General features: G+C 45.1%; 26 protein-coding genes and 8 long non-coding RNA genes across 58 annotated transcripts in view; 12 read left to right on the forward strand and 22 right to left on the reverse strand.

Annotated features, from left to right (window-relative positions):
* The window catches only part of WRN (WRN RecQ like helicase), a 77,802-nt gene extending 66,252 nt beyond the window's left edge, over positions 1-11,550 (reverse strand). The window contains exons 1-4 of the mRNA XM_081177129.1: positions 11,426-11,550; positions 9,489-9,585; positions 8,782-8,897; positions 8,128-8,273 (exon numbers count right to left, since the gene is read on the reverse strand). Of these exons, the coding sequence (XP_081033255.1) occupies positions 8,128-8,273; positions 8,782-8,897; positions 9,489-9,551 (325 nt within the window). The 5' untranslated portion in view covers positions 9,552-9,585; positions 11,426-11,550. The remainder of the gene's footprint in view (positions 1-8,127; positions 8,274-8,781; positions 8,898-9,488; positions 9,586-11,425) is intronic.
* Positions 11,551-11,998: 448 nt separating this feature from the next.
* On the forward strand, positions 11,999-15,017 carry PURG (purine rich element binding protein G). Of its 2 annotated transcripts, none has more exons than XM_081177235.1 (2): positions 11,999-12,060; positions 13,379-15,017. In XM_081177235.1, the coding sequence occupies exon 2, from the start codon at positions 13,392-13,394 to the stop codon at positions 14,403-14,405; it is 1,014 nt and encodes a 337-aa protein (XP_081033361.1). In that variant the 5' UTR covers positions 11,999-12,060; positions 13,379-13,391; the 3' UTR covers positions 14,406-15,017. The 2 variants fall into 2 exon arrangements, with proteins under 2 accessions (XP_081033361.1, XP_081033362.1); XM_081177236.1 differs by having other exon boundaries at positions 12,017-12,060; positions 13,506-15,017.
* Positions 15,018-26,209: 11,192 nt separating this feature from the next.
* On the forward strand, positions 26,210-34,996 carry LOC308577011. Its single transcript, XR_014003330.1, has 2 exons — positions 26,210-31,801; positions 31,846-34,996. It is a non-coding gene; the product is annotated as an uncharacterized lncRNA (long non-coding RNA).
* An 8,593-nt stretch (positions 34,997-43,589) lies between these two features.
* Positions 43,590-44,987, reverse strand: LOC308577139. Its single transcript, XR_014003469.1, has 2 exons — positions 44,835-44,987; positions 43,590-43,965 (listed from the first exon to the last, which is right to left on the reverse strand). It is a non-coding gene; the product is annotated as an uncharacterized lncRNA (long non-coding RNA).
* A 126-nt stretch (positions 44,988-45,113) lies between these two features.
* Positions 45,114-78,616, forward strand: TEX15 (testis expressed 15, meiosis and synapsis associated). The gene is made up of 9 exons (XM_081177155.1): positions 45,114-45,290; positions 52,303-52,438; positions 55,774-55,939; positions 56,844-57,090; positions 57,948-58,094; positions 63,145-63,307; positions 64,823-70,428; positions 72,501-72,565; positions 77,102-78,616. Exons 1-9 carry the CDS (start codon positions 45,117-45,119, stop codon positions 78,207-78,209), a joined length of 7,812 nt encoding a protein of 2,603 aa, XP_081033281.1. The 5' UTR covers positions 45,114-45,116; the 3' UTR covers positions 78,210-78,616.
* Positions 78,617-81,179: 2,563 nt separating this feature from the next.
* Positions 81,180-91,870, forward strand: PPP2CB (protein phosphatase 2 catalytic subunit beta). The gene is made up of 7 exons (XM_081176885.1): positions 81,180-81,591; positions 83,968-84,177; positions 84,327-84,500; positions 85,791-85,880; positions 88,772-88,933; positions 89,978-90,096; positions 91,212-91,870. The coding sequence occupies exons 1-7, from the start codon at positions 81,490-81,492 to the stop codon at positions 91,282-91,284; spliced, it is 930 nt and encodes a 309-aa protein (XP_081033011.1). The 5' UTR covers positions 81,180-81,489; the 3' UTR covers positions 91,285-91,870.
* Positions 91,871-92,610: 740 nt separating this feature from the next.
* GSR (glutathione-disulfide reductase) lies at positions 92,611-109,894 on the reverse strand. Its single transcript, XM_081176641.1, has 13 exons — positions 109,652-109,894; positions 107,219-107,245; positions 104,620-104,708; positions 104,033-104,102; positions 103,050-103,197; positions 101,187-101,241; positions 99,195-99,294; positions 98,552-98,638; positions 96,766-96,927; positions 96,071-96,182; positions 94,368-94,499; positions 93,198-93,331; positions 92,611-92,940 (listed from the first exon to the last, which is right to left on the reverse strand). The coding sequence occupies exons 1-13, from the start codon at positions 109,877-109,879 to the stop codon at positions 92,791-92,793; spliced, it is 1,494 nt and encodes a 497-aa protein (XP_081032767.1). The 5' UTR covers positions 109,880-109,894; the 3' UTR covers positions 92,611-92,790.
* A 2,211-nt stretch (positions 109,895-112,105) lies between these two features.
* Positions 112,106-119,928, reverse strand: LOC308576950 (cystatin-F-like). Its single transcript, XM_081177071.1, has 4 exons — positions 119,316-119,928; positions 115,774-115,946; positions 114,886-115,008; positions 112,106-112,270 (listed from the first exon to the last, which is right to left on the reverse strand). The coding sequence occupies exons 1-4, from the start codon at positions 119,497-119,499 to the stop codon at positions 112,193-112,195; spliced, it is 558 nt and encodes a 185-aa protein (XP_081033197.1). The 5' UTR covers positions 119,500-119,928; the 3' UTR covers positions 112,106-112,192.
* A 5,261-nt stretch (positions 119,929-125,189) lies between these two features.
* Positions 125,190-128,322, reverse strand: LOC308577100. Of its 2 annotated transcripts, none has more exons than XR_014003439.1 (3): positions 128,167-128,322; positions 125,532-125,600; positions 125,190-125,425 (listed from the first exon to the last, which is right to left on the reverse strand). It is a non-coding gene; the product is annotated as an uncharacterized lncRNA (long non-coding RNA). The 2 variants fall into 2 exon arrangements; XR_014003440.1 differs by having other exon boundaries at positions 125,190-125,448.
* A 3,834-nt stretch (positions 128,323-132,156) lies between these two features.
* On the forward strand, positions 132,157-171,798 carry TMOD1 (tropomodulin 1). 6 transcript variants are annotated; one of them, XM_081176827.1, is made up of 11 exons: positions 132,157-132,386; positions 147,111-147,284; positions 148,703-148,859; positions 156,582-156,701; positions 160,722-160,811; positions 162,476-162,603; positions 163,444-163,551; positions 163,935-164,078; positions 165,961-166,105; positions 167,499-167,557; positions 170,944-171,798. In XM_081176827.1, the coding sequence occupies exons 2-11, from the start codon at positions 147,165-147,167 to the stop codon at positions 170,944-170,946; spliced, it is 1,074 nt and encodes a 357-aa protein (XP_081032953.1). In that variant the 5' UTR covers positions 132,157-132,386; positions 147,111-147,164; the 3' UTR covers positions 170,947-171,798. The 6 variants fall into 6 exon arrangements, with proteins under 6 accessions (XP_081032953.1, XP_081032952.1, XP_081032948.1 ...); XM_081176826.1 differs by having other exon boundaries at positions 132,158-132,386; positions 167,499-167,563; XM_081176822.1 differs by lacking the exon at positions 167,499-167,557 and having other exon boundaries at positions 132,162-132,386.
* On the reverse strand, positions 171,660-191,864 carry TSTD2 (thiosulfate sulfurtransferase like domain containing 2). The gene is made up of 10 exons (XM_081176617.1): positions 191,737-191,864; positions 190,080-190,288; positions 188,681-189,012; positions 187,488-187,602; positions 184,405-184,530; positions 182,876-182,981; positions 181,114-181,232; positions 179,771-179,929; positions 176,885-177,023; positions 171,660-174,648 (listed from the first exon to the last, which is right to left on the reverse strand). The coding sequence occupies exons 2-10, from the start codon at positions 190,269-190,271 to the stop codon at positions 174,419-174,421; spliced, it is 1,518 nt and encodes a 505-aa protein (XP_081032743.1). The 5' UTR covers positions 190,272-190,288; positions 191,737-191,864; the 3' UTR covers positions 171,660-174,418.
* Positions 171,660-307,248, reverse strand: LOC308577089. The gene is made up of 2 exons (XR_014003428.1): positions 307,173-307,248; positions 171,660-172,185 (listed from the first exon to the last, which is right to left on the reverse strand). It is a non-coding gene; the product is annotated as an uncharacterized lncRNA (long non-coding RNA).
* Positions 196,835-225,404, forward strand: NCBP1 (nuclear cap binding protein subunit 1). 2 transcript variants are annotated; one of them, XM_081176364.1, is made up of 23 exons: positions 196,835-196,998; positions 203,496-203,584; positions 203,699-203,799; positions 204,957-205,113; positions 205,915-206,022; positions 207,340-207,461; positions 208,452-208,521; positions 209,408-209,623; positions 210,102-210,199; positions 211,351-211,414; positions 212,428-212,538; positions 213,248-213,312; positions 214,596-214,658; positions 215,060-215,134; positions 215,794-215,897; positions 217,006-217,128; positions 217,552-217,654; positions 218,591-218,684; positions 220,168-220,271; positions 221,096-221,210; positions 222,536-222,679; positions 223,736-223,849; positions 224,709-225,404. In XM_081176364.1, the coding sequence occupies exons 1-23, from the start codon at positions 196,965-196,967 to the stop codon at positions 224,820-224,822; spliced, it is 2,388 nt and encodes a 795-aa protein (XP_081032490.1). In that variant the 5' UTR covers positions 196,835-196,964; the 3' UTR covers positions 224,823-225,404. The 2 variants fall into 2 exon arrangements, with proteins under 2 accessions (XP_081032490.1, XP_081032491.1); XM_081176365.1 differs by lacking the exon at positions 196,835-196,998 and having other exon boundaries at positions 203,545-203,584; positions 203,699-203,828.
* Positions 228,262-239,966, reverse strand: XPA (XPA, DNA damage recognition and repair factor). 5 transcript variants are annotated; one of them, XM_081176937.1, is made up of 7 exons: positions 239,859-239,966; positions 237,609-237,769; positions 236,130-236,240; positions 234,968-235,073; positions 231,089-231,254; positions 229,387-229,504; positions 228,262-228,630 (listed from the first exon to the last, which is right to left on the reverse strand). In XM_081176937.1, exons 1-7 carry the CDS (start codon positions 239,903-239,905, stop codon positions 228,482-228,484), a joined length of 858 nt encoding a protein of 285 aa, XP_081033063.1. In that variant the 5' UTR covers positions 239,906-239,966; the 3' UTR covers positions 228,262-228,481. The 5 variants fall into 5 exon arrangements, with proteins under 5 accessions (XP_081033063.1, XP_081033064.1, XP_081033062.1 ...); XM_081176938.1 differs by having other exon boundaries at positions 239,798-239,874; XM_081176936.1 differs by lacking the exon at positions 239,859-239,966 and adding an exon at positions 238,662-238,732.
* On the forward strand, positions 303,377-307,164 carry FOXE1 (forkhead box E1). The gene has a single exon (XM_081176808.1). It carries the CDS (start codon positions 303,961-303,963, stop codon positions 305,062-305,064), a length of 1,104 nt encoding a protein of 367 aa, XP_081032934.1. The 5' UTR covers positions 303,377-303,960; the 3' UTR covers positions 305,065-307,164.
* Positions 307,249-316,606: 9,358 nt separating the features above from the next.
* HEMGN (hemogen) lies at positions 316,607-323,392 on the reverse strand. Its single transcript, XM_081177052.1, has 4 exons — positions 323,199-323,392; positions 320,827-320,920; positions 319,167-319,510; positions 316,607-316,815 (listed from the first exon to the last, which is right to left on the reverse strand). The coding sequence occupies exons 1-4, from the start codon at positions 323,278-323,280 to the stop codon at positions 316,721-316,723; spliced, it is 615 nt and encodes a 204-aa protein (XP_081033178.1). The 5' UTR covers positions 323,281-323,392; the 3' UTR covers positions 316,607-316,720.
* Positions 323,393-330,682: 7,290 nt separating this feature from the next.
* ANP32B (acidic nuclear phosphoprotein 32 family member B) lies at positions 330,683-351,048 on the forward strand. 2 transcript variants are annotated; one of them, XM_081176971.1, is made up of 7 exons: positions 330,683-331,040; positions 338,492-338,641; positions 344,012-344,134; positions 345,969-346,164; positions 349,117-349,232; positions 349,718-349,781; positions 350,429-351,048. In XM_081176971.1, exons 1-7 carry the CDS (start codon positions 330,987-330,989, stop codon positions 350,500-350,502), a joined length of 777 nt encoding a protein of 258 aa, XP_081033097.1. In that variant the 5' UTR covers positions 330,683-330,986; the 3' UTR covers positions 350,503-351,048. The 2 variants fall into 2 exon arrangements, with proteins under 2 accessions (XP_081033097.1, XP_081033096.1); XM_081176970.1 differs by having other exon boundaries at positions 330,689-331,040; positions 349,114-349,232.
* LOC308577045 lies at positions 331,925-332,749 on the reverse strand. Its single transcript, XR_014003381.1, has 2 exons — positions 332,540-332,749; positions 331,925-332,301 (listed from the first exon to the last, which is right to left on the reverse strand). It is a non-coding gene; the product is annotated as an uncharacterized lncRNA (long non-coding RNA).
* A 2,542-nt stretch (positions 351,049-353,590) lies between the features above and the next one.
* Positions 353,591-420,906, reverse strand: CORO2A (coronin 2A). 2 transcript variants are annotated; one of them, XM_081176610.1, is made up of 12 exons: positions 420,268-420,906; positions 376,024-376,224; positions 370,726-370,842; positions 369,283-369,432; positions 368,110-368,289; positions 365,649-365,765; positions 364,925-365,029; positions 364,416-364,512; positions 361,479-361,591; positions 361,275-361,365; positions 359,076-359,335; positions 353,591-356,959 (listed from the first exon to the last, which is right to left on the reverse strand). In XM_081176610.1, the coding sequence occupies exons 1-12, from the start codon at positions 420,280-420,282 to the stop codon at positions 356,828-356,830; spliced, it is 1,578 nt and encodes a 525-aa protein (XP_081032736.1). In that variant the 5' UTR covers positions 420,283-420,906; the 3' UTR covers positions 353,591-356,827. The 2 variants fall into 2 exon arrangements, with proteins under 2 accessions (XP_081032736.1, XP_081032737.1); XM_081176611.1 differs by lacking the exon at positions 420,268-420,906 and adding an exon at positions 388,228-388,482.
* Positions 420,907-435,733: 14,827 nt separating this feature from the next.
* TBC1D2 (TBC1 domain family member 2) lies at positions 435,734-471,788 on the reverse strand. 3 transcript variants are annotated; one of them, XM_081176268.1, is made up of 14 exons: positions 471,549-471,788; positions 466,409-466,847; positions 464,022-464,160; positions 461,053-461,194; positions 458,815-458,951; positions 456,936-457,108; positions 447,291-447,677; positions 445,710-445,820; positions 444,732-444,916; positions 443,583-444,059; positions 441,631-441,751; positions 440,593-440,778; positions 439,957-440,078; positions 435,734-437,694 (listed from the first exon to the last, which is right to left on the reverse strand). In XM_081176268.1, the coding sequence occupies exons 2-14, from the start codon at positions 466,817-466,819 to the stop codon at positions 437,493-437,495; spliced, it is 2,793 nt and encodes a 930-aa protein (XP_081032394.1). In that variant the 5' UTR covers positions 466,820-466,847; positions 471,549-471,788; the 3' UTR covers positions 435,734-437,492. The 3 variants fall into 3 exon arrangements, with proteins under 3 accessions (XP_081032394.1, XP_081032393.1, XP_081032392.1); XM_081176267.1 differs by lacking the exon at positions 471,549-471,788 and having other exon boundaries at positions 461,053-461,191; positions 466,409-467,080; XM_081176266.1 differs by lacking the exon at positions 471,549-471,788 and having other exon boundaries at positions 466,409-467,075.
* Positions 471,789-472,978: 1,190 nt separating this feature from the next.
* On the forward strand, positions 472,979-531,142 carry ELP1 (elongator acetyltransferase complex subunit 1). The gene is made up of 37 exons (XM_081176167.1): positions 472,979-473,071; positions 474,370-474,595; positions 476,051-476,203; positions 477,260-477,341; positions 478,765-478,845; positions 479,836-479,921; positions 480,969-481,068; positions 482,309-482,399; positions 483,657-483,780; positions 484,396-484,489; positions 487,287-487,520; positions 488,451-488,621; positions 488,795-488,888; positions 491,261-491,431; positions 493,339-493,445; positions 495,585-495,688; positions 496,422-496,475; positions 496,741-496,846; positions 497,798-497,913; positions 498,829-498,902; positions 498,993-499,071; positions 499,824-499,903; positions 501,395-501,532; positions 502,937-503,022; positions 503,370-503,518; positions 505,896-506,019; positions 513,018-513,115; positions 514,547-514,748; positions 517,579-517,640; positions 519,247-519,309; positions 519,434-519,494; positions 523,255-523,368; positions 525,020-525,131; positions 526,895-527,022; positions 528,362-528,516; positions 529,520-529,598; positions 530,380-531,142. The coding sequence occupies exons 2-37, from the start codon at positions 474,446-474,448 to the stop codon at positions 530,445-530,447; spliced, it is 3,990 nt and encodes a 1,329-aa protein (XP_081032293.1). The 5' UTR covers positions 472,979-473,071; positions 474,370-474,445; the 3' UTR covers positions 530,448-531,142.
* Positions 531,143-532,666: 1,524 nt separating this feature from the next.
* Positions 532,667-534,481, reverse strand: ACTL7A (actin like 7A). Its single transcript, XM_081176735.1, has one exon. It carries the CDS (start codon positions 534,368-534,370, stop codon positions 533,144-533,146), a length of 1,227 nt encoding a protein of 408 aa, XP_081032861.1. The 5' UTR covers positions 534,371-534,481; the 3' UTR covers positions 532,667-533,143.
* A 1,615-nt stretch (positions 534,482-536,096) lies between these two features.
* Positions 536,097-551,239, reverse strand: APTX (aprataxin). 5 transcript variants are annotated; one of them, XM_081176835.1, is made up of 8 exons: positions 551,130-551,239; positions 548,211-548,344; positions 546,095-546,141; positions 543,325-543,645; positions 542,345-542,404; positions 542,013-542,239; positions 539,988-540,091; positions 536,097-536,395 (listed from the first exon to the last, which is right to left on the reverse strand). In XM_081176835.1, the coding sequence occupies exons 1-8, from the start codon at positions 551,141-551,143 to the stop codon at positions 536,241-536,243; spliced, it is 1,062 nt and encodes a 353-aa protein (XP_081032961.1). In that variant the 5' UTR covers positions 551,144-551,239; the 3' UTR covers positions 536,097-536,240. The 5 variants fall into 5 exon arrangements, with proteins under 5 accessions (XP_081032961.1, XP_081032957.1, XP_081032958.1 ...); XM_081176831.1 differs by lacking the exon at positions 551,130-551,239 and adding an exon at positions 550,704-551,060; XM_081176832.1 differs by lacking the exon at positions 551,130-551,239 and adding an exon at positions 550,303-550,646.
* A 1,729-nt stretch (positions 551,240-552,968) lies between these two features.
* On the forward strand, positions 552,969-563,348 carry DNAJA1 (DnaJ heat shock protein family (Hsp40) member A1). Its single transcript, XM_081176757.1, has 9 exons — positions 552,969-553,167; positions 554,497-554,642; positions 555,338-555,515; positions 556,303-556,407; positions 556,537-556,764; positions 558,605-558,719; positions 560,187-560,302; positions 561,381-561,481; positions 561,720-563,348. Exons 2-9 carry the CDS (start codon positions 554,511-554,513, stop codon positions 561,936-561,938), a joined length of 1,194 nt encoding a protein of 397 aa, XP_081032883.1. The 5' UTR covers positions 552,969-553,167; positions 554,497-554,510; the 3' UTR covers positions 561,939-563,348.
* A 1,636-nt stretch (positions 563,349-564,984) lies between these two features.
* SMU1 (SMU1 DNA replication regulator and spliceosomal factor) lies at positions 564,985-581,105 on the reverse strand. Its single transcript, XM_081176614.1, has 12 exons — positions 580,956-581,105; positions 579,403-579,613; positions 578,482-578,634; positions 576,371-576,481; positions 575,596-575,724; positions 573,519-573,638; positions 572,164-572,280; positions 570,739-570,866; positions 570,533-570,659; positions 569,594-569,761; positions 569,041-569,193; positions 564,985-566,018 (listed from the first exon to the last, which is right to left on the reverse strand). The coding sequence occupies exons 1-12, from the start codon at positions 580,979-580,981 to the stop codon at positions 565,920-565,922; spliced, it is 1,542 nt and encodes a 513-aa protein (XP_081032740.1). The 5' UTR covers positions 580,982-581,105; the 3' UTR covers positions 564,985-565,919.
* Positions 581,106-609,325: 28,220 nt separating this feature from the next.
* B4GALT1 (beta-1,4-galactosyltransferase 1) lies at positions 609,326-664,476 on the reverse strand. Its single transcript, XM_081176849.1, has 6 exons — positions 664,121-664,476; positions 638,524-638,759; positions 621,276-621,463; positions 620,038-620,160; positions 616,043-616,147; positions 609,326-615,041 (listed from the first exon to the last, which is right to left on the reverse strand). Exons 1-6 carry the CDS (start codon positions 664,356-664,358, stop codon positions 614,906-614,908), a joined length of 1,026 nt encoding a protein of 341 aa, XP_081032975.1. The 5' UTR covers positions 664,359-664,476; the 3' UTR covers positions 609,326-614,905.
* Positions 659,227-660,642, reverse strand: LOC308577119. The gene is made up of 2 exons (XR_014003457.1): positions 659,991-660,642; positions 659,227-659,584 (listed from the first exon to the last, which is right to left on the reverse strand). It is a non-coding gene; the product is annotated as an uncharacterized lncRNA (long non-coding RNA).
* Positions 664,477-686,950: 22,474 nt separating the features above from the next.
* On the reverse strand, positions 686,951-722,882 carry TDRD7 (tudor domain containing 7). 4 transcript variants are annotated; one of them, XM_081176217.1, is made up of 17 exons: positions 722,757-722,882; positions 718,787-718,999; positions 717,109-717,250; positions 715,823-716,030; positions 710,321-710,406; positions 708,094-708,311; positions 704,737-705,308; positions 702,470-702,656; positions 700,869-700,980; positions 699,434-699,636; positions 699,210-699,344; positions 698,228-698,308; positions 695,709-695,843; positions 695,474-695,584; positions 691,720-692,195; positions 689,437-689,597; positions 686,951-688,526 (listed from the first exon to the last, which is right to left on the reverse strand). In XM_081176217.1, the coding sequence occupies exons 2-17, from the start codon at positions 718,991-718,993 to the stop codon at positions 688,306-688,308; spliced, it is 3,255 nt and encodes a 1,084-aa protein (XP_081032343.1). In that variant the 5' UTR covers positions 718,994-718,999; positions 722,757-722,882; the 3' UTR covers positions 686,951-688,305. The 4 variants fall into 4 exon arrangements, with proteins under 4 accessions (XP_081032343.1, XP_081032342.1, XP_081032344.1 ...); XM_081176216.1 differs by having other exon boundaries at positions 698,228-698,311; XM_081176218.1 differs by lacking the exons at positions 715,823-716,030; positions 717,109-717,250; positions 718,787-718,999; positions 722,757-722,882 and adding an exon at positions 712,987-713,253 and having other exon boundaries at positions 698,228-698,311.
* A 13,168-nt stretch (positions 722,883-736,050) lies between these two features.
* On the reverse strand, positions 736,051-752,940 carry LOC308576996 (perilipin-3-like). The gene is made up of 7 exons (XM_081177132.1): positions 752,863-752,940; positions 751,444-751,639; positions 749,427-749,509; positions 742,836-743,076; positions 740,184-740,401; positions 739,204-739,344; positions 736,051-736,933 (listed from the first exon to the last, which is right to left on the reverse strand). Exons 1-7 carry the CDS (start codon positions 752,923-752,925, stop codon positions 736,577-736,579), a joined length of 1,299 nt encoding a protein of 432 aa, XP_081033258.1. The 5' UTR covers positions 752,926-752,940; the 3' UTR covers positions 736,051-736,576.
* Positions 752,941-767,851: 14,911 nt separating this feature from the next.
* LOC308576560 (uncharacterized protein) lies at positions 767,852-851,834 on the forward strand. The gene is made up of 36 exons (XM_081175966.1): positions 767,852-768,262; positions 788,252-788,360; positions 789,869-789,966; positions 790,854-790,981; positions 791,752-791,872; positions 794,024-794,069; positions 798,000-798,128; positions 801,125-801,195; positions 804,257-804,368; positions 807,111-807,267; positions 808,420-808,495; positions 810,575-810,668; positions 813,669-813,717; positions 813,824-813,941; positions 815,474-815,593; positions 817,780-817,943; positions 818,092-818,244; positions 821,212-821,405; positions 827,239-827,300; positions 831,419-831,491; positions 831,578-831,678; positions 832,850-832,983; positions 834,531-834,651; positions 836,471-836,516; positions 837,497-837,625; positions 838,674-838,747; positions 839,451-839,562; positions 840,696-840,846; positions 843,324-843,399; positions 843,611-843,692; positions 844,963-845,011; positions 845,099-845,216; positions 847,518-847,637; positions 849,402-849,565; positions 849,806-849,958; positions 850,923-851,834. The coding sequence occupies exons 1-36, from the start codon at positions 768,249-768,251 to the stop codon at positions 851,015-851,017; spliced, it is 3,813 nt and encodes a 1,270-aa protein (XP_081032092.1). The 5' UTR covers positions 767,852-768,248; the 3' UTR covers positions 851,018-851,834.
* A 1,244-nt stretch (positions 851,835-853,078) lies between these two features.
* LOC308576764 (perilipin-3-like) lies at positions 853,079-868,131 on the forward strand. 2 transcript variants are annotated; one of them, XM_081176673.1, is made up of 8 exons: positions 853,079-853,829; positions 856,815-856,898; positions 858,634-858,820; positions 860,081-860,157; positions 861,595-861,880; positions 863,431-863,633; positions 865,088-865,213; positions 867,028-868,131. In XM_081176673.1, the coding sequence occupies exons 2-8, from the start codon at positions 856,833-856,835 to the stop codon at positions 867,466-867,468; spliced, it is 1,386 nt and encodes a 461-aa protein (XP_081032799.1). In that variant the 5' UTR covers positions 853,079-853,829; positions 856,815-856,832; the 3' UTR covers positions 867,469-868,131. The 2 variants fall into 2 exon arrangements, with proteins under 2 accessions (XP_081032799.1, XP_081032800.1); XM_081176674.1 differs by lacking the exon at positions 853,079-853,829 and having other exon boundaries at positions 856,743-856,898.
* A 17,617-nt stretch (positions 868,132-885,748) lies between these two features.
* Positions 885,749-1,051,949, reverse strand: SHB (SH2 domain containing adaptor protein B). Its single transcript, XM_081176684.1, has 6 exons — positions 1,050,842-1,051,949; positions 990,641-990,758; positions 951,814-952,029; positions 936,194-936,368; positions 933,971-934,090; positions 885,749-887,946 (listed from the first exon to the last, which is right to left on the reverse strand). Exons 1-6 carry the CDS (start codon positions 1,051,541-1,051,543, stop codon positions 887,763-887,765), a joined length of 1,515 nt encoding a protein of 504 aa, XP_081032810.1. The 5' UTR covers positions 1,051,544-1,051,949; the 3' UTR covers positions 885,749-887,762.
* A 48,095-nt stretch (positions 1,051,950-1,100,044) lies between these two features.
* LOC308577015 lies at positions 1,100,045-1,102,545 on the reverse strand. The gene is made up of 2 exons (XR_014003334.1): positions 1,102,330-1,102,545; positions 1,100,045-1,100,333 (listed from the first exon to the last, which is right to left on the reverse strand). It is a non-coding gene; the product is annotated as an uncharacterized lncRNA (long non-coding RNA).
* Positions 1,102,546-1,121,230: 18,685 nt separating this feature from the next.
* Positions 1,121,231-1,127,902, reverse strand: LOC308577013. Its single transcript, XR_014003332.1, has 3 exons — positions 1,127,747-1,127,902; positions 1,124,715-1,125,061; positions 1,121,231-1,121,421 (listed from the first exon to the last, which is right to left on the reverse strand). It is a non-coding gene; the product is annotated as an uncharacterized lncRNA (long non-coding RNA).
* Between the last annotated feature and the right edge of the window lie 13,093 nt (positions 1,127,903-1,140,995).

The following is a 1,140,995-nucleotide window of genomic DNA, read 5'->3' on the forward strand; positions in this document are numbered from 1 at the left end:
CTTATTTAAATATTTGCAAACTGCACTTACCAGAATATATAACAATGTGGTGTGCAACATACGAACATAAAAATAGGATAACAACCAAAAGAACATCAGTGATGTATCAGTAAAAACCAATTGGTTCTCTCTCTCTCTCACACACACACACACACACACACACACACATATATTTAAGAGGGATTTTAACAGGGAGAGGGAGGTGGCACAACATGTTTTATAGCAGGCACGTCTAACTCCCAAGAGAATGCGATCTACTCCCCCTTTTGGAGGGAGACCCAAAGTTGTTGAGTTGCTGACCTTTGGGGGGGGCGAAGGCAGAGTTGTTTACCTTTTTTTAGGGGGGGAAGCAAAGCATGTTTAGCTTTATATTGGGGGGGGAGACATCGCTCACCTAAAACAACAATGCAGCAGTAACAACTGCTTTTGTTTTCTAACTCGTTGGCAAAACACCCATTTGACACAACAGAGGAAAAGAGCGACGGCGGCCAGGGACTTTCACTCCATTGCTTATCACTACCACCGATTGACCACGATCATCCGGGGATCGACCAGTCAATCACAGTCGACAGGTTGGACATCCCAGTTTTAAAGCATGAATTGGAAAAGCCCTCTCTGCTAGCTAGGGGTGATGGGACTTGTAGTCCAACAGCAGCTGGGGATCCAAGTTTGAAACAGTAATTCATTGTTTAGTGCAATGTGGACAATCCAAGCGTACTTCCAGGTTAGCAAATGAGGAGGTGCTTAGAAGCTTTCACTTCTGCTTCTAGTTAACCAAAGCTAGTCAACTAGAGCAGCTACGGTAGTTGGAAACAGTCACTCGCTCGGAGCTATCTCTGCTGCTGCAAACTCTCATCAGCGTCGCCTCATTATCTGTGGATCCACGTGGCAGAGGAACCAAATAAAAGCACTGAAATTAACCAGTAAAGCTATAAATGGCCTGAATTTGCGGTATCTGAAGGAAACGTGTGTAGAATGCATCCATGTACAGGGTCATAGTGTACGCCCTAGTCTTCCAATTGTATAGAAAAATGCAATGCCTTTTAAAAGACTCCCCCGTCCCCCATGCTTTTTGTAAAATACAGTCATTGGAAAGTCATGCTAGCAATCTTTCCAATCTAAAAGGGACACCTTTTGAGGTGTGCAAGGTATTACTATGTATACCAAACAGTTTGCGGTTTCATTCAAGTATATGACCACACCCACTCTATTTTCCCACAGCTCTGATAATACACACAGTATGAACTCCCAGTATGTTTCCGTGCACAATTCAAAGTGTTGGGGCTGACCTTTAAAGCCCTAAACAGCCTTGGTCCAGTATATCTGAAGGAGCGTTTCCACCCCCATCGTTCTACCCGGACACTGAGGTCCAGCACTGAGGGCCTTCTGGCGGTTCCCTCATTGCGAGAAGCCCAGGGAACCAGGCAGAGGGTGGCACCCGCCCTGTGGAACGCCCTCCCACCAGATGTCAAAGAGAACAACAACTACCAGACTTTTAGAAGACAACTGAAGGCAGCCCTCTTTAGGGAAGCTTTTAGTGTTTGATGTATTGCAGTATTTTAAGATTTTTTTGGAAGCCGCCCAGAGTGGCTGGGGAAGCCCAGCCAGATGGGCGGGGTATAAATAATAAATTATTATTATTATTAACTGTGTCTATCACGTTGCCCAATGCATTTTAGGAAAAGAGGAAAGACAACAGAAGTTGAAAGTGGGGATGGGTAGAACCTCATTATGGTTTACAATGAAGCTAACCTTTTTCTGCACTAATTTGCATCTGCTTAGAAGTACTCATGTTCACCAGTTTTTCGTAAATGAGAAGGCTAGCCTGCAACATAAGAGCAAAGAGAACTTTTTAATGCAAAAGGTAATGCTTAACATTTTTTCTCAGTCCATATAATTTAAAACTACCTATCTCTCTCTCAAAATTTTTTTGTTTTTATTAGCATCTTAACAGTGAACATTCTTTTAACACTGTGCTCAACTATTTTTTTTAAAAAAAGTCTGTTCCAACTCATAACAAGAATTTTCAAGGATGCATACCATTTAAAATAACAATAATGAACAATTTTAAAAATTATAAAACCATAAAACAACGGGGAAACAGCTTAATACAGTTTGAATAAAAAGTGGGACTAGGTGGGAATTCTCAGCGGACAGCAAAAAGGTAACTAGTCATTAAAAGCCCATGGAAATAAGGTCTTGGCCTGGCAGTTAGAGTTCATTAGTCTAAGCATTAGGCAAGGAGCCCTGGGGAGATCAATTCAAAGTCAAGGCACCCCCATGGAGAAAACCCCTTCCACAGATGCCACCTGCCTGATCTCTGACAACAGGGATAGTGAGAGAATGATGCCCTTAACTGGCAGGCAGCTTCATGCAAAATTAACGATGCGTGGTTAATGCGGAATTCTATGAAGTTAATTATGACCAGAAGCTTCCAGATTGGATCAGAAGCCATTTCTGTTTCTTTTTGGCAGCCCAGTCCTATGTAGCTGGGATGTCCTCCAAGAAATGTCCTCCTGCTTGGCAGGGGGTTGGACTCGATGGCCCTTGTGGTCTCTTCCAACTCTATGATTCTATGAAATACTCTCTCTCTCTACCTTCTGAGTGGCTTAACACTTCTTTTAATCAGAGAATTGAGGGAGCCTGTAACATTGGCCAAAACCACTGATTCTCACCCGTATCAGTTGCTTCTACTTTTTAAAAGCAAAATGTTACGGTGCCAACAAATATCAAGGAACAACACTCAGCCCCATATCCCCCATGTGACTTTGCAATTCTGGGATATGGTTTATAGAAGACAGAGGATGCTGCTCTCTACATAAGATCACTTCAGCACTACCAAGGGAAAGTGTCTTTGGTAGGATCAAACAGGAAACTATGCCTGGCAGTAGAGTTCTGGGTTAATTCACGGGACGCTGAGAAAGTAAGAGGGTAGGGGCTGTGTACTCAGACACAAGGCTCATCCACATCTTGGCATATTAAGCCGATCATCATAACCAGGCCATAGTAAGCTTGCAAATTGCATACTGCCAGACGTCACCTAGAAAAATATAAGCTTCTTAGTACATACATAAGCATCGGTGGCGGCATACAGCTTTTGCTCCTCTGTAAGGGGAAACTGCTTCCAGTTACCACAACGGACCGATTTGTCTTTCAAAAGCTGTTTGTGGAACAGATGCTTCAGAAGGTTGTTCAGGCTCCAGATCTCTTTACATTTGAGCTAAACAAAATAAGTTGCAAACATTAAGCGCGAGCTGTTTTTGAGGCTACATCAGATAATAAGCGCACAGTGATATATTTCAGATAGAGATGGAATAAAACTAAATCGCAGGTTTAAAATGTGTTCGGAGAACACGCTAAATTTTAAAACAGAGGTTAAGGGGAGCAATAGGCCGTGAAAGAATTTCATGATACGAAACCTTAAATCAGCTACCTTTAACATGAGCCATGCTGCAATTAAGTGTGTGTATGGGAAATCCATCCAGAAGACAAAATGTTTATCAAAGAGTTAGTGATTCTAACATGGTTATCCTTCCTGCCTCTGTTCCTTCCCCCTTCCCTCGCAGCTGTTAAGTTTTTGATAGTGTGAGAACAGTTTTTGATGTCCTCCCTCGCAGCTGTTAAGCTTTTGATGGTGTGAGAACAGTTTTTGATGTCCTAATCAGTGGTGAGGAGGTGAAGCCCCACATACGCCTTAATCAGTCTGGGAGGATAGCGCTGGGAACCTTCTGTGATGTTGGAAATTGTTATGGGAAAGTGGGGCATTGAAAGGAGATGGCTATCTATAACATCGGATGGCTTGGGCAGAGTTTTTCAGAAGTTTGTGCACGGACTGATTGGCTGCAGGGCCGTGCAAACTGAGGCTACCTGGGGGAGTCACTTCGCCACATCTTGAGGGCTTCCAAGTTGCAGGTAGAAGTGCATGCTTGGTATGTATATATTGCTCGTTTTTTAGGAATAAAACCTTCTTCTCACTCGTGTTTTGTATTGCTTCTGAATCTCTTTTAAAAGAACCACCTTGCATTTGGCAAGACAGTGTGGCACAATGAATAGATGTATTCTGGAGGCGGTTGGAGGATGGATGGTGGCTAATGGATTAAGGTTGAATCCTGACAAGACAGAAGTACTGTTTTTGGGGGACAGGGGGCAGGCAGTTGTGGAGGACTCCCTGGTCCTGAATGGGGTAACTGTGCCTCTGAAGGACCAGGTGCGCAGCCTGGGAGTCATTTTGGACTCACAGCTGTCCATGGAGGCACAGGTCAATTCTGTATCCAGGGCAGCTGTCTACTAACTCCACCTGGTACGCAGGCTGAGACCCTACCTGCCCACATCTCATCAGAGTGGTGCATGCTCTGGTTATCTCCCGCTTGGACTACTGCAATGCGCTCTACGTGGGGCTACCTTTGAAGGTGACCCGGAAACTACAACTAATCCAGAATGCGGCAGCTAGACTGGTGACTGGGGGCGGCTGCTGGGACCACATAACACCAGTCTTGAAAGACCTATATTGGCTCCCAGTATGCTTCCGAGCACAATTCAAAGTGTTGGTGTTAACCTTGAAAGCCCTAAATGGCCTCGGCCCAGTATACATGAAGGAGCATCTCCACCCACATTGTTCTGCCCGGACACAGAGATCCAGCGCTGAGGGCCTTCTGGCGGTTCCCTCATTGCGACAAGCAAAGCTACAGGGAACCAGGCAGAGGGCCTTCTCGGTAGTGGCGCCCGCCCTGTGGAACGCCCTCAGATGTCAAAGAGATAAACAACTACCTGACATTCAGAAGACATCTTAAGGAAGCCCTGTTCAGGGAAGTTTTTAATGTGTGACATTTTAGTGTATTTTTGGTCTTTGTGGAAGCCGCCCAGAGTGGCTGGGGAAACCCAGCCAGATGGGCGAGGTTCAAATAATAAATTCTTATTATTATTATTATATCAGCTGAGTAAGAGTAAAGTTCTGTATCATTAGCTGAAAATATTCATCACATAAGGCTCAGTGTGCCATAACTCACTAACAGAGCCTCTGCCTTGCATGAAGACGGCCCAATCCCTGGCATCCCCAGGTAGGGCCGGGATAGATCCCTGCTGGAAGCCCTGGAGAACTACTGCCGATCAGTGTAGACAATACTAAGCTAAATGGGCCATTGGTCTGACTCAGTATAAGGCAGCTTCCTATGTTCCTGTGTTTTGTGTCTTTGGATCAGGGAGTTCCAGAAACCCAACACATTACATGAGAATTCAGTGAACCCTGGCCAAACAGTACTCAAGTGACAAGCAAGAAGGCTCATCCCAGATTTGTGGAAAGTGAAATTTCTAGCTACTGAGACGGTCCATTCTCAGTCTCTCTAAATTCCTATAGATTCATAGCCTGGGAAATGAATTCTTTGCACTAGGCTGATCTGAGGCCAGCAACCATAGTAGTTCCTCAATCTTATTTATATTTTAAAAATCACAAAGTTTCATATAATGCAGAATGAAAATACAGTCCAATAAGCAAAAGCGAAGGAGAAGAAAGTATTTGGCACAATATGAACATTGATCCTAAAAGGATCTCATTATGGGATATCCATTTTCATTTGACCATGTTTTACATTTAAAATTTAAGACATCACTAGCTGCAGGAGATTCATCCAGCAATGTTAGTCTAAATACACAGCATAGGGTTTCTCACCTACAAAGCTGATCCTCTACAACTTCTCTGCTGAGTACCCACTCTAATAACAAAGAGTGAGTTATTATTACCTTTTCATTAGCAAGGTCACCCAAGTCCACAAGGCTCTCCAACTTGATTTCAAAATCACGCATCAGCTTCCATTTATCCCCTTCGATACCAACCCCAACTTTTTTAATAGTGTTACTTTCAAGCAATTTCTTTAGTGCCAAAGGAAAGTCTGAAAAGATCAAGCATGCACATTTTTAAAATAACCACTTAAGGAATGTATATCCTATCTATTTAATGTAACCTTAGGCTTTTCACAATGCCTTTTTTTAAAAAAGAAAGAGAGAAGTAAATTATATGTTATTCTGGTCTCTATCACAGATGCACCACCTCAGCTATACATTAAATTACCGACCCACCAAAAAAAAAAGATATTTTCAGCTAGAAGTGCTGAACAGACAACAGAATATTTCATTACATATTTTTTTTACCCCACCCTTCCTTCCAAGAGAATTCTGATCATATTCACCAGCTGATCTAGAGATACAGCTCACAAATTCAAAAGAACTTAGGTTCAGCCCAGAAAGATAGGAGACATGAATATTAGCTACAGAGTTGAAGTACTGTGTATGCATTAATACATAATGGATAGCACTGAATCTGAAGCACTGAGCTTTGGTTCACAGGCTCAGTGGGAGCAAAAGAAACGAGCGTGAAGAAACCAGTGTCACCTCCCCAAACAACCTGACTTAAGTGAGGAGAAGAAACACCAGCAGCTGAGGAATTGGTGTCCCCAAAAATCCCTTGCTAGGAACAGAAAGCTGCAGCCAAAACAATTTCTTTCCGGTTCAGGAACAGCCACACAGGCTTTGGTCCCATGAGCACCCTGCATTTAAAGCACTACGATACCACTTTATACATTCATGGCGTCACCTAAAGAAACATGGGAAATATAGTTTGTCAAGAGTGCAGGGAGGAGTTAAAAAGGTAAAGGGACCCTTGACTGTTAGGTCCAGTCGTGGATGACTCTGGGGTTCCGGCGCTCATCTCGCTTTAGCGGCCGAGGGATCTGGCGTACAGCTTCCGGGTCATGTGGCCAGCATGACCAAGCCGCCTCTGGCGAACCAAAGCAGCACACAGAAACGCCATTTACCTTCCCGCCGGAGCGGTACCTATTTATCTACTTGCACTTTGGCATGCTTTCGAACTGCTAGGTTGGCAGGAGCAGGGATCGAGCAACGGGAGCTCACCCCGTCGCGGGGATTCGAACTGCCGACCTTCTAATCGGCAAGTCCTAGCCTCTGTGGTTTAACCCACAGCGCCACCCGCGTCCCTCAAAGAGGAGTTAGAATACCCATATTGCCCTCAGAGAGCTACAATTCCCAGAGGTCCCTGGGAAGAAGGATTAATTTTTAAAGCACTCTCAACAAGTAGCTGCTATAATATTCTTTTTCTGCCCCCACTTTGGACCTGGAAGGCCCTGGAAACGAAGAAAAGCAGTAGCAGGAAATTTGAGCATGTCTTTCCCTACACAGCAGAAAAATACTGAATGCCCGTTCCCAGATATTGCTTCTTTTGGATCTGGGAAAGAAAAGTAGTGGAACTGTACAGGCAGAGATATGTTGTGACATGATAAATTCCAACTGTACTTCCTTCTGCACTAAGAATCCTACTCTCTCCTCCCCCAACAGAATGAAGCAATTTAAATTGTTGTGCTAAACTGACACCTCTGAACTTTCCAGTTTACACATCAATAAAAACAATATTTTGCCTGAAAAGAAATCTGATCAGATTTGCTACAACAGAAAAGATTATCACACTAGGTATCATGGAGATCAGGATCCCTTCAGGTAGATATCACACTTGACATAGTGAGAACTTCCCTCCCTCCACAACTGCAAAATACTCACCATGAATCTGTACTATACATATGCAGTAGAACTGCATAGTACAGTTCTATAGAGTTATATATTTGACCGGTATTACACTGTGGGAAGGATTACAGAACCTCCCTGAACACCGAAATCCACCAAGATGGTTCTCACATTGCATAAGTTAAGCAAGTCCAGCTTTTCTTGGTTACAGAGTTTGGACTGCCAGGGTACAAAACGTCCTACTATTGTGAGAACAGGCCTTTTGCTGCTTTACAAAATACCGTATTTTTTGCTCTATAAGACACACTTTTTCCCTCCTAAAAAGTAAGGGGAAATGTGTGTGTGTCTTATGGAGCAAATGCAGGCTGCGCAGCTATCCCAGAAGCCAGAACAGCAAGAGGAATCGTTGTACAGCGATTCAAATTTTTTTTTTCTTGTTTTCCTCCTCCAGAAACTAGGTGCGTCTTATGGTCTGGTGCATCTTATAGAGCAAAAAATACGGTAAATTGTGTTCAACAAAGCAAACAAACTGAGCTACAGCTTAGATGAAAGGACAACTTAACAAGTACAATTTGTTGAGATTAACTACACAGTACTGACTTGACATAGAAGAGATGTGAAACAAATAGCACTTTTGTTCGGATCCACAGAGTTGGACTAAAGCGACTTTGCCCTCCTTCCCCTTAGTGTAGCATGGCGGCCATTCAATGTCAAATCCTAATGCAGCTCCATAGGATAAGGTTGTACTAGAAGATAAAAGGTATTAACAGGATTAGTACAGTGCAATCCTGTGCAGGATTATTCAGAAGCAAGCCTTTCTAAACCTAGAGAGCATAGATTTGCACAAGTAATATTTGTTAGTGTCTTTTCTTCCTTCAAGAAATACTGCATGACTATTTTATCAGTTCTGTGCCAGACCTAGTACTTGCAAGGATCCTTAGTTCTAACTTGACATGAAAGACTGTATAAATCTTTGCAAGGGGGGGTGTCCTTCATTTTTTTAATTGATTGATTCATTGTGTGTGTGTGTGTGTGAGAGAGAGAGAGAGAGAGAGAGAGAGAGAGAGAGAGAGAGAAATATTGAGGACATCATACCTCTTTCAATTAATGGCCCTTATTCCTAGATTTTGGAGGTGGCTCTCACATTTGGATCAGATTTGTCTATAACAGCCTAATGAACATAATTTTTTTTTCAGCTTACAAAAATGAGATGCCATAGGGTTAGCAGTTTAAATTAAACTTTCAGTCTCTTACGCAATATCCTCTGAGAGTAAGGAACAATCGTTTGCATTATAGCTGTAAACAACGGAACCATGGAATTCTAAGAAGGGAAGGTTGTCTTCCAGGGCACTCCGGTGGACTGGATTATTCTGGTTCATAAAAATGCAAAAGAGAGCTTGTTGTAAAGGATGTTTAAGAAATGGTTTTTCAGATCAATCATACTGGCACAGGTCACAGTGCGCTTGCCTTCTTGTCCAGGTTACAAAAGCATCACAACAATTTCTGTTGATAGGTAATTAGAGAAGTTAATGCATCCAATGCATACCAAGAAAACGCTTTGCCCCACGCATATATAAAACATATACATCTTCCAACACAGAGATTATTTGCTATGTCACCACATGCCATGTCATCAACTCAATCTCCACTACTCAACCTGCAAACCTTAAGGAGAGTCACTGATGACTGTTCCTTTGGAATACTTTTCAGGTCATGCAATCACAACACCCAGTCCTCATGAGCAATGGTATCAAGCTAACATCAACACTATTTGGGACATAATAAATCTAAGAAATGCAGCAGTTTTACATTTTTTCGTGAAATGGAAAAATTCTATGTGATTTGCTAATTAGAAACTGCACACAGAAGTACAATCAGTGCTGCATTTCAGAGTCTGCCACTTTTTACTTTTTTTTCCTTCTTGTTCTCTTGTGTGAATCAAGCATATTCCCATTCCTTACCTTTTTGTCCCCTTTGGCCTGTTCAGTCATCCACTGAGGTAGTTTATTTGATGAAGAATCCATATTCTTATCAAATTTGTTTGGATTTGTATGTTAACTGGAATAGAAGAAAAAACAAGTATGCAACTTGGCTCAGTCTAATCTAAAATGCTTTGTGTGGCATAAGTCATTCCATTCCAATCAGTTATTTTGGGGGAAATCAGAATATAAGTTTTCCACATAAGTAAATATAACCAGTAGTGATGTATGGAAGTGAGAGCTAGACCATAAAGAAGACTGGTCGCCGAAGAATTGATGCTTTTGAATTATGGTGTTGGAGAAGACTCTTGAGGGTCCAATGGACTGCAAGAAGATCAAACCTATCCATTCTTAAGGAAATCAGCCCTGAGTGCTCACTGGAAGGACAGATCCTGAAGCTGAGACTCCAATACTTTGGCCATCTCACGAAAAGAGAAGACTCCCTGGAAAAGACCCTGATGTTGGGAAAGATGGAGGGCACAAGGAGAAGGGGACGACAGAGGGTGAGATGGTTGAATAGTGTTCTCAAAGCTACCAGCATGATTTTGACTAAACTGCAGGAGGCAGTGAAAGGCAGAAGTGCCTGGCGTGCTCTGGTCCATGGGGTCACGAAGAGTCGGACATGACTAAATGACTAAACAACAACAACAAATAATATAAAGAAAATATATTGCTTAACCATAAAATATTCAAAGGAGGAACTGTTAAATTGCAATCATAATCCCATTTATGTGGGAATAAGCCCCATTAAATTTAATAACACTTACTCCTAAGTAGACACGGTTAGGTTATAATAATATTATAATAATTTATTATTTATACCCTGCTATCTGGCTGAGTTTCCCCAGCACTCTGGGCAGCTCCCAATCAAGTGTTAAAAACAATACAGCATTAAATATTAAAAACTTCCCTAAACAGGGCTGCCTTCAGATGTCTTTTAAGAGAAGATAGCTGCTTATTTCCTTCACATCTGAAGGGAGGGCGTTCCACAGGTTTCCATAGGTAAAAAGGACTTATTCCACAGAAAGTGTGTTTAGGAATATTTGTAATGTTACAGCCTAATACAGTCAGAAGACAGCCCTGTTTAGGGAAGCTTTTAATGTTTGCTGAATTACTGTATTTTAGTATTTTGTTGAAAGCCGGCCAGAGTGGCTGGGGAAGCCCAGCCAAATGGGCGGGGTATAAATAATAAATTAATTACCGTATTTTTCGCCCTATAGGACGCACTTTTCCCCCTCCAAAAATGAAGGGGAAATGTGTGTGCGTCCTATGGGGCGAATGCAGGCTTTCGCTGAAGCCTGGAGAGCGAGAGCGGTAGGTGCGCACCGACCCCTCTCGCTCTCCAGGCTTCGCGGACCTCTCCGCAAGCAGCGGAAGCGCTCCCGCTGCTTGGGGAGAGTTGCCGGCATCCCGAAGCCTGCGCGCGCTGAAATCAGCGCGTCCAGGCTTCGTGGACCTCTCCGCAAGCAGCGGGAGCCAGCGCTGGGCTCCCACGGCTTGCAGAGAGCTGCCTGTTTGGGGGCTGGGGTCGGGGGAAGCTCGGGCCGCCCCAGCCCCGCGCCTGGGGGGGAAAATAATTTTCCCCCCTTTATTTCCCCCCCCCCAAAAAAAACTAGGTGCGCCTTATGGGATGGTGCATCCTATAGGGCGAAAAATACGGTATTATTATTATTATTAAATATTATACACGTTTCCCCAGAAATAAGCCCTCCTCCCGTTTTATAAAATATAACTTACTGCCAGGTAAGTACATAGGTGTGCAGCCTAACAACATTGCAAACTGACGTAACTATGCGAGTATGGAACCAGTGCAGAGGGCCCAGAAGTTACACAATCAATTTCTGCGTGTACATACAACCTTATTCAACCCAGTCATAGACATTGCCAGTCCGAATGAGGCTCGGCGTTGGAAAACTCACCTAATCTAAGCCTTCCTTGGGATCCTCACCCTCATCCTAGCAACCTTTCCCGCCAGACCCGCTAAATAGCCGTCACAAGCCGCCGACGCTACTGTCGCAACCGAATGACGTCGTTTACCGCGCCTCTCCAGCCCATCCCTTCGCCCTCCCTCCCTTTTCCGCAGCTGTCAACTCTAGAAGGTGAAATGAGGTGAGACGCATGCGCGTAGCGCTTTCCGCGCCCGCCGGCCTCTGGCGCCCGCGCGGCATTCTGGGGCTTGTAGTTTGCGGTTCTGTGAGGGGAGGCGGGAGAGGAGGCCGGTAGGCTTTGGCGACGGGAAACGAACCCCCGGGCGCCCCTCTCCCCGCTCGTCGCCCTGCTACTTCTGTCCACTAGCGCGGAGAGCGGGCTCCGTCCGGGCTTTCCGGCGGAGGAAACGGACCTGAGGCGGCGGCGGGAGGCGAGCCGGGCGGGCGGTAGGACCTGCCCGGCCGGGGATGCTCCTCTCCGGCTCCCTGCGGGCGGCAGCGCGGGGAAGGCGAGCGCTGCGGGGGCCAGCGGCGGCTGACTGGCTAGCTGGCGAGCGAGGAAGGAAGGAAGGAAGGAAGGAAGGAAGGAAGGAAGGAAGGAGGCGAGGAGCGGCTGACGAGATGGAGTAAGTATCCCCTCGCCCGGCTCTCTCCTCGCCCGCCTCGCCTGCGTGTCATGGCGGCGGGTGATCCTTCCCTCCCCACCCCACCCCCCAGCACGGAGAGCGCCGTGTCTGTCGGCCTGAGGAGATGAGGGGGTGTCCGTGGGAACAGTCACCTGCTGTGTCAGGTGGAGGGGTGGGGGTTGCTCCCGCAGGTAGAAAAAGCGGGGTTGGCTTTGACCCTGGGAGGCTGTTGCCGAGGGCGGCGGCGGGGGGGGGGGGAGACGGCCGAGCAGTTAGAGAGGCTTGTGGTGGCGGGAAGGCCCGTAATCGGGAAGGGTGGCAATTTATTTTTTGCCTTTATTCCAGGGGTTTCCCCTTCCCCTTATCCTGCATCCCCAACAAAGGGCATGCTACCTTCTGCCTTGAACGGCGGCGGCGGCAGCAGCAGCACATGCAGAAATTTCAGAAGAGGGGCGCTGGTATAGGGTTACCTTTTCTTTCTTTTTTGCTGGCCCTGATCCTGTATTCTAGAATCATAGAGCTGGAAGGGACGACGAGGATCATCTAGTCCCACCATCCTGCGATGCAGGAATATTTTGCCCAACGTGGGGCTCGAACCCACCACCCTGAAACTCTTGACCCTGAGATTCAGAGCCTCGTGCTGTGCCAGCTAAGCTATCCCAGTCCTGACATGCTGAAATTCAGCAAATGAAGGCTTTTCTATCATATATTATTATTATTATTATTATTATTATTATTACCTGTCCCATCTGGCTGGGTTTCCCCCAGCCACTCTGGATGGCTTACAAAACATGTAAAAAACATAGTAAAATGTCAAACATTAAAATCTTCCCAATACAGGGCTGCGATCAGATGTCTTCTAAATAATAGTCCCTTCGCCAGGAAAAGCTGGCGAAAGTTTCTACATGCCAGGAAGCTATTTAAGGCACAAGCAGGGCCAGTGAAAGTGGGCAGGGGGATGGCAGCCCTACATCACCGCTTTTCTCTTTTAAGATTTATGCTCTCTTTAACATTATTAATAACCTTCAGAAATTTTGCATGTGAAGCTTTTACCACAATGTATCCCTGTCAGGAAAGGCTCCAAATCCCTCCCTGCCCCTTGTAACATCCATAGCTATTATGGGTTGAACGGGCTCTGTTTCTCTCTCCCTAGCTCCCCACAGTACTGTGGGTTGGAATAAAAGGCAAGAGGAGTGTTACAGGAGCAAGTTTCTAGTGAAATTAATTATGTACAGAGAGGCTATTGCCGGGAAAGCAGAATAGGCATGCTGGATGTCTATGGTGTTATGCATCTTTGTCATATATTTGTTGTTTTCAGTTGATTGGTAAAGATGGAGAGAGGCAGAGGAGGAGGAGGAGGAAGGAGTGTGGGGGGCTCTGGCCTACACAGGAGCATTTACTCCCAGTCCCAGCAGCAGTATCATTATCCTGCCTCCTCTTCTCAGGCGGGCTGCATGGAGATCCAGGAGCTGGCCTCCAAAAGAGTGGACATCCAAAAAAAGAGGTTTTATTTGGATGTGAAACAGAGTTCCCGAGGCCGCTTTCTGAAGATAGCAGAAGTCTGGATAGGAAGAGGCAGGCAGGACAATATCAGGAAAAGCAAGCTGACTCTCTCCTTGTCAGTAGCTTCTGAGCTAAAGGATTGTCTGGGAGATTTCATAGAGCACTATGCCCATTTGGGCCTAAAAGGCAGCCAGAGTCATCGGAATGATCACGGTAATGGCAAAGAGCAAGATTCAAGAAGACGGCAACACCATCACCCACCATCACCTCCAGCATCAGTTGGCTCAGAAGAGCATCTTCACAGCGTCTTAAAAACTGAGTATATTGAAAGAGACAATAGGAAGTATTACCTAGACCTGAAGGAGAACCAACGTGGACGTTTCTTACGGATTAGACAAACCTTGATTAGAGGACCAGGCATGATAGGATATTTTGGTCACAGTTTGGGACAGGAACAAACTATTGTCCTTCCAGCACAGGGGATGATTGAGTTCAGGGATGCTTTGGTCCAGCTCATTGAAGAGTATGGTGAAGGAGACATAGAAGAAAGGAGGAGCGGAGGTGATGAGCCTCCTGAACTCCCAGAAGGGACCTCCTTCAGGGTAGACAACAAGAGGTTCTATTTTGATGTGGGGTCCAACAGGTACGGTATTTTTTTGAAGGTAAGTGAAGTGAGGCCTCCCTACCGTAACACCATCACTGTCCCATACAAAGCATGGACAAGATTTGGGGAAAACTTTATCAAGTATGAAGAGGAGATGAGGAGAATTTACAATGGCCATAAAGAGAAAAGAATGGATACAAGAGGGGACAGTGGTGAAGAACAAGAGGGTCTTGATTAGAATGTATTTCAACTGGCCAAGAAACAAAATAGAAAATTGGCTACAGATACTGATACGTAGTTGTTGGAAGAAGATGCCTTTCTTTTTGTAAGTTCTTCCCTGTTGTTAGATAACACCAATATATAAAATATTACAAGGGTTTGGTTGTCATATTAAATTATACCCAGTAATATCTCTGTGATTTCTATCAGAATAGTTGAGAATAGTTAACCACCCAATGATTCTGAAAATTCCAATAATTTCATGGTCTTCAAAGACTACTTGTGTATAATAGCGCTAAATCTCTTATTACGACCTTTAAAAGAATCTGTATCAGGTTTGTGTTGCAGTGTAACATGATACAAGTAAGGCAGATCAAATTAATGTCTTCTAATACTAACCATAGAGCATTTATGACCAAAACTGATCTTTAAATTTTAAATACTTGTATTGGGAAAGGTATCTTTGAATAACTATCTGCTGGTCACTTTATGGTAAAAATCTTGGAAGCGTGGGGGAGGGGGGATCAAACCTCTATAGTGTATTGGCCAGTAATTTCATGGTTACCTAATTTTATGATAACCTATTAATTTTAAGTGTCCCAACAATATAAATCCATGTTTGATTGTTTGAGAGTAATGTTTATCATGAATCATCCATTTGTATGGACTGCTTACATCATGTGAGGAGAGTTTTATTTAAATAATGTTGCAACATTTCAAAAGCTATTTTTGTATTTGTGGTGTTAAGGGGCTCCAGCAAGTTGCTGTGATGTGGGAATTTAGTAGGTGGTTACAGTTGGAATTAAAATTCAAAATAAGGAGGTTAAATATGTGATGTGGAAAAGTAGTAGAATAATGTTGTTTTTATCTTTATACTTTATGAAAATACTTTGAGAGATTTTGGTGCATCACTTAACTGGTACAAAACGGATCTCTGATTTCACACTGATGCAGTTGAAGCATTCAATAACAGCTATCAGCACTTCCCTTAAATCTTACATTTCAAATCTATATTATTATTGCAGGCCACAATCTGCACTTCTTTTGTTAAATCATTAACCCATGATCCTCCAGCTTAATGCTGTAGAGTTACATCTTGATCTGTAGAGTGATATCTAGAGACAAGAGTTCCAATCATGAGAAGATTTTTAAAAAATACCAAGATGATGAATGGAGAATTCTGTGTTGATTATTGATAAAGAAAAGAAAAAAGTGAACTTGCACCAAAATCACCAAAGGAACTTTAGAAATGTGTGTTACAGTTGTGACAGAGAAGGGGGGGAAAGATGTATGGACTTTAATTTCACTGTTTTAGGTGAGTTTCCCAATATATAAAAAGTGGACCTATTCAGTGTTTGGTCTAGTTTCAGAAATAACAATTAATGAGTAATGTCAAACCTAAAACTAAGATTTCCAATTTGGTTATTTTAATTAGTAGTGGCCTACTGGGCCATGATCTCATTGAAAGGTTATACATTCATCTTAGTATAAAAGTATACTAAGAGATGTTCTGGGGGTGGAAATTAGACATCTGAATGAAAGAGTTCTATGTACTGTTTGTGATGTTTTAAAATTATAGTGAGTTGTCTAAGCCTAAATTACCATATTGCTGATTTGGTGCTGCACGTCCCAATGCCTATAGTAATGGTAGTAGTGTTGGATTCCAAAATACAGGATCCATGAATGTAGAAACTCCTGATGCTCACATTCTCACAACTCTCGTCTCACTATGAGGAACTTCCCCTTCCCCCTCAGTATGCAACATGTTTAATTCTTAGATCAGTCAATACGTTTTTATTGGAATTTTATGGGAACTTTATCCTATCCTGTTAAATATGGTTCACTGAAATATAGAATCATAGAATTGGAAGAGACCACAAGGGCCATCGAGTCCAACCCCCTGCCATGCATTCTTCATATAAACTTTTAATTGATAAAAGTATACAAATTGTCTAACTGGTTGTCAAAAAAAGGCATTTTCCCTGTTTTTAAAAAGGAAATAGCTGTGAAGTGGTATCTTTACGCTTCAGTCAGAATTTATATTTGTTTATACACTGGCATGTGCAATTTTGCATCATTGTATCTAAATCCTGTTTTCTGGATTTTGCCATGGATTCTGTACTCAACCCCACTCCAAATTTCTGTATCCCCATTCCATCTGTTTCCCCATTTTCATCTGTTTACAGGGGCAGGTTGTTGTCTTCTTCAGATCAACTATGCCCTTAATTAAATGCAGTGCTTTTTTTCTTGGGGAACACAGGGGGACTCATAACCCTAAACATTTTGTGAATCTTTGTACTTTCGTCTATTTACTGTATTTATTTTCCCCAATTTAAACTATAAAATGGTGATTTTCTTGAGTCAAAATGAGAGTACCCCTAAACATTTTTAAGGAAAAAAGCACTGATGAAATGCACATGTGAGCATCTGAGACTGACTACACATGAGCTGTAAAGTGGCCATCTACTATATACAGTATACAGTGATTTTGGCTTATCCATTGGAAGCAACTGCTTCTTTCATATTGTCATATCCAAGGGTTATATAGTCAATTTACAAAGCTCGGAGCTTAAATGGTAATTTGGGAAATAGATTCTTTTTACACCTGGCAGTACATCCCCATCTTTGGAGAGTGGCAATAACATGTAGTGTTTGCAGAAGGGTCTGTTATAATGTAAAGAACTATTCTTTGCACCCCAAAAATGCCATGTCCCTTAAACTTGAGAAAAACACAAGCTTATTTGCACTAAAAAGCGTGGCCAAAAACAAATCTAGGAGGGCCGGGTGGATAAAATCAATTTGTACCTCTTGAATTATCTGTTCTCATGAGAGAATTTTACAGTAAAGCCCTGACCTCTCTTTTAAAACTATGGTCCAGACAGAAAGTCTGTCAGTTTTGTGATTTTGATAATAATGCACTTTATATTTTATAAATAATAGAAGCACATTTCTGCTACAGGTCTGGTACAGTGTGTTTCAATATTATACTCTAAATCAGTATAAAAATGGCTTTCTGCATATATGTCTGTCAGTGATCTATTTTATGGATTAGATCAAATTACACTGGCATGATTGAGTAGAACAGGCACCACTTTGAAATTAATTTCAAAATATTAGTGGCCTGTTTTTTTCAGAAATATTGAGTACATTTCTCACTGGATTTGAATAATCAACATTTCTGAAACTCAGATACTTCAATAGATTTTTAAGTAACTTATTACTGCAGCTGCTGCAGATGTGGGTTAAATAACTTTGTCCTATCTGTAGTTTTGCAGTGTTGTCACATAATTCCTCTTCCTTCCATCAAGAGTCCTTTTTGGGGACTAAATGTTATGTGGTTTACACCAGGTTGGTAGTAGGTGACGTGTGCTGGCTATATCTCATATAATGCAGCCTCTCTTTTGCTGAAGTACAAACCTAGAAAGTTGTTATCACAAAACAGTTGTACAAGTGAGTTCCGCAGGACAGTTAAAATGGCTGTACTTTGCACCAATTCTGTGAAAATCTATAGCACATTACACTAACTGAAAAGCAAGTAAGTTTGATGAAAAAAGATGCAGAAAAACCATTCTTATTCCTATACTTAAAAGAGTGGGATAAAAGATATCTAATGTGTCAAAACCAGACAGATTTAAAAACTAGAAATGAAGATGGAGATACTATTTCATAGTGACATCATATGTGTATCTCAATATTAAAACTTATTTTTTCTTAAGAATCTGCTGTTCTAAGGACCAGTTTCTCTCTGTCCATTTCTCTAACACATGAGTAGTGTTACTGTTGTAGTAGCTTAAAAGTATCGGGTAAATAGACTATGGTAATTCTCCAATCGTATTCCAAGGAAATTTTCTTAACGTTTTCAATTTAGTTAAATTTGCAATTAATATGTTATGGGCAGTGTTATTTTTCTAGAAAAAAATGGTGCCGGAACTCACCATGAACGCTTCCCTTGTTCTCTTATAATGGCAATGAAGCCCGCCTAAGAGGTGCCAGAACTGAGTTCTGGCTGAAAAAAAGCCCTGTTTAAGGGGACCATATCGTTAAAATATGAGAATCACATGCTTTGTGTTTGCACACAAATTATAGCACATTCCATCTTCCATTCATCAGCAGCACGCCCTTCCACGTCAAAACGAACAAAGTCTCTTCTTTAACATTGCTAAACCTAGGTTTAGATTTCTGTGAACAGGCTGATGATAGTAGCACCTTACCCATCCTTATCTAGATGCCAGCCCAAACTCACAAGAGGAAAAGTAACATATATGTTCCGAGAATAAACCAACAAGGCTAGGTTATTTTGGACATAATAAAACCTTTTCTCCCCGAGCAAACACAACAACATGAATCACTCTTGACTATATCTGTGGAATACTTGTTTACAGCACATTTCCCCACATAAGTGTATACCCCAGAGCAGTTTGTAAGCTCTTGCATAAAGGGGAAAAAGGACAGTGTGAATCGGTTCTAAGATTTAGGGTGGTACCCAGTGTTGCACAAGCAGAATTTCCCCTATCCTCCCTATTGCACCCCCTCAGGTCCCACTTCAGATCTGCTCCAAAGCCTCTCCCAACCCTTGGAAGCGGATTTGGTGAATATCTGGGGGTCTGCCAGGTATGAGAGAAAAGGAAATTCTGTTCAGCTAGCGGTCAGACACAATTGGAATATCACCCTTAATATATCTAATAAGATATTTGCAGTGATTATATCTTTACCATATGCATGTTGGCTGATATCCAATGTTAATCAAACTCAAAGTAAACCTATTGATTTCAGTTGGTCTGGTCTCAGAATGATGGTTGAGTATCACCCATTATTATATATTAAGCCTTTGACCCTGAAATCTCTATCTGAATTTTTGAATTTAAAAATAGGATCTAAAATTCAACTTTTGTACAAACAGAAATTTCAGGTAAATGTTTAGCTCACCAAACTGTTTAATTTATGAGTTACCCCATATTTTCAAAAGAAAACATTTTTAAAAAAAAACACAGGGAGGCAGGCCTCTCAGTAGAGTTGAAAGAAAAATAGCAGCAAAAATGCTTCTTAAAATATAAGATGAGGTTGTAAAGTGCAGAGTGAAGGTGTAATATTGGATGCTATAGTGTAGCCTTCCTCAACCTGATGCCCTCCAGGTGTTTTTGGGCTACAGCTTCTGTCATCCTTGACCACTGGCATAGCTGCTTAGAACTGATGGGAGCTGTAGAGCGAAGCTTTAGGGAGGAATACCATAGTGGTTCATGTAATAGTTGAACTGCAAGTCTCAAAATAGTGCTGATATTTAAGAACGATCCAAAATACTATATCCGCATGGGGCAACATCAGTGATATACACCCATTTGCACAATGGAAAGCTGCTCATGCAGTAGGACTTTTGGTTTTTCTTCTCCCCTCTCCATCCACAGCCTGCCCCCTAAATCTGTTCCAGAGGATCCTTCAACCATATGGAACAAGTTTTAGGGGCACACAGAGGGGCTAATGGAGGAAGAGGGGGGGGAACCCACTGCATGAGTGGATGCCTGTTCTCACCCATGATATTTTATTTGGATGCAGATTGGTAGGAGCTTACGTTATATGCTTGTTAGTGAACTTTTTTGCATTTTTAAATTGTTTAATAAAGTGGCTTAAAAACTCCATAGGGAAGAGAACCAGCAAGGTTCAGGAAGGAACGATGATCATTTATTGATAACCATGTTAATTGAAACTATAGCAATTTGTGTAGTAGCAATATATTTAGTTTATTATTTAGCTCTTGCTGTAGATTAGCTGCAGTTTGATTAAATTAAGCTCTTTATAATCGCAACATACTGGTTCAAATTCATTTGTATGTGCACGTAAAACGTTTTCATCATCATCTTTGTTGCAATGTCCAAAATGAAATTTGCTTTTTCCATTTCATTGTTTTCAGAATTACTTTTATTTCCTAAATACATTTTGTAATAGTAAAGAACTGGAGTAAATATTTTATTTGGTTGAAGTGGAATGAAAACGTGTGACATGCCATACCTAGGTATTTTCTGTTTTTTTAAGCTAGAAAAACGCCCTTCTGATATTATGCTAGCTGAAGAATCTGTAGGCTTCTCTCTCTAAGCAACTTTTTGCTGTTAACAAATAAGCTTGGCTCAGATGTCACGTTTCCAATCGCCCAAACCAAAAAAGAGTCATATTGTTGGTGCACAACTCCTTTCAACCCTGAGCAACAATGGTTTATAGCAGGGATAGTTAACATTTGTCCCTTTAGATGTTGGACTACAACTGTCATCACCCTCAGCTATTGTCCATGCTGCCTGGGGCTGATGGAAGTTGGAGTCCAACAACTTCTGGGGGGCCACAGGTTAGCCACCTCTGCTGTACACTCTATCCTCCCTTTTCATGATCAGTTTGAAGAGTAAAATTCTGGTTTTCAGCTGGAGGTTTTATCATTAATTGTGAGTTTGTGCATAGTATAGCTCTCTAGTTTGGATGCTCCAGCATGATGTAGCTTGCCCTAACCAGGTAATTGTTTCTCTTTGTACTCTTGACTTAACTAGTGAGATAAGAGAGTGCATGAGCAGAGGACTTATTCCCAGTCATCCAAAATATAGTTTAGAACAGATCTAGTACAGCTGAACTTTTCCTGAGAATTATATACAAATCAATTCAAGCTAGTTTAACAGTTTTGGAATTTCCACTGACATATAGTATGGTAACCGTCAAGTGGTTCAGTAAAGTTTGATGACATGGTAACAGACATTTTTTAGTGAATGTCCGCAAGTCATTATTTGAATCTGCATGTAAAGGAAGTGCAGGAGAATTTCTTAATACTGTATGTATATGAAAATTGCAATCCTGTCACTATTTTTTTAAATTATTTCATTACCGCCATTGAGGATTTTTATGTGAGTGGGTTTTTGCTGTGGTTTTGCAAAACAAGGTTAATTTTGAGAGCAATCCTACATGTAGGTTTTTACGCTAACTCTACTTCCAGAGCCACTCTGAATCTTAAGTTCGTAGATCTGATAGATTCATTTATTATATTTCTCAATACCTTCAATGATTTGCTTAAACACAAATAAATATAGCTCTTGAGATAGCATTCATATGTTTCAAATGTAACATGATTATAGCGATCAAAATCTCACTGCAGCCACAACTTTACTGATCTGACCATATTGAGATCAGGAGTGTGCTGTCGCATTGTGTACTCCCTCCTTGCATGAATCGTCCCGTCTTTTCATAGTTTACATTAACTATTTTGTCATTTCAATCTGCATTGCTGCTAGTCATGCTGTAGGATGAAGCCTACATTGTGCTAACTAAGGTTTGCAAAAGCACTTCAAACCCTGATTTCACAGAGCACCACTTTGGTTAACACATCATGGAGAGGGAGGAACTTGTATAGGAGAAGGCAGGACAACAAACAGGTCTTTAGTGCCATTTCTGCAGTACATGTTATCTGTGATTCTGGATTCCTTGATTTAGAAAGCAAGAGCAGAATATGGAGTTAATATACTGCTCTGCCAGATGTAAGTTTGGGGGGCGGATTACTGTTCTATTATTGTAACACTTGAAAATTTAATAAATGTACTTGAGATATTTAAAATGGTAAATTCATACTAACTTACAATTGCAAGATAACTGAAGCTTCACTGGGAAGCAAAAATACTAACCCTTAATTAGTTTTCTGCCCATCTTTGCCTCTGCTTCTAAAGTTTAAAAAACTGTAGAGCTGTGAAGTGAATGCAGGTTTCTGCTTCCTCAGTTTTTCCCATGTGCTCATTAGAGCAGACAGGGTTCTGGGTCAGAATAAATCTATCAATACTATAATGTAGTAATGTTTTTTGTGGCAGCAATGAAGCCTCTGGCACTAATTTGCTGAGCTGTGCTGATGTTGCAGAGGCTGAGCAGCGATCATATTGCAAACTGAGCAGCAGAGGAGGCCTTAGAAAGAGGGAGCTTTGAGTCAGGGTTGCTGAAGAAAGGGAGAGAATGATAAAGAGGAGGCTGGGCAAAGGAGAAGGCAGGCATATTGAGACAGGCTATTTTAAGGGGAAATGATAAGCAGCAGTGAATAGGAGAGATGTCGTCAGCAAGGTGCCACATTGAGAACCCTTTAGAGCGGATGTCTGCAGGACAAAAGAAAAGGGATTGGTGGAGTTCTGCACAGGGAGTAGGGAAAGAAGAGGGAAGGCTCTTATAAGCAGAGGGGAAGCAATGGCTTTATGAAAAGAGAAATGGAAGCAAGAATGGAGCACAGGAACATAAGGAAGTAGAGATTTTCTAAAGGAAAAGTCTGATGAGTGATTGACCACAGCTGTGGCCTTGGGTCTCTAATTTAGACCTAGATTGATGGAAATAATCTACATTAAAAGTTGCTTGAGCTCTGGTTGTTCACTCAGTATTATGTATTCAAAGCGTTAAGATACTTCTACAACACATAGCTGAAGTTTAATATACACATCAGTGCACACTGATTACTAGAAAAAAAATCTGAAAACAGAGCATTTTCACCTCCCTCAAAATTAGCACATGACAGGGGCTAACTTTTTAGCACAGAGCAATCAGCTGTGGAATAAGGAATGAAAAGGATTTCCAGTGGCAACTTGTTTGCAAAAATGAAGGTGGTGGTGTATTTACCATCCTTTCATGTAGAAATACATGAACTGTACAACTATCATTTGGCAGAATTTTTACTAAGCATGGTTGTCTCTATTTTACATAAGAATTTATTATAGAATGTGTGTGGGAAAGCTGTATACATGCATATGTATGTGTACTATTAAATAATGTCATTGCTGGACATAGCAAAATTCTTAAACATTATCTATTCTCAATGGTGACACATGAATTCTTGGATTTAGCCAAATAAGCATTTCAGTATTTTCAAATGCTCTAGTTCACAGTCTATGTTCTTCTCTGCCAACTAAAGCCCTGTGCTAACCCTGACTATGTTGTTGTGTGGGGGAAAGTGACCACCTTTAACATACATTCACACATCAACAAGCTTTCAAATATTTGAAATGAATTTAGGTGAGTAACAAACTACCTGAAAAATGCTAATAAAGATTAAATATAACGACTGCTGATCTATCAGTTATAAATAGATACCTACATGTGCTTGAGTTGTTCTTTATTACTACAAATAGGTATGAGGCACCAGAACATAGATCCCCTATACCAGTATAAAAAGCAGCCAGACAAAGCAGTGAAATATCAATGAATGTTATCTCTGGTTTTACACTTTCACACATCCAGTATATGCCCATTTTACTGGCTCCGATTCTTTAATCCTATATTTGCTGTTTTCTCCTTGCTTATGTCTTGATCTCTTTTTTCTGTTTCTTTCTGCAGTGCTGGAAAAGGTTGCTAATATCATTAATCTAGCACTGAGCCAAATGCAATAAAATATTTTGAATTCAATTGGGCTCTTAGGTTAAAATGCCATTAATATTCACATATGTGTCAGGGCTTCCCCAATGTTCATTTCCTTGGGCCATTTCAGAGAACCCCCATGTTTTAGGACTGCTGGCTGTGGTCTAGAAAGTATAGTTCACCTATTAGTAGGTAAGTGGTGTTTAGGCAATCCACCGTTTTCCCAATTTTTCAGAAATCGTCTGAGAAGGACCACCCCCAGTTTCATATTTACCAGGATTGGCAACAATCAGATGCAAAAATGAACCTGCATAGAATAAGGTAGTAATTCCCACATAAGGTAGTCAGGAAGTAGAGCTGATGATGTAGCTCCATCCTTTAATCCCAGGTGGTAGGTTTTATCTGCATAGGGCTATAATAACAACTAGCTTTTATAACAGAAGAAACCCGAAATATGCTTGGACTTAAATATAAAATTTGAAGTTTATTTTGTTTTTGTTTCAGTCAAGTGTGTGTGTGTGTGTGTGTGTGTGTGTGTGTGTGTTTAGTCAAAAATTTTCATGTTTTAAACTCTAGATTTTTAAACTCTAGATTTACATATCTTATGCTCACATGAATGATAAGCAAACGGTAATCTTCTAACAAAAAATAGTGTTGGCCTATCCCTATTGTCTTTTCATGGCAGCACTTTGTGTTTGAAGAGCACCTTGATACTTGGAGAAATTCTGTGATGAGATGTTAGGCAATTAGTAAAGAATAATGATGTATCATGCAATGGGGCAATCTCATTACACATTTTAAAATATTAAGCTTTTAAGCTGTAATAGAAAACATTATCTACCTAATAATTTGTGACTGAGCCCACCTATCCTACGAATATATTCTAACAAGCTTAATATATAGCCTCCAAATAAAGATTTCCCTTCAAGTGGTGACTAGCTAATCTCATTTCTAAATATTTAATCTTTCCCAATTTATTTATTTTTAATCCTACTTCAAGTTGTGTGTTTTCTTTTCCTACAAGATAATAGAACAAATAGGTCTCCTTATCAAGATCTTGCATGACATTGTCATTTTTATATAGTAAAGTATAAGTAGGTGGAGAGACTTTCTCTGCCCCCCCCCCATATACTAGCGGACATCAGAAGCAAACATTTTGCCATTTCTAATTTTATTTTGACCAAATACATAATCCTAATTGTAGAATTATACAGTTCCAGAGTGGTTGCTTCATTAGGCTACAATCACTCCTAGCCCTCCTTACCTGAAAGTAAGCTCCACTTAGGAGTAGACATATTTAGGACAGCACTACAGCACAACCAACAGACATGTGACACCTTGAAAGGCTAACCGATTTGTTGTAGCAAAACATAGCTTACATTTTTTAAAATAATAAGCTCCAAACAGTTTAGCCTTGGGGCTAAACCCCTGATTATCAGGGTTGTCCTTTTCTATATGTTCCCCAGGTTTATGGTATTGATTTTAAGGTGAGGCAAAATGAACTGTACAAGATTCCAAATGTGGCTTTACCATGGAGTTGTGTGAAAGTATTACAATACCAGCAATTTTATTTTCATTCCTTTTCCTAATCCCTGAAATTTAATTTGCTTTTTTCACAATCACACAGTCTCTTCCCCAATTAGGTACTGCCAGTTCAGACCTCAAGTATGTCTGTGGACAGAATATTTTGGACCCTAGTGAGTATTGCCTTAGAATTACTTTCATTGAACCCAATTTGCTTGACCTTCATCAGTATTGGAGAACCCAATTTGCTTGACATTCAGCCTCTTAAGCCCCAGAGATAGACAAAAATGGAACAGTCTCCCCTCTGGTTTTCCATTGAACTGGCTGGCTAAGGAGCAGGGTGCTATTTTCATATAAACTTTTGATTTTAAAGGAAAACAGGTTAGTTAGAGCAACAACTGCCATAGTTAGCACTTTGTACTTTTCTGAAGTACCAAAACTACAATCCTGTTGTATGGAGAATTATGGCCCTCTCCACAGTTAGAGAGATTTTAGAAGAGATGTAGTGCATGTTCAGGCTATATTACTACCAGTTCACATATGCACCTTCATTATTTAAATTATTTTTGACTGGCAGCTGAACATGTAAATTAACGCCATTGAAAAGCACTGCTAAAGTGATGGGAAGAGATACAAAACTTCCATCTAAGATGTTATATGTCAGATGACCCATTCACACATCATCTTATGAGCAAACCTCCCATTAACGGGATGACCACACACAGGCAAGATATGTATTTCTGCATTAATAATCACCAGAAGTGCAGATAGCTAAACTGTTAGTTTCTGCATTTTTAAAATGCAAAGCTGAGTATTGTTACGTTTCACCCAAAAGTTCAGGAGGTTCCTTTTTTAGGATGCAGTTTTCTCGTTTTTAAAGGCTTATATAGGTGTATTAAATTTCTCTTCCCGAGTTGGTTTATTGAATGTTCAGGGTTGGGCATTCAAAACCAATAAATTTAGCATCCCAGGCAATGCTAGAAAGGTTCTCAAGGATGCCCCGCTCACCTGGACTACAAGGGCAGGGCCGATCCATTCTGCATGTTTTCAGCACACCAAGAAAATAGTTTCTAGTGGGCTTCAATGTGCTGGATCCAGTAGCAGCTCTCCTTTTTCTTATCCTGTCTCTGTTGCACCATGGTGGAGTGGGATGCCGTTTTCAGCGTCCCAAAAGATGTGACAATAAGACCATGGAGCTTCAAGCTAACAGCATGATATATTTAGAATATTTCATTGCCAGCACTTGGCTCCCTGATGCCTTCAAATAGCTTCATGATTTTTTTCTGTGCATTTTAGAGTCTCATGCCTTTGTGGCATGGGAGACAGAAAGTGTATGAATGAAAATAACATCAAGTTCACTAACAATGCATTCCTAACCTAAGGCTGCAATCCTTACCCCAGTTACCAGGCAGTAAGACCCACTGAATTCAGTAGGACTTATGTTTGAGTACACATGGTTAGTAATCCATTAGTGTTCTTTCTTTTTCTTTTTTTGCTCTTGATGTGTAGAGAGAGATTATGTAAGTATAGCCGTGAGTCTGTTCTTTATAAAGCAAACTCGCATGTGGAAGCATGGATGAAGCCAAGCTTTGCCTCATGCTAATGTTTGGCAGGCTCTTCAGGGAGACTTCAGATAGACTTCTGGTTTCAGGTAGCAGACACTTCAGAAATACTTGTTCTGGAAGACGCGTAAGAAGTATTGGTACTTTTGCTTTTCAAATTGTCTTCTGCCGATTAAGTCTATGGACTTGTATTATAATGTAAAGCTATTATACAATGTAAGTTGTTTGTACATAGTTGCAATCTGGACAGTAGCACTGCATATTTCTTTAAACATAGCAAATTGTAATGTGGAGCACATTTGCCATGGCATGTGCAGCACCTGTGCTCTCCGCTCTTACTTTACTCTCTTAAGTAATGTGACAGTATAATTAGGTTTGGGATACTAACCTAAACCATGATCAAAGCTAGCACTTTAAGTACTTGTAGTCACTTTTCTTCTTACTATATGGAGCACCGCACTTTTATAAATACTAGTAGCACTGAGTTTCAAACTTTTTTTGCCCCCATATTTGTGTAGTCTTTACAGGGTGTATGTTTAACAAAGGGTAATGGCTGTATGAAAATAGATTTTCATGAATGTGGCCACTGCCTGGTGCCTAACTTTTATTTTATGTTTTAAAATATTATAAACTGCTGAAAAGGGGGATGAGATCCAGACTATATGTTGTAACTGTAAATGGAACCACCCCAAATTGCTGGCATCTAGACAAATCTGATTTAAAAAGCCAACCCAAAAAATGTGCATATGTACACCCACAGGAGCACAGGCTTTCAAAAACATCAAAACTTTTTAAATACCGTAAGTAATAACAGCACAAGAGCTTGTGTTTTAAACTTTGCATTATATTGACAGAGTATGAAGTAATTAATTTGGTTTTAAATGTAGAGTTCTGTAGACATAATGCTTGGTAATGGAAGTTTTTAGCATGGGGAATTACCTTGGATAGGCAAGAGTCACTCACAGCTATAGTTCACTGTGTGCATAAGCATTGCTTAAGCAGTTAGGAAAAAAATATGTACTGTTTCTGTAAATTAGTTTGACTTATACTGTATTGTATTTTCGACCGTAAAACAATTCCCCCCCCCCAGCAAGGTAGAACTACAGTGCATTAGAAGAAACTGTCACTAGTTATGCTATTGCATTTGTGGAATGCTCTTAGCTTACAGAAAGTTTACTAAGGTTGGGTGGAAGTTTCTACACAATCATTAAATTTCTGTTGGTTACAAATAAAAACATCAGGATCTTTCTTCTACTTATAGAAGAAACTGACCTTAAAAAAAATGCATTGTCTAATTTATATCCTTACCATCAACAAACGTGCTAGCTCTACATTATATGAAACCCTTAAATGTGCTGTTCCAGGTTTACTTCATGTTGCTAAATACCTTAAGAACTTGGAAATAAATTAACTTTGAAGGCCTGGGCAGCTTACAAAAAATTGAACCATTTTGTGCAAATATTTTTTTTCTTCTGAATACAACTATTTTCTAGATATCACTCAATAAATGCTAGGGAGATTCTTTCTAAAGAGCCCAAAGTATTCATACTCTTTAATGTTCTCATGTGCTCTCATTCAGGTGGCACAATGCAATTACTGAAGCTAGCCTCTGAGGATTAGAAACTATACACAAACAGTTGTTAAGTGCACTATTTATGGTGGCGTCCAGATGTTGAGACTGCATGTACAGTTCCCGTTACTCTCTCCTCATGAAGAACCAGAAATGCAGCCCTAATAAAATTAGTGTCAGCAGAACCCATTGTTTGTTCAAGGATGAGGAAGGTCCAAACACAAGGCCTATTTGATTAGGAACACACACAGCTTGATTGGGACCTTAGTCTTAAAGTGCCCTGCGATGTGTTACCAGTCTCGACTAATTAATTGAATATTGCACAGTCCACTTTCATATCAGTAATAATCCTGACTGAGTTTTAGGAACCCACGTGATTTTATTACAATATAGTGACTATTATCAGTCATGTTGATTCTGCCACATCAGTGATATCTGTCTAATCAACTCTTAAAATGTAATGATTCATTCCAAATTCAGAGCATTATATTATAAGAATGTCACTCTTTACACTGACCTAACCTAAATATATTTAACTAGAATAGTCAGTATATTTAGTCCCTTTGCTAGTTGTGATTAAAATTACGTGAAAGAGCTTCTATAGTCAAATGGAAAATTGTGTAAAATGTACTAAAAATCTAGCAATGTCCCCTTTTCTAAGCTAATATACAATAAAATATTACAATATGATCCACAGATAGCTGAAGCATTAGATATAAAGGGTAGGATTCAAAGAACCATGCATGGCATTGCTCCCCTACCCCCGGTCCTGCCAGCCTGCTACAGCTCCCTTACAAAGCTATTCCCAGAGTTGGGGAGCCTATGCAGAGCTGCACTCAATATTGTGCCTGGGGTTGCATCTGGAAAGGTGCATGTATGGACCTCTTTGGATCCCATCCATTGTAGTTTTAATCCAGACAAATTTGCCAGGCTAGTTTTGTGGATCGTGTCTACAGTAGGCTAAACGGTTTGCAAGGTATATATATTTACTTATACAGATTTAGGGGAAGAGAAACTATAAAATTGGTTGTCCCCTTCAACTAGACCTCTATTTTCCCAATGTTCTTTTCTTAGCCTGAAGATAAAATGTTCATGTAAAAATATTTCTAAGGAATAATGAGCTGCTTTTTAAAAAAAGATAAAAACATTGTAATGGCACACAGGCAGTGTTTAACCTTAGTCAGTGGTGGGTTTGTTTTTCTTTTCAACAGCATGTGTAGTCATTTTAATTATCATTTTAGTATTCCTCCATAAGTGTAACGGTAATTTTGCAGCTGCACCTATAATCAGAATATGGCATTACAACAGTCAAGTTACTCAAAATCATGTGCATAGCAGGTAGCGGTTTACTCTGTGTGTGTATTCTTCCCCAATGGTACTATTCTTCAGTAGGATATTCTTAACCAAAAGGTGTGTTAAAGTCATGGCATGAAAAATTGTAAATGTAAACGAGTACATGTAATGCTAATTTAAAAGAATTTTCTTAAATTTATGTGATGCTTAATATTTCCTTAGAAAAATTGTTTTAAAGGTAGATCACTGTTCTGAAGGATGTTGGTCCTAATGGAATAAAAATAATGGAAATAAAATGCATGTGTTACAATTGTAGACATGGTAAAGAATTAAATGTGAACTTACTGTACGATACCGACTCTGTTTTCAAACAATCTGTTTTGCTGTTCTATTGTTAACATATATTTAAAAAGCAAATGTACTGTAACTTAGCACTTTTTTTCCTATGTGCCCTGTTCTCACTATACTAGAGGTATAAAATGGCATAGGTGTGGAACATGTAATCATGCCTGCATGTATATTTCAGGGTTTTTGCTTTTCTTGATGTACAAGACTGGTCTCTGCAGACATCATCTTAAGTGCAAAACCCTCTCTATCTATTGACTTATACTGTTAACAGTTCCAGAAATGTTTTTAAAGCAACTTAAGTTCAGGGTCTCTTTACATGATCTCTTTTCTAAAAGATAAGCGTTGGCCATTAAAGAGTAGACCTTGGGGATAATTCATTTGAGCTCCTAAACACCTAGCTGAGGATGTAATCACATATGCCTTTAACAGGATGACATTTAAAGTTTTTGAATGTGGCATCCCCACACTTGCCATCAAGCAAGTACAGATTTAAAAGGGATGTACTGTATACTGCAAAACCCAGAGAGAGATCATGCCAACAAGAAATGGCCAGAAATGACCACTTTGCTTGTATGTCTATATGCATGGAGTGGGGAGCAAAAAAGAAAAGAAAAGTGGAATTGAGTATTAAGGGCATATGCAAATCTATCCTGAGACAGCACCACATTTAGTTGTCACAATAAATTTGCTTAATTTCATTACAAGCATTGCAGAACATCAGAAAATGAGGAAGACTGTACCCTTGTGAAGAGACCTCAAGCAGGACACAGTAACAGGCTAACAATTAAATTCCGTATTTTGCTATTGCTTCTTGTTTGGGTGAAAGAATAAAGACTCGGGGTCCTGTTCACTTGAGGTACTTACAAAAATGAAAAGGGAGGCATTCAAGTACATGAATACGAGCCATTGTTTATTGAAGGAGGGTATATTTTTTCCAGAGCAATGTGTTGAGTACGGACAGGTAAAGGGTCTTAGTGAGAGAAAGGATGCTTGAAAAGGAAGGAATACAAATTATTTTGGTTGTGCTGCAATCAAAACAAGCCTTAGGATAAACACACACATACATACACACTCTGAATGACACATTTCAGAGCAAGGTTGAATATTCTCTCACATTTAAAGAAAATCTGTGTGGCTCTAGAACGCTAGCATGACAGAGAAAAATGGTTCTAACACAGCCTTTTTCTGATATGCTGATTTTTCTGTACAGGAGTTTGTAATATGGAGAAGCTTTAAGTCTTGTGGTCCCTTGTCTTCTGAAGTAGCACAGTCCTGGCAGGACTATACTGCATGCATTTTCTGAACATGTGGGTGAACTCTCAGCTAGTCAGCACATGACGACACACAGCTTGAATGTGTGATCCACTTCCATTGAAGGATTATGTAGGATGAGAGAGCTCCGGTTACCTATTCAAATCCATTTATATATATGGTCATCATTTTAATCAGTGTGATAAACATCAATGCATGAACTTCTTCAAGTAATTAAAAAGCTCTGCTTTTTAACTAGGCTGGGATTGAGAAGGCACTGAATTTTTGCTGAGAGATGTCAGTAAACCAGGATCAGATGTGAAGCGGGAAAGTAAGGCTTATCTGTAGATCAGTATGTGCTGTAAAGCATCAAGCTCAAAACTAAGCAGCCAGGAGTCAGAAAACAAAGATCACAACCAAATGTACATGGATACTATGGGGCTCTCTTCAGAGGAAGAGGGATTCAAAAAGGCAAGGTAAGATTGAAATAGTAATCAAGTTGCTTTAAATCTTACAGAGGTGATGAGTGAAATAGTAATCAAGTTGCTTTAAAGCTTACAGAGCAGATAGGCTTCAAAATCCATGTTAAAGGGAAGACAGGAGATAAGGGTGTTTAGGTGGTGGCAGGGTTTTAGTAGTGAAAAATAGACATATCAAATGAGATATACTGGTAAGAGGCCATAATGGATGGCAGAGATATGTACAAAACCAATGGCAGGCACAGAGTTAAAAAAAATGTCCACAATCAGAAGACAGGTGTTGTTCCTGGGAGCAAAGGGGGAGATGCATGGAGTCAAAACTTTGTATGGAGGAAATGGAACTAGGAGGCTTAGTGATGATAGTCAATGAGGTAGAATCATTATGGCTTGTTACATTCCAAGGCCACTGCTATGTGCAGGGAGAAGATTTGTAAAAAGGGAGTATTCTAAAGATTTCCACCCTGTTAGCAGTTTTTAGCTCTGTCAGAGCACAGGGCTAAAAGCTTGGTAGCACCCAAATCTTAAACTATCCCGTGGTCTACTGTAAGTTTATTCATAGACTGATTACTGCTTCCAGGCATTTCTCTAATTATTCTACAGCATTTCTTCACATCGGACTGTTAAAGGTAAACACAAGATGAAGTGAAGCTTAGATTAAAAATGAGTACCTAGAGCTCTAAGTTTAAACTACTTAATAGTTTATCTCACTTTGAATTTTTTAAAAAGTTGAATCATTTGCCACCGATTCCAGCTACCCGTACAATGCTTCATTAGTTTGGTTTTTGAGGCCATGTAAATACCCGACCCTGAAATTCAGACTAAGTAAGCCTATCAGCAAACTCCCTGTGTTACACTCAAGATTTGCTTCTAAAATCTTCAGCATACTCTAGTATTAACGGGGTGTTCAGATGTGACTTGTCATGTACTGTACTCAAAGGTTCATTGATCAGTGACTGTATTGTACTGTATGAATAATCATAAATTGCCTTGTATTGTTTATAATAAGACTGTACTAAGTACCACACAGATTTCCATGTTCCAAGTTTGTCAGCAATGCATGTGGGCAGTTAGGTCCTGAAACTATGTGGTGCTAACTTTTCCATATCTAATGGTGCTTTTGTGGATGCTAACTGCTGACATGCTGAGGAGAAAAAAAAGCTTGAAGTTGAAAAGTGTCTCATCCGTTCGTAAAAGTAAAAAACAACCATGATTTAAACTTGAATTGTTTCACAGTACCATTGACAATCCGGTGTTTTATATGTGTGTACTTTTTATTGGGTTTTCAGACGATTCTTCAAAAAGCAGCTCTCCCATTTCTCCTATAAATGGATTTGTATTTGACCCAGGCAATAGCCTTTTCATGTTGACTGCTTATCCCTGCATCTCTGTTTGAATCCGGTGAATATTCAGCCTGCTTACGTATTTTCAGGGGGGTGGGCAGGGGAAGTCACATGAGATGTTCTTATTCACACAATCATTCCAGAAGAGTAAGACAGTTTCTTCTTAAAAAACACTTATACTGAGGCCGGATCATATATATTCTAGAACACTAACCTTTGGGTTAGATCACCCTGCTTATTATGAACCATAAAACTGTTTCATACATTATAGTCAAATATGACTGAATAAATGGAAAGGAAGCTGAAACCAATCATGGCTAGTGTACCTGTATTACATGTTTATTTGCTGCAATCACATGTAACATTTTTAGATGTACATATGAAGTGTACATCTTAAAATGTGCCTGCAAGTAGAAGCAGGATGATGATAAAAGTGAATCAAACCAAAGTTTTCAGAGGTTGAGAGTTTAATGAATAATAAAATCATGTCTCTAGAGGTCTAATGAAGGCAAAATGGAGCAAAGCTTAATTTTCACATCAAACGACGTGCTTTAATGCTGCTCTGTATCCATTTATGTGAAAAGCTGCACATACCTGTAGTGGTGTTCAAACATCTATGAAGGGGGGAGCATAATTCTGTTTCCCACAGGATCTTATTTCACACAAGAATGGGAATTGCCTGATGACATGAATTGGCCTGTTGGTGATTGTTATATAGGCTCCACAATTTATAGAATCCTGGCAAATCAAAATACTGTAGTTCTGTTCTTTTACAGTTCACCTACACTTTGAAGAGATGGGAATATTCCTTGTCTGCCAGCAGTGTACTGTACTTACTACTTTTTAAATAAAATGAATGGAATTGCTCAGATACTCAAATCTCAAATACTATAAGGGAGATTGCAACACGTTAAAAACCAAACAACTCTTACGGCTCTGGAATAAAACCTGCCCCCAATTCCAATTTTAACCCACTCTGGACTCCAAGTTTAAATGACCATCAATTGGACATACTATTGTACAACTAACTCTGTTTCCAGGTGTAATTAAGGGGGTGGGGTAGGCAGCACAAAGCATTGTGAATGTGGATTCAGCAAAGTGGCAGAGAAGTAATATCCCTAGATTGTGTGAGGGGGAAAGAGAGGAGGTAATGGCCAAACCCTGGTGCAAATATAATGGCATCAGGTTAACTTCAGAAATACTTAAAACGCCTCTAAAAGTACAGAAGTATATGCCATCCATAATGTAGACTACATTCTGCACTGTACCATTTCAGACAGGAGGTAAAAGGTAAGTTGCTTTTTTTTTTAATGCTACCTCGTGTAAAAAAAAACCTCCCTGGTAACTTGTCTCGCCAAGGGGAGAGGCATGCTGTATGCTACATGTAGGAAGTTACCTTTGTAAAAAAATTCATATTTTTTATTTACTCATACAGGGGAGCATTCAAAGATATATTTCTCCCCACCTGTTGTCTTCAACTGGTACCGTCCAGAAATAAAGCACCACATTCTGCATCGTATGTAAAAAAACCACACATTCCTTACTCTGTGTAAGATTATGCCCAGTTATACATGTCTCCTTATGAGGTGCCTGGATAGGTACCCAAAGGAAGAAAACCCATCACTTAAAAAACAAAAAAAAAACCCCAAAGTGTTTCATGCCTCCATTGCCACTGCTCTTCCTTGCAAACATCTTTGTCATACCGGATTTCCTAAATTTTTTGCTAGAATATTTTTTTTAAAATACTGAGCTGCTTTTTGGAGGAATATTCATATATATATATATATATATTTGTCAGTTTGACAAGTCTATTTGCCCCATTATCAACTGAATTTACATGTTGTTTGCCACTGTTTGTTCTGTCTTACAATAAATTGCTTACTTGTGTAGTCTTACACATTTATTCTGTTTTTAAGCTAATATTGAATATATCAGCTTCACTGAAATTTGTAGAAGTATACATATCCCTGATGTTGCTATATATTTAGCTCAAATGCTTGCACAAACGTGTATTTTAACTATGAGAAGAGAGGATCTCACAGCCTAAAAGCCTGCTTCTTTGTATCCATTTGATTATTCCAAAGAGCTGCCAGAATGTTTTATTTTAGCGATAATACCCCAGTAAACGGGAAGCACCACTCCTCAGAAGCTTAGTGGCTTATGAAGAAAAAAGTGCAGTTGGTCTTCTAAACTAAAGTAGTGATCTTTAACTGAATAGGAAAAAGAAGAAGAAGAAGAGTTTGGATTTGATATCCTGCTTTATCACTACCCTAAGGAGTCTCAAAGCGGCTAACATTCTCCTTTCCCTTCCTCTCCCACAACAAACACTCTGTGAGGTGAGTGAGGCTGAGAGACTTCAGAGAAGTTGACTGGCTCAAGGTCACCCAGCAGCTGCATGTGGAGGAGCGGAGACGCGAACCCGGTTCCCCAGATTACGAGTCTACCACTTTTAACCACTACACCACACTGGCTCTCAGGAAATCATAAGTTCAGTGGTACCTTGGTTTGCATACGTTTTGGATTACAAACACGTCAAATCCAGAAGTGCGTGTCCCAGTTTGCAACCTTTTTTTGGAATTACACCCCAATTTTGGGGGAGTACAACCCAATTTTTTTCGGAGGCCCCATTAGCAAAAGCACTCCTTGGGTTACAACCTGTTTTGGTTTACAAATGGACCTCCGGAACGGATTATGGTTGTAAACCAAGGTACCACTGTACAGTCACATTAGAACCTGCTATTCACGGTGCAAAACTATACTGGTAAATGTCATGTAAGTCAACAATGCTGAACTGCAGCAGAAGATGGAAGTAACTGACCCTAAGGGGTTATAGACTCATAATTGTTAATTGTTTGTCATACCAAATTGTTGTTAACAATTGTTAATTGTCGATGAGCAAAAAAATCTCCAAGACTGATCTTCTAGTATTAATGAAGGGCTTCATGCAACGTTCATAGGTTTGAGTTAACCCGTAGCTCATCTGTAGCCTTCGAGTTGTGATGTCAAATGCTCCAGCTCCTATGGAAGGAGGGGTAACAGGCCTAATTCAGACATTACTACTGCAGCATGGGAGCGGCTTTCGTGTGGGGTAATCCCAAGTTACACTGGTTGGATATGGAAAAAGATTCATATTGGTTGGGAAAGTTAGTGGTTCCTTCTCATATTAATGTCACAGCAGCCTCCTGGGAGAAGTAGGCAGAAATTGCATTCACCCATTATTACATAGATCTGTCCTTATTTCTCCTCAACTCCCCTTTCCCCAGACCATTTTTCTCATAGCTGAGCTTCATTTCCTGTTTTGAAGCCTGGCTGGGAAACGGACCAGCCAGGAGGAGGTTGCTGAGAAGAATGGCAGAAAGCCATGGAAACATTTGGCACTTAGTCTGCTCCTCCATCACTTGAAATCCATACACCCTCCTGCCATCTTACCTAAAACCTAAAGGAAATTCTCTTTGTTCTCCTGCCTAATATAAGCTGCATAGAAATTATATGTGGGATACTTTCAAACACACAGTCTCCCAACTGCAGTCCAGCTCGAACTTTACCAAACAATATTGTTGACCATGTAACAGAAGAGATGGGCAGACCAGAATCTGGGCTGATATAAAAAGCGCACCCACCCACAGACTGACACATCACAGCTTGACCCAGTGATGTAAGGGGGGAAATTGGCCCACCTCCATGCTTTGAATGTGTGCGCAACATTTCTCCACCCCCATCGTTCAGCCCGGACACTGAGATCCAGCGCCGAGGGCCTTCTGGTGATTCCCTAATTGTGAGAAGTGAGGTTACAGGGAACCAGACAGAGGGCCTTCTCGGTAGTGGTGCCCACCCTGTGGAACGCCCTCCCTTCAGATGTGAAGGAAATAAGCAGTTATCCTATCTTTAAAAGACATCTGAAGGCAGCCCTGTTTAGGGAAGTTTTTAATATCTAATGCTGTATTGTTTTTAACATTTGATTGGGAGCCGCCCAGAGTGGCTGGGGAGACTCAGCCAGATGGGTGGGGTATAAATAATAAATTATTATTATTATTATTATTATTATTATTATTATTATTATTATTATTATTGTACAGTCATGACGGACCACATGATCTGAGCCGACTTGCATACATTACTATGCACATGTTTGGTTAACACGTAGAGGCTAAGCATTCAGAGAAAGTGGTGCCTTCTATTGTATTCATAATCCCTAGCATTACAGCAGGGAGAGAAAAACAGTACAGGTATACAGAAAGCATCTACATTCGATAACTAACAGACTTAATCTGATTTCAGAAAATAACTAGTCTGTTTTCAACGTCAGGAAAGAAACGTTTATCCTGATTCTGGCTTCTACTGCTTATATCCCCCCCCCCCCCCAATTTTTGGCCTCATTCTATCATGCATCTACTGCAACTACATGATAAGCCAGGGAAAGGGAGCTGAAATGTTCTTAGAAACAAAAAAAAAACTTCCAAGTACAGAATCCAAATTCTGCTACAGAAAGAAACTGCAAATTAAATGGATAAGGTAAGACAAGGTCAGTATGCTTTCCAAACCCACCATTACATACCAAAAATAATATGAAGGCTTTCTTTCAAGATTGACTGACATCGAAAGGACATTAAAAGCTGTGGACCCATATATGGTCAAAACTATATACAAAAATACTACTTACAGGTGGGTTTTCCTTGGCTCGTTGAATCTATTCTGCATCTTCATTTGCAACTAACTACAGTCAGAGGAGAACCATGTCTGCTGGAGACTGTTTTGGGGGTTCCTCACTAGAGAGGACTCTATACACCATATGTCAAATGCACACATGAAAAATAATGCTGGAAACTGTAGTCGTCGTCGTCCCCCCCCCCCCCGGATCTTTAACAAAACTACAATTCCCAGGAAAGATTATGTGTTCTTACCAGTTGGTGAGCTTCAGAGCAAGACTTGTATCTCAAGTCTCTGGCTTCAAAATGCCAGAGAGGATGCTCGGGAACAATTGTGTCGGCTTCCCATTTCACCTTGCCATTCAATACTGAGACCAGAGCTTTGCTGGGGTCATCAGCTTTCTCCACTGCCAAGTCCCCTAAGGCATTTAAAAACACATCAAGTTCCATCAGTCTCTGATGGTGAACCACCCAAACGGGCCCCCCACCCTTACGGGGGGGGGAGTGTCCCTGTTGGTCCAAACTTGACCAGATACTGGTGTGACCTAACAAGGGAATGCATTGCACTCTCTCATATCACCTGGAGCAAATATTACATCAAGGGTGTGCCATGCCGGGGTGCTGGACCAATGACCATCTGAGAATGACCTATAGTTGTCATAGAGACAATGAAGTCTCAAGCTGGCCTGACAGCAGCCTCCCCATGGATATTTAAGTCACCCAGAATTCTCGTTTTAGGGTCTTCCAACAATACCATAGAGACCACCACAGCCAGCCAGATCAGAGATGCTGCCAGGCAACAGGACAGTTGGTAGACCAGCAGCAACCCCATTCTCTCTGACCAGGTGCAGACCCTCTAAGCCCATCCCAAGATCAAGAGACTTCCTAGCCAAGGAGATGGTGCTCTTATAGGCAATAGCAGCATCCCTACCTCAGCCTCCCAGTCTAGTCTGGTGCAGCACAGCTGGGTAAGAACATGCCCACCCTGCTCACTCACCCAAGTATTGGTAATGCAAGCCAAATCATCTTATCCACAATCAAGTTGTGGGTGAACATTGTTTTTTTACAGACTGATCTGGCATTCCGCAACAGCACCACCAGACCAGAGGGCTTAGTAGATATGCTACCAGTGACATCCAGTCAGGTGAGAGGACCTGAACAAGGAACAGAGGTCAAACACTTAGGTCTCTGCCCCAGATGGTAGTCAGCCCTGCCTTCCAGCTGTGCCTTCCCCTGCCTACCACCACAGGAATTGGGGCAGCATCTCAAACACTCCTTGCTACCTGCCCACCCAGGAACATTCATGCACCACCATTCACACCATAAGCAGATGGGTTTACCTTGAGACAGTCTTTAAACCTCTTTTGTTGACCACCAGCATTGTGCTTTCCATTTTTAAGTTCTCAATAAGTAATACAGTGGTACCTCAGGTTAAGCGCACACTGAACATTTTCCTCACCACTATCAAGAGTTGGAGCAAGAACGTAAATCATATCACTACCAAATATTGCCACCACCAAACAAAACCGAAGTGACAATAACAGCATTTACTTTATAACCTCAGCGATGTCGAGAAACAAGAGGGCTTCGCGGGGATGGGGGAAATGAACAGGGCCCAGATCCACTGGGGAGGGGGGGAAACCACTCTCACACGGACGGACGGCACAAAGTTAAATGTGCCCAATTCGGTTCCACAGAAGGGCATACAAATAACCACTAACATAGACGGTAACCTTTTATATAGATATATATAAAAGGGTGCCGTCTATGTTAGTGGTCACGAATTTCGCAGCATCTTTTTACAGTGGTACCTCGGGTTAAGTACTTAATTCGTTCCGGAGGTCCGTACTTAACCTGAAACTGTTCTTAACCTGAAGCACCACTTTAGCTAATGGGGCCTCCCGCTGCTGCCGCGCCGCCAGAGCACGATTTCTGTTCTCATCCTGAAGCAAAGTTCTTAACCTGAAGCACTATTTCTGGGTTAGCAGAGTCTGTAACCTGAAGCATATGTAACCTGAAGCGTAACCCGAGGTACCACTGTAGCTATAAGCAGTGCTTTTTCATAAAAGATCTGTTTAGGGGTACTCTCCTTTTGACTCAAGAAAACCACCATTTTATAGTTCAAATCAGGAAAAATAAATACAGTAAATGGACAAAAGTAGAAAGATTCACAAAATGTTTAGCACCGGCTATAAGCAGCACGGGACGCAGGTGGCGCTGTGGGTTAACCCCAGAGCCTAGGACTTGCCGATCAGAAGGTCGGTGGTTCGAATCCCCGCGACGGGATGAGCTCCCATTGCTTGGTCCCTGCTCCTGCCCACCTAGCAGTTCAAAAGCACATCAAAGTGCAAGTAGAAAAACAGGCACCGCTCCAGCGGGAAGGTAAACAGCGTTTCCATGCGCTGCTCTGGTTCGCCAGAAGCGGCTTAGTCATGCTGGCCACATGACCCGGAAGCTGTACGCTGGCTCCCTCGGCCAGTAAAGCGAGATGAGCGTGCAACCCTAGAGTCGGTCACGACGGGACCTAATGGTCAGGGGTCCCTTTACCCTTTACCTATGCCCATGGCCTAGCTCAGTGACCTGATAAGAAAGCAAATGTTCTGCCCTCTAGCAATCAGATCATTCATTTGATGAGCAGGGAGCAGTAATAGCTCCTTTTAAGCTGATCTGTACAGCTCAGCTGAGGAGGGTGAATGCAGGACCCAAACCAAAACCGGTTTGCCACCCTTGAGCTAAAGGAGCATCCAGGGCACGTGCATGATGATCAGGGAAATATTCCACAGAAGTGAAAATAAACAGAAACAGCAAGGTGTATGTTAAAGATATTAGCAGGGCCATCTTACACATAGGTGGGTGGCCCTGTGAGTTAAACCACAGAGCCTAGGACTTGCCAATCAGAAGGTCGGCGGTTCAAATCCCCGAGACAGGGTGAGCTCCCGTTGCTTGGTCCCTGCTCCTGCCAACCTAGCAGTTGGAAAGCACCTCAAAGTGCAAGTAGATAAATAGGTACCACTCCAGCGGGAAGCTAAACGGCGTTTCCGTGCGCTGCTCTGGTTCACCAGAAGCGGCTTAGTCATGCTGGCCACATGACCCAGAAGCTGTACGCTGGCTCCCTCGGCCAATAAAGCGAGATGAGCGCCGCAACCCCAGAGTCGGCCATGACTGGACCTAATGGTTAGGGGTCCCTTTACCTTTTCATAAGCAGCACAAGCACTCTTGCCTGCAACCAGATATTTCACAGGTCAAACTATTGTAGCACAAAATTACACAAACACCTGCTGGCTGAGATAGCAGGATAGGCAAGGACCAAGCTGCTGCAAAGTCAGCTCCTCGCTGTTTTACTGTGCTCTAGGAGGGAAAGGGCAGCAGGGCTTTTATATTAAGGCAGGTCCTGGAGCACACTCCCCACCCCAGCTGCTTTCAATTAGCCAGCACTTAAACAATAACTCTTCTTTCGAAGTTTAATCTTCTGATGTCAGGTGACTTGCAGGAGGTAAAAAGTGGCTGCTTAGTATGGGCCAGTTCCAGCAGAAGGAAAAGGTGGAATGGCAAGTAAAGTTATTTGAATATACCTGTGTACAGCTAGCTAAAAAGACAGAAACAATTAGGAATAGAACAAGCCAAACGTTTCTTAAGGAACGGGAGTGTTATAAAAACCATCTAGAAAAACATTGTTCTCAAATTAAACCTTTATTACGCTTTGATTAATTTTTGCAAAAGACAAAACAGCTATTATAACCAAGAAAGTTAATACCAAGAAAGTGGAAACATTTAGAGAAGGCAGTTAAGGAAAGGAAAAATTGACTCAAATTGAAGTAGTAGACGGAAGTCAAATAAAATTTTAGAATTTTTAAGGTTTGATAAACACAACAAATATGGATTACGGGTGGTGGCAAATATATTAAGTGGTTATGCTATTTTGTTTTCTCTTATGTATTTGCTTATTCTTAGGCTAGGCCTGAATTATGGATGGAAAATGTACATGGATGTATGCAAACAAAATGTAATATAAATTTAATTAATAGCAGAAACTATGGAAACACTTGGCAACTGGTGGCTTCCTTTCATAACTCTTTGGATGTTTTTTCCAACCTCAGAACAAAATTTTACAAATGCTGGTACCAAATCACTCCTTCAAAGTTAGCTCCCAACATTATGCCATATTTTGCTGTAGCCAAGACGTTTGCAGATACAGACTGCCTCAGTTCTCAAAAGCTCCTAATCAAAGTATGTGCCATAATTCCTATTTCCCTACAGCCCATCAAGTTGTGAAATAATTCTAAGTTTCCAGTTGATAACAGCAATAAAAATTCAGCTATCAAATGTAGGGCAATGGGACCAGATCCTTTCCGAAGCATAGGCAAAGCATGTGAAGCAAGGCCAATGGCAGCAAGTAAGGAAAGAAACACATCACCCCCCCCCCAAAAGTAGAATAACTATTTAAAAAAATTAGTATGCCTTTTATAATAATCAGCAGCGGGCCCAGGGGATATGGCCTTTCCATCAAAATTTTCTACCAATTTTACTGCTCGTATGTGTAAGGTAAAGGGACCCCTGACCATTAGGTCCAGTCGTGGCTGACTCTGGGGTTGCGCGCTCATCTCGCTCTATAGGCCAAGGGAGAGGGAGCCGGCGTTTGTCCGCAGGCAGCTTCTGGGTCATGTGGCCAGCATGACTAAGCTGCTTCTGGCGAACCAGAGCAGAACACGGAAACGCCGTTTACCTTTCTGCCGGAGCGGTCCCTATTTATCTACTTGCACTTTGACGTGCTTTCAAACTGCTAGGTTGGCAGGAGCAGGGACCGAGCAACGGGAGCTAACCCTGTTGTGGGAATTCGAACCGCCGACCTTCTGATCGGCAAATCCTAGACTCTGTGGTTTAACCCACAGCGCCACCTACGTCCCAATGCTCGTATGTGTGGACCCACATAAAATGAATTGCCATAATCCATTGGGGGGGGATGAGCAATTTGGACCAATGTTGTATAAGCAGCTCCCCATGCAGGGATCCCCATGTGGACATACTTCCAGCATTGCTTTCCCATCACATGTTATGCTCTCTCTTTTGTTCAGGCCCGTTACGTATCTGGCGTATCAGTTTGGGTGTGCAAGGGCACCCGTCAGGGCAAGTGTTGGTGAATGTTACAGATTAATAAATGGTAGAATTTGGATAATATTTTGAGTATTGAAGGGAAGATGCCAAGCCAGGGCCTCACCTGGGATAGAAGTTGTGAAGAACAACAAAAAGTCATTAACCTATGGTCGCCAGATTTGTTTCAATGAATCGGGGGACATTCTTTATTTTTTTTGAAGATGAGTAGCAACAGGGAGTCAGTAGTGGGGATGGTGAGGCAAAACCCTGGGCCCCAAGCACACATGCATATTGTAGAAAGGTGCAAAGCTCTTCTTTCGCACCCTGTGAAACATAAATGCGCAGAGTTTTTAAAAAACTGGACAGCCACCAAACGGCATTCACCACAGAGCCCACCACCAAATAGCATCCAGCACATGATGGCAGAAACATGATCCTTAATCCAAAGAGGATCCCAGACCCAAGTGAAAGATCAGTTTGTAAACAGAACAAGCCTGGATATAGGAGAGTAGATTTTCCCTTTAGCTAGTCAGGGCTGAGAGAGCCTATTCCCCCCCCCCCCTAGATGGCCTGGAAGCAAGAAGATCCCACAGCTGCTAAGTGGGTTTCTTTTCTGCAGAGTCACTGTGACCCTGACCAAACTTGCAGCACACTTTCTATAAAGGTGGCGAATTCGGCTAGTTAGCTGGAACTTTCTTTTCCTCAGCAAGACTGCATCTAGAATCCTAAGTAAAAAGCCATTAAAATGAAATAAATAAATCGGCATTTATTTACACCTCGGATATTTCTACCGTGCCACTGAAAACTCTCCATACCTCAAATAGCTTCATGTGCTGGTTTCTGCACATCACTATTGTACTCAGAAACCTGGGGCTTTTTTTCAATGAAGAACCTGGACTGAGGCTTAGAGTAAGCGAAGAGATTTGTTTAAAAGTTTATTACAGGTGTTCTTCATTCCAGGATTCTCTGTAAGTCTTGGGCTGGACTTGTCTGTGCCTCTCCCAGAGCATTCTGAAATTCTGGCCTGCATCAAGGAATGAGTCAGCATAGACCTTACACAGTCTAGGGCTGCCATATGTCCTGATTTTCCATGACATGTCCTGAAATTCGCCTCTGAAAATGGCATCCTGGAATATTTATCGGATAAATCTCCGTCAAAGAGGGTTAAATTGTGCCGGAAATGCAAAAACAAAGCTCCAAAATTCAAAATTTGTTGTAGCTTCTACTATAAAAAGCTCAACAACTTTTGAGGTGTGTCCTGGTTTGTAGTTTTTTTTAAATTATGGCAACCAGTTACATAGGAAAATCAGAAGCTGACTGCAGCAACTTCCCAGGGTTTCAGCTAGGCGTCTACACTAGCTTTACCTGATGTTAAGGAGTGAACTTGTAAGCTTTTGTCTGCTGTTACCACAAAACCTGTAGAGATGGGAAACCTGGTGTAGGAATAACCCGCTATTCACCCTGAGGTCCCAGGGCGGGTTGCAAGTTTGCAGATTTGTTGGAGTTCTTTTTTAAAAAGTGGAGGACCCATGAGGATCCGTGTAGATCCGCCTTTAACCCAGACCCCAAGTTTGCAACCATTTTAAAAATGGTTAGGCACAACTTGCAATTACAAAATGCAATCACGCACATTAAAAAAACAGCGTGGGTCCTGGAAAGACGCATCTCAAGACCAGGGCAAAGCGATGTGTCTAGTTATGTTATTTTTCTACCCTTCTTTTTGACCAGTCTCCAAATTGTCATGAAATTCAGCTTCCGTAAGAACTTTGCAATTGCACAGGCTTCAAGCCACAGATCTGTGAGGGAAAAAATGGGAGAAAGAACGAATGGGGTGGGGAGCTTTTAAAATACATATTGGAACTGAAAACAAGACAGAAAGTGTTGTCTAGGTCCTAGAATATCCGACGGCTTCTAACGTGCTGCCTTGAACTGTACTAATCTCGGGAATTTCCAATCTGCTTGAACAGTGTGTGTTTTTGTGGTGAAGTTTTCTCACTTGTTTATGCCATTATTCAGTGTGGTTGGGGTTTATTATGGCTGGACAAACCAACCGTCCTTGGGCTCGCTCTACGCCTTGGAGGCGAAAAATAAAGTAAAATATGTTTGCCATCGGCTTCGGGGGGCGGGGCGTCGGAGAGCGTTTTTTTCGGAGCGCGAGAAACTCCGTCCCTTGGCTCCTCCCCTCGTCCCTCGCACCGCGCGCTGCACGTGGCGGGGGCGGAGTTTATAAAGTCCGCTGCGGGAGCCGGCGCTCTCCATTCGCCCACCAGCCGCCGCGATGGTGGCGGTGGCGCGGCAGCAGCGGACCGAGGCCGGGCACGCTGTGGCGACAGCCGGCGTCGCCGGCGCCCTGAAAAGCTCGCATTCGAAGCGCAGGCCGGAGGGATGCTTGAAGCCGACGGGACGCGACGAAGGAGCGGGGAAAAGGGACGGCGGCTGTGGAGACGAGAAAGTGAGTGACCGGCCGACAGGTTGCTTCGCGGGGGTCGGCTAACGGCTTCGCGCGGTTTTCCCATATATCAGACTTCCGCGCCCCCCTGCGGGCTTCTCTCTCTCTCTCTGGCCCTCCTCGGGTCTCCTGCTGGCCCCTCAGCCCGAGCGAAACCTCGGGTTTTCCGTCGAAATCAACGGCGAAGTCGCTCACGATTAGCTAACTTGCGTTGTTTTCAGCGGGTCGACGCTTGCACTTCTGGATCCGTCTGGCCCGTGGTCCCGTTTCTAATAGCCCAAGCCCTCTTCACCTTTCTTGTTGCTCAGCAACGGGGTAATGCGCCTGCAAACTACTCCTGAACCTGGAGGTTCCATTTTACTGCCCGGGATAAAAGCCGTGGACGCGAGTCCCATGGCCACGAATTTCGCAGCGCCCTTTTATATACAGTGGTACCTCGGGTTACAGACGCTTCAGGTTACAGACTCCGCTAACCCAGAAATAGTGCTTCAGGTTAAGAACTTTGCTTCAGGATGAGAACAGAAATTGTGCTCTGGCGGCGCGGCGGCAGCAGGAGGCCCCATTAGCTAAAGTGGTGCTTCAGGTTAAGAACAGTTTCAGGTTAAGTACGGACCTCCGGAACGAATTAAGTACTTAACCCGAGGTACCACTGCAAAAGGGTGCTGCGAAATTCGTGACCACTAACATAGACGGCACCCTTTTATATATATCTATATAAAGGGTTACCGTCTATGTTAGTGGTTACTTGTATGCCCTTCTGCGGAACCGAATTGGGCACATTTAACTTTGCGCCGGCCGTCGGTGTGAGAGTAGTTTCCCCCGCTCCCCGGTGGATCTGGACCCTGTTCATTTCCCCAATCCCCGCGAAGCCCTCTTGTTTCTCGACATCGCTGGGGTTATAAAGTAAATGCTGTAAATGCACTTCGGTTTTGTTTGGTGGTGTTAAGATTTAGGTTCTTGCTCCAACTCTTGATAGTGGTGAGGAAAATGTTCAACGTGTTCAGCAGGTTTTGGATTTCGTGTCTCTTAACAGTGGTAGGGCTGGGAATGAAGGAAGAATAAAAGACGGTGCTCCTGAGTATTATTGTGGGAGTTCGTAGTTACAAGTTGTGGAACTTAAGCCTAGTCATCTGTCTCTAGAAAGCAAAAATGCAGTTCTGAAATTGAGAGTTGGAACCTGTGTGTGTGTGTGTGTGTGTGTGTGTGTTTGGTTGGTCTGTCTGTCTGTCTGTCTGTCTGTTTGAAGTGAGAGTAGTTAGTCCAGTTTGCATTTTGGGTCCTTTTAAATCGTATCAGTTAAAAAACACCCTTCTAGGTACCCATGTTATTAAATTTACAATAAATGCTTTGCCTTTGGTTCTGAGCACGCACACCATGCCCTCAGTTCACTCAAATTAAAACATACATGTTGCCCATACATATATGTTGAAATTAGTGGGAGGAATTACCCATTTACCTTGATAAATATATTTAAGGTGATTAAATGATTTTAAGGGCTAACTTAACTGGTGATGTGTTATTTACACAGTGCATCCCCTGTTTGTTTCTTGTTTTATTGCTGAACTGCTCCCACTACTCAAAATAAAAAAATTCCTTCCAGTAGCACCTTAAAGACCAACTAAGTTAGTTCTTGGTATGAGCTTTCGTGTGCATGCACACTTCTTCAGATATCTGAAGAAGTGTGCATGCACACGAAAGCTCATACCAAGAACTAACTTAGTTGGTCTTTAAGGTGCTACTGGAAGGAATTTTTTTATTTTGACTATGGCAGACCAACACGGCTACCTATCTACTACTGCTCCCACTACTGTTTGGAAGAGTATGTAGGGCCATCACAATTTACTGAAAATTAAGTTTAAGAGGTTGAAGATCGCAGCCTGATTTGCTGTAATGCTGTCCCCTCTGGTAACACTTTGAAAATGATTATTTAACTTGAGAGCATGCATATACTTGCTGAAGTTCATAAGGTAAAAGTGAGCACTAGGTGAGCCTGTTCCTGCCTATGATAGTTTATTCTTTCATATCCAGCTAGTTACTTTACCTGTGTAAAGCATTTTCAGAAATTTGTTGCTGATTGATATTGTTTTTACTTTTTTTAAAAAAAATCTGCTTTATTGGGTTTTCTAAAATTACAATGAAGTGCAAAGTTCCCACTCTTTGTCCTTGTTCATTAAGGTGAATCTAATAGCTAAAACAGAGTAAGTGCATGACTTAAATGAACCCAAATGGTATCTGAAGAAGTGTGCATGCACACGAAAGCTTATACCAAGAACTAACTTAGTTGGTCTTTAAGGTGCTACAGGAAGGATTTTTTTTTATTTTGACTATGGCAGACCAACACGGCTACCTATCTGTAACTTAAATGAACCCTGAACATGTTAAGAAGAAAATCCTTTTTAACAATCAGTGGGGTTTCTGAAGTTAGTTTGATTCAGTTTTAGATCTTTTTGGAAACTTTTACTTTAAACTAGCATTGTGTTGTCTGTCTGTTTGCATAATGGACAAATATATTCTCAAAAGGTTAAAAAACAACTATATTATGACAGTTTGGTTTGATTCATTGTTGATGTAGTGCTTCATTTGCTGTAGAGTTAAGTAACTTCCAATCCAGATTTTTTAAAGAAAATATTTCCATGAAAGGAAGTATTGAAAATCCTTTCCAAGAAACGAAAATCTTCTCAAATAATTGGTTGAACAGGTAACTAAGCAACATATCTCTGCTTGGTTTTGGTTTACATAGCTTGCATATTTTAATTGTGATATTTCAAAATGGTCCAGCCACTCCTGAAAGTAAGGGATGGGGGGGTAATTAGTAGCAAATGGAGGAATAATAATTACCATAATATACCCTTGGTTCAGATATTCTGTAGAAAATGTTATAAAGTTAACAGACAAAAATACACCAGTTTTGTTAGTAGCATTTTCAAGTGCTGATGTTTGGATGTTTTATCTTGCCGTCCAGAAAAGAATTAAAGTACATAAATGAGATTACATTTAAGAATTCTACACTTTTATAGAAAGTCTAACTTTTAAATTGTGTGATTTGTTAGGGTGATATCATAAGTGAATCTTGTTGTGTCTACATGCTATACCTTTAAATCACATTCAAAACACTTTTTCCCTCTCAGAGTTCTAGGTATTGTAGTTTGTTAATGGTTGCTTGGAATTGTACCTCTGTGAGGGGTTAACTACAGTGCTGAGAATTCTTCTGAGGGGGAAAATGCATTGTAAGTGTGTAGGCAGGTTAATATTAAACTTCTGAAAAGTTATTAGGGGCAAAACTTAGAATATGTCAGCTGTCCTTTATTGCAGCAAAGTGAACACCACATCAAACTAGATTAATAGATTTGCAAAACCCAGCACAAGCAATTGACTATGTTGTGTAGATAATAAGGCAGACTTACTCAATTCTGCATGGCTATCAGAAACATGATTCTCTTTACTAGGAGATAGGTCAAAAATTGAATTACCGGTAGTTTCTATTTTCAAGCTACATGGATATGGCTATATTTATACATGATCTATGAAACGTGTGTCCTGTTTTTAAATCTGATTTTGATTAGATTGTATATTCTAGGAAATATTTTTATATATTCTGCTGTATTAACTAGCCATTATAATGTTGTAGTATGTGGTGGAGGAGTGGTACTTATGAGTTCTCATCTTCAGCATTGTTGCGGCTTATTGAGAAGAGAGCTGAGGTTGGTATCGAGCACATGCACCAGCAGGAGCGCTGGATGAACTCCACTGGTGCATTTGCACCATATTACCACCTTGTTCCTCTCCTCCCAGTAAGCTGCAGACTGGAGGTCAGGACAGTGCTGCCACATCAGCAGCTGATACTGTGGTAACTCAGTGTGAGGAAATAATTGAACAGAGCAAAAGCATAACAGACATGTCAAAAATATAAAAAGTATGGACACTGTGATTGGCAGTTCTTAAAGAGAAATCAGAATTTTAATTGCTCTAGCAGGTCTGGTAAGCTCAGTACATAGGCAATGGTTTAGTATTGTGCCATACTATATGGTGTAACTGGGATGCGCGTGGCGCTGTGGGTAAAAGCCTCAGCGCCTAGGGCTTGCCGATTGAAAGGTCGGCGGTTCGAATCCCCGCGGCGGGGTGCGCTCCCGTTGCTAGGTCCCAGCGCCTGCCAACCTAGCAGTTCGAAAGCACCCCCGGGTGCAAGTAGATAAATAGGGACCGCTTACTAGCAGGAAGGTAAACGGCGTTTCCGTGTGCGGCTCTGGCTCGCCAGAGTAGCTTCGTCACGCTGGCCACGTGACCTGGAAGTGTCTCCGGACAGCGCTGGCCCCTGGCCTCTTGAGTGAGATGGGCGCACAACCCTAGAGTCTGTCAAGACTGGCCCGTCCGAGCAGGGGTACCTTTACCTTTACTATATGGTGTAACTTGTCTGTCTTTTTTATTCTGTATTGAAATGCATATTTTTCCTAGAAATATAAAAAATAAACTTAAGCTTGATTTCAGAAATTCGTTACTGTATAAAATATTTCTGTATGTTTAGTATTTAGGGAAGGAAACAACTCTTCTTTAAGTGACAACTGTTCTGGGATGCCTTGTGCCCAATGTTAATTGCACAGTTCATAGCCCTCTAAACATAAGGGTACATTTTAGGAGAAACTCCCAAACAAACCTTCTTTGTCACAGATCTCTAATTTTTTTAATGCTCTTCAAAAAGTAGAAAACTTTATTAGTAGTTTCTCAGTACTGTGTGCTAAATCTGACCTTTTAGTATCAAATATCAACATGCTTACAGGTGATCTTAATCTGCATACTCTCAACGATGGTTTTGAATCAGAGTTTAGGAAGATAGCATGTCAAGAAAACTGCAGTGTCCTGGAGGGTGAGAATCAGGGTTTGGCTGGGTGCATGCTGAGAAGCTGAAAATTTCCGGAATTCTCTCTTTGCCTGTATGCTATTAGCTATTGAATGTTCAGGGTTGGGGCTAGAAGCCCTGTAGCCCTATGCAGAACAGCAAGAGTTTGGGGGAGGCAGGAATCCCATTTATTTCTTTAGCACATCTGAAGATCTCTCCCCACCCCATCCTGCTGGCCTGAATAGACATCAGATTGGCCATTCTGGAAACAGAATGATAGACTCCTGGACTGGTACTGTGAAATGATCCAACAAGGTTCTTCATGTGTTCTTGATCTTAGTTTTTTTGGAATGCTCACTGATAGTATGCATCCCACAAATAATCTCTGGGCCACCACAAATCATACACCTACACCTCTAGAAAAACTTTATAAGATGGCATTGAATCTTGGCCAGTGCCACACTGAGCAGAAGGCACTGATAAGTGCATGTACCCAAGCCCTTTACAGTATCTTGCACCAAAAGTATTTGGTCATAGGTCAATCAGTGTCATCTCATAGAGGGTGTTTGGGGTTGCCCAAATATTTTTTGTAATGGTCATATACGGTAACTGTTTTGATTGGAGAAAATTAGTGTTGAAAGCTATAGTCATCCAATCATGGATATGCTTGTTTTGGAGGTTCAAGGACAGACTTTGACTGGTTGAGCTGTATTTTGATCTTCCAGAGAAAAAGAACTAAAAACTTGTAACCAACTTCAGTAATTCAGTGTGCCCACACACTTTTCTTTACCCTCACCCCCATAGACTGCATAACACTGTGATAAATACTGGTTGTGTAAATTTTCTGCAGTTGTATTGATATTCAGAATGTTACATATTACTGGAGATGCATAAGGCTTTTGGTGCTAATAGACCTCCATGAATAGTTTATGATCCTTGGAATACAATTTTGTGGAGAATGAAAATAATAATGTTGGAGACTTCTATGCCATTGTTTGGCTGGGAAACATGTACTGTATCTCCCTCTAGTGCCTAGTTCATAAATAACAGCCCACCATAATTCATTCCCTTAGCTCAAGAGTTACCGTACTGCTGTCTGTAAACTTAAACTAATAAACAAAAAAACACACTCAGAATTGCTTCTGAAATACTAATAACAGTATTTGGTTGATTATTTTACCTTACAGGGTGGTATTCAACGCCAGTCAAAGTATACCCATTGAAATCAATGGATAAGACTAACCTAAGTTCCTGCCATCCTAGCAGTTTGAAAGCATGCCAAGAAAAGTGCAAGTAGATAAATAGGTATCCCTTACCAATCCGGCAGGAAGGTAAACGGCGTTTCCGTGCACTTCTCTGGTTTTAGTGTTCCGTTGCGCCAGAAGCGACTTAATCATGTTGGCCATATGACCCGGCAAAACTGCCTGTAGACAAACACCGGCTCCCTCAGCCTGTAAAGCAAGATGAGCACCGCAACCCCAGAGTCATTTGCAACTGGACTTGACTGTCAGGGGTCCTTTACCTTTTAAGGTTCATTTAGTTCAGTGGGTCTACTCTGTAGAACTTAGGATACAAACCACAGTTGTGAAATGTGATACTTCAGATAAAAGTGCAAGAATAAAAGCAATTGCAATTTTTCATATGCTTACACGTATTTTAAAGTTCTACTTGCAACGCTCATTTAAATATGTTGCTGAATGTTCTTCAGTGCAAAACAAAAGTAACAACTGATAACCCAATTTAATTACAGTTACCGTAGGCAGTTACTGAGGCTAGTGGTATTGGGGGGGGAGCCTTAACTTGCCCGCACTGAAATGCATTCTTTTATTATTAAACTTTTGGGGTGGAAAAGAGGCATTCTTGCTTCAGAGTTAATAGGGAATTTGAACATCCAGGTGCAGTAGGAATTAAAAACAGAAATGGAATGGGCAGTGATGGAAGATATTTAGAGACAATAAAGTAATTGTGTAGAAAGCAAATGTTACTACTACTACGGTTATTGACATTTTTATTCACTTTTCAGTCCACAAGAGTTCCCAGAGTGGTGTACAACTTTCAGTGAGGACACTCCCTGCTCTCAGGCTCAAAATTTATGGGACAAAAGAAAAAGAGACTGGGAGGGAGTAAGAAAAAGCAAGTTACAGTTTTAATAACAGTTTCTGCAATTCATTATTGATTCAGGTTGAAGACAAAATAGAAAAGGAACCAAAGATGGAAATGATACAGAAAAACAGAACGTCAAATACAAAGGGTATATTTTTGCCAGATCAAAGTCGTTTGAAAAAATTTACCATTCCTAAAAGAGCTCCTGATAAAGGTACAGTAGACAAATAACAAAATACTCATTTTTTATCATGTGTTATATATAGATCTGTCATAATTTAATAAGCAAAGAAACAATGTGATATGTGATAGAAATTGTGTCATTTTGAAACAGTTCATGTCATTGTACTTCAGAAATGTATACTTTCCCAAGTCAGTTGTATCCTGACAGTTTCTGATGTTTATAATAGGATTTGACACTACCTGTGCCTTTTCGTCTCTCCTCTCTTCTGAAGAGTTTTCCCATATGATTGGCTGTGGTAGCATCCCTGTCAGGAGGAAGTAAAGTTATTGGTTCCACAGGACAGAGCTTTCTGCCATAGCACCAACGTTATGGATTGTTATCCCTAAAATGAGTTGCTTGACCTTGTCACTACAATTCTAGTCAACAAATCCAAACCTTTTTATTGTGCCAGGCCTTCAAATTTTAGGTTTAGCTTTTACCTGTGCTGGATTTATCCTTGTTTTCAACGTTTTCTTATTCTAGTTCATCCCATCTTCAGCCTTTTTATTCAATAATACTATTCTGTGAACTCCAACAGAGACGTACCTTCGTTATCCATTATAATCTTTCAATAAAGATTGATCAAATTATTTGTTTTTGTAAATTATTCTGTATCAGATTCAAAATTAAGTCACATTTCCAAAGAGAATCTTAATGGTTTGCCTGTGTTTAAGCATCCTTGCCAGTTGTGGGAAGTGGCAGATGCTAATACTATTATCATCATTATTAAATTTAAATCCTGCCCTTCCTCCCAAGGAGCCTAGGATGTCAGATTCTTCTGAGTACAGTAGAACCTCTACTTACCACCGGCTCTACTTGGGCCCAATCCAAGTTGTGACCGCAGCAAACCCGGAAGTAAATACTGGGTTTGCCGCGATTCATGCACGTGCGGAAGCGGCTTCTGCTGTTTGTGCACACACAGAAGCGGCTGCCGCCATCTGCACATGCGCAGAAGTGTGCTGCCGCCGAATGCAGCTGCACACAACAGCGCTTCTACCAGCGACCCAGATCAACTTACAGACGGACCTCCGGAACTGATTACGTCTGTAAGTAGAGGTTCCACTAGTTCTTCCTGCAAGGATTCCCACCTGCTTTAAATATTGTCCTCCACTATGATGTGCCACCACTTCCTGAGTAATTGTATGGAGAAAAAGGGCTGCTCCCGTTAGGGATGCACAAACATGCTTCAATCTGTTCCAATATTTATCTGCACTTTCATCTGATATTTTCTCTTCCACTGCAGTTGGTTTATTTTGCACAAGTCTATGTTCCGTTTTATCTACTAACGCAGAAACATATGTAGCTTTTATAGAGCACGTAGACATGCATGACTCAACCACCAACAGATATTTACAAATTTGTTACCTCTGTGTATTGCCTTTCAATTTTAATTAATTTCTACAGGGAATGCCCTGTTAGTCTTTTTCAGCAAAACAACAAAGGGCTTAAAAATCAAAGTTAATGAAGTGCCTAATTGACCATCATAATGCTATCCATGGTTGCAAACTTAGTCCCATTGTATTCAGAGGGGCTTACTTCCAGGTAAATGGGGTTAGGATTGCAGCTGCTCTTGCTACCTTGATTTTGCCAGACCAGCCACTAATAAACTTGCCATCCTATCTCCTTTCCGTCACCCAGGCATCAGCTACATTTCATTTAGTAGTTCAGTTAAAAGTCAAGAAAATCTGAAACATGAGGTAAAGGAAGATAATTTTAAATGTAATGTCACTTTTAAAGCAGAAAGTTAAGGTGGTCAGTAATGGGTAGTCAGAGCCAGATGATTCTACTTTGACAAAGGGACCTCTTTCCATAGGGAAAGAACAGCATGAAATGATGCATTCAAATGAGTTTGAAAATGTAGCAGATTAAGGCTAAATCCTAACCCCATTTACCTGGCAGGAAGCTTCACTGAAGTTCACTGAGATTTACTTCTGAGTAAGCATGGTCATGATTGTAGTCTTGGTTGTAGCAAAAAATAATTAAGAGCAAGAAAAGTAAAATGCTCTTGTATACCTCAATAAATATGCAAAAACTGTATGCTGCAAAACAATTGACTTACGTATTTATAACATGTGCATGTTAAAAAGTTGTCAAGAACAAAGGTGAAAGCTTTCACAGGAAGACTCATTGCCACAGTGGGGGGTATGCATGAAAAATGGTTTACAAAGGGATATGAACCATCTGAATTTTCTCAATCTCTACTTGTATTCTTTCAAATAAAGGCTGACTTGAAGCCTGCAGCCAAATTAACTTAAATCAGTATGTGAACTTCATCCCATATCCCTATTTTTGCACCTTTTTGCTTCCTTAGTTTTGCAAGGTCACAATGCTGCCATGACAGTAGAAGCCATAGCTAGCATAATTCCTCTAAGCAACCATATTCTTTGAACTGTTGACCAGCCTTCCTATAATTCCTGTCTGTCTCTCACCCTTCCATAACACCTGTTCTTATGCACTGTGAATTTTCTTCAAAGCTTGCTTTCTGATTACCATTCTTGCCTGAGTTTCCTTTCTCTTCCTTTTCTGTTTATTTTTACCACATAGAGGGGGACACAATTCCTAATAGGGATGACTCCCCCTACTGGAGAAAGGCAGGGTCTTCAACTTGCAATGTCGTCTCCAGAGGGATAGTTAGGTCTTCATGTTTTTGTGTGTGTGGAGAGAAATGCTTGAGTGGTTGTTTTGTGTAAATTGTCCCTTTGTCTAGTCCTTCCTTCATCATGTTTGCTAGATCATCTGAGTAAGTTTTTTCACTGTGTTTTCCTGGTTGGCTGCCCCCCTTCTTCATTTCTTTATTTTAAAGTTTTGCTCTCGCCCTCCACCCTTCCATCCCACCCTCTCCATCTTGTATCCCACAGATTGGTGGAAACACAGACGTATATTGAGGGGCCAGGAGAGGAAATAGGAACCCCGTGGTTTCTTTATATCCTAGGACCACTTCTCAGTCCTTTCGCTGCCTCTGTGCAAATTTTAATCCAAGCCAAACTGGCAGCTTCCCTTTCCTTACAGAAGCTGGATTGGAAACTCCTTAGTACCTGAGCAGCAGGATGCTTCATGCCACCACACCAGTTCAACCAAGCAGTGTCGCGTGTGTCCCTGTATAACATAGATGCTACTTTAACTAGCAATGAATTAATTTCCATGACCTAATTTAAGCAAGATTTTGTCTCCTGAGATTTTTTACTAAACCTTGTAACTTGACAGTAATCTCTTTGGGAGATTCTTTTGCCTGTGACCATCACTGTGTTGCCAAGAATGTTGCTTAGTAATCCCCATGACTGTAATTCTAATAGATTTCTTAAAACTTTTTATTTATTTGTGTTTAGGTTTACTAACGGAGTGTTCCAATAATCAGAGAGACAGTAATGAGATTAAACAACGGCTGATTCAAAGTTGCCTTGACAAAGAATGTAACCTCGAGTCTTTGTGGCAGTTCAATAAGATAAAAATGGTTCACAATAAAGATCTGGAAGAAGAATTCGTCGCAAAGAGGTGAATTGTGCTTATATGAAGAGAAATTAATCCATTTTATTTTATCATATTTGTCTTCCATCCTTACTCCCAATAAGTTTATATGTGGTGTTTTCTCACTGTATTCTAAAAACAATTACATGAAAAAGAGAGAGAGACTGACTTGCCCAAACCCACGTAGTGAGCCTCTTCATGGCTGGGGTTTGAACCCATGTCTTCTCCATTCCAGATCCAACACGCTTGTCCATTACATGTGCAAAAGCTATAGGAGCCCTATCAGAAAAATCACACACACACACACACACAACTAGCTATCCATAGTCATAATTGAACACAGATGCTGAAGTTTAGTTCTGGTTTCTCCTAGTCCCATGGGCTTAGGCAACTCCTTCTCCAGTCCTGAGCCATACACATTGGACTGCGTGATGTGACTCTCTAGGCCACCTGCCTTCCCTTTTGTTTCACCCCCCGCATCCTGAACCACATATGCTAAGCTCCATTCTGCAGGAAATACATGCCCATTCATCCTGAATCATCCACCTCCTTGAAACTCACATGGCTCAATGGGTTGTAATAACAAGATTAACAGTATTACATTTTTTCAGTTTTAGAGATAGGCAGCAGCTTTACTCATCAGACCAGACTCTCTCTCTTGGACATAAAACAATCCATGGCATGTAGAAGAGCCATCATACTAAAACAGCCAATTACAATGTACTAAAGAAAACCATCAACTATTAAGCAACCATCCATTTGCAATGTGGTCAGGGCCAGATTGTTACCTTTTCTTGCAAGTGGATATAAAGAAAATCAAATACACCAGTATTATGAAATTACTTATAATCTTAAGAAAGTGAAGAAGCATTTATCTGAAGTGTATATAATTATTTGGAAATGTGTATAATGTGTTATTTTTTATTGCTAGGACTAAGTTGCGTGAAGCAGGAAGGCAAGATAAAGAAACATCTAGCTTTTTACTTGTCTCTAACAAGGAAGTCTCAAACATTTGTCAGAATGGCCTGCACACTGGTCATTGCAAGAAAGAACAACTAAAGATTATGAAGGAACTTGGAAATCCTCAACTTGGCATATATTTATTCAGACACATTGATGTTGCTCTGAATTATGCATCCGAACACTCAATCCCAATAGAAAATATCATTATTTTCAGGGTAAGTTTTATACAGAAATGGTAAATGCTAGGCAAGTGTGTAGCATGAGGAGTCGTTGTTTTGTGTCCGAATCTTTTATCCCAGTGATTTTTTTCCCTGACTATAATGCGTTTTTGTATGCAGAAGCCAAATTTAGGTTGCTAGGTAGGATGCTGAAAGTCGGGACCGTTCTCTGAAATGCTACTGGCTCCATGCACAAGGCCAGCTAGACAGGTGCAGCTTTATAGTCTCAATGCGTGGGTCAGACGATGGTGTTGGGAGGAGCAGTTTGGATTTGTTAAGCGCTGAGTGTGTTCCAGTCACAACAAAGAGGTAATTACAGGCCATCTTCAAACTGAGTGAAAAAGTGGTCCTCATTCATAATCTAACACAGAAATACCTTCAGATAATAGTGGTTAGTATACCTCAGATTCATACACATTTTTACTAAACTCTTAAGAATTTATATTTTCATTTCCTATGCAGGATTTAAATATCTTGCATTTGGACAAGTGTTATGTCTACTCCAGCTATTAAGTTTTTATACTGAAGCCTCTATGGTTGAGTGATAAGATCACATACTGTTTTTTTAAAGAAACCCTCCATCTGAAATCAGAATATAGGAGTGCATTCTTGATATTTGTCTGTGGTGTATATTTTATTTTCATGTTTGTTAACTCACAGTTCATTATTTTACATTGACTTTTTTTAAAAAAAGTTATATGCTCTTAAGGGGAGTGGAACTTTTTTCTGTGTTTAAAAAGCACTTTGTTCCATATACTTACTTCATAGGAAAAGATGTCCAGCTAGGTAACTGAATGCAATTATATGAGCATTTTACTGAAAACAACTCTCTTTTCTTTTATTTAATCTGATAGGTTCTCTTAGGAAAAGTGAAAAAAATTCAGCCTCCTAAAGGCAAGAAGAAAGTTGCTTTGGATCCAACTCCAAAATTTGATTGCCACATGTCCAGAGTTCATCCTTCAGTTAAGGATTCATTGGAGGACCAGGCCATTGGTTCTTTGGTAGGGAATCCTTAACTTTTGCACATGCGACCTAATCAGATGTCATATTTCATTATGCTTGTTGTATTCTTGAACCTTTGTTCTTTTATTTTTAATTTTTATATTCTATTATTAATTTATTATTTTGAGTGCAGAATACAACTTAAAAACAGTACAACTATCAGAGGCTGTTGCAAAACTAGAAAACTGTTTTGTAAAAGTTGTAAAACATGCTGGAACGCCCACCTTAATAAAGTCTTTGCCCAACACCCAAAAGACATGTTGGCACCAAACTATCTTCTCTGAAAAGGGCACTCCATAACTGAGACCCCATGACAGGGAAAGTCCCCTCTCTGGAGGAGGTCTTCAGATGAAGAAGGAAGGAATGGTATTTATTGTTGCTATTGGGTTGTGATGGGATTTGAAATGTGAAAAAACCACAGACTCTGACCTGACCATTTTGCAGCCATCGAAGTTTTGAAAGCAGACCCACAAAGAGCACATCATAGTTTAAGGTGATAAAAAGCACTCCTGACCACAGTCTGCACTTGCTAGTATTAACTCTAGAAACACTACCAATCTGCAAACTTGGTGCTTTAGGGGGGAGTGCATTTCCACCCATAGCATGTCTCCCAAACCACAGCGCCCTCATCTTTGAAGATTTAAGTATAAGATAGCCCTTTTTGCAGCTGGCACACTGCTTTTTTTCAGTGGACCTGCAGATCTCTATCCCCAAATTTATGACAATCATGTAGGTTTGCCTCTGAAGACGGTTTGGAAACTTTAGCTAGTGCAGAATTTGAAAGCAGGTTGCTCACCTGAGCAAGGGGGTTTGAGCATATTACACCGATGCTGGTCCAACTGCGCTGGCTACCAATTAGTTTCTGGGCCCTATTCAGAGTGCTGGTTTTGACCTATAAAGCCTTAAATGGCCCAGGACGGCAATACTTCAAGGACCGCCTCTTCCCATATGAACCTACCCAGACCCTGAGATCATCTTTTGAGGTCCTTCTTCATGTGCCTCCACAATAGATCCAGAGGGTGGCAACATGAGAGCAGGCATTTTTTGCAGTGGCTCCCTGTCAGGAATTCTCTCCCCAGCGAGGTTTGCCTAGCACCTTCATTATACACCTTTAGGCGCCAGGCAAAAACAATCATTTGACCAGGCCTTTGGTTGATTGACATCATATGCCTTTTAAATGTGTTGGGGGAGTATTGTGGTTTCTTGTTTTTATGCATTTTGTGGTTTTATATTCTAGTTTTATCCTAGGGGCCAGTATTAGAAAATGCATTATGAAAGCTAGGAGCTAAATGGCACCTTAAACCTAGGTTACGGGTGCAACAACAGAATGTCTAGGCACACTTTTTTATAACAAGAATACAAAGCTGAAAATGAATGAACTGCAGCTAAAATATTATGTTCATTTTTCACATGATCTAGTCCTTCTGTTACTCACCCCCCTAATAGTCTAAAGAAGGTCTCTTCTCCAGAGAGTAGCTGGAAGTGGAGAGGCAGAAAAAAGGCCTCCTTTCCTTCCATGCTGCAGTTTCAGTCTGACATCTTGGGCGCAGTACAGTGGTGCCTCGCAAGACGAAATTAATCCGTTCTGCGAGTCTCTTCGTCTAGCGGTTTTTTCGTCTTGCGAAGCAACCCTATTAGCGGATTAGCGCTATTAGCGGTTTAGCGGCTATTAAAGGCTTAGCGGCTATTAAAGGCTTAGCGGATTAGCGGCTAAAAGGCTATTAGCGGCTTAGCGGATTAGAAAAAGGGGGGGAGCGGGAAAAAATCGGAACACTCGCAAGACATTTTCGTCTTGCAAAGCAAGCCCATAGGGAAAATCGTCTTGCGAAGCAGCTCAAAAAACGGAAAACCCTTTCGTCTAGCGGGTTTTCCGTCTTGCGAGGCATTCGTCTTGCGGGGCACCACTGTACTGCACCCAGAGCTCAGAAACTGCTTGCGCTAATGAAATTCTCTGTCGCAAAATGCGCCTAGAACAATGGGAGTTTCAAACACTCCTGGGAACCGCCCTGAGACCTGTTGGTATAGAACAGTATGTAAATTTAATAAATAAAATAAAATAATAGACTATTTTGGCCACTTGTACGGATACAAAGTTAACTAGCTGAAGTTGGGGGCAATGTCCATAGGGCATGGGCCAATATTCACCCACCATACAGACTGGTGTATCTGAAGAAGTGTGCATGCACACGAAAGCTTATACCAAGAACTAACTTAGTTGGTCTTTAAGGTGCTACAGGAAGGAATTTTTTTATTTTAAGTATTATCTAATTGCACAAGTTCCATAATGGCCACAGGAAGCAGATTATGAAATCCCACAGTAGGCAGATAGAAAACTAGATTTAGTCAGCTAAACAGCTGGGCAGCACTAGACTCTAAGCAACTGGGAAACTCTGCAACATAAACTCCCATCATAGCTGCTATCGCACAAGCCTGGCTGGCAATAGCAAACCAAATGCACTTTGGCCCATTTGCCCACCTTGCCATCAGACGCAGTCCACATATAAGAGCCAAAAATCTTGACTTAAGAAAAGCATGGGCAGAGTGAGTATCTCTCACAGAACATACATAATTTTTTTTGTATTGCGTCTTTTCACAGTTCAAGTCCATGCTCCAGGCAATGGGGGACTCCAACTCAAAACCCTGAGATTTAGTGTCTCGTACTCTACCAATTGAACTAACATCAGAAAATGCACAACTAAGTGGAACAACTTCCACATAAATCACAAGATCTAAAGTAAAGATAATATAATCAAGATAATAAAATATATGAGCAAAATTTGGCCCAGATGTCCTGAGTGCAGCAGACACACCAGATCTCTTGCAAACACCACATACCATCACCTCAGGAAAACTCAGTAAGTCCCTATACATATTAGTATGTAATACACTAAGGCCAATTAGACATAACTGCACAGTGGGGAAAAGACCCGTGTTGTATGAAATCAGGTACCCATGACATTAGACTTAGAAAATAATTCCTCCAGGCTTACAGGACATCAACACATCTTGGATGCATGGACCTAACATCCACAGATCATTGCTGTTGATGTAAATCATGGGTAGGCAAACTAAGGCCCGGATCCGGCCCAATCACCTTCTAAATCTGGCCCACAGATGGTCCACATGAGTAGAATGTGTCCTTTTATTTCAAATGCGTCTCTGCCCTGTAATCAAACCCTTTGGGGCAGAAGTACAGACTAGAATTAACTTGGTTCCGGACAAATCCCTGTTACATAGGAGGCGCCAACATAATAATTGGCTACATACCTGCCAGGAAGGCAGGTTTCATTGAGCCATGCTCACAGCAAAATGAATAACCCTCCCAACATTGAAAGCCCAAGTCACACCAGGCACAGAGAACTGGATACAAGACCTAAACAAGAGAAAATTCTCTTCTAAGAGATTTGGAGGACCATTTGAGAACTTTTCACCAAGTAGTACCTATAGCCAGAAGAAGTGGGAGACATTAGAAAGAGATGGAAACTTGTCCAGTTCAACAGTTCATAATCTGGGACTCAGAGCATTGACACCCATTTATCGCCGCCTTTATCTGAGCACATGAGCCTGAACAGTGAATAACTTGCCAAACAACCAAACACCAGAAATTAAAAAGTCGTAAAAAGAATAACGAAGGGGTGTGTGTGTGTGTTTGTAACTGAAATCCAATGTGCAAATACCAGAATGGAAGGGGATGAGTTTGGACCAGGCCATCATCTCTCACGGGATGTGGATGTCTGCATATGGCTAAAGAGTTTTGTGTGATGATTGTAACAGCTTGGGGGTTGATTTCATTCTAACCAGCTTGCTTTTACAATAGCTTTTCATGATTTTGGTAGCAATTGCTTTATAGCAGGGATGTCCAACCAATAGATTGCGGGTTCCTTGTCGTGTACAAAAAGTTACAAGGGGGGGAAAGCTTATAAATCCACCCACCCCACGCACGCTCCTCCCTCCAATGACAGTGGGTAGATCACTGCCAGGTTTTTTTATATACTGGGAGTAGATTGCAGTCTCTTGGAAGTTGGATATGCCTGCTTTATAGTTTTGAATTCATACAGACAGGGATAATGCTTCTGTAATTGATTTAGTCGGACTCCTTTGTGGTGCTAGGTGCACACAGCCCTCTTGCTTCTGGCAGGACTGACAACTGGGATGGGGGCAGTTCAGGAAACTGCTGCGGGAAGCAGGATGACTTACTATTTTGATTACTATAATGCATTGCATATGGGACTGCCTTTGAAGGTGGTTCAGAAGTTTCAGTTGCTGCAGAATATGTTCCTTTTAGTATTAGAGCATTACAAGCACATGACAGTACTGTTCTCATCTTTACTGGCTACTAGTCTGTTTCATTTACCCATTCAAAGTGGTGCTGGTTATGACCATTTAAGCCTGTCAAGGCTTGAGAACTTGGTATATGAAGAATCAGCTCTTCACCTATGTGCTAACTAAAGGCTCTGGTGCTGAGTGCATTGCAAGCCCTACCTTTATAACCCCAGAGCGGACCTGACTGGGCCAAACCTTCACTCCGGTCAACTTGGGAGCCTGGAAGCCCAGTTTTATTGCTGATAGGCTCCTGAGTTCTTGCGGGAATTTTGGCACAGGAAGACAGAGTTATGTCTTCTGTGTTAGAGGCCGGAAATGTTGGCTGTGCAGCTGAGCTGCAAAGACTGCTCTCAGTAAGATAGGGAACAGGTATATATAAATTAAAAAATTAAATTAAAAAAAAACTACCCTTTTCAGAGTTTAAGGCAGCTTATAATCAAATATTGAAATTGCAATAAAATAACTAGTAATTCAAGCTCTTCCATTAAATATTTGAATGTTTCCATAATAACTATAGTGTTCGATTTTAGATTTTTTTTCTTTAATTTTAGTTTTGTATTATGTTATAAATGGAAGGAGAGATATTTTTTTAAGTAGTGGATGTTTTACAAGTCAATTTTGCTGAAATATGACCAAAACCTAAAGTTATTTTAGCAGACTTTGTCTAGGATGCAATTTTACTAATCCTGCAAGTGATATTCTTGTGATATTTTTTCATACTTGCAGATATATTTTTATGAATACAGTGAACATTCAAAACCAGTGGACAAGCCTAGGCAGTGCCTTCCATATGCAGTAATAGAAGTAAAACGCATTAATCAGAAAAATGCAACTGTCTCTGCTTCAACACCTTTGCAGTGCAGACCTCAAAAATTGCCTAAGCATGTGGGTAAGCTGATTTTATAAATGTGTATTTCATATTCTTAAATTAATACACATGCCTGTTTCCGCCCCCTCCCATTTTGTATGACCCTAACCCTAACCATGCTTTGTTCAGCCACTCTAGATGCTTCTCTATGCTACAGTGGCACTGGGCTTTGCTCACCTGTGAAACATCTCTTGTTTGTTTGTTTGTTATTGCCCTAAGGTCCCTGGGCAGGTTACAGCATTAAAATACAATATTGAAAACAATTCAAAACAGCTTATAGCCATAAAAATAAGATGGGCCCTGAAAACATACATATTTCGAGTGTCAAAAGCAAGGGTCTTCCGAATTCTCCGAAACCAGATGCACCTCCGTGGGGAAGGGAGTTCCACAGCTTAAGGCCCACTACAGATAATGTCCTCTACCGGCCTACCCCGACCCCGAGTCTTTGACAAACCATGGGTTAATGTGAATGCAGCTGTTTCCTCAAGTCTTTGTCTATTTAGATTGCCTTTTTTTTCTTGTGTCCTTCAGCTATTCTGTTTCTCTACCAATTCCCCCTGCCTGCCTAGCCCTGTACTCTTGTCTCGCCTCTCTTTCTGGCAACAAGTTTTAGCTTGTTCTGTCCTTAGATCTAGAGTGGTCTTCAAAATAAAATTAAAAATCCCCTTTTATTGCTTTCACCTGTCTTCTCTTGCAATTCTTTCCTTTAGGCAGCAATCCTAAGTACACTTATTTGGGAGGAATTCCTATTGAAGCCATTGGAACTTACTTCTGAGTAAACATACATACATACACACACCTTATTTTTGCCTCCTGGTATTCCTCCCTATTTATGATCCTGCTGCCTATTCCAGCAGAGGGAAACTTCTGGCATAATTAGGCTTGTCAGGCCTCCCCAGTTGGCTTGCAACACAGCTTTGGACAGGCCACACCCACCCGTCGCTAAACTGATGTATGTTGCCACGCATGGCACTGGTAAAGCCATGGCAGCAAGTGCTCCCAGTTGTGCCTTTGCAACCACAGCTTGAATTTGATGTTCTCTAAATCTCTGGTGAAAGAAGCATGACTTGCATATGGTGCCAAATTAAAAAGGCAGAATGCAGGCCATGGCTACAGATGAATCATTGTGAGTGCACTCTTAAGTCATTCACTCCAGTTGTTCCTTTCCCATGCCTGATCTCAGATGCTCTCTAGCCTTTCTCCCCTTCTTCTCTTCCCGTCTACTCTCCTTGTCCGTGTAGCTGTTCCTTCCTTAAAGTTGGTCTACGCAAAGTTATTTTCCATCCAGACTGACCTTTATCCTCACAGAATGTTGTGAATTCAGTTTGTTCTTTTTAAAAAGAAGATTAATGGTTTGTTGAAGTGTTAGGCACATCAATTTGTCAAGTTTCAGTTGCTCAGTAGCCAACTGTTCTTTGATGTCATAGGAAGCATCACTCCCAGAACTGCCACATTTTAACCTGAAGATACTGCACATAGTTTGGTCAAAAATACCTTCACAACCCTATACTTTAATCTGTTTCCTTGTATTTACAGGAAGAGGAAGAAGACTACCACTGGAAAACTGTACACGAGTGACAAGGATAGGCAAAAGCCAACTCATCTATGAACATTTCAGAAAGCCCACGATAGGCTGTGCAGTAAACTCAGAAAATAATGCATCTCCTTCATTTTCTGGAGGCCAACAGAACTGGAACAGCTCTATAGTTGAAACCCAAATGAAGCCCAAATCTACTGGAAGGTGGGATTCCCCACATATAGAAACGAAGGAAATTAATCTTCATTGTTCCCCTGATCTGGATGTCAACAGAAATGTTAGAAGTGCCCATATTAAAAACTCTTCTTTGAAAACTCATCCTGAAGTTTCTCCTGCCTGTGATACCGGCTCAAGTACTGTAATTACTTCAAAACTGATTAAGGATCCAAGGTTAAAAAAAAGGGAACAAGTCCTAGAGAAGCAAAATGGAGAAGCAATCTTGGAGAAGCAATCTTCACAGTGTGAGAATGAGCTGGACTATAACTTGGAAATGAAAGTATCTGCTACTCTAAGCATGCCATATCCTGCAACTGAGAATTTTCTTCTTAACTCCAAGAATGCAGTTGGTCAGAAGCAATATATGGAGAAAACATATTGGGAAGAAAATTTGGAAGGGACTATATTGCCATCTGTGTTAAACAGAAATAAAGATTCCCCAGTGAATGGTGAGCAAGGGTTAAGTAGTGTCAACAAAAACATTTTGGGTTCTCAGAATACTAATACAGATCACTGTTTGAAAACCTATGTAGGGGATAGTTCTTTAAAATCAAAGGTCTGCAAAACTAATAATTCAGACAGAACCCTTATGGAAGATGTAAGAGGAGAAAAAGGAACAAGACATTCAAAATTGCCCTCATTACACCTAAATCCTTCTAAAACATTGATTAATGAATGGAAATTTCCAGACCTAAATCCAGAAAGTGCAGCATTTGGCAATTATAAGATGGGAGGAGAAATGGAGAGCCAATTACAAGAAGATGCTTACATTTCTGAAATGCATTGCTCAACCAATTTGGATACAAAATGTGCTCAAAACAATTTTACTTCGTCAGAGGAAGAACAGAATGATAGTGCTAACAGTTGTAGTCTCCAAGATTACACATTACAGTCTGAAGTTTGTAAAAAACTGCATATTTCTGAAAATGTTATGGGAGAAGTCTGGGATGAAGATCTCAGTGAGCAGTCTATAGAGAATCAAATGGATGCAGAGAATTTTGAACAAAATGGGTGCCATGCGGTGACAGAATTTGAAAAATTCAATAAGATTGAAGCACCTGTAATCATTAATAAACCAATATATACAGCATGTGAAGTAGCAAACAGCTCAGTAGGTGAAAAAGACTGCTGTACTATAGAGAAAGTAAAAGATAATTCTATTGGAGAGAGAATCGTGCATCCATCCCCAGCTTCCTGTGGAAGTGACACAGTAATGAGAGATTTTAATGGGAAAAGTGTGTGTCTTCCTGAGTCAGTTTCATTGGATAAAAATATTTTTAGAGATAGCAAAAAATGTCTTCTTTCCTCAGGAATATTTGTTGATGAACAAAGGAACTGTAAAACAAACACCGCAGCAAGTACCAGTGATTTTGATCAAATTTACACAAGCGAGTTGGAAGAAAAAGGTAAAAGAGATACCCCTACAATGCAGATGCCTTCCTCAACAGAAAGTTCAGCAGAGGAAACATCAGAAAAAGAAGATTATGTCAAGGAGGACTGGATAAGTGATATAAAATGCTGTATAGAGACTTCAAGTAAGCCTGAAATTTTGGATTCAGAAAGCTCAGATTCTGACTTTAACTTCAGTGGTCAAGGTAGAGGCTCAACAACAGAAGGAAAGCTGATAAACAATAGCAAAGAAAAATGTGAAGACCTAACTAAAGGTACAGACATGGTGACTTATCAAGAAAAACATTGCACTGCCTCTGTGATAAGTACCTCTGTTCCTGTACCTTTGGAGAATATAAAGGATATAGAATTAAAAAACCCTCAATCTCAGTCTGAGATTTCAGGTCTTTCAAATGCAAATTTTGAAGAGTTGAACAGTAATTCCTCTTGTGAAGATGATAGTCTAGAAGTATTTGAACAGGATTTAGAGGTAAATGACCAGAACCTGAACGTTGTTAGTGACTTTGAAAATACATTAGGAGAGTGTAAAAAATGTATCTCCACATCACAGAAGCCATGTAAAAATGGAAACTATTGGGAGAAAAAGGATGTGTATCATTATTTACAAGAGCGTATGGATTGGGATAGTCTCTTAGAAAAACCTAGTCAGAGTACAAAGGTTTCTGGAAAGCCCTCTGTGGAAGAGAATAAAAATGATTCGGAAGAAAAACCTGAATTGTTTGTATGTCCTGACCTGCAGATTACAATCACCAACATAATTCAGCCAAAACTGAATTCCCCTCATAGCTCTTTCAGAATGAAGACAGATATGGGGAAATGTTCAGGACATAAAAAGGATATGAAATGGTTGCAGGAGAAAAATACCAAACATCACAGAAGGAAAGAACAGAACAATTCAGAAGAGTATATATTTTCTTCATCGTCCAAGGGACAAGTTGAAACATTTGTGCAGTCTGAAGAGTATATTAAGAATGTTTTGAATACTCTTAACACTCAAGCATTGTTATGTAAAAACAAACATCTTTCTCAAAAAATAGATGGAGCAATGTTTCACTTGAGAAAAGCACATCGAAGGGTTCAGAAATCTTTAAAAATATTAGCAAAAGCTGGAAGGAAAAAATCGAGTGAATCATCAGAATCATGTGAAGTCCTACAGTGTGGATCCTCATCTAGCTGCGTTTCAGATATGCCTTGTAGCTGTGATAACATGAGAAATGCAAAACTAACTAAACTTCAAACAGCCTCCGAGAAATCTACTAGCTTAGATACCATGGAATTGAAAAGTACAAAGCCAAGCAGTGACAAACACATTATGAGCAATGAGCAGAAGATTCATTTAAATGTCATCTCTGGATATAATACCCAAGAAATTGTAAGTACCAGCATGGTAAGCACAGAGCACGACATCAGCTCTGAAGTTAATAGATGTACAAGCAAAGATAGTGCAAAACATTTGAATACAGCTGTGGAGGAAAAGGAGTCATGTGTCAATCAAGAAGACAAAAGAAAAGATGAAAGGACTTGTGACTCTGATATCAAGGCAAGTGCAATTAAACTTGCCACGCCAGTTCAAGCGGCATTAGAATCTTCTGCAAAAGTGAACATTTTAAAACCAGATAATATTTCCATAAGGCTGGAAAATGTTTTTTCTGATGAAAACGAAGCTCTGGAAATAGCCCCAGCACCGCAAATAAAGATAAGTTTGAGTGCCAAAGCTTCATCCAATGATTATGAACTGTCTCCTGTGTCCTTGGAAAACAACTGTTTTTCAAATGAACCTTTTAATAACTGCAGAGACCTCAGTCATGACATCAAACATCCAGAAGTAGGGTTTGAACAAAAATCCCTTGATTTTATCATTAAAATATCAGAGATCTTGAAAAAGGCAGATGAAACCACATCTTTGAATGTATTACTTGAACAACTTATATTTTGCAGAAGCGTTCTTCCCTCCTTTGTTAGAGCTTTTGAAAAAAAGCAGGAATGCTCTTCTGAACATGTCTTGGTTTCGAGGGAGATACTTGAGAGCACTGAAAGAAGGATGCAGACTATTAATAAATTGAAACCTTCTGCTATAGAATCCCTGATTGAACTACAGATTATAATGGAAACCATTGAATTCATTGAAAATAAGAAGAGACTTATAGAAGGTGTACCAACCTTCCGAAGCTTTCTTTGGTATGATGATTCACTGTGTAGTGAGTTGTTTGGTGGTGAGTCAGGTTACCAACAACAATCAAATTTCTATCCTGCTTTTCAGAGAAGACTAGAATACAATGCTCTTAATGAGTTACAATCCCATCACAAGCAATTAGTGAATGCCTTTAATAACACAAGATGGGAACATAATTCTTACTATTCCTTCTTGAAGTTGAGGCGAGAAATAGAGGAATGTGAACAAGCAATGAAAAGCAATTACAATTTCTCTGATTTTTTCCTTTCTGTCCCATATGTTTGTGGAGCTAACTTTGGAGATACTCTTGATGACTTAGAACATGCAAGAAAAAATACAGTAGATTTAATAAGCAAATCTAAAACTGCTGGCATTAATCTGAGGGCAGAAAAGGAAGAGCATCTTTGGGTCATCATGGATATTATTGCTACAAAAGTAGAATTCATAAAAACCTGTGAAGATGTGAATATAAAAGCATCACTGTTTGGACTTGAGCACATATTTTTTGATGCTGCTAAAAGTCTTGCTTGGACAGAAAAAGTTAAGTTTATAAATGGAGATTTTAAAGGTGAGGAAAGACAAGCAATCAAAATAAATGAAGCTGACCTATCTAAGCTCTATGAGACTTACCAGCTTATGATAGAGGAGTTTGGAAGAAGAAACTTCAACGGTGCTGTTGAAGAACAGACTTTCAAGAAATCTTCAGTGGACTCTAGCAATTGTGAAATGGCAAGCAAGCAACAAGAGGCAAATTATTGTATTACAAAGTCCCTCATTGTACGCCAGGATATTGGTTGTATTGGTGAAATATTAGATGAAGTGCAGTCTTCAGATACTGAGAGATTACAACAGCTCCTGTGCAGATGTACAGAGCATATGGAAATGTTGAAACAGTATTTTCAGATTTTACAGGAAGAGAGTGACAGTGTTTTGATCACAAAAGAAAATGTGCTGGGATTCTTGAAAAGTGGTGGCATAAATCCTACCATTTTGAAACCAGAAGCTGTTGAAGTGTATGCTGAAATGACAATGGTATATGAAACAGTTCTTTTTCTCCAAAACTCAATAGCAAGAAGAGTAGATAAACCAAGATTTCGAAGTTTATTATGGTTTGATACATCACTTACACCTGAACTTTTAAGATGTCAAGAAAAAATGGCTTCCTTCTCTTACCGGAAAGGCAACCTTATAGAAATTATAGACTCTTCCATCTCTGAACTTCAGAATGAGTGGAAAGCTATTCATGGCTTCTCAAAAAATTTGAATTGCTCGTATGCGCTTCATCTTTTCTCAAGGGAGCTTAAAGAACTTTCAGAAACTAAAAACATGCTACAAACATCGAAGTCCTTCAGTTCTATGTGCGTCAACTTGGTACCATATACTATAAGTTTAAACTATGGAAGCACTGTGTCTGAACTAGAATACAACTACAATCAGTTTTCTTCACTTCTTGACAAATTGATGGTGTGTGAAAGGAAGGATTTAGGAAAAATGGCTCACGTTATGAAAATAATGAAGACTATTGAGCATATGAAGTTTATCTGTTCTAAACAGGAAAAGTCACCTTTGCCGCTGGTTATATATCAAATGGTTAAAAACTGGAGAAAATCTTGCGAGTTGAAAAGACAAGGTCTGGATACCACTGAAGAACATAGCACCAAACAGAGTATGTGCAACAGTGGCCCACCAGCTTCCCAGGCCTCAGATTCCCAGTCTCAACACAAAAGACCTGCCAGTATCGCTTCAGAAGATTGTTCCAGTTCATCTGAGGAGACGAGTGATTCCTCGCGTACAAAAAAGATAAAGGTAAAACCACTTAGCTCAACACTTCTGTTTTTAAAGAATGATATAGTGACAATGATACATACATTTATTTGGTTCTAAATATATTTAATGTATTATTTTTGTTCACAAATGTGATAGAATTCTTCAAAAATGCTGCAAGCATTACACATGGCTACTAGTCACAATGTACAGTGGTACCTTGGGTTAAGTACTTAATTCGTTCCAGAGGTCCATTCTTAACCTGAAACTGTTCTTAATCTGAAGCACCACTTTAGCTAATGGGGCCTCCCGCTGCTGCTGCGCCACCGGAGCCCGATTTCTGTTCTCATCCTGAAGCAAAGTTCTTAACCCGAGGTACTATTTCTGGGTTAGCGGAGTCTGTAACCTGAAGCGTATGTAACCTGAAGCGTATGTAACCCTAGGTATCACTGTATATATATTGCCCAGCATTTGCAATATTTCTTATAAACACTGCCTCTGATACTGGAAATTGTATTGTGGCGACTAGTGACCGCTTATGTCTTAACTAAGCTTTTTATGGGAAGATGGGTAGTATTAGTGGCATTCCAGAAACATTAAGGGCACATTAAACTACCGAATATTTCAAATAGGGATGTTGCAAATATTCAAACAGAGCTTGCCAAAAATGTAGGATTGATGGGAGCAGGGCTGTCCTAGCCTTCCCCACTGCCCAACACCAAAACTCCTTGTTGGGGCATGGAAAGGATGTAGGAAGTGGCAAACAATCCTCAGGTCCTGCAAGATTATCTTTTCCCACAAAGGACTGGGACTACTGCAGTCTCGTTCCTCATGAGAAAAGATGTTATGCTAAGGTATCAAAAGTGCCCTCTACTGCCTGCCTGCTTTCCATGTTCCGCCCGACCCAAGGTATATTATTAGACCCCTGGAGTGATGCAAGTCATCCTTTGTTTCTTTCTGAGTGCATTCCAGGTCTTTGTGAGGATTTAAATAGAACAGTCTCAAAGAGGTCAAGCCTTTGGAAACATTTAGTCTGAATCTGTCTAAAAGTAATCCATAAACATAATCATCATAGGCCATGGCATCATTCAGAAAAATAACAAAAGGAAAAACAGCAATAACCATAAAAAGAAAAAGTAATCACATAGTGAATGAGTTCTGGTCTAGGCTCACCTGGATAGTAGAAATGTGCACGGACACGAAAGCTCATACCAGTAACAAACTTGGTCTCTAAGGTGCTACTGGAAGGAATTTTTTTATCTGGATAGTAGAGCATTGGATCAATGTTGTGTAAGGCCACCATAAGGAACATTATTACGGTTTTGTAAAACCAAATAAGAAAATAATCTGGTGTTACAAACTAGCCCACATACTATTGCAGTTATGGAGGTTTGAAGAGGTTTCCCCCCAATAATAATCCTCCTGCCTTTAAGTGTATGATTAATATACAATTAAACGCTTGTATCTGAAGATACTACTAAGAAGGGAAATGTTTTTCCTCCCCCTTTTATTAAAGATTTTCTTGGGTTATAAAAGTACATGCCTCTCTATTTTCAGATCATAAAGTTCTTTTTCGGATCAGTTATATTCGATGTGAGAAATTGATATTGTATATAGTATAAGGTGGGGGGAGGAGGGGGTTAGTAAACTTGACTTCTTTTACATAGTGTATGTGCAAGGCTAAGGGAAATATATGCACAACTGGAATTAGCAAGGAAATTTACATCAGTGGTACCATTACTTCTAGTTAAGAAGTTTTGTTTTGCAGAACTGAAATAGAGAATATAATCATTCCTTTGTTTCATAAAAATAATACACCGCTTGTAGAAAGAAGAAAACAACCCTCAAAGTGATTTGTAAAATCAATAACAGTGTTTCCCAGACTTGGGTCTCCAGCTGTTTTTGGACTACAAATCCCATCCTCCCTAGCTAGCAGGGCCAGTGGTAAGGAATAATGGGAACAGAGTCTCATGATCCAATCTAAAGTCTTGTCCAACAGCACAAAACGCTTTCCCATTGTTTTTACAATTTGATAGAACTTACAGAAAAGTGTTAAAAGAATTAACTTGCATAATATACTTACATCGGTTTGTTTTCCTATTTTAATTTATTAGATTGCTGATTCACTGATGACAACCACAGAAAAGATAAATGAAGATGAAAATAGCAGGAATTTAAGGTATACATAGTAAAACAGTAACAAAATACCAGTGCCTAGTGGACCTATTTGAAACGTGTTCCTTCTATAACTTTTCATACAAATTTTGTGGATCAGGCCTTTCTCAGTGTTAGAACTTTATATAGAGGATTTCTATTGCACTGTTCAACCAAAAAGGCTCCCAGGCCTTTCATGCTATCAGCTGGAACTATATCGCGTATGTTTGTAATCACCACTTGCAACAACAGCTTTCTAAGCCATCAATCAATATATGGAACTCTGGAAATTATCCTTTAGATTATATTGCTAGATTGTTTAATTCCATCTGTTTACCTTATTTCTATGAGTTATACTTTTTATGTTTAGATTATTTTATTTTTTATTCTGTTTGGTTTGTACTTGTATTTTGAAAACCCAATAAAAAATTACTTATTTATTGAATTTATAAACCGCCCTATATCCAAGGTCTCAGGGCAGTTTACAGAACAAAACCAGAATATAAAACCACAAAATATATAATCAACATAAAAGCAACAACCCAATAAGCGCCCCACCAAACCTCGCTTTTTTAAAGGGCATAGGATTTAAAAATGATTTTAAAAAACAAAATGCCACCGGAAAGGCAACCAGGGTGGCTTACATAGAAACAATTAAACTAAGACAGTTCTTTCCCCCAGGCTTAAAATCTAAAAGACTAACCACAAAAGGAAAATGGGATAGGTAGGAGGAGAGGGGGTGAAGGAAAGCAAACTCAAGATACTGCTCCTTAAAGTTAAATAGTACTTTTTAAAATAAAAAGCAGCTGGGACGGAAACAGTTCAGGGACAGGTCTTTCAGAGGTGAGGGAAAGTCCGTTTCTCATCTCTCCTACTGTGGCAGGGTACTGTAATGGCTGATTCTAGATGACTGTTGAAGGAAAGAAGACAGTATTTGGCATATAATGTGCACATATCTAAAAAGACTTCTACTTAATGTTATTTGATACACATTTAGAACAGAATGTAAGCAGAGAGGTGGACATGAAATGCAGATGAGTATAGACACTGGTATTTAAATTTTTAACAGTGGCAATTCACAAAAATTGTTGTGTTGCTGATAGGACATCCTGGCATTGGAAAGCCAGTTAATGCATGCCTTACAGACAGTACATGTACGTACTGTCTCCCCACATGAACCCTGTGCCATCGCAGATTTGTTTCAAAGGGTTGAGGGAAATGCCAGAACAGATTTAGGGGGTACACACTGAGAGAAAAGAAAGTTCCTTTTCACAGTAAAAAGTCTTGCATTGATGGAACAAATGGGTTGATTTTTCCCTGCATTTTTGATGTGCCATATTTTTTTTAACCAGCTGCCAAAGTAGCCTTTCACGTGAAATTCCTTGTGGACCTTGGTTAAAATAAACTCCGTTATCCACGTTTATACAGCCAAGTTGTTCATTTGAATATCATCATATAGATCTGGTCAAGAAACAGCCTCCTTTCTTTTTTAAAAGTCATTCTCTTCATAAAACGTAACCTGAGAAAACATTATCTCTGAGGATTCATATGTTTTTCTTGAAAGAAATTTCATTCTTGAACAATCAGATAGATAACTTGAATTTTAAGCAAAATATTCACATTTTTGTTTCTGTTCTCCTGTTACATGATTTGTGTGCTCTTGTATGGAAGAAACTTGTGTTGTCTGTGGGAAGGTCTGCTGAACAGTATTGGATCTAGTATTAGATCTTCACGAAATCTAAAGTTGATGAAACATACTTCTGAGAGGTCTTTAGCCTGTCTTGTTTTTGCTTTTTACTTCTATAAATTCCATCTATTAAATGCCTTTTAAAACGTTTCCCTTATTTGGAGGTAGACATTCCCTACACCCTTTGAGGGATTAAGATTTGGGGATTGGACATAACATTTGAATATTCTGCACACGTAGGCCAATAAGTTTCTCTCACATACACCTTGAGTAAATTGTTCAGGGTCATTAAAACAAAAAGAGATTGTGAAGAGCTCCAAAAGGAACCCTCCAAACTGAGTGAAAGGCCAGTAAAATTGCAAGTGCAATTGAATGTAAACAATTGTAAAGCAATAGATGTTGGGTGGGGGACACACTTTATTTCTCATTTACACTGGCAGTGACAAATCAGGAACAAGAATTTGAGGTTGACCCAGTATGTAGCAGCAGCGAAAAAGTTAATTTCTATGATAGGGATCATTAAGAAAGGAATAATATGCTGATAATGTGATATGATATATGATATATGATATGATATAATGTGATTATACAAATCTGGTGTGACCACTTTTGGAGTACTGTGTACTGTTCTATTCTGGTCACCTCACCTCAAAAAGCATATTGTAGAGTTGGGGAAGGTTCAGAAAAGTGCAACCCAAATCACCAAAGGGATGGAGCAACTCCCCTATGAAGAAAGGCTGCAGTATTTGGGGCTTTTTAGTTTGAGAAAAGGGGAGTAAGAGGTTATATGATGTAAGTTTTTAAAATTACGGCATGGAGAAATTGGATAGAGAAAAGTTTTTCTGTCTTGTACACAACACTAGAATTCATGGATATCTAATGAAGCTCTGTGTTTGAAAATTCAGGACAGATCAAAGACATTTATTCTCTGTGTAGTACGTTCACTCCCACAGGAGGCAGTGATGGCTACTAGATTGTTTGGCTTTGAAAGGGAATCAGACAAATTCATGGAGAAGAGGGCTATGAAAGGCTACTAGCCATGATAGCTTTGCCTCCACAGTTGGAGGCATCAATCTTTCTGAATGCCAGTTGCTGGAAACCACAGGAGGGGGGAGTGCTTTTATTCTCAAATCCTACTTGCTGGTTTCCCACAGACGTCTACAGTGGTACCCCGCAAGACGAACGCCTCGCGAGACGAAAAACTCGCAAAACGAAAGGTTTTTTCGTTTTCGAGTTGCCTCGCAAGACGAATTTCCCTATGGGCTTGCTTCGCAAAACGAAGCTTGCCCCGGGGACAGCGGGTCTTCTCTTTTGAAGCAAGGGGCTGGGGGGAGATAGCGATCTCCCTGCAGCCCCTTGCTGCAAAAGACGTCCGGGGGAAGCGGGAAGCGAAGCGCTTCTTCCCCGCTTCCCCCGGACGTCTTTTGCAGCAAGGGGCTGCAGGGAGATCGCTATCTCCCCCCAGCCCCTTGCTTCAAAAGAGGTCCGGGGGCAGCGGGAAGCGAAGCGCTTCTTCCCCGCTTCCCCCGGACGTCTTTTGCAGCAAGGGGCTGCAGGGAGATCGCTATCTCCCCCCAGCCCCTTGCTTCAAAAGAGGTCCGGGGGCAGCGGGAAGCGAAGCGCTTCTTCCCCGCTTCCCCCGGACGTCTTTTGCAGCAAGGGGCTGCAGGGAGATCGCTATCTCCCCCCAGCCCCTTGCTTCAAAAGAGGTCCGGGGGCAGCGGGAAGCGAAGCGCTTCTTCCCCGCTTCCCCCGGACGTCTTTTGCAGCAAGGGGCTGCAGGGAGATCGCTATCTCCCCCCAGCCCCTTGCTTCAAAAGAGGTCCGGGGGCAGCGGGAAGCGAAGCGCTTCTTCCCCGCTTCCCCCGGACGTCTTTTGCAGCAAGGGGCTGCGGGGAGATCGCTTCTCCCGGTGCTCCGAAGCCGGGCGGGGGGCAGGGGACACCTCCCCCCGCCGCGGGGACACCTTTTGAAGGCAGGCGGGGGGGGAGCAAAGACTTTCGCCCCCCGCCCGCCTTCAGAAGAGGTCCAGGACCTCTTCTGAAGGCTGGCGGGGGGCAAAAGTCTTTGTCCCCCCCTGCCTGCCTTCCCAGGGGCTTTTAAATCGCCCCGGACAGCGGAGGACTTCTCCGCTGTCCGGGGCGATTTTAAAATGCCGCCCGCCAGCATTTTAAGATCGCCCGGACAGCGGAGAAGTCCTCCGCTGTCCCGGGGTTTTTTAAAATGCTGGGGGTGGGAAGAAAAGCCCTTGTCCCCCCCCCCCAGCCTTCAGAAGAGGTCCGGGGACAGACTGTCCCCGGACCTGGTCTGAAGGCGGTTTCCCTAGGAACGCATTAATTGATTTTCAATGCATTCCTATGGGAAACCGTGCATCGCAAGACGAAAAAACCGCAAGACGAAGAGATTTGCGGAACGAATTAATTTCGTCTTGCGAGGCACCACTGTAATTGGCCACTGTGTGTTATAGGATGCTGGACTAGATTGACCATTGGTCTGAGCCTGCTGGCTTTTCTCATGTTTTTATCAAGCTAACACACGTTTTTATTTGATTATGATAACCCATGTCCAGATCATTTGATGAATCTAGTAACCCACAAGATTAGCTACCCACACCTTTTCTTTTCCATTATTCACACTTAAGACAGCTGGAGAATAGTGATGCTCTGTTTCCACCTTGAAATGTTAGTATTGAAACAAAATATATTACAAGATTATAAAAATAGGGACCAAGCAAATGTTTAGAAATAAATACATAAACAATTTATGTTTTTGTGCATCGAGTAAATTCAGATCAGGTCCTAATTCTAATAGAACATCGATATTCTTGTGTTTAAAAAAATCACTTAAAAAAAAAGTTTGATTTTTGTTTTGCAGAGTGAGTGGAAAATATAATTTCCCCAAAGAGAAAGAACTACAGTTAAGCATATCAACAGACAATATGTGGAATAAAAAACCTGGCAATTTGAGAGAGACAGCGCCAATCTCACCTTCACAGTTAAAAGTTGCTTATCCCTCTGAAAGCATTCAATCTTCACCAAATGCCTCAGAACCAAAGTTCATTTGTTCAAACACATTAGCTGGTCAGCAGAATCTAGCAGATCTAAAAGATTTCAACCAGAGCGGCTGGAATGCAAAAGACCCTGACCAAGAATATATTGCATCCCACAATGAGGGAGGTGAAAGTCTTTCTTTACCTTCAGTGACAGTTGAGTTATTACAACAATCTCCTGAAAACTCTCCTACTAGAGAAGATGCTAATTCTGTGTTGGGTACGCTAAATGAGCACCATAACTTAAAATCAGATGTCCTGAGAGATGCTTCACATTTAATGCGTGAATGTAGCACAGCTTTGAGTTCACCTCTAAAATCTGATCGAAACGAAGCGGAATGTGGACAGGAAAGAAATGTGACCCCCAACTGCACAACGCCATATAATTTAGATTCCACAGTGATGACAGAACTAAATAAAGCCATGGAATTGGAGCATTTGCAGATGGAACCATCGTACAGTGAAAATAACAAAACTAAATTTTCACCTTTAAATCAAAATGAACATATTGAGGAAACCTCTCAGTTGCAGAGTTCTCCTGTGCATATTTATGGTGCAGTTTATCCTTATTCCTCTTGGTACTTATACCAAAATCATTGCAATACTCACTCAGTAACTCAGACATACCAAGAATTAAATTCCTGTGAAATGAATCCCCTGACACATGGCATGTCCACAACTACAAGCATAGTGTATAACACAGAGTCTAGTATGTTTTGTTCACAGACTTTTAGTCATTTCAGTGTTGGAGACTCACAAAGGTTTAACTTAGCCCAAACCTATCCAATGTATGGTTATTTCAGTTCTGCCGTGGCCTTTCCATATAGCAATTGGCAACAGCCATCATGGTATACAGAAAATCAGCCTTGGACACAAGTTGCTTTTCCGTATCCTTCCAATAACGGCTCAGAAGGTTATGTAGGAACTACATAATAGGAACTACATACATACAGTAGGAACTAAAGCAATTTTTAAAATGAGCGTGTGTTTTTTTTTAAAGTGGTATTTAGTTGCCCATTAGTATGTGTCTAGTAAAAGTCTAGTAAGATCAACATGATACATTTGACATGAGTCAGATGCTTAAATACCTTTTTGTGAATCAACCACCATGTCCAGCAAGTAATATCGAGCCAGTGCAAAGCATGCATGGTTCTGGGGGACATTTCCATGTGAACCAGCCCTTGGAGGCATGTTGAACACCATAGCTGTCGTATTCTTTTAGCTTTCATTCCTTTAAAAGCAGTCCTGACCTAGACCTTGGACTAATGTATCCTAGGAGAGTGGTTTAAGAATTTTTTTTAAGCCCTGAAGGAAATAAACTTTATTTGAAAGTTAACAAACTGGTCCTGTACTGGTTCATCATTTATAATTTATGAGGAACGGCTAAGGGAGCTGGGCATGTTTAGCCTGGAGAAGAGGAGGTTAAGGGGTGATATGAAAGCCATGTTCAAATATATAAAAGGATGTCACATAGAGGAGGGAGAAAGGTTGTTTTCTGCTGCTCCAGAGAAGCGGACACGGAGCAATGGATCCAAACTACAAGAAAGAAGATTCCACCTAAACATTAGGAAGAACTTCCTGACAGTAAGAGCTGTTCAACAGTGGAATTTGCTGCCAAGGAGTGTGGTGGAGTCTCCTACTTTGGAGGTCTTTAAGCAGAGGCTTGACAACCATATGTCAGGAGTGCTCTGATGGCGTTTCCTGCTTGGCAGGGGGTTGGACTCGATGGCCCTTATGGTCTCTTCCAACTCTATGATTCTATGATAATTCAAGCAGATACTTGTGCTGTTACAGTAAGCATAGCATCCAGAAATGAAACACCCATAGATGCCCCACATGCTATTTATTGCCAATACTGTGAAGTCATAACTGCTGAATCTGCCCTTTGGATGTTATGCAAGTAATTATAGATGTTGCTGCACTTTACAGCAGAGCAAAGGGTTGTGATGTTACATATGGAACAAAGGCCAATACTTTCATTATAATGGTTAAAGGTATAAATCCTGTTTTTTATTTTCAGCTGCCTGACAGTAGTCCTCTTTCTATTCTTGGTTGAATCATTTGCATAGAAATTTTTTGTCCCTTCTTTTTTTACTTGATTAAAATACTTACTTATTTAAATTTGATATTAATAACTTAAAGGCTGTTGCCTTGCCTTTTCAACCAAAATTAAAACTTAAGAAAAAGCCAAATCTGAATATTCCAGAATCTTTATAACTTAATACTGGGCAGTTTATTTGGAACACAATTCTGCACAGTTTTACACAATCGAAATTGGGGTACAGGTGAAATTAGTAAAGCATAATAGTAATAATTAGACTCAAGTCACATTTTATTTCAGTGGGATATTTCATTTGTGATTCTGTTCCTGTGAAGCATCTCACAAGTGATTGCACAATGCACTCTTATACACACACTGAACTTTAACGATGACACAAACCTTGTGTGAAAACAGCAGGTAAAATGGGTGAGCAGAGGTATAATTTCTCTAGAGTAGTTTCTTACTGTAGTAGACATGTTTTTTGGTGAGCATGGACTTTGATGAACAGCTGTGTCATATGTAGCTATGTCATAACATTAACCCAGATAAGATTGGGACTGGTAGCTACACTGGACTTGCTGCAGTTCCTCTGCACTACTACCACTTTTTGAAATAGACATGGGTTCATCTCTGCATTCCTCAGGAAAAATGTTCAGCCATATCTGTGTGGAAAAGAGAGGATAACTGCACTCAGCACTGTAACAAAGCCAAACTAGGGCTATTAAAATCTCATCCTGAGACTTGTGCTAATTCCACAGAAAGTATTTTTTAAAGTCCAGAAGACTGCAGTCTGTATTCATGGTTTGGGGCATGACATTAGATAGTTGTTGGCACTGTGGGACCTGATGTTTAATTGTGCGAACTGCCCCGAGATCTTTTGATGAAGGGTGGTATATAAATTAAACAAAACAAGCAAACAAACAGTCTTCTGCAGTGATTGCACCTTTTCTGGGAGATGTGCTGACTTGCATTTGCATGGGCCTAATTTTGGTGCAGACCCCACAGCCAGCACAATTGCTCCTGATCTGTATGCTTCATTTGGTGCTGAAGGAGCTCCTAAAACAGTTAAAACAAGTGCTTAAAAAAAAAAAGCACACATTAAAATCATAGAACGTTATTTGAAACCGTGTCACCACTACTTAAAATTTCAGGACATTTAAAAGGCTGGAGTAAATAATAAATTCACTGAATGTTCCAGAGAGTTGGTTTCAGGGAAGTCTTGGGACACGGGAAGAAGGATTTCAAATATGAGGCACCACCATAAAAATAAAAAGTCCAAAAACAAGCTTAACAGTATTTAACAGTGCTTGTAGTGGGCTCCTTCCCCAAACTGCACCCTTCAGGCTGTGGCGGACCTACAATTTTGGGGCCCCAAAGCCTGAATGGTCATGGGGGGGGGGGCATCTTCAATGCGGTTCTTCCATGTCAGATCACCACAGTTAAAAAAAAAAAATACATTTCAGATTTTGCTTAAAATTGCTGTACTCCACCGTCACAACATCTGTACTCCTGACTCAAACTTCAGGATTATTGAAATACAACAACAAACCTCAATTTCAGTTGTGTGACTCAAATTGGGTCTACCAGACATCACACCCCCCCCCCCAAAAAAAGTGCAGTAAAGCCGCTTCTGGGGGCCCTCGGGGATTAGGGGCCGTGAAGCTTAAGCTTCATTCATTTCATAGTAGATCCGCCCCTGCCTTCAAGTTTCGATCCCTTTTCCCCTCTCGCCAGCGGAGCAGAGGCGAGCTAAGAGGGCACGTTCTGCCCTCCGGGCGATAGGTGGCGCTGCGGCCGGCCCGTTTCGCCGGAAGCGCCTCGACGTGAGGCGGAAGTGCGCAGCGCCGCCGCCGCCGCCATTACACGGTGCCGGAGGGAGAGAGAGGGGGTGAGGGACTTGAGGGTGAGGCTTGGGCCTGTGTCGCGCGCGCGCTCTCTAGGCGGGCCGTTGGGCTTGTGACCGTTGGTCCGGGCCTCCCCCTCCCCTCCCCCTCTCTGCCCCCCCTCCCTCAGTACCGTTGGCTTGTCTTTCTTTTTTCCCTTTCACCCCCTTCCTTCCTTTTTTCTTCGTCTTTCCCTCCCTTTGGGCCGGTCCAGCCTGGACCACGCCGCCCTGGCCACGCCGCCCGGCGCTGCTCCCTTCTCCCACAACTGAGCGGGCGGCTGGCCAGAATGGAGGACAAGAGCTTCACCAAGGAGCTGGACCAATGGATCGAGCAGCTGAACGAGTGCAAGCAGCTGAGCGAGAGCCAAGTGCGGAGCCTCTGCGAGAAGGTGCGTGACCGGGGCAGGGGGGGCGGCCCGGATCCTACCGAAATAAAACCCGTATGTTGATCTGAGGGGATCACTAGAGAGAGGAAGGGGGGGGGGAGCTGAAAATGACTCGGGCAAAAGGTTTGGACTTCTCCCTTTGCCAGTAAAACGGGTCCTGGGAAACCAAGGAGACCGTTTTGAGACCGTTTGTGGAGAGAGTTCTCTGGAAAGGGCTGCCAAGGGTGTGTAAAAGTAACCCTCCCCCCCCCCAAAACACACACACACACACAAACACATTTGCATATAGCAATTAGATTAAGAGCGAAGCTGACAGTCGACAAATGAAGCCGGTGGAGTATATCAATGTCATACTTCAAACCTAGGCTTTGCCTTTCTGTGGCTGTCTCAGCTCCCTGCGAATTTCTCTCCATCCTCATCATTCTTAGCACTGTTAAGATCTTGGTGCCTGGGGTCTGGTTTGAAATCTTGCTGTGTTCCTGGCAAAGGGCACTGTGGGATTGTAGGGAACGTTACAATTCACTCTCCTCCGTTGCAATTTACTCTTCCCCGCGCACTCGTGGGGAGATGGAAGTGTTGCGAAGGGTGGGGGCCACAGACAGATGACTGCAACTGTATTGTTGCTTTTTCCCAACAACAACAAAACAAAAACCCACCATGCTCTCAGCACCGGATCCACTTGTCATTTACACACGCAGAGTATGCGCCCACAGCAGTGGGTTCTGTTATAATCCAGGTATGAGCCACAGTACTGTATCACCCCAAGTACTCAGTGGATGATGCAGTGCTTATGTGGTCACTACATTTTGAATGTATGTATCAGACATTTTTTAGAGCGTTGTGCAAAATAGCACCACTTTGTTAAAGTGCTTTGTCACTTTGAAGAGGAAAAAATGGCTTTATGACACAGTTCTGTATATTCCTTTACCTCCATAGCTGTCAACGTTTCCCTTTTTTAAAGGGAAAGTCCCTTATTCCAAATAGGATTCCTCGCAAGAAAAGGGGAAAGTTGACAGCTATGCTTTACCTCCAATGATGGAGTTATCCTCACTGTTTTTGCACACCCTGATCCAGGAAATTTTGGAACATTCTAGTTTCTTTATCCGAACTAGGTTACTTGCTTTTCCTTCCCCATACAAGGCTGAATACAAAGAAGCCTGATTGAATTTGACTTCTTTCAGAAGTTTTGGACAGCTTCCCTTGCAGAAGGCTTCTTTCATGGCTCTAGCTAGCCTATGAGAATATAGAGTTAACAGTGTGATCCTATACTTACCTGCTCAATGGGAATTACTCCCAGGCAGGTGTGTATAGGATTGCAGCCTAAACAGTACAAATAATGTTTACATTTTTCTTTTTGTTAGGAAAACAGCTGTACGTGCTTTCCACATATTTCAGTAATGTAAATTCTTGCAGTGCTCTGTATAATTGGATACAGAACTACCCCCGCTTTTCAACTAAACATTCAACATCCATTGCACTTAGCATTATGGACATAGTTGCCCAGCCACCAGGAGTGTGACTTTGAAAGCTATGTAGTTACAGCCAAGAGGGAGCCACAGGAATCCTATAGTTTTTTGCTTATTTCTTGAGTTTTATCATAGTTTATTGGTATGTCTTTTGAAATCAGAATTTTTAAAAATGCAGGGCTGAATATGTTTATGTAATCAGAAATATGCATAAATTAGTGCAAAAACATTGAAGCAATGGCTTCCAGAAGACCACATTTCTAGCACTTTTCCCACTAAAAATTATACATAAATGAAGGATTTCTATGATTTATGGAATTGAAATGAGATTAATAGTATTTAATCCATTGTAGATCATATATTTTAACTTCTTAATAATGTTTGCTGCTGGTAGTAATGATAGGTCTGGAAGTGGTGTGCACCTAGGATAATAGTTTTAAGAATATTGATTTTGTTTATCAATACAATTTTTCTTGGAGTTGATAAACACATCCTGAAGTGTCAAGCAAGTGCTTTTTGAATGTTGTAGGGCCTTGCATTTGTTGAAACAGGGGTAGGGGTTTTGGGTTTGGTTGGTGATACTTGCAAACGGGAGATAATAGGTAGTTCCTGAACACCTGGAAAATTCCTAAACGTTATGCCAGTTGTGACTGGTGCCCATTGGGACTCGTAGGGCAGACTTCAGGGAGGCAAACAGTAGGGTGGAGCCATAGCCAGTTACAGGCAGAGCTGGTTGATTCTAATTTTGCCCCCATCCTCTTTCCTGTTGAGTTCAACAAGGAACTCAGTTCAACACTGAGATTAAGGACAGTCACTAGATCTTCTGTTGCAGCAGTTTTTATTTACATTTGCATAAAAGAACTGAATATAGCTTGTTTTCAAATCTGATTGGTTGTTTTTTTTCTCATATTAGGCTAAAGAGATACTTACAAAAGAATCAAATGTTCAGGAAGTACGTTGTCCTGTTACAGTTTGTGGAGATGTCCATGGTCAATTTCATGACCTTATGGAGCTCTTTAGAATTGGCGGGAAATCACCAGACACAAATTATCTCTTCATGGGAGATTATGTTGACAGAGGCTACTACTCAGTGGAAACTGTGACTCTTCTTGTGGCATTAAAGGTAAGGTTTGTAGGTTCTGATTCCTGTGGTTTTAGATTAAAATATGCTTAGTAAACATTTTGCAATGAGATAAGCCCCATGCCACCTGGAGTATAATGGTGATACCAGCTGATGGATCATTACAACACGTGTTTGTTCTTTATGGCTAGGTGCGCTACCCAGAACGCATTACTATTCTGAGAGGCAATCATGAAAGCAGGCAAATTACACAAGTATATGGCTTCTATGATGAATGTCTACGGAAATACGGAAATGCCAATGTTTGGAAGTATTTCACAGATCTGTTTGACTATCTTCCACTTACAGCTCTAGTTGATGGACAGGTATGATACTATTATTTTTGTGATACTCATAAAAAGCTTGGCTTCAGTAAACCTGGAAACCATTACCAAGAATGATGCAGATGTGTGGAGGGGAAAGGGAACTTATGACAGCCCAGCATTCCATCCCATATGTGGTTTTGCCTTCATATTTGGTGGTAATAGTACTGCCCTGTACTAATGACTTAAATTTCATGTCCTTAATTTGAATTGTTAGGTGTAAAATACATATTGTTTGTATTTTGCAGATAACACTGTGAGGTGTGAAACATACTTGTGTATGGAGGTCAGAAACTAGTTTAAGAAATGTTGATGCTTTTTGTTGATGTAGAACAAAAAAAAAGAATTAGCTATTAAGTAAGCTACAGAACTTTTCACGGTGCAAAAAATTGATCGCTTACTGGTGCTATTTGAATTGGAATTTAAAATGAGTTTGGCTTGCGTATAGAAGTGCTTATGTAACAAAAGTTTTATTGGTTGAAGTGACCCTTCACTCTAGAACAAAGGAGCAATTTTAAAAAGCCCTAGGATTTTGATACCCTTTATTTCCCTCCTCTAGATGATGCAGATAGAAGGGGATTGTTGAAATGCTATGATATCAACTATATTCACAGAGGAGGCGGAAATTGTTATTGTTACTCTTTGCGCTGTATTATGCGGGCTTAGATGTTAATGCATTTTGCCACATTTTTAGCATTGTGCTACTAAATTGATTGCTTTTGTGAAACTTGTTCGGGTTTACTGACAAACTATGGTAAATGGTGATCATGTGGCTGCTGATATATTATGATTATTATTAACCATAGTTAATTGAATCAAGGCAGCTTCATAAACTGGCTTTTTGTTGACTTGTTTCAACAAACCACTGTTAAGATTAATTATAGGTTGTCCAGATTTAATACAAGCTGCGTTTAGAGCAGAAGCAAAACTTCTAAACTCCTGGCAGCTGAAGAGGATGGGGGGGGGGGAAGGAACCTTGAGTTTGAGGCTCACTGCAGCTTATTATTGTAACCCTAAACAATGGTTTTAGTGTTGCGTCTAAAGTGGCCCAATGAAAAACCTGTTTCAGGTGATCACACAAGCTGGTGATTTTAATCTTCGGTAGAAATTTCTGTTCTCCCCTTGTGCAAAAACTGAGAAAGAAAGCAGCACACAAGGCTCATTGTCAAGTGCATGTTGCGACAGTAGCATAAGAATTGGTTCTTGGTATCAACAAATACCTCAAGCGAATGAAGAATACAACCTCTTGGCAGTGCACATAATACATTTATTCTGGTTCTTATTCTTCTTCAGATATTTTGTCTCCATGGAGGTCTTTCCCCATCTATAGACACACTGGATCATATTAGAGCTCTTGATCGTCTGCAGGAAGTTCCACATGAGGTAATATCAATGAAAATGCATTGTGACTCAGAGTATACATTGAATGGCAAATATATGCATTAAATATAGAATAGGGTATGGTATCATATCTTTGAACTGAATCAGGCAAATAGAATAGCTAGACAAAAGGGTTGCAACATGCAGTTGATCAGTTAATTGTTTAAAAATTTGTTGGTTGCCTTAATTAGTTTGCAGATCTTTAGCCTTTAAAATTATTGTTCATTCTAGTATTTATAAAAATTGGATGCAGTACTAGTTATGTACCTGAGTAAGTTCTGTCGACCTTTGTGGGCCTTACTTCTGAGTAGACATGTATAAAATTGTACAGTATGAGGCATTCCCTGTTGCACGTGTGTGTGGCAATACCTTTTAAAATTCTGCAAGCTCTGATCAATCTTAAAAACCAAGAGTTTTCTTCTACAGTACTATTTTTTATGTATGAATTTAGAAAATGAACAGCCCAGAACTTCTACTTTATAATTTACCATAATAGGGTCTGTAAGAACAAAACGTCTGCACAGCTTGGGTGTCATATCAAGCCCTGAATTGGTGGTATAGATACTTTGTTCCAATAATATTTTTTCAGCTCTCCCAAAATTCAAAGATCTCATGGTGGGTGACAATATTTAAAATGATAATAACACATCTAGTTACTTAAATGAAAGCAGGTAAAAATGGGGAATTACATTTCACAGTGTGAAATGTAGCAGTGGGCTAATATTCATAAATGCCCAGCCTAGTGTTGGAATGTCAAAAGCATTGGGGCCTGATTTATTTCCAGGAGGAATGCATTTCATAGTCAGGATGCCACCACAGAAAAGGCCATGGACCACATATCTGCAGTACTTCTTGACACAGATGTTTCTCAAATGGTTTATTATGTGCACTCATGGCAGTGATACATGACTCATTCATTTGCACTGGATTTTAGTCAACACAGAATGCACTTGGATAACAACAGTTCCGTAGCAACTGGAGTTGGTCTCCTATAACTTTACAAAGTGGCTAGTGCATTGCTACAGCTGAAATATGTTTTAAAAGAGCAAGACTAGCTTTTTGAGGAGGTTGAGAATGTGTAGATAATAATAATAGTAATAATAAAATTTTATTTATATCCCGCCCTCCCCAGCCAAAGCCGGGCTCAGAGCAGCTAACAACAGTAAAATAATACAACATTCTAAAATCAATTCATTATAAAATCAGTTTAAATCAAATTAATGGCAACCATTGGGCTAGAGTTCTGTGAGGATTACCAGAGGAGGGGGTCAGGCTGTGGCTTGGCCAAAAGCCTGGTGGAACAGCTCTGTCTTGCAGGCCCTGCGGAAAGATGTCAAATCCCGCAGGGCCCTAGTCTCTTGTGACAGAGCGTTCCACCAGATCGGAGCCACAGCCGAAAAAGCCCTGGCTCTGGTTGAGATCTTCTCTAGAAGTTTATAGTTGGCTCCCCCTTTCCTAAAAGCACTTTGCATCAGGATTTAGCATCCGCATTCCAACATACGTAGGAAGCACAAGGATCCAGTCCCCAGCATCTCAGGCACACCCGGCCTTCTCAAGTTAAACGGGGAAATCTCAATGAGAATTCTAAACGTGCTTGAATAAGTGAGGATAGAAGCTCATTCAGACCTTAGTGGGGGTGGGTGTAGACAGAATCATGCAGGGACCTTGGCAGACATGATGCCTGAATAGGGCTATTGTCTTGTATAAATTGAATTATTCTGGGCATTTCTAAATAATAATTTGGATGTCCATACATGAGTTGAAAACTGTGGTGTTAATTACTTTAGAAAGTTGAGATTAAGCCTGTAACCTGGCTTTGAAAGTTTACCGCACACACTTGGTTTATAATGCTTTACTATAATCAGTGCATAAAATTTCTGTAGCTCTGTTTTGTTTGAGCTGCAAGGTAGATCATGGCTCCTTTCTTCTGTTTGCACCACAATGACTAGGTAGTTTAAGAGAGACACAGACGTGCATCTACAGTGCTATACAGTTAGAAGGTACATTTTAAACCGATGCTGATGTCATGCAAAGTTTGCTAGATGAGTCAGTTCTGAGATTATGCAGAGCTTTCACATTGGAAGGGTGTAGACCCTTTAACGAAAACATTTCATTTGTGTGCTTGAAGCTGGAATTATGCCTAGGTACTTTACATGCAAGAGCTGATCTTGCAGGATCCTGGCATCCCTCAGCTGTTCTTTTGGATTCTCCTTTGTTTAGCTGTCATCTGGTTTCCGTTCTTCCTTTTGGGAATTGCATTAGTTTTTCTCAGTGCCTTTACTGCCTCTGGTCCTTTCAACCTAGTTTTCATTTCAACTGAAATTACACTTTTTCTTTACCAATTTTCTCTCTAAACAGCACTGTGGCTTTTCTGTTCAACTTGATCTTTTGCCAGATACATGCGCAATAGTTCACATACTGGTGATGTTCAATTATATTTTCCTGTTTTTTCCTAGTATGCTTTTTTCTATTTATTGACTTATTTTTTTATACTGCTTTTAGTTCTTCTGCTCCATCTGTGTTTGATTGTTGCTGGTATTAACTTTTCTTTTTGGCTTGGAACGTATTTTGTTTTGATGCTTTTACTTCATACACCTCTTTGTTTGCCAAACTCACCTGCTAAGTTTCTCATCACTTTTACAGGGAGGTTGGGTGATTTTTTTTCTATTGATACTGTTCACTTCTCTGATTTTCACACTTGTTTTCTCTAGATAGGTTTCATTTTCAAATTCCTGAAGACTGTAAGAAACAACTTTTCCTATTTCTCTGTAAAGTGTTTTTATTATATAGAATATGCAATATACTTAAGAGATCCAGGAGCTTAACACTTTTTAGATTACCTTTTGCAATATTTCCCTCCTTATGTAACATACTGTACCATTTTCTTTGAACAGGGCCCAATGTGTGATCTGTTATGGTCAGATCCAGATGATCGTGGTGGCTGGGGGATTTCTCCACGTGGTGCTGGCTATACATTTGGTCAAGATATCTCTGAAACATTTAACCATGCCAATGGGCTTACATTGGTGTCTCGTGCTCACCAACTTGTAATGGAGGTATAATTACTCTGTTGCACCTAGCCACCTAAGGCTTAAAAATGAAAGTCTGTCTTTTTTGGAAAGAAGGTTGTATAGTCTCAGCATCTTGAATTTTTATGCTATGTAGTAGGCACCAAAAATGTTCTGTATCTTAGAAGGTGTAAATTAGTATAATATTCATCAAGAATTATCAGAACAATATTCAGAGTAAATAAAAATGTTTACACGTGTCACAAATATATGGTTCAGTTAACTTTATTTGCCAGTGTGCCAGTTAATCCTGTAATATTAATGTCTCTGTGACTGATTTTAGTTTATACTAAATTAATTTTAAGGGGACATTTCAAGTGAGCATCCCACATTTTCCAATTTGCTAGTGGCTAGGGTTTGATAATTCGCCACGAGTTACAGAGAATGTTTAAAGATGTAAAAATTGGTGTTTGCATTTGAACATAATTAGTATTCATTGAGATAGTGCAAAGCATGTTTGCTCTGACTCTGAAATAGTTTGTTTTGTACCAGTGAAAATATATAAAGCAAGGTAGGATGCATTCCTAAGGTGCTGGGGAGGGCGAGTCAAAGATGGCCCTGCTGGGCTTGTGCCAGCACTGTGAAAGGGAGGACAAAGGAGCAGTCTTATGCTACTCCGTCCTTTTCTTTTTATTTAAACTATTTCCCTACCATTGGGACCAATGCAAGGGAGATAGAAAGGAATAGTTTTCAGCTCCTGGGCTGTAGTTTTGTCCCTGGTGTGGGACTTGTCAGGGTACTGGGAAGGCACTAGATCAAAGTATTTTGGCCTACCCCCAGCATGTCTCTTTATCACCTCTGATCAGGATAGAGCAGGAGTTGTGGAAGTTTCAGCTATGCGGAAGGGGAATTTAGCATCAGAGCTTGCTTTCTGCTGCCAGAGAAGGGAATTAGCTGCTTCCTGTGACCCCTGGATCTCCCTCCTCAGGGTCATGGGATTACAGGCCTTACACCTTTTAATCTAGTTACACCTTTTTAAGAAGAAATTGGTTGAGACTTTTCACTGAAAGCATTTTCTTCCCCCCACTGCAGGGTTACAACTGGTGTCATGATCGGAATGTGGTCACCATTTTCAGTGCACCCAATTACTGTTATCGTTGTGGGAACCAGGCTGCTATCATGGAACTAGATGACACTTTAAAATATTCCTTGTAAGAAACATGAGCTTGTTTTAACAATGGGGGTGGGGTTGCAAGGGGTAAAGTGCTCTGGCTTGTGTTAAGTGTTGATGAATTCTATAGAGTACACCACTTTTGCAGTATGAACTCTAAAGAATATCTCATGGGCCTAGTTTAGCTATCATGCTGGAAGCCTAGTTATGTTTTAGCACAAATGTGTGGACTCGTGGAGAGAAGATTGCAGCCACTTTGCTCCTTTCCATTTGTTTTGCTGCTGCACTGAGCGGGACAAAGCTTGGTTCATCATGTTGTCGAAATCTGGGCTCGGGGATTAGCTCAACTGGACAAGCTACAAGCCATAACCCATAGGACAAACTTTGGTTACAGCTTGTGGTCAGGCTGCAGAGATCTAAACCACAAGCCTATGTTTGGGTGACGTGAAGTTATGGCTTAGTTCAGTAGCAGGCCGGGGCGGGGGATGGACTGCTCACATTCCAAGGCTTAGTGTGATGTGCAAACTAGGCCTTAATGTTCAGAAAATGATAGCTAAAACATAAGTAATATTTTTGAAACTGTATGTTAAAGAATACTGCATTTTGTTTTTAACATCACTCAAGTTGAATTGCTACCTCCGTCTAATCAAGGAATAGGACACATTAATTTGGGAATTACACCACAAAATAGTCACCTTCAATGTAGGGACAGAATTTTAAACAAATCATGATTAAAACACTGCTAAATGAGTCCATTTTTATTTCATTGGAACTTTTCCCGCTCAAGCCCTAATAGAGAGTGAAAGTATGGGAAATGATGACTGAAATATTGATAACGCTTGTTGCAGTTAATAAAAATACAATTTCCCTTTTTTGATTCAGTGTTGCATAACATTCAGTGAAATATGGGTAATTGTCTACCGTAGTCAAGCAAGCACAAACATTGTCCTTGAAATCCTAAACCCTTGGCTGAAATATAATTTTCAGTTTTGGCAAACCTGAATGATCTTTATCGGCCTGGCATTCTGCAATAAAATAGCTTAAGAATGGAACTTGTGGAAATGAGAGTGGGGAGAGGACAGGTATGGGATTTAATTAATAAAAATGCAGCAGTTAATGCAACAAAGCACTTAATCAGCCTTTCCCTTTTAACAGCCTTCAATTTGATCCAGCGCCTCGCCGTGGAGAGCCTCATGTTACTCGGCGTACCCCAGACTACTTCCTATAAACATCTCTTCCTCAGCCTGACCTTGATCAGTAGTAGTACACCTGGCAATTTTTGAAAAGCAACAATTTGTGATAAGTTGAGGTCTGTCTCAGCGTAAAGCCTCTTCATGGACCAAACTGTGCCATAATGAGGATGACGAGCTTTTGAGCACAACTTCAGATGGACTTCAACGCACTAATCAATCCTTTATCAGCCAGTCCAACAGCCAGTTTGCCTGCTGTAACTATAGTAATTGTTTTCTTCTGGACTATTCAAAGAGGAAAGGTAACTAACAAACTCATCTCCCTGTCATGCTTACTTGTAAATTTTAGTTGTAGTGTTTAACTGGCATGTATTAACATTTTGAAGTTTAAGAAAAATGCACAAACTAACTTCCTTCTTACGCCTATCGCCCTCTATTTTATTGACATAAGTAACTTAACTGCAGAAGAAAGTTCCTCTTGGGAGTATGTTGTCATAAGCTTTCCCTCCATTTAAGCTAGATTACTGTTCTGTGTTGATCCTACCTTTTTTCTGTATATTTGTCAAAGTGCTTGCAACTTATTTGATGTATTTGAGCAAATAAACTTGCAGATCATTACTCCAATCAGATGGGTGCACTGAAATGAAATAATTTCTCTTTCTCATTCATTATAGGGGATTTATCATTGTTTGAATACTGCTTCTTGGCATTAAATATCTGGCAGCTAAACATGTAGGACCAGGGCCACAAACATAGCATGAGACTGTTTGCACTCACTCTTCCTTTCATAGTAGTATAAAGGTAATAGCTAATAGTTTACTAGTTTATATCATTACTTCATGCTAACTAGTATCTGCAACTAAATATTTAGAACTCACATTTTGATATGCTGCATAAGACAGTGGCTATATCCCTCATAATGAAGTAAAATGTTAACTTGTTCTGTTTACGTAAAATTAGAATCATAGAATCATAGAGTTGGAAGAGACCACAAGGGCCATCGAGTCCAACCCCCTACCAAGCAGGAAACAATTTATATTATATTATATTATATTATATTATATTATATTATATTATATTATATTATATTATTATATAATATATTATATTTATTATTATATATATTATTATATATTATTATATATTATTATATTAGCTCAAATTCACATTCCAGATTTAACTTAACAAAGTGTGGGTGAAGACACTGCCTATTTTTCCTTATAGCTGGTACCTTTTATAAACTTAGTTCTTTTGCAAGTTGTAATTTCCCCTAACATTTACTCTCCCTCCACAACTTCGTTTACTGCAAAATGATCACTTAAAAAGCTTCTGTAAGAATTGAATGACAATTCCATCCCACAATGTTAAGATGATTTAAGGCAACTTTATTCCAGTGCTGCATTTTCGAGGGCCTGTCGATAGATGGGCAAAGATTTCATTTACAGTTCAGTTGCAGTAAGAAAAGACAAGTTAATCTTGTATTGAATTAAGAGGGGAGAACATGATTCTGTGAAGATTACATCTAGGCACCTTATAAAAAAAAATCAACGAAGTGTAACAAGTTCTTCAGAAGATGTTGGGTGGATGGCCACTGTCTGGTCAAAATCTGCTTTTGTTGCTCCCATTTTGACAGCCACAGCAAAGCCTTGAAGCATTTCATCACATCCTAACCCTTGCATATGAAGGCCTACCACCTTAAAAACAAACAAACAAACATGTTAATTAAGGCTTTGGTTTTGCATTGGTGATTTAATACTATAATCAGACATCTCATTGACTCCCCAAACCAGCTTTCTTCATCAATAAAGATAGGCTTATATTTGCAGTGTTCTCCTTCTCCAATATTGCTCCATTTGCCAGTTCTGCACAAAGTAGAGCCATGTGTGGTGTCTAGATAAGTATAAACAGACTAGTTGCTCACAGAATCTTTATTCTTCCCCGTTTTGCTCACCTTCTCCTGTTTAGTTGCACACACCAGTTTCATTACACACTTCGTTTTCCTTTTTGTTACAGCATGATACATTGGGATAAAAGAAGTTGTATAGGTTTTCACATTCTCGCTTCCATATGTAGTTCTGGCTTCCGCTGAAACAGACAAACAGTAAGACAAAAATAAGCATATAGCCTACATAGTTAAGGAAGAGGAACTACGAAGCACAGCAATAATTGCCTTGCTTTAAAAGCCAAAAGGCAGACTAGATGTGTCTGAATTGCTATAATAAAGTTTTCGAAAGTATTTGACGTGTCTAAATACAGATGTTATAAAGCAAGAATTGGGAAACTGCAGCCCTCCAGCTGGTGTAGGCTGCGGGGGTGTGTGTGTGTCAGGACATCCACCAATACCTCCTATAGCACCTACAATAGTTATTCATAAATATCACAATGTGCAACACTTTTTCCTACTCAGTTGCCATTCACACTTGGCTGGCATCTCCTACATTGAAGCCACCTCTCAAGCGTGGCCACATTTCGGTGGAAGTCAAGATGGACACGCTTCCAGTTTTGAACAGATGAGATCTGCAAAGAGCGTCTCTCTGTCAGCAAATACGCAGTGGCTGGTGTAGGTTCCATCCCCTCCTCCATGTGCAGGACATGCCCACTGGCCCAAAAAAAGATTGGTGACCCCCTCCTGTAATCAAACAGCTCCCATAATCCCTAACCACTGGCCATGCAATATCTGAAGGCCCTCAGGTTCCCCATCCTGGTTTAGAGGGCCTGGGCTGCCAATTTTGCAACTCACAACTCTTAAACCTTCCACATTCAGAGTTTAACAGTCCCAATTTTACATACTAATATAGTTTTTTATGCTTTGAACAAATTAAGAAAATGTCTTCTGCACTGAAGTTCAGGAGGATCCTCCACTATAGTCAAGGGAAAATGGGAGAGGGGATGAAGCATTCAATTCTGCAGCCAGTCTCTAAATCCTAGTTAGCATCTGCAATGTGTTTACGTAGGCACAACCTTTTGTTCTTTATATAGCCTTGCCAAGCCACTGGCAGAAAATGTCCTAGAGCAAAGGATAAAATGGTATCGCATGTCACAAACGCTTAAGGTTACAGCGCCAATTCTTTTGTCGACTGAGCCATAGGAACTAGCAAGACAACAAGGCCTAAGATCCTACCTTCTGTTAGTCCCACCGTTCCAATAGGTGGGTGACTGAAGACCACGGTAGGAATGTTGGTGTAGTCAAGTTTAGAATCTTCTTTCCTCTCAAAAATCCTGTGTGCCAGTTTCCTTCCAGCAGCTATTGCAACTGTTAAGGATGAAATTTAGGCATGTCACCTGGCATAGTAGCAGGCAACTGTGTCCATTGCCACTCTCCAAGGGATGCATGCAGTACAGGCAGCCCCCCCCCCTACATGACATAGGGTAGTAACGATAAAATGTGATATCTGCCCCAGTGCAGGCTTACACATGAAGTGATCCAGTGGATGGAGCTGCATGGAAGAAAGACAGTAAAGGTAAAGGGACCCCTGACCATTAGGTCCAGTCGCAGACGACTCTGGTGTTGCGGCGCTCATCTCGCTTTATTGGCCAAGGGAGCAGGTGTACAGCTTCCAGGTCATGTGGCCAGCATGACAAACCAGAGCAGCGCACGGAAACTCCGTTTACCTTCCCTCTGGAGTGGTACCTATTTATCTACTTGCACTTTGACGTGCTTTTGAACTGCTAGGTTGGCAGGAGCAGGGACCGAGCAACGGGAGCTCACCGCGTTGCGGGGATTCAAACCACCAACCTTCTGATTGGCAAGTCCTAGGCTCTGTGGTTTAACCCACAGCGCCACCTGCGTCCCAGGAACTACAGACAGCCCCCCATTTACGCAGGGGTTACGTCACGAGGCACCACGAATATCGGTGAAATTGCATATAATTGAAACCCATTGAAAAAGCCTGCAGATACCCCTTTCCGTCCCCGCCCTATTAGTGATGTCTTTATGACGTTTCCAGGTGAGTTCTGGGTTCAGCGCAATGCACATATTCACAGTCGCACATATATTGAACACGCGTAAACGGAGCTGCCTGTATTTACATCTCTCCATTGCACTGCCCATTTATTCCTACTCTTTGCTTTCTGATTTTTACCCAGTTACTGATCTGTAAGAGGGCATCTCGCCTTATCCCACAATTGCTACATCTACTCAAGAGACTTTGTTGAAGAACTTTAACAAAAAGTCTCCTTGATTACCCCTATTCCCCATGCTTGTTATGCCTGAAGAACGTGTTGATATGCCTGAACGACCAGACCCAGTGATTTGTGAGTTTTTAATTTGCCAGGAATGGGGAACACTTGATCCTCCATACATTGCGGAACTACAAGGCCCATTGTCCATGCTGGCTAGGGCTGATGGGAGCTGGAGTGTAACAACATCTGGAGGGCCAAAGGTTCCCTGTCCCTGGCCTAGAACTTCATCTCATCTCCAGAATTTGCATCAATTATTCTCCATATGACAGGGAACTAAAAAGCTTATGTATTGTTTACTTGGTGTGGCAGATCTAAAGGCAAACCTGATAAGACTTCTAACTAGTCACACTGCCACACAATTCTTTAATTTTCTGCTAGTGTTTCAGAAATCAGTGATAAGGGAGATGCTAAGAGGTCACACCCAGATCTTATTGATGCAGTAGATTTACTATGATCAAAAGGCAGTAGTATTCTGTATAGCACCCAGAGAAGTTGATGAGCAGAAAAAGATCCCCAGGCAACCACTTGATTACTTCCCCGTCTTCCTCCCAGTTCTCTCCCACGCTATCTTTGGTGTGGCATGCACAGGTTCCCACATAACATTATAGAAGTCTTTTGAGCAAAATAGCATACTAATGTTACCTGGTGTAAGAAGAGCTTTCCCACATACATCTCCAACAGCGTAGATCCCCTTTCTGCTGGTATTTTGGAACTCATCAACAATAATATGACCCATAGAATCTACCTTAATATTCTAAAAAAGGAAAGGATAGTTTAAGTCAAACACGACATTCTGGGGAAAGAGTATCCAAGACAAACAGCAGTGATTCATCTCTTATTTCTAAGCTGTGTAACTTTTCAGAAAAATTATGTGAATAAGGGAAGGCAGGCCTTTTTCTTCCCACGTAGCCTCAGCACACAAAACACACGGAACCATTTCAGAGGAGTCAGGCATGAGCTGTATGCTTAGTGACAGGAGCTATGTGGGATATTTTTTCCATAACATTTAATTGACATTTACTATGTTCAGAGCTTTACATGTATTATCTCAATAATCCTATGAAAAAAATGTAGGTTCGCATAAAGTATTTGCTGGTGGGTGGAGGAATTGTTACCTAATATGGTGGTCTGCTTTTTTTATAAGTATTTCTATTCATTCTTTTTAAAAGGCTAATCAGAACAGCTTTCTAACTGAACAAAATGAATTTTTAACTGACTAAATACTGCAGCTCTACTCATAACCACAACACGATGCCAACTCTCATATAATCCAGATTCTATATGCAATGTATCAAAATCCCACATTGTCTCAAAGAAATAAAATAATTCCTGCTCACCTGCTGGTCAAGATTTAGCCCCTCTGTGTTTGGCTTTCGACCAATGGCCCATAACAGACAATCAACATCCTCAATAGTTTTAAAGGTGGGTTTCTGACTTGGAGGAGAGGATGTTACAGTTACCGACAGCAGTCCTGAAGGTGACTTTGTGACCGACTTGACCTGTTGAGAAACAGGAGACTTGAGGACAAAGAGCAAAACAGTACATACAATGGCCATAAATACTAGCTGCAAGGAAGGTGGACTTTAGGGCTCAACCCGATTTCCTGCTTCAAATTTGTTCTACAGTGGTACCTCCAGTTGCGGACGGGATCCATTACGGAGCTCCAGTCGGATCCCAAGCTTTTCACAACCAGAGGTGCCTGTTCTGCGCATGTGCGCACTGCAGTAGAGTGCTTCTGCGCGTGCACAGCAACACCCAGAAAAATACTTCCGGGTTTGCCGCACGCGTATCCCGAAGGATACGTAACCAGAGGTGCGCATAAGTAGAGGTACCACTGTATTTATTTCACAATTTGTTATAATATCTAAAAAAAAGCCTTTATTAGATTTGACATGTCAAGTTATAGGCATGGCTATGTGCCTGCCACAATTCTGTAGAGAAAAACACAATTATGTTGCACCAGTACAGATACCAGCTTCCTTGGGATCTCTCAATTTCATTTGAAGAAAAACAACAAGGGCTGCTGGAATCTTGAGAAGTCGCAGCAATGGCCAATTATGTTTTCCAGTGATCGGAGGATGGGGTTGGAGTGCCTTGCATTGCTCCTGTGCTTCAAACATGCAGAATAAATTATGCAAAAGAAGTACTATGGGGGAAAGTATGCAAAATAAAGTGTTTTTTAAAGTCTTATGTGAAAAACCTGCCCTAATTGTTCTTGGCCTTTTCCAGTTTTATATCAAATTTAAAATGTAAGGCCATTGGACAGGGCCTGTCTGTGTTTTCTGAACAATGTCTTGTTTGTTTTTAGGGGAGGGAGCCCAGGACCTCTGTGCCACAGAGAGTCACTTTGGTGCTGCTAATGCAGCAGAAACAATGTTAGAGGCAGCAGTTACGAGTTTCTGGTTTCTGCGGCCACAGCAGGCGCTGCGATTATCCAGCAATTTGATTTCACCCCAGGAGGCGCTCTTCATTGTCTCCCGAGACAGACAGATGCCACCTTCAAATAATATATTTAATGCAAGTTGCAGAATTCAACCATTCTTCATACAGAATGTGTGACTGACTGGTATCGGTACTCAGCCTTGATTTAAGGACAGCTGCTTAAGGTGCAATAAATAGGAGCTCTGTTTTTCTGCTTATGATCTGGCTACTAGCCCTATTAAAAGCAGCTATAAATACACCAATAAGAGAAGCCGCATGGGCAATAAGTTGAAGAAAAAGGAGGGTGGGGAGTATTTTGTTACATGTTTGCTACTTTCTCTCATTAAGAATAATACCACTCATAGAAGGAATTAAAGCACAGTTCCTCAAACTGGTGCTTAATAAAAGGTATTAATCCGTTAAAACAAACAACATAGCAAGATAAGATGGGAACATCCCTGCATACTTTGCCCCGATAGAAGATAGAATCATTCAGCCCCACGAAAACAATAAAAATGCAGATTTTTTATATTTTTAAATTAGATTTATACACCGCACTTCATCACAAGATCTCAGGGCACTATACATGATAAAATACAAAGGAAGAACACAAGTAAATAGTCAAAACAAAAATAACAAAACATTCCTCCCCCTAAATATAGGCACACAGATGATGAAAGTGAAACAGTACATAGATAATACCTGACAATGTTTCCAGACTTCTACACCACCTTGCTCCAGCTCCTGAGTACAGTTTGAGCTGATCATTGAATCAAAGTTTCTCAGCACCTGTCCAGGAAGAACATTAAATAAGACTGTAAGGGCACACAGCATATCCACATAACTCATTCAAGAGAGCTAGTGTAGCAGTTACAGCTGTTTCTGAACGCTTGTGATTTCCATATCACTGCATTTTTGTAAGAAATTCCTGTAAACCGCTTTGAGGTCCACGTGAAAAACAATGTATAAATGCATTTAATAAATAGTAGTGGCTAACAGCAGGCTGTAAACCTAGCAAGGGCAACTCACAAAACCACAATTCTCTAAGCCTCTCCACCCCAAACCCTCAGGATTTTTCTTTTGTAAATTTGGTTGTTTATATTTATCTGTATATGTTTAAAGCAAAATAAAAATTACTTAAAAAAAAAGAATGGAGTTCAGAAACTCTAGTTTAAGAAATGTTGATGCTGAACAAAATGTTGAACAAAAAAACAGTGCTTCCTTGCCCAGCCAATCAGTGCAAGGAATTAAAAGCGTGCACAACAGAACCCCAGCCTTGTTTTTTATTGCATTGGCCAATATACAGCAGAGCAGTCAGGACAAAGAAAAAGTGAGTGTGCCTTACCTCACCATAACGTATCAGTAAGGATGTCTTTGAACCCAGGGCTGAAAGAATGCCAGCTATCTCCACAGCTATGTATCCAGCACCGACGACAACACTGCGCCTGAAAGAATAATGGGTTTTGAGCCATATCACACACACCCTATGAAGTTCCTGTTGGAAATATATTCTACTGCACCCTGAACTATGCTTTGCCTGAGTGCCTCATACTGAGGCAGTAAGGATCTTCACTCAGCAGACAGTTAAAACTATGGAAGCTGCTGCTCAAAATGTAGTGATAGTCATCCTTAAGTAAAGGCAAAGGGACCCCTGACCATTAGGTCCAGTCGTGGCCGACTCTGGGGTTGTGGTGCTCATCTCGCTTTATTGGCTGAGGGAGCCGGCGTACAGCTTCCAGGTCACGTGGCCAGCATGACTAAGCCGCTTCTGGCGAACCAGAGCAGCACATGGAAACGCCGTTTACCTTCCCGCCGGAACGGTACCTATTTATCTGCTTGCACTTTGATGTGCTTTTGAACTGCTAGGTTGGCAGGAGCAGGGATCGAGCAACGGGAGCTCACCCCGTTGCGGGGATTCAAACCACCGACCTTCTGATCGGCAAGTCCTAGGCTCTGTGGTTTAACCAACAGCGCCACCCGCGTCCCTATGTCATCCACTTAGATGGTCCTAAAAGGGAATTGGACAAATGCATGGAGGGAGGACTATGCTATCAATAGCTACTAGTCATGAAATCTATATGCTATTTCCAGGATCAGAGACCTACCACTAGGTACCTGTCGCTGGGGAATAACAGCAAGAGAGGGCTATCGCTCTCATGTTTCATCTGTGGGTTTCCTATAGACATCTGAGCAACTACACGTGTTCAGATGCAAGTAAACCTCCTCCCATCTTCCAGAGTTCTGGCCAATGAGTGCAGAAGCACTAGCAAACATTTGGCTACGTGCTGTGTGCGTTTTATAAATGACCAAATAATTCTATGAAACTTTGGTTAATTTTAATTAACTTAATGACTCAAATTGAGCATTTTGCTGCACTGATTTGCAAACCACACCACCACAAGCCTGCTAAACTTTTCTCAAAACACAAACAATGCCAATACAGAGCAAACCGTGTGTGTGTGTGTGTGTGTGTGTGTGTGTGTGTGCGTGCGTGTGCGTGTGAACGAACAAGTCATTAGAAGGGATGAGGAGGAATGTTTTGCGCTGATATTCAACTGCTTCTAAACAAGAATTTTATAGGTTTCACGTATCTCCCCAAACCAATGTGTCAAACATCTATTTACAAGCCAGACATGAGACTTTGTGCTGATTCTTGCTATTCTGAGATGCAACCCAGAAAGTAGGATTGGGACAATCGAAAAGAACAGCTGTTGCATGAAGGAGCCTGAACTCTACAACCTCCAATTTTAGTACTACATAAAGCCAGCCAGTAAGGTAAACCTCCTTTAGGTGCAATTCAGCCACTGTTATACACTTGTAAACCCCATTGCTTTCAATGGAAGACTGGGTGCAAACTTCTACCTACTTCCCTAATGGAAGCAAGCCTCACTTAATTCAATAGGACTTACTTCTGAAGAGACAAAGCATATAATGCACTGTTGGGTACATACTTAAGCCATCTTGCATTAAAATTAATTGTGTTTACAAGTGCTTTAATTTGTCTGGATTTTGCCCGCAGATTTTTCTCAGGCAACAAAAGAAACAAAGCCTCTAATCTAGCTCTAGACTAATACCAGATAAGCATCAGGACAGACCAGATGCTAAATGGGGCATCTTTAGCAATTCTGCAACTTGCAACAGTAAATACAGCACTATGGGGGAACTCACTAGCCTTTTTCCTGCACTTAAGGTATTTATAGACATTTGAGGGATGTACATGAGCCCACCTCACCCCGCCTATCGCACAGTAACCCACATCCAGCATGCTCTATTTCTCAAATAATCTCCATTACGATGTGGAAACTGAGAACAGGTACACCCTAGATTGGCAACTTACTTGGGCAGCTCTTCAAGGTCAAAAAAACCATCACTAGTAATTCCCAAGCTGGCCCCTGCAAAGCAATGAGACACTACCCTGAATATCAAAGTCCACTTATGTATAAATAGATCTTAGCTATGCAAATATTCAACTTTTCTTACAGCTCATTCACTAATGCAGACCTGCTGCATACAATACAATTCAATACTGCAAGCAGGAAAAACAGGCTTCTCCTAAACTGGGGTGAAGATGGTAAACATCTAAAAAATGTGATGAATACACTCCCACAACTATGTCCGCAACAATCCTGAAATTGTAAGTTCCTTGGGGCAGGGGTTGCCGGACTTTTCAAAAATTACTCCATGTACATTTATGACCCTTAATAATTGACAGGGAGAGGGGGAGAGGAGGAACATTCCTGAAAAATGCACGTATTCCCCAAAGATCAGCAAAACACAACGAGCAGCACAGGCGATGAGGGCAACAGCGTTTGCCAAGGATTAATGTTACAAAGTACAGAAAGTTATTGCTTAATCTTTTGAAGCAAGAAGCTCAACTGTCATATCAGCTTTTTTAGATCTTTCCTAATCACAGGACAGAGAGAGCTATTTCCATTTGCTTTAGCTCACCCTCCATCTAAGGAGCCTTCGTAAGGGAGCTGCTCCCAAGTAAAGTCTTGATGAGATTCTTGCCTTTTAGAATAAAATGGGGGGAGGTAACAAGAAGGGCTGGGTGATATCTGGTTTTCAACATCACGATGTATCACCAGCTAAATATCGCAATATAATGATGTATCACGATGTCTGAAATAAGGATGGAACTATGTAGAGGTGAACAGCAGGGCAGGGTGATATCTGTTTTTCAACCTTGTGATATATCACCTGCAAAATATCATAACCTATCAATATACCCGTATTTTTCGCTCTATAGGGCGCACCCGACCATAGGACGCACCTTGTTTTAGAGGGGGAGAACAAGAAAAAAAATTCTCCCTCTCTCTGCACAGCGCCCCTTCAGCGAAGCGGGAGAAACGGAGCCCCTTCCATTTCTCCTCCTGCTTGGCTGAAGGGGCGCTGCGCAGCTCTCCCTCTCTGCTGAAGCCAAGGTAGTCTTGCTCTCCTGGCTTCAGCAAAAGGAACCCGAAGCCTTTGGAGCACAGGGCGAGTTCCCGCTGCGCTCCAAAGGCTTTAGGCGGCTATCCCTGAAGCCTGGAGAGCGAGAGGGGTCGGTGTGCACCGACCCCTCTCGCTCTCCAGGCTTCAGTGAAAGCAACATGAAGCCTCCGGAGCACGGAGGGAGCGCTCTCTCTGCACTTTGGAGGCTTCACGTTGCCATCGCTGAAGCCAAGGAGCCTGCATTCGCTCCACAGGACACACACACATTTCCCCTTAATTTTTGGAGGGGAAAAAGTGCGTCCTATAGAGTGAAAAATACGGTATCACAATCTGTGAAATAAGGATGGAGCTATGTAGAGGCATTGGCACATTGTGATTTTTGCATAGCGCATGCACACACACCATGAGTCACAATATATTGCCAGGTCAAAAATTATGAAACCAATATCACAATATGGACTTTGTTTTGGACAATATATTGATACATCACCCAGCCCTAGGAACAGGGCAATAATGATGATGATGTCATTAGCTTTGGGCTATTTTTGGATGTGAAGTTACTGGATATTTCTATTTCTGAACTATATGCTCATTTAAACATTGATGTACGTTAAATGAACTTTCAACCACTGAATTTTTAGCGTTACATTGTAGTGATATCATAATTTTATTATGTATCGTTATTATAGGGATACTGTGCTTTGACAGTTAAAATGCTTTGAGAAACCATTCTGCTTGCAAAAAATGTGGCATGTAAATTACTTACCCGGCACCTCACTTTCACTGGGGACTGAAGGCTGCCCACCAGTTGCAATCAGGATATGGGGTGCTGTGTATTTTTTACCATCCACTTCAATCGTGCCTTTGCCATCAGGTGTGAACGAAGCATCACCACGAATAGTTTCTACATTGGACTAATGAAATTAGGTTGAAAATGAGCTGTCAATCTATACGTCAATTCAAAGACCAGATAAAGAATTTCACAAGACATTTTAGCTATTCCCTATGTTGTCACAGTGCTACTGGTTGGTGTGCCGATTTCTCTCATCTGTTGATTCTCTCAGGAATTAATTGAACAAGTCTGGGTTATCCAAAGCTCTCCTATATATTTTGTCATAAATTCAGAGAAACCTCTATACCAGGCTTCCTCAACCTCGGCCCTCCAGCTGTTTTTGGCCTACAACTCCCATGATCCCTAGCTAGCAGGACGAGCGGTCAGGGATGATGGGAATTGTAGTCTCAAAACATCTGGAGGGCTGAGGTTGAGAAAGCCTGTTCTATACTGATAGAGCAGGTAGAATTAAGGGCATGTTTACAATACAGACTTAAATTCATTACTTCCTCTCTCCAAACTTCTCTAGGGGAATTAGGATCTCAAATAGATAATTCTTTGTACCCTCAGCATACAAACTATACTTCCCAGGGTTACTTAGAGACCCTATGACAGATAGAAAAAAAGACTGATATAAAATCAACATATATTAGCAATTTAGATAGGGCCAAGACATTCTCAGAGGCGGGGCTGCAAATCCTAAAGCATTTCCGGATTGGTGAGAGAGATTTTATAAAAGTGCTGTGCTCTGAAACTAAAAGGAATATATTTCCAAGAGCGAAGGATGGTTGTCTCAAAGGAGTAAGCTGATGAACCAGAAGAGCCCTCTAGATTCTATACTGTGAAACTCATCGTTAGCAGCTGGAGGAAAGGGGCTTAACGATCGGTTGAGGTGCAAAACAGGAACATTTACAAACCTTGTTCAAATTATTTTGATAGATATCATTCAGTCGTTTCACATAAGCATCACGCTTTTCCTTAATTACTCTGTAATAAAATAAGTTTTGTGTGACAAAATTATCTCTCTCTTGCACTAGCAAAACTATGGCTCAAAAAAACCCCTAACCTTGTCCCTCCTTTCAAATCCCCATTCATTATTTGCTTTAGGAATTTACATCCCATCAAAAAAATCAAGAGGCAGGTATATTGGGTAGGCAGAACTGTTTATAAAGCCAATAGCCAACTGTTTATAAAGCCAACATAATAAAACTAGAAGATGAGCCAGTTTTAAAATAGCTTCAAACTTTTCTCCATTGATAACCTTGTGCATCTCCCATGCATTTCAATGGGACAAGAATATAAATACCTCCTAGCAGACTGGAGGAAATCTGATGAATGGGGTACATTCAGCTACTATTAATGATGCTCCAAATATTTCGCACATCTTCCACTCAGTTCAGTGGGGCAAGCATATCAGAACCTCTTAGTAGATTGTACCCCACTCATCGCATTAGTCTGATGGTGCACATTTATTTCCACAGAAAGGAATTTTAACCTGACTTACCGCCAGTTAAACTTCACATCGGATACTTCAAAACCATAATCTGCATGATCATGGATGAATTCAGAGTGGACAGCAGTGTTCCACATCACCTGTTTGGGGAGGGGAGGGTGCAGTGAGAACATCCAGGGTTTAATTTAAAAATAAATGAAAAACCAAACACCACTATTTATTGTATAATTAAGGATAATGTGAATAAACATTTTGATATGTTGTGGGGGGGAAGTATAATGCATAAAGGATTTTACACTGGGACAGCAGTTTAGATATATCAGGCCCACACAACTTGCAACCCACCATGACAAATGTAACCCACTAGGCATGTACTGTAGTCTGCAAAATACTTCAAAAACTCAATTTTAAATTCACTCAGTCTTTCTCTAAAGCAGTTCCTCTCCTGGTAACTGCCAGCTTTTTTAAAATCAAGAATAGTCTGAAAGATTCCCACTCACCCCCAGAGGCAGTAGGACAGGAAACCTGTATCTTCAGTCAACAGCCCATAACCTGCCATTTACAATTCTACCTGCTTTGCCAAAAGGATGGCTTCTAGGCAAAGGGCATGATCCAATTTGCCAGCCTCCCTGTGGCTACTTGGAAGCATCCACTGTCTGCAGCGGATGGAGACACCAGCCTTCAATTTTCTATTAACGATTATGATCCCAAGATTTCTTTTTCATTTTATTTTCCGCAAATGAGAATCATTGCATCAGGCGTGCATCAAAACACGCCACTGCAATTTCTTAAGTTCATATTTGAGTCTGTTCATGGAGAAGGCAAGAGAAAAACCAGTGACTTTCTAACAATAAAGGACGCTTGCTTCATACATTGCAATGTTGACTTCTCAACCCTTCAGAACCGGATCAGCCAGAAGAGCCTTGGGAAATTAGGCACTTAGCAGGAGTAACAGCAATCCTAAATTACACAGCGGAGAAGCGAAGCGATGGCTCCCCCCGGTGTATATGAAACCACACCAGCTCACAATGGCCAAGCGTATAAAGACAGTTGTCTTTTTCTTTCTTTCTTTCTTTCTTTCTTTCTTTCTTTCTTTCTTTCTTTCTTTTTCTGCAACAGCTTATGCCTGACATAGATGGGGAGTCCCCAAGGAAGGGTCCCTGGAGCGATCTACAAGGCTTAAGTCTAGCAGACCTCAAGCCTCTGGGACCCCCACAATTGGTAGGACAACCAGTGAAGTGGAAAGACACATGATGTCTTTTAAATGCCATCTAACATCCCCCAGCCATCTGATAGCATTTAGTTTATTATCTGGAATCTTGTCTTTATGTTGTATGTTATATGTTGTATGTTTGCGATTGTAAAATTTTAATTTGAAAAACTAAATAAATAATAGTCATACCTCGGGTTACAGATGCTTCAGGTTGTGTTTTTGCAGGTTACAGACCACTGAAACCTGGAAGTACTGGAACGGGTTACTTCCGGGTTTCGGCAGTCACACATGCGCAGAAGTGCTAAATTGTGCTTAGCGCATGTGCAGAAGCGCCGAATCGCAACCTGCGCGTGTGCAGACGTGCCGCTGCGGGGTGCAAACATTGCGGGTTGTGAACGTGCATCCCGCACGGATCACGTTCACAACCTGAGTGTCCACTGTATATGTATATGTATCAGCAAAAGTTGAACTGTGCCCTGAAATCTCTGCTTTGAAGAGTACGCTTTACCCTCAATGCAATCAAGCTGAGACTCAGTATGGAAAATAAGAATGCTAAGTTTACTAGAGTCAAACCTCAGTTGTTGAACGTAATCTGTTCCGGAAGCCCATTTGGCTTCCGAAACGTTTGACAAACGAAGTGCAGCTTCCGACTGGTTGCAAGAGCTTCCTGCACTCAAGCGGAAGCCGTGTCGGACGTTCGGCTTCCGAAAAACATTTGAAAATCGGAGCATTTACTTCCAGGTTTTCAGCATTCGGGAGCCAAAACGGAGCCTTTCAGGAACCGAGGTTTGATTGTATAGGAAATACATGTTGGATAGGAAAAAACCTACTTCAAACAATCTAGGATGGAAATGCAGAAAGCCATGCTTGCTCTTTTATCTTTCTACAGGGCAAACAAAAGAAAAAATGTCTCCTCCTCCAAGGTGGGACAAAGAAAAAGTAGAAACACCCTGAGAGTATCAGTGTAGCAACTGAGGAAAGGTCAGCACAGATTCATTCAGAAAGTCAAGTCTAGGAGGCTTGGCGGTTCCTGTCCACCTACTTTCTGCCCATGGAAACCCAGCAGCCTTAATGCAACTGAGCTGCATCCCAGCACTTTCAACATCAGGGAGAGAGTTAATATAGCACTCTGATAACAGTTCCTTCTAGAAGAGAAGCAGAATGCCAGACCACACTGTGCCAAGTGCCTCTCCCGTACAAAATCACACATAAGCAAAAAGGCAGGTGTTTTTTGAGTGATCTGGCCATTTTCTTGTGTTCATCTGCATTTAGAAGACAACAGTCTCCTTGGGTAGCAATCTGACACATGAGGAGCCTAAGAATATATTTTAAAACCATTTCTAGCTGTTACTGCTGCCGAGTTTTCACTTCACACAATTTAAAAATAAAATAAAACAAAACAAATTGATAGTGACACATTCAGCGGTTTGTTTTTACCTTTTTAGGAACACATCCAACATTCACCTGAAAATGAAAAATAAACAGTGTCAAGCGCCAACGCTACTAAGCAAGTATTTAGCAAACATGCACAAACAGGTTACAAGATAATTTGTTATGGATAGCTTTTTATTATTTATTTATTACAGTAGTTCAGAGGCATACTGCCCTAATATACAGTCAACATGAGTGGTAGGCATTGCTATCTTTTATGCTCCATAAATTTGTCAAATCCCTTCTTAAAACCATTTAAGCTGGTGGGCATCCTTACATTTTGAGGTAGCAAATCCCATAGTTCAACAATGGACTGTGTGAAGGAAGTATTTTCCTTACCTGAATTTAATAAATATGGAGATTATAAGCGACCTACCTTACTTGTAAGGTACTTGATCTAGCCTCTTGTAAGGGTGACTGACAAAACTATTTTAGATTTGGAGTTTATTGTTGTCTTGTATAACATGTTACATACATGTCTTTGTATGAGTTAATTGCTTCCAAATCTTTGGTTACAATGTTGACTATACATTTCAGACACAAAGATTTGACTACAATAAATATGAGGTACTGCAATTTTAAATATAACAGTTGCCTCCTCCATTGTTGAAGTTCTGTAGAAAGCTCCTTGAAAGCAGATGTGCAATGATGGGTCCCTTATATTCAGTCGTGTGACCAAGAAACAGAACTCAGAATGGGGCAGAAAGAAACAAGACATGATTCTCAATTACTTGATTTTCAACAGAAGAGGATCTCAGAGGAAGAGAGCAAGTTTAGCACCACACTTTTTTGTGGTGTCACCCGACAGGGCCTGCTTCCATACTATTAAATGGTGACAGCCATTCATTCCAACTGGGAAAAAGAAATGGTGACACTTGGAAATATTACAAGAAGGTTAAAATGTACCCTGCATCACGGACAACAGGGTAACCTTGCCCTCACAAATCAAGAACCCAGAAAGGATGGCAACAAACACATGATTAAAAATTACATTTATATCATGGCTTTCCTAAAAGGAGATCAAACTGATCTGTAGAAAGGACTCTGTGAACTGAAAGTAGATACACTGTATGTACTTTTGTAACCCAAGAAAATATTCAATAAAAACAAAGTTTTAAAAAGATACATGACTCCCCCCTCCCTTTTATGCTCACAACAACCCTGTGAGGTAGATTAGGCTGAGAGGCAGAGATTGGTCCACAGTCCACCTGTGAGCTTCATAGCTGAGGGGGAGATTTAATCCTGGTCTTCCCGGGACTTTTTAACCACTACCCTAATAACTGACATGTCACACAGGCGTAGCCAGGATTTTTGTTAGGTAGGGCAGGACTGGGGGGGGGGGGGCAGAACCAACATGATTGATCAGTTAGTTAAGTATTTCTGTTGTTTTACTTGATGGGGGCAGCTGCTGCCCCCCCCCCAGCTAAGCCCATGGACATGTGGTCCTTTTGCAAGGATGATGCACAACTTTGTGAAGTGTACCACATTTTGGGGGCATGGAAATAACGCTTGGCATGCAGAAAACAGTGAAAGCACTCTTTCAGTAATTCAAAGTTTCAGGTTTTTTGTTTCCTCTCCAGTGAGCCATTTGAAACATAAAACTACTAGGGCTGGCACATGAGGGTGGCGTATGGAACATCCTAAAATTTAAGCTGCAATTTCTGCATAAAGATCTAGACCCTTCTCTCTCTATCAAATGCATGCACACATTTCCTCTGTTCCTCCTTCGAAGTTCAATGTGTGTGTGTCTGCATGCATGTGTGTGTGTGTGCACAAGGAAATAAAAAACAGAAAACAGATTAATGTTCTTATTACAACTTTCCTGTGCTCCTGGTCATCCTTAAGTGTGGGCAGCGGGGCAATTAACACCTGAGAGATGCCCTCCTGGCTTGCACACAGGGAGGTCCCAGGGTTCAATCCCCAGGCAGGGGCTGGGAGAGACCCTGGAGAGCTGTTGTCAGTCCGTGTTGGCAATACTGAGCTAGAAGGACCACTGTTCAGCTTCTTATAAACATAGGCTTGTAGAGCTGGAAGGGGCTCCAAGGGTCATCTAGCCCAACCCGCTTCAATGCAAGAATCTCAGCTGAATTATACACGACAGGCTGCCGCCCAACCTCCCTTTGCAGTGCGTTTCACAGAATAATAAAATTGGAAGGGGCTCCAAGGGTCATCTAGCCCAACCCGCTTCAATGCAAGCATCTCAGCTGGATTATGCACGACAGGCGGCCGCCCAACCTCCCTTTGCAGTGCGTTTCACGGAATCACAGAGTTGGAAGGGACCCCCCCGGCCCCAGGGTCATCTAGTCCAACCCGCTGCAAGGCAGGACTCCCAACTCCACCATAAGCCACCGAGGGCCGCCCAACCTTCCCGGGCGCCGTGTTTCCTCGAGGCCAAGTTTCCTAAGCGCCCGCCAACCCGCCTCCCGCCCCGGGACTCACGCAGGTGCCGCCGAGCCGCCCTCTCTCCACCACGGCCACCCGAGCGCCGAGCTCCGCCGCCCGCCGAGCGCTGGCCAGGCCGCCCGAGCCGCCTCCCAGCACCAGGTAGTCGAAGGCCGTCGAAGAGGAGGCGCGGAGCTGGGCCATGGCGGCGGCGGCTGCAGCGCGACTAGCAGGAAGGAGGAAGGCCGCCACGGCCAGGGGAGACCGCGGGCGCGGCCACCGCATCCCGCCTCCTGTCCTGCCCCCGCAGCGGGCGAGGCGAGGCAGGCGGCGCCGGCGGGGAAGGCGGGCCAGGCAGGCCAGGCCGCGGCGCTGGAAGGCGCCAAGACGCGGCGCGGCGCCTCTGTTAGGTCGCCTCAGCGAGGGAAGGAGCCCCTGAGGGAGAAAGCGGGCCCTGGCGGATTTACGTATAAGCTAAACAAGCTATAGCTGAGGGCCGCACTCTCTTGGGCCTCCCCCCCCCCCTCAAAAAAAAATTAAAAGGGAAAAACCTGGATGTACATTTCCAAAATATAAGATATAAAACAAATAAAATAAAACCTACATCCAGCAGCAGTGTTTTGTTTTTTGTAGGCTCCTGTGATGTAATTCATGGGCCCCACCTCCTCCCTAAAATATCACTGGTTTGCTCATTTCATAGAATCATAGAATCATAGAGTTGGAAGAGACCACAAGGGCCATCGAGTCCAACCCCCTGCCAAGCAGGAAACACCATCAGAGCACTCCTGACATATGGTTGTCAAGCCTCTGCTTAAAGACCTCCAAAGTAGGAGACTCCACCACACTCCTTGGCAGCAAATGCCACTGTCGAACAGCTCTTACTGTCAGGAAGTTCTTCCTAATGTTTAGGTGGAATCTTCTTTCTTGTAGTTTGGATCCATTGCTCCGTGTCCGCTTCTCTGGAGCAGCAGAAAACAACCTTTCTCCCTCCTCTATGTGACATCCTTTTATATATTTGAACATGGCTATCATATCACCCCTTAACCTCCTCTTCTCCAGGCTAAACATGCCCAGCTCCCTTAGCCGTTCCTCATAAGGCATCGTTTCCAGTCCTTGGACCATTTTGGTCGCCCTCCTCTGGACACGCTCCAGTTTGTCAGTGTCCTTCTTGAATTGTGGTGCCCAGAACTGGACACAGTACTCCAGGTACTTTCTACATATAGGGTGCCTACATTCTGCACGGCAACATGTGCAAATGGCTTGAGATACCTATTGGGTCCATAAATGACCACATAGCCTATATTCTGTGATAGGAATTTTGAGGTCTTAGATATATGGTAATGTTCATAAGCGTACCAACCAAGCACATGCATAGATCAGCACAGGAAGACCGACCTGGAACCATTTTGATTCCTAAACTGAGCAAATGTTTTCTCTGCAAGGTCAAAGTCGGAAACTGTCCATTGTCTCTTTCCTCACAAATCCTGTCTTAAGGGCACATTTAAGATATGAATAGGGTGTGAGCCTGTGACCTGGCCCAGGAACTAAGTATTTATCATTACAAAAGACTAGCCAGGCTCCCCAGAAAATCAAATCAAGTAACCTGCCAGACAGGAGATAAACAAGGATAGGAGAAAAACAATATTCAAATGTTCTGTTCTAGACCGCCTTTTCTGTGATGTAGGTGTGATGTATCTGAGGGGTGGTCTTAGGTGACACCCCTTCTGTGATGTATGTATGATGTTTCTGGGGGTGGTCTTGATCTACAGGGTGGCAATTTCAAAAATCTTTACAAGGCCTTGCGCACCATTTTTCTGGGTCCTCCTTCTGCGGGTAAGGGGAGCACCCTGTTGCAACAGATCAATAAAGATCAGGCTTACTAGCTGCTTTGCTTCTCAATATTCTCTAGTTGGCCTCTGTTATCTTCTCCCACCAATAGGGAACCTATGTAAGGACTCTGTATGGGCTCTCGGATACCCCATAAGGGAAAAGGGCAATTTTTGTTTACAACAATTCAACACAAAAAACAGCGACAATTTGTTGTTGACAAAGGACATATCAAGGGCCCCATTACCTTCAGTAGCTTAGGGTCTCATCAAACCTCAATCTGGCCCTGCCTGCAACATTTCTTTTTATATATATATATCTAAATCTTTTTTATTGAGTTATGAGGCAGAACCACATTTCAAAACACAAGTCTTCTCCCGTCACATGTATAATAGATTTTGCGTGTGATGTAACCTTCAGTCCTCTATTAGCCCTTGTAAAAGGAAGAGGCCATTGGCAGGATGGTTAACAGCACTTGCTTACCGTATATTTCCTTGGTGTGTTGCCTGTTTATTCCTTTGCTTGACCCCTGCCCTGTTTGGTGTATTTGCTTTTAGCTGCACTGAACCTACTTCCTTCAGTTGTGCCACACGTTTTGCAGTTTTTCCCCCACCCCAGCATTTGCCCGACTTCACCTCTAGGGTGCAGAATTAATCAGCGACAACCCAATAAAACCACATACAATTCTTTACAGACCAGCATCTTTAATGACGATTTTGTCACAGAACAACATTTACAAAAACAGAGTCCATTGCCTGTCTTAGGGGGAGGTTATTGACAGAGGGAGACTGGGACTTCGACTTGATGCAGCCAGGGGGTGATCCAAACTTCAAAATAGCATCTGAATGTCTGAGAAGGGGGGGAAGGAGAAAGAAGAATATTAAAATCAGCCCAGTGTCGAAATCTAGAAAGCTGACCTGTGTCATTATCCAATGGCTTGTTCAATATCCTGAGCAGGTATTTCAAAAAGGAGCTCACAGTTATTCCACCTTCCTCTTTGACAACCCCAAGGCAAGGAGATGTGGCCGCAGCTCCTGCAACATTCATGCGCAACTCCCTACTCTGGCCTCATGCCCAACGTGATAAAAGACAGAGGCCTCTTGCAATGCTCTGGCTTAGGAAACGACAGCCTTGTAGTGCTTTCGCTATCTGATAAGTGTCGAGAATCCAGCTCGACATCAGTAAGAAAATCAGTAAGAAATCAGTCTCACACCAAGATGACTTGAAGAAAAAGCTTTGGCTACAGCCGTAACGTTTATTGTGTGTAGTAAAAAATAAATCATCCTCTCTCCTCCAGCACTGCGCTTGCTCTGCCTGGTACTCAAAGGTACCAAATCAAAGGAATGTAACCTTGCTTTTGCCCACAGACAAAGAGAGTGTTATGCTACGTGAGCCAATCATTAGTCTAGCATGAGGTGTTCACGTGCTCATCATGCTCTTAGCAATATCTCGTGCTGTAAAACCACTCTGCAATAATAAGAACTCTGCTCATGCTCTTATGTACAAGCAATCATTTTCCCACAGATAAGCCTCATAGATTACGTGGGGAAAGATTCTGCATCAGCAAGGGAAGAGTCTCTCGCTGCTCTCATGATGTTGCCACTACTGCACGACTTCTCATGTTGCGCAGGGCTAGAGGTCCCAGGCCACAGGGGAGCACCGAAGGCCACACTCCTTTGACAAAGTGCCTTCTGTGGCTTCGTTCCCCCACATCAGTAGAGCCTCCCCTGATTAACCAGCAGCAGCAACCATTTCAAATTTTCCACAGTACAACTTTCTCCTACGCAGTCACCCCAGAGCATTGTGGGAAATCCATCATGGCCATTTGCAGCCGCTCACTGCTTGGTGGGTGGGGGTAGAGGCTCAGGGCAGGTGCCAGAAGGTGTCTAGTGCTGATATCAGGCCTGGGCACAACATAACTAATGCAGAAATAGGATGGAGCAGGGCTTTTTAAAGCCAGAACTTGCTGGAACTCAGTTCTGACACCTCTTAGGTGGGCACCATTGCCGTTATAAAAGAACCAGAGAGTTCTGGACCCTCTTTTTCTAGGAAAAATAGCACTGGGAAGGAGCCATAGTATAGGTTCCTCTCACATTGCCCAGTGCTTCTTACATTACCTAAGGTATTCTGTGAAAGGTACAGGCATATCTTGGTTCGCAAATGCCTTGCGAGTCGAACATTTTGGTCCCCAACGCCACAAACCTGGGAGTGAGAATTCTGGTTTGCAAACGTTCTTTGGAACCTGAACATCCGACGTGGCTTACGCGGCTTGGTTTCCGAATGTTTGGAAGTTGGACGGACTTCCGGAAAGGATTCCATTCGCATTCCAAGGTACCACTATATTTTTTAAAAAGCTCCCAGATTTGAAGGTGGAAGGTAATGTCAAGTCTCTCGGACATTAAGGTTCCCAACATGTAACAAAATTTGCACCTTCAGGACCTTGGAGAGGTAAGAATTGCAGCTGTCTCCCCAACATGAATTTTGCATGCTATACATTTATGCAGTGAAACACATCCAGCCGCCTTGGCTTGTGTGCTGCATGAACCAATCATGTTCTCTGGCCCTCTTTGCCATGTGTATGAGTTCTGCAACACACCAGTCAATGTGAAAAGTGTTTCCTGAAGAGAGAGAGAATTTGAAATCTACAGTGTGGTTTCTTTACACGTGGCTTCCCTTATTAACTTATTGAATTATAACTGGGATGGGGAATCTGTGTCCATCAACATCTGGAGAACAATAGGTTCTCCCCACTGCCCCATTTATCACTCCCAGGAGTAGGTATGTCAGTTTATTGCAGCAGCAAAAACAACAAATTATTGTGGCATCTTAAAAACCAGCAAATTTGGTTATGACATAAGCCGGCCTTCCCCAGCTTGCTGCCCTTCAAGGTTTTGGTTTTTTTCATTTTATATTGGTCACTATGCTTATTTTACCTACATTTAAGTTATAAATATAATGTTTGCACTTCTAGACTCATGGACATTGATAAAGATGGGCACAGCTAAGTCACCAGTGAAGAGATACCAATATGCATAGGAGTCCATTCCTAGGGGCCAAGGTCCCTTTGGCTCCCCTAATAAAATGTTTGAGGAGGCCAGGTCTCTCAAAGTTGATGGGCAGTGCCATTCAAATGATGTGTTGCACCACATAATGTGCTCAGTTAAGTGGGGCAGGGCCTACCTCCCCCCGCCCCATTTTATTCAAGTTGGCCTCCCTGCAATATGGATAGCACATCAGATCCTGGCTGAATCTAGACACATGGGGGTGGGGGATTTCAGGAAAAAGCGTTGTAAACCTCGTAATGTGAAATCACGTTGCCAAAAGGCAGAACTCCACAGCGCCATCTGGTGTCACAGTGTTCTAACGCATTTAAAACGCTTTTTCTTTACTAATGTAGCTAAGTCCCCCGTAACATTCCACATTAGTCCATTAGGAAACCAATGAGAAATCTGAACACATCTTACTTGTCTCAGTGTCTTTTTCCTCTGGAAATCACATCTGTCCAAGTCGGGCTCGGGATGTATCCTTTTGCTGCATACTGTCCGGCAGATATCAACATCGATTTTGTATTTCACCCCTCTCACAACCTAGAGAGAACAATTTTCACTAAAACAGACATAGTAAGGCAAATTGAAGAGATAGAGGGAACTTTTTATATACCGGGGGAGCAGGAAGGGAAGATAACAGTTTTTTCAAAGGCCTTATATTTCCACCCCACCCCACCCAAGTGGGAGGCATATTGTTAAGGCATGTTGGTGCCTGTTGCTTGTATATTCATCCTACTGTTATCTCTGATTATTGGTTTTGAAGGACAAAAACCTGTTAAACCTGTTTGACCAGAGACTACATTGGGAGAAGGTGATGAAACAGCGAGGTTACTAGCTGGGGTTCCATTTGGATCATATATAACCTCTTAAAACAGCTGCAGCCAGTTCTTTTCTGCACCTTATTCAAGATGTTCATGTTAGTGATTAAAGTCCTTAACAACTCAGGCCACAAACACCTGAAAGACTGTCTCCTTCCCTATCAACTTTCTCTGGTGTCAAGATCAACAGAAGGGGCCTGCCGAAGCTCAGGGTGGTGGCAGCCCAGAAGATGGCGTTCTTTGTGGTTGCAGGAGAAATGTAGACCTTCCAGAAGGGCTTATTTAGCCATCAGCAGAGCAGCAGCTGAACCAAGATGCAAGTCATAATAGCTCACTTCAACAGTGTGACTTTCAGACGCACTGCAGTGATATTTCCACCTGAGTGTGAGGTGACTTACGGGAATATTTCATCTCGCATTGGCACCAGAAAATGACAGGTTTCGTTTCGTTGATGAATTTGTTGCCATAACAGCCGGAGTTTCCTTACCTGCCTCATGGCTTTGTTTATGCGAAATTCTCTGAATAGAAAGATGTCATTTGAACTGTTGTTGTATCTGTAAACACCAAACCTAGCAGCTCTCTGAACTCCTGGGTCGTTGGTCTTGACAGTGATAGGAGATCCAGGTTTTATGGCTGAATTAGGCAAATGCCTCTTGCTACCTGTACAAGCAAAATTCACAAATAAATAATTATTTAGAAATTTTGTCCAGCTGACACATGGAAATAACCTTGTGACATATCAGCTAGGTTTGGAATTTCACACCTCCACCTCCCTATTTTGGAAATGTATTCATCATTTGAATGAAAGCGGGGGCAAATTTGACCACAACACAAATTACAATTGGAGTCAGCCCCTGCGAACCAGGCAAATAGTTTTGTGAGAGAAATGTGGCCCAGAGCTGTTTGTTTTGTTTTTAACTACACAGGGCTTTGTGGGTTTGCCCAAGGTGCTAGCTTGCCATTCATTTGAAATACAGTGGTACCTCGGGTTACAGACACTTCAGGTTACAGACTCCGCAAACCCAGAAATAGTACCACGGGTTAAGAACTTTGCTTCAGGATGAGAAGAGACATTGCGTGGCGGTGGCACGGCAGCAGCGGGAGGCCCCATTAGCTAAAGTGGTGCTTCAGGTTAAGAACAGTTTCAGGTTAAGCACGGACCTCCGGAACAAATTAAGTTCTTAACCCGAGGTACCTCTGTACAGGCAATGGCTGGTTTGATGTGCGACCGTGCGCACGTGCATTGCACCGACCCCAGAAGTGGACAGAAAAGGGGGCAGAGCGGGGGTAGAGGGCTCTCTGCTGATGCTCGCGGGGGTCAGCAACGCAACTCTCTTGCAAAATGGCCACCACCTGTAGTCCCAACACCACCAAAATCTACCTTTTGGTGCCTCCAACTTTACTGAAGAAGCTTGCTGTTTGGCGAACTCAGACTGAAAAACTGACAGCTTTCAAAGCTGATGTCGTATGAGGAGGGGAACCATCAGCTTCTTCCTTTCTCTCACAGTTAAAACCCACTCTGTGGTTTATCGTTACTCTGCAATCAGCAGTTGACTCACAGGACACGACAAGAGAGTGTCAAAACTGCAAACTTTCTCCAAAGCAAAGCTTGATATGGCAGTGCATTTAAACAATAGGTCAAGTTTCTGGCAGTGTAACTGGTGTGTAACACGGTGCAACCCACAAAGTCCTGGTTTTGCAACTGTGTGATGAAAAAAAAAACAATTGTCTGGATTAATGCATGGTAAAAATTATGCAGTTTCTCTCCCTTGAACAGTACGGGCCGGTTCATACGTTCATATTAACCATGTGATCACTACAAGTACAGATTTATCACGGCTAAAGAAATTAGGTGATACATGCATGTGTAAAGGTAAAGGGACCCCTGACCGTTAGGTCCAGTCGTGACCAACTCTGGGGTTGCGGCGCTCATCTCGCTTTATTGGCCGAGGGAGCCAGCGTACAGCTTCCGGGTCATGTGGCCAGCATGACTAAGCTGCTTCTGGTGAACCAGAGCAGCGAACGGAAATGCTGGAACGGTACCTATTTATCTGCTTGCACTTTGACGTGCTTTCAAACTGCTAGGTTGGCAGGAGCAGGGACCGAGCAACGGGAGCTCACCCTGTTGCAGGGATTCGAACCGCCGACCTTCTGATCGGCAAGCCCTAGGCTCTGTGAACTAGCTGCACACAAAAGCAGGGACGCACTGATTAGCCTCAAACATGACACCACACATGCTGAGCAGCCCCTCCCTTGGCATCTGTGTGCACAATGCAAACATCTGTAGGGAGGGGTTTTTCAAATGTACAGGTGTATGTGCAAAGCCCCTTCCTCCAGACATTTGCCATGTGTCCATGAATGCCAGGAGGGGGGTCACTTAGCATGCACAGTATATGGGGGGTACACACTCTTAGGTTGCGCTATTCACTCAGCAAGTGTGTCTGAATGTTGCACGCTGTGAATATGTGTCCAAATCACTCAAGTGGAGACGTTTATCCCAGTCTGCATGTGCATTGGACTTGATTTTTTTTTAATTCTTGATGCTTTTATTGTTGCGTTGATTTGAGATTTGCTTGTAGAAAGCATTTCATAAATGGAATGAAATAAATAATCTACCGCACTTCAGAATGTGTGTATAGCTCTGTTAGGGATAGACATAAATGCAATAGAGGAAGAGCAAAAGAGGAAGTGGTTCCAAATTCCACGCACATTCCCAGCAGAGAAGGCTACATGCACATTGTAAAGAGCGAGAGGGGAAGTGTTTTGAAATTTCACACACATTCACAACATACTGAAGCCAACTGGATAACTGGATGCCTATGGGGAACTGAGAATGGCACATGAATTATGTGTTCATTCACAGTGGTCACTGTGATAGCAGCAGTTAGTTAGTAGGTCCATCTTCTTCCATGGTCTTCTCTTTCTGTCCCCCTTTTCTTTTTCACTCTGAATGCCAAGCTGGGCAATTTCTCAAATATTCCCACCCTTTGGCTGGCACCCCACTGCTAGTATTAAAAATACAACTCCATGTACATCAGTGCCGCTCCTTCCAGAAATGTTGAAAACAGCTGCATATTCATTTTACAGTAAATAGCCTTGAGAAACACCTAAAACAACACCCCCCCACACCAGTGTTAATCAAATATCGGGAGGGGGAAAAACACCCTTAGCTTCTTCGCTACTCAGAATATAAACCACAATGGAAAAAGAAAGATTTCGGTTTATCTAACAGCAGGCATTTTGTGAGACTCTGCTTTTTCTGTGCATTCATGTCTGAATAAAGAGAGAACCTCATCATCATCATCAGTAATATCCTGCCCTTCATCCAAAGATCACAGACCAATTCACAACATAAAAATGAAAATAAGAGAACACAAAATGCACAATAAAAACAAAAACAAACCAACACCCCCCCTCCCACTTAACATTAAGTTTTCAGCTCAGATCTTGAACCTTTAAGCGCAGCCTGGCATCCAGCTATTTAGCAAAAGAAGTTTTCCATGCATGGAAGATGTCATGGGCTTGGGAAGAGAGTTCTACGTGCTGAACCTCTGTCTCAGAGGGTTTGCAAAGGAGCATCAGGTGGCATCTGTAATCCCGTTTTCAAATAAAACACTGGAAAATCTAAAGTTGATCTACCAGTAACTGCTACTAGGAAACCTTGCAACAGCCTCTCTTTCACAAGGGTGTTACAGTCCTTGATTCAATTGCACACACTCTCCACCCAGTGCAACCCTGTTTCTTAGACTTAATTAAAAAGTAGTGGTCTCAACTGATAATGGCTGCGTACACAACATACATTTAAAGTGCATGGCTTCCCCTAAGGAATCATGGGAACTGTAGCTTATCCACCACAGAGATGCAATTCCCAGCACCCTTAAGAAACTACAGTTCCCGTGATTATTGGGGGGGGGGAACCCATGTACAGCATTTTAAATGTGCTTTAAGTGCATTGTGTGTAAACACCCAATATTGTACACACACCTGCAAATGCCATGGGAGAATACTAAAGCTGTTTCCTGATCTTACCAGCTGAAGTCCTGGCCACATTGCAGAGAAGAAGGCAGCAAAGAAGAGCCATTTTCCTCCACCCAACGGACACCATTTCTACCTTCCTACCAGCAAAGAGACGAGGGCTGCTTGACTCGAACACTTGCTTTTTTGCACCTAGCAGAGGAAGTGGGGTTTCCACTGTCTGTTCAGGAACTCTCATTGGTCAAGAAGAGCATACTGTATAAAAAAGCCTCGATCGCTATCTCCTGTCCCACTCATTGGCCCTTGCAAAATCTATTAGCAAGTTTCTTTTTGAAGAACTCTGGGTGATGTTAGCACTTCGTGCAGAACAGGGTTTGTTTGTTTGTTTGTTTTTAAAAGGGAAGTCAGATCCAAAATGGGCAGGTAGAAGGAGTCAGAGGCAGTTCAGAAAGAACATTGGGGGGGAGTTCAGTCAATCAAGTCATGCAAAAAGTTGTGCTATGTTAGGTAATAGAAAAGGGTGTAGCCAAGACCCTGATCAAGTATACCCATTTCTCTTTCGCCCTGCCAACGACCCTCCCTGCAGACTCCACTGCTCCGGGTATTCACCAATGCTTCTAGAACGAAGGAGATAGTTCTAGAACATGGTTCTAGTCCTGTGGTGTTGCGATAAGGGTGGGAAGCCAGAAATATCCAAGATGGCATTCATAACACGGACCTTACTGGAGCCAACATGGATGTGAAATATTTGTGTCCCAAATGCACAAAATTATTAAAGCAGTTTGGAAACAGAGCAGTCTTCTGTCTAGGTTCCTCACTGATGAGAGGCAGTCACAAGAGATACGAAGGAATTATGAGTTCTCAATGTTAAGTTGTGGGTGAACATATCAGACGACACAGCGATTCTTCAAACAGCTCTTGTTTATTCACAGGCCAGAACAAAACTGACTGAAGGGTTCAGCCAACCTGCTTATATAGAGCTCCACTACAAAGCAACAGTAACAACTTTCTGTAACTATCCAATCACTGAATGTCACTTTCAATTCCTTATTTGCATATGCGGACCTGAGTGAAAACTATCTACAGTATCCCCCTGCTGGCCCAGGGTGAGAACTTCAGTACATAACTCTCAACTCTCCCAAGATCCCTCTTTCCTCAAAATCCCAGTCCTGAGGAGCTCCTCCCACTCTGCGTTGATTTCTAAAGGCCGTGGGATTTGACACTCACCAAGAAAGGATTATGCACACATGCAGAAAAGGCATAGGTGCGTTGAAACCACGTATGCTTTGAGCATGAATTATAATCACATGTTGTTGTTGTCGTTTAGTCGTTTAGTCGTGTCCGACTCTTCGTGACCCCATGGACCAGAGCACGCCAGGCACTTCTGTCTTCCACTGCCTCCCGCAGTTTAGTCAGACTCATGTTTGTAGATTCGAGAACACTATCCAACCATCTCGTCCTCTGTCGTCCCCTTCTCCTTGTGCCCTCAATCTTTCCCAACATCAGGGTCTTTTCCAGGGAGTCTTCTCTTCTCATGAGGTGGCCAAAGTATTGGAGCCTCGGCTTCAGGATCTGTCCTTCCAGTGAGCACTCAGGGCTAATTTCCTTAAGAATGGATGTGTTTGATCTTCTTGCAGTCCATGGGACTCTCAAGAGTCTCCTCCAGCACCATATAATCACATACCACTCGGCAATTGTAAATTTTCCTATAAGACCACTACGAGCGGTGGGCAAATCTGTCAATTTCTGTTTCTCTCACTCTCTCATTTTCCTATTCTTCAAGTTCTCCACATTTCCACATCAGTTTGCAAATTGTTTTTTTCTCTCTCCAAAAAAGTCATCTTGAAAAACTGATCAGTATTTTTGTGTGAATTTCTTTTACTGTGCACATTTTCCCCCAAATTCTCCAGCCAAGTAATGTGTATAAAAAAATGCAAATAATATGGTGAATTGTGCATGAAAATGCATATATTACTAGAGGCTCTCCTGCTGATCTTGAAAGAGTGGAGTGACTCGCGTGATCTATCTTATTATTACACGTATCTCTCTCCTCTACAAAGAATAGAGGCAATTTTTCTGAAGCCGTACTGGCTCTCCTACAGGACAAGTGAAGCAAAACATTCTATGCTCAGTTGAGGCAAGCACAGTTCACCAGGGGGCACTATTACCCTTTCGAAGAAACTTGATTCAGGACCATCCTTGGCTCAAAGTTCTTGCTCTGGGCTCTTCGGCACCGCTCCCCAAAAGCCACATTTTCCAAATCTGTTTTCTGCATTGTGGCCCTCTGTGGTTCATACCTATGGGAGTTGTTTGCTGTTCTTGCATTCCATTGTATTTCAGATCGATAGTCGTGTTGCTCATCTAAAAAAACTCGCCCATGGACCCTTCATAAAACCCACTCCCTCTTTCCAGAAGAAATAAGGAAAACACCTGGTCTCTGCTTTCTTCCCTCTTCCCTATATTTTGGGGGTGTTGTAAGTCTGCTGCTATTTGGACTGGACTTCATTTCCATGTCTAGCTAACAATACGATTCAGCGATCATCAATCCTGCTATCAGCTCTATAACCCATGCAGGTGATGCGCTCTTAGTCCATTGCTGCTCTAAAGGAGGAGGGAGAGGCACTTCTGGGGAAGCAGTGGATCTGTGTCATTTGCTTTCTAGTGATGAAGCTTTTGCCAGATTGTGACAACCGGTCTCAGAAGGGACAATAGCACATTGTGTGACTTTTCTGGTGCGTCTGTCATTCTCTTACAACATTCCTCCCCTCTCAGGTGAGTAAAGGAAAATCTGCCCTGTGGTCCTGACTGACTAACACACCCAACAACTCGGCCTACTCAGAAGCAGGTCAAAGGGACTTCCTCTCAGGTAAGTGTGTTCCTTCCTGCCTGCACCACTTGCTACCTTGCATATGTAGTAAGGTTAAAGCTTACTGGGAAATGATATATAATGAATTGAAAAGGATGTTTAAAATAACTTGGGGGGGGGACGGGACCCAGAAGCTTTTATTTTGGGAATTATAGGTACAGAACTACCTAAATGGTATAGAAATTTATTTACGTATGCGACTACCGCAGCAAGAATGCTACTTGCTCCAAAGTGGAAAGAAGCAGAAGTCCCAGCAAATGGAGAATGGATACAAAAACTTATGGAATATGCAGGAATGGCAAAACTTACCAGAAGAATAAGAAATCAAGATAACAAACTTTTTATAAAAGAATGGAAATGGTATATTGAATATTTACAGATAAATTGCAAACAGATAAAAACATTGGCAGGATTATTGTAATAACCTTCAGTTTCATAAGAGCATATATTTAAAGTGGGACATGGGTGGTGCTGTGGTCTAAACCACTGAGCTTCTTGGGCTTGCCGATCAGAAGGTTGGCGGTTCGAATCCCCACAACGAGGTGAGCTCCTGCTGCTCTGTCCCAGCTCCTGCCAACCTAGCAGTTCAAAAGCACGCCAGTGCCAGTAGTTAAATAGGTACTGCTGTGACGGGAAGGTAAATGCTGTTTCCATGCGCTCTGGATTCCGTCACGGTGTTCCATTGTGCCAGAAGTGGTTCAGTCCTGCTGGCCACATGACCCGGAAAGCTGTCTGTGGACAAACACCGGCTCCCTCAGCCTGAAAGCGAGATGTGCGCCGCAACCCCATAGTCACTTTTGACTAGATTTAACCGTCTAGGGGTCCTTTACCGTTACCTAGGTTTAAAGTAGATAATTAATTGAGCAATTTAAGTGACTTTGGATATGCAGAAGATATTTAAAAAACTAATTTAAGGAACTGCAGTAAGAGGGGGAAGGAAGTCAAACTCTGAAAAGTTAAAATGTCTGTAAAATTAATGAAATGTATAAATTTGAAAAGTATATATATATAAACTTGCTACCTTGCATCTAGCATGCAGGGGCCTGGTGGAGGATGGAAGTGACACAGAGGAGGAGTTAAAGGAGGGGGGAAATGGGATAACCCCAAAACCCTGAAATTACAAATGCACGTTACACAGCACAATGGCATGTAATTGATTTAGAAATGCTTTTTGCATTATTGCTGAAAAGCGGGTTTTAGCGCCGGGGGGGGGGGACAGTGGGGATAACCCCTAAGCTAAATAACAGCACAGGGAGTAAGCTAAGTGCATGAGTAGTTGTGGCTAATCCTCGGCTAACAGAAGATCATATCTTCTTACTTCTCTGAAATCCTTTGCAGCCCCACCTTTCTAACTGAATAGGTGGTTGCCACTTCCTAAGCAAACACTTTCTCACAGCCACATGCCTAAACCACATCCTAATGCCAATACTGACTGCCCTGTGTTAATTCTGAGCACGTTGACACTAAGCAGGCACCTGATTCTGCTACCTCTTGGTCTCTGGGTTCTCCCAGGTGGGGGCTGAATATTGCAAACTGATCATTGGCAGGTGACACATTTTTCGGTAACTTTTCGGGTTTCCCACCCAAAATGTAAATCTGGATTAAATGGCTGGGGGTGGGGGGAGGATAGTGGCTGGCATTTTGATTCCAGCAATGCTGTGAAAAGCCTGCATGCACAAGAAGCATAGATACATGTCAGGATTAAGCACCTTTACCACCCATGCTGTCTCCCCCACCAGCGATAGCAGAGCGAGGGAACCTGTGGCTCTCCAGATGTTGTTGGACTCCCACTAGCCCACTAGCCCCAGTCATCATAGCTCCACAGCATGTTTTCCCCATAAGGCCACCTTGTCTGTTACCTTTGCAGGGAGAATTGCTCCTCCAGTAGTGTCTGGAATGCAGATAGACCAGATCCATAGAGAGACTTCTCACACCAGTGACTGGGAACGCTAGGAGGGGAAGCAGCCACCTGATCCAGCCGACCTAGACACACGACCAGTGATACACCAAGTGAGCATCTTCCCAGCAACAGCACATTGCCAGGAAGGTGGTGCTTGAAATGGTCCTTTGGTGCAATGGTGGAGTTAAGAATCAGGCTCAGTCACTGAAGTCACCACCCTCCCATACTAATACTTTGACTTAAGAAAAAGGGAGCCAATTGTTATTTGGGCAGTGTGGAATAGAGAGGGATAGAGAGAGAGAGAGAGAGAGAGAGAGAGAGAGAGAGAGAGAGAGAGAGAGAGGGATAGCAAGACAGAGAGAGATAGAGAGGAATAGAGAGAGTTAGCAGTTGCATTGGAAGTAAGCATGGACACCGCAGGGATTTGAACCCCGTCCTGGGAACCAGGAGCGCCGACCACCAGTGTCTTTTGCTTTTTTTTTGAGCAATGCAACAAGGGGAAAAGCAAAACCTGAGAGAACATTCTGTGAATGTTCTCTCAGGAAAAAGAAAACCTTAAGACGTTAAGAAGAGCTCTTTGGAGAGACCTGTGGAGAGACCAGCAGAAAAGAAAATGAGGAGAGACCAATACAAAAGACATTGTTTTGAAAACAGACGACTGAGTGGTAGAATGTGAACTTACCTAAAGCAGCACTGTCGTAATGCTGGTGACTCTCACTTCAAGAACAGTGAACTCTGGGAAGCCTGAAGGAAAGAGGAGCTGGAACAAAAGAAGAAGTCTTCTCGTACCTGCAGGTGATCCTCATTGTGGTGACACAGAATAGGCCCTCTTCTGACAACTCTGTCACCGCAACCTGAAAGAATCTTAGCACAATGAGTTGCAGACAGAACACAAAATGAGATATATATATATATTTTAAAAAACAGCTTTCTTACCACCATGACTTCTGGGACTCTGCTGGAAGAGCTGGCTTCATTTGAGTGTTGCAGGATCTTTGGAGAGACCTGTGAAGAGACCAGCAGAAAAGAAAATGGGAAAAAGGAGAGATCAATACAAAAAAAAAAAAAATGTCTTGGAAAAACACACTGAGTGGTGTAATGTGAACTTACCTAAAGCAGCACTGTCCTAAGGCTGGGGAAGTCTGAAGGAAAGAGGAGCTGGAACAAAAGAAGACGTGTTCTCCTACCGGCAATGAACCTCATCGTGATGACACGGAATAGGGCCTCTTTTGACAACTCAGTCACCACAACCTGAAAGAGTCTTAGCACAATGAGTTGCAGACGGAACACAACAGAGATTTTCTCCCTGGCCAAGCAAGGTATACTCACCTAAATGTCCTTCAATCATGGAATACCATTTTGAGTGCCATTTTATTTGAAGCTGGATGAGCCGTTAATCTAGAGGGGCAGAACAGAGACATCTAGAATCACTAGTTTGTCCCCAGTCACCTTCCACCAATCTTACAGAAAATGAGATTATTATTTTTTTAAACAGCTTTCTTACCACCATGACTTCTGGGACTCTGCTGGAAGAGCTGGCTTCATTTGAGTGTTGCAGGATCTTTGGAGAGAACTGTGAAGAGACCAGAGGAAAAGAAAATGGGGAAAAGGAGAGACCAATACAAAAAAACATTGTCTTGAAAAAAGATAACTTTGCTGGAAAGAAAATTTATATTGTGTTCCATCCGCAGCTCTTTCTGCTAAGGTTATTTTTGGTCTCGATACAACCATCACACCACCTTAAGCTCATTGGAAAAAAGGTAGGATATAAATGTAAGTACTGGAGATGATGTGGGACGTGGGTGGCGCTGCGGTCTAAACCACAGAGCCTACGACTTGCTGATCAGAAGGTCGGCGGTTTGAATCCCCGCGATGGGGTGAGCTCCCATTGCTCGGTCACAGCTTCTGCCAACCTAGCAGTTCGAAAGCACGTCAAAGTGCAAGTAGATAAATAGGAACCGCACTGGCGGGAAGGTAAACGGCGTTTCCGTGCGCTGCTCTGGTTTGCCAGAAGCGGCTTAGTCATGCTGGCCACATGACCCGGAAGCTGTTCCGGAGGTCCGTTCTTAACCTGAAGCACCACTTTAGCGAATGGGGCCTCCTGCTGCCGCTGCGCCACAGGAGCACGATTTCTGTTCTCATCCTGAAGCAAAGTACTTAATCCGAGGTACTATTTCCGGGTTAGCAGAGTCTGTAACCTGAAGCGTATGAAACCTGAAGCGTATGTAACCCGAGGTACCACTGTATCGCTCCATAAGGCACACTTTTTTCCTCTCCACTGGTGGAGAGCCAGTGTGGTGTAGTGGTTAAGAGCACTGGACTCGTAATCTGGGGAACCGGGTTTGCTTCCCCGCTCCTCCACATGCAGCTGCTGGGTGACCTTGGGCCAGTCACACTTCTCTGAAGTCTCTCAGCCCCACTCACCTCACAGAGTGTTTGTTGTGGGGGAGGAAGGGAAAGGAGAATGTTAGCCGCTTTGAGACTCCTTAAAGGGAGTGAAAGGCGGGATATCAAATCCAAACTCTTCTTCTTCTTCTTCCTAAAAAGTATGGGGAAATGTGTGCATGCGTCTTATGGAGCAAATGGCGCTGCGCAGCTCTCCCTCTCTGCACAGCGCCTCTTCACTGCTGGAGAGGCGCTGCGCAGAGAGGGCCACCTTAACCTCACTGGGTTGTTGTGAGGTTGTTGTTTAATAGCCCTTGTTTAGCCCCCTGAGCAACTTGACAGACAGACAGGAGAACATTGTTCTTGTTTTCCCTCTTCAGTCAGTCTTGGATTCCATCACTGCCTAAACCATGTGCCTCTGTCTCTCCAAATGGCCAGATGATCCCATTTTTTTTCCTGGGGCTTTCTGTGAGAGAATGAAATCCAAGCACTAATGCCTGTTAAAATGCTTCTCCTGTTCACTTGCAAAATGAAGCTTTTGAAAGGAAGCTCTATCTATAGAAATAAAAGATTCAGAATACAGTGGTGCCCCGCAAGACGAATGCCTCGCAAGACGGAAAACTCGCTAGACGAAAGAGTTTTCCGTTTTGGAGGTGCTTCGCAAAACGAATCTCCTATGGGCTTGCTTCGCAAGACGAAAATGTCTTGCGAGTTCCTGGGGTTTTTCTTCCTCCCCCCCCCTTTTCTAAGCCGCTAAGCCGCTTATCAGCTGATCCGATCAGCAGATAAGCCGCTAAAAGCCGCTAAAAGCCGCTAATAGCACTAATCCGTCAATGGGCTTGCTTCGCAAGACGAAAAAACGGCTAGACGAAGAGAATCACAGAACGGATTCTTTTTGTCTTGCGAGGCACCACTGTATTTCCCCCCCTTGTTTTCCTCCTCTAAAAACTAGGTGCGTCTTATGGTTGGGTGCGTCTTATAGAGCGAAAAATACGGTATTGCTAAGAACATTGCAGAGGGCCTTTATTGTGTTACCAGCTACACTTCATCAGCCTGGATCCACCAACACTTCTTGCTTCTAAGCCTTTCCTCTGCTAAAGTCTTCCCAATCTTGGCTTTTCTAGTTTCAGTGATGAAAACTTCACACTTTCCCTAACATCAAATGGCTTCTCTAGATGCCTTTTAAAAGAAAAAACGCTCCATCTCCCCTACCTATTTTTCACTGTGCTTGAAGCAAACTTCATACCCATCTGTGTGCTTTCATGCGCTCCTTCTTACATCCAAAGACTAGTTAGTTTGAAAATTAAGCAAAACTTGATTTATCCCCTTCATGTTCCTTCATTTTCTCTTGGCTTCTCCAGTTGTCATGTGGTGGTGGTGTTGTTTTGGTGATTATCCTTAAAATCTTCATCTTGGTATTTTTCTGAGTTTTCAGTTTAGATTTTGCTTGGCTAAGCTTTCTTTTGGGGACTTTCTTGAAGTCCATCTTTTGTCCACAATTGACTGTCCCTCTTTGATTAGGATTAATTCTTCTTTGGTCTTCTAGTTTCTGTTTCCGTTTGATTTCAAAATTATTGCCTCTCCTAACACTTTTTAGATAGATAGATACCTAATTAATACATATTATCAGCTCATAGGTGAGAATTACTTGTACCTCTTTTTGAAGCTGTAAACAGTAATGTTTCAGTAGAGTAAAATCCCTTTGTTTACTTTAAAAAATCTAACCTAAAGTGGTTTCAGTTGTGTTTACAAACCTGTTTCCTCTTCCCCAGCCGGGTCTCTTTCCTAATCCCTCTGCCCCTTAACTCCTTAAGCTTTGACCAGTGAGAGGGCCAACACCAGTAGCATAGCCAGGGACAGGCTCACTCACTGGAATGCGCCTTGCTCCCTCCACCACCTGTTGGTCATAATGACACATAAAAAGTCCCTTGCAGCATTAATACAGTGGGTGTAAATGTCTTCATTTTCAGCATGAAATGATTGCAGGGCTTTGGTGAGGAATTAGTATTTTCTTTCCACATTCATACATTCTGGAAATAAATGTGTTTCACACTGTTCCTTTCATCATCTTATTATTAAGGCGACTCCCTCACCATTTCATCTTGACCCACACTTGAATAAACCTGCAAACAGATGTGTGTTTACTCAGAAATTAGTCCTAGTATATTCTATGGGCCTTACCCATTCATGTTTTTAGGATTGTTGCTGCAGATGTTGGATTGGGGAGGCATGCGCATCATTTCTTGGCATTTATTAACCCATCGCGCTCTCGAGTGACCACTGTGGTGAAAAAGGGCTGAGGGAAAAGCTATGGGAAGAGGGGCTGGCTTGGGACCATGGGCCTAGCCAAGGGGGCAGGGGGCAGGTGCCCCCCTAAATCAATAAAAATACCTAACTAACTGAGGTTCTGCCCTCCCTAACAAAAGTCTGCCCCCCCAAAAAAAATCCTGGCTACGCCCATGCCTGGGACTCAGTGGCCCCCATTGAATTCTATGGAACAAAATAAACAGGTTGCAATATGGGGCACAGCTGAAAAGGACAGCAGTTGCTTCTCACTCCAGACACTTGATTCTGCATACACACATTTTAGTCTAGAATCAATGGAGTCTGAGTGCTGGTGTGTGTTTTTAAATGTACAGGCAGCGACTATTTTACGTGCATCCGATTGAGGTGTGATCGTCACTCACTCATCTCTGTGGACCTGGAAGTGGTCCAAAAAGGGAGTGGAATGAGATGGGGACAGGGCAGGGTGGGGTGAACAGGGTCCGCCAACACGCGCGAAGTCCCTGAACGCAACCCCTATGCAAATGGGCAGTTGCCTGTAATCCACACGGTCTAGAGCTATTGCACATCTTTTGTCTGAAAAGTGCTTCTTGAGATTGTGTACACCCTTTGGGAGCAATTCAGTGTTGTGTTATTATTGAATGTTCTGTCAGCACAAGTTGTTCAACTTGCCAGATGGAACAGTCCCTCCTCTCTGAGACTCCATCCCAGCATGCTTTTAGAGGGGTTCTCCTGACCCTCCCAGAGCCATTTTGGGGGAACACACAGGCAGGGGGCAGCGGGGAAGAGAAGGGAGGACACTCCATTTCACAAGCAAATCTCCATATGCAGGGTTTCTGCTGAAAGGACTCATTAGGTGACTCCCACCCTATACCTTTACAGGACATTCAAAACACATTACTTCCCTCAATCGATTCTGGACACGGCAGTTTGTTAAGGGTTTCTGGGGTCAGTTTCAGGGTCCGTTCCATAACCTACGAGCTATGTAGCCTTTTGTCCTCAGGTAGGGAAATCAAAGCATCAGCTGATGCATGAAAGAGCATATGATTTCCTTCTTCATACAGGTGCCCATTCACCCCCACTGCCCAGCAGGAGCAAATTTCCCTTTGCAATGGTGTGTTGATGGTGGTTGGAGCACGCTGGGCTTGGAAGGGGCTTGGAAGGAGAAGGAGAGTGTGATCATAATCTTTTTGGAAATTCTAACATTTTAATTGCATGGAGCTAGCAAAGCGGGCAACCAATAATGGTAGCATTTAAAGAACAGTTGCAAATATTAGACACGGCTTGCTTTTTAATTTTTGTTCTTGAGAATCCATGTGGTAAAGTCGATGAGATCTGGGAGGAAACCATATTCAATCCCTGCTCAATCATGAAGCTCACTAGGTAACCTTAGGCCAATTGCTCTCAACTTAGTTTACATTATAGGCTGATTGTGAAGACAAGATGGGAGAGTATAGAAAATAATTCATTTTTTTTAAAGGTTTTTTTAAAAAGGTAAAGGATCCCTGGACGGTCAAGTCTAATCAAAGGCAACTATGAGGTAGCAGTGCTCATAGGCGCCGACTCCATGGGGCCTGAGGGGGCCCGAGCCCCCTCAAAAATTCGTTTGGGGGGCTCCGCCCCCCCAATAATCTCGGGCGCCCCTCCAGCAGAGCGCCACCGCCGCCCCTCCCCCAGCCCAAAATGCACAGGGTCGGGCTGCATGCCTCCTGCCCTCCCTCCGGAGCAAAAGCTCCACCCAATTTCCTTCGGAGCTGATTAATAGGCGCAGCACGCTCTCCCCTATTCGCTCACGAGGAGGAGGCGCCACTTTATCTGCATATTCATGAGCTTATTTATTATTCATGAGCTTTCGCGGGCTCCCCCAATATTTTTTATAAGTCGGCGCCCCTGGCAGTGCTCATCTCAGGCCAAGGGAGCTGGCGTTTGTCCACAGACAGCTTTCCAGGTCATGTGGCCAGCATGGCTAAACTGCTACTGGTGCAACGGGACACCGTGATGGAAACCAGAGTGCACGGAAACGCCCTTTAGCTTCCCACCACAGCGGTATCTATTTATCTACTTGCACTGGTGTGCTTTCGAACTACTAGGTTGGCAGGAGCTGGGACAGATCAACAGCAGCTCACTCCATCACAGGGATTCGAACTGCTGACCTTCCGATCAGCAAGCCCAAGAGGCTCAGTGGTTAACTTTAGACCACAACACCACCTGCTCTCCTATGTTAGGAATATAATGTAACTATCAAAACTCCTTTAACCCTCTGTTGAATAAATAAATAAATATAAACCTGGGATCAACTGCACCACAAAAAGTCTTATATATTTCTACCAGGTATTAAACATAACTCATTTGCAGATTAAAAATCATGCCTTTGCTGATAATTTTCCTTTTCCAGTAAAAATATATACACTCAGATCAATGGGATCAACAACACCCCAGATGTAAGGAAGAACAAATGGTTGATTAAAATTGCTGAAGTTTTGGTGGGTGGCAGATCGAGACTACGTGCTGACAGTCTGCAAACGACCGGAGTTGTTCTAACAGGCTGCACTTTTACGGAAGCCCTTTATTGTATTTTATTCAACTGTACAGTAGTTAAAAGCCACAGGAGCAGAAAGGAAAAAGGGGGAATGGCGCCCCTAGAGGTTACACGGATAACGACAAACTCCGCGGCTGTTTTTTTTTTTTTCCCTTCAAGGAGTTAAATAGCCACTTCTGTGTTTTTATTGTCTTCCCGGAACCACGTGCGTTTCTCCCGGTTTTTCTAAACGCCCCTTTGCACACTTACGATTTGCGGCATAGATAGGCTCGACCACGCGGTTGCCATTCTGTGAACACCTAAAAGTGGCGGGGAAGAGAGAGAGAGGTCTGTTGCACCCGGGGCGATTTGTTGCTTCGGTGGGTGGGTATACCCTCCCCAGCAGGGGTGCCAAGTTAAAGAGCACATTTGGGGGTGGGGCAGGTAATCCCCGCGTAATTAAGCACATGACGCAGCATACACACACTTTTTGAATGCTAATGTCCATCAACTTGGGGGGGGGTGGCTCCCTCAAATAATTTATTGGGGGGGGGGCGAAGGGACATCGGCCCCTAGGAGCTCCTCAGGCATGGGCGTAGGCAAGGGGGGCAAATCTAAATCGAGCAAATAAATCAAGGCACTTAACTAAAAGCAGAAATCGCAGAGTGGTTTGGACAGATTCTTCTGCGCCGTTGGAGTCAAAACAACATTTAAAACAACTTGTGGAGACATTTCATTCCGAATTTGCTAGACAGAGGATGATGACAGGTGGGTGTCCTGCCCCCCCCCAACATAAATCCTAGCTACGCCCATGCTCCCAGGTAACTGTATAAGAGGCGGATCTCGCCTCCCCGCCAGCGATCCACAGTGGAATCGCCCTCTCCAAGCTCTCCTTGCCTCTTCCCACCCCCGGTGGCTGGGAAGAAGAGTCATCCTTCTTTCCTCGGTGGATCCTGCCTGCCAGCCAGTCGGTGGGGGTGGGCGGCCTTCCCCTTCCGCCATCCTCTGGGCCGTATGACTGACAGAGGCGGCGGGAGGAGCCCCCCCCCCGGGCTCTCCTTTCCTGCGCAACTTTAAGAGCGCGCCTGTCCCCGACGCGCGTCTCGGCGGCAGTCGGCGCGCGTCTTCCTGGCGCACCGCTCGGCAGGGCCACGGCCTGGGAGGCGGCAGCAGGTACAGAGGCGGGCGGGGCGGGGTGTGGGGAGGCCTGGGGGGCCCCCTCCGGCTTGGGACACCCCCCGAACCCCACCTATGTCCGAGAGACCCGGCGGCAGCCCGCCAAGCCATATGTGGCCAAAACATCCCGCGGTCACCACCGGGGACCGGCCGGGCGCAGCAGCAGAGCGCCTATAAATAGCCGAGTCCTCCGAGTCCTCCTCCCTGCCGCGGTTGCGTGGAGGGAGGGAGGGAGGGAGGAGGCGACGCCCCCCAGCGCGTCGAATTCGGGAGCCCCTTGGCTCGTGCGAAAGCAGTGGGGCCCCTGACGCGTGTGTGGTAATGGCAAGACCAGGCTAGGTGTGGCTGGAGTGTAGCAGGGCGAGAGGCGCACCCGGAGGGAGCCTGCCTGGAAGTGGGACCCTGGAATGACAATACCCTCCAACATTTCTCCGGTAAAAATAGGAACGTCCTATTCAATTAATTATTATTATTATTTATGTCCACCCATCTGGCAGGGTTTCCCCAGCCACTCTGGACAGCTTACAGCACTTATAAAAACTTATTAAGGCAACCTAGTAAGATGGGCAGGCAAATAATAATAATAATAATAATAATAATAATAATAATAATAATAATAATAAATAATTGCCTGCCCATCTTACTAGGTTGCCCCAGCCAGTATAATTTCTTATCTCCTTGGTCCGGGGGTCCCATAACCCCATACTCTCTGACATTTCTCTGATGAAAATAGGGACATTCTGGGATCAAATCAGATTCTGTAAATCCGGGGCTGTCCCTGGAAAATAGGGACACTTGGAGGGTCTGGAATGGTCTCCTTTCAGACATTTTATCCAAACTCCTCCTGGACCTCTTCAGGAAGCAACCTGGCGCCAAAGAGCTAGGCAGGTGACTCTCTTCCCCCCTCCCCAATTCCTCTTCTGACAGGGAGATAAGTGGGTCGGATGGGCGGTGGACCTTGCCACCTTAAAAGCTTTGGGCATTGCAAGAGACGAGCAAGCAGGGCCAGGAGGAAAGTTGTTGGCAACCCTTTGGGTGCCTCTGCCCAACTCAGTGCAAAGTTTCTCTCTCTCTGTGTGTGTAGAAGGGACGCTTCTAAATAAATCTCAGCGTCCTGACAATAAGCTGGCCAATAATAGTCTGTTAACGTACAGTAACAACATGCTTGAGAACTTGGGCGAGGGGACTCTGTAACTGCTTGGCATCCCAAAATGGGCAACGGACCATGCTGAATTGTATGTTTCCAGCAACTTGTCTTGAAGCATGTTTCAGGCTTTTAAATCTTGTTTATGCACAGTAGGCTAGTTGTGCCCAGAAACCATGTGGCTTTGTGATGCATGTGAGGTGCACATCTTGGGGCCCATACAGCTACATTGGTACTGTTAAATATGTTGCTTTGACCACCTCTGGATGTGGCAGCGAATCCTTGGTTTTGGAAACTGTGCTGTTTGATGGACTTTCATCCTATTTTTCCTGACCCAGGAAGAGAAGAACCTCCTGCTCTTTATGCCAGAATCAGAGACAGTTTCTCTTTGCCTTTTTTAAATTTATGCAATCCCCAATAACCTAAGACAGTGAGTCATGAAGTGGGTGGGTTGCCATGCTGCAAGAGGGAATGTTATGCAGTGAAATGGTTGGCAGGCCAGCTTTGCCAGTTTTCTCATATGTGCTCCTGTTCGTTGACAGTAACAACCAGAGCTGCCAGCTGACCAGAAGAAAACAACCCAATTTGTTACATTTGCAATAGATAAAGGGACCCCTGACCATTAGGTCCAGTCGTGGCCGACTCTGGGGTTGCAGCGCTCATCTCGCTTTATTGGCCGAGGGAGCTGGCGTACAGCTTCCGAGTCATGTGGCCAGCATGACTAAGCCGCTTCTGGCAAACCAGAGCAGCACATGGAAATGCCGTTTACCTTCCCGCCGGAGCGGTACCTATTTATCTACTTGTACTTTGACATGCTTTCGAACTGCTAGGTTGGCAGGAGCAGGGACCGAGCAACGGGAGCTCACCCCATCGCGGGGATTCAAACCACCGACCTTCTGATCGGCAAGTCCTAAGCTCTGTGGTTTAACTCACAGCGGCATCTGCATCCCAAAAAACACTTTTGCAATAGTGTTCCTTTAAAAAGGAGAACAGCAAGGGCGTAAGCATTCTTGCCAGTTAACGTCTCCCAGCTGACCAAAATAAAACAGCCTCGCTTGATCCTATTCCTTTATATTATTCCAGTTTCTGGATGCCACAGGAGGGGAGAAAGCTCTGGTGCTCAGATCTTCCTTGTGGGTTTTCCATAGGTTGACCACACGATGCTGGACTAAATGGGTCATCGTTCTTTTTTAGCATTTGCTTCATTTGCAGAAATCAGCAAACCTTTGTTTTAGGGCATGAGCGTAAACATTCTCACCTGCTAATGGCTGCAAATCATGTTGCTGTTAAATGCATAGAAGCAGGACCTGGAAGAATGGTTGACAACCTTAACAGCAATCTAGTGCACAGGAATTATAACCAGGTGGAGTTTTTTCCTAATGTGTAGACAAGCAGCAGGAAAATACTGTATTTTTCGCTCTATAAGACGCACGAGACCATAAGACGCACCTAGTTTTTGGAGGAGGAAAACAAGAAAAAATATATTCTGAATCTCAGAAGCCAGAACAACAAGAGGGATCGCTGCGCAGCAAAAGCAGTGATCCCTCCATTCGCTCCATAAGACGCACACACATTTCTAAATGGGTAAAAGCTTAATGGTAAGGATTTGCTGAACTAACAAATTGAAGTGGAATACAAAGAAGGGAGGTATGAGGAGGTCTGGGGAAATAAGCGTAAGGAAGATATGTTATGGGAAATTATTTGTTTTTTAACTGTTTTTATGTTGTATTTTGTTTCTTTTTATTTTTTATTTTTTTAATTGTTATATTTTAAGAAACTTTAATAAATATCTTTTGGGGGGGGGGAAAGACGCACACACATTTCCCCTTACTTTTTAGGAGGGGAAAAGTGAGTCTTATAGAGCAAAAAATACGGTACAGTACTTCTTTGCTGATTGGGTGTGTGTCAAACTGCTCTTAATAGCACCAGGACTGATAAAAAGAGGGCAAGGAGCAAACTCTCTAGGAAGCACTTTGAGCCTTAAATAAAGGATCTCGGGGGGTGGGGGGTGGCCTTGATATGATGGAACCTTTCTTCACCTTCTCACTAGAAGGATGCTCAATGAGTGAGGAGGGGCATACTGTGCCATCTGAGCCTAGTGGTACAGGTGATCAGATGTCAAGCAGATGACAGAACCTCTCTTTTAATCTGCTGTAAATAAGAGATGTTCCAGGAGGTGCAACTGTATTGTGTAGGGACAGGGTGGATAAAAATCAATGATTAAAAAAAAATAAAAATAGGATTTTTAAAATTTAAATCAGATTTTTTTTATTTAAATCAGATTTTTAAAATAAAATGCTTTTGGAGGAAAAATCTTTCTAAAGATAGTTTTCTATTTAAGTTACATTACAAAGTTACATTACATTACAATAGCCAAAGGCTATTCATCAGGAAATAAGGATTTGTTTAAAGTTTTTCATGTGTGCTAAAACTCATGTGTGCTAAAAGTTTTTGTTTTTAAAAAATTGTTTAACCACATCAGTTAACAAACATGGGTACATATGCTATGTCATTGTTTTAGTTAAATAAATGGTTATTAAGGAAATGGTTATTTTTCTCCTTCCAACAAAGTACAGCAGAAAAGTTGTCCAAATATAAACAGTTAACTTATTAAACCTCACAATAATTTCATAATCATCAGTCTATGTGTTTCTAATACTAGAACCAAATCAGTAATTTTTGATATAACTGTAAAAACTACTCTGAAAACATATTATATTCCAAAAATCAAACCTTCAGCTGGTTGTAAATATTAAGATGATACCAGAAAGAATGAGACTTTCTGGGGGCGGGGTGGAATGATTTGAATCAAGTCTTGCTGACTAGTGATTTAAATTGATTTGATTTAAATCAAATCCGCCTTGTGTAGGGAGAACAAAATGTGCACCTGCCAGAGCTTCCTCTTCTACACAAATGTTTAAAGGGACGTGGTCCTTTCCACCTAAACTCCAGATTGTAGTAATAATGACAGTGGGGAGAAATCCCCATTGTGACTGCAGCTACATGCCACCATTATGACATTTGCAGGCGGTTTTATATATAAAACATGTGATGTTGTGGCTGAAAGGCTGGGGTGCAAACCAGAGAGGTCTCTGCATTCCTCTCTCCTCTTTCAAAAACTCGATTGGTGGCCTTAATCAAACCACTCCATCTTGCTTTGATATAGGAACAGTAATACTGGGCTATCTTGTTTAGACTTTGGAAGTTAAAGGAGATTCCAACTAAACACTAGGAAGAACTTTCTGACAGTAAGAGCTGCTCAACAGTGGAATGGACTCCCTCAGAAGGTGGTGGACTCTCCTGCCTTGGAGGTTTTTGAGTAGGGATCAGATGGCCATCTGTCATGTATGATCTAATTGAGATTCCTTTACAGTGATGCCTTGGTTCTCAAACTTACCGTATTTTTCGCACCATAAGACGCACCGGCCCATAAGACGCACCTAGATTTTTGGGGGGGAAATAAAGGGAAAAAATTTTATTTCCCCCCCCAGGTGCGCTGCGCTACACCAGGAGCTTGGGGCATGCGGAGCTCAGCGCGCCCCAAGCTTCTGCGTGCCGGCAAGGTCTCCGCTAGCGTGGGAGAGCTGGGCGCCTCTCCCAGGGCTAGCGGACCCCTGCGCTAATCCAGAAGCTTGGGGCAGGCTGAGGTCAGCGCGCCCCAAGCTTCTGCGTGCCGGCAAGCAGTCCGCTAGCCCTGGGAGAGCCGCGGGGCTCTCCCAGGGCTAGCGGATCGCTGCGCTATACCAGGAGCTTGGGGCGTGCTGAGCTCAGCGCGCCCCAAGCTTCTGCGTGCGCGCAAGCAGTCCGCTAGTCTTGGGAGAGCCGCGGGGCTCTCCCAGGGCTAGCGGATCGCTGCGCTATACCAGGAGCTTGGGGCGTGCTGAGCTCAGCGCGCCCCAAGCTTCTAGGTGCGCGCAAGCAGTCCGCTGCCGCCCCAAGCCTCCCGCACCCGGCAGGAGGTCCCACCGGGTGCGCGACGCTTGGGGCGGCAGCGGGCTGCTTGCCCGCACCTAGAAGCAGCGCGCCCCAAGCTTCTAGGTGCGCGCAAGCAGTCTGCTGCCGCCCCAAGCCTCGCGCACCCGGCAGGAGGTCCCACCGGGTGCGCGAGGCTTGGGGCGGCAGCGGACTGCTTGCCCGCACCTAGAAGCAGCGCGCCCCAAGCTTCTAGGTGTGCGCAAGCAGGGTCACCTCCCCAGCCGGAAGAGCGCGTGCGGGGAGTGTCTGCAAGCCTCGCGCACCCGGCAGGAGGTCCCACCGGGTGCGCGAGGCTTGGGGCGGCAGCCTGTCGCCCGAAGCACGGGGAGCCCTCGGGAGGGCTCCCCCTGCTTCGGGCGAGTGTCTGCAAGCCTCGCGCACCCGGCAGGAGGTCCCACCGGGTGCGCGAGGCTTGGGGCGGCAGCGGACTGCTTGCCCACACCTAGAAGCAGCGCGCCCCAAGCTTCTAGGTGTGCGCAAGCAGTCCGCTGCCGCCCCAAACCTCGCGCACCCGGTGGGACCTCCTGCCGGGTGCGCGAGGCTTGCAGACACTCGCCCGAAGCAGGGGGAGCCCTCCCGAGGGCTCCCCGTGCTTCGGGCGACAGGCTGCCGCCCCAAGCCTCGCGCACCCGGTGGGACCTCCTGCCGGGTGCGCGAGGCTTGCAGACACTCCCCGCACGCGCTCTTCCGGCTGGGGAGGTGACCCGCGGCTATAGAGGCTCCTGCCATAGCCGCACGTCACCTCTCCAGCCGGGAGAGGGTCGCGGGGGGCTGCTTTAGCCCCGTGCGCGTGCTCTCCCGGCTGGAGAGGTAACACGGGGCTGTAGAGGTTCCTGCCATAGCCGCGTGTCACCTCTCCAGTCAGGAGAGGGTCGCGGGGCTATGGCGTCTTCGCTCCATAGGACGCACACACATTTCCCCTTCATTTTTGAAGGGGGAAAAGTGCGTCCTATAGAGCGAAAAATACAGTAATAGATCTGCATTGGGTCCCAGTACATTTCCGAGCACAATTCCAAGTGTTGGTTCTGACCTTTAAAGCCCTAAATGGCCTCGGTCCTGTATACCTGAAGGAGCGTCTCCACCCCCATCGTTCAGCCCGGACACTGAGGTCCAGCTCCAAGGGCCTTCTGGCGGTTCCCTCACTGCGAGAAGTGAGGTTGCAGGGAACCAGGCAGAGGGCCTTCTCGGTAGTGGCACCCGCCCTGTGGAACGCCCTCCCATCGGATGTGAAGGAAATAAGCAGCTATCTTCCTTTTAAAAGACATCTGAAGGCTGCCCTGTTTAGGGAGGTTTTTAATATTTAATGCTGTATTGTTTTTAACACTTGATTGGAAGCCTCCTAGAGTGGCTGGGGAAACTCAGCCAGATGGGCGGGGTATAAATAATAAATTATTATAATTATTTTTATATTCTGGGCAAATCACCTCCAGCTCTCTCCAAAGCCATTATTTGTCTTCAGCCTTTCTTTGGCTTGTCGTACAGTTTTTCATACATTCTGGCAGTTTAAAAGCAGCCCTCTTGGATTTGTTGGGATGCTTTTCTTTTCTTCTCATTTAAGCTCGAAAGCTGCTGCCCTCATCAATGGAGTGTTACATTTCTACATATAAGGCGTCTTGGTCAACTAAGACCTTCCTGGGGCGCAAGCCTGGGCAGCGTGTCTGGAGATCATGGGCTGCCTAGATTACAAGACCTCCATCTCAGCCTCGCTGATGTGGTCCAAAAGAAAGCAGAGCAAAATGTTTGGCACCAGCTTGGCGGCAGGAGTTGCTGGAAGGAGGCCTTCAAGGCGCCATCCAACCATCGTAGGGGCTCCATTCCAAATTAGCCTTTTCTTCTCCCAAAGATATCCCGCAAGGCAGCAGAGGTTTAGTATTAAGGCTGGGCGATATCGGCCTTAACCAGCTGTAGTGTGTATGGGGTTGCTCGTGCGTAAGTTGCCGCTTCTCCTGGCTATGTTTCCTTGTTAAACCTTTCAGTCTGGACAGCCCTTCACTTCGTGGCTGCCTCAGTCGCTAGCAGAATCCGTCAGTGGGCGTCTCTTAAATCTTTTCCAACATAAAAGTTGTTTGACACCCAGTCTCCTCCTACTCTCTCTGCGCGGAAGTCTTCAGCGCAGGGTGGGCGTGGGTAGCGGAGGACCCGTGCTCTCCCCGCTGGTGTCCGGTGAAGAGTCCTGGAGCCCTCTCTCCGCTTCCCCCATCAGCCCCTCTATATCCCTGGTGTTGCGCTGATTTGCTTCCCCATCTGCGGAGCTGCCTCTCTCCCTGCTGGGCTCTTCTCCAGCATCATTTGAGAGCCTTCCCTCCGCCTCTAGCGCCGATGTCAGTTCCCTGACACCAACCTTTCAAAATTGTGATGTATCAGCAGCCAAACATCATGATGTAGTGATAGATCACGATGTTGAAAAGCAGAGGGAGGAACAAGCTGTCTTGGCCCAGGCCTGCCCCTGCAAGATTGGGCTGATGCAGCCAGGGTAGGTTTGATTTGAATCAAATCGATTCAAATCACGATTTAAGTCACTAGTCAGTAAGCCTTGATTTAAATCACTAGTCAGTAACACTTGATTTATTTCATTTATTTATTTACAGAAAGACTCGTTCTTGCTGGTATCATCTTAATATTTACAACCAGATGAAGGTTTCCTTTTTGGAATAATAAATTTTCAGAGTAGTTTTTACAGTTATATCAAAAATTACTGATTTGGTTCTAGTATTAGAAATACATATATGGATGATTATGAAATTATTGTGAGGTTTAATAAGTTAACTGTTTATATATGGACAACTTTTCTGATGTACTTTATTGGAAGGAGAAAAATAACCATTTCCTTAATAACAATTTATTTAACTAAAGCAATAACATTATAGCATATGTACCCATGTTTGTTAACTGATGTGGTTAAACGATTTTTTTTTTTAAAAAAACAAAACAGACTGAGTTTTAGCACACATGGGAGACCTAAAATAAATCCTTGTTTCCTGATGAATAGCCTTTGGACTATAATGTAACTGAAACAGAAACTATCTTTAGAAAGATTTTTCCTCCAAAAGCATTTCATTTTAAAAATCTGATTTAAATTTAAAAAAAAGTGATTTAATTCAAAAAAATTGATTTTTTAAAAAAAAACATTGATTTTTATCTACCCTGCCTCTTACAGAGTTACTTTTATCTGCATATAAAAAAATTAAGTCATGCCATGCTAAGGAAGATGTTTGGTTTTGATTGACAGTTAAAGAAATGAATTGGAGTTAACTTTTCTGCAGTGTTTCCAATAATTTTTTATACCAGAGGTCTAAACTTAGGTCAGTGGTAGCTTTTCCCTGTTGCAAAATATTCAGCCTGGTTGCAACCAGTGTAAATGTTATGAATTCTTTGGATTCTGCATTAATGACTTTGAAAACAGATAATAAAAAATTCTTGGCATTTTTGGCAGTATCGTGTCCCCCTTCCATCTGGTTTAGAAGCAGGATAGAAACGTTTTGAATAAATTAATGTTTAAGAATGTGAACAGTTCAGCAATACAACCTCAAGTGATAGATGAGTGTTGAGTTAGATTAGTGATGATGACATTGGGTGGTATATTATTATTATTATTATTATTATTATTATTATTATTATTATATTTTTTGAATTAATATACCACCCTATACCCAGGGGTCCTAGGGTGGTTCACAGAATATAATCAAGATATAAAACCACAAAATACCTAAAAAATAGAAACAACAACCCAATAGGCGCCCCCCCCCAAAAAAACATATTTTAAAAGGGCATAGGATGTACCGTATTTTTCGCTCTATAACACGCACCCGTCCATAACACGCATGTGGTTTTTAGAGGAGGAAAATCCATAGGCATGCCACCCGTAGGCATTCCCTCCATAACATGCACAGACATTTCCCCTTACTTTCTAGGAGGGAAAAAGTGAGTGTTATGGTGCAAAAAAATACGGTAAATCGGATCAACCAAAGGCCTGGTTAAAAGGAATATTTTTGCCTGGTGTCTAAAAGTGTATAATGAAGGCGCCAGGCAAACTTCCCTGGGGAGAGCATTCCACAGGCGGGGCCACTGCAGAGAAGGCCCCTTCTCGTGTTGCCACTCTCTGGACCTCTCAAGGACGAGGCGCATGAAGAAGGGCCTCAGAAGATGATATCAGGGTCTGGGTAGGTTCATATGGAAAGAGGCAGGCCTTGAGGGATTGCGGTCCTGAACCGTTTATTAAGCTCATTTTTACTCCAGGTAGACCTTTTGAAATTACTGGACCGACCTTAGTCATGTTAATTTATTTCAATGGGTCTACTCTGAGTAACACTTAATTCAGGGGTCAGCAACCTTTTTCAGCCGTGGGCCTGTCCACTGTCCCTCAGACCTTGTGGGGGGCCGGACTATATTTTGGAGGGGGGGGAATGAATTCCTATGCCCCACAAATAACCCAGAGGTGCATTTTAAATAAAAGCACACATTCTACTCAAGTAAAAACACGTGGATTCCCAGACCGTCCACGGGCCGGATTTAGAAGGCAATTGGGCTGGATCCGGCCCCTGGGCCTTAGCTTGCCTACGCATGACTTAATTGAATACCACCAATTGAGTTTAGATGGCTTCTTCACGTGCTGCCACTGCAAGAGGTCTAGAGCAGTGTTTCCCAACCGGTGTTCCGCGGCACACTACTGTGCCGTGAGACATCGGCTGGTGTGCCGTGGGAGGGAGGCGGGCGAGAGGCGGCGGCGGCGAGGATCCGGCGGGGGTGGGGGGAGCGGGGGCCGTCGCGCGCAACCGAACTCACTTGGCGCGCTGCCGGCTTGTCCTCCTTCAACCCGGGTCGGGCCAGGCCTGCTCACGTCCCCGGATCCCCTAGCAGCAGCCGCACGCTCTCCAAAAGCGCAACGCTGCGCGCAACCGCTCGGCCAGCTGGTGCTCTGCGACTCCGCCCTTTCCCCTCCCAGCGCCGGAGGGTTCGCGCGACCGCAGCTGTTCCCTTTCGCAGCGCGCGGGAAACAATTCCAGGCCGATTGCCTTGTGCCGAAAAGCACCGCCTCTCCTTCCAGCTCAGGCCCGGGCCGCCGGCTCCCCGAATGACGTCACGGGGGCGGGGCTTTAATGGTGGTGTGCCGTGAGATTTTTTTCCGGTAAACAGGTGTGCCGTTGCCCAAAAACGTTTGGGAAACACTGGTCTAGAGAGTAGCAACATGAGAGCATGCCTTTCCGGCACTGGCTTTCCACTTGTGCAATATTCTCCCTAGAGAGCAGGGCCTGATTTAGGTTTGATGAGGCCCTAAGCTGCTGAAGGTAATGGGGCCCTTTATATGGCCAGCTGTCCTTCGTCAACAACAAACTGTCGCTGTTTTTTGTGTTGAATATATGCTATATAGTAATTTATGGACCTAATAGGTATCTAAAGCCATTTGCACAGAACAAATAGGAGCCTACACAACACAAAACGCTGTTGCTGTATGTAGGTTTTATTTTATTTGTTTTTTATCTTATACAGTATTTTGGAAATGTACATACAGGTTTTTTTCCTTTAAACTTTTTTGGGGCCCCCAAGAGAGTGGGGCCCTAAGCTATAGCTTGTTTAGCTTATACATTGATCCTGCACTGCTAGAGAGGCTTGTCTGACACCTTCATTACAGATCTTTAAGCACCAGGCAAAAACATTTCTCTTCTCCCAGGCCTTTGGCTAATTGAAGCGCGGGTGGCGCTGAGGGTTAAACCACAGAGCCTAGGACTTGCCGATCAGAAGGTCGGCGGTTCAAATCCCTGCGACGGGGTGAGCTCCCATTGCTCTTTCCCTGCTCCTGCCAACCTAGCAGTTCAAAAGCACAAAAAGTGCAAGTAGATAAATAGGTACCGCTCCGGCGGGAAGGTAAACGGTGTTTCCGTGCGCTGCTCTGGTTCGCCAGAAGTGGCTTAGTCATGCTGGCCACGTGACCAGCTGTACGCCGGCTCCCTTGGCCAATAAAGCGAGATGAGCGCCGCAACCCGAGAGTTGGTCACGATTGGACCTAATGGTCAGGGGTCCCATTACCCTTTACCTTTTTATGGCCTTTAAAATGTGTGTGTGTGTGTGTATTTTTGTGTTTTTATATTGTAAACCGCCCTGTGATTCTCGGATGAAGGGCAGTATAGAAATTAAATAAGTAAGTAAGTAAGATAGAATAAAAGACAACCAACAAAAGTTGGTTTGGAAGATAGGATTGTCCAACAGCCATTTGGCATGGGAACCAAATGAAAACTGCACATTCTGGGGCAGTATATCTCTTGAGTACAAGATGCTAGGAGGCAGGCGGTTGCCTTTAATGTCTTGCTTGTAAGTTTCCCAGATGTATCTGCCTGCCCACTGTTGGAAACATAACACTAGGCTCGGTGGACCTTTGGCCTGATTCAAAGTAGGCAGCTCTTAAGTGTTCATTATTGACAATGAAAGACCAATCTGTGGTTTCTATGGTTCCAAGACAGAAAATACATCTTTACCTTATTGTGCTCTTATTGCTTTGCATAGACCAGGTTAAGAAGCAATAGAGTTTTGCCTCTCATCTTGCCTGTTGAACAACTCTCTTGGCTTATGTGGCAGGGCTTTTTTTGAAGAACTTCAAAACTTACCTAGACTGTGGAAACACAGAAGAAGGCTCAATAGTTAAGTGTGTACGCCTCTAGTCTAATCTGGCACTTTGAATAACGCCCAGGAGACTTCAGCGAGTAGAGCAATGTGCTTCTAGCATTCTACCCTGCAGGAATTGGGCTAAAATGGCCTGTCAGCTGAAGTGGACTCTGTAGAGATTGGATTGAGCCAAATCCAGCAACTCATCCTGAGACAGGATATTCTACTCCGAAAACACCCTTAATATCTCTGTCCATTTATTTTGAAAATGTCAAAGGTAAAAGATGTCACAATTCCCCGTGATGGCCTGCTTCATTGCTGAAATGCTATTGAGGTTCATTCATCTTCAGCAACGTTTCATCCAAGAACTTGTTTCTTGTAGCTTCCTACCTTGACTGCCGCCCAGAGAAGCGAAGACCTGCTGCCTCAACCCTTGCCTCTTTCAACCCCCGCCCCCATCACCTGCGCACTTCTTTACGTGGTCTTAAACTGCAGAGGCTCACCCTGGCAATAGATGTTGCAGGCATCAGGTGATGGACACAAATGCATGGACCAGTTCAGTGCATCTGACTATACACTGGCTGTGCCCTTTGGCTGACATCCCATATGCTGGCAGTACTCTGCGGTGATTGGCTGAGTCTGAAGCAGGGCTGGTTCCTTACATTTCAACCTGTTGGAAATCCTTTGTGCAATGAACTGGGCTCCCTTCATACTCGGCGAGTCTTTCGCTGGCCGGGGATATCTGGGTAATCAACCCCTAACCAATCTCTGTTTCATTCTTCTCTTCTCCCCATCCCCAAGCTAGCAAATAGAAGGGATAGGAAACAGGGGGTGTTTTCTTTGTTCATATTACATACCCCCATTTTATTTTTTATATATATAATTTTTATTTAATTTTCAGTTTTACAATGTAAAATGCTCATTTAAACATCCTTAAAATATCAATGACTTCTCTTTCCATGGTTCATTTTGCGTATCATAAATCCCTGCATATTATACAAAACCTAAAACATTCAGAATTCCATTATGACATCCATCAAAACTTATTTGCACTTTTGAATTTATCTTAATGCTGTCAACATTTTCAAGTGTACACAATTCCCCCCATGTATTCAATAAATGTTTCCCACTCTTCTCTAAACGTATGTTCTCTTATTCTGTATGTTAGGTCTGTAATCTGTGATTAAGTTGCCATTCTTCTTTAGTTGGGACCTCGCTCGTTTTCCACAAGTGTTCTGATTTTATAGGGACAATACTGGAATCACAGAAGCCATCCCAGGGTTTTACAGTGGTGCCTCGCAAGACGAAATTAATTCGTTCCGCAATTCTCTTCGTCTTGCGGTTTTTTCGTCTTGCGATGCACGGTTTCCCATAGGAATGCATTGAAAATCAATTAATGCGTTCCTAGGGAAACCGACTTCAGACCGACTTCTGAAGGCTGGGGGGGGGGGGACAAGGGCTTTTCTTCCCACCCCCAGCATTTTAAAAAACCCTGGGACAGCGGAGGACTTCTCCGCTGTGCGGGGCTATCTTAAAATGCTGGCGGGCGGCATTTTAAAATCGCTCCGGACAGCGGAGGACTTCTCCGCTGTCCGGGGCGATTTAAAAGCCCCTGGGAAGGCAGGCAGGTGTCCCCGCCCCCACTCCCCACTTCGGAACAGCGTTTTAAAATGCTGGGGGTCGGGAGCGAAGCGCTGCCGACCCCCAGCATTTTAAAATCTCCCCGTGTCCCGGGGAGGTTTTAAAATGCTGGGGGTCGGCAGCGCTTCGCTCCCGACCCCCAGCATTTTAAAATCTTCCCAGGACACGGGGAGATTTTAAAATGCTGGGGGTCTGCAGCGCTTCGCTCCCGACCCCCAGCATTTTAAAATCTTCCCAGGACACGGGGAGATTTTAAAATGCTGGGGGTCGGCAGCGAACGCTTCGCTCCCGCCCGCCAGCATTTTAAGATCGCCCGGGGCAGGCGGGGGGGAGGCAGGCGGGGGGGAGCAAAGACTTTTGCCCCCCGCCAGCCTTCAGAAGAGGTCCTCTTCTGAAGGCCGGCTGTGGGCGAAAGTCTTTGCTCCTGACCGCCAGCATTTCCCTATGGGCTTTCGTCTTGCGATGCAAGCCCATAGGGAAATTCGTCTTGCGAAGCGCCTCCAAAACAGAAAACCCTTTCGTCTTGCGGGTTTTCCGTCTTGCGAGGCATTCGTCTTGCGGGGTACCACTGTATTTGATCCCAGAATAATCTGGTTTCCCTTTTTCCTCCCCTCCATCTCCTGGAGAACAATTAAAAGTGGTGTGTGTGGATAGGTGCAAAAACAGAGTCCTGTTTATACTGAAAATAAAATACCTGCACAAAAAGAATTTTACAAGCTGGATGTGAGGGTTCCCCTGTTTCTCTGCACTTAAAAAAGTGTTGTAGTCTTGTGGCTTACCAACATCACCATGTTTTCCTAGAGTACCCATGCAATCCACATTGTAGGACATAATTTATGTGGGCATTCCAGGATGTGTGATGCAGCTGAAAAGCAACAGAGACTCTCAGACTCTCATTTAAGTGCACAGAAAGTCATCCACATCCCTAAATTTCAGGAAACTTTGCCCATCCATCCCAGAGTCATTGGGGGTATCTTTGCCTCCCCCACAAATTGCCAAACGACAACAAACTCTAATGAAAATTGCAGCGCAGGACTAATAACTGTAAGTTCATCAATCTATTGTTGATTCAATTCCTTAGTAGAGTTGAGCTCTGGCAACTGAACCAACTGCGAAACCAAAAACGGGCCGGATTCAGCTAAATAGTTCTGCTAGTGGGAGTCAGTGCAATGAGTCCTCCTGTTCCCACACTTCCCCCAAAATTGGCTCTGAGGAAGGGGGTCAGGAAAACCACTAGAACAGTTCGGGGCGGGGTGTGTGTGTGTGTGTGTGTGTGTAAAAGATTGTTCCATTGGCCACTCAAGGCTTGCATTGGAAAACACAATGTTTAAATTCCATCTTGTATTTTGTACTTTCTTTATTAGAAACATACAGATTGTATATTAGAGAGAAGCTCTTGAGAGCAAGAATTCTCCAGGATGTCGTACCGAAAAGAACTAGAGAAATACCGAGATCTGGATGAAGATCAGATCCTTGGAGCGCTGACAGAAGAAGAGATCAAGATGTTAGAGGATGAACTGGTGGACCTAGACCCTGATGTAAGTGATTTTAAAGGACAGGTCATGTGATACTTCTTGAATTGTGTGAAAACATCTACGTCGGACACGCTAAGCAATGAAATATAAATAAATAGGGGACCCTTCTGCTACTCTTTGCGGTGTTAGACCATCTTTGGGTCTGCTTGGGCTTTCCTTCGCCCTCTTTCCCTCCCGACTCTCCTTGGACGTGAGCCAGGTTTGATACACAGTCTATTTTGGAATCTTACACCTTCGCTGTCTGCTTAATTTGAAGCAGACTCTTGCCTGCAAATGTCGGCGCCGCGCTCTGTTTGGTGGTGTCAGGAATACTAGAATTGCCCCCTTGGTTCAGATCATAGAGTCATAGAATCTTGTTTAGATTTTTCCTTGGCAGGCGCTCCTGGTAAAAAGATGCTTCTTTAATTCCTTTTGATGATCTACTGTTGCTACTGGGAAACTGAGACATGGTTTAAATGTTATGTGAACGAGCCTTGGGCTCCCCTTTCCCGCTTCCCCTCCAGTACACCTGTGAGGAGAAGATTGGAAGTACAGTACAGTCGTACCTTGATTGTCAAACAGAATCCGTTCCAGAAGTCCATTCAACTTCCGAAACAAGTAAACCTGCCACCAGCTCCCCCTGTTCCAGTCAGCAGGTGCAAAGAGGTGTATTTGCCACGCAGACATTTATTCCAGTTCCTCTGTACTGAGAGGTCAGAACAGTGGCAACAGATTTACTCACAGATATTTATTTTTATGTTTTTGGGAGCCATGGTGTGGCTCCCTGGCTGAAACTGCCTGGCATTCATGGTGGGAGATGCAAAACCAGTAAAGATGGGGGGAAATGGAATGATATGTTCTGGAAAAGGGTCATAGCTGGCTGTTTGGAACCCTGGAGAGGATCACTCCACGCTGCGACATTTTGTTGCAGATTCCACTTACAGTGGTGCCCCGCAAGACGAATGCCTCGCAAGATGGAAAACTCGCTAGACGAAAGAGTTTTCCGTTTTGGAGGTGCTTCGCAAAACGAATTTCCTATGGGCTTGCTTCACAAGACGACAATGTCTTGCGAGTTCCTGCTGGGTTTTTTTTCCTTCCCCCCCCCTTTTTCTAAGCCGCTAAGCCGCTTATCAGCTGATCCAATCAGCAGATAAGCCGCTAAAAGCGCTAATAGCGCTCATCCGCTAATCCTTCAATGGGCTTGCTTCGCAAGACGAAAAAACCGCTAGACGAAGAGAATCACAGAACGGATTATTTTCGTCTTGCGAGGCACCACTGTACCTCTTTAAAAAGAACTTACCTGGTCATCTTCCCTACACACTGTGGATACAGTCAGATGGGCACAGTCAGTGTGCGGTGTTTCAGTGGTATCTTATATTTAAGAATATGGGCTGAAAAGTGATGGTGATGGTGTGTTTTCCCTCCCCTTCTCCGAAATCTAGAATGCATTATTGCCTGCAGGAATGAGACAGAGAGATCAAACGAAGAAAACACCCACTGGCCCCTTTAAAAGAGATGACCTACTCGCCCATCTGGAGAAGCAGGCAAATGAGATTAAAGACCGAGAAGATCTGGTTCCTTTTACAGGGGAGAAAAGAGGTATGAGACAGTCAAGTAACTATGCCCGGGTGTTTCTCAAGTTTGGGGTATGTGTTCTCTGGATTTTCAGTTAGCCCCACTGAATGAATCAAGGTGATGTTGAAGGTTAAATCTCCTTTTTCATATACCATTCATTTCAGTAATGGTTGCTCAGGCCAACTTCCCATTGACTTGGCCTGGTTCGCACATCACATTAAACCATTGTTCTTAAAGCAAACCATGGTTTAATGTGAGTGTGCAGCCTGCTGGGGCACACTGCTCAAAAGTTCTCGCAGCACTCCTCCCCTGCTCCTCCCATACTGTGGACAAAAGATAACAGAGTGCAGCATGCCTTGTTATCCAGATGTTGGCTTCTGGTTTCTTTCCACCCAATAAACCCCGAGTGCTAAGCCACGGACAAACCTTGGTTGCCACTAACGGCACAAGCCAGACTCTTGACTTGCTTACATGCTGCTCAACTCACATTAAATCGTAAGTGTGTTTTAGGCCACTGTGTCATGAGAGATGCATGTAGATTGACGTTCGTATTGGGTTTAGGAATGCAGAAAATTCATAACCCGTCTCCAAGATTATATCCACTAGTGGCCAAAACTGTGGAAACCTTTTGGGGGAAATGTATTTCCGAGGTTTGATGGCTCATAACACTCTTTCTTTTTGGAGTAATAGCATAAAATTATATATCAATGGGAAGATAATTTAATGGAGAGTGTAATGCAACAAAGTTTGTTCAGTTATCTGCATTCTATTAAAAGTTATAGCCAAATAACCAGAAAAAGGAAGCACAAGTTGCTTAGGTTGATATGCAGTAGCTTTCCTTCATTTGAATGTAGCCAGTGCTTTTTTCTGGGGGGACGCATACCCCTAAACTTTTTGTGAATCTAAGTTTGGCCTCATTGAGGGGCAGTATTTCAATATGAGTAGGAAAACGAGAGTACCTCTAAACATTTTTTTAGAAAAAAAGCACTGGATGTAGCCATTCTTCTGCTTGCACTCGGCGAGAGAGAGAGAGAAAGCCATGAGGCAGAGGGCTGATTTAGATGTTGTTCTCTCCATGTGGAGACTGTCAAAAGCCCTTCCCTACGGTGTTGGTCTGTGTGGGGCGAGTTGCATTTCAAAGGGCCTTGCCCTGTTTGGCACATCGCTGGCAACGCCACCGCTGGCATTTCCACTTCACAAACAATTGGCCAGTCACTTGCTGCACTTACTGCAGATCGCTGCTGCTAGGAAGGGATTATAAAATGTACATGGGCCCACAGTAGTCGGAGTCATGGGGGTGCAGGTGGCGCTGTGGTCTAAACCACAGAGCCTCTTGGGCTTGCCGATCACAAGGTTGGCGGTTCTAATCCCCGGAACAGGGTGAGCTCCCGTTGCTTTATCCCAGCTCCTGCCAACCTAGCAGTTCGAAAGCACGCCAGTGCAAGTAGATAAATAGGTACCGCTGTGGCGGGAAGGTAAACGTTTCCATGTGCTCTGGTTTCTGTCACGTTGCGCCAGAAGCGGTTTAGTCATGCTGGCCACATGACCTGGAAAGCTGTCTATGGACAAATGCCGGCTCCCTTGGCCTGAAAGCGAGATGAGAGCCACACCCCATAGTTGCCTTTGACTGGACTTAACCATCCAGGGGTCCTTTACCTTTTTATTTTTCTTTAGTCGGAGTCCCTACTCCTGTGAAAAGGCAGCATCCCATAAATATTGAGTAGCCAGGATAAGCTGAATTACACGTCCATGTTATGGCTGAGTCCAGGGAAGGCACAGCTGCCTTCACGCAAGGGCATCTCCTTGGCTATTGTGGTAAATGGGATGGTGGAGAGGATGGAACTTGTGTCTGATCCAGCAATGCTCTTATGTTTTAATTAGACATGCATGGTAGCAAAATTCCATATTTCTTTTTTCTTTTCTTTTTTCAGAGCAGACCTTGTAGTATTTTATTTGAATTTAATCCACTGAATCCTGGATTTAACTTGTAACTGAGCTTCTATAAAGCCTACTATGGCAAAATATCAGATTTCAACATAGCATTATCGTTATTTGTGTCCACATATTCTTTGATTTATAGCCCTACAAAATAAACTTACACCTATCAGTACAGATCAAGCAAATACACACAGAGAGACACACAAAATCACCATCCTAGGAATATCGGTATTCATGCTCCTAATTTATTAAATTTAAATGCTCACTTAAGAGTAAATAAAAGTCATATATTTTGCTTGGTCTGCTGCTTTTTTTCTTTCTTTTTTTAATCTTTATTTATACAACAACAAAAACACACACAAAAAACACAAATACAAAATTACACACAAATTACAAAAATAACCATAGACACATAATTTTCTTGGCAAACAATAAAACATCTATTGGTCCATATTTCAAGCTTCCCTGAACTCCGGACTAGGTGGGCTTTTGTTTTGATCCAGTAAGGCAACTCTTCCTTTACAGTGGTACCTCGGGTTAAGAACTTAATTCGTCCTGGAGGTCCGTTCTTAACCTGAAACTGTTCTTAACCTGAAGCACCACTTTAGCTAATGGGGCCTCCTGCTGCCGCCGTGCCGCCATGGCACGATTTCTGTTCTCATGCTGAAGCAAAGTTCTTAACCCGAGGTACTATTTCTGGGTTAGCGGAGTCTGTAACCTGAAGTGTATGCAACCTGAAGTGTCTGTAACCCGAGGTACCACTGTATGTGGTTGCCAAACGCACATAGTTGGTCCCATCAGCACTTTTATTTTGGAATATAAAGTGACACACATTGAACGTTACTGTAAACCCAGCATACAGTGGTGCTACGCAAGACGAAAAGAATCCGTTCCGCGAGTCTCTTCGTCTTGCGGTTTTTTCGTCTTGCGAAGCAAGCCCATTAGCGGCTTAGCGGCTTAGCGCTATTAGTGGCTTAGCGGGCTTAGCGGATCAGCTGATAAGCGGCTTAGCGGCTTAGGATCAGCTGATAAGCGGCTTAGTGGCTTGGGAAAAGGGGGGGGGAGGAAAAAAACCCGCAGGAACTCGCAAGACATTTTCGTCTTGCGAAGCAAGCCCATAGGAAATTCGTTTTGCGAAGCACCTCCAAAACGGAAAACCCTTTCGTCTAGCGGGTTTCCCGTCTTGCGAGGCATTCGTCTTGCGGGGCACCACTGTACTTTCCTCAATTTCAAACCCACTCCATAATCCCTCCTCCCCTCCTTCATTTCCCCTTGGAAGCCCAGTCATCCTGTCACCTGCCACTTGGGAGCACTAAACCCAGGTAAACGTTGGAAATCCGATAACCAATGAAACAACAGGAACACACATATCAAAAGAAAAAAGGGGGGGGGACACTCTGAACAACGCAAAACCACAAAATCAGTCTTTGGAAATTTTCTTAGCAATATATCTAAGATCAATAAAATGGAGACCGGGGAGTGGAGTGGAGTGATTGTACTGGTGGCATTTCCCCCCCAAGTTACATTTTAAGTCAAAATTCCTATTCCCTGATGTTAGTGAGCATGCGGATCTTTGCCTCTGTAGAAGTCCACCCTTTCTCTTCTTCAGTACAGTGGTACCTCAGGTTACATACGCTTCAGGTTACATACGCTTCAGGTTACAGACTCCGCTAACCCAGAAATAGTGCTTCAGGTTAAGAACTTTGCTTCAGGATAAGAACAGAAATCATGCTCTGGCGGCGCAGCGGCAGCGGGAGGCCCCATTAGCTAAAGTGGTGCTTCAGGTTAAGAACAGTTTCAGGTTAAGAACGGACCTCCGGAACGAATTAAGTACTTCACCCAAGGTACCACTGTATATGCTTTTTAAAATCTAAAGTGACTAGACAGGGCAGTACCATAAAGGATTTCAAAAATTATTTTTTCCTGATCTCGAGAGGCAACCAGGGAGCAGTTGGTTCTTTGTGAGGCCTAAATTTAGCCACGCTCAGCCTTCGAGCGGCTTTCGGGATAGCGTGGTCTTTGTTCTCTTCTCCATTCTGCATTGCGGGGCAGCAAGGACAAAAATAGCCCCAGTGTCACATTCCATGCCTGGAGCAATGAGTATGCTATCTCATTTACAGGCGTCTCCCAGATTGTTTTCTTTAAAAGTGCCTCTCTTTTCTTTCTTTCTTCAAACTGCTCGTGTTTGCACTTTTGGTGTGAATCTTTAAAAATCCAGCTTTTATAGAACGTTTATTGAACTTCTCTCCCCCCCCCCTTTTAGTGGAAAAATAACTAAACAGGTATTAAAAATAGATAAACTTTCTCCCTCTAACCAATACCACCTTGTGATCTATGTACCGTATTTTTCGCTCTATAACACACACCAGACCATAACACGCAGACACGCACATAGTTTTTAGAGGAGGAAAACAAGAAAAAAATATTCTAAATGAAATAGTGGATATATGATTTTTGTGGTTCATGCTGTGGCCACAGACATGTGATCTGACAGTGAGTTTGGAGTAGCCCAATGCAAAAATCCTGAGGATCCATGTGGATCCATGCTTTGTAACCACGGAGGAGGGAAGGAAGGGGAACCATGGATCCTCTGCTCATGACTGCAGCAGATCCCCCCCCCGCCACCTGCAGGCATTCGCTCCTTAACACGCACAGACATTTCCCCTTACTTCCTAGGAGGAAAAAAGTGAGTGTTATGGTGCAAAAAATACGGTATTTTTCCTTACAATATAGTGGTTGATTGTTCTATACTATTTTCAACCCTTTGTCCCTGCTCCTGTGTGTTTGTGTGTGTGTTTACTTTGAAGATTTTGCTGAAAGGACATCTGTAGGAGGTCCTTGGTTGTACCCAGAGCTGGTGAGGCTCATTTGACATAAGTAGGAAACCGAGCCTTCGGTATAATTGGCCCCCTCTTGTGGAATGCTCTTCCGATAGAGATTAAGCAGGCGCCTTCTGTACGAACATTCAAACATTTGCTGAAAACTATTCTGTGCTGCCAGGCTTATGCAGACAATTAAGAAAAACATTCTTTGTAAAATTCAGCTGCTGACCTTTAAATTTTTTCATAATTTGTTTGTCATTTTAAAAATTGTATTGTTCTTAGTTTTTTTTAAAAAAATTGCAGTGTACAATTATTTTGATAATTAAAATAGATACACAAGATTACATATCTCCTATCTATCTGTGCCATCGTTACTACTAAAAGCCCTACTAAACAGTACAGTGGTACCTTGGTTTTTGAACACCTCTGTTGACGAACAGTTCAGAACTTGAATGCCATAAACCCGAAAGTAAATGCTTCCGTTTTTCGAACATGCCTCGAAAGTTGAACGGCTTCCGCTGAGTTTATATGTTATCTTTCTCAATTTTCTCTATTAAATTTGCAGAACGCCCTTTGCGCCTTGGTTTTCGAACATTTTGGAACTCAAACGGTTTTCCGGAACGGATTACGTTCGAAAACTGAGGTACCACTGTATTGGCTAACCCACCTTCTTTAACATTAAATTGGAGTTGTTATCAAACATCTCTTTCTTTCTTTTTTCCAAATGACTTAACTGGGATTTAATTGTCCCCAGTTTCAGATACTTTTTACAAGTGTAGGAGGTTTAAAGTTTGGAAAGTGAGGCAAGAAAAGCCATGGGCTGTTAACATAATAAGCAAAAATAAGATCATTTTGGTGCGAGGTAAGGATATACATAGCAAGAGTACTAAAAATAAGTTGTTATTTAGGGGATTTGAATTTAATTCTATATTATATACCGGAAACATGGGAGATTACAAGGGGTCAAAAAAAATATGGATGTACCGTGCCATATTAGAAGCAAAAAAACTTGTTTTGATGAATTGGAAGAGCTCATTGAGCACATGGATTGACAATATGGACAGACTAGTTACATACGAACAAATTGCATATCGACGCAAATTAAGAATGGATAAATATGAAGAAATCTGGAAGGAATATTTAAGTGATAAGAAGGACAGTGGTGGGAAGTAGGGGGAGGAGAGGTGGGGAAATATTGTTAAAAAGGTGGAGTTATAAGTATATCAGTACTCAAATCTGAATTGTTAAATTGTATTATTAGTGTTATTGTGGTTTTTGTTGTATGTGTTTTTTGTGGTTGCTGTTTGTATTGAAAAAATGATTAAATATATTTTTTTAAAAAAACATAATAAGCAAAACGGGAACAGTATAAAACCAGGGTTCTGGAGTTTGAGTGAAGATCAGACGAAACACAAAGTGTCCCTCGCTTGTGGGGTGAGCAGGGAGGGAAAGGCTGAGTGATGTGCCCACCTTATTTGGCAGATGAAGGCGGGTGGATGGCAGTAACAGTACCTACCCTGCCGGCCTTCACACAACAAAAGCCCCCTTAACTAGCCTGCCTTGCGCCCCATAAGCTAGCCTGCTCTCTGGTGGAAGTCCCTGTTGCCAGTTTTGAAGTATGATTCAGCTGTCAGCCCAGTCAGGCTCTGTACACAAAATGGTGAGGGGCCAGGGAGCGCCGTCCTGTCCGTTGCCTCAGGCACCAAAATGTCTTGAGACATCCCTGGGGGATAAGCCTGGCTCCTTCTCAGCCTTGCAACTGAAACAAGAGATGTGCATACCAGCAAATCCAATGTTGGCACGGCTGTCAGACTTTGCCTCCTCGCGGCGTTGAGTACCTTTATTTTTTAAAGCGCCACATAAAGTTTGTGAGTTTGTTCACCTTACAGATTTTTCAGTGCAAAACTGCTCAGAAGGTAAGAGAAGTTCCTTAATGCCTGACATTTAGAAGACATCTTAAGGCAGCCCTGTTCAGGGAAGCTTTTAATCTGTGATATTTTACTGTATTTTTTGTTTCTATGGAAGCCGCCCAGAGTGGCTGGGGAAACCCAGCCAGATGGGCGGGGTACAAATAATAAATTATTATTATTATTAATGCCGTCGCTAGGAGGTGGGCAGCCAGTCATGCACAACCGACTTTTCCACTTCAGCCTTGAGGAAAGGTATTTTCGGAGAATTTGGCTGAATGCAAGGAGGGTGTTTCTAGAGTAGACCTGCTGCTCTGAAAATAGGTAAAAGGTAAAGGACCCCTGGTTCTCGAAGCTACAAACATGAGTCTGACCAAACTGCGGGAGGCAGTGGAAGACAGAAGTGCCTGGCGTGCTCTGGTCCATGGGGTCACGAAGAGTCGGACACGACTAAACAACAACAAAGGACCCCTGGATGGTTAAGTCTAGTCAAAGGCGACTATGGGGTTAGGGCGCTCATCTCGCTTTCAGGCTGAGGGAGCCAGCGTTTGTCCACAGACAGCTTTCTGGGTCATGTGGCCAGCATGACTAAACTGCTTCTGGTGCAACGGGACACCGTGACGGAAGTCAGAGTACACGGAAACACCATTTATCTTCCCACCACAGCGGTACCTATTTATCTACTTGCACTGGCGTGCTTTCAAAGTGCTTGGTTGGCAGGAGCTGGGACAGAGCAACAGGAGCTCATCCTGTCATAGGGATTCGAACCGCCGACCTTCTGATCAGCAAGCCCAAAAGGCTCAGTGGCTTAGACCACAGCACCCTCTGAAAATACTGCACTGCTTGTTACCCTTTGCTATCCACTGATTATATATCCTGTCGTTTTATGTACTTTTGCTTAATCAAAACATACTTGCATCCCTGTCAGTAGGATCAAATTTTAACCTTTGGGTTGGGACACAGTAGCTGTTGTTCTTGGTGCTACATATTCTGTTTACTAGGGTTTTGTGGCAAGGAAACTTAAATCCCTGTCGTTAAAGCAATTGCCACGAGGCTGATGGCCCTTTTTGTATTTACAGGAAAAATTTGGGTCCCCAAGCAGAAGGCTATAGATCCTGTTTTGGAAAGCGTAACTCTGGAGCCAGAACTGGAGGAAGCACTAGCAAACGCCTCAGATGCTGAGCTCTGTGATATCGCTGGTAAGACACGAGACTGCCTACATTTGGCTTTCTTTGTAATTATCCTTATCGGTTTGGAAGCCACCTCACTACGTTCAGTCTGTATGTGCTGTTTCATCCTCCAGTTTTGAGGTTTTTTGGGTGGACTGTTCCCCCCAAAAAATGTAAAGGGGGGGAAAAACTGGATGTACATTTCCAAAATGTAAGATAAAAAACAAAATAAAAACTACATACAGCAACAGTGTTTTGTGTTGTGTAGGCCCCTATGATGTAAGTAATGGGCCCCGCCTCCTAGCCTGCTCCCTAAAATATCACTGGTTTGCTCCTTTCTATATCAATTACTTTTATAAAATACATATTTTGTTTTGTGCAAATGGCTTTAGATACCTATTAGGTCCTTAAATTACTACATAGCATATATTCAACACAAAAATTTGTTGTTGACAAAGGACAGCTGGACATATAAAGGGCCCCATTATCTTCAGTAGCTTAGGGCCTCATCAAACCTAAATCCAGCCCTGGCTTTCCTTATATTCTTACTTTCCTGCATTGCAATGTCAGAGCGTTCTGCACTTTCATCGTTTCCCGGCCACCTTCCAGCAGCAGCAGCTGATGTGGTGCAGGGAACCATAGCGCTCTGTGATGTGACAATACCGGTGAGTGATGCTTCCTTTTGCCATTGAGGAGAGGGAAGGTTACCGTGCAGCTGCCATTTTCAGCGTTGCGTCCAGTTTTGTCAGGGTTTGGACTCAAGAGGAGGAGGATTGGTGGAGATCACAAACGCCCTTCTCCTGACACTTCAGGAGGAGGAGAGGAACACACCATTGATTTACACCAGGGGTTTGAGGAGTTTGAGGGAAGTTGCAGCTCAGAGACAGGCGAACAGAAGAGTTGGGAAGTATTAGAAGAAGGGTGGGGGGACTGTGGCAGGGCAGCTAGCTGACACTTTGTCACCGGAGAGTATTTCTGATTCCCTTTCCCCCAGAACTCGGCGTTCAGGAACAACGGAATCAGAGACATTTGACCCAGGTGGCCACCGTACGGGAAAAGGATGCTGCTAGGAAGGAGGGAGGTGGAGCTCTGTTTGGAGCAACACCATTGTTAAGGCTTGTTGCGTTCTTTTGTCTCTCGCTATTAGAATTGAATAAAACTCATTAAAAAGGACTCTACCTTGTTTTCTCTGCTCTTGATGCAGCCAGGGGAGGAATAGCTTTCCCGAAACCTTGACAAGTTTGGACCTTAGCTGAGGCTCTAATGTAGTCAACTCTCTAACCCCCTTTGCCCTCCAGATGTTGATGGACTACAACACCCAGTTTCTCATTGGCCTTCCTAGCTGGAGCTCATGGGAACTGGAGCCCAGCAGTATCTGAAAAGCACTTGCCTAGCGCAGACTGTCTTGGCTTATTTCCCAAGAGTTCGTATTAACACCCGACTCGCTCGTTTTGACTAAAATCCTCTTTCCCCCTCCATTCATCTCATATTCATGCTCATTTACTGAATCCAACCCCTTCCTTCCTCCTTAAACTGTGTCTTGTTTTTTCCAGCTTGCTGTCTGTTCCTTCCCATATTCCCATGACATCATCCATCTCACTAGAAGCCGCAGAGGGACTGTAAGAGAACCTTGCTGGTGGCCTCGTGGCCCTGCTTAGGAATGCTTTGGTCCTGCTGCTCTGCCCTGCCGTCCAAAATGGTTTTGCTGCTTGGTCATTTTGTATTTGCAAAAAGCTGCCGGTCCGCACTGTCAGTTAGGGCTACCACCATAATAAGCCAGGTTACCATTTGCTTAGGTGCTTTCTTAATCACAGATGCAGATTGACAAGCTAATCAACTGAAGCTTGCAAAGACTCGAGAGGTTCAGGGCGCCTTGTAAGAATCCAGGCGTGTGTCCCTGTGGCCTGTTCCCACCTCCTCAGGAGCAGGCGCAGTCGGTGGACCAGCTTAAACTTGGCAAAGACACTCCTGTTGTCCCATGACTGACACCCCGGCAAGCAGGAACGGTGCATTGTAAAAGCCCTATGTAATCATCTGCTAAAAGGCAGTCCCACATGTCTGCAAATGTGTACACGATCCATTTGGGGACAAATAACGCTGACTTCCTCCTGTCTTTGAGTAGCATATACATCACGGATAAGATTGTACGGTTGTGGGCTAAAGCCTGTGTTCCTTTCTTTTTAATTTCTGTACTTGAATAATGATGGCTGTGGGTAAGAAAATGAGTTTGCCTGAACTTTACTAACTGGATGTTTTACAATAAAAGTTTAACATGATATTCATTTCCAGCGCATGTTTATCTGGAAGTTAAGGCCAAGTGGGCTTATTTCCCTAAGAAGCCTATTTAGGATTGTATCCTTAGGCTTATCAGATTAGTTTATTTAAAATTATTTCAGCCATTTGAAACACTGCCCCTAATTGAGCATATTTTTAAAAACGAATGTTTTAAAAAAGAGAGATGGTTGCAGGCACTATTTTTGAAGAGGCCTTTCCCTTTTTCTCCTATACTGAAGCAAAGGCCTCTTCTAGGAGATGCAACTAACTGACATGTAATACTCACAGACTGAATCAGTTGAGATCAGATTGCAGACATGGCAACGATAAATTCTAAGCTGCTCTCAGGTTTAAAGCTACACAGGATGTTGCATGTTGCCAGATCATTTGCCGGAGGAGAGATCCAGCTGTTACTGAATGTATTTCTGCCTGCTGCTGAGTGCATGTCATAGAGTGAATTTCATGGACAAACTCTGAAATCAAGCCAAGTCCAAGTCTTCTCTGTTCTGACAGTAACAGGAAAACTTCACACATATTTTTTTTCAGGCCTTTGCAAGTTCTGTAGGTGGAACACATCCCAGACAAACTAGAGACAAAGGGTGGCTACCATTTCCCTAACAGTCATTTGTTGCAGTGTGCATGCAACCCACTTGGCAGACTAGTCATTTATGACATTTTGCCAAATGGTGAGGATAATTTTGCTCCTTCCTTTGCTGCTTCCACCAGATTTCCCTTTGATTTCTGAACCATTGCAGTAAAACTCTCCTTAACACTTGGCAGGATCGACTGTTCACCGAGTAGCAACTTGCTGATTTGTCTATAGCACTTAAGGTTTAGTGCAACTTGCACAAGCTGGAATGAGCCCAAGCAAAGCCACAGGCTCACAGCACCTTCTGCATGACTGGGGAAAAGACTAATGCAGAGTTTAGTTTCACTTTCCATGAATCCTGGTTTATCCCTACGTAAAACAAAACTGGATAAACAAACAGGATAAACATAACTGACCAGAGTTTTGTTTTAAATCACAATTTCTGGTTTGTATGTAGGGATAAAGCAGGATTCATGGAAAGCGATAAACCAGGACTCATGGAAAGAGGAGTAAAACTCTACAGAAACCAGTTGTGCAAGCAGAGTAGAGGGGGAAGCATACAAGCCTGAGGCTTTGCTTGTACAGTCGTACCTTGGAAGTCGAACGGAATCCGTTCTGGAAGTCCGTTTGACTTCCAAAATGTTTGAAAACAAAAGTGCAGCTTCTGATTGGCTGCAGGAACCTCCTGCAGCCAATCGGAAGCCCCATCAGACGTTCGGCTTCCAAACATAGTTCGCCATCCGGAACACACACTTCTGGGTTTGCGGCATTCAGGAGCCGAAACCGTTCGAGAACAAAGCTGTTTAAAAACCAAGGCACGACTGTACTCGTCCCAGTTCATGTATGTAGCACTAAACCACAGCTTAGCATTATAAGCGAACCAGTAAGTTGCTGCACGGTAAAAGATCATCTGTGGTCAACCAAAGTGACTGTTGAGAAACATGGAATCATATCCTCTCACAATTTTCATGTAAATTATGTTGAGACCCAACCCAGCGCATTGGATCTTCTTGCATTGTCCTCCGAGTCCACCCAAAATGTGAACAACATAATCGACTTGAATTCTGCTGTTTCGTGCTTTCCCCCCAGCCTTCTATGTATCTTGGCCAGATTCTCACTTTCCCAAGAAAGGAGTTTAGTTATTTTGCTTAACTTGTTTTGTTTTATTTCTCTCCTCTCTCATGTAGCTATTCTTGGCATGCATACCCTGATGAGTAACCAACAATATTACGAAGCACTTGGAAGCACTACTATAGTCAACAAGGAAGGTTTGGATAGTAAGTAAGATTTGCAGCCACATGATATATTCTGGACACCTGAGCCAATAGGTATAATGTTTCCGGTACTTGTTGAATGAATGCATATCCTTAAGGTGAATCATCACCGATGTATTTTCTTGGCTTTGTCCTTGGACGTTCTTCTCCGTGGTATTCTAGGAGGATTCGTTGTCTAGTGTTCCACTTCTAGGCTTTTTTTATGAGAGAGCAAATTCCTCTCTAAAGAATGGGTGGCCCAGGGATCATCAGGTCTGCTGGCTGGGAAGGACTTGTTATCACAAGAGGACCTTTAGGCCCTCCAGATGTTGCGGAACTACAACTCCCATCAGCCCCAGTGAGTATGTGAATGGTTGGGGATAATGGGAGTTGTAGCTCAGCAAAATCTGGTGGGCCAAAGTTTCCCCACACCTGCCCTTTCGGCAGGTCTACCGCTGAGTAAACATTCTCCTCTTTCCATTCAGGGAAGACCCATCTTCTGAGGAGGTTTTGGTTTTTCTTTCTTTGTTTGTTGCTTAGTTACATTTGTCTTTTAGGCGGTATAAAGGTGGCACCACCATTCAACAGTATTGGGGGGTATGGGACCCTGTTAGAATTCAAATTAGGGTGAAAATGCACAGGAAGAGGTACTGAGGTAAAGGTAAAGGGACCCCTGACCATTAGGTACAGTCGTGGCCGACTCTGGGGTTGTGGCGCTCATCTCGCTTTATTGGCTGAGGGAGCCGGCGTACAGCTTCTGGGTCATGTGGCCAGCATGACTAAGCCGCTTCTGGCAACCCAGATCAGCTCATGGAAACACCGTTTACCTTCCTGCCGGAACAGTACCTATTTATCTACTTGCACTGGTGTGCTTTCGAACTGCTAGGTTGGCAGGAGCAGGGACCGAGCAATGGGAGCTCACCCCATTGTGGGGGTTCAAACTGCCAACCTTCTGATCGGCAAATCCTAGGCTCTGTGGTTTAACCCACAGCGCCACCCACATCCCTAAGAGGTACTAAAGGAGGTACTAAATCTGGGTTGAGACTTGTGCTCCAGTGTAATGTAGGGCAGAGGTGGACCCAGCCAGCGGTCAGGAATGGCAGAAATTCTAGTACAGGCAGCAACATTGGGAGCGGCGCAGCATAGCCACCCCTGATTTAGGGGGAATGTTGAAAGCTTTTCAGAAATACCTGCTTGTGCATAACCAAAGACAGAATCGAAAAACATTTCTTCCCAACTGCACTTAGTATGCTTTCGTGGTCATTTAGTGAGGCTTGTTGTGAGCACATTACACTGTTTGGTTATGTGCTAAAACTATCCCATGCCATTTCTGTGTAGATCCAATCTTTAAGCAGAGGCTTGACAACCATATGTCAGGAGTGCTCTGATGGTGTTTCCTGCTTGGCAGGGGGTTGGACTCGATGGCCCTTGTGGTCTCTTCCAACTCTATGATTCTATGATTGAATATCAGAGAATCAGATTTCCTCTTTTATTCTCCAAATGAAATGAAAGCTGGTGAAACCAGTATGGTTACCAGGAATCAGAAGCTGCAGGGCTCAGATCTGGAGTCCTGAGACATGGGCACTAGCTTCTTTCTCACACTAGGGGAACTGGTTAGAGGAAGAGACATTGTAGGCCTTTTCTTTGTTTATTTGTTATCCTTGTCACACTACCCCCTTCCCATGCAGGCATAATCAAGCCCACACAATATAAACCAGTTCCTGATGAGCCCAATGCAACCGACGTAGAAGAAACCTTGCAAAGAGTGAAAAACAATGACCCGGACCTTGAAGAAGTTAATCTCAATAATATAAAGGTATGAATTCTTTCCATTCAGCAAATAGCGGAATGAATGTAAGCTATGCAAGAGCAATATGGTAAAGGTAAAAAGGTAAAGGACCCCTGGTCAGTTAAGTCCAGTCAAAGGCAACTATGGGGTTGCGGCGCTCATCTCGTTTTCAGGCCGAGGGACCGGTGTTTGTCCACAGACAGCTTTCCGGGTCATGTGGCCAGCATGTCTAAACCGCTTCTGGTGCAATGGGACACTGTGACGGAAACCAGAGTGTATGGAAACGCCGTTTACCTTCCCGCCGCAGCAGTACCTATTTATCTAATTGCACTGGCGTGCTCTTGAACTGCTAGGTTGGCAGGAACTGGGATAGAGCAATGGGAGCTCACTCCGTCGCAGGGATTTGAATAGGCTCAGTGGTTTAGACCACAGTGCCACCTGCAAGAGCATTACAGTGAAGCCTGTGTAGGAGAAATACCCACAGATCATGTCACTGGCGTACGCCTGGTCTACACAGACAGTAGAATGGACTCAGTTACAGATAGGTAGCCGTGTTGGTCTGCCATAGTCAAAATAAAAAAATTCCTTCCAGTAGCACCTTAAAGACCAACTAAGTTAGTTCTTGGTATGAGCTTTCGTGTGCATGCACACTTCTTCAGATACCAAGTGAAGAAGTGTGCATGCACACGAAAGCTCATACCAAGAACTAACTTAGTTGGTCTTTAAGGTGCTACTGGAAGGATTTTTTTATATTTTTTTTAGTAGAATGGACTGATCACGTTGTGTTTTCCTCAGTGTGTGTAGTTATGATCCCCCCCCCAACAAAATAGAACACACTGCCATTGACTGCTTGTTTGTCTTTTGAAGGACATTCCCATACCAACTTTAAAAGCCTATGCTGATGCTCTGAAGAACAACTCGTACGTGAAAAAGTTCAGCATAGTAGGAACCAGGAGCAATGACCCTGTCGCTTATGTAAGTATTAGGCAGATTATTTTGAGCTAATCTTCTCAGGGAAGTGTTTAATGGGACTGTCTCCTTTAAAGACAGCCTGCTGGATGAAGAAGTGTCAACACGCAAGTCCTGTGTCAAAGATCTCTTTCATTAACTGGAAATAAGGTTATGGCAGCAAGTGGAGTTAAGCACAAGGCCCGGGCCTTTTCGGGTCTGCAGTCATATATCGAAAAATCTCAGAAACTGTCCCAGGCACCACAGAATACCTGTTTCACTGGCCTGACAAGCTATTGCTTTGGTCTGATACAACAGCAGGAATCTTAAGTTCTTACAACAATAAAATAAGCTTTCTAGTTATTGATGATGATCTTATTACTTCTTTTGTTTATTATTCTTTATGGAAGGCATTGGCAGAAATGCTAAAAGTCAACGGTGTATTGAAGAGCTTAAATGTGGAATCAAATTTCATTTCTGGATCAGGAATTCTGGCACTCGCAGAAGCACTGCAGGACAACAGGACGCTAATTGAGCTCAAAATTGACAACCAGGTAACATAAAAATCCATGTCCGTTCTGTTATACAAGGAAGCACAAAATAAAAAATTCTGCTTTATGCTCAGAAGAGAAACAGAAATGTTGCATGGGGAGAATTAAATAAGTGACACATATTTTGTAGATTGTATGCACAGGTGAGGGATGAGGCAAATTCATCCAGTGAAGACAGGCCTAATGGCTGCATTTGCACTTAACGCTGAGCCATGGTTTGTTTTAACCATGGTTGGTTCAACAAACCACGAGCCATCTCACATCTCAGCAAAGAAACCATGTTTTATTTCTCCTAAGCTTGGTTTGCTTTTCAGATGCTCTTGCTTCATGCCTTTGAAGCGTCTGGGTTGTATGACTGAGCAAACCATGGTTAAGCAAGGTTTTTGGCTTCAAATATGACCCCAAACCATGATTAGAACAAACCATGGTTTGTAAGCAAACAATAAGCCATGGCTTCACATTCTGGTTTGTTGGCAGGAAACAAACCATGGTTAGTCTGGTAGGCTGAGTTCAAACATACCATTGTTAGGCTAAAGAATCACTTAGCAATAAATGCGAGTCACACCAATGTAAAACGAGAGCCCAGAATGACTCCCAGCTTTACAACTGAAATGACTTGCATGCATTTCATTCCAGTAACTGAAGCGCTGGCTCAGCTGTCTGTCTTGTGCCTTCTCTCATGCTTCACCAAAGCAGTTTACTTATTGAATTATTACTGTTATAAAGTGCAGCCTGAGAGCATAGATCCATTCAGCCAGTTAAATGTTTATTATTTGTAGCCAGTGGCCCTTGCAGTATAAATCACAGAAAACAAACAAGGCAGCCCATGAGTGAGTCAAAACATTTACCAATTTTCAGAACTGCAAATCATTAAAACTTAAAATTCTGTAATTCCACGAATCGTTTAGATTTTTAGATTTTTTGACCGTCAACCTTGTTTTGGGTAAAAGCAAGTAACCCGTGACTTTCTTGCAGCTTGTGGATATAAGGGGGAAAACATCACTGTATCAACCAGCAATCACCTAATTTTGAAATCATCTGGCTGATCTTCCAAAAAGAATTTGCTAGGTGACATGTATAAATGGCAATACAGAATATACCACACATTGTCTTCTGAACCACGAAGGTAGCAATTGGTTGGCCTATTAAGGAAATTATTCTTCAGGCATAGTTTGAAATCTGAGCTGTGCCTAATTTCACTATGCTTGGGGTTCTCCATATATTCAAAGTCCATTTTGGCTGCATCAGCAAAAAATTCTTCACTGACCATCAGAAATGGTCAGAAACATCCCATAATAACATTACAAGGGAAATTGGGCAAGTTGACACCATTGTGCCCAGCCTTCTCTGTTCTGCAGGTCTAAAAAAAACATAGTTTTGCTCAGTGTTGTTCTGGTTTCAGTGAGAGGTTTTCCCCCCAAGGATAGAATTATAGAACTGCAGGGCTGACCTGTCTGCTAAATGAATAAAAGCTTCTAACAAGGTGCCTACACATGAGTATACTCACACAGTGAAAGTGTGATGGACTGTGACCTTTAATAGAAGCAGACTGAGTCAGCCTGCCTCAGTTGGCAGAACCCAGGGGGTGGAAAAGCAGTGGCAGCGGCTTCCGGGTTCTGGCGAGACCTCACAAGAGCCCAGTGAGATTGCCAGAACCTGGAAGCCACACCTGCTGAACCCCTGTAAGTGAGGTGAGGGGCAGGGGGAGGCATGTGTCTTGCAAAAAACAGCCCCTTCCCATTTTGCCTCAGGCAGAGAAATGGGACTGGCCACCCCTGTGGAGCTGAAGTAAGATCTAAAGTCAAGATCGAGTGGGCGGGGAAGTTAAAGGTGAATGAATGGGTTCCTGCTCTAACTCTTTTCCCTTTTCCTTTTTAAAATAAAGAGCCAGCCCCTAGGCAACAAGGTAGAAATGGAGATTGCGAGTATGTTAGAAAAGAACGAGTCCCTCTTGAAGTTTGGGTATCATTTCACTCAGCAAGGCCCCAGGCTTCGCGCATCCAATGCCATGATGAACAACAATGACCTTGGTGAGTTGCTTTCTCCAAGTGATGGGGCTCCATTTGTCTTATTTTCTTGGGTCTGTAAAAGCAGTTGAGCCCAGAGGTGGCACAAATTCCAGCCTCTGCCCCAGCCAATGCAGCGTTGATATATTGTCTCTTTAGCAGACAGAAGAGGTTGCTTTCCTCGTATCTGTAGCGGTACTAAAACACGTAATCCCAACACAATAACAATCAACAAGTGCTGATCAAGAATTAATAATCAACCCCTCAGATGCCGTTGAATGCCTGGAGGTAAAGGAATATACCAAAGTCAACACCGGGGAGTCCATATCTAAAATGACCATCTCCCACATCGCCATCCTCCAGACTTTTCTGTGGGGGAGAGGGGAGCTCCAAATTCTGTTTGGTGCCCTCATTTCCCATAGTTCCTGGTGCTTCGGTGCCATTTTTCTAACATTCCCCTCCCTTTCCTTGCTCATGGTTGATCCCAGCCAATTGGGGAACACACATCCTGAATAAACTGACTCCCTTGAAGCACTGCTGAATTATTTTGAAAGAGGGAGGGGGATGTTGCCAAAAGTATTGAAAAACACACCCTAAACCAGTGTTTCCCAAACGTTTTTGGGCAACGGCACACCTGCTTACCGGAAAAAAATCTCGCGGCACACCACCATTAAAGCCCCGCCCCGTGACGTCAGCGCGCAGCGTCACGCCGGGAGGGACGCACAAAAGTGAACGTTTTTTCCCTCCCCCTTGCCGGAGTGGGAGGAGGCAGCAGAGCGAGGGCAGCTGAGGCGGCGGCGGCAGCTGAGGCGGCGGCGGCTGCGATAGCGGGCGGAGGAGGAGCCGTCGCCGGGAGTTGCTGCTGCTGCTGTTGCTGCTGCTGCCCGGACATGCTGGCCTCCTCCTCCTCCGCTGTCTCGCGCTCCTCCCTTTTGCGCGCACTGCCCCGCCGCTCGGCACGACCACCGCGGAGCCGCCCCGGCTCGACGCGGATCCTCGCCGCCGCCGCCTCTCGCCGCCGCCTCTCGCCCGCCTCCCTCCCACGGCACACCAGCCGGTGTCTCACGGCACACTAGTGTGCCGGGGAACACCGGTTGGGAAACACTGCCCTAAACATTGGGGTCAGCAGTGATTGTGGGTGATCAAACCTTTTTAAGCAGCTGCTGTGCAAAAGTTAGCTTGTCTATTGCAATATTTATTTTATATTGTGCTTCTGGTTGATGGTACCATTGGCTGAGTTGGTACAATTGCACAGATTAGTCCAACTTCACGTGGGACAAAGTTGTTACTAATCTAAGCTTTGTAGTCCAGTATTTGTGGGAAGAACAGTTGTCAGTTTGGCTGGGAACCGCTCAGAGTTTGCTTCCGTGGTGGCAGGAGCTGTGCAAAAGATATCTGACTCAGTTCTTATTTGCAGCTCGTATACATCGATGTGATGGCCTCTGGCATAACACCTCAGCCTCGGAACTGGAAGATGTATAAGTATAGATTCTTCCCTCACCCACTTTCCTCTTGGCAATCACTCTTTCTCGTTCGTGGGCTTCAACTCGCAGTGCCTTCCTGCGACTCCACTTGGATTTTACTGTCTCTTTTCAGCTTCTGTCATGGCTTTGCTATGGATATGTTTTATTCTTTAGAAATACCTTCATCTGCCCTGTTGCAGGGAGTGGGGTGTGGGGAGAGAGCCGCTCTTGCCTTCATTGTAACATGAATGTGACCTGTTCTTCTTCAACTTTTTCTTCTTCCCGGTCTTATTTATCAGAATGACTGAAAACTAACTCTTTTGGAAGCAAATACGTTTAAGAGGTAGAACATCAACAAAGGGTAGCCTGTGATTTCAAGGGGGGAAAACTTGTAGTGTGTGTGTTTTTAGAGGGATTCATTCATGAGGTGAGAGACGCTTATATCTTCCTCTTTTTATATAAAGAAGCAGTAAACGTTCAAAGGATTGAATAAAGGTAAAGGTAAAGGGACCCCGGATCATTAGGTCCAGTCGTGGCCTAAAGGTGGCCGGGGTTGCGGCACTCATCTCGCTTTATTGGCCGAGGGAGCCGGCATACAGCTTCTGGGTCATGTGGCCAGCATGACTAAGCCGCTTCTGGAGAACCGGAGCAGCGCATGGAAACGCCGTTTACCTTCCCGCCGGAGCAGTACCTATTTATCTACTTGCACTTTGACGTGCTTTTGAACTGCTAGGTTGGCAGGAGCAGGGAAAGAGTAATGGGAGCTCACCCCATCGCGGGGATTCAAACCTCCAACCTTCTGATCGGCAAGTCCTAGGCTCTGTGGTTTAACCCACAGCGCAACCGCATCCCTTACTGAATAAAGGTATGCCCATACAATTGATTAATGAATAAAGGTATGCCCATACAATTGCCGTTGGCACTCCCCACAGCAGGACAATGGGAAACATGCCCCCCAAAAGGACAAGAAACTCCACACACACCAATGTCACCACAGATGAGTGTGCTTATACTAAGAGCTACCCATCTCAGCAACTAAGAAGCAGCTGTATGGCTGATTCCCTTCTTTAGAGCACGTCTAGATTCAATTGAGCCAACATTTGCTGGGGACTGGATTGCTGGTGAACAGATTACGTTTTCAGAGGCCTTGAGAGTGATAGGAGGAGACATTACCGTCTACAGCTAGACTGATGACTGGGAGTGACCGCCGAGACCATATAACACCAGTCCTGAAAGACCTACATTGGCTCCCAGTATGTTTCTGGGCATGATTCAAAGTGTTGGTGCTGACCTTTAACGCCTTCAATGGCCTTAGCCCAGTATACCTGAAGGAGCATTTCCACCCCCATCATTGAGGTCCAGCTCCAAGGGTCTTCTGGCAGTTCCCTCAGTGCAAGAAGTGAGGTTACAGGGAACCAGGCAGAGGGCCTTCTCGGTAGTGGCGCCTGCCCTTCCATCAGATGTCAAGGAAATAAACTGTCTGACCCTGTTTAGGGAAGCTTTTAATGTCTGATGCTTTATCAGTTTATTAGTATAATAATTATTATCATCATCAATTCTGTTGGGAGCCACCCAGAGTGACTAGTGAAACCCAGCCAGATGGGCAGGGTAGTAATCATCATCATCATGCATTTTTCACCCTTCAAGCATCCCTTTTCTAACAGCTTTGGGAGGTGTGTTTTTTAAAGGAAATAAAAACAGGAAGGCCTGTTTGGCCAATAAGCAGAGCAAAACAGAGAAGAGGGGAGAGAATGTGTGCATGTACCAAATAGCTTCACCATGCAGTTTTCAAACCTCGGAAAATCAGTCATCCTTACGCAGCCTTAGATATACTGAAGATATACTCTTAGATATACTCTTCAAGCCCATGCACCTTAGAGCCAATTCTGGCAGTACCGTTCTGCCCTGTTGCAAGCACAGAGTTGATTAGAAAACTAAGTCCTGGAGGGATCAGGACTTGCAGCAGGTCCTGAAGACCTGACGTTCGAATTCATTCTTGTGCAGCACCATCTAGCTCTGGCCAAAGTGTGGATCTGCAGGGAGACTAGGCCAGCCAGTAAGGAAGCCTCTCGACACTGGTCGTTGGCCAGAGCAGATCACTTCACCCGCCAAAAAAGTTTCCAGGTCAGGCTTGTTCACCAGCCTAGGCAACAAGAGGGTTCTGTGGCTGTTCCTGAGAAAGGACTGCCTTCATTTTTGTCGTTTGTTCTGTATCATCTGACAGTCCCCAACTCGTCGTGTCACACAAAACTGCTAACAGGTATTTGCAGAGACCTGCTTTGACCCCTCTGCGATAGACGTGTGACTGGTTCTTCCTTCAGATGTCCCTCAACAATGGAAACGTGCAGATTTAGGCCTTAACGCAACAAAAGAAACTCCTGCTGTCCCATTACATTTTCAGACAACATATCTGTCTTCTGTGCCTTTTGCATTCCGTAATAGCACGTGGCTGAACTAGCAAGACTTCATCTCAAAGACTCCCAAGGCCTGTTCTGTGTTGGACCCGAGACCCCAGCCCCTGGTCCTTTCACAGAATAGAACAACTTTCCAGGGCTTCTCAGCTGGGAGGCAAAACAGTTGAGGCATATCCTCACCAAAGACTACGCTGCCATCTTCGCCACACTTAGCTGGGAACAACCGCCACCAAAGTTTATTATAGAGATTCCTTCTGAGTAAACATTTATGGCAGGCACATCCAACAGGTTGATCGTGATCTACCGTTCGATCACTGGATGTCTGTGGTAGATCACTGGCAGATCACTGGCTCCCCCCAAAGAAGTTCAACAGGGCTATCCTCCCTAAAAAACAGCTGAACAACTTTGACCTGAACCCGCCAAAATGGGGTTGTTTTTAACTCTGTGAGTAGATCGCAGTCTCTTGGGAGTTGGCCACTCCTGATTTATGGGATTGCACAGTGATGTGGCTTTGCGGTCATTCCTTGGAACTGTAATACAAGGGGCAGTGGTGGCGTATGGAATAGAATTCCTCAAATTAAGATTCCTAGGATTCTTGAGTGATGGAGAAAGGCAGTCTCGAGCCAATATAAATTTGTGGTGTAGAAAGGGCCTCGCATGGATGTCACTACGAAATGGCCGTCTTGGTTTAGATTGTTTCCAGAGGAGATTAGCTGGCTTATTACCACAAAACATTCTTGTGTGTGAAAAAAGTATTTGAGAATTTAGAACAGGCTTCCTCAACCTCGGCCCTCCAGCCTACAGCTCCCATGATCCCTAGCTAGCAGGACCAGTGGTCAGGGATGATGGGAATTGTAGTCTCAAAACATCTGGAGGGCCGAGGTTGAGGAAGCCTGATTTAGAGCATCTCTGGAAACGCCCTGCCCCCAAACCAGACAAGCACATAGCAGCTCTTTTACCTCAACTGTATTTCTTTTTTTTTCAGTGAGGAAGAGGCGGCTTGAGGACCTGAACGGGCCCATTTTTCCCAAGTGCCGGACCGGAGTGTAGCTCTTGGCTGTGCCGATGGCACTGGATTGCGAAGTCTCGTGCTCGTACTGGAGTGCAACGCTTTGGTGTGGAGCAAACAGTGCAGAGAATTTGTGGTGCCTGCTTTTTCTTTCTTCTTCATATGACATCCTTGCGCACTGAAGGTTTAAACGAAATAGTGATTGTAGGCAAAGACCCGTATTATCATTGTGTGGAGAATGACATCTTCTTGTTTGTTTGTTTGAGTAATCCCAGTTTGAGCCTGTTTACAGTAAGGTGCTAATTTTGGATTCTGACAAAATAACATCATAGCACAAAGATGGCTTCAGCTGATAGGCCCTAGCTTAATTTTGGTATGGAATTTTTGTGTGTGGTGTGATATGCATGAGTAGTTCACAACAACAAAAGGATGCAATGCTACTCTGCAAATGTAGCAGAAATGTTAAAAAAATACTTTTATTTTTATTTTGACAATCTCCAAGAATTAGAAAGAAGCTACTAGTTTGACAGCATTTCTATCAACCCAGTTTGCATTGCTATTTTTTTAAGGACTTGTGAATTGCAGTCGCCTAATATCCACAGCCCTGCATTGCAACCTAAGTTTATAAAGCATCTGTTAATAAGTCTCTACACCCCCACCCAACAGAAAGAATGTAAGGCCACTCTTCCCCCCCCCCCTTAAGCAATAGTCACAAGAAGACAGCTGCCGACTGGGGTGTCGGTTGTTTCTCTCTTGCTGAAGAATCCAAGACCTTAAAACAGTGAATTTGCACATGTTGTTCTCTTAAAAAACGTCTTCTAATGAGCACAAGGAAGTGTCTGGACTCTTTATTCCTCTGAATGGCTGCTTTGTTCATTTGTCACACTTCTGTTTCAAGAACTGCCCTCACTATTGTTGCCTTTGATCAAATGCATCTTCTGCCAAAGGAGAAGGTTGCTGCCTGCCTGGGTGCAAAATCTCCTTGGCGGTGTCACAATATGCCCCATCAAAGAATCCCCCCAAAATCAACAGGAAAGAGGGGCAGAGGTTGATGCTGCCCTTAAAAGCTCAGGGCACTATCAGGCCCTGAGGAGCAGAGATTGGCTCGGGGCCCTTTCAAACATGGCACAGCACCCTCTGTGGAACTTAATAAAATGAATGGCAGGTTCATTGCAGCACTGCCTGGTCCGTTGCAGCCAGCCTTGTAATGTTGCACTGCTTGTAAATTACCCCTTAATAAACCATTGCTCATAACAACCACCTCGGCTGAAAATAGATACTGAACCATTCCTGCTAGAAGAATCAAGAATCTGATTATTGCCTTGTTAGGCTCTTTAAACCCTGCATCACAAATCTCAATTATTTCCTCCTGCTTGCAGATCCAGGAGTCCAGAGGGGTCTGCCTCCTTTTGCAAGAAGGTGCTAATTGCAACTAGATCCACAGGCACTGTGCAGAAACGTATATTTGCAATATTCCCACCAGTTCTGTCTATACTTTGGGCAGTTGCCAGAGACGCATCTTGATTAAGCCTGCCCTTCCTGGAAGCCGCAGGACACCAAACTACGGGTCAGTTTTGCTGCATTTCCGAACAGCCTCCGCTTTTAAGCCAAGGTTGTGTGAATTTTGCTCCACCCGCAAATAAAAACTCCAAGAAAGGCCGATTTCTACAACCTGTGCATGTTATGCAAATATAATAACTTCTGTTCCCTTGCATAATTCTGCGTCTCCTAAGCTGTATCCACACAGGAGTTTATCTTATTTCCTTAGCTGTTAATTTCCACATTATGTTTGAGCTTTTACATGAAGTAAAAGCCACTTCTAGAATGTAGCGGAATACAGTTGCACCTTGGAAGTCGAACGGAATCCGTTCTGGAAGTCCGTTCAACTTCCAAAACGTTTGAAAACCAAAGCGTGGCTTCTTATTGGCTGCAGGAAGCTCACTTCCTGAACAGTCACTTCCGTATTTCGATCGTTCGGGAGCCAAAACGTTCGAGAACTAGGCTGTTGGACTTCCAAGTAATGACTGTATAGTGGAAGTTCCATGCTCATTTCCATGTAAATTGCTTACTGAGAAAAAAATCTGTTTGTAACCCATTAACCCAGAGCGAAGTGGTGGGATTTGGGGGAGTATGTCAAATTGCTTCACAGAGGTTTTGCCCCCCCCCCCTGTTTTGGAACCTGCTAACCACCTTTACTCATCTATATGTGCATTTTAAGGAACTTTTAAGTCCCCTTTCTGAGTCCTCTTGCAAACCTGTGGTCTCTGATGTCATTTACTATCTAAAACAGTGATGGCCAAACTTGGCCCTCCAGCTGTTTTGGGACTACAGTTCCCATTATCCCTGGCCACTGGTCCTGTGAGCTAGGGATGATGGGAGTTGGAGTTGCAAAACAGCTGGAGGGCCAAGTTTGGCCATCACTGATCATCAAGGATCTGGAAACCAGGCCTTCCAAGGAACTGTTGGAGGGAGTTGGGTATGTTTAGCCAGGATAAGAGGAGACTTGAGAGATGTACAATAGCCATATTCAAATAACTAAAGGGCTGTCACAGGGTGGATGCAGCAAGCTTTTTTTCTCCTGCACTGGAGGGCAGTACTTGAACCAATGACTTCAAGTTAAAAGAAAGGAGTTTCCAACTAAACAGGAAAAGGTTTCTGATAGTGAGAGCCGTTCGAAATGGGAGAGAGTCCCTCAGAAGGCGGTGGACTCTCATTTCTTGGAAGTTTCTAAGAAGAGGATGGGCGGCCATCTTGTCATGGATGCTTTAGTTGAGATTCTTGCATTGTAGGGGGTTGAACTAGATGGCCCTTAAGATCCCTTCAAACTCTACAATTCTGATTATTTTGATTCTTCAGGTGCCCATGCAGTGGTGGGGATTCCACAAAAACTGGGAACCAGTGCAGTTTCCTACCCAAAATTCACCTTTTGGGAGGGAAGACTGGGAAACTTGCAGGCTGATCACAGCCTATACCTACAAGCGCATCACTCACTGCATGTATAGGTGGCCCACATTTGCTGGAAGCCAGAGCACATTGTAGCCTCCCAATGCACATACACATGAGAGTCTACCTGTCGGTGGTGTGCTTTTCCTTTAATGGAAATCCTCTTTACACCTCACTGTGCCTTGTCGCTCTGTCGTCTTGCCCTGGTTCAGAGAAGCAGAGCAGTGATGCTTTCTGTCAGCGCTCTGCGTCCCGCCTGAAGGGAAGGGGCGATCATCTCACACAAGGAAACGGTTGTGTAGCACCACGGGAGTTCTGTTGTGTGTACATGCTTGCACCATTAATTTAGTTCGGAGAGTTGCGATAGCGTTGCCGTGAAGCCCTGATTAACTGCCTGAAACCGGAGGTCAGCAAAGCTGCCGAATGGAGCTGCTTGCCTCAAATCCCCTGAAAAGAGAGCTGGGATTTGGGCACCCCAAGCGGATGTCCAAGGAGGTGGGATCCTTGGTTAGATGCGCTCCACCGGCACCTGCCGCCGTGTGCCGGTGCACTCACACTCCTCCTTGAAGGAGAGTCCGGAAGGAGCTGAAGCTAGCGCCAGGCCTTTCTTCTGGCAGAGGGGGCAGCAGGCTGTGAACCCTTTCAGCTGGCACTGCGGGCATGCCAGGACAAGCTGGCGGCAGGGCTGGGTGGAGCAAAGTCGATACTGGTCCCAGAGCATCCCGCAGTAACGGCAGGCTGGAGGAAGAGAGGGAAGAGGGGGTTAAATCTCCGGCCAATAGCCGCTATTTGTGGTTGCCGCTGACCCCACCCTCCCCAAGTCCTCTGGCAGACCCTTCAGATCAGGCTTCCTCAACCTCGGCCTACAATGCTTTTGGCCTACAACTCCCATGATCCCTAGCTAGCAGGACCAGTGGTCAGGGATGATGGGAATTGTAGTCTCAAAAACATCTGGAGGGCCGAGGTTAAGGAAGCCTGCTCCAGATGAATTTTCTATTCTGCATTCATTGTAACTTCTGCTGAAGACACATTCAATCAATGCTTTTTCCCCTTAAAAATGTTTAGGGATACTCTCGCTTCCGCCTGAGACTCAGGAAACACCGTGACAGGAAATGAGGCTGCCATTGGGGAGAGCAACGGAACTGATGATTCATAAAAAAATAGTTTCTTCTCCCATTCAATTCACAAAATGTTTAGGGGTATGCGTAGCCCTGCGTCCCCCCAGGAAAAAGAGCACTGCGTTCAAGCCACAAAAGCTGCCCCAATGCAAGAAGGAAAGGCACTCCTTAATCCCCCCCCCCGCTCTATTCTGCAGCAGAAATTGACTCAAGGCTGCCATCCTAATCCCACTTAAACCATTAAATTTATGGTTAGGCTTGCCTAATTTCGCAGAGAAGCAAAATCTTGAGCAGCCATTGGCTGAGGTGCTCAGATCCAAGATGGAGTCCTAAGCGCATCTGGCCCAAGGAGGATGAATGGCAGGTGGTTTGAGTCTTTATTGACAAAGCACAAGCATACAGTAGGTCCTAAGGTGCACCAAACATGCACAATACACTTCTGGTGTTTAGCAAGCTGGTTCCCCTCTCTGGACCTGTGCTCCGAGCAATGGGTGGCCACGCCTACCCCCCAAAAATTAAGTCCTCTTGTCCGCCGGCACAGCACAAGTAACTTGCGACTTCTCCTCCATGGAAGGTGTTACTGCGCCTGCTTTTTCAAGCCCCCTCCTGGTCCTGGGGGGCAGCAGCAGAGGGGAGGATTCTGCCAGCCCCCTCACTTCAGGCACCATCACTCCCTCAGCTCCTGGTGTGTCCTGTCCTCCCTCCACCGTTTCTGACTGTTCAGACCCCCTCCCCATCCTCCAGCTCTGGCTCCTGCCTTGCAGGGGGCACAGAACCCCATAAATCACTGTCCCCTTCCCCTAGATCAGCCTCTGGCCCCGCTACCCCTTCCACCCCTCCTCAGAGCCCTGCCAGTCCCTGACAGATAGGCAAAAGGGAAGACGGGAGGTGAGGTGGGGATCCAGGGGAATGAGGCAGGGGATCTAAGAAAGGAGCAAGACAGGGATTATTATTATTATTATTATTATTATTATTATTATTATTATTATTATTATTATTATTATTTATTTCCCCAGCCACTCTGGGTGGCTTAAAGCATATATATAAACATAATAAAACATCAAACATTAAAAAACAATACAGTAGTACCTCGGGTTAAGAACTTAATTCGTTCTGGAGGTCCGTTCTTAACCTGAAACTGTTCTTAACCTGAGGTACCACTTTAGCTAATGGGGGCCTCCCGCTGCTGCGCGATTTCTGTTCTCATCCTGAAGCAAAGTTCTTAACCTGAGGTACTATTTCTAGTTTAGCAGAGTCTGTAACCTGAAGCGTCTGTAACCTGAAGTGACTGTAAGCCGAGGTACCACTGTATCTTATACAGACTATAAATAAACCAATAAATCAGTTAATAATAATAATAATAATAGTAATAATAATTTTCAGTTATACCCGAATGAAAATAACCCCAACCCCAACTACTGTGCCCAGTTATCTGCTTCCCTCTGCGGCATGTGCAGAAACGACCTTCGTGACCATTGTAACCTCTATTGGTCTCATCTGCTCAATCTGCCAGAGCCTGTCTTCACATATAGGACAAGTCCCTAACTCACCAAGAGTTTGAGACCGATTGACAACCTTCGCCAGGTTTAGGCGCCCAGTCAAAGCCATTTCCAGAGTGTGGACGCTGTTGCATTCTGATAGCTTCCAGGAGCCACAGATAAGAGCTGAGTGCTGGGTGGGAACCAAAGGAGGACAAACTACCCCAGAAGGAGCATGGCGTGTCCCCCACCAGAGCTACTGCCCCTCCCCTAAAACCCCATACACTCCCATCCCTGGACTAAAGTTTACAAATAAGCCTAGGAAAGGGAAAAGGGTCGAATGTCAGAAAAGCCCCTCGGGAAAGGCGGCTCACCTACCTGAAATCACATCGCCGTTGGAGGAGATGCTATAACGTTCATCAAAGACAAAGAGCTTCCCTCGGTAGAACCCATCTGGGAATTCTTCCAGGTACTTGTGGATGCCACCCTTGAGGTGGTACACTCCTTTGCACACGCCCTGTTTCAGAACAGCCCCAAACCACCAAGAGTTACTATTAATTTCTGACACAGAGGCAAAGACTTCTCTCCAGTCTGCAGTTGGCTTGGTTATTGTTACCTGCACTACCTGCTTATTTTCTGAAGTGGGAGGGAACATCCTTGTACTGAATGTCCTGGCCCTCCCTGTAGGTAAGGTAAAGGACCCCTGGACGGTTAAGTCTAGCCAAAGGTGACTATGGGGTTGCGGCCCTCATCTCGCTTTCAGTCCAAGGGAGCTGGTGTTTGTCCATAGACAGCATTCCGGGGCATGTAGCCAGCATGACTAAATCGCTGCTGGCAGAACGAAACACAATGACAGAAACCAGAACGCAGGGAAACACCGTTTACCTTTCCGCCGCAGTGGTACATATTTATCTACTTGCACTGGCGTACTTTCGAACTGCTAGGTTGGCAGGAGCTGGGACTGAGCAACGGGAGCTCACCCTGTCGTGGGGATTAGAACCGCCGACCTTCCGATCGGCAAGCCCAAGAAGTTCAGTGGTTTAGACCGCAGAGCCAGCCTCACCTTACCTTGTGCTCCACGTAAGCCCTCTTCACATGTTGCTCGGTGCTGAGTATATAATAAGCAAAGTGCCCCTGCTGCGTCTGCTCCCACCATTGCTGCTGTTGCATTCACAACTTGTGCATGGGGTAAAAGGTAAAGGTAAAGGGACCCCTGACCATTAGGTGCAGTTGTGACCGACTCTGGGGTTGCGGTGCTCATGTACTGGCTGAGGGAGCCAGCGTACAGCTTCCGGGTCATATGGCCAGCATGACTAAGCCGCTTCTGGCGAACCAGAGCAGTGCACGGAAACGCCGTTTACCTTCCCGCCGGAGCGGTACCTATTTATCTACTTGTACTTTGACGTGCTTTCAAACTGCTAGGTTGGCAGCAGCAGGGACCGAGCAACAGGAGCTCACCCCGTCACGGGGATTCGAACCGCCGACCTTCTGATTGGCAAGTCCTAGGCTCTGTGGTTTAACCCACAGCGCCACCCGCGTCCCTGTGCATGGGGAGTCTGCTCTATACATGCATAAGAAGATGCCCTGCACGACTCAGAATGCTGATCACATAGGGAGCAGGGCTGCAACATAGGAAACTGAGGGAAACATGACCCATGTTCCTGAGGGAGGAACCAGGACGTTGCCAGCCAAAACACAGAAGCTCTGCTCCTTGACTGAAAAAGCTTTTTACGGGCACCCCCTGCCCATTTAGAAATGCATTTCCACTAAACATGAAGACGAGAAACCAGCTTTGCATTTATTTAAAACAAAAGCCAAGCGAGATGGGATTCTGTGCCAGGTAACTGTGAAATGACAGGAGACAATTTGCTTCGGTTATCACGGCAGGGCCTCAAGTGTAATATCTGTTGCCTCTAAGCTCAGTGAACTGCCTTGAAAGGACAAGCGTTAATCTCCGAACCTTAAAGGACCTTGTCTCTAGGGGGAGGTTTGCTAAAACACAGACAGCACAGGAAATAACAGGATGGCTTCTCCTGTCTGCTAATGGCTTGAGCCACTCCTGGTGGCACTTGAAAGAGCTTTGTTTCTATAAGGAAAGAAATTAAATGTTTTGAAGAGATGTTGCAGCAGATTCTTTGCCTCCTCTAAGTTATACAGTGGTACCACAGGTTAAGAACTTAATTTGTTCTGGAGGTCTGTTCATAGCTGTCAACTTACAGATTTGAAAATAAGGGACCAGCAGCTTCGAAAATAAGGGATCAGCAGCCAAAATAAGGGATTTTCCAGGCACATGTATGTTCAACTTCTGAACCCTTCCAAGCCAAAGGCAGAAAGCCCAGTCAGCAGCCAAACGAAGCCTCATCAATAAGGGACAGCAGCGGGACATGGGGCTGGGATAAGGGACTGTCCTGCCAAATAAGGGACGCTTGACAGCTATGGGTCTGTTCTTATCCTGAAACTGTTTTTAACCTGAAGCACCACTTTAGCTAATGGGGCCTCCTGCTGCTGCTCTGCCGGAGCACAATTTCTGTTCTCATCCCGAAGCAAAGTTCTTAACCCGAGGTAATATTTCTAGGTTAGTGGAGTTTGTAACTTGAAGCGTATGGAACCTGAAACGTATGGAACCCGAGGTACCACTGTATTGGCTCATCAGCTAAGGGTGCTGCTACAGATGAGATAGCTCTAATCAGAGCATTTAGAGTAGATGAACTTTATGCCCTTTCCATTCCTTCTTAATAATTATTTCAAGTGCTGAATGCAAGTTTACCCGGTGCTGTCATCATTCTGCTGTCATCATTTTTTCTTCTTAAATTTGTGGACCTATATTTATTTACATTAGGTCCACAAATTTAAGAAGAGAAAATACTTAATTGGCTTAGGATTTTATTTATGTTAAGTGAGAATTAATATGTTTGATTTCATAAAGTGAAGATTTAAGGATGTTAATGTTTAAGTTAAATTTTATAAGAATTGTGACTTGGGAAACAGTTAAAAGGATATGCAATGAAATTCAACCAAGGGGAAGCGAGGAAGTACCTTAACAAAGTTAATAAGTGTAATTTTCAATAAGGCTATGATTTATGTTTGTCTGTCTTATGTGTTTGTTTGTTTATAAAATTGTGAAAATCAATAAAAAGTCAAATTAATAAATTTGTGGACCTATGTGTCAAACCAGCAAAGCTATGAACATTTGACTGCTCCAGACGTGCTCTGCAACACACAAATTCTCTCGACCGAGTGCTTTCCCCTGAGGCAGCTGCTCACCTTGGACCTGAGGTAGGCTGAGCCCCGCTCACAACGGATTCCTCCCGTGCAATACATCAGGATCCTCTTTCCCCTGAAAAGATCCAGGTTCTCATCCACATAGGTGGGGAAGTAGCTGAATTTCCTGATGTCCGGAGCCAAAGAGCCTTGGAAATGTCCCTGGGGGCCACAAGAAAGGCATGCCGCTTAACTTGAGTGTTTTGCAAAGTGGGGCCACTGAAACGCTTCTGGAGAGTGGGACGTCTCATGTGGGGTTTCTGCATCAGTGTCCTATTGCTATTGAGAATGAAGAGGCACTTCCAGACTGCCACTATTTCCGGGGTGGGGATTCAATCACGTACTGGCAAATTCAGGCTACGCAGTTGGGAAGGATTGCACAAGAAACCTGCTTCCCCCCAAGATCGGAATGTTTGCGGCAAGGAAAGTGACAGGGAAATGCAATGGGAAGTGTGGGATAGCGCTTGCATTGACGCCACACCATCGAACCACCCTACAAAGCAAGCATGAAGAATGCTCAATAAACAGGTCATCTGAAAGTGCCACAGGCAGGCTAAGGTAAAGGGACCCCTGACCATTAGGTCCAGTTGTGGCCGACTCTGGGGTTGCGGCGCTCATCTTGCTTTATTGGTCAAGGGAGCCGGCGTACAGCTTCCGGGTCATGTGGCCAGCATGACCAAGCCGCTTCTGGCAAACCAGAGCAGCGCACGGAAACGCCATTTACCTTCCCGCCAGAGTGGTACCTATTTATCCACTTGCACTTTGACGTGCTTTCGAACTGCTAGGTTGGCAGGAGCAGGGACCGAGCAACGGGAGCTCACCCCATCGTGGGGATTCGAACCGCTGACCTTTTGATCGGCAAGTCCTAGGCTCTGTGGTTTAACCCACAGCACCACCCGCGTCCCACAGGCAGGCTATAAATATTATAAATGAAATCATTTTTAAAACATGGCAGAAAGCAGATGGAATAGAAAGGAGGAGGTGTTGTCCTTTTGGCAACTACTGATGATGACCTTCCTCTTTCAACAAATCTTTAAGCTGAAATCCTTCCCCAGGCTGCATCTGTTTGGGAATTGTTTTTAATATGCTTTTCTACTGTTTTATCACATGTTATTTGCTGCCCTGGGTGCAGTGGCGTAGCGTGGGTTGTCAGCACCCGGGGCAAGGCAAGTAATTTGCGCCCCCTAACCCCCAGATGTTGCGCCCGGTGCGGCCGGCCCCCCCTGCACCCCCCACGCTACGCCACTGCCTGGGTGGGATATAAATTAAAGAAAGACGAAATCTGCTTCCTTCAGACTTTCGAATCCCCGAGGAAGAAAATAAAAGCCAACTCAAAAGCCACCTACTATTTTACTTTCATAGAAGTTCCTGCAGTCCAGCAAAATGGTGTCTGCCTGCCCTTTGTTACCCTGAGAGAGATATTTCTCCACTTCTAGATGAAACTCCTTCGGAGTCAGACGGATCCCTACAAGCAATTGAAAATAGCTTACAAAGGTTCTAAAGGTATAAAAAACAAACTTGAATTCAGACTCAAACAGCATTCCTCTCTGCCCTTTGTGTGTGGGTAACCCTGCGTCAAAACAGGAAACCCCTTCCGATGAGACAGCTTTCGGTATAACATTAAAGCAGTGGCGTAGCGTGGGTTGTCAGCACCCGGGGCAAGGCAAGTAATTTGCGCCCCCTAACCCGTGGATTTGCGCCCCCTAACCCTAACCCCCAGATGTTGTGCCCGGTGCAGCCCGCCCCCCCTGCACCCCCCACGCTACGCCACTGCATTAAAGTGTTTCAAATCCATACAGCAGCAACAATTTGGGTGCGTGAACTGGGACTGCCTGAAGTCTCCCTTTGCAATAGCAATTGGGTGAAGAGGTCCTGAAAACCAGGTTCTTCAAGGGCAGAGCAAGGGGAAGCAAACAGAGACTGTGGCATCAATTCAGCGGCCAGTTCCTTTTACAGTGTTCAGCCAATGCAGCTTGTCGATTAAGGCAAATGGGGCTCTGATCTACCAACCTGAGCCAGCCCCCTACCTCCCTTCTAGTTTTTACAACTGGTCTGGGGCAGAGCTCTGGGTGTCAGCTACTTCCACCTTAGTCTCAGGAGAACTCAGCAGGAAGGAGGAGAAAGGCAAAATTAGACTCAGTCGGCTCCGCCCATCCCTAGCTTTGGCTCCACCTTTCTTTTTTTCATTTTTTAATTTTTTTTAATTTTCAATGCAGAATCATAACAAAAATTGCAAACATTGAATCCAAAATAATGCTATACAAACAAAAATCCCCGGAACATATATAAAAAAAAAACAGAAAAGGAAAAGGGGAAAAAAACAAAACAAAGGAAACAAAACAAAACTAAACAAAAACGAAAAAGCACACATCTACAGAAAAAAACCATATCATTACGTACATAAACACAAATTGACTTCCTTCCTTTGTTCCGAGACCTCAAAAAATTTACTCTTACTGTATTGTTGTGTCTAATTAGATTACTTCCACCTTGGTACTTTTTATTTTTTTTACACCATTTTTCTTTTTCTTTAACCCTGTAAAGCATCATTCATTACATACCAATATACTAACTCCAGAACAATGTTTTTTCATATACTCTTTAGCACAACCCCATTGCTTTGGCTCCACCTTTCATTGATTTGGGCTCCCTGTCCTCTGCCCCACCAGCCCCCTGCCGTGTTTGGTGCCCCCTACCCATCAATTCCCAGTCCTTCTAAAGCCAAGAGATGTTGGCCTGGGCCCAGCATACCTGAAGGAGCTTCTCCACCCCCATCGTTCAGCCCAGACACTGAGGTCCAGCTCTGAGGGCCCTCTGGTGGTTCCCTCTTTGCAAGAAGTGAGGTTGCAGGGAACCAGTCAGAGAGCCTTCTTGGTAGTGGCGCCCACCCTGTGAAACGTCCTCCCATCAGATGTCAAAGAAATAAAACAACTACCTGACTTTCAGAAGACATCTGAAGGCAACCCAGATTAGGGAAGTTTTTAATGTTTGAATTTTTTATTGTGTTTTTAATATTCTGTTGGGAGCCGCCCAGAGCAGCTGGGGGAACTCAGCCAGATGGGCGGGGTATAAATAATAAACTATTATTATATCCATTATTCTCCACACCTGTTTCTTTGTAAGAGACTTTCTGCGGGTTGATTCCCATGGGCACAATTTCTTCAAAGACGCCAACCCGAAGGTCTGTGAAACAGTGGGCTCCTCCTGCGCTGGTCTGAGGAACAGGGAGAAAACCAACAAGAAACAGGTACCAATAGATCTACGCTGCAAGCAGGTCAAGTGGAGACGTTGTTGGACTCCAACTCTCATCAGCCCCAGCCAATGTGCTCCATGGTCAGGGATGATGGGAGTTGTAGTCTAGCAGCACCTGAAGTTCCCCATCCCTATGTTTCTCTATCAGCCCCTGGAGCTGAAGGCTATTGCCAGACTGTTGCTATAAGGCGGTTTATGTACTTGCTGAAGAGGGAAATGAGGTGATGAGGCTTGTCAACCTGGGACGGTAGAATCATCGTTCTGCCCGGACACTGAGGTCCAGCGCCCAGGGTCTTCTGGTGGTTCCCTCATTGCGAGAAGCAAAGCTACAGGGAACCAGGCAGAGGGCCTTCTCAGTAGTGGCACCCGCCCTGTGGAACGCCCTCCCATCAGATGTCAAAAAGATAAACAACTACAGTGGTACCTCTGGATACGAACGGGATCCATTCCGGAGCCCCGTTCGCATCCAGAAGCAAACATATCTAGCGACGGCACGTCCGCGCACGCGCGTGTTGTTTTTCGCAGCTTCTGCGCATGACGTCCTTTTGAGCGTCTGCGCATGTGCAAGCGGCGAAACCCGGAAGTAATGCACTCCCGTTACTTCCAGGTTGCCGCGGAGCGCAACTCGAATGTGCTCAACCCGAAGCACATTCAGCCCGAGGTATGACTGTACCTGACATTCAGAAGACATTCAGGGAAGTTTTTAATGTGTGATATTTTAATGTATTTTTAATCTTTGTTGGAAGCTGCCCAGAGTGGCTGGGGAAACCCAGCCAGATGGGTGAGGTGCAAATTATTGTTGTTGTTGTTGTTATATCCAGGAGAAGGAAAACTCTCCTAAACCTCTACTGGCCTTGCAGCATATTTTTGGGAAAAGAAAAGGCTCAGTAAATCTGGAGTGGAGCCTTGTACGTCTCCTTCCAGCGACTCCTGTAGCCAAGCTGGGGCCAAACATCTTGCCCTGCTTTCCTTCGGACCCCATCAGGCAGGCGGAGAGGAGGGTCTTGCCATCTGGGCAGCTTGAGGCCTCCATATACACTGCCCAGGCTTGCGCCCCAGAGAGGTCACTTTGGTGCCGCTAACACAGCAGTTTGACTTCACCCCCGGAGGCACACTCCATTGTCTCTCAAGACAGATAGATGCCAGCAACTACTATTTTGCAGATACGTTTCCGTCGTTCAGCAGCACATTTAGGTTTGCCCATTTAAAGTGGATTTGACAGTCTCACGCTGTAAATCCATTCTTTTGGAGCTCTGGCTCTGCCTATGACTGGATTCTCTGCCTTCCACCCTAGAAGTGGGGAGGAAAGGGCACTTCAAGAAATGCGCGCTATAGGACCAGGAATGGGCGCTTCCGCATCATGCCAACCAGATCAGGTCTCTCACCTTGAAATCCTCCCTTGTCAAAATGCCTTTAAAGAGGGGATGAGACAACATCGCCTCCATGTAAAGGCTAGTAGCCATCTTGCTCCCACCAACGGTTCCGTTGATTCCTTCAGAAGCTATTCGCACCTGGAAACCAACCAAGAAGGAAAGGACAGGAGGCGAGATGTGAAACTCAGGCCTACCCAGAAGTAAAGTGCAACTGATTGGCTTACATCCAAGAAAGAATGCATTGGATTTTGGCCTTCCAGACCAAACGACACATTGCACACAGCTGCATGTAATTAATCCAAGGAAAAAGCTATCACAGGTTGTATAACGCCTTTGGTGGACTTACTCTCCAAAGGATTGGATTTCAGGAAAATTAGTTCCTCATTGGAACTAATGTGATTTATTTATGATTGAATCTATAGCCCACAATCCCTCCAAGGATCTCAAGGTGGCATGCATGGTTCCTCACTCCCCATTTTATCCTCACAACAACACTGTGAGGTAGGTTAGGCTAAGAGACCAGTCAGCTTTGTGGCTGAGTGGGGATTTGAACCCTAGGTCCTACCCGGTCCTAGTCCCCTAAGAGGTTTAAAGACTCTCTCAAGGCAAATCTTTTAAAAATGTAGTATAAACACCGACAACTGGGAAACACTGGCCTGCTACGAGTGCTCCAGCTGGAGAACAGCTTTTACCAAAGGTGTCATGGGCTTTGAAGACGCTCGAACTCAGGACGCAAGGGAGAAACGTGCTAAGAGGAAGGCACGCTTGGCAAACCCTCGCCGTGATCAGCTCCCACCCGGAAACCTATGTCCCCACTGTGGAAGGACGTGTGGATCCAGAATTGGCCTCCACAGTCACTTACGAACTCCCTGCTAAGACCGTGTTTATGGAAGACAATCTTACTCGGCGATGAGTGATTGCCAAAGAAGAAGAAGGAAGTCTGACAAGCTATGCACATTCAAAGCACATTATTTCCCCTTGAAGAATTATGGGCATTACAGTTTCCCCCTCAAAGAGATACAATTCCCAGCAACCCTTAACAAACTACGGTGCCCAGAATTCATTGATGGGCAAGGGAAGGAACTTCCACTGTGCTTTAAAGGTACAGTGTGCTCAAAGCCTGACGCTATACTAGGGCTGGGCGATATCTGGTTTTCAGTGTTGAGACATATCACCAGCTAAATGCCGCGATGCACCAATACATCACGATGTCTGAAATAAGGATGGAACTCTGTAGAAGGGAAGAGGGACTCGGGTGGCGCTGTGGGTTAAACCACAAAGCCTAGGACTTGCCGATCAGAAGGTCGGCGGTTCAAATCCCTGCGACGGGGTGAGCTCCCGTTGCTCGGTCCCAGCTCCTGCCAACCTAGCAGTTCAAAAGCACAAAGTCAAAGTGCAAGTAGATAAATAGGTACTGCTCCGAAGGTAAACGGCATTTCCGTGTGCTGCTCTGGTTCGCCAGAAGCGGCTTACTCATGCTGGCCACATACCCGGAAGCTGTATGCCGGCTCCCTCGGCCAGTAAAGCGAGATGAGCGCCGCAACCCCAGAGTCGGTCACGACTGGACCTAATGGTCAGGGGTCCCTTTACCTTTTTATGTAGAAGGGAACAGCAGGACTGGGCGATATCTGGGTTTCAACTTTGTGATGTATCACCCGCGAAACATCACAATATACTGGTGTATCACAATGTCTGAAATCAGGATGGAGCTATGTAGAGGCATTAGCTGGCTTCGCAGTATGATTTTCGCATTGCAAATGCATCATGATTTGCACCCAGGCCTACACTAGGTAAACAGTAAAGGCAAAGGACCTCTGGATGGTTACACCCAGTCAAAGGCGACTATGGGGTTGTGGCCCTCATCTCACTTACAGGCCGAGGGAGCCGACGTTTGTCTACAGACAGCTTTCCGGGTCAGGTGGCCAGCATGACTAAACCGCTTCTGGTGCAATGGAACACTGTGACGGAAACCAGAGTGCACAGAAACGCCGTTTACCTTCCCGCCACAGTGGCACCTATTTATCTACTTGCACTGGCGTGCTTTCGAACTGCTAGTTTGGCAGGAGCTGGGACAGAGAAATGGGAGCTCAGTCACGGGGATTCGAACCGCTGACCTTCTGATCAGCAAGCCCAAGAGGCTCAGTGGTTTAGACCACAGCGCCACCCACGTCCCATGCTGTAACTGACTGCACCTTACTGATTGACTGCACCACAGCTCACACATGACAAAGCAGAAGGCACCAACATTTTCTTTTCACAGCTTTGGTTTTCTTAAGCACCATCCACTCCAGTTTTCGCCAACCTGTTGCCCACCAGTTGCTTTGGACTACAACTCCCATCAGCTCCGTTTAGCATAGCCGATGGAAATGGTAGTCCAGAGCCTCTGGAAAGCACCAGGATGGCAAAGGCTGATCTACTCCCATATGCAGCCCTTATAGAAGAGTTTGAAGAAGAAGAGTTTGGATTTGATATCCCGCTTTATCGCTACCCTAAGGAGTCTCAAAGTGGCTAACATTCTCCTTTCCCTTCCTCCCCCACAACAAACATTCTGTGAGGTGAGTGTGGCTGAGAGACTTCAAAGAAGTGTGACTGGCCCAAGGTCACCCAGCAGCTGCATGTGGAGGAGCGGGGAATCGAACCCGATTCACCAGATTATGAGTCTACCGCTCTTAACCACTACACCACACTGGCTCTCAAACCGCTTCTGGAACACTGTGACGGAAGCCAGAGTGCATGGAAACTCTGTTTACCTTCTTGCCACAGTGATACCTATTTATGTACTTGCACTGGCGTGATATGAATCGCTAGGTTGGCAGGAGCAGAGACCGAGCAACGGGAGCTCATCCTGTCGCGGGGATTCAAACCGCCGACCTTCTGATCGGTAAGCCCAAGAGGCTCAGTGGTTTAGACCACAGCGCCACCTGCGTCCCATATCAGCCCTGCACTATACCACAGTGGCTCTTGTAAGGTGTCTGAACAGATAGGAGATTCCTGATATGGGAAGCGCCCCTAGCCTGCCAGGTCTGCTGGTGGGGATAGCTCTGGACAGCCAATCTGCTGCAACTCTTCGCCGTGTAGTGCGCTGAATTACTTACCTTGCCCGTGAGATGCAGGTGTTGGCACAAAGCCCTCTGCCAGTCACAGAGTCCCTGGGGATCTGCTACCTCGCAGTAACAATAGTACAGCAAAACTTGGCCAGGCTCACCGTCACTGTCAACAAAGGGGGAGCAGGGAGAGGCTTACGTAAGAAAAACTATGTCTTCCGCAATGGCCATATAACACCTGAAAAGTTATTATCCAAGTATATAGACCGCTTTGCAGCACAAAGACATGGAAACTGTGCAGGGTCAGTAGTAAGGCTTGGGGGAGAAAACTGGCTTCGTTTGCACTTCCCAAAACAAAGGGCCAGACTCCTGCTAGTGGGATGGGGCTTTCTCCCATCTCCTCCCCACTGCGTGCCCCCCCCACGCCTCCCCCAAATCCATGTTAGAGGGTCAGGAGAACCCATGGAACAGTACGCAGGGGGAGGAAGGGAGATCAGTCTCCCTGGAAGCAGAAATGCTTGCACTGACATAACAACTGTGTCAGCTCAACGTTAAATTCCGTCCAATACATGACCCAACATGCAGCTGTCCTTTGACTTTTGTATTTCACTGAATTTTCCTGTGTATTTCGCCAACCAAAAACGAGGGAAACCGCTCACATATATTAGTGAAAACAGCATACAAAAATGGATTGCTTGCAGAAGTGTCCATAGAATCATAGAATTGTAGAGCTGGAAGGGACCCTGCGAGTCGTCTAGATGTCTTCAGACATCTGAAGGCAGCCCTGCTTAGGGAAGCTTTTAATGTTTGATGTATTTTAATATTTTGTTGGGAGCCACCCAGAGTGGCTGGGGAAGCTCAGTCAGATGGGCAGGGTATAAATAATAAATTATTATTATTATTATTAGTGCAACCCTTGCTATCCAGGAATCTCAGCTCGATCATACAGAGGGCATCTATTTTTAGGCAAAATTTCACAGTATATTAGTATAAATGCACACTAACAATGCTGACAAATTTTGGGGAGTGGCTGGGGCAACCCAGCCAGGTAGACGGGGTATAAATAATAATATGATTATTATCGGGGTGACCTTATTTTTAAAAAACTGCAAACTGATGTAGAAAGTTGGAGATCTGAATTTAAGATGTAGGGGAGAGGATAAACTGGAATTTGCTGAACTGTGCATTCCCAGGTGCTGTTTGTGCCTGTTAAAAAACAAAAACAAAACAAAACAACCTCTTACCTTGTCATTTCATTGATATCGATATGGCTTGTGTCTGGAAGCTTCTGGAACATCTCTTGGCTTCTGTACAGGGGCCTGCTATTCCTGGATGTTTCATCTGCTGACGAAACTGGGCTACTTGTGACACTGACACCGCGTGCCATCTGTTTCAGGATCATGGAGGTCTGCTGCCCCACAGCGCCCGAATGCTGCGCCGCTACATGCCTGTGAATGCCAGTCAGGTCTTTGAAAGTTTCTTGGCAGCATCTCCAGGAAATCGCCCTTTGGCAAGCAGACATCGGGCAGCAAGTGTCAGCTACCACTTCCTTGGCTTTGACGAAGAGAGCAAAGGCCTGCGAAAACGACAAAGGGAGAATTTTGGGCACAGACCACCTTTCCACTGGAGAAGGCAAAGACTGTGGTCATACTATGCACATTCGAACCACATCCCCCCCCCCCCCGCTCAAAGAGCACTGACTCTCTGAACACGCTGACACCCTACTTTTATCCTCCTCCTAGGTCTCTAACGCTCTACAGAACAGATTTGATACGGGGAAAGTTGGGGAGGTTTAAATAATAATAGTAATTTATTATTCATACTCCGCCCATCTGGCTGGGTTTCCCCAGCTACACTGGGCAGCTCTCAACAGAATATTAAAAACACAATAAAACATCAAACATTAAAAACTGCCCTAAAAAGGGCTGCCTTCAGATGTCTTCTAAAAGTCAGATAGTTGTTTTATTTCTTTGACATCTGATGGGAGGGCGTTTCACAGGGTGGGCGCCACCACCAAGAAGGCTCTCTGACTGGTTCCCTGCAACCTCACTTCTTGCAAAGAGGGAACCACCAGAAGGCCCTCAGAGCTGGACCTCAGCGCCCGGGCAGAACGATGGGGGTGGAGACGCTCCTTCAGGTATACTGGGCTGAAGCCATTTAGGGCTTTAAAGGTCAGCACCAACACTTGGAATTGTGATCGGAAACGTCCTGGGAGCCAATGTAGGTCTTTCAGAACCAGTGTTATATTGTTTCGGCGGCCAGTCGCCAGTCTAGCTGCCGCATTCTGGATTAATTGCAGTTTCTGAGGCACCTTCAAAGGTAGCCCCACATAGAGCACATTGCAGTAGTCCAAGCGAGAGATAACCAGAGCATGCCCCACTCTGGCAAGACAGTCCGCGGGCAGGTAGGGTCTCAGCCTGCGTACCAGATGGAGCTGGCAGACAGCTGCCCTGGACACAGAATTCACCTGCACCTCCATGGACAGCTGTGAGTCCAGAATGACTCCCAGGCTGCGCACCTGGTCCTTCAGGGGCACAGTTACCCTATTCAGGACCAATACCAAGAAGCTGCCATCTGCACAACAATTTTCATATCACTAGACGGTTGCGTACATTCTAACTGTGTGAACCAGACACCAAATACCTTTTTCTTTGCGGACGCATACTTCTTTCGGGCCCTGGCATCTAATTCGGCTTTCAGGTGGCCCTCGGGTGGGGAAGGACCGTGATCTTTCAGCTCCAGGTCTGCAAATGTTAAAATGCAAAATTCCGCGGTACTGTCTCCATCAGGTAGCGACAAAGAAGAGGTCATTGCTACGTCACAGCAGCTGGGCATAAGTTCTTCTCTGGGACCTAAGAGAGATCATTCCAAAAGAGGAATATATAGTTAAACCACAGAGCCTAGGACTTGCTGATCAGAAGGTCGGCAGTTCGAATCCCCGCGACAGGGTGAGCTCCCGTTGCTCGGTCCCTGCTCCTGCCAACCTAGCAGTTCGAAAGCATGTAAAAGTGCAAGTAGATAAATAGGTACCACTCTGGAGGGAAGGTAAACGGCGTTTCCGTGCGCTGCTCTGGTTTGCCAGAAGCGGCTTAGTCATGCTGGCCACATGACTCTGAAGCTGTACGCTGGCACCCTCAGCCAATAAAGCGAGATGGGTGCCGCAACCCCAGAGTCGGCCACAACTGGACCTAATGGTCAGGGGTCCCTTTACCTTTACTATATATATATATATATATATATATATATATATATATATATATATAAGCAGAGGTGGAGCACAATATATGAAAATGTGGAAAGCAAAGAGCAGAGGCAGGCATGATGTTTTAGGGCAGTGGGTCTATGTCTGAAAGCATCCTCATTGTGATCAGTCCAAATCATTCCTTCCCAGGCTAATGTCTGAAATAGCCTCCTTGTTCACCATGGAAGCAACATGTGGCACTTAAAAAAATAAAATAAAAAGGTAGAAAAAGTCCACCTGAAACGTGGGGGAAGGTGGCAAGACTGATAACTTCACCTTGCAGCTGAGGAATATGCCGCGATCTCTCAGAATATGCCATGATCTCTCTTTCTTATTAAGCTCTGTCTTCACCTGTGGACAGTGTGATTCTGAATGACGGTGGAGGTACAAAATAGCTATTGTGGCAAGCAGACTTTGATAGCTATACTGTATTTGCCATGGATTTCTCTGTTTTTTTAAAACTATCCAAATTGCTGGCCATCCCTGCCTCTTGTTGGGATCCAGTTCCACAGTTAGTGCTGTGTGAAGCAGCTTGCCCATCTCTCAAGGGGTGGGTGGGCGTCTGTGGCAGGACACTATCCCCCAGAATCCCACCCTCCCCACGCTTGCAATAAGCACGTAAGAGTACCAGACTGCTTTACAGGGTTGTTGTAAAGGTGCCGCACGATCGAAGTGCTTTAAAGCATCATTCCGTAAGCGAAAAAGACCCATGTTTACGGCAAGCAAGCTGGAGAGGTTGTTGGCTGCCAGAATTTGCCCCCAAAAAGTTCGGCTGCTTCCAAAAGTTGTGCTTCGCTCTTTCCACAGTCGTGTGAATGAGAGGAAGCAAAAGTGAGTAGTTCAAAGAAATCATCTGTGCTGTTTCTTGGCTAAATAGGCTTTGCCCCCTCTCCAGACTGCTGCAACTCATTGACCCGGTGTCCCACAGAATTCAATGGGAGCGATCATGAGCCAAGGCAGCACCACTCCTTTCCAGATTTTCTTTCTGCCTTGTTCTGTTTGCTGCATCCCAGCGCTCCTCTCCCTTCTCCCTGCTATTGCTCCATCGCCCCTTTTTACCTTGCAAAGCTCCCTGTGTCCCCAGGAGATCTCTGATCCAGCTGTTCTCTGAAGCGGCTCCTTCCCCTCCCGAGCAGGCAGCTGAATTTGCTGACTCTCTCTGCTAAGGGAAAGCATGTCTTTTCCCCTCCCACCCGGCTCCTCCCTGGGAAAGCTGCACTTGAGGGACTCCTTGCAATTCACAGCCTTTTGCAACAAAGGTCCGTATAGTTAAAGCTACGGTTTTCCCAGTAGTGACGTATGGAAGTGAGAGCTGGACCACAAAGAAGGCTGATCGCCGAAGAATTGATGCTTTTGAATTATGGTGCTGGAGAGTCCCATGGACTGCAAGAAGAGCAAACCTATCCATTCTGAAGGAAATCAGCCCTGAGTGCTCACTGGAAAGACAGATTTTTTGGAGCTAGCCGACCTAACTGGAAGAGTCCGCGACCAGGAGGAGGAGTATCAGGAAGATTAGATCAAATTTAATAATGACTTAGTTACCATAAATATGTTAAGTTAAACTAACTGAAAACAGCTTGCAGATACTTAATTGGCTTAGGATTTTGTTTAAGTTAAGTGATGAATTAATATGTTTAATTTCATAATGTGAAGATCTAAGGATGTTAATGTTTAAGTTAAATTACTTTAAGTACTGTTATTTGGAAAACCGTTAGAAAGACACGCAATGAAATCCAACCAAGGGGAAGCGAGGAAGTCACTTAACAATGTTAGTAAGTGTAATTTTTAATAAGGTTATGATTTATGTTTGTTTGTTTTATGTGTTTGTTTGTCTATAATGTTGTGAAAACCAATAAAAACTTTTTTGGGGGAAACAAACTGCGGGATGCAGTGGAAGACAGGAGTGCCTGGTGTGCTCTGGTCCATGGGGTCACGAAGAGTCGGACACGACTAAACGACTCAACAACAACTGTGGGGCTTGGTAAGCAAATTGCACCCTCTAAAACACACAATGTCTTTCAAGACCTATCTGCGAATAAGCCCTACAGAAATCAGTGGGGAGTCCTTCTGAGTAAGGAAATCAGCCCTGAGTGCTCACTGGAAGGACAGATCGTGAAGCTGATTCTGCAATACTTTGGCCACCTCATGAGAAGAGAAGACTCCCTGGAAAAGACCCTGATGTTGGGAAAGATGGAGGGCACAAGGAGAAGGGGACGACAGAGGACGAGATGGTTGGACAGTGTTCTCGAAGCTACCAGCATTAGTTTGACCAAACTGCGGGAGGCAGTGGAAGACAGGAGTGCCTGGTGTGCTCTGGTCCAGGGGGTCACGAAGAGTCGGACACGACTAAACGACTAAACAACAACAACAAGCCTGCAATGGCAAGAGGAGACAAAAGCTGGGTGGGGGTGGCGCTCTCTCTGCAAGGGGAAAAGGCTAGCAGCCTGTAAGGACATCCTAACAGGCAAATCTCTGGAACCCGAAACCAGTATTTCCAAAATTTCTGATAGCAGAAGCAGCCTTTCCTTTAAAACAACAACAAAACTGAATGAAAATTGGAGGCAGTGCCACCCTTCACTCTTCCACCGAAAGAGGTTTATGTGCCAGGGGAGCCCACTCTCTGTGCTTGTCAGTTAGTTAGAGCGTGGTGCTGATAATGCCAAGGTTGCAGGTTCGATCCCTCTATGGGATAGACAGTGCCAAATTTTTATTTATTTATTTAATTTTATTTACACCCCACCCTCCCTCCCCGGCCAAGACCGGGTGCAGGGCAGCTAACATCAGGTATAAAAACAATTGATTAAAATACAACTTCAAAACAAGATTAAAATACTACTTAAAATGCAGTCTCATTTCAGTGGAAGCCCAGATCAAAAACTGTTTTTTTTTGGGGGGGGGGGGACATCAAATCTTCACCAAGGCCAACTATCCAGACTGGTCCTACGTGGGCCAGAAAAGCCCAAACAAGCTTATATAGCTTAGGGCCGCACTCTCTTGGGGGCCCCAATTTAAATTTAAAGGGGGGAAAAAACCTGGATGTACATTTCCAAAATATAAGATTAAAAAAAAACCAAAATAAAACCTACATACAGCAAAAGTGTTTTGTTTTGTATTGTGTAGGCTCCTATGATGTAAGTAATGGGCCCCACCTGCTCCCTAAAATATCACTGGTCAGTGTCGTAGCGTGGGGGGTGCAGGGGGGGCCAGCCGCACCGGGCGCAACATCTGGGGGTTAGGGTTAGGGGGCACAAATCCACGGGTTAGGGGGCGCAAATTACTTGCCTTGCCCCGGGTGCTGACAACCCACGCTACGCCACTGTCACTGGTTTGCTCATTTCTATATCAATTACCTTGATAAAATACATATTTTGTTTTGTGCAAATGGCTTTAGATACTTATTAGGTCCATAAATGACCATATAGCATATATTCAGTGCAAAAAACAGCGAAAATTTATTGTTGACAAAGGACAGCTGGGCATATAAAGGACCCATTACCTTCAGTAGCTTAGGGCCTCATCAAACCTAAATCCGGCCATGAGCTGCATATTCCTGCATTGCAGAGGACTGGAGTAGATGATCCTTGGGTTCCTTCCAACTCTACAATTCTATGCTTCTGCATGAATTACTGTTCCTGGGGGTGTCTGCTTGGAAGGAGAGAAGCCCAGAGCAGAGGCTAAACTCATGTAGATGCAGCTGCCAGCCTCTTGGGAGTGGGTAATTCTGGCCAGTCTCCACTCAATCCCAGACAAACAGAGACACAACAGGATTGTCCATTAGATAGGAACACTCTGCACTCTGCAGGTCTCACTTGCTAAAATGATGCAGACATTTTGCACTGCGCAGAAACTCAGTAAAACTTTCAATTAAGAGCAGAGTAGCGTGAAGCCGGTCAGAGAAATGCAGTTTGCTCATTATCGGGCAAACTCCACCTCAAAAGAATATTTTCCCAGTTTCCTATGAGATGGATTTTGCCTGATAATAGATTTGGCCAGTTTTACTGAGTATTTCCATATTGATATCGTTAAGCAGAACCTGCAGCAAAAGGTTAGAGAAACAAACCACGTACTTCAAATAACAAATTATGATTCCAATGTGTAATAAATGGTTTATTTTGTAATTTTATGGATTAATAGAAAATGAAAGAAAGTGTATTTCAAATGATTTTTTTAAAACCAATCGTGGAGTTTTCATTGTTAATTTTAATTTTGAGTTTATCAATTGACATATATCTGCTTTAAATTTTGTATAGATGAATGCATGCTCTTATGTACAAGCAATCATTTTCCCACAGATGAAAGAACCCTGATGGATTTTTTCCCCAGGTGTCGTCTTCTGTGTATTTTAAGCTACGTTTCTCAACACCTGAATACTAAATTTTGTTGTGCTTGTCTCTTTAAGAATAAATATATATTTATTTTAAAATTGTTTTGATTTTAACATCTTTAATTAACAAATATATTTGAAATAGTTCACCAAACCCAAGAAAGGTGACAAGTGGAAATATAGCCTTTTTTTTTTTTAAATACAATCTCAACATTCTATAATTTGTTTTACACACACACACACACACACACACACACACAGTGTCCTTTTTTTAGACGATACTCAATGGTACGCAGTACTGGCACCTCTTCGTTGTTGTTAAAAGTGTGACACTTACTGTAACAACTTCATGGTGAATACCAGCACCTATTTTTCTAGAAAAATAGCATTGTGTGTGTGTGTGTGTAACATGGCGTCAAATCAAGAGAAAAAATACACAAAGAGCAGACACAATATTATAGCGCGATCTTAACCATGTCTACTTTTTAATAATCTGAATGTGCGTAAGAAAATTCTGAAACTCACACTTGAGTAATACCAGTATCAGACCCAAACAAAATGTCCACAGTATAGTGAGCAAGCTTCATTGGGCTGGGTATTACACAAAGTAAGGAAAAATTAAACAAGTGAAAAGCAGGCACTGCTACCTCATAAAGGATATTTTTTGGGAGATGTGTGTATGTGATTTGTAGTGGCACAAATATGGGGACATTCAAGTCTACTCTTATTTGCATAGTCATACCCCGGACCTGGATCCTTGACCACAGCACACTGGGATTTTTAAAATTTTTGAACAGTAATGTGTCATTTCCTATAAAGTTCAATGTGATGCTCCCAGGTGAGAGATAGCTTAGTTGGTAAAGCATGAGACTCTTCATCTCAGGGTTGTGGGTTTGAGGTCCATGTTGGGCGAAAGATTTCTGTATTGCAGCGGGTTGGACTAGATGACCCTTGGGGTCCCTTCCAACTCTATGATTCCATGATAAGAGTGCAGCCTTGGTCTGAGTTGAAGACCAAACCTGGAGACAGCTGCTGCTGAATTTAGAGCCTGTTTCCACCTTGCAGGTATGTTCTGATTTTGCAGCCTGCACTGAAATGTTTGCCTTCTTTAAAAATCAAATAGCAGCAAAACGCCACCCGCTGTATCACGGGGTGAAGGATTATTTATAAATAATAGTTTTAAAATGAAACATGATTCCAAGAAAAAGAATACTTAAAATTGCAATATGAATTAAAATATGAAACCTGATTGCACATGAAAATAATAATTAAAATTGCAATATGAATTAAGAAATGAAATTCCAAAGAAAGATAATAATTAAAATTGCGGTACGAATTTAAAAAACGAAACACGATTCCCAAGAAAAATAATAATTAAAATTGTAATATGAATTAAAAAATCAAACATGATTCCCAAGAAAAATTAAATTGCAATATGAATTAAAAAATTGAACGATTCGAAAGAAAAATAATTAAAATTGCAATATGAATTAAAAAATGAAACAGGACTCCAAATAAAAATAATGATTATAACTGCAATATGAATGAAAACATGGAACATGAGTCCAAAGAAGGCTGACATAAAAAAACAACAACCGGTTCTGCGCGCTTCGTTCGTTCCCGAGGAAGGCCGACACTTTGCAGACCTTCCCTTACTCCTGGCTGCCCCGGAAGAGCTCCTGCTCGCTTCCTGTCCCGCCCCCTTCACCTCAGAGCTGAGCTGGTTCGCCCACAGTCTGCGGCTACCGGAAGAAGCCTGCGAGCGGCTTCCGGAAGGGAGGGAGGCGAGGAGGACGGAGCTCTCCGCGCGCGGTTTCCGGGCGGGCGTTGTGAGGCGGCGGCGGCGGCGGCGGCGGCGGCGGCCGAGGCCTCCGGCGAGAGAGCGGCGGTTGCGAGTTCGCGGGACGCCCTCGGCAGAGCCTTCCCCGCGCCTGGACGCCGCTGGCGAGGCGGGAGCCGGGCCATGTCGCGCAGGCGGCACAGCGACGAGAACGATGGTGAGAAGGCGGGAGAGTCCGGGGGTGGCGGCTTCTTCCCTCCGCCTGGCCCCACAGGGGACCCGCCGGGAGAGAGAGGCCCCCCTCCTTGGGGCACGTGCTTCGGGGAACAACGGCAGCCTCGGCGCGCGCCTTCCCGCACGCCAACTTTTCAATTTTTTAAACAACACCGTGCGCATAAAATATATTTATTTTATTAAATTGAACTTGCACAGGAAGGCGCCACAGACCGAGTTCTGTCAGTACTCAATGCCAAGCCCAGTTGTGTCTGCTCTGGCTGGCAGCACTTGGCCAGCCTAGTTGTGTCTGCTCTGGCTGGCAGCACTTGGCCAGCCCAGTTGTGTCTGCTCTGGCTGGCAGCACTTGGCCAGCCTAGTTGTGTCTGCTCTGGCTGGCAGCACTTGGCCAGCCTAGTTGTGTCTGCTCTGGCTGGCAGCACTTGGCCAGCCCAGTTGTGTCTGCTCTGGCTGGCAGCACTTGGCCAGCACAGTTGTGTCTGCTCTGGCTAGCAGCACTTGGCCAGCACAATTGTGTCTGCTCTGGCTGGCAGCACTTGGCCAGCACAATTGTGTCTGCTCTGGCTGGCAGCACTTGGCCAGCCAACTTTGTCAGCCCAGTTATGTCTGCTCTGGCTGGCAGCACTTGGCCAGCCCAGTTGTGTCTGCTCTGGCTGGCAGCACTTGGCCAGCCCAGTTGTGTCTGCTCTGGCTAGCAGCACTTGGCCAGCACAATTGTGTCTGGTCTGGCTGGCAGCACTTGGCCAGCCAACTTTGTCAGCCCAGTTATGTCTGCTCTGGCTGGCAGCACTTGGCCAGGTGCTGGGGGAAAGGGCTTCTTTCGATGCCCACCTGAGAGAGAGAGAGGGCCTGTGAACTACGGGCGCCAATGGCACAGGACCTCCTGCAAGAAGGAGTGGGGGGTTTAAGGGGTGCGGAGATCTGGGTTTCCCCAAACTTGGGTGTCGCACTGTTTTTGGACCACAATTCCCAGCATCCCTGACCGCTGGTCCTGCTAGCTAGGGATGGCGGGAGTTGTAGTCTAAAAACAGCACGAGACACAAGTTTGGGAAACCCTGGTGTAGATTAATTTTATTTAGGGGAGACTGTGACCGAGCCCCCCCCCCAAAGGTATGAGTATGTGTTGTTAACCCTAAAGATACCTTGGTTGCAACATAGAATCATGTGCAGAGAAACGACTAGGGTCTCCAATCCAACCCCCTGAAATATTTTGCCCAGCCTGGGTCTCGAAACCCAGGACCCTGAGATTAAGAGTCTTGTGCTCTATCAAATGAACAATTCCAACCAAAGAATGTAAGACTAATGTATATATTTGACGAAAAGGGATTCGGAGGACAGGGAAGAAATGCGGTAGATGTGTGGTTTGTTTAATGGGTGGAAATGCTATTTAGGTTATTGCTGGGAGTGTTGTGGCTGCCCAGTACCAGCCCTGGGCCAAGACCCCTTTGTCCCAGGTCATGTGCATTTTCACCGTTTGCTGATTGTAGAATAAAGTGACCATTTTCAAATATGAATAAACTATCTTCACAGACGATTTCCATGCCATCTGTTGCTGACTCAAACAAAGTACTTTTTTATGCAGAGAGTGCACAATTTAGTTGCAGCCAAGTAAAGAGTAATCAAGTTGTATTATCAAGAAAAGAAAACTAACTGTAATTACCATTTGTGTTTCATTGGTGTCCTAGCACCATGTCACATATTGTGTAGTAGCAGCTCCCTCCTCTTCTGTGTCGTGGGAACATAGATATCATAGAAGGGGCCATTGTTAAGTAATAAGATAATCCATTAGCAGTTCAATAAGCTTTGGCTTGTCCTCATTCAGTGTGAGCAGGAAGGAGTGGTAAAAGGAATGGCGTGAAGTTTTGTATGAGTATAGGATTTGGTGGTGGGGCTTCCATAGAAGGAAGAAATGGAGTTTAGTGTTGAGCTTTGAAAGGAGTGTCTGATTTTCTTGTCTTACTCTTAATTTTGAGAGCTGAAAGCAGAAGGCATTTGGCAAAATAACTGAGGTGTTCAAAACACCTTTGCAATCTGTCAGACTTGTCAGGCATTCTTTAGTTCATGGATAGGCAAACTAAGGCCCGGGGGCCAGATCCAGCACACTTGCCTTCTATATCTGGCCCACAGATGGTCTGGGAATCAGCGTGTTTTTATATGAGTAGAATGTGTCCTTTTACAGTGGTGCCCCGCAAGACGAATGCCTCGCAAGACGGAAAACTCGCTGAACAAAAGAGTTTTCCGTTTTGGAGGTGCTTCGCAAAACGAATTTCCTATGGGCTTGCTTCGTAAGACGACAATGTCCTGCGAGTTCCTGCTGGTTTTTTCCCCTTTCCCCCTTTTTCTAAGCCGCTAAGCCGCTTATCAGCTGATCCGATCAGCAGATAAGCCGCTAATATCGCTAATCTGCTAATCCTTCAATGGGCTTGCTTCGCAAGACAAAAAAACCGCTAGACGAAGAGAATCACAGAACGGATTCTTTTCGTCTTGCGATACACCACTGTATTTAAAATGCATCTCTGGGTTATTTGTGGGGCCTGCCTGGTGTTTTTACATGAGTAGAATATGTTTTTTTATTTAAAATGCATCCCAGTGTTATTTGTGGGGCATAGGAATTCGTTCATTTTTAATTTTTTTCAAAATATAGTCCGGCCCCCGACAAGGTCTGAGGGACGGTGGACTGGCCCATGGCTGAAAAAGGTTGCTAACCCCTGGTCTAGAACAAATGATTTCAACCTGGTCTGTGGAGACAGCCTATCGTCATTTCCCGCACAAAAATATTAGGGCAAACTTTCACATTATTATTTTTCCCTATAAGTGCAAAGCTGCTTGCAGTGTTGGGCCCAGTTAGTTTGCACGGATGCAGTAGTTGTATGGAACAGGCCTCCCTCAGGGCCAGTTCAAGCTGAACTTCACCCTAGAAGGTGCTCCAGAGACCTTTCCTATGCTCAGGGGCTCCGTGATATATAGGTCAATACGGAAGGATTTATGGAGGGTAACTGGGTGGGAAACTGCTCTAGAGGCTTTCATCCAAATGTAGGGTTATTCTGGTGTTGCTCAGTGTTTCTTCCTTTAGATTCAGAATTTGTAAGCAAAATAAGAATATTATGTTTCTCTGTCTGTTGGATAGCTTTTCTTCCCTTAACTAATCTTCTTGTTAAAAGATGCTGATAAGCTTTGTTCATGGAACAGTTTCTTGCTGTTCTTTGGCATCACCCATTAAGATTGTTGCTATTTACAGATCAGCCATCACTTTAAGAGTCACTTAAACCTAGACTGCAATCCAAACCTTGCTTGCCTGGGAGTAAGCCCCATTGAATTAATTAGGACATGGTTAGGATTGTGTTGTAATTTAGACCGGTGCCACCTATTAAGTCATTTGAATACTACTATGCAAGTACATAGTACTTCTCGAAGCTACGAACATGAGTTTGACCAAACTGCGGGAGGCAGTGGAAGACAGGAGTGCTTGGTCCAGGGGGTCACGAAGAGTCGGACACGACTAAATGACTAAACAACAACAATGAGGTGGTAGTCTAAAACTATGTTGACAGCTAACATTTTCACTTCCGATTGGTGATGGAAAATGATTGGTTCATATACATGCATTTCAGTTTTGCATGCCTTGTTTAGCTCCTTGACCTTTGGAAATAAAAGGTTGATTGCTTACTCTCCTTTCCTTCAAGTCTTTAAAATGAGCCCTGCTATATTCTCAATAGGGGGTGGGTTTTTTTGGTCTTGCTTTCCTCCTGGCAGGGTCAGAGGCAGCATGGCCCACTCACATCAGCTTAGCTACAACTGCTATTTTGGCTGCTCCTCTCCCAGAACTTTTCCACGTAGGCATTAAACATTTTACATCTGCAAAGAGTTTTTGTCTGAATTGGCTTGTTCTGTTTGATCTCCCTCCTTTTGTATTGTGTCTGTTAAGTTGCAAGCCTGTGGGCAGAGTGTCGGATGCTTTTCATCTTAGGACAGCAACTAGAAAATTCCAGGTGCTCTATAAATAATGGCTTGGATCCTGCATTTCTTTCTGCCAGCAGGAACATCATGTGGGTGGATTTCCACTCATAGGACACTCAGAACAGTGGGGAGGGATGAAAGCGACTTTTCAGTGGCATTGTGGAGGAGGCATTAATCACCTCCTTGGCCCAGCCAGCTGTCCCCTCTTTGGTAGTTTTATCAGCCAAGGGTCCAGAGTTCAAGTAGTTGCCTTGACCGATCCAAGTACCTTGTCCATGCCCTCAAGCCGTACTGACTGAAACTCATCCAACACAACAGGACCAGACAGTGCTGTGGACCAGAGTTTGAAATTTGCCAGGCATGTTTTTGCTACTGGTGTGGGTCCAACTGCGACTACGTGGAGATTGTTGGGTGCCGGGTTGGTGGCTGACATCTCCATTGAGCCAGCGGACTCACATGCAGTTCTCTATCATCACATCAAGGAAAGTAAGTGCAGGGCTAGGTACAGATATATTTGACTGTGTTGCAGCCTGTCCACAGGCCACCCAAATGAATCTCACAGGCCACAGTTTAAAAACGTCTGCTTGGTCCATAGTTGATTCCATTTCCACTGTGTGTGTTTCTCCTTGCATACTGGGACAAGTGAATTGTAAGAGCAAGCTGCAGTCAAGCAGTGTAGCTGAGATCATAGAATTGTAGCACCGGAAAAGACCCCATCTGGTCCAACCCCCTGGCGATTAGACATTCTGTTGTGGCGATAGTAACTTAGGTTTAAGGTGCAGTTTGGTGCCAACTTCCATATCTGAGTTTCTAACACTGCTCTGGATACTCCTTGAGTGGATTCAGTATTCCAGTGGATGCAAGCAATTTTATTATTATTATTATTATTATTATTATTATTATTATTATTATTATTCTCAAAATGCTTAGCAAACAAGTCACAGTGAGATACCATCGGTTCTGCCACTTCCTTCAGGCCAGACTGCAAGAGGCCCTGCACGGCCTGCAAAAGCTTTGTAATGAAGGCAGCAAAGTATGCCGCCTTTGCTCCCTTCACTGCTCAAGGTTTGATTGCATTTGACCAGAGTTTTCCCCCGCTCACGTTCTAGCTGTCTCCCAGCTTGTTTCCTCCCTAAGCGCTGGAGTATACCAGGGGAGCCAAGCAGGCTCCACAAAACAGGAGAGAGCGCTCGGGCGAGTGTGTCAATGACTCAAGCCATCCAGATTTACCACAAGTCATGCAGGGCTTCAAGAGGAGCACCAGTCATACCAGCTGGCAAATCCCCCAGGGCCATCTGGAATCCAGTTGGACCCATCAGTCTCATAGGTCCATCCATTCTTACAGGTCTCCCACCTGTAAAGACACTGAGAGCCTAAATCTCAACAGGAAGTGATCTGGTCATGACAAAGGACTTGTGTCAATATCCCCCACTCTCGGATCACCCTTTCCCTTCTCATTTGAGAAAACAAAGTCCAGAGTGTGACCTACCAAATGTGTTGAGCCAAAGGCATACTGGGACAGCTTCATGATTGTCATGGCAGCCATGAAATCCTGAGCCACCCCAGAGGTAACTGTTTTGGCATGGATGACCCCCAACAGCAGCAGTCTGGGAGTCCTCAACACTGCCTCCGAGACCAACTCTGTCAGCTCAGGCAGGAGGACTGTTGGGCAGCAAGGCAACCAGTAAACCAGAATTGGCCAACATCAGGGACAGGCACTCTGGGCCCTCACTCAACTGGACAGAGAGTCTGAACAGAGAGTTGGAATATCTGGACTATCACAACTCCCCCTCCCTGACCCTCAAGTCTGCCCTGATGGTGTCCTGATACCCAGGTGGGCACAGCTGGGTAAGACCAACTCCACCCTGTTCACTTAGGTCTCAGTGATGCAAACGAAATCGGCCTCCTCATCCACAGTCAGATCATGGATGAGAGAGGCCTTCTTCAAAGCCAGTCTGGCATTCAGCAGCAACAGGCACAGACTTGACAGCTGGATGATAGGACAATCACAATTCCCCAGGTTGGAGGGAGTGTGGCTGCCTGTCTGTTTGCTCCTTACCAGGCCTAGCCCACCCCCATACCATACCTCCCCACTGCTCTCCCCAGTTCCACTCTTCCCAGCCACAATTTATGTCCTTTAATTTAAAAAACCACCACAAAACCCCCAAATTTAAAAACACATTAAAAACCAGTTAAAACAGGATTTGAAACAATTAGAGCAAGGCTATCCCCAGAGAAAATGATGTTATGGCCCTTGCCTTTCCCTAAGGTCGCTCCCCTTTGGGGGGTGCCACCTCTATTGGCCCAGGTCTTGATATAGCCCCCCCCCCGGTAGATTGAGCAGACTTCTCTCTGCTGACCAAAGGTGCAAAAAGACCGGCTTTCTCAAGAGATGGAGGAAGGCCAGATGAACAGCTCACCACCTCACTGATGGTCTCTGGCTGTTGCTACCTTTGAGAGTGAAGCATCAGCCTGGAAGATATTGTGGGCTGAGTTCTCCTCTGCTTTATCTCATTGATACAGGAGGGCAACCACACAAGAGGAGGAGAACGTCTGAGCCATCTGAAATTGAAGAGCGGCTGGAATCCTTAATATGCAGAGTAGGAGAAAAGGTATGAGGGGCTGCAGCTTTATACTGTTTTGCATGTGTGGTTTTAAAAGCTTTTAAATTGTGTATTGCAGTGCAAATACCTTTACACAGAGTTCTTCTTCTTCTAATCTCTCAGAGTACTTCTTCTTTGGAGAGTAACTTGGAAGGCCTGGCTGGGGTCTTGGAGGCAGATTTACCAAACTACAAAAGCAAGATACTAAGAATCCTTTGTACAGTGTATGTATGCAAAAGATTTATGGATCCAGGTGATAATGTATTACCTACACTAAATGCTTTTAAACATTCATAAGGTTACGTTGTATATTTGTGTATGTTTGTCATTAATTTTCTGTCCTAGATGTTTTCTGTCTTAGATGTTGAAACTGAGAGGAAATCTCAGGGAGGAAATGAACAAACTGAGTAAAACGAGTAGTCTGTTTACCTTAGGCAGAAAGTTTTTGAGCTGATAATCATTGCCTAGCCTTTCTGAGTAAATGTGCGTACGATTCATGGTCAGAAATGGGAAAAAGGGCCTCAGGTTTTTATTAAAAGTGCACCACTTGCCAAATATTTTGAGGTGGTTGTTAGCAATGGGTGGCAATGATGAGGTGAGCAGTAGTGTGTTGGTATGTCTTTTTTTCACTGTATTGCCTTGTGTGTATGTGTGTGTGTGCTTTCTGGAGTGCTATTGCTGATCATTTAGCCACATACACCGCAATGCAAATGCCACAGTTGGTCTGTTGACTGCAGCAATCAACTGAGGCATGTTTTGTAGTTCCAGATTGCTGGGAGATATTTCAAGGTGCTCCAGGAAAGTATAAGAACTTTGCCTCAGTTCTGCCTCCTGCTCTTTCTCCTGTTTCTTCTGTTCTTTTCAAGGAGAGACACTGCTACTCTACAGTGGAGCTGAACTAAAGGCCGGACTCAACTGCCCTGTTTTGCTAGCGGAAGACGGCACGAGGACTCCTGATATTGCAAAGGAGCTTCCTCCCCCAAATCTGCTCTGGAGGGTCAGGAGGACCCCCCCCCCAAAATAATATGCAGGGAGAGGAGTGGGGAGATCATTCCATTGGGCAAGCAGAAATACTTGCGCTGTGGTATGATCACCTTAGTGCTATGTTGAATTTCACCCTAAGAGGAAAAAACACAGCAGATCATGTTGCATGATTTATATGTATTTTATTCTAGTTTTCCAAGGAGAGTTTCAAAAATAAGGCAAATTCAAGCAGAGCCTTTTCTCACTTTGTTCTAGGATATAGATTCTTGAGTTCAAAAAATATCTGTATCCCACCCAACGGTTTGAATTTGCCATGTTGAAGAATGATAATACAATGTTTGCAATCTGAATTAATGCCTGGTGTTTGTGTCTCCTCCTTAATGGGAAAAAAAATCAGGGCACGTTTGTTACCCATAAAGCTGACGGTTTACACTACTCTAGTCGGCCTCCTGAACGCAAGGAACTACAATTTTGGCGGAGAGTTTGTAGAAGCCATGATACGTCAACTCAAAGAGTGTTTCAAAGTCAACATGTATAATGAAGCTGTGGTTTTAGTAAGTTTCTTTTGCATCTTACAGCCTTTATTTAGCTTCCTTTCCAGTGAATCTGAAGGGCTTACCTTTCATCTTGCAGGGTGCAGTTGTGGAAAACTCAATCTCGTTTTCTCCCCAATGCACCCATCCAAACCCACACTTGCCCACCTATTTGTAGCTTTACTACAGTGCTAGTGGCATGGCATGTTGTGTGATTTTAGTGCTTATTCAGAGAGCATCCTCGTGACACTGACGGCACACAAAGGATTAAGATCCAGCAGGTAGATTTTTTTCTTATTCACTGCGTCTTTTTAATACAGTCATACCTTGGTTGTTGAACGGAATCTGTTCCAAAAGTCTGTTCGACTTCCGAAAACGTTCAACAACCAAGGCGCGGCTTCTGATTGGCTGCAGGAGCTTCCTGCAGCCAATCGGAAGCCACGTCAGACATTCAGCTTCCAAAGAACGTTCACAAACCAGAACACTCACTTCTGGGTTGGCAGCGTTCAGGAGCCAAAACGTTCGACTCACAAGGCGTTCGGGACTCACAAGGCACAACTGTAATTTACAACTCACAGGTGAAGCTTTTTCGTTTTCTGTCTTGCTGCTGACTTTTTAAGGGATTCCAGCCGATGATAAGGTTGGGCCTCGGTCTCGTGTGCTTCCTCTCCTGCTCCCTCACCAAGGGCAGAAGGTAGTGCAGTCACAGTGGGACTCTGACTTTTGGAGAGCCTTCTTTTCTCTATCGGCTGAGGGAGGATCCCAAAGCAGATTCCATTCTCACCACAAGTAAACTCCCAGCTCCCCCTTCTCTTTCTCTAGGTCCGTTTTCTGTCTGATCTTGTGAATTGTCATGTAATAGCTGCCCCATCAATGGTGGCCATGTTTGAAAATTTCGTTGCTGTGACTCAGGAAGAGGATGTACCTCAGGTAAGCAAGGACATTCTTTTGTTCCATTGATGATTTTGCTTTTAAGATACCCGCCTTCGGAAGAAGAAAAAGCAGGCTTCCTCAACCTCGGCCCTCCTGATGTTTTTGGCCTACAACTCCCATGATCCCTAGCTAGCAGGACCAGTGGTCAGGGATGCTGGGAACTGTAGTCTCAAAAACACCTGGAGGGCCGAGGCTGAGGAAGCCTGAGAAAAAGAATGCTGCAACACAGTCAGAAACTTTCCATCAGGATTTTTGAAGGATCTATAATTCTAACCTGCTAGAGCCAACCCTAATTCAGGGTTGGGTTTTGAAGCTCCTTGAATAAAACAGACACTGAAATGTCAAATTGTCAGGGATAGGAATTTACCCTTTAGGAAGCCTGGACACAAACACGTGATCAGAGAACCCATCACTTATCACCAGAACATCCTGCTAGTGCCTCTACCAGAAACTCTGTTTATTCATATTAAAGTTTGCCTTAGGAGACCAAATAACACCAGGGTGCTGGATTTGGGTTGGGGGGCCACCAGTTGCTTACTTCTAGGCTAGATCATCTTCCGCACACCCGCTGACATCGCTACAACATTATGGTATGTGCTCTGTCACTGAGCTATATGGCCTTTCTGTTCTCTGGCTTGATCATCTTCTGCGTATTTTCTGCAGCTGTTTTCATATTGGTATAGTTTTAGAATCAGTGTTTAAAATATCTAGATCTGTTCTGCCAACTGCCGGCAAGATTGGGCATTTTCCAGGTCACGGGTGATCTAGGGAAAGTGAGGGTACATCCTAAATAAAATTGGAGGAAAGATGTGGTCAATTAAAGCAGAACTTAAATAAATGCTTATGCAACCAGTATGATGCATGAACATCTTTTGAGAATTTGCCCTCTTTGTTTAGTAGTCTAGTTACAGATATTTAGACAGCTGTTTATGGAAATTGGCCTGTTATGTTTTAGAGAGCCAGCGTGGTGTAGTGGTTAACAGCGGTGGACTCGTAATCTGGTGAATTGGGTTCACTTCCCAGCTTTTCCACATGCAGCTGCTGGGTGACCTTGGGCTAGTCACACTTCTCTGAAGTCTCTCAGCCTCACTCACCTCACAGAGTGTTTGTTGTGGGGGAGGAAGGGAAGGGAGATTGTTAGCCGCTTTGAGGCTCCTTAAGGGGAGTGAAAGGCGGGATATCAAGTCCAAACTCCTCCTCCTCCTCCTTCTTGATAATGATGATTTGTGCTTGAAGTATTATATCAGAATACAAGCCCCTTACCCTTGTTCCTTTTATGCGCCTGAACATTGTCATCACTTCTGTTTGCCACAGGTACGCTGTGACTGGTATGTGTATGCTTTTCTCTCATCCTTACCTTGGGTGGGGAAGGAGTTGTATGAGAAGAAGGATGCTGAGATGGACCGCATCTTGTCCCAGGTTGAAAACTACCTGAAGTAAGAGAACAGTAACCAATCTGCTTTGCCTTATTAGATAGCAGAGTAGAAAAAAGTATTTGTTTTGTCATAGTCTCTGTCCCTGCCCTCCTCTCCCCGTGCCCCCAAGAGGGGGGGGGGACACAGGACACATTACCGTGCAAAGTACTACAACTGTCATCACTGCTTATGTACAACCAGTCTGGCACAGAAGATTACCAGACTGCACCAAGATTCAGACTTAAAACAGTAACAAGCAACCCAGATGGTTACGAACTGGGTTCAGTACCATGCCACCACGTCCTCAAAGACAAATCCACAGACGTGTTGTAGGCCACCTGAACGAAGCTCACGGACCACAGTTTGGGAACCCAGGCCCTAGAACTTTATTAGATTTTGTTTTTTGAATTGTGCTGAAGTCATCATGGTTATCATGTACAGTGGTGCCTCGCAAGACGAAAAGAATCCGTTCCGTGAGTCTCTTCGTCTTGCGGTTTTTTCGTCTTGCGAAGCAAGCCCATTAGCGGCTTAGCAGATTAGCGCTATTAGCGGGCTTAGCGGATCAGCTGTTAAGCGGCTTAGCGGATCAGCTGTTAAGCGGCTTAGCGGCTTAGGATTAGCTGATAAGTGGCTTAGCGGCTTGGGAAAAGGGGGGGGGGGAAACCCGCAGGAACTCGCAAGACATTTTCGTATCGTAAAGCAAGCCCATAGGAAATTCGTTTTGCAAAGCACCTCAAAAACGGAAAACCCTTTCGTCTAGCGGGTTTTCCGTCTTGCGAGGCATTCGTCTTGCGGAGCACCACTGTAACTTTAAGAGTGTGTGCTCTTAGGTCTTGACTTTTGACTTTCTTTTCAAAAGCCCCAAAAAAGAAAAAGGGGGGGGGGGAACTGAGCTGGGAATTAGATAATTGAGAATGCATACCTAACCATACTCTGGCAACAAGCCCACCCCTCTGTCGATCATACTTGCTTATCTGAGTAACTTTTATATCTCCTCTCACTCTATTTCAGACGGCGTCAAAAGATCCACGTACCAATGCTACAAGTTTGGTCTGCTGATAAACCACATCCACAAGAAGAGGTAAAACGTGACCAGGAGTCTTGAGTACCTGTCACCACATATATCTGAATAATTTTATTTAAAATACATTGTCCTTTGTAGAGCTTGTGGTGTGGTTTACAAGTCCAAGATAAAATACGAATTGAGCGCATTTTAAAAATTAATACATTATAAACCCTGGAAAAATATAAAAGATGTTTTTATCTGGCAACGAGAAGAAATGTTGGCACCCAGTAGGCCTCAAATAAAGTCCTCGGTTTAAAAAAAAAAAAATTGTCATGTGGCACTGTGGGCTGCTGTTTTCAAATCCAAGTCATAACTTACCGTATTTTTGGCTCTATAAGACGCACAAGGCCACAAGACACACCTAGTTTTTGGAGGAGGAAAACAAGAAAAAAAATATTCTGAATCTCAGAAGCCAGAACAGCAAGAAGGATCGCTGCGCAGTGAAAGCAGCAATCCCTCTTGCTGTTCTGGCTTCTGGGATAGCTGTGCAGCCTGTATTCGCTCCATAAGACGCACACACAGTTCCCCTTACTTTTTAGGAGGGAAAAAGTGAGTCTTATAGAGCAAATAATACGGTACTTAAGTGGTTCTTTAGATCAAGGGGGTGGGGCTAAACCGTGGCACTCCAGATGTTGCCAGACTACAAGTCCCATCACCCCTGAGCATGGACTGTGTTGGCTGAGCCTGATGGGAGTTACAGTCAAACCAGTCCTGAAGCCCTACAGGCTAGCCACCTCTGCTTTCCTTCCTGAGGCACTAACAGCAGCAGAGGGCAAAAGGATGTTTGCGGGGATGGATGGAGAGTTGGCTTCCAAGTCGGGCAGTGGAGTGGATGGAAGAAGAAATGCCATTCTGTTGGCAACGGGCGTCTTCCTGCATGATGGGCATTTTTGTTTTTCAGTACTTGGATTGCCTGTGGGCTCAGGTTCAGAAGCTGAAGAAAGACCGCTGGCAAGAAAGGCACATCCCAAGGCCATATCTTGCTTTTGACAACGTCCTCTGCGAGGCACTGCAGCACAATCTGCCTCCCTTCACTCCGCCACCTCACACCGAAGACTCCGTTTACCCGATGCCAAGAGTTATCTTCAGAATGTTTGACTACACTGATGATCCCGAGGTGAGTTGCGTGTACGTACGGGTGGTGGTTAACGGATTGAGAGTTGTGTAGACCAACAGTAGAGGCTTGCAGTAGTCAAGTGATTTCTTCAGGGCATAACCTGTCCCACCCTGCTCATAACAAACAAATATATTTTTGAGACTTTTGTTTCAAAAGTTGCTTTTTGGAGGACATAGGGGGCTACTAAAAAAAAAGAATAAAGAATCTAAAGTTCCCTTGAGGTCATGGAACCGGTTTCACAGTTCTTCGAATCTTGACCTGTTTTTAACAGCAGCAAAATTTATTATGGGGGGAAATACTTTTAAGCTTTTTGAAATTACTTGCAAATGTTAAATCCCCTAGAAACAATAAATTGTATTGTATTGTAACTATTGTCAAAGCTATAGTGCCAGTAATGCAGCCAAACTTTGTCGTTTATTTTGTTTAAAATGGACTTTTATGTTATATCACTTCTGCCAATTCTTAATTCCTTCATCAGGGTCCTGTTATGCCTGGCAGTCATTCCGCTGAAAGATTTGTGATAGAGGAAAATCTTCACTGCATCATTAAATCACACTGGAAAGAAAGGAAGACATGGTAGGAGTTACTTTTCCTGCAGGGCGACTATTAGGAGATCAAAATACCTTTGTTTTCTACCTACCTGGCAGCACTGTTTTCTGAGTGTGGCTAAAGAGCATATTTGCTCGTGAGGTGAGGATGGCTGCAATTCACCGATTCATTTAAAAAGCAGCTTGCCTCTTCATCCAATTTCTATTGTGAAAACCTCAAAGAAACTCTTCAGCTGCATCTGCCTCAAATTTCTGCAAATTGCACTGGAAAAGTTATATTTCACAGTGTCTCCACACAACCTCTTGCCACCACCTAAGCCAGCCCTTTCACAAGTGCAGTATATTACAAACCTTTGATAAGAATAAGATCTATTATCTGACAAAGGGGGGAAAGGGTATCTTTCTGGTCTGGCAGACAGTGACCTACCAAAAACCCAAATGTCTTAAACTTTGAAATGAAACCCTATAAGGAATTCTTCGTAATGAAAAGTGATCAGGATAAAATAGCTCCTGAAATAAAATTTTCAGTTGCCAAGTGGGTGTCTGAAAAGAAACTGAGAAGAAAGGGCCTCCTGGGATACAGTCCCCTGAAAGGACAAAACACTTCTGGGGTTACTCCTTTTTGAGCCATCTCAGATTTAGGCTGGAAGGAGAACTGTCCCTCTAATTTTGACTGCTTTCAAATGCAAAGGTACAACTGAGGAACTGTAAAAATGAAGTGAGTCACTGATGTATCCAGGAGGGAAATGATTTTAGAGTTGGGTAGCTGCAAAGGAACACACTTAGCATCCTAGAGAATTGCTGCTTTCTACTTGGGCGCGAAATGCTGTTTATCAAATTGTGTCTTGACAATAAGTTCACAAAATAATGCTTTCAAAATCCAGACCTCTGTTCTTGCAGTTTCTGTAAATAATGGCACATGGATCTCTCATTCTAGTCAACCAAAGCTTATGGTGGGTTTTGAGGAGATATATACAGATACTTGGAGTCATCTTCAGTTTGCATAGTCCTTTTGCTATGCTTGTGAGTCTTACTGTCACTTTAGTGCCAGCTGCATGTGAATGGATACACATGCATTTAACTGACAGTCTGTTCTTTAGCAAGGCTTCAGTTTGCTTCCTAACTGACCTTTTTCTGTATTTGCATTCTTTGAATCACTGAGTTTACCTTTTCCTCTAGTGCTGCTCAGTTACTGAGCTACCCAGGGAATAACAAGATCCCTCTGAACTACCACATAGTTGAGGTATGCATATCTTTACCATATTTATCTTTTTCCTCTTTCAAAATGCCTTTACTTCCTATGCTGTAAACTCTGTTATAATTTACCCAGACTCATTTGCAAAAAAACCAAAACACCCAACTATGCAGAAAAGGAGGTTGAATCTGCGTCAAACCTCATATATAAATAAATATGTTAAATACTGATGACCTATATCTGGCTAAATTGTTGTTGTTTTATTTACACCCTGTCCATCTGGCTGGGTTTCCCCAGCCACACTGGGAAATTTATAGAATATATAAATGCTGAGGATAGTGGTTAGAGCAATTGACCTAAGGCTACTTTCAAGCCCCAACTCAGCCTTCCAGCTTATTGGGTGCCCTTGGGGTCAGTCCCTCTCGCTCAGCCTACCTTGCCTCACAGGCCAGTGGTGAGGATAAAATGGGGGCATTAGACCTTGGAGGAAAGGCAGGAAATAAATTTAATAAATATGCAAGTTTGTGCATATTTGTGCAAAGTGTTGGTGCTGACCTTTAAAGCCCTAAACGGCCTCGGCCCAGTATACCGGAAGGAGCGTCTCCACCCCCATCATTCAGCCCACACTCAGAGGTCCGGCACTGAGGGCCTTCTGGCAGGTCCTCACTGTGAGAAGTGAGGCTACAGGGAACCAGGCAGAGGGCCTTCTCAGTAGTGGCATCCTACCATCAGATGTTAAGGAAATAAACAACTATCTGTCTTTTAGAAGACATCTGAAGGCAGCCCTGTGTCGGGAAGTTTTTAATGTTTGATGTTTTCCTGTGTTTGATGTTTTAATTTGCTGGAAGCCACCCTGAGTGGCTGGGGCAAGCCAGTCAGATGGGCAGGATATCAATGAATTGTTATTGCTGCTGCTGCTGTTGTTCTTAGAGCATAAGACGGGTCATTTCACCACTATACCCCAGCAGTTGCCAGACTTAATACTAATAATGCCTTCCGATATCAGTTCAGATAAGAGAGGTATACAGTTCATTGTATCTGTGTCATGTTTTTCCCCCCAGGTAATCTTTGCCGAGCTGTTTCAGCTTCCTATTCCACCACACACTGAGGTCATGTACACAACACTTCTTATTGAACTTTGCAAACTTCAGCCCGGCTCCTTACCCCAAGTTGTATCCTTTCTTCTCAACAACTCTGATATCAGTTAGCACATTTTTTGTAGGAAAAAATGTTAATGCATTATGTATAACTGTTCACAGCTGTATTAGAAGTCGGTTGGTTGCCGATGCATGTTATTTTGATGAATCGCTGAAATGAAAGTTGTGACTAAAAGCGTTTTCATTGGTAACCAATCTTATTCATCAGGCAAAAAGAGGAAGGCTACTCAGAAGCGTAATGGTTGTAGCCTGCCCTGAGGCCTATGGGTGAAGGGCAGGTAATGAATTAAAATAACAATTATAATAATTCTACATGGCAAATAAAATATTGCCCTGCCTCTTAAAGTGTCTAAATCCAAGATACAGTGGAACCTCGGCTGTCAAACGTAATCTGTTCCAGAAGACCGTTCGACTTCCGAAACGTTTGACGACCGAGGCACAAAGGGCTGTCAGCAAATTCAGTTGAGAAAATTGAAAAACACGTAGTGGAAGTCATTCGACTTCCAAGGTGCGTTCGAAAATGGAAGCATTTACTTCCGGGTATTCGGCGTTCAGGTTCCCAAATATTTGTCAGCTGAGACGTTCGAGAACCGAAGTTCCACTGTACTTGATTTGAGTCTGATTCCGTAGCCTAGCACCCTAGGTTTGGGCACACACAGTTTCTCTCTTAACAAAGGGAGAGTTAAAGGTTTGTCCATATTATTCCTTAAATGGAATCTTGCAGCTTGCACAAGCCACAGAAATGCTGTACATGCGCTTGGATACAATGAACACTACTTGCATAGACAGGTAAGCAAGTGCACCTACCTTTAGATTTCCAAGAAGTTTGTGAAGCAGGCTTCATCGGATGTCATGGAGCGGTTGGATGCAGAGGAATGGTGGGAGGAATCAACCAAGGGAAGAAGGCTCAGAACCTGGGGTGGGGGGACAACGGTGAGTGGCCAGAGGGAGAAGACTGGGAGGAAGAGGTGTTGGACGCTGAAGAGGTAACAGGGCTTAGTGATCTGGGAGAGTCTGGCAGGGGGAAGTCCAGAATCAGGCAGTAACTGAAGGAGGAGGAGGAGAGTGGAAAGAGGGAGGCCCAGAGGCAGAGATGAGTCAGGCTGGTGAAGAGTTATAGGTGTCTGCCCTCTCCCTGACTCCCAGAACCAGAAGAGGCATGAAAAGGGCAGAGGAGCAATTGGCTGCATGCTGATGCTGTCTCCGATCGCTTCGGGAAAGCACTGGAGAGCAGGGGACTTAAGACGGCAGGGACTTTCAGTCTTGGCAATTGATTGTCATGGAGGAAGGAGGGAATGAGCCGCTCTGCTCACTAGGCCTGAAACTCAACAAAGTCTGTGGAGATCGTGTTTTTGTGCTAATAAAAAGTTAACTCCATTTTTGAGCTGTGTGATTACTGATAGGTGGGTTTCTGTGGCATCAGCTTATTTGAACTGAATAAATTTATAGCTGTTGTTTCCTGTTTTATGGTCACAAGTGATTATCAAAGAGTGGGGGTAGCCAAGTACATCTTAGCTTGGAAGACGAGCCAGGAACACCTGAAAATACGCTTCAAGTATTACATACAAAACTATTATCTGAAGCGTCCATATCTGAACTACAGTGATACCTCTAGTTGCAGACACGATCCATTCCGGGGCGCTATTTGCACCCCGAAAAGTCTGCAACTAGAATGGCGCTTCTGCGCAAGCGCGGAGTGTGATAGATCGCTTCTGCCCATGCGCACGTGGCGAAACCTGGAAATATACACTTCCGTGTTTGCCGCATTCGCAACCCGAAAAACTGCAATGTGAAGCAAATAATTAGCTTGTTTTACTAACTTCAAAGATAATTAGAACTTACAGAAGATCCAGTTATCTGACATCTTTGGGTATTATGCACCTTAATGTTAATTTTTTAAGAGTTCTGTATTTACGTGCGCTTCATAACCAGTATTTCCAAGAATCCATTTCAACAAAATGGGTAGTGACATTCTTTGTAATGGCTAGGATATAGTGTGAATGATGTCACTGTGAATGGCTGTGGTTTGGTCATCTGGGAGTTAGTGAAAGTTTCCTTCTTTTTTCATGAAGGTTCATTAATTGGTTTTCTCACCATTTGAATAATTTTCAATTCCGTTGGAGCTGGGAAGACTGGTAAGTTTATTTCTTGTCAGTTTCTCAATTGCTTTCACATATACTTTTGTAATTTTTCAGTGATTCTTATTATCTCCTTCTGAAATATCCAAAGGGTGCTAAATTCTGCAAATGTCAAATTACAAACATGATATATTTTCAATGATTTCTGTGCAAGACTAGATAGCCCACAGGTATCTGTGGTTTAAAATGTCATTATGTGAAATTATGTAAGCTTTGCTGCCTTAAACTGTAATCCCCAGTACTGTATGAATTTGCTTCCTAGTGGCTCTGACACTGCAGAGAGCCAAAGAAGCACAACATTGAAGGTTGAAGCTTCCTAAATCAGTGCATATTAGACAAATAAGCCTTTATATGCTTCTCTGGGTAATGGCAATTGCACAATTTTGTTCCAATGATAGGTCAGATTGTCTTTCTGAGGACCTTGACAAACCCAGACCTAAATTCGTAAGAGAAGTTTTGGAAAAATGTATGAGGTGAGTGAGGCATCAGAATTGCAGAAGGGGTAGTATTCTTAGCCTATTTTTCCAACTTAATGCAGTTGCTAAAGTGAGGAAGAAATAATATCAGCTCCCACTCCAAACCAATAGTATTTGCTTAGTCTTTGTATGTTTGTCCAGGAATAGGGCACTTACTCATTATGAGTTAAGACATCATCTGGATGGTATTTGTCTCGCTAACAGGAGGGGGAACAGTAGTTGGAAGTATTCTGCTGGGAGAAAATTCAGTAAATAAAAATAGTGCTTTTGAATGAATTTTTAAAATTCTCTCTCCGAGTTTAGATTCCTCAGTTTAATTCCTTGTTTTGTAATGTCTAATGATCAAACAGCAAAAACAAAATTGACTAAATGGAAAACAATTGAGCATACAAATAAATGATCCTAAATAGTTACTGAGAAGTAACTTCTATTCAGACCAGTGGAGCTGACTTCTGTGTAAGGGGCATAATTGTACTTTGGACTATTCCTTTCCTGTTTCAGTGTAAAGCATAGACTTTGATTTTGCCATATCTAGATTTATTATCTGCATTCACTGAGTCTGAGTAAGGGTTCATGCTTGGCTGGGTTTTGTCCATAGACCGGTATCATGATAGGAGTATCACTTCTTCATCTTATGCAAAATCTTTTTTTCCTAGGCTTTCCTACCACCAACGAATAGTGGATATTGTTCCTGCTACGTTTTCAGTCCTAACTCCTGCAAATCCAGCATGTATTTATAAATACGGAGATGAAAGCAACAGTATGTATATGGGTTATGCACTTGCTGCAGTGTTTTCTTTCTATTTTTAAATAGTTGGACTAGTTTTGTTGAATCTGTCTTTGGGGAGCTGGTGTAGTCTAGTGGGTGAGAGGCTGAGCTATGGATTGAGGTGGGGTCCTGGTTCAAATTTGGCCCCTGCCATAGACTCAACAGGCATTCTTGAGCAAGCAACTCTCTCAAAGCTACAACCTCCATCTGCAGTATGAGAATTGTAAGGATTACAAGAGAACTAGGAAATTCTTTAGCACTGTTTGTTTTGTTATACTAATAGCCTGAGCTTCCTCTAAAACAGCCTTTCTCAACCTGTGGGTCCCCAGATGTTGTTGAACTACAACTCCCATCACCCCTAGCTAGCAAAGCCAGATCTCAGGGATGATGGGAGTTGTAGTCCAACAACATCTGGGGACCCACAGGTTGAGAACCGCTGCTCTAAAAGGTCCAGAACAGCCTACAAGCAGCTCCTAATCTACAGTCCAGGTCCACATCTGCTTTGCTTCAACAATATGATAGCAGAAGGTGCCCTTAAAGATGTACAGTCGTACCTTGGTTCTTAAACGTAATCCATTCCGGAAGTCCGTTCGACTTCCAAAATGTTCAGAAACCAAGGTGCAGCTTCCAGTTGGCTGCAGGAGCTTCCTGCACGTAAGCAGAAGCCGCGTTGGATGTTCAACTTCTGAAAAATTTTCGAAAACACTTCCGGGTTTTGGGCATTTGGGAGCCAAAATATCCAAGTACCAAGGCGTTTGTGAACCCAAGGTGCTACTGTATTTGCCAGTTTCCTGCATGACAGTTCAGTTTTTATGTTTGGAGCTCCTCAAAAGAGTTCGAGGAGCCTGGCAAATTGCTGAGCAGAAAACCGGGCCAGCCTATTAGTGTTCAGGCACTCTGGAATGAACAGTGTGTTCATTCTCAACAAGTTTTAAAACTTAACATCTAGGCTGGTGGGAGAAAAAAGGATTGTGAAGTTTGACTTGGTTGTTCATTCTGGAAGTCTGCAAGATGATGGCGTTTCTGCTGTCTTGGCTTTTAGGAGAAAATAGGGCTTTTTTTTAAAAAAAAGTAACTTTGCTTCTTTGTTTATTTGTAGAGTCTCTTCCAGGATACAACGTTGCGCTCTGCTTAAACATCGCCATTAAAAACAAAGCAAGCAACGATGAGATTTTCACTATTTTGAAGGATGTGCCCAACCCTAATCAGGATGATGATGATGGTAAGAACTTCTGATAGCTGTAGTCAGGTGCTCCTAGTTCTTTCCGTATTTAAGCTTATTTCATTGTTCTGTAGAAGTGCTACTTTGCAACGTCATCTTCTCTGAATGCATAGAATTAAACTTAGTTTCCATCATTCAACAAGTGTACAAAATATTAAGGAAACTGGATGACATGAGGTAAAAAAGATGGGTCACTTGATATGGAATGACCCTCCCATGGAGAAAAATTGGGGAAGAAAATGGCTCCTCTTTGGTTTCATGTACACACGCTTAGGCTTAGTTAAACACACAGAGAGATCATACTTGCCTTTGGTTACATAGGCATAGACCTTTTTTTATTAAAAAAAGAAGGCAGAAAAATGTGGGTGCTGAATCAAAGGCTGTCCTGGAAGTACTGACTCAAATGTAACTTTTATTTTCCAGATGAAGGCTTCTCTTTTAATCCTTTAAAAATAGAGGTGTTTGTGCAGACGCTGCTGCATTTGGCCGCAAAGTCATTCAGTCACTCCTTCAGCGCTCTGGGAAGGTAAGTATAACCACAAAGTTGCCAGTGCTATCAATAGCACACTGCTACTGGCTCATATAACCAGTTTTAATTGTTTCTTACTTTATGAAGAGCCTGCCTGGAATTGATTCACAAGGCAGACACTGCCAGACGGTTTTGCGAAAACCTTCAATTAAAGTATTTATCATTATTGTTTACAGTGGTACCTCAGGTTACATACGCTTCAGGTGACATACGCTTCAGGTTACACACTCCGCTAACCCAGAAATAGTGCTTCAGGTTAAGAACTTTGCTTCAGGATGAGAACAGAAATCGTGGTGCGGCGGCAGCAGGAGGCCCCATTAGCTAAAGTGGTGCTTCAGGTTAAGAACAGTTTCAGGTTAAGAACGGACCTCCAGAACGAATTAAGTACTTAAACTGAGGTACCACTGTACTTGTATGGAGAGATGAGAGGCATATTTCTTTTTCTATCATACTATCAGTCAGCTGAACCTATGGGTGCCTTGGTTAGCAGGACTATCTGCCCTTGTGCGGTGCTCCTGGTAACAGACAAGCTATCACTGCTGCGCTATCTTATTTTACCTGTAACCAGCAGGTGGGCTGCGGAGGAGATGCTTGAGATGAGGTGGAGTGTTCCCCCAAATCACCTTGCTGGTTGACAACAGCAAGTGCATGTTGGATCCCTGTGGGAGACTGTCAGAGCTCAGAGTCCTTGCCTCCTCCCATTCTGAAAGAGACTCTGCTCTGTATGAATCAAAATGGAGGGGACAGAATCATCTAGCTTTCTTCTCACCCTCTCAGCCTTCCTTGCCACACAACAGCTGTAGGTCCAAAGTGAGCTGCAGCCCTTGTTCAGCAATCAGCTTTTGAATGTCAGGTCACAGCTGATGAAAGAGCAGGCAATATAACTTTACCCCTTAACGGCCTTTCATTGCTATCTTTCCCTGTTCTGATAAGATTCCGCGAAGTCTTCAAAGCGCTGGCGGAAAGCGATGAAGGGAAGTTGCATGTGCTCAGAGTTACGTATGAAGTGTGGAAGAATCATCCACAGGTGAGAGTGAATGGACTTACAGGTTTTCTCCTTTTTCCACTCATCCAAAAAGTACCTTTAAGTTCCATCGATTGATTTCGGTGTAAAGTCTGTGTGCTGCTGCACCGGGCCCTAAATCAGGCTTCCTCAACCTCGGCCCTCCAGCACTGGTGGAGGAAGAGGAGTGTGCAGCTGCCCCCGCCCCCTCAGGCAGTACGTCCCGCCCCCAGAACGCGCACCAGCCCCCCCGCCTGCTCCCCCCCCCCCGGAGCTGGAGCATGAAGCTCCGCCTCTGCCCTACAGATGTTTTTGGCCTACAACTCCCATGATCCCTAGCTAACAGGACCAGTGGTCAGGGATGATGGGAATTGTAGTCTCGGAACATCTGGAGGGCCGAGGTTGAGAAAGCCTGCCCTAAATCCGTGGGAGATTATTTCAGTGTTGCCTTTCGCTTTCCGCTGCCCGTTTTGCAGTTCACTTTCTCTTGCAGGCTCTGCATTGATTGTACATTAGAATATATCAATGATGCGTTTGGGATAAGATATATGGCTTGGGGAGCAGTGCACAAAGCGTCGGCCGGCCCCCATTCAGCGTGGTAGTGCCAGGAGGCAGGCCACACCCGCAAATAAGCCTTGAATTTTAAAGGTGCTGCTTATTTGCATATGCGGCTTATAGTCGGGTCAATACAGTCATACCTTGGGTTGAAGTAGCTTCGGGATGAGTATTTTCGGGTTGCACTGCAGCGACCCGGAAGTAACGGAGCGCGTTACTTCCGGGTTTCACTGCTCGCGCATGCGCAAATGCTCAAAATGACATCACGCACACACGTGGAAGTGGGTTGCGTTCGCTTCAGGATGTGAACAGGACTCCGGAACGGATACCATTCGCATCCAGAGGTACCACTGTACCTTTTTTGTAGGATTAAACAACATTCCACATGTATTTTCCCTGTAATCTTCACGATAGCTCATTATCACCGCATGCAGCAATGATTCCCAATCTTTGAATAATTAGACAAAGTGCCCTAGACACCTGTTTCTGTACAGCAATTAAGCTGGAATAAACCCTGCATGCAGATTTAACCATTAAAGGTACTATTTTGTTACTTGGAGTGTAGTTTCCTTTAGGTTTAAATTGCAGGCAGCAGGGATAACACAGCTAATATTGCCTCCCAATGCAGAGAATTCTCTCTTAAGTGACACACCTTGAACTCTCTTTTTTGACTCGCACCAAAGCACAGGGAAGTAAGCTCATCTCATGGTTTTGGTTTTGAAACTTTTTTTTATTCTGAATTAAATTTCTAAAATAAAAAGTGTACCATAGCTTTCAAAAATTTAGGAAGCAGCATTAGATTATGCTTCCTGAGTTGTCACTACTATAAGATAGTTGAGCAGGAGAGACAGGGGTGTGCCCTTATTTTGCCTAATCTGTTCTTTTCAGTAGCAGATAAGCACCTGCTTTTGATAAGCTGATCCAGAAACCCTTTGCTTCCCTTTTCACGCAGATGATTGCTGTGCTGGTGGATAAGATGATTCGCACACAGATTGTGGATTGTGCTGCAGTAGCAAACTGGATTTTCTCTCCAGAGCTGGCTCATGATTTCACTAGGTAACTAGATGTAAATCTCCCTCTTCCACCCCCCCCTTTTTTTAATTGTTTGGGTTGTGATTTGAATGATGCTGGCAGCAGATCACCTTTTAACTTTCTCAAAATACTCGCGTTGAGTTAACAGCCTTTCACTCAGCTTTTCAAAACTCACACGAAGAAATTACAGAATTTTTGGTAATTCGACCATTTCTGTTTATGGCAGGCAGCAAAATCCTGGTGCGTTGGGCCCAATTCACACACATTATGCTGCAACAAACCTGGATTTCCCAGAGTGTGTGAATGACAATAGGCCACAGCCAGTGCCAGTTCTTTCTCATGTACATCTACAATGCACTCCAGGTTGCAAACAGAATTGTTACATTCATGCTTGATACTTCAGGAGATGTGGTTTACAGTACAGTCAAACCTCATATCCCAAACGCCGAAAACCCGGAAGTAAATGCTCCAGTTTTCAACCATTTTTTGGAAGCTGGACGTCCAACACGGCTTCCGCTTGAGTGCAGGAAGCTCCTGAAACCAATCAGAAGCCACACCTCAGTTGTTGAACATTTCGGAAGCCGAACAGGCTTCCGGAACAGATTATGTTCGACAACCGAGGTTTTACTGCACGTCTAAGACATCATTTATGAAATGCCCCTTAAAATGAATTGTAGGGAAGATTCATTGATGGTACAGGATGCTTATTCCTAATCCACAGCCTCCTGTATCTTGCAATCAATAGCCAGCTTTACAAGAGAGCATATACGATGTGTGCATTAGCATTATGACTGAAATGAGCCAAAGTATATTGTATGAACTAGAGCATCTGTTTCTTTCTCTGCTAGGTTTTATATCTGGGAAATCTTACACTCAACAATCCGTAAGATGAACAAGCATGTGGTGATGATCCAAAAGGAGCTAGAGGAGGCCAAAGCGAGATTAGCCAAACAGCACAAACGTGTAGGTAACCATTTTCCAAGGCTTTGAAAAGAACGTTACTTGACGTAAAGATGTGTATAAACCAGCAGTACTGTAACTCTTTTCCACCAACAATAAAAACGAAAGAATTGCTATACTGTGTAAAAGTCCAACACTCTGTTTTCAGCAGCCGCCAGCCAGAGGCTTCTGTAAACGTCATCGTGTGTTTGTCTCCATCATCTGATACATTGCCTCTGAAAAATGGGGGAGAGCCTGGCAAATAGCCATTGGTAGACCTCTCTTCCATGGATGTGCCCATTCCTTTTTTTAAAAAGCCATCGAGCAAATAGCAATCACCACATCTTGAGGTAATATGTTGATTATGAGTGTTATGTCTGGCAGACCAAAGGACCAAATTAGGCCGTTACTTTCATTGTGTAGCAAGTAGCTACATCTGAGCTTTTTCTTTATTTAATCTCAGGCACAATTGACTGATTGTGGATCAGGAACACATACAAAAAGTTTACCCCATTCCTTCCTAGCAGCGATCCTGACTAAAATTGCTGCACCCTAGTCTAGCTATGAGGCTTACGTGAGAAGTTCCCATTGATGCCAGTGCAAGCTTTTGTTTTCGTTAAGACTCCTGCCTTGCACACGCTGTTCCCGATGACATTGGCCACCTCTGCAGCTGCAACATTGGGCAGTAGCCAAACCACTCGTTCCATCAGTGCAAGATTTATTTTTGCACAGTACACACATACACCTCTGACACACTCTGTGCATTCTCCCAGATCTGCTCCATGGGGCTGGGGGAAACCCCAGAACAGAGTTAGGGGGCTCAAGGGGAGAGGAAGTTCTGTTGCCCAGCCAAAAGTCCTTGCACTGATAGAAAGTGTGCAGTGAATACTGGCCTAAATTATGCTAGGAATCTACTAGGACATGCAGAGATCAGAAATGCTTGCAGTGACTTGAGTTTCTCATTGTATTGTTTACCACTGTGACAACCCCTGTCCTTTCCCTGAGAACCCCAGAGCAGCTTATATTGGGAATCCCAAGTGGTTTCCTGGGCTGGGTCAGCTTATCTTTACTGTAGATCAATATTTCATGGCTTCAGGCAACACATGCAGCAGTACCTTTTTGTTTTCTTATATCTTACACATTGCATTTATTCTTTTAGTAAATGCTATAGATGCATGCTAAAACCATGACTGTAGCTCACTTCAAGCCGGAAGAGAGAAGCTTTCAGCACTTTGGTGGGACAGGTCTCTATAAACTAAAAAAGGGAATGAACAGAATGTGCCCTAGCTAACCTTTTGGTCTCGGCGCACTTATGATCCCCCTGTTAAATGTTAACTATTCCTCCCCAGCGAGACAGTGATGACGATGACTATGATGACGATCGAAGTAGTGACAGGGAAGATGGACCCCTTGAAGAGCAGATCGAACGCCTGCAAGAAAAAGTTGAATCGGCTCAAAGTGAACAAAAAAACCTCTTCCTTGTAATATTCCAGGTAAATGCAGAAATATTCATTGGCTTTTAGAAAACGGGTTACCCTATTTTTCCGTGTATAACATGACCCTTATTTTGGGGGACCGAAATTTATGAAAATGCGGGAAGACGACCCCCATTTAAAAAAATTATTTTAGAGTAAAGAAAACCTAGTCTTATAGATGGAAAAGTACGGTAATAGAAGATGGGCTGTTAAGTGTTGGGGAAGCTATGAACCTCAGCTTTGCAAAACTTTATAATTTGTATTTTAACCCTTTAAGTTAACCAGTTTTACTGTGGGTGTTTTTGGTGTGAAATTGCTTGAGATATTTTAAGGGAAGCGATTCATAAATGGAACCAAAGAAATGATATGAAAAGTTTCAAGTAGAGGAAGCAATTCCAAGTATTTGGGAACTTGAGGAGGAATTCATTGCAGTGCTAAGTTTAAGTCCCTGAACTCTACTCCTAGTTGTACTAGTACAGGGGTCAGCAAGCATTTTCAGCAGGGGGCCAGTCCACTGTCCCTCAGACCTTGTGGGGGGCCGGACTATATTTTTTTTGGGGGGGGGGGAATAAAAATGAACAAATTTCTATGCCCCACAAATAACCCAGAGATGCATTTTAAATAAAAGGGCACATTCTACTCATGTAAAAACGCGCTGATTCCTGGACTGTCCGTGGACCGGATTTAGAAGGCGATTGGGCTGGATCCGGCCCTCGGGCCTTAGTTTGCCTACCCATGTACTAGCAGAATGGCTTGTGCTGGAGAAGCTCTGGAAGGCGACAGCATGGTCTCATAGCTGTGGTTAAGCAACAGATTGCTGTAGCCCTCATAATGTTGCACAACCAGCTTCAAGAAGTGGAACTATTGTGCTGGCGTGTTCTCACGCTCGTTGAACCCGGGAAAAGATCTCCGGAAATTAGCAATGAATTCTGTGCTAAGTGGCGCTGTTCTGTCATGAAATTTCCATTCTTTAATTCAGAAATACTATTTCTCACATGTCCTCATTCTCTCGTCTTGCCTGTGGACGTTGACTTCCCTGTATTTGAAAGATGTTGCTAATATTGCCCTTTCCAGCGCTTCATTATGATCCTCACGGAGCACTTAGTGCGCTGTGAAACGGGAGGCATTGATGTGATTACACCTTGGTACAAGAACTGCATAGAGAGGCTGCAGCAGATCTTCTTACAGGTAGGTCTCATTCCTTTCCAAAGTCACGAACGTGGTAACTAGAAATTGCATAGAAACGTGGTCACACAGAAATGATAATTCTGCATTTGCAGGTACTTGCTTGAGGTAAATGTTCAGGAGGAAGCTATACTCGGCTGATAGTCCTTATAAATGGGCTTTTTCAAAATCGTTTATACTAGAGGCCAATATAAACCAGAGGCAGGTTTCACTTACTCTTTCTATACAGAAGCACATCTTGCTTGTCTTAAACTGACTGATTGTTCTTGTCACTGTCGAGATTAAGACCAGGGGTCAGCAAACTTTTTTAACAGGGGGCTGGTCCACTGTCCCTCAGACCTTGGTGGGGGGCTGGACTATATTTTGAGGGGGGGGGGATGAACAAATTCCTATGTCCCACAAATAACTCAGAGATGCATTTTAAATAAAAGGACACATTCTACTCATGTAAAAACACCAGGCAGGCCCCACAAATAACCCAGAGATGCATTTTAAATAAAAAGACACATTCTACACACTGATTCCTGGACCGTTCGCGGGCCAGATTGAGGAGGTGATTGGGCCGGATCCGGCACCTGGGCCTTAGTTTGCCTACCCATGATTAAGACTGTCCAGCCCTTCAACCATTTTTTATACTATTCTTCTCCCTGTCTCTGGCTGCACTTCTCGGGTTCTTTTTTTTCCCTTTTTTTAAGTGGAATGACCAGAATTGCAGGCGACATTCTCGGTGTATTTTATCCATTCATAATAAGTTTCTGGTGTTCCTCAGCTGCCGAGTGAAAGCGGGGGGAATGTGCTTTCTCTCACTATGTCCTGCCAAGACCAGTAATGAGTAACTGAGACGGCTCTTTTCTGTCTGCAGCATCACCAGATCATCCATCAGTACATGGTGACATTGGAGAATCTTCTCTTCACAGCAGAATTGGATCATCATATATTGGCTGTATTTCAGCAGTTCTGTGCATTGCAGGCCTGAGAGACTTCGTTTTTGTACAGGACTTAATTGACTTCACCTTTTTAAAACAAAAATGGGAAAATTGATGAGGGAAGAGGAGGAAAGAAGCTTTTAATTGGAAAACAAGCTTGCCGTGCTGTCGTAGATAAGCTACTCGGCACTCAAACGGGGCAGTTCTTTTAGCATTAGAGGCCTAACTCTTGTTTTACGACTGCTAGGTGACTGGGATGGAATAATGTGTGGATTTTTAATTTTGAAATGGTTTGAATGCTGTCTTCATCGTGGCATTTGTTTTGTCCCCTTCTGTTGTTTGTACAAAAATAAAAATAGGGAATAAATAGGATTGGTTACCTTTGCTTGGCCCTTACATAAGAATGAATTCCCTCATTATAATAATGTGAAGCAAGCATCAAGACTTGTGAATCTGAAGAGCAGCTTCCCAGTGAGTAAGATTAAACTCTCTGAGGGACAGGAGCATAGGACATGTGAAATGCTAAACAGGTCAAGCCTCCAGAGTAGCCTAGAGTATATGTTTGTTATCAAAATTAATTTTCATGGTTGTATGAAACATGGTTGAAATACAATCAGAATATGTTTTTTAAATCTGCCTATTGTACTTATTTTGGGTCGCAACGAATAGGTGAAACGTCTATTTGGGTCGCAAACATCCTGTAAGAAATAACTACAATACATAACAATTTCTTAGTGCTTCACATATGTTCTGGATGGAGGGTGGGATGGAGGTTGAGACTCATAGAATCATAGAGTTGGAAGAGACCACAGGGGCCATCGAGTCCAACCCCCTGCCAAGCAGGAAACACCATCAGAGCACTCCTGACATATGGTTGTCAAGCCTCTGCTTAAAGACCTCCAAAATAGGAGACTCCACCACACTCCTTGGCAGCAAATTCCACTGTCGAACAGCTCTTACTGTCAGGAAGTTCTTCCTAATGTTTAGGTGGAATCTTCTTTCTTGTAGTTTGGATCCATTGCTCCGTGTCCGCTTCTCTGGAGCAGCAGAAAACAACCTTTCTCCCTCCTCTATATGACATCCTTTTATATATTTGAACATGGCTATCATATCACCCCTTAACCTCCTCTTCTCCAGGCTAAACATGCCCAGCTCCCTTAGCCGTTCCTCATAAGGCATCGTTTCCAGACCTTTGACCATTTTGGTTGCCCTCCTCTGGACACGTTCCAGTTTGTCAGTGTCCTTCTTGAACTGTGGTGCCCAGAACTGGACATAGTACTCCAGGTGAGGTCTGACCAGAGCAGAATACAGTGGCACTATTACTTCCCTTGATCTAGATGCTATACTCCTATTGATGCAGCCCAGAATTGCATTGGTTTTTTTAGCTGCCGCGTCACACTGTTGGCTCATGTCAAGTTTGTGGTCAACCAAGACTCCTAGATCCTTTTCACATGTACTGCTCTCAAGCCAGGTGTCACCCATCTTGTATTTGTGCCTCTCATTTTTTTTGCCCAAGTGCAATACTTTACATTTCTCCCTGTTAAAGTTCATCTTGTTTGTTTTGGCCCAGTTCTCTAATCTGTCAAGGTCGTTTTGAAGTGTGATCCTGTCCTCTGGGGTGTTAGCCACCCCTCCCAGTTTGGTGTCATCTGCAAATTTGATCAGGATGCCCTTGACTCCTATGACTTCGTAACAGTGGGAAGTGTGGCATTCGCCTACTTAGCAGAAGTTGGCAGCCCAAGCTCTGGAATGTGTTCTGCTCCAGCCACCATTACAGGGTAACTTTCTGAAAAAAGCAAATTGACTGTGAGCTGGACTGGGAAGAACCTTGTCTCCAGACCATCTCACTTTGTGAAGAAGAAAGCAGCCTGGTCTGTAAAATAATAATAATAAATTTTATAAAGCATCGATGCATGTTGTGCATCGTCCTAAATGCTCATTACTTGCTCAGGAATTTGGCCAGGATGAAGTGCTGAGTTAGAAATGCCTTTGCAAGACATCTTGGTCACACCCCTCTTGGCTCTGGGAGAAACAACCTATTCAGATCCACCACAGGGCTTAACTGTATTCCCACATGCCATGAACCTGTCTCTCTGCCCAAGGACTGTGTGAAGAAGACTTGGTTTTTCCGAAGACCTCACATTCTGCAATTCAGTGATACTGTTGTATTTCTCACCTATATCATCTTTGCCATGAACAACTATAAAGGATAGGCAAAACTTGAGAGTGATAGTAAAGACTGGACAGACTACTGTCTCATATTAGAAAGGAGTATTTTAGCAGTCCTAAATTACGGGTCTAAATTAGCTTTTTCCTAATCTTTGACTAACTCAGGAATGGAGTCGGACAAATTAAGACAAGAAACAAAGTATTAGGCTGCATTGAAAAACTGAGATTGCCAGATCCGGATGGTATCTTAAAGGATTCAGAATGAATTTGTGATCTTCTAACAAAATTATGTAACTTGTCTCAGAGGTTTGCCTCCTGAGGCATTCTCACAGGAGTGTACATCAGTATTTGCAGTCCCAAGTGTTGCTAGGTGTTCCTACCTTTCCTCGTTGCACAGAACCATTTCTCTCTGATTAATTTCCCCAAGCACTTAATTTGCATCTGGTTTCTCTACACACCTCGTTACTGAATGCCTTCACCATTTAAGTTGTTTCTTACTGAAAAGCTTGAGATTGTCTTGGCTTAAAAGCCCTTGCTGTGGTGGACATAAAATCACTGCTTTTTGTACGTATGTGAGATGCTACTGGATTCGCACTTGAGCTGCTGCTTCTCAGCTTTCATTTTAACTAATGAAAGTTACATGTACTTAAGTGTGCTAAGGACTGCTGGCTAAATAAGATCTCAAGTGGTTAAGGGAAGGGATCTGCTGGCTTTTCCTCTCCAGCAAAACTAGAAACCATACACATGCATAATTTAAGGGGGCCACTTCCTGTAATTCCAACTTTTGTAGAGCATTACCAAGCCCTGGCGCTGTGGGTTAAACCACAGAGCCTAGGACTTGCCGATCAGAAGGTTGGCGGTTCGAATCCCGGCAACAGGGTGAGCTCCCGTTGCTCGGTCCCTGCTCCTGCCAACCTAGCAGTTCGAAAGCATGTCAAAGTTCAAGTAGATAAATAGGTACCACTCTGGCGGGAAGGTAAACGGCGTTTCCGTGTGCTGCTCTGGTTCGCCAGAAGCGGCTTAGTCATGCTGGCCACATGACCCGGAAGCTGTACGCTGGCTCCCTCGGCCAATAAAGCGAGATGAACGCCGCAACCCCAGAGTCTGCCACGACTGGACCTAATGGTCAGGGGTCCCTTTACCTTTACCTTACCAAGCCCTAGTAAATTACTTCAGTAGCATCTTTAGTCCCAAATGAACAAAATGCTATTGGGATGTACACCCAGTGGAAGTCTTAACACTTTGTATCACGCTATTAGAATATCCAGCAGGAATTACTGAAGATAATGTGCAATGAAAGATAAAGGGATGAGAATACCATTGTTTTCACTTATTTTATTTTATTAGCAGTGATACACAATACAATTCAATACTTACATGATTCAGCAGGCTGCACAGTTCTCCCATTAAATCAGATTTTTAACATTGCATTTCAATTGTGGATGAGGAAGACTGCGCGTAAAAAAATTCGCTGAGAACTTAGTTCACTGGATTAAAAAAAATTACAAAAGGTACATTTTAATGTAACACTAAGAACATACTACATTTTTTCATATGTTAATTCATGACCACACGTCGTGCAGGTTTTCTTGTACAGGTCTTCATCTATCATTTCTTCAGCCCCGTAGTCATGCTGATGAACGCTTGTATCTTTTTTCCATATGCTACTCCTTACAGCTCGGCGCAGTTCTAATACAAAATGAAGAAGAAAATTATTCAAGGCAGACCAGAAGCCTCCAAGTTTTTCTTTTGTGTCCTGGAGATTGGCTCCTGCTTTCAACCACGATCCCCGATTTGTATATTGTAATCCAGAATTTGTAGGGGCAGAAAAACTGCAGAAGTCTTCCCAACATTTCAAGTTCCAAAACAATTATACCAAACTGAAATATTCCAGAGGACCAAACTACAGAGAAACTATCTCATAGATGGGACTAACTCCCTCCCCGCCCCCCTTGTAGGTAAAAAGATAAAGGACCCCTGGGTGGTTAAGCCCAGTTAAAGGCGACTGGGGTGTGGCGCTCATCTCGCTTTCAGGCCGAGGGAGCTGGTGTTTGTCCACAGACAGCTTTCCGGATCATGTGGCCAGCATGACTAAACAGTTTCTGGCTCAACGGGACACTGTGATGGAAACCAGAGCGCACGGAAACACCGTTTACCTTTCCACCACAGTGGTACCTATTTATCTACTTCCACTGGTGTGCTTTCAAACTGCTAGGTTGGCAGGAGCTGGGACAGGGCAATGGGAGCTCACTCCGTTGCAGGGATTCAAACTGCCGACCTTCTGATCAGCAAGCCCAAGAGGCTTAGTGGATTAGACCACAGCGCCACCCACGTTCTCCAAGTACCCAGTAAGCCGTTCAGTGTGCTAGAAGATGAAGACACCTGTTGTTTAACTGGTAGGTTTGTGGGGTGGGGTGGTCAAGAGAACGCTCAATTCACACTCACCTTTAACTTTCTTATCAAACTTCTTTTGTTTCATCTTCTCTCTGTTGTCTTGTCTGCTTTCCTTCGCTTCTTCTAATGCTTCTTCGCTACCCCAGATTTCAAGAGAGCGCTTGATCACCTGCAGAATAAGACATTTGAACAAACAAAAAAGCGGTCTCGGAGTTTGATCTCTGTTGCAGCGCACTGTGGTCTACGCCCAGAGGCTTGAACTGTGTAGGCCTCAAGCCTGCATGGATCTGTTCCAAGGGAATTCCTCTGTTTCCCTCCACACTATAAAAATGGGACACAAAACTATGCAGATACCCACCTCATTAGTTTTATTCATGTTGGTACAGAAGTAGTGTGACATTTAATAAACTAGACACATAACCTGTATCCAGCAAAGGCATTTATAACAATGCTGCCCTTCTGAATTAACATGTAGAAGGGATTCCTGCATGTGAAGGAGGGGATGCTGTGGAATGTACACAAGTGTTCAGAATAGGTAAAGGTAAAGGGAGCCCTGACCATTAGGTCCAATCGTGGCCGGCTCTGGGGTTGTGGCGCTCATCTCGCTTTATTGGCCGAGGGAGCCGGCGTACAGCTTCCGGGTCACGTGGCCAGCATGACTAAGCTGCTTCTGGCAAACCAGAGCAGCGTACGGAAACGCCGTTTACCTTCCCGCTGGAGCGGTACCTATTTATCTACTTGCACTTTGATGTGCTTTCGAACTGCTGGGTTGGCAGGAGCAGGGACCGAGCAACGGGAGCTCACCGCGTCGTGGGGATTCGAACCACCAACCTTCTGATTGGCAAGTCATAGGCTCTGTGGTTTAACCCACAGCGCCACCCGTGTCCCTAAGTGTTCAGAATAGGGCTTGGCGATAGCAGCTTTTCAGCATCGTGATGTATCACCAGCCAAACACTGTGATGTTGAAAAGCAAAGTGAGGAACGAGCTGCAATGGGCCCAGTCCCGTGAAGCGCTGGGGTGTAGGAAAATGGTTGTTAGTGCCCATGTGGCAAGATGGGCGTGTGGATGGAAATTTACTGCAGCCTGACCTTTTGGCAGGGCAGGCTGTGCTAGGCATGATGAGCGCGTGGACAGCTCATGCAATCTTAATGATTGGCCCACGTAGCATAGTCTGATCTACTACGTGGTCTGGTGTGATGGCCTAATGCCCATATATGGTGATTGTTTTTGTCTACCAGGGGAGAAAAAGTTACATTCTTTGATTTTACTTCTTGAGTACTGGACACAATAAACGTTGAGCTGCAGCAGTCAGACTTTTCAACTCATCTTGCTGTGAGGCTGATTTTTTACCAATGGCGAGCGGGTTCTCGTCACTGGGGTGAAACTGCCTCAGCTGCTTGGCAGGAGTATTGGCAATTTCATTCCAGTGAGCCAATGCATTTTGTTCCTCCACACGGGGCACCAGCGGCACAGGGACTCCCTCTGCCCCCAGTGCCCGGGCACTAAGGGAAAAACAAGCTGAATTAGCTCCAGCACTTCGCAACTTGTTTTTCCCTCAGTTCGAGGACGAGAGCGTGAGGGCCGCCTCACCCGGCGGTGTCTCGTGGGTGAAACCACCACTGCTCTTTCAACGCCAGGTACCCAATTACCTTTTCTGGAGGGTCACACCCTGCATTTTGTCTTCCCTACTGTAAATAAAAACTGGGTGTTTTTTTATAGAGAGATCACACATTGTTGAAGAAAGTTCGGTACCTGTAGCTTTAAGTAAAGTTTCATGTCACCCCATCGCGGATTATGAGGGTTTTTCTTCAGAATAAATCTTAGCACCGGTTCTCTCTTGTCTAAATCGCAGTCTTTCAGAAGATACTCTTCCTTGGCTTCACTCCTTGTTATGAGTTTGTGCTTTTCGTCAACATCTCTGAAACAAGGTCCCATCCAGTGAAACTAAGACCGTTATTATGTATGAGCTGCTATTTTCTGAGCTGTAAAGCAGTCCGTCAACAATCTGATTCAATTCAAGAAGGACACTGACAAACTGGAACATGTCAAGAGGAGGGCAACCAAAATGGTCAAAGGCCTGGAAACGATGCCTTATGAGGAATGGCTAAGGGAGCTGGGCATGTTTAGCCTGGAGAAGAGGAGGTTAAGGGGTGATATGATAGCCATGTTCAAATATATAAAAGGATGTCACATAGAGGAGGGAGAAAGGTTGTTTTCTGCTGCTCCAGAGAAGCGGACACGGAGCAATGGATCCAAACTACAAGAAAGAAGATTCCACCTAAACATTAGGAAGAACTTCCTGACAGTAAGAGCTGTTCGACAGTGGAATTTGCTGCCAAGGAGTGTGGTGGAGTCTCCTACTTTGGAGGTCTTTAAGCAGAGGCTTGACAACCATATGTCAGGAGTGCTCTGATGGTGTTTCCTGCTTGGCAGGGGGTTGGACTTGATGGCCCTTGTGGTCTCTTCCAACTCTATGATTCTATGATATGGGAAGGTGCGTTACACAGAGTTAGTCCCCTGGTCCATGAGATCTTTATTGCTTACATTGACTAGAAGCGGTTCCCTTGCTCTGCCAGGAGATGGTCGGGCAGGAACCCAAGACCTTCTGAGAGCAAAGAGTGGTCTCTCTCTCTGAGCCTTGGCCCTCTGCCTTTGGTCCTATGCATAAACACACACAAGTAAATCCTACTACAGTGGTACCCCAGGTTAAATACGCTTCAGGTTACAGACTCCGCTAACCCAGAAATAGTGCTTCAGGATGAGAACAGAAATAGGGCTCCGGCGGCACGGCGGCAGCAGGAGGCCCCATTAGCTAAAGTGGTGCTTCAGGTTAAGAACAGTTTCAGGTTAAGTACGGACCTCCGGAATGAATTAAGTACTTAACCCGAGGTACCACTGTATTTTAATGTGGCTCACTGTCATAAGTGTGCCTAGAATTGCAGCCCACAAAACGTACGCCAGCCATGAATTGCATCTCATGGTTAAAAGGCATTCCCTGTTCTACTTGCTCAGTAACTGCACCGAAGCAGCAATGATCCAGGCAAAGTTCAGCAATTTTGGACACAATCCTAATCCCACTTATTAGGGTATGGCCGTGGTATAAGTAATAAATTATTATTATTATTATTATTATTATTATTATTATTATTATTATTTACAGTGGTACCTTGGTTTAAGAACAGCTTAGTTTATGAACAACTTGGATTAAGAACGCCGCAAATCCAGAAGTAGGTGTTTTGGTTTGTGAACTGTGCCTTGGAATAAGAACATGTTCTGCTTCCTGTTGAGTGTGTTCAATTTGTAAATTGATTCCCCCGCTGCTATGGGAAAGCATGCCTTGGTTTAAGAGCGTTTTGGTTTAAGAACGGACTTCCGGAACAGATTACCTTCATAAACCAAGGTACCACTGTACAGTGGTGCCTCGCAAGACGAAAAGAATTCGTTCCGTGAGTCTTTTCGTCTTGCAATGTTTTTCGTCTTGCGAAGCACGGTCCGTTGCAACTGCGCCTATTCAAGCGGCTTTAAGAAAAAAGCGCAAGATGTTTTCATCTTGTGGAGCAAGCCCATAGGGAAATTCGTCTAGCGAAGCAACGCAAAAATGAAAAACCCTTTTGTCTAGCGAGTTTTTCGTCTTGCGAGGCATTCGTCTTGCGGGGCACCACTGTATTATTATTATTATGGTCTGCACTGGGCGTAGTGTGAATTCCATCCAAGTAAACATATATAATATTGGCCTACATTCAAATACCATTTCATTCCATGCAAGACTTGAGCTATCCTGTACACGCCTTTACAACAGGCAGCTCATGTTAGCGTGAAAATTCAGGTTCCTTTTTGCTCAGCTGAAACATACGACCTTTGACAAACTTCATCATACTTTGCTGAAATGAAGTTTATCAAAGAACATTTATACTGAGACCAGAATAATTTTTACAACACAAAACAACACACACAAAATATGAAATATTGAGGGCACTGAGCCACAGCCCAAGCTGTGGCTCCACTGGCACAAAGTATTTCCATGTGCGCAATGGAGTTTCCACTTTCTGTCCCCTCTAGCTGTTCTCTGCACTCTCCAAATCAGCTCCAGAGAGTTGGAGGATCCAACGGGGCTCCAGCTTTTAGGGGACTACACTTCCCATCATCCTTAACCACTGGCCCTGCTAGCTAGGGATGATGGGAGTTGTAGTCCCAAGACAGCTGGAGATTCAATCAATCAATCAATATCCTTTATTCGACCGATAGTCAGAAATAAAACACAATAATTATAAACTATAACATCATAGGGGTACATAAATAGGTAGGGCCACAGTACTAGACCTCTCACAGATAACCCACATCAAGGCATTCAGTTATACGTTTCCAACACTTGAGTGCCAGGAAAAGAAATTTAGCCACTGACAAAGTTGTTTTCCCAGAAGACTTATTTAGCAGATATGCTGTCTGCTTTCCTCTTTGTCGGGAACTGAGCTGGGGTAAGTATGGGGTTATAAGATACTGTCTTAAATCGTTGTAGCTGGGACAGCTCAGTAAAATGTGCTCTGTGGATTCTACCTCACCCAATGCACAGTGGCATAATCTCTGGTTGTATGGGACTCCTCCATATCTTCCCTTCAGAACCACCAAGTCAAGAACATTCAGCCTAGCCGCAGTAAATAGTCTGCGGTATTCCACGTAGTGGATATCCGCCAGGTAGCGAGCTGGGGCAGCCCAATACAACTGCTCCCCCAGAAACAACCCAGGTTTCACACGGGCTATGTCCTCCTGTCTGGCAATATCCCTTAATCTTTGAGCGATCACCGCCTTTGCGTGGCTATACGTCATGGACTCTATATAAAGGGAGGACAACCCGCACTTCTGCACTTCCTCCACTATCTCCCCTTCCCATGGAGATTTAAAGTTATCCCTCAGAATCAAGGGGGCCAAACCCACCGGTCTGAAACAGAGCTTGAGCCATAGCCATAACTTCGCTTTCAGGGCCACATACCTAAAGGCTTGACAGCCGGTTTCCAGTCTCATGATCGCGCCTGCCACAGAGGGGGATCCTGAGTATGGCCCTGAGGAATTGGGTTTGGATAGATTCCAATTTTTCAAGATCCCTACGTGAGCCCAAAGAGCTGGAGAGTCAAGTTTGGGGAAACCTGCTCTTGAGCAGTTTTGCGGGGAGAATGAGAGAAATGGTGAGTGCCGCTTTGCCAGTAATAATAATAATAATAATTCAATTACTTGCACCCTGCCCATCTGACTGGGTTCCCCAGCCACGCCGGGTAGCTTACAACAGAATACAAAACAACACACTGAAACATCAGACATTAGAAACTTTCCACTACAAGGCTGCCTTCAGATGTCTTCTAAAGGTTTTATAGTAACTTATCTCCTTGACATCTGGTGGGAGGGAGTTCCACAGGGCAGGTGCCACTACCAAGAAGGCCCTCTGCCTGGTTCCCTGTAGCTTCGCTTCTTGCATTGAGGGAACCACCAGAAGGCTCTCAGTACTGGATCTCAGTGTCCAGGCTGAATGATGGGGGTGGAGATGCTCCTTCAGGTATACTGGACCGAGGCTGTTTAGGGCTTTAACGGTCAGCATTGGATACAAGCCATTATTTCCCCCTTTCTTTGTTTGCTATATACCTGCAATTATCGCATGTTGCTAGATCAAAGTGGTTCATGAGGTAGGAATCCATGAATTCTTTACCACATTCTTCACAAATAATGTAATCAAATTCTAACACAGGCCCTGTTTAAAAAAAGAATAAACAACAACAGGGCGTAAGCTGTTAAAGTGCATTCAAGATAGCAAAAGTATTTTTTTAAAATTTTAAATTTATTTATTGATATTTATTCAGAGCTACACAAAAAATACCCATTGCAAAGTATCTTTTTATAATGCACTGATAGAAAACAGCTACTTAGTCTAAAAAAGAACAAAGGCAGAAAGGAGAAAAGACAAGAAAAAGGAAAACCTGAAGAAAGAAAGAAAGAAAGAAAGAAAGAAAGAAAGAAAGAAAGAAAGAAGAATAAAAGGACTTCTGACTCTATCCTGCAGCTAAATATAGTATTTATGCATGCAGCCTTCATATTCCTTTTAACATTCTTTACATTACCAGCCCTGCAAGACCAGACTGTTAGATAATTATGAACTCATGCACAATACAGTGGTATCTTGGGTTAAGAACTTAATTTGTTCTGGAGGTCCGTTCTTAAACTGAAACTGTTCTTAACCCGAGGTACCACTTTAGGTAATGGGGCCTCCCGCTACTGCCACACGATTTCTGTTCTCATCCTGAAGCAAAGTTCTTAACCTGAGGTACTATTTCTGGGTTAACAGAAGCTGTAACCTGAGGCATCTGTAACCTCAGGCGTCTGTAACCCAAGGTACCACTGTAATGTTCATCAGCTCTTCTAGAAGAACACATTGCAATGTGTGCTTGTACAGTCATACCCCAGGTTACAGATGCTTCAGGTTGCGTTTTCTCGGGTTACGGACCGCCAAAACCCGGTAGTACCGGAACAGATTACTTCTGGGTTTTGGCAGTTGCGCATGCACAGAAGAGCTAAATCACTCTTTGCGCATGTGCAGAAGCGCCAAATCGCAACCTGCCACTGCAGGTTGCGAACGCAGCAGGTTGCAAACATGCATCCCGCATGGATCATGTTCGCAACCCGAGCGTCCACTGTACCAGCCTTTCAGACAAATATTTTTATGTCTCTGCAAGCAAGGAATTTCGCTTTTGGCTCAGTTCCCATTTTCCCCTATCATGGCACCTTCCACTTTCCTCACTGCCATATTTACCAGGGAGATGCACAACTTTCTCTGCTGTGTTTTCCTCTTCCTCCTCCTCTTCAAGAAAGAATCCTCCCCCAGTATCGATTATCTTTGGAGGTGCTTTCACTTTGGAACTGCCTGCAGAGACAAACAACAAAAATAAACTTTGCAATCAGTACCTGACACTAATGTAATCAAGTCTATGGGTAGGTGAGGCAGCCATGTCTAACCTTGCTCAAATGTTAAGAAGCAGCCCACAAGCCCAAAAAAAGGAGTATCTATTGAAATCCAATACATTATTATTGCATTGCTTTAATATCCTATTATATCCTATATTTCATCCAAGGTGGCATCCTTGATTCTCCCTCTCTCCATATTATCCTGACAACAACCTTGTGTGGGAAGTCAGGCTGAGGGTTGGTCACTGACCCAAGGCCAAGCTTCAAGGCCATTTGGGGATTTGAATCCTGGTCTCCTAGATCAGGATTCCCCAAATTTGGGTCTCCAACTGGGTTTTTTGGACTACAGCCCATCATCCATAGCTAGCAGGACCGGTAGTCAGGGATGATGGGGACTGTAGTCCAAAGGCCTATCCTAGATCCTAGTCTGACACTAACCACTATACCACACTGGCTCTCTATACATTTAGAGATCCTCATTCACTTTTAAGAAGGCGAAGGATTAGACTGCTAAAACTAACGAGGAAGATGGGCCTGAGGCCGCTGAAAAGTTTCCTTTTGGGTTGTCGACATCAAGGATCACCCCAGGTATTTTCTATCCCTGGGTCATAACTCCAAAGCTGGTGGCAACCACCTAAGATTTCTGCTTTGTAGCGTTACCGATTGAAGGCTTTCCTTTTTGCCTGAATGTTTTTAAGGAGCACTGCATTAGCCTGCTTCAGGAGCTCACAGACTTCAGCATCACACAGCCACAAAGGAAACCCACAACTTCCCATTGTAATGTGCCTTTTACTTTCCAGTATACTTTTGCTAGCCATATGCACGATAGGGCGGTTCATAAAAAAACTTTTTTTTGAAAATGCCTGCTCCAAAGGCCTGAAATTTCAAGAAAATAGCTGTTTACTTGGCCGTTTTCCTATTTCGTGAAGGCTGAAATTTCAATTCAGTGGAGCAGGGTCAAGATATTAACTGATGTGCGTGAAATTTCAGATCTAGCTATATAATCCCTAGTGTAGTAAGATAAGACCTTTGGAGCAGGCTTTTTTTAAAAAAAGTTTTTTATGAACTGCCCTAAATTGCACAACTGGCTCAGACTGCAGAAGCTTCAGAGGCAAGCCCAAGGTCGAAAAGCCTGAGAATTTGCCCTTTGGCCACAACATCAACCCTGTACTGCTGGGGTTTGACTAGATGAGCTTTGGAGGTCCCTTCGCATTCCAAAATTCTAAGATTTCCCTCTTCCCTATCCACATGCCTCTCTTACCAGCTGGAGGATAACCTGCACAAGCTACCTGGACCATCGTGTATTACATTGCAGTGCCAAGCGAACCTTCGCCAGTAGGAGGGTAGGGCCTAGTTGCCAGCCTTGCTTGCCTCAGCATCAGTGCCCGCTGGCGATTCCGTTCTATCTTTGCCCTCATCGCGGCAGAGAGTGCGGGTTTCTCCCCTTCAGGAGTAGAAGATTCCATGGCCGGATTCAGAGACGGAAACCTAGAAAGGTTAATAATAATAATATAATAATAATATCTTTATTGTCATTGCCCCCTTCGGGGACAACGAAATTACTTGACTGCTCCATAAAAACACTAATTAAACAATACAGTATAATACAGCAAGGGAGATTAGATGACTTTCAAAGTCTGGGCTTCCCATTCAGGGCCGAGATCGCTCTGGAGAAGAAGCTGTTCTTAAGACAGCTCGTTCTTGTCTTCATCGTCCTGTATCTCCGTTCCGACAGCAAGAGCTCGAAGAGACAGTGACCAGGATGCGATGGATCTTTTACTATGTCCAGTGCCTTCCTATGGCACCTTGTGGCATAAATCTGCTCTAAATTGAAATAAGAATGATTTTTCTATCAAAAGTGGTCTGGAACTCACCATGAATGCCTCCCTTCTTCTCTTTTTAATTTTTTTAATTTTTCAATTTATACATTTCATTAGTTTTACAATCAATTGAACATTTCAAAATTTGACTTCCTCCTCTTTCTGCGGTTCCTTAAAATTATTTTTTAATATCTTCTTCATATTCATTTAGCTTGCTCGTTTAATAATCTAAAGTAAATATATACTCTTATAAAACTGAAGGTTATTATATTAATCCTGCTAATTTTTTGTGTTTACAATTTATCTGTAAATATTTCCATTCTTTTATAAAAAGTTCATTATCTTGATTTCTTATTTTTTCAGTAAGTTTCGCCATTTCTGCATAACCCATAAGCTTTTGTATCCATTCCCTTGTTCTCTTACAATGGCGCCCACTTGAGAGGTGCCGGAACAGAGTTGCAGCAACTTCCAGCTGGGGGGAAAAAAAGCACCGATGATAATAATGATAACAGAGGAGGTGGAAATCATAAAAGTAGCCAAAAGGATTGCTAGCTACCAACCAGGGGAATAGGCAGCAGTTGTTGGTCCTATCATTCCGGACCATCTGCAACTTCATGTGTCTGGTAAAGTCCTCAATACCTCGTGCGCAAAAAAAAAATCCTAGTCTCCAACAATACAGTTCTATGCATGCCTACTCAGAGGCATGACTTCTGAAACTGAATTCAGTGCAGGGTGGATAAAAATCAATGATTTTTTTTAAAAAAAAATCAGATTTTTAAAATAAAATGTTTTTGGAGGAAAATATCGTTCTAAAGATAGCTTTCTATTTAAGTTACACTACAGTCCAGGAAATAAGGATTTGTTTTAAGTTTTTCATGTGTGCTGAAAATCAGTCTAAGTATTTTTTTTTTTAAATGTTTAACCACATCAGTTAACAAACATGGATACATATGCTATAGCGTTATTGTATTAGTGAAATAAATTGTTTAAACTGTTATTAAGGAATTGATTATTTTCCTCCTTCCAATAAAGTACAGCAGAAAAGTTGTCCATATATAAACAGTTAACTTACTAAACCTCACAATAATTTCATAATTATCTATGTATTTCTAATAGTATAACCAAATCAGTCATTTTTGTTATAACTGTAAAAACTACTCTGAAAAGTTATTGTTCCAAAAATGAAAACTTCATTTGGTTGTAAATATTAAGATTATACCAGCAGGAATGCCTTTCTGTAAAAAAATCAAAATCAAATCAAGTCTTACTGAGTAGTGATTTAAATCATGATTTAAATCGATTTGATTTAAATCAAATCCACCCTGATTCAGTGGGACTTTCAGGTAGAAGAGGGTGTGGGATTGCACTGTGAAACGAGACCTTTCCTAGCAATTGTCCCAACAGCAGATCTGAAAGCAAATGCTTGTTTTGCGCTTACCAAACCGGTGGATCATCATTTTATTCGTATAATTCAGGCCATGCTCAAAGCAGCTTACGGCACGGGGAGGGGGGGTGGGTTACGCAATTACAAAAGCAAAGCAGTCACAAACAATAAGTACAACACATCGAAAAGTCCACAAAATGGAGCAATTGCCACGTAATAAGAGGTTAAAAAAATATTAATATCAAATAAAAGCATGAGATTTTTTTATTTTTTTTAAAAAAGATGCAAAATATGAATAACAGCAGAAACAACCACAAAACCCAACAAACAATACTCCAGCCCAGATCAAACTGCAGGGGGAAAGTGGACTTGCCTTTGCCAGCCGCTTTCAGCCCTTCTGCAAAGGTGAGAAGAAAACATCAACAGGACCGGAAAAAGGACCCTTACCTGCCCACACAAAGGCTTGGCTTCTTGAAGCCGTGTGCGCATGCTCCTGGAGGGAAGCCGTCCCTTTAGAAGCGCTCGGCTACTTCCGTGACTGTAGAAGTACGAAAGAACAGAGGCGGCCGTCCCTAGAGACGCCACTTCCTCGTTCCTACTCAGAGGCCTGTTTTGTGTGTGGTGTTGTTTTTTTTAAATGTAAAAGACGCCTGCTTCTTGGGAGAAAAGCACTGACAAACCTAGAAAGCATCTTAAAAAGCAGAGACATCACCTTGCCAACAAAGGTCCATATAGTTAAAGCTATGGTTTTCCCAGTAGTGATGTATGGAAGTGAGAGCTGGACCATAAAGAAGGCTGATCGCCGAAGAATTGATGCTTTTGAATTCTGGTGCTGGAGGAGACTCTTGAGAGTCCCATGGACTGCAAGAAGATCACACCTATCCATTCTTAAGGAACTCAGCCGAGTGCTCACTGGAAGGACAGATCCTGAAGCTGAGGCTCCAAGACTTTGGCCACCTCATGAGAAGAGAAGACTCCCTGGAAAAGACCCTGATGTTGGGAAAGTTGGAGGGCACAAGGAGAAGGGGACGACAGAGGACGAGATGGTTGGACAGGGTTCTTGAAGCTACCAGCATGAGTTTGACCAAACTGTGGGAGGCAGTGGAAGACAGGAGTGCCTGGCGTGCTCTGGTCCATGGGGTCACGAAGAGTCGGACACGACTAAACGACTAAACAACAACACTTTGAGGCACAAACGAGAGCCGTATCAATCAAGAGCATACCGTGGCTGTGCTTGAGAAGCAGAAGGCCTCCACCGTCAAGAAAAGATGGTGCAGCAGTAAAAACTACTAGCACTTTTTGTAAAGCATGGTTTCAGATTGGATGGAGGGGTCGGACTAGATCAAGCATAGGCAAACTCAGCCCTCCAGATGTTTTAAGACTACAATTCCCATCATCCACGACCACTGGTCCTGTTAGCTAGGGATGATGGGAGTTGTAGTCCCAAAACATCTGGAGGGCCAAGTTTGCCTATGTCTGAGCTAGATGATCCTCGCTCGGGATCCCTTACAAGTCAACAGTCCTATGATTCTATGAAACACAGTCCATAGTTTGGATGGCCACCTTATAGTGCCGGATTTACGTATAAGCTAAATAAGCTATAGCTTAGGGCTCCACTCTCTTGGGGGCCCCCAAAAAATTTAAAGGAAAAAAACCTGAATGTACATTTCCAAAATATAAGATAAAAAAACAAATAAAATTAAACCTACATACAGCAATGGTGTCTTGTGTTGTTTAGGTTCCCTTGATGTAAATAATGGGCCCCACCTGCTAGCCCGCTCCCTAAAATATCACTGGTTTGCTCATTTCTATACACAGTGGTACCTCGGGTTACAGACGCTTCAGGTTACAGAGTCCGCTAACCCAGAAATAGTACCTCAGATTAAGAACTTTGCTACAGGATGAGAACAGAAATCGTGCGGCGGCAGCAGGAGGCCCCATTAACTAAAGTGGTACCTCAGGTTAAGAACAGTTTCAGGTTAAGAATGGACCCCCAGAACGAATTAAGTTCTTAACCCGAGGTACCACTGTATAGGATGCCTACATTATGTATGTGCAAATGGTGTTACATACCTATTAGGTCCATAAATTACCATATAGCATATATTAAACACAAAAAACAGTGACAATTTGTTGTTGACAAAGGACAGCTGGACATATAAAGGGTCCCATTACCTTCAGTAGCTTAGGGCAAGGAAGGTAAAACAAATGTGTGGCACTCATGACAACAGACAGCAGAGTGCGCTAAAAGCATTGTGGAATTGTACATCAGTTTTCATACAAATGTAGAATTGATGGTATAATAGCCTTAAACTGCAACCCTGTGCCCAGTGTGGTGTAGTGGTTAAGAGCGGTAGACTCGTAATCTGGGGAACCGGGTTCGCGTCCCCGCTCCTCCACATGCAGCTGCTGGGTGACCTTGGGCCAGTCACACTTCTTTGAAGTCTCTCAGCCCCACTCACCTCACAGAGTGTTTGTTGTGGGGGAGGAAGGGAAAGGAGATTGTTAGCCGCTTTGAGACTCCTGAAGGGGAGTGAAAGGCGGGATATCAAATCCAAACTCTTCTTCTCTTCTTCTTCATTTAGTTGGGAGTAAGTTTCATTGAGTTCAGGAGCAAAATTGGTGCTGGAATGGACAGCAATTGTATTTAGGACTGAAGTTTTTTGTTTGTTCTTGTTTGACCTGACGTGAGGTGAGAGGAAACACATTGTTTGACTAAACTGGAAGTTGAGAGTACTGAATTTAAAAGATCCAAACATAGGGATTCAAATGCAATGGGTCATAAGATCAGTACAGTATTCTAATACATGAATGCTTGTAATCAGACAGTGTTACTCATGTACCTTAATGGTGATCATATACTAACCAGCAGTTCAATGTGAACTAAAATGATCCAGATTTTTAATGAAACCTCATTTATCCCCATTCAACATAATGGCATTTCTTTCTGGCTTCCAGAAAGGTACCGTATTTTTCGCTCTATAAGACGCACCAGACCATAAGATGCACCTAGTTTTTGGAGGAGGAAAACAGTGATCCCTCTTGCTGTTCTGGCTTCTGGGATAGCTGCGCAGCCTGCATTCTCTCCATAAGATGCACACACATTTCCCCTTACTTTTTAGGAGGGAAAAAGTGAGTCTTATAGAGCAAAAAAAAGGTAATTTGGAAATTAGTCTAATTGATGTCAATGGAACATGTTTTCAACTACAGTTTTTGGGTTCAGAGTGCAAATTGCCTTAAAAGTCCCAGCATCACCAACATGGATTAAGTTATTTTGGAATTAATTACATAATTACATAATGTGTCATGTTTTTATATACATTGGAAGCCACCCAGAGTGGCTGGGGCAACCCAGTCAGATCGGCGGGGTACTACTACTACTACTACTACTCGTACTACTACTATTAATAATAACTTGGCCTGCCATATAGGGTTTCAGTAATTATTAGTCAGATTTTATGTGCCATTTGCACAGAGAAAACATTTAAAAATTTCTGTGAAATTGGGGGGGGGGAGGTTAAAAAATTTAAATTAATAACAACAGCAGTTCAGAACCGGCAACTGGCAGAATTTTGAGTGGTTCTGCTCATCAGAGTTATACAGTATGGATTCTGCAGGATCTGTACTGATCGTTTATACAAGATATGACCAGAAAGTTTGGTGAATGGTCACAGAAATCGGACAGCGAGAAATATTCGAACATACAATCAACATCAGAAACCCACGAAATGCTCACATTTGTGTACAGAGATGAAGCTGTAACTCGAAAGACAGTGTATGAGTGCTTTAAGCGTTTCCATGAAGGGGGGCAAACCATTGAAGATGACCTCAATCTGGCAGACCGTTGACGAGCAGAACGGCGGCAAATGACGACAGAGTTCGTGAGTTATTGATGTGGGATCGGCGTTTGTCTATCTGAAAGATGGGGGAAGAATTGCATTTTCCACATGAAATCGTTACTAAGGTTATTGAGTTGTCCCACCCTCCATATTCTCCCAGTCTGGCCCCACCAGATTTCTTTCTTTTCCAAAACTGAAATCTGCACTGAAAGGACACAGATTTTCCAGCATTTCACATGTCACTGCTGTGATGAGGGAACTGAAAGCAGTACAAAAAGAGGACTTCTCCAGAAGTTTTCAACAGTTCTACGAACGTTGTCAATGGTGCATTGTATCAGAGGGGGCCTACTTTGAAGACCTGTAAGATATGTGTGTTCAAATATTTCTCGCTGTCCGATTTCTGTGACCATTCACTGAACATTCCGGTCACACCTTGTATGCCCTTGAGCCCAATTCATTGTTAACTTACAATGCCCTAAGTGACTTAGGAACCAAATACCTGAAATAGCATCTCTTCCTATAGCAGCCTGCCCACATATATAAAGATCTGCAGGGGAAGCCCTTCTTGATGTCCTGCCAGTGTGTGAAGACATGAGATAGGGCCTTCTCTGTGGTGGCACCTAATTTATCGAACTCCTTTCCTTTGGAGGTACAACTGGGATCACTGTTAATTTGGTGCCAGTTGAAGCCATACCTTTTCACCTGGGATTTTGGAAAAAGTCGATTTGACCTGGCCAGCTATAGATTGATAGAGATCTGTTTTCTGGTATTGCTAAGATGACTTACTTTTAGTTATTGCTTTCATGTTATTTTATGGAAAGTTATTGTTTTAAGGCTGGTGCCTCTGCAGCAAACTGCCCAGTGATCACAGTTGACGAAGGATGGCTTAGAAATTGAATTAATAAGATAAATAAACGGTGCCTATTCCAATATATTTTGGCTTTGCTTGCCACCTGGTGGGAAGGCTCATTTTGTAGTCTTTCTGCTGTCTTTCTGCTTCATTTATCATCTCCCACCTATTGTCTGTGAACTTGGCTGATAGATGGGCAATTAAGGAAGCACGTCAAGTGTTGAAAGCTCCTGCCTCAGAACTGAAAAGCCAAGGTATGCGAGTAAAACTGAAGTGTAAATATTCAAGGGCAAAAAACTGGCACTCTTCCCTGACAGGCAACCTTAATGCAAGTTTGTTATTTTTGTTATTATCACAGGAGACGACAGGAGGACATGGCAGGATGTGAGCATGCCTTGTGTCTTTTTTTTTTTAAAGAAAAAAACACCACTGTGTGGCTTGTCATTATTATTACTGTTATTCAACAGGGTTTTACATCCCAGCGTAATCACTTTCTAGTAGATCAGGGGAGGTGCTTCGACATCTCTGGACAAGAAAGTGGCAGGAGGTTGAGTCAGGTAAAAGCTGGGATTCACTTGTACCGTTCCCTCCCTCTCCATCACACACATGAACCCTTGCGTCAGTGCTTGCTGTTCTGCCACCAAAGAACTCAGCACGCTCTCGTTGTCAGCTGGTAATCCGGGAAGTAAGAAAGCTGTGATTTTCTAGTCGAATCGCTGCTGCCAAAGATTGCCTTTCAGTCTCCCTAGACCAAAACTCTTTGGGCACTGTGACAAAATGCCACACAGGTACTGAAATGCAGGCATTCTGCTAAAAGAAAAAACAAAAACAACTCCATTCTACGCTTTTTCTATACCCCAAGGTCTAGGAGCTGACATCCACGTGCATCCACAGGATCTTGGCCCTCTCCCTAACATGATGTGTGAGTAGACCAGGCACACATCCGCAGTGGGAGGTTTTGTGCTATTGTTTTTTAGCAAGAGAGATAATTCAGACCTTTGGTCCCCTCTTGCAGTTGGTCGTGGTACAGTCCAGCAGAGACACCCAGGCCGATGGAACACAGCAACTCTTCGCAAGATCAGGACCAAGGGCATAAGCCATTCCTCTCTGTTTTTAGTGGCATCAAACACCATCATGAATGATGCGGCTTCTAATCAATTCCAGGCTTTATTTCTCAGAGTATTCTGTATGAATGAAATCTTTAGATTTCCAAATGAGCTTATACTTTAAGCTCATTTCTTTCGGAAATCACATATGTATACCCCAATGGCAGTTCCATGTGGGAATGTTCAGGGTTGCAGGAGAGGATATATTGTTTATTCATATCCTTCACAACTTCCTTTACTTAGCAGAGTGCATTCCCCTTTACACAGCAGGAAACTAGTTGCAAATTCGTGTGAGTTTCTTAATACAACATGCAATTCAATCTGGGTTGTCCAGATTGAATTGGGTTCTAATATTTTCCTGGCCCACCCACTAGTCACATGCAAGCAAGGATGTTCCAGGCCAGGAGGAGGAACAGGAAGTTTGAATTGGCTGGACCAAACATTCCCTTGCATGTCCACTCTAGCAAAACAAGCAATGTTGTATTTGACTGCTCCCAGTGGATTACATCCCACATTCCAAAAGGAAACTTTTGGAAGGTAGCAGAAGCTTTTCTTTCTTTCTTTCTTTCTTTCTTTCTTTCTTTCTTTCTTTCTTTCTTTCTTTCTTTCTTTCTTTCTCCTTTCCTGAGGAACTGATCAAGTTAGAACACAAGTTTTCAGTTTGTGAGTTGGGATGTGATCTACAGTGAAGCATGTCAACTGCATCACCTCCCATTCCTTTTCTTTAGGGTGTTCTTAAAGAAAGAAAAGTTGGGGAGAGACAAGCAAATGCAGTGGCAAAAATCTTAAAAGTGGGTACTATGTACAAGTTTCGATAAAAGACAGGCCCCAAGTCTGAATAAGCTAAATGCTATTCATAGAATCATAGTTGGAAGGGTGGAAGGGACCCTGAATATCATCTAGTCCAAACCCCCTGCAATGCAGAATATGCAGTTGGATTGAACCTACAACCTTGGCATTATCAGCACCACATTCTAACCAACTCAGCTATCCATCAGCACAGAGCTATCCTGCTGCTCTTTGCAAGGGATGAGGAATTTCTGCTGCTCCAGATGTTGCTGTACTACAACTGGAGGATGATGGCTTTCCGCATCCTTGCTCTTAGCAGACAGGAATATACTTATTCCTTTAATTAATACAAACATAAAATTAGGGGATAGCAATGCAGTGGTATCAACAGAACAGCGGATCAACAGAACCACGTTGATAATGTATGGGCTAAGCCAATAAGACCAGGAGGGGAGGTCTTACAGAAGCTGAGAAAAGCGACAGGCCATATTATCTGCTAACATCTTTTGGGCCTCTCCAACATATCAACACTGTCATGTGCAAAACACTGACTAGCAGTTTGTGGATTTGCTGAAGTGTGGCTTTTGTTTGCAATTCTGAAGAGTACAGCTGTGGCCTAACTTCAGAAAATAAATTAGTAGCTGGCTAATCTTACCCCATTCAAGTACTCCTTGGAAAAATGCCCCTCCCCGAATCTTGATGTAGGGTTTTGGGGGTTGTTGGTTTTTTTTGTCAACAGCATGAATAAGCAGAAAACTGAACTTTGCCACCAGTACAGGAATCTATTGTTTTATGAATGACAGATTGAAAGGAACATGAAAAAAACAGCAGCCCAGAGGCTGTCAGTTGTGTGAAAGCATTCCTCCGTTTGACTCTGGGTGGTCCTCTCAGAGACTGCCATGATTTCAACGCACATCATCACAAAAGAGGGTGCAGCATGTGTGTACAAAAGGAGAAACATTTAATTACATGACTTTGAAAAGCTAGGTTATTGACTACATGATTGGCCTGCAAGTTGTATGCATTTGATTGCAGAACTTTTATTTTAAACAAAATCAATTTGGCACATGTGGGAAACAAAAGAGCATGATCGCAATAATTATATCAGTGAAGTGACTAATAACTTGACAGGCTGTGTTTACTTTACCCTGTTCGTCCTGGCAGTTGCTCATCCCTTGTTATACTTAACTCTTCCAATCCTATACTGCTCAGTAATTTGTCACTATTATCTTTTCCTTCCTTCCTCTACCCCTTTTTTGTCCTCCATTATTGAAATGTAGAATGCAAGCTTCTGGGGGCAGATAATTTCTCTCCCCCCTTTTCCTTAAAAGCTACTTATGATACAATATAAACAACAACAATTTTAAAGCATTTTCCCCAAATGACAGAAGCATCACTTCTTTTCTGGATTCACTTCAGTTTACTCTGACACCAAAAGAGATCCGCGCGCGTATTTTCCAAATATCGCAGCAAAATGCTACCCTCTATGCAACAGAAATACAGTGGTACCTCGGTTTTTGACCATAATCCATTCCGGAAGACCATTCAAGTTCTGAAACGTTCAAAAACCGAAAACTCAATAGCCAACAGCTAGGCTTGCACTCAACAGAAACTGCCTGGCATTGTTCGACTTCCGAGGCGTGTTTGAATACCAAAGCATTTAGTTCTGGGTTTATAGCGTTCGAAAACCAAAATGTTCATTAATGGAGACGTTCGAAAGCCAAGGTACCATTGTAGTCCAATTCCTATAGTCTCCCAGTGTCTTGCTCTTCCCCTTGCTTGATAGTCAAGGGGATTAGAGATGGGAGTGTGCTTTTCTTTTTTAAAACAACAACACTCATGCTTTTATTTTATATTTCTGTAACATAAAAAAAAATCAAATTAAAAACACAGAGTACAATTATGACTGTGGACCATTCAAAATGAAGTTGTTTAAATTACAGATTTTGCTACATTTTCTTGGTTTCTTTCTCTTTAGGAAGGACATTTTAGGTGTTACTTTGAATCAGTACTCTCCATAGATTGACATGAGATGCTGGAGACAGTTCTTGTTAACATACAGGTGCTTCAAAAACAGCAAAACTGTCGCATCTGGCCCTGTCTTTTATGACTCTGTTGTATTGCTGCAGAGTCTGCATCGCATATTACCAGTATCTCAAACCAGCCATGCCAAGAAAACTTGAGCATGCTGCTGCCACGAGAAGATGCAACACCAAGTCTTTGTGAACAATCTTGACTTCCTCAAGCCTTCCCATCGATAACAAAACATCATGGTTAGGGACTCCGCTTTTGTGAGTGTTGCCTCAGAGATTTTTTTAGTGTCCATCTGCTGTACCATGAGCTACACTTCTTCCCTCTCTCCTGTGGAATGACATCACTGCCCCAGTATTAGCAGAGGAAAAGGGGTGCGGGTGCCGTTGTGGTCTAAACCACTGAGCCTTTTGGGCTTGGCGATCAGAAGGTTGGCGGTTTGAACCCCTGCGATGGGGTGAGAGCCTGTTGCTTTGTCCCAGTTCCTGCCAACCTAGCAATTTGAAAGCACACCAGTGCAAGGAGATAAGTAGGTGCCACTGTGGCGGGAAGGTAAACAGCATTTCCGTGCGCTCTGGTTTCCGTCATGGTGTTCTGTCATGCCAGAAGCAGTTTAGTCCTGCTGGCCACACGACCCAGAAAGCTGTCTGTGGGCAGACACCAGCTCCCTCGGTCTGAAAGCGAGATGAGCGTTGCAACCCCAGAGTCACCTTTGACTGGACTTAACCGTCCAGGGGTCCTTTACCTTTTTTTTACCTATTAGCAGAGGGAAACAGATTGATGCTGCACTTGATGATCTGAAAAAGTTGGCATAACCTCCAACATTTCTCTGGTGAAAACAGGGACATCCTTTTTAACAACAACAACAACAACAACAACAACGTATTATTTATACCTCATTTATACCCCAGTCACTCTGGGCAGCTTCCAACATCTATACAAGCATAATAAAACATTAAACATTTTAAAAATCCCTTTACAGGGCTGCCTTCAGATGTCTTCTAAAGGTTGCATAGTTACTTATCTCCTTGGCTCGGGGGTTGCATAATTCCATAGCCCCAACATTTTTTCTGATAAAAATAGGGATGTCTTAAGGAAAACCAGGACATTCTGGGATCAAATCAGAAACTGGGATGGCTTCTGTAAATCTGGGGCTGTCCCTGGAAAATAAGGACACTTAGAGGGTCTGTGATAGTCTTTACTTGGACTTTGTTATTTTAATGCATGTGCAACTGCTCATTTTACGTGCCTATTTTACAGTTTTGTTTTTCATCTTTTAAATTTTGCCCATTGTTATAATTGTTATCTCTGTTTGCTATCTACCTTATAAAATCTAATAATAATAATAATAATAATAATAATAATAATAATAATAATAATAATAATAAAAACCTGCTGCACAAGGCTTCTCCATTCTGATGGGCAAGTTCACTGTGGGTGCATTCAAATCAAGGATTCCGTTTTTACATGATCAACACCCCAAAACAATCAGATCCTCCTCTACCCCTCGCTACAAATTTCAGAGGCGAAACAGCCTACGTTTGTGTATTATCCTCTGGGAAGCTAATAGCACCTTTGGATGGGGAAATTTGAGTCTGGGAATATGTACAGAGAAGAGAATTCGCCTTCTCCTCTCTGCAAAAGGAGCATCTTATGCAAAATGGTGCCCATTTATGTGGTATGTCAACCATACACCCCGGATTCACAAATTGTTATAAGATTTTGCTGAACTACCCATTCCGGGACTTCCGGGTTTTGGCGGTCCATAACCCAAAAAACCTCAACCTAAGCGTCTGGAACCCAAGGTATGACTGTACATTGTTTATTGCTTTCATTTTATGGATCAATGGTCTTGTTAGATAGTAAAATTCATGTTAAAATGCTGTTTTGGGGGTTGTTTTTAAAAGTCTGGAATGGATTAATCCATTTTGCATTACTTTCTGTGGGAAAGCGCGCCTTGGTTTTGGAACGCTTTGGTTTTGGAACGGACTTCCGGAACGGATAAAGTTGGAGAACCAAGGTGCCACTGTATAGATATAGATAGAGAATTCTTATCAAAAGGAAACTGAGTTCAATGGGGCTGGTATAGGATTGCCACGTTAGTCAACTGTTTTTCTAAATTAAGAAGTTCCAAGTGTTTTAGGCATCCTCCCGTGTGTGTGTGTGTGTGTGTGTGTGTGTGTGTGAGAGAGAGAGAGAGAGAGAGAGAGAGAGAGAGAGAGAGAGAGAGAGAGAGAAAGAAAGAGGTGCATTCCAGTGCCTTTATAGTTATAATTTACCTTTCTGGTGCCTTTTCCAGCTTTTTTAGGTGGGTAGCCACATCTGGACCCACTATTCCAAAGGTGACTGAATTAAAGCAAGACTGGCACATGTTCCATATCTGGCCTCCAAAGTCATTTTTAGAAGCCTCTATTCCTTACACACAATTGGTTGCTATGTCTGGGTATCTTTATTTTATTTTGATCCCCCCCCCTCACAATCCCCCCCCCACAAACAAACAAAACATCAAGCTAGAAGCAACCACAGCCACAAAGGCAGGAAGAATAAAATTGCATGCTAGAAAAATAATAACTATCCTAATCACAGAAAGCTTAAACAAGAATGAGTGGTACAAAATACATTCCATAGTGCAATGTCGGTACCAAACGCACCAGACAATCATGAATGTTGCCAAATAAAGTCCTATTTATTGGGAATGTGCCAACCACGAGATTGGTCATATAAGTCACAAACAGCCCCCAAGTGGAAGCAAAGTCAAAGGTGCATTTTTATTTTAATGTTGTTGTGGTTGTTGCAAAGCAGCAGGTGGCGCTGATCGGGCCCACGGCTTCTGCTGCTTGTGAGCTGAGAGGCTTTAAGGCTGGCGGACGATGGGAATGCAATCGCCCCCTCTCATCTCTTCATCATCTGATCAGTCTGTAAAGCAGCCTTTGTCAACCAGGGCTGGCAGGAGGCTGATGGGAGCTGTGGTCCAAAACATCTGGAGGGTACTGGGTTGGTGACTGCGGCAAAGCAGGGGACAAAAGGGTGGGGTGTGCAACTTGGCAACCGCAAAAGAAGACTACACATGCACCCAGCACCAGCCCCTGATGCCGCAGTGTCAGGAGTGAGCCAGCAGCATAGCTGTCAACCGTCCCTTATTTGGTGGGAAAGTCCCTTATCCCAGCGCTGTGTCCTGCTGCTGTACCTTATTGATGATGTCCCTTAAATTTCCCGGGTTTCAAAGGAAGCAGCTCCTCTCCCTCCCTCCCTGCCGGCTCCAACTGTGTTGCTTGGCTGTGTTGCTCACCCAATAAGGAGTCTAAGAACGACTGGGGGATGGAGCTTGCATGCCTTGTGCCGATCAAATCGGCCGCGTTGCCTGGGGACTCGCCTTTGCTCAGTGCTTCCCAGCGGAGAGGTGACGGTGGTTTCCCTTGCTGCATCCCCTTTGCCGGGGGAACCACCGCTTGAGGTTTTGTTTGGCTGCTGGCTGGGCTTTCTGCCTTTGGCTCGGAGGGCTCAGAAGTTGAACACACCCGTGCTTGGAAAATCCCTTATTTTGGCTGCTGATCCCTTATTTTTGAGGCTGCTGGTCCCTTATTTTCAAATCTGTAAGTTGACAGCAGTAAATCCCAGGGTGCAAGTTGGAATTAACTCTTTATTAGCGAAAACACAATCGGCACAGGAGTGTTAGGCCTGATGAGCCCAGCAGCTCATCTCTGGCAGGTCTTGCGCCCATGAAGCGGATGCTGAGACTGGAGATCTCCCTGTCACTTTATTCATTTCTGCGTAGTCCATTCATTTTGTCTGCCATTCTTCTTTCGTCTGCTTTTCTTCTTGCTTCCATTTCTGGGCCAACAATACTCTTGCTGCTGTTGTTGCGTATAAAGACAATTTAACATCCTGTCTATTAATATCCTCACTTATAATGCCAAGTAAAAATGACAGGAAGGATTCGAAACCTGCGGGACCAGAGATTTACAGAAGATTGGAAGAAATATACAAACTATTTGAAGAACAACTGTAATCAACAAATTATGCTAGTAGGACTACAAGAAGTTTTGTAAGGAGAAATATATGAAATATTGCAAAGAAGAGAAAGAAGAGAGACATTAGTTATGATATTTAAATGTAATAGTGAAAGTAAGAAATGTAAATTAAGTGAAAAGATTGGAAAATTTTAAGATGTGATTGATGGAAGTCAAAAATATTGTATAAAATATAAAAGTATGTTTAATAATTGTTGAAAATGTTATGTTAAAAAAAACTAATATATATATATATACACAGTGGTACCTCGGGTTACATACGCTTCAGGTTACATATGCTTCAGGTTACAGACTCCACTAACCCAGAAATATTACCTCGGGTTAAGAACTTTGCTTCAGGATGAGAACAGAAATTGTGCAGTGGTGGCACAGCGGCAGCAGGAGGCCCCATTAGCTAAAGTGGTGCTTCAGGTTAAGATTAATAATAATAATAATAATAATAATAATAATAATAATAATAATAATTTATTATTTATACCCCGCCCATCTGGCTGGGTTTCCCACAAAACTTCCAACAAAACACCAAAATACAATAACAAGAACAGTTTCAGGTTAAGAACAGACCTCCAGAATGAATTAAGTTCTTAACCCGAGGTACCACTGTATATAAAAGAAGTCTGGAGATCTTCACTTCCCCACAGCTGTCTAAATCCACTCCTCTCCAGGGTTTCTCCCCCCCCCCAACAATCGGAGACTGCGCCATGGTGTCGCTAATCTCTCCTCCGCCCTGTTCACGTCTCTTCTAGTTCTGGGAGACAATGGGGAGGGGGAGACACCTGTGACTCTTCATCAGCCGGACTCATCTCCATGGGTGCCAACTCGCCCTCAGGATTGTGGGTGCCGAAGCACCCATGGCCCCCTGGATTTGGCTCCTATGCTCGCCTCTTCTTCTTGGCCTCTCTCCTCCCGTCCTCCCGCGGCACCCCTGGCCATCATTCAAGGCACCCCAGGGTGCGACGGCGCACTGCTTGAAAGCCACTGCCTTTAGGGATGAGGGAGAATAATATCTTCTTAGCAACCAGGGGGTGCAAAGAGCTGGTATGCCATCGTGTCTACAGATCATATGCACACTTACCTGGAGATAAGCTCCCTCAGTGGAACTTACAGGTAATGGTAAAGGACCCCTGACCATTAGGTCCAGTCGTGGCCGACTCTGGGGTTGGGACGCTCATCTCACTTTATTGGCCAAGGGTGCCGGTGTACAGCTTCCGGGTCATGTAGCCAGCATGACTAAGCCGCTTCTGGCGAACCAGAGCAGCGAACGGAAATGCCGTTTACCTTCCCACCAGAGTGGTACCTATTTATCTACTTGCACTTTGACGTGCTTTTGAACTGCTAGGTTGGCAGGAGCAGGGACTGAGGAATGGTTGCTCACCCCGTCGCAGGGATTCAAACCGCCAAGCTTCTGATCAGCAAGTCCTAGGCTCTGTGGTTTAACCCGTGGAACTTAGGTCTGAGTAAACACTGACCCCTTCCTTTGATGCTTGTCTCTGCCATTAACTCACCAGGTGGCTTAAGTAAGTCAGTCATTCTCATCATAGGCGCCGACTCCATGGGGCCTGAGGGGGCTCAAGCCCCCTCAAAAATTTTTTGGGGGGGGCTCAGCCCCCCCAATAATCTCGGGCGCCCTTCCAGCAGAGTGCCGCCGCCGTCCCCCGCCTCCTCCCCACCTGCTCCCTCGCCAGCCAGCCAGCCAGCAGCGCGCCCTAGTCGGAGAGCCCCGGCCGTCCCCCGCGAGATTAGGGAATCCCCGGGGGCGGGGGCTCCTGCCTCGCTGCTTCGCAGCACCACTGCCACTGCCAAGGCACTGCCGGGGGGAATTTCCTTCCTCCTGGCGGTTTCAGCCCCTGCGAGAACAGGGGAATCCCGACCAGCCACACCTCCCAGCCAGCCCTCTCTTCTCCGGCTAGCCCCACGTTTCCCGCATATCAGCTGTTCCGGAGCTGATTAATAGGCGCAGCACGCTCTCCCCTATTCACTCACGAGGAGGAGGCGCCACCTTATTTGCATATTCATGAGCTTATTTATTATTCATGAGCTTTCCCGCCCCCCCCCATATTTTTTATAAGTCCGCGTCCCTGATTCTCATCCTTAACCTCCCCAGCCCCAACCACGATGTGGGGATAATAATATTGAGCTACCTTGAAGGATTGTTGTAAGGGTAGTACAGGGTATGCTTTGGACACTCAAACTTCGTGTAACTTGCTTCCAGTTATGATTTGATATACACTTTGTCATAAGTGTAATAAACGAAAATCTGCCTTTATTACCTTATGGGGGACACAAGACCCCTTATAGAGTCCTTTGCAGGTTCTCCATCGGTCGGAGAAAATAACAGAGGCCAACCAGAGAATATTGAGAAGCAAAGCAGCTAGTAAGCCTGATCTTTATTGAACTGTTGAAACAGGGTGCCCCCTTCACACGCAGGAGAAGGAGGAGGACCCTGAACGAAGGTGTGCCCGCCCTTATATAGACATTTTAAATTGCCCACCCTGGAGTCCAAGACCACCCCCAGAAACATCCAGCCTACATCACAGAAGGCGTGTAGCTCAACCCCCCCCCCCCGATACATCATACCTACATCACAGAAAGGGCGGTCTACAACAGAAATCTGAGTGCATTGTTTACCTCCTGTCTGGCAGGTCACCTGTTAATGCTTACTTGATTGGATACCCTGGGGAGCCTGGCCAGTCTTTTGTAATGATAAATACTTAGTTCCTGAGCCAGGTCACAGGCTCACCCTATTCATACACAGACATACCCTTAAGACAGGATTTGGGAACAAAAAGACAATGGGGAGGCTTTTCAATTTTCCTTGACTTTGCAGAGAAATCATTTGGTCAGTTTGGGAGTCAAAATGGTTTTCAGGGCTATTTTCCTGTGCTGCTTCAGACATGTGGTTTATATATTTATGTACGTGTTTGACTGGTACATTTATGAATATTTATTATACATATAAGACCTTCATTTTTTAATTTCATAAGCCACTCCGAAGGCATTAGTTGCCGCTGCCTTGAATGCCTTGAATGAAGCCTGTCTTCTTAGGTGCAAAAGCTTGAAGTGATGGGGTTGTTTAATAAAAAAAAACTATAGCTGCTAAATTCAAATGCAGGTTTAATTTAATCACACACCCAGAGAAGGAAAAGTGTGAAACTCACCAGATCCAAGGTTCCTGATAAGTGCATGTACTGACTGGTTAGAGAGAGATTAGACATAGGCTTGTCTCTGAGACTTTTTTTGGCTGGGGGGGGCAGGGGGGAGAGAAGGATCTAATTAGAGAGGGCTGTGGGGGAAATGGCTGCGCCTACATTTTTCTGTAGCCCTCTTGTTTCAGCTGTTGAAATGTAGGATACACATTTCTGTGTACTTAGTGAAGTCTGACTGACTCCAAATAAGTGCAGTGGTTCGGAACAGTGCCTTCTCTCGCAAGCATTTGATCAAACTGGTTTTATTTTATTTTTTAATCCTTGGAATGTAATTTCAGCTTGCAGAGCACACCAGGCAACTGCGCCACAAACATGGCATAAAATGAAGCACGTGGGTGCAGGTTTGCGAATTGCTGCACCATTAGCCACTCGTTAAAGGAACTTGAGAACACACCAGTGGCGTAGCATGGGTTGTCAGCACCCGGGGCAAGGCAAGTAATTTGCACCCCCTAACCCCTAACCTGCCACCGCTGCCAGCTTCTTCTTGCTGCTGCCTGGTCTGGTCTGGTGTGGTTCTCTCCCGTGCTCAGCGCTGCGCTGGGCAGCCGCTGCACTGTCCCTCCCCCAGATAGTCCCTGCTCTCTCTTTGCACCACACGCCTGGCACCCCCCCTCCACAGTGGGCGGCGACCCGGCGGCTTGGATCGGATTCGCACAGCCAGCACTGCAGTGAGAGAGAGTGAGTGAGCAGAGAGGGGCAGAGAGCTGCGAGTGGAGCGCCCCCCCCAGATGTTGCGCCCGGTGCAGCCGGCCCCCCCTGGACCCCCCACGCTACGCCACTGGAACACACGCTCCTGCTTTGTAAATTTAAATCACTTTGGCCAATCGGAAATTCTAGATAAAATACTAGGTAGTGGAGTCAGCAGATGTTCCATAGCAGATGGAAGAAATTTGTTTTCAAGCCCTATTTCCAGTCCCTATTTTTCAGGGATAGTCTTGGATTTACAGAAGACACCCCAGTTTCTGATTTGATACGGAATGTCCTGCTTTTCCTTAGATTGTCCCTATTTTCATCAGAGAAATGGAGTTAACTGACCCCCAAGCCATCTGGAGGCAGCCCTGTATAGGGAAGTTGCTTAATGCTTAATGTTTTCTAATGTATTTATATACGTTGGAAGTCGCCCAGAGTGGCTGGGTCAACCAAGTCATATGGGCGGGGTATAAATAATAAAGTTGTTGTTGTTGTTGAATAGGACATTTCTATTTTTAATGGGAACATGTTGGAGGGTATGGTAATATGCTGCTAGGCTCTTAGACAGCCACTGTATTTATAGTGCTATTCTTTGAAAGTGTGCTATTTCACCACGGTGGGCTTTGTTGAGTATTGATACTTATCTGTGTTCTTTATACCTGTATTTGTACTTAATACAATTTAAGGCTGTTAAAAGCCACAGTCCTTAATGTGCATTTGTAAGGACTATTCCATTCTATTCAGAATAGCTTATACAGCACTGAAAGTCAGAAATCACAACAAACTTGCGTCACTGCAAAAACCTCTCTTCGAGCGAGCGGGAGGGAGTGTTCCCCAGACAACAGTCACACGATCAGTACATGTTTTGGGTTACTCAGTTTTTCAGACCTTGATTCATGCACGAAACTGTTAATAGCTCACTCAAGATGTTTGAAGTTTTGTTGCTGGTTTAAAAGAGATGTTATATCCTGAGTTACGGCACCCGCTAACAAGGCTGTGCACAAAGATATAGAAAGAAACAGAGGCAAAAACCACTGCAGATTTTATTGAGCACTTCCAGTTTAAAGCTGAACTAATTTCCAATGCAAACTACATAGGGTTTTCCCTATAGAGAAAGGTCTAGAGCGATGTCAGTTTACACCCATGAGGAATCACAGCAAAATACACCTTTTAGATTTTACTGGAAGTTTGGGTTGTCATTCTCAAATTATTCTGTCGCCACAGTTTTGACTCTGAGTAACAGAGGCTGTATACACACCATACATTGATGCCGAAATCCAGCATCGCCTGAGCTCTGCGAGTGCAGCTCTCTCCAGATTGAAGTGCAAAGGGTTTGAGGACGGGGACATTTGCAGGGAAACCAAACTGCTTGTTTACAAAGCTATTGTACTGCCAACATTACTGTATGCTTGTGAAACATGGACCACTTATAAACGCCATCTCCAACTCCTCGAAAGAGTCCATAAACAATGTCTCCGGGGAAAAAATTACACGTCACTTGGGAAGACAGGCGAACTAATGCCAGTATACTGGAAGAAGCAAAGATCACCAGCGTTGAAGCAATGATTCTTCAACATCAACTTCGTTGGACTGGTCATATTGCTCAGATGCCTGATTATCATCTTCCAAAGCAACTACTCGATTCCGAAAGTGTAAGGCTGGTGGTCATCAAAAGAGGTTTAAAGACTCTCTCAAGGCAAAATTAAAAATGTAGCGTAAACACCGACAATTGGGAAACACTGGCCTGCAAGCGTTCCAATTGGAGAACAGCCTTTACCAAAGGTGTCGTGGACTTTGAAGATGCTAAAACTCAGGACAAAAGGGAGGAATGTGCTTAGAGGAAGGCACATTTGGCAAACCTTCAGCATGATCAACTCCCACCTGGAAACCTATGATGTCCCCACTGTGGAAGGATGTGTGGATCCAGACCTGGCCTCCACAGTCACTTACGGACTCACTGTTAAGACTGTGTTCATGGAAGACAAACTTACTCAGCTACGAGTGATCGCCGAAGAAGAAGAAGAAGAAGAAGAAGAAGAAGAAGAAGAAGAAGAAGAAGAAGAAACATCTAAAGCACTCCATGCAAAAAATAATCTAGGGACTATAGTTTACTCATCACAGAGCTACAATTCCCAGCACCCTTAAGAAACTGCATTTCCCAAGGGTTGAGAGGGATGCTTTAAATGTATGATGCTGATGCAGCCTCTTTTTAAAAAGAAACAAGTAATCTTCCAAAATAACATCTGCAGCATAAATGAATCTGAAGAATATAGCCATGTGTGTGTTGTGGTGTGGTGTGTTGTGTTGTGTTGTGTGTTGTGTGTGTGCACAGTCTTTACAGAGGATGCTACTATAGTCCCAAGTGAATAAACTTTATTTTCCACCAAGACTCAGCCTGGCAGAGAATAATGGTACCTATTACTTCCATGCCTTTGATGGCTTATTCGCCTGGGGCACAGCCAATCTGACGCTTACCTAGTAACTAAGGGGGGGGGGTAGTGTTGATGCATTTGGAGAACAGGTTAGTTGCCATACTCCATCCATAAGCCTCTGGGCAACCTTCTCCCTTGGATTTCCCCATCCTTCTGGCTGCCACCTCCTGTGATCCTTGAGCTCTTTTCCTCAACCTCGTGTTGCTCAGGTGTTTTGCACTATAACTCCCATCAGCTCCAGCCAGCACCTGCCAAGTATGGAATTAAAATATGCACTTAAAGTAAAATTTAGCTTATACAGTCCATGCCTCAAACCTAACAGGTGAAATCACCAGGCAAGTTGTTCTCTCTGACTATTGAAAGAGCACTTAATCAGTGCTAAGTTGCTGTTGTTCACTATAGTCACCAATAAAGGACTCTTTCAGCTAAGCAGCTGTTGGTTACTTGGGAGATTGTGCAGGAAGAGGTAGGGTCTATATGAATTTTGTGCATTAATAAAATGTGTAAATCACATCAAAAGGATTCAAGGAAGAGATGCCGTAATATAACTATCGGATTTTGTGGTGGCAATGTGGTCTGTAACAGTGATTGGCTGAGCTGCCTAGCTGTCACAAGGGGGTAGCAATCAGGAACGCCTTTGACACCAATTGGCTGAGTTCTTTCTTTAGATCTCTAGTTGCTATTGGCTAAACTCTTGTCATCTCAAATAATGATAATGGAAACTGCTACATTTAATTACAAGGAAATTCAGATGGAAGAGATCAGAGGAAGTCAAGTAATATGTTTATGAAGATGGATTTTAATTAACTACGGTAATTAAGTTTTAGTGTATGTGGTAGTATATGGGATGTGGGAAGTATTTTATGTTCTTTATTTTTTCTTTTTCTTTTATTATTGTTTATTCTCTTTTTTGTTATGTTACGCTTTTGTATGAAAATTAATAAACATTATTGGGGGGGGGGCGGGGACTTTTGTCATCTCAACAGCTGCCAGTGGATGAACTGGTCCGACTTTAGAGAAGTAAAGGGCAGACATGAGATCCTAGGGAAATAAAAGCAGAAGAATCAGAGGCCTAGGAAAGGGAGGCTGGAAGAAAGTTTCCTCCATTCTGGGGCCTTCCAGGTACTTTGGACTATACAGTGGTGCCTCGCAAGACGAAAAGAATCCGTTCCGTGATTCTCTTCGTCTAGCGGTTTTTTTGTCTTGCGAAGCAAGCCCATTGACGGATTAGCGGATTAGCGCTATTAGCGCTATTAGCGGCTTTTAGCGGCTTATCTGCTGATCAGATCAGCTGATAAGCGGCTTAGCGGCTTAGAAAAAGGGGGGGGGAGGAAAAAAAACCCGCAGGAACTCGCAAGACATTGTCGTCTTGTGAAGCAAGCCCATAGGAGATTCGTTTTGCGAAGCACCTCCAAAACGGAAAACCCTTTCGTCTAGCGGGTTTTCCGTCTTGCGAGGCATTCGTCTTGCGGGGCACCACTGTAACTCCCACAGCCCCAGGCAACAGGGCCAGGCTGACTGGGGCAATGGGAGTTGTGGTCCAAAACGTCTGAAAAGTACCCAGGTTGAGGAAGACTGCTTTAGAGAAATAAGGAGAAGAGAGACAGCCCAAAACAAGGCGTCTGAGAGGGGTCAGTGCTATTTTTCTAGAAAAAGAGGTGCTGGAACTCACCACAAATGCCTCCCTTGTTCTCTTATAATGGCAGTAGTGCCCACCTGAGAGTTCCGGCTAGTTCCGGCTGGAAAAAAGCCCCGAGAGGGGTGAACATGGCCGGGATCTGCAGAGATGTTGGGAAGGATAAAATGCCACTGGATTAAAATATTTAGATCAACCTGGTGCCCTCTAGACATGTTGGACTACAACTCCCATCAGCCCCAGAGAGCAGGATGTGCCGGCGCTGATGGGAGTTGTAGTCCAAAACATCTCGAGGGTGGCAGGTTGGGCAAAGGCGGACCTAGATGGACTTTTGCATGGTAGAGAAGACACTTTCCATCCCTTTTATCAAGAAACCAGAAGCCTTTCTTCTTGGAATAATAGGTTTGGAATTGCCCAAGAAAGATCTTAAATTATTGTTGTATGCCACAACTGCTGCTCGAATTTTATTAGCTAAGAATTGGAAAACACAAGAAGTACCAACAGTGGAAGATTGGCAGATAAAGATGATGGATTTTTCGGAGCTAGCTGACCTGACTGAAAGAGTCCATGACCAGAAGGAGGAGGATTACCAGGAAAAATGGATGAAATTTAAAGACTACTTAGTTACCATATGTTAAGTTAAATTAATTGGAGAAGCTTGCAAATACCAGATAGGCTTAGGATTTAAATATGTAATGTGATGAATTAATATGTTTAATGTTGAACTGGAAAGGGGGGGGGGGAAAGATGTTAAGTGATTAAGTTAATTTTATAAGAATATTGGTTTTGAAAACCATTAAAATGATATACACTGAAATTCAACCAGGGGGATACGAGGAAGTCACTTAACAATGTTACTAAGTTTGGTTTAAATACAGCTGAGATTTATGTTTGTTTGTTTAATTTTTTGGGGGGGAAATCGTTTAAAAAATTGAAGAAGAAAAAAGAGAGAAGACATTTTCCATCCCTCAAACTGCTTGGATTGCTGTGGGGTGAACTCTGCGTGCCCTCCAAGTGTCCACGGGGCTTCTGCACGAGCCACGGCAATGAGGAGGACCTGTGGGTGGTGAACAGAGCCACACCTCACTCTCATCTCCCTGGCAGCAGGCAGGCAAGGAGAGGCTGTTCAGTTATCTAAGGGATTAAGGCAAGGTCTTGAAACCTATCCAGCCCATTCAGAGTGATGGGAAGGAGGGTGCTTCATTGGCTGTGCCGTCCGCCACAGGTATTTTAGGAGGATTATTCACCGAAGCGCTTTGTCCTGATGTCATGGAACAGGAACACCCAGGCAACCGAGAGAGTCAGATTGCTTTACTCTTGGAGTCTGAGAGCGCCAGTCCTAGTCCTCCATGCCATCTCCTCTTTGTCCTGACATAATGGGAGCATTAGAGCTCCCCTTTTCTGACGGACTGAGCCGTGTTTACTAACCATTGTCAGTGCATTTCCTGCAAGGTGCACCCGCCCTTTCTCTGATCCACAATGCATGAACTTTCTGACTCCCAGGGATACAATGGAGTGGATTTCTCCGCAGAGCTCGCATGCATTTTTCTTCCTCTGGAAGGGAGGTTTAAGAAAGAAGCACGTGGTTTTTCTTGTCATGTGTCACGCCGGGCATGTCACGGACAAGTTCAGGAACAGAGGAGCCAAGCTTTTAAGGCTCGAAGAAACTTGACTTAGGGGAAGTGCTGGAGCTCAATGGTAAAGCCCTCTTTGTTTCCCACAGAGAAAAAGCAGCCTTTGGGGCTCCCATGGCCTTACTATCTGGCTGCTCTGTTGTCTCATCTCCCCACACCTTCCTCTCATTCAATCACCTCCAACTGCTGGCCAGAGTTCTCTGAGGGAATCATGACACTACAGCCAATGGCGAAGGATGATGGGAGTTTTAGTACGACAAAATCGGGATGGTTCAGTAGATAGAGCATGAGATTCCTAGGACGCTCGTACCTACGGGACTGCCTCTCCTGATATGTCCCACGGAGGACCTTACGGTCTTCAAACAAAAACATCTTGGAGGTCCCGGGCCACAGGGAGGTTAGGCTGGCCTCAAACCAGAGCCAGGGCTTTTTCGGCTGTGGCCCCGATCTGGTGGAACGCTCTGTCACAAGAGACTAGGGCCCTGCGGGACTTGACATCTTTCCGCAGGGCCTGCAAGACAGAGCTGTTCCACCAGGACTTTGGCCAAGGCACAGCCTTTGGTAATTCTTCCCAGAACTCTAGCCCAATGGTTGCCATTACGGTAATTTGATTTTGAATTGATTTTAGAATGAATTGATTTTAGAATGCTGTGCTACTTCTATTTTTGTTAGCCACTCTGAGCCCGGCTTCAGCTGGGGAGGACGGGATTTAAATAAAAATTATTATTATTATTATTATTATTATTATTATTATTATTATTATTATTAATCCCATGGTCATGGGTTTGAGCCCTACTTTGGGCAAAAGATTCCTGCATTGAAGGGTTGGACTAGATGACCCTTGTGGTCCCTTCCAACAGTTCTGTGATCTATGATTCTAGGAATGCACCGCAGGTACAGTGGTGCCCCGCAAGACGAATGCCTCGCAAGACGGAAAACTCGCTAGATGAAAGAGTTTTCTGTTTTGGAGGTGCTTCGCAAAACAAATCTCCTATGGGCTTGCTTCGCAAGACGACAATGTCTTGCCAGTTCCTGCTGGTTTTTTCCCCCTTTCCCCCCCTTTTTCTAAGCCGCTAAGCCGCTTATCAGCTGATCCGATCAGCAGATAAGCCGCTAAAAGCAGCTAAAAGCCTCTAATAGCGCTAATAGCGCTAATCCGCTAATCCTTCAATGGGCTTGCTTCGCAAGACGAAAAAAACCGCTGGCCGAAGAGAATCACAGAACGGATTCTTTTCGTCTTGCGAGGCACCACTGTATAGAATAGAGGCGAGGAGTCTCTGGCCCACACGGCTAATTAGGTCTGCCAGACTTTCCCATTTGGCCCGTGGAGCCATTTTGGCTGAGCCACACCCACCTGTTCTACACCTGTTGTCAGGTGTGGGGCGGGGAAGGGCAGGGCTTGGCTGAAAGGCTTCTGGCACTGCCAGTCAACGGACATTCCTCTTAAAGCACCCACTCGCCCTACACTTTGAATGGGGCTTCTGAAGATCAGACAAGCTCCAAGATCCAACAACCCCCCCTTCCCAGTCTTAACATCAACAACAGTTGCCCCAGTAAAAGGTCCAGGTTTTGTTTGAATGGAAAACCTCCTCTCTCTCACTTTCTCTCTGATTGCAGGTGGTTTTTGCACGTTTGAAAGAGCTGGCATTGAGGCACGGCTTTCCTTTAAGGGGAAAAGCCGCCTTCAGCTAAGTAAATAAACACTCTGGGTTGGAACATGAGCAGAATGTCGCTTTTTGAGGTCCCCGTTCTTTCCTAGAAAATGCTTGAAGAATCCTGCAAAAACAAATATGAATCATCAGCCGAATTCCGCATAACTGAGAAGCCATTGCTTTCCCCAAAGAAATCAGCAACATTTACTTCCCCACCATGCTTGTTTAGACAGACCCAGGAGACAGTAAGCTAAAGAGGGGAAGGGGGAGTCGCAGACCGGCATGTACGGGCAGTGCAAGGGAGAGATGCTTTGCCAGCGAGAAAGCTGTGATGCCTCAAGAATGTGGGTCAATGGGGGATTTCCTCCCAGTGCAGACTCCAGCTTCAAAGAAGGGGTTTTCCTTCAGGGCTAGAGGGAAAGAGGAAAAGCTCAAATTCCTTGGGCCTATTGGGATTCAAGTGCATATCGTAAATGTAAGTTTGCACAATGAAAGGAGATTAAAGCATCCCAGGACCTTAGCACCAAAGATCCACTTTTAAAAAGAAACTTTCCTTGCGGTTTTAAAAAGTGTGGGACAAGAAATTGACCAACAGGAAAACATATAAATGCCTCACAAACATGAGAACACACAGTGGCGTAGCGTGGGGGGTGCAGGGGGGGCCGGCCGCACCGGGCGCAACATCTGGGGGTTAGGGTTAGGGGGCGCAAATCCACAGGTTAGGGGGCGCAAATTACTTGCCTTGCCCCGGGTGCTGACAAGCCACGCTACGCCACTGAGAACACATGAATGCTCAATAAATAGGTCGTCTGGAGGAGGCTTTTACAAAGGTCTCCACTATTTTATCTGTAAGCTGTCTTCAGTCCCCATCTGGGGACAAGGCGGGATATCGGGTCCTCCCTTAAAGATGGCATGTATTGCGGTGAGACCTGGAAAACTGACACCCTGTGTTGTGGATGGGTACGATTGGTCAGTCACAACACTCGGTTGATAGGTCCCTCGAAGCTGGGTACAGTCTGGGCCAATGGGATGCAGTCCAAACGGTTTGAGGGACCTATTTATGCCCATGCACGTGACCCAGAGCTTCGTCTTTCGGCACGTGCATTCGGAACACCCGCCCACCTCTCCCTACTTTTAAGGCTTTGCGCTTGACCTTGCTATGCCGTCGTGTGTCATCTGTCGTTGGGACAGGGGCATGGCAGGAATTTTCCCCACTTGGCTGATGCCATTTGGGTTTTGCCTGCCGCGTAGCAAATTGTCACAACTTGTAAGGTTGCGGATAGGCTCTGGTTCAGGTGATAGGGATGGGAGAACACTCTCGCCATCCCTATGTGAAGAGAATTCCATTAAAGGAATCCAGGGACTTGATGGTTTGGTCAACCCCTGAGAGGGGGTTGTGCCCCTGCCTGAGTCCAGGGGGACATTTGGGTGGCAGAGTTAGCCCGTTCCTGGCTTTCCTCTTATCCAGGTATTCACCCTTGGCTGACCTATGCTGGAACCCTGGGTCAGCGCTACCTGCACGGCAGGGAGCTAATTGAACCAGAGCCTATGCAACCACTCACTTTCTGTAATCAATAAAGTTGTGGTCTAAATTCTGCCAAAAACCAAACCAAAATTTTGAATCAAGTGTGAATTTATTTAGGGGGTAGGTTTCTGGGTCTGAACACGCAAATAAATATTGTTACAGATCACCCCCATCTTTGCTGAGAAGTAAGAAGATTCTAGGTCTTGGCACTTAACTAGGGTTTGTGTTCCTTTGGAAGGAGGCACAGTGGAGATTAGTGTATTCAAGAAATGTGGTTTATCTTACACGTATTTGCAACCTGGGCTTTGATAGAGAGTGCAGAACATTGCACCCTATGTTGTTCCTCCTATAGCTTCAGCAAGCTTGCGTCCTGAGCTGCAGCCAGCCATCTCTCCTGGTCTCTTGGTGCAGCCTCTCCTAGCCAGCACGGACGAAGTTCTGGCCCCTCCTTCCCCCAAACCCTTGCTCCAAGCCCCTCAATTCAAAGGGACACCTTTTTCCTGCGGTGACATCACTCCCCTCCCTTACCCTGGCAACCTCCCCCTCTATGCACAGGTCTTCTGCCTGGTTGGTGGCTCCCATTATCAAGCAAACCATTGTTCTTGTATTTACGTGAAAAGCAATAAAATTTATTGGGGAAAACCAACCAACCAACCAACCATTATAAGCTTTTTGTGTCTTCATTGACTCCTGCCCCCAGAAGGTATCGCCAGGCTGGCCTCACAAGGAAGGGATTTATTTTGAGCCCTTGCTAAATTCATGAACTTATGAGTGCATTCAAAATCTGACCCTTTGCTGAATGTAGAGTTGGGGGCAGGGTCTGCCCCCCACAACTCAAAATCATCATCATCAAACCATAACTCCCAGGATTTATTTATTTTGGGGGAGGGAGTGCTTTAAATATATGGTGTACATGCAGCCAACAAAACAGACACATGATAAGCACCAGTGGCGTAGCGAGGGGGGTGCAGGGGGGGGGGCGGCCGCACCGGGCGCAACATCTGGGGGTTAGGGTTAGGGGGCGCAAATCCACGGGTTAGGGGGCGCAAATCCACGGGTTAGGGGGTGCAAATTACTTGCCTTGCCCCGGGTGCTGACAACCCACGCTACGCCACTGATAAGCACTTGCTGATAGATCTTCCTACTAGTTGGGAAAATGGGGAGACTTGCATGAAATTGACCCCTTGACTGCTGCAGCAAAGCAAAATGGGTAGACAGCATAAACTTTGGCCTAAGAAACAGGCAAAGACAAAACGCAGAGTTAAGCACTCCATGCTCTGTTGTACAAGCAACTCTGCTGAAAAAGCCGGGAACTCTCAGAGCTTCACCACTCAGTATATCTAATGACATCCTTTTGCTCCTGAAGTGCTCAGACTAGGCACACGAAAGGCACTTAGCTGCCTAAGGGCTGCGAAGGTCTCAGCCCAGCCGTGTAGAGATTGACTGAAGAGAAGCAGAAGGTACAATGCCACCGTTTCTTACAACTTAGAAGCACTTAATGCCCCAGAGTGCCGAGTGTGGCAGACCATGGCAGTGTTGTTACAGGTAAGGGCTTTGAAGGACAGGTGAGGATGCAAAGAATAACAAGAAGAGGCAGGAAACCAGCAAACTCAAGCAGCCTCTCATTTCAGGAGACAGGTTCTTCAAAATGTTTGCATCCTTTGACTGTCGTGGCTGCAGGCCTTGGGAGAATGTTCATGTAAGCTTTTTATTAAGGTTTTCCATGCTACAACAAGATATGCAAAACTAATGCAAATTAACAAAAACTACAAAAAACAAAACCACAACGAACCGAATAAGTAAAATACAGAGTCCTCTCTTAAAGGTAGTTCTTAACTCATTACCACACACAGAAGGTAGCAGCCCCTACCAGCTTTCGTCTGGTATTTTTCCTTTCTCCCCACAGCTTTTCACTCTGAGAGAAGAACATTGTTAGCAGCATGATCTCAGCCTGTCAGGGATGACAGAACCAGCTTGATGGCACCACACGGCCAATCACATTTAGCAATGTTCACACCACGAAGCCAATTCAGAGTGAGGGCAACAAGCATTGCCTTCACTCTGAATGGGCGCTGAGGAGAAAAGTGCACAGCAAAGCTGTTTGCCACTGCTCATAGCCACCACCATCCTGAAAAACCGATGGAAGGGGAGCTTTCTTTTAACAGAGAGTGAAAATGTCAAGGAGCAGACTTCTGCACATTTTAGCTTAGCCAGATTACATACAAATAAAGGGAGAGATTCATATTTTGCATATGGTTTGCCTACAATCTAAAATAAAAAAGGTAGAATTAAAGTGTGGAATATCGCTCCTAAATAAGCTGTCAACATAAACGCCTTTGATACCAATGACTTCATAACGCAAGTGGAAGACCAGAAAAGTCACTTAGTCTTCAAGCATGTGTAATACAAAATGCAAAGGAAACCCAATATGTTGTTTGAATGCTTTGAGATCTTACAGTGGACCAGACGAGCCATTATTCTGTGGGTGGCTCCCTTCTTCTACATTTCCTTCCATTGTTCATTGATGTCAAAGAGATGACATGTGACTCACACACAGCAAACAACTCTCAGATGTCGATCCATTTTTACACATAACCTACCAAGAATCTTTCAGTAACGCTGGCGATATTCTGATCCGTGAGGGGATAATCCTCCAATGAATTTACAGTTTACCAAGAGCTTTTTTTACTTTCTTCCAAAATGCCTTGACAACTAACAAATATTTTCTTGATTCCTTTGACACGGGGCGCATTGGGAGGAGGAAGTAACCGGCGTGAGTATTACGCGGCAGGCTATTCAAGGTTGGGCAGCCGTGAAAAAGCAAGGTGCATTGCAGTGGATTTGATGATTCACAAACAAGTTTGAGGTGTTTGAAAGACCCAGTTGTGAGGTAGCCAGCAACCCAGTGTGAAGCCAGATCCATCTAATCTCAATGGGGCCAACAGAAAGTGGGAAGTTAGAGCCCAAGGAATCACATTGTTGTTTAGTCATTTAGTCGTGTCCGACTCTTCGCAACCCCATGGACCAGAGCACGCCAGGCACTCCTGTCTTCCACTGCCTATTGCAGTTTGGTCAAACTCATGTTCATAGCTTCGAGAACACTGTCCCACCATCTCGTCCTCTGTCATCCCCTTCTCCTTGTGCCCTCCATCTTTCCCAATATCAGGGTCTTTTCCAGGGAGTCTTCTCTTTTCATGAGGTGGCCAAAGTATTGGAGCCTCAGCTTCAGGATCTGTCCTTCCAGTGAGCGCTCAGGGCTGATTTCCTTAAGAATGGAGAGGTTTGATCTTCTTGCAGTCCATGGGACTCTCAAGAGTCTCCTCCAGCAATCATAATTCAGGGAATCATAGACCCATAGAATTGTGGTGTTGGAAAGGACTGAGGAACATCTGGTCCAACCCCCTGCAATGCAAGAATATGCAGCTGTCCCATACCGGGATCGAACCAGCAACCTTGGCATTATCAGCACCATGCTCTAACCCAGTCTTCCTCAACTTCAGCCCTCCAGATGTTTTTGAGACTACAATTCCCATCATCCCTGACCACTGGTTCTGCTAGCTAGGGATCATGGGAGTTGTAGGCCAAAAACATCTGGAGGGCCAAGGCTGAGGAAGCCTTCTCTAACCAGCTGAGCTCTCCAGGTTGTCTCCAAACAATGAACCAGGGTGGGAACTATTTGAGAATTTTTTTGGGGGGTGTGTGTCCTCCAACAATGTCTCCTCAGTGAACCCTCATGAACCTGCAAGAGACAAGGGACACAAATTAACCGTCCTCTCATGCCACCTACCAGCACACTGGTGCCTTTCAGGCAATTTTAGACTGCATGACAGGAGAATGCCCTTGCTGTCCCAGTTTCAGATTTGACCCTGGAATATCCATATCCCACTTTTCCTTAGGACGTCCCTCTTTTCATTTGAGAAATGTTGGAGGGTATGGAGTTATGCGACCCCCCAAGCCAAGGAGATAAGTACAGTGGATATTCAGGTTACAGACGCTTCAGGTTACAGACTCCGCTAACCCACAAATAGTACCTCGGGTTAAGAACTTTACCTCAGGATGAGAACAGAAATCGCGCGGCAGCAGCGGGAGGCCCCATTAGCTAAAGTGGTACCTCAGGTTAAGAACAATTTCAGGTTAAGAAAGGACCTCCGGAACGAATTAAGCTCGTAACCTGAGGTAACCACTGTATCTATAAAACCTTTAGAAGACATCTGAAGGCAGCCCTGTATAGGGAAGGTTTTTTTTAAAAAATGTTTAATGTTTTACAGTGGTGCCTCGCAAGACGAAAATAATCAGTTCCGCGAGTCTCTTCGTCTAGCAGTTTTTTCGTCTTGCGAAGCAACCCTATTAGCGGCTTAGCGGATTAGCGCTATTAGCGGTATAGCGGATTAGCGGCTATTAAAGGCTTAGCGGCTAAAAGGCTATTAGCGGCTTAGCGGCTTAGAAAAAGGGGGGGAGCGGAAAAAAATCGGAATACTCGCAAGACGTTTTCGTCTTGCAAAGCAAGCCCATAGGGAAAATCGTCTTGCGAAGCAGCTCAAAAATGGAAAACCCTTTCGTCTAGCGGGTTTTCCGTCTTGCGAGGCATTTGTCTTGCGGGGCACCACTGAATTATGTGGTTATATATGTTGGATGCCATCCAGAGTGGCTGGGGCAACCCAGTCAGATGGGTGGGGTATTTTATTATTGTTGTTGTTGTTGTTGTTGTTGAATAGAATGTCCCTGTTTTCAATGGAGAAATGTTGGAGGGTATGGGGCCATTCATTCATGACACCCCTCCCCACTTTAAAACGATACAGCCCTAGCACCTCAGGATCCGGGCACCTCATTGGCACCCCATCCAACTGCATATATAGGCCACTCCCTCAATGACTTAAATGAACATATTGATTATGAACAGTTGATGTTCATGCTTTCTCTCGTCATTGCTACGCTACAACTTGACAGTCTGACAGACAAGCCAATTAGGCAAATACTTTCAAGGTGTGTTGCTCTTATGCACTCACCACTGATAAAATGTTTCGCTTTGTGAGAATACGTTGTTGTTGTATTTATACCCTGTCCATCTCTGGGCAGCTTCCAGAAAAATATAAAAAATAATAAAATGTCAAACAGCAAAAACTTCCCGATACAGGACTGCCTTCAGGTGTCTTCTAAAATTCATGCAGTTGTTTTATCTCCTTGACATCTGCTGGGAGGGCGTTCCACAGGGCGGGCGCCACTACCGAGAAGGCCCTCTGCCTGCTTCCCTGTAACCTCACGTCTTGCAGGGAGGGAACCACCAGAAGGGTCTCGGAGCTGGACCTCAGTGTCCGGGCTGAATAATGGGGGAGGAGACGCTCCTTCAGGTATACTGGACCGAGGCCGTTTAGGGCTTTCAAGGTCAGCACCAACACTTTGAACTGTGCTCGGAAACATACTGGGAGCCAGTGAATAATCTATATCAGATCTGGCCCAATCGCCTTCTAAATCCGGCCCACGGATGGTCCAGGAATCGGCATATTTTTACATGAGTAGAATGTGTGCTTTTATTTAAAATGCATCTCTGGGTTATTTGTGGGGCATAGGAATTTGTTCATTATTTCCCCCCAAAAAATATAGTCCAGCCCACTACGTGTTCTGAGGGACCGGCCCACGGCTGGAATAGGTTGCTGACCCCTGATCTATATATTTTTAAAAACACACTCAATTGTTTATACTTTATGTACCATTAGGTGGCACTCTTCAGATGCAGTCGCAATATTCCATTTCCGGCATTCACCCTGAAGCAAGGACGTTTGCCATTAATAATGCACACAGTTCCATTTTGTAAGCCACCCTTTGTTTTCTTTGATCAGAAAGCAATTTTATTTTGTAAAATGTAAAATATCACTGCCCTTTGAGGAAAAGGGGAGAGAATGTCTTGAATGTTCGCTTAAATTTATTGTAAAAGGAAAGCCTTTTTGTAAAACTTCTGTAGATATTGTAGAACGTCATTTAACCATGGGACATGTTAAAATGTCTCAGATCGCCAAGTTCAGCTGTCTGTATCCCCCAATGTTGCAGCATCAAAATTTCAATTATAAGGAAACACTGTAGATTGCATTGCAGATTTCGGTAATGTTTTACATATTTATCTCCATTTTAAGTTATTTAATTTATTTATTTCTATTTATTAAATGTATGCCTATCCTATGAAACACCTCAAAGCGATTTAGAATCATAGAATCATAGAATCATAGAGTTGGAAGAGACCACAAGGGCCATCGAGTCCAACCCCCTGCCAAGCAGGAAACACCATCAGAGCACTCCTGACATATGGTTGTCAAGCCTCTGCTTAAAGACCTCCAAAGTAGGAGACTCCACCACACTCCTTGGCAGCAAATTCCACTGTCAAACAGCTCTTACTGTCAGGAAGTTCTTCCTAATGTTTAGGTGGAATCTTCTTTCTTGTAGTTTGGATCCATTGCTCCGTGTCCGCTTCTCTGGAGCAGGAGAAAACAACCTTTCTCCCTCCTCTATGTGACATCCTTTTATATATTTGAACATGGCTATCATCTCACCCCTTAACCTCCTCTTCTCCAGGCTAAACATGCCCAGCTCCCTTAGCCGTTCCTCATAAGGCATCGTTTCCAGGCCTTTGACCATTTTGGTTGCCCTCCTCTGGACACGCTCCAGTTTGTCAGTGTCCTTCTTGAATTGTGGTGCCCAGAACTGGACACAGTACTCCAGGTGAGGTCTGACCAGAGCAGAATACAGTGGCACTATTACTTCCCTTGATCTAGATGCTATACTCCTATTGATGCAGCCCAGAATTGCATTGGCTTTTTTAGCTGCCGCGTCACACTGTTGATTTACCGAGATGTCACTGGCAACTTCTGTGCCAACTTTTGAATGCCTGCTGAAAATTTTTTTATTCTGCCAGACCTATATGCAGGCAGTTAAGTAGACATCCTTCTACATTATTAATCAATGTCTGTTTTTAACTTTTTTATGGTTTTGGTTGTATCATTTTATGCCTTTTATTGTTGTAAATAATAAAAAATAATAAAGCCAGTGTGGTGTACTGGTTAAGAACGGTAGATTCGTAATCTGGTTAATCGGGTTCGCGTTCCCGCTCCTCCACATGCAGCTGCTGGGTGACCTTGGGCCAGTCACACTTCTCTGAAGTCTCTCAGCCCCACTCACCTCACAGAGTGTTTGTTGTGGAGGAGGAAGGGAAAGGAGAATGTTAGCCGCTTGGAGACTCCTTAAAGGGAGTGAAAGGTGGGATATCAAGTTCAAACACCTCTTCTTAGTCTTATTCTTCTTGGACTACTGCAATGCGCTCTACGTGGGGCTACCTTTGAAGGTGACCGGGAAACTACAACTAATCCAGAATGCGGCAGCTAGACTGGTGACTGGGGGCGGCTGCTGGGACCACATAACACCAGTCTTGAAAGACCTACATTGGCTCCCAGTACGTTTCCAAGCACAATTCAAAGTGTTGGTGTTGACCTTGAAAGCCCTAAACGGCCTCGGCCCAGTATACCTGAAGGAGCGTCTCCACCCCCATCGTTCTGCCTGGACGCTGAGGTCCAGCGCCAAGGGCCTTCTGGCGGTTCCCTCATTGCGAGAAGCAAAGCTACAGGGAACCAGGCAGAGGGACTTCTGGGTAGTGGCGCCCGCCCTGTGGAACGCCCTCCCATCAGATGTCAAAGACAACAACAACTACCTGACATTCAGAAGACATCTGAAGGCAGCCCTGTTCAGGGAAGTTTTTAATGTATGACATATTAGTGTATTTTTGGTCTTTGTGGAAGCCGCCCAGAGTGGCTGGGGAAACCCAGCCAGATGGGCGGGGTACAAATAAATTATTATTATTATTATTATTATTATTATTATTATTATTATTATTATTATTAAACCAGGGGTCGGCAAGCTTTTTGGGGGGTGGGCCGGTTCACCACACCACAAACCTCCTGGTGGGCTGGAGTGCGTGTGCGCACGTGCATGCACATGCGCACACGGTAGAGGGGGCTTCTCTCTCCCCTGTCCCCTCCCCTCCCGTCCCCCTGCCGACCTAGGGTGCTGCTGGAAATGCTCTTGGCCAGCTCAGCCCAGCCCCCTTTCTCCTCTTGGCCACATGCAGCGCCGCTCGCCCATTGGCCAGGGCCTCAAACCTTAGCAGGCGATTGGCCGGCAATTTGCTGCACAAGGAGGAAGGAGGGAGGAAGTTCCGCCGCGGTGAGAGGGGGGGAATGTCGGCAAAAAAATGGTGCCCGCGCAGAGGGAAAAAAACCATGGAATCCCCACGCCGATCCACAGAACCGGCCATGGATAGTTGCCGACCTCTGTTGTAAACTGCTTTGATATATTTTTATGACCAGTGCGTAGACAAATATTTTTATAAATAAAAAAATTAAAAGCATCAATTAAAAAAACAAACAAACATGGGAAACAGTTCCATATATAAAAACAACTTCAAATTCTATGAATAGATGCAGGCAGGCATAAAAATCTATGCTTAAAAGACTTTCTTCAGGTGTTCAATGTGGTTAGCATGTTTAATAAAAGCTACGTAAGTTGACGCTTGTTTGTTTGTTTTGCAAAAACTGAAATGCAAAAGCAGCCAGATATAACTCTTAATCTCTGGGTCGTGGGTTTACAAAAGATTCCTGCATTGCAAAGGTTTGGACTAGATCAGGGGTCAGCAAACTTTTTCAGCAGGGGGCCGGTCCACTGTCCCTCAGACCTTGTCGGGGGCCGGACTATATTTTGAAATAAATAAATAAATGAATAAATTCCTATGCCTCACAAATAACCCAGAGATGCATTTTAAATAAAAACACACATTCTACTCATGTATAAAAACACCAGGCAGGCCCCACAAATAACCCAGAGATGCATTTTAAATAAAAGGACACATTCTACTCATGTAAAAACACGCTGATTCCGGACCGTCCATGGGCTGGAGTGAGAAGGCGATTGGGCTGGATCCGGCCCCCAGGCCTTAGTTTACCTACCCCTGGAGTAGACCCTTGGAGTCCCTTGTAGTGCTACAATTTTAAGACTTAATCTCACCCAGCGGTGTAGCTAGCCGCTCGGGTGCCTGGTGTGGGGGCTTGTCCTGCAGCTGGGGGAGGGGCGATCCGCCCGTGGGGGCGGTGTGAGCTGCCTGTGGGGGTGGATTGAGCCTCTTCAAAGCTTGGAGCCTCTCCACTGCCTCCCCCTCAGTTATAGGGCAGCTGAGGGAGAGGCAGTAGGCAGACTCTGCCGTTTCAGGCAGCGTGGAACCTGCAGGCGCCTAAGCCAACGCGTCACTCCTAAAAAGTTTCGTGAGCCCAATCTTATTTTATTTTTAACTCATTTTGTCACACACACACACCCCAGTGATGACACCCGGGGCGGACCGCATCCCCCGTGCTCCCCCTTTCTCCCCCACTGATCTCACTTGCAATAACAGGAGCCGGAATGACAGCAGGAATGGCAGATGTGCACCATCAGAATGAACACACCCTATGGAATCCATATGGTGAGCCATATTCAATCTTTATGAGCATTGCGCAGAAGCAAAATCAATGTCTTTTGGAATATGAAGGTTCTGTGCAATATAAGTACACGGGGCAAAAGCCAGCTTTTTGAAGAGAAGGAAATGGCCAGCAACCCCCACGCAGCTGCCATTTGGGAAACGATGGCATTTCCAAACTTGCCATGGGCTGTGAATAAAATAAATAAATGAGTCATCTCCAACAAATCCACTTCCATTCTCCAAAAGGCAAGGCATCCAGAAAAGAATTCTAAATTCCCAGTGGGTGAGATAGTGAATGGAAAGAAGGAAGCTTTTGCTCTCTTGCAAAATCAGTAAGCCTCAAAGGACGAAGGCAATGTCACTGTTAAGAAAACAGGGCGCTCAGTTGCGACAGAGACAGTAGGAAACACGCTTGAGAAGTTCTGTCTCTCTGCAGTGACTGAAATCTCGTGAGGTCTCAAGCCCATGACTTAACCTGACTTTGCACTGGGAGACAGGGATCACTCAGGGACACGAACTCTCTAAGTCAAAAAATATAGCGCAAGAAATATTGCAAGGATGTAAGAAAGGACATCGGTCAAACAGTTATTGGCCTTTTAGGCCAGCATTGTGGCCAGATGGACTGGTCATTTGCCCTCCTTTCTAGGGAAGCTGGCAGGGTGGGCTACCGCCCCAGAAACAGCCTCCTGGTGGCAGCAGCACTGAAAGTTGCCAGGGATGTCATAGGTCACAGTGTTACCTAAGCCACTTTTCCTTCTGGTGTGTCCGCACCATTCTGTCCTTGCTGCCATCCTGCCATAAAGGTAAAGGGACCCCTGACCATTAGGTCCAGTCGTGGCCAACTCTGGGATCTTTTTTTAAAAATGATATTTATTGAGAATTTAAAATTACAGAGGAAAAAAGAAAAAGGAAAAAGAGAAACAAAAAAGGAATTAAACAATACAAGTCAATAAAAAGAAAAAAGAGAACAAAACACACAATACATCAAAACCAAAAACAAAAGCAAACAAAAAATTAAAAACAAATCCAATATTCCCAAATCTTTATCTTTCGTTAACTTGTTTCATCGACCTCCTTGCACCTCCCTTTTTTGTATTCTAGTTATTAATTATCTCAGCAAATCCTTTCCATCTTTCACTATATTCTGTCATTAAATTGTCTTAATTTATTTTAACCTTATCTTACCATAAAAAGCCCTAAAACTTAAAACTTATTTGTACATAACTCCTTATAGCATTTCTACTAAAGCCAAATATTTTCATTCCAACATTTTTTCTAACACTCATGAATTTTACAATAATTCTCTAAATGAATTTTTAAACTTTCTTCCAATCTTCATCCACCGTCTCTTCTTCCTGGTCTCGGGTTCTGTCAATCCTTTCTATCCATTCCATCTAGTCCATCAACCTGGTGATCTTCTATCCGAGGCTCTTAACTCTTTTCCATGTCCCTTCTGCAGATCTTCTTCATATTTATACCTGCACTTTACTTTGTCTTCTGCTGATCTTGTTCTTAATTTGCTTCCTTTATCACTGAGGAGTAGATCTCGAGGAGACTCCAACCTAACAATGTCTTTATCCCTTCTCGACAGGTCAGCCCATTCTCCATAGTCAGCACTAAAATCCAAAAGGTATTTGAAGGCATGTTTCAAAGTCCCTCCAAAGTTAAAGGCCCCACAACTCCAGACTCCCCCTGGCCCAAAACCAGATCCCAGAAGCCAGAACATCCCTGCATAGGGGGATCTATCCAACTTCCCATCTCCAAACCAAATGAGACTCCATCTCTCCAAATCTGACTTTCTCCAGATTCAGTCATCAAAAACAACTGCTTATGTTCCTGCAAGGCCGCGGCTCTCTCGACTTGTATTACTTGAGGTTCAACAACAACCTCCTCCTTTGTCTTCTGCACAACTTGCCCTGTCAAAGCAGATTCCTGGGTCGGTTTCTGAGTGGTACTCACGGGTAGTTGTTTAAAGTCCAATTGTCCACAGGAAAAAGTCAGCGCTCTCCGGCAACAGCAATGCGGCTTCACTCCATGAAAAGAGCAGTCGATTCGAAGCACCGCGCCGCTCACCCCACGTCACTCCGGATCCCCAAAACCGGGTTTCCCCGCGAGTAGGGGAGGCGCAAAAGGTGCCAGCCGAATCCCACGTCCACAGGCTTCTCCCGCCTGTGGTTTTTGGTGGGTCTCCGCCTCGCCGTGGTGGTCCAGACCCTAATTTCCACGAAGCGGATTCCTCCCGATGAGAGGAAATCCGCCATTGCCGGAGGCGCTAACCCGGAAGCTAACAGGCAGATCCAGCAGTTAGCGGCACGAAGCCTTAGAAATAGATTCCCACATTCCAGGCTTGTGCACAATGTTTATCAGCAGAAACACAGCAGAAAGCTTGCACCGCAGAAGAGCATATTTTACAGACTTTATTTAGCGTAGAACAGAACAAAAGAAAACATGACCGTTCTGTGTCAGCATCTCTGGCCAACTGGCGAAATCGAAAGGAATAGCAAGCATAAACATCCTGTGAATAGAACATGCGCAGACTCTGTGACTCACAAAGCCTGCTCCCTTTTAAGGTGGAACGGAAATATCCTAACAGTCTCCATAGCCGACTCTGGGATTGGAGCGCTCATCTCGCTTTACTGGCCGAGGGAGCCGGCGTACAGCTTCCGGGTCATGTGGCCAGCATGACTAAGCTGCTTCTGGCGAACCAGAGCAGCGCACGGAAGCACCGTTTACCTTCCTGCCGAAGTACCTATTTATCTACATGTACTTTGACGTGCTTTTGAACTGCTAGGTTGGCAGGAGCAGGGACTGAGCAACGGGAGCTCACCCCATCACAGGGATTCGAACCACCGACTTTCTGATCAGCAAATCCTAGGCTTTTTTTGGCCATGCCCACCTAAGCATCTTTAAAATCCTGATGCACCCCCCCACCATGACATACAATTCTTATTATTCAAAAAGTGAACACCTATTCATGTGGAGGCCTGGGCAGGCCGGGTCGTCCTCTTATATACCTGGTGGGATTGACAAGGCATCTGACCCTCACCTGAATCTCATAGCTCTCCTGTAGCTGCCTCTGATTAGCCAAACCAATTAACCAACTAGAAGGATTACTGTTAATAGCGCCAGTTTTCCTATAACTTGATATTGCTGGATACTTTTCATGAACTGCAAAAGCATGTTTAGTTTGCTTTTTGTTTCCACTCTGGAACTTTTCTGTCCTGACTGTGACAAAGGTGACCTGTGTGCTTGCTTGCTTGCTTGCTTGCCTCGCTCTTCCCAGACCTGCTCTCTTTTGGCCTGTATTTTGGAGCTTTATAATTTAGGAAGACTTTGGGAGAACTGGTTGACAAGTCTTATCAGTTGCTGATGTATTTGCAGATTTTATTTGCTGCTATTCTGTGCTTCTGGTGCACCAGGGTTTACACCATCATAATAGAGTTGGCCAGGATGCCAGAAGGGATACAATTTACGAGCTTTCTCCATTATCTGCACAGCAGGGGGTGTTCAGTCAACAGTGCAAAGGCTCAGCTGAAGCATTCTCTGCTGGTTACCTGCTTTCAGCAATAGGGGTCACTGTTTGGTAGTACCCAATTGTTTAGCTGTCAGATTCTAGAGCTCCCTATTGGTGGCTCTTAGGTAATGTGTAGTGTAGTGCTTATGCGACTGTGAATAAAAGGTGGCTGGGCTCATTATCTCAGGGTTTGGGGGGGGGAAGAGGTGACAAAACTGATTTCCAATAAGTGCCCCCCTTTATTTCCATAACAAGTCCTTGAGTCTGTACTCTGAATAGCGACACCAGGGACCTAGAAGCTGCAGGGCTTGTCAGTCCAACCCCTGCACAGTCTCATCAGGGCTGACCTTAAGGCAATTGGAACAATTGGGCCAAATTGGGCCCCGCGTGCCACTCCTAAGGGGGCCCCTACACCAGGGCAATCTAGATGGATTTTATTTATATCAATAAGATTTTGCAGACTTTTGCTGTGAACTGGGGTCCTACAAGAAAATTCAAGTTGTGCCCCACTGCTTCAAACTGGGCCCCACTGGCTAGCCTTGAGTCTAATAGTTGCTGGGTCTGAGTTGCCCTGCCCTTGCATGAAGTCTTGGGTTTACAATTTTGGGAGAGGGGAGACTGCCCGCTGGGGAGTGGGCAGGCTGGTGAGGCCCCCTAGATTTAGAGGCCCAAGTTGTCCTGCCCTTGCATGAAGTCTTGGGTTTACATTTTGGGAGAAGGGAGACTGCCTGCTGGGGAGCGGGGGGACTGGCGAGGCCCCCTAGATTTAGAGGCCTTAGGCTTCAGCCTACTCAGCCTATACATAAATCCGGCACTGGGGTGAGTACCCGTGTGGGGTTCCTGCATCTCTACACATTTGGCTGAACAGAGGCAGGAGTCACATGGCAAGGGGTAGCCAAGGGGATGATTTGCACAGCCACTTCCTTGTATAGCCTCACCCCCTGATTTGCCCAAGGTTCAAAATCCCAGCCACCACAAGAAAACACCAGAATTTTTGAAATCGCAAGTTCCACCAGCAGCAAAATGGACATATTTTTTGCTGCCTGCCTGGGACTGCAAAAACAGGAAAGCGAACAAGCACCGGAAGGAAGACCGCACTATGTAGCTGGTGGGCTGTATTAGTTGCACAGGGCTCAGCTAAGCAGTTCGCTGCCACCACAATGACCTTTCCTCTCTCTGGAACCTCAAATACATATCCAGAGTTTAATGGAATTTCATGAAATGAGTTCCGATTCATTATTTCCGTGACCTCAGCTACTAAATTGGAGCCTTACAAATCACTAATTGCAAAAGAAGTATTGAAAAGTATTGTTATGAAAGGATTATGCTCCCACAATAGAATCTCCCCTTTTAACTACAGGAAACAAGTCTTGCTTCATACCAGAGACATTGCTTAGTGGAAGGCGTTGCCATGGGAAGTGGATGCTCCTTGTAAGTTCAACCTCTTCTTCTTCTTTCCTTCCAGCGTTGCATGAAGGGCACTTATAATTGATGGGGTTTGACACATTCTGTTCGTGAAATATCCAACCCCTTGAGGTTTTGTAATTGCATGAAAGACACATCTATTCATTTCGTTCATTTTTTCGTCAATATTGAGTAAGAGAAAGTGAGCAGATTTATATTGTTTAGGGAATGGCTTCTATGCTTATCTCAGTGTTGCCCAAGATTCTGACATTCATTTCATTTTCATTTATTAGACCTGAAGGTCTCCAGGCAACTTACAACAAAAAGATAGACAGTACATAATACCTGAGGGGGGGAGCGAATGGGGGGAATCATATAATACATTGATATTTCATATAATGTTCTTTTTTCAATAATCTTTATTATACATCAATTTACATAAAACTTAACAAACACAATACAATACAGTACATTACATTACATATACGTAATGTAATGTTGGGTATGTATTATAACATAACATTCTTATTTATTTATTTTTAAAAACCCATACTCAAACAATAGAAAAGCACAAACAGGATGACTTCGTTGGAGTGGCTGGGGAAACGCAGCCAGATGGGCAGGGTATAAATAATAAATCATTAATATTATTATTATTTTACAAACCTATGTCTTCCCTTCCATGTTCTAATGCTGATTACAAAACCTCATTGTGGCATCAGATAACATCAGTGATTTTAATAAGGTCACGAACCTGCCTGATGTTTAATCCTTCATGTAAACATTTGCATTTACTGTATGTGAATGCACGAAAATAAAAAGTAAAAATTAATAAAGTGAAGGAGTTCATTCTGGCCAAGAAATAAGTCACCATGATGTGGATTACTGTTGCTAACAGTGTCTAATTTGCAGAGACCACACGTTCGTCTATGGAATGTATATAGACAAGTGTGTTATTAGCCCACGTAATGAAATATGTCTATAAGATGCCTCTGTAACTGGGAGGAACAAAAGTCAGGTATGAGCTTTGTTATTCACAAGTTGACATCTTGGTTGCAAAATACAGTTTGCAATTAAATGGTGCGTGGGCACAAATAGGGTTTATGCTGCAATTGCCTGTAGTCTTATATGACCTGGTCATGAACTGTATGGAACATGAATGATTCCATAAAAGCCTCCTGAGAACTAGAATCTTATCCCATCCCTAATCCTTTCTTTCACATTGTTGCTCAGATGGGAAAAGGTGACTCTTACATCCACTGGGAACCAGTGCCAGAAAACGTACCAGGAAACTGCTTGGTGCAGAATTTTCAGAGAGATTCCAACATTTTATCTGGTTAGCTTAACTGGCAAATCCTAATTCGTTGTCAGCGTATCTTACTGAATGTTCAGTTAAGCTTTCCACTACGAAGACTATAATGTATAATCTGTATGATTTGTGAAGGATGAAGAATTCACAAATTCTTATTTTTATACAGCTTGTGATTAGCAATGGGGGGGGGGGAATGTGACTGGCTCGTTGTTGTCATTTTGTATGTATATATCTCAGATATATTATGCATGCCCTAGAACCTATTGAAGCTGGAGAGCCAAAGCAGTGTGGAATAGTAACCTGGATTTCAAAGCCCAGCTCAGTCAAGGAGCTCATTGGGTGACATTAAGTGAGGCCAAAGTGTTGTGAGATCTCATGAAGCTCTCCATTTGCTAGGAACTGACTGTTAGGGAAGACCCCAGCGTTGCCTGTTTGGGGTCGAAAGCATAGCATTTAACATCCAGGTAACATAACTGAAGGTTGAAGACTTATGGAAAGTAGGGGGAGTGAATAGCAAAAGTGCTTGACTCTCCTTCATTCTGGTTCCTCACTCTGAGATTTTCCTTCTTCCCTGGAGACACAGTGAACAAGGCTAAACCCTTGAAACTTCCGTCAAACTCAGACCTGGCAAACCTACAGCCAAAGCTGTCAAAAACAGGGATGTTGTGGAGAAGAATTTGATGTGTGTTCTGCCATGACCTTCTTGGAGGAAAAGTGGAATATATAGATTAATTGAAATAAATAAGTTTTTCTTCACCATGAGAGGTCAATGGCCAAGTAGTCTGTGAAAACAAAGTTCAAGCTGAGGAAGCCTGTGAAATCTACTAGCAAATGAGACACGTTTAACTTGGAGAATATACATAGCATAGTGGCTAAAAACAGTTAGAAAGTCCTTATTTCGCATCTCACCTCAGCTGGGAATTCACTAGGAGGCAAGCAATACCCTCAGCCTAACTCCATCATCAGTGGTACGGGAATAATAGCACCATCCTACCTTATGTGGTTGCTCTAAGGATTTATGGGATGCTTTTGACTCTCAAAAAAAGCTGTAGATGGATGCTAGGCATCTTAAATAATATCTCTGGGAGTCTGTCTTCTCACAATTTGCTTTGCTGGCGGAGATAGCTCAGAGAGAGAGCAAAGGAATCCACTGTGGCTCTGTCCCTTTGAGTCTGTCCCTCAAAGAATTCTGGGCACTGTAGTCTACCCCTTTGTTGTTGTTTAGTCGTTTAGTCGTGTCTGACTCTTCGTGACCCCAATGGACCAGAGCACGGCAGGCACTCCTGTCTTCCACTGCCTCCCGCAGTTTGGTCAAACTCATGCTGGTAGCTTCAAGAACACTCTCCAACCATCTCATCCTCTGTCGTCCCCTTCTCCTTGTGCCCTCCATCTTTCCCAACATCAGGGTCTTTTCCAGGGAGTCTTCTCTTCTCATGAGGTGGCCAAAGTATTGGAGCCTCAGCTTTAGGATCTGTCCTTCCAGTGAGCACTCAGGGCTGATTTCCTTCAGAATGGATAGGTTTGATCTTCTTGCAGTCCATGGGACTCTCAAGAGTCTCCTCCAGCACCATAATTCAAAAGCATCAATTCTTCGGCGACCAGCCTTCTTTATGGTCCAGCTCTCACTTCCGTACATCACTACTGGGAAAACCATAGCTTTAACTATACGGACCTTTGTTGGCAAGGTGATGTATCCACCCCTTACAGATTTACAATTCCCAGCCGCCCCTAACAAACTGCAGTGCCCAGAATTCTTTCAGGGAAGGAAAAGTACTTTGAATGGTATAGTGTCATATGTATGCAGCCTGCATTTAGAGACCTGGAAACCTTGAAATGCTCATTCACTACTTCCCCCTGTTTCAGGAGCCATCGAAAGAAGCAGCTACAACCCCACTCGTCCTCATCTCAGACTCCCATGCCTTGTAACTAAAAGACAAAGACTGCCGGACTTAAGAAGCCTGGAAGCAAAGGGTCAATAATGAACGTGGGTACGAAACCAGAGAGTGTCACCATTCACTGTTTGATTAGCATTTTCCTACTTATTTATCTGAAGTCATATTTTTCTCCTCTCATATATATATATATATATATATATATATATATATATATATATACCTTGATGAAACTATTATATTGCCCAAAATTGGTTTTTAAAAGAGCAGACAGACAGCATCTTGCTTTTCAGTCAGTGACAGACGGATCATTATCGCTAATTAGAAGCCTGTACGAACACAATCCTGTGCTGGAGGAGTCAGAACTTCGAGGAAGGTGCGGTTGCCAGGGCTTGTGTTTGACATGTACAGGTACAAAAGAAAAGTTGAGTGAGGCTTCCAGTTTCCACCCACTCATCTCTGGAACACGTTGATGGAAGAGAACAATGACAGGCCGTGAGCTGGTTTCTAATATCCACACTGACAGCTCTTTGGAGATGCTGACGTTGAGTGCAGAAAAAGCTGGCAAGGGGAGGCCCCATGCAGCCAGATGGAAACGTTTAGGTTTTAAAATTGTAAGCCGCTTGCTTTGAGACAAATTTTTTGGTAGTATTAAATATAATAGCAACCACCACCACCACAACGATAATTTAAAACAACAACATAGCATGTACTGTACAGTGGACACTCAGGTTGTGAACATGACCGGTGTAGGATGCACGTTCGCAACTCGCAGCGTTCGCAACCCACGTCTGCACGCACGTGGGTTGCGATTCAGCACTTCTGCGTATGCACAAAGTGCGATTTAGCGCTTCTGCGCATGCGCAGCCGCCGAAACCCGGAAGTAACCCGTTCCAGTACTTCCAGGTTTCGGTGGTCCGTAACCTGAAAAAACACAACCTGAAGTGTCTGTAACCCGAGGTATGACTGTATATGGCACATCTGATGCCCTTTTAAATGTGTTGTGGAAGAGGGGAGTTGTTGGGTTGTCTTTGTTTTTGTTTATATTGTGTATCTGTGGTTTTTTTTGTTTTGCAGTTTTATGCTGTGCCCTGAGATCTACGGGTATGGGGTGGTACAGTCAACCCTCGGTTTTTGAACGTCTCGGCTGCCGAACATTTCGGAAGCCGAAGGCGGAAAACCCGGAAGTCAATGCTTCCGTTTTCGAACGCGCCTCGGAAGTCGTACGGCTTGTTTCTCCATTTCCCACACTGAACTTGCTGACAGCCCTTCAATCCTTGGTTTTTGAACGTTTCGGAAGTCAAACAGATTTCCGGCACAGATTACGTTTGAAAACTGAGGTTCCGTGGTATACAAATTTAATAAAGAATAATTTTTTAAAAAACATATCAAGTATGCATTATTATTCTGATTGTGTGTGTGTGTGTGTGTGTGTGTGTGTGTGTGTGTGTGTAAAGTCCTAACTTGTTTAAGACCATGGCTGAGTTCAGATTTGAATCTGGGGCTTTTTTTTTTACACACTATACCTTTGAAGAAGTTACAATTCGATGCACAGTCTTTATATGTGACTTTGCCAAATCCCTGAGTATAGAGAATTTCACAGTAGCAGAAGAATATAGAATCCCTGTCAGGCCATCCAGACTCAGTCAAACACGCTTGCCCTCTTTACTTCACTGTAGCTGTGAATTACATTTTGCAAGCAATGGCAAGCATCTTTTTCGTTTTTTGTTCCCGGTGATTATTGTAATACATGGGTGGTTCTCTGGTATTGTGTCCTCCATGCACCACCCAGACATTAGGATAATCACCTAGAAAAGTCACCCCTCATTGTTTCTGGTTGTGTAAGCCCTATTTGGTTGTGTTTCGCTGTGCCAAGTGATGGAGGTGCTGTGCAGCCTGATGTGCCATAACCTAGACAGTTTTTCTTGGCTAAATACATCACTAGTTTCCAATTGCAGAGTCTAAAATATTCTATGCTTGCTGAAACAAAAACAGCACAAGCCTGTACAAGTCTACTCAAAAGTAAGTTCGATTAAGTTAAATGGGGCTTACTCCCAAGAAACTGCAGCCCAAATAGATAATGGTAGAAGCCTGGTTCTATTAATTTCCAAAGTGCATGTTGGGTCGTGCTAGTGTGTGGGGTCAGAGTTGCCTCTCCTCCAAATAAGCTTCCAGTGCATCCAAGTGGCGTAGCGTGGGTTGTCGGCACCCGGGGCAAGGCAAGTAATTTGCGCTCCCTAACCCGTGGATTTGCGCCCCCTAACCCGTGGATTTGCGCCCCCTAACCCCCAGATGTTGCGCCCGGTGCGGCCGGCCCCCCCTGCACCCCCCACGCTACGCCACTGAGTGCATCTCTGCGTGAATCGGTGCTCTGGGCTTGCTTCTTTGTAGGCCAGGAACCATAATGGAGCTTTGAAATCCGCCCTGCCTCAAATTTTGCGATGCAATTCTCCAACCAAATAAATGTGCGCTTTAAGAGAAAGTGTGCATTAAAAACACATAGGTTATCTAAAGTAGCATGTAAACATGTGCTATCTTTGGGGCAATTGGTTACCAAAAAAATGTATTTTGGGAGAAATGTTCGATAAAATTTCGTGAGGACTTTTGAAGAAATGTGTGTCGCAAACTGATGTGCACATGCATCTAACTGAATTTAAGACTGGAATAACAAGAAGCCCACAGGAAGCTTACTGACCACATTAAACATGGGTGAGCCCTCAGGTGAGAGGAGGGGAGAAAGAAATGGCAGCAGTGCTCCTTTCAAGGAACTTTCTGGAAGCCAAGTGAATTATGGGGCTTTTACAAGAGAAAGAGAGGTGCAGGAGGTGCTTATGGTGGGACCACACACACACACACACACACACACACACACACACACACACTGTACACGAGTTCTGAGAAACAGGGTTCAAAATTGATTAACCAGCCCATTATTTGGCTGCAAGCTTCTAGCCAAGTACTCCGAACCTACATGCACTACAAGGTGAGCAACATAAGCTCATCTTGCTTGCCTCCTGCCAGTGATATGTGTGTCCAAGGCAGAGGTCACTTTCCACAGCACCAAATTGGCTTTGGAATCCATTGAGCTCCACTAGACCTGGCTCCCTTTTTCCCCATTAGCTTTCCCCTCTTCGGACTGCTTTTGCTGTTAATTCTATTTTAGCTGTTTTGAGTGGGCTCAAAAATCATAGAATTGTGGAGCTGGAAGGGTAAACTAGTCCAACCCCCTGCGATGCAGGAATCTCAACTAAAGAGTCCATGACAGATGGCGATCCAGCCTTTGCTTAAACACCTTCAAGGAAGGACAGCCCACCACCTTCTGAGGGAGTCCATTCCACAGTTGAACAGCAACAACAATAATAATATTTATAATAATAATTATACCCCACCCATCTGGCTGAGTTTCCCCAACCACTCTGGGTGGCTCCCAACAGAATATTAATAATAATAATAATAAAGCAACAAAACTTCAGACATTAAAAATTTCCCTAAACAGGGCTGCCTTCAGATGTCTTCTAAAAGTCAGATAGTTGTTTATTTCCTTGACATCTGATGGGAGGGTGTTCCACAGGGCAGGCACCACTACCGAGAAGGCCCTCTGCCTGGTTCCCTGTAACCTCGCGGTGATGGAACCGCCAGAAGGCCCTCAGAGCTGGACCTCAGTGTCCGGGCAGAATGATGGGGGTGGAGACCCTCCTTCAGGTATACTGGGCCAAGGCCGCTTAGGGCTTTCAAGGTCAGCACCAACACTTTGAATTGTGCTCCAAAATGTACTTGGAGCCAATGTAGGTCTTTCAGGACTGGGGTTATGTGGTCTCGGCGGCCATCCAAAAGTTCTTCCTGATGTTTAGCTGGTATCTCCTTTCTTGTGACTTGAAACTATTGATTCAGGTCCTAGCCTCCAGAGCAGGAGAAAGGAAGCTTGCTCCGTCATCCACAAAACAGCCCTTTAGATATTTGGGTTCATAGCTCCTCTAAATCTTTTCTCTAGGCTAACCATACCCAACTCCCTCAAGTGTTCCTCATAAAGCTTGGCTTCCTGACCCTTTATCATCTTGGTCGCCCTCATTAGTTGCTGTGTCTCCGAGTAGTTGATCTCTGAGTATTTTATTGTATGTCTGTTTTGAGTTGCCTCGAAACAGGCAGCATATAAATATTTTTAACCAAGAATATGGTGACCTCCCAATGGTGCGGAACTCCAACTCCCATCAGCCCTGACTATTGGCCATGCTGGCTGGGACTGATGGGAATTGGAGTCCAACACCATCTGGAAGGCACTGCGGCCTTGCACAGCCCGGTCTTAGGTTTCCTCTGCCTGCCTTTATATTGCGCACCATAAAGGCAGCCCAGAAAGAAGAGCAAAATGCACTCACCCTACTAATGGCAGGTGGAAGAGATCATTGCTGTTTTTTCTCTCCTCTTTTTTGCATAAAACACCAGGAGCTATAGGCTGCCAAGCATTTGAATACAGCAATTTGTTGTTTCTCCCACCCCCATTCTTTCGGCTGTGCGGCAGTTAAACTGTCATAAGCCAAGCCGCAAAACATCTGACTGCATTGTGGCAGCTGAACTTCTCATCTCCACCACCTCTTTCTGCCAATCCCAGAGCCGGAGTGACTCATTCCATTGGGATTAACTCTTCTTTCTCTGTCCTTCTATTTTGGTGTTGCCCAGACTAGTTTTTCGCTTTAAAAGACATAAAGCAACACTCCCCCACGTATAATGGAAGACTATTACAAATGACTTGAAGAGCTTCACGTCCCAAAGCTGGCAAAAGACCATATTTCTCTGCTTTTACGTCCTTCACTCGCCTACCTGGCCGGACTGACAGCATCTTATTTGCATGGCTTGAGTGTCTCTTTTGCATGGTGTTTATGGCATTGTTTCTGCAGAAGAGATTTCACCAATGGCAGTCAAAGCGGATCCCAGATGCAGAGTGTCTGCTCCTGAAAGGTCAAAAAACGTACCTCCTTGGCCATGTTAGCCTGGAATCTGCTGCCTCCTGCCATCCCATTAGCTGATTTAACAGGAATTTCAGGGAATCAGTTTCCTAGTTATGACCTGTAAATGGCCCACCTGTATTCCAGGGAATCCCTTTTCCTTCTTTAAGTTCTAAGCAGGAACCTCTGGCTGTGTAGACACACCATACATTTAATCCTAGGATCTGTAGTATAACCCTTCACAGATTTACAAATCCCAGCACCCTTAACAAACTACACTTCCAGGGTCTGTGTGAGGAAGCCATGTGCTTTAAACGTGGGCTGGATGTGGTTTAAATGTATGGTGTGTACGCAGTCTCTGGCTCATCTTTTAGAAGCTCAAGCAGAGTCAGCTGGGAGGATACAACAAGGTCCTCAAATTGCTGATGCCTTTACAGTACATACAAACAGGCAATGTGGTGTAGTGGTTAGAGCCAGATCTCCCCACTTTAACTGTTAAGAGTATTGGACTGGGGCTGAGTACACAGCTTCAAGCACTGCTAGGTTGCTCTTTTCCTCAATTCGGATCAAAGCTGGTTTGGACAAAAACTTATCAAAATGCAGCATTTCGTAAGGAATGACAGGATAGACACAGGACAGATATGCATTGTTGCTAACATTATGTTTACATGGCTTCTCAATCCAGCAGTGGGAGAACACTGGTTGCAAAATAAACAAGAGTGTATATACAGCCTGAGAAAGGGGGTGGGGGGGACATGTGCAAATCCCTACATAGGCCCCATCTGCACAAAACTGTTCCATCCCACTTTAAACAGTCCTGGCTTCACCCGAAGAATTCTGGGAACTATAGTTTGCTAACGTTGTTGAGAGTTGTTAGGAAACTCCTCTCCCCCCGAGGTAGTTCTCAGAGTTACCTGGGATTGATTGTTAAACTCCTCCAGGAATTGCAGGTCTGTGAGGGGAATAGGAATCTCCTATCAACTCTCAGAACCTATAACTACAGGGTTAACATCCCAAGATCCTTCGGAATGATATTGCTTCAACATACCGTGGTACCTTGGGTTACATACGCTTCAGGTTACAGACTCCGCTAACCCAGAAATATTACCTTGGTTTAAGAACTTTGCTTCAGGATGAGAACAGAAATCGTGTGACGGAGGCGCAGCAGCAGCGGAAGGCCCGTTTGCTAAAGTGGTGCTTCAGGTTAAGAACAGTTTCAGATTAAGAACAGACCTTCAGAACGAATCAAGTACTTAACCCGAGGTACCACTGTTTAGTGCAGGTGGGGACTTAGTAATGAAACTTACTGGATAATCTTGGGCCAGTCACTATTTCTCAGCCTAACCTACCTTACAGGGCTGTTGTGACGATAACATGGATGGAGGGGAACCATGCATGATGCCCTGAGCTTCTTCGATGAAAACCTCAGTACGCGATGTGTGATAAATAAGAAGAAGATATACTTTCAAAGGTAGAGTGAAAACAGTACTGTTCTGCCTAGCTTTTAATTTACGAGCCTTGACTCGGTGACTGTAGGTTGTTGCTTTTAGCATCTATTGTTATGCTAATAGTTGCTTTTAGGGATAATTGTACTTAATTATGATTATAGAGATGCTTTAAAGACTTATTTATAATCATAGTGGTTGCTAATTTTTTACTGTCATTAAGTGCCTGGGGCATTTCAACAGCAATAGAGTAAGTTAGATTACACAGGAAGTGCAGAGGAAAAACCACCTAGTGGGAAAAGTTTAATGTGGCAAAAGGGGTCTGTGAATCATGAAGGTTTCTTCACCCAAGGTGCGTAGCCCACAATCTTCCACACCTCCAAAATACTTCACATTCCTTCTTTGGATTCCCTAAGAAGGAGGAAGGTTCGGAAAATTCTCAGAGTGGTTTAACAATCAATCCCTCTTCCCAAGGAACTCCGAGAACCATGCCTTTGTGAGAGGAATCGTTTCCTAACAACTCTCCTAGCATGGTTCCAGTTACAGATAGGTAGCCGTGTTGGTCTGCCATAGTCAAAATAAAAAAATTCCTTCCAGTAGCACCTTAAAGACCAACTAAGTTAGTTCTTGGTATGAGCTTTCGTGTGCATGCACACTTCTTCAGATACACTGAAACAGGAACAGTTTCAGTGCTGTTTGCTGTTTCAGTGTATCTGAAGAAGTGTGCATGCACACGAAAGCTCATACCAAGAACTAACTTAGTTGGTCTTTAAGGTGCTACTGGAAGGAATTTTTTTATTTCTCCTAGCATGCTTAACAAACTGCTTCTTCTTATTTGGCAATCACTTGTAGATGAGTAAGATTGTCTTCCATATACACGGTTTTAACAATGGGTCCATAAGTGACCGTGGAGGCCAATTCTGGATCCACACATCCAGTTCCTGGGAGCCTATGGGGAATTCATGACAGTTTAATGAGGCATGATACTGCTTTAAATGTGCCGATGAGGCCTTGTTCCTGTTGCCCTCAGTGGTTGGAAGGCAGGTTTCTGAAGTGGAGAATCGGCTTCTACTCCCTTAGGCTCTCTGTGGAATCTGCCACCCTGATTTCACAGGGTTTTCCTGTGGGCACTGAACTTTCTCAGATCCACAAGGCTCCCTGCTTCAGACAGTTGCTCTCCAATTCATGGTGAGCGGCAGGGACACCAACAGGGAGGCACAGCTTGCTGTTGTATCTCTGGATTTGAATTACACCTGAATAGGCCAGTGTGTCGGGGAATGGCTGCACACATACAATGTGTGTACACGAGGACACATTCGGATGGACACCCTCACCCAGAGACAGAGAGCTGTTTCCAACATTACAATAAATAGGGAAGTCTTTGCATGTCGTTCCAGAGCTGCAAAGAGACCGTGGGGTTTATAAAGGGGTTTTCCCCCACCCCACCCCTCTCTAAAAAATAAACATATGCCGATGGTGAAGATGTTCTCTGGCAAAAATTTGCATGGAAAAAGACATGCCTAGATAAACAAAAGGTCCTAAACCGGTTGAAAAGAAACCAGATCTCAGCAGCTGGGGTTTATTTTGCATACGTTCTTAAATCATTTTCCTATTATTATTGCTATGGCAGGATAGGAAATCGCACAGTTGGAAATCATATGGTAACCACTTAAACAAATGTGTATTAAATGGAACACACCTTGGGAAATCAGCGTGGTGTAGCAGCCAAAATGCTAGGCTGGGACATGAGGAAACCAAGGTTTAATGTCCTGACTGCCTGCAGAATTCATTATGTGACAATTATGAAACCATTTATCACCCTAACCTACCTTCCAGGTTTGTGATGAAGCTAAAATCCAGCTCCAAAGTCATGGGGGAAGTGAAAGAAATAAATTAACGCAACTAAAGTTGCAAATTGGTAGCTTAACCCTGCATGGCATGCGCTTTGCAGAATAGCATATGCCCCACAGGAGTCAGCAGTAGTAGCAACATATTTATTTGTTTAGGTATAAGCCATAACAACAACAAAGACGTTCAGAGTGGAACCACAGATTTGGCTCTCAATTCATTGGCAGCCAACACAAATAGAGAAACATGCAAGGTAACATAAATTTTCCTTGTCCAACAGCAAAAGGCACACAAACTCACACGTTACAACATTTCTCCTGTGGCTGAACTCGGATATTTAACTCCAAATTGTTAGGTTTCTGATGGTCTGTCTTAACACATGGATACAGCCTAGAAATCTCAAGGGATATCAGTTAAAGAAGCTCTCATGGAAAGACTTTCCTTGCAATTTAGACATGGACTGGTCCTCCACCAACATGCTCTCTTGAAGTGTGTTTCATATAATATTCCTGAAGAGCTACTCTAAACAACATACATTTATTATGGGATAATACATATGCCACTACGAACAAAGGAAACAATAAAAACAACAAGAATTCTGAGAACAGTTCAATTGAGTTAAATGGGACTTAGTCCCTAATAAATGGATTTTAAAAGGGTTTCGGGAACCTTTGGCCCTCCAGATGTTGCAGAACTACAACTCCCATCATCCTAACCATTGGCCATGCTTGCTGGGGCTTTGGGGAGTTGTAGTTCAGCAATATCCAGAAGGCCAGAGCTTCCTCACACTTGGTTTAGAACTGCAATCCTTGGTGAACTGGAAACATTTCAGTGGTTTAGAACAGAAACACTGACTCCCCCCCCCCCAAATTTGCACCTACATTTTACACGCTAGCAAAGAGAAAGACCACATTATTTGATTCCACGTTCAAAACACGGGAGGGGAAAATCCTCCTTTCAGGCCAGCAGGCAACAGGTTAAACTGCATTTCAGGCACTGACCTCTGGAGCCTCCTAAAGACTTGCAAAGAGCGCAAGTCAAGCATAGCAAGTCAAGCATAGCCGAGCAACTTTCAGCTTCAGATTAGGAAAATATTTTGCCTCTGCCCAAAAGAAGTCAAGCCCAGTTATTTGCATATCTGTTCCTGATTTGCTATGAAAAGGAGTGAATTGGCAACCATCATGAAAAAACTAGGCTTCTCCTTTTTTCTCAGATGTGGACAGCGGAAGTGGACTTAGGGGTTTTCAGAAGAAACGCTTGCCATGAATGTGAGAAGGAGCCTCGGAACCAGGCCTGCAGCTGGCCTTCTCCTCACAGTTAACTCACCCACAGGCTTCAAGTAAAGGCCCTTCAGATTAACATTGTAGTAATTCTGCCCTGTTGTCTTTGTCCATGGAGTTTTCTTGGCAGGGATACTGGAGTGGCTTGCCGGTTCCTGCTCCAGGTGGTCTGTATAGTTAAAGCCGTTTAGTTAAAGGTCCGTATAGTTAAAGCCATGGTTTTCCCAGTAGTGATGTGTAAAAGTGAGAGCTGGACCATAAAGAAGGCTGATCGACAAAGAATTGATGCTTTTGAATTATGGTGCTGGAGGAGACTCTTGAGAGTCCCATGGACTGCAAGAAGATAAAACGTATCCATTCTGAAGGAAATCAGCCCTGAGTGCTCACTGGAAGGACAGATCGTGAAGCTGAGGCTCCAATACTTTGGCCACCTCATGAGAAGAGAAGACTCCCTGGAAAAGACCCTGATGTTGGGAAAGATTGAGGGCACAAGGAGAAGGGGACGACAGAAGATGAGGTGGTTGGACAGTGTTCTTGAAGCTACCAGCATGAGTTTGACCAAACTGCGGGAGGCAGTGGAAGACAGGAGTGCCTGGTGTGCTCTGGTCCACGGGGTCACGAAGAATCAGACACGACTAAACGACTAAACAACAACAATTCTGCCCTGTGCCCTGGTGTTCACAGTAGTATTTGTGTCGCTTTCAGCCAAATTTTTGTACAAAGGTGTCTCAAGGCAACTCAGCACCTTGTCGATGGAACTGAAAATATTACCGTCGAACATTCAAGAACAGATCTGAGGCATGACTGACCAGGACATTCTCCACTGAGACTTTGCAGTTAGCTGCTGCTGCGCCCTTGGCCAAATGTAGGCTTGGAGCTATCAGGAGTTCTCTATTGTTTACCAACTGCAAATTCTGGCATAAGTGTGCATGTGAGGAAATTGAGCTGACAGTGTTGACCCAGATTAGATTTTCAATTCCTACATAGCAAGCTTTGTATGCTCAGCATTTCTTCAGTCCAAGTTCAGCACATGTGGCACTTCCCCTGCCCCATAAAATCCCCTCTCCTCTTTCTTTCATCAACCTGGTTATTGTTCGACACCTTCGTTAAGTCAACAGGCTTGATGCAGATGAGCCATAGCTAAAAGCATTTGGCTGGCGAGGCCTTTTTCAAAGCTCTAATCCCTCCCACCCACCCAATTCAGTTTGACAATAGAAAAGGCAAGATGTTTATAATGCCCCATAACTGATCCTGAGCCTAGCTAGTGATTCTGTGCCCCCACACTGAACCTCCAAGCCCCAATGTCTCAGGTCACTAGCATCGCGTGTGGAAAGTTTTATTTAAATGGCATTTGAGACCTCTCAAACTATCGTATTAACAACCCACTGTCTCCAGAGTGTTGGAGAGGGTGCAATGGTCTGGGCAACTGCAGGCACATGTGGTGGGATTGTGCTCTCGAAATCAGTTTCTAATGAAGTTTCAGAAAGAGTCTGTCCCAATGCTCTGATCCTACTGGCTGAATACTCTTGGAGGTAGGAGAGATGTAAATGAGATGAAATGTCTTCTTCTTCTTTGGCGATCACTCGTAGCCAAGTAAGATTGTCTTCCATAAACACGGTTTTAACAATGAGTCCGTGATTACGGAGGCCAATTCTGGAACCACACGTCCTTCCACAGTGGGGACTTTGGTTTCTGGGCAGGAGTTGATCAGGGTGTGGATTTGCGGTTGGCAAATTGGTTGCGTGCCTTCCTCTTAGCACATTTCTCCCTTGCGTCCGGAGTTCAAGTGTCATCATGACACCTTTGGTAAAAGCTGTTCTCCAACTGCAGCGTTCACAGGTTTCCCAGTTGTTGGTGTTTATACTACATTTTTTCTCCTTTAGAAACACATTTGAAAGATAAATCCATTTAGAGATGAAAGATTCTAGAGCAGGGGTAGGCAACCTAAGGTCTGTGGGCCGGATGCGGCCCAATCACCTTCTAAATCCGGCCCTCAGACGGTATAGGAATCAGTGTGTTTTCACATGAGTAGAATGTGTCCTTTTATTTAAAATGCATCTCTGGGTTATTTGTGGGGCCTGCCTGGTGTTTTTACATAAGTAGAATGTGTGCTTTTATTTAAAATGCATCTCTGGGTAGGAATTCGTTCATTTCTTAATTCAAAATATAATCTGGCATGGTCTGAGGGACGGTGGACCGGCCCACGGCTGAAAAAGGTTGCTAACCCCTGTTCTTGAGAGCATAATTTAGGTCCCAGGGCCAGCCATCTGTGGGGCAGCATCAGCCGTGCATGCTGTAAACAAGATTCCAACTGAAATTAAGCATTTGAGGTTAATTCAGATTCAAATCCAGGTTAAAGGTCTTAATTATTTGATGGGTCTTAGATCTTTTTGGTTTGGCATCTTAAATTAGAATTCAAATGAGTATGAAAAGTGGGGAATTCGTGGAAGGGAATTTGGGTCGACTTTAGAAAAAGGATTTAAGATTGAGTACTGATGTATAAATTTAGACGTTGTTAAACTGGTTTTTTAAATTGAACTAAATATAAAAAGGTTAAAAATTGGGGATAAGAACTTGTTGAATTAACAATTTGAATTGGAATATAAGAAGGGGAGGTGTGGGGAAGTCAGGGAAATATGTTATAGAAAAATAAGGATTGTAAGCTGTATATGTTTTCTTTTTTGTTTTTTCTTTTTGGTTTTTTAATGTATTAAAATGGAAAATTCTTAATAAATATTTATTTAAAAAAATAAAAATAAATTAGAATTCAAATGTTTATTGATGAGGGGACAGGTAAGGCTAGGAGGCTACAACAGGATCTAGGAAGTGATCTCCAACTGATTTTCTGTAGACCGTCAAGGGTGTTTGACCCACCCACAATTGTTCAAAAGCAGGAAATAAAATAATTAAATTATTTCTCTCCCCGCTCCCCTTACAGTAGCCTGATGATGAAATGAAGAAAGCCAAGCAAGAACAGAGTGTCAGCGCAAGGTCTGGGGCTCAGTTCAGTTCTGGTACTGAAAATCAAATTCTGAACCTCAGAATGTGCTGAGAGCCACCCTTGCCCTTTAATTCTAACCATTCTGTATTTTGCACGGGGCTGTAGTTGGCAGATCTTCGGGTTCCCGTTTTTAGAAAACCAAAGTAGGTCTGACAGGATTGAAACCTGTCGAGAACACTAACAAAGAGGGGTGGGGGACAGGATTATACGAATATTTTGCTTCCCAGAGTCAAGGCTGCAAGCACCGCTTTGAAATAAATGTTTGTTGTTGCCGCTGTTTTAAAAAGGAAACACGAAGCGCCCACTCATCGCAGCTAAAAGGGATTTAAATAACTGTATATTTGTCTATATTTAACGAGCAACGTGTCCAGCTCCGCAAGTCATACGCAATGCAACCATCTTAATGGTAAATATGGCTCACGCACGCCTAAAACTTAATTCCTCCTCCTCCCCCTGCCTTGCAAAAAACCAACAACTTTCCATTTGATCCGATCTCCGCTTCGATTCCAGCCGAAATCAATGGAAAAGTGGACTTAGGACCGTAGGAGACTTCTGGAGAGACGTGTGCATTCCTATCCGATTCCTGTTTACTCCAAAGCAAGTCTCACAAGCAGCTTACTCCAGAGTAAGTAGGCACAGGATTGCTCACTCAGAAATACAGATGTGAACTCCATACTGTACCCCTAAGCGGGTCTTTCGCTCTCTTCCATCTAATGAATGGGACTGCAAAGTTCTTGCCCAGCAAGCTTGTTGATTAGTTTCAGTGAGTTGTTACTATTAATATTATTGTTTATTAAATTTGTATTCTGCCCTTCCTCCGAAGATCACGGGGCGGTTCACAACGTGAAAATACAAAATAAGAACACAAACTATACAGTAAAACAAAAAACGAACTAGGAACAACCGTTGAAAAAGCTGGCCAATAAACCCCACAATCAAATATTTCCCATCCCGATCCTATCTCTGTTTACTCAGAAGTAACAGCCTATGAGTTTAATTAGGCTTTATCGTGAGTAAATGAAGAAATTGCAGTTATATACAACTAAGAGTAGACCTATCAAAGAGTAGGCCCAAATTAGTCTGTCTATTAATATCAGTGGAGCTACTCTGAAGTGGCCTAACGCTGGATAAAATCCCTAGATCTTTTTAAAAAAACAAACATACAAACCCAGAAGTCAACAATGTCCACAGTATGATTTATAGTTTGCTGATCCTTGATCTTAACCACACATCTTTGAAAATTAGATTCGGCACAACACGGCCAGGATTTACTGCTTTTGTCTCTCCACCCCGACATAAACAATGTATTATTTAAACGAACATGTAACGGAATAAAAACCGGTAGCACAAAACACGACGTTAGCAGTAGCGGAACTAGACATAACAAAACGTTTTTACGCACCAACCACAAGAATAAGGCACCTTACAAGTGAATAGAATTCAGTAAGATTTAAGGCTGCATTCCTGTGCACATCCCACTTGAGTAAGGTGGGACTTACTTCCAAGTAAAGGTGGGTGAGATCTGCTCTCACTTGGCACAGAAGGAACCCCATCAGAAATCGAGGAAATCAGAAATCATTTGGAGGAGTCTGTTTCAGCGATCCAAACAAATGCCTTGCGTCGTTTAATGTTGTACAATCCAGGAATCAATCGCCCAAACTTTACACAAAACGGGGTGGGGGCGGGGGAGATCTACGGTTATTGCTTCCAAATAAAAGTACTTAAAAATAGGGTGGCCATATTTTTATTTTAAAGAAAAAGCATTTTTAAAAACCACTTACGGCACCCTTATTATTTGTCCAAGTACTGTAAGTCCCATTGCAATCAACGGCGCTTCCTTCCCGTTGCAAAGAGTTTTGGCCTTCTGAGCTACCCGGCCCAAGCTCTGGGGGTTTTAAGGACTTGATAAATCTGCTCTGGCTGCCGCAAGTCCTGGGCAGGTAGGTGTTTGTGAGTGTACAAATGCAAAATGCTTCCCATCGTTGCAATAAGAAGTGCCGCGCGATTACAATGATAAAAGAACGATTACGCACCGTAAGCCTCAATATATGCAGCCGTTTCGAAAGCAAAAAGTGATTGAAGGGAAAAAGCAGCAACGTACGTATTTTATTAACGAAACTATTTTGGGGGGACTTGGAAGCTTTTCGGGACGAGAGATTTGCTGTTCAGTCAGCTCTGGAGAACAGACGAAGAAGCGCCCCTAACGCGTTCGGAAAGCTTGTTTTTGCGCGCCTTAGAAACGGAGCGCATCTCGCCGGTCACTTTCTGGGAAACTGGGGAGCAAACGAACGAAAACCACGAATTTCGTTTACAAGCTTTCCTTTTCATCTCAAAGTGACTTGAGTGTATTTCAGAAAAGAAAACAAAACACCCGACCCCAAACGTTTTTTCCGACACCTCGCGACTGCAATGCACAACACTGAGAATTTGCGCTCTCTGAAGGAACCCCCTCCAACAGGAAAAAACAAAAACTTCATGGATATTTTATTTTAGTTATAATAGTCAGTCTGCCATCTCCATGAAGGGCATCGCCACGAAAGCTTGTTCCCCGCCCCGGTTTATTCCTAGCGCCCCAATTTTTTTAAAAAAATTGAAGAAAGCGTATTTCTTACAGTGAAGTGGATGGGAAGGATTTCATTATCTTCAGCGCATTTGGAGACAGGGAGGGATTTAAAAACCCACAAAATAGCATGATGTGCTTGCAAAAATAATACGGTGTGAATTGCACTTAATTCTCCTCACTGTTGGGAGGGGGGGTGTAAATTGCAAAATAATGTATTTGCAAAATATTCTGCAGAATAATATTTGCGAACTTAATTTCGAAATAGCTTATTTGGGGCTCCCTGAGCAAACTAGGTAAATCATAACCTCAACTCTAAAGGGGTTTTTCTCAACAGAGCTGCGTCCCTGGACTTGAAAACGCAGGGTTAAAGGCGAGCGTCCTCGCTAGGTTTGTTCAGAGCAAACTGGTTAGAATAGAGAGACGTTCCTGAAACAGAAAGTAACCAAGTCGTGTGACTTACCTTTGAAAACAAAACTTTTTTTAAAACCCCTTTTTAAGCACCGCTTAAAAGGCAAGAGTTTGTAAAATGGTCTGGGTAGGAGAGAGAAATCTATTTAATCTAGTCCTTAAGACTTGCCTCTGATTTGGATGGTTCTAGCCACCCATTTCGGCGTCATCTCTTGAGCTGCCTTCTGCAACAGCGGTCCTATATGCTTTTGTGTTTTTCCCCATATGTAGCAGATCTATCCAAATTCTAGTTTCTATTTGACATTTCTATAATAATTCAACCTCTTAGCTGATTAAGTTATAAAGGTTTGCGCAACGGAATAACATTGGATTCATATAATTATTCCTAATTTCTTTCTTACTGGCCATTAGGAAATAGGTGAGATTTGCCCTTCTAAATCTGGCCAAAGGGGCACGAGGCCAGCATTCTCAGGCTGAGATCCTGCGCACATCCCCCTGGAACTAAGGCCCTGTTGGATGAGGTGAGGCTTACTTCCTAGCAAAGACGTGCCAGATGGGTATGACTGCAATCTTATGCACTAGGAGCAAGTCCCATTGAAATAAATATTACTTTTGAATAAACATTGATAGGATCAGGCTACACAAGCAGCGCTTGGGAAGCTTACAAGCAGTTCTTAAGAGAGGCAGCCACTCCCTGTTGCTTGTCTTCTGCATGGTATTCAGAGCGGTATACTTTATCTGAACATGGAAGGTCCATTTATGCACCGATCCTATCCATACTTTCAAGGGACTAGGCAGCACTGAGGTCAATGTGACCTACTTCTGAATAAATATGCATACAAGCTTGCATTGTCAAAAGTCACCTGTATGCTTCAGGATGTCTCCAACCTTATATTCAATTATGGTTCCTTGATTCTCATTTTCACTTGTTTTAATTGAGCCAAACACAAAGTCAGGCATCCCATTGGCAGTGGCGTAGCGTGGGTTGTCAGCACCCGGGGCAAGGCAAGTAATTTGCACCCCCTAACCCGTGGATTTGCGCCCCCTAACCCTAACCCCCAGATGTTGCGCCTGGTGCGGCCGGCCCCCCCTGCACCCCCCATGCTACGCCACTGCCCATTGCAGCAAATGCAGCTCAAGAGAGTCCTTTTCGGGGGGGGGGGCTCTCTCCAGCACTGGCTTATTGATCATTCCATGGTCCACATCTGTGACAGTAACTTTTCAATGCAATCACAACCCACTTACATCTACACGAGGGTAAAGTCATTTGGTTTGATCCTGCTGAAACCAGTGTATGGAGCTCAGTAGTATGGATGCCGGTTTGTGGTTCTGAGATGTTGGTTTTGGTGAGGGGTTGTTTTATTGTAGCTAATTATTCACATTGGACTGCACAAAGAAAAGAGAACATAAATATTTAAAATAAAATTAAAATAAAAGTCCCAGAAATTTCAATGGGAGAGATTCAAGCAGATGGTTACTTCTCTTCACAAAACAGAAAATGTGTAGAATGCAACATAGCTGTTTGAGGAGAAACTGTTTCTTTTCCTGTGCTGCAGAGTTCATCAACCTTGGAGATGTGGGCTAAGAATAGAATGAAAGGACTCCCTGAGCAAGTGCAGAATTCACAAAGGAAAGAGAGCCTATACTCTTCAATGGCTGTGGCGGGTGTGTGAGCCTTCAAGATTAGACCGCAGCGTTTCTAAATGAATATTGGTTCAACTTCACTCCAACAACACTTTTTCTAAAAATTAAGCACCATTTCAATTCCTCATCAAAATTGAATTTATTTATTTTTGGGGGGGAATCCATATTTGGATAATATTACAGTGGAATTCTGTACAGCCTATGCAAAAGCGAGCCCCATTGAGTTTAATTGGACTTAAAAAGGTAAAGTGACCCCTGACCATTAGGTCCAGTCGTGGCGGACTCTGGGGTTGCGGCGCTCATCTCGCTTTATTGGCCGAGGGAGCTGGCGTACAGCTTCTGGGTCATGTGGCCAGCATGACTAAGCTGCTTCTGGCGAACCAGAACAGCACACGGAAACACTGTTTACCTTCCTGCTGGAGCGGTACCTATTTATCTACTTGCACTTTGACGTGCTTTCAAACTGCTAGGTTGGCAGGAGCTGGGACTGAGCAACAGGAGCGCACCCCGTTGCAGGGATTCGAACTGCCGTCCTTCTGATCGGCAAGTCCTAGCCTCTGTGGTTTAACCCACAGCACCACCCGCGTCCCATTAATGGGATTTACTCCCTTGTAAATGAGTATGGAATGCCATCTTAGTATTTATACAGCATTTTTAGAATGTTCAATGAACTTTACGTTCCTTAACTAAGTAATCCTTCTTAACAACCTTGTATGGTAGGCCAAGGACATTTCTGGCTCATGGCTTCTCCCCTTGGGCATCACAGTATTCTAGCTCTCTTGACCACCTTGTTCACTTTGACCGAGAACATATTTTACTCGGCCAGCATCCTAACCTGCAGAGGAGATACACTTATCCAGATTCTAGCCAAATTAGATCCTAGATCAGTGGATGCAAAAGTCTGGAGAAACTGTTGCCCTTTTATGCAAGCAGAGCCACCGAATGAAACAGATTCATTCCAAGACATAAACACCTCATTTCAGACACTCGTGCCGTTACCATTTCTGCCGGAGTTTATATAGCATGTTGTTTCATGGCTGTGGTTGTACGCGGCCGTGGTGGCGGCTGATTGATGTTTCATGGGCATATTGTATTGCTGTTATTTCTGCAAGGTGCTTTGGGTGCTGCGGCTGGGAAGCAGCACAAACATTAGCACAATAAATAAATACCTAAGCGAGCAAGGACTCTGCTGGGTCAGATCAGCTCATTTCTAACAGTGGCTGGCTAGGGACCTCTCGGAAGCCCACAAGCAAAAACAGCATGAAGGTGGTGTCAACACCCCACAACCCACCCCGTTTGACACCCCTGCCCCACCAGCAATGGTTTAAGGTAGCCACCCTGGCTGTTAGCCTGTTGACAGGTCTCTTCTGTGTGAATTTTCCCGTCCCCTTTTAAAACCACCTTAACAGGAAGCATCACCACCAAAAGTCAACTCTGCCCACAAGTGAAGTGCAGTACGTACTTTCTTTTTGTCTGTTCACTGGGTCACAAACCTTCTCCAACACACAGAATTCGAGTGCGGTGTGAGAGAAAATATTCCATAACCTCTCTCCACAGCACTGATGATTTTGCAAAGTGAAATCTATGGGCTACTTTTAAAATGAGGCTGCATTTTAAATTACATTTTAACCTGTGTTTTAAATTGTGTTGTTTTCCCCCCTATTATGTTTTTACTGTAATTTTACTGGCGTTAGCTGCCCTGAGCCCGGCTCTGGCCGGGGAGGGCGGGGTATAAATTATTATTATTATTATTATACACCCACCCCTTTTATTTAAACTCAAACTAATCATCCACATTTCAAGGAAAGGCTCCAGAGCTTTCAATGAATCCTCAGCAGTGGCGTAGCGTGGGGGGGTGCAGGGGGGGCCGGCCGCACCGGGCGCAACTTCTGGAGGTTAGGGGGCGCAAATCCAAGGGTTAGGGGGCGCAAATCCACGGGTTAGGGAGCGCAAATTACTTGCCTTGCCCCGGGTGCTGACAACCCACGCTACGCCACTGATCCTCAGCCAGCAATCACTACACATTCGCTTCCCTAAATGGCTAGGAGTCCTCCGTTGACTGACTGGGATTTGACGGGCTCCTATTAAGCAACATTCTCAAAGGGGGGGGGGCGCAGAGGTGAAAAATGCTTGCTTACTTCCCTCTACCATGCTTTCTCTCCTGGAGGGAAAAAGAGGAGGAATAGCTATTGCAAGTTGATTGCGAGAGCTCCCCCACCTCTTTGGTCCTCGGCGATTGCAGCTGTATATGCAAAGCAGTCCACTGCCATTGTCAAAAGACCTGGTGAATTAATGGGGATACAGCCGAGAGGTACAATACTACCTGTTCAATGTCTGTTCAAAAGTACCTCCCACTGAGTACGATGAGTCTTATTCTCGGGTAAAGGATTGCAGCCAAATCCTGCAATGCTAACCCCGTAATTCGGGGCCTCTGATCCAGCCACCTCAATCAAATCCCACCCACCCCCCGCCCAAATAAAGCCCCACTGATTTTTGGCAGTCGCAAGAAAGAAAAATGAAAGTTCACACAGTGACTCCTGTGATGGGGATGCAACCTGCCCCCTTGCTGGTCATCAGTTCGATTATTTGACCAGCAGAGACGATCCCCTAGCCCCTCCCCCGCAGCTGATCTGCAGGGATCCCTTGAGGAGAGGTGTGTGTATACAAGCCTGCCTGCAGGAGGGGGGGGGGAGAGGCACACCTGCCGCTGCCAGCGGCCCCTGGGTGGTTGGCCGAAGGTGCGTGTGGTCCTGGAGCCCAAAAATGTCAACCCCCCTCCCCTGCAATGAGATGAAAGTCCCATTGAACAAAGGCAGACTTACTTCGAAGTAAATGCACGTGAGGATCAACCCGCTTGCCTCACTTTCCTGAGAGTGCTGGTGCACAGGAGCCCTCCAAACTGCCAACATCCATTGCAGGATTCCTACCCACTGGAGGGAATGAACTAACTGGTAGGCGTACACATTATTCCTTCGACGCACATTCTTTGCCCTCGAAGAATTCTGGGCGCTGCAGTTTCCCCCTGGACTCAGAGAGTTACAACCCCCAGCAACCAGTAGCAAATGACAGCGCTCAGAATTCTTCGAGGGCAAAGAATGTGCCTCGACTTTTGCTTTAAACGTATAGCACACGTGTAGTCTTACAAAATTGTCACAGTGCTCAAGCGGGGTGAAACGCAGCGGGCGAATTAGGATTTCCTGTTAAATGAGCAAAAGAAGGCTTGTTGCCGGCCGTGGGATTTGCTGTCGAGCAAAGGCCCAGATGGCCAAATTCCGAGGCACCGACCCCGCCACGAGAACAGGGCCGCCGCGCCCCTCGGGCACTGCGCAAAGCCGTCCGCCTTGCGCGCCGTCGGGCCGCCTTCCCTTGTGTCCCTCGGCGCCTCCCGGCTGCGTTCCTTCTGCCGAGGCGGGGAAAGACCTGGCATCCGGGCTTGGCTCCGCACCTCCCCGCGGATGACACCTCCCGGCTCCTGCCCTGGGCCAGGCCCCTCCCTCGGCCACCCCTCTCGGCAAAGCCCCGTCGGTCTGCGGCGCCCCCAGCATTCTCAAGAGAGGCTGCCCGGGCAAGCTGCGTCTCCGCCCGTCCCTTTAAGGCACAGCAGCTACAAGGGAGTGCCGGCTGCCCAGGTGCGCAGCGAGCGGCAGGAGGAGGAGGCACAAAAGCGCATCATCCCGGCCGGGACTCACCCTCTGCTTGGGGGGGGGGGCTGGGAGGGAAAAGGCGCTTGCATCTCTCCGCGGGAGGGAGCATTAAGTGATACCCGAAAGCGCACCCCGTCGGCTGCTCAGGAAGACACTAGGCGCACACCAGCTCCGGGGCAGCCCAGTCTTCTGCGCGGCTGTCTCCTCTCCGGCGCCCAAGTCCCACTCTGCCCGAACTTGGGTGGCTCTCTGGGCGGTGGGGCCTCGATCCCAGTCTCCCGACTGCCGGCGCTGCGTTGTTTCAAGGCAGCGCCGCTCGGCTCCAACCGCACGTCCAAGGCAAGCTCTGATCACCGACGCCACCCGCGGTAACAGCGGCCCGCTCCGTTCCAAGGGCGCCAGACGCCGCCGATCCAACCTACCCTAAGTCACCTCTCCAAGGATCGCTCTCCAGCCTTGCCCGCGACTTTCCCGGCGTCGGCACCTGAGCTCTTCGGACTCCGAAGCCGCCTGGACCCCTGATTGCCCGCAGCCACCGAGGGAGCCTTGGAGACCCTCCATCGGAAGGCAGCCGGGAGCAGCGAGGCTGGCGCGTCCGCATCGCCAAGGCTGCCCGTCGCTTCCTTGGGACCTGCTGCCCCGCCGTCGGTGGCAGGGCCAGAGCCTGGGATGACAGCCGAGAGCCCCCAGCCGTCGACGTGCGCCGCGGGCCAGGCCGACTCCGAAGGCGGCTCGGCGTCCAGGCTCGCCGCTCTCGTTAAGGTGGAGCCGTCGGCGCACGGGGAGGCTTTGGAGCCGGAGCCGTCGGAAGAAGAAGCGGCGGCGGCGGCGGCAGGGGGAGGAGGCCCGCGTCCCGGCGGCCGTCGCAGGAAGCGCCCGGTGCAGCGCGGCAAGCCCCCGTACAGCTACATCGCGCTCATCGCCATGGCCATCGCGCACGCCCCGGAGAGGCGCCTGACGCTGGGCGGCATCTACCGCTTCATCACCGAGCGCTTCCCCTTCTACCGCGACGGGCCGCGCAAGTGGCAGAACAGCATCCGCCACAACCTGACGCTCAACGACTGCTTCGTCAAGGTGCCCCGCGAGCCCGGGCGGCCGGGCAAAGGCAGCTACTGGGCGCTCGACCCGCACGCCCGGGACATGTTCGAGAGCGGCAGCTTCTTGCGGCGCAGGAAGCGCTTCAAGCGCAGCGACTTGTCCACCTACCCGGCCTACATGCACGATTCGCAGGCCCAGCCCGTCGGGCCGGCCCTCAACGCGCCCTACGCGGCCCCCGCCGCCCTCTGCTACCCGTCGCAGCCGCCCCTCTTCAGCCTGGGCCCGCTCATGGCGCAGCCCAGCCCGGAGTTGGCCCACCAGCAGCACAGCCCCGACGTCACCCCTTCCCCTGCCAACGCCTGCTCCTTCGCGGGCACCGCCGCCTACCCCAGCCAGGGCTGCGCTGCGGGGCCTGGCCTGCACAGGCCCCACAACGCCATGCCTTACTCCTACCCGCTCCCCAGCACCCAGCAGCTGCAGGTGAACCAAGGCACCTACTCCCAGAGTGGCGGCGGTGGCGGCAGCCACCTGTTTGGGGCCTCTGCCCGCCTAGGGATGCCCACCTCGCCCACCCTGGGGAACGACGCTATGGACTTCTATGGCAGGATGTCTCCCAGCTCCTACGGTTCTTTGGCTCACGGCTACAACGCCGGCGGGCAGCTTGGTAGTCCGGGGGCCTACCTGCGCCATGCGGCCTATTCCAGCAACATGGAGAGGTTTGTTTCTGCCATCTGAATCCGAGAAGGGACTTGGTTTGGCGGAAGGCAGTGAGATCTGCGGCTGTGCCCGCCTGTTGGTGGCCTGCATTATCGTATCCTAATGCTTCATTGCCATGAGCGCATTACTTTGCGCTGTGGGGTGGGCTGTTGTGGTGTGCATCTGCCCAGTGTGACAGCACCCAGTGAGTAAAGGGCCTCAGAGGATCCGGACAATGGAGAGAGACGTGGTCTGCAGTTCTTGGCTGCCAGAAAGACCTAGGATCTGTGAAGCTTATGCACTATAGGATAGGAAGCTAGTGATATTGGTGGGGCCTGTGTTGCGTTTACCAAGAAGGCAGAGGGAAACCTTTGTAGGCAAGACTGTGAAGTGTGAAAATACAACTTCTTCAAGCCAAAGGAAATGTAAAATATTTGCGTTTCCCCCACCTCTGGGCTTTCCTCTTCCTGTTTGCTTTTGTGGGCTCCTTAGCTTTCCAAAATTATACGCTGCAGCAGTAATTTCAGCCGATCTCACTTTCCAGTCTTTTGGTTTAGCCGGATTACTAGGAAATTATGAAAAGCTACTAGGTGTGTGCTTCATATTCTCAATTCCAGGTTTTCAGTGACTCACAAGCACATTTGGACAAATAAATACACAGTCAATGAATCATACTTCCTTTTGGGTACTTAAGGCAAATGCTTTGTATAGTTCTCTATATAGTTTTCTTGTGGTTTTAGGAATGCAATAAATAACTTTCCCCACAAATTTTGTCAGACAGTTGTTCTGATTGCAGCTGATAACTTTTAGTTGGGTGAAATTTAGTTAAGCAGGCAAGGGAAACCTCAGTGCGCTAATTGTTCAGTGACTTTCTTTAGCCTCGAGTCAGATTTCTTCTGTTTTTCAGGGTTTAGAAATCTGTAATTAACATCCTGTATAGTTAGATGGGAACATGTTTGTTAATTGCTTAAAGATTAGATGTAGGAAAGCTTCCAATCCACTCCCATGTATTCTTCATTCCAGGAAACAAATGCCGTAAAACAAGACAGCTCTTTCCCCATATCCAACATACTTATGGTAGTTTTTCTCTCCTTCCAACTTGGGTTGTTACTTTCTAGAAATGCTTAGTCCAAGTCCAGTGTACTCGTGTTTTAATAACCTCTCTCTTTGTAATACAAAAACCAAAGGGTTTATTGGAAAAGGCACCCTGCAGTCTGCCACCTGTTTGCAACCTGCAGAACTAGGCTTTACCTTTAATATTGAAAATGCAGTGGAAGGGTATACAGTCGCCACCCTCTCACCTGTTTCTTCATTTGGGGAAGAGATGAGTCTAAAAATCATTGAAGGAGTGGGATGGGCAGTGCAGGAACTCCCCAATCGGCCACTGCATCATTAATGCTAAAGGTAAAGTCGAGTTCTAGAGGTAAATTATCTGACAATCCTAGCTCAAACATGTGCTAACATTATTATTAGAACTGGTGTGGTCATGGATTTAGTGGGCTGAGCACTTTTCAGATACCAGACAAGGACAGAGCCAGACATGCAGGTCAATAATACTAACAGGGTTCCATGCACTGTACCATTTCATATATTGGGTACAGAAATATATGAGTGCTCGCATGTATATGTATGTGTGTGTGTGTGTGTGTGTGTGTGTGTGTGTGTGAGAGAGAGAGAGAGAGAGAGAGAGAGAGAGAGAGAGAGTTGTATGTTAAAGACAAGAGTTTCAACTAACTTATTTTTCTACACATAGAGAGTTCTTTACACAGGGAACACTGAAACTTAAAATCCACACGCACACCTGCAGCTTGAAGCGGTAGAATCCTGTGAATTCTGGACCGTGATTCGCATGCAAAGAGCGTATGATCTGCAAGCATTCCTTGGGAGTATTTCTCCTTAAGGGCAAAGAAACTGCCTTGCTGGATCAGTGGAAGGACCATAATTCAGTGGTAGAGCAGAGGTTTTGCGTAAACATGGTCCCAGGTTTGAGCCTTGCTATTCCCAGGCAGGGCTGGAGACACCTCTCTGAAGCCCTGGAGTGGGGCTCCCATTCTGCGTAAACAGTACTAAGGCAGGTGGACCGATTGTCTTAACTGCAGCTGCCTGTGTTTCTATATAGAAAGAGCCACTTGTGTTTGTTGTTATACTGTAGAATATACCGTATTTTTCACTCTATAAGACGCACCAGACCACAAGACTGTTTTTGGAGGAGGAAAACAAGAAAAAAACCATTCTGAATCTCAGAAGCCAGAACAGCAAGAGGGATCGCTGTGCAGTGAAAGCAGCAATCCCTCTTGCTGCTCTGGCTTCTGGGATACCTGTGCAGCCTGCATTCGCTCCATAAGACGCACACACATTTCCCCTCCTTTTAGGAGGGAAAAAGTGAGTCTTATAGAGCAAAAAATACTGTACTTACAGAATATGAAAGGGCCTTGTAGGAGAGCATCTACCTTGCATGTAAAATGTTCCAAGTTCAATCTCCAGTATGAGAAAGACGCCCTGGAGAGCCATAGCCAATGTAGACAATTCTGAGCTAGATGGATCTCTTCTCTGATAAGGCAGCTTCTTAGCTTACACATGTTTCCATATCAGACCAAGAACCATTCTTAAAACAGTGATGAGTTCAAAACCTCTGGGTTTTGGCAAGCAGGGCACGATAAGAGTGATGGCCTTCCTTCGTTCCTGGCACCTGCTGTTCAGAGGTATACGACCAGCCAACATGACTACTTCAATTATGGTGGCAAATAACTATTTGCAAGCTAGTCCTCAGGATATGTGTTTCCTCAACAATCCTTTTCTAAAGTTATCCAAGCTACTGACCACTGCCAGCTCTTATGGAACGTGAGTGCCCACCATAAGTTAATTATTGTGCTGTGTGAAGAAGTGCTTTCTTTGGTCTGGCTTGATCCTACTTGCCAATCAGATTCATTGGGTTCTAGTGTTTCAATTGGGATTTTTTTTTAAATGTTATTATATACCACTGATTATTTTTTTGTCCATGTGTACAGTGAAGAATGGGTTGCAGTTCCAGATTTCTACGGGGTACCAAAATTCTGAAAACGTTTGTGCCAAAAAGCCAGCAGATTCTTTGATATGAATAAAGAACACGCATTGGGCAATTTTGCATATTCTTACAATTTTTACATGCTCTTGGTTATGTGATATGTTTGGGTTTCATTTAATGAATGTTTGGAATTTTTGTTTTGCTCCTTTTTTTGTCATGGACCTAAGGAAGGGGGGGCATACAAAAGAGCTGCAGAACAAAGGGGGAAGAATTGGATATTCTAACTGAATAAACTCCAGCCCCGAATAGTGGAACCTTCCTTTCAAGTCCTCTTAAGTTTTTGAGCTTTCTGTAAAAAAACAAGCAAAACCACTCTACATGTTCTGTCCCTAACCATAAAGCACATAATCAAGCTTTTTGTTTTATTTTCAAAAAAGGAAAGCTTGTCAGTGGAATCTACAAACATATAAAAACTCTGTAAAAATGCTTTTTTAAAAAACGTTTTGAAAAATACATTGGATTTTGCATAGCTAACTGTCACCATCTAGTGTCACATTTGTATATTGCACTTCACAACACATTTAAAATGTTTTATTTGTAGCTGTATAATTCTGAGTCCCTTGAATCACTGGAGATCCAACCATTTACAGTGCAGCAAATTATTTTTCTAGTTCTCTTCCAAGATGATTTATAAGAATTCTAGGTGATCTTTGAACCAGGCTTGAACAATGAGAGGCACAAATACAAGATGGGAGACACCTGGCTTGAGAGCAGTACATGTGAAAAGGATCTAGGAGTCTTGGTTGACCACAAACTTGACATGAGCCAACAGTGTGACGCGGCAGCTAAAAAAGCCAATGCAATTCTGGGCTGCATCAATAGGAGTATAGCATCAAGATCAAGGGAAGTAATAGTGCCACTGTATTCTGCTCTGGTCAGACCTCACCTGGAGTACTGTGTCCAGTTCTGGGCACCACAGTTCAAGAAGGACACTGACAAACTGGAACGTGTCCAGAGGAGGGCAACCAAAATGGTCAAAGGCCTGGAAATGATGCCTTATGAGGAATGGCTAAGGGAGCTGGGCATGTTTAGCCTGGAGAAGAGGAGGTTAAGGGGTGATATGATAGCCATGTTCAAATATATAAAAGGATGTCACATAGAGGAGGGAGAAAGGTTGTTTTCTCCGGACACGGAGCAATGGATCCAAACTACAAGAAAGAAGATTCCACCTAAACATTAGGAAGAACTTCCTGACAGTAAGAGCTGTTCGACAGTGGAATTTGCTGCCAAGGAGTGTGGTGGAGTCTCCTACTTTGGAGGTCTTTAAGCAGAGGCTTGACAACCATATGTCAGGAGTGCTCTGATGGTGTTTCCTGCTTGGCAGGGGGTTGGACTCGATGGCCCTTGTGGTCTCTTCCAACTCTATGATTCTATGATTCTAGAGTGCTGTCTACATTCTACTGAAGTCAGTGGCAGAACTTGCTGGCATCACGTTCTGGGTTGCATGCACAAAAGTGAAAGATCATGGTGGATTGTCTCATTTCCTTTCCATAAATCCAAAATGTTTTGTGACTGGGTGCTTCACAATTCTTCACCTCCTTTTCTTGCTTTTCCAAGACACCATTGTGTAGACTGCTTGCAACAAAAGCACATTTAGTCCTTGTAGCAAGGACTCTCAAGAGGTTGCAAACTTCTGGACGCAGCAATAGGAGCACTGGGAGGGCCTTTTATCTGTTTACAGGCAACAGACAGGGTTGGCCAACTTCTACAAACCACTCCATTCTCTAGGGTGGGCAGACTTCAGGTTTCCAGGACCCCCTTTTGCTTTTTACTAGAACCCCTGAGCAACTATAAAGCCTGGTGCAAAAGACATACATTTAGAATGAATTCTGAGTGCAGGAAATTGTTTTGAGTTGCAGAACAGAACTGAGCTCACAGTCCTTCCAGGGGTAAAAAAATCTCTTCTTGGTTACTCCTGCCCCACTCTCACACATTGCATTCTTTATTTCGAAAGCATAATTTCGGGAAAATGGGAGTTGTATTCTTATTGCTATTGTTAAACCATTGGGAGTCAGAAATCCTTACTCATCTCCTGCAAGTTATCAGGGGCTTACAGATATGGGAACAAAACGTCGGTCCCAGCCCAGTGTTGCCCGGGACCTTTCCCACTTTAAATGTGGGATCTACATTTTGCTCTGGTGTGGAGCAAGTCCCACTAGATCTAGCAGATCTACCAGTACCTTCTCTCCATTGCTCATTGTCAGGAAACTGACATCGGAGCAACAGGAGAAGGAGAGGCTCTCCAATTCTGCAGGGGAAGGTACCAGCACTAGGGGGAGACGCAGCTTGATAGAGGGGGAAGGAATTCAGCGTAACACCAAGGAGCCAGGAGAGCAAATGGGAGAAGAGGGGGAAGGGCTCCGGGATTCTTCCTTGGAAGTCAGTGAGGAGAGCACTGGTCCTCCACTACCCACGCCATCCCTGCGCAGGAGACTCCCACGCAATGAGAGGCGGAGACGATTGGGTGTCAAACAGCTTTTATGCTGGCAAAGGTTTAAGAAACGCCCACAGACAGATTCTGCTAGCGACTGAGGCAGCCACGCTGAGATGGGCTGTGCAGTCAAGACGGTTTAACCCAGGCAGCCAAGCTCCCAAAAGGGGACAGTTTACACACGAGTAACTCCAAACCACTACACCAGGCAAACCACTCAACCAGGCAAGGGAAGGGAATCTTTCTCAGCTAGAGAGCCACATTCTTTTCTAGGGAAATCTTCCAGAGGCCACATGGCAGGAGCCATAGACAAAAGAAGATATATGTTACAATGGTCATAGCCAGGATTTTTTTTCTGGGGGGGAGGCTTTTGTTAGGGAGGGGCAGAACCTCAGATTTGTATTGATTTGTGTTGATTTAGGGTTGGCAGCTGCCCCCTGCCCCCCCCCCTTGGCTACGCCCATGACTCTTACCTTTGTACAGTAGGCTAGTTATATAGAAATAGAATAGAAAATAGAAATACTTTATTGTCACTGTACCACTTGTCTACAGTGAGATTAAACAAGCCCCCCCCCTCGCCCCCACAATCTCTCAGTCCTTGTTACACTCTGTGTGCTGTCGTACGACCACCAACCCCGAAGATCAGCTGCAATGTTGCTGTCTTCCATTCAGCAGCCTCATGGCCCATGGGTAGAAACTGGTCTTTCTACACACCACCTCCATCATCTGTTCAGGTAAGCAAGAAGCTTTATCAGAGCAGAAGGACATTCTATCTAGGCAACGCCCCCCCAAAAAAAACCATTAAAAGGAGGGTGCCAATTAGGGCCGTGCGGGATTGTGTGGCCTGAGGAGACTCTCAAGGGCCAGCAAAAAATCCTTGGAGGGTTGCATCCAGTTCCCAGGCCTGAGATTCTCCACCCAACAAGAAGGAAAAAGAGGAATGAAAGAGAACGGGGGAGCCGTGAGCAAGGAAAGATGAGCATAATAAGTAAAGTTCCATAAGGTAAAGGGACCCCTGACCATTAAGTCCAGTCGTGACTCTGGGGTTGCGGTGCTCATCTGGCTTTATTGGCAGAGGGAGCCGGCGTACAGCTTCTGGGTCATGTGGCCAGCAGGACTAAGCCGCTTCTGGCGAACCAGAGCAGCGCACGGAAACGCCGTTTACCTTCCCACCGGAGCGGTACCTATTTATCTACTTGCGCTTTGACGTGCTTTCGAACTGCTAGGTTGGCAGGAGCAGGGACCGAGCAATGGGAGCTCACTCCGCTGCAGGGATTCGAACCGCCAACCTTCTGATCAGCAAGTCCTAGGCTCTGTGGTTTAACCCACAGCGCCACCCTGCACGTTAAAGATGGAGCCCAGGTCCAAAACGGTTGGTGATGACTAGATCTTTGGGGAGCTGAGCAATTTTATCCCCTTCCCGCCACGTGTCTCCTGTAATATAGTTGGCATCACCAAGCAGTAAAGACTATCTGGAGGATCTGTGCTCAGATGGTGTAATGAAGATATTCATGGGGGTGGGCTGCTGAGGACCACTTCTGCTTCCTGAAAGATTTCCTCGAGAGGCAAGCTGGCCAATTTGAATGGGTGGAACTGTGTGTTAAAGGCATTCTTGTGTCTTTTTAATTTTTATTCCAAGTGTATTACTGTAATAGCAAAGGAAAACAAAATGATTAAAGATGGCCTTCGAAAAGTGAGTAGCAGTTTCTACTTTATTACCGTAAATTGTAAACTTTGACTGTATCACACAAACACACATGCTGAGATTTTGGCAAAATACACATTTATTTAAGATGAATTGACCCATGAAAGGCATATGATTAATCAACTAAAATGTCATTCAAATATCCGGAAATATATAAAATTGTATTTGTACCTCTGGAGAAACAGCAGATGGTGCTCATTCCACCCTGTTTCAGTAAAAAGCCCAAGAAGGCTTCTCTTCCCTCCAGATTTGTAGCTGCTTGCACCTCCTTCTGCTCATATTCACAAAGCAAGCAAAGTAATGGCCTTGTGTTACTTCATAATCTGGCCACAGGGTACCACCCATCACCACCCTGTTATATCCAAAGCCACAGGTAAATGGTAAAGGTAAAGGACCCCTGGATGGTTAAGTCCAGTCAAAGGTGACTATGGGGTTGCGGCGCTCATCTTGCTTTCAGGCCGAGGGAGCCGGTGCTTGTCCACAGACAGCTTTCTGGGTCATGTGGCCAGCAGGACGAAACTGCTACTGGTGCTACTGGTACCATGGCAAGTGCCAGAGTGCACAAAAACGCCGTTTACCTTCCTGCTGCAGCGGTACCTAATTATCTACTTGCGCTGGTGTAGTTTCGAACTGCTAGGTTGGCAGGAGCTGGGACAGAGCAACGGGAGCTCATTCCGTCATACGGATTCGAACCGCCAACCTTCTGATTGGCAAACCCAAGAAGCTCAGTGGTTTAGAGCGCAGCGCCACCCACAGCCACAACACACGGTCCAGTCCTGATGGACCAGATTCTTGTGTCACAAGAACAGGGGAAAGCCCATGACACAATGAACACTGCAACTGAAGATCAGTAGTATCAGGCAAGGGGCTCTTTCTGGGAACTTTGTGTGCCATAACTGATCTCCTGATGAACCGCAACATTCCCTGGAACAAGGTTTGAATACCACTGTTCTAAAGAATCTGGAACTGGTCACAGTCCGAGCCAGTACAGTTCAATAAACTGTGTCATGGGTTCCAGACCTCACTCAGTTTTGTCCCATTGTGCATTTACATAAATGAGACGAAAACACTAGATGGCATTCTTCATTCCCATACTGCCCTTCAGCTCAGAAAGGCAAATAGGGTGGTTGTGTGCAGCAGAGAGTTGAATGAGGAAGTAATGTATATTTTTCTGTTTCTTGTCTTCTCCTTTATATCTTTCTTTAACTGGAAAGCAGATGGTACAAGCAAAGGGTGTTGTCTACCTATATGCAGACACACATTTATTTCTCACTAAGGTGGTAACCTATCCTTGGGTTATAATATACCACTTTGGGCTGCTGGTGGGAGCCCACAGGGTGGAATGCTCCTCCACACAAATACAAATAAAAAATGAAAAATCCTGCATACGAAACAGTAGCAAATAGAAGATTAGGCTAGCTTCAGTCTCCCTGACATCTAGTTTCTATGCAGCAGACTATTTTCATTTTCAATTTATTCACAGGAGTCCCCACTTACATTCTGGCACAGGTTTCATAGTGGAAAATGGGACTATGCACACTCACAAACAAGGAAATTGGAATCTACTGTATATTTTTGAAAGTGGTTTTGTCTTTCTGCTCGTTTGTTTTCTGTAAGTTTAGACAACTCTCTATGTATCGCCAAATTTGGCATGAGGGTTCCCGAGGTGGAGGTGATGGTGTTCATTGTGTTTGCTCTTCACCCCCCATTTTGAATCAAAATGGCAGATCTTTGGCATGACTTTGCCCGTTTTTCGACATAGTTTCATCTGTCTCTTGTGACAGCACCACCAAACTCCGCAAAGAGGTTCCTGAGGTGGGGTTGGGGATCTATGTTGATGTTTGGGTGGCAGGTGCCATTTTTAATCAAAATGGCAGACTGAAATGTGACTTTGATGTGACCACACCCAAGCTTCGTCATGGGTTTGTGGGATGTGATACTTAAGTAGCAGTCAAGTACAACATTCCTTATTTTCCTATAGCGGACATGCAAGGGGATGTTTGGTCCAGCCAGTCGAAAACTTCCTGTTTCCTCCTGGCTGGGGCATACTTTCTTTGCATGTGACTGTCAGGTGTGCATGCAGGAGCCAGGCCCTGTGACCAATAGGACTCTGCAGGACTGGGGCCTTCCTAAGTTTGTTCTGAAGAGGCAAGGCGCGGCCACACAGGTGAGGCCAATTGGTAACTCACAGCACCTGGTGGCAAGAGCCGGGAAGGGATATAAGGTCAGCATTTTCCCTTTGGCTCTTTGCCACAGCAACATGTTCCCTCCCTTTCCGTGTTTGACTCCTTGCTCCTCGGACCCCTGACTTCATGACTCCTTGCTTCTTGATCCCCAGACCCGACTTTGTGACTTCTTGCTCCTTGATCGTCGGACCCTTGGCTTCTTGACTCCCGGCTCTCTGACCCTCGGACTCTTGGCTTTCTGACTCCTGGCTTCTGGACTCCCATTCCTGCTCCCACCCCGCCATCTTGCCCCCAGTCCCAACGTCCCCAGCCGGGACTTCGAGCGCCTGTGAACTGGACTGTGACAGTGACTAGAGGTGGGCGTGACCTTACAGTACCTGTGCAGGTACAAAAGCACTAGGCATACAGCACCCTCCCTCTCTTTTCTCTTCGGCTTCCTCCATCATAGGACCAGCAGCTTTTTAGCTAGAGATGCTCTGTTGGCTTTCAGCAAACAAAGGGACTATCTCCATATGGGATAGACTCACATGTATATACTTTGTAACTATGTCTGCCTTCAGGGATCCATCTGTGAACTGAATGTGTGAGTAATTTTCTTTTATATACTTTAAACAAGACTGTGGCGTGTTTATTCTTTTAAGGGGGATATAAGAGGAATTACCAGGAATCTGATAGGGAGGCTTAAAAAAGCCTGCAAGAGCTACCTGCTGTGCATTTAGAAGGGGAATGTAAAACTCTGCTAAGTTATAGAACTTGCTAGCGCAAGTTAGGAAGGTAGTATTAAACAAGATATCCTCTCCTGCCTCCTTGAACATTCCAACAGGGATATCGTCACCACCCCTAGCACAAGGGTTCCTGAAGTGGGGGTCAGGGTCTTTGTCACTGTTTGGATGTCACTTATCATTTTGAATCAAGGTGGTGGATCGAAACATGACTTTGGATTGACTTCACCTGATTTTTGATGTTGACAGGTCCAAATTGCACAATGTTTTAAAATCACAATATGTTTTGGTTTCTAAAAAATACCTGGGCAGCGCTGGGCACTTTCCACTATTAGGGAATGAATGAGGGGCATGCAAAGATAGTCTCTTTCCAACTCCCTTTTCCTTATCACTTTTCATTTACCCGATCTGACCTGGGGGAGTCTTGCCACCAGACCATTTGAAGGACCCTTTCTCTTCACCTCCTCCATTCATATAGTTTCCCACTGACAAGTTCAGCTGCTCACCCCATCTGCATGATAGGGTGAGCTCCCATTGCTCTATCCCAGTTTCTGCCAACCTAGCAGTTCAAAAGCATACCAGTGCAAGTAGATAAATAGGTACCGCTGTGGCGGGAAGGTAAACATCGTTTCTGTGTGCTCTGGCTTCCATTCTGGTGTTCCAGACGTGGTTTAGTCATGCTGGCCACATGACCCAGAAAGCTGTCTGTGGACAAATGCTGGCTTCCTCAGCCTGAAAATGAGATGAGCGTCGCACCCCATAGTCGCCTTTGACAGGACGTAACTGTCCAGGGGCCCTTTACCTTATATATATATAAACTGAAGTATTGTGAAAAGTGAAAGAGTGATGAACAGGTCCTGAACAAAACTTCTATATTTAACTATTTTAAAAACACACCAACACAGATTATATACTGAGATCTGGCTCCTCTGAATGGGGCATGTGGCCATAAGTGGAAATAGGCTTCTTTCCTTCCCTACTGCAAACAAAATGGCGATGTTGTGCTCAGGTAAGGAGCCAATAGAAATAGGGATGTGGTAGTACCCACATGACAAAACCAGCCACCGGGGCAGATTGTGCTAATAAGATTCCATGCTAGATGCATAATGTGTTGTTTTTTATTATCAGATTTTCTGCATTATGAGGAAATCCGGATTAAATGCAGGAAAAGCAAATAAACTCCAGCCTAAAAATAAACTCAATGGAAATAGAGGATGAGAGGGAGAGCTGTTGTGAGCTTGGGACCTTATAGGTTCAGGAAGGCTCTTTCTGAAGATGTGATGCAAGGTGTCTGATGTGAACTCTAATATTTGTAAGTAATCCAAATACTAAAAATGCAGTTAAGTGTCTGTTGTCCTGACTGAGGAAGCCAAACTCAGGCCGTGCTGGCTCCAGAACTTCTAATCTCATGGGGAAATTGGAAGCATGTAACAGAACTATTGAGGGTTTCAGGGATTATGACTTCCAAGGAAATTGCAGAAAGGTGACAGCAGCAAAGGCCGCCGGCTTTTATTGCTCACACAAGAATAGCAGGTATCATGTATTCTAACAGTGTTTCAAGTTGAACAGTGGAAAAATTACTGCCAATTAAAGCAAGCCATAGAACTTTTGTTCCAAATGATCATTTTCCACGGACTGAGGAATTTCTCCTGGTTCTTCTGATCTTGGTGTCTCCTCTGGTTCTGAAAAGGAAGAAAACCTTAAGTTATAAAGGTTTCTGTTTGGTTGAGGCAGTCCCAGCAATAATCAACACAACAATGGCGTAGGGTGGGGGTTGGGGCCACAGGGACAGTTGCCCCGGGTGCAAAATTGTTAGAGGGCCCAATAATTCAACACTTGGTGCTGCCTCAGTACAACTGCGTACTTCTGGGCGCTATTGAAAATGGCTTCTCCATGCAAACAAGGAAGTGACCTCTCCAGACAATGGAACGACTCTTCTTATCTCTATGGCTGCAACCTCCTGGGTGACGTGGAAGCCACTAGGCAGTTGAATGTGCATGCGTACTTCGTCCATTTCCTTTCCACCCACCCCCTCTGTGCAGCCCCGGGCACTGGCAACCCACGCTATACAACTGCAACACAATAATATCTAGTACTCACAGTTACTACTAGTTACGGCAAAACAAAAGGCCGATGGCTAACATAACAATTTGTCTTGATCAAACATATGGGCCGGATTCTACAAATGATCCCCGTTAGCGGAAGCCAATACAAGAGCTTCTGCTGGCACAATAGGGTATTTTGCCCTTTCTCTCCCCCACCCCCAGCAAGCCCTCCCCATTGCTTGAGGGGGCAGGAATCAGGGGAACCCCCAAACAGTAGCATGGAGATTGTTCTTCCTGACAAGCTAAAATGCTTGCGCTGCAAGAACGCTCCCCTGAGCACTATGTTGCATTCATCCCTATGGCCCCAATCTAGCTAAATTTTACACTCTCCCTGTAAGTTATTAAGGTTTCTTCATTATTTTTCATTACCTGTAACAACATCAACAATTCATATTAGCAGGTATGAAGGGGAAGAATATGGAGAATAATTAGAACAAAAACTATTTGTATTCTTCTCCCATTGTATAACAAAAAGCAATTCAGAGGCCAGGAGGCTTCCAATAATTAAATCACGTTGTCGTTTCAGATAACTGCTTAGCTTTAGATTGCCTCTGTTGGGGCAACCCAGGCAGTTTCTAAAACAAAGCAGCGAATAGTTATATTTATTCAGTGTTCCTGCAGCTTTACGATCCAGGAGGTTGGGGCAAAGCAATTGATTTGTGCTATGTGTCAGGGCCGATTCAGTTCCAGCAGTAAAGCTGGAGCAACGACTGAATCCTCATTTGATCCAATTGACTAGTGAGCCCTGAGATAGTTACTGGGGTAAGCAGAGGTAACAAAATGCCTCCACTGTTGGAGGCAGCACGTCTCTGAATACCAATTTCTGGTATTGCAGGTGGGGAGAGTGCTTTGTCCAAACTGGAGCAAAATGTGGATTCACATCACTGTGTCTTCTCATTCATGTAGGGGTGTACACACGACTCCAGCCCATCCCAGTGTTGTCCCACAACACTATCCCTTTAAATGCAGGGCTTTTCCTCCAACCTCTGTTGGAGATGTGGTGGAGAAATAGGAACAACAATACACATGTGGTGGAGGTGTGAGGAAATTAAGAAATTTTGGATAGTAGTACATGAAGAACTAAAGATGTTGAAAATATCAATAACAAAGAAACCAGAGACATAGTTCTTTGGATTGATAGATGAAGAGATACCACGGGGGGATTATTCTATATGCAAGTACAGCTGCTAAAATAGTGATTGCTGCTAGGTGGAAGTCACAAACTATACCCACAAAGCAGGAATGGATTTGTAAACTAAATTAATATTTAATTTTGGCAAAATTAACTTCTATAATAAGAAATCAGTTGAATCAAAAATTAAAAAAGGAGTGGAAATGTTTTGATGAATATATGGCAAAATATTGCTCAAAAAAAGGCACGCTAATATGCCTAGATTAAAATGTGAAGTACTGGATGGAAGGAAAATTAGTAAGGAAAGATAATAAGAATATATAGATGATTTGAGAAGATTGTAGAATGCAAAGATTATTGTAAATTGTATAATCTGGAGGAAATCGAGTGGGGGCGGAGGGAAGTGGGAGGAAGGAGAAAAGAATAATATGATGGATTGAGGAAATATAAATGTAAATGTATGGGGCGATGGGGAAGAAATGGTGTTGGCTTTGGTACATCTGTATTGTGATGTAATATGTGAAAACCAATTTAAAAAAAATGCAGGGCTTTTCCGAATCAGAGAAATCCTGCATTTAAAAATGAGAAAGGGCTGTCCCACCCAGACCAAAGGATGGAGTCCACATTTGTTCTAGTGTGGACAGTCCAAAGCCCCTTAAAAAAGAAGAAATCTGAATGAATATGCATCAAAACAACCAGTGATGTCTAATGGTTCTGCAAACAAATCGGGGAGAATGATCAACAAACAGGTCATCAGGAAGCACACATTCATTCTTACAGATTGCGGGATCCTTACCCATGGAGAAAACAGCACTTCCGGCTGGGGTTGCACCAGCTGTTTCCTGCTGAGTGCACAGCTCCTCAGCAGCACTCGCAAGGGGGACTCCTTCCGCTAGTTCCTTCTGAGTATATAGTTCTCCAGCTTCCAGAAAAGGGATAGAAGACTTCGCTGGGAGATCTAGACTCTTCTGGGCCGCCGCCTCCAATTTAGTCACCTGTAGCTCAGGTTTTTCTTCCTCCACCACTGTTTCCGGCTGAGGTTCTTCCTGTGGCTCTGGAGCCTGCTGCTGGCCTCTGCCCCTGCCCCTGCCTCTCCGGGCCCCTCTTCCCCTTCCTGTTGGCTTGCTCCTCTTCTGCTCCCTGTAGTACACAAAAGGCATTTTGGTATAAAGGGATCTGATGGATTGCTTTGAAGGGCCCTGCTTGCAAGGATGTTCACGAGAATCAGTGGTGGGCTGCTTTTGAAATTCTGCCTTTCATTTTTAACAACAGGTTGGCTTCCGTGATGATGGTTCAGTGAGAGCACAGGGGGGGAAAGGACAGAATTTAATCTAGGGTGAGGGATTCAGCCGCTGAGTATCCCAGGACCAAAATACATTCAGTTGCAGCTGAATAGGAAGCATTAGCCCAGGAGTATATATGATGATGGGATGCAGGTGGCGCTGTGGGTTAAACCACAGAGCCTAGGACTTGCCGATCAGAAGGTCGGCGGTTCAAATCCCCGCAACAGGGTGAGCTCCCGTTGCTCGGTCCCTGCTCCTGCCAACCTAGCAGTTCGAAAGCATGTCAAAGTGCAAGTAGATAAATAGGTACCACTCCGGTGGGAAGGTAAAAGGCGTTTCCGTGCGCTGCTCTGGTTCGCCAGAAGCGGCTTAGTCATGCTGGCCACATGACCAGGAAGCTGTACACCGGCTCCCTAGGCCAATAAAGTGAGATGAGCGCCGCAACCCCAGAGTCGGCCACGACTGGACCTAATGGTCAGGGGTCCCTTTACCTTTACCTATATATGATAATTATATTAATCTTCTTATATCTTATAGTGTGGTGGTTTGTTTGATTTTTCGGTTATTTGTTTGTTTGATTGTATGTTTGCTTACTTGTATGTACGTCTGTTTTTCATAAATGTATTTATTTTAAATTAATAAAGATATATTTAATAATAAAAAGGAAGTATTAGCTCGCAGGAGGGAGTGGTTGGCAGCTGAACCTTGTTGCTAATCCCTTCCCCTACAAACTATTCCCCCACTCCCAAAACTTCCCCTTAACTACTCCCCTCTACAGCCCAAGGGACCCAATTTCTGAAAGATAAACACAAGTCTAGGATAATAGTGCAAATAACTGCAGTCCTGTACAGACAAGACCACTGGACTAAAATTACACATAGCTGAGGTATATCGTGGTTTTTAAGTCCAGCAAGCCTTTAGCCTTAAATTTCAAATACATGCTTGAAAGCATGCAGGCAATGTCTAGTGCACGGCTTCCCAAAGTTGGGTCTCCAGCTATTATTGGACTACAATTCCCATCATCCCTGACCACTGGTCCTGTTGTATTCCAAAAAGAGCTGGAGACCCAAGTCTGAGAAACCCTGGCATAGTGACATCTCAGAAACTAAAGGGGCAGTTGAATAAAATTTATAGTGGTCAGACAATGTCACCACTGTCATCCTCCTAATTTACCTCAGGACCCACTGGTGAGTGTTTTTTTCTTCCGCCTCGGCTTTCCTTTTTCTGAGAAGCTCTCGGTCTCTCAAATGGCGTGTGACAGCAACCTCTGCAAGAGCAAAGAAGCAAGTAGAGGAAGAGACGACTCCAGGAGGAAATAGAATCCGATGAGATGGTTGCAAGATTAGAGGATGGTGCCACCACCAAGAGAACCCTTTCAGCCTGAGTGTCGGGTTAGGAAGATGAACAGAAAAGTCCTGTTCATATAACGGATGTTTGCAGTCAATGTGCATTGGGGGTGGGTGGGACTTCAGCAGCAGGCCCCACCCCCAACACACGGGTGGCACTGTGGCCTAAACCACTGAGCCTCTTGGGCTTGCCGATCAGAAGGTTGGTGGTTCGAATCTGCATGAAGGGGTGAGCTCCCTTTGCTCTATCCCAGTTTCTGCCAACCTAGCAGTTCAAAAGCACGCCAGTGCAAGTAGATAAATAGGTACCGCTGTGGCAGGAAGGTAAATGGCATTTCCGTGCACTTTGGCTTCTGTCACTGTGTTCCATTGTGCCAGAAGCGGCTTAGCCATGCTGGCCACATGACCCGGAAAGCTGTCTGTGGACAAACGCCGTCTCCCGCGGCCTGAAAGCGAGATGAGTGCTGCCCCCCATAGTCACCTTTGACTGGACTTAACCACCCAGGGGTCCTTTACCTTTACCTTACACCCACGGCCACATGAATAGATATTAGGAGTGCACAAGCTTTATTTCAGCATTCAGATCCAATCCCCCATCCATGAACTGGAGGAAAAAATAGGAAGCCTCCGGTGACTCCTTGTACCATTTGCATACCCTCCAACATTTCTTTGATGAAAATAGGGTTGCCCAATCAATCAATCCATCAATCCACTGCCTATCTGATTGGTTTGCCCCAGCCACTCTGGGCAGCTTCCAATATATATAAAAACATAATAAAACATTAAACAATAAAAAACCCTGTACAGGGCTGCCTTCAGATGTCTTCTAAAGGTTGTATAGTTACTTATCTCCTTGACATCTGATGGGAGGGCTTTCCACAGGGTGGGTGCCACTACCAAGAAGGCCCTCTGCCTCCCTGTGGTTACACTTTTCACAGAAGGCCCTTGGTGCTGGATCTCAGTGTCCTGGCTGAATGGGCAGGGGTGGAGATGCTCCTTCAGGTATACGTTTAGGGCTTTAAATTGAATTCAACACTTTGAATTGTGCTTGGAAACGTACTGGGAGTCAATGGAGCCCTTGTCCTATCCTGAGCACCCAGCTTCAGAAATATGTAGTCAAAACCTGGCAAAGGCTAAATAGGGTATCTGGTTCAAGCGATGGCAGTCATGATAGATCATTGCACTTCACCTTCCTGTCCCTTGGGTCTAACTTCCTATTGTATGGTGAAACCTGGTGGACACAACTGAAACAAATTCACTCACACACCTCATCCAATTAGGTCACCATGATACATACCATGTCAGCATGTTCATCCGGGATCAAATTCTGGATAATGTATGCTGCACCATTAACTATCCTTGCATTCAGCAGCAAAACTTTAAAGCCCCAGGCAGTCATACAAGTTACTAGGATGTTGTTATTAGGCAGATAGCCCATAAGGCAGAGTCACCATGGAGCTATGCCTCTTCTGATGTCCCTGCACCCACAGTTTTTCAAACACCCGTTTCCTGGGGTTCTGTGCTGCTGAGATAAATTTGTCCTCCATTCAGATATGCAACTTTGAGTGAAGACAAATGTGTCATTAAGAGTGGAACTGACCAGAACAAACAAGTTTTCTGGGTAGAGTATGTGTTCAGTAACCTTATATCACACTTCAGTTGTGTACACGGACTATACCTTTAGAACACTCAAAGAATCTCCGTCACTCTAGTTTTCCCCTCATGGAGTTACAATTCCCAGTAGCCCTCAACAAACTACAATGCCCAGAATTCTTTGAGGGGGGAAATGTCTTTTGAACGTGCTTTAACCGTAACATTGTGAATGCAGCCTTAAAAAAACCATGGTATTTATATTTTCAGGTTTTTAAAGACTGTGAAGAAGGGTCTGAAATCTGAACGATCCTGCTGCACTTGTGCATGTAATCCCTATGCATGCCTACTCAAAAGTAAGCCCCCACTGAGCTCCATGGGACTTACTCCCAGGTAAGTGAATATAGGAATGCAGCCTAAGAAAATTTGGGAAAGACATATCCCCAACATTTCCCCCCCCCCCCAAAGGTAAAAAATAGGAACAGTTTTATCAGAGACACGTGCCAGAAAAATAGGTGCAGCCCCTGTTAAATAGGGTCTACTGGAGAGAAGGTAATTTTAACAGAATTGGATTAGAAGATTCCCCTTTCCCAGAATAATATTTGTTACCTGGAACTGCATAGTCCTCCGCTGCGACCAGTGGCTGCTGTGGATTTTCAGAATAGGAATGGTCCTTTTCTAAGCTCTCCATTTGCAGTTTCTTAATTTATAAATATATATGAAAAAGAGCTTAATTCCAATATAGAATCATCTGACACATGTACCGCTTTAGTGCTAAATGAAGAGTTTCAGGAAAAAAGAAAAACTACACGCCCAGAATATCTTATCTGCTCCGGACACTGGTATGTTAATACTTCTTTTCCTTATCATGCTGCAAAGGTGTTTAAATTCACACTCATAGCTCATGGCATAGCTCTGCCAAAGCATTAACATGCCCCTCCTAACAAACATTGCGTTTTCAAAAAGACATACTGTTTGCAATGTATTTTTATTGATTTAGGGGGGCAGCTGCCCCTCCCTGCCTCCCCTTTGCTACACCCACGGATGAGATGTTGTTTGGGAGTGAATCAACCTACCCATCTCCCCCTCCAAAAAACAACAACAAAAGAGGACACCAATTTTTATTTTAAAAATTATGTTTGATGGAAATTGATACATACAGTATATATTTAGTAATGATTGTAACAGAAAGGAGGAAATACTTTCTAGGACAGGGTAAATAGAAAACTTGCTATATAAGTAGTGCAGGGCTGTGCCTTAGGTATTTAATTGACAATGCATACGGTACATTAAAAGCATAAATTCACAAGCATACTTCACTACATAAAAAAGGAAGAATCTCACCATAGGAAAAGTATAATAAAGTAGACCTTTGTGTTACAAAAAGATCTGAAACATGAATGGGCCACATCAGACTAAAAGTATGTGCAATGGCACCATACTGACATTCCCCAATTCACAAATTTCCAGTCATTTTTTTAAAATGAAAATGTTTGCAGCTACCTTTCAAAGGTCCTTCTACATCAGTATTTCGAATTCTCCCCCCCCCCGTCCCTTGGGCACCTCCCTTGTGCTCAAGACAGATTATTCTGCTGTTCTGCAAAGGTGGGGCAAACTTTACAAGTCACAGTGGTAGATGGGGCAGCTGCAAAGGGAGTTCTGTACATCTCCTGCTTTCTCTGATATGCAGAAGGAAGGCACAGCATTCACAGTGGAAGCTTGCAAAAATTAAAAAGGAATCCCAAACAGCCCATTATTGCACCAGACACAAACTCTCGCTCTCTGTAGGCTCCCCCAAACAACCTAACTACGGAGCATTTATTATGATTTGCTTGCACAATGCTTACAGTGTTGTTAGATTATATCCGGTTTTTAAGTGAACATTCATTCCCATTTGTTTGCGGGGGTGTTTATATGACGAGCATCTAGCCTGCTTTTATCCTGATTTGCTTGTGGGGTGTTTATACGTCTTCCTGTTCTTTTGTTCATCCCACACTTTTCAATACATTTCCCCATCACTTGCCAAACCTTCTTATTCTTTTTTTAATGCGGATTTGTTATGTGGTTGGTGGAGGACCTTTTTCACCCTGCAACGCCTTCTGCTAGCCCACATGCTAGCCACAGTGGGGCCAGGAACAGAAGCGGGGGGCAATGAATGTACATTTTACCTTTGTACAGTAGGCTAGTTTCTGCACATGCTTGAACATCTCTCTCTAGCCTTCATCCAGGCAAGCAAGACTGGGGAGGGACATGACCTGGTAGGCGTTTGAGGAAAGTGGGTGAGGAGAGGCCAGAAAGAGAAGCTTAGACACCAGGACAAAAGTGTCTTTTCCACATTCAGGGATAGAATGCCTCAAGAGACAATGGAGTGTGTCTGCAGGGGTGAAGTCAAACCACTGTGTTAGCAGCACCAAAGTGAGCTCCCTGGGGTGCCAGACTGTATACGGAGATCCTGGGCTGCCCAGGCAACAAGACCCTCCTCTTGCCCTCGCTGATGTGGTTCTAAGGAAAGCAGAGCAATACGTTTGGCACCAGCTTGGCTGCAGGGGTTGCCAGTAGTAGTACAAGGTGCCATCCAAGCATCTTAGGGACTCCACTTGGGATTGGTGTAGGGGTTACTCCTTAATCTTTTTTCTCCTGAAAATATCCCAGAAGACTTTAGGATCAGTTTCTTCCTTCTCCCAGGCTGACAAGCCCCATCTGCCCACCACTTCCCTCTACATCTATGGCATATGCAGAAACTGCCTTCTTGGCTATTGGACTCATTATTAGTCTCATTCACTCAATCTGCTGGAACCTGTCTTCGCATGCAGGGGAAATCCCTAACTGACGGAGGGTTTGAGACCCATTGGCTACCCTCACCTGGTTTAGACAGCCAGTCGAAGCCATTCATGGGGTGTGGCTGCTATCACATCCTGACAGCTTCTAGGAGCCACAGGTGAGAGCTGAGTGTAGGGTGGGGATCAAAGGTGGACAAACTACCCCAGAAGGAGCATGGCATGTCCCACAACAGAGGTGCTACCCCACCCCTAACACCCCATACAACCCACAGAGCACTGTAATCTACTTTAATTGTACAAACCTACATTTCCCAGTGTGTACTTAAACCCCTCTCACAAAAGAGTGATAGCCTAGGGCTCTCCTATACAGGAGAGTCGAAAGTTCAGTTGTTCATCCTAGGAACTTAGGAGGATGTACAATTCATTTGAAGCACCATTAAAAGTGTCAAGTCGCTATTCATTTTCACATGAAGGCCTGCCTGACACATTTGGAAGCACTCAGAGCAAGAGTGACCAAATTCTCATTACAGTCTGCTGAAGGCTGATAATACATTATGACCGTGACTCAGCAAAATAGTCAAAGATGACAGGTCAAACTAGATAACTTTCCCCCCCTTCCAGCCTATGGAACAAAAAAAGGGCACTTTGCCTGCTACAAAGTGACAGAAATTATCACTGAACCCTATTCACAACCCCACTCCAGTCAATTGCAGTTCCAAAACCAGGTGGGTGTTGAGCTTTGTGGGTGGACCCTAAAAGCTGCTTGCAGGGCAATACTGGCAGGGAAGAACTGGCAGGGAGGGGAAGGCCATTGCCGTAGCTGGGGGGGGGGGTAGCTGGTTTTTTTGCCCCGGGTGAAGCCTCCAGAGGGGCATCACTGAGGCTTCCAGCCTGTGTGCCAAACTGGGTCTTTGACCTGGGTGAAATAAAGCCCTGTTTCGTCCTGACAAATGATCAGATTTTTAGCTCTTAAACTCTGCACGTGCTCAAGTATCTCTCATTGCTGTAAAATAGAACCCAGTTTGCTTAACTCCATTAGGTTGTGCCTTTGGTGAACATAGAAAATGCAACTCTTACTTTTAACAGAGGAAGCTTTTTTCTACATAGATCAGGTGGGCAGTGACCCAAGAGAGGATATTTTTCTGTTGTTCAGCTCCGACTATGAAATTCTCCCCCAAAAGAAGTATCAAATTCCCCCTTCACCCTGGCTATTGGTGGACAGTTGCTGGGATATTTTTTTTTTTAAAAAAAAACTTTTTAATACTGCTGCCCTTATTGTTTCATGATGTAGTAGACAAATTGTGTATTTTTTGATATTTTCAGAGCTCAACTATTGGATGGCACAGCTCCCTTTCTCTGCCACCTTCCAGTACATGCTATTTCTCCTTTGCAACATCAGTAACAGCAGACCTACCTAGAGAAATCCTTGGCTGTTTCCCCTTCATTAAACAGAATACTGTGCCATATCATTCTGTAGCATGAGCATCCCCTGCTGGTGAAACAGGTGTACTGTGATAGAGAAAGGTTTCGCAAACCGGGGGCTAAGGCAGGCAGGACCCATCTGTGGGCCTTAGTGCCATAGCCTGCCCACTGCCTCCTTCCCTGCTTGCCATGCCTTTTGGCTGGGTTAATGCCAGCATCAGCAACTCCTTGCATGCTGAGTAAAGGTGGCAGGGAGACAGAGAAGATCCAGGGAAGGCAGGCAGGCAGGCCTCTGAGGAGAAAGGGATAGAGATGCTGAAGGATATTAGTGCAGTACAGTAAAATAAAAGTTTAATATATGTTAATATTATTTAGTTAAACTGGGAATTCAAAGGAAGGGGTTAAGAGAAGAAAGCTGCTATTGGAGGAAGAAGTGAATGTAAAAGGACCAGTGAGGAGGGGTGTGCAGATAAAGGACAAGAGCAATAACCCTCTCACTAATGTAAGGGAAGGTCTTGTGAACTGCAGAGTGTGTCATGGACTAGTTTATATTATTTGCAGAATTACTGCTGGCAACAGACCTCCTAAGGAGTCCCCCTTCCTCCAAAAACAGCAGTCAACACTTTGGAGACCTGGTTGCTGACCTCTAATTTATCTTTCTATTTTATCTCTAACTTTCTCCTTCACAGCCCGGTAGTCAAGGCTCCTCTGGTACCTGCAAAATAAGAATGCAGGTAAGAGCAATGTCTGAGAGCAGGACAGTGAATATCAGTACCAGTGGTTTTGAATTCATGGCAAGGGAGGACAGACACCTGCACAACCTTTGGTAGGTGTGCAAAACTAGAATTTCAGCCGGTGCTGCGTTTGGTTTGGGTTTCAACTCGTGCATGACAAGCTGCACTTGCCAAAACACGCAAACCCTTCTTCGATTTGACTTTTAAATCACAGGAGCCCTGATCTATTTAAAATAAACACACACAACACTCTGATATTGAGCTGACCCTGCTTCTGTTCACAGCTAGAAGTACCCCCTGCTTTAAACTCTGTGAACACAAATGAAAAAATAAAGGGTTAGGCTGCCTACCAAATATCTGGGGAGCAACAACAGGAAGACTATTGTCTTCATGTCCTGCTTGTGGATGCAACTAGTTGACTGTGTGAGAAACATGTTGGGCTACACACACCTTTAATCCAGCAGTGCTCATCTCATGTTCTTAGGAGGACAGCAGTTAGCACTGTACCCAAAACCCCACTGGGACCTGTGCCATGTGTCCAGAGGGCGCATCCTTCAATAAGCATGCATGCATAGAACACCAAAGCAGGAAAGGGGAACCTGTGGCCCTCCAGTAATTAAGAACATATGAAGAATTTGCAGGATCAGGCCACTGGCTCATCTGGTCTAGCATCCTGTTGTCAGAGTTGTCCCCAAGATCTCACTCCTGGTCAGTCACTACCAGTTTAGAACCCACGAGCATACATATGATATGAAGATGCCTTGTGCTAACACGCATCACTTTACATTTGTTCACAATGGATTTAATTTGCCATTTTGCTGCTCATTCACTTAGTTTGGAGAGGCCCTCTTGGACTCCAGTTCCTAGCAGTTCCAGTAAGGATAGCCAATGATCACAGCTGATGGGAGATGGAGTCCAACAACTTCTGTAGGGCCACGGGTTCCCCATTTCTTTCTTTCTATTAAAAAAAAACATTTTTATTGAGAATATTTCTCCATTCGTGAATGGCTCAGCTGCTCCAGAAAACCCAGCCCCAGAAGCAGCACACAGAAATGGAGGTGCCAAGGGCAGCATACCCACCCCTAGTTGTTGCCACAAGGAAGACAGAATCATTGTGATGATAAATGAGCTAGTTCCCAAGGGAGGAAGGCGGCCATGGTGGAGCTGGGCAACAGACCATTATTGATCTGGGAGAAACAGTTCCTTGTTGTTTTGAAACACTAAAGTGGGGTTCTGTATGCGTGTAGAACTAATGTTACACTTTTTGAAACACCCTGCAACAATCTTTAATGGCCTTACAGGTGATCAGGCTGGACTTTGCAACAAGTAAAGGATAAGCTAATATGTCTCCCCCATTCCATGAACAAAAGCTGACTAGTCAGACTGCTGAATTTTACTTCAACACAGAAAATGGAGACAGTGCACACAGTGGCAGATAGCTTAGGGCAGGCATGGTACACACACCATAGTTCTCCAAATGCTCCCTACTGCTCTTTGCCCATGGCATCTGCAGCCTGAGGCAGATTCCCCATGGGAGGGCCAGCCCTTCAGGTGATCCGTAACATTTTGTTAACTCCTAATGTGAAAGGCTATAGCATCAAAAAACTACTTAGCTGGAAGCTGTGGGTGATAATTTCTCCATGAAGCAAGAGCCATCACTACTGTATCAGTTGTGATTGCTTTATTCATATTTCTTTCTTTTGCATGCAAACTCCTCTGCTTTCAGCCTTTTGTTACCTTTTCATGCCTACCATTGTGCCTTTTACACCTTTTACAATGGAGCTCCTTCAATCTACAATAGCTTCCTATTCTTTATATTTCAGGTACCTCCTCCTAATAATTTAAATCCTTTCAGAAAAGCTTCCTAGCCTACAGGTATTAGGGTTTTTTTTCACACTCTCCTGCTGTCGTTTCCTGTACAGCTCAATCCTATGCAGATTTACACATAGGATATTTGTCATCAGATCTCAACTTTGCTTTCTCCCCTAAAGGGTAGATCAGAGCCATGGCAAATGGACAGAAGCTTAACGGTTTTTCACCAGTGCACCTCCCCCCCCCCATTTCCAAGCTATTTACCCATGTATTTTCCCCAGCAAGAGTAGTATCTTAGGGAGGTATTTTAGACTGGGCAATAAGGGAAAAGGTCCTGATCCAGTTTGTTTTCCCCCACTCACCCTTCAGCAACTTTAAGAAAATGTCAGGCGATATTATCACAGATTTTTTGAATTTGAATAAGGTTGGGTCTGGAAGCTGTATGCCAGCTCCTTCGGCCAATAAAGCGAGATGAGCGCTGCAACCCCAGAGTCGGTCACGACTGGACCTAATGGTCAGGGGTCCCTTTACGGGCCAAAACAGATGTGACATTAATAATGCTACACTTTTGTTAAGAGCTATTGGGGGGCGGGGGCTCTGATCCAAGTCAGTACAATTGGGGGGAGGGAGCTTTAATCCTGGATTAGAGGCCCAGTAGCTATTTTCATTGGAAGCTACCATTAGCAGAAACAAAAGCTTCTTCCAAGATGCAAACATGAGGTGATCTGAACTGGGAGTATGGCAACAGCAAAACGTTAAAGTATCCTTCACCAACACTGTAGCCCGAATCCCAATCAGGGGTTTTACAGCTGCCATATTGTGTCCCAAAGTTCACTGAAATCAGTGGGCAAAGCAGATGATACCAGGCTACTCAGGATAGTAAAAACCCAAACAGGCTCCAGAAGGATCCCTAAAAGGTGGGTAAACGGGCAACAAAATGCCAAATGATGTTCAATGTAAGTGAAATGTTATATGCATGGTTGCGGGGTGGAAACATAATCGTGTAGGTATTTATAAAAAATATCGATATGCTGCTTTTAGCCGGCAATGGGAGGGGAAGGAAGCCATGCTTCTGCTTTCTCCCCCGGACCGCAAACATCGAAGCAGCAGCAACATAAGTTTTTGCAGGCCTGGATCAAGTAATACTTTACAATGGGCCCGACGATCGGCTGTTCTAGGAATGGGGGGGCGGGGGGGGAAGGGCCGCTCGTGTCGACCTAAAAGGGTGGGAAGCAACTTTCGGCAGCAGGAGCGCGCCGGCCTCCCGCGCTCCAGGCGCAGAGGCGGGAGCGCGCCTCGGCCGGCCGCCCGTCCGGGCGGGGTGTGGCTATGACGACGGAGTTCCGGGGAGTCTCTTCCCCGGCGCGCCCCCTGGCGGCCAAGTCCGCCCGTTGATTCTGCTCCGGCTCAGCCCAGCCCAGCTCAGGGCCCCGCCGCCAGTTTAACTGCAGTCGCGACGACGGCGGCGCCCAGCGCTCCAAGCCTTGTCTTGTCGCTGCCTCCTACGACGACGACTCCTGCTGCTCGGCCGCCGCTGCCCTTCGGCGAGTTAACTCCGAGCCCCGCGCGCGCGCAAGGGCCTGAGCCGAGGCCCGTCCCGCTCATTTCCTCCCACTTACGACGCCGTCGCAGCCGCCGCCGCCGCCGCCATGGACATGAAGAAGCGGATCCACTTGGAGCTGCGGAACAGGACTCCGCCGGATGTAAGCATGGGCGGGAAGCCGGCGACCACCACCGAAACCACCCACTTTCCTGGGGCGGGGGGTGGGAAAGAGAGGGAGCAACCGGTTCGGGGTGGGGGGAGGGGAGCTCGGTTCGGGTGTGAGGTGAGGGGAATGGCGGATAAAAGGGAGAGAGCGCGGAGGTCGCTCGGCCTGAGGGAGGCGGGAAGAGCAGAAGCGGGCGCGTGTCTGTGTGGGGGGAGAGCGGCGGGCGGGCAGGCGGGCGCCTGGCTGAGGAGAAGCGCTCCGCGCGGCCGCCATGTTGTTCCGCCGCTGCGTCCGTGTGAGGGAAGAGAGAGCGTGGGCTGCCTTGCGGAGAGGCGGTTGGTGCCTCCCGCGTGCGCGCGACGGCTCCGCCGCGTCCGTCTTCTTCTTAGCCAGTGGGCGCGCGTTTTGGCGCGCGCCCTTCTCCCACCCCCACAGCGTCCCTCTTAAACGGGCAACAGCTGCATGAAAAAAAAAATTCACACAAAACGGAAGGCCGAGTGAGTGAGCGCGCTCCTCCGCGTTCGCTTCTCTTGGCGCTCATGTGCGCGCGCGCGCTGAGGCCTCGTTGCTCGCTCGTTCGCTCTCCCGCCCTCCCCCACCCCACGCCTTCCCCCTTTAAACGGGCGACGGGGGGGGGGTAGCGAGGGAGCGCGCGCGCGCGCTCTTCTTTTTCCGCCTCCCTTCATGGGAGCCGCCGCTCATCTTCCCGCCAAAAACTTGCTTCCCTCCCCTCCCCTCCCCTCCCCTCCCGCGCGGCAGCACCGCACTTTCCTCTCACAAATAATAGACTGTAATAATAACCTTAAAGGCGCCACCAATCCAAAGGGAAGCGCTTCTTCGGGGGCCGCTGATTTGAAGCAGGAGTGTTTTTAGTTTAAAAAAAAGAGTTATATCTCGCGTTCCGGGTTTTAAAAGCCTTCGAAACAAACAAACAAGCGCATTAGAAAATCTTTCAAGGTGAAGAATAAAATGGAAGAGTGGAATGGATTTTAAAGGGGTGATAGGGAATGCCGTGACCGCTTGAAAACTGGAGGAGCAGCACTTTTTCTAGCACCTATAAAACACACCTGCACACCATGTAAGAGTGATGGCGCCTGGGGAACGTACTAAGTGTGTGCCTGTCTCCTTGGAAAGCCCTTTGTGGTATTGGGTAACCCAGCCAGATGGGCAGAGTGTCAATAATAAAATTATTATAAATACTATGGTTAGAGTGGCTGACATTTGTGCGTTACAGTACTGTAATGGCACAAGCACACTGTTTTTTGGTGAAAATAAAAAATTCCTTCCAGTAGCACCTTAAAGACCAACTAAGTTAGTTCTTGGTATGAGCTTTTGTGTGCATGCACACTTCTTCAGATACACACAAAAGTTCTTGGTATGAGCTTGCACACGAAAGCTCATACCAAGAACTAACTTAGTTGGTCTTTAAGGTGCTACTGGAAGGAATTTTTTATTTTGACTATGGCAGACCAACACGGCTACCTATCTGTAACTGTTCTTTGGTGGTAAATCAAGGTTTTCCACCTTGCACATCTGTCAGATCTGAGCTCCATGCACGCTAATATTCCCACTTGCCACAGGGCAAGAAGGATTTAAAAGGGGGAAGTAAGCTTGGTGTAGCAGAGTTCATGCCAAGGAAACCTTATTTTTCTTTATTTCTGTGGTGCTAGGGTCGCACTAAAGGCCTAGGAGAAAAACCAGAAAAAGTGGATTTCTTCTTGTCATATTGATTTACCTTTTTATGGGTGGTGGGGAGGTCTACAATTTTTCGCTGGCCTTCCTATGGCTGCTGGGCTCTTCTCACCTGCCAGCTGGAGGGGAGGTAAGCACCTCCAGAAGAATTACCAAAGGAGTCTCCCCCAACCTTCCCTGTGGGAAAGGCAGAAGGGGAGCGTTCCAGCTTCAGCCAGTGCTCTGAAAAGAGATTCCAGTGTCTCTCTACCCAGCAGCAGCTGCGGAGGGACTCTTGAGCCTCATTGCCAAGCACCAGCCTCTCTCTATTCACCTCTGTCTCCTGTGGGAAAGAGAGGCAAAGAGTGTGCTTCCAACTCTTTCCTTGTTTTCCTTCCAGTCTTGGGAGCTGGGCATGGGTCAGGGACGATCGCCATCCACCTCTGCAGTTGGAAGGAGGGTTGTTGTTTTTTTACTTGTCCTCACTTTGCAGGAGGATGCTCCATTTGCCATGATGTGTTTAATTATCACAGCCTGTGCATATTTAAAGCATCATAAATGTATACAGTACCTAAGAAAATAATGAAGCAGGACTGTGCTGCATCTTCTGTGTAGAGGGTGGGCATGGCCAAATAAGTGGATTTCACAAAAGGTGATCTTTGAAAGATACAACTTTGGAAAAAAACAAGTAGTTGGAACCAGCAGAGCTGTAAAACAGGAGGGTGCTTCTTGGCAGATACTGCACAATTTAACCATTGCTTGTTACTCTATAGTTAAGCACACATCAAGGCCATTTGAAAGCAGTTGTCTCCTTCCTGGTGAACAGTAATTTAACGTGGGTGGCCATCTGTCATGTACGATCTAGTTAAGATTCCTTCATTGCAGGGGGTTGGACCAGATGACCCTTGGGATACCTTCCAACTCTATAATTCTACAATTTTGCATGTTTGCTTGTCCTTAGAGCTGTGAAGCTGCATGAGTCACTTCTTGAGTGTCTGTTATGTATGGACTCTGCATAGCTGAATGTTGATGAGACGCTGCTGTGTCCCCTGTGAAGTTCTTAATGACATGCTCTGTTTTGAATTGTGAAAAGATTTGCCAGTGAAGGACCCCTTGGTTTATTTTGGCCTCCATTCTCTATTAACTGTTGCAGTTTGTCACAGGAGAGTTTTGCACACACATTAATATTCATGCAAGTACACAAGTTCAGCAGGAAGTAATTGGAACACTTAATTTTACAAGGTGGTTGATCTGAATCATCATGGTTTTAGTGCCAATGGATACTTCCTGTTGCACTTTCTGATGTATAGCATTATTGTTACAGAAACTGACACCTGGGAGTGCCTTAATCTTGTAGTGCCAACAATATTTTGCCAATAACTCAGTCCAGTTATTAGATCATGGATAGGCAAACTAAGGCCCGGGGGCTGGATCCACCCCAATCGCCTTCTAAATCTGACTTGCACACAGTCTGGGAATCAGCGTGTTTTTACATGAGTAGAATGTGTGATTTTATTTAAAATGCATCTCTGGGTTATTTGTGGGGCATAGGAATTCGTTCATATTTTCTCTCTCCAAAATATAGTCCGGCCCCCCACAAGATCTGAGGGACAGTGGACCAGCCCCTGCTGAAAAAGTTTCCTGACCCCTGCATTAGATGTTGCGCATCAGCCAGGAAAGGTTAAAAACAGTTGAATAGATGCACTGATTGAGCAAGGATTTTTTCCGTAAAAGTTTGAACTACAAGATCTTCATGCACCTGATTGTTCAGGTGTCTAATTAGATGCCTAGGAATAGCTAGGAAACAACATAGATACAGTGGTGCCTCGCAAGACGAAATTAATTCGTTCCGCAAGTTTTTTCTTCTTGCGAGTTTTTCGTCTTGCGAAGCACGGTTTCCCATAGGAATGCATTGAAAATCAATCAATGCGTTCCTATGGAGACCGTCCGGCGACAGAGGGGAAGCGCCGCTCTGTCCCCTCTTTTGAAGCAAGGGGCTGCGGGCAGAAGATAGCTTCTCCCCGCCGCCCCTTGCTTCAAAAGAGGTCCGGGGACAGCGGGAAGCGCTTTCCGCTGTCCCCGGACCTGGGGCTGCAGGGAGAAGATCGCTTCTTCCCCGCTGTCCCCGGACCTCTTTTGAAGCAAGGGGCTGCGGGGAGATCGCTTCTCCCCGCCGCCCCTTGCTTCAAAAGAGGTCCGGGGACAGCGGGAAGCGCTTTCCGCTGTCCCCGGACCTGGGGCTGCAGGGAGAAGATCGCTTCTTCCCCGCTGTCCCCGGACCTCTTTTGAAGCAAGGGGCTGCGGTGAGATCGCTTCTCCACGCCGCCCCTTGCTTCAAAAGAGGTCCGGGGACAGCGGGAAGCGCTTCCCGCTGTCCCCGGACCTGGGGCTGCAGGGAGAAGATCGCTTCTTCCCCGCTGTCCCCGGACCTCTTTTGAAGCAAGGGGCTGCGGTGAGATCGCTTCTCCACGCCACCCCTTGCTTCAAAAGAGGTCCGGGGACAGTGGGGAAGACCCGCTGTTCCCGGAGCTTGCGGGTCAAGCTTCGTTTTGCGAAGCAAGCCCATAGGGAAATTCGTCTTGCGAGGCAACTCGAAAACGAAAAAACCTTTCGTTTTGCGAGTTTTTCGTCTCGCGAGGCGTTCGTCTTGTGGGGTACCACTGTATTGGACACTGATATTATGTGTTCCCTCATCAACTTACTGGTCAGTTGACCTCTTCTACACCAGATGTATTTTCCAAACACACAAACAGCAGCCCTATTTAGAGTCCATTTAATACTCACTAAAGCAGGAGTGGGGAACCTGTGGCCCTTCTTTGACTTTTAGCCATACCTGGCATGGGATAGTGGGAGTTGGAGGCCCTCAGCACCTGGGGGGGGGGGCAGAGGTTTCTATCCCTACTGTAAAGAGAGATAGTATTAGAACAATATATTTGGTGAAAGTTACATCAGTGTGATTGTAACAGCAGTCTGGAAGTGGAGGGAGAAGTGGAGAGAAGGCTAACTAGTGCTGCCACCTTGGCTAAGATGATGGAATTATTCCAAAGGGATTTGAGAAGAAATAAATAAAAAGTCCTTCAAGCTGCATAAATAACTTTATTGGAACTTCAAAAAGTAAGATATTCCTCACAATGGAAAGAGAATGATCTGTATTGCTACAGTGGAACCTCGTTTTTTGAGCGCCTCAGAAGCTGAATGATTCGGAAGCCGGATGCCGAAAACCCAGAAGTAATTGCTTCCAAGGCGTGTTCCTCCATTCCTTCAATGGATTTTGCCGACCACCCATTGATCCTCGGTTTTCAAACATTTCGGAAGTTGAACAGTCTTCCAGAACAGATTACGTTCAAAAACCAATGTGCCACTGTATTACTATGCAGGTGTTGCTCTTTTAATTATTTATAAACTGGAGAAATAGACCAACATTTAAAATTCTTTACAAGTGACTGCTCATATAAAATTGTCGCATATATAGCTGAATATATTTTTGGTAGACGTTGAGTACAAAGTTCAAATTAATATGTGTTTATTGAGGGTCATTAGTAAAGGGCAAACCACTCTCTTCCTGCTGGCGTATATCAGGGCTTTTTCCTTTGTGGTAAAATACATGCCATGTTATCCATAATTTTTTTAAAAAACAACACTTTTTAGGAAACTAATCATGAGTATCTGATGTGAAATCTCGTAAATGACTTTAACAGTTTGTGATGAGCTGGTATGCATTTGATACAGTCATATTATGGTAAATAATTAGCACTGGGTCCACTGCTTGATCAGGCTTGTGAAACTCAAACAAGAAGAGGAACTTGTTTTAGATTCATTAAAATTCTTCAGCTGGAAAAAGGAATTTAAGATAAACTGTTCTTTGCTATCTGTTACAACAGATGATGATAAAAGTGCTGCTAATTTTGAAATCATATTGAAAGGAAGTCAAGACTTACTTGCATTATGATAGTGGTAAGAATAGCAAGCTAACTTTATATGCATTATTTTTTATGGCTTGAATTCTTAGGTTTGTAAAATTGTAGAATTATCTGTCTTGATGCATGTATTCTGCTGCGATACCAGACAGCCCTTAAAAATATGTCTTCCCTCTACCCCTCGGCCTCTCCTTTTGGGTGGGACCAGGTCTGCCATGAGCAGATAAACTCCCCAGCACACCCTCTAGTTTTGGGCATGTTTGCTCACTTTCCACATGTAGTGAATGATTGGAGACTGTAGTTAGTGGTGTATCTCCTGCTTCTGGTCAAATCCTCTGCTAGGCTAGAATGGGGGCATTCATCTGCCTGAATTACAGTGTATTTTAACTGTATCAATATGAAATCTAAAACTGAGATTCCTAGAGCTCCTTACATTTCACGCCAGCAGTTATCTTAATTTTTGCTTTTCATATATTTTTATCACAATGAAGTTAAGGCAGTTTTCATAATGAGAAGTCTCTTTGGGTTGGTTTCATGCAGATATTCTATTTAGGTCTTTGACTATTGTACTGAAACCCTTGAGGTTTGAAAATACAAACCCTGTACTTTGCATAGACTTCAAATGCAGAAGATCCTTTCACATGATTGATATACGATAGCTGTTTGTTACTCTTCCCACCCTTTGTCTCTTGCTGTGTTAACATTTAGAGCAGAGCTTTCCAAATTGTGTGTTGCAGCATGTTAGTGTGTTGGCTGCAATGTGCGGGTGTGTCGCATGAAACCTCCCTGTGCTCCCCCAGGGGCTGGAAAGGGGTTAACCTCCGGTTTGCTAAGAAAACTAAATTACTATGTCACAAAATGGTACATGTCTAAAAAGTGTGTCGCCAACGTGAAAAGTTTGGAAAGTTCTGGTTTAGATTGTAAGTTGCTTGGGCAGGGATGTTAGACTTAAAACTTCCATCAGCTCCATCGGTCAGATGTGATGGGATTAGTAGCCCAGCAATACTTGGAGGGCCACAGGGTTCTCACCCCTGTGCAGTTTTTTAAAGTGCTATTGATAATATGTAACAATAAATACTATTTAGCTTTTCAGAGAGGCACACAAACCTGGCGTGCTAGCATACTTAGAAATGAAACCTTCTGCCTATTTTTTGCTGTTATCTTTTTCCCCTTTGCATTGTGATGCTTTATATTTAGCACAGTGGCACTATTATCCCTTTGTAGCTCTTCTCCCTGGTCCGTTAGTGTTATTTTCTCAGCAGTATCTGATTACTCCCTTTGTATTGTGACGACACCCCCACCCTGAAGATACCTCATTGCATTGCACTTAATTTGGGGGAAAGCTTATGGTATCCACCAGCAAGTGAATTTGATTGAGGTATTCTTGAAGCATGTCTGCATTAAAATTTTCTATACTTTTGAGTCAGTCCTGTAATGCTATTCTTGCAGCGTAAGATAAGCTCTGCAAAACATAGTCAGTGGTGTAGAGAATTCTGTGCCGACAACATTTTCAGAGTGGTTCAAAGTACATTGCTTGTGGTGGCTTCCTTTAAATTCTGAAAACCCTCCAATGCTTAGGTGTCATTTGGAAGAAATGAAAGTTCTTTTAATTTGGAGTGGGTTCTAGTAGGCAGGGATAGAAAGTGATGTTTAATCACAGTTACATGGGGTTTTGCAACTGATGAATTGTTAACTTGTAACAAATGGTTAGGTTTACGTAGTTTGTAAATCAAAATAATTGCATAGCAGCAGACTTCCCTGTATGTACATGTGGGATATTTTTATCAGATGCAGTTCTGTGCATTGTTACTTGCTGTTGTTTTTAAATAAATTGTACTTATTTCTTTGTTGCTTTAGGTCCAAGAGCTTGTTCTTGACAACTGCAGATCAAATGAAGGCAAAATTGAGGGGCTGTCAGGAGAGTTTATCAACTTGGAGTTTCTTAGTTTAATAAACGTTGGACTGACATCTGTCTTGAATCTCCCTAAACTCCCGAAGTTGAAAAAGGTAAGACCTGGGTGGGAGATGATTGGGTTTTCATAGCTGCACAGTGTTGCTAGTTCCCATTTCCATAAATGATCTTAATATGGCTACAAATCAAATGGCTGTTTTTCTCCTTTGCTTTCTAAAATGTAATCATAGATTTAGATATATGCTGAGATCCTGTGCCACTGACACATACCTCTTTCAGTCACGGTCCTTTGTCTTGGGTGTTTTTATAGACCCAACTCTTGTTTTGGGGCTCAGTCTAGACAAATACATAATTGGGCAGGGAGGGGGAAAGGAGCAGATTGCAAAATGAGTCCTAATGAGAGCAGTACTGGAAAAATGAATGAAGTGGATCCAAACACATTTTAAAAATCATTTTGGAGGAAGATAGCAAAGAGGAAGAGATGAAGCAGAAATTGTTACTGTACCTATTGCTGGTGTTGTGGATCTTGATTAAGATTTGGAGAGTTCAGTGGCAAAAGCACATTGCAATTGCAATCTGCCTTTCGGAATGGTGGCTGTCTATGGATGTGTGGTTGGTCAAGTTGTGGTGGTACTCATGGGTCACAGTGTTGCTGTGGGTATCAAATATTTGTATTTGATGGCACTTCTTCCCTTCCCTTCCCTTCCCTTCCCTTCCCTTCCCTTCCCTTCCCTTCCCTTCCCTTCCCTTCCTCACTGCACCACCCCCCCCACAAAAAAAGACCCAGAGCTGTGGCAGGATGAGTTGCCTGCAAACTACTTGTTGCAATGGAACCTGTAAGTCAGAGGAGCAGAACTACATACTGCATCACGGTTAGGAGCCAGAGGTGTGAAGGATAGCATATAGTAGCTCATTGAAATAGCGGAAATGGGGAAAGGCTTTAATTTTGTCTTGTCCTTCCAAGCTTCTTGGCTACTCCACTATTAAGAGATTAATTACTTTGCATTGTAATTTTGTAGAGGAATGTTATGAAAAGGGGTTGTTTGGGAATAGTGATGTGGACTTTCCATAATTTTTTCCAGTCTCCCAAAGCAATTGGGATTTGATCTAGCATGTTTGACTTCTATTAGTTTCTTAACGTAAATATGACATATTCATTTTATGTGCTCTATAAATATCTCAAAACATTTTTCCAAAAGTACGTGCACTGAGATATTTTGATTAGGGAGAAAATCAGTAAAATACCCAATGTGGTTAAATGTTATGTTCCAAGTCTTACCTGAAAATTACTTTTTATGATAATAAGTCTAAATATTTTATGACATAATTCAACAGCATACACTTATATGTTTAAATGTTAAGCGGGGAATGAAGGCACTGAAAGCTGTTACCACAGAAGTGTGTCACAAAAGGTAGAGTAAGTTTAGAAGGGAGAACAAATCAAATCAGTTTTAGAACTTAGTGTTATATGTAGCAAAACCTTGATACCCGTTTTTCCATTAGAAGAGTTCAGTTTGAGGAGAGGTATCTGTAGCATAGAAGTTGGTCCTTAGTTCTTTCTCTGCCCAATATTTATTCAAATAGCTCACCCTTCAGCAGAGCTGAAAATACTTATTTGGAGATGCTAATATGTGTGTGAAACTCTGCAAAGGGGAGAGTGATTTGGAGCAGGAAAGTGGTAGGTAGGTTTTTGGTACCAAATTCTGCTCTTGAAACTATTTTTTCCTCAATGAGTGCAGTCATTTTGACTTTTAAGAGTATTTGCATGTAAAGCATAGTCAGCATGAGAAACAATTTAAGGACGTGCTTATAAATGGCTGAGATCTGAGGGCAGGCAGGTTTCACAGGCATTCCCATACTATGCTGGTGGTGCAAGTTGTACATTAGGTTCTTTTATCAGATAATGGATTGATACACAATAAAGATCAAAGTCCACTTAAATCTGCATTGGGTACTTGTACCTGCTTGTTTTATTTGTTATCATTTCCACCTACCCTCCTAAATTTTATTCAGTCCTCATCTCTTAGGTAATTTGGGTGAAACTAAGATTTTAGCTAGCTCTGAAATACATAGTCAGCTTCCGGATTATATGTCTAATTGGCAGATTTTCAAAGATTTCTGAAGCCATCCCATTAAATGTTGAAGTTAGCCCATTGCACCCAAGAACCTTAACTATAATCAGAACTTCCTTTATAAGGATTCCATACAAGCACAAAGCTCAATGGGTTGGATCCAGAGAAAATTGAGTGGCGCTCCAAACTCACAACGGTGTTTTTCTGGCTTTCTTGCTCCCTGTGCCCCTGAAAAGCTACTCCTGAGAGTCCAAGGACTATCTGGGATAGCATGGGAGGGGGCACTGGACAATAGTAGCAGGATGGGAATCAGGAGGAATTTGGTGAGCTTCCCTTGGCAAGTAGAAGTGCTTTTTTGCTCATGCAAGACATCTCTGGATCCCAGCTGACCTGGCATTAAAAAAATACATAAAATACATTGTATGGGGGGATTTAAAATGTGGGTAAAGTAAGTAGTAGTTGGCTTCTTGTTGCCATGATGATTTCACTTCCATGACTGCTACTCAACATCCCTTACTAACACACTTAACTGATTTTTCTACTACGTGTTAGTTGTTCCTGTTGATAGAGCATATTTAGAATGAGAGGTATTGAACAACTAACATTTTGATAAAGGAATGTAGCTGAATTGGGATCCTCTTTGTTTTTTTAAAGAAAAATGTCAAGATGGGAGACGATAATCTCAGTCTAGACCAGGATTCCAGTTCAGGAATGTGCTGCTAGGGAAGCCAACATTTTTTGTTTGCTTGTTGGAGCTTACATGCAAGCAAAATGGGCATGCTAACTAAAATACACGTAGAGTAGAAAGAATGAGAATAGGGCCTTTCACAGTTGCTTCACGAGTAAAATATTTTGTTGTTAAGGAAGTTGCCTGTGTGTATATGTGCAAGACTGATAGTGTTAGATGGCTACCACATATAAAGTTAAATCGTGAATTTTAAAAATTAGCATGGTTGGCCATCATCTTAAATCTTGACACCCCAAAACTAAATTGTACATTTCGATTTCAAACTTAGTGCCCCCCAGGTGGTCAACTGTAGAAACGCTGATTTGGCAAAAGCAAGTTCATTGACCTCATGGAATTAAGTACTGTACAAGGATTGTTCGTTATGGCAGTTCCCTAATTCAGCTTTACATTAATTCAGCAATCTTGTTGCCCGCTTAAATAGCACCTTGTTCAGATTCTCTCATGACCAACATATCAATACTGTGGGTATGGTCCAGCTAAAAGTTAAGGAGCTGTAAGTCCTATTGATTTCAATGGTGACTGAGGATTAAGATAAATTTAAGAGCCATTGGACTTAATCTCAGGAAAGTGGGTATAGGATTGGAGCCTAAATGCCAAATTACATGGCAAGTGGTGCTGCTCGTTGTCCCCTGTGTTGCAGAGGCTTTATTTCCCTCCACTAGAAGTCAGGTATTTAGAGTTTCTGGTCCCATGCTGTGAAACATTCTTCAAGCAGAGATTTGGCAGGCATTCTTGCTTTTCATTTTCAAGCGTCTCTTGAAGACATCTATTTATATAGACAGGCATATGCAACTATTGAATGGTATTTTTTTTAATCAGCCAGTCATTTTAATATTCCCCTACTTTTAAAATGTTTTTTTTTACTGCGTATACTGTGTACACCACTAGATTGTATTTTATGAATTGGTGGTATATAAGTACTTTTATAAATAAATAATACCATGCTATAGCAACCTAAACATTTAGCTTCCATCCTAAACACATAGTAATGAGTAAGACCCATTAAACCGTGGGTCTTACATCCCAGTAGGTACGCATATGATTACATTGTTGGTGCCTTTTATTTATTTGCAGGAGGAACAGAATAATTGTATAGAATGTATTTTGCTGCACCAACTCCAATAACTTTCATTTATTCCAGCATTTCAATCTGTTCAGGCTTTTTCATCTGATATATGTTTTGGAGCGAAGTGATTTTTATAAAAAGAAGAGGCTGTTATGTAACCATGTTTGACCATGAGGCTTCTCTTAAGAAAATGGCTGAGCAGCAGAGCTGTATTTGTGTTAGGTGTAATCTGCAAAAACCTAGGTCAGCAATTTTGTTAGCCTTGGAAAAACATAGGGCCCATTTACTCTACAGACTTAGCCTAGAATGCTATGTGCACACTTACCTGGGAGTAATTATGATTGAACTTAATAGGACTTGCATAGGATTGCACAGGTAAAACTGTGTTCATAATCCTTCCCGCTTCACAGTCAGCCTTGGGAACTGAAGTCCTTGAAAGGCAAAGGAACTTCTAACAAAGAATTTCTAGCACCTCATCAAAGTTCAGTTCCTGGGATTCACTGGAAACAATGACAGCTAAACTGGTAGAAAACCAGTTCAGATTGGTAATGTATATTATACCCATAGCTGAATGTATATGTTTCATTCTGTGAAAGACTGGAGCCATTAGGACAGACATGGGGAATTTATACTCCACTAGGCCTCGTAAACTGGCCCCCCAAGTTTGCTCCTTCCAAACCATGCCCCCTCCCCATCCCACAGTGAACAGGTCATGCAGGAAGAGATCTTGAAGTCAAACTGAACGAGGGAAAATACATATATATGTGTCAGGGAACTGCCATCGGAGCCAGAGGGAGAGGGAGCAGTCCAGAGGGATTCCGGAGAGTGTCCCGGGAGGGAGAGAAGCAGCCCATCTTCTGGGGAAGGAAATCAGCGTAGCACCAGTGGAGAAGGGGGGGCAGATGGGGGAATCGGCGAGGTGGCTCCATGACTCTTCGCCGGAGACCAGCGGGGAGAGCACTGGTCCTCCGCTGCCCACACCCTCCTTGCGCAGAAGGCTTCCGCGCAGGGAGAGTAGGCGGCGACTAGGCGTCAAAGAACTTTTATGCTGGAAGAAGTTCAAGAAACGCCCACTGACGGATTCTGCCAGCGATTGAGACAGCCACGGGTGAATGGCTGTCTGGACAGTGAGAGTTCACCCAGGTAACCCAGCCAGTGGTGGTGCCGATTTACGCACGAGCAACCCCTAGAACCATTACAATATGCTTTGGCCTCACCCTCTTTGGATATGCAACCATTTCCTCCCTGCCCCCCCCCCCCAGGAAATTCAGCCCTTGGGGCAAGGGGAGGTTTCCCACTGTGCATGCAGTGATGTAGCAACCTCTTCCTGATGTAAGCTAACACGGTGTAATTGGGAATATTTATTACAGCATTGCACTGCAACTCAGTGAGCACAAATTTCTAGCTTCTATTGCCAGATATTTTTATGAATGCTTTTTGTGGGGGCAGGCAGGCAAGCATAAATTTAAGTATTGATCTGGATAAATATTATTTGAATCTCAGCCTTGTGAATGTTTTGCTTTTAACTGCACTGTTGCTGATATGTTCAGTATTTTGCCTTTTGTGGTTCCTGTTGCAGCTTGAACTCAGTGACAACCGAATTTCTGGAGGTCTTGATGTATTAGCAGAAAAACTTCCAAACCTCACACATCTAAACCTCAGTGGAAACAAGCTGAAGGATATCAGTACCTTGGAGCCATTGGTATGTTCTTAATGGGTTAAAAAAATCTTATGCCTCTCTGGGGTTTAAATGCAGAGATTATCATTCAAAAGAGGGCCTTTCCCCAAAAAGGCAGTCTACAGTTTGATACCAACATAGATGCCTTGCTTAGTGCATTTTTGTGGGCACTAAGTAAATGTATGACCAAATCAAGACACCTGAAGCAAATATACCTCTTATGACATTTCATAGCTGATGCTCTAGTTCTCAAACATATTGGCCCCAAACATACTGACCCTAATCCAGCTTTAGTAATGAGCAACAAGTAAGCCCCTGGATGGGGATATGCTTCCCCATCTGCTTCAAAAGATGTATCTAGCAAGGTCAGCAGAGGCCAAATGAACATTTCAATGTGTGTTCATTTTCCAGATTCAAATCTACATCAGCTACATAGGCAGAAGCCAAGTTAGCATTTATATCTTAAGCCCATATCCCATTACTTTTAGTAATGAATGTTTTCATGTTAACCTTTTTAGTTTATTGGTTTCAGTCAAATTAGACTCCTCTTTCTGTGTCTGGCAGATTTTGATTTTATATCTGATTTGTCTATAAAAATGCATGTTATCAGAACATTTAATTCCATACTTCAGCCATGATGATGTGCAGTCAAGAATTCTAAACTCAGTTGCTACAAATCCACTTGCCATTTATCCTGTTTGGCAGAATGAGTTAAAATAGGAATCGTGTGTTGCCTGTTGTGAAGCATAACTTCATTGTTGTCAAACATGGAACATATTGAATGGAAATTATGACAAAAACTCATATTCTGTTTGTTGTACCTTGTTTCTTCAAGAATTTCCTAAAATCACTAGTCAAGGAAGTTGTATTAATCTATAAATTATGTTAGTAGTATCAAGTCAAATTAGAAGTGGATTTGCTTTTATTCCAGATAGTAGATTCATTTTGCTGCTTAGTACCTGTTTGCTAATGATATCATAACTCAGGCAAGCCTCTTAATTTCTCCATGCAAAAATGGAATATTTAAAGGCAGTTTATATGGTGTCTAGAATCAAGCAGCAATACTTACCTTAGACTGTACTGCTTTAGCATGCAGGTGGCAGATGATGTTGCTGATACATTATTTTATATGAAGGAAGTCCAAAAAGTTTTACCAATTTATTTACTGATTTTTTAAAAGACTGTTTCTTAGGTAGACTCATAGAACTGTAGAGTTTGAAGGGACTGTGGTGATCATCTAGTCTAACCCCTTGCAATGCAAGAATCTTTCACTCAACATGGGGCTTGAACCCACAACCCTGAGATTTATTTTTGTTTGAATTAATTTTTCAAAGGAGCACCTTTTATGAGGTGATTCATGAGTTACAATTGTCTCCAGGTGAATTTCCAGCCATCTGAGTTTCTGGTTCATTGCACAGAGAGGAACTTGTAGATGTAGAGTGTAATAATGATACTTAATAACATTATATAGAGCTTTAAAATGCTCAAAGTGCTTCACATATATTCCTCAGTTACTGTGTATCTTTACAAGTTTTTTATAAAGTAGATCAAGATTAAACCCATACTGCAGGTGGAGTTCAAAATAGCGTACCAAACAAGGAAAGAGTTGATTCCACCTATGTAAGATCCAATGTGATTAGGCCAAAATATTCCCCCATTTCGAAGATAACTAGATAACTGCTTCAGCTAGTTGTTCAGTATTTTCCTCACAAAAGTATTAGGATGAAGCATCTGAAAATAAACTTGCATTTACCAAGTTTTAGGCAGAGCCTTGACAAACATACTGTCCTGTCCCCCCAATTATCCAGTGCTTGCTTCTTGTCCATGCAATAATAACTTGACTTGTTTACAATTTTAGAAAAAATTGGACTCTCTGAAGAGCCTTGACCTGTTCAACTGCGAGGTAACAAACTTAAATGACTACCGAGAGAGTGTCTTCAAGCTTCTTCCTCAGCTCACCTACCTGGATGGATATGATCAGGAAGATAAAGAAGCCTCTGACTCAGATTGTGAAGTAGATGGCGTTGATGAGGAAGACGAGGAAGGTGAAGAAGGTGAGGACAGGCATTGTTACTTTTGGATGGAGAATGTCCAATTCCTAGCTTTGGTCTCCAACCTAAAAATTGCACTTGGCTCATTTTCGTCTAGAATTTTAATTGAAGAAGGACTGGTGCTGAGTTAAGATGGCACATTATATACTCATATCCTTCTGAAATGTGCTGGCACCATAACTCAGGCAAAAAATGCTATAGCCACCTCTTAAGACTTCCCTTAAGTCACATTGCAAGGAAATGGTGTGTTGTTTTTAGTATGAGTATATCTTTAAAAGTTAGATACTTCCACTCCAGAAATGTAACTGGATCTTCTCATGTTACAGATGTAAACTTATTTCTGCAATCATAGGATGCTTAGAAGTTACTCCTTCGTTATGTCTTCAGGAGTCTGGTGATAGTTCACAAATTGCTGCAATAGCCATGCACTCACAGAATCTGCAGGCTGTTTTTAGATTAGAGTATCTTGTGTACTGGGAGGGGATGTGCGTGGCGCTGTGGGTTAAACCACAGAGCCTAGGACTTGCTGATCGGAAGGTCGGTGGTTCGAATCCCCGCGATGGGGTGAGCTTCCGTTGCTTGGTCCCTGCTCCTGCCAACCTAGCAGTTCGAAAGCACGTCCAAGTGCAAGTAGATAAATAGGTACCGCTCCAGGGGGAAGGTAAACGGTGTTTCCGTGCGCTGCTCTGGTTCACCAGAAGCAGCTTAGTCATGCTGGCCACATGACCCGGAAGCTGTACGCTGGCTCCTTCAGCCAATAAAGCGAGATGAGCGCCGCAACCCCAGAGTCAGCCATTACTGGACATGATGGTCAGAGGTCCCTTTACCTTTACCTTATCTTGTGTACTGCTTAGCATACAACCTACACTAAGAGTGTGAGAGACTAGATGCTATATTCTGGTAGCTTATTAATATATTTGAAGTGTTGGTAGGTATTAACACAGCCTCGTGAGCCACTCTCATGTACCAAGTACCAGTTGCTGTTGGGTTAGGAGTAGAAAGAGCCACAGTTGGAATGAGTGTGGCATTGTGGTGCTGCCACAGATACATACTCTTTTCTTTAGTCACAGCTTCAGAAGAGCTGTTTGTTACTCTTGCTCTCTTGCGACTGAATTACAGTGGAACCTTGGGTTGCGAATGTGATTGTGCAGGAGGCACGTTCACAACCTGCAGCCCCGTGTCTGCTCATGTGCGTGACACGATTCGGCGCTTATGTGCAAAGCGTGATTTAGTGCTTCTGCGCATGCGCAAGTGCCAAAACCCAGAGGTTTTGGGCGTGGCCCGTAACCCGAAAATGCGTAACCTGCAGCGTTCGCAATCTGAGGTATGACTGTACTTCCAATGATTAATGAGTAATTTGGGGTAGGGAGCTGGGAAAGAATCTTTCTGTTTCTCTGTTATTTACAATTGTTTATCAGTAGCAATTCAGGCAGTTTGACCATAGTCACTTGCACTGGGGGGCTTGCAACCCAGGAAGGCTGGCATGAAGGCTGTGACTGTTTCTCTGCAGTGTTGAATTGGTTGCAGTCAGCTATGTTGGATCTTGCCGGCATTACTTTTTTCATTTATAGTCATCATCAGATTGTTTCCCATCAGATTTGATTTGTGCTTGAAAGCTTCTTTGAGAAATTAAAGGGGCTTACCAGAGCACTTCTGCAGTGTCCTGGTCCACACTTAAAAGTAATCCATCAGTTTGTTTGGCCTAACTGATTTTTTTAGATGTCCAAACCCTGCCAAGGGTTTCTGACAACAAACCACGGTCTGACGCCATGGATTGTTGTTGGCTTACAAATTGTGGACTGTTTTAACTTTGACTTGGTGTTGGCACACAAACATGGCAGCTTTGCTTAGCCATGGCTTATTTGCCTGCTTTGCCCAAAATACTCATCAAGCTGCAGAGTCATAAAGGCACAAGCGGCTGAAAAATGAGACTGTGCAAGGCTAGGCAGTTCTTGCTGGCGCTTTTCCCGAAGAAGACCTCCCGCCTAACTTTGCCTGGCAAGAGATTCCTTTCCTGATCCCACTACTCCACAAAAAAGTCCTCTCTTGCGAGCCAGATGGCTTCACTTCACAGCTGCTGCTGCTGTTGCAGGAGAAGAAAAGTTAAATGGACTGCAGTCCACCTAGCTAAAGTGAAATATAAAGGAATAAACGGGAAAGCAGCAAAACAAACAGTATACTACAACATATTTAAGATTCTTAACTAAAAGGTTAAAAAAAAGAGCAACTGGGAACAGTAGTTTAAGACATGCAACACATCTAAAACACTTCTTTTTTTGGGGGGGGGGGAGGCATGACCTTTTCAAACAACACTGTCCTGCCCTTTGCAATAGCCTCATGCAGCTTAAAACTTCACAGTAATTAGCACCTTTTATGGCAACATCCTCACTGAAGAGATGGCCAAACAGGAGGTGTTGGTGTTTTGAAGTTGAAGGGAGAGGAGCTGGTATGGATCAGCCCATTCTGAGAGCAGCTGGGGCGATCTCATCCTGTTCATGCAGCTAACAATGGTAAAGGGGTTGGTGGTGCGGTGAGGTAATGTTGGTGTTAAGCCACCACAAAGAAGTTCAGTATATCAGACAGGCAATGAGGAATAGGTAGGGGATAGAACAAACCCAAGCTTCAGCTATGGTTTGTTTGGTCATCTGTGGGGCAGCTCCTTGTTTCTTAAATATACCATGCCTTCGTGTTGCTGTGGTGAATGAGGCCAGTGTGTATTGAGTATACCCACTTATGTAGTTGGGAATTCTGTTTGTTCGTGTATTCTTGTTATTTGTTAGTCTCCTAATTATGATTATTATTAAATTTGTTGATCACTGCAGTGTTTAGCCACCATACAGTACAAAGTTTAAACAATACAATAGGTATGTTAAGACAGTTATAAACTTTTCTAACTTTTAGAAAAATGTAGATTAACTATAAGGAAAGTTATAGAAACCATTTCTTTCTCAGAAGGTGAGGAAGAAGATGAAGAAGAAGAGGAAGATGGTGAGGAGGAGGAGTTTGATGAGGAAGATGAGGATGAAGAAGGAGAGGAAGGAGAAGACGAAGAAGACGAAATCAGCGGAGAGGTTAGTTAAAAGTATTTCCTGCTTTTATGCTTTCTGTGTTGAAACCTTAGAGGCTTATCTGCCAAGTAGCAAAAAGAGTAACTGGATATGCCTGCCTGCTTACTTGGAGGTGAAATTGCTGAGTGATGTTTGAGCGGTGTCCTTATGTATGACCTGGCAAAGGCATCTGGAACAGTGAGCGGGCTGCCCACTACCAGAATAACTGAAATAATGAAACCTTCTATTCTGGATTACCCAATTTATGTTCTGTCATTGGTCTGCCTCTGCGTGTTGCACACTGTCTGGCTGATGCTTGGTTGCAAGCTTCGCCCAAGGTGACAGTAAAGAGACTTGGCTACAGCAGCATGCATCACTGCTTCTCTGCTGATGTCATCCAGTGTCTTTCGTCACCCAGCAGAGATTGAGAATACCTCCTTCCAGGAGGTATCATGCAAATGGGAGGAAAAGTGCTACTCTTTCAGTTGCAAACATGCTTATCTTTTCAGGAGGAAGAGTTTGGAGGTGATGGGGGAGAGGAGGACGAGGACGAGGAAGAAGAGGAGGAGGAAGGTATGTTCAGAGTTTCAAACCAATTCCTTAATTATATGAATCTCCAGGATGGCAGGATATGGATGCGAGTGGGATGAAGAGGACAAGGATAGAAGGCGACAGAAAGTATTTTAGATGCTTAGCCCAGCCCATCCAAAATATTGTGCTAAGTAAAGCCGTTCCATTTTAGATGAGAAGTGCAAGTAAAGACAGCGAGGGTGTGTGGCTCTAGATTCCCCCCCTATTGCTTTGGTTGTTGGGGTGCAAGCCTTGGTGGCTGTGGCCAACCAGTGGCCTCCAGACCCAAACTTCAAACTTGGTCCTTGGCCAACCAGTGGCCTCCAGACCCAAACTTCAAACTTGGTCCTTGGCCAACCAGTGGCCTCCAGACCCAAACTTCAAACTTGGTCCTTGGCCAACCAGTGGCCTCCAGACCCAAACTTCAAACTTGGTCCTTGGCCAATCAGTGGCCTCCAAACCCAAACTTCAAACTTGGTCCTTGTTGAACTTCCTTCAACTGAGTGAGCCACTGTGCTAGTAAATTACTGAAATGCTAGAATTGGAGGCTTTGCTGGAGTCCAGAATAAGTTTATGGGATAATGCAGTTGTATCGCTGCCCTTTTGTCAGATGATGAAATGTTCCCCCCCCCCCTCTGGTCATTGTGCAGATGAAGAAGACAGTGGGAAAGGTGAAAAGAGAAAAAGAGAAGCAGATGACGAAGGGGATGAAGAAGATGACTAAGGCCTTCTGTGTCCCCAAAGGACTGTTCAGTATTGCTTGGGCCACCCCTTGGATGATCTGTGACTTGAGGAGCACTTGAGGCACATTGTAGTTGTCTAAACAAGCCCCTTCCCCCCTCGGGTGCAGCCCTCAAAGAGCCAAAGAGTCGGCCTTTCCTGTGACATTCCACATACCCTGCAGCTGATCTCCTCCAGGTGGTTACAGATCTAGCCCTCTTGGGCTAGCACCTTCACTTATCCCCTTGGGGTTCCCAGGCCTTCATCTCCCACTGTTGCCATAGCAAGAAGAACGAGTGTGATGGGTCAGTCCTGGTTGTCAGGGGCTACACACTACCCACTGACTGTAGTCCCTTTTTTACTTTCTGTGCAAAAAGGCTTTGTAAATAGAGTCCTAATGTTTTGGGGACTGTTCTTCATGCTTTGCTTTCCCTGCCTTCCTTTTCCTTTTCTAAGCTGTTGGATATTTTTTACATTAGGATGTTTTATGCAACAACAGAAAAGTATTTTTAAGAACTTGAAATGAAATAAACGTTATTTGGTAAACTAATCTTGCAAAGTTGTTATGTTCAGACTTAATCTGAAATTCTGTGGCCTTCTCATTTCTCTAAAACCACATTATGGGCAGGGTTGTGTATACTCTGCATTGTATACTCTGCATTAATTTTTTTAAAAAATTGTACCAGCAGAAGCTAGATTCCTTGACCCATGTAAATTCCTTGGTTTACATAATTTATTCTGCTTCTGCTAGTCAAGGAGATGAACAATGAATTACGTGGGATATTGAAGCCATAACCACTAGAAATCCTCAGACCTTACAAGGATTTTAGCCACAGATTAAAAAACCTACCTTATTGATCATTAAGGATGGACTTTTTAAAAATGAAAACTTAAGATTTTCAGGTTGCTGATTTCCATAGTCAATACCAAATTTTGTGATTTTTTTTGTGTGTGCTCGTAGTAAACTGTAGAATGCACCCAGTGCAGAAGACACCCTTTATTCTTAAATGCAGTGATTGAAGTTGGTCTTTTACACACACTTTGCAAATAATATTGCCCTAAATCCCTGAACCACAATAATACATTTTGAAAAAAGATAGGATTGGTTCTTATCTTGGTATTTTTTGGCCACAAAGGCCACCCATGTGCAAAATCTTTAAAAGAAGATTCACATATGCTCAGATTGTAATGGATATACCAGCAAGCCACCACATCTTTTACTTCTTGGCATGTTTTACATGGACAAAAAAACGTGGTATGGCCTAGCCACTCTTGCATTACAAAATAAAGTGATTTGTGTACATGATTAATGATGCAGTACACACTTACATGGAAATAAATCCCATTATCTCAGTGGGGCTTATTTCTCTGTATACACGCATATAGGATTGCAGAACATGCAACATGGAAATGAGCTCTTACAGCTCAATCCTATACATTTCTACGCAGAAGTTCCACTGAGTTCAGTGGGGCTTACTCTCAGGTAAGTAGGTATAGAATTGCAGTCTAGTCATACAAAATGCACATAATGAAAGTGAACTTGACCTTTAAACAGACTAGGCTGAAAGATGTTAATTGGAGCTTTACTTCTCATGTAGTGAGGCATTCTAACATGACCTTGCCTCCAATTTCAGATTGAATTAAATGCAGAAAATGGCTGGGATCCACCTGTATTTCCCCCAGCTTCTCCAAATGTGTCCCAGAGAGTTCCCCAACCCCCCACAGCAGGTTGGGGGGGGGGCTGCAAGAGTGTGAGGAGTAGAAATCTTTGTTCTGTTTGTGCTCAGACACAATTGGATGTGGCTCTTTCACGTCATTCTGTTCTGAAGTTAACTGTATCAACGAGTTGAAAGGGATCCGGTGGCCAAGGGACAAAAATAAATCTGGAAATACATCTCTTTGGAACTAATGTTCATATTGATATGCTGTTGGTAGTGATAGATACAGCAACAATAAATAAAGGAATGAGACTCTTTTGCCCAGGTTATGTATATGCTGAAAATCATATTCCAAATCAAAAAGCTGCATTCTGTAACCTGTATAAACTATGCAAATGTATGCAGTTTTGTGTAGACATTTTTGGTTTTGAAAGTAACGGAGGGGCAAGGAGCTTTCTGTAGCGAACTGAAACTTCACCTACTGACCATGGGAAATATTTAGCTACACCTCTGGTAGATGAGATTCTGTAGGCACCTGTAGTTTCAAAACATAATCTGCGGGCACTAGGCCTAGTAGCCGGTCTCTTTTTCCTTTTAATTGAAAGCTGAGGTTCTCAGGAAGCAGAATTCTGTGTCCTGTGTCACATTCTGTGCTCCTCTGGAATTGTAGTAGAGACTCCTTGGTTAGTATATCACAGGAGGTAGTGATATACTAGAGCACATATATATTGGGTACCAGCCAATTTAAGAAAAGAGGTGCTTGTGAACAGAAAATTACTGCTCCATTTTGAGTTTCTTTTTAAGTTATGTGGCTATCTTGGTTTGATAGCTCCTAGGCTGTATGTATGTGTAGAAGAGAAAAACCTGAAACAATGTGTTTTTTAATTGGCTGTTTTGACAGGGTGGGAGGAGACTGAAACCATCTTCCCTACTCTTCTTTCTCAAAGAGGTATTTGATGGGATTCCAGCCCAAGTGGGTGGGAAACCTATGTAAAACTATTTGTGCATATGATTCCCCATCTTGCTGTGCCTAAATGGACAGGCAGCTTGTCATTTAAGAATAAAGTGTGTGTTTCTCATATTGTTGATGTGCCACAGATTACTTGCACTGATACGCATGGTCGGTAGCACTAGTAAAAACTGTAGTAGGCTACTAGCTTTTTGTGGACTTGGTTGCATGGCTGGCATGGAATCTAACTGGATCAGACTAATACATTCGGATATTTGTTTTGGTTTAAGGATTGAATCCCATTGAATCCACTTTCTTACTGAAACCAATCAGCTGTTAAGAGTGTTTAACTTTGGCTGGATCATTCCTTGAGCAATTGTGACCAGTCAAATATCTTTCAGGTATGCCCTCCCCCCAACTGTATTCTGAATGATTTACTTCCTTTTAAATGAAGATAACAAAAAACTGAAGAATTCTGTCAATCATTAAATATAGTTAGGCACTGTTTAATAAAGCGTAACCAGTTTGCTATTACTGTATAGATATTTTCTTTTCATTTCTTTCCCTCCAACATACATGAGTAAAGCATTGCTTTAAAATGTACTATCTCCAAGGTTTACATAGAACAGAGAAGTGATACGTTAAAAAATAACTTTCAAGTGCTGAATTACTCATTTTCTGAAAGGTTACCAGTAAACATAATGCAGTAATTTTTTTTCAAGTAGATTTAGGATTGAGGAATCCCCTTGATAAATGGCTAACATTGCTGTCTGTTGATCAGATAAAATGCATAAAAACAAGCAAAAAATCATTTAAAGGTACACTTTAAAAATGCATTTTGAAACTTAACTTTGCCTTAGCTGACTACTACTTTAAATAATTTATTCTGCATTGTAAACAAGGAAAAGGAGCAATCCCACAAATTGCAGGGGGTGATAGCATTAGTCATAATCTGGGTAGACCCACTGGAATTAATTGACTTGTCCATTGATATGAATGAGTTTCCCCTAAGTATGACTAACAATCATTTTTCTCCATCCTGATTGGGACTATCTGCACATGTATCCTTAGCTGGAAGTATTAGAGCCTGTGCCAACGGATTCTGCATGGATGGTGCCCTAGTCCCATCCCTGTGTTTGTGTACAATCTGTTAAAAATAAATGCTGGATCCCTGCTCATCAGTTGTTTGGGATAAGAGAACAGGAAACTGGATTCAGTCCCCCTTGTCAACCAGCAAAAAGGCTACACAGCAGTCTCCTGCTGTTGGACTGCAACAATAAACTGTTAGCAACAGCTAGATAAAACTGATCACTCGGCTTTTTTCAGGGGCAGTGGGCGGGGGAGAGAAAATCTCTGAGGTTAGCAGTAGAGGGTGGATATCCCCATTGTGCCCCGATTGTGAACATAATGGCTAGTCACATTTGGGAGAGACAACATGATCTAGACTGTCCAATAGACAGTCAGCATGACTATTAAAAGTTCCTAATAGATCACGGCCCTCTGGAATAATGTGTGGAGACACTAGTTTTTAAAAGGATTGGATAAAAGTCCACGAGCAATGGGTATAAAATACTCTTTAATATTCAGAGGCCAGTTTAAAAGTGTAAAAGCTTGGTACCCAAGTAAGGTTGAGTTTCCTACAGGTTTCATGATGCCTCTTGCACTGTTCTGACCACCAGAGTAGCAAAGCCACAATTAAGACAGCTTTTCTGGGCTTGTAGCACTTCAGACTGAAGTGGAGGAATCGCCTGAATGCGCTCCCTATGTAAGCATATGCACATAGAAAAGGCGTTATGGCCAAGAGAAAGCTAGGCTAGATTCTTGATATGATAACTTTGTATACACAGGAACTATCAAACCCTCTTCCTGAATAGTGCAATCCAGGCGAAACTGCACGGTTGCTTCTACAGGTAGGATATGAGAGGCGTTACTCCCAGCAACAAGCACTGGCAGATCTAATGCTAAGGTTAAAAAAAAATTAAAAAGCAAGATGGGGAGAGGCAAGCCTGGGCACAGTTTTATCAAGCCGTTGGGGATTGTTGCAATTAAAAGCAGGCCTTTGGAGTGGTTTTTGAACTGGTAATTATTGGTCTTTCTGAGAAGCTATGCGGAAAGTGAATGAAGGGGGGAAATCTAGCTGAAGATAGAAGAATGTGAGCACTGTAGGCCCGGTGTTACAGTGACCGGACTGGGGTGTGCTCCTTGCTCTCACTCCTGAACAACTCTTGAGTTTTCCCAAACTAGCCAGGGCAATGGGGGTTTTATGTTTTTTTATGAGCAGGGCTGCTTGTATTTTTTTCAAGCCCCACCTCCTGACATCGCAGGAGCCCAACCATTTTTTTGTTTTTCAGCAACAGGTCTTAACTTTCAGGACTTAGGGAGAAGTGCTTTAAAGGTATCCCGCCAGAAGACTCATCCCCCCCCTGCTCCCAAAGACTCATCCCTTCGCTGTCCCAGGGCTTCACAGTCTTTGGATATTTCAGGTGGTCAGCCCCGAGACCAGCAAGGAGAATTACGCAGATGGCAGTGCTTTGCATAGACTTGTGTGGGAATCAGCAGGCAATGGAAGATCAGGCAAAGCATTGGTCGTAGGTATTGGAGCAGAAGATGGGAAACGGTTTGAAAGAAGAGCCTTGTGATTTTGCAAAAGCGTAGTCCTAGAAACAGGCTCTGAACCTAGATGAAAGGGGGAAGGACGGAATATTCTGTAAGACGAGTTGGAAATTGGATGTCTGAACTCCTTTCTGGACACTGCCCTGCAATGTCCCATGTTAATTCTGGCAACAATATTCAGTGGAAAAGTGACCGAGGGAAGAAGCAACTAGTGGAAGGTTTGGTTTGAGGCAACTGGAAGCCAGTTCAGAGAATTGGTCCTCAGTCTATTGTTGGCTTAAGGCATGAAGCGATTCTGGGGAAATATTATGGGTGAAGTTGAAAGATGACTGTGTATAGAGCAGATATGCTCTGGTTACGACCTGGTCTGCTTCACAAGGCTCAACAATGAAACATCCCTTTCAAAAGCTTGGCTTTTGAAATTCGTTTCCCTTTCTAACCAAACAAACCTACATTCCTGATTTTGCCTTTACTGATTACAGACTCCCGTTTCTTTGCTCCTCACCTCTTGAGTGCAACCATATTTGCAAAGGAAAACCCATAAAACTAAGGGAAGCGGATGACTTAGACATGCCCCCCCCCCAAACCATCATCGACCACAAGAAAGACAAAAGTAATTCAGTGTAGAAACAGCCTGCTCTGTTCAGCTCCGGGGAGGAACAGGGAAGAGTCCTGAGTCACTTCGCCTTCATCTTGCAACGGTTCATTGCTGGACAGCCTGGAGGAGTCAAAACCACCCCAAGGCCAAGCTCAGATGGGCACTGGGGACTTGGAAGATGCCCTCGCTGCTCCACAATGAAGTACCAGGCACACACAGGCACAAGGGAGCTGATGGAGCCTCTGCCTTCACACTGAGACTTCCCAGAGTGACTCGGGGACCACTTTCAAACCAGTTCATTCTCTGGTTCGAAGAAGGTGGCTAGTAAACAAAGCACCCGTAAGAATCCCAGCGGCCTCTGGCTTCCAGAAAATGGGCACTTGAGGCAGGCAATGAGTTGCCTATAAGATCTCAAGTCCTCCTAATCCAAAATCTCCCCGCAGTAGTACTTGGAGGCAACCATTGTCCTGGAGTCTGAACCGCCTTCCAAAGGCTGCCAAGCGACGTCCCGTCAGAACCTGCCTGAATCCATGCGAAGGTTTTTAATCTCCAGCTCCAGCTGTTTGATCTGCACGTCCCGCTGAATCGTCAGTTCGCGGAGCCTCCGGATTTCTTCCTGCTGCCGGTAAAACATCTGCAGCAGCTGGAAAGCAGAGGTTTCACAAGTCACTATGCTATCTATATCCACCACGATTTTTTAAACTGTCTATTTGAAACTGTATAGATCAGCGGTGGCCAAGCTCGTGACTCTGGTAAGACATTTTAAGAGGCCCTGGCAGCCCCAAAGGTGAGTGCAGCTAATTAATTAATTAATTAATTAGTTAATAATTATACCCTGCCCATCTGACTGGGTTGCCCCAGCTTGTGCAGTGCTGAGCAAGCCACAGCCATTGAGAGCAAGACACTGAGTGCTCCAGAAACAGGAAGGAACGCTCTGATATTTCCCAAGTGCTGGTGAAACATCCTTTTCTGTTTCCAGGGTATGCTGACCTGCTCCTAATGATGGTGGGTTGTTTAGCTGTAGCCGTGCCAAAACTGATCCCAAGGGTATGATGGGAGAGGTTTCATCTCTCAAGACTAGGGGGAAAGAACTCAGTATATAAGAGGCTTGAGAATTTTACAAGTTTCCCTAAGTATGCCAAGTTAATGAGCCTTCATTAGTAATTTTAAGATACGCGAGTTCCTCCAAAGGAGTGGTGCCCAAACCTCCCCCTGCCCCATGAACCACTTGAAAATTGGCGAGGGTCCTGGCGGACCACTAAATGATTTTTCTGCCTCCTGTAGGAATTGTAATGCCCTGTGCTAGATGCTGTAGGAGCTTTAATCCTATTTTATTTCTTGCATTGCATTTTGTTGCATTACAGTTAGAATTCCACACTGACTTTTTTCTCGCTGCTTCCTCCTGCTCGCTCTTTTGTGTTGCTAATCCTCTCCACAATATTCAATGGCTTCCCACCCTGTTACTTCTGACATGTCCCACTCACCTGGATGGACCATCGGTTTCTAAGAACGATGGAGCAGGCGCTGTGCCTGCCGTCCTTAGCAGACACAACACAGACCGCATGAATGAAGCTCAGCTGCAGATTGGAAGCCCCTGCTCTGGAGTATTGAAATTATCTCAGTTCTGGGAGGTGGAATGGCTCTGTATGGGTGTGATATATGTGCAGTCTGCGTGGGCATGAGCCCCACTGGAGGGCGGGCAGACTGTGAATGTGGGTCTTGGGTTGAAAAATATTAGTGCCCTCCCCACCCACCCCGGTAGGGCTGGCCAATGCCAGCTTTTCAACAACACAGTGTATCACCAGCCAAACAGTGCAGTCTGGTGATATACCGCAATGTTGGAAGAAAGGAGGCATTGGCCTCTGCCCGCGAGACACCTGGTGAAACTGCCCCAGCAATCACCTAGAGAGCTGAGGAGGTTTCACCCCGGCTTGCAGGCTGGGACAATGCAGCTTTTGTTTGCACAACTCAGCTGGGGAATCAGGAAGGTTCCCCCTCCCCACCTGAGATAGCCCCAGTGCTCTTGCGGCTTGCCAACAAGCGGGGCAAGCTTGCAACTGCGCTCCTCTCATCTGAGCAGTTTCACAGAGCCCCCACCCCACTCCACCGTCTGCTTGCAGGAGCCAGCGCTGGGCTGGGGTCTCCTTTAACTGCTCAACTGAGGCAAGGGCAGCTGCAGAGGGAGGAACAAGCTGTATTGGCACCTTGCCCAACTGGGCAAGCCCTCACTCCTTGTACTGCTTTGCACACCCTGAGAAAGGGGACTTTCCTTGCTCTGGACTCACAGCTAGCCAATTTCCAGCTTAGGTAAAGGTAAAGGGACCCCTGACCATCAGGTCCAGTCGTGGCGACTCTGGGGTTGCAACGCTCATCTCGCTTTACTGGCCAAAGGAGCCAGCGTACAGCTTCCGGGTCATGTGGCCAGCATGACTAAGCCGCTTCTGGCGAACCAGAGCAGCGCACGGAAACACTGTTTACCTTCCCGCCGGAGCAGTACCTATTTATCATTTTATCTACTTGCACTTTGACGTGCTTTCGAACTGCTAGGTTGGCAGGAGCAGGGACCGAGCAACGGGAGCTGACCTCCTCACAGGGATTCGAACCACCGACCTTCTGATCGGCAGGGCCTAGGCTCTGTGGTTTAACCAGAGCAGCGCACGGAAACACCGTTTAGCTTCCCGCCGGAGCGGTAGCACCCACTTTAAGCTGCTCATCTTGACTTGCCAACAAGGCTTCTTCTCTCTGTCAGACAATCATACCTCGTTTTCTGTTTTGGGCGGAGGACACTCAAAAACATCAAAGCCGTTCGACAGCCCGATTTTCCTGTCTTCTGGTCCCCTCTCCTCGGCCTTCCAGTACCCCCATCTCTCTTGCACCCTACTTGGCTTCTCAATGATGTCTGCCACCCGGGTCTGCAGCTGGGCAGGCTCTGTGGCTTCCAGCACTGCCTCCTTCGCAGGGAGTGGTGGCAAAGAGTTCAAGATGACGGAGCCTGGTCTCAGAGACATCAAGACGGGGCCTGCGGGCAACAGGAAGGAGCATTTGACACAAAGATCAGGAAGATCAGAGGATTTCAGAACAGACTCACAGAGGTTTTTAGAACCAGGCCAGTGAATGACAGAAAGAAGCAGATTTCACTCAGTCCAGTAATGAAGCCTGTGAGGACTGATATACTATGCAGTAGAGAAAGTACACACGACTAGGGCTGGCCGATATCAGATTTTCTTTTTTTCTTTTAATAAATTTTTATTAGTTTTTTTTAACATATCATTTTCAAAAGTACTTAAACATATTTTACATCTTATACAGTTTTTTTTTTACTTCCATCAATCACATCTGAAAATTTTCCAATCTATTCACTTAATATACATTTCTTACTTTCACTGTTACATTTAAATCTCATAACTAATTTCTCTATTCTTTCTCTACTTTGCAATGTTTCATATGTTCCTCCTTACAAAACTTATTGTAGTCCTATTAGCGTACAGTGGTACCTCGGGTTACATATGCTTCAGGTTACATACGCTTCAGGTTACAGAGTCTTTTAACCCAGAAATAGTGCTTCAGGTTAAGAACTTTGCTTCAGGATAGGAACAGAAATAGTGCTCTGGAGATGCGGTGGCAGCAGGAGGCCCCATTAGCTAAAGTGGTGCTTCAGGTTAAGAACAGTTTCGGGTTAAGAACAGACCTCTGGAACGAATTAAGTACTTAACCCGAGGTACCACTGTAATTTGTTGGGCCGATATCAGATTTACAACATTGTGATGTACCACCAGCCAAACATCCTGATATAGTGATACACTGCGATGTTGAAAAGCGGAGGGAGGAACAAGTTGCATTGGGCCTAGCTCCATGAGGCACCAGAGTGAATCTGCCTCAGCTCTGTCGGTGGAGCAGCGGCTGCTTCACCCCGGCACCTCGCAGGGCCGAAGCCGATGCAGCTCGTTCCTCCACACACCGGGCCTCTGGCGGCGGAGAAAGTCCCTCTGCCGCCAACGCTTGGCACACTGAGGGAATAACGAGCTGCATCGGCCCCAGCAGCTCGCTCCTCCCTCAGTTTGAGGGCCAAAGCGCAATGGGGCCCTCAACCGGCGACGGTACAGCGTGGGTGAAGGTGCCATCGCGCTCTTGCCCTCAAACTGGTCCTGGGCGAAGTATCAATACAAAGTTTTTTCCTCTCATTTTGCCCAATTTCTTTGGCTAGGCCAAAAGAGAATGATTCTTCCATGCACCAGAGCTCCAAGGACTCAAGCCTTGGAGACTTAAGACTCAAGCCTTAAGAGACTGTCTCAGGTGACCGTTACACATTCACTGCAGCAGTGCAGGGCCTACATTTCGGTAGCTTCATCTCTCAACGTTGCTCATGCTTAAAGCAGGGACAAGGAATCTCCAGACCATGAGCCAAATTTGGCTTGCTAGGCCTCCTTTGTCCCACGAGGTTGTTTCCCCTAAACCACATCTGCCTGCCCGATACCTGTCATCCACTGATGTCCAGTGTTGGGTGGGTACCAACATGGCTGCAAAGGAACTACTGAGCATATGATGAGCTCCTTAGCAGGAGCAAGGTGTGCTCGTAGAATTGCAAGGGATCACTAGGGTCATCTAGTCCAACCCCCTACAAAGCAGGAATTTTTTGTCCGACATGGGGCTCGAAACCACAACCCTGAGGTTAAGAGTCTCATGCTCCACCGACAGAGCAGTTTCCAGTTACACCAAGTGGTTTCAACAGAAAGCACTTGTCACTATAGGAACAGCAAAGCCAGGCAGGAGGTGGGGAGGACAGTGAGAAATATGGGAGGTTGGCGCTTGAAGGGCATCTTGCGCAGGGTCCCCATTAAAACCTAGCAATGCTCCTACAGGTATGTCGCTCACCTGATCCTCTAGTTCTGCCGTTAACACGATGCAGACCAGAGAGAGGAGGACATCATTTTGATTCAGGCCCTTTGAGTCTCACTGACCTTTATTACTGCCGCTTAGCCATTCTTGTGCCGTCAGGGCTGGCTGGGCCCCAGCTGTCATCGGGTAGATGTCTTCCTGGTACGATTCAGACTGCAGAGAGATACCAGAGCACACTGGCTTACGTCTGAGCAAGTGCCGCACCCCTCCCCCCCCCCAGCCCTGTTTAGAAGCCACCCGGTGAAAGCCAGGAGAGATTCACTCACCCGACGCGGAACTATCATAGACACCGGCTCTATCAGGTACTTGGCTGGGATCAGTTTGTAGAATCGGAAGATCTCGCAGGAAGAGACATCCAGACCCCTCTTTGGCATGACACCTAAAGACAGGGGAAGCAGGGAGAAGTGTTATGGCAGTGTGAAACTAGACATGCACTGGCCAACACTGCTAATAAAACTGGCAATTACCACAATCCCGTTATGCAAATCTGTGGTGTGACTGCATTCGGAATACTGTGAACAGATCTCGTCGCCTGACCTCCAAAAGCTGGAAAAGGTTCAGAGAAGTGCAGCCAAAATGATCGAGGCATTGATAAAATTATCAATGGCCACTAGCCATAATGGTCATGTTCTGTCTCTACTGCGGGAGGCAGTAAGTTTCTGAATACAGCGGACGCTCGGGTTGCAAATGTGATCGGTACGGGATGCATGTTCGCAACCTGCAGCGGCGCGTCTGTGCACGCGCGGGTTGCATTTCGACGCTTCTGTGCATGCGCAAAGCGCAATTTAGTGCTTCTGCGCATGTGCAACCGCCGAAACCCGGAAGTAACCCGCTCCGGTGCTTCTGGGTTTTGGCAGGTCCGTAACCCGAAAAAACGCAACCTGAAGCGTCTGTAACCCGAGGTATGACTGTACCAGTTGTGAGGAAGCACAAGTGCAGAGCTCCATTTCTGCTTACAAGTTTCCCACAACATAGAATCATAGAACTCATAGAATCATTCCAACTCTATGATTCTATGATTCTAGGGTTTGCCTCTTACGTCTTTACCTCCCATCCAGCACTTACGACACTGTCTTTCTCCAACCATTGCAGAACACACTGCTTCCCTCTCTGTGCAATTTTTTCTCTCCCATGCAACTCCTCCTAAACGTTGCTGCCTCTGTCTCCAACCTGATGTGGGATCACCAGGGAGCAAGTTGGAAAACTCTCCTGTCTCTTTAACAGCCACTCCGTTTTTCTCTGCTGGTCTCACTGCCTCACCCTTCGTTTGCTTTGCGGCAAAATCTACAGTAGCAAGCGGGAAGTGACTTGAGTCAGGAAAAGCCCAGAGCTACTGTTGAGAAGTGTTGGGATGCAACTCAGCTTGCAGTGGAGGCTGATGTGTTTGCTTGGGAAAGCGTGGGAGGAAGAACCTGTTTTAGACTGTCCTTTCCAACCTACGTAATTGGTGCTGACCTTCTCTCAGGCGTTAGACCTCTCAGGGTTGCTGATCTCATTTCCTAGGGCTTGTTGAATTTTTCAACTTCCAAATTCCAAAATGAGGGGTTCTGAAAAGTTGCAGCATGACTTGGGGATTCAAAAGATATTTTGGCTACGTGAATATAATTTAGAATCATAGAATTGTAGAGATGGAAGGGATTCAAAGGATCATGTGTATTGCAGGAATATACAGCTGTCCCATTTGGGGATCGAACCTGCGACCTTGGCATTATCAGCACCATGCTCTAATCTACTGAGCTATTCAGTTTTGCTTGGGAAGTAAAACTGTGTAAAGCTGCATAGTAATCATTAAAAATGACTAAGTACTTGTAGCTGTTATTATTATTATTATTGGGCATTAAATGACATTTTCAGAAGGTAAAATTAAAAATTCTTTGGTTTTCCAAAAGCAGTTTTTGTGCTTCTTCACCAAACATAGACGTACCAAGCTAAATGTTGTCCGATCACAAAAAGAATAGCGGGTTTGAATTCCTCACATACAAAAACATATTTTTAAGACCCTCTCACTGAAGAAATTTGCAAAAATTAAATTCACCCCCTAAAATGACACACCCTGTTCATTTCCTCCTCCTTTGCTTTCTCCTTGAGAGAGGTGAGAGAGGAGACTCCACCTTAGACCCAGAGAACCAGGATCTTTTCTGTCAAACATGCATTTCCTGTAATAAAAGTAACTTTCTTATTTTCCTAAACTCAGAGTCTCCATGTAATTACACCCAGGGCAAAGTGTGCTCTTCCAACAGTGATTCAGTATTAACTTCTGTGGAGTGTTTTAACTAGAAAATGCCAACAGCTACAACCTCCTCCTCTGCAGCTGGGGGGCTGTTTAAAGAGACTGAGGATTCGGCTGGGCAAAAATAAATAAATAAATAAATAAAAATAATGATAATTATTATTATTATTATTATTATTATTATTATTATTATTATTATTATTATTATTATTATTATTATTTATTTATACCCCGCCCACCTGGCTGGGCTTCCCCAGCCACTCTGGGCGGCTTCCAAAAAAAAAAATATTAAAATACTCTAATACATCAAACATTAAAAAGCTTCCCTAAACAGGGCTGCCTTCAGATGTCTTCTAAAAGTCTGGTAGTTGTTGTTCTCTTTAACATCTGGTGGGAGGGTGTTCCACAGGGAGGGCGCCACTACCGAGAAGGTAGCCAAGCAATCCCTCCCCTTTGCACCCCCAAGAAAAGGAGGTCTGTTAGTTGGAACAGAAAATGGTCGCTCTATGGTGCAGTTGCATATTCAGATGGAAGCTTCATGTGTTTAAAGCCTAGTTAAAAGACACTGCTCCCCCCCCCCCGCCCGGGAACTCTGCTGGGAATTGTAGCTTTGTGAAGAGCTAAACTACAGTTCCCAGGATTATTGGGGGGAAGCCTTGTATGCTTTGTATGCTGCATACACAGCTAAAGAGTGGACGGGGGCGGGGGGGGGGGAGAAAGGCCTCTTAGAATGGTATTTTTGAACAGCCTGAAGTAAAGCAATAGTTCTCTGATGAAATTCCCTCAGTGGCAAAAGGGAAGCGGCGAAAGGAAGAACCTCAGCCACATTGCACGGCTGTGACAAAACTGAAGGGAAGGAGGAACAGAGCGAGGCCCGTTATCTTCCCATGACCAGCTGCCTCTTGCCGTATCGGTTCTTCACGGACACCCCTTTATCGCACATCACCAGCAATGAAAATGGCTGCAAGCTCACCGATTCCTTTCTGGGGCAAAGGGGAGCGGTACTCCATCAGGTAATTTAGGTATGGCTTCTCCGAACTTATCTCGTAGTACCTGATGTTCCCATCGCCCTAGAGATAATGGGAGAGACAAAAGGGCAGTGTTGTATCCAAGAGAAGGGTGTTCTTGGCTCCCGACACACCATTTGGGGCAGTGGCGTAGCGTGGGGGGTGCAGGGGGGGCCGGCCGCACCGGGCGCAACACCTGGGGGTTAGGGTTAGGGGGCGCAAACCCACGGGTTAGGGGGCGCAAATTACTTGCCTTGCCCCGGGTGCTGACAACCCACGCTACGCCACTGATTTGGGGGAAGACATTTCATGGTCCCCAGCTAAAGAATCCGGCCACCGTTCTTAACTCGCTCAAATGCCCGTTCCACGTGGAGAGCAGTTTCAACGGCCAGGCATGGGAATCTAGTTATCGCACAAGTTTTATTTATAGTCTTGCCCACATACTTAAGACTCTGTAGCAAGGGCAAGGACTCACCTTGCCCAGCACATACAGCATGTGTGTGTCCGAGTCATAGAAAGGAAACAAGAGACCCGAGGAACCGTCCATATCCTCCTCTACTAAAGGCACGGAAAGGTCACCCTGCGTGAGGAAGCCAAAAACTACAGCTATAAAGTGGCAAAACACAACAAGAACAACAAATGCAGTTCCAGAAGGATTTAGAGCAGGGGCCGCCAACTTCTTGGGGCCACTGGGCACATAGGGCGTTTGCACCAGTCACAAAATGGCTGCTGTGAGGGCCTGGCATAAAACAAAATGGCTGCCACATCTAAAAGAGCAGGGAAAGTGACACAAAATGGCGCAGACATGCCATGCCCCACATCAGCCACTGTTGTGCTCTCTCACAGAGAGAAGCTCTTTGCACATCTCTGTTCGTAATTGCTTTGATTTGTTTGTTTGCTTGCTTGCCGTCCATCTGGCTGGGTTGCCCCAGCCACTCTGGGCGGCTCCCAACCCCCCAAAAAATACTAAAAGCACAATACAACATCACACACTAAAAGCTTCCCTGAATAGGGCTGCCTTCAGATGTCTTTTAAAAAGCACATAGCTGTTTATCTCTCTGTTACTATATTTGAATGAGCTTTAAAGATTTAGCGTGTGCACACGGCCTAAACAGCAGAGAGAGACAGAGCTGAAGTGTTGATCTGTGATGGAACCATTTGCGTGGCGAGTGCCTGAAGTGGTTTGCTGAGCAACTCACCTGATCCCATAGTGCAATTTGCCTGTTGTTCCACCTGGATGTCCCCGTGGAGAGCAGCTTTTTCATGTTTCCTAGAAACAAAACTTTATTCACTCTGTGAGACTTGTTGTTTGCTTCCTGCAAGAAGACACGGCGTGTTACTCAGAGGAAATCAAGCACACCAAATGCTGCTTCTTTCAGTGAAACTCATCTGCACCTGCCTATTGTCTGAAGTTTTGAAAACCCTCCACCATCAGAATTCACAGCTTTTGCTTATCTCCCTGTACAGCTGATGCAGCAATACAGTGGTACCTCGGGTTACATACGCTTCAGGTTACATACGCTTCAGGTTACAGACTCCGCTAACCCAGAAATATTACCTCGGGTTAAGAACTTTGCTTCAGGATGAGAACAGAAATCGTGCTCCGGCGGCGCAGCAGCAGCAGGAGGCCCCATTAGCTAAAGTGGTGCTTCAGGTTAAGAACAGCTTCAGGTTAAGAACGGACCTCCGGAACGAATTAAGTACTTAACCCGAGGTACCACTGTATGTGATTTGGGAGCCATACCAGACTAATTTAAGGTAGACTGTCAAGGCAGGGCTTGCCAGGCCTCTTGGGGAACGCTACTTTGCTCCTGGGGAACGATCACATTACACACCAACTGATGAATCATCCGAGCTAGAAAACTACATAGAAGACTGTCCTCTTAAAGGCTTTTATTGCAGGACCCTCTTGCGTATTCCACTTAAATCAGCAGCGTGTACCACAGGCCTTGGGACACAGAAACACTTCGCAGGAGAAATGAAGAGGGTAACTGGGAATCAGGATCCCTGGTAGATAAGTGACAGGAGCAAGCCAGCAGTAAATCACACCCTGCCTGTTGAAGTTAACTCTTTATTAGCAAGAATAGGATCTGCACAGACTTGGCTGAGCGTCAAGCCTAAGGAGCACAGCAGCTCATCCCAAGTAGTTCTTGCCCCATGGATCAATTGCCCAGACTAAAGGTTCCTGTCTCCCCACAGCCATCTATGTCTCCTTTCCAAGTTTCCCTCCCCCAAACAATCGGAGACTGCACCTGCATGCCTTGTTCTTCCCACTTCATGCCTCCTCTGGTTCTGGGAGACCAGGGAGGAGCCTAGCTTGTTGCAGCACAAGGGGAAGACATCCTTGCTTCTTCCCCAGCTTGACTGATCTCTGCCTCTGGGCCTCCCGCTCACCAGCTTCCACTTCTGATTCTGGACTTCTCTCAGCCACAGACTGTCTTAGCACACTAAGCCCTGTTACGCCTTTAGCTTCTGACACCAGTTCTTCCCAATCTTCTCCCTCTGATCACTCATCACCATCCCACCACTCCCTAAGCTCTAAGCCTTCTACCCTGTGTGGTTCCCTCCCACTATTCCTGTGAGTCCAACCGGTCCAGGACAATGCATCAGGCTGGACGCTGAATAATGGGGGGGGGGGTGCCATATTTTTCACTCCATAAGGCGCACCTGACCACAAGGTGCACCTACTTTTTTGGGGGTTGGGGGGGGGGAATTCAAGAAAAAAAATATGCGGCTCTTGGGGGCTTTTGCGGGAGGTGGGGTAAGTGTGAGAGCCTCGCTCTGTCCCTTCCTCCACCTCCCACAAAAGCCAGGGATAGCCGCACAAAGCCTCCCCAGGGCAACGGGATGAAGGCTCCCCGCTGCCCTGCGGAGGCTTTGCGGGCTACCCCAGAAGTGCTTTCCCTCACTGCCAGCCCCAAAGAACAGGTCAGGGCTGGCAGGGGAAGCCCGGGTCCCCCACCCCAGCCCCAGGGACCACACATTCACTCCATAAGACGCACAGACATTTCCCCTTAGATTTTAAGAGGGGGAAAGTGTGCCTTATGGAGCGAAAAATACGGTACTTTAGAAATGAAATGAATGGCCTATGACTGACTTCTGCCTCCCTCAAAATGTGGTGATTATGGTGCAAAATAACGGGCGTAGCCCCTAGGGGCCTTCGGGGAGGGACATTGGGCCCACCAACCCATCTAAGCTTGATTGACACTCCCCACCTGAAAGATAAGGTAACTGCAAGCAGTCAAGTGACGATCTTAATGTCATGGACGGCAGCCGAGTCACCTTCCCACTGCTAAACTGCCTATATCAAGCTAGGTGGACGGCCCATCCGATGTGAAAAAGAGTTGTGATTCCAATTCAGAATCAATTCATCATTATTCAGGAGCAGGGGAAGCTAACTTTGAAAGTGCTGCCCAGCTGCAGAACAGAATAAGGCTGTAAATGACAGCAGCTCTGGTTTGGGCCCCCAGATGTAAACCTGGTGTAGGATCTAAGCTAGATCTTCTGCTCTAACCCTGTTGTTTCAGAGAAAGATGCACCCCACCTTCTGGCCTGCAGAGCTATCTTTCTCCTGTGCACAAGAGAGAACATCCTTTTAGCCATCTAAAACAAACAGCAAGCTGTCTTCCCGCGTGGCGCTGTCTCGCCAGCCCTGCATACCTGTAAGACAGTTCCTGCTCGTGGGTCAATGACCCTTATTTTCCTGTCCCTGCAGGCCGTGGCTAAGAGGCTTCCGTCTGTGTTGAACGACATGGAAAGAATGACGTCCGTGTGGAAGTGGATTGTCTTCACCGGGGTCTGAATTACAGACTCTTTGGTGTCAAGGTTCCAGATCATGATCTGAAGGCAAAGAGAGGTGCGTTCGTGAAAGTTTCCTGAGCTCCCCACCCACAGTGCAGACAACGCACAAAAAGAACAATGACTACTCCCAACGCTATGCAACTTGGACAAATTGCACACAGCACATTTCCATGATTTTCCCTGTTTGACCGGGCAAAATTTATGCAGCTTCTGCTAGTCACGGGGAAGGAGAGGCAGCTTCACGGGGTGAAAATGCTCCAGTCCCTGAATACTGAAAACTATATCCAGCAATGAATCTGGCTTGTGAAGTTTCAGGAGGCATCACCACCCACTTTTACTTCATTCCTTTGCAACCATTAAGGATTAGAAAAACCCAATTTGTTGCTGGCTTTGACGAAAATTGAGGTTCTTATTTGACACGGATAGTTCAGCTGGTTAGAGCGTGGTGCTGATAATGCCAACGTTGAAGGTTTGATCTTTATATGGGACAGCTGCATGTTCCTGAACTAGAATCACTAGGTGATCCTCGGGGTCCCTTCCAACTCTACAATTCTGCGCCTGAATTCTGCAACCAATACCATATTCTGTGGTCTTGCAGAACTGTGGCATATTTATTTGCAATTCGGGCTTATATGGTGCTTTGCACAAATAACAACAACATGTCACCTCCCTACAAACAAACACACACACACACACACACACACACACACACATACATACACATAATCTAAAGAAACAAGTTGTGGGAACATCCTGCTAGGCAATTCTGCGCCGGCTTATCCATCCCCCCCCCCTGCATTTTTACCCCTCTCTTGCTTTGTGTTCTATATGCATGCTGGGAATAGACTGTGGCCACCATGTTTTGGAACACAGGAAGTAACTATAAGGCAAAATCCTTTAGTTTGGCAGAGGGTTAAATCCTCTCATTCATTTCACACACCTCAGATACTCTGCCCAAGACCCCCCATGGAAGCAGAACAGAACAACAGCATGTTGATGCTTGAAATGAAGGTTAACAAGACCCTGACTCACTTTGTAATCATAGCCGGTGCTGAAAAGGATGTTGCTCGCAGTTGGGTGCCATTCGATGAGTCCCACCCTTCGCGAATGACCAAGAAGCTCCTTCTGTGCATCTGTGATGTTTGTTGTGAGTAAGTGGTGAGGAATGTTCCAGACTTTAACCTAAGAGACACAGCAGTGCAGAGACTTTAAGCCAGCTCCGTTAATCAACACCTGCCATTAGCAGCAGCAATCAGGACTAATAAGTCTTAATCAGTAGTTGAGGGTAAAGGAATGTGGGATGGAGAGATGGTTTGCAGGGGGTGGCAGAGGGGCAGGATCAATGCGCACCCAGTGCATATCCAACCCTCACAGTCTAGGAACCCATCCTGTCCCTTGTTTCCACCATGTGGGCCACCAAGTGTCTGTGCACAAACAAAGGTAACATCAAGTCAAGAGAGATGTTCCACCTGCACAGTGAGAGTTGTGCTTTCCATTGCCCCCCCCCCCAAAAAGGGGGGAAGGGTATCTGATCTGTCTCACTTCCTGCATTGCCGCTTTAGGGTGGAAGCGCCAAACCAGGACCTTAAGAAGTGCCCCACTCAACTGAAGTGTTTATTTGCATTTCTCACCCTGCCTCCAAAGAATGGCATTTCTGGCCTCGCAACAACATTATGAACTCAGTCAAGTTAAACCTGGCTCTAACATCCAAATCTACTGCTCCAACAACAGTATCTCCTAGTTACTTTATCAGCTGTCCCTTGGAGCCTTCCTAGCAAATGATGAGGCCTTTCGAACTAGGGTAAACATGTTGCTGCCCAGTCTCCATCATCATCAAAAACACCTTGATGCCTTATGTGCTCCTACCTCTCTCTTGAATTCTGAATCACTAACCAGTGTTACGCTCGCACCAGCATTTTCAGTGTGGTTACATCCACTCTACATCAGGCAACCACAACCGGAAACATATCTGCCGGCTTTGGTTTGAGCTAACCATGGTTAGGGGGACGCGGGTGGCGCTGTGGGTTAAACCACAGAGCCTAGGACTTGCTGATCAAAAGGTCGGCAGTTCGAATCCCCGCGACGGGGTGAGCTCCCGTTGCTCGGTCCCTGCTCCTGCCCACCTAGCAGTTTGAAAGCACATCAAAGTGCAAGTAGATAAATAGGTACCGCTCCGGCGGGAAGGTAAACGGCGCTTCCGTGTGCTGCTCTGGTTCACCAGAAGCGACTTAGTCATGCTGGCCACATGACCCGGAAGCTGTACGCCGGCTCCCTCGGCCAGTAAAGCAAGATGAGCGCCGCAACCCCAGAGTTGTCCACGACTGGACTTAACACTCAGAGGTCCCTTTACCTTTAACCATGGTTAGAACAGTGCTGACTTAACACTAACTATAGCTATGAAAGGAAAGGGGGTGAGCCTATGGGATAATCTCGATCTTCTAACCATAGTTAGGAAACTGGGTTCCCGAAACTTACGGTGGTATCTTCAGAGCACGAGGCTATTACAAAGTCATCGAAAGGGTTCCACTTAATGTCTAAAACATTCCCTTTGTGCCCACAGATGCGAGGGTAATGCGGGTCGAGTTTTCCTGTCTGGAAACAAACGGAAAGATTTAGTTCCCAAACTGCAACGTCTCTGATAAGGCCTGTCAATCAACACAAAGCAAAACAGAACTCTCCAGTGTGTCTTGTCCTTCATGGTTTTATCTTGATCCCTTAATGTATCTGTCTCTTGGAGCCATACCCATATTAAACCACCAGTATCAACAGTTTCCATAACTTGCTTGTGTTCCCTTTTGCAGGGTTTGGATACAAACTACACAGACTAGGGGCTCCTCCAGATGAAGTGTTTATTGAGCAGTCATCTTGAGTCGCTTGCACAAAGTTCTGTGGAAATTAGACTCATCCAGTCTTTATTGACCATTCATTCTGATTTGCTTGTGTGGGGTGTTTATACGTCTTCCTGTGAATCATGTATTCATCCCACACTTTTCATTGAATTTCTCTGTCACTTTCCTAACTGCAAAAAGTCTGCTGCTGCTTTTTTTTTCCTTTCAAAAAGCGGATTCTTGTACTAGGGTGACAGAGTGCACTGATCCACGTTGATTCTGCAATCCTAAATTTCTTGTATGCACTTGAATCCTTCCCACAAAATACTGATAATCTGGAAACAATCCAGTAGGGAAGGACTGAAAACAAAACACATACAAATTTAGGGTGAAGAAAAACATATTTTAAAGCAGCCAAGCCAGTCTGAGAATGCCCATATGTTTAATACACATATGTTTTTCTCTCCTAAGGCAAGCTTTCTGCCAGTTTCCAGCATAGTTGATTTGAAATATAGCTGTGGATGGTGCCTATTGGCTAGTTTCTGTGATGACACAAATGTCACCCCCCCCCTCAATTCCTCAATTTACTTTCACAACTTTATTTTGAACATTTGAGGTTTGTTTGGGGTTTTTTGGATGGTGGATGGACATTTAAATGAAATACCATGTATGTGTGGCTTAGGGGAAAAGTCAGACCTGATGTATGAAGGAAGAGGAAAAATGATGACAAATTCAGCATGGAACCAGCTGGAATATATTCTGCAATGGGTATGTTGCAAAGCTAGACTCCCAATGCAGATTAAGAACCTGCAATAACTGCATCTTACATGTGTTTTCAAATACTACCCAGAAACAGCAAAGGAGAGAGGCTCTTGCACAGGAGTTTCCTTCATCTCAAGCAATATGAATGTGGTTGTGATGTGCAACCCTGCTTGCAACACACACTGAGGATGGGAAGCATATTTCCATTTGCATTGCAACGTAGATAGGAAATGCAAATTTCCAACGGCTGTTGTGGGCTGGGTATACGTTTTTGCTGTGCCTCTGTCTGGACTGGAGTCTTAAAATGGCCTCTTAACCTTACAGAGAGCGGAGCTAAAATACATTTTTCTTATTGTATATATTTTCACCACAAGGGGTCTGTAGTAGACAGGTGTTTTGAGGGACACTGTAAAGGTTAGAGAGGATTATTATACTAAATATGTAAGTAAGATTTGGATTATAACATATATCTATTACATAAAGGAAGCACAAGTGATGTCTGGCTGTTTTGTGGACCAAGATACTAATACACTCACTTTCGGCCACACCGCCACTGTTATACAACCCCCAAAAGGTTTTCCCCAGGGTGAAAAATGGTTAGTAAACCCTGTCTTAAAGGGGCAATAACCAATTAAGAGTACTTTTGGAGAACATCTAAAGAGCTATTACAGTTGCGTGAAAACGTGAGCAGGGTTTGAAATATGAGCAAGAGAAGAAACGCATTAAGGTTAATCACTTAGGATGTGTGTTATAAGTTAAATTATGCAATGTTAAAGGATAAACATAGAACCCCATGGAGAGGGGGATGGGAAGTCAACGGATAAATTAAAGGTATTATGGATGGCAAAGTATGAACACTTTTGAAAACAAAATACAGTGGTGCCTCGCAAGACGAAATTAATTCGTTCCGCAAGTCTCTTCGTCTTGCGGATTTTTCGTCTTGCGATGCACGGTTTCCCATAGGAATGCATTGAAAATCAATTAATGCGTTCCTAGGGAAACCGCCTTCAGACCAGGTCCGGGGACAGTCTGTCCCCGGACCTCTTCTGAAGACTGGGGGGGGGGGGACAAGGGCTTTTCTTCCCACCCCCAGCATTTTAAAAAACCCTGGGACAGCGGAGGACTTCTCCGCTGTGCGGGGCTATCTTAAAATGCTGGCGGGCGGCATTTTAAAATCGCCCCGGACAGCGGAGGACTTCTCCGCTGTCCGGGGCGATTTAAAAGCCCCTGGGAAGGCAGGCAGGGGGGACAAAGACTTTCGCCCCCTGCCCGCCTTCAGAAGGTGTCCCCGCCCCCCGCCCCACTTCGGAACAGCTTTCCGAAGTGGGGCGGATGGGACAGGTGTCCCCGCCCCCCCGCCCCACTTCGGAAAGCTGTTCCGAAGTGGGGCGGCGGCGGCAGGTGTCCCCGCCCCCACGCCCCACTTCGGAAAGCTGTTCCGAAGTGGGGCGGCGGCGGCAGGTGTCCCCGCCCCCACGCCCCACTTCTGAAAGCTGTTCCGAAGTGGGGCGGCGGCGGCAGGTGTCCCCGCCCCCCCGCCCCACTTCGGAAAGCTGTTCCGAAGTGGGGCGGATGGGACAGGTGTCCCCGCCCCCCCGCCCCACTTCGGAAAGCTGTTCCGAAGTGGGGGGGGCGGTGGCAGGTGTCCCCGCCCCCCCGCCCCACTTCGGAAAGCTGTTCCGAAGTGGGGCGGCGGCGGCAGGTGTCCCCGCCCCCACGCCCCACTTCTGAAAGCTGTTCCGAAGTGGGGCGGCGGCGGCAGGTGTCCCCGCCCCCCCGCCCCACTTCGGAAAGCTGTTCCGAAGTGGGGCGGATGGGACAGGTGTCCCCGCCCCCCCGCCCCACTTCGGAAAGCTGTTCCGAAGTGGGGGGGGCGGTGGCAGGTGTCCCCGCCCCCCGCCCCACTTCGGAAAGCTGTTCCGAAGTGGGGCGGCGGCGGCAGGTGTCCCCGCCCCCACGCCCCACTTCGGAAAGCTGTTCCGAAGTGGGGCGGCGGCGGCAGGTGTCCCCGCCCCCCCGCCTCACTTCGGAACAGCGTTCCGAAGTGGGGCGACTGGGGCAGGTGTTCCCCCAAGCGCTTCTAAAGGCGGGCGGCGGTGAGGGAATCCCTTGGACCCCCGCCGGACTTCAAAAGTGCTTCGGGAAGTCCCGCGGGGGGCCAAGGGATTCCCTCCCAGCCGCCTGCATTTAAAAGCACTCCGGGGAAAGCAGCGAAGTGCGCTGCTTTCCCCGGAGTGCTTTTAAACGCAGGCGGCTGGGAAGGAATCCCTTGGCCCCCCGCCGGACTTAAAAAGAGCTTCGGGAAGTCCCGCGGGGGGCCAAGGGATTCCCTCCCAGCTGCCCGCATTTAAAAGCACTCTGGGCAAAGCAGCGAAGTGCGCTGCTTTGCCCAGAATGCTTTTAAACGCAGGCGGCTGGGAAGGAATCCCTTGGCCCCCCGCCGGACTTAAAAAGAGCTTCGGGAAGTCCCGCGGGGGGCCAAGGGATTCCCTCCCAGCCGCCCGCATTTAAAAGCACTCTGGGCAAAGCAGCGAAGTGCGCTGCTTTGCCCAGAGTGCTTTTAAACGCAGGCGGCTGGGAAGGAATCCCTTGGCCCCCCGCCGGACTTAAAAAGAGCTTCGGGAAGTCCCGCGGGGGGCCAAGGGATTCCCTCCCAGCCGCCCGCATTTAAAAGCACTCTGGGCAAAGCAGCGAAGTGCGCTGCTTTGCCCAGAGTGCTTTTAAAAGCGGGCGGCTGGGAAGGAATCCCTTGGCCCCCCGCCGGACTTAAAAAGAGCTTCGGGAAGTCCCGCGCGGGGCCAAGGGATTCCCTCCCAGCCGCCCGCATTTAAAAGCACTCCGGGGAAAGCAGCGAAGTGCGCTGCTTTCCCCGAGCGCTTCTAAATGCGCTGCGCTTCCCCGCTGTCCCAGAGATTTCCCTATGGGCTTTCGTCTTGCGAAGCAAGCCCATAGGGAAATTCGTTTTGCGAAGCGCCTCCAAAACGGAAAACCCTTTCGTCTAGCGGGTTTTCCGTCTTGCGAGGCGTTCGTCTTGCGGGGCACCACTGTACATCTCTTTTTTTTAAAGAGTGCTTTTTGGAATAGTCATTCAGTCCAATCACCCTGTGAATGTGTTGTCCAAAACCAGCCCCAGAATTACATACATTTACAAAAGGAAGCATTCGTGACTTTATCCTGGATGACGACCTTTTGGATCATCCTGTAGCTCTATCACCACCATCCTTAGCACAAGAATTGGTGGCAAGTGGTTTAGGTCCTCGGTCTGGCCCCCAGCAGAGCCTCAGATCCCAGGGACCCTCGCCTAAAAATATGGCTTTCTCTTATGAAAACCAATACATCTGCAAAGGGCTCACCAGGAAACTCAGGATGAGTGGGAAAGGCAAAAGGGCTCTTTAAGCCCCCTTCAACCTGCAACAGCAAGCTCTTCCAGAGTCCTGGTGTTTGTATGGGCAGGGAGGAGGTCCCAGACAACTCAGCAGTGCATTAGCCGCAAACAAAACGAACCCATGCAGTGCAAAAGGAGTTTATATGGGGTTTGTGTGCATGTGTGTAAATGAGCCCTTTGCCCTAGCTCCCAGTTCATGAGAGAGTCAGTAGATAGAGCCAATACTGTTGGCCTTTCAATCCCTTTGGTTTTCAAGTGCCACGGGCAATGCTGGCCTCTGTCCCTCTTTCCTTCCCTCCCTCTTCTGATGCCCTCTCACATCTCTGCCTCCCAAAGGCTCACACAGCTGTTTATTGCAGCGGCCCTGGCTACAAGCTCCGCAGGTGAATGGTGCTTCTGGGGCTGGCCGGGGGGGGGGTGCTTCCCAGCCCCCTGTGGGGCAGTGTGAGGAAGCACCTCTCTTTGGGGCAGGGGGGGCAGCTCACAGGCTGCCCAGAGGACTCCCAAGGAGCGGGGAGAGGAGGTTGAGGGAACACTCTACAAGGGAGGGTGTTTGAAAAAGGGTGAGAGGCTGCCAGCTCTGCAGGCAAGGGGTGACATTACTGGGCTCCTGAGCCCCACAGGGTTGCCACAAGAGAGGTGTGGGCTCAAAGAGGTTGAAAACCTCTGCCTTACTCCATTCAAAATATGCTCCTCTGTTAAAATGAATGGGCTATTTGGGCTTTAGGAGGTTCCATTGCCCACCGAGACGTACAAACACACGAAACCAGCTACACCTGTCAGTAAGGTGGTCCTTACCTGATTTACTGGTATGACAATAAAGGCTCCTCCGCCGGCACATTCTGTCACAACAGCAACGAAATGCGGGTTCACAGTGCAGAAGTGATTGTCGTGAACACTGCGGGTGATAGGCACACAGTCGTAGCACTTCTCCTTACTGGCTGCCTTGCCGTAAACATGGCGGAATTTTGAACTCCGGTACTGAGGGGACCATGACATCTGCAATGAACACAGAAAACGGAACCGTGAAGCCACCAGACCGTTCGAGATTTCAGATTCAAATGAGGACACTCTTGTACTTCGGGTTACATACACTTCAGGTTACATACGCTTCAGGTTACACACTCCGCTAACCCATAAATAGTGCTTCAGGTTAAGAACTTTGCTTCAGGATAAGAACAGAAATCGGGCTCAGGCGGCGCGGCGGCAGCAGGAGGCGGCCCCATTAGCTAAAGTGGTGCTTCAGGTTAAGAACAGTTTCAGGTTAAGAACAGACCTCCGGAACGAATTAAGTACAGTGGTGCCTCGCAAAACGAAATTAATTCGTTCCGCAAGTTTTTTCTTCTTGCGAGTTTTTCGTCTTGCGATGCACGGTTTCCCATAGGAATGCATTGAAAATCAATCAATGCGTTCCTATGGAAACCGCCTTCAGACCAGGTCTGGGGACAGTCTGTCCCCCGACCTCTTCTGAAGGCTGGGGGGGGGGGAACAAGGGCTTTTCTTCCCACTGCCAGCCTTCAGAAGGCTGTTCTGAAGGCTGGCGGTGGGAAGAAAAGTCCTTCTTCCCACCTCCCGCCCCGCAAGCTCCAGGGACAGGAGGACTTTGCTGCCGACCGCCAGCATTTTAAAAGCCCCTGCTGTCCCGGGGCGATTTTAAAATGCTGGCGGGCGGCAGCGAAGCCTCCGCTGTCCCGGGGGGATTTTAAAATGCTGGGGGTCGGCAGCGAACGCTTCGCTCCCGCCTGCCAGCATTTTAAGATCGCCCGGGACAGCAGAGAAGTCTCCGCTGCCCCGGGCGATCTTAAAATGCTGGCGGGCGGGAGCGAAGCGTTCGCTGCCGACCCCCAGCATTTTAAGATCGCCCGGGACAGCAGAGAAGTCTCCGCTGTCCCGGGAAGGCAGGCGGGGGGGAGCAAAGACTTTTGCCCCCCCCGCCGGCCTTCAGAAGAGGTCCAGGACCTCTTCTGAAGGCCGGCGGTGGGCGAAAGTCTTTGCTCCCGACCGCCAGTATTTTAAAAGAGGTCCCCGAAGATTTCCCTATGGGCTTTCTTCTTGCGAAGCAAGCCCATAGGGAAATTCGTCTTGCGGAACGACTCAAAAACGGAAAACTCTTTCGTCTTGCGAGTTTTTCGTTTTGCGAGGCGTTCGTCTTGCGGGGCACCACTGTACTTAACCCGAGGTACCACTGTATATGTAAGGTAAAAGGTAAAGGGCCCCTGGACAGTTAAGTCTAGTCAAAAGCGACTATGGGGTTGAGGCGCTCATCTTGCTTCAGGCCAAGAGAGCCGGCGTTTGTCCACAGACAGCTTTCCAGGTCATGTGGCCAGCATGACTAAACCGCTTCTGGCGCAACGGCACACTGTGACGGAAACCAGAGCGCACGGAAAAGCCGTTTACCTTCCCACCGCAGTGGTAACTATATATCTACTTGCACTGGTGTGCTTTCGAACTGCTAGTATGTATATGCATTTATATGCATCCCAGCAAACTCTTGGTGAATTGGGCGCTTCCCCTGCATGTAAAGACAAGCTCCGGTGGATTGAACAGATGCGACTAATGGTGGGTCCAACAGTCAAGAAGGTGGTTTCTGCACGCACTGTAGAGGAAAGTGAGGGGCAGGTGGGGCTTGTCAACCTGAGAAAGCAGCCCATCTAGGAGAAGGAAAACTCTCAAACGAAACCTCCATCAGGAGTAAACCATGGGTAGGCCAACTAAGGCCTGGGGGCCGGATCTGGCCCAATCACCTTCTAAAACCGGTCCGCAGATGGTCCAGGAATCAGCATGTTTTACATGAGCAGAATGTGCCCTTTTATTTAAAATGCATCTCTGGGTTATTTGTGGAGCATAGGAATTCGTTCATTTTTCTTTTCAAAATATAATCCGGCCCCCTGAAATTATATGGCTTCAGTAGAAATGTTATAAGGAATTAAGTATAAATAGATTAATAGAGTATTAAAGGAAAATAAGGTTAAAAGGTGTTAAGATAATTATAGGATAGAAAACAGGGGAAGATGGTAAGGAATTGCTGAAATAATTAATAGAAGTGGAATACAAAAAGGGAGGTGTGAGGAGGCCGTGGAAATATGAGAAAGAAATATAAGATATCGGAAGTTTTTTTTTGTTTGTTTTTTTCCTTCTTTTTTCTTTTGATGTGTTTTTAAAGTGTTTTGTTTTGTTAATTTTTATGTAGTGTTTTTGTATTATAATGTATTGTTTTTTCTTTTGTAAGTATTTAAATTGTTGTAAAAGTAATAAATATTATTATAAACAAACAACAAAATATAATCCGGCCCCCGACAAGGTCTGGAGGACAGTGGACCGGCCCCCTGCTGGAAAAGTTTGCTGACCCCTGGAGTAAACCCTACACAAATCCAGAGTGGAGTCCCCAAGACACTTGGGTGGTGCCTTGTAGGCCTCCTTCTTGCGATTCCTGCAGCTAAGCCAGTGCCAAGTGTATTGCTCTGCTTTCCTTTAGACCAAATTAGTGAGGCTGAGAGGTCTTGTCGTCTCGGCAGCCCATGATCTCCAGACACACTGCCAAGGCTTGCGCCCCAGGGAGGTCACTTCAGTGCCGCTAACACAGTGGTTTGACTTCACTCCATTGTCTCTTGAGACCGACGGATCCCAGCAATATAATATGTATACATGGGAATTCCTTGTAGATGACTGAAAAGAGTAAGTCAGGTTGTGTACCCACAGCAATGCCCGAGGGGGAATGACTGCTGGGAGGAGTGCAGAAAGAAGCAGTGCCATGGTACACCTGCAGGAGCACAGCCGGACACCTACAACTGCCCCACCTGCAACAAAACATGTCTCTCCTGTATTGGTCTCTACAGCCACAGCAGGCACTGTAGCTCCCCGGTGGTTTGACTTCCAGTGGTTTGACTCTTCCACTGTCTCCCGAGACAGACGGATGCCTATTCTTACATCAGTTATTAGTGCCTGTCTGTCTCACACACTCACATTCTGACACACTGTTGAACATTCTTCCCTGATTACTGTATCCATTTATCCTGTCTACCCTGTTGTTGTGTTGTTGTGTTGTTGTTTAGTCGTTTAGTCGTGTCCAACTCTTCGTGACCCCATGGACCAGAGCACGCCAGGCCCTCCTGTCTTCCACTGCCTCCCGCAGTTTGGTCAAACTCATGCTGGTAGCTTCGAGAACACTGTCCAACCATCTCGTCCTCTGTCGTCCCCTTATCCTTGTGCCCTCCATCTTTCCCAACATCAGGGTCTTTTCCAGGGAGTCTTCTCTTCTCATGAGGTGGCCAAAGTGCCAGCCAAAGCTTCAGGATCTGTCCTTCCAGTGAGCACTCAGGGCTGATTTCCTTCAGAATGGATAGGTTTGATCTTCTTGCAGTCCATGGGACTCTCAAGAGTCTCCTCCAGCACCAGAATTCAAAAGCATCAATTCTTCGGCGAGCAGCCTTCTTTATGGTCCAGCTCTCACTTCCATACATCACTTCTGGAAAAACCATAGCTTTAACTATACGGACCTTTGTTGGCAAGGTGATTTGGCTTTTTAAGCAGTTGTGTTAAACTGAGGTTGCAATCCAGTGCATGCTTACTTGAGTGTAAGCCAAACTGAACACAACGGAAATTCTTCCAAAGGACTTTCCCCCAACTTTCATAGGCTAGATTTCCTATTTGTTTATTTATTTTTTAAATTAAAAATGTTTGATAGAACGTTTATTCCCACAATGGATCTGGATTACAGAATAGCTGCAACTCAGATGCACCAGCAACATTTGCTTTCTGGATAGGCAGTTACAGGGAGGGGGATACAGAAGGGAAGTTAATGAATACCAGGGCACATGTATGTATTGCATGTCAAAAATGCCCCTCAAAAATTCCCCCTAAAGGAAAGCAGGGGCAGTGATTAAGGATAGATACCAGAAAACAGTCTGATTAGCCAACTCTCCCTAGTTAATAAAGACAATTAGAGCACATGTACCAAACTAAATTAGCAGGGCAAAGGGGAACAGTGATCTGAGGCAGAAAATTTTCCACTTCATAAGTTCATTAGTAACAATAAATTCCAATTACAAATAAAGTATTAGGTCAGCTTGGCAGTTTCAAAGCTTTTAGCTCTGGTTGCTAAAACAATCATGCTAAATTAGATCATTCTCCAGGACATCAAATAATTTCCCAATGCAAATTACCCTAAATTTTTCCAATTCTATTTTTTTTTAAGAAAACCCACATTACCATTGAGGAGACAGGCATACTATTAAACTCTTTCAACAGTGGCCCCCCAAAACCAGCTTCCTTTTTGCTTCACAATCAGAATAAGATGGAAATGCCAGCAGACCTTATTCTCCTATCATCGGTCATTGCAGTGATTTTTTTTTTTAAAAAAAACTTTAAAAAGCTCAAAACTGCTCTTGGGATTGGAGACATCATGGAGACATCTTGATGACATCATGGGTGCCTGCCAATCAGAGCTTCTGCTGTCAGTTTGCAGAATTGTGGTTCCCACCCATCTCCCTTCAGGACTTGACCTTGAACAGAAAAATTCCATTTGCGCTGAATGTAGCAAGGGCACTTCCAAACTGACGCCACTACTTGGGGGAAAAAATGTTATGTGTATCTCCACCTTCGGTCTGTTTAGTTTTGAGTTTCTGATGAGTCAGATTGAAGGTGGGAAACTACATGGTTCAGGTAGCTGGCCTGATTTTTTATGCCAATAATAATAATAATAATAATAATAATAATAATAATAATAATAATAATATTTATACCCACCCACCTGGCTGGGTTTCCCTAGTTTCAGGCTTAGCTCATTTAGGAACAGTTTCATGGGATGCTGCTACAATGGGATGCTGCTGCTGTTGAATGCATTCTTCGTCACTCCCCCACCCCCCCCTCAAATAATGCAAACATTAAAAGAGAGTAGAAAAAACCAAAATACAGCCATGAAAAAACCAAAAACCATGAATACAGCCATATGCAACATTAAACCTTAAAACAACAACATTACTGGTGCATAAAATAACCCAGGAAAGAACTGCATTTAATGCTAACCCAACGCCCCCCAAAGCCTGGCAAAGCAGGAAGCTTTTACTAGACTTCTCAAAGACCCAACAGAATGGACTCATCGACAGTCCCGTCCGTCCTCATTCCATTTGGAAATTTTGGAAGAAGGTGCCATGACCAAAAAGTCCCTGCTCCTTGCAGTCTCTCACTTTACCACTCATAGTGAGTTTTCTGGAGCCGAAGACTCACTTGATGAACTGAGCATATGGAGCTGTTAAGAAGGTTTTATGGCAGTTTTTCTCAACCTCGAGTCCCCAGCTGTTGTTGGACTACAACTCCCATCATCCCTGTCCGCTGGTCCTGCTAGTGGGGAGCAGGAAGAGGATGTTAGCGAGGGGTGTAGCCATGACTGGGACCCACCGGGGCAAGCCGGGTATGGGAAGGGTGAGGTTGGGGTTGTGGGAAGTATTAATGGGGTGACAGAGGTAGGCAAGGAGGTGGGGGTCAGTGTGCAGCGGCCAGAGGAACAGTACCCTTCATCACAGCCAGAGGACCCTCCGTCTCCACAAACAATCATAATCATTATTATTATTTATTATTTATACCCCACCCATCTGGCTGGGTTTCCCCAGCCACTATGGGCAGCTTCCAACTGAATATTAAAAACAATACAGCATCAGACATTAAAAACTTCCCTAAACAGGGCCGCCTTCAGTTGTCGTTTAAAAGTTGTTTATTGCCTTGACATCTGCTGGGAGGACGTTCCACAGGGCAGGCGCCACTACCGAGAAGGCCCTCTGTCTGGTTCCCTGTAGCCTCACTTCTCGCAATGAGGGAACCACCAGAAGGCCCTCGGCGCTGGATCTCAGTGTCCGGGCTGAACGATGGGGATGGAGACGCTCCTTCAGGTATACTGGACCGAGGCCGTTTAGGGCTTTAAAGGTCAGCACCAACACTTTGAATCGTGCTCGGAAACATACTGGGAGCCAATGCAGATCTCTCAGAACCGGTGTTATGTGGTCCCGGCGGCCGCTCCCAGTCACCAGTCTAGCTGCCGCATTCTGGATTAATTGCAGTTTCCGGGTCACCTTCAAAGGTAGCCCCACGTAGAGCGCATTGCAGTAGTCCAAGCGTGAGATAACTAGAGCATGCACCACTCTGGCGAGACAGTCTGCGGGCAGGGAGGGTCTCAGCCTGCGTACCAGATGGAGATGGTAGACAGCTGCCCTGGACACAGAATTGACCTGTGCCTCCATGGACAGCTGTGAGTCCAAAATGACTCCCAGGCTGCGCACCTGGTCCTTCAGGGTCACAGTTACCCCATTCAGGACCAGGGAATCCTCCACACCCGCCCGCCTCCTGTCCCCTCAAAACAGTACTTCTGTCTTGTCAGGATTCAACCTCAATCTGTTATTATTATTTTATTATTATTATATATTATTTTATTTTTTATACCTGCCCACCCGGCTGGGTTTCCCTAGTTTCAGGCTTAGCTCATTTAGGAACAGTTTCATGGGATGCTGCTACAATGGGATGCTGCTGCTGTCGAATGCATTCTTCGTCACTCTCCCACCCCCCCTCAAATAATGCAAACATTAAAAGAGAGTAGAAAAAACCAAAATACACCCATGAACTACCAAGCCATATGCAGCCCACCAGTCACATATTATGGCCTACCAGGTGTGTGTGACAACTCCTTCCCGCTTTCATTCTAAACAGCAGGTTTATCAGGATCCGGGTGAGCCACCATACATTCGCAGCAAGCTATGAAGATTTGCCCCAACATTAAACCTTAAAACAACAACATTACTGGCGCATAAAATAACCCAGGAAAGAACTGCATTTAATGCTAACCCAACGGCCCCCAAAGCCTGGCAAAGCAGGAAGCTTTTACTAGACTTCTCAAAGACCCAACAGAATGGACTCGTCGACAGTCCCGTCCTCATTCCAGTTGGAAATTTTGGAAGAAGGTGCCATGACCGAAAAGTCCCTGCTCCTTGCAGTCTCTCACTTTACCACTCATAGTGAGTTTTCTGGAGGCGAAGACTCACTTGATGAACTGAGCATATGGAGCTGTTAAGAAGGTTTTATGGCAGTTTTTCTCAACCTCGAGTCCCTAGCTGTTGTTGGACTACAACTCCCATTATCCCTGTCCGCTGGTCCTGCTAGTGGGGAGCAGGAAGAGGATGTTAGCGAGGGGTGTAGCCATGACTGGGACCCACCGGGGCAAGCCGGGTATGGGAAGGGTGAGGTTGGGGTTGTGGGAAGTATTAATGGGGTGAGAGAGGTAGGCAAGGAGGTGGGGGTCAGTGTGCAGCGGCCAGAGGAACAGTACCCTTCATCACACCCAGAGGACCCTCCGTCTCCACAAACAATCATAATCATTATTATTATTTATTATTTATACCCCACCCATCTGGCTGGGTTTCCCCAGCCACTATGGGCAGCTTCCAACAGAATATTAAAAACAATACAGCATCAGACATTAAAAACTTCCCTAAACAGGGCCGCCTTCAGTTGTCTTTTAAAAGTTGTTTATTGCCTTGACATCTGCTGGGAGGGCGTTCCACAGGGCAGGCGCCACCACCAAGAAGGCCCTCTACCTGGTTCTCTGTAACCTCACTTCTTGCAGCAAGGGAACCGCCAGAAGGCCTTTGGCGCTGGACCTCAGTGTCTGGGCTGGATGATGGGGGTGGAGATGCTCCTTCAGGTATACAGGACCGAGGCCGTTTAGGGCTTTAAAGGTCAGCACCAACACTTTGAATTGTGCTTGGAAACATACTGGGAGCCAATGTAGGTCTTTCAGGACCGGTGTTATGTGGTCCCTGCGGCCACTCCCAGTCACCAGTCTAGCTGCTGCATTCTGGAATAATTGCAATCTCCGAGTCACCTTCAAAGGTAGCCCCACGTAGAATGCATTGCAGTAGTCCAAGCGGGCGATAACTAGAGCATGGACCACTCTGTCTGCAGGCAGGTAGGGTCTCAGCCTGCGTACCAGATGGAGCTGGGAGGAGGGATGTGGTTTCTCAAGCAGATTAGGCTCAACACAGGTGAAGGTCACAGGCTTCGCCAAGCCCAGGTGCTACAATCAAAACTTAAGGGAGAAAAGGGGAGCAGAGCTGAGGTGATCTGTCTGCTCAACTGCCCATGGTGATGGACTTCGGCTTGGATGCTCCAAGACCTCTGCTGGGACTGTGCTTTGGGTTTGACTCTGGACTGCGTTTCTTGACTGTTGGACTTTCGCCCAAGGGACTTACCCATATGTGACTGTGCTTTAGTTCTTGCCTAGAGGGTCATATTTTGCTCCCAAGCCTATGGTGACTCTACTTCAGGCATAGGCAAACTCAACCCTCCAGATGTTTTGGGACTACAACTCCCATCATCCCTGACCACTGGTCCTGTTAGCTAGGGATGATGGGAGTTGTAGTCCCAAAACACCTGGAGGGCCGAGTTTGCCTATGCCTGCTCTACTTCTACGTACTATCAATTTATGCTTCTCAGTAGTGTTGGCCTGCCTTTAAGACACATTTGTTTATCTTGGCCTTTAGATGACAATTGTTGCCATGAGCCTTCTATTTCTTTCCTGCAAGAATGGCAATTTGACTGCTTTTAGTTCAAACTTAATTTAGATTTGTTTTCAGTTGTATCTATTTTCTACTGCATGCTGCCTTGGAGAAAGGAGAGGGGAGAAGTAAGAATAAGAAGAAATTTACCGTGGTAATTCCCAAAACAGTTTTTGCTGGATGGCCATCTGTCATAAAGTGTGCCTCCACCCCCATCATTCAACCCGGACACTGAGGTCCAGCTCCGAGGGCCTTCTAGCAGTTCCCTCACTGCGAGAAGTGAGATTACAGGGAACCAGGCAGAGGGCCTTCTCAGTAGTGATGCCCGCCCTGTGGAACGCCCTCTCATCAGATGTCAAGGACATAAACCACTATCTGACTTTTAGAAGACGTCTGAAGGCAGCCTTGTTTAGGGAAGTTTGTAAAGTTTGGTGTTTTATCGTGTTTTTAATATTCTGTTGGGGGCCACGCAGAGTGGCTGGGGAAACCCAGCCAGATGGGTGGGGTATAAACAAACAAACAAATTGTTGTTATTATTATTACAGTGGTACCTCGGGTTACATACACTTCAGGTTACATACGATTCAGGTTACATACTCTGCTAACGCAGAAATAGTGCTTCAAGTTAATAACTTTGCTTCAGGATGAGAACAGAAATCGGTCTCTGGCAGCGCGGCGGCAGCAGGAGGCCCCATTAGCTAAAGTGGTGCTTCAGGTTAAGAACAGATTCAGGTTAAGTACGGACCTCTGGAACGGATTAAGTACTTAACCCGAGGTACCACTGTATTATGCTTCAGTTGAGATTCCCGCCTTGCAGGGGGCTGGACTAGATGACCCCCAGGATCCCTTCCAACGCTAGAATTCTATGATTCTAGGGTTTTTAAAAGGCCAGCATCTTGAACTGTGTTTGAAAACTGACAGGCAACCAGTAAAGATCTTACGATACAGGTATCATATGCTCTATGCAGCTGACTCAGCCAACTTTGTCAGGCAGCTGCGCTTCTGGACCAACTGAGCAGTTCACGTAAGGCAGCCTTGAAAGGCAGCCACACACAGAGTGCATTGCAAAAAAAAATCGAACCAGGAAGCTAGCAGAGAATGTAAGGCAGCTGCCAGGTCCTTCCGAGGGCAAAGCAGAAATGCATACCATGATGCTTAAAAAGATCAAAAAAATGAAAAGCATATTGTGACTTGAAGAGGTCAAGTACTTTGCCAAGCAGAGCCGGAGGCTAAGCTCAAACATCTCTCTTAATCCCGCTGAACGCAGTGTGACTGTGAATAGGTGATCCTTTACACAGCAAAAAGGAATTTAACCATCAGATTTCCTGGCACTAAACGGAGAAGAGATGGTTATCTCTCCTTCAGAAAGGAGGAGGCTGTTTGCCCCTAAGCGCTGTAGACATGTTTTTGCCGAATTATCTGCATATATGTTTGTTTATATCAGTGTAGTCTAGAAGCCCATTAAACGGGAGGATGTGTTGCTACATCGCTGCACGTTGGGAAAGTTTCCAGGCATCGGCAATATGTCACAAATAACTAGGAGGAGGGATGTGTGGGTAAGCCGGCTAGTGTTTGTTGGTTGCTGTTGTTTCGCGGGCTAGCAACTTTTGTAGACTTATTTGCACAGCTGTATGAGAAAGAGGGGAAGAGAAGAGAAAAAGGGGAGGAATGTATATGAAAACACAGCAGGAAGGAAAACTGCTCATCTCTCTCTCTCTCTCTCTCTCTCTCTCTCTCTCTCTCTCTCTCTCTCACACACACACACACACACACACACACGGTCCATTGGTTTGTTTGCTGCTGTTTCTAAAAGCACTCACTTTCTCTGTTAATTGCACCAGCCCCTTCCACTATCTCATTGCTGATTTAGGTAAAGGTAAAGGGACCCCTGACCATTAGGTCCATTCGTGACCGACTCTGGGGTTGCGGCGCTCATCTCGCTTTACTGGCTGAGGGAGCCGGCGTACAGCTTCTGGGTCATGTGGCCAGCATGACGAAGCCCCTTCTGGCGAACCAGAGCAGTGCACGGAAACGCCGTTTACCTTCCCGCCAGAGCGGTACCTATTTATCTACCTGCACTCTGACATGCTTTCGAACTGCTAGGTTGGCAGGAGCAGGGACTGAGCAACGGGAGCTCACCCCGTCGCGGGGATTCGAACTGCCGACCTTCTGATCAGCAAGTCCTAGGCTCTGTGGTTTAACCCACAGCGCCACCCGCGTCCCATCATTGCTGATTTATAGGACGAATATTCCTCCCAGAAGAGTGCCATGATTCTGCAGTTACCTACTCCAAAATATGGCATTGATCATGCCCTGAAGGCTTAGGTCTCTCCATCTTTTTCCATCCTAGCCTTGAAGAGCTGCTGGCTCTCTAACCACCTCCATTCTTCCTTCCAGATCCTGGGAACGTGGTGGTACCACATGTCTGAATGTCCCATCACATCAAAAGATCCCTGCCTTTGGAAAACCAGCGTGTCAGGGAAGAGGTCTATTCCCTGAAGAGCTAGTTTTCTGTAGGCAAAAAGGAAGCAAAACCAAATCAAAACACTGCCAGATTACAGAACTATGGCTCCTTTCTTAAAACAACCAACCAGAAAATGGATATAACAGGTTAAATAGAAGTAAAGTTAAGATCTGGTTACACTACTCTGTACGTTTGGTAGCCTTTTCGCCCATTTTAGTCACTGGTGTTCTAAGCATGTGGAAATGTTTTTGAATGATAACATTTCAGCTCATTATTTCTCTCTTTTTTCACCTTGGAAAGTAGATCCACAGCATGCTATTTATTTTGCACAGGCAAGTGAAATTTGAGACAAGTACATTGTAGATTAGTCTTCAAAATTGCCGAGAGGTTATGCTAAGGTTGCCTTTCCATTCCTTCCTTCGCCGCTCTCCCTTTCCTGGCTTCCCTCACACTTAAAAAATACAAACCGTAAGCTCCTCAGGGCAGAGACCTGTTTTTCTGGCTTGTGTTGCACCAGGCCTGTACAACGTGTGATCCATCAAGCCAAACAATACTCCACAACCAGAGCAATAAACTTCCTGCGTTTGCTTTTGCTGTGTACCTTAGAGGGCAAGTTATCAGGCTATTGGCAAGTCACAATAGGAACTGTCTGGCTTGCCCAAGTGCTTTTTAAACCAAATGATATGCAGAATTCACCATCCGGCTGCAGCTCCTCATAGCATAGGGAATAAACAATATCACCTTGCTAATGACTGCAGATCAAGTTGTTCCTCAAGGCACAAGAGCAGGCCGGGCAAGATTTTTTCCAGCCATATATTGTGAGCTGACAGCCTGCCCTGCTCTTTCAGCCTCAGGCGGGAAGCAAAACCAGGAAGCTTGAACATTGCGCCAGACGGCTGCCTATATGACTGGTGGACCACAAATTGTGCAAGCCGACATTACATTGTACGGCGCTAAATGCATAAATAATGAAAACATTTCCCCCCCTAAACCACTTACCTTTCATTTATTTGCAATCTGTTTCCAACAAATTAAGCTTTTCGAGGAGACCCAGCAAGTTTTTGTTCTGTCGCTTGCGTGAAAATAAATTTTAAACAAGGCTGACGGGTTTTTGTTTGTCTCTGTTAATGACGAGAAAACGAAGGAAAAGAATCAGGAAAAGAGGTAAGTTCAGCAACCCATGCTGACTGCACACGTCTGCCCTCAGTCTGCGCCGTCAGGTGTGTATATGGGGGAAACAAAACAATGAAATTGGAACCTGAAACCTTGTCCGGTTGGGCGTGGCCATAGGTGCCTCCCTGCCAGTCAGGTGAATCAGCTCTGTGTACAGTCTCTGCATGTTTACCTGTGACCTCAGGGTATCAGTTACCTACCCTCAGTCTGTTTGGTTAACCTGCTTAAGGGCACCCGCCAAAGCTTAAGTATAATGCTCAAGGGCTTCCACTAACACAGATTTCTCCTCAAGACAGAGGCACACATTGGCCTAACCAGTTTCCTGTATGTCACAGGCTCCGATTTTCTTTATTTACTCTTCCGTTTTTATTTCCCTTTTCCGATACTGCCAAAGGCAGAAGCAGAATTTAAGCAAGATATACTCCCTTAATGCAGGAGTAGGGGACTTTATTTCACCCTGGGGGCTATATTCCCTTATGGATAGCCAAGCCAGGGGTTGGCAGGTCTTGAGGCCAAAGGGGGGGGAGAGATATCAGTGTCACGAATTCGAACCCACATTGGGCCATTGCAGGGGGTTGGAGCAGATGACCCTCGTGGTCCCTTCCATACAATTCCATGATACCACTTTACTACTTCCACAAAGACTCATGGGAGCTGTAGTTTGTTAAGGGTGCTTGGAGTTTTCAGGCTGTCCCTCAAAGAGCTGCAATTTTTGGAGTGGTTTAACGGTTGACCCTTATCTTCCACTTTTGGACTTATCAAAATTACAAAAGAACTTATTTACGTATGCAACTACGGCCGCACGGACACTACTAGCACAACACTGGAAAGAAGATGGTGTCCCAACTAAAGAAGATTGACAAGTTCAATTAATGGAATATGCTGAAATGGCAAAATTGACAATGAAATTAAGAAGCAGAGATGACAATGAATTTAAGGAAGAATGGAAGATGTTTATTGCATATACAGTGGTACCTTGGGTTACATATGCTTCAGGTTACATACGCTTCAGGTTACAGACTCCACTAACCCAGAAATAGTACCTCAGGTTAAGAACTTTCTTCAGGATAAGAACAGAAATCATGCTCCAGCGGTGCGGCAGCAGCAGGAGCCCCATTAGCTAAAGTGGTGCTTCAAGTTAAGAACAGTTTCAGGTTAAGATCGGACCTCCAGAACGAATTCAGTATTTAACCCGAGGTACCACAGTATTTCTGGGTTAGTGGAGTCTGTAACCTGAAGTGTCTGTAACCCGAGGTACCACTGTATGTTCAAGCCGTCTTGCTCAGGTGAGCAACCTGGCCGCTGAAGTTTCTGAACCATCTTCAGAGGCAGCCCTACCTATAACGTATTGCAGTAATCTAACCTTGAGGTCCGATTGCCATTAGACTCTTCTCACAGACAGACACAGATCTTCCTTTTACTAACCTAGGATGATGCAAGCCTCTGCTGGCAGAAAGATGCTGACTTTGTAGTCAGTGCGGATTTGCTGAACAGGACGTTTTACGCATGGTCAGCAAGCCGGCCCTCTCCTTTCTGGAGAGGGCTAGCGGCTGTCCTGCCCTAACACACAGGGAGTTTCGCCAAACCAGACACTGTACTTATTCTCAGTTTACTTCCCAACAGTACTTCCTCTTCCCTGTGTCTTGCCTTCTTTTGACAGGGCATATGAACTGTCCCTGCATGTTGGATGAGAAATATATATATAAACTGTCAGAAAATTCATCTGAGACCCAAATACAGCAGATTTGTGGTTTAACCATAGAATTGTAGAGTTAGAAGGGACCCTGAGGATTATCTAGTCCAAACCTCTGCAGTGCAGGAATATGCAGCTCCCCCATACGGGGATTGAACCTGCAACCCTTGGCATTATCAGCACCACGTGAGCTTATCCCACTGAGCTATCCAGGCTATCGTTATCAATCCTCATCTTGTCCTTTTAACTGCTTCCTACCATGCAGGTAGTGGTTGGCGCTGTGGGTTAAACCACAGAGCCTAGGACTTGCTGATCAGAAGGTCGGCGGTTCGAATCCCCGCGACGGCGTGAGCTCCCGTTGCTCAGTCCCTGCTCCTGCCAACCTAGCAGTTCGAAAGCACATCAAAGTGCAAGTAGATAAATAGGTACCGCTCCGGCGGGAAGGTAAACGGCGTTTCCGTGTGCTGCTCTCGTTCGCCAGAAGCGGCTTAGTCATGCTGGCCACATGACCTCCTGTACGCTGCTTCTCTCAGCCTATAGAGCGAGATGAGCGCCGCAACCCCAGAGTCGGCCACGACTGGACCTAATGGTCAGGGGTCCCTTTACCTTTACCTTTACCATGCAGGGACAACAGCAAATGCCAATAACTGAATCATCTTTGTTTCTTCTTGGGTACAAATTTGCAGATGGGAAACAGTTCCCCTATGTCAATGCCGGCTGTTGCAATCACTGCTCTAGAGGAAATGCATTGAAAGAATTGCATGATTCACCATTACTTAACAGAGACTGATTCCACTAGCTGACAAATGCCCCCTGCTGGTCAATATCACTGTGTACAAAAATAATCCCCTTCAAAATGTAATATTTTACCAGTTTCTGCTTCCTGAGGAGAGCTTTCCAAAGGTCAGGATCTGCTTATTTGTTTGATGCCTGAAATTGGCTCCTATCACCAAGCCATTATGTGCAAAGGCAGAACAGGCAATAAGCACAGACGTACCGACAAACCGTGCCTGTAGTGCAAAGCATTATTGGAAGCAACGCAAAGACCGGACCCCTAGAGCTCAAAAATGTCTAACACTACCCTTACTTTATCTTCCCAAAGTCAAGCTTCTCTTGCAATGTAAGAGATGATGACACACAAGAGTCCAGGACGGTGTTTCCTGTTTTCGGACTACAGTTCCCATCATCCCTGACCACTGGTCCTGCTAGCTAGGGATGATGGGAGTCATAGTCCAAAAACAACTGGCGACCCATGCTATAAAATACCCAGAGAATGGCGACTGTTCTGCATGACAGAATAGCATGGTCATTATCACAATTTGTGTTTTTGTATCTGTGCGGGAAGCAATTGAAAATAAGTACAAATATCCTAAACCTGTTATGGGCTGAAAAAACAGTTACGTCGAGTAGCAGCCAGCCAAACTGTCTTTGTATAGCACAGCATGGAAGCAAAAGCCTCTCCTGTTGTTTGAACCCAACAACTGCTCTTCAGTACCGTTTGTCTGAACATTGAGGTTCAGCTGAACTATTGGGGGCAGTAGTCAAAGATAAAGTTATCCTCCTCTATGAATGTGTCTAAGGTAAAGGTAAAGGGACCCCCAACCATTAGGTCCAGTCGTGACCGACTCTGGGGTTGCGGCGCTCATCTCACTTTATTGGCCGAGGGAGCCGGCGTACAGCTTCCAGGTCATGTGGCCAGCATGACTGAGCCGCTTCTGGCGAACCAGAGGAGTGCACGAAAATGCCGTTTACCTTCCCACCAGAGTGGTACCTATTTATCTACTTGCGCTTTGACGTGCTTTCGAACTGCTAGGTTGGCAGGAACAGGGACCGAGCAACAGGAGCTCACCCCGTCGCGGGGATTCGAACCGCCGACCTTTTGATCGGCAAGTCCTAGGCTCTGTGGTTTAACCCACCTCGCCACCCGCATCCCATGAATGTGTCTAATGCACTTTTAAACTATCTAAGCCAGTGACCATCACCGCAAGTAGTGAGAGCAGATTCCATAAATCAATTCTGCGCTGTATGAAGAAGCCCTTTCTTTGGTCTGGCTGGAATCTGCTGCCCATCAGCTTCATGAAGTCCTCGTATTATATGGCAGAGGAAATAAATTTCATCTCTATCCACGGTCTCCCTTGGGAGGTTGTGAACTCTCCTTCCTTGGAGGTTTTTAAGCACAGGTTGGGTGGCAATCTGTCATGGATGCTTTAGCTGAGATTCCAGTATTGCAGGGGGTTGGACTAAATGACCTTTGGGTCCCTTCCAACTCTACAATCTATGATTCACCACAGCGCTTGCAACTTTATCAACCTCTACAAGGCCATCAGCTAATATCAGCTAAAACATACTTGGCATGCACCATGAGAACAAACTTTTAGGAAGCAGCATTTTCTCACAAACGGAGATGAACGAACCCCAGTTAAAGAACAAAAAGTAACACATTTTAGCACTATGAAGCAGTTTTGCTAAAAGAACAGCAGACACTTAAAACAAACAAACAAACAAACTTCACACCACAAAAAAAATCTAATTTTGAAAAGCAGGGAGCAGTGCCCACTGACGACAACAAATCTGAGATCAGCTATTTTATTTATTCTGTTGTTGTGTATAATTGTTTCTATCATACCCACTGTGTTAACATTGCTCTCGCAGTTTTTGCTTTAGTAAAAAGATAAGTAGGAGAACAAGAGACCAACGCCTTGTGATCACAGAACTTGTAACCACAGAGGTACAAGAAGCCAGTCATTTCAAGGGTTAACTTTTAAGCCTCTGGACACAGTGACCAAGAGAAATTGGGAATCTGTGCAGAGCAGCTCCTGGCAAGAGGGGTGAGAACCCAGCTCTCCTCATCCCAGCATTCTGGATCTTCAACAGAAAATAAATAATAATAAAACTTAAGAGAAGGTCAGTCAAGGAAAGTAATAGAACCACTCTATTCTGCCTTGGTCAGACCACACCTGGAATGCTATGTCCAGTTCTGAGGGCCACTAGTTAAAAAGAATATTGGCAAGCTGGAATGTGTGCAGAGGAAGACGAACAACATGATCAAGAGTCTGGAAACCAAGCTGTTATGTACTGAGTTGAATAGGATCCAAACTGCAGCAGTCTGATTGGTCCTAGAACAATAGGATCCAAATTGCAGCAGTCTGATTGGTCCTAGAACAATAGGATCCAAATTGCAGCAGTTTGATTGGTCCTAGAACAATAGGATCCAAATTGCAGCAGTCTGATTGGTCCTAGAACAATAGGATTCAGAATGCAGCAGTTTGATTGGTCCAAGAACAATGCAGCAGTATGATTGGTTGGCAGGAACCACCCAATCATGCTCCAGATATAAGTGAATCCACAACCTGATTGGCTTACAGTAGAATTCCAGAATTAACCAATAATGTGCAGCCCATTGTGTAAATAATGTATATAAAGCAGATACTTTGAAGGGACATTCATTCATTCCTCCTCACCACTATGAGCTGAATAAAGAGCATGAAATCACTTTGTGACTCTGAGTATATTTCACAAGCCTTATGAGGAACGGTTGAAGGAGCTTGGTATGTTTAGCCTGGAAAAGAGGAGACTGAGAGGAGATGTGACAGCCATCTTCAAATATCTAGACGGGTGTCACTTGGAGGATGGAGCAAGCTTGTTTTCTCCTGCTCTGGAAGGTAGGGCTTCAAGTTACAAGAAAAGAGATTCTGACTAATCAGGAAGAACTTTCTGACAGTGAGAGCTGTTTGACAGTAGAACGGACGCCTTCAGAAGGTCGTGGACTCCCTTTCCTTCGAGGTTTTTCAAGCAGAGGTCGGATGGCCACCTGTCAGGGATGCTTCAGCTGAGATTGATGCATTGTAGGGGGTTGGACGCGGGTGGCGCTGTGGGTTAAACCACAGAGCCTAGGACTTGCCGATCAGAAGGTCGGCGGTTCGAATCCCCGTGACGGGGTGAGCTCCCCTGTTCCTGCCAACTTAGCAGTTCGAAAGCACGCCAAAGTGCAAGCAGATAAATAGGTACCGCTCCGGCGGGGAAGGTAAACGGCATTTCCATGCACTGCTCTGGTTCGCCAGAAGCGGCTTGGTCTTGCTGGCCACATGACCCGGAAGCTGTACGCCGGCTCCCTCGGCCAGTAAAGCGAGATGAGCGCTGCAACCCCAGAGTCGGCCACGACTGGACCTAATGGTCAGGGGTCCCTTTACCTTTAGGGGGTTGGACTAGATGGCCCTTGGGGTCCCTTCCAACTCTACCATTCTCCGATTCTAAAAAACCAAAACAATGATGTCACTCCCCTCCCTTAGGTTGGTTACTTGAGGACCAGTGGGACATAAGATACCTTCACGTACGCTAAGATGGTATCGAAGTAGAATTGAATACAACTCTTTGCCATTATACGCATGTGCTGCACCTAAAGCGTTGGCTCAGCATCCCACATTTCGGCATAAACATGACACTAGCAGCTTGGTACCGCAGGCTCCTGCTGCTTTACTCCTTTAGGGGCTGCATTACCTAACAAATTGCCAGACACTTGCCATCTGCTCCTTCCATTCACATCATGACACACTACACTGGAGGCTGGGCCTAAAGGAAGGCTCCTATTGTGTGAAAAGAGAAGCGGCAAGGCAGGCTGCTATAGGACATCTCCTTCTGCCACAAATTAAAAATATATATATCAAAAAATCACCTCTAAGGTACTGCTTTCAAACTTCAAAACACAAACAATAAAACAAAAGCCCAACTGACCAATGCATGCTGCGTGAATACGATTTCTAAGCAGTTAAGACATGAACTTTTATACTAAGCATGGAGTGTATTAGGGGAGGGGCAGTAGGGACGCGGGTGGCGCTGTGGTCTAAACCACAGAGCCTAAGGCTTGCTGATCAGAAGGTTGGTGGTTCGAATCCCCGCGACGGGGTGAGCTCCCATTGCTCGGTCCCTGCTCCTGCCAACCTAGCAGTTCGAAAGCATGTCAAGGAAAAGGGAGTATAGCTCTGTGCTCCAAAAAGATAACTTGCAGAGCTTTCCTTGGGAACTTTTGGGTAGACAAAAATCTAGTGTTCAAAAACCAGAGAGATTGTAAAACAATGTTAAAAGAAGATGGAGATTAGGGGAAATCAGGCGAACCTCATATCCCCACCGACCACATTCCAACTGCAAAACTGTTTCAATGTGCCTGTGAGCCAAATCTACTGTATCGTAGCTATCAGAAAGGACACAAGGCTTCAGAGTGCTGTTGCAATTTCTAACTATCCCGTCTCAGTGGCCGGGATCTATGTTTTCTCAACAGGGTTGGGAGGGGAACGGCTGGAAAACCGAAGGAAAGCAGTTCTGAACAATCAATCCCTTAACAGCTAAGGATTAATCTAAGACCAGAGCTCATCAGACTCCTTGTGCCCGGCTGTCAAATACGTAAGTTGGCAGAGCCAGAGACTGAAGCGGTTGGAGCTACAGATGTGATTCTAGGTTACATTTGCCATATACATTTAAACCAGTGTTTCCCAAACTTGGGTCTCCAGCTATTTTGGGGGGACTACAATTCCCATCACCCTTGACCACTGGTCTGGTTACTAGGAATGATGGGAGTTGTAGTCCTAAAACAACAACAACTGGAAAGCCAAGTTTGGGAAACCTTGACTTACACAGTATCACACCACTTTAAACTGTCGTGGCTTCCTCCAAGGATTCCTGGGGCCTGTAGTTCGTGAAGGGTGTTGTGAGCTATAATTCCCCTCGCAAGGGCTTCAATTCCAAAAGTTCCCTGGGAAGAGATTGTTAAACTGATCTGGGAACTGTAGCTGCCTGAGGGGAATAGGGGCTTCCTGACAACTCTCAACAGCAAACTGCAGTTCCCAGAATTCTTTGAGGAAAGCTATGACAGGTATTAGTGATGTATGGAAGTGAGAGCTGGACCATAAAGAAGGCTGATCGCCGAAGAATTGATGCTTTTGAAATATGGTGCTGGAGGAGACTCTTGAGAGTCCCATGGACTGCAAGAAAATCAAACCTCTCCATTCTTAAGGAAATCAGCCCTGAGTGCTCACTGGAAGGACAGATCCTGAAGCTGAGGCTCAATACTTTGGCCACCTCATGAGAAGAGAAGACTCCCTGGAAAAGACCATAATGCTGGGAAAGATGGAGGGCACAAGGAGAAGGGGACGACAGAGGACAAGATGGTTGGACAGTGTTCTCGAAGCTACCAGCATGAGTCTGACCAAACTGCGGGAGGCAGTGGAAGACAGGAGTGCCTGGCGTGCTCTGGTCCATGGGGTCACGAAGAGTCGGACATGACTAAACGACTAAAGAAGAACAACAACATGACAGGTATGGTACTGCTTTGAATGTTTGGTGTAGCTGGAGCAAAAGGTTTATCAGCAAATGGCCCCCAGGGGTACCATTTACTCTACATTACGGCAGCATCTCTCATAAAAAGGAGAGGAGAATACACAAACAGCGGGGAATGGACTTCAGCATCTAACAGAGCTCAGAGGTAGAGAATAAGTCACTTGTAGATCTTCAGTGCATGGCTATTAGGAACAGACAAACTGGTCCCTCTGGCAGAAATCCATAGCATTCCCAAACCCCCAGATGGCTAAGAGTGCTTTCATTTGGATTCCTGCCCTGAAAGGATTACAGAGGAAGGAAGAAGCATCATTTGGCAGGAAGTCAGCCCAGTAGGCAAGACTGGAAGTCAAATTCTGCCACTTTGGGTTGGAGCACTTGACTGGGCGGTTCAAACTCCCCCCCCCCAAAAAAAAAAAAACCCACCACATTTCTATACCACTTTATATTTTTAAGAAAACAATCTCAAAGCAGTTGACAATGAATTAAAACATCGAATAAAACAATCCAGGATAAAGCATTACTGCTGAAAGTCAAATTGTTGTTTTTATTTTGAGTATATATTTTGTGGTTTTATATTTTGCTTTTGTTCTGTGAACTGCCCTGAGACCTCTAGGTATAGGGCGGTATATAAATAATAATAATAATAATAATAATAATAATAATAATAATAATAATAATAATATATTTTCATAGCAACGTAATCAACAGGAAACTTAAAGATTTCTAAATAAAACATTACAAAGGAGCTCAACTACAGAATGCACATTTAACACATCAAAGCTAACAAAAAAAAATTATCCTAAACACTTCAAAAGAAACAATTCCTAAAAGAAGTCAAATATAAAATGCACATTTAAAACAGCATAAATAACCAGAGGGTAAAATGCTATCTCAAGCATAGACCGTATCTGCGGCTGTTGCTGCCAATCCTGCCAATGGTGGTTTATGGTGGGTGGCAGCTATGAAAGCTCAGGCGCAATGACCTGGGTCTGCACTAAGAGGCAGCCAAGATGCCAATCTTGGGTACAATGTGAATACAGCTTATGTTTTCTAGTCGGATTGAAGCTTTGATGGGTTCTTGCACAAAGACCTCTTTAACAACAACAACAACAACAACTTCACAGCGTGTGGTTAATACCACCAGGAAGTGATCCTGCCATCAGAGACAGATGCCAGGTCATCTCTCATTGCTGTTACAAAAGTCTGCCTGTGAAATATACTCAGAGTCGCAAAGTGATTTCATGCTGTTTATTCAGCTCATAGTGGTGAGGAGGAATGAATGAAAGTCCCCTCAAAGTATCTGCTTTATATACATTATTTACACAATGGGCTGCACATGATTGGCTAATTCCGGAATTCTACTGTAAGCCAATCAGGTTGTGGATTCACTTATATCTGGAGCATGATTGGGTGGTTCCTGCCAACCAATCATACTGCTGCATTGTTCTTGGACCAATCAGACTGCTGCATTCTGAATCCTATTGTTCTAAGACCAATCAGACTGCTGCAATTTGGATCCTATTGTTCTAGGACCAATCAGACTGCTGCAATTTGGATCCTATTGTTCTAGGACCAATCAGACTGCTGCAGTTTGGATCCTATTCAACTCAGTACATAACAGCCTGCCTCCATCCTTAGGCAAAACGCACAGGTGGGAAACAGGGAACACGGATTGAGTCAGCAGCAAGGCTAGTGCATTGATGGCTCAATGAGGGGCACAGGTAGGGACGGAAGGTGATAGATGCAGCTGATTGCTTTTTTATTATTACAGTGGTACCTCGGGTTGCATACGCTTCAGGTTACAGACTCCGCTAACCCAGAAATATTACCTCGAGTTAAGAACTTTGCTTCAGGATAAGAACAGAAATCGTGCTCTGGCGGCGTGGCAGCAGCAGGAGGCCCCATTAGCTAAAGTGGTGCTTCAGGTTAAGAACAGTTTCAGGTTAAGAACGGATCTCCGGAACAAATTAAGTACTTAACCCGAGGTACCACTGTATTTACAAGTGGAACGATAAGTCTGGAGGTCGAAGATGGAAACTCCCAGTTGCTCAAAAATCCACAAGATGACGGTTACTCCCAGGATCTAAGAAGGGACCCCCGACTGCCACTGCTCCCACTCTTGCCTTGCCGATATTTATGACAAAGGAGTTTATTCACGCCGGCAGCCATGAGAGCAACATAAATAGCCATTGTCTCAGCTCTGGCCTGCGTAAAAACTGCAACTACTATGGGGTAACACATGGTTCATTCCAACTCTGCCTCTCCAGCTCCCAATAATCTCTCCCCTTTCCCTCTATCCCATCACACTTCTGGTCCAGAAGTTCTCAAACTGAAATCCCATAATTTTCCACACAAATGTCCTGGTGGGTTCTGGGGTGTGTGGTTTTTTTTTTTACCCACTTTTAGTGTGTTATAGCCCCCTCCAGACAGCAGTAATGTGGTAGTACTGGGGAAGCAAAACAATTAATAAGGTAGTGGAACATTCAAGGATTTCTGTACTTGGCCTCTATCCTGATAAAGATAGAAGCTGTTTTGACCAGTGCCAGATTATTAAATAGGCTAACCACAACTCTGACTGTGGGCCTGTGATTAACATAACACGGTGCTGGTACTGCCAAACTTGTAAATTCTCAGGGAGAATTTAGTAAAAAGGCTCTTCTCAGTGGCCTGGTCTAGGGTCCAGGATATGGTGCTAGAATTTTGTTATGGTACTGGTGCTGAAGAAAAAAAACATTTTGATGGTTTGGTTTTCTTCACATAATCCAGAATATAATCCTTCATATAATCCTTTAATCCAGAAGCACATTCATTATATTAGAAAGGCAAAGCTAAGGTTATTAATATATGAGTTATGCATGTGCTTTAAGTTGTAGAACAAAACAAAAATATTATTAAGTGGTCTGGAGAGACTCACACACACCCCTTAAATTTTCAAGTGGTCCAATCAGAATATGCAGTAATAGTGGGAAACGAAAATGAACCATGGAAGGGAAGTCAATTTACATATGTGTGTGTGTATATTATATATATATATATATATATATATATATATATATATATATATATATATATATATTTGCTTTCGTATATATATATATACACACAGTGGCGTAGCGTGGGGGGTGCAAGGGGGGCAGGCCGCACCGGGCGCAACATCTGGGGGGGCGCGCTCACTGCCTCCGGAGTCGCCGAAGAGCCTCGGGCGCAGGCTGTGCGCGCGTCCGGGCTGAAGGCGCCCGGCAGGCAGCAGCTCTCAGCGCTCGCCGCGGAGGATGCGCCAGGCAGCCCCTCCTCACATATCATTCGGCAGCCTGGGGATATAGATCACCATATTCATACCGAGGCTGTATGGGAAACAGCCTGGAGGCAGACGACAGGGAAGAACGAACCAACAGTGCGCATTCTGATATAGATATACTATACAGACGATGCAGTAACGAGCGCGCGCGCACACACACACACATGCAGTGACAAGCCTGTGGTGCTCGGATCCTGGCGCGCCTGCGCGGCGATTGGAGGGAATGCCCGAGTCAGGTGGCGTCTCGCGCGTGCCCTCCTCACAGCCCCGCCTCCGCCGCTGCTGCTGCAGCTGCTGGGCCGTTGCATTTTCCTCGCCTCTCTGCCCCCCTCCTCCTCCGGGCAAGCGGCGTCGTTTGGGCGGCAGCGCCAGCGGCAACTCGCAGGTTAGGGGTTGGGGGGGTGCAAATTACGTGCCTTGCCCCGGGTTAGGGGGCGCAAATTACTTGCGTTGCCCCGGGTGCTGACAACTCACGCTACGCCGCTGTATACACACACACACACACACGTATATATGTATATGTGTGTGTGTGTGTGTGTGTGTGTGTGTATAATTTTCAAGTCAAACACAGGAACTGAAGTTTCAGAATCACTGCTCAAACCTAACAAAGAGAACCTAGAACAAGGCTATGTAGAAGAAGAGGCCAGGCAATACACATTAGCCACTCCGATTTCCAGTGGCTTGGGTGTTCAACAGCAAGGAACCAGTTTAGCCCCCAGCCCCAATGGTGTCAGAGAGTGCACTCTTCATTTGACCCACTATCATGGGTCATGACCCTCCGCCAGCTATGGTGGCTCATTTAGCGGAAGTAACATATTTAGTGTTAACTCTAGATGTGTATGCTTGATACTGACTGACCAAGCTAAGCCTCCAAATGAGCCACCACAGCCGCTAGATGGCTGTGAAAACTCTTGCCCTGGGCTTTTCAGACTCGTCTACCCATGTACTATCTGAAACCAAAGGGGCGCATTGGTTACCAGGTGTGAAATCTTATTTTCAGCTCTCCTACCCCACCACCAGTATGTTGTGCTGAGGGCAAGAAGAGTTGTGGAAACGACTGGAAACCTCCAGTCCTCTCCTCTTACACCTGTGGGACTTTAGCTGCTATGTACTTAAGGATGCGCCGGGACACGGGTGGCGCTGTGGGTTAAACCACAGAGCCTAGGACTTGCCGATCAGAAGGTCAGCAGTTCGAATCCCCATGATGGGGTGAGCTCCCATTGCTCGGTCCCTGCTCCTGCCAACTTAACAGTTCAAAAGCACGTCAAAGTGCAAGTAGATAAATAGGTACTGCTCCGGCAGGAAGGTAAACGGCGTTTCTGTGCGCTGCTCTGGTTCACCAGAAGCGGCTTAGTCATGCTGGCCACATGACCCGGGAGCTGTACACCGGCTCCCTCGGCCAATAAAGCGAGATGAGCGCCGCAACCCCAGAGTCGGCCACGACTCAGGGGTCCCTTTACCTTTACCTTACTTAAGGATGCTGGGAAACCATCCTTTCTAGGCTAATGATGGCTTGCTAACACTTCATTATGATTGTATGATAGAAACTCATGGTTTAATGGAAACTCATGGTTAGAGCATGGTTTCCCCCTCTCTCCAATCAACAGGTAATCTACTTGCAGAGGTTTGGGTCCTTTGAAGTTGTTGGGGGTTTTTTGGTGGGGTGTAAATAATTTGAATTGGGGGGGGGGGACCAGACACAGAATTAAGAGATTTATATTCCCCGGGACATCTTTATGCCACGGTAGCTCTCCTTGGTGGGCATGAAACAGAATTATTAGCAGCTGCACTATAGAAGTGCATTTGCCTCTGCTGTAATCTGATTAAAGTAAAGGTAAAGGGACCCCTGACCATTAGGCCCAGTCATGGCCGACTCTGGGGTTGCGCGCTCATCTCGCTTTATTGGCCGAGGGAGCCAGTGTACAGCTTCTGGGTCATGTGGCTAGTATGGCTAAGCTGCTTCTGGCGAACCAGAGCAGCGCACGAAAACGCCATTTACCTTCCCGCCGGAGTGGTACCTATTTATCTACTTGCACTTTGACTTGCTTTCGAACTGCTAGGTTGGCAGGAGCAGGGACCGAGCAATGGGAGCTCACCCCGTCACAGAGATTCGAACCGCCGACCTTCTGGTCGGCAAGCCGTAGGCTCAGTGGTTTAACCCACAGCGCCACCCGCAACCAAATAATCTGATTATTTGGTTTCAAATTAGACAACTTCTGTATTACAAAGCTCCTCCATTAGCCTCTGTCGCTCCCTCACACAAAAGGAAACGGAATCGTACAACGCTGTCCCTGGAACTTGTCGCTGTTTTCCGAAGTGAGGAGCACGTTAGCAATGATATCAAAAGGCTGGCTGAATTTCTTCCCAACTGCAACAGGCCTTGTTCATCTGCAGCTGAGAATATCTTTTGCAAAAGTCACCTCCTTGGGGAGAAAACCTGCAGCGGTTCCAATTTATTAGTCATGTCGATAACATTTTGAAATTTGGAGACGTTTCTGAGCGTAACTGCTTGACATCAACCATCCTGCAGATGATAACGGCCAGCCTTCTTATTTTGCAACAAGCGATGGAGGCCTGGCAAACTCCCACTTGATCAAGCTGTGTCAGGAAAAGGCTCCTTATGACCAGTTTCATGCTGTGTATTGGAAAACGAACTGCAAGTCAATGTTGATAGGGAGGTCCACTATCTGATCTCCTTTTTCAAACATGCAGACTGAACACTCATTGCAAAGGGAGCAAGAAGGTGGGGTGAAATCAGCACCAACACAACAAGAAAAATGCAAACTTGAAGCTGGCATTAAGGAGTGGCAGTTATTCCATTACAGAAATCATTCATTAAAAACAGCAGGTTTCAGATAAAAATCTTCCTTGGGGGCAGGTGAGATTCAGCGGACATTTCCCTTCCAAGATTCTTTCTCTAGGTCTAAGAGGATGTTAAGAGAAAGGCTTGTACCCATCTGCACCATACGTTTAAAGCAGTATTATACCACTTTAAACTGTCATGGCTTCCTGCAAAGAATCCCAAGAAGTCTAGTTTGTTTGTTTTGTTTTTTGTTTGTTTAATATTATTCTTTATTCTTTATTGATTAAAAATTTACATATCTATACAAACATTATGTGCTATCTCTTTACATACGAAGAAAAAGAACATTAGGTAGTAAATAGAAAATGTATAAAGTAATAAAAAGGGAAAAAATAACAAAGATACAAAATTAAAAAATCAAAAGAAGAAAAGAAAACACATTATTTACACAATAAAAGTGTTCATCGATATATTACAGTATAATGAGAAGGATGGGAAAGAAGTCTAGTTTGTTAAAGTTGTTGCGAGTTAGGAAAACCCTGTTCCTTCACCCAGAGCTACAATTCTCCAAGTTCCCTGACTGTTAAACCACTGTGTGAGAATTGTAGCTCTGTGAGGAGAATAAGGGTCTTCCTAACAACTCTCACTCAGTTTACCCATCAGCACAAGACTGAATGAGTGACTGTTATGTACTGAGTTGAATAGGATCCAAAAGGCAGCAGTCTGATTGGTCCTAGAACAATAGGATCCAGAATGCAGCAGTCTGATTGGTCCACAGGAGCCACCCAATCCAGCTCCAAGTGGAAGGGAATCCGCAACCTGATTGGCCTACAGGAGAATCCCGGAATTAGCCAATCACGTGGGGCCCATTGTGTAAATAATGTATATAAAGCAGACATTCTGGGGGAACTTCCATTCCTCCTCACCATTATGAGCTGAATAAAGAGCATGAAATCCACTCTGAGTATATTTCAGTGACTAACTCCCACGGAAAGCCCCGAGTTTGACCTGAAGCAAGCCGAGTGAAATCTTCACCTCTAGCAATTAATCTGTGGTGATTCATTCACACACACACAAATCACCAAGCGATAAACATGTACGTACAAGCGAGTCTAAAAAAGAAGAAAGAGAGGAATCTAGTACTCCTCATTTGGAAGACTCTTGAGCACAGCTATTATGGCAAACCAATTTGCATCCCGGAACAGAAAGAAATATGCACCAAATGTTTGGCCTCCCTCCTCCCTCCTGCTTAATTGTCCCCGATGCAGAACTCCTTAATGGACATGATCACATCATTCAATTAAAATGAACCATCATCCTGACTGAAATGGGCATGCTGCCCACTGAAAAGCCATTTGAAGATAAGCAATCATTCACTGTGCTTGACAGAGGCCTTAAGAAGTCAAGGAGAACACTAGACATTGCATGCCGGTTGCATGTTCATTTTCCTACTCTTGTTTTGTCCACCTCGGCCTTCGCAGGCTGCAAGCCTTGGCAAAACAAATATAGGGACAAGGAGCTGTTTTAACACCTTCCTCTCCTCTTTGGGCATTGCGCCACTCAAAAAAACCCCACCCTCCCATTGATTTTCTGTTTCTTCATTTAACAAATTTGTATACCACTTTGCAAGACACACACACACACACACACACACACACACACACAAAAGGGTTCATGAAGTGGGTTATAAACCCAGTGCCAGACATACAATAAAGCACCACTTAAAGCCATATAAAAACACCACAAAAACAGTATCTCAAACACAAGAGTGTCAACATGAAAACAGCACCATAGGACTAAACTATGAAAATCAGGTTCACATAACAATTCTGCAATTGAGATGATATGGGTTGCTAAAAGTTGCAGGGAAGAGGTAAGTCTTCAGAGCATCTGAAACTCACAAAGGATGGGGCTCGTCTGATATCCTGTGGAACCCAGTGCTTTTTTTCTGGGTGTACTCATATCAGAACCTTTTCACACCAAAAGTTAAAAGTGTGGCATTTAAACTGCACAACTTCATGGTGAGTACCGGCGCCTTTTTTCTATATATAAAAAAACAGTGGTCGAATCACATTCCACATCTGCGGGAAAACTGCTAAAAAATGCACGTAATCAATAACCAAAGGAAAAAGAATATTAAAAAAGTCTAGTTTGGCCAGGAAACAGGAAGCCACAGGTATTCACACCAAGGAGTGATCAGGTATTGCACAGGTAGACACAAAGCCTCTGGAATTTACAAAAGAACCATATATTGAAAGCAGTCTTATACCACTTCAGTGGGCAAAAGGATTCCTCAAAAGGATCCTGGGAACTGTAGTTTGTTAAGGGCGCTGCTGACAACTGTAGCTCTGTGAGGCGGTTACATAGGCGCCGACTCCATGGGGCTTGAGGGGGCTCGAGCCCCCTCAAAAAATTTTTTGGGGGGGCTCAGCCCCCCCAATAATCTCGGGCGCCCTTCCAGCAGAGCGCCGGGGGCGGGGGCTCCTGCCTCGCTGCTTCGCAGCACCACCGCCACTGCCAAGGCACTGCCGGGGGGAATTCCTTCCTCCTGGCGGTTTCAGCCCCCGCGAGAACAGGGGAATCCCGACTGGCCACACCTCCCAGCCAGCCAATCGGCTGGCTGGGGGGGCGTGGCTTGCCCTATTTAGGGCCGGAGCCACTTTATTTGCATATTCATGAGCTTATTTATTATTCATGAGCTTTCCCGGGCCCCCCCCCAATATTTTTTATAAGTCCGCGTCCCTGGGCGGTTACAACTCTAAGCAACAAGCTACAGTTCCCAGGATTCCCATGACTGTTAAAAAGGCATAAGAATTCTTTAAATATATGGTTTGGGTGTGACCAATGATTGAAATTAACCTTAAAGGTCCTTGACAGGGCCTTGCCCCCCCTCTCTCTGAAAAAGAGAAATAGTAGTATTAACAGGTTTCTGCTCCATCTTTAATAAAGGCTTTATCATTTAGTCATAGGCTGCTTTATCTCAAAAAGCAAAGTCAGGGGAGGAAAGGCAAACAGAGACTCTCGAAATTGACCACAAGTTGTGTGAAATCATCTCTGTTTATGAGAGTTGCTAAGGAGTCAGCCACAGTCTGGGCTCGGCACCCATCCCTAAGGAGCGCAGAGCTCTCAACTCGGCTTGTTGTTCATGGTGACGTATTCAAGGTGGACAGATTCCACAAGTTCTCACCAGTGAATTGATATTGTTTACCTTTACAGTTCAATTCTTCCAACAAAACTTTCAAAAAGAAGAACTATACACTCCCACAGTCATTACGCCATAAACCAAGAAATGTTTGTCACTGTTAAAATTACCATTATTATCTGTATCGAGTCAGAGAGTACGCTTAATAAAAACCGCTCAGCTGGCAAGGGGCAAAGAGGGCGATCCCCGGGCGTGCCTAGCCTTAAATAGACTAGGCCACGCCTCCCCGGTCCGCAGATTGGTGGGCCGGGTCGCCGACACGCCCGGGGATTCCCTAATCTCGCGGGGGCAAAGGCCAGCCCCCGCGTGGGATGTGGGAGGGATTTCTGCCCGCAACCCCCTCTCCTCCCAGGTCAGAAATGGCTTAATAAAAAGCCTCCCACATCATCAACACCCAATTTTTCTGGTGTAAAGGTGGAATGGTTTCAACAGAGTCAACTTAGCCATGCCAGGTTTCCAACACCCTAGCAGAAGCCAAAGTTAAATTTTTTGAGCATGTAGAGCACCACATCCTTCAACATTAGGGAGAGTTGGTTCAGACATTTTGTCAAAACATGGTTTGGCACTCCACAGATGAAACTCGAAGGACTCTTTGACTAACACACTCCCTTCTCCCATGGCACACTGCAATTCCCTTAATCCCTTTCTGACTTTTGAGACAAACTACAGTTTACCATTTTGTCTAAACTGGCAAACTGTGGCTTGTGCTGACCACTGTATATTAGGACTGGGAGCCATGGTTTGATGCCGATTTCCAAGTTTCCTGGCTCAAACCGTAAGGCAGAAAGGAAGAATTTGCAGCAGGTGAGCCCAACGTTCACTCGCCTACCTTTGGATTGTAATTAAAAGCTAATAAAAATTATTATAAAAAAAAGAGGATCACTCACCTACCAGTTTGGTATTACATCTGAATCCATTTGGAGTGTACTCACACCACCATTTTAGAGCACTGTGAAGTCCCCCCTCCACCTTCATTTCACGGCTCTTTCCTCCCCACCAGCCTGGCTGCAGTTCATTTCTGTTTGTGTACACACGAGGAGGCACCAATAGGCAGAGGTGCCTACCCTTTTGCAAAGGTGTTCACACCTTGTCTCGAGATACAGTGGTGCCTCGCAAGACGAAAATAATCCGTTCCGCGAGTCTCTTCGTCTAGCGGTTTTTTCGTCTTGCGAAGCAACCCTATTAGTGGCTTAGCGGATTAGCGCTATAGCGGCTATTAAAGGCTTAGCGGCTAAAAGGCTATTAGCGGCTTAGCGGCTTAGAAAAAAGGGGGGAAGCGGGGGAAAATCGGAACACTCGCAAGACGTTTTCGTCTTGCGAAGCAAGCCCATAGGGAAATTCGTCTTGCGAAGCAGCTCAAAAACGGAAAACCCTTTCGTCTAGCGGGTTTTCCGTCTTGCGAGGCATTCGTCTTGCGGGGCACCACTGTAAATGACTTAAGGACTCCAGCTGGTGTGAAGCTGGTTTGAGAAACAACCCATAACAAAATACAGGATACACTTGCATTTTGGATGATGATGTGTGAACATAGATGAAAAACCCAGGACTGCAAATGCAGTCTGTGCACAGCAAATAGGAGTGTGACCTAGCCTTGAGCTCTGACGGGAGGCCTGCTACCCTCTCAGATGTTCAATGAACATGTTAGAAGGTTCACATGAATATCACTATACAAACACACACACAACTGGGCAGCTTGGGTGTGTAGACTCCAGCCCCCGGGTTTGAAGCAGGGGTGAACTTTCGTAATATGGCGCCTCAGAACATGAGCCCAAAATTTAGTGTCCCCAAATGGATCTTCTCAATTTTGCACTCCCTCAGTTCAGTACCCTGTGTGGCAGAACCACCCTCACTGTCCTAAATCTGGTGCTGTTTAAAACCTCTGGATTATTTATGTAGACAAGTAATAAATGTAAGGTATTAGTTGTGTTTAGAATAGATTTATGAAAGATTTAGAAAACTTATTGATTAGAATATTTGTGTGAGATTGTATGGGGAAAATACGGAATAACAGATACAATCTTGCTTAAAATGTATATAGGAAGTGCAGTGTAACCAATGGAAGTCAATCAATGAAATTTTATTATTATTTTCATATTGAGATATTTGTAGAATAAACTTGGAAGAAATTCTTCCAACTTTTCTTCTTCTTTTTTCTCTTTATTTTTTCTTTTTTCTTTTCTTCTTTCTTTTCTCTTTTGTTCCTTTTGTTCCTTTTTCATATATATGTGCTTATTTGAAATATATATGTATGTATTTGCAATATTCTGCTTATATTTTGTAATAATTATGTTAAATAAAAATAATTTTTAAAAACCCTCTGGAAACTCCCTTCTTTTAGGACCGGAAGGGAAACCTGAAAGTTTATCTGCCTTCGACCAGCCAGCACTTCAATGCTTTCCTTCCCCTCTCCCAGTGCTGAAATAGAGAGCTTCTAGAGGTCCAAATCTAGAATCTAGAATCTAGAATCTAGAGGTCCAAAATGGTGTGTTGTGTGGCTCTGTTGATCCAAGCAGCCATGTCAGGCTAGCAACAACTGCAAGGTGTCTCCTAGCTGATAGCTGCTGGGGATCAATTAGCAACCCCCAATAAATCTCAAAAGTTCCCAAAATGAATTGCAAGCATTTCTTAGTGTCATTTTAAGCCAACCCTGTGAATTCTGTGCCAGCCCCCATCACGGCAAAGAAACAACTTGCCATTCATAAAAAAGCAGAGCCTGCTAATTGAACTTTTCAAAAACGGGAAGTGAGGACTTCCACCTCTTGCAGGTTAACTGCAGTAGACTCTTCCTTGGCTTCCCAGATCCAGGATCTATGTGCAAAGCAAGTTTTACCCCACAAAGCTAACAGAGAATTGATGCTGATTAAAGCCAAATACTGTATAGCCTTTAATCCAATTTCTTTTTGGGGGGGGGGATGGAGAGGAAGAATTGCTATCAGCCTACCCCAAGAAGAACCCAAAGGTTTTCCACTGCAAATTGACTAATTAGATGAGGAGGGTTCATGGGAACAAGGGCAATAAAAGCTAAGCAGCTGACATAACTATTGCTACACCTTTGCCCAGGCCAGATAGCACTTATCGTTCAGAAAGCCCTTTGATACAAGCCTCTGCTCCTGCTTCTGTGAGGGCTGAGTGAAGCAATTGCTTTAGGGCACCATTAAAGGGCAGTTAATGGTCAGTTATTGAATTTATTGTCTCTAAACAACTCAGTTGGGGGGTTTGTTACTGAATTGCTCAGTCTTGCTGTCATCCTGACCATGCTCCTTTCAAACTCCTTGACTCACAGAATCATAGAATTGTAGCGTTGGAAGGGACCCTGAGCACCAGTCCATCCCTGCAATGAAGGAATATGTAGCTGTCCCATACAGGGATCGAACCTGCAACCTTGACGCTATCAGCACCACGCTCTAACCAACTGAGCTATCCAGGCTCACTGAGCTTCCAGACAGACTTGCCACCTCAGTGAAGGACTAAGCCAAAGCAGAAGACAACCAAAGCACAGCGCAGCATTGTATCCAAGAGGATGAAAATGATCCCCCCACTTTTGTAAAGAAAAAGGGAACATCATCAAGCTACCTAAAATTCCAAGTTTCATGTTTTTGCTTTGTTAGGTGGGCATACTAATAAAGCCAAATCTCACATCAAGAGCGTCTGAATGTCTCCACCAAATTCTTCTCTGAATAAGTCCATCTTTCTTGCTTAGCGGGCTTCCTGCCTTCCAAACCAATATATAAAGGATCACAACACACACACAAAAAGTAAAAAGTAAAATCCAAGTCCGCCCTGGTCGACTTTCTCTAGAAACAATGCTCTGTTTCACTTCATTCTTTGTAACTTGGACACCAAGAAAATATTACTCCTTATCAGTTTTCTCCACAAGTAATCGTGTACTTTTGGTTTCAGCGATAGGGCAAATTCCAGCTTATAAAGCTTTTACTTCTTGGCAGTTGTTTTCCTGATTATTAGAGGAAGATGATATACCCGCCATGATATATAGCAGGAGAACAGCAAACTGATACTCTAAAGATAGAGATGAACTGGGTCCAACAGAAGAGATCTATGTATTCGAGTCCACTAGTCAACAAAACTTGAAAGTAACTATTTTTGGAAATACATCAGAGAGTGAAAAATGAGATAGTGATATAATACATTTCTCAACCGAACACATTTTCCCCAGTTCACGCTGGGTAGAGTGGTCCAATCCAACAAAAGAATTGTGTGTGCAGACCTACGTACTTTCTACACGTGCTAGATGAAGATATCAACACCACGTTGCCGCGGAAGCAAAACTGAATGTTGATGCGCACTGCATCTGTGACACAATGCATCAAAATATTACAGTGTGTCCCCAACATCTAAGAAGCGCTCCTGTTCAGGGATGTAGCAAGTAATTTCATAGTGCTCTTCAGGGCTCACAGAGGGAAGTGAGGTTTCAGGACAAGAGAAAGGGGGAAAGGATGTCTGCTTATCTTCCCATCCTCAGGCTTTCGTTCACTGGGCAGTACAGAGCCCAATGGGTTCAGGCTGACTGCTAGACCTAAACGTGAGCACTTTACAGTATTGCTATGTAGCAGGGATGGAGAAACTTGTGGCCTTCCAGATGTTGTTGGACTACAGCTCCCATCAGCATGGCCAACGATCAGATATCCAGTTATATCTAAAGAGTCACTGTAATATGCTGGATGAACTTTCTGGAGAATGAGAAAATAGGTTTTCTTTTGCCTTTCCCATCTCCTGAAGTCTCCCTAAATAACATGAAGATATATATATTTTTAAACTTCATGACACACATCCTTCCATCCCTAATACCCTTCCAAGATTTTTACATATCAGAATAGGGAGGTTTCTGGAGAGTGGGAAGAGGGAAAGTTGTCATTTCCCCCTCCTGAAATTTCCTGTGTTCTTCAGAGGAGATGTGCCGTTTCTTTGTTTTTTAACAACTTTAGGGGTAGCATTTCATTTACTTCTCCCACTCTGAGGCACTTGCTAAGTTCTGACACATTTGGTTTCTGCATTGTATTAGAGATTTTAAAAAATCCATACAACTGCAGAAAAGCAATACGGCTGCAGATCGCTATTTTAAGAACTTGCTTTCGCCTTGTTTTCTTAATAAAACATGCCATTTTGCTTCAGCAGCACTTATTCTTCAAGGGAAATGAAAGAAACTCATCACTGTGTTTCTTAGGAACAAAGGAAGTTGCCTTATCCTGAGCCAAACCATTGGTCCATCTATCTCCATAATTCTATACTGACTAGAAGCACCTCTTCCAGCCATACCTGGAGATCCAGGAGACTGAAGCTGGGAGTTTATCTATGCAAATAGATACTTTCTCTCTTCTTCCTAGTACCAATCACTCCCTCTAGGATACTTGCTGCAGCCTGTTATGGGCTTGAGAAGACCAACTGCCATTCATCCAATTTCCACCCCCGCCCCATCATCATCTTGGAAGTTCAGAGTTGTTTTGGGGTCTTTGGCGTTTTCATTTACAAATCTACACTTCTATGTATGTCCTTTAAGCCCACAAGTATGGAGAACCCTGGCCCTTGTTTTGAGTGGTCCTACAGTGTCTCACTTCCATACTGATAGGAATTCCACCACCCATCTTGACTAGTAGCAGGAATGGTGGGAGGAATCCCAAATGCAAGTTCACGGTCTGGATGGAGATGTTGTGCATTTAATTCTGCGGCATCTCATCCGGCAGAAATCCCAAAGTTCTAATGCAATATTTCCTCACATTCTAATTCCTCCCCCCGAACTCAACAGGAACCATGCTTCACTCTTAAACACCATTTTCAGAGGATGCAAAAGTAAGGATTATTGTCCCTCGGAGCCCACCCACCAGTTTCTGTAGGAGTCACTGTTCTGAGCATATAGAAAAGCAACAGGAAGCTCCCCCTGTGAATCTCTTGCCTGGGTGTGAGGCAAGGCCAGAGCAATCTAGCACCAACCTCCACAGCTGGATTTCTCAAGGTGGATCACTTATAATTGCTGGACATAGGCAAGCACAACCTGTGTAGATGACAGATGCTAGAATCAACCTTGCCCCAAAGCAGCACTACTGTAAGAAGAGGAGGAGGAGTTTGGATTTGATATCCCGCTTTATCACTACCCAAAGGAGTCTCAAAGCGGCTAACATTCTCCTTTCCCCTTCCTCCCACACAACAAACACTCTGTGAGGTGAGTGAGGCTGAGAGACTTCAGAGAAGTGTGACTGGCCCAAGGTCACCCAGCAGCTGCAGGTGGAGGAGTGGGGAAGCGAACCCAGTTCACCAGATTACAAGTCTATCGCTCTTAACCACTACACCACGCTGGCTCTCTTGTGCGTACACGCTGGCACTACTGCAAGGATGTCAGCTTCTTTATAACCAGTCCCATGTGCAGCCAAAATAACCCATATGAAACAAGAGTATTTGGAAGGAAACCACAATCAACAAACTAAAGGATGGGGCCGATATCTATGCAAAGTACAGAACCTCTCTAATCCTTTGCTGATGTTGGCTGCTTTATTAATTACAATGATTTCTATTAATCTGATGTATCAGTTGGCTAATACAAAGTCTCTCTCTTTGCTCACCTGTTGGATGGCTTTATTTGTTGATGTTTGTTTTTTTACTGTGGATTTTAATCTCTCTTTAATATATCTAAACTACAACAGTTATATTACCTTCCCTCAGCAATGAAGAAAGCTATTGTCAAGGCATGATTTTTAATTTGCTTGCTGCCGTTCAGCCCATATAAGCTGTCTGGAGAGCTTGATCCTAATCCGTGAGGAGTGCCAGCGTTGAGCAGCCCATCTCTGGGCAGGACACTGGTTTATTCTCAGACTCCTCCTAGCTCCGTGAACCTCTCACATTCCGATTCTGGATGAAGTACCTGCACCTCTTATCCCATACAGCAGGGACGGGGAAGTTCTGCCAGCCAGAAGGTGTGGGCAACCTTCAGGAAGCTATATGTGAACACAACAAAAGTAGCTCCGCCTCCATATAGAAACCACAAAAAAACCAACCACAGGTGATGGGAGGCGCTTCTGGCAGTAAATCTGGCCCAGGATATGCCAACAGCTTTATTTCCTAATTGATGTTTTTCAATTCTGGTGCTGGAGGAGACTCTTGAGAGTCCCATGGACTGCAAGAAGATCAAACCTATCCATTCATAAGGAAATCAGCCCTGAGTGCTCACTGGAAGGACAGATCGTGAAGCTGAGGCTCCAATACTTTGGCCACCTCATGAGAAGAGAAGACTCGCTGGAAAAGACCCTGATGTTGGGAAAGATGGAGGGCACAAGGAGAAGGGGACGACAGAGGACGAGATGGTGGGACAGTGTTCTTGAAGCTACCAGCATGAGTTTGACCAAACTGCGGGAGGCAGTGGAAGACAGGAGGGCCTGGCGTGCTCTGGTCCATGGGGTCATGAAGAGTCAGACACGACTAAATAACTAAACAACAACAACAAACCATCCTTCATTGCATCTGCTACCCAAGAAACCCCAACAATGAACATCAGCTTGATCATGCAGACCATGTCCCAAATGCCCTGCCTCACGTCGTTCTTCTCCAGATGGGAGTTGTCACCTACTGCAGCTCTCTTGGTCTGGGCCACCATTAGGGGAGGGAATCTTTTATCGAGGGCGAGGCAGTCCTTGGAAAGGTCCCCAGTTTCGCTTGCAGTGAGATAATGAATCACCAGCAGTACAGTACATTCTTTAAAATCACAAATGGATTGATTTATTAACAGGAAGCACAATGCATTAAATAGACCAGAAGGTTCTTCAAGAAAGAATCTGCTCAAGAACCTTGGCTTTTCCCCCCCATAGTTTATTGCTTCTTCTGGCCTTATTGCCTTGACCTGCCTCCGACCTCCCAATGCATGGACGGCATGTCACTGCTGACCAAAAGCCTGAACTTCTACTCTTCCATGGCTCTATAATCCACAGATGCAAAGGGGAGCCATTCCCCATTGCTGAGTTGTATCTAACAGTAGGTTTGCTCTAGTGAAATAACTACTGCTTGCATGAGGTAAGGCCCCGCAGTTTTCATTCCTCACCCCCTGCCTGCTGCAGACATACCCATGCCACATCCCATAATGTTCCAGAGAGCCCCACAACCCACAGGAGCTTTGGGGGGGGGGGGGAGTTGCACACAGACGGTTGCAGTGGGCAGGGAGATTGTCAAAAATGCCTTCTGCTGTGGAAGTGCTTTGCAATAGCAGAAAGCCACCAATGGATACAACCGCATGACTTTCATATATTCGCTTGTACAGCACCCAGTGCAACAGTAAGTAATAGTAGCTCAGTTCTTGGCTCCTTAGGTAACTTGGTTTAGGAAAGAATGCCACCTGAGATTTTTGAGACCATGGACCATCTGTCTCATAGAATTGTAGAGTTGGACAGGACCACATGGGTCATCTAGTCCAACTCCCTGATATACAGAAGTCTTTTTGCCCAATGTGGGGCTCGAACCCACAACCTTGAGATGAAGGGCCTCATGCTCTACCAACTGAGCTATATGGGTCCTAGCATAAGGCAGACCCACCTCCCCTGCACTAATACAAGCTGGATTACCATATTTTTCGTCCCATAGGACGCTCCGTCCCATAGGACGCACCTAGTTTTTTGGGGGGGAAATAAAGGAAAAAATGCTCTGCTTCAGGGCGCCCGCGCGCCGGACAGCAGGCTGCTATCTGCAGCCTAGGGAGCCCTGCGGGAACTCCCGTAGGGCTCCCCAGGCTTGCTGATAGCTTCCTGAAGCCTGGAGAGCGAGAGGGGTCGGTGCCTACCGACCCCTCTCGCTCTCCAAGCTTCAGCGAAAGCCTGTATTTGCCCCATAGGATGCACACAGATTTCCCCTTCATTTCTGGAGGGGAAAAAGTGTGTCCTATAGGGCGAAAAATACGGCAGATAGCTTAGCGTCAACCAAGGGACATTCTGTTGCACTAACAGAATGAAGGTTGCCTGCCACTGGAGGAGGCATGTATCTATCCCAAGACAACAGAGCATCAGTGATAATCACACTTACAAGCAAATAATTCTTGAGCTGGAAGGGACTCTGAGTGTCATCTCGTCCAACCCCCTGCAATGCAGAAATATGCAGTTTGTCCCATATGGGGATCGAACCTGCAACTTTGGCGTTATCAGCAGCACACTCTAACCAACCGAGCTGCATATTTAACATGACAGCAACAGAAAATAAAATCAGTATTGCATGTCAGATATGTGAAAGCTGTAGAGAGAACCAGCTCTCTGCATAGCCAGTGATACTAAACCAGTTAGATGTCACACCAGCCAGCATTAAGTAAATCAATATAGGATTACCGTGTCTCTTTCACTCTCCTGCCTTAATCACAGCCACAAGACGGAAAGCTCCTGGCCAGCTCTAACAACATCAACTGTGTGCCGTGTGGCACAAAGCCTCTCACAACGATCATTTTACACCCTGAGGAATGAAAATGAACTTATTTGAGTATCCTTTTACCTTTCATTAACTTCACATTACAGCTGTTCATCAAGGGCTTGATCCTACACTCAACACGAGTCCTGTACCACTTGTGGAGTGCTTTGTGGGTGAAGGTGCAGGGTGGGGGAATCGAATGACAGTGGCTTGCTAGCCTTCTCAACATGAGGTGGGTTCAGAAGGCGCACACATACGCACGCATTGAAAGCATGTGGGAGGAAGCTCTGGGGTTGTGCGGGCCGGCCATGCCTCACTGCTGACATGCAGCATTCAAAATTCGCCAGGCACATTTTGTACCCAGCTATTGGCCACTTAGGGGACGCGGGTGGCGCTGTGGGTTAAACCACAGAGCCTAGGACTTGCCGATCAGAAGGTTGGTGGTTCGAATCCCTGCGACGGGGTGAGCTCCCGTTGCTCGGTCCCTGCTCCTGCCAACCTAGCAGTTCGAAAGCACGTCAAGGTGCAAGTAGATAAACAGGTACCGCTCTGGCAGGAAGGTCAACGGCATTTCCGTGCGCTGCTCTGGTTTGCCAGAAGTGGCTTAGTCATGCTGGCCACATGACCTGGAAGCTGTACGCCGGCTCCCTCGGCCAATAAAGTGAGATGAGCGCCGCAACCCCAGAGTCGGTCACGACTGGACCTAATGGTCAGGGGCCCCTTTACCTTTACCTTTATTGGCCACTTGCAACCAAGTGAAGATGCCCTGGCACTAGGATGGTATCTGATGTCTCCATCATCTGGAGGTGCATGCCTGGGCATCCTTGAATCTTGACTGTTTTCACACACTAGCAGCAAATCCTGTAAAACAGGCATAGGCAAAGTCCAGCCCTCCAGATGTTTGGGACTACAATTCCCATCATCCCTAACCACTGATCCTGTTAGCTAGGGATGATGGGAATTGTAATCCCAAACATCTGGAGGGCCAGAGTTTGCCTATGCCTGCTGTAGAATTCTAGCCGTTATATTTCAGGAACCAGTAAGTTTTATTGGAAAATATTACTTTCGAGCCCTCTGGCCCCCAAAATGGCAACTAGACATTATGCTTTGGCTACTGTAACCCTGGCTGAAGGGTTTGGCGCCTAGCTTATATATCTAACACTGCTGACATGTGCAACAGCCATGTACCATGCCACCTGTGCATTTGGCTGGCATGTATACTTCTTCCACATAAAGAGGAGCGCCTGTCCAACCAGGAACTCCCATCATGAGATCTATGCACAATCATCAATATTTGTGGGGAGCTCCACACCAACTGATGTGGACCCAGTGAATGTCAGCGGTGGAGGCAGGGATTGCCAATGTGGCTTCATTATCCCCCTCTCAATGAACCACATGCATCCTACGGTTAATGCTAGGACACAATCATATACTTCACAAAGCAAAGGCTTGCACAGGTCTCTGCTTAGCCTCAAGGCTTGAAGCAGGAACCTCCTGGTCCCAGAGAACGACCCAGGACTGTGTGTCCTATATCCATCTATAACACAGGTACGCAGCCAATATCAACCTCTCCAACTAACAGAGCGCATGAAGCCTGTGGATTGGCCAGGTCTGATGTGAGAACAAGAAGCCAGGCCTTCTGCTACTGACTTGGCAACAACAGAGCACAAACTTTTCTGCTAGTTGCCCTGCTGGAGGCAGCTACTGATCTCTGGGCCCCGGGCTAGAGAATCTGCACACACCTAGGCAGCCTAGGCCTGCCCTTAACATTGTCACACCCATTTCTATGGTGTGTGTCACATTTATTATGGGCTCCCATGCCCCAGTGTGTTTCTCCCTGGTGAGCATACTTCAACTTCCCAAAGGATGGTTCGGTGTTAATTAACCACCTGGTAATTTGAGCTAAGGGGAAACCCCACAAAACCATGGTGCCTAATGAATGGAACAGGAAAGTTCCAGCACTATACCCCAGAGGCCAAAAGCTTTGTTGTTGTTTAGTCGTGTCCAACTCTTCATGACCCCCTGGACCAGAGCACACCAGGCACTCCTGTCTTCCACTGCCTCCAGCAGTTTGGTCAAACTCATGCTGGTAGCTTCGAGAACACTGTCCCACCATCTCTTCCTCTGTCGTCCCCTTCTCCTTGTGCCCTCCATCTTTCCCATCATCAGGGTCTTTTCCAGGGAGTCTTCTCTTCTCATGAGGTGGCCAAAGTATTGGAGCCTCACCTTCACGATCTGTCCTTCCAGTGAGCACTCAGGGCTGATTTCCTTCAGAATTCCTGACAGTCAGGAATTGGCCCAGGTCGCTCAGTGAATTTCCTGGCTGAGTGGGGATTTGAACCCGGGTCTCCCAGGTGCTAGTCCAGCATCTCAACCACTACACCCCACTTACTCTTTGGTCCTGACTTGTTCTGTAGTCCCTGGCTCAGATTGCTGCTCACAGCCTAGCCCTGACATACCGTGGCTTAGAGGAGAAGTCTCTAGGTGAGCAGCTATGGTAGGCACGTCAGGCTGAAGAATTGAATTGTTCTAACCCTAAGTCTCTCAAGAAGAGCTGCTCAGATCCTATAGACCGGCAGGGAAACAGGACTAATGAAAAAGGAACAGAAGGACCTCCTAGCAAATGAGAACTTAGGGTGGTGAAGGAAGCAGGCCAAAGCAATGGAGTCCAGGTTGAAAGCTTGGAACTAGGGAATGCTGCCAACAGATGGAGCAGAAGGAAAATTAGGGGAAAGTAATGGAGGGGAAGGGACGCCGGTGGCGCTGTGGGTTAAACCACAGAGCCTAGGACTTGCGGATCAGAAGGTCAGCGGTTCGAATCCCCGTGACGGGGTGAGGTCCCTGCTCCTGCCCACCTAGCAGTTCAAAAGCACGTCAAAGTGCAAGTAGATACCGGTAAATAGGTACCGCTCCGGCAGGAAGATAAACGGCGTTTCCGTGCGCTGCTCTGGTTCACCAGAAGCGGCTTAGTCATGCTGGCCACATGACCTGGAAGCTGTACGCCGGCTCCCTCGGCCAATAAAGCGAGATGAGCACCGCAACCCCAGAGTCGGTCACGACTGGACCTAATGGTCAGGGGTCCCTTTACCTTTATAATGGTGGGGAAGGGAGAGAGGAATGGTGCCCATGACCAAGAGCTCAAGACACAAAGAAGGCTGAAGTTCACATTTCACTTTTAAGTAACTAACCGAGTATTTGGCTGTTGGCTTCCTAACTTTCATTCATTATTGGAGAAAATGTTTATTGGCTTTACTAGATGGCTCTTTCGTGGCAGTCATTGGGAATCGCATGTGGCTGGGGGGAAGCAACGTTAGACATTTAAATAAGCAAACCATTGCTAGGTATGGTTCTCAAACTCCAGAGAGTGGTCATAGACCCTGGAGGAAAACACCATGGAGGGATGGCTGCTGCCTTCATGCTCTGCTTATGAGCTTTCCAGAGGCACTTGGAAAGCCACAGTGAGCACAATGTATTGATCTCATCCAACAAAGCAATTCTTATGATCTCCAGAACTGCCTAATTAGCACCCAACAGTTAATAGCTGGATCAACTGACACTAAGCCACATCTCGCAGCAATTACCTAGCTCCTATTAGGATGGCCAGATACAAACGCTACACCTGTTGGAATGCGCTCTGCTTCTTTTGCTTAAAAGTGCAGGAGTCTTCCCTTTTTTTAGTCTAGCCACCCATTCTCACAGGAAAAGAATTTCTATGGAACTAGAGTACGATTATTATCCTTCATGTGGTCCTCGGTTGCAGACAAAACCTCCTTTGAAAATAATAACATCACAATCCTTTTGCACACTCATTAGGTTCCCCTGAACTCAAGGGCAAAGTTACAGCAATATTCTTGTTGCAAATCCTCCATAAGTCTCCCTGGCCCCCAGGGCAAAGTCAGGGCAATAAATCTATCCTACTGTGTTAGTCAACCACCTTATCTACGTCTGCAACAAGCCCATGGCACAGAAGGGCATACCGAGGTCACACAGACAATATCAAACCTGGACTCTGAAATATCTTATCCAGAGTAACTACCATCCTTTTGGCACCAAACAAGCAGTAGAGCAGATTGGAAGCCTGTTTTCACCAATAAGGTTGCACTGAAAGACCTGAAACAACCCACCCTTTGGGGCATTGTTTAACCACCTGGTTGCAAGAACAATGGAGCAGTTAGTTGGCATTAGGTGGGTAGGAAAGCAATGATTAAATTAAATTAAATGGCTAGCGTTTGGAAATGCATACTGTATAGGAAGAAGAATTCTGAGAAGGGGGGGACTTGACACTGACAGCTTGAATGAAAAGCAGAACCAACTTTCTTCCAATTGGCAAATAAATTTGATGGCTCGTCACTTGCAGTAGATTTTCTACTCACCGCAGGTAACCTGAAATGCAAGCAAACTCCAAGGCCAACTTAGGCGTGCCCAGGAGATCTACTCCAGTGAAACAGATCCCTCCAGGCTCTGGCCTCATTCGGCCTTCTGGTCCTGGAATCAAAGTTGGCAGCCCTAAACCAATACGATTTTATTTTCTCTCAGGAGCTAACGTTTCCCCCTCCCCGCATAGGTTGAGATCAGTTCCTCTAACATGCTCAGGTCTTAACAAGAAATGTGCCAATTCGTTTGCAGGCTGAAAAAGCGTTTCCTTGCCCAGGAGAACTTGCTGGTAGATTATGCTTCTTATTTTTACACACAAGGACTGGGGTGGGAATCAGCTAGGGCTCCCCTCTACCCTGAGCAAACGCGAATGTTGCAACTCACCCAACCCGACAGATGTATTTTTTTAAAAAGGGGGTAGAGGGCGACGACAATTTGATAGCTAAGTATATGTTGCTGCTGTCAAATTCATGCAAGCATTTTTTTGCTGATGTTGTGATTTCGCCCCGCCCCTCAGATCCTGAACGATGCAGGGTCGGGAGGATCCACCCTTCTAAGAATGATCCACCAAGCCACTGAGGGGCATTTGCAAGACTTCCCCCCGTATTTTGTTTTGTTTCTGCGAGCGGACGGTTTCCAGTGAATTATAATGCCGGACGCACGACGCAGCAGTGGAACTGCGGGATCTGGGCTGGTGCTTGCAAAATGCCCGGCACCTGCGACGCGGTTCAAGAGCAGGTGCGCCGCTTTCGTCCCTCCTTTGCAAGGCTCCCTCTTCCTACCTTTGTGATGGTCATGCAGCCTTGGTTTTTGGTGCAGCGTCCAAGGGCTGGCGAGCCCGCCCAGCTCACAGTCGTCTCTCTCCGCAGCAAAGATTTCAGCTCCTGCCTGCTCTTGCACCGCAACACTTTTCTTCCTCCTCCGTTTTTCCTCCCGTATCAGAGCACACCTAGCACATCCCTTTCACAGGTGCTGCGGGATCATGGAATCACGTTCATTCATTGATGGTGAATTTATAAATATATATATTTGGGGAATGGGTGGGGGTGGAAACCCTTTGCTTGCTGTCACCCACACACCGCTTAAAAAAAATTAAATTAAATTAAAAACCCATCAAAATCTGCCCGCTTCCAGCATGCACGCACCCCGGGCAGAGCGCACGCTTGCAAAGTCACTGCAGGGTCCACACGCGCGCTTGGAGAGAAAGGGTGGTGGGTGGAGCCAGGAGAGGAGAAGGACAGGCCAAGATCCCCACCCCCCCCACTCCACCTCCTGCTTCCTTTGTGTGCCGCCCTCGGAGTCCGGCAAAGCAGCGTCAGAAACCTCGGCAGAGGCGGCGGTTGTTGCATTGTGGATGAGGACGGGTGGGCGGAGACGGGAGGCAGCCCGAAATCCCGTCCCTGCGGGGAAGAGAGGCGGCGGCTCCCTGGGGAAACCCGGGCGCCGAAGGGTTAAGCCGGGCGCGCTCTCTGCGCGGGTCGGAATTCTGCAATCGGTACGAATTACGCAAATGAAACCAGCGCGATGGTTGGCATCGCTGTTTTCCCTCCCTTGCGTTTTTGAAAACTGTTTTGCATCCATTATTCTGTTTTCTTTTTTTAATGTATACTGTAAACCTATTTTGCATCATTTATTTCGGTTTTTGCTTATTGTGTTCCTGGTTTTGATTTTGGAAGACACCTGAAGGCAACCCTGTTTAGGGAAGTTTTTACTGTTTGATGTTTTGTCGTGTTTTTAATATTCTGTTGGGAGCCGCCCAGAGCGGCTGGGGAAACCCAGACAGATGGGCGAGGTTACATAAATTTGTTGTTGTTGTCAGAGACCCTCCAAATGTCCCTGTTCTCCAAGGACAACCCCCAGATTTATAGAAGCCGCCCGGTTTCTGACTTGATCCCAGAATGACCTGCTTTTCTTTATCCTTGAAGGATATGTTGTTATTATTTATTGCATTCATTCCCAGCCCTTAAACAGCAGGTCCCAGGGCAGGTTACAACAGTTAAGAAAGCCAACAACACTTAAAACAGATTACAATCACAGGGATAGGGTGGGCCCTGAACACACATGTAGAGCAGGAGACTCTTAATCTCAGGTTCGTGGGTTCGAGCCCCACATGGGGTGAAGATTCCTGCAGGTTAGAGCTATGTCTTCAGCATTCTTGGAAAGCTGCATAGTGAAGAAGCCAAGAATTCCCTTCTTGCAGGAGGGAATTCCGCAATTTAGGGGCTGCAGCAGAGAAGGCCCTGATGTGAGCAGTCGGTGGAGAAAGGGCACAATGATGAAGCTAGGTTGCCAAGTGAACATCCGGACAAAGTTGTTGAGCTCTTACTCAACTATCTTTTTGGACTCTGGGCATTATCTGCATACTAAAAACCTTTCACAATCACAAAAACTAGAAAGCTGTGTGTGTGTGTGTTTAAAATATTTTTTATTGAATGATTTTATGTTACCAAAAAAAATTACAACCATACTACCACAAAATATAACTGAGAAATAAAAATTACAGACATCAATATTTAGTTTGTTATTTGTTATTTGCCGTCTTGTTTGTTTGTTTGTTTAGTCGTGTCCGACTCTTCGTGACCCCCTGGACCAGAGCACGCCAGGCACTCCTGTCTTCCACTGCCTCCCGCAGTTTGGTCAAACTCATGCTGGTAGCTCCGAGAACACTGCCCAATCATCTCATCCTCTGTCGTCCCCTTCTCCTTGTGCCCTCCATCTTTCCCAGCATCAGGGTCTTTTCCAATGAGTCTTCTCTTCTCATGAGGTGGCCAAAGTCTTGGAGCCTCACCTTCACGATCTGTTCTTCATTTGCCGTCTTATTTCCTCCCAAACATTCCATATAAAGCACGCATACATACACACACAAAAAAAATTATGATAATAATGAAACTAAATATCCTTTCCTCTTTTATCTTACAAAATCTTTTATTCAAGTCCCTTCGCATATATTTTATCTTACAATCGAATGTACACAAGACAATAGAGCTTTCTATATAAATTTTCCAATACATTCAGAAAACATAATAAATCCTTAATTGTTATCCACCTCCTTTTACTTCATTTGTCACTTGAATGCTAGCACGGAGTCAAAACTATTACTGTACAGTGGTACCTCAGGTTACATACGCTTCAGGTTACAGACTCTGCTAACCCAGAAATAGTGCTTCAGGTTAAGAACTTTGCTTCAGGATGAGAACAGAAATCGTGCTCCGGCGGCGCAGCAGCAGCAGCAGGAGGCCCCATTAGCTAAAGTGGTGCTTCAGGTTAAGAACAGTTTCAGGTTAAGTACGGACCTCCGGAACGAATTAAGTACTTAACCTGAGGTACCACTGTGTTATATTTTTGAACATATCTTCTATAACCATCCCATTTTTCCGCAAATTTTTGCTTTGAGTTTCCTCTGAGTTTCCTAGTCAATTGAGCCATCTCCACCAATTCCTGTAATTTGATTTGCCAATCTGTTATTTTTATGTGTGTGTTTTAAAAGGAAGATTCTCCACATACTATCCACAGATAGTATCCAAAACTACATTTCACAACTGTTCCAGGCGCCTGCACCAAACATGCAGACCTGCCTAAGATTGAGTTCTACTGTTGCTTAATATTTAGGGCGATTTGAGAAGGGGGACTTTTTAAGCGTCATCTAAGACAGTACCATTGATCTGAATATCAGAATTAGCCATCTGATGAAAAGCATTTTCTCAGGTGAGTGTGTGTTTTGAATCCCTTGGTTAGAGGAACAGCTGGGTGGTGGAAACAGTTAGAAATAGAGAAACTGTGGGTATAGGTGGGTATAAAGACCTGTGGGTATAGGGTGGTATACATTTTATTATTATTATTATTATTATTATTATTATTATTATTATTATTACCAGGATGTTGTAAGAATTACTGAGCTATTTTATGCAATCTGCTCTGACAGCTCAGCATAAGCCCTACATAAACAGACCATCAAAATAAACAATTCCTAGGGCTGCAAACTTTTTAAAAAATATGTGGGGTTTTTTTGTTATTCTTCTGGGGGACCAAACCTCTGCATTTTGGGGAGTTGTAATATCAGCTCATAGCCCACATGAAAAACACCATTAGCATTGCCATTGCTGCCGAGTTTAATATGGACAAGTGTGTACAGCTACTTACCAAGAGACAAAGTACAGCATAAAGAATGTCTGACTCTGCACATTCTAACAATGAGAGATGTTGAAGACTAGTGTCTGAATTAATTTCAGCAGCTATCAGCTTGCTGTCAGTGACTAGGAGAAACAGTTTGTTCCATTCTGCAAAATACAACACAGTACAGTGCTTTTGAATTATGGTGCTGGAGGAGACTCTTGAGAGTCCCATGGACTGCAAGAAGATCAAACCTATCCAGTCTTAAGGAAATCAGCCCTGAGTGCTCACTGGAAGGACAGATCCTGAAGCTGAGGCTCCAATACTTTGGCCACCTCATGAGAAGAGAAGACTCCCTGGAAAAGACCCTGATGTTGGGAAAGATGGAGGGCACAAGGAGAAGGGGGCGAAAGAGGACGAGATGGTTGGACAGTGTTCTCGAAGCTACCAGCATGAGTTTGACCAAACTGCGGGAGGCAGTGGAAGACAGGAGTGCCTGGTGTGCTCTGGTCCATGGGATCATGAAGAGGCGGACACGACTAAACAACAACAACACAGTGGTACCACAGGTTACAGACGCTTCAGGTTACAGACACTTCAGGTTACAGACTCCACTAATCAAGAAATAGTACCTTGGGTTAAGAGCTTTGCTTCAGGATGAGAATAGATATCGAGCAGCGATGGTGCGGCGGCAGAGGGAGGCCCCATTAGCTAAAGTGGTACCTCAGATTAAGATCAGCTTCAGGTTAAGAACGAACCTCCGGAATGAATTACGTTCTTAACCCGAGGTACCACTACTGAGAGAAAGCTCAGGGAAGTCTATACCAGTAACAAGGGCCATTTGATCCTATTCCCTGCTACAAATGTTGCAGTACAGTGGTACCTTGGTTTACAACCATAATCCATTCTGGAGGTCCATTTGTAAACCAAAACAAGTTGTAACCCAAGGCGCATTTTCGCCAATGGGGCCTCAAAAAAAAATAATGTTCGTAATCCCAAAAAAATAAGGATTGTAATAAAAAAAAGCTTGCAAACACATGCACTTCTGTGTTTGACGTGTTTGTAATCCAAAACGTATGCAAACCAGACTGTTTGTAGACCAAGGTGCCACTGTACTAACTTCTGTTGTGTGTTTGTTTTCAGGGGCGGTGCAGGTGTGCCTGTCGCAGAACCCCAACCTCAGTTATATAACCTGAGTTTCACTTGTAAGTAAGAGAGCAAGATCTGTGTTGCAAAGGACTCTTCAATTCTCACCCAGCGCAGCTGCTTGAGGGCAACAGACTGTCTTGGCCTGCCTTTGAAGGCAAGGAGCTACACAGCTGGACCACTCTGCCCCAGTGCCCCATTTCCTTCCAAATACAAAGGGCAGAATTAAAACCTGTCTAAATCCTCAGATCTCATTCTGTGGCGGGATCCTTTATTGCACAGTCGAAAGCTTTAGATAAGCCCCGGCAGCCAGATAATATAAACAAAGTGTGGAGGAAAGATTATCTCTGATTAAAAATCAAGTTACAGAATGCTTGGCGTGATTTCCAGAAGCCCGTTGGGGTGGGTGTGTATACAGAATTCTTGCTTTATCACCAACAGACTTTGTACAGAGATAAAAGTCCAGAACAGGCTGCCTAGCACCCTACCCGCCATCAGCAGAATGTGTGAACCGTCACAGATCAGGCCAGCTATGTTAAATTCTATCTTCTGCCCACTCACGAGGTCCCCCAAAATGGCATGCATAGGCACCCGGGTGCCCTCAAATATGCCTACCAGGACCCCCCTGCCCAATTTTCAGCTGAGTACCCTCTGAGCGTCTGGTATGCTGCAAAGGATTCTGGGTAACACTTTTGCATGTGAGTGCTCCTGCCTCATTCTTGTTGTCCGTATGGACTTTGCGCTCCCACCTAGTTACGTGTGAAGGAGGATCAAAGCATAGGTAAAAAGGTAAAGGGACCCCTGACCATTAGGTCCAGTCGTGACCGACTCTGGGGTTGCGGCGCTCATCTCGCTTTACTGGCCGAGGGAGCCTGCATACAGCTTCTGGGTCATGTGGCCACCATGACTAAGCTGCTTCTGGAGAACCAGAGCAGCGCACGGAAACGCCGTTTACCTTCTCGCCAGAGTGGTACCTATTTATCTACTTGCACTTTGACGCAATTTTGAACTGCTAGGTTGGCAGGAGCTGGGACCGAGCAACGGGAGCTCACCCCGTCGCAGGGATTCGAACCGCCGACCTTCCGATCGGCAAGTCCTAGGCTCTGTGGTTTAACCCACAGCGCCACCCGCGTCCCAAAAGCGTAGGTAGTCACCCACACTTTCCAGCCTACCTTGACTCCAGACAGCAGAGCAGAACGATATTTTGCAATCCCCATGCATGTTTACTCAGATGCAAGTTCCACAGTTATTACCCAGGAAGCTGCCTTATCAGGACATTGGTTCATTTAGCTCTACATTGTCTGTATCGATTGGCGTCAACATCTCCCCGCTGGCTTGAAGTATCTGTGTGAGGTTTTCGTTGTAATGTTTGTTTGTTTGGTTGTGAGTTGCTTTGGGTTGCCTTGGGGCAAGATAAAGCAACTAACAAATTTGACAAATAATAATAATCAGCTTAGCCCTTCTCCAAAATCTGGGAGTGCGAAAAGGATTGCTGCTTTTACATGATTAGGGCCAAGGGCCAACAATTCCTATATGGCCAAGGATGAGCTGATGCTCTGTGATAAATTACTCCAGCATTAAGGATATCTGGGTCTGAGGATCAAAGATGAGCTGAGACAGTAACAAAATAAATAAATGTGGGGGCATCCTTTATATCAATAGTCCCTGGGATATATCATCCATTTCTTGCAAGGTTGCTAGTGTTTCTTAGCCAAAGGTACACAGAGTAGCTATGGCAATTATTTGTGACAGGCCAGAGGGTTTGAGACATAAGCACCTTAAATCTACGGCCTGCCCAAGCCTGGGCCAGTTAATGAACTTACTTCCAATAAAAAGAGCTATAGCAAGTGTTTCACTAGATTTGACGGTCCTATATGATCATTGCAACTGCTAATCTCTTGTGTAGCTATCTACTATGGCACGGCAGAAGTGGATCACAGATGTTGTGGCTTGGAAAGAAATGCATGGCTCTTGATTTTAAAAGCTGCACGGTGTGAAGCTGTGCTCCTCGCTCAGACGTCTGGAGGCTTATTTGTTACGTTTTGCTGCACACCTGTCTATCAGCTGCTCCTCCCATCCTTTCTGGCAGCTGGTACGAAAGAGGATAAATGCCTCCATTAATTTATATAAACAGTATGGAAGGCTAGTGCCTTCATACTTGATTGCGAGGTTCAAACTGGCATTCTGTTTCTATTATGGTTGCTTTGGGGCCAGCAGGGTACTGCTCATTTTCTTAGGCACTGTTTCAACTTGTTTTTTTAGAAAAAGACAGCAGTTGCAGGTAGGAACACTAGAGGTTGCTGCAATATTGACCAAGCAGGCAGTCTGGCCCTTCTGCATTGTTTACTTCAGGAGCAGTGGGATCTGCTGGTAGATCTCTAGCTGATTGTAATAGATCAGCAAGGTTGGTTGTTGTTTTTTAAACTCTCAGTTGTCTTAGCAGTGGGAACAACAACAAAAATGCCTCCCTCCACTTAAATTAGGCTGCTGAAACTAATAAAGATTAGGGTGACCCAGAGTGGACTCTTGTGTAAATGGACTGATCCTGAAAACACATTCCAGCACTCAGAAGCACCTTGCTCTTTAATTCTGGCCTTTATGACTTTTGAGACCTGGCTCTTGGGAGTTCTAGCAGGGGCATAGCGGGGCAGGGGGGATGCCACGGCGATGGCCCCAGGTGCCTTTTTCTGGGCAGCACTGGCAGGGCAGTGTGAGGAGGATTCACCAGTGTGAGGAGGACTTCAGATCTGTCACCCTCTGCATGCCCGTGCATACCCTGATCACTGTGAAGGCACACTCTGCTGTTGGGTAGAAAGTAGATCTGGCAAGCCAGAAGTCTGTTCACACCTGGTTTATTACACCTTGAAGGGGGAAAAAGGCCAGTGATGGGTGCAGAGAAAGTCAATGGGAAATTGGTACCTCAGGTTACAGACGCTTCAGGTTACAGACTCCGCTAACCCAGAAATAGTACCTCAGGTTAAGAACTTTGCTTCAGGATGAAAACAAAAATCGTGCTCCGGCGGCGTGGCGGCAGCAGGAAGCCCCATTAGCTAGTGTGGTGTAGTGGTTAAGAGCGGTAGACTCATAATCTGGTGAACTGGGTTCGTGTCTCCGCTCCTCCACATGCAGCTACTGGGTGACCTTGGGCCAGTCACACTTCTCTGAAGTCTCTCAGCCTCACTCACCTCACAGAGTGTTTGTTGTGGGGGAGGAAGGGAAAGGAGAATGTTAGCTGCTTTGAGACTCCTTCCAGTAGTGATAAAGCGGGATACAGTGGTGCCTCGCAAGACGAAATTAATTCGTTCCGCGAGTTTTTTCGTCTAGCGAATTTTTCGTCTTGCAAAGCACGGTGTCGGAAAAGTTTTGGAAAAGCTTCAAAAATCACCAAAAACCTCAAAAAAGGCTACCACACCGCGTTCTATGAGTTGCTCCTCGAAGTCAAGTCGCAACTGTATTAACGGTGTTAAGAAAAAGGAAACAAACTTGCAAAAAACGCAAGACGTTTTCGTCTTGCGAAGCAAAGCCCATAGGGAAATTCGTCTTGCGAAGCAGCTCAAAAACCACAAAACCCTTTCGTCTAGCGGGTTTTCCGTCTTGCGGGGCACCACTGTATCAAATCCAAACTACTACTACTACTACTACTACTACTCTTCTTCTTCTTCTTCTTCTTCTTCTTCTTCTTCTTCTTCTTCTTCTTCTTCTTCTTCTTCTTCTTCTTCTTCTTCTTGTGGTGCTTCAGGTTAAGAACAGTTTCAGGTTAAGAATGGACCTCCAGAACAAATTAAGTTCTTAACCCGAGGTACCACTGTAATTAAGGATGTGGAGTCCTTGGGGAAATGGAAAAATGAGAGGACCTGGGGACCCCCCTTGGGGCCCCAAAATTGTGATAATGTGCGTGACTGTTAAAAGGAACTTACAGTAGCCCATCGTTTTAAGAAAATGCTAAGAAAATGCTGGGAAAGCATTTCACTTTAAAACGCTTAGGCAAACAGGGTCACAGCACACACAATACAAAGCACAAAAGGTTTTCGCTACAAAATGTATCCATGTGGAGGCTATGCTTATGCACAGTAGATGTTGAACCATGGTAGCAAATCAACCGATCTCAATAATTTGCTTATGCTAGAAGTGCGGGTGCACCGAAATGAAATGTAACTAAATAAGTTCTGGCTAACAACACTTTGAATGAGGTCATGAGAAGGCATATGACTGGAGGAAATATTGTGATGCTTTGTGTAAGAAAGCCATAAATAATCTGAGCATTTGGGGGATGTTCCAGCCGTTGTGGAGTTATCCTGCTGTAACACTTTTCTGCAGTAAATAAACTTTCTGGATTCTTTCTTCAAACTGACTCACAAGTAATTAATGGTACAAGTGAGATAGAAGATTTGCCTTGCAACACCCCCACCATTTTTTCTTCCAAGGGTCTTCACATCTTTAGGAATAATACCTGTGCAGATACAAAATGTTGAGAAGGGTGTGCGAGTCAACTCTGATAGGCCTCCTGAGCAGCTTAGTGCTGAAACATGTTGTAGCATAATGTCTACACTGGGGTTAAAAAACTTTTTTGAAAAAAGAAAGGAATCTGGGTGTGCTCAGAAGTCTGCAAGTCTGTGGGGCATTCCAAATCTCTTAAACATGGTCAACAGATAGGGATCAACAAGAATCACTATACCAGACCAGAGACTGAACACAACCTGGAAAGAGCCAGGCATTGGGGAAAATAGCAAAAATAAAATTTCATGGACTGCAACTTCCATCCAGTCAGTGCATATGGAGGATACCAGGATGTTGTGTGTATTACAGCTGCAGAACTGTAGAAGACCGAGCCCTCTGCTTGAGTCACTGTTTTGGTGAAAGGTCATCAGCTGCATAAATACGGTTTTGAGTACCTCCTTGAGATTTACGGAGAGCTGAAGGGCGACTAAATGTCTTAAAACTTCAACACTGGAAGGCAAAGTCTCTCCCCAAATCCTTCCCCAGTTGTACAGTGGGCAGAGGACTTGACTCAACTGGCAGCACATGAGGAGTTGACCTTCCATACAGGGGTGCCCCTAGAGGTTGGCCCCCACCAAGGGTGCAGACTCAGGGGGGGAGAAAAATTGTACTTCTCAACTTGGGCTTGGAGTGGCTAGGAGCCTGCAAGCTCCAAAAGGTGGTCCAGGAGGCTGGGCGATGCATGCAGGCTCCTGGAGAGGGAAGAAAGAGGGAGCAGGTGAGAGTTGCAGGAGGAAAAAGGAAGGGAAGGGAAGTGAAGGCATGAGGCGGGAGTTGGTAATGCAGGTGAGCTGTGCATAAGCAAGCTGCCAGCTAGCTCTGCCGAGGCTCTTTTTATTAGCAGAAGAAGAGGAGAAGAGGAGTTTGGATTTGATATCCTGCCTTTCACTCCCTTTAAGGAGTCTCAAAGCAGTTAACATTCTCCTTTTCCTTCCTCCCCCACAACAAACACTCTGTGAGGTGAGTGGGGCTGAGAGACTTCAAAGAAGCTGCATGTGGAGGAGCGGAGACCCGGTTCCCCAGATTACGAGTCTACCGCTCTTAACCACTACACCACACTGGCTCAATATGCAAAACCAGTCAGGTACATTTTGGACCTTTACACATCTTCCAATCCCGAGATCGTGGGGGTGGTACAAAGTTGTTTTGGCACCTGTTTCCACCGCGTCACTTTCCCCTTGCACGATGCATGACGAAGGAGACAAAGGTCACAGACAGGGCATGGCAGACCACTAAGAGAGCAAAGGTTAGACAGAGAGCATGATGTTCAGACAGCTGTGGCTTGTCTGTGGGTGGAAGTGTGCTCCACACCTGAAGGTCACATGGTCAGACAGCTGAGGCTTGTCTGCAGGTGGAAGTGTGTTCCACACCCAGTGGTCAAGACAGGCAGACAGATGGACCAATGGAGGACAAGCAAGGCAAACCCCAATGACCACAAGGTCTGACCAGAGCAGAATACAGTGGCTCTGGTCAGACCTCACCTGGAGTACTGTGTCCAGTTCTGGGCACCACAATTCAAGAAGGACACTGACAAACTGGAACGTGTCCAGAGGAGGGCAACCAAAATGGTCAAAGGCCTGGAAACGATGCCTTATGAGGAACGGCTAAGGGAGCTGGGCATGTTTAGCCTGGAGAAGAGGAGGTTAAGGGGTGATATGATAGCCATGTTCAAATATATAAAAGGATGTCACATAGAGGAGGGAGAGAGGTTGTTTTCTGCTGCTCCAGAGAAGCTGACACGGAGCAATGGATCCAAACTACAAGAAAGAAGATTCCACCTAAACATTAGGAAGAACTTCCTGACAGTAAGAGCTGTTCGACAGTGGAATTTGCTGCCAAGGAGTGTGGTGGAGTCTCCTACTTTGGAGGTCTTTAAGCAGAGGCTTGACAACCATATGTCAGGAGTGCTCTGATGGTGTTTCCTGCTTGGCAGGGGGTTGGACTCGATGGCCCTTGTGGTCTCTTCCAACTCTATGATTCTATGATTCTATGAAAGCCGACAAAAGCAAACTTTTAGAGTTTCTAATCCATGGTGTCTCCCAGCTCTGGAGGCACCAACACAGCAACTTGCCAAGGGCGTAAGGGAGCCTAGGTACATCTCTGCTTCCGTAAACACAAGAAAGATGGGCAACTGTCTGAAATCTGGTCTCTTTATACAGATCTGTTTGCTTAAATGTCTCAGATACAAATACTTTTCGATAGTCAGCTCGCACATTCAGCTACCAGTCACCAAGTGGTGCACAATCACACACCCACCCAGCTCTTTTTGCAGACAATATCCTAATATCACCGATGGCAGAGTGGAAAGCAGAAAAAGAAACAGAGAATGCAGACCCTTTCTTTCTCAATGATCTCCCTTTATTTCTCCCCTGTGGAGCTTCCATGAAGCAGCATGTACGTGACAGTGCAGATAAGAACGACCAATATATATTCTTCATCAGAAACATAAAAGGTAGAGGCCAAGGAAGCTGTTGTTCAAGGAGCAGTACAAGTTAGCAGCCAATTCAGTGCAAAGGGAAAATGCTGCCAGGAATATTACAGTACTAAGGCAAAGATTACTCGCTTTAAGACAGATGTAAAGCTATTCTTTAGCCAGTACCTTTGGCAACAACTCTGGATGTTTTCGTACAGGTAGCAAAAGCTTTCCTGCGCCTACTTTTTTAAAAACACCACATTAGATAATGTTGTCAAAACACACTGGAAATCCAGTCAATATAAAGGTTAACCTGAGAGGATGAGAGAAACATGAGACTGTAGCTTTCTGGTGAAGTCCAGTCCTCAGTTGACAGTTAAAAAAATGTTAAAAGCAGGGAAAGGCTTTAGTTGAAGACCTTGCACACCTGCTGCCGGCCTGAGCATGCAGTGTTGGGTTATGGTCTGCTTTGGTGTAAAGCAGGGCTGGCAGACCTGGGATTCAGAGGCTGAAATCAGCCCTCTGGGTCTCTATCTGACCCTCAGGAATCACCCCAGGCCTCAGCACCCCTGTTGTGTAGCCTCTAGTGTTTCCACCTGGCTAAAATGTGTCCCTGAACTCCGATAATGCTTCTTGCTTACCTGGATAAGGGAGGATGAGCAAGTGTGTGCTGAAGCAATCTCTTCTGTGCAAAGTTTAAATTAACACTGGTTGCTCCACCCATTTTTATCACGGGCATGCGGCCCCTGAAAGGTTGCCTCGCAAGTCAATGTGGCCCTCTAGCAGGAACAGTTTTCCCAACCCCTTGTATAAAGAATTCCTTGAGGCTAGGGGCTCTAGCACTGGCCTAAAATGGCCTCAATCAAAAGCAACCGTGCTCTAATTCAGCTTTATTATTATTATTATTATTATTATTATTATTATTATTATTATTATTATTATTATATGTATGCTGCCCTTTATTGGTAGATCTCAGGGAAGTTCACAACATAAAATTACAATATAAAAAACACAAAACACAAATTATAAACAGGAACAAAAACAAACCAATAATCACCCCTCCCACAACACATTTAAATGGGCATTAGATGTCAGTCAATGCAAAGCCTGGTTGAAGAAGAATGTTTTAGCCTGGACCCTAAAGGGGTATAATGAAGGCGCCAGGCAAACCACCCTGGGGAGAGCCACTGCAGAAAAGGCCTGTTCTCGTGTTGCTATCCTCCAGACCTCTTGCAGAGAAGACACATGAAGAAGGGCCGCAGATGATGATCTCAGGATCCAAGTAGGCTCATGTGTTGAGATGTGGTCCTTGAAACTTGGTTTCCACTCGCAACCTGCCAATTAGGAACTGCATTTGACCAGCTTCCCAGAAAAGACTGGCAGGATTGAGTGGGAAATGCACTAGATAAAAGCTATTCGTGAACCCTGGATCTTTCAGAAGGCCTAGGCCCCCATGAAACACTGGGAATTGGCATGGAATACCATTTGGAGTCAAAAGGAAACACATAAACAATAAATACATAAAGTCAGTGCATTCAAAATGGCACAGGGGAAGAGTAAATACGTGCAAAATGAATTTGAAAGGAAAAATGTTATGTACTGAGTTGAATAGGACCCAAACTGCAGCAGTCTGATTGGTCCTAGAACAATAGGATTCAGAATGCAGCAGTCTGATTGGTCCTAGAACAATGCAGCAGTATGATTGGTTGGCAGGAACCACCCAATCCTGCTCCAGATAGAAGTGAATCCACAACCTACCGTATTTTTCGCACCATAGGGCGCACCGGACCATAGGGCGCACCCAGTTTTTAGGGGGGGAATTCAAGAAAAAAAATCTTTCCCCCCCCCGCAGCCCCAAAGAGCAGCGTACAGGCTGCACACAACCTCTCCCTGCCGGAGGGGTTGCGTGCAGCTATGGATCAAGCCAAGGCAGCGAGCGGGATGGATCCCACTCGCTGTTTTGGCTTCCCCTTTAGCCCCGTGCAGCCTCTCCTTGGCGGAGGGGCTGCACAGGGCTTTCCTGGCTTTACTGGGAGGTGGGGGGATTCCCTCACCTCTCCCCAAAGCCCGCAGAAGCCGTGCAAACCCTTTAAAGAGATCACGGCTTCTCCTGGCTTTCCTGGGAGGCGGGGGATTCCCCCACCTCCCGCAAAACCGGCAGAAGCCGCGCGCCTTTTAAAAGGGCTGCACGGCTTCTCCTGGCTTTCCTGGGAGGCGGGGGGATTCCCCCGCCTCCCGCAAAACCGGCAGAAGCCACGCACCTTTTAAAAGGGCTGCACGGCTTCTCCTGGCTTTCCTGGGAGGCGGGGGGATTCCCCCGCCTCCCGCAAAACCGGCAGAAGCCACGCGCCTTTTAAAAGGGCTGCACGGCTTCTCCTGGCTTTCCTGGGAGGCGGGGGATTCCCCCGCCTCCCGCAAAACCAGGCTCCCCCCCCCAGCCTTCTAACCAAGTCGGGGGACAGCGGCAAAGGCGCGCTGCGCCCCTGCCGCTGTCCCCCGAGTTTGCGGGGCTGGCGACGGGGAGGACCAGGCTTCGCCCCCCGCCAGCCTTCTAGACAAGTCGGGGGACAGCGGCAAAGGCGCGCTGTGCCCCTGCCGCTGTCTCCCGAGTTTGCGGGGCTGGCGACGGGGAGGAGCAGGCTTCTCCCCCCGCCAGCCTTCTAGCCAAGTCGGGGGACAGCGGCAAAGGCGCGCTGCGCCCCTGCCGCTGTCCCCCGAGTTTGCGGGGCTGGCGACGGGGAGGAGCAGGCTTCTCCCCCCGCCAGCCTTCTAGACAAGTCGGGGGACAGCGGCAAAGGCGCGCTGCGCCCCTGCCGCTGTCTCCCGAGTTTGCGGGGCTGGCGACGGGGAGGAGCAGGCTTCTCCCCCCGCCAGCCTTCTAGCCAAGTCGGGGGACAGCGGCAAAGGCGCGCTGCGCCCCTGCCGCTGTCCCCCGAGTTTGCGGGGCTGGCGACGGGGAGGAGCAGGCTTCTCCCCCCGCCAGCCTTCTAGCCAAGTCGGGGGACAGCGGCAAAGGCGCGCTGCGCCCCTGCCGCTGTCCCCCGAGTTTGCGGGGCTGGCGACGGGGAGGAGCAGGCTTCTCCCCCCGCCAGCCTTCTAGACAAGTCGGGGGACAGCGGCAAAGGCGCGCTGCGCCCCTGCCGCTGTCTCCCGAGTTTGCGGGGCTGGCGACGGGGAGGAGCAGGCTTCTCCCCCCGCCAGCCTTCTAGCCAAGTCGGGGGACAGCGGGAATGGCGCGCTGCGCCTCTCCCGCTGTCTCCCGAGTTTGCGGGGCTGGCGAGGGGGAGGAGCAGGCTCCCCCCCCGCCAGCCTTCTAACCAAGTCGGGGGACAGCGGGAAGGGCGCACTGCGCCTCTCCCGCTGTCCCCCGAGCTTGTGGGGCTGGCGGTGGGGCTCTCCTGAAGCCTGGAGAGCGAGAGGGGTCGGTGCGCACCGACCCCTCTCGCTCTCCAGGCTTCAGCGAAAGCCTGCATTCGCACCATAGGACGCACACACATTTCCCCTTCATTTTTGGAGGGGAAAAAGTGCGTCCTATAGTGCGAAAAATACGGTAATTGGCTTACAGTAGAATTCCGGAATTAGCCAATCATGTGCAGCCCATTGTGTAAATAATGTATATAAAGCAGATACAGTGGTGCCTCGCAAGACGAAAAGAATCCGTTCTGTGATTCTCTTCGTCTAACGGTTTTTTCGTCTTGCGAAGCAAGCCCATTGACGGATTAGCGGATTAGCGCTATTAGCGGCTTTTAGTGGCTTATCTGCTGATCGGATCAGCTGATAAGCGGCTTAGCAGCTTAGAAAAGGGGGGGGGGAAACCCAGCAGGAACTCGCAAGACATTGTCGTCTTGCGAAGCAAGCCCATAGGAGATTCGTTTTGCGAAGCACCTCCAAAACGGAAAACTCTTTCGTCTAGCGAGTTTTCCGTCTTGCAAGGCATTCGTCTTGCGGGTCACCACTGTACTGTGAGGGGACATTCATTCATTCCTCCTCACCACTATGAGCTGAATAAAGAGCATGAAATCACTTTGCGACTCTGAGTATATTTCAAAAAAGTAAATGAGGGACATAACTAGGGCTCCCCCCCCCCCAGCCAAAAGTCACTGGAAGTCAGTTCCGGCACTTCTCAGGTGGGCACCATTGCCATTCTAAGAGAATGAGGGAGGTGTTCAAACATTTAAAACACATTCTCTCCAAAGAATCCTAGGAACTGTAGTTTGTCAAGGGCCCTATAATTTTTAGCTCTGTGAGAGGTAAACTACAATTTCCAGGATTCTTTTGGGGGGGGGGCTCTTTTAAATGTATGCTTTGTACACGGCCTTGGACTGGGCAGCCCACATAATGATGACACTTTCAAGCCCTCTGACTACCCTTCAAAAACCGCTGTAAAGCTGGATACACATGATCACCCCAGCACAAACCGTCCCAATAGCACAGGGAGGAGGGGAATGAATAGCAGATGGACATGCCCCATCTATCAAAACAGTTAGAATCCTGAGACCAGCAACATTTTTTTTGCAATATGTCAAGAGAATGCCCTTCCCTGGAATGCTTAATCTACCTTTTAAAAGGTAAAGGGACCCCTGACCATTAGGTCCAGTCGTGACCGACTCTGGGGTTGCGGCGCTCATCTCACTTTATTGGCCGAGGGAGCCGGCGTACAGCTTCCGGGTCATGTGGCCAGCATGACTAAGCCGCTTCTGGCGAACCAGAGCAGCGCACGGAAACGCCGTTTACCTTCCCGCCGGAGCGGTACCTATTTATCCACTTGCTCTTTGACGTGCTTTCGAACTGCTAGGTTGGCAGAAGCAGGGACCGAGCAACGGGAGCTCACCCCGTCACAGGGATTTGAACTGCCAACCTTTTGATCGGCAAGTCCTAGGCTCTGTGGTTTAACCCACAGCACCACCCGCGTCCCTATAATCTACCTTTTACTAGCCTGTAAAGAAATAGTCTGTACACACTCAAGTTTCACTGTTGCTTCAACACAAGGAATTCCACTTCTTGGCATTTTTGGCTGGTATGGCACTCCTACATAGATTTATTGTAAACGGACTGCTACTGGTGAGCACTTAATGTAGAGCCACACTAAGTACATGCAATTGGGGTGGGGTGGGGGTGGAGAGAAGATGTGAAATATCCAAAAACACGTGGACAGGGTGCTAAGCAAACATGAGAATATCCCTTCTAAGTGGGCTGATCAGGAATCCTGTCCAGCAAGTGATTTTTGCTGGTTTCTGTGTACGTGCATATATGTACCACATCGCCAGTTCCTTACAAAACCAGAAAAGCAGAAGGAAAAGAATTTCACATAGAGTTTAGGGTGTGAAATGTATATGGAAATCAACTCCAAATCCACTGATTAGCACATCCAGTCAGGGACAATTATCTGAGTGTGTGTATGTATGCACAGACCCATGACTGGTCCTCATGAGGAGACCAGGAGGTAGTTAAGTGCTGGTACTTCACTAGGTTGTTGTCTCAGGTATTTAATTCGTATCTGTGAGTACAGAAACCACACAGGCCCAGAGTGATGGATTGTGGGTTGAGGAATGGGGACAGACCTCTAAATTGAGATCTACAATACCTGATGTTATCCAAAAAGGGAAGCAGACTGCAGAGATTTTCTGGTGCGGTGACTTCTTGGAAATATTGTACACCACACGCTACGTCAAGAAAAGGCCTTAGTGAGAAACAAGGCTTCCAAAGTACATGATTTTTTCCCAGTTCACTTGAAGACAATCCAGTGCATCTTTGCTCATGGGTAGCTAGTGTTAACACTTTTTTGTTTCCAAAGTAGTGAAAATTTATGTTTGAAGGCCAGCTGTGAGGAGGAAACTGGAGTTACATATCTTCTTCATCCTCACTCATGGCTCCATTCGAGTTGCTGGCAGCATGTTCTGCCTGTTCCTTCATGTACTCGACTTTTATCTGCTCCAGTTCTCTCATCTCAGACTCCAGTTTTAACCTGTACACTCGGCGCCGATTTTGTAAAACTTTCATGGGAAATGGGTTCATGTCACTGAAGGCGATGTTCATCAGCTTCCTGGAAGAGGGCAAGCATATGAGCCAGAATTTTTAAAGGTAGCTTGGACTAAGTAGACATTGAAGAGAGACTTGTGGGAATTCTACATGCTATTTTGGCTTCCCGCACAAAAATGGGGCAGGATTTCTGAAAGAGGTTTGTCTTCCAGAGACAGAAAGTGTCACCCAGGGATCAAAGCTCTGGGTCTTCTCTGCACCAGGCCCTCATATTTCAGGTCACATAAGATTAGAAACACCCTTAGATGCAGCTGTGTGCCAGACCAATTTACTGGTTCTCTGCCCTACTGTTCTAAAACAGTATTTCAAAATTTACTACTGGTATTTTCCACAATTCTTTTTCTGCTAAGGAAGGAACCTCTCTTCAATACAGAAGATTCTGGGGAATGTTTTAGGGTGAGCACAAGGCCAAGTCTACTGGACTAAATTACAGGGCTGCTCCAAGTAATTTTGCTGTCTGAAGTCATGGACAAAATGTTGCTCCTTTTGTGTACTGGATTTGCAGTGGATTCTTAAACACTGGCAATAGGACCGCATCCTCCACTGCTCCTAAGGCTCATTTAGGGGAACAAGGCAGGCTATGGGCAGTGCCGGATTTATGTATAAGCTAAACAAGCTATAACTTAGGGCCCCACTCTCTTGGGGGCCCCCGAAAAAAAGAGAGAAAAAAACCTGGATGTACATTTCCAAAATATAAGATAACAAACAAATAAAATAAAACCTACATACAGCAACAGTGTTTTGTGTTGTGTAGCCTCCTATGATGTAAGTAATGGGCCCCGCCTGCTAGCCTGCTCCCTAAACTATCACATATAAAGGGTCCCATTACCTTCAGTAGCTTAGGGCCTCATCAAACCTAAATCCGGCCATGGGGTTCACACAGCTCTGTTTTCTAGTACTTCACAGGTGCCCTGAACCCCCAGAAACCTCAGCTTGAGGTATCAGCCTTATTATGCCTAATGGTAGGGCCGGCCCAATCTGCCACCTTCTGTGAAATGAGAATGCAATCTAGAACACACCCAATACAACCCAGAGGCTAAGCATTACAGAGGGAAAATGAGTTGAAGCAGGACATCTGTCCTTCAGGAAAACTGGTCAACCATTACTGATCTGCTCATTAAACACTCCTGATAAGCTTTCCGAAGAACCCCAGGATTTCCTGGAATAAGGGATTATTATATACAATAACATGGACCTGTGTTTTAGATGTGCAGGTTATATTTGCCGGTGATCAATGAAACTATCAAATACATAGGCACACACGTTCAAGAAGAGGCAGGATTCACCTCAGAGCCCAAGGGTATATATAAGGGTGTATGCTTTTAAAGGAGTATTGTTTCAGTGTTGCCTCTGGCATTATTTTCACACACCGCATCATGTGGAAGCCACTTCCCTGTGGTGCTGCCCCACACAACTGGAGTGTGAACATTTCCCCATCTGATCAGCAATTCATATGCAGTGTTGCACATCAGTATGAGGGAAATGGCTCCAGCATGTCTCTGTGGGTGAGAGAAAAAGGTTTCACTTTAGCCCTAACCTAGCTGTACTTGGTTTGGTTCCTAGCCTCTGATTTGCCTCAGATAAACATGGCGTCAATGCTATTCATCATCATCATCATCATCATCATCATCATCATCAACAACTTTATTACACTAGCCAAAGGCCATGGCATCATTCTCAAAGGAAACAAAAAGAAAGACAACAATAACCATAAAAACCATTAGTAGATAGGTAGCCGTGTTGGTCTGCCATAGTCAAAATAAAAAAAATTCCTTCCAGTAGCACCTTAAAGACCAACTAAGTTAGTTCTTAAAACTAACTTAACTTAAAAACCATAAAAACATCAGGGACTGTGAATACAATGAACCACGGTCACATCTCCTAGAAATTATTTGTTGCATACGATATAATAGCAGGGGGTTCTCAGATAGAATGTGCCAGCTTAAATGTCCGAATCACCTTTGCAATTCACCGCTATTTTATCTAGTTCTTTTCTCCTGATCTTCTTAGCTGCCAATGCATATAGTGCTACTTTATAAGTTACGAAGTCATCAGCATCACTCAGCAGCCATTTCACCCTTTCCACCCTGTTTGAGTGTGTTCCATTTGTAAGCAGGGGTTTTATAAATCAGTCTCTTGCTATTGCTTATTCCTGATCTGTGCCTGCCTCAATCCCAGTTTTTGAATTTTTCCAGTTCTCTGAATGACAAAATGTCACCTGACAACCACAATCCCCATCCGAAACACTTCCTGACGTCATTCTTACCTGCCATCACAGATGGTTTTGGTAAAAAAACGCATGTACTGGTAAATCTCCAGGCTGTCCTGGATCCTCAGTATCGCTTCTTCGTTGTATTTAAATATTGCCAGAGCGTAACGGAATATCACCTGAGACAAAGAAAAACATGGCTGACGGGGATGTCACAGGAGGGGTGGAGTCAGAGCCACACAGATGATAAAGGTAACATCACTGAGGCAGGAAGATATAGGTTCAATAGACACATCGGAAGCCTGTCCTAAATGCCTGGTTGCTAAAACATCTCTGCAGAGACTGATACAGTGGTACCTCGCAAGACGAATGCCTCGCAAGACGAACAACGCGCAAGACGAAAGAGTTTTCCGTTTTTTGAGTCGTTCCGCAAGACGAATTTCCCTATGGGCTTGCTTCGCAAGACGAAACGTCTTGCGAGTTCTTGCAAGTTTGTTTCCTTTTTCTTAAAGCCACTAAGCCGTTAATAGCCGCTAAGCCGTTAATAGCCGCTAAGCCGCTAATAGCCGTGCTTCGCAAGACGGAAAAACCGCAAGATGAAGAGACTCGCGGAACGGATTAATTTCGTCTTGCGAGGCACCACTGTATATGAAGTGAGAATGTAGAAGGGATAGGAGGCAGGGATAATCTTACCTTAGTACCTTCATAGAGAAAGGCATCCCATACCCTGAAGAGGATATCGCTAACAAGACTGTCTACAAATACGACCAAGAACCAATTGAAGGTCACCAGGCCCAAGTCGATTCGGTGGTGCTCCAGATGAGCTGCCAGCCTGGGAAGCTTCTCTGACAAGAAATCTTTAAAGACTCTTTGATCCACCTGGATTCAGCAAAACATCAAGAAGAACCAATAACCGTATTTGAAAGGATGCTTTGTCAGCACTTTCTCAGAGTCCTCCAAAATCCGCAGGGGTTAATTGTACTCGTAAACACCTGACCGATCTAACAATATCAAAACTTTCGACTCGCGGCACAGTACAGTTATAGGGACACACACACAAGCTATGGTTATACTTTCTGCAGTGGAGGCAGAACCAAGAGAACGAGCACAAAATCTGCTTCCAAAGCTTCCCCACTCTGATATTGTGGTTACAAAATGATTTTTTTTGTGTGTGTGTGGCCCTCCAAACCCCGCTCCCTTTGGTCATTTTTTTCTCAAGCGTGTGTGTGTGTGTTACTGACTCTCCCACAGGTTCCTTCTGTGATGCCAAAAGGGGTTTTTTGCACTCCCCCCTAAAAAAAATACCTTTAAAAAATGGGTAATCCTAGGATCCCACGGTACTGATGATCGCATTGGTATGAGCTACAATTGAATGGTTTGTGTGTAACTTTATGCCAAACTAGTTTGGCTTTGCATTATGTCCAAATTAGGCCACAGTGAAGAAGGAATGAATTAGTTTGAAGGACAATTTGATTCTTGACATCATGCAAACCACTGGATTAGGTGTGAAGTTCCATTATTTTGTTAAGTAATCAACTGCCTAGTTTAACATGAATCGCAGAACGATGCAAGCCAGACCTGTGCCAACACCTATGTGAAGTGTGTTGGAATTCTTCCTCTAGAAGCACCACTTCCATCATAAGGATATGCAATCCTTTTAAAACAACCCGTTTTTCTTTCACCCATGACTGTCCTATTGTACGGCTTGGTGGGGAGTCCCAGACTACTTACTTGTGAGCCTATTAGTGTGTTGCTATAATAATCTGGAGGCATTAGGTTTTCAGTGATATGAACTAGGCACCAGAAAGCATTTTCTTCTTCCTCTAGAACCAGTAGTGCAATGGCTGCCAATCTGGGATGAATAAAGAGACATCACTGTTAAGGAAAGCAGGCAATAATGGCAGGCAGTTCTTACAGCTACGGTCCTTCAAGCTGGAAAATTCCCACAAGAGGAAAATGGAGAAGAAGCAGGAAGTTTCTTCTGAAACTTAACACTACATGTAATAAATAGGCAGCCCACTTGTTAATTTAACTATTCAACAGGTGCCATAGTAGCTGCCAGTTCTTACTATGGTGCCCTAGTGGTTCTTTCTATGGTGTCTTGCAAAAGGTCTCAGTAAATATTCTTTCAAAAAGCTACTGCACACAAGAGACTGACTGATCTTCCTGGTCAGTTTCTGTTTGCACTGGCTTTTCCTGCACTGAACACAACACTCTTGTTGCATGTACATGTTTCACTGGTTGCCAAGATTGGATACACACCTGTTCTGAACAGAGGAGAGATACAAATACCGTATTTTTCGCTCTATAACACACACCAGACCATAACACGCACGTAGTTTTTAGAGGAGGAAAACAAGAAAAAAAATATTCTAAACGAAATAGTGGATATATGATTTTTGTGGTTCATGCTGTGGCCACAGACATGTGATCTGGCAGTGAGTTTGGAGTAGCCCAATGCAAAAATCCTGAGGATCCATGTGGATCCATGCTTTGTAACCACGGAGGAGGGAAGGAAGGGGAACCATGGATCCTCTGCTCACGACTGCAGCAGATCCCCCCCGCCACCCGCAGGCATTCCCTCCATAACACGCACAGACATTTCCCCTTACTTTCTAGGAGGAAAAAAGTGAGTGTTATGGTGCAAAAAATACGGTAGCTTCTCTCGACAAGTGAGTGCAGAGTAAGCTGATGTAGGTGCCTTTCCCCCATTGACTGTGGGTAGTTGGTGGGGCAGTGTGGCGGCAGCAGTGCCCACATCATTTCTGCCTCAGTCTCTCTTTCAGATGCAGCAGCCATTTTGCGTTATGCCACACGCTCCAAGGCAGCCATTTTCTCCCTGGTGACCATGAAACTCTCTCAACATTCCCAATATGATCATGGCCACTGGGCCCCAAAAAAGGTTGGCAACCTTTGAGTAAGAGCAGCTCATCTTTTCAGCAGTTTTCTTGTGCAAATAGGCACAAGAAAACATTTGGCTGTTTGAATGGTTTCATGTACGCCTTATAGCTTTGTCAGAACACAGCAGTTCCAGCAGGAGTCATTGTCAAATACATCTCATGACTAATTTTTCACATTATACTTAGATTGTATAGGGAACTTTTTAATGTTTGGTGTTTTAGTGTGTTTTTAATATTGTGTTGGGAGCTACCCATAGTGGCTGGGGCAATCTGGTCAGATGGGGGTGTTAGTGGGTTGTTTTTATTTTGATACTATATATTTTGGTTTTTACGTTGATCTTGTTCTGTGGACAACCCTGAGACCTCCGGGTATAGGGCGGTATACAAATTCAATTAAATAACAACAACAACAACAACAACAACAACAACAACAACAACAACAACACTACAGTAGTATCTTGGTTCTTGAACTTAATCTGTTCTGGGAGTCCATTCGACTCCCGAAATGGTTCAAAAACCAAGGCGTGGCTTCCAGTTGGCTGCAGGAGCTTCCTGCACTCAATTGGAAGCCACGTTGGACGTTTGGCTTCCAAAAAACGTTCGCAAACCAGAACACTCACTTCTGCGTTTGCGGCCTTCAGGAGCCGATTTGTTCGGGAGCCACACCATTCAAGTAACAAGGTACCACTGTAAATCATTATTATACCACTGTAAATTATTGTTTTTACTGACCCTAATATTTGTTGCAAACATAGAGTTTATAAAAAGGTCAGCACCCTTTACCTGTTCAGTCCCTGGCAATAGCCAATGGTGGGATTTTGCAGAGAGAATGCAAGCAAAACCCTTTGGAGTTTGGGAAGAAGCTGGGAAGCAGGGGAATTGAAGTGCCTGTTGTTGGTGAGCGTGCGAGGCAGATCCAGTTCAATCTGTCGGGAAGCTGGCTGCTCAGCAGCTTCACACTTCTGGAGCAAGTTTTGGTAATGGCCTGGAGAGCGAATGTGCTGTACCCGCCGGCTCACAATCCATCTCCACACTCGTTGGCGGTGGTCTATTGGGACGCCACAGCGCAGCAAGCTCTTTAGCTCTGAGGAGGGAGCTAGTTCCCCAAGATTATTCCACCGGTCAGAGAGAGTTTTCTCCATGGCGTCCTGGTTCAGGAGGTTACTGGATTTGATCTCCAGAGCCTGGATTTTTGCCAGAAGCTTCCAGTCCGCAGCTTCGTACTCAGGAATTGTCATAAACCCATAGTCATCATACTGGCTGAACGGTCAAAAGAGAAGAATATGGGGGAAACATCAAGTTCTAGAGCTGTCAAATTAATTAAAGAAAAGTTTGTAAACTTTCTAATAACAAAATAAAAAAATTCCTTCCAGTAGCACCTTAAAGACCAACTAACTTAGTTGGTCTTTAAGGTGCTACTGAAAGGATTTTTTTTATTTTGACTATGGCAGACCAACACGGCTACCTATCTGTTTCTAATAACAATTATTATCATTATTTTTAAAAATGTATCTTGCCAAAGATCTTAATGTAGGTGCCTGTTTGACAATAAAAAAGTAAGATAATGTACGGTTTAAGAATGATATAAAATGCTACCACTGACTGTTTGAAGGAAAAAACAGCTCATATTTTCTTTTGCCTTTCTCTGCTACAGTAATACACCAAAATCAAAGGTAACCTCATAATGTAAGCGAGTCTACCCTCATCTCGCAGCCCCACAAGTGAAAATGTGCCTTTGTGGATTAAAAATAGGATTATCAAATAAAGCTTTATCTGATAATCTGCCAATGACAGCTCACGGACAGTAAGAATATAAGGATTGTCTGATGAATCAGACCCATCTAAACCAGCATCATATTCCAGAAACAGCGAGCCTGGTGAAAATAAAAGAGCGCTGCATCTATTTAAAACACACACACACACAGCCATTACTTGATTGGGCTCAGGTGTGCAGGGATCATGGCTTCCTCCTTCACACCCCACTGAAGTGCTTCCTGGATTAGGCCCTTCAGCATTTCCACATGTTCACTGGCAAAGTCCGGTAGGCCTTGCAGCTTCCGCAAAATCATCAGGTACTTGCTCTCAATCTGGCAGTTGTGGGCTTGCAGACGAGCACACTGGAATTTAAAAAAGTGTTGCAGTCAGAATATGACCATGGCTTCCTGTTGTTGTGTTATGCTCAGAAGTAGCCACAAGCAACCTAAGGTCAGACAGCTGAGGTTGGCTCCTAGAAAGCTGGAGAGCATCACAGGCAAACACACAGAGAACCAACACAAAGATCCACACCTCACATTCAACACACATTTAAAGCACCTTGACTCCCCTCTCACCCCCAAATTCTGGGAATTCTCAGAGTGGTTCCCTCTTCCCAGGGAACTCTGGGAATCATAGCTATGCGAAGGGAGAGGAATAGGGGTCTCCTAAAAATCATCGGCACTTTCAACAAACTACAGTGGTGCCCCGCAAGACGAATGCCTCGCAAGACGGAAAACTCGCTAGACGAAAGAGTTTTCCGTTTTGGAGGTGCTTCGCAAAACGAATTTCCTATGGGCTTGCTTCGCAAGACGACAATGTCTTGCAAGTTCCTGCTGGGGTTTTTTCCTCCCCCCCCTTTTTCTAAGCCGCTAAGCCACTTACCAGCTGATCCGATCAGCAGATAAGCCGCTAAAAGCCGCTAATAGCGCTAATCCGCTAATATGTCAATGGGCTTGCTTCGCAAGACGATAAGACCGCTAGACGAAGAGAATCACAGAACGGATTCTTTTCGTCTTGCGAGGCACCACTGTACAGTTCTTTGGGGGAAAGCTACAGATGTTTTAAAGTCGTATAATACTGTTATGCAGCAGATGTATAGTGCAGATGGGGCCTAAAGCACAAACACTGGACTTTTAAAAAGACTTTGCTCTTTACCTTCATCAGTAGGGTCTTCTCTTTCTGCGCTACCGTGCTCCAGATTTTCGTAACCTGGTGGATTTCGCAGTTCAGAAATTGGTTCTGAATCTTGTACGCTTCTAAGTCATCCTGGCAAAAAGACAAGATACGGCACGTAGAAATAACCTGTTGGCACAACTGTAATTTGTACAGCCAAGAAATTTGTTGGGTTTATGAATGGACAAATGGTGTCTGACAGAAAGATGGGGGCAAACTGTGTTGTTGATGGACTCTTTCCATGGCTCCTCAAACAGGCCAAGGGCACTGGTGACAAAAAGCAACAGAAAGTCCTATTTTGCAGACAGATAGAAAACATTGCATCTCAAACCTGGTGCAGTCCAGATGTTGAGGGCTCCTTTGGGATGAAGGAACACAGTGATTTTTATTTTTTTTAAAGGAGACTGAATCCTCTGCTCGATATCATATTCCGGGCTGTTTCTTAAAGGAGCTGCTATGGTATCGTGGTGCACACAGACTTGCCACAAAAATAAAACAGAGGTATAGAACGATGGGATAACATATCACCAAGGTGCAACTGTGGAAGGAGTGAGGTCATAATCGTCACCTCCTCCTGTACCCAGGCCAAAGCATTTTGCCACCAGAGATGGTGCCCCCTCCCAGTGACGGAAGCTGATGAGACTAGCAGTTAATTTTCCCTTCAACACCAGGGATGGGATAGTACCTGAATCATCAGGACAGATAAGGGCCCCCAGGACAGCTTGTGCAGCAACAGACAAGGGATAGGGGACTAAAGAGGCATTTGCCTGTTTCTCCTGGGCATAGTCGGCCAATCGGTGTTAAAGAAGGACAGAACTTTCTTTATGTATGCCACAACAGCAGCAAGAATACTTATTGCAAAGTACTGGAAGACACAAGATGTACCCACCCTGGAAGAATGGCAGATGAAGGTGATGGACTACATGGAATTGGCAGAAATGACTGGCAGAATCCGAGATCAGGGAGAAGAGGTGGTGGAAGAAGATTGGAAAAAATTTAAAGACTACTTGCAGAAATACTGTAAAATTAATGAATGTTAAAGAGATGTTGGATTGAAAACAATGCGGTATTGGTAAAAAGATTAACAAGAGTATGTAAATATGGATTGATAATGGTGGAAAATATATATTTATAATAGGTTAAGATGTTGAGTAAGGACAAATGACAGAGGGTAAGAACTTGCTGAATTAAATATCTGAACTGGAATACAAAAAGGGAGGTGTGAGGAGGTCAGGAAACTAGTGAATGAAGTATAAGATATGAAAATGTGGACTTTTTTCTTTCTTCTTTTCCCCCCTTCTTTTTAATTGTTTTCTATTCTGCATTTTTCACGTGATTTGTTTTTGTATATTTGTAGCTCTTTTTTCTTTTATTAGGGTAATTTTTGGTTTTTACTTTTTATGTTTAAACTTTGAAACTCTTTATTGTTTGTAAAACTTTAATAAATATTATTTAAAAAAAAAAGAGGCATTTACTGTTGTGCCGCCCCCAACACATTTGCTCCCCAAGGCTCTCCCCAATGGTAGGACCGGCCCTGCCATTGCCCCATTTGCCTCAGAGTACCTTCAGATGTTCGATCTCTTCCTGCTGCTTGTACAAGGTCTCCATGGGAATGGTGTCTGCCTCCCCAACAGAGTCAGGCATGTCTCTGGCGAGTTGCTCCGTCAGCTTCAGGATGACTTGTTGCTTGGCCTGGTTTTTGTCCATCAGGAGCTGCACGTGGGCCTTCAGCTCCCCGATGTGCTCGTCCTTCAAAGCCAGGCCCTGCTCCAGCTCCTTTTTCTCCATCTCCAGCGCTTCAACCTGTTTATTCAGCTCGGCAATCTGCCTCACTTTGTGCCTCACCAGCTCCAGCCTATCCTCCTCCTTTGCCGTGACCAGGTACCTGCAGGACTCTCGCTTCTCTTGCTGGGCTGCCTCCAGGGCTTTGTGGAGAAGCTTAACCAGTTCCTGTAAAAGTAAAGATGGGGGGGGGACCCTTAATCTTCTAAAGGCAGCTTTATAAGTCATTCTCTGAACAACTTGGAGGAAGCGCAGGATTCCAAAGTGATCAAACATACCGTATTTTTCGTCCCATAGGACGCACCTAGTTTTTTGGGGGGGAAATAAAGGGGAAAAATTTCCTTTATTCCCCCCCCCCCAAGCAGGTCGGGGAAACCGAACCAGGTCGAGGAACAGCGGGATGGCGGCGCTGCGCCTCCCTGCTGTCCCCCGAGCTTGTGAGGCTGGCCGATGTCTGCCCGGCGCGAGGGGCGCTCTGCTTCAGGGCTCCCCGCCCGCCTGGCGGCAGGCTGCTATCCGCAGCGTGGGGAGCCCTGCGGGGAACTCCCACAGGGCTGCCTAGGCTGCGGATGTCTTCCTGAAGCCTGGAGAGCGAGAGGGGTCGGTGCGCACTGACCCCTTTCGCTCTCCAAGCTTCAGCAAAAGTCTGCATTCGCCCCATAGGACGCACCCAGATTTCCCCTTCATTTTTTGAGGGGAAAAAGTGCGTCCTATAGGGCGAAAAATACGGTACATTTCTGTATCTGGAAAGGAACAAAGAATGATGCATTTCTATCATATGAGGATGAGCTAATTTTCCATTCCAACTATAATTAGTGAGGACAGTAAGCCACAATGATTCTTCAGATACAGTTCTGGAGGAAATTCCCAAGATTCAGAGAGTTGATGCTGTGCCGATATTCTAGAAGCACAAATGAGGCGTTAACTACAGGCTAGTTAAATTTACACTGATCCTGCAACAAAATGATAAAAATGATAATCTTCAAATTAAAATAAGACGTTGAATAATTTACCAGTTAAAATGAAACGTATAAGAAAAGTGTTTTCTTAGTTTTTTTTTTAAAAAACTTTAGCTGTATAATCATGTTTGATTTGGCAAGACTTAGCTACCAAATATGGCCGCCACCAGTCTTCCATAAAACAATCAGATTTTTGTTCCTCTGAGAATTCAACTTATTTTAGAAACCTTTTGACAGCCTCACCATGAAAAAAACCTAAGAGCACCGTTAGAGAATCAGCTTGTATTTCATAATAGCTTAGATGTTCTAACTTCAGTTTTCCCCCAAAATATCAGGAACAACGTTGTCCTTCAGCAGTTGCACAGGAAATGCAGTTTTCAGCGGGGCGTCTGTATCACAGGCTGATGCAATCACTCAGTCTGTGACCCACTGTTAGGCTTGTGTAGGATGGTGCCTCTGTGAGTTACTAGAGAGAAATCGGTTCTTAGAATCATAAATCATAGAGTTGGAAGAGACCACAAGGGCCATCGAGTCCAACCCCCTGCCAAGCAGGAAACACCATCAGAGCACTCCTGACATATGGTTGTCAAGCCTCTGCTTAAAGACCTCCAAAGTAGGAGACTCCACCACACTCCTTGGCAGCAAATTCCACTGTCAAACAGCTCTTACTGTCAGGAAGTTCTTCCTAATGTTTAGGTGGAATCTTCTTTCTTGTAGTTTGGATCCATTGCTCCGTGTCCGCTTCTCTGGAGCAGCAGAAAACAACCTTTCTCCCTCCTCTATGTGACATCCTTTTATATATTTGAACATGGCTATCATATCACCCCTTAACCTCCTCTTCTCCAGGCTAAACATGCCCAGCTCCCTTAGCCATTCCTCATAAGGCATCGTTTCCAGGCCTTTGACCATTTTGGTTGCCCTCCTCTGGACACGTTCCAGTTTGTCAGTGTCCTTCTTGAACTGTGGTGCCCAGAACTGGACACAGTACTCCAGGTGAAGTCTGACCAGAGCAGAATACAGTGGCACTATTACTTCCCTTGATCTAGATGCTATACTCCTATTGATGCAGCCCAGAATTGCATTGGCTTTTTTAGCTGCCGCGTCACACTGTTGGCTCATGTTCTTCAAGCTATACTGGCAGTTAACCCTCTTAGCTGTAACTCTGAACAGTTCTCCAGTACCTGGGCACAACCACACAAGTATTCCAACCATTTTCCAACCTTGGTTCCACAACCATCCCTCTACCACAACCTAGTAAAGAGGAAACACACTATAGCTCTAGAATGACCCTTCTAGACTTCCGGTTCCGGCCGCGGACGGTGAGGGAGCGCGGAAAGCCACGCTAAGTGCTTTCCGAGTGACTTGGAGATAAGGGGGTGTCGCAAAGGCACTGCGCCCCCCAAAAAGCGAAAGCCCAGGGGGGGTACCCCTGGGGGAAGGTTTCCCAGCAGCGCGAGAGCGGTGTCTCTACATCCGTGGGTCCTCCTCCTCCTTTGCAGGGAGAGAGAGAGACTGGGGCGGAGCCGCAGGCGCATAACTAGGGAGAACGCCGTCTCCAAGCTACGATGCCTCAAGCTCCTACCGAGAAAAGCGACGAACCACCACAGTTTAAAAACGGAACCCCATCGTGATTGAAACCTGAATTATTGGAGTAGAGATGGGTGAGTCCGGACAGTAGCTGTTCTTTTTTTTAGTTTGGTCCCCACCCGACGGAGAGCAAAATGGCGCAGGCTCACGAAATCACGGTCAGTAAGAAAGCGGAATAACGCATAACGACCGAACTGCGTATGCTCAGAAGGAGGAAAGTCTTTCTTTTGATTAAATTAAATGAACTAACTGAGCTACTATCTGCAGAAGGCTTAAAGACTGTTTAAAGACTGTTTGCCTGAGTCGCACGTACCTCTGTTAGTACTTGGCGTGGACCCACGTCTGGATTTATACTTGGATTTTTATTATGGAACTCTCAAAGCTGGGTCTTTGGAACTCCTAATTTTGGACCTTTACCTTGGAGCTCTTAAATTGGGACTCTTACTTTGCTTGAACTTCGCGGGCGACTCTTAATTGGTAACTTAACAAACTCATACTGCTTTCTAAGAGGATTAGAGAAGTACAGAGGGGGGAGAGACGGGAAAATTACTACGGTTGCCGCTTGAAGACTCTTACTGCTGAGAGTCCACAACGAATATAACGATCTTTGGTTAAAAACTACTTTCCTTTCTTTACCCACTTAGGATAGATGAGACTCTATGAATCCATGTAAGAGGGTAAGAACATAAGAATGTTACGCGAATGGTGTGAAAGACGCTGGAGATAGACAACTATTGATATCAGTCGTATCAATACCCCTTGTACATGTACTTTGTATACCCCCTACCCAATTAGCCCGTATACCCGCCCTTTCTCCCCCCCCAACTAACTTTAGTAGTAGACCAGGCCCTTGTATAGTTATAGTTATACCTGTAGACCTGTCTCCTAAGTTTGTTGTTGTTACCCAGTCTGTAAAGCTTAAACAACTACCCCTTTCGCCCCCCCTGCTCCCCCTTGCCCCCTCTCCCTGGTCTGTCTTTTTGGAAAATCTCTAAGCACTTTGGTACCCCTGAGATATGTCGCTTTGTTGAGCTATTTTGCTCTTCGGTCCTGTTGTCCTCCTTGTTGGCACTCCTGAGACATGAGGTAATGCCAAGATTCTAATTGTGGCACATGAACAGGAATAAGGGTGGGGTAGCTTGACAAGGACCCCCCCTGCTGGAGTAAAAAGAGGTGGAAGGGGTTATAATATAATTTGAACCTGCTATCCAAAATAATTACTAAAAATATCTTAATTTACCGATTGGAACTGTTCTTCTTTTTTATTTTACTTTCTTTTCTTTTCCTTTTTTTTCCTTTTCCTTCTTTGCTTACTTTTCAATTGGGACTGTGTTAGGACCCCGACTACACCTCTTGCTGTAATTAAGCAGACTATTTGGGACTATCGGGGATAGTCGTATAGAATAAAATAAGGAGATTGTGAGCCCTTAAAGGGAGAGATTTAGCCTCGAAGAATCTAACGAATAAACAGGACCAAAATGCAAGGGAAGAACGGGAAAAGGGGAGGGGGAACTCCGGGTGAAAGGAAAGTTTCTAGACAAGAAGAAATCAAGGACTTGGATTTTCTGTGGCTAAAAATCAAGGAGGAGCTTAAGCAGAATGAAAATAACATAGAAAATAAATTAGAGGAAATGCAGGAAAGGATAGACAAAAGAATAGAGGGAGCTATAGGAGAGCTAGGAAAGAAAGTCCAAGAACTATCGGTTAAAGCAAAGGCATTCGAGGATACTAATAAAATAATTCAAAAAGACATGAAAGAACAGAAAAGGGAGACGGAGAAAATGAAAGAGGAGATGCGAGAGTTGAATAAATCACAGGAGCAGATATGGGACAATATAGCGATGTCGGATATGCGACAAAGACAAATGCACCTTAAATTTAGAGGCATTGAAGAAGAAATGAGAGAGAACATCAAAGAAAAATTAATTACGGAATTGGCAAATTGGTTAGAAATAAAGGAAGAGGAGGTCGCATATACGATAGAAAACGCCTTTAGGATTAAAACAAGAACACACCAGAATAAGCCTAAGAAACCCATTGGGGATTGTTTAGTAATGTTTAACTCAATGGGAATGAGAAATTTGATACTCAAAACGAGTTATCATAAAAAATTAATAATAGGCGGTAGACCAATAATTGTCCTGAAAGAGATCCCGGTCAGACTACTACGTAAGAGGGAAGGATATAGACACATAACAGGCGTCCTGAGAAGGAATAACATTCAATTTAGATGGGAATTCCCTGAGGGAATTGCTTTTTTTTTCAAAGACAAAAGATTTAAACTGACCAGTCCCTCAGAGATAGAGAAATTTTTGAGAAGATATGAGAAGGAGCTTAGCAAAAAGGAGAACGGAGTAACAGATAGAAAGGTTGCCAAAGAGGGGGGAAGCGAAGGAGGGGGGAGGGAGAGGTTGCTAAGAAGGGAGGGGGAGGGAGAGGGAGAGGAAGAAGAGGGGGAAAGTGGAGCGGAAGTGGAGGAAACAGAGGAAGAGGAAGAAACAAAGAATTGAAAGTAGATATAAACGCGACGCTTTACCCTAATAATGTCCTTAACTTTTTTTAACATGGAATGTTAACGGTTTAAATGAGAAGCAAAAAAGAAATAAAATAGAGAAAGTTTTGAGAAATAAAAAATGTGACGTGGTTTGCTGCCAAGAGACACATGTGGCCAAAAAACACAAACATATATTGATTAATAAAAAGCTGGGAATGGAGTTTATTAACTCAACGATGAATAAAAAGAGAGGGTTGGTCATCTATGCTAAAGAGAAACTGGATCCCAAAATAATTTGTAAAGATGAGGAGGGGAGGATCCTCGGGATTCAAATCACCCACCAAGGAGAAAGGCTCAATGTAGTATCTGTATATGCCCCCAATAAAAACAAATCTGAGTTCTTTAAAAAATTAGAAAAAACATTATTAGAATTAGAAAACTATAACTTAATCTTACTAGGTGATTTGAACGGAGTCCCTGACCCTGAATTGGACAGAAGTGAAAAAAGAAGGAGGGGGAAACAGGGGAAACTCCCTAAAACCTTTGATGACCTTCAAGAAAACCTAGACCTAATTGACATTTGGAGGTTCAAAAACCCAACAGAAAAACAGTTTACACACTTCTCTGGAGTACACCTGAGCTGGGGCAGAATTGACCAGATCTGGGTCTCCAGAGAGCTTTCGTTAAGATCGGGGAGATGCATAATAGAGCCTAGAACATTATCGGACCATAATTCAATCCTTCTGGAAATAAAGTATTTACCATCAGGTCCATACAGATGGAGAATGAACGATTACTTACTGGAACAGGATGAGATTGTCGATAAGGCAAAGAATATTTTAAAAGAGTACTTTGACCTTAACCTCCATAAAGAAACTAAAATCAACGTGGTCTGGGATGCTAGTAAAGCAGTCCTCAGAGGCTTCCTGATCCAACAGAACAAATACAGAAAGAATTTGAGAGAGGCAAAGAAGGAAGAACTAACTAAACAATTAAAAGAAATAGAGGATAAATTAACAATAAGCCCCGGGGACGAGAGACTTAAACAAATTTATAAATTATTACAAACCCAATACTCAACACTGCTGAATCAGGAAATAGAGTGGGGTATAAAAAGGATGAAGCAGAAGTTCTTCGAATCAGCAAATAAAACTGGTAAGCTTTTAGCGTGGCAATTAAGGAAAAAGAAAAAGCAAATGGTGATTAACAAAATTAAACTTGAAGACCAAATAATAGAGGATCCCAGCGAGATAAAGAGAAAGTTCCTTCAATATTATGGAAACCTGTATAAAAAGAAAGAGGGAGAAGATATAAGCGAAATAGAAAGGTACTTGGATGGGAATGGAAATGAAGAATTGTTGGATGAAGAAAAGGTATCCCTTAACGAACCAGTAACTCCAGAGGAGGTTAGAGATGCAATAAAGAAAATGAAACCCGGAAAGGCCCCTGGCCCAGACGGCCTCTCCCAAAAATACTATAAATCTCTAGAGGAACATCTGATACCGGTACTCTGTAATGTAATTAATAACATCCTCCAAGGAGGGGAAATACCTGATTCTTGGAGAGAGGCACATATCACTTTAATACCTAAAGCAGATTCAGATACGCTTAATATAAAAAATTACAGACCAATTTCGTTACTCAACAACGACTACAAGATTTTTGCAGGAATAATGGCAAACAGATTAAAAAAATATCTGAACAGAACAATTCACAAGGATCAAGCAGGATTCCTGCCTGGTAGGCAGATAAAGGATAATGTTAGACATGTAGTTAATATAATTGAATATCTGGATCTCAAGATTGATATTCCAGCTGCCTTAATCTTTGTAGATGCCGAAAAGGCTTTTGATAATGTGTCTTGGCAATTCCTCCTCAAATGTATGGAGAGGGCAGGAATAAGAGGGCCATTCCTAGAAGGTATTAGAGCGATATATTCCAACCAAAGAGCGAAACTTATCATCAATAGTAACCTAACAGACTCATTCACGATTACAAAAGGTACAAGGCAAGGATGCCCATTATCACCCCTGCTATTTATCTTGGTTTTGGAGGTTATACTAAATAAGATCAGAGGAACATCGGAAGTAAGAGGGATCAAAATAGGTAAAAAAGAATACAAAGTAAAGGCTTACGCTGATGACTTAGTAATATCAATAGAAGAACCTCTAGAAAGGATAAACATAGTTATGGGCTTAATGGAGGAATTTGGGAGACTATCTGGGTTTAGACTAAACAAAACAAAAACAAAAATGTTGGTAAAGAACTTAGACGAACAATCAAAAAGCAAAATTGAGTTGGAATCAGGAATAAAGATATCAAAAAAGGTTAAATATTTGGGTATCTGGGTCTCAACTAAAAACATAAACCTAGTGGAGGATAATTACAATAGAATTTGGAAAGAATGTAAAAGAGACCTAGACAGCTGGAGCAGATTACACCTCTCATGGGAGGGGAGAATGGCCGCCATTAAGATGAACATTCTCCCAAAAATGATATTCCTATTCCAAAATATCCCAGTAATCAGGGGCACAACAATGTTCAAAGACTGGCAGAGGACCCTTTCCAGATTCATCTGGCAGGGTAAAAGGGCCAGAATTAAATATAAGTTGCTCACTGACAGAAGAGATAGAGGCGGTTTTGGGGTCCCCAATTTACAACTATATTATGAGGCTTCGTGTCTCTGCTGGGTTAAGGAGTGGATAGTTTTGGAAAACACCGACTTGTTGGATTTGGAAGGTTTTAACGCTAGGTTTGGGTGGCACGCGTACCTTTGGCATGATAAGGGGAGAGTGCATAAAGGTTTTTCTAATCACATTATAAGAGGGGCGTTGCTAGAGGTATGGAACAGATGTAAGAACCTGATAGAAAAAGACACCCCATTGTGGTTGTCACCCATTGATATCCTAGCAATTAAAAAATTAAATATGGAAGGTAAAAGGTGGACTTATGCCGAGCTCTTGAAAAAATCTGAGAAAGGATGGGAAATTAGACCTTATGAGGAGTTAAAAGACAAACTATTGGGGTGGATACATTTCCATCAAATTAACTCTTTATGGAACGAGCATAAAAAAGCCGGAATGAGTAAGAACAAGTCCAAATTCCAATTAGAAATAATAGAAGGGAAGTCCAAAATCTTAACCAAAATGTATAACCAACTATTAGATTGGGACACAAAGGATGAGGAAATCAAGGAGGTCATGATTAAGTGGGCCATCGACCTAGGACATCCCCTAGATTATGAAAAATGGAAAAAATTATGGAATAGGGATATGAAATTTTCAGCATGTGTCGGTCTCCGAGAAAACATGGAAAAGATGATGTACCGCTGGTACATCACTCCAACAAAATTAGCTAAAATGTATAAAACCGGAGACAAGACCTGTTGGAAATGCAAAAAGAAAGAGGGGGACTTCCTTCACATGTGGTGGTCCTGTGAGGAAGTAAAGAAATTCTGGGGTGCTGTCTATGATGAACTAAAAAAGATCCTAAAGTACACCTTTCCAAAAAAACCTGAGGCGTTCCTCCTGGGAATGGTGGGAAACGAGATTAATAAAAATGATCAAACCCTATTTCAATACGCGACAGTAGCCGCTAGGATACTGCTAGCGCAGAATTGGAAAAAACCCAGCATACCTACAATCAAGGATTGGCAAATTAAGTTAATTGAATATATTGATTTGGCAATAATGACTCAGAAGATAAGGCAACAGAAAAATATTAAATTTATTGATGACTGGAAAAATTTTTTTTCATACATAGAGACAATGTCAGGAAACATAAAAATCACAATAGGTATAATATAAAAATCGTGAAGTAGAATAAGCGGGTTAATAAAGACACTGCGATACATATGGTTTAGATAGAGGTCACGTTGTGGTGGTGGTGAAGTCAAACAATATAAATGATTGTATATTGATTTTTGTATCTGTTTATTCTTTTTCTGTTTTGTGTTTATTAATAAGGTATATGTGCTTTTTAGATGTTGGATCATAATAAAAAATTTTAACGATTAAAAAAATAAAAAATAGAATGACCCTTCTACCAGAGCCCAGAAAAAAAGGCAAATTAGAATATGGACTTGGGGCACAGTATTTAGATGCTAGAAGAGCAGATGGGTGTGTTTCCTTTCATAATACCTTCTAATGCAGCGTTCGCCAACATGGTGCCCTCCAGATGTTTCGGACGACAGCTCTCATCAGCCCCAGACAGCACATGTTTGGTCCTGTTCTTCTCTTGCCAACAACAGTAATGCATGAGGCAGAAACACACCTTTCTTGTACAATATTGTGCCAAGATCAAAAGGCAATTAAGCACATTTCCCTATAGATCAAAATGGTATGGTGACTCCATCCATACCAAACACACATGTCAGGGCAGGATTACCTTCTGAGCTTTGACATCCTCTTCAAGGACCAAAATTTGGTGCTGAAGAGAAGCTGTTCTCCCATCTCTTGCCCCTTCAGCAAAACAACGCAAACTCCTGCTTTCCTTTTTGTCTTTTCCAACCAAAGGTGGCTTTAGCCTTGACTTTGGATCCTTCTGCGTCTCTGTTGCGCCTGAGGAAGAAAAGAACATAGGACACTTTCCTGCTTTCCAGTGGTGGCACAGATTGTTTTGATCTGTGGTTACCGGCAACTGTGGTTACTGGCAACTTGTGTGTATTTGCAATAGCAAGATGAGGTGAGTGAGTGAGTGAGTGAGAAACGGTTTAGATGGACAAAATTTGAGTGAGAGAGAAAGCAATGTTCGATATTAGACAAGGCTTGTTTTACTTCTAATGAGTACATAAGCAGCACTTCTCGCCAGCAGACTGGAGGTAGGAAGAAGGGCCCGATCCATGCATTCTAGGTCTAGAAAATCCAGTAAAGTGGTACCTTGGTTTTCAAATTTAATCCGTTCCGGAAGTCCGTTCCCAAAACCAAGGTGTGCTTTCCCATAGAAAGTAATGCAAAACGGATTAATCTATTCCAGACTTTTAAAAACAACCCCTAAAACAGCAATTTAACATGAATTTTACTATTGAACAAGGCCACTGATCCATAACATGAAAGCAATAATCAGTGTACTGTACTATAAAATAAATAAGACAGTATTGTAGATGAGAAAAATTAGAATTATTATTATTATTTTTTACCCAGAGTGATGATAGTCATTGTTTGGATTGGGGGGCTTTTATCCATTTCCGCAGTCTCACAACCGATCAGTAGCTGAACTGGATTCCACACAGTCACAAAAACAAATTAACCGAAAAAGCCTCAAAAACAAAAATGCAAAATAGCAAAACAAAAGCGCCAAACTTAATCCATTCTGGAAGTCTGTTAGACTTCCGAAATGTTTGAAAACCAAGGCGTAGCTTCTGATTGGTGCAGGTGCCCCAGGAACAATAGCCGACAGCTGCATGGGCCGTTTGGCTTCTGAAAAATGTTTGAAAATCGGAACGCTTACTTCCAGGTTTTCGGCATTTGGGAACTAAGGCCTTTGAGTACCAAGGTACCACTGTACTGCATACTGGGCCCAGAATTCACACAGCAAGGTATTATAGAAATTCGAGTCAGATGTTCCCCACCCCCACATCTGAAAGTTGGACATTCTGGTGTATGGGTGTATTTTAGCATGTGCAAACGTTTTTGCAAGTTTGTGCTACCATGGGTCTATGCCCAGGTTACCTAGAAATGCTTAATTAAACCCTGATATTTACTCAGAATAAATCCCAGAGGCTTCAATGAAGGCTTTTGTGCTCACTTTCCCCAGTTTCTCCCTCACAGCTGTGCAGAATAACCTGTGTCAGATTAATGTATAAGCTAAACAAGCTATAGCTTATCGCCTCACTTTCTTGACCCCCCCAAAAAAATTTAAAGGGGAAAAAACTGGGTGTACATTTCCAAAATGTAAGATAAAAAACAAATAAAATAAAACAGCAACAGTGTTTTGTGTTGTGTAGGCTCCTATGATGTAAGTCATGGGTCCCGCCTGCTAGCCTGCTCCCTAAAACATCACTGGTTCGCTCATTTCTATATATAGGGTGCCTACATTCTGCATGTGTAAATGGCTTTAGGTGCCTATTAGGTCCATAAATTACCATTCAACATATTCAACACCAAAAAAAAGCGACAATTTGTTGTTGACAAAGGACAGCTGGACATATAAAGGGCCCCATTGCCTTCAGTAGCTTAGGGCCTCATCAAATCTAAATCCGGCCCTGAGAATAACAAGTAAGCAATGCTATTTTTAAATGTCCTCACCATCGTGCAGAAATAAGTACCTGCATCTTCCGCTTCAGTTTCTGCCTGCTCTTCATCGGCTGCGTTTTCAAGATCGTCTTGGATCCCCTCAAAACAAGAGATGCCACTATTGTCCCTCCGGCTCTGCCAGCTATCATAAAGATTATGCACTGTGTTCCTAGAAGCACAGAAGCGCATGGGAATGGTTAGACAGAACCTGTGAATTGCCGTATTTTTCGCCCTATAGGATGCACCGGCCCATAGGACGCACCTAGTTTTTTGGGGGGGAAATCAAGGGAAAAAAATTTATTTCCCCTCCAGGTTTGCGCAGCCATCCCCAAGCTAGAAGCGCCCCGTCTCCCTCTTCTGCCTTCAGGGACAGCTTGCCCCGCTGTCCCCCGAGTTTGTGGGGCTGGCTTCTCCCCCCCCCCAGCCCCCAGTTCAGGTCGGGGAATAGCGGGATGGCGGCGCTCCGCCTCCCCGCTATCCCGCGAGCTTGTGGGGCTGGCGGGGGGAGAAGCAGGCTTGCTTCTCCCGGCGCCAGCCTCCAGATCAGGTCGGGGAATAGCGGGGTGGCGGCGCTGTGCCTCCCCGCTGTCCCCAGCTTTTGGGTGCAGGCTGCTGCCCGCAAGCCTTGCGAGCCCGCGGGACATCTCGCCGGGCTTGCAAGACTTGCGGATAGCTTCCTGAAGCCTGGAGAGCGAGAGGGGTCAGTGCGCACCGACCCCTCTTGCTCTCCAGGCTTCAGCGAAAGCCTGCATTCGCCCCATAGGACGCACACACATTTCCCCTTCATTTTTGGAGGGGGAAAAGTGCGTCCTATAGGGCGAAAAATACGGTAATAACGCTTAAATGCCGCTGGCTGTTTTGGTACACTCATGCCACAATGCAACATCTTCCTGCAACAACATCCAGTCGTTTCCTAGTGACTTCGGACGGTTTTTTCATTTAGTAGCCATTGCTCCCAGCTGTTGCAAACTCACAGGACTTCGACTCACTTAGGGCCGGGTTCATATATGCATGCTCGTCATCTGATGACTGTATCATCATTCTTCAAATACAGTGGTACCTCAGGTTAAGTACTTAATTCGTTCCGGAGGTCCGTACTTAACCTGAAACTGTTCTTAACCTGAAGCACCACTTTAGCTAATGGGGCCTCTTGCTGCTGCTGCGCCGCCGGAGCACAATTTCTGTTCTCATCCTGAAGCAAAGTGCATAACCTGAAGCACTATTTCTGGGTTAGCAGAGTCTGTAACCTGAAGCGTATGCAACCCGAGGTACCACTGTACAATGTCACTTCCTGGAGCTGGTTCACACATTCAGCAGTACGTCATCAAGTGTATATTGATCATATGTAAAGAGATCAAGTGAGGTACAAGCATATGCGCAACAGAGAAATCTGCACAAAATCTTACAAAATTCAAACATTACAGTTGCGCCTAAATATTCTATTTGAATGTAATATGACCAAAGAGGAAGGTTCATGGGGGAATTCTTTGCTCCTGCACAATGTTTACTTCCCCACATTTTTGCTTCTGAGTAACCTCGTTTCTCCCTGGTTGCTAGGGAGAAACAGTTGTTGGGTGGGGAGCACAATGTTTTCTTCAAGTCCTTCATAGACACAGAATCCGAGATTTGTAGTGTTGGAAGGGACCCTGAGGATCATCTACTCCAGAGTTTCCCAAACTGAGGTCTCCTGCTGGTTTTTTGGGACTACAATTTGCATCATTCCTGACCACCAGCTAGGGATGATGGGAGTTGTAGTCCAAAAAGAGCTGGAGACCCAAATTTAGGAAACCCTGACCTAGTGCAACCCCCTGCAACGCAGGAATATGGTTTAGCTAGAGGGGTCCTTGACTGGATGCGGCACAGCTTTCCTTAAGTTCTTATGCAACATCTGTGAGTTTACTGAAATAGTGATTGAGCCATAAATGCTTACAAGAGTTGATCAATGCAAGTTGTGCACTTTCAAGCCTTTCCCTTTTTCATTTAATAAAGCTCAAATACACATTTAAGCATATTAATAATTTTGCTTTTTTTTAAAAAAAGTATAATGTCACCTTCCATAACAACATCTTCCCCCTCTATAGCGACACCCATGCCTACAGCAGGGCTCCTCTTTCAGGCCATCTGTTTGGCTCTCGCCTTTCAAAACTCAGGACACAAAGGAGCATTTGTTAGTCCTCGAGATGTCAAAAGGACTCTGCTGCTAGTGGTGCAACAGACTTAACACAGCTAGTTTCCAGAAATTCGAAAAAAAGAGAGATAAAAACAGTTACTGTATTTCAATCCAAGGATGCTTGAGGGAGATGTTCTGAAGAGCGTGAGAAGGCTGCAGAGGCGCTGGGAGAGAGGCTGCCTTCGGGCCAACGACATCTGTGGGGGTTTTCACAGGGGGCAAAAACTCGTGTTCTGCCTCTGCTATGGAGGGAAAAAACAAACAAACCAGCTGAATCAATGGGATTCAGACACACCCAAGCTAAAGTTATAGGTGCATCAAGCACAGCAGGGAGAGAGAACAGCTACCAGTGCATTCTCTGTTGTCTGTTACACAAATATTGCTAAGTTGTGGATGAACATATCAGACGACACAGCGATTCTTCAAACAGCTCTTGTTTATTCACAGGCCAGAACAGAACTGAACTGAAGGGTTCAGCCAGCCTGCTTACATAGAGCTCCACTAGAACGCAACAGTAACCATTTTCTGTAACTATCGTTTTGCCCGGACACTGAGGTCCAGCGCCGAGGGCCTTCTGGCGGTTCCCTCATTGCGAGAAGCGAAGCTACAGGGAACCAGGCAGAGGGCCTTTTCGGTAGTGGCGCCCGCCCTGTGGAATGCCCTCCCATCGGATGTCAAGGTGATGGACAACTACCTGACATTCAGAAGACATCTTAAGGCGGCCCTATTCAGGGAAGCTTTTAATGTATGATATTTTAGTGTTTTTTGGTTTCTGTGGAAGCCGCCCAGAGTGGCTGGGGAAACCCAGCCAGATGGGCTGGGTACAAATAATAAATTATTATTATTATTATTATTATTATTATTATTATTATTATTATTATTATTATTATTATCCAATCACTGAACGTCACGTTTGATCCCTTATTTGCATATGTGGACCTGAACTATCTACAGTATCCCCCTGCTGGCCCAGGGTGAGAACTTCATTACATAACAAATACTGCCACCCATTTGGGGCAAATGAGATACCCATTTTGGCTGACTTTTAAGAAGCATTTCTGCAACTGCTGTGGAGAACTAGGCTAGCCTTGGGTGGAGTGGTCAACTTCAAAAATTCTCACATGCCCAGGCAAGTCCAGAACTTGAGCAGGCAGACACTGGAGGCCTCTACTTTTGATATTTCCAAATAACTGCTGGCGTGTTTATAAACCAAGAGGAGCATTGCCTCTTATGGCGTCCAGAGGTGTTTTCTGTTTGTTTGTTTTTTTGCAGAAGGCACGGCTATAATCTGAGGGCATGTTATTCACATTTGCGGCTTAAAACACAGTGAGGTCATTTCCCAGCTGGTGCCCTGCAGAATTTCAAGCTACATTTGCATGGAGTTGTTTGCATGACAGATGGGGCAGGGACGTCTTCACCTGATGCAGGTGACCTGTTTGGTTTCCCCATCCCTGCAACCCCCCCACCCCCACCCCCGGTTTTCCTGTTCACTACTAAATCGTCATTTGCACTTGTGCAATGGCTGTTAGGGTGTTGCTCACATTAGTACTTACTCCACATCAAGTTTTCTAATCGTACTGAAGCCGGTTTCACACACACACACACACACACACACACACACACACACAACAGCAGTATTTGTTAAGAAACTACAGGATCGATATGGATCGTAGTTTGTGACCTGCGACTGTAGCTTCAAAAATTAGCAGAGAGAGTGTGCTGGATGCAGAGTAAGAACAGCAGCAATGTGAACACAGACACGCTTAACTAGATGTCAGTTGCATTAAACTCTGTGGCGCTTACTTCAGAGTAGATACATAAAGGTTTGGGCTGACGTCTGCATAGCATTGTCTCCATTCCAGAAAGCCGTCCATCAAAATTACAGACTTTGGTTTCTTGGCATGCCAGAATATTCTCCTTCCTTTTTTGTGGTGTTTTGCCTAACATCCAGCTTGATGAAGAGTTCTGCTGAACTCTAAAGCTTGCTCCCTACATTGTGGCCTCCAGTAAAAGGTATTGTTCTACTGTCCGAATTCCCCCCCCCCCATGGAACATCTGCCTGCATTTTCTTTTTTTGTTGTTGTTGTTGTCCTCCGCTGGAGAGTTGGCCTGCTGTGTTTAGTCACCCATGGCAACTAATATGCCTGATCCAGTCACCTAAGCATTTTTTCTGTGCCCTTGTTCCCAGACCCCACCATTTTTGGCAGTGACAGTGGGGATAGAATCATAGAATCATAGAGTTGGAAGAGACCACAAGGGCCATCGAGTCCAACCCCCTGCCAAGCAGGAAACACTATCAGAGCACTCCTGACATATGGTTGTCAAGCCTCTGCTTAAAGACCTCCAAAGTAGGAGACTCCACCACACTCCTTGGCAGCAAATTCCACTGTCAAACAGCTCTTACTGTCAGGAAGTTCTTCCTAATGTTTAGGTGGAATCTTCTTTCATGTAGTTTGGATCCATTGCTCCGTGTCCGCTTCTCTGGAGCAGCAGAAAACAACCTTTCTCCCTCCTCTATGTGACATCCTTTTATATATTTGAGATGGGGATAGAATGGGTGAAGAGATATAAACCTCTTTACCAGTCCAGCACCCTGACAGGGATACTAATCTGCCCCTCCCTGGTCATCCCATTTATCATAAGATGAGCTGCTCCTCAGCTGATCTGCATGAATCAGCTGAGGAGAGGAAGCTGTGTCTTGTGTGCGCTGTGCATGTACCACTTGGGGCTACAGCCACCACTGGGGAGTTTTCCTAGGGTGAATGCGGTCCTCAAACTAAAAAGAAGTTAGCAAACCCTACTTTAGCACTTAGGCTGATGTTGTGCAATTTGTGCGCAGTGAGGAAGCAGATTCTCTCACACGTGTGCGCTCTCTCTCTCTCTCTCTCTCTCTCACACACACACTCTCACAAGTCTCAGCCCTGTCAGAATTCTGTTTGCATTAATATTTGCAGGATCAAGCCCTGCTAAATGGCTGAATTTATGCAGCACCAGCTAAACCAGCACTGGCGAAATAATCCTGTCCCCTGGGGTAGGGGGCAACACATTTGCTCTGCTGCTGCTACTTACTATTGTTAAGTGTGGCGTCATTCACACAGGGGAAATCTGTGTCATCCTCTGCCGGACTTCTAGTCTGGTTACTACAGAACTCCCAGCGTTTTATCTGCAACTGCTGCAACCAGTATATCATGGTCTGTTTGTCGACAGCCTACAGTTCAATTTGGGGGGAGGAAATTATTAAATACAGGATCTGTGTAACTCAGGGAGTTGCCTACAGATACAGCTAAATTCCACAACAGATAGACTTCAGCGACAAACCCAACCTCATCACAACAGACCACGGACTTACCAAAATCCAGTATAATTGGGGAGGTTTTGACGCAGTGTAAGTTTGGCTTCCCTGTGCAAGCAGAGGGCTTAGTGCAGTGGTTTCCAAGCTTCCCGCCCCATGGACCACATGAAAATTGCACATGAAATTTGGCAGGCTTACTTAATCATTTTTTTGCCTGTTGTAACCATTGTAATGTTCTGTGCTAGACGCCGAATGATTTTTAAATTGTGTTTTGATTGCTTCTTTGGCTTCTTATATATTCTATTTTGTTGCATTCACTAAATCCAAATTGTAATACAATAAAAAAAGAAAAGAAATAAAAGTAGCAATCAAAATAAAGTTAAAAATTCAATATGCATATTCAGTGCAGTGGATGTGCCATCTCCCGTCATCAACCACTAGGGCCTAAACTGAGGAACCCCTTGTCGAAAAGACGTGGCCGGCATTTGAACTGACAAAAATCTAGCTCCCTCAGCCTTTAGCAGGTGGGGCAGTCTACCGCATCTGCTTTTGTGTGTGTGTGATTTTCACTTACGAAACAATGGCTTGCTCTGCACACAACAGTAATCCATGGTTTGTTTTGGCATGTGTTTTTTCTGAATATCCAAATCCAGACTAGCAGACTAACCATGGTTTGTTTTCTGGTAACAAACCACAATTTGAAGCCATGGCTTGTTGGCAGCTCGTGAACTATGGCTTGTTTTAACTACAAACTTAATGTGGCTGTGCTCAACCATGGCTTATGAGGACACCCCACCGCAGACATTTGCCAAGCTACAGAGGCATGAGGCAAGAGTGGCTGGGAAACAAACTGTGGCTTGTTTAATCATCTGCAGGACAACTCGTGATTTGTTGAACAAACCATGGCCGAGTGTTATGTACAAATGCATCCAATGTAAAATGCCATGTAGACTGAGTGTGCTGTCTAAAATGATAATAATGTACAAGAAAGTCTTCCCCACCAACAATCAGCAAAAGTAACATACTTGTATTGTTTTAATAATCTTTGAGGCAGAGGATGCTAATGGTCTCAGGAGTTCAGGATACTGCCATGAATTATTAGGGTTGTCTTCTGCTTTAAGAAAAAATACACTAGGAAATCATGTTTAAGGCAATTTCCTGAAGACAAGAGCTTTCTTCTTCTCAAACCATGAATCAGGATATTTTGTAAAGGGAAGAGAAAATTGTGAAGTTCATGCAACCCAAAGGTTCCAACTCCTTTATCTTCTGCCAATATTAAAAAATAGGGATTACTTAAACTTGGCTCTGCATGCTAATTTTATTCTTTTTTTGTCCTCCAAGAGTCTGCAGCCAAGAACCATTAAATGTCAGAACAGGAGAAGATTGGGATTCTGGTTAACTGAACATTAAACTACAATTGGATGTAGCTGTGTAAACTACACCAAGATAATCCTGGCTTCTCAATGGTGATAGAGATGTTAAAACATGTGTGTCAAATGGAGCAAAACATGTTTACCTCTCCTATATATAAATGTTCCCGGTTCTTTGGACACAATAGTAAAACACTGGTTATAACATGTCCTAAAGGTAAAGGGACCCCTAACCATTAGGTCCAGTCGTGACCAACTCTGGGGTTGCGGCGCTCATCTCGCTTTATTGGCCGAGGGAGCCGGCGTACAGCTTCCGGGTCATGTGGCCAGCATGACAAAGCCACTTCTGGCGAAACAGAACAGTGCATGGAAACGCCGTTTACCTTCCCGCTGGAGTGGTACCTATTTATCTACTTGCACTTTGAGGTGCTTTCGAACTGCTAGGTTGGCAGGAGCAGGGACCGAGCAACGGGAGCTCACCCCATCGCGGGGATTCGAACCGCTGACCTTCTGATCGGCAAGTCCTAGGCTAATTCAGGAAATTCACAGCTTCAGCTCTGTGGAAACCCCCAAGCGCATCAAGTCTCCAGGACAAGGAATCCAAATAATTTATCCGCCAACACTAGTACAGCTAGTCTGCTTTTGTTTCCATACTTTCAGTTGAGCACAAAGGGTAGATCCCTGTCTGAGATCCCTTTAGGTCACCCTATGAGCGCAAGTCTATTTGCATGCCACCAGCCGCAACATGCACATTGCCCCACCACTAGCCCAAACCAGCCATGTGTTCCACATACCTGAAGGATAAATGCTTTGCTGGGGGTCCTGATTTCAAAAACGCCCTCTTCCGCTCCCACCTTAAGATCAAAGCTAGCGCTGGATAGCTCTATGCTCCCCAGAGGGTTCATGTCCTGTGCTGTCCTGTAGTAAAGTAAGTTGCATTTGTTTTCATCGTAGACGAACCAACGCGACTTCCAGGTCTTGATTGGGGCTTTTGCAGAAAATTTGTTTAAATAGCCACAGAGTTGTTTCTTGGGGGTTTCTCTGCCAGGTTTCAGATCCACATTCTCCGACTTTTCCCTGGAAGGAGGCCCACCTCCGTCTAGGGCGCAACTGATGCCGCTCTCAGTATCCTCTGCTTTTTCCTCTTCGGGCTTACTGGAAGTTCCGGCCACAAGGCAATCTCTGCTCTCAGAATCCGGCTCCATACTCCACCGCAGGGCAGATCTTGTGTTGCTGGAATGCAAACAGCGAAAGACAAAACAGCCCAAGATAATGTTGCTGAGAAAGAAAGCATATGCTACATGCATGTAAGTCCCACAGTTCAAGATATCTGCTGGTTAATAGAAAGACGTGCCTCTTGGCAAACTTCCTTCCACAGCCCAAATCTAGCAGCACTTCTGCTTCTCCAAACAGCTTCCTCGCATGTACGGAGGTCATCACGCAACTCACATGGCAATGGAGACAAACCAGAAGTAGTGAGTGCGTGAAAAAAATACAAGTAGGTCCAGGAAATCAGCCTGCTTGCAGGTGGGCTGGTTTCTACCTCTGTTCAATATCTGCTGGTCAGAATTTCCCGTTCCCGGAGTTTCTTGGTAGGTTACCAGTATAAGTGAAGGTAAAGGGATCCCTCACCATTAGGTCCAGTCGTGGCCGACTCTGGGGTTGCGGCGCTCATCTTGCTTTACTGGCCAAGGGAGCTGGCGTACAGCTTCCGGGTCATGTGGCCAGCATGACTAAGCTGCTTCTGGCGAACCAGAGCAGCGCACGGAAACGCCGTTTACCTTCCCGCCGGAGCAGTACCTATTTATCTACTTGCACTTTGACGTGCTTTTGAACTGCTAGGTTGAGCTAAGAGTTTTGGAATGACGCAGTTAAAAATGCCATCGCCATTTTGGGAGGCATTGTTGGAGCTCTTGGGTCTGGGAGGAGAAAGAGAGAAATAGAGTTGTTTACATATTGTGGATCAACTCCTCAGTGGGACTTAAGAGCGACAAATGCCAAAATTTACGATGGAAAGAGCGATGTTATCTACGAAGGAGATATATGGAAACCATCTGGACTTAGTGGAGGAACGGGAAATCCACACAGGATTATTATACTTGTTATTTGCTTAAGTAGACCAACAGAAGAGATCGTAAAGGAAAAAGAGAAATTATATGAATAAAATGATGTGGAAACACCAAGATAAGATTGGATAGAATTATGAACTTTGTTTGGACTGATTGGGACTGATTTGGACATTAACACAGTAATAAGAAGATGATCTGAATCCCCCTTTGGATCTTGAAGTATGGGTTCCCCCAACAAAATTTAAAAATTTGGCTTTGTAATTTGGAATTTATATGATGTGATTTAATTTGATGTGATTGGCCAGTTAATAAAAATTATTTATAAAAAAAATAAAATGAACTGCTAGGTTGGCAGGAGCAGGGACCGAGTAACGGGAGCTCACCCCGTCGCGGGGATTTGAACTGCCGACCTTCCGATTGGCAAGTCCTAGGCTCTGTGGTTTAACCCACAGTGCCACCTGCATCCCACAGGTTACCAGTATATCATGCCATTAATGTGCAATGCCACTTTTCAGCCACATACTGTCAGTTGTGGGGGTAAGGGCTGCCCTTGAAAGGCGTCCTGAAACTTCAACAGGTTCAAAATGCCTGTTGCCTGGGGCTGGGCTGATGCATGTAACTCTGCTGTTGTCCTTCCCACCCCCAGTTGCCTTCCTCTTAAGCTGATTCTTAAGCACTAAACAGCCCATGGCTGATGCTTGAAGGACCACCTTATCCCATATATGTATATGCCTTCCTGTGAACTTTGTTCAGCATCAGAGATCCTGTTCCTAAACTCAAGTGCAGCAAGTGGGAACAAGGAAATGTTTTTTCCAGTTGCTTTGGAATGCCCTCCCTATGGAAACCAAACTAGCTAAGGGCATTAAGATTATTTCAGGAGGGATTGTGGCTGGCCGAGTAAGAAGGCTGGGTAATTTTGCTGCAGGTTTGCTGAGGTTTTCTCAGCTGCTGCTCTTATTATATTCCTGCTGCTTTTATTATACTGCTTTGGTTGCATTTTATTGTTCCTCTTTTTATAGCTTTAAATTTTACATGTTGCTAGCTGCCTTGAATCACCTAGTACAGGGGTTCCAGACTGTGGTCTGTGGACCACAAGCTTCATTCAGGCAATCCATGGCTTGGCCACTTTCAACATTCCCATTGCTATTTAGCTGTATTGTTATTCCATTTCTTATATTGTATTATCTTGTCTTTCAGTTTGCTTCCTGTGGAATGCAGGCTGCAATACAATAAAATAAGATGCAAGACAGAAAAGCAGCAGTAAGAACCATGACTGAAACCATGCAGCATTTAGCACATTGCAATTACTGCACCAAAGTGCACAAGCATGGGCAGTGTGTATGGAGGTCTTGGCAGTGGCGTAGCGTGGGGCGCAACATCTGGGGGTTAAATCCACGGGTTAGGGGGCGCAAATTACTTGCCTTGCCCCGGGTGCTGACAACCCACGCTACGCCACTGGGTCTTGGGATGCCCAGACGACAAGACCCCTCTCTTGACTTCACTGATGTGGTCCAGAGGAAAGGAGAGCAATACTTCTGGCACCAGCTTGCTGCAGGAGTTGCTGGAAGGAGGTGTACAAGGCAAATCCAATCATCCTAAGGACTCCACTCCAGAAGAAAAAGAAGAGTTTGGATTTGATATCCCGCTTTATCACTACCTGAAGGAGTCTCAAAGTGGCTAACATTCTCCTTTCCCTTCCTCCCCCTCAACAAACACTCTGTGAGGTGAGTGCGGCTGAGAGACTTCAGAGAAGTGTGACTGGCCCAAGGTCACCCAGCAGCTGCATGTGGAGGAGCAGAGACACAAACCTGGTTCCCCAGATTACGAGTCCACCGCTCTTAACCACTACACCACACTGGCTCTCATCAGATTTGTGTAGGGCTGGCTCAGTTTTCTCTTCTCCCCAAAATATCCCACAAGGCAGCAGAGGTTTAGGATCAGAGTTTTCCTTCTCCTAGATGGGTTCCCTTCTCAGGTGGACAAGTCCCATCTGCCCTTCACATCCCTCTACTGTACCTGCAGACACTGTCTTCTTGACCCTTGGACCTACTATTGGTCTTGTCCACTCAACCCACCAGAGCCTTCTTCACATGCAGGAGAAGTCCCTAACTGACTGAGAGTTTGAGACCCATCAGCTTCCCTCACCTGGTTTGGTTGGCCAGCCAGAGCCATTTCCTGGGGTGTGGCTGTATCCTGACAGCTTCCAGGAGCCACAGGTGGGGACCAAAGGTGGACAAACTACTCCAGGAGGAGCATGACATGTCCCATACATAGGAGCCAACTCCTAGGGGCCAAGATCCCTTTGGCCTCCCATAAAATATTTGAGCCCCCCTCCCCCAAGTTGATGGGCATTGCCATTCAAATGTTGTGTGTGTGTGTGTGTGTGTGTGTGTGTGTGTGTCGCATCATGTGGTTGATTATGAAGGGCGGAACTTACCTGCCCACCTGCCCGCCCATATTTTATTCAAGTTGGCACCCCCTGATCCAATAAAATTATTCATTTAATGCAAAAAGGAGGGGTTACTGGAGCTAAGAAAAAAAAGCACTTGCACAAAATGAGTGTTGGGATAGATGATGGGTGAGGTGGGGAGGTGTCTCAAGCAAACACCTCAGCCATATTAGCTCTCAACAACCTACCCCCTTGGGCCACTGCACTGGCTAACAAAAATAAACAGCGCAGTTTCCCTCACCTATCATCGCCACAGGTGCCAACCCCCCGGGGCCCTGGGTGCCTGAACATCCACAAAATTCCCCATGAAGGGGCTGGGCACCCACAAAGTTCCGTGCCAGCCAGGGTCATGCACACATTGCATGGCACCCATGGCCCTGGGCACCCCCGGTCCTGGGGCCAAGATCAGATCAGATCAGAAGAATCAGCCATAGCAGTAAAATAAAACAAGATGTACTGAAGACAGAAGGGACGCGGGTGGCGCTGTGGGTTAAACCACAGAGCCTAGGACTTGCTGATCAGAAGGTTGGCGGTTCGAATCCCTGCGACGGGGTGAGCTGCCGTTGCTTGGTCCCTGCTCCTGCCAACCTAGCAGTTCGAAAGCACGTCAAAAGTGCAAGTAGATAAATAGGTACTGCTATGGTGGGAAGGTAAACGGCGTTTCCGTGCGCTGCTCTGGTTCGCCAGAAGCGGCTTAGTCATGCTGGCCACATGACCCGGAAGCTGTACGCCAGCTCCCTCAGCCAATAAAGCGAGATGAGCGCAGCAACCCCAGAGCTGGCCACGACTGGACTTAATGGTCAGGGGTCCCTTTACCTTTATCTTTACTGAAGACAGAGTTAAAAACTTAACTGTACTAAATACATTTCGGAGGTTTACATCAATAATAATAATAATAATGATAATGATAATTTATTATTTATACCCCGCCCATTTGGCTGGGCTTCCCCAGCCACTCTGGGCGGCTTCCAAAAGAATATTAAATTACTATAATACATCAAACATTAAAAGCTTCCCAAAACAGGGCTGCCTTCAGATGTCTTCTAAAAGCCTGGTAGTTGTTGTTCTCTTTGACATCTGGTGGGAGGGCGTTCCACAGGGCGGGCGCCACTAATCAAATAGTAGATCTTATTCTAATTGCCCCCGCTAAAAACCTTGCAGTTTTTTGCTGTCACCTGACGCCGGGCCAAGCTGGCTGGCACTCCTGCCTATCACAGTACCTCCATGCTGCACCTGTTGAACTGCTTTCTTTCCTGCTGTCAAAAACTACCCAGCTCAGTCCTTCAAGTAAGAAAAGTGGCGTCGCTAAGGGAGTCGGGGGAAAACAAACTCCACTCAACAGAGGAGGACCGCATGTGCGTAAAGTATACCCAAATTTGCCCAAGCAAGCAAGCAAGTCACTCTTTCCGCTCTTACCTTCCCTCGCCCTCCGAGCGGACTTCGGTAGAAGCAGCTGCGCCTGCAAAGGGCCCGATCCGCTTCCTGATCAAACGGCAGCAAATGTTATGGGGCGATGATCGAGCCAGCGAGCAGCGGCTGTTTCCTGGTCGGCTGGGGCGGGGCGGTACCAGGCAGTCCCGGCATGGCAAGCCGCGAAAGGAGCGGAAAGCAAGACAACAATGGATTCCGCCGCTGCGCGCTTGGCGGGGGAAGCGGGGAGGCGCGCCTTGCCGTGTCTTTCTCCAAGAAATATTCCGCGTTCTTGCCCGAGGCGAGGGCGATTTTTCCCCCGGAGAGCTCGAAGGTTTGCGGCTTATTTTGCGACGCTTTAAGCTGGTCCTGATAATAGCTGGCTGTAGGTTTCCTATCCACCCCCAATAAACTAACCCAGTTGCCTGCGCCTATTTTATTTTATTTTTACTTATAGGGAAAGGACACCTTACAGGTTGCAGGATGCGCAACAGCATGCCAGTAACATGTCATGCCCATAGCTGTCAACTTTTCCCTTTTCTTGAGAGGAATCCTATTCGGAATAAGGGAATTTCCCTTTAAAAAAGGGAAACGTTGACAGCTATGGTCGTGCGAGATCAAAAGCTGCGGAAAGCCCATCTCTTTCCCGTACAGCTGCTAGAAGTCGCTGCGCTGGGCAATTTGAATGCACGCATTCGCCTTTTTGCAAGCCCGCGCGCACCGCAGATTTAATGGCTTTGCAGCCTTGATTCCCGCGGTGTCGCCCGGTACCAGCGAATGCCCGCAGATGCCTGATCGGAAATGCTTTGAGGTTTACAGCAAGTTGCACGGGACTGGCGCAAACTCCTGCAAGATAAAGACCCGAGCGCCCTTGAGCGATAAATCATCGCGAGCTAGATTATCGTAAAGCCTTGAACTTGGAAGCTCAGATTCACGCGCCATTTATTTATTATTCTTGCAAGAGCAAAAAAACGAAGGACATGCTCGTTTCTTTCAGCAACTTAGCTAGCACAACCAAAAGCTGCGTCTAATTATCCGTTATTTAATACTGGCAAACTATCCTGTGCTGTTATTGTATAAAGCGTTATTAGCTGAGTTATTGATTTCAGGATTCCACTTTCTTTCTTACGATGCCCTTTAAAAAAACAAAACAAGCCACAGCAAGATCACTCTTAATACCCTAAGCAGTTTCTCTTCAATGAAAAGAACCCACTCCCGGGCACTAAAGGCTGCTGAAAGGGCAAGCAAGTCTCAGACTCTGGCCTGATCCTTAAGGAACCACCACGCTCCCTTTAAATATAATGGCCAGGATGAGATTTCTACCGCGGGCATAGCAGCGCTGCCCTCACTTGCTTCGGCTTCAGAATGCCGCCGAGCATGCGCAGAGCCGCCCTCTTCCGGTTCGGCTTCGCGATCTCCACTGAGCATGCTCGACCCCTCGCTCTGCCCGCACAGTGGCTTGACTATGGCAGGCGCGCTGCGTCTCCGGCGAAGTTGCACGCGGGCAGTTGGGAGCCGCTTGTTGTAAGGTGAGCGCGCGGTGCCGCTTGCACCCCAGGGGTTTAGGGGTGCCCTCTCCTCTCCCACAGCTGAGGAGTCTGGTTTCTGCGAATTATCACCTTACCAGCAGGTGAAGGGCAGAATGACGGGGCCCTTGGTTGCAAAATAGTCCTCCATCTCCCCCCATTTTATTTTATTTTCTTAAACAGAACAATCTTTGGATGTGCTTAAAACTAGCTAGCTCTCCATCGTGGTACAGTGACAGTTCTACTAATGGGTGTTTCAAGACGGGTGTTTACTGTAGGATCTGTACTCCTCGTGCATGCAAGTCTTCAGCCACCGATCTGTTTGTTACAACCATACAGTGTCGGATTTGAAAGGTAAAGGGACCCCTGACCACTAGGTCCAGTCGTGGCCGACTCTGGGGTTGTGGCGCTCATCTTGCTTTATTGGCCGAGGGAGCCGGCGTTCAGCTTCCAGGTCATGTGGCCAGCAGGACTAAGCCGCTTCTGGCTAACCAGAGCAGCGCACGGAAATGCCGTTTACCTTCCCTCAGGAGTGGTCCCTATTTATCTACTTGCACTTGACGTGCTTTCAAACTGCTAGGTGGGCAGGAGCAGGGACCGAGTAATGGGAGCTCACCTCATTGCGGGGATTCGAACCGCCGACCTTCTGATCGGCAAGTCCTAGGCTGTGTGGTTTAACCCACAGAGCCACCCGTGTCCCTGTGTTGGATTTACGTATAAGCAATAAGGGCCCGACTCTCTTGGGGGCCCCCCAAAAAATTAAAGGGGGGGGGGAAACTGGATGTACATTTCCAAAATATAAGATAAAAAACAAATAAAATAAAACCTACATACAGCAACAGTGTTTTGTGTTGTGTAGGCTCCTATAATGTAATGGGCCCCGCCTACTAGCCTGCTCCCTAAAATATCACTATTATATACTACTTCTTAACTGTATTTCACTATTAATATGCTACTTCTTAATTGTATTTCAGTTCAACAATTACTTTGATAAAATACATATTTTGTTATGTGCAAATGGCTTTAGATGCCTATTAGGTCCATAAATAACCATATAGCACATATTCAACACAAAAAACAGCGACAATTTGTTGTTCACAAAGGATAGTTGGCCATATAAAGGGCCCCATTACCTTCAGCAGCTTAGGGCCTCATCAGACCTAAATCTGGCCCTGGTTACAACCATATAAAGCCCCCTGTCTGGAAACACTTCAAATTTTAGTTTCCTGACACTGTTTCAAATATTTGTGTTCAAGAATTAACGTTTTTCAGTTCATGCTTCTCTCTTCTTTTTTATTTAGGTGCAGTCCATTACTTTAAGTTGGTCTTTAGGGCGAGAAGAGCAATTCCTTTTCAGTTGTATGCACTGAAGACAGCATGAGAAATCTAAAATTGCTGAGAACTTGGGAATGCCAGGCAGTCCGGACTGTTGGAACTCCTCAAGGCTTCTGTCTCCGTGCAGACAAGGGGACGTTATTAGTCAGTACAGAGTACGGAATTGTGGAGGTGGATCCTACCACACAAGAGGTGAGATAGCACATGTCAGTTTTGGTTTTTGCATTCTAAGAGCTGCCTGCCTAGCAGCAGCCCATTGCTGACTACTTTTGCCGCTTCTCCTTGGCTTTTCATAGGGTGAAGCCTAATGATGTGAATATTTGGGCATAAAATACTTTCAGTCAGAGGAAGGAATTGAGCCGGTGTATACTTTCAACAATGTATTTTATTCACTACTCCATACAGAGATAATTTCTGGAATTAAAAAAATGTTTGGATAGATTCTTGAGTTAATTTTGCAAGACAGAAAGCATGTGGATAATTTTTATTAAATACTTTATTCAAATTTTGTGTGTGTGTATTTGCAGAAGAGTGTAGATTAACACCAAAACGTTCAAGGTGGCAGTCTTTCCATTTCCTGCTCCCAGGAAATCCTTGCCATGTTGGTGTGTCTGCTGAAGAATCATTTCTGTGCCTCTGCTACAGAACCTCTGCATATTGCAAAGGATTCTGGGATATATTCTAGAACATACTTCCAGGTCTTGCTGGTTGTTGCTGACCAGGCTCCTTAGGTTTTGCTATGTTCATGAACATTCACTAAATTTCCTATTCTATTACAGTGGTGCCTCGCAAGACGAAAATAATCCGTTCCGCGAGACTCTTCGTCTAGCGGTTTTTTCGTCTTGCGAAGCAACCCTATTAGCGGCTTAGCAGATTAGCACTATTAGCGGTTTAGCGGATTAGCGGCTATTAAAGGCTTAGCGGCTTAGCGGCTAAAAGGCTATTAGTGGCTTAGCAGCTTAGAAAAAGGGGGGGAAAGCGGAAAAAAATAGGAACACTCGCAAGACGTTTTCGTCTTGCGAAGCAAGCCCATAGGGAAATTCGTCTTGCGAAGCAGCTCAAAAACGGAAAACCCTTTCGTCTAGCGGGTTTTCCGTCTTGCGAGGCATTCGTCTTGCGGGGCACCACTGTAAAGATCTTCTCAGTAAGGAACCCCTGACCGATTTCCAAAGGACTTCAAGATTCCTAAGAAAACAAGTTTGCAAACCACTGCTTTCTGTGATGATGATGATGATGATGATGATGATGATGTGTAGTGTGCCCATCAACTTCAAGGTGTACAGGATAATATACATTTCATCAAGTACAACAGAATTTAAATTCATCACAGCAATTAATATAAAAATTATTAACCCATGAACACCAGCATCTCAAAACAATCAGTAAAGAGGCACTCTACAATTTCCCAGTGTGTTGGATGCTAAGCCATTGCATAGAATCCTAGTAAAAGGGTAATCAAAATATATTCACATATTTTTGTAGATTATGTGTATGCCAACAAACATGCATTTTTGCTAGGATGATTCCAGCACCAGCAAATAACTGCAGTTTAACACACATGTTGGTTGTGGTCTTCCGCCAAGAGCCAACTTGCATGATCAAATCAACGTGTTTGCATTATAGTGGGTCCTTGTCTCTGTTTTAAAGGTCACAAATGAAGTTTCTTTGCTAGCTGAGGGTTTTCTGCCAGAAGATGGAAGCGGGTTCATTGTGGGCATTGAGGATTTGCCTGATCAGGAATTTGTCTGTGTGGCTACTGCAACTGGAGATGTCATACTGTGCAATCTGAACACCTTTCAGGTATGACAGATAGTTGTTTATTTCCTTGACATCTGATGGGAGAGCATTCCACAGGGAGGGCGCCACTACCGAGAAGGCCCTCTGCTTGGTTCCCTGTAACTTCTCTTCTTGCAGTGAGGGAATCGGCAGAAGGCCCTCGGAGCTGGACCTTAGTGTCTGGGCTGAACGATGGGGGTGGAGACGCTCCTTCAGGTATACTGGGCCGGGGCTGTTTAGGGCTTTAAAGGTCAGCACCAACACTTTGAATTGTGCTTGGAAACGTACTGGTAGCCAATGTTGATCTTTCAGGACCGGTGTTATTTGGTTGTTATATGGTCTCGGTGGCCACTCCCAGTCACCAGTCTAGCTGCCACATCTAGAGTACTTCCACCTCCTTCCCAAAGCTGGGAAAGCACTAACTAGGCTTTGGGAAAGTTAAAAGGAGACGCTAGGATCCTATCAGAGCCCTCACACCACCTTCCCATAGCACAGCGCCTTGTTTACTGACTTTGGGAAGGCAGCATAAGGGTTGTGGAAGCGTCAAATGTTGCTGAAGGCCACAAAAAAGCCCTCAAGGGACATATGTGGCCCTCGGGCCACCTATTGGACTGCTGTGCCCTATGGGAAGCCTCTAAACAGGACCTGAATGCAGTGGTTAAGAGCGGTAGACTTGTAATCTGGTGGACTGTGTTCGCTTCCCCTCTCCTCCACATGCAGCTGCTGGGTGACGTTGGGCTAGTCACATTTCTCTGAAGTCTCTCATCCCCACTCACCTCACAGAGTGTTTGTTGTGGGGGAGAGGAGATTGTTAGCCGCTTTGAGACTCCTTAGGATAGTGATAAAGCAGGATATCAAATCCAAATTCTTCTTCTTCTACTACTTGTGGTTCCCTGCAGCTGACATTCAGAGGCATACTTCCTCTGTAATCGGAGGGAGTACATCACAACCTTGGCTAGTACCCTTTAATGGCTTTGTCCTCCATTTGACACTGTCAAATCCCTTGTGAGGTTGTGTCAGGCTGCTGTTAAAAGGCACAGGAGCAGCAGCGTGAGTTAACTGTCTTCAATCTTTTTGCAGTTGGAGTGTGTCGGGAGTGTGGACAGCGGTCTAACTGTGATGAGCTGGAGTCCTGACCAAGAGCTCGTTCTTCTTGCCACAGGTGTGGAGCAACGTTCCAAAGCCAATCCTTTCAGCCTCGTTCCTTACCTTTTGGTCCATTGAAGATGATATAACGCTGGCCTATTGCAAAACCGTAATAGGCCTTGGGAACTGTGTTCTTTCCGGGTTAGTGTTACAGGTTCACCAGTGCTGGCTGTGAATCCGGTTCTCTTCTTCACGAAACCAACTTCCAGGCTTGGCTTCAGGCCTTGGTTTGACAAGAAAACCTCCTTAGTTAGCATTTAACAGTTGTCAGCATCAGTGCACCTGTAACACTAAATCAGTATGATTTAGGGCAGGGGGAATTACTTCTGATGAGAGTAAGAGGGATGGGGAGCACATACCTGTTTCTGAACCAATCGGCAGACCAAGGTTTTCTTTGAGCCAGCATCAGATCTGCACGAAGTCTCTGTGTCTGTGAGATCCAGAAGCTCCTACTGAAAGTAGTCACTTTTTACGTTTAATGGCAATACAGAAGTAACAACTGTTAAGTTAATATTCTGCTACTGTTTTGTCAGCTGTTCTTCGAGTTTAAATGTCTTTGTCAGGTGCTAACTGAATACAGTGGTACCTCGGGTTACATACGCTTCAGGTTACATACGCTTCAGGTTACAGACTCAGAAATACTACCTCAGGTTAAGAACTTTGCTTCAGGATGAGAACAGAAATTGTGCTCCGGTGGTGCGGCGGCAGCAGGAGGCCCCATTAGCTAAAGTGGTGCTTCAGGTTAAGAACAATTTCAGGTTAAGAACCGACCTCCGGAATGAATTAAGTATGTAACCAGAGGTACCACTGTATTATTTTTTAGAAGACTTTAAAATATTGGGAATCACATGTTTGTTTGTTTATCTAGTTCACTTACAAATCGCTTCATATGAGGCATCCCAAAACGATTTGAAGTTTAATCACATATATAAAACAGTTATGTATATATAAACAGTTAAAACTGCATATATTGAAACATTTAAAAACAAAACTAAAAAACACATACATAAAATCAAGTCAGATCCAATACAGTTATCAACTGGGTTTAAGCTTTTAGAAGGCTTGTTGAAAGACATCATTGTAGCCTAAATCTCTTGTTTTATTTATACAAGTTATGTTGCATTTAATGTGGTAGAATGTCTAGGTAGGCTGCATGAAATGTACCAAATCCAAATAATAAAGAATCACTGGGGCAGAAGCAGTATCGGACAATGTCATGTAAGAGTACATCCGTATTTGGTAAATATCAAGTAAGAAATGGAGAAGCCTATGTAATGCTAATGATATAAGTAAAACAGTGGTCTAGGAAAAGAGAATGTAGTGCTGTCCCAAAAGCCACAGAAGAAGGGTTGGAATTCTGTGGTGTGATTAGTAAGCTATATTAGTTCATCTTGGCAGAATCTTGATTTTAAAGTCCATTGCTGTTCACTATGACACAGGTCAGCAGACTCTCATCCTGATGACGAGGGACTTTGAACCTATTACAGAAAGTCAAATCCACCAAGATGACTTTGGAGAAGGTGAGTTGTTGCTGCAGATATGGGATGCTCAAAAAATTGCACGGCGGCAGTTTTAAAAATTGAACGAAATGCATAGGCAGAACCAAATGAAAACTGAAATTACCGCAGCAGACAACTGGATCCAGCTGCTCATTTTGACTGTTACAAGGTTGGAAGGGACTTGAGAAGACACCTAGTTCAAGCTCCTGTTCAGTGCAGACTCTACAATGCAGGATGCAGGGAACTTCAGGCTTGGGGGCCACATGTGGCCCTTCAGATAACTATTTAGCCTTCAGTAGCCCTGCTCCAGGGACACGGGTGGCGCTGTGGGTTCAACCACAGAGCCTAGGACTTGCCGATCAGAAGGTTGGCGGTTCGAATCCCTACGACGGGGTGAGCTCCCGTTGCTCGGTCCCTGCTTCTGCCAGCCTAGCAGTTCAAAAGCACGCCAGTTCAAGTAGATAAATAGGTACCACTCCAGCGGGAAGGTAAACGGTGTTTCCGTGTGCTGCTCTGGTTCTCCAGAAGTGGCTTAGTCATGCTGGCCACATGACCCGGAAGCTGTACGCCGGCTCCCCCGGGCAAGAAAGTGAGATGAGCGCCGCAAACCCAGAGTCGGTCATGACTGGACCTAATGGTCAGGGGTCCCTTTACCTAGCCCTGCTCCATGTCCTTTTTGTGTGTTTATCTTTGCCTGGCTGGAATGTGTCCCTGAAATGTGACAAACGCTTTTAGCTTATCTGTGGATGGAGAGGTTTAGCCCCCTGTAAGAATAATAGAAAGAGATACCATGTTTATGTCTGAATCAAGACTTCATAAACTCTTAAGGTCTACTGCTGGTCTCCAGCAATGAAGTTGGTATCAGATGGTTGGCATGGTGACTTGTAAAGCTTGCAAACGATTTCGAGAACGAGAATGAAGTCTTGTGGAGCTTGATGGGGTGGGCAATACATTTTTGTCAGATTGTTGAAAGTGTCACATCACAAATGCTGCTAATTTGTTAACTTCTAGGAAAGTTTATTACTGTTGGTTGGGGTAAAAAGGAAACCCAGTTTCATGGATCAGAAGGCAAGAAGGCTGCTCGCACCAAGCCAGCGGTACTGTATTCTTTATAAATATTTATAAATACCTGGTCTGAACAAAGACATTGGATTCTTATCTCATTATACATGACTAAGCCATTTCTCACCTTCTCACCCCTTGCCTTTTCCTGTAAGACCTATTACAGTCGTTAAGAGTCGTCAACAGGCTCATCTCAGCTAACTGCCAATCTCCCATTCCCACCACCCTTCTGAGTAATACCCCTCCCCACCTTCTCACTATATAGAAGGATCTGGCAACTTCTGTTTCAGTGTATCTGAAGAAGTGTGCATGCACACGAAAGCTCGTACCAAGAACTAACTTAGTTGGTCTTTAAGGTGCTACTGGAAGGAATTTTTTTATTTATAAATATTGGTTATGTGTGTACACAAATAAGTATAAAAAGTATACAGTGGCAAAATGATGGGTGTAAGAAAGGCACACACCCCTATTTGAATGAATTGTTCTTCTTGGAATACCTGCATTAAATAGGATCACAGAGCTAGTGTGGTGTAGTGGTTAGAGTGTTGGATTGAGGCGATCCAGTTTGAAATGTCCACTCGTTCGTGAAGGTCCCTAAGCCTATTCACACACTGAATTGAAATATAAGGCCCAGTTTGCACATCCCATAGTTATTTGTTTACTCTGAACGTGAGGATCGCTCTCACATTGCCATGCTCCTAGCATAGGATGGAACGACAAATCACAGTTCCTAAATTAGCGATATGTTCATAGTGGGGATTTTGGTTTGTTTTGTTCCAATAAGCCATGATTTCTTAGCAAAGAATGGTTTCATATCGTATATTGTGGTTTGTTTGGGGTTGAAGCAAACAACAGTTTGTAAAGCCAGAGTTTGTGGTTTGTTTCTGTTATTCGCTATTGTTTACTGTGTCATGTGACCTGCAGCCAATCAGAGCAGGCTCTCGGTTTTTCAGTCTCATCCGTGGGAAAATTAAGCTAGCAAACAAGGTGGGGGTGGGGTGGGGGGGACTAGGAGTAAATGGCACATAGCCACCTGCCTCTTGTGTCTCGGTTAACAGGAAGTGCATCATTTATTTCCCCAGGAAGTGCTGCCTGCTCTGCCATGGGATGACCGTAGACCTCGAATCACCTGGAGAGGAGATGGACAGTACTTTGCAGTGAGTGCTGTTTGCCCAGAGACAGGTTGGTATAAGTTCAAAACAATAAAATGCTTTTTGCTTAAAAAAACACATAACACCTGCTTGAATAAGGGATAAAAAAAATCGTATTTTAAAAAGTAAGAATACTTTATCATCATCACCGTTATTAACATACATTGTTAAGGTATTTCTCATAGCTCTGTTCACACCCTTAATGTCTCCTTGATAGACAGAACTCCAAGAAGACATAGGCAGATGTACTATCTCAGTTCCATATGGTTCCTGTAGAAGTATCGGGCTAACATAAACAGGCCAGAGCCTGATACACAGTTAAGGAAACACAAAAGCTATTCCCACCCCAGGCACTGAGATAATCCTTGAGTGCATCATTTTTATTTTCTCTCATGGCTGCAGCGTTGCAGTTGGGATACTGGGTAGATACCGTATTTTGCGCTCCATAGGACGCTCCGGCCCATAGGACGCACCTAGTTTTTTTGGGAAATAAAGGGGGAAAAAATTATTTCCCCCCCAGGTGCGGGGCTGGAAGAACCAGGTCGGGGAACAGTGGGAAGGCACAGTCTGCCTCCCCGCTGTCCCCCGAGCTTGTGGGGCTGGCGATGGGGAGAAGTGCGCTGATCCCGGGACTGCAGGCAGCTCTGCGCCGCCATCCCGAGCGGGGTGGGACTTAGCACCCTGCTCCCAATGGCCGCGCAGAGCTGTGCTGAGCCGGGGACTGCAGGCAGCTCTGCGCAACCCTCGGAGCCGGTATCCCGAGGGTTGCGCAGAGCTTCCTGAAGCCTGGAGAGCGAGAGGGGTCGGTGCGCACCGACCCCTCTCGCTCTCCAGGCTTCAGCGAAAGCCTGCATTCGCCCCATAGGACGCACACAGATTTCCCCTTCATTTTTGGAGGGGAAAAAGTGCGTCCTATAGGGCGAAAAATACGGTAAATGCCCATAAATACAGACAACATGGGTGCAGGGGACATATATGTATATTGCATGCAAACACACCTATGGTGTCCCTGCGCATGGGTTCACACATAATGTGTACGGTCATAATGATAGGCGTTGCACCAGTTTCCTTAAAAAGAGGAAAGTCTCCATCAGACAGACTGTGAGCAATGAATGCACAGCTGCTCAAGATTCTAATATTAACCTGTGTTTTCTGATAAGGCTGCCTGGAAGACTTGATGGGTGAAACATAGTCTGCAGATCCTGAAGCTTGGAAAACAATTCTAATGAGTCTACTGTGCGCATGTTTCTCTCCCCCCCCAAAAAATGCAGGAGCTCGGAAAGTCAGGGTGTGGAGCAGAGAGCTTGTTCTGCAGACTACAAGTGAGCCCGTCCCAGGATTAGAACAAGCACTGGCGTGGAAGTGAGTAGGGAAGAGTTGTGTTTTGTGGTGCGCAATGAGTTTGCCTTGTGTTCACATATGCCCATTGAAACTTCACCAGCCATGGATTTTAAAGGTGGTGACTTCACTGTTGAAACCCACTTAGGCCCCACCTGCACTATACACTTAAAGCAGTACAGTGGTACCTCGCAAGACGAATGCCTCGCAAGATGGAAAACGCGCAAGACGAAAGAGTTTTCTGTTTTTTGAGTCGTTCCGCAAGACGAATTTCCCTATGGGCTTGCTTCGCAAGACGAAACGTCTTGCGAGTTCTTGCGAGTTTGTTTCCTTTTTCTTAAAGCCGCTAAGCCGTTAATAGCCGCTAAGCCGCTAATAGCCGCTAAGCCGCTAATAGCCGCTAAGCTGCTAATAGCCGTGCTTCGCAAGACGAAAAAAACCGCAAGACGAAGAGACTCGCGGAACGGATTAATTTCGTCTTGCGAGGCACCACTGTATCATACCACTTTAACAGTCGTGGCTCCCCCCAAAGGATCCTGGGAAATGTAGTTTGTGAAGTTGAATTTAGCAGCGGTGCCATTAATTAAAGCAGGCTTCCTCAAACTCGGCCCTCCAGATGTTTTCAGACTACAGTTCCCATCATCCCTGACCACTGGTCCTGCTAGCTAAGGATCATGGGAGTTGTAGGCCAAAAACTGCTGGAGGGCCGAGTCTGAGGAAGCCTGAATTAAAGGCTGGAAGAGATAGAGGGAAATGGGGAAAGAAGTGAGAATTTCAGTGGTCGGTGGACCGGTTTTGTTTGCAGGGCATTGAGGAGCAATGAAGGGGTAGGCCTTGCATATAAATTTATCAGAGGCCAAGGTTTTAGAGCTAGTGCTCAGGATTCACTGTTGTTGAGTTCCCAGATCTATGAGAAATGGTAGCCCTTTTCTCTGACTCTAGCAATGTCAGTTTGTATGTATATATTTGTAGCATTGGCTTTCACCCTCCCCCCTGGAAAAGTTCCTGCAGATGCTTGTAGATGGGGGCCATTCTGGAGGGCAAAGCTTGGTTCTCAGTGGCGACCATTTTGTTCTGAGGGGTTGTACTCTAGAACACACAGGAGGAACCTCCACCTTCAGAAGCTCTCTATAATATATATAGGGTCTCCCTTCTCCACTTTCCACCTTTCCTTATGACAGATGTTTCACTACTTAATCTTTTTTTAAAAAAATAAAAATGCATGTTTGAGGAATTGTCCGAAATGTTGTCCTAACTGACACTTTCGTTTTATTTGTCGAGGCCCTCTGGAAGCTTAATTGCATCCACACAAGATAAAGCCAACAAACATGACGTTGTGTTCTTTGAAAAAAATGGACTTCTTCATGGTGAATTCACACTTCCCTTCCAGAAAGGCCAAGTCAAGGTAAGATAATAATAATAATAATTTATTATTTGTACCCCGCCCATCTGGCTGGGTTTCCCCAGCCACTCTGGGCGGCTTCCACAGAAACCAAAAAACACTAAAATATCATACATTAAAAGCTTCCCTGAATAGGGCCGCCTTAAGATGTCTTCTGAATGTCAGGTAGATGACCCTCTTTCTGAAGGGTTTGTAAACTGAATACAGTGGTACCTCGGTTTTCGAACGCCTCCATAGTCGGACATTTCGGAATTCGAATGCCGAAAACCCGGAAGTAAATGCCTCAGTTTTCGAACGCGCCCCAGAAGTCAAACAGGAAACACAGCTTCTGTTTTGAGTTTTCTGTATTGAGGCTTCTGCTTTCAGTTTTCGGTTTTTGAATGTTTCAGAATTCGAACGGACTTCTGGAATGGGTGACGTTCGAAAACTGAGGTACCACTGTAGTAGTCAGCTAACTGAATCTGAAGAATTCTTGCCCTTCCCTTGTTTGGAGGGTTTTAGAATTCTTTAGAAATCATCGTTTTAAATTGTGAAGGAGATGTTACTCGACCGAAGGAAAATAAATTCTGTTGGAAATGGCTCTGGCTTCATACGACACCCCAATCCATGTTGCTTTAGGTAAATGAGCTACTCTGGAATTTGGACTCCATGATATTGGCAGTATGGTTGGAAGAACTGAAAACGGAAGATACAACTCAACCAAAGACATATGGTAAGTGTGGGAATGTTCAGGGAGGCAGGAGAGGTTATATTGTTTAACAATATCCTTTCCAACTTGCATTAACAAGTTCTATAATTTAGCAAAGTGACATTCCCATTTTAAAACTTACACAGCGGATAGGTTTACCAGGCTTGTTTAAGCCTCTAAAATAAGTTTCCTGGTAATTCCCCTTTTATTCCCTCCTAAAAAGAAATAGACACAGCACTGTCTTGTATAAAAAGTATAAAATAGTTTACTCACACATTCTGTTCACAAATGGATCCCAGAAGGCAGACTTAAGTTACAAAATATATACAGTGGTGCCCCGCAAGACGAATGCCTCGCAAGACGGAAAACTCGCTAGACGAAAGAGTTTTCCGTTTTGGAGGTGCTTCGCAAAACGAATCTCCTATGGACTTGCTTTGCAAGACGAAAATGTCTTGCGAGTTCCTGCGGGTTTTTTTCCTCCCCCCCTTTTTCTAAGCCGCTAAGCCGCTTATCAGCTGATCCGATAAGCCACTAAAAGCCGCTAATAGCGCTAATAGCGCTAATCTGCTAATCCGTCAATGGGCTTGCTTCGCAAGACGAAAAAACCGCTAGACGAAGAGAATCACAGAACGGATTCTTTTCGTCTTGCGAGGCACCACTGTACACTTGGAATCTATCCCATAAGGAGATAGTTCCTTTGTCCTCTCTTGGAAGCCAAGACAGCATCTCAGGCTGACGTTTCTTCGGCGAAAGCAAAATGGAGACGAGAGAGATGTGGTGGCCAGTCCTGTGCTTTTGTTACCTGCACAGGTAAGGTCACGCCTCCCTCTGGTCACATGTAGAGGAAGTTTGTCCCAGCCCAGGAGGAAACAGGAAGTTTATCTACTGGCTGAACAAACATCCCTCTCTAGGAATGTTGTATTTTGTCTGCTCTGTGTTTCACACCCCACAGTAAAAACATAGCGTCACCATCTGACTCTTGGTGTACCAGAACTTCTCAGACTGGCTCACAGTCAGGTGTGGCCTCCATCAAGTACCCTGGTGCATGGCTGTCTGCTCGCTTTGTATGCTTCCAGTCGTGTGGAGGATTAAACTGCAGAAACGTGCATGCACCAACATGTGTTCTGGCTCCCATTGAGGAGATACGTTTTAAACTCTCAGGACACACACAGAGAAAGAGAGAAGGCACTAGAGAGACTTTCCGTGCAACCCAAATCATATAGAGTAGAGGTCAGTAAATGGAGGCACCTAGGCCAACCCTGCCCCCCCCCATGGGTGCTGGCCTCCCGCTTGCCAACCTCCAGGCGAAAGAGATGTGGAGAAAGTGCAAAAGACAGAACTACCTAAATTACAGTGGTGCCTCGCAAGACGAAATTAATTCGTTCCGCAAGTTTTTTCTTCTTGCGAGTTTTTCGTCTTGCGAAGCACGGTTTCCCATAGGAATGCATTGAAAAACAATCAATGCGTTCCTATGGAAACCATCCGGGGACAGAGGGGAAGCGCCGCTCTGTCCCCTCTTTTGAAGCAAGGGGCGGAGAGGAGAAGATCGCTTCTCCCCCTTGCCGCCCCTTGGTTCAAAAGGGGTCCGGGGACAGCGGGGAAGACGCGCTGCGCTTCCCGCTATCCCCGGAGCTTGCGGGGCAAGCTTCATTTTGCGAAGCAAGCCCATAGGGAAATTTGTCTTGCGAAGCAACTCGAAAACGAAAAAACCTTTCGTTTTGCTAGTTTTTCGTCTCGCGAGGCATTCGTCTTGCGGGGCACCACTGTATATAGAATTTTATTGATGTATGCTACTACAGCAGCAAGGGGACGCAGGTGGCCCTGTGGGTTAAACCACAGAGCCTAGGACTTGCCGATCAGAAGGTCGGCAGTTCGAATCCCCATGATGGGGTGAGCTCCCATTGCTCAGTTCCAGCTCCTGCCAACCTAGCAGTTCGAAAGCACGTCCAAGTGCAATTAGATAAATAGGTACCGCTCTGGGGGGAAGGTAAACGGCGTTTCCGTGCGCTGCTCTGGTTCGCCAGAAGCAGCTTAGTCATGCTGGCCACATGACCCGGAAGCTGTACACCGTCTCCCTTGGTCAATAAAACGAGATGAGCACCGCAACCCCAGAGTCGGTCACGACTGGACCTAATAGTCAGGGGTCCCTTTACCTTTACCTTTTACAGCAGAAAGAATGTTACTTGCCCAGAAGTGGAAAGAAGCAGAAGTCTCAGTGAAGGAAGATGCATACAAAATGCATAAAAAAACTTACGGAATATGCAGAAATGGTGAAACTTACCGGAAGAATAAGAAATCAAGATAACAAACGTTTTATAAAAGAATGGAAATGGTTTATTGAATGTTTACAGATAAACTGTAAACAGATGAAAACATTAGCAGGGTTATTGTAATAACTGCATTTTTATAAGAGTATATATTTACAGTAGATAATTAAATGAGCAAGTTAAATGTATGTGGATATGCAGAAGATGTTGAAAAATAAATTTAAGGAACCGCAGAAAGAGGGGGAAAGGAAGTCAACATTTAAAATGTTAAATTGCTTGTAAAACTAATGAAATGTGTAAATTTGCAAAGTATAAATAAATTTTAAAAAGAGATGCAGAGAAAGAGGCATCTGTGGCAAAAGAACATGGTGACTACCACCACTTGGGAAACGTTCATTTTCAAACTAAGCTGAATGCTACACAACTGGGCAGAGAAGGGATTCTAATACCTCAAAGGCCAGAGAGATTCAGAGTTTTTGGGGGGGATGTCTGTTCTGCTACAAGTTGGGGGGTGTCTAATGTGCAGTCCCGCGTTTTGTGTGTTCTGTGTGCAGTTCAGCTTTGGACAACGGGCAACTACCACTGGTACCTGAAGCAAAGCCTGCATTTTGATAGCTCAGAAGGCAGCCAGCCCATTGTGTCCCTGGCATGGGACCAAGAGATGCCGTACAGACTCCACATCCTCTGCCAGCAGTGGCTTTACCTCTGCTATGACTGGCAGTGGAGTACGGACCGCAGCAGTGGCGAAGGGGCAAGCGACTTGGCTAGCGTGGCAGTCATTGATGGAGGTACATTTCTACTGAGCGAAGTGGTTGTGGGTTTTCTTAAAGTGGACTGCGCCTGTTGAGAAGTCCACGCAAAAAGAATTAGGCCGCACTTTTGCAAACTCTAAATCTGAATTTATTCCCTTATCTCCCCCACTCCACCCAGCATTTCACAAGATGGAGAAGTTGCTCTGTCAGGTTTACAGTAGGCCCTGTGCAGGGCTCCTCCCCATAGCTAGTAGAAGCAGAACAAATGGTGCAAAATAGGCAAATACATAGAAATTCGCTTAATTTTGCATAATACAAACAGGTCATGAAATTTAGTTTTTTCTTGATGCAGAACAATTATTTTAACTGCCAAGTATACACAGCCCTGATTAAGGGCTTGTTAACATGAGGGAAAAGCCATTTTGAAGGAAGCTAGAAATCCTGCAAAGAAACTCAGTCGAAACTGACAAAACATCTATAAAGATAGTAAAAAGACAATTCTCTCCCTCATCTCCTGTGCATGATGAGTGTACACCTTAATATTTATAAAGAACTTTCTATGTGTTCAAAGCCCTTCACATGTCATAGAGTGTTTCAGTAATCTTTACAACAATCCTGTAAGGAAGTTCAGTATTGTTATTGACCTGCCCTGTACGGTAGCTTGGTATTATGATCAGCAGATGGGGCTGAAGCTGTAGGAATATAATGTCTTATTCAAATCCACCTGGTGAGTTCAGATTAGAGGCAGGATTCGAACCTGTGACCTGCCTGTTCATACTCTTAGCTCATGTGATTGCTCTATACTTAACTTTCGGCCGCTGGGAAAAGTGATCAGACTCCACTAAGAAGCATTAGATTTTAATATGAAAAAAATCTGTGATGATGTCTGTATGTTTAGTCTGGCCTTTGCCGCTATGCATTGATGCCCATTAAAGCGATTTCCCCCTCTCCTCTTTCTCTTTGAAGACAAGGTGCTCTTGACATCCTTCCGTCACGCTGTGGCCCCTCCACCTCTTTGTACCTATCAGCTCCAGCTCCCCTGTGCTGTCAATCAAGTTGCCTTCCTTATGGAACCTTTTAGAAGTGGGGATCTTGCTGTCCTGGATGCTAGCAACAGGATTTCCATTTATAGAGCGAGTAGGTACACCCGTGCCTTCGCCAAAAACATGGCTTCAACTCCTTGCATTATAAAAGGGCGGGTGGGGATGGTGGCTTTCAATCTGCTTTTAATTTAAAACAGAACAGAGGAAACTTCCCAGGCTGATGCTGAAGTAAGTCCATCGCCTATTCTCTTTGTTGCCCTTTGACAGATGGCCAGACAGACACAGATGCCACAGTTAAAACTGGTGCAGTTGGTGGAAGTAGATGCAAAGTTGCAGTCCCTCGGCTGGAAAAGTCATACAGGTACCGGGACTTAAACTTGGTGCAGAATATTTGTTACTGAGGAATGTGAAACCAATACATATAACCACAGTTGTGCCTTGGTTTTCGAACAAAATGTGTTCCGGAAGTCCGTTCGACTTCCACAACGTTCAGAAACCAACGTGCGGCTTCCAAGACATAGTTCGCAAACCAGAACAACTACTTCTGGGTTTGCGGTGTTCGAGTTCCAAGTTGTTTGTGAACTAAGCTGTTTGAAAACCAAGGTACGTCTGTACTGGGTACTGGCTGGGTGAGCTCTGGTGACCAGGGTAACTCTTCCCTTGACTTTCTGTATTGTTTCCATAGGCATCCGTTAGAGCAGTGTTTCCCAACCGGTGTTCCGCGGCACACTAGTGTGCCGCGAGACGTTGCCTGGTGTGCCGTGGGAGGGAGGCAGGCGAGAGGCGCGGCGAGAGGCGGGGCGGCGGCGGCGAGGAGAGGCCGCCCAGCGCGGGGCTCTCGCCGTCTGCCTGCCTGGCTGCCTGCATGGCGCTGACGTCACGGGGCTGTAACGTGCCCCACATAGGCACACGCGGGGCGGCGAGCGAGCTCCCTCCCACATCCCATCGCCGCTTGCTTCGGCCGGCCTACTGGGCTGTCGCAGGCGGAAGGCCTGCGCATGCGCGAGGTTTTCGCGCCTTCGGGATTCCCTTCACGCCTTCCTCCTCCCGGGTCATTGAGAGCGCGGGAAGCGGCAGCGCAAGACCGGCGTTGAGCCTGGTAGGTATTGCGCTTGCCAAGGCAGTCATTTGGGAAATGAAAACTTGCAAAGCAAGCAACCAGTTCAATCTGAAGTACGTGTATGCTTAATATCCTGTATCTGAAACCTGTTCTGCCCCCTCCCCCACACTTGGTGCCATTTTCATCTACACATGCAGCAGAGTAAGTTGACCCAGAATAGTACCAATTCAGATGGCAGATGGGAGAATGACAGTGCTGAATGCTTTCCCATGTAGAACAGTCCCTGCAAATAAAAACCTAGCATATTTGGAAGAGGGATGCTAGCCTAACCATTACCTTCTATGCTGTTACTATTTTTTTATTTCTTTTTACATAAGTAAAAAGTGACCTTTCCCCATCTGGCATGGTGGTGTGCCTCGAGATTTTTTTCATGAAACAAGTGTGCCTTTGCCCAAAAAAGGTTGGGAAACACTGCGTTAGAGTAAGACAGGGAGGTTGTATTCACCTCTTCCCAATGTCTCATTCCACATACAGTTATTCCTCAAGCTCTTTGCTTTTATTTTTTTGGCTAACTCACTGGTTCTTCACATTATGAGCCAGTTTGACCATAACAACCCCAGCTTCATAAATCACAAGCATTAGGAGAGCATTCTTCTCTTCCCTTTGTTTTAGTACTTCGAACCTGGCCAAACAAGCTATAGTTTCCTTTTAAGGTATGAGACAGAAAAACTATAGCTTCATGTCTGTCTACTATCCAGGATCGCAAACCAGTTGAAACAACCTAGGCGTGCACTTGAATACTCTAACGTGTAAAAAAGTGGCCCTCAAACCTGATTCCCACCAGCAGATCAGCACTTGATTTCTCAGCAAACAATTAGTTGCCCGCTTGGTGGCTGGTAAAGTAAACATGTAAACTGATTCAGTTTTAAAGCACGGTAAATGAAGTGAGGAGATGGAGCTGTTTGCAGGGACACAGGTGGTGCTGTGCGTTAAACCACTGAGCCTAGGACTTGTCGATCAGAAGGTCGGCGGTTCGAATCCCTGCGACGGGGTGAGCTCCCGTTGCTCGGTCCCTGCTCCTGCCAACCTAGCAGTTCGACAGCACAAAGTGCAAGTAGATAAATAGGTACCGCTCCAGTGGGAAGGTAAACGGCGTTTCCGTGCGCTGCTCTGGTTCGCCAGAAGCGGCTTAGTCATGCTGACCACATGACCCGGAAGCTGTACGCCGGCTCCCTCGGCCAATAAAGCGAGATGAGCGCCGCAACCCCAGAGTCGGTCACGACTGGACCTAATGGTCAGGGGTCCCTTTACCTTTTAAATGAAGTGAGGAGATGGAGCTGTTTTGATGATGTGATGGAACATATACACGTGAATCAGCCCTTAGCTCTCCAAAGCTAACTTGGGATGCACATACACAATAAAAGTGTTTGCAGAATCCGTAGATAACCCTTTTCCTCTGCTTGCCTTCTGACTTGCCAGAACTGGTTACCTCGGGCTAATAGACGATTCCTCCAAATAATACTGAGATTTATATTGTCCATTCTCTATGCCATGTCACTTGGGTGTATTTTAGAAAGGGTTTGAATTGTGCAGAGGTGGGGATGGTTAACGCTACTAATTAATAAAGTACACAAACAATTTCTTCTCCATCTTCTTTTTGGAAACTGTCACAGATTTGACCTTGGCGACGACAGAGATGGGAAAAATCCACTGTGGCTTCGCCTTGTCACCTGGTTGCAAGATGACCTGATCCTGGCTGCTGGCCAGGGGTACCTCCCAGCTCACACCTCCATTCACCATCTGAGTCTGTCCTTGTCGGCAGAGGAGGGAAGCATTGATATCTGGTATTGAACAGGGTATTATGTGTGCTGTGTTAATTTCAGAAATTCCTTTGTGTGGTTCTGGAATGCTAAGGCAAGGCTTCCTCCTTTGTGCCCTTTTGGATCTGACTGGCTGGTTCAGCTATTGCAGAGGCTTTGGCTGTTTAAACCCCAATAACTGTGGAAAGCCAATCCTTGTGTATTTTCTTGTTCTCCCAGTGTTCTGATGCCTAGAAAGAGCAGTACAACCAGTTAATATGCATTGTTAGTGGGTGTTAGGAAACCCTGGGAGTAAGAGACCTTGTGAGATTGTTCGTTGTCTTTGCTGCCTTTCTTGACCATGGTATATATTTCTTGGAATATATATACAGTGGTACCTCAGGTTACATACGCTTCAGGTTACATACTCTGCTAACCCAGAAATATTACCTCGGGTTAAGAACTTTGCTTCAGGATGAGAACAGAAATCGTGCTCCAGCGGCACGGCGGCAGCAGGAGGCCCCATTAGCTAAAGTGGTGCTTCAGGTTAAGAACAGTTTCAAGTTAAGAACGGACCTCCAGAACAAATTAAGTATCTAGAGGTACCACTGTGTGTGTTCCGGAGCCCCGTTCGCATCTAGAGGTAAACGTAACTAGCGACGGCACATCTGCACGCATGCGCGTGACGTCAGTTTGAGCGTCTGCGCATGCGCAAGCGGCGAAACCTGGAAGTAATGCGCTCCCTTACTTCCGGGTTGCCGTGGAGCGCAACTCGAACGCGCTCAACTTGAAGCGTATTTAACCCGAGGTATGACTGTGTATATATATACCGTATTTTTCGCCCTATAGGACACACTTTTTCCCCTCCAAAAATGAAGGGGAAATGTGTGTGCGTCCTATGGGGCGAATGCAGACTTTCCTTGAAGCCTGGAGAGCGAGAGGGGTCGGTGCGCACCGACCCCTCTCGCTCTCCAGGCTTCAGGAAGCTATCCGCAAGCCTTGCAAGCCCGGCAGGAGGTCCCACCGGCTCACAAAGCTTGCGGGCAGCAGCCTGCAGCCCACAAGCTCGAGGGATAGTGGGGAGGCGGAGCACCGCCACCCCGCTATTCCCCGACCTGATCTGGAGGCTGGCGGGGGGAGAAGCAAGCTTGCTTCTCCCCATCGCCAGCCCCATAAGCTCGGGGGACAGCGGGGCAAGCCGCTGCCCCACAGAGGCTTGGGAGGCTGTCCCTGAAGGCAGAAGAGGGAGACGGAGCGCTCCGTCTCCCTCTTCTAGCTTGGGGATGGCTGCGCAAACCTGGGGGGGGGGAAGAAATCCCCCCCCTTGATTTCTCCCCCAAAAAGCTAGGTGCGTCCTATGGGCCGGTGCGTCCTATAGGGTGAAAAATGCGATATATATATCTGTCAAATAGGCTAGACAGAAAAATTGTCACTTACCCAAGGCCACCGTTTGTGGTTTGTGGCTAAACCAGGGTCCTCCTAATCCAACATCACTTATCCACTGTGCCACACCAGCTCCACAAACATCTACACTGAAGCCTTGACGCATCTGATGCATGTTAGCCATCTATGTTAAAATGGCGCTGAAGGCTAGAGACTGGGATGGTCATAAGAGTTTTGGAGGCTTTGCTAGTTAAATGATAGAAATCCCCCTTGAAATCTGGTTAAATAGTATTTGGAATGTGGCCCTGTCAGAATGCCTTGCTCGCCCCTGGACCAGTGACTGTAGTTATATGTTGTTCTTGTATTTACATGAAAACCAGTGAAAATTATTGGGGAGGGTGGGAATTATTGCTTTGTTAGGGATCACTTTGAAGGAACAGTTCAGAGTGTGTTTTGGGTTTCTGAAACCTCCATTCCTCTTCTAGTCCCTTAGTCATTTATGCAAAAATGACTGGTCTCAGGTTGAGCATAGCACAGTCAGCTTTCTCCCTTTTGTGCACCTTTCGTAGCTCACCTGTGACTGTGGATGGCGATGTCATCAGCCTGTGTTGCAACCCAAAAACCAAAGCTGTGGCTCTGCAACTTTCTGATGGAAAAATAATGAAGTACCTCTGGGGTATGTATGGTCACTGTTATTCTCTTATCCGGTTGGCTGGTCTTGGAAGTCTTGACATGGGAAGGAAAGGGCTGTAGCACATGATTCGACTGCACGGTGGCCCTGGCTCCATCTCCAATTAAAAGGACCTGGGAAACACCCCTGCTTGAGACTTTTCAGGGCAGCTGCTTCCAACCAGAGCAGGCAGCACATGTCTAGAAGGGCCAGTGTTCTGTCTTCATATAAATTAGCTTCGTAGGCTCAAATGTCACAAAAATCCATAAGCTGACTTTTTGCCTTGTCTAGCCTCTAGCACATTTAATGTTTTCATCTCCTAGAGCAGCAGATCTCAACCTGTGGGTCCCCAGATGTTGTTGGACTACAACTCCCATCATCCCTGAGCTCTGGCCTTGCTAGCTAGGGGTGATGGGAGTTGTAGTTCAACAACATCTGGGGACCCACAGGTTGAGAAAGGCTGTCCTAGAGGGTGCCGTGAACCATGCACTGTGTGCGAATGATGCATTCAGTTGTGTGCAGGTGTCTTATTTTCTAGAATAGCCTTCCCTGACCTGGTGCCTGCCAAACCAGGGACACAGGTGGCGCTGTGGTCTAAACCCCTGAGCCTCTTAGGCTTGCTGATCAGAAGGCTGGCTGTTTGAATCCCCACAACGGAGTGAGCTCCCGTTGCTCTGCCCCAGCTCCTGCCAACCTAGCAGTCTGAAAGCACACCAGTGCAATTAGATAAATAGGTACCACTGTGGCGGGAAGGTAAATGGTGTTTCCGTGTGCTCTGGTTTCCGTTACAATGTCCCGTTGTGCCAGAAGTGGTTTAGTCATGCTGGCCACATGGCCCGGAAAGCTGTCTGTGGCCAAAGCCAGCTCCCTCAGCCTGAAAGCGAAATGAGCGCCGCAACCCCATAGTCGCCTTTGACTGGACTTAACCATCCAGGGGTCCTTTACCTTTTCCTATAGTCAAGCTTCATAGGCTCAAATGCCACAAAAATCCATGAGCTGACTTTTTGCCTTGTCTAGCTTCTAGCGTGTTTAATGTTTTCATCTGCTAGATGGTGTGGTGAACCATGCACTGTGCACGAATGATGCATACAGTTGTGTGCAGGTGTCTGTTTTCCAGAATAGCCTTCCTTAACCTGGTGCCAGCCAAATGTATTGAACCACAACTCCCATCAGCGTGGCCAATGGCCAGGGATATGATGGAAGCTGTGGTCCAGAAAACACCTAGAAGGGCACCAGGTTGGGGAAGTCTGTTCTATAACGTCACCAGACCTTTCAGAGCCTGGGTGGGAGAAAGCGTGAGAATGAGAGAATGTAAAGCTGAATGGTGTTTTCCTGGGCTCAACTTTTCTAGAGGACCTTTTCCCTTTGCTCTTCAGGCAGCCCCACTGTTCTTGGCTCTGGGGCATTCCCTAATCTAGTGGTAATATAAAAAAATTCCTTCCAGTAGCACCTTAAAGACCAACTAAGTTAGTTCTTGGTATGAGCTTTCGTGTGCATGCACACTTCTTCAGATACACTGAAACAGAAGTTGCCAGATCCTTCTATATAGTGAGAAGGTGGGGAGGGGTATTACTCAGAAGGGTGGTAGGAATGGGAGATTGGCAGATAGCTGAGATGAGCCTGTTGACGACTCTTAACGACTGCAATAGGTCTTACAGGAAAAGGCAAGAGGTGAGAAGGTGAGAAATGGCTTAGTCATGTATAATGAGATAAGAATCCAATGTCTTTGTTCAGACCAGGTCTCTCCATGGTTTTAAGTCGTCAACAGGCTCATCTCAGCTATCTGCCAATCTCCCATTCCCACCACCCTTCTGAGTAATACCCCTCCCCACCTTCTCACTATATAGAAGGATCTGGCAACTTCTGTTTCAGTGTATCTGAAGAAGTGTGCATGCACACGAAAGCTCATACCAAGAACTAACTTAGTTGGTCTTTAAGGTGCTACTGGAAGGATTTTTTTTATTTTGACTATGGCAGACCAACATGGCTACCTATCTGTAATCTAGTGGTGTGAGGGATGCCAATCAGGTTACAAGCCTGGCCTGTTCAGCATCATTCCAAGATGTTGAACCTCCTGCATTTGGTAAAATAAATAGTCTTGGCTTTATCACATAGACCTGCTGTGTCTTTTTCCTCCCACTTCAGGAGCTGAAAAACCAGTTGTCACCCCTTGGCTGAACAGCACCAGTTCAGCTGTCCAGTTTCCCTCTCCATGTATGCAGACTGCACTGGCTGTGGTTGGTGGTGAAGTAAGTAAAAATAAGTGTGAAGTCTAGGACCACTGAGCACCTGGTTGTGACCTTACTCAGTGGTTCTCAAGCTTTTTTCTCTGAGCCACACTTTCAGAATAAAAATTTGCTTGTGCGGCACCGACCTTTTTTATTGATAAGAAATACATTTGAAACCAAAAAGAAACTGCTTAGCAGCTGATGAGAATTACATTGGAAAACTTTGGAAAACAAAAAGAAACAATGCCTAGCAGTGTCTGTGAAAGACGATTTCCTTTCATCAAGTACTTGCTGTTTTTAATGCCTTGCTCTTAGTAATGCTGCTTATATTTTTCTACTTTGATTCTTGTACTTGAGTTGTTGTTGTTTTAGAATATGCAGTTTCAATTTATTTTGTAAATCACCCTTGAATTCGATAATGAAGGATGTTGTGTGTGTGTAACAAATAAAATAAATATTCCGGCAGTGGTAAGGGTGAAGTTTCAGATCCCTGCATAGTTCTTCCCATCTCTATAATGAGCGGAAGCAGAATAAATTATCCAAAATAATTTTGAATTTTATACGTATTTGTTTCATTCAGATGATTTCGACAAGTCTAGATTTTAGATGGTTTGTTTGTTGTCGTTTATTTGTTAGCAGGCTTTGGATTCAGTCGGCGCCTGGTTTTGATTCTCTGTACAGAATTCATAGGTATCCAATCTATGGCAGGTTTGCTTTCTAACCCTGTACTGTTCTCTGCCTTTTGTCTCCTCAGGAAACCATCTTTGGTCTGACTGACAGATGCCGCTTTTTTATTAACGACGTTGAGGTACCAACTCCTCTTCCAGCTCTCGCTCCTTTGTTGCCCCTCTGCCACAGGAAGCTCCCTTGTACTGAGTCAGTCCCTTGGTCCAGGTAGCTCAGTCCTGTCAGCACTGACCGGTATGGCACTCCTGGGTTTCAGGCGATGTCAGGCATCGAACCTGGGAGCTTCTGCCTGGAGAGCATATGCTCCGCCACTGAACTTCATCCCTTCCCCAACATAATGTCCCCCATAATGACCTACTGCAGGGGTTCTTCTCTGTTTCCCACAGGTTGCTTCAAACGTCACATCCTTTGCCATCCACGATGAGTTTCTGCTGTTGACAACACATGCTCATACCTGCCAGTGCCTGTCGCTGAGGAACACATCCCTGAAAGGTGACTATCCCCAGCGTGGCTAGCAGTAAAGGGTGCCCTGGTCAGCTGATCCTTTCTTGGACTTTCTCTTCCTTGATATGCTGCTAGCCCTTCCCTTAAATATGTAACATCCACCTATGGATGGATGTTTGCTTTCGATTCTTCAAAATGGCCACCAATGTTCCTACTTTTTATAGAAGCTCGCTTTTCCCATGCCACAGCAGCACAGAGAGGATGAGCATAACGGTTAAGGGAGCTGGGCATGTTTAGCCTGGAGAAGAGGAGGTTAAGGGGTGATATGATAGCCATGTTCAAATATATAAAAGGATGTCACATAGAGGAGGGAGAAAGGTTGTTTTCTGCTGCTCCAGAGAAGCGGACACGGAGCAATGGATCCAAACTACAAGAAAGAAGATTCCACCTAAACATTAGGAAGAACTTCCTGACAGTAAGAGCTGTTCGACAGTGGAATTTGCTGCCAAGGAGTGTGGTGGAGTCTCCTACTTTGGAGGTCTTTAAGCAGAGGCTTGACAACCATATGTCAGGAGTGCTCTGATGGTGTTTCCTGCTTGGCAGGGGGTTGGACTCGATGGCCCTTGTGGTCTCTTCCAACTCTATGATTCTATGATTCTATAACATTGTCCATACTTTATAAAGCCGTTAGCATTGTAAAGGCCTTCTCTCTCTCTCTCTCTCTCTCTCTCTCTCTCTCTCTCTCTCACACACACACACACACACACACACACACACACACACACACACACTCTCACCCTCAATCAGCAAACTTATATCAAATGTGTGCAGTGGCAGAAATCCTTGTATTGTTGGGACAGTTTCATTGGATAAAACCTGGCATATCTGCGCTTGGGGTTTATGCCTGGTGTCCTTTTTATTAGGCACCTTTCCCTCACAAAAATTGTAAATAGTTCTTCCTTTGGGACTGAGCTTTTATATTGACTGTGGCATCTTCAGCTTTGCAGTCAGGTTTGGGCAACGCATCTGTCCCCAACAGTGAGACACTGCGCAAGGTTGAAAGAGGATCCCGGATAGTCACAATTGTGCCGCAGGATACAAAGCTCATTTTGCAGGTGAGTTCTCTCCATCTATGCTTATGGCTCAAAGCACCTTATTTGTTGCATGGTGGTGGTCGTGGTGAGGAGAAATAACTGGGCTACACAAATGGAATAATTATGCCATGTAGCTCTTGGCCGGAGTGTCTCATTCACAAATCAGGCTGGATAGATCATTATTTGAATGATTTCCCGTAAAAAGAACTAGCCTGCTGAGGAAGATGTGAGGCTGCACCCTTCTCCCTCATGTGCCAGTTTTACAGTATAGAAATGGGACGCGGGTGGCACTGTGGTCTAAACCACTGAGCCTCGGGCTTGCCAATCAGAAGGTCGGCAGTTTGAATCCCCGCGACGGGGTGAGTTGACGTTGCTCTTTCCCAGCTCTTGCCAACCTAGCAGTTCGAAAGCACACCAGTGCAAGTAGATAAATAGGTACCACTGCGGCGGGAAAGTAAACGGCATTTCCATGTGCTCTGGTTTCCGTCACGGTGTCCTGTTGCTCCAGAAGCGGTTTAGTCATTCTGGCCACATGACCCGGAAAGCTGTCTGTGGACAAACGCTGGCTCCCTCGGCCTGAAAGCGAGATGAGCGCCACAACCCCATAATTGTCTTTGACTGGACTTAACCGTCCAGGGGACCTTTGCTTTTACCTTTATAGAAATAAAAATACGGTGCAGACATTTTGCACTTGTATTTTAATGTCCCCATAGCTCCAGCTATTTAGACACTTGCTAAAAATATATATATTTTTCACCAAGCTTTCCTTGAATATGTCCACTTTTGCAATATCCATTTATTTGATTACTGAAGGTTGGGTCAGGTGGCTGCAAAAGGGAAGGGGGGCTGTTCATGTCTCCTCCCTCTGCTATTGGCAATAAGCGATCGTGTTGTTAGCAGCAAGGGCGGTAAATTTATGTTGGGATTTTTCTGCAGATGCCGAGAGGAAACTTGGAAACCGTTCATCACCGTGCTCTTGTTTTGGCCCAAGTCCGCAAGTGGCTGGACTGGTGAGTCAAGTTGATGGGACGTTGGGAGCAATTTGGGACATGTGTCTTCCTCTTTCGAATGACTTACCATCATTCTGCCTCTCCTGCCAGCCTCCAGTTCAAAGAAGCCTTTGAATGCATGAGGAAGCTGCGAATCAATCTCAACCTCATTTATGACCACAATCCAAAGGCAAGTTTAAATAAACCTGTTGTCAACGTTGCTCAGAGTCCATCTGTTTGGGGAGAGGGCCTGAACATCACAAATCCTCGCAGCGAGTTGATGGCTGTTAGCACTGTCACCCAGCTAAAGAAATATTAACTGATAAATCTCATAAATAAACTCATAAAGGTAAAGGTAAAGGGACCCCTGACCATTAGGTCCAGTTGTGGCCGACTCTGGGGTTGCGGTACTCATCTCGCTTTATTGGCCGAGGGAGCCGGCGTACAGCTTCCAGGTCATGTGGCCAGCATGACTTTTGGCGAACCAGAGCAGCACACGGAAACGCTGTTTACCTTCCCACCGGAGTGGCACCTATTTATCTACTTGTACTTTTTGCACTTTGACGATACAATTTATCAATTTAAATTTGCACAAGTGTAAAAACAGTTGTTCTGTTACAATAGCAGACTTCCTCAATCTATAATGATAGGGGTGTTCCGTATCTCTTGACCCAAGTTAGGAGATCAGGAAATATTATTTCTGCACCATGGCACATGGAAAGTTAGATAAGTTCTCCTCCAAATTCCATTTCTGATACCTATCCATGTTCAGTGAGGATTTTCCAGGTTTATCAGTCATAAACCATCTGGACTGCTTTGTTAGATGGGCTAAGAAAGGCCATTTCAGCATGAAATTTGCTTTGAGTTTCTTCTGCCTAATTAAAATTGGTCCACAAATTTAAGAGGTTGATGTGACGTTAACAGGACTTGGTTTCGTTTCAGGTTTTCCTGGAAAATGTGGAAACATTTATAAAACAAATTGATTCAGTGAGTTTTATCAACTTGTTCCTCACAGAGCTGAAGTGAGTATTGCCTGGTTAATGTGTAAAGACCAAGAGGTTGACAGCGCCTTATACGTGGGTGCTGTCTTTGAAAATGCAAAATAGCTTTGAGAGGGGATCTGACCTTTAAAGCCCTAAACGGCCTTGGTCCAGTATATCTGAAGGAGTGTCTCTCCCCCCCCCCATCGTTCTACCCGGACACTGAGGTCCAGCTCCGAGGGCCTTCTGGCGGTTCCCTCACTGCGAGAAGCCAAGTTACAGGGAACCAGGCAGAGGGCCTTCTCGGTAGTGGCGCCTTCCCTGTGGAACACCCTCCCACCAGATGTCAAAGAGAACAACAACTACCAGGCTTTTAGAAGACATCTGAAGGCAGCCCTGTTTCGGGAAGCTTTTAATGTTTGATGTATTATAGTATTTTAATATTCTTTTGGAAGCCACCCAGAGTGGCTGGGGAAGCCCAGCCAGATGGGCAGGGTATAAATAATAAATTATTATTATTATTATTATTATTATTATTATTATTATTATTATTATTATTATTATTATTATTATTATCTGAACAAAGGAGTGCTTAACCCTCTCCCCAGCTCTCATTTTTCCATTTCAGAACTGCCCCTCTAAAGTATTTTCTCTCCTGGAGCAGAAAAAAATTGTTTCTCTTAATTTCCCCCATCCTGAAGCTGTTCTGCTTGTTCAAAAGCAGGGCACTGTTGCACGCATTGGCGCAACCTTCATCAACCTAGTCCTCTCCAGATGTTTTGAATGATATGGGAGTTGTGGTCCAGAACATCTGAAGGACAACAGGTCGGCAAAGGCAGCATTAGGGTGTAGCACACAGTTAGTTCCTGAGGAAGTTCTTGCCTTACAAGTCTTTAGATTGCTCTCGTTTCCTTTTCACTTTCCTTTCAGCGGTCAGTCTCTCTATAGGGGCTAAGGTAACAAAGGAGGAGGAATCGGATATTTTGGATGAAACTTGATTTGTTTACATATATTTTTTGAGGACTAGTTGAGAGGGAGGACCTATTCCTTTAAACATGTACAGTCAGACAGCTGACTGAGAGGGAGAACTCTGTGCAAAACAAATTCTGCATCAAGTAAAGGCGAATTTTGCAATCTGTACATCTTGCAGATTAAATTTGTTATATTTTATTTTATTTTTGCACCATTGTTGTTATTGTTTTATGCAAAATGTATTCTGATTTGCCTGTATGGAGAAGGCAGGTGAAATTCCAACCTCAGTCACTGGAACTTTTCTGGTTTCCAAGATTTCATTATGCCATTCCCACACATTTTCAAGTATATTTTTGCCGACTTAAGGGCTAGAAATTTGTATGAAAAATAAAATCCAAAATGCTGAGGACTTTAGGAAGCTGGATTTTGTGCTTTTGAGAAACACACAGCCCTACCAATTTTTTGAGTCAGTCTTGTTGCATGATATGTTTATCCTGTGTACATTTTGGTATTGTAGATGGCACTGAGACCTAATTTCTTTGTTTATGTGCTCCTTCCTAGAGAAGAAGACTACACAAAGACTATGTACCCACCTCTAGAGTCTACCAATGTCTGTGAGCTTCATGATTCTGATGGGAAAAAGGTTAACCTCATCTGTGATGCAATGAGAACAGCCATGGAGAACATCAGTACTACCAAGTATTCAACATATCATTCTAGAATACCTCTGTGTATAGAATAATAATAATAATAATAATTAATTTTTATTTATACCCCGCCCTCCCCAGCCAAGGCCAGGCTCAGGGCGGCTTAGAAGCAATAATAAAAACAAGTTGAATGATTACAACTTAAAAACAAAATTAAAATGCAACATTAAAATATTAAAATGTAGCCTCATTGCAGGAGGAGAAGGAAAAGAAAAAAGAAAAAAGGGGAGGGAATCAATCAGGGCATGTAAGACAACTCTGTCTTACATGCCCTGCAGAAAGAAATCAGATCCTGCAGGGCCCTGGTCTCATGAGGCAGAGCGTTCCACCAGGCTGGAGCCAGCGTTGAAAAGGCCCTGGCTCTGGTTGAGGCTAAACTAACTTCCTTAGGGCCTGGGACCTCTAGGGTGTTGCTATTTATGGACCTTGAGGCTCTCCGTGGGGCATACCAGGAGAGGCGGTCCCGTAGGTCCGAGGGTCCTAGGCCGTGAAGGGCTTTAAAGGTCAAAAGCAGCACCTTAAATCTGACCCTGTACTCCACCGGGAGCCAGTGCAGCTTGAAAAGCACTGGGTGAATATGCTCCCATGGCAGAGACCCCGTGAGGAGCCTCGCTGCAGCATTCTGCACCCGCTGGAGTTTCTGGGACAGCTTCAAGGGCAGCCCCACGTAGAGCGAATTACAGTAGTCAAGCCTGGAGGTGACCGTCGCATGGATATAGAAGCCATAGAACCCTGATAGAACTCTGATAGGAGTGCTGGGTCTATACATAAAGGAAGGAGCTTGACTCTTAATAACAGGACTACTAGATCACCAGAGTTGTGAGGAAGGAGAAAATTTATTTTCCCCCGCATCCACCAAAAATCCTCGGAGCTTGGGGTTCAGAGTATGTGGGAAGAGGAGGGAATGGAGCTTCTGGCTTAAGGAGTGGTGAGTGTTTCCTCTCTCCTTTCTCAGGGTCTAGAGCAGGGTTTCCCAAACTTGGGTCTCCAGCTGTTGTTGGACTACAACTCCCAATATCCCAGTGGCCAGGGATGATGGGAATTGTAGTTCAAAAACAGCTGGAGACCCAAGTTAGGGAAACCCTGGTCTTAGAGACTGTGGCTCCTTATGGTGCCAATAAGCAGAGGCAGAATTGGCTCTTTTCATTCTAATTTACCTCAGTCATGGACAGAAGGGCCAGCGAGTTGGTGAAATAATTTTCAACCCAGACTTCCTCTCTATCGCTTTAAAAACAGCTTCTTTGCTAAAAAGGGGCGTGGGGTGTTATAGGAGCTGAAGAAAAGGGCTAGACAGCTAAATCTCTTCTCTTCCACTTTTAAGCAAAATATGGGAGAAATGAACAACTACCTAAAGTCCAGAGGTTTTAACACCCATCTTTCCCCCTGTCCTCTTTAGATACTGTTTGTCCATACTGACCTCTCATGTGAAAAAGAGCCCCCCAGAACTGGAAACAGCTCTGCAGAGAATTCGTAAGCTTCGAGGTACGTTATTAGGATTGAATTGATTGGACACATGTTATGGGGTTTAAAACTGGTGGAGTGGGGCCTTGTAAAGGCTGTTAGGCAGTATCTACATTTACCAGGGGATGTTTGGGCTCATTTCACCACTGCTGGACTCATGTTTCCAATATTTTTTTAAGGAACAATGAGGGCAAGAAACTAGCTTATTGTACAGTAAAGTTCAGTTTCTCATGCAATCAATCTGTGATGATAGTGCTTGCTTGTTAAACAAGTTCATACGTTTCTGTGCAACATCTTCCTTAGACATCATCTGATTTAGCAGTCGCCCTTTGAAAGTCTTTTTTAATAATAATAATTTTAAACTGCAGAGCAAACTTCAATAACTGCTGGATCTGTGAGTGCAGAAGAAGCTCTCAAATACCTGCTGTACTTGGTAGATGTCAATGAGTTGTATGATCATTCTCTGGGGACATACGATTTTGATTTAGTCATCATGGTTGCTGAGAAGTCTCAGAAGGTAATTTTGTGTTTTGTTTTCCCATAGCCCATCTACTGCCCTGTCCTAGATGTCAGAACAAAAACAACAAAAATTATCACTGCTTTATCAAAATACTCTCTCAAGGGGAGAGCCAGTGTAGTGTACGGTTAGAGCAATAGACCTAAGACCTGGGAGACCCAGGTTCGAATTCCCACTCTGGCCCAGTCACTGCCTCTCAGCCTAAGCCGTTGGAGAAAAAAGTGGTATATAACTTCAAAATACACTCCCAAGAATTGCTTCTCCTACCCAAGCTCCTCTGCTGTCAATGGCTGCATGAACACAATGGCTGCATGATGGAAGGAGCACATTCCTTCCATCAAAGAATTCTGGGCACTGTGATTTACCCATCACAGAATTACAATTCCCAGCAGCGTTTAACAAACTACAGTGCCCAGAATTGTTTGAGGGAGGAAATGGGCTTTAGAAGGTACAGTGTTTACACAGCCATAAGCATACAGGGTTGTTCATTCTGTGCAGTTCCTACAGATCTTTTTTTTTTTTTTAATAAAATTTTTATTGGTTTTTCACAGTTTTTATAAACACAAACAATACACAATACAGACAAACAAACACACAAACGAACATGTATAATTTCGTATCCTTTTTTCTTAAACCTTACTTCACCGACTTCCCCATACCTCCCCTTTCTACATCCCAATTTCCAAACTTGTTTCAGCAAATCCTAGCCCTTGGTTTTATCAAATTTTTCCCTTATTCTTTTCTTTTACTTAATCTTTTACAGCTGTAATCCCCTTTTTTTTTTCTAAAACCTCGACATTTTAGCATTCATTAATTTTACAATGTTTCTTAAGATAAATTTTGAATTTCTTCCAATCTTCATCCGCCGTCTCTTTCCCCTGGTCACGGATTCTGCCGGTCATTTCCGCCAGTCCCATACAGTCTATCACCTTCATCTGCCATTCTTCCAGGGTGGGTAGATCTTGAGTCTTCCAATGCTTTGCGATGAGTACTCTTGCTGCTGTGGTAGCGTACATAAAAAAAGTTCTGTCTTTCTTTGGCACCAATTGGCCGACAATGCCCAAGAGAAAGGCCTCTGGTTTCTTAGGGAAAGTACATTTAAGTACCTTTTTCATTTCATTATATATCATTTCCCAGAAAGCCTTAATCTTCGGGCACGTCCACCAAAGGTGATAAAAAGTACCTTCAGTTTCTTTACATTTCCAACACTTATTGTCAGGCAAATGGTAGATTTTTGCTAGCTTGACTGGGGTCATGTACCACCTATAGATCATTTTCATAATATTTTCCTTTAAGGCATTACATGCCGTAAATTTCAAACCGGTGGTCCACAACTGTTCCCAGTCAGCAAACATGATGTTATGACCAATGTCCTGTGCCCACTTAATCATAGCTGATTTAACTGTTTCATCTTGTGTATTCCATTTCAGCAACAAGTTATACATTTTTGACATTCTTGGCATTGGGTTCTAACAGTTCAGTCTCTAGTTTTGATTTCTCCACCTGGAAGCCAATTTTCAGTTCCTACAGATCACACCTGTTTCTTAGCGCTAGTTCTTCTTTGCCTTCATTATCTTTTGCCTCATTTTCCCACACTGCTGATTAAATTGTCTGTGGCAATCTCTCCCCAGCCTGGTGCCCTCCAGATATTGTTGGACTGCAGCTCCCATCATCCCCAACAATTGGGCATGCTGGCAGGGGCTGCTGGGAACTAGAGTCCGGCAACATCTAAGGCTGGTCTGTAGTGACCCAAGTGGGGTGTCTTTGGAGAGTGTTCATGACGTTGCTTTGTCAGAAGTTGAGTCATGACATGAACAAAACCACCTGCGTCTTTTCAAGGAATTGAATTCAGTGGTACCTCGGGTTACATACGCTTCAGGTTACAGACTCCGCTAACCCAGAAATAGTGCTTCAGGTTAAGAACTTTGCTTCAGGATAAGAACAGAAATCGTGCTCCGGCGGTGCGGCGGCAGCAAGAGGCCCCATTAGCTAAAGTGGTGCTTCAGGTTAAGAACAGTTTCAGGTTAAGAACGGACCTCCGGAACGTATGAAGTACTTAACCCGAGGTACCACTGTAAAATGACAGTGGGGACAAAAGAGGCCGAGAAAAGTGAGAGCCCCAAACCCCCAAAAAAAGAAGGGAAGGAAGAAAAAAATAAGGAGAAAACAATATTCATTAGAAAAAGTGAATGAGTTTACAACAAGAACACAAAATTTCTCAAAATAGAATGTGTCCTTTGACACAACAACAAGGCAAATAATTCCTGCTCAGATCTAGACTGCATTTGGGGGGAGATGCCGTTCCTTTGACAACTAGGCAACTGCAGCTCAAGCCTTTCAAAAATAATCATTTTTTAATACCCTCTTTTTTTGGCAGGATCCTAAGGAATATCTCCCATTCTTAAACAAACTTAAGAAAATGGAAAACAATTACCAGAGATACTCTATAGATAAATATTTGAAGAGGTATTCAAAGGCTCTTCAACATCTCAGCAAATGTGGTAGGTACTCTGGCTGTCTGGTCTCTTGGGGGGTGAAGATAAGATCCCTTTTGCCGCATCTTATCTTTTCCGGTAACTGTAGCTGATTAGAGACTCCCCCATTTTGCTAATCTTGGTAAAGGGAGCAGCAAAGTTTCTCCTACCTTTACCCAACAACAGTGGCTTAATAAACTGATTATCTGAATGCAGCCAACATTTTCAGGATTTTTTCCTTCCTGTCCACCCTCAAGAGACTGAATGCTGGGATAATGGACCTTGGATCTGAGGCTACGTATCTACCGTATTTTTCGCTCCATAAGATGCACCTAGTTTTTAGAGGGGGAATGCAAGAAAGAAAATATTCCTGTGAGACATTACGCCAAGTGGTTTATAAGAAAACTCCGGGGGTAGGGAAGACTACTCTTTGGACATTCGGAATCACGTTTGCTATTGTATTGCTGTTTGGGAGCTTTCTTTATCTGCTATGTTGGTTATGCTCTCTCTATCTTTTTTTTTTGGACTTAATATTTGGGCCACGGGAAGAGGCAGGAACGGGGGAAGAACAGTGTGAACAGCGTGAATCCACAAACAGGAAAGACTAATTGACTAACTCTCTTTACACTTAAGAACTCTGCTTAAGAACTGACTCCCCCTGCTGGACTAAATTAAGCATTGCACCTAAACTCTGGAAAAGATTAACTGGAGATTCAGACTCTCACAGGCTAAGTGGTTGTTAAAGTGGTTGTTAAAGTGGTTGTTAAAGAGTGGGTGGAAGGGTCTGAATTGAGGCGGGAAGAGTGTAATTAGAATCTGGTTGGTGGACCTAACTAACCTCTTTAAAATCTCTGGAGGGGAGGGATAGTTTTTATTTATTTATTTATTTTTTCTTTTTTTTCTGTGGGGGAAACAGACTCTGTGACTTCAAGGGACTATTTCAAGTGGTTAAATTTAAGAAGGTTTATACTATCCCGAGGGACTAAGACCTCTTGGGGGCTATTTGAAAGCTGAATAGTTTAACTATAAGGAATACATTTACATTTTTTCTTTTTTCTTTTTTTTTCGGCATAAAAGGAATTCCCAAGGTTTAAGGACAATGTCACATACGCAGAAGAAAGGGGCAGAGGGAGGTACCCCAACTGATAGGAGAGCTTCAAAACAAGAAACAGAATTTAGGACAGAAATACTGAGGATGTTCGCAGAAATAAAACAAAGCGAAAAAAATTTGGAAACAAAATTGGAACAGGTGGACAACAAAATCGGAAAAATGGACAAAAAGATTGAAGAGACAGTAAGCGAGCTAAAAGGACAGATTAAAGAGGTTTCAAAAAGAGTGGACGAGGGACTAAAAAAGACAAAGCAGGAAATGAAAGAGATGAAGCGAGAGGAGGAAAGATTGAGAAATGAGATAGTAGAGTTAAACAAAATACAGGAAGAAATTAAAGACTCCATCGCAATGAACGATCTAAAACAGAGGGAGATTAACTTAAGATTGAGACAAATTCCAGAAGTACAAAACGAGAATATAAAAGAAAGATTAGTGAAGGCAATAGCACAGTGGATGGAAGTGGAAGAGGAAGATGTGGCTAGAACAATCATAAATGCGTATAGAATGAAAATTAAAACAAATAAAGCCAGGAAATATCCAGGGGACTGTTTAGTTACATTTAAAGACAGAGAGATGAGAAATTTGGTTTTGCAAAGAAACAGGGAAAAAAGATTATACATCGATGGGCATTATATTATTTTATTTAAAGACATCCCCATAAGGTTGCTTAAACGGAGGGAATCGTATAAACCACTAGTTCAACTACTTAAAAAGAATAGAATTGACTTCCGATGGGAATTTCCGGAAGGGGTCTCTTTCTTTTATAAAGGTGTTAAAAGAAGATTGACTAGTCCCGAAGAAATAGGAAAATTCACAAGAAGATATAAAGAGCTCCAAGTGGGAGAGGAAGAGGAGAAGGGTGCAGAAGGTAGATCTAGATTGAGGGAGGATTTAGAGTTAGGTGAAGAGGAAGAACAAAGTAGAGGAGAACTAGAAGAAGAAGAAGAGGAGGAAGAAGGAGAGGAAACAGAAAGGTTACAGAGTAACAACTAACTCAGAGTAGCACCTAAAATAATATGTCTTTAAAACTATGGAATTGGAATGTTAATGGAATGAATGATAAGAAAAAACGCAATGGAATTGAACGCATTCTAAAAAAGAAAAATTTAGATATCATATGCCTTCAAGAAACCCACGTGGCCAGTAAACATAAGAAAATCCTTATTAATAAGAGGTTAGGAAATGAGTTTATCTCCTCCGATAAAAAGAAAAAAAGAGGAGTAGTATTATATATTAAAAACAACATTGAAACACACCAGCTATTTAAGGATGAGGAAGGGAGAATGATCGCAGTCCGCATTAAATGGCAAGGGGAAATGATGATAATAGTGGGAGTCTATGCACCAAATGGCAATAAAACAGAATTTTTCAGATCATTGGAAGAGAGATTATTTGACTACATGGACCAAAAAATCATAATAATGGGAGATATGAACGGGGTGGTCTCAACAGAAATAGATAGATTAAGGAAAACTAAGACAGAAGGAGGGAAACTACCTAAGACATTTTTTGAAATGGTGAAGAACTATAACTTGGTAGATATATGGAGATTGAGACACCCCATGGAGAAACAATTTACATTTCACTCAGGACCGAATGAATCACTGTCAAGATTAGACCAAATTTGGATATCAAATGAACTAACAGTAAGAACTACAAAAATTGAAATACAGGCCAAAATTATCTCCGACCACAACCCCATAATAATGGAGATGAAGGGGGTTGAAGGACGAACTTTCAGATGGAGATTAAATGATAACTTATGGGATGATCAAAAATTTGTGGAAAAGATTCGGACGAAATTATTGGAGTACTTCATAGATAACCAAGACAAAGGGGTTAAAATAAACGTGGTATGGGATGCGAGTAAGGCCGTCATGAGGGGCCTGCTCATCCAACAAAATGCATGGAAAAGGAAAAATAAAGAAAAAAGAACTAAGGAGATTTTGAGACAGATTATGGATTGTGAACAAAAACTAATTAAAAAACCAAATAATGAAAGGATATTGCAGGAAATAAAATCCCTCCAAACCCAATTTGCAATGTTGATAAATAAGGAGGTTGAGTGGAACATCAAAAGATTAAGACAGAGAAATTTGAATTTGCTAATAAGCCAGGAAAATGGCTTGCGTGGCAAGTCAAAAAGAGAAAGGAACAAAACACAATAAACAAAATACAAATAAACGGAGAAGAGATAACTGAACCAAAAGGGATTAGAAGAGGATTTACGGAGTTTTACGAGCAATTATACAAGAATAAGGATAGAAACAACAATAGGAAAATAGAGAGATATTTAAAAGAGAAAATGGTAAGGAAGATTTCGATAGAGCAAAGAGAAATGTTAAATGCCCCCATTTCCAGAGAGGAAGTAGAGGAAGTGATAAAGGAACTGAAAAGAGGTAAAGCTCCGGGCCCAGATGGGTTTACTGCGAGCTACTATAAAGAAATGAAAGATATATTGACGGTTCCGTTAGTTGAGGTGATGAATAAGACCCTAAAGGAAAAAGAGATCCCAAGCACCTGGAAGGAGGCATTTATCACAATAATTCCAAAACAAGATACTGACCCAACCCAAGTGAAAAACTATAGACCCATTTCCTTATTAAATACAGATTATAAGATTTTTGCGGGAATTTTGGCAAAAAGGTTCAAGAAAATATTAGTGAAGATAATGCATGAGGACCAAGCGGGTTTTCTACCGGGAAGGCAAATAAAAAACAATACAAGAGGCATAATTAATATAATAGAATATTTATCGGACAGAATTGATAAGCCAGCTAGTCTGATTTTTATTGACGCGGAGAAAGCCTTCGATAACGTCACCTGGGACTTCATGCTGAGAAATTTAGAAATTATGGAAGTGGGTCAAGAATTTTGGAATGGGATAAAAGCAATATACACCGAACAGAAAGCGAAGCTGATAATAAATAATGCCATAACAGAAGATATAAAAATATCTAAAGGGACAAGACAGGGCTGCCCGCTCTCTCCGCTGCTCTTTATAGTGGTGTTGGAGGTTCTGCTAAACGCAATAAGGCAAAACAAACAAATTAAGGGAATATCATTAGGCTCAAACGAATATAAAGTTAAAGCATATGCTGATGACGTGGTATTAACGGTAGAAGATCCTATAAACAGCTTAAAGGGAATTTTGGAGGAGATGGAGGAATTTGGGAAGTTAGCTGGATTCAAACTAAATAAGAATAAGACAAAGATGATCGTTAAAAACTTAGACCAAGACAAGATAGAATCACTACAGGAACAAACAGGAATTGAAGTAGTTAAAAAAGTTAAATATTTAGGACTCTGGCTTACCAATAAAAATATTGACCTATACCAAAATAATTATATCCCAGTGTGGAATGAAATTAAGAAAAAGCTGGAGATTTGGGCAAGGATGAAATTATCACTCTGGGGCAGAGTGTCCATGGTCAAAATGATGGTACTCCCCAAAATGCTTTTTCTATTCCAAACAATCCCGATAATAAAGGGCACAAAAAACTTTAAAGAATGGCAAAGGGTGATTTCTAGATTTGTCTGGGAAGGAAAGAAGCCCAGAATTAAGTTTAAGATATTAACAGATACCACTGAAAGAGGGGGCTTCGCCCTGCCAGACATGAGAACGTACTACGAAGCGGCATGCCTTTGCTGGATTAAAGAGTGGATAAAGTTGGAGGATACAGAGTTATTGGATTTAGAAGGGTATAAGAACAAATTTGGATGGCATGCCTATTTGTGGAGAGATAAGATAAAAGTACATAAGGGATTTTGCAGCCATATCTTTAAGGGACCTTTGATAGAAGTTTGGAATAGATATAAGAACATACTAGAACCAAAAACCCCACACTGGTTATCACCAGTGGAGTTAATAAGTGTAAAGAAAGTCAATATGGGGAAAAAATGGGGTAGGTACGAAGAATTGGTATTGAAGGAAGGAGGGAAGTGGAAAATTAAACCATACGACCAGGTAAAAAGATATACATACGATTGGCTGAGCTACTATCAGATAAATGAGATATTTAAAAAAGAAGTGAAAGAGAGGGGCTACGATGAAAAGACATCGAAATTTCAGAGAGAGATAATAAACAGTGATCGGAAAAATCTGTCAAGTATGTATAAAATACTGTTAGAATGGAACATGAAAGATGAGAAAGTCAAAAAAGTGATGACTCAGTGGGCAAAGGACCTCGGCTATGATATTCAATTGGAGAATTGGGAAAAATTGTGGAGAGTGAATATAAAATTTACAGCATGTGTACTGCTAAGGGAGAATATGTTAAAAATGTTATATAGGTGGTATATGACACCCGTTAAACTAGCCAAGATGTATAAAACAGATAACAAATGTTGGAAATGTAGACAAAAAGAAGGGACGTTCTATCACCAATGGTGGGAATGTGGGAAGGTTAAAAGCTTCTGGGGCGAAGTCTATAATGAAATCAAAAAGATATTAAGCTACACATTTGTAAAGAAACCCGAAGCTTTTCTATTAGGTATGGTCGGAAAAGATATTAAAAGAAAGGATTATAAAATCTTCCAATATGCGGTAACAGCAGCTAGAATCGTGGTGGCGCAGAAGTGGAAGCAGGAAGAAAGCCCAACGTTAACAGAGTGGAGATTAAAATTGACGGAATATGCGGAGTTAGATAAATTAACAGGGAAAATTAGATATATGAAGGATCAAAAATTTATAGATGACTGGGGAAAATTTGCGGATTATCTGGAGAACAAATGTTTAGTAAACACAACGCTAGTAGGATTTAAAGAGGCACTGTAAAACACTAAGAAGTATTGCTTATGGAAAACAATGTCTGAAAAATGGTACTAATGGCAGTACGAAAGATTGGAATGCGTTATAAAGAGATAAATACGAATGAATGTCAAGGACGTTGAAGGAAGTCCAAAAGAATGAGATGTATGAAACACGGATTTAATGTATATATATGGAAAGATTAATAAAATTTTTTAAAATGCAAAAAAAAAAAAAAAAAAAGAAAATATTCTTTAAAGGGAGCGCTGAACAGAGCCTATATGCACCCCATCTGCTCAGCGCTCCCTTTCACGAGCCGCGTGGAGCGTGTGTGCGGAGCTCTTGCTGGCTTAAAGAGCTCGCGGAGAAGGGACTGACAAGGTGGGAGAAGGACAGCCCATCAGTGACGGGCTGCCCTTCTCCCTCCTCGGGGAAAAGTCCGCAAGAGCCACGTTCCCTTTAAAGAGTGCGCGGAGCGTGTGTGCGGCTCTTGGGTGCTTTTCCCGCCTGCCTCCCGCCTGCATTCGCTCAATAATAATAATAATAATAATAATAATAATAATAATAATAATAATAAATTTTATTTATATCCCGCCCTCCCCAGCCAAAGCCGGGCTCAGGGCGGCTAACAACAATAAAATAATGCAACATTCCAAAAACATTTCATTATAAAAATTAATTAAAATCAAATTGATGGCAACCATTAAGCAAAAATTCTGTGCAGATTGCCAAAGGAGGGTGTCAGGCTGCGCCTTGACCAAAGGCCTGGTGGAAGAGCTCTGTCTTGCAGGCCCTGCGGAAAGATGTCAAATCCTGCAGGGCCTTAGTCTCTTGTGACAGATCGTTCCACCCGATTGGAGCCGCATCCGAGAAAGACACACACACATTTCCCCTTACTTTTTAGGGAGGGGAGTGCATCTTATGGAGTGAAAAATACGTTATATTTTAATTTTTTTCTTTTGGGATAACTGGGGCTATAACTTGCCCCCCCCCGCCCCCAGCTAAGATTTTTATGTTTGTCCTCAGGTAGCTCAAAAGTTTTGCTTTCACGCTAGGACTTGCCTAGCCAAACCCCACTCTAGTCAGCCCAGATTGGCTTGTGCAGTTATGTGAAACCCATTGCTTGCTTTCTTCCCAAGAAAGTGTATTTTGCTTTCCCCTCAGGGCCAGAGCATTTTTCAGAGTTCCTGAACTTGGTGGTGGATCAGAACTTATTTAATGAAGCCCTGAAGCTATACTTGCCAGACACCCAGGAGTACAAGGTGTGTGAAATACTTTCCCCATTGTTGTACCTTTTTCTTATTACAGCAGTACCTCGTTCTGGAGGTCCGTTCTTAACCTGAAACTGTTCTTAACCTGAAGCACCACTTTAGCTAATGGGGCCTCCCGCTGCCGCCGCGCCGCAGGAGCACAATTTCTGTTCTCATCCTGAAGCAAAGTTCTTAACCCGAGGTACTATTTCTGGGTTGTGGAGTCTATAACCTGAAGCGTATGTAACCTGAAGCGTATGTAACCCGAGGTACCACTGTACTACTTTATTACTTGTGAGAACAGGCTGCTGTACTGCAGTGATAAAAGGCAGGTTACAGGCTAGACGTTGGCCGATAACTTACTCCAAACCACTTCATCAATTTAAAAGCCAAGTCCCTTTTTCCTGAAGGGTGACCATCTCTTCCTGTATATCAGTTAATTCAGTGGCTTCTCCTTCATGTTTTTATAAAGTTTTATTTCTAAATCAAGAAATAAAATAACAGTTGCGCACACCATCATAGCCTGTTATGCACAAGGTTCAACATTTAGTCAAGAGTCTGTGTGTGTGTGTGTGTGTTTTGTAATTCTGTTTCATTGGCTTAAAGAACATGTACAAAAAAACAAACAATCAGGAAACAACAAAATGGAGTACTGTAAGCGTCATGTTTCATTACAAATCCTAAAGAAGTATCACATGATAGATTTAGCAGGTAGAAATGAAATCATTGAGAACATAAGGTCTCTTAGTCCGTCTTGTTGAGTCTTCCCAGAAGGAGACATGGGTGACTGGAGCTAGGAGAGTTATGGTAAAGATTTGGAAACATAGGAGATGAGAGGGAACCAAACAATAGCGAATGTGTGGGCCATACTATGATATTTCACCTGTTTTGTCCAGTCAGTGAAGAAGAAGAAGAATTATTAATAATAATTTATTATTTATACCCCGCCCATCTGGCTGGGTTTCCCCAGCTACTCTGGGCAACTCCCAGCAGAATATTAATATTATTAATAATAATAAAGCGATAAAACATTAAAAACTTCCCTAAACAGGGCTGGCTTCAGATGTCTTCTTAAAGTCAGATAGTTGTTTCTTTCCTTGACATCTGATGGAAGGGCGTTCCACAGGGCGGGCGCCACCACCGAGAAGGCCCTCTGCCTGGTTCCCTGTAACCTCACATCTCGCAGTGAGGGACCTGCCAGAAGGTCCTCAGAGCTGGACCTCAGTGTCCGGCTGAATGATGGGGGTGGAGACGCTCCTTCAGGTATGCAGGGCCAGAGCCATTTAGGGCTTTAAAGGTCAGCACCAACACTTGGAATTGTTCTTGGAAACGTAAAAAGCATAACAAAACATCAAACGTTAAAAGCTTTCCGTGAGGGAACCGCCAGTGCAAAGTAGCCATCCCTCCTCCAACTCCCAATTTCTTTACGTCTCTGCCTTGCAGACTGTTAGCTATGCTTATGGAGAACACTTGATCCAGAAGCATCTCCCTGAGCAAGCGGGGCTGATCTTCTTCCGCTGTGGTGCATTCGAGAGAGCGCTGGGTGCCTTTTTGATCAGCGGTAACTGGCAGCTGGCCTTGACGGCAGCCGGCGAGCTTTGCTACACCGAAGACAAGCTGGCCAACCTGGCGAGGAGCATGGCAGGTGAGCATTCCGAAATGCATGCAACCTCTCGTTTGCACTGCTCCAGGGTTGCCACCTGTCCTCTTTTTACAGGACACGTTCCTCCTTTTCAGCGGTTAAATCTCTGTCCGGGTGGATTTTTTCAATTTGCCAAAATGTCTCTGGCTATACAGTGGCACCTTGGTTCTCCAACTTAATCCGTTCCGGAAGTCCGTTCCAATACCAAAGCGTTCCAAAACCAAGGCAGGCTTTCCCATAGAAAGTAACACAAAATGGATTAATCTATTCCTAAAACAGCAATTTAACATGAATTTTTCTATCTATTGAGATCATTGATCCATAAAATGAAGGCAATAAACAATGTACTGCAGCCACACAATCAATCAATTCAGGAGCTGAACTGGGTTCCACACAGTCACAAAAACAAAACAAAAAGAGCCGCAAAAACAAAAATAAATAGCAAAAATAGCAAAATAAATAGCAAAAACAGACCACTCAAAACAGAAATGTGGCACTCAAAACAGAAGCTTAACACTCAAAACGGAGCACATTTGGCTTCCGAAAAACATTCGCAAACTTACTTCTGGATTTGCAGTGTTTTGGTTCCAAGCTGTTTGAGTATCAAGGTGTTTGAGAACCAAGGTATCACTGTACTTTTCTGGATGAGACATAGGTGGTTGAAGTCTTGCTTTCCCACTAAGGAAGATTGGCAAACTAAGTTAATGGAGTACGCGGAAACGGCTAAATTAACTGGGAAACTTAGAAATCAAGATGACAACAAATATAAAAAAGAATGGGAAATGTTTATTGCATATTTACAGAAGCAATATATGCAAGTTAATATATTAGCAAGATTTTTTAAAAAATGTATTAGCTTATGTGTGTGTTTTTAATGCAATGATTTTATTTTTAATTTTTGTGAAATTTTAGTGTGTGTGTATGAAGACTTGCTTTCCTCTTCTCTTCACCTGCCCCCCCCCTCAGCAAAATATCACAGCTCCTATAGCCTACATATAGTCGGGGTATTTAAAATGAGAGTTGTCATAGCGTCCTCCTTTTTGCTCTTCAAAATATGGCAACCCTACATCCCGGCTGCAGGTGAGATCCATAACATGGCCCCCTGCCTGTGTCTCTTGTACGCTCAAGGCCTGTTCAGATTATGCATTCTGCCCGAGCTTCTAGTTGGGAAGAGATGGGGGCCTCAGGCCTGTATGGCCTCCTTCCCTCTACAAAGTATGGGATCTCCTGGTTCGTTTTCTACTTTCTCTTAAGGGAGAGTTGGGCGCTGTTACGATATAGAAGCAATGCGGCAGCGAGCTGCTAGCTTGGAAGCAAAACATAAATGGGAATATTGGGACTGTTCCATGGGAAACAGAGGGACAGTCTATTCACAGTGCGAAGCACCGGAATTAGCTCAGAGTGTAAAATGAGCTGTACAGGAAGTACAGGAGGAGTTTCTCTCTCGGCTGCTGGAGTTTGAAGAGAGCAGTCGTGTTTTCTGTAACGCTGCAAAGACAGAAATAAAGGCATGTAAATACGTTTCTGTCTATCTTTCCCCTGCCCACGGGGGGGCAGGGAAGAGTGGTGTGTTCTTCTCACGCTGAGGAGGATCGCCGATCGCGACCTTGCCTGTATCCTGCCGGGAAATGCAGACAGGGAGGTCAACCTGAGATTCAAGCCGGGTGCCTGGAGAGTGGCCAGTTTCTCCTGATAAAGGCTTGAAATTCCAACAGGCGCATGATAGCCTGAGGGCCATTCTCAGCCTTACCCTGGATTTGATCCTGACAGAAGATTACAGAAGAAGCCCTTGGAAACCAAAAGGAGTTTTGAGACAGAGCACCCTGAAGTTAGATCAAGTAACACAGCATCTTAAAAAGCAGAGACATCACCTTGCCGACAAAGGTCCATATAGTTAAAGCTATGGTTTTCCCAGTAGTGATGTATGGAAGTAAGAACTGGACCATAAAGAAGGCTGATCGCCGAAGAATTGGTGCTTTTGAATTCTGGTGCTGGAGGAGACTCTTGAGAGTCCCATGGACTGCAAGAAGATCCAACCTCCATTCTGAAGGAAATCAGGCCTGAGTGCTCACTGGAAGGACAGATCCTGAAGCTGAGGCTCCAATACTTTGGCCACCTCATGAGAAGAGAAGACTCCCTGGAAAAGACCCTGATGTTGGGAAAGATGGAGGGCACAGGGAGAAGGGGATGACAGAGGATGAGATGGTTGGACAGTATTCTAGTAGCTACCAGCATGAGTTTGACCAAACTGCGGGAGGCAGTGGAAGACAGAAGTGCCTGGCGTGCTCTGGTCCATGGGGTCACGAAGAGTCGGACACGACTAAACAACAACAACCCTGAAGTTGGAAATAGTACAGCACTTCAAATGCCCTGCACAGCCAACTTTCCCTCCATGTTATCTGCTTCTCTTCCCTTCTTTGCCATTCTCTCCCCCCCCCCACTGCTGAATTTCTTGAAGCCCAAATAGTGAGAGCAAGTATTCATTAATGCAGATTAAATCGGTGCAGCAGTTTCTACTTGCATAAGTCTGTGCAAAGAGTGGGGTTGCTATGGTGCAGAAATTTATACGCCAGTTACACTTTGTATCAGGATGCTGTAGTTTTTATCATTTTACCAGGCAATACGAATGAATGGAATCCCCTGCTGCTGATGACGACTTGATCTAATTTAAGGACTGGCATCTTTAATTAATGGGGATCACATACAAGGAGGAAATCAGAAGCCGCAATATATTAAAGCAATAACACATGCAGGGTTTATTTTACCAAGAAATGTTTCTTTTTTCTTCTCCCCCCCAAAAAAAATTTAAGTTAAATTCTCTTCCTTCTTTCAGGGAAATTTGTTGAAAAAAGGAAGTATGCAGATGCAGCAATACTCCTGGAACAATATGCCAAGGTATAGCCTAAATTTCAGACGAAGGGCAGTATGCAAATTTAATAATAATAATAATTTCTCTTCTTCCACCCCCGCTGCTTGTTGCTCAGATTCCCAGCTTACTACCCTTGTGTCTCTTTGTGCTGTCTGGCCTGGGTTCTAAAGATATTACGGTACAGCGGTCAGAGTGTCAGACTAGGACCCGGGAAACCAGGGTTTGAATCCCTACATGGCCACGAAGCTCACTGGTTTACCTCAGAACAGTCCCTGCATCTCAGACAACCCTACCTTACAGGGATGTTTTGAGGATAAAAAAGGGGGTGGGAACGATGTGTGCTGCCTTCAGCTTCTTGGAGGAAAAGCGGGATATAAATGAAATACAGTGGTGCCCCGCAAGACGAATGCCTCGCAAGACGGAAAACTCGCTAGACGAAAGAGTTTTCTGTTTTGGAGGTGCTTCGCAAAACGAATCTCCTATGGGCTTGCTTCGCAAGACGACAATGTCTTGCGAGTTCCTGCTGGGGTTTTTTCCTCCCCCCCTTTTTCTAAGCCGCTAAGCCGCTTATCAGCTGATCCGAACAGCAGATAAGCCGCTAAAAGCCGCTAAAAACCGCTAAAAACCGCTAATAGCGCTAATCCGCTAATCCGTCAATGGGCTTGCTTCGCAAGACGAAAAAACCGCTAGACGAAGAGAATCACAGAACGGATTCTTTTCGTCTTGCGAGACACCACTGTACATAGGGCAAGAATTGGCCAACTAACAACCAGTGAGTTAGATCCTGCCCCCCGGCAAATTAAAATCAATGTGTGCGAGAAATATTCAGTACTCCCATTTAGCTTTCAGTGTAATTATATTCTGTAGTTTGTTATACTTTCCCTCTGGGATTTTGTTTGTAAAGCCCTGACTGTGTTGTACACATCCTCATAATTCTTAAGTTTATTAACCACTTTGTGCTCCCCTCCCCCTTTTCATATGCTGTGCTCTCTTATTTTACAACTATCTGTAAATCACTTAGAATTTTTTTTTTTGACAAAGTAATAATCATAAATGAATAAGAATAAAAATGTGCACTCCACCCTCAGGACCATTCCATTGTAACTAACTAACCTCCCAAAAATTCAACACCTCTTGCGATGATTTGACCCCTTTCCGTTTTAACAGTACAAATTCTGCAAACACCCTCCATATCTCCTCAAAATCATTTCTCCTGCATATTCCCTGTCTTACCTTAATGGCACATGTTAAATTATCATTAATAGCTATATCCCACACCTCTTTATACCATTCTTCCATTTGATATTCTGCTTGCCCCTTCCACTTCCTAGCTATCATAATGCATACAGCTGTCAATAAATATGTGAACAAGTCATTCCTAGCCTGCAAACCTTCCACTCCATCGTAAATGGATAATAATGCTACCTTTGGGCTTTCGGTCAGCTTTAACCCAGTGATTTCTGTTGTCTCTTTAAACACACTTTGTAAAAAAATATATAATTGTACATATTTACACCCCCACCACATGTGAACATAATTTCCTGTTTCCTGTAAATCGCTTTGAGGCCTGTGTAAAGCGACAAATAAACATAAAAATAGAAGGCAGAAAATGCTTTGCTTCCCTTTTTCCAGGATTACGAAGAGGCCATCCTACTTCTCCTGGAAGGGACCACTTGGGATGAAGCCCTAAGATTGGTGAGATCCTTCAAAACATGAACCCATTTTCGTTACCTGCCTGTTGAACGAATTTGTGTTTGTCACTCAACAACAACCTTGATGTGGGTTTTTATGTCCCTTCTCTTTTTCCTCTGTCTCCCAGATTTACAAATATAACAGGACTGACATTCTGGAGACCAACTTCAGACCATCTCTGCTGGAAGGTAAAGCTCCCACTTCATGTTTGCTGGGATGCTCTCAGAAGTGTGGGGCTGCTGGGATTCCAGGTGTTGTAGCAAGACAGGGATACTGGGATGTGGGACTCTACTGGTCTGAGATCAGCACTTGTGCAAGGATATTGATAACTGTTGTCTGCATGTTATAGTACATTTTTTTTTCCTGGATCGTGCAACTTCAGACTGCAGGCGGGGAATTGTGTGGTCAAATGTTTCCTTTGTGCAAAGCAAACCTTCCTGTGCATGGAAAGCTAGCCCATCAGAGATGACTAGAGAACTGTTTCAAAATGAAATTCTGCCTTCTCTTTTAGTGGGGTTGGGGATTCAGCCTTTTTATTGTTAGACAAGCACTTTTAGGTAATTCCCCCCCCCTTGTTTTTTCTTTTCTTTTTTTAGAAATAGTTTTTATTGGTTTTACAAAATAGATCACACAATTAACATTGAACAACATTTTTTTTGAAATAAAACAAGATTCCTCTGAATCTTAGAACTTCCCTCTTCCCCACCCTGGGTCCTTTGAATAAAATATATATATATATATATATATATATATATATATATATATATATATATATATATGCAGGTTTTGGTGTCTTCGGGTGTCTTCCCGTGTAAGAGTTGGGGTGTCTAGGCGACGTTTCGACGAGGTCTCACTCGTCATCTTCAGGCTGGTGCTTTCGGCTTCTTGTTACTGGAACAGAGCAGGATCTCAGTGTTTGAGTTCCTATAAATACTGTTGAGGGGTGTGGTGTATAGCCTCCAACGTTCTGGGCAGAGAGGAAGTTCCCAGGTTAGTGTGTCTTTTCTTCTTTTGTTCATTAATTACTTGAGGGATATCTTGAGTGATTTCTTGAGTGATATTCTGAGTACCACTTAGGAGGGTCATTAGGTGTGGATTAGTTGCTAAAGCTTTCGTGTCTTGACCTCTTGACCTTGTGAAGAGTTTTTTCTGAGAAGATGGCTGTACTGCACTTAGTTGTGCTCTGGCTTGGCTTCGTGTATAGGGGCGAGCTGTGGTTTTGTGCCCTGTGCCAGCCAGATCTGTGTAGGGATTGCAGGGGGGTGCAGCATCCGGAGGTGCCACTATGGTTTGGCTACTGGATGGTGTCTGTAATTTATCTGTGGAGAGGGTCTGGGTTTGGGTCTGGTGTGGTTGATTGGAGATGGCGTTCTGTGTGCCTCTGGTTCTGGTGTCGGTTTTTGTGGGGAGGGCTATTTTCCAGATGTCTGGCAGGCGGGACGTATCGTCACGCTTGTTCATGTTGTGAGGGTGTTTCTCTATCTCGATGGCTTCCATGATTATTCTCTTGTGGTGGTGTTCCATGTTAAAGAGCAATTTGGAATCTGAAAAATTAATTTCGTGTCCTGTTTCTTTCATGTGTTGGTAAAGAGAGGAAGTTTTTTCTTCTTTTTTGACGGCATTCTTGTGTTCTGCGATACGTGCATTTATTCGTCTGTTTGTTTGTCCAATGTACGTGGCTGGGCAGACTTTGCAGGGTATTTCATAGACCCCTTGGTTTTCTAACTGGATTTTATCTTTGGGGTTTCTGAGGATATTGGCTATTTTTTGGTTGGTGCAAAAGGCTGTTTTGATATTGTGTTTATGGAGGATTTTGCTAATTTTATCTGTAGTGCCCTTGATATAAGGAAGGAGGGCCATGCCATTGTTTTCTTCTGTGTCTTGCTTTTTGGGGGGTGTTTCTTTTTGGATTAGCTTCGTAACCCTGTTTTGCTGGTATCCGTTGGCGATTAACACATTTGAAAGATTCTGTAACTCAGTTGTCAAGTGGTCTTTGTCAGCCAGGCGTTTGGTTCTGGAGATGAGAGTCTTGGCTACGGAGTTTATTTGTGCAGGGTGGTGGTGTGATTGTGCATGTAAGTAGCGGTTGGTGTGTGTTTTTTTCCGGTAGATAGTGTGTCCTAGGGAGCCATCAGGTTTTTTGTAGATTAGGACGTCAAGGAAGGGAAGTTGGTTGTTGGCTTCTATTTCCATAGTGAATTGTATTTTGGGGTGTAGGCTGTTGAGATGTGTGAGGAAGCTATCTAGTTTTTTCTTCCCGTGTGGCCAAATTACAAAGGGCACAAAACCACAGCTCGCCCCTATACACGAAGCCAAGCCAGAGCACAACTAAGTGCAGTACAGCCATCTTCTCAGAAAAAACTCTTCACAAGGTCAAGAGGTCAAGACACGAAAGCTTTAGCAACTAATCCACACCTAATGACCCTCCTAAGTGGTACTCAGAATATCACTCAAGAAATCACTCAAGATATCCCTCAAGTAATTAATGAACAAAAGAAGAAAAGACACACTAACCTGGGAACTTCCTCTCTGCCCAGAACGTTGGAGGCTATACACCACACCCCTCAACAGTATTTATAGGAACTCAAACACTGAGATCCTGCTCTGTTCCAGTAACAAGAAGCCGAAAGCACCAGCCTGAAGATGACGAGTGAGACCTCGTCGAAACGTCGCCTAGACACCCCAACTCTTACACGGGAAGACACCCGAAGACACCAAAACCTGCATTCCTGTACCCGTGAAAATCTACGAAAGCATATATATATATATATATATATATATTTGCTTTCGTAGATTTTCACGGGTACAGGAATGTAGGTTTTGGTGTCTTCGGGTGTCTTCCCGTGTAAGAGTTGGGGTGTCTAGGCGACGTTTCGACGAGGTCTCACTCGTCATCTTCAGGCTGGTGCTTTCGGCTTCTTGTTACTAGAACAGAGCAGGATCTCAGTGTTTGAGTTCCTATAAATACTGTTGAGGGGGTGTGGTGTATAGCCTGCCCAGAACGTTGGAGGCTATACACCACACCCCCTCAACAGTATTTATAGGAACTCAAACACTGAGATCCTGCTCTGTTCTAGTAACAAGAAGCCGAAAGCACCAGCCTGAAGATGACGAGTGAGACCTCGTCGAAACGTCGCCTAGACACCCCAACTCTTACACGGGAAGACACCCGAAGACACCAAAACCTACATATATATATATATATATATATATATATATATATATATATATATATATATATATATATAATTTTCCAAAAATAACAAACTTATACAATAACAATATATATTCATTTCCAAATATTTAAAGAGTTGACTTCCCCCTAAACCCTTCCTTGGTTACTTTGCGTTTCTTCACACCACATGTCCTCTGTGCCTTTAAATATCTTAATCAACTGCATATTATAGCTCATCCACATTTTAGTCCTCCAATATATCCAAAGCCTTTGTAACGTTGCAAGAGTTATTCAAAGCCTGCCAAAGTGTTCAAGTGTTTACAGTGTTCTTTTAAATATAATCGATATTTGTCCCGTTCTCTATTGACGTTTTGATCCTCCTGAATTCTGATTTTCCCAGCCAATCTCACCATCTCTGCATAGTCAAGTAGTTTCATCTGGCGGTCCGCCTATTCCCTTGTTTTCTCCAGCGTATTTGGTTCTCACATGATTTGCATTTTATGGGTTTGTGTAAGCCACTTTGAGAGACCCCTTTCCGAAAAGCAATGAATAAATGTAATAAAAAATAAGACCGTGATTGTGCTGATACGCTAGCTTTCTGGGTGCCAGGATAAGGTGTGTACACCAGGGAAGATTCACCTTGACAACCTGCCTTAAGCTTGTACAGTGCTGTCTTCTTGATATGGGGTTTCTCCTTGCTTAGACAAAGTTTTTAATGTGCCTGCGTCAGTTTTACTGCAAAATGCTTCTTCCCCTGTTGTCGCCCTCAATAGTTCAGAAAAACCATTTGGCGTTCCTGGAGACTCAGAAAGCAGCATTTTCTTGCCATCAGAAGCGCCTTTCTGTGGTCAGAGAGCTGAAGCAGCAAGCCCGGAGTGAGATGCTAGGTATGGAGTGGGTTAGGGTCTTGTGTGCTGCCACAGATTAGCTCCTGGGCTCAAGCCGTGCTTTGAGATAGACCTAGTCATGTAAGATAAAGCTATCAATGGCTGCTACTCATGCTACCTCCAGGTTCAAAGGCAATATTATGTGAGCTTTGCCTTTGAGCCAGTGCCAACGACTGGACTCAATCTCTTCAGCCCTGACTGGGCCAGGCGAGCTGGGAAAGCGCTTCCAGAGACCTTCCACTGCAGGGAGCAGGTCTAAGTGCTGTGGACTCACAACTTAGAGCTGTGGGCACCAAAGTCAGCGGAGCACAGCAGAGCATGAACCACACGAACGACAGCTCTGAAGTGCAGTGGTGCCCCGCAAGACGAATGCCTCGCAAGATGGAAAACTCGCTAGACGAAAGAGTTTTCCGTTTTGGAGGTGCTTCGCAAAACGAATTTCCTATGGGCTTGCTTTGCAAGACGAAAATGTCTTGCGAGTTCCTGCTGGGTTTTTTCCTCCCCCCCTTTTTCTAAGCCGCTAAGCCGCTTATCAGCTGATCTGATCAGCAGATAAGCCGCTAAAAGCCGCTAATAGCGCTAATCCGCTAATCCTTCAATGGGCTTGCTTTGCAAGACGAAAAAACCGCTAGACGAAGAGAATCACAGAACGGATTCTTTTCGTCTTGCGAGGCACCACTATATAACTTCTTTTATTCTCTACAGCGACTGCATTAACTAACTAAAGACTAATCGGAGATGCTGGACTGCATGAGTGTTGCAGCTGCTTGAGCAGTCGCCTTATCTATATACAGATAACACTCAGACTCCCTTTGAAGTCAGGCTGGAGCGGAAGAAGTAATGAGCAAAACCGCCCCCTCCTTTCTGAAACATTGTCAGCAGATTCTTGCAATGGGAGGGGTGAAATATCCTCATATTAGCTCCTGAATGCCTGGTGCTAGGAATAAACAACGGGGTAGAGAGGGTCACTGTTACCTCTATGCCGTGTTCATAGGGAGCCAGTGTGGTGTAGTGGTTAAGAGCGATAGACTCGTAATCTGGGGAACCGGGTTCACTTCCCCGCTACTCCACATGCAGCTGCTGGGTGACCTTGGGCCAGTCACACTTCTTTGAAGTCTCTCAGCCCCACTCACCTCACAGAGTGTTTGTTGTGGGGGAGGAAGGGAAAGGAGAATGTTAGCCGCTTGGAGACTCCTTCCAGTAGTGATAAAGCGGGGTATCAAATCCAAACTCCTCTTCTTCTTCTTCTTCAGCGTCCCAGAGGCATATGGGTGGTCACTGTTGGGAAGAGGAGGCTGAACTGGATAAGCCTTATAGCAGCAAGGAGTCAGTGTATGTTCTTATGGACTAGCACCACGGAGGCCAAAGTTTGAATTGCAGGTCTATGATTATATCAAATCAGTTTCGTCCCAGGTTCAAATCACGGCTCACTTGTGGAGCGACTTTGCAAAGTCACTCTCTCCCAGCTTTTGGGCTTCCCTTTGTGAGATGGAACAGCAATAACTAGCTGTCTGGCAGAATTGTTTTGGAGAAAAAGGCCCGTCAGAGATTGCCAGGTGTCATAGAAATACTGTTGTGGGGAGGATTTAGGAGGCGGTATGGGGGATGTTTTGTTCTTTCTCCTCCTGATCCAGGTGACTGACTTTTGCAGATCTCGAATTGCCAAACTGCCCAGAGTCGGATCTCTTTTCTGATGCCAGCAGCATGGTGACAGCTAGCGACACGAGTTCCAAATACACTCACAGTAACTCGAGAATATCTGCGTATGTACTCTGTCCTCGCATCAGCTTTTCAATGGCCTGGTTCAGGTGGGAAGGTTGGGAATTATGTTTGCACAAATGGAGGTTGTGCATGGTTCTCTTTTGCAGATCCCATTTATTTTATCATCTGCATTAGGGCTTTGATCACCAAGCAGGCCACAAAGTAATTGCTTCATCCATGCAACATTTTAACCTGAATGGTTGCCTAATTTCACCTGTAAGGAACATTGTTTTACAGAAGTGTATGTGTAATTTCAGTGTTACGTCTCTCTTCGTGTTTTATGTGTCGTGCTGATAACAACCAAGTACACGCACTCTGTAAGTGTGAAAGTATTGCTGTTAGGTGGTACTGAGTTTATTATAGAGTCTGACTATTTACTTGGGTTGTATGGTTAAACACATGTTCCCCACTTGCAGACCTGTGGTGCCCTAATAGTAGTAGTAGTAGTAGTAGTAGTAATAATAATAATAATAATAATAATAATAATAATAATAATAATAATAATAATAATTTATTTATACCCCACCCATCTGGCTGGGCTTCCCCAGCCACTATGGGCAGCTTCCAACAAAATATTAAAATACAGTAATGCATCAAACATTAAAAGCTTCCCTAAACAGGGCTGCCTTCAGATGTCTTCTAAAAGTCTGGTAGTTGTTGTTCTCTTTGACATCTGGGGGGAGGGTGTTCCACAGGGCGGGTGCCACTACCGAGAAGGCCCTCTGCTTGGTTCCCTGTAACTTGGCTTCTCGCAGTGAGGGAACCGCCAGAAGGCCCTCGGCTCTGGACCTCAGTGTCTGGGTAGAACGATGGGGGTGGAGACGCTCCTTCAGATATACTGGACCGAGGCCATTTAGGGCTTTCAAGGTCAGCACCAACACTTTGAATTTTGCTCGGAAACGTACTGGGAGCCAATGTAGGTCTTTCAAGACCGGTATTATGTGGTCTCGGCGGCTGCTCCCAGTCACCCGTCTAGCTGCCGCATTGTGGATTAGTTGTAGTTTCCAGGTCACCTTCAAAGGAGCGCCATATAAATATATAAGATGGGTGGGTCGTCATTGCTCTCTCTTGCACAGATTTCAATGATCCTGCCTTTCTTTGTACCCCAGACGTTGAATCTTCAGTGGTGGTGGGAAAATAGAGGGATAGGTAAATAGCAACAAGAGGTTGAAACTAAAAGCTAGTTGTCACGTAAGCAGTAAAACTGTCTTGTCCAGGGTTTTCCAAAACTGAGTCTCCAGGTGTTTTTGGACTACAACTCCCATCATCCCTAGCTAGTAGGACCAGTGGACAGGGATGATGGGAATTTGGTAGCTGGAGACCAAAGTTTGGGAAACTGTGGTTGAGGCTGTACCACTTCAGCCTGCCTGTACCACTCATTTGCTAAAACCAGTATTCCTTCACATAAAAAAACTAGCACATCCAGACTACAGGTTCTAGCTTCTTCCTGAAATGCTAGCTTTCCGCAGTACATGTGGAGGTATTGACAACAAAACCAAGCTCTCCTCAATCTGCCTTTCGCTTTATGGTTTCCCTCTTATCTCCTCCTCGTAAAACAGATTTTTTTTCAAATTTGGGTCCATAGCTGTTGTTGGACTACAACTCCCATCATCCATGACCACAGGTCCTGCTAGCTAGGGATGATGGGAGTTGTAGTCCCAAAAAACAGCTGGGGACCCAAGTTTGAGGAGAAAAATCCGCCCCCCCAAAGAACTCCAACTTCACTGTTGTGTATAGATGTCTCATGGCATTTCATCTATTGTAGACGCTCGTCAAAGAACCGTCGCAAGGCAGAGCGTAAGAAACACAGTCTCAAGGAAGGGAGCCCCTTAGAGGATGTTGCGCTCCTGGAAGTTTTAGGGGAAATAGTCCGGAGTATTGACAATCTAAAAGGTTAGTCACTGAGGTTCTTCCAACTTTGGATGTCGTCTGAAGGAAGAGGCTTGGAACCAATTCTTTAAAAGCCTGGTTTGGGGGGGGGGAGAGTGGGGAACGGGACCCCCCACAAAGAGCAAGGAATTAACAATTTCTAGAGAGAGTTTCTAAATGCAGCGGCTCTGAATTATAGGCTGCCTTCATTAATGGATAAGCCTAAATGACAGAATGACCAATAACAAAGTGAGTAATACAAAAATGCATGGATCCTGGATTCCTGAGGCCAATGTTCATGTCGCTGCTGGAGAATTCTGATTTAAAGCTACTCTGAAGAGGTTAACAATGAAAACCTGACACAGGCTAGCTAACTCCGTGAAGAAGCCTGAATTTTGAGGTGTTGAACTTCTCTCTGTTATTGTTCTCAATATTCCCTGAAGATGAGCACCCCCACCTTCTGACATGTCAGGACGTAGTCCTTGACAGTGGTACCTCGGGTTACATACGCTTCAGGTTACATACGCTTCAGGTTACAGACTCCACTAACCCAGAAATAGTGCTTCAGGTTAAGAACTTTGCTTCAGGATGAGAACAGAAATTGTGCAGCGGTGGCACAGCGGCAGCAGGAAGCCCCATTATCTAAAGTGGTGCTTCAGGTTAAGAACAGTTTCAGGTTAAGAACAGACCTCCGGAACGAATTAAGTACTTAACCCGAGGTACCACTGTATGTTAAAATAATAGTGATACCCACGTTTCCCTCCCCTTTTTTTTCTTGGTTTGCCTTCATCACTAGAATACATTCCCAACATATTTAACTTATTAAGTAGACTTAGGAAAATATATTAAATGTTCGAAGTGCCAGAGCCATTGACATATTTGGCCTGAACATTAAAAGTTGTTTGCTTCGTACTGATCAATAAGGTACAAGGCAGTTTGCACTTCCTGCCTTTACATCTCATCGAGCAAAAGGCTCCTATTGTTGTTTCTTAAAAGGAAACCTGAATATTCAGGGATGGGGATTGGAATGTCCCTGAGGGAATAGGTCCTGCAGAGACCCCCAGACCCTTTTATTTTCCAGAGGAAAGGAATAGGTGCTCATTTTGTGTGGGCCCAAGAGAGAGGGGGATTCTGTAGAATAAATAATAATAATATATTATTTATACCCCGCCCATCTGGCTGGGTTTCCCCAGCCGTTCTGGGCGGCTTCCAACAGAATATTAAAATACAATAATCTATTAAACATTAAAAGCTTCCCTAAATCTTGTGGTACTTCCAGGCTGGCTTTGGAGGGCAAAGTAATTAAAGAATTTCAGTTTTGACTTATAATAATTGGGATGGGGGGCTTTAATTTCTTCCCAAGGTGAGATACACAGCCTTTTAAAACATCTCGTCCTCTTTGGCTATGACGGGCGAGCCCAGGAGTTGCAGCAAGCCTTTGAGGAGACCCTTCGCTTGGTGGAGCAATCCCTCCTTGAAATCTGGACACCAGATCTGCAGCAGATCCCAGCCAACTCGGTACAAATTTAACTGAGTAATCGCTACCTTGCCTTGTCTGCTTTTGCTTATAGCACAAGGGGCTAAACGCTGCTGGCAGCCTTGTTGGTTCATTACTAAGACCGCAGCTAACCACTTTTCATTTTGAAGAAAAAAAGTAGTCACAGGGCTCTGATCTGGCATGCTCTCCCAATTATCACGGTGCTGACAAGGACTACCCAGAGGGAGCAATTACCGTATTTTTCTGTGTATAAGACGCCCCCATGTGTAAGATGCCCCTTATTTTGGGGGACTCAATTTTAAGAAAATGGGAGGGAGGTGGCTTTTTTGTTGAGCTTTTTTTTTGGGGGGGGGTTGCCAAAAATCGCTCACCCACACGCGGCGGAAAATCAGCCTCTCGTCTGTCCCCTTGCCGGCAGAAGCTGCCAATCACCCACTGTATTGCCACAGCATCAGCCAATCAAGACCAGCCCTTGACGCACGCAGCAACCAATGACACGCCCGATAGCTGCTGACAGCCGTGGCAGCAACCAATCAAACGACCACCCTATGCACTATCCATGTATAAAACGACCCCTACTTTTTAGGGTAATTTCATTGTTAGACATAGACCTGATTGACATAGTGTTAAACCAAACGATGACTTTGAATGACTATATGAATATGCCGATTCGAAGAGAGGAGTCTGCCAGCAATTTGCTTCTTCCTGGTCATTTTTGTGCTGTGCTGTGCTACCCAGGGCTAAACCATGGTTTGGCTTGGCTTAGCATATAGTGTGAACCAGGGCTCAGCTCCAGATAAACCATGAGCTGTAACCCAGACCTGTTCTTGGGTTTATAGCTTGTGATCTGTCTGGAGGAGTCAAACCATGAACCTGGGTTCAGACATAATGTGGAGCAAAACCACAGCTTAGCCCTGGGTAACATGGCAGCAGTAGGGTACACTAAACCATGGCTGGGCTTAGCGTTGCATGTTTAGTGAGCCACAGACTAATTGCTCCACTTTCCAATCCTTGGAATTTTAGATCCTGGGTCCCAATTCAACTGCCAATAGCATAAGCGCGGCCTACAATCAGCAAAAGACAATGGCTCCAGCATCACAAGGTGGGTGAGAGAAATTATATGCTACACAAATCAATTGTTGCTGTGATTGAATTCAGCATTTAATTTCTGTATACATATAGGTGAAAACTTGTTTGACTGGAAATCCTCTAATCCCAAAGGGTGGGGAGGAAGCTGCTTCTGATTTTGAAAGCTGAGGAAACATACTCTACACATGCTCAGAGGCACTATTCTTTATTTCTTCATATATTCCTGAGTTGGCTCCTAGCATTCAAAACTGGTTCCGGAGCCGATCCCCTACTGATTTGTGACTCATATTATGTTCTGTTTCTATAAAAATCCTAATAAGTAAATAAAACAATTCATACCATGTAATTTCATTATCTATAATGCTTGGTTTTATTGGTATTTGTAATGAATATTTGATCATATGTAAACTACACAGAGTTTTTTGGTGATTAATCTTGATTAAATATGGTTACCATGAGGCATACCATTCAGTAAAGTTCCAGCAACCATCTGTGCTGATCACAAAGCAATGAGATTAAAAACGGGAATGCCAGATTTTTATACTCTTCATTGATTCATTTTAAGTATGCCTCCAATAGCAGGTGGAATTGTAGGAATGATTTTCATTCTCACAAAGTTCCTTCTCTTCCCCCCCCCCTTTCCTTTTTTTAAAAAATGCTATTGTGAGGTTTTGGCATTTGCATCTCCTTTCAGTTTCTGCAATCCCCATACTACATGTAAAATGCATTTGCTTGCCTGCTTATTTTTGTCAATAATTATTAGTATTGTCTTTTGTTTCCCCCCTCTCTCCCAGATCCTGAATTCCTTATACCTCCCAAACTCAACAAAAGCATCCAGTGGAAACTGAACCTTCTCCAATAATCTAGACCCTGAAGCTGTTAGATGGACTGAGCGCCTGTATTTCTGTGTCTTCAGATTCTGAAATATGTGCCTTCTCCAGATCTTGCAGCTGATCATGTATCCTGAAGTGATAAGGGATTGGCAGGCCAAAGTCAGTGCTCACCAACCTTGTTACATAGCTCTGAATTATGGCCTGCCTTCCTTCCTCCTCTTTTCTCCTGCTGCTGAGTTCAGATGGATTACCTGGGCAACCAAACACAAAAGCCTCTGCAAAACAAGCAGGCAACATCTGTTTATTTAAAATTGTTGGCTCAAAACAACATTTTTTTGCTCTTTGGTCCCTTTTTTGACAGTGGATATCACAAAACGATATTTTAAAACTTGAAAGCAGAACTGCGCCTTAGTTGCATTGTGGTTTTCTAGGCTGAATGGCGACTTCTTTTTGTCTTTTAAGGACACCCAACTCAAACTCAAATACGGACATCGGTTACCCTGCATAGCAAAAGTGAAGCACCCACTGAACCAGCTGCGCTTTGTAATTCCCCCAAGAGCACATCACTCCTGGTACAACCACACCACAGCTGTATCAATTGAGTATCTGATGGTGGATTTTCTAACCTTGAAATACCATGTTTTGACAAAATATTTATAGGAGCTGCCCCTTTTTCTCAAAATCAAGGAGAAAGAGGGGCTAATAAAGTTTCATTGTCACCTTTTCCCATTCTGGGTCTCTCTATCTTTTGGTTCCTCTGTTCTTTGTGAACAAACTTTAGTACCTGCATTTTGGAGGGGCGGGAATTTCCATGGAAAAGCTGATGAATCAATGGCGCACGTAATCCTTTTATGGAAAGATGTTTTCTAGTAGCAAAACTAAAATCTTACACTATGTATTTGTGTGGTTTTTTAAAAAATTTAAAAATAATACTAATATTTTTATATTGCCTTCACAGTACTCCAGGTGGCATTCATGGGATTCCCTTGTGCTCTCTCATCCAGGCACTGCCTAGATCCAGGCTGGCGTAACTTCAGCAAATTGGCTGCATTATATTCCCTCTGACTACACCTGGGGACACCTGTTTTGATTGGTGCCTAAAGGTAGTCCTTGTCTCCAGGTCCGTAATAAATGAAAAACATATACCGTATTGGCCTGTATATAAGCCACATTTTCCCCCCAAATTCCAACCGTGAAAAGTTAAAGTGAGGCTTATATTCGTGACCTTATGGTATGCAGTCAGGAGCGCAGGGCAAACAGTGCCCGGAGCATGATGAAGTGGCGCCTGACCCACACATTGTCCCCCGTCCTCTCCCCTAAGGCCAGGAAAGGAGAGAGCGTGGAAGGGGAAGGGCCGCTGCAACGCGGTGCGGCTCCCGCCCGCCCGCCCGCCCGCCCCCAACCAGTATGCAGCCAGGAGCAGTGAGGAATGGGACGGTATTTTTTTCCTTCCCCCCACCCTCTAATTTTAAAGCTGTGGCTTATATTCAGGCCATTATGGTAATTCAATAAAATCAAAACATGAGGCGGGGGGCAGAATTATTAGAGGGACTTCTCTGAAGGTGGATAATTCTCTCTGCCCACAATAAAAAGAAAAATATCTTACTGAAAAGAGCAAAGTATGCCTCAAGTTTTTAGTTAAGAGTAGGGCTTTTCGCAACATAAATTCTGTGCATGCCTACTCAGAACCAAATTCCATTTAGTTCAATGGCATTTACTCCCAGGTAAGTGTGTGCGGGTGGCGCTGTGGTCTAAATCACTGAGCCTAGGGCTTGCCGATCAGAAGGTCGGTGGTTCAAATCCCCACGACGGGGTGAGCTCCCATTGCTCGGTCCCTGCTCCTGCCAACCTAGCAGTTCGAAAGCACGCCAGTGCAAGTAGATAAATAGGTATCGCTCTGGCAGGAAGGTAAACGGCGTTTCCATGCGCTGCTCTGGTTCACCAGAAGCGGCTTAGTCATGCTGGCCACATGACCCGGAAGCTGTACGCCGGCTCCCTCGGCCAATAAAGCGAGATGAGCACCGCAACCCCAGAGTCAGCCACGATTGGACCTAATGGTCAGGGGTCCCTTTACCTTTACCTAAGTGTGTGTATAGGATTGCAGTGCTGGATTATGCCTGATTGTGTGCGTGTGTAAATGCTATATTGATATAGCAACTTTAAACTTTTGTTTGTTTCGCTCTGCACTGCTATTCTCGAGCTAGAAAAGGAGTAAGGCATCCCTGAAAGGAACACAACTTTTGAGTAATTCACACTTAACACATTTTATAAGTGAAAAGGCTCGTCCTTTTCCCCAAGCAAAAATATTTGAAAGATGTTGGCTTAGCAGGCAGTGGTTTCATGCTCAACTCCATCACCGTTTGGAACGCAAGGCAAAAATAATTCCAGTTTTCCGTTTCTTCTATAAGACAGAAATCCAGCCCGATGCTTCCTGAGAACGTGACATAACTCACGACTGGATCCAGCAGGAAGGCCTTACCTATGCGCAAATTTGCTGTGCCGCTTTGTGTCAAGAAATGGAAAACCACTTTGTTATAACTGCAGAGTGTTTACTATGGGCTTTTAATACAGGGAGAACGGAAAGTAAGTCCATTAGTGCTCACAGATCAAGTAACTTTTTATGGGTACTAACTGAAAAGCGGGTGTGAGACTTCTTTAGCCTCTCTGCATCTAGCTTGAGGGTGTGTGTGTGTGTATGTGTAAGAGTTTAATCAGTGGTGGAAGCTCAGAAACATTTCCTGTAGATGTAAAAAGGACCTCGTTCTTCATATTCTTTCCTATAAACCCAGAGCTGCTGGAAAGCCTTAAGGGAGGCCAAGATGGAGCCTCCGGTCCACACAGACGTTTTCCTCTCAGCGGCAGCTGATGAAATGGGATTGTCATTTGGGCACATTTTAATCAGCTCTCTCTGGAAGCGGTCAGCAAAGCCCTTAAGCATTGTACAGCCCCCACACAACAAGATATTGCCCATCAGGTTCTTTTTGAGCGTGACATCGCACTTATTGAGGGAAGTCATGGTGAGGAGAGGCAGCCCCAGCTGCTGCGAGTTTATCAAGGACGGCTTGAAGAGTATTTCAGAGCAGAGGAATCTCTCTTTGCCGATAATGATGGTTTGCCCGTCAGGAAGCTCATATTCCATCTCGTATTTCCTGGAAGGTGCTGTTGTCTCCTGTTGGAAGTCCACGGAAGTGAAGCAGTGGTTCTCTTTGATATCTTCCAGAATGTGCCAGTCTCTCTCTGTGAACAAGTTCACGGAGTCATTTAATAACTTCATGAGGTGTTGTGTGACATCGGACCCAGCATAGTCGACCCTTTCAGTAATGCTTGGCATGGTGTAGCCTTCATAAATGGGGACCACGTAGGAAACACCGTGACCGCTCTCAACGACAAGACCCGACGTCTTGCCATAGGAATACATGGACAATCTAGATTGGTAAGCGATGTGCATGGCAGGAGTGCAAAAGCTCTCAAAGAGCATTTCTGCGTATTTTTCTCTGTTGGTGGTAGGGCTCAGGGGCGGATCTGATACTAGGACCGCGTGCTCCTCGGGCCGAATCTTCATCTCCTTCAGGAAAAGATATTCCCACATGTCTTGAACGGTATCCCAGTCCACTATGATCCCATGTCTCAAAGGGTTCACAAGCTTCAGGGGTATTCCTGCATCGCGAAGTTCTCGGCCGACGAAAGTCTCTTTCCTGTTGTCTCCCGTTTTTGCCGTCTCTTGGATATGCTTGCCCACAGTCGAGGAGACCACATGGCTTGGCTTAAGTTCCCCAGCAAACCCACACTTGCAGGAGCCAGTACCAATGTCTACGACGACAGCTCTGGTCTCCTTCACCACCATCCTTGGAGTTGCCTCCCCTTCATCTCTAGCCCTGGCTGAACCAGGCTTCATAAGCGGCCCCCTCTTCAACGGCACGGAGCCAGAACTTGCACTTCCTCGGCTAGACATTTTCTGTCTCGTTTCTCATTTACGCCCATTCTCTAGGTGCTGGACTCCATTTCAAACAGGTGCCAATGCCCACAGTGGGTTTCAGAACCTTGATGACACTGGCATTGTGCATTATGACATCATCCACCTTGTAGACGCAAGCAAGAAATGGTCATAATATGCGTCCGCACTGAAGGAATTTGTTAGAATTCCTGCTCCATGATTGCAGTCATGGGATTTTTGTCTATCACATGACGGTGTATGTTTTGACTCCACGGAGTGGGAAGTGACGAAGACAGGATGTTTGTGTTACTGTGTTCCGTGAAGTGGGACTATTGTCCTTTGTTCTTTTTCTCTTTGCTGTCTGATGCTAGAGAGAGAGGGAGCCATGTTGCAGTGCTCCGTGTGTGTTTATATGTAAATAAAGTAGATTAGCCAAAATGCTGAGTTGCTGAGGTCTGTCACGCAAGCTGCGAAGACTCTGCGGATTCCTAAGTGTGCCGATGTCTGTTGGCATCGGTCGCTGTGATGTTTGGGCAGAAGAAAGCTTTTGAAGCTCCCAAACGATTGACCAGGAGGGAGTGAACATGCCAGTCAGGCATGTGTCTCTACCAGGGTCCTACTCAAGAGTAGGACGAGCTCCTGGCAGAATTAAGGTCGATTTGGGGTTTGCCAAAATAAATTAACAATTGCTGGTACTCTTGTTTGATTTGTAATTTATTGGGCATGTTGTAGATACGCTTTGTCGATGGTTCAGTATGAAAGTGAGCAAGCGTCTGGTATATTAGTTGTTAAGTGTTCTGGCTTACAGCTAACATCTGTGGAATAGCCTTAGGAATACAATGTGAAACTGTGTACCTCAGAATACTCAGTTAACCCCCTCTTTAAGCATCTTGATCTCTTCTAGGATAACAGGAATATTGGGGAAATGACCCAAAGGCCTATCTGGCCCTTTCGGGTTACCAACATGGCCTTTAACAGGGGTTCAGGCTTACAGGATCTACTTGGTTCCCATATGTCACACTAGAACTCCGAGGTCCACCAAACAGAGACAAGGGCATAAGTGTGTCCCAGATGGATGGAAATACACTAATAATTCAGGAATGGGAACAGGCTGAGTCCAGGAATCTGAGATGGGTACTAGAAGCGAGTTTGTAAGTTCTTCCATACAAAAATCTGCTTCCCCCACCAAGCATTTTGTTAGCCACCTAATTTTGCAGGCTGGGTGAAATTATTTTTAGTTGTTAGATAATTAGGAGTCAACCCCTGGGTGATCTACTGCTAATTTCTCAAAACCAGTTTGAAATCCGTATTGTGATATCGGTTTCATAATTTTTGACCCGGCAATACAATATATTGTGAATCATCATGTGTTTGTGTGTGCTATGCAAAAAATCACAATGTGGGGGAAACTGTGAAGCCAGCCAGTGTCTCTACACAGCTCCATCCTTTTCTCAGACATGGTGATCTATTGATATATCGCGATGTTTAGATGGTGATATATCACGATGTTGAAAACCAGATTACCACCCAGCCCTACTGAAGGGGAAGAGATTTTGGTCACAAGATAAAACCCAATTTGATTTCCATCCAGCCCCACCCGCTCCAAAAGATAAATGCCCTTTAGAAAGGGTTTGAGGCTACTCCTTTTGGTTCCACCTACCCAAGAACACCATGCGCTACCAGAGACATCACAAACCACCCCCAGGCCGCTCCACAATCTGTCGCACTAAAGCAGACCCGGCCATTCTAAATAATTGCGCCTTTGTGGGCATTTTAATAAGCAACTTGGTATGGACTTTAAATTAAAATGAGCATGTCAACTTTGGGATCCGGTTAACCCAACAATCAGTAAAACGTAGAAAGCGGATCAGAAGAGCTGTTCTTCATCTTATTTTGGCCAATGTTCCTTCAGGTGCTCTTTTAACTGGGGAATATTTGGTTGCTGCCGTTTGCACACGTGACACTTCAGAGGCAGGTTCAAGAGTTTGGCAACGTTCTTGTCTACAGTTACTCTCCCTTTCTTCTTCACCATCGCAATCAGATCTGGAAATTGGGGTGGGGGAGAGGAGACAGAGACATGTTTTATTTGAGATTACAGGTTCGGCCACATCTGTTTTGTTAAAGTTAGGAAACGTGTGCCAACGCTTAGCTCTGCTCCCTTTGTGCATGGGAGGGAATTGATTCCCTCTTATGACATTCTGCTGGTGGAAACAGCTGTTTGATTGTTAAAAGAATTTAAGGTCTCAAATATATAAATTAAATGTTCATAAATTTACAAGGAAAACCACATGCATAAGTATGTGTCAGTGAACTGCCATCGGAGCCAGAGGGAGAGGGAGGGCTCCAGAGGGATTCCGGAGAGCGTCCCGGGAGGGAGAGAAGCAGCACATTTTCTGGGGAAGGAAATCAGCGTAGCACCAGGGGAAAAGGGGGGCAGATGGGGGAATCGACGAGGTGGCTCCATGACTCCTCACTGGGGACCAGCGGGGAGAGCATGGGTCCTCCGCTGCCCACACCCTCCCTGCGCAGAAGGCTTCCGCGCAGGGAGGCTAGGCGGAGACTAGGCGTCAAAGAGCTTCTTTGCTGGAAGAAGTTCAAGAAACGCCCACTAACGGATTCTGCCAGCGATTGAGACAGCCACGGGCGAGTGGCTGTCCAGACAGAAAGGGTTCACTCAGGCAACCCACCCAGGTGTGCCGCCGATTTACGCACGAGCAACCCCTAGAACCATTACAGTATGTAAACGTGTCTGAAATAGTACAGGAGAACAATCCTGAAACCATTTTGACTCTCCGAAATTGACCTCAAATGTTTCTCTGCAAGGAGGAAGGAAATGGGAAAAACTCTCCTCCATTGTCTTTTGCTTACCTGTCTTTAGGGCATCTTTGTGTGTGAATAGGGTGAGCCTGTGACCTGGATTCAGGAATTAAAGTATTTACCATCACTAAAGGCGGCCAGGGTGCCCAAGTAAGCAATCAGTGACCATTATCAGGTATCCTGACAAACAGGATTTCTGTTGTAGACCGCTTCATTCTGCGATGTATGTATGTTGTTTTGGGGGTGGTCTTGAACTATAGGGTGGGCAATTTCAAAAGTCTAGATAAGGGCTTGCATGTCATTGTTCTGGGTTCCTCCTCCCTCCTGCATATGGTGAGTGAGGACCGTGTTGCAACAGTTTAATAAAGATCAGGCTTACTAGCTGCTTTGCTTCCCAATATTCTCTGGTTGGCCTCTGTTATTTTCTCCTACCGATAGGGAACCCACTTAAGGACTCTATAAGGGCTCTTGGATACCCCATAAGGGAAAAGGGGCAGATTTTGTTTACATCACTATCTGTCTAAATATATCTGTTGCCAGTCCCATTGCATTCTCATGCATCGCTTCCCAAACATGATACAGTGGTGCCCCGCAAGACGAATGCCTCGCAAGACGGAAAACCCGCTAGACAAAAGGGTTTTCCGTTTTTGAGCTGCGCAAGACGATTTTCCCTATGGGCTTGCTTTGCAAGACGAAAACGTCTTGCAAGTGTTCCGATTCCCCCCCCCTTTTTCTAAGCCGCTAAGCCGCTAATAGCCTTTTAGCCGCTAATCCGCTAAGCCTTTAATAGCCGCTAAGCCTTGAATAGCTGCTAAACCACTAATAGCGCTAATCCGCTAAGCCGCTAATAGGGTTGCTTCGCAAGACGAAAAAACTGCTAGACGAAGAGACTCGCGGAACGGATTAATTTCGTCTTGCGAGGCACCACTGTACTGGGAAGATACATTTTGCCCTTGAATTAAAATTGGAGGAAAACAGCATTCTAAACCTCAGACCTGAACATGTTTGCTTTGGGCACATGAAAGGATATGCATCACTCTCCATTGGAAAGAGGCATGTGACCAGAGCACTAACTCACAGAGAGACACAAAAGGAAACCTCTGAGGATGGGGTAATCTGCAATGATCCGGCCAACATCTGATGCAAAGACACAGCAGAATTCTCAGCAGCAGTGGAGGTGGATTGGGGGGAAAGCAAGACCAGGGGAGTGAATCCGTTGCAACTGGCATATTAACTTTGAGACTAGGTGGCTCAGCCTCTAGCGACTGAGATCTCTGCATTAGAACAGTCCCTCCCCTGGCTCCATGTTATTATAGCAACTCTCATTTACGGGAAACTAAGCTGTATACATTAGTGGCCACACAGATGCTGCTTTAAGCTGCTCCATATGCCAGCTGTCTCAACACGGTGATTTGCTCAAATGCTGTGGGTCAAGCAATTTTCTCCGTGTGGCAGCAGACTCTCTTTTGGGCTGTTTGTGGCCCACATCAGGTGATCATGGAATAATAATAATAATAATAATAATAATAATAATAATAATAATAATAATAATTTATTATTTATACCCCGCCCATCTGGCTGGGCTTCCCCAGCCACTCTGGGCGGCTTCCAAAAGAATATTAAAATACTGTGATACATCAAACATTAAAAGCTTCCCTAAACAGGGCTGCCTTCAGATGTCTTCTAAAAGTCTGGTAGTTGTTGTTCTCTTTGACATCTGGTGGGAGGGTGTTCCACAGGGAGGGCGCCACTACCGAGAAGGCCCTCTGCCTGGTTCCTTGTAACTTGGCTTCTCGCAGTGAGGGAACCGCCAGAAGGCCCTCGGCGCTGGACCTCAGTGTCCGGGTAGAACGATGGAGGTGGAGACGCTACTTCAGGTATACTGGACCAAGGCCGTTTAGGGCTTTAAAGGTCAGCACCAACACTTTGAATTGTGCTCAGAAACGTACTGGGAGCCAATGTAGGTCTTTCAAGACCGGTGTTATATGGTCTCGGCGGCCGCTCCCAGTCACCAGTCTGGCTGCCGCATTTTGGATTAGTTGTAGTTTCCGGGTCACCTTCAAAGGTAGCCCCACGTAGAGTGCACTGCAGTAGTCCAAGCGGGAGATAACCAGAGCATGCACCACTCTGGCGAGGCAGTCCACGGGCAGATAGGGTCTCAGCCTACGTACCAGGTGGAGCTGGTACACAGCTGCCCTGGACACGGAGTTAACCTGTGCCTCCATGGACAGCTGTGAATAACAGAACTGTAGAGTTGGGAGGGACCCTAAGGATCATCTAGTCCAACCCCCTGCAATACAGGAATCTTTTGCCCAGTGTGGGACTCAAACCCACAATCCTGAGATCAAGAGTCTCATATTCCACTAACTGAGCTATTCCCATTTCATAGCTTCTATATCCAAGATGCCAGTGTGTCTTATATTGGAAAACAATGGTGGAAAGTTCCGGCATCCTGTTTCACAGCCAGGGGGTGACAGAATAATTCCTAGGGGAATCTCTACACCCCAAACGAAGTTTAATAATAGTTTCCTCTCCCAGGTGTAGCCTGCAAGTCTGGGGCGGGTTACTTGGGGCACTGACTGATTTTTAACAGCTAATTCTCAGCACCCTCACCAAGCTACACTACTTATTACATGCCTTTTTTATCCTGCTCCCAAGATGGAAAAGATCAGACACCCTCCCACCTGCTTCATCTGCATGTGAAAGATGCGGTCATGGCTAGGTTTCTTGGAGAAAACAAGACAGACAAAAAAACAGACACTCACAAATAAAGAGTAATTTTAGAAGAGATGGCTCAGGTTGTTGTTGTTTTTTTTACCTTTGGAGTCTATGAAGTACTCTGTTGTAAAAGAGTTCCAGTGCTTCTTGGTTTTGAAGCACGTGGAATCAAAATCTTGGCTGATGACATGAAGATGCAGCTGGCTGAGAAAGCAACACAACAAGGATGTGTGTTATATGTTGCTGTAACAGGTAATGAACAAATTATTAAAGATGGCCTTTCCTTTTAACAAAAGGTAGGAAATTTGTTTACAGCATCTCATACTTACATATTTCAAAAAGCACCTATAAACTGAGGTTTTGGTATTCCACAAACTGATTTAGCCAATTAACAAACAAGTTAATCTGGTTATAAAACAAGATTACTTCTCAACTGAAAAATAAAAAAAATCCTTAATTGGCCAACAGACCTAATGATTACAATTAAGCACTTTTAGAGCTTGCCGTAATGTGCAGAATGCCTTATGGCAAGCATACTTTAATTATGCTGTATGTTGTCACTGCGGCCTTCTGAAATAAGTCACTTCTACTCCCACTTCACAAATTTAGAAGAGAAATAGAGAAGCCGTGAGTGGGCTAAATCTGGCCTGTAAACTCGTGGAACGTGCTGGATCCAAAATAGCAGCAGTGGCACAAACAGCTTTGGCACAAGCGTTCTCAAGGGTTGACAAACACTGGCGTGTCGCCGGAGCCAACCATTATTTTTCGCCGTTTGCTGCTTCCTTACTGTGGACACGTGTGGGACAAAGTAAGAAACCAGCCATGTGCTACCCAACCCCTCTGTTATGCACCAAATCTGCAGGAGGGAGCAAGCGTCCACAGGGGAGGCAGGCATTCTCTCCAGTGGGCACCCGGCAGAGCGTGCTGGGCACCTGCCAGTTGCCAGAATTAAATTTACAGAATGGGATTTAACTAAGTTGCTGGGTGCGAGGAACAAAGTCCACTTGCCATGGGATTCCCCCCTCCTTTACCTCCCCCCCTTGCGCCCTCTAAATCTGCTCTTGAGGGTTGGGGGAAACCCTGGGAGACTCGCAGGGGGAGAAGATGGAGAAGTCACCTTGTGAGATGGACCTTGCTCATTGCTTGCAGGCTCCACTATGCTGAATTTCACCCACAGTTGTCTCCAGGGTCTGTGCCTGGGGAGCCCTGGTGTTCATGGCTGTGTACTACCCCCAGTGAATACAAGCTGCTAGGCAGCATGAAAGAGCACTCTTTCGCTCCTGTCCTGCTTTCAGGCTTCCCAAAGGCATCTAGTCGGCCCCTGTGAGACCAGGATGCTGGACCAGATGGGTGGCAGGGGCGGGTCAGCAATAACTCACACGGCATCAGGGAACCTAACTCTTTATTCAAGGAAAGCCAGGCCAACTCAGTAAGCCAGGCCTAATGAGCCCAGCAACTCGTACCAGTAGATCTTGCCCCTATGAGGCAGTTGTGGGGACTGAAGGTCCCCACTTTCCCATAGTTTAAGGTTACCAGACGTCCCCGTTTCCCAGGGACAGTCCCCAGATTTACAAATCAGTTCCCTGACAAAATCCATCCATTTAGCAGGAAGTTGAAAAGTGTCCCCAGATTCATTGAAAAAAATCTGGTCACCTTACCATAGTTCCCTAAATCTCCTGCTGCCCTGGGTCCTTCCCAAGTCTCTCTTTGCTCTACTCTCTTCATACCTCTCCTAGTACTGAGAGACCAGGAAGGAGAGGAGCTGGTCACAGCAGGAGGGGGAGACCCCCTGGCTTCTTCAGCTGTCTGCCTTATCTCTGCCTCTTAGCTCCACCCCTCTCCAGCCTCTGCTTCTGGGCTGCTTTCTGGCACAGCCTCTTCCTGCTCACTAAACCCTGTTACCTCTTCAGCTTCCGACACCTCCTCCTCCCAGTCTGCTCTCTCTTCTCCCTCTGACCACTCCTTGTCATCCCACCACCAATCCCCTCGTTCCAAGTCTTCTTCCCTTGGGGACTCTCCAGGTGGTTCCTTCCACCACTCCTCTGCATCCAGCCGGTCCATAACAATGGGCCTTCGCCCTGAACCAACAGGGCACAACCCGGTTCCAAACACAATTATGGATTACCTCATGCTGGGAATGGCATGGTAGCCCAGTCTGAAGTGCAAGCGGTCTTTTTCAGGGCACTGCTGGATGACCTTCTCTCCAAGGGCATGCATGTGCTCCAGAAGTTCGAGATGTTCCTGCGTTACTTTGCTCAAGGTAGAGATGGATTGCCACGGCAGCACTAACCAGTGATAGCGAGCTTTCGGATACTTGTCCTTTATAACTACAGCCTTTTCATCCTTATAGACCTAGCAGAGAAACACAGAAGTCCTACAGTCTTGCACTGATTTTGCTATCATGGAGCATATATCCTCAAGCACCATGGTGACCCAAGTTAGGAATGAGATCCTTACCTGCATATCTGGGTTTTGCATGGAGACCTTCAGACCTTGAGCCCAGTACTCCAAACATGCCTATAGGACAAAACACAGGAACTCTGATAAAATAAGTCTGGAAGCGTTCAATGGGACACACTTCCTAGTTAAGTATGCTTAAGACTGCAGCCTAAAAGAGCCAAGTCACATAGCTAAAATAGCTGTAGGAGCCACTTGTGGTTCTGATTGCATTCTGAAAGAGCACTGAATGCCAACATATTTGTAACTCTCAGGTCGTTCCTCGGAGCAACAGTAGTAGGCAAATAGCCCAAAATGCAGCAGTACTTTGATGAAGATTAGCAGAAACTCAGATGGTGCGTTCTGTCTGCCCCCATTTCACGATGGCAGGGCCTTGGGTGTGGAACCTATGGCCCTCCACACATTGCTGGACTCCAGCTCCCATCAGTCCCAGGCAGGATAGCCAATGGTCATGGGTGATGGAGGCTACAGTCCAATATATATCATTTGGAAGACTACAAGTTCACACACACAAACCTCGCCCTATCTGAATGTGTGACTGACAGGCAATCCCTGATCTAGTCGGGAACACCAATTACCCACAAACTGGCAGCACTGTTCAATGTTCTACACCTACCACACAAACCCAAAAGTCAAGCCCCAATATCAAGGTCTTGCACAGCCCTTGCCCCTACTAAGATCTACATTGCAGACACATCAACAGGGTTATTATACCAGTCTGAGTGTTATAGCTCCCCTCAAAGATTTATAGGAACTGCTTGGGCGAGGGTGCGGAGAAGCCTTTAATTCCACTACATTGAAGTGCAACTCCAAGGAGAGAGCAGCAAATGACCATTGCACCAGTTTAAGCTTGTAATGTAGATAAGGCCCTAATGTTATCTCACCTACTGCTCAGGTCCTGCAGTGAAAGGAGAGCTTCACCGGCTTCACCCACCCACTTGTGCTACAACAGGGGTTACCACTAATATTTCCTGGCTCACCTTTTTGTTGACAGAGCTTCCACCTGAAGAAACAGAACTATTGCTGTAGCTGGAATCGCAGGCTTGAGGGGCCATTTGCTCCATTTTTGCATGTTTGCCTGGCATGCTTTCCATGCCACCAGTCTCAAGTTCATCCTGTGTTCTTTTCCCCCCTTTAGGCTGCACCGTCTCCTTACCACCACAAGCCCCCATTTCCTCCGAGAATTGCACGGTGTACGGGTACAGATTGTTGACGATATGGAGAATTTGCCCTGGCTTCAGTTTGATTTCCCGGTCCTTGCCAATATCCACTAGGTCAACGCTGGTTGGGTTGACTCCTATCTTTGGAGCAAAAGAAAATGCCAGAATTGGTGTTTTGCAACTGAACCAGAACTTTCACACCCCTAAATACCGCATCCATGGAAGGACATGTAGTATTTCCTACACACCCGAACGACTGACAACCTGGCCATTTTAGCAGTAGACCACAAGTGGGATGAACAAGTCTACTTTGTGGTAGGCGATCCAACACATTCGCTACAACAGTACAAAACTTTCGAAAGGAATATTGTGTTGGATCCCGTGATATGTTAACTTAAAGCAATTCATGGAAATAAATTTGCCTGTTCCCTCTGCCCTGATGCATTCACTTGCCTAACCCCCCCAAAAAACCTCTATGGAAAGAAATGGGGCTCCTCATGAACAATATGAAGTGGAGCATGCTCTTCCCAATTTTGGGAACCCTCCCCTCGCTGCAGCAGCCCCCTGCGTCCCACCCTATTGTTCACAGGGCAGCCTTCTGAGGAGGCTTTTGCGGGGGGGGGGGGGAATAGGTGCCGGCAGTGGGAAGGAGTGGATCCGCAGCCTATAGACCTTCATCGACCTTCCTTCTATCGACTTCAGTCTAGAGTCTAGACTAAGATATCAGTCCTATACATATGTACCTGGGAGTAAGTCCCATGGAATGAGGCTTATTTCTCTGTTGATTGTATAGGATTGTACTGTAAGCCTCTTACAAGGAACAAAGGGGGGGGGGATCAGATAAATTCAGCTTACTTTGGCTATTCCTCTCGGACGGGTATGAATTCTGGATGAAAGCCACTTTATTAAAAGGAAGCAGAGTGAAATACACTTCCGCCAAGCAGGGTAGGTCTTAGAAACTGGTTGGGCAAAGCAATAAAGCACTCTTGTTACCTATAAAGTCAGTGAAACGTTAGCACATAGTGAAATGTTTGCTCCATGTGACACGGGTTATTTCCACTCCACTGGAGACAGCGTTGCTGGATCTCAGTGCCAATAAAATCCAAAGGCAGCCCAAGGTAATAAAGAGGCTCACAATTGACGAAAGAGGGGTGGGGGTGGGATACGTCCTTCCCAAGGTTCCTGGTTTCGCAATGTACGGAATATCGCTCTTTCAGAACGACTTCCTCATCACTGCTGGTGATTAGGGATGCTTCTAAAAAAGACCACTTTGATGAGATTTGGTTTCAATTGATTTATTATGTTAATAACAATGCAGAGATGGGCCACCCAACTCATTTCCCATTGTAGAAAGGTTATGTTGGAACTGACTAATAGTCTGGGTACTTTTCCTTTTCTTTTCCTTATCTGCTCTTGACTGAGTCGTGTTATTTGCTGCATGCATTCTGTGTCTGCAGGCTGTACACTTTATATGAACTTTTACAAAACAACAAAACTATTTTTTTAAAAAAAAAGAGAGGTGGGGGGAGAACAGTCCATCTTTGGCTTTATTTTTAAACTCTGCTTCCTTCACTGAAGTCAACTCCTGGTCAGAGAACTAAGCCCCTCCCTGCAGCATCTAAAGATTGCCTCATCAACCTTTTAGTCAGACCCAAACAAAACACAAAGAAAATTCTGCTAGCAGCCCCTCGCAGTCCACCCTTTCCCTGTAGCCAGAAAGAAGCAGCTTCCATTTTGCCCAGGTCTCCTTCCTTCAGGTCAAGTACCATATGGCTGCTTGCCACTATGGTTGCCTGGGCAATGACCCGGCACAGCTGTGAGAATGGCAGAGAAGTCTAAGCTGACAAAGAGGCCAGTTTCCGAAGGAGGAAGCAGCCGAGTTTTCTAAAGATAACTTAGCTAATAGGTGGGACTTAAAAGACATGGGTTGAATGCAAGTGAAGATGTTCAATCTGTTCCAAACCTGGCATAAAATTGTTTCGAAACAGGGCAATGAATAATGGAAGTCCCACCCCCTTTACTTTACTACACTTTGTTGGGAAAACAACGCCATGTCTTTGATCAGCAGCAGATACACTCAGCAGGACCATATGTAGCAACTGAAAATATCTCACATCTATCTCCAGTACCACGGAAATCCAGGAAATGAGCCTATATTTGCAAGCTTTGCATTATTCATTTCACTTCCATTTCTTTTTCCAAAGAATGCATCAACATGGGTTGTGGCAAAAGAGGGAACGGACAGAAAAGGGGGAAATAAGTACTCAGTGATGGGCTCATTACATATAATGCTTAGATCAGCCTTCGTCCACCTGGTGCCCCCTCCAGATGTTTTGGACTACAACTCCCATCTGCCCCAGCCAGCATGATGGGAGTTGTAGTCCAAAAACATAGGTTGGTGAGGACAGTGATAGCCCTTGACCTCTGAAAGTGCCGCCCAAAGCTCTTTTGTTTTTCTGAGTGCAAAGCGAAGTTATGCTTTCAAAGCAGATGAATCTGGCGCAAACTGCGGGACACAAGAATTTCCGCCCTTCCGCTTAAGCTTCACAAAGTGCTCTCAGCATTCCTGCGTGCGAAGAAAAGGACATACCTGTTTAACCTGGACATACCCTTTGTTGCAGTCTGCTTTTAGCTGTACTGAAAAGAAAAGTGACAGAGAGTGACGTTAGGCCTCCCCCCCCATGCCCCAACATTTTATGCTGAAGGGTATACTAACCAGAAAGGACTGGGGATTGGAGGACAGGTTGATCCCAAAGAGCTAACACCTTAATTTAATTTTACTAAATTTAGAAAGTAAGCGGCAGGTGTCCATCAACTTATTCATGAGCCGTGAAAATCAAGGCCTGCTCTACTAGCCTGGAAAATAAATTAAGCTCAGGAGTATATGACTCCACAAAGTGCGATCACACTTTACTGATGCCCAGCCTTTCACTCCATCTGTTTCACATCTGTTCCGGAGGACTGAAGGACCCTCCAGAGCAATTTGCCTGCTTTGAGATTTTGAAGGGCGCACAGGGAGAAGTGGAAGTACCACTGTAACACATGGAACCCTGGTCATGCGGCGCTGGATTCAACCCATCTCTCCGCCTCTCCCTATTTACTGGGGATGGCCATTATAGTCTAGTGCCTGTTGCAGCAAAACACCCATTCTTGCTAAGCCTTTTTGGGGGGAAATGCCTTTTCCAAACTTTATCAGCGTACACACACTTCAGATTTCAGCTCCAGCCCACTCTGTCTAGAAGTTACGGATGCAAAATGTCAGTGTGCTGCTTCCCATATCAATCCAGACAGTAAATGTTGGTGAACTGATTGTGTTGCTCTGTAACAAAGGCAACCAGATCAAGCATTCTCTCGACTTACTTGCATTTTATAGCACAGGTTTGCTAACACATCCTGTGCGAAGAGCCAATGAAAGACAGACAACTGCAGGCTATAAATTATATAAATTAAATTAAATGTTCAAAAAAGGAAAGACCTTTTTGCAACGTGCAGGTGGGGATCTAAACTTATAGAGACCAGATGTATTATAAGCAGTGCATTTTTATGACATTATTTACTGGTATAGAGTATTGGCATCATTTCTCTTTTTGTGTCTGTTTGTTTTTCTGCCCACGGCATTTTTATCAACAGATGAGTTCTGGCACCTCATCATTTCCCAGGTTCAGTCCCCAATGTCTACACGTAGCGTTGGGAGAAACCAGTGGAATTCCAGAGTCACTGCTAGTCTATGTAGATATTACTGAGCTAAATGGGTTAATGGTCTGACTCATAAAATTTCACAGTTGGAAGAATTGTCTATCTCAACCCCAGCATTGCAAGAGTCACAGCTAATATTTTATTTCTGCAAGACACATACAGGAACCGTATTTCTATCAGCTGGCCTGGCACTGCGACTCTACAAACAAGCTTGTTGTGACGGATTGACTTCTCCACCAACTCTGTGTGCCAAATCAGGTGCAGTTGGTGGAAAGGGGGAATCCAGCACCTCTGCCTCTTAGTCTTTATATGAAGTAACTTCCCGTGCTTCTATTTTGTTCTGCGAAATGTAGAGAATTTTGGAGGTTTTAATGTTACTTAGCATTAGTTCTTCAGAGTGTTCAAAGTATTTCTTGTGGTGATCCATGTTGGTTTTCTCAATCTGATGTGGCAAACAGAGGGCTGTGTCACCTTCCTAATGCAGTTGTACCTTGGAAGTCGAATGGAATCCGTTCCAGAAGTCCGTTCCACTTCCAAAACGTTCGGAAACCAAAGTGTGGCTTCCGATTGGCTGCAGGAAGCTCCTGCAGCCAATCGGAAGCCGCAGAAGCCCCGTCGGACGTTCAGGTTCCAAAGAACGTTCACAAACACTCACTTCCAGGTTTGCGGCATTCGGGAGCCAAAACATCCAGGGCGTTTGGGATCCAAGGTAGGACTGTATTAACAACAGCACAATCCTAACTGTGCCTACTATGAAATAAGTCTTAACATTTTGCAAGTGGGAGTTAGGACTGCAGCCCTAGGAAGTTTAGTAGAAGCTCTCGGTCTTTTAGCCTCTCCTTTAGCCCTATAGCAGCACCCCCTGCAAAACTATTTAGCTTCAAATAACTTATGACACTACACCAAAAGAAATCAATCCTAAGCATTTTTACTCAGGAGTGAGGACTACTGAGTTTAGCGGGAGTTACTCCCTGGCATGTTTAGGATTGCAACCTTCATCTCCACTTTACCTTGTCTTCGGGAACACTTCTTGTCTGTTATCTCCGTTTCGGGCCCACGCCCTAGCATCACCATTTCTAAATGTGGCAGTTTAATTCGCTGACAGGCTCTATCTTTGCTCACAAGCCAACACACACGCATTGTGCTCAGGGGAGAAAAGAAAGAAGGGAAAAATATAAATACTCAGTTTTACTAAGTGAATCTTAAATTCAGCTCGGGAACAAGCGAGCCACCCGTTTTCCATAAAATCTATATTTTATTTTACAGTGCTCACTGGATAGTTCTTAATCTTGCATTCAGCGTAGTGGGTGGAAGCTTGTGGAACTCCCAGCTGAGATTAGACAGGCACCCTCCTTGCTGAACTTGACTAAGGCACATGATTGAGACTTTCTTGCTTCAGAGGGAATATTAAAGTAATGTTTTGTTCTGTGATGAATTGTTGTTGTTTTATCATCCCACTTTCTGTGGTTTGTTTTTATGCACACTGCTTAGAAATGCAAATAATTAAGCAGCATATAAATGTCTAAAACACAACAAAAACAAAATAATATTTAGAATTCAATCTCTCTGCAGGTGGAAGAAAACCGGGACTTACAGAACACAAATACTTCGTCAGTGCAGAAATAGCATTAAGATACAGAATAGTTTCAAATATTACATGCACAAGACCAATCAAACCTCAACTATTTACCTAAAAATGTCATATTAGAACTGGTAAGATTTCAAGTAAGTATGCTTAAGCTCCATAAACAAAAATCCTAAAACGACAAGCAAGCACTTGAATAACACATTGTAACAGTGTTGTTTATATATATATATATATATATATATATATATATATATATATATATATATATAGGTTTTGGTGTCTTCGGGTGTCTTCCCGTGTAAGAGTTGGGGTGTCTAGGCGACGTTTCGACTAGAACAGAGCTCTGTTCTAGTAACAAGAAGCCGAAAGCACCAGCCTGAAGATGACGAGTGAGACCTCGTCGAAACGTCGCCTAGACACCCCAACTCTTACACGGGAAGACACCCGAAGACACCAAAACCTACATTCCTGTACCCGTGAAAATCTACGAAAGCATATATATATATATATATATACACACATACTTGAATACAACCTGTAGAACAATCTCATTACTTTTAACATTTGCTACTTTAACACATTTATTAAGCCTCAGCTTTGAAGTATACCTGTAATTTCCAACTAGCAACCCACAAATTAGTTCTGGTCTCCTACAGGATAATTGCTTCAGAAGGAAGTTCCTTCAGGAGCAAGGTTGGGAATCCGCCTCTGACATGCATATTTAAGATTTTTGGTTGATGAGGCTCTAAGTTTCGCCTGCGACTATTAACCATGGCACAGGGCTATGTGCGTGAATACAAATGCTAAATGAATACAGTTAAGCAGAAGTAACTGTTCATAGAAATTCAGCTATGATAATAGAAACAAACGAATTGTGACTGTAGTCCTAAACATGCCTACCATGGTTCAATGAGTCCTACTTCCAAGTAGACATGTTTACAAATGCATTGTCTATAGTTTCTCCCCTCCCCCCATAAGAAGACTCAATTGTGAAACAGTTATTAATTTGCTTTCATTTTAACCGGGGCTCAGCCTGCAAAGCCCGTCAGAAATTGGGAGTAAGGGACAAGAACAAAATTAAATATTATTCTAAGGTTTTCCATTATAATTCCCAATTTCTTACTCAGTTCAGAAATGCAAATGAATCCTGAATAAGTAAATACAATGCCTTGTGCGCAAGTGGATATTTTGAACGGGAAGCAGTGTGCAGCAGCTTCTTTGTGTGATTCAAAATAAATGATTTGGGGTGGCCCAATGGTTATTGTCAGGGTGAGGGAGCACAGCTAGTCAACTCATTCCTTTTCAATACGTGCAGGGTAAGAGGAGGGCATCACACTTTACAGCGAGCTGCACACAAAATTGGTTTTAAACTAGATTATCGGCATACAGCCACTTATAGGGGACATGGAGGCTTCCTGGACAGATAGGCATATGATTTGGGGGTAATTTCTGGAGTGTGGGTATGTTCAAATCCCAGTTCCTTCCTTCAGGTTATTGTTCTGCTTACCACTTACCCAATATTAGAGCTCTTAAGAACTCAGAAGGCCTGCATACTTTTTTGGCTGGCCTAATAAAAGTTATGGCTTTTGCAGCCTTGTTCTCATTTCCCAAGAAATAAATTCCAAGGAGTTCAATGTGCAGTGAACTTCAGCATGAAATAAATAGCTGCAGATCAGGAATTGTGGGTGGCTGGCTCTGGGTAGAATGAGCCACTGCCTGAGTGCACACAAAAGGGTGTGCTGAATTTTCCAATTCCCAAAATGAGGAGTGCTAAATAAAGTTTTAACATGACTTGGGAATTCAAAAGGATTGCTTAAATTGATACAATTCAGTTTTGCTTGGCAAGTAGCATATTACCAAGTACTTGCCCGTTATATCATTTACATTATGTATTTTTATTATTATTTAGCATTACCTGACAGCTTCAGAAGGTAACATTTAAACTCTTAGCTTCCCCCAAAGCAGTTTATGTGCTTCACCAAGCGTACTCTCTTAGGAAGCTAAATGCTGCCCGATCACAGAAATAACAGGTTTTAATTCCTCACACCAGAAAACGTATTTTTAAGACCTCCCCCCACTGAAAAAAATTTGCAAAAATTAAGTTTCTGCCCCTAAAATGACACGCCCCACCCCCCATACTAGCAGGGCAAAATGTGAGACAGGGGAAATGACAACAGATTGGGGCCATCTGGAGATGCTCGTCATTTTTCCAGAATCCCCTCCCTTCCCTTCCGGCCTTCGGTACGTCGCCCGCCTCCCACAACACCCCCCAGCGGCCCCGCCCGGCCCCCGGCTCCTCCTGCCCGCCGCCCGCCCGGCCCGCGCCTGAGCTTCCGCTCACCTCCACGCTGCCATCGCCGCCCGCCCGCCTCCGCCCCGACGCCGCCGTCCAATAGCCGCTGCCTTCGCTGCCCGGTAGCCAATCAAACCCGCTCTTTCGATTCCGCGTGAGCAGCGCTGCGCCCGCCGGCTGGGAGGCGGGACCCAGCAAGGAAGTTGCTCGCTCGATGGAGCTGGTCGTGAGCAGCTTTCAGTATGGGGTGGGGGGTGGATTTCCCTAGGGGTTTGGGGAGCACCCTAGGTATGGTGTGGATTGCATTGCACTAATATTCTTCTCCACCTTATTTTTGCTTAACTAGTTGAATGCAAAGCCTTAATAAAAAAAATGCAGGAGTAGGTTTGCCAGGCTAATTTTAAAGAGCCAGCTTTTTTAAAATTATTTTATATGTAACGTAACTTCCGTATGCTGTATTAGCAGTATAAGTAGCAAAATATGTTGATATAATTGTATTGTAATTGTTGTAGGAGATCCTACAATTGTGATTGCAAATGATACACTATATCGCGCGGCAGAAATTCTGTGTTTAATCCAAGTAGCTACTGTGGTGCTTCTCAGTAGACAAATGTGTGTAATACATATATATATGCGTGCGTGTGTGTGTGTGTGTGTGTGTGTGTAGACACACACACACAAAGATCACCTTTCTGTGCCTTTGAATGTAATAAATGTTTACAGAAATCAGCTGAAACTTCCTTTTGCTATGTCACAGAGTCCTTCACTGGAAAAACTATTTATTAGGAAGTTGGGTGGCAAGATGTAAAAGTGGGACATTTCATCATTGTGTGGGAGACACAATGTGTGAGCAGGTGTAGCTTGCCTGACAAGTTACTCCTGAGATTTCCTCCTACATAACTATTTCGGATGTACCGTGAGCTTCCTGTAAAAGTGGCGTTTAAAACTCCACCTTCTGCTGGCCCACAATGTATATGTTGCGTCTGATATGTTTGTGTTAGCTCCTAGGAACTGTAGTTTGCTCTCATAGAATTACTGTACAGTATTACCATTTACATTTGTGAGTTACTTTTTACACACCCTACAGCCAAGTAAAGTGGTACCTCGGGTTAAGTACTTAATTCGTTCTGGAGGTCTGTTCTTTTCTTAACCTGAAACTGTTCTTACCCTGAAGCACCACTTTAGCTAATGGGGCCTCCTGCTGCCGCCACTGCCGCACGATTTCTGTTCTCATCTTGAAGCAAAGTTCTTATCCCGAGGTACTATTTCTGGGTTAGCGGAGTCTGTAACCTGAAGCGTCTGTAACCCGAGGTACCACTGTAGTGTATAAATTTTATTAAACAAATAAATAAAACCCGCATGTTCTCCGGGCACGACACACTAGGAAGGAACAAGATCCTATAGTAGAAGCCTATCAAGTGGTGCAGCAATAAAACTGCCAGCACATTTTGCAAAGCCAAGCAGGGTCCAGGATGGTTTAAAATTGGATTAGGGGGAAAAAACACCCTGTATTGTAGGGGGTTGGACTAGATGACCCTTGGGGGACCCTTCCAACTCTACAATTCTATGAGACATCCTGGACATACGGGACAAGCGCTTGCAAGTTAACGGAACAGCGGCCATTGCCAGCGCCGAGTTTCTTTGTCAGCGAGAGCCCCGTTGCATTTTGGAACTTGTAGTCTTCCTTGATACCGCCGGCCACGACCTGATAAAGGGCCGCCTCCGGCGCATGACGGGATTTGTAGTTCCCTCCGGTGACGTAATAGCCCGCAAGGGGGGAGGAGCTGGCTTTCCGCGTCGCCGTTTGGCAGAAAAGCCAGCGAATGAGAAGCGCTGGTGATAGGAGGCGGAGGCGGTGCTTCCGGGAATGGGCGGGGCTTTCTTGAGAAAGGAGGGGGGGGAAAACCTCCCCGGATACTGACTAGGCTGAGACCGGCTCGGAACTTTCTAGAAAAGTCGCGGCTTGCCTTTTGCCTTCTGTGTGAGAGGAGGAAGCGGCAGGCTCCTTGCTCGGCTCCCTCAAGCGCTAGACCTCGTGTGGTATTTTTTTTTTTTTAAATTTCTCGGCCGGGGGCGCGAGCGTATGGTGAGTGAGGGCCGGAAAGGGGCCGCCTCAGCCTCTTCCACCCCCCCCCCAAATTACCCCACCGGCGCCCGCTTTTCCACACAGAACGGGCGGGCAGTTGCGCGGCTGCTCCCAACCCCCCTCCCCTCCCCGCTTGTGTGAGGAAAGGGGGGAGGGGGAGGGGATCTGGCGCGCGCCTGGTCAGCTGACGCCGGCATGGGGGGGGAGAGGAGGGGGGGAAATGTGACTGAACTTTCCCTTAGGAGGGAATGTGAGACGGTGTGGGGAGGAGGGGGGGGCTGGTTGGGCCGTTGGTGTGGGGGGGGAGGGGTTGCCTAGAAGCCGGTCGTGACCGTTTTCCAGGTAGGACTTATCAGGAGGAGAAGCCCCGTGAAGCACAAAAGAGGTGTGGGGGTGCGATCAGCTGTGGGGTGACTTCTCGTCTTCCTAAGCGTGGAGTTGGTGCTCGCCCCACTTCTGTAGGGGAAAGGGTTGGGGGAAGGGGGGAAGCAGGAAGAGTCTCTCGCCAGATGTCGTGAGCTGCCCTGTGATCGTCAGACGGAGGGAAGTGAAAAAAATTAATAAATACAGTGGTACCTCGGGTTACAGACGCTTCAGGTTACAGACTCCGCTAACCCAGAAATAGTACCTCGGGTTAAGAACTTTGCTTCAGGATGAGAACGGAAATTGTGCTCCAGCAGCGCTGCAGCAGCGGGAGGCCCCATTAGCTAAAGTGGTGCTTCAGGTTAAGAACAGTTTCAGGTTAAGAACGGACCTCTGGAACGAATTAAGTACGTAACCAGAGGTACCACTATATAAAGATGGGCATTTCTCTGTAGTGGTCTCAGGTTGGGTGTGAATTTGTGAGGCGGTTGTGGGGGGCCGGGGAGGCCAAGGTTGTGAGATGGAACTTCCACTTTCCCCCTCCCCAAAAAAGGTGCTTTTGAGGGGTTTGGTGGGGGAGGGGTTGAGAAGCCCATTTTGTCTGTTTTTATTTTTTGTATTTTCTTTTTTCTTTTTCATTTTTCTTGTTATAATTTGGAAAACTCTAATAAAATATCTTTTTTTTAAAAAAAGAGAAGCCCATATTGTCACGTGGAAGTGTGACGTATACAAGGGGTACCATATTGCTATTTTGTAGGGAAGTTTGGTTAACTTGGGGTGAGGGAATTCCCTTTTAAGGTAAAAGCTATTGGCCTGATAGTCCTAAAAGTTTGCTTTCATAAGCATTTGGGAGACAGGAATGCTGAAATTATGAGAGAGACTGGAAATATCTCTAGCTTACTGTGTTTGTTTGATGTATTTTTCATGTTCTTATTTGTCAGTGTTATCCTTCCCTCCATGTTGCAGGTATCAGCTGAACCATGGTGAAGGAGACCACATATTATGATGTGCTTGGGGTAAAGCCCAATGCCTCCCAAGAGGAGCTGAAGAAAGCTTATAGGAAATTGGCACTGAAATATCATCCTGATAAGAATCCTAATGAGGGCGAGAAGGCAAGTGTGCAAGCCCCTTCCCTACCACAGGCATTATGCCAATTAGTTTTGTGAAATATGCTTTATCTGCTGGCTACGTGTCTGTATTGTACCTAATGGCTGTGAATTTAGAGTGGGTTGGATTCTGGTACCCAGGCAGTAATAACATATCCTCTTCCCAGAATGGGCATAACAGTCTGATACTGATACATGTTTATCTTATCTAGGTCTATTGCTTCATACTATTAGTTTGAGCATGTGACATGCAGAGAGAGCTAATATTGCTAAATGAGAAAACTATTGGTACTTGTGCACCATCTTATATTTTATAACTTACTTTGCCTCTTGGGCAATACAGCCCCTCTATAGTGCAAAATGGATATCAGAACATTGATCAGTTCAAGGCTTTTTAAGACTAGACACCTTTGTCTTTTGTCTTTAAGAAGCTTTGAAAAGCTTAAATGCAAAAGGATGACTGCAGTCCTTGCAAATTCTGAAGGTTCACAAATGGAAAGGCTGACCATCTTAACCTTTAGAAACTTCACATTGACTCCAAATATGATTTAAAAGGCCTGACTTTAGTCTTGAACAGCCAGCTGGATTTCTATAGAGCATTACGTTCAGATAGTGGTACTAAAGAAATGTTACAATAGTACAGGTAATCTGTGAATATTCTGTAAAGAGGTTAAACTTTTCTTTTCTTTTTAATCTTGTAGTTCAAACAGATTTCCCAAGCCTATGAAGTACTTTCTGATCCTAAGAAAAGAGATTTGTATGATAAAGGTGGTGAACAAGCTATAAAAGAGGGTGGTACTGGAAGCAGCTTTGGGTCACCCATGGATATATTTGATATGTTCTTTGGAGGTGGTGGAAGAATGCAAAGAGAAAGGAGAGGTAATGTCCAACTTTTTTTGAACTAGTTCATGGAAGTGATTGTAGTTCACCCAATAAAAGCAGATTGCATGGGCAAAGAGAGCAGATCAGATTTCCGTTTGAAAGTGAAGGTGGCCCACTCATTTAGCTGCACCTTATTAATATCATGAGTTGCTTTGGTGACTGCAGTTAAAATAAATTCCAATCTTAAGGACTTAAATTTTATTAAAATGTCCATTTGTAGTACTTATAAGGTGCTTCAAATTCTAGTTTCTGATATTTGAAAGTTACTAATGTGGAACTTCAGGTATATAAATGATAAAAGTTGAGCTACAAAGGGGGGTGTTTTTTTTTAAAAAAACAATAATCACCTGACTTACATAGCATCCCAAAAGAGTTTTCTGACTTTTATGTAAGCTATTCATGTTTACTTGGCAATGTTCCACTAATTTCAATATATTACTATTTCGTAAATGTGCCTAATGCGCTAGATCTGCCATGTTACTTCTCCCCAGCCCATTTGGATTGTTCTATCCATTTCTCAAGAAATCCTCCTTTCCCTGGTTAGATCAGGCAGCACAGAACTCCCTCCCTTATAGTGGGATCAGGGATCTTGCTTAATGTCAACTAGCCCTGATCACAGTTGAAACTTATCGTAGAATGGCTTCCCAGGTTGGAAAAAATAAATTTTAAAAGTTGAAATGTATTGGTAAGCAAGAATTTGATGGATCTTGGAAAACATAACCTGAACTGAAATACAATCAGATGCCAATCATATTGGTTCTCAACAATATGTCTTTCCTTACAGGTAAAAATGTTGTCCATCAGTTGTCAGTTACTCTAGAAGACTTGTACAATGGAGCAACGCGAAAACTGGCTCTACAGAAGAATGTCATTTGTGATAAATGTGAAGGTACACTGATAAACTTTTGTTCTTTGGGATGGGGGAGGTGAAAAGTCATATTGGAGACAGTGCAGTTGTAAAGGGGGGAAATAAGCATGTAGTGATCTTGTGCTTATTTTCTTTGATGCTGTTTTCTAGGCCGAGGCGGCAAGAAAGGTGCTGTGGAATGCTGCCTTAATTGCCGAGGAACAGGCATGCAAATTAGAATTCATCAGATAGGACCTGGAATGGTTCAGCAGATCCAGTCTGTCTGTATGGAATGTCAGGGCCACGGGGAGCGCATTAGTCCCAAGGACAGGTGTAAAAGCTGCACTGGAAGGAAGATTGTTAGAGAGAAGAAGATCCTGGAAGTTCATATTGATAAAGGTATGTGTCTCATTTTGGGTCTCTAGTTTTAAACCCAATTATTTTTGAGGGAGCAAGTATGGAGAACACTCACAAAAGTTAGAGGAATTGCTGCTGCTATTGCAGCCTACTTGGTAATGGAAGTAGCCTGCAGGTAATTTAGCCAAACACCTGATATGATCTGGATAAGTTGAAGAATTGCATGAGAATCTCCACAGTCAAGAAACATAGTTCTGTGGAAAACAATGCAGTTGTTCCTTTTAGCAGCCCTGTTGGAAGCCCCAGACCTGCAAGTAAGGCAGTGAAATAAGCCAACCTACAGATAAGTTTCTGCATGCTTGGATACCTGGAGAATACAAAAAAAGCAAATTTTCTGGGCAACCAGAAATTTGGGACCTGCCCCAAAGCTTGGAACACAAAGCCAAAGACAAAAGGATGTGACTCTGCTGTCTCTGTTCAGCTCCCAAGTCATCAAGAGGTGACAGAGCCACCAAGTTGCCACAGAGACAAGCCAGTGCATCTTCCCCTTCCCTCTTCAACTTGAAGCCAGAGAGGTGATGTGAATGTTTGTTTTGGCTTACTGCTTGCTCAGGTATTAGGAGGAAGCTTTGGGTTTGTTTCACTCACCAGAAGCTGGCTGAGCACTGGCCATGAGAGGTTGAAATATTCTCACTGCCACAAATACCAGGCAACTGGGGATGAGGAGAATGGTGTGCCTAAGCCATTAACGTAGTATTCTGTAGGAGTGTTGGAGAACGCTTTATAGGAGTTTTGAGGGAGAATTATTAGGCTTGGAGGAGGTGTTTCATTCTAGGTTAACTTTTGGACTTTTACTAGTGATGGAAGAAAAGAAACGGGGGGGGGGGAAGGGTTTAAAAATAGGGTTGGTAGATGTGCACCATGAGGTACATGTCTCTCCTAAACTCCCCCATAGCCATAGGAAAGGGAAATGGTGCAATAGTGTTAGACTGCTAAAATGCAGAGCTGAATGAGGAGGAAGCTCTGGAAAATCTGGGAGAATTAAAATCTATGCAATACTTACATCACTGTAATTTTGAAGATTAGGTGGAAACCACACTATAGTGGAGCGTTACATGATGGACGATGGAGTGATGACTTCCATTAATTTATTTGGGTTGTATCCATCCTGCCTTACCACTCATACAACATACTTTCACTTTTGGAACTGGACTTCCCCTTCCTCTCCTTTCTGGAGCTGATTTTGGGGAGACACAGGGATAAGAGAAGAAGTCCCATTGCCCAAGGAGAGTGCCAATTGTGCAGTGCTAGATGAAGTTATGCATTGGTTGAAAAGTAAATTTTAAAAAAGATAATGAGATGGAAGATGTTCACCTAGTTCTCACATTAATTGTGGGTACATAGTGGTTCCTAAGAGTTGTGTGGCTGCCATAGTTAGTGTTCAAAAATTTGGCTTAGGTGGCTGTTTAAATCTTGCTTTTCATTGGAGGTTGGAATTGCAGTATGACTAATGCTGTACAGCTTTAGTACAAAAGCTTTGGGAAACACATTAAAACATTTTTTATTTTACCCTAATAAAAATGTTTTAATATGTTTCCCAAAGCTTTTGTACTAAAGCTGTACAGCATTAGTCATATTGTAATTCCAACCTCCAATGAATACTTTGAGTGTGTAAATAATAAATAATAAATTTAAAAGGTATAAAAACCAGGCAGAGCTGCAGGTTATAGTCCATAATGCAGAAAGCCTAACCAAATTCGGCAGAATTTAGTAACACATAGAATTCTTTTGAAGCAGTGAGGAATAGTAATACCTGTTAATGTCTATAATGCTATGATATTTTTGTGCTGTTTCTCCATCTTACATGGTGCTTTTGCAATAGGAATGAAAGATGGTCAGAAGATAACTTTTCATGGTGAAGGCGACCAAGAACCAGGATTGGAGCCAGGAGATATTATCATTGTCCTGGATCAAAAAGACCATACTCTGTTTACAAGGTAAATTTGTGATCGTACTGCTATAGCAATTTTAACTATGTTAATATGTAAGGGCTGGTTTTTATATGTGTATGTTGCCAGTCTCAGGGTTTGTTTATTGGATCAGAGGAAGCTATAGTTGGAGAATAAGGTTTTAATAATTCAGTGAGAATAAAGGATAGCCATAAAGGAGCAAAGTTAAAAATCAAATCATTACTCTTAGAGATGGGGCAGCTACTATAGGTCTTCAGGAGTAACAGATGTAATTCAGGCGGTGGGGAATCACTTTTGGCTGGAGTACCAGATATAAAAGTAACCAGGCCTTCATGAACCACGGTGATGGGTGTAGCTTACTGTGCTCCTGATTGTTCTTTTGCTGCCATGGCTCGTGTTTAAATTTGGTGCCAAACGCAAGACACATCTGCAAAGGAACTGCTGGGAACATAAGCTGATTCCCAGTTGTTCCTTTGTAGCTGTGGATTTACCTGTGCTGTGCCTGATGAAAAAAAATCTGAAGACAAGCTGTTCCTTGATACAAATCTAGCCACAAGATTCTGTAGCTTGGGAGTACCTTCCCCACTCACTTCTAATATAGAAGACAGAGATAGCAAGTGGTTAGTGTAGGGAAGCATCATTGCTTGATAAACCCCCAGCCTTCAGTTTGCATTAGTATCCATGGTGGTGGGTGGGTGCAGTTTTGCCATGCTTTTGTCACCACAGGTGCGAATAAGAAAACTGGTAGAAAACCTTGCTAGTTGGTAAAATAGTCATCTGTACTGGGCGATACTGACTTGATTTAAAGCAGGCTTGGGAGATGTGAAGCTCTGAAAATCAGGGGTGACTGTAGTTGCTTTTCAGTTTAATACGTTACGTTCACATCCATAGTATCAATTATAGCAAAGCTAACCACTTAGAAATAGAACAGACATAGAAACATAACCACCCCACCCACTACTCCCCCTCTTTCCCCTTTTTCTTCCTAACCTAACATTGTATGTATCATTAATGTCTCATAACAAATCAGCTGAATTGTAGAAATCATAACTTGAAGAATGAGGCATCACACTGTTTTTGTATACTTAAGAAATCTTTAATAAAAAACATTTAAAAAATAAAAAAGAAATAGAACAGACAGCTGCAATAGCATTTCCCGCCCCGCCCCCCTTAAAACTGTGCGTCTTCAAAGGCCCTAGGATCAGAATAAACTATGGGGTACTTCTAGTCCTGCAGGAGTAAGAGTTGCTTCTACAACAAAATGTGTAAAGACTGTATGAGTGATGTTCTCAGAACTGTGCTATGGATTTGAACTTCCACCTTTTAGTTCAGGAGCAGCTTAACTCAGGAGCAGCCAGTGTTGTGCCCTCCAGCTGGGAACTATAGCTCCCCTCACACCTCACTGTTGACTATGCTACCTGGGGGCTGATAGGAATTGTAGTCCCAACACCACTTGGAAGGCATCCTGTGGCAGATATTTCTTTTTCTCTACAGACGAGGTGAAGACTTGGTCATGAGCATGGATATCCAACTAGTTGAGGCACTGTGTGGTTTTCAGAAGCCAATTACAATGCTGGATAATCGAACTATAATCATTACTTCTCATCCTGGTAAGTATTATTTGAGAACAGGATTTTGGTATATTTTCCTATTGCTTACTGTGGGTGGTAAAACTTCCAAGTAATATTTTGAGATAATAATCATCACATGAAAATGAAATGTGCTCAAATCTATGGAATGCAGACTTGTGACACAACAAATACTGTATCTATGTCAACATAGTAGTGAAATACCAGCTGCCGAGATCCACAAGGGAGGAGCTTTTTCACCTGCCACCTGGTTGGCCACTGTGAGATCAGGATTCTGGTGGCTCTTTGGCCTGATTCTGCAGGGCTCTTAATGTCTTAGAAAAGCTGGTATTCTGTGTAGAAACAGCATTTCAGTGATCGACTCCTATCGCCTTGGAGAATTGTCACTATCACTTGCAGCTGTTCTTTGACATGATGAAAGGGAAATAAAGTTTGCAAATAGATGTTGGTGGTACTCTTCTGGTGAATGTTAGATTGATGCTGGACTGAAGTTAAGTGGTTACTAGCTGTAATGATTAAGATAATTGGGGGGAAAAGAAGAAAGTAAGGTGTAAAATTAAGTGAAAATTGAGGATGAGGATTTGCTGAATGAATAATTGAAATTGGAATACAAAAAGGGGAGGTATGAGGAGGTCCGAGAAATAAGTCTAAGAAAATGGGTGAATGAAATTATATGTGGTTTTTTAATTTTTGTATTTTGAATTTTGTGTTTTTATTTTTGTTTTTTGTCTTTTTTGTATAAATTTGGAAAAGTTAATAAATATTTGATTAAAAAAAAAGATGTTGGTGGTACTCTTAATAAAATACTGAACATTAACCCTGGTTTGATTTGTAAGCAAGATCTCTTCTGTTCCCCAGTTTCCACTTCCAATACTTGCTGATATCTGTGCAAAGTGAAGTTTCACTACACTTTTCTTCATGAAATAACTACTTCTGCATGGTTGTTTGTGCACCTTCATTCTCTCTTGCCTTGTCAGATCTGTTAAATTTTAAGCGTTTCTCACAGGGAGTAGTCTTACTACTCTGCACAGAGAGTAGTAGAATGCTAATAAAAATAGGTCTATTAATGAGGATAACCCTTTATCCTTTTGATTCCTAGGTCATATTGTTAAACATGGAGATATTAAGTGTGTACTGAATGAAGGAATGCCCATCTATCGCAGGCCATATGAAAAAGGCCGTCTGATCATTGAGTTCAAGGTAAGATTTAGTTGTCAAAAGCCACTGATTAAATAAAATTTCTTTGGTAAAGTTTCTTCTGCTCATGCTAGAAAATACTGCCGTGTGAGGTTTAAAGAAAAAGTTGACATTAATTTACATAGCTACACAAATGTGCCTTCTGCTTGCAGATATCTGCCTGCCAAACCATATTGTATACACACACCTATCTAGAGCTGTAATATGCATGCAGTGCACTAATAGTGTGCCCTAATTTCAGGTGATCTTTCCAGAAAGCGGCTTCCTTTCCTCAGATAAGCTGTGTCTATTAGAAAAGCTACTACCTCCAAGGCAAGAAGTGGAAGAAACTGAAGATGCGGATCAGGTAGAGTTGGTGGACTTTGACCCATCTCAGGAAAGAAGACAACATTACAATGGGGAAGCCTATGAAGATGATGAGCATCATCCCAGAGGTGGTGTCCAGTGCCAGACATCTTAAAATGGCCTCATGATTCCCCTTGTGCTGCTTACCCTGTATGTCAGTTGTGGATGAGTGAAGGACTAAAGTTGCTAAACTTTCTCTCAAACTTGCCATCATCCCTGTAATATTTTAAACATAGTTGTTTTTAAATCAAGTTAACAAATTTAAATCAGTAAAATGCTACACTTCAATCAAGTTGGAATGATGTTCATATTTCCGTATGACCTCTTAAGGAAACTAGAAGCCACTTTGCTCTGGCTTTTTTATTTTGTGCATTGTAAGTGTCTTGTGTACAAATGCACTGGCTTAGTATTCAGTGATTTCTGTTTAGTATTATAAATTATATTCCCTTTAAAGTAATGCACATGTATTTATGATTCATGTTTAAAATGTGAAATTAAAGTTTTGTATTCATCTGCTCCTAGAATAAGTTGGTGTGTTTTGGATGTATTGTGGCTGGTTGAGACTTCACAAGACACTGTCCTGTGCTGGAAAATAAAAGCCCCCCCTCCACCCCCAGCTTTAGCTAGACTGCTGTGCAAACATGCTCTGTTAATGTTATACAGGATCTTAACACAGCTAATGGGTGAAAGGTGTTGAAAATTCAGCCTGCCTAGTTCTTATGTATGATGAAGATCAGAATGTTCAGGCTTGCTGTGAACAGGAAATACTTGGCACCTTGAACAATGGCAGCCATGCAACTGAAAGCAGCATGATTATTCTTGGACTAAAGGCAGAAAAATGTATAGTATCTACAACTTTAAATAGGAAAGGTGGACCATTTGAACTTATTAATATTTATCTTTAAGTGATCCTATTAACAATATTCAAGTTCTTAGACTGCATGAGTACTTCTAGAAAATCCCTAACTCTGACACTGAACTAGTGTCAAAAGAATTCCGATAGTTTTGTGTGAAGTTTCTTATAAGGGCTACCTCTACAATTAGCCATTTCAACATGTTAACTGGTTTTATAACTAAATGGGATATAGCTTACTAAAATGGCTTGATATTCCAGTTCATAGCTGGGCCTTGATAACTAAGCCAGGGGCTTAATAGATTCAAGTGCCTCTTGAGACTCAGCTGTACCTAGGCTGACACTTGATTTTTTTTTTTTTAAGAATTCCATTGCAAACATCCCTATTATAAGAATGAGCCCGGCACATAGTGCATCATGCTGTACATACAGAGCAAGTGAGCTAACAATAGTTTTTCACATCCATGACCTTATATTTGAGGTTTTGATCTATGACTTCTTTCTAGTCTCTAGTCTGGGGTTTGATTAAGCTGTATAGCAAATTATCATGGTCCCTGTGATAAGGATGAGTTAGTTTAACTGAGTATGTGACTTCTAAAAAATGCTTGCATAATTGTACTTTAAACATGAGTTTCAACCTATAGGGGGAATAAATACTGTCCTTACTTCTAACAGTTTCATCTCTTCCTTTTTTATTACCTAAATCGCCAATCAAAACATATTAACGCAGTGAAAAATTGTGCCTTTGTGGCAATTTGTACCTATTAAAACAGCCATTTCTTGGCACTGGCCATGTGTAGGGAATGCTCAATTATGTTGTTTAACGTTACAATTCATCTACTTTAGCATTATAAGGGCCATTATGAAATGCATTAGTTTTTTAAACAATTTAGGCTATTTCAAATGAAGTGACAAAGTAATTTTTAAAGCATTAATGTAATTGGGACAGCTCTTCTAATGACAGCATGGTAACTTGTAAAGCCTATTGTAGCACTGGTCTTGGAATGACTAGCCTGCCTCCCACCTCAACCAACTATTTTTGTTTTACTTGTTCTAAGCAGCTCATCTGCTGAATCATATAGCCTGATGCTGTCACGATTCGTCCAGAGCACCTTGCCGCCCCAGGCAGTTCCCAATTAAAACGCTGAATAGCTTCTACTTGTCACTCTTGGCCACCTGAACATCCTCAGGAAGCCCAGACAGTTAACTGGCAAAACATTTAACATCAAGGGCATATCTCTAGTAGCTCTCAAATATGGTTAGAAAGAATACTTTGTGGGGAAATAATTTGCTTGGCATTTGCACCCAAGAAAAAGGAAGTTTTCCCTGTCCTCCATACTCCGGAGCGTATCATAAGAAGTTGCTAGTCTTGGGATAGCTCAGTTGGTTAGAGCATGGTGCTGGTAACACCATGGTTACAGGTTCACTCCCCCTAAGGGACAGCTGCCTATTCCTGCAGGAGGTTGGACCACATGATCTTTGGTGTTCCTTCCAACTCTGATTCTAGGTACCACCTCATGCAGCCTCAGATAGGGCACTTCTCTTTTAAAATGGAAGGGTGGATAATGAGGTTGAACAAGCATAACCTTCCCCCAAGCCAGTTCAAAACAGCCAGCCAGCATAGCTAATGGGATAAGGAATTATGGGGTTTGTAGTCCTATCTCTGCCCCAGAAGAGCTTAGCTGTCTCTGCCTTTCCACCCAAACACTGCAATATTAGCATGCTTTATATCGGTCTGCTGGATATGTAGCAAAGCTGTCCTATTTTTCTCTCTACTGTAGAGGAATTGGATAAGAACCTGCTCTATGGTTCCCAATGCTTGGGAGGAAGAGCACATAAAACACAATAGAATTGTAGAGTTGGGAGGAACCCCAAGGATCATCTAGTCCAACCCCCTACAATACGGGAATCCTGCCCACAGCTGTCCCTGGGTGGGCAGGAACTACCAACCTTCTGGTTAACAGCCAGGCACACTGTCCCATTGCACCAGATACGTACTCAATTTGTTTTATAAAGGACAACCCTTGGTTAAAACTACACACAAGGCAACAGTATTACACAACCTCAACATCTGTATGCATAATTAGTTCATGCAACAGATAACTGCAAGTTATCAGGTGAGGATCCTAATCACATTTCTAATGCTAAGTGGCTGCTTGCACTGCAGTGAAGTACAAAGAGATCCAACTCAAAAAAGCAACTGCCAGCAGCTGTTTTGACAACAGTGACCATTCCCAGGGCTGGAAAACAGTCTTTACAGTAGAATCCCAAATTCAAAAAGGAAAGCTAGACCCCTACTCAAGGCAGATGCTTTTGTAGTAATACTTTATTGTAGAATAGGCACACTTAAAAAATAAAGTACCACCAAACAAATAGCTCCAAATAAAAGCTACAAAAGTCTAGAAATCAGAAAATGACCACTGAACAAGTTTGATCATCAGTCAAGGTGGCTTCAGATCAAGACCAGACACAAGATGAGGCTTATTTACTAGGACAAGAGGCAAGATTGACTAAAGCTCACACATATTTTGGGACATTGCAAAAAGAAATCTATAAAACTATATTTTCTAAGCTAATCCAGACAAAGCTATATTTTAAAAGGAGAATAAAGTCAAATGTATTACCCAGAGCAGAAAAATCCACAAGAACGTTACTGGGTATTCATTTTGAGAAGTTCAGAAGATTTATCCACTACCCAGCCAAAGTTAAATGCTTTGAAGCCCCATGCCTGTTAATGGACAGTATTATCTTCTTAACATGTCCATTAAAACTGATGGAATTTTAAAAAGCTTAGCTTTGGCAAGAAATGTGTCTGTTTTAAGTAGAATACACCTTATTTCCAAGTTTTAGTAAAAGACAGGGATAGTTGGGACAGAACATGGATGAAGTCAATTTCACGGAAACACCAAATGTTTGCTTTTCTTCACTTTGCCTTAGCCAGAACAATATTTACATTTAACATTTATTCAATTAAAACAAACAGGAAATACATCTTAAAGGATTTTTTTCCCCCTTTGCAGCAAAGTGCTACACCGGGGCAAGCAACTAGCAAATATTCTATTAACTGGATTTATTGCATTTATTTGCAATAAATAAATTGCAATTTTTTGGGGACATCTTAATATGAAATTAATATTCAGCTGAGATAACTTTTGGACCTCCTAGGAACTGAAAACCACCCCGCAACGCACTGTGTCATTGCATTCAAGATCTCCATGCACTGGAGGGAATAAAAAAATCAGTTTATGGTTTCCAGAGTTTCAGCAGCCCATCTTCACTATAGGTAGCAATCAAGTTCTGGTGGGGATGGTGAGCGATACCAATAACATCCTTTTCGTGAACCTGGGTGTAAAAGAAAGTTAATAAATCTTTCCTTGAATTTAACACAAAATCTGCAAGGGTGAAGGGTGAAGACATAGTATTAACATCCCAGAAATAATTTGTACAACCTGCCCAGTTCATAGTGAGGAATATATATGCCTGATAATGTTCTTCTAAAGCAGGCTTATTTGTCAGTCATTTGCCAGGTAGTTCATGTCTATACAGCATTGCAGAAGAAAAGTAGGGGATAAGCTGCCTAGCAAAGATGCCATAGAGAAGGCAGGCATGGGGGAAACTTTTCCAGTGCAAGAGCTTCTCAATCCCTTCTGTACAATCTTGTGGGAGCTGCGTGCCAGAGGTGGCTGGGGCCAGAGGCAGAGGAGGTGGAGCAATGAATGGAATTTTACCTTTGTGCAGTAGGCTAGTTTCTACGCACAATTACATACACATCCCTCTCTCCATCTTCCACCTGGGCAAGCAGCAGGCACCATCAGAGTTCAAGGGTGCATTCCAGCCAGAAAAAACCCTCGAGGAGGATGCAAAACAGGGCTGGTGAGTGGAGTGACTAGGGAGGATGTGTGGCGTGGGGAGAGTTCTGGGGCCGCATAAGAGAGGCCTCAAGGGCCGCATTTCACCCCCAGGCCTGGGATTTCCCCATCCTTGCCATGGAAGAGGACAATACAGAGGTGACAAATACAGTCATACCTCGGGCTGAATGTGCTTCAGGTTGAACGCTTTCAGGTTGCGCTTCGCGGCAACCCGGAAGTAATGGAGCGCTTTACTTCCGGGTTTCGCTGCTCGCGCACACGCTCAAAATGACGTCACATGCATGCGCGGAAGCGGCAAAACGTGACCCGTGCATGCGCAGTCGCGTCTTACGTTCCATTCAGGATGCGAACGGGGCTCCGGAACGGATCCCGTTCGCATACCGAGGCAGGGGTTGGCAAGGTTTACCTTGCCTGGGCCGGATCGGTCCCATGGAGATCCCTCCGTGGGCTGGATCACACCGGATCTCGCGTGTGCATGAACGTGCGTGTCTGTGGTTTCTAGCGTCTGCGCAGACACGATTTCTGGAGCCGTGGAAGCGAGTCCCCGCGCCGCGCAGGTTTAGCACAGCGCGCTGGGACTCGCTGAGCGGGCGGCTCGGTTCTGGGGTGGCTCGTGGGCTGGTTAAACGGCCTCCGTGGGCCGTTTCCGGCCCATGGGCCGCACGTTGCCAACCCCTGTATTAGGGCCTGCTTGCCAGCAGAGGTGCAGCCATTCCTCTGCCTCCCCCACCCCCAGCAAATAATACCTATAGATGGGCATCATTCAGGAATGCAGCCACAATCTGTCTCTTACAGTCAGCACATCCCAAAAATTTCAATGGGAGGGTTTTCCACCATTGCAAATTGCAGGCACCCGGGCACCCAGTAGCTTGTGGGGCTAGGAAGCCTGTCTTTAATCCTTTACCCCTCTCCCCACTCAGTTGTCCTCATCCAGATTGGCCGGCCCTGCAATTTGCATTAGAATCGCCACAATCCCCAGCCCATTGGATCAAATAGTAGATCTTGTTGCAATGCAAACTACAGCTATAGGCTATCTTGTGTGAACTGGGATCACAGTGTCAGCAAGGGACAAAAGCCCTCCTAGCGCCCTGCTAACAGGGTACCAACAAGACTGATGGTCCAACACCTGCAATTTATTATATTTCTCTGCTGGCTGGGGAGGAAGAAAATCCCCCTCCCTGACACCTGGCAAAAAGCAGAGGAGTAGTGGTGGGATCAAGGAGGAGAGGCCCCACAGGCCAGATGAGAAACCTCTGCAGTGTGGGGGTTCCCTGGCCCCCAGATTTAAGCATTTTCATCTGCTTTTCAGTTTCTGGCTTCCTAGCCTACAGTGTACCAAGGTGGAGCCTCTGGGACAGCAAGAGAGGTGTGAAGGGAGCTCCAGGCACGTTGGCAAAAACTGGGTTGCCCCTGCTGCTGGTAGGATCCTCTGCTGGATCTCCTCTCTCTCTGTGAGCGGAAGGAGCCTTTCCGTTTGCGGAAGCATGAAGCATGATTGGGATTCGCATCACAGTAATTAAAAGCAAGGAAATCTCCAGTTCAGCTCCTCTCTGCAATGTGCTTAACAGGGACTCTCAATCCCCATCACCCACAAGCAAAAATGGGGATAAGAAAACTTAAGTACTTAGCAAGGGGTGTTGTATGGACTACTGAGACGTTATTCTTGACATGCTTAGAACATTCGCAAGTAATGCTAAAGCATCGTCGTCAGCATCCTTTTCTCCCCTGAATGATTAAAAAACGAGGAATGCAGAATAATCTCCATTAGGTAAAGTAAAGGGACCCCTGATCATTAGGTCCAGTCGTGGCCGACTCTGGGGTTGAAGTGCTCATCTCACCTTATTGGCCAAGGGAGCCGGCGTACAGCTTCCGGGTCATGTGGCCAGCATGACTAAGCCGCTTCTGGCGAACCAGAGCAGTGCACGGAAACGCCGTTTACCTTCCCGCCAAAGCGGTACCTATTTATCTACTTGCACTTTGACGTGCTTTCGAACTGCTAGGTTGGCAGGAGCAGGGACCGAGCAACGGGAGCTCACCCTATCGTGGGGATTCGAACCGCTGACCTTCTGATCGGCAAGTCCTAGGCTCTGTGGTTTAACCCACAGCGCCACCTGCGTCCCTATAATCTCCATTAGCTGCAGCCAAAAAAGATAGCTGAGATGAGAAAATGCTCAGTGGCATGTCATGAGTTTTGCATTACTAAATGTTATGGCAGAGGGAGATCTTTTTGGGAGCAGTTACACAGCAGCTACAGCACATGCTTCTGTCCAAAGGTTTGGCCTTGGACTGAAAAACCACTTATTTTAAATGTATTACTTTATGCAAACCGTTTCTCAGTCTTTTAGCTAAGATCAAGTGTAGGGGAACTAAACCTTTGAGACAGAAGGTCTCACCTGCTTGCGGTAAAATTACAACTTCCAAACTGGGATCAGGACATACCCAGCATTTTGTAAGGTGTTTACAAAGACGCACATGCTGCCATCTCTGTTACTCACCGTCAAAGTTCTCTCCAGCTTGCCAGTCACTGTGCTGAAACAGTACAGCACAAAGTCTTCACCCACACAGTAGATCCACTCGCCTCGTGGAGAAAGGGCACAGCAGACAAAGTCACCACCTTCCCTCTTACCAGAGCTGAAGCTTCTCACAATCTACAAAGTCAATATATATTGGTATTTAAATCAGCTGCACATTTGTTGGGTGAGTGAATTGCTTGAAATATACCGAAGGATCCCATAGATCAAACAACACATAATTAGACCTAAGGGAAAACAGAAGCAGCATAACCCTCAGGGATCCATCCCATATTCTCTGCTTGAGCACTGCTGAGAATGCTAATGAGAACAGGGCTTGCAATTATTACTTTTGGAGTCCAGAATATCAGACTTATTGAGTCCAGAATCCTATTTAGTCACAATGACTTACAAACGGCCCCACAAACCATTTAGAAAGGGAGAAGTGAAGGAATCTGGACTAAAGAAACAGAATCTTCCCAAATCCAAGAGGATGTGTTCCCAGTCATTTCAAACCTATTGTCCTCCGATAACATACCTGGCCCTGCATGTTCATAATGACAACTGTGTTTGATCTGTTGCAAACAACAAAGTGTTCCGGATTCTTAGGCAGCAAAACCACACTGTTGACGGTGATGTCTGTCCCCGCTGTGCTGCCGAGTGATTTGAAAGTGTTACAACACTCCGTAGTCTTCATATTCCAAACCTGGAAAACAGAACAAAGGAGAAAAGATCAGTACAGTCATGTAACATATATAAGCCCAGCTCCAGAGTTCTGTCACACCTTAGCAGCATGCCAAGAAATGGAATCCCAGTTCTGCAGAGTGATAGTAATGCTTCACGATATGGAGAGCACCACATCCCTTCAAAACATAGACATATAAATGTACTATATATTTTGGAAAGTTGCTTGTTTGCTATGTACGTCGACACTTCTTAAAATATAACAAAATTTGCATGTGGCTCCTGCAATCAAGGAGCAGGTTTTCGTTTGTGTTTTGATACAGTTGGATGCCATTATGAATCATGGTGGCAGATTAAACTTTTCAGAATTGCACTGATTTTTTTGTTTTACTAGTTTAAAATAACGATGGTGGGCTACTTTTTTATTTTAAAAAGCCAGTCCATAACTGGTGGTTAAGGTCTGGTACTGAAGGTCCAGGCTGGTATTTAAAACAAGCAAAAAAAAAAAAAAAATACAACCTACTAAACAGCTGATTAAACAAATAAGTATATACAATGCTTCTAGAAAACAGCTTGGCTTCAACTATGGCATCCCTTCAGAGAAATGCTAGTTCATCATATTTTAAGAAGCTGCAACAGGCAGAGAAGACTTGTGATATAGAAATTATTAAATGTATGTTTTACTTCCACAATCCAAGCTGGTGAGAATTCTCTTTACAAAAGTGAAATGAGCAAACACTTCAGCTAACCAAGCAAAATAAACAACTGCCAAAGGCCAGTAGGCTGATCTTACCTTCACGGTGCCATCTGAAGATGCGCTGATAATGTAATGCCCATCCTGTGTAAATGTGGCTTCGTTAACAAATGACGAATGACCACGAAATTCTTTGAGAGTCTTGCCAGACTTCAAGCCATGAATCCTGCCGCAGAATAAAAGCTATATTAATGTCGCCCAACCAAGTAAGGCTGAATAGCAAAACTTAGCAAAATGAAACGTACCTGATTGTCTGGTCAAAAGAGGCACTAAGAATCTGACTGCTGTCCTTTGAAAAACTCAGGCAGGTGACACCTTTGCTGTGTGCTCTTTCGAATCGCCTCAAACACTGCCCACTCTGAATCTTCCAAACCTGGGTAGAGGGAAGGAAATAGAAAATCATGTGCAATTTATTTCTGTCCCTGGAAAGCCACCAACTTCAGGCTAGTTGGAATTTCTTGTTGCTGACTGTTATAAAAACATGAGAAGATCCTGCTGGTTTTTCTTTTTCTTATAACAAGACTCGTAAAGGAATTCTGTTAATTTCATTGTTATCATTGTTTCTGTCCCTAGTTTATATACACCCCACCTATTTTAATTTATCGTATGTTAGAACTTGCATGATTTGGATGTTTTAATTAGTTCTTACTGGGTCTGTAACTGCGTAATGAAACTGTGGTCTGCGAGAGAATCACAACCAGGCAGACAGACTATTGTGAACCCCAAATTCTTGCCCATAGAGGAAGCTGCCCTTGACATTTTTGCATGAGCTACTGTTAGGGCCTTGCGTCCTTTCAAATCAGCGTCTGTGGAGTGAGAAGGTAAGTAATTCTGCTATGCCTCTCCGTCAGTTGTGGCAGAATTGTTTGATGATTCCTGATGCAGAGAAGCAGCTGAATGACACCCACACCCAAGGGAGCTGTCTGTAATGTACCTTCATGAGGCACAGCTCCCTACATACAAGCCTTCCAATCAGGAAAGAGACTGCAGAGAGACTAGACCAGGACAAGGCAATTTTTTTTAGCCGGTCCACTGTCCCTCAGACCTTGTGGCAGGCCAGAGATGCAGCACTGGGGGGGGGGGAGAGCTGGAAGAAGAGGCGAGGGGGGCAAGTAGTCCTCCTCCCCACCCACTGTGCTTACCTTCCCAGGGGCTGCCGCCATCGCTGCTTCTCGTGGGTAGGCAGAGTGAGCTCGTCTCCTTGGCTCTCTGGCCCACAGGAGCACCAGGGCGGCAGCAGCGGAGGGAAGATGAGTGGTGCAAAAGGGCTGGCTCCGGAGAGGGGCTGCTTAAAATGGCGCTCAGCCAGCCCCCTTCCTCCTCTAGGCAGGGTGGGGAGAAGCCAGGAGGAGGGAGGGAGGTGGCGCCGCTGCGGTGTGTGTGAGGGAGAGGGGGGGGATGGAATGGTGCAGCCCGAACAAACAGAAACCCCACACTGATCCACGGACAGTCCGTGGGCCAGATCCTGAAGGCAACTGGGCCTGATCCAGCCCGCGGGCCTTAGTTTGCCGATCCCTGCGCTAGACCAATCTTACCCTTTCTGGGTATAACAGTGAATCTTGTTTTAATTCAGAAAGAAGCAGGCCTTAGCTCTCAGAAGTTTAAGAAACATGGCTTAAGATCCCCTCTCTGGATCAGTTTTCTGTCCTCTCATTCCCCAAAGTGCATACCTTGATCTTCCCATCCTGTGCTCCAGTTGCCAGCATTTCTGTATCCCTACTGAAGCACATGCACAGAACAGCATCATCCATCATCATAAAGTTATCCTGAGCTTGGTACTTCAGATCCTAGATGAAGTAATGAACAAAGGATCAGTCACTGAAGGAGAAACAAGAGCCACCGGGAACAGCAATGTGTATAAGAGTCATACCAAAGGAGCTGACTTATTCAACTCTAAACAGTACTGTCTAATGGCGCTGGGGCCTAAACTACTGAGCCTTTTGGGCTTGCTGATCAAAAGGTCGGCGGTTCAAATCCCCGCAACGGGGTGAGCTCCTGTTGCTCTGTTCCAGCAGTTCGAAAGCACACCAGTGCAAGTAGATAAATAGGTACTGCTGCGGCAGGAAGGTAAATGGCTTCTGTTGGAATGTCCTGTTGTGCCATAAATGGTTCAGTCATGCTAGCCACATGACCTGGAAAGCTGTCTAAGGACAAACGCCGGCTCCCTCGGCCTGAAAGCGAGATGACACAGACAACCCCACAGACGCTTCTGACTGGACTTAACTGTCCAGGGGTCCTTTACCTTTACCTTACTAATGTGACTAGCAGTGGAGCTCAAAGTTAGGAGCCTTTCTTAGGTCTGCCACATGAGATTTTTTATAATAGAAGATGCTGAAGCCTGAATCTGGGGAGATTCAGGCTCCAGCAGCTTCTTAATGCAATTAAATCAAGATTTAGTCTACCAAATCAAGCACTAGGTGTTACATGGTAAAAGCAGGATTCCCAGAAACACTTGGTTTGGAAGCCTACATAACATCTTTGTCACTTGAGACCTCTATTTTCAGAACCCACCCTATTTTTTGTGATTCCATTTTTCGTGTAATTGTACGTTTTTAGTGTTGTATTTCAAATTGCTGCAGGCCCTGGGACCTTTAACAAGTTGCTTAGTCTTGAAAATGATGCTGACAAGTGTCAAATTGGTATTGTTTTAAAATTCAAATGCACTGTGCACTCAGAGTTCCCATTTACACTCCAGTTCCATTGGGCAAACTACACAAATCATAAATGTTGCTTATTTACCTGAATTTAGTACAGTAAGCCCACAACTTACGTGGGGCTTATGTTCTGGGGGTTGCTCCTAATGCCAAAATCGTAGAGAGTCAAAGCCCACTGGGTTCAATGGTGGGTGGGAGTGCCAAATAATTTCCCCCAGAATGTTGCCCCCTTCATTCCCCCCCTTCCTTGTTTTATTTTATTGTCTAAATCTGAATGCGCACAAGTTAAATGAGTGCAAGCTGAGGGCTTTACTGTCAAAACACAAACTATGTACTGAACAATCCACTTGAAAGGCCATGCAGTGTTTTACCTTCCTTATTTTGCCGGTGGTGAAGTTCCATACTTCAATGAACCCATCAACAGAGCCAGTGACCAGATACTGACCATCTGGGGAAAACCGAGCACATTCCACATGAGACTTCTGGCCAAACTGTTTTAAGGGAACAAAAAGAAGGATTTCACGCAATGCCAATTTCACATAAATAACCCTCTGACGCTGGAATAGGATACTATCCTACACTAAATAATGACAAAACCTCAGCCCTCACATCACATTAAGTGCTCAAACTCTGTGGATATTTTAAAAATGTGCATCTCTTTCTGAATGAGGAAAAGTATCCACAATGCTTGCAGCATACAGATTTTGTGCCAATTTAATATGAAATATTTATGAAAGCCTAATTGGTGTTAACTTCCAGAAACTGAACTAAAATAGGTTGGATACAGATCTGTATTGCGCAGCGTAGAGCTCCTGCTGGAGAAATGGAGCAGAGAGGTGATTTTCGCCAATTCCTTCTTCTCCCGGCAGTGCCCTGAAAAGCTGCTCTGAGAGTAGGAACAAGAAAGAGGTAGTGCTTGCGAGAGAATTGGGGGAGATCATCTGACCCCCTTTCTCTAGAAAGGAGCCTCTGCTGGATCTCTGTCCCTTCTGCAAAAGGAAGAGGGCTTGGTGCTAGCAGAGGGGCAAATCTGGATTGAACCAAATTACTATGTATATGCTTTGGTTCATGGCTTTCAACCTAGCCAAAGAAAAAGTTGCTTTCTTCATAAAAATCCTATTTTATATTCTCCCTCTACAGGTGGGTGGATGGAAGGAATCAATCAATCACCACTGGATGCCATTTTGAGCAAGAAACATAACAAACCCATTTAGCATTCTTGTGTACATGTCTGGTATGCAAGTGAGTCAAAAAATGCATCTTTAATTTAACTTAATCTAATCATTTTAGTTTAATGATCTGTTTTATATCTTGTCTTTCCTCTCAAAGTAGTTCAGGGAGGCAAACACTGTCACTTAAAAAAAAAAAGCATTCTGAAACAGTTAAAAAATTCAAAAAACAGGTAGGTAGCCGTGTTGGTCTGACACAGTCGAAATATATAAAAAAAATAAATTGTCCAGTAGCTCCTTAGAGCCCAACTAAGTTTGTTCTCTGAAGAAGTGTGCATGCACACGAAAGCTTATACCAAGAACAAACGTAATTGGTCTCTAAGGTGCTACTGGACAATTTATTTATTTTTTATATATTCTAAAAACAGTTTCAGTTAAAATAATTATTTCATCCAGTGATCTCAGTTGATTTCTAGTCCAATATCAGCTACAAATATAAAAAGGAGAAAGGCTACAAATGTATTTCATCAACTTGCTTGTGTGTTTAAATATAGCAGGTATTCAGACCAAGGACTCAGCTACATTAGGTTTTTTTAAAAGTGTTTAAAATGTATTATAACACTATGTCAGCAGATGGCAATGTAGAGATCCGTCTTTGGCAATGTGAGTTCCCATTATGAGGTTTATAACGTGTTTTCCTGAAACATATTTTTAATGTGTCTGGATCCAGCCCAAGTTCAATATGACTCAAAAGCCAGATGAAAAGATACGTCTATTTTGGATTTCATGCAACAGGAATCTACAAGATATATATAAATTGGCATCAATGAGAGAAAGTGTGCTTTTCAGAGCTTACGGGCATGGTATTATTACTAATCACTAAAATGTAGGGGATTGAAAGTCAAGAGCCGTCAGCAATCTTGAATGTAACTGCAGGAAGCTCCTGCAGCCAATCGGAAGCTCTGGAAGCCCCGTCGGACGTTCGGCTTCCAAAAATAGTTCACAAACCAGAACAGCCACTTCCGGGTTTGCGGCATTCAGGAGCCAAAACGTTCAAGAACTAAGCTATTCAAAAACCAAGGTACGACTGTACTGTATCCTTGACATGTTATTTAAATAAACTCCAGGTTTGTGCCCCGGGGAAGTCACTTCGGTGCTGCTAAGGCAGCCGTTTGACTTCACCCCTGGAGATGTACTCCATTGTCTCTCGAGACAGATGGACGCCAACAATTCAGGAAGAATCTGGCCCGTTCCTCGCAAGTGGTAATTAGGGACTCACCTTAATATGCCGACTCAGTTGTGTGGGGAACTTTTCCTCTTCAACATCTTTGACAGCTGCTTTGCCTCGGAACAAATCGATTGTCATACCAGGAGGAAGGAGTCCCTGGTGCTGTTGCCATTTCAGTGCCTGAGAAATCAACAGGATACATGTCAAACATCAGCTGTGACCTTTCCTTAGTGGTAAAAACTTGACTATGATCATCCACCTACACTGGAGAAGGGTCTGTGAACACAGATTTGTTCTTAAGACTAATTTATTAAATCTATCCCAGGAAAAGAATCTTTTGAAATGTGAACTGGAAGACTGTGGTTTTACTAAAACAAATTGTATTTAACTGTATAATAATAATAATAATAATAATAATAATTTATTTATATCCTGCCCATCTGGCTGGGTTTCCCCAGCCACTCTGGGCGGCTTCCAACAGAATATTAAAATTGAATAACCTATTAAACAATAAAAGCTTCCTTAAACAGGGCTGCCTTCAGATGTATTCTAAAAGTCAGATAGTTGTTTCTTTCCTTGACATCTGAAGGAAGGGTGTTCCACAGGGCGGGTGCCACTACTGAGAAGGCCCTCTGCCTGGTTTCCTGCAACTTGGCTTCTCGCAGCGGGGGAACTGCCAGAAGGCCCTCTCAGTGTCTGGGCAGAACGATGGGGGTGGAGATGCTCCTTCAGGTATACTGGACCTTTAAGCAGTTCATGAATAAGGATCTCTATTTTCAGTTTCATACAATGTAAGTCTCGGGGGGGCAGGGCGGGGGAAGAATACCTGTCCCAGCAATGCCATAAGACGAGATGGAGGCACAACACTGACTTCACCGGCCAAGGCTTGGGCAATAGCAGCTCTCCGCTTCTCTTTGCTGCTCCCATCTGGATATGCCTAGCACAGAACAACGGAATACCTCAGTTTAGTTTTCAGGGCTTGAAGGAACTTGGTAGGAGCAACTGTTCTAAAAAAGGCAAGACCCTTCCCAGTTTGAATGAAGTAAAGCTAATTATCCAACAGGTATCTGTTTTGTTCATTAAGGCAAAGCAGAGATTTGTACTGCTTCCATCTCCCATAAACTTAGACCAGAAAAGCAAAGAGTGGATGGCATCATTTGGAGCACAGCAAACACAAGGGAAGAAGGTCTCCACAAGTCCACAACCCAGTAATAATAATAATAATTTATTTATACCCACCCATCTGGCTGGGTTTCCCTAGCCACTCTGGGCGGCTTCCAGGAGAATATTAAAATACAATGATTCATCCAGTATTAAAAGCTTCCCTAAACAGGGCTGCCTTCAGAAAGTCCGATAGTTGTTTATTTCTTTGACATCTGATGGGAGGGCATTCCACAGGGTGGGCCCCACTACCGAGAAGGCCCTCTGCCTGGTTCCCTGCAACTTCACTTCTCGCAGTGAGGGAACTGCCAGAAGGCCCTCGGCACTGGACCTCAGTGTCCGGGCAGAACAATGGGCGTGGAGATGCTCCTTCAGGTATACTGGGCCAAGGCTGCTTAGGGCTTGTAAGGTCAGCACCAACACTTGGAATTGTGATTGGAAATGACTGGGAGCCAGTGTAGGTCTTTCAAGACTGGTGTTATATGGTCCCGGCGGCCACTCCCAGTCACCAGTCTAGCTGCTGCATTCTGGATTAGTTGTAGTTTCCGGGTCACCTTCAAAGGTAGCCCCACATAGAGCGCATTTCAATAGTCCAAGCCGGAGATAACCAGAGCATGCACCACACTGGCAAGACAGTCCGCGGGCAGATAGGGTCTCAGCCTGCGTATCAGGTGGAGCTGGTAGACAGCTGCCCTGGACACAGAATTGACCTGTGCCTCCATGGACAGCTGTGAGTCCAGAATGACTCCCAGGCTGTGCACCTGGTCCTTCAAGGGCACAGTTATCCCATTCAGGACCAGGGAGTCCCCCCACAACCGCCTGCCCCGTCCCCCAGAAACAGTACTTCTGTCTTGTCAGGATTCAACCTCAAACTGTTAGCCGCCATCCATCCTCCAACCGCCTCCAGACACTCACACAGGACCTTCACTGCCTTCACTGGTTCCGATTGAAAAGAGAGGCAGAGAACCCCCAAATGGTACCAACCCAACACTCACATGCCACTTACTCAAAAAAGCAAATTGCTGGCAACATTAGGCATCATTTCTGATGGGATTCCTAATCTGTATGAGGATCGTAAAATTGAAGGGGACCCTGGAGGCGAACTAGTCTAATGCCCTACTCACTGCAGGCAACCAAGAGCTACAGCATTCGCAGCAGATGGCTGTCCAGTCTCTGTCCAAAGACTTTCAGGGAGGGAGAGCCGGGAGAGCCCATTATCCATCAAGGTAACTTCCATTATCAATTGAAAGGCTATATAACACATACAGTGGTACCTTGGTTCTCAAATGCCTTGCTACTCAAACAACTTGGAACCCAAACACTGCAAACCCGGAAGTAAGTGTTCCAGTTCACAAACTTTTTTTGGAAGCTGAACGTGCTCCGTTTTGAGTGTTACACTTCTGATTTGAGTGCCACACTTCCGTTTTGAGTGTTATGCTGAAGTCTGTTTTTGCTATTTTGCGTTTTTGTGGCTCTTTTTTTGTGACTGTGTGGAACCCAGTTCAGCTACTGATTGAGTGATTGATTGATTGTGACTGCAGTATATTGTTTATTGCTTTCATTTTATGGATCAATGGTCTTGTTAGATAGTAAAATTCATGTTAAATTACTGTTTTAGGGGTTGTTTTTAAAAGTCTGGAACGGATTAATCCACTCTGCATTACTTTCTATGGGAAAGCGTGCCTTGGTTTTGGAACGGACTTCCAGAACGGATTAAGTTTGGGAACCAAGGTACCACTGTATATAAAAACAGATTTTTGATTAGTATAGGCATACCTCACGAGGATCAAAATAGGACCTGGCCAAAAGGTTTTCAAGGTGGATGTAACGCTCTGGCTGAGTTTGCTTTAGCATGATCATTGGGTCAGTTTGTCTCAGGAGAGATCTGGCAGCACCCAATTCACGAAGCTCTATCAATTCCAAAACTACCTGAAATATCAGAAGAAAAACAGCATCAGTAAGCAGCATTAATGTTTAACATGGTACGCATATTCAGTATAAGAGCAAGCTGCACAAACAGAAGATCAAAGTTTCAGGCAGCTTAAGTATGCAGGTTTCAGAAATGGAGAAGAGGTTCAGATAACCAAAATCCGTATCTTGCTCAGTTGGCCTTTATTATGACAAGGATTAGTCAACTAATACCAGGAGAGTCACCCCGAACCCCACCTGAATGCATCAAGCACCAGATTAATATGCTTCTAGCATCTACCTAGTCTCACTTTATGAGACTCCATTTATGATATGGGGCTAGTTTTTTGAATTACAGGTAAGAGTACAAAAAAATGCCTTCCCTTCACCACAGACACCAACGACACTAGTATGGTTGAGAAATAGTATCCTTATGAGCCACCATACCTCTAGGAGACAGGTGAATAATTATTTATTCCGACAGCCTTTTAAAATCTGAGAATTTAACAGCATTTTAATGCCACTGTTATTTTTCAATACATGTATTTTAAATGCTTAACTTTTTAATGAACTTGCAACGTATTTCCTTGCAAAATATATTAGTGTAAAAAAATTAAAACAGCAGTTCTCAGACCTAATATTTTGGTCTTAGTAGGAACCCATTACATCTTCACAGAGATAAAACTATAAATGCAAAGCTACAGAGAAATATACAATCCATTTATTTTCTGGTGAATGATAAAGGTGCTATCAGACATGAACTAATATTACTGTAGAAAGCATACTTACCTGCTCATACAGATCAATAAGTGTTTTGTCTGGTAGTTTTAATGACTGTATTGCCTGCAGTACTGTGTCCCAATGGCCACTGTTAATATCGGCAACAAAACTCTCAATGCTGTCCACAGTGTTCAGTGACACTGTGGTCTCTTCCTGTAGAGTGGCCAAGGCACGATGCAGACTGTTCTCCTTCAGGTATTGCATAATCAGTCGGATAACACTGAGCGAAATAAACAGGAGGAACAATTAATTTTGTATGTGTATGCAGTCCTCTAGGGCATATACAGAGCAATGAGGGGGGAAATACAGCAGCCGATGAATAAGCAATCCATTTCCCCAAACTTATGAGATCCTGGTTCAAAGCTAAGAGGTGCACTCAGGACTTAGAAGACCCCACAATTATCATTGTGGGGGAAATTATGGAATGAGAATTGGAGATTTATGGCTTGCGATGCCATAAAGGAAAATTTTCTAAAGATGTTTTATAGATGGTACATAACACCTAGCAAAACATTCAAAATGTATAAAACAAAATCCAAAATGTGTTGGAGATGTAATCAAGCAGAGGGAACACTGCTACGCATGTGGGGGACCTGTAATAAAATTAAGAGCTTCTGGGATATGGTATATGAAGAGCTGAAGAAAATATTTAAACAAACCTTCATTTTTTTTAAAAAAACAGAAGCTTTCCTGTTGGGCATATTAGACTCCAACATTGCAAGTGAAAATAAGAGGATATTCCTGTATGCAACATCGGCAGTGAGAATCTTAAATGCAAAAAACTTGTACGTTTTTACTGTAATTTTATTGGTGTTAGCCACCCTGAGCCCGCCTCTCTTATTATTATTATTACAGTGGTACCTCGGGTTACATACGCTTCAGGTTACAGTCTCCGCTAACCCAGAAATAGTACCTCAGGTTAAGAACTTTGCTTCAGGATGAGAACAGAAATCACGTGGTGGCGCGGTGGCAGCGGGAGGCCCCATTAGCTAAAGTGGTGCTTCAGGTTAAGAACAGTTTCAGGTTAAGAACAGACCTCCGGAACGAATTAAGTACTTAACCCGAGGTACCACTGTACGTAAATCCGGCACTGGGTTCAGACCACAGCGGCACCCGCGTCCCTAAGAGACCCCGAGGGTCATCTAGGCCAACCCCCTACAGCAGTGTTCCCCAACCTTGGGTCTCCAGCTGTTTTTGGACTACAATTCCCATCATCCTTGACCACTGGTCTTGCTAGCGAGGGATGATGGGAGTTGTAGTCCAAAAAGAGCTGGAGGCCCAAGGTTGGGGAACACAGCCCTACAGGACTGCGTGTGTGGCCTCAGAGGAAATGCACCCGCACCGAGTAGCAGCAACTGCAACCGAGCTACGAAAAAGGTCCCTCGGCAACCCGGGAGGGGGGGGGTGTTTTAAGCTGGCCCCGACGGGCACGAGCAAGAAATGGGTCTGCCGGCAGAGGACAAAGGCGGGCGCGCGCACAGGGCCCGGAAGGGGCCTGGCGCCGAGGCACGAAAGCAACGCAGCAACGCCGCCCGCTCCCCGAGCCCAGCCAGGGAACTCACTCCGACGACTCGATTTCGATCGACATGGTGAACTAGCGGCCCGTCGCCACCCGGAGAACTCCAAACCCAGGCGCACAGCAACCAGCCGCCACTTCCGCCTAGCCACTTCCGGCGCGCACATCCGCTTCCGGGGTCATGCCCCCTCATGCGACCTATCGCGACCCTCATAGACTTATGGTGGTAGACTGCCGAGGTTTATGGAATTCCGGGTTCCTTTACACTTCTTTTCCCCTCTGAGCCACACTTTCAGAATGAAAATTTGCCGATTCCCCCCTCCCACATCGGTAAGAAATACATTGGAAAACGCAGCTAGGATTGTTCCCAGTACCATTCGATGCCCTCGTTTTGAAAAGATGCCAATCCCAATTCTGCAATTAAAAAAAACACGTTTCTGATACTATGCTACAGTGAAATGTTTTAGATATTTGTTTGCCCTTGAATATTCCCTGCTATCCGCTCCTGCCACACCAATTTGGGGCATCACACTACCTACCCCCCCCACACCTCCAGAGTGGAAATAAGAAATACGCGTTGAATTCAATCAATGGAAATTGCTTTCGAGCTTTTATGTATAGCAACCCCCTCTTCTGACAATAAAGGGAAATTTCAGCATGGAACTGCTCGGTTATACTTCGGTTCAGATTAGAGGCAACGGTTTCCATCCTTTCTCATCACAGACGTTAACTTAAGCAGTACTTATGATATTATGTTGTCGCAAACTGCTGCTGCTGCGGGAACAGGTAATCCTTGTGGTGTCTTAAAGAAAACAAGAAAAAAGCTTTCCCCAGAGAGTCCGTTTCATCAGATGAAGTGAAATCCTGCATTGAAAGGAAATACATACACACACAGCTGTGGTGGGGGCCGGAATGTAGAAGAGTAACAATAATAATTTATAACAATTTACTATTTATACCCCGCCTATCTGGCTGGGTTTCCCCAGCCTTCTCTAGAGAATTACTGTGCTCGTTTTGCAATCATTTAAGCCAGGTCTAATAACTGAAATATCATAGACTGTACTTTTTGAATCCCATTGCCATTTGACTCCAACATTATTATTATTTTTTCACCCATGTGTAACTTCATGCAACTGATGGGGTCCCTTCCAAGCTCTACAATTCTATGATTCTGTTATTCTAAGTGAACTCTGATTCAGGGAATAGTATGCTGTAATAACGTGGCCAGTCTTTCAGGTGCCACAAGACTGTTATTTTTGCTAAGACCACTGCATCTCCTCTCTCCCTCTGAAAATTGTGACTCTTCCGTTTTCCTATCTCTACGTTACGGATTAGAATCGACGCAAACAATGCGACGCGCCTCTTTTTTTGCGGTCACGTGACGGTTCCTATATGCGACGCTCTCCCGCAGTCGCCGCGTTCTTGTTACGTCACGAGACGAAAGTTGCTGTTTCCACGAGTTCTCTAGGCAACAGCCGCTTCAGCTGCACCCGATTGGACCATCTCTTCGTGACGTCACAGAGCATCTCCGCGCTTTGCTTTCTCGCCCACCAAATCTAAATTAGATTCTAATCCGTGTGGTCTTGGAAGCAAATCCTTGCCTGTTCAGAAACCCTACCATAATTTGTCAAGAAATTAGCTTTCTGAGTGATTTCCCTAAAGAAACAACATTCCAAAAGGCAACCTCAAATCTGGCATAAATGTGGCTGCTACTTTCTACTGTCCTACTTTTTCTGCCCAGTTGATGCTGCAAATGAATTTGTCAGGCTGAAGTGGCAACCCAAATTGCACTTTAAGCAATGTATGGGATGTTTGCAATTTGGTTCTTAAGGCTGTCATCTAATGGACCCTCAAATCAGGCATAATCATACGGAACGGCAGGAGGAGTCCCACCAGATTTCAGAACGTACAGAAAGCCTTCTGAGAATTGAATTGAAAAATATGTTTTAAATAACGTTTGTAAAAAACAAAACAAAACCCAGAAGCTTTCTTTTTGGGAATTATAGGAACAGAACTATCCAGAATGTGTAAAAATTTATTCATGTATGCGACTACAGCAGCAAGAATGTTACTTGCCCAAAAATGGAAAGAAGAATAAGTCCCAGCAAAAGAAGAATGGATACAAAAACCTATGGACTATGCAAAAATGACAAAACTAACCAGAAAAATAAGAAATCAAGATAACAAACTTTTTTAAAAAAATAAAAGAATGGAAATAGTTTATTGAACATTTACAAACAAACTGTAAACAGATAAGAACATTGGCAGGATTATTGTAATAACCTGCAGTTTTATAAGAGTATATATTTAAAGTAGATTGATAAATGAGCAAATTAAGTTAATTTGGATATGCAGAAAATATTAAAAATAAATTTAAGGAAAGGGGGGGGAGGAAGTCAAGTTTTGAAATGTTAAAATGATTGTAAAATTATTGAAATATATAAAACAGAAAACCATATGTTATATATAAAGCCTTCTGAGAAGAGGTGATCTCAAAGGTACCCTTGTTCCCAATCTTCATAGGGAGTTAAAAGTTAGGGAATCAGAACCTTGAATTTTGCTTGGAAACAGAGTGGGCAACCAAGGCAGATTTCTCAGTACTGATGTAAAACATAATCCATATGCCTGGCAACAGTTAACTGGGCAGCTACATTCTGGACTAGCTAAAGTTTCCGAACTTTTTTGATGTGAGCAACTTCACATACACATCCCCGCTTGAAATATACCCGGAGTCAAGTGTGGATTTCATGCTTTTTATTCAGCTCATAGTAGTGAGGAATGGAATTCCCCCCCCCCGAAATGTCTGCTTTATATACATTAGTTACACAATGGGCCCCACGTGATTGGCTAATTCCGGGATTCTCTTGTAGGCCAATCAGGTTGCGAATTCACTTCCACCTGGAGTTGGATTGGGTGGCTCCTGCGGACCAATCAGACTGCTGCATTTTGGATCCTATTGTTCTAGGATCAATCAGACTGCTGCATTCTGAATCCTATTGTTCTAGGACCAATCAGACTGCTGCAATTTGGATCCTATTCAACTCAGTACATAACACCACTATATAATCTGGAAGTTTACCGATTCATGTCTAATGAGTGTAAGGTTTCTGTTTTCCAGGAGAGGGCGTAGCAGGCAAATCAATCACTGCGGAAATAGGCCCTTTAGAGTTCTCACTTGGGTCAGCAACAACTGTTCCTGACTCATGAGTACCTGATTCTTAGGTCCCTCATTTGTCAGGTCCTTCCTTCCTCACCATCAGCAACCGAATCTTACCTGGAATGAGCTTTGGTATATTTCCCCTCATGCAACCCATTTGATAAAAACAACTGCAATAAAGCAAATGTATTATGGACAAAAATCTCAAGCATGGTGCCCTATTAGAAAAATGAGGTGAATATTTAGATTAAAATGGTATCAAATAAGATGCACTCTGCCAAGGGTACCTTGAAGTCTGGTGCCAGTCCAGTTTGGCTTCACTGATTTCCTATTATTTGAACCTTTGGGTTCACTCTGGAACCTTAATAAGAATTGAAGGGGCCATAGAATTCCCTAGTACAGGGCTTGAAGCAGCAGCAACCGTTCTCTGAGAGTCATTAAATAAAAAAGGGAAAATTTGATGTGATGGTAGCATACACATGTCCTTCCAACACAGGTTGCTGCTAAACTGCTAATAAAGCTAGTGAGTTCAAGTGGAGAAAAATGGCTTCTGGGTAAGGATGCCAAACACTTCCATCGATCTGCCTGGTGCTTTTTTCTGCAAACAACCACACACCTCCCTTCCCCTTCAACCACAGCAATTATGTTTACCAACTATGTTTTTTTCTGATTGATCTTGGAGACTGGGTGTCAAGGCTGCCTCAGGTCCCAGCTCACAAAGGACCAACGCCAGTGTCTCTTTATATACAGAAACGTTTATTGAAGTTCATTGTCCGTTTCACAGCAGAGGCGCGCAGCCTCACGTCCGTAACGCTAGACCGCCGAAGTCCCCTCTGAGTCAGTCCCTCCCCTGCACCAGTTCAAGAAGCTTGCGCTGCTCCACCTCTTCCTTTCTCTCCTTTTCCGCAGGGTCTTCCTGCCCGCTGGGGTTTCGCCCCTCCTGGATTCCCCTGACGCTGAATCCCCAGACTGCTCTCCCTCCCTCCTGCGGGCTTTGGGACCTGGCTCCTCCTCCGGGCTCCCTGTTCTTCCACGCGCCTGCACATTTGAACTTGGCGCGCGCGCCCAACTTCTAACCTTCCTCTTGACAGTTACGCTACTCCCTTCACTGCTCCCCTCCCCTTCCGGGAGGATGGCTTGCTCTGATCTCCCCTCCCTTTCTGCTGCCGGAGTTGCTTCCCCTGTCACACTGGAACCTCCTCCCCCTTCGCTGCGCTCTGGGGGGGAAGCTGGTCCTGACTCCCAGCTGCCACTTTGGGATTCCCTGCTGGCCCCTTGCCCTCGCTGCGTCCCCCCTGGGACTCCCCTTGTCCTGCCCACAGGCGCCCCCTCTTGGGAATCCTCAGATTCGCTGGAGAGGCTCATGGAATCCTCTGACCCACTGCCATCCTCTTCCTCGGCGTCCTGGGATTCTTCCCCATCGCTCTCCATCTCCTGCCTCCCCTGTGCCTCTGTCCCTGAACCCCTGACACTGGGCAGGGGAAAAACTGTTGAGATGAGGTTTTGGATGGGTTGGGGAAGTGATCGGAACAAGAATGGTCAGCGCCCTCTGTCGCCCCTCACTTTTCTGCTTCAAATGGTTTCGCTTCCTTTATAGCCAGTGGTGTAGTTGTCAGTTCTGAAGTTCAGGTGCTCTTTGTGACAATGCCCATAGCCACACGCCCATAGTTATCTCGCTTACAAGACTCGACAACAAAAATGAAGTTTTGTTCAATGCAGATATGATGGCTTCTATACCTTACTCACCAGCCTGCTGCTTGCTTTGCAGTCAGCTTAATTAGCAGTTCTTGTGGACTCAAAAGCTTGCCCGCTATTTTGTAAGATTTTGTTGTCGTTTAGTCATGTCCGCCTCTTCGTGACCCCCTGGACCAGAGCACGCCAGGCACTCCTGTCTTCCACTGCCTCCCGCAGTTTGGTCAGACTCATGCTGGTAGCTTCGAGAACACTCTCCAACCATCTCGTCCTCTGTCGCCCCCTTCTCCTTGTGCCCTCCATCTTTCCCAACATCAGGGTCTTTTCCAGGGAGTCTTCTCTTCTCATGAGGTGGCCAAAGTATTGGAGCCTCAGCTTCACAATCTGTCCTTCCAGTGAGCACTCAGGGCTGATTTCCTTCAGAATGGAGAGGTTTGATCTTCTTGCAGTCCATGGGACTCTCAAGAGTCTCCTCCAGCACCATAATTCAAAAGCATCAATTCTTCGGTGATTTTAATTCCTTATAATAAAGGGACTTTTTTCAGAAAAGTAGTAGTTTTACCCTCAGCCATGCAGGCTAATGTATCGTACACCACTGTTCACAACGTTTCAGCACCACTCACATTTGAAAATACTGATCTGCTGATCATGTTCTGCCTAAAGATTTCCTACTTCTTATCAAAAAGGTATATGTATATGTATTATTGTTATTACAATTATTGCTATATTGGAGCTAGGCTACACAGCTTTATGCAAGGATGCCTGACAATCAGCCTTCTAGGAACCAGAAATGTTTAACAAGAACTGAAACATATCCTGCCCTTTTGTACATTTTCTGTCTATAGACTTGTTTTGTTTTCAGAGTACACAAAGTACACGTACACAGGGAGATCTTCCCAGGTATGAAGTGAATTTGCTTGAATGGCTTATGTTTTTCAACATGCTGACTCCAAAGATTTGTTCAGAAAGCACAGGACAGTGGTTGTGTATAGACCTTCAAAACTTGGGACATCTTGGATATGCTTTTGTTAGACATAAGAAGCTGAAAAGCGTCATGTTGCACCATCATACTACAACAACAACAACAATAATAACAATAGAAATAATAATAATACAGTACAAAAAGCTCGTTCCAAGAGGACAGCTTTTAATAACATTTTGTTTAATCACTTCCAGCAAATAATTATATAACGTTTCCAAAACCCACTACCTCCAGCGAATACATTTTAATGCTTGCTTATGAAAAATGTCTTTGAATTTTAAAGTGAATAAAGATTACCATATTTGTGTTTGGAAAAATAACACACTAAAACAATAACTAGAAAAGGATTCAAATTAACAAACCTCATTGCCATGGATTTCCCACACCCCTTTGGCTATTTAATCAAGAGAAAGCTTTTGCCAGTATGTTCATTCTAAGAGGTTACAGATGTTCTTGGCAAACATGTCTTACAGCTGTTGGCCCAAAGCCTGTCCTGGCCCATATGAAAGCGTGAATTGCATCTTTTCCCTCTTCAAGACAAACTGTGTATTACTTAGGAGAGTCTACAGAGATGGCGGATCATGAGGGCGCTGGCAAAAGGGCTCTTTGCCAGTGCAATCTGATGCACGTCAACTCAAAAGGAGGCCCCGCTACATTCAGTGTGCTTTAATTATAGAAAAGTGTGTACAGTATAGGATCGCAACCCTAATGTATGTTTGGTAGCACTTAATGAATCAAGCACAGTAACCAGAATCATTTCCTAATTTTGTATTAGAATTAGAGCTGAGCTGTTTCCTCACAAATTTTTCAGCACTGCCAAAAATAATCTCCGTCAACTGTTTCTTGGAATTTCTTGCATTTTTTCCTCTTATTTCTTTCGGTTGCCATTACTCTCAGTTGCCTTCTCGTGTTGTGTCACTGCCCATTGAAATCTGACTGGCTGCACCACATAGCTCTTTTTGTTACAGAATGCATACAGTGTGTGAATTGTGACTGGAGGAATTTCACAGGTCCCTTTGGGAACCATTTGCAATCCAATGTCAAATCCATCTTCTGGGAAATGTCCCGTTTATTTCAACTAGAGTGGCATCCAAGCAGTGCGTTAGGATTTGCAGGCCTTGTGGAAAATATTCCGTCAGCCTAACTGCCTGCTAGTAAAAGGTGAGATAAACAGTTTTCCATCTTATAAGATGATGCAACATTAGGCTGTCTGCTACTGACAAATTTGCTCATGAGCTATTCCAATATTGGAACTGAGCAACAGAGCATCGGTTTCACATGCTCTATGCTCCCTGGCATCTCCAGGTATGTCTGGGAGAGACCATTGCCTGAAACCTAGAGAGCTGTTGCCGGCCAGAGTAGGCAATAAAAAGCTAAAGGTAAAGGGACCCCTGACCATTAGGTCCAGTCGTGACCGACTCTGGGGTTGCGGCGCTCATCTCGCTTTATTGGCTGAGGGAGCCGGCATGCAGCTTCCAGGTCATGTGGCCAGCATGACTAAGCCACTTCTGGCAAACCAGAGCAGCGCACGGAAACGCCGTTTACCTTCCCGCTGGAGTGGTACCTATTTATCTACTTGCACCTTGACGTGCTTTCGAACTGCTAGGTTGGCAGGAGCAGGGACCGAGCAATGGGAGCTCACCCCGTCACGGGGATTTGAACCGTCGACCTTCTGATCGGCAAGCCCTAGGCTCTGTGGTTTAACCCACAGCTCCACCCGTGTCCCTTAGAGAGTAGGCAATACACCGGTCCAATATAAAGTCCAGTATAAAGCAGCTTCCTGTATCCTTGAGGCTTCAGCGCAAACTCTTGATAGGTGCTTAACAGCAGGAAGAAAGGCTGCATGATCTCATCTACCATCGTGGTTTTGTTTTTGTTTTGCATGCGTCAAATGTCTCGTTTATTGGCATAATGGCTCCAGGGCAGGCAGGCAGGCAGGCAGGCAGGCAGGCAAGAGTTTCAGGCTGTGCACAGCCAGACTTCTGTCATGTGTGATTTTCCTCAAGAGCTCTCTGACCTTCACGAGGGCCCTTTTGCACTTCTTCCAGCTGCGTCCCTTTGCCAAGGCTATGTTCTAGCGCAGGAAATTCATAGGAGTTGATGATGATCCCTGCAGGACTCTGTCCATCAGACAGTAAAATGCACGGTGCTTTTTCCAAAAACTCGCAGTGAGTAATCCTCACACTTGACTCAAATGTTCCTTGGCATTGCTGCCTGTCACATCTACAGTGCCATGGAGAAGGCTCTGGGGAAGGCAGTCTCTGCTCTCAGATTCTCCTGTATTAGAGATATGCACCCTAGGACGCCCCAGGGTGCCTATTGGAGCCTCAAGAGCTTTTTATCTGGGGACTCAGCATGGTCCGTCACATCCCAAGGACCCAACCCTGTTCCTTATGCACCTCAGCCACTTTCTCCTGAGCCAAGGTTTGCACTGCCCATCCCTGGTGCAAACCCGGTTGTGGCTAAGGCAGAACTCATTTCTGTGCGGAAGCCACAGGCCAATGGGAAAGAGCAGCTGGAGCAGAGAAAGGGGATGAGGCTTACCAAACACTATACCATTAAAGCACATTTCCCACCGTCAAAGAATCCTGGGTACTGCAGTTGGTTAAGGGTAACTCTGTGTCAGGAGTCCAGGTTATCAGCTTGATAACACAGTAAGCGTAGCTAATTAAAAAGGTGGATTTATTGCAAAAGCAAACAGATAGCTCTGGACAGCTCTAACAAAGCCTCCAGCACCATTGCAGTGGTACCTCGGGTTAAGAACTGTTCTTAACCTGAGGTACCACTTTAGCTAATGAGGCCTACTGCTGCTGCCGCGCTGCGCCAGAGCATTTCTGTTCTCATCCTGAAGCAAAGTTCTTAACCCGAGGTACTATTTCTGGGTTAGCAGAGTCTGTAACCTGAAGCATCTGTAACCTGAAGCGTCTCTAACTCAAGGTACCACTGTACTCAAGATGACCCTTCTGAAGCCTCCTTCCGGTATTTACAGAAGATATTCTTACTTCTTTTGTTTTGCTTCTTGTCTTGCAGCCCTCCCATTCGTTGACTCCTCGGACATAGTGGGTCAGCTCCCGCCTCCTCCTTTTCCGAGAGGCTGTCTCTTAACTCTTTCCCACCTGTTTGTGCTTCCAGCAAGCTTTGACTGCGTTCTAACCTGCTCTTCGCTACTGTCTTTATCAGCTTGCACATCAAAGTCAGGAGGAGCTGAAATATGCAGCTGACGGCTTTCTCCTATATGACTAACATCAAAGCAGCCTCTCTGTTCCTGGCTGCTTTCTACAGTTGGCTGCAAACCTTCGCTTGGAGCTGGCTCATTCCTTTCCGAGCACAATTCAAAGTGCTGGTGTTGACCTTTAAAGCCCTAAACGGCTTCAGCCCAGTATACCTGAAGGAGCGTCTCCACCCCCATCGTTCTGCCTGGGCGCTGAGGTCCAGCGCCGAGGGCCTTCTGGCGGTTCCCTCATTGCGAGAAGCAAAGCTACAGGGAACCAGGCAGAGGGCCTTTTCGGTAGTGGCGCCCGCCCTGTGGAATGCCCTCCCATCAGATGTCAAAATGATAAACAACTACCTAACATTCAGAAGACATCTTAAGGCAGCCCTGTTCAGGGAAGTTTTTAATGTATGATATTTTAGTGTTTTTGGGTTTCTATGGAAGCCGCCCAGAGTGGCTGGGGAAACCCAGCCAGATGGGCGGGGTACAAATTATTATTATTATTATTATTATTATTATTATTATTATTATTATTATTATTCCTGACACTCTGTGAGATGTAAACTACAGCGCTCAGAGGGAAATAATGTGCTTCAAATGTGCTTTAAAGACATTGTGTGCATGCAGCCACAGTGTGTGGTAGGAATACAGCTAGAGGGACATTATTTCTGCTTCCACTCTTTTCAAAACAATGAGTGCTTCCAACAACCTGTTTCTTGAGAGTTCATTTGCTTGTTTAGTATCTGACTTGTTTGCATGGAGCTGAGCTGACTTTGGCTGCTTGAGGAACAGTCATTCTTATCTGTTTGCAAGGAGGGTAGATGCAATCTCCCACTTTCTTTTTCCTCCCCCCCACTTTTAATTTTGCTTTGTTAATTCCAACAAAAAAGTCAACAAAAAACAACAACACTTTAAACACAATACATCTATATATAATAATTTCCTAATACCGGTACATATTTTCTATAACAACTTCCCAGCACACCATCACTTCTGTAGAAAATTAGGAAATTATAGAAATTTAAGAGAATAAACATGTATTATTATTGGTAAAGATAAGTGCAACAATTTAAAAAGTACTTGATTAAAAGATCGCAACAAATTAAAGTCAGTGCTGGGGTTTTTTTTGAGGAGCAGAGAACCTTTCTGCACAATCTCAGAAAAGAAAAGAACAGGATTCCTTGATGAAAAGATTCCAACCACCTGCTTATCAAGGCAATACAAATGTAATGGAAGGGAGGGAAGAATTAGCAGGTGAGAGTGGGGGCTCGTTCCCAATTTATGTACTCCCATGGCCATTCCCCAGCCTTATTCACTCCCAGATCCCCAATGAACTAAAATGACGGGGGAGACTAGATTGAAGGGAAGAATTTGGGGGCAGAGTGTGCATTGAGAAACCACCTCCTGTCTGCTGATTCTCCCCTAAAATATCCCCTCTGTCACAGCATCAAGAGGCAAATGGGATTAGCGTCCAATCACCTGATTCATTATGCAAAGGGACATTGGTGGGTAGGATCAAAGGGTACATTTTGAATGTTACAGGAAGCTTGAGTAGTCCAGATGGGAGATCTGATACCAGGGACTGCCTACATTCCTGGTTTTTTTAGCATACCCTGTGGCTCAGGATGTCCTCAAACATTAAGCACTGTGTTTCCCCCCTCTAGATTGTTTTGCTTTGATGTCAAATACCAAAAAAAGAACAAAGTTCCTTACCCGCATGATATCCAGGGCTCCAATTGGGCAAATCGGAGGCAAATCAGGCAAATTCCCCCCTCCCCCTCCCCCCTCCATCCTACCAGGGACCCTCACCATTTTAACAGCTGCACAACAGATCAGATGCTTCAGCCACAAGGAATTCCTCATCACTCCATCACATCAGGGAAACCTTTGCCTGGCGGATGAAAGCCCAAGAGCAGAAGGCAGGTTGAATCAGATACCAAACATCAAAATGATAATGAAAGACAAAACCTGACATTGTCCTTAGGAATACGAGAAAGGCCCTTCTGGTCAGATCAAAAGCTCCTTTAGCCCAGCATTCGTTCTGCCCTGCCTGTGGCCAGAGAGGTGCCTTTGGGGAACTCACAAACAGGGTTTGTCGCTGTTCCCAACCTTTCGTCTTCAGTGGCAAACTGCTTCTGAAAATGGAGGTTTAATTGAGCCATCTCACTTGAGAGTTCCCATTCTCCCACTTGGTAAGGAGTGGTAACAGGCTGACTAAAAAAGAGAGCATTATATCACTGCTACTTTTGAAATTATGTCTAGCATTTTGAGTATTTTAGAATGTGATTGGCCTCAGATCCAGAATATCAGTACGTTTCCGAGCATAATTCGGTGTTGGTGCTGTCCTTTAAAGCCCTAAGCGGCCTGGGCTCACTATACCTGAAGGAGCGTCTCCACCCCTATCATTCAGCCTGGACACTGAGGTCCAACTCTGAGGGCCTTCTGGTGGTTCCCTCTTTGCAAGAAGTGAGGTTGCAGGGAAGCAGGCAGAGGGCCTTCTTGGTAGTGGCACCCACCCTGTGAAACGCCCTCCCATCAGATGTCAAGGAAATAAACAACTATCTGACTTTTAGAAGACATCTGAAGGCAGCCCTGTTTAGGGAAGTATTTAATGTTTGATAATTTATCACTTTTTTATTCTGTTGGAAGCCACCCAGAGTGGTGGGGTATAACTAATAAATTAGTAGTAGTAGTAGTAGTAGTAGTAGTAGTAGTAGTGTAGGGACGCGGGTGGCGCTGTGGGTAAAACCTCAGCGCCTAGGGCTTGCCGATCGCATGGTTGGCAGTTAGAATCCCCGCAGCGGGGTGAGCTCCCGTCTTTCGGTCCCAGCTCCTGCCCACCTAGCAGTTCGAAAGCACCCCTAAGTGCAAGTAGATAAATAGGTACCGCTTTATAGTGGGAAGGTAAATGGCGTTTCCGTGTGCTGCGCTGGTGCCGGTTTGCCGGAGCAGCGTCGTCACGCTGGCCACGTGACCCGGAAGTGTCTTCAGACAGCGCTGGCCCCCGGCCTCTTAAGTGAGATGGGCGCACAACCCTAGAGTCGGACACGACTGGCCCGTACGGGCAGGGGTACCTTTACCTTTACCTTTAGTAGTAGTAGTAGTAGTAGTAGTAGTAGTAGTAGTATCATGAGCAGTCATCGCTAGGGTTGCCATTTTCATTTTCTTCCTTTGCCCCTAGGGTGGATGAATAAGATATGTGGGTGTGGGTGTGTCTGTATATATCTACCCATCTCTATCTATCTATCTATCTATCTATCTATCTATCTATCTATCTATCTATCTATCTATCTATCTATCTATCTATGAATGACAGGGTTCCTGAACATTTTTGGCGTGGAAAAGGGAATTTAAACAGGTGTTGCTTGTCATGCAAGGTTCACCTGTTGAAATCCCAGCTTTTTACACCTGACCACCCTCTTCTGCCCCTGTGCCTTTAACAGCAGCTTGGCACACAGAAATGAAACAGGCAAGGCTGTTCTTGATATGGGAATAAAATAGTGGGAAAGGTTTATTTCAGGGGCGGGAAACCTGCAGCTCCCCAGATGTGGCTGGGTTTCTGTTCCTGTTATCCTTAGACAATGGCCAGGGCTGAGGGGAGTTCAATGATATCTGGAGGGTTCCCTATCCTTCGGTTACTTGCTAAGGTTGAAGCTGCTGCTAAAGGCTTAGCCTGTAAAACAGGTGGCAAATTGTGTTTGGGGGATTTCCACTTCGTCGTTTTATTGGGGTTTTTGTTTCGTTTTTAAGTTCTGCTTCAGTACTTAGCACTGACGGTGTGTTTTTTGTTTTTAAAAAGAATAGATTTTCTTCTTATGAAATATAAATCGTAGCCCTAATTGGGAGAGTTGCATTGCTGCAGTGCTGAAAGATGAGGGGCAACTTTATCTCAACCAGTGAGTCATGTTCATAATTTTAAAAGGATGATCAGCATGGGAACTATAAAGGCCCCTGAAAAACCAGCAGCCCCTGTTTGTGAGCAATGCTAATTTTCTTGACGGTATATGCACCACGTGCCCAGAAAGAGGGGACAATATAGCAATATTTCTGGGCACGTGGTGCAGATACCAGCAAGAAAATTAGCAGCCGTGACACTGGCAAGCCATGGAGTCCCCTCAGGGAAGGCCTCCCCCTGCAGTGTCAACTTTATTTAACTAAGTTTTACTGCCTGTGAAACTTTTCTGATGTAAAGAACTGCACATGAACCAGCTCTTTGAAGATTTGGTAAGTAAACTAATCTTTCAGAGAGAGAGAGAGAGAGAGCACCATCACAGGTACCCTCATCCATTGGATCTTCAGTTCTGCATTTCCTCCCACGTTGCAAGGTTCATTTTTGTTGCAAATCACAACTGCACAACAACACACCAATGAAAATGTGAGGGGGGCACTTTTTTTATTCAGCAATTGTGATGAAGTGCAACAAAGGATTGCTTTTAATAGACCGCATTGCTGAACTCCAGTTGTTTGTCATAATCCTTTAGCTATTCTGTATGCAGTGGTCCTTGGTTTACATGTGTTATATGGGGGAGCAAAGGTTAAGACGACAGGCAAACACCTCCCTTGTTAGCAACAAAGACTAAAAGGGAATTACAGCTTTCCAAAGCAAATAATGTAACATCAAAGGAATTCAATTGCCGGAGGACAACAACCAAGTGTTTGTTTGTTTGTTTTTTGCTTTGAGTGTTACGTGGAATTGCTAGTTAGATTCCATACCTACGGGAAAATTCAACCAGTTGAGAAAGGGTGAGGTGAAAAGTATAAACAGTAAGGGAGCCGGTACGTTATATTGGACCCAAGTGGACCAGCCTCCACTGTCCTCTCCAGACTGTGATCCCCAGCAATGTATATTTCCTGTGGAACGCCCTCCCACCAGATGTCAAAGAGAACAACTACCAGACTTTTAGAAGATACCTGAAGGCAGCCCTGTTTAGGGAAGCTTTTAATGTTTGATGCATTACTGTATTTTAATATTTTGTTGGAAGCCACCCAGAGTGGCTGGGGAAACCCAGCCAGATGGGAGGGGCATAAATTAATAATAATAATAATAATAATAATAATAATAATAATAATAATAATAATAATAATTAATTAGGGGCTTGGAGGCTGAGTGTGTCCCTCCAGGGCTCTATTGCTGGGACTTATTCAGAACTCTGCCCTAGGTCACACCCCCTCACTGCCCCAGTTTAGTGACCTCCATGATTGCGTTTGCTGGGTGGAATATGCCCTCAAGGTGTGAGCATGCAACTGGCTTACGTGGACAGAGAGAGGTGGGTGTAGGTGTAGAAACCTCTTGACATCTACATTGCAACCTGCCGTATGAGTCATCTTCTGTTACACCAGCACTTTTTGTACTGCTTCTGCCTCCTCTGGCCCTACTCAAGCAACTTATCTGCATCAAGAAGGACTGAATGGCTCACATCCGGTGCTCAAATGCAACGGAATCGCCCCTGCTGATTCACACAGGCTGATTCAAAGAAGGCGAGGCCACAGCAGGGACTCATGCAGAGACGTAACGGGCAGTATTCTGAGTTCAGGGAATTCTATCTGTATCGAGGCAAGAGCGATTGAATTCTCTGCTCACATCCAGTAAAGAGATGTAGCAGAATTGTCTCCACGGCTAACAGCGGCCAAGTCAAAGGAGTAAAGGGCAGAGCAGTGACTCATACTGAGATGCAGCAGGCAGCCTCCTCTGTGGGGTGTGCGAGCTTCGGAACTTTTCATTGATCCGTTTTTGCGAGACACTTGCAGTTCTTTCACAGTTTATCAGTGTGCCCTGTGCCTTGCAGTGGGAGTGACAGCAGAGTAAACATGGTGGTCCAGCCCTTGGCCAATTAAAAATTGCTCTTGTTAAAAATTGCCTTATTTTTTCATGTCTAAGATGATGGTTTTTTTTGCTAAAAACATTTACTAAAAAATTGGGGGTCATCTTACACACGGATGGTGAATACCCCGGGGGGTTTTTAATATTAAAAAAAGCCACTACTTCTCTTCCCATGGCTATCAACTTTGGGCTACCAAAGTTGTGCTGCTTGATGTTTAAAATATTGATTTATTAATTTTGGGTTAAAAAAAATAGGGGTTATCTTATACATGGGGGTGGAAAAATACAGCAGCTGCTGACCAGAGGGTTAAATATGAGAACTGAACTAAACCCCAGTGCAAGTCCCTGTTGCAGATCTTTGAGAAACCAGAAAGACAGGTGTGGTTTGGAGAGCTCACAGTGATCAGAACTGTAATCTCAGGGGAGAGGGAGGGGTGCTTCTAGTACAAATTGCTTTCCCATACAGGAAACTCAGTGATTTTGTATGGTTTCGATCCTAAGCCAGGCTGCAACAGGGCTGCCTTAGCTTGGTGATGTGTGTTCCCTGAATCACAATCTCAAAGGGAAGACTTGGGGACAAAAGGAAGAGGTAGGTGTATGCCCAGAAAGGTAGGTTTGATGGCATGTGTGGCTTGCCCAATGATGTGCAATGTTGTTCCCAGAATACTTTTGTTTTGAAGAGTTGCCAGCCATCAGGCGTTGCTGTCTCCGATTCAGTATGAAGTGCTTTGTGCCACAACACACATATTTTTGCACCAGAGGATTCGCCTTCCTGCTTAATCCCAGCTAGGGGCATGGATAAATGCATTTTGGTTTCCATTTAAAGGGGAATGCATCAACTTCACACTTTCTGAAACAATCCATGAACCAAGACGCCGTTACCCTTTGATAATGCGGTTTTCCAATTAAACAACATTGGGGGAGGAGCCAAGATGGCGTCGTTAGTGGTAGCCAATTTTGTGCTCCGCGTTGATATATAGATTTATTAGTATTTTTCAGCTCTTTTAAAGTTTTTTTTTCCTCCTCTCTTTTAACCGAGCTTTAGCAGTTTTAAATTATCACTCTTTTTATTAACTGCCAAAGGCCTATTTTTATCCAAAGGAGGCTCAGCAAGCCGCCCTATCTTCACGAAGCTGGTAATTAGCAGACGGGGGAGGCCAACTACTCCTTCGGAAGGACGCCGAGCTTTTTATCTATAAAAAAAAAAAAAGGGAAGGAATTGAAGCTGCTATAACCTCAAGAAACACAAGGCAAGTTCAACCCGATAATTATTACAAGGGACTTTTGTTTTCTTTTTTCTGCTTCGCTATACTGCCTAGCTACAACATTTACAAAATATACATCTGTTAGAGGAAAGGGGGCGTAAAAGTGAAGATGTTCCTGAAAATAACATACACAGATGCATTTGATATGGGGAAATAGCTTGCAAAACTGGGCACACGTTGTAGCAGGAACCCCCCCCCACCCCAATCATTCTGTTTGTACAAACCTCACACACACTCACACTCACACATTACATACGCCACATTTCTGTTATAAATTCATAGAAAAATCAACCATACATCGGATTTGCACTGTTCCATTTTTATTTTACTCCATATGACAAGGACTATCAAAGGGGGGTGGCTTGGTTCTGGTCAGCCATAATCCCTTCACCATCCCAGCACATCCACAGGAGCCCTGCCCAGTTGCTATGCCAACCCTGATGATCCCAGACAGAAGACAATCAAGATCACAAAGAACTTGCATATGGGAGTGGATTCAGCATGGACTGAAACAAAGGACAATGATCAGATCTTCCCTCTGGGGGCAGGAAACTGCCAACTCCCCTTTGTCTCCTGGAAGTGACTCATGGGCAGGGGGAAAGCCAGGTGACAGGACACTCAGGTTAGCACCACAACTCCTCCCTCAACCCCTCCTTTCTGTAATGTATGCATGATGTCAACCCCTCCTTTCTGTAATGTATGCATGATGTTTCTGGGGGTGGGCTTGACCTAGAGGATGGGAATTTCAAAAGTTTTTATAAGGTCTTGCACACTATCTTTCTGGGTCTTTCCTCTCTCCTGCAAGTGAGAGGAACACCCTGTTGCAACAGTTCAATAAAGGCCAAGCCTACAGGCTGCTGTTTTGCTCCAAGTTATCCTGGTTGGTGTCTTTGTTTTTGTCCAAGGGAGCCCTCGGATTTTTCCAGTAACAACGTGTGAAACCTGCATACAAAAATGGGTTTGATAAGAGAAATTTGCAGTAAAATGCCGATGAAATGAATGGACTAGAAGAAAGAGAAACTGAAAGAACTGAAACTGGCAGATCCTTGCAGTCCTAACTCCAGCCCCTGATTTGCCTAGACTGGCTGAATGTAGTAGAGTGGAGGGAGGCACCAGCTGGGGAACCCCCCGGGGAAGAAGGCTCAGAGCCCAGGGATTGGTGGTGGGATGAAGATGACTGGTCAGAGGGAGAAGACTGGGAGGAGGAGGTGTCAGAAAGGGAAGAGGTAACAGGGTTTAGTGAGCAAGAAGATGCTGGGACAGAGAGCAGTCCAGAATCAGAGGCAGAAGCATGGGCATAGCCAGGGGAGGCAGGGAGGGGCAGCTTCACCCCCCCAATAAATGAAAATAAATAAAAATACATAGCTAACTGAGGTTCTGCCCCCCACAAGAGGCTTGCTCCTCAACAAAAGGCTCCCCCGCAAAAAATAATAATTCATGGGCAGAAGCAGGGGCTGGGGAGGAGGAGGACTGAGAGGCAGAAATGAGGCAGGCTGTTGAAGAAGCTAGGGGTTTCCCACCTCCTGGTCCACCCCCCCCCCCCAGTCTCCCAGACCAGAAGAGGCACAAAGAGGAAGGAACAAAGACAGGCCTGTTGACAGAGTCTCAGATTGCTTGGGAAGGACTTGAGAGAGGAGGAGACTTAGGAAACTGTAGGAAGACAGAACTTCAGTCGCCACAACGGCTTCATAGATGCAAGATCAACCGGGGAAAGTTGCTGTGCTCACTAGGCCTGGCCTCCTGAGCAGGTCTTGTCTCCTTGAATAAAGAGCTAAAAGTTTTTTTTTAAAAAAAGGTAAAGGACTCCTGGACGGTTAAGTCCAGTCAAAGGCGAATATGGGATTGTGGTGCTCATCTCGCTTTCAGGCTGATGGAGCCAGTGTTTGTTCACAGACAGCTTTCTGGGTCATGTGGCCAGCAGGACTAAACTGCTTCTGGCGCAACGGAACACCATGAAGAAAACCAGAGCATATGGAAACGCCGTTTACCTTCCCACCACAGCGGTACCTATTAATCTACTTGCACTGGTGTGCTTTCAAACTGCTAGGTTGGCAGGAGCTGAGACAGAGCACTGGGAGCTCACTCTGGTGCGCGGATTTGAACCACCGACCTTCCAATCGGCAAGCCCAAGCGTCTCAGTGGTTTACACCACAGGGCCACATGCACTGATGTCATGTGATTTATTGCTGACCTGCTGCTGGCTCCCATTCCTAATGGAAGGCTCTGCCTCTCCACCCAATAATCCATTAGGCTGTGCCTCATGATGGAAAACTCACAAGGATCCACCCCATGACCAGTTCAAACTGTTGCTATCTCTACCCACTAATCGTCCCACCTCCTCCCTCAGGCTCCTTCACCTCACTGAACTGAAAATTTTAGAATCACAAATTGGCAACTATATTTTTTGGACATGAGTGAATTCAGTGACTGAATGATAACAACATTTAGTTCCAAGCAAGTTCTGTGGCTTGCCAATTAAGTTATGCTAATTAAAATATCTTCGTTATGTTTACTGATTTTGTTCTGCTTACGATGTCTGAGTTTTCACAGACTTGGAGGAATTATTTGGCAGTCAGAGCTGGCTAGCTCCAGAGGGCGGCAAGATACTGAATCCCTAAAATGGGCAAAGTAAGAATGGTGGGAACTAAAATTATGGAAGCAGAATAAAGTATGAAAAGTCAACTCGTGCAAAATATGCTTCGTTTATACACCTTAACTGGCAAGTTACAGAAGTTGAAAACTCCTATAGTTGGTGGGCCAGGCACATACATAATCACACATCTTTAACACACAAGTGATTTTCCATGGAAACAGAGTCATATACTTTACCAGTAAGTCTACTCATTTCGTCTTCTACTTTCTCCATAGATTTTACCCCAATGTTTGTGGAAAACTCTCCAACGCCCTTTATCTGTCCTGACTGTGCAGAATGCAAAAAAAAGTTCAGCAGAACTAACGCTTATCTTTAATTACACACTGAGTCTTATAGCTATTCGGAGCAACAAACTTCAAAATGCAATTGTGCCCCTGCAAATTAGCCATTATGCAATTGCAAAATGAATGGATAACCGTTTGCACCTTAATTATTTATAAATGTATTTCTGTACTGCCATATCATGGTGGGGGGGGGAGCAGTGTGTAACAATTTGTAAAAACAGTACTGATAAGCATTAAAGTGGCTGTCTGAGATTAAATATTTGCAAGAAGTCTTCTTCTCCACAAGGACATTTTCTCCTCTGCTTTGATCTCCGTGCGACACATCTTGCTGCAGTAGAAGGAACTGCACACTTAGTACAATATCAAAGCCCTTCATCCCCTCAGTTGGTCAGGTGGGGACCTTGAAGCCTGGATAAAATCCAGCTGCCGCCTGTGGGATGGGGTTTCCCAGCCCTGCTTCATAGGAAAACTTTGATTTGGCTGGTACTGCACAGTCCACTTTTAATCTCACTTTAATTACAGAGCTGTCAAATGCCTGGCTTAATCTGGTTCTCGCCGAGGTAAGCCTTGGGGGTGTTTTGCCTCTGCCTGCCGGTTCAGCAGTCAAGAGCAAGGACCAGGCATGTCATGCCAGCTGAACCAAGCACATTCTGTTATACTTGCAAAAGTTACATAAATATCCCTTTGCTTCAAAGCACCCTCTCTTCTACGGTTCAAAGTTTGCCCCCAGTCCTGGTATTTGATAAGCTCTTTACTTGAATTCAGAAAATTGCTGAGACTCTTTGTTCGGATGGTACATGGTTGTGAGTACAGTGGTACCTTGGTGGTCGAACTTAATCCGTTCGACTCCCAGAACTGTTTGAAAACCAAGGCGCGGTTTCTGATTGGCTGCAGGAGCTTCCTGCACTCAATCGGAAGCCACGTCAGACGTTCAGCTTCTAAAGAACATTCGAAAACCGGAACACTTACTTTCAGGTTTTCGACGTTCGGGAACCAAAACGTACATGTACCAAGGCGTTTGAGAACCAAGGTACAACTGTATTTCTTTGTTCACTGGTGTAGAAGCAGCAGCAATCTCCATCTTAGTCTGTGAACCACTAAACCAGTCTGACAATAGCAGATACTGTTGGACTTTGACAGGTCAGGGGATAGGCTTTAGTAGACATTCGATTAGTCATAGAGTAGACCCAATGGACCTGACTAACTAGGGCCCATTGTTTTCAATGGCTCTTCTCTGGGGGTCCAGAGCAGCCTCCCCTCTGAGTTTCTGCATCTCAGCCATCTAGCTGCATCTCAACAAGATAAGTCAGTATCACCAGGGTTGTAAAGACTGCAGAGAGAATAATTGGGTGCATTCTTCCCACCTTGGATCAAATCTATGCTTCCAGGTGCCATAAGAAAGCTGCAGAGATAGTGCAGGATAGTGCGCACCCCGGAAATGATCTCTTTCAGCTTCTGCCTTCTAGAAGAAGGTACAGTGGTGCCCCGCAAGACGAATGCCTCGCAAGACGGAAAACTCGCTAGACGAAAGAGTTTTCCGTTTTGGAGGTGCTTTGCAAAACGAATCTCCTATGGGCTTGCTTCACAAGATGAAAATGTATTGCGAATTCCTGTGGGGTTTTTTCCCTTCCCCCCTTTTTCTAAGCCGCTAAGCCGCTTATCAGTGGATCCGATAAGCTGATAAGCCGCTAAAAGCCGCTAAAAGCCGCTAATAGCGCTAATAGCGCTAATCCTGTAATCCGTCAATGGGCTTGCTTCGCAAGACAAAAAAACCGCTAGACGAAGAGAATCACGGAACGGATTCTTTTCGTCTTGCGAGGCACCACTGTACAGGGTTATAAAGACTAGGACTAGGCGCCTGAGAAACAGTTTCTATTCAAATGCGATTTTCGTTCTAAACGCAGTGTAAGGTAGTCTCTATGGGAGTATATTGTATTTAATTATGGGGTACCAGAGTTTTTAGGGGGCTAACCAGGCTGGGATAGCTGGGACAGCAGGCTTGTTGGTTTTTGATGTAGATTTTTTCTTTTTTTCCAAATGAGTTTTTATTGGTTTATCATTATATATACATATAAACAAATACAAAGTAGAATACATAAATTACCGTATTTTTTGCTCTATAAGACTCACTTTTTCCCTCCTAAAAAGTAAGGGGGAATGTGTGTGCGTCTTATGGAGCGAATGCAGGCTGCGCAGCTATCCCAGAAGCCAGAACAGCAAGAAGGATTGCTGCTTTCACTGCGCAGCGATCCCTCTTGCTGTTCTGGCTTCTGGGATTCAGAATATTTTTTTTCTTGTTTTCCTCCTCCAAAAACTAGGTGCGTCTTGTGGTCTGGTGCGTCTTATAGAGCGAAAAATACGGTACATGTGTCATATCCAGTCCATGAATCATACATATATTACATAGTTGTTTTAAGCTCCACCGAGCCTTAGATTTCCCTCCACTCCTTTGGTAAATATCAGATAAATTCTGGAATCACGTATTTTATCTCCTTTACTTATTAGTCGTTTGCTGTTAGAGTTATTCCAGTCCTGCCAGTGTCGTCAAAGCTCTACAATTAGATGTAGATTTTTTCAATTTCATTGTTCTGTATGGAACAACGACAATAAAGATTATCGTATTGTACTGTATCGTAAAGGCAGTGGGAATGGCCTGGGACAGGTTGTGGGTTGGGTCCACATGAGCAGGGGTGGCCTGAGATGTTTTGGCACCTGAGGCAAAATGCCCCACCATCACCCTCATAATGGGGGGGGGGGGCACACTCAGAAAAGGCTTCTTGAGGCAAAGTCCTTGTGAAGGTTCCTTTGCCACCTGGTGGTGAGGCTTTGCAAGGGCTTTTCCTGAAGGAGAAGACCTGGTTGAATCTTCCTTTTCCTTCCCTTAAAGAAAAGGCCTTGCAAAGCCTTGCCAAGCCACTGGGGTGCAAAGCTGTGCACTGGCAACACCTCCTTATGCCAGGACTCTTGGCGAGAGTGGGGTATCTGCAAAGCTTTGCTGCTGGTCTCTCTCCACCCCTAGGGGCAAGGGAGGCCCAACAAGTAATGCTGTGTTCTTTTGCTGCTGCGAAAGCCTCCTGGATTACTGCAGCTTCTGTTGGAAGAACCGGATGCACAAATATAGGATGAGGGACAGCTGGTTTCTACCGCTGAGGGCCTTCTGGCGGTTCCCTCATTGCAAGAAGCAAAGCTACAGGGAACCAGGCAGAGGGCCTTCTCGGTAGTGGCGCCCGCCCTGTGGAACGCCCTCCCATCAGATGTCAAAGTGATAAAGAACTACCTGACATTTAGAAGACATCTTAAGGCAGCCCTGTTCAGGGAAGTTTTTAATCTGTGATATTTTACTGTATTTTTGGTTTCTATGGAAGCCGCCCAGAGTGGCTGGGGAAACCCAGCCAGATGGGCGGGGTACAAATAATAAATTATTATTATTATTATTATTATTATTATTATTATTATTATTATTATTATTATGTGTGAAAAGGATCTAGGGGTCTTGGTGGACCACAAGCTTAACATGAGTCAACAGTGTGATGCAGCAGCAAAAAAAGGCTAATGCTGTTCTAGGGTGCATCAACAGAAGCGTACAGATCAAGGGAAGTAATAGTACTACTCTATTTTGCCTTGGTCAGACCACAGTTGGAACACTGTGTCCAGTTCAGGGTGCCACAATTTAAGAAGGATGTTGACAAGCTGGAATGTGTGCAGAGGCAGGCAACCAAGATGATCAAGAATCTGGAAACCAAGCCTTATGAGGAACAGTTGAAGGAGCTGGATATGTTTAGCCTGGAAAAGAGGAGGCTGAGAGGAGATATTGATCGCCATCTTCAAACACCTCAAGGGCTGCCACATGGAAGAGGAAATAAGCTTGTTTTCTCTTGCTCTGGAGGGCACGGCTCAAACCAATGGCTTCAAATTTGCAACCACATTATTGGCATTTGGTTATTGTCACCGAAAAATATGAATCACCCTGAGATCTGGGGGTATTGGGTGGTCTACTACTACTACTACTACTACTACTACTACTACTACTACTATACTTCTGCTTGCAAAAGTTCCTACTGATCTTATCACAGTATTTTAATATTCTTTTGGAAGCCGCCCAGAGTGGCTGGGGAAACCCAGCCAGATGGGCGGGGTATAAATAAATTATTATTATTATTATTATTATTATTATTATTATTATTATTGAAGAGCTACTGTATGCAGGCTTCCATGGACAGAATAGCATGCATAACTTCTGACAGGGATCACTGTCTGATTATGCCACAAATAACCAAAAACGTTCTTTTATCTGCCACTAATATGCTCTGATTTACTTCTTGGACCCAGATCTCCGAGTCTCTGCCAAACCTAATAGATTTCAAGTCATTAAGTGAGATATTTAAGTGGCTGGCAATAATCCTAATAATTTTCTGCTCAGTTGCACAGTAGAAAAACTTCTTCTTTACAGCCAAGACTTTGCTCCATATGTTCTCATTTGGAGGTCCAGGTGACAGTTCCTGACATCTGCAAACATTATGTGCAACTAGACAAACAAAGTTCTTCTTGTTTGTGCAGACTGCTCCCCGGCTCTTGCGTCAGTGACCATGTTCCTCTAAACCGCTTTATCTCCTGCTCTGTGTAAGAGTCTCATACTTATTCCTAGAGCCGCAAGCTATAATTGGTTTCACTGATAAATTTACTGGATGCTTTAATCAAACAATGGTAAATCTTATTTGACTGGGCTGAGACTTAATGGACCCATTTTAAACTGCCTTTAGCTATATGCCCTATTTTAACAGGGAAAGAACAGGGAAATATTAAAGATGGCTTTTCTTACTAATAAGTACCTTTTTGTTTACCTTCTTTATTAAAGTTCAGTGGGGTTTTAAAAAATGAATAACATTATAGAATTTTTTTAAAATAAAGTAACTTTCAGCGTATTCATCACATTTCTCCAGTTCCTAGAACAGCCACAAACTGAGCTTTTGGCACATTTTATTTGAATGTCATCAGCCAGTTACAGGGAGGAATAAAATAACATGTGTGTGGATGTGTGCGTGCATGTGCGTGCATAATTGATCACACAATGCCCATGGCAATGCCCCTCAAATATTTTATTGGGGGACCCAAAGGCCCTCAGCCCCTAGGAGTTGGCTCCTACGGCCGATTAATAGTTCATAGGTTAATCAACCAACAATTCTTTAACTTGCTAACAGTGCTATGCATTCCAGAAGCCATTTGGCATATCTTGTGCAGTAGATACAGCAACATACTGTAGGCCGCAGGCTGGGAATCAGTATGTGACCACAGCTTCCCATTTGCATGCAGTAAAACCAACGAGAATGTGATTGTCGCTTTTTGCTGCATGTTGAGCTGCCCTCAAAGACTGTTCCAAAGCTGTATTTCAGGCAGAATGCTACTGCTTGCCTCTTCATGGGTGTAGTGAGTAGTGCAGGAGTTGGTACCTGGAATTTCAGATCCAAATCTGTATGCTGATTCTTACTTTTAAAGCCTTAGGCTTGCTACTAAACATGACAGCGAAATGAAGCCTTCCTCTTCAAAGTCTCTAACAGGGCAAGGATGTTGGCTTCATGTTTGGGTTTGAAAGATGCCCAGAAACCTCCGGCTGTCCACAGTTGGAAAGAATGCTGAGTTTATAGAGGGAACTGTGGTCTTACTGGGGATGAAAGTTCCTGTGTTTAGGCAGGCTCCCAAAAGACCATTCAGTGTCATGGAAACCTTTGAAGAGGGGGAAACGTGCTCAGCTTTGCTTACTAAATCTGTATGTCTCGCTTTGTTACAGTAGGTAATACACAGCTGAGGACCATATAGCAATCTTCTGGCACTTGGTTTTATCCTCAAAATCTTAAGTACTTGCTATATTGGTAGTTAGGAGGGAAGGAATTCCCCCTCTCAGGGCAAAATTGCTGCATATTATGGGAAAGTACTGTTCTTCCCCTTCAGCAATGCGGTAGTGGCACAGGCCACAGGCCTGCAGCCCGTTTTCAAAATTTATTCTTTGCTCGTCTACCAGCACTTCTGGAGAAGGAAGTCCTGGCTTCTGCTGCCTGGGCCTGTGGTTTAGTATAATCTGAAAAACATGGTCCTTACAAACAGGAGATCCCATACCCTTAGTGCTAGGGCCTGAATAGCTCTTATGATGCATTTTTGCTTTACAGAGGTGCCCCGCAAGACGAATGCCTCGCAAGACGGAAAACTCGCTAGACGAAAGAGTTTTCCGTTTTGGAGGTGCTTCGCAAAACGAATTTCCTATGGGCTTGCTTCGCAAGACGACAATGTCTTGCGAGTTCCTGCTGGTTTTTTCCCTTTCCCCCCCCTTTTCTAAGCCGCTAAGCCGCTTATCAGCTGATCCGATCAGCAGATAAGCTGCTAAAAGCCGCTAAAAGCGCTAATAGCGCTAATCCGCTAATCCGCCAATGGGCTTGCTTCGCAAGACGAAAAAACCGCTAGACGAAGAGAATCACAGAACGGATTCTTTTCATCTTGTGAGGCACCACTGTAGAATTCTATCAACGTTACCATTAACCTTATGAAAGATGTTTTCGTATAACTCATCCTTTTCAGTGCTCTCCCATGCTGCTGGTTTATAGCCAGAGCTGCACATACTCCCACAATTCTGTACAAGTCCTGAAAAAGTTGATACAGTGGTACCTCGGGTTATATACGCTTCAGGTTACAGACTCCGCTAACCCAGAAATAGTGCTTCAGGTTAAGAACTTTGCTTCAGGATGAGAACAGAAATCGTGCTCCGGCGGCGCGCCGGCAGCAGGAGGCCCCATTAGCTAAAGTGGTGCTTCAGGTTAAGAACAGTTTCAGGTTAAGAACAGACCTCCGGAACGAGGTACTTGACCCGAGGTACCACTGTACTTGATTTCACTTGCAAAGAATAATCACTTGCAAAGAATAATCACTTTTTAAAAGTTAAGGCAGGTTTCTAGTCCTGGGGGTGCAAAGCATGTAGGCAATGTGCGGTGAAATCTTCTGAAGGTGGAGGTTGCAAAAATAAGAGAGCCAGTGTGGTCTAGTGGTTAAGAGCGGTAGACTCGTAATCTGGTGAACCAGGTTCGATTCCCCGCTCCTCCACATGCAGCTGCTGGGTGACCTTGGGCCAGTCACACTTCTTTGAAGTCTCTCAGCCTCACTCACCTCACAGAGTGTTTGTTGTGGGGGAGGAAGGGAAAGGAGAATGTTAGCCGCTTGGAGACTCCCTAGGGTAGCGATAAAGCGGGATATCAAATCCAAACTCTTCTTCTTCAAACTCTTCTATAAGGGCTGCATAGGCACAGGGGCGGAGGAGGAGGAGTGCGGGGGGGGGAGCGCACCGCCCCTGGCAGCACGATCCCAGTGGGGTGCCACCACAGCTGCCCCCCTGCCCATGCTGGGCACCATGCCCCTGAAGGCAGCATGCCAGGCCCTGTGGGCAGTGCACCACACCCCCAGGACACGCACCAGCCCCGCCCCCGTCTGCTCTCCGCCACTGCATAGGCACCCCATATTTAAAGCACTTTAAATCTCATTACTTCCCTCCTAAAAAGAGTAATTCTGGGAACTGTAGTCTACACTCCACAGAGCTACAATCGCCAGCACTCTTAAGGAACTCTAGTTCTCACGATACCTTGTGGGGAGGAAGTACGGTGCTTTAAATATGTACTGCGCAGTGGCGTAGCGTGGGGGGTGCAGGGGGGCCCGGCCGCACCGGGCGCAACATCTGGGGGTTAGGGTTAGGGGGCGCAAATCCACGGGTTAAGGGGCGCAAATTACTTGCCTTGCCCCGGGTGCTGACAACCCACGCTACGCCACTGGTACTGCGTATGAAGTCAAGATTTCCGGAGGCCAGGAGCTCTGTTCAAGTACACAACAAAGCAGGCCTAGTTAATTAATTTTAGGAACATGGAGCTGAACAGTTATCACAGCTGGGTGATCAAAAGTTATAAACGTGCAGAAGGCACAGGTGAAGCATTTGCACACCCACAGAGGAGAGGAGGCACCAACCTTCTCAGACCCAGGAACACCTGAACAGATTTTTCTCAAGGGAATGTGGCCCACGACTTCGGCTAAACATTAGGAAGTTCTGACACTAAGAGCTATTAAGGCAGTGGAACGGACTCCCTTGGGAGATTGGGGACTCTCCTTTCTTGGAGGTTTTTAAGCAGAGGTTGCATGGTCAGCTGTCATGGACGATCTGGTGGAGATTCCTGCACTGCAGGGAGTTGGACTAGAGAATCCTTCCAAGTCTATGATTCCATGAGAGGAGAGAGGTTAGAAGGTGGAAAGGAGAGCTGACCATCCTTTGTGGACCATCTTACTACACCAGATAGACATGGGTGGGGCTGTGGTCTAAACCACCGAGCCTCTTGGGCTTGCCGATCAGAAGGTCAGCGGTTTGAATCCCCCTGATGAGAATGAGCTCCCGTTGCTCTGTCCCAGCTCCTGCCAACCTAGCAGTTCAAAAGCATGCCAGTGCAAGTAGATAATTAAGTTATCGCTGTGGTGGGAAGGTAAACGGCGCTTCCATGCGCTCTGGTTTCTGTCACGGTGTTCCGTGTGCCAGAAGCGGTTTAGTCCTGCTGGCCACATGACCCTGAAAGCTGTCTGTGGACAAACGCCGGGTCTCTTGGCCTGAAAACGAGATGAGCGCCGCAATTCCAGCCTTTGACTGGACTTAACTGTCCAGGAGTCCTTTACTTTTTACCTTTTACCAGACAGAAAGAATCAACAAGCAATGGTCTCACCGCACACTAATTTTTGGCCATTTTCATCTCAAAAAATTAAAGAGTTGGCCTTTGAACATGTTAAATCTTCTCTTACCTCTTAAAAAAACAATCCAAAATGGTGCCCCCCACGCTGGGGAGGAAAAGGAGCTGCAACATGGACTCCTCAATACATGACCACGGACTTCTGCAGGTGGTGACAGAAAGAGTCATATTGCAGTGGCAACAAGAGTTTTCCTTAATTTCAATTCATTAAATTTAGCACGCGGGGGGCGCACTTTATCTAATTATGTAATTCAGTATTTGAATTATCGGTATTAATAATTGTACAATAAACTGATGTTGTTATAATGAGGCTATTATTGGATTGCAACTGAAAACTAATAAAAAAATTATTACAATAGTTTCGCTTAATTTCAGTAGAGGGCTTAATTTAAATGGGAACTGCTAATCCTGGAACGGCAAGCACTGGTTTCCCAACTGAGATTCACTTCTGAATAACAGTGCCTGACCATGGCCCCATGTTCTCTGAAGCTCCATAATTTTAAAAACAAAATTATGCTTTAACATATGTGGATTGGGAGCTAAGGGAGAACCACCACCAAAGGACTGAAAATATAAGAGCAGAAACATTCCGTCAAATTAAAAACACCAACTTTTATTGTTTACAATGTCTTTAATGTAGTTTCTTGCAAAAAAAATAAGTCAACAAGCCACTGCAATGCTAATTTATCAAATGCTGCTCTGTGGAGCAATTCCTCCCCCTGCCACGCCCCCCTTGCTATGAACATATTTTAAAGGCACTTTTGTCAAAACCTTTGAAGCTGAGAGCGCTAAAACGTATTCTCAGGTAATTCAATGTGGTTTCTATGACATCCACACACACACCCTGATCTTCACACAGAGAGACAAAAACACACAGCAAAGCTATTTATGATGTGCAACTTAAAAGTTGCTTGCATAGTATGAATGTGCCCACTCCCCCTAACGACATCCTGGACTGGATTTGGACAGGGGTTTTAAATGCCTTCCAAAGTCCAGTGAAGCCGGAGAGAGATGGCAATTTATTCTGAGAGTTAAAGGCAGTGTGAAAGAGGAGTGTGCATGCTCTGCCCAATTTTACCATGCTTTAATTTTTTTTTTGGGGGGGTGCCTCTATCACTCCCCAAACCCCAAAAAACTGACCTGAGCAGGTAGAACAATGGGACAAAAAGAATATGAGCTTATGCTGTGGGAAGCGAAGTGTTTCGCAAACAACATGCTTTAGTTTTCCCCCACACGTATCCTGTGAGAGCAGGATTCTGCACTAGATGAACCACTGGCCTGATCCGGCACGATCCTTCTTATGTGCTTAATATTTAAGTCTCTTAAAAACTATTGTGTTTCCAGCTTGCAATATGTAACCTACATATCCTGCTTTCTGAGGAAGAAAGACTAGAAATTTCCAGAAAGAGCAATTTTATTTCTGGAGGGTGGGCATCCCAGTAGCTCTTGCAGAGCTAAAAGACTGGTTATTTCAACAACAGGCACGGGTTAGTTGGTTGGTTTTTTCCGTTTCCTTAACTACTGGATACATTAAAATAATAGGGAGGCCCTAATCTCCATAACTTTTAAAAAAACCCACCATACTGAAGCATACAGCTGGGTTCCAAGGCCTGGTTCATATTACTTGGAAAGTGAATTACTGGTATTTCTTCCTCATAAACGATACCATATTCACACCATACATTTAAAATAGTATCATACCTCTTTAACAGACATGGACTGGGAACTGTAGTTTTGTCAAGGGTGCTGGCCTCACAGAGCTACTTTCCCCAAACCCTTGAACTACAGTCAGCCTGGATAGTTCAGTTTGGTTAGAGCGTGGTTCTGATGGCCCCAAGATTGCAGGTTCGATCCCCGTATGGGAGAGCTGCGGACTTGCATCGCAGGGGGTTGGACAAGATTATCCTCGGGAGTTCTTTCCAACTCTACAATTCTCTGATTCTGTGATACAGTTCTTGGGGTTCTCCCCGTCTGTTCCAAGTAGTGTAATGGTGCTTTGAATGTATGGTGCGGATGCAAATGTCTTGGGTATATATGGGTGCACTGACCCACCACTGCAAGGAAAAAGTATGTCTGAGCTAGGCTGTGGTGTTAGTGTGTGCATTCAATACTCTTGCTTCCCTAACTGACCCCAGCCCACTCATTTCTTCTGGGGCTGCTTGCTATCAGGGTTCAGGGAAATGCTCCATGCACAGTATGGATTCCTCCCCAAATACTTAGGCGAAAGGGTTATAGAACAACCCAAGTCAATTACTATAACAAGATGTATACCCACTATAAGAAATACCTGAACAGACATATTGGTTCAAAATGCACCTAACATTTGATTGACTTAAAAAAAATAAATCCCTGGTTACTTCTCAATTAAGGCACACTCCAGAGTGTTCGCAGTCAACTCCAAACACAAATGAGCATATTTAAAACGAGAGGAAGACATACACTTCCAATTACAGATATATAGTTGTTCTGCCCTCTTCCCACATGCCCAATAGTAAAAGGCTAAGCATTTGGCTCAGTATGTTGAAATAAATAAAGAAGTTAAACCCAACATGCATGCATGAATGAAACACACACACACACATTACCAGCTAAATAAAAAAGGGCTCAATTCTTTGTATTCCTCCCCCCCTTAATTATCCAATTAGAATAAGTCAAAACCTCTTCAAGTTAGGAAACTCAGGACCTGTTTGAAAAACATTCTCCACAGAACAGGGTTGTACCCTCCTTTCCTCAACTCTTCTCACTGTGAAGAGAAATTAATGACTACGCATGAGATCCCCTCAGAGATATTTAATCTTGAAAAAAGATTCTCTCAAATGATCAGGGGGATCCTGCTCTTGAGTAAAGGCAAGTTTGCCTGGTTTAGATATTCACTTCTTTTTGTGATTTACAGAGTGAGAGAGGAGCCATGGAGATTTGGGGTGAGGGAGGAGAGAAGTCCATAATATTTTCCTTCCAGCTATTTTGGACTACAACTCCCATCAGCCGCAGCCAGCAAACTATGGTTGCTGTTCCTCACATGGCTGAATAGCCTCAGTGCAAGAGGATGAGTTGGAGAAGCGTGGTGGATGACTGCAGAGCAGAGGATCTGTCTCCAAGCACAGGCAAGTTGGCTTTGCAGAACAGAATTCCACCAGCATATTTTCTTCCCGCAGCAGCAGAACTTATAGTGACAGTCAATTTGTCCAAGACTAGATGATTTGTGGGTAGCTTTCCTTTGGCAACACAGCTGAGGAAGTGGAATGGAAAAGTCCAAAGGTTACAAGAGGGCAGGAAAACAGGTTAAGGGCCCCATCCTTTTAAAACTAGGTTGGACGTGAGGAACAGTGAGTATTCCAGCGGCGACTGCTGCTGTCGCCCGAGGAAATACTGGGAGATTGCTGAGGAACGTGGAAACTGCTTGCCAATTCAGAATTATACTTCATGCATCTGATGAAGCTCTCCACAAGAAGCTTATTGGCATAATAAAAATTGTTGGTCTTTATAAGGTGTCGCAAGTCTCTGCCTTGTTTATGCTTCTATATACAAGGCATAAAATGAGGTGAATTGACTTATGTGCCTCCACAGAAATAGGAAGCTGTGCAGCAGAAAGCTAAAGTTAAAGACCATCCTCATTCATTTATGGAGTCCTAAGAAGGTCCTGTGAATGCTTTTGAGCACGCCTGATGCTATAAACACAGATTCTGACATTCTGGAAGACGTATCTAGTTCCCTCCCAATTCTATGAGCCTATGATTCTAAATTTTGTAACCTAACAGCACTGCAATCATGTCACCTCTCCACACAGACAGTACAGAGAGGGCAGGGAGAAAACACAACATCCAAACAGGACCTGAGTTTCAAAGGCATCCAGACGGACATTTTGAGAATTCACAAAAATATTTTAGGAGATGTCTTTATCTCCTCAAGCAATATACTTTAAAGGCCACCTTTTTAAGGAGCACACCAGCACCACAAGGATGGTTTATACAAATCAAAGTGCACAAACCCCCTTTTTAGTCTGGTTTAAATGTGACTTTGCCTGCAGCTTGTACTGATGGTATTAACATGCTATTAGGTTTTATATACAACCCCCTGCAAACTTTTCAATAACATGTTGCAAAAATTAAAAACAGCGAATTTCACGTTTTAACATACAACACTGCAAGAAAGAAAATAAATTTTTTTGTTTGACATTTATACAGTATTTAGTCCTTAGAATAGTAAACGTATCTGACAAAATATTTTTTTTAAAAAATGAGAGGCTACCTTATGAACCCAGAATTACAGACCTTTTGCCATTCCTCAGTGAGAAACAGATTGCATTGTAACAGTAAAAAAGGAATATGAAATTCAGCATACACGCATAAGGCAATCAAGAAATGGTACTTATGCAAGTCATTCCAAACCCCCCAATGTCAAGGACTTACAGGCATCATTGACAATGACGCTTTGTAGGCCCACTGACCTCAAGCCAGGGAGTTACATCACAAGTCAATGGTTCATCCATTGCTACAGACTACAGAGGCAGCCTAGGCCAAAGCTGCATAGTGCAGCCAACCCACCCCCCCCCGCCCCCCAAAGAGTGGCAAATTCCTACTCACTGCTTAATAAGGTGCTTTCATAGAGTTTTTGTTTATTTAGTGAACCCCAGGTCCTTAGTCTATCTATTGCTGCGCCTTCCCTGAAATCCTACCTATTTGCATAGGTGCCGCTGCCTTACAAATGGAAATGGGCTTGGTTGGCTTGCGAAATCTTTGGCTGCGCTGCACACACTGCTACTTTGCGTGCTTCTAGAGGCAAGCCCATACCGCAAACTGGGAAGCACAGTGAATGTTGCCTGACCTTCCAATACACAAGGCAGTGCTCCTCAGGCTTTGTGAAGCACTTACCTTGAGCAATACCTGGCCCATTCATTCAAGTGTGGCAGTAGTTTGCCAGTGATCAAGAAGAGGCTGAGTGCGCTCACAAGAGGAATGCTAACACAACACACAGATGGACTGACTCAGGTAAGCAAGTGATTTTTTAACAGGGCAAAATGCACGCGGAATGCTTTTTGTGTGTCTATGGGCCACAACTCATATGTTTGGCCCCAAGTCTCAGGCTTGCATTCTGCCCCTCTACCTCTTTCCCTCACTGCAGGGAGAAAGCACTGCATGATCTCCGGACTATAGCATGCGTATTGGGATCTCTCTAACCATTCAGTTTGCCCCAAGACAGAAGGAGAACTTCAAGATCAACTTCAAGGAGGCTAGAAAGATCCATTCGGATTCAAACAAATACTGTGCAGTCCAGTTCACTGTGCTTTTTCCCTGTGGTGGACAGAAACCCATGTCAAACAGATAACTGGGTTGAGAACTTTGCTATCGGAGTCAGAGCCTAAATATTTTTGTCATGCAAAGACACTTTTCAGGAAAAAGAGACCCAAGATATTAAAATTCCCTCTGCCAGCAGAACAGAATCAAAGCCCCCCTTTTTTTGATAATCCTATTTCTCTTCCCTCTTTTTTCTTTTTAGGTGTTTCAATAGCTATGAAGACAAGAACAATCCTGTCTGCAAGAATGGGGAGCTGTATCAAAAGAGGTAAACTCAAAAACAATTTTAGCAGCATTTTCCAGTCCTTCATACGGTAACCACAGCACTGAATTTTCATAAATATTACCCAATTTTAAAATTGAATGGGGGGAAATGGCCCATAATTGCATAATACACCATCCATTTTAAAGCAGAAGTATTTCCCAAGTTTGTGCTACTGCTATTTATAGTGGAGAACATTGCAGTAAGCAATGGGCACCGTCCACGATGCAAATCTCTTGCGCAAGCCCCAGTGAGGCACAGAGGAACCACATGAATGGATGGGTGGTGCCTTCGGGCAACTTTCAGACCTTCTTATGGGGCTAGCACAGCAAAACTTCCCAGTGGATTTTGCCCATATGTCACTACTATTCCCTGAAAAATTGACATATTTATGAACTCCTACAAACAGTTCTAAACTTTAAAAGAGAGACACACATAGCAAGAGTTTTGAGATTAAAATTCTTAACTGTCCATCCAACTGAAAGGCCTCAGAATGGCAAAATAAGGCATCCTTTTTTTTCATGTTGACTGTAATAAAACAGCAGGGATAAAATTCTGATAGGATGAGCAGCCCCTGTTTAGGGTTCTCCAAGTCTTCTGTTGCACCTCTGGCATGCTAGCTTTTTGGTGATCCTATATCCACTGTGATTTTTGTATACAATGGGAATTTCTCAGTTCTTTCTACTGTGTATTTCAGAGTGTTTAAGCCATCAGAGTTCATCGTCTCCTTTGTGTGAGCAATTTTGTTGAACCTGCAAGAACAAGAGAGATTCACTGTTGGGAAATCTCCATTTGCAAATAGAACCTGCTTTTGCCTCCTTGAAAGGGTATTCGGGCTAATACGAAGAGAACAAAATATTTTAAATGCTCAAACCTAACATAAACATTTGTGCTGATATGACACAGAAATCTAGGAGACCGTATTTTATTGAACCAGCTAATAGTTTCAAGATGCGGCGCAAGCTTTCAAGTTTCACAAGGAAGAGTTAGGACTCTGGGCTGAAAAGGGGCATAAAACAATCTCTTGCTTTTCCATCTGGCTTAGAGCCGAGAAGCCAGAGTAAACACGATGGTAGGGAGCAGACTTTTCCACCCGTGTGCCTGCTTCATTCACATCTAAAAGAAGTGTAGTAGTTTCGCTTTCTTACATAAAAGGTGGACAACAGAACCCTCACCCCCAATTACTTCCTTGCGAACTATCACTTCCAGCATCTTTCTCTCCCAAGCTCAGCTCTGATGCTGAGGTGGAGCTGGGCTAGAGAGGAAAATATTTGAACTGCTGAGCAGAGGGAGAGGGAGATGGAGAATGGCAAGGTTATGTACCCTCACCTGTACAACCTTTCCGTTGTAAAAAGACAGCCCCCGCCTTGCTCCCCCCAGCAACCAATTCTAAGTATGAGCAGGCCATACAAGTCTCTTCACTGTTAGATATTTAAATTAAGGAAAGGAGAGCCAGCAAAATGGTGTCCTTCGTGCTGATGGAAATCTCCTTTCACCCAGTCACGGCTACCATTTTCATTTTTTTTGCGAATTCCTGCCCCCCGTGAGCCTCCAAGGTCTGCTTTGAAGGAACGTCCTGAACAGTATGGGAGCTTGCAGGGGGGGGGGGGGGAATTGGAAGAAATCACCTCCCACTGAAGGAAGCCTTGCTAGATCATAAAGTCCGCTTACAGCATGAGAGAGACCACTGGCTGCCACCCAATACCACCATTTGAAAATGTTTGTACAGGATGCAATGAAGAAGGGACCCTACCTCTGTGGGTTGGGCTCATTTTTGTTGTCTCTCGAATGGCGTATCATCCGACATTTCCCAATTGCAGCATCTGGGCGGGAGATTCTCATGCCTTTGAAAACAATCCTGCAAAAGGCGCACAAATAGAGAGGCTGTTGTTACATAAAAGCACAGGCATGTTTTAAAGCAGGGGTGGGATGGGAAGCCTGTGGCCCGCCAGGTGTTGTTGAACACCCCCTGGTATAGCCAGTCTGGCTAATGGTCAGGAGTACTATAAAGTCCAACATCATATGGAAGGCCACAGTTTCCTCATCTCCGCTTTAAAGATGCCCATGGAACAAAACATAGCAGTCCAGCTGAAAGTAGTTTATCAAATGAAAGTGAAATAATGTTATCACTTATTTCGCTATGTTTATAGTACTTATCTCATTATTATCTATAACAGAGTAATTTATGCAATACCCCTAGGTAAGTCACTTTCACAAGTAGATACAGTGGTACCTCGGGTTAAGTATTTAATTCGTTCCGGAGGTCTGTACTTAACCTGAAACTGTTCTTAACCTGAAGCACCACTTTAGCTAATGGGGCCTCCTGCTGCTGCCACGCCACCGGAGCCAGATTTCTGTTCTCATCCCGAAGCAAAGTTCTTAACCTGAAGCACTATTTCTGGGCTAGCAGAGTCTGTAACCTGAAGCGAATGTAACCTGAAGCGTATGTAACCCTTGGTACCATACCATATAAAGGAGATATATAGATCAGTTTTTGCTCTGTCTACATGCTGGTTCAACCCCTGTGAATTCTGATGGCACTACCTCACTGTATTGGGCTGAAGGTTGATCCAAAAAGAAGTCAATATCTTCTTAAAAATGCAAATTCTAATGTAACTTTCCCCAGTCATAATTAGTAATCCAAGAGATATTCGGCAGCTGCAGCATCAGGAAATACAGATTAAGTGCCAGGACTCTTGGAAGGCTTCCACAACAATTTTTGTTCAACAAACTGTTCTCTGCCTGTCCCCTGCTCCATCATGTTATGTCCTTTATGTTCTCAAAGCTCTTCCCAGACCAGGCCCCATGGATTTCAGAAACTGCCTCTCCCTAGCCAGGCCCTGCTTTATATTCCTTCTCTGTATGAGGTTGAGAATTGTTGTGCCTAGGAAGTAGGGCCTTGATATCTGTTGCAGAAATGTTGTGGCTATCATCTCCTTCTGGTAGGTATAGAGTTATGTTGCCGCACACACACTAAAGGCTCCTGCCACGTTAACAAAACTGTGGTTTCCAAGTCATAAGCAGTATTAGTTACTGTTTATTCCACATTAGTCAGACACTGCCTGTGTAGACACTATACCTTTAAAACACATTTGAAGTACAGTCATACCTCGGGTTGAAGTAGCTTGGGGGTAACTATCTTCGGGTTGTGCACTGCGGCGACCCAGAAGTAATGGAGCCTGTTACTTCTGGGTTTCACTGATTGCGCATGCGCAGACGATCAAAATGACGTCATGCGCATGTGCAGAAGCGACAAATCGCGACCCGCGCATGCGCAGAAGCGCGGACGTGGGTTGCGTTCGCTTCTGGATGCGAACAAGGCTTCGGAACGGATCCTGTTCTCATCCAGAGGTACCACTGTACTCCCCCCCCTCAAAGAATTCTGGGTACTGTAGTTTACTCCTCAGAGAGTCACAGTTCCCAGCAACCCTTCACAAAACACAGTGCCCAGAATTCTTTGAGAGGCAAAGTGTGCTTCGGATGTGTGTACACAGTCACCGTCCGGGGCACTGTGTTTAGTTTGTGTACTGCAGTTTAAGAAGTGGTAAGAACAGTTCAACTATGGAACCGTTTCCAAAAGGAATTGGGGGCTCTCTTCCTTTAACCAATAGTTGGGATGCTTTTGCTCTGGGTTGCCTACAAGCCTCCATGCCTGCCCCCCAACTCTTACAGTTCAGCCTGGCTTTTAGACCGTACAATCCATTTCATTTGACTTTTAGTTTTGTCGGACGACTTTTCCCAACTCCCCAACTTTTGTGCTTCCATTGTGTTTTTCAGCTATGGGCGTGAGGGGGGTAGAAGTGGCACTAACTAAATAAATAATTGTCAAGAGCCGTTTACCTTCTCGTGTCAAGAACGGCTCACCTTAAGGAGCACTGAAATAAGAAGTAGCTAAAAACATGTCTTCAGCCTAGCAATAAAGGGCTTGAGGGCTGAAAAGCAGGTTTCTGAGCAACAGTGGAAAGGGGAAAGGAGGTACTCTTGGTGTTGTAACTCTGCTTTTAACTTTTAACAGAGTTAACATTTGGCTTAACGTTTTGCATCATGGCCCTCTGCCATTACTGGAACGCCCGTTCTTTAAATGAAATGAAAATATACAATAAGGATACTTCTGAGCATGCTCAGAGTTCCTTTGGCTTCTGACAGTTCCAACATCCTGTGCTCAGCACACTTAGAATTAAAAGAGAAGGAAGTCTGGCCAGGGGTTCCCAGAGCCCCGGTAACCTTTATTTTGAGAAAACGAAACAGTGAATTCATTTTCTTTGACAGTATTCTTAAAACACCATCTACATTTTTTAAAAAAGCATTTAAGACTTAGGCATCTTAAATCCCCATACTGTTGCGGCAAGAGTATTGTTAGCCCAGAAATGGAAACAAGAAGAAATTCCGACGAAAGAAGAATGGCAGACGAAATTAATGGACTATGCAGAATTGGACAAAATGACAGGGAGGATTCGAAACCTGCGGGACCAGAGATTTACAGAAGATTGGAAGAAGTATATGAATTATTTGAAGAGCAACTGTAATTATTTGAAGAGCAACAAATTACGCTAGTAGGGCTACAAGAAGTTTTGTAAGGAGAAATATACGAAGTGTTACAAAGTAGAAAAAGATAGAGATATTGGTTATGAGTTTGAAATGTAATAGGGAAAATAAGAAATGCATACTGAGAGATCAGATTGGAAAATTTTCAGACAGGATGGATGGAAGTCAAAAATTTGAATAAGATGTAAAAGTATGTTTAATTACTGTTGAAAATGATATGTTTAAAAAAAACCTAATAAAAAAGTATATCTTAAAAAAATAAATAAATTCCCATACCGTTGTGGCTGCAATCCATACTCCCCACTTTTTCTACTCTTCCGAAGACATGAACATCCAGTGGCGTAACGTGGGGGGTGCAGGGGGGGCCGGCCGCATCGGGCGCAACATCTGGGGGTTAGGGTTAGGCGGCGCAAATCCACGGGTTAGGGGGCGCAAATCCACGGGTTAGGGGGCGCAAATTACTTGCCTTGCCCCGGGTGCTGACAACCCACGCTACGCCACTGTGAACATCCTGGCCTTACTATGTAAAGACTTCCTGGAACTTCCAAAGACCAACAGCATACTTCCCTACAGTACTAGTGAAGAGGAAGCAAGCTTTCAAAGAGCCTGAATGGAAACACTTGGCTGCCAAAGGCTTGACCCTGACAGTGGGAAGACAGACTCTGGTTTGCTCCGCAGCTTAGTGAGCGGCGCTAAAGAGACAAGGAGAACAGTGACCCCAGCGCAGCGTAGAGCACCAGACTGCCCCAGGATCTCCTGCTTTCTGCCAGCTCCGTTTGACAGCGAGCCAGGAAGAAAAGGGAAACAATGGAGGAGCTCCATTCCCTGGCCCTCTTTGGATACCAGCCACTGCAGGCTAATGTCTGGAGTTCAAGCTGAAATACAAACAAGTTAAGCTATTTGCTAATGTCACAGCCAGGAAGGCAGGTGTGGCAGCTGGGGACAGGTTACATAGCCAGCGGGTATTTCTTTCACCACTTCCTGGCCCATGCTTCTAAGCAGCCACTTTCTTGGTCAACTATGGGATGTTAAGAAGCGCCTCCTATAGTAAGTGCACACAAGGAATGGGATTCAGTGTCACACTGTGACGAATGTCCTGCTTATTCAAACATTTCGGTTTGCCAGACGAGCAATCCCTCTCGCCTCCTCCTTCTCTAAACAGTGAAAGAAATCTATATTAATTGGGAGACACAGGAGCCTTACCTGTTATAAATGTCATCATCTTCACCACCCCAGCCCCAATAATTATTGGGAAAGCCATTGATTTTTTGGAATTGCTCCTTGCTCAAAGCAGACACTCCTCCAAAATACTGATTGTAAGGCAAGCTGAAAGAGAGGAAGGCAACTCATCAAAAAAAGTAGTTTTTGCTATCACCAAGACGTTAGGATTGCTCATCTAGTTGCGATTGTAAGTAAAAGTATTAATAATTGCATTAGTAAGAACAGTAACAACAACAACAATTTTATTATTTGTACCCTGTCCATCTGACTGGGTTGTCCCAGTCACTCTGGGTGGTTTCCATTAAAGCAATTATAAAATATAACATCAATAAATGCCATAGAAATATGTGCTTCAACACACACACAAAATCTTGATTGCCTTAAAGAGAATAATCTATGTTTCTAAAGATCAGGATGTAGTAAGCTTAGAATTCACTTAAACCCTTCCCCCAACGCAGGTAAGTTGGACCGTTATTGTATTAAATGAAGGCAACTGGTTTTCATTCTCTGCCCTATCAGAAATACAGCAGAACGTAATAAGTGGATAGTTATCAGAATTCTTTTTTTTTTTTTTTGTACTTAGCACATTACACACCTCAAGACTTCACTTTTCAGGCAATATCTTCCCACCAATATAGCAACAGCCCATTTGATATCTCCAAAACTTGTTCCTAATGAAGTTGCACACATAACCTGCAAGCATTTTCAGGCCTAATTCAGCCACAACAATAAACCATAATTTCCTGTTACATGTTCAAGCCGTGGTGATCTTGCCTGGTGCCAGAGGAGAAGTGAGTGAAGGAAAACAGCAGCTCATCCATATTATGGGAAACAAGGCTTCCCCATTACATCTAAAATGGACCTCAGACCTTGCTTCCCACAAGGCAAATGGTTTTACTGTTGTTGTTGTTTTAAAAACGCATCGTTATTTTTTATATAAACTGTTCTGAGAGCCTCTTGGCTGAAGAACAGTAAGTAAAGTATCTAAAGAAACAAATAAAAAAAAAACTTTAGGCAAACAGATCACAGATTTGAGAGTAGAGCAATTCCAGAGAAGAGCGAAGTTGGCTGCTTTGGAACATAAGTAATCCAAGTGTAGAGTGAGCAAGCCAACATGGATACAGGTTCCGAACATTAATCCACTCTTGATATTAACAGCCATGCTATTATTATGTGATTTTTTGCTAGCGTTGAATAAATGTTAGCAATTGATTTCTTACCGGAACCCAAATTTATCCATTGACACAGAGAGGTGCCTGGGTTGACTGTAACACTTGTATATATTTCTGTCATCCATAGGGATTAGGTCAACATCGCTGAATACAAAGCAGTCATAATCGTATTCTTTCAAAGCTTCTGTGAAGCCTATGTTCAGAAGCTTTGCCCGGTTAAATGTTGCTTCTCCACCCTAATGTAAGAAAAAGAAGGGCTATTAAGCACAGACAATAAAAGCTGGTTAACATTTACTATTCATTATAGGCCTGGCCCTTCACAAGCAGTAATGTGGACATGCGGGTGGCAAAGTTCTCTCAAACGTTTCATCCACCATGTTTTTCTGTTCAGTTTAGCTTAAAATTATGATCAGCTGGTTCAACCCGAAAGAAGCATGCATTTTCCAGGGTCTTGCTTGTTTTGCATTGCACACAGACCTCTCTTGAAACCTTGGGGAGGCTGAGAGCATATGCACCAAGTCCCTAATTTCACGGCTTTCCAACGCCTGTTCTCGTGTTGCCACCCTCTGGACCTCTTGAGGAGGAGACACACAAAGAAGGGCCTCAGAAGATGATCTCAGGGTCCAGATAGGTTTGTATGGAAAAAGGCAGTCCTTGAGGGATTGCGGTCCTGACCCACTTAAGGCTTTATAGGTCAAAACCAGTAAATTGAATTGGGCCCGGAAACTAATAGGTAGCCAGTGCAGTTGGACTAGGATTGGTATAATATGCTCAAACCATCTTGCTTCTGTGACCTGGCCGCTGAATTCTGCACTAGCTGGACAGTCACTCCAGAAGGATATCGAAAGCCACTGAGAGGTCAAAGAAGAATTAACAGGGACATGTTCCCCTTGTCTCTCTCTTGACGGAGGTCGTCATACAGGGTGACCAAGCAGTTTCTGTGCCCAAACCAAGCCTAAACCTTGTCTGGTCTGCAACCACTCACTCCAGAACCTTGCTTATAAACCACTTACATTTTGGTATGCCCCAGCGACGCCAAAAAAATGTATCAGCCAGATGATTCCACCAGATCCCAATCTCATTTATGGGATATGGAGTGTGTGTGTGAGAGAGATCAGCTTCAGAAAAGATTTATGATTTTTAAAAATGTCAATAAGAAGCTTATTTTCCTTATTAAAGGCCTTGACTTCTTCCTGAAGGTCACAGGTGACCCCATTTTTGTCTCCTGCCGTGGTTTGTGATCCACTTAACAACTCTAACCCAGAACGTTCTGTAGGAGCCTGGAAATATCACTTGACGTGCTCTGACCTATTGCTTTCTTATGGGCAGGCCACACACAGACCCCTCCTTTGCACAAAATTAGGTAACATGAAGCACAGCAAAGCTAGCACTGTACTTGAAATCAGCCTGTTAGGGAGCTGGTTGACTGCTGAGCTACAGTTATACAGTGGTATCTCGGTTTTTGAGCATCTTGGAACCCCTTAACGCCGAAAACCTGGAAGTAATTGCTTCCATTTTCGAATGCATCTTGGAAGTTGAATGGCTTCCACTGCGTTTTCTTCCTTTTTCTCCATCAACTTTGCCAACTGCCCTTTGCAGTTGTCAAACGTTTCGGAAGTTGAACGGTCTTGTGGAACAGATTCTGTTCAACAACCGAGGTACCACTGTACTAATACAGTGGCACCTTGGTTTACGAACTTAATCCGTTCTGGAAGTCTGTTCTTAAACTGAGGTGTGCTTTCCCTAAAGAGGCCTCCCGCTGCCAGTGCCCTTCCAATGTTCAGATTCCGTTCTTAGACCAAGGTAAAGTTTGAAAACCAAGACACTACTTCCGATTTTGCTGAATTTGAAAACCGAGTCGTTCATAAACAGGACTGTTCTTCAACCAAGATACCACTGTATAGGAAATTGATAAGGACATTTCCTCCCAGTAAGTGATAGGTTAGAAGTGGTACCTAACCTCTATAAAAAGGGTTTAGTCCTATAGAAGAGGAGGAAGATATTGGAGGCAATTTGGATCTCACTCAATACAAATACTGAACATCTGATAAAGCTGTGCTTCTTATTACTATATTTATATATGTGTGTAAAAGAGTTACTCCTCCTGAGGAGCACATTAAATGATCTTATGTGGAATGGTACCTCCCTGAGGTCCTAGATTTAGGATTAGCTGTGTACTTGACGAGATCCCATATTCAAAATAAAACATGGCATCTTCTAGATTAGAAGGTAGCTAGTAAACCTTCTCTCTGTAGGAAGTGAAGCGGGAGAGAAAGGACGCTGAGTTCTCAGTTTCATTCTGGGATATTATTCTTGGAACCAATGTAATAAGCAAGAAGGCCTGTGGAGACTGATAAGAGGAAATACAAGGAAAAGCCTGTTTTTTGTTTTTAAAAGATTGGGACAGGAGAATGCTGCTGTCTTTTGGGAGTTCCCTAATTTTCATGTCATTCATACTGTTTTTTTAATGCAATACAAGGGAGTAAAAGATACCTGAATGTGCTCTTAAATATACCTTATTCTTATAGCTGTTTTAATAAGTAAATGGTTTCTGCAATAATGTATTGTCAGTTTGTTTTCAGAGTTTCTAAATTGTAATCTGCTCTGACTTTCAAATATAATGAAGTTGTTCACAAACTTGGCAAGAATTACAGGATTCTTAAATCCTTAAATCAATGAAACTAAAAAGTGTCCTTGCCAATTTAAGGAGGATATAGGACATGGCTGAAACCACACGTTTCTCTTATTTTAATTAACCCTTCAGGAAAACAAGCCAGGGCCGACTGCACACACGAAAATAATAATAATAATAATAATAAATTTTATTTATATCCCGCCCTCCCCAGCCAAAGCCGGGCTCAGGGCGGCTAACAACAATAAAATAATCAATAAAATAATCACACAATCTAAAAATTTCATTATAAAAATTAATTAAATCAAATTGATGGCAACCAATTAAGTAGAATTATGTGCAGGTTGCCAGAGGAGGGAGTCAGGCTGCGCCCTGACCAAAGGCCTGGCGGAACAACTCTGTCTTGCAGGCCCTGCGGAAAGATGTCAGGTCCCGCAGGGCCCTAGTCTCTTTTGACAGAGCATTCCACCAGTTTGGAGCTGCAGCCGAGAAGGCCCTGGCTCTAGTTGAGGCCAGCCTAACCTCTCTGAGGCCTGGGACCTTGAGGATGTTATTATTTGCAGACCGTAGGTTTCTCTGTGGGGCATACCAGGAGAGGCGGTCCCGTAGGTACGAGGGTCCTAGGCCGTATAGGGCTTTAAAGGTTAAAACCAGCACCTTAAACCTGATCCTGTACTCCACCGGGAGCCAGTGCAGCTGGTATAATACCGGATGAATGTGCTCTCGCAGCGAAGACCCCATAAGGAGTCTCGCCGCGGCATTCTGCACCCGCTGGAGTTTCTGGGTCAGTCTCAAGGGCAGCCCCACGTAGAGCGAGTTACAATAATCCAGTCTGGAGGTGACCGTCGCATGGATCACAGTGGCTAGGTCAGGACGAGAGAGATAAGGGGCCAACTGCTTAGCTTGGCGGAGATGAAAAAATGCCGCCTTTGTTATAGCTGTAATCTGCGACTCCATAGAGAGGGAGGTATCGAAGATTACACCCAAACTCTTAACGGACGGTGCTGGCACTAATTGCACCCCCGCAAGAGATGGGAGTTGCCCCCTCGATCCCATATCGTCCCGGCCCAGCCAGAGGACCTCTGTCTTCGAAGGATTTAACTTCAACCGGCTCCCACGTAACCATCCAGCCACAGCTTCCAGACATCTGGTCAGTGTGTCTGGGGCCGAGTCAGGATGGCCATCCATCAACAGATAGAGTTGGGTGTCATCAGCATACTGATGGCAACCCAGCCCAAAACTCCGGACAAGCTGGGCGAGGGGGCGCATAAAGATGTTAAAAAGCATCGGGGAGAGAATTGCACCCTGAGGCACTCCACACACCAAGGAGTGGCGTGATGACAATTCCCCCCCAAGCGCCACCCTCTGTCCCCGACCAGAGAGAAACGAGCGCAGCCATTGAAGGACTGTGCCCTGGATCCCCACGTCGGCAAGGCGGTGGTCCAGGAGTTCGTGATCGACCATGTCAAAGGCTGCTGACAGATCTAGAAGAATCAGCAGCCCCGACCCGCCTCGATCCAGCTGTCTGCGGAGATCATCTGTTAGGGCGACCAGAGCCGTCTCGGTCCCATGACCAGCGCGGAAGCCGGACTGGAATGGGTCCAGAGCAGATGTTTCATCCAGAAACCTACCAAGCTGTTCAGCAACCGCTCTCTCAATCACCTTACCCAGGAATGGAAGATTCGAGACCGGGCGGTAATTGGATAGATCTGAGGGATCTAATGATGTTTTCTTTAAGAGCGGACGCACCACCGCCTCCTTCAGTTCCCCTGGGAATATCCCGGTGCCAAGGGACAAATTGATGATATCCCCCAGGGGGCCCCGCACCTCGTCTGGACATGCTCTAATCAGCCATGACGGGCACGGGTCCAGAGGACAGGTGGTGGGCTTTCCAGCTTGGAGGAATCTGTCCACATCGGCTGGAGATATCCGGTCAAAGTGGTCCAATACTGGACCCGAGGACAGTCGAGGGGCCTCCAGTTCCTTTATTGTATCCAAATTGGCAGGGAGGTCATGGCGGAGCAACAGGACCTTCTCCGCAAAAAAGCTCGCAAATGCCTCACAGCTGTGTGTCAGATTGTTATTTAAATTTGGCTGTCCTTCAAGGGACGTTAAAGACCGAATTATACTAAATAATTGCGCCGGGCGAGAGCTAGCGGATGCAATGGAGGCCGAGAAGTAAGACTTCTTAGCAGCCTTCACTGCCATCTCATAGGTTTTCATAAAAACCCTATAAGATGTTCTTGAGGCTCCGTCACGGGCACCCCGCCATACTCGCTCTAGCCGTCTGAGGTCCCGCTTCATTTTCCGAAGCTCCTCGGTAAACCAGGGAGCCCGGTTTCTGCGGGGTCGCAGAGGGCGCTTAGGTGCGATCTCATCGATGGCTGCCAGGAGCTGGGTATTCCAGCCCTCAACAAGCTCAGTCAATGAGTCGCCAGGGGGAGCATGGTCCCGCAAGGCTTGACGGAATCTATCCGGGTCCATCAGCCTCCGCGGGCGAGCCCAAATCGGCTCGCCACCTAAGCAGGGTGGGGGTGGAAAGTCAATCCTGGCTTTCAGAGCGTAGTGATCAGACCATGGCACCTTCATCGAAGGAGACATGATCACATCTATACCGGCGCCAAAGATCAAATCCAGCGTGTGGCCTGCTTGATGTGTGGGGCCCGAAACAAACTGGGAGAGCCCTAGTGTCGCCATGGAAGACACCAGGTCCAGAGCCTGTGAGGAGGGAGTGGCATCAGCGTGGAAGTTGAAGTCTCCCAATACCAATAGGTTAGGGAACTCCAAGGCCCAGCCGGCCACCGCCTCCAGCAGGCCTGACAGGGTGGCTGCTGGTGCGCTAGGTGGCCGGTACACCAGCCAGACAGCCAAGCTCTCCTCGGAGCCCCACACTAGGCCAACACATTCAATGCCGGGGATCGATGGCGATGGTAGAGCCCTGAAAGAACAATCTTCCCGGATTAATACTGCCACCCCTCCCCCCCGGCCCACAGTCCGTGACTGGTGGAGGACGGAGAAACCCGGGGGCGCCATCTCTCGTAAGGTAACAGTTACCCCTTCGCGCACCCAGGTCTCCGTCACACAAGCCAGGTCAACTCCCTGCGAGATAAAGAAATCTCGCAGGGTAGCAGTTTTGTTGCCTATAGACCTGGCATTGCACAACACCAGTGAAGGAGGTGAGTAATCCTTGCTCACCCTACCCTCGTCTCTCGGGATGGGGCGCAGATTGGAAGGGGTACGAGCATATCCATATGCTCTTGATTACTATAGAAACATAAAAGCCAAATTGTAAGAAAGGAGAATTAAAATGTGATGCTCATTCAAGAAAAGTTTCTCATGAACAAGTATTTCAGAAGTATATTAGGGGATTGCCTTGCTTCCAAAAGTGTAGAGAAAACTGTTCTAAAAATTATGTATGTCTAGCAAATTCCAAGCCAGAATAGCTTTCATAAATGCTATGAGACTGACCTGGTACTCAGCTTACTAGGGTTAAACAGAGATTCATTGACCACATTTTAGAGGGGTCTCACATTTTAGCCCCAACAACTGTATAGTGGATGTAGGTAAGGCAAAAAGAGAGCAAACCTCATGGCCAAGTGGAATTTGATGTTCTATCCCCTACTCACATAAGAAGAGAAGAAGAAGAGTTTGGATTTGATATCACGCTTTATCACTACCCGAAGGAGTCTCAAAGCGGCTAACAACCTCCTTTCCCTTCCTCCCCACAACAAACACTCTGTGAGGTGAGTAGGGCTGAGAGACTTCAGAGAAGTGTGACTGGCCCAAGGTCACCCAGCAGCTGCGTGTGGAGGAGCGGGGAAGCGAACCCGGTTCACCAGATTACGAGTCCACCGCTCTTAACCACTACACCACACTGGCTCTCATAGGAAGCTGCCTACTAAGTCAGAGCATTTGGTCCATCTAGCTCAGCACATTGATTGACAGTGGCTCTCTGGAGTGGTAATGGTAAAACAGGATCTACTGGTAGATCTCTGGGTAATTTGTAGTAGATCACAAAGGATTTCTGGCTCCCCATTGGTTAACAAAAGCAACTCCATCACCAAATTAGGCTACTGAAAAGGAGAAAGCTGGGGGGATGGGACTGAGCATGGATATTTGAGTAAAGGCCTGTGAGCTCAGTTCTGGTACTGAAAAGAAAATCCTGGGCTGAAATGACCCCAAGGTGCCTTGCTCCTTAATTCAAAGTACATGCTGGCTGTTTCTTTAAGTCAGTGTTTGGCTCTAGTGGGTGGACTTCATGGTTTGAAGTAAAAGCAACGTAGACCTTGCAAGCTTAAAGTCTGTCCAGCCTGACACTGCCTCTCTCATTTCTAGGTACAGTGGTGCCCCGCAAGACGAATGCCTCGCAAGACGGAAAACTCGCTAGACGAAAGAGTTTTCCGTTTTGGAGGTGCTTTGCAAAACGAATTTCCTATGGGCTTGCTTCGCAAGATGACAATGTCTTGCGAGTTCCTGCTGGTTTTTTCCCCCTCCCCCTTTTTCTAAGCCGCTTATCAGCTGATCCGATCAGCAGATAAGCCGCTAAAAGCCGCTAATAGTGCTAATCCGCTAATCCTTCAATGGGCTTGCTTCGCAAGACGAAAAAACCGCTAGACGAAGAGAATCACAGAACGGATTCTTTTCGTCTTGCAAGGCACCACTGTAACTGCTAAATTAATTTAATATTCTATATTATAGTTTCCCCTGTGAAATTGTTACTTCTCAAGTCTTCAAAAAGGAGACGGGCAGGAGATGAATTTAACAAAACAATGTGTTACCAGCAAGTTTGCACTTGTTCACCTTAGTGGCGTAATCTCACAACCCGTTTGCTATCGGCATGGCTCAAGTCCAGACTCATGAAAGCAACAATCCCAGTTGGGTTATGAGAAATGGCACTGAACTTGTATGGACAGAAAAGCTTTGTAATAATGACCCCTCAAACATAGCCCTATTCACCCATCCAAGATCCTAATAGCAGGACAAATGTAGCACCACAGCTTCCATGACTTCTCACAGCTTCCAAATAAACACCTTCTGGGTGTGTGTGTGTGCCCAGGTAATAATTATGTTTACCTCATATCAAGCAAACAGGCGTTCCATGCAAAAAACCACTGATAACAATGCAGATAACACTGAAAGCACAATTCATGCCAGCATTCATGGTTAGCATTGGAAAAGGCTGCAGGATAGGAGAAGCCTTACTGAAGAGACGACAGCGGCTTTTTCTCCTTTAAGGCTTATCGTGACAATCTTGCAACTCTCTCTTTCGTGAAAGTACAGTTGTATTGCTAGGTCTTCACCCTCTTTAAAGCCTATTTAAATGTATACTCTCCAGAACAGGATTTTTAATAGTAGCAGCAGAGTAACATTCAGTTCAGAAATAATTAGGCATTTTGAGAGGACATGTGCATGATTTTGAGGGGGTGCGAGCCAGGCTCCCTCACACATGGATTCCTGCTCTGTCTGCTGCTGGGGGTCTCCGTGTCCCCAGCCCCCTTTGCTGAATGGCCACAAAAATAAAAAGGGTTAACAAAATGATGTAGATTGTGGAAGAACTAAACACAAAGATGACTTGGTTGCTGCCCAAAGTAGTATCCCTGTATGGCTCTCTCCTCTTTCTCCACTAAGGTGGGCAGCTAAGAGGGGGAGTTGAGAAGACCTCAGGTAAAATCTCATCTCATCCATGAATTCCAGAGTGCAGCACAGGAAGGAGTTAGACAACCTGTCTATACAACCTTGGCATAAGAACATTTGGTCTGTTGTAATCTCAGAGAAGATAATGTCCAATCTATGATTTATACGGGGTAAAGCAAAACCACAATACGTATTTTAGTGCAGTATGGTGGGACTTTATTCAATTTACCATGGATCAAAATATGTACATATCTTTGCCAGAAATAGCCAAATCTATATGGATGTCATAGATCATGCACACAGACAATTTAGCAGTTGTCTCACATCCCTTTAGTTATATAATACATAACGATACTGTATGAGGTGCTCACCTACACCAATGTAACAGCAGATAGGTTTGGTTTTGTATAATTATCTTGAAAATCAACAAAAAATAACTAACAAACCGTGAACTCATTAGGTGGATTTAATGAAGCCCCCTACCTGCCTCACTGTATATGAAGCTCTCTGTATATTGGAAATGCACTATTAAAAAACGTTTCTTAATGCTGACTGCGCTTCCTTTTAGGGAAATTTAAACATAACAAACCAAGATTGTCTAGAAGATTCCCTGGCATTGTTTTCTAGTGGTTAATCCTCTCTTTGAATGAACTGTGTTAGTTCCAACTCCCCCCACCTCTTTCCCCAGTGCAATAAATAACCACAGGGGAAAAATTGCAGGAAGGAAATCACAAGCCAAGTGACTTAAGCAAAGGATTCGGATATAAAAGCCTTTCATGTACATCCTCCTCCTTTTCACATGCACTTAAGAAGCCGCCATCTCACCAGAGACAACCAACTTTCACTTCTGTACACTTCCATATCTTGATTATGCTTTAATGAACTGACACCTTTATGATTTATTTAAATGCAACAAGGTTATAATGCAACAAGGTTAAATTCTTGCCAAAGGCAGGTTTGGGTGGGTTCAAGGTCTCAAAGATACCGGTATTTAGAGAACCATTAAGCTCCTGTAGAATGTCAACTAAATGGCTGGATGAAAAGCTACCAAAATTCTAGGCTGCTGCCCTAAACACAATTTTTTGAGAAAGTAAGCTCAACGGAACTCATACTGAGGATTTTACTGTAAAAAACCAAAAGCTATTCTGAACCACAAATACATTCACTAAAATGTAAGGTGAAATACTCTTCAATGTATTGTTTTTTACCATGTTGTAATTTTGTTTGTGTAATGACATACATGTGTATGTAAACGTATGTTTGCACTTCCAATTTTCCTTTTTTCCTAAATAAGCATTATACAGATAATCAGGGCAGGGGAGTTGGTCATGGCACTCACCAATAGAGAGTTCACCTCTTTTTTGCTGCCATTTTTTGCTGGCCCCCACAGCACTTTCACAAAGTACAGGGTGTTTTTTTAAAACCAAAGGCTCTGAGGTTGGGGGATAAGGTGGGGGGAAACCTGAAAGTATGGAAATCTACTAAATCTGCATAACGTATACAGGTTGCTGGGTTCAGTTTCTTGGGTCAGAATTTGAACTATTTCCTTTTTTAAAAAGGGCAGAATACTTGGCTTAAAATGTTCTGGGGTAACTTGCTTGCTGATTGGTGGACAGGCTCTTTCCTGAAGCAAAATCAACACAGAAAACAAAGTAGGAAACAGAATATCTGCTAGTTCATGTGTAACAAGAAATGGAGAAGTGGGGTTGGACACAGCGCTGAAACCTGACGAAGTGAAACAGAACATAAGGAGAGAGATTTGAACCAAGAAAATAAAACTCTATCTTAAAACTATTTTCAAGACAAGACAGCAGTAAGGTTCCTCCTGGGTCTTGCACTGACCTCCTCCTTTTTTTGGGGGGGGGGGAGGAACAGTCCTAAATTGTGTTGCCCAAATTTAGCTGTGTATTAATTTCATCTACTCCATACAGAAGCAACAGAGCCATTGTCTGTTTGCACAACACACACAACTTCTGCTGCAGGCTGCAGAATCAAAATACATTTGCAGTCCATCCAAGTTTGGTCAGGTGGTTTTGGATCAGCTGATCCACCTAGACAAACTGAACACTTGGAAACAGTTCAAGAAGATGTAAATATTAAAAGCAGGTCAAAGCTGGCATTCAGCTGGGCAAGAGAACATTTACATAGGAAAGATTTATTTATTTTTCCAGTTTCATCATCTGCTACCCTTTGACAACATATCTGGGACAGTTGCAGCTGTGCCAGCCACTTAACTCTCCTCCATATATTTGGTAAAATATATGATTATTATTTTTTTGTTAACAGATATAGTTTTGTTAAAGAACTGAGACGGTTTGTAAATGTCAGCAATAATTAATAGTAATAATTTATTTGTACCCCACTGGTTGCCCCAGCCACTCTGGGCAGCTTCCACCATATATAAAAACATAATAAAGCATTAAACACTTAAAAGCTCCCTTACGTAGGGAAATAAATAGAAACAGATCAGTTCTGATGGCACAAACGTAGACCATGCTGAATGTGTCCAAACCTCCCACTCTTTTTTTTGGTGCCTTATTTTGTTTCTGCTTGTTTCTCAAAAGCTTGAAGTGGCCTAGGTCTCTCTGGACCTCCGAGAGAGACTGGGCGGATCCTGCCCCCACCTATTTTCTTCCCTCCAAAATTGCACTCCCCGCTGCTTTTTAGAGGTTTGGCAGAGATCCAGCTTCCCAAACCCACAGAATATCTAGTTTGGCCAGCAGCAGAGTATGGTGAAACATGCCTCCTTAGGGGGAAAAAACAGTTCATCTGGAACCAATGTACAAGCTTGCAGAGGCTCTATCCATTCTTATTCTTCTTATTTTGCAAGTTTAACAGGGCAAGGAAAAGGCAGAGGGAGAAAAAGATTAAAGTCCTGGTTGAAGAAAGACTGGTAGACCTGGGGAGGTGGGGTTGGGAAATAGGGGTAACAACAAAGAAATCACATTTCTGTCTTCCATCTGCGGGGACACAAGGGAAGAACTTGTTCCAGAGTTTTGGGAAACTGTCTAGCCCAGTGGGATGTGCAAGGCAACCAGCCCTTTCAAACAGCCCCTTAACCCCTAGAGAGATGGAAGGACCAACCCCACAGGGGGAAGGGAAAGTCAGAAAAAATGTGGGTGTTTTCTCTCTCTTCCTTTTTCCTGAGTCTTAATAACAAAATATGCACACAGAGATTGAGAGGGGACTCTTAACTTTTCCATTAATAACAAATGCCACACTTAATTACACCATTTAGTTTTACTGAAACCCACAGCTTCCTTCCAGTATTGGGCTATCATTAATTTAGCTACCCCCAACATGAACACAACTAAACATTTTGACATCACCTCCGAGTTCTCTCCCGAGAAGACAGAAAGCAGACCTAATTTGAGCTCCTTAATGAACTAGGATGACATTTATTTCTGTTATTACATCTTCCCAGCGCATTTTCTATTTATATATTACAATACTGAAGTCAACACACAAATTCCAGCCCCAAATAAACATCTCTATTTTTTTTTATTTTTTTTTGCTCGGCGCAAGTTAAGAGAATTTGTATTATCAGCACTCCCTCTTTGTTTGCTAACTAGGAAGACACTTTTCAGGGCTAAAAAGCAGGGTATAAATAATAATTTGAATGATTAAAATAATCAACTAGCAAAAAGAAGATTTCGCTAAGCATCCATTAAAGTCTCATCCACAACTTTGCTGGCCCCGCTGCTTTCACACAGGAAAACTTGTATGGGGTTTTAGGGGAAGGGTGGTACCTCTGGTGGGGGACACATTGTGCTCCTTCAGGGGTAGTTAGCCCACCTTTGGCCCCCAACCTGCACTCAGCTCTTACCTGTGGCTCCTAAAAACTGTCAGCATGTCAGATTGGAAAAAAATTAAAGACTATTTGCAGAAATACTGTAAAATTAATGAATGCTAAAGAGATGTTGGATTGAAAACAAGCGGTATAGATTAACAAGAGTATGTAAATATGGATTGACAATGGTGGAAAATATATATTTATAATTGGTTAAGATGTTGAGCAAGGATAAATGATAGAGGGTAAGGACTTGCTGAACTAAATATCTGAACTGGAATACAAAAAGGGAGGTGTGAGGAGGTCAGGAAACTAGTAAATGAAGTATAAGATATGAAAATATTGATTTCTTTCTTTCTTTTTCTTCTTTTTAAACTGTTTTCTATTTTGCATTTTTCACGTGTTTTGTTTTTGTATACTTGTAGCTCTTTTTTCTTTTATTAGGGTTATTCTTTGTTCTTATTTTTTATGTTTAAACTTTGAAACTCTTTATTGTTTGTAAAATTGTAATAAATATTACTTAAAAAAATAAAATAAAAACTGTCAGCATGTGACAGCAGACACACCCTGGGAAATGGATTCGACTGGCCGGTTAAACCAGGTGAGGGAGTCCCTAAGATGGTTGGATGGCGTCTTGTACGCCTCCTTCCAGCAACTCCTGCAGACAAGCTGGTGCCAAACATATTGCCCTGCTTTCCTTTGGACCATGTCAGTGGGTCCGAGAACAGGGTCTTGTCATCTGGGCAGCCCAGGAACTCCATACACGCTGCCCAGGCTTGTGCCCCAGAGAGAGCGCTTCGGTGCTGCTAAACCAGCAAAAGCAACGTGGGAGGTAGCAGCTACACGTTGCCAGCCTCAGCCGGCGCTGTTATTCTCTTTGCCCCAAAGGCCACACTCCTCTGTCACTTGAAACAAAAGGATGCCAACAACAGCTGAAAGAGAACAAACGTCAATCAGGTTTTTTCCGGATTGACGCTTGCTCCAATTTCACGCTAAATAGTGGGTTTTTCCAGTGGGGGTGGTGTGGTTAGCAAGGGTCAAATGGAAAACCGCTTGGACCTTTCTAAAGCACAGGACAAGTGAGAGTGTGGACAAGCCCTCAGCGTCTTATGTCACTATATATTATAAATCACTAGAAATCAGCAAAGCTGACTGCAAGAGTTACTGTACAGACACCATTTTGAGGATACCCAACACACCTCCACTGCGCTCCTCAAATAAGAAGCCTCAAACTAATTACCAGTTGGTTCAGAGAGCCAGCTGGACTTCTGCCTAGAGCAGCAGCTGTAGGTTTCTGTCAAGTCTGGGCAGACAAAAATCCCGTTGGCTCTCCTAAGTCAGCCAATCCCACACAGAGCTCTTTGCTCCAAAATTGCAACATGTGCAACAGCTGGCGCGCATTAATTATCCTGCACAAATATTATCTAAGAAAGAATGAAGAGCGTAAGATTGGCGTTGCAAGCTTGGCGAGTTCAGTTCAGACTTGGACGTTGCTACTTCCTTGAGGCTGGCAGAGCTCAAAAGTTAGAGGCTTCCCATCCTGCCTCTGTTTTGCAGGAGAGAGTTCATGTCCTTGCTAATTAAATCTCTCATTGATTATCGCATTAGGAAGTTGCAACAGCAGACGCAGATTTCTTAACAAGTAAATAGCTGCTCTGTTCTTTCTATAAATGTAGCTTAATGCTTTTCACTCTATGTTCCAGGGCTCTCCGATGTTAGCAGAAGTTCACCAAGGCTTGTCCAGTGAGAAGACTATCTATTATGGGGGAGCGTCTCTGAAAAACAGGTTGCTGTTTGCAACTATTTGCCTCAGGAGGTTGTTAAGTCTGCTCGACAACACACTCAAATGCATGCAGAGGTCTTGGCCGGTGGTGTAAGTGCTATGTAAACCCTATAATGCTGCCTTGAATTTTTTGAAGAGGAGTTTCCTGGCAGGCCCACAAGAGTTCCTTGTCAGACAAGTCAATGCAATTTCAAAGCTAGATGGAGCCCAAAAGCAAATCTCTGTGCTGTAGAACAGGCTTGTTTTATAGCTTAATTATAAGCTAAAGTTAATGTAAACCAACTTTTATCAACTGACTGCAAATCTTGGTTAACAAGCGCCTGCTAACCATAATTTGTAACCTACGGTTAAGTTGCAAGGCCCCGTTTGGACCATTTTGAACTATGGTTAACTAAACCATGGTTTATAAACCATAGCTTAGTATGTTTTGCAAACCAGGCTGTTGAGTGTCCACTGAGCAATCATCTCAGCCAGAATACTGTGCAACAAACAGAGAGCAGGTGCACCATTGAGATGTGACTGCATAGCAAGTAACTTAAAGGTAAAGAACCCCTGACAGTTAAGTCCAGTCGAGAACGATTCTGGGGTTGCGGCGCTCATCTCGCTTTACTAGCCGAGGGAGCTGACATTTGTCCGCAGACAGTTTTTCTGGGTCATGTGGCCAGCATGACCATGGTTTAAAAAGAGTGACCCAAGTTGCGTACTAGAGAGGGGTCAATTAGCATCCAGTTTTTTCCACTGGCTCCAGCAGCCCAACTTCCATTTTACATATTCTCACATCACATCCCCCTCCCCGCACCTCCACCCATCTCCATTTCAGTATTCAGCCCAATTTAATGCATTTCAGAGGTTCCAAAAGTCAATGGTAAACCTGCAGTAGATTCAAGTTTGAATTTGCATTGCACCGAAAGTTAAGAGGTGGGACGTTACCATTGAAGCAGTAGGGTGGTCAGCATTCCTTGCTTCCTTCCTTTTTCCTACCAGATGCAGAGTACAGAAGGACGCAGACGGAGTAAGAATCAATCGCTCACATACAAACTCTCCTTGCTTCAGCGATTGCTTTGCTATAGGACAGGTTTAACAAGAGAAAGGTAAGATTATCCCCCCTAGAAGGAAGGGAGAAGAGAAGGAAGAATGGATGCAAAGGAAGGACAGACAAGGGAGGGGAAAAAAGAAAGAGAGAGAAAGCAATTGTCAAGAGAGCAAAGAAATAAGAACGTTTTCTTAGCAGGTTTTAAAAGCTCCTCATAACCCAAGAAAAATACCATCTGGATAATTTAGGCTCATTGCCAATGTTGCTTGATGCACACAAAACTAACACTGCTTTAAGGAAGTTAACTAAACTGAATGCTTCATTGACAAATTAGGTCATGATGCTCGGTAACTTTTGTATGATTTCTGCAGCATAATGGGGAAAAGCAGCAACACAATTATACTCTGTACACACCTAGCCTGTGTATGCTTACGGTTATCCACCATCGCCTGTTTTTCTTTCCAAACTATATAGCCCCTTTTTTGCAGAATTTCATCAGAGCCCTGAAAGCTAATAACCTTTGTAAGTAAGCTCTGTGAAAGTCAACAGAATTTCTTACCAACTCAAGCATATTTTGGATCAGGGTGCCATCAACTTACCACATAGAAACTTATTTCTATGTCTGCACAAATTACTCTTTAGCAAAAGAACTAGAAACCTTCATTCAGCCACAAGGAAACACAATTAAATAGCCTCACATCCCATCCTATGCTGATTGAAGCAAAGAAAAAATTTCAAAGGACAAGACAGAAGTTTAACTGAACAAATCGTGATAAGCATTTTCCTTCTTAAGACATTTGTAGTAGGTATCAGATGGCAAAGAGTAAGACCGCATCAGATGTATATCCCAGCGATACTCAAACCGCATGACCTCCAGAAGCATGTCTTGAAAAATTAAGGCACCATTTTGGACCCCTCCACTAGTCAATGATCCTGAGCAGAGAAGTGCCATGTACCACTGACCAACATCTGTCCTGCCAACATCCCAAGAAAAGAACCATGGGTGTCCTGGATTTCCCCAACACAGCCAGCGCTGAAACTGAGAGGCAATCCCAGAACATAACCATTGCTGAGAAATCGGGTCCCATCCCTGAGCAATAAAGCAAGAGGGAAGATGAGATGCCATAAACCAATATTAAAAACAGGCTATTCTGCTTTGCAAAGGAACATTCCTGCTTGTTGTTTTGGGAGCCAAATGGGGAAACACACGTTATATGTTTGATGGCAACAATGAAGTTTGTCTCTTAAGCTAACAAACAACCTGCCCCCAAGTCATCAGTGTAATTTCATAACTGCTTTATTGAAATCTCATTCAAACGAAACCTGCCTAAACTGCTAAAAAAAGGTGCCCCGAATCTGGAACTATTTGTTATTCTGTGGAAAAAGTATGAGACGGTTGTGTTATGCAGATGTACATACCCTATGAAACTGGCACATGAAGAAAGCATCAATTTGGCTCATGAAGATTAAGAAAGCTAAAACACACACACACACCAAAAAAACCAGGTGTATTCTGCTTCCGCAAAGCTCAGCACAAAGACAAAGAAGACATTAAGAGATAACTTTGAGCAGGCAAGCAAAAACCCTGTGTGATAACAACTAGAGGAGGCAACTAAAATTTTCAATATAATGTGTAAACTCATTCCAAGTACAACAAAATGCAACTAAATGTCATAGATATCCAGTCAATGCAACAGAACTAAGTATAGTCCATTATAATACAAGCCTATCAGTTAAAAATTCTGCAGTACCTCACAGATCAACCAAGACTGCAGGCTAGAGAAGGGAACTGCAGGCAGTCCCAACTGCAATCGTTATACAACTCCCAAATCCCTTGGCTTGGGACCTCAGGTGACACAAAAATGACCAATCCAGTGCTACAAGTCCTATAAATAATGATGTTGATGATAATAATAATAATAATTTATACACCACCCATCTGGCTGGGTTTCCCCAGCTACTCTGGGTGGCTTACAGCATATATAAAAACATAGCAAAACATCAAGCATTAAAAACTTCTCAATAGAGGGCTGCCTTCAGATGTCTTCTAAAAGTAATGTAGTTCTTCATCTCCTTGACATCTGATGGGACGGTATTCCACAGGACGGGCGCCACTACTGAGAAGGCCTTCTGGCTGGTTCCCTATAACCTCACTTCTCGCAGTGAGGGAACCAGCAGAAGACCCTTGGAGAAGGACCTCAGTGTCCAGGCTGAGTGATGGGAGTGGAGATGCCCTAAAGCCATTTAGGGCTTTAAAGGTCAGCACCAACCAACCATGCAGAGTTAAACCAACCATGAGGCATTACACACCGCAATACCGTTTTTAACAATTCACTCAGCAAAAAGTCCACGACATGTCTGAAAGAAAGTGACAACATGCACATGCAAACTCAATAGGCTATTTGGAATCTGGAAATCTCTTACCTGGTTAATTACATATATACCATAATCAAGCTGCTGCCTTTGAAGGATTGGATGAAGATAATACAGCCAGTATTTCAAGTGTTCATCTCGATTTCTGAACGGGATGATAAGCGCCACTTTCTGAAGCGCTCTGCATTCCTTTGGGGTGTAGCGTCCTCCTTCCCTGACTTCTGGGTTGTCGTCTGCCACTTTCTTCAAATCCACAGTCAGCGAAAACTCCACACGCAAAGGGCCAACTGGGAGGGAGGGAAAAACCACAAGACAAGTCAGACAAGACAATGGTGTGAGATCGTTGGCGCCTTGTTAAAGAAGTGTGATAGGTTTGCAAGAAGTCTCCTAAAGAACAGGGCTCCAGAATTTCATTCTGGATACATTTATGGAGGACAATGTATTAGAGAAGTTTTAGCCTGATGAATCAGAAATGGCAACCGTTTTAGGCACCTTCAACTGACGCGCAATCGCCAACAAACAGGACCTTCTGGATCCGGAAGAAGGCAAAACGGGGGCAGAACAGGGCAAAATTGGGGCGGGGAGTGGGGCGGGGCACTTATACGCGCCCCGTATAAAACACAGGGGGCGCGAACAGAACCCCCGTGAGAAATCGTCGCCATCTGTACTTGGGTCACAAAGGTCTCTCATCCAAGCTATGGGTGGATACAAGTTGCCAGTCCCCTTCGTAGATGCTATCACACAGCTTAAACTGGATACAGTCGTACCATGGAAGTCGAATGGAATCCGTTCTGGGAGTCTGTTAGACTTCCAAAACATTTGAAAACCAAAGCGCAGCTTCTGATTGGCTGTAGGAAGCTCCTGCAGCCAATCAGAAGCTGCGGAAGCCGCGTCGGATGTTCTGGTTCCAATGAACATTCACAAACTGGAACACTCACTTCTGGGTTTGCGGCATTCAGGAACCAAAGCGTTTGAGAACTAAGCTGTTTGAAAACCAAGGTACAACTGTAGTTATTTATTTTCTTTTTTTCAGAATGAAGCATAGAATAGAATCATAGAATCATAGAGTTGGAAGAGACCACAAGGGCCATCGAGTCCAACCCTCTGCCAAGCATTTTACTTACAGTTTTTATTCTCCCCCACCTTTTTGTTTTTGTTATAACGGCAGCCCTGGTAATATTGTACCACTTCTTTACATGCAGGCACAGTCAGAGACTTCTGAGGCCTTGATGCAGCTCAAGCCCTGATGATCAATGCTAAGACAGCAAGACTACAGTGTAGTTAACACTGTGAACTACAGATACGCATGGAGGAGGAATCTGTTTTAAACAGATTTCTATGTGGAACTTGGCAGTTCCAACCCGACTGAGCTTTGCTTTCATTGGCGTGCCTCTTATATTGAATGCCTGCTTATCTCCAAACTGAACGTGCATTGTAAGTTGACTCACTGTATGCCAAAAATACGAATATTTGACATCTGCTGTGTATAAAGCCTCGTAGGGTACTACATTTCTGTAGCAGAGTTTTATAAGCAGCTAATAGTTATATCTATAGACGGTCCCTGCACAGAGGGTTACAGTTTGAAAGACATGGCACAAAAGGTAAAATGAAGGAGGAGGGGAGAGGAAAACAAGCAAACACAACCAGGAATTCTTAACATTACACAGCAGTTCACAGCTACAACAGAAACAGCTCAGGAAGAGGAAGTGTCAAATGGAAATGAGTTGATGCACTGCTAACGACTTATTGATCATAGTCTGAAGGTGCCCAAGGCAACAACCTTGCTGAGTCTGGGACTGGTCAGGGCCAGGTAGGAGACCAAGTATGGATGAAATGTGGGGTGTGGGGGTGTGGCATGATAAATTCCTGCTTTCAGGCTTCCCGTAGTCATCTGGTAGGCCACTGTGAGAACAGAGTGCTGGACCAGAAGGCATGCTGACCCGATTCAAAAGCGTTCTTAAAATAGAAGTCAACTTGGCATCATGATCACTTTGCCTAACCGTCGTCCACCCACTTCTATCTGGAACCAATACACAGATGCTGAAGATACAAGGCAGCAATGTATACAGCCATTCTTAAACCGTCTTGAACATTTTCACTTCTGGAGTGTGTGTGTGTTTTGAACTTTAGGTACTAACCACATGCAAAATGAAACCTCTTTGGGGTTTAGCTCAGCCACCGAAACTACAACTCCTAAAACTCCTTTACCAGAATTCTAAAGCAAAATGGGTTTCCGGTATTGTAAGCTGCCAACGGACATGCCTGGCACCAATGCACACTTTTAACAGAAACAAAGGGAATCCAGTAGCCTTTCAAAATAACATGACTGACTCAGGATACTGGAATAGACTCATGTAGAAGGAGACACCAGGCGTATTCAACCTTCTTAAGGGAAATTAGATGCACTAGTGGTAGACTTTGTGATGTATGGAAGTGAGAGCTGGACCATAAAGAAAGCTGATCGCCGAAGAATCGATGCTTTTGAATTATGGTGCTGGAGGAGACTCTTGAGAGTCCCATGGACTGCAAGAAGATCAAACCTATCCATTCTTAAGGAAATCACCCGAGTGCTCACTGGAAGGACAGGCCATGAACCACACGCGTGCATTTAGGACGGAGGTAACGGGTCATTCACAAAAGAGGGGGCATACGTTCCCATAGGGTAGGCCTGGTAGAAAGCAAATGACTGCTTTTGATTCTGCTTGGATGTGAGTAAAGACAGTCTGCCCACCTTAAAAAAATACAATAAATCTGCTTCTTGGCAGGGTGAGCTCGACCATTTCCTTTCATATCTTAAGGAACTAAGAAGGCAATGCACTAACATGCCTTCCAGTTTAATAAAACCAGCCGTCACAGAATCATTCTAGCTGGGCAGATAAAAGGAAACAAGTACAGATAAGGGCAAGGAGCAGGAAATTTTGAACATGGAGGCGTGGAAAACCCAGATGTGAGCTTGGCATACACGACACTGAAGCCAAATTTTATCGTGCTGAGATTTCCCGCTATATCTTACTTCCCAGTTCCTTCTTCAATCATTTCCAAGACTCTAGATAAATATACATAGGCTGAGCTGGTCACTGATCGTAATAAAAAAAATGACTTGATACACAGGGTGGGGTGAAAGTTGCCCAATCTTTTACTGTGAATAATAAACAGATACTTATTGCGTTTGGCCTGGGAGGGGCAGCAGGGCAGAAGAGGCAGGAAAAACCGGGACAGAGAAAGATCCCCTATACTGGGCCAGCAGTGTTAGAAACTCAGATATATAAGCTAAGCACCAATGGCTTCTTAAACCAAGGTCTCCAAAATGGAATGTCTCATTGCCATTTTGGTGCAAGGCAGCTCTAAAGTTTTATTTTTTTCCAAATGATGGGCTGGCTGTGATTGATTCTCAAGTTAAACATCTGACAGTTCAGAGGACTACCTTGAGCTAGGTGAAGAGATTAAAGAAGAAAAGTCACTTGATGGTGGAGGTATCAGGCACCATCCTGGTGTCCCGGCACTTTCACTTGGTCGGGGCGCACCATAGGGCACACCTAGTTTTTTTGGGGAGTGGGGAGGGAAGATTTTTTTTAAATTCCCCCCCCCGGGCGCGGGGCTGGGGCGGGGGAAGCCCGAGCTTCCCCCGACCCCAGGCCCCAGAACAGGCTGCTATCTGCAAGCCTAGGGAGCCTGGCGTGACGTCGCGCCGGTCTCCCCAGGCTTGCGGAGAGCTGCCCGAAGCCCGGGGTGCGCTCCGCTGCATGCCCCAGGCTTCGGGATGCAGGCAGCTCTCCGCAAGCCATGGGAGCCCGGCGGGAACTCCCGCGGGCTCCCAAAGCTTGTGGATAGCTTCCTGAAGCCTGGAAAGCGAGAGGGGTTGGTGTGCACCAACCCCTCTCGCTCTCCAGGCTTCAGCGAAAGCCTGCACTTGCCCCATAGGACGCACACACATTTCCCCTTCATTTTTGGAGGGGGGAAAGTGCATCCTATAGGGCGAAAAATACGGTAATTTCGAACACTGGTTTGTGGCACAAGACCTTCCAATTGTCAATATTTGTGCCACCTGAATTTGCTGGTATGTGAACATGTCTGGTATAATGGGTTGGGAGTTACTCGTGCGTAATCCTGCTCCGTTTGAGCATTAGATTGCCTGGTTAAACCCTCCGGACTGCACAGCCCATCTCAGCGTGGCTGCCCTTAGTCACTCGTAGAATCTGTCTGTGGGCGTTTCTTAAGGCGTTGCCAACATAAGAGTTGTTTGACGCCCAATCGTCTCCGCCTCTCACTGCGCGGGAGTCTCCTGCGCAGGGTGGGCGTGGGCAGCGGGGTGCTTGGGCTCTCCTCGCTAACTTCCAACGAAGAGTCCTGGAGCCCCTGCACCTCCCTGTCCCGTTGCTCTCCTGGATCCCTGGTGTTACACTCATTCTCTTCCCCTTCTTCCCGGCTGAGTCTCCCTCTAGCGCTTAGACCTTCTCCTGCAGAATCAGAGACCCTCTCCTTCTCCCGTGCCTCTGATGGCAGTTCCCTGACATCTGGCTTCCAGCTTTCAAAGCTAGATTTGGGCTAGAACCACCGGGACAGTAAAAGAGCACAGAGGAAAATCACTCAGAGAATGTTGCATTTGTCCACATACTCCAGTCTGCGACAGATCTGATTAATAGTGAAGACCACATCAAACTGCTGTAGCACAAGGGGCGTCCCCTCTCTGCAGGGATAATTCTTTCAAAGTTTGCCTTCCTGGGACACTCTGACACAGCATACAGTACATAATATGGAAAACAAGGCACTCCTGCACAGTTGCTCTTATGCAATATACCGTATTTTTCGCTCGATAACACGCACCAGACCATAACACGCACGTAGTTTTTAGAGGAGGAAAACAAGAAAAAAAAATATTCTAAATGAAATAGTGGATATATGATTTTTGTGGTTCATGCTGTGGCCACAGACATGTGATCTGACAGTGAGTTTGGAGTAGCCCAATGCAAAAATCCTGAGGATCCATGTGGATCCATGCTTTGTAATCACGGAGGAGGGAAGGAAGGGGAACCATGGATCCTCTGCTCACGACTGCAGCAGATCCCCCCCCCCCCGCCACCCACAGGCATTCGCTCCATAACACGCACAGACATTTCCCCTTACTTTCTAGGAGGAAAAAAGTGAGTGTTATGGTGCAAAAAATACAGTAATTAATCATCCACAAATCAAGGCAATCTTAGACTGTGCCAAGATATAAAGCGCTGAGAAGTCCGGGAACAGGAAAAGCCAAGATAGCGGGCTTGCTTAATTTGGGAGTTTTCCCCAGTTTTTGCAACGGAGCAGATTTTCAACAGCCTCAACTATTTCACAAGAGGACTTTTATCCACATTATAAATACAGTCCCATCTGCAACCAAACGCCCACGGCCACAATTCTGGAAAAACTAGTGAATGACGACAGACATGGATGAGAGAGGCGCACTCTTCAATTAGAGCAGATTGGAGCATACACTGTCTATGCTAAAGGTCAGGCTCGGCTCTGCATACACAAACAATGTTGCTAAATACCGGAGTGCATCTGAGCATGTTTCCAGTATTCACACTCTTCACGGGTACATCATGTGTTCAGTAGTTATGCAGAAAAAAACCACCCTACGTCTTCCAACATAACTAGCGCATGTTTGAAACCATACTAAATAAAGTTGCAGGACAGATTTCTCAATTTGGTTAAAAACTCCTTTTGGGGAAAATGCACCGAAATGGAGTAGGTAAAGGAAAAGGACCCCTGGACAGTTAAGTCCAGCCAAATTTGACTATGGGGTTGCAGTGCTCATCTCTGCTTTCAGGCCGAGGGAACCAGCGTTTGTCCACAGGCACCTTTCTGGGCCATGTGGCCAGCATGACTAAACCACTTCTGGCGCAACGGGACACTGTGATGGAAGCCAGAGCGCACGAAAATGCCGTTTACCTTCCCGCCACAGCGGCACCTATTTATCTACTCACACTGGTATGCTTTCAAACTGCTAGGTTGGGAGGAGCTGGGACAGAGTAATGAGAGCGAACCCCATCGAGCAGATTCAAACCTCTGACCTTACGATCGTCAAGCCCAAGAAGCTTGGTGGTTTAGACCACAGCGCCACCCGCATCCACCAAAATGGAGTATTTCATACAGGGTAGATATGAATTGTGGCTAACTGTGCACTGGGAGAGCATTGGTTGCAGAGCAAATGGAGAGTGTACAGAGCCTCAGTCCACTCCCTTAAAAGTGACGAAAGAATCAGGGTAGTTACATGTACACTTTCTGATACAGTGGTACCTTGGTTCTCGAACAGTATCCGTTCCGGAAGCCCGTTCGGCTTTCGAAATGTTTGAAAACTGAGGTGTGGCTTCCCACGGGTTGCAAGAGCTTCTTGCACTCAGCGAAAACTGCATTGCACGTTCGGGTTCCAAAAAACGTTCAAAAACGGAAGCATTAACTTCCAGGTTTTCGGCGTTCGAGAAAAGAAACATACAGCAACAGAGGTGTTCGGGAACTGAGGTACCACTGTACTGTCTAATATACTGTTCTTTTACTGACTACAAAGAAGGTTAAGACTGAGCCACAGAAAATTCTTAGGCTTTTCATTAAAGCTAGTCCTTTATCTGAATGTCAACATTTGATGTCATATGCAACTGTACTTATTCTAGGTGCCTATCTTATTGTTTTTGTTTCTCATCTTTTAACTGCACTCTCTGCTTTTCAGACATTATGAAATTAATTTTTTTTTAAAAAAAAACTTTACCCAAAAAAACCAAACACCTGATGTCATAGAGAGTAAACCATACAGGAGGTTTATCCCCAATCACGACCAGTATATTCCATGATATTCTTCTATTCAAGTTCTAATAAACAAAAACTTTAAAATATCTAGGAAAGTGAAAAGCACTCCTTTCTTGTCCTTCAAAAGCATTTTCAATGCTGGAACCAGGATAGAGTGATTTCTGTTCTTAAAATGGTTGAGCACTCTACCACCTTGTCAAAGAAAGGCTGTTGTGTGCCATGTACTGATTTATTTGTTCCAGTTTTCCACTAAATTGACTAATAACATATTTGACCACAATCCAAATCAAACTCAACTAGCCATAAGTGCCACTAAACTCAACAGGACTTGCTTTTGAATAGGACTGTGCTATGTAGATGGTCAAAGAAGCGCACAAAATTATTTTAGGCAATATAATCAATATTAAAATTCTTAAAACAAAAGTATGCCTAAATCAATAAAAGGACAGCTAAGAGCCTGGCCCATTCCTGCATAAAGAAAAGCTAAAATATTGGGGGCTTTTCAGGTGGGGGAGAGAAGACAACTAGGAAACATGACAGGTGGTTTTCACATAAAGAGCAGTAGCAGCAAAAGTGAATTTTCTCCCTCTTATATAATACAGTGGAACCTTGGTTCCTGAACGGCTTAGTTGATGAACGCCAAAAACCCGCAAGTAAGTGTTCTGGTTTTTGAACATTTTTCAGAAGCCGAATGTCCTGCCAGCTATTGTTTCTGGGGTACCTGCACCAATCGGAAGCCATGCCTTAGTTTTCTAACCTTTCGGGAATTGAATGGACTTCCAAAATGGATTACGTTCGAGAACCAAGGTTCCACTGTACAGTGGAAGGTCCATTCTTAACCTGAAACTGTCCTTAACCTGAAGCACCACTTTAGCTAATGGGGCCTCCCACTGCCGCCGCGCGATTTCTGTTCTTAACCCGAGGTACTAATTCTGGGTTAGCGGAGTCTGTCACCTGAAGCGTCTGTCACCTGAAGCGTCTGTAACCTGAGGTACCACTGTACTGGAACTTGGGACCCAAGGAAAAATCATTAACATATTGAATTTGCTGCAACCACACTTGCATCATTGGTTTTAAACAAGGCAAATTCCTGGCTCATATTCATGATAGCTAGATGGAACCGCCATGTGCAGAAGCACAGAATCTCTGAATACTCACTGCTGGGGGGTGGGTAGGTGCAACAGCACGGGAGGGGGTGTCTACATATGTGACTTGTGGGCTGTGTTTGGCTTAGTGGTTCACAAGTTGTGCAGGCCTGAGCCTGCCTCCCATCTGAAGTTTCCATACTGCGTGTCCTTATCGGGCAGCGGATATATTTAGTCTCCTCAACAACACAAGGTCAAAACAACAAACTCCAGTGCTGCATTTCAGCTACGATAGTATCAGAGTTTAGTCAGCAGCAGCTCAGCAAAGCAATTTATGGAAAGCTAGGAGTCAAGGAAAGCCACATTGCATTGGAAAAGGAATTATCTCAATAACTGCATTAGATTCCTTTAGAGAATACACACAAACACACGTTGTTTGCTATGTATACACAGATATAGCACAATGTTGTGAGTCCCAAACCTGCAACACTGAAACCAGGAACTTTATGACTATCATTTAGTACAGGGGTCAGCAAACTTTTTCAGCAGGGGGCCGGTCCACTGTCCCTCAGACCTTGGTGGGGGGGCAGACTATATTTTGAGGGGGGGAAATGAACAAATTCCTATGCCGCACAAATAACCCAGAGATGCATTTTAAATAAAAGGACACATTCTACTCATGTAAAAACACGCTGATTCCTGGACCGTCCGTGAGCCGGGTTTAGAAGGCACTCCTATCTTTGGATGGAGGTGCCATTTCAGGAATACATTTCAGTATTTTTTTTGCATTTCTAGACTGGAAGGAAGCAAGACTGGAAAGGACAAGGGGGGTTGCTAATGATTACCTTCGTTATTGCATAAATGGATTATGGATAAACTACCCTTGGGGACACACAAAAACAGTAGAACACCAGCACAATCAAGCTCAAAGTAAATGTACAACAGGAACAGAAACACAATCTACATAAATGTGACGTTAAAGAAAACAAAGACCTTTTCGCTGGCCTCCTTCAAGTTTTCAAGTTTTATTGCGGCCAAAGCCAGTGACGCTAAACACCACAAGATCAAACAACAAGAAATCAACAACAACCTCAGAAAAGGGAAAGAAAAAAAAAAGTTACACAAGGGAACTTCGCAGTGTGCCATTCAACAGAAGGGATTTACGCTTCCTAATTACTAAAGTGCAAAATTTAGCCACCTCATATGATATTGAGCTTGAGGAATCTTCCAGGAGGTATTTTCGAAGAATTTCGGGGGAGGATTCCAAATAATATTGAAGGGGTATAAATTTTGATAGGAGCGGTAAAATAAGTTGAACTCGTTCTTCACTATAAAATTCGCAAAATAGAAGAATGTGTGTGACAGATTCTACCTTATTAGACATACAAGGGCAGGGACGCGCATGCATTGGAACCCGCGTGAATTTGCCGTACAGCACTGCTGAGGGCATTGTCTCAAAGCGGGCTCTAGAGAAAGCCCATCTATAGGCTTCGTTAGTGATGTTAGTTAAGTAAGGGGCAGCTGCAAAATTAGGCCAAGCTTTGAAACATCTATACGTCTCCGGGAGTAGGGCGCCTTCTTGTTGCAATTCGATATCATAAAGTCTCCGAGTGATAGTTGCTTTTGCCTTGTTCAGAGTTCCAATAAAAAGATTTTCAGGGTTTAGGCCAATTTGTTTGATCTTGTTAGTTATTTGCATAAGCCAAGGAGGATAGGGAACTGTGGGCTGGCCTCCTTCCAAGAAGACAGCTAACAGCAAAGGCACTAATCTTCACATGAACACACAAAAGGCAAAGCCAAGATCACTGTGGCTGCATCTTTAGCTCTGGACCTAGTAACTTCACTCATATTAACCCCTTCCAGCAAGACATTTAGCAAAACCAGACCATTATTGCATTAAAAAATGGGCTAAGCAATGGTTCTCATTGTGTGCAACTTAAAGTAGTAGAAAAGATGTAGACATTGGGCATCCATCTATCATCATACATGTTTAATGCAAGTATAAACAAGCACACACAAATACAGACACACAGGCAAACACACAAAGCTTATAATAACAGAGAGGATAACGGCAGGTAGGAACGGGGAGTGCATACTTACAGCAAGCTCAGACAGTCAAGTGCTTACCGTTTGGAGGCAAAAAAGCGGTTACAAATAAGACAAGCTGCTTCTACATACTCCAGGGACTCCAAAGGTATTCTTGTGTTTTTTTAAAAAAAATGGTTTAATGGAGAGAGGGGAACCTGAGAGCCCAGTGTTATAAGAATTTATGGTCTCAAATGTATAAATTAAATGTTCATAAATTTACAAAGTATGTAAACCAGGTGTCTGAAATAGTACAGGAGAACAATCCTGAAACCATTTTGACTCTTTGAAATTGACCTCAAATGTTTCTCTGCAAGGAGGAAGGAAATGGAAAAGCCTCTCCATTGTCTTTTGCTTACCTGTCTTTAGGGCATCTTTGTGTATGAATATTATTATATTATTATATTATTTAATCCCCTTCATGGATCACTGCCTTGCCGTGGCGAAGGGGCTTGAAGAACTCAGAGAAGCTATGAACTATGCCGAGCAGGGCACCCAAGATGAACAGGTCATAGTGGAGAGTTTTGACCAAACGTGATCCACCTGGAGTAGGAACCGGCAAGCCACTCCAGTATCCCTGCCAAGAAAACTCCATGGACAAAGACAACAGGCATATAAAAGTTATGACGCTGGAAGATGAGCCCCTCAGGTCGGAAGGTGTCCAACATGCTACTGGGGAAGAGCGGAGGACAAGTACAAGTAGATCCAGAGCTGATGAAGCGGCTGGGCCAAAGCCGAAAGGACGCTCAGTTGCGGATATGCATGGAAGCGAAAGGAAAGTCCAATGCTGCAAAGAAAAGTATTGCATAGGAACCTGGAATGTAAGAACCATGAACCTGGGTAAGTTGGATGTGGTCAAAAATGAGATGGCGAGAATAAATATTGACATCCTGGGCATCAGTGAGCTAAAATGGACGGGAATGGGCGAATTCAGTTCGGATGACTATCATATCTACTACTGTGGGCAAGAAACCCGTAAAAGAAATGGAGTGGCCCTCATAGTCAACAAAAGAGTGGCGAAAGCTGTACTGGGATGCAGTCTCAAAAATGATAGAATGATCTCGATACGAATCCAAGGCAGACCTTTTAACATCACAGTAATCCAAGTTTATGCACCAACTACTGGTGCTGAAGAAACTGAAATTGACCAATTCTATGAAGAATTACAAGACCTTATAGAAGTGACACCAAAGAAGGATGTTCTGCTCATTATAGGGGATTGGAATGCTAAAGTAGGGAATCAAGAGATAAAAGGAACAACTGGCAAGTTTGGCCTTGGAGTTCAAAACGAAGCAGGGCAAAGGCTAATAGAGTTCTGCCAAGAGAACAAGCTGGTCATCACAAACACGCTTTTCCAACAACACAAGAGACGACTCTACACATGGACATCCCCAGATGGGCAACATCGAAATCAGATTGATTATATTCTCTGCAGCCAAAGATGGAGAAGCTCTATACAGTCAGCAAAAACAAGACCTGGAGCTGACTGTGGCTCAGATCATCAGCTTCTTATAGCAAAATTCAAGCTTAAACTGAAGAAAGTAGGAAAAACCACTGGACAGGTAAGATACAATCTAAACCAAATCCCTTATGAATACACGGTGGAAGTGAGGAACAGGTTTAAGGATTTAGATTTGCTGGACAGAGTGCCTGAAGAACTATGGGTGGAGGCTCGCAACATTATACAGGAGACAGCAACTAAAACCATCCCAATGAAAAAGAAATGCAAGAAAGCAAAGTGGCTGTCCAACGAGGCCTTACAAATAGCGGGGGAGAGAAGGCAAGCAAAATGCGAGGGAGATAATGAAAGATACAAGAAATTGAATGCAGATTTCCAAAGAATAGCAAGGAGAGACAAGAAGGCCTTCTTAAACGAGCAATGCAAAGAAATAGAGGAAAGCAACAGAATGGGAAGAACCAGAGATCTGTTCAAGAAAATCGGAAATATGAAAGGAACATTTCGTACAAAGATTACCATAATAAAGGACAAAAGTGGTAAAGACCTAACTGAAGCAGAAGACATCAAGAAGAGGTGGCAAGAATACACAGAGGAATTATACCAGAAAGATATGGATGTCTCGTACACCCCAGGTAGTGTGGTTGCTGACCTTGAGCCAGACATCCTGGAGAGTGAAGTCAAATGGGCCTTAGAAAGCACTGCAAATAACAAGGCCAGTGGAAGTGATGGTATTCCAGCTGAACTGTTTAAAATTTTAAAAGATGATGCTGTTAAGGTGCTACACTCAATATGCCAGCAAGTTTGGAAAACTCAGCAGTGGCCAGAGGATTGGAGAAGATCAGTCTACATCCCAATCGCAAAGAAAGGCAGTGCCAAAGAATGCTCCAACTACCGCACAATTGCACTCATTTCACACGCTAGCAAGGTTATGCTTAAAATTCTACAAGGAAGGCTCAAGCAGTATGTGGACCGAGAACTCCCAGAAGTGCAAGCTGGATTTAGAAGAGGCAGAGGAACCAGAGACCAAATTGCAAACATGCGCTGGATTATGGAGAAAGCTAGAGAGTTCCAGAAAGACATCTACTTCTGCTTCATTGACTATGCAAAAGCCTTTGACTGTGTCGACCACAGCAAACTATGGCAAGTTCTTAAAGAAATGGGAGTGCCTGATCACCTCATCTGTCTCCTGAGAAATCTCTATGTGGGACAAGAAGCTACAGTTAGAACTGGATATGGAACAACTGATTGGTTCCAAATTGGGAAAGGAGTACGGCAAGGCTGTATATTGTCTCCCTGCTTATTTAACTTATATGCAGAACTCATCATGCGAAAGGCTGGGCTGGATGAATCCCAAGCCGGAATTAAGATTGCCGGAAGAAATATCAACAATCTCAGATATGCAGATGACACAACCTTGATGGCAGAAAGTGAAGAGGAATTAAAGAACCTTTTAATGAGGGTGAAAGAGGAGAGCGCAAAATATGGTCTGAAGCTCAACATCAAAAAAACGAAGATCATGGCCACTGGGCCCATCACCTCCTGGCAAATAGAAGGGGAAGAAATGGAGGCAGTGAGAGATTTTACCTTCTTGGGCTCCATGATCAGTGCAGATGGTGACAGCAGTCACGAAATTAAAAGACGCCTGATCCTTGGGAGAAAGGCGATGGCAAACCTAGACAACATCTTAAAAAGCAGAGACATCACCTTGCCAACAAAGGTCCGTATAGTAAAAGCCATGGTTTTCCCAGTAGTGATGTATGGAAGTGAGAGCTGGACCATAAAGAAGGCTGATCGCCGAAGAATTGATGCTTTTGAATTATGGTGCTGGAGGAGACTCTTGAGAGTCCCATGGACTGCAAGAAGATCAAACCTCTCCATTCTGAAGGAAATCAGCCCTGAGCGCTCACTGGAAGGACAGATCGTGAAGCTGAGGCTCCAATACTTTGGCCACCTCATGAGAAGAGAAGACTCCCTGGAAAAGACCCTGATGTTGGGAAAGATGGAGGGCACAAGGAGAAGGGGACGACAGAGAATGAGATGGTTGGATGGTGTTCTTGAAGCTACCAGCATGAGTTTGATCAAACTGCGGGAGGCAGTGGAGGACAGAAGTGCCTGGCGTGCTCTGGTCCATGGGGTCACGAAGAGTCGGACACGACTAAACGACTAAACAACAACAACAAGTGTATGAATAGGGTGAGCCTGTGACCTGGATTCAGGAATTAAAGTATTTACCATCACCAAAGAATGGCCAGGCTGCCCAAGTAAGCAATCACTGGCCATTATCAGGTATTCTGGCAGACAGGATTTCTGTTGTAGACTGCCTCCTTCTGTGATGTATGTATGGTGCTTTTGGGGGTGGTCTTGAGCTACAGGGTGGGCAATTTCAAAAGTCTATATAAGGGCTTGCACACCTTTGTTCTGGGTTCCTCCTCCCTTCTGCATGGGGAGGGGGGCAGTGAGTATCCTGTTGCAACAGTTTAATAAAGATCAGGCTTACTAGCTGCTTTACTTCTCAATATTCTCTGGTTAAAAAGGTAAAGGGACCTCTGACCATTAGGTCCAGTCGTGGCCGACTCTGGGGTTGCGGCGCTCATCTCGCTTTATTAGCCGAGGGAGCCGGCGTACAGCTTCCGGGTCATGTGGCCAGCATGACTAAGCTGCTTCTGGCGAACCAGAGCAGTGCACGGAAACGCTGTTTACCTTCCTGCCGGAGCCATACTTATTTATCTACTTGCACTTTGGCGTGCTTTCGAACTGCTAGGTTGGCAGGAGCAGGGACCGAGCAACGGGAGCTCACCCTGTCACGGGGATTCGAACCGCCAACCTTCTGATGGGCAAGTCCTAGGCTCTGTGGTTTAACCCACAGTGCCACCCGCATCCCTAATCTCTGGTTATTTTCTCTTATTGATAGGGAACCCACTTAAGGACTCTATACGGGCTCTTGGATACCCCATAAGGAAAAAGGAGCAGATTTTGTTTACATCACCAGCAAGGATTAAGTGTGCCTCATAGTCCCCCAAAACTGCAGAATGTTGGAGTGTCCACTGGGTATGGGAACTGGGAAATCTTGGGGAGGGAAAAAGCAAGTTGCTTTGTTTAACCCTCCACTCTACCTTATAGTTTTCTGGAGGACAGCATGTCAGTCTGGCTGGCACCCTGAACAGCAGCAAGTCTGCCTGAGTGAGAGGGATGCATTGCAGTACAGTCACACCTTGGAAGTCAAACAGCTTAGTTCCCAAACGTTTTGGCTCCCAAACGTCACAAACCTGGGAGTGGCTGTTTCGATTTGCAAACTATTTTTGGAAGCCAAACATCTGACAGGGCTTCCGATTGGCTGCAGGAGCTTTCTGTAGCCAATCAGAAGCTGTGCTTTGGTTTTGAATGTTTTGGAAGTCGAACGGACTTCCAGAACAGATTCCGTGCAACTTCCAAGCTATGACTGTAATTTGTTCTTCTAGTTTGTAGTTATTTTCCACATTCTGTTGCATTCTTAGCATGAAGAAAAACTAGGACAAGCCCATGTAGATGAAGCATGTGGCATTAACTACCAATAAATGGAACACTCTACTATGCATGTACCACCCTGCTGAGACAGTGTGCAGGCAGTCAGGGTCTCAGCCAGCGTACTGGAATGAATTTCTGGAAACAAAATGCTTTTTCGCATGGCCTGAACAGAAGCAGTGAACAATGTTATACCTAATTATTGTATCTTGTCTTCACACAGCCCATCCCACTGCCCAGCTCACAAATTGCGCAGAATATTCTTACATTATGAATGGTCCGTGTCACCATTAAGAAAAAGAGATAGGCATAATAGGCCAATATATATGTGGACTGTCCCTGGATCAAGTGACTTTCCTTCTCAAAGTTCTCTCAAGTTCTTAACCTAGCTCATGGTTCTCACTTGAACTAGCCAGATGTTTAACTGATAATCAGTCACAGTCAGTCCATCATTTGAAAAATAAGACTTTAGAGCTGTCCTGCCCCAAAATGGCAAGAATACATTCTATTTTGGTGGCTGCAACCTTGCCTAGCTTATATATTCGAGTTTCTAACACTGCCCCACCCTACTCTCCACATCTATAAATGCCAAATTAATGACAGTGTTTCTAATCTTTGAAAATTAGGAAGTTAGGTCTGCTTCAATATTGTTTACACTGACTGGCAGCAGCCTTCCAGAGTTTCAGGAGGTGTTTTCTCACACTCCTTACCGGGGGATGCTGGCAACTGGACCCAAGACATTCTGCATCCCAACCAGTGGTTTTACCACTGAGCTAGGGCCCTATGTCTGATGCCAACGGTGTTGCATGTTTAGTCACCGTGCTAAGAAAGCCTTGTTCCCTTGAACTTTCCATGAATGGATTAACATTGATCTGTTTCAATAAATGGGAACTGCTACTTACGTTTCTCAAACAAGTTGTGTTTTTACAATCTTAAGGTAAAGAGTTGCACTTTTAGTTCATATTCCCTCAGGGTTACTACAGTAGATAAGGTCTGAGTGGTTTCATTTACTGTTGCTATGATGCACAACGTAGAGATAAGGCCCAAAGTAATAGCAGAATATGCAAATACAATAAAAACTGGTCTCTTCCAATGTAAACGGAACACTTTTATATTCTAAAATACTAACATAAAACAAGGAAAGTAAAACAATAAAAAAGATCTGCAATCGGTTTCATAGGTGAATTTGACTGGGGAACAATTTTGGACATGTTAAAGATGTATATTTGTGGTTTAATTATATAGCTATTCTCCCAATTATGGGGTGGGGGAGATAAAGATTTTTTTAAAAACTGACCAAAATGAATAGAATATTTGAGTTCACATATAAAACTAATTTAGATTTTGAAATATAAGCTAAGTTCGAGAGAACTAGAGCTTGGTTGGACTTAATTTATATAAAAGAAATGCTAATAGCCATGAGCTACAATAAACAACTGTTTACAATAAACAACTGTAAACAACTGTACTTCTACCTAAGCGGGAGAGTGATAAAACCTATCAACTATTAACACACTATGTAAGAGAGAAAATGAAAAGAGAATATTGCCAGTCTTGTCAACAAACTCCAAAACATTCATTTAGAGCTTCCAGATGGATTGTATTTATTTAAAAGACTTATAATCTGCTTTTTTAAAGAACCCTGCTCCACAAAGAAGCTCAAAATAGATATAAGAGATAAAGCCAAGTACAGATACTGCGCAGAATCATTTAAACAGCAATTTCATAGCACTATCAAAAGCCTAACAGAAGTAAACCAAAGCAAAAGCTCAGTTGGTTAGAGCATAGTGCTGGTAATGCTCAGTTGGTTAGAGCATAAAGCTGGTAATGTTGATCTCCAGTGTAGATCTTCAGAGTCTGGGCAGGCTCGATAACAGCTGTCCTTTAAGTAACCCAGCCCCAAACCATGTCTGCACTCCACAAAGGCAGAAGAACTGCATGACTTGAGCAACAGAGGAGGGAGGAAGAAAAGGACCACATTATCTATTCCAAGGTGAGGAGAAAGAAAGCGGTGGATTTCTCCATGCTTCACTGTAGCTGCAGAACAGACCTCTCTGAGCAACGGGACACCAAGCTTATCTAGGCATTCTGCCAATATTCAAAAGCAGACTGTTGATAATTCAGGACGTTGGCTGCAATGGGAAGACGGAAGGCATGCCAAACTTCATAGATTGCACTTGAGCTCCATGCAGTGTCTAAACAAACAACTTGGGTTAATTGGAATCCTCCCAATACATTTTCAAAAGAGGGTGAGAGAAAAAAAATATTCCTTTAGGGAGAACATGAGGCTTGCGTCGCGCCCTGAAGTTTCCTGACTAACCTGAGGAGAGTGAGAAACATAGAAAATAGGCTAGAGAATAAAGTAGAAGAGGCAGAGGAGACTAGCTAGAGCACATGTGAAGAAACCAGCTTGGATCAAAGAGATGAGAGTCTACACACAAAAAGCTAAGCCAAATGGGGGCTCGCTCCCATTTCCGTTTTGTGCAGATTTTTAAAATGATTGACGTTTTATTATGTTTTATGTGTGCTGGAAGCCACCCATAATAAGCTGTGGCTTTCCCAGAAAAAGCAATGGGACAAAAAAAAGCAACAGGACATGCCGAGAGTAAAGGCCTTTTGGGAAATGATCTATAATGAGCTAAAAAAGGTATTTAAATATACCTTCCCTAAGAAACCAGAGGCCTTCCTCTTAGGCATTGTTGGCCAGAAGGTGTTAAAGAAGGACCGAACTTTTTTTTTGTACGCAACAACAGCAGCAAGAATACTTATTGCAAAATATTGGAAGACACAAGATTTGCCCACACTGGAAGAATGGCAGATGCAACTGATAGACTACATGGAGCTGGCTGAAATGACCGGCAGAATTCGAGACCTGGGAGAAGAGACGGTGGAAGAGGATTGGAAAAAGTTCAAAGACTATTTACAAAAACACTATAAATTGTATGAATGTTAAGAAAGTGCACGAAAGGAGATAACCTGGCATCAGTAATTTAGGTGAAAGATATATGACAATAAGCGGAATTTAATGATAAAGATAGAATTTGAAGTAATGTTATGTCTAAATTAAGCAGTTAAGTACCTGACAAAAATATTCAAAGTTTGAGACATAATGTTTGAAAATTGGAAATAAGAAATGAAACAAGGTAATAAATTGCTGTGCATAACTTTATTACGGAGAACGCAGGAAAGGGAGATGTGAGGAAGTCCAAATAGTTATGAAAAAAGATTTATGAACGGTTATGATTTTTTTCACTCTATGTTTATGTTTCTGCTTTTTTATGTTTTTTTCTCTTTTTTCTGTTAGTTACTTTTTGGTGAAGGTATTGTATATGTTTGGTGATATTTTTTGTTTAAAATTTGTAATAAAATATTATTATTTAAAAAAAAAGCAACGGGACATGGACCTAGAAATCCCAGCGCAAAAGGAAATGGGAACGAGCCTGGAGACTTCGAGACACATTGTTAAAGGCACAGGAACACCTCAGCACAGAAGGCGTTTAGACTGAGGATGACGCTAAATGGAAGAGGCACTCCAAAATATATGCCGAGTCACAACCAGTGCAGACAGGTTAGGCCACCCTAAGGGGCAGAGTTGATAGGCAAGAGCCAACTGAGTCTCTCAATTTGTGACTGGATTTAGTCTTGCGTGACAAAAACAACCCATGTGGGAACTGGAAGTATGGCCAATAGTCAGAGGTGTTGGGAGCTGTAGTGTGTGTGTGTGCGCGCGCGCTCAAGACATTGATTATATAAAACATATTTTGTTGCACTGTGCGAAATATGATCAAGCCAGGGCTGAACTGATATTACCCTTGCTGGTACCTTTCCCGGGAAAATCAGAGGCTCACTATGTCAGGTTCCTATTGGAAGACCGGACAAGCGCTGGAACATTAGCAGTGGTGAATTTTTTTTCAGTGGTTGCAAGAACCAATGATCCCTATCTTTAAGTCCAAACAAAATGCTTGTTTAGCCTGGAGGGAGGCTGTCTGAATTCTGCATTGCTTTGTAACGATTTGTTGGGTCTCTGGACCGTAATTAATACATACATACATACATACATACATACATACATACATACATATGGCACCATAAGAGCCAACTCCTAGGGAGCAAGGCCCCTTCAGCCCTGTCCCCATAAAACTTTGGACACCCGTCCCAAAGTTGATGGGCACTGCCATTCAAATGGTGTGTGCGTGCCACGTCATGTGATCAATTATGAGGAGTGGGACTTACCTGCCCCCAGTGGCGTAGCGTGGGTTGTCAGCGCCCGGGGCAAGGCAAGTAATTTTCGCCCCCTAACCCGTGGATTTTCGCCCCCTAACCCTCAGGTGTTGCGCCCGGTGTGCCCGCCCCCCCTGCACCCCCCACGCTACGCCACTGCCTGCCCCCCCATTTTTATTCAAGTTGGCACTCTTGTGTGGCACCATGTTGTCTAACTCCGAAGCAGAGGCGTGGGCCTGTGTTGGCAGTTGCTACAAATGATAAGTTGCAGAGTTAAGTATTACATACATCCAGAGTTCTCACATTTCACAGTCCCAAGCATACAACTGTCACCTACCCAATCCCTTTTGTTCCCCAAAGACTTTGCTATAAATTTATGTCCACAGCAATTAAACAGACCACACCGCAACACTTTATGTTCCAGAGTTTCCACTGTTGTCCTCCACACTGACCCCAGAAGTTCTTCCGGAATAATCCCTCCAAACTAACGTAATGTGACTGCATAATGGAAACTACCAAATCCCCCCAAAGTGATCACCCTTCAGCACTTTGCTTATGTAAGTTTTGTTATGTATGGCGAAAGTAAACACCTTCCATGTACAAGGAAGACATTATTTGGGCATTAAACTCTGCCAAGTACGCTCTTACATTCGAAGTTCTTACAGTTCAGTCCCATGTACACAAGTCCTCGCTTTATCAACAAGGGCAACCAGCCTATGCAGTAGCGTAGCGTGGGGGGTGCAGGGGGGCCGGCCGCACCGGGCGCAACATCTGGGGGTTAGGGTTAGGGGGCGCAAATCCACGGGTTAGGGGGAGCAAATTACTTGCCTTGCCCCGGGTGCTGACAACCCACGCTACGCCACTGAGCCTATGCCAAGGTCTGCTTCCTCTCAAAATGCCAAATGCACAGCTACCTAAAGGTAAAGGAATCATGTTGTTCTGGGGCACATGCAGAGTGCCAGCTGAATCAAGTTCTTTAGTAACATTCTCAGTTGGTACCAGTCTGCCCAGAAGTTTTAAATGAAACCAGTAACTTTAGTATTTAACAAGCCATCAAATTCCAAAAACTATTGTTGTTAAAATTTGTATACTGGAACAAATTTGTAACTTGGAACAAAGCACAGATTAATAATAAATTATTGTTTCAGGAACTGTGGCAAGAGAAGAAAAGGGGCTTCCTAAATTGTAGCAAATGTCTAGGAACACCCAGTTCTGGGAACAACAACTACTGAAGTGGGTATGGAACAAAACAGTGCCTGCAAGGCAGAGCAGCAAAACCCTGATTGTCTAAGTTGCTAAGAAGAAGCCCATGAAGCATCACTTTAATATATATAGTCCTCGATACTAGACATATATATAATGGCTGGGTGGGAACGGGACTAAAGTACAATTAACAGGAACAGCATAAAGGACACAAGGATGTACCAAATATATAAAATCTCTAGAAGCTGGAGAAGTGGAAAATAACTTAAGCCAGATATTTCTTTTCTTAATTTAGGGAAATTCATACCCCATCCTTCCCAGCTGCTGCTCCCGGGGTGGCTAACGAAACAAACATACAAGTGAAACAATAAATCAGATTTCAACCAATAAAACAGCACCATATCCCACAACAACATGGAGGGCTGGAATCAGATTCAGCCAAGGCTTACAAAGTCACAGCTGCTTCATCCTGAGCCACGAAAAGACCTGCAAAAGTTTCAGAACAAAACTATGTTCAAAACTTTTTGCTCCAGTGAGCAACCTGGCCGCTGGCTGAAGTTTCTGAACCATCTTCAAAGGCAGCCCTATGTAGAACGCACTGCAGCAATCTAACCTAGAGGTTACCAGAGCATAGACAACAGTAGTTAGGCTATCTCCATCCAGATAGGGGCATGGCTGGGCCACCAGCCAAACCTGATGGAAGGTGTTTGGTGCACCGGAGGCCACCTGAGCCTCAAGTGACAGCAAAGGATCCAGGAGTATCCCCCAAGCGATGTACCTCGGTCCAGTATACCTGAAGCAGCGTCTCCACCCCCATCGTTCAGCCCGGACACTGAGATCCAGCGCCGAGGGCCTTCTGGCGGTTCCCTCATTGCGACAAGTAAGGTTACAGGGAACCAGACAAAGGGCCTTCTCGGTAGTGGCACCCGCTCTGTGGAACGCCCTCCCACCAGATGTGAAGGAAATAAGCAGCTATCCTATCTTTAAAAGACATCTGAAGGCAGCCCTGTTCAGGGAAGTTTTTAATATTTAATGCTGTATTGTTTTTAATACCTGATTGGGAGCCACCCAGAGTGGCTGGAGAAACTCAGCCAGATGGGCGGGGTATAAATAATAAGTTATTATTATTATTATTATTGTTATTATTATTATTATTATTATTACAACTACTACTGCTACTATACCTGCTCCTTCAGAGGAAGTGTAACCCCATCCGGAGCAGGCCAACTCCCAGCCATCTGGTCTAGCAATCCACCCACTAACAGTGCCTCAGTTTTATCCGGATTGAGCTTCCGTTTGTTGGCTCTCATCCAATCCATGATTGAGGCAGGACACTGGTCCAGCACTTCCACTGCCTCACCTGCGGACGTAAAGGAGAAGCAGAACTGTGTGTCATCGGCATATTGCTGACAATGTACTCCAAACCTCCGGATAACCCCACTCAGCAGTTTCGTATAGATATTAAATAGCACAGGGGATAAAACTGAACTCTGAGGAACCCCACTGAAGAACACTCCCCAGGCAGCACCCTCTGGGTGTCACCCACCTCTAACTCAGACAGCTGCTCCAGAGAAATGCCATGGTCGATGGTATCGAAAGCTGGCGAGAGGTCAAGGAGAATTAACAGAGGCACATTTCCCCAGTCCCTCAGAGATCATTATACAGGTGGCGAAAGCAGTTTCTGTGCCAAAACCAGGCCTAAACCCTATTTGAAATGGGTTGAGAAAATCTAGAATCCAGGATGGGGCTCTTGTTTCTTTTAATGTACAGTGGTACCTCGGGTTAAGAATTTAATTTGTTCTGGAGGTCCGTTCTTAACCTGAAACTGTTCTTAACCTGAGGTACCACTTTAGCTAATGGGGCCTGTTCTTAACCTGAGGTACCACTTTAGCTAATGCTGCACGATTTCTATTCTCATCCTGAAGCAAAGTTCTTAACCTGAAGTACTATTTCTGGGTTAGCGGAGTCTGTAACCTGAAGCGTCTGTAGCAAGAGATACCACTGTATACATTTCCTCCTCTCTCTCTTTTTAAAACAGCGTTTCTATCCTATTTGTATTATATACATTTCCTCACACAGTATCTATCCTGTTCACATTGTAACTATGCATGGGACATTAAAAAAAAAAAGTAACTCTAAGCAAGGTGAGGCAACAAATTCAAGCACTTGCTAAGGAAAACACAGTTTCTGGGGTCAAGGGGCAAATATTCAGCATGGACGATATCTGAAAACCTTACAAAATGACTGCTTAAAGAATAGCCTGCCCCCCCAATAAATCCTGGCTATGCCCATGGCTGGGATGCGGGTGGCACTGTGGGTTAAACCACAGAGCCTAGGGCTTGCCTATCAGAAGGTTGGCAGTTCGAATCCCCGCGACGGAGTGAGCTCCCATTGCTCGGTCCCTGCTCCTGCCAACCTAGCAGTTCGAAAGCACATCAAGTGCAAGTAGATAAATAGGTACCGCTCCAGTGGAAAGGTAAATGGCGTTTCCGTGCGCTGCTCTGGTTCGCCAGAAGCAGCTTAGTCATGCTGGACACATGACCTGGAAGCTGTACGCCGGCTCCCTTGGCCAATAAAGCGAGATGAGTGCCGCAACCCCAGAGTCAGTCACGACTGGACCTAATGGTCAGGGGTCCCTTTACCCTTTACCTATGCCCATGGCCTAGCTCAGTGACCTGATAAGAAAGCAAATGTTCTGCCCTCTAGCAATCAGATCATTCATTTGATGAGCAGGGAGCAGTAATAGCTCCTTTTAAGCTGATCTGTACAGCTCAGCTGAGGAGGGTGAATGCAGCACCCAAACCAAAACCGGTTTGCCACCCTTGAGCTAAAGGAGCATCCAGGGCACATGCATGATGATCAGGGAAATATTCCACAGAAGTGAAAATACAGTGGTGCCCCGCAAGACGAATGCCTTGCAAGACAGAAAACTCGCTAGACGAAAGAGTTTTCCGTTTTGGAGGTGCTTCGCAAAACGAATCTCTTATGAGCTTGCTTCGCAAGACGAAAATGTCTTGCGAGTTCCTGCGGGTTTTTTCTCTCCCCCCCTTTTTCTAAGCCGCTAAGCCGCTTATCAGCTGATCCGATAAGCCAATAAGCCTCTAAAAGCCGCTAATAGCGCTAATCCGCTAATCCATCAATGGGCTTGCTTCGCAAGACAAAAAAACCGCTAGACGAAGAGAATCACAGAACGGATTCTTTTCGTCTTGCGAGGCACCACTGTAAATAGAAACAGCAACGTGGATGTTAAAGATATTAGCAGGGCCATCTTACCCATAGGCGCTAGGGGTGCAGGGCACCCGGGCACCGGGTTCTCAGGGGTGCCAGGCCGAGAGTCCAGGGCCCAAGAGTTGAGTCTGGGGAAGAGCCTGCTCCTCGGTCGGAGCGCCACAGCGGGCGGCTCTGTGTCATGAGTTTGGGGGCAACTGATCCAGTCAGACACTGAGGCGGCTGGCTGGCTCCGCCCTCCTGCGCGCCTGGGACTGGGCAACCTGGGGGGGGGGGTGCAGGGTGGATCTTTGCACCCCGGCGCCACATATGCTTAAGACGGCCCTGGATATTAGAACTGGAACGAATACCATTTGGACACGTACCCCCCAAACTGCAAAACTTCTGACTTGTTTTTCCTGAGACACCAGCATGCTCACCCATGACATGCACAGTGATGCTAGGGTGTGGCAATCACGCTTAAGATTAAAACTGAATGCAGAAATGTGGGCAGGTGAGAGCAAGAACATTACAGAATCATAGTTCCTGTTGCGGCTGCATAGGGATGATTTATTCAAAGGAAACATATCTACTGGGCTAGCACGTCCCCTGAGTTGTTTGGCTTCTAAATGATGTCTAACAAACTATTCTGAGGAGGAGGAGGCTGCAATGGTAGAAAGAAAATATGACTAGGTTATAAAATTATTGTACACAACTTCAGGGAGGCAGTTCATAAATCTGCAAAATTAATAATGAACAAAGCAGACTGTATGAATATGAAAGTATTGCAGCAAGTGTAGGTAGATTTGCATGCTCACTGGCCCAGCTATGGAGCAGACTGAGGCCTGTGTTTCTGCTGGTTCCTGGTTCAGCAGACGAGAGGCAGGGGGACATTCTAGCAGTGCATACTAGCATGGCAATATGCCATATGCTGGACCACTTTTGGCACACTTGCTAAAGAGGTTCGCTCTCTTTCCAGTGGGAAAGATCCAGAACAATACAGAAATGGAGATTGCTCACAGGGTTCAGTGGCGGGTCCAGAAAGCTGTCCACGCATAAAATTAAAAAGTTAAACCAGCGACACCTCTCTTTCTGTAAGGGGAGAGAACATGTTCGTCTAGGGGCGAGGAAGAAGTGCCTCTTCAGCAACGTGGCACATGTGATTCATCCACTTATATTCCTTTCACAAACATTGTCAGAAGTTGCACTGTGGGGCTGTGAAGTTGCACTTCAGCAAGACAGATTTAGAGCTATCAAGAGCGACTCCGGAAAGGTGGGGGGAGCTTTGAGGGAGGAAAGGGGAGGCTGTAGCAGAAGAGGAAGTTATGAGCAACAGCCCATTTCGAAGCACGCTTACTTCAGCCCAAGTCCCACTGAACTCAAAGGAGGTTCCCTGCGCGCAAGTGAGCAATGGCGCTAAGCAGCCACGCAGTGCGATCCTGTGCGTATTTACGCAGAGCTCCCGCTTAGCTCCGCTGGGCGCCCCCCCTCTCCCAAATAAGAGCGCAGACAGACTTTATGGGGTAAAAGATGCCCCTCCTCACCCGCTTTACAAGGGATACAAAAGCTATGGGGCATTATGCTCCTCGGCACACCCACCCACCCACCGCGTTTCATGTACTATTTAGCCCGACGAAGAACTCAAAAGCTTGCTCGCTGTTTTTAGACGGTTTAGACCGAGCCCAGTTTGTGTAACAAGCCATACTAGGGAAGAAACTTGCGAACCCAGCGCGCTAGCCTGTTTATTATCGGGGGAAAGTTCCGCTAGGTTTAATCCAAAGCAAAGAAAAAAGGGGATGGTATAAAAGTGAAAGGAGAGGCGCACGCGAATCCGCGCCCGGGTTGAGAAGAGGCTTCCGAAAGAAGGACGGGCCGTCGAGGAGGCAGGAACAGGAAAGGGTGGGGGGAGAAAGTGGGGGGCTGGGAGGAAGAGCTGGGAAAGCGCGTGGGGTTCAGGAGGAGAGAGGCTAAGGAGATGGAGGGGGGGGGACCCGCGACGGCAGCGTGGTGGGCAAAGGGCCGTCGGGGCTGGCGATGGAGAGGGTGGGTGGGGGAAACACGAGGACGCCAGCTGGAGAGCGAGAGGTCAGCCGAGCCCGGGACTTACCCAGATGCGGAGAAGGCTCGGGGCAAGAGGCGTCCGGCTTGGAGGCGTTGGGCGCCGGGGCCGCGGGGTCCTTCCGAGAGGGCGCCGGGCCGCGGGGCGCCGCCGCTTCCAGGCTCCACTGGAAGCTGAGCGTGCTGCCGGCCAAGCAGTAGAAGACGACGGCCAGGAGGTGGAGGACGCAGAAGATGACCAGCAGGCGGCAAGCCTTCTGCAGCGAGGCGCCGGGCAGCTCCTTCATGGTGCGCGCCGTCAGTGCTGCTCCGAGCGCGGCATCCGAGGGCGCAGCATCGCGGCGCGCTCGGCAGGCCGGGGAAGCGACGGCACCGCTACAAAGGCGCCCAGGCGCTCCGCAGCCGCCTGCCTGCTGTCCTGCCCGGCGCGGAGGGGAGGGGAATTGTGATGTCAGGCTGGGACTCCGCCTTGCCCCGCGGCGGAGGGGCGGTGGCTCCGGTTGGGGAGCTCCTCCTCCTCCAGGTCCTCCCCCTGGAGGTAATGTGGCGGCGGGCAACCCCCGACTTGGAGCCTTTGCTTTGCCAAGCTTCCCGGAGGCTGCGAGGAGACCCCTCCGCCCAGTGGCGTAGCGTGGGGGGTGCAGGGGGGGCCGGCCGCACCGGGCGCAACATCTGGGGGTTAGGGTTAGGGGGCACAAATTACTTGCCTTGCCCCGGGTGCTGACAACCCACGCTACGCCACTGCCTCCGCCTCGCTCGCCCTTAAAGCAAACCCGCGTTCAACCTCCCTAAGCCGGCTGGCTGACTTTGGAGGATTCCCCGCCCCCCAATTTTTTTTATTAGTTTTCACAACATTATAAACAAAGAAACAAACAAACGAACATAAATCATAGCCTTATTAAAAATTACACTTATTAACATTGTTAAGTGACTTCCTCGCTTCCCCTTGGTTGGATTTCATTGCATATCCTTTTAACGGTTTTCCAACTCACACTTCTTATAAAATTTAACTTAAACATTAACATCCTTAGATCTTCACATCATGAAATTAAACATATTAATTCATCACTTAACTTAAATAAAATCCTAAGCCAATTAAGTATCTGCAAGCTGCTTTCAGTTAGTTTAACTTAACATATTTAACTAAGTAATCATTAAATTTAATCCAATCTTCCTGATACTCCTCCTCCTTCTGGTTGTGGACTCTTCCGGTTAGGTCGGCTAGCTCTGAAAAATCCATAATCTTCATCTGCCATTCTCCTATCATTGGTAATTCTTGGGTTTTCTACTTTTTAGCTAACAAAATACGAGCAGCAGTTGTGGCATACAAAAATAATTTAACATCTTTCCACCAGTCAAGCTTGCAAAAATCTATCACTTGTCCGATAATAAATGTTGGAAATGTAAAGAAACTGAAGGTACATTCTTTCACCTTTGGTGGACGTGCCCAAGGATTAAGGCTTTCTGGGAGATGATATATAATGAAATGAAAAAGGTATTTAAATATACCTTCTTGAAGAAACCAGAGGCCTTTCTCCTGGGCATGGTCGGCCAATTGGTGCCAAAGAAGGATAGAAGTTTCTTTATGTATGCCACAACAGCAGCAAGAATGCTTATCGCAAAGTATTGGAAGACACAAGATCTACCCACCCTGGAAGAATGGCAGATGAAGGTGATGGACTATATGGAACTGGCAGAAATGACTGGCAGAATCCGAGATCTGGGAGAAAAGTCAGTGGAAGAAGACTGGAAAAAGTTTAAAGACTATTTACAGAAATATTGTAAAATTAATGAATGTTAGAATGATGTTGGATAGAAACTAAGTGGTTTATAGCTGTAATGCTATAAGGGAATATGAGAAAATGAACTATTAATAGGTAAAAATCCAATGCTAAAATATTTTAAGATTGAAGACTAGGATAAATAAAGAGGGGAGGTATTTGCTGAACCAACAAACTGAACTGGAATACAGAAAAGGGAGGCGTGAGGAGGTCCGGGAAATAAGCAAATGAAAGATAAGTCACTGAAAGATTGAATTGTTTTTAACTATGTTTATTTTGTATTTTTCTTTTTTCTTTTTTTCTTTTGTAATATTTTGAAAATCTTAATAAATATCTTTTTTAAAAAAACAAAAATAATTTAATATCTTTCTTGGGCAGACTTTCGAGGATTTGGTGCGTTCACACAACCTATTCACGTGCTCTTCATGTACACGCATTCGCCCGGCTTATCTAGGGCGCCCCCTGGCGGCGACTTTGCACGCGCGCCAGCAGGCAGGTCCGGTGCCAAATCCTCGCGCGCGTACGGGTTGCTGGCTTCTTGTTATGGGTTCAAGGCAAGCATGTGCGAATGTGCACATTGCTCTGAACGAGGTGGGTAGACCAAGGCAGTTGTGTTCTCGGTTTTAGAACTGTGAACTGTAGGGTGGAGGGCATCTTTTTGAATGTTGTCCCCGGTTAAGTAATGAGCATTCAAGCTCCTTGCACGCAGTAAGCCAGCACATCAGGGAGGGGACTGTGCTAAACCTTTCTCGTTGGTGCCTTAGTTTTCTACCAGAAAGGACTTTAGTTTTTTAAGGACAAGGCCTTCAGAGAGATGGCTGGCACCCAGGTGTCAGAAAATGAGTGGCAACACCTCAAATCTGCCATTGTTTCCTGCACCTCCACTCATTACAATTTTAAGAATTTCACAGCTATCCTATGACAAACTAGTGCTTTTCAGTGGAAAGGAAGCCAGTGTGGTGTAGTGGTTAAGAGCGGTAGACTTGCAATCTGGTGAACCGGGTTTGTTGTGGGGGAGGAAGGGAAAGGAGAATGTTAGCCGCTTTGAGACTCCTTCGGGTAGTGATAAAGCGGGATATCAAATCCAAACTCCTCCTCCTCCTCTTCTTCTTCTTCTTCTTCTTCTTCTTCTTCTTCTTCTTCTTCTTCTTCTTCCTGTAATCTCTCAATTCCTGGAAATTGCACAATATTTCTGCATGTCATTATTGAACGGGCCTTTTTCTTTTCTAAACTTGTGTTTCTTAGTATCTTTGCATTCACTTACATTGATACCTTGTTAGTTTTATTTGCTAATTTCTTGTAACAAAATCTCTCAAGTGTCTTCTTTATTATCTGAATTCAAGGTCCCATGTTGTTGCTGTTCTCCCACCCAGTGGCGCAGCGTGGGGGGTGCAGGGGGGGCCCGGCCGCACCGGGCGCAACATCTGGGGGTTAAGGTTAGGGGGCGCAAATCCATGGGTTAGGGGGCGCAAATCCACAGGTTAGGGGGCGCAAATTACTTGCCTTGCCCCGGGTGCTGACAACCCACGTTACACCACTGCTCCCACCTGCCTGCCTGCCCACCCTCCCATGAGTTCAGGCCAAAGGCTTATCTAGTCCAGCATTCTAGGCTCTGGCTGTTATTCAGAAGTACAGGAGAGACAAAAGCTCAGTTGGTTAGAGCGTGGTGCTGATAACAACAAGGTTGCAGGTTCCATCCCCTTATGGGACAAATGCACATTCCTTCATTGCAGAGACTTAAGTGATCTTTGAGGTCCCTTCCAACTCTTTGATTCTATGAATTCTAAGACTTTAAAGAGAAAGTTGCAATGTATCCCCACCCCTTCCTGAATCCCTCTTCATCTAGTGCATGGGAAGGCAAACTAAGGCCTCCGGCCCAGTCGCCTTCTAAATCCAGCTCACGGATGGTCCAGGAATCAGCGTGTTTTTACATGAGCAGAATGTGTCCATTTATTTAAAACGTATCTCTGGGTTATTTGTGGGGCATAGGAATTCGTTCATTTTTATTATTTTTTTCATAATATAGTCCAGCCCCCCCCCACAAGGTCTGAGGGACAGTGGACTGGCCCCCTGCTGAAAAAGTTTGCTGAACCCTCTGGTGCAAGGAGTGAAAAGCCACCTTCCAAAAAAACCTATCATAGGCTGTTTGGAAGTTCAGCAGGTCATTTCTTTCTCCTCTTCCTCCACTGCATTTCAGGGGGTTGGACTAGATGACCCTCAGGTCCTTTCCAACTCTACAATTCTATGATTGGACATTCTGAGCATCCTGGAAGCTCACAGGCCCTTGTCAGTCCACTTCTTGATTTTATTTTTATTTACAACCATATATGTCTGGGTACCTTCAGAATTTTGTTTTTTTTAAAAAATATAACCCTCTTTTGCTTCCAGTTCCAGTCACCCTTGTCCACCATTAGAGAGTTTTAGGATGACTCATGGTGCAATCCTATCCTCCGGGTGAACTGTCTCGTTGCAGCGTAGGATCAGAACAGTGTCACATTTAGGGCGGTGTGGGCAACTCCCCTGCATAGGGCACTGAGCTCAAAATTGAGAAGAGCCATAATTGAGAAGGTGCAGTTGGGGACGCCGAATTTTGGCCTTGCCCAGGGTGCCATATTACAGAAGATGAACAAATTCCACCCCAATCAGAACCAAAATCTCCCTGTGCCAGCGGATCACGGTGACGCTAATGTAGTGAGGCCATTGTACCAGAGGCACAGTACCGAAGCTCTTACGCAGTCTGTTTGACCTCCTCCTAAAATAAATTGGCAAGTAGCTGACACTGACACACACACACACACACACACACACACACACACACACACACACACTGTTCTAGGAGGAGGAAGTTATGTGTCCAGGGTAACGGGAGCAAAACATTTGGGTTTATTGCAGAGAGTAGCCCCTATATTTGTTGGATCAGCAAGTTCATGTTTGAGCTTTTAAAGACCTCTTGTCCAGAGATTCAGAGCCAGAGATTTGTTAATTTTTAACTTGTCAAGAAGTCCTGGAGCTTCATCTCTTGTCAATACTATTTTCCTAAGTTCTTCAGACTCCTTTACTGAAAATGTCGGTTCAAGCCCAAGTATTTGCAGCGGTGAGTGACGCAGAGGATAAATTCAGCTGCAACTCATTTTTCTTAGAAGACGGCTATGCAGATTGTGAGTTCCGTTCCAAATACATCTGCTTTTAAAGCAGCTGAATCTGGGTTGCAGCTGAACTTTGAAAAACAAGATTATGCATGGCAAAGTGTTCCAACAAACAAAGACTGTGGTCTACGCTCAGGTATTTTAATCAGTCACACCTTATTTTCTGGGGTAGCTTTAGAAATTAGGTGTAATTAATGCACAGGAGTTGACTGACCAGCCCGCCCAGATTCTCCCAGGTTCTTCATTTCCTGCAGAGAATGTGAGATGGGTGGGGTATTGCACCTTTGAAGGGCATAAAATGAAAGAAAGCTCAGTTCACACCCTATTGAACTAATGGCATTTCCAGATGACCTGTTTATTGAGAATTCATCCTAATTTGTTTGCAAAGAAGTTAGATAATGTTGCATCAAAACAATTCCCCCCTCCATCCTTTTTAGTCACTTTCCTTCTTGCAAAAAAAAAAAAGTCTGGAGGGTTTTTTTTGGGGGGGGGGCAAAGTAGGTTTGTGGCACAATCTAAATTGAATCCTACTCCAGAATAGCAGCAAACTGGAAGTGCCCCAAATGAACGATTTAAACTGACATATGGTGCAGGAACACTACATACAGGTGAGTTTCCTGAATAATTAAAAAAAAATCATTTTAAGCAGGGATTATATTGCGCAGGCCAGAGGAAGAATGAAGCATTTTGTGGCCAAGGACCACATAGGGACACGGCTTGTTGAAGCAGCCTGGACAGAAAGTCTACTCCAGGAGTATATAAAGGGGCAGGCTCGTGGGCTCAGCCACCAGGATTTTAGTCACATCTGTTGCTGGTTTGTCTCTGGAGACAATGGAGTATGCCTCCAGGGGTGAAGTCAAACTGTTGTGTTAGGAGCACCAAAGTGACCTCTCTGGGGCGCAAGCCTGGGCAGTCTGTATGGAGGTCCTGGGCTTCGCTGATGTGGTCCAAAGGAAAGCAGAGCAATACGTTTGGCACCAGCTTGGCAGCTGGAGTTGCAAGAAGGAGATGTACAAGGTGCCTTCCAACATCTTAAGGACTCCACTCGGGATTTATGTAGGGTTTACTCCTTAGCCTTTTCTTCTCCCGAAGATATCTCCAAAGGCAATGGGCGTTTAGGATTCCTTCTCCTAGGTGGGCTACCTTCCCAGGTTGACAATCCCCATCTGCCTCTCACTTCCCTCTATGGCACGTGCAGAAACTGCCTTCTTGACCGTTGGACCCACTATTGGTCTTGTCCGCTCAGTCCATCAGTGCCTGTCTTTGAATGCAGGCCAAGTCCCTAACTCATGGAGGGTTTGAGATCCATTGGCTTCCCTCACCTGGTTTAGCTGGCCAGTCAAAACCATTTCCTAGGGTGTGGACCGTCATATGCTGACAGTTTCTAGGAGCCATGGATGAGAGCTGGGTGCAGGATGGGGACCAACGGTGGACAAACTACCCCATAAACAGCACAACATCTCCCGTAACACTCCATATCCCTCACTTATGCATATAGATAATAAAAACAGGCAGGTATAAAAGCAAACACTAAACTACTGCTACGTAATCACCTAAACATTAGGAAGAACTTCCTGACAGTAAGAGCTGTTCGACAGTGGAATTTGCTGCCAAGGAGTTTGGTGGAGTCTCCTTCTTTGGAGGTCTTTAAGCAGAGGCTTGACAACCATATGTCAGGAGTGCTCTGATGGTGTTTCCTGCTTGGCAGGGGGTTGGACTCGATGGCCCTTGTGGTCTTTTCCAACTCTATGATTCTATGTAATCCAACAAGGAATACAAATCTTGTAAAGTTCCCAAGTAATGTATATGGGTCGGTATGGTCTCGTACCTTCTTATACCAATAATGATACCATAGTCATTTCCAAACCAGAAAAAAGACATCATATTTCAGCAGCATGAAATACAACTTTAAGCTCACATCCCATCCATGCAACCCAGCAGAACGTAAGGCAGCCTTTGCCCAGCCAGCTGGCCTGCAAATGTTCTGGGCCACAGCTCTCATCTGTCCCAGCAAGCACAGCTGGGCTGGCCACCAGGTTAGCAGATGCCTGGCAGAAGTCATCCATGAAGTATGACTGTGTACCTAATTCCAAAGACTCTGCAGACAAAGGCTAGCAGCGCTTCCCGAACTAATTATATATGTGTCCATTGCAATGACATGGTACAATCATCTTTGTACACAATCTGACAGATTCAATCACTAAAGTATTGTCTCTTAAGCAGAGTCTGTATTATCTTGATTCTAATGAATCACAGTCTCTGTTTTGCCTTTGGGGAATATCTTTTTATAAAATTGTTGTTAGTGTGTGCACACACCCTGACACACAGCGAAGTTCTCCAGATTGTGGTTTCCTTCCCGTGGCCTCTAGAAATTGAGTCTGTGAGTGGGGGCTATTGGAGTGTTCGCTAAAAAATGATGCCTCTTTCACAACAGGGATGCGGGTGGCGCTGTGGGTTAAAGCACAGAGCCTAGGGCTTTGCCGATCAGAAGGTCGGTGGTTCGAATCCCCGCGACTGGGTGAGCTCCTGTTGCTCGGTCCCTGCTCCTGCCAACCTAGCAGTTTGAAAGCATGCCAGTGCAAGTAGATAAATAGGTACTGCTCTGGCGGGAAGGTAAACAGCGTTTCCGTGCGCTGCTCTGGTTCGCCAGAAGCAGCTTAGTCATGCTGGACACATGACCCGGAAGCTGTACGCCGGCTCCCTTGGCCAGTAAAGCAAGATGAGCGCCACAACCCCAGAGTCATCCGCAACTGGACCTAACAGTCAAGGGTCCCTTTACCTATTTCACAACAAATGAGTACAGTAGGCAAGAGACCATTCAGGAATGTATTATGTATGTGTGAGTGTAATTATTATTGTTGCTGCTGCTGTTGTTACTGTTGTTGTTATTAAATTTGTATACTGCCCTTCATCTGAAGATTTCGAGGAGGTTCACAGCATAAAAATACAAAATAAGAACACAAAATACCGTATTTTTTGCTCTATAACACGCACCCGACCATAACACGCACATAGATTTTAGAGGAGGAAAACAAGAAAAAAAATATTCTAAACGAAACAGTGGATGTATGATTTTTGTGGTTCATGCTGTGGCCACAGACATGTGATCTGACAGTGAGTTTGGGGTAGCCCAATGCAAAAATCCTGAGGATCCATGTGGATCCATGCTTTGTAACCACATTTTTGCACCACTGCGGCCCCAGGCAACAGTGGGTGCGTGATTTTTTGGGTGCAAGCTGTAGCCATGGACATGCTATGTGATCTGATGGTGAATTTGGGGTGAGCCAGTGCAAAAATCCTGAGGATCTATGTGGATCTGTGCTTTGTAACCAGGCTCTCTGTCCCTCTCTTCTCCCCACTCAGTGGCTCTTCTCCCGCTTTGCTGTTTCAAAGCGAGCCACGGAGGAGGGAAGGAAGGGGAACCATGGATCCTCTGCTCATGACTGCAGCAGATCCCCCCCCCCCCGCCACCCGCAGGCATTCCCTCCATAACACGCACAGACATTTCCCCTTACTTTCTAGGAGGAAAAAAGTGAGTGTTATGGAGCAAAAAATGCGGTATATAAGAAGAAGAACAAACCAAACCCATACCCCAATCCCACGAGAGGTCTCTCACAGGTGGTGTGAGAATAAGATTTTACAAACGCATACAAACACCCCTACTCTCATCTGTGAAATGTTGGGAGATGGATAAAGCATCATGGGAGCATGTTTTTTGTTTTTAAATCTTCCTGAGGCAGCTAGTGGGGGGAGAACGTGGGGCCATGTCAAAAGTGGCCCGATGCAAAGTGATCTGCAAGGGAATTGCAAGCAAAGTGTGAACTCTGAGAGCAACAATTATCCGGAAGGAAATTTCAGCTCCCAGGCAACAGCAGTTTAGTATAAGGAAGGGATGCTATATAATAAAATGCAAACAAATTTTGAGGCCGCTTCTTCCTTTGCCCTGTGCTTCAAGTCTGAGGCAGACATATACGATGACAGTTCTTTTGTAAGAATAAAATGTAATTTGCTTTGAGGGTGGTGTTTTTTGTTTTTACAATCAAGTGGTAATAAATGTTATGAAATAAACAAATGTGTGCTGTAAGTGATCTCTGAGTTCCAGCCCTTATGTAGCTAGAAGAGGACAATATCAGCCGGCTTGGGGTGAACTCCAGGATTTGCAGAAGTACAACAATTATTCAGAGGAAAACCCTAAGGGGAAGGCACATCACTCTCCAAACTGCCCAGGGAGATACATGCATGCCAAGGGAGCCCAGTGGACTGTGTTGATGACTGACTGTCAGGGACGGAAAAATACAGACTCCTAGACCTTGACAGCAGCACCCCACACTGCAACATTTTGTTACAGGCCCCACTACTTTCCACTAATGGCACAATTGCATGGTTAATTGCACATTACAGGTGTGGGGAACCTGTGGCTCTCCAGGTGTTGCTGAACAGCAACTCTTCCCAGCAAGCATAGCTGATGGCCAGGGGTCATGGGAGTTGTAGTTCAGCGAAATCTGGAGTGCCAAAAGATCCCCACCCAGAGCTTCGAAGCGAAATGGGACCACCAAAAAACAGCGGAGAGATTTCTGCATATTCAGGGTCTCCCTAGTTACACTAAAGCCGGCATCGGCAAACTCAGCCCTCCAGATGTTTTGTGACTACAACTCCCATTATCCCTAGCTAGCAGGACTGGTGGTCAAGGATGATGGGAATTGTAGTCTCAAAACATCTTGAGGGCCGAGTTTGCCTATGCCTGTAGTAAAGTATACAAGCCTGAAAATGCTTATTAAAACACGCACACATGAGCAGCCCAAGAAACACCTACAGACTTATCAAATGTTGATGCCCCCTGAGGCTATAAGAGAAAGGTTTCAGTCTGCAATTCTGCACTTACTTGACTGAGAGAAAATCACACTGAGCTTAGTAATTCTTGCTTCTGTGAAGCTTATGGTACCACAGCATAATGTAAAATCACTTATACAAGCTAATGTTTCCATGGCACTTGTAGAATATGTTTTCAGAATTACAAAGCCACATAAACCGCCTTCATTTATTTTGAAGGATAATGGATTGCTAGCTTCAGACCCACAGCAGAGGTCCTGTGGTTTTAAGAGTTTAATAGAAATAGGGGAGGGAAGTATCTTGGGATTTATAGATTTATTTTTCAGTTGCTTCAGCACTGTGATGTACCTGATTGTACGGGAGCTTTCTCAGTTTCCTGACTCACAAACTGACTGCAGTTCATCCGTGTGAGCTTTCTTGTGTAACTGATATACACAATGTACTTTAAAGCATATTCCCCCCCCCCCTCAAAACCCCTGGGAACCGTAGTTCACCCTCAATGAGTTACAGTTCCCACAAACCCTTAACTAACTACAGGGCCCAGAGTTATCTGAAGGAAATAATATGCTTCAAATGTGTGTTAAGGGTATAATATGAAACCTCAGACAAGCAAACAGTCACAGAAAGATTCTACTCCACAGCTTCCAATTATAAGGACAGTTTCTTTTAGCTAATCACTGGTCCCTTTGCAGAGCTGACCTGTTTCTGGCTGGGGGAAAAATACCCAAAGTAATTCATCTATCTCTCTAGAGTTTACTAGCCATAAATAACCTCCGGAGCTGAAGGAGACCTTTGCAAGTGTACCTTAATTGGTTATAAAAGCAATTAGGTCCACCTGCTCCTAGTGGAACTGCAACTCAGGGATCACTGCTGTTTTCTCACCATTCCTGAAGTTGTCACCTTGTTTCCTGGGGATATGACTTTGCTTTTAACAGCTGCATGACAGGCATTAAGTTCTTTAGTATTTATCTCCAGGTAGCTGGAAGGTACAACAGCTGAACTTCTGCCTGTCAAGCCACTGTTTACGGAACAAAAGTCCCGATAGAAAAAAAAAAGCTGGCAGCACTAGCTAAGGTTGCCTTAAGGCAGCAAAAAGCTGGCAGCACTAGCTAAGGTTGCCTTAAGGCAGCAAAAATTTTAGCTTGCCCTTATCCTGCATCACAGACAGTGGCGTAGCGTGGGGGGTGCAGGGGGGGCCGGCCGCACCGGGTGCAACATCTGGGGGTTAGGGTTAGGGGGTGCAAATCCACGGGTTAGGGGGCGCAAGTCCACGGGTTAGGGGGTGCAAATCCACGGGTTAGGGGGCACACATCCACGGGTTAGGGGGCGCAAATTACTTGCCTTGCCCCGGGTGCTGACAACCCACCCTACGCCACTGATCACAGATTAACTACCAAGCAGTGCCAATGGCAGGCTATTTTACACTCTAGTCAAGGCTAACAGCGTGCACCCCCACCCATGCTAACTTCAATTTTCAAAAGCAGGTGTGTTGTTAAAAAAAATAAAAAGCACAAAACTTGACATAAATTGCAAATATAAGTATAAGTATAAATTGCAAATAGGTAAGTAATACAAGAATCTTTATCTTTCTCAAATCCAAAAGAAAACATTTTAGCACACAAATCATATCAAATAATCCTGTTAATTGTGATGTTAAAATTTGTTGTTGTTGTTTAGTCGTTTAGTTGTGTCCGACTCTTCATGACCTCCCACCCTGCTCTGCCCCTGTCTCGTTCCACCCCCTTTTTGGGCCACTTCCAGGTCCACAGAGATGAGTGTCTGACGGTCACACCTCAATCGGATGCACGTAAAATAGTCGCTGCCTGTACATTTAAAAACACACACCAGGACTCAGACTCCATTGATTCTAGACTAAAATGTGTGTATGCAGAATCAAGTGTCTGGAGTGAGAAGCAACTGCTGTCCTTTTCAGCTGTGCCCCATATTGCAACCTGTTTATTTTGTTCCATAGAATTCAATGGGGGCCACTGAGTCCCAGGCATGGGCATAGCCAGGATTTTTGTGGGGGGGGGGCAGACTTTTGTTAGGGAGGGCAGAACCTCAGTTAGTTAAGTATTTTTATTGATTTAGGGGGGCACCTGCCCCCTGCCCCCTTGGCTAGGCCCATGGTCCCAAGCCAGCCCCTCTCCCCATAGCTTTTCCCTCAGCCCTTTTTCACCACAGTGGTCACTCGAGAGTGTGATGGGTTAATAAATGCCAAGAAATGATGCGCATGCCTCCCCAATCCAACATCTTCAGCTGCAATCCTAAAAACATGAAGGTGTAAAGCCCATAGAATATACCAGGACTAATTTCTGAGTAAACACACATCTGTTTGTGGGTTTATTCAAGTGTGGGTCAAGATGAAATGATGAGAGAGTCGCCTTAATAGTAAGATGATGAAAGGAACAGTGTGAAGCACACTTATTTATTTCCAGAATGTATGAATGTGGGAAGAAAATACTAATTCCTCACCAAAGCCCTGCAACCATTGCATGCTGAAAATGAAGACATTTACACCCACTGTATTAATGCTGCAAGGGACTTTTTTATGTGTCATTATGACCAACAGGTGGTGGAGGGAGCGAGGCGCATTCCAGTGAGTGAGCCTGTCCCTGGCTATGCTACTGGTGTTGGCCCTCTCACTGGTCAAAGCTGAAGGAGTTAAGGGGCAGAGGGATTAGGAAAGAGACCCAGCTGGGGAAGAGGAAACAGGTTTGTAAACACAACTGAAACCACTTTAGGTTAGATTTTTTAAGTAAACAAAGGGATTTTACTCTACTGAAACATTACTGTTTACAACTTCAAAAAGAGGTACAAGTTATTTCCACCTGTGAGCTGATATATATGTACTAATTAGGTATCTGTCTAAAAAGTGTTAGGAGAGGCAATAATTTTGAAATCAAACGGAAACAGAAAGAAACTAGAAGACCAAAGTAGAATTAATCCTAATCAAAGAGGGACAGTCAATTGTGGACAAAAGATGGACTTCGAGAAAGTCCCCAAAAGAAAGCTTAGCCAAGCAAAATCTAAACTGAAAACTCAGAAAAATACAAAGATGAAGATTTTTAGGATAATCACCAAAACAAAAAACACCGCATGACAACTAGAGAAGCCAAGAGAAAATGAAGGAATATGAGGGGGATAAATCAAGTTTTGCTTACTTTTCAAACAAACCAATCTTTGGATGTAAAAAGGAGCACCTGAAAGCACATAGATGGGTATGAAGTTTGCTTCAAGCACAGTGAAAAGTCTGGTCTCGGCTAAGATAGCCAGCTCAGGGGGTCCATTTTTCCCCACGCTTTGCTGACCCTTTAGCTTGACCGTTTCTCTCTTGTTCCATGTGTGACCTTCGATCTGAGTTTTGGCCTGAGATGGAGAGAATCAGAGGGAGACGATCACTCTCGGTTCTGTTATCAATACTAAAGTTTTTGATTGATTTAAAGGTCTTCCTGTTTGTGAGACAATAGTCTACTGTGCTGGCTCCATTAATATTTATAAATGTAAACACTCCTTCACTGCCCAAAGGAAACTCCCCATTTATAATCGTAAGGTAAAGACTTACTGTATCTGTAAAGAGGCCAGGCAAAAGCCAGCGTAGTTGGTTATGCAGTCTTTGGAGGACCTGTGGGGGGGGGGGAGCGTAAGGAGGAAGGACTATTTTCCTTGAGTTCTGTTAGCATATGGAATTTAGCTTCCAGGCAGTCATCGTTGGGACCTATCCTGCCATTCAGGTCTCCCATTATATAGAGTGGCGCATCAGGGCACTAATTTGGAGTATAATTTTTTTTGGAAATTGCCCAATGTACTCTCAATCTGTACTTGCAGTTTGTATGACGGGATATAAGCTGAAACAAGAATGATACTTTGGGGCCCAGAATGCAAGATGATCCCCACTGCCAAGTGCTTTGAATCTTTAAACTCAATAACCTGTGTTGTCAAGGAAGTGGATACCAGTGTTACAAGACCCTTCCTTGGACGTCCTTTCTCATACAGTTTTGTGGCCTTAATTTCATGGGCAAAGTAACCCTCCAGGACCATATTGAAAGTTGCCCAGGTTTCCTGCAACATTATCACATCGAAACGCGTTATATACTCACGAAATGACTCATCCCCTACTTTCTTGGCCCAACCCGCTATGTTCCATAAGATAATATTTAGGCTGCTCTCGTTGCCGGCGATTTGGCTTCATTGTGGAGGGCAGATTGTAGTCAGCTCTTCCTCTGTCTCAGTTATAACACAACCATTCTTGAGGTGTTTGACGTGCTGTTCTTTCTGGGGTTGTTTGACAGACTTGTCCAGATTGCCAGCCATTAGCAGTAGTGTTCAGTTGTTTGTGGCTTTCAGGGGATCGGAGTCCAAAGTACCGTATTTTTCGCTCCATAAGACGCACCAGACCACAAGACGCACCTAGTTTTTGGAGGAGGAAAACAAGAAAAAAAAAATTCTGAATCTCAGAAGCCAGAACAGCAAGAGGGATCGCTGCGCAGTGAAAGCAGCAATCGCTCTTGCTGTTCTGGCTTCTGGGATAGCTGCGCAGCCTGCATTTGCTCCATAAGAGGCACACACATTTCCCCTTACTTTTTAGGAGGGAAAAAGTGAGTCTTATAGAGCAAAAAATACGGTAATTAAGTCTGTCTCTGGCAGTCTTGGTGTAATGCTTTCCTCGGGTGGGGCAACGCCTGGCAATGGATGATCTGTTTTCTGTGAAGATGGTGAGTGGTGGATTTCGAGATCTACCAAAGTCCTGGTAGAAGAACTGATTTTTGACACAGGTGAGTTGGGCAAGCATTCTTTGTGTGCTTGGCCATTAAACTCAGAAGGTTTTCTGTCCTGGGGGATGTTTTGGCCAAATTCTCTACCCGGAACCTGCCTTAGTGGCACTGGGGTTTGTGCCTTAAACCTTTGGCAAATGCCCGCTGATGATGAGGGCTTGGATTGATCCAACTGCACAGAAGATTCGGCAGTAAAGGCTTTAATTCTGTGTCTTTAAAAACATGCCTCAAGATAATTTTATAATAATCCTGTAGGCAGGTCTTGTATTTCAGAAGTAGTTTTGGAATAAATGAATCAGAGAATGATAATAAAAGCCTAAAATGCTGAGAGTCCGATGAAAGCAGGTTTACCATGGTAAGATTGTCGCGCTGGATGTTTAGCAACAGTTTGAAATTTCGCTTTGCACTTGCGACTGAATCCCAGAAAGGGAGCAGACCATTAAAAGGGTAAACATTGAGAACTACTTGAGAGCTTTGCAGGATTAGTTTGCTGTTTTCATGTTTGTTATTCTTTCTGTAAGAGGTTTTACGGGTTCTGGCACAAGAACAGCTACACCCCTGAGTTTGAAGATCTTGTTAAGAGCCAGACTCTTGGGTGGCAATAGGACTGTTCCGGGTTGCCAACAGCGCCAACTCAGCCAAGAGGGACACTACCTTTTCTAATTTGAGGTTAATTTCCTCTACCGTTCTTGCTGTTAACAAACAGTGGTCCGCAAGTGCAGAACTTCAGCATAAGGTGGTACACCCTCAGCTGTTTTTGTTTGTTTGTTTTAAATCTCATTTTCTGTAAGATTGGTGGAAGGTGACTGGGGACAAACTAGTGATTCTAGGTGTCTCTGTTCTGCCCCTCTAGATTAACGGCTCATCCACCTTCAAATAAAATGGCGGACAAAATGGTATTCCATGACTGAAGGACATTTAGGTGAGTATCCCTTGGTTGGCCAGGGAGAAAATCTCTATTGTGTTCTGTCTGCAACTCATTGTGCTAAGATTCTTTCAGGTTGGGGTGACATCAGAGTCGTCAGAAGAGGCCCTATTCTGTGTCACCACAATGAGGCTCGCCTGCAGGTAGGAGAAGACCTCTTCTTTTGTTCCAGCTCCTCTTTCCTTCAGGCTTCCCAGAGTTCACTGTTCTTGAAGTGAGAGTCACCAGCTTTAGGACAGTGCTGCTTTAGGTAAGTTCACATTCCACCACTCAGTCGTCTGTTTTCAAAACAATGTCTTTGGTATTGCTCTCTCCTTTTCCTCATTTTCTTTTCTGCTGGTCTCTCCACAGGTCTCTCCAAAGAGCTCTTCTTAACCTCTTAAGGTTCTCTCAGGTTTTGCTTTTCCCCTTGTTGCATTGCTCAAAAAAAAAAACAAAAAAAAACCCACTGGTGATCGGCTCTCCTGGTTCCCAGGACGGGGTTCAAATCCCTGCGGTGTCCATGTTTACTTCTAATGCAACTGCTAACTCTCTCTATTCCTCTCTATCTCTCTATGTCTCTCTCTCCCTCTCTATTTCTCTATCCCTCTCTATGTCTCTCTGTCTCACTATCCCTCTCTATCTCTCTATCTCTCTCTATCCCTCTCTATCTCTCTCTGTCTCTCTCTCCCTCTCTATCCCACACTGCCCAAATAACGATCCAGACATGTATCTATGCTTCTTGTGCATGCAGGCTTTTCACAGCATTGCTGGAATCAAAATGCCAGCCACTATCCTCCCCCCACCCCCAGCCATTTAATCCAGATTTACATTTTGGGTGGGAAACCCGAAAAGTTACCGAAAAATGTGTCACCTGCCAATGATCAGTTTGCAATATTCAGCCCCCATCTGGGAGAACCCAGAGACCAAGAGGTAGCAGAATCAGGTGCCTGCTTAGTGTCAACGTGCTCAGAATTAACACAGGGCAGTCTGCATTGGCATTAGGATGTGGTTTAGGCATGTGGCTGTGAGAAAGTGTTTGCTTAGGAAGTGGCAACCACCTATTCAGTTAGAAAGGTGGGGCTGCAAAGGATTTCAGAGAAGAAAGAAGATATGATCTTCTGTTAGCCGAGGCTTAGCCACAACTATTCATGCACTTAGTTCACTCCCTGTGCTGTTATTTAGCTTAGGGGTTATCCCCACTGTCGTCCCCCCCCAGCGCTAAAACCCGCTTTTCAGCAATAACACAAAAAACATTTCTAAATCAATTGCATGCCACTGTGCTGTGTAACGTGCACTTGTAATTTCAAGGTTTTGGGGTTATCCCATTCCCCCCTGTCTATTAACTCCTCCTCTGTGTCACTTCCATCCTCCACCAGGCCCCTGCATGCTAGATGCAAGGTAGCAAGTTTTTTTATATATAATTTTCAAATTTATACATTTTATTAATTATACAGACATTTTGACATTTCAGAGTTTTACTTCCTTCCCCCTCTTTCTGCAGTTCCTTAAATTAATTTTTAAAATATCTTCTGCATATCCAAATTCACTTAATTTGCTCAATTCATTATCTACTTGAAATCTAGGTAAAGGTAAAGGACCCCTGGACGGTTAAATCCAGTCAAAAGTGACTATGGGGTTGCACCGCACATCTCACTTTCAGGCAGAGGGAGCCGGCGTTTGTCCACAGACAGCTTTCCGGGTCATGTGGCCAGCATGGCTAAACCGCTTCTGGCGCAACGGGACACCGTGACAGAAACCAGAGCTCACGGAAATGCTTTTTACCTTCCTACCACAGCGGTACCTATTTATCTACTTGCACTGGTGTGCTTTCGAACTGCTAGGTTGGCAGGAGCCAGGACAGAGCAATGGGAGCTTACCCCGTTGTGGGGATTCGAACCGCCAACCTTCTGATTGGCCAAGCCCAAGAGGCTCAGTAGTTTAGACCACAGCGCCACCTGCGTCTTAAATATATACTCTTATGAAACTGCAGGTTATTACAATAATCCTGCCAATGTTTTTATCTGTTTGCAATTTATCGGTAATTATTCAATAAACCATTTCCATTCTTTTATAATAAATTTGTTATCTTGATTTCTTATTCTTCTGGTAAGTTTTGCCATTCCTGCATATTCCATAAGTTTTTGTATCCATTCTCCCTTTGCTTCTTTCCACTTTGGGGCAAGTAGCATTCTTGCTGCTGTAGTCGCATACATAAATAAATTTCTTTACCATTTAGGTAGTTCTGTACCTATAATTCCCAAAAGAAAAGCTTCTGGGTCCCGTCCCCCAAGGTTATTTTAAACATCCTTTTCAATTCATTATGTATCATTTCCCAGTAATCTTTACCCTTACTACATATGCAAGGTAGCAAGTGGTGCAGGCAGGAAGGAACACACTTACCTGAGAGGAAGTCCCTTTGACCTGCTTCTGAGTAGGCCGAGTTGTTGGGTGTGTTAGTCAGTCAGGACCACAGGGTATATTTTCCTTTACTCACCTGAGAGGGGAGGAATGTTGTAAGAGAATGACAAACCCACCAGAAAAGTCACACAATGTGCTATTGTCCCTTCTGAGACCGGTTGTCACAATCTGGCAAAAGCTTCACCACTAGAAAGCAAATGACACAGATCCACTGCTTCCCCAGAAGTGCCTCTCCCTCCTCCTTTAGAGCAGCAATGGACTAAGAGCGCATCACCTGCATGGGTTATAGAGCTGATAGCAGGATTGATGATCTCTGAATCGTATTGTTAGCTAGACATGGAAATGAAGTCCAGTCCAAATAGCAGCAGACTTACAACACCCCCAAAATATAGGGAAGAGGGAAGAAAGCAGAGACCAGGTGTTTTCCTTATTTCTTCTGGAAAGAGGGAGTGGGTTTTATGAAGGGTCCATGGGCGAGTTTTTTTAGATGAGCAACACGACTGTTGATCTGAAATACAATGGAATGCAAGAACAGCAAACAACTCCCATAGGTATGGAACAACGCACAAAACAGATTTGGAAAATGTGGCTTTTGGGGAGCGGCGCCGAAGAGCCCAGAGCAAGAACTTTGAGCCAAGGATGGTCCTGAATCAAGTTCCTTCGAAAGGGTAATAGTGCCCCCTGGTGAACTGTGCTTGCCTCAACTGAGCATAGAATGTTTTGGTTCACTTCTCCTGTAGGAGAGCCAGTACGGCTTCAGAAAAATTGCCTCTATTCTTTGTAGAGGAGAGAGATACGTGTAATAATAAGATAGATCACGCGAGTAACTCCACTCTTTCAAGATCAGCAGGAGAGCCTCTAGTAATATATGCATTTTCATGCACAATTCACCATATTATTTGCATTTTTTTTGTACACATTACTTGGCTGGAGAATTTGGGGAAAAATGTGCACAGTAAAAGAAATTCACACAAAAATACTGATCATTTTTTCAAGATGACTTTTTTGGAGAGAGAAAAAAACAATTTGCAAACTGATGTGGAAATGTGGAGAACTTGAAGAATAGGAAAATGAGAGAGTGAGAGAAACAGAAATTGACAGATTTGCCCACCGCTAGTAGTGGTCTTATGGGACGCAGGTGGCGCTGTGGGTAAAAGCCTCAGCGCCTAGGGCTTGCCGATCGAAAGGTTGGCGGTTTGAATCCCCATGGCAGGGTGGGCTCCCGTTGCTTGGCCCCAGCGCCTGCCAACCTAGCAGTTCAAAAGCACCCCCGGGTGCAAGTAGATAAATAGGGACCGCTTACTGGCGGGAAGGTAAATGGTGTTTCTGTGTGCTGTGCTGGCTCGCCAGATGCGGCTTTGTCACGCTGGCCACATGACCTGGAAGTGTCTCCGGACAGCGCTGGCCCCCGGCCTCTTGATTGAGATGGGCGCACAACCCTAGAGTCTGTCAAGACTGGCCCGTACGGGCAGGGGTACCTTTACCTTTACCTTTAGTAGTGGTCTTATAGGAAAATCTACAACTGCCGAGTGGTATGTGATTATAATTCATGCTCAAAGCATGCGCGGCTACAATGCACCTATGCCTTTTCTGCATGTGTGCATAATCCTTTCTTGGTGAGTGTCAAATCCCACGGCCTTTAGAAATCGACGCAGAGTGGAAGGAGCTCCTCAGGACTGGGATTTGGAGGAAAGGGGGTTCTTGGGAGAGTTGAGAACTCGTAATTCCTTTGTGTCTCTTGTGGCTGCCTCTCATTACAGTGAGGAACCTAGACAGAAGACATCCAAACTGCTTTAATAATTTTGTGCATTTGGGACACAAATATTTCACATCCATGTTGACTCCATTAAGGTCCATGTTAGGAATGCCATACTGGATATTTCTGGCTTCCCACTGTTGTAAACAAAAATTGCCCTTTTCCCTTATGGGGTATCCAAGAGCCCATATAGAGTCCCTACGTAGGTTCCCTATTGGTAGGAGAGAATAACAGAGGCCAACCAGAGAATATTGAGAAGCAAAGCAGCTAGTAAGCCTGATCTTTATTGATCTGTTGCAACAGGGTGCTCCCCTCACCCGCAGAAGGAAGACCCAGAAAAATGGTGTGCAAGGCCTTATAAAGATTTTTGAAATTGCCACCCTGTAGATCAAGACCACCCCCAGAAACATCATACATACATCACAGAAGGGCTGTAACCTAAGACCACCCCTCAGATACATCATACCTACATCACAAAAAAGGCGGTCTAAAACAGAACATTTGAATGTTGTTTCTCTCTTGTCGTTATTTATCTTCTGTCTGGCAGGTTACTTGATTGGATTGCCTGGGGAGCCTGGCCAGTCTTTTGTAGTGATAAATACTTAGTTCCTGGGCCGGGTCACAGGCTCACACCCTATTCAAACACAGACATACCCTTCAGACAGGATTTGTGAAGGAAAAGACAATGGGGAGGCTTTTCCAGTTTGACCTTGCAGAGAAAACATTTGCTCAGTTTTAGGAATCAAAATGGTTCCAGGTTGGTCTTCCTGTGCTGATCTATGTATGTGTTTGGTTGGTACACTTATGAATATTACCATATATCTAAGACGCGGGTGGCGCTGTGGGTAAAACCTCAGTGCCTAGGACTTGCTGATCGTAAGGTCGGTGGTTTGAATCCCCGCTGCGGGGTGAGCTCCCGTTGTTCGGTCCCAGCTCCTGCCCACCTAGCAGTTCGAAAGCACCTCTAAATGCAAGTAGATAAATAGGTACTGCTTTATAGCGGGAAGGTAAACAGCGTTTCCGTGTGCGGCACTGGTGCTGGCTCGCCAGTTGCAGCTTCGTCACGCTGGCCAAGTGACCTGGAAGTGTCTTCAGACGGCGCCGGCTCCCGGCCTCTTGAGCGAGATGAGCGCGCAACCCTAGAGTCGGTCACGACTGGCGGCAGGGGTACCTTTACCTTTACGACCATAAAATTCCTATCACACCACCCTTATTGCAACACCACAGGACTAGAACCATGTTCTAGAACTATTTCCTTTTTTCTAGAAGCATTGGTGAATACATGGAGCAGTGGAGTCTGCAGGAAGGGTCGTTGGCAGGGTGAGAGAAATGGGTATACTTGATCAGGGTCTGGGCTACATCCTTTTCTATTACCTAACACAGAACAACTTTTTGCATGACTTGAATGATTGAACTCCCCCGATGTTCTTTCTGAACTGCCTCTGGCTCCTTCTACCTGCCCATTTTGGATCTGACTTCCACTTTATAAACAAACAAACAAACAAACCCTGTTCTGCACTAAGTGCTAACATCACCCAGAGTTCTTCAAAAAGAAACTTGCTAATAGATTTTGCAAGGGCCACCTCTGCGATGTGGCTAGGATTTCACCTGGTAAGATCAGAAAATAGCTTTGGTATTCTCCCATGCCCCAGTTTGATACGGACTTTTCTTGTTTTGATTTGACTGAATTTCAGAGCAAGGCAAAATTCTTTGAGAAGGGAGAGAATCATAGCTGCCGCTAATGTTTCTCGTTCCCTGAAATTCCTGTTCTGGGGTGCTTCTTGGATTTCACAAATTCAAAACAGCTGCTTATTTTGCCACTTATTGGCACCTGCCATTCTAGTGGGGGCCACAGCTAAATACAGTGGTGCCTCGCAAGACGAAATTAATTCGTTCCGCAAGTTTTTTCTTCTTGCGAGTTTTTCGTCTTGCGAAGCACGGTTTCCCATAGGAATGCATTGAAAATCAATTAATGCGTTCCTATGGAAACCGCTTGCCAGGCTGGCGGTGCGGAGAAGGGCTTTTCTCCCCACCGCAAGCCTTCAGGACAGGTACGGGAACAGAGGGGAAGGGGCGCAGCGCTTCTCCTCTGTTCCCGGGGCTTGCGGTGGGAGGAGGGTTTTTCCTCCCCACCGCCAACATTCAGAACAGCATTCTGAATGTTGGCGGTGGGAAGGAAAACCCTCTTCCCACCGCAAGTCTTCAGGACAGCCTTCCGAAGGCTGGCGCGGGGAGAAGGGCTTTTCTCCCCACCGCCAGCCTTCGGAGGAGCCTTCCGAAGGCTAGCGCGGGGAGAAGGGCTTTCCGCCCCACTGCCAGCCTTCGGAGGAGCCTTCCAAAGGCTGGCGCGGGGAGAAGGGCTTTCCGCCCCACCGCCAGCCTTCGGAGGAGGTCCGAGGACAGTGGGGAAGAAGCGCTGCGCTTCCCCGCTGTCCCGGAGATTTCCCTATGGGCTTTCGTCTTGCGAAGGAAGCCCATAGGGAAATTCGTTTTGCGAAGCGCCTCCAAAACGGAAAACCCTTTCGTCTAGCGGGTTTTCCGTCTTGCGAGGCGTTCGTCTTGTGGGGCACCACTGTATATAACAGAAACCCTTTTGGAAGAGTGCGGTGGGTTGTTCCTTGAACAGCTCATTTTGTTTAAGAGGTGTAGGTAAGATAGGGTAAGATAATTTTTATTATGATCAAAGACCAGCTCGCATAACACAATAATGACAGTGTTCATAAAGGTAAAATATACAATTAGAGCAGATTGAAACAATAGCTTATGAGTTAAAATTGAGATATATACATACATCCATACAACTGAGTTTTGGGCTACCATAAAAATTGACCCTGAGGCACCCCAAAGGGTGACTTCAGCTTTTCCCTAGTAAGCTATTTTATTCTAGAGGATGATCTGTGCCTACAAATCTGGGCACAGAATCTGGCTACCAGCCAGGTTGTCTTGTGATCTTTGCCTAAGAGGAGAGAATTAAGTTTAGACTTGTCTGGAAGATCGGTGAGCCTCTTCAGCAAAGGGTCAATGGTGTCTCTACAAATCTCAGCATAAAAAGGACATCTAAAAAAATCTATGTTCGGGGCTTCCTATTTCCCCTAATGGGCAGGAAGAGGTGTAGGTATAAATACTGCTCCAAAGAAAGGGCAATGGTTGAATCAAGCTTGCTATAAAAAACAACACCAACCTCAGTGTGTTCTTCTATGCAATCCTATATTTAGGCAGAAATGAGAGGGGAAAGGTTGGATGAAAAACACACACACACCAAAGAATGTCTTGCAAAACCCAAGGTGCTTTATTCAGAACCAGACCCAAAGGTTTTAAAAAGGCGTCCGTGGGAAGAAAAGACCCAAAATTAAACAGTGCAGTTCTATGTATGTCCAATCAGAATTAAGCCCCATTGAGTTACATGGGCTTTACACAAGTAAACATTAGCAAAATGATTCCATGAAACCAAGTTGGAGAGAGTTTTAATGAACAGTTTCTCCTCCCAATACTGGGCCAAGTTCCCTTTCCCTGCTCTACAGCTCCAAAATGTATTTATACATTACATTCCCAGCTCCACTGGGCTCCTCCCTCAGCAGTTGTTTTGTCAACCTGCAGAGAGGGAGAGATGTGATTACAAGGCCTCTCCATCAGCTCTGATGAAAGACCAGCAACTTTTGACTTTTCCCCCATTCCAGCTGGTCATTACAAGAACTCTGCAACAAACTAGACAGTGCCAGAGTTTGGTTTTCTCCTCCTCCCTCTGAATCACTTTTCCTTTCATTTGTTTCTTAGAATGTATGTCTGAGGATAGGGACCGTCCTGTTATGGATAAATGTAAGCCATGCCAGGAGCCCGATTTTCAAGTAATGATATACATCAATAGCCTGATAACCATAACAATCCACCATAACCGTGCGAGATGTACACAGTTACCAGGAGCCACAGAGGCCACTGCAGTCAGGTTATATAAATGGGCTTTGTAAGAAAGAGTTCAGGAATGATGTTGTTTCTGCATATTTTTTGTAACTACTATTGGCTGAACCAGGCTTATTAATTGGGATGGGGAAGAGCCAAATATATGGAGGAAAAGCAGTAGTGTGGATGGCTTATAATCAATGTAGATCCCTGCCCCAGCCTATCATTTTCAAGGGCCACTATTCTACAGAGTCGGGAATGTTCAATCTCAATTTTAAAGGTTGACGGCATTTTACTGTATGGTTTCCATAATCAAGATCACATCCTCAGGCATAGCCGTGATCATATGAATGTGTCTCATAAGGAATTAAGACCACTGGTTAATCTAATTTATGCAGTCTACACTGACTGTCACCAGCACTTCCAAGGTTTTTCCTCATATCCGCTCTTAGATCTTTTAAATGGGAGATGCCATTAAAATAGGTTCACCACAAAGCAGATAAAGTTGTCTCGGGGGCTGCCACCTAGCGAGCTGATGAAAGGTGGTTACCTTTAGACTTAGCTCCTAGAAGGCAATTGTTCCAATAGAATAAGTTAAGATAAATTTATTTATACAGTTAACATTCTAGCATTCAACAGTGCAAAAAATCCGAAGCAAAACCACAAATGGTCACAGCTATGTTAACATTCTTATTGCTGATATTAATGAAGGTTTTGTTAAGCATTAATTTGCCTTTGAAATCTCCATACAATACTGGGTCATAATATCATGAATCCAGATATCTGTGTCCGGTTGTGATGTGTCAACTAAGTAGACGACAGCTTTGCGCTCCCATGGATTAGCCCCGTCGATAACTGCTTGCACCTGCGCTACCAAAGCTTTCTTCTCAACATGATTTCGGAAGACTACTGAGGCCTCCTCAGACCACTGCTTGCCCTCTGTTCCTAGAGGAAAGCAGCACAAAAGCAAGTTAACATGTAGCCACAGAACAGTGGCGTAAGTTGAAAGCTACTGGACCTGTCTAGGCAGCAAGCCATTTGAAAGCTCATGATCTGGAGAGTTTGAAAGCAGTCAATTACGGCTTTGCTGTCAGTCACAGATTTTCTATATAACTACGCCTCATCATTTTACTTAATCTGAGCCTACATTAGTAATAATATAATTATTAAAATAAACAACAACAACAACAACAACAACAACAACAACAACAACAACAAGAAGCTTGGCTGAACCAGCTACATGTCTCATAAGACGGTAACATAGCTATGACTTTTCAAAATGTCATACAGCAGACAGTCCTACTGAACATACATTTTAACGGAAGAGCAAAAATTGCTTCTTTGAGTGTTAAAACATTATTTATAGTGTACCAATTTGGGATTATTTCAAGGCAGATGGTGAAGTTTCATTAACTTCCCAGAACCAAATGTTATTTACTATACTCAGATTAGGGGTGTTGTAGTTTTAATTACATCCAGGACCATCATCTCAATCATCTACTAGGGCTGGGCAATATCTGGTTACAGGATTGCGATATCTCACCAGCTAAAAATTGTGATAGGTCACATTGTCTGCAACAAGGATGGAGCTATGTAGAGGCATTGGCTGACTTCACAGTTTCCCCCCGTTGTCATTTTTGCATAGCACACACCCTCCCACCATGATTTGAAATATACTGCCCGTTAAAAAAATTTGCAACCGGTATCACAATATGGACTTCAACTGGTTATGGATGATATTTCGCCCAGCCCTTACATACATCATGACTTGCGTTACATTATCAGGTCAAAAAAACCCATGAAACTAATATCAGGATATGGACTTCAAACCGGTTTTGGGCGATAGATCACCTACCTGCAAGCTGGGCTGTTATGGCCTGAAATGGCAATTTTCTGAAAATATCCTGCAGAGGCTTTACATTCTGGATGCCGACAAGCTCATGTTTACCATAGTCCAGTTCATAAATGGACACCAGGCCATTGGCCAACATTCCTCTTATTAGCACTCTGTGCCACCTAAGAAACAAAGGAGGCGTTTGGAGAGTGTACAGACACAAAGCATTTAAGATAAAGTGTCCAGTAACATGGACAGAAGTTTAAAAACTGCTAGTTTTACCGTGTTTTTATATTACATTGGAAGCCGTCCAGAGTGGCTGTGGCAACCCAGTCAGAAGGGCTGGTTATAAGTAATCAATTACTATTAATATAGTTAAGTGCCTTTTTTAAATCACACAAATCAAGAGTTGCTATGATACCCGTCACACGCAGAGGACAAACAGGAGCTTTCTGAGACAGAGGGGCCCTGATTTTAATTAAAAGCAGGGACAAAGTGTCACATGGGATCCTCGTATAAAGCCAGGTAACCCCACTATGATAGGGACAGGCCCCTCTCGCTCCATTCTGACGTCTGAACGGCTGCTTGCACCCCCTAGAATGCACCCTACAAGCATGTATTAATTTATTCCTGCCGTTTAAGAACCTCTTTTGTGGCTTCAGGAAGTCAAACCCCTTCAGTCTTGCTTTTCTCGCCCAGAAGGGAAGTATTTGCCCCACCTTGAGGAAGAGAGCTTCCTCTTCCCCACCAGGTATATGGCCAGGTTGGCTCAGCAAGTACCGTATTTTTTGCTCTATAAGACTCACTTTTTCCCTCCTAAAAAGTGAGGGTACTTTTCTTTCTGTTTCAGGGTTTTTGCTTAAGTTGGTGCTTTATTCGCCTTCCAGGTCCGCTACTGCCTGGCACTCTGAGCTGCTGTAGTTTCCTTCTCCCCACTGCACTGTTAAAAAACACCCCCCCCCCCGACACACAACTCCTGCAGAACTTCTGTCTGCTGGCAATGCCACTCTTCAAGGTCACAGCCAAGCCAACTGTTCTTCCCCCAGCTCACAATTCCCTTCCCCAAAATCTCCAATTTAGCAATGCTGCATGTTTTGGGGAAGGGAATTGAGAGCGAGAGAATGTCCCAATTATTGGGGTTTTTTTCTTCTTATTTTTATTATGTATTTTATACATACATACATACATACATACATACATATATATATATAATTTTATGTGGTAAACCGCCCTGAGATTACAGGTATAGGGCAGTTTACAAATCTTAATAACAACAACAGATTGTATATGGACAAATATAATGGTATTTGTAATGCATTTATAAAAAGATAGTATCTTATAAATAAATGTTACATGTATTAAAAGAATTTCACTTATATACCTTTGTATTAGACAAGTAGGTACAGAATTATAGCGTTTCCCCTTTCTTTTTGTATTTTAATACCCTTTTTATTCCTTTCTTATTTTTTCACTTTAATTTAACTGAAATTACAGAAGAAGTGTGTGTGTGTGTGTGTGTGTGTGTGTGTGTGTAGCCGTACCATGGTTTTTGAACAGAATGCATTCCGGGAGTCCGTTCGACTCCCAGAACCGTTCAAAAACCAAAGTGTGGCTTCTGATTGGCTGCAGGTCACTCTTGCAGCCAATGAGAAGCTGCGCCGGACTTTCGGCTTCCTAAAATCATTTGAAAACCGGAACACACACTTCTGGGTTTCGATCGTTTGGGAGCCAATTTGTTCGGGAGCCAAGGTGTCCAGCGTCCAAGGTACCACTGTATATATTCCTCAACATACCGATGTGTGTTTCCTTCCTTCCCCTTCCCTCTCCATACGTTATTGGTGAAAAGGTACACAGATATTTGTCCACAATGTTATGGCCCCCCAAGAGGAAATAACATGTAGGAGTCAGGAATTAGTAGGGGCAAAGATGCACCAAGGTCTTCAGCAGAGGGAAACTGATGCAGAAAGAGAGAGGAGGATGGAACTTGAACCAACAGAGCTAAATGCTATGGGCCAATATACCACTAGACTGCAAATGCTGAGGACAAGCAGTAGGGGAGAGGAAGGGATGCGAGCATCCCAGAGAGATTTGGTTAGCCACTGTTGAGACCAGCCTTTCTCAACCTTGGGTGTCAAGATGCCCTTGAGCTACAACTCCCATCATTCCTGGCCACTGGGCCCAAGAAAGGCTGGTCTAAACCGATGGGATTGGGTCCAATACACAAAGACGGCTCTGAGATCCTTAAGTACGCAGGGTTGCATCCAGGCCACTTCACTCGTGTGCCATTGATGAAAAGCTACTTACATGTTTTTCACTTTAGCAGCATAGAGTTTGTTTTTTTCAACAGCGGTAGTTCCCTCGTCCGCTTTGCCGTAGTATAAAAGCATCTCTTCCATCAGTACTTCCAGGTTGTGCATCTCTTGCCAAGGCTGGAGGACAAAGTAACCGGGATGGCAGGCCAAGGTGACGAACACATCCATCTGCTCCTGGGGTTTTGGCAACGGCAAAGGCGGAGGCGTAGTCAAGGCTGTCCCAGCACTGCTGCCCTCTGGAGCACGTGGAGCAAAACCCATCTTGGCACCTGAGCTTGCTGTCTCTGGTAAGTTCGTTTCCCCCTTTGCAGGGAGGGAGCTACCAGGAAAGGCACTCAAGAAGACGTCCTTCTGATGCTTCCACAAGTCTGCGTTAGTGATCCGCCTGTTAATACTATGGTCTGGGTCTGGAAAGCTCTTTGGCGTAAATAAATAGACGTGTGCAATCCTGTCATCCAGTTTAACCACCTTAAGAGTGGAGGAGGGAAGAAAGAAAGAGAAAGTACATTCCTACTAGCAAATTTACTCTTACTCAAAACAGTGGCAGGAAAATGTTAACGCATGAACTCTTGGCACCATTAGAAACGTCGCCAAGAGTAGGCCATCAAACGAGAAAGTACTACTACTAAACACACATCAAGTTTATGTCACTCTTCTTCTCTTTAAAATACTCAAAGCAACTTACAATAAAAAAATGGAGCTTAATATTATGTCTTAAGTGAACCTGTGGCCTTCCAGATATTGCTAGATCCGAGTTCCATCACTCCCAACCAGCATGCCCAATGGTCAAGGAAGACAAATGTTTGGGTTAGCCACCCTTGCATTACAGTAAATATAGTGCTCAGAACCCTCCCACCGCTCAGCTCTCCCAATGATTTGACAGTACTGGTATGGCATACAAATGTACATTGTTAGATAAATGCTATAACAGGGGTTCTAATATTGACCACAGTAAATTTAAAGTCTACTGAGACATCACTTTCCTGAAGGAGAGTCTCCACCCTCATCATTCAGCCAAGACACTGAGGTCCAACTCCAAAGGCCTTCGGGCGTTTCCCTCTCTGCGAGAAGTGAAGTTACAGGGAACCAGGCAGAAGGCTTTTTCAGTAGTCACACCCACCCTGTGGAATGCCCTCCCAGCAGATATCAAAGAGTTAAGCAACTATATAAAATTTCATACAGTGGTGCCTCGCAAGACGAACGCCTCGCAAAACGAAAAACTCGCAAGACGAAAGAGTTTTCCGTTTTTGAGTCGTTCCGCAAGACGAATTTCCCTATGGGCTTGCTTCGCAAGAAGAAAGCCCATAGGGAAATCTCCGGGGACCTCTTTTAAAATGCTGGCGGTCGGGAGCAAAGACTTTCGCCCACCGCCGGCCTTCAGAAGAGCCGGCGGGGGGCAAAAGTCTTTGCTCCCCCCCGCCTGCCTTTCCCGGGACAGCGGAGACTTCTCCGCTGTCCCGGGCAATCTTAAAATGCTGGCGGGCGGCAGCGAAACCCTTCGCTGCCGACCCCCAGCATTTTAAAAGCCCCCGGGGCAGCGGAGACTTCACTGCCGCCCGCCAGCATTTTAAAATCGCCCTGGGACAGCGGAGGCTTTTAAAATGCTGGCGGTCGGCAGCAAAGCGCTCCTGTCCCCGGAGCTTGCGGGGCGGGAGGTGGGGAGAAGGGCTTTTCTTCCCACCGCCAGCCTTCAGAACAGCCTTCTGAAGGCTGGCGGTGGGAAGAAAAGCCCTTGTCCCCCCCCCCCCAGCCTTCAGAAGAGGTCGGGGGACAGACTGTCCCCAGACCTGGTCTGAAAGCGGTTTCCATAGGAACGCATTGATTTTCAATGCATTCCTATGGGAAACCGTGCTTCGCAAAACGAAAAACTCGCAAGAAGAAAAAACTTGCGGAACGAATTAATTTCGTCTTGCGAGGCACCACTGTATATATCTGAAGGCAGCCCTGCTTCAGGAAGCTTTTAATGTTTGATTGTTTCCCTCTTTGCTTTGTTTTATTTGTATTTTTGTGGAAGCAACCCAGAGTGACTGGGACAACTCAGTCTGATGGGCGAGGTATAAATTACTATTATTATTATTATTATTAGTAGTAGTAGTGCCCCATTAAAATAGGCTGGAAAACAGAAAAAACACAGTCCAGTGAGCAGCAGAGTAAGATACCAGTTTTTACCCCAACACCAGATCCCTGGTTTATCAAATCATTTGCTCAGGGAAGCATTTTGAAGCCAATGCCTTTTCTCTTCTTAACATAACCTCAAGACAAAATGGAAAATTCCCTCTCATATCAACACCAAAATCAAGACCAATGAGGAACTCCCAAAGTACAGTCAAACCTTGGATCCCGAATGCCTCAGTTTTGGAACGATTTGGCTCCCGAACGCCAAAAACCCGGAAGTAAATGCTTCAGTTTTCGAAAGTTTTTCTGAAGCTGAATGTCTGACGCGGCTTCTGCTTGAGTGCAGTAAGCTCCTGCAACCAATCCTAAGCTGCGCCTCGCTTGCTAGACGTTTCGGAAGTCGAATGGGCTTCCAGAACGGATTACGTCCAACAACCAAGGTTTGACTGTACACAGCAAACAGTGTAGCGCTGCTTGTATTTGGTTCTTGCAGACTGTGATTACCTTCCCAGAGAGTTTGTGAAGATCATTCACTGACCAGGAAGTAATACACACTCATTCACTCGGATCTTAGTTTTATTCATTGGTAAGCACCGCCAGAGAGTAACTGAAGTAGCAAACCTCTGTCAACAGTAACATGGGCAGGAGTAGGAGGGAAAAGGAGCTCCGAGGAGGAGACAGGTCACTTGAGTGTTCAAAATGTGCTATATCTATTCTCAGAAAACCTTAAATAAATTCTGTGCAATTCAGTAGTATCCCCATATTGCAGGTGGGACAGGGTGAAGACTTAAAGAAGACCGGACATCTAGAGAGAATGTGGCAAGTGGCGAGATTTAATCCCAGGACTTTCTGGCCCAGAGCTCAGTCTTTACTACTGTTCTAAGCTTCCAAGTCAAAACTATACTTTCTAAGTTAGCTTTCATTACACCCGCCATGGTACTGAAGTCTAGGATGAGATGGAAGTGTGTTGCATGGCCACCACTTTAAAATAATAATACGGAGACAGGGAAAAAAAATCTGATCACTGTGAGCATGTTTCCTGAAAGATAAATTTCTTTTGACTGGTAGTTGTGAACCTCAGTGTTAGGGCTCCCCGACATCATGATGCCAACATCCTCAATTTGAAAACAGTATTACAAGGGTGTGAAGGAAAACACTCAGGTGCCCAGGAGGAAAGCACGTTCACAAAGAGAACAAAAGGTGTGCAAAAATTCTGGGGAAATTCTCAAATCAGCAAAAAGGAAGAAGCCAAGGACTGCACTGCTCCAACCTAAGCCTGCTGCTCTGCTTTTAACAGAGAAAAATATGGACTCGGGTAACCCTTAGAGAGCACATCTATGGTTAACACTCTGCTTCAAAAAATATATATATCTGCAGCAGAATCATATTGTAAATGTAATTGTTACATTATCACAATTCCTCCTGCTCTCATGAAGACCTGTGGGTTAGCTGTACATGACGATATCATATGGAGATATGGTGGCTACAAAAAGGAACTGTTCATCAATCAACGTCTTTCATTTATGACTGCGACAAGCAAAGCACATAAACTAAGAGTGGTACAGTTTGGCTTTGCAAGAGACATTCAAGAACATCCTTGAATTTTAAGCAACGAACGGGCGTATTCTTACCTTAATGCTGCAGTCAGGACAATTTAATACTGTGTCTCTCAGCCAAAGCACAGCATCTGGAGTCCACATGCCAATATTAAGAGGAAGGTCAGCCAAGCAGCATTTGGTTGCCTAAAACGATCATACAATATAATTACAATGATATTCAGGTTACACGGAAATGCACGTGGGTAACACGGATGATGTCTACACAGCAAGCTCCTGGGAACAGTAAGTGATTAACAAAAATTCATACCTGAGGTGGTATTGCAATGACTTCACGCAGAAACGTCGGGGGAATCTCTCTCAGCTCTACTACTTTTACAGATGCTACTGTTCCAGTATCCATAAACTGTACGTCAAGAGCCCGGCTACTATGAACACTGGTTATCTGCATCAAGGAAACGAAGCAAAATACGAGAATGGAGAAACCTATTTTAACACAGAGTGGAATACAGTGTTGTGCTAAGGTTATCCTTCAGTCAGTGGAAGCTTGCCAGGTAGAACCAACTCTCTTCTCTTCCCTGGCATACCCTTCTGAAGGTATACCCCCCAGAGCCAATTTTGGGGGAGTGCAGGCGGGAATCCCTGCTGAACTGAATCCAGCCTGTATGAAGTAACAGTGGCTGACCATTTTGTGTCTGAGGGTTGCATTCATCCTTGGCCAACCTTCCAGAGGCTGCATGCAAAGGTGTGGTCACCCAACACTGCCGCATGCACATTCTTGCATGCACACACACACACTACTTCCCCATCGCTTTACCAACAAAACCAGTGGGGTCTTGGGGGCCATAAAAATCTGTTTGGGTGGGCTGACTCAGGCCAGGTTAGCAGCCCTGGTCTAAAAGGAAATATGTGTTGCCCACTTTGAAAGCTCATTATGAAAGATCATGGTGGGAATGGTCCTTTAAGCAATTAGGCAGTCCAAGGATCATTATGCCGCCTAAGATTCACCAGACAATCTTGCACTGGTGCCAATTCCAGTGGGCCCTGGGTGCCTGGGCACCCACAAACCTTTCACTGTGGGTGCCCAGCCTTCACCTGCTGCCTGACTTCTGGCTCTCCAGCATTACCAGGGCCTCCCCCACAGGGCCTCTGTTGGGGTCCACTACAGGCACGGACGTGCTCCCCTCCCCTCCCCGCTGTCGTGGAAACACAGAAGTGGTGCCAAAGAGCAGCGGCAGCATGTGCATGCAACACGATGTCATGTGCACATGCCGCTGGGCACCCTGAGGCTGGGGCCTTAGTCAGCATCTCTGCAATTCTTTAGACAGCATAATGCATATTCAGATTGACTTTTAAAGCAGAGCTTTCTAAACTGTGCCGCGACACATTACTGTGTTGGCTGCAGTGTGTTATGCGAACATTGCCCATGCTCCTCTAGGGGCTGGAAAGGGGTAAATTTAACCTCGTTAGCTAATAAAACTGAATGACTGTATCGCAAAAGGATGCAAAACTGTGTTGTGAAATGTTGCAAGTCCAAAAAGTGCATCACCAACTTGAAAAGTTTGGAAAGCTCTGGGCTTAAAGCATCTTATTAGCACAGAACTCTTTCCCATTGAAAGATAGAAAGGTTCAAGCCAGTGGTCCACACCAAGGATAAGGAACCTGTGATCCTCCAGGTGAATCCAACTCTCCTCATTAGACATGTAGGCTGGGGCTGACACAGACTGCAATCCAATAACATCTTTTCAAAGTAAATAAATATGTCACAGTGTCGCATTTAGGTACGTATACAAGGCAATGAAACAAAACCAGGGCACAATACAAAAAAGTCCCCCATCTAGATGCTGGCACAGCTGAATCCAACAACATCTACTGCTTTGGCATTCACAGCCTGAACTATGCAAGTCCCACTTTGTGGGGAGCCCTATATACCGTATTTTTCACCCTAAAGGACGCACATTTCCCCCTCCAAAAATGAAGGGGAAATCTTGTGTGCGTCCTATGAGGCGAATGCAGGCTTTCGCTGAAGCTTGGAGAGCGAGAGGGGTCGGTGAGCACTGACCCCTCTTGCTCTCCAGGCTTCAGGAAGCTATCAGCAAGCCTGGGGAGCCCGTGAGAGTTCCCGCAGGGCTCCCTAGGCTACGGATAGCAGCCTGCTGCCTGCTGCCCGGAGCGCGCTGAAGCAGAGCTGGGGGGGGGGATAATTTTTTTTCTTTATCTCCCCCCCCCCCAAATAGGTGCGTCCTATGGGCCGGTGCGTCCTATAGGGCGAAAAATACAGTATATATTTTCACAGCGAAAATGAACCAAGCTTCTTAGAAATCTGAAGGTGAAGGACATGTCAGCTACTGAACCCAAGGCTGAGATCAGTATAAATTGCAGACAGCAGCTTACTACCCATCTCTGAGAAGCAGCAAGCAAAAGATCAGCAAACATTTCACAACTAGTTTTTAGCTTTTATTTGGGTTCCATTCTACTTATTTCACTAGCTGCCAGTTTCTCAAATATTTAAGCTTGAAGTAGTCTTCACTCAATTAAAACTCTTTCCTATAATAATATGGGAAATGGGAGAGACTGTTCCATCCCATGGCACTGTCAGGATTCTGCTTCACCAGAAACCGGCTCATGAAAACCGCAACAAACTGTGCGCTTATTGTTAACTAATGGCAGTGACAATGCTTAAACCCATTAAATAGTACAAGGTAGCTAAAACCCCAAATTTTATTCTAGAATTCAATGCACAAATAAGTAGCCCATTTAGAATATCAGAGAATTAGAATATTTGAACATTTTTTGCAGTTCATTTGTTAGTGACACCACATGCCCTACCTCCACACGTGCCCACTTTCCTTTACAGTTAAGGAGACAGATCTTGCCACAGTAGGGGAGCGATACCGAATGCTCTGTTACCTGCTGGAACAAAGAAGCAAAGTCTTTTTAAGTAGTCACAATGCAGCAGCCAAATGTGCAGGTAAGGAGTGCAGTATAGCTCAAGCAAGTTACCAAAAGGGAGAACATACCTAACCCTACCTGCAGCAATTCCACTATATAGATTTCTTCCCCAAAATACTAGCACACACATTGATGAGTTACCTTCATATTTCCACTCTGGTAAGGGAAGCACCAGAGAAACGATTAAGAACCAACCAGAAGCCAGGAACAAGCATCACTATCAATCTCCGAAAATATGCATCTTGTACTTTCTAGACATATACAGTGCTACAAAAATGCCTCTGGGGTTGCTCTTCGCAGGTTTTCCCAAATTTGGGTCTCTAGCTGTTTCTGGGCTACAGGTCCCATCATCTGCAACCACTGGTCCTGCTAAGTGAGGGATGATGGGAGTTGTAGTCTAACAACAGCTGGAGACCCAAATTTGGGAAACTGTGCTCTATGGGATCACCTGTCCTGAAACGGCTAGTGCATAGTTGGCCTAATCAAACAAAACAACAATTATTACTGAGGATCCTTATTTTATTGCACAATATGGGTCTGGATAACGCAAGCTGGATTTATTTGTAAAAAGGCACGAGCATGAAAATTGCTTTGGGGATTTCAGGACTGAACTACTTTTCCTGACATGACAAGGATTTCCATGTATGAAAATATGCAGTACTGCATGGTGCACATATTTAATGCTGCAAGACACAACAGCTGGGCAGCTAGTAAGTATGTGAACAGCAAAAGTGTGTGGTGTTCACTCAGCAAGAATGACTGATTAGGAACCTTAGCATTCTTCATTTGGGAACAAAGGGGTTGTTAGGTGACTTTTGTGAAGGTACAGTTGGCAACCAAAATTAAAAGCAAGATTCACCTTGTGGTGGAAGTAATTTTCCAGCTTCTGCAAAGCTTCAGAGAGTTTGGTCAGGCCCTTTGATGGCACTTGACAGTATAAAGTTCCATCCGAACAGACATTGGTTACTCGGACATTTGTATAGAGCGCATCTACCTGTTAAAAACAAAACATGCATTTGGGATGCTGCAACTTAAGTGCTCTCAACTCATCTTACTGGTTTTACAAGCCGATGAAAACAGTACCTGAAGGCGAAGCGCAAGAGATTTATCGCAAAGTGCCTTCAGGCAAGAAGCGTTGATGTTGATGTCATCCTCTCCTGAAGTATCGTACAGGATGACAAGGGGAATGTCATTTTTCTCTAGTATTTCGACAGCAAATATCTTGCCACAGGTTTGAGACTCCACCACTTTCACCATCACAGGGTCGTCCGAGAAGGCTTCTAACCCTAAAGCAAGGCAGTCAAGAGGAGAGTGTAGGTTTTGCGGACATCTCCGAAAGAGATCTTCTTGCCTCTGCATGGCTGCTTGGACTATCATTGCTTATGGCAAAAACGGGGGAGCGTCCCACTTGTTTGGTGGACCTGATTTCTCTTGATGCTTATTTTGTCCATCTAATGTATACCACCATCACCTGAGTCTCCCTGTGCCTTAGAGCTCCTTGCTTTAAGCAAATCTGTAACCCTTACTACTCTAAAAATGTATTTGCATGCCTTTTGAAGGCATGCAAGCCAGAAAGAAAGGTGGCTGATTAAGATTTCCAGTGGTACAAGGCAGGGCTTCAGTACTCTTAAGGCTTCCTCCTCAGACCTAGCAAATCAGAATTATACAAAATATGTGAGAAATTACCCACAGTAATTGATACATCATCAAAATGTTTGCAGGGATATAGGCTTATATTTTAAAAGCAGAAACCACACTATGCTTCATGTGGGCTATCATCTCCCCCACCACAAAAAGATGCTTGTAGAACAGAGAGATGCTCTTTCAAGGAATACAAAGAAGAAATTCTAATTTCAGACTCCTAGTGGCTGTGCAGTCATTAATGTCCCATGCATCTTGTGCAATGTTTTACTTTTAAAAACAACAACAAAAACATTTGTTTCTTGCCTTTCCTCCAGTGAACACAAGGCAACATACATAGTTCCTTCCCCTTTTATTCTCATAACAACCCTGTGATGTAATCTCTCCGCCTAACCTACAATTAGCCCAAGTCACACAGGGAGCTTCATGGATGAGTGGGGATTTGAAACCAAGCCTCCCCAGTCTTAGTTCAACACTCTAACCGCTACATCACACTGGATACACTAATATCGTTTCCTGTCATGTCTGTTTGCAAAGTTAAAATGCACCAAATAAGAACATGCACGTCTAAAAAATCCAGATGAGACTTTACTATACCAGAGGTTTTTTGTTTTTTAAAAAGACACACACCTTCCACTGGAGTAAGTACAAATTGCAAGGAAACATATTCATAGGGAAGACCCACCACTCTTTATGTTGTTGCACCCACTCTTTACTATAAAAGCTGCAAGATGGCACTGCCAGGTGGGGCAGTCCTTTACAATCCCAGCTGGCAATATTTGGAGTTAGGCACAGCCTTCTTTCCTTCCTGCTCCTAGTTTGTAGTACATTCAAACTGCTTCTGTAGTCATGCTGAAGGCTAAGGCGCATCTCTTACCTGCTAGTTTGCATTTTGAAGCCTGGAACGGCAGTGAATAGAATTGTTTGGCTAGTTTGCACACTCTGGTATTCTCAATGGTTTCACTAAAGCCATAATCAACGTAGCATACCTAGTGACGGAACAAAGACAGAAAGACACAGCCATGTTATATAAGGAAGACTTATTCATTGGTCACATTACTGGTGCTACAACGTGTTGGCCCTGTTCTTTTTCCTGCCATAGTTCGCAGTTAACTGTAAATCCCCGAGGGAGAAATTCAGCAGAGTGCTAGATTTGCTCCAGCAATGCAAGCATTTATGCTTGTCTGATCGAGCTATTTGTTCTCTCCTCCCTACTGTGCACTGTTCCAGGGGTTTTCCTGACCCCTGCAGAGCCAACGGGGTAGGGGAGCATTGCTTCATTAGTGGAAGTCCTTGGTGGGACTAGTTAGCTGAATCTGGCCCTGAATATCCAAGATCCCTCCTTATAGGCCTCCATGCAGTGAAAAATTGAATGTTTGTTTTCATATTTGAAGCTGCCATCCTAAGCCATACATACTACGAAATCACATGGAGATTCGCAACTTACAGTTGAGGCTGATGGAAGGGCACTTACCATGTTATCCATACAGGGAAATGCCCTTGTTGCAGAAATCCTAATCCTTCATCGGAGGCACAACAAGCCTTTCCCCACATATATAAAGAACAAGTCATCCAAGTAGTGTTTAATGTTTCCGAGTGTATAGATGAGAAGATAACCACTTGTCAGTATGCTGGGGAGAGCCCATGAACAAGGAGGATGTGGCAGTAGCCACTCTCTTACTGATCCCTTCTTCTTCTCATACAGACAGAATTGCAGTCAGTAAAATCCACAAACACTTGTATGACCTGATCTCTATTTCCCTCCTTGTTCAGCTCCTCAGCTCAAAGAAGCCAAGAGGGACTGAACAGTGCATCAGGGGTAGGGGGTTGACATCAACATCTTAGGTGAGAGCTGGCAAGAGAGAGAGGTTTTTTGCCATCACTCCAGCCACCCTGGCCTGTTTTGCAGGTATTGGGGATCCTGGAATGAAAGGGAAGCAGTGATCCTCTTCCCTAGCCAGTTTCTGAATTTATACACATGACTGATGCAAGTCAAATACATCTGGTGGCTGAGTCAGTTGAACCCCTGCAGTAGGAACATTGGACCCCACCCATCCTCTCTCAATCACTACTAACTACAAGCTTGTAAGCAGAAGCAGTAGATGCAAGGGATTTTTGACCAGATATAAAAGATCCACAGCTCCATTTTCATCTGAATCTAAAGAGAGCAACTGTAATCCAACAAAAAAATCACTGCATCGTATTACTATGCTGAGATCTCCCAGAAAGGCTCTGTTCTTGGTCATTTGCTAGACCTCAAATGCTGCAATTATTAGTTTGCCTTAGAAGAATTTACCACTCCTCACCCACCCAAAAAAAACCTTAGGAGACATTATCATTATTATTTATTTAAGCAAATACTATCCTACTTTCCCACTTTGTAAGAAGTGTCCAAGGCAGCTATTGCAATCAACTGAGAGACCAGCACTTTCATCTGATTTTAACACCCTTTTTACCACAGAAACCTAATGCACTTGCCTTTATCCTATTGCCGTCTGTCGAAGTAATCTGCGCACGCAGCCAAGCATCTTCTACTGCAGGCACAGCAACAACCTGTCCAACTTTAGGAGACTGTATCTGCAAACCTGAGGGGTTCCGACCATACCAATCCTTCATCTGCTCTTCCATTAATTCCTGGGCAGCAGAATAGTCTTTGCCCACATACCTACAGGATTTCAAGCAGAAATGATAGTTGGTATAAATCACAACAACAAAAGTGGTAACAAGTGCAAAAGTGTTTACATAAGGCGTTATGTAACATCTCCCCCCTTCCCCAGAATAATTTTAAGGCAAAAAGGGTGTAGAAACAGATTAGTGCAGGCTGCATGGAGGCTAGATTCTAAGAGTGCACACTTACACAGTGGAATACATATACCTGGTGTAGATATTAAGGCACAGTTTACATGCTATTTTGTGCACAAGTGAGTTTTTTTAATGCCTTAGATCTCCTCTTAAACTGAAGTGTGTCATCCTACAACTTTCTTGCTTCTTGAAACAGGAATGTATGGAATCACATAAGAGAGCATTAAAAAAAAAAGGCAAAGGACCCCTGAAGTCCAGTCGTGGACGACTTTGGGGTTGCGGTGCTCATCTTGCTTTATTGGCCAAGGGAGCCGGCGTACAGCTTCCGGGTCATGTGTCCAACATGACTAAGCCACTTCTGGCGAAACCAGAGCAGCGCACGGAAATGCCGTTTACCTTCCCGCTGGAGCGGTACCTATTTATCTACTTGCACTTTGACGTGCTTTTGAACTGCTAGGTTGGCAGGAATAAGAGAGAATAGGTGTGTGTAAATCCAATTTCACTGCAAGTCTGATCTTAATATTTATACTGCAAAGAGTAGAAAGATTTCACATATTCCCAATATTTACACCAACTCTTTTATTGCTGGTTGGTTTTTTTTAGAACAATATTCATAATTTGTCCAAGTGTTCAAAAGCAACATTACAGGCATGTAATGGACTCCATTGTTGATACAGTCAAACCTCGGTTCCTGAATGCCTCCATTATCGTACGTTTCACCTCCCGAATGTCCAACGTGGCTTCCGCTTGTGTGCAAGAAGCTCTTGCAATCAATCTGAAGCTGCACCTCAGTTGTTGAATGTTTCTGAAGTTGAATGGTCTTCCGGAACAGATTACATTCAACTACCAAGGTTTGACTGTATGCCAAATTGTCCCAAGGCAAGAGTGGCTTATGATGACAATCTGTCATCACAAGACTGCAAATCAACCGCATGTGGCAGACGCCTCAAAAGAGACACCTCTCTTCCCAAAAGAGAGCCAAGGCAGAGAGTGCAAATTAAGTGAATTAATGGCAGCTCTTTCTCTTTCACATACTTACTAGCCGATAGCTCTAACAAAACGTATTTGACTGCAACTAAGCAAAGCCTTTATGTAACTTACATGCACAATGCTTTGGCTGTGGAGCTTACATGCATATACTTTTCGTACCCTTTGTCTACGTCTTGACAAGGTAGTGTGTGGGCATGTGAGGACAGCAAGCAAAATCACTTACTCAAAGGCTAAGGAAACAATTCTATACACACTTATTTGGATAACAAGTCCCACTGAACAAAGCGGAATTTACTTCTGAGTAAATATGTATGGGATTGAGCTCCAATAAATGTTGAGAAGAGATGGTAGTTGCAGAATAAAAAAGTTTCAACAAGTGAATTGTCCATGATATCTGGTTGTTAAAGTTATAAATAACAGTAATTTCACAATTGAACACATTCTAGATAGTCTGAGGGCTAAGAACACAACCTTGTACTCTTATGGGCTCAGTGGAGGATCCTGCCACAATATAGGAATGTGTCATCTACATCCTCAAATTTACTAGTCCCTAGGTCCAATAGGAAGTTCATACTTATTATGAACTTCCTACTAGACCAAGGGACTATTAAATACTTGTGTCATTTGCAATGTTTAACCTCAGAAGTTGGCTTCTGGCCACTCTTTCATGAAGAAAAGGCTCCCTCGGTTCAGTTAAGAGATTTTAAGCTTAAACGTGTTGATAACAAATGGAGTGTGCACTCCTATACACACTAGACTTTGTTCTAAGCAGACATGCACAAGATGGTGCTGTCAGACCGTATTTTTAAAGTGAACACCAGAGTAAATCTTTAGATTTTTCATTTTCTTAATCTGTTCTCCTTCAATTGAATGGCTGGTGTGCTGACAGTTGAAGAGATAACCCCATTGCACTACTACAGGAGTATTAGGGAAGACCGGGACAGTAATCTTACCTGACAACAACTTCATTTGTCGAGCTCAGTTCCACCACCAGCACAGATGGTGATGTTTCTGCTGGGAGAATTAACGGAGGCACCGTCATGTTCTCCGAATACTCCTCTTGGGATTCGTGCTTGATCACGGTGGGATGCTGCTCGGCTGGTCTCGCTAGAACTTCATTTGCGTGGGTTTTGTCAGTCACATTCTGGTTCTCGTCCGTGTGCTTTTTTGACTTTGCATAGAGAATGGCCTTTTGGGGGTTGCCAGATATGTAATCCACTGAACATATATCCGAGAGGGCGTCAAGACTTTTCAGAATATCGTGAGGTAATGGTGCTTTGTATGTGTCTTCATAAACTTTGGGGAGAGCATTCGCCCAAAGGCCATTGGAATATTTTAACAAGATGGCGGCAATTTTCTGCTTGAAATCCTCCTGGGGCGCATCTACTTTGGTCTCTACAGTCTGTTTTACTAAGGGGGGCTGAAGGCTTCCTTCTTGGCTTGAGACACCCTTCACCAAAGGCTGTGTTTTTGCAGCAGGGTAGAGGAATATATCCCTAAGGCCACCAGAACATACCTTCTCTGTCTTTTGAGAGAAAGCAGGAGGGTTACAAAAACAGCTACGTTACTGAATTGGAGCATTGCGGGCAATTCAAAAGAGGTTTCCACATGTGTCTGTAGACGGGCCATTTACTTCTAAGTACACTGACTACCATCGGTTTTGACCAACCTTTTGTTTTCTCACCACCTCGTCACATTCACTCACCCCTACATGAAACAGTTTTGTTTTCTGCAGCTGTACTAAAAACCATGTCAAATTAGCACAGGTTTATTTCATCTCAACAGAAAAAAAAATTCTACTGTGCTTTTCCAACTGTGGTTGGATTTGATTTAGTTTTAGATCTCCAGGTAGTTTAAAGCAGGAATAATCTCACCCTTATGAAAGTAGGTGGGGCTCATGGTCAAGCACTGTTCAATTGCTCAAGGTGTCCCTCTTACAAACATTGCTTATCTTTAACAACTGAAGCTTGCTGTTATTCATACATGTGTTTACATGCAGGTCCTGCTACCCACCCTCTCACTATGCGAAAATTCACTTATCCAAACAAAGAATCATGCCCAAACTTTGCAATACACTCCACAGATTCAGGTATCTGAACATCCAGTGTTTGCCCACTTCCTTGCTTGTGTTTTGCTGGCCAGTGGCAGACATTTTCAGGAAGAAACCATGCAGGGGGGGAGATCAGATAAATAAGTTTTCCTTTGTCTCTTCTGCTGGTTGGCTATAGCTGTTTCAGGAAGAAACCGTGGAGAGAGGGCAGGGGGAGAGACTGGACAAATCCCCAATTAGAAATGTTCCCATAGGAACCAATGGAAATTGTGGACTCATTATGTGAGTTATGAACAATTCCCGGGAACACACTGCGTTTGGGAACTGGGACCTGTGTGTATTTGGGTATAAATGAGCAGATGATTAGAATATTTCAAAGTGTGCTTAGGCTTGTGCTAAGATGCTCACATATTTTAAGAACTGAGAAGCATTCAGTACGGCAACAGATTGATGAAAGCAAAAAGAATATAGCTTATCTGCATTCCACCAAAACTGGCTGGTATGTCAACATGCTGATACGTTACTTATAAATAACATTTCTTATATCCATTTAAGAGTATAAGGGCAAATGTAAGAGCAGAAAACCATATGTGTGCTCATATATGCATTCTGATTAGCATTTTTAAATGAGGGCGAAATCTACCTTTATTGCATGCAAAATGGAAAAGCACTCAAAATGAACAGTCTGAAATTGGCTTACAGTAGATCAAAGGTAGTCAACATGGATGATTTTATAGCTTTTGGACTACAAGGCCTATCAGCCACAGTCAGGATTGCCAATGGCCAGAGACAACCAGGGTTGATGGGAGGTGATGTCTACAATAACTGTAGGCACCACAATGCCTACCCCTGCTGCAGATTATAGGCTAGTGCTATTTTTAGATTATTCCCAGGAGTAGCATTAGATATGCTAGAAAAGCAAGTACGGATGCATTTTTTAAAAAACAAATAAAAAATGTAAACATGATTTGTTCAATTACTGTCTCCTTTCCAAATTTACTGTTTAAAAAAACAACTGTCCATCCTGAGTGACTATAGCCATTAACTTAGCATGCAACTGAAACTGACTTCAGGCATTCAAGTCACACAAATAATTGCACAGAGCAGGAGAGAAGGAGCACAACTTCTGCCCCCCACCCCCACCTGGGCGTCCGCTTTATCTGCATTGCTTTTCCTTGTGGAGTACAACCCTTCACAATCACGGTGACACACTACAAGGGGAAGCCTCCTACGCATAAGAAGCAGCCACCCCTCTGCAAACGTTCATTGCCAAATTTAGCTGATTCAACCATTTTATTAACAGCATAAAGCCGTCAAAGTGGTAAACACGAGATGAACACAGAACGAAACACAGATTTTAAAAGCAAAAACATTTCTGAACACAAGAAAACCATCTTTACATATTCTAAAAATAACACAATTTTGCATATATACAGCTGACGTACGGTCAGTAGGGCCAACGGAACCAGTGGATGCAGCCCTGCTCTCCCCCTCCACACAACAGCTGATTGTGTGAACTGAATGCCTGAACGGGGCCGGAATAAAGCCTTTATACAACCCTAGGAACACAACTGAAGCCCTTTGGCTATACAACCCACAAAGCCTTCACGTGGCAAAGTTACACCTGCATACATATTTTACTTCTCTTTGCACATGAAAAAACCTTGAAGTGTAAAGCTGCAATCCTATGCACACTCATTTTGAAGTAATCCCAGTGAATAAAGTGAGATTGACTTCTGAGTAAACATGTCTACAACTGGGGGGGAAAGTGAGTGTCTAGAACTTTCCAGAAGCAAGGATATTAACCAAAAAGGAAAATGGGGTATTTTCAAGTTGCATTCTTGACTGGGGCCAAAAAGACATCCAAAATGAATTATATGCCTTCCTGGGCTGTATTAGGATTTAACACAAACTTTAGTATTTGAGCCTGTATCTGTTTAACTAGGAAACTTCCACAGATCCTTTGTGGCCAGCTAGATAATAGAGGATTGCAGCCTTAGCATCATTTATATTGCTTAACCTCAGCAGTTGGCCACCATTCTTGGTTCCACATAGAAAAGCAACATTTAATTCAGCGTTGAGAGTCATATTTTAGCTGGGATTGTGTAGGCCCTTTTTGTATTAAATTAAAATTTGCAGTTAAACCCATTTTTAGTGAGATATTGTGTATACCTGATTTTTTTTTAAAATATTATTCAAACCAAGAAATGGGATTTGTCTACACCAGTTCTTATCCACTCTGGTAAAAGCTGACACCTACCACACAAATGTGAGGCCAGTTCTCAAACTGAGGGAGCAAGGCTGTATTTAAGTCCTCCCGATAAGTCTCTCTGTACACATACGGTAGATTTGATAAACATATTCCATTGCTGCATTGATTTAGAATCTCTTTAACTCTTCTCTGAATCTCATATATATCGGTATTTGAAGGATAAGGAGGCTGAAGTGGCACGAGTTGTCTCATTTCTTTTGCATTTTCTGAAAAGCAAGAACACAAACTTTTGGAAGACAGCATTTCTTCTTTTAAAAGGATACAAGGCAAAGCCATTGTTCTAGTCCAGCAGCAGCACATTTGTAAAAAGGTAAAGGGACCCCTGACCATTAGGTCCAGTCGTGACCGACTCTGGGGTTGCACGCTCATCTCGCTTTATTGGCCGAGGGAGCCGGCGTTTGTCTGCAGACAGCTTCCGGGTCATGTGGCCAGCATGACTAAGCCGCTTCTGGCAAACCAGAGCAGCGCACGGAAATGCCGTTTACCTTCCCGCCGGAGCGGTACCTACGTATTTATCTACTTGCACTTTGACGTGCTTTTGAACTGCTAGGTTGGCAGGAGCAGGGACCGAGCAACGGGAGCTCACCCCGTCGTGGGGATTTGAACCGCCAACCTTCTGATCGGCAAGTCCTAGGCTCTGTGGTTTAACCCACAGCGCCACTGTAGCAACTAGCTGAATCCCCTTTTGTTGGTGGCTATGACAATCTTACCAGAATCCTCCAAGCCGGTAGCTAGCTTTTTAAAACTTTCCTTTTAAAATATTAAACATTAAATATAAAAGCTACAAATGTTATAAATATACAAATATAAAATATACAAATGTTAAATAGTCTAGAACACTGGCTTAATTTTTCAATCTGTTAACATATTCATATAAACAACAGTATGTTTGAGACACTACACTGAAGATGGCTATGGAAGAGTTCTCTGTGCTGGGCATCCTCTTAACATAAAAAATATACTGGCAACCATCACCATGGCAACTGTTCTTTCCTGCTCTGTCAAAGGTTCTTTCCTTTGTCTTTCCCTGGAGTGAACGCTCTAAAGATGATGACACAATAGGGAAACTAACCAGGCTACCTAGTGGTTTTTTTTTGGGGGGGGGAATAAAGAATTTTTTTTTTATTTCCCCCCCAGGTGCAGGGCTGGCACAGGGGAAGCCCAAGCTTCCCCCGACCCCAGAACAGCCTGCTATCCACAAGCCTAGGGAGCCCGGCGGGAAGTCGTGCCGGTCTCCCCAGGCTTGCAGAGAGCTGCGTGAAGCCCAGGAGCGCTCTTCAGCGCACCCCAGGCTTCAGAATGCAGGAAGCTCTGTGCAACCCTTGGGAGACCGGTGTTGCGCCAGTCTCCCAAGGGTTGCGCAGAGCTTCCTGAAGCCTGGAGAGCGAGAGGGGTCAGTGCGCACCGACCCCTCTCGCTCTCCAGGCTTCAGCGAAAGCCTGCATTCGCCCCCATAGGACGCACACACAGTTCCCCTTCATTTTTGGAGGGGAAAAAGTGCGTCCTATAGGGTGAAAAATACGGTAAATATCAAGCTTGTAGGAAATATGTTTGAGCTTCATTTGTTTATCTGAGCTTGCAAGTATTTTCAATCCCAGTTCATACTGAGCTTTGACATATTTCAAGTATAGCTAGACTAAACGAAAAGGAAACCACCTAGCCACTTAAAAAGGTGAATGAGGAAACTAATATTGCAGGGTTGGGCAAGGGTCTTCTCTCTCTCTCTCTTTTGATGGTGCTCACAATGAGCAAACATTTTACAATCATAATACTTTGGAAAGATACTTTGGCTTTTAATTACCAGTGCAAAGGTTGTGTTCCAACGGACAGTCTTTTAAGCATTTGTTTAACAATGTCCTTTACAGCATCATCCTATTCATGTTTACTCAGAAGTAAACCACAAGTTTAAATGAGGTTACTCCTAACTAAACGAGCACACGAGCAGTCTAAGAAGTATATACTGAAACGGTTGGTGCTTTTAGGAAATGTTTACTTGGTTGATAATCCACGTCTATTCATTCTACATTACCTTGCCAAGTTATGTATTTTCTTACTAGGTATTAAGAGCAGAATTATGTCCAATGGAACTGCTTGCATGAACACCAAAATGTTTGATTTTACCATGAGTTCTGTTTAAATACATAAAACCACCCGCCCACCCATGAAGTGTGGCTTGGCTTAGCAGTCAAGGTTTTGTGGCCCTCTGGTAACATACCATTGAAGTCCACAGGTACGTTTTTTGACGAGTGACCCTGAAGCTCCTTCTGAAATCGTGGTGGAAGTGTTGCTCTTCTATCAAGCCTAAAAATCCCAAAGCAAACTACTATGATTTGATTTGCACTTTTCAAAAGTACAAGCTAATATGTTCAATATAAGTATAGTGGTACCTCGGGTTAAGTACTTAATTCGTTCCGTTCTTAACCTGAAACTGTTCTTAACCTGAAGCACCACTTTAGCTAATGGGGCCTCCCACTGCCACTGCGGCATGATTTCTGTTCTCATCCTGAAGCAAAGTTCTTAACCTGAAGCACTATTTCTGGGTTAGCGGAGTCTGTAACCTGAAGCGTATGTAACCTGAAGCATATGTAACCCGAGGTACCACTGTAAAAGCATCTGCTTGCTGCCATGTCCTTGTATCTGCACAGATAAGCTTACGGACAATCAACCCATTAAATAAAAGAGAACCATTTTACTCTACGTGAAGCTGTTATGGATGGCAAACTCATATATATTCTGCAAGCCAAAACTGCAAATTGACTCCTTTCTCTAGCAAAATCCACAAAGTCTGGCAGCACATTTTGTAGATTGAAAAATAGGCACATTGGAACAGGTCTGTTTGCATACAAAGTTGTTGAAAAGTCACTTCTGTACCTGGCTTTTGTCATGTTGTCCTTTTGAGCTGCAGTATTTCCTTCCAATAGACCCATAGCAGATACAATGGTTAAGATCCACAAGCATAAACTGAATAAGCCTACTGAAATCAGCAGAAGTGCTGGACACTGTCCCTAGAGATTCCATCTTATCCCAGAATTTCTGAAACTGCTTTACAGTTTATAATCTGCTACTAACACAGCAAATCCACTACAGGAAAGGTTGTATTTGAGAGGCATTTATTACCTTCACAAACAAAACATATCTCACCACTAGATGGCTCAATTTAGGTGAATTCCACAGCTGGGGATATCGTTACTAGGGCCAACTAAAAGGTAAAAATAAAGGCTTTTGACTTCTCCACAAGTCAAGCCTCCAGCCTTCTCTGGGTGAGTGCTAGATTTCATGTTTTCAAAAAGGGGAGTTCAGCCGTGATTGTCCACAGCAGCTCCAAATGCTGCATAGCAGACTTAATTAGACTGCGATCTACTAGGTGATATCTCCTTTTACATGCCATTTTAGAATTGCTCACTGCAACTTAAACAGCAAGTCAGCATTTCATTGCTTTGATTAAACACGGAGTTTTCTAGGGAATCTACTGACTATTTTGGCTAGAGCTAATAAAAATCCAACTTGATTTTTGCATTTTTCTTAGGGAGCAATAGGGACTCCTTTTCTTTTTGGAAGCCTAGTGCTGCCAATACTTCATTTGTGGCACCCAGGCTTGAACCTCCTCATACAAGGAGCACGGAAAGTGGGTCCAGCTCACCCAAAACAGTATCATGGGACAAATTCAGGAATAACTTGGTTAGTATTAAATAACCTGAATATAAATACAGTTGTGCTACATTTTAATCTCAAAGCTGAATGGTTGGCTTCTACCAGATACATCAAATTAAAATGTCTTTTCTTTGTATTTTTTTTGTCCAGTGAATCTCACAACATGCCTGTCTTTAAAAAAAAAAAAAGACCGAAAGGGGGCATTTTAAACAAGAACTTCCCATGAGTAAAAAAGAATACATATGGAAAACATATATACAATGTGACAAGTAGGTGTAAGGCCTGGGTAAAAGAATGAAAGAAGAATGAAAAGAATGAAACGAGGATAAATTGAGTTTATTGACTTGTACCTTGGGCTTAGTGGTCAAATTTGCAACATTGTTTAATAAATACACGGGCCATATCCATGGGAAACTTGCTATATAACAATGATTTGAACCGGCCCCTTTCCTTCTTGTTTTAAATCTGCTTGCTAGGACATTTTGCAGGAGAGCATTCAAACACACCGTTCTTTTTCCGTGCCGCCATGCATAAGACACCCCCTATTTTTGGGGACTCCAGATTAAGAAAACACCCCTCAGCAATAAGACGAGTCCCAATTTTAAACCTAATTTTTTGGTTAAAAACCCCTAGTCTTATACAGTGGTGCCCCGCAAGACGAATGCCTCGCAAGACGAAAAACCCGCTAGACGAAAGGGTTTTCCGTTTTTCGATGCGCTTCGCAAGACAAATTTCCCTATGGGCTTGCTTCGCAAGATGAAAACGTCTTACGAGTCTTTTCGCTTTCCCCCCTTTTTCTAAGCCGCTAATAGCCTTTTAGCCGCTAAGCCTTTAATAGCCGCTAAACCGCTAAGCCGCTAATAGCGCTAAGCCGCTAATAGGGTTGCTTCGCAAGACGAAAAAACCGCTAGACGAAGAGACTCGCGAAATGGATTATTTTCGTCTTGCGAGGCACCACTGTACACGGAAAAATACGGTATGTCCCACATGGTCAATACCACTCGTTCTGTGGAGTATGCAACAATAAAGCCTGATCATGGAGGATTTAATTGGGGGGATCAAGGTCAAAGCAACCACTCCATGTTTCATGCCACAATGGTTCACACCTAACAAAGTTCCACCCACATCTGCTCCATCCTGTTATTCCTTCTCGTATCTATATTCACGACTCTAGACTGACTGACTGAATCTATTTCTAATAAACTTTTCATCTCAATGAAGACGTGTTACCTATTCAGAAGTCTCGGGCCATTAAACACACTCCCCCAGGCAAATGGGCCAAAGTTGGCCTGGGACTGCAGAGGCAAAGGAAAGGTAAGTTGGGGGAGTCTGGGAGTGCCCAGGGGAACATAGACCCACTGAGACGGTCTATTTCTTCTTGCCTGCCAGAATAACATTGCGACAAGGGGGGAGACCAGTGTGGTCCCATCTATGGGCCAGACTAGGAGCAGCCGGAAGGCACTCCCTACCTCCCACCTTCCCTCTCCACTAGAAAGAATACTCGGCTCCAACTGTCAATTGTTCTTTGAATGCAGTAGCTTAGTGGGTGGGGTGGGCAGAGATGGGACATTCTGGCCCTATCCGTCAGCCAAAGGCACAACAGTCACCAACCACTATTCAACCACAAACCCTAGCAGAGAGGGAAGATCAGCCTGGCCCCATCTGGGTATGCATGCCCTTATATAGGTCACTACTCTGTTCTGACCATGAAGAACTGATCTCCCTCCTCTCCCCTCCGTATTATTATTGTTAAGTCTGATGGCAAAACCTCTCTCTCTCTCTCTCTCTCTAAATTGACGAGAGAGGTTTTGGGATGTAATAATTGCCTGAAAAGTGATGTGAAATCTAACAAACAGTTTTCATGAGCTACTTTTCCTGGCCGTGCGTTACAAACACAATGGGAGGATTATGAAGGCAATCAAACCATTCCGAAATTTAGATAAACTAAATGATGGACCAAGCAAGAACATTATCTGACTCATGATTTGATGACCCATGACAGCAACAAACAATGCATGAAGAGAAGTGATGGTACAGCAGCTGAGCTTGCCAAGTTGGATTTTAGTCAGTCAAAGGAATAATTAGGGATGCTGGGGTGGGGGCGCTGAAGTACAATACTGAATCAGCATCAAAACCATCCGCTTTCTTGTTAAGGATGCAGTAATGGGGCAGTACTGTTTCAGCTGACAACACAATACAGGCTACTGACAATATTTTAAATCGGTCTATGCCCAAATTCGTCAATACTTTTTACAGGCCATTTCACTCATGTATACTGTAGATCTAGACATAAATATCCTGCTAAAAAAAGCAGCAGAGAAATATCACTGGCCCAAGTGTAGAATTTTTCTGCAGTGAATATGAATTCAAAAGTTTTAGCAAATAATTTTGGAAAGACATATGAAAAATCCCAGTCTTCCTAGCCATGTATTTGTCCTTAAGAAGAGTAAAAGTTGCATATATATATAGTTGGTTTAATGCAAATGCATACATTAAATTCAGTAAACTAGTACAGTCATACCCCAGGTTAATGCATATCAATAATGCATATAAAAACTACTGTACAAACTTAAAATATATTGTGTATAACTTGAAATTGTTGCAAATGTCACCATTGTTTGATATTAGTTGAAAGTGCTGCATCCTAAGATACTCAATTTGAAAAACTAATAAACTTGTGGAACTTGTGAGCCCCACAAATACTTCACAGTAGGTCCCACAATCATGTATTTCACTCCTGGTAGTATGTGTTGTCTTCATCAAGAATTCCATATTCAATGTAACAGTAAAGATACCCCTGACCTTTAGGTCCAGTCGCGGACGACTCTGGGGTTGCGGCGCTCGTCTCACTCTATAGGCCAAGGGAGCTGGGGTTTGTCTGCAGACAACTTCCAGGTCATGTGGCCAGCATGACTAAGCTGCTTCTGGCGAACCAAAGCAGCGCATGGAAATGCCGTTTACCTTCCCACCAGAGCGGTACCTATTTATCTACTTGCTCTTTGACATGCTTTCGAATTGCTAGGTGGGCAGGAGCAGGGACCAAACAACGGGAGCTCACCCCATTGCGGAGATTCGAACCACCAACCTTCTGATCGGCAACAACAAGCAGACACTCAAATATGTACAACATCCATAGAGTGAACCTAACCTTCTCTAACTGAATGAGCAAACTGACAGGCTTGGTCTTAACCTTTCATTCATCTCAAAGTTACAGTAACATATCATTGGGATGTGTGTGCAGAAGGTGCTGCAGAACAGGGGAGAGAAGGCATGAAAAACTAAAGGTTTGTTATTGGTGCAGCTTTAAACATTAGTTTATTCCCTCTGGAACATAGAAGAATCTGGGGCAAGTGAGAAAGGTGAGTCAGCGTGCAAAGGTCCTATGGATGTTTGTTTAGTAAAGACTAAGTGTGTGTGTGTGTGTGTGTGTGTGTGTGCGCGCGCACACACACACACACACAGATACACATGAATAAACCTTGCTAACATGACTAACCACTCCGAGTCTAAATTTGTAGAAAATGTGGTATATAAATAATTGGTAATACTAACAATATCATATCTAGGATTTTTGCAGTGATGTAATGAGTCATAACCATTTTAAACAGGCTACTCTGCTCAGACACAATTCTGCATGCATCCCCTCACCCCACCAAAATCTCTTAAGATTTACACCAATTTACAAAATTGTTGGACACACTTTCCTCCTTCCATCTCCTACCCTTGTAAGTTTTCATAAGGCAGTTAAAAGCACAAGAAATGGGCCAGTTTGACTTTCATTGAATTTTATGTTGAAAACTTTTAATAAAAAAATGATTTAAAGAAATGGGAAACTTAAATAAAGGGCAGCAACCCCAGGGTTGAAAGGCAAAAAGATGGCAAAAAGAGTGCTTGCCTCTCTCAAATAGTGATATAGTATTTTCAGTGTATGTTGACGCTTTGTTTAGGACAGTTTTCTATACAATCAGAAGGCCATTTCCTGCCTGAACATATGAGATTCTAGAGTGGTGTCAAGTATATCAGCTGGTTTATACCCAGTAAGTTTTCCAACAAGAGGAACTCTAACCTGTTTGTCACAGTCATGTGTCCTTGATTTAAAACTTCTTTCTGCAGAGGGGTCCCAAATTCTAGAGGCAGAGGATACGATGCAGAACTCATGTTTTGCCTAACAACAGCACAGCTTCCTTTGCTTCTCAGCAGTGGGAGTGCAGGTCTCCTGCTTTCTTCTGTGAAATGCATGAATCCTGGCTTCCGCAGAGTACCCTTTGGCTTGCCTGCAATACAATGATGCAAGACACAAAATGTCAGCTCTCATTTTCAGATTACCTACGGTTTGGGGCACTTCAACATAAATTCTTAAGTTTACCCAAAAAATGCTGTGGTGTTTGCCTCCTAGGATGGGTCATAAGGAAAGGGTTAAAATAGGTGTGATGCGATTGGCCAGTGAGAATGCAAGGGGGGGATACAAGTTAGAGTGGGAGGTTTTGAAAGTTTTTGTTGAAGTTGAGTGGAGAGTTGAGGTTTGGGAGTTGAAGTTAGTTGAGTTAAGAGTGAGGTTTGGGAGTTGAAGAAGGAAGAGGGAGGAAAAGGCAGTGGGGTGGTCGAATTGTATTGTGAGAGAGTGAGAGGAATTGTTAGGTGGAGTCAGATAGATAGTTGGGAATAATCAGTTTGAAGTTGTTAGGAACTAAGATTAAGAAACTGTCAAGAAAAACTAACTGAAACCATAAGCTTGTTCCTGCATTCAAAAATAAACTTGATTATTTATGTTAACAACTGACTGGATTCCGTGTGTCCCCGTGAAATACGGGGTGGTGGCAGCGGAAAAAGCCATCGCAGAGGCGGCACGGGGTCAATAGACCGTCAAACGTCCGGGGGCCCTGTGTGTGATCGCTACAGATGCAAAAGATAACTAAGCCAGACAACTAAGGGTGACTATGTATAAAGCAGCATATTAATGTTTCCTCATGCAATATAGTCTTTTTTCGGAGGGGGGAGTAGTATTTCAGGTCCCACCACTCAAAAACAGGGGGTTGTTAATAACAGCCAACTTACAGAGTTGTTAGGGTCAATTAAACTTGTTGAGAACAGTTAAAAAGCACACAGACTATTGTCTTTCTGCAATAAAAAATTAAGCCCCTACTTTTCTTTCCAATATTAGTTTCCTTATGTGCAGTTTCAAGACACACATGAATAGTCAGCCAGACTGCCCTGTAACATGACTGTTCAAGACTGTAAATAGTTTATTTCAGTCAGCAGAATCACAACAATAGAGAAGCTCTGCATGTGATGAGTTTAAGGTTGATTAATTCAGCATATACCCATGTGGTGTTTTGCAGCTGACAAACTTACCAACCGAGGCAAATGGAGCCGTTCTTTTCAGCCTCATGCTGCAGTTCACTTGCCGACCCGTTTTCTTTTGGGAAGTTCTCTGGCAGGCAACCAGCTGAGCAATCTGTGCAGTCTCCTGGCAAATGACCGCACGACAGGTCACCTGATCAAGGAAAGAGGAAACCAAAAATGGAGAACCAGATTTACCAATGACTTTTATGGGAGATACTTACTCATTGAAAGCCACTTCAGACTTGCTGCATGAAACTTAGGTAAAGGTAAAGGGACCCCTGACCATTAGGTCCAGTCGTGGACGACGCTGGGGTTGCAGTGCTCATCTCACTTTACTGGTCGAGGGAGCCGGCATACAGCTTCCGGTTCATGTGGCCAGCATGACTAAGCCGCTTCTGGCGAATCAGAGCAGCGCACGGAAACGCCGTTTACCTTCCCACTGGAGCGGTACTTATTTATCTACTTGCACTTTGACGTGCTTTCAAACTGCTAGGTTGGCAGGAGCAGGGACCGAGCAACGGGAGCTCACCCCGTCATGGGGATTCGAACCGCCGACCTTCTGAATGACAAGCCCTAGGCTCTGTGGTTTAGACCACAGCGCCACCCAGATTTACCAATGACTTTTATGGGAGATACTTGCTCATTGAAAGCCACCTCAGACTCTCTGCATTGTCGAGAACATTTCTCGACATTTGGTGCCTCACACGGGGCACCATAACCATATCTGCATGAAGCTTAGAATGTGCAAAAGCAGGTGTGGGGAACCTGTGGTCCTCCAAATGTTGTTGAGACTCCAACTCCCATCACCCCAGCCAGCATGGCCAATGGACAGGGATGATGGGAGTTGAGAGTTCATTAGCACTGGAGGACCACAGGTTCCCACTGCTACAGCATTCATTTGGTAAGGTGCAATAATAGTACACCCAATGCGTAAGAGATATGGGTGAGCTACACACTATAAAGTACTGTATAAGGCTTTGCCATGCCACCTGAAAGCTAAAGTCCTGCAAAGCTTTGCAATTCATTCTAATGCAGATTTTGATTTGCCCTATTCGGTAATCAAAATTTGTGATAAGACGATGGTTATTTGGACATTGTTTTCAGTCTTTGGCTCCCAAATATGTAACATGATACCTAGTCTGTTTAAGAAGGATGTGTCTTTAGTGCCCTTCCCTTCAAATGTTGAATGTTTATATTTTGCTTGTAGAGGAGGTTCTGTCATGAGTGTAACACACAGATCTTCAGGTGAAAATGCTGTAGCAGTGGGGTGGGGGACTTGTGGTCCTCCAAATGCTAATGAACTCTCATTAATTTCAACTCCCATTGTGCGGAGGGGGTGTTTCAGTTAAAGAAATTACATTCAACTGTGCACTATAATGAACATAACCAAATTAAATTTGCTCCGGGTGAAGCATTATTTGATTTGCAGCAAAATCAATGTAAAGAAGCAAAAGGCCCTACAGCAACATTAATCTTTCGTCTGGTAGCACAATGGACAGTGTGACTATCAACCAGAAGGTTGATGGTTCGAGCCCACCCAGGGATGGCTGTGGTCAGGATTCCTGCACTGCAGGAGGTTGGACTAGATGACCCTCGGGGTCTCTTTCATCTCTACGATTCTATGATTCTATGACATTTTACAGCCAAAATACACACACAATTATGAAGCACTGTATGCATTTCTTACCTCACCAGCTTTACTAATTTCAACCCTAACAACTCCAGGGATGCTTTTTATATATCCTTCTAAATTAGAATGTCCCAGCTGCTTAAAGGGAATCAAGTCTCCAGTTAATGATTTATATTCTGCTTGCAAACGGGAAAAGGGTACTCCATGTTTATGGGATTGTAGAACAGCTCGGAGCATTTTTGCGACTAAATCCGCTTCCTGCATTTTCACCTGTAAGAGAAAAGCAATGTCATTAGAATTTAAGATGCAAGTCAGCATTTCTCCTTTTTTTGACCTCTTCCATTAAGAAGCAAAAATCCAATACCATTGTGTTCAGCGTTTGAGAGTCAATAACCAACACAAAAGAAGAAAGCACAGTGATTCCATGATTCTGAAATAAGCCACTTGCTACAGCAAAGCCAAAAAGCTGTTTGGTTGCTAACCCAACAAGCATTCCCCCATCAGATGAGCAAATGCCTTGCCTGTTACTGGCATCAAAGTGCAACACAACCAGCAGTGGTCACTGACAACTTACCCACAGATGCCTCAATTCAAATCCTCACCTGCACTGCGACATTCCTTGGGCACTGAAATTCTGTAAGACTAGGATAACTTACAAGCTTGTTGAGAGGACAAAATGGGGTAACTCATGTATGAGCTGGAGTTACTCGAATGAAAAGAATGATAAAAATGTCAGTTCTCTGTAAGAAGAGGCTTCCTTTTTTAATTTACATAATAGCACCAGCAGCTTCTTAGAATTTCAACCGACAGGCTTGGCAAACATAATGCAGTAAAAAATTGCAAAATGTATGCTAACTCAAGAGGAGACAAATTCACAGATCTACTGATATGTTCCATTTTCCGAAGTACAGTTTTGGCAAAGGTATCTCAGTTTAGGTATACACGCCTAGAACGCGACACAGGAAATAGGTGACTTATTGCTTGAGGTGTGACACCTGTATTCTTAACACATCATCATGTTGATTTTATGAACAGAGTGGAACCACCCTTAACCTCCTAAACCAGGGATGTGGAGCCTGGGGGATGAGATTCCACTAATGAGTCCTGTCAGCAAAAACTTCACTTGTGCAACAGGGCATCCTGCCTTCAGAAATTGGCTTGAGGGGAAGGAGAACTCCCGAAATAGTGCAAAGGGGAAGAAAAGGAGGATCACCCGGTCTGACAAGTTAAAATACTTGCCCTGACCAAATGTATCAAAGATATGCTGCTTTAATCTACCTTCCTGCAAATGAATACGTTTTGTTAACTTTATCATTGAGGCTATACACTACACTTTATGAATTCATTCCTTTAATATTAGTATGTTGGGTAGCCTATCGTTTAAGTGGCTGTAACTATTCTTGCTGTTGCTAGAGGGGCTTCCTACAAATTCCAAACAATTCCTTTAAGACAACCAAGTAAAATATACAGTTAGAAGGTACAGCATATTCAGTAAAGTCATTTTGTTAACCACGTTTTATTGGCCCAGTTTGCATATCACCATAAACCATGGTTTAATGTGAATGAGCAGCATGTTAGTTTATGTTGTCCAAGTGTTCTTGGAGTGCTTCTCCCCTGTCATGGATTACACAAGCCAGAATCTGGCTGCTTGTGTTGTCCAAACAAGGCTCATGATTTGTTTCTATGCTGCCTACATTCCGTTCTGCCTACCACTGTAGATATAAGCAGTCAACTGGACAAAATAGGTAGAATCTGAGAGGGCTATCAAATACTTTTACAAACATCACAAGGTAGAGTCTATAGGGGCCAACTGACCATGTCAAATAATCTCCAAGTGAGGATGACAAGCACAGGAGAACACAAAGGTTGAGACAGTCCCCACTTTGTGAACAGCTGTCCCCCCCATGATTATTTTGTCAAAAACAAATGCTGTCATTTGTTTTAAAAGAGCATTGATATAGTACACATCTCCCAAGAGCAGCTTCCTCAGTTGTTGTTTTTAAAGTGTTGTAAAATATGAAAGAATGTAACATTTATATCCTTCTCAATTCATCTGGCACAGGTGATTCTTATGCGCGTCAGCTGGTCTAGCTGGCCCACCCCGAAAAGCTTTGCCACTCAAGACCTAGAACATGGAAATGCCCATTATGTACCAAGTTCTTTAAAAGTTCTGATTTCATACTACAGGAAAATTGCGATGACATGTGTTTATGAAGTTTGCCCCCAGGGAAACTTTGGTTCCAACTTTACCCCTGCATCTTCAACATGGGGATAATACTATCCTATCCTGCAAGGCTGTTGCTAGATAATTACTTGAAGCTCACGGAACATATTTTATAATACTTTATAACAACTATTATTTATTATCAATCAAAATAGGAACAAAATTGATGGGTAACAGCTTTAGAAAGCTTGTTAGAATTAACGGCTTAGGATCACTTTATATATCTGCATCTGGTTCACACACAATGCTATATTATGGTTTAGGGCTATGTGCTTGTTATGTGTTCGTAAACAGATAAAACGATATAATTATCATTTGTTGAGGTTTTCAACAATTAGCAGTGTACTGTGTGACTTTTTTATTAAATAAATCAGGAAAGAAAAACAGCAGAAAAATCAGGGGCGGGGACAGGTATTTCTTCTTCTTTTTTATATATAAATTTTTATTGGTTTTGCAACATTTTTTAAACAATACAAACAAATAAAAAGACAAACAAACATGTATAATTTCATAACCTTTTTTCTGTAACCTTCGTTTCTCGGACTCCCCCATACCTCCCCTTTCTGCATCCCTATTTCCAAGATTATTTCAGCAGCTTCTAAACAATTTTATCAAATATGTGTCCTCTTAGTCCTTTCTCTAGCTTAATCTTATGTCACTGTTTCCCTTTTTCTCTCACCACCTCGGCATTTTAGCCTTCATCAATTTTATAATAGCTCTTAAGATAAATTTTAAATTTCTTCCAGTCCTCTTCCGCCGTCTCTTTCCTCTGATCACGGATTCTGCCAGTCATCTCAGCCAGTGTCATATAGTCCATCACTTTCATCTGCCATTCTTCCACGGTGGGTAGATCTTGTGTCTTCCAATACTTTGCGATGAGTATTCTTGCTGCTGTCTTTCATAACCTTTTTTCTGTAACCTTCGTTAGGTATTTCTTCTTCATTGCTCCAGGTCTCCCCCCACCTCAGGCCTTCATGTATGCCCCAATAAATTCATTTCAGATTGATGCCATTTATCAGGCATATGGCACTAGATGCTGACATTCAGAGTTTAGATTATAAGCACCAGCAACACAGGGAAGCAGATATCAAGACTATGACAAGCCAGAAAATATATTCAGAGATAGTACGTGTGTGTGTGTGCTAAAGGTGTGTATATGAAGGAGATGGAGAAAGAGAGAGCCCATAGACCCACCTCCTCGCCAAGCGACATCAGGGCGGGGGAAGTGACCAATACAGAATAATATTATTAGCACATTATTATTTCCTGAATTTATATACCGCCCTAGAAGCAGGATAGAAACATTTTGAATAAATGAATGTTTAAGAATGTAAACAGTTCAGCAAGACAACCAGGAGCTCTAGTGATAGATGAGTCAGATTAGTGACGATGACATTGGGTGGTATTTATTAATTGCTATTACATATACCCAGGGCGGTTCATAGAATAAAATCAAGATGTAAAAACCACGAAATACAGTACCTAATAATAATTTTAAAGGCGGGCATAGGATGTAAATGCCAGGAAGGCCTGGCATAATTATTTCCTGAATATATGACAGCTCGGTGAACCTGCACCGAGGGACAGGCGGCGAGCAGCGCAAAGGCTGCCACGGGTTCCTCGGTTCCCACGTTACGCCCGTGCGCAAAAGAGAATGTAAAAAAAAAAAAAAGGGACTGCACCCGAGGAAAGCGCGCAAGGTGAGCAGGCGCGGAGCGAGACCAAACCCAGCGCATGTTGTTTATTATTTATTGAGGGTTTATTATTTTTTGAGGAGAGGAGGGGGGGGAAGGCACCACTCACCCAAACCCGCGGCGACCCCGAGGGGTCTCGGCCCGGCCCGCTCCCCGCCTCCGCAGCCTCCTCCTGCTCGCCGTCCGCTTCTCCCGGCCCGCCACGGCCTCCTGACTCCTGCTCCTCCTCCTCCTCCTCCTGGGCTACGCGGCCGGCTGCGGAGGCGACCCCGCCCTCTCTCTCTCTCTCTCTCTCTCTCGCTCTCCCTCAAGCCGCTTTTATGACGAAACAAGACCAGGCCGGCCGGGAGCGAACCCCCCCCCCCGCCCCCCGCTTTCCGGACGTGCCGAAGGAGGAGGCGGGTCAGGTAAAATGGCGCTCGCCTCTCCGGCAAAGCCCCGCCCGCCCCGCCCTCGGCACGTGAAGGCCGCCAATCGAATTCGGGGGCGCGAGGCGGTTGAAAAGCCAATGAGGAGGAGGGTTCCGAAGACGTGACTCCGTCAACATTCCACACACCCCTCCCCCCCCCACGACCCGCTTAGATTTCGATTAGGAGTTCTGGGTGCTGCTTACTTGGGCCAACGCAGTTTGAATCTGAAAGTGTTATTATTCATTGAACGTTACAGATAGGTAGCCGTGTTGGTCTGCCATAGTCAAAATAAAAAAAATCCTTCCAGTAGCACCTTAAAGACCAACTAAGTTAGTTCTTGGTATGAGCTTTCGTGTGCATGCACGAAAATCTGAAGTATCTGTGTATCTGAAGAAGTGTGCATGCACACGAAAGCTCATACCAAGAACTAACTTAGTTGGTCTTTAAGGTGCTACTGGAAGGAATTTTTTTATCATTGAACGTTGAAAGTGTTGTTGTTCACATTCATTTTTTTTAAAAAAACTTTTTTATTCAAAATTAAAACAAAACATATTATCCAAAAACATATCATCCTTATTTTTTCCCCATTCCCCCCCCATACAAAACCCACCCACCAGCTTCCCTCAGTTCCAGTCGTTGATTTCTCTAAGAATGCTGTTTTCTGCATGTTACACAGTTGTGTTGTTGTTTAGTCGTGTCCGACTCTTCGTGACCCCATGGACCAGAGCATGCCAGGCACTCCTGTCTTCCACTGCCTCCCGCAGTTTGGTCAGACTCATGGTGGTAGCTTTGAGAACACTATCCAACCATCTCGTCCTCTGTCGTCCCCTTCTCCTTGCGCCCTCCATCTTTCCCAACATCAGGGTCTTTTCCAGGGAGTCTTCTCTTCTCATGAGGTGGCCAAAGTATTGGAGCCTCAGCTTCAGGATCTGTCCTTCCAGTGAGCACTCAGGGCTGATTTCCTTCAGAATGGAGAGGTTTGATCTTCTTGCAGTCCATGGGACTCTCAAGAGTCTCCTCCAGCACCAGAATTCAAAAGCATCAATTCTTCGGCGATCAGCCTTCTTTATGGTCCAGCTCTCACTTCCATACATCACTACTGGGAAAACCATGGCTTTAACTATATGGACCTTTGTTGGCAAGGTGATGTCTCTGCTTTTTAAGATGCTGTCTAGGTTTATCATCACTTTTCTCCCAAGAAGCAGGCGTCTTTTAATTTCGTGACTGCTGTCACCATCTGCAGTGATCATGGAGCCCAAGAAAGTAAAATCTTTCACTGCCTCCATTTCTTCCCCGTCTATTTGCCAGGAGGTGATGGGACCAGTGGCCAGGATCTTCGTTTTTTTGATGTTGAGCTTCAGACCATATTTTGAGCAGAAATTTGAGTGTGTTGCTTCTCTCCTGTCTGTCAGGATACCTGATAATGCCTTATCTGATTGCCTTTTCTGGGTAGCCTGTCCATCCCTTTGAGATGGTAAATACTGTAGTAGTTCCTGAATCTCTTACGCATATTGATAGTGTGCTCAGCTTAACAGATACTTTCCAGACTGTATTTACAGGGAGGTGTAAGCCCCTACAGTCCAAAGACAATTGGAAAGCTTTTCCCATTTCCTTCCTCCTTGCTGAGAAATATTTGAGGTCAATTTGGAAGAGTCAAAATGACTTCAAGATTGTTCTCCTGTTCTATTTCAGACACATGGTTTATATACTTATGTATGTGTTTGCCTTGTACATTTATGAACATTTATTTTTTATATATAAGACCTTAGAATTCATATAACATTATTATTCACACCTCCCCAACTAGAGTTGCCACTTTTGTTCTGGCAAAATACAGGACAGGGTGATTGGGGGTGGATTTTTTCTTTTCTTCATCTGGTGGCAAAGTGACTTCAAAGCAATCTCTTCCAATCTATTGCAGCCTAACAGGATGGCCTCTTTAGAATTTGTCTCACACATATGCACAAGAATGTGTAAATCTGTCTGTGCTTGGCTATACCCATATCTTAAATACATGACCCTTCACACACCCTTTCAAGCACTTGCATTTGGAGAGTTTCTGTAACTTGGCAGACAGACAGAGAGAGAGAGACCTGAAATACAGGTATCAATACAGGATGTAGAATTTTTCCTTGAACTATGGGACAATTCTGTATTACACAGGACAGGTGTCATGGAAATTCCGCTCACTATTGATCCAGAGTAGAATCCCAACGTATAGTTAACAGAATAAAAACTTAAACACATTGCAGGATTCCCCAAAAATGGACCAGAGGCAGTTGTATTTCATCCAGCAGAGCTTTACTGCTACTGAAGGCAAATGAGCATAATGGTCACAAATCCAATACATTCAAGATGGGCACTGTCCATAAGTTAAGTAGACTTAACTTAAACTTACAGTAACTTATAATAAGACTAAACCTTAACACTAAGCATACCATGTACAGAACACACCAAAAAGAAGAGAGATAGAAAGAGAAAGTGAAACCCAGGCTCCTTCTGGCCTTACTATTACAGTCAGCATGACCTTGACAGAAATAGATAAGAGAAGCAGTTTAAGCTAGCTGTACTCAGCTTCTGTGAAGGAATAACCCAAACATCATGAACCTTCTGCTTGTTTCTTTCACACAGAGAAGCTTCCAGAAGCTTCTTGAATTAATTAGAATAGGAAAGATCTCTACACATCAAATCAATACTTTCTGTACTAAGAAATGCAAACTGACACATACAGCTCAAGTGTTGTGTGCGCAGATTGCACACACATCAGATGCAACATATAGGCGCCTCCTATTTTTGTCTTTTGAGGGCATCTTACTGAAACATTATTTCCTTTGCAGTTGCTTCCCATGAAGGATCCCAAAGTGCTTTACAGCAGGATAAAAATATATAGAGAGAAATCAAAACATCATGAACCTTCTGCTTGTTTCTTTCACACAGAGAAGCTTCCAGAACCCTCTTGAATTAAGCAGAATAGGAAAGATCTCTACACATCAGGTCAATACTTTCTTCACTAAGAAATGCAAACTGATAAGCTCTACCTTCAACAGTGGTGTAACGTGGGGAGGGCACAGGGGCGGTTGCCCCTGGAGCAAAATTGTTAGGAGGCGCAACATTTCAACACCTGGTGCTGCCTCAATACAACTGCGCACTTCCATCACTAGGCTCCATTGAAAATGGCTTCTCTATGCAAACCAAGTAGTGACCTCTTCAGACAACAGATGCCTCTTCTTTCCTTCCTCTGTGGCTGTGATCTCCTGGGTGTGCAGACATGGTTAGGCATGTTTCCTTCCCTCCACGCGGCCCCGGTTGCTGGCAACCCACGCTACACCACTGCCCCCCAATCTCCACAGCAGTGTGAGATTGCATGTGTTTTAGGCACTTACCTGGGGTCTATGTTTCCTTTGGAAATAAGGCACTGCGGAGACTGTGGCGTCTTTGAGATATATTTACACCTGAGTCAGAGTTTTGGGGTGTGTGGGGTGTTAGGGGAGAGGTAGTACCTCTTGTTGTGACGTGGGGTTTGTGATTTCAGCTCTCTTGACATAATATGCTGGAGACAGTTCTCTAGTAGCACTTCTTTATTAAGGCAAACAAGACTGAAGCCTGAGGAGGGGAACGCTACATTTATAGGGACAGGGAACTAGCTAGAAAGGATACATTTTGGAGGGAACAATATCAGGCAATCACAGTCCTGCCTTTTGGAGGAAACCAATAAGACAGAGGATCCAAATACAGCAGCTTAAATGAACCAATAGTAGCTGTACCCTTTGAAACCAAAAGGCAGTTACTTTACCCTAATGCAAATACAGACAATAATAATACAGATATAAAATCCTTTGACTCAATACACAACACCACTGGTGTGGGACATGTCATGCTCCCCCTGGGGTAGTTTGTCCACCTTTGGTCCCCACCTGGCACTCAGCTCTCACCTGTGGCTTCAGCATGCAGTGGCAGCCACACACCAGCAACGAATTCTGCTGGCTGGTTAAGCCAGGTGAAGGTGATCACTGGGTCTCAAACCCTTGGTGAATTAGCAGCTTCCCCTGCAATGTGAGGACAGGCTCTGGCGGATTGAGCGGACAAGATCAATTAGTCAAGAAGGCGGTTTCTGCCCGAGCTGTAGAGGGAAATGAAAGGCAGATGGGGCTCATCATCCTGGGAAGGTAGCCCATCTAGGAGAAGGAAAATTCAGGTCCTAAACTTCCACTGCCTTGCCTGTCCAGACTCATAAATTCCAATATGTTTTTAAAAATCTCTTCTACTGTTAATTTTAATTATTTTTAAATGTTTTTAAATTGTCTTTAACTTTTTATATTTTTGATGTTTTTAATGTTTTTAATGTTTTAAGCAGAGACATCACCTTGCCAACAAAGGTCCGTATAGTTAAAGCTATGGCTTTCCCAATAGTGATGTATGGAAGTGAGAGCTGGACCATAAAGAAGGCTGATCGCCGAAGAATGGATGCTTTTGAATTATGGTGCTGGAGGAGACTCTTGAGAGTCCCATGGACTGCAAGAAGATCAAACCTCACCATTCTTAAGGAAATCAGCCCTGAGTGCTCACTTGAAGGACAGATCGTGAAGCTGAGGCTCCAATATTTGGCCACCTCATGAGAAGAGAAGACTCCATGGAAAAGACCCTGATGCTGGGAAAGATGGAGGGCACAAGGAGAAGGGGACGACAGAGGACAAGATGGTTGGACAGTGTTCTCAAAGCTACCAGCATGAGTTTGACCAAACTGCGGGAGGCAGTGGAAGACAGGAGTGCCTGGCGTGCTCTGGTCCATGGGGTCATGAAGAGTTGGACACAACTAAACAACAACAACAATAAACTTCCGTTGCCTTGCCTATTCAGACTCATAAATTTAAATTATTTTTTTTAATCTCTTCTACTGTTAATTTTAATTGTTTTAAAATGTTTTAAAATTGTCTTTAACTGTTCTTATCTTTTTGAAGTTTTAAATATTTTTTTGTTACAGGTAGGTAGCCGTGTTGGTCTGCCATAGATGAAACAAAATTATTATTATTATTATTATTATTATTATTATTATTATTATTATTATTATTATTTTAAATCCTTCCAGTAGCACCTTAGAGACCAACTAAGTTTGTTATCGGTATGAGCTTTTGTATGCATGCACACAAAAGCTCTACCAATAACAAACTTAGTTGGTCTCTAAGGTGCTACTGGAAGGAATTAATATTTTTTGATGTTTTTAATATTTCTTGCAAAGTTTTACTACAATCCAGCAGTATATAAATTTTGTTCAATAAGAATAAAAATAAAATAGCCCCGAACAACAGGAGGGCACCACGCTGGCAAAAGCATGTTAAGAGGAGGTCACATTTACAGTATTGTTTCTGAAAGGTTTATAGTGCTAAAAAAATATTTCCATCATTTCAGACCCGACAGTGCCAAAGTGCTCTTTACTTGTGAAATGTTGACTACCGATGTTTTCCCAGCTTTTAAATCCATTCACTTTGCTCCTGAGGTGAAAGCCCAAGCCTTCTGCGCCTTACTATCTTGCTGTGTTAGCTTACTGTAATATTTCATAGTTGGTGATAATGGATAGGGAGTGGCTATCCGAGGACAGAAAGCACTATGCAAGCTAAACTAAAGGAAATGAAAGTGAAGTGGGGAAAGGGAACATACGTACAGCATGAGCAATTTAATAAAAAGCTAAAGTGAGACCTCTAGCTGCAGCAGAAACATAATGCATTTGCTGAATGTTTGTCCAACGCTTCAAATATCGGAATATCAGAAGCTGCCTTAGACCAAGTCAAAACATCGGTATATAGAAGAAGAATTCCTGGGTGCCAAGATCCAGGCTTGGGGCAAGTACTCTTTGGTGAGAAAACCTCAGCAGATATTTAAAATCACAAAATGTGCAGCAAAGTAAAGCCAGAAAATATAGGCTGCTAGACCTTTAAAATATGCCCTTGTGAGTTCCAAAACTTCCCACTTCTCTTTATTGTTTTTATTGCTCCAAATAACCAGTTCTAATGTGTATATCCAGAACCCTGCATTCTAATGGTGCAAATCCTCTTCTGTCTAGAGATGAAGGCTGGAGTCCCTGGAGGAGCACACCTTAAGAGTGTTGTTGTTGTTGTTGTTGTTTAGTCGTTTAGTCGTGTCCGACTCTTCGTGACCCCATGGACCAGAGCACGCCAGGCACTCCTGTCTTCCACTGCCTCCCGCAGTTTGGTCAAACTCATGCTGGTAGCTTCGAGAACACTATCCAACCATCTCGTCCTCTGTCGTCCCCTTCTCCTTGTGCCCTCCATCTTTCCCAACACCAGGGTCTTTTCCAGGGAGTCTTCTCTTTTCATGAGGTGGCCAAAGTCTTGGAGCATCAGCTTCAGGATCTGTCCTTCCCGTGAGCACTCAGGGCTGATTTCCTTCAGAATGGAGAGGTTTGATCTTCTTGCAGTCCATGGGACTCTCAAGAGTCTCCAAGAGTGTAGGTTAATTTAATAACATTAGTCATTTTCCAGTTTTTAGAACATAAAAATATTCCTCAGTAAGAAACTGGTCTGTTGTGATTTGGTGTGTGTGTGTGTGTGTGTGTGTGTGTGTGTGTGTGTGTGTGTGTGTAGGGAGAGCTCTAATTTGCAAAGGACCAAAAACAGCCCAATGAGAACTAAGAGTGCTCTGAGTGACAGAATGCTCACTGACTTGGCTGGTGTGAATAAAAACTCTCTCCCTTTCCCCTCGGTGTGTGTGTGTGTTGGGAGGGAGTTACTGGATTTCTGAACAGCAGCACTCTATAATGCAACATGTCTTTGCAGATTCCTCTTGCCGCTACTATTCTCATTCCAGGCCACTTTCCCATTGAGGATTGCTGAAGGTGGGCCGGATCCAGAGCTCCCTCACCCCCTGTGGGCCACTTTGATAGATGGGTGAAACCACCCACTTGTCAATCACTTTTCAATTCTTTCCTCGCTTCCTTTGCAGCCACAGCTTCAAACAGTGCCTATATTTTCCTTCGATGCTCAGCTTAAACTCAAGCCAGGCTGATCAGGTGCCATGTACTTTAGGAACAAAATCATAAAAGGAAACAGGCCCGGTACAAGTAAATCTCGGCAGATTAAGCATAGGATTACCAGTTTATTTGTTTTTCTTTTCCAGGTGTCGTTTTTGTGCCTTTAATACCACTTCTACGCGCAAAGAAATATTGCGGGCAGAACAGGTTCTGCAGCACAGGGCAGTCTCTATGTAAGAGACCAAATGGTACCAGAGTTAGTGCTGCCAGAATGCAATCTGGAGAACATGCAGTTACCTTTTAATGCAGTGATAAAGAGGAAGAGGAAGAAGGTGCAGTTTATACAATAAATTGGAATCAAGTGGTGAAGCTTTCCCCACCCTGTCAATTCAGACTGCAGGAGATGCATTGCATATATACCTGCTCCCAGCTGGGAGGCAATGGGTGGGACCAAATGTCTCCTTGCACAAAGAAATATAGCTTGTCAAGGTGATAACGAGGCTGAACCATGGGTGTAGCCAGGATTTATGGGTGGGACTGGAGTGAGCTACCTGCCACACCTATCGCTCAGTCAGGTAGCCAGTTGCGTGACTAGAATGAGCCACAACATCATCATCCAAGTGGCCTCAGCAAGCATTTCAATTTCGAATATTCTGAATATTTCTACTTTTAGTTAAGTATTTTTATTTATTTACTTGACTGCTGGGCACCTGCCCTCCCTGCTTCCTGGGTTATGCTCATAGGCTGAACCATTCTCCCTGACCTGATTAGTTAAACTATGGAAGACACTGCATAGCTTTATAATAGGTAAAGGTAAAGGGACCCCTGACCGTTAGGTCCAGTCGTGGCCGACTCTGGGGTTGCGGCGCTCATCTCGCTCTATTGGCCGAGGGAGCCGGCATACAGCTTCCGGGTCATGTGGCCAGCATGACTAAGCCACTTCTGGCAAACCAGAGTAGTGCACGGAAACGCCGTTTACCTTCCTGCTGGAGCAGTACCTATTTATCTACTTGCACTTTGATGTGCTTTTGAACTGCTAGGTTGGCAGGAGCAGGGACCGAGCAATGGGAGCTCACCCCGTCGCGGGGATTCAAACCGCCGACCTTCTGATGGGCAAGTCCTATGCTCCACCTGCGTCCCAGTAGCTTTATAATAGAATTGGACAAATTCATGGAGAATATGGCAATGAATAGCTGCTAGCTATGATGACTGTACTCTGCCTCCATGACCAGGGACAGTAATGCTTCTGAACAGCAGTTACTGGAAGCCACAGGAGCTGTTCTGCTTGCTAGAAATAACCTTTTTCTTTGGCGATCACTTGTAGCCGAGTAAGATTGTCTTCCATGAATACGGTCCTAGCAGTGTGTCCGTAGGTGACTGTGGAGGCCAATTCTGGATCCACACATCCTTCCACAGTGGGGACATAGGTTTCCGGGTGGGAGTTGATCACGGCGTGGATTTGCCAAGCATGCCTTCCTCTTAGCTCGTTTCTCCCTTTCATCCTGAGTTCAAGCGTCTTCAAAGTCCATGACACCTTTGGTAAAGGCTGTTCTCCAATTGGAGCACTCGCAGGACAGTGTTTCCCAATTGTCGGTGTTTATACTACTCTTTTTTTAAGATTTGGTTTGAGAGTCTTTAAGCCTCTTTTGTTGACCACCAGCATTACGCTTTCCATTTTTAAGTTCGGAATAGAGTAGTTGCTTTGGAAGACGATAATCAGGCATCTGAGCAACATGACCAGTCCAATGAAGTTGATGTTGAAGAATCATGGCTTCAACACTGGTGATTTTTGCTTCTTTTCCACAGCAAACCTTTAGAGGGGTAAGCCATGTTACTCTGTGGCAGTAGAAATAACCAAGAGCATGGGTAGGCAAACTAAGGCCCGGGGGCTGGATCCGGCCCAATTGCCTTTTAAATCTGGCCCGCAGACGGTCCAGGAATCAGCGTGTTTTTACATGAGTAGAATGTGTCCTTTAATTTAAAATGCATCTCTGGGTTATTTGTGGGGCCTGCCTGGTGTTTTTACATGAGTAGAATGTGTGCTTCTATATAAAATGCACCTCTGGGTTATTTGTGGGACATAGGAATTTGTTCATTCCCCCCCCCCCCCAATATAGTCCAGCACCCACAAGGTCTGACTGAGGGACAGTGGACCGGCCCCCTGCAGAAAAAGTTTGCTGACCCCTGACGAAGAGTCTTTTGGCATCTTAGACTAAGCAATTATCTCCAGCCCCTAGATGGCAGATTGAGTTGGCCCGCTGGCCACCCCATCTCAGTCTTCCCTACTATAGTGAGAGGTAAGGTATTCTACTTAAATGATAGTCATTGTTTTGAAATGTTCACATATACCTACAAATCAACACACACACACACACACACACACACACACACACACTGTCATAACATTTTGTCCTCTTTTTTGGCAGTGTGTAAGTGACCACCCTGGTGGAGAAACCCAAAATGTCTACTAGTTAGTTTATGCTACAGAGGACACAGGAGAATCCAGGCATGTCGCTCCTATTGCCAGTTTTCTATGTACAAGAAATCATTATTTTTTTTTAAATGGGGGTGGCATTTTGTTGGGTGATCTTTCACCAGTACAGTGGTACCTTGGGTTACATACGCTTCAGGTTACATACGCTTCAGGTTACAGACTCCACTAACCCAGAAATAGTACCCCGGTTAAGAACTTTGCTTCAGGATGAGAACAGAAATCATGCTCTGGCGGCGCGGCAGCAGCAAGAGGCCCCATTAGCTACAGTGGTACTTCAGGTTAAGAGCAGTTTCAGGTTAAGAACAGACCTCTGGAACGAATTAAGTACTTAACCCGAGGTACCACTGTAGTATGAAATGGTACAGTCATACTGAGAGCCGATGTGGTATAGTAGTTAAGAGTGTCTGACTAGGATTTGGGAGACCAGCTATAAAAAAACCACTATGCAATGCTTTGAAAAGAAATGTTGCAAAAAGCTCAATAGAAATTCTTGTTGACTTGTGATTTCAGCTCTACATCGCTACCTAGTGTCACATTGTTATAACACATTTATAACGTCATAAGTCGACGAATGTAGATGTGTCTCAGGGTTAAAATTCCCCCTGGGACATGATGTTCACTGGGTGACCTTGGGCCAGCCACTGCCTCTCAGCTTAACCTACCACACAGGGTTGTGTGGATTAAATGAGGCGTAAGGAGAACCATGTTCTCCACCTTGAGCTCCTTGGAGCAAAAAAAGGTGGGAGATAAACGCAGAAATTAAATATATGGGTACAGTACCTCGCAAGACGAATGCCTTGGAAGACGAAAAACTCGCAAGACGAAAGAGTTTTTGTTTTTTGAGGTGCTTCGTAAGACGAATTTCCCTATGGGCTTGCTTCGCAAGACGAAACGTCTTGCGAGTTTGTTTCCTTTTGAAGCGGGAACTGGGCTGGCAGGGAGCGAGCGAGGGAGCGACCTACCTTTTCCAGAGGGATCCTCTTCTGGAGAGGGCACAGAGGAGGCAGGTGGGCTGGGATCCAGCGGATCTGGCTGGGTCTCTGCGCCGCCTCTGCCTCTCTCTCTCTCTCCCCCTCCCCACGTAGCTGCTCCATTTTGCCCTAACTGCGCGAAGGCAGGAGGAGGGGGACCAAGGGGGGGAGGAGGAGGCATCGACTGCGCTTGGGCCGCTGCGAAGGCGCCTTTGCGGGGGTGGGAAGAAGCCGGGAGCAGCTGCCGAGACTGTGGGGAGCCCGGCGGCGTGGCGCAAGGTAACGGGGGGAGCAAGGGAGAGTCCGCGCCGGGTGCTTCGTGCGTCCACCCTCGGTTCCTGGGCTCGAACTTCCTTTGGCACCTCGTGGAGAGAGAGGGAGAGGAGCGGGCTGGGGCTTTGATGTGGGACGCAGTTTGGCCGAGCAAAGATGCGGCAAGGCTTGGCGACAGAGGAAGGGGGTCTGTTTTCGTGGGGAGGTGGGAGGGGGTGTCTTTGCCTCTTCCCGGCAACAGATCCTCCAGGGTGGGGAAACTCCTCCTGCTGGGGAGCGACCCGCTTTGTGCTTTGCCCGCTATCCCATTATAATACAGTACCAGGGTGCATCCGTGCTTCGCAAGACGAAAAAATCCGCAAGACGAAGAAACTCGCAGAACAGATTAATTTCGTCTTGCGAGGCACCACTGTATAGCCCGTATAGTTTGCATTTTGTGTAGACTAGTTCTGAGCTGTTACCATCTGTGTGGTCTCCCCTCCTATGCCAGATATGAGCTCTATCTGTGTTCAAAGTGCATTTTTCTTTCACACAAAAACAACAACATAGCAGTGGGATTTATGTGGAATTCAGTCAGGCTTTTGCTGAGACACGCCTGTTCTTCTCAGTTCCTCTTTTAGGAAAACAAACCGGAAAGTTGACATGAGCCTCAGCCCAAATATAACAGGAGACCCGCCCTTCATTTCCCCTCCACTAGTCCCGTGGCAGCAAAAGAGGCAAAGGAACCTCAAAGGAACAGAATCCAAAGTGGTTCCTAATCATTGCCTTCAAATTCTAGGTTTTAGGACTCTGTTCCATTGTTTTAAACTGTTTTCAATGCTATGTTTTCAATGGTTGTGACCTGTGCTGGGATCTAAGGGCGAAGGGAGGGAAAATAAAAATAAAAAGCAAGGGTTGATTATGTTAAAAGGATGGAAACACCTCATTGAAGGGAGAGTTATGTGTTTACCTACTGGTCCCAATGGAGTATCCCTTTGTTGAATAAAAATATATATTATATCCATCTGATTTAGTTTATTGCCCAATATTCCTTTTTTGGGAGGGATGCTCAAATGCATCAACAATGACCCCATCAAATGGACAAAACCAATTACCTTTTGGTCAGCTTTAAGCTGGTTTTGGGGCCTGAACTCACTTGGTTGCTCTGGTGGGCAACTTGTTCTAGCAGAAAGTCTGGGGGAACATGGCCCCACTGATTCTCCAGGGATTTCCAAGTGGCTTTAGATACCATTGGCTATAGCTATGGTGGGGCACCTCCACTCTGCAGGAATACTGCAGCCCAGTGGCGTAGCGTGGGTTGTCAGCACCCGGGGCAAGGCAAGTAATTTGCGCCCCCTAACCCGTGGATTTTAGCACTCGAGTGCGAGCGCGCCCCCCATGTTGTGCCCGGTCCCCCTGGAGCCCCCCACGCTACGCCACTGGGGCTGGGGGCGAGCGAAGGAGTCAAGGACCCCCCCAAAGGCTCAGCAGGAATTTATTAAATTTATTTAATAAATCCCCTCCCCTCGGGCGCCTCCCCGCCCCCTCCTCTCCTTGGGCTGTAGGTGGAGCTCCAGATCTGGGCTTGGCAAGCGCCTCTCCTCCTCCCGGCCGGGTCCGGGGGCTTCCAGCCGTGCTCTGTCCTCGCCCCCCCCTCGCGGCTGAGACTTGCGCTGAGAGCCGGAGCCAGCGGCGCCCCCTTCTGCCGGGAGACCCTCGCCCGCCCGCCGGCTTCCTCTCGGAGGGTTTTGGGGAGTGCAGGGCGCGGCGAGGCCCCTCGGAGCTCTCCTCCCTCCCAGTCGGCAGAAGCAGCCGCCGCCTGTGGCTGGGCCGAGGGGATGGCGTCGGCGTCGGGGTGCGGAGGCTGCCCGTGCCCGGCCAGGCATCGGTGGCGGCGTCGGCGCTGCTGCAGCGGCTGCTCCTCCTGCGAGCAGTGAGGCGGGGAGCCCGGCGGAGGAAGGAACTTGTCCCTTCTCTCTGGACTCGCGCCCCCCCAGATGTTGCGCCCGGTGCGGCCGGCACCCCTGGCACCCCCCACGCTACGCCACTGCTGCAGCCATGTCTTGAAGTTTCCCTCTGCCCAAAAGGAAGAGTAGCAATTTGCTAGTTATTGGGTACAGAAAGGTGTTTGTCGATCTTGGCCATTTTGTGAGGCCATGACAGTGGCTGGTATACACAAAGCCATTTCTGTGCTCCAGAGGGGAACCCCCCCCCCCACACACTTTGGACAATTGTGCAGTAAAGCACTAGCAGCTCAAACTTTTGTTCAGGAACAGTAACAATACCTCAGCTTTTCACCATTCTTTATTTATAAAATACTCAAGACACATTTAAATAGCACTGCATCAGTATTTGCCCCTCACATGGCAGGCCCCTTAAGATTTCTGCAGCTCGCCAGACAAGGTCAAGTTGAACCTTTGGATTTGTAGATATAAGGCTTTGCTCAATATAATTATCAAAGAGGGGTACAGTTGTGTACACACCATAGATTTAAAGCACATGGTCTCCCCAAAGGATCCTGGCAACTGTAGATTGCTCTTCACAGAGCACCCATAACAAATTACAGTTCCCAGGATTTTGGAAGGTGGGGGTGAAGTCATGAACTTTAAACATACGGTGCGTGCAAATTTGATAAACAGTTTGTTTTAAAACATTTGGAAGCATCTCTCATTCCCTAAAAACATCACCAGTCTAAGGAATTTACCATTAGGGACAATTTTAGTTCTTACACTTTTCCAGAAGTCAGAATCCTTATACTACATATTGGTCCAAGAGAAGTAGACAAGTTCCAAGCAGAAACCCACGTCTGGCACTCTTTTAGGCCTCTGCCTTTGCCTCCTTTGCCTCCTTTTCGGGTTCTTCCATAGAGGTTTGAGCAGGAAAAAAAGACCCAGCCACCAATGTTGTCAAAATCACGTATTCCATGGTCTCAAATATGGTCTCCTGGGCCTTCCCAATCTTTTCCTGGCTCTCCTTCAGGCTACCACTGGGAAGGTCCTTCAAGGATTTGGCACCAGAGAGGGTCTCCTGCAGCTCTTCCATGCTGCTATATGTTTGCTGCACCTTTTCTAGGAGATCAACAGGGAGGCCCTGCGCGTTAGCCAAGAATGTCTGGCAGATATTCCGCATCTGCTGGCTGATGCCGTAGGTCAAGCTTAGAACCTGCGATTCTGCCTGCCATGGAGTGGAAGGGAAGAGAGAACTTGTTAGATGACATGTTTATCCTACACCTCCCTAAGCTTTCAGTACAAGTATTTGAGAGAGGCTAAGAAAGAAAGCAGGGACACGGGTGGCGCTGTGGGTTAAACCACTTGCCAATCAGAAGGTTGGCGGTTCGAATCCCCGCGACGGGGTGAGCTCCCGTTGCTCGGTCTCTGCTCCTGCCAACCTAGCAGTTCGAAAGCACCTCAAAGTGCAAGTAGATAAATAGGTACCACTCCGGCGGGAAGGTAAACGGCGTCTCCGTGCGCTGCTCTGGTTCGCCAGAAGCGGCTTAGTCATGCTGGCCACATGACTCGGAAGCTGTATGCCGGCTCCCTCGGCCAATAAAGCAAGATGAGCGCCGCAACCCCAGAGTCGTCCACGAGTGGACCTCATGGTCAGGGGTCCCTTTACCTTTACCTTTAAGAAAGAAGGCACTTCTACTTACTCATGCACTGAACGGCAGTACTGATTTCTCTACAAGGCTGCAACCGTCCATGTTTCTTGGCGCATACCACTCCAGTGCTCTGGAGCCATTTTGGAAGGCTGCAGGCTGGGGGAAGTCAAGTACTACTTCCCCTTCTGCCCATGTGAGAGGCCAGAGAGATGCTTTTTGCGCAAGCGAAGGAACTTTGAACCAACCCTTGGCATTGTCTTCATTCATCTTTACAGAGAACTGCGGCAAATATTTGCACAAACATCTCACTCTTCAGGAAGGCTAGATTCCACCCACCCCAAATCCAGCAACTTTGCCCGGGACAAAAGTTACTTAGCATCAGAAATGCAGCAAAGGAAACTGCCCTGTACCAAGTCAGAACATTGGTCCATATAGCCAAGTGTTGTTTACACCAGGGGAGGGTGGGAAACTTGTAACCTTCAGGTGTTGTTTGAACCCAACTCCTATCAGCACCAGCAAGCTGAATTTAGAAGAGGCAGAGGAACCAGAGACCAAATTGCAAACATACACTGGATTATGGAGAAAGCTAGAGAGTTCCAGAAAGACATCTACTTCTGCTTTATTGACTATGCAAAAGCCTTTGACTGTGTCGACCACAGCAAACTATGTCAAGTTCTTAAAGAAATGGGAGTGCCTGATCACCTCATCTGTCTCCTGAGAAATCTCTATATGGGACAAGAAGCTACAGTTAGAACTGGATATGGAACAACTGATTGGTTCAAAATTGGGAAAGGAGTACGGCAAGGCTGTATATTGTCTCCCTGCTTGTTTAACTTATGTACAGAATTCATCATGCGAAAGGCTGGGCTGGATGAATCCCTAGCCGGAATTAAGATTGCCAAAAGAAATATCAACAACCGCAGATATGCAGACGACACAACATTGATGGCAGAAAGTGAGGAGGAATTAAAGAACCTTTTAATGAGGGTGAAAGAGGAGAGTGCAAAATATGGCCTGAAGCTCAACATAAAAAAAACTAAGATCATGGCCACTGGTCCCATCACCTCCTGGCAAATAGAAGGGGAAGAAATGGAGGCAGTGAGAGATTTTACTTTCTTGGGCTCCATGATCACTGCAGATGGTGACAGCAGCCACAAAATTAAAAGACGCAACATCTTAAAAAGCAGAGACATCACCTTGCCAACAAAGGTCCGTATAGTTAAAGCTATGGTTTTCCCAGTAGTGATGTATGGAAATGAGAGCTGGACCATAAAGAAGGCTGATCGCCAAAGAATTGATGCTTTTGAATTATGGTGCTAGAGGAGACTCTTGAGAGTCCCATGGACTGCAAGTAAGGAAATCAACTCTGAGTGCTCACTGGAAGGACAGATCGTGAAGCTGAGACTCCAATACTTTGGCCACCTCATGAGAAGAGAAGACTCCCTGGAAAAGACCCTGATGTTGGGAAAGATGGAGGGCACAAGGAGAAGGGGATGACAGAGGATGAGATAGTTGGATAGAGTTCTCAAAGCTACCAGCATGAGTTTGACCAAACTGTGGGAGGCAGTGGAAGACAGGAGGGCCTGGCGTGCTCTGATCCATGGGGTCACGAAGAGTCGGACACGACTAAATGACTAAACAACAACAAAAACATCTGGAGCGACACAGGTTCTACATACTTGGTCTACAGCAGTGTTTGCCAAACTGGGGTCTCCAGCTGTTTTTGGACTACATTTCCCATCATCCCTGACCCCTGGTCCTGCTAGCTAGGGATGATGGGTGCTGTAGTCTAAAAACAGCTGGAGACCCAAGTTTGGGAAACACTGTTGCTACCTCTAAAGCATACCTCTGAAAGACTCTCTTCATAGCTCTGGCTCGGCATTGGAAGACTCCCATTCCACTCCACCAAGATTGGTTCCATTTCCTTCTGGTGATTAGCAACTTTAGGATTCAGTTGCCTATCCAGAGACTGCAAGGTGTACTTTATCTGGAAAGGCATTTTCAAAATATCAACATTCAATATAAAGAAGTATCTTGCAGCTATTGTTGACCAATAGCTTGAACTCCATTCAGCCACTCCCATTCCATCCTTCATTAGAGACCTTTTCAAGCATTATCTTAAAAGCCACTTCAATGTTCTGCCACAGAAGTTAGTAAAGAGGTGGGCAGGAGTTACAGTACAGTGGTACCTCAGGTTACATACGCTTCAGGTTACAGACTCCGCTAACCCAGAAATATTGCTTCAGGTTAAGAACTTTGCTTCAGGATGAGAACAGAAATCGTGCTCTGGCGGCACGGTAGCAGCAGGAGGCCCCATTAGCTAAAGTGGTGCTTCAGGTTAAGAACAGTTTCAGGTTAAGAATGGACCTCTGGAACGAATTAAGTATTTAACCTGAGGTACCACTGTATTGGATTAGACTTTCAAGAGTGTTCCGCTGAGTACTCACTATACTCATCTCTGCTCCAAGGGAAGTCTGGAGAGCAGCGGCACAAAATGAGCCTTTTCAGTGGTGGCTTCTCTTTGGTGGAATCCACTCCTAAGGGAGGCATGCCTGGCGCCACCACTAATATCTTTCTTTAAGTGCCAAGCATTTCTGTCTCAGTGGTTATTCCAAACACCACTTGCCCAGACCCCATTAACCCTTCTGCATATCCAACATGACGTTCTCATGGCGTTGGACTACAAGTTCCATCATCTCCAGCCATTGGTCATGCAGGCTGGGGCTGATGGGAGTTGTAGTCCAGCAACTTCTGGAGTTCATCATGGTGGGGCTACCTCTGTCCTATAGGCAGATCTTGGAACCAGAGGAGTAGTTCAGTTCTTACCAACAAAACAGCTTCTTGAAGTTGGGAGAGTATCTCCTGTGTGCTTCGCTTGATCCTTTGCATCTTTGCCCGAGAACTCTGGTAGACTCTGTGTCGGAAAAAGGCTGAGAGCGCGCCCAAGCGCCGATAGTAACTCTCCTCCTCTTTCTCCTTTTTGACAGGAGCTGTTTCAGCAACTTCTTCAGGGTTGTTTATCACCATAGAGGCTGCGAGGGCAGCTAGAAAAGAACATACACGGTCTTGACATGCTAAGTGACTATTTATTTCTGCTACCCCCATAAACCTACCGTATTTTTCGCTCTATAGGATGCACCCAACCATAGGACGCACCTTGTTTTAGAGGGGGAGAACAAGAAAAAAAATTCTCCCCCTCTCTGCTCAGTGCCCCTTCAGCGAAGGGGCAGGAGAAACAGAGCCCCTTCCATTTCTCCTCCCACTTCGCTGAAGCAGCGCTGCGCAGAGAGGAGGATAATATTTTTTCTTGTTCTCCTTCTCTAAAACAAGGTGCGTTCAAGGTGCGTTCAGTCGCCTTCAGTGAAGGCAACCCGAAGTCTCCAGAGTGCAGTGGGAGTTCCTGCTGCGCTCTGGAGGCTTCAGGCGACTACCTTGGAAGCCTGGAGAGTGAGAGGGGTCGGTGCACACTGACCCCTCTCGCTCTCGAGGCTTCAGTGAAGGCAACCTGAAGCCTCTGGAGGCTTCGGGTTCCTTTCAACCTGCTCTTTGGGGCTGGCGGGGGGAAGCACTGCTTTCCCCCACCGCCAGCCCCAAAGAGCAGGTCAGGGAGCAGTGGAAAGGCTGAACGCACCCTTCCCGCTGCTCCCTGAGCTTGTGGGGCTGGCGGTGGGGGGAAGCGCTGCTTTCCCCCACCGCCAGCCTCAAAGATCCCTGAAGCCTTCGGAACGCAGCGCGAGTTCCCGCTGCGCTCCACAGGCTTCGGGTTCCTTTTGCTGAAGCCGGGAAAGCAAGACTGCATTCGCTCCTATTACGCACACACATTTCCCCTTAATTTTTGGAGGGGGAAAAGTGTGTCCTATAGAGCGAAAAACATGGTACCTTTTTACCAATTACCTGGCTATAGCAGAACCAATGTAAACAAGCTCAGAGCATCTTTTACCCATCTAGCTTTATGGTTTCGCGTGATGCTGTCTGATCATACAGCTCCATATTGATTTTTTTAAAGAAAGATTTATAACCCAATTTTGTTATAGTCCAATTTTGTCTCCACAAATAATCCACTCAAAACAACTCCCCAAAACCATACTCCAACCATTAATATACAAGTTAACAAAACTAAAATCCAAAAAAGCTTCGATGGCAGGCTGCAACATCCATCTTCTTAAGACTGTTTAACCAGTTATATACCTTAGCAAGTCAGAAGGTGAACATATATCATTTGTCTGCAGATATATTTGGAAGAGGATAAAGAGTTTCCTAACTTTGATTTGGAGAATGACTGGAGAGACGCCAAAAAAACTTTGGAAGTTTGCCTGGAATTAGAATCGGATGACGCAACTCCAGTTACGGTAACCAAGCGGCCATGACTGGAAGTAGATCAGCTTGTCAAATTAAATGCAGAGCCCGAGGGGGATAGGTGCCTTTTAATATCTTACTTAATATTTGCATTCCCAGTTTTATATGGCAAAGCTTCCCTGGACAGGTTAACCCTTTGAAGGACAGCTGGTCTTAAAAGCATTGGGCGGATGCCTTGATTTGATTTGATTTTATCTGGACTGATGCCTTGATTTGATTTTATCTGCTGCCCGAGGTGAGAAGATTTTTGGACTGGCTTGGCGGAAACATCATTTTGTGAAGAGATATCGTGAACATGCAGATGGAACTCTGGACATAAATTCCACACAGAATATATTGTTTTGTTTTTTCTCGCTTGTTTGATAAACTCAGAGGCTGTGAAAAATAATGAGGATTAACATTGGAATGATTTATGGGAACTATCACAAAAATTATGAAAGCAGTAGAAGATAATCAGACCCTCAGAACATGGGAAGATACCTCCAAATTTTTTTATACTTTGGCATAATATTTGGACTGTTTCATTATTGAATAATGTGTATAATTTGGAATATTTAATATGGTTTGATTGGATTATTAAAGTGGAAAATTTAATAAATAGTATTTTTTCAAAAATAAAAATGTTAATATACCACTAAATTACACACTCAATCAAAGTGGTTTACAATTATTATCTATAATAATAATAAATTTGTTATTTCTACCCCGCCCATCTGACTGGGTTGCCTCAGCTACTCTGGGCAGCTATAATCTACAATATTATGGCATTTTTTTTAGTAACTTCAGTAGACCAGATTTCAGACAGTGAGATGGATAATAAGTATGGTCCATACCTTAATAAATAAAAATAATTAATTAATAATAATTTATTACTTATACCCCGCCCATCTGGCTGGGCCTCCCCAGCCACTCTGGGTGGCTTCCAACAGGATATTAAAAACACAATAAAACATCAAATATTAACAGGGCTGCCTTCAGATGTCTTCTAAAAGTCAGAGAGTTGTTTATTTCCTTGACATCTGGTGGGAGGGCGTTCCACAGGGTGGGTGCCACAGCCGAGAAGGCCCTCTGCCTGGGCTCCAAATACATTCTCCCTCACAAAAGCAGCTGCAATAGTCTCACCTAATTCTTCATCTGTTACTGGCAGGTAGTATTCTATCATCTCCACAGATGCCTCTATCATGTGGTCAATACCACTCGTCACCATCTGCTTCATATTGCCCTCCATCACGGTGTTCATGCCAACCACCACTGCAGACACGGCCATCTTCATCCTCTCCTGGGCAGCCTCTTTGACCCCACCTGCTAGACCTGACATTGTATCCTTGGCACCCAGGACAAGGCCTTTGGCATTCAGTACTACCTGCAGAAGGAATTTTTAAAATATATTCTCACATCAAGAAAGAAGAGAAATGAAACTCCAAGCCAAGAACCAGAGTAGAGCCCCTCCCAAGTGGATCTGGAAGGATATCTAGTTTCCTAGTCATCGACTCCAATTTGATTCACCCTATCAATGGATGGCAGTAATTCTACACACACGCAACCCTGAGGGGAAGATGTTTATTCCGCCCCCCTTTCAGCACTGATAGGCAATTGTTAGGAACAAACAAAAGAAATATGAGAAATCGTGCCACAGGGCACGACAAAGGAGTCCTGTCAAGTTTCTACATAATAATAATAATAATAATAATAAATTTTATTTATATCCCGCCCTCCCCAGCCGAAGCCGGGCTCAGGGCGGCTAACAACAATAAAACAGTACAAAAATACAACATAAACAACATTCTAAAATCATTCATTATAAAAATTAATTAATTCAAGCCACTGGCGACCATTGGGCCAGAGCTCTGCGAAGATTGCCGAGGGAGGGAGTCAGGCTGTGCCCTAGCCAAAGGCCTGGTGGAACAGCTCTGTCTTGCAGGCCCTGCGGAAAGATGTCAAGTCCCGCAAGGCCCTGGTCTCTTGTGACAGAGCGTTCCACCAGATCGGAGCCACAGCCGAAAAAGCCCTGGCTCTAGTTGAGGCCAGCCTAACCTCTCTGAGGCCTGGGACCTTCAAGATGTTTTTATTTGAAGACCGTAGGTTTCTCTGTGGGGCATACCAGGAGAGGCGGTCCCGTAGGTACGAGGGTCCTAGGCCGTATAGGGCTTTAAAGGTTAAAACCAGCACCTTAAACCTGATCCTGAACTCCACCGGGAGCCAGTGCAGCTGGTATAGCACCGGGTGAATGTGATCTCGCAGCGAAGACCCCATAAGGAGTCTCGCTGCAGCATTCTGCACCCGCTGGAGTTTCTGGGTCAGTCTCAAGGGCAGCCCCACGTAGAGCGAGTTACAATAATCCAGTCTGGAGGTGACCGTCGCGTGGATCACAGTGGCTAGGTCAGGGCGAGAGAGGTAAGGAGCCAACTGCTTAGCTTGGCGGAGATGGAAAAATGCCGCCTTTGTTATAGCTGCAATCTGCGCCTCCATGGAAAGGGAGGTGTCGAAGATTACACCCAAACTCTTAACGGACGGTGCTGGCACTAATTGCACCCCCGCAAGAGATGGGAGTTGCCCCCCCAATCCCATATCGCCCCGTCCCAGCCACAGGACCTCTGTCTTCGAAGGATTTAGCTTCAACCGGCTCCCACGTAACCATCCAGCCACAGCTTCCAAACATCTGGTCAGTGTGTCTGGGGCCGAGTCAGGATGGCCATCCATCAACAGATAGAGTTGGGTGTCATCGGCATACTGATGACAACCCAGCCCAAAACTCCGAACAAGCTGGGCGAGGGGGCGCATAAAGATGTTGAAAAGCATCGGGGAGAGTATCGCACCCTGAGGTACTCCACACACCAAGGAGTGGCGCGATGACAATTCCCCCCCAAGCGCCACCCTCTGTCCCCGACCAGAGAGAAACGAGCGCAGCCATTGAAGGACTGTGCCCTGGATCCCCACGTCGGCAAGGCGGTGGTCCAGAAGTTCGTGATCGACCATGTCGAAAGCTGCTGATAGATCTAGAAGAATCAGCAGCCCCGACCCGCCTCGATCCAGCTGTCTACGAAGGTCATCTGTTAGGGCGACCAGAGCCGTCTCGGTCCCATGACCAGCGCGGAAGCCGGACTGGAATGGATCCAGAGCCGATGTTTCATCCAGAAACCCACCAAGCTGTTCAGCAACCGCTCTCTCAATCACCTTACCCAGGAACGGAAGATTCGAAACCGGGCGGTAATTGGATAGATCTAAAGGATCTAATGATGTTTTCTTTAAGAGCGGGCGCACCACTGCCTCCTTCAGTTCCCCTGGGAATGTCCCCGTGCCAAGGGACAAATTGATGATATCCCCCAGGAGGGCCCGCACCTCGTCTGGACACGCTCTAATCAGCCAAGACGGGCACGGGTCGAGAGGACAGGTGGTGGGCTTTCCAGCTCGGAGGAGTCTGTCCACATCGGCTGGGGATATCTGGTCGAAGTGGTCCAATACTGGACCCGAGGACAGTCGAGGGGCCTCCAGTTCCTTTATTGTATCCAAATTGGCAGGGAGGTCATGGTGGAGCGACAAGACCTTCTCCGCAAAAAAGCTCGCAAATGCCTCACAGCCGTGTGTCAATTTGTTATTTAAATTTGGCTGTCCCTCAAGGGACGTTAAAGACCTGATTATACTAAATAATTGCGCTGGGCGAGAGCTAGCGGATGCAATGGAGGCCGAGAAGTATGACTTCTTAGCAGCCTTCACCGCCATCTCGTAGGTTTTCATAAAAGCCCTATAAGATGTTCTTGAGGCTCCGTCACGGGCACCCCGCCATACTCGCTCTAGCCGTCTGAGGTCCCGCTTCATTTTCCGGAGCTCCTCGGTAAACCAGGGAGCCCGGTTTCTGCGGGGTCGCAGAGGGCGCTTAGGTGCGATCTCATCGATGGCTGCCAGGAGCTGGGCATTCCAGCCCTCAACAAGCTCAGTCAATGAGTCGCCAGGGGGAGCAAAGTCCCGCAAGGCTTGGCGGAATCTCTCAGGGTCCATCAGCCTCTGCGGGCGAGCCCAAATTGGCTCGCCACCTAAGCAGGGTGGGGGTGGAAAGTCAATCCTGGCTTTCAGAGCGTAGTGATCAGACCATGGCACCTTAATCGAAGGAGACATGATCACATCTATACCGACGCCAAAGATCAAATCCAGCGTGTGGCCTGCTTGATGTGTGGGGCCCGAAACAAACTGGGAGAGCCCTAGTGTCGCCATGGAAGACACCAGGTCCAGAGCCTGTGAGGAGGGAGTGGCATCAGCATGGATGTTGAAGTCCCCCAATACCAATAGGTTAGGGAACTCCAAGGCCCAGCCGGCCACCGCCTCCAATAGGCCTGACAGGGTGGCTGCTGGTGCGCTAGGTGGCCGGTACACCAGCCAGACAGCCAAGCTCTCCTCGGAGCCCCACACTAGGCCAACACATTCAATGCCGGGGATTGATGGCGATGGTAGAGCCCTGAAAGGACAATCTTCCCGGATTAATAATGCCACCCCTCCCCCCCGGCCCACAGTCCGCGACTGGTGGAGGACAGAGAAACCCGGGGGCGCCATCTCTCGTAAGGTAACTGTTGCCCCTTTGCGCACCCAGGTCTCCGTCACACAAGCCAGGTCGACCCCCTGCGAGATAAAGAAATCTCGCAGGGTGGCGGTTTTATTGCCTATAGACCTGGCATTGCACAGCACCAGTGACGGAGGTGAGTAATCCTTGCTCACCCTACCCTCGTCCCTCGGGATGGGGCGCAGATTGGAAAGGGTACGAGCGTATCCATATCTCGATCCCCTTCGCCTGTAACATCTGCCCCCACCGCCATACCTCCCTCGCCCCTCCACGGTAGCAATCCCAGGCCTCATAGTGGCCTCCATTGATGGCAATTAATATTATTCTTTCGCAGCCTAGAACAATAAAACCTTAAAACAATAAAAACAAAAAACAAAAACAACCCAGAAAACAGTAAAACAATACAAACAAAAACTGCAAAAATTACAAATTCATCAAAATCTAACAAATTCCCCAGCCCACCCAAACATCCATCCCACCCCCATATATAGAATCGAAAGGGAAAGGGAAATATTAAAAAACAAAAACAAAACAAAACATGTTAAAAAGAGCTCTGCACTCCTCCGGGTCCTCCTGGGCAGTAGCAGCATCAATGGCAACAACCATCCTTGTGAGGCCCCACCCTGGGCCAGATAGTAAGTGGCAGGAGCAGTCCTTGTGAGGCCTGTCAGGCCCTCCCCAGGCCAGGTGGCAAGCGGCAAGAAGGAGCAGGGCCCTCAGGCACTCACGCAGGAGAGTCTTCCTGGGCAGCAGAGCAGTCCTTGTGAGGCCCCAGGCCCCGCCCCAAGCCAGATGGTAAGTGGCAAGAGCGGGGCCCTCAGGCACTCACCACAGGGGAGTCCTCCTGGGCAGCAGAGCAGTCCTTGTGAGGCCGCAGGCCCCGCCCCAAGCCAGATGGTAAGTGGCAAGAGCAGGGCCCTCAGGCACTCACCACAGGGGAGTCTTCCTGGGCAGCAGAGCAGTCCTTGTGAGGCCCCAGGCCCCGCCCCAAGCCAGATGGTAAGTGGCAAGAAGGAGCAGGGCCCTCAGGCACTCACGCAGGAGAGTCTTCCTGGGCAGCAGAGCAGTCCTTGTGAGGCCCCAGGCCCCGCCCCAGGCCAGATGGTAAGTGGCAAGAGCAGGGCCCTCAGGCACTCACCACAGGGGAGTCTTCCTGGGCAGCAGAGCAGTCCTTGTGAGGCCCCAGGCCCCGCCCCAGGCCAGATGGCAAGTGGCAAGAAGGAGCAGGGCCCTCAGGCACTCACGCAGGAGAGTCTTCCTGGGCAGCAGAGCAGTCCTTGTGAGGCCCCAGGCCCCGCCCCAGGCCAGATGGTAAGTGGCAAGAGCAGGGCCCTCAGGCACTCACCACAGGGGAGTCTTCCTGGGCAGCAGAGCAGTCCTTGTGAGGCCCCAGGCCCCGCCCCAAGCCAGATGGTAAGTGGCAAGAAGGAGCAGGGCCCTCAGGCACTCACGCAGGAGAGTCTTCCTGGGCAGCAGAGCAGTCCTTGTGAGGCCCCAGGCCCCGCCCTGGGCCAGATGGTAAGTGGCAAGAGCAGGGCCCTCAGGCACTCACGCAGGAGAGTCTTCCTGGGCAGCAGAGCAGTCCTTGTGAGGCCCCAGGCCCCGCCCCAAGCCAGATGGTAAGTGGCAAGAGCAGGGCCCTCAGGCACTCACCACAGGGGAGTCTTCCTGGGCAGCAGAGCAGTCCTTGTGAGGCCCCAGGCCCCGCCCCAAGCCAGATGGTAAGTGGCAAGAGCAGGGCCCTCAGGCACTCACCACAGGGGAGTCCCCCCGGGCAGCAGAGCAGTCCCCGCGAGGCCCCAGGCCCCGCCCCAAGCCAGATGGTAAGTGGCAAGAGCAGGGCCCTCAGGCACTCACGCAGGAGAGTCTTCCTGGGCAGCAGAGTCAGAGTTTTACATGTAAAACTCCTGATATTATCTGGGCAGTGTAATTGTGCAGAGTCAGACCATTGGCCTGTTGGGCTCCTCCAGACCGGGGTTTTGTTGTGTCAAGACCATGTTGTCGAATACACCCACAACAGTTCACGACTGATGGATTTATTTTGCTTTATTAGCTGTTCTGCGATGCGTCCCCAACGCTACCACGTTATTGCTGCCTGGAGGAGTTATAGCACGCTGTAAGCAGGGCAATAAATATATACAGTCATACCTCAGGTTACAGACGCTTCAGGTTGCGTTTTTTCAGGTTACGGACCAAAACCTGGAAGCACCGGAACGGGTTACTTCCGGGTTTCGGCGGTCACGCATTTACAGAAGCGCTAAATCATACTTTGCGCATGCGCAGAAGCACCGAATCGCAACCCGCGCGTGCGCAGATGCAGAGCTGCAAACGTGCATCCCGCACAGATCACGTTCGCAACCCGAGCGTCCACTGTATATATAAAAACTGGAACATTTGTGGTTGAAAAACAAAAAGTTCTGGGATTTCAGCAGGAAGTTGCAGGATATGCACTGCTTGGAAATGAAGCAGTGTGACCACCGCTATAATTTTGGCAGGAACAAACAGTAACGAAAGTGGGAATGTGCATGATCACCCCAATAGCATCAGGGCACAAATAATCATAAATGTGTAACAGAAAGGATGCCGGGGATTGGGGGCATAGCTGTCAACCGTCCCTTATTTGGCGGGAAAGTTCCTTATCCCAGCGCCTGTCCCGCTGCTGTCCCTTATTGATGATGTCCCTTAAATTTCCCGGGTTTCAAAGGAAGCAGCTCCTCTCCCTCCCTCCCTGCCGGCCAGGGAGGAGGGAGGCTCCAACTGTGTTGCTTGGCTGCAATGCTCACCCAATAAGAAGTCTAAGAACAACTGGGTAGTGGAGCTTGCATGCCTTGTGCCTGGCCGTCTTGCCTGGGGACTTGCCTTTGCTCAGTGCTTCCCAGCGGAGAGGGGACTGTGGTTTTCCTTGCTGCATCCCCTTCGCCGGGTTGCTACGCTGTGGGAACCACCACTTGAGGCTTCGTTTGGCTGCTGGCTGGGCTTTCTGCCTTTGGCTGAGAGGGGCTCAGAAGTTGAACATAGCTGTGCTCTGAAAATCCCTTATTTTGGCTGCTGATCCCTTATTTTCGAGGCTGCTGGTCTCTTATTTTCAAATCTGTAAGTTGACAGCTATGATTGGGGGGGGGTGACTGTCTACACAGAAGAAGCAGAGGTAGAGGCATTACCTTTTCAATAGTCTGCTGCACAACAGGCAGAGTCTCTTGCAGTTTGTCAAGGCCCTGGCAGGCGTAGGTATTTGCTGAAACGACTGTCAAAGGAGAAGAAGCCATTTAGCCTTTCACTGGCTGCCTCATCGCTTCCTTCAAAATCAAAACTTACTTGAAAACCAGGTTGCAACTTAGAAGTTGACTTGGTGCATTTTCAACTCAGCTTTCAAAGCTAAAAGGGACACGGGTGGCACTGTGGTTTAAACCACTGAGCCTCTTGGGCTTGCCGATTGGAAGGCTGGCGGTTCGAATCCCCGTGTCGGGGTGAGCTTCTGTTGCTCTGTCCCAGCTCCTGCCAACCTAGCAGTTCAAAAGCATACAGGCACAAGTAGATAAATAGATACCACTGCAGTGGGAAGATAAACGGCGTTTCCGTGCACTGTGGTTTCCGTCACAGTGTTCTGTTGCGCCCGGAAAGCTGTCTGTGGACAAACGCCTGCTCCCTCAACCTGAAAAGCGATTTGAGCACCACAACCCCATCGTCGCCTTTGACTGGACTTAACCGTCCAGGGGTCCTTTACCTTTACCTTTTACCTCAAAACTAAAATGGTGACCGAGTGCAATCAAAGCACAGGTTAGTTTTACTTCAGCCTTTTAATGGGACGTTGTCAGAGCTGCTTGAAGATCCTAGCTCACAGAGGATCACGCTAGCCAGCGATCATTAAGTAAAAGTCTTTATTGAATTACAGTTTCCATTCTCACGCTGCTGCGCGCAAACTCTACGTCTAGTAGCTAGATCGGCGAAGCTCCGTCTGAGTCTCCGCCCCGTGAGCACCAGCTTAATATCCTAGCCTTGCTCCACCTTTTCCGCCTGACTGTCCTCCTCTGGGTCCCTCTACCCCCCGGGACCTCCTCCTTCCGGGATTCTTCTGACGCTGACCCGGACCCTCCTGCCTCCTTGCGCCGGGCTTTAGGACCTGGTTCCCTTTCGGGGCTGCTTACTGCGCCGCCTTCCTCTGCATTTGAACTTGGCGCGCGCGCCCAACCTTCCACCTTCCTCTTAACCGTTTCTTCGCTCCCCGATGGAGGTGTGGCCACTCCTGACTCATGCCCTCCCTCCTGTGGTGAGCTGCCAGCGCTTCCCCCCTGGCTCCCTTCCTCTTCCCTGCTTCCTGGCGGTGACGCTGGTCCCGATTTCCAGCTGCTCCCCCCTGAGTCCCTTCTGGCTCTATCTTCCTGGGGTGCCCCCCTTGCCCTGGCCACTGGTGCTCCTTTCTGTGAATCCTCTGATTCACTGGAAAGACTAGGAGATCTCGGGTCGTCGTCATCACTCATCTTTTCTTCTGCCTCCTCCCCTTCGCTCTCTGTTTCCTCCCTTGCCCGTGCCTCTGCTCCTAAACCCCTGACAGACGTATTTGGTTTTCAATATTGTATTTGCACTGCAATATCGTAATTAAAATGTAAGGTAAAGATAAAGGGACCCCTGACCATTAGGTCCAGTCGTGGCCAACTCTGGGGTTGCGGTGCTCATCTCGCTTTATTGGCCGAGGGAGCCGGCGTACATCTTCTGGGTCATGTGGCCAGCATGACTAAGCCGCTTCTGGTGAACCAGAGCAGCACACGGAAACGCCGTTTACCTTCCCGCCAGAGTGGTACCTATTTATCTACTTGCACTTTGACGTGCTTTCAAACTGCTAGGTGGGCAGAAGCAGGGACCGAGCAACGGGGGCTCACCCCGTCACAGGGATTCGAACCGCCGACCTTCTGATCGGCAAGTCCTATGCTCTGTGGTTTAACCCACAGCGCCACCCACATCCCTAATTAAAATGTATATAATCATATTTTGTATTTGTGGTATGTATAAACATTGTATAATAGCCCACCATTTTATCACACATCAAAGGGTGGGGAGCTTAGAATGGATTTCTAGGCTTACATTGCCGGTACTGAGGAGCCTTGGGACATCCATACCTAAATGAGAGAGGGAGCCAAAACATTCCTAAGAGTAGAAACTATCAAGCCAGGATTTACTTACTCTGAGGTTCAAGTTTATTCAGGACGGGCTGTGCACTGCTCACTGCCGAGGAGGCAATCTTCTTTAGTCCAACTTCTGCCATACCACACACTGCATGGATAGCTGGATGGGACTCCTTCGCAGAGTTATAAGTAGTGGAAAGGATCTCGCAGGTAATGCTGACCAGGGGCAGATCAGTTAGCCTTTGTATGACACACTGGGAAGAGATACTGCATTGAGTCACCACCTTCTTAGACCCTAGAGAAGATGCTAAACTGTGGCTTTCTTGGGACTGTAAGAGTTATTGTCAAAAAGCATCCTCACAAAGGCCAGCGGTAGTGAAGGTCCGAGTCTCGTGTGTGCCTTGAGCACGTCTAGCTTAGTGTGAGTGAATCGTAAAGCTTAGAACTCTATCTTCCTCTCACCACTTCTGTGTTTTGACTGTCAGCGTAATTACCGTATTTTTCGCTCCACAGGACGCACTTTCCCCCTCTTAAAAACTAAGGGGGAAAGTCTGTGCCTCTTATGGAGCGAATGCAGGGGGGAGGCAGGCAGGAAAAGCCCCCAAGAGCGGTGCACAAGCTTCACGCGGCTCTTGTGGGCTTTTTCCCAGGAGGGAGAAGGGACTGACACGGCCAGTCAGTTCCTTCTCCCTCCTCATAGAAAAACCCACAGGAGCCGCGCGCTCCTTAAAGGATGGAGAGGCTGTGCAAGGCTAAAGAGGAAGCCAAGGCAGCGGGCGGGTTGGATCGCGCTCGCTGCCTTGGCTTCTTTAGCCACGCTGGAGAGGTTTAGCTCCCGGCTGGAGAGGTTGCAGAAGCTATGGCAGAAGCCAAGACAGCCAGCGGGATGGATCCCGCTGGCTGTCTTGGCTTCTTTGCTCTTTGGGGCTGGGGGGGGGGGGAACCCGGGCTTCCCCCGCAGCCCCGAGAAGCTCTGAGAGAATTTTTTTCCCCTTGATTTCCCCCTCTAAAAACTAGGTGCGTCTTGTGGTCCGGTGCGTCCTATAGAGCGAAAAATATGGTATACTAGGCAGCTTCTACTGTAGGTGGAATATTTTGCTCTGCAGAATGACCTGGGCTGGGCTCCTTTAAGAGTTCATAACAGAGGCATGGAAGCCTCCATGTTTTTGTTTTTAAAAAGGCATTGTAGCTCTGGTCAGATTTGGAGTACAGCTGCCTGCAGTTACTGTCAAGTAAGAATACAAAACACCAGAAAATCCTTCCTTGTGTAGTGTCACTCTTTGGGGAGGAAGTAGTTAGACTAACTTTTAATGTTTGATGCATTACTGTATTTTAATATTTTGTTGGAAGCTGCCCAGAGTGGCTGGGGAAGCCCAGCCAGATAGGCGGGGTATAAATAAATAAATAAATTATTATTATTATTATTAACTTGCTGTTTGAGTCTAAAGCTTAAATGGTGCAGCAAGGACCACCTTACCTGTTGTCCCTTTTCGGTGACCTCATGGCTCTCAGCTTTTCCAATTCCTTCATTATTAGACATGGCGATGATGAAATGTCACTGCAGAAAGCTAAAGAGAAGCATCAGCTATCAGAAGAAGGTCCATTCGCATTGCACACAGTGGAGAAAGTACTCAGAAACCTACATGAGAACTGCAACTTAAGGTGGTCTGTTTTGCAGGGAGCATTAAGAGTCAATGCAAGTTTTCTACATAGATTCCTTCCAGCATCCCCACACTGCTCTCTCACAATCCCTCCTGAACACAGCCTTCCCCATGATGACCCTTTTAACCACCACACAGTGTACCCAAGAGGTCAAACAAAATAAAGGTAAAGGATACTACAGGTGTGTTAGTTATCTTCTGGCGGTTCCCTCACTGCGAGAAGCCAAGTTACAGGGAACCAGGCAGAGGGCCTTCTCAGTAGTGGCGCCCTCCCTGTGGAACGCCTTCCCACCAGATGTCAAAGAGAACAACAACCACCACCAGACTTTTAGAAGACATCTGAAGGCAGCCCTGTTTAGGGAAGCTTTTAATGTTTGATGTATTACAGTATTTTAATATTTTTTTGGAAGCTGCCCAGAGTGGCTGGGGAAGCCCAGCCAGGTGGGCGGGGTATAAATAATAAATTATTATTATTATTATTATTATTATTATTATTATTATTATTATTATTATTATTATTATTATTATTATTATTATCTTTACTCTAAATGAAGCTAACAGGTCTACTCCTTCCCTTTCTGGCATACCCAAGGTTTCCAGCTGTTTTGGACCACAATTCCCATCATCCCTGACCACTGGTCCTGTTAGATAGGGATGATGAGAGTTGTAGTCCAACAACAGCTGGAGACCTGAGAAAAATAATGTTGCTTTTTTATTGCCTTTTCAGAACAAATGTAGCTCTTATTAATTGCTTTTTTATAAAGGTGATAAGGCCATAAGGTTATAATGGTTAGGGGATTTTTATCTGGGAATCTTCTAATACAGTCATACCTCGGAAGTCAAACAGAGTCCGACTTCCAAAACGTTCAAAAACCAAAGCACGGCTTTTGATTGGCTGCAGGAAGCCAACTGATGCTTCGCAGGTAAGATTCACCTTCTGTTGTGTGGGCAGGGCGGTCCCTCCCCCTACTGGCCAATCCCCTGGCAACGCCTCCCCAGGCGGGATTGGGCGATTGGCTGAGGTAGGCGGAGACCTCCAGGTATCCGGCCTGGGGAGGGCGAAGCCAGCCAGAACTACTGGGAGCCACATTGGGATCCGGGGGGCTGGGATCCAAGGTGCCCCCCCATTTGATGTGGGGAGCAGTCATTACAGATTGGAGCCAAAGCAGACACACATTTGCCCAAAGGCCATCCAGGAAGTTGATAGCAGAAGTTTGGATCTGACGCTTCCTTCTCTTAGCTCAGTCACAGATAGAATTAGTTAGGGGAGATGCAATATTCCTGCACTACAAGCTTAGGACAGGAAGCATTACAGTCTAATCAGAGGAGACTTTTACCCATGACATATGGGGTTCAGCACCCTCCACCTTGTGATAGGAATTTTGAGGTCTTAGATATATGGTAATGTTCATAAGTTACCAACCAAGCACATACATAGATCAGCACAGGAAGACCGAACTGGAACCATTTTGATTCCTAAACTGACCAAATGTTTTCCCTGCAAGGAGGGAAGGGGGTCAGGGAGCCTTCCCATTGTCTCAGGAATTGAGTAATCAGCATTTTAATGGGTGACAGACTATCAGGAAAGACAATCAGATAACCTGGCAAACAGGAGAAACAACATTCAAAATTCTGTTCTAGACCGCCTTTTTGTGATGTAGGTGTGATGTATCTGAGGGGTGGTCTTAGGTTACACCCCTTCTGTGATGTATGTATGATGTTTCTGGGGGTGGTCTTGATCTACAGGGTGGCAATTTCAAAAGTCTTTATAAGGCCTTGTGCTCCATTTTTCTGGGTTCCTCCTCCTTTTCCTACGGGTGAGGGGAGCACCCTGTTGCAACAGATCAATAAAGATCAGGCTTACTAGCTGCTTTGCTTCTCAATATTCTCTGGTTGGCCTCTGTTATTCTCTCCTTCCAATAGGGAACCCATGTAAGGACTCTATATGGGCTCTTGGATACCCCATAAGGGAAAAGGGCAATTTTTGTTTACAACAACCTCTGAGGTAAGGCAGGCTGCAAGATGCCCTCCACTGCTGACTCCAAAGAAGTGCTGCTACCATCTGAAATTTTAATCCTTTGTCTGAACATGCAGAAGGTTCAGGCTGACAGTTTTACTTCTGGAGAACAAGAGGCCTTAAAGAAAGCCAGGTTAGCATCTGCACCAAGTGGCACAGATGGGGTCTGCAGAAAGCCAGTCCCAGGCTTATAGGCAAATATCCCAATGAAGTACAGTGGCACCTTGGTTCTCAAACTTAATCCGTTCCAGAAGTCTGTTCCAAAACCAAAGCATTACAAAACCAAGGCAGGCTTTCCCACAGAAAGTAAGGCAAAATGGATTAATCCGTTCCAGACTTTTAAAAAAACAACGCCTAAAACAGCAATTTAACACGAATTTTACTAACGAGACCATTGATCCATAAAATGAAAGCAATAAAGAAAGTACTGCAGTCACACAATCAATGCGTCAGTAGCTGGACTGGGTTCCACACAGTCACAAAAACAAAACGAAAAAGAGCTGCAAAAACAGAAACGCAAAATAAATAGCAAAACCAGACAGACCTCAGTGTAACACTCAAAATGGAAGTGCGGCACTCGAAACGGAAACATAACCCTCAAAATAGAGCACATTCGGCTTCTGAAAAAAAGTTCGCAAACCAGAACACTTACTTCCAGGTTTGCAGTATTTGGGTTCCAAGTTGTTTGAGTACCAAGGCGTTTGAGAACCAAGGTACCACTGTATATTTAGCAATCAAGAGAAATTCAAAAATGGAAAACTGCTGTTGCAAAGCAAAACCTAGAATTAACTAGCAAAGTCCTAAAATATGACAACTCACATTTTGAAGTAGATTACAGATGAGAGGGACCGCCTGGGTTTCTGCAGTTGCCGAGTCAGCTGACTGAATGAAGGAAAAAGAATTGGGTAATCCCAGATATTTCTGTAGGGTAATAGCAAACTCCTCAAGAGGAGGGGAGAAAACACAAATAGTCCTATCAGATGGCCGGGGTGGGGGCTAGGCCTTCAGGTGAGCCTTACAGATAGTTAACAGCTTGCTGAGTCATGCAGAGATACAGGAACCCACCTCTGGATGTAGAATGATGTGCATTTGGTGTCTATAGTGGCATGTTTATTTGGTTAGAGGCTTACTATAATGGGTTGTCAAAGGTTTTTCCATCTAACATCACTGAGACAAAATATTTGGGAATAGTCTCTGCAGTGTTGCCACTGAAAGTACTACAATCAAGAGTTTGCAGAGTGTTTCTCCTTGCATAAGACAAAAAGTCAGGGCGCAACCCCTGCCATGCAAAACTTGCATTCACCTGGACCAACAGTTCATTTTCATTCATGCAAAGCCGGGGCAGAAAAGCCAACAGCCCTCCCCTCATTTGTCTCCAGGGCACTGTGGGTTAAACCACAGAGCCTAGGACTTGCCGATCAGAAGGTCGGCGGTTCGAATCCCCACGACGGGGTGAGCTCCCGTTGCTCGGTCCCTGCTCCTGCCAACCTAGCAGTTCGAAAGCACGTCAAGTGCAAGTAGATAAATAGGTACCACTCCAGCGGGAAGGTAAACGGCGTTTCCGTGCGCTGCTCTGGTTCGCCAGAAGTGGCTTAGTCATGCTGGCCACATGACCTGGAAGCTGTACGCCGGCTCCCTTGGCCAATAAAGCGAGATGAGTGCCGGAACCCCAGAGTCGGTCATGACTGGACCTAATGGTCAGGGGTCCCTTTTCCTTTTATACTGCCACTAAATATGGGGGCTCCACCCAGCTAACATGTTACATGTTTCCACCCAGAAAGAACAGCTACTCCTTAAGCAGACACCCTCAAAGTCTAAAACAAAGGGTTTAAAAGGGTAATAAATGGAGCCGAGCAACCACAATAAAGCACATTCCAGGCAAAACAAAATTTCAAAGTCCAACAGCTTTAAGCTACCTAAAATCAGACTCCTACTTACTTCAGCCTCTAAGGTCACTTGCAGTACAAACCTTTCAAATCCACTGTGGTCTTATATACCAGTGGAGAGATTGTTAAAAGGCGGGCCATCCCTGACAGAACATTTAGAAATGCAACCAGAAACAATCTGTAGTGCTCTGCGGAGAAGGCTCCTGTACCTACTTACTGAGGAGCAAGACTCATTGAACTCAGAGGGATTTACTTCTGAGTAAACATACAATCATAGAGTGGAAGGGACCATGAGGGTCATCTATTCCAACCCTCTGTGATGCAGGAATCTTTGGCCCAATTTGGGATTCGAACCCAGGGCCTTAGAATAAAAGTCTCATGCTCTACCAACTGAGCTATTCCCTGTATTGAATCATGTACAGTTGTACCTTGGAAGTCAAAGGGGATCTGTTCCGGAAGTCCGTTCGACTTCCAAAACATTCGCAAACCAAAGCTCGGCTTTTGATTGGCTGCAGGAAGCTCCAGCAGCCAATCGGAAGCTGCAGAAGCCATGTCGGACGTTCGGGTTCCAAAGAATGTTCGCAAACTGGAACAATCACTTCCGGGTTTGTGGCATTTGGGAGCCAAAATGTCCGAATACCAAGGTCAGTGCTTTTTTTCTGGGGGGATGCAGGGGTACATATACCCCTAAACGTTTTGTGAATCTAAGTTTGGCCTCATTGAGGGGCAGTATTTCAATACAGTGGTACCTCGGGTTACATACGCTTCAGGTTACAAAGCTTCAGGTTACAGACTCCGCTAACCCAGAAATAGTAGCTCGGGTTAAGAACTTTGCTTCAGGATGAGAACAGAAATCGTGCTCTGGCGGCGCAGCGGCAGCAGGAGGCCCCATTAGCTAAAGTGGTGCTTCAGGTTAAGAACAGTTTCAGGTTAAGAATGGACCTCCGGAATGAATTAAGTACTTAACCCAAGGTACCACTGTAATTTGTAAATTTCTCCCATTCCTTATTAAAGTTTCTCTCTTCCTGGTTTCTGATTTTCCCGGTCATTTTCGCCATTTCGGTGTAATCCATCATCTTCATCAGCCATTCGTCTCTGGTCGGGACTTTATTTTCGTTCCATCTCTGGGCCAGAAGTATCCGCGCTGCTGTCGTCAAGTGCATAAATAGTCGTTTCTGCTCCTTTGGTATTTACATGCGACTGCTTTTGATTCAGAATGCAGGAGCCAAACTCTTGTCTGGTGTGATATGCTTACACCAGGTTAGCAGCCAGTCTTATTCCATCTTCATTTAGGGTAAAGGTAAAGGTAAAGAGACCCCTGACCATTAGGTCCAGTTGTTGACGACTCTGGGCTTGCGGTGCTCATCTCACTTTACTGGCCAAGGGAGCCAGCGTACAGCTTCCGGGTCATGTGGCCAGCATGACTAAGCCGCTTCTGGCGAACCAGAGCAGCGCATGGAAACGCCGTTTACCTTCCCGCCGGAGCGGTACCTACTTGCACTTAATGTGCTTTCAAACTGTTAAGTTGGCAGGAGCAGGGACTGAGCAACGGGAGCTCACCCCGTCACGGGGATTCGAACCGCCAACCTTCTGGTTGGCAAGCCCTAGGCTCTGTGGTTTAACCCACAGCGCCATCTGCATTTAGGGTAGACAGGTGCTAAAACAGGGTTTCCGAAACTTGGGTCTCCTGCTGTTGGGACTACAATACCCATCACCCCTGACCACTGGTCCTGCCATCTAGGGATGATGGGAGTTGTAGTCCAACAACAACTGGAGACCGAAGTTTGGGGAACACTGTGCTAGAAAGAGGATAGGGCTCATTCCCCTTTAAGAGTTGTGCAGAAGATGCCATTTCAGCAGGTGTAGCTTGTCATGCAAATTGCAGTGTCGAAATTCCCTCTTGTGCACTCTTAAAGGTACAGGAGCCCTGTCCTCTGCCTAGCACTCAGACAGCAGACTGATCCTCTCAGCCTGATGGAAAGGACTTGGGGAAATTTAAAATGGTTTTGTTGAAGGGGCGGCATCGCCATTGAGAATAGCTTCAGAGTGGAGAAAAGGAAATATTTCTTCCCACAGTACATAACTAAGATATGGAATTCAGGATTGTGGCATGCACTGTAGTTATGGGCACTAGTTTCCATGTTGTAATTTTTAAAAAGTGGCTTGGACCATATAAAAGGAAGAGATGGACGGAAGGAGGAAATCAAAATATGCTCAGCAATTTTACTGCTACATACTGCCAGCCCACCCCCTGCAGCCAACCTGCCAGCTAGATGTGTATATTTGGGAACTTTTGTCTACCGTGCCCTTCCTTTGTCAATAAATAATAAGAGAGATGTTTGTCACCCCCCCTCTAATTCTGGGAGATGTATGTCTACTGCTTAGATTACTTTAGTAGGAAAACAATGTGAAACCCTGGACTCTTAGAGGGGCACCATTTATTTTTGAATCAGAATTTTGCAACATCAGAAAGTTAGGCAAAACAGCTTACAAAATTGTGAGAGTATTCTTAAAGCAGTTGAATTACTTATCTCCTGTGCAAGTAGTCTATGGAAACATAACCCCCCCATTTTTAAAAATACAATAACACTGCTAGGGCAGAGACAGAGAGAGGCTGGCTTAAGGACAAACTGTTGGGATACTGCCAGGGAGATAAAGTCCATCATGGCCCCAAGCCGTGTGCCGGACGATCCATCGACCTCTGTAGGCATGCAGTATCATCGATTAGCGACATGAGTTTCTAGAAAAAAAACTTGCCACATTCTAGAGCTCATGCACACTCTATCAGCAGATAATGCGCAGCCAAAAGTTGCACGCAGGAGAGCATTATTTACAAGCTTTATTCAGCATTGATCAGAACAAAGAAAGACATGACTGCCTGCGTCAGTGTCTCCGACAGAGAGGGAAAACGAAAGCAATAGCAAACATAAACATCCTGTGAACAGGAAATACGCAGGCTGTGACACAAACATCCTGCTCCCTTTTAAGGTGGAACGGAAATATCCTAACACAAACAAACATCTTTTCAGGAGCAAGCTTCATGCAGATGGGCAGCCAGTGCAGATGTTTTAACAGTGGTTTTCTATTGTCGGCCATGTGCCCCAATCAGCACTCTGGCTACTCCATTCGTTCTGCCCGGATGCTGAGGTCCAGCGCCGAAGGCCTTCTGGCAGTTCCCTCATTGCGAGAAGCAAAGCTACAGGGAACCAGGCAGAGGGCCTTCTTGGTTGTGGCACCCGCCCTGTGGAACGCCCTCCCATCAGATGTCAAAGAGATGAACAACTACCTGACATTCAGAAGACATCTGAAGGCAGCCCTGTTCAGGGAAGTTTTTAATGTATGACATATTAGTGTATTTTTTGTATTTGTGGAAGCTGCCCAGAGTGGCTGGGGAAACCCAGCCAGATGGGCGGGGTACAAATAAATTCTTCTTCCTCTTCTTCTTCTTCTTCTTCTTCTTCTTCTTCTTCTTCTTCTTCTTCTTCTTCTTCTTCTTCTTCACCTATGGGAACTTCCAAACCACGTCCAAGGGCAGCCCCACAAAGAGCGCATTGTAGTAATCCAGCCCTGAGGACCCCAAAGCATCAACTACAGGGGTCAGACTACTAAGATGAACAATCATTTCTGACCAGAAAGAAGGCACGCAACTTCCTTCCGTTCAGCAGTTCAATTAAGAGTCAGGGAGGTGGTGGTGTTTTTCTGTTGCTCCTGTTATTAAAGGATTGGGAGTTAGGAATGCTTACTGTTAAATCACCCAGCAATCTCTCAGTGAATCCAGATGTGCCTTCTGTCCCCCCTGGCCTAACCCAACTATTTGAGAAATTCAGGTCTGAGCCAAAGACTTTGAGGGAAAAGTTGGATTTTGATAAATATTCAGTTCTATGCAGAGTTTTGTGCAAATGTAAAAGCAAATGTAAAAGCAAATGTAAAAGCAAACACTCTGAGCTGCTCACATAACTGTAGGCATTAATCCTAACCTGAAAACATCATAATCTTAGTTCATTTTGACTCTGGAAAACCATTTTTCCAGGTTTTTTGTTTGTTTGGGCAGGACTAAAATGATATGTGTACACTGTGATGATGAATAATATCTCTCTTAAACTACATTCAACTCTGTCTAAAACTAATGTCTCTTTCCAGCTGAACAGAGTCATCTATTTCTTTTCTTTTTCAATGCAAGAGAATTTTGTGGTCATGGGCTAAGTGACATGTAAAACCTTCCATTATTTCTTTTTCATGCTATAGAATCAGATAAATACCCATTCGGCCATGGATTATACTGCCCTGCAGGTAAATGGAGGGGGACTTCATTCCACCTGGGCAGCTGAGCATAATTTCTCTGGGACTGTGCCGTAAATCACCCGCCCCTCTTGTTACTGGCTTAAGAGAAACCAGAGACGCCTAAACCAGACCTTCACCATTCAAGATGAAATGTAGACAGAAAGACAAAAATATTATGGTAAGTCACCCTCTTTGTCCCATTCTATTGTTGTTGTTTAGTCGTTTAGTCATGTCTGACTCTTCGTGACCCCATGGACCAGAGCATGTCTTCCACTGCCTCCTGCAGTTTAGTCAAACTCATGCTGGTAGCTTCGAGAACACTGTCCAGCCATCTCGTCCTCTTTCGTCCCCTTCTCCTTGTGCCCTCCATCTTTCCCAGCATCAGGGTCTTTTCCAGGGAGTCTTCTCTTCTCATGAGGTGGCCAAAGTGCCAGCCAAAGCTTCAGGATCTGTCCTTCCAGTGAGCACTCAGGGCTGATTTCCTTCAGAATGGATAGGTTTGATCTTGCAGTCCATGGGACTCTCAAGAGTCTCCTCCAGCACCATAATTCAAAAGCATCAATTCTTTGTCGATCAGCCTTCTTTATGGTCCAGCTCTCACTTCCATACATCACTACTAGGAAAACCATAGCTTTAACTATACGGACCTTTGTTGGCAAGGTGATGTCTCTGCTTTCTAAGATGCTGTCTAGGTTCTGTCCCTGTTATTCCTAATTGCAAATTCAAATGTATACCTATCGTGTTTTATGACTTCCTTGATATTGTATGTGGGCTGGAACTGGCCTGTGACCGAAATAATAAATTCATATACCCAGATCCCTTTAACAGGATACCCTTAACGTGAAGGGGCAGGCAGAGGCAACAACCTCCCCTCCCATAAACAAGGCTTACCCAATGCCTAACCTTACATAGTTGTGAAGGCTACAAGGAAGGCAAAAACCAAATGGCTGGTGCCAGTTTGCCAAGTGGAAAAATTCCTACCTGGCCCCAACAACATGGCGGCCGATATTAGTCCATAGCAAGGCATAAAAAGAGGGTGGGTGGGCTGGGAGATCTGGCAAGGAGGCGAAAGGAGGTCGCCCTCCAGCTGTACTGCTGTTTAAACGGCTAGCGGCCACACCCACACAGCCTAAGCAATAGAGATGTCATGGACTGGTTGGAAGGAGAGGAACGGTGGGAGGCCCCAACTGGGGAACTCCCCAAGGGAAGGAGGCTCAGAGCCTGGTGATTGGTGGTGGTGATGAGTGGTCATAGGGAAAAGAGGGAGAAGACTGGGAAGAGGTGTCAGAAGCTGAAGAGGTAACAGGGGTTGGTGAGTAGGGAGAGTCTGTGCAAGAGAGATGTCCAGAAGCAGAAGTGGAAGCAGGAGAGTGGGATGAAGGAGGCCAAGAGCAGAGATGAGTCAGGCTGGGGAAGAAGCAAGGATGTTTCTATTGGTAAAACCTATTTGGTGTTTCACAACTTTCTGACTAGTTGCAGGACCTTAGCCAGACCAAGCAGAGTACATGCAGAATCCACGGAAGCAATTGGCGACTTGGCGACTTGGCTGCAGACAGGATAGACGAAGCAGGAACCAGGAACTTGTAGTTAGGTGTTTATTATATACAGTGGACTATTTACAGGAACAGAACACGGATCTTTTGCTAGCTCTCTCTGATACGACTCACGACTCCTACACTGACACAGAACTCTGAACCTACGAACTCTGAACTAACACATTCCAGTTAGTAGGCCATTAATTATCACTCCCTTGAGAGAGCTTGACCAATCAGGGAGCGGTCTCCATGTCTCTGTTACCACCAGGCAGACTTACAGATTGCCTTCTGGCTGTCCGACAAACCCTAATTGACTCTGTGTGAGTAGCTGCACGTACACAGTTTCCCAACACTTTCTCCCTCTTGCTGTGACTAGTTCCCCACCCCCTTGGTCTCCCAGGACCAGGAGAGGCATGAAGCAAGTGGAGCAAAGGCAGGCACGTCGGTATAGTCTCAGATTGCTTGGGGGAAATCCTGGAGAGGAGGAGACTTAGGCAGCTGTGGGAAGGTGGGGACCTTCAGTATTCACAACTGCCTCATAGGGGCAAGACCCACCGGAGAAGAGTTGCTGTACTCATCAGGCCTTGCACTCCAATTTTTCTAATAAAGAGTTAACTTCACCCACTCCGTGTGATTTACTGCTGCCTCACTTCTGACACCAGGTACACCTTCTCAAAATAAAAATGTAGCCAACTGTAATCCCTAATTCTGCCCTCTTCCTGTTACAACCAGCTCTTAAACCTGCCCTATAGGATGATGTATGGAAGTGAGAGCTGGACCATCAAGAAGGCTGATCGCCGAAGAATGGATGCTTTTGAATTATGGTGCTGGAGGAGACTCTTGAGAGTCCCCTGGACTGCAAGAAGATCAAACCGATCCATTCTGATGGACATCAGCCCTGAGTGCTCACTGGAAGGACAGATTCTGAAGGCAGAGGACGAGATGGTTGGACAGTGTTCTCCCTTGATGCGAACGAGTTTACCAGCTGCAGAAATAAAGCCTGTAGCCAAAACCAACAACAAAGGAACAACAACAGCAGAAAAAATACCCCTCCTAGATTTTTGTGAAGGAGAGAGCAGGCCACCTAGGGAAAGTGTTATTTTTAATAAAAAGCAATCTGGAAATTAAAAGCAAGGTGTTCCCTGAAATAACACAAGCGGCACAGCGGCACAGTGTACGTTAAATCAAATCCCCCATTTTTAATTGACTGCTCATTGAGGCATTAATATAAACTAGGGAAATGGTGACCCACCTCCCATAATTATGGGAGCTACAGTTTACCCGCAAAGGGCTACAATTCCCAGCACCCTTAAACTACAGTTCCCATGATTTTTGGGGTTTGTGTAGGCAGTGGCACAGTGTGGGTTTTTGGCACCCATAATGGGTGTATGTTAGTATGCCGGGGTGGGGCATGGAGGGTGAACAACGCTCTCCAGGGCCAATGACACTGGATTCTGAGAGGGCACAAGAGGGTGCCCCCAGGTGCCCCCAAGGCAGGCACCCTGTGGGGAAGCAAGCCGTACTGGGGCCAGGCCTTTGGGGCCGGGCCGGGCTGGGGCCTCTGTCTCCTACAGAGAGAGGAGGCAGACCATAGTCCCACTTGGTTCTGGTGGGGGGGGGACTTGGACGACCAATGTTTGCTTAATTTTTTGTGAGCCGCCTTGAGTCCCAGTTCTGGGGGAAAATCAGAATACAGTGGTACCTCGGGTTACAAATGCTTCAGGTTACAGACGCTTTAGATTTCAGACTCTGCTAACCCAGAAATAGTACCTCTGGTTAAGAACTTTGCTTCAGGAAGAGAACAGAAATCGTGCGGTGGTGGCAGCAGGAGGCCACATTAGCTAAAGTTGTACCTCAGGTTAAGAACAGTTTAAGGTTAAGAACGGACCTCCAGAATGAATTAAGTTCTTAACCCGAGGTACCACTGTAATAACAATAGCCACTGCATTTTCTTTCTATGCTAGAAAACATACCAGTGGGTACAATGGGTGCTTTTTGCAGAGTGGGGATCTGAACCCAAACATCCTAGTCTGGTTTAACACTCTTACACAGTTGCAATATTATTATTATTATTATTATTATTATTATTATTATTATTAATACCCTGCCCATCTGGCTGAGTTTCCCCAGCCACTCTGGGCGGCTCCCAATCAAGTGTTTAAAACAGTACAGCGTTAAATAGTAAAAACTTCCCTGAACAGGGCTGCCTTCAGAAGGCAGTTGTAAATTTGTCTATTTCTGAAGAGTGGCTTCACTCTATTTCTGCAGGCACCACAAGTGTGTTGCTCTCCAGCATTCCTCTTGACTTTTCTGGTCCAGTGTAACTCTAGCTGCTTCTTTACATTAGATGACATTTCCGTGACATTTATACAAACCTTCCTGCTGGGTGTGTTCTGCTTTTTTGTTCTGTCCTATTGAAAGGAAGAAAAGAAAGGCTGTTCTGCTGGTTGTGGGGTAGCAGGGTAACCACCTTAGGAGTACAGAAACTCCAGTGGCTAATTCATACTCTATTACGCTTTAAAATCACTTTTTGCCTCTGACTCAGTCCGTCAGCTGGGCTGTCTGTGCTATTATGTGGGCAAAATGAATTGCCATTGGAAATAACAGAGAAGAGTCTTTGAATGAAAGATTTGTTTGTTTGTTTGTTTGTTTATTAGATTTCTTGTCCGCTCTTTACCATAACATCCCAAGGTGGGTTACAACAGCAAAATACACAATTGTAAAATAAATAAAACAGTTACAGCCACAAAGCACAGAAAGTGTAAAAACAATTAGAAACAGTTTCATATGCAGATTCCAAAAATACAAACAATACAAGCATTTAAATTTAGACCCAATGTTGACAGAAATCCACAGGGACCTTTAACAAGGTCTAAAATAGGGAAGAAGATAAAGTCCTGATCGGAGAAGAATGTTGATGGATTATGGCGAAATGGCTAAAATGACCAGAAGAATCAGAAATCAGGAAGACCTAAATTTTAATAAGGAATGGGGAAATTTTATAACATCTTAAAGACCATTGTAAACAGTTGAAACTGTTAGTAGGATTGGAACATCACTTGTAGTTTAATGATGAATTTTGGATACAATGGAGAGATAAAAGATTTGGATTATTATGAAAGATGCAGGAGGAAATGATTGACAAGAGGATCCACAAAGGGGAGGAGGGAAGATATTCCATGGAATCTTGTTTTTATGTTGTGTGTTGGATATGTGACTGTAAAATTCCAATCTGAACACACACACACACACACACTGGTACCTCGGGTTAAGTACTTAATTCGTTCCAGAGGTCCGTTCTTAACCTGAAACTGTTCTTAACCTGAAGCACCACTTTAGCTAATGGGGCCTCCTGCTGCCGCCGCACCGCTGGAGCACAATTTCTGTTCTCATCCTGAAGCAAAGTTCTTAACCTGAAGCACTATTTCTGGGTTAGCGGAGTCTGTAACCTGAAGCGAATGTAACCTGAAGTGTATGTAACCTGAGGTACCACTGTATATATATACCAGGGACTTTCAGGCTCAGATAATGGCCCCACTGAGAAAGCCGCCAAGCAACACAATCTAAATAATGACCTTTTAACAGAGAACTACACTAAAACACCCCACCATGAGGGGAACGAAAGGGGAACCTGAGACGCGATATGAAACAAACCAGCAACACTCAGCCCACGAATGACATAGCACACAGTCAAGAAAGCCAAAATGGCGATGAGCAAGGAGAAGGCAGAAATAAATAAAACCACTACGACCTCACAAAGCGAGCGAGCAGGCAGTATCATCCCAACCAGACCTGAAGGAACTCAAACAGAGAGTAACAGAAGCTATCTGAGGCTCGCTAATGGACTCGCTGCACCAAGCTTGGAAGGATTTAAAGACTCCCTTGGAGCAACAGGTCAAGGTTGAGACTCTTACTGGCACCCTGGAGAAGAGGAAGCAGATACAGTGGCACCTCGGGTTAAGAACTTAATTTGTTCTGGAGGTCCGTTCTTAACCAGAAACTGTTCTAAACCAGAGGTAACACTTTAGCTAATGGGGCCTCCCGCTGCTGCTGCGCCGCCGGAGCACGATTTCTGTTCTCATCCTGAAGCAAAGTTCTTAACCTGAAGCACTATTTCTGGGTCAGCGGAGTCTGTAACCTGAAGCGTATGTAACCCGAGGTACCACTGTACTGAAGGGGCCTCCCCCTCGGCCTCATTGTAAAGAAGCAAAACAATGGGTGCACATGGAGACATATGTAATTGGAACATCCCTACCACAACTTGTAGCAGGTGCTATAAAACTGAAACTCAGCCAGAAACAACTCGGTTATTCAGGACTGCACATCTGATGTTTGTCATTTGTTCAATATGACTATGACTGTATATTATGTTGATTTAGCTTCCTGTATGATTTATACAGTATCAACAAGAACAAAAATCTATCAAAGATGTACATAAGGCCTTCAAGAATTTGGGGAAATCATTGATGCACAGTGGAAAGAAAGATATACAGTACTGACGCTGAAAATCTGTGTTGTGAAATTATAGCAATAGCTTGAGCACTTCCCAAATCTATTCCACGACAAGGAGTACTTCTTTTCATACCACCGCAACAAAAAAACTCATGGATAATGTGCCCAATGTTTCTGTTGCTCTAAGGATCCTTCTCACACTTACGGGGAAACCACACACAGTGGGGAATGAACACAGTTTCTCAAAGCTCAGACTTGTAAAAATATAGGCTCAACGGCGTTGCAAAAGAGCCCATTTGGCTTGGCAGCAATATTAATGGAAGATGCCAACTATGCCTCGAGGAATCTGAGACAGAATTTGCAAAGGAAAAGGCATGCAAAGTGAAGTTTTGGTGTACTTGAAATCAAAACTTTTAAGAGGCTGAGACAATTCACAGGATCGTTCAAAACGATTTGTGTGCCAAACATATTCTTTTGTATTTGAAAAAAAGCACTGTACTCAAAGACTGTTAGCAATGCGAGTGTGTGGTGTGCAAGCAATTAGTCGAAGGCGCAAAGTAGCCAGGCACCAGCAGTGCGCATACCCTAGAAAACGTCGGTTTCTACGGGATCTTTTCCAATTCTGGCAAACTGAGGTTGAGAAGAAACCGATGATCTGAGCGATGGTGACCGTTCTCTGGCCTCCAGGGGGCTTTGTGCTCGCTTATTCCGGGAGAGCCTCGCCCTGATTTTGCCCCCGGGGCATAGAAGCGCTTTATAAACAACAAGCCCTGCCAGCGCATGTGAGGAGAAGGCAGTGTCTCGCCCCAAATATGCCCGCGCCCGCCCTTCCTCCTCCCTCTGCCCCGACGTGACCCTCCCTGCGAAAAATGGAAATGAATCGGGAGGAGCCGAGAGGAGAGTAGCGCGCCAGACCCGGGAGTGCGCGCTCCTCGGCTAGACAAGACCATCCCTCTTCTCTCCCAAACAGAGGGAGGGGGGCGGCCTGTGTGTTCCATCTTCTTCCCGTTTGGAGATCTCCAAGCAGAGCCATGGAGGACTTCTGGTAAGTCCGAGCAGCCGAGCTGTGGGGCAGGGGATTTGTGCAGGCAGGATGGCGGAAACTGGGGTGTTTGTGTGTGTGGATGCCAGCTGCCTCGGTGCCGCTTCTTTGCCTGGCGCTGCGTTGCCAGGATCCTGCAAGAAAGCGTAAAAATCTGACGCGCGCCAGGCGAAACACTGGGAAGAAGGCAAGACACGTGTTGCTGCTAAACTACGTGAAGACGGCAAGGCACGTGTTGCCACAGGAGCCATCTCCGAGGGGCCGAGGTCACTTCAGCCTCTCCAATCAAATATATGAGCTCCCCCCCCCGCCCAAGTTGCTGGGCATTGCCTTTCAAATGGTGTGTGTGGCATAGGAGCCAACTCCGAGGGGCCGTGGAGGGTCTTCGCCGCCCCCATAAAAGTTGATGGGCATTGCCATTCAAAGGCTGGGTGTCCACCACATCCTGTAATCGATTATGCAGGGCGGGGTTTCCCTGCCCCCGCTCCCAATTTTGATTCAATTTGACACCCCTACGTGTCGCCTTCCAACCCCCACCGCGAACCGGTTGCTGTTTAGGCGCGACCCTGCACGTGTCTTACTCAAAAGTAAGCCCCACTAAGGCCAGTGGAGTTTATTCCCACGAAAAATGGGTAGTGCATCGCTGTTCTTGGTGGTGCTGGGGTGAAACCCGTGAGAAGGCTCTGGTTACTTGTCAGGATTTTGTTTTAATTCTTGGCTTGTTTTGAATCTCTTTGAAACTTAATCTTTGATGGAAATAACAAAGGATGGGGTGCCACGGAGAGCGTTCACCCTTTTCTCAGAGCCAGGGTGGGTTGGGGGCTAGCCAGGTTTTTTTTGCCCCAGTGAAGCCTCCGGAAGGGCACCATTGAGGCTCCCAGCCTTTGTGTGTACCCAAATGCCCGTGTTTTTTTTTTTTTTGTGTTTTTTTTGGCCAAACTGGGTTTTTGCCCCGGGTGGAAATGAGCCTCCGTTCTCCCCTGCTAGCTGTGTTTGCAAATGACATTGCCCTTCCCCAATTGCTTTTCTTTCCCGAACGAAATCTATTTATAGAAACATGCGCACATATATGGGGATGTATGGAAAACATATTTCTCTCTCGCGCTCCTTCTGTTTGACACGGGGATATATAGGGAAGAGGTAAGGGAAAGGGAGATCTTTAGGTAAGGAACTTTTGTCATTTGGCCAGAAAGGAAACATCTTAACAGCCTAATTCTGTGTAGTTACTTCTGTAATTCCACCAGTCAACAAGTGCTTTCCAAGGCAAGGACAAGGGCCCCCTGTTCTATAGCGCCAAGAATTTTCAGTCTGAAGTTGAACACAGAAGAATCAAGAGGAAGGAGAGGCAGAAATAAGCAGGAGAGGAGCATGGAAACTCATGGGGCTAAGCTCCTTTTTCTCAAACTTAAGGCAGGAGAAATCTGATGCCAATCTGTTTTTGATTCTGTCCAGCGAATGAAAATCACCGTATTTTTCGCTCTATAAGACGCACCAGACCACAAGACGCACCTAGTTTTTGGAGGAGGAAAACAAGAAAAAAAATATTCTAAATCTCAGAAGCCAGAACAGCAAGAGGGATCGCTGTGCAGTGAAAGGAGCAATCCCTCTTGCTGTTCAGGCTTCTGTGATAGCTGTGCAGCCTGCATTCGCTCCATAAGATGCACACACATTTTCCCTTACTTTTTAGGAGGGAAAAAGCGAGTCTTATAGAGCAAAAAATACAGTATGTTTTAAAGGTCATACTGGTAGTGGGTTGAGTCCATTATGTTTTGTTCTAAGCTGCTTCTTCTTCTTCCTCTTCTTCTTCTTCTTCCTCTTCTTCTTCTTCTTCTTCTTCTTCTTCTTCTTCTTCGGCAATCACTCGTAGCCGAGTAAGATTGTCTTCCATGAACACGGTCTTCACAGTTAGTCCGTAAGTGACCTTGGAGGCCAATTCTGGATCCGCACATCCTTCCACATTGGGTACATAGATTTCTGGGCAGGAGTTGATCACGGTGAGGGTTTGCCAAGCGTGCCTTCCTCTTAGCATGTTTCTCCTTTCCATCCTGAGTTTGAGCTTCTTCAAAGCCCATGACACCTTTGGTAAAGGCTGTTCTCCAATTGGAGCACTCGCAGGCCAGGGTTCCCCAGTTGTCAGTGTTTATACTACATTTTAAAAGATTTACCTTGAGAAAGTCTTTATACACCTCTATTGTTGACCACCAGCATGATGCTTTCCATTTTTAAAGTTCGTAATAGAGTAGTTGGGATGCGGGTGGCTCTGTGGGTTAAACCACAGAGCCTAGGACTTGCCGATCAGAAGGTCGGCGGTTTGAATCCCCGTGACGGGGTGAGCTCCTGTTGCTCGGTCCCTGCTCCTGCCAACCTAGCAGTTCAAAAGGACGTTAAAGTGCAAGTAGATAAATAGGTACCGCTCCGGCGGGAAGGTAAACGGCATTTCCGTGCGCTGCTCTGGTTCGCCAGAAGCGGCTAAGTCATGCTGGCCACATGACCCGGAAGCTGTACACCAGTTCCCTCAGCCAATAAAGCGAGATGAGCGCCGCAACCCCAGAGTCGGTCACGACTGGACCTAATGGTCAGGGGCCCCTTTACCTTACCTAATAGAGTAGTTGCTTCGGAAGATGATAATCAGAGCAACATGACCAGTCCAGCGAAGTTGATGTTGAAGAATTAATAGTACCTGTTTGTCAGCATTTTCATTTATAAATTCAACCATATGTTGCAACTGGCAAACTTCTTAGTAACAACTGATTGGGTTTCCCCTCCCCCTGCATCCTGTGTTAGACAATCTATCCTTTTTTTAATCCGCAACTGTTTGGAGCTAAAAATAAATACAGTTAACTTTCTGCCATGATTTGTCGTTCTTTGGGAACCATCACTATTTTAATGTTATTATTATTATTTGTTAAATTTGTATACTGCCCTTTATCTGAAAATCTCAGGGCACTTCACACCACAAAGTACATAATAAAAACAAGAACAAACCAATAGCCTCCTCTCTCACAAGCACATTTAAATGGACATAGACAGTTGATCAGCAAAAGGCTTTTTTTGAAGAGGAATCCCCCCCCGGGTGCCTATTTATTTATTTATTTATTTATTTATTTATCCATCCCCCGCCCATCTGCTTGGGTTTCCCCAGCCACTCTGGGTGGCTCCCAACAGAATATTAAAAATACAATCAAATGTTAAAAACATCCCTAAGCAGGGTTGCCTTCAGATGTCTTCTAAAAGTCAGATAGTCATTTATTTCCTTGACATCTGACGGGAGGGCGTTCCACAGGGTGGAACTGAGAAGACTCTCTGCCTGCTTCCCTATAACCTCACTTCTCACTTCTCTATCTGAAGAAGTGTGCATGCACACAAAAGCTCATACCAAGAACTAACTTAGTTGGTCTTTAAGGTGCTACTGGAAGGAATTTTTTATTTTGACTATGGCAGACCAACACGGCTACCTATCTGTAACTCACTTCTCACAGTGAGGGAACTGCCAGAAGGCCCTCAGAGCTGGACCTCAGTGTCCGGGCTGGACGATGGGGGTGGGGACGCTCCTTCAGATATACTGAGCCGAGGCCATAATCATGAAGGCACTAGATCAGGGGTCTGCAACCCGCGGCTCCGGAGCCGCATGTGGCTCTTTTACACCTTTGCCGCGCGCGGCTCCGGGGTGGATACTAGCGAGGGGAGGAGGCACATTGTGCGCCCCGACACTCCCCACTGTAGCGGGCGCTGTACTGGCTGTGACGTCGCATGGGGGCGGTGCATACGTTAGTCACCTTCCCGCCCGCCCGCTACATTGTAAGGGGCATGTACGCTGGTCACTGTTTTGAAGGGGAGTGAAGAACACACACACACAAAAAGGTAACTTGTAAATTTAATGTTTATTTCTATGAGGAGGAGTAATTCTGAGCGGTCAAACAAAGAAATAATTAAAAAAGTGACAAAAAAGTTATTTTTATAATGACGAGTTTTGTGGCTCCCAGTTTTTTTTTCTTCGGAAATGGGTCCAAGTGGCTCTTTTTCATAGAATCATAGAATAGAATCATAGAATCATAGAGTTGGAAGAGACCACAAGGGCCATCGAGTCCAACCCCCTGCCAAGCAGGAAACACCATCAGAGCACTCCTGACATATGGTTGTCAAGCCTCTGCTTAAAGACCTCCAAAGTAGGAGACTCCACCACACTCCTTGGCAGCAAATTCCACTGTCGAACAGCTCTTACTGTCAGGAAGTTCTTCCTAATGTTTAGGTGGAATCTTCTTTCTTGTAGTTTGGATCCATTGCTCCGTGTTCGCTTCTCTGGAGCAGCAGAAAACAACCTTTCTCCCTCCTCTATGTGACATCCTTTTATATATTTGAACATGGCTATCATATCACCCCTTAACCTCCTCTTCTCCAGGCTAAACATGCCCAGCTCCCTTAGCCGTTCCTCATAAGGCATCGTTTCCAGGCCTTTGACCATTTTGGTTGCCCTCCTCTGGACACGTTCCAGTTTGTCAGTGTCCTTCTTGAATTGTGGTGCCCAGAACTGGACACAGTACTCCAGGTGTGGTCTGACCAGAGCAGAATACAGTGGCACTATTACTTCCCTTGATCTAGATGCTATACTCCTATTGATGCAGCCCAGAATTGCATTGGCTTTTTTAGCTGCCGCGTCACACTGTTGGCTCATGTCAAGTTTGTGGTCAACCAAGACTCCTAGATCCTTTTCACATGTACTGCTCTCAAGCCAGGTGTCACCCATCTTGTATTTGTGCCTCTCATTTTTTTTGCCCAAGTGCAATACTTTACATTTCTCCCTGTTAAAATTCATTTTGTTTGTTTTTGCCCAGTTCTCTAATCTGTCAAGGTCATTTTGAAGTGTGATCCTGTCCTCTGGGGTGTTAGCCACCCCTCCCAGTTTGGTGTCATCTGCAAATTTGATCAGGATGCCCTTGAGTCCATCATCCAAGTCGTTGATAAAGATGTTAAATAAGACCGGGCCCAAGACAGAACCCTGTGGCACCCCACTAGTCACTCTTCTCCAGGATGAAGAGGAACCATTGATGAGCACCCTTTGGGTTCGGTCAGTCAGCCAGTTACAAATCCACTGAGTGGTAGCAGAGTCAAGACCGCATTTTACCAGCTTCTTTACAAGAATATCATGGGGCACCTTGTCAAATGCCTTACTGAAATCAAGGTAGGCTATATCCACTGAGTTCCCTTCATCTACCAGGCTTGTAATTCTGTCAAAAAATGAGATCAGGTTAGTCTGACATGACTTATTTTTCAGAAATCCATGCTGACTATTGGTGATCACAGCATTCCTTTCTAGGTGCTCACAGACTGTTTGCTTAATGATCTGCTCCAGAATCTTCCCTGGTATTGATGTCAGACTGACTGGGCGGTAATTATTTGGGTCCTCTCTTTTCCCCTTTTTGAAAATAGGGACAACATTTGCCCTCCTCCAGTCTGCCGGGACTTCGCCTGTTCTCCAGGATTTCTCGAAGATGACTGCCAGTGGTTCTGAGATCACATCTGCCAGTTCTTTTAATACTCTTGGATGCAGTTCATCTGGCCCTGGAGACTTGAATACATCTAAACTAGCCAAATATTCTTGTACTGTCTCCTTAGTTATTCTGGGCTGTGTTTCCTTTGCTGAATCATTTGCTCCAAATTCTTCAGGTCGGGCATTGTTTTTGTCTTAAAACAACGGGCATTGTTTTTGTCTTAAAGGTTGCAGACCCCTGCCCTAGATGAACCACCCTGGGGAGAACATTCCATAAGTAGGGAGCCACTGCAAAAAAGGCCCGTTCTCATGTTTCCACCCTCTGGACCTCTCATGGAGGAGACAGATGAAGAAGGGCCTCAGATGATTATTGTAGAGTCTGAGTCGGTTCATATGGAGAGGGGCGGTCCTTGAGGTATTGTGGTTCTGAGCTATTTAAGGCTTCATAGGTCAAAACCCGCATTTAGAATTGGGCCCAGAAACTAATTGGCAGTCAGCGGAGTTTGGCCAGGATCGGTGTAATATGCTCAAACCATCTTGCCCTGGTGAGCAACCTGGCCGTCAAATTCTGCACCATCTTCAGAGGGAAGCCTATGTACAACATGTAATGTAACCTAGAGATTACCAGAGCATAGACCAGTGTTTCCCAACCTTTTTTGGGCAAAGGCACACTTGTTTGATGAAAAAAATCTCGAGGCACACCACCATTACAGCCCCGTGACGTCAGCGTGCAGCGTCACGCCGGGAGGGACGCACGAAAGTGTAAGTTTCAATTTTTTTTCCTCCCCCTTGCCGGGGAACCTCCAAGCTTTGGGGGTGGGGGGGGGGAGGAGGCAGCAAAGCGAGGCAGGAAGGAGAGCGCGGCTTGGCTGGGTGAGCTTTGGCAGGGGCAGGGAATGAGAGCCGTGAGGCGGGCGCTGCGGACGGAGGCGCTGCCCACCGAGCTCGCAGGCAGCCAGGCAGGCAGACGGCGAGAGCCCCGCGCTGGGCGGCCTCTCCTCGCCGTCGCCGCCCCGCCTCTTGACGCCTGACTCACCCGCCTCCCTCCAGGCAACATCTCGCGGCACACCAGGCAACATCTCGCGGCACACTAGTGTGCCGCGGAACAGTGGTTGGGAAACACTGGCATAGACAACAGAAGTTAGGCTACCCCTGTCCAGATAGGGACACAACTGGGCCGCCAGGCAAAGCCAATGGAAGGAACTGATATCATTGAGGGCACTTCAGTCTCAAGTGACAGCAAAGGATCTAGAACAGCCTTTCTCAACCTGTGGGTCCCCAGATGTTGTTGAACTACAACTCCCATCACCCCTAGCTAGCAAGGCCAGAGCTCAGGGATGATGAGAGTTGTAGACCAACAACATCTGGGATCCACAGGTTGAGAACCGCTGATCTAGAAGTACCGCCAAGCTACAGACCCGCTCCTTCAGAGTGAGTGTAACTCCATCAAGAGCAGGCAAACTCCCACCCATCTAATCTAGGGAATCACTCACTAATCGTGCCACAGTCCTATCTGGATTGTATTAAGTATAGTGGTACCTCGGGTTACATACGCTTCAGGTTACATATGCTTCAGGTTACAGACTCCACTAACCTAGAAATAGTACCTCAGGTTAAGAACTTTGCTGCAGGATGAGAACAGAAATCGTGCGGCGGCAGCGGAAAGCCCCATTAGCTAAAGTGGTACCTCAGGTTAAGAACAGTTTCAGGTTAAGAACGGACCTCCGGAACGAATTAAGTTCTTAACCCGAGGTACCACTGTACAGTCATACCTCGGGATAAATACGCTTCAGGTTGAGCGCTTTCAGGTTGCGCTCCGCAGTGACCCGGAAGTAATTGAGTGTGTTACTTCCAGGTTTCGCTGCTCGCGCATGTGCAGACGGTCAAAACGTCACGCGCATGCGCAGAAGTGGCAAAACACGACCCGCACACTCGCAGATGCACTGTCACATCTTACGTTCTGTTCGGGATGCGAACGGAGCTCTGGAATGGATCCCGTTCACATCCTGAGTTGCCACTAGTGGGTGGACACAGCAGAGAACTTCAATGCCTAACAGATTGAGCTTCAGTTTGTTGACTCTCATCTAGTCAAAGTTATTGAGGGAAGACAACGGTCTACCACTGCCATCACTTGCAGAAGAAGAGCTGTGTGTCATCAGTATATTGCTGATTGTTGTTGTTTAGTCGTTTAGTTGTGTCCGACTCTTCGTGACCCGATGGACCAGAGCACACCAGGCACTCCTGTCTTCCGCTGCCTCCCGCAGTCAAACTCATGCTGGTAGCTTCGAGAACACTGTCCATGCTGATAACGTACTCCAAAACCCCACTCAGCAGTTTTATGTAGATGTAATGGGGGTTTTCGACCAGTGTGCCGTGGCACCCTGGGGTGCCTTGAGTGATGGTCAGGGGTGCCGCAGGCAACACTGACCTCTGTCCCTCATCCTTTGCTCCATCCTATGATGCCCTCTCGCGTCTCTGCCTCTCAAAGGCTTGCGTGGCTGTTTGTTGCAGCAGCCCTGGCCATAAGCTCCCCAGGCAAGTGGTATCTCTGGGGCTGGCCATGGGGTGCTGGTTGCCAGGAGCTGAGGTGACTTTGGAGTAAGCAAGCAAGTGGGTGAGGAAGCCCAGCCAGCCAGCCAGTGTGGTGTAGTGGTTAAGAGCGGTAGACTCGTAATCTGGTGAACCGGGTTCGCGTCCCCGCTCCTCCACATGCAGCTGCTGGGTGACCTTGGGCCAGTCACACTTCTCTGAAGTCTCTCAGCCTCACTCACCTCACAGAGTGTTTGTTGTGGGGGAGGAAGGGAAAGGAGATTGTTAGCCGCTTTGAGACTCCTTTGGGTAGTGATAAAGCGGGATATCAGATCCAAACTCCTCCTCCTCCTCCAGCCCTTGCTGTTGGGAAAGGACAGACAATAGGAAGGCCAGACAGCCAGTAGGGCAGATGCTTGCTGTGTGCAAGGCCTGCCTGGGAGTTGAGTGCTCAGTGCTGAAGGGGAGGCTTTCTGCCATGCAAGCCCGGCGGTGTCTGCTGCTGCACCTGCTGCCTCCCAAGGTAAGGTGCTGGCCTCATGTTCACCTTTGGCCGGTCTCTGTTGGGCCACTAAGGCTGGTGGGGACATCGTCTCCGCAGGCCCCTGCAGGGCAGTGTGAGGAGGCGCCTCTCTTTGGCATGGGGGGCAGCACAGAGACCAGGGATGGCGGCAGCAGCTGCCCAGAGGACTCCCAAGGAGAGGGGAGAGGAGGCTGAGGGAACACTCCACAAGGTAGGGTGTTTGAAAAAGGGTGAGAGGCTGCCAGCTCTGCTGGCAAGGGGTGACATAACTGGGCTCCTGAGCCCCACAGGGGTGCCACAGAAAGAATGTACTTGGTTAAGGGAGCTGTGGACTCAAAAACATTCAAAACCTCAATTAAGCCTTGAGGAACCCCACACAGAAGGCTCCATGGGGCCAAACGTACTCCCCAAGCATCACCCGCTGGATACAGCCATCCAAGTAGTACTTGAACCGCCACAAATGTCTAGTTGCCATTTGGGGGCAAGACGGTTCTAAAGTCTTATTTTCCAAAGGATGGACTGATTGTGACTGATTCTCAGTTAAACATCTGGCCAGTTCAGATGACAACCTTGAGCCAAATTAAGAACCTTGAGAACTTAAAGAAGAAAAGTCATTTTATCGACTAAGAGTGCTGCAGACCTATAGGTGTTTTTTTTTAAAAAAAGCAAATAGCTTATACAGTGGTACCTCGGGTTAAGTACTTAATTCGTTCCGGAGGTCCGTACTTAACTTGAAACTGTTCTTAACCTGAAGCACCACTTTAGCTAATGGGGCCTCCCGCTGCCGCCGCTGCGCGATTTCTGTTCTTATCCTGAAGCAAAGTTCTTAACCTGAAGCACTATTTCTGGGTTAGCGGAGTCTGTAACCTGAAGAGTATGTAACCTGAGGTACCACTGTACGGTGGGCTTCCCTAGACCATCAACAACCTTAGAAAATGAGTGCCAGAGATACAGTCCGTACCTGCAGGAAGGGGCTGGTCTCACAACTGCATTAGATACTGTTGAATGTGAAATGTGGTTTCCAGGTCTTCAGAGGGTTTTTTCCTGAGACAGGTCTGGGCGAAAGCTTTTCTGATTAAACCTGGAGCTCCCATTGGACCACTGCACCACAAAGACAATCTCAGCCTCAGTGAGCAAAGCCTGTCTTAAACTAATTTACCACTAGCACTCACTCCAGTAAAATGTAACCCATCCCTATCACCTGAGTGCAGGAAGGGATGCTCAGAATGAGGATCCTACCTCCACATGTGGTGGTTTTGCCCTGTTTCTCTAGCTTTGATCATATTTCTAAAATACCGTATTTTTTGCTCTATAGGACGCACTTTTTCCCTTCCAAAAATTAAGGGGAAATATGTGTGCGTCCTACGGAGCGAATGCAGGCTCCTTGGCTTCAGCGATAGCAACGCAAAGCCTCCGAAGCGCAGAGGGAGCGCTCCCTCCGCGCTCCGGAGGCTTCGCGTTGCTTTCGCTGAAGCTGCCTGAAGCCTCCGGGGGCTTCAGGCAGCTATCCGCATGCCTTCGGAGCACAGCGGGAGTTCCCGCCGCGCTCTGAAGGCTTGCGGATAGCCGCCTGAAGCCTGGAGAGCAAGAGGGGCTGGTGCACACTGACCCCTCTTGCTCTCCAGGCTTCGCTTCGCTGGAGAGGCGCTGCACGGTTTTCCCTCTCTGCGCAGCGCCCCTTCAGCAAAGCGGGAGGAGAAATGGAAGGGGCTCCGTTTCTCCTGCCGCTTCGCTAAAGGGGCGCTGAGCAGAGAGGGGGAGAATTTTTCCCCCTGTTCTCCCCCTCTAAAACAAGGTGCGTCCTATGGTCCGGTGCGTCGTATAGAGCGAAAAATACGGTATGTAACCAGATCATCCTGTAAGCAGCTCCTTTTGCTCTTCGCTGCCCCCAAATTCCTTCTTGGAAATCTCATTAGTTTCCTCTTGGCTGCAGGCAGCAAAAGGTCCTCTGTTTTTCTTTTATTGAAAATTGGCACAAGCAGGTTTGACATCTCAGTTTCATGGAAAAATTAACGCATGATATGTGGAAAATAAATCTAATAGATTTAGACATGATATGGTTTTCATTCCTAACTTTCATAACTTTTGAGAATTCACAACCTCCCACCACCCACGCTGGATTTTGGAAGGAGCTGTATTAGATAGATGTTTTTACTTTTGGCTTGATTTTAATGCTCGTCAATTGTTTCCAGTCATGTATTTTAACAATTATGCATTAGAGATCTGAAACTGTGTGTTTTGTTACGGTTCGCCATTGTGATGCAATTTGCAAAATAGAACAAAAAGTGAGCGATGGTGGGATAAGCTCCCCTGCGTGTTCTTTTAAGAAAATTAGTTGAGAAAACCAGTCTGGTTCCTGCCTGTTATAAACAGTATTTCTAGCTACATAAGAATCTCATACTAATTCAAAATAAAGTCCCTTTCCGCTAAATACGTGCATTGGGTTGCTCCCCAAAGTTGCAAGTTTTTCATTTTATATTGCGTACAATGACAGTAGTGAATGCCTGATTCCAGTTCTGGATTGATAACAGTTCTTGGTTGGTTTTCTTACCGCAACACAGCGCAGTGCCAGTGAGAGATTTCCTCCCATTAACAATAGCAGGAAGAAGAAGGAAAGTCAGTTCTGACTGGGGTCATGCCAGTCGTGTAGACTTCCTCATTTGGCAGACTTCCTCCATCTGTCTCCAGTCGCCTCCTGCTACAGCAGCTACCTGAGAGGAAAAGCCACCACACAGGACCAAATATCAGCGCTGGTTTCACCCTCCATGTTCCTGAAGTGAGCGCCAAAATAGCCCACTCAGTATGCCTGAGAATCTAGAACAGAGGTTGCGTGTCAAGGTCTGCAAGCCACCCCAAATAAACTCACACTTAGAATCATAGAATCATAGAGTTGGAAGAGACCACAAGGGCCATCGAGTCCAACCCCCTGCCAAGCAGGAAACACCATCAGAGCACTCCTGACATATGGTTGTCAAGCCTCTGCTTAAAGACCTCCAAAGTAGGAGACTCCACCACACTCCTTGGCAGCAAATTCCACTGTCGAACAGCTCTTACTGTCAGGAAGTTCTTCCTAATGTTTAGGTGGAATCTTCTTTCTTGTAGTTTGGATCCATTGCTCCGTGTCCGCTTCTCTGGAGCAGCAGAAAACAACCTTTCTCCCTCCTCTATATGACATCCTTTTATATTTTTGAACATGGCTATCATATCACCCCTTAACCTCCTCTTCTCCAGGCTAAACATGCCCAGCTCCCTTAGCCGTTCCTCATAAGGCATCGTTTCCAGGCCTTTGACCATTTTGGTTGCCCTCCTCTGGACACGTTCCAGTTTGTCAGTGCCCTTCTTCATCAATTTTTGTTTAAGGTTTTTTAGCATGATTTTGGCCACAACTTTATTTAAATACACACACGTGAGTGGTTGCTTAGGCATTGGTTATGACTATCTATCCTTGCCCCAGGGACAGAACTGACTTCCGGATTCCAGCGGAAGCCAGTCAGGGAAAACAATATTGGGGAGAAAATGAAGCTGGGCTTCAGTCCCTCACTTCTCACCCTCATGCTCCTGGTGGCTTGCACGGCCCAAGCCCGATGCCAGGGACTTGGATGAAAGAATGGCAAGCCCCTGGATTCCTTTAACGGAATTCCCTTTCCGCACCACCATGGGAGGGGTAGGCACTTACCCCTCCACCAACCAATTTGAACCAATGCCTAACCGCCAACCTTACAAGTTGTGACGAGTTGCTACGCAGTAGGCAAAAACCAAATGGCACCAGCCAATCTGCCAAATGGATAAAATTCCTACCAGGCCCCTGCCCCCAAAGCATAGCAAGGTCAGAGGACAACAAACCCCCCCCCCCCCCTTTTCAGGGAGGGTGGGCGGGTGATCCGGTGCATGCAGCCCAAGAGGACGCCCAAGGCTACGTGTCCAGTATTTAAAACCTTTGACCCCTCCTTCAAATTGGCAACATCAAAATCTCCCCAGAGACTCGAATTATCCACTCACTGCCTGTGGCCATCCAAACGTATCCACCCAGCAACAGTGGGGTGGCCTGCTGGCTCCCACCGCAACATGTGCTCTCTGTTAGGGAGAACACGCTTTCCCAAACTTTTTCAGGTCCCCATCTCCTTGGTTCCAAAAACTCATCCCCACTGCCCTCTATCTCATAATAAGCATTGTTCAGAACATGACCCACTAAGGAAGAGAGATAAAATTCAAAACAGCAACAATTAAATGCACGTTCATTCAAAATCCCATTAAAACTATCAGTCAACAATGAGACTTCCGGGTTTTGGCACACATACACACACAAAAGAGACTTCCAATCTCAGGGTTGTGGGTTCGAGTTCCAGCACCAGGCAAAAGATTCCTGCATTGCAGGGGGTCGGACTGGATGACCCCTGTGGTCCCTTTAAACTCTACGATTCTCTGTTTCTATGAAAACCGATGAACTTGATCTGGTGGTGCCAGCTTTTCAGTCGTTTATTGTGCTGGTCCCGAGGGTTAACCATGCAGCGAGGTCCGAGTCCAGTCTGAGTTCAAGGGTGCGGTATGGAGGCTGCCCGTCAAAGCTGAAGCGCGGTCCAAGGCAGGGAGTCGGGTGAGGTCAGGAACTCTGGCAGGAGATCAGGACAGGGTGCAGGCAGGAACAGGCTACCAACAATGTTGCTCTGGCAACCTGGGACTGGGCTGGCTGGCTTTTATCTTCCCCGAGGCATAGGGCGGCCCCGGTCCACAGGTGACTCGCCTCTCCTGGCGTGGAGGCGAGCACTCCTCCTGCGGGAACTTAGTTCCCTCTGGCTCTCTGCCCTGAGCCTCTGCAGCTCAGGAGAGGCTGGAGGGTTACCGGACCCAGAGGCAACCTCCTCTTCCCCTGATGGGGCTGAGAGTGGAGCACCTGCAGGCAATGGGTCCTCCATCACCTCAGGGGCCAGAGCAGACTCAGCTGGTGTCTTCACCTGAGGACCCAGCACAGGTGAGGACCCTTCAGGCTCAAGCCCCAGCCCCAGCTCAGCTGGTCCTGGAGGCGGGGACTCCTGTGCAGGCTGGGATTCTTCAGGTTCAGCCTCTGAATCTGAATCCCAGGCCATCACACTTATGCCTCCAGTACCTCACTGCCCTCCTGCCTCTAAGCACTCCCCACTAGGCAATCCCACTGCCCCCCCAGGGCTCAGTACTTCTCATTTTGGGAACCACTGGCCTAGAAGTATATGAGGCACTGCCAGATCTCTTTGAGGACATCCGTGTTGGTCCCCATAGAGACACTCCGACATGGAATAACAACACTGCAACAATGGAGTTTGCTTTATATATATATATTTAATGTAGATATATATAATCCCCAGCCCTGGATTTCAAAGAGTTCTTATTTGATTTCAAACGGGCAGGACGCCAGGAGGATGAACAGCTGAGTCCACTTGTTTTTGCAGTCTGTCCTGTCTGATACAGTATTGACTGAGACGCTAAGAGCCGAGAGAGTTCAAATCTGAAAATAAAGGAAGCTAAGCCAGCAGGAAGGTGCAAAAAGACACACAGGGCCACAGAGACAACCTTTTCTAAGCTAGTGTTTGCTTGTACACAGTGGGTTGGCATGAGTGGTGATTATTAGTCATCACCACCCAGGGTTAGCAAACAAGGCATAGCATCTAATTTCAGCAAAGCACGTGATGAGATCTCCCACGATATCCTTGTTGACAACATGGTAAAAATGCGGGCTGGTCAATGTTACTGTTAGGTGGCTCAGAAATAAAAAAGCTTTCGTGTGTGGTGCTGTGGTCTAAACCACGGAGCCTTTTGGGCTTGCCGATCAAAAGGTCGGTGGTTTGAACCCCTGTGATGGGGTGAGCTCCCATTGCTCTGTCCCAGCTCCTGTCAATCTAGCAGTCCGAAAGCACACTAGTGCAAGTAGATAAATAGGTACCACTGCGGTGGGAAGGTAAAATGGCGTTTCCATACACTTCTCTGGTTTCCGTCACGATGTTCCGTGCGTTTTAGTCATGCTGGCCACATGACCCGGAAAGCTGTCTGTGGACAAACGCCGGCTCCCTTGGCCTGAAAGAGAGATGAGCGCCACAACCTCATAGTTGCCTTTGACTGGACTTAACCATCCAGGGATCCTTTACCTTTTTACCTTTATTATCTTAGGTGGACCCACAACCCCAATGAGGGAGGCCTTGCCACAAGACTCCGCCTTACAACCTCTGCTTGTTACCATTTTTGCAGGAAGTAGAGGGCAAACTTATCAGATTTGCAGATAACACAGTGGTGCGAGGGACAAGATACAATCAATCAATCAAACAAACACAAACACACACACACACTTCCGAATTTTTACAAATTAACTTCAAATTAAATAGTTACATTATTTCATATATTGACTTTCCACTCCCACCTCCACTGTTTTTTAATTCGAACTCTTTTCTACTGCATTATATATAAAATTCTCGTCTATTATCAAAATCCCTCTAAGACAATTACTTATCATTTTTCTTCTACTGCTCCTATCTTGAATCCTGTCTGCGATTTCATTTGTAGTTCTTGCCCAAATGGTCCAACAAAAGGTCTCCGTTCTTCTGTAAAAAGTTCATCATTTTGATCTCTTAACATTGCTGTCAACTTTGCGCAGTCCATAACTTTTAAAAGCCATTCCTCCTTCGTTGGAATTGTCTCTTCTTTCCAGTTCTGTGCATATAGAGTTCTAGAATCAGCATTACCTTGAAAGGCTGGCGCACTTGGCCAAAATAGAACAAGGTGGGATTCAACACAGAGAAAAGCAAAGTCTTGGATTTTGACACACACACGCGCACACACACACTCAGAAGCACAAGCATAAGTCTAAGATGGGGAAAATAGGGCTTGGCAGCAGCAGATATGAAATAGTGAATTAGTGGATCACAAGCTGAACATGCGCCAACAGTGTGCTAACAATGCTAATGCAGTCTTTGGCTGCTTGTCAAGCTGCATATGTACTACGGTACCTGGGAGGCACATTTTAAGGACGACATTGATCAATGTCTAGAGGAGATGTCAGGCTTTCGGAAAGGGGATCCCTCCCTCGGTGGCAGTAATTAAGCAGATCAAACGAAAGGAGCATTCATACCAGTTAGTTTCTTTAATAATCACAGCGAGAGACAAAAGAAGAAGAAGAGAAGAGTTTGGATTTGATATCTTGCTTTATCACTACCCAAAGGAGTCTCAAAGCGGCTAACATTCTCCTTTCCCTTCCTCCCCCACAACAAACACTCTGTGAGGTGAGTGGGGCTGAGAGACTTCAGAGAAGTGTGACTGGCCCAAGGTCACCCGGCAGCTGCATGTGGAGGAGCGGAGAAGCGAACCCGGTTCACCAGATTACGAGTCCACTGCTCTTAACCACTACACCACACTGTCTCCTAACGAATGCATATCTCTTTAGAAATGGTGTTGCTCCCAGTAAAGGCTCACCCCCTCCATCCCCATTTATCTACGTCACTCCTACGTCGGGTAATCCGAACTTGTTTCTGCTGAGCTCTCTGTTCTATCACTTTCAAAGCCCGTCTAGTCTTAGGCGAAGGGGGGTCAGGAATGCTGTCCAAGGACACTGAATGTGCCAGCTGTCTCTCTCCTGGTGTTTCCTCTTCTAGCTGTTCCTCTCCCAGTATTTCCCAGCTTTCCCCCTCTGGACTATTCCCTTCTGCAAACCACTGTTCTAAGTCAATACTGGCCCCCTGCCCTTGGGAAGGTTCAGGAGATGGGGCGGCAGCGGCTCCCATCATTCCTCCTCAGTCCAGCCCCTGAGAGGAGAGGAACCAGAATGGTGAGGTGTATGAAAACATTGGGAGAATGTTCCTTACGGTGAAGCAGACTGCCTGGGGAGGTGATGAGCTCTTCACTAGAGTTTTAAAGGCAGAGGCTGGGTCACTGTTTGTCAGAGATACCGTCATCGCAGACCCATCGTGGATCCTACATTAACGAAGGGGTTGCAATAGATGATCTCCAAGATCCCTTCCAACACTATGATTCTATGAGATGAGGAGAAGCAGCTCATCTTGGTAGAATTCATCAGGTGGGGAAGGGAGAACCATAAGTTGCATCAGCTTCAACCAGTTCACACATTACAGCATTTTTAGGCAGCATTTTCAAGTGGCCAGATGCAAAGGAGAATAAGGCTATTGTATGCACAGGTGGGTGGACAGGTAGGAAAGTAATAATTTATTTGTGTAGCTATATATACCTGCGTCAAACAGAAAGCAAAAAGGACCATTCAGAACTTTTAAAAATTACTTTTTTATTCAAAATTAAAAGAAAACATATTATCCAGAAACATATCATCCTTATTTTCCCCCTTTTCCCCTCCCTCCCCCACAGAACCCCCCCCACCCCCCGACTTCCCTCAGTTCCAGTCTTTGAGTTCTCTAAAAATGCTGTTTTCTGCATGTTACACAGTTGTATAGATCCTCAAACTATTTAAGTAATAATTATCAATTAAAATTTTGGGAATGTTTATTCAAAACCAGCCAAGGAGTCCAGTTCGCTTTGTTGTGTCTTCAAATACTTTGTAAAGGATTCCCATTCATCTTTAAAGTCACAGTTATCCTTGTCCCATAGCTTGTATGTCAGTTTTGCCAGTTCTGCATAGACCATTCAGAACTGAACCACAAATTTAGCTCTTGACTTCTTGGCAGTGCAGATAAATATGCAAAGGAGCATCTTTTTCATTATCAAACAGCAGGAAACATACAAACTCACCAGGTATAACAGATGTCTTCTTGCAACTAAAGTTGGGACAAATGTTTTTCATGGGGATCTTTATAAAATGGACATTGAGTAATATAATGGTCAATATCATCTGTGACAGTTTTGCAAAATACGTAAAGACAAGACACCGTTCCAAGGGTAATTTCTTATAACGGCCATCTGAAAAGGCAGAGACCATGACATTAAGTCTTAATTCTGCAAAAGGGTTTCTACGTGGAGCTGAGGTTGTTAGATCCAGATATGAGACACAGGGAATTTCAGCAGCTGTTGTTTCATGTTACTGTGACATGACAAGTCTGTGCATACTGGCATGTCGTCTACGTGTCTATGAAAAGTACAGAAGCCCTGACCTCACTTGCATATAACTTCATTTATGTCCTGGCTGAATTGTCAACATTCATCATGGTCTGGAAGATGTCAGGAGCAGGCATTTCCTGGGTCATGGCATGGGAGTCCAGGTTGGGTGCTTATGAGTCCATCTTGTAGGATGAAGAGCATTTGCGGGCTCTCAACCCCATAGGGAGGAGCAGCAGAGATACCATCTTCCACCAGGCCTGAAGATCTTGACTATGACAAGCAGGAACCAGGAATTTCTTTCCCCTAATGGCTCCCCGCTGCCAGAGCACCTTTAGCAGGCCATGTGACTTTGCCTTTTCAAGAAAACTGCATACCCTCCAACATTCTGCTGAAGAAAATTGGGATGTGAGTCTTTTGGTGCTGTGTTCGCGTGGGAGTCAGCCGACACTTGCAAGAGTGCTGAAAAACACGCACTTCTTTTTCTTTGGCGATCACTCGTAGCCAAATAAGATTGTCTTCCAAGAACATAGTTTTAACGGTGAGTCTGTAAGTGACCGTGGAGGCCAATTCTGGATCCACACGTCCTTCCACAGTGGGGACGTAGGTTTCCGGGTGGGAGTTGATTATGGTGTGGCTTTGCCAAACGTGCCTTCCTCTTAGCATGTTTCTCCCTTTCTTCCTGAGTTTGAGCATCTTCAAAGCCCATGACACCTTTGGTAAAGGCTGTTCTCCAATTGGAGTGCTCGCAGGCCCGTGTTTCTCAGTTGTCGGTGTTTATACTAGATTTTTTAAGATTTGCCTTGAGAGAGTCTTTAAACCTCTTTTGTTGACCATCAGCATGACGCTTTCCAAGTTCGGAATAGAATAGTTGCTTTGGAAGACGATAATCAGGCATCTGAGCAACATGACTAGTCCAACGAAGTAGATGTTGAAGAATCCTTGCTTTGACACTGGAGGAACACACACCTGAACAGGGGCCTGGAGGAGCAGTTCCCTCTTTGTCACTGCTCAATGATCCTGCTCCTGATCAATGAGTCAGTTGGGAAAATCACCCCCTTGCAGCCAATTGAGAAACAGCTGAGCTATGGCAAAGAGGGCGCAGCAGTGCCTTTGGGAATGGCTGTTTCAGGGTGCTCCAGGGTCATTGAGGTGGTGGCTCCTGATTAAGCCAGCTTCCCTCACCCTCGTTTTTCCTAATGGGAAAGGCAAGGGAAGTTGCTCCAGGGATCTTTGGAAGGAGGCGTAGGTGGAAGGTCTCATGACATGCTTCTGATCATTCCCGTGTGCTGCAATGTACGCTGAGCACTCTGGAAGGCAAGCGGCAATCTCTGTCCAGCACTTCCTCACTTGTTTGCCTAATGGAGTGGTGGAGGGTGTGTTGCAGTTGTATGTCTGAAGGGCTGATTTGACACAACTGGATGGGCCTGAGCCAGCCTACGGGCTGCCAGTTCCCTACCTCTGCTCCAGCATTCCCAACACATGTGCCAACGCTAGCATGCTTGTTGTTGTTTAGTTGTTTAGTCGTGTCCGACTCTTCATGACCCCATGGACCAGAGCACGCCAGGCACTCCTGTCTTCCACTGCCTCCCACAGTTTGGTCAAATTCATGCTGGTAGCTTCGAGAACACTATCCAACCATCTCGTCCTCTGTCGTCCCCTTCTCCTTGTGCCCTCCATCTTTCCCAACATCAGGGTCTTTTCCAGGGAGTCTTCTCTTCTCATGAGGTGGCCAAAGTGCCAGCCAAAGCTTCAGGATGTGTCCTTCCAGTGAGCACTCAGGGCTGATTTCCTCCAGAATGGAGAAGTTTGATCTTCTTGTAGTCCATGGGACTCTCAAGAGTCTCCTCCATCACCACAATTCAAAAGCATCAATTCTTCTGCGATCAGCCTTCTTGATGGTCCAGCTCTCACTTCCATACAAGGGAACTAAGTGTCTGCTGTGGGAAACAAATGCAGAAGAGACTGCCCACTGCTTTGCTTTCACCTCTGCTGTGATCAGAATATTCTGACTCATCTTTGTGTGGTTTAAACATGTCGCTTCTGTCCTCATGCAGACAAGCACTAGAATTCCCTATCCCCCAGAGGATGGTGCCCTCCATATTTCTGTTCGAGCTGATATGGGCATATCTAGGACAGTGACACATGTAGGAGCATAGTGGGGCAGGGGGCGGTACTCTGCAGGTGAGAAATTTTTATTCATATACATCCCCAAAATTAAATGCTTTTGGTTGTAAGCATTGGCATGCTTCCAGTTTTATTTTATTTTTTATTATGTTTAAAAAACGTATCTTGGCTATCAAACTTTGGGGCATATGGCTGTAGACATTGCCAGCATATAGAAGACCAGAGTTTTGCAAGCTGGCTTAAGATGCTGAACTCTGTATATCATCTAACGTGTCTGCTATTTACCATTGTGTTTCTTGTACAGGGAAACAGGTTTCCTAAATACTTCTTCTGAAGATATGGACAACTCAAATTCCTCTTGTGAGGATTCAGTAGAAACGGAGGCATTTATACATTTGTCTCTTCCTCCAGCAGTAAGTAGGCCAATTATCGTACTTTCTTGAGTTATGACTGATGAAATACAGAGCTACTCTGATACTGAGGCTGGCATTAGACTGGAAGGAGAGTGGCTGTGTATAATACTGAAAAATGCACAAAATGGAATACTGAGCTCATATATTACTCTTGGGTTCTGCACTGGACACTAACGGGCACACGCAGACATAATTACCGGTACTTTGGCATTGATACCCTTGCTTAATTTGGGGAATTTGGCAGAGGCTGATCTTAAGTGCGCTTGCTGCAGAGAGCCAGAACTAAAAACATAGGGAGAGCTCTGCAGTATAAAGAGCTTACAACCCACCTACTCTCAGCTGCCGGAAGCATCATAGTGCAGGGGCGTGTCAGTAGTGAACATGAACCACTGGTACCAAATTGGATGGGAAACAGCCTTACTAGAAAAGCTACCCTAACTGTCAGGGAACTGCCATCGGCTCAGGAGGGAGAGGGGAAAAGCCGGATGGATTACAGAGAGCCCCCAAAGATCGTGGGAAGCAGCACCTCCTCAGCGGAGGAGAGTAACCACGCCTCCAGTGGAGAGGAGCTTCAGGGCTCGGAGGAGGCGAGGCGCTGCCAGGACACCTTGCCTGGGCAAAGTGGGGAGGAGAGAGGTCCCCCATTACCCATACCATCCTTGCGCAGTAAGCTTTCGCGCTGAGAGGGGAGGCGCAGACTGGGCGTCAATAAACTACTTTGCTGGGGAAGGTTTAAGGACCGCCTACTCACAGATTCTACCAGTGAATGAGCAAGACATGGGAGAGTGGGGCTCTGGACAGATAAAGTTTATTTTGGCACCCAAAGCAAGGCTTCGCAGCCGAGCAGGGGGGCATTTGCCTGCTTGCTCTTGAGCAACCCCTTGGAACCGTAACACTAACTAACAAACTGAAAGCAACACGGGGACAAATATTGTATTGGCCTGAATATAAGCCGCACCAGAATATAAGCCGCACCTTAAAAAAAAATTTTTTTGGGGGGGGGGAGAGAAAAAAGTCAATACCCAAATATAAGCCGCTCCCTTAAATTTCTGCAGCCACTCACATCCGTTCCATTTTATTGTATGTCTGTTTCAGCAGCGATATCATAAAAGCCAATTTTTGTAAGGTTGCGAATTTAAGCCACACTTTAATTTGGGGGGGGGGGGGAATGAGGCTTATATTCAGGCCAATACTGTAAAAGAGGACGCCTTCACCCTGGTGTGGCTCCCTTTTATTACACACGTAGCCCAACAAGACAACAACAAGAACCTACTGGCAGCATACGAATCAATGTTTTTAACTTGACCCAACAATCACACACTTCCAAGAGATGGATGGGAAAATTCATCAGGAACATCCTGACTTGGTTTAATTAACTGACAGGTTAACTGAGCTGATAGGTTGAGCATCCATCTTTAGGGACAATAACTCAATTGTAATTCTTTATTAGTTTCTCAAAGATCAAAGGATGCCTTCACTCCCTCATGACTGTTCTTCTGTATCGGCAGGTCTTCATCATTATAGTGCTGTCCTGTCTTGAAAAAAGAATAAAAAGATGTTGTATAGATGAAAAAATTCCTCTACATGGACACTGTGGGATTATGGCGTAAGTTGAAGAATAACTTTCCTCCTGTGGCTACAAGTGTTTTCTAAAAAAGACAAATACGCCAGTGCAACAAATGCCATTCCTTCATGAAAGCAGGTCACCTTTCTGAATCTGTCTTGAGGGAGGCATAAATTCAAGTATTTACATCTGGGATAAAAAAAAAGGATAAGTCACTGTCCTTGCACCGGAACAGAGCAGTCTCCTCTTGTATCGGGCAAGGAAGATCTTCCATGTTAGCACTACAGTGGTACCTCAGGTTACATACGCTTCAGGTTACATACGCTTCAGGTTACAGTCTCCGCTAACCCAGAAACAGTACCTCGGGTTAAGAACTTTGCTTCAGGATGAGAACAGAAATCGTGCAGCGGCAGCAGGAGGCCCCATTAGCTAAAGTGGTGCTTCAGGTTAAGAACAGTTTCAGGTTAAGAACAGACCTCCAGAACGAATTAAGTACTTAACCTGAGGTACCACTGTATTTTATTCCTGCTTGTTGCAGACTTGAGGTGCAAGGGCACAGATTTTTTTCTCCCTGGTTCAAGGTCTCCTGTGAAAGATCCTATAAGACCAAGATCGGGTTGCCCACATGACGCAGAGATGGAGTTTTTCATAGGTCACAACCGCAACATACATTTAAAGCTCTCTCCAAATCAGGCAATACTTTTATGTATTAAGACCAACCAAACTGTCACAAGATGGTGAACTGAACAGTCACTGTTGTTATCTTTCTCTAAGCTGAAGTTGATGGGTGGTTGATTTCACACCTAAGTTTTATGACTCTTTGAAAGCGGGAGCTGCAGCACATAAGCTTTCAGCTCTGTAATGGCTTCTCAGTTGCTTCCCAGAATCCTAAGAATTATTTCTTCTTCTCTTCTTTCCACACCACACAGACCCTTTGATATCCTTGCCTTCAGCAACCGATGGTCACTTGGATTTGCATTTGGAATTATTGCTGATAAAGTGATGTACCTGTTTACCTCAGACCACTTCATTTCGTTATTTCCGAGGTGGGCTAAAGGTAAAACACATGGGAAAGAAGCAACAGGGAGGCCTGGGGACAGAACAATACCGTGAGCCTCTGACATTTTTCAGTTTATCCATACTAATCTGCTCATTGCCCTGATTCTAGCCAGAACCTGAGCTTTTGGGCTCATCTGTGAGTTCAGTTTTGTATTCAGGATTCCGACCTCAGCCTTGCATTTGTTAACATAAGTGGAATGAAGAGGGAAGATTGGCAGATGAGGTGAGGTGTTTTTAACCTCTCTTGCATATGCCAAATTCCTCTTGCTGACTTCTTCCTTCCACCAAGATCATTTTTCTTTCATGCTGATCTCTCTTCCAGGTTTAGAGCTCTGTTGATTGGGACTAGGGATCTTAAAAAATAATTGGGGGTGGGGGTGGAATTGGCTGTGTGGAAGAGTTAAGCACTCTTTCCCCTACCTGCTGATTTCCTTCTGCAAATGCTGCCTCAGCTCAGCTCCACTGACAATTCAAGTGGAATGTAGGGACTGGGAAAGCTATATTTCCCTTATATTTCACTGTCTTCATATTTCAGGCATCTCAAGGCCAAGTCTGACTCCTAAGACACAGTAAATGCATCAGACTCCCATTCACAGCCATCCTAAATATTCCTCCAACCTAGCAACTGTGAGAATACATCCTTGAAAGTGGTCCAACTTTTTATCAGTGCTTAGGGTATCCCCCCAAGTGACCGAGAGTAGCTGTGAGAAATGCTAGATCTCCATTTGGAGTAACTATGGTTTCTAAAACGACTCTATCTTTCTGCAGTTTTTGTGGTTCTAATCCATGCCGTCGAAGTGGGCATCTCTATGTACCCCTTCTTCGCCTGCCTTTCAACAAGTTACGCGATTACCGGAGCTATACTGGGATTCCTTTACACTGCAGCTTGGTGAGCAGAGCCTTATATCAGATATACTTGTGTGAGCGCTATTGCTGGGGATGTTGGGTGAGAGACAACTTGCCATTAGAGAACCTCGTGAAGGGCATTTGTGGAAGCTTGCGATGAACATTGCTACAGAGCAAGTAGATTTTTTTTTTTAAAAAATATAACTTTATTCAAAATTAAAACAAAACATATTATCCAAAAACATATCATCCTTGTTTCCCCCCCATTTTTCCTCCCCCCCCCACATAACCCACCCGCCCCCACCCCTGACTTCCCTCAGTTCCAGTCTTTGATTTCTCTAAAAATGCTGTTTTCTGCATGTTACCCAGTTGTATAGATCCTCAAACTATTTAGCTGATTATTATCAATAAAAAGTTTGTGAATGTTTATTCAAAACCAGCCAAGGAGTCCAGTTCGCTTTGTTGCGTCTTCAAATACTTTGTAAAGGATTCCCATTCATCTTTAAAGTCACAGTTATCCTTGCCCCGTAGCTTGTATGTCAGTTTTGCCAGTTCTGTATAGTCCATCAATTTTTCTTGCCATGATTCTTTAGTTGGGGTTTCTTCAGTCTTCCATCCTTGTGCTATTAGAACTCTTGCGGCTGTTGTCGCGTACATGAAGATGTTTTTCAGCTTTTTGGCAGATCTTTCCCTACAATCCCTAATAAAAATGCTTCAGGCTTTTTAACAAATGTTAAATGGAACATTTTCTTCAATTCATTGTATATCATTTCCCAATTTTTTTAAATTACCTTACAATCCCACCACATATGATAAAATGTCCCCTCCTTTTCCTTACACTTCCAAGAAAAAATTTGAACTAGTTTTGTACATTTTCCCTAACTGCACTGGTGTTGTGTACCATCTGTACATCATCTTCATGTAATTCTCCTTCAATTGGGAACAATCTGTAAAATTTAAGTCAGTTTTCCATAATTTTTCCCAATCTTCCATCATAATATTGTGACCTACATCTTGTGCCCATTTAATCATAAGAGAGCAAATAGATTTAAATGATCCAGGGTTCCTAATATTGTCTAGATCAGGGATAGCCATCATGGTGCATTCTAGACATCGTTGGACTCAGCTCCCATCAGCTGCTTCCACCATGGCTCAATGGTCGGGAATGGTAGGGTAAACAAAGCTCATCTTGCAACCAACTTGTTCAGCTGGTTATAGAATCATAGGAATATAGAACTGTAGAGTTGGAAGGGACCATGCGGTCATCTAGTCCAACCCCCTTGCAATGCAGGAATCTTTTGCCCAACGTGGGGCTCGCACCCACAACCCTGAGATTAAGAGTCTCATGCTCTGCCACCTGCTTACAACTTTACTTTTTGTATGTTAATTTTGTCAGTAACGCTGCCTCCCCCCCTCAACCAGTCTGTTCTGGCTGGGGAGTTTTACTCAGTCCCTAATTTGTGACTTTCACATTGCTGGTGAAGACCTTCCTTGTAAAACATAGACAGCATACCGTATTTTTTGCTCTATAAGATGCACTTTTCCCCCTTCAAAAATTAAGGGGAAATGTGTGTGCATCTTATGGAGCGAATGTAGGCTCCTTGGCTTCAGCGATAGGAACGCGAAGCCTCTGAAGCGCAGAGGGAGAGCTCCCCCCGTGCTCCGGAGGCTTCGCGTTGCTTTCACTGAAGCCGCCTGAAGCCCCTGGAGCGCAGGGAACTCCCGCTGCGCTCTGGGGGCTTCAGGCAGCTATCCACACGCCTTCAGAGCACAGCAGGAGTTCCCGCTGCGCTCCGAAGGCTTGCGGATAGCCACCTAGAGAGTGAGAGGGGTCGGTGCACACCGATCCCACTTGCTCTCCAGGCTTCGCTTCGCTGGAGAGGCGCTGCACAGTTTTCCCTCTCTGCGCAGCGCCCCTTCAGCGAAGCGGGAGGAGAAATGGAAGGGGCTCCGTTTCTCCTGCCTCTTCGCTAAAGGGGCGCTGAGCAGAGGGGGGAGAATCCCCCCCCTGTTTTCCCCCTCCTATGGAGCAAAAAATACGGTACTTTCTGTATTCTGGATTCATGCGAATCCAATATGAGGACTGTGGTAGATGGGAGTTTGCCTCAGACGTTTGGCTGAACAAACAGTACATATATTTTGACTACAGACAGCATCTTAGGATCCCTGTAACTCCAGTTTTTTTTTTTTAAAGGATGTTCATCTCGGTGGTAGACTATTTCTTGTGTCCTGACAACAACGTAAGTGCTCATCTCTCTTATCTGTCTACCTGAATGGGGGAGCCTCCTCTGCAGTGGCCAGCATGACGCTGTGGAGCTTCCATCCCAAAATTAGCATCGCTGAAGTGTTGGTGCTGACCTTTAAAGCCCAGTATACCTGAAGGAGCATCTCCACCCCCATTGTTCAGACTGAGGTCCCGCTCCAAGGGCCTTCTGGCGGTTCCCTCACTGTGAGAAGTGACGCTCCAGGGAACCAGGCAGAGGGCCTTCTCGGTAGTGGCATCCTACCATCAGATGTTAAGGAAATAAACAACTGTCTGACTTTTAGAAGACATCCGAAGGCAGCTCTGTTTAGGGAAGTTTTTAATGTTTGAGATTTTATTATTTTTTATATTTTGCTGGAAGCTGCCCAGAGTGGCTGGGGAAACCCAGCCAGATGGGCAGAGTATAAATAAATTACTGTATTTTTCGCTCTAAAAGACACACTTTTTCCCTCCTAAAAAGTAAGGGGAAATGTGTGTGAGTCTTATGGAGTGAATGCAGGCTTCAGCGAAAGCAACGCGAAGCCTCCGGAGCGCAGGGGGTGCTCTTGCTGCGCTCCGGAGGCTTCGTGTTGCTTTCGCTGAAGCCAAAGAGCAAGAGGGGTCGGTTTGCACCGACCCCTCTTGCTCTCCTGGCTTCGCTTTGCTGGAGAGGCGCTGTGCAGAGAGGGAGAGAATTTATTTTCTTCTTCTCCCCCTCTAAAACAACGTGCGTCCTATGGTTGGGTGCGTCTTATAGAGCGAAAAATACGGTATTATTATTACCGTATTTTTTGCTCCATAACACTCACTTTTTTCCTCCTAGAAAGTAAGGGGAAATGTCTGTGCGTGTTATGGAGGGAATGCCTGCAGGTGGCGGGGGGGATCTGCTGCAGTCGTGAGCAGAGGATCCATGGTTCCCCTTCCTTCCCTCCTCCGTGGCTCACTTTGCTCGCTTTGAAACAGCAAAGTGGGAGAAGGGCCACTGAGTGGGGAGAAGAGAGGGACAGAGAGCCTGGTTACAAAGCACGGATCCACATAGATCCTCAGGATTTTTGCACTGGGTCACCCCAAATTCACCATCAGATCACATAGCATGTCCATGGCTACAGCTTGCACCAAAAAACTCACGCACCCACTGTTGCCTGGGGCCGCAGTGGTGCAAAAACGTGGTTACAAAGCATGGATCCACATGGATCCTCAGGATTTTTGCATTGGGCTACCCCAAACTCACTGTCAGATCACATGTCTGTGGCCACAGCATGAACCACAAAAATCATACAAGAATATTTTAGAATATTTAGAATATTTTTTTTCTTCTTTTCCTCCTCTAAAAACTATGTGCGTGTTATGGTCGGGTGCGTGTTATAGAGCGAAAAATACGGTACTGCCTGGATGGCGATTGGTCAGGACAAGACAGCAGTGAGGCTGGGGCTGCACAGGTGTACCAGTAGAGTCAAAACAGTTGTCCTGCTGGGGCAGCTGTAGAGCCCTCACTTTGCTACTCCCTCACCCAGATCAGCTTAGTGACACTGCTGTATGGTGAGGGCATCTCTGCCCTAGCACACAGGCTGCCACAGAGCCACCTGCGATCTGTGTACATGGCCTTTCGGCCTACAGAGGAAAGCTGTGGTAGAAATCTAAGGCCTGTGCAAGAACCACCACTGTGTGTGAGAGGACAAGCGCCATGGATGATTCCTTCAGTCCAGGAATTAGATGCCTCCAAAACTTTTGGGAAGGAAGAAGAATGGAGACACGATTCAGGTCCTCAGAACCATGGAGAGGGCACAAGAAATCAGGGCCAAAACTTAGAAGGCTTTCAACAGAGGACACCCTGCCCTGAAGTCACTGAGAAGGAATGGAAATGCTTATGGCCCTCAGAGTTTTCTCAGGCTTCTCTGGAGCCACCAGGGAGCTTTTGCATCCAAGCCATGTGGCTTTGCTGCTGAACTGCAGCCCTGCCTGAAAAGAATTCAGAAAGGCCCATGTCTGCCCTCTTGGCAGTAGATGAAGCACAAAATCCAGTAAGCCTGGGACCGTTGATTCCTAGACTGAAGATACTTGACAAAAGACTTAGCTGTTGCTTTAGAAAGGATAAAGGTAAAGGGACCCCTGACCATCAGGTTCAGTCGTGACCGACTCTGGGGTTGCGGCGCTCATCTCGTTTTATTGGCCGAGGGAGCTGGCGTACAGCTTCCAGGTCATGTGGCCAGCATGACTAAGCCGCTTCTGGCGAACCAGAGCAGTGCACGGAAATGCTGTTTAACTTCCCACTGAAGTGGTACCTATTTATCAATTTGCACTTGACATGCTTTCGAACTGCTAGGTTGGCAGGAGCAGGGACCGAGCAACGGGAGCTCACCCCGTCGTGGGGATTCGAACCGCCGACCTTCTGATCGGCAAGTCCTAGGCTCTGTGGTTTAACCCACAGCGCCACCCACGTCCCTTTTTTATATAGGATACATGGCTGTGAAATAGGCAGAAGGGGGCATGGTTTAATTTGGGACTGGCTCACTGTACAAGACCTTCAAGGGGCATCTACAATGAAATGTTGCAGTGTGTTCTGCTTGTCAGGGTTCCAGCCCTGCTTTCTTCTAGTACACGCCATTCTATTTCTGCTCCTCCTGACCTCATGGCTACTGAAAATACGCAGTCCGTATTGGGCCTGGTGGGTTGCCCCCTTAAAACGTCCTCCATAGCAACTTACACTTCTGCAAGCATTGTGGCTTTCCTGTGCACGCTCCTATCTCCTCCTTCTTTCTCCCTAATACCATTTTGGCAATAATAATAATAATAATTTATTTGTACCCCGCCCATCTGGCAGGGTTTCCCCAGCCACTCTGGGCGGCTTCCAACAAAGACCAAAAATACACTAAAATGTCACACATTAAAAACTACCCTGAACAGGGCTGCCTTCAGATGTCTTCTGAATGTTAGGTAGTTGTTTATCTCTTTGACATCTGATGGGAGGGTGTTCCACAGGGCAGGTGCCACTACCGAGAAGGCCCTCTGCCTGGTTCCCTGTAACTTGGCTTCTTGCAGTGAGGGAACCGCCAGAAGGCCCTCGGCGCTGGACCTCAGTGTCCGGGCAGAACGATGGAGGTGGAGACACTTCTTCAGTTATACTGGACCAAAGCCGTTTAGGGCTTTAAAGGTCAGCACCAACACTTTGAATTGTGCTGAGAAACGTACTCGGTTGTGCTCAGAATCGGTTGATGCCGTGAGCAGGAGATAGTTAGCGGTGTTAGTGCGTGTGATGTGTGGCTGTGTCAAGGGTGAATGCTGATTGGATGCTGTCGGCGAGCGTTGAGACTATTGGTTGCTTCTGAGTCACGTGCGATAGGAAGCGTATGTCATGCAGTCCCCTGTAAAAGCTAAACAATTATTGGCACCCCCCTGAAAAAGGTCAACAACTCTGGGCAACCTCCCCTCATTATCTTTCAGTATATTTATTTGTATGTGCGCATGCAGACAATCATTATTATCCCACTTTAAGTTTCCGTGTTGCGGTTTGAATCGCTGCGAGGGAGTGAGCTCCCGTTGTTTGGTCCCTCCTCCTGCCAACCTAGCAGTTCGAAAGCACGTCAAAGTGCAAGTAGATAAATAGGTACCGCTCCGGCGGGAAGGTAAACAGTATTTCCGTGCGCTGCTCTGGTTTGCCAGAAGCGGCTTAGTCATGCTGGCCACATGACCCGGAAGCTGTCTGCGGACAAACGTCGGCTCCCTCAGCCAATAAAGCGATACACACACACACAGGCTCCAGTATTTAGGAAGTCAACCCAAATAGCAGAGTGCGTTGATCTTAGTTATGATCTTGATTCTGCCCTTCAGGACAAGACAGGCTTAATAACTTAAGCTGAGCTTTCAGGGTATATGACAGGTAGTGTAATGTTTGCCTTTGGTAATTCTGCTTTTTTTTTTTTTTGCCTAGTTTTTGGGTGAATATGACAACCTCATAAAGGGCTGGCCTTCCTTGCTGTGCTATCTTTTCCTTCTAGGCCAATTTGTTCGCATTTTTGTGAAAGCCATAATAGTCCGTTGTCGGCGTGACTCCGTAAATGTGAGTATTTTGTGATAATCACATTTTCCTATTGCAATTATTTTGAAAACAAAAACATTTCTCCTGCCTTCTGAATTCTGTACATTGCTGAAAATGGCAGTTAACTGTGCCATGAAATAAGTACAGCTCTATCAATGCTTTCCTTTTTTCATTTGCTTATTTTGACCATTCTCTGTTTAAATTCAGCGTTATTAGTACAATGGTAACTCGGGTTACATGACCCGGAAGTTTTACGCTGGCTCCCTCGGCCAATAAAGCGAGATGAGCGCCGCAACCCCAGACTCGGTCACGACTGGACCTAATGGTCAGGGGTCCCTTTACCTTTACATAACTCGGGTTACAGACGCTTCAGGTTACAGACGTTTTGGGTTACAAACTCTGTTAAGCAGGAAGTGGTTGCTCCAGGTTAAGAACTTTGCCCCAGGATAAGAATGGAAATCACGTGCTAGCGGCAGCAGGAGGCCCCATTAGCGAAAACACGCCTCAGGTTAAGAACAGTTTCATGTTAAGAACGGACCTCTGGAACGAATTAAGTTCTTAACCCAAGGTACTACTGTATTATTATTGAAATTTGTTAGTAGTTTTTTTTGTCTATTTTACAAAGAAGGCCTCAAAAGTGACTTAACAAGATAGAACACAACAGCTAAAAAAAACAACACTAAACAAGAAAACTAAAACAACGTATAATATAAAATACCAAAAATGCTCATCCAATAACATCATAATAATACAGCCGTACCCTGGAAGTCGAATGGAATCCATTCCTGAAGTCTGTTTGACTTCCAAAACGTTTGAAAACCAAAGCACGGCTTCCGATTGGCTGCAGGAAGGTCCTGCAGCCAATCGGAAACCACGGAAGCCCCGTCGGATGTCCGACTTCCAAAACAGTGTTCAAAAACTGGAATAGTCACTTCCGGGTTTTGATCGTTCAGGACCCAAAACGTTCGAAAACTAGGCTATTCGACTTCCAAGGTATGACTGTAATGACAAATCCTAGCCCCACCCCAATAGATGAGCATCATCATGGAGGCCAGCTTAGTCCCCAAAGGCCTGAGTGAATAAAAAGATCTTAGCTTAGCATCTTAAAAATAGATAATGATGGTCGCAGGCATGCTTCCTTGGAGAAAAAGCCACTTCCGAGCTAGGGAGGAGGTAGGGTTGCGGGCTTCACACTCCTTCCCCACACTCGTGGGGGCTGGCTTCAGCCCCTGCGATACCTGGGGAATCATCAGCCGCGTCATTCCTTTTTCTTTGGATTTCTTGAGGATTTTCGGCGTTAGATCGTGGCTGTTCGGGTGTCCTTGCTAGCCTTGCACGTTGGACCTGCTGTCCGAAAGCTGCGATCGCCGCCGCACAGTCTCGTCGCTCCTGGGCTTCAGCTCAGTAGGCAGCAGCTGGCGGCAAAGGCTTCCATTTCTGAGGCTAAATAAAAAGAGCTGAAATTACTTGGGGGTTTTCCTTCGCAGGCTTGCCTCAGCTCGCAGCCCAAGAAGCCGGAGTTGCTCCACCCATGCCCGAACTTCCTTGTAAAGTTGTGGCCTAATTCGACCCACTAACCCAAATTTTATTTATTTCGGAGGAGGGAGGCGGGAACTCGCCACGCAACATTCCTCAGATGGGGTGCCTTGGTCCTTGTGTCACAACCCTCTGCACCTCCCTCCAATGAAGCACACAGAGAATGGCCTCTGATGAAGATTACTGTGTTGGACCCATCTGGACTGTTTTTTAGGAGCAAAACTGTAACGTTCCAAATATTTTGGGAAGACTCTTGAAATCCTGTGTCACCAACCCTACCTCTCCAGTCGTAAACCCCTCTGTGGTCTCTTAGTTCTCCACAGCCTTCCTAATTACACAGTGAACTAAAACGGCTGTTGAAAAACCACCATTTTGTAGCTATTGCTTATAAAGAGGTGGATCCATTTGTTGCTTCCTTGTTTGCAAAGTGTGGAATCCTGATGGATCCTCATTTGGCTGGCTTTTGCTTCTTTTGGGCCAGATTCTTGGGCTCTGAGCAAGAAAACACCCCAGACATATTGCAGTGCCTGCTCTGTTCCTGCACAAAAAGCCGGGTGGGATGCGCCCTATGTGCTTGCCCTGTGGACATAGGATGTCCTCACATAGTTTGGTCCCCCCCTCCAAAGTAAACACAGATTAACACATCAAATAAATAGGCTTAAACATTCCTATGTATGTATTACAACTATGGGGACCATTGGTGGGGTGTAGGTGGGTTCCCACGAGGCAAGACACAGTGATAACAGCAAGAACCTTTATTGAACTAACAGAACTGGACAACAGGGGCAAAGCAACTGCTTATACAGTGGTACCTCTGGTTACGAACTTAATTCGTTCCGGAGGTCCGTTCTTAACCTGAAACCATTCTTAACCTGAGGTACCACTTTAGCTAATGGGGCCTCCTGCTTCCACCACACCGCCAGCAAGCGATTTCTGTTCTCAACCTGAGGTAAACTTCTTAACCCAAGGTACTACTTCTGGGTTAGTGGAGTCTGTAACCTGAAGTGTTTGTAACCCAAGGTGTTTGTAACCCGAGGTACCACTGTATACATTTCTGAAGGTCTGGGCCACTCCCACCGTGATTGGCTGTCTAAACTTACAAGCTGCGAATCATAACTCAGAGTTTAAGGGCCAATGGCAGAGGCCCAAATCCTGAAATGTTCTGTGATTGGATATCGTGCATCGAATCAGAACACAGGAGCTCAGAATCCTTAGTCCACACTCAAGCTCAGGCAAACAAAGACCACTGAATACATAACAATTGGTATTGCTAAATTACAATACCCATAAGCCCCAGCGAACATGGCCACTGGCTAAGGATGGTGGCTAAGGATTAGCAACATTTGGTGGGCCAGAGCTCTGGCACACCTGCTGTATTAGATTCAGCCCAAGAATAGCACATCTGTAATTACAGAATCCCACAACTCATAAATGAAATTCTTGGAATCATACATACCTCTTTCCTTCTGCTTCCTACCCAGGAGGAGACTTCTTTTGTGGAAACGCATCAGATACTGTATGTCCAGCAATTGCTGAGGAAACCGCTACCGGAGTGAGGAATCGTTCTGTTTTGGGGTCATTTCCCCTTTTGAACTAAAGAAAAATGTTCATGCCAGATTTGATGATAATCCCCATCTGAGCAAACTCTCTCTCCAGCTGGGAGGAGTGATCAAACTCCTTCAAAAATTAAGAAGTTGAGTGAAGGAGCTGCCATGGCTTTTCAATAACGGGCCAGTTCCACATGCTCTGAAGAAGCAGTGCAGGAAAAGCTTGGGAGAAACAAGCTCAAACCTATTGTTTCCCCGTGCCACTCTCACTATCCGTCATTCTCAGATTTATGTTTGCTGACTTACAGCTACCCTTATATCTGCCACCTACCGTATTTTTCGCCCCATAGGGTGCACAGGCCCATAGGGCGCACCTAGTTTTTTTGGGGGGAAATAAAGAAAAAATAATAATTTCCCCCCCCAGGTGTGGGGCTGGGGCGGGGGAAGCCCGAGCTTCCCCTGACCCCAGCCCCCAGAACAGGCTGCTATCCGCAAGCCCGAACCCTGGGGCGTGCTGAGCTCAGCGCCCCCAGGCTTCTGGGTGCAGGCAGCTCTCCGCAAGCTGTGGGAGAGCTGCGTGACTTTGTGCAGCTCTCCCATGGCTTGCGGAGAGCTGCGCGAAGCCCGAAGCCTGGGGTGTGCTGAGCTCAGTGCGCCCCAGGCTTCTGGGTGTAGGCGAAGTCTCGCAGCTCTCCCACGGCTTGCGGATAGATTCCTGAAGCCTGGAGAGTGAGAGGAGTCAGTGCGTACCGACCCCCCTCGCTCTCCAGGCTTCAGCGAAAGCCTGCATTCGCCCCATAGGACGCACACACATTTCCCCTTCATTTTTGGAGGGGAAAAAGTTCGTCCTATAGGGCGAAAAATACGGTACCTATACAGGAGACACCAGTAAGGTCCAGATCACACCCTGAAAAAACATATGGATGAGAGTCTTCCTCTGGGCATTTGAACTTTTGCTAAGTGTCAGGGACTGGGCAGAGGAGGAGTGGTGGAGACTGCCTCCCCACCCTGACCCTTCCAGGGAGAGGAAAACAGTTCAGAATTACAACAGGGGCTTGAGGGAAATTACGGCTCAGAGGCAGATGAGGGGGGAAGTTGGGAAATAATGGGACAGGAGGAGGAGGAGGAGGAAGCCATGGGGGGGGGCAACAGTTGACACAGTGTCTTTAGAAAGCATTCCAGACCCCCCTTCTAGAACCCGGCGAGCCTTGAAAGTAGGAGAGCAGAGAGCTCAAAAGCAGAGGACACATAGCAGCACATATAGAAGTGACCAATGAGGAGGTGGGAGAGACAGGGGATGGAGAGTCACTCGGGACAATGCCATTATTCAAGAGGCTGGGTTCTATAGCCTCTCTCTGTAAATATTGAATAAAAAGAGGATGGTAAGAAACTGTGCTGATCCCGTGGGTTACCCGAGAGGCGAGGTCCAAGTCTGGTCCATGGTCAAAGGTGCAACGTGGAGGCAGTCCGTAGTAGCTGAAGCTGGGTGCAGGGCAGGGAGTTGGGTGAAGTCAGGAACAGCCATGCATGCAGGGAACCAGGGCGGGTCAGGAGCTCAGGCAGGAAAGCAGGACAGGGTGCAGGCAGGAACTAGCAACCAACGAAGTTGCTCCCGCAACCTGGGACTGGGCTGGCTGGCTTTTATCTGCCCCAAGGCATAGGGCGGCCCCGATCCTCTGGTGCCTTGGCTCTCCTGGCCTGGAGGTGAGCACTCCTCCTGCGGGAACTTAGTTCCCTCCGCCTCTCTGCCCTGAGCCTCTGTAGCTCAGGAGAGGCTGGAGGGTTACCGGACCCAGAGGCCACCTCAGCTTCCCCTGATGGGGCTGAGAGTGGAGCACCTGCAGGCAATGGGTCCTCCATCACCTCAGGAGCCAGAGCAGACTCAGCTGGTGCCTGCACCTGAGGATCCAGCACAGGTGAGGACCCTTCAGGCTCAGGCCCCAGCCGCGGCTTAGCTGGTTCTGGAGGCAGGGAATCCTGTGCAGGCTGGGATCCCTCAGGTTCAGCCTCCAAGTCTGAATCCCAGGCCATCACACCAACATTCCCTTGTCTTTGTACATTCCTGGCAACCAGCCGGGAGTCGCTGAGTAAGTCGCCTGACACTAAGAGAGGAAAGGGACTCCTACTAGCATTCAGAACATTCTGCAAGGCAGAGGAGGCTATCGATCATCCTTTTGCCTTTTCTAAGTCATCACTCAGTTCATACAATGTATATGCAGTAAGGATTTGTCAGCAGGGTGGCTGTGTGCCTCTGGCTTCCTGGCAGTGATCATGTACCAGACAGACAGACAGAGAGGTTTGGGGAGTAAAACTACAATGCTTGAAATACGTTATGCAAACCGGGGGTGGGGGTGGCGATAGACAAAAAGGAAAGCCTCTTTCCCCTCACTGAGGCGTGTCCTTTTAGTAACTGCTTGTTGGTAAAGTACACTGCTTCCTGCATCTTCTCCAAGTTCAATATAAGTATGAGCTAGCATGCATGTTTTCGTCTTGGCCCCATGGAAAACAAATACAGCGGTCCCTCGGTTTCCGAACGTAATCCATTCCGGAAGACCGTTCGACTTCCGAAATGTTCAAAAACCAAAGTGGCTACTTCTGGAAGCATTTACTTATGGAAAACTCAATACGGAAGCCGAGTGGCACATTTGACTTCCGAAAAGCGTTCGAAAACTGAAGCAGTTACTTCCGGGTTTTCGGTGTTTGAAAACTGAAACGTTTGACTTCTGAGACGTTCAAAAACTGAGGTACCACTGTACATACAACCATTTTGTTTGCCGTGAGTAATAAACCATACATTTTCCTTACTCTTCCAACCAGCAATCTTGCCAGGGTACTAATTTCTGCAGTAAGTTTACCAAACTCCAACAAGGGGCCATGGTGGGCAGTTTGGTCCGAACACACCAGCGAACCCATTCTAGCAACCATGCAAATTTCCCTGCCCACCACAAACCTTGTCCCTCCCACTTCTGGTGCACAGCAGTGCTGTCAGGGTGTGTGTGTGTGTTTGTGTGTGTGTTCACCTCTGCTCCTCCTCACCGGCCACACCTGCATTTTGTGTACTGACAGGCCAACTCAGAAATCCTGGATTAGGAGGAAGATGTATCAATGGGACCCTTACTTTCGATTCCCAAGCAGAATGATCGCCACTGCTGTCCTTCTCTTTGTCTCCCTTTATACAGTAAGTAAAGGAGCTGCATGACCTGATTCCCTGAGCTGGCAAAGCGTAGCTGCTTCTCTTAAATTCTTCAGTAGCTGTGCTAGAGCCTAGTCTCCATGTGTTGGAGACCAGATTAAATAATGGATGTCTGCAGGGCCGGATTTAGATTTGATGAGGCCCTAAGCTACTGAAGGTAATGGGGCCCTTTATATGTCCAGCTGTCTTTTGTCTACAACAGTTTGTCACTGTTTTTTTGTGTTGAATGTATGCTATATGGTAATTTATAGGCCTAATAGGTATCAAAAGCCATTTGCACAAAAAAATAGGAGCCTACACAACACAAAACACTGCTGCTGTATGTGGGTTTTATTTTATTTGTTTTTTTCTTATCTTATATTCTGGAAATGTACATCCAGGTTTTTTCCCCTTTAAATTTTTTTGAGGCCCTAAGCTATAGCTTGTTTAAGGGGGACCGGGTGGTGCTGTGGGTTAAACCACAGAGCCTAGGACTTGCCAATCAGAAGGTCGGCGGTTTGAATCCCCGTAACGGGGTGAGCTCCCGTTGCTCGGTCCCTGCCTCTGCCAACCTAGCAGTTTGAAAGCACGTCAAAGTGCAAGTAGATAAATAGGTACCACTCCGGCGGGAAGGTAAACGGCGTTTCCGTGTGCTGCTCTGGTTCACCAGAAGCGGCTTAGTCATGCTGGCCACATGACCTGGAAGCTGTACGCCGGCTCCCTCAGCCAGTAAAGCGAGATGAGCGCCGCAACCCCAGAGTTGGTCGCGACTAGACCTAATAGTTAGGGGTCCTTTTAAGCTATAGCTTGTTTAGCTTATACATAAATCTGGCACTGAAGCTAAGGGTGGTGACGGCGATGTGCTTGGTGCCAGTCTAGTCTTTTTAAAAAAATTAAGTTGATTGGCATAAAAACATACAGAATACAATAAAAATGATGGATATTGTGAATAAAAATATATGTGAAGTTAGAAAAATTAAAACAGATTCAGAGAAGGGCTAACCCCCCCTCAAGAAACTACTGAAAAGACAGTGCTGTATTCAATTGTTGCATATGAGAAGAAAGGTAAAAGGTAAAGGGACCCCTGACCATTAGGTCCAGTTGTGGCCGACTCTGGGGTTGTGGCGCTCATCTCGCTTTATTGGCTGAGGGAGCCGGCGTACAGCTTCCAGGTCATGTGGCCAGCATGACTAAGCCGCTTCTGGCGAACCAGAGCAGTGCATGGAAACACCGTTTACCTTCCCACCAGAGCGGTACCTATTTATCTACTTGCACTTGACATGCTTTCGAACTGCTAGGTTGGCAGGAGCAGGGACCGAGCAACGGGAGCTCACCCCGACGCGGGGATTCGAACCTGCCGACCTTCTGATTGGCAAGTCCTAGGCTCTGTGGTTTAACCCACAGCGCCACCTGCGTCCCAATGAGAAGAAAAGGGTGGGTCAATTCTAAGGGCAGGGGTGTGTGCCTGGTGCCAGCCTAGTCTTCAACTTATTCTAGATTCCTTACAATGGCTGCATCTGCACATAACCAGAAGCCATGGTTTTTAGCGCTATGTGGCTGAGCTGCAGTGATTCTGAGCAAAGTGTTGGGCTCGCATGCTCCTCCCACCCTGTCCTCCTCGCATTTGGATGGGTGGAAGACTTCTGCAATATTTTGCTTCACTTTCAAAGAGTATCAGTCTGTCGTGATGTACCAACCAGGGATCCTGGCTTGAAACAGGCTCTGGTTTGTTAAACAAACCAGCTGTGTAATTCCATAGTTTGAAGCTGGCCTGTTTTGAAACGAGTTGTGGGAATGTTTCCATGTAGCACTAAAGCATAGTTTGACATTATAAGCAAATGCAGTAGGTGCTTCCAAAATAAATAAATCATTGTTTAAATAGCTCCCTTTCCTTTCCTTCTCAAATCAGTCGAGAAACACTAAATCACGGTCCTAGGCTGGATCTAGACACATCAAAAAATGTTGAAGGATGCCATCTGGTGTCAGTGTTATAACGCATTTAAAACACCCTTTCCTCTCTATTTTCTTCACTAATGTAGCTGAGTCCCTAGTGACATTAATTGCACAAGTTAAAGACCACCCTATATCTTCCTTTATATCATTCAGCTGAGGGACATAATGATTTCTGAATAGTTTCTTGGTCCTTTGTCATTTCTAGGTACAGTTGTACCTTGGAAGTTGAACAGAATCCGTTCTGGAAGTCCATTTGACTTCCAAAACGTTCGGAAACCAAAGCATGGCTTCTGATTGGCTGCAGGAAGCTCCTGCAGCCAATCGGAAGCTGCGGAAGCCCCGGTGGATGTTTGGCTTCCAAAGAATGTTCACAAACCAGAAGACTCACTTCCGGGTTTGCTGTGTTAGGGAGTCAAAACGTTCAACTCACAAGGAGTTCTGGATGCAAGGTATGACTGTATATTAATAACTAGTTACAGTGGTACCTTGGGTTACAGACGCTTCAGGTTACAGACTCCGCTAACCCAGAAATAGTACCTCGGGTTAAGAACTTTGCTTCAGGATGAGAACAGAAATTGTGCAGCAGTGGCAGCAGGAGGCCCCATTAGCTAAAGTGGTGCTTCAGGTTAAGAACAGTTTCAGGTTAAGAATGGATCTCCAGAACGAATCAAGTTCTTAACCCGAGGTACCACTGTATTATTTTTATTTCAGAAAAGTATAATACGTTGTTTTATCCTATCATCTTTCTTTGGAGATAGCCACTGTTGTTGTCTTCATCTTCTGTGTATCCTCCAGTTTGTTGTAGGTGAATTTATTGTATCCAAGTTTTTTTTCGACATGCTAAAAAATCTTAAAACATTGCTAGACCACCTGCTTCAATCTTCTCCTGACGAATTAGAAGAAACCATGGCCCTTTCCAAGTCTTTTGGAGAATTCAATATCGTTGTAGAAGGTAGGGGGAAAGTTTTGCATCCTAAATCTAACTATTGTATTATTTGGAGGAGGACCCGCTGGGGCTAGATGGACAGAGGGTATTATATGAATCCAAAGAATCTATATTTGCATCAGCCACTAGCCATAACAACAAAACAAAACAAAACAAAACAAAACAAAGCAAAGCAAAACAAAACAAAACAAAACAAAACAAAACAAAACAAAACAAAACAAAACAAAACGTACTGAAGATAGAGGTAAAAACTTAACTATACAAAATACTGTATTTTTCGCTCTATAAGACGCACCAGACCACAATACGCACCTAGTTTTTGGAGGAGGAAAACAAGAAAAAAAATATTCTGAATCTCAGAAGCCAGAATAGCAAGAGGGATTGCTGTGCAGCGAAAGCAGCAATCCCTCTTGCTGTTCTGGCTTCTGAGATAGCTGCGCAGCCTGCATTCGCTCCATAAGAGGCACACACATTTCCCCTTACTTTTTAGGAGGGAAAAAGTGAGTCTTATAGAGCAAAAAATACGGTACATTTTGGAGGTTTCAATCAATAACCAAATAATAGATCTTATTCTAATTGACCCTGCTAAAAACCTTGCAGTTTTTGCTGTCGCCTGATCATCTTGATCTGCTAAAAAAAAGGTCACAGTAGCTGAGCGACCGAGCATGGACAATAGTAGAGGGGTAATAACCTCAGCCATGATTTGGCTCATGGCTCTGAGTTTCTCATCTCTGCTTATGAGCATCGTGGTGCTCTGCTCTGGGAGGGGTGTTCCATGTTCAGAAGTTCAGGTTTCTTCTCTGGATGTTGACAAACCCTAGCGCTTTAGCATGGCCAGATCTCAACGTAAAAAGTTTTCATGTGGTGTATCCATTTAAGTTTTGCCCTTCCAAATCTACCCTGAGCAGTTCACAAGCGAAGAACCAAGAAGATGTTTAAAGCAAGGATACATGTTTATCCCTATATGATTAAAAGGCAGATGTTGTAGCACATCAGAGTTTCAGTACAGTACAGATGTTTAGAAGATCAGTGATAAGCACATGTTTTGCATTGTTTGTTTTCAAACTGAAAGTGTTCCTGGCATGGCTAAGTCAGTTCATATTTTCCAATGTGTTCAAAGAATATTGTATGGATTGTGTCTTTTTGCTTGTTTCACAGGTGTTTGGATTTGCACAACCGTTACTTCCTCTGTCATGAGTGTTGCTTACGTACTGTTAATGTTAGCCTGCTACAGGTATGGATATGCTGTGGATATCCTAGGGCAAAAGTAATACTGGCAATTGCCTTATCAGGATTTGGGAACGTCCACTGGGCTTGCCCACTCGCACGGGCATTCCCTCTTCCCTTTCAGGTTTGATTATAACTGTGGTTAGCCTGGTTTTCATATGGGCATTTTTGCCGGCGACAAACCGCGGTTGACAGTGTGGGGTAATAGTGAGCTTGCTATACTGTGGTCTGGGCAAACTGTGGTTAGCGAAAATGCCAGTGGAGACATAATACTAACTGTGGCACTGCTGCATCAGCACTCAGTGAAACCGAGTGTTTTCTGCAACCCTGTGGGCCAAGACCCTTGCTAGATCCACAAATGGAGAATGCTTTTTCATGTGGTCTTCCAGTGAAACTGCTCCAACTATTTCCCTGACAAAGCAGCAATAGTAATAATAATAATAATAATAATAATAATAATAATAATAATAATAATAATAATAATTTATTATTATTTATACCCCGCCCATCTGGCTGACTTTCCCCAGCCACTCTGGGCAGCTCCCAATCAAGTGTTAAAAACAGCAAGACAAGTGTTAAAAAAAAGCAAGACTTTGTGGTACAGTCATACCTTGGGATGAATACGCTTCAGCTTAAATATTTTCGGGTTGTGCTCCGCAGCGACCTGGAAGTAATGGAGCGCATTACTTCCGGGTTTTGCCGCTCGCGCATGCGCAGACGCACAAAATGATGTCATGCGCATGCGCAGAAGTGGTGAAACGCGATCCGTGCATGCGCAGACGTGCAGTCGCGTCTTACGTTAGCTTCAGGATGCGAACGTGGCTCCGGAACGGATCACATTCACATCCAGAAGTACCACTGTACTGTCATAAGCCAATGAAGTTGGATGAAAACTGTGGAGGGTTTTTATATGCAACAATAAAAAACTTTTTTTTTTAAGGTAAGCTTGAACTGATTATTCCTGGGAAGTCTGCAACTGAGCTTCTCTTGTGGTGGTGGCATATATGCCAACTCCCTGGCATCCTAGGTGCCCGAGCACCCACAAAATTGCCCATGAAGGGGCTGTTGTTGTTGTTGTTTAGTCGTGTCTGACTCTTCGTGACCCCCTGGACCAGAGCACGCCAGGCACTCCCATCTTCTACTGCCTCCCGCAGTTTGGTCAAACTCATGCTGGTAGCTTCGAGAACACTGTCCAACCATCTCGTCCTCTGTCGTCCCCTTCTCCTTCTGCCCTCCATCTTTCCCAACATCAGGGTCTTTTCCAGGGAGTCTTCTCTTCTCATGAAGTGGCCAAAGACTTGGAGCCTCAGCTTCAGGATCTGTCCTTCCAGTGAGCACTCAGGGCTGATTTCCTTCAGAATGGAGAGGTTGGATCTTCTTGCAGTCCATGGGACTCTCAAGAGTCTCCTCCAGCACCATATTTCAAAAGCATCCATTCTTCGGCGATCAGCCTTCTTTATGGTCCAGCTCTCACTTCCATACATCACTGCTGGGAAAGCCATAGCTTTAACTATACGGACCTTTGTTGGCAAGGTGATGTCTTTGCTTTTTAAGATGAAGGGGCTAGGCACCCACAAATTTCAGTGCCAGGGCCATGCACGCTGCCTGGCACCCATGGCCCCGGGCACTCACGGTTGCGGGGGCAAGTTGGCACTTCTGGCTGGTGGTGACGAGACACAAATTTCCTTCTTCTAAGTGTGTGATAGATTCTTAGGGGAGAAGCAGCCAATGTGGTGCTCTACAAATGCACTACAATTCCCATTAGTCTAAACCAGCGTGGCCAGTGGTCAGGGATGATGGGTATTGTAGTCTAGCAATATCAGGAGGGCACCACGCTGCTCCTAATTTTAGGTATCTGGCCACTGATGCTAAAATTGAGACTTTCCCCTTCTTGTGCCGTACAGATGTTAGAGGAGGTGTGAAGGTAGCCTTCCCTAATCTGGTTGCTTCCAGATGTTGTCAGACTACAATTCCTATCATCCCTGACATGCTGGCTGGGGATGATGGGACCTGCCTTTCAAAAGATCCAGATGTCACCTACTAGAGCGATGTCTCCAAACATTTTAAAAAACATTTTCCTCACTAGAAAACACATAAAGAAGCTGCGGGCAGGCAAGAAGTCCTACTTTCTGACGGAATCGGAATCGGAATCGGAAACTGTGCCATCTACTCAATGTGTGGTGAGTTTTTACTCCTATTTTCACCCCATATAGGAGTTTTCATTCCTATACCTGAAGGAGCATCTCTACCCCCATCGTTCAGCCCAGACACTGAGGTCCAGCTCCAAGGGCCTTCTGGCGGTTCCCTCACTGTGAGAAGTGAGGTTACAGGGAACCAGGCAGAGGGCCTTCTCAGTGATGGTGCCCACCCTGTGGAACGCCCTCCCATCAGATGTCAAGGAAATAAACAACTATCTGACTTTTAGTAGACATCTGAAGGCAGCCCTGTATTGGGAATTTTTTAATGTTTGATGTTTGACAATTTTAATGTGCTGTAAGCTGCCCAGAGTGGCTGGGGAAACCTAGCCAGATGGGCAAGGTATAAATATAATAATAATAATAATAATAATAATAATAATAATAATAATAATAATAAATGCCTTAAAATCCTAGCATGGATGTGGTGGACCTGGACACTCTTTCAGTCAAAAGTCAACTTACAGTCACTTTACCAGAGCCCAGTTTTTCGCTTTGAGATTCCAGGACCTCTTCCTAGGCAGTTGAGAAAAGTAGATGGATAGAGAACATATTTATTGTGGAATTGTTTTGATTTCATGAAAGCCCTCTGTCAGGGAACTGCCACCGGAAGGACGGGAGGTGGAAGGGCTCACACAGGTTGGGAGAGACTCAGCAGCTGAAGAGGGAACCAGTCCTCTCCTATTGTTGATGGACTCCATTTCCCTGTGAGCCCTAGCCTACATGGCCAGCATTTGTGGAATCGTAGTCCTGCAAATCTGAAGGGCATCATGTTGGCTTCCCTTGCGTTAGACTGGAGTGCGGTGGAGACAGCAGAAGTCCAGAAAATGCGTTTTCATTTCCTGAAAGGGAATAACAAGCCCTGAATATATTTCTATGAGACACAGGGTGGCTAACCTTTTTTTGGCCAACCCATGGGTGGGTTGCACATACTAGCAATGGATGTGGCCATCCATTTCACACACACACAATTGCACGACACACAGAGGCACATGGTTTTTGCAGATCAGTTGAGCAGAAGGGGGCTGTTGCCTATTTTGAGCCATTGTCATGGGGCCCCTAAAAGGTGGTGGGATACTGCCAGGGAGACAAAGGCCACCATGCCTCCACGTCGACTCCCGGTCTGCCGTATGAACAGTATCAGTCAGTGGCGTAGCGTGGGTTGTCAGCACCCGGGGCAAGGCAAGTAATTTGCGCCCCCTAACCCGTGGATTTGCGCCCCCTAACCCTAACCCCCAGATGTTGCGCCCGGTGCGGCCGGCCCCCCCTGCACCCCCCGCGCTACGCCACTGGTATCAGTCAATTAGCAACATGAGCCTCAGAAATAACTGTCCACATTCCAGGACTCATACACGCCCTTTTCACAGAGTTTCCAAATGGAAGATTCACCAAGGAGAGCAACATATTTACAGCGTTTTTCAGAGGTGGTCAGAACAAAGAAAAAACATGACTGCCTGCCTTCCTGTCCAGGCAACAGAGAGAAACAAAAGCTATAAACAAAGCAGAAACTTCCTGTGAGCAGGAAGTATGCAGGCTGTGACTCACAACAGCCTGTCCCCTTTTTAAGGTGGAACGGAAATATCCTAACAGGGTACAGGGCCCATAGACCAGAGCCTTTTCTGCCTGTTTGGTAATCTGGCACTGATCTGGTTCAAGGTTACCTAGCTAGCTTATTTTGTTTGTTGAAATATTTATATTTCAACAAACAAGTACAAGTTTTTGTTTTAAATAAAACTTCATGGCTGAGTGGAGACTCTTTCCTGGATTTTCCTGGTCTTAGTCTGACACTAATGACTATACCCCGTAGATGAATTTTTTGTGAACTGTGCCCATTTTCCTATATAGGAGGGTGAGGGACGCGGGTGGCGCTGTGGGTTGAACCACAGAGCCTAGGACTTGCCAATCAGAAGGTCGGCGGTTCAAATTCCCGCGATGGGGTGAGCTCCCGTTGCTCGGTCCCTGCCAACCTAGCAGTTCGAAAGCACAAAGTGCAAGTAGATAAATAGATACCACTCCGGCGGGAAGGTAAACTGGGTTTCCGTGTGCTGCTCTGGTTCTCCAGAAGTGGCTTAGTCATGCTGGCCACATGACCCGGAAGCTGAATGCCGGCTCCCTCGGCCAATAAAGCGAGATGAGCGCTGCCACCCCAGAGTCGGCCACGACTGGACCTAATGGTCAGGGGTCCCTTTACCCTTTACCTAAGGGAGGGCAGGAGGTGCTGAACGTTCCCCCTCCCCTGAAACCCCAGCTATTTCCCCCTCAGCGGGGCTTACTTCTAGTCTCAGAACCTTACCTTGAGAAGAATGTCTGGTGAAAATCAGGTTTGTGTGATAACCCCACGTTCAATTTGTTCACACAGTCCTTTAAAGTCAATTCTCTTGCTTTATTTAGGAACCTGATTCTGACATAAGGTTACATGCTACTGTCAGGTTGGGGTTACCCCCTTAGATTTCATATGCTAATAATAATAATAATAATAATAATAATAATAATAATAATAATAATAATAATAATAATTTATTACTTATACCCCAGCCATTTGACTGGGTTTCCCCAACCACTCTGGGCGGCTTCCAACCAGAGATTAAAAATACATTAAAACATCAGTCATTAAAAACTTCCCTAAACAGGACTGCCTTCAGGTGTCTTCTAATCATCAGATAGTTGTTTATTTCCTTGACATCTGATGGGAGGGCATTTCACAGGGCAGGTGCCACCACCGAGAAGGCCCTTTGCCTGGTTCCCTGTAACATCACTTCTGGCAATGAGAGAATCACCAGAAGGCCCTCAGAGCTGGACCTCAGTGTGTAGGCTGAACGATGGGGTGGAGGCGCTCCTTCAGGTATAGGGCTTTAAGGATCAGCACCAACACTTGGAATTGTGCTTGGAAACACAATAGTTATATTTATATTTTTGCTTCCAAATTGTGTTTGTGGCATGCCTGCATAAACGAATCGTCCTTTCTTTTTGTCTTTACATCAACAGCTAGCACTGGGAAGATTCACCGCTTACCAAATCGCATACATAATATGGGGTATGTGATAACTTGTCTCTCGGGCCTTTGGCATAAGTTCATAGGGGGCTGGTGTTACCATCCCTCTCCCCCAATTCCATGTTGACAACTTTTATCTTCCATCCAGGTTACCTGATCATGCATCTGATGCAGTTTGTAGCTGGGATGATTCTTGTGTATGTGATTATTTTGCCCATGGTACATGGTGAATGGGCCAAACTTCTGGACAAGTGGGGAACTGTGATGTAAGTGTCAGTTTTCAGAAGAATAGCTCTCTTTTCTTAAAAATAATAACGGCTTTTTATAATTTGTAAACGAAAAAAAGAAAAAGGCTAACTTCTTTTGTTAATAAACTTTATAGTTTATATTACAGTCATACCTCGGAAGTCGAACACCTTGTGAGTCGAATGTTTTGGCGCCTGAATGCCGCAAACCCGGAAGTGAGTGTTCTGGTTTGCGAACGTTCTTTGGAACCCGAACGTCTGACGCGGGTTCCGTGGGTTCCTGCAGCCAATCAGAAGCCACAATTTGGTTTTCGAATGTTTTGGAAGTCGAAGGGACTTCCAGAACGGATTCCGTTCGACTTCTGAGGTACGACTGTATTTTATATAAAGCGCTTGAAGGTTTTAACAGCTAAGCACTGTACAGATTCCACTAAACAAATAAAGATTTTTTTTTTAATTCACTGATGAGGGATTGAGGATTGGAGTGATTGTTCTGTGGCATAGGAGCCAGTTCCTAGGGCCTCAGGTCCCTTTGCTCCCCCCGTATAAAATATTTGAGGGAGTCAGGCCCCCTTAAAGTTGATGGGCATGTGTTGCATCTTGTGATCAGTTGGGGGGGGGGGCATGGAGCAGACCCGTTGAAGTTAATGGGCATGCTTATCTTAGGTCAGGCAGGTCCAAAGTCCATCTCAGGGGCCTAATCCAGCCCACTGGTTGGTTAAATCCGGCCCCTGTGGCAGTTTACTTCCAGGGGTAAAATCCTAAAAAAAAACCTTAGCAAAAAGTCAACAACCCTGGTTGGCCCTCACGGCCCTTCACTTCATCAAATCTGGCCCTCCTTGAAAAAAGTTTGTACACCACTGTCTTAGGTTCATTCACCCATCGAAGACCATGCAACTCCACAGTTACAAGGTAGGAAGGGAAGAAATTGTGTGTTGCCAGCAAACAAGCAAACCACCACCAAAAGCACACGGTACTTTCCCCAACGAACCACACAATTTGATGCTGCCGCCCCCCACCCCAACAAACCAGGAGACAGATTTGGAAGTGTGTAAATAAGAAGAGGGACGCGGGTGGAGCTGTGGTCTAAACCACTGAGCCTCTTGGCCTTGCCAATCAGAAGGTCGGCAGTTCGAATCTGCGATGGAGTGAGCCCCTGTTGCTCTGTCCCAGCTCCTGCCAACCTAATAGTTCTAAAGCAGGCCAGTGCAAGTAGATAAATAGGTACCACTGCGGTGGGAAGGTAAATGGTGCTTCTGTGTGCTCTGGTTTCTATCACAGTGTTCCATTGTGCCAGAAGCAGTTTAGTCCTGCTGTCCACATGACCCGGAAAGCTGTCTGTGGACAAACGCTGGCTCCCTCGGCCTGAAAAGTGAGATTAGCGCCGCAACCCCAGAGTCGCCTTTGACTGGACTTAACTGTCCAGGGGGTCCTTTTACATTCATTTCAGCTGGTCTGACTAGAACTTACCTGAAAACAACTCTTTGTCTCCACTTCCTTGCAGTGGTTATAATTTTCTTAAAATAGTTTTATCTTCCTTTTCTGCCTCACAGTCTTTCATTTGTCCTCGTCATGCTTTTGAGGAGACTGGAGTTGTTTGCAGGTTCTCGAGTATTTCTTCAGCCGAAGATTTCACCAAAAGATGATCAGAGACCTCTGGCACTTGACAACAGGTTGGTATCAGGGAGTGAGACTATTCCTGGTCTTCAATTCCTTGAATAAAGGTATTCCATTAGGGCACCTAGGAAAATCATGCAAGATGGGAAGATGGGAAGTCTCCCTCAGGAGGTTGTGGACTTTCCTTCCTTGGAGGGTTTTAATCAGAGATTTTATGGTCATCATGGATGCTTTTTTTTTTTTGGAGATTCCTGTATTGCAGGGGGGTTGGACTAGATGACCCCTGGGTCCCTTCCAACTCTACAATTCTATGAGCTATCCCTGCAGCATGTTATATTTATTGAAAATTGAAATCAAACCTTTATTAGGCATTATGCAAATAAAACCGTAAGAAGGAAAAATAACATGTAAAAGCCTTGAAATATATATAAAAAGGCAGCAGTTGGCTACAATCATATATATATATATATACATATAAAATCAGTGGTTTTCCTTGTTAACCCGCTCCTTGGAGCACTGCAGCCAAAAACTCGGCTACCCCTGCCGTAACCCTTTGGTCAACGTCGGATAGGCAGAATCCCGCACATTTACCTTGCTGGGGTTCCAGACCACCCAAAAGAGAGGACAGCACGCGTTGACGGAGCGTACTGTACAATGGGCAATGAAAGAGAATATGCTCTACAGTGTCCGGGACATTCATAGAGCATCTGCAGAATCTCTTGTTTCTAGGGATGTTTTGATATCTTCCCCAGACAAATGCTGAGGGAAAGACATTCAACCGGGCCAGCATAAAAGCCCTACGTTGGGCTGGGATTATTAATTTAGTGACGTAATTGGCTCTGCTATCTAAGATATTTAAATCATAGAATATGGGGGAGCAAATTTTGTTTACCGCCGCCATAATATTTTGTCTCTCCACATCCTTTAGCAGCATGTTATATTTATAAAAAGGCCACCACTGATAATGGTGATGAAACTCTTGCTTTCACCCTTCCCACAATCTGAAATGTTCCCTCGGCCACAAGATTCTTCTGAACATGTCAATCAGCTCCAAGTTGCAAATCCTTCGAGTCCCTAAACAAGCCTTTTATGACACCCGCAGTCCATAGTCTTTTTCAGAACCAGAATTTACCTTTAAACCCATGTTGCAAAATGGCTCCTCCCTGTCTTCAGATTTCTGTCTCTGCTTGTCTTTTCATATTCTGGTCTGCCTATATTCCTTATTAAAAACCAATAAACCAGGCATAATGAACTTAGTGCTCTTCAGATACTGTTGTACTACAATTCCCATCATCTCTGACCACTGACTATGCTGACTGAGGCTGATGGGAGTTGCTAGTCCAATAATGTCTACTTTGACTCCCCCTTCTGCAAACAAAGGGAATAGCAGCGGCGCTGCTTGTGTAATTCAAGTCAAAGTGCTACCCTCTTGTATTCCAAGAGAGGTGATTAATGGGGTGAAATCACTTATGTCTATTTCCCCTTATTTACATGCATTTGTATATCTGTATTTTCTTGGAAGCAACAAGCTATTTCTGACACCTTCTTTTTGTCCAGGGTTAATGCAGTAAAGCTTTTTCAACCGTTCAACAAGTACAGTTATTCAAATTCAACAAGTTTAATTATATAGTACAATATAATAATAATAATAATAATAATAATAATAATAATAATAATAATAATAATAATAATAGTTTATTATTTGTACCCTGCCCATCTGGCTGGGTTTCCCCAGCCACTCTGGGCGGCTTCCACAGAAACCAAAAAACACTAAAATATCATACATTAAAAGCTTCCCTGAATAGGGCCGCCTTAAGATGTCTTCTGAATGTCAGGTAGTTGTCCATCACCTTGACATCCGATGGGAGGGCATTCCACAGGGCGGGCGCCACCACCGAAAAGGCCCTCTGCCTGGTTCCCTGTAGCTTCGCTTCTCGTAATGAGGGAACCGCCAGAAGGCCCTCGGCGCTGGACCTCAGTGTCCGGGCAGAACGATGGGGGTGGAGACGTTTATTTCCTTAAGCTACGCGCAGGAACAATCACTAAGCATTTCTGAATATTGTAGCAAGCTCAGTGCAACCGCATCTGCCTTCAAATTCAGACTTGGAGAATATTTATGCTTTGGTCTGAGCTATGTTTGCTGTAGTTCGAAAGCAAATACACCTGGTCCTGCCTCCAGTTTTTTCTGTGGGGGGGTGGGTGACTGTGGAACTGCTCAGCTGAGACATCTCTTCCTTTTCAGGAAAGCCTTTGTAAACTTCAGCTACTTTTTATTCTTCCACTCGGTGGTGGTGGGCTTGTTTTCCTGCCTCATGAGAGTGTTACGCAGCACTGTCCTGGGAGCCTTCCTGATTGGACGATTGGACAGGCCAGTGATGCCAAAGGGCTTTGAAGGCTGTGATAAAGGTAAGCACCCCGAGAGACGGATGCTGTGGATACTGGGAAGTTCTCAAAATACGGAACCGATCTACATTTCCAATGCATTGTGGCTTCATTGTGGGGATGGAAGGGTGCGTTTGGCATCAACAGGTGAATGGTGTTTATTTCACTGTAGCACACAAGTCTTGGGTTGCAATGATCTTGATGGACCACTACCACTCGAACCCCATCCTTGTCTGCTTCTGCCACATCCTGGATACCAAAATCAGACAGAGGCAAGGGCAAAAAGTCAATGGACCCACCGAAAACACGGACATGCGGGAAATAGGTAAACTATCAGAAATGCTGGGAGTCTATTTAACAAAGCTTATATGTTTGTGTGTCTCTAGCTGGCTGTTTCCTTCTTTCTTTCTTTCTTTCTTTCTTTCTTTCTTTCTTTCTTTCTTTGATATACTACCCTTCACCCAAGGATGACAGGGCGATTTACAGTACAGTCAAACCTTGGTTCCCGAACGCCTCTGTTATTCTATGTTTCGGCTCCCAAATGCCAAAACCCCGGAAGTAAATGTTCCGGTTTTCAAATGATTTTCGGAAGTCGAATGTGCTACACAGCTTCCATTTTGAGTTTCCCTATTGTATCGAGGCTTCCGCTTTCAGTTTTTGGTTGTCAAACATTTCAGAAGTTGAACGGCCTTCCAGGACAGATTACATTCGACGACCAAGGTTGACTGTATTAAAAATATGTAACATAGTAACAAGCAAAACAATAACACACACACACACACTCCATAGTTTAAAAGGCCATTGATTAATTAGCCAAAGGCCTGGGAGATGAGGAATGCTTTTGCCTGGTACCTAAAGATATGTTTCGCAAATCGTAACTCTGCAGTTGTGAGGATGGCTCCAAATATCGCTACCACCAAGGAACTGAAAAAACGTACACATTAAAAACTGTTTGTCCTGGATGTTTTCTAATTCTTAAAAACCCAAGACCTTCTTCCCAAGAACAGGAAGTTCAGAAACTCAAAATTTGTTCTGGGCTAGCAAGGGCCAATGGGACACGGGTGGCGCTGTGGGTTAAACCACAGAGCCTAGGACTTGCTGATCAGAAGATTGGCGGTTTGAATCCCCGCAACGGGGTGAGCTCCCATTGTTCGGTGCCTGCTCCTGCCAACCTAGCAGTTCGAAAGCATGTCAAAGTGCAAGTAGATAAACAGGTACCGCTCTGGCGGGAAGGTAAACGGCGTTGCCATGTGCTGCTCTGGTGTGCTAGAAGCGGCTTAGTCATGCTGGCCACATGACCCGGAAGCTGTACGCTGGCTCCCTTGGCCAGTAAAGCAAGATGAGCACCGCAACCCCAGAGTCGGCCACGACTGGACCTAATGGTCAGGGGTCCCTTTAACTTTACCTAGCAAAGGACAAACAAAAAAGACATGTGCCCCACTTATTCTTAGGATTGCCAACGTTTTCATCAGCCCACTGTTCCTGGGTCTTGTAACAGCAGTTGGATGTGAGAACATTATCAGCGTCTGTGCCATGAAAAGCTTCCGCTACTGATTTCTGCTGAGCAAGCTGCCTTTAAGTGCATAAGAGTCGGCCAGTCCCACCCCAACCTCACCCCCGGCCAGTTGGCAACACTACATATTCTTTGAAAACTCCATTCACTCCCAGCAGCACTGGTCACATTCCATTCTAGGGTTTTGTTTTGTTTTTAAAGTCTCTGCTTTCGCAGCTGTACAATTCGCTGTCCAAACACTGAATGTTATAAGTACTGTATGTGATTGAGGTTGACAGGTTGGCTAGTTGGTCCAACCAGGGCCAACCCATCCATGAAGCAGCAGATCCCAATTATTCTTCCCTTGTCCCTGATGTAGATCTCCACTCACCCCTACTTCCCTGATGGGGAGGGAGGCACCATTTTGTGGTTTGCTTCAGGAGCCAACCCTAGGTCCGACCTACCTGACACCAATTTCAAATGTCTTTTGTGGTTGTACTGAAGGGCCATTAAAATGTTGTTCTCTATATGATCCCAAAAACTCTTTGAGGCATTTCCTCCTCTCTCATGTGTTATCCCAAAACCCCTACCTTTAAGGGGGGAGGTTGTTACACCAGCCAGAAGGACAAGGCTTTTTCTTGTTGCTTAGATGTTACAGTGAAAATAGGCCTCTCTCAGGAATGTCTGGCAGAGATAAAGAGCAAGGTTGAATGGATGTTATTGTAACCCCAGAGGGAGGGAGGCTGAAACAGGAGGAAGGAGGGACTGGAAATAAAGCTAAATTCTATACCATTTCCCGTAAATCACGTGTTTTCTGGGAAATCAAATGATCATCCATCCCAGAGGGTATAAAAAAGGCTGGCAAGCCCAGAGAAGGGGAGCAGGCAATGAGCATTAGCTTGTCTGTACCATTTTTGTCATGGCAAAATAAATAATTATTTTACTGCAGTCAATTGACTCTTTGAAAGCGACTTCTGAGTGCTCCAAGGGAAAGGAACAAAAGGAAAGGTCTTTCAGAACAGTCATTAGTCTGCCCCAGGGTGGGTTACGACAATTAGAAGCCTAATTTTTAAAAAGGATTAGCATTCAAGTGAATAGGGTTGGTCCTAAGATATGTATTTCAGATATCAAAGGCCAGGGTAAAGAGGTGCGTTTTCAGCCTCTGATGAGAGTGGCTTAATGAAAGTGCCAGACACGCATCTGTGGGAAGGGAATTCTACAACTTTGGGGCTGCTACAGTGAATGCCTTCTCTAGGGCTGCCATCCCATAAACAGCTGAGAGTGATGGAACTACCAGGAGGGTCCCCTCCACTGATTTTGACCTCCACGATGGTCTGGAGGGAAGGAGGTGGTCTTGCAGATATTTGGGGCCTAAGTTACTTTGAGCTTTAAACACTAACGTGAGCACCTAGAGTTGTACCTACAGCTGCAAAGCTACAGGGAACCAGGCAGAGGGCCTTCTCGGTGGTGGCGCCCGCCCTGTGGAACACCCTCCCATCAAATGTCAAAGCGATAAACAACAACCTGACATTCAGAAGACATCTTAAGGCGGCCCTGTTCAGGGAAGTTTTTAATGTGTGACATTTTAGTGTCTTTTTGGTCTCTGTGGAAGCCGCCCAGAGTGGCTGGGGAAACCCAGCCAGATGGGCAGGGTACAAATAATAAATTATTATTATTATTATTATTATTATTATTATTATTATTATTATTATTACCTGGAAACAAAATGGAAGCCTTATAAATAAGGTATAGAGGTTGTGGTGCATGCATGTTGCTGATGTTTGAAAATTTAATTGTCAGTCTTGTTTTTAGCTCCCAGGGTATCAGGCAGAGCCAGGAAAAGATGGCTGTTGCTTTACACGCTTTTGAACAACCCCAGTCTCCTGCAATTCCGGAAGCGAAGACTAGGATCTATTCCTGTGGATTTTTCACAGCCCTGTGCTGTCCCTCCAGGCGATCATTCTACAGACCAATTGGTGCGTTGGGATCAGCATGTTTAAAATGTGGACTCTACGTGGACTGTAGAGATGCCGTTCCTGATGATGCAACAACAAAAGTGGCGCAAGTTATACTTGCTGAGAGTTGCATTTATTGACAGCTTGTTCCATAGTGCTTTCTAAAAAGATAACCTGTTGTATTTCCACCACATTATGTGTCATGCCTTCCCTCCACATGAACGCCTGGTTTGCCTGCCTGCTGCAATCGTTCATAAACTATATACAAGCCATTGGCTCTAGGAAGATTTAGGTAATCACTTTGAAGACCACACAAGCATGCACTTTTTGTGTGTGCTGTCCCTATGAATTATTTGACACTTTCCCCCCTGGCTAGACCCAGGGCTGTGCAAAGCTGGTAATGGGCCCAGGCTGGACAGAAAATGTAGGCCCCATTTCAAACTGCTCGTGTCGTGCATAAAAAGGTAAAGGTAAAGCGACCCCTGACCATTAGGTCCAGTCATGACCGACTCTGGGGTTGCGGTGCTCATCTCGCTCTATAGGCCATGGGAGCCGGCGTTTGTCCGCAGACAGCTTCCGGGTCATGTGGCCAGCATGACTAAGCCGCTTCTGGAGAACCAGAGCAGCGCCATTTACCTTCCCACCGGAGCGGTACCTATTTATCTACTTGCACTTTGACGTGCTTTCGAACTGCTAGGTTGGCAGGAGCTGGGACCGAGGAACGGGAGCTCACTCCGTTGCGGGGATTCGAACCGCCAACCTTCTGATCGGCAAGTCCTAGGCTCTGTGGTTTAACCCACAGCACCAACAAGTAACAGAACAGAGCAAATACTCAAAGTTGGCCTCCTCAGAATCATAGGCCTGTGCCAATTACTCCCCGTCCCAGCTCCTCGCTCTGTTCTGCCCTGCCCTGCGCAGACCAGGGGATCTAGAATGAAAGCACATCTGAGGTGGGAAATCAAGGTAGAGTCAGTGACACTGGTTTAATAACAACGAGTTTTTGTTTTTCCCCAAGTTGCCAAACTGGAATCCTGAGTTTCCAAACCAGTGACTTGAGCTGGTGTGTGCATGATTCCAAAACTGCTTTCAGATTATTTGTTCTCAAGGTTCCTTCATTAGTTCTACTCACTGAAAGTTTTCTTTTAAAATGTTTGACGTTTTACTATGTTTTTATATGTGTTGTAAGCTGCCCAGAGTGACTGGGGAGACCCAGCCAGATGGGCTGGGTATAAATAATAAAATTATTATTATTATTATTATTATTATTATTATTGAGAAGCTGCTTCCAAAGCTGGTTGTACTGTACACTTACTGGTGTAGCTGAGCCTACATAATGAAAACCTTGCCTTTTCTTGCTGCGTCTTCCATTGAAATTGATTTTGAGTTCACGTTGCTATGTTTACTGCTGACAGGTGGGGAAATAATTTGGGATGTTCCATTAGGACTTTCTTATTCTGCGTTCTCGATGTTGTTGGACTACAACTCCCATAGCCCTGACCACCAGCCATTCTGGCTGGGGCTGATGGGAACTGGAGTCCAACAACACCTATAGGGGCAGAGGTTTCCCATCCTTCACATCACATGTATGCACTTTTACCAGTGTATTATTCTTATGTAAGGTAGGGGAACTCACAGCTAGTGCTGGATTTATGTATAGGTTAAGTAGGCTGAAGCCTAGGGCCTCTAAATCTAGGGGGCCTCACCAGCCCTCCCGCTCCCCAGTGCCCAGCGGGCAGTCTCCTCCTCCCAAAATTGCAAACCCAATACTTCATGTGAGGGCAGGACTACTTGGGCCTCTAAATCTAGGGGGCCTCGCCAGCCTGCCCACTCCCCAGTGTCACAGTCTCCCCTCTCCCAAAATTGCAAACCCAAGACTTCATGCAAGGGCAGGGAAACTCAGGCCCATCAACTATTAGACTCAGGGCTAGCCAGTGGGGCCCAATTTGAAGCAGTGGGGCGCAACTTGAATTTTTTTTTTGTAGGGCCCCAGTTCACAGCCAAAGTCTGCAAAATCTTATAGATATAAATAAAATCCATCTAGATTGCTCTAGTGCAGGGGCCCCCTTAGGAGTGGCCCGTGGGGCCCAATTTGGCCCAGTTGCTCCAATTGCCTTAAGGTCAGCCCTGATGAGACTGTGCAGGGGTTGGACTGACAAGCCCTGCACCTTCTAGGTCCCTGGTGTCACCATTCAGAGTACAAACTCAAGGGCTTGTTATGGAAATAAAGGGGGCACTTATTGGTAATCAGTTTTGTCACCTCTTCCCCTGCAAACGCCGAGACAATGAGCCCAGCCACCTTTTATTCACAGTCGCATAAGCACTACACTACAGCATGGCCATAAACTTGTACGTTCAACCGCTGAAATATACACCCAATATGTAGCAATGCAGATTTATGTTACCGCTTTATGAATGAATACTTTTTTTATGAATGGACTCTGTATTTTGTGAATTACCTAAGAGCCATCAATAGGAAGCTCTAGAATCTGACAGCTAACCAATTGGGTACTACCAAACAGTGACCCCTATTGCTGAAAGCAGGTAACCAGCAGGGAATGCTTCAGCTCAGCCTTTGCACTGTTGACTGAACATCCCCTGCTGTGCAGATAATGGAGAAAGCTTGTAAACTGTATCCTGTAAAGGTGGCGTTTCCCTTTTGCATTAACACTCCGGCACAGTCAACATTAGTATTTACAGTCTTTATTACATATATACAAAAAACAGTTACACTTCATAATTATGCGCCCGAACCCACTGAGTCAGATTCAGGGAGTGGCTTCCCACGATTCCCGTGCCAACAAACTAGGAGTGGGAATTGTGTGAGACATCTTTAATCCTTACGTTTCATTTCCCTCCTTGTCTGTGCTGATTTGAAAGCCCCCTCCCTTCCTGAGTCTGAGCTTCCTTCCTGAGCCTCTGAGTGGTTGCAGCATCTCTGAACCCCTGTTCCACCTCTTCTGTCCATTGCTTCTCTGAATCATCCCTGACATCTCCCTTCTGGCATCCTGGTCAACTCATTTACGCTGGTGTAAACCCTGGTGCACCAGAAGCACAGAATAGAAGCAAATAAAATCCGCTCATATGTCAGCAACTGATAAGACTTGTTCTTCCAAAGTCTTCCTAAATTATAAAGCTCCAAAATGCAGGCCAAAAGGTCTGGGAAGAGTGAGGCATACAATGGGCACCACCAGTGAAAAGGCCCTGTTCCGTGTAGCTCCTGCCCTGTCATTTGATAGAGTGCCCACTTGCCCTTCTTCTTGACATGGAATGCTCTCTATTGGAGTCTCCAGGTCCAGTATAAAGACCATAAGAAGGGAGAGCAGGGACCTTGAAGTTCCCAACAGCTGTTAATCAAGCAAGCAAGCACACAGGTCACCTTTGTTACAGTCAAGATGCCTATGTCCTGGCCAGGCCTGCACCCAACCTTGTTTTTGTACAATCTTGTTTGTCCTCTGTAACCAAAATTATATTATCAACATATACAAGAAGAAGAAGAAGAAGAAGAAGAAGAGGAGGAGGAGGAGGAGTTTGGATTTGATATCCCGCTTTATCACTACCCTAAGGAGTCTCAAAACGGCTAACATTCTCCTTTCTCTTCCTCCCCCACAACAAACACTCTGAGAGGTGAGTGGGGCTGAGAGACTTCAAAGACGTGTGACTAGCCCAAGGTCACCCAGCAGCTGCATGTGGAGGAGCAGAGACGCGAACCTGGTTCCCCAGATTACGTGACTACCGCTCTTAACCACTACACTACACTGGCTCTCAGAAAAGTTGTTTTCCTTCATTTGCAAGGAATCATACAAAACAAAGTGGCACTAATAAAGAAAAGTTCCAGGGTGGCAACAGAAAGCAAACTAAACATGCATTTGCAGTTCATCAAAACTATCCAGCAATATCAAGTTATAGGAAAACCGGTGCTATTAACAGTAATCCTTCTAGTTTGTTAATTGGTTTGGCTATGAGTTGGCTATGAGTTGGTTAATTGGTGAGCTATGAGATTCAGGTGAGGGTCAGATGCCTTGTCAATCCCAGCAGGTATATAAGAACCCAGCCTTTTGGAGGAAGGGGAAACAGGAGTGTTACACATGTTTCCTGCAGCACACATGTTATTGATATCCATGATATATGGTAAATGTAAAGACTATGGGGTTGTGGTGCTCATCTCGCTTTCGGGCCGAGGGAGCCAGCGTTTGTCCACAGACAGCTTTCCAGGTCATGTGGCCAGCATGACTAAACCACTTCTGGTGCATGGAATGCCGTGGCGGAAGCCAGAGCGCACAGGAACGCCGTTTACCTTCCCGCCACACCAGTACCTATTTATCTACTTGCACTGGTGTGCTTTTGAACTGCTAGGTTGGCAGGAGCAGGGACAGAGCAACAGAAACTCACCCCATCACGGGGATTCGAACCGCCGACCTTCTGATCGGCAAGCCCAAGAGGCTCGGTGGATTAGACCACAGCACCACCCTGATCCTATGATATATGGATGCAGATGCAACACCAGTGAATACCTGTCTTGGCAATTTGGGCTGGACATTTTAGGTGTAAAAGGGAAGTGTGCCTCCAATTTGTTTTGGGGTTTGTGGAGAGGGACAATGAAAAAGTATTGTTGCACCTGAAAGCACTTAAGAAAGCTATTATGGCATAAACTATCATGGATTAAAATCCCAGATAGACTGAAATTTTAAAACAACTTCAAAGCTTCATTTATACCATCAGTAACCTTGATACCCAGCCAAAATGTCCTTTGCGGCTGCTTAGCGACCGCATATCAGAAAGGATACGTTTGTGTGGACCTTTCTTCCTACACAGGCTAAGAACAAAAAAGCAGGATAGGAGCGAGGTGTGACGATCATGCTGGAACCATGATGCAAGCCGTTTGGACTTTGCTACTTAACACTGGGCCTACATAATGGATCTTCTCTTGCATGTGAAGAGGGCAATATGGAGACCAACCTGGATTTTGGCAATGGATGCTGCTGCTTTGCGATCTCTATAAAAACATTTATTTCTCTGTTCGAATCCAGAGAAGGCAACACTCCAAAACACATGTCTGTAGCACCGTTTTCTCTTCTGCCTGGCCTTTTCCCTGTTTCGGATGTCTAGCCAAGCTCCTTTGCATTTGTGACTATCAGGCTTCATTAATGTGTGGCTCCAAAATTCCGGATCCACCCCCCCAAAAAAAATCTGACGCAAAGGTTTTGTGCTAGTCTTGTGCCATTTTGTTCTGCAAAACCTACATTTTGTGCCATAGGGATACCCCCAAACTCAACCTTGTCTGATTGCCAACGTGGAGTGTTATTTGGTGCCATTTTGTGCGACATATCCTGCTTTCCGCACTGCCCCCAAACTGTCTTGTCTTGACACACAGAGCATGTCTTGACACACACAAAAGCATGTCATGACATGACATGATTGTTATGTCCTGTCATGACGCACAAGGCATGTCACAACATAAGGCACATCATGTGTGTCATGACATGCCTTGTCTATCATGACATGGTGGACATGTAATGACATGCCTTGTATATCATGACATTACCTTCATTGTTGTACATTGTCATTTTGTTGACACTGTTCGAGTGGGCTGCGTGATCACCTCTGTTAATTGCTGCAGCGCTGTCAGTAATTCAGGAAACTTCTTAACAGGCAGGCTGCAGGATATGCAACATTTTCTTTATGCTCGTATGAAGTAAATATTTAACCCGATGTTTGCTTTCTGTCCATGGCAAGCTCAGTGGGTGTTGCAAACTGACACAGGCTTCCCTTCGGAATCCCAGGGAAAATCCCAGGGAAGACTGCACTGCACAATTCCTGCTGGAAGAGAAGGAAGGCAGAGAGAAACACACCCGGATCCCTGGCACGTGAATAGTTGTGCTTAGATGTGCCTCTGGAATTGAGTGCAGAATTGCTCAGCATGGCTGCTGAGGCATGGTAAGTTTGAGCGGGGAAGTATTAGCTTGGAGTGCATTGTCCTGCCCTTAGTAATTCTGGGTTCTAGATAACTCCAGTATTGAATCAACCGCAACCCATGAGAAGACAGAGCTATGCATTCCCAAATAAGAATAGGATCCTTTGCTTCATGGTTGCCTGTTAATGCTGTTAACAGAGAAATCTGAGGGCTCCTTTGGACAAAAAGGAGCCAGGAATACTAGAGCAAAACGGCAGCCAGTAGGCTTGGTCTTTATTGAAGACTGTCACGATACGACTCCAACCTACCACCAGGTGGAACAAGATGGAAGCCCCGAACAAAAGAGCCCCCAAACTTTTATTAGCTGCTAATCCCCATGTTACCCCCCCCCCAAACTACATCACGGTTACATCATGAAAGGGGAGGTCTGGTGGCAGTAATCTGAGCATCCTGGACCCTGCCCCATGGTTCTCCTTGCCCTCCACCAAACACCCATCAAGTGTAACAAAAAGGATATTTATAGTTCCCTGTTTCCCAGCCAAGTTAATAGCACCCTTTTGTTTTCATCTCTGTTTGTTATTTCTGGAATGGCTACCTGTCTGGCACTCAGGTATCAGGATGCCAAGGATTATCACTCAGGCAGAGGGGCTGCTGAGCTCACATGTCTATATGAATTTCTTTTTTTATTTTTTATGTATTCAGGATTTTCTTGTTTTACAGAAGTGTAGTGCCTCGTATTCTTTTTTTCATGTAACATTTTTACAAATCTGTTTCCGTGTGCTGCTCTGGTTTGCTCTGGCTTAATCATGCTGGCCACATGACCCGGAAGCTGTACACCGGCTCCCTCAGCCAATAAAGTGAGATGAGCGTCGCAACCCCAGTCAGCCACAACTGGACCTAATGGTCAGGGGTCCCTTTACCTTTACCTTTAAATAAGAAGAGGACAGGAGGGACGGAGAGCGTTGCTTCGAAAAGCAGGGACTCTCAAACCTGCCTCCAGCTCTCCCTGTTACAATCAACAGTGGGAGGTAACTGTTTAAACTCATCCACTGATTCATCCTAACAAATGCCCCCAACTCATCTATTTCTCCCCCAGTCTGGCTAATTCCTGGAGAGCATTTGCAGGGGAGAAATAGATTGCATACCCTCCAACATTCCTCAGATTAAAATAGGGACATTTTTCACACACATACATCCAGCAACTGACCCTCTATTTGACCCTCCATTTTTTGTCACCGTCCCCCCTCCCCACAGAGCATTTCCTATCAGAAGAAGGGCCGCCGCCACTTCATGGTCAAATCTGTCTCCTGGTTTGTTGGGCGGGGCAGCATCAAATTGTGTGGTTCGTTGGGAAAAGTACCGTGTGCTTTTGGTGGTGGTTTGCTTGTTTGCTGGCAACACGCAATTTCTTCCCTTGAAATCTCCTACCTTGTAACTGTGGAGCTGCATGGTCTTCGATGGGTTATTCTTCACATGGGACTGCCTGCATGCCCCACGGAGGACCTTAAGGTCCTTAGAGGTCCCAAGTTGCAAGGTGGTTAGATTGGTCTCAACTAGGGCCAGGGCCTTTTCAGTAGTGGCCCCGACTTGGTGGAACGCTCTGTCACAAGAGACTAGGGCCCTGCGGGACTTGACATCTTTCCGCAGGACCTGCAAGACAGAGCTGTTCCGCCTGGCCTTTGGTTTGGACTCAGTCTGACCATTATGTTTCCCTCCCCTTATGGTTTTGATCTATGGGCTACTAATAAAATGAGGCTGCATTTTAAATTATATTTTAACCTGTATTTTAAATTGTTTTTTTATTGTAATTTTACTGGTGTTAGCCGCCCTGAACCCGGCTCTGGCCAGGGAGGGCGGGATATAAATAAATAAATTGTTGTTGTTGTTGTTGTTGTTGTTGTTGTTGTTGTTGTTGTTGTTGTTGTTATTATTATTATTATTATTATTATTATTATTATTATTATCATCGTCATTCATGTTTGGGAGCATTATTTCTTCCTTCTTTGCCAGCCCTGCAGTGCTTCTGCTCATAATATCAAGTTGAAATGGCTCTGGTTGGTTTACAGAGCTTTGAAGAGGGTTCTGACTGGAGAAAACGAACAAATAGTACCAGGTTCCTCCCAACACTGTCAATAAGATTAGCGTTTTATTATCTTGACCTTTGCCTGTCTCTCAATTGCACTTTGCAGATGTTTAACATCAAGGAATGTTTTCTCCTGTCAGTAGAAGCAGAAAATGAAAGAGAATCAGGAATGGCGGTTTATTGCAGAAAGGGGAAAGATGAAAATAGTCTGTTTCTTCATATATACATAAAAAGGCAAAGCTGTCATTGTACAGCTTCTTCCACCCCACCCCCCGATTTTTAGTGCTGCATCACAATCCTGGATTTTCATGAAGTCAGGGGAGGGGAGGGGAGGAAAAGAGAAGGCAGGTTGCACAACTGCAGTGAGGAGGGAGATAAGCTGAGAGGAAAGCAGCGTTTTTCAACAACAGCAGAGGTTTGAGTAAAGCAGGGATGGAGAGACACTGAGGGGGCGTGGAAGTTTGAATACAGTGAGACGGGAGTTGGGAAAAGCCCTGTTATGTCAGCATTTTGGTGTTAGCTGCTGTGTTGTACCCATCTGTGCTATTTCTCCTTGTTAAATGAAAACAAAAACCCCTCAGTGTCCCTCAATCCCTTGAAATAAAAAAATTAAGGCCTTATTTGTTGTTGTTTAGTCGTTTAGTCCGGCTCTTCGTGACCCCCTGGACCAGAGCACGCCAGGCACTCCTGTCTTCCACTGCCTCCCGCATTTTGGTCAAACTCATGCTGGTAGCTTCGAGAACACTGTCCCACCATCTCGTCCTCTGTCGTCCCCTTCTCCTTGTGCCCTCCATCTTTCCCAACATCAGGGTCTTTTCCAGGGAGGCTTCTCTTCTCATGAGGTGGCCAAAGTATTGGAGCCTCAGCTTCAGGATCTGTCCTTCCAGTGAGCACTCAGGGCTGATTTCCTTCAGAATGGAGAGGTTTGATCTTCTTGCAGTCCATGGGACTCTCAAGAGTCTCCTCCAGCACCATAATTCAAAAGCATCAATTCTTCGGCGATCAGCCTTCTTTATGGTCCAGCTCTCACTTCCATACATCACTACTGGGAAAACCATAGCTTTAACTATACGGACCTTTATATATATAATAAATGTACCAAATGTACATACGTAAATATATAAACCACATGTCTGAAGCAGCATAGGAAAAACAGCCCTGTAACCATTTTTTACTCCCAAACTGACCAAATGTTTGCTCTGCAAAATCAAATGGAAAAGCCTCCCCATTGTCTTTTCCTTCACAAATCCTGTCTTAAGGGTATGTCTGTGTATGAATATGGTGAGCCTGTGACCTGGTTCAGGAACTAAGTATTTATCATTACAAAAGACTGGCCAGGCTCCGCAGGGTATCCAATCAAGTAAGCATTAACAGGTAACTTGCCAGACAGGAGGTAAACAACCCACTAAGATTATGAGGTAAGCAACCCACTCGGATTTCTGCTGTAGTCCACCCTTCTGTGATGTAGGTATGATGTTTCTGGGGGTGGTCTTGGACTCCAAGGTGGGCAATTTAAAATGTCTATATAAGGGCAGACACACCTTTGTTCTGGGTCCTCCTCCTTCTCCTGCGTGTGAAGGGGGCACCCTGTTTCAACAGTTCAATAAAGATCAGGCTTACGAGCTGTTTGCTTCTCAATATTCTCTGGTTGGCCTCTGTTCTTATCTCCGACCGATGGAGAACCTACAAAGGACTCTCTATAAGGGCTCTTGTGTCCCCCATAAGGGAATAAGGGCAGATTTTCATTTATTACAATCTACATTACTCAAACCCACCCATGCAGATTGGAGACATCTGTGCATTACCTGTCTTTTGACAGCCAAGTAGCTTCACCTGCTATTCTCATTTTTTCTATGTAGTCCAGACACAATCTAGATCTATTGCCTATTTGATGCCCCTGAAAATGGTTTCTTGAGCAATTTCTTTCCAAAAGCATAAGCTTAGCCATTGTCAAGATTTTCTCCAGCTCCAGAGCTTATGAAACAACTTTAAGGGAAATGGAATCTTCATCTAGCTTTCAGATAATTTTTTAAATCTACATTTGTGTTTCCTGAGCAGGCCATTGATAAATGAAACCTGCACAAGTTCAGTGGACATGGAACTCTTCCTGCATTGTTCACTTCTTCCATCGGTAAGTTGAGTAATCTGACTGCCAACTCGCAATTGGATGGTAGTCTGTCCCTTGACATGTCTGCATTCATTCCCCCCTTCTTGTAGATTGCCATCATTGTGGTGCTGTCCTGCCTTGAAAAAAGAGCTAGGAGAAGCCGTCTAGATGAAAAATGGCCTCTTCTCAACAGGAGATGCGGAATAGTCATGTGAGTCTCCCTGAAAGGCACTTTGCTGCGGTAACCGTAAACCGGTCACAATGAGACCATTGCCTCAGAGCAACTTTGGCCACTGGTTCACAGCAAGAGGGTTTAGGCTGGAGAAAGAGGAGTGCAGAAAACTTGGCAGAAGAACTGGTGTGTGTGTGTGTGTCCCCTGTATAATTGCTTTATTTCCCACTGGTTAATTCTTTTACCAACACTAGTTGTATTGCTAATAATAATAATAATAATAATATTTATTTATACCCCACCCATCTGCCTGGGTTTCCTCAGCCACTCTGGGTGGCTCCCAACAGAATATTATTATTAATAATAATACAGTGGTACCTCGGGTAACATACGCTTCAGGTTACATATGCTTCAGGTTACACTAACCCAGAAATAATGCTTCAGGTTAAGAACTTTGCTTCAGGATAATAACAGAAATCATGCTCCAGTGGCGCAGCGGCAGCAGGAGGCCCCATTAGCTAAAGCGGTGCTTCAGGTTAAGAACAGTTTCAGGTTAAGAACGGACCTCCGGAACGAATTAAGTACTTGACCCGAGGTACCACTGTAAAGCGATAAAACATCAAACATTAAAAACTTCCCTAAACAGGGCTGCCTTCAGATGTCTTCTAAAAGTCAGATAGGTGTTTATTTCTTTGACATCTGATGGGAGGGTGTTCCACAGGGCGGGCGCCACTACTGAGAAGGCCCTCTGCAAACCAGAACACTTACTTCCGGGTTTGTGGCATTTGAGAGCCAAAATGTGCAAGTACAGTCATACCTTGGGTTACAGACACTTCAGGTTGTGTTTTTTCGGTTTACGGACCACCGAAACCCAGAAGTACCGGAACAGGTTACTTCCAGGTTTCAGCAGTCGCGCATGCGCAGAAGCACCGAATCACAACCCGCGCGTGTGTAGATGCGCCACTGTGGGTTGCGAACGCTGCAGGTTGTGAACGTGCATCCCACACGAATCATGTTCGCAACCCCAGCGTCCACTGTACCAAGGCATTCAAGAACCAAGGCACGACTGTAAATGGAAATACATTGTAGCTGAAGTAAAGATAACCATGATAATAGTTGTTTGTTATTTTAACCACCCTGAAGAGACCATCCACATGCTAGCGGGTTGATATTACTTTCCCATGGAGCATGAACGTCTTTTTGTTCACAGACCCTTGGATTTTACGGGGGCGTTCAGCAATCGGTGGTCCCTGGGCTTCGCCTTTGGAGCTACAGCCAACAAAGTCATGATTCTGTTTTCGGAAGACTACCTCCCACTGCCCAGCAAGTTCAGATGGGCAAAAGGTAAGAGGCCCCTGCTGAGAAATGTCAGTCTGCTGCATAAATCAGTTAGAGGTCTTCATTGAGTCCCTAGCTGAGGAAGCTGTGTGTCCCGAAGCTGCTGCCCTTCAGATATGTTGGACTAAAGCAGGGGTCAGCAAGCTTTATCTTGCCTGGGCTGGATTGGTCCCATGGAGATCCCTCTGTGGGCCGGATTGGGCATGCACACAAGCGCGCCTGCCCACGATTTTCAACGTCTGCGCAGACACAATTTTCAGTGCCGCAGAAGCGAGTCCTCGTGCCTTGCCTGTTTAGAGCAGCACGTGAGCAGGCCACTCGGTTCAGGGGCATCTCGTGGGCTGGTCAAATGACCTTCGTGGGCCGCTTCTGGCCCATGGGCCTTACGTTGCTGACCCCTAGATTACAGCTTCCATCTGTGCACCACCACCAAGCTATGAACCTCCCTAATATGAAACTCCTTCAGGGGGTGACAACACAAGGACAGGTCTTTTCTGCAGTGCCTCCCTGTTTGTGGAATGCTCTCCCCAGCAAGCTTTGGCTGGTGCCTTCATTGTGCAACTTTCTTCTTCTTTGGCGATCACTCGTAGCAGAGTAAGATTGTCTTCTATAAACATGGTTTTAACAGTGACTCCGTAAGTGACTGTGGAGGCCAATTCTGGATCCACACGTCCTTCCACAGTGGGGACATAGGTTTCCGGACAGGAGCTGATCACGGTGTGGATTTGCCAAGCATGCCTTCCTCTTAGCACGTTTCTCCCTTTCCTCCTGCATTCGAGAGTCTTCAAAGCCCATGACACCTTTGGTAAAGGCTGTTCTCCAATTGGAGCGCTCGCAGGCCAGTATTTCCCAGTTGTCAGTGTATATACTACATTTATTTTAGATTTGCCTTGAGACAGTCTTTAAACCTCTTTTGTTGACCACCACCAAAAGCCGTGACAGATACAGACAGAGAGATAACACGCTGCAAAGTTTCCCAGTTGCCTGTGTTTATATTATATTACCTTTAGGCAGCAGGCAAAAATGTTCCTCTTTAACCACGCCTTTGGCTGATTGACATCTAATGCCTTTTAAAAATGTATTGTGGAAGGGTGTGTGTGTGGGGGGGATTATTAGGTTGTTCTTGTTCTAATTTTTATTACCGTATTTTTCGCTCTATAAGACCACAAGGCGCACCTAGTTTTGGGAGGAGGAAAACAAGAAAAAAAATATTCTGAATCTCAGAAGCCAGAACAGCAAGAGGGATCACTGCACAGCGAAAGCAGTGTGTATCCCCTGGCTTCTGGGATAGCCGCGCAGCCTGCATTCGCTCCATAAGACGCACACACATTTCCCCTTACTTTTTAGGAGGGAAAAAGTGAGTCTTATAGAGCAAAAAATACGGTATGTATTTTGTGTTTTTAGATTGGGATTTTATGTTGTGAATAGCCCAGAGACCTGCAGGTATAGGGCGGTATACATATTTAATAAATGATAAAATAATCATCATTTGTTTACCCCCACTGGACTTTCCTAATATTAGGTTTGAATGATCTGTTTTCATCTTCTTACAGCCTTTGTTCTTCTCACTGGGGCCCTAGAAGTGGGCCTTTCCTCCTATCCTTTCTTTGCTTGCCTGTCCACACAATTCTCGATCACTGGGGCCACGCTTGGATTCCTTTACACAGGAAGTTGGTGAGCAACATGAGATAACTGGCCAGAATGGCACTTGTGGGTGCGATGGGCATGTGGGGAAACTGGAGGTAATGAGAGAAGCATCATATCATGTTCTGCCTGCGTCCAGGGTTGCCAATGCAGTGCCCACAGACACCTTTGTTTCTCCTGTGACACCTGAGAAATGTCTCAGTTAATATCTCCTCTAAGATCCTCTAACGATGCCATATGAGGAACGGCTAAGGGAGCTGGGCATGTTTAGCCTGGAGAAGAGGAGGTTAAGGGGTGATATGATAGCCATGTTCAAATATATAAAAGGATGTCACATAGAGGAGGGAGAAAGGTTGTTTTCTGCTGCTCCAGAGAAGTGGACACGGAGCAATGGATCCAAACCACAAGAAAGAAGATGCCACCTAAACATTAGGAAGAACTTCCTGACAGTAAGAGCTGTTCGACAGTGGAATTTGCTGCCAAGGAGTGTGGTGGAGTCTCCTACTTTGGAGGTCTTTAAGCAGAGGCTTGACAACCATATGTCAGGAGTGCTCTGATGGTGTTTCCTGCTTGGCAGGGGGTTGGACTCGATGGCCCTTGTGGTCTCTTCCAACTCTATGATTCTATGATTCTATGATCCACAAAGCACAAGGTTGTGTGGCAAGACCACCTGGAAGAATTTTACCTTCATGATCTCGATATAATAATATATCCATATAAAACCATGTATCCTAGTGATCATGTATCCATATATAACCATATATCCTAGTGATGATTTTTATATATCCATGTATTCTAATGATGTTTGAATCGCTAAGGCTTCAGCAGAGCTAAAAGTGCTAAAATCTTAAAATCCAAAAGTTGCCCTCTGCCCTGTTTCTCTCCCTGCCTTGCTATTGTGCTGGAAGGAAGCAATAAATCTGACGTGTTGGCATTTTTCTATAGGGAAGCTACTCCAGACAACTTTTCAGGCTCATGAGATGGGGCTCAGTTGGGGAACTGGAAAAGCAGTCAGCCATAATGCAATGTTCTAAGTCGATAACAGATGGTGGGGGTTATTCAGGTTTCAATGGCCAAATAGGTTTCTTTTCCTCTTTGAAATATACTCAGAGTCGCAAAGTGATTTCATGCTCTTTATTCAGCTCATAGTGGTGAGGAGGAATGAATGAATGTCCCCTCACAGTATCTGCTTTATATACACTATTTACACAATGGGCTGCACATGATTGGCTAATTCCGGAATTCTACTGTAAGCCAATCAGGTTGTGGATTCACTTCTATCTGGAGCAGGATTGGGTGGTTCCTGCCAACCAATCATACTGCTGCATTGTTCTAGGACCAATCAGACTGCTGCATTCTGAATCCTATTGTTCTAGGACCAATCAGACTGCTGCATTTTGGATCCTATTGTTCTAGGACCAATCAGATTGCTGCAGTTTGGATCCTATTCAACTCAGTACATAACACTCTTCATTGCTGAAAATTAGGTTAAAGGGCAAATTGACGCACCATCTAAGAAAAGCAGAAGTATACATGGTCAGAGGAAGAGCTTGTGTTCGCTCATTGGTTTGGTTTTTGCTGCAACATACGAATATGTCATGTTTTATGCTGTTTGAAATCAGGTATAAAACCCCAATGCACAGAGGGGTTTCGGGGCCCAGGCTCGGGAAACGATTCCACTGGGTCTTTATTGCTCAGCAATAAACTTTGCCTTCTTTTTCTCCACTGCTGTGCCTGTCGATTCTTGGACACATTTTGAGTGGGCAACAGGTATTCCTTACTTACTTGCAACAGTTGGGGGAGACCGACACATGCCATCGTATCTCTCCTTTTTAATTTTATTTTACAGGTTTGCCATCGTAGCCATGAACATTGTGCAGTGCCCACATGGACAAGTGAGTCTCGGGTTAGGCAATAATACTAAGATGTTTGACATCACAAATACTTATCAGGGACATTGTTTTTAGCTCTTTGCAGGAGTTTAGTCATATACCACGAATGAGGGTGCTTCTAGAGCAGTGTTTCCCAACCTTTTTTGGGCAAAGGCACACTTGTTTGATGAAAAAAAACTCGAGGCACACCACCATTACAGCCCCGTGACGTCAGCGCGCAGCGTCACGCCGGGAGGGACGCACGAAAGTGTAAGTTTCAATTTTTTCCCCTCCCCCTTGCCGGGGAACCTCCAAGCTTTGGGGGTGGGGGGGGGAGGAGGCAGCAAAGCGAGGCAGGAAGGAGAGCGCGGCTTGGCTGGGTGAGCTTTGGCAGGGAATGAGAGCCGCGAGGCGGGCGCAGCGGACGGAGGCGCTGCCCGCCGAGCTCGCAGGCAGCCAGGCAGGCAGACGGCGAGAGCCCCGCGCTGGGCGGCCTCTCCTCACCGCCGCCGCCCCGCCTCTCGCCGCCCGACTCGCCCGCCTCCCTCCAGGCAACATCTCGCGGCACACCAGGCAACATCTCGCGGCACACTAGTGTGCCGGGGAACAGTGGTTGGGAAACACTGTTCTAGAGTACAGATTGTTACCTTCCCACCCGGTGGGATTCAGTTATATACTGGCAAATTCAGGTTGCACAATCATAGTGTTTTTTATCAGACAAACCAACGTCGCTGGCCAACTGGGAGGCTTAGTGTGGGCAGAATGCCAGGCATGGTGACACTCTTGTAGCTTCTCATTGGCTCTGTGAGCTGGTAGCCTAACACATTAAAGCACACTCAGTACTTTGTTGGACACTGTTGAAAACAGACCACCATGGGCTGACGGGATAGCATTGTGGTTTTAAGGTCTGAGTGGGGAATATTTGGGACTCTACTTGGGGCATACAACTGAATATTTGCAGCACCAACAGATAACCCTTTTAATCCACATTTTTTTCTGCGCAGATCATTGGGGAATATGAAAATATTATTTTTTACTGGCCCTCCCTGCTCTGCCAGGTTTTCCTGCTAGGCAGATTTGTTCATATGTTTGTGAAAGCGTCACGGGACCGACTCCGGCTGCCTCCTCTAACTGTGAGTATTTCAGCATCAAAGGGAACCCTCCAATTTCTCCCTTTTTATTCTTTACACTTATATAATGAACTCTGGAATTTTACTGTCTAATGAGACCATTGATCCATAAAATGAAAGGAATAAACAGTGTACTGCAGTCACACAATCAACCAATCAGTAGCTGAACAGGGTTCCACACAGTCACAAACAACAACAACGAAAAAGCCGCAAAAATGCAAAAGAAATAGCAAAAACAATTGTTTTTAAATGATATATGCTAAATTGGATTTTTGTATGTCTTTGTGAGCTGGAGTACTGTTTAGGGGCTTTCAGTGGGAGTGTATTGTTTATTAGTGTGTTACGATTGTTGATTATTTTCATTATTATTTATTTATTTATTTTATTTATTTATTTTATTATTTTTATTATGTATTTTATTATTTTTATTATGTATTTTATCATGTATTTTGTTTTGATTATTTTAATTATGTATTTTGTGTGTAACACATTGTAACTTTGTGTTGTGAGCCACCCCCAGATGCTATATGCATATAGGGTGGTATGCAAATTTAATAAATAAGAAACAATAATTTTGTAAAGATGTGATTAGTCCCCAGACACTGTAAAAAGGTAAAGGGACCCCTGACCATTAGGTCCAGTCGTGGCCAACTCTGGGGTTGCGGTGCTCATCTCGCTTTATTGGTCAAGGGAGCCGGCATACAGCTTCCGGGTCATGTGGCCAGCATGACTAAGCCACTTCTGGCGAACCAGAGCAGTGCATGGAAACGACGGTTACCTTCCCGCTATTTATCTACTTGCACATTGACGTGCTTTTGAGCTGATAGGTGGGCAGAAGCAGGGACTGAGCAACGGGAGCTCACCCTGTCGCGGGGATTCGAACCGCCCACCTTCTGATCGGCAAGTCCTAGGCTCAGTGGTTTAGACCACAGCGCCACCCGCAGCACACTTTAGCGTGTTCTTAATTTCAAGGTGTGCTCTCCTTTGGACTCTTCCAGCTGAAAGATGTGCTCGCTGGAATAATGAAGCGTCTCTTTTCTTCTCCCTGCAGGAGGAGAAGGCCTCCGTCATGGAACTACACCAGGCTCAATATGTCCAGCAGCTCATGAGGAAGCCTCCACTGATGTGAGCAGGGTCATTCTGTCCCAGGGGCATTTGCCTTTTTAGTCTAGAAAAATAATAACAGTGGAATCTGCATCGAGGGTTTTATAAGCTCCAGCTGCCCCTGCTAGGGACAGCCCCTATTTTCAGTCTTCCCCCTTGCGTTTCCTAGGCTAGCTGATGCCTTACCCACCATCCCTGGCCAGGAGAAAATAGCATCTGTTGACCGAGGTCTCTTCCTGGGAACCTGTTTCCTGATTTGTTTGCATGGGGTTTATATGACTTTCTGTCAATCAATCATTATTCCACTCTTGTAGTGCCCCTTACCATCACACACACACACAACCCTACCGTATTTTTCCGTGTATACCACTAGGTTTCCCCCTTAAAAAATAATGTCAAAAGTTAGGGGGCGTCTTATACATGGATAGGGATGTGGGTGGCACTGTGGGTTAAACCACAGAGCTTAGGACTTGCCGATCGGAAGGTCGGCGGTTCGAATCCCCATGACAGGGTGAGCTCCCGTTGCTTGGTCCCTGCTCCTGCCAACCTAGCAGTTTGAAAACACGTCAAAGTGCAAGTAGATAAATAGGTACCACTCTGGCGGGAAGGTAAACGGCGTTTCCGTGTGCTGCTCTGGTTCGCCAGAAGCAGCTTAGCAGTTTTCACACGCAGCCCACCTTCCCTTGTCACTTCATGCTCTTTACACGTTCTTTCCCGCCAACAGGCAGCCTCAGAAATCCTGGATCCGGCGGAATGTGTATGAATGGGACCCTTATTTTCAGTTCCCCAGCAGGATAATCACCATGGCTGTGCTTGCCCTCATCTGCCTCTACATGGTGAATAAAATATTCCCTGTTTCTTTCTGGGTGGGTGGAGAGATGTTTTGGAGTAACAACTTGGCTTTCCGCAGTAGGTAAGAGCAGCTCAATTTATTGATTTCCAATGGGGCAGATGTATTAATCTCTCTCTCTCTCTCTCTCTCTCTCTCTCTCTCTCTCTCTCTCTCTCTGTGTGTGTGTGTAAGATCCAGCTTCCTCTTCTCACAGGAACGGCCCTTTGTTCATGGGGGTATCTGTAGTAGTAGTAGTAGTAGTAGTAGTAGTAGTAGTAATAATAATAATAATAATAATAATAATAATAATAATAATAATAATAATTTATACCCCACCCATCTGGCTAGGTTTCCCCAGCCACTCTGGGTGCTCCCAACAGAATATTAAAAACATGATAAAACGTCAAACATTAAAAACAAGGCTGCCTTCAGATAGTTGTTTATTTCCTTGACATATGATGGGAGGGTGTTCCACAGGGTGGGCACCACTACTGAGAAAGCCCTCTGCCTGGTTCCCTGTAGCGTCACTTCTTGCAGTGAGGGAACTGCCAGAAGGCTCTCGGCGCTGGACCTCAGTGTCCGGGCTGAATGATGGGGGTGGAGACACTCCTTCAGGTATACTGGGCTGAGGCTGTTTAAGGCTTTAAAGGTCAGCACCAACACTTTGAACTGTGCTCAGAAATGTACTGGGAGCCAATGTAGGTCTTTCAGGACTGGTGTTATATGGTCTGGGTGGCCACTCCCAGTCACCAGTCTAGCTGCTGCATTCTGGATTAAGTGTAGTTTCTGGGTCACCTTCAAATGTAGCCCCATGTAGAGCGCATTGCAGTAGTCCAAGCAGGAGATAACCAGAGCATGCACCACTCTGGCAAGACAGTCTGTGGGCAGGTAGGGTCTCTGCCTGCGTACCAGATGGAGCTGGTAGACAGCTGCCCTGGACACAGAATTGACCTGTGCCTCCATGGACAGCTGTGAGTCCAGAATGACTCACATTAATGAGCATTGATGCTTTAATTGTTCATATTTGGGCTGCAGATCTTTAAAGGAGTTCACTAGTGAAGATTAGCAGGAGGAAATATTGTCTGGGAATAACTGCTGCAAGTTAACTGTTCCTTTTTATCCATTTCTCTCCTCCAGTTTGTTGTGAATGAGTTTTATGTCTACAAGATGGTCTCACAAGCACTGCAAGCTCTGAAGTCTACCTTTGATGTGGTCATTGTTTCCAGCAATACAACAGAAGTAGTTGCCCAGGTTGAGCATTTGAAAGACTTTATTGACGTCACAGAAGGTATGGGCACAGTCTGTGACTTATTTCGTATGTGTGTGTTGACGACAAAATGATGTTGGTGGTTGCGTTTCACCAGCTTTTCACATCTGCTGATGCTGACGTCCATATCTTAGGCAGCCCATGTCTGCTGTTCGAATATGGACGTTGCACAGACTATAATGTACCTTCAATTTAAACTGGGCTCTCTTCCACAGACAGCATGGGGGATGCCGATTAGATGGAAACTCTCAAGAGTGATTAAATGCAAACAACCCATTGCAGTGGTGAGGTGGGAGTGGGGATCGGATCTGGAATTCAACATCTTCACACACCAATCAGGAGGACCCAAACTATTCTTTGGGGTGACAGTTTTTTGGGGCACTTATCAGATTCTGGATTATAATGGGCAAGTTCCTGTTGTCAGGAGATCTCTCTGTCCTCTTTTTTCCAATTAGTTTTTTTTTAATCAAAGATTTTCTTGTGTTCCAAAACAAACAAATTTATATTTTGGTACTGTGATTTTTGTTTACTCCTGTTGGGTCCTTCCAGTGTCTATTTACGATGTTTCTTGCTGCCTCTCAGTCCTCTTGATGTTGGGTTCAGGCTGAGGCTTCTTTCAAGGGCATCACTCAGTATGTGGCTGGAGAGATCTTCATCCCACCTCAAAACACTTTTTCTTTACTTTTAGAACACAGGTGGCCCTAGAGTCTAGATGTTTCTTGGACTCCAACTGCCTTCAGCCCCAGCTGATGTGGCTAATAGCTGTGGATGAGAGAGAGGGAGTCCAGCAACATTAGAGATACTGTTATGTACTGAGCTGAATAGGATCCAAAATGCAGCAGTCTGATTGGTCCTAGAACAATAGGATTCAGAATGCAGCAGTCTGATTGGTCCTAGAACAATAGGATTCAGAATGCAGCAGTCTGATTGGTCCTAGAACAATAGGATTCAGAATGCAGCAGTCTGATTGGTCCTAGAACAATGCAGCATTATGATTGGTCTGCAGGAGCCACCCAATCCAGCTAGAGATGGAAGTGAATCCACAACCTGATTGGCCTACAGGAGAATTCTGGAATTAGCCAATCACGTGCAGCCCATTGTGTAAATAATGTATATAAAGCAGATATTTTGGGGAAACTTGCATTCCTCCTCACCACTATGAGCTGAATAAAGAGCATGAAATCTACTCTCGACTCTGGGTATATTTCAGATACTCAGGCTGGCTACTCTTCCCTTAGAGCTACTAGGTTTGTCAGGAGGCAGGAATCCCTTCCTGCTGAGAAGGCAGCATGAATGACTGCCAGGAATGTGTACGTGCTGAGAGACACACGCAGGGTATGTGAGCCTGGTAGAGGAGCCTGCTTTCATATTCCCTTGCATGTCTTCAGTTTCACCTCCAATTCGGAAAATCAACTGTCTTGCCAAAGGCAAGGTGGTTCTTTTAAACGGAGATTCAGAAGCAATACAAAATGCACAAATGAGTGAGAAGATTAAAGATTTTATTCTAAAACAGCAAAGCACTTCAATCTGCCACTTGCAAGCCCCCATGAAACAGCAAAGCGACTCCCCCAGGCAAGCTTGGATTTAGGTTTGATGAGGCCCTAAGCTACTGAAGGGACGTGGGTGGCACTGTGGGTTAAACCACAGAGCCTAGGACTTGCCGATCAGAAGGTTGGCGGTTCGAATCCCCGCAACGGGGTGAGCTCCTGTTGCTTGGTCCCTGCTCCTGCCAACCTAGCAGTTCGAAAGCACGTCAAAGTGCAAGTAGATAAATAGGTACTGCTCTGGCGGGAAGGTAAACGGCATTTCTGTGTGCTGCTCTGGTTCGCAAGAAGCAGCTTAGTCATGCTGGCCACATTACCAGGAAGCTGTATGCTGGCTCCCTTGGCCAATAAAGCGAGATGAGTGCCGCAGCCCCAGAATCGGCCACAACTGGACCTAATGGTCAGGGGTCCCTTTATCTTTACCTAAATCCGGCACTGCCCCCAGGTAGCCTCAGTTTCCACGGCCCTGGGGCCAATCAGTCCGTGCATGAGCTTCAAAGAAGCTCTGCCCATACTGTCCGATTTTATAGATAACCTGTTTAACTTTCCAGACTGGCTACGTGCAGCTAATCCATCAGCCGCCCCCTCCCAATGCCTCACTTTCTCAAAACAATGTCCAACATGAAAGAAGGTACCCAGCGCTATCCTCCCAAACGGATTAAGGCAGCTGTGTGGGGCGCTTCGCCTCCTCCCAATCTTCTCAGGACATCAAAGACTATTCTCACACCATCAAAAAACTTAACAAGAGCGAGGGAGGGGGAAGGAACAGAGGCAGGAAGGGCTCTGTGTCAGACCACTAACTCCTGATACATTTCTGAAACAGTTCTGAAGCTTGCAAGCGTGTTGGTACCTTCCATGCCTGTGAAAGCAGAGCAGTTTTGAGGTTGTGTTGACTGAGGATACGACCTCACAGAGAGGATGAGGTCACACAGGTGATGGTTCTTTGTCCCACAGGTGTTTGGCTTTTCACCACCGTCACTGCCTGCCTCACCAGTGTCAGCTACGTGTTCCACATCCTGGCCTGCTACAGGTATGGAGATGCTTTGTGCCTTGTATCTTATTCTGCGAGGATTTCGGGACCCCGGGGGGAAGTGGAGGAAAAGAAAGCAGCTTGTCCAAGCGGATCTAGGCAATCAATTCAAGTCCTGGCAAAGTCAAGTCTAGTCCAAATTGTATTTGTATTTTGGGGCACAGCTGACTCTGGCAGCATATAAACAAACTCAACTACCCTATTTTCCTAGAAAGCACATGAAACGGTTGTGGGCTGGCCAGAAGCAATTCCTTCCGTTGGTGTTTGTCAGGCTGTCATCTTCTCAAAATGTGGTGAGTTCTCACTTCTCTTCCCCTTCAAGTCTACCCGCAGCAGTAACCTATCTTGCAAAAACCCGAATCTCTCCTATGTCACCCAGACGTTGTCTGGAAAGCTCTGCCCTGGCTGCTCATTCCATATTCAGCCTAATTCAAGATGCAAGGGTTGATTTATACAGCCCTAAATAGTCTGGGTCCCAGTTATATAATGGAGTACCTCCCCTTGTCCTATCCCGCCTATGAATTGAGATCTGCTGGTGAGTCCCATTCGGCTGTACCATTGCCTAGTGAAAGCTGGATGGTCAGAATTCAGAACAGGGTCTTCTCAGTGGCTGCACCCTAATTGTAAAACACTCATCCTGTAGAGATTAGGCAGGTGCTGGCACTGAGGAACATTTGGTGCCAGGAAAAAATATGTTTTTGCCCAGTCTTTTGAAGTTTAGTCTGTTTTAAGATGGCTGTTGTGGCAAATGAAGGAATATGTGAATAGGTTTTTAATTCAATTTTGATGTGTTGATTTTCTGTAGTTGATTTGTTGCTCTGTTACCATTGCATGATGAAGGCTGGAATACAGATCCCATAACCAACCAACCAACCAACCAACCAACCAACCAAACAAACAAACACATACATACATACATACATACATACATACGTAAAGGTAAAGGGACCCCTGACCATTAGGTCCAGTCATGGCCAACTCTGGGGTTGCGGCGCTCATCTTGCTTTATTGGCCGAGGGAGCCGGCGTACAGCTTCCGGGTCATGTGGCCAGCATGACTAAGCCACTTCTGGCAAACCAGAGCAGCACACGGAAACGCCGTTTACCTTCCCGCCGGAGCGGTACCTATTTATCTACTTGCACTTTGACGTGCTTTTGAACTGCTAGGTTGGCAGGAGCAGGGACTGAGCAATGGGAGCTCACCCCGTCGCGGGGATTCAAACCGCCGGCCTTCTGATCGGCAAGTCCTAGGCTCTGTGGTTTAACCCACAGTGCCACATACATACATACAAAAAATGATGGCATGCTGGGGTCAGTTTCTTGGTCACATGGAATGTTGGGAGAATGAGACAGAATGTTTATGACTGGTCCCAAATGTTAGTCTTTTATCACTGCTTAGCTTTGGTATCAGTGGCTTCAGCAAGGAAGATGGTCCATAGTAGCGATCCTAGTGGAGATTTATTATATATCAGGCCATGTGTATATTCTTATTTTCTATTATACATTTGAGAGTTTATTGTATATAAACGTCTCTCCATTTTTTATTTTTTTTTAACATTAACAGGCCGCAATAGCAAGATACTCTGGTTGGCAAATTGCATACATACTATGGGGTACGTGACTGTCTTTGTTGTGAACTGATGATTGCAGTTGCCCCTTTCTTCCCTTGTTAATGGTTCATTTGTGCTTTTCCCCTCTAGGGTACCTGATCATCCACACAGTTCAGTGCCTCTTTGGGGTGATGTTCATGTATGGTTTCGTTTTGCCCATCAAGCATGGTCAGGGGATCGAAATGCTAAAAAGTCTGGGAACTGGGATGTAAGTGCCCTGCATTTTTTGTACAGTCTACTAGGGTACTGACTGAGAAGGAGGTTGTGAGCCAGGACGTTGGTCAGGCAGGCATTCCCTGGGTAGTCTTGGGTGAGTGATGATCTCTCAGTTTTGCCCAGCGCTTCCTACATTCACAAAACATTAATTTTGTTCTCAGGTGCTCCTTGTGCTTTATCAAAGAAAACATAACTAGAAGTGCCCTTTGCAAGCTGTGCTTGTGAACCTGATGACTCTGATTTTTTGGGGTCAAACATTTGGTTTTCAACCTTATGATCCTCGCAATCCAGACATTTACCATTTCCCCATCTGGCTGAGCTGCTTCTAGGTGGGTGACTCCTAGGTATAGGTAAAGGGACCCCTGACCATTAAGTCCAGTCATGACCAACTCTGGGGTTGCAGTGCTCATCTCGCTTTATTGGCTGAGGGAGCCGGCGTTTGTCTGCAGACAGCTTCCGGGTCATGTGGCCAGCATGACTAAGCCACTTTTGGCAAACCAGAGCAGCATATGGAAACGCCGTTTACCTTCCCGCCTGAGCGGTACCTATTTATCTCCTTGCACTTGGACGTGCTTTCGAACTGCTAGGTTGGCAGGAGCAGGGACCGAGCAACGGGAACTCACCCCGTCGCGGGGATTCGAACCGCTGACATTCTGATCAGCAAGTCCTAATCTCTGTGGTTTAACCCACAGTGCCATCCGCGTCCTTTGGGTGACTCCTACTGCTACCCAAACACAGAGGTGTACCTAGGGGTTGCTGAAACTGGCTCCCTCTGGGGGCACAGGCCCGAGAAGGGCGTAAATATCAGCTGCCAGACTATGAAGTGTATGTGCGCGATGATGTGCTGCTGCTGCTGTCATGGCGAGATCAAACATGGGAGATGTTTCCTATCCTTCTTACACCATGGAACAAAGTTGATTTTTTTCAGAGGGTGGGTGGGCTCCAACACAGCTCCTTGCCAGGGGTGCAAAGTGTTATGTACTGAAGTTTTCACCCTGGGCCAGCAGGGGGATACTGTAGATAGTTTTCACTCAGGTCCACATATGCAAATAAGGGATTGAAAGTGACGTTCAGTGATTGGATAGTTACAGAAAATGGTTACTTTTGCGTTCTAGTGGAGCTCTATATAAGCAGGCTGGCTGAACCCTTCAGTTCAGTTCTGTTCTGGCCTGTGAATAAACAAGAGCTGTTTGAAGAATCGCTGTGTCGTCTGATATGTTCACCCACATATGAAATGCACACCTAGGGTCCTTAACACAATGGACCCTAGGTGTGCATTTGCCCAAAGATTGCAAGTTACAACAAGTGGAATTGCAATTGACCCTCCTATGGGGAATACAGTGGTATCTCGGGTTACAGATGCTTCAGGTTACAGACTCCGCTAACCCAGAAATATTATCTCGGGTTAAGAACTTTGCTTCAGGATGAGAACAGAAATTGTGATCTGGCGGTGCGGCGGCAGCAGCAGGAGGCCTCACTAGCTAAAGTGGTGCTTCAGGTTAAGAACAGTTTCAGGTTAAGAATGGACCTCCAGAACGAATAAAGTTCTTAACCCGAGGTACCACTGTATTGCCGATTTCCTATGTGTTCATTCTGGTATTTTCCAGCCACCCCAGTGGGTGTGGCATAGCAGTTGTTGTGTTGTTGTTGTTTAGTCGTTTAGTCATGTCTGACTCTTCATGACCCCATGGACCAGAGCATGCCAGGCACTCCTGTCTTCCACTGCCTTCCGCAGTTTGGTCAAACTCATGCTGGTAGCTTCGAGAACACTATCCAACCATCTCATCCTCTGTCGTCCTCTTCTCCTTGTGCCCTCCATCTTTCCCAACATCAGGGTCTTTTCCAGGGAGTCTTCTCTTCTCATGAGGTGGCCAAAGTACTGGAGCCTCAGCTTCAGGATCTGTCCTTCCAGTGAGCACTCAGGACTGATTTCCTTCAGAATGGAGAGGTTTGATCTTCTTGCAGTCCATGGGACTCTCAAGAGTCTCCTCCAGCACCATAATTCAAAAGCACCAATTCTTCAGCGATCAGCCTTCTTTGTGGTCCAACAGCAGTTGTAGGAGAGGCCATTTGCAGCTCAGCACATATTCCCCTTAATAACCCTTGTAGATCCATGGCGTTTCTTGACTTTGCTGGTTTTTAAAATCCGTCTTTCAATTATTACTATCAGTCTGTTGTCTTTGATAGCTGGGAAAGAAATGTACTGGTGCATACCTGACCTTGGCATTCAGCTCCTTATATTTGTGTTACAATCTCATAAAGCTGTCCCTTCTCTCTGCCTTTTCTGCCTCAGCCTCACACTTGCCGTTGTCATAGGGCTCATGCAACTGCAGATTGCAACAGCTACTGCCTTTTTCCTTCAGCCGAAGATTTTGCTGACTGACAAGGAAAAGCCTTTGGCTCTTGATAACAGGTCAGTGCAAGGAAGTTGGGTTGCCAATGGGGTTTGTTTTTTGACCAGGGGAGGGCTCTTAACATTTTATCCAACTTGCACAACAGACACATTTACTGGTCCTGCCGATGAGTTTCTGCTTATCATGCAGTTGTTAAAGGCGTTGGAGCCGTGCTAGAAAAAAGCTGGCCTTTCTACATCCCATTGTTCAAGTTCATGATAGAAAAATCTGTTCCAGTCGAACCTGTGCAAGGCAAGAAATGTTTGCTGCCTCTGTCTGATGGAGGAAAAGTGTAACCACAGTGTCTGCCAGGAGAACGTACTAGTCAGGATTCTTGGAAGGACATTGTTGTCTGTCTTGAACAAGAACACAACAGCAACAGGAAAGTCCTGTGACCACCCAGAAATGTTAAATTTGGTGCTAGTAAAGGTAAAGGGACCCCTGATCATTAGGTCCAGTCGTGACCGACTCTGGGGTTGCAGCGCTCATCTTGCTTTATTGGCCGAGGGAGCCGGCGTACAGCTTCTGGGTCATGTGGCCAGCATGACTAAGCCGCTTCTGGCGAACCAGAGCAGCGCACGGAAACGCCGTTTTCCTTCCCGTCGTAGCGGTACCTATATATCTACTTGCACTTTGACATGCTTTCGAACTGCTAGGTTGGTAGGAGCAGGGACCAAGCAACGGGAGCTCACCCTGTCACGGGGAATCGAACCACCAACATTCTGATCGGCAAGTCCTAGGCTCTGTGGTTTAACCCACAGCACCACCCGCATCCCCTGGTGGTTCTACCTACTGGTATCTGGTGCTACCTAGTAGTTAAACTTTATAATAGGTAAAAAAGGTAAAGGACCCCTGGACGGTTAAGTCCAGTCAAAGGCAACTATGGAGTGTGGTGCTTATCTTGCTTTCAGGCTGAGGGAGTTAGCGTTTGTCCACAGACAGCTTTTGGGGTCATGTGGCCAGCATGACTAAACCGCTTCTGGTGCAACAGAACACTGTGACTGAAACCAGAGCGCACAGAAATGCTGTTTACCTTCCCACCACAATGGTACCTATTTATCTACTTGCACTGGCGTGCTTTCGAACTGCTAGGTTGGCAGGAGCTGGGAGCTCACCCCATTGTGGGGATTCGAACCGTCGACCAAGAGGCTCATTGCTTTAGACCACAGCGCCACCCGTGTCCCTTATACTTTATAATAGTGCCATCCTCACAAGGGAGCTTGCACAAGAGAAGGTCTGGAAAACAAACATGGTGCCACAAGTATGACGTAGTGAATTGGGAAGAACCGAAGGTGAGGTGTAAGGGGGTGTCCAATTTTGGCCTTGCACAGGGTGCTGCTGAAATTTGAAAGGCCAAAGTCTGGCCCTGTGTCCAGCTAACCTCCCCTCAGAGCGGAGCAACTGAAAGTAATGGACTAAAGGTAGTCATGTCCATTAATTCCAATGGGCTTACTCTGAGTATGACTAGACCCGGAGCCCATCCGTACAATCTTGTGACTTGCTTTTGATTCCCACATGTACCTTTAGCTGGAAGCCTGAAAGCTAGAAGCAGTTTGATTCATTTTACGCTTGATGCTGCCTCCTTGAGTGCATCAAGGTGGAGTCTCCTTCTTTGGAGGTCTTTAAGCAGAGGCTTGACAACCATATGTCAGGAGTGCTCTGATGGTGTTTCCTGCTTGGCAGGGGGTTGGACTCGATGGCCCTTGTGGTCTCTTCCAACTCTATGATTCTAGGATTCTATCTGCTATTGTGACTCTCCTGTGGCGATTTGTCCTTATTTCCAGGAAAGCTTTCCACAATTTCAACTACTTCTTGTTCTTCTACAACGTGGTGCTGGGGCTGGGAGCCTGCCTGTTCCGTCTGCTGTGCAGCATCATTGTGGGAGCCTGGCTGATTGCTCGGATAGACAGGACAATCATGCCCAAAGGCTATGAAGCAGCTGACCTGGGTAAGGCTTGGGCTACTCTCTCTCTCTCTCTCTCTCTCTCTCTCTCTCTCTCTCTCTCTCTCTCTCTCTCTCTCGGGCCATAAGGCTGGAAGGTTCTCAAACATCTCTGGCTTTCAGAAAAGAAGCAAGCGAGCAAACTCAAAGGGCAAGGGAATGCCCACAATGAAGGCTGCATGATTTCATCAGCTTAATAGCTAAATTAATCAACTGAATTTCTCCCTTACTGTGATTCGACTGCAGGATTCAGGACATGGAGTGGGATGCTCTTTATGGACCACCACCACACGAATCCCACCCTCGTCTGTTTTTGCCACCTTCTCGTGGTCCAAACGAGAGAGAGACAACAGCAGAGAACCACTGACTATCATCATTTCACCAACGCAACAGTAACAGGTAGACTCTAGTTGGGGTGCTACAGATTTATACACATTACAGTAAACATTTGGAATATAGTTGCCGTTTATCAATACTTGCTATTGTTTTAGGATGCCAGTAAGAAGTGTAAGCAAATTCTGACATTTACTAGCAAAATCTCAAAACTCCACAAGCGCCTTAGGATCAAATTTCACCGTCTTTCCTGCTCTCTACTGGCAGATATGGGCACTGCAGTGATATGGGTCATCTATGAAATGTTCAGGTTAGGAAATATTGCATTCTCACAAGTGTGTAGACCGGGGATAGGCAACCTAAGGCCCATGGGCTGGATGCGACCCAATCGCCTTCGCAATCCAGCCCACAGACAGTCCGGGAATCAGCATGTTTTTACATGAGTAGAATGTGTCTTTTTATTTAAAATTGCATCTCTGGGTTATTTGTGGGGCAGAGGAATTTGTTCATCCCCCCCCCCCCAAATATAGTCCAGCCCACCACATGGTCTGAGGGACAGTGGACTGGCCCATGGCTGGAAAAGGTTACTGACCCCTGGTGTAACAGCAGTGTGTGTGTGTGTGTGTTTGTGTGTGTGTGTGGATGCTTGGCTCGTCCCACAGGTGAAGCCAGTATACAGTGGTACCTCGGGTTACATACGCTTCAGGTTACAGACTCCACTAACCCAGAAATAGTGCTTCAGGTTAAGAACTTTGCTTCAGGATGAGAACAGAAATTGGGCTCCGGCGGCACGGCAGCAGCAGGAGGCCCCATTAGCTAAAGTGGTGCTTCAGGTTAAGAACAGTTTCAGGTTAAGTATGGACCTCCAGAACAAATTAAGTACTTAACCCGAGGTACCACTGTACTGGGTGTTTTTTGAAGTGGCAACCACGTTAATGAAGCGTGTTCCACCTGGTGTCCGTGCCTTGAAGGAGAAAGGATATTAGGCAGCATATTAGAAATTAAGCACTGATGCCTTGTTTTCTTTTAGATTTCAGGGTTTCCAACAAAGCCAGGACAAGGTGGCTGCTGTCATACACTCTTCTAAATAACCCCAGCCTTTCAGCACTCAGGAAGCCAAAATGAGGGTCCTCTCCTACAAATAAATGCGTTGCTAATTTCCCCCACTACAGATGCAACGGGACTGAAATGAACCTCACTGAGACTGCACTGCCACATTCCTCATATACAACTTCCTAATACTATATCAGAACATTGGCCCATCAGGATGAGTCTATGTACTAAGATTGGCTGCCGATCTACTCCAGTTCTGCCACCTGATACCCTCTTAACTGAAGAGACTCCAGCGATCAAATCTAGGACCTTCTGCTTGCCAAGGAAAAACTCTGCTATTGAACTCTAACCATTCATCCCCTGAACTTGAGCTTGTTATTTGAGATGGTCTGGAGAACTGCTAGCCCAGATGTTTTTATGCCTGTATGATGTGGAAGATATCTGAATAGTACCTCATTTGCTGGCTTTCATCATGTTTCCGGCATTTTTCTGGTATTTCATTGGTAGGTCTCCAGTGAAACCCGTCTCTGGGTGATTTTTGGCATAGATGAATCAAACCGCTGGAATTGTAGACAAAAGGCCTTTGATATGTCCATCCTTCCCCAGTGGAAAATGTACTACAGCTGCATCTTCAAAATTCACATGTGGTCACACTGGTGATGTCACAGCACACACCAATGAGATCATAGTTACTGTATCCAGACATCAGAAAGGCCACGGCTCAGTAAACCTGATGCCCATATATGTTTGGAAATCATCCAGTTTCAACTTTTCTTGCTGGTCAAACTTTGTAATTCAAAATGAGGATACAGAAATATTGACAATTTGAAGATTGCAAAAACCAAAATACTTTCGCGCAAATAAATACTGCTTGTTTAAATGTGGCAAAGACGAGAGAGATGTTATTTCATGAGCAGTAGTTGTTCTAGTGGGACACGGGTGGCGCTGTGGGTTAAACCACGGAGCCTAGGGTTTGCCGATCAGAAGGTTGGCGGTTCGAATCCCCGCGACGGGGTGAGCTCCCGTTGCTCGGTCCCTGCTCCTGCCAACCTAGCAGTTCGAAAGCACGTCAAAGTGCAAGTAGATAAATAGGTACCGCTCCAGTGGTAAGGTAAACGGTGTTTCCGTGCGTTGCTCTGGTTTGCCAGAAGCGGCTTAGTCATGCTGCCATATGATCCAGAAGCTGTATGCTGGCTCTCTTGGCCAATAAAGCGAGATGAGCGCTGCAACCCCAGAGTCGTCCGCAACTGGACCTAATGGTCAGGGGCCCCTTTACCTTTACTTTTAGTTGTTCTAGTACAGGGTATGTTTTTGCTGGTGCTCCTCAGCAGGTACTGCAAACAGCTTTATTTTTATTACTTTTTATTTACAAAGGCAAGTCTTTGCGGGACCTGACATCTTTCCGCAGGGCCTGCAAGACAGAGTTGTTCCACCAGGCCTTTGGTCAGGGCGCAGCCTGACTCCCTCCTCTGGCAACCTGCACAGAATTTGGTTTAATTGGTTGCCATCAATTTGATTTAATTAATTTTTATAATGAAATATTTTTAGATTGTGTGACTATTTGACTGTTTGATTATTTGATTGTTGTTAGCCGCCCTGGGGAGGGCGGGATATAAATAAATTTATTATTATTATTATTATTATTATTATTATTATTATTATTATTATTATTATTATTATTCCTAGAAAGGGCTTCATATGCCAGCTGTGCCATTTCCTCCATTTGGTGTGGGAATTTTATTTTCAGTATAAACAGGACTCTGTTTTTGAACATGTACACACGCCGCTTTTAATTATTCTCCCAGGTGTGGAGGTGAGGAAAAAGGATAACCAGGACATTCCGGGATCAAATCAGAAACTGGGATGGCTTCTGTAACTCTGGGACTGTCCTTGGAAAACTGGACACTTGGAGGGTATGGGACTGAGCTATAAGTTAAATGGAGTTCTGTATAACTTCCCATCTCCCTTTAAGGGGGGGGGGATAATGTTGCTGCAATCAGGCATAGATAGAAAGCAGGTGGGAAGGGGTGGTTAACCCTTTTCCTGCTGCCAGTTTCAACTCCTTGTTTGATGGGAGATATTTACTTGGGAGTAAGCACCAATGAGTAAGCACGCGGGTGGCGCTGTGGACGCGGGTGGCGCTGTGGGTTAAACCACAGAGCCTAGGACTTGCCAATCAGAAGGTCAGCGGTTCGAATCCCCGTGACAGGGTGAGCTCCCATTGCTCGGTCCCTGCTCCTGCCAACCTAGCAGTTCGAAAGCACATCAAAGTGCAAGTAGATAAATAGGTACCACTCTGGCGGGAAGGTAAACGGTGTTTCCGTGAGCTGCTCTGGTTCGCCAGAAGCGGCTTAGTCATGCTGGCCACATGACCCGGAAGCTGTATGCCGGCTCCCTCGGCCAATAAAGCGAGATGAGCACCGCAATCCCAGAGTCGGCCACGACTGGACCTAATGGTCAGGGGTCCCTTTACCTTTAAGCACCAATGAATTTACTTCTGAGTAAACAATCCATAGAATTGGGCTGCACATTTACTTGGCAGTAAGTTCCACTGAACTCAGTCTTACTTCTGAGTAAACAGTGCATAGGACTGAGCTTTCCCTTCATCGGTGCCCAATGGATGCAAAGTGTAGTGCGAGACAGTGTCAAATTTCTGAGTCATCAGTTGCCAGGTAGAAAATGACCCATCACAGAGTCAACCCACCCTCCTTCTCAAGAACAGCCACTGATCGACACAACCCCATATTTGCTGTGGTGGGGCATTTCTGATTGCTTTCTTGAGCTGTCACTCAAGCGTGGTCTGCTTTTGGATGACATCATCACAGGTATATAAAGAAGAGCTCTGCAAGAGAATGTTTGGAAGGTGGGTCTTGGGTATTTTGTGGTAAGTTAACATGTTTGTATGTTGTCTTTTGGAGTCCTTAACTAGTTCTTTGTGTGCTTTGGTGATTCTGCAGCAGGGAAAACCAGGTTGTTGCTGTTTTAATTGAATACATGTTTAAGGCTGGCTGCTAAAATGGCATTAATTCTATAGAAGTTAAAATGCCACACCCTGGGGCTGGATGGCTAGGGAAGCAAGATATTACTAGGATGTGGCAAACTTTATGTGTACAATATTAAACACTGCAGGCAGTTACTTGGTTTAGCCTTGAGGCTGTGCCTCTCCACTTTCCATTCATCCCCTCTGCAGCAATTAACAGGTGACTGTGCTTTCCCCATGCTATGGAAACCTTGTTTGTTAATTCCTGCATTTCAGCCTGCTCATATGCAGTGCCAGATTTGCATATAAGCTAAACAAGCTGTAGTTCGGGGGCCCCCAAAAAATTAAAGAAAAAAACACCTGGATGTTCATTTCCAGAATATAAGATAAACAACAAATAAAATAAAACCTACATACAGCAACAGTGTTTTGTGCTGTGTAGGCTCCTATGATGTAAGTAATGGGCCCCGCCTGCTAGCCTGCTCCCTAAAATATCACTGGTTTGCTCATTTCTACATTCTGCATGTGCAAATGGCTTTAGATACCTATTAGGTCCATAAATTATATATTCAACAGAAAAAACAGTGACAATTTGTTGTTGACAAAGGACAGCTGGACATATAAAGGGCCCCATTGCCTTCAGTAGCTTAGGGCCTCATCAAACCTAAATCCGGACCTGCTCATATAAAGTACAGCTACAGGAGTCATCTGAAAAGCTGGCAACCTTTTTTGAGACCTCTGGGCAGAGAGGAAACGCCACTTGTCACACTTAGCTAGGAGCTCAATACTCCACCCATTTTGCTTGCTTGCAATTTTGCAAGGCTTTAGTTGACCCCAAATAAAGGCATTGCTCAGCTGTGGGTTTTGGAGCCTCTCCCCTCTTCCCGCCTGCTCTCCTTTTTATGGGCCCATATGGGTGCTTATACAGTGGTACCTCAGGTTAAGTACTTAATTCGTTCCGGAGGTCCGTTCTTAACCTGAAACTGTGCTTAACCTGAAGCACCACTTTAGCTAATGGGGCCTCCCGCTGCCGCGGCACGATTTCTGTTCTCATCCTGAAGCAAAGTTCTTAACCCGAGGTACTATTTCTGGGTTAGCGGAGTCTGTAACCTGAAGCATATGTAACCTGAAGCGTCTGTAACCCGAGGTACCACTGTACTAACTTTTTAAAGGGTCTGTGACAAGCAACGCATCACGCTACCATGGCCAGGAAGCTTTGAGTGCCACCAGGTGTATACTTAGGGGAACTGCAGCAAATCCTAGGTTTGCCTCTGCTTTATGCAATATGGCATATTTTTTTTAAAAAAAACATAGAATCGGAAGGGACCCCAAGGGTCATCTAGTCCAACCCTCTGCAAGCCGAAATATCTCTGAGCTAGGCTTTACTAACTTTTTTTGCAGGGGGAAAAAAGTTTCAAGTACTGTGTTTGTGCTCATATTTTGAGTAGGTATTTAATTAAAGCCATCTTGCCTTTAATTTAAAGATGGGATAAAAATTCAACAAACTTGAGCTGGGGGAAAAAAAAACCCCAAACCCTAGATGCATTTTTACTCTCTCAAGATTGAATGTATTGCCCTCGGTTAGGGACGATTCCAACGGATTGCACACGAAAAACGCTTATGTCCCTGTGGAGATGGCAGTACCGAATCCATACTTTATAAAGACTTGAGGAATGAGATTATCACCCCTCTTTTATTGTCCATTCTGGGTCACCCAACCACTGCCACAGTGTCCTTTCTCTTGGCAGATCAAGATGAGCAGGTGACAGCAAAGGTTGCAAGGTTTTTAGCTGGGGCAATCAGAATAGGATCCACTGTTGGGACTATTGATTCAAAACCCTAAAATGTATTTTATATAATTGGCTTGTTATTTCTATTCTTGTTTTATTGCTATGGCCGATGGCTGACGCAAATAAAGATTCATTCATTCAAAATCAAACTCTCCCCAACTCCTGCAGTAAGAAGTTCCAAACACCCCACACTCAGACTAAGTAACAAAGTTGTGGGAAGACCGCAAGGCTACCCAACTTTGTGTCTTTTGTCTTGAATGGCACCACACAGGCCTTGTCTATGAAAAGCAGCAAAGGTGAGTTTAAATTGTGGGTTCTCAGTTACAACCGTGAAAGTAGGGAATCATAGAATGGGAGAGGACCACAAGGGTCATCTAGTCAAACCCGTTGTAATGAAGGAAACTTTTGCCCAACGTGGGGCTTGGACCCACAGCCCTGAGATTCAGAGTCTCCTGCTCTACCGACTGAGCTATGAAGACTTCCTTCTCAGTCACAGTGCGCCAGTTGTGGGGTCCTTCGTCCAGCAAAGCCCAAGCAATTCTTTTCTCCTACAGAAGATTTGGAGAAAGAGAGTTAAGGGCAGTTAACTCTTCTGGAAATAAAACAAAGGGAGCTGTTGTAGTTCTTCTTTCTTTTTTAGATTTCTTGCATGCTTTATAGGTACTGCTTTATGGGAAATTATTTTGCATGGCGTATATCTTTTAATTGCTTCGGGAGTCCCACCCCATACAGCTTATGCACAATACACTTAAAACTGTGTTTAAATTTTGGGAGCTGTAGTTTCACAGCACCCTTAAGAAACCATAGTTTTCAGCAGTGCTTTTTTCGGGGGGGGGGGGTGCAGGGGTATGCGTACCCCTAAACATTTTGTGAATCTTTGCACTTTTGTTCATTTGCTGTATTTATTTCCCCCGATTTGAACTATAAAATGGTGATTTTCTTGAATCAAAATGAGAGTGCCCCAAACATCTTTTTTTTTAGAAAAAAAGCACTGGTTTTCAAGAAATATTTGGAGGAAATGGTGTGCTTTCAATATATGGTATGGACACACCCAGTCTAAGAGAGGATAGGTAATGTTGGTCTTGCTTGGTCTTTCCAGAGCAACCTAGTTAATGCCATGGCATCAGAAAACAAAGACATGGCAGCAGCTGCTTCTGACTCCAAGAACAATGAAGATCAGCAGGTGAGTAGATCTTGGTGATGGTCATTTGATGGGAGAAACCATTGATGCTCTGAGTTGAGCTCCAAAGCTCATTCTACAATACATAGGACACTCCTCCCTCTGCCTTAGGAAGGCTTTTGCCTTCAGTCTGCTGAGTGGAGTAGCAACAGCAACACAGCACAAGTTGTTGCATATCTTAATATTGTGCAGTTTGAAGCGGCTGGAAAAATAAAAACTGACTCCTTTTGGAAGGAGTCATTGTCCAGGCCCATAAAAATATTATTCAATTTTTACTAGCATAACTCTTTACAAAACAGAACATAAGCATTAAAGATACCCCTCCAACTATCCATACAATACCTTGTGCTTTCCAGCACAGGCTCAGCATCTTAGAAAATATGGAATATAGTCGTACCTTGGTTCTTGAACGCCTTGGTACTCGTACGTTTTGGCTCCTGAACACCGCAAACCCAGAAGTAAGTGTTCTGGTTTGTGAATGTTTTTCGGAAGCCGGATGTCCGATGCAGCTTTCGCTTGAGTGCAGGAAGTTCCTGTAGCCAATCGGAAGCCATGCCTTGGTTTTGAACCATTTCGAAAGTGGAACGGATTAAGTTCGGGAACCAAGGTACCACTGTAATCCAAACAGACCTATAAACAAAGGTCTCTCGTTAACAGCATCCAATTCCCTGGTGCTGTTTTCCTTGAGAGCTTCATTTACATCTTCCGTTCTCTGTTGGGTTCAGAGAAACAATATCAGCCACCACCCTTTGAAGATGGCAGATTTGCAATTCAACACCTTTGCACCTGATCTAAGGTTAGAGTAGTTTAGAGCAGGCTTCCTCAAACTCAGCCCTTCAGATGTTTTTGGCCTACAACTCCCATGATCCCTAGCTAGCAGGACCAGTGGTCAGGGATGATGGGAATTGTAGTATCAGAACATCTGGAGGGCCGAGTTTGAGGAAGCCTGGTTTAGAGTAACAGAAGACAATCAACAAATATTCATCAACCCATTGAGGAGTTCAGTGTCCTTTTGAAAACAACTGTGGAGAAACCCCAATGTTAGCCATTTTCCATTTTAACTCTTCATTAATACACATACATCTTTCATTTCTGTGTGAATTAAAGCAATTATACTTAACACAGATGACAGATAGGTAGCCGTGTTGGTCTGCCATAGTCAAAATAAAAAAAATTCCTTCCAGTAGCACCTTAAAGACCAACTAAGTTAGTTCTTGGTATGAGCTTTCATGTGCATGCACACTTCTTCAGATACACTGAAACAACACTGAGTCAGATACACTGAGTCGTCAACAGGCTCATCTCAGCTATCTGCCAATCTCCCATTCCCACCACCCTTCTGAGTAATACCCCTCCCCACCTTCTCACTATATAGAAGGATCTGGCAACTTTTGTTTCAGTGTATCTGAAGAAGTGTGCATGCACACGAAAGCTCATACCAAGAACTAACTTAGTTGGTCTTTAAGGTGCTACTGGAAGGAATTTTTTTTATTTTAACACAGATGAGTCAGACAAGAACTGGCTAGATTCTGCCTTAGCAACAACATCTAGAGGACCAAGGCTTCTTCATTCCTAATCTACAGAGTTTCGTTCCCTTAAACCCATGTACTCCCAATTCTGCTGGTCAGTCGCATATCAAGAGAGGGGTTGGTTTCAGATGGAGTCTTTGTTGACTGCCCCCTGGCCTTGGGTTGCTGACACCGGTTGCCTTGTCTGCTTCACGTTCCTTTGCTTCTAGAACCTGGTGAGCAGAGTGGCCTCGGTTTCCCTGAGTGCTGCTTGCGAAATGGTCTCCACCACATACTCTTCGATCAAAGAGAACATTCCGGTCTTCAAATCTTTCTGTGATGCGGCCAAGACGGGGATGAGGACAATTGCTTCGGCCACAGTCAGCAGGGTGCAGCCTCTTTTCAGCAAGCCTCAGAGTGAGTAAATGGCCAGCTCTTTGGGATGGGGAGAGAAATTCAATTCTGTTCCCATTTAAAGGCAAACTGGAACGTGTCCAGAGGAGGGCAACCAAAATGGTCAAAGGCCTGGAAACGATGCCTTATGAGGAACGGCTAAGGGAGCAGGGCATGTTTAGCCTGGAGAAGAGGAGGTTAAGGGGTGATATGATAGCCATGTTCAAATATATAAAAGGATGTCACATAGAGGAGGGAGAAAGGTTGTTTTCTGCTGCTCCAGAGAAGCGGACACGGAGCAATGGATCCAAACTACAAGAAAGAAGATTCCACCTAAACATTAGGAAGAACTTCCTGACAGTAAGAGCTGTTCAACAGTGGAATTTGCTGCCAAGGAGTGTGGTGGAGTCTCCTTTTTTGGAGGTCTTTAAGCAGAGGCTTGACAACCATATGTCAGGAGTGCTCTGATGGTGTTTCCTGCTTGGCAGGGGGTTGGACTCGATGGCCCTTGTGGTCTCTTCCAACTCTATGATTCTATGATTCTATGATTCTAACTATTTTTTGCATTTTCCGAAACAATACCTGAACTGAGACACAACTGTCTTTCAAAATTGCGGCATATCCAAATTTTGCAGTGCAGCCCCCCAGCTGTGTGTCCAAAAGTGTATATTTTGTGGTAAAGCAAGCATATAAATGCATATATTAGTGCGAGCGACATTCCAAAACATAGAGAAATTGCTTTGCAACCATGTGTATGCAAAGGTAGTAGGAGAAATTTGCCCAGTGATGCTGATGGATTTTTTATGAGAACTTTTAAAAAATAAGATAAAAAACTGATGTGGAAATGTAGGGAATTGAACATAAGATTGAAAAAAAATGTGAAACTGCAAAAAACCCAAAATGAATATATTCACCTATCCCTACCCTTTGTGGAGTGTTTTCCAGTGTCCCCATAAGTTCATGGTGGTGGTAGTAAGTTCCACAGAGAGAAAAGGAGTGGAAATTAGCTTGCAAAAATCTAATGACCACATGAAATTTTACCTTCTGTTGCAGAACAATATTAAACGGTCAGTGAAACATCACAAAACAAATGTCATTGTCAGTATATATAGCACATTTTCCACAGGGAAACTCATGCTCAAAGCAGTTCACACAAAGATCTAAAACAATAACTGTACATAACATATAAGACGTAATAAGAGCATCTATTGTTGTTGGTGCAACTGTCTAAAATTGCACTGTGCCAACGACAACTATTTATTATCTATTTTTTAAAAAATACAGCAGCAGATGTGCAGGACAGCCGAGATCTGGACAAAGTGGAGGAAAAGGAATTGATAGTTCAAGGACCAGCTGATCAGGTAACCACTGTCCAGACTTCACCTGGTCCTTATTATGAATTTGTCCATCTGATAATGGGGTGGTCCTGATGGCTAGGAGGTTAACAAAAGAACATGAATAGTCTTTGGAGGTGGAAGACTCTCACTAGGTGATGACCTTCAGCCAGCATAGGAACCAGTGGCTCTCCAGAGGTTGGCTGGGCTGCAGATCCCATAATCCCGGTCCATTGGCCATATTGGCTGGGGCTGGTGTGTGCTGGAATTTAGCAGTGTCTGGCAGTGCCTTAGGTTCCCCATCCCTGAGTCAGGAGGAGTTGTTGTTAAGCAACCTCAAGCTGGAGGACAAGAGCTGTAAGTTAAGCAGGACTCAGTGGAGAGTCTTTAGGCTTCACCTTGCTTCTAGGAATCTGATGTAGATGTCCATCTGTTTCTGCTGGGCTCTGGGTGCCTGATGTTTATTTACAGATGTGCACCGGGACGCGAGTGGCGTTGTGGTCTAAACCACTGAGCTTCTTGGGCTTGTCGATCAGAAGGTCGGCGGTTCGAATCCCCACGACGGAGTGAGCTCCCGTTGCTTGGTCCCAGCTCCTGCCAACCTAGCAGTTCAAAAGCATGCCAAAAGTGCAAGTAGATAAATAGGTACCGCTCCAGCGGGAAGGTAAACGGCATTTCCGTGCGCTGCTCTGGTTCGCCAGAAGCAGCTTAGTCCTGCTGGCCACATGACCAGAAAGCTGTACACCGGCTCCCTTGGCCAATAAAGCGAGATGAGCGCCGCAACCCCAGAGTTGGCCACGACTGAACCTAACGGTCAGGGGTCCCTTTACCTTTTTACTCGAAGTCTCCTATGTATTCTCTGCCAGAAAACTGAATCCTGTAACACTTTCCCCAAATACCTTCCTGCTCGGATGTAGGATGCATGCAACGTGGTCCATCTTTGAAGGCTTATCTGTGGGCGGCAGATGAATACGGAAAGTTTTAAGAGCTACTTTTGTGAACAATTACAGATAGGTAGCCGTTTTCAGAAATAGACTGGAAAGAGAAGCTGCTGAATTGCAACTCATTACCAAACTTAAAACCATGGAGAGACCTGGTCTGAACAAAGACATTGGATTCTTATCTCATTATACATGACTAAGCCATTTCTCACCTTCTCACCCCTTGACTTTTCCTGTAAGACCTATTACAGTCGTTAAGAGTTGTCAACAGGCTCATCTCAGCTATCTGCCAATCTCCCATTCCCACCACCCTTCTGAGTAATACCCCTCCCCACCTTCTCACTATATAGAAGAATCTGGCAACTTCTGTTTCAGTGTATCTGAAGAAGTGTGCATGCACACGAAAGCTCATACCAAGAACTAACTTAGTTGGTCTTTAAGGTGCTACTGGAAGGAATTTTTTTATTTTGTGAACAAGTTTTGCTAGGTTGCCCCGATGCTGACTGCTTCTCTCCCTCCCTAGGGGAGCCCAGATAAAAAGGAAACGGTGTCATCTACGGAGACAGTTGCGGCAGCAGCGGTTTGCCAAACAGCTGCCGAAACAAAGGACGTTTCCCCCGGCATGCTGGACCTGGTTAAAGAAGCTGTCCGAGGGAGTGTTGAGATGACCACGTCTGCGCTAACCAGTGGCATGAACACTGTGATGGGCTCCAGCATAGGCCAGATGGCCTCCAGTGCCGTTGAGGCTGTGATGGGGAAGTCTGAGGAGATAGTGGACCACTACCTCCCAATGTCTGATGAGGAGCTAGGTCAGTCGACGCTTGTCTGTTAGCCGCCTCTACCTGCGCACGAGTGCCCGGTGGTCTGTGCCGTGCTCATGCATGTACATCAGTGTTATTTAGTCTTTTCTAAGCACAGTTGTAGAAGGGATGTGGGTGGCACTGTGGGTTAAACCACAGAGCCTAGGGCTTGCTGATCAGAAGGTCGGCGGTTCGAATCCCCGCAACGGGGTGAGCTCCCGTTGCTCGGTCCCTGCTCCTGCCCACCTAGCAGTTCGAAAGCACATCAAAGTGCAAGTAGATAAATAGGTACCACTCCGGTGGGAAGGTAAACAGTGTTTCCGTGCACTGCTCTGGTTCACCAGAAGCGGCTTAGTCATGCTGGCCACATGACCCGGAAGCTGCACGCCAGCTCCCTCGGCCAATAAAGTGAGATGAGTGCCACAACCCCAGAGTTGGTCATGACTGGACCTAATGGTCAGGGGTCCCTTTGCCTTTAAGCACAGTAGTAGAAGAGCTACGCTAAATTAGCCGCACAATGTCCACTGCAGTGCAGATTCCCATTGCAAGGTCCCCCACAATCTGAAAACTAAAATTCTCCATCCATGCAATCTACATTCTGTACTAAAACAGAACTGAGCAAATATGTGCATTGTTCTGTGACTTTCCTGCTGTTCTCCAGGTTTGCTTAATTTGTGGGTGGGAGAGCTCTTTGGAGGCGTGGTAGCAAATGTCAATAGGCTTTGCCTTGGGAGGAAATGGGTAATCAAGCTCATTCTTGTAATCTCAGTCTATCTGAAAAGTTCAGTATGTGAAGAGGTTTGAGCTCGTTGCTCCTGCTCATACCGCATGGCTCTCACCAGCCACTCTAGAGTTCCTATACCAACAATCTAGGAACTTTTACCACTTTGAAAGTAAACTAAGTTTTGCTGCCTGTGCAACTATTCTAAAGCACCTGAATCTGACCTTTCGAGAGTTTGTAAGTAAGCCATTTTTAACTTGCCGAATGTGTGGTCTGTCCCTGTGCTGGGGGAAGAGGGAAACTTTGGAAAGAAGCTTCTAACAGGCATATTGTAACTCGCTTTGAAGGACATATTTTAAAGCTTTAACAGTCTAGATTTCTTTACCTTGCTGCATATTTTGTGACTTTATATCTCTGCTGGGGTTCTCCCACCCAAAAGTACTTGCCCCGAACTTGTATCTTGGAATGCAGGAATTCCAGGATGCATATGTATACAGTGGTACCTCGCAAGACGAATGCCTCGCAAGACGAAAAACGCGCAAGACGAAAGAGTTTTCCGTTTTTTGAGTCGTTCCGCAAGACAAATATCCTTTGGGCTTGCTTCGCAAGACGAAACGTCTTGCGAGTTCTTGCGAGTTTGTTTCCTTTTTATTAAATAGCCGCTAAGCCGCTAATAGCCGTGCTTCGCAAGACGAAAAAACCGCAAGACGAAGAGACTCGCGGAACGGATTAATTTCGTCTTGCGAGGCACCACTGTATTTGCACCGACAATATTTAGGGTGTTCTGCGTATTTCCAGGGCTTGCTAAGTTCTAAAGTGTGTAATGCCTTCCTTTCAGCTACTCTTGCAGCTGCTGCGGAGGAGACAGAGACCTCTTCGTCCATTGAGAAGCAAAGGCAGCAGCGGAGTTACTATGTGCGCCTGGGTTCCCTCTCCAACAGGGTGCGCCAGAGAGCCTACCAGCACACCCTGGGCAAGGTGCGCCAAACGAAGCAGAAGATGCAGGAGACTCTGTCCCAGCTCCAGCAAGCAATGGACTTGGTATAAGCACTTTTCTAGTCTCTGGTAGTGCTTGCTCTAGGTCAACCTTCTCTAACCTCCGCTGTTGCAGACCGCAACTCCCACCAGAGCCACCTGGCATGGCTACATGATACAGAGGCTGCTGGTTGTGCTGGTTGATGGGAGTTGTAGTCCAAAACAGCCCCAGGTTGACAAAGGCAACTCTGGCTCTAAGTGTTGTTTGTTGGTTTTTTTAATATGTGCTGGGTTCAGTTGCACAATGCACATACCTTTAGCTCAGGGTTGTGAATTCCAGATGTGATGTCCACCAGCCTTGATAACTTAAAAAAGGACACTGCAACTTTAATAATAATAGTTTAATAATGATAATTTATTATTTGTACCCTGTCCATCTGGCTGGGCTTCCCCAGCCACTCTGGGCAGCTTCCAACAAAGATTAAAAATACATTAAAATGTCACACATTAAAAACTTCCCTGAATATACTCAAATCACTAACTGACCATTGAAGCTGAAGGGGGTGGGTCTGTCTGTCCAGATGTGGTGCCTCTGAACACCAATGTTGTGGGACAAACTGGGTGAAGGGTGGCAACTTTCAGGTCCTGCTCCTGAGCTTTCCAGAGGGGCTGGATCTACACTGACCTGTTTAACATTATTAGAACGATATTAGATATATCATTCTCAAACGTCACAGGGCATACTTGTAAATTAAAGCGGTTTTCTTACCTTGTTTCTCCTGTCAAAATGCTGCTGGTACATCAGCTTCGCCCTCTGGTGTCACATTTTAATAATGCATAAAGAACATTAAATGCGGTACATCTGATGTCCACTTGCATTACCACAGTCCTTCCCTAGGTAAAGGTAAAGGGACCCCTGACCATTAGGTCCAGTCGTGGCCGACTCTGGGGTTGCGGCACTCATCTCGCTTTATTGGCTGAGGGAGCCGGCATACAGCTTCCAGGTCATGTGGCCAGCATGACTAAGCCGCTTCTGGCGAACCAGAGCAGCGCACGGAAATGCCGTTTACCTTCCCGCTGGAGCGGTACCTATTTATCTACTTGCACTTTGACGTGCTTTTGAGCTGCTAGGTTGGCAGGAGCAGGGACCGAGCAACAGGAGCTCACCCTGTCGTGGGGATTCGAACTGCCGACCTTCTGATCGGCAAGTCCTAGGCTCTGTGGCTTAACCCACAGCGCCATCCCTTCCCTAACCCCTCTTAATGTTAAAAACCATGTGTGCAAATCCACCCTGGGTGTCGGTTGCCTAATCAGCAAGGCACGCCATGTTCTGTTGCCCAAGCAGACTGGTTCATTTTATTTGTGTGGCAAAAGTACCTCCCAAAATGTGAGATGTGATTGTCCTTGGGAGAGTCAGTCCTACTGAGCTTCGTTTGAGAGACTTTCTGCTTTTTACTGTTTCGCTTGGAAGTATCTCTCTTTTCTAAACATTCTTAATGTTCTCACTGCTATTTTCCTAGATTGCATTTGCCAGACACACAGACCAGAAAGATCAAGGCGGGCAGGAGGAACTGCAGCAGAAGTGGTTGGAGTGGAGCAAGAAGCAGTTGGGACAGAGCGATTCCACTGGAGAGAACGCAGCAGAGGTATGTTGTGTTATTAGCTTCCTCAATGCATTTCCCAGAGAAGGGCCCATCAGGACACAGGATGGCTTGCTCTCGTGACAAAGCTCAGCAGACCATAGCCTGGATGGGGCGCCCCTGCTAAGTAAATCATGGTAGCATAGCTGTCAACTTACAGATTTGAAAATAAAGGACCAGCAGCCTCGAAAGTCAGGGATCAGCAGCCAAAATAAGGGTTTTTCCAGGCACAGGTATGTTCAACTTCTGAGCCCCTCCAAGCCAAGGGCAGAAAGCTCAGCCAGCAGCCAAACGAAGCCTCAAGCGGTGGTTCCCACAGTGCAGCAACCCGGCAAAGGGGATGCAGCAAGGAAAACCACCGTCAACTCTCCGCTGGGAAGCGCTGATCAAAGGTGAGTCCCCAGGCAACGCGGCCGATTTGATTGGCACAAGACATGCAAGCTCCATCCCCCAGTCGTTCTTAGACTCCTTATTGGGTGAGCAACACAGCCAAGCAACACAGTTGGAGCCTCCCTCCTCCCTGGCCGGCAGGGAGGGAGGGAGAGGAGCTGCTTCCTTTGAAACCTGGGAAATTTAAGGGGGACACAGCGCTGGGATAAGGGACTGTCCCGCCAAATAAGGGACGGTTGACAGCTATGTGGTAGCTAAAGGGAGATCAGGATGAATAACAATATTCTCATATTGTTTGGGTTTTGGAGAGCGTGCCTGAATCACAGGTAGGGCAAGAGCCGCAAAAATAAAACACAAAACTACAATATGGTCTGAACGGAGGATAATCAAACTATCAGCACCAGTTTTAAATGGAAGTTAAAGTTTTTGCTTACTTTATGATTTGTGTGGATGGGAAAAAACGTAAGTGAAGTTCAGAAAATGACAAGAACTGAAGACTTTCATTGCAGTGCTCTCAGCTGACCAAGCTCTGCTCTGTGCCATATCCAAACCCCATTGCCTGACACATCTGCTGAAGGTTTGCCATCCCTGTCCTAACTACAATTAATCCAGAATGTGGCCATATAACGCTGGTCCTGAAAGACCTAAATTGGCTCCCAGTACGTTTCCGAGTACAATTCAAAGTGTTGGTGCTGACCTTTAAAGCCCTAAATGGCCTCAGCCCAATATACCTGAAGGAGCGTCTCCACCCCCTTACTCAGCCTGGACACTGACAGTCCAGGGTCTTCTGACAGTTCCCTCTTTGCAAGAAGTGAGGTTACAGGGAACCAGGCAGAGGGCCTTCTCGGTGGTGGCACCCGCCCTGTGGAATGCCCTCCCACCAGATGTCAAGGAAATAAACAACTGCCTGATGTTTAGAAGACATCTGAAGGCAACCCTGTTTAGGGGCGTTTTTAATGTTTGATGTTTTATCGTGTTTTTAATATTCTGTTGGGAGCCACCCAGGGTGGCTGGGGAAACTTAGCCAGATGGGCGGGGTATAAATTCTTCTTCTTCTTCTTCTTCTTCTTCTTCTTCTTCTTCTTCTTCTTCTTCTTCTTCTTCTTCTTCGTTGTTTTGTTGCTACTACTGTTAAGTTGTGGGTGAACATATCAGACGACACAGCGATTCTTCAAACAGCTCTTGTTTATTCACAGGCCAGAACTGAACTGAACTGAAGGGTTCAGCCAGCCTGCTTATATAGAGCTCCAGAACAACATAATTGTAACAACTTTCTGTAACTATCCAATCACTGAACGTCACTTTCGATCCCTTATTTACATATGTGGACTTGAACTATCTACAGTATCCCCCTGCTGGCCCAGGGTGAGAACTTCAGTACATAACAACAACTACTACTATTATTATTACTAACACCTCTTTCTCTCCAGCAGATGGAATCCCAGGCTCTAGGCATGTCCCGCAACATTGCCCAGCAGATTCAGGCTGCCTGCCAGAGCCTCCTGGCCAACATGCGGGGTCTCCCTGCAGCCCTCCAAGAAAAGGTACAGCAAGCTTACAGCTACATGGAGGAGCTACAGGCTGCTTTTTCCAGTGCCAAGTCATTCCAGGAGCTTCCTAGTGGCCTTTTGATGCAGCGCCAGGAAACTATGGGCAAAATCTGGCAGGCTGGGGACGAGGTCCTGGAGTACGTGATGCAGTCCACTCCCCTGAACTGGATTGTGGGGCCCTTCTCCCCAGAAGAGGCCTCTCCTCCTGAACCTTTGGCCGAATCCCAAGCAGCAGAGGTGCCTCCATCTGTGAAGGAATCGGAGGTAGATGTCCAAAGGATGGAAGTGCCTGGATCCAGTGCTTTGAACGATCAAGCCTAACCTGCAATCCGTGGCCAAGTTGCTTCAGTTTTTCCCAGTTACACAGAGCTCAGCAGTGCTCAATATTGTTGAGGCCTCTTTGTTGCAGAACTTGCTAACTAAAATGTGAAGCAGTGCAGTTCTCTTAGCAGCTTGTAGGTGACAAAAACTGTACCTCCGAAACAGTTTGGCCCATCTCCTATGGCGGTGCCAAGCTGACCTCTATAGAGGCTGCTCAATGCAGTTTTCCAGCAAAGCACCAAACCAATCTCAACAGGGCACAAATGAATGGATGCTACCTGACTAAGGACTGGTTCAGGGTCACTTCTCCTGCTTGCATTAATATCTAGAAAAGGATGCATCTAGACCAGTGTTTCCCAAACTTGGGCCTCCAGTTGTTTTGGGACTACAATTCCCATCATCCCTGACCACTGGTCCTGCTAGCTGGGGATGATGGGAGTCGTAGTCCGAAAACAGCTGGAGACCCAAGTCTGGGAAACACTAATCTAGACGTTAACAGCAAACAGCTGGTTAGCATCTAGTTTTAGCCCAGGACGTCTTTAGCGGGTGTTGACTAGGACTTACCTATGCCTCATAGAATTTATGGTGATCTGTTATCTTTCAAGCTTCTTGACCACTGAACAAAAGTAAACACTTCATGTCAAAGATAAAGTAAACCAATTTGCATCTCAAACTGTGGCTCTGGATTTTTTCTTCCCTGTCAGAGAAGTGCCTTGGCACTGCTGCTTAAGATCTGGCTTTTGGTACTAGAATATAAGGGATGTGGGTAGTGTGTGGTCTAAACCACTGAGCTTCTTGGGCTTGCTGATAGGAAGGTCAGTGGTTCAAATCCCTGCATCGGGGTGAGCTCCCGTTGCTCTGTCCCAACTCCTGCCAACCTAGCAGCTCTAAAGCACGCCAGTGCAAGTAGATAAATAGGTACCGCTCTGGCGGGAAGGTAAACGGCATTTCCATGTGCTCTGGCTTATGTCATGGTGTCCCATTGTGCCAGAAGCGGTTTACGCATGCTGACCGCATGTTACGGAAAGCTGTCTGTGGACAAACGCCGGCTCCCTCAGCCTAAAAGCGATATAAGCACCGCAACCTCATAGTTGCCTTTGACGGGACTTAACCATCCAGGGGTCCTTTACCTTTACTAGATTATAAAGATAACACAGTAGACGTGAAAAATGGGTGCAAATCACTCCACTTCTACGTAAAAAGCATACAAGGTGACAAACTGTGGCACATTGTTTAAATAGGAATGCATCCACTGGGAAGCAAAAGTAGCAACTTCTGCTTACGTTTGGCATGATAAATATGTAATTTAAGTAGAATTATGATCCATAAACAGCCTTTAACCTCAGCTGCCAACAAATATCTGTTTTCCCTTAAAACCTAATTAAGAACGTGGTGCTTCCCAGACCTATTTTGTCTTTCCCAGCACCAGAGAAGCGACTTGTAAAAATGATGACTGTCCTCTTACAGAGCTTCAACCTCTATTCTTGGACATGGGTTTTCTTTGTACATGCACTTTGTAATAAATCTAGAAAACATCCAGTCATATGCAGCAAGGGTGAAGGCCGAGCTTCTTCCCATCTTTGTATTTACCATAAAAAACACCAGGGGGCAGTAAGGCATTTCCCCCTCTTGTGATGCATACTCAGTCATTTAACAGTTGGTACATTCTCCATGTTAAGTAAGGTAAAGGTAAAGGTAAAGGTACCCCTGCCCGTACGGGCAGTCGTGTCCGACTCTAGGGTTGTGCGCCCATCTCACTTAAGAGGCCGGGGGCCAGCGCTGTCCGGAGACACTTCTGGGTCACGTGGCCAGCGTGACGAAGCTGCTCTGGCGAGCCAGACCAGCGCAGCACACAGAAACGCCGTTTACCTTCCCGCTAGAAAGCGGTACCTATTTATCTACTTGCACTTTTACCGGTGCTTTCGAACTGCTAGGTGGGCAGGAGCTGGGACCGAACGATGGGAGCTCACCCCGCCGCGGAGATTCGAACTGCCGACCACGCAATCGGCAAGCCCTAGGTGCTGAGGTTTTACCCACAGCGCCACCCGCGTCCCTTGTTAAGTAAAGCCTCTATCAATATTTCACCCCAAAATTCCAATGGACAAAAGCAAGGAATTGCAAGCTAAGGAATGGTTCAGACAATTATCAGTTCTATTTTTGACTGTGGTTAAACTGTCCAAGCCAATACTTTTGTTGTGCATTAATTCAGAATAGCTGCCATATTAGTTTACAGTGCCAAAAAAAGGTGGGGTGAATCTCTTGATTTTTCTGTGCTTTAAAGAACTGTACAACTGAGGTTGCTAACTTGTTTTTCAAGTGGTTCTATATCCTGACAGCAGCCTGCTGCTGAAATTTAACCCATGAAGCTTTCCCTTACGCTGGAGGAAGCTTGCTTTAATTTCTCATTTCCAGTATGAAACAGTACTGATAAAAAATGATCAGGCCTATGTTCAGCTGAGTTTTTAAAAAAGTAAGCTAAGATCTAGTCAACCTGTTGCATCATCTGGTGTTGTGCACAAGATGACCCAATGGATTACCTAGATCCCTTGTTCCAAAACAAACACAATCCAAAATGTTCTGGCATGTCTCTCTAAGCTTGCAAAATGAAGGTTCATACGGCAAACATACAAATATTTGGTATAAGTTGTTTGCTCCAGTGCCCTGCTGAGAGGGTTCGGACCATTTCCTCTTTTTTCCTGGTGGTTGGCATCCATCTGTCTCGAGAGACAATGGGGTGCACCTCCAGGGGTGAAGGCAAACCACTCTGATAGCAGCAGTGGCGTAGCGTGGGGGGTGCAGGGGGGGCCGGCTGCACCGGGCGCAACATCTGGGGGTTAGGGTTAGGGGGCGCAAATCCACGGGTTAGGGGGCGCAAATCCACGGGTTAGGGGGCACAAATTACTTGCCTTGCCCCGGGTGCTGACAACCCACGCTACGCCACTGGATAGCAGCACCAAAGTGACCTTTCTGGGGTGAAAGCCTGGGCAGTGTGTAAGGAGGCCCTGGACTGCCCAGGCAACAAGACCCTCCTCTTGGTCTCACTGATGTGGTCCAAAGGAAAGCAGAGCAATAGGTTTGGCACCAGCTTAGCTGCAGGAATTGCTGGAAGGAGGCATACAAGGTAATATCCAGCCATCTTAGGGGCTCCACTTTGGATTTGTGTAGGGTTTACTCCTTAGCCTTTTCTCCAGAAGATATCCTGCAGGGCAGTTGAGGTTTAGGACCAGAGCTTTCCTTCTCCTAGATGGACTACCTTCCCAGGTTGATGAGGCTCATCTGCCCCTCACTTCCTTCCACAGCATGTCCAGAAACTGCCTTCTTGACTGTTGGACCCACTATTGGTCTCATCTGGTCAATCTGCCAGAGCCTGTCTTCACACGCAGGGAAAGACCCTAACTCACTGAGGGGTTGAGACCCATCAGCTACTCTCACCTGGTTTAGCTGGCCAGTCGAAGCCATTTCCCAGGGTGTGGCTGCTGTTGCATCCTGACAGCTTCTAGGAGCCACAGGTGAGAGCTGAGTGCAGGCTCCCTACGAACTTAACAACAAGAACTCACTGACAGCATATGAATCAGTAGGTAAAAAAAAGTACAGTGGTACTTCTGGTTACATACTTCATTTGTTCTGGAGGTCCATTTTTAACCTGAAACTGTTCTTAACCTGAAGCACCACTTTAGCTAATGGGGCCTCCCGCTGCTGCTGTGCCACCGCCGTGCAATTTCTGTTCTCATCCTGAAGCAAAGTTCTTAACCCAAGGTACTATTTCTGGGTTAGCGGAGGCTGTAACCTGAAGCGTATGTAACCTGAAGCGTATGTAACCCAAGGTACCACTGTAAAGGTAAAGGATCCCTGGACTGTTAAGTCCAGTCAAAGGCGACTATGGGGTTGCAACGCTTATTTTGCTTTCAGGCCGAGGGAGCTGGCGTTTGTCCACAGACAGCTTTCTGGGTCATGCAGCCAGCATGACTAAACTGCTTCTGGCACAACGGGACACCGTGATGGAAGCCAGAGCACATGGAAATGCCGTTTACTTTCCCACCGCAGTGGTATCTGTTTATCAACTTGCACTTGTGTGCTTTCGAACTGATAGGTTGGCAGGAGCTGGGACAAAGCAATGGGAGCTTACGGCATTGTGTGGATTTGAACCACCAAGCTTCTGAACGGCAAGCCCAAGAGGCTCAGGGGATTAGACCACAGCGCCACCCATGTCCCATATGAATCAATATGGCTTACTTGACCCAACAAACTCACCCCCCAATGCAAACAAATCTCACTGCAACTAACCACAGACAACCAACCACACCCTGGCAGTCCCAATCCCTCTCGCTACCAAGGAAATGTAGTAAGCGAATAGAAAGAGCACCTACCCAGTTGACGCCAACACAAAACCCCACATGTACACTATATAAAAGAATAGAAGTTTCACCACCCCTCCCTGCTTTCTTCTTTCCCGACCTTACACTGAATACTACACTAATGTCTCCTATCTAATGTAACTGATCTGTAGAAAAGACATTGCAACCTGAAAAAAAAGATAATGCACGTAATTTGGTAAACCAAGAAAATCTTTCATAAAAATTGGTCTTAAATGAAGTTTCCTCTGGTTGCAATAATGCTGAATGGCCGCAAGAGGACACCACAGTGTAACTGATTTTTGGTGAGAAATACACTCAGGAGCATGGCAGGGTTAAGAAACTATGTGGATAGGAGGTGTCAGAGTAATGGAGAGGGGTCGCTGGGGTCAAACGGCGTGGTGTGGCACTGCGTGTTAATAAATCTCCCTCCTGCATTTGCGAGGCAATGGCTGTTTGCCTGTTGGAAGGCTCTTTAGCATAAAGGAAAGCAGTAGCAGCAGCAGCAGCAATGCCAAAAATGGATATGTGGCCAATTCAGAGTTATGAAATGAAGCCCTCTGCCCCACCTTGCCCAAAGAGGATTTTCAACCAATAAATGCCAGAAAGGAGAAAACACCAGGCTCAAGATTGCTTGTTTGCCTGAGGGTCATTTCACACTGGGATGCGGGTGGCGCTGTGGGTTAAACCACAGAGCCTAGGACTTGCCGATCAGAAGGTCGGCGGTTCAAATCCCCGCGACAGGGTGAGCTCCTATTGCTCAGTCCCTGCTCCTGCCAACCTAGCAGTTCGAAAGCATGTCAAGTGCAAGTAGATAAATAGGTACCGCTCCAGCGGGAAGGTAAATGGCGTTTCCGTGTGCTGCTCTGGTTCGCCAGAAGCGGCTTAGTCATGCTGGCCACATGACCCGGAAGCTGTACGCAGGCTCCCTCGGCCAGTAAAGCGAGATGAGCGCCGCAACCCCAGAGTCGGTCACGACTGGACCTAATGGTCAGGGGTCCCTTTACCTTTACCTTACATTTCACACTCCTTGAATCTGGGTACAAAGCGTCATTTGAAGCTGACAGCAGGATGGATGTGCTGTCGAATCACCTGCTCATATTTTAGCTGCCTGGGTTTCTCAGACCTTGATCCAGAAGCAGAGGAGCCCAATCTCTTTCCTGATCGCTGCTTCGTTGTTGACTGTAGGGAAATCTGTGCATCTTAACGCAGCTCTCTCATTCGGATGATGCCTGGCTTCCTGTTCACCTTCTTTGTTAGCAAACAATTGCCTGCCCTGCTGGGAGCGTTATTATACTTGCCCTGTGACCAGTTAGATATCTGTTTGAAGGAGTGCTATACCAACTGCACTGGCTCCCGGTGGAGTACAGGATCAGGTTTAAGGGGCTGGTTTTGACCTTTAAAGCCCTATGTGGCCTAGGACCCTCGTACCTACGGGACCGCCTCTCCTGGTATGTCCCGTGGAGGACCTTAAGGTCCACAAATGACAACATTTTGGAGGTCCTAAGTTGCAAGGTGGTTAGATTGGTCTCATCTAGGGCCAGGGCCTTTTCAGTACTGGCCCCGACTTGGTGGAACGCTCTGTCACAAGAGACTAGGGCCCTGCGGGACTTGACATCTTTCCGCAGGGCCTGCAAGACAGAGCTGTTCCGCCTGGCCTTTGGTTTGGACTCAGTCTGACCCTTATGTTTCCCTCCCCTTATGGTTTTGATCTATGGGCTATTATTAAAATGAGGCTGCATTTTAAATTGTATTTTTAACCTGTATTTTAAATGGTTCCCGCCCCCATTATGTTTTTATTGTAATTTTACTGGTGTTAGCCACCCTGAGCCCGGCTAATAATAATAATAATAATAATAATAATAATAATAATAATAATCTGTAAAGCTCACCTGGAACCTTCTCTGGCTGTTTTCTGATAGGTGGTTAAACTGTGATGTCCTCTGGGCTGGCACTGCTCAAAGTGCTCACTAGGGTTATAACTTTTTTTACAACCTCATGTTCCTGAGGCTTAGTTAGATGAACATTTGCCTAAAAACAAATCTTTTGGAAAAATGGTCATCCCGAAATCAATAAATTGATTTTTGTATATGTAACTGTATAATGTATTATGTAATATGCACAGCAGGTATTATAATACAGTGGTACCTCGGGTTACAGACGCTTCAGGTTACAGACGCTTCAGGTTACAGACTCCGCTAACCCAGAAATAGTACCTCGGGTTAAGAACTTTGCTTCAGGATGAGAACAGAACTTGCGCAGCGGCGGCGCGGCGGCAGCAGGAGGCCCCATTAGCTAAAGTGGTGCTTCAGGTTAAGAACAGTTTCAGGTTAAGAACGGACCTCCAGAACAAATTAAGTTCTTAACCCGAGGTACCACTGTACAAGAAAAAATAGAGCTTGTAAGTTTTCTATTGTTTAGAATAAAGCAAGGTTGCAGTTTGTTTTTGTTCCTGCTGCAAGCACCATAAAGTCCCCGCATCACTTTAATTGCGCATTCTGTGCACTGATTATTCTTGGTATCTGGAGCATGGATGGCTCCCGCTTACAGTGATTCTCCAATACAGTTTTAGGAAGTTCCAGACAGCTGTAAAAGTTCTAAACAGTTCCATGAAGCTTTTTTTAAAAATGCTAATACTTATGAGTAGTAACAGTACATATATGGTGGTTCCAAGTTTTCATTTCGAGGTGGCCATTTTTCACAAGTGAGAAGAATCATTCCCTTTTTCAGTGTTTCTAAGCAAAAGTTCATCCTTTTATGATACAGGAAATCTTTTTTTTTAAAGTAAAAAAGTTATAACCCTAGTGCTCATGTTGCAGGCAGAGGTGAGGGTGAAACCTCTGTCATGTTCTGGACCTTGACTATTTTTTTTAAAGTATTATAGTAAGAGGATCACCTAAGGAGATTGATTTCAATGGCGCTGTTTTCAGCTTTTCCACTGGCTCTTTACACTCGCCAGAAGCTCAGCTCTTCCCTCGCTGGTCCTGGATGGAGCCTTTAGAAGGGTCCCGTATGCTCAGAGACTTTGCACCTGCCCACTGGGAGAGATAGGAAGCCCAGAACACTTGTTCTTTAGATGTCCCTTTTTTGAAGAGGCACGTAGTAAGATCTTGGATCCCCTACTGGTGATGCTCGCAGACCTCCAGCAAAAGCAAAAATTTGACCTTTTGCTGTTAGGCAAAGATCAGAAGATGACCTGGATGGTCGCCAGATTCTGTGTACAGATCTGTAGGCACAGACCATCGCCCAACTCAAAATAGTCCGGCATGAAAAGCTCAAAAAACGGCTCCATGGGTGACTCTGAGTCAACTCCCTGGGACAGTTTATTGTTGTACATTGTTGCTAAATTTAGTGTTGTACATTGTTTTAATTGTCTGTTTTAACCATATCTGCACAGCAGTTTTTAATGTTGTGAGTGTCCTCTATTTAAGAGGCTTTTACTCTGCAGCCTCTTATAGTTGTTTTAACTGCGAGTCTTTTAGTTCTTATGCTCTTACAGTTCTTTTAACTGCGTGTCCTTGTTTGTTTTTAGTTCTTATCTGTTTTAATTATCAGTTTCTATCCATCCATTATCCGTGTTTAATCTTGTATTTTATCCAGATGTTTTATCCTATGCCTGTTTCCTCGTCCTCATTTGCTCTAACAATTATCGGTTAAAAAAAATCCTAACTGCTATTTTATCTATATGCTTTTTTAATCCTGGTCTGAGACTGTAATAAAGTTCATTCATTCATTCACTGGCTCTATAATACACTACATTTTTAACTTGCACTGTAGACGATTCTTCAACTGTGGTGCCATGTAGCAAAGAGAGCTGGAAAGCATAGGAGGCCGATGCGAGGAACCCGCCAAGCTTCTGTGCAATTTCTCCAACTTTGTCTTTACAATACGATCGCGCTGCTTCTCTGCCTCGTTTCCTGCTCTTAGCGGCCCTGCTCCAGGTCCAGCTACATGTAAACAAGGTGTTAGTACGCAATTAGTTGTGCAAGACCGTAGGTGGGGAAGCACATTTTGAAAGCACATTGGAACATGCATCCCATTCAAAGCCACGGGGGCGGAAGAAGGAATGTGCATTTGGATGTGTATCTGAATCCAAAGCCGATTTCTGCCTGTCGTTCCCAGTAAGTTATCCACACCTGCAAGCCTGCCTAGGCCTGCAGCTCTCCTTACCTTGATCAGGGTATACATATTTAAGGGCACGTTAATTTCATGGTAAAAATAAAATAATCAAAATGCATCTACAGCAATTTGACCTTCAGGTTCTTCCTTGGGTTGCCTTATCATAGAATCCTAGAGTTGGAAGAGACCACAAGGGCCATCGAGTCCAACCCCCTGCCAAGCAGGAAACACCATCAGAGCACTCCTGACATATGGTTGTCAAGCCTCTGCTTAAAGACCTCCAAAGTAGGAGACTCCACCACACTCCTTGGCAGCAAATTCCACTGTCGAACAGCTCTTACTGTCAGGAAGTTCTTCCTAATGTTTAGGTGGAATCTTCTTTCTTGTAGTTTGGATCCATTGCTCCGTTTCTGCTTCTCTGGAGCAGCAGAAAACAACTTTTCTCCCTCCTCTATGTGACATTCTTTTATATATTTGAACATGGCTATCATATCACCCCTTAACCTCCTCTTCTCCAGGCTAAACATGCCCAGCTCCCTTAGCCGTTCCTCATAAGGCATCATTTCCAGGCCTTTGACCATTTTGGTTGCCCTCCTCTTATTGTAAGCTTGCTCTCTTTATTTTATAAGTTTGGTCTAGACTTTGTATTCATTGTCTCCATCTTCCAAAAAAAGTCCTCTCACCTTGTATAGTCTTTAGATCAGACTGATATGCTCTCAGTTTTGTTGATTATCACTTACCATATTTTTCACTCTATAAGACGCACCAGACCACAAGACGCACCTAGTTTTTGGAGGAGGAAAACAGGGGAAAAATATTCTGAATCCCAGAAGCCAGAACAGCAAGAGGGATTGCTGCGCAATGAAAGCAGCAATCCCTCTCGCTGTTCTGGCTTCTGGGATAGGTGCGCAGCCTGCATTCGCTCCATAAGACGCACACACATTCCCCCTTACTTTTTAGGAGGGAAAAAGTGAGCAGTATAGAGCAAAAAATATGGTAGGTTCCATGGTTCTGTGACACTCGAGAGCCATCAGAGTCTTTTAAAAACAGGCAAAACCAAACTCTCTTTTCTCTCCCCAGCTTCAGTTCAGTTTCTGCTTCCCTTGAGCTCTCTCTCAATGCTGGTGGAAACCCAGCACAATGACCTACCATTTCAAGGTGCTAAACCCAAAGCCTTACATGACTTGGGACCTAAATACCTGAAAGAGCATCTTTACAACTACCTTCTGACCTAAAATCTTCAATCTGGGGGAAGATGTCCTTCTTGGGGTCCCATAGATTGAAGCAGCATGAAGAGTGTGGGTCTAAAACAGGGCTTCCTTGGTGGTGGCACATGTTAGTTTCTGTTTCTCTCACTGAGCAGCTGCTAGTAGTCACAGGACTATGTTTTCATTCCACAGTTCAGATACTGTTGGATTCCCACGGGAAAGGGAGACGGGATGTGGCATTTACTGGTTCCCTGTTTCCTTTGTTCTGTCGTTTCTTTGTCGGAGTTGCTCTCTGCTTCTCACAGAGACAAGGTGTATGTTTGTATGCTCTCAGCATAGCTTAGTAATAAAGCTTAGCAATGTAGCACCATACCTGCCTCATCCTTTCGTTGCGGACTCTGGGAATACTTTGCTGAGCTCAAGCCAAGATGAGCCATATCAGCTCGGAGCAACGGAGCTGAATTTAACTGACTCTGGATTTCCCTGGAGAGAGAAATCAGGCAGTCCCCTTTTTCACTTGCGTACATGCAATGACTTTCTTCTTCACGTAGGCCAGTGTTTCTCAAACTAGAGTCTCCCGCTGTTTTTGGACTACAGCTCCCATCATCCCTAGCTAGCAGGAGCAGTGGTCAGGGGTAATGGGAATTGTAGTCCAAAAACAGGGAGACTGTAATGTGTATGGGTTGCTCGTGCGTAAGTTGCCGCCTCTCCAGGCTTTGTTGCCTTGCTAAACCTTTCAGTCTGGGCAGCCCTTCACTTCGTGGCTGCCTCAGTCGCTAGCAGAATCCGTCAGTGGGCGTTTCTTAAATCTTTTCCAACATAAAAGTTGTTTGACACCCAGTCTCCTCTTACTCTCTCTGCGTGGAAGTCTTCTGCGCAGGGTGGGCGTGGGTAGCAGAGGACCCGTGCTCTCCCCGCTGGTCTCCGGTGAGGAGTCCTGGAGTCCTCTCGCCGATTCCCCCATCAGCCCCTCTATATCCCTGGTGTTGCGCTGATTTGCTTCCCCATCTGCGGAGCTGCCTCTCTCCATGCTGGGTCCCTCTCCAGCATCATTTGAGAGCCTTCCCTCCGCCTCTTGTTCCGATGTCAGTTCCCTGACAGAGACTGTTTGGGAAACATGGATGTAAGCTTTGGAATGGTAGTTTTTTGACTCTTTTGCTGATTTCATTGCTGTCTGCAATGGCTTATAGGGCTGTTTAGTTTCCATGTAATTGTGTTATTGCGAGTTATCCTGCTCTTTGTTAGGGAGGAAAGGTGAGTGATCAATGTGGAAATAAGTAAGTAAGTACAGTGGTACCTCAGGTTAAGTACTTAATTCGTTCCGGAGGTCCGTACTTAACCTGAAACTGTGCTTAACCTGAAGCACCACTTTAGCTAATGGGGCCTCCCACTGCCGCCACACGAATTCTGTTCTCATCCTGGAGCAAAGTTCTTAACCCGAGGTACTATTTCTGGGTTAGCGGAGTCTGTAACCTGAAGCGTCTGTAACCTGAAGTGTCTGTAACCCGAGGTACCACTGTAAAGTGGTACCTCAGTTTTCGAACGTAATCTGTTCCGGAAGACTGTTCAAGTTTCGAAACATTCGAAAACCAAAGCATTGACTTACGGAAAACTCAATACAGAAGCCGCGTAGCATGTTTGACTTCCAAAAAGTGTTCAAAAACTGAAGCATTTACTTCTGGGTTTTTGGTGTTCGAAAACCGAAACGTTCAACTTCCGAGATGTTCGAAAACTGAGGTACCACAGTAAGTATGTAAATAAATATTCAGTGCCTTCTGCTAGCCTAACTAAAATCTCCTTGGGTGTTCCCCCTGCTCTCTCTTGTCTTGCTTCTCTCATCTGTATACTTGAAAGATTAGCAAATAGTTGCTGTTAGTCAGCCTGTCACTCTCAATCCAGGGCAATAGCGCTATAAAATACGTTGGTCCTAAATGCTGTAACAACTCCTGTAGACTGCCCTACGATCAATGCGTCCTTGCAACCACACAGGAGAGAATGACTGGGAAACAACCATATTTAAGCTCTTATCCCCGCTGTTCTTCCTTATCCTGTTTCCCAAAGTGTTTCTCCAAAGGGACATGCTGTTGGAGGGATTCATCTCTGCCTCGCTCCCCTGTTCCCATAACAAAATGAAATTATAATTGGAATAGGACTAATTTCCTAGCCTCTCTCTTCCTTCAATGGCAGTGAAAACAAGTGCCAATTAAATATGAAAAATACCAACTGCCATCATGAATATTAATTCATAGCTCACGGTGATATCTGTAGCATTCCTAGTCTGGGACTCCCAGCTGTTAATTTGGGAAATCGCTCCATGCATGTCAAGCAAATCTCATGAAAATGGAACAGACGATGAAGGGGGTCCTTCTGTGGGGAGGACCTGTGGCAAAACAAATGAAGTGGGCCAAAGGATGGGCCCTTTCTAAGGAGGCTAAGGGGGGGAGGCTGGCCCAGGCCCACACCTTTGTTGTTTAGTCGTTTAGTCGTGTCTGACTCTTCGTGACCCCATGGACCAGAGCACGCCAGGCCCTCCTGTCTTCCACTGCCTCCCGCAGTTTGGTCAAACTCATGCTGGTAGCTTCGAGAACACTGTCCAACCATCTCGTCTTCTGTCGTCCCCTTCTCCTTGTGCCCTCCATCTTTCCCAACATCAGGGTCTTTTCCAGGGAGTCTTCTCTTCTCATGAGGTGGCCAAAGTACTGCAGCCTCAGCTTCAGGATCTGTCCTTCCAGTGAGCACTCAGGGCTGATTTCCTTAAGAATGGAGAGGTTGGATCTTCTTGCAGTCCATGGGACTCTCAAGAGTCTCCTCCAGCACCAGAATTCAAAAGCATCAATTCTTCAGCGATCAGCCTTCTTTACAGTCCAGCTCTCACTTCCATACATCACTACTGGGAAAACCAGAGCTTTAACTATACAGACCTTTGTTGGCAAGGTGATGTCTCTGCTTTTTATGATGCTGTCTAGGTTTGTCATTGCTTTTCTCCCAAGAAGCTGGCGTCTTTTAATTTCGTGGCTGCAGTCACCACCTGCAGTGATCTTGGAGCCCAAGAAAGTAAAATCTCTCACTGCCTCCACATCTAGAGGGGGCCAATACTGGAATTATTGAATTGTTGTTTTAAGACTATCTTAAAGGACTAGAAGCTTGCTTTTCTGCAGTCCATGGAACACTTAGTAACTTTTGTGGCCCCCAGCAGCGTGGCAGGCATATACACAGCCTTGCCTAAGGATACAGTCTCATGAAGTAGGTTTGTCTTGCATCAGAACAGGTGGTATATTCTGGAGGAAGGCTCAGTGCTTTGAGTGGAAGGACAGCCATCCTGGGCAGTGAGAACACTGTGTCCCGTCAGAGGTCAGGGTGATTCAGCAGGTGAGAAATACAGCCTGCAATTACCCTACCCATCTGGATTTTCCACCTTGCTTGTGGAAATGTTAGCCTACAATAGGCTTAATAGGCTTAGTTTTCAGCTCAGTGTAGAATTCGGTTTTAGATTATAAAGGGCAGCATATAAACCAGTGCTTGGAATCGACTACAGTGTTATGTTGGTTGTTGAACTTAATCCGTTCCAGGAGTCTGTTCGACTCCCAAAACCATTTGAAAACCAAGGCACGGCTTCCGATTGGCGGCAGGAGCTTCCTGCACTCAAGTGGAATCCACGTTGGACGTTCGGCTTCCGAAAAATGTTCGCAAACCGTAACACTTACTTCTGAGTTTGTGGCATTTGGGAGCCAAGCTGTTTGAGAACCAAGGTACCCCTATAGTTTGGTTTAATAAAATTCGCTGAATTAGTTCAAAAATCTCTGAACTGCATCTGAAAGTAGTTTCCATTATTGCTGAGTTAACTGAATGTGAATTGTGTTCATTTTGGGGACCATTTCTATTGCAACTTCAAATAGATTCTCTTACTCCCCCCCCCCCTTTTAAACTTACAGGTCCAAAGTATCTAAATATCACAATGGTTGGGCCAAAGAAACAAATCACATCCCACTGTGTGTGCGTTTTGATGTTTTCTTCATCTTAAGTATATTTACAGCTTTTTTCTTTATTATTCTCTGGAATTTGGTCCAACCTAGTCACTCTGTGAAATTATCCTTAAATAGAGTGCTCTGGAACTGGCACATCTATCTGAAAAGGTTCAATGTAGAACCGGCAAAGTTCCAAGACTTGCAACAATTGCAATATCGGGCAAATAAAGACCCAAATTTACCTATTTCATTATCTGAACCCAATCTCTTTTACTTTTCAGGTAAAAACTAGCAATTTTAGTGACTTGAAATTTGTACACTTAAGAGGAGAATCCTACACACGTTGAGGGAGTTCACTCTCTTTCTGTCCTGTTTAGTATCATTGGAAGCTATCTTCCTTGCTTCCCAAATTACTCACATGTTTGATACCACCCAATGAAGGATCACCTGGTGAACAGGACGACATCATGACGTGGCGCGACCAATCAGGTTGGGCTGTGTAACAAGGTCATTGCGTAGTTTCAGAGAGGGAAGGAAAGAGAAAGCGAGGGCAATTTCAGTGAGTAAGCAATCGTTTTCTCAGGAGCGTGCCAAAAATCGTTGAAAAGGAGAGGCAGCTTTTGGCAGTGCCAAAAATTATTGCAAAAAAAAAAAGGAGTAAGTGGCAGTTTCGGCAGAGTCCTGGTTGCACATAATTGTCAAGAACTGAATGTATCCCTTCATCCCCAAGGCAGGATGGGAGAAATGACCTGCATGTTTAGGAATTTCAACCACAGCCTAAGTTTCTTCAACCCAAACAACAGTGTGTTGCAGGAGATGGTCTTCTGGGCTTTTCTGGCTGATATATTATCCCCAGCTTTTAATACTGGGAACTTTCCTAGCTTAATGCCATCCCATTTTCTCCCCAGAAGGTGCTAATTGACTTGCCAAGCATTTGGATATAATTAGTCGATGCAGTTTGCTTGTCGAAAGCTATTGTATTGGGATGAGCGGCAGAGAGAAAACAAGCAACTCTCTCCGGCAAGCTATTGAATAGGGCTGAACTGCCTGGCACAGATTCCATTAAACAAAACCCACAGCCTAATTCTCATTTCCACTGCCATTGGCTGACACACCAGCCTTTACAAAAGACAGGGCACCTCGCAATGGATTGTTCTGTGGCGGAATAATAGTCTCAATTGTTCGCTGCTCCAGAAAATATGAATACACTCTGACAGGGAGGAAACTGCTACAATGAGAGGAAGAAAAGGGAGAGGTTTATAATTTTTATTTAAAATAAACTTTTTAATGGACTACACAGGCACGGTTGCTGCTCAGTCTCTCGACCAGAAGCAATGGCGCAAATAACTGTGACATGGTTTTGTGTGGGTTTCTTTTTTCTAAAGAGGAAAACTTTGAAAACCAGTGGAGAGGGGAATAAGCATCACACAATCACTTAAATAAAACAAGAGACAATATTACAGTGCAAAAGAACAGACAGGCTCTGTTTATGCTGCAGCCGTGCTGCACCTCTGAGAAATCCTGTTTAAAAATAAATTAAAAACACTTTCTAAAGCCCATTGCGTTCCCTTTAATTGGGATTTATACAGCTGTGCACACTCACAAACACACAATCACACACCTTAGTTTATACACATGCGTGTGCCATTAATTTGGAAAAGGCCGACACAGGCTAAAGTCCATGGGAAGACTCTTGTAAGGCCCTCTTAACACTTTTCATCTGTGCGAAACACATTGAGAGACTGCAGGAGGGGCAGACATAAGCCACACAATATTAAGGAGAGTCTCCCGGTTAATACCCTGTGAAGTTTCACTGCAATAGATGGAAAGGAGAAATCAGATCTATGGCTAAAATAGCCCCACATTCAAAGCTACCATGGGGTGGGGTGAGGGGGTGGGATGCAGAGTAAACCAGCTGACAGCTCATGAGTCCTAAAATAATTGTCTGCCAGGATGACAGCAAAGGACACGATGGCGAATTTTGGCAACTGTGCGAAAGTGGAACTGCTTAAGGGAAAACGGCAGGAAGCAGCGATTCATAAACCCCTTGACCAGATCAACAGGCCCATGTTGAGAAGTGTTTTGGCTGACTTGGAAAGATGGTGCTTTGGCTGACTTGGAAAGATGGCGTACTGGGACTTAGGGTCGCCTCCTGTGACAGAAGCACCACCCATATCAACCTCCTCCTGCAAGAAGGCGGAAGTTGCTCAAATTTCCACATGCAGCGCTCTTCCCGATTCCTCCACAGTAAATGTAAAAAAGAGTGATATTCTGTGCAGCTTGCAACAAGCACTAAATACTCTGGACTAACAGCATGGTTGTGGCGCCTAGGGAAGTTTGAGGACTTTGATCTTCTGTGAATTCTGATCTGAAGGGACCCGATTCTCACCTCCCAGACTTAAATTATACTTCCAAATCAGAACGTTGTTCCTCGCTTTGCATTTTCCTAGATTTTCCAATGCAGTTCTTGGCTCCAAATGATAAAAATAAAATCCAGCTTTAGAACCCAAGTATTTTTACATGAACTGTATGTAGTTGAGGAGGGAAAAGCAACATACACCAGCATGTAATCCAGTCACGGTTGTGGAAACCATCGCTCTGGATCAAGTGTCTGTCTCATGGAGGCTATTCTCCTTGGGTCAGTTTAAACATTAAGTCATTTGAGGTGGCACAGTCCTTCCAGTTTTGAAACACGAGGAATCTGGAAGCACCAGGTATTAAAAAAAATAAAATAGCCATCTTAGAAAAACAACTAGGTCAGAAATCTTCTCAGAGAGATGGTAAGCTTTGATGTGCGACATAATTTTCATACCAATGTATGAGGTGGCATAATTACATCCATCTCAAGGGTCCCTGAGGCAGCTGTGGGAAGCTCTTTCGCTGGTGGTGCAGAGAGCTTAGCTGGTTTGTTCTGGTTTCTGTACATGGGTTCAAACTCGCTCTTCTTTGCAAGAAAAAATGATAGCATATTTGAGTAGCAGCTGAAACCTCTTGAGGGACTCACTGATGATGAGCTGGTTAAGAGCTTACCTGGAGCTGCTTCTGGGATAGATGGCATGAAGGGCATCAAATCAATGCTGCGGGAAAATACATCTACTTGGTTTCAACCAGAAAGTAATGTTATAAAAGATTAGTCTAACATCCTGTTCTCAGAATGGCCATCCAGAGACCTATGGGATGCTCACAAACAGGACTTGAGAATCTCTCCTATCGTACGACTGAATGCATATTATTGCTGCGAAGAGATACTCAACTGCTAGTGGTTGGTGCTCGGGAATAAGTCTTCTTGAGATCAGAAAAGGTGTGGAAGGAGTAGATTATGAACCTTCAAGAACCATCAAGAAACAAGAATCATATGACAGAGCTCTGAAGATGGGACCCTAAGCTCTGTTCTGCAATGGAAACATCTCCATGTGAATTGCTACTCCAAAGTATTAAGAGATGCACATACATCACTCATGAAAAGCCACAGGATATTTGCACTCAATGCCATCCATGGCCAAGTGAGGACCAAATGAGTTCTCCTTTTGTTGCTTGGGTAAATTCTGTTGTTTTCTGCTGAGGCTTTGAAGGTGAAGACCTATGATGTTCTCCTGACTATCAGAGGCACACAAGTGGTAATTGTTCTGCTGTACCCAGTGGCTGCAAGCAATTTTCACTGTGAAAATGCCCCACAACCAATCTTCACAGCTAAAGAACTGAGCTGGGGCTTGGCTGTGTAAATAATCCTGTTGGTGGCTGAATACAATCACTGGTGAATCAACAGGTCAAAAATGTCAACAGAGGACTATGGCGCAAGTATTTCTAAGCTCAGTGGTGGGCACCCTTATTGCCAAATGTGCCATAAATTGTAGCTCAGTGGTAGGGCCTTTCTTTGGGGTTCGGACCCCAGAATCTTCGAGCAGGGTTGGGAGAGACCAGTGTCTGAAATCCTGGGCAGCTGCTGCAAGTTAGCCTAGACCAGTGTTCTTCAATCTTGGATCCTGAGATGCTAGAATACAACTTCCATCATCCTCAGTCCGCTTAGCTAATGGTCATGGATGATGTAAGATCTGGGGACCCAAGGGTTGCAGAACACTGATGCACACTGAGCGAGATGGATCAACTGATTGGACTTGGTATAAGGCAACTTCCTGATTTTCTCAGATAGCGGTAGTCTAGCAATGCACCAGAGAACATATCCCACCTTTGAAGTCTTGGTGGTGCCTTCTGGCCAATTGGGCTGGGGAACATGCAGCAGGGGCAACACTAGAGGCACAGAGAGGAATATAGGCTGGACTCTATGCCATAGCCAGGCCCACCGGTACTTTTGCTCCTGGCAAGGTATACTGCAACATCCTCGTCTAGCACCCGGGTCACAAGTTGGCTACAGATGATGAATGCAACAGTGAGCATCTCTGAATCAACTGTAAAGGACTAGGGCACATGCTATGAAGGGAGGAGGGACTGTAAAGAAGATAAAAAAAGGAAAACTGGTTGTTTTATGCTTTTTTTAAAAAAATGGATTATTTTACTCCATTTAGGGAGAAAGCCCCACAATATTTGTAAAAAAACCCAAACGACAACAGACAGACACTTGGCATGCACAGTTAGTTTGAACATTTCCATTTAGATTATCGGCAGCTGATTCCACAGACACTTTTACAGAGGTTTATTTTTTTGTCCTCAAAACAGGTAAAGACAGAACCTTGGAATTAATACCAGCTTGGAAACTGGTCCATACGGGGCTAAAATGAACTAGCCAACAAGAGACACCATTTATATGACTTCTCTTTTCACATTTGTACAGTACAGCGAAGCAGTATTTTACATAAGTGTAGAATTAATGAGTATTCCATTAACACTTTCAAACCAGCACAAAAATGAAGGGAAGTTGTATGCTTGAAAGACAGTCCAATTGTGTGTTTTTTTAAATAAAAAAACGGGCCAATTTCGCATCCATGTTGAAAGTCTGAAAAGAGAGAAAACGGCAAATCTGACTCTCAACTTGGATCTCCAATGGAGAAATGCACAGTGCTATGGGAAGGGTTAAAGCAGTGGACCAGCCTCAAGGTTTGTTGCAAAGCCCATATTATTGGAGCAATGTGGACACAGGGAAACATGGGGCTGGAAGCTGAAGATGGCAGCCCAGGCCAGTGTTGAGTTTCAGTTCAATTACCCCATGACCCAACCCCAATGTGTGGTGCACATTCACCCCCTCAGATCTGCTTCACTGGCTGCTGTTGCCGTGAAAGCACACACCCTTGGGATCTCAGGGTAAGCAACACTGATGTCAGAAAGGTAGAGGGAAGGATCTGACCAGGGGCCGCTGCTTTGTGCTGTGGCCCTGGCCTTTTCTTGTTAAGTTCTGCTCTTAAGTTACAGCTAACCAGTCTTCCTGTTCAACAGGCACAGAGAATATACTGGATGGGGATGGGGAAGGGACCTAGGCTTTAAAGATGAGGTAGAAAGCCAACTGCACTTGCACTGTGAAGGACAAGAGCTTTTCCAATTGGTTACGAAGGCAGAAGAGGAGCAGTAACAACAAGAGACACATTTTGCGCGTGGGCATAACAGGATAGCTCCAGTTGTACGACCGCGAGTAGGAAAACAGCCCCGATTTATATTACGCTACATGATGTACTTGCACATCTCAGCCGGAGAAGCAGAATCATGTTCTTCATGTGCTTTCTCCCACACCACTCCTGAGATGGAAGAGAATCCAGCTTGTTAGATATCTAGATGGAAGGCTACTTAGGTGCCATCATCAGCTCAAGAAAGCTTGCTCTGCAGAAGCCCTTTTGGGCCCGAAATCTGGTTGTGTAAACATCAACTCCCTCCGTAATGACCCCACCCTCACCGGAAACCACTGAACCACCACAGCTCACATTGTACGTACACAACAGAAAACAGAACTCACTGCCTTTAATCTAGAAATCAGCACAGAAAACCCTTAGAGCTTTATTATTGTACCAAAAAAGGGGGAAGGGGGATAAAAATATATATATATTAAACCACTATTTTAGTACATACCCTATTCATAAATAACTGAACTTTTTGTTTGTTTGTTTCCGTTTTGCTGTTGCAAAATTACTCATGGAGATTTTCAGATCACATCACCATTGTAACAAAACAAAATGAAAGTGAGGCTCTCGCATGTTGAATTAAACTGTGCAGAAAAAACGACGACACAAATTTGGGGTTGGGTGCATAATAAACAGTTCTCAGGCCTTGAGGGTTTGAGGAAGGCCAATGGGCCTTTCTCGCTCAGCCTTCCCGCCACAAAAGTTTGTGTCCGTTTTGCGGGTTCTGCTTCGATACGTGGAATATTCTGCGCACACGGGCGAGAAGATGTCAAGCTTGCTGATCTCAGGAAAGTTTGAAGGCCATTCTTTGGATTTGGCAACTTTTCCATTGACGTGGGAGAGGGTATTCCTGCATTTCTTTCAAGCGGCTGAACGCCATTTCTTTCTCATATAAATAGAAACCAATATTTCCACACAGGACATGCAAAGTAGTGCAATGATTACTATACAACAGCCCGCTACTGGGAAGGCAGGACTGGACATCTGTCCCAAGAAGCATCGCTGTAGACGGCGCAGGAGCACGTTTGCTGCTGCGCCCCTCATCTCCAATCCACAGGAAGGAGGAACACGGGCCAGAGCGCAAAATTATAAGGTCCGGACAGCGACAGGGTAAAGGAGCGACAAATGTTCGGCTCCTTTTATTGGGAGTTTTTTTGCCGTGTAATAGTGGATCACTTCCGGAACACTGTCAAACGGGGGGCTGTTCTGGCCCAAAATGTATTTCTCTTTGGTTTTCGCCAGCTTCATGTGCATAAACCCTTGGTTGCTCCTGCGGAAAGGAAGAAAACAAGAAAAAGATTCAGCATGTCAAATCTCTCTCTCTCTCTCTCTCTCTCTGAGCCAGTTTTAGAGAACTCTTAACCAAATTCATGTGCCTGCTCGACTGTAACAAAACCTTTCCGTGGTTTATAAGAAACAGCAAAATTATCAATTAAATCGGTTAAGAACAAGTAAATGACAAAATTTAAAGAACAGTTAAAATGATTTGTAAACTACAAATAGATTAAAACACATCAACGTGTCTGGATAGCCTTGCCTAAACAGAAATATCTGAAGCAGCTGCTGAAAAGGGGACAGTGAAGTTTCCTGGCGGGATGTCAAATTTAAGCGCGGAAAATGCAGTTTTGCAGAAAAGTGGCTCTGACAATATGAGCCTTGCACCAGATTAATTAACCAGCCAACCAATCTGGATGCAAAGGCAAGGTGGGTGGACTGTTTTAAACCCCCACAGGGATCTGAGGAGAGTAATGGGAATGAGTTTCAGGCTGACTGAAATGAGCTGTAGCTGTTATGGAATGTTTATGGACATTCTAACTGAGAAGACGAGGACACGGGTGGCGCTGTGAGTTAAACCACAGAGCCTAGGACTTGCCGATCGGAAGGTCGGCAGTTCGATTCCCCATGACGGGGTGTGCTCCCGTTGCTCGGTCCCTGCTCCTGCCAACCTAGCAGTTTGAAAGCACGTCAAAGTGCAAGTACAGTGGTGCCCCGCAAGACGAATGCCTCGCAAGACGAAAAACTCGCTAGACGAAAGAGTTTTCCGTTTTTTGAGTCGTTCCACAAGACGAATTTCCCTATGGGCTTGCTTCGCAAGACGAAACGTCTTGCGAGTTCTTGCGAGTTTGTTTCCTTTTTCTTAAAGCTGCTAAGCCATTAATAGCCGCTAAGCCGCTAATAGCCGCTAAGCCGCTAATAGCCATGCTTCGCAAGACGAAAAAACCGCAAGACGAAGAGACTCGCGAAACGGATTAACTTCGTCTTGCGAGGCACCACTGTAGATAAATAGGTACCGCTCTGGCGGGAAGGTAAACGGCGTTTCCGTGCGCTGCTCTGGTTCGCCAGAAGTGGCTTAGTCATGCTGGCCACATGACCCGGAAGCTGTACGCCGGCTCCCTCGGCCAATAAAGCGAGATGAGCGCCGCAACCCCAGAGTCGGTCATGACTGGACCTAATGGTCAAGGGTCCCCTTTACCTTTAACTGAGAAGAAGTCTACTGTCAGCACACAAGGGCTGGAGATAACAGCAGATGAGGCTATGTGTCTTTTGTAGGCATTGATGTGAGAGAAAAAGGAGCAAGGACGGTTGCAGTACTGGTCAACCATTAGCATTGTGTGTGCGCGAGTGACATATAATGACAGTGGCATTATACCCAATCACACAAACTAATGGAGAAGGAAAGATCACCAGTGTTGAAGCAATGATTCTTCAACATCAACTTCGTTGGACTGGTCATGTTGTTCTGATGCCTGATTATCGTCCTCCAAAGCAACTACTCTATTCCGAACTTAAAAATGGTAAGCATAATGCTGGTGGTCAACAAAAGAGGTTTAAAGACTGTCTCAAGGCAAATCTAAAAAAATGTAGTATAAACACCGACGACTGGGAAACACTGGCCTTCAAGCGCTCCAGTTGGAGAACAGCCTTTACCAAAGGTGTCATGGGCTTTGAAGACACTCAAACTCAGGACGCAAGGGAGAAACGTGCTAAGAGGAAGGCACGCTTGGTAAATCCGCACCGTGATCAACTCCCGCCTGGAAATGTAAGTCCGCACTGTGGAAGGATGTGTGGATCCAGAATTGGCCTCCACAGTCCCTTATGGACTCATTGTTAAAACCGTGTTTATGGAAGACAATCTTACTCGGCTACGAGGGATTGCCAAAGAAGAAGATACCTAATCACACAAAGTAATGCAAGTCTACAAATGTATACACCTACAGTTAAAATGACAGTGATCCAACTCAACTAGTGACATTATAAACCAGTCCTACTAGTCACTGGCCCCATGACTTCTGCATTCGGCTAGTGGAAATTGTTTGTAAGTCTGAAAAGGCCATTGTACATCAAATGCCTGATCCCTCTGTAGGAAAACAAATCATGCTTTAAGTATTATGCCTAAAGACGGCTTTCGACAGCCCCCATCCCATTCAAAGCACAAAAATCCGAAATATAAAAAAATCTGATGAGAACCCTGGTTGTGTAATTGAAAAGGATCTTCCCATCTTGTGTCAATGGGGCAAAGATATAGCAGTGAGTCATGCATTCCATTCTGCACCTGAAGAGTATGCAGAGATGCAATTTTAAGTTGAGAATAGTTCCTTTATCCCCTCTGAAATTGCCAAAGAATTTTATTTTTTAAAAAGTGAATGTTTCCTGTGAAAAAGCTGAAGGAAATTTCAGGCTCACATTATTCAGATATTCAGGCAATTTTGCGATGAAATGACCCTTCTCTGTAGAGCAGAAATCACTGCAGGCATTGTAATTATAGCTCTGGCAAGCTTAAAAAATCTTGATTTAAATTTCAATTCTTTACAAGAATGAATCTCTTTTGAAACATAATTGCTCTCTAAACGATTTCCTTTAAGCCAAGGGTGACATCTCTAAATACATTATTATGAGCGGATATATTGTTCTGTGCTTTCAGTTCATTATGTTTTCCCCCCTCTGCTAGTAAATGCTTTAAGAGTCTGCCACTAAATTAATGGGATTGCAGAAATAGGTGCATATTAATTCAAGGCTAGAGTGGAGGGCAGTCTGTTTAGATGCCTTTTCAGGCTTAATGCAAGAACGGGATTTACTGGTGGGAATTTCTTGTCAAGTCTGCAGTTTTACTGATTGCATAGGGGGTCTCTAAAAAAAGATTTGTGAGTTTGGTTTGCGATTCAAGGGACTATCAAAGACATGCTGCAAATTGCTAGCCAACCAGTAAAAATGCATGAGGGTTAATAACTATAGTGGATTGATTTGCAGGACTGATTTTTGAGAGGGAACAACTGAAAATCCTCACATAAGCCTCTATAAAAGCAAGTTTAATGTCTTGCAAGGGCTCAAAGCTGCACTGGGGGGGGGGGAGTTGTGATTTTTGTTTCTTATTGTAATGATGAAAATGACATTGAATGGCCTGGAGGAGGATCCGAGGAGAAAAGCGTGCTCAACACTCAACGTGCAGGATAGGATTACTAAGGGCAGAACAAAAAAATTCCTTCCAGTAGCACCTTAAAGACTCTTAACGACTGTAATAGGTTTTACAGTAAGACCTATTACAGTCGTTAAGAGTCGTCAACAGGCTCATCTCAGCTATCTGCCAATCTCCCATTCCCACCACCCTTCTGAGTAATAGCCCTCCCCACCTCCTCACTATATTATAGAAGGATCTGGCAACTTCTGTTTCAGTGTATCTGAAGAAGTATGCATGCACACGAAAGCTCGTACCAAGAACTAACTTAGTTGGTCTTTAAGGTGCTACTGGAAGGAATTTTTTTATTTTGACTATGGCAGACCAACACGGCTACCTATCTGTAACTGGAACCAAGGGCAGAACATTACAGAGACATGGGGCTGCCACAGAAAATGACACTCCCAGACCAAGCTGTCCCACACCCTTCTTCAGGAGTCTTTCACTGCCATCAGAGTGTGCATCTCCTTGCCATATTATAGTGGGGGTGGAGAAATGAATGCCCTGATGCCACATCACAGGAGAAGTGCTAGCACCGTATTTTTCACTCCATAAGACGCACCTGACCATAAGGCGCACCTAGTTTTTAGAGGGGGAATGCAAGGGGGGAAAAATTACCGTATTTTTCGCTCTATAACACGCAACAGACCATAACACGCAAGTAGTTTTTAGAGGAGGAAAACAAGAAAAAAAATATTCTAAACGAAATAGTGGATATATGATTTTTGTGGTTCCTGCTGTGGCCACAGACATGTGATCTGACAGTGAGTTTGGAGTAGCCCAATGCAAAAATCCTGAGGATCCATGTGGATCCATGCTTTGTAACCACGGAGAAGGGAAGGAAGGGGAACCATGGATCCTCTGCTCACGACTGCAGCAGATCCCCCCCGCCACCCACAGGCATTCGCTCCATAACACGCACAGACATTTCCCCTTACTTTCTAGGAGGAAAAAAGTGAGTGTTATGGTGCAAAAAATACGGTATTTAAAGGGAGCGCTGAGCAGAGCCTATATGCACCCCAGGATCTGCTCAGCGCTCCCTTTCACGAGCTGTGTGGAGCATGTGTGCGGCGCTTGCAGGCCTTTCCCCGAGGAGAGAGAAGACCCCAAGAGCCACACACACACTCTGCACGGCTCTTTAAAGGGAGTGTGGCTATCCCTGGCTTTTGCGCAGGGGGGGGGGAGTGACAGAGCATGCGGCTTATGGGATAGCCGCGCGCAGCCTCTCCCGCGCAAGGGGAGCCTTCATCCCCTGCCCGGGAGAAGCTGCGCACGGCTAAGGCTCCCCCAAGAGCCGCGCTCCCTTTAAAGAGCGTGCGGAGCGTGTGTGTGGCTCTTTTCCCTGAGGAGGGAGAAGGGCTGCCCCACCTCGGGGAAAAGCCCCCAAGAGCCGCACACACGCTCCACGTGGCTCTTTAAAGGGAGCGCTGAGCAGAGCCTCCCGCCTGCATTCGCTCCATAAGATGCACACACATTTCCCCTTACCTTTTAAGAGGGGGGAAGTGCGTCTTATAGAGCGAAAAATACGGTAGATGCTAAAGGGTATTAGAACTCGACATAAGAGATGCAGTTTTCACCAGCCATCCCAGCAGTGTCTCCTGCAGCATGCAGGAATCCGACAGAGTGTGACAGGCATTGAAAGGACACTCCCTTGAGTTCCCTCTCAGGCCCTTCACTTCCATCTTCATCTCTGCACAAAGAGGCAAAAACTACTATACCGTGGAACCCTGGTTCTCAAACGCCTTGGTACTCTAAGAACTTTGAACCCAAGTAGTGCAAACTTTTTTCAGAAGCCAAACGTGCTCCGTTTTGAATGTTACGCTTCCGATTTGAGTACTACATTTCCATTTTGAGTGTTGTGCCGAGTTCTGTCTGTTTTTGCTATTTATTTTGCGTTTTTGTTTTTGTGACTGTGTGGAACCCAGTTCTGCTGCTGTGTGACTGCAGCACATTGTTTATTGCTTTCATTTTCTGGATCAATGGTCTCGTTAGATAGTAAAATTCATGTTAAATTTTAGGGGTTGTTTTTAAAAGCCTGGAACGGATTAATCCATTTTGCATTACTTTCTATGGGAAAGCGCACCTTGGTTTTGGAACGCTTTGGTTTTGGAACAGGCTTCCGGAACGGATTAAGTCTGAGAACCCAAGGTACCACTGTATGCATCCCCCATACATTCCCTTTGATTTTGCTGCTTGACATTTTTTCACTACACAAGGAGGGAAAAGCGTGAGATTGGAAGCTTTCCAAAATCAGCAGCCTGACTCCCTGCACTGCAGACTCCGACCCAGCACCCTTATCGCAGAAGTGAAACACACTTTGCTTCTCCACATGTTGTGTTTTTCTTTCTTTCTTTCTAATAACGACAGAAATTGTTCTAGGACTTGTCCCCGGCAGATCGCCACCCAACCTGCAGGCCTGCCACTCCAATTGCTGTGTCCCTCTCTGCTTTGCAGAAAGAGCCTATCAGCTGGGAGTCATGTGCCACAGACGGATCTTTAACTGTGAAGCTTCCATCTCCAGAGACAATTGCTCCTCTGCCCTGCTACTCTGGCAACAACTCCACTTTGTTTTCGTGGTCCCAGTATCCAGCCCGTCCATCTGCTGTAGCCAGCCAGGCAAAGTTTACAATCTTAAGGAGCAACATCAAAAGGCAGAGACACTTTTGTTCGGCTACATCACGCTAAACCACTTGAACTTTACAACAGCTGGATCCTTCCACAAAAGCAGTGGGTGTGCACAGCCTGTCTTTTAAAAGAGATATGCCGAAAGGCAAAAAGCATAGTTAATGATTGACCCAGCAAAGATTAAGGGGAAATATCTGGGCGGGTAACTGAATGCTCTGCTAAACTGGAAGACAGCTTTTTGGCCACCAATGACCAGCACAGGTTGATGTGGGCCAGCAGGCTAGCAAAGACTTTTGTAGGCTACTAAAGGTCCATATAGTTAAAGCTATGGTTTTTCCAGTAGTGATGTATGGAAGTGAGAGCTGGACCATAAAGAAGGCTGATCGCCAAAGAATTGATGCTTTCAAATTATGGTGCTGGAGGAGACTCTTGACTGCATGGACTGCAAGAAGATCAAACCTATCCATTCTGAAGGAAATCAGCCCTGAGTGCTCACTGGAAGGAAAGATCCTGAGGCTGAGGCTCCAATACTTTGGCCACCTCATGAGAAGAGAAGACTCCCTGGAAAAGACCCTGATGTTGGGAAAGATGGAGGGCACAAGGAGAAGGGGACAACAGAGGACGAGATGATTGGACAATGTTCTCGAAACTACCAGCATGAGTTTGACCAAACTGCGGGAGGCAGTGGAAGACAGGAGTGCCTGGCGTGCTCTGGTCCATGGGGTCACGAAGAGTCAGACATGACTAAATGACTAAACAACAACAACTTTTGTAGCCTTGCTTGCCTGGCTGAATTAAAGCACAGCCGTTCTCCGGTAAGAGCAGGCTTGAAGAACGAAGTCAGGGTGAGCTATGTACTTCCCAAATGAACCAGAGCAGTAGCTTAATGATTAACCGGCTGAAAGCACCTATTTGATGCAAGAGCTATAATGGAGATGTATGTGGGAGAATGCTGGCAGAAAGGAAGTCAAACCTGGCATCCTTGGGGGAGGAAACAAGCTATGTGATGAGATAAGGGCAGAATTGCACAATGTCTTGGGGGAAGAAAGAGAATGACTAAATAAACTTATGAAATCTCCCCTTGTTTTGGTAATTAAGAGAGAGTCTGACTAATAACTGGCGAAGGATGGATGCGATCTCGTAAATTCCATTGCCATGCACTCGGTGACTCTGGAAATTCCTTTTAAGACGACGGCAGGACAGGAACTCTGTGATCTTCTGAAATGGTTCTAAGTTCTCAGCCCTGGCCTTCACATACATAGCAGGTTAGACTGTAAAACTGTTCCTAGACAGTTCACCTTACAAATGAGGAACTTGAATGCTCTCTGCACCAAATTCCTTGCACATAGAAAACCAGTGTGTCGGGGAGAAGGGTTCTATCCTAGTCTTCTTCCTGAGGTGCTACTTTTCAATGCGCAAAGAATGTACATTGGAATATGGGAGTCATTTTGGACTCACAGCTGTCCATGGAGGCACAGGTCAAATCTGTGTCCAGGGCAGCTGTTTACCAGCTCCATCTGGTACGTAGACTGAGACCCTATCTGCCTGCGGACTGCCTCGCCAGAGTGGTGCATGCTCTAGTTATCTCCCGCTTGGACTACTGCAATGCGCTCTACGTGGGGCTACCTTTGAAGGTGACCCGGAAACTACAACTAATCCAGAATGCGGCAGCTAGACTGGTGACTGGGAGCGGCTGCTGAGACCATATAACACCAGTCTTGAAAGACCTACATTGGCTCCCAGTACGTTTCTGAGCACAATTCAAAGTGTTGGTGCTGACCTTTAAAGCCCTAAATGGCCTCGGTCCAGTATATCTGAAGGGGCATCTCCACCCCCATCGTTCTACCCGGACACTGAGATCCAGCACTGAGGGCTTTCTGGCGGTTCCCTCACTGCGAGAAGCCAAGTTACAGGGAACCAGGCAAAGGGGCTTCTCAGTAGTGGCACCCTCCCTGTGGAATGCCCTCCCACCAGATGTTAAAGAGAACAACAACTACCAGACTTTTAGAAGACATCTGAAGGCAGCCCAGTTTAGGGGAGCTTTTAATGTTTGATGTATTACAGTATTTTAATATTTTTTTTTGTCAGCCGCCCAGAGTGGCTGGGGAAGCCCAGCCAGATGGGCGGGGTATAAATGAATTATTATTATTATTATTATTATTATTATTATTATTATTATTATTATTCAGGCTTGAAATTTCCCCGCCTACACTCTAAAGTAATACAGTCCAGAAAAAGTTTTATTACATTATGAGCAGCAGTGTAGACTGAACCATAGTTATGCAATCATGAGAGACAGTAGCTTTCAGTGGTCAGGGTATCAAGATTGATAAAGTTGTGTCCCCTAACAAATGTTACGTTTGCTCGATAAGAAATTTATGTCCTTGGCAGTTAATCTCCTGTCCTTGACAGTCAATCTCCAAGAGGCATTTGACATAGCCAAGGGATCATGTGATGAAATCCACCATGTGACTTAGGCCAAAGCTACCCATGTGAGGGCAGAGGACCCAGAATACAGATAACCATATTTGGAATTGGCAGGACGAGACATAGGTGAGCAGAGAGGCTTGAAGTGGGGCACAACCAGGAGGTGTTGGTGCCTAATTTAAAAGGCACTTACACCGCAGAGAGTTTTCCCACAATCTGTCTTTGTTAACCCCAGAAGCCCAGAAAAATAAAGCTTTCTGTAGCCTAGTTAAAGGCTTTCTCAGCACCAGGTATCCGTAAAATTGGTCAGCGAATCCAATGGCAGTCAAGAGATCTTTGTGGTGATTGCTTGCCACTAGGCCTAAGAACAGAAGGCATAGCCTTCAACCTGCCTTACAAACTGCTCAGAACTACTCATAAAAAGTAGGCAATGATTCCCTCAAGAAGATAGCCAAGATCCAAATAGTATGGGAACCAGCCCTACTAGAAAAACTAACCAATAAACTGAAACTGACACAGGGACAAATAGAAGAAGACACCTTCACCCCGGTATGGCTCCCCTTTATCACATACACAGCCCAACAAGACAACAGCAAAAATCCACCAACAGCATACAAATCAATATGGCTAACCTGATCCAAAACACCCACCCACCCCACTCACACGCGAAAAGAAAGACCATCACAGGCAACCACAAATGAATAACCACACCCTAGGCCAACCCCAACCTCTCTCACCACCAAAGGAACACAAACGAACAACAAAGAACCTGCATAAGCCATATATATATATATATATATATATATATATATATATATATATATATGCTTTCGTAGATTTTCACGGGTACAGGAATGCAGGTTTTGGTGTCTTCGGGTGTCTTCCCGTGTAAGAGTTGGGGTGTCTAGGCGACGTTTCGACGAGGTCTCACTCGTCATCTTCAGGCTGGTGCTTTCGGCTTCTTGTTACTGGAACAGAGCAGGATCTCAGTGTTTGAGTGATGCCCCAAACTCTACGGTCTCCCCAAGATACACAAAGAAGGAACACCACTCAGACCAATAGTCAGCTCCATAGGCTCACCTCTACAAAATCTCGCTAAATTTCTCGCTAAGCAACTTCAGCCCTATGCAGAATCTATCGCTTCACACGTTACAAACTCCTTCCAGTTCATAGAAACAATAAAGAAGCAAAACCTACATCCCGATGACCTACTTGTGAGCTTCGATGTTGTATCTCTCTTCACACAAGTGCCCATTAATGAAGCCTTGACAGCCATTCAAAACAAATACAATCCCCCCGAATACATCCTGGACCTGACCAACCACTGCCTAACCAACACGTACTTCATCCACAATGGACAAAGATACAAACAGATAGAAGGAGCACCTATGGGATCACCCCTCTCTCCGGTCATCGCAAATCTGTACATGGAACACTTTGAAACCAATGCTTTAGACAAGTCAGAACACAAACCCAAACTTTGGCTCAGATATGTTGACGACACCTTTGTAATTTGGCCACACGGGAAGGAAAAACTAGATAGCTTCCTCACACATCTCAACAGCCTACACCCCAAAATACAATTCACTATGGAAATAGAAGCCAACAACCAACTTCCCTTCCTTGACGTCCTAATCTACAAAAAACCTGATGGCTCCCTAGGACACACTATCTACCGGAAAAAAACACACACCAACCGCTACTTACATGCACAATCACACCACCACCCTGCACAAATAAACTCCGTAGCCAAGACTCTCATCTCCAGAACCAAACGCCTGGCTGACAAAGACCACTTGACAACTGAGTTACAGAATCTCTCAAATGTGTTAATCGCCAACGGATACCAGCAAAACAGGGTTACGAAGCTAATCCAAAAAGAAACACCCCCCAAAAACCAAGACACAGAAGAAAACAATGGCATGGCCCTCCTTCCTTATATCAAGGGCACTACAGATAAAATTAGCAAAATCCTCCATAAACACAATATCAAAACAGCCTTTTGCACCAACCAAAAAATAGCCAATATCCTCAGAAACCCCAAAGATAAAATCCAGCTAGAAAACCAAGGGGTCTATGAAATACCCTGCAAAGTCTGCCCAGCCACGTACATTGGACAAACAAACAGACGAATAAATGCACGTATCGCAGAACACAAGAATGCCGTCAAAAAAGAAGAAAAAACTTCCTCTCTTTACCAACACATGAAAGAAACAGGACACGAAATCAATTTTGCAGATTCCAAATTGCTCTTTAACATGGAACATCACCACAAGAGAATAATCATGGAAGCCATCGAGATAGAGAAACACCCTCACAACATGAACAAGCGTGACGACACGTCCCGCCTGCCAGACATCTGGAAATTAGCCCTCCCCACAAAAACCGACACCAGAACCAGAGGCACACAGAACGCCATCTCCAATCAACCACACCAGACCCAAACCCAGACCCTCTCCACAGATAAATTACAGACACCATCCAGTAGCCAAACCATAGTGGCACCTCCGGATGCTGCACCCCCCTGCAATCCCTACACAGATCTGGCTGGCACAGGGCACAAAACCACAGCTCGCCCCTATACACGAAGCCAAGCCAGAGCACAACTATTTGCAGTACAGCCATCTTCTCAGAAAAACTCTCCACAAGTTCAAGAGGTCAAGACACGAAAGCTTTAGCAACTAATCCACACCTAATGACCCTCCTAAGTGGTACTCAGAATATCACTCAAGAAATCACTCAAGATATCCCTCAAGTAATTAATGAACAAAAGAAGAAAAGGCACACTAACCTGGGAACTTCCTCTCTGCCCAGAACGTTGGAGGCTATACACCACACCCCCTCAACAGTATTTATAGGAACTCAAACACTGAGATCCTGCTCTGTTCCAGTAACAAGAAGCCGAAAGCACCAGCCTGAAGATGACGAGTGAGACCTCGTCGAAACGTCGCCTAGACACCCCAACTCTTACACGGGAAGACACCCGAAGACACCAAAACCTGCATATATATATATATATATATATATATATATATATATATATATATATATATATATATGTACATATAGTAAGTAAAATAGAAACATCGCCACCCGATCCCCACATCTCCCCCCCACCTCTTTCCCCCTTTTCTTCCTAATGTCTCAGCAAATGAAACTGATTTGTAAAAATGTTACATGGGGGGGAAAAATACGAGAGAGAGACATTGCAAACACTTTTGTAAATCAAGAAAATCTTTAATAAAAAAATAAAGAAGATAGCCAAGATCTGCATTTTTCTAACATAAGCACAATCAGATGCAATCGGCACCCTGTTAAGCTGTTGCAGCCTTCTCTGTAGCTACTGAATTTTGTACTTGCACCTGACCCTTCCAACCTTAAGAATGACAATAAAGCTTCAGCTGTTTCCAGGCTATTTCCCTACAACTTATCACAAAATGAAAATAAAGAAATATAACAACAGCAACATTATGTTTCAAGAGTTGATTTATGCATTATGCAGAATGAAATGGTAGAATTTTCTACTTGTAAAGGTAAAGGTAACGGGACCCCTGACCATTAGGTCCAGTCGTGACCGACTCTGGGGTTGCGGCGCTCATCTCACATTATTGGCTGAGGGAGCCGGCGTACAGCTTCCAGGTCATGTAGCCAGCATGACTAAGCCGCTTATGGTGAACCAGAGCAGCGCACGGAAATGCTGTTTACCTTCCCACCAGAGCGGTACCTATTTATCTACTTGCACTTTGATGTGCTTTCGAACTGCTAGGTTGGCAGGAGCAGGGACCGAGCAATGGGAGCTCACCCCGTCGCGGGGATTCGAACCGCTGACCTTCTGATCGGCAAGTCGTAGGCTCTGTGGTTTAACCCACAGCGCCACCCACGTCTCTACTTGTACCACCACTTTAATATGCAGGTGGTGGTCATATTACTATTTGTGTGTGCATAGCCTAGGAGGTGCGAGATTATAATTATCTTTTTAATGGAGAAATTGTAATCAGGATCCCATAACGGAAGTGGTACAGTCCAGAATTCTGCCACTTCCATTTATGTATTCTTGTAATGAAGCTCACGGATTTCTGAAGTGTGCACCTGAAAATGTAAAGTGTGAATGTGACGAAACACATTTGGAAACATGTGTTACCGGAGAGGTTTGCTCAACAGAGAGCTGTGATTGGCCACAGCTCACCCTGTGGTCAACACAAGGGCAGGAAGACATCCTGTGTCTGGGAGCCAAGTCACATGATGCTTGGAAGTGTCAGCTATCATATGAGAATCCCCTCACTCGGAAAGCTTGCCTTTTTGGGGGAAAGGGACTGTGCTGACGTGAAGAAACAGCTCTGTCCATGAGTGCTGATCTGCAATTAGATGTCTCGCACAGCCAAACTATCGGACGACCGTAGCAAATGGCCAAGGCGCAGTGAGAGTTGTATAATATATTAGGAGCTGTTGCCAGAGTCTTTCACTGTAAAGGAGGCTGAGAAGTGGTATCCCCCAAGTGCTACCTTTTATAAGCTAAAAGCTCCTAAGAGCTTTGGGGTTAGCCCATAACTGCCACCCACTTTCCCCTTTGCAATCCCCGGGCGCATGTGATTGGCTAACAGCAATGTCAAACCGGTGTGTCAATGAGGCCCTGCAGGATGGAGTAATGGGGAACAAAACTCCAGGCAAGGCTTTTGATAAGAGCACAGTGTGCATGTGTGTCATTCCTGGTTCCTTTGATACCCCATCCAGAAGGAACAAACCACAATTAGAGGGCCTTCTGAGCAAAGGAACCTGTCCAATTAACACTGCCAAGCTGCACAATGAGGAACAAAGCTGTTCCTACCTTTGGGGGGGGGATACAATACTGTCCCACCAAAACAAGAAGAAAATTGATCATCCAGAGGATTATCAAACATTCTCTGTTTGACAGACACCCCCTCCTCTTAATGGGAACCACCCCATTCCTAATAATAAAGGCATTTAATAATACATCACACATCTTTGCAGCTGCCGGGGCATATTGCCTACAGCAGTGTGTTGCTTCCCTAAGACCTCTTACTTTCAGTTGTAATTGCTTAATGCATTTTTCATGAAGAGCACAGGGTAATAGTTATGTTAAATTGCCTCCTTTTTCATGATAAAATGACTTTAAAACACTTGCATGTAACATTTATGCAATTGCAGGCAGTGCAAGTGCCCAGTGATTATGACCCTATTACTTGGAATCCCTGCGCATTGTGTCAGGTTCACTTCATCTTGAAGAAGAAAGGGAGGATTGTCACTCCCAATCAGAACAAAACTGATTTTTCCTCTACCGAGCTGTATTTCTGAAGCAGCTCCTGCTCAACTTCATCATGCCCAGAGGCTGCTTTTGACCACCTCAATTTGGCACCCACTGAAATACAGGCTCTTTGCTTGGAATCGTCAATGGCAGTGGACCGGGTATCCTAAGCACTGATTGCTTAAGACCACAGCTAATCCTGCTGGGTTCAAATGGAAGCAAAAGGCACTGGAAGCGCCCCCCCCCCCAACAGCAAGGTGTCTTGTGGACACAGTTATTTCCTCGATTACGGTCCGCTTCAGAAACTGAACAGGAATGTTCATGCATGTTTCTTAGACCATCACCCTGTTGCTTTTGTAGAAATCAACGTCCTTCCCCGGACAGACACGGGAGCTACTGGCAGCTTTTGTGACCTCAAAGGGAAGATGCTTCATAGCTAGACAAGGAAATGCTGCCCAAACCAGCAAGCCTCTAGAACAGCCTTTCTCAATATGTGGGCCCCCCAGATGTTGTTGAACTACAACTCCCACCACCCCTAGCAAGACCAGAGCTCGGGGATGATGGGAGTTGTCCAACAACATCTGGGGACCCACAGGTTGAGAAAATCTCTCCTCTCACTCTTCTTGTGGCATTTAGTCAGTTCTGCAGGTGTCATTTACCTTCCTATACTCTGTATCACCAGCACCAAGTTTGGGGGGCACACGAGGGGCCAAGGCTCCCTCCAAATTTTCAATGAAGGGGCCGGGGCCCCTAAAGTTCTGTGGGGCCACGCACACATGGCACAGAGCATCCGCGCGACACGTTGTCATGGCCCGCTGTGTGTACAAGTGATATCAGCAGGCCATGGGCCTGCTGACACTGTGTGCACACCACACGGATGTGCGGACATCATGCATGCACACTGCAGGGCCTGGATGCACAACGTGGTATGTCATGTGGCCCTGGGACCCCTCAATCATGGGAGCAAAGCAGAGCGGCAGCTCTGTATTATTGGCTGCCTCAGGTGGGGCAGGAAAACCACTTGGGCAAGTCTAGTATGAGAGGGGTGAGAACTGTGTATGGGTTTTTGTTGTTGCAGCCTGGTGTCTCTGAAAAATTTTACACATCATTTGGGAAGACAGGCAAACTAATGCCAGTGTACTGGAAGAAGCAACGATCACCAGTGTTGAAGCAAGGATTCTTCAACATCAAGTTTGTTGGACTGGCCATGTTGTGTAGATGCCTGATGATCGTCTTCCAAAGCAACTACTCTATTCCGAACTTAAAAATGGAAAGTGTAATTCTGGTGGTCAACAAAAAAGGTTTAAAGACTCTCTCAAGGCAAATCTAAATAAATGTAGTATAAACACCGACAACTGGGAAACACTGGCCTGCAAGGGCTTGAATTGGAGAACAGCCTTTACCAAAGGTGTCCTGGGCATTGAAGATGCTCAAACTCAGGATGCAAGGGAGAAATGTGCTAAGAGGAAGGCACGTTTGGCAAACCCTCACTGTGATCAACTCCCGCCCAGAAACCTATGTCCCCAACTGTGGAAAGACGTGTGGATCAAGAATTGGCCTCCACAGTCACTTATGGACTCGCTCTTAAGACTGTGTTCATGGAAGACAATCTTACTTGGCTACGAGTGATCACCAAAGAAGAAAAGAAGGAGGAGGAGGAGGAGGAGACTGATCACCAAAGAAGAAGAAGCCCCACCCTAAGTGTGAGGGCCTGGAAGACCCTGGCTCAAATTCCACCTCCACTATAAACTCTGAAAGGTGACCTCTCAGTAGCTCACTATTTGCTATGGAGGACAATTATATTACTCTACCTTTCAGGACTGTTTTAAAGTTTACAGAGATCATGTATGTGATGCACCCTGAAAGCCTGAAATGTGCTACTCAAGAGACTATTAGTAGCTGGTAGTAAGTACTGCTGTGGGGGACACCCTTCTTTCTGTCAATAAATTGTCTGGGTAGACTGTCAGTTCCGATCTGTTAAAAACAGCCTGTCTTCTCCAGCAATCCTGACACAGGCCTTGGAACATCTCACACTGCCAAGTCTAAAATGTAGGACCAAAATGCCACGATGGTGAGAACTGATTTCCGTGGCCTGCTTGGTCTTGCTGTTATTCCACGATGACGCCCACTGCCACATTTGGAACACGGTCAAATGATGGATTTCTGTCTTGAGAAAAGAATGAGGGAAATCAGGAGGCTATCCTAACTCATTCTCACCCTGTCTTTCTTTCTCTGTTGAAAAAAGACTGACATCTCTATTTACCCAATCCATTTACTTCCTGGAATTTACAGCTCTCTTCTTGTTTGGTAACGTGCAGCTCTCAGCAGGAGAATGCAGCTGATTTGCCCAATGAAACAGCCTCCAGTTAAGTAAATGGCAACATTTTCTTTCTTTCTTTCTTTTAAAAAAGAGAGATCAAGTAAACGTGAGGTTTTTTTCTCAAAACAGGGTGGAAGAACAAGAAGGATTAAGCTTTCAACAGTCAGTTTTGACAGCTAAGTCAGAACTGAAATTTATTTGCCAGATTTTGTAGAACTTATCAGAAAGACAAAAGGTAGTGGCCGCCACTCATATGCGCAGGTGTGTACACGTCCAAATGTTCTGCATTCTAGATGCTGCATTAACTGTCTGCAAAAGATGATGCCCAGCCAAACTGAATCCATGTGCTCCCCTTTCAGCCGACTCCCAAGTTCATTTAAAACTGTTGCTTGTGTTTCACTGACTTGAGCAAGCGAAGTGAACAAGTCCTGGGCGAGGAAGACCAACAAGCTACCTGTTTCAATGTGTAACATAAAGGTTCCTTCCTTCAAATTGAATGTCTGCTTATATGAGCAAAGTCCCCCTTGTGCCGTTAGCTTTATGAAAGTAGGAAAGCAAAGACAAAATGTCCACAGAGACCCTTCATTGCAACGTAGGAGTTGATGGGCATGGGCCTACATGAAATATGTTGAACGGCAATGAAAACTGGGAACCTTGCCAGGGGGAAAGTCCCAGGCTTGTACCTGAGCATTTATACCTTACAAAGACATCCTTACAAAGCCATTTTCTGGCTGCATCACTTTCAGAACTTAAGCAGAGGAAAGTCAAGTCAGAAGCAGCCCTGCTGATGATCTCCTCCTAATTGTAGCACCCACAACTGGAAGAGGTAGCAATTCAGCGGATGAAGCTATCCTTGTAAGAAGGTGAATGAGAAATAATTATGGTGGTGTTTTTTTTGGGGGGGGGGGGTTTAAATCTATGCAAGTGCTTGATGGTTCGATTCTGCTGCCTGGAGTGCTCAACTCGTTGATCTGGGGTTGGGTTGGGGGGCGCGAGGTTCTTTCTGAGAGCCAAACGTGCAGCAATATTTCATTCTATATCTGACAGCTACTATCTTTGCCGAGCAATTAGCACAGTGCCTCTCCTCTGGCTCCGGTTGACATCATGCAGCTCTGAAGCATCACCCCCAAGAAGTCAGGAAGCTAAAGCACTAGTGTCAGCTGCTTTTAGTAAGAAAGGGTTTTCCTTTTTTTAATCAGCTGCTTTGAAAAGAGGGACAAAAGATGGAGAAACCTGGTGGACAGCATCAAATGACAGGGCTGCCGGCAGAAAGCCAGCTTGCAGACAGCAGGGGCCCCTGTCACTTCTGCTTAAATGCTAGGTGGACTCAGAATACGGTTTTAAACAAAAGCCCTTCTGATGCAATATTTATTTGCAGAGAGGCGAGGCACACTCGTCTTGAAGTTCAAACAACTACATGGCTTACCGGTGTGTCCAAGCAGACACTAGCTGCAAAACTTTTAAGGCTTTGTGGGGTTATAAGAGTCTGTTGCCAATGGAAGATTCCCCTCCCCACAGGAAAAGGCTGTATGTGAAAACAAGATCAATGCACATTTTTTGCAGGACAGAAATGGGGAACAAGAGCAAGCAAGAATGGAAGCTTACAGTCACACATTTTCACTGTAAATCTGTCGATTTTGCACGAGAACTTTCAGATGTTTTTCTTCACGCAAGTAAAAAAAAAGTCATGCCAGAAATTTACCTCCGACAAAAAAACCCACAAAAACAAAACAACCCTCCAAACAATATCATTATAGTTCTTATAAGCGAAGGTGCCATGGATGCATTTTGAGAAATCAAACCAGCATTGTGCTTCGGCAGACTGCACCTTTCATCCACTGAAATGTGCTTTATATGGTTGCGGGAATCCCCAGAATTGCAAATACGGTGTGTGCAATTATCTATACGTGCTTTTTCTATTTATTTAGCAGAGAAAGGCGACGAGCCTAATACTCAGCCTGGACTTTTCCACTGTGGATCCCACAGCTTCAAGAAGTTTATCTAGGTTCCACAAGGAGAGAGTTCATGATACAAAAGACTCATTTTCTATTATGACAGGACTTCCCACGCTTGGCAAGTTCCAGGGCATGCTTCTTAGCCAGCCCAACTAGGCCCAAGAAGTCTAGGTGGCATCAAATACCACCTGAAAAGCATCCCAGGTTCTAGGCATCTGCGCTTTAAAAAAAGACCAGGTAGTCAGAAAGTCAAATAAAAGACATTTGGCTTGATGCCTGGAAGAGCCGCTGCCCATCAGAATTTATAATATTGGGTTAGATGGACAAATAGTTTGACCAGGTATAAGGCAGGGTCCTATGTTTGTAAGGGCACCAAAATCTCTCTCTCTTTCTGGGTGCATTCAGAAGTGGGAATATTACATTCATTTTCCTGCTTGTAATACTAGCACGTTCCACCTGGTACCTAATACTATTTTTACACTCCATTATGGAACTATGGCTTTTCGACCATATGCTGCCTTTAAGCGCTAAATTCCACTCACACCAGTGGGTTTGGTGGGAAGCAGCATCACATGTCCTTCGACATGTTGCCATCCTTCATGCGTGCTTCTGTTCCCCCATGGAACAGAAATGGAAATGACAGGAAAGAACTTCTGTCTTGCCACCTCTTCTTGATGTCTTCTGCTTCTGTTAGGTCCTTACCAATTTTGTCCTTTATTATGGTAATCTTTGTACGAAATGTTCCTTTCATATCTCCAGTTTTCTTGAACAGATCTCTGGTTTTCCCCATTCTGTTGTTTTCCTCTATTTCTTTGCATTGCTCGTTTAAGAAGGCCTTCTTGTCTCTTCTTGCTATTTTTTTGGAAATCTGCATTCAATTTCCTATCTCCCTCGCATTTTGCTTGCCTTCTCTCCCCCGCTATTTGTAAGGCCTCGTTGGACAGCCACTTTGCTTTCTTGCATTTCCTTTTCATTGGGATGGTTTTCGTTGCTGCCTCCTGTATAATGTTGCAAGCCTCCATCCATAGTTCTTCAGGCACTCTGTCCACCAAATCTAAATCCTTAAACCTGTTCCCCACTTCCACTGTGTATTCATAAGGGATTTGATTTAGATTGTATCTTACCGGCCCAGTGGTTCTTCCTACTTTCTTCAGTTTAAGCTTGAATTTAGCTATAAGAAGCTGATGATCTGAGCCACAGTCAGCTCCAGGTCTTGTTTTTGATGTTGGGACTACCGCCCCAAATTTTGTCATGAGTGGCAGTCGTGCAATCCATAAAAACTGCAGAGAAAGGACAGCACAAAGCCCTCGCGATTTTCCAAGCTAATTGGGTTGCAAATGGATTTCCCCACCTCTGGAAACAATTAGCATGGAAATGGGCGCTGAACTTCCATTAGATTTCCAGAAGCGGATTCCACGGATCAAACGTGAAAACTATCAGGTAAGGAAAAGTTGGGGGGAAATGGTATAAAGTGCTATCTGAATGCGGCCTCATTCTCTGGTCTTTCAGGCCTTGTTATGATTTCATTGTCCTCCAAGCCCCAGTGGAGGGAAAGGAGAGTCTGACTCACAGAACCACAGAATTTCAGAGCTGGAAGGGACTCTGTGGACAATCTAGTCCAACCCCCTGCAATACAGGAATATGCAGCTCTCCCATACGGGGATCGAACCTGCAACCTTGGCATTATCAGCGCTATGCACTAGCCAGCTGAGCTATCCATATCATATTTCTTACTTTTCTTACCATATCATATTTCTTACCATCTTGAGATAGCTTGCTGAACCAATAAATCAGCCTCACATTCCATTCACAGAAGCCTGGAGCTGGAATGTGTTAGAATGTAGGAATTTTAAGAGCAGCCCTGCAGAATCAGACCAAAGCTCCCATCTAATCCAGTATTCTGAGAGGTCAGCCCCTAAGCCTTCCACAGCAGAAAGACTAAGCTCAGTTTCTTGCCTCTAATTGATGCTGCAGACCAGCCAAGTGTCCCTATTTTCCAGGGACGTCCCTGATTAAGAGAAGCTGTCCTGGTTTCTGATTTGATCCCAGAATGTCCCACTTTTCCTTAGGATGTCCCTATTTTCATTGAAGAAACCTTGGAGGGTATGGAGTTATCTGGCCCCCAAGCTGTCTGAAAGAAATCCTGTACAATCAAACCTCGGTTCCCAAATGCCTCCGGTATCGTACATTTGACTCCCAAATGCCGAAAACCCGGAAGTAAATGCTCCATTTTAAAAAATGTTTTTCGGAACCTGAATGTCCCACGCAGCTTCCACTCAGTGCAAGAAGCTCTTGCAATCAATCGAAAGCCGCGCCTTGGTTGTCGAACTTTTTGGAAGTCAAATGGTCTTCTAGAACAGATTACGTTCGCCAACAGAGGTTTGACTGTATAGGAAAGTTTTTTAAAATGCTTTATTATGTTTTTATATATGCTGGAAGCTGCCCAGAGTGGCTGGGGCAACCCAGTCAGATGTGTGGAGTATAAACAGTAAAATTATCATTATGGAATGGAACATTTCATTGGAGAAATGTTGGAGGGCATGTTGCTGTTTTTGAAAACGGAGAGGGGAAAGGGCGGCAAAGACTCACATTAGGATGTAAGACTTATGCTTAGACGTCCTTGCAACCTTGCGGGTGGCGCTGTGGTCTAAACCACTGAGCCTAGGGCTTTGCCGATCAGAAGGTTGGCGGTTCGAATCCTCATGACAGGCCGAGCTCCCATTGCTCGGTCCCTGCTCCTGCCAACCTAGCAGTTCGAAAGCACAAAGTGCAAGTAGATAAATAGGTACCACTCCGGCAGGAAGGTAAAAGGCGTTTCTGTGCATTGCTCTGGTTTCGCCAGAAGAGGTTTAGTCATGCTGGCCACATGACCCGGAAAAACTGTCTGCGGACAAACGTCGGCTCCCTCGGCCAGTAAAGCGAGATGAGCGCCGCAACCCCAGAGTCGTTTGCGACTGGATTTAATTGTCAGGGCTCCCTTTACCTTTTACCTTGATTGGTTCTTGAGTTACCAGAAACAGAGAAGGAGCACCCCCACCACCAACAACATGGCCAGTTTGCACAGTTCTCTTCGCTGCTGCTGAAGGCTCAATCTCTCTCTCTTTCGAGACTTTCCCTAACACGATGAATACATCAAACAAGATAAATTTTGCATGAAGCTGGAGGTCAGAGCAGCTTTCGCAACATGGTTTAAACACAGCTGAGCTGCAGCTTTTTCTAAGCCTGTGGGACAGAAGTTCCTTACAGCAGCAAAGCAATATGCATTTGTTGGAGAACGCACTTCTGAGCAATGCCTGGCCCCTTTCAAGTTTCTTATGGATATCTAAATTGCGGTTTGGGTGAGAGGAGAAGCTCCTGGACTGTACAGCAAAGAGCTTGTTCAAAATGCACTGCAGCAGGCGAATCTTTGCTGGACAGAAGAAACTCCACGTTGGTCAATATTTCACGAGGCCAAGCAGTTTAGCTGTTGGAATACCTCCTTTTTATCTGGAGAAAGGGATCTTCCTGGACCTTGGCCACAGCTACTGTCCTTTCATTTCTACAAAGTGAAGAAATGCAGTCCTCAACTGATCTGCAATTTTCATGGACTGCTTCACGCTGGTGCAGAAACTGCATCTAAGGGCTGAATACTCTCAAAAAAAATAAAATGGTATAAACAGATTTGAAAAAGGGTTGGGGGGTGAGTGTAGTGGGCATCTTTTAAAAGGACAGTGGGAAAGTCCCAATTGCTTCTTCTTCTTAGAATCATACGATTGTAGAGTTGGCAGGGCCCGCAAGAGTCATCTAGTCCATCTTTCTCTTTCTCCTCCTCTATCAGACTGATGCTCAAAGCTCATCACATAAACTAGTTCACTGTCTTCAGGGGTTTCTGCAAACTTTGCTTTGCCAATGCATCAGCTGTTGGGAGGGAGGTCAAATCCATTCAGTGGATTTATTTACTCTCTTGAATGGACCTCCATTTCATTTGTGCTCTGCATACTGATCTCTTGCATTATGCGGCCTTTTGGCCACTCTTTATGAAAAGAGCAGATACTTACCGCTACTATTTTCCCACCCCCATTCTCTGTACTGATGGGATGTAGGTGGCGCTGTGGTCTAAACCACTGAGCCTCTTGGACTTGCCGATCGGAAGGTTGATGGTTCGAATCCCTGCGACGGAGTGAGCTCCCATTGCTCTGTCCCAGCTCCTGCCAACCTAGCAGTTCAAAAGCATACCAGTGCAAGTAGATAAATAGGTACCGCTGCGGCAGGAAGGTAAACAGTGTTTCCATGCGCTCTGGCTTCTGTCACTGTGTTCCATTGTTCCAGAAGCGGTTTAGTCATGCTCGCCACATGACCCGGAAAGCTGCCTGTGGACAAACGCCGGCTCCCTCGGCCTGAAAGTGAGATGAGCACCGCAATCCCATAGCCACCTTTGACTGGACTTAACCGTCCAGGGATCCTGTAGCTTTCTTTTTACCTTACTGATGGCACATATACTTTACCTACCTAGGTGACCACTTCATGCACTGAGAAAATGGGCTCTAGACCACAAAAGAGTATATACCATAATACCTTTGTTAGTCTTTAACCTGCCAGAAGACCCGGCCTTCTACTATTATTACTACTAATCTGTATGAGGGGGTGGAGGTGGAAGCTTCCTTGTCCTGTAGCCAGTTAGCTCAGCTGGTTAGTGTGGTGCTGGTAACGCCAAGGTCACAGGTTTGATCCCCATAAGGGCCACCTGCATATTTCTACATTGGAGGGGGTTAGACTAGATGACCCCAGGAGCCCTTCCAACTCTACAATTCTACGATTCATATTTCTATGAGTTTTTTGGTAAATAGCCCCAAAATATTAAAATAAATAAATAAAAACAGAATAAAGAATTTCTACTCTGCTGGAAGAATTTATAGGCTGAAAGGTTGCGTGTGCTTCAATTCCAATGTTTATGGTGGGAGTGTCATTCTATAGAGAACTAACTCAAAAATGTGCTTTGCTGGTTATATGGACTGGGCAGACACTGTGCTTTAGAAGAAAATGAAATGTAGTCAGTGTCAGCAACTGTTCCTTGGGGGAGCTACACGCTGAGGCTTCTCAGGGCTATCGAAAGGTCTTCAGCTACTGAACTGAATATGAAGAGTGCTCCTTGTGGAAAGGGGTGTGTGTGTGTGTGTGTGTGTTTACGTTGCGGCTCCAAAGCTTTCTAACCAGACAGAGACTTTATGCAGAATTTCTGCAGAGTGGTTACGTAATTTTGCCTCCAATACTAAAGCGACAGCATGATTTTTTTACTTGCTGAAATACGGATACCGCTGCAACTGAAGTATGGGCTGCTCGAATGTTATGTTGACTTTGTCTTATGATGATAATCACAGATTCATAGACTCGTAGGGTTGGAAGGGACCCAAAGCTTCATGTGGTCCCCTGTGGTGCAGGAATCACAGATGACGAGTCCTGTCCTCACAGTGCTCAACAAGGTGCCTGCGTGTCAGGAGTCCAGGTTCCCAGCTTGATAACACAGTAAGCGTAGGTAATTAAAAAGGAGGATTTATTGCAAAAACAAACAGATATCCCCGGACTGCTCTAGCAAAGCCTCAGGCATCATTACTCACAATGACCCTTCTGAAGACTCCTTCCGGTGTCTACAGAACATATTGAACATTCGCACCTTACGTCTCTTGTTTTGCTTCCTGTCCAGCAGCCCTCCCATTCGCCGACTGTGTGGACTTATTGGCTCAGCTCCAACCTCTTCCTTTTCAGAGAGGCTGTCTCTGAGTTTATTCGTGCTGTTTTGTGCTTCCTGCGAGCTTTGGCTGTGTTCTAGCCTGCTCTCAGCTACTGTCTTATCAGCTTGCCCATCAAGGTCAGGAAGACCAAGTCTGCAGCTGCTGGCTCTCCCCTGGCTGACTAACACCTATGCCTCTCTGTTCCTGGCTGCTTTCTGCTGTTGGCTGCAAACCATCATGACTTAGTAGCCATTATCCTCCATTAATTTGTCTACTCTTCTTCCAAAGCCATTCAAATTGGTGTTCTCTACACCTGGTGGGAAAAAATTCCATAGTTTCGTACATTCTTTCGCCTGTCCTGAATCTTCCAGCGTTCAGTTTCACTGGCTGCTAGTCTGAGAGGCTGTCCACTCTTTGTACACCATGCAGAATTTCATATACCTCTATCAAGTCTGCTTTTACTCACCGTTTTTCTAAACGAATAAGCCCCAAATGCTGTACTCCCAGGTGAATCTTTCCCAGATCTATAATGTTGTTCTGAGGGGTATGGCAAAATGGGCATAACCAGGATTTATGGGGGGGTTTTGGGGGAGATCACCATCCTCTGTCTGGCTCTGTCTAGTAGATTCGGAATAAAATGTCTCAACAATAGTTCTTCTAAATCACATTCTTTTGACCCCAATCGCTCAGAAAAAAATCTGGCAAAATCTTCAGTCATTTGAAAACTAGGAAGTTAAATTAAAAAAATCACAACAGGTAGTACCATCCATGCGGTTTAACGAGTCTGTTTTGCAGAATTGCAAAGAACATGCTCCTTTTCGTCTTATTTTAAAATATCTGAACTAAAACAAGTTTTCTTGGATTTGCTGAAAACCTTTTCAGCACTTCCTTCCCCAAAATCCTCCTTTTCCTCCAATGCAGTTTTTCTGTGCACACAGTAAGCACAGCCCATTTCTACGTTAAGTAGTATTTTTATTTATTTGATTTAGGGTGGCAGCTGCCCCCTGCTCCCTGGCTATGCACATGCTTGGCAAACAGAACTGCACACAATATTCCGAGTGCAGGAGCAGCACAGATTTCTTTGAAGGCCAATGGTTGCCTGTCAGCCCCTTTGTTTTTCAAAGGTCATAGTGGAGCCCTTGAAATTCCTGATTCTTCAAATTCAGTCCTATGCCTCAGTTACCTGTAATACTTGACCCTATACCTACTACAAACTAACAATGTCCTTAACTGATTCATTATCCCTCATGGTCCAATGTTTTGCCTTTAGGCGCCTTGCAGGATAAGGTCCTTTCTTTTGCCCTAGTAATGCGATTCCTTGGTTCTGGGTGTCCAAGCGGTTTGTCGAACTGCAGACAAAATCTGGCTTACAAACTGCCTTAACCTGAGGAAAAGGTGCCGGTAGTTTAATGAATAAAAAAGCAGGAAAAGGTAACACACTTAAATGAATTCATATGCAAAGAATTCCTGGCTTCAGCGGCACTTAAGGCAGCTTGAAAAATGCAATTTACAAAGGTCAGCTTCATCTCTTTGTAATTTGGTCTTCAGATAGCAAAATCTCTCAAGGCTGGTATTCTATCAATTTCTTGACAACCCATTTCCACAGGGTAAAATTTTTTTCTCTAAATTAAATCTCCATCTCTGTGCTCTCTAAATGCAATTGATTTATGTACCGATACATAACAAAGCCCTGTGTTTTATTATTTAGACCACACTGTGCCTACATTAATTACAGGTTTCGGCAGCCTGGTTGCCTGAAATACAGTTCCAAAATTTTTTTGCTTTATCTTCAGACTGATTTGTTTTTCAATTTTTAATCAAACGCAAAACAGAAACCACCAGCAGTTTATGAACTGCAGCTATTTCCTATGTTCCTAACAGATTGATGGCCACATCCTCATTGCATGGGTACATTAATGAGAACTGTTTTTTTAATCTTTAAATCAGGCATCTCCAAACTCGGCCCTCCAGATGTTTTGGGACTACAACTCCCATCATCCCTAGGTAACAGGACCAGTGGTCAGTGATGATGGGAGTTGTAGTCCCAAAACATCTGGAGGGCCGAGTTTAGGGATGCCTGCTTTAAATGGTATCAAGGGACAGGTCAACATTCCTTATATTCTTTCCCTTCCATGGGCAGATCCTTGCCAATGAAAGGTAATGCACTGAAATATTAAATTTTGGTTTCCTGAGAAAAGGTCCAAGGCTCAAGGAGGATGGCTTGCTACCTGATAATCCCAAAACCATGTTTGAATAAGCAGGGATGGCTGCTTAAAGCAAGTAGTTAGGCACCTGCCTGTATTGCCAAGGGGAAAGGAGGATATTGAAGGGAAACCTTCACAAAAGTTAGCAGTTTGCCCAAAGACGTTTAGCCAGTTCATGACTTACAAGTGAACCAAGAAGGCCTTTCTGGCTTGTAAGATCAACGCTACGCCATTTTATGCTATGCTAACTATAAAGGTAAGGGGACCCCTGACCATTAGGTCCAGTTGTGACCAACTCTGGGGTTGCGGCGCTCATCTCGCATTATTGGCTGAGGGAGCCGGCGTACAGCTTCCGGGTCATGTGGCCAGCATGACTAAGCCACTTCTGGCAAACCAGAGCAGCGCATGGAAATGCCGTTTACCTTACCGCTGGATCTTACCTTACCTATTTATCTACTTGCACTTTGATGTGCTTTTGAACTGCTAGGTTGGCAGGAGCAGGGACCGAGCAACGGGAGCTCACCCCATCGCGGGGATTCGAACTGCCAACCTTCTGATCGGCAAGTCCTAGGCACCCGCGTCCCTTACGCTAACTATATCATGCTCTAAATCTTTAAGTTGCTGCGGTAGAAATGCGCCAAAGGCTTTTAAGATGGAGAGCCAGTAATCTTCAACATGTGTGATGTGGCATAAAAGAATGTTCTGAGAAATAATCTGGCTAAATGAGAGTTCAAGGTATCAGTCCAGAGAGGAGGGTTCCTGTTGCGACTCTGCTTGAGCCGCAGCTTTGGAATGACTTCCCTCAATTCAGAAAAGACCATGCAGAGATGGAGGCAGGAGGCTTCTCTGAAAATGAATAATTTAAACTCTTTAAAATTAATCGGTGTTGGTATAAGAGGGCAATGTACCTATAATTTTAATTCACTAGCAGGCCTCAGCTATATCAGAAGTTTGAGGAACATTTAGGAAAACCCAGCCAGATGGGCAGTGTAGAAAATAATAATAATAATAATAATAATAATAATAATAATAATAATAATAATAATAATAATAATAATTTGCCATGAGCACTTGGTTCAAAGGAGGCAAGAAAATGAACTTCAATGCTTTGGGTACTGTTTTCTACCCTTTAAAAAATATTGGCTCTGGGAATAGTAATTGGCTTATACCAAGATGTACCCATCAATCTGTTAAGAACATAGAGAAACTTAATTGTTCATGGGGATACATATTAGCTAAGTGAGCAAGATGAGCTTCTTCGCAAGTCATTGTGCTGTAATAACTAATGGACACACAACTTGGTAGACACGACAAGCCAGTATCTCTGAATAAAGATTCCTCTCACAGGAGTAAAACTACCCACTCTATAAATAACCCTGCCATCTTCAGAGCATATTAATTAAAACATGAAGAGCCATTGCGGGCATTTAACGTCATTTTCATTAAGCGGGTTCCACCATGTAGCATTTATTACTGGTATTCCTATCTGGGTGAAGTAATCTCAACAACAACAAAAACCTATTAGCCCTAGAAGGAATAGCCGCAAAGTGTGACACTTGACTAGACAACGCAGAGAGGAAATTCAATAAACTACGCCTTTGGGAACTTGCTCTAATGGACTGCAAGAGCTGACAGGCTGGTGCATTGCTACGACAGGAGCACTGATGGGCTGTTATCCTGCTACCTCCAGAAGCTAAAGGGTAGAAACAATGTCTGCTGGACAGCTCAGTTGGTCCTGGGTTTGAGTCCCACACTGGACAAAAGATTTCTGCACTGCAAGGGGTTCGACTAGATGATTTCGGTGTCCTCTACAATTCTATGGGTCAGATCTGCACTGGAGTAGTCTGGGGGGAGTCCCAGCAGCCAGGTAGGGGAGGATATTTGGCCCCCCAGGCCTGAGACACCCCACCTTGTTCTAAATGAATGTTCACACCGAGAGTTCCGGTAGCACAAGGATGGAAGACTGAAGAAACCCCAACTAAAGAATCATGGCAAGAAAAAGACTATGCAGAACTGGCAAAACTGACATACAAGCTACGGGACAAGGATAACTGTGACTTTAAGGATGAATGGGAACCCTTTTCAAAGTATGTGAGGACGCAACAAAGCGAACTGGACTCCCTGGCAGGTTTTGAATAAACATTCACAAACCTTTTATTGATAATTATCAGCTAAATAGTTTGAGGATCTACACAACTTTGTAACATGCAGAAAACAGCATTTTTAGAGAAACCAAAGACTGGAACTGAGGGAAGTCGGGGGGTGGGGGCGGGCGGGTTTTGTGTGGGAGGGGGGGAGGGAGGAAAAATGGGGGGGGGAAACAAGGATGATATGTTTCTGGATAATATGTTTTATTTTAGTTTTGAATATAAAAAAATTAAAAAATTAAAATAAATAAATGAATGTTCACACCAGTCACATTGAGATTGATCCATGGCCCTTGCTACCGCAGTGGATTGCCACAACTTTCTCTACAGCTATTTATAACCCCTTTCCACAGGAAAGTGCTCCAGGCAAAAGACCAAAGACCAGTACAAAACACAGAAACTTGCTTTGGTTTTAAAACACCTTAAGGCTCTGCTTTCTGGTCTCACGCTAAATGAGAAGTTGTTTGGATAGTGCCAGAGACGGGGACTTTTTTGCAGTGGCACCTAGACTACGACATGCTCTCCCTGGGAAAATCCAGGCAGTCCACTTTCTTTGTGCATTTAAACACACGTTGGAAGCACTTGCATTCAGGAGGTTCTTTTAAATCTGAATGTGCTGGCAATATCTTTTTTCATAAAGGCTTTTTAGAGCAGTAGCTCTATGCTAGTTTATTGTGTTGCATGTTTATTGGTCTAACTCAGGGGTGGATAACCCCTGGCTCAATAAAGGCCATAATAAAGGAGACTTTTTTATATGTATGCTAAGCTTTGCTTTAAGTAGTGATTTTCCCTGGGGGTACTCTGTGGTACTCAGTACCGGCACTTTTCTGTTGTTGTTAAAAAGTATGGCACTTACTATAACAACTTCATTGAGTACTGGCACCTATTTTTCTAGGGAAAAAAGCACTGGTTATAAGGTATGATATATGTCATTGTATGCATGTGCGCATACTGTGGATGGGAAGGAAATTAGTACATCACTTTAACACGCAATAGAACTTCCGCTAAGTTTTCTTACTTCAAAGGAAGGTGCTTTCCCTTGGGTGTTCATGAAAAATTGGGACTGGGCTTTTGACGTATCATGCGCCCTTAATGGTCTTTCCAAATGTTCATCATTACCTTGCAACAAGATTATTCCTCTCCCTTGCTAAGTTGTAGATTTTAATGCCAGATATGTCCGTAATGAACACCTCATCCACAAGGATAGCTTGGTTTCTAATAACAAGCAAACAAATCATTTTAAAAACTACATACGGGTTAAAATAAGATAATGTGAAAGAGCTACTCGACGAAAAACAAATGGAACCCAAAAAAGGTGGGTAGCTAGTAGAAGCTTGAATATAAAGTTCACCGTATTAGCGCCCTGCTAATACACAGGGCCTAAACCACAGAGCCTAGGGCTTGCCGATCAGAAGGTGGGTGGTTCGAATCCCCACGACGGGGTGAGCTCCCGTTGCTCGGTCCCTGCTCCTGCCAACCTAGCAGTTCGAAAGCACTTCAAAGTGCAAGTAGATAAATAGGTACTGCTCCGGCGGGAAGGTAAACGACGTTTCCGTGCGCTGCTCTGGTTAGCCAGAAGAGGCTTAGTCATGCTGGCCACATGACCCGGAAGCTGTACGCTGGCTCCCTCGGCCAATAAAGTGAGATGAGCGCCACAACCCGAGTCAGCCACGACTGGACCTAATGGTCAGGGGTCCCTTTACCTTTACTAATACACAGGGTGCAAAATTTGCAGCGCATTTTCTACGAGCTGATGATTACTAGCTGCGATGGTTTTACATTAACTGTACAAATTCAGAGGGTAGTTCAGTGCATGGCTATAAACTGTAAAAGCTAAATGAAACCTCCATCTTCACAGGCACTCTACCCCTGAATACCAGTTGCTGGGGCCAAATAAAAGGGCAGGAGGAGGAGGAGGAAGGACTCCTGTTTTCATGCTCTACCGTTGAGGTACCGGGCACACTTGAAGACAGAACAGTCTGCCCAAGCAAGATGAATGGCAGGGCATGGAGGGGTCATCTCTCTAAATAATCCACACACTGGATGTGTCATGCTGATTACCGGTCTCCAGCAAGTGTCGGGATACGCCTGCCATTTCAAAAGCTGGCTGCAGTAAAACTTTCTATATCCCTTGCACTTCCTTGACAGAGGAAGCATGTGAGCAACAGATGAAAAGGGAGGAATGATCTATCGGTTATCATTTAGGAAAATATTCCCTGGCACACCATCTTCCGTCTGTGGAATGTGGTCAGGAAGCTCACTCCCTACTCGTCAGCTCTGATTTACTAATTGCCAGAATTCTGCCCCTGATTCCAAGAGAAGGCTGAAAGGGCGTTTCCCCAAGGCTAGGAAGAAGAGCAGCACTAAATCACCCCAGTTTCCTGACCAGGGTTTTAAATAGACGCTCCCAGTTCCAACTACAGTGGTACCTCGGGTTACATACGCTTCAGGTTACAGACTCCGCTAACCCAGAAATAGTGCTTCAGGTTAAGAACTTTGCTTCAGGATGAGAACAGAAATTGTGCTCCGGCAGCGCAGCGGCAGCAGGAGGCCCTATTAGCTAAAGTGGTGCTTCAGGTTAAGAACAGTTTCAGGTTAAGAATGGATCTTTGGAACAAATTAAGTACTTAACCCGAGGTACCACTGTATTCCCACTGAACAGGCTCAGGCAGTGAGCCAGTGTGGTGTAGTAGTTAAGAGCAGTAGACTCGTAATCTGGTGAACCAGGTTCGCTTCCCCGCTCCTCCACATGCAGCTGCTGGGTAACCTTGGGCCAGTCACACTTCTCTGAAGTCTCTCAGCCCCACACACCTCACAGAGTGTTTGTTGTGGGGGAGGAAGGGAAAGGAGAACGTTAGCTGCTTTGAGACTCCTTCGGGTAGTGATAAAGCGAGATATCAAATCCAAACTCTTCTTCTCTTTCTGCCTACGAGTTAGCACTTTTTTTCCACTCGTCGATAGCTCAGTTGGTTAGAAGGTGGTGCTGATAACGCCAAGGCTGCAGGTTCTATCCCCGTAAAGGGCAGCTGCACATTACTGCATTTCAGGGGGTTGGACTAGATGATCCTCAGGGCCCCTTCCATCTCTAGGATTCTATGATTTATCATGGTGTCATGCTGGCAGCCGATTTATACAAGCAAAGCCTTGTCATACAGGCAGCTTGTTGGCAGGACCAGGGTAACATCAGACCCAACAAAATCACTTAAGACTGGTGGTCATGCTGCGAAAACAACCAGCAGCGGCACAGCCACAAGTTAAATTTGTGACTCCAACATTACAGTGAGCACCGCAAGGATTTTGTTTTGTTTAGCACAAACCAAGGCTGCTGAAATACTGCTGGAACCAACCCTCACGGCCACTTCTGTAATTCAGTCTTGCGGAGTCCTCCTTCAGCCTCCATCTGTCCTGGCCTGAGCACTTGCTCAAATTTACCGTATTTTTCGCTCTATAAGACGCACCAGACGATAAGACACACCTAGTTTTTGGAGGAGGAAAACAAGAAAAAAATATATTCTGAATCCCAGAAGCCAGAACAGCAAGAGGGATCTGGCTTCTGGGATAGCCACGCAGCCTGCATTCTCTCCATAAGACGCACACACATTTCCCCTTACTTTTTAGGAGGGAAAAAGTACATCTTATAGAGCGAAAAAGATGGTACTTTTGGCCGCTTCCTCTTCCTTCTGGAGACCATTTCAGCACCCAGAATCTTTGAACAAATTCTATGCTCCCAATAGGGGACGCGGGTGGCGCTGTGGGTAAAACCTCAGCACCTAGGACTTGCCGATCGTCAGGTCGGCGGTTCGAATCCCCGCGGCGGGGTGCGCTCCCGTTGCTCGGTCCCAGCACCTGCCAACCTAGCAGTTCGGAAGCACCCCTAAGTGCAAGTAGATAAATAGGGGCCGCTTACTAGCGGGAAGGTAAACGGCGTTTCCGTGTGCTGCGCTGGCTCGCCAGATGCAGCTTGTCATGCTGTCTTCGGACAGCGCTGGCCCCCGGCCTCTTAAGTGAGATGGGCGCACAACCCTAGAGTCGGACACAACTGGCCCGTACGGGCAGGGGTACCTTTACCTTTACCTTCTTCCTTCCAGAGACCATTTCAGCACCCAGAATCTTTGAACAAATTCTATGCTCCCAATAAGGCACATACTGATCTTCCCATGTCAACATCGCGATGGGGTGATCTCCCGTTGTTCTGTCCCAATTCCTGCAAACCTAGCAGTTTGAAAGCACCGGTGCAAGTAGATAAACAGGTACCACTGTGGCAGGAAGGCAAATGGTGTTTCCATGCATTCTGGTTTCCATCATGGTGTTCCGTTGTGCCAGAAGCTGTTTAGAAGTGGCCACATGACCCAGAAAGCTGGACAAACACCTGTTCCCTCAACCTGAAAGCGAGGTGAGCGCCGCAACCTCATAGTCGCCTTTGACTGGACTTAACTGTCCAGGGGTCCTTTACCTTTTTCTTTTTTTTACTATGGTAGGATTTACATTGGTTGCTCTATGCACCGGCTCCTGAAAAGTTGCCAGAGGGTGAATTTGGCTCTCTGGCTGCTGCAAATTTTTATCCACTTCTGCCCCAGTGTCTTAGCTTCCATTCAGAACTAAAAATGGCAAATGTTCCAGAAGATGACTTTGGCAGAATTCAGCTTAAGCCAGCCTGATGCAGCAAAATGACTGAAGGAAATGCAACTGACCTGTGCTATGCAAGGAGGTCAAAGTCAGATAGCTCAGCTGTGCTCCCTGACCTTACTGATGTTAAGTTTATCCTGCGGTTCTATTATCTACCTCATGCACTGCAGACAAAGCGGAATCTTGCAGCTTACCCTTCTTATTTATTACCATGCAGGCTTTTTGTCAGCTTGCAGAGTGTTTTTAATGAAGAAAGCCTTGTTTTCTTGTTCTCTAGGTACCAGAAGCTACAAATCAAGATTTATTGCCATGTGTACATAAACGGAACAGAACGTGTCTACCATTTGGAAGAAGGAGAAGAGCAAAGAAAAGAAAAGAAAAATATTTTCTCACTACATAAATCAACACCGAAAGCATGGACTGGACTGTTGAGCAGCACATCTTGAAATTGCCACAGCTGATTCTTCATGCCTGAAGCCAAATAACAAACTTGTCAGCTGAGGGAGAAAAAAAGGCATTCCAAAGGGAAATCCGCCACAAACATGACTTGCATTGAAATGACAAAGAACATCTGATTTGAAGCAAAGGAATCTTATTCCAAAAGTTATGTGGTCCTACTAAAATCTGCCATGTTTTTGAGTATCCAAACAAGGCTTTTAGTTCATGGTTATCAGTGAGTATTATATATTTAATGATATTAACATCCTTATGCTATGTTAACTGCTTGGTATCAAGCCATCTTTTGTCATCTTAACAAATCCCTTAGCAAGAATTACTTTCTTTTATTATAAAAAAATTCCTTCCAGTAGCACCTTAAAGACCAACTAAGTTAGTTCTTGGTATGAGCTTTCGTGTGCATGCACACTTCTTCAGATACATCTGTGTATCTGAAGAAGTGTGCATGCACACGAAAGCTCATACCAAGAACTAACTTAGTTGGTCTTTAAGGTGCTACTGGAAGGAATTTCTTTCATTGTTTAGCTTAATGTCCACCTGACAGTTCTGGTATTGACAATCACCAGGAATGAGTTGTTCCCTGACTAAGGTGGTACTGAAATGGATTGTTGGGTTGGTCAAGATAAGAATGTTCTAGAAATCAGGCCGTATTAGATGAGTTTTATTTGATGAACTTTTACATAGTAGTTTACCTGTCTGTTATCTATGTTCACAATTTCAGTTCATGATGCTATACTGTATCTATGTGCTGTCTTGCACATAATGGGTGTTGGGGGACAGAGAAAAGAGAGAGAGACCGACAATGCTCTCATTTCTAATTCCTTATAAATCCTGCATTGCGTTGTGACCATGAAATATGCAACTGCATATGCCACAATGGTTCCACAACACTATAAATCCCATGATACAATAAGCATGTGCATATAGACCCTCTAAATATTAGTGTATATATCCAGAAATTCTGGAGCCATCGCCTTACATGATTCTGGGTCACCATGGCTTGGATCAGATTTCTCCAGGGAAATTCAGATCAGCAGTTACCGTATTTTTCGCTCTATAAGACACACCAGGCCACAAGACGCTCCTAGTTTTTGGAGGAGGAAAACAAGAAAAAAATTATTCTGAATTTCAGAAGCCAGAACAGCAAGAGGGATCGCTGCGCAGTGAAAGCCGCAATCCCTCTTGCTGTTCTGGCTTCTGGGATAGCTGCGCAGCCTGCATTCGCTCCATAAGACGCACACACATTTCCCCTTACTTTTTAGGAGGGGAAAAGTGAGTCTTATAGAGCAAAAAATATGGTAAGCGCCCTTAACAAAAACAGGGAAGAAAACTGTTGTGTGGTTTTTAAGGAAGTTGATTTTTCAAAGCTAAGACCTCCTTGCATTTCTGTAGAAGATCTCTCTCATTACCCTTATGGCCAAAGGATGAATTTATCTCATTTGTGAAGTGAGAAGATCTCAAGGGACGACTATTTACTGTCACGCGACATGGCTTCCTGTGAGATCACACCCTTCTACAAATTCTTCTCCGTGTGGCTTTATTTTCGCCCTCGTTAAAAATACGACTCAAACTGCCATTCTTGTTCTCTGAATGCCAGGCTCGTGAAATCACAAGGCATGCTTGTCACGTTCTGTTGTAAAGCTAAGCGACTGTTTGACGAGACCGACAATACTCTGGGGCTAATAAAACAACAACTCCAAACGAAACTCTTATACGGCCCTTCAGAGAGTCAACGCCACACACTCCAGATGTCATTCATGGCTTTAATGAATCAGGAGGCTAGGCTTGTTCTAGCCTAGTTGCCCTCAAGCGAGGGAGCCAAAAGGAACACTGTGTGGCAAGTGAGAGAGCACACAGATTTCCCCATTAGCCGAAAGAAATGAGAAGAGACGCAATTCAAATTAATACACTTAATTAGCAAACAACAAACAACTCGATTGTCAGAATCTATTATCAGAAATCGACCAAAGACAAACAAAAGGAAGAAAGATAACTCTGCAGTATTACACGTTTAGCAAATTGCAAACTTCAGTATCGACTCCCGGCTTTTTAGAAGGAGGAATATTTCTGTGTGCGACAAACACCTATCATTCAAAGCCATAACCCAGAGGTCAACTCAACCATCCCAGTTTTCTTTACTGCCCCTACAAGCCGACACCACTAGCAGCCTTGTCACCTATAGGACATGTGCCATCCATGACATGAAGGGCTACTGAAAGTCAATTCTTAAAGACAGGGGGAAAAACATTCAAAAGATACACCTTTCACTGAGCAAATATGGATACACTGAAAAATCCTGTGGCTCAAATATAAATTTGTGAATTGTTGGTGGAAGCACGGTTGCACCCTTATGAGCAAAAAAATGTTTAAACAAACAAAAAAAGCAACTAAGAGCATTTTAGAACGATCGGAGGGCTGCTGGGATAATGCATATTATTTATCAAGTCTGTATATCGGAATATTTTGCAATTGTACTGCCAGTAAGATCATAATCAGAGCTTAACACTGTTTAAGGAAACTACTGTCTGCAACCCGAAAGGATTGTGTTTGGGGGTGGGGGGTGGGAATGAATACCTGAAAGAATTATGATTACTAATTTATACTGCGCACAGATTTCTTCAGCATTTCTGAAGAAAGCATGTTCCTGCCTCGAAGAGCTTACAATAGTTTTGACAGCAGGGAGAGAACGGAGGCATGGAGGAAGTAAGGGCAACAGGAGATGAATGCAAGCGCGTGCAATTAAAATGCACTTAGGAGGCCTCATTTCATTTGAGAATGAAGATGAATGAAGATTAAGGGGTTGTATAACTGGAAACACTCTGCAAAGCAGCCTAAGATACAAGCGGCAAGTGTCACGTCTTATCAGCAATTATCGACATACGTGCCACGTGGAAAGAGAAACGTCTCTGGAAACCACGCAGATTACCTGGCCTGGGGAGCTTTGTTCACCTGGAACTTCAGGTGTGTGGAAGAAGAATGTATGGAAACACTTGATCTCATCACTATTAGAAGGAATATTCACAATTCCACTGCGTGGCTGGTAAGGAGGCCTTTTTGAAACAGCTTTGAGTCAGGAAACAATACTGCCCTGTTCAATCCCTAACTTACAACAGGAGACATAATTTTTATAGGACGAAGCATTGCTATAAAAGTCCATCATTGCAATGGTCCCCTGAGGGCAACCATAATGTATCCTCCGTTGGGTTTTACTCTCTGCAACCCGGTGTCAGAAGTGGGAAGAAAGAGTTTACCCCTACAGAAAAGGTGCCACCAAGGGCCGTTCCAGCTCTTTCTTTTTAAATAAACACACACACACACACACACACACACACACACACACACACACTGTGTATATGTGAGAGAAAAGCAACAGGGGGAACTCAGAGACATTGTTGGGTAGATGTCAAACCTACTTATGCTGATTTAAGATGCTTGGATGGTGGAGATCAGGTGTAACTTAGAAGCGGGTGAGAACTTCAACAAAAGGCAAGATATTTCCCTGAACCCCATAAGAAGGTAATGGATCCCTGGACAATTAAGTCCAGTCAAAGACGACTGTGGGGTTGCGGCGCTCATCTCGCTTCAGGCCAAGGGAATCAGCATTTGTCTGCAAGACAGCTTTCTGGGTCATGTGGCCAGCAGGACTAAACCACTACTGGTGCACGGAGGACTGTGACGAGTGCCAGAGCGCACGGAAACACCATTTACCTTCCCGCTGCAGTGGTACCGATTTATCTACTCGCACTTGCATGCTTTCGAACTGCTAGGTTGGCAGAAGCGGAGACAGAGCGATGGGAGCTCACCCCGTTGCGGGGATTCGAACTGCTGACCTTCCGATCTAGCACAGTTCAAACCCAAAGCCCTCCAAGATGCAGGAGGAAAAGGCTTCCTCCTCCCCAAACCTGCTGTCCAGAAGTCCTTGTGTGCCTTTTGGAGCAGTCTACCTTACACAGAGCCTAGGACTTGCCGATCAGAAGGTCAGTGGTTCGAATCCCCATGACGGGGTGAGCTCCCGTTGCTCAGTCCCTGCTCCTGCCAACCTAGCAGTTCGAAAGCACGTCAAAGTGCAAGTAGATAAATAGGTACCGCTCCAGCGGGAAGGTAAACGGCGTTTCCGTGCGCTGCTCTGGTTTGCCAGAAGCGGCTTAGTCATGCTGGCCACATGACCCGGAAGCTGTACGCTGGCTCCCTCGGCCAGTAAAGCAAGATGAGCGCCGCAACCCCAGAGTCGGTTACGACTGGACCTAATGGTCAGGGGTCCCCTTTACCTTTACCTTGCACTCTAAGGCTTCACTGGTCTAAAATACAAGCTAGCTCTTTCCCAACCCAGCTACTAACACACTTCACCCCTCAGTCACCTTTCCTTTCAGCTCTTATTGACATTCCAGTAGCCCGGCAGACTCCCACCCGACATGCCTCGGCGCTATGAAAACCATGCAATAAAACTATCAGAGCGCTTTGTGGTGCGACAGTGGGGAACGTGATGGATTCATTTATGAGCAAAGGTTTCTTCATGTGGTTGATTCTAGAGACATGGACCACCAAAGGAGAAAACTTGTCACACTTCAAGGCACCTCGGAAACTTGGTGGGAAAGGCGGGATACCTTTTGTTCTAAGCCGAACAACTCAATAATAATAATAAAAGCTTTGCTTTGCTTTGTTCTAACAGAGAAGCTATTTTTTAAAAAGAAAAAGTTCATCACTAGCACCACAAACCTGCAGCTGTTTAGCTATGTGGTATTTGGGGTGTGTGGGCGGGTGAGAAACTGAATCCGGCCTGTACAACTTGTGACCCACCCAGTCAACAAGAGCCCACCACCCATGTATGATGCCCCATTAGGTCTCAGTACACGTCCTGGTTGTGCCATCTGCCTGGAACTACTAAAACAGACTTGTGAAGCGCTCAGAAGTCCGTACATGGCTGGTTGGTTGCATTTGGCTTAGGGAGCTACAAGCTATGCACAGGGCCTGCATTAACTGCTGCAATGCTTTTCAGAAACATATCAGTCTAATTCATACAAACAGTTTAAAACCCAAGGCAGGGCTACAGCGTTTAAGCAAATAAGTCTATGTGACACGGTGGAATCTTTCGCCCCCCCAAAAAAACTCCACCATCACCTGTAAGTGTGAGCATAAACAGCATTCGTTGCGCGTTTAAAAACAAAACAAAAACACCACCCACTGAGAATCAGCATAGCGTCGATTTCCACGAGCGGCTTCAGGGACGCCAAAGCGAAATATTGGGCTGCTGCCCAGTAAGGAGGAAATTTGATCACAGAGGAAGAAGAAGGGTAAACGCAAAACAAATACACCGCACTTTTGTTTCACTCTTCAGCCAAAGAATGACGGAAGCAGACGGCTCAGTAAGATAAACACTGAAAATCTGGGAATGCACGACCAGGAATAAGTCCCTGCATGTGGGGAATCACAGTAAGGGAGCCACCTCAGTAGGGGAAATCCTGGCGGCGCTTGCAGGCTTCATGTAAGGCAGAGGAACCACTCTGGCCAATGTGCAGAAGTCACAGCTATAGCTGGCTGCATTGCATTCCTCTGCAGGAATACCAAAGTCCCTGGGATGCGGTCCAACTCCACATCCCCTGCCCTCTCCCAGCTGCTTCTTGCTTCCCATTTCCACAGTTCCTTGGAAGAGGAGAGGGCAAGCACTGGCAGGTTTGGAAAGGTCAACTCTCCTCAAGGACAAAAGGCTTGGTCCTCAGACCTCCAGTTACTGAACCTCTATTAAAAAACTACCTGAATGCACTATATATATATATACTCGTCATCTTCAGGCTGGTGCTTTCGGCTTCTTGTTACTGGAACAGAGCAGGATCTCAGTGTTTGAGTTCCTATAAATACTGTTGAGGGGGTGTGGTGTATAGCCTCCAACGTTCTGGGTAGAGAGGAAGTTCCCAGGTTAGTGTGTCTTTTCTTCTTTTGTTCATTAATTACTTGAGGGATATCTTGAGTGATTTCTCGAGTGATATTCTGAGTACCACTTAGGAGGGTCATTAGGTGTGGATTAGTTGCTAAAGCTTTCGTGTCTTGACCTCTTGACCTTGTGAAGAGTTTTTCTGAGAAGATGGCTGTACTGCACTTAGTTGTGCTCTGGCTTGGCTTCGTGTATAGGGGCGAGCTGTGGTTTTGTGCCCTGTGCCAGCCAGATCTGTGTAGGGATTGCAGGGGGGTGCAGCATCCGGAGGTGCCACTATGGTTTGGCTACTGGATGGTGTCTGTAATTTATCTGTGGAGAGGGTCTGGGTTTGGGTCTGGTGTGGTTGATTGGAGATGGCGTTCTGTGTGCCTCTGGTTCTGGTGTCGGTTTTTGTGGGGAGGGCTATTTTCCAGATGTCTGGCAGGCGGGACGTATCGTCACGCTTGTTCATGTTGTGAGGGTGTTTCTCTATCTCGATGGCTTCCATGATTATTCTCTTGTGGTGGTGTTCCATGTTAAAGAGCAATTTGGAATCTGAAAAATTAATTTCGTGTCCTGTTTCTTTCATGTGTTGGTAAAGAGAGGAAGTTTTTTCTTCTTTTTTGACGGCATTCTTGTGTTCTGCGATACGTGCATTTATTCGTCTGTTTGTTTGTCCAATGTACGTGGCTGGGCAGACTTTGCAGGGTATTTCATAGACCCCTTGGTTTTCTAACTGGATTTTGTCTTTGGGGTTTCTGAGGATATTGGCTATTTTTTGGTTGGTGCAAAAGGCTGTTTTGATATTGTGTTTATGGAGGATTTTGCTAATTTTATCTGTAGTGCCCTTGATATAAGGAAGGAGGGCCATGCCATTGTTTTCTTCTGTGTCTTGGTTTTTGGGGGGTGTTTCTTTTTGGATTAGCTTCGTAACCCTGTTTTGCTGGTATCCGTTGGCGATTAACACATTTGAAAGATTCTGTAACTCAGTTGTCAAGTGGTCTTTGTCAGCCAGGCGTTTGGTTCTGGAGATGAGAGTCTTGGCTACGGAGTTTATTTGTGCAGGGTGGTGGTGTGATTGTGCATGTAAGTAGCGGTTGGTGTGTGTTTTTTTCCGGTAGATAGTGTGTCCTAGGGAGCCATCAGGTTTTTTGTAGATTAGGACGTCAAGGAAAGGAAGTTGGTTGTTGGCTTCTATTTCCATAGTGAATTGTATTTTGGGGTGTAGGCTGTTGAGATGTGTGAGGAAGCTATCTAGTTTTTTCTTCCCGTGTGGCCAAATTACAAAGGTGTCGTCAACATACCTGAGCCAAAGTTTGGGTTTGTGTTCTGACTTGTCTAAAGCATTGGTTTCAAAGTGTTCCATGTACAGATTTGCGATGACCGGTGAGAGGGGTGATCCCATAGGTGCTCCTTCTATCTGTTTGTATCTTTGTCCATTGTGGATGAAGTACGTGTTGGTTAGGCAGTGGTTGGTCAGGTCCAGGATGTATTCGGGGGGATTGTATTTGTTTTGAATGGCTGTCAAGGCTTCATTAATGGGCACTTGTGTGAAGAGAGATACAACATCGAAGCTCACAAGTAGGTCGTCGGGATGTAGGTTTTGCTTCTTTATTGTTTCTATGAACTGGAAGGAGTTTGTAACGTGTGAAGCGATAGATTCTGCATAGGGCTGAAGTTGCTTAGCGAGAAATTTAGCGAGATTTTGTAGAGGTGAGCCTATGGAGCTGACTATTGGTCTGAGTGGTGTTCCTTCTTTGTGTATCTTGGGGAGACCGTAGAGTTTGGGGCATCTGGATGATTTTTCTCTGGGGATGATTCTTAGCTGGATTTCTTCACTGATAGGAGAGGCTTTTATTTTGGATTTGGTGGTTTTTTCCAGATAGGTGGTGGGATCTGTTTTTATAGGTTGGTAGGTAGGGTCTTGGAGTAGATTTGATAGTTTTGCTTGGTAGTCCGATGTGTTCATCACAACAGTGGCATTACCTTTGTCTGCTGGGAGAATGATTATGTTGTTGTCTTTCCTCAGGTTGGTGAGTGCTTTCTGTTCTTCTTTGTGTAGATTGCTTCTGGGTGGTTTGCTGGAGCAGAGGATGTTGGTGACTTCAAGTCTGATTTTATTGGCTTCATCTGGGTTGATTTTGGTTAGGCTAGCTTCGACTCCGCATATGATGTTTTCCGTGGGGATGCGTCTCGGGGCGACTGCAAAGTTGAAACCTTTGGAGAGTACTTTGGTTTCAGTTGAGGTGAGGATCCTGTCTGATATGTTATGTACTGTTTGTTTCATGGGTTGTTGTGGAGGGTGGCTGGGCTTCTGGCGTTTCTCTAGTTTGTGGAGTTTGTTGGTGTGTGTGTCTGTCTTATGTGCGGACTCCGTTTCAGCTCTCCAAACGGCTAGTTGTTTGCATTTGTCCCAGAGTGCAGGGTGGATTTTGTTACAAAGTTTGAGGTGAAGAGTGAGCAGATCTTTGTTGGTTTGGTTTAGTAGGTATCTTTTCTTATGTAGTTCGTTTCTGATTAGGGATAGTTCAGTTCGTTTCAGGATCCTTTCGGTAGCTGGGGTTTTAGAGTGGAATTTAAGTTGGAAGCATGTGGGAATTAAGTTGTTGTCTCGGCAGTTGCGTAGGAACAAGAGATCACATAAGATGGTGGCTCTTCGGATTTCTAGTTTCTCGTAGGTTCTTGTCAGCTGGAAGGTTTCCTCCCCGTAGAGGTGAGATATTTGCTTTCGTAGATTTTCACGGGTACAGGAATGCAGGTTTTGGTGTCTTTGGGTGTCTTCCCGTGTAAGAGTTGGGGTGTCTAGGCGACGTTTCGACGAGGTCTCACTCGTCATCTTCAGGCTGGTGCTTTCGGCTTCTTGTTACTGGAACAGAGCAGGATCTCAGTGTTTGAGTTCCTATAAATACTGTTGAGGGGGTGTGGTGTATAGCCTCCAACGTTCTGGGCAGAGAGGAAGTTCCCAGGTTAGTGTGTCTTTTCTTCTTTTGTTCATTAATTACTTGAGGGATATCTTGAGTGATTTCTTGAGTGATATTCTGAGTACCACTTAGGAGGGTCATTAGGTGTGGATTAGTTGCTAAAGCTTTCGTGTCTTGACCTCTTGAGCTTGTGAAGAGTTTTTTTTTTTTCTGAGAAGATGGCTGTACTGCACTTAGTTGTGCTCTGGCTTGGCTTCGTGTATAGGGGCGAGCTGTGGTTTTGTGCCCTGTGCCAGCCAGATCTGTGTAGGGATTGCAGGGGGGTGCAGCATCCGGAGGTGCCACTATGGTTTGGCTACTGGATGGTGTCTGTAATTTATCTGTGGAGAGGGTCTGGGTTTGGGTCTGGTGTGGTTGATTGGAGATGGCGTTCTGTGTGCCTCTGGTTCTGGTGTCGGTTTTTGTGGGGAGGGCTATTTTCCAGATGTCTGGCAGGCGGGACGTATCGTCACGCTTGTTCATGTTGTGAGGGTGTTTCTCTATCTCGATGGCTTCCATGATTATTCTCTTGTGGTGGTGTTCCATGTTAAAGAGCAATTTGGAATCTGAAAAATTAATTTCGTGTCCTGTTTCTTTCATGTGTTGGTAAAGAGAGGAAGTTTTTTCTTCTTTTTTGACGGCATTCTTGTGTTCTGCGATACGTGCATTTATTCGTCTGTTTGTTTGTCCAATGTACGTGGCTGGGCAGACTTTGCAGGGTATTTCATAGACCCCTTGGTTTTCTAACTGGATTTTGTCTTTGGGGTTTCTGAGGATATTGGCTATTTTTTGGTTGGTGCAAAAGGCTGTTTTGATATTGTGTTTATGGAGGATTTTGCTAATTTTATCTGTAGATAAAACTCTACGGCCCCAAACTCTACGGTCTCCCCAAGATACACAAAGAAGGAACACCACTCAGACCAATAGTCAGCTCCATAGGCTCACCTCTACAAAATCTCGCTAAATTTCTCGCTAAGCAACTTCAGCCCTATGCAGAATCTATCGCTTCACACGTTACAAACTCCTTCCAGTTCATAGAAACAATAAAGAAGCAAAACCTACATCCCGACGACCTACTTGTGAGCTTCGATGTTGTATCTCTCTTCACACAAGTGCCCATTAATGAAGCCTTGACAGCCATTCAAAACAAATACAATCCCCCCGAATACATCCTGGACCTGACCAACCACTGCCTAACCAACACGTACTTCATCCACAATGGACAAAGATACAAACAGATAGAAGGAGCACCTATGGGATCACCCCTCTCACCGGTCATCGCAAATCTGTACATGGAACACTTTGAAACCAATGCTTTAGACAAGTCAGAACACAAACCCAAACTTTGGCTCAGGTATGTTGACGACACCTTTGTAATTTGGCCACACGGGAAGAAAAAACTAGATAGCTTCCTCACACATCTCAACAGCCTACACCCCAAAATACAATTCACTATGGAAATAGAAGCCAACAACCAACTTCCTTTCCTTTACGTCCTAATCTACAAAAAACCTGATGGCTCCCTAGGACACACTATCTACCGGAAAAAAACACACACCAACCGCTACTTACATGCACAATCACACCACCACCCTGCACAAATAAACTCCGTAGCCAAGACTCTCATCTCCAGAACCAAACGCCTGGCTGACAAAGACCACTTGACAACTGAGTTACAGAATCTTTCAAATGTGTTAATCGCCAACGGATACCAGCAAAACAGGGTTACGAAGCTAATCCAAAAAGAAACACCCCCCAAAAACCAAGACACAGAAGAAAACAACGGCATGGCCCTCCTTCCTTATATCAAGGGCACTACAGATAAAATTAGCAAAATCCTCCATAAACACAATATCAAAACAGCCTTTTGCACCAACCAAAAAATAGCCAATATCCTCAGAAACCCCAAAGACAAAATCCAGTTAGAAAACCAAGGGGTCTATGAAATACCCTGCAAAGTCTGCCCAGCCACGTACATTGGACAAACAAACAGACGAATAAATGCACGTATCGCAGAACACAAGAATGCCGTCAAAAAAGAAGAAAAAACTTCCTCTCTTTACCAACACATGAAAGAAACAGGACACGAAATTAATTTTTCAGATTCCAAATTGCTCTTTAACATGGAACACCACCACAAGAGAATAATCATGGAAGCCATCGAGATAGAGAAACACCCTCACAACATGAACAAGCGTGACGATACGTCCCGCCTGCCAGACATCTGGAAAATAGCCCTCCCCACAAAAACCGACACCAGAACCAGAGGCACACAGAACGCCATCTCCAATCAACCACACCAGACCCAAACCCAGACCCTCTCCACAGATAAATTACAGACACCATCCAGTAGCCAAACCATAGTGGCACCTCCGGATGCTGCACCCCCCTGCAATCCCTACACAGATCTGGCTGGCACAGGGCACAAAACCACAGCTCGCCCCTATACACGAAGCCAAGCCAGAGCACAACTAAGTGCAGTACAGCCATCTTCTCAGAAAAACTCTTCACAAGGTCAAGAGGTCAAGACACGAAAGCTTTAGCAACTAATCCACACCTAATGACCCTCCTAAGTGGTACTCAGAATATCACTCAAGAAATCACTCAAGATATCCCTCAAGTAATTAATGAACAAAAGAAGAAAAGACACACTAACCTGGGAACTTCCTCTCTGCCCAGAACGTTGGAGGCTATACACCACACCCCCTCAACAGTATTTATAGGAACTCAAACACTGAGATCCTGCTCTGTTCCAGTAACAAGAAGCCGAAAGCACCAGCCTGAAGATGACGAGTGAGACCTCGTCGAAACGTCGCCTAGACACCCCAACTCTTACACGGGAAGACACCCGAAGACACCAAAACCTACATTCCTGTACCCGTGAAAATCTACGAAAGCATATATATATATATATATATATATATATATATATATATATATATATATATATATATTGCAATTCATGCTTTTTTGCACTCAACATCCTATGGCAGCTATTTTCCCTAAAAACATGAGGCCAGGGCCCTGCAGGATCTGATTTCTTTTCGCAGGGCCTGTAAGTCAGAGTTGTTCCACCTGGCCTTTGGCTTGGAGTCAATTTGATTCCTTCCCCCTCTTTCTTTTTCCTTTCTCCTCCTGTGATGAGGCTGCATTTTAATTGTTTAATGTTTTAATGTTGTATTTTAATCTTGTTTTTAAGTTGTATTCGTTCAACTTGTTTTTATGATTGGTTGTAAGCTGCCCTGAGCCCGGCCTTGGCTGGGGAGGTTGTGGTATACATAAATTTATTATTATTATTATTATTATTATTATTATTATTATTATTAAAAGCAAAGTCTCAAAGAGTTGAGCCACACAGTCACATGGTACAGCCTCCCTAGGACTGTATCACTTCCGATTGCAGGTAGGGAATTTAATGCTGAGTTCACCTCGATATTAAAGGAAAACAAGAACTCCCTGCACACACAGTCCTCCTCTTTGAAAAGCTACTTTTCCAAATCCACCACCACCAACAATATATATTTGTATCATAGCAATATTCATATTTGTATTACGGCATGTAATATTATAGTGGATCTCAATAGTTGAGCATGTCCTAGTTTTCATATCCCTTATTGTTTAGCTTAATGACCACCCAAACAAATCTGGTACAGATGATCACCTGAAATGAGTCATCCCCGGATTAAGGAAGGAATGAAACTGATTATCAAACTGGCTTAGATCTGAATTTTCAAAAATTCAGAACAGGTTAGATTCGTTTTATTTGGTGAACTTTCATATGGTACGGTGCCAGTCTATAGGAGGATTGTGGATGATTCCTACACTTGTTACTATTCTTGTGCCGCTTCATTACAGAATGGTCGGGCCTTGGGGAGAGAAGAGAGGAAGAGAGAAAAACTAGTAAAACAAGGGCTTTATTAAATGTTGAGGCGGGTGGGAGGGAGGAACGAAGAGCAGAAACAATTTAATCAGCAGCTAGAAGAGATAAAGTGTATTTTGTTAAAAGGGGCCAGACAAACACTAAAAAATCTGCGCACGTCCCTGGAGCATAACAACCAAATCTAGTAACTGTCATTCAAAGCAATACAGGCTGATGTTTGGAATTCTAAAATTCCCATGGGGTAGGCCTTTCTACTGTCGATGCGAAGGAATGCTTTCTGTATGCTCTTACTGAACCCAAGAAACCCCCACTTAAATTAAGTCACACCCATACAGTTTTAAAAATATATATATACTTACTTTAATGAAAGTGAATAGTCATGCTTGCTGGTTTGACTATTCCTCACTAGATAGCTACATTCTTTACACAACCGCAAGAGGTTTTCTGCATCTGTCCGACTGATTGCTCCATGATACCATCTGCAAGAGAAACCAAAAGCCGCACAGCAATCAAGCATTTGGGTAAACATGCCCTGAGTTTACAAAACATCTCACAACATACCATATTTTTTGCTCTATAAGACGCACCAGACCACAAGATGCACCTAGTTTTTGGAGGAGGAAAACAAGAAAAAAAATATTCTGAATCTCAGACGCCAGAACAGGAAGAGGGATCGCTGCACAGTGAAAGGACCAATCCCTCTTGCTGTTCTGGCTTCTGTGATAGCTGCGCAGCCTGCACTCACTCCATAAGACGCACACACATTTCCCCTTACTTTTTAGGAGGGAAAAAGTGAGTCTTATAGAGCAAAAGATACGGTAATTGTTTTAGTGTTTTAAGGGCAACGTAAGTGTGGAGGACACAATTCACAAAAAGTTAAGCGCATGGATTTCAGTGGGAGAAGATCTACAACATGTAGGGCAGGCAACTCTGAGGACATTCGTTTTGTAGAACTTCCATTCTGAACAGAACGTTGTTTGTGTGTGTGCATCTATCTATTGCGATGCTAATGCCATATTTTGCATCCCTTTCCTAATACCCATCCTTTCCTTTTGCACTGACCTAGCAAGACTGGGTTTTCTGAAAGCTTTTCACCATAATCCCAAATTCTTCCTGATGATCACAAATAGTTCAGACCAAGTATGTAAAGTTTGGATTTTGTCGTCTCAATGCCCAATCCTTCTTAAACAAACATAATATGGCATAATGATTGCATACTGTGCCCAGAATCAGTCTTATGTTCTTGTATTCCTGCCCTCCTATTCCTTGATACACTTTTGAAAAGGCAAGAGTCGCATTTTTAAAAAATTAAAGTTGATTACACTTTGTGCCAGGGCTATTTTTTTCTAGAAAAAGAGGTGCTGGAAATGAGTTCCAGGGAGTTCCAGCTGAAAAAAGCCCTGCTTTGTGCAAAAATGTAAGTGGTCACTGTTGGATGAAATCCTACAGAAGCAGTAAGAGATGCTTATTTCAAAGCCAGGGTGATAACTACAGATTTCAAAGTAGATTTCAAAAAGGGGGTGAGAGACACTTTTGATACCTAGTTGTGCTCTCAGTATCCCTTAGGACAGCCCGAGCTGCTCCAAAACAACCCTTTTCATGGCAAACACCCAGGGCCAGATTTAGGTTTGATGAGGCCCTGAGCTACTGAAGGAAATGGGGCCCTTTATATGTCCAGCTGTCCTTTGTCAACAACAAATTGTAGCTGTTTTTTGTGTTGAATATATGCTATATGGTAATTTATGGACCTAATAGGTATTTGCACATAACAAAATATGTATTTTATCGAAGTCATTGTTGAACTGAAATACAATTAAGAAGAAGTTTATCTTATATTTTGGAAATGTACATCCCTTTAAATTTTTGGGGGACCCCCCCAAGAGAGTGGGGCCCTAAGCTGTAGCTTGTTTAGCTTATACATAAATCTGGCACTGCAAACACCAGATGTTCCAAACGCTATTTCCTGTTGCATTTTCTAGGTGACCACCTAAAGCTTGTTTTAAGCATGCACTGATTTATTTAAAATGTGGTATGGCGCTGTGGGTTAAACCACAGAGCCTAGGATTTGCCGATCAGAAGGCCGGCGGTTTGAATCCCCATGACGGGGTGAGCTCCCGTTGCTCGGTCCCTGCTCCTGCCAACCTAGCAGTTCGAAAGCACCCCAAAAAGTGCAAGTAGATAAATAGGTACCGCTCCGGCGGGAAGGTAAACGGGATTTCCGTGCGCTGCTCTGGTTCGCCGGAAGCGGCTTAGTCATGCTGGCCACATGACCCGGAAGCTGTACGCTGGCTCCCTTGGCCAATAAAGCGAGATGAGCGCTGCAACCCTAGAGTCGGTCACGACTGGGCCTAATGGTCAGGGGTCCCTTTACCTTTATGTGACCAGGCAGTTTGCAACGCATACCCTAATTGTTACACCTTTCCAGGTCAAGGAGTTGTGATTGCAATGCAAAGCAGAGACGCCGGTGAGAAAGGTCTGTTGCTAATCTGCAATGCAGGCACCATGGCCTTGGAAACCTCCTGCAAACAGACTTCTCCTGTTCTCCTCATCCACCTACACAGCAAACTTCCAACTTGACTTACATTTGTTTTTCCAGTGGGATGGTCGGATCCACTCTCTCCCCCAGGATTCCACAGAATTCGGGGCTCCCATGCTTGATAGGTTTGAAGCCTCCCCCTGGTGCTCGGAGCTGTCGACGCCGATCGTTCGAAGATGGGGAAGGGGAAGACTGCCTCATTTCTCCCCCATTGAACTGGGCTGAAAGAAACATTCAGGCAAAGCGATTATCTCCAAATCAACCAACTCCCTGCAGATAGAAGGGCCCGCAAAATCTTCAGCAGCACCCAATCCCAAAGGAAGTTCTGATCAGCCGATTCGCTTAAGGAAGCTCATCAGCAGAAACCCTGTGCAAGGGCTTCCACTAGTGTGCTTTTGCACAGTGTGGTGAGCTGTGCACAAGCAAGCTGCCAGCTAGCTCTTTGGAGGCTCCTTTTATTGACACAATATGCAAACCCAGGCAGATACATTTTGGGCTGTGACCTTTACACATATTCCAGTCCCGAGATTGTGGGGTGGTACGAAGTTATTTTGGCACCTGTTTCCACCGCGTCATTTCCCCCTTGCACAATGTATGATGAAGGAGACAAAGGTCACAGACACAAAAGGTCACAGACAGGACACGGAAGACTACCGAGACCGCAAAAGGTTAGACAGAGGGCAAGATGTTCAGATAGCTGTGGCGTTATCTGTGAGGGGGAGTGTGCTCCACACCCCAAGGTCATTCCTACAGAGGGGATTGGGAGAACCCCCAGAAAAGTGTGCAGTGGGGAGGAGGGGGGTTATTCCACTTTGCAAGCTGCAATGCTCGTGTTGACGGGTCATTCGCCATAGGGCAAGGAGGGAGCTCGTGGATGAGCCTCTCCTCTGCAAACAGTTCCAGAGGGTTTCCAGAAAGCTGAAGCCATGGTACAGTGCCGAAACAAGACGCCAAACATTTCCCTTTGCAATCGCACCAATTTCATCAGCAGTTGGAATAGACGGTTAGGATGGATAAGCAGATTTGTACGTACAGTATGGGGGTACACTGATTTGTCTGGCAGCCAACTGCAGGAGGCAAAGCTGGGATGATATTCCCTTGGCTTGATATTTGTGCTGCAAGCAAGAACAACACCCAGCTTTATTAAACGGAGACGGAGGACATAAATAAGGGACGCGGGTGGCGCTGTGGTCTAAACCACAGAGCCTAGGGCTTGCCGATCAGAAGGTCAGCAGTGAATCCCCGCGACGGGGTGAGCTCCCGCTGCTCGGTCCCTGCCCCTGCCAACCTAGCAGTTTGAAAGCATGTCAGTGCAAGTAGATAAATAGGTACCACTCCGGCGGGAAGGTAAACGGCGTTTCTGTGTGCTGCTCTGGTTTGCCAGAAGCGGCTTAGTCATGCTGGCCACATGACCTGGAAGCTGTACGCCGGCTCCCTCGGCCAATAAAGCGAGATGAGCGCCGCAACCCCCGAGTCGTCTATGACTGGACCTAATGGTCAGGGTTCCCTTTACCTTTTTTTTAAGGACATAACTATGTTACAGATTTACACTGGTTTAACAGCCATTCCCTCTCTGCAGGTTTCAGGTTCAATCACCGTAAGGGACAGCTGCATATTCCTGTATTTCAGGGGGTCAGACTAGACGATCTCAGGATCTCTTCCAACTCTATAATTCTATTTTAAAAGGGCTCAATCCCCAACACACAACAATGATGGACGATAGTTAAGAGTGAGAAGAAATGCCCTAATACCTTAACAAGGGAGATATATATATACATATCACATATCTTAGAATCTTATTATGCAGTGCTTCCCCCCCCCCCCATAAATTTTTTTAGGGGTACTCTCATTTTCCTATATTGAGGCCAGACTTACATTCACAAAATGTTTAGGGCTATGTGTCCCCCTGCATCCCCCCAGGGGGAAAAAGCACTGGTATTATGGTAAATTATTTTCAGCATAGGGACATCAGTTGCTGGAGACAAGACTAGGCATCTTTTTGGAGGCTAAAGCCTTTCCTGTATCTGTAGACTTTTTCTCAATTGCTTTATCATGTGTAAAACTATAAAACAGGGAACAGCAGCCCTAAGTATTTATATTATTTCCTGGCAAATAACAGTAGACTTATTTGACAGAGGAAAAAAAACCTGTATTTCTTTTAGGAAGCTAGACAGACTCCTATAATACTCATCAAACCATATGCCAGAGTTTCTTTACTGAACCAGCAGCTTAGTTTTTGGGAGATTTTTTGGGTGCAGCAGGAGGGAGAACGAAAAGGGATTCACCTCCTGAGTAAAACCACCCCCCTCTTATTACAGATTTACCCTGCTGTTCACAACAGGAATCTCCCGACTTCTTCCTCACTCTCCCTGCACCCGGCAAGTAGAATTATGGTAAACTTTGAGGCATTACTTTTACTTCCATTCCCCCCCTCAACATCTGGATCACCAATGTACCACAAAGCGCTTCAAGGATTAGTACCCTGCTTTGGCTACTACCACCTCAAAGAGACCCTGCTTTGCCTCTGGCAAGCCACATATCTTTCCAAGACGTCCCACTTCACCTCTATGGTCATCTGAATCTGATGCACACCCCCAGTGCAGAGAGATAGCTTGAGACCAGCTTGTCACCTTGCAAGCAGAGAGGCTGAAGGGTTGAGGCACACTGTGTTTGCTTGGTGCATATACAGCCTTTAAGGTAAAGGTAAAGGACCCCGGTGGCGCTGTGGGTTAAACCACAGAGCCTAGGACTTGCCAATCAGAAGGTCGGCGGTTCGAATCCCTGCGATGGGGTGAGCTCCCGTTGCTCGGTCCCAGCTCCTGCCAACCTAGCAGTTCGAAAGCACGTCAAAGTGCAAGTAGATAAATAGGTACCGCTTCAGCGGGAAGGTAAACGGTGTTTCTGTGCGCTGCTCTGGTTCGCTAGAAGCAGCTTTGTCATGCTGGCCACATGACCCGGAAGCTGTACGCTGGCTCCCTCGACCAATAAAGCGAGATGAGTGCCGCAACCCCAGAGTCAGTCACGACTGGACCTAATGGTCAGGGGTCCCTTTACCTTTACCTTAAAGGACCCCTGGACTGTTAAGTCCAGTCAAAGGCGACTATGGTGTTGCAGCGTTCATCTCGCTCTCAGGCCAAGGGAGCTGGCGTTTGTCCACAGACAGCTTTCCAGGTCATGTGGCCAGAATGACTAAACCGCTTCTGGCACAATGGAACACAGTGACAGAAGCCAGAGAGCACAGAAATGCCGTTTACCTTCCCACTGCAGTGATACCTATTTATCTACTTGCACTGGTGTGCCTTTGAACTGCTAGGTTGACAGGAGCTGGGACAGAGCAGGAGGAACTCACTCTGTCACAGGGATTCGAACCACTGACCTTCTGGTCGGCAAGCCCAAGAGGCTCAGTGGTTTAGACCACAGCGCCACCCGCATCCCATTAACCAGATTTAACCAGATTTAATATAAATAATGGTAGGCAATCCCATTACAAAGCATAGTTTTACATCCCAGCATGTTGTTTATCCTTTTACCATAGTTATATCATGTCTGCACTGGGTCAGATAAGAGAGACAACATGCAGCAAACAATTAAAAATGGGAGCCATCTTGCAGTATTGGGGAATACATTCTTGTCTATGTCACCCTGTGTGCATGGAGAAAAAAGGCATGCATGTGTCTGCAGTAACATTACAGACCTTTTTTTAAAGTGTGGGTGCAGAACTCATGCAGAGAGTCTTATCTGAGGGGGCCTTTAAATGGCACTGCATGAAAGGTATAATTACAGAATTGGTTCATGAATATTAAATGTGCAAAAGCTCATGGAATCATAATCGAGAAGCAAAGGTGCTGGAAAGAATTAACCAATTTAAATGGTTCATAAAATTTAATTATGTTTCACTTATTTATTCTGCTAAATAAGAAATATCTTTAACGTTGTTGATCTTTGGTGAGAAACCTGCACATAATCCTTTGAAAGAATATTTGTGTTGAGACAAATCACCCAGCCAAACACCACGGAAGGAACCTAATTCATTTACAACAACCTGCAAGTAATTAAAAGCTGCAAGCAATTAAAAGAAGCCTTATTTAACATGTGAGAAGTCAAACAAGAAACTCTCCTAGGGGTGGGTGTGTAGATGGGAAGGAAATGACACACTGAAATGACAAAATACTGACTTTAACATTTATCAAGTGAGGCTTACTGGGAAATTTGGTCCGTCAAATATGGGCTAAGTCCAGAGCACTTTCCACCCAAACCTCAGTTAACCGAGACACACTTTTTAAGATCAAAACTGGAGACACATTCTAAACGGCCTTGGCCCAGTATACCTGAAGGAGCGTCTCCACCCCCATCGTTCTGCCCAGACGCTGAGGTCCAGTGCCAAGGGCCTTCTGGCCGTTCCCCATTGCGAGAAGCATAGCTACAGGGAACCAGGCAGAGGGCCTTCTCGGTAGTGGCACCCGCCCTGTGGAACACCCTCCCATCAGATGTCAAAGAGATAAACAACTACCTGACATTCAGAAGACATCTTAAGGCAGCCCTGTTCAGGGAAGTTTTTAATGTGTGACATCTTAAGTGTATTTTTGGTCTTTGTGGAAGCCGCCCAGAGTGGCTGGGGAAACCCAGCCAGATGGGCGGAGTACAAATAATAAATTATTATTATTCTTCTATTCTTACCTGCTTGTTGCAGCAGCAGGAGGAGACACTCATGTACTTTCACCAGCCTGACTAATCTCTGTCTCTTGGCTTTCCTCCTCCCAGTTGCCTGCTTCCTGATTCTGAACTTCTCTCTGCCAGAGACTCTCCCTTTTCACCAAGTCCTGTCACCTCTTCGGCTTCTGACACCCCCCCCCCAGTCTTTTCCCTCTGACCACTTGCTGTCGTCCCACCACCACTCCCTGGGCTCTGAGCCTTCATCCCTTGGGGTCTCCCACTTGGTTCCTCCCACCATTCCTCTGTGTCCAACCCGTCAATGACATCTATGGACGCCCCAAGATCAATCTGAAATATGATAATAATAATAATAATAATAATAATTTATTATTTATACCCCGCCCATCTGGCTGGGTTTCCCCAGCCACTCTGGGCGGCTTCCAAAAGAATATTAAAATACTATGGTACATCAAACATTAAAAGCTTCCCTAAACAGGGCTGCCTTCAGATGTCTTCTAAAAGTCTGGTAGTTGTTGTTCTCTTTGACATCTGGTGGGAGGGCATTCCACAGGGAGGGCGCCACTACCGAGAAGGCCCTCTGCCTGGTTCCCTGTAACTTGGCTTCTCGCAATGAGGGAACCGCCAGAAGGCCCTCGGTGCTGGACCTCAGTGTCCGGGTAGAACGATGGAGGTGGAGACGCTCCTTCAGGTATACTGGACCGAGGCCGTTTAGGGCTTTAAAGGTCAGCACCAACACTTTGAATTGTGCTCGGAAACGTACTGGGAGCCAATGTAAGTCTTTCAAGACCGGTGTTATATGGTCTCGGCGGCCGCTCCCAGTCACCAGTCTGGCTGCTGCATTCTGGATTAGTTGTAGTTTCCGGGTCACCTTCAAAGGTAGCCCCACATAGAGCGCATTGCAGTAGTCCAAGCGGGAGATAACCAGAGCATGCACCACTCTGGCGAGGCAGTCCGCGGGCAGATAGGGTCTCAGCCTACGTACCAGATGGAGCTGATACACAGCTGCCCTGGACACGGATTTAACCTGTGCCTCCATGGACAGCTGTGAGTCCAAAATGACTCCCAGGCTGCGCACCTGGTCCTTCAGGGGCACGGTTACCCCATTCAGGACCAGGGAATCCCCCACACCTGCCCGCCTCCTGTCCCCCAGAAACAGTACTTCTGTCTTGTCAGGATTCAATCTCAATCTGTTTGCCGCCATCCATCCTCCAACCGCCTCCAGACACTCACACAGGACTGTCACCGCCTTCACTGGTTCTGATTTGAAAGAAAGGTAGAGCTGGGTATCATCTGCATACTGATGAACACCCAGCCCAAACCCCCTGATGATCTCTCCCAGCGGCTGCATGTAGATGTTGAAAAGCATGGGGGAGAGGACAGAACCCTGAGGCACCCCACAAGTGAGAGCCCAGGGGTCTGAACACTCATCCCCCACCACCACTTTCTGAACACGGCCCAGGAGGAAGGAGCGGAACCACTGTATGACAGTGCCCCCAGCTCCCAGCCCCTCAAGAGGCTGTGTTATTTTAATGTGCACTACAGTTTAAGTAAAGGGACGTGGGTGGGGCTGTGGTCTAAACCACAGAGCCTAGGGCTTGCCGATCAGAAGGTCGGTGGTTCGAATCCCCGCGACGGGGTGAGCTCCCGTTGCTCGGTCCCTGCTCCTGCCAACCTAGCAGTTCGAAAGCACGTCAAAATGCAAGTAGATAAATAGGTACCACTCCAGCAGGAAGGTAAATGGCGTTTCCGTGCGCTGCTCTGGTTCGCCAGAAGCAGCTTAGTCATGCTGGGCACATGACCCGGAAGCTGTACACCGGCTCACTTGGCCAATAAAGCGAGATGAGCGCTGCAACCCCAGAGTTGCCGGCGACTGGACCTAACCCTTTACATTTACCTTTACAGTTTAAGTGCAGTTTGCTTTCTCCAAACTGCCTAACGTTATGGTGTGGTTTTGCCCCTAACCTATAGTCAGGGAATGGTCTCAAGACGACGATTGGGGAATGCATTCTATGGCAGACCAGCTACCCTCCGATGGAGAGCTGGAGGGGGATGAGTCCCTTGACCACAGCGTGTTCAGAAGAAAAGAGAGACAGAAGCTGAACAGCTAAGGGAGGATTCAGGTAGGTAGCCATGTTGGTCTGACGCAGCTGAAATAAATAAAAAAATAGTTCAGTAGCACCTTAGAGACCAACTAAGTATACCCAGAATAAACTTAGTTGGTCTCTCAAGGTGCTACTGAACATTTTATTTATTTATTTTGAGCTTAGGGAGGAGTTATCCAGTTACGTGATAATGACAAGGGAGCCAGAAGGGAGGGGGCAGTTAGTTGAGACATCACTTAAGAGTGTGGATGTCGACATGCAGAGGGCCGGGAGGCCAGCTGGTAAGCCCCAGCTCGGCCGACTCCTTCCATCGGCCCGTGCTCCAACCTAAATCAGCGACCTGGGCTTCAAAGCCAGGGCACGCTATCAACAGAGAGAATTGTGCACACAGAATAGGCATGAGGCTTGTGGAAGCATACTCTAACTACAGATTTTTTAACCATAAATCAGGACAAAGAAACATGTTGTCTCTCTCTCATGTCATCTCAGAGAGAAGGGGAAAAGCAAAAGCTATACACAATGGAAGTTCCCAGCGTACTGTGCTGGAATGTAAACAGACATGTGACACATAACAATCCCATGTCTGTTCCTTAAGGTGGAACGGAAATCTCAACAGTGGAGGACCACCCCCTCACCCGGAGGCAGAAGGGGAGGGAGGGGGAGGAACTTTCTGTTGGTGTCTTAACTGCTGTGAAAGTTGGATTTAGAGTAGCCAACTGCCCTCCTTGTGCAGAGCTGTATATTTGTGCTTGCAACATGATGCTATAATAAAGGTAAAGGGACCCCTGACCATTAGGTCCATTCGTGGCCGACTCTGGGGTTGCGGCGCTCATTTCGCTTTATTGGCCAAGGGAGCCGGCGTACAGCTTCCAGGTCATGTGGCCAGCATGACGAACCAGAGCAGCGCACGGAAACGCCGTTTACCTTCCCGCTGGAGCGGTACCTATTTATCAACTTGCACTTTGACGAGCTTTTGAACTGCTAGGTTGGCAGGAGCAGGGACCGAGCAATGGGAGCTCACCCCGTCACAGGGATTCGAACCGCCGACCTTCTGATCGGCAAATCCTAGGCTCTGTGGTTTAACCCACATGCCACCCGCGTCCCTTGATGCTATAATAAAAGGACTATAAATCTATCAACTGCTTGTTAATCCTTATCTGTGAAGGTAGAGGAGGACTCTCCATGCCTGACACCTATTAAGAGGGAGACGAGGCAAAAGGTGCAGCACAGAGAGGTGCACAAGGATGCAAGCCTGACCGTGCCCTATAGCCAAGCCCATGGGTTCTACTGCTCCTGTCCCCATGGCAACATGTCCCCATGGCCTGTGCCACTTCTGGTACCCAAGCCATAGGTTGGGTACTCTTGGCTTTATTTATTGAAAGCTATTAGAACTCTGGGGAATATATTCTCCAGCTTTCGCAAACAAGCCCATAGCTGTGAGGCCAAGAGATTCTGTATATTTTGTTATTCACAGTTTTTCAGCACACAAATTTGCCCTCCAGCTGGAGGTGTTTTGCTGTGGTAAGAATCATGCGCTAAATATTCAGATTGCTGTTTCGGTGTCAGACAGACAACTGAGCTACTGTTTTAGCTTTTCATATACCGCCTACAAAACGGGGGTGGGTGGGGGGGGGACATGTCTAGATTGCACATAATCACCACACCTGTGTGGGAAGCAGCAGCAGCAGCTCAGGCATTCACTGAATTTGGAAAACAATCAAAACTAATAACTTCAAAGAAGTTCAAACATGTTTACTGTGCAGTTCCAATGCATCAGAACAAGAATAGCAATCAGCCCACGGCGTAGCAGTAGACTTTGAAAAAAACTGTTGCCCACTTTGATGAATACACAACTCATATGAGGATTTTAAAAAACACACAGACGCACACACGCAGAGGGAGTCTTCCTATAATGAAATCTGTAACAGAGAACACATTCTGAAATACTTCACAATGGGTAGAGGGAGCGGCGCTTTCTTAGATACCCACTGGGAAAAAACCTGCTTTCCCCCATACTGATAATGAGATGTTTTTTGGTAGAGAAATCTTGCATTTTAGAATTAACATTTGCACTCCAAGTTATTTCAATATGGTGAGTGGAATCTATGGAAACCTCAATATCTGAAGACTTATTGATGAAGCTGGGAAGAATGGTTGTCACTAGGGAAAGCTTAGCATGACTGACAGACTGGTCATATGTTTGCTGACTTTGATGGAAGCTCCAAAGAGAACCACGGGGCTTGCTCCCAAGGAACTGTACAAGCCTGAGATGGCTAATTGCCATTTCAAAAGATTGTCCTACTATTTCTTAGGGCCTTGCCTGATGAAAGGCTTGCAGGGAAATGTCTGTCAGAGACTGGTTGGTTTCTACCAAGAGGAGGGAAACATGGCTCGATCTTGTGTGGAGAGTTTGAAAGTAGGCCTGCGGTTCATCTGCTTCCTCTACCCCTACGAAGTCTCTGGGTTTCACAGCTGGGGTTAAAAGATACCCCACATTCATATAAACGTTGCACCTCGCAGTTGAAGAATTCATTTCTAGGCCTAGTGAGAGGAGCAGGGGAAAAGTATGTAAGCTCAAGCAAGGGAGGAAGGAGGCTGAGGAAGAGAATGGCCAAAATGAAGTACTGAGTGGAACTCTAGCTGAAGAATGGCTGGTATGGCTAACAGTAGACTGCATAGCAAAGAAAGGACATCCTTGGGCCACAAGACTAAGACTCCTATCATCCCTAACCACTGGTCATGCTGGCTGCGAGTCAGGAGTCCAGCCACATCTAGAAAGCATCTAGAATCTAGAAATTTGTCACTCCCTGCTGCTGCTGTTCATGCTTTTTTATTTTATATGCTAGAGCTGCTTGGATACCTTCTTGAAGTTTAAATAAGCTTTAAGCCTTGGGGCTGGGGAAACTAACCTCAACTTCTAATCCAGGGATAGTCAACTTAGTGCCCTCCAGATGTTCTGCACTACAGCAACCATCATCCTTGACCATTGGCCGTGCAAGTGGGGACTGATGGGAGTTGTAGTCCAAAACAGATGGAGGGCTAAGAGAAAAAGATTTGGCTAGATGGGCTGCAAAGGGGTAAGGATTCTGCACTCATCGCCCACACTCCCCTTCTCAGCCCCCCCCATAAGCTCCCAACTTCTGGGTGTCTGTGACAGGTCAAGGTTAAACAGGTTAAACACACACCTGAACTTGCGGTCATCGCATCCAGGTTGACCCTTAAGAGACTGATATTTTTTTGGGGGGGGTTTCATGATTTAAATAAAAAATCAAGGGAGGGTGCACCTGTGTAGTTTGCAGATCTAGGTACCAGATATTTCTGGGTTAAAGAAGGCAACAACATTTCTAGTCCTGATACTCTCTGGGTATTGTGGGATTCTCAACTCCCATTACCTCTCAGCAAGCATGGCTAACCATTGAGATGATGGGAGTTTTAGTTCAATGTCATCTGAAAAGCCCCACACTGGCTACCCCAGTTTTAGAGCTACATTGCCTCTGCAGATAAAAATAATAATTTAGATATCATAGCTAACATGGTCCTCCTCCCGTAGCTAGCTGTCTTGACATACAGCAATATTTTAATACCATATCTCCCTTTACTAGACAGCCAGGCCCAACATCCATTTGGGTAGATAAAAAGTGTCTACTCATCACAATAACAGCAGCAGCCAAAGTTTTCTGTGTGTACATAATTCCTGGCATCATACAGGGATGCCATAATTCATTCAGCTGCCTGGCTTGTCTTCCCAAATAACTTTCAAAGTTTGCTGGCAAGAGGAAGGCACCTCATTTGTTTGCACAAAAGTAGTGACAGTCTTCTGTCCAGCAGTCTAATGAGAATAAATAACCCTACTACGGAGCAAATGCAAACAGTCAAGATCATAAAAGCCTTCTGATCGCCAAAGAACAAGTAGCAACCTTCTCCTGCAGCTGTTGTTTTGCTCATCATACATGATCAAACCAGGTATAGAGAATCCAAACAGAGGTCTATTCAGATACATACTACCAGCTGGGTACAAGCTACTCAAGGTATTTACTTAAGTCATTAAAATATGGAATTGGCTTTAAGAGCAATTAATGAGTGTCAAGTAATAAGCCCAATGCCTAGTGCAGACTGCACAGCAATAAAGAAAAGTTCCAGCTGGATTTAGCATGATAAGAGAGGTTTATTCTAAGCCAAGGTATTTTTTTAATCCACTTTAAGTAAAGGGTATCATGGAGTTACATATGGTGTATTTTTTCTTCTTCATGCTGGACACAAAATGTGAAACTTAAAACTTTTTCTGCCTCAACAGTGTGGTTGCATTTGCACATCTGGTAACTATAAACCAATAACAAACCTTGGCTTATCATTGTGGTTTGTTTGAAGCAGAACAAACCACGATCTCTGGCTTGGATGCAACCCTAAACAAGGGATTGTGGTTTGCTTCTCCCTAGCATGAACTAGGAAGAGCAATATGGGCATGAACAGCTTGTGCATGGCTCATCTCTTACTCTGATCTGCAAACATGCTTAGTGCGCCAATTTAGACATCACAGCAAGGCATAGTTCAGGAAGCTTAACCATGGCATGTGTGGCGCTTGAACTGATAAACCATAATTTGAGATCAGATAGCAAAGTAGACAGCATCTTAAAAAGTAGAGACATCACCTTGCCAACAAAGGTCCATATAGTAAAAGCTATGGTTTTCCCAGTAGTGATGCATGGAAGTGAAAGCTGGACCATAAAGAAGGCTGATCGCCGAAGAATGGATGCTTTTGAATTCTGGTGCTGGAGGAGACTCTTGAGAGTCCCATGGACTGCAAGAAGATCAAACCTCTCCATTCTGAAGGAAATCAGCCCTGAGTGCTCACTGGAAGGACAGATCCTGAAGCTGAGACTCCAATACTTTGGCCACCTCATGAGAAGAAAAGACTCCCTGGAAAAGACCCTGATGTTGGGAAAGATGGAGGGCACAAGGAGAAGGGGACGACAGAGGACGAGATGGTTGGACAGTGTTCTCAAAGCTACCAGCATGAGTTTGACCAAACTGCGGGAGGCAGTGGAAGACAGGAGTGCCTGGCGTGCTCTGGTCCATGGGGTCACGAAGAGTCAGACACGACTAAACGACTAAGCAATAAAAAAAGCAAAGTAGAATCGGGACTCATTTACCTTGATCCTCAACTGCTGAGTGGCAGTTGTGAACCATGGCTTTCCTCATGCATAGGAAACATGGTTTGGAATGCCTGCATTGAGCAACTATAAACTGTAGCTTTTGCATGAGAACGCTTCCTCCCTATGCCACATTCAAATATGAAGGGCAGAGGATGAAGGCTTCCTTCTGCCATCTTACGTGCTCAGCAATATGCCAGATGACAACTCAGCACCCAATGTCCTCTGCTCCTCACATGCATACCACCAAAGAGAATTTTCTGGTAGAATATTTTGGTTGAGGATTTAGGAGTTACTGATTTGTTTTTTAAATTGTCTTCACATGGATGAGACCCTTTATATTGTGTGTTAGAAGCCAAGCTCATTGTATTAATTTATGTCACAGACTGAGCTTGTCCAGTTGGCAGATTAATGTAGATTTCCCCCTAAACTGATGTGTATTTTTTCCGTCTCAATCTTTGCATTGCACTATATTAAACTCTCCAGTCAAAATCTTTTAGCAACAGTTCACATCTATTATGCAAACCACACCTCAATCCAGTTTGCTCTCCAAGAAGGCAACGTCAAAGTTGCAGCATCACTTGCAAAAAAGGGTGGTTTAGTTTGACTAAAACCAGCATCACTTGAGCAAAATAAATTCCCCTTCCCTTGTGTAAAACAAGATGGGGGGGGGAGTAATTACAGGCCCTTCCTTCACTCCAGGTGCTTGAATGTTTGATGATGGTCCCTTAAAATCTGACAGCAGGTTTGCCTTGAAATTTGGTTTGTTAGGTGGGGGTATATTTGGGGTATATTAGAAATGTTGGGGTGGGTGCAAAAACCTAAAATACATGTGTTAGAGATATTGGTTGGTTGCTTGAGAGCAATCAGGCAATATGCTTCAATAGTCTGCTTTAAAGTTTTCTTATTGGTGATAAAAACCGTTAGAATGCAGAGCGCCTCTATTCCGTGCCTTGCTCATTCACTGGCAGAATCTGAGAGTGGGCGGTCCTTAAACCTTCCCCAGCAGAGTAGTTTCTTGACCCCCAGCCTACGCCTCCCCTCTCTGCGCGGAAGCCTACTGCGCAAGGAAGGCGTGGGTAATGGGGGACCTCTCTCCTCCCCGCTTTGCCCAGGCAAGGTGTCCTGGCACCGTCTCGCCACCCCCAAGCCCTGCATCTCCTCTCCACTAGAGGCGTGGCTTCCTTCCTCCGCTGAGGAGGTGCTGCTTCCCACGATCTTTGGGGACTCTCTGTAATCCACCCGGCTTTTCCCCTCTCGCCCCTGAGCCGATAGCAGTTCCCTGACAACACATAAACTAATCTGGTTGAATTTAAAGTTCTCCAATTAGTAAAAAGTTGGTTAATATCTTTTTTCAATAGCAAACAAACAAACAAACAAAAACCAGAGTGGGCTCTGGAATGCAACAGGCGAAGTGACCAACTTCAGTTGGCATGGCAGGGAAAGGAAAGACAAAGGCAGGATTGGTGTTTGAGTGATGGGAGTAAGAGTTTTTAAGTTATGGCCCTGATGGTTGTGTGCACACCCATGTGCGTGCCTGTGTCATCTGGGCTCCACCTCAGGCAGCAAAGTATCTGTGGCCAAGGGCAGATCCATGCCATACATTTAAAACACATTCAGCACACATTTAAAGCACATGCCCCCCTTAAAATAATAACAGGAACTGTAGTTTGTTAATGGTACTGGAAATTGTAGATATGTGAGGGGAAAACTACAGTTCGCAGGATTCTTTGAGGGGAGGAAGGAGTTGTGTGCTTCTAAATGTATTTGACTGTGCTTTAAATATATGGTGTGGATCTGCCTTGACAATGAACAGACAAAACTCCTGTCAAGTGCTTGGTAAGCGTCCAAGTCTATTTGCCTTCGTTGGCTGAAACACTGAAAGGTTTAGTCTGAAAAATTGAGTTTTCACTGCCTACTCCCTAAAAAACAGTAGTGATAATTTGTAAAAGAAAACAAACCCAAACCTAAAAATTTAGGGAAGAGAATAGGAATACTCCCAGGAGCATCATCTCCCACCCCCTGTCTAGGGTTCTTGGTGTTAGCTACACCTGGTTGTTATTCTGTACACAACGGATGTAAGAAGTGTGTTAATTAGGTTTTTCAATTACGTAGAAAACTAATGAAGCATAAACATAATAGTGGAAAAGGGAGGGAGGCATAAATTTGCTTCCCAGCCATAGCCTCACACAGGAAAAAAGGTACATTGTGGGATGTAGAAGAACATTTTCTAACATACAGGTTTCTCCTCATTGACTGCAAGCCCACTTTAAGTAAAACATTTAAACTCAACACAGGAACAGACAGATAGGCTAAGGAAACCCCCCCCCCACTCTTTTCTTCTTTTGCAATAGCAGCCACTTGTGCCAGGAATTCAATTAGCGATAAGGAATCATTCCAGCATCCGGTTACACAGTTATGAGTAAGCACAGCATTCATTTTCAGCGAAAGGAAATGGAGTAACATCTCCTGAAGGCTCCAAGCCTGTATTCACGTTCTCAGAATGGCAAGTGCCCTCGAGTAACAGCAGAACCCACAGACCTTGCCTGTATTTCGGTCTGCCTCAAACCAGGGAAGAACGGCTGGTTTGAGAAGATGGTTTGCTCCTCACCTCTGCCCCAATGGTTACTGGAGCTTTGGATGTCGGGTTTTGCTTGCTGCCAAAGAAAAGGTTTGACATTTCATAGCAACTCAAGCCCTGTTTGGCCACAGAGGGACATGGGCCAGAAGGAGCAAGACTTTATAGGCTACAACCTCCTCCTGCTGACATTCCTCGATTATGGCAGCTAAAGTTGGGGTGCCCTGGGCCAGGGGTTGCCAGCCTTTCTAGGCCTGTGAGCACATTTGGATTTCTGAACACAGTGCTGCGGGGGCCGATAAACAAACAAACTTTAATATGAATCAACCTAGACCCTGCGATCATCACCTGAGGCCTATCTTTCGGTTTTCGAATGTTTTGGAACTCAAACGGACTTCTGGAACAGATTACGTTCAAAAACCGAGGTTCCACTTACATTCATTTGGAAGCCAAGGCGCAGCTTCCGATTGGCTGCGTAGCTAATCAGAAGCCGTGGAAGCCCCATCAGACGTTCAGGTTCCAAAAGAACGTTTGCAAACCGGAACAATGACTCTTGGGTTTACGGCGTTCGGGAGCCAAAACATCCAAGTTCCAGAGCGTTTGACAACCAAGGATTTGACTGTATACAAATTTAATCAAATGATAATGATAATAAACAACAGCCTGTCCAGTCAGAAACGTCCAGCGCTCAAAACCACTGAAGCTCCTTTGCCATGTTCTAAAATGCTCTTTTAGGGACGCGGGTGGCGCTGTGGGTTAAACCACAGAGCCTAGGACTTGCCGATCAGAAGGTCGGCGGTTCAAATCCCCGCGACAGGGTGAGCTCCCGTTGCTCGGTCCCAGCTCCTGCCAACCTAGCAGTTCGAAAGCACGTCAAGTGCAAGTAGATAAATAGGTACCGCTCCAGCGGGAAGGTAAACGGCATTTCCGTGTGCTGCTCTGGTTCGCGAGAAGCGGCTTAGTCCTGCTGGCCACATGACCCAGAAGCTGTACGGCGGCTCTCTTGGCCAATAAAGCGAGATGAGTGCCGCAACCCCAGAGTCGGCCACGACTGGACCTAATGGTCAGGGGTCCCTTTACCTTTACCTTTTTAAAATGCTCTTTGGTGTCTCTTGCAAGACATAAAAGCAGAGCTGAAACGATTCGCTCCAAAGGGCCTCACCTGCTAAAGCTGGAATGGAGACTTTGTTCCACTCCCACGGCTGGTCGTATTCGTCTGCAGGCCTGTCGTCGTCCTGTGGCAACTTGCTCTCTCTCAAGCGCTGACTCACGACGCTTTCAGAATCCGACTCCACGCCATTGCCTTCAGGTTCGTAAGGTGTGTCGTACAGCTGGATGTCTTTCTGCTGGGGCTTCACACTGTCTTGCCTCTGGAATTCTATAGGGAGGTAAAGAAATAATTGGGTTAATTTGCTTGCTTACGGCAGCAGGCAAGCGGCATGAGGTCAGGGGGTGGGGAAGCCCTACTAGATGGCGGGTGAATGCAAACATCAAAACGGCAGAGTGCAGAAATAGGAAGCGGCTAAAAGGTTTCCATATTTAACTTTTCCTCTCGAGCAGAAAAAGACAAGAAACAGATCAATGATTTCAATAACAGTTTACTAGAACACGTGCAACATTTAGTAGTTTCTCTCTCTCTCTATTTTGCCAGATGGCAAAATAAATCAACCAAAATAGCAGCGAAGATAAGAAATGTTATCCTAATTAAAGCAAGAATTTAGAGAAAGCCTGTTTTGTCTGCAGCTCAAGAGGCACAACACAGCCACGACCCACAATTTAATGTACAGTTGCATCTTGGTTCATGAACACCTTGGGAGTTGAACGTTTTGGCTCCCGGAAGCTGCAAACCCAGAAGTGAATGTTCTGGTCTGAGAACGTTCTTTGGAACCCGAATGCCTGATGTGATTTCCATGGCTTCTGATTGGTTGCAGGAGTTTCCTGCAGCCAATCGGAAGCCGCACCTTGGTTTGCGGACGTTTTGGAAGTCGAACGGACTTCCGGAACGGATTCCATTCGACTTCTGAGGTACCACTGTATTATGGCATCTCAGGGGCTCGACAATCTCTGTGAGCAACACCGTCTTATATGAAATCTGGGGCAGAACTTTAATACACCATTTCTAAAGTCTGCTCATCTTAAGCTTTCATACAACTCTCCCACCAATTCACGCTTAATCATTATGCGGCTTCATGTTTCTAAAATTCACATATGAAATCAGCTTTAGATGGTCAATATTGGGCTGGCTAAGACAGGATTTGTTGAATGCTGGAAGCTCACGAACTGGAGGTTGAATAAATACTTGAAATTCCTAAGGGCCTGAATCAAATTGTAAGTGGCTTGGGCAACTTCAGGCATGAATTGCAGCCTCTTGCCTTAGAAATCCATAATACGGAAGACTTGTCAAATATTTACCTTAAATCACAAGCTATTTTTATTGTTTGTCAATGGAATCGGGAAGTGGCAGGGCAGGTAGAGGTTCTCTGTCTTTTAGAGAGAAATTGTGAACAATACACCTAACAACAAAAAGAGAAGAAACTAGACTGATGCAAATGTAACACCTAACTGTGGCTACCCTCAACCTTAGTCTCTTGCCTTAACCCTGATTAAGATCCTCTTACATCCAAACAGTAAAACTGCCTGAACTCAAACCTGTTCCCAGAGGATTTGTCTAGCGAGGCACCAACAGGACCTGCTTGGCATAAGGTATAAAGGCCTTGAGAAGTTGCCGTAACCCCAGAAGAAAGGATATCTCATTTTTCTTGAGAGAGTTCAGCAATCAAAATGGCAGTCACAATCTCACGTAATTTGGGGCTGCACTTCTTTTTAAAAAAGCATGGCATCCAAAAACATGTGGTTTTTTTGGGGGGGCCTGCACGAGATCACTGCCCTGAAAAAGAATTTTTGGGGGTGTGATCTTGTGCGGTGCCCCCAAATGTGCATTTTTGGCACTGTGTCTGATAAAAGTGCTTTTGGGGGGGCTGCAATCTCATGTGGGGTCACATGACTCACACAGGAGTGGAAACCCAAAAGTTGGTGTCCCCGATTTGGGCTGTGTCATGTTGGAATGTATGTAACCATGGTTTGGTCAGTGCCAAACCATGGTTTGATCAAGGCTGGGCTGGATGAATCCCTAGCCAGAATTAAGATTGCTGGAAGAAATATCAACAACCTCAGATATGCAGATGACACAACATTGATGGCAGAAAGTGAGGAGGAATTAAAGAGCCTTTTAATGAGGGTGAAAGAGGAGAGCGCAAAATATGGTTTGAAGCTCAACATCAAAAACAGGAAGATCATGGCCACTGGTCCCATCACCTCCTGGCAAAGAGAAGGGGAAGAAATGGAGGCAGTGAGAGATTTTACTTTCATGATCACTGCAGATGGTGAGAGCAGCCACGAAATTAAAAGACGCCTGTTTCTTGGGAGAAAAGCAATGACAAACCTAGACGGCATCTTAAAAAGCAGAGACATCACCTTGCCAACAAAGGTCCGTATAGTTAAAGCTATGGTTTTCCCAGTAGTGATGTATGGAAGTGAGAGCTGGACCATCAAGAAGGCTGATCGCCGAAGAATTGATGCTTTTGAATTATGGTGCTGGAGGAGACTCTTGAGAGTCCCATGGACTGCAAGAAGATCAAACCTATCCATTCTGAAGGAAATCAGCCCTGAGTGCTCATGGGAAGGACAGATCATGAAGCTGAGGCTCCAACATTTGGCCACCTCATGAGAATGAGAAGACTCCCTGGAAAAGACCCTGATGTTGGGAAAGATGGAGGGCACAAGGAGAAGGGGATGACAGAGGATGAGATGGTTGGACAGTGTTCTCGAAGCTACCAGCATGAGTTTGACCAAACTGCGGGAGGCAGTGGAAGACAGGTGTGCCTGGCGTGCTGTGGTCCATGGGGTCACGAAGAGTCGGAAACGACTAAATGCCTAAACAACAACAACACCTCTGGTTGTGAAAGGGATCCGTTCCGGAGGCCCATTCGCAACATGAAAAGAGCGCAACCTGAAGCGCCGTATTTGCGCAGGTGCGCAGTGTGATTTAGTGCTTGTGCGCATGCACGAGCGGCCAAACCCGGAAGTAACCCTTTCCGGTACTTCCAGGTTGCTGTGGGACGTAACCTGAAAGAACGTAACATGAAGCAAATGTAACATGAGATATGACTGTAATGGCTAATGCAAACTTACTTCAAGCCATGATCTCACTTCCAGTTTTGCAGCCAACCCTTAACCACGGTTTAGGTATTTACATGCAGTGCTGAACCATGATTAAAGGGGTGAAAGAAGCACTATGGTTAAGCATTATGTTTCCCGTAAGGCCATTGTCTAGGCGTACCGATATTAAAACACCTTTAATTTGTTTTGAGTTTCAATTTTACTCAGCCGTGGTCCATGGAAAGGATTTCCCTGAAAGTGAAATCAAAATACACTTCCCCCTTCACAAACTGTGCTGTAAGAACAGCGCTAACATGATGGATTCTGACAGATCTCCCTGGATCAGAATACCTAAGTATCAGCTGTACTTAAGAGGCAGAACTGGGGCATTTTCCATCATGAAAGCTGTAATTGCTACTACTGCTTTAAGCTTTAAAATGCAGCTGGGAACGACCAAGGAATCAAACTGTGTGTGCTAACTCTGCTTACTTGGGAGCCTAGCTTTGGGGATTACGAGGCCATGAGGAGTATAATATATATGAGCAAAAGAGAGAGAGAAAGAGTGAGAATGACTGGGGGTGGGGAGAAGAGCAATTGAAAGACTGTCCTGAACAAAAGACTTCAGAAAGACCATTCAAGCTCTCTTTGAAGATTACATTATAATGCCCTGGTTTTGTGATTATTAATATTATCCTTTGATCTCTTAATGCCAATGAAGAAAATGCCTTTTTGTTGTAAAATCATGCTTATTGATATAAGTTCAGCGGCAGTACAGCCTGCATCTAATTTTCAGTGTCATATAAAATGTTATTAACAGGTAAGAGGGGCTAAAATGGAAAAGTATAAACCCCGACCAGCACTTTTTATTATACACAGTGGTAACTCGGGTTACATATACTTCAGGTTACATACGCTTCAGGTTACAGACTCCGCTAACCCAGAAATAGTACCTCGGGTTAAGAACTTTGCTTCAGGATGAGAACAGAAATCGTGTGGTGGCAGCGGGAGGCCCCATTAGCTAAAGTGGTACCTCAGGTCAAGAACAGTTTCAGGTTAAGAATGGACCTCCAGAACGAATTAAGTACTTAACCCGAGGTACCACTGTATAGGCTGCAATCTGATATCGACTAACTTGGGAATAAACACTACTGAACTCAGAGGGGTTTTATTCTGCGTAGACATGTAAATAATTGAACTGTTAATTTTAGTGCTTGTCCCTTGCTGCCCTGCCTTTCACCTCTCCTCCCAATTCCCATCCTTTCCTCAAAGACAGCAATCTCAAGCAGACGACTCATCTTACTTTACCCTTACAACAACATTAGGAGGAAATTGTGCAGCAAGACCAGTGGCGTAGCGTGGGGGGTGCCAGGGGTGCCAGCCGCACCGGGCGCAACATCTGGGGGGGGCGCTCGCCGCCTCCGGAGTCGCCGAAGAGCCTCGGGCGCAGGCTATAGCAGAGCCCCATGTCTCGAGAAGGAGGAAGCCCCGGCCATGGGCACTGCCCCCAGGTGGTGCAGCAGGAGCTAGGCGGCGAAGGGGAGCCAAGGGGAGCCCGGGGGAGCGGAGGCGCCGCGGGGACACGGCTCGGGAGCTGCCGCTGAGGAGCCAGAGCATCGTCCCCGGGAGGAGAGGAGGAGCGGTGACGGCGGCGGCGGCTGCTACTGCAAAGCAGGGAGAGAAGGAGGCGGCGGCGGGGAGCCGGGCAGGGAAGTTGCTGCTGGGGATGAAGAGGCGGCGGCGGCGGGAGGCAGACTTCTCTCCCTCTCTGGTGCTGCTGCTGTGAGGCGCTTGCCAGCCCACCGGCCCCTCCTGAGCGGGATATGGGTGGGCGGACGGGGTGGGTGGGGGAGAGGCGTCGGGCCCGCCTCGTGCCCTGACAGGAGCCGCCGCTGCGCCCGCGGGCGCCCTTGACGCGGCGCCCCTCATGCCGCCTCGAGAGGCGTTGGGGGGCAGCGAGACTCCGCCGGGCCCTGCCCCTCACTCCGCGCTCGGCTTCAGGGCTGTCTTGCGAGGGGGCGGCGGGAAAAGGCTCTGAGGAGAACCTCGCTGGCTGTCCCGCCGCGTCGCTTTTCCTCACGTCGTTTTTCCATTCCCTTGAGGGGACGGGGAGGTGAAGGGAGCCCGCACGTGGCGAGTCGTCGGTGGAGGTAGAGAAACCACGCACATTACATATTCATAATAATAATAATGCTTTGAAATTTAAGACTCCCCCCCCCAAGGAAAAGGCACTTTCTTGCCCTGCCCGTGGACCAGGAGGTCGTGGCGGGCGAGGCCTTCAGCAGCGGGGCCCTTATTTGCGCTGCCAGCCTGACCTTCACCCTCTTACATATAGAGAGGAAAGGAGACGCAGAGGTGCAAAGGCTTACGGGGCAGAAGTAAGCCCCGCTGAGTTCATCAGGGGTGCCAACGTGAATACAGTATGATATTGGGGGGGGGGAGGCAAGTAAACCCCGCCCTGCATAGTTGATCACATTGGCAATGCCCATCAACTGGGGGACTGGCCCCCTCAAATGTTTTATTGGGGGGCCTGAAGCAGCGGTGTAGCGTGGGGGTGCAGGGGGGGGCCGGGCGCAACATCTTGGGGGGGCGCGCTCGCACTCAAGTGCTAAAATCCACGGGTTAGGGGGCGCAAATTACTTGCCTTGCCCCGGGTGCTGACAACCCACGCTACGCCACTGAGCAAGACACATCTTTCCTAAGGGCATCCTGCAAATTGCATGACTGTGGATTTCAGCCAGGATTCTGTTGGCTGGGGGATAATCTACAAATAGGCCCTGGATCTACAAATAGGGACTGCATGCTCCTTGAAGCCACAGACTTGAAGCTGGTCTGGCTCAGGTGGTGACAGTGACTGGCATGCCTTTTTACTGGGTTTGGATGGCATGCCAACCACACCCCTTCCTGGATAAATTGAGCCTGGCCATGCTCATTCACGATCTTGTGATTTCCAGATTGTACTATTGCAATGCACTTTACACAGGCCTACTGTTAAACAAGGACATGGGTGGTGCTGTGAGTTAAACCACAGAGCCTAGGACTTGCACATCAGAAGGTCGGCGGTTCGAATCCCCACGATCGTACCTGCTCCTGCCAACCTAGCAGTTCAAAAGCACGTCAAAGTGCAAGTAGATAAATAGGTACCGCTCCGGCGGGAAGGTAAATTGCGTTTCCGTGCACTGCTCTGGTTCGCCAGAAGCGGCTTAGTCCTGCTGGCCACATGACCTGGAAGCTGTATGCTGGCTCCCTCAGCCAATAAAGCGAGATGAGCGCCACAACCCCAGAGTCGGTCACGACTGGACCGAATGGTCAGGGGTCCCTTTACCTTACTGTTAAACAAAACTTCAAAAGGCACAAATTGTCACTGCTAGATTTTTTATAACGATGGACTGTCTGTGCCCAGTACAGTGGTACCTCAGGTTACAGATGCTTCAGGTTACAGACGCTTCAGGTTACAGACTCCACTAACCCAGAAATATCACCTCGGATTACGTTACAAACTTTGCTTCAGGATGAGAACAGAAATCGTGCTCCAGCGGCTCGGCGGCAGCAGGAGGCCCCATTAGCTAAAGTGGTGCTTCAGGTTGAGAACAGTTTCAGGTTAAGAACGGACATCCAGAACAAATTAAGTTCTTAACCTGAGGTACCACTGTATATGTTTATGTATTTTCACAGATTCCCATGGTATGAAATTCACATTGTTTTAATGTTAAGTAAGATAGCTGGTGAGGGACACGGGTGGCGCTGTGGGTTAAACCACAGAGCCTAGGACTTGATGATCAGAAGGTCGGCGGTTCGAATCCCCTTGATGGGGTGAGCTCCCATTGCTCAGTCCCTGCTCCTGCCAACCTAGCAGTTTGAAAGCACGTCAAAGTGCAAGTAGATAAATAGGTACCGCTCCGGCGGGAAGGTAAATGGCGTTTCCGTGCGCTGCTCTGGTTCGCCAGAAGCGGCTTAGTCATGCTAGCCACATGGCCCGGAAGCTGTACGCTGGCTCGCTCGGCCAATAAAGTGAGGTGAGCGCCGCAACCCCAGAGTCGGTCACGACTGGACCTAATGGTCAGGGGTCCCTTTACCTTTTAAGATAACTAGTCTTTGTTGGTAGAACCCTAATGTATGACATGCCAAGTCAGATTCCACCATGTTTCATTTGTGATATGACAGCAGCTAATGAGATGCGTGTTCTAGGGTCTGGACGTATTCCTAAAATGAAATTCTTTGCAAGCTTATTATGAAGAAAGTCGCAGTTAATTTAAGGGATTTATCCCCCATTTAGTATGCACAGAACTGCAGCTTGATAGCAATTGTAATTATCAGAAACTAGTTGCAACAACGTCAGAGTAAATACTCTTGGGTCTGGTTTTTTTTTTATTAAAAAAAAAATTCATATGAAATCTGGAAGGAACTCCAGGAAAGAGGGTAAGTACACAGTCCCTAGTGCCTTTAAACTAAACCGAGCCGACCCATCCTAGGATTCTCAAAAGCTGGGTTTAATTTTCGCTGTTAAAAATACACTCAACATACTCATTTAAACCAGAAACTGAAGAAGCTATCTTTTGTTAGGCACTGGGGGAAAGAGGAGCCAGTTTTAGCTTATCATGATTAATCCCTGTTTTTCCAAGCCCTAAGTATGAAGAATATGAAACAATATGTACTAGAATTCAGAAGGAGCTTAGGAGATCTGGCACGAGAAACTTCTGGCACACTGTCTGTCCACACCAAAAAATAGAAAAATCCCAGGGGGGAAATCCGGGGGGGGGGGGGAGAAAAACAGGACACCCAAGTTGGTTCACCCTCAAGAATAGCCAGGACAACCCTATCTGCTTGTTAAAACTCTGAGAATTAAGTTACATGTGACAGATGTTGTTGTTGTTTAGTCGTTTAGTCGTGTCCGACTCTTCGTGACCCCATGGACCAGACCACGCCAGGCACTCCTGTCTTCCACTGCCTCCCGCAGTTTGGTCAAACTCATGTTGGTAGCTTCGAAAACACTGTCCAACCATCTTATCCTCTGTTGCCCCCTTCTCCTTGTGCCCTCCATCTTTCCCAACATCAGGGTCTTTTCCAGGGAGTCTTCTCTTCTCATGAGGTGGCCAAAGTATTGGAGCCTCAGCTTCAGGATCTGTCCTTCCAGTGAGCACTCAGGGCTGATTTCCTTAAGAATGGATAGGTTTGATCTTCTTGAGGTCCATGGGACTCTCAAGAGTCTCCTCCAGCACCAGAATTCAAAAGCATCCATTCTTCAGCGATCAGCTTTCTTTATGGTCCAGCTCTCACTTCCATACATCACTACTGGGAAAACCAGAGCTTATACATGTGACAGATAGAGAGGTTTGAAGGTAGAGCATGATGAGCCTTTTAAAGGTGGAAATTCCACTTTCTGGGGAGCAAGTAAAAATGGGACGTGGAAAGGCACCCACTTTACCTGCTAGCCCCTCTATTTCCAATCCCTTCCATGGGATCAGCTTCTACCCATGGCCAGTAGACTCCCATTACCTATATATGTGTCAGTGTAACTTGCAGCTTGGATTGCTCAGTCCTCATAGAAAACCATAGTGCTGGGATTTGATTCATTTCACTCGTTCCCTTTAGCCTATGGGAGCAACAAACTGAGGTCCTCATACTTAACATTGAATGCAACTTAGAAAATGTGGTCCGTTTTCATTCAAAACCACGGCGGGTAAGTCAAGAACAAACCATGGCTGAACAGACTGGTTTGCCTGGGGTGAAACAAACCATGATCTCCAGTATGGATGCAATGCTAAGCCAGGTTAGCTGCCCCAGCTTACTAAAGAGAAGGAGTGAAGGAGTAGAGTCCACTGCATTCATGACAAACCATCTGCCACACAGAGGGTAGTGAGGTGGGAACAAAGATTTGCAGTATACTTGAAGGAGTGTCTCCAGCCCCATCGTTCTGCCCGGACACTGAGGTCCAGCGCCAAGGGCCTTCTGGCGGTTCCCTCACTGCGAGAAGCCAAGTTACAGGGAACCAGGCAGAGGGCCTTCTTGGTAGTGGCACCCGCCCTGTGGAACGCCCTCCCACCAGATGTCAAAGAGAAAAACAACTACCAGACTTTTAGAAGACATCTGAAGGCAGCCCTGTTTAGGGAAGCTTTTAATGTTTAATAGACTATTGTATTTTAATATTTGTTGGAAGCCGCCTAGAGTGGCTAGGGAAACCATTATTATTATTATTATTATTATTAGTAGTAGTAGTAGTAGTAGTATTATTAGCTGGAAATACATCCAGTGGCATTTGATGCTGAACTGAAATGCATTCTCTCTCAAGGCAACCAAAACGATGCAGGAAGGAAAGGTTAATTCAGAAGACGGGAGGTAACTGGACTCTTCCACCCCACTTGACCAAGCTAGGCTGTAGAGTTAGATGCCACAGTACAAACTACTGAGATACGTGTTGGCATTTCAAAATGCTGGATTCAGTTCAGCTCTGCTCCACAGGCCTTAAAGTCCCCCTGAGGATTAAGGGACAGAGATGAAAGGTTATGCAGTTGCTCCAGGACCCAGAAGCGACTGAACAGCTGTTAGAATGTGGCTTAGAGGGTTGGTGCCTCCTCGCTGTGCCAACTCCCCAAAAAGTCCTCTGGGTAGAATACCTGTGCTTTGGAGGAAATGGGAAGGGGCCCTCTGGGAGCTGTAACTCTGGCAGTTTGCCCAGACTTCTGAGTCACCGGGGACTGGGCTCTCTTGAGAAATAGATCACCTTTGATCACCCTTTGCTTGCTTAAATTTGTCGTAACCAAGCTTGGTAACTGGCGGAGGGCCCAGACGACAGCTGGGAACTGACATGGAGTATACTCAGCCTCTCTCATGGCCCCATCTCTGCCAACCGGCGTTGGGAGGGCTGTTCCACAAAACACAGAGACACCCATGCATATATATATATATTGCATCTGCAAATGTTTCCTGCACCATAAAAGTGATCTACTTCACAAGGGCTGGGGGAGCTTTGAACTGCAGAAATTCTACAGAGACAGCCATGAAGAGTCTGTCTCAGCACTCTCAGATTTCTTCCTATAAACTAAAAATGTAAGACTGTCATCATGCAGCCCCCATTGAAGGAACTGTAGTGCTCTTCACAATCCTGGATTTGTATGAAGTCGGGGAGGGTTGCCCAGCAATGTGAGTATACTATAGTTATGGTCCTAATGAAAGGGACCAGAAAGCAACTGTTATGTGACAGTTATTATCACAATGCCTCATATTTGCTCGTGTTGATCCTGTGCCTGCTACTTTTGCGCCTTCCATTTCTTCCAGCAATCAGTTCATAGCTGTCAACTTACAGATTTGAAAATAAGGGATCAGCAGCCAAAATAAGGGATTTTAGTCAACCGGCAGCCAAACGAAGCCTCAAGCGGTGGTTCCCACAGCGCAGCAACCCGGCAAAGGGGATGCAGCAAGGAAAACCACCATCACCTCTCCGCTGGGAAGCGCTGAGCAAAGGCGAGTCCCCAGGCAATGAGGCCGATTTGATCGGCACAAGGCATGCAAGCTCCACCCCCAGTCGTTCTTAGACTCCTTATTGGGTGAGCAACATAGCGAAGCAACACAGTTGGAGCCTCCCTCCTCCCTGGCCGGCAGGGAGGGAGGGAGAGGAGCTGCTTCCTTTGAAACCCAGGAAATTTAAGGGACATCATCAATAAGGGACAGCAGCAGGACATGGCGCTGGAATAAGGGACTTTCCCGCCAAATAAGGGACGGTTGACAGCTATGAATCAGTTGCCATTCCTTGATTTGTAGCTGCGGCCTTCCCACTGACAATACATAGGCTGAAATATCTCTAGGACAGGAACCTGTCTTACTGACTTGCGTTTCTTTGCAAAGTGCCCTATAATGAATATATCCTGGTTCCAAATATTCCTCTCTACCGTGGCATGACCAAGAAACAGAACCCAGGTTGTTTTGTATGGAATGCACATTTTCAGGTGCTTTCAAATATGCATGCTAACAGCTTATTTATTCGTCTTGTTGAGGGACTGTTGAGGGGTTTTTGTTGGAGGGGGTACTGTTGCTGTTGATACGAATTTTTTTGTATCTTTATTTTGGATTTATGTGGAAATTGTTCAGTTTGGTTGTATACTTTTTGAAATTTTATTATTTATAACTACTTTTATGTTTGTAGCTATGTGGGGTTTTTTATACGTTGCAAGCCACCTTGAGCATAGTTTTAACTTTGGAAAGGCGGCATACAAATAAAATGATTGATCGGTTGACTCCAAATAGGAGGCATCTTGATTTTGCAATGGCCAGGATTTGCCATGGTCCAGGAATGGATTTAAGCCCCATTCCCAGCTCCCATTTTGTGGTTCATCTCAGGTGCCCAAATGCCATGGGCCAGTGGCGGACCTTGGCACCTCAAATTTCAGCAGTGCCCTGTGCAACGCCAAAATCTGCTACCCCCCCCAGCTGTTGGTCCATCTAGATCTAGGTAAACTAAGGTCCAGGGGCCAGATGCGGCCAAATCACCTTCTCAATCTGGCCCACGGATGGTCCAGGAATCAGCATGTTTTTACATGAGTAGAAAGTGTCCTATTATTTAAAATGCACCTCTGAGTTATTTGTGGGCCTGCCTGGTGTTTTTACATGAGTAGACTGCGTCCTTTTATTCAAAATGCATCTCTGGGTTATTTGTGGGGCATAGGAATTCATTCATATTTATTTTTTTTCAAAATATAGTCCGGCCCACCACATGGTCTGAGGGACGGTGGACCAGCCCCCTGCTGAAAAAGTTTGCTGACCCCTGATCTAGATGTGAACTACCTACACTGACTTTGCAGGGTTACAGGCATCTCCCAGCCCTGCCTGGAAGTGTCCGAAGATTCACTCCAATCTGTTTTACGAAGCTCTCTTCCTCTGCGTACATTCTGCCCCGTGATAACAGTAGTCATTTTGCTAGTAAACAGTAAGTGCCCCCCTCTCCGCCTCTCCCAAAGACTGGCTCTTCACAGCTGTGTGTGTGTAAAAGAAAAAAACCCTGCAGCCTCTTTGACAGCCATGCAGGCACGCAAGCAAGCACCCAGCGCAGAACTGAGTGCGTGGGAAGGTTTGCATGCCTCACTGATATAGGGTAATTAAATACAGACATACATTAACCAGCAGGCTAATCAACTGTGCCATGACAAATCTGGCCTGATTCAACCCTGTGTCAAACTCCAAGGAGTGCTGACCCAAATAGATCGGCAATAAAGAAGACAAATGGATTCGCACATTTTGTCCGCAGATTCAAACCTGGAGCCTTACTGCTTGCTACCTGCTCTCTTATTGTGACGATTCAGTCAACCTTCTCTATTTTTTTGTTTGGTTTTAGAAAATCCATGTTAACCGAGCTTTTGTTTAACCTGATCTGACAGTGCTGATAACATGCTGGAAATTAAAGCTTCTGTGCAGCAGAAGTTTCTGAACAGCTCGCCAATGAAATCAATTTCTAGCTGGAGCACAACCGACTGCTATTTATGCTTGCCAGTTTTTAAAGGGCTACAATATAGCAAGGGGGGGGGCGCAACAGCAGCTATAGGCATTGTACTTTAACATGCATTTGTGAACAGTGGCTACTTTATGATGTTTTGTGGCTGTGAAGAGGGGTTCGTGTGACTGTATATTGCTGAGACCCTTTGAGGGATAAGGTGTCTCTCGTGCGTCATTCCTCATAAACGCATTAGCTGCCAACCCCAGAGATCTGGCTATTCATAGGCTATTCTCACACCTACAGAACTCCCAAATACACCTATAGCTAATTCCTGATGGTAGAAACTGGACTGGCCAGTTTCCCAGACAGTGGGCAAATCTGGCCTGTTGTAATGTCAGATCCAAGTGCTGGGGGTTTCTTGTACTTGGGAGACAACCATTTTTCCACATGTGGATGAATGGAAGTCCGTCACAGATATGGGAGAACGTTGGGGGTGGGGCTAGCACGATGGCTATACCAGGTGACCCCCCCCCCCCGGTTTGGGATACCCTAGTGTCTGGAAGAAGAGCAACTTCTGGCCATTCTCAACATGTGCTAGACTGCAGCTTATTTACTTTGTCGTTGCAGGTCGACCACTCGTGACACCTTGCCTATCCATGAGGCAAGGTGAGGCGACCGCCTCAGGTGGCAGGACCCATGGGGAGAGCAGGTCCTGATGTATATCCTTCTCCCCCACCCATTGCTCCACCACAAAATTATTTGGCTCACAACACGATAAAGATATCCCTGTGTCTTTCATGTTACCCGTTCAATTTACCTTTTCAAAAAGTCTTCCTAACAAACTCCCCCCCCCCCAGCAACAAGAGACAGAGACCCAACTAACCAATCGATGCTCTGATGCTTGCAGATGTTTGTGGAAGAAGAAGAAGAAGAAGAAGAGTTTGGATTTGATATCCCGCCTTTCACTCCCTTTAAGGAGTCTCAAAGCGGCTAACATTCTCCTTTCCCTTCCTCCCCCACAACAAACACTCTGTGAGGTGAGTGGGGCTGAGAGACTTCAGAGAAGTGTGACTGGCCCAAGGTCACCCAGCAGCTGCATGTGGAGGAGCGGGGACGCGAACCCGGTTCACCAGATTACGAGTCCACCACTCTTAACCACTACACCATTTTGTACCCAGAGTATTAATTAAACCAGTAAGCAGCTAAGGAGGGCAGGCAGCAGCAATGCTTTTCAGACTGTGTGCTGGTGTGCACTAGTTTGCTGTGAGGCATTCATTAATTTCAAACTCCTAAGAGCCCCACACACCCACCAACCGAGGTGGCACCTGCTTGGTGTCAATGTGTTTTAGTGCTCCGAACCTTGCCTTCTCCCACTCACTTTTCGCTCTACCACATCTCTGCCATGCGGATGACTGGATCATCCCATCACTCCTGATGTAGAGACTCAGCAGAATGATCTGCCCTCTGAAGAGGCTGTCCGTTGCTTCTCTGAATGAGGCACTGATCTGTGATTGCCGCTTTTCTTTTTAAATTTTTTTAAATTAAATTTTCTAATTTACATTTCAAAATATTCATTTAAACAACCTTAAATCAATGACTTCCCTTCTTCTCTTTCCATGGTTCATTTTGCATACCATGCATCCCTGCATATTTTACATGAACTAAGCCATTCAGTAATCCGTTGTTACATCCATCAAAACTTATTTACACTGCTGAATTTATCTTAATGCTACCAGCATTTTTAAACAAACACGATTTTCACCCATATATTCAATAAACATTTTCCAGCCTTCTTTAAATATACATCCTTCTTGTTCTCTTATTCTATATGTTAAATCTGCAAGCTGCGTGTATTCCATCAGTTTAAGTTGCCATTCTTCTTTAGTTGGCACCTTGTTCATTTTCCATTATTGGGCTAACAAAAGTCGGGCCACAGTAGTAGCATACATAAATAGTCTTTTTTGACACCTGGGAATTTTCCTCTGAATTACCTCCAACAAAAAGGACTCTGGGTTGTTGTTTTTTAAAGGTACTTTTAAACATTTTTGTGATTGCCGCAGACACAGAACAATGGTTCACAGAGACACAAAGTGTTATGTACTGATACCCACTATTCCACACAAAGGGAATGGGGGCATCATTATGGGTATGCAATTCTTACTCTGTTGTATTCTAAATGTAAGCTGTGTGTGTGTGTGTGTGTGTGTGTGTGTGTGTGTGTAAAAGACTAAAATGTAACTACTACTACTACTACTACTACTACTACTATTATTATTATTAAATTCAGAAAAAATGTGCCTAAGCTTGGGAAACTCTGTTCACAGATGAACCAAGCCAGACGGTAATTATTATCATTTTTTTAAAAAAAGGAAGAGAGTTATTTCATTAAGAGGGGCTGCAGGTTATTCTGGACTCCAATGTTGCATCTCAAGGATGTAAGAGAAGCTTTCCTTGAGGGAAAAGCTACAGTTCTCAAAGAGAACTGCTGTTGAAGAATTAGTCATAGCATTACAGAAGCCAGCAACAGCTGGCAAGGGAAGGTTGACAGAAGTCTGACTGAAGCCCACTGGCAACAGATTCCTGTTGTGTTCTTCTTACTTCCCTGCCATGACTTTCCCCAGTTGCCTGAGATTTCCCTTCTGCACCAGAGGTTTGTTCTGCAAATGGTTATGCTTAAAGTCCCTGGCCTAAAGCATGCTACACACACAAAGATGGATTCAAGCATTTTAACACACAGATCGGCGTCAACTCAGGTTATGTTTTCTGACAAACGAACAGGAATACAGGGAGCTACCTTACACCTAAATCAGATCACTGGTCTCAGCCTAGAGCTCAGAATTACCGCACCGTATTTTTCGCCATATAGGGCGCATCAGCCCATAGGGCACACCTAGTTTTTTTTTTGGGGGGGGGAATAAAGAAAAAAAAATATTTCCCCCCCAGGCGCGGGGCTGGGGTGGGGGAAGCCCGAGCTTCCCCCGACCCCAGCTCCCAGAACAGGCTGCTATCAGCAAGCCTAGGGAGCCTGGTGGGAACTCCCGCCGGTCTCCCCAGGCTTGTGGATATCTGCCCAAAGCCCGGGGCGCGCTGCTCCGTGCACCCCAGGCTTCGGGATGCAGGCTGCTATCCGCAAGCCTAGGGAGCCCGGCGGGAACTCCCGCCGGGCTTGCAAGGCTTGCGGATAGCTTCCTGAAGCCTGGAGAGCGAAAGGACCTCTCGCTCTCCAGGCTTCAGCGAAAGCCTGCATTCGCCCCATAGGACGCACACACATTTCCCCTTCATTTTTGGAGGGGGAAAAGTGCGTCCTATAGGGCAAAAAATACGGTATCTACAGCAGCGCTTCCAAACTTCCTTCCACCCATGGACTACATGGTCTGGGTGGACTACTGTTTCTGCCTGCTGCGGCAATTGCAATGCACTGTGCTAGATTTTTAATTGCATTTTTTTACAAACACGCTGCCGACTACCTGGTTGAAGCTCCTGGGCTGCTGCTGATCTGTGGACCACAGGTTGTACCACTGAGCAATGGCCTTTCCCCCTCAAAATGCTTTTTGGTGTCTATTTGCTCTATCCTGGCATATTATGCAATTTGCTGTAGCCCTACCGTACGCACATACACCACAGCCTAGGGACTCATTTTCACTTCCAGGGATCACATCAACCATATCACTGGCTTTATTAGCAATTTCTGAGCCTTTCCTGTCCCGAAAGCATATTTAATTATCTGCAGAGTAGATTTCCCTTGCTAAAATCCACATTTCATGTAAAGGGTTGCCAGAACAGGCATGAGCTCTGTAACCTCCTATTTAGGGTAGCAGATCATCTGGTGCAACAAGCAAATATTGCATGAAGGTTCAGCCCATCAAACAGGAAGATTCCTCTTTACATACTGCTCCCCACTCCTTTAAAATTAACTCCTGGCTACCAAAAGCAAGTACAGATGCAATTCTGGCTCTCTCTTATGTGAGAAGTAATAGATTCTATTACTTCCCTTGAAGTAATAGAAGTAACTATTACTTCAAGGGAAGTAATAGTGCCACAAGGGAAGTAATAGTGCCACTGTATTCTGCTCTGGTCAGACCTCACCTGGAGTACTGTGTCCAGTTCTGGGCACCACAGTTCAAGAAGGACACTGACAAACTGGAACGTGTCCAGAGGAGGACAACCAAAATGGTCAAAGGCCTGGAAACGATGCCTTATGAGGAACGGCTAAGGGAGCTGGGCATGTTTAGCCTGGAGAAGAGGAGGTTAAGGGGTGATATGATAGCCATGTTCAAATATATAAAAGGATGTCATATAGAGGAGGGAGAAAGGTTGTTTTCTGCTGCTCCAGAGAAGCGGACACGGAGCAATGGATCCAAACTACAAGAAAGAAGATTCCACCTAAACATTCGGAAGAACTTCCTGACAGTAAGAGCTGTTCGACAGTGGAATTTGCTGCCAAGGAGTGTGGTGGAGTCTCCAACTTTGGAGGTCTTTAAGCAGAGGCTTGACAACCATATGTCAGGAGTGCTCTGATGGTGTTTCCTGCTTGGCAGGGGGTTGGACTCGATGGCCCTTGTGGTCTCTTCCAACTCTATGATTCTATGATTCTATGAGATTAAGAGACTGGGAGCTGTAGGATCATGTAGTCCCCCCCACCAACTCAGTTCCTCCCTCTCTCCTACTTTAATCACAGTTAAGAAATACTGGCCAATCCCAATTTTCCAGGGACAGTCCTGTATTTACAGAATCTGTCCCAGTTTCTGATTTGATCCTAGTCCCACTTTTTCTTAGGACACCCCTATTTTCACTGGGGAAATGTTTGAGGGTATGGAGTTATGTGATCCCCCGAGCCAAAGAGATAAATACAACCTTTAGAATATAGCCCTGTATACGGAAGGTTGTTTTTTTTTTTTTTAATGTTTTATGTCTTTTTATGTTTTTCTATATCTTGGAAGCTGTCCAGAGTGGCTGGGGCAACCCAGTCAGATGGGTGGGGTATAAATACCCCATCCACCCCCATCATTCTGCCCGGACGCTGAGGTCCAGCACCGAGGGCCTTCTGGCGGTTCCCTCATTGCGAGAAGCAAAGCTACAGGGAACCAGGCAGAGGGCCTTCTCGGTAGTGGCGCCCGCCCTGTGGAACGCCCTTCCATCAGATGTCAAAGAGATAAACAACTACCTGACATTCAGAAGACATCTTAAGACAGCCCTGTTCAGGGAAGTTTTTAATGTATGACATATTAGTGTATTTTTGGTCTTTGTGGAAGCCGCCCAGAGTGGCTGGGGAAACCCAATCAGATGGGTGGGGTATAAATAATAAATTATTCTTATTCTTATTCTTATTCTTATTGTTGTTGCTATTGTTATTATTGAATAGGATGTCCCTGTTTTCATCGGAGAAATGTTGAAGGGTATGTAAAAACCACGGTTCAGACTGACAAAAATTTGTTTTTTTTAAATAAAATATTTATTAAAATTTTTTGAAATAAAACAGTAAAAATGAAAAAGAAAAAAGAAATATACAAAATAAAAACAGTTAAAAACATACATTTTTTCTTTTACTTATTTTCTTTTAACTTATTTCCCGGACCTCCTCATACCTCCCTTTTTTGTATTCCACTTCAATTTATTGGTTCAGCAAATCCTTCAGACTAACAAAAATTTGAAATGCAGTTTCAGACTGGTTTTCCAGATAGGAATCCTAGCTACGTCTTACCCCAGTTAAAACACCAGTGTGGAAGGATCCTAAAAGCAGAGTTAAAGCAGCAAGGGGGAAGTCTCCTCTCAAGAAGAGCAGAAAGCATGTGAGCCATGGATGGCTCTGAATCTTTCAGCCTCCATGGAGGAGCCAGTGTTATGTCTACGTAGTCAGTGATGCCTGGTTCCTCTGCAGGAGTGTCCAACCACACAAATCAATTCACCAAGAGCAAGCTTGGTGGATCACACCAGCTAGGACACAGCATACCACAAGAGTATAACAAAGCTCGATTTGTGATAATGTTCTTAGCGGATGCACTCTCAAAGGGCCTTTTGAGGAGGCAGAAAATATTCCTGCTGGATTACTTAGATAAGAGTCACTTCCCTGTACAAAAGACTGGGGTATTTTGTTCATTTCCTTAGCTGGAGAACTTGGCTCACCTTCTCCTGCGGAACATAAAGGAAAGCTGGTTTGCAGTGGAAATTATGTGACAGTATTTCCTACAGTCTTCAGGGAGGAAACCATCTCTAAGGATTAAAAAAAGAGTAACCCCATGTAACCACTTGGTACTGGCCCAAGCACACAATGAGTGAACAGCGTAGAGGGGTTCAAAGTACAATACATATCACATGTCTAAAGAGCTGGGTTAATATTAATTAAAGAGAATGCACAGACCAAAAAACTATTTCTGAGCACATAATGTATACATTACATACAAGCTACTTATTACTTCATTTTGGAAGCTTGGCAGGGTTAGACAAGTCCAGCATTCAACAATAATATCTTTAAGCTTCCAATCCTTTTATTTATCACTCGCTATTCCATCTCGGGATGCGGGTGGCGCTGTAGGTTAAACCACAGAGCCTAGGATTTGCTGATCAGAAGGTCGGCGGTTCGAATCTCCGTGACAGGGTGAGCTCCCGTTGCTCGGTCCCTGCTCCTGCCAACCTAGCAGTTCGAAAGCACATCAAAGTGCAAGTAGATAAATAGGTACCACTCCGGCAGGAAGGTAAACGGCGTTTCCGTGCGCTGCTCTGGTTCGCCAGAAGCGGCTTAGTCATGCTGGCCACATGACCCAGAAGCTGTATGCCAGCTCCCTCGGCCAATAAAGTGAGATGAAGGGCACCAGCTTGGGGGAAAGCTGCCATACAGTGCCCCCCCCAGGAACAGCATTCTACATCAATGTACAGAGAGATGAGAAACATCTGGAATTATTTATGCAAAAGCTAAGACGACGACAACGTTTTTGTTTCGCTCCATCATTCTTAAGGAAAGGTAATTGTTTGGTTTCATATTCCATGCGATAGCGTCAACCACATTGCTGGCTTTTCTCTTTTTCGTGATGCACTTCAGTCAGCAACCACATTTGAACAAAAGCAAAACAAAAAAACCCACAATCAACTTACATATTAGCTCTAAAAGGTCTTGGCTCACCAGCCTTTATTCTGTTTTTCCCCCTTCATTTCAAACTGCATTATGTTCTTAGAAACAGTTTGTGGTATGGCTCACTCTCCTTTTATTTCTGTCCCCATAAAAAAAGCAAAAAGGAAAACTAGACACCACCCCAACTGTGACAATCGCAATATGTCACAGAGCTCAAGCTTCTTATGCAACGCTGGATCCTTCAGCTTTGCAGGTACAATAACCCTTCTCCTCTTCAATGGCTTAACCCGCTCTTCCCTCCCCAGCTGCTAATACCCCCACCCCTTCCTGCTCTGCTGCTGTCATTCTTATTTTCTTTGAAATGGCAGGGAGCTGGAAGGGACTTCCCCAGAGGAAAAGCATGGTGGTGAGAGAGGCCTGGCTGCAAAAGTGCATTTAAATCATTTACACCCGGCCTTTTCACAACTGCATGAGTCGGCTCTTCACATCAACTGGAACAATGTGCAAACTCCGTACAATAAAGCAAACATTAGACCTGTTAAACATTAAACAGCATCAACAAAGGCACAGCCCTCCAAACCGAAAGGCCTTTTCAAAGGTATCTAGAGACCCTGAGCGAGAAACTCTACTGAATCTCTTGGGCGAGGGCAGTGGAGACTCCACAGAACCAAAGCAAATAGCTGAGGATGCCTTGCTGGCAATCTAACCTCAAGAGACAAAAGTATCTTCGAGCAGAGGTCTCAATGTTGGGACGTGGGTGGCGCTGTGGGTTAAACCACAGAGCCTAGGACTTGCTGATCAGAAGGTCAGCAGTTCGAATCCCCGTGATGGCGTGAGCTCCCGTTGCTCGGTCCCTGCCCCAGCCAACCTAGCAGTTCAAAAGCACGTCAAAGTGCAAGTAGATAAATAGGTACCACTCCGGTGGGAAGGTAAATGGCATTTCTGTGTGCTGCTCTGGTTCGCCAGAAACAGCTTAGCCATGCTGGCCACATGACCCGGAAGCTGTATGCTGGCTCCCTTGGCCAATAAAGTGAGATGAGCGCCGCAACCCCAGAGTCGGCCACGACTGGACCTAACGGTCAGGGGTCCCTTTACCTTTACCTTAGAGGTCTCAATATCCTCAATTTAAAAGAGCCTTCCTCAACCTGGTGCCCTCAAGGTGTTTTGGACTACAACTCCCATCAGCCCAAGCCAGCACCTCTAAGAAATTATGGAAATTACAGTCCAAAACACACAAATGCACCAAGCTGGGGAAGGCCACTTTAGAAGGTGAGTTGACTCATGCAGGGAGATGCCCCAGTGTTCAAAATTAGCCAGGCACATTTTGCACATTTTGTGACCAAGTGAATCTGCCTGGGCACCGGAATGGCACCTGACAACTCCACCATCTGGAGGGCAATGCCTGGGGATAATTGCATCTGGACTGTTTTCACACACTAATAATCCATCCTGTGGAATTCTCTCATATATTTTACCTGCACAATCAGAGTGAATTTCTGGAAGCAAAAGGCTTTCTCTGTGCAGACTGAGCAGGAGCAGGCATCGCTAAGGAAAAAAAAAGAGGTCGGCAGCCTTCGAATTAGGTGAAGTAGGTGAATTATTTGAATTATTGCAAAAATGGATAAAGAGGAGGATTGTTAGTTAAGATAATTAAAGGCAATATGAATTTAAGAAATGCAGAAGAAATGATAAGAGTGGTGGATCATCAGAGGTGCTGATGAAAGTGCAAAAAGATTGTATAAGATATGAAATTTTGTGGTATGTATGATAATTAATATGCTAAAATTAATAAAAAAATATTATAAAAAGAAAAAAAGAGGTCAGAATCGGACAACACATACCGTATTTTTTGCTCTATAAGAGGCACCAGACCACAAGACGCACCTAGTTTTTGGAGGAGGAAAACAAGAAAAAAATATTCTGAATCTCAGAAGCCAGAACAGCAAAAGGGATTGCTGCGCAGCGAAAGCAGCGATCCCTCTTGCTGTTCTGGCTTCTGAGATAGCTGCGCAGCCTGCATTCGCTCCATAAGACGCACACACATTTCCCCATACTTTTTAGGAGGGAAAAAGTGAGTCTTATAGAGCAAAAAATACGGTATATATATATATATGTGTGTGTGTATATATATATATATATATATATGGACTGTCCCTAGATCAAGTGACTTTTCTTCTTTAAATTCTCAAATTTCTGAACCGAGCTCAAGGCTGTCATCTGAACTGGCCAAATGTTTAACTGAGAATCAATCACAGTCAGTCCATCGTTGGAAAAATAAGACTTTAGAGCCTTCTTGCCCCAAAATGGCAACAAGACACTGCATGTTGTCAGCTGCAACCTTTGTTTAAGGAGCCATTTATCTAACACTGCTCTCTCCCATGTGCTAATACAGGGTAGGAAAGGCAAGAGCCAACACATTAAATTTGATTCAGATTCTCACCAGCAACCAGCCCAGTTGGCACAGAATTAGCTGGGTACCTGATTGCCAGCCAAGGCTCACTAGCAGTCAGACTGAAGCATTCATTGCCCACTGGGCTGTCTTCAATAGCAACTCCTCGCAGAATGCATTCTTATAGTCTACAAAAGACAGAGATAACTGTCGCAAGGTCTTGGCTCTCAAAAGGCACGTAGCCGGTGTATCGGATGCAACTGATCAAAAGCACTCCTGGCCACTTCTGCCACCTGCTAAGCCAGCCTCAGTTTCAGGAGGATGCCTGAACTGCTGCCTGCCTGCTACACAGATGCCAGTGGGCAGGTTGCAAGGTTTTCTCTTTCTGCCAAGGCAGGCTGCACCAGAAGGCTGCAGCGTAATTGAACAACTGCTGTCTGCTTTTCAAAGCAGTGCCAAGGAAGGTGTGGGTTGCAAACGGGGGAAGAGAAAATAGGCAAACTGTGTGGGGGAGAAGCAAAGAGGCAAATAGTGTGCCCTATTCATGGTCTACTGTGGACTGAAATAATATCTCTGGTTTATGACACCCTAGTAGAAAATGCTTGACTGCCGAAGAATTGATGCTTTTGAATTATGGTGCTGGAGGAAACTCTTGAGAGTGCCATGGACTGCAAGAAGATCAGACCTATCCATTCTTCAGGAAATCAGCCCTGAGTGCTCACTGGAAGGACAGATCCTGAAGCTGAGACTCCAATACTTTGGCCACCTCATGAGAAGAGAAGATTCCCTGGAAAAGACCCTGATGTTGGGAAAGATTGAGGGCACAAGGAGAAGGGGACGATAGAGGACAAGATGGTTGGACAGTGTTCTCAAAGCTATGAACATGAGTTTGACCAAACTGCGGGAGGCAGTGGAAGACAGGAGGGCCTGGCGTGCTCTGGTCCATGGGGTCACGAAGAGTCGGACATGACTAAACAACAATGGGAGAGACCACACTGTAGCACTGGAATCCACTGCAGCCTGATGAGCAGTCTGGTATCAAGGAACATCTCTAGGCATAGCCTAAATATCTTGGGACTCAGAATCAAGATATTCAATCGTGGCAGAATCTGAAATACACACTATAGATAGATACAGTGTGTGTGTGTGTGTGTGTGTGTGTGTGTGTGTGTGTGTGTGTATGTATAGATATATTACATAGATATTACATACAACAGCTTTAATTCATAAAATGAATACTGGTGCTTAAGCTATCGCCCTTCTCACCGCAATCCAGAACACTATCAGAACATTTATGGAAAATGTATTGCCGCAATCGGATTTTGAATTTTGGAACAACTATGGTCAATGCAACACAAGAAGTAGGACAAGCCTTATCAGGGTGGGAGAGGGAGCATGTTTGAGACGGCAGCACCATCACAAAAACAGTGGGTTATGATCTTTGTGCACAATGCTGAAGCTGCTTCCTTTATATAGCCTGCCATAAACACATGGTTCACCTCTGAAGATGAAAAATAACATCCCTCCCATGGAAAGAACAAAAATTCCTTGTACTTTCCCCCCTTCAATCTTGGCTTTGGCTTTGAGTCCATAATTGCTAGTTTGAGCATCCAGCGCACACTTTTGCAAGCAAAGCCCTGCCATGTATTGCGAAAACCACCATGAAACCAGCGTTTCCTCTAACCTGCTGCTTTGCTGCCTGACTCAGCTGGGACACCACCAGACAGGTTTAGCCACATCGTTCAGACTGCAAAGTTGGGGAGCGTAACAAACAATGGCCCTTCTCTCTCAGCCAGCTCCCTGCCCCCCCCGTCACCATCATCCGCCGTGGCTGGCTGGCAGAAGAAAAGGCCCACTGGCTGCAGAAACAGTGCCAGGCAGTGGTGGGTGTTGCCAGAGTCAAAAGTGGGCAGAGCCACAAATGTAAATGTTGCAGTAGGCTACTTTCTACATCCAATCACATGCCCATCCATCATGGTCTCCATCAGAGAGGAGGCAAGAGACGTCATCGGTGTTCAAAGACACATGAAATCTGAGTGCATCATCTAAAAATCAAGAAATACCGTATTTTTTGCTCTGTAAGACTCACTTTTTCCCCTCCTAAAAAGTAAGGGGAAATGTGTGTGCATCTTATGGAGCGAATGCAGGCTGCGCAACTATCCCAGAAGCCAGAACAGCAAGAGGGATCGCTGCTTTCGCTGCGCAGCGATCTCTCTTGTTGTTCTGGCTTCTGAGATTCAGAATATTTTTTTTCTTGTTTTCCTCCTCCAAAAACTAGGTGCGTCTTATGGTCTGGTGCGTCTTATAGGGCAAAAAATACGGTGTATGTATTTTTCATTCAGACTTGTTTTGTGCATATGTATATATATACTAATAACTCATGTGTTACATTTTTTTTCAACAGGGTTTCAGCCCCAGCCCTTCATGTGGAGCTGGAACGCCTGTCTGAAGATGGCTTCCCAATCTGGCCCACGAAATAAGGCAAAAATTATCAAGTCAAGACCCAGAGACTGCAGTCAAAAGGAAGATAAAACGACACCAATTTTTCCATTATCACAGCACAGGAAGCAGACATATGGTGTCTGGTAGGCCTTATCTATACAACGGTAATGTAGATATATTGCATCTTTGACAGCACAAGCTAAAACTATCTTTAGTTTCTTCCCCAGAACTCAGAAACTAAATGAGCTTATGCCAGCAGACAGCTCAAGCCAGTATCTCTAGGAAAGCACACTGTTAAACAGAGAGACAGACAGACAGAGAGAGAAGGAACAGAAACCATCAAATTACAGATAATGTCAACACAGACATACAGCAAGGAGATAGAGTAGCAGCTCATCACTTGAAATTTCACACATATCTCATTCACTACCTGAAAGCTTCAGTATCTAGGGACCACAAGACCACTGTCAAATTCAATGCATCCACCACCAGAAAAGTATCATTGAGACGGCAAATTATTTAGCTAAAAAGATGGCATTCTAAGCAACATCTTGCAGTCCAACACGCATAGCTGCTTACTCAGATACAAGTCCAACCAAGTCGAAACAAAAAACAAAAACCTCTACATCTCACTTGCTTTGTCTGTACTAAGCCATTGTAACCAATAGCAGCTTCTAAAGCAGGCATAGGCAAGCTTGGTCCTCCAGATGTTTTGGGACTACAACTCCCAACATCCCTAGCTAACAGGACCAGTGGTCAGGGATGATGGGAGTTGTAGTCCCAAAACATCTGGAGGGCCGAGTTTGCCTGTTCTAAAATGTGGGACCTGCACAGGGGATCTTCTTGTTTTTTGTAACCAAAGACACTGAACAAATGTAATTTTGACTCAGTTTTTTCCTCCTTGGCCCTTTCTTCCTCTGACCATTGGCTTAGATGGTCGTTTCTCGGAACTCTGCTTATCGTCATTTCGCTTCTGGATCCCAGTTTCTCTTATCTCCTGGCAACTTTTCCAATTCCTCAGTCTGCCCAAGAAACCTACTCTTGTCCCAAACTTTCCCTACAGAAGCCAAAATAGCCTTTGGACATTCTGACAGCTCTGGATGTCAACAGAATATTCCACAGCACCAGTGTCAGGGGCTTCGTTGCACAATATAGTAATACAACACAAAATATACCAAGCATTGAAAATATTGTCTGGACTATACACGGGAAGATTTTCCTGACAAGATCAAACATTTCCCCAGAAAATTCTGAGAAGGTTTAGCAGCGTATACAGTGGTACTTTGGGTTACATACACTTCAGGTTACATACGCTTCAGGTTACAGACTCTGCTAACCCAGAAATAATACCTTGGGTTAAGAACTTTGCTTCAGGATGAGAACAGAAATCGTGCTCCGGCGGTGCGGCAGCAGCAGGAGGCTCCATTAGCTAAAGTGGTGCTTCAGGTTAAGAACAGTTTCAGGTTAAGAACGTACCTCCGGAACGAATTAAGTACGTAACCAGAGGTACTACTGTACTGACAGTACAACACAAACATTTTAATCTCCTTGTTCTCTACCTTCCAGATTCTGGATAAAATGTAAATTGTGTGTGACTGAAGCATCAGACAGTCCCTTTTCGTGGCATGTGATGACCACGTTGCTCAGCTCCCATAAATTCCCAAACAATGCAGCCTTGTTGGGTGATAGACATACCCAGAAGGGCACTACCCCACTCTCTCTGCCCTTGTCAGCAGTGAAAAATTACAGCTTCTTGCGGCACCTGTCAACTTTCATGGCATTAACCCCTCAGAGCTGACAAGGGCAGGCACATTTCCATGAGTTGGACGGCGTGCAAATGCAACACCCTGCCACCTCCGCCTTCGCCGTGTGATCCAGGCCTTTTGTAGCTCTAATTAAAGGAACTGGGAGTGCGTAGAAACAGCCCTTTAGTTATTATAATCACAACGCTACCTCAACAAAAGGTAATAAGAAAAGGAAGGGGAGGGGAAAGAAACATTGCTTAATCTTTTCCTTTCACAACAGCTAAGGGACGACCGAGTTCAGACCTGCTTTTGCTCATTTATTATTATTATTTCCAAATTCCACCTTTCTAAACACGGCGCATTAAAAAAAGGCAAGCTCAGAAAGGGGGCACGGGTTCCATCCAATTGCACAAAATTCTGGTTCTCTGTCTTGTTGATCCCTATCATAAGCCTATGCAAGAGTGCAAAGGAAAAAAAGGAGGAGAGTCAGCATCCACACACACACACCAGTCTTGAGTATTTACGTCTTCCTGAGTGTTTGGGTGGGATAATGTCTGCAACTATTTGTCGGGGTGAAAGAGGGGCTCAGTGTGCCCATCGGCACCTCCTTGGGACAGTGCAAGAAGTCTCTGTAAACATTCCCTTTAAAATCCATGGTGCGTGTTAGATTGCTTTTCCTGCTCAGTTCCTATTTGCACTGGCCCACCCCTTAAATATGTCCACAGGCTGCTTCGTGCCAGGACGTCACAGGGTTCCCTCTCCCTTGATGTAGAGCTCATCCATGTAAGGGAGGCAGTGTGCTGGCCTAACCAGTGACGCTCCCCAGGTGGAGGACCAGAACAATGTAAAATGTACACTGTGTGCGCAGAATATTCACGTGCCTGTTGAATATGTGGCTTGTGGGAGGAGAGCATGGCTGATGTGCATCCGCAGTGGCGGTGGTGGTAATAATAATAATAATAATAATAATAATAATAATAATAATAATAATAATAATAATAATATATTATTTATACCCCGCTCATCTGGCTGGGTTTCCCCAGCCACTCCGGGTGGCTTCCAACTGAATATTAAAAACAATACAGCATCAGACATGAAAAACTTCCCTAAACAGGGCCGCCTTCAGTTGTCTTTTAAAAGTAAAATAGTTGTTTATTTCTTTGACATCTGCTGGGGGGGGGGGCGTTCCGCAGGGTGGGTGCCACTATCGAGGAGGCCCTCTGCCTGGTTCCCTATAACCTCACTTCTCGCAGTGAAGGAACTGCCACAAGGCCCTTGGCGCTGGACCTCAGTGTCTGGGCTGAACAATGGGGGTGGAGACGCTCCTTCAGGTATACTGGGCTGAAGCCGTTTAGGGCTTTAAAGGTCAGCACCAACACTTTGAATTGTGCTCGGAAGCGTACTGGGAGCCAATGTAGGTCTTTCAGGACCGGTGTTATATGGTCTCGGCAGCCACTCCCAGTCACCAGTCTAGCTGCTGCATTCTGGATTAATTGCAGTTTCTGAGTCACCTTCAAAGTTAGCCCCACATAGAGCGCATTGCAGTAGTCCAGTGGTGGTAGGCTGTGTAGCCCTGTATTCCCATTATACAGCCATTGAATGCAAGGGCGGGGAGGCTGCCTGAATCTCCATTTCAAGGGCTGTATACCTTGAATGGGAGAAAGAGGCTAATGCAACCAGGAGTATTTTTTGGAGTCTCAAGGGTAACGTGAGGGACCAGCCGATCCCAAGTCTAGCTGCTTGCTAGATCCTGGAAAGCTGCTAAGATTCTCCAAGCCAGAGAATTGGGCCTCTCCCTTATTTTGCACCAGCTCTTGTTATGCCACTGGCCTAATTCTGTCTCCAAGTAATAGTGTGACTTGTGATAGAGATTTATACTATCATTGTCATGTTAAAAGCACATCACCACCTGTACATTCTTGTTAGGTTTTGAAATGAAATTTTGAGCAAGTTTTTTTTTAAAATCCACTTTATACTTCACTGATCTGTGAGAGGCAAGTTGTACATGAATATTTATAGGTTATTTAAAAATAAAACGACACTACTGATTCAGAAGAAGAATTGCAACCGTCTATAAGCATACTGTACCTTTATTGCTGTGTGTGTGTGTGTGTGTGTGTGTGTGTGTGTGTGTCGGCCTTTCTAGATCTGAGCTTCTGAATATACTCCTTCTGCATAAATGTTTGGATTGCAAGAAGGCATTTGTTCTACACAAAAAATTCATTTAGCACCAGGAAATCCATGCCTGCAAGAGCATATCCTCAGGCTGAGCAAAGGAGAAAATTGTGGATCATTAAGGCCTAATGTTAGAGGAATTGTCGTAGGTGAGGGAGAATGTTGATATGCTTCTCCTCAACCACAAGAGTCAGCTCCAGATTCTACTCCTTCTGTACGGACTATTTCATACCAACAAGCTAGTTGGGAAGAAATGCTTCTTTCATCCTCTTACTTAAACTTCCTCCAGCTTTGAAGGAGATCTAAACGCAGCTCTGATCAGCGGCTAGTTTTAGCGGAGGACCAGTTTAGGAAGAGGATAAGTGGGTGGAAAGCCAGGGTCCTACATCACCCCCCTGGCAATGGAGTTGATGGCTGCAGTTGCCACTCAATACTCATACATCCCCCTTACCTCTAAGCTGGCAACTGGGGCTGAACAAGACCCACCAGAGGGTTTGATAACTAAAATAGAGGCACTTGAAACTAAGCCGGTCTCTTGTATCTCTTGCTCACATTTGATACTGTGTAAAATTGCCTGATGTTGGGAAAGATGGAGGGCACAAGGAGAAGGGGTTGGGAAAGATGGAGGGCACAAGGAGAAGGGGACGACAGAGGACAAGATGGTTGGAGAGTGTCCTCGAAGCTACCAGCATGTGTTTGACAAAACTGTAGGAGGCAGTGGAAGACAGAAGTGCCTGGCGTGCTCTGGTCCAGGGGGTCACGAAGAGTCGGACACGACTAAACAACAACAAAATTGCATTCTTTTTCCTGAGGCCCTAGGAGCAGAGAGTGGCACTTAGGCTCCTTTGAACCCAGTCCAGAGTACAACCAGAGATCTCCTAGCTCAGGCTGGGTGGACAAAAGATAGGACTGGCAGCAGCTTACGACCTGAGAAGGTTGGTTTAACCCATGGATTTTATTAACGTCTGAACTCTCAAGAAAACAATGACCTGGATTTTGGCTCAGGCTTCCTTGACCTGCCTTTTATTTGTATAGATGATTGTTGTTTACTGTAATTGGCTTTAGTGTTTTTATTTTGTTTGCAAATGGCCTTCTAGTCATTTTTATGAGCAAGGTGACTAATAAGAATAAATGCAACCCACCTCCAGCCATCCAGAGTTGTTGGTTATAAAACTGCCTAGGGAACATAGGCTTTAGTGTTTGAGTCCCTCATTCTGCAGCTTGTCATTTTCATGAAATATAGACTATTGCATGCTCTTGGGGAGCAACATTTTACGTTGTCGCTGAAGAAGTGTCCAGGGAAATATGAAATACTGATGCCTAGCCAATTCTCTCTCCCTCTCTGTGTCCCCACCATCCCTTGCCCTTTACTGGAGATGATGCAAAACTGCAGTGCTAGTAAACCACCTGTGCAGGAGGAGGATTAAGGATTTTGCAAGAACTGAATCACCGCGGCTTGAAACATCCGTTGTTACCATAGTGCATGACATTACATGCCCAAACAAAGATGAGTTACAAAAGGAGCTGGCACTCAGAAGCTTGCCTCAAGTAGACGCAGGATCATGGGAAGGCCAGGTCTTCAGCACTCCCAGGATATCTGGAATCCAGTTCTTGAAAGGAGCTGCTACAGCTGCTACAAACATTGTACGTGGGCAAACCACAAGGATGATGCTGTCGGTTCACTGAGCCGACCCCTTTGCCAGTAACATACGCTGTTAAATTGCTGGGCACATCAAAAGCGTTTAGATGATTCAGCTGTGAGGAGACCAGGCACACTCCTTAATCTAATCCCCAGAGTTCAAATATACAGGGCTCTGGCCTTCAGGTGGAGAAACAGGTTCGATATAGCCACAGATGTGGCTGGATGTGTTTCCATTTCAGGGCCACTGAGATGACTTGTGTCAGGGATTGGCTGGATGAGGAAGGTGCTTGCTGCCTGCGCAAGAGCCATCCAAGGAGGACATAGAAGAAGAAGACTTAGACCCTGGGTTGTGGTGGTGGGACACTGGGGAGCAGTCTGGGGAAAGGACAAGCTGGGAGGTGCTAGAAGCAGGTTTGAGCAATCAAGGTGAGGGTGGGTGGGTCAGAAGATAGAGGCCCTTACAGGACAGGGCTGGAGGCTGAGAGTCTATCTCCATGTGAGCACAGACTCAATAGAGAGGAGTCAGAGGTTGCGCCTGATACCCAGCAGCAGGGCACTCCCAGTCTTGCTGGCTCTCCTCCTCTCCTGACACTCCACTCGTGGAGAGTCCTGCTGAGCAACGGGTCAGACAAGCCCAGAAGAGGAGACCACCCCCTAGCTGCAGTCTCCATGTGCTTGGAAAGGATCCAGAGGCTAGAGGGCAAAGGTGGGGCCGGAGGTCAGTTTCAGTAATGTCTCCAGCTAGATGAGCTGAGGTGGAGGAACTCCGCTGTGTTGTTACATTCTGTGAAGAAAACCTAATTGCATATCATGTCTCAAGTTCTTTCCTGCCCTGTGGATGACCTGTGCTCGCCTGACGGCTCCTTGACACGTGCGCTTGGGCTCCAGCAAGTGAAGGCTTAGTTGTGAAACCTGTAGTTGAGCAGGTGTAGAGGTACAGCTCTGTTGACCAAGCAACGCCAGAGGGCCAGGTTCATAGAATATATACTGGGCCTAGCCAATTAAGAAGCTTCATACTGCTTGTCAATTGCGAGGGTTGATGTTGCATAACCAATATTACCTGTGCTCGAAGAGGGCACTGAGACCTGAAGAGGTAGATGTCAGGATTCCATCTCACCTGAACCCTGGAGAATCTTCTTTGGGGGAAGAGGGGTGAGACCCCATGTAGAACCCCATGACCACGGATAATTTGGAGGAACCCACAGCAGTCCAAAGGGAGACTCAAGAGCCCCATCTAGGGCAGCCCTCCTCCAAGTGCATCCTAATCCCAACCTTGATCTCTAATTCTTCCTCTTTGTTTCCTAGGCCTCAGGACCAATGGCATACCCAGTAGTAAGCCCAGAGTGGCTGAAGGAGTGTCCACCTGGCTACCATAAAATTCTGCTGCCGGGAGTCTGCTCAGGAGAAGGGTAGACGAGGAACAGTTATCAAGTATATAGTTTTCTCAGTCTTTTCTGGAAGATTGCTGAGTTAACAGCTCACTTTTGAGCTCACTAATATCTAGTGTACTCAATCTAGCACACTCATCGTATCTCCAGAACTCCTTCCTGGTCTAGCTCCCAAACCAGGTGCTGGTCGTGGAAAACAACTCTCTAAGAGGAAGGAAAAAGTACTTTCCTTTCCCAGAAAGACTTCCAGCTGTGTGCTACAGCTCCAAACCTAAAGAACAGGAAGCCACCTTTGTCAGGGAAGCAGTGTATTATTATTATTAATTTTTATTTATACATTTCACTGATTTTACAATCATTTTGATATTTCAAAACTTGACTTCCTTCCCCCACTTTCTGCAGTTCCTTAAATTTATTTTTAATATCTTCTGCATATCCAAATTAACTTAATTTGTTCATTTATTCATCTACTTTAAAGAGATACTCTTATGAAATGGCAGGCTATCTGACCCAGAAGTCCAGGCAGGCAGTGTAAGTAGCTATAAGGAATGGATCAGGGCCAAGCCACAATTCCAATTCAAAAGTGAATCCATTTTGAATCACTACCAAGAAGGAAAAAGCCCACTCGTAGTTGGAGATTTTCAAGCTGCAACAAGACTGAGACCAAGAATGCTTTGAGTTCAGGCAAGCTGTAAGGTTAATGATTCAGGAATGAAGGAGACAGAAGCAAAATGGACTTCCTGCCTCTCCAACCATGACTGCCCCTAGCATTTCAGGAATAGAAACAGGCCACAGTCTCCCTTGCTGAAAACTGTTGTGCACTAGGCTCTGATCAGAAGCTCGCTGGACTTGAGCACAACAGTAACTTGAAAGTGAGCTATGTACTAGGAAGCCTATGATTAAAATCTTATATCAGCCAGGAGATGGCCTTAGGGAAGCCACAAATCGTTCTCCCTGTCACCACTGTCATTATGGAGATACAGTCATACCTCGGGTTACAGACGCTTCAGGTTGCGTTTTTTTGGGTTATGGACCCGAAAGTACCGGAACAGGTTACTTCTGGGTTTTGGCGGTCGCGCATGCGCAGAAGCGCTAAATCGTGCTTTGCACATGCGCAGAAGACCGAATCGCAACCCACATTTGCGTAGATGCGCCGCTGTGGGTTGCGGACGCTGTGGGTTGCGGACGTGCATCCTGCACGGATCACGTTTGCAACCCAAGCGTCCACTGTAATATTAGTGACCTGCCTTACAGGGTTCCTGTAGCATTACCAAGATAATATATGTGACATGCTTTGTACACTCTAAAATGCAACATACAGTAAATGTTACGAGATACACAAGAGATACAGAAACCTCTTCCCCTACCGCAGCTCAAATGAGAATCTTAGAACACCCACACAGGGGAGAATCCAACAGTTCCAGAAGCTTTGCCATCTTAAAACTCTAAAGCAGGCTTTCCAAAACTTGGGTCTCCAGCTGTTGCTGGACTACAATTCCCATCATCCCTAGCTAGCAAGACCAGTAGCCAGGGATGATGGGAGCTGTAGTCCAAAAACAGCTGGTGGCCCAATTTGGGGAACCTGGGAGGCTTGGGCCGATCGTGGGCTCTTTTTCCTTTGTGCAGATCGCCCTGTCCTCCATTCACACATGATCTGCCCCTCTATAAAAAAGGTCAACAAATTAGACCTGAACCTGGAAAAGAAAGTCTACATACCTCCCTTAAAAAAGCTCAAAACTTTGACTTGATCTATTCTGTGAGTAGATCACAGTCTCTTGGGAGTTGGACGTCCCTGCTCAAGAGGAAACAGTGGGATGTGTGCCATTACACACAGCCACTCATGCCACCAATTTCCCATTTCATTTATGGCTTCAACACAGCTTTGCAAACAGCAGCACTCGTGTTTTAAGTCCCGCTGATTATCAGAGGGGAAAGGCCCACGCAAACACGTGCCCCTCCACAGTTCTCCACTGTAGAACTTGTTTCAAAACACTCTTGACTCTTTGATCCCCATGAGAAAGCCCTAGCAATGAGTTCATCTTCTTGTCTGCATTGGCTTGGAGTCAGAGATGCCGATTCCCAAAATTCCAGAGTTCGTTTGCCTTACAATTATGCCAAGTATTAAGAGATTATTTCAAAGCGAAAAGAAAATTAAAAGCACCGAGGGAATGAACACGTCCTGGCACAAGACTGCGCTACAAACCAGGAGGAGGAGGAGGAGGGAGGTATAACATACTGTGCTGGAAAAATCATTATGACTTGGCCTACTTACAATATTGAAATTCCAGACATACACAATCATGTACGTCAGGTTCTGCTCACTAATTCTGAAGAAGTGCAGATATGGATGAGGCGGCGGCTGCACCTTGGCCAGGCGAGCTCAGCCTGGGATGTGTGAAAAGAGTAGGAAGTGGTGGGGATGTGTAAGGAAAGTCAGAGCAAGCCAGCAAGGTTTTGACTCATGGTTAGCCGCTAGTGCAATTTTCACCACATCCCAGGTAAAAGCACCAAATGACGTTCCGCTTTCAGGCTTTATGGTGGAAAGGTGAGCCTCTCACTAAAAACTAATTACAGTGGTACCTCAGGTTAAGAACTTAATTCATTCTGGAGGTTCGTTCTTACCCTTAAAGTGTTCTTAACCTGAGGTACCACTTTAGCTAATGGGGCCTCCCGCTACAGCTGCTGCACGATTTCTGTTCTCATCCTGAAGCAAAGTTCTTAACCCAAGGTACTATTTCTGGGTTAGTGGAGTCTGTAACCTGAAGCGTCTGTAACCTGAAGCGTCTGTAACCCGAGGTACCACTGTATGAACTTCCCCACAATGTTCCACATTAGATATCTTCAACCTCTTTAAGATCTAGGGCGCACTTTTAAGCCAAACATGCATTTGGGAACCCTAATTTTTTGCCATAGGTTTGCATGGTGGTAGTGCTCCTATTGTGACCTATCTTGGATCAGGTTGTGACCCACACTAGTAGGTTTCCGGCCGACTTGTGCTTTCCAAGCTTTTCATGTTGGTGACACCAGGGCTGTCTTAAGCATATCTGGCGCCATGGTGCAAAGATCCCTCCGGTGCCGCCCCCTCCCCCCATTTCCCAGAGTTGTCGACCTTTTCCCAAGCCTCTACAGGGATCACTCTCCTCCCCCAGAGGCTTGGGAGGCAAGCTGCACACCCGCCAGCCATATGGTTGATGGGGCGCAGCTGCTGGGCATGCGGGAGGGAAAGGGGAAGCCACCGGCAAAGCCGTGCAGACCCCTGAGAGGCCGGCACCCTGGCGTCACGCGCCAGCAAACAATGGGAAAGACGGCTCTGGGTGACACACTTTTTAGAAATGCGTCACTTTGTGACACAGTGATTCAGATTTACTAGAAAACCAGAGGTTAAACTAACCCCTTTCCAGCCCCGGTAGGAGCGCGGGGAGCATTCGTGCTGCACAATGCAGCCGACGCACTAACGTGTCGCGACGCACAGTTTGGAAAGCTCTGCACTAGTGGCTCACAGCCTGAGGTCACAACAGGGGCACCACCACCACGCAGCTGAAGGCCAGCGGTCTGCATGGTCTGTAAAGGAAGAATTCACAGGGAACATCAGACCTGCTCCCAAAGAACAGCCAAGTGCTTATTGATTTGTGGCTCTGCTAAGTAAAGAGAGCTCCAATCTGCCTCCTGAAACTGTTCCATTATTCCCACCTGCAGATCTGCCTTCAACAAGAGACATCAGCAGCAAATCTTGCTGGCTGGGAAGGGTTCCATTTCAGGAGGCAAGCTGGAGCGCTCCTCTCCAGCAGCTGTACAAGAAAGTCCTTGTCTGCTGTTCCACATGGCATCCTGGGATGTTTGCAAGCAATTACTGTGCTGTTCTCTGTAGCCCCACACAAAAGGAGGATGGGAAGAGTCTGGGAGGAGGGAATACTCCAAACAAAGGGCTTTGCTCCATATAGAAACAACCAAGCTTCCCCAGATGTTCCTTCAAGCACTCTCCACACCAATGAGAAATATCATGTCATGTCTACCCCAGGCCAGCCATATTTTAAGTGTTTCATTAATAATAGACATGGTAATTTTACATCTGGACTTTTAGTGAGAGCATTGCAAGTCTTCCCATTTCATGGATTCTATATCTCCCTGAAGGGCTGCAGGCAGATCCCATGACACGGCCTAAGCTAACATCCCATTGTTGGCGGGGCTTGAGAAACGCATTAGAAGAGTCTTCAAAGCGCCATATCCATTAAACTTTGCACCCCCGAGGGAAAAACTAAAAGCAAATCTGGAATAAAGTAAAGGGCATAAATTTAGCAAGAATAAGATTGCTGAACACATTTAGAGGCCTAGGGCCCAAGGAGAATTTTGCGCAGCCTTAACCAAAGATTAGCCGGCCATAATAAGACAAATGAAAAAATCAGTTTTATTGTTCTGCCCTGCTGTTCAACCCATTAAATAATCTTATCAAGGCTATTGCCTAAGTGCTGCTGTGACATAATTAAACAGCAGGCTATCTAGTTCTACAGAAATCAATAGAGACATTAACATTAATTTCTCTCTTTTATACACTGCTTTTGTACTTGCTTAAATATGCACAGCATTGCTTCAAGTGACAAAAAAAGTCTTATTCATCCAAACGTTCATTTCTAACATTTCAATGGATAAAAATCTACAAGGTTTTTTTTTCAGATAGTAGTCTCAAAATATTAGTTTGTTGCATACACATGCAACAGTTTTAATTTAATTACAGGGTTTACATGTAAAGCTGAGTAAGAAAATATGTATCTCTGGGTTTTTTTAAAAAAACTGCAAGTGGATATTTCTTATTCTTATGTGGCAGATTCATACAGAAAGTCACGGCCCCAATTAGTGACGCTAAAGTTTACTCAGGAGGAAAATGTTATGGTTCCAGACCAGACCCTGACCTGGTGGACTTGGAATGGGATAGTGTGCATGTTTCTACAGCAGCCGTGTGCGCGCGCACGAGAGAGAACAGATTATTGCGCCACAGCACAGACATGAACCAGAAGCTTGGGCCACCTGAGCAGTCAACTACCTATTTGTTCATCCATGTGTTCAATTTATGTCCTGTTTCATCTCAAAGCTCTCAGCAGCATGCTCTGTCTCTGTCTTTCCCACATACACATATATACACTTAAGCAACATGAACCACACGGGCAGGGGGAAAAAGTATGCATGGGAGTCTATCAGGAACAAAGAAATGGCAGGCAGGGAAAGATGTAATCATACCACTGCATCTCCTCACCCAATTCCCTCCCCATGAAGCAGATTCTTTTTCCTTTAAAAAGGGTTGGGGCGGTGCTATTTTTCTAGAAAAATGAGCTCACCATGAATTTCTCCCTTGTTCTCTAAGAATGACAATGGTGCCCACCTGAGGGGCATCGGAGCTGAGCTCTGGTGAGCTCCAGCTTAAAAAAAGCTCTGGGTTGCGGCTCTCTTAAACACATTTGCCTATAATATGTAAAAGGTAAGCTGAAGGTAAAGGACCCCTGGATGGTTAAGTCCAGTCAAAGGCGACTATGGAGTTGTGGCGCTCATCTCGCTTTCAGGCCAAGGGAGCCAGCGTTTGTCCACAGACAGTTTTCTGGTCATGTGGCCAGCATGACTGAACCGCTTCTGGCACAATGGGACACTGTGGCGGAAGCCAGAGCGCAAGGAAACACGGTTTACCTTCCTGCCACAGTGGTACCTGTTTATCTACTGGTACTGGTGTGCTTTCGAACTGCTAGGTTGGCAGGAGCTGGGACAGAGTAACGGGAGCTCAGCCCATCACCCGGATTCAAACTGCTGACCTTCTCATCGGCAAGCCCAAGCGGCTCAGTGCTTTAGACCACTGCGCCACCCACATTCCCTATAATATGTAGTTAGCCACTGAGGAGAGAGCTCCGACCTCTCTAAGGAGCCACCTCATGTAGAATGGCCCTTTTCTTGATAATACAGCAGAGACTTGCCACAGAATATCTTTCAGGGGCAACAGTCCCTTACTGACTACAGAATGTGCTGCAAAGCTCTAAGATGCACTGTAGTCCTCTAAGACAGGAGACGCTAACAGCTGGATTGTATGTAAGCTTTGTGACATTACAAGTTCTCCATCATGCATATCTACCCTTTGAGGAATATATAAATGTTTCTTTGTAATCAGAGTAGAAACTGCAATCATTCATCGTATTGCTGGATATCCTTTGAGTTTGCTAGACAGCGTTATGCCTATACATTGAAGACTTGCAGAACCTTGAAAATAGATTGGCTGCGCAGCCAATTTACTCAAACCTCATAAAATGGCGATACATTTACATCTGTTGTTTTGTCTGACATGGCTGCTAATGTGCATCATAATTAGCAAGGCAATTCCTGTGCCTTTCCCTATATTCTGTTTACTATGGAACTCCTATTCAGAGAAAGAAATTAGCATTCATGAAGAAAGAGAAGTTCAATCCATTAAGCGTTATTATCTGTACTGAATGGGAAATGCTGAATTAAGACAAACATCAAGAATCTATTCATACCATCTTTTTTAAAAGCCTCGAAGAGTGTATCCATTAAGCAATTACATGGTAAAAATAATCAGAATAAATAACAATAATAACAACAAAATAAATACATAAAAATAAATACGTTTGTAAGGAAGAAAACCAAGGCACCAATGAGAGGCATACACCAAAATGTTTCAGATTAACAATGAATCCATCAGAAACTGTTAGTTTTCTTGAACCTGGAGACAGGTTTTTCCTTACATGAAACTAGCACTCCAATGCTGAACAGGTTTATTTGGAAGTTATGGAAACCCACAGAAGTCCGAGAGGCTCTAAATCTCATTTAATAAAGAGGCCCATTTGTGTAATTTACTGCAAGCAGTTTGAAACAAAACCCTGCTATAGAAACCTTCTCAGTGTGCACAATACGTTAAACAGTAAGTGTTCTCATCTGAAATTAAATTCAAGGATCCAAAGCAAACTACCATCGAAAATCAGTAGGCTGTTTGCTTGTTTCAAGCTCATTGCCATTGGATCAATGTGCCACAAACAAACCCTAATGCAACTTCAGCCAAGCCAAACAACCTCTCAAGAACCTCTACTGAGTGCCATATTCCACATTAGGATATTATTCCTCTCAATCAAGGCTGCTTACTTCCTTTAGAGGAAAACACATACACTATGCATGCAATGCCACACACGAAGAATGTGTGTGTGACTATTTATTGCCTCTACAAAGATAAAGAAGGATCCCAATGCCAATCGCAGCTTTCTGGCAGGTTTCAATCCTGGACTGAGCCTTGAAATGGCAAGCAGACAGACTGCAAATGGCGTTTTGAGCCTGTGGAGCATCATCCAGTTCTGGAAAAGGAAGGGAAGTACATGCGGGGAAGCCAAAAGCACTGGTTAAAGAAGTCTGCTGGCTTACGTCAGCAAGGCTCGGCAATTCTATACATAAATAGTGCAGTCAGCCTGAGTGCTGCTCTCAGGTAAGCCTCAGTGAAATGACCAAGAGCGGAAAAGCAGCAGCACTGGCTGAAACGTCGCACCCATAACATGGCATATGCCACTCTATATACATCCTTACCTGTCATGATCCTCTGGGCTTCATATGGTTCCATGTAACCAGTGTTTTCTCCTTTGCCTGTCTTGCTTCCCTCGCTTTTGGCATCAAATGGGTCTGAGTAGTCATCAGCTATTAGGACCTGGAAAAAAAATAAAATAAGGACACTCTTAACCAGAGGAACTTCCCAATCAATGGACACATTGCCAATTTCCACAGCTCTAAAATCACAAGGGCTAACCTCCAGGATAAAAGGTAAAGGGACCCCTGACCATTAGGTCCAGTCATGACCGACTCTGGGGTTGCGGTGCTCATCTCGCTTTATTGGCCGAGGGAGCCGGTGTACAGCTTCTGGGTCATGTGGCCAGCATGACTAAGCCGCTTCTGGTGAACCAGAGCAGCGCATGGAAATGCCGTTTACCTTCCCGCTGGAGTGGTACCTATTTATCTACTTGCACTTTGATGTGCTTTCGAACTGCTAGGTTGGCAGGAGCAGGGACCGAGCAACGGGAGCTCACCCTGTCATGGGGATTCGAACTGCCGACCTTCTGATCAGCAAGTCCTAGGCTCTGTGGTTTAACCCACAGCGCAACCTGTGTCCCTTAACCTCCAGGATACTGGTACCCATTTTCTTCTAACAAACTCAGTAAAAAAAGGCCTGGTTAAGTAGGGAAAGGTATTTACACTGTTCTTACTCAGAATCTTCATTCGCATCTACTTAGTCACGCTATGACCTTGCAAGGCCCCTCGGGTCCTTGCACATCTGACATGTTTGGACCAGCTTACAGCCATGCATGAAATAAGCAAATCGGTGCTAGATAATATATGTTCACGGCAGAAGCAATAACTCCACACACATACCCCTTTGGTCCTATGTCGGAGACACAGAGATAGAGGCTGAGAGCAAGGGAAAACTAGTGTCCCCTCTGAAATCTGCTGCTGCTGCTGCTGCACAACGGGATACTGGCAAGCCGTTGCAGGGAAAGTTATTTCCCCATTTTATCTGTTCACATTGCCCGCATATCAGCGTGTACACCAGGAGATCAATCCCCACTGTATATACTTTGGGAGGGAGGGATCAGATTGGAGTTGCATTGACTAAGAACAAGCGCCTTAAAATTGCAGCCCCTAAATTTCAGAATGCTTTGCCTATTGACACAAGGCAACGGTGCTCTTAAGACTACTGCCGAGAAGGAAAAATGTTTTCATTCCAGTCTGCATTTGGCTGATATTTCTTTTCCTGGCTTCATTTCCTGTTTTATTTTTATCTTTGCTTAATCAAATCAGATCTTACTCATTGAAAAGTGCTAACTCAAGTTTAGGTTTACTGCATTTATTCTATTTTACTGGGTCTGTGTGTGAGAGACAGACAGCTTATACCACAAAAGTTTACACCACAATGAGTTCGTTTGTCTCAAGGAGCCACAAAACTCTGTTGTTACAACAGATATATTTTTTCTATATTTCAGTTCATTGTTATAGCACTTTGTAAACTACCTTACAGGGTCCCCGCTTCTCTTTCAAAACATTTGTACTTATTTCAGTAGTACAATCCAATGCAAGTTTGTTCAGAAGGAAGCGCTACCTAGGTTCAATGGGATTTATTCTCAAAGCAGTGGGAATAGGATTGTGCTTTAAGGCTAACCCCACTTACCTGGGAATAAGCCCCAATCAATTCAATACAACTGACTGCTGAATAGACACGGTTAAGATTGCATTGCAGGGTCAACTTAGATGGCCGGTTAAATGTCAATACATTTCGTACACTACACGCAACCAATACGACTTACTAGGAACAGTACACCTTGCAGGTCTAGTTAGGGAAGACATGACGCACAACTCTGTAGCATATTTCAAATGTTTACTTAAGCAAAATCCAGCTCAAGAATTTGCAGAACTCTGTACCAGGATCACGTGCTATGTGTCTACTCTCTGACACATCCATTACCGAGACACATAGACAAACACAGAGAGCTGGAAAAATCCCAGACGTAGTTGAAGCAGACGCCTAAGAATTTTGATTCTGGAGCTTGATTCTGAAGGTTTGTCAGAGCAGTGGTGTTTTCAAACATGTTTCGGTTTTAGCACGTGACACCTCCCTACCAAAAGTGGGGAAAGCAAAACACATGGGAATCCTTGCTCACGCTGGGGTTCTGTTACTGACCACTACGTGCATCAGTGGGACCCTTCCGGTTCGGTCCACCCCTGCCCCACCCCCTGTCAGTGCTAAAACCAGCGTGAGTGTCAGCGTTAGCATGTGTGCTGGGCATGCGCAAGTTGCCTGTAATGCAACCAATTAAAGCAGGAACTATCTGAGCATGTTGGCTGCATTCATCAGCGAAAGGTAGGAACATTTTTACCAGCCAATGGGTTAGATTAAGCTTTGTTCTGCATTTATTTTGAAGCAGCATCACAGAAAAGCCATTTAATTTTAAATCCATTCATAAATTGATATGCTCCAATTCAGCTAAGTCTAGTCTAGGTAGGTAGTCTAGTCTACCTAGTCTAGTCCAACAAAGGTCCGTATAGTAAAAGCTATGGTTTTCCCAGTAGTGATGTATGGAAGTGAAAGCTGGACCATAAAGAAGGCTGATCGCCGAAGAATTGATGCTTTTGAATGATGGTGCTGGAGGAGACTCTTGAGAGTCGCATGAGACTGCAAGAAGATCAAACCTATCCATTCTTAAGGAAATCAGCCCTGAGTGCTCACTGGAAGGACAGATCGTGAAGCTGAGGCTCCAATACTTTGGCCACCTCATGAGAAGAGAAGACTCCCTGGAAAAGACCCTGATGTTGGGAAAGATGGAGGGCACAAGGAGAAGGAGACGACAGAGGATGAGGTGGTTGGACAGTGTTCTCGAAGCTACCAGCATGAGTTTGACCAAACTGCGGGAGGCAGTGGAAGACAGGAGTGCCTGGCGTGCTCTGGTCCATGGAGTCACGAAGAGTCGGATATGACTAAACGATTAAACAACAATCTAGGTAGTAAGTGTTCCATTAAACGGTCTATACAGCTGACTATTCCTATGAGCTGTCTTTCAAGACTTTTCATAAGTTAACCTAGGACCGTGGTTTTCAAATGGTGCTCCAGGCATGGTTCCTTGGAAGATTATCCGGGATTCCCTAGTCAGAATATCAGTAAAGTCTAACAAATTCCTTGACGGTGTAGCTCATGCAATGTACAGCTCTGGGCCCATTCTGGGGGCCTGCTCACGTCCCACAGGGTGACAGCCGGTGCTAAACAGGCCTAGCCAATGTTCCCCACGAACTGGCACACAATATGTCCGAGAGTCTTCTGTGATGCACAGAGATTCTGTCGTAGATGTTCAGAGGTTCCTCAGCAAATATGAAATGGGTTTTCCAGAGAGAGAGAGAAAGTTTGGAGAACACTGACTTGGGAAACCCAGTTCTGAAAGCAAGCCTCTTTCTCCTAGTAAGATGACAAATCGCAATGCATTGGGGAGTAGAGGGACGGAAAAAATCAAGGCATGGCTGCAGCTGTTCTAGATGAGACCTTTGTCTGATCAAGCAAGACAGTTTCAAACACCCTTATGTACTTAAAGAGCCCCTGCCAACTCCTCCCTATTGTTACGGGATGACAATCCCAGAGTAATTATTGCTTCATCTTCAGTTTTTTGGGGGGGTTATTTTGGACCACTCAAGTGTAAGCCAACCCTGTCCATCATTTGAGGCGCAATTTATGGTTGCATTCAAGGGCGTCATTAAATGTAAATGGCTAAGAATGACATGTGCAAAATGGAGGGAGGGGGAGAGGGGTCTCCCACCCCTCCCCAAATAACTGTAATGAGTGGCTTGTTATTGCAGCTCTAATGGTGAGAGAGAGAGAGAGAGAGAGAGAATTGCTCCATATCTTCTGTCTAATGTGGGGCCAGGCTGTAATCAGCAGCCCTGTCAGAGCAGTGTCAAAGGCTGGGGGTGCTTAGCTCAAAGACAACAGTGTGCATCAGGCAGGAGTAATTTCTCCTCGTAACAAGGGCAGGTTTTATCTCCAAAAGCCCTGCAGCTGAAACATCATCCATTTACTTCCCTGATGATGACTTGTCAGCTGCTGATAGATACGTATCTTGGGCGCCCCGCTGTTCCCCCCAATATGGGGGCTGACGCTGTAATAGTTGCCTCTTTTGAAAAAATAACCGCACTAAAATGACATGAGATTTGGCAGCGGAGGCAGCCTGGGGGGGGGGTGTCGTGGGGAGAGAGAGAGAGAGAGAGAGAGAGAGAGAGAGAGAGAGAGAGAGAGAGAGCCTAAAGGTGGATAATGTATTTTTATTTGATATTTTGCCTTTCCCATTTGCCCCCCCCCAAAACACAAGGGAGTAAATTAAACATATAAAAACCTGTCAAACAGAGTAATGTCAAACGCTGGTTTTGTTTAAGTGCATCCGTAACGTATTCCAGGCTGAACACAGCACAAGGGACAGGGATAGGGATGCATTCTATAGGAAAGGAAACATTTGTGTATATATATATGTCAGGGGTTCAGGAGCAGAGACGCAGAGAAGGGAGGAGACAGAGAGCGAGGGGGAGGAATACGAAGGAAAGATGAGTGGGGATGACGAACCGAGATCGCCGAGCTTATCCAGTGAGTCCGAGGATTCCCAGAAGGGAGCGCCAGCGGTCAGAGCAAGGGGGGAAAACAGGGGGACACCCCAGGAAGAAGGGTCCAGAGAGGGATCAGAGAGCAGCAGTTGGAGATCGGGACCCACGTACCCAGCCGGGAGCAGCGGGGAGGAAGGGGACCAGATATCGGGTTCCGGAGGCTTTCAGAAGGAGGGAGGGCATGAGTCAGGAGTAGTCACGCCCACCTCGGGGAGCGACGAAACGATCAAGAGGAAGGTGGAGAGTTGGGCGCGCGCGCCAAGTTCAAATGTAGCGGAAGCTGGCGCAGTAAGCAGCCCGGAGAGTGAGCCAGGTCCCAAAGCCCGCCGCAAGGAGGCGGAAGGGTCAGGGGGGTCCGCGTCAGAAGAGAGTAGGAAAGAAGAGACCCCGGGGGGCAGAAGGACCCAGAGACGGAAGGAAAGGCGCAGGAGGTGGAGCAAGGCTAGGGTATTAAGCTGGTGTGCTAGAGGCGGAGACTCAGACGGGTCTTCGCCGGTCTGACCTAGAAGAAGTAGGGCTGCACATTGCAGTTTGGAAATGGAACCTGTAATCCAATAAAGACTCTTTTAACCTGAACGCTGGCTAGCGTGGTCCTATGTGAGCTGGGACTGAGTGGCAGCCCTGACAATATATATAAAAAACCAAACGTTTTTGCTATTAGAAACTCTTACCGGATGGGTTTTTGTTAGGGCTTAACTCAAGGTTGAGGGACGCGGGTGGCACTGTGGGTTAAACCACAGAGCCTAGGACTTGCCGATCAGAAGGTCGGCGGTTCGAATCCCTGCGATGGGGTGAGCTCGGTCCCTGCTCCTGCCAACCTAGCAGTTCAAAAGCACGTCAAAGTGCAAGTAGATAAATAGGTACCACTCCGGCGGGAAGGTAAACAACGTTTCCATGCGCTGCTCTGGTTTGCCAGAAGCGGCTTAGTCATGCTGGCCACATGATTCGGAAGGTGTACGCCGGCTCCCTCGGCCAATAAAGTGAGATGAGCGCCACAACCCCAGAGTTGGCCATGACTGGACTTAATAGTCAGGGCTCCCTTTACCTTTAAGTCAAGGTTGAAAAGTCTCATCACCTGTAGCAAGTGAAGGGAAGACTTTTAAGTGGAAAACCCGATGGGCAGAGTTTCAGGCTGGCAATTAACAAAAAACGTATGCGCTGGGAACTTATTTGACCTCTTTGCTAGGGGGCTGGAGAAGTGCCAGAGTTGTGATGCGTGAGGGTCATGCATCCAGGGTCTCCACAAGGTTTGAATGGCCCACTTGAGTCATAGCAGAGGCCACTAGAGAAGGGAAAGAGGTTTGTACTGAGGGCTGTATGTCCTCTACATGGAGGTGGGTGGTGCTGTGGTTTAAACCACTAAGCCTCTTGGGCTTGCTGATCAGAAGGTTGGCAGTTCGAATCCCCACGATGGAGTGAGTTTCCGTTGCTCTGTCCCAGCTCCTGCCAACCTAGCATTTCGAAAGCACACCAGTGCAAGTAGATAAATAGGTACCACCGCGGCGGGAAGGTAAACAGCGTTTCCGTGCGCTCTGGATTCAATCACGGTGTCCCCTTGCGCCAGAAGCGGTTTAGTCATGTTGGCCACATGACCTGGAAAGCTGTTTGTGGACAAACGCCATCTCCTTCGGCCTGATAGTGAGATGAACGCCACAACCCCATAGTCGCCTTTGACTGGACTTAACCATCCAGGAGTCCTTTACCTTTACCTTTTACGCATGTGCACTGCTCTCCATGCACCCCTATGGAGAAAGCTAGGCCCCTTTCTGCTTAAAGTGCTTTGATACTCATCAGTGATTCCAATGCTATTTATTTCAGCATCTATCTCACCTATCCAAGCATGCTTCAATGAAGACTGTCTGCCTTTAAAATGTTTTTTTAAAAGAATATCGCTTGAAGAAATTTTTCTTCCATTGTTTCGTTTTTTTTAAAAAAAGTAGCAAGGCTATTCTCTTTGGATCTGGGCAGAGGGTTTGGTGGTCACAGATGCTAGCCAATCAGTGCTGTATGCAGCCAACTTTTCTGCTGCAAAGTGGCAGAAGCAGTACTTTCAAGTTCGTTCTCGGGAAAAGGAATTGTTCATCTGAATACAGCACAGCACAGAAGCGCAACTGCCAAAACTGCAGGTTTACATTCCACCTCAGATAACTCTTGTTATGAATCAATTAAATTAAAAATGGTTGTAAGTCAATTACTGCTTACAGCTCACAATGTTACTGCAAATATAAATGTTATGCAAATGATGTTGAAGACAGCGAGCAACTCTTCTTGGCTTTAATCCTAGAATCCCAGAGCGAGCCCAAGCAGTTACAAATTTTGCTTTAAAACGAAATTAAGCAAAATTAATAGCAACTATAAACCACAGAATCTGTTGCCGGGGATGGTGATAGTGAAGGGATGGGTGGTGCCTGCTCCTAAAAAAATGTTTGTGCTTGGAAAGGAAGGAAGAAAACATGCACATATACGTGATATACATACAAATACTCCTGTGGCATTGGGGACAGAGAGATAAAGCTTTCAAGGCTGCCTCTGCTACCAGATGATACTATCAAGCAATTAACACAACCTACCAGAGGGCATATTTTGTTTTCATGGAATATTTGATCATATCTGACTGTGGTCAAGTAATAAGCTGCCAATTGACCGGTCAATTGACAGTATTTGACTGGTCAATTGACCGGTGGAGTCCCAGCCCTAGCACAAAATCAATTAGAGGCCTTGCGATTTGTGGGAATCATAGATCCATGCAACCGGATCTCTTCTTCAGACTCACAAATTAGCAAGGTTTCCAAGCCCAGCAAAGCAACAAAGCCGGCCCAGATCTATGCTGCAAATACTGTATACACGGTCTATCTCTAACTAGAGGAATGATTAGACGGCCGGGGTGACAGGTGGTTCTGAAAAACTATCCGTCATAAATTCCAAAATCGATATCTGAAATAAATCAAGGGCTTTAGCTCTCGTAAACACGGAGCACTGCAAAAAAAATCAGCTAATCCGGTACCTGGACAAACATGGCAACCTGGTTCATTTCAAAAGCAGCCACATCCCTAAATTCTAATTAAGATTAGATATACAACTCGTGGGCTGTCAAAAGAGCCTCCCGCTGCCCATGATGCTATTTCAGTTTAAATTACAATTTGGCATTTTTTAGGTTAGATAAAGCAGCTGGCCTGTGCTGACCCATGGTTTCTTTTATCCCTGCTGACAGGGTCTTTTTTTTAAGTTTGGAGTATTTCAGGGTTTGTTTGGTTTTGTTTTGTGTGTGGCTGAGCTTCAACACTGCGTTTTTATTTTAGTCCCCCCCCCCCTCCCTGAATTAACATCCGAGATCTGAAGCCAGACCAAAAAGGACCTTCTGGTCCAGCGCTCATCGCCAACAACCGGTGACCAGATGTCCCTGAAAAACATTTATCCCCAGCACCTGGAATTCAGAAATGTAAATGCACCAGAAACTAAACTGCTACTGTCACTAGACTGTTGTGATGTGGGGTTTGTGATTTCAGCTCTCTTGACATAATATGCAGGAGACAGTTCTCTAGTAACACTTCTTTATTAAGGCAAACAAGACTGAAGACTGAGGAGGGAACAATATCAGGCAATCACAGTCCTGCCTTTTGGAGGAAACCAATAAGACAGAGGATCCAAATACAGCAGCTTAAATGAACCAATAGTAGCTGTACCCTTTGAAACCAAAAGGCAGTTACTTTACCCTAATGCAAATACAGACAATAATAATACAGATATAAAATCCTTTGACTCAATACACAACATAGACTGTTGTCTAGAAATGGCCGGCCGGTCGCTTTTGATATTCAACCATTACCTATCTGTATCCAAGGTCAGTTAAAATCGAAGGTTTGCGCGTCGAGGTCCGCAAGCCACTCCAAATAAACTCACACTTCACACATCAATTTTGTTTAAGGTTTTTGGCATGAATTTGGCCACAGCTTTATTTAAATACACACACGTGAGTGGTTGCTTAGGCATTGGTTACGATTATCTGTCCTTGCCCCAGGGACAGAACTGACTTCCGAATTCCAGCGGAAGCCAGTCAGGGAAACAATTTTTGGGGAGAAAATGAAGCTGGGCCTCAGTCCCTCACTTCTCACCCTCATGCCCCCTGGGGCTTGCATTGCCCAAGTCCGATGCCAGGGACAAGGACAAAAGAATGGCAAGCCCCTGGATTCCTTTAACGGAATTCCCTTTCCGCACCACCATTGGAGGGGTAGGCACTTACCCCTCCACCAACCAATTTGAACCAATGCCTAACCGCCAACCTTACAAGTTGTGACGAGTTGCTATGCAGTAGGCAAAAACCAAATGGCACCAGCCAATCAGCCAAATGGACAAAATTCCTACCAGGCCCCTGTCCCAATGGCAGATGACCCCATGATGGGCATAGCAAGGTCTAGTGAACAACCTTCCCCAATACAGGGAGGGTGGGAGGGTGATCTGGTGCAAGCAGCCAAGAGGACGCCCAAAGCTCGGCGTCCAGCATTTAAAACCTCTGAGCCCTCCTTCAAAATTGGCAACAAGCAAATCTCCCCAGCGACCCAGTTAACTACTTCACTGCCTGGGTCTCTCCACACATCTGCCCAGCAACAATGGGGTGGCCTGTATCCCCCACTGCAACATGTGCTCTCTGCTAGGGAGAACACGTTTTGTAAAACCCTTAAGGGGTCAGGATCTGTGCCCCAACAATCACCCTTCTTGCTCCATTTCCCCCTTCCATCTGAAATGTGGCAGGTGAGCACTGGGAGCAGGGCCTTTTCAGTTGCTGCACCATCATTGTGGAATGCCATAGTGAGCTTCAGAGGTGCGTACTCCTCTTCCCCATTTCCTTCTGAGCATGTCTGAGAAGAGTCCAGAAGCTTTCGCTTCCACAAACCATAGCTTGCTGTGCCATCTGAACCCAACAAACCTACATAATCTTAAAAGCAGCTTGTTAAAACGAGTCAACTTCAAACCGTAGTTTAAGAAGCCAGCTTGTTTCAACAAAGTACAGTTAAGATTAACCGCAGTTTAGGGTTCTGACAACACGACAAGCTGCGGTTAATTTAAAATGGTTGTGGAGGCTTCCTGCCTCTTCTGTGTCTTATGCCAGGGGGGAGAGAAGAGGGATCGTGTGTGACTAAGGTTCTTTGCAGCTCCTCCTTGTAGTGTTAAACCAGGCACCCCCAAACTTGGCCCTCCAGCTATTTTGGGACTACAACTCCCATCACCCCTAGCTAACAGGACTAGTGGTCCGGGATTATGGGAATTGTAGTTCCAAAACAGTTGGAGGGCCGAGTTTGGGAATGCCTGTGTTAAACCATAGGTAAAGGTAAAGGGACCCCTGACCACTAGGTCCAGTCGTGACCGACTCTGGGGTTGCGGCGCTCATCTCACTTTATTGGCCGAGGGAGCCGGCGTACAGCTTCCGGGTCATGTGGCCAGCATGACTGAGCCGCTTCTGGCGAACCAGAGCAGCGCACAGAAACGCCATTTACCTTCCCGCCAGAGTGGTACCTATTTATCTACTTGCACTGGTGTGCTTTCGAACTGCTAGGTTGGCAGGAGCAGGGACCGAGCAACGGGAGCTCATCCTGTCGCGGGGATTCGAACCACGACCTTCTGATCGGCAAGTCCTAGGCTCTGTGGTTTAACCCACAGCGCCACCTGCGTCCCGTGTTAAACCATTATGTCTGAACTCTGCCTCTGTAGAAGTGGCCAGGCTGTGAAACACTGTGGCTTATGCGATTCCTTTTGCCCTGTATTTTATGGTTTTCTGCTGCCAAGACTTTTTGTTGTTCAGGCAAGCATTTGATTTGCCTTCTGTCTGACGGTTTTCAGCCTCCCGGGTATATTGGTCTCTCTCTGCTGTGGTTTAGTTTTAAGCAGATTTCAATTATATATCCAAATATCTATCTATCTTGCACTGCTTTTATTATATCGCAAAACATCTTAAGCGTTCAGTTGGAACAGAAAGATGGGATATAATTCCCGTAAACACTCAAATGGACAAGAAGCAGCTCCCTGAATATTCAAAAGTTGCATTTACGCTTTACCTGAGCATCCAAGTGAGATCTGGACACCACTGGGCTAGGGGGACATGACAGAGGTTTATAAAAGAATGCAAAGTGGAGAGAGGGAATTTCACCCCTAAGACCTGGGTCATCCACTGAAACTGAATGAGAGAGCAACCTACATCCTCGCATAGCACATGATTAATGCGTGTAACCTGCTGTCACAGGATGTAGTGACAGTAGCTTAGATGACTTTAAGGAGGACTAGACAAATTCACTGGGGTGGGGGAAACCTATCAGTGGCATCCTCCACTCACGATGGCTCTAGGCCAGCAGTTCTCAACCTGTGGGTCCCCAGATGTTGTTGGACTACAACTCCCATCATCCCTGGCCACTGCTCATGCTGGCTAGGAATGATGGGAGTTGTAGTCTTAACAACATCTGGGGACCCTCCGGTTGAGAAACACCGCTCTATGCAGTGCCTAAGGTTTCAGAGGCAGGATGCTGGACCATAAAGAAGGCTGAAGAATTGATGCTTTTGAATTCTGGTGCTGGAGGAGACTCTTGAGAGTCCTGTGGACTGCAAGAAGATCAAACCTCTCCATTCTGAAGGAAATCAGCCCTGAGTGCTCACTGGAAGGACAGATCCTGAAGCTGAGGCTCCAATACTTTGGCCACCTCATGAGAAGAGAAGACTCCCTGGAAAAGACCCTGATGTTGGGAAAGATGGAGGGCACAAGGAGAAGGGGACGACAGAGGACAAGATGGTTGGACAGTGGGAGGCAGCAGAAGACAGGAGTGCCTGGCGTGCTTGGTCCATGGGGTCACGAAGAGTCGGAAACGACTAAACAACAACAATAGTCCAAGTGCTATTCATCAGGAAATAAGGATTTGTTTAAGTTTTTCACGTGAGCTAAAACTCAGTCTAGGTGTGTATACACACACACACACACACACACACACACACACACATATGTTTAACCACATCAGTTAACAAACATGGATACATATGCTATAATGTTACTGTTTTAGTTAAATAATTTTCTCTTTTTTTTACTTTATTTTAATATAGTGCATCTCTGAAAATTTATTATTCCAAAAAACAAAACTTTCATCTGGTCGTAAATATGAAGATTATACCAGCAAGAACGAGTCTTTCTGTGAAAAAATGATTTAAATCAAGTCTTACTGACTAGTGATTTAAATCGTGATTTAAATCTGTTTGATTTAAAATCAAATCCACCCTGGACGGAAGACTACTGCTGCCTTTCGAGTTCTGCTTGGGGGGCTCCCAGAGGCATCTGATTTTGCAATAGTGGGAGAAAGGTTGCTGTGCGAGATGAATCTCTGGTTTGCTTCAGCAGCTCTTTTCATATGTTCATAATGTACATAAAGGTCCCACTAGTTATAAACATCCCCATCAGTGCAAAAGGCATGCTAATGAATTTGATTGCACACTTGAAATTCACAACACTTTTTCTAAAAAACGGAGGAGAGAGAATCTGTCTCTTCAAGGTTTCTTTACACTCCTGTGAAAACACAAGAGGGAAGGGGGGGTGGGATGGGGAGACAGAGAGAAAAGAGGAAATCAATGCCTAATTGTTTTGTAGTCAATAACGAGGCATTTGGGTTCCTAGAAAAGGAAGACTGAAGAGTGAAAGAGTAGCCCTCTGCAAGAAAATGTGCCGGGAAGCAGATATACAATTGCTAAGGGGTTTTAGCTGGAAGTTTATTGCCTTCTATAAAGTTCCCTTGCTCGGGTGTGAAACTGAGCCACTCTGCATCCAATTAGAAACTTTTACAAACATGAAAACCCATCACACGTACGTAAAAACTCAGAGGTTTTTTTTTGTGTGGCAGGGGAGAGATTTCTGTGGTGTCACTGATCTGGCAAAGAGCAACTTTTGTGGAGGTTTTTGTTTGGCAAAAACAAAAATTCAACTCAGCTGCCACAAATTAGGGCACTTCAGAATGCTTTTTAAGCGACTCCCATAACATGCCTTTGGCTATGGCAACACTTCCCCAGGGAACAACAATACTTTGTGCTGTGCCACGGCAAAGCACTGGAGAAAGGGTCCGTCCTCTTCAGGAGAGCCTCAAGCATGCTGGGTTCTCTTTCCATGGTGAGCAAGACAAAAGCACTTGGGAGGTTCGAGCCCCACATTGGGCAAAAGATTCCCCCATCACAGGGGGGTTGGACAAGACCAGGGTTTCCCAAACCAGGGTCACGAGCTGTTTTGGACCACAGGGATGTTACCTAGCTGTCAGGTGGTGGTGTGGTTGCTTGAGAGCAAACAAGCAAGACCTGTCTTTTCCAAGCTTTTTTTTTTGGTGCAAACTATTTACAGTGAAATGCGGGTGACGCTGTGGGTTAAACCACAGAGCCTAGGACTTGCCGATCAGAAGGTCGGTGGTTCGAATCCCTGCGATGGGATGAGCTCCCGTTGCTCGGTCCTTGCTCCTGCTAACCTAGCAGTTCGAAAGCATGTCAAAGTGCAAGTAGATAAATAGGTACCACTCCAGCGGGAAGGTAAACGGCATTTCTGTGCGCTGCTCTGGTTCGCCAGAAGCGGCTTAGTCATGCTGGCCACATGACCCAGAAGCTGTACGCCAGCTCCCTCGGCCAATAAAGCGAGATGAGCGCCGCAACCCCAGAGTTGGCCATGACTGGACGTAATGGTCAGGGGTCCCTTTACCTTTATTTATAGTGAAGAGCGTCGCAGGTTCATGTCTGGCTCAGTTGCTAGCAGAATCTGGGAGTGGGCGGTCCTTCTACCTCCCCCAGCATAGCAGTCGTGTGACCCCCATCCTTCTCCTCCCCTCTCTGCGCCCAAACCTACTGTGCAGAGTGGGCGCTCGCAAAGGGGGACTTGCCTCCCCTCCGCTTTGCTCAGGCTCAGTGTTGAGGCTCTCCCTAGCATCTCCTGGTCCCTGCACCTCCTCCCCACTGGAGGTGGGGCTTTCCTCCTCGCCAGAGGAGGAACTGTTTCGCAAGATCTTCAGAGGTTCTCTATAACACAACTCTCCTTCCACCTCTCGCCTCTGAGCTGATGGCAGTTCCCTGACACTAAGGATGATGGGAGTTGTAGTCCAGCAACAGCTCGTGACCCTAGTCAACAGACTATCCCATAACTACATCTCCCTCCATCGCTGCCCACTGGCCACAACACCTGGGACTAATGGGAGTTGCAGGAGGCAGCACTGAGAGAGTTCCAGGTTGGACAAGGCTGGGGGAAGAGAGAGAGACAGGCAGAGAAAATGCAGGCACACTTTTTAACTTCTGCTTGATCCAAATTTGGTGAAGCCAGACGAAATTGCGATCCCTAGATCAAGCCGGTTCCAACCCTTTGGAAGTTTTAAATAAATAAATGAAATACCTTGTATCCTTTTAAATAACGTTAACACCTATTAGAATTTCGGGGGCTTGCAATGAATCTATTTCACAATTCTAGTTCCAGTCCTGCCATCTTTCCCTTGGGACATTTTGGCAGTTTTCAGATACTTAAAACAGCAATATATTAAGCTGAAATACGCAGGAAGTCTTGCTCAAAGTGCGAAGTTTTCACCCAAAATAGACGTGGGGAGAAAAAACCCCAGAGGCTCAGAGATTTACACTTACAAGTTTCTAGAGTGCCTAATTTTTTCTGGTTGCTGCTAAATTCACAGTACTTACTTCAGAAAGGGTGCAGCACCGGGTCAGTACTATTCACTTCACAGAGAGCAAATTTGCAAGTTAGCTTCTTAATGAGGGAGCACATGCATTAAGGTAAAGGTAAAGGACCCCTGGATGGTTAAGTCCAGTGAAAGACCACTATGGGGTTGCGGCGCTCATCTCGCTTTCAGGCCGATGGAGCCGGCATTTGTCCACAGACAGTTTTCAGGGTCATGTGGCCAGCATGACTAAACTGCTTCTGGCACAACGGGACACTGTGATGAAACCAGAGCGCACAGAAATGCTGTTTACCTTCTCGCCACAGCGGTACCTATTTATCTACCTATTTATTTATCTACTTGCACTGGCGTGCTTTCAAACTGATAGGTTGGCAGGAGCTGGGACAGAGCAACGGGAGGTCACCCCGTCGCGGGGATTTGAACCGCCGACCTTCTAATTGGCAAACTTAAGGGGCTCAGTGGTTTAGACCACAGTGCCACCCACATTATTGCATTAGTCCTGTGCTGAAGGGGTCCGACGCCCTGTTGTTACCACATGCTGCTCCCACTGCTGCTCATCCCCGTCCCCAGTCCATTACTTCTCCCCATATGCCCTGGTAGTGGTCACTTTCTCTTGAACAAGTCTTTTTCCTGCTGCTGTCAACCAAAGCAAACGGGAAGAAATCAGCACTGGTGAGGAAGGGCAGCAGCTGTAGACTTAGGGCTAGGTGCTATCTGCTTTCCAACATCGCAATATAATTCGCCTAAACTTCACGATATGGCGGTATACAGACATACCTCGGGTTGAAGTTGCTTCAGGTTGCGCATTTTCGGGTTGCGCTCCACGGCGACCCGGAAGTAACGGAACGCATTACTTCCGGGTTTCGCCGCTTGCGCATGCGCAGACGCTCAAAGTGACATCATGTGCATGCGCAGAAGAAGGAATCGCGACCAGCGCAGATGCAGGTTGTGTTTGCTTCAGGATGCAAACGGGGCTCTGGAACGGATCCTGATCGTATCCAGAGGTACCATTGTATTATGATGTTGGGGAGGAGGAAGAAGGCAGTTGCCGGCCACGGTTAGTGTCATCGCACACAGCTTCTGCCTCTTCCTAGTGATGCCAGGCAGGCAGCGCTGCCCCAGGGTGGAGCACACCAGCTGGGACACCGCATGGCATGGCACGGCAGAGCTGTAGGCTTTCCCCAAACTGCAATAGTCTCACCGGGCAAACAGCGGCTGCTGGGAGCCACTGTCCCAATACGAGGAGGAATGGAGGGAGGAGGCAGCCTGCCAGCACTCACGCGGTCAGGGAAATAGTCGAATGTGCGGGCTGGGAGGCAAGCAAGTCCCACTCTTGAGGCTGGTGGCTGGGCTGCAGAGGGAGAGATTGGGCAAGCATCAGATGGCCTGACTGAAGGGCATGTTGCTGTCTCGAACGAGGCTGGAGATTTGCGATACAGTGGTACCTCTGGTTGTGAACGGGATCCGTTCCGGAGGCCCGTTCGCAACATGAAAGAATGCAACATGCAGCAGTGCGTCTGCGCACGCATGGGTTGCAATTTGCCGCTTCTGCGCATGCGCGTGACGTCATTTTGCACTTCTGCGCATGCGCGAGCGGCGAAACCCAGAAGTAACCCTTTCCAGACTTCCGGGTCGCCGTGGGACGTGACCTGAAAGAACGTAACATGAAGTGGACGTAACATGAGGTATGACTGTACATTGCCTGATCAGAAATTCTGAAATCACTCTCACGATTTTAACTTTGAATCGGTTTCAGCCAACGTATCAGTACATTGCACAGGTCTACTGTAGACATATCAAACAGGATGAGGCAAGAATGCATACACCAGAAATTTGGTTAGACACTTCTGTCTGAGAAAGGACAGAAGACCTTTCTGTTATGGAGGGTGGGTTCTTGTTTACGCATGTTCTTCCACCAGGAAGGTAACATGAACTAGCCCACTTTAAAGAGATAATAAACTATATTTAACCCACCGTATGGAACAGGTTGTGCATAGCAGAGTTCAGCAGTGGCAAGTAAGGAAGCCAGCACCCAGTAGCTGTCTTCAGATGAGCACAGCAATATAACTTGATGTAAATGTCAGCTTAAAAAATGAGATAATTTCTGTATCGCTAGATAGCCGGGGTGTGCCAGCTCAGAACATGAACATTTAATGGAAGAATTGATCCCAGCTCAATTTCTCTGTAAGCCAAATCACATTCCCACCTGACAATGGAAAGGAAAAAAACCCATTAAGATGCTTGCCAAAGAACATGGAATTCATTGGATAATGCCAGTAAGAAGGAAACAGCGCTAGACCCAAATGCGGCGCAGCATTCATTTATCTATATTGCCTCGGGGGGGCACCCCAAGTCGTTTAAGATAATGAGAAGCACTATTCATATCTGAAGGCTAGGAGAATACATTTAAGAATAACTGGTGATGATTGGGTAATTATCTGGTTACTGCCAAATCCATGCTTCTTCTCCCTTCCAATCATTCACACATGCTAATGTTTCTTGTGTGTAATCATCAATGGGAGACCTGCTTCGGAATGGACAAAGTAAGTCTATTTGGAAAGCAGTGTTTCTCAGAAGGATGTGCAAATTCTCCCTGCTCTGCTTTGACTCGCGAGGGCCTGTCCACAAATAAGAGTGATAATTTGACAGTGCAGTGATCAAGTAATAAATATAGGAGTATTTGGAGGAAGGGGATCTACAGCCACTTGGATTAATATAGAATGTGAAAGTAGCCAAAGCTTTGTCTAAGAGTACTGTCACTTCCCGTTCCTTATATAGCAATATCTAATTTTATCTATGGCTGTGAGGAGGAATTAAAGTACCTTTTATTGAGGGTGAAAGAGGAGAGCGCAAAATATGGTTTGAAGCTCAAGATCAAAAAAAGAAGATCATGGCCACTGGTCCCATCACCTCCAGGCAAATAGAAGGGGAAGAAATGGAGGCAGTGAGAGATTTTACTTTCTTGGGCTCCATGATCACTGCAGATGGTGACAGCAGCCACGAAATTAAGAGACACCTGCTTCTTGGGAGAAAAGCAATGACAAACCTAGACAGCATCATAAAAAGCAGAGACATCACCTTGCCAACAAAGGTCCATATAGTAAAAGCTATGGTTTTCCCAGTAGTGATGTATGGAAGTGAGAGCTGGATCATAAAGAAGGCTGATCGCCAAAGAATTGATGCTTTTGAATAATGGTGCTGGAGGAGACTCTTGAGAGTCCCATGGACTGCAAGAAGATCAGACCCATCTATTCTTAAGGAAATCAGCCCTGAGTGCTCACTGGAAGGACAGATCGTGAAGCTGAGGCTCCAATACTTTGGCCACCTCATGAGAAGAGAAGACTCCCTGGAAAAGACCCTGATGTTGGGAAAGATGGAGGGCACAAGGAGAAGGGGACGACAGAGGACGAGATGGTGGGACAGTGTTCTCGAAGCTACCAGCATGAGTTTGACCAAGCTGAGGGAGGCAGTGGAAGACAGGAGTGCCTGGCCTGCTCTGGTCCATGGGGTCACGAAGAGTCGGACACGACTAAACGACTAAACAACAACAAATTTTATCTATGGCTGTATCTAAGTTGGAAAGCCAGCTTCATGGCAGCCTGTAAATAAGCCCACAAAAATGGCAAACAGAAGTTGGCCTGAAAATCCATGCTGTTGACAGAGATTGGCAGAGGAGGGACAGGTCTCCCCATCCCTCTTCCACCAGCTTGGTTGGTTGGTTTCCACACTGGCCACAGAGGAAAGGATGTCAGATTCATCCCTCCACAGTCACTTGCAGCCACCATGCAAGCTGCTGTATACAAGGCTGCTCCATGCTATGGGTGATTCTGCAGCAAGAATCTAAATGCCATGTGTGCCTTTGCACAGAATTCCAAAGGTCACTTTGCAAGAACTCTAGTGCACAAGGCAAGCTAGACATTCCCATTGCTTGTTCCTTGGTTTGCTACTGCTGCAACAAATTAATTCCTAGACTGAAGGATCTTTGCCAGCTATTTTCCAAGATAAAGCTCAAAGCATTTAAGGTAACCTAATTGGCCTGAAAACATTAAAAAAAAGTTACAGCCAGTTACTGTTGTGTTTTGTTTTACAGCAGCTATCACCTTTCCTGCACATTTCCATAACCACAAAACACCAGGCTGCAACACTTGGCAACAACCCTCAAATGTCTAGTTCCTGCAGAGATTTTTCCTTTTCCGTTACCTTAACGCAAGCATAAACACAGTGTTCTTTTTCACTTGCAGTTGGTAGAATGGAACCTAATCCTACACGGCTGGAGCTAAACTACATTTTACAATGCTGTCATGGTGTCATGTTTTGCACTTTTTTTTTGCAAAATGTATTGTGAACCTAAATTTGTCATTGTTGTCATCCGTTTGTCTCAAGAGACAATGGAGCAGGGGTGAAGTCAAACCACTTTGTTGACAGAACTGAAGTGAGCTCCCTGGGGTGCAAGACTGAGGTCCTGGGCTGCCCAGGCAACAAGACCCTCCTCTTGGCCTCGCTGATGTGGTCCAAAGGAAAGCAGAACAATACATTTGGCACCAGCTTGGCTGCAGGAGTTATACAAGGCACCATCCAACCATCTTAGGGAATCCTCTCTGGATGTGTGTAACATAGCTGTCAACTTACAGATTTGAAAATAAGGGACCAGCAGCCTCGAAAATAAGGGATCAGCAGCCAAAATAAGGGATCAACAATTACTTTGATAAAATACATATTTTGTTGCGTGCAAATGGCTTTAGATACCTATTAGGTCCATAAATTACCATATAGCATATATTCAACACAAAAAAACCAGCAACAATTTGTTGTTGACAAAGCACAGCTGGACATAGAAAGGGCCCCATTACCTTCAGTAGCTTATTTAAGGGACATCATTGATAAGGGACAGCAGCGGGACATGGCGCTGGGATAAGGGACTGTCCCGCCAAATAAGGGACGCTTGACAGCTATGGTGTGTAGGGTATACTCCTTAGCGTTTTCTCCCACAGATATCCCACAAGGCAGAGGAGGTCTAGGACCAGTGTTTTCCTTCTCCTAGATGGGCTACCTTCCCAGGCTGACAAGCCCCATCTGCCCCTCACTTCCTTCTATAGCATGTGCAGAAACTGCCTTCTTGACCGTTGGACCCACTATTGGTCTCATCCGGTCAATCCACTGAAACCTGGCTTCACATGCAGGAGAAGTCACTAACTCACTGAAGGTCTGAGCCCCATTGCTATCCTCACCTGGTTTAGCTGGCAGGTTGAAGCTGTTTCCGGGGTGTGTCTCCTGTCAGATGCTGACAGCTTCTAGGAGCCACAGGTGAGAGCTGAGTGCAGGGTGGGGACCAAAGGTGGGCAAACTATCCCTGAAGGACCATGACCTGTTCCTCCTCAGGAGGTACAACCCCTCCCCTAACACTCCATACACCTAAATATAAAAGTATTATACCAGGCAGTTAAGTTTTCCTAACCATTTTCATTAGCCTGCTTTCCCCCCCAGAGTGGCTGGGGAAACCCAGCCGGATGTGCGGGGTATAAATAATAAATTATTATTAACTGCTGTTGCTTACAAAGGTGGGTAAATGGTATCTAAAGGTAAAGGGACCCTGACCATTAGGTCCAGTCGTGACCGACTCTGGGGTTGCGGCGCTCATCTCGCTTTATTGGCTGAGGGAGCCAGCATACAGCTTCCGAGTCATGTGGCCAGCATGACTAAGCCGCTTCTGGCGAACCAGAGCAGTGCACGGAAACGGCGTTTACCTTCCTGCCGGAGCGGTATCTATTTATCTACTTGCACTTTGACGTGCTTTTGAACTGCTAGGTTGGCAGGAGCAGGGACCGAGCAACGGGAGCTCACCCCATCGCGGGGATTCGAACCGCCGACCTTCTGATCGGCAAGTCCTAGGCTCTGTGGTTTAACCCCACAGTGCCACCCATGTCAAATGGTATCAAGCAGAGCTGAAATGCTCCGAGCTTGCTTTTGGCAAGGGTCTGAGTCCATGCAAGCAGAGGAAACAAGGACCATCTGTTGCAATCTGGAGCAAGGGTCAGAACCAATAATCCTGAGTTTATGAAAACACTTCGGAGAAATCCAAACTTTCATTTTCTATGAAAAAAAAATCTTTAAAAAAACAATCACTGCTGGAGTATCAGAGTTTATGTTGGGTAAATCCAGTATCTGGGCTGACAACTACACAGTGTCAGAACTACAAATGGATACAAACACTTCTCAGTGATTATAGTTCTTTAAACATGTCCCATCTCTCTGCAGCAACACCCTTCCTGCTTGAGTTCTCTGAGCGAGTTCCTGAAAGCAAACATTGCTGAGTAGCTTGGGCTGCAGACAGATGGCGGGTCATTGTTGCGAAGATATCCCACAGGTTTTACTGGCTTTGTGGCTTGCAAGCCCCTGCTAGCCATATGCCCACTTTTGGCCTGCTTCTGTTGCAAGACTAGGCACTTAGAATTCTCAAGCCTAGCAACTAGATTAAGTTTACCTTCACATACAGTTGCTCTCCTAATCACCAGGATTAGTTGGGGTATAATCCTATCATGATTAATTACCGGATAGCAGGTGGATTAGGACAGTTCATTACACAGAAGGCTTCACATACAATCCACATTTCTGGCCCACAGTGCCAAAAACACATCTACGCTTTCAATCACCAAGCATCGTCTTTTTGCTGCTAGATATTTTCCCCTGATGCAAATCCTTTCTATATATATGCATTCACTGGTTTTCATTTTTTTTTTCCTTTTTCAGGTTGGTATCAAACAAGCCCAATTTGTTCCGGCTGACATGGAAAACACTCCTGAAGGCAAAAGCAGTGCAGGTTTTAGTTCTTTAAAAAAAGGTGGGAAGGAAAAAAGAAGCTGAAACCACCAATAACGTCCCTATCAAGTTTTGAGTTGATAAAGAATTCACAAATGCAGGTTGGAGATCCAGTAAGAGTTGCTTGCCTCAGCATTTCTGGTAAGGAAGGCACTATAAATTTCACATGAAACGCTTCTTAATGGTGGAAGCTAAGGACTGCATTTGCACTTGAGCAGACAGACAACTTATAGGCAAAGCATTGCACTGCTACCTGCAGCCCCTGCAAAATCTAAGCACATCTGGAATTGGGCAATCACAGTGCACAGGTGGTCTGCCCCTTCCAGGAACATTTCTCTGAATTTCAGAGGAGCAATTTCAGCACCCACCAACCAGAAGCAACAACTCTTTTTTCCTGGTTCTTAAGACTGTCACAAGATGGCTATACAGATCGCTGCGCAATACAAAGAAGGAGGATAGCCACTGGCAGATTTCCAAGGGAGGACAGAAGATAAGAGATTGCATGTGCAGATTTATGTGCAAAGATTCAAACTGAGAAATAAATACTACAAGGAAAAATACCATAGTGGAGAAGACTGCGACCAGGTGGCCTGTATGTATTCTCTCTGTCTGCTACCCAGGTGCAAACCGTTGAGATGCAACTTCAAGGTCCCTGTGCTCCCTTCTCCCTGTAAGTGGGGAATGGATCAGGCAGCCCTTCAAATAGAGGGCAGTAAGGAAGGATGTAGGGACGCGGGTGGTGCTGTGGTCTAAAACCACAGAGCCTATGGCTTGCAGGAAGGTCGGCAGTTCAAATCCCCGCAATGGGGTGAGCTCCCATTGTTCAGTCCCAGCTCCTGCCCACCTAGCAGTTTGAAAGCACGTCAAGTGCAAGTAGATAAATAGGTACCACTCCAGCAGGAAGGGAAATGGCGTTTCCATGCGCTGCTCTGGTTCACCAGAAGCGGCTTAGCCATGCTGGCCACATGACCCAGAAGCTGTCTGTGGACAAACGCAGGCTCCCTTGGCCTATAGAGTGAGATGAGTGCGGAACCCCAGAGTCGTCCGCGACTGGACCTAACGGTCAGGGGTACCTTTACCTTTACCTTTAAGGAAGGATGTGAGCCTACCCCTACAGGTGAGCCCAGCATATTGGGCTTGCAGACTAAATGGGCCCCCAAGAAAAGCTGCTAGAAATGGGAGAGTAAAGTGCAGACAGCACTGCTCTGTTGACTGGTGAGGACAGAAGCCAAACCCCTATCATTTATACCAGCCTCATCAATCCAGAGGCTTCAAATTGTCTTGTCAATGGTGCATGGTCCTGTGTCTGGAGAATGGTCCGAGGCCTGCAGAGTTAGTCCAAGGAGCCTCACAATGCCAATTCCCATCTTCAGGCCACAAGGCAACCTGAACCATCTCTAGCATCCCTGACCAAAAATAAAATAAAAACCAGTAAGTTGTCAAAGGAAAGGAAGAACAACTACTTTTGGAATATTTGAAATTGCATGCTTCCCAGATCTCCACTCGTTTTAACACGAAACCAGACCGGTGCCTTTGACAAGGATACAAAGGAAAAGGCTTAACACAAATTGCAAAGGGCAAAACAAAGCCAGGAGCCCACCAAAACACAGCGCTCTCAGATTTCCTGGTTTCTAAGCCCTCATTATTTGGACCATTTGTCACCCACAATACCAAGGCCCTTTGGTTTTCCAGCTGGTTAAAGGCGGCCATTTGCAGGGGGGGAGAACTTGTCACACTTTCCGTCCTGACGCGAATCCATATTTTGACAAACACAAAGCAATGCAAGGCATGGAGGGAACGATACATAGCTCATGTGGAGAAACTGCATTTCATTCTGCGTGGCAGCTGTGCCAGTTTAATGAATGACGCTGCCCTGTGCTTTAGAGATCTGCTTCACTTGCCACCTGAGCATGCTGAACTACCTATCTACAGATGTGCAATAAGACGAAAGGGCCTGGGGGCCTGACAAGCTCAGATCTTCTACAGGGCAATGCAGATTCTTCATCTTCTGCCAAAAAATGCTAAATGATAACCAAGTGGTTTCTGAACGCAGTTGGAATAACTAGTTATACAATGCCCAAGTAAGAGCCAGCTTTGGTTGCCAAGACAGGATAGCCAAAGTTTCCTAACAAAACTATGTTGTGCTTCAATATTGTTATTTTATAGAGCACTATTCCAAAAATCCAAAGTATTTGGATTTCTCAGCCAATCCTTTCAGTCACCCTGTAAGTTAGGCTATCTGAGCATCACTAAGGTAAAGGTAAGGACCCCTCGATGGTTAAGTCCAGTCAAAGGCTGGGGTTGCAACGCTCATCTCACTTTCAGGCCAAGGGAGCCAGTGTTTGTCCACAGACAGCTTTCTGGGTCATGTGGCCAGCAGGACTAAACTGTTTCTGGTGCAATGGAACACTTTGACATAAACCAGAGCGCACGGAAACGCCGTTTACCTTCCCGCTGCAGAGGTACCTATTTATCTACTTACACTGGCATGCTTTTGAATTGCTAGGTTGGCAGGAGCTGGGACAGAGCAACGGGAGCTCACCCCATCGTGGGGATTTGAACCGCCAACCTTCTGATTGGCAGTGGCTCAGTGGTTTAGACCACAGCGTCACCTGCTTCTTTGGAGCATCGCTATTCCCACTGGTGTATGCCAGAATGAAACTGATATCAGGATATGGACTTCAAACTGGTTTTGGATGATATATCAATATATCACCCAGCCTGTCCCACGTCTCTGAACAGGAGGAAGGGCAGAGACTTACTTTGACTCTGAGCTTGAAGGTGTTTGGCAACCCCAGCAAGATGACACAGCCAAAACAATTCTAGGCTTCTTCTGTTCTCAGTTACTTTGACCTCTGCGACATACAATCCCTAGCAGAGGCTGTCTATGTACCATAGTTTTCCATGTATAAGATGAGGTTTTTCCCTTTAAAAATGATGTTTAAAATTGGGGTCGTATACACGGATAGTGGTGAGGGGAAACTGGTGATTGGCTGCAGCTGTGAGCAGGAGATTATCAGCAGGTATTGGAAGGTTGATTGTTGGCTATGGCAAGGGCTGTTGTTGATTGGCTGCCCCTGCGGCAATTTGGAGGGTGATTGGCTTGTGTCAGTGAGTGAGTGATTCCCCCCTCCCTCAAAAAAAGCTCAACAACTGTGGCCAACCCCCCCCCAAAAAAAGCTTAACAACTCTACAACTCTTGACAATCTCCCCTCATTTTCTTAATTTGGAGTCCACAAAAACAGGGGGTGTCTTATACATAGGGGCGTGTTATGTATGGAAAAATACGGTACTCACTATGATGAGTATAATTTTGGCTCCCTGTGAAGAGTCATTTAACAAATTTAATTCCCAAAGACATATTTTTTCCATATGGTGGTGAATTTCCAACCCCTCTTTTTTTTTTTTTACTTGACCAACTGTGTTAACTATTATTTAACAAGGAACTGATGGCTGAGGCAGCTTTATGCAAACTGTAAGCTCACTTTATTTTGTAATTCTCTGCGAGACTCACAGATGCTGTGGCAATGGACATCGATAAACATTTCTAAAATAAATCTGTGTGTGCCAGCATAAACTTTAGGAATTACAGGCACAGTAGCTGAGTTACAGCTGTGAAGAAAAACACTTGGCAAATCTGAATATGAATGAAACATGCACAAGGGTATGATCCTGCTGGAAAGAGGGGCAGCACCCCCATTTCATGCCAAAAGCAGTCCCTGAAGGCCGAAAAAATATCAAAAAACCACTATGGAACTCAGTAGTGATTATTTTGTTTCGAAAGCGGAGTCAAAGATAATGAAAACTGCTCATGTTGCTAAAAAGTTCTGTACTCCCCTGTGGCGTTGGCCTCCTAGGTGGGTCATAAGGAAAGGGTTAAATGAGTGTATGATGTGATTGGCCAGTGAGAATGCAAGGGGAGGAGTAAAAAGTTAGAGTGGGAGGTTTTGAAAGTTAGTTGAGGTTTGGGAGTTGGTGAAGTAAGAGGGAGGAATAGTCAGTGGGTTGGTCAAGTTATATTGTGAGAGAGTTACAGATAGGTAGCCGTGTTGGTCTGCCATAGTCAAAATAAAAAAATTCCTTCCAGTAGCACCTTAAAGACCAACTAAGTTAGTTCTTGGTATGAGCTTTCGTGTGCATGCACACTTCTTCAGATACCTTCTTCAGATTCTTCTTATTGTGAGAGAGTGTGAGGAATTGTCAGGTGGAGTCAGATAGATAGTTGGAATAATCAGTTTGAAGTTGTTAGGACATATAGGTCAGTCAGAAACTAAGATTAAGAAACTGCCAAGAAAAATTAACTGAAACCATAAGCTTGTTACTGCATTTAAAAGAAACTTGATTATTTGTTATTGTTAACAACTGCCTGGACTCCGTGTGTCCCCGTGAGAAACGGGGTGGTGGCAGCAAAGAAAGCAATCGCAGTGGTGGCACAGGGTCAATAGACCATCAAACGTCCAGGGGCCCTGTGTGATTGCCACATCCCCATACTATTGCTAAAGAGCCACAATTCCCCCCCCCCCATGTAAATAACTTGTCCACAGGACAGATAAAAACCAGACACCAAACCAATGAAGGTGTGAGGTGCTTAGCCACAGATGTGCACAGCCACAGATGTTTGGGAAACATTAAGAAGAGGACCCCAGTCCTCACCACATGTCTTTTAAATGTCCATTCCAGAAACATAGAGGGTTGCCATACATGAGAGCACAATCAACTTTTTGCTATTTCAAAGAACTACAAAAGATTACAAGTTAACGTATACATTTATAGTAACTATACATAGACTGAAAATTGCCATTTTAAGCAGCTTTCTTTTGCTTTCACTCACACCACACCATGTTGAAGAGACTTTTAGAAGGTTCAGGATGTAGAAATATTGCAAGCATGCACGGATTGCGATCTGGCACTTCTGCGATTTAGTGTTTCTGCACATGCACGAGTGCCAAAACCCGTAAGTAACCCGTACGGATCACGTTCACAACCCGAGCGTCCACTGTAGTTCTCCAGACACAACAGAGCACTATCCTTCTGTTTCAGCTGAACACCCTTCTATCCCCCGTGCACTGAAGGTAGAGGCAGCACAGCTAACTCCCTCCCATCCCTTACGTATGAAGCCAATAATCCCTTTGAGTTGGGATTAACTTGCCTGCTACACAAAGGCAAATTAATCCCAACTCAAGTTAACTCTAGTTAATTCTGTTCTATAGAACAGAAGCAGCAAGTTCTGAACTGATCATCTAGCCAAATCCCCGACTAAACCTTCCCTTTTATGTTATAATTTGAAGAAAAAAAGGGGCCTATTAAAATTCACTCAGTCTGCTGCATGACAGTTTCTGCTTCTTTCTTTCTTTCTTTTTTAAAAAAGAGGGAATTGAAAGCAAAGCTAATTTGATCAAAGTTAACAGAACGAAGATATTCCATAGATGGAGAATCGCTTCCCAAATGCAGATATGCATCCCAAGAGCGTTAGAAGATAGGGACACTAAGATCAGAGAAGGGAACTTTTCAGCCTAGGGGCCACATTGCTGTGATGGGTGGGGTTAGAGGGAACAGTGGGTGGAGCAATTCTACAACATTCTGTGGGCTGCATTTCATCCACACAGAGGTCAGAGGTCCATATGACCTCCATCCCTGTATATGAGAAGAAAAGAGACAGAGAGACAGATAGCGGGGGGGGGTGGGGGTGGAATCTTACATAATGTTCCCCAGCCCCAGGCAAACCCATCCTCCGTCCAGATCCATAATGAAAAGGAAAGTCACACCAGAAAACTGGTCCCAAGCTATTAAGAGCTTTATATACTAACATCTTGAACTTAGCCCAGCAGCAAATGGGTAACCCATGCAGATTTCTGAGCAGAGGTAGAATAAGAATAATAATAAGAGTTATTTATTAATATCCCGCCCATCTGGCTGGGTTTCCCCAGCCACTCTGGGCAGCTCCCAACAGAATATTAAAAACACAATAAAACATCAGACATTAAAAACTTCCCTAAACAGGGCTGCCTTCAAATGTCTTCTAAAAGTCAGATAGTTGTTTATTTCCTTGACATCTGATGGGAGGGCGTTCCACAGGGAGGGCACCACTACCAAGAAGGTTCTCTGCCTGGTTCCCTGTAACCTCACTTCTTGCAGTGAGGGAACCAGCAGCAGGCCCTCAGAGCTAGACCTCAGTGTCCGGGCTGAGCGATGGAGATGCTCCTTCAGGTATATTGGGCCAAGCCTGTTTAGGGTCCCACTCCTGTCAGAAACTGTGCTGCATTATTCTGTATGAACTGAAGTTTCTGGGTCAAACGCAAGAGAAGCCCCACATGGAGTGCACTGCAGTAATCCAGTCTTGAAGTCACCAGCTACTCTTCCGTTAGAGATACCTTCATCTAGCAATACATTTCCGAATGCACCAAAAGCATGCAAGTTGCATCACAAAAATGAATTGTGCTTCTTGGAGCTGGTGCTCCAGCAATTCCCAAGTGGGAAGCCAAGCTGGCCAGGGAAACTGTGTGTGCTATCACCTTTCAGCAACACTGTGACAGCAAGGAATTCATACTCGCAAGACACATGTTTCCTGGGTGCTGGTGGTGGTTGTGAGTTGAGGAGCAACCACCAAGACTCCAACAACATGCTCCACATCATCTTCATTTGGCTGCCAGCAATCATGACAAATATACAGTTAATACATCTTGACTGTAGTCCCTGCAGCCTGGATGTGGGAAACCCAAGTTTTAATCTCTGCTCAGCTGCAAGGCTTATTTGCATGGCCTTGGGCAAGTCACGCTCTCTCAGCCTAACCTACAGTACTTTCCATGGTTGTGTGAATAGTATGTCACTTTCGGAGGAAGAACGAAGTACAAATTAAGGACGTATGACTGATCAATTTGTTATAAGACAGTGAAGCAAAAGTCATCTCGGTCGTTTCATGAGATCTTCAATCAGACAAAGCCAGTGGCGTTGAGCCAAAAGGCATCCTGTTTATGCACAGGCCTGTTTTCATCCCAAGGAAAAGTGACGTCTATGATTAAAGAGATCACAGAGCCTTGGGCCAGCTGCTTAGGAAGACTAGAATCAGAATGGTTTCACTTTCAACCATGCCTTTGATTCGTGCCTGCAGAAGAAGAGCTCTGTCTAACAAGAAACTGCAACGTCCTGCACCAGAAAGGGCCAAACACTGACACAAGAAGCAACTCCAAAGGAGTCCGTCAAGAAAGCATGGCGGACTTTCCTATCAATATCCTCAATGTCAATGTTCTATCAGTATCCTCTGCATATTACTCACCTCCAGGCTGAAACCTACTAAAATCTTGAACGTCAGTGACACAGGGATGAGCATAAGACATGCATTAATCACTCGTTCTTCCCTCACACCATGTACAGTCATACCTCGGGTTGAATACGCTTCGAGTTGAGCGCATTTGAGTTGCGTTCCTCAGCAACCCGGAAGTAATGAAGCGCGTTACTTCCGGGTTTCGCCGCTTGCGCAGACGCTCAAAATGACATCATGCGCATGCGCAGAAGCGGTGAAAAGCGACACACATGTGCGCAGACGTGCCGTCGTTAGTTATGTTTACTTCTAGATGCAAACGGGGCTCTGGAATGGATCCCGTTCATATCTAGAGGTACCACTGTATTGTCTCCCCCTAAAGTTTAGACTGTGAGCTCTGTAGGGGTAGTGGCATGTCTAGATTCTAAAGCACCATGTATAACTGATGACACATTTGTGAATTAATACTATTTGTCATTTTGCCCAGCCATTGCACTACATAACCACATAATATGGTGGTGGTGTGTTTTTTTAGCAATGGCAATACTCGTCTGGAGCCAGTTTGGTGTACTGGTTAAGAGTGCTGGTCAAGGACCTGGGAGTCATGGCTTTAAATCCTCACTCAGCTATTAAGCTTATTGAGTGACATCCAGTGTTTGAAATTAGCCAGGTGCCAGGAGCATTTTTCACATGGCTCTTGGCAACTTGTGACCAAGTGAAGGTGCCTGGGCGCCATTCAGAGGTGCATGTCTGGGAATCATTGGATCCTGACTGTTTTCACACACTAATAACACATCCTGTAGGAATAGGTCAATATATACCGTATTTTTCGCTCTGTAGGACGCACCCGGCCATAGGACGCACCTTGTTTTAGAGGGGGAGAACAAGAGGAAAAAAATCCTCCCCCTCAGCGCCCCTTCAGTGAAGCGGCAGGGGAAACGGAGCCCCTTCCATTTCTCGTCCCGCTTGGCTGAAGGGGCGCTGCGCAGCTCTCCCTCTCTGTTGAAGCCAGGAGAGTCTTGCTCTCCCGGCTTCAGCAAAAGGAACCCGAAGCCTTTGGAGCGCAGCGCGAGTTCCCGCTGTGCTCCGCAGGCTTCAGGCGGCTATCCCTGAAGCCTGGAGAGCGAGAGGGGTTGGCGTGCACCGACCCCCCTCGCTCTCCAGGCTTCAGTGAAAGCAATGCGTAGCCTCCGGAGCATGGAGGGAGCGCTCCCTCTGCACTTCGGAGGCTTCGCGATGCTATCGCTGAAGCCAAGGAGCCTGCATTCGCTCCATAGGATGCACACACATTTCCCCTTAATTTTTGGAGGGGAAAAAGTGCGTCCTATAGAGCGAAGAATACGGTATGTGGACTCTGTCCCTGGATCAAGTGACTTTTCTTCTTTTAAGTTCTCAAGTTCTTAACCTGGCTCATGGCTGTTATGTGAACTGGCCAGATGTTTAACTGAGAATCAATTCCAGTCAGTCCATCGTTTGAAAAATAAGACTTTAGAGCTGCCTTGCCCCAAAATGGCAACTAGACATTCAGTTTCGGCAAATGCAACCTTGGTTTAAGGCGCCATTTGGCACCTAGCTTATATATCTTGCGCCAGTCACCAGCCTATCCTACCTCACAGGAATGTTGTGAGGACAAAATGTGGGGGGAGAACCACTTACACCCCACCTTGAGCTGCTTAGAGCAAAGGTGGAAGATAAACGTAATTGTAAATTAAATAAATAATACTGCAGTACGCTTTCTGCTCTTTGAAGTGAGCACGGATTTCACCCGGAACCAACCCTAGCATCTTGTAAGCCTTATATGTTTAAAAGGGCTCGTATATAACTTCAGTAAGTTTTCAAGATGACAGGCAAGGCTATTGAAATTCCTTTTATGGTGCTTTCCAAACCACTCTCAAACTTCCAAGGCAGATTGTAGGAGGCAGCTAACGCACTGACAAACTTGGAACTGATCTCTTTTTCCCTCCCTCCCTCCCTCCCTCTCCCCACCCGATTTTTTTGTTCCTTCCCGAAGCCGAATGCCCAGGCAGGCATCAGTGATGCCATAGAGCGCTTTGGCTGAGAAACTGTCTCAGCCGGATTTGTTGGTGTTAACTTCTGAGGGGATTGCTAAAGCCTCGCACATCTTTGGCCAGAGATATGTAGCTGCCAGGTGCATCAAATCCCTTCAGATGACTTTCAGGCTTCAAGCGCCCTACAAAGGGGGAGGGGGGGAGAGAGAGAGAGTGTCTGCATCTCTGAGAGATCTGATGCGGGAGATTTTTGGCTCAAGTTCCAGACAGCCTGTCAAACATAAGCCAAAGTCAAGCTCGTTACTTTAGGAGACACATTAAAAACGGAGGAGCGGGAGAAGGATATATCACAGAAAGTTGACAGTAAACTTTCACTGACCATCTGCTTCAGTTAAGTCTCAACTCTTTCCAGCTTTGTGGGACACACACACACACACACACACACACACACAGTAGGGCAGCAGGGTTGCAAAGCATCCTGTACAATCCAAGTTGCTTCTAATTTTAGTGAAATTTTGGAAGGCCCTTTTTGGAACAATAAAATCAATAAAGGAAGTTTCCTTTATCCACTGAGGTTGGGGTGGGGCAAAAAAAGTGGACCCGAGTAGTACGGGGAAGAAAATCTGGGAGAATGTCCTTGAAGACAGAAAGAGATAGGAAATGGACTGGAAGCGAAACAGCAGGAATCCTACCGCTATTACATAGAGCTATGGTGGCGCTGTTGGTTAAACCACAGAACCTAGGACTTGCCGATCAGAAGGTCGGCGGTTCGAATCCCCGTGACGGGGTGAGCTCCCATTGCTTGCTCCCTGCTCCTGTCAACCTAGCAGTTCAAAAGCACGTCAAAGTGCAAGTAGATAGATAGGTACCGCTCTGGCGGGAAGGTAAACGGCGTTTCCGTGCACTGCTCTGGTTCACCAGAAGCGGCTTAGTCATGCTGGCCACATGACCCGGAAGTTGTACGCCGGCTCCCTTGGCCAGTAAAGCGAGATGAGCGCCACAACCCCAGAGTCGGCCATGACTGGACCTAATGGTCAGGGGTCCCTTTACCTTTACTTATGGTGCAACCACATTTGAAATACAGTGGTACCTTGGGTTAAAGATGCTTCAGGTTACAGACACTTCAGGTTACAGACTCCGCTAACCCAGAAATATTACCTCGGTTTAAGAACTTTGCTTCAGGATGAGAACAGAAATCGCACGGTGGTGGCGCAGCGGCCGGAGGCCCCAGTAGCTAAAGTGGTGCTTCAGGTTAAGAACAGTATCAGGTTAAGAACGGACCTCCAGAACGAATTAAGTTCTTAACCTGAGGTACCACTGTACCTCGGTTTTTGAAAGTAATCCATTCTGGAAGGCTGTTCGAGTTCTGAAACGTCTGAAAACGGAAAACTCAATAGCCGACAGTGAGGCCTCAGGATCTCACACTGAGCGGAAGCCGCGTGGTATGTTCGACTTCCGAAGCATTTACTTCCGGGTTTACAGCATTCGAAAACTGAAATGTTCGTCAACGGAGATGTTTGAAAACCAAGGTACTACTGTACATGTCTGGAAACCCTAATCAAGTTAGAAAAGGAGTAGAAAAGGAGAACCCAAATGATTCAAGGAGCTGGTGCACTCTCTTCGTGACAGAAGGCCAGAGCATTTGGGACTTTTTAAGAGTAATGGAAAACAGATAGCTGTGAGGAGACACAGGCTTATAAAATTATGAGAAACCATTTCTTCACACAATGCATAATGGACGGATGGAGCACACCACACAACTGAAATCCTTCCTAGTCTGAATCCATATGGATTTTAAATGTTTTATGCTGTTTTGTCACATGTGTGGCTTGCTGTCCTGGGCTCCTTCAGGAGGAAGGATGGGATGTAAATAAATTTAATAAACTCATAAGGCAAGATATATCACAAATTCAGGCTTAGACAGCTTTGGTTCAGCGATATCACAGAGAATAGGTCTATCGACGTCTCTTAGTCATGTTGGCCTCCACAGTCACTTACGGACTCACTTTTAAAACCGTGTTTATGGAAGACAATCTTACTTGGCTACGAGTGATCGCCAAAGAAGAAGACACTACTGTTCAAGTCCTCATGGGCATTCTTGGTCAAACGCAAATTGAGCACCATCAGTGATACTTTGGGGCTATTCTGGTGCACTCACTGTGCCTGCCACTGTGGTGGCGAGCAGTGTTTGAAATTTGCCATGCGCATTTTGCACCTAACTGTATCAGCCACTTGCAACCCAGTGAAGATACCTGGGCGCCAGGATGATGCCTGACATCTCCACCATCTGGTGGTGCATCCCTGGAGATCCTTGGTATCTTGCCTGTTTTCATACACTAACAACACATCCTGTAGAGTTCTATTCCTTATATTTTACCTGCACAATCAGAAGGAATTTCAGGAACCCAAAAGTCATATTGAAAAATACAATTTTCAAGCCGTCTGCCCCCAAAACGGCAACTAGACCATAGCTGCCAAGTGTCCCTTATTTGAAGGGACAGTCCCTTATTCCAGCGCCATGTCCCGCTGCTGTCCCTTATTGATAGATGTCCCTTAAATGATGTCCCTTAAATTTCAAAGGAAGCAGCTCCTCTCCCTCCCTCCCTGCCGGCCAGGGAGGAGGGAGGCTCCAACTGTGTTGCTTGGCTGTGTTGCTCCCCCAATAAGAAGTCTAAAAATGACTGGGGGGTGGAGCTTGCATGCCTTGTGTGTGGCTAGTTAATGCAAGCTGAGGGGTTTTTTGAATGCTGGACGCCATTTTGTTGCAGGTGCTGCTGCAAACTTTGCAGTGCAAAGCCAGGCCAGGGAGCCATCTTAAGTTGAGGCTGCATAGGCCTTGTGGTGCATGTGATTCAGATTCTATTCAGTTGAACCTCTGGTTACAAAGTTGGTTGGACAGTGTTCTCGAAGCTACCAGCATGAGTTTGACCAGACTGCAGGAGGACAGGAAGACTGGAGTGCCTGGAACAGGTGAGGCTGCAGGTCCCTTATTTTGGCTGCTAGTCCCTTATTTTCAAGGCTGCTGGTCCCTTATTTTCAAATATGTAAGTTGACAGCTATGAACTAGATATTCTGTTTTGGGCCCTTTGATCTGCTAGCCAGTGTGGTGTAGTGGTTAAGAGCAGTAGTCTCGTAATCTGGGGAACCGGGTTCGCGTCTCCGCTCCTCCACATGCAGCTGCTGGGTGACCTTGGGCTAGTCACACTTCTTTGAAGTCTCTCAGCCCCACTCACCTCACAGAGTGTTTGTTGTGGGGGAAGAAGGGAAAGGAGAATGTTAGCCGCTTTGAGACTCCTTAAAGGGAGTGAAAGGCGGGATATCAAATCCAAAGTCTTCTTCTTCTTCTTCTCTGAGTCTCTGCAAAATGTTGGATCCTTTAACTCCAGTGTGAAGGGAAAACACCCATGGAAAACCCTGCATTGCTGTGAATTCCCCAGACAGTCTGCCTCTGGCCATGCCAGGCTCTCTGCAGCAGACTTCTGGTGTCAGCTACTCCAAGCCCATGATGTAACTCTGCAGACACATTTTTGCAAGAGAGAGGATGGTGTCACCTTCATTTCTGAATAAATTACATCCTTATTTCAGCTTTTCCTCTGCCAAATCTTGTAGTGCCGTTCTCCATGTCAGACAAACTCCGCATTAGGAGGCAGAATGATTTTATTTATTTTATTTTCCGTATGCACAAACTGCTTTATAGCCCAGGGCCCTCTCATTATGATGATTCATTAGCAGCTTAACAGGAATTGTCTATCTATATTAATGGGCTACGTTATGGGAAGCAAAAATGTATTTTCCTTAATTCCGAGAGGGGGGGGCAGATTTTTAAATTCTGGTCCTTGTTTTAAAGCATTCTACTGCAGCCAATCAAATAGGCTGTGATGTGTGCTTAGTTTGCATTGGGTGTGGTTGTTGCACCCATGGCCATTTCCCTGGTTTGCAAATATGCTCAAGGGCATAAAAATGGTTTGTAAGCCTCTGCATTGTAGTATGTGGATAAAAAGTGCCTAGCGAAACCCACCCTCAATTTAACAGCTGCTCCCTTAAGCAGATATACATAAGCATATGGGCTGCATGGCCTGAACATTATTATTACGCTCCTTTATTTAATTGCAAACAGATATGTTTTCAATCATCACAGCAAGCAATTAGTATGCACGCTTATTCAGGAAGTATCTAGAATTGTAGAGTTGGAAGGGAACCCAAAGGGCATCTAGTCCAACTTGGTAAAAATCAGTCTCTCCCCCCCCCTTTCTTTGTTTAACAGAAGAAATTGTGAACCAGCTTAAATCTTTTCTGCCAACGAATATATTTCTCAATGTTAATTTGGGGGTAATGGTGGCCAGTTGGATATCTCAATGTACATCTATTTTTAAAAGTACTGTCAGCGAGTCTCTTACAGTGGAAGCTAAAATCATTCGCTGTGGTTTGTGTCATTCCAAAGTTTTTCCGAGAAGTTCTCAGTAGGCTCCACAAAACTGAAAATTTAAAAGAAGAAGAAGAAGTGGGATGAACAAGTGCCAGGACTGGTTTTCCTAGGAAGAGGCATTCGAAGACAAATGGTAGATGCTGTAGTCCTACCCATTGAACCTCTGCACGAGGACTCAACCCTACAGCCTTTCAGAAAGCAAAACCACATATAATCCAGTCACACAACACAAACACCAAGGCACGGCTGAACTGCAAACCAGTCAAATCTGCAAATGAAATTGCAATGCTACTCAGAAAAGGTACAACAAAAACTGCCTAAGCAATACACTAGTGTTTCTGCCCGTACATCTCATGCTATTGTGATTCTCCTTAGAGCATGAATTTAACTGTTGTTAGAGACTCAGTTCCAACATCATCATCATCATCATCATCATCTTCTTCTTCTTCTTCTTTGGTGATCACTCATAGCCGAGTAGTAATAATAATAATAATAATAATAATAATAATAATAATAATAATAATTTATACCCCGCCCATCTGGCTGGGTTTCCCCAGCCACTCTGGGCGGCTTCCAAAAGAATATTAAAATACTATGATACATCAAACATTAAAAGCTTCCCTAAACAGGGCTGCCTTCAGATGTCTTCTAAAAGTCTGGTAGTTGTTGTTCTCTTTGACATCTGGTGGGAGGGCGTTCCACAGGGAGGGCGCCACTACCAAGAAGGCCCTCTGCCTGGTTCCCTGTAACTTGGCTTCTCGCAGTGAGGGAACTGCCAGAAGGCCCTCAGCACTGGACCTCAGTGTCCGGGCAGAACGATGGGGGTGGAGACGCTCCTTCAGGTATACTGGGCCGAGGCCGTTTAGGGCTTTAAAGGTCAGCACTAACACTTTGAATTGTGCTCGGAAACGTACTGGGAGCCAATGTAGGTCTTTCAAAACCGGTGTTATATGGTCTCGGCAGCCGTTCCCAGTCACCAGCCTGGCTGCTGCATTCTGGATTAGTTGTAGTTTCCGGGTCACCTTCAAAGGTAGCCCCACGTAGAGCGCATTGCAGTAGTCCAAGCGGGAGATAACCAGAGCATGCACCACTCTGGCGAGGCAGTCCGCGAGTAAGATTGTCTTCCATAAACACAGTTTTAACAGTGAGTCCGTAAGTGACTGTAGAGGCAAATTCTGGATCCACACATCCTTCCACAGTGGGGACATAGGTTTCTGGGTGGGAGTTGATCATGGTGAGGGTTGGTAGGATTATTGTAATAACCTGCAGTTTCATAAGAGTATATATTTAAAGTAGATGAATAAATGAACAAATGAAGTTAATTTGGATTTGCAGAAGATATTAAAAATAAATTTAAGGAACCGCAGAAAGAGGGGGAAGAAGTTTTGAAATGTTAAAATGATTGTAAAATCAGTGAAATGTATAAATCTGAAAATCATAAATAAAAAATTCAAAAAGAGAGAGTAGTAGACTGACAAAAGGAAGTACAGTGGCTAACTGTGACAGTCCCGAGCTTTTTCAAAAAGCACTAGCAAAATGAGAGAGGATATATGTCTATCAGTAGTTAATTAGTGACGTAGACTAAACAGAACCTCCATTTGTGGAGGCAGCATCCTTCTGAATCCCATACCACAGGCAAGGGATGTTGCCTGCTTGCAAATTCCCCCACAAGCACCTAGCCAATCAGATGCTGGATGAGATGAGCCCCTCACCAGGCACTTCATAAATTCTAATTGTCCTACGTCAGGTCCCTGGTGCTGGCAAAAAAACAAACCACTTCTCAATTTGCAAAGAGCATCACAATGCAATTAAGAAGCCTTTAAGCCTTGAGAAGCACAAGGCAAAGCTTCCTTATTCAAATACTACGCGGCATCATAACACAAACCTTCGAGTCTTGAATACAATGCATTTTTTATCAAAGATTCATCATTCCAAGCGGTTTGTGTTGTTGCTTCTCGTCACCATCAAAGCGCCCAACAGAAATTCTAATAATTCTGATAGAAACTCCCTAACACAGGGCCATTTTTGCGTGATAGTGGTATGTTCAGGATGAAGGCACTGAATATCAAGCCATTTAAGAGCCATTATACGTTGCAATGCCTGGAATGCTGATCTTGGACTTGGGAAATCTGGGTTCAACCCTACTTCAATTTTACTGAATAGTGCCCCAGTGAACCTTGAAGGGTGGTGGAAAGATAAGCCCCAAGTAAGTACCTTGGAGACGGGGTGGACAATAAATATGAAATGGACAACATCTTCTTCTTCTCCACAACTTTTGAGGGCACAAAAAACCTACCCTCCATGGGACCCGGTCTCCCAACGCATAGGACTACATGCATGATTTCCTTCACAGTAAAGAGAATGGGAGCTTGCCGCCATGAAACCGCAGGGGGGGGAAAGAGTAGATGAATATACTGTATCAGATTTCTCACTGAAACCTCAAGCAGCGAATTTGCTTGTTAACTCAGAGTCTGAGCAGCCACAGGGCTGAAGAATCTGCAGCTGTGTCCCTCCCCATACCCAAAACATTCCAGGCCAAAGAGACTGATTTGTAAGAGATAGTGAAAATAAAGGACTCAAGGAAACTCTGAGTTTCGGATTAAGGAGTTTGTTGTTGTTGTTTAGTTGTTTAGTCGTGTCTGACTCTTCGTGAGCCCATGGACCAGAGCACGCCAGGCACTCCTGTCTTCCACTGCCTCCCGCAGTTTGGTCAAACTCATGCTGGTAGCTTCAAGAACACTGTCCAACCATCTTGTCCTCTGTCGTCCCCTTCTCCTTGTGCCCTCCATCTTTCCCAACATCAGGGGCTTTTCCAGGGAGTCTTCTCTTCTCATGAGGTGGCCGAAGTATTGGAGTCTCAGCTTCAGGATCTGTCCTTCCAGTGAGCACTCAGGGCTGATTTCCTTAAGAATGGAGAGGTTAGATCTTCTTGCAGTCCATGGGACTCTTAAGAGTCTCCTCCAGCACCATAATTCAAAAGCATCAATTAAGGAGTTTAGCTGCCTCCTTATAGGAAAGGGAGCAGTCGCCATTTCTTCAAGGGCCACTGAACCCCCAGTCAGAACTCTCTTTTCTTCTTACTTCACCAGATCTAGAACTCAACTCTGGAATGCCACAGAATATAGACTTCAATGCTCATCACTTCTGAAATGTGACATTTCTCTTAACAGAGTACTTGCATCTATCCCGCATTACTTGATATTTTAAAATCAAATTCTAAATGCTCTGGCCAAAGTCTGCAACGCGCTGTAATTCTGCTCGTGTCCTCTAGGTAAACACTCCAAGCCCAATGACACAGCTGGATGGCAGAGGTGGGAGCTGATGGGTGAATTCCTGCCTCCCCTTTTCCAGCTGCTGATTGACAGAACTTAAAAACAGTCAGTGGCTGGAGATGGACACCGAAAGCAAGCCACTGGGGTCAGACCAGACTCTAGAGCAGTCATGTCCAAAGTCCGTTTTGGGGGCCTAATTTGGCCCACCGGTCAACGTAGGTCTTTCAGGACCGGTGTTATATGGTCTTGGCAGCCGCTCCCAGTCACCAGTCTAGCTGCTGCATTCTGGATTTAAGTCAACCTATTTTTCTTATTATTTCTGGTTACAATCAAGGAGATTTGCCGTATTTTTTGCTCTATAAGACTCACTTTTTCCGTCCTAAAAAGTAAGGGGAAATGTGTGTGCGTCTTGTGGAGCGAATGCAGGCCGCGCAGCTATCCCAGAAGCCAGAACAGCAAGAGAGATTGCTGCTTTCACTGCGCAGCGATCCCTCTTGCTGTTCTGGCTTCTGAAATTCAGAATATTTTTTTTCTTGTTTTCCTCCTCCAAAAACTAGGTGCGTCTTGTGGTCTGGTCATCTTGTAGAGCAAAAAATACGGTAAATCTGGCCCCTGTGGCAGCATATGTCCTTGGGTAAAATCTTTTAAAAAGCTCAGCAACTCCAATCCTAAAAAAAGCTCAATATCTTCGGTCGGCCCTCATGCATGTTCACTTCATCAAATCCGGCCCTCTTTGAAAAAAAAGTTTGGGCAGCCCTGCTCTAGAGAAACTGTCCAATATAAGTGCAGTGACAGAAGAGAGGTGGAATTCAACATTGTGCTAAAGCAGCTATTTCGCTGAATCAGCCCACAGTGTTTGTGGAACAATACATAGGTTGTGTGTACCCCTTGATAGGTGACTTCCAGTCCCACTCCTCTTGATACTCATCCCAATGGCATTCTGCGGCAGGCTCCTCCCTCCCAAGTGCCCTCTAGCTGCTTTGGAATATAAGTACCATCATCCCTGACTGTTGGCCATGTTGGCTAGGTTGGGAGTCCAATAATATCGGAAGGGTTGGGGAAAACTGTTCTGTTTGGCAGCAGCCCAGCTAAAACCAGGAGCATTGTTGTTGAAGTGGAATTTCCCTACTGCATGCAACATGAAGGTCATGGTCAGAAGAGGAAACTGCAGGCAATTCTCCCTGGGGTACCTAGGCTGCGTGCCTAGCGCACTCAAACCACAGTCTTTCCCTTGAGGAATTCTGGCCGTTGTAGTTTACCCCTCACCAGCAACCTTAAACAAACTACAGTGCCCAGAATTCTTTTGAGGGGGGTGGAATGCTTTTCAAATGTGCTCTAATGTTATAATGTGCACACAGCCTTAGCCCTTCTAAGGCTAGGAAACGGACGACACAAGAGAGCCAATTCTGCACCACTGCTCGCTATAAACCTCAAATATCCATGGCAGGGCAGTCCAGCATGGAACCCTCAAGACTTTTTTGGGTGACCCTCAGCAACATTTCATGACCGCCCCTGCCCCCCTCGTGCTGCCTTCCCAAAGCTGGGTAAGGAGGTTCTGGGCTTTGTGAAGGAGGCGTGAAGCTCTGACAGGCTCCTAGAGTCCCTCAACCTCTTTCCTAAAAACTGGTTAGTGCTTTCCCAGCTTTGGGAAGAAGGTGGGAGAGCTCTAGGACCCTGCCAGAGCCTCACACCTCCTTCCCAAAGTCTTCCAGCTTAGCGAAGGCAGCAGCGGGGCTGGGATGTTTGTCAAATTTTGGCTTTGCTCCCACACATGCGATAAGGCAGTGTGCGGCCCGCGGATTCCACATTGAAGTACTCTTGCAGCCCACTTGGGATGAAAAGTTGGACCGCCTTGATTTACAGTATCCTCTCCATCCAGGAAGGGACGCGGGTGGCGCTGTGGGTTAAACCACAGAGCCTAGGACTTCCTGATCAGAAGGTCGGCGGTTCGAATCCCCGCGATGGGGTGAGCTCCCGTTGCTCGGTCCCTGCTCCTGCCAACCTAGCAGTTCGAAAGCACGTCAAAGTGCAAGTAGATAAATAGTTTCTGTGCGCTGCTCTGGTTCGCCAGAAGCGGCTTAGTCATGCTGGCCACATGACCCGGAAGCTGTACGTGGCCAGTAAAGCGAGATGAGCGCTGCAACCCCAGAGTCGGTCACGACTGGACCTAACGGTCAGGGGTCCCTTTACCTTTTACCTCCATCCAGGAAACTCATCCCTGAGAAAAGGCACTAGGGCTACCTGCCCTTACACTTCCAGCTAGCCTACTTGTTATCCACTCTACTCCAGGTATCTTGGACTGTGGGATGCAGGACAATGACATCAGTCAGACCTCTGTCACCACTTGACAGAGGTGTGGCATAAAGGTACATCCTCAGTTAGACTGTGGCATCTTGACAGTGCTGAGCTAACCAGTGCATGTGACAAAAGATAGTGATACCAATCAGAGACATTTTATTAGATGCTTAATCTCTGTTCTAATGAGCAGAACCCCGCCAACACAGTTTAGCATTCAGCTCAAGAGATAACCATCTCAATGATTTGCAATAGGTAATACATGGCAGAAGATAAGCCCCAGCTTGGTCTTATTGTTGTGTAACAACCTAGAGCCGAGATAAGAAGATGAACGCAGATGATTCATCACCATCATTATCACAATAGCAGCATTCAGGTTACCAAGTTCTGTGGGCAATTGCCATGTGACTCAATATGATAAGAGAGGGCCCCGATTCATACTTTCTTTCCATCATGTTGACTTAAGTCCTCTGGCTGTTTAGAAATCAGTGGAAGGTTGGAGAAAGGTCCCATCAACCAATATTATAAAGAGCTGGTGGAAGAAACTGGTGTTTTGCTCTCTAAGGGTTCATCCACATTTACCTTTGCACCACATTTTCAAGGCATGTGTCTGGGGTTTCCAGGTCTGTGTCTGAGCAGGTTTTCTCCCTGGGAAAACCCATGGTTTACTGCTGAATCAGAGCAAACAGCAATCCACAAAAAAACTGATTGTCATTTGCTCCAATTCAGCAGTAAAATGCGGGTTTCCCCAGCAGTATCAGAAACTCAAGATATATAACCTAGGTGCCAAATGGCTCCTTAAACCAAAGTTGCACTTGCCAAGACGGAATGTCTACTTGCCATTTTGGAGCAAGTCTTATTTTTTCAAATGGTGGACTTACTGTGATTGATTCTCAGTTAAACATCTGGCTAGTTCAGATGACAGCCTTCAGCTGGGTTAAGAGCTTTGAGAACTTAAAAAGTCACTTGATCCAGGGACAGTCCACATATATACTGGCCTATTCTTTTTCTTCATGGTTACTGCTCTTGCTCAGGCTGCACAGAAAAAGTATTTTTCTTCCAGAAGCCCAGGGATGCCAAACCTTGACCCACCAGTAGCCCAACACAGTAGCAGCCAAGAGTTTGAGTTTCCTGCTTTCAAATAGTTTCTGCCTTTGAGTACTGGGATCATATTCAGGGGCGGTATGTCCCATTTTGCCGCCTGAGGTGGAATGGAAAGGTGTCATCCCAAAGCAGAGGTGATGATGGCAGGTCCAGCGAGATCTTGCAGAGCTCTCGCAAGATCTCATGGAGTGCACATGAACTTGTCAGAAGCCACTGCTGGCACCTCTTCTCTGGTGCCAGCAGAGCTGGTGTGGTGGCCGTGAAGGTGCTGCATCTTGAGTTTCCACCACCTGAGGCAGCTGGCTCAGTCTGCCTCTTGGGCAGGCCGGTCCTGATTATACCCTACTCCTTAACAGGTTTCTGCTCCACCCTTCAATGGAACAAACCATCTTCCACTGCTATCCTAATAAAGTGGTACCTCAGTTTTCGAACATCTCCGTTGACAAACGTTTTGGAACTCGAACGCCGTAAACCCGGAAGTAAATGCTTCGGTTTTTGAACGTGCCTTGGAAGTCAAACCGGAAACACAGCTTCCGTATTGAGATTTCCGTTTCAATGCTTCCTTTTTGAATTTTTTGTTTTCAAACATTTCAAAACTCGAATGATCTTCTGCAATGGATTACGTTCAAAAACCGAGGTACCACTGTACTCCCTCCACACTGCAAGACAGGGATAATCAAAGCAGTAATAATAATAGCTACTTCTTGCAATGTGTTCAGAGACATAATTTTACTGTTTACTGTTTTCATTTCCTAAGAAAACTGCTTCACAAGTGCTTTGGTTCTGAAACTGCAAAGGTGTAATTCCCAGTACATAAGCACCCTTGGCTGGAACAAAATAATGAAGGAAATAGATTTGCAGATATGTTTTCACTGAGAGCCATGAAGCAGGGTCCAGAGGACAGCAGTACAGAACCCCATGAATACCTGCAGCACACAGATCAGTCTCCGCTTCATGCCAAAAATAATTAAGTGATTAATCCGCCTGTATGAATCAGCCCTAGGAAAATATGGGAGAGAGGAAGCCTCCAGATGCCAGTGACAACTAACTAGAAACCCCAGAGGCAATATTTTTCAGGAAGGGGTAAATAAATATAATAAATATATTAGAAAGGTCTGGAATCTTACATGGAATTGGAAGGAGGAGGAGGAGTTTGGATTTGATATCCCGCCTTTCACTCCCTTTAAGGAGTCTCAAAGCGGCTAACATTCTCCTTTCCCTTCCTCCCCCCCCCACAACAAACACTCTGTGAGGTAAGTGGGGCTGAAAGACTTCAAAGAAGTGTGACTGGCCCAAGGTCACCCAGCAGCTGCGTGTGGAGGAGCGAGGAAGCGAACCCGGTTCACCAGATTACGAGACTACCGCTCTTAACCACTACACCACACTGACTCTCTTAGGAAGAGACCCTAAGAGTCATCTAGTCAAACCCCCTGCAATGCAGGAATCTCATCTTAAGCATCCATGACAGATAGCCGTCCAACCTCTGCTTTAAAAGCTCTAGTGAAGGAGAGTCCACCACATTCCGAGGGAGCCTGTTCTCTCAGCTCTCACTGTCAGAAAGTGCATCGGAATCTTTTAGTCAGAATCTCCTAATTTGAATCCATTGGTTTGGGGCCCACACTCTGGAGTGGCAGAAAACAAGCTTGCTTTCTTGACTTAAAACTCAAGAACTTAAAAGGTCAATAAAGGTGGGTTTGGATGTTTCCTTTGCAAGTGAAAGGCACTTATAGGGGATGATCAATACGCATGGGAGCTTAAAGGTAAAGGGATCCCTGACCATTAGGTCCAGTCGTGACCGACTGGGGTTGCGGCACTCATCTCGCTTTATTGGCCGAGGGAGCCAGCGTACAGCTTCCGGGTCATGTGGCCAGCATGACTAAGCTGCTTCAGAGCAGCGCATGGAAACGCCGTTTACCTTCCTGCCAGAGTGGTACCTATTTATCTACTTGCACTTTGACGTGCTTTCAAACTGCTAGGTTAGCAGGAACAGGGACCGAGCAACGGGAGCTCACCCCGTCACGGGGATTCGAACCGCCGAACTTCTGATCGGCAAGTCCTAGGCTCTGTGGTTTAACCCACAGTGCCACCCGCGTCCAGTGCTAATTCCCTTCTGCAAATGTCCCTCTATCAAGGACCCCAGCCAGGCATACTTCTGATTCCCCTCAGCAGGAGAAAACATGAATGAAAGACGGCTGGGGAATTAGTGGGGGAGAAAGTTGAAGCATCCCACCCCACCACCAATTTTGATCTGCAAAGACCACTGCACCACCACCCCATCAGCTTACCCCCTAACAGCGTTGTATTGGGATCCCTGTGTTTCCTCATAGCATCTATCGCCACCATGCAGGCATATGGCTCAAGCCTCCTGCTTGAGCCACAAACTACCTAGAGAACATTTGTTTGAGTTCTTCCAACCCAAGCTTAGTTTGGAATGCCTAATGTATACACTGGAGAAGAACAGTTGAGCCTCCATCAAGGCAAGAGCAGCATAAGGAGGGCAACATCTGCGCCGTTCTGTGCATTTGCGCCTTTCATAAATAACGTTGCGATCTCGGCCTCTCGCTTGACGGTCCCCTTTCTGATTTATTTATACAGGACCACTTAAAGTTACAGATTATGCCTTAGTAACTGCAGACATCAGAGAGAAAGCAAATGCCATCTGAGGGAGGTTTTGACATCCATCCCAAATTACCACTTCCTTTTGAGAGGAGGCCAGTGGCTGTGGCATTAAATCAGGCCAGCTGCTAACAATATGGAACCCAAGTGCGAGATGGATCAAGGGAACTATGCACATGCCACAAACCTTAAAGGACGGGGTTGGGAGTGGGGGAGGCTGGGGGGAGAGAAAGAAACCCCTCGACATTACTCAAGCTCTTGCAGCCAAATGCAAAGACCCAGTCGAAGGACAGCTGCCGCGCGCCATTTTAAGAGCATCTCCCACATTACTTGCCAATCCCTCACACATTAGTGGAATTACTTAACAGAGTACAAGAGTGACTCACTTGCCTGTCCAATGTACATACAGCCAGAGCCACAGATTGCAGGAACAAAGGAGGACACCATTTCATTTCCCTGTAATAGGAAGTTTTTAATGTTTGACGTTTTATTGTGTTTTTATATGTGTTGGAAGCCGCCCAGAGTGGCTGAGGAAATCAACCAGATGGCGAGGTATAAATAATAAAATTATTATTAAAAGTTATTCTTATTCAGTGAATCTTTGTTTTTTTAAAAAAAATACGCACACACCAAGAGCTGGCATTGGATAAGGTTATCAAAGTGAGTGGTAAAAACACAGCCTTTTAAAATTAAGGGGAGCATCTGTTGTTTGGGCTTTGATATTAAATAAAATTGTATTTGGTTTCCAGTCTCCCGGCTTTGGGTTCTGACTTCCTTGGATGCAAAAACAAAAGTCAGTCATACCTGCCTGAAAGCTCAAAGACACATTTAATCCACAGCCAAGGCTTTCAAGCCGAATTTAGCACAGCTGGGATCTGAAGAGGTACTTTAAACATGCCCAAGGGCTAGGGGCAGGCCTCATGGGATTCTCGACTTCCCTCCCCTCCTTTGAAAAACAGCACACAGTATCAGAACCTGCCACTGGAAGTCCCTCTCAGTTTAATTTGCTGCACGACATGAAGGGAATCGGTTCGAGAAACCACGGGTGACTCTGAGCTAGTTGTATGGATATTTGGTTTATTGTGCCTTTTTCATAGCAGTAAAGACCGGGAGCACTTTTTCACAGAATCCAGACTTCATTGCGGGTATAATCCACATGTTGCAGACTTCCCACATTCAAGTAGCAGAAGATCACACCTTTGGTTTCAAAAGAGCACATTAAAATGTGCTTTTAGGGAGAAGGGGAGGGGTAATCTTTTGAAAATCTCATGGTGTTCACTGAGAGTAATTTCTCATCTTTATTTTCCCCCAGTCCAAATACAGTGGAACCTCGGCTTTCAAGCATCTCGGAAGTCGAACATTTCGGCTTTTGAATGCCGAAAACCCAGAAGTCTTCAGTTTTCGAACGCTTTTCGGAAGCCAAACATGCCACATGGCTTCCATATTGAGTTTTCAAGGCGTAAGTGCTTCCAGAAATGCAGGCTTCGGTTTTTGAACGTTTCGGAAGTGGAACAGTCTTCCGGAATGGATTATACTGGAAAACCGAGGTTCCACTGTACTAGGAGTGTGTTTCAGAAAGCAATCAAAGATGTGCGACTTGATGGATTCCAAACTACATGCAAATCTGTTTGGCTCAAGTCAACACTGGTTGGTCAAATCAACCCAGGAGATGTCAAATTTCCTTGTTGACATGCATCTCAATATGCAATTCAGGGCAGTGCGGGGGACAGAATACCTTTTTCTTTGGGGTGGTATTCAACTAAGTTTTATTCACAGCAGACTCTCAGAAATTAATGAAACTAACTTAAAGTCATGCTCATTCATTTCTGTGGGTCTTCTCTGTGTAAAACTTAGAATCCAATGTTGAACACCCAGGGTCTTCCATGGGCAAATATGAGGCCTTGAATGCAACCAAAAATAGTCCTGGACAGCTCTTTGTGCTAGATCTTCACCAGAAGCCATGCAGTTCCGGGTTCAAGCCTCCAGATTGTGCATGAAAAGTGTTCCTTGAGAACCAAGGCTTCCTGTTATGCTAACAATGAGCAAGAGATTTGATTGGCTTCCTCCACTGTCTCCCCATTCTCCTATGCAGTGGTACCTCGGGTTAAGTACTTAATTCGTTCCGGAGGTCCATTCTTAACCTGAAACTGTTCTTAACCTGAAGCACCACTTTAGCTAATGGGGCCTCCTGCTGCTGCCGCGCCACCAGAGCACGATTTCTGTTCTCATTCTGAAGCAAAGTTCTTAACCCGAGGTACTATTTCTGGGTTAGTGGAGTCTGTAACCTGAAGTGTATGTAACCTGAAGCGTATGTAACCCGAGGTACCACTGTACATGCAAAGGAACTTTAAAGCTCTTGTTTCTAATTTAGAACAAACTGCAGTTTTTCATTCATGTAAAAGTGGGGGAAAGGGCCTGACATCATGTTTGGTCTTGGTTTGAACAAACCAGAGTTTCCCACATTCAAACATGATGGGGAACAGGAAATGGGAAACTCTGAACTTCCTCTGTTTGCACATGAAGAAAAGGATTTGCCACAGCCTGTTCTAGCAGGAGGAAATCGTGGTTTTGCATTGCTTCTGAAACCAGGCCCCAGACAATCAAGGAGATCTCGGTCTCCATTGCAACACAGTTCTGCAAAGTGCAAGGAACTGTTGAATGAGCCAGCCACAAGGAGTTCCTAACATTTTTGGTCAAAAAGATAATCTAAGAGATTACAGTTCTGCAACTGTGCTCAAATTCCACTTGGGAGACCTGCGCAGAGATCGTGCAATTGTGAACATCTGGAATGCCTCGCTGGGATGTCTTAGATGTTTGCGCCTGGTTATTCACCCAATACCTGTTTTTCTTGTACAGCTTCATTTCCCAACAAGTTTGGATTCTTTAGCTGTTTTAAAAAAGAGACAGGTTATTCAAGGCCACCTTATAAACCTGCCACAAGCACAGTTTCCTTGTCAGTGAAGGATGAGTATGAATTTCTTCACTGTTAAATCAAGTCACATATTCCTAAAGGAACGGTCTTTTGCCTGTCTCAGCAATTGAAGGATTTGCCTTTCAAGTAATGGGGAATAAATCAGTACCTAATAAAAGAACTTTCAAATATTATATATGGCACAGTGATCTAAATCCCTGAAGACAGACCCTAATCGGATCATACAAAAAGCATTCGGGCAGTATGGAGCAATGGGTAGTGTTGAACAGGGAAGACCTGTGTTCAGATCTCAGCTCACTGAATGCCCATGGCCAGTTATTAACTCTGCATACACACCATACATTGAAAGTACATTTAAAGCACATTCTTTCCCACAAAAGAATCCCGGGAACTGCAATTTACTGCTCCCACAGCTACAATTCCCACTATCCCGTGCAAACCATAGTTCACAGGATTCTTAGCTAGGGTGTGTGTGCTTTAAATGTATTGTGTGGATACAGCCTCACAATATTGTGGTGAAGATAAAATGTGTGTGTTTGGGGTGAGGAAGATCCATTTAAAGTTCCTTGGAGGAAGGGTGACATTAAAAATGTTGTTGCTGTTGTTGTTTAGTCATTTAGTCGTGTCCGACTCTTCGTGACCCCCTGGACCAGAGCACGCCAGGCACTCCTGTCTTCCACTGCCTCCCGCAGTTTGGTCAAACTCATGCTGGTAGCTTCGAAAACACTATCCAACCATCTCATCCTCTGTCGTCCCCTTCTCCTTGTGCCCTCCATCTTTCCCAACATCAGGGTCTTTTCCAGGGAGTCTTCTCTTCTCATGAGGTGGCCAAAGTATTGGAGCCTCAGCTTCACGATCTGTCCTTCCAGTGAGCACTCAGGGCTGATTTCCTTAAGAATGGAGAGTTTGGATCTTCTTGCAGTCCATGGGACTCTCTTAAAAATGTAATACGCTCTAAATCTCACAAGATTCATGGGATATAATCAAGCATTAAAAAAATACATGGGGAACTGGAAAAAGGTCTAGGTCCTGGTAAATAATAAACACCCCTTTATTCTAAACTTCATGTACTGTGTGTGCTGCAGCGTTATCCCTTGTTCTATCTCTCTGGCTTATGCAGGACTCCTGACCTGTTAGAGAAATTATTGATAAAGGAAATGTATTTATTTACTTAAATATTTTTAGATTGTCTTTCACATGGCATCCCCAGGTGGTGTACAAAAAACAACAACCCCAAAGAAATAAAACAAATAAGCCAAATTCCACATTTCTTTTTACACCTGTGAACCCAACCTCATGCCTTAGAACATATTTTTACAGTCATACCTCATGTTGCGTCCGCTTCAGGTTATGTCTCTTCAAGTTGCGTCCTGCGGCAACCCGGAAGTAACTGGAATGGTTACTTCCGGGTTTCACCGCTCGTGCATGCGCAGAGGCGCTAAATCGCAGTTTGCGCATGCGCAGAAGCACTGAATCGTGCAGTGCGTGTGTGCAGACATGGCACTTCTGAATGCAAACACTTCGAGTTGCGGTTGTGCCTCCAGTACGGATTACGTCCGCAACTCAAGGTTCCACTGTAATACCGGGGACACAGGTGGCACTGGGGTCTAAACCACTGAGCCCCTTGGGCTTGCCGATTGAAAGGTTGGCGGTTTGAATCCTCACAATGGGATGAGCTCCCATTGCTCTGCCCCAGCTCCTGCCAACTTAGCAGTTCGAAAGCACCAGTGCAAGTAGATAAATAGGTACAGCTGTGGCGGGAAGGTAAACGGTGTTTCTGTGCACTCTGGCACTCGTCACGGTGTTCTGTTGCGCCAGAAGCAGTTAGCCATGATGGCCGCATGACCTGGAAAGCTGTCTGTGGACAAACGCCGGCTCCCTTGGCCTGAAAGCGAGATAAGCGACACAACCCCATAGTCGCCTTTGACTGGACTTAACCGTCCAGGGGTTCTTTACCTTACCTTACCTTTTACTTTTATTACCACTTGCATTTTGGCATTGCCTGCCAGGCTGCCCCACTCCCCCCCCCCCCCTGCTCGGCACTTTCTGGGCACTAGAAAAGCCAGAGAGATCTCTCTGCCACAACTGGGGCGGAAGCAGATAAACTTCGCTTTGTAGTTCTCCTTTGTAATAGCTAACGCTGAGGAAGTCCACTCCTACAAAAGTTAGCAGAAATATCATCAAAAGTCCCCGAACAGGAAAATAAGGAAAGTTCCATTGTTGGATCTGTGTCTTCAGAGTTCAGAGAAACTTTGCTCAATGGTTCAAAGAAGATTTAAACTTTTCTCTTTTTTAAAAAAATGTCCTTGGTCTCAGGCAAAAATAAAATGCTAACAGATGCTTCATTCATACCTTAATAGCACAATAGCAGATTTATTTTCAAGAAATGTTACTCTATAGCCTTTGTATCATCTTGTGTCCTGAGTGAATGTTTATTATCACGGCTAAATAGCCAGCGTGTGTCTTGAGGGGGATTTAACCTGGGTCGTTTCACGCACAGTCCAACACTCTAACCACTACACCACACTGCCTCTCACAGGACTTCAGCTTTGTATGACATTCACTCATTTCTTTTCTGAAGCTGTGCTACGTATCCAGATGCTCTAGAATTTCAGTAACCTGCCAATGGCACTGCACTTTAAAGTAAAATTTAAGTCTATTTTAAAAAACAACAACACACACACTGCAATATGAATGAATATTTCCAATGTAATCACTCACTTCCCTGAAAGAATTAAAGTGTTTCCAGTCAGTGACTCAAAAGGTAGACGACTGACACGGCAATAAATATTTTATCAGAGCTTTAATCTTCCTTCATCCTGACAAGGTGATTTATTTTGGAATTACATGCAGACAGGACGTAATTTATCGCCTTAAAAATGTGCCACCACCCAATACTTTCATGTTCTGCTCCCCAAGACATGTGGGTTTACACCATTAGCCACGTGCGATATCCACAGGGAACCCCATCTAACGCCAAGCCCCATTGAAAAGTATGAGAGATGAGTGCAAGAGAGTTGTCATGTGTGCCCCATTCATTTCAATGGGGCTTGCACAGGAGGGTCTTCCCCACTGAATCTGTGCCCCAAGCTCGCACTGGGGCAGAAAATATATACAGTCATACCTTGGGTTGAATGCGCTTCGGGTTGAGCGCGTTCGAGTTGCGCTCCGCGGCAACCCGGAAGTAATGGAGCGTGCTACTTCTGGGTTTTGCCACTTGTGCATGCGCAGACGCTCAAAATGACGTCACGCGCATGCACAGAAGCAGTGAAAAGCAGCATGCGCATGCGCAGACGTGTCGTCGCTGGTTACGTTTGCTTCTAGATGCGAACAGGGCTCTGGAACGGATCCTGTTTGTATCCAGAGGTACCACTGTACTGTATTTCCTATTAGTCCTGTAACATTCTTTCCTTTTTCTTGCCATGGACCTTTTCTTTCTTCTTTTTAAAAAGAGACTACTGGAGACTTTTTCAAAAATTGTGTTCCTTAAATCAGGGGTGAGGAGCTTATGGTATTCTAAATGTTGTTGGAGCCCCAGGCAGCATGGTGATGGGGATGGTAGCTCAATAACATATATAGAGGGACACAAGTTTCCCCATCTCTGCCTTAAATCTCAAAAGGAATCTTTTTTTGTTTTACAATTTTTTTAAAAAACGGCCAAAGCCGATTCTTTTATGAAGACCCCTTCCTGACGCCCCCTCACATAGCCTGGTCTCCTTTTCTGCCCCACTCCCTACCAGTGATGGTTCCAGATTTTGGGGTGTGAGTGGCGAGTATAAGATGCCTTCAAAAGACCTCCTCCCTCTGCACTGCAGCGGCCCATTGAGGCTACAATCACACCGTGCATTTAAAGCACGATGCCACCGCTTTAAACATTTGTGGCTTCCTCAGAAGAATCCTGAGAACTGCAGTTCTCTGAAGGGTTTAGCAATCAATCCTTCTTCCTAGGAAACTGTAAATTCTATCTCTGCGGGAGAGTAAGGGCTTCCTCACAGCTCTCTGCAGCCTTAAAAACCTGCAGCTCCCAGAATTCCTTGGGGGGTGCCTTGAATATTTAAAGTGGCATCATAGCACTTTAAATGTATGGTGTGAATGTGGCCCGTGTGGCTCTCACCATTTGGGCTGCCTCCGCCTCCCTTCTGCACCTCCCTGGCAGCAGTTCGTTAAAGACAACACAAGGCATGACATCACAGCATTTCCACCAATCCTGCAAGTGTCAGCTAACCAAGTGGTGGGAGGTCAGGGAAATACTGAGCAGTATGACATCAACAGACGCGGGTGGCGCTGTGGGTTAAACCACAGAGCCTAGGACTTGCCAATCAGAAGGTTGGCAGTTCGAATCCCCACGACGGGGTGAGCTCCTGTTGCTCGGTCCCTGCTCCTGCCAAGCTAGCAGTTCGAAAGCACGTCCAAGTGCAAGTAGATAAATAGGTACCGCTCCGGCAGGAAGGTAAACGCCGTTTCCGTGTGCTGCTCTGGTTTGCCAGAAGCGGCTTAGTCATGCTGGCCACATGACCTGGAAGCTGTACACCGGCTCCCTCAGCCAATAAAGCGGGATGAGCTCCGCAACCCCAGAGTCGGTCACGACTGGACCTAATGGTCAGGGGTCCCTTTACCTTTACCTTTATGACATCAACATCACAAATGATCATCACTGGGGAGATGGAACTCTGCAGCTGATACACACTCACAGTAATGTATAGTTAAGCTGTTCAGCAGCAATCTTTAAGCAGGGATGTGTCTCTTTAAACTGCTGTAAAACCAGGGCTTTTTTTTTTTTCCAGCTGCGGGAACTCAGTTCCTGCACCTCTCAGGTGGGCACCACTGCCATTCAAAAAGAGAGAGGAAGGTGTTTATAGTGAGTTCCGGCACCTCTTTTCCTAAAAAAATAGCACTGTGTAAAACACTCAGGCTACAATCCATTGAATTCCAGAGGATTTAAGCCCAGGTATTCTGGGTGGGACGCAGGTGGCGCTGTGGTCTAAACCACAGAGCCTAGGACTTGCCAATCAGAAGGTCGGCGGTTTGAATCCCCGCGACAGGGCGAGCTCCCGTTGCTCGGTCCCTGCTTCTGCCAACCTAGCAGTTCGAAAGCACACCAATGGAAGTAGATAAATAGGTACCGCTCCGGGTGTTTCCGTGTGCTGCTCTGGTTTGCCAGAAGTGGCTTAGTCATGCTGGCCACATGACCCGGAAGCTGTGTGCCAGCTCTCTTGGCCAATAAAGCAAGATGACCGCCGCAACCCCAGAGTCGGCCACGACTGGACCTAATGGTCAGGGGTCCCTTTGCCTTCTTATTCTGGGTGGACAAGGTTAAGACTGCACTGTTAGCTAGCTTCTTTAAAGAAATACACAAATGTATATTAATCAAGGTACAGCATAGTGCCTAGGAGATGGCCTCACATGTCCCTGCTCCCAATCTTGCTTCTGCTATGAGCTAATCAGCAGCAAGCCATTTTTCTCAGCCTCAGCCCTCCACTTGTAACACAGAGGAAATAATACTGGCCTTGCAGGATTGTTGGAAGGACAGCAGCAACGTAATTGCTGCATGTGTAGCGCTTTGGACACTAAAGTGCAATGTAAGGTAAAAAAGGGAAAAGGTAAAAGACTCCAGTCAAAGGAAACTATGGGGTTGCGGCGCTCATCTCGCTTTCAGGCCAAGGGAGCCGACGTTTGTCCACAGACAGCTTTCCGGGTCATGGGGCCAGCATGACTAAACCGCTTTTAGCGCACAGAACACCGTGACGAGTGCCAGAGTGCACAGAAATGCCGTTTACCTTCCTGCCACAGCTGTACCTATTTATCTACTTGCACTGGTGTGCTTTCCAACTGCTAGGTTTGCAGGAGCTGGGACAGAACAACGGGAACTCACACGCAGGAATTCGAACCGCCGACCTTCTGATTGGCAAACCTAAGAGGCTCAGTGGTTTAGACCACAGCACCACCTGTGCAATGTAAGTGCTAACTAGTAGTGGTACTAGCAACAGCAGCAATAATAAATTTCTTACCACCCACCACTGTTAGTGAATAAACAGTCACTGCTATAGTGTGAGTCCAGCCAAAAGGGATTAGAACCACGTACAGAAGATCGGAAGCGTCTTAAACTACTGGAACCTTCCCACACACCTTTGCCTGTTGTGAAACCTCTCGGCATCAGCCAAGCCACAGAGCCCCCTGCGTATGGCAAGAGGATCCTGGGGCAAGCTCTAGCATGAACACTCGGCTTGTGTGGGGTGGCAGCCACCCCACTGTTGCCCCATACAAACCGAAAGAGCATCCGCGAATACACCCAACACTTCCGCATGGCAGCACGTCAGAAGAATGTTAATGGCTACCAGCCTGTTGCTCCAGCAGTTTCCCCAGTTTGCTCCAGTAGTGCTAGCTAGCTAGCTTCCAGGCACACACTTCAGAATTCTGGTTTTCAGTTTTCAAATCAGCCTCCCCCAATGTGAAGTTTCAGACTACAGTGGTATCTCGGGTTACAAACACTTCGGGTTACAAACGCCTCAGGTTACAGACTCCACCAACCCGTAAGTAGTACCTCAGGTTAAGAACTTTACTTCAGGATGAGAACAGAAATTGCGCGGCGGCAGCAGCGGAAGGCCCCATTAGCTGTATCTCAGGTTAAGAACGGACCTCCGGAACGAATTAAGTTCTTAACCAGAGGTACCACTGTAATAACTCTGTACAGCAGTACCTTGAGTTACAAACGCCTCAGGTTACAAACAATTCAGGTTACAAACTCCGCTAACCGGGAAGAGTTACCTCGAGTTGAGAACTTTGCCTCGGCATGAGAACGGAAATAGTGTGCTGGCGGCGCATCAGCAGCTAGAGGCCCCATTAGTGAAAGCTCGCCTCTAGTTAAGAACAGTTTCAGGTTAAGAACGGACCTCTGGAACGAATTAGGTTTGTAACTAGAGGTACCACTGTACAACTCTCTACCAATGATCTGGGCTCAGTGTCTCTCAGCAAAGGCTTGCCCGTCCATTGACTGCAACCTTCCACTGAGGACTGACTTCGAAATTCTTTAACAGCTCAAACAGCACTGGCATTAACTTCAAGCAGGACCTCTTCCGTAGTGGGCTCTGAAATTAAGATATTGTGGCAACCCAGCAAGTGTTATTTCCAGTGTTGGAGTTGGAGTTCCACCATTGCAGGATGGAGATCTGATATTCAAATTCCAGTCTGATTCCCTTTCATTAATTTCAGGCAGGGAAACAAATAATTAGCAGCAGGATGTGTAACTCCTGTGCAAGCTAGCATCCAAATGTGGATCCCACTGAAAGCAGGAGCTTCTATGTTCAGGGCGACACTGGCTTTCCAGCTGCAACTTCTAAAAGAAAGTGTATCCAAGATACTCTATGGAGTTTCCTAGATACCTGGTATCAGAGGATAAAAAGAGCAGAAAGCTCCCCAAAAATAAAGGGCCAGATTTTGCACATCTGAAACACTGCAGCCGCTGGGGCAGGATATAAATTGGGAAGCTTTAATAGATAAAATGCATGCTAATATTTTCAACCAAGGAACTCTGGAAAGGCTTCTGTAGTAGACCATGCCTTCTAGAATGCACAAAACACTGTGTTATAGATTAGATCTTTTCCCTCGACCAGAAATGGGGAGCCACCAGCACTCCAGATGTTTTTGGAGTCCCAGCCAAGATGCCCAAAGGCCAAGGATGATGACAGCTGGAATCCAATAACATCTGGAAGGTGATAGGTTCCTTGTTCCTGACCTGGACAAAAATCACCAGTTATAAAACTACTTGTCTCTCTTTCCACATCAGCAGTACCATATTCACAGCTCCAGAAAGGGACTGCATCTTCACCTCCAGGCCATTTTGGACATTGCTGTCCTAGACCTATAGGCGATTGCAACATTTGGTAAACATGTAGAAATACTTCTGAACAAAGCAGATGCATTCTGCTTATGCCTCTAGCGTCTGCTTGCTTTGATATGATACCTTCCCTCTGCAAGAGCTCAGCAACATAAATATGTTGCAACCGATAACAGTCCTTTCAACTTTGATCTCTGCCTTACCTCTACAACCAAGTTTCTCCCTCTATTTACGCATATTTCTATCAAACTTATCGCCATCTGCTTCTCCCTTGCTTTTTTTATCTGCTCTGACTCCCAAACCTCCACGACTGCTGGATACAATTAAGCGATCGTGTGCGCACAGTCCAAATATTTACATCCACTTGAGCCCTCTGAAAACATGTGTGCACATGTTTGTCCCATCCCAAAAAACAGAGCGATGTAAAATGATTGGGGAGGAGGCAGCAGGGTTTGAGCCACATAAACTCAGTGCTTGAGCAGATGCTTTGTATCAGGCATAGGCAAACTCGGCCCTCCAGATGTTTTGGGACTACAACTCCCATCACCCCTAGCGAACAGGACCAGTGGTCAGGGATGATGGGAGTTGCTGAGTTTGCCTATGCCTGCTTTGTATGCATAAAGACCCGGATTCAATCTCCTATGAAAGGATCTCAAGGGAAACCTTGCAGGCAACTCTAGAAATGCTGTCAGTCGCAGCCCTGAGCATCAGGTGCCATGTGCAGTTACAGGAGGATTACTGGGCAAGCAATACAGGGCACATTCTCCATTCAGAGAGGATGGTGGTAAAAGGGCCAGCAAGCCCAGAGGTAGAAAGCACAGAGGATGCCTACAAAGGGACAAAGAGCGTTTAAGAAAGGAACTGAAAACTGTTGACATTGCAACACCATTATACAAATCTATGGTGTGAGGGACGTGGGTGGCGCTGTGGGTTAAACCACAGATCCTAGGACTTGCCAATCAGAAGGTCGGCAGTTCGAATCCCTGCAATGGGGTGAGCTCCCGTTGCTCAGTCCCTGCTCCTGCCAAGCTAGCAGTTTGAAAGCACATAAAAGTGAAAGTAGATAAATAGGTACCGCTCCGGCGGGAAGGTAAACGGCGTTTCCGTGCGCTGCTCTGGTTGCCAGAAGTGGCTTAGTCATGCTGGCCACATGACCCGGAAGCTGTACGCCGGCTCCCTCGGCCAATAAAGCGAGATGAGCGCCGCAACCCCAGAGTCAGTCACGACTGGACCTAACGGTCAGGGGTCCCTTTACCTTTTTATGGTGCGACAGTTCTGGTCACCTCCCCTTCAAAAGGATATTGTAGAGTTGAAAAAGGTTCAGAAAAGGGGATGGAGCGACTCCTCAAGAGAAAAGGTTGAAGTGTTTGGGACGTTTTCCTTTAGAGGAAAAGGTGAGTAAGAAACAACACGATAAAAGTCCATAATTCTATGTATGGCCTGCAGAAAGCAGGCAGAGAAAGGTCATTGTCCTTCTCTCGTAATGCTGGTGATTGTGAACATACAATAAAATTGAACGTTGGAAGATTCGGGAAAGAAAGGACTTCTTCAGGCAGCACACAGTGAACCTATGGAACTCACTGCCACAGGAGGCAGTGGTGGCTAACAACTTGGATGGCTTTTTGAAAAGATGAAACAAATTCATGGAGGCTGTCAATGGCTCCTAGCCGTGGTGGCTGTAATCTGCCTCTATGGTCAGAGGCTGAAATGCTTCTGAGTAACACTTGCTGGAAGTTGCAGGAGGCCAGAGTGCTCTTTTGTTTAGTTCCTGCTTTCCCACTAGTCTCTGGGTGGCCACTGAGAGAACAGGATGTTCTTCTTATGTTCTAAGGACCTCAGAGGTGCACTGGAAATGTTCTGTTTAGCCCAATGCATTTTGAGGCTCATGACTCTGAAAGGGAAATTAAATGCAACCCGCTTAACAACTCCAAAACTCCTAACTGTAAAAAGCCACATGCACCATGAGAAATGAACATCAAAAACTAAAGTGCAACATACAGTGGTACCTCAGGTTAAGTACTTAATTCATTCCGGAGGTCCGTACTTAACCTGAAACTGTTCTTAACCTGAAGCACCACTTTAGCTAATGGGGTCTCCTGCTGCCGCCGCGCCGCCGGAGCACGATTTCTGTTCTCATCCTGAAGCAAAGTTCTTAACCTGAAGCACTATTTCTGGCTTAGTGGAGTCTGTAACCTGAAGCGTATGTAACCTGAAGTGTATGTAACCCGAGGTACCACTGTATCTGTGTTTTTCAGATATGTGTTATTGATGCTAACTGAATTTTTATATTATTTTACTTTTAGAGAGTCCTTGAAGAAGGGTAGTAAGAGTGTCATCTTCTTCATCAACTGGGGTGGGTCACAGGACTCCCCAGAATCCTTTGCAACACAGCAGACATGCAACAGTTCCTCAGCAGATAAGTCAATGTGGAAAGGGTTTCCCTGAAGGCACAACATATGTTTCTCAAAGAAATAGATGTGAAAAGGGAATTAAGAGACCCTTGCCTAAAGCTGCTCCTTGGATCCTGCTCAAGCAGTGATGAAACCGTCCATAACTTCAGATGGTTTCAGAGTTATCTGCATGATTATCACCTTTCAAAGTCATCTGAATCATCAGGGCCGACAGGCCACAAAACTCCCCCTCCTGGGATATAAGCATGTTTTGAAAACTTCAGATTTGAACCTCAAAAGTGCAGGGCTGGGACTGTGAAGATTCCTCTTCAAATATGCCCCTGATTCTAAGGTTTTCCTTGAACTGCAAGAGATTACATGTGCCAGTTTACCATAATACCCAAACCAATTAAATCATTTCTCTCTTACGTTTGCTGGCACAAAAATTATACACAACCATGCGACAGCAGACCTACCCTTAAAATGCCTAGATGCTCACACCTTTAAAAAAAAAATCATCCCTGAACAGTGAGCGTCAGTACTGACTCAAGCAGTTAGAAATACTTTGCATATGACTCAGGTTATTGCCGTACAAACAAGCCCTATTTCCTTAGTGCTTTATCTGAGGGATTAAAATGTCTTTTCTCTTTTACAGATCTGAAAACACAACCACTATCTGTTGCATGCCCTTGACACAATTGCAGGGAGTCACGCTGGCTTTCAGTTGGCCAGATATAAAAAGCGGCTGAGTCACAGGGCAATTTGTCCTGCTAGACAGAAAAGGCCAAGGAATCACTGGCCATATACCATTCTCCCTCACCCTTCCTGTCCCCCTAAGACTGTCTTAAGAGCTGACCAGAGTAACCCTAGCATCTCGCGCTCTGTGTGGTCGGAAAGTTCTGAATTCAGACCTATCCAATCACAGTGCGAAGGAAGACAAAACTGGCAACAACTGTAATTTACCCATCACAAAACTAGAGTAGTCGCTCAAAGACTTGCTAAGCCTGAAATGTCTAGGTCTGGTTCCCAAGCTGAGATGCAGCACCTTCGTGAAAAGAAATGCCACTTAGAAGCTCTGCTGTTAACATGGGTCCCCTGGAAAAGAGAGAGAAGAAAGGCAAATAGTTGAAGTCCTCTCTCTTGCTAAAGGAACGGATGCTGGCAGTGCCTAAGCCAGGGGAGGGCTGGGTCAATAAACAAGCCACACATGTATGCACACACTACACAATAGAGTTTCTAGATTTGACAGCTGTGTAATAGGTGCTGGAGCTGGAAGTGTCTGGGTGGGTGTAACAGACTTAATAACCGGCACCTACTTTAAGAAAGTGCGCTTGTGAGAAAACTGACATCTCTGCTTTGAATACTCCACCTCCTCTCACTTGGAAAGAAAGCAAAGAACAATAAAGGGAACTAGTCACTAATGCTCAGAAATTGCCAGTGCAAACCGAGCAGCTGTTCCTCACCAATTACGACTGTTCGAATTGTATTTGTTGAAAATATATATACAGTGGTACCTCGGGTTACATACGCTTCAGGTTACATACGCTTCAGGTTGCAGACTCTGCTAACTCAGAAATAGTACCTCGGATTAAGGATGAGAACAGAAATCGTGCTCCGGTGGCACGGCGGCAGCAGGAGGCCCCATTAGCTAAAGTGGTGCTTCAGGTTAAGAACAGTTTCAGGTTAAGAACAGACCTCTGGAATGAATTAAGTACTTAACCCGAGGTACCACTGTACATATATTTAAAAACATATCCTTAAATACAGAAGCCTCTATTCCAGCACAAAGACAACAACAGTCGCCTGCCTAATGCACAGAACTGACGCCTGCAAATAGAGGAGTTTAGCTGGGTGACCCAGCATGGGAGATAGCGGATAGTATGCTAGACCTGGGCAGGGAAGGCTATGGCTATAAATCCTGACTCAGCCACGGGCCTGGGGAAAAGTCACCACATCTCTGCCTAAGCTACCCAAGAGCAATTGTGAGGATCACTTGGGACAAACCATGTCAGTTCCTCAAGGAAAGAGGGTTACTAGACTGATAAAATACAGAGACAGATTATTTCCCCGTCTGTTCTACACAAAGAGCTTCAAGGAAACCTCACCAATCAGAGCCCCTACTTTGAGCAAGTTGGGGTCTTTCTATGTTCAAAAGCCACAATAGGTTATTGGCGTTGTAACTGGTCTGTCATAAGCAGAGAGTCTCTGAATACATTCCCTACCACGTTAATCCTCTCTGTTCATCCCTGTCTGGTCGGTATCACTTTCATGTTCCAGAGTGTGCCTCCATGCCACTGACACTAGATAAGAGTGCAACAGCCAGAGGCGGATGCACAGCGCTGGTTCACACAAGCATGCCAATCATCTGATGAAAGCCACAACAAGGAGGGCGGATTTACACATACAAATGGGCACCCAACAGAGTTATCACCACGAAATGGTTCTTTCACATCGCCTCCAACGCTCTGCTTTTCAACAGGAGGTCTCCCATTCAGCTGCCATTCAAGAAGAGCAGGGTCACGTATGCAAGTCGACCTGTGACTATGCACGTGCGAATGAGCCATCACTAAACACACGCCCCCAGAAGGAAACAGGGGTGCCAACTTGAATGAAATATGAAGGGGGGGCAGGTGCCCTGCATAATCGACCACGTGACGCAGCACACACACACAAACACACTATTGGAATGGCAATGCCCATCAACTTGGGGGGAAGGGGGCTGAAATATTTTATTGGGGTGGCGGCGAAGGCACCTCGGCCCCTAGTTGTTGTTGGTTCCTATGGACGGAAGCTTCCGGGTCACCTCACTCCCCAGGAAGCCCGTTCCCACATTCACCTGCCAATCAACAAGCGCACCGCGATGGGGGAAGGAATGCACGTGTGAATCAGCGCCAGGTGCGGAGACCTCAAGCGCCACCACTACCCTCGCGAACCAGGCAGACGGGTTTCCACCAGGCTGACAAGCTCACTTACTTTCTCCTTCTTGGTGCCCGAGCCGCCACTGCCGCCGCCGCCCTCCGCTTGCTCGGGGCACTTGTTGAGCTTCTTGCGTCCGCTTCCCGACGGGCTCCAGGTGACGGGGGACCCGCCGCCGCCGCCGCCGCTGCCCTTGCCGCCCTCGCCGCTTTCGATCTTGATCAGCCGGTGCTTGGGCGAGATGTACTTGACGGCGGCAGCGGCAGCGGCGGCGTCGGGCGGCGTGGCCGCTCGCCGCTCGCTGTGGCTGCGGAAGAGCTGCGGCGAAGCGGACGCCACGGCCGGGTTGCTGCTGCCGGTGCCGCCGCCGCCGCCCTCTCCGCCGCAGCACGACGCCGACGAGAAGGGCTTGGGGCCGGCGGCGGGCGGCTCCACCAGCAGCTCCTCGGGCGCGCAGTACTCGGCGCGGCAGAGCGCTCTCAGCTTGCGCAGCGACGAGCCGGGCCCGCTGTAGGGATCCTCGAAGTCGCGGTCCTTTTGCGCGCGGTAGGCGCGCAGCAGGTCGCTGGTGTCGTGGCGCGGGAAGCACGGCGACGTGTGGTGGTGGCTGTGGTGGTGGTGATGGTGGCTGTGGTGCCCTGCGCCTCCCGCGCCCGCCGTGCCGTTGCGCTTGTCCCGGTAGTCCGGCCTGGGCGGCTGCGGGGGGCTCTTGGTCTTGTTGTTGCCCAGGCTGAAGTACTTATTCAGCCATTTGGCCATGGCGACGAGGGGACACCATGGAGACACCTCGGGAACCGGTCGCCGCTCAGGGCTGCGCGCAACCGCCGCCGCCGCTGCTGCTGTTGCCTCTCTCCGGCTCGGGCTGCGCTCCCTCCATGGGAAGCCGGCGCCACCGCTCCGCCGCCCGCGCCACAAACTTTTCCTCGGCGCGCTCCCCGTGCGCGCCGGGGAAAGCGCCGTGCGTCCTCCTGCCCGAGCTCCGGCTCGCTCTCGGCTCGCCTCCCGGGCGCCGCTCGCCCAGCCTCCGCGGAACTTTGCCGAGTTGCCACAGCTGGGGCCTGACGCACGCAGGCGCGGCTCCGCCTTGGCCGACCGGCCGCCCTGCCCTCCGCGCCGGGGCTGCCCGAGACTCTCTCTGCGCCTTCGCCGCCGCCGCCTGGCGCTCTCTGTCTCTCTCTCTCTCCCTCGCGCGCGCACGGCGCTCGCTTGCTGCAGCTTGGCCTGCGCTCAGCGCGCACCGGCGGCGGGGAGGCGCCTCTTGCACCGAGAGCCACCCCCCTTCCTCGTGGCGGCGGCGGCGGCGTTGGCGAGGGGAAGAGGCCGGACCAATGAGCTGCCTGGCTGGGTGCGCTTTTTCGCCAGCCAGTGGATTTGCTTCGTTGCTGTTGGAAGGGATTTCCACCACCTCGCTGCCGAAAGGCTGTTGCCCACCCGCTGCCACTGCAGGTCTCCGGGATCTCTCTCTCTCTCTCTCTCTCTCTCTCTCTCTCTCTCTCTCTCTCTTTATCCGAGGTGGTGGAATGTAAACCTGCTGTTTTGGCAGTTGTGGTTCTGTGCTATATTCAGATGAACAATTTCTTTCCCGGATTGAACTTGAAAGTGCCACTTTGCAGCAGAAGCTGGCTGTATACAACACTGATTGGCTAGCATCTGTGACCACCAAAACCTCTGCCCAGATCCACGGAGTAAAGGTAAAGGGACCCCTGACCATCTTGCTCTACAGGCCGAGGGATCCGGCGTTCGTCCACAGACAGCTTTCGGATCATGTGGCCAGCATGGCTAAGCTGCTTCTGGCGAACCAGAGCAGCGCACGGAAATGCCGTTTACCTTCCCACTGGAGCAGTACCTATTTATCTACTTGCACTTTGACGTGCTTTTGAACTGCTAGGTGGGCAGGAGATGGGACCGAAAAACAGGAGCACGCCCCTTCATAGGGATTCGAACCGTCAACCTTCCAAACGGCAAGCTCAGTGGTTTAGACCACAGCGCCACACACAGAGTAGCCTTGCTATGTTTTTTAAAAAACCTAAATCAATGGAAGAAAAATTCCTTCAAGTGATATCCATTAAAAAGATTTTTTTTTAAAAAAAAGATATTTATTGAAATTTTACAGACAATAAAAGGTTACAAAATTAAAAATAAGAAATAAAAAAGAATAGCAATAATAAAAGAAAAAGAGATACAAAAATACAAAGACAAAATACATAAAAAGTAAAAAAAGTTTAAAAATATCAATATTTTCATATCTTATATTTCGTTTACTTGTTTCCTGACCTCCTTACACACCCCTTTTTGTATTCCAGTTCACATGGTTAATTCAGCAAATCCTTACCCTCTATCATTTATCTTTACTCAATATCTTAACCTATTATAACTATATATTTTCAACCATTGTCAATCTGTATTTACATATTCTTGTTAATCTTTTTACCAATACCGCTTATTTTCAATCCAACATCCCTTTAACATTCATTAATTTTACAGTATTTCTGCAAGTAGTCTTTAAATTTCTTCCAGTCTTCTTCCACCACCTCTTCTCCCTGATCTCGGATTCTGCCAGTCATTTCTGCCAGTTCCATGTAGTCCATGACCTTCATCTGCCATTCTTCCAGTGTGGGTAAATCTTGTGTCTTCCAATACTTTGCAATCAATATTCTTGCTGCTGTTGTTGCATGCATAAAAAAAGTTCTGTCCTTCTTTGGCACCAATTGGCCGACTATGCCCAAGAGGAAGGCCTCTGGTTTCTTCAGGAAGGTATATTTAAATACCTTTTTCCTTTCATTATAGATCATCTCCCAGAAAGCCTTAATCTTTGGGCACGTCCACCAAAGGTGAAAGAATGTACCTTCAGTTCCTTTACATTTCCAACATTTATTATCGGGCAAATGATAGATTTTTGTAAAAAGATATTTTAAAGGCAGTCTGCATTGAAGAATGCTTAGTTAGGTGAGATAGCTGCTGAAATAAACAGTATTTGAATCACTGATGAGTCCTGAGTTGCCCTGCCCTTGCATGAAGTCTTGGGTTTGCAATTTTGGGAGAGGGGAGACTGCGGCACTGGGGAGTGGGCAGGGTGATGAGGCCCCCTAGATTTAGAGGCCCTAGGCTTCAGCCTACTCAGCCTATACATAAATTTGGCACTGAGCTCACCTGAAAGATGATATTAATCAGCCGCCAGGTAATGCTCTTTACCACATTGGCAGAAAATTGGATTTGCCTGGAAAGCGATGTTGGCTATTTACCCTCCATGCAGTGAGGGCCAGTGTGGTGCAGTGGTTAGAGTGTCAGACCAGGACCTTGGGAAGCCAGGCTTCAAATCCCTTCTGGGCCTTGAAGCTCCCTGGGTGGTTTGGAGTCAGTCACTTCCTCTCAGCTGAGCTACATCACAAGGTTGTTGTACGGATTAAATGGGGGGGGGGGGGAGAGAACCATGCACTCCACCTTGGAGGAAAAGATGGTGTGTAAATGCAATAAACAAATAATATAAAGCACCCTCCCCCCAAAAAATCCTGGGAACTGTAGTTTACTACTCACAGATCTGCAATTCCCGGCACACGTTACATGCTACAGTTCTCAGAATTATTAGGAGCAGGGAGAATGGGCTTTAAATGTATGGTGAGCATGCAGCTGGTGATGTCTGCAATGGCCATTCAAGGGGGCATGAAACTGAAGGACAAAGGGTGCCGTATTTTTCACTCTATAAGACGCACCAGACCACAAGACGCACCTAGTTTTTGGAGGAGGAAAACAAGAAAAAAAATATTCTGAATCTCAGAAGCCAGAACAGCAAGAGGGATCACTGCACAGTGAAAGCAGCAATCCCTCTTGCTGCTCTGGCTTCTGGGATAGCTGCACCGCCTGCATTCGCTCCATAAGATGCAGGAGGGGAAAAGTGAGTCTTATAGAGCAAAAAATACGGTATATTTAGCCTTTCAGGACTGCACCCGAGAGTGAAGGAATGTTGCAGTTGAGCTACTGGGAATGAGAGTATAGAGGTCAACAGATTCAGGGGGTTGTTGTTTTCCCCCCAAATTTAAGAATGGTGAAAACTGCACTTGTGTACCATTGACAGAAACGGGGGACCAGCATTTAGAATGGAATGCTAGAAGAAAAACAGTTTCTGAGCTGGAACAATAATCAGAAAGGAACTGCAACTGACTCACTCTCTAGTCTTCTGCAGTTCCCCATCCCCTGTGTGTCGGTTTCTTCATATGAACTCTGTGCCCCACTTTTAAAAATGCCTTTTGCTATTTTTTGTTGAGCCTTGGTAGCCACCTCTCAGTTCATTTGCCTTCCTCCACCAACCTCTTCTTCTGCAGCAAGCTCTGGCCTTTGCCTTGAAAAAGCTTCTCGGGTTTAATTTGGTGGTAATTCCGCCTGCGATCGCTTCTAATGGATGCTCATTCTTCTGCCACTCACTCAGTTTAGCTTGCGCTCTTTTCAAACCATTACTCTCTCATAAAATACTCAGAAGCCGCTCTAACAATGTTGCTTTCCTTTTAGAGCTCATTTTGCCTCCTTCAATTCCCTCTCTTACTTCCCATCATCTCTGGCGCTTTCTCTGGCCCTGAAAATGAAATTACCAAATACCAGCTCTTGACGGAATTAGGCGAATGCTGCTGAGAGTGTATTCTTTAATCGTGCACCACAGCAGTGATAGACTTCGTGAAATGCAACTGAAAACCCAAAAGGCATGCATATTTAAAATGGAAGAAAAAGCAACACATAGGCAGAAAAACAGTGCAAGACCAGTCTTCGATGCAAAGGTTACTTTGTGCCCTGGGGCAGTGGGTAATGTGAACTGTGTTAGACTATTTTATTTGGGATGGTGTAAAAATAGGCCAACTCTAAAACCTCAGAAACCTAACAGGTGTCTAACAGGAGAAGGAACCTGCTTAGAACTATATCTGCTACCCCTGCCCAAAAAACCCTGCATATGTTCATGGTTCTGTTTGAAAAGGGTTTTGTGGAATTATACTAAAGCATGAATGCAGGTGGTGCTGTGGGTTAAACCACAGAGCCTAGGACTTGCCGATCAGAAGGTCGGCGGTTCGAATCCCCGCGACGGGGTGAGCTCCCGTTGCTCGGTCCCTGCTCCTGCCAACCTAGCAGTTTGAAAGCACATCAAAGTGCAAGTAGATAAATAGGTACCACTCCGGCGGGAAGGTAAACGGCATTTCCGTGCGCCGCTCTGGTTCGCCAGAAGCGGCTTGGTCATGCTGGCCACATGAACCGGAAGCTGTATACCGGCTCCCTTGGCCAATAAAGCGAGATGAGCGCCACAACCCCAGAGTCAGTCACGACTGGACCTAATGGTAAGGGTCCCTTTACCTTTACCTTTACCTTTACTAAAGCATGAAAATGTCAGCCCCTCTGCAAAAACTAAAAAAATAAAATGAAGAGCATGGATGACACTCATGATGCAATCCTAACAAATTAAGTCAGGAAAGTGATCAATACAGCTCCCAAATGCTGTGTGGAATGACTCAGGAATGTGTGGCCTTCCAGATGTTGTTGAACAACAACTCCCCCAATCCCTTTCCACTGGGTATGCTAGCTATCGCTGGTGAAAGTTGATGGGTCTTTGCATATCTAGGGCTGAGATACGCAATAGATGCTCCATGGGAAGGCCACTGTAACATTTAGGAATACCCCTATGACAATTGTTCTTGCTTATCCAATGGTAGCCCAATGACATGGGAGCGGTTGTGGGCATCCATCTGTCTTGAGAGACAATGGAGTGGGCCTTCAGGGGTGAAGTCAAAGCACTGCGTTAACAGCACCAAAGTGACCTCCCCAGGGCGCAAGTCAGGGCAGTGGGTCTGGAAGTGCCCAGACAATAAGACCCTCCTCTCGGTCCAAAGGAAAGCAGAGAAATATGTTTGGTACCACCTTGGTTTCAGTAGTTGCCAGAAGGAAGCGTACCAGACATCATCTAACTGTCTTCAGAACTTCACTCCAGATTTGTGTAGGGTTTGCTCCTTCGCCTTTTCTTCTGCTACAGCAGGGCAGTGCGGGTGGGGAAATTCACAACACCATCATATCCTTAGATAAGTGTTCCTAAACATTACAGGGGGAAAGAATGGAAAGCTTTCTGCATGGATAATGCCAATTTTTACAGCATCACCACTTTACAGTGCAACCATCCAATGCATGTGTCGTAAGAGAGTCAGGGTCAGAGAGGGGAATAAAGGAAAATGACCCTACCAATATCAGAATATAGTATTCTGCCTTAACACCCTACAAGAAGGTAAACTGTGCTTTGGAGAATGTATTTTTCTGAATGTATCATTTTCTGCTGTATCTCATTGTATTGTTTTTGCTGTATCCTTCTCACTGACTTTAAGAATGGGTCAAGAATGTATCTGAATGTATTTTTCTATTCAAACGTATTTTTCCTCAAATGTTGTACTTTTCTAAATGTATCCAAATGTATTCGATATGTATTCGATAAATGTACTCATAGGATTCCAGCCTCATCTTGACATCGCATCTCACTTTACATTATAATTTGTACATTACTATCTGTTGTACTATTAGCACTCGACAAGAAGGCTTGAAATAGACAGATCAAGAATGTGGAATTGTGTGTTAAGAAAGTAAGAAGAGCCCGCTAGATTGAGTCAATGGTCCATCCAGTCCAGTATCCCATTCTCACAGTGACCATCTAATTTATTTCTGGAATAAAATGTATATACCACTTGATTAGAAAACAACAACAACCACCCTCAAAGCAGTTTATAAAAAGATCAAAGCAGTTGAAATTGCTTTTAGCTTACAAAAGCCACAATAATGTGTGTTAATCTTTAAGGAGCTCCAGGATTCTGGCTCTCCTGAAAGAGACAGCATCTACCCTTTTGAAAGTTAACAAGGTGAGAACTAAGGCTATCAGGCATCCGAAGAATGAATTCTACCCCGCTACCCCCAGCTAGGGTGTTAAACAGGAATACAACACTTAATCCAAACATTTGCTGAAGTGTCAATGTGTAAACATCAAACAATTGCTATAGCACCAAAGGGAAGACAATTCTTTTTTTTTTCTTTTTTGGAACGGGAGGGAATCCACCCATAATCCCCATTCAGTTTGAGCTGCATTTCAATTAAGAGTTTAGAGACAGCCAAGAATGAATTGCTCTCTGCTGCTGCAGGACAATAAAGCTTTGGCTCCAGCTGAAAACTTCTAGGTGTTACTGTAGGAGGAACAAAAAAAGTTGGCAGGTCACAAAGAGCTCCTTCCAGCCAACATGAAAAGCTTTTCAATCTTATTGGGAGAGATTTAGGCACATACTTAACTCTCTCCTGACTGCCAGTGGGGTTTAATGCTTCATTTTGAGCTTGATCACACCCAAAGAAACCAAAGAGTTAATTTCTTGGGCAATTTATGGAACTGATAGAAGGATTCCACAGGATCATTGTTTTCCCAGAAGAAAGCATTTGTATATGGCTAGAAATCGAGCCTCCATTTGGATTTTTTCTTGTTTTGCATCTAATGTGTTAGCAGAGTTCTAATAATCTATGGTATTTATATAGCATATTCCAAGCAAAGCACTTAATGTGCATAATCTCAGCTACCTACCTACAAGCTGTAGCTAATGGATAAAAAGGTAAAGGGACCCCTGACCATTAGGTCCAGTCGTGGCCGACTCTAGGATTGCGGCGCTCATCTCATTTTATTGGCCGAGGGAGCTGGCGTACAGCTTCCGGGTCATGTGGCCAGCATGACTAAGCCGCTTCTGGCGAACCAGAGCAGCGCACAGAAACGCCGTTTACCTTCCCGCCGGAATGGTACCTATTTATCTACTTGCACTTTGACATGCTTTCGAACTGCTAGGTTGGCAGGAGCAGGGACCGAACAACGGGCGCTCACCCCATCACGGGGATTTGAACCGCCGACCTTCTGATCGGCAAGTCCTAGGCTCTGTGGTTTAACCCACAGCGCCACCCAACACTGAAGGGGATAAATGAACTTTCTTTACATGAGCTGCAAGGTGAACGGTTGGATTTTTAAAAAGGCAGGGCAAATGAAATTCCCATATTGCACAGTAAAATAAGGGCAGGTTGATTCAATCATACATTGTACATCACTTGGCTGTCCTATATTTCATTACTGTTGACTTAGTAACCAGCAGCTGACTTTGTAAACTTATCCTACTGAAAAGCTTTGTGACTGTGGTGACAGAGCCGGGTCACATGAAAATGCTGTCAGTGGTGTTGCTGCAATGGCTCAGCCACACCTGCAAGAAGTACCTTGACGATGGTGACATCAAGTTGCATGTGTTAGCCAGGCTTTTTGATTAGCTGCAAAGCTTCTGAATCCAAGAGCTGCCATAGGGATGAATGAATCTGTCTCTTTCCAGCATGTGTCACTTTTGCCTGTGTTCATTCATAAATCCCTGCCATCCTGTTTCCACCTTAATTTATACTTCGAAAACATAATCTGCACCCCCCAAAAAAAATCAATGCATTTAAATTAAATTAAATTAAAAATGCATTTCTAAACTGATGTTCTTTCAAAATATGCATTTTCAAATGCATTTTGATATATTTTGACATGAGGAGTGCAAAAGTCAGAGGGTAACAATGTTCTGATCTGCACCTCAGTCCAGGAGATGCAGATCAGGCTAGTTTGTACAGGAATGTGCAAAGACTGAATTCCTCAGGCATGTGCCACTGTGGTTTATCGCAGCTTACCTTTGTAAATAAGTGCTTGTGCACAGATTCATGGTCTGCTCAGTAGAGCTGTGTATTGACTGAAGAACGGATAATGTTTTGATTTGGGCTTCTTCAATCATAAAAAAGTTGTTTGTTTTTAACCGCAGTAACTGTTGCGATCTTCTATGATCAGAAGAGTTGCTGTCTCGAACTACCTAAACTGTATAGAAACTTATTCATGTATGCAACTACAGCAGCAAGAATGTTACTTGCCCCAAAACTGAAGGAAGCAGAATTCCCAGCAAAGGAAGAATGGATACAAAAACTTATGGCGAAACTTACCAGAAGAATAAGAAATCAAGATAACAAACTTTTTATAAAAGAATGGAAACAGTTTATTGAATATTTACAGATAAATTGTAAACAGATAACAATAACAATAACAACAACAATAATTTTATTATTTATACCCCGCCCATCTGGCTGGGCTTTCCCAGCCACTCTGGGCAGCTCTCAACAGAGGACTAAAAAGAGAATAAAACTTCAAACATGAAAACCTTCCCTAAACAGGGCTGCATTCAAATGTCTTCTAAAAGCCAGATAGTTCATAGAATCATAGAATCATAGAATCATAGAATCATAGAATCATAGAGTTGGAAGAGACCACAAGGGCCATCGAGTCCAACCCCCTGCCAAGCAGGAAACACCATCAGAGCACTCCTGACATATGGATGTCAAGCCTCTGCTTAAAGACCTCCAAAGAAGGAGACTCCACCACACTCCTTGGCAGCAAATTCCACTGTCGAACAGCTCTTACTGTCAGGAAGTTCTTCCTAATGTTTAGGTGGAATCTTGTTTATTTCCTTGACAGATAAGAACATGTGCAGGATTATTGTAATAACCTGCAGTTTCATAAGCGTATATATTTAAAGAAGATGAATAAATGAGCAAATTACGTTAATTTGGATATGCAGAAGATATGCAAAATAAATTTAAGGAGCCGCAGAAAGAGGGGGAAGGAAGTCAAGTTTTGAAATGTCAAAATGATTGTCAAATTAGCAAAATGTATAAACTTGAAAAGTATTTAAAAAATAAAAATAAAAGAGCTGCTATCCCCGTAGCTGAGCATGTTTACTGCTCTCATAAGGTTTCCAAAGGTCTTTTCCCCTTCCTGAAATAATGCCTTGCACCAACTCAAAGTCAGAAGCATTGGCTGAACATGACAGCTGTGGCTACAAATCACACGGTAGGTAGAGCAATCCGTCTCATGCCAGCAGTTGGCAAGAAACAGCAAAGTTGTGCAATCCAGTAACAACCAGCCCCGTGTTGGTCTGGTCAAACAGGCACTGTCAAAAGACTCAAGAGCTCTTCCAAGACTCTTGCGTTTTAATCCTCAAATCTCTCCCTTCTCAGTCTTAACCTTTCAGCTGTGTGTGTGTGTGTGTGTGTGTGTGTGTGTGTGTGTGAGACGGGATGGGTGGCATCTCTTGAAGGTGACTCTAGTCTTAGTGTTGTAGCCCCACCCCTCCTCTCCATGAACTGTGCCCATTTAGCATCACTGTTCCCATCTTGGGCCATGCCCTTACAAAGAAAGAAAGAACACGAGTATGAAGCAATACATTGTGTAACAAAGCGCCTTTGAGATTGTACAAAATGCCTGGGCGTCTAGGTGCTTTCCCCTTTGGAGAAATAAACTAAACACCCCGCTGCTGCCGAATCCTTTGGCTGTCCCGGTGGCGCAACTGGTCATGCATCTGGCTGTTAACCAGAAGGTTGGTGGTTCAAGCCCACCCAGGGATGGCTGTGGGCAGGCATTGCAGGGGGTTGTTGACCCTTGGAGCCCCTTCCAACAGCTCCACAATTCTATGCTACATCTGTTGCTGTTTTTAAAGCATGCAGCTAATGTTGTTATTCCAGCATCACCCTTTAGGGGAAAGTGATAAGGGAAGGGGATCCAACTTCCCCACAGAAGGCCTGAGGCTCTGTCCTTAGCATTTCCAGGTAAGAATGGGAGAGACTCCCTTTTTGAAATAATAATAATAATAATAATAATAATAATAATAATAATAATAATAATAATTTATTATTCATACCCCGCTCATCTGGCTGGGCTTCCCCAGCCACTCTAGGGGAACACCCTAGCAGAACACCAAAAACACAATAAAACACCAAACATTTTAAAAATCCCTAAACAGGGCTGCCTTCAGATGTCTTCTAAAAGTCAGATAGTTGTTTATTTCCTTGACAACTGATGGGAGGGCGTTCCACAGGGCGGACGCCACTATTGAGAAGGCCCTCTGCCTGGTTCCCTGTAACCTCACTTCTCGTAGGGAGGGGACCACCAGAAGGGTCTCGGAGCTGGACGTCAGGCTGAACGATAGGGGTGGAGATGCTCCTTCAGGTATACTGGGCCGAGGCCGTTTAGGGCTTTAAAGGTCAGCACCAACACTTTGAATTGTGTTCTGAAACGTACTGGGAGCCAATGTAGGTCTTTCAGGACCGCTGTTATATGGTCTTGGCAGCCACTCCCAGTCACTCCCAGCCTAGCTGTATTTTGCGCCCCTAACAATTTTGTGCCTGGGGCAACTTCCCCTATGGTCCCCCCATGGTGGGCAGGTAAGCCCTCCCCTACATAATCTGTCACAGAGCCAGTGTGGTGTAGTGGTTAAGAGCGGTAGTCTCGTAATCTGGTGAACCAGGTTCGCTTCCCCGCTCCGCCACATGCAGCTGCTGGGTGACCTTGGGCCAGTCACACTTCTCTGAAGTCTCTCAGCCCCACTCACCTCACAGAGTGTTTGTTCTGGGGGAGGAAGGGAAAGGAGAATGTTAGCCGCTTTGAGACTCCTTAGGGTAGTGATAAAGTGGGGTATCAAATCCAAACTCTTCTTCTTCAACATTGCAAGGCACATCATTTGAATGGCAATGCCCATCAACTGAAGTTGGGGCTTCAAATATTTTATTAGGAAGTCCAAAGGGATCTTGGTCCCTAGTAGTTGTCTCCTAACTTTGTTTAATCGTTTAGTCGTGTCCGACTCTTCGTGACCCCATGGACCAGAGCACGCCAGGCACTCCTGTCTTTGGCTCCTAACTAACTAAGGTCTATGGTATAATGCTGCTATCTATGTTCCATTAGGCCTCAGTTTGGTATTTGATTATAGTGGCTCATTTTCACAAGTGCATGTTAACCCTTTGTGGGGTTGGTAGCTCCCCGCACTCCCCAATCCTTGCTCAGCTGCTGCTTTCTTGTCAAGTGATTACTGCACCGCTGGCTGCTTAAGTGCTCGCTGAGTTTCTCCATCCACTCTTAGCAGCAGAGATGGGAGAAGAAGCAAAAGCCCACGAATGGTTTGGATATCTGAAACTTCAAGGCAAAGACAGCCCAGCTGATGGGGGAAGGGAAGGAGCTGCCTTCACAGTCAAGGTTAATCAATCTGAACCACGACTACCTTCATGCAAGAGAGAATTTAGAAAGAGTAATTACATACACAAAGACAGCACGTCAAAATACTTTGACTTAATCCTGAAAATATCACGCTGTTTGGATTTACACACAGCCAGTGGGAGCCTGGTTCAAAAACTAAAACTAAAATAAAATCAGATTTTTTTTAAACTGCAGGGAAGTTTTGTACTGTGTCTTACCTTGTCAGTTCATTGCAGTACTTTGGATATTGCTAAGGCCAAACAACCGGCAGAAAGAGGCTCAGAGGAGTGTGTAGACCGCCATATACAACATAAAGAAGCCTACAGATGCAGAGAACATGTAATAAAGATAGGAACGGCTTGCAAAATCTGAGAAGATCTGCACTTGGCACTGCACTATGTGAGTGTTGCCTGTTTTATGTGGTTAAAAATTGGCATCAGATCCTCCCCCCCCCCGAAAAAAGGCTGCTTTGGGGCATTTGCTTCATTTATTTAATTTTCAGCAAACGTTCTGCCCACCTCTTGTTGTCTTTTTGGGCAGCATGTAAACACAACTCGAGAAAGTTCAGATTTGTCCTGTACTCAGCTCTGTGGCTGCTGATTTTCTTGTACATGGGCTTAAAGAAACAACCATTTGTTAAGTTAAAATAACTGAAAACAGCTTGCAGATACTTAATTGGCTTAGGATTTTGTTTATGTTAACTGATGAATTAATATGTTTAATTTCATAATGTGAAGATTTAAGGATGTTAATGTTTAAGTTAAATTTTATAAGAACTGTGATTTGGAAAACCGTTAAAAGGACATACAAGAAAGAAGATTCCACCTAAACATTAGGAAGAACTTCCTGACAGAGCTGTTCGACAGTGGAATTTGCTGCCAAGGAGTGTGGTGGAGTCTCCTACTTTGGAGGTCTTTAAGCAGAGGCTTGACAACCATATGTCAGGAGTGCTCTGATGGTGTTTCCTGCTTGGCAGGGGGTTGGACTCGATGGCCCTTGTGGTCTATTCCAACTCTATGATTCTATGATTCTATGACATGCAGTGAAATTCAACCAAGGGGAAGCGAGGAAGTCATTTAACAAAGTTAATAAGTGTAAATTTCAATAAGGCTATGATTTATGTTTGTCTGTCTTACGTGTTTGTTTGTTTGTTTGTTTATAATATTGTGAAAGCCAATAATTTTTTTTGAAAAAAAAGAACCATTTGAAGGTGGAGGAAATATGTGGAAGCTCTTCTACATTAGTGGCACGCAGGCAGTGTGCTGTATTGAATGTATTGAATCATAGGGCTGCTGGGTCAGGACCCAGGGAGTGTGCCTACACCTTTTCAATTCCCCAGGTGCATTTGCAAGCTGTTTTGTCGCTGGTCTTGTCACCTTTCGCCTCCCTCTTTTGCCTGCTGTGCAATACTTGTGGAGGGAGAGAGATGGGGCAACAGCAGGACTTGGCAAGGAATGGATGGGAGAAGTTCTGGTTTCACTGTTTCCCACTGCATGGGTCTACTTTGTTTATTACCAGGAGCCAGTAATATTTTTATTCTAGTTTATTACCAGAAGCCATCCAGAGCCAAGTGCCAAAGACAGTGCTATGCCGGATTTATGTATAAGCTAAACAAGCTAGCTCCTGCCAACCTAGCTGTTCAAAAGCACATCAAAGTGGAAGTAGATAAATAGGTACCGCTCTGGCAGGAAGGTAAACGGCGTTTCCGTGCGCTGCTCTGGTTCGCCAGAAGCGGCTTAGTCATGCTGGCCACATGACCCGGAAGCTGTACGCTGGCTCCCTCGGCCAGTAAAGCGAGATGAGTACCGCAACCCCAGAGTCGTCCGCGACTGGACCTAATGGTCAGGGGTCCCTTTACCTTTAAACAAGCTATAGTTTAGAGCCCCACTCTCTTGGGGGCCCCTAAAAATTTAAAGGAAAAAAACAGCTGGATGTACATTTCCAAAATATAAGATAAAAAAACAAAATAAAACCTACATACATCAACAGTGTTTTGTGTTGTGTAGGCTCCTATGATGCAAGTCATGGGCCCCGCCTGCTAGCCTGCTCCTTAAAATATCACTGGTTTGCTCATTTCTATATATAGGGTGTCTACATTCTGCATGTGCAAATGACTTTAGATACCTATTAGGTCCATAAATTACCATATAACATATATTCAACACAAAAAACAGCAACAATTTGTTGTTGACAAAGGACAGCTGGACATATCAAGAGCCCCATTACCTTCAGTAGCTTAGGACCTCATCAAACCTAAATCCGGCCCTGGCCAAAGACATACAGTTAGAATTAAAGAACAGGGCAGCTCTGAGCAACTTTGGAGCCCATTTCCTGGGGCTGAACTACGCTCACAGTCTTGCACTCAAAAACCCACTCCTGGGATTCAGCTACATTAGAAAAAACAACAACACAGAACAGAATCTAAAAAGCATTACAAACATGCAACACCAGATGGCGCTGTAGAGCACAAAACTTTTCTACATGATTTCCCATAGAGATCTTTTTCTTTTGTTATAACAATTTAATTTATTAGTTATTTATAGCGTTTCCCCCCCTGTGTGTAGATCCATCCCTGGTTAGCGTTCGACATTGCTTCAGCCTAATTTAGATGGGAAATCATGCCATTTTGCCATTGCTACTACTACTAAACAATTGGGCATCAGACACCTTTGCCAAACTACTGGGGTGTGTGTGTGTGGAATCACTCAGAGTTCTCTATCCACAGTCCCTGTTTTAGCTTCTGGAGGGTCAATAAAAGTATATGTGCACAGTCTTGCTTCTGAAACATCTAAAAACGGATAACTGCCTGAAAATCATAGGAAGAGAATGTACGGGTGGCCTAGGCTTGTTACTTGCTCCTACATTAACAGCGCATAACACAAGGAGATGTTATCTCTCTCTGGTGCGATAAGCCAGTGACATTTCTCATAAATGTATAATTACAACATGTTGCCTTTCAGTGACTGTTCGGTGATACACCACACCAATTACAGCACAACCTGCTTATTATTGAGCAGCCAAAAGCTGCCCAGTAATTAAGGAAACCCGATGCATCGCTTTGAACTCTGGAAATTTGTTTCTGTTACAGCATGGAGTCATGCGTATAAGGAATCAAACAGGAAGATGCACAGGAAGGAAGACTTTAATTTTGCATGCCCACGATTTGAATGATGAAATCAGTGACTCCATATAGCAGAATTTTAAAAAGTGAGCCAGCTCCATCACATTTCCAAATTTGGTTGATAAAGCAGTCAGGGAGTGAAGCTTTCTGAATAAAGTCCAGAAAGTACTACAGAGGCTTAAGAGGGGACAATGCATGGTATTCATTGCTGGCCTTACTCAGAGTAGACCTGTTGAAGTTAATCAGCATGAATAGCTTAAGTTGATTAATTTCAATAGATTTACTTTGAGTTGAATACAACCCAATATCTCACTACAAAAGACCAATGCAAAATCTGTCATTTTTTTCTGGTGTTACCTTATTGCACCAGCGCAAATTGCATTCTTCTTTACAATACTGCACATATTTGTTGTTTATGCTCTTCTGCAGGCCCACATTCTGGACTCGGCTAGTAAAGGTAAAGGGACCCCTGACCACTAGGTCCAGTCGTGACCGATTCTGGGGTTGCGGCACTCATCTCGCTTTATTGGCCGAGGGAGCTGGCGTACAGCTTCCGAGTCATGTGGCCATCATGACTAAGCCGCTTCTGGCGAACCAGAGCAGCGCACAGAAATGCCGTTTACCTTCCCGCTGGAGTGGTACCTATTTATCTACTTGCACTTTGGTGTGCTTTCGAACTTCTAGGTTGACAGGAGCAGGGACCGAGAAACAGGAGCTCACCCCGTCGCAGGGATTCGAACCACCGACCTTCTGATCAGCAAGTCCTAGGATCTGTGGTTTAACCCACAGTGCCACCCACGTCCTACATTAGTTAAAATTAGTTTAAAAACAGTGTTTTGGATGCGTTATAAACATGCAACACCAGATGGCACTGGAGAGCAAGCAAAATGTCTTTGCCATTTTCCATAGCGGTTTCCACACTCCTTTTGTTACAACAGTTTAATTTCTGATTTATTTATAGCGGGTTTCCCCCCCTCTCCCCATGTGTAGATCCATCCCCAGTCACATGGGCGGCTAGTGGGGTTTTACACTGGAACTAAAATGGGCTTAGTTTGGTTTGGGAGTTTCTTAGGCTTTGATCAGGGACAGCACAGTTCCCTGCAGCCTATAAAACTGTGAACATTTTTGTAAACCACTTTGAGGGGTTTGGTTTTTTTTTAAAATCAAGCAATGTATAAATTTAATGAAATAAATAAATGGCCTCCTGGGGCTTCTTGCAATGGGTTCCCTCCCCATGAGAAGTGGTTTGTGTCCAGGACTCAGATGAAACACTGGAAAAAATTCAAGAGGGCATCTGGAATATCAGACAGCTTTTATTTTAAATAATATATTTGTATTATTGAATGTAGATAATATGGTGTACAGTGGAAATTGATAAATCTATATATATATCTAAAGATAAATCCCACATCTTACAACAAGCACTTGACAGTTATACAGGCTGATAATGGTTTCTCAGGAAATGTCTTGAAAAGGTTGTTTTGATGACATCTGTGTTAAATAATGCTAAATGATTTCAAATGTTAGTAAGTTTTGATTAACTATGTGTAATTATTAGAAAATTTGGTAAATGATAGTTAAGCACTGATGTGGAATGCAGAAAGTTGTTTTAAATGATATTCTAGACGTTTAAATGATATCTGTGTTAAATAATGGTAAATGATTTGAAGTGTTAGTAAGTTTGGATTAACTATGTGTAATTATGGCACTGGAGGAGACTCTTGAGAGTCCCATGGACTGCAAGAAGATCAAACCTCTCCATTCTTCAGGAAATCAGCCCTGAGTGCTCACTGGAAGGACAGATCCTGAAGCTGAGACTCCAATACTTTGGCCGCCTCATGAGAAGAGAAGACTCCCTGGAAAAGACCCTGGTGTTGGGAAAGATGGAGGGCACAAAGAGAAGGGGACGATGGAGGATGAGATGGTTGGACAGTGTTCTCGAAGCTACCAGCATGAGTTTGACTAAACTGCGGGAGGCAGTGGAAGACAGGAGTGCCTGGCGTGCTCTGGTCCATGGGGTCATGAAGAGTCGGACATGACTAAACGACTAAACAACAACAACAACAACATGTGTAATTATTAGAAAATTGGGTAAATGGATATGGAAATGTAAGAGAATTCTGTTTTTATAAAGAACCAGAAGAGGGGATGGAGGGAATTCCGGAGATTCCTGGAATCTTGAAGAAAAGGTTTTGAAAAGATATTGCTATACATGGGGATGGGGGGGGGTGTTTAAAAATGTTCTTTTTTACTGATGTTAACGTGGAATTAAATTGTGGGAAAAAATTATTTAATGAAAAAAAGGGGAAGGTTATTTTGAAAACTTTTATTTTCAGTTTCGTACTGTTCTTGCTTTTCAACATCATGATAAAACAACTTTAGCCATGAAACAAATAGGTTCGGTACAAATTCCCTGTCTCTTAATTCCTCTCTCCCCCCCCCCCAATAATCTGAACAACAATTACTATATGAAAACATCTGTCTCTCTATCTTGAAGATCCATAACCTGATATTTTTGTGCTGCCGGGCATCAAAGATGAAATGGGTTTGCACTGACCAGATTACATTTCCAGCGGCCATTTACATCCTGGGGAAAACATTTGGGTCTGTCTGGGGTCAAATGTCAGTGTTGTAAAAGAGGTTTTCAGTGGCAACAGGAACGGAGAGTTTTGGCTCATCCCTGCTCTGCACAAACTGTTGTCAACATCTTCCCTCCCCCCTGGGAAAATCATAATACATTCTGCAGAGATACAGAACCAATATATTTCCCCTTTTGCCAAAGGTTCCTTTCCTTAGTTTGTCAACTTGCCTGCTTTTGCTAGATCCAGCCTTCTGGGATTTCCTCAAAATCTCCCCCAGTTTAATGTAACCTAGATAATTTCACGTCATCAGCAAAAATTTGCCAGCTCACCAGTCATTCTGTCTAACAGGTTATTACTGTTACTGAGCATCAGCATTCCTCAATCTGATCCCACAGGCAGCTTAGCTCATTACGAGACTCTTTCCAATCTCGGACTATTCCCAGCCTTGCCCTCCAATCTCTTAACCAGCCCCTAATCCCTCAGCGGACTTTTCAACTCCCACTCCAGAGTTACTTCATTTTCTTAATGGCTGTGTGCGAGGAACTTTATCAGAAGCCTAAATAAATTATATCCACAGGTTCTGCTTATTCCATAAGACGTAACGCTTTCGGAGGAACATCGGAGGAAAGAAGAGATTTATGCCATAGGCCGTCTGGGTCACATGAAGGGCAAATGGCCAGACTTTTCCCGGGCAGCACAATTCAGTCAGTTGGTCAGGAAAGAAAGAAAGAACAAGTATATACCTTGCTCTCTCTTTTTTTGTAATAATTTTGTAGCTTTGTAATAACACACTTCTTGAATTATGGTGCTGGAGGAGACTCTTGAGAGTCCCATGGACTGTAAGAAGATCAAACCTATCCATTCTGAAGGAAATCAGCCCTGAGTGCTCACTGGAAGGACAGATCCTGAAGCTGAGGCTCCAATACTTTGGCCACCTCATGAGAAGAGAAGACTCCCTGGAAAAGACCCTGATGTTGGGAAAGATGGAGGGCACAAGGAGAAGGGGACGACAGAGGACAAGATGGTTGGATAGTGTTCTCAAAGCTACCACCATGAGTCTGACCAAACTGCGGGAGGCAGTGGAAGACAGGAGTGCCTGGCGTGCTCTGGTCCAGGGGGTCACGAAGAGGTGGACATGACTAAACGACTAAACAACAAATAGCACACTACAAGCATCATGTCATAAAACCCAACTATAAAGGGAACGGTATGAAAATGAAGCAGGGAAAAATTCAGCCAGATGTTTCCAAGCAGCTGTGTTTTAACCAAATGCCTAGAGAAGCACAGCATGATCTCACTTGGAAGAGCATTTCGCAGGGTTGGGGGCCATCATGGAAAAGGCCCTGCCCATAATACCTTGTAGGGTTTAGAAATCCAAAAGCAAGGCTTTGGAGCCACATTAGACATTCACTTCATCCACAGCATTCAGCTATGCTAACTTGTGTTTCCTGAAGTAATCGAAAGATTCCATCAACGGTGTCTCCAAAACTTTTCTACACATCACTTGGGAAGACAGGCAAACGAATGCCGGTGTACTGGAAGAAGCAAAGATCACCAGTGAACACGGTTTTAAAAATGAGTCCGTAAGTGACTGTGGAGGCCAATTCTGGATCCACACATCCTTCCACAGTGGGGACATAGGTTTCCGGGTGGGTGTTCATCACAGTGAGGTGTCTCACTGCGTCTTCAAAACCCATGACACCTTTGGTAAAGGCTGTTCTCCAATTGGAGCACTCACAGGCCAGCGTTTCCCAGTTGTCTGTGTTTATACTACATTTTTTAAGATTTGCCTTGAGAGAGTCTATAAACCTCTTTTGTTGACCACCAGCATTACGCTTTCCATTTTTAAGTTCAGAATAGAGTACAGTGGTACCTCAAGTTACAAACGCCTCAGGTTACAAATGCTTCAGGTTACAAACTCCACTAACCTGGAAGAGTTACCTCGAATTGAGAACTTTGCCCCAGGATGAGAACGGAAATCGTGCAGCAGTGGCACAGCAGCAGCAAGAGGCCCCATTAGCGTTCGTGCAGCAGTGGCACAGCAGCAGCAAGAGGCCCCATTAGCGAAAGCACGCCTCTAGTTAAAAACAGTTTCAAGTTAAGAACAGACCTCCAGAAGGAATTAAGTTCGTAACAAGAGGTACCACTGTACTTGCTTTGGAAGACAATAATCAGGCATCCGAACAACATGACCAGTCCAACAAATTTGATGTTGAGTATACCTTTAAGGGCACCTCCTGTGTCTACGAGGTTATGCTCAAGCAGGAGGAGGGGGTAGGAGCAGAGTGAGAACGCAACTAACAGAGAGGAGACCTGTTGTACATAGTTCTGTAATAAACTACCTATTATTCAACTCCTCTGATTTGCTCATCATTTAAACAGAGAACAGTAGACTTGGAGAGCTGTCTGCTATTCTGCCTAAGGCAGAAAAATGTCTAGGGCTGCCCCCTGCACTGGTTTTTTGATTCTGAGCTGGAACAGTCCCTCTTGAGAACTTGTCAACCCTTGCAGGGGTCAGCAAACTTACCACATCTCGGGCCGGTGTCTCCTGCGCCGATCGCACGGCGGGCCGGAGGGCGGGGGAGCGCATGCCCATACGCATGCGTACACGCTATTTCCGCCGCACTTCCAGGTCAGAGGAGCACCGGAAATAGCTTGTGCGCATGTGCACGGGCCTCCTCTGACCCAAATGTGCACCGGAAATAATGCTTGCGCATGCAGCCGTGCAGTGCAGCGCTGGTAAGAGTGGGCGGTGGCTGCGGGCGGGGGAGGGGTTGCTGCAGGCTGGATAAATGAGTCCCTTGGGCCTTATCTGGCCCGCGGGCCTTAGTTTGGGGACCCCCGCTTCAGTGGTACCCTGAACATAGCTGTCAACCGTCCCTTATTTGGCAGGAAAGTCCCTTATCCCAGCTCCATGTCCCGCTGCTGTCCCTTATTCATGATGTTCCTTAAATTACCCGGGTTTCAAAGGAAGCATCTCCTCTCCCTCCCTCCCTGCCGGCCAGGGAGAAGGGAGGCTCCAGCTGTGTTGCTTGGCTGCGTTGCTCACCCAATAAGGAGTCTAAGAACGACTGGGGGGTGGAGCTTGCATGCCTTGTGCCGATCAAATTGGCCGCGTTGCCTGGGAAGTCGCCTTTGCTCAGCGCTTCCCAGCGGAGAGGTGACGGTGGTTTTCCTTGCTGCATCCCCTTTACCAGGTTGCTGCGCTGTGGGAACCACCGCTTGAGGCTTCGTTTGGCTGCTGGCTGGGCTTTCTGCCTTTGGCTTGGAGGGGCTCAGAAGCTGAACATACCTGTGCCTGGAAAATCCCTTATTTTGGCTGCTGATCCCTTATTTTCGAGGCTGCTGGTCCCTTATTTTCAAATCTGTAAGTTGGATAGCTATGACCCTGAAACATCCACAACTGTTTGCGCTGGGTCCTGGTGAGGAGTGGTTGAGTGCCCTTGGCTTATTCCAATGCTGAGACACATGTCTATGTAAGTCCACTCTCCCTTTTCAGGCGCAATGCAGTCCAACCGAGAGACAACAGTCTGGCATTAACTGTGAGATCTTGGAAGAGTTGCTTTCGTAACTCTGTGATGTGAAGAGAAAGTGGCATTCTGTGGCGGGCGCCACAATAACAACGCAATTTATCATCATTCTCCTGGCATAACATTCTTGCTGTGACAACTGTTGCTAATAGAAATAGATTGTGTTCTCTCTCTGCAGTTTGTATTCATTACTACACTAAGACAAATACTGGGATTCCAAACCCTTCCTGGGGGGGAAAAGTGCACATAATATCATCATAACTCTGGGGTAACTTTTGCATGCTGAGTGTTCAGCTCTGTTTCCTCAGCAAAGTGGGTCCAAGAGCTCAGGGTTCTAGGTCAAAGAGAGCTGATGTGGATACCCCAAGTTTAGTTTGTATACCGGGAACCTTTGCAGGGAGAAATCTTAGAAAAGCGGACTATAAATATTTTCCCCTGGCAAAACTTACTCTTGTCTCTTCCTCTCTAGGATGACTATGGCAGCAAGCACTGCAGACAGCACTCTACAACTGCAATACTCAATATATTGGGGTGTGGAATAAAAAACCCCCAGCAATTCTCCCACCCAGATAGGGATGCAAGCATGGTTTAAACAAGCATTATGGGGACTTGATTATGGAGAGATATGGGAACCTTGGGTCCTCGTTTCATTCAATTGTGAACTTACGATCACTAATAAATATATCAAAATCCGCTGTAGTGTAGTGAAATGGGGGTAAAAAAAGGTAAAAAGGTAAAGGACCCCTGGACGGTTAAGTCTGCAACTATGGGGTTGTGGCACTCATCTCACTTTCAGGCCAAGGAAACCGGTGTTTGTCCACAGACAGCTTTCTGGGTCATGTAGCCTGCATGACTAAACAGCGTTTGGCGCTACGGGCCAGCACAACAGAAACCATAGCGCACGGAAATGTCAATTACCTTCCTGCTGCAATGGTACCTATTTATCTACTTGCACTGGCGTGCTTTCGAACTGCCAGGTTGGCAGGAGCTGGGACAGAGCAACAGGAACTCACCCCGTCGCAGGGATTCAAACCGCCGACCTTCCGATCGGCAAGCCCAAGAGACTTGGTGGTTTAGACCACAGCGGCAACTGGGGCAGTGGTGGGGAGGGGAGATACGGATTCCAATCCCTACTCCGTCAGCAAACACATTAGGCAGCACTTTTGCTATTTTTGGAAGGCAGTCAATCACAACAGTGGTGCCCTGCAAGATGAATGCCTCGCAAGACGGAAAACTCGCTAGACGAAAGAGTTTTCCGTTTTTGAGCTGCTTCGCAAGACGAATTTCCCTATGGGCTTGCTTCGCAAGACGAAAACGTCTTGCAAGTTTGTTTCCTTTTTCTTAACGCTGTTAATACAGTTGCGACTTGACTTCGAGGAGCAACTCATAGAACGCAGTGTACATAGTAGCCTTTTTTGAGGTTTTTAAAGACTTTAGTGATTTTTGAAGCTTTTCCAAAACTTCTTTTGCAACCATTTGGTAAGTTAAGCTTTTAAAACTTTTTTGGGGGGTTTTGGATTTTGGGTTGGGGTGTTTGGAATTCAAGGACTTGGTGTTGGGAAGGGGTTTGCAAGAATCTGGAAGCTTGTGTGTTTTTTTTCTGCATTTTTATGATTTTCTGTGACCATTGGGCCACTCTGCTGTTTTTTTTAAAAAAATCTGGATTTGAATTTCTGTGTGCTGGGTGGCTGGGGGAACAGTTGGGGAGGGGTTTGCAAGAATCTGGAAGCTTGTGGTTCCCCCCCCTGCATTTTTATGATTTTCTGTGACCATTGGGCCACTCTGCTGTTTTTTTTTTAAAAAATCTGGGTTTCAATTTTGAAATGCTCTTTACAGTATGTGTGACTTTAAAGAGCACTTAATAAACTCTTGTTGTACCAAATTTGGCTTTGTTTGGACTTTTTTTGACCATAGGAACACGTTAATTGATTTTCAATGCATTCCTATGGGAAACCGTGCTTCGCAAGATGAAAAGTTCGCTAGACGAAAAAATTCGCGGAACGAATTAATTTCGTCTCGCGAGGCACCACTGTACTGGACTGGCAAATTCAGGTTGCACAATATCATCTCTTAGGAGATCTAGTGCAAGAAACCCGTTTACCCCCCCCCCCCAAAGATCAGAGTTATTTGTGACAAGAAAAGTAATGGGGAAATGCACTGGACCTCACAAACAAATCAGAATATTGGCATCCATTTGTCTTGAGAGACAATGGTGTGTTTGTTAGCCGCACTGAAGGGACCTCCCTGGAACACAAGTCTGGGCAGTGTATGTAGAGGTCCTGGGCTGCCCAGATAATAATAATAATAATAATAATAATAATAATAATAATAATAATAATAATAATAATAATAATAATAATAATAATAATAATTTATTATTTATACCCCGCCCATCTGGCTGGGCTTCCCCAGCCACTCTGGGCGGCTTCCAAAAGAATATTAAAATACTATGATACATCAAACACTAAAAGCTTCCCTAAACAGGGCTGCCTTCAGATGTCTTCTAAAAGTTTGGTAGTTGTTCTCTTTGACATCTGGTGGGAGGGCGTTCCACAGGGCGGGCGCCACTACCGAGAAGGCCCTCTGCCTGGTTCCCTGTAACTTGGCTTCTCGCAGTGAGGGAACCGCCAGAAGGCCCCCAGAGCTGGACCTCAGTGTCTGGGCTGAACAATGGGGGTCTAGACACTCCTTCAGGTATACTGGACCGAGGCCGTTTAGGGCTTTAAAGGTCAGCACCAACACTTTGAATTGTGCTCGGAGACGTACTGGGATGACAGGACCCCCCTCTTGGCTTCGCTGATGTGCTTCAGTGGAAAGCAGAGCAATATGTCTGGCACCAGCTTGGCTTCAGGAATCGCCAGAAGGAGGAATACAAGGTCCTATCCAACCATCTTAGGGACTCCACTCTGGATTTGCGGAGCGTCTATTCCTTAACCTCATTATTGTCTCTCTCAGGAACAGAACAGACACAGACAACTCCCGACTTCTCAAGATACAACTAAGTCTAGAGCCACCTAGTGACTAAACTGTATAATGGCACTATCCACATTCACGCTTCGCCTTATTGGGAAAAAAGGAAACATTTTTATTATGCTGTTTCAGGATTGATGGGCTGAGGTGCTTTCGTAGCATTAACAGCAGTAGCCCAACTTGCAGAGCTATTTTCTCCTGAGATTGGCCTTATATGGGAAAAGGTACATTTGTAATGAATGGAGCAACTGTGCTTTTGAACTAGTGCCATAGCTCTACAAATGTTAGGTCTGCCTGCCCTCTTTGTTTGGTTTCTGCTCTACCAGCTTTCCACTTAGCTCTGGCAGTTCCACCCTGTCATCTTGCGGCATGGATTCTGCTTTGAACTTCTGAACCCAGCTCTTCTATATTGCAGTACAATTTGGACTTTCGCAGAGTTCGTCATCTGCCTGACCTGGACTGCCTCTGGCCAAAAGGCCAAGCTCACATCCTGGGAGCTCAATTTATATCTGAGCAAAAAGCGGGATATGATCTTGACATCCAATTGCACACGGTGTCACACAGAACCTAATTGGATATAATCCGCCACGGCTAAGGAAATAAAAAGGTGATTTCAAGATTTGCATTAGCAGGAAAGATGAGCTTTGAAATGGGCTCCAGAAACAGCCAGCGCCTTTAACGAACAAGATGTGACACATGGGATGAAAGTAAATATCCAAAGGGACAGGAAGTTGAAAACACCGATTTGGAGCAGGAAAGGCATTAGCAGTGGCGTAGCTAGTTGCTCGGGTGTCCGGGGCAGGGCTAGCTTCCAGGGGCGGGGCTAGCTGGGACAGGGCACACTACACAGAGCCTGCAGGGCATCCGCCAGCCACCTCCCCCTCAGCTGGAGGGGGCAGGGGGGGCAGCGGCTGGGGCGCCCTGCAAGCCGCATGCCCCACGTGTCCCACTCCCCATGTTGGAGGGAGCCCTGTAGCCCCAGTGCCGCCTGTGGCCCCTACCCCCTTCTTTCACTACTGGACATTTTACAACAGTTTTCTGTTGGTTTAATAGTCATTTCCATGTCTCAGAGAATCCTGAGGATTGCAGTCCTAGGAGGTTGTTGGGGGAGCAAGGGAGAATTCTCAGCATCCTCACCAAACTACAGTTCCCAGGATTCAGTGGGGGGAACCATGACAATTCCCAGTAAATCATTATACATCTACGCTGTACGGAAACTGTGCTTACCTTCCTGCTGCAGTGCTACCTAGTTATCTGCTCGCACTGGTATGCTTTCGAACTGCTAGGTTGGCAGTAAATACTGTAAATAAGCTGATTATGAAAGAACATACATTCTTGTAAATGTAATATGTCTTTTTTTTTAATTATGACTTTTTAAAATTGTTGTAACTTGCCCAGATACCTGCTGATGTGGAAATAAAATAAAATAAAATAAAATAATAAAATATTATTATTTATTGTGCCATAGGATGGGACAAAACATGGTCATATGTCTTGGGTCAAATAAAGAGGAGTTTCAACATGATTAAAGAGAACCGTTGTGTGTGGTCCAGCTCCGAGGGCCTTCTGGCAGTTCCCTCCCTGCGAAAAGTGAGGTTACAGGGAACCAGGCAGAGGGTCTTCTTGGTAGTGGCGCCCACCCTGTGGAATGCCCTCCTATCAGATGTCTAGGAAATAAACAACTATCTGACTTTTAGAAGACATCTGAAGGCCGCCCTGTTTAGGGAAGTTTTTAAATGTTTGATGTTTTATCTCTTTATTATTATTACCAATAATATTTTGTTGGGAGCCACCCAGAGTGGCTGGGGTATAAATAATATATTATTATTATTATTATTATTATTATTATTATTATTATTATTATTACTATTATTATTAACTTCCTCCACTCCTGATTTTGACCCACAACGCCTGGCACACAGTGCCCCACTGAACATCATGTTTCTCAACTGGGGCTAGGCATGGAATGGGACTAGATCCTGGCAGCATTAATTTAAAAATGATGTGTGTGCAAAGGGGAACTTAATTAATACCTGATCTGGAAGCCAGCTCATCCTCTGAAGCAGCTGAGCTTGTGTTGCGGTTCTGTCATCACCTGGAAATCAAAATGTCAAATATGATTAACTGTGCCAGTGAAGGAGACTCCTGAACTCACCCTAGAAGAGGTTGGCTCAGGTAGGAGGTCAGAAGAGGGATAGCCGTTCTTTGATTCTTTCAGCAACGAATGCTACTAAGGAGAAGGAGTGGGTGATGTTCCCACCCCCTTCCTTTCCTGCAGTGCCTCTTATCAGACAGCGCAGAATTGGGACCACGGCACCTTTCCTTTCTTACTCAGCAATGGGTGGTTGCCTAGGTGTGTTCAGGGTAGACCTGCTGCTGATGTCAGCACAATGTAAATGAGGACTTGGCTGCTTTGAGTTCCCTTTATGTGTATCACAAAGCCCTTCAGGGTGAAAATGGGCTTGATCTCATTTCGGGGAAGTCCCCGTTTGAAGACAGCCGGGTTTGACCTTGCCTTCCAGAAACTTCACTGACAGCCATACTTAACGCAGACGTTCCTTTTTTATATACAGTGGTATCTCAGGTTACAGACGCTTCAGGTTACAGACTCCGCTAACCCAGAAATAGTACCTCCGGTTAAGAACTTTGCTTCAGGATGAGAACAGAAATTGGGCTCCAGCAGCGCGGCAGCAGCAGGAGGCCCCATTAGCTAAAGTGGTGCTTCAGGTTAAGAACAGTTTCAGGTTAAGTACGGACCTCCGGAACGAATTAAGTCCTTAACCTGAGGTACCACTGTATTTGATTTTACAAGTGTAGAATTATAACAAAACAAAAATACACAAGCATATTTAGAGATATCTCTCAATCTCCAGACTTCCCACCTTCCTCTCCACTGGTCCTACTGTCAACCTTTTCAACTGCATATTATTTCATAGTCCATATTTTATATCTTTCCATATTGTCCATGATATTTGCTACATTCCAAGTTTCATTAAAATCCTGCTAATGTTTTCATCTGCTTACAGTGGTCTCCTAAATAAATTATATTTCCCCCCATCCTTTATTAAAGTTTGGGTTTTCTTGGTTCCTGAGCTTTCTGGTCAGCTTTGCCATTTCGACGTAGTCCATCAGCTTAGTTTGCCATTCCTCTCTCCTAGGGACTTTATCTTCTTTCAATTTGTGGGCTAGTAGCATCCTTGCAGCTGTTGTCACATACAGTAAAAGTTTTTTGTGTTCCTTTGGGATCTCAGTACCTTTAACACAGCCATTCCTGCATGCCAAAGCCTTTTCGTGCGGCACTATGAGAATGGATGAAGTGGACAAAAGAAGCTATTGTGTTGGATACACAATATGCCCGTTGCAGGAGGGAGACCTCATCCAACATGGGTAGCTCATCTCCCCTGCCCCAATCAATGTTCAAAGGAGCATCATCCTATAGGTAGGAGCAACACAACCATTGGTGCTGGTCAGTGTTATTTTTCTAGAAAAAAAGAAGTGCCAGAACTCACCATGAATGCCTCCCTTATTCTCTCGGGAGCAATGGCGCTGACCTGAGAGGTGCCGGGACTGCCTTGAACACAACCACCCATTGTTGGGTAAGGAAGGTTCCATCTAGCTCAATATTGTTCACTCTATGGCAAGAATGTTACTTGCCCCAAAATGGAAAGAAGCAGAAGTCCCAGCGAAGGAAGAATGGATACAAAAACTTATGTAATCTGCAGAAATAGCGAAACTTACTGGAAGAATAAGAAATCAAGATAACAATTTTTTTAATATATAAAAGAATGGAAATGGTTTCTTGAATATTTACAGTTCAGGGAAGTTTTTTATGTGACATTTTAATGTATTTTTAATCTTTTGCTGGAAGCTGCCCAGAGTGGCTGGGGAAACCCAGCCAGATGGGTGGGGTACAAATAATAAATTATTATTATTATTATTATTATTATTATTATTATTATTATTATTACAGATAAATTATAAACAGATAAAAACATTGGCAGGATTATTGTAACAACCTGCAGTTTTATAAGAGTATATATTTAAAGAAGACGAACAAATGAGGAAATTGAGTTGATTTGGATATGCAGAAGATATTAGAAACAAATTTAAGGAACCTCAGAAAGAGGGGGATGGACGTCAAGTTTTGAAATGTCAAAATGAACATAAAATTAGGGAAATGTATAAAACTAGTTATAATGGTTGGGAGTTACTCGTGCGTAATCCTGCTCCGTTAGAGCATTAGATTGCCTGGTTAAACCCTCCGGACTGCACAGCCCATCTCAGCGTGGCTGCCCTTAGTCACTCGTAGAATCTGTCTGTGGGCGTTTCTTAAAGCGTTGCCAACATAGGAGTTGTTTGACGCCCAATGGTTTCCGCCTCTCACTGCGCGGGAGTCTCCTGCGCAGGGTGGGCGTGGGCAGCGGGGTGCTTGGGCTCTCCTCGCTAACTTCCAACGAAGAGTCCTGGAGCCCCTGCACCTCCCTGTCCCGTTGCTCTCCTGGATCCCTGGTGTTACACTCATTCTCTTCCCCTTCTTCCCGGCTGAGTCTCCCCCTAGCGCTGGGACCTTCTCCTGCAGAATCAGAGACCCTCTCCTTCTCCCGTGGCAGTTCCCTGACACTAGTGAAATGTATAAACTTGACAAGTATAAATAATTAAATGTAAGAAACCCCCAATATTGTTCACTCTGGTTCACAGTGGCTGTCCAGAGGACAGGGGAGAAAAGGGCCTTTCCCATCACCTGCTGAATGCTTTGAACTGGAGGTGCCTAGTACAGAACTGGGGACCTTCTGTATGTCAAACACCATGCTCTACCTTAAAAAGGTAAGGTAAGGTAAAGGTAAAGGGACCCCTGACCATTAGGTCCAGTCGTGACCGACTCTGGGGTTGCAGCGCTCATCTTGCTTTACTGGCCGAAGGAGCCGGCGTACAGCTTCCGGGTCATGTGGCCAGCATGACTAAGCCGCTTCTAGCGAACCAGAGCAGCGCACGGAAACACCGTTTACCTTCCCGCCAGAGTGGTACCTATTTATCTACTTGCACTTTGACGTGCTTTCAAACTGCTAGGTTGGCAGGAGCAAGGACCGAGCAACGGGAGCTCACCCCGTCGCGGGGATTTGAACCGCCGACCTTCTGATCGGCAAGTCCTAGGCTCTGTGGTTTAACCCACAGCGCCACCCGCGTCCCTTAAAAAGTGAAGGTGGTGGGGATCAAACCCAGAAATTCAAAGCATTTGCTCCATCCCTTTCAAGGAGTTGCAGTAAGGACACATGAAAACAAAGCCTGGAATCTAGCTCACAAAATTGGACCCTTCTTAGTCCTGTTGATTTAAAACACACACGCAACAGTCCCTGTGTTTGTGTGTGTGTTTTTAAACCAGCAGGACTAAGAAGGGTCCGATTTTGTGAGGGATGAGACAACCAAATGAAACAGCTAATAATCTTGCTCTGCACATTCCCCTCCCAAGCTAAATCGGGTGTTTGAGGGTTTGAACAGAGTTGTATTGTGTTTAGATGACATTTGGATAACAGGAACGTGGAAATAAATCTTCAAAATGTGTGGAGCGAGTGACAGAAAGGTAGCTTTGAGGTAAACACAGAGAAATGTTCATTCCGCCCCCCCCCCCGCCTGCAGGTTTCTTACTTGACACCTTATATACCGTATTTTTTGCTCTATAAGACTCACTTTTTCCCTCCTAAAAAGTAAGGGGAAATGTGTGTGCGTCTCATGGAGCGAATGCAGGCTGCGCAGCTATCCCAGAAGCCAGAACAGCAAGAGGGATCACTGCTTTCGCTGCGCAGCGATCCCTCTTGCTGTTCTGGCTTCTGAGATTCAGAATATTTTTTTTCTTGTTTTCCTCCTCCAAAAACTAGGTGCGTCTTATGGTCTGTTGTGTCTTATAGAGCGAAAAATATGGTAGATGCCGAAAGCTAATCTTCTTGAAGTGGGGGGTGTGTGTGTGGAATGGAAGGAATTGCCAATGCCCCGGTATCCCGCAATGTTTTGGAATGGAAATAATTTGTGGCTTATGTAAAACTATTAAGATCCGGCCATTTTAATTAACCCCCTATCAGTATTCTAATGCAAAGAAAATAAAAAATGTAAAGCATGGGGACGGGGGGGGGGGAGTAAAAAAAAGGCCAGTTTTCATGGAAGCAAAAAAAGAAACGGAGCGTTTCAGATCTGCCAGTGCCTTTCCATCCAGAATTTACCTGTGGTGCCTCATTTGTGGAGTTGCAATCTCCCCACATATATATCCAGGTGGGGCCAAAACATCAGCAGCTAAAATTCTTGACTGCATTCTTGGAACAATAAGTGTTCCACAGACATGCAGGTTGCTCTGAGGAACAGGTGGACGAAACCCCCACACAAAATGGCTGCTACCTGCCTGCATTAAAATAATTAAAAACCATAAACTTCCTGTGCTTTCTTCCCACAAGGGCATTGACACTAGCAGGGTGAGTAACCTCTCTACCCTGAGGGCAGATTTGTTTATTATGGTTTAATAGATTTGTTCATTATGGTTTAATATGGTCTTTCTGGACAATGGCCCAATACATTTTAGCAGGTAAAGGTTAAGGCGCTGTGATCTAAACCACTGAACCTCTTGGGGTTGCCGATCAGAAGGTCGACAGTTCGAATCCGTGCGACAGGGTGAGCTCCCGTTGCTCTGTCCCAGCTCCTGCCAACCTAGCAGTTCGAAAGCACGCCTGTGCAAGTAGATAAATAGGTACCACTGTGGTCGGAAGGTAAATGGCGTTTCCGTGCGCTCTGGTTTCGATCACGGTGTTCCATTGCGCCAGAAGCGGTTTAGTCCTGCTGGCCACATGACCCAGAAAGCTGTCTGTGGACAAACACTGGCTCCCGCGGCCTGAAAGCGAGATGAGTGCCGCAACTCCATAGTTGCCTTTGATTGGACTTAACGGTCCAGGGGTCCTTTACCTTTACCCTTACTTCTTAGCACCTGAGGGGAGCCACAAAATAGCGCCTCCCTCTGCCAGGGAAGAAGGGGTAAATGAAGATCTATACTGGGAACAAAGAGGGAGTAAAGTTCTACATTGAGGTTTGCTGTCCCTGTGGATTCTGCTGCCCGAGGCAGTTGCCTCACCTTGCCTCATTAGTGGGCCGGCTCTGCTTCCAGGGACCACATGCCAATAGAGGTGCAGATAGATTCAAAAATGAATGTAAATCTTAATGTTGTACAGCAGACTAGTTTGTACCCACCCTCAGAGACACTCTGTCCTATGTCTTGGGATGTAAGAGGCGTCATCAGAGTTCTTTTTTTAAAAAAAAAAATCTTTATTGGTTTAAAATCAATAAAGAAAAGAAAAAGAAAAAGACGAAAAAGAAAAGAAGACGAAACAAAAGAAGCACAACACATCTCTTACAAACAAAAAATAGTAGAACAATACATCACAAATTCACAAAAATGTTCCGACCATCAACTTCCGACTTCCTTGATATGGGTTCTTTGTTTTCCTAATTACTTGCCTCTATTTTTCAATAGGGACACGGGTGGCGCTGTGGGTTAAACCACAGAACCTAGGGCTTGCCGATCACAAGGTGGGCGGTTCGAATCCCTGTGAGGGGGTGAGCTCCCGTTGCTTGGTCCCTGCTCCTGCCAACCTAGCAGTTTGAGAGCACGTCAAGTGCAAGTAGATAAATAGGTACCGCTCCAATGGGAAGGTAAACGGTGTTTCCATGTACTGCTCTGGTTTGCCAGAAGTGGCTTAGTCATGCTGGTCACATGACCCGGAAGCTGTACGCAGGCTCCCTCAGCCAATAAAGCGAGATGAGCGCCACAACCCCAGAGTCATCTGCGACTGGACCTAATGGTCAGGGGTCCTTTTACCCTTTTACTATTTTTCAATAAACTTTGCCTTTATTAAATCTTGTTTGACTTCTTTATACCTTAACCAATTTTGAGAGTTATTTGAAGCATTCTAAAGTTTTTAATGGGGACACTGTTCTTTTAAATATTGTCTATAGATCTCCCATTCTCTTTTGAACTTTTGGGTTGATCGATCTCTGATCTGTTCCATCATATATGCTAGTTCCATGTAGTCAAGCATTTTTACTTGCCAGGGACAGTCCTGGATTCACAGAATCTGTCCCGGTTTTTTAAATTTGATCCTGGAATGTCTCGCTTTTCCTTAGGCTATTCCTATTTTCATTGGAGAAATGTTAGAAGGTATGCATTTGGGCAAACAAAGAGGCCATTTTGAAGTATCGATTTGGGTTTGTCACTTAATTTCCCTGTCTTTTGCAAAGCCCCGAGGGCTTATTTGGGAAGGGAGAGGAGAAGGGAAGAGACCTGCCTTGCTTAATTTGGATATAGATCACCTTTTGAAACCGGTAAAGATTCAGTGCTTTCATTTGCCTTCCCTACGATATTGTTTTAAAGGATTGTTTCTGGGAGGCCTTAATATATTTCACATCTGCAAAGAGGAGAAGGTCCATAAATTATCCGAGAGGACTTGAGCGTTTGAAGAGAGATGCAAACAGCACATGCCATCAATAAAGACTCTGAGCTATTATACATGCACCTTTCTTTGAGACAACAATTTGATTTTCTTTGTGGCTCGCATTCCGATTTAGCCTTCAGAAACATAAAAGCTCATATATGAATGGAAAGATAAAGTGTGAAGTTAGTCAGGCGGAAAGGCTAGCTACTGAATGAGCTATTTTCAAATGAAGCTCTCTTTCTTTTCTCCCAGCAAAGGAACAGCTAGGAGCCCAGTGCTCATAAATAAAAGTGTTTGCGTACAATTTTAAGTTGTTTCTACATCTCAGCCTCTCCAGAGGAAGAACGTGCCTGTGATGTTATTCTCTATCTTGAAAGATGAATATTTACAGGAATGATCTGCAAAGGGGAAAAAAAATCCCATTATGAACCACTGTGATTAAAACTGAACCCATTTGTATGCTCGGCACAATCAAAGATTTTCCTGGACTCAGCCATAAAGTGGCTGTTTATACATAGCCGGAAGAGAGAGAGAGAGAGAGAGAGAGAGAGAGAGAGAGAGAGAGAAAGGGGGGGGGGGACATAATCTCATCCCCAAAATATGACAAAGAAGGACACAGGTATGCATAAATTTTGCATGTGCAGATTTATACACACATAAAATATTTAAATTTATAAATAATGTATGGATACATATATGGAGATGCAAAATTTGAAGTGATTACTGTAACTTAAAACAGAGATATACAAAATATCTCACCATGGTGGAGACGGTTGTGACTAGGCGGCTACTCTGCTACCCAGGTGCATTCAAGGGGTGGCTTCAAGGTCCTTGCTCTCCCATCTTGTAGTTTTTCTTTAAACTGGGTAGCCCTTCAAATATCAGAATATTGTTGGGCTGGCTGGATGGAGAGGAATGTTGGGAGGAACCAGCTGGGGAACTATCAAGGGAAGAAGGCTCAGAGCCCGGGGACTGGTGGTGGGACGATAATGAGTGGTCAGAGGGAGAAGACCTGGAAGAGGATGTAGCTGTATTTGAGTTCACCGATTGGGTCTGCGTTGCTCCGGGGCAGGAGGAAGGAAGTCAAATGACACCGAGGTTGGTTCAAAGAAAAAGTTTATTCTGCTCTCCGGATAGCAGAAGGCACTTGCGTGGTGAGTCCACAGCAAGTCCAAAGAAATGAGAAGTTTCATGCAGTATATATATCCTCCAGACACCCTCTTCCCCTTCCCCAGCCACATCAGCTTGTACACTCAGGTTGACATCACAGATGTTCCTGCTCCAGCACTCTTAACCATAAAAGAGATTTCCTTCCTGCACTCCTGACCATAAAAGGATCTTCCTCTTCCTACTCTTATCTTGGAGGAAGGGGTCATCATCTCCAAGAACACGCTTCTGGCGTTGTTTCCCAGACTTGGGTCTGTGCGTCTTTTGTGGTCAGCACATAAGATAAGGTGCTGTGTGTCTTCTCTGTTCTACTGGTGCAGTCAGGGTCATCCCTGCCGTCACAAACTGATAAAGGAGAGGGCTCTGAGCATGGCCAGGTTTTTGTTTATACATTGACTCAGAGCTCAAGTTAATGGATTTTAGCTAAGGAAAAATAGGGATTTTGGTGCAGTTTCAAACTGCCTGCACAGTCAGTTTTGGGTTTGGGAAACCCATTCCTTCAAGGTGGTGTCAGAAGCTGGAGAGGTAACAGGCCTTAGTGAGCTGGGAGAATCCGTGGCAGAGAGAAGCCCAGCATAAGAGGCAGAAGCTGAAGCAGGGGAGGAGGGAGGCCAAGAGGCAGAGATTAGTCCAGCTGGTGAAGAGGCACAGGTGTTTCCCCCTCCTGCTGTGGCAAGTTCCCCTCGCAGCTGATCTCCCAGAACCAGAAGAGTCATGAAGAGGGCGGAGGCAAAGTTATCTTCACATAGGCACCATCTCAGATTGCTTGGGGAAAACAGTGGGGAGGAAGGGACATGCAGCTGTGGGGAGGGGGGGACCTTCAGTCTCAGCAAATGCTTCATGGCAGCAAGACCTGTCGGAGATGATTTGCTTTGCTCATTAGGGCTGACATCCCTGTGTAGATCCTGTGTTTGCGAATAAAGAGTTGACTCCAACTCGTTCAGTGTGATTTATTGCTGGCTTATTCCTGTCACTGCTTCACTCTGCTTAATGGTAGGTCCAGTCTTGATCACATAGTGCCCCCACTTGCCACAGCTGTGAGAGTTAAGGAAACGTACATGATTATGACATCACTAGCACATGACATTGCTGGCATGTGACATCACAAAAAGTGATACTGCTGGTGGGACAATAATGAGCAACTTCATTCCCCTCTTGTTTCCCAGAACCAGAAGAGGCATTAAAAGGATGGAGAAGAGGTTGGCTTCACAGAGGCGCAATTTCAGATTGCTTGGGGGAAACCCTGGAGGCGAGGAAACTTAGATGGCTGTGGGGAGGCAGAGTCTTTCAGTCTCGGCAACTGATCCATGGGGCAAGGCCTACTGGAGATAAGTTGTTGTGCTCATTAGGCCTGGCATTCTGCCAAGACTGCACAGATCATGTTCTTGCAAATGAAGAGTTAATTTCAACCTGCACAGTGTAATTTACTGCTGGCTCACCCATGAAAATTATCCTCTGTAAAGCAGAACACACAGCCACTCTGTTGTACTAAACAGCCTTCATGGTTAGTCTGGTTTTAAGGCCCAGTATACCTGAAGGATAGCTCAGTATACCTGAAGGTCGGCGGTTCGAATCCCCGCGACGGGGTGAGCTCCCGTTGCTCGGTCCCAGCTCCTGCCAACCTAGCAGTTCAAAAGCACGTCAAAGTAAAGTAGATAAATAGGTACCACTCTGGCGGGAAGGTAAACGGCGTTTCCATGTGCTGCTCTGGTTCGCCAGAAGCAGCTTAGTCATGCTGGCCACACAACCTGGAAGCTGTATGCCAGCTCCCTCAGCCAATAAACGAGGTGAGCGCTGCAACCCCAGAGTCAGTCACGACTGGACCTAATGGCAGGGACGCGGACATAGAAAAAATATTGGGGGGGCCCGGGAAAGCTCATGAATAATAAATAAGCTCATGAATATGCAAATAAAGTGGCTCCGGCCCTAAATAGGGCAAGCCACGCCCCCCCAGCCAGCCGATTGGCTGGCTGGGAGGTGTGGCCAGTCGGGATTCCCCTGTTCTCGCGGGATTTCCGGCAGTGCCTTGGCAATGGTGGTGGTGCTGCGAAGCAGCGAGGCAGGAGCTCCCGCCCCCGGGGATTCCCTAATCTCGCGGGGGACGGCCGGGGCTCTCCGATTAGGGCGCGCGACTGGCTGGCTGGCGAAGGAGCAGGTGGGGAGGAGGCGGGGGACGGCGGCGGCGCTCTGCTGGAAGGGCGCCCGCCCGAGATTATTGGGGGGGCTGAGCCCCCCCCAAAATTTTTTTGAGGGGGCTCGAGCCCCCTCAAGCCCCATGGAGTCGGCGCCTATGCCTAATGGTCAGGGGTCCCTTTACCTTTATACCTGAAGGAGCGTCTCCACCCCCATTGTTCAGCTCCAAGGGCCTTCTGGAGGTTCTCTCACTGCGAAAAGTGAGGTTACAGGGAACCAAGCAGAGGGCCTTCTTGGTAGTGGTGCCCGCCCTGTGGAACACCCTCCCTTCAGATGTCAAGGAAATAAGCAGCTATCTGACTTTTAGAAGACATCTGAAGTGAAGAAAGGAGAGTGGGAGCCTTGAAGCTAGCTGCCTAGCGCATAGATAGCAGACTAGTGATGATAACTATTTTTGAATTAGCATCTATAAATAAAAATTAGCATATGCATTTGTTCTGCAAATCTGTCTCCTCTTTTACTCTCTCCCCTCTCCCTTTAATAGGGCACAAGTAGGAATGGGGGAAATCTGTCAGCTCTGGTTTCTTGTTTTCCCAATTTTAACTTTAACTACATTTCCGCATAAGTTTGTGATTTTTTAAAAAACGCCTTTTGAAAATTCACCGGCATTTTAATGCAAATTTATTTTTGTATGCATTTTTGCATCCAATACGCACATTTTTGCAAAGCGGTTCCCTCTAATAGAATGCATTTTTGTATGTAGTTTTAAACAAGATGTGCATTTTATGGATCCTCTATATCCTAGTGCAAATTAATTGGAGATCTGCAATTTTTGACAGATGGTTGTGTTCCGACTCACGGATAACTTTGGAAAGTGCCGATTAGGTAGGTTTGCCTTTAAAATGTGACCTGAATCTAATTTCTTCCCTTTCCTCTGTTGAAGCTGGCACCCTAAGTTGAGGACAGGCTTAAATCTCTCCTTCTGAAACCGGGGGCGTTGAAGCTAATATTTCTAGCATATTTCCCTTCATCTCTCAACTTCTTTAACAACACCATAAACATTCTGAGCCTGAGGGATAAGGCAGTGTATAAATTGCTCTAAATCGAAGGGACGTATAACTGTAACTTGATTAATCTGCTCATTAACTAAATTTAGCACCTGGCACAACATAGCCTCACATGCAGTAAACTGGGTGGAATTATTAAGGGCTGCATTTTAACCACTCTTCACCCCATACCTCAAACATTTTGAAAGGTGGGTTTATATTCGCAAGGTTATTCTAAATGATTTGTGTGCTAAAACATGTTCTTTTGTATTTAAGAAAGATCGAAGATTGTTGTACAGTCCTACCTTGGATCCCGAATGCCTTGCGAGTCTAACGTTTTGGCTCCCGAACGCCGCAAACCCGGAAGTGAGTGTTCCAGTTTGTGAATGTTCTTTGGAATCTGAACATCCAACGCAGCTTCCGATTGGCTGCAGGAGCTCCCTACAGCCAATCAGAAGAGGTGCCTTGGTTTCCAAACATTTTGGAAGTCGAACGGACTTCCGGAACGGATTCTGTTCTATTTCTGAGGTTGTATTTCTTATTTTAGCAGTTTCAAGGTTTGTGCTTTTCATTGTTGACTACATCTGTTTTTGAAAATTGAAATTAGCAATTCTGGGTGGATGTGAAAGTAGTTAGCCGTGCCTAGAGTGCATCTGTCTCCTGAGAAATCTCTATGTTGTACAAGAAGCTACAGTTAGAACAGGATATGGAACAACTGATTGGTTCAAAATTGGGAAAGGAGTACGGCAAGGCTGTATATTGTCTCCATGCTTATTTAACTTATATGCAGAATTCATCATGCGAAAGGCTGGGCTGGATGAATCCCAAGCCGGAATTAAGATCGCCGGAAGAAATATCAACAACCTCAGATATGCAGATGACACAACATTGATGGCAGAAAGTGAGGAGGAATTAAAGAACCTTTTAATGAGGGTGAAAGAGGAGAGTGCAAAATATGGCCTGAAGCTCAACATCAAAAAAATGAAGATCATGGCCACTGGTCCCATCACCTCCTGGCAAATAGAAGGGGAAGAAATGGAGGCAGTGAGAGATTTTACTTTCTTGGGCTCCATGATCACTGCAGATGGTGACAGCAGCCACGAAATTAAAAGACGCAACATCTTAAAAAGCAGAGACATCACCTTGCCAACAAAGGTCCATATAGTTAAAGCCATGGTTTTCCCAGTAGGGATGTATGGAAGTGAGAGCTGGACCATCAAGAAGGCTGATTGCCGAAGAATTGATGCTTCTGAATCATGGTGCTGGAGGAGACTCTTGAGAGTCCCATCGACTGCAAGAAGATCAAACCTCTCCATTCTGAAGGAAATCAGCCCTGGGTGCTCACGGGAAGGACAGATCGTGAAGCTGAGGCTCCAATACTTTGGCCACCTCATGAGAAGAGAAGACCCTGGAAAAGACCCTGATGTTGGGAAAGATGGAGGGCACAAGGAGAAGGGGATGACAGAGGATGAGATGGTTTGATAGTGTTCTCGAAGCTACCAGTATGAGATTGACCAAACTGCGGGAGGCAGTGGAAGACAGGAGTGCCTGGCGTGCTCTAATCCATGGGGTCACAAAGAGTTGGACATGACTAAATGACTAAACAACAACAAAGAGTGCAAAATAGCCTGGCACCTACACGGCTGCCAGGCCACACTTCTCATCAACCCCAGAAGATTGCCCGCATGGGTTATCGCCCCTGGTCTGGGGAGTTTGGTGTCTTTTCTTCCTCCAGTAGCTGTGCCTTTCCACCATAGAATCCCTGGAGAATACAGTCTTGAGAATGTTGTTGCATCTCACACAGGATCAGATCACTGGGTTGTCCTCTGTAGCCCAGTTCACAAAGGCAAATGAGCTGGTGGTTTCAAGGAAAAGAACAGGATCCATTAATCATGTAAGTTTCTTTCAAGATGGAACCCAGAGATACGATACTTTGAATAAATGCAAGGAAGAGTCCTACTTTGCCAATTCAGCGTTCCAAGATCAATGTGGTCAAATCAAAGGCTGCCTGGTTGATGGAAGAGATCCAGAGCAGGTGTGTGTGTGTGATATCACTGCCGGTGATCAAACTGGAAACCACACAACTAGCAGCCTCCATACCAGGAAGCAAGTTGGTGAGAAAGCCTCTAAGGCCCAGCAGGGTGGAGTTAGGCAAGTCATGCCATCTCAAAGAAGCCACACGGTGACATAGATTAAGGGTGACCAGATGCAATGGAGGACAGGCCATCTCTGCTTTTAGGAATTGTGCAAAAGAGAAGGTCTGGGGGGAAGTTCTGTCGCCTATGTGTGAGACCATGCCCCTGAAACAGTTGCCTCTTCTGCACAACTACTAACTCCAACCAGAAGGTTATTGTGAGAAACTGGGTTGCCAGATCACTACTCAGGGAGGCCAACTTTTTCCTTTAGTATTAGCATATAGAATCTGCAATAAAATGCTGCAGAGTGGTATTCTTTTCTTTAGGTTATTTGGGAAGGGCTGTAGCTTGGTGGTTTTATAGGAATGTTTCCGAGCACACTTCAAAGTGTTGGTGCTGACCGTTAAAGCCCTAAATGGCCTCGGTCCAGTATACCTGAAGGAGTGTCTCCACCCACATCGTTCTGCCCAGACACTTAGGTCCAGCGCCGAGGGCCTTCTGGCAGTTACCTTGCTGTGAGGAGCCAAGTGACAGGGAACCAGGCAGAGGGCCTTCTTGGTAGTGGCACCCGCCCTGTGGAACGCCCTCTCACCAGATGTAAAAGAGAAAAACAAGTACCAGACTTTTAGAAGATATCTGAAGGCAGTTATTTCTTTTATATCCTTTTATTGCTGCATATCCAGTTAAAATCTATTTACTAATTCCCCCTTAGGTTCTCCCTAGCTGACTCTTGCTGCACGGGTCTATACATCAATCCTGCTAATGTTTTAATTTGTTTGCAATGTGCATGGAGGGAGTCCAGATCTTACAGCAGGTCATTCATTGCAAGAGGGGTTTGTCCCCCACAGCAGTGCAGCCAGCCTTCAGCCGGCCTGCCCAAGATGGATCCCAGTCTTTCTTCTTCTTCTTCTTCTTCTTCTTCTTCTTCTTCTTCTTCTTCTTCTTCTTCTTCTTCTTCTTCTTCTTCTTCTTCTTCTTCCCAGCACCCCTTGCTCAAAACTCTCTCTTTTCCAGTCACTTCAACCCCTTTTGTCATGTTAACAGAGTTGCTCTTTGCTAGGCCGGTCCAGCTGCTTTGCATAAGCCAACCCAGGGATTCCTTGTTTGGCACAGTTCTGCAGCTTGTCCGTCCGTCCTTCCTTCCTTCCTTCCTTCCTTCCTTCCTTCCTTCCTTCCTTCCTTTTTTTTTGCAAATTTATTTATTTGGGTTTTTCAAATTAAAAAAGAATCTCCTGGACTTCCCTCCTCCCCTTTGTGGGTCCTATTATTAGTCCTTTCCTCCTGCATCTTTTATAATAATCCAAATCTTTTGCATTTCCATTACTGTATGTCAAAAATTCACCATTAAACTACAAGTGTTATTCCAATCCCACTAACGATTTTAGCTGTTTACAATGGTTTTTTAGATTATAAATTCCCCCCATTCCGCTTGTACTTTCACCCACATCCCAATTCATCAAATTCCTACCACTTATCAATTTCTAGGGTTTGGGGGGGGTTCCCCCTCAACTCAATAACACCTCTAACTGTATAGTGTGGAGATGCCTTTAGTGGCAAATCTTCTCATGTTGCCTTTCTTGTCTTGGGAGTGCCATTGCCACATTCCAGCAACCCAAGACCAAACATGCAGTGACCGTGGAGAGCTATAATTTAAAAAGCATTAAACCTGGAATCTTCCGAGCTTCTGAGAGCAGTAAAGGAAGTGGAAGAAAACGTCCCTTGTTCTCACTCGGTGTGTTTCTCCCTGTGTGTGTTTTTAATGGAGCGACGAGCTTACTTAATGAGGATCCACCTCTCTTTTAATAAGTATCACTGTGTGGTTTGTTGCACAGCATGGGAGAGGCATCGCAGAACCTCCCAGGTTTACTGGAGAACTCGAAACACATTTATAATTAACTGGTGGCAAGATCAGGGCTTTCAGGATGTGATTACTTTTATTGCTCTCAATTGGATTAAGAACAGAAAGCTGTCAAAGGGAACTTCCTGGGGCCGTAGGATTGCCAACTTTACAGCTGACAGTCGTAGCTGGTGCTTTTAACAGGGACTTCTTGCACAAAAGTAATCGGGTGGTCCTCTTTGTCTCTGTGACGTTCAAAGCTCCCCCTGCTGATTTCTGCACTTCAGGCTGCAGTTAGGGGCACAAGAGCAGGCTGGGCTGGGAGAGCTCAGTCAGTTAATAACAATAATAACAATAACAATAATAATAATAACAACAATAATAATAAATTTTATTTATATCCCGCCCTCCCCAGCCGAAGCCGGGCTCAGGGCGGCTAACAACAATAAAACAGTACAAAAGTACAGCATAAACAACATTCTAAAATCATTCATTATAAAATTAATTAATTCAAGCCACTGGCAACCATTGGGCCAGAGCTCTGCGAAGATTGCCAAGGGAGGGAGTCAGGCTGTGCCCTGGCCAAAGGCCTGGTGGAACAGCTCTGTCTTGCAGGCCCTGCGGAAAGATGTCAAGTCCCGCAGGGCCCTGGTCTCTTGTGACAGAGTGTTCCACCAGATCGGAGCCACAACCGAAAAAGCCCTGGCTCTAGTTGAGGCCAGCCTAAATTCTCTGTGGCCTGGGACCTTCAAGATGTTTTTATTTGAAGACCGTAGGTTTCTCTGTGGGGCATACCAGGAGACAGGGACGCGGACTTAGAAAAAATATCGGGGGGGGGCCCGGGAAAGCTCATGAATAATAAATAAGCTCATGAATATGCAAATAAAGTGGCTCCGGCCCTAAATAGGGCAAGCCACGCCCCCCCAGCCAGCCGATTGGCTGGCTGGGAGGTGTGGCCAGTCGGGATTCCCCTGTTCTCGTGGGATTTCCGGCAGTGCCTCCGATTAGGGCGCGCGGCTGGCTGGCTGGCGAAGGAGCAGGTGAGGAGGAGGCGGGGGACGGCGGCGGCGCTCTGCTGGAAGGGCGCCCGCCCGAGATTATTGGGGGGGCTGAGCCCCCTCAAAAAAATTTTTTTGAGGGGGCTCGAGCCCCCTCAAGCCCCATGGAGTCGGCGCCTATGCCAGGAGAGGCGGTCCCGTAGGTACGAGGGTCCTAGGCCGTATAGGGCTTTAAAGGTTAAAACCAGCACCTTAAACCTGATCCTGTACTTCACCGGGAGCCAGTGCAGCTGGTATAGCACCGGGTGAATGTGATCTCGCAGCGAAGACCTCGTAAGGAGTCTCGCTGCAGCATTCTGCACCCGCTGGAGTTTCTGGGTCAGTCTCAAGGGCAGCCCCACGTAGAGCGAGTTACAATAATCGAGTCTGGAGGTGACCGTCGTGTGGATCACAGTGGCTAACAGTCAGGGCGAGAGAGGTAAGGAGCCAACTGCTTAGCTTGGCGGAGATGAAAAAATGCCGCCTTTGTTATAGCTGCAATCTGCGCCTCCATGGAAAGGGAGGTGTCGAAGATTACACCCAAACTCTTAACGGACGGTGCTGGCACTAATTGCGCCCCCGCAAGAGATGGGAGTTGCCCCCCCATCCCATATCGCCCTGTCTCAGCCACAGGACCTCTGTCTTCGAAGGATTTAGCTTCAACCGGCTCCCACGTAACCATCCAGCCACAGTTAGAGCGTGGTGCTGATAATGTCAAGGTTGCAGGTTTGATCCCTGTTTCAGACAGTGGCATATTCCTGCATTGCAGAGGGTTGCACTAGATATACCTGAAGGAGCATGTGATGGCCTGGGATTCAGACTCAGAGGCTGAACCGAAGGAATCCCAGCCTGCACAGGAGTCCCCACCTCCAGAACCAGCGGAGCAGGGGCTGGGGCTTGAGCCTGAAGGGTCCTCACCTGTGCTGGATCCTCAGGTGCAGGCATCAGCTGAGTCTGCTCTGGCTCCTGAGGTGACGGAGGACCCATTGCCTGCAGGTGCTCCACTCTCAGCCCCGTCAGGGGAAGAGGAGGTTGCCTCTGGGTCCGGTAACCCTCCAGCCTCTCCTGAGCTACAGAGGCTCAGGGCAGAGAGGCGGAAGGAACTAAGTTCCTGCAGGAGGAGTGCTCACCTCCAGGCCAGGAGAGGCGAGTCACCTGTGGACCGGGGCCGCCCTATGCCTCGGGGCAGATAAAAGCCGGCCAGCCCCAGTCCCAGGTTGCGGGAGCAACGTTGTTGCTAGCCTGTTTCTGCCAGTACCCTGTCCTGCTCTTCTGCCAGAGTTCCTGACCTCACCCAACTCCCTGCCTTGGACGCAGCTACAGCTTCGACAGACAGCCTCCATACCGCACCATCGGCCTTGGACTGGACTCGGACCTTGCCTCTCGGTTAACCCCTAGGACCAGCACAGAGCGTCTACATCCCCATTGTTCAGCCCGGACACTGAGGTCCAGCTCCGAGGGCCTTCTGGGGGTTCCCTCACTGCGAGAAGCGAAGTTACAGGGAACCAGGCAGAAGGCCTTTTCGGTAGTGGCGCCCACCCTGTGGAACACCCTCCCATCAGATGTCAAATAAACAAACAACTATCTGACTTTCAGAAGACATCTGAAAGCAGCCCTGTTTAGGAAAGTTTTTAATGTTTGATGTTTTCTCGTGTTTTTGATTTTCTGTTGGGAGCCACCCAGACTGGCTGGGGAAACCCAGCCAGATGGGTGGGGTATAAATAATATACAGTGGTACCTTGGGTTACATATGCTTCAGGTTACATACACTTCAGGTTGCAGACTCCACTAACCCAGAAATAGTGCTTCAGGTTAAGAACTTTGCTTCAGGATAAGAACAGAAATCGTGCTCTGGGGGTTTAGCGGCAGCAGGAGGCCCCATTAGCTAAAGTGGTGCTTCAGGTTAAGAACAGTTTCAGGTTAAGAACAGACCTCTGGAACGAATTAAGTACGTAACCAGAGGTACCACTGTGTTGTTGTTGTTGTTGTTGTTGTTGTTGTTGTTGTTGTTGTTGTTGTTGTTGTTGTTGTTATGTGATCCTCAGGGTCCCTTCCGATCTATAGTCCTTCTTGTTGACCATGTAGCACATTGTTCTGTGTTAGCACATTTCTTTAAAAGGATCTGAGGTAATGCGAAATCTATTTCAATTAGGCACTTAGGGCTACAATCCTGTATCGACTTCCCCTCCCCATTTATGTGATTTTCTATATATGTATGTACAGGGCTTTTGTTTTAGTGGGAACTCACCAGGACTCAGTTCCGGTACCCCTCAGGTGGGTGCCATTGCCATTATAAGAGAACAAGAGAGGTGTTCATGGTGTGTTCCGGCACCTCTTTTTCTAGAAATAACAGCACTGTTAGGTGTATGTGTGAGGATAGGAGTACACCTACCCACCCACACCAATGATTTATTTCATTTATTGGCCATAACAATCTATATACCACTTAGCACCATAGTCTCTAATCAGTTTTTTTTAAAAAAAGATATAATGAGTATTCACAAACTGAGGCGGAAGATTGGAAAAATGAGAAACTGAAATTGATATATTTTCTGATCCATAACTGAGGAATTTAAATAAAAGAAAACGGTTCTCAACCGATTCCATGTTTAAATCAGTCATATATTTATTGCTAATCCCTTTAAAACACCCACACCCACACCCACACACACCATAGCCCTCAGGTTCTACGAACCTCTTTCTCTCCCATAGCTTCATTTCTCCTAATAATCTATCAATACATAGGTAGATAGATAGATAGATAGATAGATAGATAGATAGATAGTCCCAGACTACGCTTGCTTTTAAACTTTTCAAAAACTGCACAAACATCCCTAATAGGGTTTGAATTTATAACTGTGAAATCCTTCCTGCTAATACAGTGCATCAAAGATTTTTTTTCAGTTGACAGACCAGTTTGTTCACTTCTTCCTGTAACAGCTGAACTTTCAAGCCGCATCTTTAATGTCCAAGCATAGCAGCACAATAATATTTTGCATTAGGAAATGCCAGTCCTCTGACTATTTACCATATTTTTCACTCTATAAGACGCAGTGGCGTAGCGGGGTTGTCAGCACCCGGGGCAAGGCAAGTAATTTGCACCCCCTAACCCGTGGATTTGCGCCCCCTAACCCTAACCCCCAGATGTTGCGCCCGGTGCGCCCGGCCCCCCCTGCACCCCCCCCACGCTACGCCACTGATAAGACGCACCAGACCACAAGACGCACCTAGTTTTTGGAGGAGGAAAACAAGAAAAAAAATATTCTGAATCTCAGAAGCCAGAATAGCAAGAGGGATCGCTACACAGTGAAAGCAGCAATCCCTCTTGCTGTTCTGGCTTCTGGGATAGCTGTGCAGCCTGCATTCGCGCCTTAAGACGCACACACATTTCCCCTTACTTTTTAGGAGGGGAAAAGTGAGTCTTATAGAGCAAAAAATACGGTATGTATGTATGTATGTATGTATGCATGTATGTATGCTGACAGAGCATTTTGGATGTAACTCTAAGGTCCTTGCCTGCCCATAAAAAGATAAACCAAAGATCTTGCCATTTTTAAATTAAACAATCATTTACTTTTAACATTATATTTAATCATAGGAAGAAAATACGAGGCTTTATATTCATTTTTATAACCAGGCCAGCCACAAGAGGTTTATGCCTTGCCAGCTGGATCAGTCTTTTCTTACTTCCTGCATCAGTTTGGAGTGATTATATTGAATTAAATCTTCCAGATCTTGAGTAATCCAAATCCCCAGGTATCTTTTGGGGGTCTTTCTCCATGGAATTCAATATCTTTTCACAATATTATCTTTCATATTCCTCTGGCGTATGATAAGCAAACCACTCTGATCTTTGCACATTTACAGTTTGAAATCTGCCCAAATTCATCAAGCAAGCTTGTTTCAAATGATTTCTCTGAATCCCTCAAAATTATTTGCATTCTGAATGATTACCTATTATTTGCATCCTTGATAATTATCAGGTCCATTTTGACGGCCTCCTCCGCCATTAAAAGGTAAAGGGACCCCTGACCATTAGGTCCAGTTGTGGCCGACTCTGGGGTTGCGGCACTCATCTCGCTTTATTGGACAAGGGAGCTGGCGTACAGCTTCCGGGTCATGTGGCCAGCATGACTAAGCCGCTTCTGGAGAACAAGAGCAGCGCACGGAAACACTGTTTACTTTCCCGCCAGTGCGATACCAATTTATCTACTTGCACTTTGATGTGCTTTTGAACTGCTAGATTGGCAAGAACAGGGACCGAGCAACGGGAGCTCACCCCGTCACGGGGATTCGAACCGCCGACCTTCTGATCGGCAGGTCCTAGGCTCTGTGGTTTGACCCACAGCGCCACCCACATCCCTCCTCCGCCATTACTTATATCCAAATGTTGAATCACAGTGGTGTCAATGAGCCTCCTTGTTGAGCCTGCAGTTAAAAATTCTACCTTATTTACAAATATTGAGGCTGTAGGTTTAGTATAAATCAATTTGATTCATGTGATGAAATTCTTAATGACATTTTCCTTTGGGTAGATATGTACAGGAGTGCACTGCTAGCGGTTGTCCATGTTTTTGGGAACCTGGATATTGATCACATTAAATTCCCGGCAAGGTTAAGCAGAACTGAACAATGGGGTCAGGGAAGGCTGATTCAAGCTGTGGGGCAAAGCAGTGTGTGCGGGTGGCGCTGAGTTCTAAACCACTGGGCCTCTTGGGGTTGCCGATCAGAAGGTTGGCAGTTCGAATCCCTGCAATGAAATGAGCTCCAGTTGCTCTGTCCCAGCTCCTGCCAACCTAGCAGTTCAAAAGCACACCAGTGCAAGTAGATAAATAGGTACTGCTGCGGCGGGAAGGTAAATGGTGTTTTCGTGCGCTCTGGTTTCCATCATGGTGTCCTGTTGTGCCAGAAGCGGTTAATCATGCTGGCCACATGAACGGGAAAGCTGTCTGTGGACATGTGCTGACTCCCTCGGCCTGAAAGCGAGATGAGTGCCGCAACTCCATAGTTGCCTTTGACTGGACTTAACCATCCAGGGGTCCTTTACCTTTACCCTTACTTCTTAGCACCTGAGGGGAGCCACAAAATAGCGCCTCCCTCTGCCAGGGAAGAAGGGGTAGATGAAGATCTATACTGGGAACAAAGAGGGAGTAAAGTTCTACATTGAGATTTGCTGTCCCTGTGGATTCTGCTGCCCGAGGCAGTTGCCTCACCTTGCCTCATTAGTGGGCCGGCTCTGCTTCCAGGGACCACATGCCAATAGAGGTGCAGATAGATTCAAAAATGAATGTAAATCTTAATGTTGTACAGCAGACTAGTTTGTACCCACCCTCTGTCCTATGTCTTGGGATGCAAAAGGCATCATCAGAGTTCTTTTTTTTTAAAAAAAAAAATAATCTTTATTGGTTTAAAATCAAAACATACACACACAACAAAAGTTTTTAAAAAAGAAAAGAAGAAAATGAAAAGAGTCCAGGAGTCCTTACCTTTTACCTTTTTAACTTTCCTTGTAACACTAATCTGGGGTGAGTGAGTGACGGGGAACTTGCAGGTGTGAAGTAGCACGTGGGAGGGTTGCTTAACCCTCCACCCACCCACACCTCTCCTGCAAATACCATTCCTAGGTTGTTTTCTAAAGTTTTACCCTCTGGGCTTTGACTCTGAGAGTGAGTCAGGTGATGGTTAAAGAGACCTGGGGGTGGTAGGGGGATTGCAGAGGATGACCAGTGAGCACAAGAAAAGTTAAGCACCCTTTCCTCTTCACTGATCTTCTCCCTGAAAGCCCCCCCCCCCAATTCCCATTATCTTAGCAGATGTGGGACTGGAATCATGCATTTTCCATAATTGCGTTTTGTTCCTGCCCACAGACTGTCTCGCCAGAGTGGTACATCCTCTAGTTATCTCCCGCTTGGACTACTGCAATGCGCTCTACGTGGGGCTACCTTTGAAGGTGACCTGGAAACTGCAATTAATCCAGAATGCAGTAGCTAGACTGGTGACTGGGAGCAGCCGCCGGGACCACATAACACCGGTCCTGAGAGATCTGCATTGGTTGCCAGTACGTTTCGGAGCACAATTCAAAGTGTTGGTGCTGACCTTTAAAGCCCTAAACGGCCTCGGTCCTGTATACCTGAAGGAGCGTCTCCACCCCCATCGTTCAGCCCGGACACTGAGATCCAGTGCTGAGTGCCTTCTGGCAGTTCCCTCATTGCGAGAAGTGAGGTTACAGGGAACCAGACAGAGGGCCTTCTCGGTAGTGGTGCCCACCCTGTGGAACACCCTCCCTTCAGATGTGAAGGAAATAAGCAGCTATCCCATCTTTAAAAGACTTCTGAAGGCAGCCCTGTTTAGGGAAGTTTTTAATATTTAATGCTGTACTGTTTTTAACATTTGATTGGGAGCTGCCCAGAGTGGCTGGGGAAACTCAGCCAGATGGGCGGGGGTATAAATAATTTATTATTATTATTATTCCACCCTGAGTCAGATTTGTGAAGAAAACATGAGGTAACCAACCTCATATAATCAATATGCTTGGGTCTAATTAATGCATGAAAGGGTTAATACCATAGAATAAGCTGTCCTGCCAAGCTTAGCTATGTCACTTCCCTAACCTTGAGAGGAAATAGGTAATCAAGTCTATTGTCCCCTGGCCCCCAGTCTACCTGAGAGGCTCAGTGTATGAAGAGGTTTGCACTGGCTGTTTCAGCTCAACCGCATGGCTCTCACCAGCCATTATTGAGTTCCTATACCAATAATTTAGGAACTTAAACCACTTTGTAACTAAGCTAAGTTTTACTGCCTATGCAACTTTTCTGACTGATGTATCGAAAAGCACATGAATCTGACCTTTGGAGAGTTTGTAAGTAAGCCATTTTTTAAGTTACCAAATGTGTGGTCTTTCCCTATGCTGGGGGAAGAGGGAAACTTGAAAGGGCATATTTTAATGGTCCAACAGCCAATATTTCCATGTTTTCCTTTGCTGCATATTTTGTGATTTTAAATCTCTGCTGGGGTTCTCTCACCAAAGAGTACTTGCCCCAAACTTGGACCGTGGCATCTAGAAATTTCTCCCTCCCCACACCGCCCCACGGTTGGCACCAAAATAAAAGGGCATATTTCTTAAGTCTCTCAACAACAAAGCAAAGCAATAAAAAGCCAGCACAGAGGTAAGCATTAGACATTATATCTGATACCACTCTGCCAGGATACAATGCTAAGTTTAAGTTACACCGTAAAAGCTGTTATTGAGCAGAAACTATGCAGAGTCCAAACCACAACCATTGAGAGAGTTGAGTTCAGTGTCCTTTCCTTTATCCTCTCTGCCTGTGGACTGGTTTGAGCTGGAGGTCATTAAAGTGGGGATAGGCTAAAGTTTTCATGCTGGAGGCTCTCTGTGCAGTACAGTTTTGATAAGTAGCCAGTGGACCACTCCAATGTGCTTTCAGACAATTATCTGAAAGGAACACACATCACATCACATGCCTGCACCAACAGTGGTTGCAAGCGTTTTGTGCAAATTTTGCTCTGACCCTTCGTCTCATTTTGCACAGAAGTCAAGGAATGAGCCTTGGATTGCTGAAAGCAGTACAAAGCTGTCACAGCAACACACCTAAGCAGTAATAAAAACATGGATGCTGAATTCCAAAAAACAGTGGCCATATCAGACGTTAGTTAAAAGCTTTGGTAGATAAATGTGGGTAGAATGCAAACTGCAAGAACAGCAATCCTAGAACAGGGGCCAATGCTGAAAAGGTCCTGCTCTGTCCCCTGACAAATGCCACTCACTTTATCTCAATGAAAAGGGCAGTGTGTCCTGTTTCACTGTCTGAGGCCAAATGGGAACGTATCATCCCAAAGCAGTGCTACCATCGAGTCCCAGCTAGATCTCACGAGATTTCAACGAGATCTTGCGAGATCTCATGAGATTTTGGCAAGATCTCGTGAGATCTCACCAGAAGCGGGTGCCACTGCCAGCACCACTTCTCTGTTGATGGTGGAGGTGACGGCTGTGATGGTCAGGGGGGGGGACCAACTTGGACTTCAGGTGCCTGAGGCAGATGTCTCATTCTGCCTCAAGGGTAGGCCAGCCCCATCAATGAAATGAGAGCAGATCCTTACTGGATAGTCTAAACCAGGGTTTCCCTAACTTGGGTCTCTAGCTGTTTTTGGACTACAACTCCCATCATCCCTAGCTAGCAGGAGCAGTGGTCAGGGATGATGGGAATTGTAGTCCAAAAACAGATGGAGACCCAACTTTGGGAAACCCTGACTGAAACATAAGGAAATGCTTCAGTTGTTTATCTGAATCAATTCATTCTGTAACTGAATGAATGAATGAATGAATGAATGAATGAATGAGGAAAAGGTTTTGCTGTACCGGAAGAATAAGATAGAAGAGCCCTGAGACTGTAGAGCGCAGATGGTTAACCTGCGGCCCTCCAGATGTTGTTGGACTGCAACTCCTGTCTGTGCCAGCTGGAAGGCCCATGATCAAGGTCGATGGGAGTTGTAGTTCAACAGCATTTGCAGGGCAACCTCATCCTTGTAGAGGGCATTGCACCATTTCAGAGTGCAGGTGGAGCATATCAATTTTAAATGCTCCTTCACATGAAAAAATTCCCGGCATGTAGAAACTTGGCACACAAGAATGGGGAAAGGTTCTAACTCAGTCCTTCCCTTGCTGTGAGAATTCTGTGTGTTTGTTTTATGTGGAGGGCCTCCCAAAGTGTCAGGGACTGTGCAGAGGAGGGCTGCACTGAGGAAGAATGGTGAGAGCCTCTCCCTCCCCCTGCTCCGGGTCCCGAATCTTCCCAGGAGGACAGTATAGATTTGGAATAGTGGTTTGCAGAGGGGCATAGTTCAGAAGGCAGAAGCTGGGAAATACTGGATGGGGAACAGTTAGAAGAAGAAGAAACACTGGAAGAGAGAGGGTTAACAGATTCATAGTCTCTGGACAACATTCACCCCCCTTCTCCAAAGTCACGGAGAGCTCAGAAAGTGTCAGAACAGACGGGTACAAGCTCAGATTACAAGACGTAGGACATAGATTAATAGGGACGGAGAGGGGGAGTGACCCTTAATTGGGAGCACCACCATTTCTAGGAGATGGGTTCTTTGTTCTCTCACTGTGATTATTAAAGATTCTAATTGGTAAGACGTTCCTTTCTTTGATCTTCTTATCTACTGCCATGAGGGGAGAAAGATGATTCCCTGAAGCCTGACAGCATCCCAGCAGACCCCATTGCTGATAATGGTCCCTGGCCACCCCCACCCCCTTTAAAATAACTTGTCAGACATGAGCAGCCTGATTTTAGCAGCCATTTTAATTTCCCACAATGCTCCTGACATCATATGGGGCACTGCTCTGAGTGCTGCTGCCTACCGCCCCCAGCACCAGGTGAGCCTTCCAGGGGCCACCAATGGACCACTAAATTCAAGCCTCTTCATACCTGGAGCTGGTCCTGCACTTCACCAAAGCACCACCTTTCACAGCCAACCAATTGCACCCTCTTTCTGCCAATTCTGATGCTTACAGTTGCATCCTCACACCCTGCCCATTGAGGTCTGTTGTACAGTTGCTGTCTCCATCATGTTTGCTGCTTCCTCTGTCACAAACACCTTACCCAATACTCATGGCTTTGTGACATGAACAGTTATATGGCCAATACCCACCGTCTGCTCAGAAAACTCTGCATACCTGGCAACCAGCGCACTTAAGGCATGGGACAAAAAGAGATTAGGGTTCTTTGTTCTCTCACTGTGATTATCAAAGTTTCTAATTGGTAAGAAGACTCCTTTTCCTTTGTTCTGCTTATCTACTGCCATGGGGGGAGGAAGCCAGTTCCCTGAAGCCTGACACAAAGATGTGATTGTTGTACCTGCAGTCTGAAGTGGTACGGTCTGTTCTACCATCCCAGGGCTCTCCCACTTCATTCTGTTGTGGGTTTAGATACAACCTGGTTTCCGCTGCCAGCCTGTTACGTAATTGTCAAAATTATTAATTTATTCAGGGCGCTAGCCAGTCTTATCTTCTCTCTGGAGGCTCTCCGTTCAAGCAGTAGTAGGTCTGGAGCTCAGCAAGGCATTAATACTCCGTGCCAGGACTTGGATAGAAGAAGGTGGCAACTTTGCTTGACAAATCTATCAAAACAGAGTTTGACCTTTGATGGTTATTCATTGAGCTGATCGTCTTTGTAAGTGACTAAGGTAGTTAACGCATCATAAAAATCTACACAAGCGACTTGGCAAGTGTCCTCTTGGTTGCCTTGGCCAATTACCGCATCCATCACTTAGGCTGATGGAATGAAAGAGCAATGTTTTATATGTAAATCACTTGCTGTACCATTTTCATTTTTCATGGGAAGTCTGCACAAGCCTTTTAAAATATCCATCTCCGGCACCCAGAGATTTGCTTTTATCTTTCACCATTAATATTTACCACCACCCAGGCATAGGAGATAGTCGCTGGGAAGTTCCAGTTTCCTTGCCAAGACAGACTTTTGTTTAAATTTATAATGGTCGCTCTTTGGGGAATTGCTGAGAAGTTAAGTCTGTGCTTTGTTTTTGATCGGCTTGGATTTGGAGCATCTCAAGTAAGAAAAAAGGTATCACACATCTGGAGACTGTCATGTACAGTAGTGCTTTGAGTGTTCTGCTAAGACTGGGGAAGAGACCTAGGTGCAAATCTCCACCACCCAGTTATGAAGCTTACTGGGTGATCTTGGATGAGTCACTATCTCTCTCAGCCTAACCTACCCCACAGGGTTGTTGTGAGGGTAAAAGTGGAGGGAGATAATGTTTGGATTTGCAGGCTATCCTGTGTGCTGGTCCCAGGGAAGTTGCCGTGCGTGGTCCGTGTCTGGTCTGAGGCTGAAGCGGGGTCCAAGGCAGGGAGTCTGGCATGGTCAGGAACTCTGGCAGAAAGCAGGACAGCGTCTGGCAGGAACAGGTAACCAACAATGTTGCTCCCACAATGGGACTGGGGCTGACTGCCTTTTATCTGCCCCAAGGCATAGGGCGGCCCTAGTCTACAGGTGACTCACCTCTCCTGGCCTTGAGGCAAGCACTCCTCCTGCAGGAACTTAGTTCCCTCTGCCTCTCTGCCCTGAGCCTCTGTAGCTCAGGAGAAGCTGGAGGGTTACCAGACCCAGAGGCAACCTCGGCTTCCCCTGATGGGGCTGGGAGAGGAGCACATGCAAGCAATGGGTCCTCGATCACCTCCAGAGCCAGAGTGGATTCAGCTGGTGTCTGCTTCTGAGGATCTGGCACAGGTGAGGGCCCTTCAGGTTCAAGCCCCTGCCCCAGCTCAGCCGCCCCTGGAGGCGGGGACTCCTGTGGAGGCTGGGATTCCTCAGGTTCAGCCTCTGAATCAGATTCCCAGGCCATCACACCCTGAGAGTGTTTGTGCGGAAAGGTGGGATTTAAAAAATTGCACAAATAAATAAAGAAAAAAAGGAGGGACAGAACAGAAGAGAATATGGGTCATGCAATTTAACTGAACAGCAGTCAGGATCAGAGCTGAGTCGTAACTGGTTATTGAGTGGAACCATATTCAGGAACTCGAAGCCAAAATGACTCAGGTCCCTGGCCCTCAAGGCTTTCCCCAAGCCACGCCATTCTCTTCCCAGGTGGTTACATTCTGTCCTACAGGGAAGTGGGTGGCGCTGTGGTCTAAACCACTGTGCCTCTTGGGCTTGCTGATTGGAAAGTTGGCGGTTCGAATCCCCATGACAGAGTGAGCTCCCGTTGCTCTGTCCTAGCTCCTGGCAACCTAGCATTCGAAAGCATGCCAGTGCAAGTAGATAAATAGGTACCACTGTGGTGGGAAGGTAAACAGTGTTTCCATGCACTCTGGTTTCCGTCACTGTGTTCTGTTGCACCAGAAGCGATTTAGTCATGACCCAGAAAGCTGTCTGTGGACAAATGCCAGCTCCCTCGGCCTGAAAATGAGATGCACACCGCAACATCATAGTCGCCTTTGACTGGACTTCACTGTCCAGAGGTCCTTTACCTTTACTTTACCTTACATCCTGTCCTGAAGCTTATCTGCATCCTTTTCATGTGCTGGAATGTGCCCTTGCCCTGTGACAGTTCCACTTGCTTGTCTGAATGAAGGCTGAGGGAGGGTGTAGTAACCTTGAACTTTTAAACACACACACACACACACACACACACACACACACACACACACACACACAAATTCATTGGTTTTTAAGCAAATACAGATGCAAGAACCATTAAACACTTATCCAGCAGTACACCTAATGGTGTTTCTTCTATCCATTGACTTTAGACACAAGCTTACACATTCCATGTTAAAACCTATTACTTAACATAACCTCTCCACCGAGAAGATTGAGCAGTTAGTATAACAAGTTCTTGATGTGGGTCATTAACATACTTAAAGCAAAGGGTTCAACTTGGACAGTGTCTCTATTTGTCATGCCTTTAATTTCCCTTCTGTGTCTGGTGAGATGCTAAGACATTGCTGTATCCCAGACATTTCCCCCCCATCATCTTCTTCTTATTTAAATATATATTTTTATTTGCTTTTCTGTTATGTCTCATAATCAACACATGCTATGCTACAGGCATACATAAAAAATAGCAGAAGTATAAAACATAAACATATGATAGTGATAATAACATATCTAAATTCTAACGTATCCGGGAAGGGCAGGGTATAAATAAAATTATTATTATTACTATTACTATTATTATTATTATTATTATTATTATTATTATTATTATTATTATTATTATTAATTCTTTCAGGATTATTTAAATCCTCTATGTCTTTTTTAAAAAACATTTTTGAATTTTCTTTTCTTTTTACAAAGTAGTTATCATAAATAAATGAGAATAAAAATGTGCAGCCCACTATACAACCTTCCAAAATTTCAACACCTCTTGCGATGGTTTGACCCCTTTCCGTTTTAACAGTAGAAACACCCTCAAAATCATTTCTCTTGCATTTTCCCCATCTTACCTTAATGGCACATGCTAATTTATCATTAATAGCTATATCCCATTCCCTTATCTTCTGTCCCCAACATCTCACTGCCTCTCCCCAGCATACGTCAGCAGAGGCAATTGCCTCACTTTGCCCAATGACAGGGCTGGCTCTGACCTTTATGTATTGCAGCAGCAGCAGCAGAGATCCAGACTTCAGGTCCACCCAGGCACACCAGAGTTAAATTTGCTGGTGTTCCAAAGGGAGCACCTTTCTTCTAACCTAATGAATGGAAGAGGGACAAAAGGCGGGAGGTAAACAGTGAACCCAGGCACCAGGCCCACAAACTTTTGTTTGGTCCTCCGTTGAACAAGCGGCCTTTTGTTTTCTGCTTGTACCAGCCTATGGAGCGCATCTCCAATTAGTGTAATTCAGCCCAGCTCTTCCCTGGAACTCTGCTGACAGTCACCACCCGCAGATGTCCTTATAACAAGACTTGGACTGCACCGCCTGCCAGTTACATCGCTCTGCTGTTTCATTATATTTTGCAGATTATCACTGATATTCATTTTTAACTAGGTATTCATCCCTTGGCATTCCCATGCAGGAGGCTACTGCATTTAGCTCAGAAAAGCCTTAGAGTGGCATAATCATTTCTTCCAGTGATTCAAGTTCTCATTTGTTCCTCTTGGGTGCACCATGAATCCCCAAGGGACTACAGCAGTCTTACCTTCTTCTTCTTCGTTAGTGACCACTCATAGTTGATTAGGATTGTCTTCCATGAACACGGTTTTAACAGTGAGTCCGTAAGTGACTGTGGAGTCCAGTTCTGGATCCACATGTCCTTCCACAGTGGGGATATAGGTTTCTGGGTGGGAGCTGATCACGGTGAGGGTTTGCCAAGCGTGCCTTCCCCTTAGCATGTTTCTCCTTTTCTTCCTGAGTTTGAGCGTCTTCAAAGGCCGCAATACCTTTGGTAAAGGCTGTTCTCCAATTGGAGCTCTCGCAGGCCAGTGTTTCCCAGCTGTCAGTGTTTATACTACATTTTTAAAGATTTGCCTTGAGAGAGTCTTTAAACCTCTTTTGTTGACCACCACTTTCCATTTTTAAGTTTGGAATAGATTAATTCCTTTGGAAGACGATAATCAGGCATCTGAACATGACCAGTCCAACGCAGTTGATGTTGATGACCACATTATGATAGACGGCAGAGGCCCCTGGGTCTAGTAGCACTTTTTGTGATGTCACATGTCAGCAATGTCATGTGCTAGTAATGTCATAATCATGTATGTTTCCTTAACTCTCACAGCTGTTCCTGGCAAGGGGGGAGGCCCTATATGATCAAGACTGGACCTACCATTAGGCAGAGTGAGGCAGTGACAGGAGTAAGCCAGCAATAAATCACACCAAGTAAGTTGGAGTCAACTCTTTATTCACAAACACAGGAATGTCAGCCCCAATGAGAACGACAACTCATCTCTGGCAGGTCTTGCTGCCACGAAGCACTTGCTGAAACTGAAGGTCCCTGCCTCTCCCTTCCTCCCCAGGGTTTCTCCCAAGCAATCTGAGATGATGCCTACATGAAGATAACCTTGCCTCCATCCTCTTCATGAGGTTCTGGGAGAGAAGCTGTGAGGGGAGCTTGTCACAGCTGGAGGGGGAGACACCCATGCCTCTTCACCAGCCTGACTCATCTCTGCTTCTTGGCCTTCCTCCTCTCCTACTTCAGTTTCTGCCTCTTATTCTGGACTTCTTTCTGCCACAGACTATCCCTTCTCACAAAGCCCTGTTACCTCTTCAGTTTCCAACACCTCCTCTTCCCAGTCTTCTCCCTTTGACCACTCGCCATCGTCCCACCACCAATCCACTCCTCTGAGTCTTCTTCCCTTAGGGGTTCCCCAGCTGGTTCCTCCCAACATTCCTTTACATCCACCCAGTCCATGATGGACAGCTGTCTCAGGTGGAAAATGCTGGGAGACAGGCAGTAGTGGATAGGATGTTGGTTCAGTAGCAGGGAGGCTGGTGCAGGGCAAATGTACTAGTGGAGCCATTCTGGCTCTCCTCCCTGGCCCCTGATACCCACAGCTCAAGTGGATATTCCCCGTTTCTGCCAAACCATTGTGGCAAGTGAAGTTGCAACTCAGTCTAGTTGCCGTTGGTATACAACTCCCAGTAAACTCGCAAAAATGTATAAAACAGGGTCAAATATATGTTGGAAATGTATGGAAAAAGAAGGCACCTTTTATCATATTTGGTGGATGTGTAAGGTAGGAAAAGAATTTTGGGAAATGATATATAATGAATTGAAAAAAATGTTTAACATAACTTTTTCTAAAAAAAACCTGAAGCCTTTCTTTTAGGACTTATAGGTGCCCAAATCTCAATAGAGCAGAAAATATTATTTATGTATGCGACCACGATTGTGCGGATGTTATTTGCCCAGAGGTGGAAAGAAAATAAAGTCCCGACCAGAGAAGATTGGCAGATGAAGTTGATAGACTATGTTGAAATGGCAAAAATAACCAGACGGTTCAGAACTCAGGAAGACCAAAACGTTAATAAGGAATGGGGAAAATTTATAATTTATCTTAGAAATCATTGTAAGCAGTTATAATTGTTAGTAGGATTGGAATAACACTTGCAGTTTGATGGTGTATTTTGGATATGAAGCTCGAGTTGAATGCGCTTCGGGTTGAGCGCGTTCGAGTTGCGTTCCACAGCAACCCGGAAGTAACGGAGTGCGTTACTTCCGGGTTTCGCCGCTCGTGCATGCGCAGACGCTCAAAATGACGTCGCGCGCATGCGCGCCAGCTGCAAAACGCGACCAGCGCACGCGCAGCTGCGCCGTTGTGTCTTGCGTTCCAGTCGGGATGTGAACGGGGCTCCGGAATGGATCCTGTTCACATCCCGAGGTACCACTGTAACGGAGATGTAAAAGATCTGGATAATTATAAAACACGCAGTAGGAAATTATTAACAATAGGACCCACAAAGGAGAGGAGGGAATTCCAGGAGATTCTTTGGAATCTTGTTTCTATGATGTAGAATATTTGATGGTAAAACTTTAATTGGAAAAACCAAATAAATAAATTTATAAAGAACAACAACAACAGCTCAGTCTAGTTTGAATTCTCAGACTGCCTCACTCTTCTCATTCTGGCTACTAGGACTCTGTCGACAATTTTTTTTTCCACTTCCCAGAGGCAACCTGAGGTTATTGTTGACAGGGCATTAGAGCGAAGTTTATTGTATGTGCTGCAAGACAGATTACGGCAAAATCAAACATCAGATTCTCTACCTTGGAAATAAACCGCCAAGTGACTAAGAAATAGAATGTACTTTTCCCGGAAATATGTAAACAACTATCATTCATGCTGAAGTTCCAATGGCAGTATATGAGTTTTTCAATTAAATTCAAGTCAGCCATGCAGGGACTATGACATCCGTAATTAAAATGTGTTACTTGGGAACTAATAACTTCGAAGCCGAGAGGACGTTTTTGTAAATCAAGTGTAAATACCATTCGCTGCCTCGGATGCTAGAATTATGCTCTCAAGTTTATTTCTGATTAACCACATTGCATATGTCTGAACTAGGACTATCATCCATTTTTATTGATCAGTCATCTGCTTTTTAACCAACTGATCCATTAATCACATAGATTTAAATAATGTGCATGTTGATGCAAACCTCAATATAAGTGTCTTTTGAGACACGGATTGAACGATAACTTACAACCGAACAAGGAAAAATCAGCTGGTGCTGATTTGTTAGAGGAAATATTAAAGCTGAACATTTGTTTGCTTTCATTCATTGCCACAGTAACTCACAGTAACATTGCCACAGTAACTAAAATAGCTGGGGGCGGCGGGGGGGGGGGGATGAATACTTAAGGTGCAGTCATCACCAAAGAATGTAAACTAAAATACAGCCCCTTGCAATTCTCCACCTTATTTGTGGCCAAGAGCCACAGGGCGAATCATATTACCAGATTTCTCCAGGAGGAGCAGAAATTCCCAAGTGTTTTTTTAGGAGTCAGGTTCCCCGTTAGCAATGGCAGTAGCACAAGTTCTTTCTTAAAAAAAAACCATTTTCCTGAAGGAGTATCAGCACAGCCTGGCAGCCATTTTGAAATTTCCACAAATACCTTCGCCTCCACATTACCTAGGCTAGGGGCATGGGTGTAGCTGGAGTGGGGTGGGGGGCAGTAAATAAATAAAAATACTTAACTAAAAGCAGAAATAATCAGAATATTTGAAACTGAAATGCTCGCTTGAGGCCACTTGTACTGTAGATTCAGCACCTTGCGGAGAGTAAAGATCTGGTTAAAGTTGACAATGGCAAGCATCTCAATGGGCTATGCTTACTGGGTATGCAGAAAAACTGCATTGGGGAAAAAGGAGGAATTTGAGAAGGAAGTGTTGAAAAGTTTGTTTTAGTTTAGATTTTTAAAAAAGATCAGATGAAAAAAGCGTGTTCTTTGTAATTTTGCAAAATATACTCATTGACTGCATGAAAGGTACTCCCTGACGTTTTTTGTTTTTTTTAAAAAATTAACTTTCTAGTTTTCAAATGACTGAAGATTTTGACAGATTTTTCTGAGCACTTGGGATCAAAAGAAAGTAATTTATAACAACTGGGTGTTGTTTTTTAAATTATTTATGCTTTTCGGGTTTATAGGTAAAGGTAAAGGTACCCCTGCCCGAACGGGCCAGTCTTGACAGACTCTGGGGTTTGTGCGCCCATCTCACATCTATTGGCCGGGGGCCAGCGCTGTCCGGAGACACTTCCGGGTCACGTGGCCAGTGTGACAAAGCTGCATCTGGCGAGCCAGCGCAGCACACGGAACCCAGCGCAGCACACGGAACTTTTCGGGTTTATACATTTCACTAATTTTGCAGTCATTTTAACATTTCAAAACTTGACTTCCTTCCCCCTCTTTCTGTGGTTCCTTAAATTTATTTTTAATATCTTCTGCATATCCAGATTAACTTAATTTGTTCATTTATGCATCTACTTTAAATATATACTCTTATCAAACCGCAGGTAGTTACAATAATCCTGCCAATGTTCTCATGTGTTTGCAATTTATCTGTAAATATTCAATAAACCATTTCCATTTAAAAAAAAATAAAAAGTTTGTTATCTTGATTTCTTATTCTTCTGGTAAGCTTTGCCATTTCTGCATATTCCATAAGTTTTTGTATCCCTTTGCCAGGACTTCTGCTTCTTTCCATTTTGGGGTGAGTAACATTCTTGTCACTTTAGTCGCATACATGAATAAGTTTCTATACAGTTTTGTTACTTCTGTCCCTATAATTCCCAAAATTATAAATTGTTGAGACATTTCATTCCGAATCTGCTAGACAGAGGATGCTGACAGGTGGCTGTCCTGCCCCTCCAACATACCGTAAATCCCAGCTATGCCCCTGCCCAGGGGAAGCACTAATGCTTCCTTTGTTGCTAGGCACACAACATTTCCCCTATTGAAATGGTTCCTTCTAACTCCCATGGAGGTCAATCTGCATAGCTAAGGTCTTATCCAAAGATCTCAAGAGAATCGTAAAGAGGAGACTGTGGGATGTGATACACAAGTAGCAGTCAAATACGACATTCCTTGTTTTCCTAGAGTGGACATGCAAGGGGATGTTTGGTCCAGCCAGTTGGAACTTCCTGTTTCCTCCTGGGCTGGGACATACTTCCTTTGCATGTGACTAGAGGTGGGCGTGACCTTACCTGTGCAGGTAACAAAAGCACAAGGCACACAGCTCTCTCTCTCTCTCTTTGACTTCTTCCGTCGTGGGAGCAATAGCTTTTTAGCTAGAGATGCTCTAGTGGCTTTCAGCCAAAAGAGGACACTGGGATTATTCCCATATGGAATAGTTCCGCATGTAAATACTTTGCAACTAAGTCTGCCTTCAGGGAGCCAACTGTGGGCTGATGATGTTGTGAGTAAACTTCTTTGATTGACTTTAAATAAGATTGTCATGTGTTTATTCTTTTGAGAGGGATAAAATGGGGAACTTACCAGGAACACTGAATTGTATGATAAAAGGTAAAGGTAAAGGGACCCCTGACAGTTAAGGCCAGTCGCGAATGACTCTGAGGTTGCGGCGCTCATCTCACTTTATTGGCTGAGGGAGCCGGCGTACAGCTTCTGGGTCATGTGGCCAGCATGACTAAGCCGCTTCTGGCGAACCAGAGCAGCGCACGGAAATGCCATTTACCTTCCCGCCAGAGCGGTACTTATTTATCTACTTGCACTTGGACGTGCTTTCGAACTGCTAGGTTGGCAGGAGCAGGGACAAAACAATGGGAGCTCACCCCGTCGTGGGGATTCGAACCGCCGACCTTCTGATCTGCAAGTCCTATGCTCTGTGGTTTAACCCACAGCACCACCCGCAAATTGTATGATAGTGAGAGGCTTAAACAAGCCTGCAACCAGCTACCCGCTGTGCATTTGAAAGGGGAATGCACTCTGCTAAGTAAAGGGACTTGCTAACACAAGTTAGGAAGGATATTAATAAACAATATATCCTCTCCTGCCTCCCTGAACATTCCCACAGAGACAAGGCAAATGGATACCTGATGCCATGAAGACCATTGAATTACATTACTGGAGAGCATCAAGGGACCACATATAATAAGAACTGTAGAGAGAACCCTTCTGTAGATGAGGACCAGCAAGTTTTCCTGCTAGTCTCCTCTAGCTCAGTCTTCCAAATCTGCCCACAATCCTGTGGGCCAGTTCATCTCATTCATGGCTGGGTGTTTGATGGATTGAGCTTTATTTAAGTTAAAAAAACCCCCACATTATTTAATTAGTGCTAAAACACTAAGCGTGATTGCCCAATTATTGCCTACAAAACATCAAAAGTGTTTAATATTTTTTTTTGCATAGGAATTGTAGCTCCAAAGTGGTTAATTTAAAAAAGGGTGGGCATTATTGCATAGGTGGATAGTGGAAATGCACCAAGCTTTTGAAAATAAAATAAAAAATCAATTCTTCAATTAGTGCTACAATGCTCTTTTATTTCAAGGCTAATTGTGCATATATTTCACTATATAAAAAATACAGCCCTGGAAAGCATTTTTTAAACGTTGATTAAAAACAAACAAGGGACCCACAGAAATAGTCTTAAATATAGCAAAGGGGTGTGCCTAGAGATGATCCTTTTGCTAGCTCAATACATCACTAGGCATGTTGAAACCATTCCATTTTTTCATTTTTCATTTCACTTTTATTTGTATATTGCCTTTCTACATTGTTGTTGTTTAGTTGTTTAGTTGTGTTCGACTCTTCGTGACCCCATGGACCAGAGCACGCCAGGCACTCCTGTCTTCCACTGCCTCCCGCAGCTTGGTCAAACTCATGCTGGTAGCTTCGAGAACACTGTCCAACCATCTCGTCCTCTGTCGTCCCCTTCTCCTTGTGCCCTCCATCTTTCTCAACATCAGGGTCTTTTCCAGGGAGTCTTCTCTTCTCATGAGGTGGCCAAAGTCTTGGAGCCTCAGCTTCAGGATCTGTCCTTCCAGTGAGCACTCAGGGCTGATTTCCTTCAGAATGGATAGGTTTGATCTTCTTGCAGTCCATGGGACTCTCAAGAGTCTCCTCCAGCACCAGAATTCAAAAGCATCGATTCTTCGGCGATCAGCCTTCTTTGTGGTCCAGCTCTCACTTCCCTACATCACTACTGGGGAAACCATAGCTTTAACCCTTTCTACATTACTATACACAAAATGGTTTATAAGCTGAAGAAACAACAAAGATCATACACCTTATAAATAACCTGTACAAAAATGTCTTCTAGGGCTGGAGGCTGCTTGCCTGATGGCCAAGCAGAAAGTCTCTCTCCCTCATCATAACTCTGGGAAGGGCAGAGGTTCTCTGTGTTCCTATTCCATTCCTTCCAAAAGAGTTTCCTGCAGTTGGGGGGACTGTGGGGGTGGAAAACACAGGAGGACAACTATTTGATTATTATGTCTGTCAGATGACCCAGAAAAAGTGAATGTTTGGCCCACTTTCAGAGAGAGAGCATCTGATGAATATTCTGCATTTGTGAATATTAATCCCTCCCCTGCTGAACTTCCCTCTGCTTGTATTTCCCTCCCTTCCCTGTTTCGTTGTTTCTTCCCCTGCTAACAGTTAAGGTTTGTAGACCTATTAGGGCAGGAGCAGGCATTTTGCTGGTATCAACACCGCCAGGGACATCAACATTTGCAGCTGAGAATTCCAAGGAGAATTTGGGGAACAGATTTCTGTTGCAGTACATGACATGAAGGGAATTCTAGGCAAACAGGAGATACCGCAGGCGGTACTTGAGTAATTTCCAGTGCTGCGGCAGAGCTCTGCCTGATAAGACGGCATCTGCAGGAGGGGTGAGATGCTTTTTCAGGTATCCTGAGTCCAAGGTGCATAGTAGGACTTTATATACCAAGATCAGCACCTTATAGGTAAAGGTAAAGGACCCCTGGATGGCTAAGTCCAGTCAAAGGTGACTATGGGGTTGCAACGCTCATCTCGCTTTCAGGCCGAGGGAGCCAGTGTTTGTCCATAGACAGCTTTCCAGGTCATGTGACCAGCATGGCTAAACCGCTTCTGGCACAACAGGACACTGTGGCGGAAACCAGTGCACACAGAAACACAGTTTACCTTCCCACCACAGCGGTACCTATTTATCTACTTGCACTGGCTAGCTTTTGAACTGCTAGGTTGGCAGGAGCTGGGACAGAGCAATGGGAGCTCACTCCATCATGGGGATTCGAACCGCCGACTTTCTGATCGGCAAGCCCAAGAGGCTCAGTGGTTTAGGCCACAGCGCCACCCACGTCCCAACTCCAACTCCAAGGAGCGAGTGGCAATGGCAGCAGCAGTGGGTGATGCATTTATTGGAGGGCAGATCTGCTGCCCCTGTGGGTTCTGCTGCCTGAGTTGGTTGCTTCACCTTTCCTCATGGGTGGGTCAACCTGGGCTGGAAAGTTCATAGTAGGTGCCACAGCCCATCTCTTCTGTCTTTCTTTCTTTCTTTCCTCATTCCAGTTATATATATACACACACACACACACACACACACACACACACACACACACGAACCTCAGGTTGCGAACGTGATCCGTGCGGGAGGCACATTCGCAACCTGCAGCGTTCACAACCTGTAGCGCCGCTTCTGCTCACGTGCGGGTTGTGATTCGGCGCTTCTGCCAAGCGCAAAGCGTGATTTAGTGCTTATGCGCAAGCCCCCAAATCCAGAAGTCACCTGTTCCAGTACTTCTGGGTTCGGCACAGTGCGCAACCTGAAAACGCGTAACCTGAAATGTCTGTAACCCGAGGTACCACTATACCGCATTTTTTGCTCTATAGGACGCACTTTTTCCCCTCCAAAAATTAAGGGGAAATGTGTGTGCATCCTATGGAGCGAATGCAGGCCCCTTGGCTTCAGCGATAGCAACGCGAAGCCTCCGAAGCGCAGAGGGAGCGCTCCCTCCATGCTCCAGAGGCTTCGCGTTGCTTTCGCTGAAGCCTGAAGAGCGAGAGGGGTCAGTGCGCACCGACCCCTCTCACTCTCCAGGCTTCAGGGATAGCCGCCTGAAGCCTGTGGAGTGCAGTGCGAGTTCCCGCTGCGCTCTGGAGGCTTTGGGTTCCTTTTGCTGAAGCCGGGAGAGGAAGACTCTCCTGGTTTCAGCAGAGAGGGAGAGCTGCGCAGCACCCCTTCAGCCAAGCGGGAGGAGAAATGGAAGGGGCTCCGTTTCTCCCACTTTGCTGAAGAGGCGCTGAGCAGAGAGGGGGAGATTTTTTCCCCTTGTTCTCCCCCTCTAAAACATGGTGCGTCCTATGGTCGGATGTGTCCTATAGAGCGAAAAATACGGTATCTATATCTATATCTACACACACACACACACACACACACACACACACACACACACAAAGACCTTTTTTCTTTATGCTCTACAAATTGGAGAAGACAGGAGATTATTTGGATGGCCTCATGGCTTGATTGTGAATGTTATAATTGCACTTGAAACCTTATGCAAGTCTCAGCTATGAGGGCAGGCACTTTTATTACATTGTCTAGCGCGTGACTGACGAAGGCTCATTCTGAGCTGGCCAGCCTTGGCCAGATGCAGAGCCTCGTAAAGCACCGATATTTATACAATATTTATTGGAAGCAGATTTTGGCTCGGCATCAAGGCAGCCGCATCAGAACAGATGTGTGAGTCACTGAAAGGCTCCTTCTACACTCCGGCAAGTCGCTGCAGCTGCTTTGGTTAACCGACAGCTCTTTAGATTATAATGAATAATTGGCAGTCAGACAAAACAGCGGCTCTTTCTACATGAACTCATTAGCCTAAACTGTTCAGCAAAAGTATACAGAAAAGGGAGAGCCTTAACCAAACAGTTGTGGAACTAGGCCAGAGGCCTCAGGAATAGCAAAATACAAAAGCGATCTGTTCGCTCTACCTTTGCTTGCTTTCAGCCAATAGCTACTGGACCATAGCTGTCAACTTACAGATTTGAAAATAAGGGACCAGCAACCTCGAAAATAAGGGATCAGCAGCCAAAATAAGGGATTTTCCAAGCACAGGTATGTTCAGCTTCTGAGCCCCTCTGAGCCAAAGGCAGAAAGCCCAGCCGGCAGCCAAACGAAGCCTCAAGCGGTGGTTCCCACAGCGCAGCAACCCGGCAAAAGGGATTCAGCAAGGAAAACCACCGTCACCTCTCCGCTGGGAAGCGCTGAGCAAAGGCAAGTCCCCAGGCAATGCGGCCGATTTGATCGTCACAAGGCATGCAAGCTCCACCCCCCCCAGTCGTTCTTAGATTCCTTACTGGGTGAGCAACGCAGCCAAGCAACACAGTTAGAGCCTCCCTCCTCCCTGGCTGGCAGGGAGGGAGGGAGAGGAGCTGCTTCCTTTGAAACCCAGGAAATTTAAGGGACATCATCAATAAGGGACAGCAGCAGGACATGGTGCTCGGATAAGGGACTTTCCCGCCAAATAAGGGATGGTTGACAGCTATGTACTGAACCTGTGAAGGTCCTTCTGGCTTTAAGGACTGCAATCCTCAAGACACTGCAGCGTACGCTCCAACTTTCCTCAGATGACAAAAAGGGACATTTCTCACTCCTCCCCCAACTGACCCTCCTCAACCCCCAATTTTTGGTGTCCCCTTCACCCGCAGAGCATTTGCTAGCAGAATAACGGCAAGTGCCATCGCCACTTCACCAATGGGACACAGCCCACACACCCTCCACCGTCCTGAGAAATCCCCTTAATCTCCAATTTTATTTTATTCTTTGGTAAATTGACAAAAAGAACCATGCACACCAATAAATGAATTTTAGAAGGGGGCAAGATTAGACACAGATGCACAAAGCATTTTAAAAAGAGATCAAGACCTCTTGCATTCCACTCTGTTCCCTCTTTCTTTCCACCCAGGGCGGCCCTGCCCTCTGCTTGCCCCTCAGAGCCACTGTATCATAAAGGTCTGGGCCTCTGCTCCTCCTCGCCCGCAGCCTCTTTGATCTGTCCAAGGGAGGAAGCTGGCAGCGGCGGCCACGGAGAGTCAACGGGGAGCTCTCTTGCAGCTGCCACCATTTTCATCACTCAGGACAAGCACCGACTCATCCTCCTCCCTGAATGTGGCACTGGTGGGGGAAATAGGGACATTCCAGGATCAAATCAGAAGCCGGGACTTTTGCAAAACAAATTATGGTGTAAAAGATTAAAAGACAGTGGTACCTCAGGTTAAGAACTTAATTCGTTCTGGAGGTCCATTCTTAACCTGAAACTGTTCTTAACCTGAAGCACCACTTTAGCTAATGGGGCCTCCTGCTGCCGCCGCGCTGCCGGAGCACAAATTCTGTTCTCATCCTGAAACAAAGTTCTTAACCCGAGGTAATATTTCTGGATTAGCGCAGTCTGTAACCTGAAGCATCTGTAACCCGAGGTACCACTGTAGAAAGAGGGGGGAGGGGAGAAGTGAGAAGGAAACAGTTTACTAAATATGGAAGTAGAACCGTGCTGAGGACGAAGGAAGTCAATTAGAAGAAAAGAAGGATTGAAATACGGTTACATATTGGTTTTTTTATCTTCCTTTGAAGTTTTCTCTCCCCCCTTTCCTTTTATTAGTGTCATGTGTTTTTGTGTTGCAAAATAAAATAAACATATTTTAAAAAAACCAAACAAACCAGAAGCCGGGACGGCTTTTGCAATTCCGGACGGTCCCTGGAAAATCGGGGCGCTTGGAGTGTATGTCGCAGCTCTCCCACAATTTAGCTAGGTTTGCCCAGTTGTGCTTGCGCCAATACTGATTTTATTATTTTTGAAATATACTCAGAGTCGCAAAGTGATTTCATGCTCTTTATTCAGCTCATAGTGGTGAGGAGGAATGAATGAATGTCCCCTCAAAGTATCTGCTTTATATACATTATTTACACAATGGGCTGCACATGATTGGCTAATTCCGGAATTCTACTGTAAGCCAATCAGGTTGTGGATTCACTTCTATCTGGAGCATGATTGGGTGGTTCCTGCCAACCAATCATAGTGCTGCATTGTTCTAGGACCAATCAGACTGCTGCATTCTGAATCCTATTGTTCTAGGACCAATCAGACTGCTGCAGTTTGGATCCTATTCAACTCAGTACATAACAATTTTCATGGAGTAGGATGATTTCAAAAGCAGGCCAAACGGGCAGGGAACTCTGTGCCCTAAAAAAGGGACAATGCCATATTTTAAGGGATGAGTAGCAACCCTCGTTTCTGCACACACTCAAATCTTCCATCCAGGCAAACAGAGGCATCATCAGAATCCAACAGCCACTCCAGCCAGGAAATTAAGGAGGGTATAAAGCAGGTTTGGTAGGGGTATGGCTGGGGAGGCAGACTCTGAAGTACGATAATGCTAAGCATGATAGTTATGCTTATCTGGCTATTGGTGCTGTTCCACAGGATCTGGGCACAGAGGGGAAAAACACCCCAGAATTTGAAGTCTGGTGATGTTATCTGGGGGATGTGAATGTACAGAATCCATTACAGTGGATGCAACGAGGCCCATTCAAAGCTACATATCCATAGAATGTGATCCATAGAATAGGAGTATAGCATCTAGATCAAGGGAAGTAATAGTGCCACTGTATTCTGCTCTGGTCAGACCTCACCTGGAGTACTGTGTCCAGTTCTGGGCACCACAATTCAAGAAGGACACTGACAAACTGGAACGTGTCCAGAGGAGGGCAACCAAAATGGTCAAAGGCCTGGAAACGATGCCTTATGAGGAACGGCTAAGGGAGCTGGGCATGTTTAGCCTGGAGAAGAGGAGGTTAAGGGGTGATATGATAGCCATGTTCAAATATATAAAAGGATGTCACATAGAGGAGGGAGAAAGGTTGTTTTCTGCTGCTCCAGAGAAGCGGACACGGAGCAATGGATCCAAACTACAAGAAAGAAGATTCCACCTAAACATTAGGAAGAACTTCCTGACAGTAAGAGCTGTTTGACAGTGGAATTTGCTGCCAAGGAGTGTGGTGGAGTCTCCTACTTTGGAGGTCTTTAAGCAGAGGCTTGACAACCATATGTCAGGAGTGCTCTGATGGTGTTTCCTGCTTGGCAGGGGGTTGGACTCGATGGCCCTTGTGGTCTCTTCCAACTCTATGATTCTATGATTCTATTCTATGATTCTATGATTCTATGACATAATGGTTCAGTCGACCACTTTTCTGTAGGGGATGAAACCAGACAGTTACATCAGAATTAGTCTGCTGGCTTCTCCAAAGGCTATAAAAATTGGTGAATGTTCCACCTGGCAGGTGTCTAGAGGGGGGAGATGGCTCAGTTTCTCCACCAGTCTGGCTGGGTCCAACCGCCACTGGGCCCCTCTAGAACCTAAAAGCTTCCATATGCAGCCATTCCACCCGGTCATTTGATCTTGCCCGTCTTTTCTTCCCAGTGTGTCCCGTTGATTGGGCTGCAAACCATTCCACCGAAGACCTGCCTATTTCATTCTCCGCACAGTCACTCAATGCAGTTTTAAGTCCTTAATTGAGATTGTCTAGGACCAACAAATCCCCCCAACTCCGTAACAACAGCTTACCTATGCGATACAATATGATACGATACAATATCTTTATTGTCATTGTCCCATACAGAACAATGAAATTGAAAAATCTACATAAGACATTCAATACCCCCTAAAAACTCTGAAACCCCATTTTAAAATACAATATACTATAGAGACTCCTTACGTTGCATTTAGAACCAGAATTGCATTTGGGTAGAAACTGTTTCTCAGGTGGCTAGTCCTGGTCTTTATAACCCTATACCTTCTTCCAGAAGGCAGAAGCTGAAAGAGATCATTTCCAGGGTGCGTACTATTCTGCCCTATCTCTGCAGCTTTCTTATGGCAACTGACAGCATAGATTTGATCTAAGGTGGGAAGAGTGCACCCAATTATTCTCTCTGCAGTCTTTGCAACCCTGGACAGCCTTGTTTTCCCCCTGGTCGTGCAGCTCCCAAACCACACCCAGAGACCATAAGTTAATACACTCTCCACAGTGCAATGGTAAAATGCCATCAACAGGTCCTTTGAGAGATTGTTTTTAGTGAGGATTCTCAGAAAATATAACCTCTGCTGTGCTCTCTTCATCAGGTCCTTGCTGTTTTCTCCCCAGGTTAGGTCATCTCTCAACTCCATCCCCAGAAATCGAAACACCGAGACCTGTTCTGTGCACTTCCCCTCAATAATAAGTGGCTGAATATTCAATTTACATTTCCTAAAGTCCACAATAATCTCCTTTGTTTTCTTTAAGTTAAGGAGTAAGTTGTTTTCCCTGCACCACTCCCCCAACTGCTCAACTTCCTCCCTATAGGCCGCCTCCCCCTCTCCAGCCGTGATTAAACCAACCACCGTTTTATCATCTGCAAACTTAATGATCTTATTACTGGGGTATTTGGGGGCACAGTCAGCTGTATAGAGCGTATATAAAAGCGGGCTTAACACACACATCCGTGGCATCCCCGTATTCGTGATGAGATCCGCAGAGACGTGGGAACCCAACCTGACCCTTTGGGAACGGTTTGATAGAAAATCTAATATCCACCTGCACAAACACAGTGGAAGTCCCAGGTCTAATAATTATGGGGTGAAACTTGAGGAAAACTTGAGTTAAACACTGTGTCTAATAACTAGATTGCCAGCTCTGCCGTTCACAACTCCGTCATTTACGCAGACAGCTAGGGAGGAATTGGACAGCCGTGTCAGATCAGCCCGAAAGAGCTAATGAGCGCTTGTATGTTTGCCTGTGCCTGGGGCGAGTGTCATTGCCATGCCCAGGGGGCAGAGGATGCCAGCAGCCAGCCAACGTTGTATCCCATCTTGTGCTCACATATGCTTCATTCCGGCATCTGGTCCTCGCCTTTAATTAATGCTCGTTTCTATCTGATGGAATGTGTCCGGCCACAGCTGAGAAGGTTGAATTTGCATCCCAATGTTTGAGGCAGTGAAATTCACTATCTGTTACCAGTATGGGACCAGGAGCTAATTTTTCCAGCAGGTCCAGTTGGCTGTCAATCATACTTCTTGTTTTGCTTTTCCCTGCAAAAGATAATGTGTCATGATGGCGCTGAAGATGCCTGGATATATTATTTACAGACACTACTTTGTTTTGCTGGGCATTATAGAAGTACTTGTATATTATTGTAAACTGTTTTTATTGCATTTTAAAAACAAAGTGTATTCAACACAGCACAAAGGGGACTTAGCTGCATGTATTGTTTACATTTATATATATTTATTGAATTTATATACTGGCCTATACCCAAAGGTTTCAGGGCGGTTCACAGAAAAGATCACAATATATAAAATCAAAATAAGAACAATAACCCAATAACACCCCCCAAGAGCCACATTTTAAAAGGGTATAGGAAGTGAGAGCTGGACCATAAAGAAGGCTGTCCACCAAAGAATTGAGGCTTTTGAATTATGGTGCTGGAGGAGACTCTTGAGAGTCCCATGGGATGCAAGAAGATCAAACCTATCCGTTCTGAAGGAAATCAGCCCTGAGTGCTCACTGGAAGGACAGATCCTGAAGCTGAGGCTCCAAGACTTTGGCCACCTCATGAGAAGAGAAGACTCCCTGGAAAAGACCCTGATGTTGGGAAAGATGGAGGGCACAAGGAGAAGGGGACGACAGAGGACGAGATGGTGGGACAGTGTTCTCGAAGCTACCAGCATGAGTCTGACCAAACTGCGGGAGGCAGCGGAAGACAGGAGTGCCTGGCGTGCTCTGGTCCAGGGGGTCACGAAGAGGCGGACATGACTAAATGACTAAACAACAACAACAACAACAACAACAACAACAACAACAACAACAACAACAACAGGATGTCAATCAGGTCAACCAAAGGCCTGGTTAAAAAGGAACATTTTATCTTCTTTTGAAGGTAAAAGACTGTTTATGTATGCAACAACTGTGACAAGAATTCTTTTAGCCCAGAAATGAAAACAACAAGAAGTACCAACGAAAGAAGAGCGGCAAATGAAGATGATGGACTTTGCAGAACTGGCGAAGCTAACAGGAAAAATCCGAAACCAGCATGATCAAGTATTCCAAAAGGACTGGAGTAAATTTATACGATATCTGAAAGATTATTGTGTAAGCAATTAACATCACTAGCAGGGCTGTCTGAAGACTGGCAACGAGAAATTTTCTACCTTTCTATAGTTATATAAATTTTGAGTCATTCTATAATGAGTGTAATTAGAATTGGAAAAACGTATAAGTTGCAATGATACAAAGGTTAATTTTGAAAGCTGTGAGGTGGGAGGGAAGGAATTCAACAGGCTTTAAGAGTCAGAGCGGTATAGTGGATAATGATTTTGTGTGTGTGTTTGTGTGTGTGTGTGTGTGTGTGTGTGAAAGAGAGAGAGAGAGAGAGAATGTTTTTGCCTGGCGAACTTCCCTGGGGAGACCATTCCACAGTCAGGGAGCCACTGCAAAAAAAGGTCCATTCGTTTTTGGATTGCCACCTCCTGCACCTCTCGAGGAGGAGGCACATGAAGGAGGGCCAGTGGCGTAGCGTGGGGGGTGCAGGGGGGCCCGGCCGCACCGGGCACAACATCTGGGGGTTAGGGTTAGGGGCGCAAATCCACGGGTTAGGGGCGCAAATCCACGGGTTAGGGGGCGCAAATCCACGGGTTAGGGGGCGCAAATTACTTGCCTTGCCCCGGGTGCTGACAACCCACGCTACGCCACTGAGGAGGGCCACAGAAGATGATCTCAGGGTCCAAGAAGGATCATATGGTTATATCCCACCTTTCTTCCAGTAGGCTCGAAGTGGCAAACAGAGTTCTCTTCCCCCTGCCCCTCATTTTAACTCCCAGGTCATAATCCGACACTCTAACCCCTACACTGCGCAGTGTACGGCATTAAAAGCTTTCTGGGAAATGATAGATAATGAACTGAATTTTTTTAAAAAATAACTTTGTCTCACCAGAGTGGTGCATGCTCTGGTTATCTCTCGCTTGGACTACTGCAATGCGCTCTACGTGGGGCTACCTTTGAAGGTGACCCAGAAACTACAACTAATCCAGAATGCGGCAGCTAGACTGGTGACTGGGACTGGCCGCAGGGACCACATAACACCAGTCTTGAAAGACCTACATTGGCTCCCAGTACGTTTCCGAGCACAATTCAAAGTGTTGGTGTTGACCTTTAAAGCCCTAAACGGCCTCAGCCTAGTATACCTGAAGGAGCGTCTCCACCCTCATCGTTCTGCCCGGACGCTGAGGTCCAGCGCCAAGGGCCTTCTGGCGGTTCCCTCATTGCGAGAAACAAAGCTACAGGGAACCAGGCAGAGGGCCTTCTCGGTAGTGGCGCCCTCCCTGTGGAACGCCCTCCCATCAGATGTCAAAGAGATAAACAACTACCTGACATTCAGAAGACATCTTAAGGCAGCCCTGTTCAGGGAAGTTTGTCTTTGTGGAAGCTGCCCAGAATGGCTGGGGAAACCCAGCCAGATGGGTGGGGTAAAAATAATAAATTATTATTATTATTTAAAAAATATTATTATAAAAAACCCTAGAAGCTTTTTTATTAGGAATAGTAGGTACCGACATCCCAAAGGAGCAGAAAAGACTTTTTATGTATGCAACAACAGCTGCGTGGATGTTACTAGCCCAGAGATGGAAAGAAGACAAAGTCCCTACCAGAGAGGAATGTCAAGCTAAGCTGATGGACTACGCTGAAATGGCAAAACTGACTGGAAAGTTCAGGAAGCAAGATGACAAAAACTTCAAAAAAGAACGGGGAAAATTTATAATTTATTTAGGAGGCCACTGTAAGCAGATGAAAACATTACCAGGGTTTTTACAACACTTGTAATGTAACAAATACTTTGGACAATATGGAGAGATACAAAATAAAGATATTGCAGCTGAAAACGTTGACATTAGGACCCACGGAGGGGAGGGGGAGGTCTTGAGATTCAGAGAAATCTCTGTACAGTGGTACCTCGGGTTAAGTACTTAATTCGTTCCGGAGGTCCATTCTTAACCTGAAACTGTTCTTAACCTGAAGCACCACTTTAGCTAATGGGGCCTCCTGCTGCTGCCACGCCACCAGAGCACAATTTCTGTTCTCATCCTGAAGCAAAGTTCTTAACCTGAAGCACTATTTCTGGGTTAGCGGAGTCTGTAACCTGAAGCGTATGTAACCTGAGGTACCACTGTATATGGAAATGTATTTGCTTGTGTTATAAATTTATATTTGAAAAAAACAAATAAAAACATCTTTTTAAAAATAATAATAATAATCTCAGATAGGAAAATAGGTCCACCCCAACCTCAATTCTCTTTCCACCATCACTCCACCTGCTGCCTAAACCTACCTGTCGAATGTGGAAGGCACTCTTGCCTGTCACGTTTCAAAATATGAAATTCAAACAAAGGCATTCCCCTGACAGCGCCAGTTTCAGAATGTTCCACTTCATCCTTTGCTTTGTTATTTGCAGCTCAGCCGCAACCATCTGCTTCAGGAATTTGCATAACCCTGGAGCGGCTGCCTCGATATGCAGATTAGCATTCAAATAAGGCAAGGGGGCCTGTCTTCAGCCCAAGGAGAACTGCAAGGCTGGATTGGAGGCTCAAACATCACTCTCAACATTGCTCACCACAGGAGACCTCCGGGTAAAAAAGACGACCATCCCTTGCTCAGTCGATGGTCTGATCCGATGAGCTGTTGTGGCAGAAAAAGAAGTGGATTTTTAGGCATGACGGCTGATGATCCAGATCAGTGACCCGGCGTGGCCTTGCATGTGTGTCACGAATGACCCAGGTTACTTTGCCAACTCAGAAACTTGGGGCTATTGGCTAAATAATAATTTTAAAAATGGTGCTGTGCTGGACACATTAGTAAACTGGCTTACAGTCTAACATAGGTAAAGGTAAAAAGGTAAAGGACCCCTGGACGGTTAAGTCCAGTCAAAGGTGACTATGGGGTTGTGGCGCTCATCTCGCTTTCAGGCCGAGGGAGCCGGTGTTTGTCCCCAGACAGCTTTCCGGGTCGTGGCCAGCATGACTAAACTGCTTCTGGCAAATAGAACACCGTTACGGAAACCAGAGTGCACAGAAACGCCGTCTACCTTCCCACTGCAGTGGTACCTATTTATCTACTTGCACTGGTGCTTTCGAACTGCTAGGTTGGCAGGAGCTGGGACAGAGCAACGCTAGCTCACCAAGTCTCAGGGATTTGAACTGCTGACCTTCTGATCAGCAAGCCCAAGAGGCTCAGTGGTTTAGACCACAGTGACACCCGCATCCCTAGACACTACTAAACAGACCCATGTATGTAACCGTAACAAATTCACTTCCTTTGGTGTATTCTTGGAGACTGAAAAATCTCTCTCTGTATTTTTATTTGAGGTGGCTGTCAAACTGGTTGCTTCCCTACTGATGAGAGCTTGTGGATTTTCCTTTACGCACCTTTTCCATCCTCATGGAAGCCTCTTTTCCTCTCTTGTTCAATCTCAACACCTTCTGCAGCCAGAACTCCTTTTGCCCAGTGTGATCACCTGTAATGGGAATTGGGGTTGCTTGTGCGTAAACTGCAAACTGCTCCAAGCTAGCCGTGTAGCTAAAACTTTCCCCGGTTGACAGCCCTTGAAACGCGACTGTCTTAGTCACTGGCAGAATCCGTCAGTGGGCAGAACCTAAATTTGCACCAACATAGGAGTTGTTTGACTCCAAGTCTCCTCCTAGATTCCCTGCGTGGAAGCCTTCTGTGCAGCGTGGGCGTGCCAAGCCGAGGTCCTGTGCTCTCTCCGCTGATTTCACTGGAAGAGTCTCTGAGCCTCCCCTCCGCCCTGGTGTCCCCTGGATTTCTTTCCCCTGTAGGAACCCTCTCTCTCTCCTTGCTAGTTCCCTCTCCTGCATCACTGGAGCGACTTTCCTCTCCTCTTCCCTCTGATGGCAGTTCCCTGACATCACCAATGGACTCTTCATGCTCGCTGGTCATCCCATCTTTCAGTTACGTTTATGTTGGCTATGGTTTTAAGACAAAACTGCCCCCTTTCCCTTATGGGGTATCCAAGAGCCCGTATAGAGTCCTTATGTAGGTTTTCTATCGGTAGGAGAAGATAACAGAGACCAACCAAAGAATATTGAGAAGCAAGGCAGCTAGCAAGCCTGATCTTTATTAACTGTTGCAACAGGGTCCTTACTCACCACACGCAGGAGGCAGGAGGGACCCTGAACAATGGTGCGCTAGCCCTTATATAGACTTTTGAAATTGCCCACCCTGTAGCTCAAGACCACCCCCCAGAACACCATACATACATCGCTGAAGAAGGCGGTCTCCAACAGAAATCCTGTTTGTCAGGATACCTGATAATGGTCACTGATAGCTTTACTTGGGCAGCTTGGCCATTCCTTTTGAGATGCTAAATACTTATTTCCTGAATCCAGGTCACAGGTTCACCCTATTCCTACACAAATATGTCCTTAAGACAGGATTTGTGAGCAAAGAGACAATGGGGAGGCTTTTCTCATTTCTTTCCTCACTGCAGAGGAATATTTGAGGTCAGTGGGAGAGTCAAAATGGTTTCAGGATTGTTCTCCTGTACTAATTCAGACACATGGTCTATATACTTATGTATGTGTTTGCCTTGTACATTTATGAACATTTAATTTATATATTTGAGACCTTAAATTCTTATAACACTATGATTATTAATGTTTTGCTTGCTTAACCTGACTACTGCCATTTTCTTTTTAAAGCAGAAAATGCCTTTGGGAGATGGGAATGCTTTTGAGCCTGCAAAGTCAGCCATTTGTAATTGATACGCACGCAACCGCTAAAGTCTCATTGCCTTATCGGCCTCTTCCAGAGTTCTATTATTATTAGTGACGAATATTTGTCTTTTTTTTTTGAAAAAAAGGCAATAGTTGTATCAGACACAAAGGACAAAGCAGCCAAAGGAAAAACGTGCCCCCTCACCCCCATTATACTTTCATCTCAATGTAAAAAACAGCTAATCAATACTGTAGCACCTCGGGTTATGCAACCCTCAGGTTACGTAAACTTCAGGTTGCGAAAGTGGCAAACCCGGAAGTATTTGACCGGGTTTCGCCGTGCGCGCATGCGCAGAAGAGGCCTACTGCCATGCACATGCGTATAACAGTGACCCTCAGGTTGAGAAAACCTCGCGATCCAGCCGGACCTTCGGAACGGATCCCGTTCGCAACCCGAGGTACCACTGTACAGCCCTGGCTATTATGGGCTGTTGTTGTATTGTGAGGGGGGTGCAGTAAGGTGCATCCTTCTAACAGAAACAGAAGAAGACCAAAGCGTAGTTCATACATAAGCAATAAGGTGAAAGCCAAACAACTGAATCATAATTACGATGGATGCATTGGAACTTACAGGAGCTGGGTTGTTTTAGCAGACTGAAATAGTTTACTGAAGAACTGGGTTTCCTCCAGAATGAATAGTTTTGCATCATTGAAAGGGGTCGGACACTTCCGCCAAGGGGGGAAAAAATCAGCCCCAGGTTTTCTTCTTCTTTTTCTTCTGCCTGCTGAGCTTGTAATTGGAATTTTAATAAGCATTGTTACCTGGGGGAAAGAGGGGGTGGCAGCCTATGACATCACTCATGATCTCACAATGGAGACATGGAGGTTTGTCCTGATTATTTAGAGGCAGCAAAACTTCCTATTTCAAAAGGACAGGGGTGTTAAGGGGCAGATTTCATCTGACGAGACGCTTGCCTAGGAGACAGGTAGGGTTGTTAGAGAGATACCAGAGGACCAATAGATGAGCCTTGCTGATTTTTCTGCCATTGTGCCTGTGCTATATTTCTCTGATCCATATCTCCCAGTGAAACACATTATGGTCTTGCCCAGCCTGGCGTCCTTTGCTGATTGGGGCTGATGGAAGCTGTAGTCAATTTAAAAATTAAATAAAATCTGGAGGGCCCTGGGATGTGGAAAGGCGGATCTGTCATTACACAACGTAAGCTTTGCACCTGTTTACTTTCTTATTATTACTCCCACCCTGCAGAAATAGTGGAAGGTAGGTGAAAGTAGGAGGAGGGCAGAGGAGACAGGTAAGTAGTCAGAGTGGTGTAGTGGTTAAGAGCGGCAGACTCATAATCTGGTGAACCAGGTTCGCGCATAGCTGTCAACTTTCAGATTTGAAAATAAGGGATCAGCAGCCTCACCTGTCCCAGGGCAGTCTACGGGATATCTAACAATTTGGGATAGCAGTGGGAAACGATGCTGGAATAAGGGAATTTCCCGCAAAAAAAGGGAAGGTTGACAGCTATGGGTTCGCTTCCCCGCTCCTCCACATGCAGCTGCTGGGTGACCTTGAGCTAGTCACACTTCTCTGAAGTCTCTCAGCCTCACTCACCTCACAGAGTGTTTGTTGTGAGGGAAGAAGGGAAAGGAGAATGTTAGGCGCTTTGAGACTCCTTCGGGTAGTGATAAAGCGGGATATCAAATCCAAACTCCTCCTCCTCCTCCTCCTCCTCCTCCTCCTCCTCCTCCTCCTCCTCCTCCTCTTCTTCTTCTTCTTCTTCTTCTTCTTCTTCTTCTTCTATCACCATCAAATGCAGTTCCTTCTAGCAGCACCTGATCCAACCTTTGCTGCTGGAATTTTATTTAAGCAATAGCAAAAGAAACTAACCTTCCCCCACCATAGCCCTGAGGATAGACTGCATGGTTTCCCAAACTGGGGTCGCCAGCTGTTTTGAGACTACAACTCCTATCATCCCTGACCCCTGGTCTTGCTAGCTAGGGATGACGGAAGTGTAGTCCAAAAACAGCTGGAGACCCAGGTTTGGGAAACACCCAGAAAACTGGGGAAGAAGAAGAAGAAGAGTTTGGATTTGATATCCCGCCTTTCACTCCCTTTAAGGAGTCTCAAAGCGGCTAACATTCTCCTTTCCCTTCCTCCCCCACAACAAACACTCTGTGAGGTGAGTGGGGCTGAGAGACTTCAAAGAAGTGTGACTGGCCCAAGGTCACCCAGCAGCTGCATGTGGAGGAGCGGAGACGCGAACCCGGTTTCCCAGATTACGAGACTACCGCTCTTAACCACTACACCACACTGGCTCTCCAGGGAAACTGATAAAAAGGTAAAGGGACCCCTGACCACTAGGTCCAGTCATGGCCGACTCTGGGGTTGCAACGCTCATCTCGCTTTATTGACCGAGGGAGCTGGCGTACAGCTTCCGGGTCATGTGGCCAGCATGACTAAGCCGCTTCTGGCGAACCAGAGCAGTGCACGGAAACGCCGTTTACCTTCCCACCGGAGTGGTACCTATTTATCTACTTGCACTTTGACGTGCTTTCGAACTGCTAGGTTGGCAGGAGCAGGGACCGAGCAATGGGAGCTCACTCCGTCGCGGGGATTTGAACTGCCGACCTTCTGATCGGCAAGTCTTATGCTCTGTGGTTTAACCCACAGTGCTACCCGCGTCCCCGGGGAAACTGATAAAGTGTGCCAATTTCAATGTGATGAGGAGGAACCTGGAAATCCCATGCTGTCCACCTGCAGCTGGCACAGTAGGCAGAACAGGCCTCTTCCCTCTGCAGCCCCAAATAATCTGGTGTGAAAGGGGGGCAGATTTGGTGGGGAGGAGGCTGTGTGTGTGCTATCTCACCCTCAGGATTGTGGGTGCCCACGTTGCGATAGCCAGCGTTGACTTTTCCTCCTCCTATCTGCAACCAGAGAGGTACCCTTTTCCATGGGAGAGACTTGGACTCATAGGCAGAGAGCCTGTGCCACTGCATCTGAGCCCCACACCTGGAAAAGGTGTGGGATGTAATCCACTGGAGCAGTCAAACACAACATTCCTTGTTTCCCTAGAGTGGGCACAGGCAGGGGGAAGTTACGCCAGTGGAACTTCCTGTTCCACTGGTCTGCAGCCTCCTTCCCCTGCATGTGGCCAGGGAGATGGGTGTGACCCTGGCTGACTCCATAAAAGAGCCGAGTCAAGCAGCCATCTTTCTCTCTTGCTGCCATTTTCTTCTCTTGATGCTGTTCTCTTAATGTATTTTTGCTGTCTGCTGGCTCTCAGCCAGCAGCACACGACCTCAGTCTCCATATGAGATGAACTCAGTTTGTTATGTAACTACAAGCTAAATCTGCCTTTAGGGACCATAATGTGAACTGAATGTGAGTAAACGTCTTGTTACTTTTAAAGAAAGAGCCTTGTGTCTTTATTCTTTTAAGAGGAATCAAAGGGGACAACAGGAATAATCCAGTCTGATCAAGCCAGAGAGGATTGCTTAATAATAATAATAATAATAAATTATTTATACCCCACCCATTGAAGAGATTCAAATGAATCTGCAAACTAGCTTCATTTTGAGGGAAATCTGCTCTGCTACGTGACTCACTAGCATGAGTGAAGGAAGGGTCATATTTAATCAATAGATCCTCTCCTGCTGTCCTTAACATTCCCACAAAATGATGCTTTGCTTGCTGGCTGCGGAGGACAGAGCTGAACTTTTTCTCTCTCTGCTGGCTTTTTTCATTGACTTTGTGGGTGCTCAGCTCCCACAATTATATTATAGTGGGTGCCCAAGCACCCACAGCCCCCTGGCATTGGCTCCTATGGGGTGTGTGTGAAGAAGGGGAAATCCCATTGTACGAGCAGAAGTTTGATCAGGAATGTTGGGTGTCGCCCTTGTCAGTTTCAGCAGCGGCAAAGACAAGGATTGTTTGTGTGTTTGTGTGTGTGTGTGTGTGTGTGTGTGTGTTGTTGTTGTTGTTATTGCTGCTGCTGCTGCTGCTGGCTCTGCAGAGCCTTCCTTCCAAATAATTCCTTCCCCCCTTTATATGGGGGCTGGACGATGAGGACTACGTAACTTGCAAACACTGCTGAGCAAGACTAGCTGATATATAAGAGTTGGTGAATAAATAAGGGAATGTTTTTATCCTTTGTGCCACTCAAGCCACCTGCCGCAGTAAACCACCCTTGTTGTCCAGCGTTTTATTTAGAGCTGCAGGAATGAAAAGCAGGGGGAAAGCTTTCCGTTTGCTCATTTTTAGCCTTGTTTGGTTGAAGTTGGTATTATTAAAAGCATGCAGAGAAGAGGGGATAATGAACTTAACTCCCCAGTGGTAATTAAGAACCTCAGTCAAGCATGAGGATGAAAGAATGAACAATCATTTCCACTGGGAAACGGGCTTAGAGAAAGAATGCGCTTTAGAGAACTCATACTTGCACAAGGCAGCCACATAAGCAAAATTATTATCTCTTAACCCCCCCCCTTTCTTCTGCATTTGCCTCAAGCCAAATTCTCAGATAATTTTTTTCCTACCAGTTAAGTCCTTCTTGGCAGACCTGTTTACATTGGTTCTTTTTGGGTTGTCGATAACTAGTTAGGGTTGCCAAATGTCTGGGAATTCCAGGATATGTCCTCTTTTTGGGGGGGCCTACATGTCCATCCGGGGGAAATTTTACACTTTAAAACAAATGCCCTGGATTTTGGCCACCCTTGTTGTTGTTTAGTCGTGTCCGACTCTTCGTGACCCCATGGACCAGAGCACGCCAGGCACTCCTGTCTTCCACTGCCTCCCGCAGTTTGGTCAAAATCATGCTGGTAGCTTCGAGAACACTGTCCAACCATCTCGTCTTCTGTCGTCCCCTTCTCCTTGTGCCCTCCATCTTTTCCCAACATCAGGGTCTTTTCCAAGGAGTCTTCTCTTCTCATGAGGTGGCCAAAGTATTGGAGCCTCAGCTTCACGATCTGTCCTTCCAGTGAGCATTCAGGGCTGATTTCCTTCAGAATGGATAGGTTTGATCTTCTTGCAGTCCATGGGACTCTCAAGAGTCTCCTCCAGCACCATAATTCAAAAGCATCAATTCTTCGGCGATCAGCCTTCTTTATGGTCCAGCTCTCACTTCCATACATCACTACTGGGAAAACCATAGCTTTAACTATACGGACCTTTGTTGGCATGGTCTGCTTTTTAAGATGCTCTCTAGGTTTGTCATTGCTTTTCTCCCAAGAAGCAGGCGTGTTTTAATTTTGTGACTGCAGTCACCATCTGCAGTGATTTGGCCACCCTATAACTAGTCAGTTCTACACCCAGAGCTCCCAGCCCCTTTCCTTGCCCCTGAGAGCTCAATTAAGAATGGTTGTGGCCTTGAAGAACACAGGAAGAAGATCTCTCCTGAATCAGATCAAAGGACCATCTCAACCCAGCGGCGAAGCTAGCTGCTCCAGCACCCCGGGCGGTGCCCATGCCATGCATCTGGGCACAAGGCAATCCAGCACAGCCGTGATCATGCCGGAGGTGCCGTCCGGTGCGCAGTGGCAGAGCAAGGTCAGGTTGACTGCCGCACCGCATTTTGTCACCCCCCTCGGAGGTGGCCTGAAGCACCACTTAACCTGAAGCACCACTTAACCTGAAGCACAGTTTCTGTTCTTAACCTGAAGGAAAGTTCTTAACCTGAAGCACTATTTCTGGGTTAGCGGAGTCTGTAACCTGAATCGTATGTAACCTGAAGCATATGTAACCTGAGGTACAACTGTGTATATATATATATATGGAGACCCATGAGCAGGACCTGAGTGCAACAGCACTCTCTCTTCTTACAATTCCCAGCAACAGATTAATATATTTTCAAAGTTTTACAGCTTCCAAGAGTGGAGGTAGAAAGCAGGGGTGAGCAACCTGCAGCCTAAAGGTCACTTAATTTCATGTTGCTGACAAGGAGAGGAAAAGTGGGAGGAAAGAGGGTGGCAGAGAGAAAAGATGGCAGAGGGGAGGGCATTAGAATCCGGGACACAAAGTTGACCACAACTTTATTTTTTGGGACACAATGGAAACTGAAAGAAGGTCCGTTCTTGAACTTCCTTTCTTTTTTGTCAATTAATTTTTTATTAAGTTTCAATTTTGTAAACAAATGAACATCAAATTTACTATCAAATTTAATACACAATTTAAAAGTTGACTTCCCACCCTTCTTCCATGCTGTTGGTATTCCCCACCCTTCTATGCTGCATTATACTGTTATCGATTCCACAATTCTTTCATTACTGTTATTCTTTACTTTCTACCTCCCTTCCTGCTCACAATTTAGTCCTGCCTGTGATTCCATTTAACGTATAATATTTCCACATTGTCCAAATAGGGAGTTTCTTTTTCCAGATCAAATGGAACTCTTTCCAAATCCCTTGAACTCTTCTTTGCTGTCATCTTTGCCATGTCCACATAGGTGTTTACAAATAATTCTTATATTAGTCTCCTCCTTGGACTTCCTGTGATACCACAGACTTTGGTGGAGCACCATGAAAATCTGAACTCAAATGAGACCTACTGCCTTTGCCTTCATCCAACCAACAGCAGAGCCAAGGCACAGGTGTTTGAAATAGAGGAAGGGGTGTAAGATAAGATGCAATCTCCTACCGGCAAGTTACCATAGGTCTAGGTGTATTGTCACATGCTAGGTGGAAGACATATTTTTTGGCAGGAGGCTGGAAGAAGTGGGTCATCTGCCATTTGGATAATTCGTACAAATATCCTGAGGTACATGTGATTCTCCACTTTCCTAAGGAAAAAGGAAATTTCTGGGGCAATCACTAGAGGGTCCTTTTGCTTGGAAGGAGACTCAAGACATTTTGGTGGCATCTGTTTGTTTACAAATCTGCAAGCTGAGCACAGCTAAGGTAGATGGCATTAGTCGAAGAAGCTGCATCACTTCCCCTAAAGCAAGACATCAACCAGTAAGAGGCCCCCTCCCTGTTCCTTCTTCCAGACATTGCAAAACCAGGTTTCTGTCTCTCTTGGCAAAATTCTCAAACTATTTTATCTTTAGATTGGTCCTAACAGTGTTATAGGTCTTGGCCACCAACTATGTTACAGGAAACATTCTAGCCATCTAAACTCTTCAACTGCCCGTTAGCAAACAATCAAATGTACAAAAGGCAGTTCTCTCTTCACTTGAGACTGTTGAAGCAATGATTCTTCAACATCAACTTCGTTGGACTGGTCATGTTGTTCTGATGCCTGATTATCGTCTTCCAAAGCAACTACTCTATTCCAAACTTAAAAATGGAAAGCGTAATGCTGGTAGTCAACAAAAGAGGTTTAAAGACTCTCCCAAGGCAAATCTAAATAAATGTAGTATAAACACCGACGACTGGGAAACACTGGCCTTCAAGCGCTCCAGTTGGAGAACTGCCTTTACTAAAGGTGTCATGGACTTTGAAGACACTCAAACTCAGAACATAAGGGAGAAACGTGCTAAGAGGAAGGCACGCTTGGTAAATCCGCACCGTAATCAACTCCCACTCGGGAACCAATGTCCCCACTGTGGAAGAACATGTGGGTCCAGAATTGGCCTCCATAGTCACTTACGGATTCACTGTTAAAACCGTTTTTACGGAAGTCAATCTTACTCAGCTACAAGTGATCGCCAAAGAAGAAGCACAATAGCACTGTTGGCATCTTGTCTGTCTTGAGACACAATGGAGTGTGCCTCTGGGGGTGAAGTCATACCGCTGGAGAATCACAGCACCGCCTTTGGCTGCTGCATTAGTAGTGATCTCTCCGGGGTGCAAGCCTGGGCAGTGTGTATGGAGGTCCCAGTGATGTGGTTCAAAGGAAAGTGGATCAATACATTTGGCACCAGCTTGGCTGTGGGGGATGTGGGTGGCGGGTGGAGCCTAGGACTTGCCGATCGGAAGGTTGGCGGTTCGAATCCCTGTGACGGGGTGAGCTCCGGTTGCTTGGTCCCTGTTCCTGCCAACCCAGCAGTTCAAAAGCACATCAAAGTGCAAGTAGATAAATAGGTACCACTCCGGCGGGAAGGTAAACGGCATTTCCGTGCTGCTCTGGTTCGCCAGAAGCGGCTTAGTCATGCTGGCAACATGACCCGGAAGCTGTACGCCGGCTCCCTCGGCCAGTAAAGCGAGATGAGCGCCGCAACCCCAGAGTCGGCCAGGACTAGACCTAATGGTCAGGGGTCCCTTTACCTTTACCGGCTGCAGGAGTTGCTGGAAGGAGGCATACAAGCCAGCATCCAACCATCTTAGGGACTTCATTTTAGGGAATTGAGTTTACTCCTTAGCCTTTTCTTCCCTCGATGATGTCCCACAAGGCAGTGGGTACAGATTTTTCTTCAGAGTTTACTTCCGAAGCCTTTTTCACTTAGCATTCCCAAAATTTGCATATGTTTGCATGGATGTGTGTATTTGGGAGCAATGACCCATTGCTCCCTGCGTTCTCAGTAGATCCCACACAGTCCCCATCAGAAGTCTCTTTGATCATCAATTGCAAGATGCAATTATCCCAATTACATTGACTTTGCAAAGGGACACGCCTTACAACTTAAAAGCTTTGTCCTTGGAGAAGTGGTTTCTGAAAGCACGTAACTAAGAGGAAAGGCCTTTTTTTTAAAAAAAAAATAAATAAATCTGAATGAAAGTGCTTTCCCCTTTCCATCTCCTCTGTACTAAGGCACCTCTATCTGGAACACAGATAATGATCAAGGAGCCTCGTTTCTCTGCTCAATAAGATGGACATGAAAAACACTTTGCCTTTTCATCATGGAAATAAAAAGGATCTGAAACTTGAAAACTCATTAGGCACAGATTGATGTTCAACTCGGCTTCCGAATGATCCTCACAGCAATGGTGTAAGAGCAAGATTTTCCCCTCGTGAAGACAATAACCTAGGCGGGCATTTTGCTGCTTGAAATCTGCTCAAAATGCAGCCCTTCTACTTTTAAGGAAATGTGAAACCATAATTGTTTTCTGTCAGACACCCATTTCTCAGAGACAGGCAATAGAGGCACCCAAAGAAATGGTCTCTGGTCTATCAGCTAAAATCTCCCTCCCTCTCCTTAACCTGTGCATCTTATCAGATGCACAGATGATAAATTTACATACGCAGGGAGAAAGTATCCTGACTTTTTTTTTGCTCAGACGGCATTGGTTCCCCTCATCTATTCCCTTCCCACCCAGATTTAATGAAATAGTGGTTAAGAGCAGTAGACTCGTAATCTGGTGAACTGGGTTCGCTTCCCCACTCCTCCACACGCAGCTGCTGGGTGACCTTGGGCTAGTCACTCTTCTCTGAAGTCTCTCAGCCCCACTCACCTCACAGAGTGTTTGTTGTCGGGGAGGAAGGGGAAGGAGATTGTTAGCCGCTTTGAGACTCCTTTGGGTAGTGATAAAGCGGTATATCAAATCCAAACTTTTAATTTTTTAAACTTTCCTTTTAATTTTAAAAGAGCTCTCAGAGAGGCTTGACCATGAGAAATCATCGTTAAAAAAAGATTATAGAATTGTAAAGATGGAAGGGACCGTGAGGGTCATCTGGTCCAATTGCCTGCAATGCAGGTATCTTGCACCCAATGTGGCCAAGCCCACCCCACTGTCTCCTCTATGCAAAATCACCATCTGGCTCCTCACTCCCAGAACTCTGTCCCTCAATGCCTATAACTTCGTTGGACTGGTCATGTTGTTCAGATGCCCAGGGCCAGATTTAGATGAAGAGAGGCCCTAGGCTACTCCAACTGTGAGGCCCCCACCCCCACCCTCACAACTAGAAGAAAATGGAAGAGTGTTATAAACAAAATTAAGTGAAACCAAGGATGATGATGGGTATTTAAAATTCTACAACTCACAATTTCTCCTCTAAAGGATGTAAGATATTATTGTTAAATACTGGAGGCCTGGGCAGGCCGGGTCGTCCTCTTATATACCTGCTGGGGTTGTCAAGGCAACTGACTCTCACCTGAATCTCATAGCTCTCCTGTAGCTGCCTCTGATTGGTTACCATTTAACTCTTGGGGGGAAATAATTAGCATCACACGGCATGTGCATGAAAGTTGCCGAACCAATTAACCAACTAGAAGGACTGCACCAGGGCAATGGATTTTATTTATATCTATAATATTTTGCAGACTTTGGCTGTGAACTGGGGCCCCACAAAAAAACAAAAACACAAAAAACCAAGTTGCGCCCCACTGTTTCAATTTGGGCCCCACTGGCTAGCCCTGAGTCTCATAGTTGCTGGGCTTGAGTTGCCTTGTCCTTGCATCAAGTCTTGGGTTTGCAATTTAGGGGGAGGGGAGACTGCGGCACTGGGGAGCGGGCAGGCTGATGAGGCCCCCCTAGATTTAGAGGCCCTAGGCTTCAGCCTACTTAGCCTATACATAAATATGGCTTTGCAGATGCCTGATTATTGTCTCCCAAAGCAACTACTCTATTCTGAACTTAAAAATGGAAAGCATAATGCTGGTGGTCAACAAAAGAGGTTTAAAGACTGTCTCAAGGCAAATCTTTAAAAATGTGGTATAAACACTGACAACTGGGAAACACAGTCCTGTGAGTGCTCCAATTGGAGAACAGCCTTTACCAAAGGTGTCAAGGACTTTGAAGACGCTCAAACTCAGGATGAAAGGGAGAAATGTGCTAAGAGGAAGGCATACTTGGGAAATCCACACCATGATCAACTCCCACCCGGAAACCTATGATGTCCCCACTGTGGAAGGACGTGTGGATCCAGAATTGGCCTCCACAGTCACTTACAGACTCCCTGTTAAGACCGTGTTCATGGAAGACAATCTCACTCAGCTATGAGTGATCGCCAAAGAAGAAGAAGAGCTACTGCAAGCTAGAAAATTACCTCCCATATTAAGGAAAACCCAGGTTCTCCAATTAGCGGTGACCAGCCTATCAGACCATGCCAGAGGCACTACTCTTCTCCCGCCTCAGACATCTCTGGCAGAGTGCCAAACTGCCAGGCCCCATTACTTGAGAGAGGAATTTGAAAAAGGATGAAGCTACATCGGCGGGAGGCTGCTCCCCTGGATTTTGGCACTCAGACTCCAATTTTTTCTGGCTAGGATTATGTTTTATTCATCAAAATATGCATAATAGCATGCTCTAAAAGTTTGGTTAAGACATGCAGTATCTAAAAGCATGCAATTGGAAGAATGTTAGTACTCAAACGTTGGCTCCCACCTCCATGTAAAAACCAAATATCCAATGTATTTTAGTCACACTGAATCCCGAATGGCATGTAAATTCAAAGTGTTGTTTATCACTTTGAAGCTTTGTCAGATGGTACGGGATTTGTTCTTCAAGATTAGTCTTGAGTTTTATCCATAAATGGTTGTTGTTGTTGTTTAGTCGTTTAGTCGTGTCCAATTCTTCGTGACCCCCTGGACCAGAGCACGCCAGGCCCTCCTGTCTTCCACTGCTTCCCGCAGTTTGGTCAAACTCATGTTCGTAGGTTCGAGAACACTGTACAACCATCTCATCCTCTGTCGTCCCCTCCTCCTTGTACCCTCCATCTTTCCCAACATCAGGGTCTTTTCCAGGGAGTCTTGTCTTCTCATGAGGTGGCCAAAGTATTGGAGCCTCAGCTTCAGGATCTGTCCTTCCAGTGAGCACTCAGGGCTGATTTCCTTCAGAATGGATCGGTTTGATCTTCTTGCAGTCCATGGGACTCTCAAGAGTCTCCTCCAGCACCATAATTCAAAAGCATCAATTCTTCAGCGATCAGCCTTCTTTATGGTCCAGCTCTCACTTCCATACACCACTACTGGGTTAGAAACCATTTAAAAAAACACCAACCAATGAAAAGTGGGGAATTTTCCGGGGAGCAGGTGATTCTGGGAGACTTTGTTTATGTGATAGAGCTCCTGAACAATGTGGTAGGGGACAGGCATCTGTTGCAATATATTTGACCTTAAGCACATGTCCGCCTGGCTGACTAGTCTATGGCTCTGTATGTAATAGCAGCTAGAAACGCTCTGCCTTCACATTTCAATACACATCTTTACATTGCAGTACACACTGGAGAAGGGACACCGGTGGCGCTGTGGGTTAAACCACAGAGCCAGGACTTGCTGATCAGAAGGTTGGCGGTTCGAATCCCCACAATGGGGTGACCTCCCGTTGCTCAGTCCCTGCTCCTGCCAACCTAGCAGTTCGAAAGCACATCAAGTGCAAGTAGATAAATAGGTACTGCTCCGGTGGGAAGGTAAACGGCGTTTCCGTGCACTGCTCTGGTTCGCCAGAAGCGGCTTCGTCATGCTGGCCACATAACCCGGAAGCTGTATGCCGGCTCCCTCAGCCAATAAAGCGAGATGAGCGCTGCAACCCCAGAGTCAGCCGCGACTGGACCTAACGGTCAGGGGTCCCTTTACCTTTACACACTGGAGAGAGGGGGAGAGAGGGATGTTTTTGCCTGATGCCTATTACCTGATTTTCCTACAACCCTTCCCTGTTTTTAATCTTGTGTAATGTGCTTTAAAATTATTATTGCATTTTAATTGTTGTAACCCGCCCTGAGGCCTTAGGGTGAAGAGTGGGAAATAACAACAACAACAACAACCATTGCTTTTTTCTAAAAAAATCTTTTCTTGACTCAAGAAAATCACCATAGTTCAGATTGGAAAAAGTAAATACAGTGGACCCTCTGGATACGAATTTAATTCATTCCGGGGGTCCGTGTGCACCCCAAAAAATCCATACCCAGAGGTGGCACTTCTGCGTGTGAAGTGCAATAGAACGCTTCTGCGCATGTGCATGGCGCGCAGAGCTCTTCTGCGCATGCGCGAGCAGTGAAAGCTGGAAAAATACTTCCGGGTTTGCCGCTTTCCCAACCCGAAGTTTACGTTACTCGAGAGTAACATAACCCGAAGGTCTACTGTACAGTAAATGGACAGAAGTACAAAGATTCACCAACTGTTTAGAGGTATGCGTACCCCTGCACACCCCCAGAAAAAAAGCACTGATGATGATGATGATAAAATAAAATAAAAAACACAATTCTTGGCTTACTCACAACGATGTCAATATTAATTGATAATAAAAGTAAACATTGGTCCCAGCTGTGCAGGAGAAGGAGACACTCATTTGGACTTGTTCCAGCTCATTCACATCACACCAAATCATGGTTTAGGGCAGTGATTTTCAACCAGTGTGCCATGGCACCCTGGGGTGCCCCTGAATGATGGTCAGGGGTGCCATAGGCAACCCTGGCCTCTGTCCCTCTTCCCTCCCTCCTCTGATGCCCTCTCACGTCTCTGCCTCCCTAAGGCTCACACAGTTGCTTGTTGCAGCAGCCCTGGCTACAAGCTCTGCAGGTGAATGGTGCCTCGGGCGCTGGCCAGGGGGTGCTGGTTGCCAGGAGTGGAGGCAGCATCAGAATAAGCAAGCAAGTGGGCGAGGGAACCCAGCCAGCGAGTCCGCCAGCCCTTGCTGTTGGGAATGGGCAGACAAGTCCCAGGTGCCTTTGGGGCACTGTGAGGAGGCACCTCTCTTTGGGGAGAGGGGTGGGGGGCAGGACCAGAAGGAGAAAAGAGGAGGCTGAGGGAACACTCCACAAGGGAGGGTGTTCGAAAAAGGGTGGGAGGCTGCCTGCTCTGCAGGCAAGGGGTGACATAAATGGGCTCCTGAGCCCCACAGGGGTGCCACAGAAAAAAATGTGGTTGGTCAAGGGAGCCGTGGACTCAAAAAGGTTGAAAAAAGGTTTAGGGTGTTATTCAAACATAGCCACAGTTTCTTGGACCTTTGCCTCAATTTCATGTTTTATTATAACTTTTTTTTTAAAAAATACAAGGACTGAAATATACTCAGGCGAGAGTGGATCTCATGCTCATTATTCAGCTCATAGTGGTGAAGAGGAATGAAAG

Source organism: Podarcis bocagei (genome assembly GCF_964188305.1).
Source record: "Podarcis bocagei genome assembly, chromosome: 17".
In the NCBI taxonomy this organism is placed as follows: domain Eukaryota; kingdom Metazoa; phylum Chordata; class Lepidosauria; order Squamata; family Lacertidae; genus Podarcis; species Podarcis bocagei.

Excerpts from the sequence above, each read along its gene's own strand:
- PURG (XM_081177235.1), top strand. The coding sequence starts at position 13,392 with ATGGAGAGAGGCAGAGGAGGAGGAGGAGGAAGGAGTGTGGGGGGCTCT.
- TEX15 (XM_081177155.1), top strand. The coding sequence starts at position 45,117 with ATGGTGGCGGTGGCGCGGCAGCAGCGGACCGAGGCCGGGCACGCTGTG. Across the intron at positions 45,291-52,302 it reads GCGGCTGTGGAGACGAGAAA|GTTGAAGACAAAATAGAAAA; the intron begins GTGAGTGACCGG and ends TTATTGATTCAG. Across the intron at positions 55,940-56,843 it reads GAAGAATTCGTCGCAAAGAG|GACTAAGTTGCGTGAAGCAG; the intron begins GTGAATTGTGCT and ends TTTTATTGCTAG.
- PPP2CB (XM_081176885.1), top strand. The coding sequence starts at position 81,490 with ATGGAGGACAAGAGCTTCACCAAGGAGCTGGACCAATGGATCGAGCAG. Across the intron at positions 81,592-83,967 it reads TGCGGAGCCTCTGCGAGAAG|GCTAAAGAGATACTTACAAA; the intron begins GTGCGTGACCGG and ends TTCTCATATTAG. Across the intron at positions 84,178-84,326 it reads CTCTTCTTGTGGCATTAAAG|GTGCGCTACCCAGAACGCAT; the intron begins GTAAGGTTTGTA and ends CTTTATGGCTAG.
- GSR (XM_081176641.1), bottom strand. The coding sequence starts at position 109,879 with ATGCGGTGGCCGCGCCCGCGGTCTCCCCTGGCCGTGGCGGCCTTCCTC. Across the intron at positions 96,183-96,765 it reads GGCTAAATCTTGACCAGCAG|AATATTAAGGTAGATTCTAT; the intron begins GTGAGCAGGAAT and ends TTCCTTTTTTAG. Across the intron at positions 93,332-94,367 it reads AACGGTGGGACTAACAGAAG|CGGAAGCCAGAACTACATAT; the intron begins GTAGGATCTTAG and ends TGTCTGTTTCAG.
- LOC308576950 (XM_081177071.1), bottom strand. The coding sequence starts at position 119,499 with ATGAGAGTTCCTGAACAGACAGTGGAAACCCCACTTCCTCTGCTAGGT. Across the intron at positions 115,009-115,773 it reads TAAACAAAGCCATGAGGCAG|GTTGTGAGAGGGGTGAAATA; the intron begins GTAAGGAAACTC and ends TGTTCTCTCTAG. Across the intron at positions 112,271-114,885 it reads GGAAAAAGACACTGAGACAA|ACATTCAGATGCTATTTTGA; the intron begins GTAAGATGTGTT and ends CCCCCTTCTCAG.
- TMOD1 (XM_081176826.1), top strand. The coding sequence starts at position 147,165 with ATGTCGTACCGAAAAGAACTAGAGAAATACCGAGATCTGGATGAAGAT. Across the intron at positions 148,860-156,581 it reads TTTTACAGGGGAGAAAAGAG|GAAAAATTTGGGTCCCCAAG; the intron begins GTATGAGACAGT and ends TTGTATTTACAG. Across the intron at positions 163,552-163,934 it reads GCAATGACCCTGTCGCTTAT|GCATTGGCAGAAATGCTAAA; the intron begins GTAAGTATTAGG and ends TCTTTATGGAAG.
- TSTD2 (XM_081176617.1), bottom strand. The coding sequence starts at position 190,271 with ATGCCCAGCTGCTGTGACGTAGCAATGACCTCTTCTTTGTCGCTACCT. Across the intron at positions 184,531-187,487 it reads ACCTGCATCTCACGGGCAAG|GTGCGAATAGCTTCTGAAGG; the intron begins GTAAGTAATTCA and ends GTTGGTTTCCAG. Across the intron at positions 182,982-184,404 it reads TGACAAGGGAGGATTTCAAG|ACCAGCGCAGGAGGAGCCCA; the intron begins GTGAGAGACCTG and ends CCTGTTCCTCAG.
- NCBP1 (XM_081176364.1), top strand. The coding sequence starts at position 196,965 with ATGTCGCGCAGGCGGCACAGCGACGAGAACGATG. Across the intron at positions 203,585-203,698 it reads TATGCAGAGTAGGAGAAAAG|AGTACTTCTTCTTTGGAGAG; the intron begins GTATGAGGGGCT and ends CTAATCTCTCAG. Across the intron at positions 223,850-224,708 it reads TGCAGCAGATCTTCTTACAG|CATCACCAGATCATCCATCA; the intron begins GTAGGTCTCATT and ends TTCTGTCTGCAG.
- XPA (XM_081176936.1), bottom strand. The coding sequence starts at position 238,717 with ATGAAGTTGCAGATGGTCCGGAATGATAGGACCAACAACTGCTGCCTA. Across the intron at positions 235,074-236,129 it reads GAAAGTTGTGCATCTCCCTG|GGCCTGTGTTAGAATTTGAT; the intron begins GTAAATATGGCA and ends TTTTTTAAACAG. Across the intron at positions 229,505-231,088 it reads AACTTTACTTAAAGCTACAG|GTGATCAAGCGCTCTCTTGA; the intron begins GTACCGAACTTT and ends CTTATTCTGCAG.
- FOXE1 (XM_081176808.1), top strand. The coding sequence starts at position 303,961 with ATGACAGCCGAGAGCCCCCAGCCGTCGACGTGCGCCGCGGGCCAGGCC.
- HEMGN (XM_081177052.1), bottom strand. The coding sequence starts at position 323,280 with ATGGAGAGCTTAGAAAAGGACCATTCCTATTCTGAAAATCCACAGCAG. Across the intron at positions 320,921-323,198 it reads GGAGGACTATGCAGTTCCAG|AGGTTGCTGTCACACGCCAT; the intron begins GTAACAAATATT and ends TTGCTCTTGCAG. Across the intron at positions 319,511-320,826 it reads ACTCACCAGTGGGTCCTGAG|GGAGCAGAAGAGGAGCAAGC; the intron begins GTAAATTAGGAG and ends TGTGTACTACAG.
- ANP32B (XM_081176970.1), top strand. The coding sequence starts at position 330,987 with ATGGACATGAAGAAGCGGATCCACTTGGAGCTGCGGAACAGGACTCCG. Across the intron at positions 338,642-344,011 it reads AACTCCCGAAGTTGAAAAAG|CTTGAACTCAGTGACAACCG; the intron begins GTAAGACCTGGG and ends TTCCTGTTGCAG. Across the intron at positions 349,233-349,717 it reads AAGACGAAATCAGCGGAGAG|GAGGAAGAGTTTGGAGGTGA; the intron begins GTTAGTTAAAAG and ends TTATCTTTTCAG.
- CORO2A (XM_081176610.1), bottom strand. Across the intron at positions 370,843-376,023 it reads TTGTCATACCAGTAAATCAG|ACAGGAAAACTCGACCCGCA; the intron begins GTAAGGACCACC and ends GTTTGTTTCCAG. Across the intron at positions 361,592-364,415 it reads TTTGCCCCAGAAAGGAATCG|GTGTCATGCCAAAGAGGGGT; the intron begins GTGAGCTTGCAG and ends CCCTGTCTTTAG.
- TBC1D2 (XM_081176266.1), bottom strand. The coding sequence starts at position 466,921 with ATGCATGTAGCATATGCTTTCTTTCTCAGCAACATTATCTTGGGCTGT. Across the intron at positions 457,109-458,814 it reads AACTGAAGCGGAAGATGCAG|GCGCAACAGAGACGCAGAAG; the intron begins GTACTTATTTCT and ends TTTCTTCCTCAG. Across the intron at positions 440,779-441,630 it reads ACACACTAATAGGCTCACAA|GTGGATCAAAGAGTCTTTAA; the intron begins GTAAGTAGTCTG and ends TGCTGAATCCAG.
- ELP1 (XM_081176167.1), top strand. The coding sequence starts at position 474,446 with ATGAGAAATCTAAAATTGCTGAGAACTTGGGAATGCCAGGCAGTCCGG. Across the intron at positions 488,622-488,794 it reads GATTTCCATTTATAGAGCGA|ATGGCCAGACAGACACAGAT; the intron begins GTAGGTACACCC and ends GCCCTTTGACAG. Across the intron at positions 497,914-498,828 it reads ATACAAAGCTCATTTTGCAG|ATGCCGAGAGGAAACTTGGA; the intron begins GTGAGTTCTCTC and ends ATTTTTCTGCAG.
- ACTL7A (XM_081176735.1), bottom strand. The coding sequence starts at position 534,370 with ATGTCTAGCCGAGGAAGTGCAAGTTCTGGCTCCGTGCCGTTGAAGAGG.
- APTX (XM_081176831.1), bottom strand. The coding sequence starts at position 550,726 with ATGTTACCTTCTGAAGCTGTCAG. Across the intron at positions 543,646-546,094 it reads GGTATGTCCAGGTTAAACAG|ATAGGAGTCAACCCAACCAG; the intron begins GTATGTCCTTTT and ends TTTGCTCCAAAG. Across the intron at positions 540,092-542,012 it reads CATGCCATTCCCAGCATGAG|CCAGCTGCATCTTCATGTCA; the intron begins GTAATCCATAAT and ends TTGCTTTCTCAG.
- DNAJA1 (XM_081176757.1), top strand. The coding sequence starts at position 554,511 with ATGGTGAAGGAGACCACATATTATGATGTGCTTGGGGTAAAGCCCAAT. Across the intron at positions 554,643-555,337 it reads ATCCTAATGAGGGCGAGAAG|TTCAAACAGATTTCCCAAGC; the intron begins GCAAGTGTGCAA and ends TTAATCTTGTAG. Across the intron at positions 556,765-558,604 it reads GGAAGTTCATATTGATAAAG|GAATGAAAGATGGTCAGAAG; the intron begins GTATGTGTCTCA and ends CTTTTGCAATAG.
- SMU1 (XM_081176614.1), bottom strand. The coding sequence starts at position 580,981 with ATGTCGATCGAAATCGAGTCGTCGGA. Across the intron at positions 576,482-578,481 it reads CCTATTTTGATCCTCGTGAG|GCATATCCAGATGGGAGCAG; the intron begins GTATGCCTATAC and ends GTTCTGTGCTAG. Across the intron at positions 572,281-573,518 it reads CCACCGGCAAAATAAGGAAG|GATCTGAAGTACCAAGCTCA; the intron begins GTAAAACACTGC and ends TACTTCATCTAG.
- B4GALT1 (XM_081176849.1), bottom strand. The coding sequence starts at position 664,358 with ATGAAGGAGCTGCCCGGCGCCTCGCTGCAGAAGGCTTGCCGCCTGCTG. Across the intron at positions 638,760-664,120 it reads CGAGCCTTCTCCGCATCTGG|TTGGCCCTTTGCGTGTGGAG; the intron begins GTAAGTCCCGGG and ends CCTCCCTCCCAG. Across the intron at positions 616,148-620,037 it reads GATGATGACATTTATAACAG|GATTGTTTTCAAAGGCATGA; the intron begins GTAAGGCTCCTG and ends CGCCTTTTGCAG.
- TDRD7 (XM_081176216.1), bottom strand. The coding sequence starts at position 718,993 with ATGCAGGAAGCGGATTTAGTCGCAAAAATGCTCCGAGCTGTTCTACAA. Across the intron at positions 708,312-710,320 it reads CGTACCTGTGGACTTCAATG|AAAATGCAAAAGAAATGAGA; the intron begins GTATGTTACCAG and ends CTTGCTTTTCAG. Across the intron at positions 699,637-700,868 it reads TTCAAAATGCAAACTAGCAG|GGTTAGAAGCCTTCTCGGAC; the intron begins GTAAGAGATGCG and ends GCCTTGCTTTAG.
- LOC308576996 (XM_081177132.1), bottom strand. The coding sequence starts at position 752,925 with ATGTCTAATAATGAAGGAATTGGAAAAGCTGAGAGCCATGAGGTCACC. Across the intron at positions 749,510-751,443 it reads GAATAAACTTGAACCTCAGA|TCGTTTCAGCAAATACCTAC; the intron begins GTAAGTAAATCC and ends CTCCTTTGACAG. Across the intron at positions 736,934-739,203 it reads ATGAAGAGAGTCTTTCAGAG|GCAGAATCGCAGGTTCTAAG; the intron begins GTATGCTTTAGA and ends ACTCCATGGCAG.
- LOC308576560 (XM_081175966.1), top strand. Across the intron at positions 807,268-808,419 it reads ATTCAATATCGTTGTAGAAG|GTGTTTGGATTTGCACAACC; the intron begins GTAGGGGGAAAG and ends CTTGTTTCACAG. Across the intron at positions 832,984-834,530 it reads CAAGTTCAGATGGGCAAAAG|CCTTTGTTCTTCTCACTGGG; the intron begins GTAAGAGGCCCC and ends ATCTTCTTACAG.
- LOC308576764 (XM_081176673.1), top strand. The coding sequence starts at position 856,833 with ATGGCATCAGAAAACAAAGACATGGCAGCAGCTGCTTCTGACTCCAAG. Across the intron at positions 863,634-865,087 it reads TCCAGCAAGCAATGGACTTG|ATTGCATTTGCCAGACACAC; the intron begins GTATAAGCACTT and ends CTATTTTCCTAG. Across the intron at positions 865,214-867,027 it reads CTGGAGAGAACGCAGCAGAG|CAGATGGAATCCCAGGCTCT; the intron begins GTATGTTGTGTT and ends CTTTCTCTCCAG.
- SHB (XM_081176684.1), bottom strand. The coding sequence starts at position 1,051,543 with ATGGCCAAATGGCTGAATAAGTACTTCAGCCTGGGCAACAACAAGACC. Across the intron at positions 934,091-936,193 it reads ATCCCACTGGAAAAACAAAT|ATGGTATCATGGAGCAATCA; the intron begins GTAAGTCAAGTT and ends TTTCTCTTGCAG. Across the intron at positions 887,947-933,970 it reads GACTATTCACTTTCATTAAA|GAGCAACCAAGGGTTTATGC; the intron begins GTAAGTATATAT and ends TCCTTTCCGCAG.